General features: G+C 36.5%; 77 protein-coding genes, 1 long non-coding RNA gene and 4 other non-coding genes across 136 annotated transcripts; 39 read left to right on the top strand and 43 right to left on the bottom strand.

The window, feature by feature from the left end:
- Nucleotides 1-69,097: 69,097 nt before the first annotated feature.
- On the bottom strand, nt 69,098-73,051 carry LOC132699700 (kynurenine formamidase-like). Its single transcript, XM_060666549.1, has 5 exons — nt 72,846-73,051; nt 72,599-72,720; nt 70,108-70,317; nt 69,303-69,476; nt 69,098-69,247 (listed from the first exon to the last, which is right to left on the bottom strand). The coding sequence occupies exons 1-5, from the start codon at nt 73,019-73,021 to the stop codon at nt 69,153-69,155; spliced, it is 777 nt and encodes a 258-aa protein (XP_060522532.1). The 5' UTR covers nt 73,022-73,051; the 3' UTR covers nt 69,098-69,152.
- A 928-nt stretch (nt 73,052-73,979) lies between these two features.
- LOC132699804 (glutaminyl-peptide cyclotransferase) lies at nt 73,980-78,564 on the bottom strand. The gene is made up of 6 exons (XM_060666701.1): nt 78,359-78,564; nt 77,796-78,126; nt 75,886-76,213; nt 75,064-75,197; nt 74,864-75,005; nt 73,980-74,256 (listed from the first exon to the last, which is right to left on the bottom strand). The coding sequence occupies exons 1-6, from the start codon at nt 78,440-78,442 to the stop codon at nt 74,208-74,210; spliced, it is 1,068 nt and encodes a 355-aa protein (XP_060522684.1). The 5' UTR covers nt 78,443-78,564; the 3' UTR covers nt 73,980-74,207.
- A 1,044-nt stretch (nt 78,565-79,608) lies between these two features.
- LOC132699325 (transcription elongation factor SPT6) lies at nt 79,609-95,876 on the top strand. 2 transcript variants are annotated; one of them, XM_060665973.1, is made up of 13 exons: nt 79,609-79,815; nt 79,928-80,009; nt 80,065-80,261; nt 80,316-80,423; nt 81,484-82,496; nt 83,876-84,856; nt 86,025-86,703; nt 88,047-88,278; nt 89,613-90,564; nt 91,590-91,942; nt 91,997-92,195; nt 94,378-94,694; nt 95,474-95,876. In XM_060665973.1, exons 1-13 carry the CDS (start codon nt 79,774-79,776, stop codon nt 95,683-95,685), a joined length of 5,367 nt encoding a protein of 1,788 aa, XP_060521956.1. In that variant the 5' UTR covers nt 79,609-79,773; the 3' UTR covers nt 95,686-95,876. The 2 variants fall into 2 exon arrangements, with proteins under 2 accessions (XP_060521956.1, XP_060521955.1); XM_060665972.1 differs by having other exon boundaries at nt 91,590-92,195.
- Nucleotides 95,877-98,023: 2,147 nt separating this feature from the next.
- Nucleotides 98,024-102,689, bottom strand: LOC132699622 (uncharacterized). Of its 2 annotated transcripts, XM_060666440.1 has the most exons (4): nt 102,533-102,689; nt 101,695-101,931; nt 99,632-100,305; nt 98,024-98,519 (listed from the first exon to the last, which is right to left on the bottom strand). In XM_060666440.1, the coding sequence occupies exons 1-4, from the start codon at nt 102,644-102,646 to the stop codon at nt 98,264-98,266; spliced, it is 1,281 nt and encodes a 426-aa protein (XP_060522423.1). In that variant the 5' UTR covers nt 102,647-102,689; the 3' UTR covers nt 98,024-98,263. The 2 variants fall into 2 exon arrangements, with proteins under 2 accessions (XP_060522423.1, XP_060522424.1); XM_060666441.1 differs by lacking the exon at nt 101,695-101,931.
- Nucleotides 102,690-104,812: 2,123 nt separating this feature from the next.
- On the bottom strand, nt 104,813-109,324 carry LOC132700077 (uncharacterized). The gene is made up of 5 exons (XM_060667195.1): nt 108,950-109,324; nt 108,613-108,873; nt 106,588-108,557; nt 105,165-106,010; nt 104,813-105,031 (listed from the first exon to the last, which is right to left on the bottom strand). Exons 1-5 carry the CDS (start codon nt 109,064-109,066, stop codon nt 104,824-104,826), a joined length of 3,402 nt encoding a protein of 1,133 aa, XP_060523178.1. The 5' UTR covers nt 109,067-109,324; the 3' UTR covers nt 104,813-104,823.
- A 3,374-nt stretch (nt 109,325-112,698) lies between these two features.
- LOC132699881 (kinesin-like protein unc-104) lies at nt 112,699-137,791 on the bottom strand. 4 transcript variants are annotated; one of them, XM_060666839.1, is made up of 24 exons: nt 137,592-137,791; nt 128,591-128,722; nt 128,449-128,531; nt 127,891-128,393; nt 127,655-127,832; nt 125,835-125,998; nt 125,643-125,782; nt 125,411-125,449; nt 124,967-125,086; nt 124,716-124,912; nt 124,226-124,660; nt 123,709-123,823; nt 123,388-123,560; nt 123,150-123,328; nt 121,777-122,102; nt 121,678-121,725; nt 121,470-121,623; nt 121,194-121,284; nt 120,785-121,135; nt 118,620-118,928; nt 118,372-118,561; nt 116,603-116,887; nt 115,545-115,939; nt 112,699-113,394 (listed from the first exon to the last, which is right to left on the bottom strand). In XM_060666839.1, exons 2-24 carry the CDS (start codon nt 128,688-128,690, stop codon nt 113,074-113,076), a joined length of 4,896 nt encoding a protein of 1,631 aa, XP_060522822.1. In that variant the 5' UTR covers nt 128,691-128,722; nt 137,592-137,791; the 3' UTR covers nt 112,699-113,073. The 4 variants fall into 4 exon arrangements, with proteins under 4 accessions (XP_060522822.1, XP_060522820.1, XP_060522821.1 ...); XM_060666837.1 differs by having other exon boundaries at nt 121,470-121,725; XM_060666838.1 differs by having other exon boundaries at nt 121,470-121,725; nt 123,388-123,539.
- Nucleotides 137,792-140,550: 2,759 nt separating this feature from the next.
- On the bottom strand, nt 140,551-145,598 carry LOC132699883 (NADH-ubiquinone oxidoreductase 75 kDa subunit, mitochondrial). Of its 2 annotated transcripts, none has more exons than XM_060666842.1 (8): nt 145,349-145,598; nt 144,955-145,266; nt 144,600-144,902; nt 144,139-144,552; nt 143,651-143,931; nt 142,507-142,779; nt 140,828-141,280; nt 140,551-140,772 (listed from the first exon to the last, which is right to left on the bottom strand). In XM_060666842.1, exons 2-8 carry the CDS (start codon nt 145,262-145,264, stop codon nt 140,623-140,625), a joined length of 2,184 nt encoding a protein of 727 aa, XP_060522825.1. In that variant the 5' UTR covers nt 145,265-145,266; nt 145,349-145,598; the 3' UTR covers nt 140,551-140,622. The 2 variants fall into 2 exon arrangements, with proteins under 2 accessions (XP_060522825.1, XP_060522824.1); XM_060666841.1 differs by having other exon boundaries at nt 145,383-145,594.
- A 407-nt stretch (nt 145,599-146,005) lies between these two features.
- Nucleotides 146,006-146,863, top strand: LOC132698956 (elongation factor 1-beta'). Its single transcript, XM_060665303.1, has 2 exons — nt 146,006-146,166; nt 146,253-146,863. Exons 1-2 carry the CDS (start codon nt 146,087-146,089, stop codon nt 146,827-146,829), a joined length of 657 nt encoding a protein of 218 aa, XP_060521286.1. The 5' UTR covers nt 146,006-146,086; the 3' UTR covers nt 146,830-146,863.
- Nucleotides 146,864-146,893: 30 nt separating this feature from the next.
- LOC132698957 (uncharacterized) lies at nt 146,894-147,534 on the bottom strand. Its single transcript, XM_060665304.1, has 2 exons — nt 147,240-147,534; nt 146,894-147,181 (listed from the first exon to the last, which is right to left on the bottom strand). The coding sequence occupies exons 1-2, from the start codon at nt 147,522-147,524 to the stop codon at nt 146,894-146,896; spliced, it is 573 nt and encodes a 190-aa protein (XP_060521287.1). The 5' UTR covers nt 147,525-147,534.
- Nucleotides 147,535-147,640: 106 nt separating this feature from the next.
- LOC132698955 (40-kDa huntingtin-associated protein-like) lies at nt 147,641-149,261 on the top strand. Its single transcript, XM_060665302.1, has 4 exons — nt 147,641-147,774; nt 147,835-148,301; nt 148,687-148,905; nt 148,962-149,261. Exons 1-4 carry the CDS (start codon nt 147,707-147,709, stop codon nt 149,126-149,128), a joined length of 921 nt encoding a protein of 306 aa, XP_060521285.1. The 5' UTR covers nt 147,641-147,706; the 3' UTR covers nt 149,129-149,261.
- A 719-nt stretch (nt 149,262-149,980) lies between these two features.
- Nucleotides 149,981-156,837, top strand: LOC132698953 (klaroid protein). Of its 2 annotated transcripts, XM_060665299.1 has the most exons (5): nt 149,981-150,131; nt 150,701-150,967; nt 151,369-151,617; nt 152,175-152,428; nt 154,290-156,837. In XM_060665299.1, exons 1-5 carry the CDS (start codon nt 149,986-149,988, stop codon nt 155,582-155,584), a joined length of 2,211 nt encoding a protein of 736 aa, XP_060521282.1. In that variant the 5' UTR covers nt 149,981-149,985; the 3' UTR covers nt 155,585-156,837. The 2 variants fall into 2 exon arrangements, with proteins under 2 accessions (XP_060521282.1, XP_060521283.1); XM_060665300.1 differs by lacking the exon at nt 151,369-151,617.
- Nucleotides 156,838-156,890: 53 nt separating this feature from the next.
- Nucleotides 156,891-158,881, bottom strand: LOC132698954 (signal recognition particle subunit SRP68). The gene is made up of 3 exons (XM_060665301.1): nt 158,723-158,881; nt 157,894-158,655; nt 156,891-157,838 (listed from the first exon to the last, which is right to left on the bottom strand). The coding sequence occupies exons 1-3, from the start codon at nt 158,811-158,813 to the stop codon at nt 157,000-157,002; spliced, it is 1,692 nt and encodes a 563-aa protein (XP_060521284.1). The 5' UTR covers nt 158,814-158,881; the 3' UTR covers nt 156,891-156,999.
- Nucleotides 158,882-159,500: 619 nt separating this feature from the next.
- Nucleotides 159,501-173,446, top strand: LOC132699538 (lysozyme-like). The gene is made up of 3 exons (XM_060666316.1): nt 159,501-159,667; nt 165,300-165,559; nt 173,101-173,446. Exons 1-3 carry the CDS (start codon nt 159,622-159,624, stop codon nt 173,242-173,244), a joined length of 450 nt encoding a protein of 149 aa, XP_060522299.1. The 5' UTR covers nt 159,501-159,621; the 3' UTR covers nt 173,245-173,446.
- A 2,089-nt stretch (nt 173,447-175,535) lies between these two features.
- Nucleotides 175,536-183,065, top strand: LOC132699521 (lysozyme 2-like). The gene is made up of 4 exons (XM_060666289.1): nt 175,536-175,814; nt 175,869-176,057; nt 181,634-181,707; nt 182,369-183,065. Exons 1-4 carry the CDS (start codon nt 175,751-175,753, stop codon nt 182,525-182,527), a joined length of 486 nt encoding a protein of 161 aa, XP_060522272.1. The 5' UTR covers nt 175,536-175,750; the 3' UTR covers nt 182,528-183,065.
- A 697-nt stretch (nt 183,066-183,762) lies between these two features.
- On the bottom strand, nt 183,763-243,123 carry LOC132699520 (uncharacterized). 2 transcript variants are annotated; one of them, XM_060666288.1, is made up of 7 exons: nt 242,868-243,123; nt 239,967-240,197; nt 187,690-187,752; nt 187,395-187,556; nt 187,099-187,331; nt 186,053-186,193; nt 183,763-185,999 (listed from the first exon to the last, which is right to left on the bottom strand). In XM_060666288.1, the coding sequence occupies exons 2-7, from the start codon at nt 240,165-240,167 to the stop codon at nt 185,708-185,710; spliced, it is 1,092 nt and encodes a 363-aa protein (XP_060522271.1). In that variant the 5' UTR covers nt 240,168-240,197; nt 242,868-243,123; the 3' UTR covers nt 183,763-185,707. The 2 variants fall into 2 exon arrangements, with proteins under 2 accessions (XP_060522271.1, XP_060522270.1); XM_060666287.1 differs by having other exon boundaries at nt 183,764-185,999; nt 239,967-240,186.
- LOC132699156 (phospholipase A1 VesT1.02-like) lies at nt 197,309-230,541 on the top strand. The gene is made up of 6 exons (XM_060665702.1): nt 197,309-197,673; nt 217,520-217,771; nt 218,992-219,285; nt 223,588-223,770; nt 224,833-224,983; nt 228,350-230,541. The coding sequence occupies exons 1-6, from the start codon at nt 197,511-197,513 to the stop codon at nt 228,441-228,443; spliced, it is 1,137 nt and encodes a 378-aa protein (XP_060521685.1). The 5' UTR covers nt 197,309-197,510; the 3' UTR covers nt 228,444-230,541.
- On the top strand, nt 232,130-237,317 carry LOC132699638 (malate dehydrogenase, mitochondrial-like). The gene is made up of 5 exons (XM_060666472.1): nt 232,130-232,169; nt 232,224-232,459; nt 233,574-233,955; nt 234,607-234,820; nt 236,725-237,317. The coding sequence occupies exons 1-5, from the start codon at nt 232,145-232,147 to the stop codon at nt 236,954-236,956; spliced, it is 1,089 nt and encodes a 362-aa protein (XP_060522455.1). The 5' UTR covers nt 232,130-232,144; the 3' UTR covers nt 236,957-237,317.
- Nucleotides 243,124-255,358: 12,235 nt separating the features above from the next.
- On the top strand, nt 255,359-295,376 carry LOC132699985 (uncharacterized). Its single transcript, XM_060667009.1, has 3 exons — nt 255,359-255,790; nt 290,309-290,514; nt 293,644-295,376. Exons 1-3 carry the CDS (start codon nt 255,664-255,666, stop codon nt 294,193-294,195), a joined length of 885 nt encoding a protein of 294 aa, XP_060522992.1. The 5' UTR covers nt 255,359-255,663; the 3' UTR covers nt 294,196-295,376.
- A 64-nt stretch (nt 295,377-295,440) lies between these two features.
- On the bottom strand, nt 295,441-308,359 carry LOC132699225 (NAD kinase-like). 4 transcript variants are annotated; one of them, XM_060665827.1, is made up of 7 exons: nt 308,274-308,359; nt 307,563-307,716; nt 304,564-304,647; nt 299,286-299,415; nt 298,062-298,730; nt 297,917-297,999; nt 295,441-296,128 (listed from the first exon to the last, which is right to left on the bottom strand). In XM_060665827.1, the coding sequence occupies exons 2-7, from the start codon at nt 307,697-307,699 to the stop codon at nt 295,921-295,923; spliced, it is 1,311 nt and encodes a 436-aa protein (XP_060521810.1). In that variant the 5' UTR covers nt 307,700-307,716; nt 308,274-308,359; the 3' UTR covers nt 295,441-295,920. The 4 variants fall into 4 exon arrangements, with proteins under 4 accessions (XP_060521810.1, XP_060521809.1, XP_060521812.1 ...); XM_060665826.1 differs by lacking the exons at nt 307,563-307,716; nt 308,274-308,359 and adding an exon at nt 306,100-306,574; XM_060665829.1 differs by lacking the exons at nt 307,563-307,716; nt 308,274-308,359 and adding an exon at nt 304,989-305,361.
- Trnae-cuc (transfer RNA glutamic acid (anticodon CUC)) lies at nt 306,747-306,818 on the top strand. The gene has a single exon. It is a non-coding gene; the product is annotated as a tRNA-Glu (tRNA).
- Trnag-ccc (transfer RNA glycine (anticodon CCC)) lies at nt 306,980-307,050 on the top strand. Its single transcript has one exon. It is a non-coding gene; the product is annotated as a tRNA-Gly (tRNA).
- Nucleotides 307,166-307,258, bottom strand: Trnay-gua (transfer RNA tyrosine (anticodon GUA)). The gene is made up of 2 exons: nt 307,222-307,258; nt 307,166-307,201 (listed from the first exon to the last, which is right to left on the bottom strand). It is a non-coding gene; the product is annotated as a tRNA-Tyr (tRNA).
- Nucleotides 307,406-307,478, bottom strand: Trnak-uuu (transfer RNA lysine (anticodon UUU)). The gene has a single exon. It is a non-coding gene; the product is annotated as a tRNA-Lys (tRNA).
- Nucleotides 308,360-308,673: 314 nt separating the features above from the next.
- LOC132699707 (ralBP1-associated Eps domain-containing protein 2) lies at nt 308,674-319,293 on the top strand. Its single transcript, XM_060666556.1, has 8 exons — nt 308,674-308,899; nt 309,081-309,341; nt 309,834-309,966; nt 310,022-310,299; nt 310,356-310,712; nt 312,117-312,361; nt 313,708-313,998; nt 315,583-319,293. The coding sequence occupies exons 1-8, from the start codon at nt 308,750-308,752 to the stop codon at nt 315,785-315,787; spliced, it is 1,920 nt and encodes a 639-aa protein (XP_060522539.1). The 5' UTR covers nt 308,674-308,749; the 3' UTR covers nt 315,788-319,293.
- A 2,719-nt stretch (nt 319,294-322,012) lies between these two features.
- LOC132699759 (uncharacterized) lies at nt 322,013-330,678 on the top strand. The gene is made up of 2 exons (XM_060666641.1): nt 322,013-322,437; nt 330,451-330,678. Exons 1-2 carry the CDS (start codon nt 322,360-322,362, stop codon nt 330,676-330,678), a joined length of 306 nt encoding a protein of 101 aa, XP_060522624.1. The 5' UTR covers nt 322,013-322,359.
- On the bottom strand, nt 322,434-327,453 carry LOC132699758 (DNA damage-regulated autophagy modulator protein 2-like). The gene is made up of 5 exons (XM_060666640.1): nt 327,240-327,453; nt 325,608-325,732; nt 323,837-324,060; nt 323,646-323,784; nt 322,434-322,957 (listed from the first exon to the last, which is right to left on the bottom strand). The coding sequence occupies exons 1-5, from the start codon at nt 327,302-327,304 to the stop codon at nt 322,761-322,763; spliced, it is 750 nt and encodes a 249-aa protein (XP_060522623.1). The 5' UTR covers nt 327,305-327,453; the 3' UTR covers nt 322,434-322,760.
- A 7,833-nt stretch (nt 330,679-338,511) lies between the features above and the next one.
- LOC132699282 (pre-mRNA-processing factor 17) lies at nt 338,512-341,069 on the bottom strand. Its single transcript, XM_060665914.1, has 3 exons — nt 339,763-341,069; nt 339,039-339,394; nt 338,512-338,916 (listed from the first exon to the last, which is right to left on the bottom strand). Exons 1-3 carry the CDS (start codon nt 340,773-340,775, stop codon nt 338,594-338,596), a joined length of 1,692 nt encoding a protein of 563 aa, XP_060521897.1. The 5' UTR covers nt 340,776-341,069; the 3' UTR covers nt 338,512-338,593.
- Nucleotides 341,070-342,842: 1,773 nt separating this feature from the next.
- Nucleotides 342,843-350,803, bottom strand: LOC132699843 (tudor and KH domain-containing protein homolog). Of its 2 annotated transcripts, none has more exons than XM_060666772.1 (6): nt 350,622-350,803; nt 349,904-350,421; nt 349,673-349,855; nt 349,017-349,233; nt 345,363-345,535; nt 342,843-343,508 (listed from the first exon to the last, which is right to left on the bottom strand). In XM_060666772.1, exons 1-6 carry the CDS (start codon nt 350,624-350,626, stop codon nt 343,204-343,206), a joined length of 1,401 nt encoding a protein of 466 aa, XP_060522755.1. In that variant the 5' UTR covers nt 350,627-350,803; the 3' UTR covers nt 342,843-343,203. The 2 variants fall into 2 exon arrangements, with proteins under 2 accessions (XP_060522755.1, XP_060522756.1); XM_060666773.1 differs by having other exon boundaries at nt 349,904-350,406; nt 350,622-350,802.
- Nucleotides 350,804-351,774: 971 nt separating this feature from the next.
- Nucleotides 351,775-357,216, bottom strand: LOC132699204 (small ribosomal subunit protein RACK1). The gene is made up of 5 exons (XM_060665790.1): nt 357,030-357,216; nt 356,679-356,887; nt 356,182-356,313; nt 353,585-353,868; nt 351,775-352,058 (listed from the first exon to the last, which is right to left on the bottom strand). Exons 1-5 carry the CDS (start codon nt 357,136-357,138, stop codon nt 351,833-351,835), a joined length of 960 nt encoding a protein of 319 aa, XP_060521773.1. The 5' UTR covers nt 357,139-357,216; the 3' UTR covers nt 351,775-351,832.
- Nucleotides 357,217-357,844: 628 nt separating this feature from the next.
- Nucleotides 357,845-358,934, top strand: LOC132699203 (26S proteasome non-ATPase regulatory subunit 7). The gene has a single exon (XM_060665789.1). It carries the CDS (start codon nt 357,960-357,962, stop codon nt 358,926-358,928), a length of 969 nt encoding a protein of 322 aa, XP_060521772.1. The 5' UTR covers nt 357,845-357,959; the 3' UTR covers nt 358,929-358,934.
- Nucleotides 358,935-359,203: 269 nt separating this feature from the next.
- LOC132699205 (target of rapamycin complex subunit lst8) lies at nt 359,204-360,272 on the bottom strand. Of its 2 annotated transcripts, none has more exons than XM_060665791.1 (2): nt 360,234-360,272; nt 359,204-360,170 (listed from the first exon to the last, which is right to left on the bottom strand). In XM_060665791.1, the coding sequence occupies exon 2, from the start codon at nt 360,152-360,154 to the stop codon at nt 359,204-359,206; it is 951 nt and encodes a 316-aa protein (XP_060521774.1). In that variant the 5' UTR covers nt 360,155-360,170; nt 360,234-360,272. The 2 variants fall into 2 exon arrangements, with proteins under 2 accessions (XP_060521774.1, XP_060521775.1); XM_060665792.1 differs by lacking the exon at nt 360,234-360,272 and having other exon boundaries at nt 359,204-359,724; nt 359,782-360,227.
- A 119-nt stretch (nt 360,273-360,391) lies between these two features.
- LOC132699202 (DNA polymerase delta subunit 2) lies at nt 360,392-363,166 on the top strand. Its single transcript, XM_060665788.1, has 2 exons — nt 360,392-361,616; nt 362,998-363,166. The coding sequence occupies exons 1-2, from the start codon at nt 360,443-360,445 to the stop codon at nt 363,114-363,116; spliced, it is 1,293 nt and encodes a 430-aa protein (XP_060521771.1). The 5' UTR covers nt 360,392-360,442; the 3' UTR covers nt 363,117-363,166.
- LOC132699201 (THO complex subunit 5 homolog) lies at nt 363,142-368,840 on the bottom strand. The gene is made up of 11 exons (XM_060665787.1): nt 368,660-368,840; nt 368,467-368,604; nt 367,366-367,583; nt 367,230-367,314; nt 366,854-367,178; nt 366,410-366,549; nt 365,932-366,360; nt 363,877-363,982; nt 363,634-363,822; nt 363,469-363,584; nt 363,142-363,416 (listed from the first exon to the last, which is right to left on the bottom strand). Exons 1-11 carry the CDS (start codon nt 368,816-368,818, stop codon nt 363,186-363,188), a joined length of 2,136 nt encoding a protein of 711 aa, XP_060521770.1. The 5' UTR covers nt 368,819-368,840; the 3' UTR covers nt 363,142-363,185.
- Nucleotides 368,841-369,645: 805 nt separating this feature from the next.
- Nucleotides 369,646-370,067, top strand: LOC132699208 (small ribosomal subunit protein mS33). Its single transcript, XM_060665795.1, has one exon. The coding sequence runs from the start codon at nt 369,690-369,692 to the stop codon at nt 370,047-370,049; it is 360 nt and encodes a 119-aa protein (XP_060521778.1). The 5' UTR covers nt 369,646-369,689; the 3' UTR covers nt 370,050-370,067.
- A 36-nt stretch (nt 370,068-370,103) lies between these two features.
- On the bottom strand, nt 370,104-371,097 carry LOC132699206 (protein canopy 4). Of its 2 annotated transcripts, XM_060665794.1 has the most exons (4): nt 370,959-371,097; nt 370,763-370,868; nt 370,360-370,706; nt 370,104-370,295 (listed from the first exon to the last, which is right to left on the bottom strand). In XM_060665794.1, exons 2-4 carry the CDS (start codon nt 370,863-370,865, stop codon nt 370,104-370,106), a joined length of 642 nt encoding a protein of 213 aa, XP_060521777.1. In that variant the 5' UTR covers nt 370,866-370,868; nt 370,959-371,097. The 2 variants fall into 2 exon arrangements, with proteins under 2 accessions (XP_060521777.1, XP_060521776.1); XM_060665793.1 differs by lacking the exon at nt 370,959-371,097 and having other exon boundaries at nt 370,763-370,947.
- Nucleotides 371,098-371,237: 140 nt separating this feature from the next.
- LOC132699200 (tuberin) lies at nt 371,238-388,392 on the top strand. The gene is made up of 20 exons (XM_060665785.1): nt 371,238-371,374; nt 371,424-371,560; nt 371,613-371,832; nt 371,888-372,053; nt 372,104-372,479; nt 373,416-373,566; nt 374,674-374,989; nt 376,308-376,701; nt 377,853-378,090; nt 378,410-378,528; nt 378,579-378,906; nt 379,162-379,358; nt 379,412-379,692; nt 381,017-381,192; nt 383,156-383,809; nt 385,197-385,523; nt 386,182-386,730; nt 386,786-386,991; nt 387,060-387,230; nt 388,101-388,392. The coding sequence occupies exons 1-20, from the start codon at nt 371,299-371,301 to the stop codon at nt 388,293-388,295; spliced, it is 5,277 nt and encodes a 1,758-aa protein (XP_060521768.1). The 5' UTR covers nt 371,238-371,298; the 3' UTR covers nt 388,296-388,392.
- Nucleotides 388,393-397,738: 9,346 nt separating this feature from the next.
- LOC132699995 (succinate dehydrogenase [ubiquinone] flavoprotein subunit, mitochondrial) lies at nt 397,739-403,487 on the top strand. Its single transcript, XM_060667032.1, has 8 exons — nt 397,739-397,957; nt 398,049-398,304; nt 398,404-398,632; nt 398,712-399,134; nt 400,198-400,669; nt 402,585-402,790; nt 402,843-403,012; nt 403,066-403,487. Exons 1-8 carry the CDS (start codon nt 397,760-397,762, stop codon nt 403,224-403,226), a joined length of 2,115 nt encoding a protein of 704 aa, XP_060523015.1. The 5' UTR covers nt 397,739-397,759; the 3' UTR covers nt 403,227-403,487.
- Nucleotides 403,488-404,476: 989 nt separating this feature from the next.
- LOC132699997 (protein pinocchio) lies at nt 404,477-455,112 on the top strand. Its single transcript, XM_060667034.1, has 6 exons — nt 404,477-404,543; nt 405,797-405,923; nt 416,898-416,936; nt 449,802-449,862; nt 453,016-453,274; nt 454,541-455,112. Exons 2-6 carry the CDS (start codon nt 405,797-405,799, stop codon nt 454,670-454,672), a joined length of 618 nt encoding a protein of 205 aa, XP_060523017.1. The 5' UTR covers nt 404,477-404,543; the 3' UTR covers nt 454,673-455,112.
- Nucleotides 405,951-408,852, bottom strand: LOC132699996 (regulator of microtubule dynamics protein 1-like). Its single transcript, XM_060667033.1, has 2 exons — nt 408,321-408,852; nt 405,951-406,114 (listed from the first exon to the last, which is right to left on the bottom strand). The coding sequence occupies exons 1-2, from the start codon at nt 408,527-408,529 to the stop codon at nt 405,964-405,966; spliced, it is 360 nt and encodes a 119-aa protein (XP_060523016.1). The 5' UTR covers nt 408,530-408,852; the 3' UTR covers nt 405,951-405,963.
- Nucleotides 453,219-464,677, bottom strand: LOC132699994 (leucine-rich repeat and guanylate kinase domain-containing protein-like). 3 transcript variants are annotated; one of them, XM_060667029.1, is made up of 15 exons: nt 464,474-464,677; nt 464,222-464,418; nt 463,870-464,168; nt 462,439-462,774; nt 461,338-461,625; nt 461,120-461,277; nt 460,054-460,225; nt 459,402-459,635; nt 459,249-459,348; nt 457,436-457,631; nt 457,023-457,126; nt 456,791-456,960; nt 455,253-455,604; nt 454,022-454,081; nt 453,219-453,305 (listed from the first exon to the last, which is right to left on the bottom strand). In XM_060667029.1, the coding sequence occupies exons 1-13, from the start codon at nt 464,649-464,651 to the stop codon at nt 455,499-455,501; spliced, it is 2,538 nt and encodes an 845-aa protein (XP_060523012.1). In that variant the 5' UTR covers nt 464,652-464,677; the 3' UTR covers nt 453,219-453,305; nt 454,022-454,081; nt 455,253-455,498. The 3 variants fall into 3 exon arrangements, with proteins under 3 accessions (XP_060523012.1, XP_060523011.1, XP_060523013.1); XM_060667028.1 differs by having other exon boundaries at nt 453,282-454,081; XM_060667030.1 differs by lacking the exons at nt 453,219-453,305; nt 454,022-454,081 and adding an exon at nt 455,985-456,230 and having other exon boundaries at nt 455,471-455,604.
- Nucleotides 464,678-465,132: 455 nt separating this feature from the next.
- LOC132699173 (enoyl-CoA hydratase domain-containing protein 3, mitochondrial) lies at nt 465,133-466,522 on the top strand. 4 transcript variants are annotated; one of them, XM_060665739.1, is made up of 6 exons: nt 465,133-465,259; nt 465,315-465,367; nt 465,416-465,522; nt 465,581-465,716; nt 465,779-465,963; nt 466,016-466,522. In XM_060665739.1, exons 2-6 carry the CDS (start codon nt 465,344-465,346, stop codon nt 466,386-466,388), a joined length of 825 nt encoding a protein of 274 aa, XP_060521722.1. In that variant the 5' UTR covers nt 465,133-465,259; nt 465,315-465,343; the 3' UTR covers nt 466,389-466,522. The 4 variants fall into 4 exon arrangements, with proteins under 4 accessions (XP_060521722.1, XP_060521721.1, XP_060521724.1 ...); XM_060665741.1 differs by having other exon boundaries at nt 465,139-465,259; nt 465,423-465,522; XM_060665738.1 differs by having other exon boundaries at nt 465,136-465,367.
- On the bottom strand, nt 466,444-467,546 carry LOC132699175 (28 kDa heat- and acid-stable phosphoprotein-like). Of its 2 annotated transcripts, XM_060665742.1 has the most exons (5): nt 467,468-467,538; nt 467,341-467,413; nt 467,091-467,290; nt 466,764-467,040; nt 466,444-466,707 (listed from the first exon to the last, which is right to left on the bottom strand). In XM_060665742.1, exons 2-5 carry the CDS (start codon nt 467,348-467,350, stop codon nt 466,646-466,648), a joined length of 549 nt encoding a protein of 182 aa, XP_060521725.1. In that variant the 5' UTR covers nt 467,351-467,413; nt 467,468-467,538; the 3' UTR covers nt 466,444-466,645. The 2 variants fall into 2 exon arrangements, with proteins under 2 accessions (XP_060521725.1, XP_060521726.1); XM_060665743.1 differs by having other exon boundaries at nt 466,764-467,037; nt 467,341-467,546.
- An 822-nt stretch (nt 467,547-468,368) lies between these two features.
- On the top strand, nt 468,369-486,232 carry LOC132698919 (uncharacterized). Of its 4 annotated transcripts, XM_060665246.1 has the most exons (6): nt 468,476-468,588; nt 471,132-471,621; nt 473,030-473,338; nt 479,580-480,489; nt 483,223-483,458; nt 484,638-486,232. In XM_060665246.1, the coding sequence occupies exons 1-6, from the start codon at nt 468,513-468,515 to the stop codon at nt 484,867-484,869; spliced, it is 2,253 nt and encodes a 750-aa protein (XP_060521229.1). In that variant the 5' UTR covers nt 468,476-468,512; the 3' UTR covers nt 484,870-486,232. The 4 variants fall into 4 exon arrangements, with proteins under 4 accessions (XP_060521226.1, XP_060521229.1, XP_060521227.1 ...); XM_060665243.1 differs by lacking the exons at nt 479,580-480,489; nt 483,223-483,458; nt 484,638-486,232 and adding an exon at nt 474,280-479,546 and having other exon boundaries at nt 468,369-468,588; XM_060665244.1 differs by lacking the exons at nt 468,476-468,588; nt 479,580-480,489; nt 483,223-483,458; nt 484,638-486,232 and adding exons at nt 468,595-468,672; nt 474,280-479,546.
- A 98-nt stretch (nt 486,233-486,330) lies between these two features.
- On the bottom strand, nt 486,331-490,174 carry LOC132698923 (uncharacterized). Its single transcript, XM_060665251.1, has 4 exons — nt 489,360-490,174; nt 487,097-487,201; nt 486,925-487,042; nt 486,331-486,483 (listed from the first exon to the last, which is right to left on the bottom strand). Exons 1-4 carry the CDS (start codon nt 489,433-489,435, stop codon nt 486,396-486,398), a joined length of 387 nt encoding a protein of 128 aa, XP_060521234.1. The 5' UTR covers nt 489,436-490,174; the 3' UTR covers nt 486,331-486,395.
- Nucleotides 490,175-491,467: 1,293 nt separating this feature from the next.
- Nucleotides 491,468-492,570, bottom strand: LOC132698922 (transmembrane protein 203-like). 2 transcript variants are annotated; one of them, XM_060665248.1, is made up of 3 exons: nt 492,312-492,570; nt 492,091-492,256; nt 491,780-492,039 (listed from the first exon to the last, which is right to left on the bottom strand). In XM_060665248.1, the coding sequence occupies exons 1-3, from the start codon at nt 492,453-492,455 to the stop codon at nt 491,915-491,917; spliced, it is 435 nt and encodes a 144-aa protein (XP_060521231.1). In that variant the 5' UTR covers nt 492,456-492,570; the 3' UTR covers nt 491,780-491,914. The 2 variants fall into 2 exon arrangements, with proteins under 2 accessions (XP_060521232.1, XP_060521231.1); XM_060665249.1 differs by lacking the exon at nt 492,312-492,570 and having other exon boundaries at nt 491,468-492,039; nt 492,091-492,231.
- Nucleotides 492,571-492,694: 124 nt separating this feature from the next.
- LOC132698921 (dnaJ homolog subfamily C member 28) lies at nt 492,695-494,942 on the top strand. Its single transcript, XM_060665247.1, has 6 exons — nt 492,695-492,888; nt 493,589-493,720; nt 493,773-493,862; nt 493,914-494,113; nt 494,166-494,313; nt 494,368-494,942. Exons 1-6 carry the CDS (start codon nt 492,790-492,792, stop codon nt 494,776-494,778), a joined length of 1,080 nt encoding a protein of 359 aa, XP_060521230.1. The 5' UTR covers nt 492,695-492,789; the 3' UTR covers nt 494,779-494,942.
- A 1,289-nt stretch (nt 494,943-496,231) lies between these two features.
- On the bottom strand, nt 496,232-519,076 carry LOC132699132 (mitogen-activated protein kinase kinase kinase 7-like). Of its 2 annotated transcripts, none has more exons than XM_060665654.1 (8): nt 518,849-519,076; nt 518,474-518,770; nt 518,243-518,422; nt 514,393-514,635; nt 514,094-514,339; nt 513,947-514,025; nt 500,222-500,412; nt 496,232-497,800 (listed from the first exon to the last, which is right to left on the bottom strand). In XM_060665654.1, exons 1-8 carry the CDS (start codon nt 518,927-518,929, stop codon nt 497,570-497,572), a joined length of 1,548 nt encoding a protein of 515 aa, XP_060521637.1. In that variant the 5' UTR covers nt 518,930-519,076; the 3' UTR covers nt 496,232-497,569. The 2 variants fall into 2 exon arrangements, with proteins under 2 accessions (XP_060521637.1, XP_060521638.1); XM_060665655.1 differs by having other exon boundaries at nt 518,474-518,784; nt 518,849-518,985.
- A 275-nt stretch (nt 519,077-519,351) lies between these two features.
- LOC132699136 (translocation protein SEC62) lies at nt 519,352-522,804 on the top strand. The gene is made up of 5 exons (XM_060665662.1): nt 519,352-519,408; nt 520,354-520,486; nt 520,541-520,830; nt 520,889-521,424; nt 522,618-522,804. Exons 1-5 carry the CDS (start codon nt 519,373-519,375, stop codon nt 522,742-522,744), a joined length of 1,122 nt encoding a protein of 373 aa, XP_060521645.1. The 5' UTR covers nt 519,352-519,372; the 3' UTR covers nt 522,745-522,804.
- A 148-nt stretch (nt 522,805-522,952) lies between these two features.
- On the bottom strand, nt 522,953-525,890 carry LOC132699137 (tetratricopeptide repeat protein 36 homolog). Its single transcript, XM_060665663.1, has 4 exons — nt 525,720-525,890; nt 524,696-524,884; nt 524,461-524,636; nt 522,953-523,959 (listed from the first exon to the last, which is right to left on the bottom strand). The coding sequence occupies exons 1-4, from the start codon at nt 525,820-525,822 to the stop codon at nt 523,888-523,890; spliced, it is 540 nt and encodes a 179-aa protein (XP_060521646.1). The 5' UTR covers nt 525,823-525,890; the 3' UTR covers nt 522,953-523,887.
- A 16-nt stretch (nt 525,891-525,906) lies between these two features.
- On the bottom strand, nt 525,907-539,456 carry LOC132699131 (trifunctional purine biosynthetic protein adenosine-3). 3 transcript variants are annotated; one of them, XM_060665651.1, is made up of 13 exons: nt 538,728-539,456; nt 537,637-538,243; nt 537,407-537,587; nt 535,686-535,899; nt 535,163-535,637; nt 532,769-532,991; nt 531,687-531,942; nt 531,436-531,630; nt 530,479-530,710; nt 529,265-529,386; nt 527,851-528,110; nt 527,541-527,798; nt 525,907-526,169 (listed from the first exon to the last, which is right to left on the bottom strand). In XM_060665651.1, the coding sequence occupies exons 2-13, from the start codon at nt 538,104-538,106 to the stop codon at nt 525,987-525,989; spliced, it is 3,069 nt and encodes a 1,022-aa protein (XP_060521634.1). In that variant the 5' UTR covers nt 538,107-538,243; nt 538,728-539,456; the 3' UTR covers nt 525,907-525,986. The 3 variants fall into 3 exon arrangements, with proteins under 3 accessions (XP_060521634.1, XP_060521635.1, XP_060521636.1); XM_060665652.1 differs by having other exon boundaries at nt 537,637-538,117; XM_060665653.1 differs by lacking the exon at nt 538,728-539,456 and having other exon boundaries at nt 525,910-526,169; nt 537,637-537,884; nt 537,939-538,688.
- Nucleotides 539,457-539,560: 104 nt separating this feature from the next.
- LOC132699135 (serine/threonine-protein kinase Chk2-like) lies at nt 539,561-559,730 on the top strand. Of its 3 annotated transcripts, XR_009618477.1 has the most exons (9): nt 539,561-540,036; nt 540,089-540,293; nt 540,342-540,525; nt 542,164-542,289; nt 542,347-542,547; nt 542,600-542,838; nt 542,970-543,147; nt 545,075-545,533; nt 559,612-559,730. XR_009618477.1 is itself a non-coding variant. In XM_060665661.1 (8 exons), exons 1-8 carry the CDS (start codon nt 539,913-539,915, stop codon nt 545,120-545,122), a joined length of 1,305 nt encoding a protein of 434 aa, XP_060521644.1. In that variant the 5' UTR covers nt 539,561-539,912; the 3' UTR covers nt 545,123-546,314. The 3 variants fall into 3 exon arrangements, 2 of the variants coding, with proteins under 2 accessions (XP_060521644.1, XP_060521642.1); XM_060665661.1 differs by lacking the exon at nt 559,612-559,730 and having other exon boundaries at nt 545,075-546,314; XM_060665659.1 differs by lacking the exons at nt 545,075-545,533; nt 559,612-559,730 and adding an exon at nt 544,315-544,920 and having other exon boundaries at nt 539,566-540,036.
- LOC132699133 (protein spinster) lies at nt 546,833-600,391 on the bottom strand. Of its 3 annotated transcripts, XM_060665657.1 has the most exons (11): nt 599,948-600,391; nt 599,627-599,867; nt 562,522-562,718; nt 562,316-562,467; nt 559,664-559,867; nt 558,082-558,210; nt 555,957-556,218; nt 552,350-552,448; nt 551,419-551,644; nt 550,753-550,811; nt 546,833-548,439 (listed from the first exon to the last, which is right to left on the bottom strand). In XM_060665657.1, exons 2-10 carry the CDS (start codon nt 599,841-599,843, stop codon nt 550,756-550,758), a joined length of 1,542 nt encoding a protein of 513 aa, XP_060521640.1. In that variant the 5' UTR covers nt 599,844-599,867; nt 599,948-600,391; the 3' UTR covers nt 546,833-548,439; nt 550,753-550,755. The 3 variants fall into 3 exon arrangements, with proteins under 3 accessions (XP_060521640.1, XP_060521639.1, XP_060521641.1); XM_060665656.1 differs by having other exon boundaries at nt 546,834-548,439; nt 599,627-600,391; XM_060665658.1 differs by lacking the exon at nt 550,753-550,811 and having other exon boundaries at nt 546,834-548,439; nt 599,627-600,391.
- A 712-nt stretch (nt 600,392-601,103) lies between these two features.
- LOC132699510 (uncharacterized) lies at nt 601,104-611,071 on the bottom strand. Of its 5 annotated transcripts, none has more exons than XM_060666264.1 (8): nt 610,887-611,071; nt 610,689-610,791; nt 606,117-606,333; nt 605,971-606,059; nt 605,775-605,917; nt 604,514-604,732; nt 603,050-603,174; nt 601,104-602,670 (listed from the first exon to the last, which is right to left on the bottom strand). In XM_060666264.1, exons 1-8 carry the CDS (start codon nt 611,069-611,071, stop codon nt 602,471-602,473), a joined length of 1,281 nt encoding a protein of 426 aa, XP_060522247.1. In that variant the 3' UTR covers nt 601,104-602,470. The 5 variants fall into 5 exon arrangements, with proteins under 5 accessions (XP_060522247.1, XP_060522249.1, XP_060522248.1 ...); XM_060666266.1 differs by having other exon boundaries at nt 601,106-602,670; nt 610,689-610,826; nt 610,891-610,968; XM_060666265.1 differs by having other exon boundaries at nt 601,107-602,670; nt 610,689-610,826; nt 610,887-611,000.
- Nucleotides 611,052-661,240, top strand: LOC132699509 (uncharacterized). Its single transcript, XM_060666263.1, has 10 exons — nt 611,052-611,186; nt 612,416-612,643; nt 615,762-616,123; nt 619,060-619,183; nt 619,247-619,486; nt 624,244-624,503; nt 624,556-624,778; nt 647,814-648,076; nt 660,636-660,992; nt 661,044-661,240. The coding sequence occupies exons 1-10, from the start codon at nt 611,160-611,162 to the stop codon at nt 661,150-661,152; spliced, it is 2,193 nt and encodes a 730-aa protein (XP_060522246.1). The 5' UTR covers nt 611,052-611,159; the 3' UTR covers nt 661,153-661,240.
- LOC132699511 (paxillin-B-like) lies at nt 626,785-642,718 on the bottom strand. 4 transcript variants are annotated; one of them, XM_060666272.1, is made up of 6 exons: nt 642,533-642,718; nt 639,687-640,350; nt 638,432-638,491; nt 635,889-636,065; nt 634,109-634,339; nt 626,785-627,009 (listed from the first exon to the last, which is right to left on the bottom strand). In XM_060666272.1, the coding sequence occupies exons 2-6, from the start codon at nt 640,320-640,322 to the stop codon at nt 626,929-626,931; spliced, it is 1,185 nt and encodes a 394-aa protein (XP_060522255.1). In that variant the 5' UTR covers nt 640,323-640,350; nt 642,533-642,718; the 3' UTR covers nt 626,785-626,928. The 4 variants fall into 4 exon arrangements, with proteins under 4 accessions (XP_060522255.1, XP_060522256.1, XP_060522254.1 ...); XM_060666273.1 differs by having other exon boundaries at nt 642,522-642,623; XM_060666270.1 differs by lacking the exons at nt 626,785-627,009; nt 642,533-642,718 and adding an exon at nt 628,688-629,905 and having other exon boundaries at nt 639,687-640,759.
- An 895-nt stretch (nt 661,241-662,135) lies between the features above and the next one.
- On the bottom strand, nt 662,136-670,236 carry LOC132699466 (double-stranded RNA-specific editase Adar-like). Of its 7 annotated transcripts, none has more exons than XR_009618508.1 (9): nt 670,065-670,236; nt 669,889-669,965; nt 668,746-668,859; nt 667,327-667,564; nt 666,496-666,693; nt 664,011-664,288; nt 663,715-663,952; nt 663,146-663,322; nt 662,136-662,413 (listed from the first exon to the last, which is right to left on the bottom strand). XR_009618508.1 is itself a non-coding variant. In XM_060666193.1 (9 exons), exons 2-9 carry the CDS (start codon nt 669,948-669,950, stop codon nt 662,313-662,315), a joined length of 1,263 nt encoding a protein of 420 aa, XP_060522176.1. In that variant the 5' UTR covers nt 669,951-669,965; nt 670,065-670,224; the 3' UTR covers nt 662,137-662,312. The 7 variants fall into 7 exon arrangements, 6 of the variants coding, with proteins under 6 accessions (XP_060522172.1, XP_060522176.1, XP_060522173.1 ...); XM_060666193.1 differs by lacking the exon at nt 663,146-663,322 and adding an exon at nt 669,512-669,545 and having other exon boundaries at nt 662,137-662,413; nt 670,065-670,224; XM_060666189.1 differs by lacking the exon at nt 663,146-663,322 and having other exon boundaries at nt 667,327-667,561.
- A 782-nt stretch (nt 670,237-671,018) lies between these two features.
- LOC132699189 (serine/arginine repetitive matrix protein 2-like) lies at nt 671,019-674,135 on the top strand. The gene is made up of 6 exons (XM_060665764.1): nt 671,019-671,212; nt 671,906-672,078; nt 672,673-673,132; nt 673,242-673,330; nt 673,389-673,660; nt 673,711-674,135. Exons 1-6 carry the CDS (start codon nt 671,190-671,192, stop codon nt 674,068-674,070), a joined length of 1,377 nt encoding a protein of 458 aa, XP_060521747.1. The 5' UTR covers nt 671,019-671,189; the 3' UTR covers nt 674,071-674,135.
- A 1,309-nt stretch (nt 674,136-675,444) lies between these two features.
- Nucleotides 675,445-703,381, top strand: LOC132699908 (protein spaetzle 3). The gene is made up of 6 exons (XM_060666890.1): nt 675,445-675,787; nt 677,874-678,350; nt 697,068-697,192; nt 698,658-698,915; nt 698,975-699,100; nt 702,487-703,381. The coding sequence occupies exons 2-6, from the start codon at nt 677,922-677,924 to the stop codon at nt 702,641-702,643; spliced, it is 1,095 nt and encodes a 364-aa protein (XP_060522873.1). The 5' UTR covers nt 675,445-675,787; nt 677,874-677,921; the 3' UTR covers nt 702,644-703,381.
- A 193-nt stretch (nt 703,382-703,574) lies between these two features.
- On the bottom strand, nt 703,575-707,384 carry LOC132700076 (uncharacterized). The gene is made up of 2 exons (XM_060667194.1): nt 706,456-707,384; nt 703,575-706,399 (listed from the first exon to the last, which is right to left on the bottom strand). The coding sequence occupies exons 1-2, from the start codon at nt 706,499-706,501 to the stop codon at nt 703,575-703,577; spliced, it is 2,871 nt and encodes a 956-aa protein (XP_060523177.1). The 5' UTR covers nt 706,502-707,384.
- A 40-nt stretch (nt 707,385-707,424) lies between these two features.
- On the bottom strand, nt 707,425-710,273 carry LOC132699907 (uncharacterized). Its single transcript, XM_060666889.1, has 4 exons — nt 710,174-710,273; nt 709,920-709,978; nt 709,815-709,862; nt 707,425-708,455 (listed from the first exon to the last, which is right to left on the bottom strand). The coding sequence occupies exons 2-4, from the start codon at nt 709,972-709,974 to the stop codon at nt 707,458-707,460; spliced, it is 1,101 nt and encodes a 366-aa protein (XP_060522872.1). The 5' UTR covers nt 709,975-709,978; nt 710,174-710,273; the 3' UTR covers nt 707,425-707,457.
- A 473-nt stretch (nt 710,274-710,746) lies between these two features.
- Nucleotides 710,747-725,238, top strand: LOC132699906 (atypical protein kinase C). Of its 2 annotated transcripts, none has more exons than XM_060666887.1 (8): nt 710,747-711,291; nt 720,743-720,793; nt 720,904-720,989; nt 721,050-721,687; nt 721,740-722,020; nt 723,381-723,649; nt 723,707-723,822; nt 724,319-725,238. In XM_060666887.1, exons 1-8 carry the CDS (start codon nt 711,015-711,017, stop codon nt 724,404-724,406), a joined length of 1,806 nt encoding a protein of 601 aa, XP_060522870.1. In that variant the 5' UTR covers nt 710,747-711,014; the 3' UTR covers nt 724,407-725,238. The 2 variants fall into 2 exon arrangements, with proteins under 2 accessions (XP_060522870.1, XP_060522869.1); XM_060666886.1 differs by lacking the exon at nt 710,747-711,291 and adding an exon at nt 712,534-717,732.
- A 1,219-nt stretch (nt 725,239-726,457) lies between these two features.
- Nucleotides 726,458-728,950, bottom strand: LOC132699239 (aquaporin-11). The gene is made up of 5 exons (XM_060665854.1): nt 728,801-728,950; nt 728,512-728,702; nt 727,802-727,994; nt 726,852-727,072; nt 726,458-726,803 (listed from the first exon to the last, which is right to left on the bottom strand). Exons 1-5 carry the CDS (start codon nt 728,866-728,868, stop codon nt 726,607-726,609), a joined length of 870 nt encoding a protein of 289 aa, XP_060521837.1. The 5' UTR covers nt 728,869-728,950; the 3' UTR covers nt 726,458-726,606.
- Nucleotides 728,951-729,924: 974 nt separating this feature from the next.
- On the bottom strand, nt 729,925-732,250 carry LOC132699529 (glutamate receptor ionotropic, delta-2-like). Its single transcript, XM_060666303.1, has 2 exons — nt 731,578-732,250; nt 729,925-731,429 (listed from the first exon to the last, which is right to left on the bottom strand). The coding sequence occupies exons 1-2, from the start codon at nt 732,248-732,250 to the stop codon at nt 730,132-730,134; spliced, it is 1,971 nt and encodes a 656-aa protein (XP_060522286.1). The 3' UTR covers nt 729,925-730,131.
- A 214-nt stretch (nt 732,251-732,464) lies between these two features.
- Nucleotides 732,465-736,237, top strand: LOC132699842 (macoilin-1). 2 transcript variants are annotated; one of them, XM_060666771.1, is made up of 5 exons: nt 732,486-732,796; nt 733,182-733,456; nt 733,512-734,101; nt 734,198-734,909; nt 734,984-736,230. In XM_060666771.1, the coding sequence occupies exons 1-5, from the start codon at nt 732,717-732,719 to the stop codon at nt 735,199-735,201; spliced, it is 1,875 nt and encodes a 624-aa protein (XP_060522754.1). In that variant the 5' UTR covers nt 732,486-732,716; the 3' UTR covers nt 735,202-736,230. The 2 variants fall into 2 exon arrangements, with proteins under 2 accessions (XP_060522753.1, XP_060522754.1); XM_060666770.1 differs by having other exon boundaries at nt 732,465-732,796; nt 733,512-734,909; nt 734,984-736,237.
- Nucleotides 736,238-738,603: 2,366 nt separating this feature from the next.
- LOC132699424 (protein yellow-like) lies at nt 738,604-745,096 on the top strand. Its single transcript, XM_060666121.1, has 2 exons — nt 738,604-739,246; nt 744,041-745,096. Exons 1-2 carry the CDS (start codon nt 738,640-738,642, stop codon nt 744,955-744,957), a joined length of 1,524 nt encoding a protein of 507 aa, XP_060522104.1. The 5' UTR covers nt 738,604-738,639; the 3' UTR covers nt 744,958-745,096.
- A 1,063-nt stretch (nt 745,097-746,159) lies between these two features.
- LOC132699318 (intraflagellar transport protein 140 homolog) lies at nt 746,160-754,962 on the top strand. Its single transcript, XM_060665960.1, has 10 exons — nt 746,160-746,871; nt 746,920-747,147; nt 747,204-747,738; nt 749,316-749,885; nt 749,947-750,564; nt 750,621-751,105; nt 751,161-751,447; nt 751,905-752,904; nt 754,106-754,304; nt 754,362-754,962. Exons 1-10 carry the CDS (start codon nt 746,725-746,727, stop codon nt 754,685-754,687), a joined length of 4,395 nt encoding a protein of 1,464 aa, XP_060521943.1. The 5' UTR covers nt 746,160-746,724; the 3' UTR covers nt 754,688-754,962.
- Nucleotides 754,963-755,099: 137 nt separating this feature from the next.
- On the bottom strand, nt 755,100-764,054 carry LOC132699319 (zinc finger protein 271-like). Of its 2 annotated transcripts, none has more exons than XM_060665963.1 (8): nt 763,906-764,054; nt 761,629-761,820; nt 761,357-761,560; nt 760,740-761,301; nt 759,290-760,058; nt 758,300-758,787; nt 758,021-758,239; nt 755,100-755,998 (listed from the first exon to the last, which is right to left on the bottom strand). In XM_060665963.1, exons 3-8 carry the CDS (start codon nt 761,552-761,554, stop codon nt 755,550-755,552), a joined length of 2,685 nt encoding a protein of 894 aa, XP_060521946.1. In that variant the 5' UTR covers nt 761,555-761,560; nt 761,629-761,820; nt 763,906-764,054; the 3' UTR covers nt 755,100-755,549. The 2 variants fall into 2 exon arrangements, with proteins under 2 accessions (XP_060521946.1, XP_060521945.1); XM_060665962.1 differs by lacking the exon at nt 763,906-764,054 and adding an exon at nt 762,597-763,412.
- A 2,064-nt stretch (nt 764,055-766,118) lies between these two features.
- Nucleotides 766,119-768,003, bottom strand: LOC132699321 (uncharacterized). The gene is made up of 3 exons (XM_060665965.1): nt 767,756-768,003; nt 767,255-767,556; nt 766,119-767,049 (listed from the first exon to the last, which is right to left on the bottom strand). The coding sequence occupies exons 1-3, from the start codon at nt 767,881-767,883 to the stop codon at nt 766,265-766,267; spliced, it is 1,215 nt and encodes a 404-aa protein (XP_060521948.1). The 5' UTR covers nt 767,884-768,003; the 3' UTR covers nt 766,119-766,264.
- A 397-nt stretch (nt 768,004-768,400) lies between these two features.
- Nucleotides 768,401-774,753, top strand: LOC132699322 (coiled-coil domain-containing protein 18-like). Of its 2 annotated transcripts, XM_060665967.1 has the most exons (4): nt 768,401-768,533; nt 769,104-772,748; nt 773,642-773,825; nt 774,576-774,753. In XM_060665967.1, exons 2-4 carry the CDS (start codon nt 772,045-772,047, stop codon nt 774,735-774,737), a joined length of 1,050 nt encoding a protein of 349 aa, XP_060521950.1. In that variant the 5' UTR covers nt 768,401-768,533; nt 769,104-772,044; the 3' UTR covers nt 774,738-774,753. The 2 variants fall into 2 exon arrangements, with proteins under 2 accessions (XP_060521950.1, XP_060521949.1); XM_060665966.1 differs by having other exon boundaries at nt 768,401-772,748.
- LOC132699323 (M-phase phosphoprotein 6) lies at nt 773,813-774,414 on the bottom strand. The gene has a single exon (XM_060665968.1). It carries the CDS (start codon nt 774,326-774,328, stop codon nt 773,891-773,893), a length of 438 nt encoding a protein of 145 aa, XP_060521951.1. The 5' UTR covers nt 774,329-774,414; the 3' UTR covers nt 773,813-773,890.
- A 133-nt stretch (nt 774,754-774,886) lies between the features above and the next one.
- On the top strand, nt 774,887-790,893 carry LOC132699320 (E3 ubiquitin-protein ligase SMURF2). The gene is made up of 11 exons (XM_060665964.1): nt 774,887-775,054; nt 775,218-775,256; nt 775,347-775,589; nt 776,944-777,409; nt 777,471-777,886; nt 777,944-778,122; nt 778,177-778,616; nt 779,339-779,725; nt 783,071-783,531; nt 787,101-787,300; nt 789,057-790,893. Exons 1-10 carry the CDS (start codon nt 775,000-775,002, stop codon nt 787,283-787,285), a joined length of 2,871 nt encoding a protein of 956 aa, XP_060521947.1. The 5' UTR covers nt 774,887-774,999; the 3' UTR covers nt 787,286-787,300; nt 789,057-790,893.
- Nucleotides 790,894-830,209: 39,316 nt separating this feature from the next.
- LOC132700011 (extracellular serine/threonine protein CG31145) lies at nt 830,210-932,283 on the top strand. Of its 2 annotated transcripts, none has more exons than XM_060667058.1 (9): nt 830,210-831,096; nt 838,466-838,750; nt 873,174-873,298; nt 878,721-878,799; nt 889,220-889,312; nt 901,170-901,398; nt 903,026-903,219; nt 904,507-904,647; nt 931,328-932,283. In XM_060667058.1, exons 1-9 carry the CDS (start codon nt 830,876-830,878, stop codon nt 931,521-931,523), a joined length of 1,563 nt encoding a protein of 520 aa, XP_060523041.1. In that variant the 5' UTR covers nt 830,210-830,875; the 3' UTR covers nt 931,524-932,283. The 2 variants fall into 2 exon arrangements, with proteins under 2 accessions (XP_060523041.1, XP_060523040.1); XM_060667057.1 differs by having other exon boundaries at nt 901,155-901,398.
- On the bottom strand, nt 904,665-963,823 carry LOC132700012 (uncharacterized). 3 transcript variants are annotated; one of them, XR_009618587.1, is made up of 6 exons: nt 963,684-963,823; nt 963,575-963,630; nt 930,646-930,777; nt 924,678-924,770; nt 924,448-924,550; nt 904,665-906,026 (listed from the first exon to the last, which is right to left on the bottom strand). It is a non-coding gene; the product is annotated as an uncharacterized LOC132700012 (long non-coding RNA). The 3 variants fall into 3 exon arrangements; XR_009618585.1 differs by having other exon boundaries at nt 963,575-963,760; XR_009618586.1 differs by lacking the exons at nt 963,575-963,630; nt 963,684-963,823 and adding an exon at nt 940,876-941,015.
- On the top strand, nt 940,919-957,325 carry LOC132700009 (trehalase-like). 2 transcript variants are annotated; one of them, XM_060667055.1, is made up of 4 exons: nt 940,919-941,031; nt 944,810-945,178; nt 947,688-948,021; nt 955,925-957,294. In XM_060667055.1, exons 2-4 carry the CDS (start codon nt 944,855-944,857, stop codon nt 956,971-956,973), a joined length of 1,707 nt encoding a protein of 568 aa, XP_060523038.1. In that variant the 5' UTR covers nt 940,919-941,031; nt 944,810-944,854; the 3' UTR covers nt 956,974-957,294. The 2 variants fall into 2 exon arrangements, with proteins under 2 accessions (XP_060523038.1, XP_060523037.1); XM_060667054.1 differs by lacking the exon at nt 940,919-941,031 and adding an exon at nt 941,059-941,376 and having other exon boundaries at nt 955,925-957,325.
- LOC132700010 (trehalase-like) lies at nt 959,915-964,868 on the top strand. Its single transcript, XM_060667056.1, has 5 exons — nt 959,915-960,444; nt 961,685-961,836; nt 961,901-962,159; nt 963,783-964,069; nt 964,322-964,868. The coding sequence occupies exons 1-5, from the start codon at nt 959,953-959,955 to the stop codon at nt 964,821-964,823; spliced, it is 1,692 nt and encodes a 563-aa protein (XP_060523039.1). The 5' UTR covers nt 959,915-959,952; the 3' UTR covers nt 964,824-964,868.
- Nucleotides 964,869-965,656: 788 nt separating this feature from the next.
- LOC132698914 (putative pyridoxal-dependent decarboxylase domain-containing protein 2) lies at nt 965,657-970,667 on the bottom strand. The gene is made up of 10 exons (XM_060665237.1): nt 970,428-970,667; nt 970,028-970,365; nt 969,364-969,605; nt 969,064-969,293; nt 968,916-968,987; nt 968,100-968,351; nt 967,971-968,042; nt 967,538-967,916; nt 967,108-967,392; nt 965,657-967,053 (listed from the first exon to the last, which is right to left on the bottom strand). Exons 1-10 carry the CDS (start codon nt 970,536-970,538, stop codon nt 966,659-966,661), a joined length of 2,376 nt encoding a protein of 791 aa, XP_060521220.1. The 5' UTR covers nt 970,539-970,667; the 3' UTR covers nt 965,657-966,658.
- An 84-nt stretch (nt 970,668-970,751) lies between these two features.
- LOC132698916 (ubiquitin carboxyl-terminal hydrolase nonstop) lies at nt 970,752-974,782 on the top strand. 2 transcript variants are annotated; one of them, XM_060665240.1, is made up of 7 exons: nt 970,754-970,986; nt 971,039-971,283; nt 971,336-971,603; nt 971,661-971,911; nt 973,604-973,856; nt 974,066-974,322; nt 974,376-974,782. In XM_060665240.1, exons 1-7 carry the CDS (start codon nt 970,864-970,866, stop codon nt 974,416-974,418), a joined length of 1,440 nt encoding a protein of 479 aa, XP_060521223.1. In that variant the 5' UTR covers nt 970,754-970,863; the 3' UTR covers nt 974,419-974,782. The 2 variants fall into 2 exon arrangements, 1 of the variants encoding a protein (XP_060521223.1); XR_009618448.1 differs by lacking the exon at nt 974,376-974,782 and having other exon boundaries at nt 970,752-970,986; nt 973,604-974,009; nt 974,066-974,202.
- A 544-nt stretch (nt 974,783-975,326) lies between these two features.
- LOC132698915 (hexosaminidase D-like) lies at nt 975,327-979,653 on the top strand. The gene is made up of 9 exons (XM_060665239.1): nt 975,327-975,803; nt 975,875-975,929; nt 976,039-976,204; nt 976,351-976,571; nt 976,624-976,807; nt 976,916-977,186; nt 978,637-978,909; nt 979,297-979,383; nt 979,436-979,653. Exons 1-9 carry the CDS (start codon nt 975,775-975,777, stop codon nt 979,632-979,634), a joined length of 1,485 nt encoding a protein of 494 aa, XP_060521222.1. The 5' UTR covers nt 975,327-975,774; the 3' UTR covers nt 979,635-979,653.
- Nucleotides 979,654-979,787: 134 nt separating this feature from the next.
- LOC132698918 (uncharacterized) lies at nt 979,788-980,802 on the bottom strand. Its single transcript, XM_060665242.1, has 3 exons — nt 980,725-980,802; nt 980,552-980,672; nt 979,788-980,008 (listed from the first exon to the last, which is right to left on the bottom strand). Exons 1-3 carry the CDS (start codon nt 980,764-980,766, stop codon nt 979,788-979,790), a joined length of 384 nt encoding a protein of 127 aa, XP_060521225.1. The 5' UTR covers nt 980,767-980,802.
- Nucleotides 980,803-980,891: 89 nt separating this feature from the next.
- Nucleotides 980,892-983,020, bottom strand: LOC132698917 (protein snakeskin-like). The gene is made up of 3 exons (XM_060665241.1): nt 982,860-983,020; nt 981,744-981,864; nt 980,892-981,641 (listed from the first exon to the last, which is right to left on the bottom strand). Exons 1-3 carry the CDS (start codon nt 982,899-982,901, stop codon nt 981,421-981,423), a joined length of 384 nt encoding a protein of 127 aa, XP_060521224.1. The 5' UTR covers nt 982,902-983,020; the 3' UTR covers nt 980,892-981,420.
- A 601-nt stretch (nt 983,021-983,621) lies between these two features.
- Nucleotides 983,622-994,155, top strand: LOC132700075 (uncharacterized). The gene is made up of 13 exons (XM_060667193.1): nt 983,622-983,781; nt 983,964-984,172; nt 984,226-984,389; nt 984,560-984,722; nt 984,774-984,939; nt 986,675-986,876; nt 987,070-987,757; nt 989,151-989,549; nt 989,606-989,769; nt 990,904-991,069; nt 991,313-991,478; nt 992,925-993,123; nt 993,218-994,155. Exons 1-13 carry the CDS (start codon nt 983,707-983,709, stop codon nt 993,904-993,906), a joined length of 3,450 nt encoding a protein of 1,149 aa, XP_060523176.1. The 5' UTR covers nt 983,622-983,706; the 3' UTR covers nt 993,907-994,155.
- A 102-nt stretch (nt 994,156-994,257) lies between these two features.
- LOC132698913 (uncharacterized) lies at nt 994,258-1,151,775 on the bottom strand. Of its 2 annotated transcripts, XM_060665235.1 has the most exons (13): nt 1,151,455-1,151,775; nt 1,123,991-1,124,211; nt 1,011,902-1,012,152; nt 1,011,584-1,011,801; nt 1,003,782-1,003,937; nt 1,000,161-1,000,395; nt 998,506-998,718; nt 998,170-998,422; nt 997,574-997,974; nt 997,285-997,523; nt 997,150-997,206; nt 996,590-996,820; nt 994,258-996,536 (listed from the first exon to the last, which is right to left on the bottom strand). In XM_060665235.1, exons 1-13 carry the CDS (start codon nt 1,151,534-1,151,536, stop codon nt 996,370-996,372), a joined length of 2,724 nt encoding a protein of 907 aa, XP_060521218.1. In that variant the 5' UTR covers nt 1,151,537-1,151,775; the 3' UTR covers nt 994,258-996,369. The 2 variants fall into 2 exon arrangements, with proteins under 2 accessions (XP_060521218.1, XP_060521219.1); XM_060665236.1 differs by lacking the exon at nt 997,150-997,206.
- Between the last annotated feature and the right edge of the window lie 1,658 nt (nt 1,151,776-1,153,433).

Raw genomic sequence — 1,153,433 nt, 5'->3', positions numbered from 1 at the left:
AATTGTACTACGACCTATAGGCCGGTATAGAACCGGGCGTAGACAGAATAGAATGAAAATGAAACGATAAAATTTATTTCCGGATTAAAACTTGAAAAATAAGGATTTATTGTTGGCAAAACTACAGCCGCTCCCGTATATTTCACAGAATCCAGAACTACCAAGCGTTTTTCTTTTTACTTAAAAAAATTATACATTAATCAAAAACTACAACTTATACAAATCCCTTTACAACGATTTCGGTCCTATATTACCCCGACTAGCGACATCATTTAATTCACCCCACCCGTATGTCGTTATACATTAATCATTCCTACGTAATCTCACTACAAATTCCTGTCGCAAATTCAAGTCGTTAAATGGCAATCCCCCAAATGGAAACAAATTGGGACCATCCAACCGCCAAGTGGGATAAATACCGATAACTCTAATACCTGCACGCGCGAGTTCGCAGTTGATCCCCTTAAAATATAACGTCGACCCAGCCATAACGGAATGGAAAATCACGCAACCCGTTCTATTTAACCCCTAAGTTCAACCGAAAGGAGTTTATATTGGCTATACTGAAAATAAACCCTCCGCGCGAGAGTAGGACCGAGAGGGCCTTGAAACAAAAATCTCTCGCTTAATGAGAGGGTCGTGACGACATTGGTGAACTTTCGATATACCGGCAGCAGAAACTTTCTAAAACTCCGTTTCGCAGCTTCCGTGACGTTTGAGGAAATTATTTGTATTTATATATGTAGAGCCGGGCACTCGCTGTTTTGTAGAGATTAAATATCTGGCCAGCTGACGTGCAAATTTATGTGGTACAACCACAGGTTACATACACACATATTTTGGCATAAGACACCACTTTCTGTTTGGCAGTTTCAATCCCGAATTTAACATTGAATCCGTACCCGCTCGAACTAGATACTGTAAACCCAACACAATGACTGCAACATTATTATGTGTAGGTATCGTAAAGCCAGTCGGCCAGCCAAGCGTCTGCTGTGTTTGGCTACTGACGTCTCGCGGACTGATTTTTAAATGTTTACAGTGGACGTGAATATGAATATTTTGCCCTTAAATTTTTTTTGATTGTTTTTTAAGAACAAAATCTATCGCTTTCAGTTAAAATGCATATGATATTATGCAATATGCCATTATGCCAATCTATCATAATGGATAAAAGAATTTTTAATTACATTCAGGCCGATACAAGTGACATAAATGAAATTTTCCTTGCTAGTCAAGGATTTAAACATCGAAATAATCTTCACAACATTAAAAACAATAATTGAACAAGGAAGCTATCCTCCCTAACTGGTTTTTAATGTTGTTTAAGGCCTGTTTTGGGAAATAATGCTAAAACAAACATTTACATCCCGCAAAGAGAAACGACCACCAGGATTTAAAGCTACAAAAGATCGCTTAACACTTTTACTGGATGGTAACGCAAGCAAAGATATCATATTAAAACCACTACTACTCGTTTACCAGACCAAAACCCACACCAACCCAGTAGATGAAAGGCATATTTCAATGAACTTTACCAGTAATTTCGGAGTCTAATAAAAATCATGGACAACTATGAAAATTTTCCAGGATTAGTTCATTGGACATTTCTCCCGGAAGTGTTAAACGTAATTGAGAAATTAAAAAACTTGAACACAGAGGACTACTATTAATTGTTAATGTCCCAAGCCCCCAACAAATTTATCAGACTTCCAGTCGAAGTGGTTTTTTTGCCTGCTATAAAAACTATTTTAATCCAACCAATAGACTGAGGCGTTATATAAGATTTTTGTGCTTATTACTTGCGGTGAACATTTAAGCAGATGTTTGACAGAACAGAGACGCAATCAATAAGAGAAAAACTACATTATCGCGGTAGACAACATAATAAATCTTTCTTGGAATGAGATAACAGATTTTAGAGCGAAGTCACTGTGTCAATATGGATGAAATACTGGAAAAATACTGGAATTAGTTTTAGATGAGTTAAATATGGAAGACATCAAAGAAATAGTTCAAGAAGCAGCAGCTAGTCTTTCTAATGATGAACTCAAGAAATTAATTGAGCAAAAAATATATGGATAGTGATTAGGAAGAAGATCAAAAAGAACTTTCGATGGTGTTTGTAAAAAAGAGTTTCACCACTATAACTGAAATTATGGACCAATTTGTTGAAAATGTTTTGACAGGAGTTCAAAAGCAAGACGGGGCGTTATAGATGCTTTATCCACTTATCAACAACTTCTAGCAGAACCCAAAGGAAAGCGCAAACTATATTAGATGCCTTCTTGACAACAAGTTAGAAAATTGGAAACACAGAATAGACTGAATGACACTTCCTTTACAAAATTTTTAAACGTGACAAATTAATAATAATTATTATTAAAAACATGCTCATTCTCCCTCAAGATCTAATTTTCTACACCAATTTATATATTTATCGTAAGATTAGTTGATAAAATATCATGAAGCTTCGACCATAGCCATTTAACAGATTGTTTAATTGTCCTAATCTATTTTAACTGTTTTATTTGAAACGAGTTATAAAGAAATTAATTATTATTATTATTATTATTATTATTATTATTATTATTATTAATTAAAGACAGTAGAAAAACACTTTATCCAAAATTTCATCAAAAATTTAAGGAAATTAGCATTATGTCAATAATATGCAGATCAAATCGAGAACTATTTTTGATATTCTAATAAATGCAGTAAAACTTTGAATGCAAATATCTCGAAAACGGTTAAGAATTTTGGATATTAAGTTTAGGCTGACGTGTAATATACAAAATTTCAATTATATGAAAGCGCAATAAATGGAACTTGAACATGATGGATTAATGTACAAACTTGTAAAGTACAATGAAATACATAACACCAATATTATATTTACAAGTGATATACATGGATACCACACATAAGCAGAAAATGTATGTATATCAAATGTATTAAAGAACTGATATGTGACTGCATAGCCCAACTTTACTTCCAGGTTTCAATGCAGTTACTATCGCAACGCAAATACCGTCTTTAAGATATATCTATATCAAAATATGTGAGTTATTCGGAACTCGTCTTTATCGCATCGTTCTGTGTTTATGAATATTTCAAACGTTCCTTATCTATTCTCGAAATATTTAGTAAGCAAAACAAAAATTATCAATCATCAAAATGTCAACCGTGCTTGGTTAATGGCAACCTTTTTGTAGAACCACTTTAATTATTGCAATAACGTATATTTCAGCATAGAGTAGATGAAAAAGGAGTACAGAAAATGTAAAACGCTTACATTAGGTTTTGTTTCTTTCTTGGGATAATATATTTCGGAGACATGTTTAACATTTGAATCGTGATCATAATCAACATCAAGAATAACTAATTTCCTTATCGCACCAAACAATAAAAAAAAGTTTTTATTATGGATAAGTATAAAATTTTCAATTTTGGCCACTCACGTTCAAAGAGGCTACAAGAAAACGATCTCTACTCTGATACTTTATCGAATTGTTATAAAGCGTAACTTTGTTTCGTTGTTGAAACCTTGAGAACAACGTCTTTTATAATTATAACAATAATTATTATCTAGGAACATTCTCTGCGGTATTACCGCAGTATACATTATGCCGAATTAAAACCGGAAATGAACGTTATCAAAACAATGGTTCCATTCTGATTTCTGACCCCATTTTCAGACGATTCAATGAAAACGATGGCGGCATTTTCGTCGGTAGACGTTTTATGAACCATACGCGCAGACAATAGAGCGGTAAAATTTTTATATTGCCTTAAAAAGCCATAAAGGATCATTTTGGTGTCTTATCGTATGAATTCACATTTACGTAATCAACCCGTAAATCCGAACTATGGAGGCTGTTACACGGCGTTACGGCAATGGCTATCGTAAATGTCGCGTAGGTTAGGAAATAATATGCAAGTTCGTCACATTTTAGTTGGTATATATTTGTTTAACTATTAGGTAGCCCCTCGTATAGATGATATTGACATAGCCTTTCAATTGTCTGATCCGTGAAACGTCAACATTGTCAAATATCAATTGGGAAGAAAAAGTGAATAAAAACCGGAAATTGCGTTTCTTTTGTTTGGTTATTTTTCAGTCAGTTCTTTCTTTCGTCGAGGGAAGACTGAAAAGATAAGGCAACATTTTTGCAGAAGATGAAAAAATAAAAAAAATACCAAAAATTGAAGTACATTGAGGTACTTGTCTAAACTAACTCTTATATTAATATTTTAAATTGTATGTTGTTTATGTTTTTGTTATGACATTTTGTATTATATAAAAATATGGGTAGATATAAATAACTGATTAAAACAACACTAACTTTTGACAAGTGTAAGAGATTTAATCTTTCTAGATCAGATGCAAATTTAAACTGATAGTTTTTTCAGAAAAAATATATTTTTGTTTTTTAAACAACATAGCGATAATAACTGAGACGTCTAATTGGTAGGTCTTTTCCAAAATTCGGGAAAAATGGTGTGAAATTGAAAAGAACATGAGAACAACAACTTTTAAAAATTAAATATTTTTAAAAATATTAATTCATATATGAAACACTACGCTATTTATTTTTTATGTTAGTGAAAATTTTTGTTGCTGATTCCTGATTTAAAATGTTCCAAAATGTATGTTGAAAATTATCCGAATTAAAAAACATTTGAAAAAGCCTGCATATCTGCCTTCAGACATTGACCTAACCACATATTCATTTTAATCTACAGTTCTTTTAAAACAAACTCGCATTTTCGATTCGGATATAAATTATAGATAAGTCGAAAATGGGGCGAAGGGCGCTGGAAGGTGGGGGAAGCTACGGAAAAGTTTGATTGCTACGTCTTAAAAAGTTCTCAAACTTTTAACGATTTGAGTGAATATCAGACGTAGAGTTATGCTAAGATGAGGTAATCCTTTTAACGTCAATCGGCTTTTATATGACGACGTCATTTTAATTAATTATTCTATCTAGCGACTATATATTGTGCGTTAAATTTCCGATGTATTTCGATGTGAAAAGTTCAACGTCAGGGATGTCACGTCATTTAAAGAATTTAAAAAATATAACATTCATATACTAAGCTTTTTTGTCACACCTTGTATATAAATAAGACTGTAATATTAAATCTACATATTAAACCCTACAACTTTTCCATTAAACCTTTTTTTCCTAAATGTAAAATATAACAGTTAGGGAGGAGTAACATTTGTAATAGGTCAGCCGTTACCGACTATGTAAGTTTTTGTTTATTAAAGTTGCATGTTACTATATCATAGATTTTGAGCTGCTGCAATTTGAGTTTCGACAAATTGACTGTTTCCATAATCTATATATTTTCAAAAATACGTGAAGTGACGTGATGATCGGAGAAAGGGCTTACAAACTACCGATAGTTAACGAAATAACGAAATAAATAGTTTGGTCGTGCGGTATTGAAAATAGAGGAAAAACCTTGGGAAAATTAACGCGCTAAGCTCATTAAAATCGATCCTAACTGAAGCTACGCAACTATAACATCTGCAATTTAGAATTGCAAATTAGTTTATAAATAATTCCCTCGGGCGTGTGCATCTGCTTTATAATTTGAACAAAGCGAATTAGGAAATAAGTAAAAGGTTGATATTCGGTGAAATTTATCACGCTGTAGGAAATTCTCATGCGGAGCATCGCGACGTTATGCCGGAGCTCGTTACGGACTATGGAACAATAAGTGAAATTGTATGAAAAGTTTAATTACTGGGAATCGTACCTGTTACGAATGTTCCGAGTTTCTACATTTGCATCTCTACACGGGATGTTCCATAACTATTCGAGAGTATTTCATAGTGCGATTCTGCGTAAAAAATAATAGCAGTGTAATGACAAATTTTATGGCACAATGGATATTAATGAAAAATGACAAATCAACGGATTTTCCGTCAATATAGCAATATAGCATAGCGCATAATATTGGTTAGTTTTGGCGTAGCCCAGCAAATATCAAAATCTCTACAAGTAATTTGGATAGATTTACTGCAATCGTTTAAAAGTTTAGTTAGTAGTTTGTTTGATTTGGGACAAAAAGTTATAGTTGTTGTAATTAGTTTTCAAAATTTGGTGCCAGTGAATTGCAGTATGGCACGTGGTACATAAACCTATATCAAAGAGAAAAAAGGCTTTAAATCTACTTTCAAATAACTGGACGCAAATGATGCCGGTATTATAGTTTGTCGAAAGATAGATGCCATGTATAGGGAACAAATGAGCCTCATTATAAAGTCCATTTTGAGAAAATTTAAATAAGATGATACAGGCATAAACTGTGCATGTGTTTAAAGAAGCGGAAATGAAAAGAAACTAGATGAGACAATGCAATGCAATGTTAAATAAATAAAAACGCATAATAATAAGTCACGGGATAAGAACAGTATTTATACCACACGGTCTAGCCTTATCAGTAAGAAGTAAAAAGAACTCACTTGTTGACTACTAATGCTCTTAGATGTTTTCACAGGGGCTCGCCTGAGTACTTGTTGTATAAACCATTTTACGATTTTTTATAGTAATAAAATATGATTCCATCAGTAAAGTGCTCGTCTCTGCCTTCGTTCGGCTACCCGCTGAGTTCTTACGGTCAGTCCTACTATACTAAGGTGATCAGACATCCCGCTTTTGGTGGGACAGTCCCGATTTTTCACAACTTGTCCCGCGTTCCGTCAAGTTTTTCAAAAGTTCCGACTTTGAGAATTAAGTTAAATTTTATATTTATGCAAATCATTGTTTTGCGTTCTAAGAATCCTTCAATTTGTTTTGCGTTTTAAGGATCCTACGGACTATGACGACTAACATATTGCTTTTGCTACCCAGTTATGTTGTATTTGCCATATAAAATTAAGGTAAGTAATTTATTTATATATTTCATAAATACATAAATTATCTTAAATTCATCATCATCTGTTACTTGCCTTAGAAGCTGAACAAAATGTGAAGTAGGTATATTTTTTCTAGACAGTATTTATTTATTTGTAAACGATTGGTGCTGACAGTGGGTTCATGGTATTCACTTGGAACGAAACAAGTAAGGAGAATTTCATTCACTGATTCAAAAACGCTTTTATATAGGTATATTTCAGAATGACTAGTGAGTATTTTGATGAAATTTGAGCCATATCACAAATGACATTCGAAAATCTGACACAAATTATCGTGAAGCCTGAAGAACGACTTGCCATTACATTGAGGTAAAAAAAAACAAGTTAAGAAAAATTAGGTAATGAATTTTTAAACGAGACAAGAAGGAATTATTATTAATTCATGTTATTGTCACTGAGTGGATTAAAAGAAGAATGAAGTATAAGTATTATCGTCCTGTGAAAATCCAGATGAAGAACTGGGATCTCCACTATCAGGTATCAGCACTGGTGCAACATTAGAGTTATCATCGTATAAAAATCCAGATAAAGTGTTGTGGAGAGAACTATTTCGACTTTCAGGTCTAGGCATCACATTTGTGTGTGATATGTTCCTCATGGTGCAAATGTTCCTGTTCCATGATGACTTGAGCAAGTTTCAACTTAGTTATCGCCTGCCTCATTCCAGAAAACGGTTTTTATGGTCTTTGCGTAAGCCAATCATATTCATCTCTCCTATAGAAGACACTGGTGTAGTCATTACGCTTTCTGCTGGTTTTATTATTTGCAGTTGAAGAACTAGTTCGAGCGGTATTTGTTAACGTTATTGATTTAGATGGCTGAGTGACATTTAAAGCTTGAGGTGCCGTATCAGTCGAAATTCTATCTGCGTTTTCGGAACCAGCTATTTCAGTGTCAAAATTTTCGGAAACTGCAAGATCGATATTTGTAGGATTATTGTCACTGATTTTGAAAGAAATTTTAGCGAAAGTTAAGCAAGGCCGAAAAGCTGTCATTTGTTCAGCCCACAACCTTAATGCTTCTCCCGTTTTGGTTTTGCCAGACCTGATATATATTGCATATGTATCACCTAAAACAATATTTTGATACTTTCTATACAATAGGTCACAGTTTTAGAGTTGCACTTTCAACAGTAAGTGCAATCATGACAGAAGTTTGTTAAGCTATTTGTACAAAATTAGAAAATTTGTATTTACGCGAACCAACATTGGAAGTTTGGAAACAGTTTGTGGATTCCCAACTGCATCGGCAGTTTGGACGGCAAGCATGTAACCGTAAAATGTCCGGATAAAACTGGATCTAATTATTGGTGCTATTTATACAAATTTTCAATAGTATTGATGGCTATTGTGAGAGTTGATTATACATTTTTATGTGTAGATGTCTGTGGATTTGGTAAAAACAGCGACAGTGCCATTTTTATGCAATCTAACATGGGAAAGTGATTTTAAGAAAATACAATGAATGTTCCGGGGCCTAAAAATCTGCTGTACAACATGGGGTATTTTTTAACAATTTCTATTAAGGCTTCCGTCTTCGACATTTTCTTAAGCTCCTGCACAATCGCAGTGTTTCCATAGGCCGCCATAAAATTCGAAGGGAGAGAACTTTTCGCTGCGAATAATTCGCGTTGGTTTGGGGGCGCCGTTAAAGAAATTTAAGAAAGGAATATACTAATAAAATTTGGCAAATATTTTAAGTCAATCAAACTAACTTCGTTGTAAACAACAATAAAATTTATTTATGTAAATTATGTATAATGCAAATTAATTCGGCGAAATTTTGCCAATGTGTTTATAACATACTCCCTCCCTCCTTCAGAGTTGTCTTGCTTTAACCGTCTAAAAATCTGATCACCTTACACTATACGGAAAGTTAAAGATATCAATATCTATCTCTCTGGCATTTTACTCCAAACAAGGACATATGTTATCGTATTTATTCGTTATCTATTTTAATGATAATAATAATATTATGTTATGCAAGTGCTTAGTAAACGAGTAACTTATTACTATGGCGCAATACGACTACACAAAAGTGAACAAATTAAAAGCTTTTTTCCACTCCCGTCTGTAAAATACCTAATTACCCACCGATCTAGCGTGCGGGAAGCGCCACTTTACCACGTCAGTTTCGTTTCCCACGGATCCGAACCACTTCGAACATTTCCGGGATTTTACCGCACGGATTTGGGAGCAATCGAATGTTTTCGGAGATATTTCCGATGCTTTGAATTTTGACGTTTGTCAATTCTGACGGTCATGTCAGTGAATGTATTCGTGTTGTTTTGCGAAAATGTACCCAAAAACTAACGGTCGTAGAACAAGTATAGTATGTAACACGTTCGGTAAACTTTTTAACTCACTCGTTTATTAAAAACTCGCTCCGCTGCGCTCCGCTCGTGTCAAATAAACTCGTGAGTCAAACGACGTTTACCGCACTTGTTGCATAATATACTATTTTCTACTCCCGTCTGTAAAATACCAAATTACCCACCGATCTAGCGTGCGGGAAGCGTCACTTTACCACGTCAATTTCGTTTCCCATGAATGCGAGCCACTTCGGACATTTCCGGGATTTTACCGCACGGGTTTGACGTTTGTCAATTTTGACGGTCATGTCAGGGAATGTATTCGTGTTGTTTTGCGAAAATATACCCAAAAACTAACGGCCGTAGAAAAACTATATTATTAAACACTCGCACCGCTCGCATCAAATAAACTCGTGAGTCAAATGCAGTTTACCGCACCTGTTGCGTAATATACTATTATGACCTCGCCGAATGTTTCCCGGCTGTGGGAATAGTGTTTTGTTTATCAAAACACAAATTATCACTTGCGTGCATCGACCAAACTCGAGGAATTCAAAAAATGATAAATTAAAGCGAATTAATTTAGAAACGTATTTAAAAGAAAGGACATTCGATACGGCATTTAATTCGAATTTTCGGCAATTGAGCCAATCGAAGAAGTGGGAGTGATACCTACGGGTAACTTGAATCAATTTTGCAATTACCTTTCTTGAAATGATTATTATACGAAACTTTGCTCGCCATTTGACGGTTTTGAGCGTAAATAATAAATTATAAATATAAATACTTAATTTTTAAAATACATGATAAATAATAAGTAATTTGCAATTTGCTTAATCAACTAACCTATATTAAATTCCATGAAATTTTAATAACTGGCCTTGTTTTCACATTCGATGAAAAAAAAAGCGGTTAAACAACTTTAGTTTCAAAAATAAAAGTGAAAAAAATTATTCGCCCTCAGATGAAGATGTAGAAGCACAACTCCGCACTGGATCACTATTTTTGATTTTTATTGCAGTATTCTTGGACATTTTCAAAAGCAGGGAAATGACAGAATTCTTAACTAGGCAGAAAAATACGACGTATAGAAGAATACAATTTACACTAGCCTGGGTAACGTAGAATGATAGATAGCGGAAATTTCGTTTAAAAAAAAATCGCCTTTTTTTGCGCGAACGCCATTGTTGCCGGAATATTGCGGCACATAAATCAACCGCATTACCCTAATCTTTGGCGGGACATTTAAAGTATATGCGAAAATTGATTTATTTAAAAATGCACGGCTAATATTACGGAAACACGCGTTGGCCCGCAAGTATGCCACTACGGAGAACGTAAATAATTAAATTTAAGGGCCCCCGTCGGGTTCCCCGTTCGTGACTATATACGCCCGGCCATTTAGAGTTTTTAAGTTAGCGACCACGGCGGTACGAAAAGAAAAAACGCAATTTCGAAAGACATTAAATTGGGTTTTAGAACCACTTCGGGCAATATTCAGCGATTGTTAACCATTTGCAGCCTTCCTAATTAATAATCACAAAAATTAGGTTCACTGATTCATACAAAAAAACAACCATATAAAAAGTTTTTTAAATACATACGCACCTACACCTATTAAACTGATTTATGACTGACTTATTGAACGCATTGAAACAAATCATTATGTAGAGAAGAGAAGATATAGTGCATGGTTGCACTGTGGAAAGAAAAGAATAATATTGGCATAAAAACTTAAAATTAATTTAATGAAATGCAAAAGTTTAACCAAATAAGTTTTAAAATATTACTTATTCCATACTTGATATTTATCTACGCTTATAGAGCACAAACATATATTTTTTCTACTGAATGCTTTTAAACTTTTTTATGTCTTTCTTCTTTCTCAATGCAGTGGTTAGGTCGAAATCTTATCTGCTTGCACGTGGTGTTCATTTTGTAATAGGGCGGGCTACGTACATTCGCTCTTCGATATTTTTTTTTGTTATGTTGGTACAAAGGCCCCTAGCATATGTTCACAGTTTCGGCCAGCTTGCACGTATAGTTTTTTTTGTGAAACAAAAGCGTTAGACGTGTTTTGTGTACTCGGCGATTTCTGCTGTCAAAAAAAATAGAACACAAAATTTACATAAAATTTTGTGTACAAAACTGGAATACAGTGCTGCAAATTACTTGATATAGTGACAACGGCATATAGTGAATCTACTTTGAGTAAAAAAATTGTTTATAACTGGTACAAGGTGTTCCAAGATGGCCGAGAAGACGCCAACGACGAACCTCGCTCTGGACGCCCCAGCATGTCAATAACTGATGAAAGCCTTGAAGAAGTGAAACGAATCACTATTAGAGAAGTGCCATGCAATTTTTTCAGAAGTTTCGGGCATGACTTAGTATACTTAGTATACTAGACTTAGTTTAGGTAAATCAGTTCCATTCTGCTTAATAATGAGCAGGTTGGTTGTGAAGGTAGTTGTTGTTTTGACTAACCCGATTATTTACGCAAATTGTTCGTTAAAAGCTAGTTTGTTAGCTACAAATTTTGAGTCTTTCATTTTATTACTTATTATTTTTTATTTTTACGAAAATATTTAAGCTATTGTTGTATATTAGTATTACAATCAAATATAGATATAAATCAATAGAAGTAATGAAACCGCATTTTAACCGGAAATTTGATCCGAGTCCCAGGAATAAGAATTTCACTATCGCACGATGACGCCGTTATTCAAGGAAATCGTTGCTTGTCGATAACTGGATAAAACTTTAACCGCCAACCAAATTTAATTAAAGAGCCGGGCAAACATCTCGAGATTGGAATTTTTCCCTGTGATATCGCGTCGTCAGAGTCAACTCCGCATATTTTTTTTAGAATACAACGGACCAATAAAAGTTTATTCGAGTTAAAAGTTTGTCGTTTATGTGCCCGAACGTGGCTTATAGATTTTCCCGTTTCCGAGGGGTTTTTCGTTGCGGCTAACGGCTTCCAGTTGGGAACTTGTTGGCAGATGTTTTGAGTTTACGTAAATTCGTATTAAAAGCGACGCATTTTTAGTTTATTGTTCCAGAGAGTATCCAATCAATGACTTCTAAAAAGGAGACATATCGAAAACGCTGTCTGTCGAAATTTCTGAAATTTTTATAATAGTTAACAATTAATATATTAATGGAAAAGTAACGTAGGTATACCATTTTAGATGTGTTGAGGAACTTCGGCATTATTGATGATATATAGATGAAGTTTACACAACACTGACGGAGGGAACAGTAAAAAATAGGCGATTTTTAAAAAAAATCCATTTCCTTTCGTTAATATGAAAGATATTTTTATTTTGTAAATATTTTTCAGTTGAAACTTTTTAACAGAAATTACATGGCGCATTTACGCTTCTTTTTCTTTTTTCAGGACCGCCATCAAAGCAATAATTTCTGCTTCTTCTTCGACAACAAAATAATTCATATCTAATTTATTTTATATACCCGGATAATTTTGAAAATATCCCGGTATACAAGCGCAAACCGCTTTCGATTTCGATTGCGCTGATTTCAGGGGCGTACTCAGTTTATTCTTTTAAAAATCAGATACGCTCAAAATAGTTTGGGAAAAATTCTATTATTATTTTTGAAAATAAATGTATAGACCAATATCTGTTACGTAATATCTTCGGTAGACCCTAACAATTGGACATCCTGTACGTCGCGGCATATTTCTTGTCCTTTCGTTTCTTTTGGGTCATTTTCTATGAGCGAAAAGGAAATCGCCTAAATAACAATTAACGCCGCCTTATTAGGCAAACGTTTCGGTACCGTGCAAATAATAATAATAATTTTGCAACGGCATTATTAAACTAATAGCGGTAATTGCTGCTATTAAGTTGTTACGGCTACTAATAGTTCTACTTTATTAGATACGTTTAACTGAATTTGGCCAGTAGAAATAAAAAAACCCTCAAATTCTTACTTATACTTTACATGTACTTATATGCTACTACCCAGAACCAAGAATTCACTATTCATTAGTCACAAAAACTTTTCAAATTTTCTATCTATCTATCACAGTCGTTTAAAAGTTACAGCTCTTTATTAAAAAAAGAAACATTGAATTACCCCCACCAATCTATTTTAATAAATATGTCAAAAAGTGTTAAATAAAAATTACGCGAATAAAGCTTTAAGAAACTAATATTTTTTGCCTCGTTTGCATTTCAGAGAAAAATCACTTTAAATGTTTGACATGACGGTTACGCAACCTTTTCACGTTCTTATTTGGATTCTTTAGTTATAAAATTCTGTACCCTAAATGTTTACAACGTATAATTTTCTTTTTACAACCTTATCTCACCACCTCTCTAAATCTCCTTATTGTTGTTATATAAACTAAATTTGTGCCATTTTTTATAGAAGACCGAGTATTTCATCTAATAATTCTTGGGGCTCGTTATTATATAAAAATATATAACGCGCTATTTCAAGTACTAAGCATTTTTATGACAGAGACAGATACAGACACAGATTTTTGTGCATAAATTAGAGAATTTATTACAAAAAGTTAGTTAAAATAAAAAAAAACAAAATTAAAAATATATGCTTTTTACAAAACTTCCGGATTCCTCCTGCGACAGTTTTTGCTGAGTCCAAATTGCTGATATTTCGCCAATCATCCTGTTGGCTTCTTCAGAGCTTGAATGAAACTGGCTCGCATTTTACTCTGTACCTGCTTATATATTGTTTGGGGGGGCGGAACTAGAGGAGGGGCATGAACACTATCTCGGATGACTGATTCTCCTATTGGTGATAGGTATCAGTCATCCGAGACGATGTTTACGCCCCTCATTTAGTTGCGATCCCCCCTCAAACAACATACAGAGTAAAATGCGAGCCAGTTTCACTCAAGTTCTGAAGAAGCCAACAGAATGATTGGCGAAACGTTAGCAAGTTCGATCCAGCAAAAAGTTTTGTAAAAAGTATTACAGTAGCATGTGGAAGTTTCTTTAAAAAAAATAAATAAATAAAAATATATATCCTGTATTTAAAATGCGTCTTATATACTATGTATTTTTGAAAAGCTTATAGCAAGTCTAATAAAATTATTATTGTTATATTAAAATAAAATAACAGCTTTAGTTTATATACCAACATGTGTGAGCCTCAAAAGAAAATTTACTACGCCATTAGATATTACTTAAAATAACTCGATTCAGTCCAGTTTTTACCTTTTCGAGAGGTGAGCGCGTGTTGATTAAGACGTCACATAGAAACCTTGAAAATAATTTGATAAACACTGGAACTTTAAAAAAGACAAGGTCAATTTAAAACAACTTAAGTGAAAAACACGACACCTAAGAAAAATTTATTATTTTAATTTTAATTTTAGATATTAATTTTTATATTTAATTTTATTATTTTCGATTAATAAATTAAATTATGGAAACAAAATTATAGTTATTTTAACCTAATAAACCAAACACAATAAATATTAGAATTCGAAATATTCAAATTGAACCGTTTACATTAATTATCTTAAAATGTTTTAACATAAATGTTCAAATTAGGCGCTGCTCTCATTATAATACTGAACGCACGTTTTTCGTACCGAATGGCAACTATTCACTTCACTTCGCTTCAGAAATAATGACTCCTTCCAAAAATGGAACAACACATGTTCGCAAAATATTTATACGACCACCCGTTATTAGATTTTCATTAAAAAAATAAGGCCCAACAAAATCTACCTCGGAAAATTCCTACCTATACATTGAATCCAAAGCGACTTTGCCTATTTTGATACATCACAGCATGAGGATTTTTTGAGGGTTAAGAAATGTATCTGTTAAAGTTTCCGAAACAGTCAATTCTCATTTCCTCACTCCAAACAATAGACAATGAAAAATTAATGTTCTCATTAAATTTTCCTATGCAAAAGTTGCAAAATTGTATTCTGAACTTATGTTTTTTTAAATAGCCAAAAGTTCAGTTTTTCCAGTATTTGTTGCGTCAGCTAGTGACCGAGAGATTTTCCAATACTTCTCCAATTATATTCAATTCCCGCATTTCATATTCTTCATTAAGTGGTTTTGATTGTGTATTGGCTTTTTGAAGTTTCCTTAATTGGTTCGCTTGCCTTGTTGATACCGCTCGGGATATTTATTGAAATAAAGTTCATTGGCTGCCTCTGCGTTTTCATTTGAACAAATGAAACACAGCATATCACATTTTTCATAAATTTGGTACGTTTTGAATTGTTAAATGAACGAAAAGTTGAAGTTTGACCACTAAAAATATGTGTGACAGAACACAAAATTCAACAAAGAATCAAAATTATGTCCTTATCTAACACTGACAGCTACATATATACAGTCTATTAGTACATAAACAAAAAATGCCCTATAATTCCATCTTTTTTCATCACAGATACCATATATGGTTGAAAATGGCTCGACACGGGCATTTTTTAAGACCATAGCCAACTACGATTGCCATATAAAATTAGAAAGTTGTATTCATTTATGAGAAAACGGAAAACTGTAGATAAAATCCGAGTACTCCACGGCATTTGACTTAAAAATGCCTTTATAACGTTTTTTTATGAACCCAAAATTTTCATAATTAAAAATATTATGGGCAATTTTTAATCTCATGCGGTGTTAGCCATTAAATGTTTTTTAAGGATCGAGCCCTGGATTTCCTGTCAAAACACTCCAATACTAAAACCCTGTATACTAAAACAAAAGTAACAAAAGCGAAGTAAATTTGTTGGTCTGTTTATCTTTGTCAGTAGGCTCGTGAGCAATATTCGAAATTGCTTCTCTAGGTCTCTTGTGTAGAAACTAACCGGCTCTTGGAAAAGTTGGAATGAACGACTGAATCATGCCTCTGCGATTACACATTAAACTCGAGCCATACCTATCAAATTCAGATATTTATGCTTCGCAAATAAATCACGTCACCGTAGTGACCGAACCACCCAAAAGCGTCACACCTGTCGCACATTTCAACTTGACAAATGCCGCTCAATTGAAAACACCATAAATGATTAATGCGCGGGAGGCGGCGCCCAGTTTGCCTCGCAATTTGTTCGACTTCAGAAACCTTGCCGGAAAATTACCGATGGCTGTGAATTTGTCAAAGCAATTCCAAAATACGGCTACGGGATTCTAGTGGAAATGAATAATCGAACGATCTAAACCGGATGTGAGACAATATCTTACTATCTGTAGTAAAACGGCTGCCAAATGCGTAAGCTCATATTCACCTTGTAATAAATCGTTTCCACAATTTAACTAATCAAAATATAACATTTTAGGTACGTTTGTGAATATTTTGATATTGATTTGTTTGGTGGTCGCTTTAAAACATCAACGATTTTCTTTTTTCCTATATTTAATGTATTGCTCAAGATGACTACATTAATCAAACTGAATAATTGAACCAGAATCATACTGCTTTTACCACCGACCCCGTGATTAACTTTGCCTATTGTTTATTACTCCAAAACCGCAACCCCTTATAGAACAACCTGTCGAGCAGACCCTTACCCGTAACCATTCCAGGACCGTCCTAGGAATTTATCTACCTACACTAACAAGCTGGATAGAAGTATGTTGTCCGTCTTTTTTGCCGAGCAATTCTTGAAACATGTACATAAAAAAAATTAGTACAAAGTAACAATTTATTTCTATTTCTACATCAGTATCATAAGGTGACAGTCACTTAAAAACTCGATAAATATTTTCTTCTTTTATTACTCGTTTCTCACAGTTAGACCAACTTTGTACTGATATTTTAGCTACCTCTTGTCGAATTACGTTTATGCTACTATCACTAAATTTTGGTGCAGTATTATTTCTTCTGATATACGCTTTCAACTTAGAACAAATCATCTCAATCGGGTTAAATATATAATGATACGGGCGTAATCCCAAGATTTCATGTCCGTTTTGGTGTGCTATCTAACCGCGAATATAATCTGTAGTCTTAAAAAGGTACTGTAAAATACTAAAAAATGTCATAGTAATAAATGCACAATATTTTTTGGTCGTACAATACTTCTAAAAGATTTCTTAACATTTGAAAAAGAAAAGAGAGTCTTCTGTCATGTGACTTTAACTAGCCAATAGGATTAGGTAATTTTTGTAACAGTTTTCTTGATGGGTTTAAGATTTAAGAGTAGCTCATTTTTTGAATTGTATATATAGTGCAACCCAGAATGAGTGAAAGATGAAAGATCACATGTAAACATTCTTAATCTTTCATATTTGCTTTCCAATATAGAACACACTGTGGTATACTCAAGTCAATGATAGTATCGACAACGTTTAAAGAATTTTATTTTTCTCTGCGAATACCTAGTACGTAAACTAGTTCAATCCCGGCAGCCCATGCGTCATTATTCATGGTGTGTATTCGCATATATCGTCTGTACTGGCCCTCGATTTTGTTGATTATGCCAAAAAGAACGCGAAGTCATTTAAAATCAAAACGCTGAAGAGGGGTGGTGCTCATAAATACAAAAAGTTGTATAAAAATTTGTTACATCAGTAGTAATAAACATTTCTGTTTTACAGAGGTTTTCTGCTGGATGACAAACGCAGTAACTCTACTTGATGTGGGCTACATAAAAAAACGTTCTTATTGCAGCATTTATAGGGCATAGAGCCTTTGGTTTGTTCGTCCCGGTTGCATGTGCTTTGTTTGATAACAAAACACAGTAATTGTACTTGATGTGGGTTGCATAAGAAAAGGTTCCTATTGGAGTAGAGAACCAAAGAAAGAACTTGGAAAAGACATCAGAGACCCTGTCAGAGGCAGTAGAGGTACGTATAGTAGTGAGCAGTGAACTTACAACTGAATTACTGACTAAATGAGCAGTAAGAATATATAAAACAGCAAGAGAGGAGTGTTAATTCCTTTTTATTTTTTTAATTATATGAACATTTGGTTTCCAATATCGCCCACCTCTCTATAGATTTTTTTTGACACCCGACAAATTGGTCATAACGGTCTACACACACTATTTTCTTTCATTTCATTATGAAATCCTAGGGAATGGCAATTAGGTATGATGAAAAAAATGTGTTCTGTTTTATTTTAACTTTTGTTTAATTTATTTTTGATTTTACATATTTAATATTTAATTCCGATATTTTACAAGAAGATCCGTTACATTAATATTGCATATCACGATATTGCACACGATGACCCCCAAACGCAAGATCTCGAGAATAGGGCAATTGTTCAAAAATTTTAAAGCCTGCATTTCAATAGCGGTCAGCAAAACGCAGTCCTTTCCAGGCCGCTGTGCACCCTTTTGCTTCCATTTCATCCTCTTCCTTTCTGGAGAAGGAATCTTACTCACTCAATATTTTCTCTTTCGTTTATAATTTCCGGTGCAAAATGATTTCAACGCTACAGATTGCAGCTAGAAGGTCTGAACTAAAGATTTCGCATTAATGCGTCTATCGCACAGGATGATACAATCAATTTCATTTTTAAAAACCACATATTTCAATCGTCCAGCACTACAGTTTAAAATCTGTTGCCCAGTTCCTTACTAGGTGCAGATCTCTCATCCTCCTCAACCATCCATTTCAACTTCTTTTTTTTCTACCGTTCCAAGGAATTTACAAATTTTAGGAAATATTCTTCTTTTGCACCGCTAACAACAAAGGAAACGTCAATCTGGCTAAAAGCCGGTTTTGCTCTCTAAATTACTAAAATACAAAATGGACGTCGACGAGTTAAACGATTGGCAGTTGGACTAAAGTGACGTTCGATTGTCCAACTCTGCGCGTATAGGGAATTTTATGCTTTGAGGTTGATTGATTGATTGATTGATTGATTTGGCTAATCTGTCCGTATCTCCCGTTAATTTAATATATTTTATTTATATGTTTTCGAATAGGGAAGGGGATATGAAATGAAAAACCTGCGCCAAATAATTTTGGCCCTGTTTTTGACACATTATATATTTTGTTAATAGCAAAGACTCGAAACGTTAAGTAAAAAATATTTTTTCTTTAGATTTTTGCAAGAATTTTTTGTTTCACTCTATAACTACGTTACTGCTTTTACTAGCTTTTTTTTATAAAATAATATATCCAGTAAAAATAATTCAAGGCGCTTTTTTTTTTATTTTAACTCTCCGTATATTTAAAAAAAATAAAGATTTTTTATATAAAATTTTTCTTTTTCTTTTGAGGATTCTTAAGTGTCGCTTAAATAGAAGAATTTTTTTTTGTTTTGAGTATTATTGTGTCAGTTTCAAAAAGGTGCCTCATATTAGACAATCTTTCTCTAAATCGTTTAATGGGAGAAAGTACCTTGTAATTATTACATTTAGACGGAGTCAAAGGCTTCATTTGCGAGACGATATTTACGACGCTTGTCACAGACGTTATTTATTTAATTGCGGTAGGTGTTGCGATTAGGTAACTTGGTCTATGACTACACTTCGTATTCTTTTCTTAAATTAAGATTGCATACACGGTAAAACCGACATACAAAATGGTAGTTAAAGGTCGCGTCCCCGCTAATTAAAATTTTGCACCTACTCGTTAAATATATTGTTGATGATTTAAACATGCCAAACAGCGATTTTACAATGATAGTTCAGTAGAATTTTCTATTTGAAAACATTGTACAAAAATGTTCTATTAATAGAAAAAAATACTTTTTAATGAAAAAATATCACTATGCATATATTGCAGAATAATGGTAAAATAAGCATTGAGAATGCATGCGCGCATAGTAAGTACACCAATGAAAGTTTCACATTCATTTGTAATATCTCTAGTGCGTTAATTATTCCCAAAAAGGAGATTCGGCAAGTAAATTTCTCGCCAAAACCGCTTCAAATCAGCCACCGATAATACAAAAAGAAAAATGTCACATTGGAAAAAAAATGGCGGAACTATAAGAAAAATAGTGGATATATCAATTCACACTAATCCAAAAAAAAAGATTACGATATCGAAACTATTCCTAGAATTTTGTGAAGAAAAAAAATACGCAACTGAGGCAGGGATCTCTTTCAAAGAGCTACAATTTTGGATTACAGGGGATTCAATATGAAGAAAAAAATCAGAGTACCACAAAAACTCTGTTGTAAAGGATATTACTATTTATTTAAGAAACAAATTTTCTTTTCATTTTTTTTTCTATCCGAATAATGACACTAACTTCTTTCTAGTTAGTTAACAAAACATAGTTAATTACATATTTATGAATAAAAATGAATTTCAATACGTACGATCTTGATATTATATATCGTGTACTACGGAACCTTGATCATAAGCACATATTATTTATCGACAAAATCTGACGTGACATAAAATAATAATTTTTTATAGTCATAATATGTTGATTCCAGATCATAGGTAAATGTAATTTATGAACACCTGTTATAACTTACTCATATTGTTTTATTTATTTCTTTCAAAATAAGTATTATTTTATGTCGCCAATTTTATTACAGCTGTCAAGTCAGAGAAATTTCCACTTATCAGTTTTGCAAAATCAATTCTAATAGGTTAAAAAGTACTGGCGTGAAATTTTCATTATAAATTTGTTACACACATTATTTATTTATTTTTAATAATATTTTAACTGTAGTTCAATATTTTAATATATAAAAAAGAAAAACACTTCCTGTTTTTTGTAGTAAGGTACTGTGAAACACCGAAGATGCAGACGATTGGTTCAGACATTTTTTTTTTGGGTAAAAGCAATTGTAATTGTGTGCGCAATGAAAGCAATTTAAAGTCTGTTCATAGATATAAGAAAGTGACTAACTGATACGAATTTAGGAAAGATCCGGGCACGCTGTAAGAATGAAATATGGCGGAACAGGTCCGTGCTTTGCTTAGAATTTAATTATTTGGGGTTTTGTTAGGAAAGATACTAAACAATATTTATTTATTTATGTATGTATTTATATTTAAATCTAAAATAAAATTAGAAATTGTTTTTATTACCTACTTAAAATACTTAAAATTATTCACATAATAAATCAGTATCACTATCGCTATCATCGCCTTTTCTAATTATTATTTATTCTATATTATTTGCAATATGGATATACGATTGTTCTGCTTTTTCTATATGTTTAACAGAATTTGCCCAACTTTGTGGAGGGATGCTAAAAACTTCGGTCTCTATAATTTTGTGGACACTGGAGTTAACACGGGGAAAAACATTGTTACGACGAATGGCAGATTTCAGTTGGTGCCAAACATGTCCAATGGGATTAAATATACAGTGCAACTGTCTACTGTGATAACTAGCATTGTCCATTACAATTACGCTATTAGGAGGAATGTTTGGAACTAGTTTGTTTTTAAACCAACTTTCAAATAAATCAGCGGTCATGGTAATCCGGAGAAGAATCTTTAATATTTTTCGCAGACAGAGAAAGTCCATTTGGAATCCAACCATCTTTAGAGCCAGCATGCAAAAGTAGTTATTCTTTTACCTCTTTTTGATGGCGCGTTTGTCTTACACTTATCGGTTGAGTCAACCCAACCCTTTTCCGTGGTATCATTAGTGTCGAACCAGATTTCATACAAATAAATAATTCGTCTTTGTTGTTCTCTGTAAATCCTATTTTTTTCTAGATATTCCAGTCGCCATTTCCGAATTCTAAAATATTCCATTAAACCTTGCCTTTTGTCAATTTTTTGAAATTTAAAATCCATGTGTTGAATACACTTCCATAAGGTAGTTCTGCCACATTTAACACCGGTTTCATCTTTTTCAAGCCTCCTAATTAAGATATCTAATGTGGGCACTCTTTGTTCCTCGTATAACTGGTAAATTTTACGCCGTATTATATCTTGATCACTTTCATCTACACTCGAGAAAATGTCAGCATCGCTTCTTTTTTTCCTCGCTGAAATGGGATTATTCACAATTTTTCGTACAGTTGATGTTGGAATTTTCGTCAATGTGGCCGTTTCTTCTAAAGATGCTTGCTTGCTGGCACCACGTTCAATGAGAATCAAATCAACATTGTTTATAACTTCCTTAGCCTCAATAAAATAGTGTTTTCTTCATTTGGGCGGGAGCATCTCCTGAGATACACTAGACTCGCACATATTTTGCATAATTCGCACACGATTGAACACACGCTGATAAGAATGATTACTAACTAATAAACTTAAACTAAGTAGTATACCAAACCAAAGAATATTAAACATAGGTAGGTATAAAATTATTTTCTATTACGTGCCACAATTTTACCTGAATTTAAATTCCGGAACTTTAAGTAATACTCTTGTTACATTGTATGTTAATGACCACCCTTGGATAATCCCATTCAAAAGCAATTGATCACTTTCTTATACCTATGAACAGACCATACCTGTAGTTTCCAAATTTTCAATAAAAATAGATTTTTAAATAAAGAAGTAATATTTGTTTAGCATACCGCGTCCACACATTTTTACTTAAAATTTTCTATTTAGAGTTTATATTAAAACAACTTCGATTCATGCGATTAATGTTTTAGCACTTACCAGGTAACATTTCCCGTTTAACGTCGAGGTTACGTCTTTTCGATCATTCTTTAATGTTTCGCTTTTCGCCCTGCAAAAGATAAAACCAAAAAGTGTTATCGGAATAAAGATCAACGAAAATAGACCCTCGTTGGTAGTTAGGAGTTTTGGGCAAAATATTTCTAACCGGATATATTGGACAGTTTGACATAGGAAAAAATGTAATCTATAATTAAGATTCTCGCCGTCCTTAATTTTAACATATTTATTTTTCTCTAATAAAATAACGGCCTAATATAGACGCGAAGCTAATGTTCAGGCCTATTTTCATCACGCAATAAGGTCATTAATTCGATCGGTAATTATACTTTCATTTTGCTGCTGTTCGGAGTAAAATGTCAATTTGCCCCGTTACACGAACGTATTTTGTTTGAGTGCGCCAGTGGAAGAACTTTTTATTTTCAATAGTGACATGGCAAGTGTTCAAAACCGCCCACATGCACTTAGATGATCGCAGATCGTTAAATTCTAATGGTTCAAAATTTTGAATGTGAAGTAAGGCAGCCAACGAAAGTAGAGAAATTTAAAAAATTATGAGAAATGAAACAAAATCTCTAAGGAGTTGAGAAAACTCGTCGTTTGCAATTATTTATGGCCATGGGATAATCAAATGGTTATCAAAAAGTTCTTGATTCAATCTAATAGAGTTTCAGTTATATGTTTTTTTAAATAACCTTTTATTCAGTCAGACACTACATATACATATTATAATTATATTGTTATACACTATTAAACTATCTAGACATGAATTAAGGTAACTTTTAGAACGATTCATTAAGTATTGGTACCGAAAGTATTTTAACTTAATTATCTAATAGTAATCTAATATAATAGATTTAAGTCTATAAAGAATTTAATTAAATATTTTTTTCATTGAATAAAATTTGTTTAATTTTTTGACAAAAGATATTATTTCTTTTAACGAAAATATTATGTCTCATTTTTCACAATGTTAGGGAGTAGGTTGTATGTATTTGAGGCCGCATTTATTGTGATTTGTGATTTCTTAAGCTGGGTAAGTGTATTTGATCGATATCGGTTATTTTGGTGTTGCTTTTAGTTTTAATTGCTTTTAGTTATTTTATAGATAAATTTAGATTGTTCAAATTTTAATACAATTTCAATCGGATTAATTTGAAGTATTTAAGTGTGCATCATATAACTTAAATTAAATTTAGGTACTTTATTTTTCATTACTTTTATTTTCATAAAGTTTGTTTTATTACATGTACCCCGTACTGCAATATGCTACAATCAAATCGTTATCACAAAGTTCTCGATCCGGCTTATTCATTCTAATGGAGTTTGGGATATATATTTTTATATTTTATATTTTTAATCTTATAACCGACAAGAAACAAGCATTATAAATTTCAGACCTTGCAATATCACTAAAAAAATAGTTACATCTGTATAACGCTGCAACTAAGGGAACTATTTTGTCCTTTATGTGACTAATGTGAATGAGCATTCAAATTCAGCTGATCGTCAAGCATAAGCCGTAAATATTTTATTTTATCAATTATTTTCAAAGTAATTAAAGTTATTATTTTGTTTTATCTTTTTGCTTAAATAAAATGTATTTAGCTTATTCAATGTTTCTCTTTAATTTGTTATTTAATGGACAGTTTTAGTATCCTTTTAAGTCATTATTTGCTATATTTGTCAATACTTCTGAATTTTTATAATATTGAGCTTCCAATCCCGCCCAGCGCAGACATATAAGAAGGGCCCAAGGACGGAACCTTGAGGGACCCCACGATTATTAACCATAAGTCTGCTACTGCAGTCTTCCAGAGTTACGTAATATTGTCTGGGGTTGGTTAAGTATGTTCTAATTAGGTTTGACATAATCCCTCTAAGTCCCATTTGTTCAATCTTATAGATAAGTAAACCATGATCGACAACATCGAAGGCTTTTCTTAAGTCCACGAACACGTCCAAAACCACCCTTCCCTGATTAAGACTATTTGATAATAAGTTCACAAAGTGCATGGTGACATTTAGTTATATATGTAATTATAAAAAATATTGTTTCTTCGGGAAATTTTAAATTGGCATTTGTCCATATTATGGCCCATTAAACATCTGTTAAAGTCAGGATGAAGACAACTTTTTTAAAGAACAATATCTTTATCTATATGCTACAAAGAAATGATCCTGGTTTGGCTTGGCACCTCTGAGAATACTTTTATTTTTCTAAGCAATTACAAAATACAAAATATTTGTTAGTTATTTTAGTCCGCAAAAATAACAAATAACTGTTTCCCAACTGTTACGTCAGATCGAATTATGGCACGCAAATAAATAAATAACGCTGCCCAGAAAAAAACCCCACCCAATCACGGTTATTAACACCGAGATGAGCGGCATTATAGAAAAGAACCGCAAACGCATCCTACTTTCACTTATTGACCGTAAGTATCACGAACGCGAATTTCCAAAGAAAATCTGTGAAAAAAACATCCGATATCGACTCACAACACGCCCACGAATTCAGCGATTATGTCTTCGTTCGCATTCCATGCTCTGTCGAGACGTTTAATTTGATGTATACTTAAATATAGCGACAAAATCACCGAAGATTTTGTTTGGCAGAGAAAGCTGCTACTTGAAATTGTCAGGAAGCGTTATTGATCAACAATATCATAATAAGGGACACTTGATGTAAATAGAGTAAGGCCGCTTACACGATAGAAATATGCAACTCACCTTCTTACTAATTTTCAGAATTAGTCAATTTCATTTTTTCTAAATCATTAGAAAAAAATTAACAACATTCCCTTTGAGAAATTACCTATTAATTTTGGTGATAGATAATATCAACGAACGGAAAGTGACTTTGAATTTTCAGTTTTCAATTTTTTGCCATTGTTTTTCCGGTAAAATTTGTTCCGACATATTTTTCTTAATCACTTTACCACAGTGTGATAAGTATAAAGAGTCGTTCTTAAATTTCGTTCGTTAATTCGGACCTCCAGGGATTGTTTCTTTAAATCGTAAACCCCAGCAAGTATAGTATGAGGTCGTATATCTCGATTTTAAAAACTGTGCTTTTTAACAATAAATGATTTCCTGCCCTCCTTTGACTGGGTGTAGTTTTTAAAGGTGGGGATATAAATTGAACTTCAGATATCTTTTACAACGTGATTTATCGAAGATTGCTTTTGTTCAAGCTCAAATTTGTCTACCTGGTTCCTACCTGAGCTTAGACGTCTCGAAAAGAAGATGGCTCACAAACAGTATAAACACTCTCCAGCATTGAAAAGTGAAAGATGCTCAATGTTAGACAATGAATGCTATAAAGCTTACAATGAGAAAATCGAACCAAACTCCGGATCCTCGTATCCCGTGAAAACGTAAACAAATTTCAAATCATGAGTCGTTTGATGATGGTCAGAGTACAGTAAATTTAAGTGCAAAGTTTTTTTCCTCAGTTTATACAGACATGCAATATAATATTCCAGATTAGTACAAAGATCGACATTTTTCAGTGCTCCTCATTTTCTTTTGAAAGATTGTATTTTTACGCTTATATTTTCCGATCAATCATTCGTTGGATACTACAACATTTCCAGACTGCTGGAAGGGTAGTTTTATTACACCAATATTTAAATTATAGAGGTGTCACTTCAGTCTGGTGGAGATGCCATTTTCCGTTGGTCAAACTTAACTACTTTAAATTTAAATATTAGCAAATGCTTTTGTATCACATTTTGTGGAAAGATTTATAGAAACCATTGTGTTTAAATATAAAATAAACTCCATTTCTTTAGGGAGAGTAAGTAAAGTTAAGGAACAGTTTAAAATTTGTGCAACGTTGACTTTTTTATCCTATTGCATCCCTAGTATATAAAAACTTTCAATACATATTTGAAAATAAATAAATGTTTTTTTAACATTTGCTATCCCACATTTCACCACATTTATTCTTTATTTTTTTACTTCATTATTCGTATGACTTATTTAGTTATCGACTGATGACAAGCTGATATTTGACACACACTCTATTACCAACTGCACAACTAAGAGGTTGGGAGCACCCATGTCTCACATAACTTAATGAAAACAATTATTAGTGTCGTCTATTGTCCTGTTTATTGGCAAAACTAACAACAGAAAACGGCAACTACTTCCAATTTACAATAATTAAGAAAGTTTAACGATCCAAATATAATAATTTAAAAAGGACCATAATTAATAAGTGGGCAATACGCGATCCCGTGTCCCACAATTCGCATACGATCATCCAATCGTTTCATTTATCAAAAGCACAAACGTTAATTAGAATCATCGTCTTACGACCGCGATCGCCATTTGCGAATGACCGCGTTTAATTATGCAATCGCTTTAATTGGAGTGAAAAGTTTAAAACTACGTGGATTTGCACATGGCGGCATTTTCGACCAAATGCCGCGGAGGTGAGTTGAAAAATCACGTACGATCCGTCACCAACAGTGTTGTAATTGGGTAGAACTTGCAAGTTTCAGACAATATATCTAAAGGCTCCCGTCGGGTCGGCCATCATTACCTCATATATATACAAAAAAAAAATCAGAACTTATAATTATGTTCAACAGAACGCTCTATAAAATTTAATTAATAACAACAACACCCACTGAAAAGAATAGGCAACATTTATACTCTTATGTAATTGTTTATTAGTTTATATTTATACTCTTTATTTATACTCTTATGTATTATGTTTTATTATGTTTATTAGTTGGGTCTGAAATTTTCAAAATAGGGGCGAAAGATTTTTTTGCATATCTACATAAAACATTTGAAACTTCTTTTGTAAATATAACCACACAAAATCTATATCTGTAAATATAGATATAGATAACGCCTTGTTGACCTTTACCTTACCTTACTTTACACTAAATGTTAAAATGTTCTAAGATTGTTCCAATTTATACATATTTTCACGTATTGATTCACGGATTGAAATAGTACATTATGCAACAAGTGCGGTAAACGGCATTTGACTCACGAGATTATTTGACACGAGCGGAGCGAGTATTTAATAAACGAGTGAGTTAAAAAGTTTACCGAACGTGTTTTTCTACGACCGTTAGTTTTTGGATCCGTTTTCGTAAAACAACGGCAAAAACTAGGGCCGCTGTGTTGGGAGACACTTATCCACGTATCCATAAATTAGGTCCCACATAAAGGGGGCAAAGGGGCCAAGTAAATGTAACAAGCAAAACCGAACAGATTAAACTTAAACTTTATAATGATTTTTATTCATTCGAAAATGTCTTTGCATCTTAGCATCCTTCAGTTGCCTGACGACAAATTGTAAATAGTTTAACAAACTCTATGGATTTTAGGTGCCTACAATGAATCAAAAATAGAAACTTCTAGGCCTATGTAATCGAGGACAGTATTTTTACCAGCAAATATTCCACCAGTAAGAATCAAGAGGGAGAACCATTTCATAAATATAGATAAGAAATATAAGAGAGACAATACAATAAAAGTAAAATTTAAAATAATGCAAGAATAAAAGAAAAACAATAATTAGTATATTATGCAACAAGTGCGGTAAACGTCATTTGACTGACGAGTTTATTTGACACGAGAGAAGCGCAGCGGAGCGAGTTTTTAATAAACGAGTGAGTTAAAAAGTTTACCGTGCGTGTTGCATACTATACTTTTTCTACGACCGTTAGTTTTTGGGAACATTTTCGCAAATCAACAGGAATACATTCACTGACATGACGGTCAGAATTGACAAAAGTCAAAATTCAAAGCGTGGGAAACATCTCCGAAAACATCCGATTGCTCCCAAACCCATGCGGTAGAATCGCGAAAATATCCGAAGTGTCGGTCGGATCCGTTGGAAACGAAACTGACGTGGTAAAGTAACGCTTTCCGCATGCTAGATCGTTGTGTAAATGGAGGTAGAAAAAAACATTTAAGCAAATGTACAAAAGATTACTTCGATCTCAATACCCTATTTCCTTTCATTCCCGCCTTTTGCTTCTGTGACAGATGCATTGAATCCAATTTCCAGTTTATGCAGTGTGTATCCTAGAGAACCATCCGAGAGTGGAATCTATATTTGAATAATTTTTGTTATATACGTTATATAGATAAAAGTTGGCTTGAACACTATCTGGTTCTTCCAGATGTCTGAAACTTTTGCTTAGAAGAAACTGTTTTGTTGGCCATGTACTATAAAAGTATACTCTACAGTCGACCAATAGGCAGGACTGTAAAGCTTGTTATTCCTCCAAGAATAATCGGACGATATGCGTGGCATCCAATATGACGGACTTCTGCATCAGTTTGTAATTAATCCATGGAATGCCAATTTGTTGAAGGCTTTTTTTCAAATTTTTAGGAACCAAGCATGTGGATGACATGATGACTGGTGCGATTTTTACTTCATCGAGGCTCAACATCTCCAGGATTTCCCTTTTAATATTTCCCTACTTTTTCTATATGTTTAGTATGAAAGTTATTGTTGTTGGGTATAGATATGTCTTTTAGCATTGCTGAGTTTGTTTATTTATTACTGTCATATTTGATCTGTTATGCAGTGTTGTTTTGTCTGTAATAATTGCTTTATCCCAGTAGATTTTTATCTGTCCCTTTTCAACGACAGGGGGAGGTTTATACAAATAGTATGGTTCGTCGTTTGGAAGAGTGATTTCTAGGGATATGAGGATTTTCAGGCAGATAATTGCAGCAGCCTTGTTGTATCTCTCCAAATATTTTGTTTGGGGCAAATCTTGGGCACGCGGATAGTATGTGCTCTATAGTTTCTTGGTTCTCATTGCACTTTCGGCATTGATCACTGGGGATATTTTCCTTGATTATGTACTTTAGGTAATTTCTAGTCTTCATTGTTTGGTCCTGGATAGCGAACATGAAACCTTCTGTTTCGGGGTACAGACTTCCTGTTTTCATCCACTGTAGAGATGCTTCCGGGTCAATGTTTTCCTTATTTAGGTCGTGTCTAAATGTATTATTATTATTATTTTATTAATTAGTAATTTTCCAAAACAAATTTCTCGAAATTTTGCTTGACACCGACGATAAAGTACCTGATTTCAAAACTACATGGCATGGTTGTTTGCCGAAACTATTCGACAAAAATAAACGTTCCCCCGGTTCAAATTTATCCCTCGCCGGAAGACACTTCTCGGCTTTCAGGCGACCCTTTCTGCTGCCCGTCCCCTGAGCGCATAGTCCCCGGATCCGGGCACCTCCCACCGGATTATCGGCAACGTAAAGACGTTCATATCTTCCAGTTTTCGCTTTTAGCAGCAGATTTATAACTGCACTTTATTTTTAGGTCTCCTGTTATCTGGACCGACCGTCTGTTGGCCGATCACGGCTCATGTTCGCCGCACCATCGAAAAGAATATTTTGTAACTTTTTCAGAGCGAAAGGGTAGAAAAAGAAGTGTGTCATAATTTTATGAGAAACCCGGTCCCCACCCATTCGAGTCAATTTGCTACCGGAACAAAAGAGATTTAGTGCAGGTCGATCGTAATCGAGTTGAACTGAAAGTAATTCTAAAGGGTGGGCCAACGCTATAGCCAAAACCCGCAAGGGTCGTTAATTCTTAGATGAGACTAATATAATGACCATTCATCTTGAAGGAGATCCCATTCTCTTGCCACTGCGTCGGATATTTTTAAATGTTGTCGCTAGGGTTGGCTTTAAAAGCACCTTCATGATATAAAAGTGTTGTTGGCTTTCGACGGACCCTCCCCAATGAAACTTTCAACGATGTTATTACCTGTCGTTATTGGGTAAAGCCATTTACAAAAAATGTATTCTTACTTGAGTGCCAAGGCTGGGGTGGACCAGGTATAGTTGTGGCAGTGTTTTTACTGTGGGTTTGGAAAAAATTGAAAACTTATATCAGTAGTTATATGCCCCAAACTGCAGACGAAGCCCAAAATTAAGCATTGACATCTCATCGAAAGCCCTATTTATTCGATTGTCATATTGTAAAATATCTCTTAATTCTTTTCAGTCTTTGTATCGACTAGTCCGAATAAAACTTTATTTCGCTTTCTGTAAAAATAAATGTTTTTAAAAACGCTCTCCCGAATTTTGAACATTTAAGTGGCGCAGTCGGAACGGATTTTTTGAGTGTAGTAGTGTTAGAGAATTAACCAGAATTTTCTGGAAGTTTCTGTGAAATCGCCGATCGTGGACTCTCAAATCTTTCAGCACACAGAACCAGCAGCAAAGGAAGCAGAACGACTGTCTACAGAGGTACAACCCACATGAGTTGGAAAATTGAACCGGAAAGGAGACGAAGAAATACGAACCCTCCGATACCTCTGTATAAGGTCACTTAAAGGTATAGTTTAGGGCTCACATTACACGCGATTAGGTTACGAAAAAGAGAAAAAAAGTCAAATCAAATCGTAAATGAGCGATTCCGAAATCGAAAATTTCGAAAAAACACAAACAAGAGTCAAAACAATGACCAAACAAGGAAAATCAGGTAGTACGAGTAATTGGGATCTTTTTAAATCTAAGGTAGATAACATAAAACCTTACGACGGAAATCGCGCCACGCTAAACAAAGTTATTGCTGAGAAAGATTAATAAATTCCTACCTTTGTCTGCGAGATGCGGAACTAAACAGCCATGTCTTCGATTGTATCATAGACAAACTAGTAGGGAGAGCAGAGCTGAGTCAGAATTGACAGATTGGTTAAGCATAAAAGATGCGCTCATTCAATACTTTGCAGATAGGAAAAAATTGGATTGTCTAATTCAGGAATTAATTAGAACAAAACCGTTCAAAAACGAACATTTAGTTGATTTTGGTGGTAGGCTACAACTTTTAACGAGTAGTGTAATACAGCGGATTAGTAATTCAGAAGATTTAGATTATAATGAAAGAAATGAATGCGCCGGGACGCTCAAAAACAACGTGCATTTAAAACGACCAGATTCTTTAGAGGAAGCCATTGCTTATGTTACTGAATTAAAAAATTTCGAAAGCCTATACGGGAATCTAAGCAACACAACGAAACGATTCCAAATGCCCAATTTCCAACAAAGCAATTCAAAATATTTCCAAATACCCAACTTCCAACAAAACAATGTAAAACAACTCCAAACACCAATTCATCATCAATTCAACAGGAAACAACATTTTGAACCATTTCAACAATTCCAAAACCAGTCGAATCAAAGTAGATTTCAGCCTAGAATAAATCCCCACACAAATTTTATGCCAAACAATTTTAACAATTTTTCAAATCCAAACCAATATGAAAATCAATTCCAAAAACCAATAAATATTCAACCGAGGCAAATACCTCAAAGACGATTTCCACCAATTCGGGAAGTTTTCGGACCCTCACGAAATGTTTTCCAACCCAATCAAATATCACCGAACCAACTTCCTAAACCGACACCAACAATCAACTCTCGAATTTTATAGAGGAAGAATTATTTTACCAAGAATGGGATGAAAACTTTGATTATTCTGTTAATCAAAACGAGTATAACGATTACAATGAATTTGAGGAAAATTATGAACAAAATGAGTATGAAAATTCATTGGATATTGAACAAAACGTCGAAACACAAAATCCAAATGACGAAAACAAAGAACCAACCCTAGGAGACATTAATATTTCTTCTATCAACGCTTTACCGTATATTCAATTATTTAAGCGATATATTACACTACTAATAGACACGGGTAGTTCACGTTCGATATTATGTCCAACTATCGCTGAAAAATATTTTCTAAATTGCATTTATCACAAAAATAATGAAATAAAGACAGCAGTAGGAAGTCAAAATACTAGATTTCAAGCTAGCATACAAGCATTTTCTGAATTTAACATCGATTATCGAATAGAGTTTATCTTATTTGATTTTCATGACTTTTTTGACGGAGCAATAGGATTAACTGATTTAATTAATATGAATCTAAACATCGATTTAGTAAATAAAAAGTTAATAGGAAATCCCATTCAAATATAGAAAACAATCAAACGCAAACTTTACTTTAACTATAAATCCCCATAAAAGATTTTTAAAGAAAATACCAATAAGTGAAAGCAACGCAAAGTTTGAATTAACAACCGACGCATTAAAATATGCCATCTCAGATTTTTTTTCCCAAGACGGACACCTACGCATTAAGAACGCTGAACCCAGCCGAGATAAACCAATCGATAATTGAAAAGGAACTCTTAGCAATTGTTTGGAGCTGTAAATATTACAGACCTTATTTATTCGGCCAAAAATTCTTTATTTTTACGGATCATAAACCCCTGCAGTCATTAAAAGAGCTAAATTCGCGACTCATTAGATGGAGACTTAAACTTGAGGAGTATGAGTATGAAATTAAATATAAAATAGGTAAAAACAACCAAGCAGCGGACACTTTATCACGATATCCAATAGATATGAACGGCCTTGAAACTGTAAATAAATTGTCTTTGAAACTTAGAACGTAAGGGCAATATCTGAGAAATATGAAAAAAATCGCTTTGTCCTTTTTTATGTGAAACCTAGTTTTATTCTTAAGTTAGTTGCACTTTGCTTTCGTATAAAATACACCATCCTCATGTAAATTTTTAAGTAATGTTCAGAAACGAAACCTGTCTGATAAAAACACCCCGAATTGAGCTGAACTAAATATATTTCTTTCAAAAAGCCAGTTCGAATACAAAAAGTCCGTTCGATTTTTAAATTAAACGATCCGGGCCATTTCGCTAATGAACTGCCCCCTACCCCCCTTTAACATCACTCGACGAAAAGCCGGTTTGTTTGATAAAATTGATGGGGTTAAAAGGGTTCGGAAATTGAAAAATAATCGAAACGAAATCCGCCTTTCCGGTTTCAATTTAGAGGGTCCGCCGATCTGTTCGCGATTCTTTGTTGAGTTGAAAAATATCCCGCGAGATGTCGACATTTATCGTCCAGCGCTTCTCTCTAATTGCGATTTTAAGACAATCTCGACCAACTTTTATAATTGGAAAAATCGACTTTCTTGTTTTTCTTCTTGATTTTTCTTTATTATTTAAAATGATACTCCTATACGTTCAATTTTTTGATTATTTGCAATCAAATGTTTCGAAATGTAAGAAAACAAAAATTTCTCTAAGAAAAATACCATTTTTCAATTCTGTTTTGATATTCTAATAAATAATAAAATTTATAATTTTTTGTTAGATCTAAATGAAAAAATAACAAACCATTTGGCATAAAGAATATAAATAATATTTAATAATAAAACAGTAATAATACATAAATATAATATGTAAATAAATGCGTCTCGTTCCTTATTTCTTGTCTTTATTTTTAGTTTTTATTGTTTAATTTTAGTTCAAATTAACGACTTGAGATTTTGAAAACTATTGAAAAGTTTTTCCAACTTTGAAAAATTATATGATCTATAGATCTAAAATTTTTGTTTTTCACTTATTTGTGCGGTTTTAGACTTTTACTATTCGATTTTTATTTTTATTCCCCAAAAAATTCCGGGAAATAAAATTTTCTACTGTCAGCAGCTATAAAAGCATGTTTATACTATTAAAACAACCACAGTTCACAAAAAAAATCTCAGTTTCGTCCGTAGTTTCGTAGTAAATTTTCGGTTATGATCTTAGTGGTTTTCATTTTATTTTTAGTCTTGATCCTATCGCTTGGTTTTGTTATTTTGTGTTTGGTATCAAAAACACAGTTTTAAAAATGACCTTTAGTGGATATGTTTATGGTGACATCTTCCATACAAAACACTGAACGTTTTTCTTTTGCTGAGATTCGCGGTGTTAAAGCTAACAGTTCATAGAAAATTTAGCAACTAGTTTTAGACCAATTTAATATTGTTATCAGCCTAAAGTTTTCTAGTTTTTAAAATTGAAAACCTAAATACTAATTTTGGAGTATATTGACATTGATAACTTAAAGTGTTCTTTATTTTATATAGATCAGGAAGGCACTCCTATGGAGGCTGCAATAGGATTAGTGCAAATTCGAAGAGTTAAAAATGAGTGCACGGTTAAGGCTAAAGTGACACCTGGCGTTGCACGAGTTGTACTCAAACACGATGGCACGATTTGTATTGTTTTTGTGTTGCTTCCATTATTATCATGTAAAGCACACTAAGTTCAAATACAAACTGCTGTAGATTAAATATAAACACACTCCACACGAGCCAAAAATAAACGTAAATAATAAAATTCTGTGACTATAAAAAAGCTGCGGTATGACGTCACGATCATTCCCGCGAGTTTAGTGTTGTTCAAAAGAAATAGCCGTCTTACAACTTGATTTATTTATTGCAACTTAAATTTTTGGTTTTGAGTTTTGATATTTGGTATGCGTTATTTCCGTGCATAAACAAATATATTAAAGAAATTTTAAAACATGTTCAAGTTCCCTATTTTGACTTTGACCAAGTTGGCAAAAGCCTCTCGCGAAGTGGCCCGCTTGAAAATCCATGGCACGGCAAATAAATGCACGCTCACATTAGCACAACATGGTAACGGATATGTGCGCCGCATGTCCAAATGGCCACTTAGGGATGCCGGTCGTGTATTGTCAACCGTAAACAAATAAATTCCATTCGCCAAGTTGAACGGGCTTTTGATGACCGTACGAATGCAACAGACGGAAGAAAAAATTACCTTTGCCGGTATGCCGCGTACGCCATCAATCTGTTTCGTGGTAAATCTGTGCGAAATTATAACCGACGAACGTATAGCCTGGAAAGCACTTAAATACTGCTAAACTGTCCCCGGTTAACAATAAACATCGCGTGATTTATCAAAACGGTTGAAATTGACTCTATGTTCCAACTAATTTGCTTACCATTCAAGCGATGAATTTGTCAGCGCCGTATTTTTTATTGCCGCAAATTTAAGTAGCGGCGATTTTAAATTCACACTTTCCCGAAGCGAAAACCAGCGAAAATATTATGAATCGCTTAAGAATCAAAAATTCTCACGCACGCCGCAATGCGAAAATCTTCGGTGACACTGCTGACAGTTCCTTTTCAAATGCATAGCCACCTATATTTCGACTTCAACAAGAAGCGAAGCCCTCTCTCATAGAAAGTTCGATTTGTAACGCGCCATTATTGGTGTTGTAGTGATTATTTCTTATAACAATAGTAATTATTATTATTATTATTTAGAGACCGGGGTCATTCTAGCTTCCTTAAAGCTATTTGGAAAAGAATGTATCTTAAATGCAAGATTAAAAAGATAAATCAAAAACTTTAGAAATAGAACGTTTTAGAGACGGGAGTTATTCTAGCCTTCAAGCTATTAGGGAAAGAATGTCCCTTAAGGGCAAGATTAAAAAGATACATTAATGACTTTAGCAATAGAACTGCACAATATCTAATCAAACAGCTACGTATTCTTTTCAAGACCACAGGACGTTTAATTCTTTTCAATGTTTGCAGTAATGAATCATCGGAAAAACGGCTCACGGTAATGGTGACTTACCCCAGATGGTGCAGCGAAAATAATCGGCAAAAGCGTTAGCAATTTCTCTAGAACCGTAATGTGTAGACTCTGGATTGAAGAAAGTTTCGATGACGGAACGGAGGAGAGTAACTAACCAAAAAGAAAGTGTCACTTCAATATGTGCTGCAATTGCTGCTGTAGTTGTTTTACGAGAATATAAAGATAAAATTTATGTAATACTTATATTTTTATCGAACAATGGCCCATATTATTTCTACGTATTTAAATTTTAAAAAACTGTTACTATAACATTCCTGAAAATTTAACATAGCAAATGAAAAATCCGCCAATAATTTATATTTTTTAATGCAAACTTTATCTCCCATTGGAAGGACAGATGAGTTAACTGACATCCCAAGTCACTCTTGTGTCGATTTCGTAATAATGAATATCTAGGGAAGAGAATGCAATGTATACTAGTAATTAGATTCTGTCACTTGAATCATTGCAACAGAGATTTAAAGAAAATGGTCGATATGGATGGATGGAGACATAAATATTTAGCTCAAATTCATTAATTTCGCGTAGCAAAACGAAATATTTATGATTGAGACAAAATTTGTTTCGACACACATGACACTATAAAGAAAATGTGGCAAAATTCTTCATCGAACTGCAGTTTGAATGTACCTACATCTAGAGAAAAAGAATGTCGATTTTAAACTATGGTTTGATGCCAAACGCTTTGCTACTTTCTGTAAAAAACATGATTAGGGAAAGAAAATTTATTCTTCAAAATATCCAACCTTTCGCCTTTATTTTGAAGATACTTATTCAAAAAAATAATTAGTTGAAGTTTTAAGAGTCAAAGTTTATGATAAAACTTATTTCGTAGATAGATAGTAGAAATATACTCCTTAGATTACCACCTTATCACTGCGATTTGAAATCATATGGGCCGAATTAAAAATCCAAAATTAGACGCAATAATATAAAGCCTAAAATGTTCGCCCATGTAATGATGTACTAGAACTTGAAAATAACTATAAAAAACATGGGACAATGTAAAACTATTAGTGAGATATGACAAGACATTACAAAAGAAAATGCTGAGAAAAAATAGAGCTATGTATTGACTTGGACTGGAATTTTCACAGAATGTGACATACCTGGACTATAAGGCTGGTTTCTCAGAACACATCTTCTGAAGATGTAAGCACCAATTAAAATATACATCCAAATCGAGACAGCAGCTCATCCAAATTTTGGTTGTAGGTTTATTTAATTGCCAATTTTATAATTAATATCTATTTTTTTGGTAACTGTTACGTACTAACTTCAATACTAGTAATAATCTAATAATCATTTGTAATAATGACTATTAAAATCTGAATGATGAATAACAATGAATAATTATCAAGCGCTAATTCTAACCCGTAATATAAAATTGCAGAGCAAATTATTCACTTAACAAAAGGCAAAAACTGTCGAAAACAATAATAAACAATGACTTTGGAATTCGTCATCTTATGACTTAAGACTGAATCTCGTTCCGGGCAAATTCGACTTTATTTTCGGCCTTGTTTATTAAATCTCTGGTCGATATAGCAAAACATGACCGGTTATTTGGGTCCACGAGGACAAATTTCCTTGTTAATTAAACTGAGAATACCGCCTCAGTAAGCTTTCATGTCCTGTTACTCGTTACCACGCCATAATAATCAAATTCGGTCCACCAATCGTCGTCCGTAACGCATCATCGCTCTATTCCAAAATTCCCTCATGCACAAATGTGTGCAAATAGCTTAGTAAATAAACATGAAACAATTAGCTCTTAGTTATAATTTATAATGTCAAATTAATAAGGACAAGAAAAGTATTTGTATGTGTTCCAAAACAAATAGAAATCCTAATATATCGAAGGCCTTAGCTCTTAAGTACCTGTTTATATTTTTCAAAGAGAACTACTATTTTATGGCACTGAAAACCTTATGGGAAACCTAGACCTCATTAGCTAGTATTTGCATTCGTTCGTGACAGCAACTAATTAGAAAACTTTACTTTTTTTCGGGTAATTCGTTTTATCGCAACCCATGAGGATTTTACTAAATTTAGTATTATTTGACTTATCAACTAGCCTAATCATGGACACTTTCACAAATGGTTCATTCTTCTGATTCAAAACATGGAATACCTTGATATTGTCAACGTCCGTACCTTTAATCATGTTCGACTGTGTGTGGGAATGTAAAATGAGACTTTCGAAATAAGTTAGATTTCTTTTCAGTCCTCTAAACGGCTTCGGGCAACTGGAAATTGCGCACAAACGTTTCGGATTCTTTATTCGTCTCTTTGATTAAGTCGAATTTATTTTAATTGCCTTCCTTCTTGGAGTTGGCCCAAATGGGGAGGCTGCTGGTCAAATAAATTTCGCGGAAGGAAATGTAAATAATTAATTATACAGAGCGTTCCCAAACGTGAGCGGGATGTTTTATGATCCTTGCTACAAATTTGGAATATTCTATACCCAATTGAAGATAAATATAAATAACGAAATCCCTTTTTTCTGTTTACCACATACAAAATTTGAAGAATGTTACCTTAGTTCCCACCTCGGTTCCCGCAGATCCCTTGCCATCACAGTCACATTATTTTTTTTCTTCACTAATGGAACAATCTTACGTGGTATTCGCACTCCTTCAAAACCTTACTGATGGCGGAGGTTCGTAAATTAATGGTAACGGCGTTTTTCAATTCGGACTCGTGTTTTAGAGGAGCATTAGGGTTGCCGTAGAAGGGATTACAAGACGTTATCCCAGGACATAACGCACCGGACTTCCTGAAGTGTATCCCGTTTGAGGGTCGTTATCTGTGAAACAGTGTCTGTCGAGATTTTGATGAGTCAACGGGGTTTATCGAGAAAAGATAAGGGCGCCTGCGACCAATTTGCTTTTTCGCGTTTCCGGGTTTAACGTATCAAAATAGGGAGCAGTTCTGAAATTCCATAGCATCTTGAAATTCTTAAAACAATATTTCTTTCTTTTCCTTTCTCTATGTATTTTTACGATCTTCTCTCACTTGCAAAAAGTAAAACAAGATTTTAAAATTTTCTATGATAGATTTCACTTAACATTCGGCATAAGCAGTGAGCCTCATCTAATGTCACTGTGTTTGGTAAAGATTTATTACAATTTGGTTCTATAGAATGAGAAAAAAAAAGATGATGCGACTATGGGCATAGCGTATTAGTTTCAATTAACCAAGTATTACAGTAAATTGGGTTTTGTACCTCTGGTTAATTTAATCTGTCTATGTACATTAGACAACTTTCCCATTAGCACTTAATTATTTGGTTTGAACATCATCGTCCCGTGCTCTACGTATTTATTTAAGGAAAATTAAATGGTTATTGAATAACTTGCGCGTTGGTTCGAAAGTTGTTTGTTTGCCAGACCCGGGAACTTAATTTTAGATAATGTGTTCCGATGTCAATATGGATAAATAAAATTGCTTGGTAAATTAAGCTAAATATCAAGACAAACTGCCGTCTTCTGCGTAAGCAGCCTGATGAGTACGCATTAGAGGTCTGAACAAATTAATTGAAGAAGTTTACCAACGTTACATATTAATATATTTTTTGTACTTTTTTTAGTTATTGGGCATATTTTTGCAAAACAGCACGAATACATTTTTAACATGTTCTGTTTGTAGAATAATTGCGTATTATGGAGCTGTTGCTTTTAATATGGCTGTGATCGACAATTGATACGTTTTAACGGCGAAAAGCCAAAATAGCCATCGTAAATTAGAAGAACGTAATTGAGTAACGTGTGACGTAACTATCAGAACTCACAAATGTCAAAATACTAACCAAAACTACCGAAAGGAGGGAAAAGAAGGAAAAAATAATATCGGGTTAAAGCAATTACGCTTGGGAAACTCCTGAAGCGTTTATAATTACCGTGCATCAAATTAGGACTAAGGTTTTATTTAAATAAGGTATGGAGATATTTTGCGTAAATACCCGTGTAAATCACCGTTCATCTAATAGACGTCAAATTTTATTTTGTTTTCTTCCGTTTAATTTTGCTTACTTTGTAAATAAGTAATATTAAATAACCTGGACATCAAACGGTCACTTTGCAATTCGAAAAAAACATTTCTGCTGGACGGTTGAAATTTTATATTTTTGCTATAACGCTTCCGGCTTGCAAAAGGACGCAATTTGCATACGCCATACTTCAAAAATACCTATTATTTCAAAACGGGTCTTCTATATTGTATGAGTATGTAATATAAATATTGCAAGTGTATAATATAAACGATGGACACTAAGTGAGCAAAGACCCATCCGTTACTAAAACAACAAGCCAAGCCAAATATTATGATTTAATAAAGTTTAAGTGTCGCCAGGGAGAACGAAACGATGCTTCGAAGTTGGGCAGAAGTTTGTCGTGAAAAATGGACCCACTTTGCTGATCTTAATTCAACACAAGTCTTTCGGTCCAATTCGAAGGAAACGATAGTTCTTAAACCGTTCGAAGGATTTTTTCTCTCTTCTTTATCTTTTCTTCCTTCAACATTTTCTCGCGAATATGGGTAAATGTTTAAAATAATACAGCGCGAACGAAAAGTAAGTAACCGTTTTTCGCAATTTTGTTTTCCTGAAAATTCAATGGCAAATTTTGACAAACTACTGCCGAAAAAATGCCAAATTTAAACTGAAAACTGTCAAATTGTGGACGTGTCGGCGGCCATATTTGTTGTTGAACGCGGCAACTTCGGATTGGTTGAATCATAAAAACGGCTTATCTATCAGCTCTATAGTGTAGGAGATACTATTAACGAAGTTTAGTAGTTTGTAGTTTGTCGCCACAGAAATAAACCAAAACCACCATTCGATTACACGAGGTGGGTTCAAAAAGTAAAGTGAGTTTTAAGTTTTATCAAAAAGTATTTATTTATTCATCAAAATTAAGGTTGTCCCCTTCAAAATAATACCCCCAGATGAAATAATAATAATAATAATGTTTACTTCCATTGACTTTTAAAAAAAGTATCGGATAATGTCAACAAGTAAAAAAAAATACATTAGAACACTAAAATACAAACTTTAAAAACAGATTCGTACAAACACACAAAGTATATCACACTGAGATCGGCATTACTACAATCAAAGTATTCATCGATAGAATAAAAAACATCCTTATTCAAAATGAGCTTTAATTTTTGCTTAAATAAATGGACAGGCAATATCTGTCTGACGGACAAAGGCAACTTATTATATAGTTTTATTGGTAAAATAATATGGCTGTTAGCTACTTTGACTAACTTACGACTTGGCACCTGCAAATTAATATTGGCTCTAAAATTGTAATCTCCGTGAATTCTGGTCATGCAATAATTACATAGATTACTCTTTATGTAAATTATGCTATTTAATATGAAGAGAGACGGAAACGTTAAAAATACACTTGTTTTTTCCAATCATCGCAGCACTTCTGGTAAGCACTTTCTGGTATAGCCTTGAGTTCTTTCAGCGAATTTATCTTTTTCTCCTCAATCGTTCCAAATCTCATTCCTTTCTTGGGTTTCTTGAATTTTGGGAAAAGGAAAAAGTCTCAAGGGGTCATATCCGGTAAATATGGAGGCTGAAGCATGATTGTGGTTTTTTTTTGGCCAAAAAGTTAGACACAACCAACGATGAGTGAGCAGATGCAAAATCCGTGAATTGTTTTCCCACAATTCCGGACGCTTTCTTCTCGCAAACGGCGCATAACCACAATTTAATTACTCTTTATTGACCATACAACCTTGTGGTAAAAACTCCTAATGTACTACGCCACGATAGTCAAAGAAAACAGTAAGCAAAACCTTGATATTTGATTGAATTTGACGTGCTTTTTTCGGTCATGGCAATTCTGGGTTCTTCCATTGGGACAACCGGGCTTTGGTTTTGAAATCATAACTATATACCCATGTTCATCACCAGTTATAACCTTTTTGGCCGTATCAGGATCATCATTGACGTCGTCTAACAGCGCTTGAGCGATACTTCTTCGATGGTCTTTTTGTTCAAAATCATGCCGTTTAGGAACAAATTTTGCTGCTACACGTTTCATGTACAAAACTTCGGAAAAAATTGCATGACACAAGGCAATAGAGATGCCGACGTCCTCAGCCACTTCTCTAATAGTGATTCGACGGTTTTTCAATACCATTTGTTTTAATTGTTAAACGCTTTCATCAGTTATTGGCATGATGGGGCGTCCAGAGCGGCCATATTGTAACAGCTTATAAACATTTTTTTGCTCAAAGTAGACTGACCATATGCCGTTGTCAACATTTTAAGTGTTTTATGCAAATTCTTTGCTTCATTTTTTTTTTACAGAAACTGCGAGTATATGTTAGGGACATGTGTACCAAAATAATTTGGAAAATTCGGCAATTTTCGACAAATCGCGAAGTTAACACTTGGTTATTCTAAATAATCGCCCTTTCATGCACAAATTCTCCCACCAATAAATGCAATTTTTTAAATAATTTTTAATAATATACTTCTCGCGCCAAAATTAACGCAAAACATATATATATATATATATATATATATATATATATATATATATATATATATATATATATATATATATATATATATATATATATATATATATATATATATATATATATATATATATATATATATATATATATATATATATATATATATATATATATATATATATATTCGAACTTCGAACACTGGGAGGTTATCGGCGATGCGTGCTGTATTTATACCCTGCGCCGGAGATGGTAACCGTGCTGCTTGTGCGGGAGGGGAGGTGGCTCCGCCCCCCGAATTGTCGCGTTGTTAATTTCGCCCGATCGTAGTTGCGATGTCCCCGTTGGCTGCTGCGTACCGTTCTGTTGTTTCATTATCGTTCTCCACGTATTGGATAAATGCAGAGCGTCGTCTCTCGTATTCAGGTATCCGGACTTTTCTATCTCGATGGCCTCTCGTATAATCCTAGTCTTAAAATCAGGAATATCAGCTATTTGTTTGCAAGTACCGAAATCAATTTTATGGCCTGTCTGATGTTGGTGCTGAAACAAAGCAGATGTTGTTTGTTTGTTTCTTATGGCTAAACGATGTTCCTCGAGCCTGGCTGAAATCCGTCTGTTGGTCTGTCCCACATACGTCAGGCTGCACGATCCGCATGCTACATACTCCTTGGTTTTCCAGAGTAATTTTTTGTTTTGGATTTCTTAGTATTGCTCCGATGGTATGATCAGGTTTGTATGCCGTTGATATGTCGTGTTTCCGTAATATTCGGCCGATTTTGTCAGTAACCCCTTTGATGTATGGCAGGACAGCGATCGATGTTCGTTGGGTCTCGTCCTGTATTCCCTGGTGCGGCTGTTGTTGTTTACTGATTGCATTGCTGATGATGCGCCTTTGGTATCCGTTTTGTCGAAGACAGGTACTAATTTTTTTCAGTTCTTCATCTCTGTTCCTCTCGTTTGTGAGCCTGAAGGACCGAGCGATTAATGTATTTGCCACTGCCTGTATCTGTGATGGGTGGTGATGAGATTTAGCGTTCAGATATCTATTAGTGTGTGTTGGTTTTCTATAGACAGTGTGTTCCAAATGTCCATCTTCGGTCCTTGTGATGTGCACATCTAAAAAGGGCAGACTGTTATCCTCTTCAAGTTCTATTGTAAATTGAATCCTTGGGTGAATGGAATTCAGATGATCTAGGAATTTCAAAAGCTCCTCCTTGCCAAAAGGCCATACAACAAATAGGTCATCAAAATATCTTGTCCATAGTTTTGGCTTCAGATTTGCCTTCTCTATTGCTTTCTTTTCTAAGTAAATCATGAAGAGGTTGGCAATCACAGGTGAGAGAGATGATCCCATTGCTGCTCCATCTATTTGTCGGTAAATTTTCCCGTTGTACATAAAGTAAGCGTTTTTCAGGCAATGTCTTGACAGATCTATTATGTACGATGGAAGATAGATAGTTAGATAGAAGAAGTTTTCTTCTATAAGCAAGAGTGCCTATTCTACTGGAATGCTCGGGTAGAGGGATTTGACATCGAAACTTGCCATAATGTCGTCCTTGTCCATCCTGAGAGAACCTAAAATCTGAGTGAAATGTTCTGAGTTTTTAACATAGGAATCTGCCTTTCCCGCTATGGGCTGAAGTGCACTGGCCAGATGTTTTTTCCAGCTTGCATAATGGTGAGTCCTTATGGATCTTTGGGAGCCCGTAGAAATTTGGGCAACGACTCGATTTTTCCCTCGGAATAAGTTTCTTCTTTGCATCCTCGTTTATTGATGAATCGAGAATTTTCGACTTAGTTGTTTTTTCCAAATATGTCGTAGGATCTCTGGTGACTAGTTTGTATATTGGGTCAAAATATCCTCCAATTTTGCATTATAATCCGACGTATTCATGACGATAGTGGCATTTCCTTTGTCTGCTGGCATTATTAGAATATTGCATGAGTTGCAGAGTTATGCCGGATTGACATTAGTCCATATTTCCCTGATGGTGTTTGTTCATCATCCAGGGAGGCAGGTGGGCGTTGATAATCTGGTCTGTACCGCGCGGTCTGCCATGATGAAACTTCTCTTTTAATCTGGCAAAGTTATTCGTTTGACACTAATTCCGTATTTCACTGAGATAAAGACTGGAATAAAATAGACAAGACGCTGAGAAATTCCCACAGAATGTGACAGACATTGACTGGTTTTTCCTCAAACGCTCTAAACATGACTAAAACCTAAATTTAAATACAACTGTTTTTATAATATCATTTCTGAACATCCAAACTACACTTTTAAAAAATAAATATTCAAATTCGCGAGAAAATTAACTTTGAAGTTGACCTGAATTTTAGTGGTGCATTAATTTTGATAAATAAAAATTACGCGTATCAATAATAATTTCAAATGCATACATTTCATCGTTAATATCTTATAATTATAGAACACATTCTTAATGTGTTAGATTATAATAAAAAAATAGCCCTAAACTTCGATTCGCGCCACGACCTGTTAAATTTAAAAGATGGCTGGGATAAATGTCGTTTTAATTCGGGTCGAGCTCGTAAACAGTTTCCCAAATAAATCGCCTTCGATTACGGCGAAAGAAGGGGTGGGGAGGTCAAAGAAGGATAATGGGTTAATTTTTCCGAAAGCCTTGGAGAACGGTTTACGGAGAAATATACAGGTCGGTGGGGGCGGGGGCTGTCGTTTCGCGGACGCACAACCCTGACGATGCCGAACCCCAAATGATCCTACGGTCGGTTCAGGTGTTGTAACGAGAATTTCCCCCGGGCACAGTTAGGAGATCGCCTTTGTTTCGAAGGCAACGGTAAAGCCGGGTTGTATATTCTTAACTCTTTTCCTCCTTTTAGACTTCTCATTATGAGGCTCCAGTCCTTGTGCGGTTTCGCATTCGTTATAGGTGTTCCAATTTCGGGCTACGGCGTAGAACTACCCGAAGTTGATTTATACAGGGTGTACCAAAACTCCTGGAAGTTTGAAGATGGAACTGTGTGTTCGCCCCTAACGATCTTTTTATTGTCAACTTGAGAGATAACAACACTCAGAACACACTTAGATCTTTTTGCTATTTTTGTTTTATTTGCCAACAAAGGATATTTTCGGAAGAAGGTTTATATTGTACATATACAATATACAATCTAAAGTGAAAAGCTGTACAAAATAGAATAATTAAAACCAAATTATTACTTATTACTGTAAAACATATTATTTCCACATTTTGGCACATACATTTTTGGTAATGGTCCTTAATTTTAGCAGAGTATTAATTAAGTATTTGGTCAGAATTTAACAACAATACTCTTAACTTCTTAACTGTTAATTCAATTATGATTCCTCTCAAAGCGACTTATTTCTTCCTTTGACAAACAAAACTTACACCTTACAAGTTTGAGTTTGTGTTTCGCAATCAAAACCATATTCCCAGAAATTGGACACGCTCAATAAATTGAAGTAAATTTTAATTTTACACACGGTTAAAAGCGGAAGTTGCAAAGATTGCGAAGAATTACAAATAGTAGGGTATCATCTGTATTGAAACAATAACAAAATAAGTAATAAAGAAAATTTATTTATTGTTATTATAATTATAAAAGATTCGAACCCATCTATAAAATAAAATTTAATATATTTCTGCTATTTTGATCTAAAAACAGTTTCTTTTCGTTTGCCATCCATCAACCTACTTTTTTTTCAGTTGGTAAGGTAGATGGCGCGCCCGTGATGAAACCGCAACCTTTCGTGTCTTGTTTTCACGTTTTTAATTTTTAAAGTAGCAGGGAATCTACTTAGCGAGCGTTTCGTGAGTTGGGCGACACGCGAGAACTCCTTTAGCAGAATAATGAAAAACACCAAGAAATCAGCGTGTTTCCACATTTCCGATTCCGATTTGCTTTCGCGTCTAACGCTTGGTAATAACAAAAAATTTGCAAAGAGCACCTGGAGTAAATTTTAAAATAAACTCGCTCTTGAAATAGCCTCAGAACCCTTCGCGATTTGCAGAAGCGGATTTCTCATTAGTCGTAATTTAAAAACATTTTTCCACTTTGCCCCCGTCTATTGTTTCGTTTCATTTTCGCAAAATTTACGACGCAACCGGCAATGAAATTCTGCTACGGGCGTGGTGCAAGAAACTGTGCAGTGGCGTGTCTTATTTGTTTGCGGCGGGCATTTTGGATATAAATGGCTGAGTAAATTATTAGAAATGGGTTTCACCTATGACAAAACAACAACGCAATTAACCCTGGTGGGACCAGCGAGTTCAAATGTACAATGTTACGTTTTTTAAAACAAGAAGACGTAGTTCCGCGAAAAGCTTAGACTGAACTTAAATTTTCTTCGGTTTATACTATTAACTAAAGTCACTAAAACCTTAAACAACACGGCATTATTAACTACGAGTAGATGATCAAAGCCGTTTCCACAGCAGAAATCCTGAGATAACCTCCAGGATTTAAGCTCCGAAAACTACTGTGCTTATCTACTATGAGGAACACACTAATAATTTTTTATATCAATTGAATATGTATGTTTTTGCGCCCAGATAGAATAATAGTAATACGGTGCTATCATCTGCTTTATTTCACTATGCGTGTCCCGCTTTGGTGGGTCGGCATCTAACGATCAGTAAAGAATGTTCAAGTCCTTTCTCGAAAGGTGGAGAATGCATTCAGACATTCGTCTGTTCTGATTTTTCGGTAGCAGACAGGGCCGGGCCCAAATCACTCGATACTAGATTTTTAGTGAATTTTGGCTAAGGATAACAATAAATAATAAATACAAAAGCGCTTATTATAAAATTAATCGACAACCTTTGCGGGTACGCCTCTGTCCTTAGCACTAAAAATTTCAGACTCGCAGAAAAAAAAAGGAAAAAAACACATTTCGATTTTTCGTTTGGCCTTTTGGCAAGCGGTTGCGTGGATTTTTCTGGAAAGTATTGTGTACACAGTTGTTAGGCGGCCGCGACATAGTCTAATGGGAATATTAAGGCCGCAAAAGTTAAAAAGAGCGGTTCGCCATCTCGACGAAGCGCAAAAAGAATTAATTGCCTTGTTGCACTGCCGTCGCTAAGCATACTCATTAGCTTTTGGTTTTCATTAATTTTGTTGCGAGCGAGTAAGGGATAGGCACAGAAAAGGGGGAATGTTGCGTTTTTGCGTAATTTGTTTGTTTATTCAAGGAGAGAGAATCGAAATTTAAGTAATTGCAGAGTTTCAAAGAAAAAAACAATAAATAAAGGTAAAGTCTGTTCATAGATATAAGGAAGTGACTAACTGATACGATTTAAGGAAAGACCCGGGCAAGCTGTAAGGATGAAATATGGCCGAACAGGTCCGTACTTTGCTTGGAATTTAATTATTTTGGGTTTTGTTACTAAAGATACTAAACAATATATATTTATTTATGTAAGTATTTATGTTTAAATCTAAAATAAAATAACAAATTATTTTTATTACCTATTTAAATTACTTAAAATTATTCACATAATATATCAGTATCACTATCGCTATAATCGCCTGGATTATTGTTTTTGTGTCACATGAGGAAGGGGTTTTAGTCAACTGTCTACTGTGATAACTTGCATTGTCGCTATTAGGAGGAATGTTTGGAACTAGTTTGTTTTTAAACCAACTTTCAAATAAATCAGCGGTGGTGGTGATGGTAATCCAGAGAAGAATCTTTAATATTTTTCGCAGACAGAGAAAGTCCATTTGGAATCCAACCATCTTTAGAGCGAGCATGCATAATAGTCATTCTTTTGCCTATTTTTGATGGCGCGTTTGTTATACACTTATCAGTTGAGTCAAACCAACCCTTTTCCGGCGTATCATAAGTGTCGAACCAGGTTTCATCCAAGTAAATAATTGGCCTTTGTTGCCATGTGTTGAATACACTTTTCAAGCCTCCTAATTAAGATATCTAATGTAGGCACGCTTTGTTCCTCGTATAACTGTATAATTATTCACAACTTTCCATACAGTTGATGTTGGAATTTTCGTCAATGTGGCCGTTTTTTCCAAAGGTGCTTGCTTGCTGGCACCACGTTCAATGAGAATCAAATCAACATTGTTTATAACTTCGTTAGTCTCACTAGAATAGTGTTTTCTACATTTGGGCGGGATACACTGAGATACACTAGACTCGCACATATTTTGCTTAATTAGCACACGACTCTACACACGCTGTATTACACACGAAATAAGAATGACTACTAATAAACTAAATAAAAGAATACACAGATAGGCATAAAATTATCTTCTATTACGGGCCACAATTTTACCTGAATTTAAATTCCGAAATTTTAGGTAACAATCTTGTTGCATTGTATGTTAATGACCACCCTGCGATAATCAGACCATACGACAATATTTGTTAATTATATAGCCTCTTACTTCTTAAATAGTTGTGACGTTTATAATCATAGAGTATTCAAGTAATACCACATCTCCAACGAGGTCGGAAATTTTCCCAAGTTTCTAAGTGATTACGACATCCGTCGGCGGAGATGTTACCGAAAACAACCCTTACAAAAGTTCGCCGATATCGAAGGGGGGTCGGGTCACTCATTAAGTTAATTGCAGCCGAGCAACTTTTAAGTTAATACTTAATGGCGTACCAACTCAATATACAACACAGGTACCCTTCGGTGAAGTAATAAAAGAAAAATAGAACTCTTATTTACTTTAGTAAGTATATTCCATTGTGTTCCACCTCAGCCGTACGTATGTTAATATAGGAAAACATCAATTTAAATCAAAATAGTAAAAAGAAATTCAACCCGTGAAAAATAGTTAAAAAAACATTTTGTTAGGAAAGAAAAAGTTGGAACTTGGATCGGGGATAAATAAATAATATTAAATTATGGCAAAATAATAGTTAATCAACATACAATTTTTGGTATTGGGAAAATGGTTGTAAATTTCTCTGATATGGTAAACGTTTTCTCTGTTAAATATTTACATCAAATAAATAAAGTTTACTCATCCTATTTACACCTCCAAAATAATTTTCAAAAATAACAGTCTAGCAGTTGCAAATACCTAATATACAGTATTTCAAGGGATGGATTTACTATTTATATGTTTGTAGCAGATAATACGGTTTTTTAAAGAAATGAACAAAAACCTGTAAATGTATAGTTCAAAATTGTCACACATCATATTGAGATTTGCCTTTTTAACTAACATTTTAGCATCTCATAATGAAGATCATCGTGGACTAAATTCCAGATTTTCATTCGCAATGTGGTCGTATCTCTATTGCTCAAAGATTAGATACTTAGATAAATCTGCACATTCGGTCCATAAAGTCCAAGGTTCTCGAAAACTAACAAAAAAACTTGATTTATTTCGACCCTTCCTATTCAAAGTTAAACCGCTGGACAAACGCGTCCCAAAAGAAGTCCACACAGAGGTGAGGTCGCATAAAAATAAATCATAGTTCTTATGGCAAGAAAGGAGTACATCAAAGGGACTCTTCATACCGCGATTTATGATCCCTTGAAACTTTTCCGCAGAACCCTCTCAGGTCCTTCGCGAAGTATATGCCCTCTCGCGCTCATTTATCCTACTTAGGTCGAACATATTTTTCTATGAAAATGTTACGTAAAGTTTGGAACGTGGCGGGGCATAATGAAATAACGCACCGCGGGTGGGATGTGTGTGTGTGTGTGTTTGTGTCGCAGTGGTTAAATTAAAATTTATTAGCGACGCTGACTCGTTGGACATTAAGGTGAAAAATGAAGGGCGCATAACCTAGACGCCGTAACGACGTCGACTTTGCGGGAAGATTGGAAGCGGAACGGAAATTTAATCTGCAACTGGAAATGACACCCTGTGGAGCTGACACTCTCGTCCTGACTCGTTCAATGATCTTCGGCTTATTGCATTCAACCAGGTCATTTCTAAGATTTTAGACAATATTTTAAAGTTAAAAGGAGGTGAAGAGAGAGAGAGAGAGAGAGAGAGAGAGATGCATTTATTTCAAAACATGTTTTGGTTTGGTTTAAAATCTAATTATTCTTGAACAATTTAGGGTTCGATGTAGTTAACGTATGCAAAAAGAATCAATTTGAATTGCTTGAGAGGAGTTAAACATTTCTTATTTTTGAGCAATATATTAGAAAAACCCACAGCAGTTCAGTAACAATCAGACCATTTTCCTGAAACCAATTTCCATGTTTTTGGCGTAAGATTTTGGACTTGGGCCTGGTCCTTCAATTCAGTTAGGTCTGAATGTGACTACCGGGACGAAGAAGAAGAATAAAGAAATCCCTCATAAGGTCTTTGTGTACCATTTATTGGATAGCAACAAAAAAAGGATCGAGCACTACAGAAACTAACCAAAACGTCACTACTCTGGCTTGTGAATTTGCAAATCAATTTTATTGGTATGGTTATTTTAATAAAAAAAAAGATCTTAAATCTATCTAAATGTTTTTCTAATAAAACAAATAATGGAGAAACACTAATAGTAAATAAAACAAATTAAAAAGATATTTTATTATTTGCATTCAGAAAAAACATATAACATATTCAATTTTTAAAAAAATATTATTCACGTATGCAGTGTTTTTTTTGTAGGTTTTATCAATCTGGATTTTTCTCAGCTACTATATAAGTATTTTTGTTAAAATTAATGTTTTTTTTTTATAATTAAACTAGTTTAAAACGTGTTTTGTAAAGAAAAGTTTGGTTGGTCATATTTTTTTGAATTAATTTAAAGCTATCCTAATATTCATTAATCACATTTGACAGTTTCATTTGGCAGTACATTGTAGGTTCAGTTTCTGTGGTGCTCGATTGTTTTTCTTTCTGCCATATTTCGCCGTCATCTGCAAGGCCAAATAGCCGTTTAGCATTTTTGCACTTGAAAAACGTAATATTGGTAATATTGCGAAATCTAGTTTTTGCAATAGAAAACCTCAGATATACATTTAACAATGTCACTCTTTTAAAATGAAACATATGTTAAAATTATAAAAATGATGTCCGTTTTAAAAAATAACTTTTTTAACATTAAATTCAAAATATGTCAGAAACGTTACGACTTAGATATAAGATATGCATAAAACATGTCAAAAAAGTTCCGAGAACTTCAAATATACGGAGCCTTCTTTTTAAAATAAAAAAGTTTTCACTTATCCTCAAAAATACAAACATCCTGTATATATATAACAACTTTTTTTGATATTTTTTACAGGTTCTTCTCCCATAATAAACGAGCCACCCCTTACCTCATGAAGATTGTTAAAATATAGCAAAGGCAAAGTTAATATTTTTTATTTGATAAAAAAATAAAATAAGTAGAATTCGCTGCAAAAGCGTCGAAACCCAGTATAAAGTTCGGGTCCAATTCTGAACTGAACTTAATTTTAAGCCATGGGGAAAAATCGTTTCTTCCAAGACCGAGGAGGTACGTATAGAATGAAAAATCGCAGGCAATCTCCCTCGAGTCGAACGACAGAGACTGACTGAACAATTCTCTACTAAAATTAACCACTTAAAATATTGGATTCTTCAATTTGTTTTCCTCTCCCGGCGAATGAAAAATTTGCGAGCACCCCGGGGCTCCTTAAACACCAACGAGTAACTGATTTTTGTTGTTGGGAGCATAAAACGGCAGGATTATTTTAGTTGAGGACGTCGGACGGTTCTAACCGGAACGGTGTAGAATATTAAGTTAAATAAAAGCATTTTCTTGTTTGTCGTATTCTTAACGAGTTTTCCTTTTACGGTCGGGGACAACTTATAAATTGTTCGCGAGGCACGTTAGTCCTTCGAGCCGGATACGCAGCATCTTAAGTTCCACCTTGTAATCATGGCTGATTTCAAAGTGCTCACATGAAGTTGCCTCTTTTCGCTACTCCAAAAGTTGTTTATAATTGATAACCGGGTAGGCAAAGTGGAAACTCAACTATCAAAGATATGTTGTTAAACACCAGTTGTTTTTTTCTACAATTATCAAAAACTTCACGCCATCGGACATAAGCATAGATATCATTAGCCTGCTAATATTTCAACTTTTCCTTGGTTACAAATTCCTTTCTTAAAGATATTTCGTCAAATAGTTCATCTTCATTTATTAATGTTTCATTTTACAATAAAATAGTTTTTATTGCGGGTTGAATTTCTGGCGTTGCCAATGTTTATAAATTTTCTGGGAGATAAAATTATATTGAAAAATCCGGGACAATCCAGGAAGAGTAGATTTTCCACTACGCTGTCTCAAAATCCTGAACCTGTTACGGCCAAGCCTAATATTTTTATTCTTAGAGAAAAATCTTGCGTCAACGCCATTCAGTATTTTTAATTTTTCCGAAATTTCTCTATAAGATAAAATCCAAATAATATTTTAGTTTTTAGTTAATTTCTTGTCATCAAAAATAAATTTTAGTCATTTTTAATGAATATTAGATAAACAAAGGGCGCTACAAATGTATACACACATCGCGTATTAATCGTCAGTCCTTTTAATATGTACGATCTTCGTCACATTTATTATAAACAGCATCAAAATATCACTAACTAGGATTGATTGTAAAAATAGGCGAATTTCTACGTCCCTATAGACCCTACAGACGAAGCATTCATTTCATAAAATATCATTGCAAACAAATGTCGTTACTATACTATTTTCTATTACTATGCACAGAGCAACTCTAAAATTTGATTTCCTCTATTAATATTATCACATTCTACATGTCTTGAAATTCAAATTTCTTATAATCATCATATATTTAGCTATTTATTTAAGTTAATGTTAGATTAATATTTTTTTTGTTTTCAACTTCAAAAACTAGTGTGTAGAACAAACTTTTGAGACGTTGATTTTGGGTAGAATGTTATATCATTTTGTATCATATTGTTACACCAAGTGAACGGAACGATTGAAATTATAATTAACTACTAAATGCCATACAAATATCTCCTGGTCGGCATAATAATAATAAAACAAAAATTGATAATTTCTCGTCTATTGCAGGCCTATTATTGGTGTGGTTGGGGCGCTATTAAAGTAGGGTCTTTCATGGAAGTTTTGGGGAACATTTTAAAGTGTATGGTCTGTTCATAGATAAAGAAAGTGACCAATTGCTTTTGAACGGATTATCCAAGGGTGGTCATTAACATACAATGCAACACCTGTTGTTGACACACAATTTTTTTTTATTTTGTAAAAGGAACAAATTATCCTGACATTTTTAGTACCGACAAAGTTCTTTCCGCTTATGTGTGCGACTCGCATACCGAACGACTCTCTTCTCTCTAGTAAAGGCACCCTACGGGGAACTTTATTATAAATTACAGGCATGCGCACGAACTGAAAACTGTGACATTAAGCAAACATATTTAACACCACCCTTGGATAATCCGTTCAAAAGAATTGGTCACATTCTTATATCTATGAACAGACCATACCCGACTTTCTTTTATAGTTTATTGCTGTTGTTAAAGTTGTTTCTGTGTTGTAATGTTATCATATAAACGTTTAACCTGGATGGATTCGCAGAGGACTTTCGATATTTCGGATAATGCAAGGAATAAAAATATTTTGAGTTTTGTCCAAATGACTTCTTATAGAGTATATTTAAATTAATTACATTACATTAATTAATTACATAAATTTACGTAATTTTTTAAAATTTCGGCTCCGACATTTCTCTAATTAGACAATCGTATTAAAAAAAAACATTGAGTTTAAAAAAGTAGTTTTATTCAATGGCAGAATGGGAATGACCTTGACCGTAGCACATTGCCCAATGTTTTCTTCAAATATATATATTTATTGCATTTTCGATCGGAAATAACACTCGTAGGGGGAGTTTCAGGGGCCCCGTAAGGGGATTTACCGATGCACTTCGCGTATTGGATATTGAAAAGTAATAACAATGAACATGTCTCCTTTAAGGGAAACGCTCCAGGAAATTGCATCGGGTCGGCGGCTGGCGTCGCGGCCTGTTGAAGTTCTATTCGGAAATTTTCCACTTTTTCACTTTGTAATTTTGGGATTAAAATCGATGTGGGCCATTTTAGTTAACACCGCAATTTAGCAAATAGTGTTAGCGCTCTTGGAAAATCTCTTTAAGGCGGTTCAACAAGTTACAAAAACTTAGTTTGCATCACCACAAAAGGAATGCAATGATGTTTAAAATTGTAAATATTGTCTACTCTTTTACGAAAAGGAAAACTGACGGTTACTGTGTGAACTTTAAAAAATTATGAGAACTCTTTAGACCATGACTTTTACTAGAAGAATACGGGGTGACTGCAGTTCTGGGGTTGAACAGAAAATTCAATATTTGATATGGTTGGTGGATAAATCAGTATTACTGTATTATATTAAATTCTGTGACTTACCACCCTCATTTTCCCGGTCAAGCATTAGTTCTAAATTTTACGTAATCATCTACTAAAACATTCCATTATAAATTAGGAGTAGCTATACACCACTTATTTTAATGTGAAACTCCACCTTTTTATCAAATTCTTTATTCCATACGTTTCTATACAAAATTTCTCTACTGAATTTCACTGTAAAATTTTTGAAACTGAGCGTAGAGTAATTAAAAAGTAAGTCCACAACGTTAAAAAGGAAAAAAAAGAAAAGAAAGAAAAGATGAAATAAGTATTAAATAACTAAACATCTGAAGCATAATCTATATTAAATCGAAAAAAGTCCCATATAAAACTAGCTTACACTTTTTGGCAAACATTATAGAAAGAGAAATTTCTTAATGCTAATTGCCACACAATTATATAAATTTGGTTCCAAGCTCGTAGCAAATCTATGGTTACCATCTTTTCCATGGAAGCGAACAAACTATTTGATATTTGCCTAGATGGTACATGTGCTCAACTTTTATCCTCTCCCCTCTAATATTTTGCGATCTATCCTCCAAGCAGCTTTCTAGCGAAGTTTAGGATTAAACTCAGCTTCGCCGGTTGGTCGCCGGTCAGTACGGATTTCCACCCCCCCGAACTATGCAACGCGAATTATCCAGGCGCAAAGTTCGCTTTCATTAATTCTGGACGGGTCGGCAAGATAATCGCGTAGCCACTTCGCACATAACTCGACGATGCATCGACGCCTTAATCACGTAACAACACGTCCCGGCTCTTCCAGCTCGAGGGGTGGGCATAAATTAGTGGTTTTCGCGGGCGTGGTCCAAGTTGTTACCAAGTCGCCGAAGTTTGATAACGGCCCGACCACCCTCGGTCTTCGGTATACAATAAAACGGTCATAAAATACGTTCCTCGGTATCCCCACCCCGCCGCCCGAACGTCCCAAATTTCCGCAAAAGGACACCCACAGACCCCATGTCACGCCGTGCCACTGTCGGGAGGATATATGGTTGTTTATTTATTGGTACTGGGTTGTGGTAATTCAAAACACCAGAGATGCCGACAAGGGGAGGCGTTTGTACAAAAACATTACTTTAATTCGACGGTTGAAACCTTAGATTATACAGGGTGTCCCAGGAACATATTTGAAAACGGGCGTGTCCGCTGTGAAGATACTACCCAATCAAAATTTGTATAAAGCAGACGAGTCCGTTGTTACGAGTCAGTTGTTTACTAGATATTTATAATTAATTTTTCTATTAATTTTATCATTGTTTGTGCTGATGTAAAATACTATTGAGGCAGGGGTATTACAAAACTAAGTAACAGTAGAAGATCTGTGCCAGAGTAGTAGTAATTCTTTAAATTAAGAACCACCGCAACTCTCTTCGAACAGGATCGACTTCTAGGCCATTAGCTGTTCCCTTTGTATTTTATCAGAATTCCAGGGTTCAGTATATAGGGGCGGTGAGTAATATCGATAATAATTATTAATAATTAATTGCTTTTGAATGGGATTATCCATTAACATACAATGCAACAAGATTATTACCTAAAATTTCGTAATTTAAACTCAGGTAAAATTGTGGCCCGTAATAGAAAATAATTGTATACCTACCTGTGTTTAATATTCTTTGCTTTGGTATACTACTTAGTTTGAGTTCCTTAGTAATCATTCGTATTTCGTGCGTAATACACGGTGTGTTGAATCGTGTGCGAATTATGCCAAATATGTGCGAGCCTAGTGTATCTCAGAAGATGCTCCCGCACTATTCTATTGAGACTAAGGAAGTTACAAACAATGTTTATTTGACCCTCATTGAAGATGGTGCCAGCAAGCAAGCATCTTTAGAAGAAACGGCCACATTGACGAAAATTCCAACATCAACTGTTTGCAAAAATTGTGAATAATCCCGTTTCAGCGAGGAAAAAAAGAAGCGATGCTGACATTTTCTCGAGTGTAGATGAAAGTGATCAAGATATAATACGGCATATATAATTTAGCAGTTATACGAGGAACAAAGCGTGCCCACATTAGATATCTTAATTAGGAGGCTTGAAAAAGATGAAACCGGTGTTAAATGTGACAGAACTACCTTATGGGAGTGTATTCAATACATGGGTTTTAGATTTAAAAAAATTGACAAAAGGCAAGTTTTAATGGAATCTTTTAGAATTCGGAAATGGCGACTGGAATATCTAGAAAAAATTAAGATTTACAGAGAACAACAAAAGATAATTATTTACTTGGATGAAACGTGGTTCGACATTTATGATACCCCGGAAAAGGGTTGGGTTGGCTCAACTGATAAGTGTAAAACAAACGCGCCATCAAAAAGAGGTAAAAGAATAACTATTTTGCATGCTGGCTCTAAAGATGGTCGGATTCCAAATGGACTTTCTCTGTCTGCGAAAAATGTTAAAGATTCTTCTCTGGATTACCATGAAGACATCACCCCTGATTTATTTGAAAGTTGGTTTAAAAAACACTAGTTCCAAACATTCCCCCTAATAGCGTCATTGTAATGGACAATGCAACTTATCACAGTAGACAGTTGACTAAAACCCCTTCCTCATGTGACACAAAAGCAACAATCCAAAACTACATGTGTAATAACGACATTTATTTTCACGAAGATTATGCCAAAAAGCAATGAATTGAGGTTCTACAAAGTTTGAACCTACTAAAGGAATACGTCTATGATGATTTTGCAAAAAATCTAGGGCTTCCACCTTACCACTGTATATTTAATTCCATTGAACATGTTTGGCACCAACCGAAATCTGCCGTGTCAACTCCAATGTCCTCAAACTTATAGAAACCGAAGTTTTTAACATCCCTCCACAAAGTTGGGCAAATTTTGTTAAACATATAGAAAAGCAGAACAATCGTATATCCATATTGCAAATAATATAGAACAAATAATAATTAGAACAGGCGATGATAGCGATAGTGATGCTGATATATTATGTGAATAATTTAAAGTAATTTAAGTAGGTAATAAAAATAATTTGTAATTTTATTTTAGATTTAAACATAAATACATACACACATAAATAAATAAATATTGTTTAGTATCTTTCCTAAAAAAAACCCAAATAATTAAATTCTAAGCAAAGTACGAACCTGTTCGGCCATATTTCGTTCTTACAGCTTGCCCGGGTCTTTCCTTAATTCGTATCAGTTAGTCACTTTCTGATATCTATGAACAGACTTTACCTCCTACGATTTAACAGTGAGGAAACCTTAAACATTAGTAATAAATCACTCTGTAGCAGCCCTCTAGCTAGGTAGACACCATTTACATGAAAGTGAAGAAATTTCAAAAACTTTCTCTGTACGTTTTCAATTTGACTGACGTACTTGCCAAATATCGGTTGCCATACTCTCTAGAATTTCTCACTATGAATCCCAGCATTTTGAGTGCACCTCCACAGGCTTCGACGACGTGATTTCTAAAGGGGATTTTTGTGTCAAACCTTACACCCAGGTCTTTAAAACTGTCACATTTTCTTAATAATACGTTATCCAGTAATTAAAAGTTATAATATCGGTTTTGTTTGAAAATGTCATTGCGAAACATTTATCTGTATTTAGGGGTGAGTTATTAGAAGCACACCAAGAACCAATAATTTCCAAATCAATCTGCAGAGACACACAATCGACCACATAATCAATTTTTCTAAACAGTTTCACATCATCAGCAAGTTTGATTATCAATGTTAGCTACATACTGTATTCTGTTATACAGATATGACTTTATGAATGCAAAATACCAGCATCCTTAATTTAGAGAGCAGTACAGTTTGGTCCACCCGGTCAATGGCTTTTGAAAAGTCCGTGTACAGCACATCTACCCGTACAAAGCTTGAGCAGTGAATTCTGTAAACTAAGCCAAGTTACTGATGGTGCTTCGATCTTTAAAGAATTCATGTTGTCTATGGGTCACCAAACGTTCCATTTGGCTGAAAAGGCCTGTAATTGGTTAAGATCAGATGTTTTTCCCTTCTTTAGAACGGGAATAATTCTCGCCTCCTTCTAGTTATCTGTTGCCGGGGCTAAGTTAAACATAAGAGACACAACCAAACAAGGAACTTTGTCAGGACCAGAAGATACTTCTTTACCCGTGCTAATGCATTTAATACAGTGTCATCAGTTAAGTGATCAATAGTAATAAATAAATTGTAAAATTCATTCAACTGACGGATCTGTTGTTGGGGAGTCATGTATACCCCCACTCCCCAAAAAAAAAGAAGAGAAGCAGTAACAATCCCTTCAGGGGTGCTGTAACTCCCTTCCTGTAAGTAAAAATCTGTGGCAATTCCGTATTTGGACGATTAGATCTAATAAACGTCTAGCAAGAACTCGGATCCCTCGTGACTGCGTTTTCGGTCTTAAAAATGTTATATGCGACGTCAATCATTATTGTAATGACTCTGATTTGTTGTATTTGTTTTTTTTTCAATAACCCATGCTTTCGCTTAATTGCTTTAAGTATTTCGGATGTGATTTCTTATGGATAGTTGATAAACGGACGTCTGACAGTTGAGAGTCATACTAATATTAAACGCAGGATGGTATGGATATTCTACAATTAGTGGCAAGGACTCATTTATGACTATACACTCGATTTTGCACACAGTTCATTCTACCTTGTAATCACTTTCACTATCTGTACTAAATAGAAGTGCATTGAAGTCGCACAAAATAATGACTTCACTATTGGTAAACAAACTGCTCAAAAAAACTCACCAAATCAGGTATAGGTATGCTAGGAAGTATGTAAATAACAAAAACATAAATTCATGGATGATCCAGACTAGTGTACATACAACCAACCATGTGATAATTTCCATTCACTTTTTATATTTATTAAAGCCTAGTGCAATATTTTTTTAAATGCACTATTCTAATAAATGCGGTGCTTTTTGTTAGTTTTGGTTAGTTTCTAGAAACAATTGGAACTTCTTGCGTCTTCGTTACTGGTTAGTTTCTGGAGGGAAAGATTATTGTCCTTGATTTTTTATATTCTAATTTTGTTTTTATATTCTAACTAACTATCTAGTAACTTATGCACTTTGTTTTACTTTCATGTCTAAAGCAGCGAAACATTCGGCTGATGGCATTATCTGAATACAAAAATTATAATTATAATAATAACTTTTTGTTATTGGCTCAATCTTCGTAACTACTTCAACGTTAATTTAAATGATTTTCCTATGGCGTCTTAATGATTAATGGTTTTTTTATAACATTTTTCTTTCCGTCCTTTTCTTCTCCATTTTTATTCTCCTAATAACCGTTGCCTAGTAACATGGTTTATTTTCTCATTCTCCACACATATTTTATATTTGTATCGGAATGGTGGTTGATGCAACAGCACCTGTATAAGCGATTAGGTTAATTTCGATTTTAAGTTCTTTTAAGTAAATGGGCGTTCTTCTTATAATGTAATAAAAACACCTCAAAATAACAAAATGACAAATTTTTCCGGCACCGTCAGCCAGTCAACTTTTTGACCAACTTTTTGACTGATCGAAACAAGATGTTTGAGACTTTCACATTCGTCCCGCCGGAGATGAAATTGCCGGAAGTTTTGGAAATCGAAATGACCCGTGCTGTCAAATTAGTTTGTTTTCGCTGGCTACCGGACAAATAGAAAACCATACAAGACAAACTTTGTTCAAAGACGATGAACGTGAAAAAACAACTGATTCATTTTAAACATAATGTGTTACAATTAATTGGCATTGCGCGCAGGAAATAGGGTTTGCTTGTTATTTATTTTTTCTCATAACCTTATATTGAAAGTTCCTTCATCAGTTTTTGTAGTCAGTATAGTTATATTATTCTTAATTATTTTTCAGCTTCTCTACTATAATTTTGTCTTTTTTAAAACACTGTTTTGATAGAAGAGACACCAAAAATATTACAAAAAGAAATCAAATGTATCACGATTTTTTTTATCTATTATCTTCATTTAATTATTTGTTTATGAAAAATAATATTCCAGTTGATTTGGTTTTGTGAATTAAATAGCCTAATTCGTCCAATTACCATCAAAATTCATCCAATCGAGGGGAGCTAGGGTACCTCTCCCTACCAAAACACTAATATCTTTAATGGAAGCCACACGTTGGCAACATCTGCACGTACGTATCCCCCGTTCCAAATCACCTGTCACCAACACTGACTTATTTCCCCCGCTCGAAATCCCCAGGTGTAAATGAAGAGCAACTAATTGGAACGCACCTCCCAGTCCTGAAACGTACTAACGAATTCAATACGAGCAGACGCCCGTCCTCCATCCCCCCGTTACTTGCGTAATGTATTCCCGGATCGATACAATTCAAGCACCTGTTGGAAAATTTTATTCCACTCAATTTGTGCTGTTGGCGGCAAAAACTAGGGCCGCTGTGTTGGGAGACACTTATCCACGTATCCATAAATTAGGTCCCACATAAAGGGGGCAAAGGGGCCAAGTAAATGTAACAAGCAAAACCGAACAGATTAAACTTAAACGATTTAATGATTAAATGATTTTTATTCATTCGAAAATGTTAAAATTCGTATGGCGCAATTTATGGATGGTCTTTGCATCTTAGCATCCTTCAGTTGCCTGACGACAAATTATAAATATTTTAACAAACTCGATGGATTTTAGGTGCCTACAATGAATCAAAAATAGAAACTTCTTGCTAAAACACGTCAAGTCATCAACGTCAGGGGTAGCCCTATGTAATCGAGGACAGTATTTTTACCAGCAAATATTCCACCAGTAAGAATCAAGAAGGAGAACAAATTCATAAATATAGATAAGAAATATAAGAGAGACAATACAATAAAAGTAAAATTTAAAATAATGCAAGAATAAAAGAAAAATAATTAGTATATTATGCAACAAGTGCGGTAAACGTCATTTGACTCACGAGATTATTTGACGCAAAACAACAGGAATATATTCACTGACATGACGGTCAGAATTGACAAAAGTCAAAATTCAAAGCGTGGGAAACATCTCCGAAAACATCCGATTGCTCCCAAATCCGTGCGGTAAAATCCCGGAAATGTCCGAAGTGGCTCGGATTCATGGGAAACGAAACTGACGTGGTAAAGTGACGCATCCCGCACGCTAAATCGGTGGGTAATTAGGTATTTTACAGACGGGAGTAGAAAAATGATATTATTGCACTAGAATATTATGGAATGCTGTTATTAAACGTTGCATATTTTACATTTCGATTATTGGTCTGCCATGTCGAATACTACTAGCTCAACCAATATAGTGTGAGCAATTTAAAAAGAAAACTTCTCACCACTATTGTAACATTTTATTATTCCCACCAGTGTTATTATTTCTGGTAGTTTCATTAAAAATCTAATCCCATATCTGGTGGGATCTATGAACTGTAACCATATAGCTAATATATATACAGGGTGATTACGTTCAAATAAGAAAAAAGTCTATGTTAGGATGTGTCCGGAAATTATTCGTTTTTCCGAGATTAATTATATTAGTAGTAAACGTTGAAAAGTATTATTCTAAATATTGTGCCATTGATATGAAATAAGTGCCCCAAATTTCAGCTAATTATTTTAAAAATTGTGGGAGGTAAATGCAAAAAAAATCTATCTCGGTAACAAAGCGTTTTCGGACAAATGTTTGTACGAACTTTTTTTCAAGCTGAGGAACATGACCTTAATTTGGGCCTTGCATTAATGAACCACCCTGTACGGAAATCTTGGACATGTCAATAACTAATAAAAGCACCGGATCTCACTTGCCTCGTATAAACATCGTTGCAAGGCGTCTTAAACCGAACTGAGTATACAATCTCGCATCTAATGAACCCGCAGGAAGATAATAGCCATTCAATTGGATAAAGGAGTGACATTCCGTGCGAAAATAATGGCACGTCCCTGAAAACGTCACCTTTGTAACCAAGAACCGTAGTTCTGCGCCATTGCAATTTCTTGCGCCCATTAGCCCGTCGAAACCCGATAAGAAACGAACCACTCGGAAAACCCGTCGTCATAAATCAATTCGCAATAAAACTCCCGGGCGCGCACAATAACAATACAAATATATGGAAATGTCTGGATGAAAATGTCATTTAAAAGAACGCTAACGGTTCCGACGGACGTCGTAATGAACCCGTCAACGGTCGAGATTAATCACCACCTAAGCGGAAATGGCGCGACCCTCCCGTTGACCGGGGGCTGTGAATTGTTGGTCGAAAATGTCCGCCAAATAGGTAGAAGAAGCAAGTATACTCGTTAAAAATTAGATTAGACTGATTTACTCATTTCCAAAGAAATATCAGATCAAAGACACCAACAAACAACTATAAATAAATCACCGATTGCCCAGATTGTGTTTCACCAACAAGGTATAGTTATTGTATGCTTAGTTGAAATAGCGATTCCCTCTTAAGCAGGTTACGGTCCTAAAAACATTCAAAACAATTTTGGAGGACTACTCCTAGCAAACAAAACTTAACTTTAAGCACATTTGCAGTACCTATTCGCAATTTTCTGTGTTTCAGCTTGAAAACATATATCACGAAAACCTAACGGTTCTCAACAAATTTTCTCAGATTCCAGGTTCTACTTAACTTGCACGTGATAAAATAAAAAAATAAAGATAGCCTTTTTCTTACTCCATTTCATAAAATTTTGATCACAGAACGAGACAAAAACTATAAAATACATAAAATGGAAGGTTTTTTTTCAATGCCAATACCGTCAAGAGATCACTAACGTAATTGTAACCATTCGAATGAAAAATACAGTGGTTTTGAAGTTTGAAAGCTGTTTGCTTATTTTTTGCTTATTTGTATATTTTTGGAGGCCCTTTTTCCAAAAAAAAATCCATATTTTTGCCCTATCATGTCATTTTTGTATAGTGCTCTATACCTGAAGAAATTTTTGACGAGGCCATGAGCGACAATATGCCAGGAGTGATCATAAATGGTAAAACTGTTAATAACATCAGATACGCCGATGACACTTTAATCATTGCAAATACCAACGAAGATCTGCAATTGTTGATGAATCAGATTACTAACTCGTGCGCTCAGTACGGACTTAAACTAAATGTCAATAAAACTAAATATATGATCATTAGTAAACATGTCTCACATCAGGATGATGGCATATATGCGGAAGGTGCACCTCTGGAACGAGTTGGGAGGTTGACGCACTTGGGCAGTAACATCAACGATAAATGGAACCCATCTAATGAAATTAAAATTAGAATAGAAAAAGCAAGAGCAGCATTCGTAAAAATGAAAAAAGTTCTCTGTAACCATAATCTAACATTGAAACTGCGAATGAAAATGGTTAAATGTTACGTACTTCCGGTTCTCCTATATGCGATGGAGTCATGGACACTCACTGATGCGACGATCAAGCGTCTAGAGGCGTTCGAAATATGGATGTACCGCCGTCTACTCAAGATCAGCTGGATGGATAGAGTGAATAACGCAGTAGTACTAGAGCGAATGAACAAACATCCGGAGATAATTTTAACCATCAAACAGCGTAAGGTAGAATACTTTGGACATATTATGCGTCACCCTGAGAAGTATGCCATACTGCACCTCATAATGGAGGGAAAAGTGAATAGCAAGAGAGGCCCTGCAAGGAGAAGAACATCATGGTTGAAAAATCTAAGACAATGGTATGGAAAATCCTCGATCGATCTGTTTCATGCAGCTGTTAATAAAACAATGATTGTCAACATGGTGGCCAGCCTGATACCAAACGATCGTTAAACGGCTCGGCACTATAAGAAGAAGAAGCTCTATATCTTAAAAATGTTATTTTATTAATATACATACCTATACATTAATATGTTTGTTCCATGCTAGGCATGATTTTTAAATGAATTGGTTTTTATGAAATTAAAGGTGATTTGGCAACACTGGATTTAATTATATTTATTTGCAATGCGACAGAGTTGGCGCAGAAGCGTCAATACAGCATTATAACCTGCTTATGCGCAGTTTGGTTGTATTGGTCGTCGTGCTACTCTGTTCGAGGCTGTTGTCTTCGTTGTTGCGTATTTCTAGTGTTCTAGAATCTATAAATATGGAGAAAATACATTGTGTGAACAATCCAAATAAGTTTTGTTATATTTGTGGTAGTTATGTCGTAGTAACGCAAAGGCAAGTTATAACTTCCTTTGTGAAAAAATATATACCACGGTTATTTTGGTGTAAAAATTGGCGACAAAGGCAAGTCCTGGGCTCCTCAAACTGTTTGTTTTGTTTATGTTGAAGCATTAGGAAACTCGCAAAAAAGTAGAAATTAATGTTTAAGCTTAGGTGTTCCTATGGTGTGGCGAGAGCCTAGGAATCACAGTGATTATAGTTTTTTTTTATTCGTGTAATGTTCGAAGATTCAACAGAAAAAACAAATTGTGCACCCCAATCTTGACTCTTCTATTCGACTAGTTCCTGATGAACCAGATATACGGATAGCTACGAATAGCTTCCAAAGGACGCATTAGAATTGTTAGCGTCCAGACTTCCTGCACCTGGCGTCACATCAAGCTTTTACCGGGATCGCAAAAAAGTAATGCCAGTATTTTACTCAGGAAGAACCGCTAGTGCACTGGAACAATATTCCGGACTTAGTTTCAAAATTAGGAAATAATCCGCATATAAAGGAAGAATGGCGCCTGTTTATTGACTCAAGTAAGCGTAGTTTTAAAGGCGTTTTATTGCACAATGGTAACGAACTGGCCTCGATTTCCGTTGCACATTCGGTACATTTAAAACAAAAAGATTTAGGACTTCTTTTGAAGAAAATAAACCACAGAACATCACTGGATGCTTTGTGGTGACCTTTAAGTGTTGTGTATGTCCCTAAGGCAACAAGGGGGTTATACATTGAACTCAAATAGAACAAGCCTTATACCTGGTAGCAAAAATGTTTTAAGAGATAGCTTAGTTGACCCCAAAAAAATTTTACTGCCTCCTCTTCATATCAAACTTGGCGTGATGAAGCAGTTTGTTAGAGCTCTAGACAAAAATGGTCAGTCAGTCAGACGGTATTTTTATTGTTCCACAGACAAGAACATCATGCAAAGGCAAGGATTTTCAAAATACAATGACTAATGTCGAGAAAAACCCCTGGGTTTCATTTAAAGAAGTAATTGATCAGTTTCTTGGGAACTCTAAGGACGAAAAAAAATATCTCGTCTAGGTTGTAATGTGAGTTTGAAAGTGTATTTCCTGTTTTCACACTTGAACTATTTTCCTGATAATCTTGGAGCAGTTAGCGACACAGGGAAACAGGTTTCACCAGGATATTAAGGAAATGGAACGGCGATATCAAGGCAGATGGAGATATGCTCTTAAAAGTAGACAGCCGAATGTCCGGCCAACGCAGCTTTCTGGCAAAAAGACGACGATTTCATTTAAAGTTTTTTTTGTCACTTTTGTTCCTGGGATTCCACATTTTTATTGAATAAAAAAAATATTTTAGAAATGTCGTTTTTTTCTTCTATAAAATCCTTACGTGATACAAATAAATTCATAGAATTTTTGAAATCAGCCTACCGAAATTGTATAAAATCAGTTTTAAAAATAAAAACAAGTATCAAAAAGTTTAATTTTATAGACCTGTGTAATCGGTGGTTCGATGATTGGAAATATCTCAAGATACATGAGCAATTTGAAAATCCTGAATTTTAATAAAAAAAAACGAAAAACTCTTTGACTTTCCATAACCCTTTAGGAACGCATTTGCTATTCCAGATTTTCGAGGCTACTGAGCTTTGAAAAAATAAAATATTTATTTAAGAGAATCTATAGAAAACCTTGAAAAAGAGGTAAGAGGTACAACTTGAACTTCATGACGCTTACCTTCTTCAATTTGGATTACGTAATCTTACCTACAATCTACACAACCTCGTGATTGTCAGAGGAAAGTTTTTCTATTTTAATAAACATAAAAAGACCACTGGAGACTGAGACTTTCACCTTTAATTTTTATCAAATGACAGCTCTATATCCGTGAGATACGCTAAATCCGCCGCGTGTTGACGTTCAGGTTGTTGCCAGGACAATGGTTATACCGGAACACGCATTTATCGATTCATTCCCTTCCACCGATGCATGATTCAGTGACTGGTGGAGTGAGGATCATCCTCTTCCGTGTCAATAGAAATTGAGCAAATTAATTCTCGTCTCGGATCCGCCCATTGGGGTTTCTACTGTCATATCGTCACCAAGTTTACGTCGAAAAACAGCTATCAAAGTAAATCGAACCTCTTGCAGTAACGCTTTCTTTATTGCTGCCCATCCGTTAGCGGTACTATTGACGGTTCTTAGGCATGCTTATAGCAAATTTAGAGTGGTCCCTCGTGGGTTAGAACAGAGAAACATGTTTAAAATTTTCTTTTCGTTCCGAAAATATGGGGAATTTTCAAATTTTCCCAACAAGGTCGGTTAATTTAGCCAACCTTGTAACTCTTGTGGTTTTGAACGCCCAGGGCCGTACACAAAAATCGTATGTACATAGGTGTCGAAGTTTTCAATATTTTCATAAAAACTCACATTATTATTTCATATATCCAAAAACATACCACAAAGTGAAAAATTGTGCAGGTATTTTTAAATGTACAGTAGGTAAGTGTGACTGTACCAAATTAGAAAAAAAAATGTAAGAAAAGTCCGAGTAACACGCACAGGAACATTTTTACAAACTAAGCTAAGCTAAGCTTTGCATTATTTTCATTTGAGGAAAACTCTATGACCGTTAGTCGACTGTCGACTGTTTGGATAAAGATTTAGTACAAATATAATTGACTGCTAAAAAAAAGTCATCCTTTCCATACAAACCGTTACCGGTGTTTAGTCTCAACTTTATATGAAGGTACATACCATCTGTGCGAACTGGGTGTCTTATTCTCTGTAACCGATCCAACATAATTATCGGAACTAGAGCCTTTCTGCCATGGTCTGTTTTCCTACTCGACACACTGGATCGTACAGGAAAACTCGCGAAAATATTTGTCCCCCGCTCAACACATTTCCCTTACTCGGAAAAATCCAACTGGAGCCCTCGGTTTTAGCACTTCGGCACAGCCGGCTTGCCGCCACAACGTGATTGCGTTCCCCCCTCCCGCGCCGACGTCGCGACGCACGAGGGGCGTCGGACAACGTTGTCGATATCCGGAGATTTTCTTTATTTTTATTTTTTGAAACGGATCATTTCCCCGAATTATCGTTACATTGAATATAGCAAACGGTAGCTTGTAAAACACTTTAGCATATTCAACAGAGTGATAATGTTGCGTTTTGGTTTTGAAATTGTTAAAGTATCGTTTCAAAAATTTAGAAAACGGAAACTGTAAAGAACCAACATAGAAACACACAAGAAGACAGAATGCATGTTACAGAAATGTCACCAGTCTATCTAACTATCTCTTTAATTTTTATTTTCCGATTCTATTTTTTTTTCGTTAAGTTTTTCTTCACTTTGTGAAAACAGTTATTTATAATTCGCAAAACTTATTATTTATTCGAATAGAATGTCGCCTCCTTTTGTCCTTTTCTAGTTCTACCGGAAATAGCCACAGCATTGTTATCAAGACAGGTCCCTAGTCAATTAGTGATCTCCATACATGTTAAAAAAAACTGGTTTAAATGACTCTGTGGTAACCAAATTCTAAATAATTTTGCCGGAAAACCTACGAGGGATACGAATAGAAAATGCACCAAAAATGTCAGCCTATATATAACAAAAATATAGACTTTCTAGACCACTCAAAGCGATACTGATTGAGACTCTGTATAACGAATATGACGTCTAGTTACATTTCATTGCAGAGCAAATCTGGCAACGCAGCGACGTTCCAGTATTTATATGCGTCGGATAAAAATGAAACACGACAATCCACTAAGGGACTGCATATTTTCTTCCAATGCGAAATAAAAATGCTTGGTTCCTATTTAGGTCGATTTCAAATGCTTTATTTGCTGTCCAATTCGCTCTTAAAATTTCATCAGGAAGGTCGTCAAAGAACCGAATTAACAATCGCGAAAATCCTCACTGGAGCTCCCGTACCATCCGCGATTTTCATTGGTGCGACGATTATAGTGAAATTTTTAGCTGAAATTCGCGGATAAAACGAAATAATCGACATAATGGCCATTATTATAAATACCCGGCAATTTTTTTGTCAAATTCACATTCTCCAAGTTGAAAATTTGCTCCTTCGCTAAAATCCTGTGGACCATCATCGTCGTGCTGTTCCCTGGATCGACGCTGGGCGCATCTAGACCAATCCCGTAGAACTTACCAGAAGAAGCTATCCATCTCGCCGCCTCATCGGACAGTCCTTAAAATGGTACTTATTTTTTTATTTTAAAATAAAAAGAAAATAAAGAAATTCTAAAAATCAAACGGCGAATTTCCTATACTTACCTAACCTCAAAATTTGTGTGATCCAAAAAATATATATATTTATCGCCGACAAAATGGTTAATGGTTAATGGTAATATTAAAAAACGATGTTTCGATTACATTAAAATTAAATAAAATTACAGCAACAATTATGGAATCCTTTTTATAAAACTTCGGGATTCCTCCTGCGTCGGTTTTTGTTGACTCGAACTTGCTAACGTTTCGCCAATCATCAGAGCTTGACTGAAACTGAAGAAGCCAACAGGACGATTGGTGAAACGTTAGTTGGTTCGAGTAAACAAAAACCGACGTGGAAGTTTCTTTGAAAAAAAAATCAATTATGAAACATTGGCTATTAAAAATTCTGAGCCAGTCGCCCACCTGGAACCCTTTTATATCAAATTGCTCAATAGGAAAGCTAAAATTTTGAAGGTGACGTTTCGCTCAAACCAAACCGAAAACATTTCTAGGCGAAAGATAATATCGAAATACTTGAAAAATTGAAATCGGCTCTTCCTGATAGAGTCTTAAGGAACGATTTGTGTGAATCGACCCTTTATGCATACCTGGAGTATTAAAAGTTTGTCGGTCGTCCGATTCCAGATATTTGAAAGCGTTTTCCCGCCAATATTTGGCTCGACCGAAGTCTACAAGTAGAATGGAACCTGGCTCAAACGGTCCGTTGACGCTTTCCCAATTTTCCAGGTGCGACACTTCAAGTTTTTTCAATTCTTTTCCCGAATGCTCAGATTCGTCGGCTAAGTCTATGGTCGTACCTAATTTTCAACAGTTTTGGCAGTTAGAAGATAAAGTGAGACAAATCCGAAACAAATTTATGATAAATAGATCCGATGTGCATTGCTATTGTAATTTGCTCCATTTAATTTAATGTGAGGTTCGTGAAAGATATTCTACATTTCTTTGTTTTTCATTTAATATTGTCCGATTATTTCTCAAATTTTTGTCCACTGGGATTACTAAGAAGGCGTAAAGCTCATCTACCATTTTAAGTTGGCCTAAAATTTAAGCTGCGCTATACTAGTTTGAGATATGTATGATTGTGAAAGAAACCTGCAATGGAAAAAACATTGCTGAATATATAAAATATACTTCAACAATTTCAACATTCAATTCAAACATTAGTCAAAGAAATTTTTGATCCAAAGAGCTTCACTTATTACTTGTTTTTATCAATTTTTAACAAGTTAATTTAAATTGAAATTGAAATTTGGTGAAAATAACATTGGTCTAGGTCCAGCTTCATTGTGTAGGCTCAGTCTCAGACCAAATACAGGGCTAAACTGCACAGTTTTTTTGTGATTTTTAAAAAAAATTATATGTAACAAGTTAACGAAATCAAAACTGAAGTTATAAAGTGCAACATAAGTGTGGTTAAATTCAAAAGGTATTGAAATTGAAAAACGAATTTAAATTTTGGTAAAAATAACATTGGTCTAGATCCAGATTCATTGTGTAGGTTTCTTACGTTGCAGAGTTTTTGTACATCTGACATTCAAGTGAACATGTCTGTTTATAACTAAACCTGAGTAAGACACGTCAAGTGGACCCGCTTGATAATAAAAAATTAATCTATACATATTTTTTATAAATACTTATGATGGAAAATTGATCCCCGCAAATGATTTTTTAAAATTTTGATTTTAACATTTTGTTTTATAATGAAAATTTTAAGCATTTCTTAGTAAAAAAATCATGTTTTTTTTTATCGGTCACATGCATTACACATTTAGGTTTAATATTTCGGAAGAAAATTTCACTCCTCGTCATTACTTTAAACAAAATGAATTTTTTTATGACAACGCGCCGGGCGCCGAGCGCTGTGGAAGCACAGCGCTGCCGAGCGTCTCGAACTGCATTGAAGGATTTATCAGTGATAATTTAAAATAATAATATTGCAAAATATTATTATAAAACAAATTTTATTATTATTTATGTTATTTTATTATTAATAAAATTTTATTTTTTTAACAAAAAAATGTTAAAATCAAAAATTAAAAAAAATCGTTTTGGGGATCAATTTTCCATCATAAGTACTGATAAATATATATATATATATATATATATATATATATATATATATATATATATATATATATATATATATATATATATATATATATATATATATTCTCACGTATTGATTCACGGATGGAAAAATGTGATGACACTATATTCCGGGATATCATCCGTTCGCTCGTTGAACTCCGACTGGAATCCTGCATCCGACTGGAATCCTGCAAATCTTGCATCCGACTGGAATCCTGCAGACGTTTCGCCAAAATCTCACTTGGCATCTTCAATGCTCGCGCTCCGTGTTCGAAGTGTTTTCGGAGCGCGAGCATTGAAGATGCCAAGTGAGATTTTGGCGAAACGTCTGCAGGATTCCAGTCGGATGCAAGATTTGCAGGATTCCAGTCGGATGCAGGATTCCAGTCGGAGTTCAACGAGCGAACGGATGATATCCCGGAATATAGTGTCATCATATATATATATATATATATATATATATATATATATATATATATATATATATATATATATATATATATATATATATATATATATATATATATATATATATATATATATATATATATATATATATATACATACTTTAAATTTTTATAATCAAGTGGTAAATGGGGGGTCCACTTAACGTGATCTTACTCAACTGCCTTTGGAGAAACTCTGATGTACTAAAATTTTGTTGCCGACTTCGTTCGATTCATGAAGAAGTAGGGCATAGTACATAGTACAATCACATAGTGTGGAGTGGTAAATGGTAGCAGAAAGAATGCCAAAGGTCACCATCACCCCGTACCTCGGACAAGATAAGATATCTCAAGATATAAGTTACAGATTTTTACTCCGGTAACCAAAGAATTTGGATTGAGTTTTGGTTAGACAGCAGCAACAGGGTGTCACAACATACAGAATTATTTGTTTCCCGAGTTAGAACTCTGTATTCTATATCTGCGACGGGCCATAGAGTGATTAGTGAACTTAAGGACGAGCAAAAAAGTTGTTTAAACAAACCTTTACCGACCAATCTGTCAACAGGTATTTCTGCAACTTTCCAACCTTCTTTATTGAAATGGTACGGGGCGTCTAAGTGAGTACCGCCATGTTCACCCGTGCAAAACTCTTTCATTGCATACCTGGGAAAAAATTAGTCGTACCACAAGTCAGATCTTTGCTGACACGGGTTGAAAACAAAACGACCTTGTGACCTTCAGTTTTTTGCAGCTCGAAAATGATTACAGATGAAAAACTAAGTCCTTACCAAAATCCTCTCTCTTCTCCCTCGGTCACCTTAGTGAAACTAAATCTAGCCACGCCTGGCCAATAAAGCGTGTTGGCATCATATTCCCAGGTAAGATCGATCACTTTCGAATACGAGAAGGCATCACCGAGCAATAGTAATTGGAAAAATAAACAGGACGAATGCGCTGAACGCATTCTTCTTGGCCGTTAATTTTATTAACAATTATTATCAAATTGTATTGCTTAGTTTTGGGATGTTAATATCAAATCGACCCCTGATCCCCGAATTTTAGCGCTGTTGCCGTCATAACCAAAATATACGCTGAACACACACATTTGCGATTGGAGAATTTATTGCGAAGTGATTTTCAATTACTAAATAGACAATTATGTTTTTCTACTCTCGCCTGTAAAATACCTGTGCGGAAAGCGTCACTTTACCACGGGTCCGACCCACTTCGGACATTTCCGGGATTTTACCGCACGGGTTTGAGAGTAATCGGATGTTTTCGGATATATTTCCCACGCTTTGAATTTTGACGTTTGTCAATTCTGACAGTCATGTCAGTGAATGTATTCGTGTTTTGTGAAAATGTACCCAAAAACTAACGGTCGTAGAAAAAGTATAGTATACAACACGTTCGGCAAACTTTTTAACTCACTCGTATATTAAAAACTCGCTCCTCTGCGCTCCGCTCGTGTCAAATAAACTCATGAGTCAAATACCGTTTACCGCACTTATTACATAATATACTATTTTACTCTTTCAGAATTAAACAATTGACGGTATTAGAAACTCCTGTTTTAAAAATTTATCTTTCCGACTTTTATTTTTGTGGTTATTATAAAAATGTAATTGAAAAATAAATTAAATAACCTTGAATTTTTTTTTTAATATGATTTTGATTCACTGATCTTTAAGCAAAATCAAAAATTTTCATTTTAACAATATAAAGGGTAATTCAAAATGGATCCGCACCATTTTGCTCCCGTAAACTACAAAAATTGATGTTTTTCATTTAATTTTTTTTTTCTAGAATTATTTTTAAACTTTTGTTCTGATGGCGAAATTTCTCTATATAAACAACATTTTTTTACAAAAAACGTACCAATTTGAAGCCGAGAGAATATTCCGTTGAAATAAAAAACTGTCTTTGGGAAAACTAAATATATATATAACATAACAATAATTTCGAAACAGGAAAATTTTATACCGAACAATGTCTTCAATAAAAACAACAACATTTTAGGAGTGTTGTGACTTTTTAAACGCACGTCACTTAAGTACAGCCAAGTCATAAGACAAACAAACAAAAATTTTTAACATACACTTACACAATAAAAAATCCTAGGGTCCCTAGTCCAACTCTATAATTCATTACTACAACTCTTTGTCTGGAATGTTTTCTTCTGAGGTATCCGATAGGTAACTAAATTAAATAATTAAAATCGTTAAAATAATATTCAGATAGTAAAATATGAGTATACATTTTTGTTCTGCGGCCCTTACTGAGTATCTCGTACGTCATTGAAGAATTTATTATCCCACAATAATAACAATTCCCTGCTTAGTCATTGCCGTTTGAAAAACTGGCAGCATTTTTAAGTTTAATTGACAGTATTATCATTGCAATGATAGAGAGCATAAGTTTGATCCAAATAACCTGCACATTAACGAGACAAGAAGGGTCACAAGCCTTCAAACTAGCCTTCATACCTTATTGTTCTTTAGGAGGCAGAAGTTTTTAATTAAAAATTACAACATACGCGGTTTTGGTTGGTTTTGGTTACTTTTGTAAAAAAAATAAAAAACGAATGAATTATCAATACTTAGTTCAGACACGCAAGATGGCGGCGCTGTAACTAAGTCATGTTGGCAACATTTATTCAACTGAAATTGGTAGAAATGGAGAGTGACACTTATGGTCCCGTTTATGTTTCGTATCGAAATCGTACAAACCGCAAGAGATCTCAAAATGGTATCGCGAAAAATACTTTAGGGCAAAATTCAAATAAAAAAATCATTAGCCTACTAACATATGAAGATATTCGACGACGAATATTCTCAATACTTTGTTAATATTTTCCACCGTGTCGAGATCGATCAGGTCCCTGTCGTCTCTTGGAGTGTGCCATTCCGGAGGGAACGGTGTGGCGATCAAGTGGACCACCGGGACGTCTGGAAAAAACACTGGATTAGGCGAAAACGAACCGCACGGTCGCAATCGCGCGCTCACTTCTTCGCAAGAACGGAATGTGATCGTCTTCGATATAACTTTGCTGTAACTGTTTCACGAAGTGCCTGTACCTCTGCGGCTTTGACAGACCCAAGCTGCTTAGACGATCTTCCGCCTCTGCCATTCTTAAATACCTAAAAAGTGAAAATACGCTACATGGTTCTCCGAGAAGGGTGTTGTTGATAGTAAACAACTCTAAAGGGATCTAAAGAAAAAAAAATAAGAAAAAACTGACCTGTGTGTTTTACTGGCCTTAACGCGTTTAAGAAACAAAATATGATCCCTTGTACTTACATCAACGTGTTAAGTTTTAAAAATTTAGAATTAACGTAAAAAACCACATAATAATTATAGTTACGGTAATAATCAAAAAATTATCCTCCTCCGGGTAATTAGAGGTTTCTAGCAGTCAAATTATCAAACGTATATTTTAAACCACTAAACCACTAATATGCAAAGAATAACCCAACAAGCATATTTAATTTTCATTAATATAGATATATTAATAGCAACACCTCTAGTACGTCAAACTGGCATCATTGCTTTCTATCCCTAACCTCAGACATAACAATTTTGACCACGTGCTTTTCGTGATATATTTTATTCGCGGTTTTGTAATCATTAAGATCTACAAGAGAAATGATTTGTGACTTTTTTAACGCGGCAAGTCTATAGACTATGCGGCACTACTACACTAACCGAATTTGACCAATCCACACTGTGCACAATTAATATAAGCCTTTATTTATGTTTAATGATGATTTTTAGGATCTCTATAACAACCTAACGTCATAGATGAAAACCCCATATACTACTACTAACCACTTCGAAGTATCGGGAAAGTAACTATAGAAGGTGGTGTCTCGGTGACCAATCAAATCGAGCAGCACGAATAGGTCTATCCTTTGCAAATCTGTTACTGATTCGGCGGTACTTCTGGTCAGTCGTCTGTTTTCATGGTATTTCGCGGCCAAGTGCCTAGCACCATAGATGGAATCCTTTGGACTCCAATTCTTAAAGGCTTCCTCGCCGTCCAAGAAGATCAGCTTGAGGCTGAGGTCTATGTTATCTCGGTGTTTCCGGAACTCATCATTAAGCACCTTGGCCAGATTCAACATCATAGCGCATGGTACCGCCGAGTCGATGGCTCCTAAAAATGTCCACGAGTTGGACTAGAAGCGCGCTGGACAGTTTTTGTAAACCGGCAGACATGTTGCATCCTGAACGAACCCATAACTTTGAGTGTTGGTGCATTGCATTACATTTTAGACCGTTAAAACCTGTCGGTGATATGCTCGTTTTTATAATCACATAGTTTGTATTGTAACAGGTTTTCTATTATTAATTTTCGCAATTATAATAATATAAATAATATAAACAAACGCTATAGTTACTAGCTATCTGAGTGAGCCATGGAAGAACCAAATTACAAATAGCTCAACTTGTTTTTTTTTTTAATGAAGAAATCTTGCAGTCAATTGATCTCATGAAAATGTCAATATTCATACGAATCAGTATCATCAAAATTATGAATACAATTCATTTACACTTTATGGGCGAGGGTACAAAGTTTTATCAAGAATATACGAAGCATTTGCGAAATTATGGAAAACTAATATTATCGCTTTAATGCCGCTAATTCTAATAAATTAAACGTAAAAGCTATAGACGTTTATTTGCCACTGAAAAATGATTAAATTGGCAGTATCGCGAAAAGTAAAAGTATTCCGAATAGATAACAAAATACAAACTTGTGTTGGATATGTTTTCACTTGAAAAATAAAAGTGTTTCTTGATTTTTATTTCGTATTCTTTTAAGAACGTGAATGTTCTTCCGTGTAGAAACAATTATTTGAAGGACTGAATTACTTTCTAAATACCTTTGATATACAATAAGATTTCTTCAGTAACACTTAAGTTAAAACTTTTTGATTTCACGTCTCTATTAAATGCCTAAAATAACTCCAACTTGCTCTATTTGGATCTATGTTCATAAAGAAAAGGGAAAACAATAGCAACAAACTAATTTTGGTGAATTTTAATCTTAAAAATAAATGCTCTGTAAACCATAAATTTAAGTATTTAAGTTTCTGAAAACTGTTATTTCGCAAACAACAACAGGTACACAATAAAATATGGATTACTAATTTTTTACAGGATCTGTTTAGAAAGACGTGGCTTCTTTATTAACCACAATGGTGGGGTAAACATTACAAAGACTTGTTAACTTTAAATCGTTACAAGACCTACGCAAATCAAGCAGATAATTTAATTATTTGGGCGTTTGCAAAAGAATCATCGACCATACCAAGGTCGCATATTTAATGCACCAACAATAATTCTTAGCACGGAGATATTGCAAATACCAAACAAATAATATACTGCATATTGTTGAATAATTTAAACAGAGCCAAATACTTTTCCAAACATGTTTTTTCAGAGGACTTTTAGTAGACATATTGCAGGCATAAGATTCAGTATTTATTTGGGAATATGCTGATGTGTGTGCTTTTATATGTATATAGCAAATATTGCATTTGTATTTTTAACCTGTTGACATTTTTCGACAATTCTTAAAGTTGGAAAATATTTTCAAGTAGTTTCGATGTATATGAGATTTTAAATTGATAAAGCGGTGCCTTCAACTAACCAATCTATTTTCTATGGCGCATCCTTGGACTATGGTTACTTTTGGATCCATTAACACCGCAAAACCTACCGTTTTAACTTACCAACGAAAATGTCATTCGCGAAATACTTGCTGTCATAATGACAGGCCAGCACTAGATATCTATCGGCGTTTGGGTTAATGCTGGCGACGATGTTTTTGAAAGTTAGCGCCCCAAATATAGGCGTGTCGGTACGGAATTCGTCGACTTCCACAGCCCAGTCAAGTTTCTCCAATTCGGTTTTGATATAGTTGAACACTTTTTCGTGGTTGGCGGTTCCGACTACCCTGGGAATGAGTATATTGTCGAGTACTTCGTCCGTATATCGCGTATCCGCGAGACCGGCGAGGTATTGAATTTCCGCATTGGACAGTTGCTGGTGTAAATGGTTCGTCTAAAAAAGTGTAAAAAGAAATATATTATTAATTTCCTAATCCTTCCTTACAAACATCCGTGCCTCTGGTCTGTGGATAATTGAAAAATGATTTTTTTTCAAAAAAATTTTTTACCGAGAAGCAGGCAAACTATAATATTCCAAAAAATTAAATATATAATTCGCTATAGCTACCAAAAATTCACAACCACACAACAATACCAAAGATAATTTATTTATATGAGCATATAACCTGCAATTTTCTTAGTTGCCCATTCGCTGCGTTGGTTACACTGAAAACGGAAGCAACAAAAATGGTCCGTATCAAAACTAACATGTTTTACTCATAGGAATTAGAAAAAAAAGTCCCAAAAAAATAACCCTTCGCGACCCATTCACGTCCCTTCGGAAAGAACAGTTTTTAGCAACTGCTGTTTTTTACATTTTCTCAATACGACCCCTCTCTGAATATGTGAGTTATACGTGTTGTCTTTTTTTATCATTTGCTTATCAACAAGGAACGCCAATGAAATCTGGTCCACCGAATGACGTCATCCACGGAATTCCCTGTCTTTTTCTTGCATTAGGAGTTTGTAACAGGTCCGCACTAGATGAATTTTCGTTGCAAGGTAAGGTTCTTCAATAAGATTTTATTACAAGGATTCTATCGATTGATTAAATTGTCATTGCAAATCATGTTGCTGAACTTTATTAAAACAATATATTGTAATATTAGTGTTGTTGTTAAATTATACAACATCAAATTATATATTATCTTCCACAGAGCTTATTAATCACTGTAATAAAATGACAGCAGCTAAAAATTCCAAATATCCGCAGTTTTTTCCGACCTGTCTAAATCATATCAAGTTTATTGACAGTCACGCCATTAGCATGGCAACGGATTATTTATTATTCGTTTGGAGTATGTCCTGGATATGAAAAAGGAATAATAAGGCAGTAAAAAGAGATGAAAACGCGTGGGAGTAAAACACGGCGAAGATATAGATCGGCGGCGAAGCAATATGAATTGTGATATTTAAATCGGGGGCGTATAATATCTGGAGGTAATGTCTTTCCACCAACGGTAGGGTGGAATGAAAGAAATCATTGGTAGGTATTATACCTCCAATATAAGGGCTTTCGAGAGAGTGCAGTTCTGTAATTTTAATTGGAAATTTGAGTTGATAAAAATGACTTGTAATAAGCAATAATAATTATAAAAATTGTTAGATTGATTTCTACTTCTCCGTTTGGACAAACTGTTACTAAAAACGCAAGGACGTTTTTACAAAATTCTTAGCTCATGTAAATAATCCCTCACCACTGCCTTAACACAAATACATGCATAACCTAGATTTATATACCGCAAAACGATTAAATGCAGACTATAAAATCAGAATAATTTGAAAATCGATAGTCGGTTCTGAGGCCAGCCCTGGCAAGCAGGTTATTTGGATTTATCCACCTTAGTAAGTTTTTGTTGGCAATGCTGATCTTTTAGATTTGACAGCCAAATAGCATGTATAATTGACGATTTGACGTACTGGCAACATATTTTGATATATATTTTAATCCAGGAAAATTTTTACAAAAGGGACTTGTAACCAAATATCTTTGCAATTGTAATATATTACACTCTTTAACGAATAAAAACACAGCTACATAATGGCGGATTTCATCGAATCCGAAGCTGAAGAAAGTAGCGAGGTAATTGAACTACTTTGCGCTTTTTAAATAGCTTTTGTATATTATTATAACATTTATTTGTTTGATATTGTGTTTGCCTTGGTGTACAGAATATTGGACGTTTTTTTTTCAGGAGGAAGAATTGGAACCCCATGAACGTAAAAAAATCAAAAAAGTTAAGGCAATGGATGATAGTTCTGAGGAGGAAGAAGATGGTATTTTATTCCTTCACATATTTTCTAGTACCATGCTCTATATTTTGGTTTCTAGATGAGGAAAGACTTCGAGAAGAGCTGAAAGACTTAATTGATGATAACCCTATTGATGAAGAGAGTGATGGTGAAGATTCTGATGCCTCTGGTCGAGAAAAGCGCAAGAAGTCAGATGATGAAGATCTGGATGATCGATTAGAAGATGAAGACTATGATTTGCTTGAGGAAAATTTAGGTGTGAAAGTTGAACGGAGGGTAATAGTTGTAGTATTGCTAGACTAAAATGGCAGTTTCATTTTCTTTTTGCAGAAATTTAAAAGATTAAGACGAATACAAGATGAGGAAAGTGATGGAGAAGGTGAAAATGATGCAGAACAAGAGAGGGACAATATTGCCATGGACTTGTTTTCAGAAGATGTAAGTTTCATTTGGAGGAAAAACCACCTCCCAAAAGTTGGATAAATATTTCCTCCTTGAGGACAATATTTGCTAATATTTCCTCGTATTACCCAAATGTTTCCAGTATTTCCTTATATTTTCCAATATTTATCCATATTTCGTAAATATTTCTGGTATTTCCTTTTATGCAATATGTTTAAATGATTTTTTACTATAATAGTATAATAGTATATATAATGTAATAGTATATTATGCAACGAGTTGGATAAAGGGATTTGTGTCAGAAGTTTTATTTTGGAGTGCAGCTGAGCCAGTTTTTAATAAAGGAGTGGCTTAAGCAGTTTATCAACCTATTGGGTACCATATTTTTTCCAGGACCTTTAGTTTTTGGTGCATTTTTGTAAAACAATATGAATCCATTCATGTGACATGTGGTATGACCATCAGAATTGAGTAATATTTTAGAAAGGTCCAAACACATAGAAAATGAAACTGACGTTATAAAATGACACTTTATGCACACTCGAAGGATGTATAATTGAATATTTTAACGAAGGGGATAGAAAATAATTCTAATGCAGGTTTAGGTAACTAAATGATTTTTTAAAATACTTGCCTTTACTTTTGTTTACCAACTCTTTTTTTTTGTTTTCAAGCAATTCTTTGTTTAAAATTCAAGAGTCTTTCATGTTGATAATAAAAGTTATAAATTCAAAATAAGAACTAATCAAGTATGTGCAAAGTATCTCTTTAAGCTGCCAAGTTAGTCACTGCCACTAGCTACTTCAGGCATTTCTCTTTCATGACTCAGGTTTGGAAGCAACCAGATTTTTTCGTGTTTTCGGTAGATTTTAAACACTGGTAATACTTTGATGTTTGTCAATTCTGATGGGCTCGTATGAAAATCCAATATTCTCATATATTCCACTTTATTTCCTATATGTAATGCAATGCAATATTTTCTTGTATTTCCCCATATGAAGTAAAATATTTTCTAGGTGGTTTTCTCATAACGATAATCTGCTAGTTATTATAAGTTCAATTTTAAATCAATTCTATAATATAAATGTATTTCAAGGATGACGAAAGACGGTCAGAACGCAGTCAAAGACCTCATGTTGAGGCCGAGCAGTTTGGTGAAGAGGAGGACGAAGGAGAATATGAATCAGATGCAGATGACTTTATTGTAGATGATCAAGGGCGTCCTATTGCCAAAAAGAAGAAGAAGCCAATATTTTCGGATGCCGCTCTGCAGGAAGCTCAAGAAATGTTTGGTGTTGACTTTGATTACGATGAGTTTGCAAAATATGATCAAGAGGAATATGAAGAGGATGAGGATGAAGAGGAAGATGATGAATATGACGAAGACGAAGAAGGCGAAAGGCGACGCCGTCAAAAGAAGATTGGCAAGAAGAGGCCAACCAAAAAATCCATATTTGAAGTATATGAACCTAGTGAACTCAAGAGAGGTTTCTTTACTGACCTTGATAATGAAGTTCGCAACACAGACATTCCGGAAAGGATGCAACTTCGTGATGTACCCATTACTCCAGTTGCAGATGATTCTACCGAACTTGATGATGAAGCCGAATGGATATATAAGCAAGCCTTTTGTAAAACTACGGTCTCAAACACTGACTCTCATTTAACGCAGGAAGCTCGAGAAAGACAAAAGAAAGGACCCCAAACTATTGGCAAGATTCGCAAGGCTTTGGACTTTATGAGGAATCAACAGTTAGAGGTGCCATTCATAGCTTTTTACCGGAAGGAATATGTTCAGCCGGAGCTAAACATCAATGATCTATGGAAAGTCTACAAATATGATGCGAAATGGTGCCAGCTAAAAACGCGAAAGGAAAATCTCCTGGCGTTGTTTGAAAAAATGCGTTCCTACCAGGTGGATCAGATTATGAAAGATCCTGACGCGCCCATCTTAGACAGTGTCCGCGTAATGAAAGACAGCGATCTTGAACGTTTGAAGAATGTACAAACCGCAGAAGAATTGAACGACGTGTACAATCATTTCATTTTGTATTACGCTGGCGACCTACCAGCTATGCACGCAGCTTGGAAAATTAAAGAAAAAGAAAGGTATAGATTTCCTACTTCAAACATACCCATGATTTATTTTTGTCTATTAGTTCAGCTTATTTAAGTTGGAAGCTCATAACTCAGCAGTTAAAGTAACTAAAACTATTATAGTTAGAATTAGAGCTCAACCTAATGATTTTAAAACTAGTAGGATACAAATTTCAAGAGTACTTTCATAATTGCTAGGTAATTTTTGAGAATACAGACATAAAATTATGCCAAAGTTAAAAAGAAAACACATTTTTATCCCCAATTTAAGTGGTAGAAAAATAATTAAAGGGTGTGAAAATTTCCTTATATCCATTGAAGTATTCTAAATAGTTGTAAAATATTTGGGTGACGCAAAAGCATCTTGGAAAAATGAGTTTGTAAGTAGCAGTGTTGCTTATTAAATCTCCCCAAAAAGTACATAATAAAAACAAAAATAAAAGTTTATTTTATTGAATGTAGTATAAAAAATAACCACCTTAATCAAATTGACAATAATAATAATATTGATTTTTTCATGAGCAATCAATTTATACAATTCATCTCCTCTGCATATTTAAAATTCCCATATTTTTATGGCACTCCTTTTGAGGTATTGTACTGCATAAATGCGTAAACATTCAAGAGTAACATTTTTAAACAATTGTTCAATCCATAGTTAATGCATAAAGAAGTCACTTTAATAATGCAAAATTTAATTAAAAATAAAGGGAGGGACACAGAATTTTTTATATACTAATTTTATATTTTTTCAACATGCTCTGTTAATCCTGTATGGTTTAAACAAAATCTAATATTTTCACAAGATTAAGTTTAAATTATTTACCTTCACGTGAGATAATGAAAAGTTCGATTTGAAATTTGTAATTCAAAGAAATGCGTTTGTATCAAATTTAGGCTCTTTCCGTCAAAATGGGAAAATAGCTATACAAAGTAAAAATTATATAAAATGTAGAATAAGGTTCTTCTTAACATTTTAAGTTAAGTTTAAATTTATGTTTTCCTCTTTAAAAAAATCGAAAAAAAAATCATTATAAACACCTATGGTGAAATAATAAAACCAAAAAGTTTGCGCTATACTATAGGATTAGGTTTAAATAAACCCCAGAAAATTAAAAATGCTTAAAATATTCCTTTGACTAAGTGCATTAAAAACCCACATTTGGGAGAGGGTAATTAAGTCCAACTATTTTTAATGAATGATGCAAATCTATATAAAAAAACAATGTATAAATTCACACTTTTGTTTTTCAAATGTCCAAGAGTTTACTACGGTCGTTTATTTACTCTCGAAACTCCCAATATTACTTCCTGCAAGGTAATACTTTGAAGTAGCCTTAAAGCGAGTTAAAATTTCCTACCTCGGTGCTCAATTTAAGATTATTTTCCAGGAAAAAACAAGAGAGGCGCGAAGCGCGCCTACGCGAGATAGCGGAGAGCGAGGAGGGCGCGGAAATCCCCGACGAGGTCGATGAAATCGACGACGAAGAGCCCGAACAAGAGACGATCAAATACGCGAATCGGTCTGGCTCGTACGCGCTATGCAGCAAGGCCGGTTTGGACTCGCTCGCCAAACGTTTCGGTTTGACGCCCGAATACTTCGCGGAAAATTTACGCGACAACTACCAAAGACACGAAGTCGAGCAGGAACCGACAGAACCGACGGATCTCGCTCGCGAATTCCTCTCCCCGAAATTCTCGACCGTCGACGAAGTCCTCCAAGCGGCTAAGTACATGGTGGCCTTGCAAATCGCTAGGGAACCGTTGGTGAGAAAATGCGTACGGGAGGTGTTCTTCGAACGGGCCAAATTGAGCGTGGCTCCCACCAAAAAAGGTCAAAAAGTGATCGACGAGGCTCACAACTGCTACAGCCTCAAGTACCTCAAAAACAAACCAGTGCGCGACCTCACTGGCGATCAGTTCTTGAAGTTGACGCTCGCCGAGGAAGAACAACTGTTGACGATGAAGATCAGCGACACGATCGAAGGTCACACGTCGAGCTCGTACTTCGACGAGGTGAAGCAGCTCTACATACGCGACGAGTTCAGCAAAAATGTGCAGGAATGGAACTCGTTGAGGGCGGAGTGCGTCGAACGCGCCCTCAGCCGTTGCATCATTCCCGATTTGCAATTGGAATTGAAACGAGTCCTGCTTGCAGAGGCCAAAGATTTCGTGCTCAAAGCGTGCTGCAGGAAGCTCTACAACTGGATCAAAATCGCCCCGTATTCCGTCGCGTTCCCCGACGAGGAGGAGGAAGAGTGGGACACATCGAAGGGCACGAGGGTGATGGGCGTGGCCTACGTGCCCGACTACTCGCAGTCGGCGTTCGCGTGCATAGCGGCGCCCGACGGAGACATCACCGACTACCTAAGGTAGATAAACAAGCATACAATGTACTTCGACAAGCTAAATTATTATTACAACTAATTAATTAGTAAACAATTACAAACACAAAGATTCAATTTTCAATTATTTTTTTGTTCGATCTATTCGATTATTATTTGTTTTGTAACACCTGCAAAGCCATAAAATGGCACTTAAATGGAGGATCTTACAAATTTAACCGTGACCAGATTTTAGTTCCTTATAAAACTTTTATTCTCCCCATTTATGTCTAAGTAGAGGGGTAAGTTTTATAAATGAATACATTGAATGAATGAATACATGCAATGAATACATTTTTCGCGTCACATTTATGTATATCATTTGTTTACAATGTTTTTTATTTTGTGTCATCTATTTTGATATTATTATGAAAATGTCTTTGCAATGCACTTTAAACCATAATTTTGGTAAATACCTAAAATTATATCATGTTTTTTTTGCAATTAAAATGCAGATCATATTTGTCCTTTTTAAGATGTTTTTATATGGACATTCAACTAATATTAAGCACCTTGAAAACTTTTGTAAAACTTATCTAGGTATACTATATTACTCTTGCAATAAAACCTAAGGTGATTAGGAATACTTATAATATTTTAAGTTACCAAAAAGTTATTTATAAAAACCTTCATAAACTTCATAAAACTAAAAGTAGCTGGAAAAACACTTGAAAACTGTTAAGGCACAAATGTCAAATTATGCAATCATATCCTCATATTTTAGTTGTTTATTTATTTGTTCCTGAAAAAAATGTACTTAGTTTTCTATAAATATTTAGCGAAAATTTAGAATTTGACCGAACCTGCCTTTTCAAATTGTGCCAACTAAAGAAGGTGGAGGTTTTATAGTAGCTGTAGAATGTTTATTAGGTGCTTTAAAATTTATAACGTTTTTAGGAATCTTTTTAAGAAACCTGAAGTAGGCAACTCCAAAGGTTTTTATAGGTAAAGTAACGAAAACGTTTTGGATGCAATATTTTATAGGGTTTTAAGTGTTTTTGTTGGTTATTAAATTAATTAAACTTAATTGAATTAAATAAAAGCAATTAATTTACTTAAATAATTAATTTTAATTGATTTGATATAATCAATTAAATATAATTAAATCAATTATATATAATTAAATTAATTAACTAATATTTTTATTGGACATAAGACTACCCCATCTGCTGAAACGTAAGAACAGCTACCGGCAAGAGGAGAAACTAATGAAGGAGGCGGATCTGATGGCGCTGAGGAACTTTATATATAACAAGAAGCCGCACGTGATAGCGATTGGAGGCGAATCGAGGGAGGCCCTTATGATAGCAGACGATCTTAAGACCATCGTCAACGAGCTAGTGGAGTCCGAACAGTTTCCGACGATCAAGGTCGAGATCGTCGACAACGAACTGGCGAAGGTCTACGCGAACTCGAACAAGGGCACCGCCGACTTCAGGGATTATCCCGAATTGCTCAGGCAAGCGGTGTCGTTGGCACGCAAGATGCAGGACCCGTTGGTGGAGTTTTCGCAGCTTTGCAACGGCGACGAGGAAATACTGAGCCTGAGGTTCCACCCGCTGCAAGAACAGTTGCTGAAGGAGGACTTACTCGAAGCGTTGTGCCTCGAGTTCGTCAACAGGACCAACGAAGTCGGCGTCGACATTAACCTCGCGGTTCAGCAGGCCCACAAGAGTTACTTGGTGCAGTTTATATGCGGTCTCGGGCCTCGCAAGGGTCAGGCTCTGTTGAGGGTACTCAAACAGACCAACCAGAGGCTCGAAAATAGAACGCAGCTGGTCACCGCTTGCCACATGGGTCCGAAAGTGTTTATTAATTGTTCGGGCTTCATAAAGGTAATAATCAGGAAAATTTAAAAACTAGTTTCAAATCTAACTAATTACTGCTTACAATATGCCTAAAAAGTTGCTCCATCAGAAAGAGATACAGAAAATTTGTCGATTAAAATTAATTAATATCATTGGAAATATTCTGAAGTAAATTCTGTAATAATTTTGGAAACAATTCTTTTGTATTATTAAATACATTTATCTATTTTCCTTGGATTTTAAATAAGTTGTAACATCAGTCATAACTGGAAATTTAACCTAGTAATTAGTTCTATCTGTACTTTTGATGTTTTTTTTGTAGCCTGTGTTGCATTTTTATTAATGATTTTAAAAATTTACTTCAATAACTGAATCATAACTTTTCTATTGGACAGTGTTAACGTTTTTTATTGTTCTAAGTTATTAATATAAAATCAGGTTCCCTTTTTAAATTATTGTTCGCAAAGTTAAGCAATTTTTAAAAAAAAATTATAGTGATTTCTATATATATTTAGTATAAATATGCGGCCAAAATAATGCTACCATAATCAAGCTTCGATTGCACTAGACTATAATAAAGAATTTTCAGAATGGTTTCCCATTTGATTTCTTTTACATTTCTAATTAAGGATCCAAGATTTCTATGACTTGGATCAAACATAACGCCAAGGTCATCTTTTTGGTAACTCATTTTGTACTTTGTACGTACTACTTCACCCCCTACCCCCGCAACAAGAATCGAATTTTGTTCCGTTCAGCTGTCATTCTTCATTCATTCATTAAATCTAGCAAATTTTCTTTTGACCTCTTTAATGTACTATTACCATCTTCTCGTATTATCCTAAAATCATTTTCAGTCTCTATTTTTCTGTATATTTCCATATCACCCGCATATAGCCAGATATTTGAATGGTAATGCTTTGTTCTATAATATATTTGAATAATAGAAATAATAGTGAAAATGAAATGAAACTGAATTATGGTTTTTAAATGAGTCACAAGTGCATTCTATTTGTCAAGTAATTCTGCAATAAACTTAGATTTGTTTGTTATTTGTTGTAGTCTTGTGGTAAACGCGGTTAAAAGCCTTTTCACTGTAAATATACACCTGCCCCCCAAATACCATTAAGATTCAAAGATTTCCAATAGTAGATCTGTGCTCTTGAAAACCATATTGAATAAACGGTAACTGCTGTTGTTTTTCAAAAAAATTGCTACATTGAATAAAATAGCAATAGAACAACAATAGTGTTTTTTGTTTTTAGTTATCTCTTTCTCTACATTAACTAAACAATAAGTTGTGAATATTGTAACTAAATCATTAGCGGGTAACGAGGCTTGCTCACTCTGATGATGGCACTATATTTTAGATTGATACGAACAGTTTAGGCGACAGTACCGAGGCGTATGTTGAAATATTGGATGGTTCGCGAGTACACCCTGAAACATACGAGTGGGCTCGAAAAATGGCGGTCGATGCGTTGGAGTACGACGACGACGAAGGAGCTAACCCGGCCGGAGCATTGGAAGAAATTCTGGAGACCCCAGAGAGGCTGAAAGACTTGGATCTCGACGCTTTCGCTGAAGAATTGGAGCGGCAAGGTAGGAAAAGTTTTTTTATTTAAGCAAAATATATTTGAATAGATTTTTTTACATCAAAAAAGAAAGAAAACGGACTTCATCAGAATTTAATTTAATTTTAGTATGTTATTACAGTACTAGTTACGTTTTAAAAAATATCTGATTTATGTCAAGTTTATATTTCTGGTTTCTGAGATATTGGGTGACAAAGCAAAAAGCGTTTTACTTTTTATATGAATTGCATGCAAAAAGGTATTTTTTTCCGAATGTTAGTTGAGATGAAGAAAAAAACTTTTTAAGGTACAAATTTTTAAAGTTTCAAATTCTGCCGATATACATTTTTTATTGTTTTCTATAAAAATGTAATGTAATGGTAAAAAAACTTATTTTTACTCTTTGTTAAACCAAAACAGGCTGTTCCTTTGTTGTTATTGTTATTATTGTTCTTATTAATATTATGTTAACATGATTTAAAAGTTATGTAAATAAATACTTTTCATGTTGACCAAGAATAAAAATTGAGGTATTTATTTTAGAGAAATATTATTTTTTATGCACCTCCTATTGAAAACAAAATTATTTGGTCGGAACTTTTAACATCAAAGCTTAACAAAAAAATTTGTTTACCCAAGCAATTGCTAGAATTTGTCCATTTTTGAAAAAAAATAAAATAAAAAAAACAAAAAAGGAACACATTCTATGTATCTAGAATGGATGACAACTAATATTTTTTAAAAATACCAAAACCAAAAGTCGAAAAAATTAGACTTTTTTGTCTACATCTTGTATACAAGGTAACTGGTAACCATATAGCAATAGTGGTTATTGGATATTTACCATACTTTTTAACACAAAATCATCTCTACTGTACTTTATGTGATTTTGCTTAATAAGTAGTTTTTTCCCTACGGCTTTGGCAGCCAATAACTTAGAAACTATACATAGAACATTATGCGTTACAAACTTTGTCACATTCTAATTGTCGAAATAGATTTCACTTTTGGTACTTCGTTGGCGCTCGGTTTTCGATCAGATATCCTACTTTGCAAGGCATTTTTACTCAAACCATGAGGTAAATAAAATAAATTTATTTTACTACTTTAATATTCCAACTCATTATAATTTATTTATTATAACAGGCGGCATAGATTGGGGTCGAAGCTCTTTAATGACCCATATGTCATTAGTTTTTGATATTTTGCCAGCGCTAATAAATTGTTTTCACTAATGTCTTCCTTGGCGGAGTTGGTGCGGCTTTCTTTTAATCTTTCTTTTCTAATATACAGTTTACGTCGTGATAGTTCACAATTATTCGTCTTAAATATTGACGATTAATTTTTCGCGCAATTTTACAGGTTTCGGCAACAAAAGCATCACGCTTTACGACATAAGGGCGGAACTGAATTCCCGATACAAAGACCTGCGAACGCCCTTCAGGTCCGCGAATCCCGAAGAGTTATTCGACATGTTAACGAAAGAAACCCCCGAGACGTTCTACATCGGCAAGTTGGTGACCGCGTCAGTAATCGGGATCGCTCGCAGGAAACCTCAAGGAGAGCAGCTGGATTCGGCGAATCCTGTGAGGAACGACGAAACCGGCCTGTGGCAGTGTCCATTCTGCCTCAAAAACGATTTCCCGGAGTTGTCGGATGTGTGGAACCACTTTGACGCTGGTTCATGTCCTGGTCAAGCGACCGGCATAAAACTTCGTTTGGACAACGGCATCTCGGGTTATATTTATATCAAGAATCTGAGCGACAAGTCGGTATCGAATCCGGAAGAAAGGGTGGGGGTGGGGCAGCTGATTCACTGTCGCATAATGAAAATCGACGTCGAGAGGTTCTCGGTGGACTGCACGTCCAAGTCCAGCGATCTGCTGGACAAGAATCACGAGTGGAGACCGCCCCGGGATCCTTACTATGACCAGGACCAGGAGGACAAGGATCTAATGACTGAGGCGGAGAAGAAAAAGGACAAGCAGAGGAAAACTTACATCAAACGCGTCATCGTGCATCCCGCTTTCCATAATATATCGTACGCCGAAGCGGAGAAATGCATGGCGAACATGGACCAAGGCGAGGTCATCATCAGACCATCTAGCAAGGGCGTGGACCATCTGACCATCACGTGGAAGGTGGCCGATGGCATTTACCAGCACATTGACATCAAAGAGGAGGGCAAAGCGAACGCGTTTTCCTTGGGGAAATCCCTGTGGATTGGGACCGAAGAGTTTGAAGACTTGGACGAAATCATTGCCAGACACGTAAATCCAATGGCTTCGCACGCGAGGGATTTGCTATATTTCAGGCAAGTTTTCACTATGTATGGGGTGGCAGGGGGGAAATCAATTAATCAATCAATTTATTCATTATTTATACAAAAGTAGTTAAATATGTTAATAAGAAGAAAAGAATGAATCACAGATTACATCATATTTGAATAAGTGCAAGGCAAGTGGTTTATTTCGGCTGTGTAGGCGGGTGGGGGAGAAATTAATTAATAAATCAATTAATTTACTCATTATTTGTTCAATAGTACTTACATACATCAATAAAAAGAAAATAATCAATCACAGTTTACATTACATTAGAATAAGTACCAGGTAAGTGGTTTATTTTCGCCATGTATGGAGGTGAAAAAGAGTTAAGTTTGTGGAGATCACTGTTAGAGGCATGCATGGAAAATCATTCTCATCATCAACATAAACTTTTACTACAACATATTGAAAGAATTTATTATTCCTGTAACCCGATTTGGTATACCCAAAATGGTATTTTTTTAAAGCCATGCTTGACTAGATGTAAACCAGCCATTATTCTGAAAAAATACAGAAGAAGTAGACTTTCAGTTTGTATTATTTTTTACGCAGAGGTTTGTAAGCTTCGTCAGTTGAATAATTATTAACTTTTAAAAGACCTTTGAGTTTTGGTTAGTTTTTATTTTTTAAATAATCAATTACTTCTCTCATTTCCTTAAATCTAATTTCAGAGAAGACAAAAATTTCCGTTCAATAAATACATGAACATGTTAAGTTCGTATTATAGTCACTAATATGACTTACTAAATCACGAGCAACACTGTGAAGTATAGATTAAATTCATCCCAAGAAATATTAGGAATTTCATTTTTTGAAGTTCTTTTTTCCTACACTTTTTAATAACAGTCCTCGAGGATTTTTCGCAGAGTTTATTTTTTATTTTTGCAGCAATCTTTGCCGCCTTAGCACTTTATAATAGGTACCCCTGAATGATCTGTAAATTGTGTAAATTATTCGGACGTCCATATCATAACTACCATAAACCGAAGAACACCAAAGAACCTAACATTATTAGGTACTACAAGGATACTGGCGGGGGCCTGAAGGACAGAGCCGAAGAATACCTTAAGGAGGAAAAAAAGAGAAATCCGTCGAAAATTCATTATGTGGTTAGCGCGTCGAAAAACTTCCCCGGAAAATTTTTGCTCTCCTACCTGCCCCGGAACAAGGTGCGCCACGAGTTCGTCACAGTCACCCCGGAAGGGTTCAGGTTCAGACAGCAAATGTTCGACTCTGTGCAGTCTGTATTTAAATGGTTCAAGGAACATTTCAGGGACCCCATTCCCGGGGGCACCCCGAGCACTCCTAGGATGTTGAGCAGCGGTCGGACGCCTTACAGCGGAGGTTCCGGAAGCACCCCGTATAACAGTACGACCGGATGTTTAAGTTTATTTCGCGGACGTTTTTATCGATTCGTTTCAGGTATGGAGACCATCCAGAGGGTCGCTCAGAATCTGCCGAGTCATATGCTGCAGAGTTTGTCGGCGGTGGCGAACCAAACGCCCCACCATCCACACACGCCGGGCGGTGGGTACGGCAATTATATAACTACTCCGTACACTCCAAGCGGTCAGACTCCGTTTATGACTCCATATCATACGCCGCACGCCCAAACTCCGAGGTAAGTGCGCTATAGCGCTGGACCGCTTTTAATATGGAGTATTTTTTTCAGTATAGAATATTATTTATTTATTTTTTTGCAAGACAAGAGTCGTTTATATCCTTTATATATATTGTATGTATGTATCTATGTATGTATCGTGCGTTCAGTTTATCTTGATAACATTTTAATTGGCTGTAACTTGTTTGCTTTTAGAGATATCAAGGTAAACAAAAAAATAAAATGTAGGGTTAGTAGCCAAGTTGTTTTCCAAGTGACGTATAAAACAAAACACTATAAATTTTCGAACATATAAGCCTACATCATATGTTTTTTTAATTTAACACCCTGTGTATTGTATATTTGTTTAATAGGATATCTTATTCCGATTACAATCAGCACACTTTGTATTTTAGTCCACTCGTTTTTGACAAATTGGCAATCGGCAATAAAAGTATGTTTGTGTTTGACGTATTAGTAAACAACGTTGATAGTTGAACTATTGTCCAAGTCGTTCTTGTTAACATGGCTTTTTGCAAATTAAACATCCGTGAAAGGAGTGATATGCTTGAAGTATACTTTCTGAACAATCCACTTAGTTTTAAAAGAATATAAATAAATTCATTTGAATTTCGTAAAACTCAAAAACTAAATGCAGAACAATGTTTGGATTTTTTAAATAGACATAATGAGAATAATAATTTTTTGAAAGTTCGTTCACAACAAGAAAGGGTTGTAACAGACAAAATACGCGATATTGGTCTTTAAATGACCCTAGACAAATTTCTATTTTTGCCAATTTGTCAAAAACCAGTGGACAAAAATATTAAGGGTGTTATATCATTGTAAGCGGAATAAGATATTTTATTAAACACAGGGTGTTCCATTTAAAAAAATATGATGTAGGCTTATATGTCTGAAAATTAATAGTGTTTTGTTTTATACGTCACTTGAAAAAAAGCTTTAATCCTTCATATATACAGAGTGTTCCGTTCATCTGGGGTAAATACCATTTTTCTTATTTTGAATAGACAAATCTGAAATTTTATGTCAAAAATAACTTTTGTAGGCTCCGAATATAATTAAGATTGCATGGGTTTCTTGTGGACGGGGCTTATTATCATATATTGAGTGAATATTATGGATGTCAATTGATCCAGGGTCAGCAAAAATGAGTCCAAAATTTAAATGATAAAAAACGTAAAAAGACAGCAATTTTTTCAAATGGAAACCTAATACTTTTGTAATTTTACCCGATTTTTTGGAATTAATAGTTAGGGTGACTTTGTTTTAAGATCTATTTCTGAAATAATTGGCAGTTTAACATTTTGCTGCTGTAATAATGCTACAATGCGGCTGTTAGGGCCTGAAGACGTTATTTTTAACATAAAATGGGAGCTAGGTATACATAAAATATATCTAGAATTTCCAGAACAATTCAAAAATTCAATAATGTAGAGGATGTTCTATTTAATATAAGAAGGCTGGTATTTATCTCAGATGAACGGAACACTCTGTGTATATATGAAGACTTACAAATTAAAAAATTTAGATGAATGTATGCAGTTGTAGTTTCTCAGTTTGTCTCAAACAAATTCTTTCACAAACTTTAATTTGGCAACTAAAAAATAACTTAAGTGTAGAGTCAGAAATTACGGACCACTAGTTAAGTTAAAGGTATTGAATGAATTAGTTGGTTAGTTTTATACCATAACCACGTACCATGTACCAAATAACTAGCCTAAATACATATTGCATCATATTTATTGAAATTAACATGAAATAGTTGCCATAAATATATTCCAATCATTTGCAATGTTAGATTATTTGATAGGAATCGCGATTGTCAGTCTAAGAGTGAGATGCTCGGTTGCGACCATAAGGTTATAAAGAATACCATCTTTATCCTCAAATTAAATATCAATTCGCCATTGGGTTGGGGTTCAGATTTACTAATTAGATTATATAACGTCATTAAAATAACACTCGAAATATTTTTGTCACCTTATTTGTTTTGCGATGAGCTAAAATAAGCCTGCTGTATGCTTATAGGCGCAAATATTACCAAAACATTAATTTTGGCTTGACATAACCTAACTTTAGTCGCGTTCTTCTTCCATCCGGGTAAATAAGTGAAACGAACGATTTAAATTCGAATCCGGACTACAACTCCGCACAATCAATTTTGCAAAATACGCGATAGGTACGGCCAATCAACACCATCGCCGGTGCCGAGCAACGGTAGCGTGCAACCGGCTGCGCAGCAACCCCAATTCCTACACCCGGGCTCCATAACTCCAGCGAATCGTACTCCGAGCTACCGATCGATACCCGCGAATTCGCCGATGATTAGTCCACCCAGTTCGGCACCAAGCCCATCATCGATGAGTTCGTACTCGAGCATGAGCCGTAGGGGACCGCCTTCCATGTCAGGCTACCACATGCCTCCTGCAAGATACGGCAACTCTGAATCAATGGATTGGCAAAAAGCCGCCGAGGCGTGGGCAGCGAGATCTAGAAGTATGTATCTGGTGATGATTCTCTAGAAAGCAGCAGCAAAACAGTAGAAATATAAAATATTTTAAGATCAAACTGAACTAAAAAAAAAATGAATCCATAATAGCAGACTTGAGGCCCTCTGGTGTTCCGCCCTCATAGATGTGTACTTGGTTTTGAACTGAGTATTCTCGAACGTTATTAGAATATTCTTGATTTACCTATTTTATTAAATTGGTCTCGAAACCTTTACCTTTATTAACTATAAATAAGCTTTTTCTACTCCCGTCTGTACAATACCTAATTACACATCGATCTAGCGTGCGGGAAGCGTCACTTTACCACGTCAGTTTCGTTTCCCACGGATCCGAGACACTTCGGACATTTCCGGGATTTTACCGCACGCGTTTGGGTGCAATCGGATGTTTTCGGAGATATTTCCCACGCTTTGAATTTTGACGTTTGTCAATTCTGAAAGTCATATCAGTGAATGTATTTGTATTTTTTTGCGAAAATGTATCCAAAAACTAACGAGTTCAGTTGATATTCTTACACGTGCCCTTCAAAAGTTTAGTACACTTACTGCTACTGCTATAATTCTTTCTGGTGCCAATTTTTCTTAGCTTTTCTGCGAAAAATGTTAGTTGAGTTACATGTGCTTATTTTTTAGTTTTTTTTCCGTTTGTGTAAAACAGATTTAATTTTTATGAGTTTTGTAGTGAAATCAAATATGTGTATATGAAATAATTACTTAATACCGGTAACTATTGATGATTTTACTAAACGTTGTGTACCGTTTGCAGCGACGCCACGCAGCGAGGGTCGTAACACGCCTCGAGGTCAGGGCGGTCAACGCACGCCGAGGTTCGACGATCTCCGAAGTGACCTCGAGAAAACAAGGATGAAGAACGTGGGCAAGAGCCCAAGGTCATTGCGGTCGACGCCGCGGACTAACGTATCGCCGCACTCCATGTCGTTGGGCGACGCCACGCCCCTCTACGACGAAAGTATATAAGACTACTTTCCTATTATTTGTAAGTAGGTTTAAACGATCATCTGTACAGTTTACGGTTTAACATTTTATCCACGCAATTGCGGGCCGCATGGAGTGTATTTATGTTTTCTCCCCAGTCTTTTTTTATTTGTATATGCGAACCGTTTCGTATGGCCGCCGTTCTTTTTTAATTAAATTAAACCCGTGTAAAATAGTTGCCAATGGTGTTTTTTTTTTTTTTTAATAGCAACCAATGAGTGTTTTTGTTTTTACCGGACAATCTGGTCGCTGACTCGGCGCCTATTGGCAATTTTAGAATTCAATGATTGGATCCCTGGCGGATCGTTTGGTGTCGTTCGCGATTCAGTACGTTCATGGATTCATCCGAATGTTCTACATTAATAATAATAATAATATTTAATTTCCAAACCAATGAATACAATTTTTGTATAGGAAATTGTCAAAAAAATAAAATAAAATGACGCATAAGTACTCTTCTACTGAGTACAGGCATTTAATCACAAAATATTCCTTTAAAATTTTTAAAAATGCACATAAATTAAAACACATTTTTATTTCTTTCGATAAAGGGTTAAAAAATCTCACACCATTTACACTTGGGATTCTATAAGAACTCTTATATTTTACATAAGGAACTGTAAAATCGTCTTTAGATCCTGTATTCACTAAGTGAAAATCACTGTTCAATACAAAACCTGATTTATTTTGAAACACATAAACACACTTTTCAAACGCATATAGATTATACAATATTAAAATATTATTTTTTTAAAAATAAGTTTTACAAGATTTGGAAATACCAGCCATACATCTTATGGCCCTTTTTTGAACCACAAACACATTTGTTGAATCAGTCGACCATCCCAAAATTATACCACACGTAATTTTACTCTCAACATGAGCGTAATAAATTATTTCAGTGCATACCCCATCTGTTTTATGCATTAGGCTAACATATTGTTATAAAATAAATAGGACTCCGCAAATTTCAACGGAGGACCGCTTATACCATTGCAAGAAATTTTCCATAATAGTATGTCATGATCTACACAATCGAATGCCTTGCTGAGATCACAGAATACCCCAAACAGGACAATACCCCTTAAGAATAAAGTAACTGCTTGTGTGGAGGATCTCCCAATTCGAAAACTGAACTGATTACTCAAACAACTGAACAACTCAAACAACTTTGAGAAAACCATGGTGACTGTAACAGGTTTGTAATTATTAATATTTGTTTTACTACATTTTTTATATAATAATCTTTCAAATTTTTTGGCGCGAAAGAAATTAAAGGATAAATTTACTAGATGGCCTGATTAAAAAGTGCATCATCACATCCAGCAGAATCTTTATTTTTAAGCTTTTTTAATAAGTAAACTGTATAGCTCTTCTTCAAAAAAAGACGTTAAAAAGTTATTATAATAGTTCGACGTTCTGAAAATTCGGGTAATTTTGTGGATTGTTTGGGAATACTTCCGGTTATTTCCAAAAGAGCCTAAGAGCGTCCCTGAAACAATCATTGAACATGTCTGATAGAACCTCAACTTCAATTTTTTTATTATTACTCTCAAGTTAAATAATATTGAGTTTTCTCTTTCTATTAGTTACTTCTGCAACCACGTTCCAAGTGGATTTTGTTATATTTTCAGAAAACAATTTTTTGTTGGCAAAAGCTTTTCTTTTTATTCCTTACTAGCCTCTTATGCTCGATTTTAGCCAACCATGTCTGTCTCCTAAATTTTCATATTTTCTGTTTTTGAACCAAATACGTATTTAAGTTCCCTCTTGATTTTTTACATCATAGCGTATCCATGATTTTTTACTATTACACATATAAAATTCACGTTTAGGAAGATACGTGTTCAAATTTGACAAAAACACCAAATAAAAATAGTCAAACGCAATACTGCACTACAATTAAAAGAAAAGCTTACCGGTTTCAAATCCAAATACAAAACAAATTCCTCTGTTGATGGATATCACTCAAGAAAAAGTAAATAACAATAGTTTTTGATTTAAGAATTTTATTCCTTAAACTCACCAAACACATATAGCCAATATATCTGCAACTTACCGACAAATGAGCCAATCAACGCGATATATAGATACTTTTCAATATTTAATTGGCCCTTTATATTATAGGGACCACACACCACAAAAACTAACAGAGCCACTAATAATAGTTTATTGTAGCTTAGTCAAAGGTTCAATGGTAACATTATGGAATATTTCCAACTGGCCAAGTTTGATTACTGTTAGCACCGCCACCGTTGGAAAATAAATTTGCGAATCAAAAAAAAATCAAACCGAAAAATAATTATTTAATAAGGCGATAAATACATCATTAACAATAAACAACTTACAATTAATCCGAAATGTTCAAATTAACATTTAACAAAAGCTGGTTTTCAAAGCTAAAAGTAAAAATAAATAATGATTTATATTGATCTTTTTATTCATGGTATTTAAAGACGTCAAACTTCCGGTAATTAATTTAGTCGACCAAATCCTTATCGCAGTGCAGTCGTTTGTTGGTTTTATGTTGAATTTGAAAAACGTCAAACGAGAAGGAAGCCTATATTTTGTGACTCATGTGACGGTCGACAATGTGACTTATTAAAAGCGGTTTCTGCGGATATGCGTTGCAACAATAGGGACACACGAAAAACTTGTTGGCGACGCTACCGGGTGCATTTTGTGGTGCAGCTCGGTAGCTGAATAAGCTTTCGAACAACTGCTGCGCGCTGTGCACCCGTAGGTGGTGGAGGAGACTACACTTGTGTTCATACCACGCGAGACAGACGTGACAGCACCAGAGCTTATTACCATGCCTAAAATGGTTAAAAATTTGGTGACCCTCAAAACATAAGTGCTGGCGCCGACGTTGAGAACGTTTAATACAAGTTTTACCTCCTAAGACTAAAAGTTCGTGAGAGTTTCATTCACCAATTAGAAAAACAATTCATATACGATTTGGACCAACTAAAGTTTTAATGCATAGTTCTTGTATTAAATTTTGCAGCGAATTTGCAAACTAAAAGTTACTAAATGGGAAACAATTTGCCTGTTTGACTAACCTTTCGGCACTTCCCTATCTACATTTTAATTTTTACTTTTTTGTGATTTTAACAGTTTTCGGCGACCATTTTGTTGAATTGTTTTGTATTAATGCGTATCGATCAGACGTTGTGATATGTCAAGAGAAGTATTGGAGATCACGACTATCGCCCCAGAATAGAAAGTTGTTTGTATATTCTGTGGCATAATGAAAAATGAGTTTTCTATGTCACGATCGAAAAGTTCTTTGGTCCGGACTACATTTCGATTTACAAACTCGTCCTATATTAAACATCAATTACCACAATAAGCTGAAAGTTTGCCCGACACGTCTATCTTATTCCACATTTTAAGTTTATATTTTCGTTTTTAATAAGATACTCGGATGTTGATATAAAAATCAGAAGGGAGACATGAAATTTTTTTTGAGATTATAGAGGTTATACTTCCGTGTTTAATAAGATACTCTGATAATGATACCAAAATGAGAAGGGGGAGACATGGAAATGTTTTGAGATTATAGAGGTACTCTAACTCGTTTTTCCTGTGTTGATACTTACAAAATAGTAATTGCATAGTACACTATTGATAAAGAATCTGAAACGAATCAAAAACTGAAACAAAATATAGTCGACGCTACGTCATCACTTAGTGCATGGCCCAAAGTTTATATCGCTGCATTGCATTTGCCAGAATTGCCAATTGCGAAACAGACTTAAGGCAAAATTCTCGCAAGACATAACCCCATAAGGTGGTCCAGTGTGTTATAAAAGAGGGCTTCCGTAGAAATTTTCGGGGAATTACGTGAAACGTCAGCAATGACTTATATGTACCACGCTTCGGCATATAATGCTAGGAAAAAAATTGGCCCAATCCAATTACTTACCATCCTTGGTCAGCCGCTTGCTTGTTGTGTTTAACCACTGATAAATCTAGAGGATTCGCATAGTCTGCACGATCAAAGCAACACGCAGACCCACTCTTCTTGGGTCTTGGATAACAAGTCTTGCAAACTGCATTCGGCGTTTTTTCGCTCGGGACACTGCTCGGGGTCCAATTTCTCACATTTCCGGCCTCTATTTGAAACGCCGGTATATGGTGCTCGATATCCTGTAATTTCGGGCCGTCCCAAATTCCAACATCGGGAATTAAAAGTTGCGTGTCGGTCACGTCAATTTTGTCTTCGAAAAAATGGTCGCTGCCTTCGTCGGTTGTAAACGCGTTCGTCTCATTTTTTCTGATCTCGACTTCGTCGAAAATGTCGTCGTCCTCGTCCGCCAATCTATCACTCGAACAAGAAGATGACTTGGAAACCAGATCGATGCACACAAGCTCGTCCTTATCCTTGTCTTCCCCGGTTAGGTCAATCAGGGCGCACATATTGTCCAATCCGAGTTTTTTGGATACACTTCGGAGCTGATTGTTCGTCAACTGCATCACATTATTTTCGCGACGGTAGCTGTTCAACGTCTCCTCCACTTTGAAGCATTTAATTTTAAAATCGTAAATATTTTTCGCGTTCGTCCAGCAGCCGTGACAAATGACGTCGCTTTGAAATCTCTGCAAAGGGAAAATCAAATGGACGCACATGGAATATGGACGAAATCTCGGTCAAAAATCCAGCGCCAATAATTCGAACCCAGGACACATGACACACCACCAATCAATTAAAAAGTTTCAATTCTTGTTTCTGTGGTATATAATATTTAATATTCATATCAATTCGGCTTCGATACTAAACATATATATATATATATATATATATATATATATATATATATATATATATATATATATATATATATATATATATATATATATATATATATATATATATATATATATATATATATATATATATATATATATATATATATATATATATATATATATATATATATATATATATATATATATATATATATATATATATATATATATATATATATATATGTGCTTCTTTGTGTTTATTATGATTCCACGTTCCATTCTAAAAGCCTTATTGGACGCATTTCCGAAATCTGTAATTGAAATGAAATTGCTTTTGATTTCTTATACTGGATATATTCCTTTCATAACAAACAGCTGCTTCGGAAGTGCTAAATGAGTTTAAGTAACTCTTCTGCGTACAACGCCGCTACATTTGACACACCGTAGTATACGGTAGAGGCGCTGAAAAAAACTGTATCGTTAAAGAAATCTTTATCGCTACTAACATATGTACTTTTTTCAAAACTTCTTGACAGTTTCAGTCAAGCTTTGAAGAAGACAACAGCCAACGCCAACTGGATCACTGGATAAGGTTTGCAAACTATCAGGTCGATATATCCAAATTTTTAACGCCTAGTTGTATTGAGCGTATTGATATCGCTTTTACTATAAAATTCAGGCTTTGGTCTATCGACTAGCAAACCCAAATCTATTAAAAGTTAATCCTGAATTATTTATTAATTTTTCGCTACTTTTTCTAGTTTTTTTAAGTTTATTTCTTAGTCAATTTGACTAAATGATATTTCATAAGTACCACAAAATGAAATAATTATTGATGAATCTATATCCACATCATAAAAAAATTACTATATCATCGCTAATACAAATCATTTGGGTAAAGTGGCAAATAACGAATACTCACAAAATCCACCATTTTGATTTTTTTGAGGTTTCATTTTCTGCAAATATTAATTATAAAAAATAAGTAGAGAAAACGCCGACTTTTTTATAGTAACACATTTTTTGGGTCTCTTGAGATTCATTGAATAAAAGTATTAAAGTGGTTTTAAAAGAAATGTTGAACTGAACTTTGAGCTTGTACGTTATTATAGCCAGGTAACCAGGTAATCAGGTGCTAATGGAAACTCACAAGTTGCCATGTTTGAATTTTGGCCTGGATTTTTTCCGAAATTCGTCTCCGAGGCGCTACCCATGACGTCAAAGAAATTATACACTCACTGTGGTTGTCAGGACAGTTTCAATTACGTCCGTCATCGTTGTGATCAAGTCGGCGTCGAGATTATGCATATTGACATCGTCTTTCGATTGTAATTTCGCGCACAAACCACATACTGGTCCGTTCTTGGACAACGACGCATTTGATTTTCGTGACGCTTTCATCTTAAATTTTTTCGCGTCCATAACCGCCGCGAAACATTCGTCGCATAAAGCGATTGATTCGGTCATGTCTAATTTCTGAAAGATTGTAAAAACTTTCGAAAAGTGTAAAGTATGATTGACTGGATTTTTTTGTGGTATCTGGCACTCACGTTCAAAATTTGAATTTTTGTATGGTAATTATTATATAACGACCAGTTACATTGAGGGCTGATGCTGATAACAGAGAACTTGTAACAACAAAAAATATATCCCATTCGATTTTCAACTAGCGTATGCGCGCGTCACTTCATGTGTCGCATCCAATATGGCGACTGACAGCACCGAATATCAATTCGGTGGCTTTCGCTTTGGTCGTGGCATTTCTTGCAAAATATTCGGGAAACAATGAGTCAAGTGTGCAGACATCGCGAAGGCTGCCGGTTAGTGTGTTAATTTTATGTACACGAACGAAAAATCATTCGCTGCTGTGTAAGAAGGTCATAGCCGCCTGATGTGCCACTTTATTACGTTTATTTTGTACCCATTCGTATATAGTGGTTATCGTCTTAGTATCCATATAACAGGTAAGTCAATCTATTTTTAATTTATCTAGCAACCGTAAGAGTTTTGTTTCAAAAATACGTATTTTGAATCTTTCCGTAACGTGGGAGAATCCCAATATTTTTACCATACTTACGATTCCCGGAAACACCTTTAACAGAACTTGGCGATATTGACGTTTACGCGCATTTAAGTTCTGGTTCGAGCATTCTCGCAAGCACAATCTGCACGGTTCTTCACACGAAGACATCGTTCTGTTGATACGCTGCTCGTAAGGCCAATAGTTCTCTAAACATCACCAATATTTAAATATCTAAACACAGGCGGTCGCACTTCTAGCGTGCGATAAAAACGCCTGTTTGGTACAAAAAATTGCTTTGTCGGCGAGTGCCGTTTTTACAACAACCTGTTAGGAAAAAAATGCTTTGAATGCTTAAATGATGAGACTGAAATTTAATACTAACACGAAGTTGGCTGTGGGGATCATATGCCTCCCGTCCTTTAACATGAAATAAAATAATAAATAGGTAATTTCAAGAGTACGTACTTTTTGAGATTGAAAACAGTTTCGTTGGCAAAAATTAATGGTGACTTTGTAAGAACTTGTAATTGTAATCTCGGGGGATTGGTATGTCTGTTTTTATTTCGTTTAGTTGTTTGCTGGAAATTATTATTTCATACCTTTTTTCAATTGAAGAGACTCTAAATTAATTATATTATATGATGATATATAAATAAACTATAAACATAAATAAATCAATAAACGTAATGGACGAATCAATAGGGAGATTTTAAAATCCATGTCGATCATTTATGTTTGGGAAACAGGCCAAACTCTTTTTCTGATGATTCTGAAGATGTTTAAAATAATTTATAAGCAACCATTTGCGTATAATAAAAAATGTAAAATATTTTTTAAATCTATATATTTTTTTGTAAAGAGAAGGTACAGAAATCAAAAAAACCTTTTTTGTAAGTTTATTTTTGTATACATTCAATAGCCAAATTAAAAAAGATCTTATCACCTTTGTCTTTGGTATATTAAAATGCCTCTTTTTATTTTCCATTGTTCTAATTTAATAAATAAAATTTAATAAATAGATGCCAAATCTTTTGTTTAAAACAATTAACTACGGGTTAATTGTGTGTTTAGTCTAGGGCTCCAAAAAATGTAACTCTAGGAAATTTATAAAGGAACCAAATAAAGAGCAGTTTGTATTTTGGTTATGATAACGTCACATACATAACAGATAGGTTCTTAATTGCCGGGAATATCGATGAGGAGCAGTTGGTTTACACAAATGGGAAATTTTGCCTTCTTTCTGGTCCACGTTTTATGCATTTTTGTCGTGTTGGCTTTGCAATATTGGAATATGATTTTTTGCTTCATTAAAAACATCTGCGGTACCTCTGGCTTTATAAAGAGTGTTTCGAATTATAATGGAGAATTTTTAACAGCGTGTTGAGTAGATAAAAATAAATAAAAAGTTCATATAAACTTATTTATAATTTTGTAGCCCTCAACTAAGAAATATTATACACAATAAGTACAAATTTGACACTAAAAAACAAACTTCGTTTTAAATCTCGTAGTACATGCATAGTAATGTCTCGAACACCTCTTAAGGCTGTGCATTCATTTAATATATAATACAAGTGCTACTGAAGAAAATTGCTCTTTTTCTGCAAGTTTCTGTTAGTCAATTCAAATTTGATAAAAAAAAACAAACAAACCTATTCATTCTTTTCACCTTCTGACATGATGGTTGCATTATTATGTTGAAATTGGTCTACATCTGATGCTTTTTTTCATGCCATCGCTGTGGGTTGCTAAATATATTTCGTGGCAATTGGTCTGGGTTTTAAGAAAAGGCGCTATTAAATTTGCAAAAATTGTATATTGGTTGAAACATTAGTAAATAAGTGTAGACTTAACAATACATTTGTTTAGCAAACTCTTACATTAATATTGTAAACAGTAATTTAATATAAAAATATATATTTTTGAAACTGGCGTGGGTGGTTCTGTTGGGAATTTGGCAATTCTCAATAAACAATCATTTGCTATTATTGACTCAAACTGAAAAAAAAACTGTTTTTTTTTTATAAACACACTCAGACAAGTTAGACGTAAAGTAAAGAAGTTGGACAGTATACATTAGTAGACCACTGGAGATAATATCAAAAGCTGTTAAAGGCACTATATCACGAATAGGGAAGACGCCATTTTTCCGCAACACAATCACTATAGGCACAATTACAAATCTCCCTTCTAGATACTAAAAGATATCTTCAAAAAGGCACTATATTGCTTTCACTTTCTGTCACCTTACAATACTTTCAAAAACGTAGTTTCTACTTAATTGCTATTGAAACTGATGCCCAAATGAAAGTAATATCAAAAGGACTCTATCAAAAGGACTCTTCTCAATTCCTGTGCAGTTTGAGGTGATGTATGAAATGCCGCCTGCTCGTCGATTTGTGCGTGCACTTGGCACACTCAAAATAGTCAGTTCTGGAAGGATAGTGGACCTCAGACAGATGCTTGATCCACAAACTCCAATTACATTTAATTTGGTAGGAGCATAACGGACACTGGATGGATTTCTTGGTGTAGGTATCGGACTCCAACAAACTAAAAACAGAAGTCATAAATTGTATAATTTTTTGAATATGAACAGGCCCCCCCTTTTTGAGCAGATTAATGCCAAAATACACCTCCATCAAAACCACCCAACACAACCATCATTTCTGAAAAGTGCACTTACATGACATCGGAACAATTCTCTTCTTTCGTGAGCGCCATCGAATTCAAACTGATCGCCTGTTGGGTGCAGTGCACGTTCTGAGTGTGAATCCTCAGGTGTTCCTTCCGCTTGGCCTTGTAGGGACAGTGCAGGCACTGAAATTTCAACACTTTCTCTGGACGCTGGTGTTGCAGCATGTGAGTGACCAAGTGCGATTTCCTCTTCGCCTTGTAATGGCATTCACTGCATTCAAACTTGTAGGAACCTTCGTGGACCAGCATGTGCGACACCAGGTGGGTCCTCTTCTTGCACGTGAGCGAACAGTACTCGCACTTGTACCTGTAGATTTTTCCCTTTGATTGGTCGTGCAACTGCATGTGATCTTTTATCGACGTTATATAATAACACTTGTCGCACTTGTACACTTTTTCGGTACTCTTGTGCGCGCGGCAATGCGCGACATACTGTTCCTGTCTAGCCGTTACGTAAGGGCATTCGGGGCAGGTATACTCGAAACCCAGGTCGATTTTGCCGGTTTTCGAATTCTCGCGTTTAACGAGGGAACCACGCTCGTCCTCGTCCTTTAGGCACGTGTGATTTTTTAATGCGGTTCGGTCAGTGGTGTTAAAATCACAATTCGGACACTGCAACGCTTTGCTGGACGTGTGGACGGCCATGTGCCTCAGAAAGTTGCGCTTTATTTTCGTGGAGTAGAGACATTTCGGACAATCCAAGCTTTTGGCGTTGTCGTCGTGGAGTTTCATGTGTCGCGTAAGGTGCTGTTTGTATTTCGTTTTGAAAGGGCAGACGTCGCAGTGCCACCCGTTAGTGCCTTCAGTGTCTTGATTATTATTCCGACTCCGAATTCTATTTGTAAAAAAAAACAGTAGGAATATCATATTTACATCAATAATTTTTTTTGTTATCCCTATAGTTTTGACAGATTTAATTATACAAAAAAGAACCATAGTATAAATCAAAATCGTTGAAATATGCGTTTGTAAAATAAACAAATTTATCTTGTAACTTTAATAAAATCGTTAGTCGTAATAAAATAATTTTCTGATCGATGCTAAAGTAGTCTGAGAGGCTTAGACCATCTCTTTAATATATTTGCAATGGTGATACTTCCTGTAAAATGTTATAATTATAGTTGGGAAACTGTACATATTAGGATGTTGCACTTTACCCTGCTTAGGCTTGGACGGCAACACAACATTACAATCTCACATTCGGATTTAAATTCTGAAAGTCGGGACAGAGAATAAAATAATAAATAGATGTTTGTTATCAATTTAAATGCCCACAATATTTTTATACTGTTCCGAATGATGGGTTTTTAATATATCAAAAAATAATAATAAAGTTGATGATTATTTTGGCAAAACGTTTTTTTTTCGTTAATGGCGATAGTTATTGTATTGTATTGTTTTAATTTACTTACTCCTTAATTTTCAATGAACTAGTTTTCATCGTGGCAATCTTTTGGTTCCGATGCACGATGTTTTCGTTATTGCATTCGTATTCGTATTTGTGATTATCGATGCTCTTTTTCCCCGGATCGCATTGTTCCGCACTTCTCTCATTGTTTGTCGCTTCGTATTTTATCTGTTCACTGTTCTGGTCTGTTATATCGCTCTCTTCATTTTTCTTTGGAGGGTCGGTTTTTGTAGGAACCGTTTCCGCGCTTTTTTGGTCCGAGAATTCAATGTTCATGGTGACGGTTGCCCCCGAAAAATTTGTCCTGGTCGTTCCATTAATCGTGATAACGTTTGTGATGTTCACTTGACCATTATCATTACTCGCCGCTTGGTCATTTTCTTCTTTTGTGCTTACTGTGCTTTGACAATTAATTTGCTCAGACACCACTGATTTGCAATTATTGCTCTTATTTTCTTGCAAGACTATATCCATGGTCTGCTTTTTATTATCAGGTTTTAAGGACACTACTTCCATTTCTTTTAAGTTACAGCTATCATTTAATGGCCCATTGCATTTTGGAATTATGGTAGTTAGAGCAGGTGAGGCTAAAGTGTGTTCAACACCCTTAGGCTGAGCTGTTTCAACTGTTGCACATATTTGATTACTTTCTATGACAGTCTTCTGAGTACTCTCCTGACATTCAGTCTCACATATTTTACCATTGTGTTTGGTAAAATTTTTTATTTCTTTCCTGTCATTGTTAGAGGTATGCCTTTCTATTTGTGTCGAAATTATCAGCGGCGAAGGAACGAGGGGCGCAATTTTATTTTGAGCATTTTCTTTAATATTTTTCTGGCCATCAATGTCAGTTTTATGTTTCAAATCTCTTCTAATGGAATTAAACAATTTTAAGTTTTGGTTCCATTTTTTTGAGCTCTGCACAGTGTTACTATATTGATTGCTCACATGGGTTAATTTTTGTTGACCACCGGTGCCGCTGGATTTTCTCTGAAAAACGCTGACTTCCCCATACTTATCTAAATTAAATAAAGTCCTTTCAAGCAATGGACAGTTTACTTGGGATGTATTGGCAGTTATCTGGTCTTCCATTTTACTGTTTTTAGGTGCAATTTGGTGTTTTGGGGTGGAGGTATTAATATTAAGTTGCATAGTTTCATTTAACTGTGATTCGCCAGCTTGATGGAGCTGTCTGTCCATGTCGTCGATACATATTGAGTTTTCTTGGGGCCAAATTGAATCCAAAAAGTCTTGCAGGTCTTGTATATAAGCATAGTGTTCAGTATTAAAACTTGCAAAATCCATGGAAAATTCATCATCTGAATTTAGTGAGTTTGAAAACTCCAGTATTAAGTCGTTTATATCAATCACGTCATTGGTTTCGGTTTCATTGCAACACTCTTCTCTTTCATAAATTTCCTCAAAAATTTCTTCTTTTATTTCTGGCAATTGATTTTCAAATATAAAATTACCATCAACCCTATCGCTATAACGAAGTTCATTTCCCTTAAAAATTGTACAAACTGAAAGTACTTTACTAGGAGGTTCGTCCTTTGCAGTGGCTTCTTTTAGATTGTTGCCACCACTGGTGAAATTGGCCTGATCTATGGGCTTTATAAGTTTGTCTATGAAACTTGCACCATTTTTAAAAAACCTTATTAAGCTAGGCCCTTCAAAAATTCGTTTCTCAATTTGGAGTAGGTCTATGTGTCTTGTCTTTTGGCGAAATACTGCAATTTTTTCCTTCACTACTCCAATGACCCTATTATTTTCAAAATACTTTTTAACATGGCTCATATAACATTTACTAATATTGATCACTTCCTGGTCTTTCAAAACATCTACTTTATTGTTTATACAGTAGTACTTTAAAAGTTTCTCTACTATCCAGCATCGCTTCTTAAACAAATACATCGCGCGGACAATTTGCCAACAATTGTTACAGATTACAGGCTTTTTGTACAAATGGAAATTCTAAAAAGAAAACATTCTTTAGCGCGTTCATTTGTAGACAAAAACAGTTACTTACAATCTCTGCTACGGCAACTTCTATTATGTTTCTGATTTCTGTAAAAGGTAAAGGCTGATCACAATTATAGAGTGCTATAAATTTTTTGGCGCCCAATTTAAAACATAATCTACAAGTTTTTTCTTGAATTCTCCTGGCCAACTTAATATTCTCAATAATTTTGTGTTCATTGGAAATTACAGTTCCCTTAATGTGGTAAGCAAATTTGACATACTTGAAACATTCCGGACAAACTTTCGGACTCTCTGTCACTTGTATATCCTGAAAAAAATAGTTTGTATTGTATTATTGTACATATACAACAGTATAAGACACTTTTATTAGTAATTAAACTTACCAATCCTGTAAGCACTCCTTTCAACATCCAATGTAACTTTGTGTTGTCGCCCAAATTGTTTGGAGGTCCCGAAAAATCGTGTAGGCACAAACGGCAAATATGTTCAGGCAAGTTCATTTTTGGGAAATCGCTAAAGTACCTTGATGTAAACAGAAATTTACACCATATATTATTGACTTTAGCTGTATGCAATTAGAACTATTTTTCGACCTAAGGATGTGATAAATTTAGTTGTTCAAAACTTAAATTAAAAAAATAACTGAAGTGGCAAAATAAATGTTATAAATAAAACATAACTCTGTGATAAAAACAAAAATCTTTTACTGGATCTTTTACATTTTTTACGCGTTTCCTAAAGTCATTAGTCATAACGTCGTTCACAGTTGTTAACGTAACCCTAGAACAATTCAATTCAATTCAATGATGCGTTTCACAGATAGCTGTTGGGCACGACTACCAGGATCATTCGCCCATTGCCGACTTCCGTCGAGGATTCTCGGATCTTCTCCAGGAAGGAGACAGAATTTTGAAGTTCTAAATGTCGAGGATTTTTTGTATCTTCTCTGGCGAAGAAGACTGATTTTTGAAGTTCCAAATGTCGAGGATTGTCAGATCTTCTCCAGCGAAGGAGACTAAACTTTAAAGTTCCAAATGTCGAGGATTTTCGGATCTTCTCCAGCGAAGGAGACTAATCTCAGAAGTTCTAAATGTCGATTTTTCCGATTTTCCCCCCAAGTCTGCGCTTTAAAATATCAATCTTTGCTTTAATATCTAGTAGAATGTAGCTGTTGGAAGCTTCAACCGCACTGCATCCGAAGCTCTGCAGGGCACTTTTGGAATCGGAGACAATTACTGCCTGTTTAATATTATACTCTAATATAAGATCTAGGGCGTAACTAATAGCTACCATTTCTGCCGAGCAAATACAAAACGCGCTATCCAACCCATGCCCGACCCTAACATTGAGAAACGGAATAAATACTCCAAAGCCAACTCTATCATCTGGTCCCTTAGAGGCATCGGTAAATATAAATGTCTCTTCCCGTGGGAGTAAAAAAGATTCATTAATCATGACTATATCCGGACCAAAGTCACGAATAAGTCTAATAATACTATCACGATTACTTCTAATACCGCAAGTGTTCCAGTGAATAATTGAGAAATTACTAATTTTAACAGAGAGATTTGACTGTCGATCTGGGAACATTAATAAATTAAAAACCCTAGAACAAAAGAACATTCTCCTTTGCTTTTTGGATGTTGGGCATAGCAACACAGGACGCTGGCCCGTTAGTGACATACGCTAGAGATATAGTGGCCCTGCCTAATATTGATAATCAGGACCTTATGAAGTAACTATAGAAAGGGTCCATTCAAAATGCACATGCGCGATATTTGAAATCTAATTTATTTAGTGTTTTATGTAGTAAAAAGGAGTTAAGGTGTGAAGAGAGTAATTCTGTGAATGAGAGTCCTATATAAACCACTTTTAAATCTTTTAAATTTACTTGAATACCTAGGTTTAATTTGAAACTATTAATTGCAGGTTATTTCATCAGTCAAATATATTTATTTATTTGTCTTCTATCATGTTCAGTCTAATCTGCATGTTCCTGACTAAAAAGTTGTTTCCAATTCGGGAATTATTCTTGGCAACCGACCCCAAACTGTAATTTTATTTCTACGAACGCTTTTATTTAAATGTGCAGGCCTCTGATAATTTCTGACTGTTTTAAATGAAAACTTATTAATTAAAAGTTTATTTTTTGATTAATCTGTGCTTGTAGTTTGTGAACAACAACAAGTCAGTAAGAATTGTGGTAATTTATAAAGAAAATAATTAAATTTTAACATTTTATTCTATATGTACTTATACAATTATACAATACATTTTTGACGGAAAATAATTTGAAAATAAATGTCAATAATGAATTGCCTAAGTTGATCTACACCATAATAATATATACTTAATAAATAATTTGTTTATACATTTATAGCTTACATTAAGGCGTAGCAGTAGTGTAAAAACAGATAAAATTTAATAAATAAAGGTATTTAGGGTTCAACAAGCATAACCTTTCAACAATTCGCTTTTTTATTTATTTGATTTGCAAAAATATAATAATGTAAAATTGTAAAAAAATCTTTAAATATGAATTAAACAGAAGGAAAAACAATATGGAGAAAAAGACACGTGCCTAGCAGCCATTATATTGCACAGATGAAAAGAAATTCGAGGCCATGGTTTAGTTGCTTGGTATTAAGTTGTACATATACAAAGTCAATTTAAGCCTATAAAAGCTTGTTCTTCACATCGAGATCAATTATAAAAAATAAATAAAATATATACAAAGTGTCCCAACAGGAAATACTTCAATTTATTAGAAAAAAAAAATCTACCTAACAGAAATAAAACTAATGTCATGTAAAATGTCATATGGCAAAGTCTCACCTTTTTCGAGATATTTAATGTGTGTTTTTATAAAACAATGATGTTTGCTGACCATAGAAATATTTGCATATTTTTCTTTTACACAATGATTTTTAGAATTTTACTTGAGCAAGTAAAAAAATGCTATTTACAAATCTTCCTGATTCCTCCAGGAGGAAATTTCTTTCAAAAATTAAATAAAAAGTGTTTTTTTAATTTAACCCAGACGACTTCCATTCATATTAGTAGCTAGTAGTACTTTCTGTTGGGACAGCCTGTATAGTTCTCAGTTTAATATTTCCGTTTTCCGACAGGTCATGATTGTGTCACATAAATTCGGCAAAAACGTTTACATAACTCATATAGAAACGAAGTAAAATTACACAATCCAATAAACTGTACACTTCTCCATAATAACATTGGTAGTAAGCGAACTTACTGACCCGTTGACATATTCCATAACGATTCTCGTGTAAGTTAAGGTGAGTGTGTGTGACTAGAATAGTTATCGACATTGCTTAAAGCATGCCGTCGGAATCCGGTATCCCAAAAAATTTAAACATCAACGATTCGAAAATCACAACCCCGGGGGCTTCGCTGGTATATAGAAAGGCTTATTCACTCAAACCTTTTCATTAAAATTTTATTATAGGTTTAGTTCTTCATGCATTGCAAGTCTCGGAGTTCATTGTTGTCTTTCATTTTAAATGATTCAAAGTCAGTTGTCGCTTAACGACTTGACAAAACGTGATGTCACTGTAAAAATTTTAAATTAAACACCCTATATTTTGTTACTGCCGGTTTCTATATCCTATTTCAAATTAATTATCATCACCCTTTGCCCGTAGTAGGACCTCAAAATAAATAACTATGAGATTGATAACAAGACAACTTTTACTGCTCCAGAATTCATATAAGTCTCAGTAATGGGCTGAAATTTTACCTATATCGATATAAGCGATCAAATTTTTTTCGCGTATTGAATTAATTAATCAAGATCAAATAATTCAGAAAAAAAAGATAAAATATATGTGGTGTTCAATTTGAAATTTTCGCGGTTAAATCCAAAGTGACAGCTATCTAAAAAATGTTTTAAAGTGGAACTGCAACAATTTAAATTTGTACCAAAGTAATAACCTAGTAAACTTCAAATCAAGGGTTTGAGCGAACGACCATATATATATATATATATATATATATATATATATATATATATATATATATATATATATATATATATATATATATATATATATATATATATATATATATATATATATATATATATATATATATATATATATATATATATATATATATATATATATATATATATATATGTATATATATATTCATATACATTCAATGAATTTGTGAATTATACGACTAATTTACAGCTAGGGGGCGCGGCCGTCGAATGTTAACTCAATCGGATTAATCACTTCTCTCTGCCTGCGTGGCCTAACAACTCGAAGACTGCGCCGCGGTAGTAGTACCCTAATAGTTAAATTGCTATGACAATTTTGGCCAAATACAGGGCCGTCCTAAAATTATATATAGTACGTTTAAAATTTCCAAATAATCGGTCGTCGATATCACAATTCCGTAAAACATGTAGAAGGGAGTGGAGGGGAGGGGGACACACATTATTGAAGCAAATTTAATAGACCAGCACGGATTCCATCAGCAAATCTCATTTACCACCTACAGTTATCTCCGTTCCCTCGGACCTCTGGTTGTTTTGATTTTGCGGATTGCGCCGCGCCGATTTCGACCTAATCTGACCCGCCAGTAACGGATTGATCGCATACAGCCAATCGTGCACCTCTTTTTCGTGCAACGTTTGCAACAAGTAACCCCTGTGTTTGCTGACGACGCTAAAAGTGTTCGGCAACCGGACCATCGCCAGCTGGTCCTCCGAGTATTCTACTTGAGCGGTGGCCAAGTTGATCAGCGCCCGTTCTACCGGATCCTTCTCGTCGCGAAATATGAAAACGTACGGTCGACGTACCGACTGAAATGTAGGGTTAAATTACGTCAGAGAGCTCCGATCTAACGAGAGACGACAGTGGCCGGCCCAGTTTTTTATGCGCATGATCGGTATGCTTATTAGTCAGAGAGTCTGTCTTGTTATTATTTCGATTATGTCTGCAACTTCGCGGGTGTTATTTTCAAATTAATACGAGTATAATAAAATTTCACAAACTCTACAATATTCTCTTCCGAAATTTTTAAAAATGAGTTTAGTTATATTCAAATGAATAAATAAAATAATAATCGCAAAAAAATGCTTAGGTAGATACTTTATTTAGAATCTTTTTCTAGGTCTATAACCTCAAATGAAGCGCTCGAGAGGAAGGTAAGTTTACGAAAAATACTCCCCCCCCCTCCGCCACATTCATAGCCTCATGTTAGATTCGAGCCCTGTGATTTACGTATTATTATTATTATTATTATTACAATTAAATCGGCGCCGTACGAGAAACTTTTTTATCCTTAGATATATGAAAAGAAGTTATTTTTCTACAGGCCGTTATTTAATAAGTATTTTTAAGGTGAAAAGTTAGCATAAACATGTGATTTAATGTTTAGATTTGTAAATACAGGATGTCAAAGTTTTATGTTTTTTAAAGTCAAATTTTATGAACATTTTGCATGTTACAGCACAAGTTATTGTTTGAATGATATTATTTTATTTAAATTAAGTTTCTGTGTTTAACTTCTGGGATATTAACTCTCAAAGTTTTATAAATAATTCCGTGAGAGAACAGAAACTACTTATTAAGCAAAAAACATACCAGATGAGTTCGATTTTATTGTCTACTTTTTAAGGTACGAATTTACTAGTATTTATGGATTAGAGACAATAATTATTTCCACACATATCAAAAATGACGACTAGTTTTAACCATAATATTTTCATAAACATGTGACAAAACCGGCAGTTCTCGACATTATTATTATTATTATTATTATTATTATTATTATTATTTCAACACAACTTAAAATACGGACATCAAAATTATTAGGAATGATGTAAGTAATAGTATAATAAAAACTAACTTATTTGATTTTGAGAAATTATAAAAAAAAACAAAATAATTTCTTGACTTTTTAAGGCACCCATAGTAAAAATAAAATTATCTGTTTACAAGTTTTAAAACATTCAGATTTTTTAACCCAAACAGATTTAGTCGATTTTTAGTTTCGGTATGTGTTAGAAAAAATCCAAAATTTAAGTTTTACCTTAAAAACTATAAACCAAAAACGAACACATTCCATTTACATCATCTAGAATATATAAAAAGTAATATTTCTTGCGTTTTTCGAAATCATCTAGAATATATATAAGTAATATTTCTTGTGTTTTTCGAAAAATGTTACTTTTTTTACTGCGCGTCGTATACACAGTAAGGTTATCGAGAACAACAATCTGCTATACTTTTTTAAAACAAAAGTATCTGTACTTTATATCAGTTTGCTTAATAAGTAGTTTTTTTTTCTTTAACAGGTACTTGTCACTCTTTTATTTCTAAACTTTGATGGCAAATATCTCAGAAACTTACCTACTTTACTTAATTATAGAAGCTCGACATGCATGTCTTTCTCACTATAAAACGCTTTTTGTATGAATCTGTATTATATTTTTAGTAAAGAAAAAACGAATTCCTCAATGACTTTTAAGTGAAAAAGTTCTCATCTTATTAGAAGTGGCTAGGGGTCACCTTTTCGAAATATGCATTTTTTAAAAGTAAAAATTTTCTAATAAGTAATAAAAAATTAAGTATTTAAAAAAACAAACAACCAAATTTTGACGTGTACAGTTCGTCGGTGATGAATATTAGTATTTTTTAATGGTAAATTTTTGTGTTCGTTGCAAGAAACAGATTATAGACTTGCTGAAATGCTTTTTAGAATAGTTCAACAACGACACATTAGTAAGAACTAACCACAACAAAACTTATTATTATTTATTATATTATTTACTCTAAACTCTGTGACGTTCGCTCATAGATTGACTTTGGTATATAGCGCAATGTCTACCTCCTTAAACCAAAATTTACTTCTTTGAAGAACATAACCTGATTTATTTTAGTAACTTGGTCGTGCATCTAAGATAAAAAATAACTACGTACCACGAAATCAACGCGCACGCGCACTTACCACCCATCGTTTCTTCCAGCCGTGCGTCTTGTGCTCTAACACATTCAGGTATCCCTTCCTCGCCACTACCGGGGAAATTCTGATTTCTTCCATATCGGGCACGTACAGCACTAATTCTGGATCTCTGGGTCCGGGCGACGCGATCGGGACAGGGGGAAACGGGGCGCACTCGCCCGGCAGCGCGGCTCGTTCCGGCGAGCACAACTCTATCGAACTGTTAGTCATCGCACTAGATATCATGCTCGTACTCATGTCGGTAGCTTCCTCGGTCGGGCTGGCCACCTCGTTATCTTTGCCGGAACTCTGATCCCGCGATTTCCCCTGGATCAGTCTGACGCACTTGTTGAGGAGGTCGCGTTCCCGCTCCGTATATTCATACGGCACGTCATTGTTCGCTGCAAGGTTAACATTACGCCATAACATTGACCTCACTCAAAGTCTATATATGACAAGAACTGTTGCAACTAATTTTTAAATTTTGGCCAAGGTCTCGAATTCATTTCGTAGGCGAACTGTCTTTTTTTCTTGAGTGACTAAAGAGAATGGAAAGATCGTTTTTTTTTTCTACAGTATTATTAATTTTTCTTTAATTATATTGTTTTAAATCTAAACAAATTCATTTTGATGTTTACCAATTAAAATTTTACTGCACCAAACATTTTCGGTTCAAATTAATGAAATAACCTACATGACTTGGTCCTTGGAGCTTTAAATTGACAGATAATTTCCCCTTTTTTTCGCGGTTTTTGTGTTATTTTGTATTTATTTTTGAATAGTTTTTACTTGGCTTCTCTCCTTGTCCCAAATCCCACAAAGTAATTTGTAGGGGTTTTTCTAATAAGACAGAATCTCGACCACCATTTCTAGCGTGGAATGAAGGAAAAAAATCACGCTCAATATGTTTTGGCATCCATTCTTCCGAGTTAATTATAATAAATTTAATGTGAAGAGCCCTTACCAGATACAATATAGCCAACATCTTTAGTATCATGACAATAAAACATAGCGAAAACGTTAAAAACACAAACTATCAAATCGTGAAACGAAAAAGTCTTTACCGTGGTTATTTAGGTTGTTTTTGGCGACCATGTTGCAAACCTCCTTTTCGCTCTTCGTGTATTCTAGCTGGTATTTGTTCTGACCTCTGTCCAAACCCAAACGTTCCCGCAACAGCAGCGTGTGCCTGACACGCTCCACCTCCTCCAAACGAGTCAACTTTTCCAGCTCCCATTGGTGGTCGAATATGAGGGAGTCGCCCCGCGGACGCCACCCGTGCAGGTTTTCCTCGCCCCTAACGTACGTCGAGCTTGTGTCCAGCACCCGTCTTTGTCTTCTTTGAACGCCTGATTGAATATTGATTTAGTACTCGCTATTTACTTTCCATTTTTCGGTTAGTTTTGGTTAGTCGTAGTAGTTAGTTTTAGTTAGGCTGCATTCTCGCGAGGTTTGGTGCGATATTGAAAAGGCGCAGTCTCAAAAAAATAATGTCGAAAGAAACTTATAAAAGCTCCTGTAGCAAAACCCGAATGATTGTAACGAAAATAAATAAATGACCATTTTGATTAAGCTGGTATGAGGTATTGAGAGCGTTGCTGGGAATGTATTTTTAAAATTCGTTTTTTATTTCCTGAAAATTTGAATAATTCGACATTTTCAATGCCATTCTTCTGCTCCCTCTAAAGATCTCAACATGTTTGCTGTTTCGTATTTTTCGTATTTCAATAGTATATTATGATCGTTAGTTCCTGAATATATTTTTACAAAACAACACGAATACATTCACTGATATGACCGTCAGAATTGACAAACGTCAAAATTCAAGCCGTGGGTACTATTTCCCAAAGCATCCGATTACTCTCAAACCCGTGTCGTAACATCATGGAAACGTCCGAAGTGGTTCGCAACCGCAGGTAACGAAAGTGACGACGGGTATTTTAAAGAAGCAGAAAACAAAATATTTCGATACCTTGGATACGGCAGAAAAATTGTAAATACAGGGAATTTAGGGAATATATAGAATTGTTTAGGTATAGAAAACTGTAAATTAACCACAAAGGTGTATAACGAAAACAAACAACATTTAGGACCTAATATTAATTACCTGATCTGTTGAACATGGAAGACATTATTTTATATATTTTTTTATATACTTTTGTTATTAATTATATGAATGAGTGTTGGATTTCTAGTGTCTGTCGGGAATGGCTTGAGTTTTAAATTGGACGCAAAATATAAATCCTTTTTTAATGAGCCACTGAAGATTACTCGATAATTATTTTTCTTGAAAAAAATTATTTCAATTAAAATTCAGCTGGGAATCAGTGGAAATGGTTAAACTAATCTAAAATCTTTTATTCTTATTCTTAATCTTTATTCTATGGTATTGTTGTCTTTACTGGTGTGATAGAATCAAAGATCGGCACAGCTGGGCCTAAAAACCAGAAAATACATTACTTTATATAAGTTGTGGGTTATGTGTGTTAACCTATACCAGAAAATTAGTTAATAAATATTTATGTATATATGTTATACGTTACTTTATGTAAATTATAGGTGAGGTGTTTTAACCTCGTTCGATTTCGAGGGGTTCGCAGGTTCCACGTCGATTGAAACTTCGACTGAAGCGTATAAAAGTATCAGTATTAAAAGTAGGCTATTCCAAAGGAAACACCACTATTGCTTTCTTTAAAAAAGCTTCATTTTCGGTCGCGAACATGTACAAAATATTTTATCATTTGCAAAGCAATGGAATGGAAAGGGAAAACGGAGTAACAACAGTGGACATCGCAGATTTTAGGTTAGGAATGGGACACTAACGGGAATCTACCTGGACTACCTGCTTCGCTAGCTCTGCGCAGCAACAGCTCGTACACCCCGGATAAACGGTTCGCTTCCGCGTTCTTGTAGTTGCCCGAAAACAGATGCCTGAGGGACCGGGGGCCGGTCCTCGCGTCTCGACCATAAATAATCATACTGAGGTCCTTCGTTATAATCGCCGGACGTCCGCAATTTTCCAACTGCAAATCCCGCGCGTTTTTTTTTTTACGGAAAAATCGACTGATCAGCAAAACCAACCTCTAAGTACGCCGATATCGTCATAAAGATCTGCTCGCCCTGCGCAGTTACCCTGTTCAGCAGCGGCGAGTTGTGTAGGGAACTATCCCACGCTGCCTCGAACCTGAACATTATTCTGTCGTCTCCCGGTATTTCCAAGTATTCGCCGGGAAACAGACCGAGAGAGAGGACCGAATTGTCATTGTCCTCATCCTCGTCGGATTCTGGGGCGTTCCTGATACGACCCACCACCAATTCCCGAACGTCGCGCCATTTAATTTCCGACGCTTGATCGTGAACGATCGTTATTCGAATTCTACGTTGAATTCCCTGAAACGTCGGTCTTGAAAAGGCGAACACTGGGGTATTAACCATATACGAGGTTTGTTCAAAAATTAAGGTGACTTTTCTAATTGGCCGGGCTACGTACATTCGATCTTCGATATATTTTTTTGTTATATTGATATACATGTCCCGAACATATGTTCCCAGAGACAGAAGCGTTAGAGGTGTTTTGTGTGCTCGGCGATTTTCTGCTGTCAAAAAAAATGGAACAAAGAATTTGAATAAACTTTTGTGTAAAAAATGGAATACAGTGTTGCCAAACACTTGAAATATTGACAACGGCATATGGTGAATCTACTTTGAGCAAGAAAAATGTTTATAAGTGGTGCAAGCTGTTTCCAGAGGGCCGAGAAGACGCCGATCGCTATTAGAGAAGTGGCTGAAGACTTCGGCATCTCTATTGCCTCATGGGATGCAATTTTTTTCGATGTTTTGGGCATGCAGCAGCAAAATTTGTTCCTAAACTGCTTAATTTTGAACAAAAGGACCGTCGAAGGAGTATCGCTCAAGAGCTGTTAAACGGCGTCAATGATGATCCTGATATGCTCAAAAAGGTCATAACTGCTGGCGAAGTGGTTATGAGGTCGAAACCAAACCCCAGTCATCCCATTGGAAAAACCCAGAATCGCTAAAAAAAGAACCGAAAAAATCACATCAAGTTCGATCAAATGTCTGGGTTCTGCTTACTGTTACTTATAATAGTATATTATGCAACAAGTGCGGTAAACGGCATTTGATTCACGAGTTTATTTGACACGAGCGGAGCGCAGCGAAGTGGGTGTTTAATAAACGAGTGACTTAAAAAGTTTACCGAACGTGTTACATATTATACTTTGTCTATGACCGTTAGTTTTTGGGTACATTTTCGCAAAACACCACGAATAGATTTACCGACATGCCCGTCAGAATTAACAAACGTCAAAAAGTGGCTCGGATCAGTGAGAAACAGAACTGACGCAAAGTGACGCTTCCCGCAAGCTAGATCGCTGTGTAATTAGGTATCTTACAGACGGGAGTAGAAGAAGGGTATTACCTTCAAGTTATACGCCGTTTGCAAAAGAAGCAATATGAAGAAAACGTAATGAATTGTGGGAAAACGATTAATGGATTTTGCATCACGATAATGAACCTGCTCACTCATCGTTGCTTGTGTCTAATTATTAAAACCACAATCATGCCTCAGCCACCATATTTGGAGTGATTGAGGAGATAAAGAAAAAATCGCTTTAAGAACTCAGGGATATCCCAAAAAGTGCTTACCAGAAGTGAGGATTGGAAAAAACATTGGCATAAGTGTATTACATTTGGGAGTATTACTTTGAAGGAGACACTATTAATTTTAATGCATAAATAAATACTTTTTGATAAAACTTAAAAGTCACTTGTATGTCAAAGCCGTATCATTGCGTGAAAACTTTTGAAATTTAATATGGGTTAATATTTGACTGTTGTGGGATTTTTGACTAACCCTGTGTAATGTAATATTCGTTCAAAATATTAAATTGTTACTGAATTTATTATCCGCTTTTAATTTAAAAAGTTTTCAAGAAATATTATATTAAAAAAGCAATTTTTTTCAGCTGTCCATCAAATGGCAATAGATCTATATCTATCATAATATCATTGGTTCAATAACGCTGGAGCCTCTTTTAGATAGCATAGATAGGGTTAATATTTCCTGTAAAACTGTTTCACAGTCCCAGAGCAACATAGACCTTTAGATTTAACTTAGCATAGTGTTATATGGATCAACCCTTTCAAACATTTTTAAGAAAATGTCCTTTCACTTGGACTTAACCTTACACTACCCACAGACGAAATGAAAACCCTAAATAGTTCACCTGATGCAGGAGAAACAGTCCCCTGCAGGGCAAATCATCGCTATGCTCCACGACCACGGGGACGTAGTCCCCGCTGGGTGCAAGTTCGCAGATTTCGAACCACACGAGTACGTCGACCTTGGCGTGAATGTGGGCGGTGCACGGCGAAGGCAACGCGCCAAATTTACTGGACCTCACCGGCTGCGAGATAGGTATTGACGGCGGGAGCATACGCCGCGGAGGTTGCCTAACGTTGCCCTCCAGTTTGGCGTCTTTGTGCAGCGGATGCTGCTGGTAGTGGCCGAACACCTCGAAAACTATCGGCTGGGTTTTGATGTAGTCGATGAAGGATTTCGTGGTAGACACGGTTATCTGTAAGAGTACGATCGGCTGAAAAACCTTGTTCGACCTAAAGGGATCCATGACGTACATTCTGAACGTGGTAAAATCCCAACGGGGTGCCTTTGCCTGTATTCTTCACCGGCTCAGTCGAAAACGCCTCGTCGTGTCTGTGCAGAAAACTGAAGAAAAGAATAAAGTGAAAGCGCCGCCATTGCGTTCAGCAATGACTTGTACAAAACAGATTATTATTAGACATATTGGAGCGTAGAAATGGGTGAATCGTTGACGACACAAGATATTAACATTTCAGAAGGTAACAATCACCTGATCGCGATTGGATATAATTTCATTGGTCACCACTCACTTGAACTGGCAGAATATATCCGCGTATTCGGTGGATATTCCGACTGCCTGGAGCACCGTCACCCTGAAAGTAAACTCTTTGCCCAGAGCGAGATGCTCGGGGATCTCTTCCTCTTTAACATCGGAGGCGACTGAACTGTCGCCCCGTCCAGAATCTGCATCACACTCTATCAGTTCGTCTAATTTTATCGGGTCGATCGTATTCTGACCTTCGATAATACGTTCCTCCATGTTATGGATGTTGCGGTCCATGATCGCTGCAGGTGTCGTCGACCATTAATTAGGATAATTTTTTCATCGCCACTTACCTTTGTGCGTGGTTTCAAACGTGATCCTAGCGCTTTGTCGCACTCCTACTTGATCGGCGTTGTCCTCGTCCATAACAGCTTGGACGGCCACCCTTAGGTAGCCCCTGACGTCTCCCTTCTCGCTGACTATCGCAATCTTATGTATCAATGTAACGGGGTACAATAAATTGCTCAGATATACGAATCCTCTGCCGACGAGGCGGAACCACGGGAATCGGTCGTAGAAGGGATCGCCTCCCGTTAGGGATTCCACATTGTAATCAGGTGATGTCGGTGACATTTCCGCCTCGTTGTGGTACATTTCTCGCATCAGTTCTAGTCTTTGTCTGAAAATGACCGGAAAAAAATGTCTTACATCTCGCTCCTAAATACAAAAAACATTTTAAATTTACAGCATTCACTATAAGTAACGTATGCCACATAGATTGGTGCCACTGTACATTGCATGGTTTGTGCGTTCGAATATAGAGGGTTCAATATATTACGTTTCTCTAACCAACTTTGATTACTCCATAACATTTTGTTCTATAATGTCATTTTTAATCTTTCGTTCCGTAGTTTATTTTACCGCTACCTAGCTTCGTTCCGGGAGTGGTCGCCCCTTTGTTATCCTTTGAATAATTTTCGTTTGGAGAAAAAACGCCAATATTTCAAAACCAGGTTAAACCTATTTGAAAACACACTTCATATCATCCATTTCTTAAACACTCTATAGACGTACTTTTTTAAAAAGCGAACTCAAAATGAACTGCCTAACAAATAAAAAAGCAAATAAGCTTAATGTCTCACGATCTGCATATACAGGGTGTCGCATCGGAAAATTTATATAACGATCAACGTTGACTGCCACATATTAGAAGAAAGTTCCCCGGGCGTAACTATGACACAGTGACAGATGAGGACAACTGCGTGGGGGTAGCCCAAAGCGCACCGTTACACTACTGACGCATACGAATGTGACGAGATTCTGACATTATATATATGATATATGATATACATTTGGGCTTCCAACTCTGGTGCATATAGGCGAAACCATTTAAAGAGAGTGGGAGACGACATTCAACAACCACCGAAGCGAATGTATTTACATGTATCGTGCCAATGCGGTTGCAAACAGTGGCACCAACCTCGACGGTACTAAATTCGCCAGCGACAAGCGTGACGGTGACGGTGGGCATTGAGCGAGACAATGAAACAACATCGACGTTTGGTCCGGAGAGGAGTCTGCTGACTGCTTCTCGACCGTCGTCGTCGTCGCGTCCTCGTTATAAGTTAGTTTCATGATTTCCAATCTGTGACTGGACGGATAGCCGAAAGAAGTGTCCAAAAGGTGACTTTGAATGTGATACGTACGCCGTACCCTGCTCACTTACCGTAATTTATCCAGCGACCAGTAGTGGGTGGCGCCGTTCTTCAAGTCCTGGACCTCGACCGCGACGATAGTTTTCGGTATCGAAGCGTCTTCGTCGTGATCGTAGTCGATTACTGGCTTCAGATCGGTCGGAAGTGGCGAATACAAAGTGTCCGTGAGGAGGGTGAATTGGAACTGAACCTGAGAGAATTATCGAATCAAATGGTTGTCGCGCAATCGATTGAGCGGCCAGGGGTTACCTTCTTCTTCAGCTCGACCGAAATCGCATTCGCTTCCTTCAGGAAAATCGCATTTCCCCACAGGTCGTCCCTGAGCGACGTGAACTGATGGTGTTTCCACTTTCGCCACGCGTTCGCGGCCAGTTCGAAGTCTTTCTCCGTCCAATTGCACTCTGCATTAAACAGAGGATTCACTGAAAAAGCGTCGCCCCTCTGAATGTCAAAGCTAGTCTATGCATCGCGCATGCGTCATTTAGACCAATGTCGCCGTTAGGTTAGCGTTAAGCGGGGAAGCATCTAAGACGCGGCGCCACACGAACAAAGAGGGAGAGAGACCCTTACCGAAAATGTCGTCGTCGTTGTTGAAATCTTCCGGTGTGTACGAGCTGTACATTGACATCGTCATGCTCTGTTCTTCGACTTGTTTCTGGAGTGCGTCTATTCTTGCTTCGTAATTCTGGAAATACGATTTTATTCTACCGAAATGTTTTCCCTTCAATGCTTTAGACAATAACCTAACGGTTTTTGAACAAATTTTCGAGCCGTTCACAATTTAGATTGCTATTTTCTACATAATTAGGAAAAAAAGAATGTTCAAATGACTAATGAATTAGGTTGTCAGAGCAAATAAATCATTCTTTTGTTAAAGTGATAGTGCGAAGATTTATTGTCGACAGCATTATCTGGCATGCAGGGTGTCCAGATAAAAATGACCAAATTTCTGAAAGTATTAGTTCTAGCTCTTCATGAAACAATATGGGCAAATCGGCCGTGAGAAACCGCGCTGCCTTCGTTAGGGTACAATTATAGATAAAGAAAAGAAATAGATATTTATGTTAAATTGGAGATGAATAAATACCTTTCTCTGTTCGTCGAATAACTGGTCGGCGGCTTCCTTCTCTTTACGGTACTGCTCCTCCAGGGTCACCAATTTTTTCGCCATCTCGGCCTTCAGATCCACCCCCTGTTTCTCCAGCAATTCGGTTTGCGCGAAATTCCAATCAACCATCGAATCGGATAGCGCGTTTTTCTCCCTTATCTCTCGCACCTCCTCCGGATGGGTAAACCTGAACACGTGGTTCTTGCCGAGAATCACCCGCGAACCCGTTGGAAGGGATATCGGTTCCGTAACCTCGCGCCCGTTGACGTACATGAGGGCCCCGTTCAGGGGTACTAGCGTCACCTTATTGTCTTTGTTCTCGAAAATACAGTGCTCGGATTTGATGTGTGATCCGGACAGTTGGATGTCCTGCGGAATGTTAGCCTCCGCCGAACCGACCCTCGTAAGTCCGTCCTGAAAAAAAAAACGGTTTTAGGGCAAAGCAATTCGTCTCTCTTGGACACCATGCCTTGATATAATAGATGAGACATTCGGACATGAAAGGGTCCTCGTTCAAATTAACGAGGTGGGGCGTCTTCTTCGGGGAGAATATACCCACGGTGTTGCCGTCCTTCACGGCCACCCCCATTTCGGCGAACACCGCCTCCCTCTCTATCCTGATCGCTTCAGTCCTCTTCAGCTTTTCTTCCCAAGTTTCGTTCAACTCTGGAACCCACCTATATAGTTCCGAGTTCGAGAGTTTGTTTTTATTCCACTCACCGGCGATAAGTTTCTCGCTGGCCTGCAGCTGATCGACGGCCTCTTCAGCGGTCGTCGACTGCGCCCGGGCCCTTTGTTGATTCTCCTTATTGTTCCTCTCCACCATATTGTTCTCGCCCCCTGCAGAGTTATCCGAAATCAATTCCCGTCGCGAAACACTGGCTTTTGAAAGCGTCTTAGCCAAAACTTATCCGCGTCAAATTTCGAAACAAAATAGTCAGCCAATTCGTTTCAACGCAGCGAAGCCGAAAGCACTGTGATTGGTCGTTTTTTAACTGTAGTGCAACGCAAAACGGTGAGGTTAAGTTTTTAATGCGCACTGGCATGAAAGTACTTCCGCGCAGCGACTTTCCAGACGTATACGGTTAAAACGATACAACATGGCGGCCATTACTCAGGCAAAAGTTAGCGCCAACAAGCCTGCCGGAATAGAGGAATACTTACTGGGATCTCTCTTTTCATAAAGAACCTTACCATCGGGACCTAAGCCGCATTAAATTTTAATCAAAATAAGAAATGAGCGAGAGACATTTTATATTTAACGCGAGTGCACCAACATCACCAAAATTCGACCTAACCCCAATTGCCGACTATTCTATCTCACATGTACACGATCCACAATTTAATATATAATCACACGTTCCTCATTCGTAATTATCATCAGTTGCATACACACCTTCATGAACCTCGATTCCTTCTTGCTTGAGCAAGTCTCTGAGCTTTTGTATTTCTTCTTTGAGTTCTCTGATGAGTTTCGCGTTCGCGTCCTCGTTGACGATCGCTTTGCAAACAATTTGTTTCGCCCTGTCGGCGTATCTACAAATAGAACCCCCATAGTTTTTTTGTTGCGCGTTACGACGAAACTAACCTCAACGTCGACAATGTCTCGTCGTAGTTAATATCGGCTGGCGATATTGCAGCAATCATAGCGGTTTTACTGTTACCGCCTAAGTTTTCCCTCAGCAGCCACGTCAGTACCGAGTCTCTATAGGGTATAAAATCGGCCTTCTTTGATTTTTTTGTTTTGGATGCCTGTAAACAAAACGTCCACAAAATTTATAGTATACGTCAGATGGGCGAACATATCTAAACTTACCGACTAATCCGAAGAAGAGGCATGGAAATATTTGTCAGATTATTTATTGTTAAGGAACTATGAAGCGAATGTTGCATCAACATGCTAGGTAGAGTTCTCCAAACGCTATACCGTTTTTACAACCTTTTATGGTTTTGACTTCGGAATGAGTTTAAGAGCGGCCTGATGTAAAGCGGAATTGACCCTTCTTTTCAGCACTGGTACCACAAGCCAGGACCGTATTTAAGATGTTAGCCGACAAGAACTGCGCTTTGCGGACCGTTGTATTCTAAGAGTAGGGAAATTTTGTTTGATTAAACTGTTATGTTAATTCATATTAGTGTGCTTTTTATAAATCTTCCTAAAACAGTCCCTACTTGAGGTACCTCGATTTCAAGTTGAATTTGCCCATTAGATAGGGTGATCCCTATATTTAAAATATATTAAGAAGCTTAAATTGATTTCCAATTTAAGGGTTTAACATTATGACTCACAATTTATTTCTTACCAAGTACTAAAATTATTCAATGTTGTTAGTCACTTGCGATATCCAGCGACGAAGAAGTTGAGATTGTGATCAGTGACTTAATTATAATTGAAAATGAGTTTTTGTTTCTGAAATCGACATCTGGGGTAAGTCAAGCCATAAAATTAACGTCCCAGATGACTAAAAACACACACCTTTGATAAATGGATTTCTGAAAAATTGCTTCCCAATATTGCACCAAGCAGTGTTGTCGTAATGGAAAACGCCATCTACCATTTTGCAAAAGCGGAAAAAATACCGAATTCATCATTGACTAAAGAAGTCATCCAAAATTTTTTGCTCGAAAATGATATGTATTATGTAAATTCCTACACAAAGAAGCAGTTATTGGAAGCAAAACGAAAACGTTTGATAAGAAGTATAATGTTTACAAGTTGGCTATGGAACGAGGATTCAAAGTTATCCGTCTTCCACCATATCATGGCAATTTTAAGCGGATTGAACAGCTGAAATCCAGTTTAAGAAGAAACAACACCTCGTCGAAATTTGATTCTGGAGCAAAAGAATTAATTAGAAATGAAGTAAAAAAATATCTGCTTTTAGTTGTAAAAAATGTGTAGAGTATGTCATCGAAGAAGAAAATGTTTACAGAAGTCGAGTAGTGGCAGAATAAATTATTAATGTGGGTGACGAGTCCAGTGACGACAGTGATCATTTTGATGTAGAATAACTTTTTTTTAATAAGTATTCTAACATTTCATTTATTTATATTTATAATAAATATTTTAAAGTAATAATGGATTTTTCACTGCATGGACTAATAATAATAATAATAATAATAATAATAACAATGTTAAATACCGGATTATGTCGTAAAAACGGTATATCGTTTGGAGAACTCCACGAATAATATTTTTGACGATTTACGATAGCAGTAAGGGTGTAACAAGGAAGCCCTTGGGGTTTTATAAGGGGTGACCGTGCTACCACAAAAAAGTACATCATCTCAGTGAATACAGCTAGTTGTGAATTCAACTGATATTATCTGCGATGTTTAAGGTTTGGGACAATGTGTCATGACATTCGCCGAGTGTAATTTAAAATCCACACATTTAAATTTTCTTACCATTTCGGCTAAAGCTGATATAACTTTCCCGAGCGTGGTGAGACTTTTATTAATGTTAGCGCCCTCTTTTAAACGAGTGCCCTTTGCCCCGGTCGAATCGGCCCTTTCGGAGCCGGCTAGATCGACCAGCGAAATTTTCGATACCTTTTCGGTAGCGAGTTGAGTGGTTTCGTCCACCCTGTCGGAGAATTTTGCGTAAATAATTCATTATTCGGAAAATATTACTAGCACTTTACCTCTGCTGAGTAAAGAATATCGTGAAAACTGCGTGAGACCTGGAACTCGTCTCGTTCATATTCGTCGCAGCTACCGTTCTGGCTTTATTACCCTCGTCTATCAGGTCGTGAATGTCCTCGTAACTGGTAACCGCCAATTTGCTTAAATCCTCAACGTAAGGCCCGAGCAAGGGATGCTCTCGCACTTTCAGGTTGCCCTTATTTTTCGGATTTAACAAATCCCTGACCCGTTCGCAATAGATTTCCATGTAACTAACTTCGACAGAATACTTAACGTCCAGGTTGGTATTGTGTCGAATTTTCCGAAAGAGTTCTTTACAAATTTGCGGAATGATACCTTCCTGTCCTTCCTCCTGTTTGCCCATCATCGTATACGATTTGCCAGCCCCCGTTTGACCGTAGGCGAATATACAAACGTTGTAGCCGTCGAATGAATGCTGTAACATCTCTTCGCCGATGTCTTTGTAGACAACGACTTGAGACGAGAATTCTGGGTCGTACGGCTGGAAAAACGAGGCGTTACGAATCATACGAGTGCGCAGCAAATGACGTGCTTACGTCATGCGACCAATAGGAATAGTCGAAGTTGAAACTCTTTTGCGCCTCTTTCGGGTTCACTTCAGCTTTGGGATTCGTGATCGCTGAAATCATAGTTTTAACGTTAAACGATATCAAAATAATCTCTTGAAATTATACTCACTGGTGGTATTTCCCCCCATTTTGATGATGCATTTGCATTCCCTCGATATTTCGCGGTTGTTGAAAGGTCGTACGCGGACCGCAACTTTAACGGATGACATTTTCGGTTTTTAAAGGGAGTGGGGGGGGGGCTCTGTAACAAAGAAAGAAAATGTTTCCGCACACTTTATTGTCGCCAAGGTAAATGTTGGAACTATTTACTCTAAATGTGAGACAGAACATCCATTTAATTGTATACAATAACTAACTCTCAGGAAAAAAAAAGACGATTATTTCAAGCTAGGCCAAAAAACTTCAATAAGAGAGATCAGAAAGTGGTCCACACGATCCAAAAGAAGACCATCTACCTCATTACACAGCGTATGGGTGCGTGACAAAAAGTTGCAAAAAACATTTGTAGGGTTGATAAATTTGAGGTCCATCTGCTTTCTTTTACAGAAAAAGGTGACAAGTTGAGTGTGTACATGCTGGTCATCGTGGAAAAATTTATAGATGGATGTGACAAGCTTCGTGGACTTTATGCTATAGGATAGATTTAGTACATTAAATAATTTTCATGGCAATTTCGAGGTATCATGAATTCCTTATAAATGTCACACAAAATCGCTATAAATATTATTATAAATTATTATATGTATAAAAAGAATCGTCAAGTTATTTTATTTATAACCATCGCTCTAATAAATAATTATAAGTCGTTGCACATTCTTAATAAATAAGGATAAATCCTTAGTAAATCTCGATGTTATCTAGGATCTATAAAAGAAATATAAAATCCCTATAAATCGCATTATAAACTATATCTGTAAAATTAACTTCATCGTCCTTGTCAATAATTATTAATTATCAATAAATCAGGGTAAATCCTTGACCATAATGTGTAACCCGCTACATCAGATCAGATATTTCAATGAACAACTAAAAGTTTATAATTTGCAAATAATGGGATTATTTTGAATTTAACTAATATTGTTCTGAAATAAAGTTGTATGGTCTGTTCATAGATATAAGAAAGTGCTTTTGAAGATTTTTACCTAAAGTTTCGGAATTTAAATTCAGGTAAAATTGTGGTCGGTAATGGAAAATAATTTTATACCTACCTGTGTTTAATATTGTTTGGTTTGGTATACTACTTAGTTTAAGTTTATTAGTAATCATTCTTATTTCGTGTGTATTACAGCGTGTGTTGAATCTTGTGCGAATTATGCAAAATATGTGCGATGTAGAAAACACTATTCTATTGAGACTAAGGAAGTTATAAATAATTTTTATTTGACTCTCATTGAACGTGGTGCCAGCAAGCAAGCATCTTTAGAAGAAACGGTCATATTGACGAAAATTGTGAATAATCCCATTTCAGCGAGGAAAAAAAGAAGCGATGCTGACATTTTCTCGAGTGTAGATGAAAGTGATCCAGATATAATACGGCGTAAAATTTACCAGTTATACGAGGAACAAAGCGTGCCTACATTAGATATCTTAATTGGGAGGCTTGAAAAAAATGAAACCGGTATTAAATGTGGCAGTGTATTCAACACATGTGTTTTAGATTTAAAAAAATTGACAAAAGGCAAGTGTTAATGGAATCTTTTAGAATTCGGAAATGGCGACTGGAATATCAAGTAAAAATTAGAATTTGCAGAGAACAACAGAGGCCAATTATTTACTTGGATGAAACCTGGTTCGACACTTATGATAGCCCGGAAAATAGTTGGGTTGACTCAACTGATAAGTGTAAAACAAACGCACCATCAAAAAGGAATGGACTTTCTCTGTCTGCGAAAAATATTAAAGATTCTTCTCTGGAGACACCACCGCTGATTTTTTTTTTTAAACAAACTAGTTCCAAAAATTCCTCCTAATAGCGTAATTATAATGGACAATGCAAGTCACAGTAGACAGTTGACTAAAACCCCTTCCTCGTGTGACACAAAAGCAACAATACAAAACTACATGTATAATAACGATATTTATTTTCACGAAGATTATACCAAAAAGCAATAAATTGAGGTTCTACAAAGCTTGAACTTACAAAAGGAACACGTTATGATTAAAATCTAGGGCTTCCACCTTACCACTGTATATTTAATCCTATTGAACATATTTGGCACCAACTGATATCTGCCATTCGTCGTAACAATGTTTTTCCCCGTATTAACGACAATGTCCTCAAACTTATAGAACCCGAAGTTTTTAACATCCCTCCACAAAGTTGGGCAAATTTTGTTAAACATATAGAAAAAGCAGAACAATAGTATATCCATATTGCAAATAATATAGAACAAATAATAATTAGAACAGGCGATGATAGCGATAGTGATACTGATATATTATGTGAATAATTTTAAGTAATTTAAGTAGGTACGAGAACCCCAAATAATTAAATTCTAAGCAAAGTACGAACCTGTTCGGCCATATTTGATTCTTGCCCGGGTCTTTCTTTTATTCGTATCAGTTAGTCACTTTCTTATATCTATGAACAGACTTTACCTAAAAAATTTCGGTTCACGGTACCGCTGCCGGGATACTGACAACGGTTTACCTATGAATAAACCCAATGGACTGGTGATTAATGAATTCTCTTATTTGATGCGAGTTAAGACACGATGTTTTATGTATGATCGTGACCCTTTCGGTCCTCCCGTAGACCCTAAAATAAATACTCCCCAGAGCATACCGGCGGAAAACGCGACATGACAGATGTGTTACACGGGAAGAGCGCACATTTATCGGCATAAAATTTTCCCAAGTTTTCCGCATTCATTCTTAAATTAATAAATATTTTGTTACGCAGGTAGGTCGACGATTATTTTTCGATAAAAATGTTTTCAGCAAGAAGGCTTTAAATCGAAACCTGGATATTTGTAAACGGAAATGATTTGAGATTATTCAATAGCGTTCAATATGCGTAATTTTTTTTCGTACGTATTTCTGGAATAATAGAAATAAATGGAGCGCTATCTTTCTCTGTAATCACGTCATTTGTGTGTGTCCCTTAATCGAAAAATTGAAATAAAAATATACCCGTATTGCATATGCGTTTTTAAATAAAGAAAATAATAAAGCTTGACCAGTTAACAATTATGTTCCTCGATGTATTTCTTCATGTATTTTTATCAGCTATATATTTTTAACTGGTAATTCTATGATCGAATTTTGTATGTAAGCTTTTTTAAGTTTTGTTTCCTACACTTAAACTTACCGTTCTATTTTTTCGGCAGCTATTGGAATATTTCTTGATGAACTTTTTGACTTTTTCTAAATAATAAGTCAGAAACCGGATAGAAATTTATTTCCTCATAATTAAAATGAAACGAAATTATTTTATTCGCGAAAGTATTTATTTCACTTGCAGTCGTCACCTTTCCTGATTTCGAGTTTATCACTTTCAAAAATTGATTTTTTCGAAAGTATCTGCGCTCGTATAAAAATATATCTCGGTAACGGTAGGTCCTATGGGATCGCCATTGGAACAGAAATAATCAGCGTCGAAAAAAAAATTTTTTTTTGTCTATCCGTTCTCCGTTCTCGTCTTTTGGTTTTTCCTGAATAACTTTCGAACCGTTGAAGGGACAAAATTGCTTATAAAAATTCTTATAAGATATAGCCTCGATCTGACGCCGGCATCCATTTTTTTCCGCGATTTTCGACTGTTTTTTGCACATTGCTATTAAACACGATAAGTGTCCGAAATTTGAAGCGATCGACTTCATATTTGACACATATATACAGCTTTGCCCGGTTACGGAACCTATTGAAAATCGGAGGGCTGGGGCGTCGGGAAGTATTTAAAAAAAAATGAAAATCGCGTGTGCACGGGTCTACAAAAAATATCATTTTTTAAAAAATTGGTCATAACTGAAAGATTATGATTCAGATGTCACTTTCTTTTACATTAAGATATAGCCCATATAGACAGCTGCAACTTTTGTATTTAAGGGTTTCACCAATTGTACAGGGTGTTCCCCATATTCCGCGCTATATGTATAAGAAATAAATTTATAATTTAAATAAATAAGTTTATTAAATTTGCAGATATCAACTTCAAATTTACCAGAGAAGTAAAGATCCGTGTCCACATTTTAACAGTAGAAATTGGGTGCAATTAAATTTCTCCAAGTATTTTTTTTTAATTTTGGAATTTTATTTTTGGTTAACTTGGCGTCCAGAAAAAAATTAGTATTATTTATTATATTTCGCATCAAGAGCTATACTTTTTGCATTTACTAGCACATACGCTGTTCGAGATATTTGAAAAAACCAAAATGAAAATCACCATTGCTTGCCCTCAATCTAGACGTGATGACTTCGTTTACTCTTATGACGTACTGCACTTCAGAGAACAAGTATTTTCCCGAAAGGCGTTTACTCTATTGGAAAAATTTATATACAAGGAAACGTGGGAGATCCAGGGCGACCACCTCTATTTCGTACATGGCTTGAACTATATACGGTGTGTGTTTGTGTGTGTGGGTGGGTATGTGTTTATGCGAAAAAAATCTAAAAGATTCTAAAAATTGCCGTAAATGAAAAACTATAAAACATGGGATAATTCGATTTAAACAGTATCATAAATTGTGTCGAGAGAGAGTTTTAGGTTTCGTGTATCATACGGGGTGAGCAAGATATTCGAAAAAATATCATTTGAAATCGCTATTATTTGTACAAATTTTAACATTTATCAATTTCGGCGGGGCGTTAAAGACACTTTATACACGGTGTATGCATAATAAAATTTCATCTATTTTGCGAATGTTCCATATTGGTCCGCAGGAGCACGATAGAAAAACAATGAATGCTGCTCTAGCACAAGAATAAGCGAAGCGGCTTCTTTCTGAAGTACAAAGCTGCTTCGCGTTACGCGCTACGAACTTGCCCCGCCCAGCGACGATTTTTCGAAAGCAATCTTGTTTACATTTACCATCAAGGTTAAACTGCTAATTAGTTGCTAATACTATCTGTCAGATTTCCAATTTGATAGTACATATATTTATAAATTGCAAAAACAATATTTCAAAGAGCAACTAACCACAATTTTGGCCGTAGTACGTCAAACACCCTGTCACGAATGAGTCTTTACAGGCATGCAGAGTTTACTCCTTTGGTAAATGATTATTGGATGTTATCATCAATAAGTTAGATTGCAACTGTCAATTCTTTCCTTCCGATATATTTATCACGTAAAAAACAGCCTCTCATTTCTATGATCTATTGCTTGCTTTAAATACTTATATGGTTCTATAAAATAATATGCAACCAACATTGAAGTTGACACGCAATTAGTGACGTAAGTGGCTTCCCACTTTACAAAACGTTTTACGAAGATGCCGGGACTTCCTTAATTTGTTTTAGCTTCTCTCACGTTTATCATTGGTTTTCGAAAAGTTAAAGAAGGATTTCGGGTAAGCCGAAACTGTTAATACGAATCTGCGTTTCCAAAATTCAATGTCAGTGGGTGAACGACCTTTTTTGATCCCGAATAAAAACGTGAGTATAATACGAAAAATGTTTCCCACTTTAGAGGGCTAATTTCGACTTTGAGAATCCCGCCGATCGCGTGACGTGCGTATGAAAGATTGACGATTAACTGGCGCCACGGCATACAGGGGTGGGCTTGCCGATTTGACTGGGTTTTAAATATGTTAGAAAAGACCGCACCCTTGTTTCGATTGAATGCCAAATCTATAAGTCTAAACGTTTTCTATTTTTACTCTAGGAGGTTGTTTAAAAAGCTGTGCCTGTTTACATTCATTTGGTGACGCCTACGAAACTGTAGAATCAGAAGTCAGTGCGTCGCGACGCCGTTATAGTGTGCCGGTCGATGGACGACTGATAAGCTATTTTTAGGAACAAGTGTAACTCTACCAAACTTAGTTATCGAATTTCCGTCAAATCTTTAGGGTATATTTTGAAGTTGGACCTCAAAGTCGGGCAGTATTAAGTCTATCTTTTTTCTAGTTTAGGTTTATGAGTAATTCTTATGTAAAACTTGCAACGTTTTCTGTTTGAAACGAGTTATTAAGTCACATAAAATTTAATTACAGTTCAATAGAAATAACATCTTGTCCATTTTTCGCCAGAACAGTTTTAAGTAAGGTTAAGTTTTGTGGAAGGAATGAAAACTCTTATTTTTCAATAAAAAAAGTATTAGCTTAGTTAATATATAAAGTGATTTTCTTTTTTTTTTTGCTAGTGCTAGAAGTTCTGTTTGATGAGGATGAGTTTATATTTATTCTTCTCTCTAATAATTTCCACATTAAAGATATTTATTAAGCGTTCCATCACAAAATACACGTCAACACACAAACTTCCAATAGCAATGAGGCCGAAAGCAATCCCACACTTGCCACTGTTGTCCCTCCTTACATCAGTGACGACATATCAAAAGTTTTAAAGAAATATAAAGCGAAAACCAGATTTACCACTTGTCCAAAAATTTCTCAACATCTTCGATCCGTCAAAGACAAAATACTATTTGAGATGCCATGAGTTTATAGCATTCCATGCATATACGGCAAAGAATACATTGGAGAGACCGGATGAAAAATATCAACTAGGCTCAAAGAACATAAAAGAGCCTTAAGACTAAGACAAATAAAACTCATAAGCAGTTGTTAAACACAATCACGAAACCGAACATAAAATTTTATTGGATAAAACTAAAATTCTTGCATGTAATCAATTTTTCGACCAACGAAAAATCTTAACCGCCACTCAGGTCATTTAGCTCCGCCCCCCTCAAACAATATATAAGCAGGTACAGAGTAAAATGCGAGTCAGTTTCAACCAAGCTCTGAAGAAGCCAACACGATGATTGGCGAAACGTTAGCAAGTCCGACTCAACAAAAACCGACGGAGGCGGAAGCCAGAAGTTTTGTAAAAAGTATTACAGTAGCCTGTGGAAGTTTCTTTGAAAAATTTACATTAGGCCTTATTAAGCAAAAAAACATGTTTATCTAGTTAGCATTGTTAACTCTGAAATTAGAACGCCTATACTCCCAACCTTAAAATTGCTCTCCTTTTTTTTTTAATTAATCAATAATAATTGTCGCCACTCCGAACTCTAGGATTCTGTAATCTGCTACCAACCTAAATTGATTAGTTGGCAATAGCAAGTAACCAACTTCCGTGAAATTACAACAAATGCACCACCGTAGTTTCATTAATACAAAAAAATGCGGAGAAGAGACATTTAATATCACATCTCTCTTTCAACCAAGACTTTGTGGCGTTCAACAATCACCATGGCCGCTGACCGTTCTTCAATTCGACAGTTTTCAAGTTGAATGTGGCAGTTTTTTTGTAGTATTTTTTCAAAATTTTGCCTATTGTTAAAAATCCTGCAAGCTTTTTTGTTTCAATCCGCAAAACCCAGCACTCATTCTATTTATTTCAGAGTCGCAAAGGCTAAAAGGCGTAAAGTGAAAAAAAAATTAAATTAATAAAATAATTAAGTAATGATGGCGTAATGATAAAATGTCAGAAGGCCTTTGAAGGATCGCAGTCAGTTGTGGTTTTGCATAAATGTGGTTTGAAGGATTCCCAAATTTCCGGTAGAGCCCCAGACAACGTGAAGGTGCATCGACCGTAAAATTTTACAACTTCATCTAAATGAGGGATCTGGAGTTGGCGGGAGGCTTTATTGCGGTATCGCAAACTGCCCTAGACGGATGTAACCCGCCAATAAAAAAAAACGGCAGACGGACCGGTTTTCATCAAAATAGGACACACGATAAAACAAAAAAAATAAATACCCTCGTCAGCTGAGGTCTTGCTATATTTTTTACATATAGAAATATGACTCATAATAAACACGTTTTTCCGCATTTTGACATTTGACAATTAGCGGGATCATGATTTGAAACCTTTTACACAAAGTGAACATTTTCATTTTTAATTCATTGGGTCCCGACCAGTTTTCCACTTTTTGTTTATGCTGAGTAGAGAACAAACGAATTTCAGTTGGCAACGGTGTTTTCTCGGACGTCAAAGTCAGAACATGTTTCGCAGATCAAATTGATCATTATCTTGGAAGTACGAATCGAATTTGATCGGTATATAGTATCAAAATTTATCTATTTTGCTGTTGGAGAGCAACGTTTTTTAAAATTAAACAGTACAGTACTACTTAATTTATTCCATTATACCTTAATCAGAATTGCTATGGAGATTTGTGTATGTGTAAAACTTATTCATCGTTACTTCATCGTGTTCTCAAAAAACTGGGAAGAAGTTTGTACGGGAACTCTCTGACTGGAAAAAAGGTTGGTAGTTTCCCTGGAAAAACAAAACTCGAGACGTTGAAAAAGTATTAATGAGAACTCACTAGACTATTTTCTCTACTAAACCATCCAAAATGCATTACCACCCGCCATTTTTAGAGAACAAAGTGCGTAGTTTCTCTATACGATTGATTTCTCCTGGAGAAAAAAAAACAAATTTTTCACGTCAATTGAGTTCTTACGAATAATAAATATTATATAATAAATTGTATTTTGCGATAAAGGTACATAATTTCCATATTCATCTTGGAAGGACCTATGGCCTTCTTTGGAAGGAAATAAAAAAAGTGACGTCGACAGAGGATTTAAGAGTACTCTCTTACGCTTTGGTTAGTTTTGGTTAAACCAAGTTTTTTAGATTGAAAAACAATTAAATAACATTTTTGGACATAAATTTATTCCCGAACAAAGGGAACCATAATTTGTATCATGTTCAAGCGAAAAAAATTCTAAAATCGTTAAAAACATCTCGTAGAATGAAAACCGAAGTCTTTTACGCTGCCAAAACGACAAAATCCATAACTTTTCCTGATCCTTAAAGAACACCTTGACTAGGACAACCAAACGAGACCGAACCATTCGATTCCAGTACCTACTGATCAACAATTAAGTAATAATACCAGTAGCCGTGACAAAATCAATCTCTCCCACACGCCCTTTGCGCTAGTCACATCAACCTAGGTCAATAAATAACAAAAAAGGTTCGTATTGGCCACTCACCACCAGGGACGATTCGCTGCACACTGCCGGAAGAAAGAAAACATGTACCTTCGCGAACTAAATCGACTCGCGTACCACGAAACACATGTTGAAAACTTTGTTCTGCTTTTTTCGCGAATCGAGGCTCTGCCAAAGATTGTGTTTTCCGATGTCGTGATGTGACGTCTCCCCGATGTTCCAAGGAACCTCTAGAGAATGGGATCGAATGCGCATGAGAAAGCGAGCGCACGTGATCCGGATCAATACCGGCGCGCCGCCAATGAACTAGCCCGATGGAATCGATACGTTATTTTTTTTTACTCACAAAGGGAAAATTGATGGGATGTTTTTTTTCTAGAGGTTTTTGGAATTGAGCGATTTGGCGAAATTGGTTTTGGACGATCTCAAACGCGGATTCTCAATCCTATCCTTGCTGACTTAGTTGAATGGCAATTTCGCTAGTCGTCGTCGCCACCACTTGAAGACTTTGCAGCCTGACTTCATTCAAAAATACCTATCCGATAGTTTAAACTAATCAAAAACTAGTTTGACCTCTGTCAGTTGACAGGGAAATCGAACCACATTTTTGCATTTACCTCTGAAGGTACTAAATAATTTCTCGAACTCAATAAAGGGGGAGTGGGGGTTGTCGCGAGAGAGTACTAATTACTATACAGCCATGTATAGCTTCTAACCTACACTGTTAATGCAGGCAGGGACATTCAATATGTGCATGCCCGATTTGATCTCGCTTTTAACAAATAAGACCTTCTGGTATTCAACAATCAACATGGCCGCTGACAGTTCGTCAATTCGGCAGCTTGGCATATGGGGTTTTTTGGTAGTATTTTGTTAAAATATGCCGAGATCGCTTTAAAATTTTAGGGTAAAAACGATATAAGCGTACGGAGATGGCTGTTTATAAAGAAAAGTGCAGGTCAATGTGTGAAATGCGCTAAAAGCTAAAAACAAGCTATAATTTTCAACAGTTCTTAAAAGACACCTTTAGATCACAGCCTACGAACCATACAATAGATTCATTCGCAACGATGGCGTTGACGATTCTGCCCTTTTCTGTTTTTAAACGAAATATGACTTTTTTCATTCAAGTATGATTCTGTAGATTTTGAATTTTATATTAATATAATCCCCATAAATCTCCTTAATTAATTGTTAATTGTTTAAAAAGGAAGACAAATATATCAATTGAAATATATTATATCAGATTACGAATTCAAGATTCATTTAGACAGTAGAAGAGTGGAAATGTCAAATGAGGTATGAGCCATTTTTTGATATATTAACATTTTGTGTTAGAATTGTCGTACGTGCCCCGACGCATGTCCTGAGAAAAGGAATATGTGCTTATCGTAATAATTAAGTAACCTGCATATGCTTTATTTTTACCAACACGGCAATTATAACCATTGTTTTAAATTTAAACAGGTTTTTCTTAATTATCTCAAAAATGTAATTTTCGCACATACCCCCTTTGGCATTTCCACGCTTCACTAGCTTCTGCTATAATTGCGAGTTTAATACTCCAATATCCGTAATAGAAATTGTAGGGTTCTCCCTCAAGATGACTCATGCTCCACGCGTGGGGAGAAAAATCAATGAAGATTTTCGTGACCTAGCGCACAACATTCCATCATGTCAAATATGCTCCTTACAGGCCTTGATTCGCGACGTGCATCTTGAAAACGAGGCCGCCACTTACAATCTCTTAAAATTACGCGAATATGTAAAACGGTGCTGCTTTCCGGAATAATCTATTAAAAATTTGAAAATACGGCTCTGAACTCGAACTGCACACATTAACTTTTGTTATTCCGATGCATTGCTAAATTGAGCAATGTTGTTTGTCGCACCCATTTATTAGTTTTAATTTACTGCTCTGCGATTTACATTTCTAATTAAATTTTCTTACCGAGTCTTTCTGTTTTTCGCCGAACGTCGGCTACTTCACCGCACAAAACAGAACAGTGACATTTCCGCGAACAATCGATCGCCCATGCGCAAAACCGGCGACACCATTAGAACAGGACCGCATTTGCGAAGTAAACAACTTGTAAGGTATCGATCTCGAAATATTTATTTCTTTATTATCAACGGTTTAACGATTTTTACAATTTTGAAAATATAATAACTATATTGATATATCATTGAATACATTTGAATAGTATTGACTGCTTTAAAACTCTATTTTGCTCTTATATGTAGTCAGTTTCGGAATATGCTTGTCAGGTTTGGTCTCCTTACAGTCGGTATGTTTAACAGATTGAGAGTGTAAAAGAGAAATTTGGGTTCAAAATGGGTGTACAAAGTGAGGATATTATATATGATGAATTACCCCAGTCCTTTAATCTTACAAGTCCTAGTAAAAAAAGAAAGTGTATTGATATAAAAACCATGCATAAAATACTAAATGGCTTAATATAGATTGTCTAGAATTGGTGTTCTTGATAGAATTTAACGTATCAGAGAGCTCTGAGAGTCCTCAACCTCTTTTCTATTTTATAGAACAAATTATGGTTTATCTTTATCTCTGACACCCACCAATTGTGGTGTAGACATCTTTAATCATTGTTTTAATTTTTACCTCAAAAATAAAAAAATATCCTGTGATATATACTCGTTTTATTCTCGTATCGGTTTTTTAATAACTTAAACTTTTGGAACTGTGTTGTTGTGGATTGTAACCATTTTCAAATTTTCAAAGAAACTTCCATAGACTACAGTAATACTTTTTACAAATTTACAACCGATTCCAGGAGGAATCCCGAAGATTTGAAAATAGTATTAATTCCATCTTAGTAAATGGCTGGTCCCTTAAAAACAAAAAAATATATTTCTGTAGACCCGCCAAATTAATTTTTTTCAGGATTCCATTAGTCCAAAAATAGGTGAAAACGTTTAGGGTGTCGACTTTTTATTTGTTCCTTAAAAGCAATATACACTTGAAATAAAAAAAGAAAAATCTTTATACACTTTTTAATAAATCTATGGCTCAATTTAATTCCCTAATATCAAGTTTCGACGATAATATAATTTAATATTTCGACTGTTTCTGCTTTAGAACGGCTTGCACACATTTAGCCATCGTGGGTGACGCTCTACTGATTGAGTCGGTCATAAAATAGTCTTGCAGCTCCTTGAGCTTGACGTCCAAGGGCGAATTATTCAACTGGGCCTTCACTTTCTAAAAAAATAAAACGTCATTAAATAAAAGCACCTGCCAGGTCTTTGGAGCTCACCTTAGACAAGTCTTGCGCCTGTTTGAAGTAGTTCGCGTCCTCGACGGTTCCAAATCGTGTTAAATGGGGAGCGATCTCCTCCATTCTATCCCTGATTTCGCTCAGATTATCGTAGGGCAACGTCTCGCCGACGAGTTCCGACAAGGCCCTTATCACTTTCCAGTCCTCTCTGGCTCGTCCGGGGGCCGTGACTGCGACTAAAGTCTCTTGAGCCCTGCCCTCGGTATTTACATAAGTCGCTTGTTTTTCGGTATACGCGGCGCCGGGTAAAATGGCGTCTGCCATGGCGGCTCCTCGGTCACCATGATGGCCTAAATAGACTACAAACGAGTCGCCCGTTAGTTCGGACCTTTCTATGGCGCCATCGTCAGCCCCGATCAATAACAGAACCTTGGGATTCAGGGTCCTTATTTTATCAACGCCAGGGGTGTAACCGATGTCCAAAGCGGCCACCTACAAAATGTGGTCATGTTGCTCTTTGGGTGCAATAGAATCCACGAAATAACACTTCCGAGAAAATCAGTGATTTAGGAAAATAAAAACTGAAATATTGAGATAACTCATATCAACTCTCCTATTTATTACAAAATTTCTAGTGATATGTCTTTATAATTACATATTGATTTGTATTACTCTCTTTCTAAAACAAAAACTATTTATGTTAACTAAAAATAGCTATTTTTTTATGTGCCATTATTGCACCCAGTGGGTGATAATCAAATATTATCAATATTATCAACGCTGATTATTTGAGGGTACCATAGTAGGTGTCTGGAGATTAGTATCACACATTTTAAGTTTAGTCTTAAATGATAGCACAAACACAGTAAGGGTTCAATTTTTTTTAAGGTTATAGGTTATGTTTTCGTTTCAATAAAATACTCAAACTGGTTTCATTCCCACTTCTGATACTTGCAAAGTAGTAATTGCGTAGTACACTATTGATGAATAATCACGAAATCAGTTAGTCTTAAACAATTAAAAAACACACCAAAACTGCGTGAGAGAGCTTCCATGGGGCTGAAATTTTTATAGTTTTTATCGATTGATTTTGATGAACGATTAATAAGAAAACACGTTATGACCAACACTTTTAATATAACGTAATCTTATGGTCTATTTACTGGAATGAAAATCCAATGATGTGCATAAAAAAATCAAAATCGAGGGTTTGAAAATCTGCTTCTGAGAGAGTCTACAAACGTTTTGTTAATTTTAAAAAATTAGTTTAATTTAGGTTATCAAAAAAGAAAAATATTTATAAAAGAATGAAAAAAATAGAATTTTTAAAATTACAATGTCTTTTTTGCGATAACTTCAAAGGACAGCGAAATATCTTGGATTTTATAGATATTCTTAAAAGGTATGAAAAACGACAAATTGTCTCTAATGTAGTGTTGGGACTGGTCAATTGACCGTGGCCAATTGACCACTTCTTAATTGACTAGTCAAATTCGATCAAAATGTTTTAAAGAAAATTTTTAAAAGTAAAATTTATCTATATCTCCCTTTAAGGATTATCCGAATGTCATACTTAGCGATTCCCAGAATGACGCAATGGCGATGTAAGGCACAATATAAATAAATATAAATTTCATGGTATTTGAGTCAATTGATACAAAAAAAATTCACCGGTCAATTAATTTATTTAAGATAACCCTATGATGGTAAAGGAGTACCTGACTGGCTATCTTGTGTAGTACATTCAACACCTTCCAATCTTTGGAATCGACAGAAGTTGCGGCGGCTAGCGATTGCGCCGCCGCCAATATGGCGGCCCCGTCCGGCCTCTCCAACACCTCTGAACCTACAATTATTAAGGGTTTTTTGGCCGACTTTAGCCTTTTGCTCACGTCATGTTGACCAGTCGCGACCTGCTGGAGGATACTAGGACTATCGCCCAGGTGTGTGTATTGGTAACGTAAATCGACCTTGGGGCCAATTAACGCGATCTAATAATTAAATAATACCATGACATGGTACAAATCGCATCGTATAGCGACGCCACTAAACATTAATAAGATAAGAAAGGTCACTCTTTGTCCAATAACATCCACACATTGCCCGTCATGCAGGAAAAAGTTTAGCACGCGAGTCTGCAGAATAAAGAAACAAATTTTCCTAATACAACACGTCTGTTTGAACTGCTTTAATATTAGATAAGAATAAAACTATTTACAAATCTTCTGGATTCCTCCTGGCTTCTTCAAAGATTAACAGAATAATGGGCCAAATGTCAGCAAGCTCGATTTATTAACCAACCAACGCAGGAGGAATCCAGAAAATGTGTAAATAGTATTACAGTCACCCAGTGGTTTCCAACCTGTGGATCGCGCGAGACTATTGCAAGGGGGCATGCAGCTGCTGTCAAAATTTCATTTTGTTTTTGTATTTTTGTAAGATTTGTTTTTATTACATTTAAAATGATTATTTCTTATAATAAATAATTATTTTTTGATGTATATTTTTATATAATATGTATATTATTTTGTAGCCCATTAAATAAATGATAATATCAGTTGAGTATTTATGAAATTAGATTGTAAGAATTTTTTTTTAAAGAGGGTCGCAGGTACAAAAATGTTGGAACCACTGCAGTAACCTGTGGAAGTTTCTTTCAAAAAATTAAGTTGTCATTGTCAAAAAAACCTAGACTCTTCTCTTTTTATAATTTCTATAACTAAAAATTACAATTTCGGCAACCCGGGAAGGGACGTGACCCCAAGTAAAAAAACTGGTATTGGGATTTAAGACCCATCCTACCTCAACAATGAACAAACCGAGAGTGCCCCTTTTTATCTTGTTTTCAGCAGCGATACTCACATCCAATTCGTTATGGACGTAACCCTTGCGCAGTCTAGAGTTTAATAATGGGGCTTCCAAGCGCGGGTTGGTGCCGACCAACAGAACGAAATCGGCTTCCTCTGCCGCAGCTATTTTGTTATTTAGCAAATAACTGGATCGTAAATCAGTACCAGATCCATCCATCGGAAAAATGTGTTCTGTGCATAATACCTCCGACCCCAAACGGTTCAACAAATCTTTCACCGCCACCAAAACTTCGGCGTCGGCAAAAGCGCCTGCGATCGCACCGACGCTACTGCCTAAATTGGAACATTATACTCTTTTTGTATTGAAGATGGAGAGAGTAATAATATATTTAATTAAAATCTAACTGCGAGCAGTACAAAAATGAATGGTAAAAATGAATGAATGAATGAAGAAAGGTGATGAACCACATAATAATTTTAAATACTTTTTCATACTTTCCATACATAGACATACTAAAGTAACCAAAGCTATTTACTTACCAGTATTTTTAATTTGTTTTGCTACTGTTAGTAGTGCTATTTCCCAATCGACAGCCTTCAATTCCCCTCTATTGTCCTTAAGCATTGGAGTTACCAACCTTTGCCGTTTCAACCCGTCATAACAGAACCGGGACTTATCTGCCAACCACTCCTCATTGATTTCCTCGTTGAGCCTAGGCATAATCCGCATGACTTCGTTTGTTCTCGTGGAAACGACTATATTGGAACCGACGGCATCCAGCACATCAATAGAGTCTACTTTACGGATTTCCCATGGTCTAGCTGTAAAACTGTACGGTTTACTGGTTAAAGCTCCCACTGGGCACAAATCGATAATATTCCCTGATAATTCGGAAAGGAACATTTTTTCCACGTAGGTCCCCACCTGCATTTCATTGCCCCGTCCAGTAGTTCCTGCAAACAGCAATTACATCATTGCTACTGTACACACATACCTTTACCTAAATCATCAACTCCAGCAACTTCTGATGCGAACCTAATGCACCTTGTGCAGTGAATGCACCTAGTCATAATAGTTTTAATCAATGGCCCAATATCTTTATCCTCAACAGCCCTTTTCCCTGTATAATTAATATCTACAAATCTAGAACGGTCTGATCCAAAGGCCATGCTTTGGTCCTGTAAATCACACTCTCCCCCTTGATCACAAATAGGACAGTCCAAAGGATGATTGTATAATAAAAATTCCATTATACCTTCCCTAGCTTTTTTAGTCATTTCAGAATCTGTTTTGATGCGCCACCCTTAAAAAAAAAAACATGTAAACCTAAATACTTTCAAATGAACAGTTTTTACCTTTCATAACAGGCATTGCACAAGCCGCGACAGGCTTGGGAGATTTTTCTACTTCAACAAGACACATTCTGCAATTACCAGCAACTGCTAAACGTTCATGGTAACAGAACCTGGGGATTTCTATTCCAACCAAAGCAGCAGCTTGTAATACTGTTGTTCCAGGTTCAACTTTAACTGGTATGTCATCGATAAATACTTCTATTTTTTCCGGTTTCTTTGCTTGATCACTGGAGGCTCTTGTGATTACTGCAATGTGCTTGGGGCTGAGATTGCCTGTACTAAGAGCTTTGCCAAAAATCGTTCGCAGCATGACTACAACCACAGAGAATTACATAATAAAATGATCTAACCTAAATAATAATGTTAAGAGTATCCAATTGAGTTTATTGAATACCTCTATGATGCCTCAATTTAAGAAGTGTAGGTACCTTAAATTATTTTAGATTTGTTGATAAATAGCGAAATATTTAAAAGTCGTTCATGAACATCACAATATACATGGCATTACCAACGTTGCCATGTTTAAATTTCCTGCAATCCACTTTTGCTAGAAGTGCCTACAAAGTGCACGAAGCACCGAACGCGCCCGACACGTTCGCTGCTCCGTGGAATTTTATTTCAACTCATATTTTACGATCTATAGAAGTCCCATAAAATTGGTTGCGATTATAAAAACTTTAACCGCTTTACGTGTTTTTTTTTTCAATGAATCCCTGGAAACCCACAATAGAGATTAAAAAAAAAAATAACAAAAAACCTCTCTCACCTCCGTCTCATTGGAACCACGAACAAAAGAAGGGAAGCGTTGAAAAACGCACAAAAGATGGATGGATGCAACGCGCAACGCGCTAATGTGTACATGCCATAATACTTCAACGTTTTTTTTCTATTTCTTTAATCGACGACGTGGACAAGTTTTCTAAGATCAATCGACCAGTGTGGAATCTTGTTTTATCTATGCTGCAATTTCCACACTTCTTTTCTTTTGATTGATGGGTTAACCTTACTTTAGACACTGAGCCAGCCCAGCTAAGAATGCATTCTTAATTCAATGGTATCTAATTTCCTTTCTTGGGTGCTTCCTGCCGAGGATAATATCTAGGAACAGCTGGTTTAATTAATTTTGTAAAAAATGGCTTTTGGCAATCTAAAATCTGACAAGGAGCTTGCCGAATTAAATAAACATTTGGAAGACAAAAGCTATATTGAAGGGTAGGTTCTATTTGAAATAAATTCATCCACGTGGACGTAATGTTATAGGTTAGCTGTTGTATAATGTTAAAAAATTGGATTTCTAGCTATTTCCCTAGTCAAGCCGATATCGCCATTTTGAACAAACTAAATAAAGCTCCAGCAGCGCATCTTCCGCATGCGTTGCGTTGGTACAATCATATTAAATCATTCTCGGCAGATGAATTGAAAAGTTTTGGTGCATCCCCCTTAAACACAGCCCCAACTACTACAGCACCCGTACCCAAAGATGATGGTGATGATGACGACGTAGACTTGTTTGCATCAGATGAGGAAGAGGATGAAGAAGCAAATAAAATCCGAGAAGAAAGATTAAAAGCATATGCCGAAAAGAAAGCTAAAAAACCTGAACTGATTGCCAAATCAAGTATTGTTCTTGATGTTAAGCCTTGGGATGATGAGACTGACATGAAGGAATTGGAAAAATCTGTTAGAACAATTGAAATGGATGGTCTAATCTGGGGTGCTTCTAAGCTGGTTCCAGTGGGATATGGTATCAATAAGTTGCAAATCATGTGTGTAGTTGAAGATGCAAAGGTTTCCATTGATGAGTTAACTGAAAAAATTGAAGAATTTGAAGACTTTGTCCAATCGGTTGATATTGCCGCTTTTAATAAGATTTAGTTTGTTGCTTTCAAAATAAATTTTTTTCAGGTTTTATTATTTTTTACTAACCTTAATCAAGAAATTACAGAACAATTTCATTATTAACTTGAAGAATCTTATATAATCTTAAATTATGACTAGGAGGTACAGAAACTATAGAATCACTTAAAGGTAATTTTACATTGAGAGTATGACAATAATTTCTCACTTTTTTTGGTTCAATGAAATCGGAGAGCAATGGTTCCTTATCTTTGGCTGGTAATGGGGCTCTTGCAGGTAAAACAGATTGAGATTTTGGTTGTTGACTTCCCAATGGTATTAGGTCCTTATACACTGGTTGATCCAATGGAAAATTAACTCTCCTTGTTATCTGAATAAAATAAATGTGTCAATTGTGTTTGGACATAATGTTCTAACATGATACCTACCTTTTCATCTACTGCAAGTTTTAATCTGTCTGCTTCAGACAAACTTTTAGTTTTTCTGGGCTTAACAACTGCCTCGATTTTCTTGGAAAAATGTAGGGTGCTGCAAGGTTCTGGTTTATCAAAATCCGATTTTGATAAATTGTGCACCAAAGATTTTTCATTCTTCCCAGAATCATTGGAGGTTTGTAAAGACGTTTTGGAAACAACCGGGGTTATTTTGGGCAATGGTTGTTCCGAATTGCGAACTAGTTTTTTCTTACATTCTGCCTTTTTATCTTTATTCATTATCAACACAAAACCGTTTTCGATCAGTTTTAAACAGATGCACAGAATAAAAGCTTTTCTAAGTTGTTCTATCTAGAAACTGGAATTGTGATGAAGTCAATATTATTCTAGGTTATGTCACTAATGATCATATTTCAAATAAAAATAAGTCATATTGCGGACTCCATTAACTTTTCAATAAAATGAGTACCGAAACAACGGGCCATGAAATTTTAGATCGATATAGAGTTATATCAGGAAAACTTAAAAAGTATGTTTCCGTTTATCAAAACATTCTTCTGTATTTGTAACATAGACCTTAAAATTTAAGACGATTTTTACGTAAGCCAAACGTCACTGAAGCTTCTGAATCTTTTGTTAAATTGGGACAACAATGCGAGTCTCAGGATCTTCCATCCTATGCTGCCCTTTCTTGGATGGCCGCTGCTCGTTGCGAAGGATCTTTAGGAAACATTCCAGGGGAAACGTCTTATATGATTCGTTCTGCAAGACAGTTTCTGAATGCTGAAGAAAAAGATTTTAGCACTGGATGTGTCCGTGTTCCTTCTGATAATTTACAGGCTGGTTTAAGTTGTTTTAACCATGCCGCCATTAGATGTCCGGAAGAGTGCACTATTCCTGTTGGACTAGAATTAGAAATAGTTGAATTTTTAAAAAGAATTGATCGAAATGAGTATATAGAAACTTACATTCGTAATTCTGTGGAAATATCTGAAGGAAGACCTAAAGCAAAAATCCACTCTCTGGATTTATTGGGGTCTCATTTTATTTCAAGTGGTAAAGTGGTAATGTACAGTTTTAAGCATAATTAATTCATATTTGTGACTTCGTGTTTCTCTGTCATATTTGTATTTTATAAATGTATTTATTAAACATAGTATTTTATTAATTTTTCAAAGAAACTTCCACAGGCTACTGTAATGCTTTTTACAAAACTTCTGGATTCTACCTGCATCAGTTTTTACTTAGTTGACATTGCTGACGTTTCGTCAATCATCCTGTTGGCTTCTTCAGAGCTTGACAGAAACTGGTTTCAGTTTCAGTCAAGCTCTGAAGAAGCCAACAGGATGATTGGCGAAACGTCAGCAATTTCGACTAAGCAAAAACCGACGCAGGAGGAATCCAGAAGTTTTGTAAAAAGCATAGTATTTTATTGTTTTAGGTGATTATGTTGCAGCATTGAAAAGTTACCTGGAAGTAAGTGATACATTATGTCAATTCCATGACTCTGGTTACAAGTCTGAACTCTTACTTAAATGTGAAGTTAATTGTGTTTTCTTGTTGTTAATATTACACCCTGTTCCTCAAAAATTATCTCCAAAGTTGGGGAAAATTTTGGAAAAGTATGCTTGGGGAGACAAAAATGACAAGAGCATTGAAAGTACATATCATTGACCTTCAGTGCTCTTGCCCTTAGTGAATACATTTTCTTTGTAGGCTGCCACATGTCTGAGAAAATGTTTCTGTTGCTTCAGTCTTTGGTTATAATGTGCCAATCATTTGACACAAATGGCTTAACAGAGTTAGAAGGTGAATTTTGGCCATTATTATCCAATGAACAAAAAGATTTGTTGCGATTATTGGTTGGAACATACCAGCTCTAAATTATAGTGAATTGTACTGTGTAATATATAAAATACCCAAATATGAGAATTTTCTACTGTTTATGGATAATATTTTTTTTTCAATATTGTTAAAATACTTACTTATTTTTCAATAAATTGTAAGGTAGTAATTTTTCATGTTTTTATATTATTATGTAAAAAATGCAAATTTGAGTTATTTTAAATAATAAACAACAGATCTGCGACTCGCCAATTCCCGAGAATGCCAAGTGTGACACAGCATGACAGATCGCAGGGAATAGACTTTACAAAAATAGCCCAACAATTCCTCTCGGACGTGAACATGTACCACATTTCACGTGGATTCGATTATAACCCTTATATCAATCTAAAGTACGAACTAAGTTGCCATATCAGTTATAAGTTCCCAAATCCAATAAAAATCCTTTAAAAAATAACAATGACGTCATCATTGGCACGTAGTACGGGTTTAAAGAGATTTTTTTGACAATGTTTACTTACCAGCTTTAACAACGAAAAGCGTAACTTCCATAAGTGTTGCGAATTGGTGAGCTACAATTATCGTTAATATCTTTTACTCGGTCGGTTGGTGAACTTTGTGCTTGTTTTTAAGGTTAGATTCCTTTGAATGTGTTTGTTAAACAAATTTGATTACCGTCGGCGGTCAAAATAGGCTGTAACGGTCCAAAAGCGTCGGTTAAACCATTTTATTTAAAAATAGATGTTGGTGTGTTCTATTTTTATCAGAAAACCATCAAAGGGAGAGGTGTTATTTTTGGTTTATTCTTGAAAGGCAAATAAGAATAAAACAGTTCTGATTTATTTGGAAGTGAAGTTTATTTCCAGTGCGCGTAAATTTAGTGCGTGCTTTGAATATGAACAACATGGAACTTCGGTCTAGCAGGTCTAGGTCTAAAACTCCATTTTTGACTCAAAATTTTATCAGTGACGAGGTTGTTGAGGCTGGAAATCATGTAGAAAAAACTGTTACTCGGAGCACTCGAAGAACTACTATTTACAAGTAAGTACAGATCAGAAAAAATGTTTTCTTAAACGTTTTTAAAACATACATCCTACAGTCGAGAAGTTGGTCGGAAAAAGCGGGCGAAATAAAAAAAATCGCGAATCTGAGCTTCAAAATGTCAAATATGTTATGCTTAAGTGTCAAAGTTTTAAAAATGTCAAAAGTATGCTACATTCATTCTAATGCGAAATGGTTACATTAAGAATAACTGATTTTCATGCATTTTTTATTGAAATAAAGGTTTTTACTCAAAAAAATAAATTCGATGCAAAAAATCAGCCTATTACTGTGGTTAACGTATAAGCAAACAATTTGATTAAATTTGGTACCTCGTTAGCATATTGCAGGATAACGTTATCATTTATTTGCCATCCATGTATAGCCCTTGTATTGTTTAAGCATTATTAATTAAATTGTATGTTTTTCTCCCTAATATATTAGCATAAATTTTATTATCGATTTGTTTGTTTTTTGGCAGGAAAATAATTTATATTACGCCTTCGTTTAGAACATTTCCTTCATGATAAAATTTGTGAATATTATGACAATCACAAACCCTCTTCTAGGACTAGCGAAGGCGCTACCAGTTCAACCGAACAATCGATTTATTCAAAGCCAATAAAAAAAACAGCAACGCGGTCAGAGAGATCGCTAAGGAGCGGATTGTTTAAAACATCGGATTATTCGTCAGAGGACGGCGAGAACGAAGTCAGTTCGACAAAAACCATCAGCCAAAACGAAAAGAATCAATTGATAGAAGATGCGCGATCTGCGGCAATTAACGGTGACATGCCGGCATTGGAATTGTATAAGAAGTCTGGACGATATTGGGAGTGAGTTCGTTTTGCCAGAGCGTAACTTAATATTAGCCCAAAAGCATACCTACACGAGATCAGATTTCATATAAATAATGCGATACTTTATTTCACATTACAATTTAAGAATATTGTGTTTCATTTATTCTTCCAAGCGTTGAAATTATAATCAAATCTGTTTTGCGTAAAAAAACATTTAGGAGTACCATAAAAACACAATTTTTTTGGTGCTTTTAATATAGCGAGAAGCGTGTATTTTACAGATTTCGGGCATTTTTACTGTGAATGCGAACTTTGTGGCAATCGGTTTGGTGTTGTTCACTAGGTTCACGTTTTTAAAATTAATTTTTCTTAGTTTTAGAAGTTAATAAATACAATACAGCTGCGTAATTTTTGTGGTCTTTGCCGTTTATTTTCAGGGTTTATCCCAAAACCGACTGGACCTACTCTTATCACTCTAAAGATCGTGTCGAAATTGCCCCGGGGGTGGTGGCTATGCCAAACATGTCGCGCAAAACTATACACGCTTTGGACGAATCGTCAAGCAATAAACTGTATTCGGAACACGTTTCCCACAAAAATGTGAGCACGGAAGATTCATATTTGGCAAGACACACCAACCGAAAGAGTGTGTTCAACAATAATCAACAGGATTACGAAATCAAAAGGTAATTGAAATCTGAACCCGTTTTAGGCGCATGCGTGTTTCGTATGTGAGGGAATGATTTTCTGCGCATGCTCTTAAATTTCACAAACTCACCTGCACTTTGCGTCAATTTCTTTTTCAGCAGCGATATCCACACACTTAACTCCTTTTAGCCTGAAGATTTAATGAGATCGGGATATATTTTGAGAAAATACTGCCTTAAAAATGCCGTATCCAACTTATTAACGATCTGTCAGCGGTCATGTTGCTTGTTGAATGCCGCAAGGTCATTGGTTAAAAACAACATATTAAATCTCGCGCATGCGCATGTTGAATGGACCTTGTCTTATTTTAATTCAGAGTTCCTTCATAATTTCCTGTAGTTCTCTAGTAGCTATGTGGTTGAAAGTGAGATTTGAATCTGCTGAACCTCCCTTCTGAACAGCTTCTATATATCTGTCTATATATTCTAAAGTGTTACAGCTTGTCAAATATCGCGGACTTGTATTGCTTTTATTAAAACGGAGGGGTTGGGGGGCACCAAGTTATGGATAGGCTCTAAGGATTGTACTGTTTCAGACAAAAGTACAGCCGTTGGTCTATAATAAAAAACACAACAGTCGCCATTTTAACGTCGGTCATCACCATTCTAACGTCGATTGTTGAGGTGTTTTACTATACCTACAGGGTACAGACAAATTTGTTGTCGAAGGTACACAACTTGGCCGGCAGAGTGATGTTGTTCGACACGTGGTTGTTGTGGAAGACGAGACCCGGAAACAAGGCTACCAAATTGGCGTTACTTTGTTTGATTCCATTGTTGCTATTTGGCGGTAAGTGGCAGGGTTTATAAAACATTTATTGGGTGCCTGGTAACTCTCGACCAATCGTGACCAATACGCAAAATTCAGAATTTTGAATCTACTGAAATATATAAAACTATGCAAAGACAAAGAAAATAAATTAATTTTTTTTTCTATAACCTTTCATTTAGTTAGACGAGATATCTGTATAGAAAAAATTATTTATTTTTGAAAAAGTGCATAGTATGGTGTTTTTAAATCTGAGTTTGAAAGGATCCTAACGACAAGTCTGCTCATAAGATAAAAATTTTAACTTGAATGTCATCTCAAATGTTTATGAATTATTATTCGTAGATATTTAATTGACTCATTAGCTGCTATTTTTAGTAAATTTGATATATTTTTTCCTGTGCGAGTTATCTGGCAACCTGTCTAGATTATTTATGACCCTTGGATAAATTGTAGACTTGGTAAAAATGCGGTTTGCCACAATTTTTTCTGACGTGGCAAGGGTGGGATTATCCTGTACCTGTATTTCAGGTGCGCACATTTTGTTGGCTAGCGGCGTCTCCCTTGCCCTCTCCTGCCACCCTAACTGTGGACGCGTCGCGTCGGCTTACACTGAGTCGTTTAAAAAGTCCGTCAGTAACGCTCTGAATTTTAGCCAGTAACACGCCTTAACCCACAGCTTTATAATCATTTTGCATTTAATGTATCATTTTATTAGCGAGGTCAAATATGGTGATTAGGATTTTTTTTTGTATTTTTAAATCGAAATAATTTGATGTGTAGGTTATTTTTAATCGGGTGATCTCTCGTGAGTGTTTTTCGAGTGGTGCTCTGTACTAAATTTTTATTATTTTATTACTTATATATAATTTTGCCAGTAGGGCGAAATAACACTTAATGAAGTTTCTCGAGACGGAAAATTAGAATATATATTTCCATAAATTTGTTTCGTTTTTGAAGTTTCATATTTAGCGTTTTTATTTATACAAAATATTTATTCATATATTACATTTAGCATCTACTTTTTCATCGCCAGGGTCATCAATAGGTATTTTTTAGCGACCCTGTAGGATTGTGTATTGTTAAAATGTTTGTATTTATATCTTATGCTTTATTCTCAATAAAAACATTGCGCATCAACTTTGCTTCTTTCCTTTCTACCCAAATCGATTAACTGCGTGGTGGTAAGAGACGGCAGGGAGATGCGACTATTGCTGTTAATTGGTGTAAATGCAAATGTTAAAGATCGAAATTTCTGTGACGAAATATAGTTTAGAGACGTAATTTATGAAGTTGACATATTTTATAGTTACTAAAGTTAATATCATTTCAAATATAATGGGGGAAAGAATTTTCATTTTCTCTTAATTTTGTGAAAATCATTTTTAGCTTCTTTATTTCTCGCAAAAAATAAACTCGAAGTATACGGTTTTCTTTTATAATAATGGTCAGTTAGTAATCCTACAGCACTATCACGAAGAAATGTAATTAAACACGGATCAAATCCACACATGAACTCTTAAAGTGACTAAAAATATATATTATTAATTAAAGGTATGATACTGAATAAGAGAAAACATAAGCGAAAAGAACGAGAACCCATAAATAATAAAATTACCTGTCTCTGGACAGACAAAAAGAAGTAGTTAGTTCCAAAATACCAATAAAAGTACTCAATCAATCATCTCATCATTGTAACTAACCCTCATTCAAAAAAAAAAGAAAAGATAGTTACAGACGTTCCAGTTGTCTTAGCTTTTTCCAGACTAAATTAACAATTTTTCATGAAATATTATTCAGTTGGGGTTATTTTAGATTATTTTGCCAGGTCTGCCAGGTGGCTCCAACGAGATCTATTCCAAAAGTTGGTTTAAATTTCCAGGTTGGTGGCTGCTTTCGGGCCTTGGCAGCGTTCTTTACGCGACCTTTTCAAATTCCATGCCGCTTACCACCGGAAATTTAGTTGCGGAGATACACCCTTCCTCTTCCGATCTGCGTTCTAATTCGGACAGCGGCGAAAAAAAAATACAGGAAAATGGAGAAAATTACATAGATCTGTCCGACGAACAGGTCGAACTAATCGCTCGAACCATAAAAAGTTCGTTCCATTCGGACACGAACAGGCAAATCAACACGGACGAATTGGTCCGCAGAATAGTCGAAAACCATAATTTTCACACCTTCGTCGACGAGGAAGTTCTGGGGAAACAGCGGGCGTCGATTGACGCCCTGACCAAAGAAATTAAAAACATGAAACGGGACACGGAGAAGCTCAGTGTCGAGATGAAGCGGTGTTGTAAAAAATCAGTCATCAATACCGAGAGCTATGTCAGCAGAGTGGTGACTGACCTAATAAACAATCCCGATTTTTTGCGAAACCAAAAGGGTCTGAACGACTGGTTGGAATCGCTTTTTGTAGCGAAAGAAGCGCTCGAACAACGTCTCGCCAACGTAACCCTTAACGTGGATTCGAAGACTGCCGAATTGGTGCGGGAGAACGGCAAGATCCTGATGGACCGCGTAGCTGCGAGTTTATCGGACGTCAATAAATTGAACGTCGATTACAGCAGCGGGTCTATTGACGAGGATCAAATCAAAAGAATAGTGCGGGACGTTTTAGCGGTTTACGACGCTGACAAGACCGGTTTGGTCGACTACGCGATGGAAACTATGGGCGGGCAAATTGTTACAACCCGCTGTACCGAAACTTATCATCACGGTAAAGCGGTGGTATCCGTGTTGGGTATTCCGCTTTGGTATCCCGTCAACTCGCCTAGAAACGTCATCACGCCGGGCATTAATCCGGGAGATTGTTGGGCGTTCCAGAATTTCCCCGGCTTCGTGGTTATAAAATTGTCCGGCATGGTCGAGCTCGAAGCGTTTTCTCTTGAACATATCAGTAAACTGCTCGTGCCGGACGGTAGGATCGATTCCGCGCCCAGGGATTTCGAGGTATACGGCCTGACCGGGGAAAACGAAAAAGAGCCCGTGAAATTGGGATCGTACACGTACAATTACGACGGCGATCCATTGCAGTTCTTTGCGGTAGAAGGTGAACGTCGCGTATTTGGCATGATCGAATTGAGGGTTACCTCTAATCACGGTAACCCTAACTACACGTGCTTGTACCGGTTTAGGGTCCACGGCAAGCCCTACCGCGATGAACAGGTCAGGTGAGACGTTAGACTTTATTTTTCCGACGCAATTGGTGATAGTTGTATACCCACACGTTGTTTTTGAAATGCTACAGATTCTCGTAATGGGTCAGATAAAGTGTAAGAAGCGCAAGTTTGTGATTAACTGTGGGCGATAAAATAATGACGATGGTACTCGACTAAGACGATTACAACATGATTATAAAAAAAAAAACTTTCAAGCAAAAATAGAGCGCGTTGAACATGCAAATTATGAGTGTAAAAAAAGCTTTCACCGATTTGCAGTATAAGTCGCCAATAGTTCGGATCTTAAGATGAATAAATTTTTGTGGTTGGTTGCGGATCATGGCAACAAAAATAACATTTTTAGTTAACATCTTAAAGTTTTCGCAACTTACATCATAAACTTCATAAAAAAAATTCTTCAGTTTAAAAGTTTCACCAAAGATTTTCTCACTAATGGGTTTATAGCGATTCTTATAATATTTCGAGCTAAAGTGTTTGTACTTAATAGGATGTAGATATATTTTTCATATTAATTTAAATCTTGTTTTTATATATATTTATTAAGTTAGTTTTAAGGTCTTATAAGGTGTTTCATTTTTTTCTAACGAAAACTACTAGTCAGACCTTTTTCACCTTGTTTACTGGTAGCCCACTCGGTGAAATGTAATTTTAGATCTAAGGTACGCAATGAGCTAGTCCTAGTGGTATTTGCCCTACATTGACGCTGTATTGATGATAAACTTGTTTTGTTTGTTTTCTGAGATAGAGTACAAATATTTTAATGACTTGAACGGAAATAATAGCGCCATGTCATTTTTTTGAATCTTTTTTGTTTTATGTTTGTCACTTTTATGGAGATTTGGGATGAAATTGGTTGTACCCCATAGTATTTCTCGTTTAAGGCGTGGTAATAATTTGTTAAAAATCCTATTTTTAAGTTTTACTTAGCAATGTAAAAGCTTAGTCTAAGTCACCATTCTTAAAAAATATTGTGTTTTGCGCATTTCAAATAGTAGTAAGTGGTTTTTCAGTTAGCTTAATGCAAAGATCTGTTCAAAATGTTTTACATCTCTTTCCCATAAACTTTTTTTATTTTTACTTTGCGGTTTGTAATTAACTACGAGACCAACACACTGTGCCTTATTTGTTTTCAACACTATGGCGAGGTACACTACCCTGAAATTGGATCTCTCTTTTTTTTAGACCATTTATTTTAGAAAGCAATACTACGTGTATTTTGATATCTCAATAAAATGTTTTTGTTGTAAAGATGATTTATTTAGTTCCAAGCTTTTGTACCTTTCAAAGTCATGAATCATGAATTAGATGAATATTTTTTTTATTAAAAGACTAACTGCATCATAACCCAAACAATTATTTAATTATTGTGGATAATAATAATTCCCGGCATAGAAAAATTCCCCTTATATTTTATTTTTTGCCCCATCCCCATAAGCCTTTAACAAATCCAGAAATACCAGCTCCTTGTTTAACTTTTGGTTGTCCTTCGAGCTTCTCTGTAAGATCAGGAAACTCCACCTGGTTCAATGCCAAATCATAAAACAAAGGTTTGGCTGGAATAGGTTCCATGTTTGGAGGTAACACCACCAAATTTGGATTCTTAGACAAAAGCTGTGGTTCTTCTCTAAATTCATCCAGTCTGTCAATAAGGGGTTTCTTTGATTTGAACACTTTCTGGGGCAGATTGATTGCCTGGTCTTCTTGCTGGTCCAGCACGTAGTTGGCTTGAGCAGTGGCAATGTCAGTTTCATAATTGTCCTTCATAATCTTAAGTAACTCTGATAATTCTGATCCATAGCCAGTAGTTTTAAGAGATTTAATACTCTGACTTACTGAATCAAACAATATGGCCGCTTCCCTCCACCTTCTAGCAGCAGCGTGGGTTTTACCCATGTAATAAGATCTCAAGGCTTTGTACGCGTTTAGTTGATCATTGTAGTAACTTTCAGCTGCAGCATTATTTTTAATGCATTCACTTTGTGACTGTTCATTAGTCTGTTGAATGTTAATGTCAAGCAACCGAAAGCTGTCTTGCGGCCGTTTGGTTTGCTGAATCAGCAATAAGTTCCTTTGAGAGGTCCGCTCGATTCTAATTGATTTTAGATATGTCAATAATAGTTCATCTTGTTTATCAGTTCTCGCACTCTCGCGTACAAGGGAAATTACATCGCGTAAATCAATTAGAATGTTTTCTAAAATCTTGATACGAGCCTGATTGTTTTCAGCATGCTTTAAAGAGTCATCTAGGCCTAAAATTATAATACCAGTGCCATTTCTATTAATACAGAATTATTTGATGCCTACCTTCAATGCTCACCAAGAATAGTCTGACTCTCTCAATTCTAACTGAAATCTTCAAATTGAACCAGTCAACTTCATGCAGGACAGCAACAGTTTTTTCTTTTGTTTGTGAAACCAAAGCATCAAAAGTTTCCAAAATGCCTTGGCTGCGCAATTCTAATAAATCTACTGCCTTATCATCACCAATGTTATAAGAACAATATCGCAAACTTGGAGCTATCTCTTCCACTCTTTGCTTGTATGGTAGCTGTTCATCTTCTTTCAGAGTCGACGCTAACTTTTCATATATAACTTGGGCTTTCTTAAAATTCTCAGTTGCCTGCAGCCACAATTGCAACTCAAATTGCAACGATCCATGAATCCACGCAAGATAAGCTTGCGACTCTAACTGAGTTCTTGGATCACACCTTTCATATTTGCACAATTCATCTAACTGTAGGGCATAAACGCACGCTTTTCGTAGTTTCTGAACTAAATGAAACTTCTTTCTAGGTTCAGTATTAGCTTCCTGTCGTAATTGCATGGCATAACCCCAACAGCGCTCAGCCAGCATCAAAGGAATTTGTAGAAACCTTTCATCAGCTTTGGGGTTTAGAATGTGCGATTCCGTAACATCTCGTTTTTTAAAATGCCTTCTGTCACCTTGGGGAATCTTCAACACCTTTCGAAGTCTGCTAATCCTTCTGGAACAGTACCCTCGGTACCTTTGATAGTCGCCGTGTCTTAAACCGTGTTGCTGCTGAGCGTCTTTAATTAAAGTTAAAACTGTAACATTGCGGAAAAAGACAAACATTAAAACGAGGTTAACAGATGGTTTTCAGTAACTACTTGCTTTCTAAGGTGAGAGGCCTCGGTGGTTCTACTTCAGGTTTCTGATCGAGTTTCACATTATGTGGACCTCCATTACTCGATTCCAATACCATTTTTGCAGTTCTCTTGAAGAAAAGTTCTTGAGCAACGTAGCCAAGACAAAATACAAAGTGGGCAAAGAATGCTTCGTCTTTATTCCTTTTTACTACGTTAGGCAAGTAAGCCAAAGACACTCGCCCATTACCGACGTCCGTCGGGCACAGGCCAAAATGATAACACAAAAATATAAAAATCACAAAAAATCGTTGTTTGTTTATGTATTATAGTTTGCAAATTTTAGTACGTCTGTTATATTTCCTCGAAGGCAGAAAATATTGTGTTCAGTTAAGAATATAATAATATAATAAAAATATTGCTAATAGTTAAGCTTTCAAAATTTAATTTTCGAACACGTAAATATACATGCCTAAAAATGTGGAAAAACCTTGTTAATGTTTTACACTAAAGATTGTAGTATCGACGACATTTGCAGTAGGAAGTCGATAATGTCCCTCCATTACCAGAAAATCCCGAATATTAAAAATGTATAAATAATTTTCAGATAGCGTAGGGTCAAGGATATAAACAATAGAACTGTTTGCCCACGGGCGTACTGCAATTTTAGTGCATAACGCTACTGACCGAGTTGTATCGGTTTCGTAAAATTCAATGACCCGACTACAACCACGTCACTGGTTTTCGCTTTCTCCGTTTCTGTCTATCTCGAAGCCTTTGCCGTATAACAAGTTTCCTATGTTAATGAATTCCGTCCAGCAAGTCCGCGTGCATATATTTTAAACCTGGCGAGACGGCAATAATCGCCAGTCGATTTTTGATTTAGTTCCGAAACGCCTTAAAACTATTTTTCCGATTCCAGTCAACATGCTAAAGTTGATTTTAGCCACTGTGTTGGTGTTTTTTGTAGCCGGTAAGTAATATTTTACTAAGTACTTATATATACTTAGATTCAGATTTAATAACAACTTACTTTTATCACAAAACTCAACTCAGTTAATTTGCAAGCGTTTTACACCGAATTAGGTAACGTGATTTTACAAGGAAGTCAAAATGTTTTTGAATTAGAGACAATAAATGTAAAATAAGAAAAAACATTTTTCGGGTTGCTCTTCTGATCGCACGTTATAATCTCCAAAGTTTTCACTAGTTTATAATTGTAATCTAAGATTAGCTGTATTTTTTTTGAGAAAATCTTAATTTGGGATACTGATACAAAATAATAGTTTGAAAAACGTTCCAATTAAAACTAAATGAGCATTACTTTGTTTTCTAAATTGTATACATACAGTATGTTAATACTTTATTAATATTGAAACTGAACTTAATATTATAACACTTGGTTCTAACACATATAACTGTTGACATTTAAAGCAATGCTTTATTGATTTTTTCGGTAGATATTACTAAACAAATAATTATATTTTACACTTATATAATTGGTGCTTTGCCACTAGCGAGAAAATTGATTTGGAAATATTTAAACAGGTGCATTAAACGTGGTTGTGTCATCGCGTTTAAAATTTATCGAATTTTTTATCGCAGCTTTGTTAACCGTATTCATAGAAAATAATCTTTCTATGTGAAATTTGCGTTAAGTCACAAGATTTATTGCATTTAATCCCGTTGCTATTGCACGTGTCATTGCACGCGATTTTATTTTGTGTGCAAATCGAACAAAATTAAAAGATAAACCAACAACGCCCGGTTGACATCGTCACGAATCCAACCAAATTCGTATCTGTCCCATCGCGAACAGGATTTGAGCCCGTCCTTGTTTGCCTTTATCTGACTCGTTAGGCTTTTTCGATGATCTCACTTTCCGAGAATTATTTTTTAACTCTCAAAGGTTGATCCAAAACAACATTTGATTGAATTAACCTTCTGACGAATCGGATATGGCGCCTTACAAGTAAGTCATTACGAAGGTCCGTTTAGTTAGGTAAATGTCACGGCCTTTGAGGAGTATACGCATACCAAAAAGTCACCGAACTGCGCGCATATTCCCCAAGTTATATCACATATATAATATACACGGTAATAAACTTTAATTTCAGAAAATTAAAGTTTTTTTTGTAATTTTTCAAAGAAACTTCTGCACTGGACTTCTTCTGCGTCGGTTGTTGATGAATCGAACTTGCTGACGTTTCGCCAATCATCGGGTTTGATTGATCAACAACCGCCGCAGGAGGAATCCAGTAAATAGTAAATAGTTATTTATATGTAACTTGGAAAAATAAATAAGAGCTAAAGGTTCAGATTTTCACGAAATTCTATATATTCACATGACAATTGCTTCGACAACACCGTGTCTTTATCAAATGTAATATTTACAAACTACCTGCTACTATATATACCGAAAAATGACAATAAAACCTTAATTAACATTGTTTTGAGAATTTAAGTTTAATAATGGAGAAGTATTTACATCTAATTGATCGTTAAGCAATTCATTTGAATGTCTCATTTGGTAATCTCCATGGCTTTCACTAAATTTATATTTCTACTTTTTGTGGCTGTATATAAAAGATCAAAATTGTCGTCAAAAATCTGTTTGTCTGTGTTTAAGTGTGCAGCATAATTAAAATCTAGACTATTATTTTTAAACGCTCTTTTATGTTCGTTAATACGTTTCTTGAAGGATCTACCTGTTTGTCCAATACACATTTTAGGCATTTCAACATGTAGACACCTGATTTTTTGGATTTTATTATTTTTGAGTTTTCCTATTGTGTTGTTAGTTCTGAAAGCTATTTTTAAACCACATTTTGACAAATGTTTTGAAACTTTTTCATTGGGTTCTCGTATATATGTAATTGTTTTAAATTGTTCATGTTCTGTATTAGGTTTCGGATAACTAAAGTTTACTGTTGTCTGGGATTGTTTTTTATTTATAACTTTATCGATAATGGGCGACGGATTGTAGCCGTTTTCAGTGTAAGTTGTTTAATGATATTCAGTTCTTTGTTGTAATTTACTGTTGAGAGTGACGTACTAAGAAGTCTGTGTATAAAAGAGTGAAATGCAGCCAATTTGTGTGTGTAAGGGTGATTTGAGCTGTTATGTATGACTGTTTTCGTGTGTGAAGGTTTACGATAAATGGAAAAATCTAATTTGTTTTGCGTTTTCGTAATAGAAAAGTCTAACAAATTAATAGAGTTATCCTGTTCAATCTCGATAGTGAATTTTATACAATTATGTAATAGAGATGTAGATCTAAGGAAGGTTTGATTATGGGAAACCCCCTTAGTCCTTTGTTAGCTGAGATTTTTATGGATAATTTGGAAAATATCGTACAAGAACATCCTTTAAGTTTTCCATGGTGGTATAGATACGTGGATAATGTCTTTGCTTGCTTTGCTAGAACGGACAGAAAATTGAATTCTTTTTTAAATTACATTAACTCTTTACATAATCGTATAAAATTCACTATCGAGACAGGATAACTCTATTAACTTTTTAGACTTAACTAATACGAAAACGCAAAACCAATTAGATTATTCCATTTACCATAAACATTCACACACGGACACAGTCATACATAACAGCTCAAATCACCCTTACACATACAAAATGACTGCATTTCACTCTCTTATACACATTCTTAACTCTCAACTGTAATTAAAACAAATAACTGAATATCATTAAACAAATTGCACTGAACAACGGCTACAATCCGTCCATTATCGACAAAATTATAAATAAAAAACAAACCCAGATAACAGTAAACTCTATTTAAACTATTAAAACTTATCTAATAAAAACAAAAATCAAGAATATTTATTTTCATTTTTAACGCTGTTTACCGCCCGGTCAAAAATAAATCCGCCTACACCCAGAAATTTGATTCCGCGTAAAATCCAAACGCTTATTACCACATAATAGTTTAATAAATACGATAACAAAACAATGCGGGCTGAGATAATTATCGCAAGCTATATGTATATGACATCCTCGTTTCAAAGGCAACAGCAATTAAAATACAATGAGGCGACCGACGAAACTGGTTAGCGACTTGCACGACTTAATATTCCCGAAAATATTAGATCAAAATTATGAACTTCTTAACTTCTTACGCCTTATTCTCACTTAACACTGAATATTTATTTTGTCGCCGTTCATTGGCTTATATATTTCGTTAATATTCTAAGCACGCGTCGATATCTTTTGTTGCTTCGGTTTGATCACATCATGGAGTCAACGTATTATTCACGATTAGCAAATATTTTCACGGTCTGATCATCTGATAGAACAATGTACCGTGCGTTAAATTTATCTTGATAACATTGTGATTGTCTGAAACTTTTTCGTTTTTAAAGATATCGTGGTAAATAAAAAAAATGTAGGGTTAGCAGCAACCTTTTTTTTCCTAAATGAGATCTAGACCAAAACATTAACAATTTTCTGGTATTTAGTATTTTCTTCAATTGATTACGTTATTCTGATTACAATTATATAACACGATTTATATTTTATTCCACTTGTTTTTGAAATATTTTCAAACATAGGAAATCTTCCTACCATTTCATAGAGCGCTGCGATTGACAATTAATTATATTTAACATTTAAATATATTTAACATATCGCTAAGCAATATCGATTAATTCAGATAAGTATAAAAAGATAAAAAGGGTAACCGCTATGTGTTGCCAGTTGATTAGAGTTGATCCAGAGGGATGAGTTCCTTCCAAACATATATTTCCTAAACTTGCATAGAAATTTGAAAAAAAACGGTAACTTGTTAAATATGAAAAAAGTTTGTCGGAATAAACCTGTTTTGAATAAATACAGTAAAACAATTAGGGTTTTTTGAGTCACATTCGATTTCTATTGTTACTACAGTCCAATCAGAAGAGTATAAAAGGAGGACGCAGTTTTGTTTGGAAATACAAAATACGTTTTATGGATCGACGAAATATCGTTCACTACAAGAAAGAGCTATAATTAACAAAATAGGCGATACTGATCTATAAATAATTATAGACAAATACAGGAACTGAAACCCCAAGGATACCAGTGGGTTAATGTTTGGTGTAGAGTGTGTTATAGATATTTGGGGTGCGAATGTCATGCTGGTCAATGGGGACCAACAGACCGGACTTGACATTCATGGTTCAGTTAAGAGACAATCCGGAACTCTTATTAAATGAGAAAAATCGTAGAATTAAAATTTACAAATAATGGGTTTAGCAAGATGGTGGCCACATTTAATCGACTTCTATTATAACAAATAGTTGGTAGTTTTAGTAAAGTAAAAATGACTTATTTTTCCCTATACAGGGTGTTTTCTAAATGAATGTCAATAATTAGGGTGGTGATTTTGGGTTCATTTAAAAAAAAAACTTCATATGAACATATGCCCTACACGTCTTAACTTTTGAGATACAGTGCCGTAAAGTTTTCAAAAATAAAATAATTTTTTTTAATATGTGTATTACCACATTAGATATTTTAATGAAACTTGACTCACATGCACTGTGTGTCAAGAGGCATTATTTAGTGTACAACATTTTTTTTTAAACACAGTAATGGCTGCTGTACGTAATTTCACATGTTGCCAGGTACTATTTTGGCAGACATTTCTAAATAAATTTAATTGCTTGATTTTTTTCAATCCGATGTACGATTTTCGCTTAAACAATCAACAGTATGCAGAGAAATTAGTTTTTATTTTTAAGTGAAAACCGTGTTACCGACTAAAAAGAACAAGAGATGAAATTTGCTCATAAATGAATGCAAATGTCATTTTTTTAAAGGAAATCACTGTGTTCGTACTTCGATATTTTGATAGAGAATTACTTAAATAGGAAATAATAATCATAATAATTCATATTGACGATATTGTTATCGCTAGAAGAGGTTTTTATTTTTTTTTTGCGAAAACCGTACATTAATTATTGATATTCAATCATTCATAATTGCAATCAGAATAACATGTTCTTTTGAATACCGATAAAATATAAAGCGTGCTCCTTTAAAAATATGGCTTAGAAAATCGTTAATGTTTTACTATTTCCAAAATATTCTGCATTCCTCCTGCGTCATTGAACTGTTTCTCTCAAAAACCGTTTACTCTACTGGAATAATTTATATACCAGGAAGCGTGGGAGATCCAGTGGTATCGTCTCTATTTCGTACAATGTTTGAACTATATATAGGGTGTGACGTTTGACGTTTAAAAATGGCCGTTTTCGTAGGTAAATTATTAGCCATAAATCAAAAACTATAAAACATGGGATAACAATAAAAAGTATCGTAAATTGTATGGTTTCGTCTATCATACAGGGTGCGCCAGATATTTGAAAATATATCATTGGAAATCGGTATTATTTGCACAAATTTTTGTATTTACCAAAGTTTGCCGTGACTTTGAAATTCGGCTAGACGTGAATGACACTTTATACAGGGTACATGTACAATCGAAGCGGCTTCTTTTTGAAATAAAAAGCTGCTTCGCGCCACGCCAAGTTGAACCGCCCAGCTACGATTTTTCGAAAACAATGTTGTTGTATTCTCTGTATTGAGCCAACGCAACGTTATTTCAGGGGCTTTCTCCGATGATCTCCCTGTAACGCAACAGTGCCTGGGTTGTATATGTGAAGCAATTTCCGCGTGCGATACGAATCGCACCTGTCACGGCGACGTATGCGGCCCCTTCAGGATTACCTGGGCGTACTGGGCGGACTCGGGAAAACCCACCGTCAACCGTGAAGCTCCCGACGCGCCTCAGGCCTACGCTAACTGTGCGGGGGACACTTACTGCGCAGCTCTGAGCGTCCAGGGATACATGAACAAATTCCAACAGGTAATTTATTGCGAAAAAAAAGTGAAATTATTTTAAATTCTGGGATGGTTAGTGATAAATTTAAATTTAAAGGTTTTCTACGTAAATAAATTAGATTATAACCGTTAGTTTTAACACACGAAGCTTGGAATTACACTATTTTGTCTACAATGTCCAGTTATCTTATGATGCTCCTTCACAGCTTATTAGATTTATTAATATAGTTTCGACGATATAAGATTGTTATTCCAAATTAATCAAGAATTGAACAACAATTTTTGATTAAACTCTCAATGTTCGGTTGAGCTTTTGTGTTATCATTTAATTAACAAAATTGGATAAAACTAAAAACGTGGAAGCATTAAAAATATTTGTTGTTTAAACTATAAAAAACACAAACACTGTTATACTGGGTGTTCCAAAAAACGTTTCTGGGGCAAATTAAGGCATCAGCTCTTTACTTATTAGTCATTATATTTTGTAATTTTTGTAAGCATAGTAAAAGTTAAATGAGAGTAGCATTCATCCATAACTTTCGTCCTTTACCAACTCACAGTTTGGTTTTCGTGAACATTTGACGAAGGTGTAATTTCTACGGCACTTTTATGCTATATTAGGAAGGCCTTCGATTATGTGGACCACAGCGTGTTAATTAATAAGCACTCCACTCAAACTCCTGACTATTTTCAAAATTTCAAACAAGTCAGAGTGAGTTGCAAATGAGTTTCATAGGGGTCGGTTCTCGGGCGTCTGTTGTTGGCTGTTTACATCACCGATCTTGCGCAGTCGCCACGAGTGATGTACAGAAATAGTTTTCTTCTAACAACTTCCTTAGATCAGTCAAATGTCACGCTCCTGAGATATTCCTTAGTGTCCTATGGCATATTGCTTTGGGGTTGTGTGAGTTATTCAGAACGAGCTTTTCGCGGTAGTCTTTTCTCATTGCCAAGCGCTGATTTATTTATTTATCGTTCGGCCTTACATATGGATTAATATAAATATTAAAATATGAATCATAGCGTCAAATCGAGACTCTTGATCCACCTCGTTGCAGTGAGTTTACCACACTTGTTGCCCTACCAAATAATATCCAAGCTTTACCATATGGCAAATTTAAAAGAATAATGAAGCAGTTTTTGTTAGATAGTCCGCTGAATATTTTTCAATTTTTCTATTCCTGAAACTCTCACTATCATTTCAGATATATTAAAATCCGAGAATCCGGTACCAAACCTTCTCACCTTCCATCAAAAACCAAAATTATGGAAACGTCGATGATATTTTTGTTATTTTGCCTCGTAGTCAGAAATCCTTAGTAGATTTTTTTAAATATTTAAACTCTATGCACCCTAACATAAATTTTACCATTGAAATAGAAACTAATAACAACCTCCCATTCTTGGATATTCTTATCAATGGAAAATCTGACCTAACATTCGGTCATTGTGTTTACAGAAAACTTACGCACACAGACCGATACCTTAATACATTGTCCCGAGTCATTGAACCCAAAATTAAAACACCTCTTCTCTCTAATAATTTAAACATTAAAGATAATTAGCGTTCCATCACAAAATACACTTCACCACAACCTTGCAATAGCAATGAAGCCGCAAGCAATCCCACACTTGCCGCTGTTGACCTTCCTTATATTCAAAACATCACTGACCACATATCAAAATTTCTAAAGAAATATAACGTGAAAACCAGATTTACCACTTGTCCAAAAATCTGTCAACATCTTCGATTCGTCAAAGACAAAATACCATTTGAGATGCCAGAAGTTTACTGCATATACGGCAAAGAATACATTGAAGCGACCGGACGAAAAATATCAACTAGGCTCAAAGAACATGAAAGAGGCTTAAAACTGAGACACGTAAACTCATCAGCAGTTGTAGAACACTAACAAAATTAAAATTCTTGCATATAATCAATTCTTCTACTAACGAAAAATCCGAGAGTCTATAGAAATCTATAAGCAACCTAACAATCTTAACCGCGACTCAGGTCTTTACCTGTCACCAATATGGGAATCAGTCATCCGAGACGGTGTTTATGCCCCTCATTTAGCTCCGCCCCCCTCAAACAATATAAAAGCAGGTACAGAGTAAAATGCGCGCCAGTTTCAGTCAAGATCTGAAGAAGCCAACAGGACGATTGGCGAAACGTTAGCTAGTTCGACTTAACAAAAACCGACGCAGGATGAATCCAGAAATTTTATAAAAAATATTCCGCTGAATATACATACAGGTCACGAAAAATATTACTAATTCCATCAATATGTACAAGTGTAATTTAGAGACCATGTAGGAAATTTTACCAGCAGATCATGAGAAACGCCTGGTATTCTGTGAAGAAGTGATTGAAGGAGCTAACCAAAATGAAGATTTCTGTACCGAATATTTTATTCACCGATGAAGCTTAATTTTCGTTACATGGTCGCCGTGTGGGGTTTGCTGGATCCCCCATCGGGCGCCTCCCCAGGTGGTGGATAGGGGAACGCCTCCCAAGATATAGGTGGTACCGAGGAAATAAAATACTCGGGGCGAACCAAAATCCAGCCTGGAGATGGGCAGCAGCATTTTCAGTACCGAGCTGAAGCACAAAAGGAATGATCTTGGACTGGTTTAGGGGAGGACAGTGAAGGGCTCGACTGTAACAGTATTAGATGGCCTTCATACTGCGATGGGGAAGGCAACGGGAAACCACCCCATTATTTTCCCGCGTATATCACAATGGCAAGAAACTCACAAAGAATGGCCCTCAGTCCCCGGCAGACCTTCGATGGTCAGAGGGTGCGAAGAATCCCCGGGTTAAAAACTATGAACCACACTTACAAAATAGCGACATGGAATGTGCGAACACTGTTTGAGGGAGGTAAGCTGGCAAATGCCTGCCATGAGATGGACAGGCTTGGTATACATATCCTTGGAATTAGTGAAACGCGATGGCCCGGCTCAGGATCGATCACGACCTCAAACAAAACCTTTTATTATTCGGGAAACAATGATCCCAGCCATAGACATGGAGTGGGCATCTTGCTGAATTCCAATATAGCGGCCTCGGTTGTAGGTTTCGTACCATTATCTGACCGATGCATGCTCATACAACTAACTGGAAAGCCTGTAAATATTAATTTGATTCAGGTATACGCTCCGACTGGCGACAAACCACTGGATGAGCTTGAGAAATGGTATAGTGACCTCAAGGAATTACTTAGTTACACGCGAAAGGAAGAAGTTACCTTTGTTATGGGGGACCTAAATGCGAAGGTCGGAAAGGGAAGCTCGTCGGAGATGGTTGGGAGCTTTGGATTGGGGCAAAGAAATGACAGAGGGGACAGGCTAATAGAGTTCTGTCAGGAAAACAAGTTTGTAATCTTAAATACCTTGTTCAAGCAACCCCCGCGAAGACTATACACGTGGACATCTCCCCAACACAATAATGACAACATAGTGCGAAACCAGATTGACTACATCATGGTGAACCAGAGATTCCGCAGCTCAGTCAAAAATGCAAAGACGTACCCCGGCGCTGACATAGGATCTGATCATAATCCTGTGTTAATTGATTTCTCTATGACACTCAAGCTCACGAAGAAAAGAAAACCAACACCACAAGTTGATGTGCAACAATTAAAACAAGAGGCAAAGAAAAACTCCTTACAGATCGAGCTTAACGCCAACCTCCAACGAATTAACCGAGGCCAGCGGACAGCAGATAACATTGACGCGACCTGGACTGAAATATCTTATATACTAAAGGAGGTCACAACTGAACACCTTAAGTCAGAGACTAAGAAAAAGAAAGAATGGATGACCAGAGAAATTCTAGATCTAATGGACAAGCGCCGGGAATGCAAAAACAAAAACCCAACAGAATATAGACGCATCCATTCAATTATTCAGCGGAAAATCAGAGAAGCAAAAGAGAACTGGATGAGGGAAAGGTGTGAGGAACTAGAAGACCTACAGCGTAAACATGATGGTTTCAACCTGCACAAAAAAATTAAAGAATTATCTGGAGCAAATAAGCGACAAGCACCATATAGACTGTTTGATAATAACCACCAGCAAGCAAAAGACATCTCTGAGGAAATAGTCATATGGAAAAATTATATCTGAGACTTATTTGCCGACTTAAGAGAAGAGCCATCCACTAGCAATAATAACGAAGGTCCTACCATAATTAAATGTGAACTTGAACGCGCTATCAACCAACTAAAGAACAATAAAAGCCCAGGACCTGACAATATTTACTCAGAAGTTATTAAGTTAATTGATGAAGAAAACTTGGATCTCTTCTTAAAACTACTTAATCAAATATATAAATCTGGTAAAATTCCGACAGAATGGCTGGAATCTACATTCATTCCCATTCCCAAAAAGCCGAATCCTCGTCAATGCAATGACTTTAGGTTGATTAGTCTGATGAGCAACGCCCTGAAGATCCTTCTCAGAATTATCCACAATCGAATCCGGGAGAAATGCGAGCAGGTAATCTCAAGAGAACAGTTTGAATTCAGGAGAGGCATGGGCACTCGTGAAGCACTGTTTAGCCTGCAAGTTTTGGCTCAGAAATGCATGGACCAGCAGAAGAGCCTATACATATGCTTTGTTGACTTCGAAAAGGCATTCGATAGAGTTCCACATACAGGCCTTCTAAACTCCCTTGTCAACGTGGGAATCGATGGAAAGGACATTCAATTAATAAAGAATCTCTATTGGCATCAAATAGCAAAACTAAGAACAAAAAATACTACATCTGCGGAAATAGAGATTTGTAAAGGAGTACGACAGGGATGCATATTGTCACCGATTCTTTTTAATGTTTTCTCGGAGGAGCTGTTTAAATTCGCATTAGAGAATATCTCAGATGGAATCAAAGTAAATGGGGAAACTGTCAACAACATAAGATATGCTGATGACACGGTTCTGATGGCCGACACAGACATCGGGCTTCGGAATATTATTGATAGCGTTCAAAGAGCATGCTCACAATATGGGATGAAGATCAACATTAAGAAAACAAAAACAATGGTAATTAGCAAAAATCAGAATATCCCGATTCCATTGCAAATCGACGGCGAAGTCCTAGAAATGGTAAATCATTTTAAATATTTGGGTTCCTGGATTGAAAGAGACACAAACCCCGATTACGAAATAAGGACTAGAATTGAGCAAGCGCGCCAGGGATTTATGCGATATAGGCGGCTCCTCTCTGATTCATATTTGGACCTGGGCCTACGTCTGAGACTGGTACGATGTTACGTCTGGCCTATCCTGTTGTACGGCGTTGAATCATGGACGCTGAAGGCGGCCATGATGAATAGATTGGAGGCGTTTGAACTCTGGTGCTACAGACGAATGTTGAGGATCCCTTGGACAGACAGAATTACGAACGATGAAGTACTTCAAAGAGTGGGTGGTGAGCGAGAGCTACTACATATCATAAAAGTAAAGAAAACATCATACTTAGGCCACCTACTCAGGCACGAAGAGTATGAGTTGCCACGACTGATAGTTGAGGGAAAGCTGGAAGGAAGGAGGGGTTTAGGAAGAAAGCGACTGTCCTGGATGCGAAACATCAGAAACTGGACCGGCCTGAACTTTGAACAAGTAATAAGAACGGCACAGGATAGACAAGCATTTGCCAATGTGATCGCCAACCTTCACTGAAGACGGCACGCGATGATGAAGATGACATGGTCGCCATAATCCGGCTCTTAATATCCCTGTTCATAAAATTTGGTACCAACAAGATGGTTGTCCCACCGATAATGCTAGGCGAGTTCAAGATCTTCTAAATCCCATATTTCTTAATCGCATAATAAGTGGACAAGGAACAATCTTTGGGGTTATTTCACTAGCACTACAGGCAGACATACGATCGTGCAAAATATTCAGAGGAACTTCGTAATAAAATCACAAATGCTGTTATCCATGTTACTGTTGAAACACTGGCCAAAATTGCTTAGCTAAAAATGGTGGACTTTTTTAACCCTTTTCATGTCGGATGGATAGCTATGATTTTATTAAATATATTATGTTCTTTTTTAACTAAAATCAGCGTCTTTATTTTAGTTACGAAAACGTATACGAAAACAAAGAACAATATTTTTGAAGCATTGTAAAGAAATGTGTCGAAAATTTAAAAATGTAATTCCATATACGACATTGCGCGAAAGACATCAGTACCGCGAACGACGCAACCCTTCAAAACAATTCAATTAAACTAAAAACTTATCGCTGACTGAAACGGAATCGAATGAATTGGAAGTGAGGAGAGGTTTGGCACTATAGCACAATATTTGAATCTAACTTCGATGCTTTTAACATCTCCGTTCAACTTGGTCACAATACCGATAACTCTATAACCGAATAATATTGTTTGTTAAATAAGAACTAACGTTGTTCAGATTTTCACATAAATATATTTAAATGACAGCTGTTTCGGCAACACCGAAACAGCTGTCATTTAAATATATTTATGTGAAAATCTAAACAACGTTTGTTCTTATTTAACTATTTTAAATGGATTTTCATCAAGTAAAAGCCACTTCAGTACAATAATATTGTTCGTGACTTGTATACTTATAGTTTTGAGTATATTTATGTGTCAATTTCCACAATTTACGTATTTATTTATTGCAAATCTGTTATTTGCCGACTTACCATTTGTTGTTTTGTACAATTTATATGAACGATTAATAAAATTCTTTCTTTCTTTAAGAATGATCATTAATAACAAAAATTATTTATTGTTGTTTATTGCTTAAACTTCAGTAATATCAATTTGGCAATTTTCTAGATTATTCTTGCTAAAACGGTTATTTATTGCATGAATCAATTCCGCAGTAATGAACCGCTTTAAATTCAAATTCACAAGGCGCGCAAACTGCTAGTGCCTTTGGAAATTTCGCATCCGAAGTGATAAAAAACTGGTTAGCTGCGATCGAGAGATACGTGCAAGGTAATATACATGCAAAAGGGTTTAATTTATTTGCATATAGCGTCTGACTGAAGTACCTGCCGATCCTGCTTGGGGTCGTAAAGCTGCGGTCATAGTTTTCCTTTTTATTTGTCAACATCGTTTCGGTTTATAGCGAAACCAGCTCAAGAATAATGCAAGCCTTCTTAATATTACAAAAAACTTATTATTATTATTTTATTGGCCTAAACAGTGGTAATATTTCATTTTTTCAGCTTATTTAAACGCATTATCTATCTATCAAAGTAAATGTTATACTAAAAAAAAACCATTAGCGTATCACTTTCCTTATTTTAAATAACCATGCGCGGCACTGCCTTTGCTACAGCAAACCAATTAAGAAGAAACGGCGGCCAAAATCAGTATCCTTGTCTCTCTCATTTTAGGTGTTAATGCAACCAAAGTGAGGCGGATGATGATGGTCGTGGTGGCATCTTTGTAGGTTTGTAGTGCACAACGCACTCGCAAAGCTGTAAAAATATGTTTAGCCCTTATTTATTAAAGCAATTAAAGTGTTAGTGTTAAATATTTAATACCTAAAAAAAATGTGTCAATTCTTTTTTGTGCAGGATTGCAACGGCGACGGTAAAATCGACTGCGATGATTTTGCCGCTATCCACAAGCTGGGAGCTTATGGTTGCGCTGGTCAACCTTTACCTGAACCATTCGGTCAACGTTACAGACAATGTAAGGCCATCGTAGGTGGTCAATGAGAAACGTCCTTATTAATAGACGCATCGGCTAGGGTCCCTTTCCATATCTTTTGCAGGAGCGAGTTTTAACGAAATTGTCAAATTGTCCTGTTGTTTTTGTATAGACGCCGTTTGTAATTTATAATTTTGCGTGAGATTTAAGTGTAATGCTGTGAGACTGTCTTTCAAATAAATACGTAATTGTAACACGTAATGGGTTTTATTTTGGTGTTTTTTTTGGTTCTACTTCCTACTCTAAAATACTCGTACGTACATTTGCAGAAAGTGGTTTCCAGTCAGTCATGTATTAACCCTGTTATGCAAATGTGTACTAAAATGGTGTTTATTAATATTAGGTACTATCCTTCTTTTTAATAACCTGAAATATCACATTATTTTAGAATATTCCTTTAAATGTTAAAAAACTGAAATGTACTAAAACTATAATAATTTTTGTTTAATAAATACGACTCCACATTTAACTTTGTGCGGTCTCGAAAAACGCCGTACTTTATAAAATTAAATTAAAAAGGGAACAGTAGGAAAGAAAACCAGTTCTCTCCAAATAAAGAATAAACACTTCACTTTATTACAAAATCATAACATCAACCAAATCTAATAGTGACAAAACTACAAATGAACTGGAACGGTAGAGGTATTGAGATGTCTAGAACACATAGCTTTTCTATTATATAGTCCAATTGCCAAAATTTCAGATGTGGAAAATTTCGGCATTTTGGCATTGATATTTGTGCTCTCGGAGAACTTGCGTTTAAAATATATACCTATTAGATATAAAGAGCCAATATTAACAAATGTGCGTACATCAATCAAGTCATTTCAAAACTGTATCTTTGTTTACATCTGTAAGTGAAGGAGGGTAGCTTACACTGCAGCACTTAGCACAGAGCACTCAGCTTTACATCAAGCTTAGTAATGTGGACGATGACAACTTCCAGAGTGGTGTAGGAGATGGATATGATTCGCCAAGCATGACGTCACGCCTAAACGAGACGTCGTATTCCAGTTCGTACACCTTTTTTATTTAAGTAAGCAACGACCTGTTAGAAAGCATCTGTTCCACCATAGCTTTTCCTGGATATAGTTACTGTTTGGCAACTGTTTCGTTTTTTTAGAGCTAGCCTACAGAAGGTTCCGGTTTTGACATTTTTGACATTTTTTCGACAACACTCTTTATAAAAATTAAATTTACAGGAAGAAAATGCGTTAAGTGTGTGGAGATTGCTGTTGCATCAAATTTAGTTAATTTAAGAGTCCTATATTATCTAATAGCTGTGTGGTTTTATAGTTGTAATTTATCACAATGAAAATTTATAAACATTGGCAACGCCGCAATTCCACAATACTCAGAAATTCAATGAAGATGAACTACTTGACGAAATATCTTTAATAAACGAATTTGTAACCAATGAAAAGTCAGAATATGGCTTGAAGTTTTTGATAATTGCACAAAAAAGCAACTGGGGTTTTAAAACAAATATTTGATAGTTGAGTTTGCACTCTGCTTACCCGGCACTAATGCCGAGGTAGAAAGAGTGTTTTCAATTATAAACAACTTTGGGAGTAGCGAAAAAAGTCAATTTCATGTGAGCTCTTTGAAACTAGTCATGAATACAAGGCGCAACGGGAATTTAAGTTGTTTGAAGTTTAACAAACTGCTTTTAAAAAATGATGTTGCTCCACAAGCAATAGGCGGCCAAAATAACTATTCTTTTAAACAATAGGTGGTTTTAAGAAGTCATTAGTCATTAAAATTTAGTTCGTATATAATTTCAATATTTATGAGAAAAACGTTTTTTTATACACAAAGATAATAAGTTTTTTTTTTCAATTAATTGGATTCATCTCTCGCGAAGTTGGTCACCTTGTTTTATTTTATCAAACAGACAGGTTTCTAATATCCAACGGCACTTTCAGTCTGTTTAGTTTCTGACTAACAGATTTCCTAAAACTACTGCGTCCACCACGCAAAAAGTGAGAAGACGAGTGAATTTTTATTTTGGTTTGGTTGTCATACTTTTCTGTAACGTCAAATTGTTTTTTCCACTAAAAATAATACGGATTTAAATGTTAACCACAATTTCTCGATTTTTTAAGAAATATTCATATTTTCGAAGGTTGCATATTTTATATTTTTATTAACGCTCGCGAGTAGTAGAAACCAATACATTTTACGCAAATTATGCAAATGTGTTTTTGTTTCCCCGCCGATAATTCCCATTATCTAAGCGTAAACATCTATCAGGATCACGTTCACATGCGGAACGGAGATTTTACCGAGTTCGTAGCTGTTCGTTGTATCGTTTGCACGTAAAATATCGGCAATAACGGTGGAAAAACAAGCAAACAAGTCGAGTCCTGTACAACTTGAATTTTCCTGCGCCGTATGCAGTTTTATCCCATTGCGAAGCCATTAAACGTAATTAAAATGCGACGAAACTCGTTTACCAGTAGTCTTCTTCTTTGCGGTTGAGTCGCCCGATTTTACGATCCTGCTTTGGTGAAGATGCGCGCGAGTGTAGCAGTTTTATTTATAGTTTTCGGGGTCCTCGAATGGGTTTCGACTGGAGGTGAGGCCTCTTGATTTTTTCTGCCCTTTCGTTATTGACCGTTTCGGGTCGCAGACGGGGCCGACTTGATCCTGCAAAACTTAAACCATCAATGTTTGAGATGTCTTTGTCACGTCGCTACCGGGTGCGACTTGACGATGGGCTGCGTCAAGGGCTATTGCGGCCCTTACAAAATTAGCAAGATATACTGGAAGGACGCGGATGAAGTGACCCTCCCTGACGACGACAAAGAGAGAGCTGGAGGTTCGTATACTGACTCCGGCATCATCGGAGAGATTTTTGTGTCAATTGACTGAAATAAGTTTAAAAATACCATGAAATTTATATTTTTTTATTTATATTTTGCTTTACGTCCGAGTCGTGTCGTTCTGCGAACCAAATGGAGTCGACATTATCATTGGGATTCCCGGAATCGCTAAGTATCGTATTCGGAAGGGGGGAAGAGGGTTATAGGTAAATTCTACATCACAAACGCATAATAATTTATTATAAAATATATGCTATTATTAAATAATGATAGATACAAACATTTTTTGACTAGTCAATTGAGAAGCGGTCAATTGACCAGTCCAAAAACTTCAAAACAACTCCCACATAACACACAACATCCCCAGTATATCCGGTCAATGTCCCATTTAAGTAGCATGACCCGGGACATGTGGAGGATATTTTTAGCATATACGTTAGCATATATACTACGGATATACTGTAAAATACATCCCAGGAATTAAAATTGATGGCCTGAGGATATCCCCTTGCACCATAATGGGAACATTAGAATAGAAACCTAAAAAATTAAATTTTGAACAACTGAGAAGAAAAATACTGAGTTTTTTTAGATTTTTGGTGTTTTGGGACACAGTATATTGGCAACGTTTTTGTGCACATCGACGTCAGTGTTGGCAAGTCCTAAAAAAAAACTGGAATCAAACCGTTAAAATCAACTTGTTTTTATTATTTTTGGACACGAACGAGGCAAGAAACGCTACTTTAATAAAAGTACCATAGAAAATACGAATTCATCTAAGTGAAAAAATTACAAAAATGTAAAAATGATATATTTGATTAGATCCCATTTGACAACACCGTTCAGCTGCAACCAATGACGCAACTACTCGCGGTCGTGCCGTGCCGGACTCGCTCGAGTCTCGTCGGCTTCTCTTCCGTCTCGTCGTCCGCCATCTTTTCAGCATTGTTTTTGTTGGCGGTATAAGGTATACGGCGACTTGCCGTCTATTTAGAGTATTTTGTTTGCTGTGCTTACTGCTTTCAGTGCTTTCATTTCAGTTATTTTTTGTGGTATTATTATTACTGAAGAACTAATAATTCATGTGTAAGTAAAGCTTTATGGTAATATATAACATAAGATTTGATAAATTCTAAGCTGAATCTACCAACATCATGCCTTGTTTTTTATTATTTTGCTAGGTCAAGATCAGGCGGCGGCAGCAGTTATGAGTTTGTAAAACAAGCTCTGACAAATGAACTTGCAATGAAATTTACTTGGTTGGGTATGAAGAAAAAGGAGAACATGTTAAGTAGGTATTATGTTTTTTTAAAATAAATAGGAAGTAAATGTAATATAAATAAAGTATAAGAAATATGTATTATGGTGATTGCTTAGTTGATAATTTTTTAAGGAGTGATTGTTGGACCGAGTTAAGATAAAACTGAGTTTTTTGTAACCTCTATATGTTTTAGATTGCATTTCTTTCTTGATTCTAGACTTCTTTTCGTATCTTATTGCTTAGTTTTTGAAAACAAAAATAAAATCCACTTTCTCTTCATGTTTTTTGAGCAGTTAAAGTTAGGCATACAAAACTAAACTAATTTTTTGTTTAAGCAATGTTAGAGAAAATCCCCCAAAACAAAATTGTATTTTTAGTTATATAGTACAGTTAGTTATAGTTAGTTATAGTACAGTTAGATCACCCCGCAAAACAAAGTATTAATTTTAGGAATCACCCTTCATCAAGTACAATTTTCACATTAAAATTGTTGTTGGGTGAATTCATGAAAACGTTTTTCCTATTTTTTTAAAGCTTGTTTCCATGGTGATAGTAGGTAATATCACAAGCAAAAAAACTAGGAAAATTTTTAGGTTGACAAAAAATATTGCATGAAAATATTCCTTTACTGTCAAACTGAAACGTCATATTTGTTCTAGTTTTTTTTGTACCTACTCTCATGAAAGAGATCTTAGCGATGAAAGTTTAATGAGGTTTGTATGTATACCTACATCATCATGGAGATTATCATCTAAGATTACTTTCCGGAGGGATTTTTTGAATCTGTTTTTTAAACATATAAGATACCAGTGTCGCTTTTTTTTATTGTATTTTTTATATATAAAACCTGTCTTTCTCAAAACTAAAATATTTTCAGATGCGGCTAAGAAGGCAAACACATCCCAAACATCAAAAGAATGTGAGAATTCAATCGCTGCTTGGCTGAAAAAAGCTACTTTCATCAAAGAATGACAGAAAACCTGCCAAATGTTTGTTATTGTTCTAGAGTTTAGTTCAAAATATAGTAATCTTACTCTATTTTTAAGATACTTTAGAATAGGTTGTTCTATATTTTCGCTATATTACCTACAATTTTTTCATATCGACAATAGAAAAAAATCGGGTGTGTATAAAATGGTACTAATGGTTACCATCAAAAGCAAAATTAAAGATCAATTGGAAAAAACTTGTGCATTTCAAATATCTCCTGCTACTTCAGTGATGACTTCACCAACCAATAGGTTAATTCCATCCCACGCGAGTATCAAATGCTGGGATACAATTTTTGTAGTTGTACAACCAATTGGACTACTGGACATAATTAATTAAGTAACGTCCACTGGTATATCTATAGAAGATCCTATATCCTCACAGTCGGATATACTAATGACTTCCCAACGAGTATAACTGGATATCCTTAGTATGTCCCTTAGCTGAGACAGTGTATCCCTAGGATATACGCTGTCCCGTCAGGTATTCCCTGGATGTTTTACCAGTACTTAACAATAATGAAAGTTGGAAAAAAGAACAAACCTACCTTCCCGTTATTTTAACCGCGGTGACTAATGAAGGCAAGCTGAGGGCGAGGAAACAAACACCCGCAATTTCTTAAACCTCCCGGGCAAAGCGCTGTTTACTCCCCGGGATGTTGCCCTAAGTACTCTTGGTAGCTGAAGTTGTTGACCTGGAGGACCTTGACACTCGATCTTGTGTCAGTTGTCATCACATTTTTGCCTTCACGTCCACTTTATTAAGTGTGATTATGCAACTCGGACTGTAGTTTTCGGGATATCCAACCACGGAGAAAAACAAAACAGCAGCAACTAATAACAGGGTGAGGATTTGAAATATGCGGGGCGACTTTGGATTAATAATATAAAAAAAACTATGCACTAATTCTTACTTACAAATTGCAATCTTAAAAGCTAACAAGATTTTCAATACTATCCTTAATTTTGAATTTGGCCAAATGCAAAAACAATTGGTGCTTTTACAAGACATTAATTACACCAAGCTGACCTGATATCGACAAATAATCCCCGTACTCACAATAAAAAAAAACCACGGACAGTAAAAAGTGATGGATGATGGATGGCTACCTAAGAATTGCAACGCAAAAATTATTTATCAAATTCTGAAAACTCCTAAACAATCTAAAAAAAACAAAAATAGATATCAAATTAGATATTAATCCCGTCACCTTGTATAAAATTCCATGCAGCTAGTTGAACCTTCTTTCAAGAGAGCAGGGAAGGAAAGAAAACTTAATCCGGTCTCATCGCAAATAAAAAACTGACCCCCCATTTCATACCCGACTTCCTGGTTTGGCTTTGATAATTAAAAAAAAATTGATTCCTCAATAACGATGAAACGTCAGGATTTTTTATTCACTTAAATTTGCTGTTGTCAAGTGCAATTCATATTGGAACACGTTATTTTTCGAACGTTTTGTTTTTTTAATCAAGGCATTATCTCTGTTTGGAAGCGAAGCTGTGAAAAATAGAAAATAAACATTTCATAAAGAAAAATATTTTAAGGCTAAGGCTAATATCTAGTGCCAAACATCAATAAGGTTTGTAATAAATTCTTGTGGAATGGCATTAAATTCATTCCGAAGCGCAATTCGCAGGCCATAAAGGCTGTGAACGGAGGTTTTGTGGGAATTTTCAAAGACACTAGTAAATTTTTAATATTTGTTGAAAACGGCGCTAAAATGCACAGAACGCTGTTGCTCCCTACTTGAATTTTTTCGTGTTAATTCAAGATGCAATGTCTAATTGTTTTCTGGCTGATTCTGTTTTCTTTGGTTTGGCAGGTCAGTATTTATATTGTCTGTGTGATCATGTTTAGGTTCATTTTCATCTCCTTGGACTTGTCAGTTACAGTTGCTGGGAGGAAGTCATACTCTTGAAAAATGCCATCGTTAAATGGATAAATTCCGAAAATCCCGAGGAAACATTGCCGACTGTGGCAACTCGTTTGTAGGATTCATTAAAAAGAGCAGCTACTTGATATTGTGTGATAGCCCTTCCAGGATGTTGAGTCATCCAACAGTTACACTCGATGGCCTTAAGAGGACCAAAAAAACTCCTGTCTAATGGTTGAACTTTGTGGCTGCCGTGGGGAGCTAAAGTAATAACTGAAATGCATGTCTTCTACAAGATGATGGTATAAATTACCCAGTTGCGCTCATGCAACAAACGGCGGTTACAACTTTTCCTACCACTTTTTTTCTGCCTTTCACGGATACGACTCCGGGTGTCTTTTGGGGACCGTACTCATCCCAGTTTTATCCATGTTAAAGTTGCGGTTCGGGTTAAAATTGTATTTTTCATACAGTTCCTTTAAGTTACAAACGATTCTATCAACTTGTACTTTATTAAAACCAATTGCCCTTGCAAGACTTGTTGGAACTGATTGACGTAATCCCAGTCTCTCGTGTCGCTTCAGAAATTCTCCAATCCAGTCATATCCTGCCATTTTTGTAGCTCTGTGAAACCGATTAGGAATTTTATTCAGTTCTAAAACAAGTCTTCGTAATGACAGAATTGTGACTCCGTAAAAAAGATTGTCCATGTTCAAACAATATTGGACGATCTCACTTTCTTGAACCCTTGTAAAAGTAGGCTTAAAACGTCCTAAAGACGTTACAACACACTGTAACGACAGTCTTTTTCTAAGGGCACCTTCGCTAAACCGAACTCTATCAGCGGCTTTTCGTTGACTCACACCTTGTCCTATAAACCTTTCTGCCTCATCTATTTGCTCTTGGGTCACTAGCCGCTTATATGGATTTTTTCTTTGATAGCTACGAGGCATTTTCCTGAAAATGGGTAAGTATACTCCCTCACACTTAACCGCGCACACTTACCCCAACAACGAATAATTTTAAAATGACTTACGTTACATTTGTTAATCCACACCGAGAAGCAGACACTAATAGTTTGTCAAAAATTTTAGCAAAATAGCCGCTATTTTATATTTGCTCGTATTTTATAAACGAAAGCCGTTGCAGCCGGTCGCACCTCCGATTCTTAGGGCCGCCGACGATGTACTAAATTGCCCTTAAAATGAGTGCTGCCACCTTTACTCTTGTGATGAAAATAGCACCTGCGCACACTTATCCGCTGCGAACACTTACCCCAAGCGACTCTAATCCTTAAAAATACGGTCCTGATATTTTGATGGGCGATTCTGGGCGTAATGATTTAATTGTGCTTTTATATCCTAGAAAAATCATATTATTATCTTAAAGATTTAGTTTTTAACGGCCTCTTCATTTTCATTAATCTGCGACGTATCACTTTTCAGCTTATGAAGACTGCGCAATTTCATACAACTGTGCCCAAAAACTGGTGGTGAATTATATGTCAAAATATGGACGGGTAAGAGATCTTCTAATCCTACTGGGCGATTTAAACAACGATCAACTAGGGTAGAATATAAAAAATAGGTTAGTTAATAAATGTGTCCGAAAATGTCTCCTTCAGAGGATGGACTGGGGGAGTGAGCTCACAAAGTCTTTTTTTATACAGGAGCGTCGCTAAAGTTGGGGCGCCAAAACTTTGGAAAAGTAATATTTTTAAAACAACTTGCCTTAAAAAATAGGGGGCCATTCTTGAGCTCGTGTTTATTATTATATTCTATTTACTCTAGAACTTCAACCCCCAGTATATAATATTGGCACTGATATACTAAAACAATTTAATTAATTATTATCTTAATTATAATGTGCTGTTCAACTCGCATACCTGCTGGTAATGTTTTACTTACATTATATCTTTAAACGGACTACCCGGTTTTGAGGCTATATTTATCTTTTTTCACTGATTTTGTAAGTGTTTGTGACAAAATACTGGAAATTTAGTTACTTCCTATATCCAAAAGTTAAACTATAATGTAGACTTTTTTGAAAATTGTTTTATGGATTAATTTTTCTTCTCTCATCTTTAAACAATGTTGTATGTATTTCTATTCTTTCTGCCTACATCCAAATCGTGAACTATAATGTTTTTGTATTCTTCACCTTTTTGTGCTGACTTAAAGGACTGCAATGGAGACGGCGTAACAAACTGCGAGGACTACATGATGATAAACTTCAACGGCGGAGTTCAGTGCCAGACTCCGATGAACAGGAGCGAAATCGCCATTCAGTGGGTGACAAAATTCAAAATGTGCAACCCGCTTAGTCACATCTGGATTTAAGAGACAATTTTCCAGTTTTGAATAGTTTTGTTTTGCTTTTTGGTCCATTATTAATGGCTAGTAAATGGCCTATTGTAGTGTATCATTCCAGGCGAATGTCAGTTGCGGATAGATCAATTAAAGTCGGTATTGACGATTTTACAAGTCGATGAGATCAGAAAAAATGGCGGAAAAAATGTTAATCAAATTAGGAAATATAAAAATTGGAATGCTTGCTTTTATACGAATTTCACGTTTGCGCTGTGTGATTTATGCCGATATTACTTTAAAAACTAATTAGTTTGATATCGTTCAAGATTCGGTGTGTTTATGGATTCTAGTAATTTAGAAAAATAAAATTATGACACATGGATAGAGTTATTATGATTTAAAAATGATTTAAACAATTTAAAATCGATGCTTCATTATTTTCTTTTTCTTTTTTCGTAGGATCGTTTGAAACCAACACTTAAAGTAAACCTAAAAAAAAATATTTAATATTTTTACTTGCAATTTCCAGGGCCTCTTTAATGACACAAGAGGCTTCTTTTACCGGGGTGGGAAGCTTGTTCCACATGTTGTGCTATTGTTCATTAACACTTTAAAAAACGACCTCTTTAGACTTCTTTTTCAGCATTAACTTTTATGATTATTAACCGATTCACTCAAGCTAAAGCTCCTTTTGTAGGTATTTTCAAGACGCATAACTTCGTCAGAAGCTTTTCTTGGAAAAAACTCTGTATTTCATACCTTAATTTAAAAAAAAAAAAAACAAAAGCCCAAGTGCCTAACTATCAAAATGAAGCACGGGATACCCTTATCCGCAAATCTACTGTCGTGTCTGATACGACACCTGGTATCAGTATCGGATTATACTCTACGGCTGGCTTGAGCGTGCCTTTAGATTAGCCTTAGTTTTCTGCCTTGCACAGAATACGTTCTGGTAAGTTGTTGTTATCGATCTTTTTTAAGTTGAAATAGTTAGTGGTCGGCCTAGTGCTTGTGTGACTACCGTGCGACAACGGTTCCTCCGTTTTCGCTATTCACACCGGTTGCAGGCCGGACGCGGCGGAAGAGAGAAAGTAGTCGTATTTTTTCTTGGAATCAGAGTCATAGTATATGCAATGGAAATAACCAGAGTAGACGTACCTTAAAAGCAAAGAAGATGAAGTATTCTGCGCCAAAGCGGCTTTAGGCGGTGGCGTAGGAGCTAAGGGTTTCTTTAGAAAACAGAAATAAAACACAAACGCGGTTATTTTCGTGTAATTCTCTAACAAGGAATACATGCAAAATAAACGGTTTAACAAAATTTAACTTGCATGTCTACCTTGCACACTCTAAACAACATTACTATCTTTACAAAATATATATATATATGTATATATATATCGGTAATATTACAAAGTATTCTAGGGGATTATTGCCAACAATTTGAAATACGATTTTCCTTTATGTAATGCGAGTTTGTCGACGTAAAATTTAAAATCTACAGACCGAACGGAAAACGTCATGCGTCAGTGCTGTGGATAGCACAACCGTAATAGATACGATACGAAGATACGAAATAAAACTTCAACTGCAAAAATGTCAAAAATTACCTTTTCTTTGAGAGCTTGAAATTCCGCTCCATCCGATCGAGTTATATTAAATATTTGCCGGATGCGCCGGTTTTTCTATTCGATTAAGATATGTAATCGTTTTTCTATCGACTATCTGTACACAGAATATAACTGACGTTTTAATTTGAACTTTTAAAAGCGATATTCAACGAGGGTGTTCTAAAAACGGTTAAATTGACCTACGGAGTTTCTTCGCTACTTTAAATATTATTTATTGTTTGTTTATTAACGCTTAAAATCTATGCCGTTTTCCTATCCCGGTATACATTGACTGGACGACGTAAAATGCGATAGTTATTGCATTATTTGATTTTTTTTCTTTCAAACGTATTATCAAAATGAGGTAAAACCGTACGGATTTGATTTCTATGCAAAATGACGCGAGGGGTGTTTAAAAGTATGTATATATACGACTGCCTGAGAACATATTAACGAGTAAAATAGCGTTTACCAACTTGGTGTGTTTTTAAAAACGTCTTATAGTGACTAGGTACGTGACTTTTGTAAAACAGATAGAAAATTCGATTTGTATATTAGATAGTATATAAATTATGTAAGGTTTCAAAAACAAATTAGACGCTTGTCGCTGCCCATTTTCGGTATCTTTTTTATTGGATCGATATTGACATACTTTTTTAGTCTAATTGACCATACCGATTTCCAAAAAACCTTTGTTAAACTTTGGACCGTACTAATTAATTTGTATGTTGCCAATGAGTTTAGAAAATGTCCAGTTAATTGCAATTTCCAAACGTTTTCCTTTGAACATGAATAATTGGGTCAAAAATGATATATATTATGTTGTGTTCCTGATATTTAAATTTAAGATGAGTATCTTCGAAACGAGTGTTTGTTTGTCAGAGCAAATCAATAACAATGTGTTAAATAAAAAAGGTTAAATTAAACGAATCCTTTGCCTGTTTTTTTTTTTTTATAAAGAGTACCCTTGCTTATGATATTTGGGCGTGGAATAGGTAGCAAAATTTTTAAAAACAGTGATAATGCGACAATAAGATTCGTTTTAGTTTTGTTAGTAAGTTTGCTTGTTTAAAATGCTGAAAACACTTAAAAGTTAAATGTCTCAAAAAGACACTCTTAGAGCCGCATTATTATTTTAACTTCTTGTAAAATAATTTTAATGTTAAATTAAGACGGATAAAAATTACTGATCGTCCTTTGTAAACACACAAAGCTATTGATCGAGTTTTTCTAGCAGGACTTTATTAACCGAATACATTTTACTAAGAAAATGTTCTAGAAATCCTATTAGATGATCATAGTTTTGTTATGAGCATATAAAACCGAAATCAAATATTTTTATTTTGAATAAAATTTTGAAATGAACTGAAAAATAAAAAACTCTTCAACAAAATTTTACATGTATTCAATTCAAAGAATAATAAGAATTAATCAAAAATTGAATTCTAGTGCAAAAAAGGAATAAAACTACATTTATTTTTGTGCTATAGCTAATATAAGTCCTGCCACAGAAGAAACATATAATTACTCACTCACCCTGTAAATTACTCACCGCGGCCTTACTGACTACGGCTTATCACAAAAGCCGAAACTTTCCGACTGCCTAAAGACTCTCGTCGCTCAATAATTTCGTCTTCTCTTTACACTTTCTATCGGTTTTACTAACCCTCTCTTTCAGTTCCATTTGTTTCTCTGTAATCTCATTCTTTCTGTTGTCGATCTTCTCCTCGTTTTTGCTTCTGTCCGACCACCATCTTCTTGTTTTCTCTGGAGCGCAGCCGCTAGTCGATGGTCGCGCCTCCTCGTCTTCCTGCGACAGTTTCTCGTACTTGTAGTATCTCGAAGATCGACCTAGGAGCGGCATTTCTAGCTGCGTCACGATCTTCTGCGCGCACCTAGAAGAGAACGATCCGGAACCACGGAAAGTACAATTATGTATCATCGGTACCTTATTCTAGTGGACGCCGGGGGTACACTGTGTAGGGGACTGGAACCTGGCAACTCTTTAATAGGTGGTAGTCGATTAACGTGACTTTTTTCAGGCCGACAATAATCTTGGAGCGTAATCTTCATTGCTTGTTTTTGAGACCTGATTTAAAGCGACGAATGTGATGTCAAAATGGGTTTGTGGCATCGGGTCCGTGTGCAAAACACAATTAGAAGAATAATTTAAAATACTGTACTTGTTAATTGGTAAAAAAAAAGAAATGTTTAATTAATAATAAAACTATCGAATTCCAAGGAATTCTTTGCTCTATAGCTTAATTTATAGATTTTCACTATTGTGTTAAATCCATTAAGTAGATTTAATTTTAATTTACCAGATATATTTTTCCCGTCTTGGTTCTTAATACAATTGTATAAACGATGAACATGATTGTAACAAACCCTTCACTGCTCCGCAATATCAATACCACACCAAATTTTTGCTAATTATAGGTGTTTTGTAACTCACATGGTATTTGTCGTTGTAATTATTAAGTTCTTCATTAAAAAAAAAATAAAATAAAAACAATTTTTTTTAAGTAATGTTCAGTTTTTTTTTTAAATTGCAATAATCTAAATAAAATGTTAAATATTAAATTAAAATATTTCGATGATCCAACGAACTTGAAGTGAAGTAATTATATGTTACACCTCTTCGTAGATATCACCCATTCTAACCGATTGTACTGTTCGGAACAGTACGAAATTGCCCTTTGGCAAAATTTTTATAAACGGGCTTTAAAATAGAATAAGGCTAAAACCATAGATGCGAGTATAGGTTAGTTATTCCACAGTTTTATAGCTCTGGTTTAATGCTGTGGTGCCACCTAGCGATTAGAAGGAGCACTACCAATATCGATTTCATAGAAGAGGTGGAAAATATAAGAAATATTTTGTTGTTCTCTTATAATTCTGGGGCGACTGTACAGTAGGACCACCGATCTATTGAACTCATTATTCATTGTCAGTATTTACAAAGCGATTTTTCGCAAGTGGTCAGTGCTATACCTTCTTATTGCCCCCGTGGTTGGCTGTCTAGAATACAGTCCCCCGTTGCAATGCGCCGCGCAACACGCTGTAGATGTCGTAGGGTCCTTGGAGGGACCATCGGAAGAACACGAAGTGGAAGAAATGGAAGACCCGCCGCTGCTGACGCTATACAGGCTGTCCGACTGCGGCACCGACGATGTACGTGACGTCATCGAGTATCCGCTGGCCGAGGTAGGAAACATGGGACTCGTCTTGAAGAATAACAGTATTATTCGGGCTATGGAAGGCGCTAGAGTAGTTCAGTGTATTCTTACCTTTAGTCGTAAAATTTTTGCCCTGCATATGACGCATCTTAGTGGCAGAAGGCGCTGTGAAACGGCTATCTGGATCGTTTTGACGAAACATTTGCGACACACGACCTGGTGCCCACACGGTGAGGTTTGCATGGTTGCTTTCGCGTGGATGCATATGACGCACTGCAAATATACGCCCACGTCGATTTAAATAACCAATAACGTGACCCAATTAGTTAATATAGAGAGGCTACTACTAGAGCGCTTAAAATACGCAAAATTACGCTTTCTTTAATGAACATCAAGATCTTCTTACCTCTTCTTCTTGACATGTGGCCAATTCGGGTTCGCTTTCCTCTAGCTTGCTCAACAACTTTTCCTGAAAAAAAAAAAGGCCGTCTTATATATTTGACCCCACATATAACACCTCGTAGATCGAAAAATTTGCGATATAAATTTATTCAATCATTTCTTCTTAAAATCATCCAATGATCGGCACCCTTAGACATAAACATCTGAAACATTCTATATAGTGTCAACAATAGAGAAACAAGTTAAACTAGACATCACAATTAAATCAATCAAAATAAGAAGGTATTTTGAATAAATGCGGTGGTAAATTCCAGTCGTTAAAAAGATACAGGGTGTTGAAAGTATAACTTAGTTTTAAACGGCTAAAAGAGATGAGTAGCACAATTACCAAGGAAACATGGCTCGTAAATACGTACTTTATGAATGTAATAATATTTGTAAAGACCACCGTTTCAGGCCAAATTTATTGAATAATAGTATATTATGCAACAAGTGCAGTGAAATTTTACCAAAGGTGTTGCATACTATACTTTTTCTGCCACCGTTAGTTTTTGGATAAATTTTTGTAAAACACGAATTCATTTATTGACATGGCCGTCAGAATTGACAAACGTCAAAATTCATTGGGCATTTTAGAGAAGGGACTAAAAAAATATTTTTATGTTAATTTATTATGTCAGCTTTCGCTCTATGGGGGATAAGTTATGGGTCACCCTGTATAAAACGTGTCGCTACAGTCAGTGGCCCATAAATCCGCAAACAGATAACCTCCAAATCAAAAATATCCAAAGCGTCCACCTTGTACTTGAATGAAGAGGCTGGCTGCCAAGACGAAATGCTAGACAATGACGGCCTCGTAAAATCAAAACCGCTACTACTAAACATGGCGTTATCATCTTCCTTGTACAGATTCGCGGAGAGTATTTTTATACACCTTGAAAAATCCGAATTGTATACTAATCGAACTCTCAAGTGGTGTCAAGGATGAAGTACGAGCGCGTAAATATGCAATAACACGTAGAGTGTTATTTTGACTCGTATTTAATGACGCCTCATTAAGCGATTTGTTTGCTTTTAATTAGCTCGAATTGAGCATTTCGTTTTATCGTCAAAGAACAAAATAACCCACGGGCTTATAGATGATGTTACGAACCGTCAGTAACTTCCTCTTCGAATGACCAGAATTCAGTGGTGGACTTTACGACTTGCTAGTTGTCGACATCAATTCTAAAACTAAAGTTTAATTGTGGGGGTTGTGGAAAAAATCAGTCTTATTATATTTACTTCCACCAAAATCAATTTTTGCTTTTGATTTCAGCGATTGATTTTAAGATTTTAGTGCACGTTACCAGCAAAATTACTTGAAATTCAATTTACTGTTAATAAAAGCAATTTGCAGAGACAGTTTTTCTCCAATAATAGACACACCCTATACATTACCAAAAAAATTCTGAATTTATAGTCTAGACTTCCCACGTTTTCTAGTTAAGGAATTTTTCTAAACCTCTGACAAATATCACTTGTATTTTTCAATATAGCGTAGAATAGCCCAAGTACTTTGTACGAGCTCTTGATGAGAGCTACATCTCTATCAGACACAGCAGTAGTTGGCACTAAAGCCTACGATCTCAACAAATTCTAGAAACCAAACATGGGATGATGTTAATTGATTGATGGCGTTGAAAGCAAAACAAGAACCTTCACATGCGTTATTCCACAAGGGGGGTGGGGGACCAATACTGTTCATAATCTATGTAAAAATTTTTTTAGCAATATTAGCATGTGGTTTAAGTATGATAAACTGACAACACTAAGACAAAACTTCTTCCTTTGGCATCTTATTCTAATACTTTACCACACTTTGAAACCGTCAAACTGGAACCAAAAAATGAAATTGTAAAGACTGATTCTGCAAAATATTTGGGCATAATCATCTGTGGTTTGTAAAGGAATAAGAAACTGTTATTTGGAAGAAGTAAACGTTTTGTAAATAAAAATAAAAATCGCTTACACCCTACTCACATTTTATATAATGAAAGTAGTGTGCTGTTATCGATTAACAGAAAAAAAAACTTATCACATATCAACAGAATACCCGAAATGAAAATGATTGTGTAGTAGTCCCAGTCCCTTTGATGACTATGTCCAAATATTTTGCAGAATCAGTCTTTAGAATGTCATTATTTTGTTCCAGTTTGATGATTGCAAGGTGTGGTAGAGTATTAGAGTGAGATGTAAAGGGAAGAAATTTTGTCTTAGTCTTGTCAGTTTATTATACTTAAAGCACTTGCTAATATTGCTAAAATCTAACTCAACAATGCACTTAAGTTAATTCCAGTTTTCTGCGGTGTAAAATATGGTAGTGTCATCTGCAAAACTGAATATAGTTCCTTCACTATCAATATCTAAGAGATCGTTTATATAGATTGTGAACGCCCATTGTGGAACGCCGCATGTGATGGTGCTTGTTTTGCTTTTAACGTTCTCAATCCATCCACATCATTTCATATTTGGTTTCTAGAATACATTTATTTCAGTTTTGAGGTCCTATCTGGTGAACCGTCGACAATTCATTGAGATCGAAGGCTTTAGTGCCAACTACTGCTGTGCCTCAGGGTTGGATTGCTTTTGTTCAACATAATCATAAATAATCTCATATCTTTGATTATCTGCGATAAGCTTGCCTATGCGGATGATCTAAAACATCAGCAGGTGTCTTTAATTACATTATAGATGGTACTATTCTGACTATACTTGCCACTGTAAAGTATCTGGGGATTTTATTTGATCAGACGTTCTCTTTCGTACCTCACATTACTAAAACGTTTTCCAGTGCTATGAAAATCTTAGAAATTGCAGGTATTTTCGTAGCTCAGCTACTATTAAAATATTATTTAACTGTTACGTTAAGCCTAAGTTTGACTATGGCTCGGTGGTACATATAAACCAATATGTAACTGCCACTACTGAAGTATCTCATGTTTAGTTTGATCATGATCTTCTACTGAGAAGATTAGCTCTACTGCCTCTGAGCTTACGCAAAGACTTGCAATCTCTATCATTTCTCTACAAGTTAGTTCATTAAGGAATCGATAATTCTTTTCTTCTGGAACAATTACGTTAACTTTCTTACCGCAGTTACCCAGATGCAATATTCATTTTCAAACTTTATCTACAGGATGTGTGTTACCTTCAACAAATTATTGTGTGTTTTAATATTGTTTTGGTTTCCAGGTGATTCTTAGACAACTTCGATTGGCGTCGGATTATCCGTACTAAACAGTCTCATCTTTTTCTTTCTTCTTATTTCTTTTTTTTTAGTTATAAAATTACTAGATTTAAGCTTAGTTTTTGTGTAAATACAGTCGAACGATAAGTCGAACTGTGATTTGACATGAAAATTTCGAGTTATCGAGATTTCGAGTTATCAATAAAAACTATAAATGCATGTACTTTTTTGTGAATGAACATTTATTCATTCATTTTGAAAAATGGGTTACACGTTACATAATTGCCCTAATATCTATGATTTTTGAAGAAAAAACGAAAATTACGAAATATGTATATATGTATTTACATGTATGTATGTATGTATGTATTTACTTATTATATGTATATACAAATGTATTTTATAAGTAACCAGTATATATAAACATAGTATGTATGCACAGGTACATACATATGTATGTACATATTAAAGTTTACTCTTTCACTGGAAAAAAGTCAGTTATTTGTGACTGACGACCCAATTTCTTATTTTGGTTTCCAACAAAAGCTTCAATTAAACAATCATAGAGGGAATCGGTTGTGTATTCACTGGTTTTCAAATAGGATCGCAAGACAATCAACGAATTTTCAACCAATTCATTTGAAGGTGGTTGTTGTGAATCATCTTCCAATTCTTCCTCCATCGTGTCACTTTCGCAGTCATCTTCGATGTTTAACTGTACCGGTTCGGATCTGCAGGACTCGATAATATCTTCATCAGTAGAAAACTCTGAAGTAGCAATATCCTCATCCACATGTATAAAATCGTTGACGGTGCTACCTTCTACTATATCTCTAATGTTTGTCCAAGCTTTAAACTCGATTTCTATTTGGATTTCGTCTTCACTCTTTTCTTTCAGGCGTTCACTTAGAAAAATCAAGGGAATCTCATCTTCTTCTTCCATTCAAAATACCGACCAAAACCGGCTTTTTTAAAACAATTGGAAATTGTTTCAGGCTTAACGTCGATATTCCATGGGGTAGTTACGTCGTCAACACAATCCATTAGTGTAATGTTAATGTTTTTGTTTTCTTCGAAACGTTTCATTGCGGTGATGACTGAATGTTTATTTTTCAAAATTGTAGACATTGTACTTGCCGAAATCCCATACTTCACAGCTACATCTTTATTTTTGAGCCCCTTTCCACTTCTTTATAACCTTGAATTTTTGATCAACAGACAAAGCTTTTAAAGTCCGTTTTGATGACATATCAACAAATACAAAAATCCAAAAATGTCTTTAATATAATGTGTAAATTGAATAGCGACCGTATTTTTCACTTAATATTAACTAGTAAGTCATACAAGTGAACTTGGAAGCACAGAAACTAAACTGCTTGCATAGATACGTTAAAAAGACAGGTTAAGATCGAGATATTCGAGTAATCAAGACAATCTAACACGCATTTCCTACTTTTGACACTATTGCCAATCATTTAATATTTCCTGTAATTGAGTGACGTTACCTGTTGGGAATAAATTGTTGTTATATTAAACTCCATTTGTCCCACCAAGTGAAATCAAATGTGAGGGCAAAAAATGTTACTCCTAATTTAAGTCCGAGTGTAATACATTTAATTATTAATATACCTGTTGAGAGGTGGGAAAATCAAGTACAGAACATTTTAAAATTTGAAGATTCTTACATTTGCATCGAGGGAACGTTCTCATTTAGGTAAGGTAATTTTTGATAACTTAAATATATTTACGGTTATCATATTTTCTGTTAGTACTAAATGCTCTGTTCTACAATACCGATTGATAAGGCGTTTCATTGCCGTCGGCAGTCTATTTCGATAGTTGCCGTTAAAACACAAGACGATGTTTTGAGACAAAGTATAGTTGCAAGAGCACGTGCTTTTAAGTTACAACAGTTAACGCTGCCTTTACAAACAATTTCTGTCGACGTGAGTTTTAAATCGACTTTTATATTCGGATCGCATTTCTCTAGCGAAATACGCAACCGGGTACGTAATTTCCATCTTTTCCGCGTCGATGTATGCAAACTCTTCCTCTCCGCGACGAATACGAACAAAACAATTATGTCAAATTTAACCTTGATCGGTAAACAGCATCGTTTATTTGTACAATACGTATCGTGTGCCGTCAATTTTTTAACAAACGCCGACGATAGGAAAAAAATTGCAGTTCAGAAATTCTCTTGGAGAGCGACAATAAACGAAATTTTCTAGGTCGCGCAGAATAAACAAATGCCGCGTTATTGAACGGAACTTGAAAGGTTTAACGTTTGAATCCGTTCAAATATTTTTTACGGTCCTTGACTGGGACGGGATTTTTTTTTTGGATATCTCAGAATATTGCAAATAATAGGCGACGACCTTCAATTGATATTGTGGGTCGAAGCTTCGCGTTCCGCTAGCACCACCGTTTTTATAGAAGCCCTTTCCTATCCAAAATCGGCGTTAAAAAATGCTTTTATATTTTTAAATTGCTGAATCTTAATGGTTTGGCGTATCTTCTTGGTCCCCACTGTTACATTTTACTGTTATTTTAGCAGCATTTACCAAAAAGTTAGGAGCTTTTGGAAAACGAGTTGGAAGAACCAATTGGTTTTTGGTTGTTTCGATGTACGTGACGGGTTTGAAATGTAATACTGTAATACAAATTACGCGGAGATTTATTAAGTCGTTATGATTTAGGAACTGGATTTAGACTAATTACATTGCTGACCTTTTATCAAATAAATGGCAAACGAGATGATGGTGAACATAATCATTTAATTGTAGGTATATACATATAATGGAATAAAATTCTTACTTTGCAACCAAAAAGCTTTGGGTATGGTCTGTTCATAGATATAAGAAAGTGACCAATTGCTTTTGAATGGGGATTATTCAAGGGTGGTTATTAACATACAATGCAACAAGATTATTACCTAAAGTTTCGGAATTTAAATTCAGGTAAAATTGTGGTCCGTAATAGAAAATAATTTTATACCTACCTGTGTTTAATATTCTTTGGTTTGGTATACTACTTACTTTAAGTTTATTAGTAATTATTCTTATTTCGTTTGTAATAAAGCGTGTGTTGAATCGTGTGGGAATTATGCAAAATATGTGCTAGTCTAATGTATCTCAGGAGATGCTCCAGCCCAAATGTAGAAAACACTATTATATTGAGACTAAGGAAGTTATAAACGAAAAATCTAGGGCATACAGTTTTAAGGCTTTCACCTTACCACTGTATATTTAATCCCATTGAACATTTTTGCCACCAACTGAAATCTGCCATTTGTCGTAACAATGTTTTTCCCCGTGTTCACTCCAATGTCCTCAAACTTATAGAAACTGAAGTTTTTAATATCCCTCCACAAAGTTGGGCAAATTCTCTTAAACATATAGCAAAAGCAGAACAATCGTATATCCATATTGCAAATAATGTAGAACAAATAATAATTAGAACAGGTAATAACAATAATAATAATAATAATAATTTTATTTTAGATTTAAACATAAATACATACATAAATAAATAAATATTGTTTAGTATCTTTCCTAACAAAACCCCAAATAATTAAATTCTAAGCAAAGTACGAACCTGTTCGGCCATACTTCATTCTTACAGCTTGCCCGGGTCTTTCCTTAATTCGTATCAGTTGATAAACTTCTATTTTTTACTAAACTAAAGGAAAGATAATTTTAAGTTCTTTTCAATACTCCAAAAAATGTCCCATTTGAAAAAATCGATGTCTCATTTATTATGTCCATTCACCAACATTCAAAATGATATGCCTACAGCGTCCTGGTAGAATACTCGTAAAAAGGAAAGCAATTAAAACAAGTAGCATGATGTACATGTACTTGGTGCATTCAAAAAGTAAGGTAACTTTTATAATTGGACGGGCTACGTACATTCGATCTTAGGATTTTTTTTTTGTTATGTTGGTACACATGTCCCTAACATATGTTCACAGTTTAAGCTACTTTGCACATTTACTTTTTGTTGTGAGACAGAAGCGTTAACATGTTTTGTGTGCTCACCATAAAATTTTGTGTAAAAAATGGAATACAGTGCTGAAAGACACTTGAAATATTGACAATGGCATATAGTGAACCTATCTTGAGCAAAAAAAAATTATAACTGGTGCAAGCTGTTCCAAGATGGCACAGAAGACAAAGATGACAAACCTCGCTCTGGACGCCTCAGCCCGTCAATAAATCGTGAAAGCGTTGAAGAAGTTAAATAAATGGGTGTTGAAAAATCGTCGAATCAGTATTAGAGAAGTGACTGCCATCTCTATTGGCTTGTGCCATACATTTTTTTCTGAAGTTTTGGGCATGAAACGTGTAGCACCAAAATTTGTTCTGAACCTGCGTAATTTTGAACAAAAGGACCATCGAAGGAGCATCGCTTAAGAGCTATTAAACAACGTCGATGATGATCCTGATGTTCTCAAAAAGGTCATGATTGGTGACGAATCATAGGAAAAAAGCACGTCAAGTTTGATCAAATATCAAGGTTCTGCTTACTGTTTTCTTTGTTAATCGTGGCGTAGTACATCAAGACTTCTTACCACAATGTCGGACGGTCGATAAAGAGTATTACCTTGGAGTTATACGCCGTTTGCGAGAAGCAAGAAAAAATTGCTGGAAGATCTCAAGCCTATAATAGAAAGTGCAATTTGGGGGGGGGGGGTTACTTTGAAGGGGACAAAACTAATTTTGGTTAGCGATGAACTGTTATCTTCTCTTCCTTTACGGGTTGACGGTCCTATCGATCAAGTAGCAAAGATATGACATTTTATCCTCTCCCTCAATTACATGCTAGATATTTTGCCAGTTCCATTTCCAGGTTGTTAGTTTCCAAGTTGCCAGGATTGAGCATTAATGTGTCTTTTGACAGTTTTAATAAATTCACTAATGAATGTTCACCAATGATACGGGCAAAGCAAGACGTTGTTGTTCAGAGCGGCAATTGACAAGATTAAGGAGGACGCTAATTCGTCGCTAATTTGATGTTCAGGACACCCATACAGAAGAATCAGCTATGATTGTGCATTAACTCTGGACCTAGTTGTTGTCATATAAGTCTCTGTCGGTAATAAGGCCCGCGCGCGAATTTATAAGTATTATGGCGCCATCTATGTGTTGGTCTGTTACCTAAATTCAATACGCAAACCCGCTTACTCGATTAAGTTTGGACTTATAGGATTCAGTGTTTTGCCATGTGCATTATCCGATCGAAATTATAAATTATATATGGTTGAAAGGCCGCGTTTTTTCGGGTCAGATCAAGAATTCTAAAAAACAGTTCCTAAGTCAGTATTCAACAGTAAATTTCTTGTTTTTTTAATTTAACATATCCTCAACACGATTTCCTAGCAATGTGGGTAATAAGGCCTAGATAGATATCAGTTGGGCCTTATTCCCCACCACTTGAATTTAATGAATTTTATTACCTTATACATTTTTTAATTTTTCTTTACAGAAATATGGGCAAGAAATGTCGCGCTTTAAGGGCCAATTGGAAGCAGCACTGCAGCTTCAACGTCAAGAAAAATCCCATTGTTATGTGCAACCCTCAGAAACCGTTTGGAAACCGGAGCAGTTAAAAAAATTCTGGCGGCAACCTTGAATGAAGTACAAGAAAATGATTCAGTTCGGAAAATCATTAAGTTTTCTGACAAAGGATTTCCCTTGACACCAAAGGCACTACGTCGAAGTGTATTCAAGTATGTTGAAAAGCTAGCCTTTTCAACAAAGAAAAAAAATGCTGGACTTGACTGGTATAAAGCATTTATGAAGCGACTTGCCACTGAATTTGCCTAGTAGAAGCAAATACCGTACAAGATGAGGACTTGGATGCATGATGATTGTATGGGGCTGACTGAAGATGATCCATTACAGAAATGAAGGGTACCTTATTACCCTCTATGGTTGGAAATAAGGCCCAATAACGAGTTTACGTTTAAGTTTTTTTCAAAGAAAAACTGTTTCATATTTTGTTACATCTTATTTTTCTGCGTTCTTACAAGAGAACTGTTTTAAATAAAAATACCAGTTTGATGTTTTAATTTAATTAACTTTTGGAAACAAATTTGTTCTTTGCGAGTATATACATTCTCAAACGGAACTTTCCTACAAGGAAAATCCCTACGAGGCGTCGAGCCGGCCAATGTCGCATATGCGCGTTAAAAACTCATTAAATTACCACCAGGAAGAGCAAATATATGTTCTTTTGTTCCGTGCGGGGGCACGGGCCGAAATATACTCGCTGCCGTACACACACACACACACACACACACACACAGCCATTCGCACAGATAGTGGTCGGCCTTTAAAAAATACCCGCGTCGTTCCGCGGTGATTTCGTATAAAAAGAATACCGACAGAAGTGAGACGCGTCTGTTGCTTCGCGAGCGTGTCACTCGGTCGAATTATCAACCAAATTTTCGCGAATCGGAAAGGAAAATTCGACCCGCACTTGTCCGAACGTGCCACTTTATAAATGAGTATGTAAACAAAACGCGCCGAGGTTTTGTGTGGTGCCTAAACAACGGAAATCTGCCAGAGCTAATTATCACGTCGGCGTTGAAGATGAACTTGCTGTCGTTGATCGTGACGACGGGGTTGAATCTGATCCACGCGCCATTTTCGCACAACGTCGCGCGCAGTGACGACGGAATCGAAGATTTTTCTGTTTTTCCGTTCAACATTTTGAAAAATACGCCGGCGTGCGTTACGCTTACCGTCGCGGTGGGTGAGTACCTTTAGAGTTCAATTCGTACACGTCGTTTATTTAAAAAATACTGCGTTTATTCAAGAAACTGAAACCAATTTATGGGAACTTTTGCAAAACACGAACCATCAAATTAAACTTCAAGACTTTGAAATATCAATTAATCGATACTTGTATATAAATTGTGATTCTAGTGTATTTCCTAAATTTTCGAGAATTGTTAGATCCGCGGTATCTTCAGGCGAGGTATAATTGTTAATTTAAAGTAGCGTTTTTTTTTTTATTAAATCGTTTAACAAATCGAAACTTCGCTTAAAATGCGAAAATGTATTTTTTAAACCCGGCTATTTTTTGTCAGTGTACACTTAATTAAAATGTTTATATTTGACGAAAATCGCTTATTCAATATAATTAGGTCGACATTGCATTAGCGATTTTTTTCATGTAAAATCCAACACAGCATACCCCTTAAAAAGCCAATCGACAAAATTTTATCAAACGCTATACAGAGTGTTACTTTTTACAGCTCAACTACGCTTTGGAGTGTGTCAAATCAGTAAGTTTTTAACCAAAAGCCTTTCTCTCCGCATAATTTAAATAAAAAAGTGTACAGAACGTTTCAGTCTACCACAACAGAAAAATTTAGTCGCATCTAAAAACATCGGCTCCGAATCTGTAGTTTAGAAGCAAGAATAAAATTTTAAATAAAAGTTAATTAAAAATATATTTTTAATGGAACATTTTTGGGTCTGGCGATCTTGCGGATTATACTATCGCGTCACATGATTATGATCATTGTTGGTTAAACTTGGATCATCCTATACTGCCGGTTTGAAAGCATGGTCGTATTTAAACAATCGTCATTGTCCGCAACTAATTTGTCATTTTTTCAGTCGCGTAACACTGACATAGAAATTTCCATTGTCGATGTAGTTAATGGCGTTTATCAAATTATTGCTTTCGGACCGGATGCAATAAAGCGTTATTGGGAATTTTTCGACGCAATTAAATTCTCGTTTAAATAACGAAAGGCCGTATCAAAAAGAAAAATCTCCCAATTAAATACAAATGAAAAGTTCTGGAAAAACAGAAAATTAACATCCATTTACAAATGTATAAATTCAAAGTGATATATTTTTTTTAATTTGCAGTTTGGGTTTGTAAACTGTGGGTATGGTGTGAGTTCAAATTTTAAGATACTATTCACTTTATGTCGAAATAAAAATGGTTTGACGACTTGTTTATCGATTTCACACAGAGTTGTGGAATTGACCTGTCAATTTTTTGCGTCAATTGACTGAAATAATATTAAAAATGCTATGAAATTTATACTTATTTATATTGTGCGTTACGTCGCCATCACGTCGTTCTGAGAACCAAATGAAATGGATATTTTTATTGGGATTTCCCAAAATTGCTAAATATCGTATTCGGGTACGACATGAAAAGGGTTAAAGGTAAATTCGACATCACAAATAATAATTTATTATGAAATACATATTATTATTAAATAATGGTAGACAACAATATAATTGTTATTCAAGACATTTTGATCGAATTTGATTAATCAATTAGGAACTGGTCAATTGACAGGACAATTGACCACAGTCAATTACAAATACTCGGGTAGGCAGGTAATAGTATATTATGCAACAAGTTCGGTAAACGACATTTGACTCACGAGTTTATTTGACACGAGCGGAGCGAGTGTTTAATAAACGAGTGAGTTAAAAAGTTTACCGAACGTGTTGCATACTATACTTTTTCTACGACCGTTAGTTTTTGGGACCATTTTCGCAAAACAACACGAATACATTAACTGACATGACGGTCAGAATTGTCAAACGTCAAAATTCAAAGCGTGGGAAATAACTCCGAAAACATCCGATTGCTCCCAAATCCGTGCGGTAAAATCCCGGAAATGTCCGAAGTGGCTCGGATTCATGGTAAACGAAATTGACGTGGACGGGAGTAGAAAATTTTTGTTTCCCCTTTCTGTTTAACTGAACAGTCCCAACACCAATTTGACATGATTTATCCCAAGGTCAGGCTTATGATTACGATTAAAATATCTCTGGAATTTGCTGCCTTCATTGGTCGGTTTAGTTTTTACACACCCTGCACGCAGCAGGAATACTTCCCATAACAGTTTTAACTTTCGTGAACTATCAAGGAATTAATAATATCATTTTTTCATGAATTCAATTGTTGTGGAATCAAAATAGAAATTAAAATAGAATTTGGTAGAATAAAATTGAAAATAGAATTTGAGTTACGCAGACATCCCGTTCATGTGGAAACGTCCTATAGCTACAATAGCCATTCTGTTCGGATAAATAAGTTTGCAAAAGAACAGCATTTTTTAAAAAAGAATTTGGTTCTAACAAACTATGGATTCTTCATTATGGCGCAGTTCGAATTTACTCGTAAAATTTTATTCTGTCATGTCATGTTTTACATATTAGGTGAAGTTGACAAGTTAAGTTTTATAAAATAACTTTCTCGCTTTGGTGTACTTCTCATTCAAAGTTGGAGTTGCATCGACAATTTTTTCTTCTTGCCATTAAACTCTCCGCACGTCTACATGACATCAATAATGGATAGATAGATCCATTCGACAGTTTTTGTCGGTATACTGCCGGCATGACTGTCATATGCGTCAAAATATCGCGCGTCAGCTCGTCAGCAACCGACTGGGTTTTAATTTGGTGTCGTGTTTACCGTTTTGCCGTAAAAAGATGAAGAAAAGATCATAAAACGGGTATTGAACCAGACCGCAATTATCATTGCCAGCACGTTTTGACGATAAACAGTTACAACAATGGTTTTCCTGGACAAGTGCAGAATTACGTCAAGGTTGGCCAAGTTCGGGGACGTATTCCGATCAAGGATACCCTCGTCATTACCTCAAAAAGTTTGCTTTTGGACGTTGTGTGGGTAATACTGTCACGCACACGTCACGTAGAAAAAGTGGATAGGAAAATCATCCGTCCTTGAACTATGCTGCACGCAAAATGTCTGCAAAACTCCATCAATCACTCTGCCTCGTTCCCACACTGCCCGATAATATTTCCGATGTTTGAAAAATGAATTCAGTAGTGTGTGCGAACGCCCAAATCGTCCCTGGAGAATTTCGCCCGAATGACCACGGCTTTTCTTATGAAACAGGGGCGTCCGTTATGTTTTCTGAAAATTTAAAGTCTTTATGGGTATAAATCAATAGCTGTCACCCATTTCTGAGTTACGGGTCGTCCAAATATGCAAGTTTGAACTTCAGAGATAGTCGTTTTTTCAGTGCATATGATGATAATAATAATAATACATTTTTGGTTGTCCCAAGAATACATTTCATATTACAATAACTTATATAGTACAGGGCCAACAAAAGATTTTCTTACTGCCGTTTCATTATTTTTTATCAACAATTTGCGGATTATTTTCTGAACTGCGAGCGATTGCCGTCATATAAAAAAAATTATTATCGGGAAATAGATTTAAGTTGCTAAGATTGATTTTTTATGGATTGTTAATTATTAATTTTTTATTTAAGACAATATCATTCACCTAATTAAAATTGACGTTAATGTTTAATGTATTTATTTACTCACACACAATAAAGATCTACAAACTTGTCCAAATACAAGAAATAACAAAATGTGTGCTAGTTAAATTGTTATCGAACCTAGATCACAATGTATGTGCAAAATTTTAGTTATTAAAGTGATTGCTAAATTTTGACCTAAATGAAATGAGTGTAATATTAATACAACAGGAAAAAGGAAACAATGATAGAAAAGAAAAAGCTTAAACTAGCATGAAATGCCTAGTTTACATTTGTAAACTAGGCAAAGTCTGTTAATAGATATAAGAAAGTGACTAACATACGAATTAAGGAAAGACCTGGGCAAGCTGTAAGAATGAAATATGGCCGAACAGGTCCGTACTTTGCTTTAAATTTAGTTATTTGGGGTTTTGTTAGGAAAGATACTAAACAGTATTTATTTATTTATGTATGTATTTATGTTAAAATCTAAAATAAAATTATTATTTGTTCTATATTATTTGCAGTATACGATTGTTCTGCTTTTTTTATATGTTTAACAGAATTTGCCCAACTTTGTGGAGGAATGTTAAAAACTTCGGTTTCTATAAGTTTGAGGACATTGGAGTTAACACGGGGAAAACATTGTTACGACGAATGGCAGATTTCAGTTGGTGCCAAACATGTTCAATGGGATTAAATATACAGTGGTAAGGTGGAGGAAGCCTTAAAACTGTATGCCCTAGATTATTTGCATCATTATCACAGACGTATTCCTTTTGTAGGTTCAAGCTTTGTAGAACCTCAATTAATTGCTTTTTGGTATAATCTTGGTGAAAATAGATTATTATACATGTAGTTTTGGATTGTTGCTTTTGTGTCACATGAGGAAGGGGTTTTAGTCAACTGTCTACTGCGATAACTTGCATTGTCCATTGCAATAACGCTATTAGGAGCAACGCTTAGAACTAGTTTGTTTTTAAACCAACTTTCAAATAAATCAGGGGTGGTGTCTTCATGGTCATCCAGAGAAGAATCTTTAATATTTTTCGCAGACAGAGAAAGTGCATTTGGAATCCAATGATGGCGAGTTTGTTTCACACTTATCAGTTGAGCCAACCCAACCCTTTTCCGGGGTATCATAAGTGTCGAACCAGGTTTCATCCAAGTAAATAATTGGCCTTTGTTGTTCTCTGTAAATCTTAATTTTTTCTAGATATTCCAGACGCCATTTCCCCTTCTTTTTTTCCTCGCTGAAATTTTCTTCTAAGATGCTTGCTTGCTGGCTTGCTGGCACCACGTTCAATGAGAGTCAAATAAACATTGTTAATAACATCCTTAGTCTCAATAGAATAGTGTTTTCTACATTTGGGCGGGAGCATCTCCTGAGATACACTAGACTCGCACATATTTTGCATAATTCGCACACGATTCAACACACGCTGTATTACACACGAAATAAGAATGATTACTAGTAAACTTAAACTAAGTAGTATACCAAACCAAAGAATATTAAACACAGGTAGGTATAAAATTATTTTCTATTACGGACCACAATTTTACCCGAAATTCAATTCCGAAACTTTAGGTAATAATCTTGTTTCATTGTATGTTAATGACCACCCTTGGATAATCCCATTCAAAAGGAATTGGCCACTTTCTTATATCTATGAACCGACCATACCGTCCTTATTTTAGAAGGCAACAAACTAGTTCTGGCCTCGTTTGATCAATTTTTTTCTCTATTTCTAGATGTTCATTTTTTTGTAATTTGACGGGATACGCTGCAACTTTTGCAATTCAAATGTTTTGGTGCCACAAATTGTGTTCTGCTGAAGTAGCATCTTATTTCTAAAGTATTGCAAAATAGAACAATAGAACAAGATGGCTGCCCGACATAATGTCATTTTCAATTGTAATTTGCCTAAATAGCGTAAAGCACGCACGTTGGGCGAAAAATAATATATTTTTCAGGTAGTTTCACTATCACGTCTCGTGCAAACGGCGGCTCCACATGCTCTGAATATTTTTTATAATTAAGTTGATTTTATTTTCGTTAATTAGGCGGGAGTAGACGTAATCAACAATAATTTAAAAAGATTCCCCCCGTTGGGCAAGACCGTACGGGTTATCTAATGTTGAAAATATTAACAAAATGCAACTGGGTTGTTGCTAGCAATTAATATTAGTGAAATATTCACGCTATCAATATTCGAACAATTAGATACATTTCTTAACGTTGCCATGGCAACCCAGGATGATTTCTAGTGTTATCTTCCTGTTGTGTTTAATATTTCCGTTTTGAAAAAACATATTAATGACGTTTTAAACTGATAAGTTTCAGGTCCGACATTTTTGTCTTACTGTTTTTTAGCATAGTCCCCAGAAAGACTAATTCGCGGTGTTACAGTACCATGTTGAAAAAGTTTGTACTGTTTCAGATATTGTCGCTTCCACGGCTCGTCACTAATACTCTTGCGACCATTTTTAAATTCAGAAAACCATCACATCTTTTATTTGAGAAGGCGTTAAAAAATCTTCCATTTCCAAGAATACTAATAATGGAATAACCTGAAAATGTCTATATAACCCTGTTGAGGATTGTATTATAGAATGCCAGTACAAATTTTTATATAGAGACGGCTTCTCTATGTGAGGTCCGGAACTTATCAGTCTACCCTCGTATTCCCCCTTGCTATTAACAAAAATTACACATATTGTAGGAAACTTTACGAATTTACCCACAAGTACTTCAAGCAATTAATTGGACGATCAAGATAGGTTTTACTATCGAACTCGGAGTTAATGTTTTTTTTTATGTGTATGGGTAATAAATTAATTCTTTAACATAAGTTGCGGTCTGCTTTATTATTGATAATCGATTATTTAATGACGTTTGTTGTGAAACGATTAAGCAATTTTGTTTTGAATAATAATTCGGTCAATGTTGGTCAGAAATTACTGCTGTAATTGTGTTTTCGTTGAATGTTAGTTTGCGAAAAGTTTTTTCTTTTTGAAATAAAATTCACAAAGCTGCATCAATTTTTAAAATGGAGCTTTTCTGGAGTTCAGCAATTTAACAAAGTTTTTCATTATTTGGCATCGACTTTTGAAATAAATCGTAGTTGACTGGGGCGGATGCGCTTTTCTTTTCTTTTTGAATTGGTTAATATCCAAAAAATCGTAATGAAGTTGTACGTCATGCGTTTCACAGGTAGCTTACTGAACCTTACTCTTATTTAAAAAATAAGTAATTAAAAATATTACATAAATATGTAAAAATTTACTGTACCCAATATGTGCCAATTTAATGGCAATATATCATGCGTTTTCCGACGATACAGTTCTTGTTTATAAAGGTAGGGATGACTGTGAATTGAAATGGCTATATTGCAAAAGATTAAAGATTGATAAAAAGAACGTGGCGTTTAAAGAGAGAAATAAACAAATAGTTAACATTAAAATAAAAATTGGATTTATAAAGTTATAAAAAGTAGTGTTTTTAAAATCTCTTGGTCGAGATATGGAGCAGTAACTTAACTGGCAAAGACACCTGGATAAAATAGCAGAGTAAATTCAGGTTAATACACAAAACAAATACAATTCTTATTCTTACGTACCCAAACGAAACACAATATCAATATCAATATCAAAAAACAGTAAAGGCAAAAACTTGTGTAGATTCACTAAACCATAGTATTATATTATATTGATATTTGTACAGGGTGTTTGCGTTTTCGTGGATAAGTAACCATTTTCTTATTTGAAATAGAACACTGCATATTAAGGAATTTTTGAATTCCTCTGCAATTTCTAGATATATTTTATATATACGTTTCGAATTTTATGTCAAAAGTGACGTTTGCTGTTGTGAATATATCTATTCATTTCTTCAAAGCTATTGTTTTATATTTGAGTTTTATTTCCTTATAGAAGGGAGGGTGAAGCGTGTTGATATTTCGAAAATAAATAAATAAATACGGGGTGGCCAAAAACTAAAATTAAAAATCATTTTTTCCAAACTGAAACTGATTAAATCGAAAATGTCAAAAATGTTAACTGAGCTTAAACCACTAAACTAAACAAAACAACTCTAAGGTATGGTCTGTTCATAGATATGAATGGAATTATCCAAGGGTGGTCATTAACATACAATGCAAGAAGATTATTACCTAAAGTTTCGGAATTTAAATTCAGGTAAAATTGTGGTCCGCAATAGAAAATAATTTTATATCTACCTGTGTTTAATATTCTTTGGTTTGGTATACTACTTAGTTCATTTTTATTAGTAATCATTCTTCGGGTGCGAATTATGCAAAATATGTGCGAGTCTAGTGTATCTTAGGAGATGCTCCCGCCCAAATGTAGAAAACACTATTCTACTGAGACTAAGGAAGTTATAAACAATGTTTATTTGACTCTCATTGAACGTGGTGCCAGCAAGCACGCATCTTTAGAAGAAACGGTCACATTGACAAAAATTCCAACATCAACTGTATGGAAAATTGTGAATAATCCCATTTCAGCGAGGAAAAAAAGAAGCGATGCTGACATTTTCTCGAGAAAAAGTGATCAAGATATAATAAGGTGTAAAATTTACCAGTTATACGAGGAACAAAGCGTGCCTACATTAGATATCTTAATTAGAAGGCTTGAAAAAGATGAAAACGGTATTAAATGTGGCAGAACTACCTTATGGAAGTGTATTCAACACATTTGTTTTAGATTTAAAAAAAATTGACAAAAGGCAAGTTTTAATGGAATCTTTTAGAATTTGGAAATGGCAACTGGAATATCTAGAAAAAATTAAGATTTACAAAGAACAATAAAAGCCAATTATTTACTTGGATGAAACCTGGTTCGACACTTATGATACCCCGGAAAAGGGTTGGGTTGACTCAACTGATAAGTGTAAAACAAACGCGCCATCAAAAAGAGGTAAAAGAATAACTATTTTGCATGCTGGCTCTAAAGATGGTTGGATTCCGAATGGACTTTCTCTGTCTGCGAAAAATATTAGATTCTTCTCCGGATTACCATGAAGACACCACCGCTGATTTATTTGAAAGTTGGTTTAAAAACAAACTAGTTCTAAACATTCCTCCTAATAGCGTCATTGTAATGGACAATGCAAGTTATCACAGTAGACAGTTGACGAAAACTCCTTCCTCATGTGACACAAAAGCAACAATCCAAAACTACATGTATAATAATGTATTTTCACGAAGATTATATCAAAAAGCAATTAATTGAGGTTCTACAAAGCTTGAACTTACAAAAGGAATACGTCTGTGATAATTATGCAAAAAATCTAGGGCATACAGTTTTAAGGCTTCCTCCACCTTACCACTGTATATTTAATCCCATTGAACATGTTTGGCACCAACTGAAATCTGCCATTCGTCGTAACAATGTTTTCCCCGTGTTAACTGCAATGTCCTCAAACTTATAGAAACCGAAGTTTTTAACATCCCTCCACAAAGTTGGGCAAATTCTGTCAAACATATAGAAAAAGCAGAACAATCGTATACTGCAAATAATATAGAACAAATAATAATTAGAACAGGCGATGATAGCGATAGTAATACTAATATATTATGTTGAATAATTTTAAGTAATTTAAGCAGGTAATAAAAATAATTTGTAATTTTATTTTAGATTTAAACTTAAATGCATAATATCTATGAATAGACTTTACCTTGGGGATTGTGATTATGCAATTGGTATTTCTATAGATACCGCGACCTAAATTTAAGTAGATAAAAGTGTGATTTATTGCAAATATCCGCTCGATACTCCTCTAACGTAATTAAATATGCCATTTTCCGCAGCGTCAGGAAACGCGGATCGAGAAGCAATTTAGATAAACGCATCGTACGCTAAATTTGTCGCGTTATCTGGAAGTTATAGCCAAGGTGGTGCCAGAGTCACTTTTAATTGAATTACGGCGAATATAGCGTCCTGGCTGTCGTGTGCGAAATCTGATAACGGAGTTAATGCTATGGTAATTGATATTAACCTGTTGGAGAAGTCCCGAACGCGGAAATTATACCCCCTAACTCGACCTACACTTCTATCCGTTGAAAGAAAACTATAGTGTTCCGACGCTGAATTTATTGGTCTTTGCGACTGTATCCAGTAGAATTTTGTCAAATTTCGACGGATTTAACGTTTCCGAAATTCAGTGGTTTTGAAGTGGATTTTTTCGCTGCCGAAGTATACTACGTGATTTACACAAAATATAAAATATCTCAAAAACTACTTAATCGATTTTTGGTTTTAAAGAAATTACAAATTTTAAAAAATACTTGTAAATCTTGAGCCCCGCAAATTGAGGTCATATGTTCTCCTTCTGCCCTAGAAGTGAGCGAAAGCTCCCAAAACCATCGAATTTTGGACAAAATCTTCACTTCTGGTGTTAATTTGAACGAGAATCAGGAGTGCAAATTTTACCTAACTATTACTATTTTGCTCTCATTCACAGATATGTTAGCTATCCAACTAACAAATGCGACACGTTAAAGATGGTGTACAACCAAACCATCATGGTAAATCTTTTAATTGGGAATTCTGGCTTCTCCCGATTGACATTTTTCCTTTTTATGCCACTTCACTTCATATTTATGGCACCTTACTACTAGGTAGATATTTTTCCTTTTTAGGTAGTAGTTCCTTTTATTCGCCTTTAAAGATTTCTATGGTCGTTACGCTTCATTCTAAATTGTAAAGCAATAAATATTTTTGTGAATGTGTTTCTAGCTTACTGCACTCTGGCCTGTATGTATGTGGCACTCGGGTCACATTTCTCAGTAATTAATACGCCTGAGTATCTAAAGAATCTCCAGAATTGTAGGAATTAGGAATCGCTATAGTTCATATAAACGCCTAGTTTTCGTTGGAGATTTTCCCAAAAGCGTTCATCGAACTTCACTTAAAATTAACCGTTTTCAGCAACGCGGTTTAATTCCCGTTAATCTAATAACTAGTTGCCGGCGCCGACCATTCGGACGTTCCCGAGAGATAGTTTATTCTGTTGGGTGCACGTTTTCCGTCCAATAGCCGTAAATTTACCACTTTTTATTGTTTCGGACGCTTGCCGTTTATTTTAGGCAACCGTTTGAGCGAAACTGGTGCACCGGCGACTACATTTATTATGAATCAAAGTTCGGTTTTTAACAAAAAACAGGAATCTGAAGGTAGGGTTTTTAATTTTCATTATTTGCACGTAAGGGCACATGACAACAATGTCTTCAATTGGGCAAAGAAAGAAAGAAATTCTTTTAAATGAACTCTGATAAATTTAATAAAATTCTAAAGTTATCATTTGTTCTTCTCTATTCCAGTACAAACAGTTAGAAATAAAATTAATCTATATGCTATTGACGCACGACAGTAGAGTTGCACCACGCTCCTGTTATTGTGACTATTTCAAGGGCTGTTGTCAGTGAATAATTCTTTACATATTCCGCCGTTATAGCTAGTATATCCATGCATTGTTGTAAATCCTGAGGATTGTGTCCAGGGTATGAGCAAATTTTATCTTGAACATACAATAACAAACGATAACAAATTATCGCAAATTAATAACTCTTTAGCTGTTTAATGGTTTAGAAGTTAAATCGCACGAGGATTCGCTGAATGAAAACCTTAAACTTTTAATAAAACTTAAAAATAATAAGATACAAACGTCTTAAGACAGATATTGCTTGAGATTTACGAAATTTTGTGAACTCCTGTGTAAGAGCCGAGAAAAGGGCATATTTAGCAAGTACTGATGCTAAAAATCTTTGGTGTACTTTGAGGAAACTTCAAGTGTACAGTAATCCCACTTTAATGTTTGGATCTGTTGATCGTATTTATCCTGGGTTTGTGTCTGCAAATTATATTAATAAACAATTTGGTCCTAATTCATTCCGTTTTTCTAAAGTTAACCTGAGAAAGTTAATAAAACTTTGTTAGTATTAAAAGTAACGCTCATGGCTCAGACAATATTGATATAAAAATGACTACTGCTTATTTAACCGATCATATCACTTTCCTTGTTAACAAGTGTCTCATCTCTAGGGTTTTTCCGGACTTTTAAAAAAGTAAGCTGAGGTTCCCCCCGTTCCAAAGAAGGAATGCCCACGAAATTGGACTAACCAGTTTGTTGCCAACCATCTCACAGGTTGTTGAAAAAATTGCAGCTAAATAACTTCTTCAGTTCCTATGCGATAACAAAATCCTCCCAGGAGAGGGGTGTTCCCCAGGGGAGTGTTCTGGGACCTATTCTGTTCTCAGTTTATACGGCTAACTTCTCTACTTTTATTAAATTATGTATGCCGATGATATATATATCTATCGGTTTTTAAAACGTTCTCCGACGTTGTCCGATTCCCAATCTCCATCGATTTCTGTCCTACCATAGGTCCTCGTCCAGTCCTCTTCATTGTATTTCGCTATCGATAACCTCTCTCCAGCTCTTTCTCGGTCTTCCCCTCTTCCTTCTTCCTGTAGGTGTCCAGGTGAGTATTTGTTTAGGCAGTCGCTGTTCTTCCATTCTTTGGACGTGTCCGTACCACTTTAACTGCTTTGTTCTTATTTCGTCTGAAATCGTGTGGCCCACCTTCATAGTTGTGTGAATTGCTTGGGACTCTTTCGGTTATTGACTTTTCTGCCGCTCTTCTCCAAAAGTCCATCTCTGTTGCCTCCAGCGTTCCCATGGTTCTTTCTTTTAGTGGCCAGACTTCACTGCTGTATGTGACTATGCTTTTAATGATCGTATTGTATATTAGGTGTTTGTTTCGTCTCGTGATTTTTTGGTCCCACAAGAAGGTGTTCAGCATAGTAAAGGCCTTTCTGCCCTGATTATTTCGTTTTTTGATGGTGTAGTCTGCTGGATATGTACATTCCCAGGTATTGGTAGGTTTCGCAGCTTTTGATAGCCTGACTGTCCTGTAACAGGAGGTCGCGTTGTGCTCCACCGATACACATATACTTTGTCTTTGGTAAATTTACTTCCAACTCCCATTTCTTGTTTTCTTCGATCAGTTTTCGCGTCATGTATTCTACGTCATCGTAGTCTTGCGCCATTATGACTTGGTCATCTGCGAAGCTTAGGATGTATATGTTTGCATTTTTAAGGGGGATGCCCATATTTCGGCATTTTTGCTTCCATATCCTTATCGCTTGTTCAAGATATATCTTGACCAGGGTGGGGGATACGAACACCCTTATTTGAGTCCCTTGTTGGACATTTTTTGGCCGACCTTAACTTTAATGTGGCAGTTTCTATATAGTTCTTTCACTGATCTTATTATGTTGACGTTTAGGTTTGTCTGGTCTAATGCCTCCCAAAGTTTTGCTAGTGGTATGCTACGTATGCCTTCTTCAGATCCACGAACAGGAGATGTATCTCCTTATTGAAGGCTGTCATTTTCTCGATAAGCTGGGTGACGCAAAACAGATGGTCAACGACGGATCTTCCCGCGCGAAAGCCCGCTTGTTCTTCTGCTTCGCTGTTTGTGTATTCGCGTTCTATTTAAGGTATTTCCATTCTTCTGGGATATACGTCGATGATACTCTGTTATATTTATCTTTTTGCTAGTGAAGCTTTGAATGCTGCTACTAAAATAAATTTAGATCTAAAATTAATTTCGGAGGTGTCTGCGGCTCATAACCTCTTAATACTAACAAAACGCAGATGTTATTATTCAGAATTCAGAGGGAAGAAATTGTAAGTAACGGTTCTTTTAAGACCACGCTAAATAATGGGATTATCTCTCTCCTTCTTCAGACGGGTGTAAAAATTTAGGATTATGGTTTGACGATGACTTGCGGTTTTCTAAGCATGTTGGCTTACAAAAATCCTTTTATAATATATATTATATAAACATTTTCTGTGATGTTAGTTTTACTAAACTGAGATAAGGAGAGACTCCAACGACTTCAGAATGCTTGCATTCGTTTTAGTTATAATCTCAGAAAGTATTTCCCAGTACTTCTCTGATTCGGGTTGGCTTTGTTTTTTTACTAAACTCCCATAAGGCTCCGTCGTAATTGTTTGATAAACTTTGCAGAGGAAATGGTATTCATAATCGAAACACACGTCATTGTTTGAGATATTGCGTTCCTAGACACACTTCGGTAACTTTCCAGAGATCTTTCAGCTCTACCGCAGTTAAAATATTTTTTCTACTTCCGTCCTACGGATTACCTACCGACTTGCACTCGGAAAGCGTCACTTAACCACGTCAGTTTTATTTATATTTTATATATATTTCCTACGCCTTGAATTTGACGTTTGTCAATTCTGACGGCCATGTCGGTTCGGTAATAATATATTATGCAACAACTACGGTAAACGGCATTTGACTCACGAGTTTATTTGACACGAGCGGAGCGAGTGTTTAATAAACGAGTGAGTTAAAAAGTTTACCGAACGTGTTGCATGGTATACTTTTTCTACAACCGTTACTTTTTGGCTACATTTTCCCAAAACAACACTAACATGACTGTCAGAATTGACAAACGTCAAAATTCAAAGCATGGGAAATATCTACGAAAACATCTGATGGAACATGGAAAGTGGCCATCTTTGGTATTATAATTTATATTGTAATGTTTTGATTTTCAATAAAAACAGTTTATTATTATTATTATTTACAGAAGAAAAAAAACAGAATGTCAAACACATCCGTGAAATATTTTTAAAAGCGCAATTTTAGTGAATTAACGAGTTCTTATTAAATAAGTTAGTATAGAAGGGCGGCTACTATAAATATCGATAAATTTTAAACGTGGCAAATGTTTCCATGTGCCAGTACTCGCTTAATCTCACCGGTCATGAGTTTTTTAAATACCGCCTCGTTGAAGCGACGTGAATAACTCTGAGAAATGTCCTCCAAATTTATAATTAACACTTAAGAGGCATACAGTGAAACTTGAAGTATCACTTATAGGATAAGCACCAGGAATTAATGAACGACAACGCTCTTGAGCACCGAACCAGAAAATCTCGACCTGTAACGGCGACTGCACGGGGCAATAGCATACTTTCCGTTTTTCATGTTTCCATGAATGGGTGCTTATGTTTTATATTCTATTAAAATGCAATAATCTTTTATAAATTATAGAGCTCAAGAATCGTATATAATTAGCTTCTAAATGTCTATTGGAAGGTTAGAACTAATCAAAGGAGATCTCTCAATTTTTGGCGCCGCTACGAATTTGAATTTGACTCACAAGTTTATTAATAAATTAGCTTAATAAACGAGTGAAATAAAGAGTTTACAAAACGTGTTCCATACTATACTTTTTCTGCGACCGTCACGAAAACATCACAATTTAACAAATTAAAAATAATCACAGATTATCGGATCACTAAATTTCGTACGGTTCAAACAAAATATTTTTCTACTCCCATCTGTAAAATGCCTAATTACTTCACTTTACCACGTCATTTTCGTTTCCCACGGATCCGAGCCACTTCGGACATTGCCGGGATTTTACCGCACTAGTTTGGGAGCAATCGGATGTTTTCGGAGATATCCCCCACGCTTTAAATTTTGACGTTTGTCAATTCTGAAGGTCATGTCAGTGAATGCATTCGTGTTGTTTGGCGAAAATGTACCCAAAAACTAACGGTCGTAGAAAAAGTATAGTATGCAACATTTTCGGTAAACTTTTTAAGTCACTCGTTAATTAAACACTCGCTCCACTCGTGTCAAATAAACTCGTGAGTCAAATGCCGTTTGCCGCACTTGTTGCGTAACATACTATTACTAGTTGCCATTAAACCTATTCGTTAATCGTTTCGATCGGTCCTATTATTGTTGTCTCTTTTTGAGTGGGTACGTTAGACAGAGAAAGATGTATTATTGGATGTGTCATATAAACCAACGCAATAAACCCATTTTTAAAAGGTTATGTTGTTTATTTAACAAATGATCATTAAGTAGTTTATTTAAAGAAAAAAACTGTGATTGGATGAAAATTCATCCAAGGATAGAGCTTTTAAGAGGATTAATTTTTAAAGACCGTATAAGCACGAAAAAGCGGGTCCTAACCTGCAATTTTTGTTATGTTTGTACTGACGAGACATGTATATTTGAAAATCGTACAATTGATCTTGGCAAGATATTAATATAAAAACTGTAAAAACCACTTAAGGTCATGCGAACGATATGTATAATAATATAATTATAAATATCACTTTATTTACCGACTAGTCCACTAGATTTTAATTGTAGCTTATAGCACGTAATATTTAAATTGTCTGATATATTGTGTAATATTTTTCCGTGTACGAGTTTTTGGGTACATTTTCGCAAAACAATACGAATACATTCCCTGACATGACCGCCAGAATTGAGAAACGTCAAACCGTGCCATAATATCTCCGAAAACATCCAATTGGTCCCAAACTCGTGCGTAAAATTCGCGGAAATGTCGGAAGTGGCTCGGATCCGTGGGAAAGAAACTGACGTGGTAAAGTGACGCTTCCCGCACGCTAGATCGGTGTGTAATTAGGTATTTTACAGACGGGAGTAGAAAAATACATTCCAAAACATTGAAGATCGAATGGATATCATTATAAATTTTTAATTATTTTACTGCAATGAGTACAATTTTTGACTGATTTTCGATTGGTTTGTGTTCTATTATCATGATGCGTTGGTCGTTGAATCGAGCTTGTTGACCTTTCGCCAATCATCCCGTTGGCTTCCTCAGAGCTTAATTGAAACTGAAAAATGATGCGTTGAGATTTTTTGAGAAGGAAGAGAGGGACCTAGATTTATGATTAGAAAAGGATCTAAAAAACCAAAGATATTTTAGATCAAAAATTTTCGAACTTACGTTTTTTGTCTGCTATGGATAAGCGGCCTTATTGCAGGTATAAAAATAGGGTATATATACCCTATCTACCTTCGAAAACTAAATTTTTGCTTACCAATTTCCTTACCTTACCAGACAATTTAAATTTAGCTATTTATTTACATCTTATGCACTTTGGAGGTGTAATCAGTTCAAATGGTGAAGTCCATGATTTGCTCAAGTAGGAATAGCAATTTCTTCTGAATACCCTCATATAGGCACAATACCAAGCCATTAATGTCGGGGTCGAGAAAATAGGAATAAGCCCGTATCCCGTATCTGAGAAACGATATTCCTATTTCACCCAACGTTTTATATCGGGCTGACATTTAGATACCCGAGAGCTTAAAAGGTCGACTATAAATTTCCCATCCAGTAAGAAACACAGAAATTGATTTTATAATATCGCTACTGCATATCCACCCCTAGACGAACCCGGGGCATATTAATATTGTTCCGGGGATTTAGTAAAGGCTGACGAAAAGCCTTGCCGGCTTGACATTTATTGTCCTAGGCGAACGACCGCGAAATTTCGCTCGACACTACTCGTAATCAACTTATTTTCCAAAAATGACAGGAACTGTCTTAGAATGCGAAGTAGCGAGAGAAATTTAAAAAAATGTTACGTCAGGTGGTGTAGAAAACTATGCATCAACCAATGTCTTGTAATAGCAGAGCATCCCCGATACATTGCCCAGTATCTTATAAAAGAACGTTATCTAAAAGTTAAATATATCGACACTATCATTTATTGGGTTTTAAAACAATGAATTAGTCTGTAACTGACTCGATAATATATATCTTAGTAGTCAATTATAGAAGTCATTAAAAGATTCAGTTCAGTTGGTTTTTAAAATTTTTATTACAATTTTAATGTTGCCGTATTAAAAATGAGTTATTTGTCTTAACAATTTCCTAATATTGTCCTGACTTTTTCGGCAACAAATCGAAGCTTCCATTTAAGTTGAAGATAATATCGGTTTTTAGAAACAACTAACAATAAAAACTAATATATTTACATGATGAAAATACTTTAGTTAGAAATAAAGGAGCAGAAAATGAGTTTTTCTACTCCCGTCTGTAAAATACCTAATTACACATTTTTTGTTTTTTCAATCAAAGATATATTAAAATTAATCACAAAAGGAACGAAAACCCCTTACTTCGTAAGAAAAATGAACGATTTCGAGGGACGATTCGCTCCAGTGCCAATGGTGTACTCCTTGTGTAATTTTTTTAATATCTAGTCTTTTATACATCTAACATAAAATGTTTTTTTTCGCACACAATAAAAAATTGAAACGAGAATTTCTGTTGCTCGAACTCGACGGAAACTTTTAGATAGCGGAAATTGCAGGAATCCGAAGTAAAAGTGGCAACGCAGGAAATTAGCTCGATAAATCACGCGCCGAAAGGCGTTCGAAATTAATAGCAGAAGAAAGAAGCAGATTGCGATTCAGCGAAAAAATTGATTACTCCGCCTCGTTGAATCTGCGATTTAAATGTCCGCTAAAATGGAGACAGCAAGCAACAACTTTTATTTTTAATTAGTTTTGAGTATAAATTAGTCAAGAGAAAATGCTGCAAAATGATTTTCTAGTGTCTGAAATGGCCAACACGGGCGTAATTGATTTTTTTATTTTGATATGATTTGATTTTTAAACCCCGTTTTTTTTTAATAACCATATTTGGGGTAAGTACTGTCTTAAAGACCAAACAAATTCCATTTCAGTGTAATTAAGCGTTATTAACAACTCTATTTTCCAAAATTCCAATTTTATTTTTAAACTTTAATTACCTCGTATTCATTCATATTTTAGGTTGGGGATTGTGATTCCATTTTTACCGGGGTTTGTGGATTCTTGCTTCACTACCTACGTAGAGATATATCGTCGTTGCTTGTGTTTTACAAAATTATTTTTGCCACTACATCAGAAAACGCCACCTGCCGGGAAGTTAAGCAATCTCAATCGTCTTACTTATTGCAAGAAAGCCATTTTTAATTATTCCAAGTTTATTAAAACGCTTTTTCTGGGTTATCGACATTAAGATTTGAATTTATCTGAACTGTCATTAATATAAGAAAGTTTTGCAGAAAACGGGTGGCAATTGCGCTCCTCGGTGACTAATTTAGAAACTTGAATTTTATCTTTTTTGTTCATTTTTAGCTTTTTTCATTTAGAATATATTTTTAATTTTATTCTCACTATAAATATGCACAACTCTACAAGGTGTATTTAAAAATTAAGATGGGTTTTATAATAAAGTTTTATTAAAAAGTATTTATTTATACATCAAAATTAATATTATCGCCTTAAAAGTTATCCCCCCCCCCCCCCCCCGGAAATAATATACTTGTGCCAACGGTTTTTCCAACAGTCGAAGCACTTCTGGTAAACACTTTCTGCTATAGCCTTGATTTCTTCCAGCGATTTTTTCTTTATCCCCTCGATCGTGGGTTTCTTGAGTTTTGGGAACAGGAAAAAGTCGCAGAGACCATATCCTGTGAATATGGTGGCTGAGGCATGATTGTGGTTTTGTTTTTGGCCAAGAAGTTAGACACAAGCAGCACAAGTGAGCAGGTTCATTATCGTGATGCAAAATCCATGGTTTGTTTTTCCACATTCCGGACATTTTCTTCGTATCGCTTCTCGCAACTCAAAGTAATACTCTTTATTGACCATACGAACTTGTGGTAAAAACTCTGGATGTATTACGCCACGATAATAAAAGAAACCATATACTCACGATTCGTCACCTTTTTGAGCAAATCGTGACGTCGTTCTGCTGCTACGCGTTTTATGTCTCCAACTTCGGAAAAAATTGCATGGCACGAGCCAATAGAGATATCCACGTCTTTAGCCACTTCTGTACTAGTGATTCGACGATTTTTTAACGACATTTATTTCACTTCTTCAACGCTTTCATCAGTTATTGACTTGCTGGAGCGTCCAGAGCGAAGTTCGTCAGCGGCGTCTTCTCGGCCATCTTGGAACAGTTTGTACCACTTTTTTGGCTCAAAGTAGATTCATCATATGCTGTTGTGAGCATTTGAAGTATTTTGCAGCACTCTATTCCATTTTTTGCAAAAAAAATTATGCAAATTCTTTGTTCCATGTTTTTGAGAGCAGAAAATCACTGAGCACGCAAAACATGTCTAACGCTTCTGTCTCACAAAAAAAAGTAAACGTGCAAACTGGCTGAAACTGTGAACATATGTTAGGGACATGTGTACCAACATAAAAAAAATATAGACGTTACAAAAGACCCCTTACTTTTTGAACACACCTCGTAAAAGTAAAATAAAATAAAAATCTTATGTTCGTAATAGCCTGAATAAAGAATACGTGCACAATGTAAACAGGGTTTTAATTGATTGTTCTGCATAATTAATAAAAACAACGCTGAATAAGTAATAAATTACGATCGCGTATAATTAGTCCCAAGCTAAACATTAAGGATTAATTACAGGCGAAAACCACATGAAAGTGACGTCCCTTCCCAGAGGATTCTGCTCCAACTGCTGCCAGGCGAAAATTACACGGGACGTTCGCTTCATGCTCTACACCAAGGCCGATCCTAAAAGAGGAGTGCCCATAGTTCCATTTAACAAAGTGGGGGCCGCTGCTCGTGCAGGAGTCCAACCGGATCGGGACACTGTGATTTTTATCCACGGATTTTCCGAACCCAGTCCGGGTGAAAGCGGAACCGCAATCGTCGATGGTAAGTTCGCAACGCGAAGAATTTTGTGCAAAATTTTTTGCAGCGGTAAAAATCCCCAATTTCTGGGCTTGCGTCTTGAGATTTTGTATTTGGATGTGAGATTTCGACCGTTCGAAAGACAGATGCAGGTTCAATACCTGTTTCCATCTAATAATAGCACGTTACAAAGGAATGGTCAAATTTCCTAATAGTAACTTAGAAAATAAGAACACAAAGAAAATTTTTGCTCGATGTTATAATACTAGTCTTCCACACGATGCAAAGTTTTAGGCAATACAAATTTTTTCAACATTTTCATGTGTTTATATTATTTGATGCATTATATTTTCATGAAAAGAGAAAGCCACTATTATACGTAAGTTCTTTCAGTTTTAAATTTATGTGTATCACATTTTTTTATTAGTTTTATTATCACGATTTGCAAAAACAAATAATCAAATATCATATAAAACAACACACACGCGGCCACAAGTTCTTGGCTTTCCAGCAAGGGAAGGTATTATACACCTTTTTGCATCCTCAGTGAGGATTACCGACCCCCTAAAAAGATACCAGATCGCAGCATTGATTTTAAATAAAAATAAAACAAATGTCATCACACGGCACAGAACGGCACTATTTGGATATGCAGCTGTTGTAATAAAGTACCGAGTACAAGCTCTCAGTAGCTTTAAATTTAATAAGGAGATTTTTCATCGTCACTTTTCTAGAGTACGCTTTAATTTTTCTCCTTTCTCCTTATAAGTTACCTTTGGTTAGATTAGGAAAATAGCTTAAGATAGGAGGCTAAGTTTCAATTTTGTAATTTTACATTGCAATAAAATTATTATTATTAGTTGGTAACTTTGGTAGTAGTTCACAATGTCTTTTCCACTCAAAGGTTTTCAACACCTTTTTCTGCGTGATGAAATCGGATGATTTTTCGATGAGTTGAAATAGAGAAAGTGACCCAAGGACCAACTATCAACTGTTTTTAACTAAACTCTATGGATCTACAGTGTCAAATTGATTTATAAAAAGATAAAAAAATATCAACCTATTATACATACTCATTTTTACACGATTTTTAACTTAACATCCACACCTCAGAAAAGAAAAAGAGAGACAAAGTCATTTTACCAAAGCAACAGTTCCAAACCATCGAAATTCAACCTCACAATAAGTCAACCAATGTCATTCTGTCTAAAGAACGACATTAACGTCAAGCTTTATTTTTCTAGCGTACCTAAGCAGACCAGAATACTTCAACGTAATATTGCTGGACTGGTCTGAGCTCAGCAGTTTCCCATGGTATAGAACGGCGGTGGAGAATGTAAAGTTGGTTGGAGAAATCTTGCGCAACTTCATCAAAACTTTCACCAAAAGCGGAGAAATCGCAATCGACAGGCTGCACGTTATCGGATTCAGTTTGGGCAGCCATATCGCCTCGCGTGCAGGAAAGAATCTACAGGGTGGCGTCAGAATACCGAGGATAACAGCGCTAGATCCTGCTTTTCCCGATTTTCCATTGCAAGGTAATTAAATTTAGGCGTCAATGCGGTAGATACATTACTTTGTGGCCTGATTCACACAGTTGTTTAGTTAGTTCTCTATCGTATGAGATGAGATAGCCACTTGTGAGTATTATCTGTTTTGATTAGGCAGAGAATGTATAATGGAGCATCAAAGATTTTCCTCGCGGCTCACAGTGCTATAAATTTTGCTAATAGGTTTAAAACATTTTTTATATAAAAGAATGAATTGCAAGAAATTCAGGACACTACCATCAAAAGTTATATATCCACAAGTCTCCTATTCTTATTTTTTGTTGCTCCATACTTTCCATACATACTTAACAAACGCTCGGTATAAATATGACTCGTTTTATCTGCCTGTCATTATACTTTAGGAGAGAAACACACGCACGGCATTCTACCTCCTTTAATAAGATTGAGATTTATAAATACTTGTGAGACTTATAAATGTATGAAACGCCAAAATCGACTGGCGCCTCACCTTCATAAAAAAATGAAACTAGACATTCGGGGTGTGTATCTTTCCTTTTGGCTCTCAATAATATACTTTAACCACCGATCTATCGAACTCATTAAAAATACCAATCCCTTACCCTCGACCACAGCTAATGTTCATGTACGGATCGGGTACGGATAATAGAATCCGAGCTCTAATAGTCCTAGATCGAATAAAGTTTGGTGTTCCAATGACAGACCATTTAATTATACCATGGAAAATGACATGTATTCTGAGAAAAATTATACCAAAAACGAATTTCTTGAGATATTAGCTCGTCGTCGTACTATAACCTATATTTTAATATTTTTTAGTAATATACTATATATACGATATTGAATTATATCGATAATAATAACTATAGAGGGCCAAAAAAATCGATACACGTCGCTTTCTGTCTGGCAAATGGATGACGTTCGCGTTTTGTTCAAAGTCAATTTAAATTCGGTAAGGCCTCGCGATAAATCACGAGGAAAATCCAATCATATTCGAGGAGCCCCGCACCCTACATAAGCCGGACCGAAGGACGAAACCTAATTTACATGAATACTACCATTTAACGAACCCTTTTGCATCGCCAGTTAGTTTAATGATGGCGCAGTTTTATAACGAGTGCCGTCTCGTAACGCCGTCGTTTCGCTAATTGGATTTAAAAAATCTGGACAGTATACTTATTTTAATGGCTCATTAGTACGGCATCCAATCAGGACCGCATTAATGCAATTAAAAAAAGGTCCGAAGACGAACGAAATTCGGTATTTTCAATGGGACGAGCGGAAGAGAAAAGTGAGGTTACTTCGTAATCCATATATTAAACCATATATATATATATATATATATATATATATATATATATATATATATATATATATATATATATATATATATATATATATATATATAATGTCTAGCTTCATTGAAGGTGTACATAGATGGCGATCTAGGTATAATCCTTATTTGCCCGGGTATTTACATGTCATTCTTTCTTCTCTAATTTTACGTCTGTCTAAATTTTCTTTGTTGTTGTTGAAGCAGATAAAAACAACAGTTTTGGGAATGAATTGAAAGAGGACAAGATGGTTGAATGCGCATGAAATGTGGACGTGGGAATAAGCAAAAAACAATGTGAGAACACCAGCCAAATAAGATACTGATACTGGAGACTGAAAGAAACAAGCAAATCTGTTTACAAAATTATACATATACTTGTATACACATACAAGTGTATACAAGTATATACAAGTAAACGTCTTTTGTCAAATACTAAAATTGTGACATTAGACAGAATACCTGTTCCGAAAATGTTTGTCAAAATATTTGCAGTTGCAAAAGATAATCCTAACAACGTAAAGAAACATCAACCGAGTAATATATTATTATTTTATCGTTCAATACCAGCATGAAAATAATGGAATTCCGAGACCAGCGCTTTTCAACAATCACAAACAATGCAAGTTATTCCCAAAATTACAGGTAGTCGTCTGAAATAGTATATTATGCAACAAGTGCGGTAAACGGCATTTGACTGATTAATAAAAGAGTGAGTTAAAAAGTTTACCGAACGTGTTGCATACTATACTTTTTCTACGACCGTTAGTTTTTGGGTACATTTTCGCCAAACAACACGAATGCATTCACTGACATGACCTTCAGAATTGACAAACGTCAAAATTTAAAGCCGAAGTGGCTCAGATTCGTGGGAAAGGAAACTGACGTGGTAAAGTGACGCTTCCCGCACACTAGATCGGTGGGTAATTAGGTATTTTACAGACGGGAGTAGAAAAATGTTATTTCCACATTGTCACAGATTATACGCTTACCTTTTACGTTCTATGAAAAAGTGCAAATTATTGCTATATTTACACCAAACAGTTAATGTTAAAAAGAAAAATTCACATTGCTATTGTCAAATTACCAAATTCAAAGGAAGCATATTTATATTGAAATGTATATGCTGTCGATTATAAAACAAACAGGGATCAAACAACAAAAACATCGGCAATACAAACAATTAAATAACAAAATACGTAAATGGTTTATTACTCGAAATCGTCAAATATTTTATTTTCGAATGAATTGTTTGCTAAATATTTTTCCCAAATCCTAAATCCATAGCGTCATCGCAGTAAAATATACAATTAAACAATTAAATTGATAAATGGAAGATTGAATTCATTGGTATACAAGGTGTTGTAACGAACACGCATAGTAGGCCCACCTGGACGTACCATAGTAGGCCCAGACCGCTGTGTCAGTCGGCAGCGAGTTGATACAGAGATTTTACAGCGTATAACCGTTTAAATTCTGTTTTCATCCCAACAAACTGTTCCTACCCACTTTTATAATAATAATACCGTTTGCTTGAGTGCGGGTTGTTACTTTAAGTAAGCGAGTGTAACATTGGCGCCCAACATGTTACACTCCAAAAATAATAAGTTTAGGTATAGAGAATGCTTAACAAAATTGAAATAGCATCAATATAAATAATTAATGGGAGTATAATATACATGGTGTTGAATTTGATTTTTTTCCCATTTTGACTCACCCTGTATAAATGATTCAATTAGCAGTCAAGGACGGATAAATGACTGCATCACTTTATAAAATTGTTGATAAATAAAATTACAGGTGTTGGAAACGGCGTCAAAAATATATTGTATTAAACACATGCATTTTAACACTCAGTATGGACCCTAATAACCCTGCATTGGGTAATCGAATTTAAAAGGGTGTATCTATATATATTTATAAGGAAAGTGATTTTTTTTTAATAATTTAAAGTTACCCGTTTGATGTTGATTAAACAGAGTCAGTCGGGAATCAAATCAATCAATCAATCAATCTTTTCTGTAGTTTGAAGCCCAAAGTTTTGTTTGGTTAATTTTGGCGTTGTGAACGGGTACCAGTGGGTATGGTCTGTTCATAGATATAAGAAAATTAATTTTGAATGGGATTATCCAAGGGTGATCATTAACATACAATGCAACAAGATTATTACCTAAAGTTTCGGAATTTAAATTCAGGTAAAATTGTGGTCCGTACAAGAAAATAATTTTATACCTACCTGTGTTTAATATTCTATGGTGTGTAATACGGTGTGTGTTGAATCGTGTGCGAATTATGCAAAATATGTGCGAGTCAAGTGTATCTCAGGAGAAGCTCCCGCCCAAATGTAGAAAACACTATTCTATTGACACTAAGGAAGTTATAAACAATGTTTATTTGATTCTCATTGAACGTGGTGCCAGCAAGCAAGCATCTTTAGAAGAAACGGCCACATTGACGAAAATTCCAACATCAACTGTACGGAAAATTGTGAATAATTCCATTCAAGCGAGGAAAAAAAGAAGCGATGCTGCAAAATAATCGCAAAAAATATAGAACAAATAATTAGATAGCGATAGTGATACTGATATATTATGTGAATAATTTTAAGTAATTTAAGTAGGTAATAAAAATAATTTGTAATTTTATTTTAGATTTAAACAAAACTACATACATAAATAAATAAATATTGTTTAGTATATTTCCTAATAAAACCCCAAATAAATAAATTCTAAGCAAAGTACGGACCTGTTCGGCCATATTTCATTCTTACAGCTTGCCCGGGTCTTTCTTTAGTCACTTTCTTATATCTTTGAACAGACTTTACATATAGTTTCGTATTGTTGGCAACTTTATAAATAGTGTTTGCAAAACCAATCAATGGATTATGAGTGAAGCGGAACAAAAGACGTAAAACCGCCCACCTGGAAAGAAGTTTTCACTTGGCTACGAAATAAAACCGGAAACAACCCAATTTCCAGATCGCACAAAGAGACTGGCAGAGACTGATGCGGATTATATCGACGTCATCCATACGGACAGCGGCATATTCGGGTTCCCTTTGTCGATAGGGCATGCCGACTTTTATCCAAACGGCGGCAGAGCCCTGCAGCCCGGCTGTCAGCCCAGTTATTTAGCGAAGCAGAGAATTATCGACCAAGTCCGTAAGTATATATTTGGATTAGATGGGTTCCCTTCCGGCTAGTGATTTGCCTGTTTCGTGGATTTTATATTATTAGTTCGTTTTTATCGAACTCTGGGATGGATATTTCGTTCGATGTCAATTAATAATTATGGTGGGGTTTGGGAAATTGGAGTAGATTTCATGTTATTATTTTTAGTATTTATTATTAAAATTAGTCAGCCGTGTAGTTCCTAACAAATTTTTTTTTCGTCTAAAAATAACTTGTTGATTTAATTCCTTTTTTTTCATTTACATATCTCCCTTATTTACGATTATTTTGAAAAAAAATGTTTTAATAAGTATTACATAAAATCTCAAAGACGAAAATTTCCGTAACAGCGTGGTCTCTATTTTTTAAATGGAACGTCCTATATATTTATTGAAAAAAATAGAATTAAAAGAACGTTCTATGCTATCTTTCAATTAGTTAATTATTTCATAATATTGTCGAACTCTAAATTCGAAATATTTTCCATTTTTTCCATTCAGTTTTAATTCAAAAACAATCACGGTGTGATTTGCACATTTCTTGGAGAAATCGTAATATGGAAAAGTATATAAAGTGTTCCTTTCAAAGCACATACTCTTGTATTCCCAGGCTTTTGCAAATCACACTGTATAATTGAGGTCATTTGAAGGCCATCTATCTTTTGATTTTATGCAACATCTATTAAAACACTTTTCCTATTGAGTCACCTTGTATATTTAGTAGTTTAGTTTAGTAATAAATTTTACCAAAATTTGTTTTAAAATGAAAGACATTCTTTTATACTTACTTTAACCTAACAAATCCTAAAAATGTTTAAGATAAATTTTTAAACCACAGTAGTAGGTTTCCGTCAGTATAGTTTTTCGACATAATAAAAAACTTTAATTCTGTAGAATATGTGCGAAACGTACGTCTGAGTCAATATCAATAAACGCTTCCTAATTGATACAGCAAATGTTTCGACATTTGCGTTGACCTTTCGAACCTTAATAACGGTTTAAAACTGTTATAATCGCGTTGACATTGGCAACACCGTAACGGAGAATGTTTCAGTCGCGTGCAGTCACGTAAGGGCTTGGCGCCTGTACGCCGAATCCGTCAGGAACCCCGACGCCTTTCCGGCCACCCAATGCCGGATGTTCCGGGGACCTGCCAAAGAGTGCAACTTTACAACCGACGCTTACATGGGATACCGAAGCAATAAGTAAGTAGCCTGTCGATAATAAATTACCTGGCTCTACCTCACAGTTCAAAATTCCATCGCAAATACAGCATCTGGCTTATATCCCAGACTTTTTCGCATTTCTTCGGGCGAGACTGATGTATGTATCATACCGGTTACTTTGTTGTTTGGGTCAAAAATGTAGTCACGAAAAGCATGAGACATTTTCGTTTAACCAACCGCAATTTCTTGAAATATAGCTGAAAAAGTAGCTAGAAACCATTTTTTGAAGAAAATAATTTTCTGAAAATTCACAAATTAATAATATTAAAAAAATTAAATACTAATTTGTATAAAAATATTTGTTTGAGCGACCCTGTAAGTTGAGGAAAAAACTTTCTGATAGTATACCTGTAGTGTCTAAAAATCACATAACACGGTAGAAATCCCATCTTATTAAATAAAAAAAATCATAACTCCTCTTTCAGTTTTTTACAGCTATCTTGGATTTTAAGATGCAGGGTGATATTGAAAAGCTTTATTTACTTGTTACATGTTACATTTATTATTACTTGTGATCACTGTTTCACAACTAAAGTACATTTTATTAAAACAACCACCCTTTCTCCATGATCTACCCATAAAAAAAAATAAAGACAAATTAATAAAATACCATAAAACCATAAAAATATGACACATTGTACACTATGAATTGTGTTTTTACTGGTTTATCTTAATTTTCTGACTCACGGCGCTCTCACCAGTTAGTCAACGTTACAATAACGTAATATCCAAAGAACAAAGAACGAATATTTAGTACATTTTTAACCCTCTTTCGTCAATTTCCTTTCTTGGGGAAATGGCGTGAAAAATCGCTTAATTCATTCATAAACTGGAATAGTTACAGTAATGCAGTCAGTATCCATTTTGTGGGGGGAAATTTTATTTTGAGGGAGATGAATAGTAATGGGTATTCTTTTCTTTGTTATACACGTTACTAGTAATGGTAGATAGGTGTAATAAGCGACTGTTATATATTATTTATCAATTTTCCTACTTGTTAAAATTTTGTGAGGGTAAATCGTTTGTTAAAGGGCACTTTGTGAAATTATTTTAATCGTTTATCCTGCATTGAACTAGGTGGTTGTGATAATAAAATACCTATAATTCAGATCATTGAAACCTGGAATAATCTCCAACGAAATTGTCATTTTCTAGCGAATTTCTTTCTAGAGAATATAGGTTTCTTCAGGGGCTATCTCCCTGACATCGGTCACAAGCTTTTGATAAAGACACGATTTTGTCGAAACAATTGTCATGTCAAAATATATAATTTCGTGAAAATCTGAACATTTAGTTCTTATTTATTTTGACAAATGGATTTTCATCTCATTTTCACCTCAGCTCAATTTTCGAAATATTTGATATTGATTGATTGATTTGAATATCTGATATTGTTCTCTAAAAGAGAATGGTTCCGTAATAAATAAAATAAATTATCTCATTTGTTTTGTTCTGGCCTGCAAAAATAAAATCGCGGATAGTAGGGATCTCTTCATCGCAAGTTTTAATTTAAGTTGGAGCTTATATATAATATAAGAATATATGGAAAAGTCGGGAGGGCACAATAGTAACATTTAGTTTGGATATTGGCTATTAAAAATGTTTAGTGTTTACTGTGGACTATACTAATGCTGGTAATAATTAACAAACAATAGAAAAATATGCATTGAATTTTGCAAAGTTAAAAAAGGACTTAATTATTTAGAATTTCTAAATATGTCATTATGTAACGTTTTTTTTTTTAATTCATTTTATTTCTTCAAATTCAAAGAAAATATTTTTGATTTCGGTTACGATTATAATTATTTTCTTACTCACATAAATGACCAAAAGAAAAGCGACAACCTACATTAGTAGCAGTTCTTTTCTGTTGTACAATTGGCCTCATTTTTCTATCATGTATTTGCTATTCCAGTTTAGATCAAGCTTACTGTCTGCAGATAATGTCAATAGTCAAGTTACCTACCTTACCTACACTTTCCGTAGAGCAGCAATTTACATTATAATCTCGTCTGTTCGCGCGTCGTTGTCGCTCACTTTAACCCATCAGGATTTGTTTACGCAGTAACCAAACAGGAGCGTGAGTTTCAATTAAACTTTTATTGAACGTACTCGAGGTGTGCCTCGGCGAGGGTAAACAAAATGTCAATCAATCTTATTTACATGCGACTAGCGAAGTGAGTCGAAATGCGTCTTCTATAGACATAACGTAGATAGCTAGTTCCTTGCAGGGGAGGCATGGCACATTTATATCATAATATTTACGAAGAAACAAGATGATTGTGTGTAATGAAAAAATCTAATTTGTTCTGTAGCATAGTTATAGTTAAGTCCAGAAAATTTAAAGAGTTATTTAGTTCCGTCTCTATGGTAAATTTTTTACGGTTATGTATGGAGTTAATATGATTCAAAAAGGACTGCAGTTGTTTTTCCGATTCAGTGAAACAAGCAAAAACATCATTTACATATCTATACCACCATAGAAATCCTTTACTCAGAGGATGTTTAGGTATGATTAATCCTGCTTTAGCAATATAAAATTGACAATTAAATTCAAAATTATTTTGGTCTAAAGAAACTATTAACAAATTTTGTTTTATGATAGGGTTAACTTGTCTCTCAGTGAGAATATTGTCTGTTATGTTTATTACGTTAATTGTTGGAATGCTAGGAAATAGATTTTTGAAGTCAAATGAAACTAGAATTACCTTAGGAGGAATTTTAATGTCTTTAACCTTGTTAATTAGTTCGAAGGAATGGTTGATAGCATATCTAGGTTTAAAGGCAATATGATATTCTACAATTTTTATTAATAATGGATGGTGGTGTTACAAAAGAAACTACAGGTATTATTATATTTGTGTAATTTAATTAAAGAATATAAGTTTGGAGGTTGAGGATTCATGATTATTGGTGTTATTGGTTGGTATTTTTTTCCATGAAAAAGTGATGAATCTGTAATTACAGTTTTGATTAGTTTTTGATATAACTCGGTGGGTCCATATATGTCTGGTTTAATAAACTGTTTGGTTTTTGTAATATATTCTAGAGAATCGATAGCAATGACTATCTTTCCTTTAACTGCTCTTGTAAAAACTACATTATTTTAGGAAGCCTTACTTTTAATTGATTTTGCCATAGACAAATATGAAAGATGCTGGAATTTACTGCTAGTTGTAAGTTGAGATTTTATGAAATCAGGTAATACCTGTTTGTTATAAGATAACATATAACTTACCAAAACTTAAAGAATAATACCAAACCACCACTGTAAATGTGAATCATAAAAATAACAATACTTTGTTAATGTCTCAGTTATGTTTAACTAAAATTTACAATTTGCAGGAATTACGTTGGTCAGTTTTATTTACGCACTGATTACAAGGCGCCATACGGACTGAAACCTGAAGTTCAAGAAGTCTATCCCGCTGCAAATTAACTTTAGTCAGTAAGTTGGTGACACTATTTAATTAGCTAAGTTTAAGTTAATTATGTAAATCGATCGATAGACTGATTAGAATATTATTGTGTGTGTAAATACTCTGCAATCAATGCAAAAGTGTTGTGTCTCTTAATAAAGAAGGATGGATTTTTCGTATTAAATTAGGAAATAATTCAGTAAAACTAAGTTTCCTCTTATATTGACTGTTAAATTAGTGATTTTCTTATAGTTTCATGCTTTTTTTTTGGTGACGTGTAGAAGTCCAAACCTCAACTACCTAGCAAATGATAAAAGGGTGGCTTTCTTCACATAAACATTTAGATACTTTTTCGTTATAAAAAATTGTACAAAAATATAATATAGAGTAAGTTATTAAGCCATTTCAAACTAACTCATATCAACTCTTATGAGTTCCAGCTATAGTTCATTTCACGAGGGGACTTCCCTTGACAAATCAAATTATGAGCTGAAACACAATGATAAAAATTGAAAATAAAATGGCGGGCGTTCCTAACGTACCTAACTATACTTAGATTTTTTCCGCACTTAAATATATAATTGAACTATTGTACGAGTTTACTTTTCTTTTCAATTAGATCTTGAAAAAAACGCTTTTCTGGATCTATGCTCATATAATTTTTTTGGCTTAAACTCACTCAAAGAACCAGTTCCTAAAGTTTGGACGCCTACCTATAAAACGCTCTGTATAATTTCGTAATTTCTCCTTCATGATAGTCAGCCAATTGGTCTCTATTCATTTCATACGACTGATTACTCTATAATTTGACTTAATATCATTGATCAATTTTTGTTTGTCTTACAATGGTTTGTTGATTTTGGTATAATTTTTCCCGGTCACAAACATGTCTGCTAAAAATGATGATTCGCCCCGAATGAGGAAAAATGTCTTTTTTTTTTTCGTTTTGTAAATAGTCTATGCGAATATAAATGTAAATTGAATTGAAAGTAATGTGTTATATTTTTTGCCCGGAAAGAGACGTCTCCACTTGTCCCTTTGGAAAAATAAAGTTCCAGACGAGACGTATCGCTTCGGATAGGTTGCTAGAAAAGTTGTCGACAAGATTAAGGATTCTTCAATCTGTGATAAACATTACCTGAAACTTGAATTTCATTAGCTTTTTATTTATCTGATAAAAATGGAATGAGAAACTGTTTTATTTGTACATATTATTAACGAGTAAGCAAAAAATATTAGGTATTCGTCCTAAAATAGCTTCTATAGCCGTTTTTACCGCCAACCTAACAACATATTCAGCTAATCAAAGACTAGTATATGGTCTTATGTGTTATTATGAGCGGTCTAGATCAAATCAAATCTGATGATGCAGAAGTGCGAAACACTAATTAAATTTATATTGTTTTTTGGTATTTAATTGCGGTTAACTACAAGATGAGGTTTTCCTAATTTTAAGTTTAACTTTACATTGAAAAACCGGCCCTTAATCGTTTGAATGTCCCGCGCACGCTAAAGTCTCGAGTTACCGATCGGCCAAACTCCAAACCCGAGGCTAAATTAAACAATAAAAGTAGAAGTAATACACTTTAGGAATTTAAATTCTCATGTTTGAGGTCGACATAGTGTAAACGTCACGCGATCATTAGGCGGCAAGTTATATTAGTCACTTGTAGCTCCACCCTCGCGAATCTAATTTTACATTTCAATTTGCGTAATTATTTTAATTGCCAGCGTAAATAAATAAATTCTCGATCAATGAGTATACGTGTAGGGTGTCTTCTCGACAACAAATATCACACTATGGTTTTGGGAAGTAGAATACACTGAATAGAAACATAATTTGACCTAAGTATATGACTTAAAAGTATGGAGAGCCATACCTCTACTAATTCTTCGTTTTATAAGTTAGCACTGAACAGACGCCTAAGAAGTAACCGGTGTTGAGTCTGCAGCATTATGATTGTTTTTGAATTTGGTGACCTGACTCGTTTGTTATTTGATTGTCCTATCCATTGAGGCAATCCGCAATTTTTATATGGTTGAATTGTTCAATTTGCGGCTAAAAATGATGGCCCTTAATGAGGAAAAATGTCTCTTTTTTTCGTTTTGTAAATACTGTATGCCTATATAAATGCAAATTTAAATGAAAATAATGTGTTTTATTTTTTACCACCTGCCCTTTTGGAAAAATAAAATTCCCGTTTCCTAGAAACATCCTTCCTTTATTTCTGATTTTTATCTCTATAGGGATGGTGTGAAGTATCTCACGGAGGGCCCAATGTTAGTCACCGCGAAGCTGACCAGATAGGTATCCTGTAGTGCCAACACACACAACACGCAACGAGCGCTGACGTGTTTTTACAATAAGTTTAAGTGACCAACTTAAACTTAAGAAATGCTTAAAAATAAATAACGAATTACGAAATTATTTCCTGCGATTAAAAACAATACACTAAAAAATAGTAAGAGGCCTACCGGAGTCTAAAACAAAATACTCAAATGTGGTATGAGTAACGTCTTATTTTTAGGCACTCCTTCTTCGAACTATCAAGGGAAAAGAGCCAAAGTAAATTCGCTTGTTCACGAAGTAATTATATCCAGCTTTTGTACGGCTTTGATTCCGAATTGCTATTTCTTTGTGCGAATAATCGATAAGCCGTACACGCGGCGCCATATTCTACTTGAATTTGCCTCCCCCACCCCCCCTATCCACTATCATTTTATCAGCCAATGTCGTTTCTCAAGTACGCCAAAAACATTGCACAATAGCACCATTTTCAACGAAAGATTAAAAAATACAAATTCAAAATATGTATTCGAAATAGTAATTAAAATTAAAGGCATTTAATACAAAAAAACTAACTCGTGAGTTATTTGCAATTTTGACTTTTATTGTCGCTAAATACGTGTTTGAATATTTCATTGCTTTGAAATTGAAATTAATAAATTGAAGTGTTTTCTCCTTAAATTTCTGCTGAATGGACTGAATTTATTGATTCCACTTTGAAAAGTGCGATGAGTTTAAAATAAACAGGGTTTAAGAGTAAATTCAATGATGTATTTGGTTTCGCAGTACACATTAATTTAAAAATCGCACTGAACTTAAAGACAATTTTCGATGAGAGTGATATTTAGACATCAAGAGTTGTATTTACTTATTTTATCAAATAATATTGCTAAATCAGTGCAAAGTATTTAATTATTTTATACACAAACAAAATCACATTGGGTTTAGTCAACTTCAGCGTCTCATCTGCAAATCTACGAGTAATAACTGTCAAAATTGCAATATCAATTATTGTTCAACATACAAAAAATCTTCGTCACTATAGATGGCAAACTACATTTGAAGATGACAGATTATACAAAACCATACTTACGTAAGGAGGAAATCTGAGCATAATACAGCTATTATGATTTTCTATTTAAGTTTTACAACTATTGAAGAAAATGCAGAGGACAAAAGTCGATCTCATCTTAATTTTCTAGGAGGAACATGAAAGTTAGTACATAACAAAATGCATGAATAATATATAACATCCTAAAAACGATACACAGATCCTGAAATACTCTGCTATTCATTAAGTTCACCTTCTCACCAGCATCCATTTCAAAATCCTTCTGGCCCAGTATATGCCTAAATTACCTCAAATATTTGGACTCGACAAGGAACGTTGAAGTGCACTGTCACTATGACTCACTTGTCAAAATTCAAGTAACAATGCTCACGAGACATCTCCTTCACGGTACGAAGACGATATTATGCGTTCGAAGACAGAGTCAGACGAATTTTTTTCCAGAGATACAACCCCGATTATATTCCGAACAAAAATCAGTCCAAGTCAGCGTTTTGGGTGCTAACACGAGGCTAGGACGATATACGAGCTTTCTGCTAAAGCAGAACCCACTAGTCTCAGCCCTCCACCTGCAAGGTTGTGAACATCTCCCGGGTCTCGCAGCCGATCTTAATTTTTGTGACACCAAATGCGCCGTTCACGCACACTCTGGTGATCACAACGTTTCGAAAGCGATAAAGGTATCCGTCACCAATAACATTAACAACTACGGGTCTCACTATACTTATACAACCTCAAAAACCGCGTGTATTTTTTTAAAAATAAGAATATTTGTTATATGTTTAATTTTATTATTTTGGATGTTACGTATACTATTAATACTATTAATTTCTTAGATGCTGCTTCACTGTAACAAGTCAATTTTATCTGTAAGATTATGACAGGATCTTTATGAACCATGAAAAGATCTGTGTTATATTTTACTTTGTCTTTAAATTCAACAATAGAGTAGGAACAGTAAAACTTTATTTTTAAAAAATATGTCAAAAGATGATATAAGTCAAACTAAATACTATTGTCGATAGATATTTTCAAGATAAGATTTTTGCAAATTATTATCATAGCACAATTCTAACAATTGATTTTGTTTTCATTTAATTGCTTGTTTCTGCAATTTAAAAATGAGATAAGATCAAGAACTATCACACAGTACTTCTCCGTCACTTAAAGGAGAATGCAATACAGTATAATTAAGTACTTATCATCTTAGACGACTCAGAACAAACAGTCCGATACTAAGTTTCGCTTTCGATTGATCAACATGCTTCGACTAATTTAATCTCTCATCGATGACCACACCAAATAGGTTAGCTGAACTACTTACTATTCGTAATAGCTTTATTACTCCAACTGTTGTGTCTTATCGAGGTTCAATTTTAAGGTGTCATTTTCGAACCAATTGCTAAATAGTCAAAAGTATTCGCATTCAATTCTTTTTTTAATTTAATACTAATATTTTAAAAGTCATTAAAATGGTTAAACATACAAGAATCAAAGAGATTGAATTCAAAATAGAAAATATATATGAACAATATGTCAAATTTAGCTTCCTCAATCTAAAAAGCATCACTTTAACAAATTGAAAATGTACCAACCTGTGTGTCTGTAAATGAAAAATGTATTGTTTACTTTGTATAAATATCATATTTCAATTTGTTTTGATTTCAAAACATCACAGAACATTTTATAACATTTCTAACGAACGACATGTCCTGAGCTCAATTTCTGTTCATTTTCTATGACTGGAATGGCTTTTATCCCTTCTACGCGTACAACAAAAAACTGCGATTGTAGAGCGCCGACATCATCTTGTTCCTTCCAAACGAAAAGCCGAAAGAGGACGTCGCCTTAGGGGAACGGGTGACGAGTGAAGGAACTCGACTTTACAGTTACCTGAAGGAATGCACAGTTTACTCACCAAGAGCCATTTTGGTAATGTGCGTCCCACCCGTATCGATAACCACCCCAATAGCTACGGCCGTGTTTAAACAAAGTCACTTTTACCACCCGGGGAGGATTATTGGCTCGACAGCATTTGCCCAAGTAAAAGCCAACACGTTGGTAGGCCGATACCACGACCTCGATCCTCGATGTTGTGACGTACCGCTCGTAGGAGGCCCGGATATCGACCTTGCGGTACCGTTGTTTAGCAGAGCTAGACCGGTGGGCGTCGTAGGTACATATAGATTGGTCATGGAATGTTTTCAAGACACTTAGAGGGGGCGGTACAGTAAAGCCACTGTACACCCATGCATATGCTGTCGTTTTTTGGTTCTTCCCAGACATTTTCCTAATTAATTATTTATAATTTGATAAATCGGCAAACTTACGCAGTATAATATCAAATTGGAAATAATTGTCCGAGATAATGAAAGTGCAAGAGGAGCCAAGAAAAAAAGATTAACCTCAATATACTTAAAACAGTGGTGAAGTACCGAAGAAGCAGCTTAGAAGCTTCTGATAGGCGGCTCGTTTCAAAGCAGAGATATAAATTAGTTTTGTTCAAGTATTGAGTTAAATGAGAAATAAGTCTATTCAAATATTCAATTCAAATTCAAAAATTGAAATCTATTCAATATTCAAACCCTTTTAGAGTTGTATTTGCAACATAAAAGATTCATTGTATTTTGTTTGCTGATTCGTAAAATTTAGCGAAATTCAATAACCGCGCTTAATCAATTTTTATTTTAATTTAAAAGAGGGTCTCAAAAACAATTTTCAATTCAAGACTAAATAAACTAAAAAAGCACAGGGTCATTGCAAATTATACGTGCAACGGATGTATTTGGTAACGCCAGATTTTCTCTAATTTTAACTTCGCATTCAGGAAGAGGGCCGCAAATATTAACAGCGAAGTTCAGGGGGGTCAACGAAGAAGAGCTTCTAAAATGTCCGGGTAGCCAGAAAGTGGTGGATAATTCTCAGTTAGCCGAGAGTTACGCGTTGAATATGTTGGTATCTACTATCGCTTTGGGGATATGCGGTGACCCAAATGCCTTGGCTAACGTGTATTTGAGAAGCAATGTGCTGACCACATGCCGGTAAGTGTCTTCGCTTTTGTACGGAGCTATATTTAAACTGCCGTACTTACGCGTTAAATTATTTGTTCATTTTTTTGTAAATGCTTGGGAAAACAATCTTAAACCTGCGAAAGTCAATCACAAGTTTGTGTGTAGTAACTATAAATACTATACATTCCTGATTCAAAAAGTCGTTTAAAAAAAATGTGTTTTAATTATTTGCCACAATATGCCACACGAGATAAAAAGGAAAATAAATACGAAATGAATACGTTTTTAGGTGTTAATTAAATTTTGTTAATTTGCTTTTAAGTTTAAAACTTCCGTGAAGTTAAAAGATGCTATTTGAACAAATACGTCAATACTATTCTTCTAGGATTACAGTTTAGTAATATCTAGCGCGTCGATTTATTAAAGAAATACAAATATTTCTGCATGAAATTTTGGGGTTAGGGTTGTTTTGGTGGAGGAAATTAAATTTGTAGCGTGGAAATGCCAAAAGGGGAATGTGTCAAAATTAAATTTTGGAGATAATCAAGAAAAACTAATAATTGCCCCGTTTCTCAATTTTTGGACTTCAATCTTTTTTTTATTCATTTGTCTGCTAAGATTTTAATAGACTTGAATGTCAATTTTAATTCTCCCAAGACTAATTTAAAGAAATAATTTAAAAATTATAGAATTATACCGTGGCATACCACTTTTGCGATTAAAAGTGTTATTTTTCACCTTTCATCATGTATTCTACGCTCTAAAATGTACGAGGATAGTCCAAAAAATTCCCGACCCAAGCAAAAACCGCGATAGTCCATAAAACTAGCCAGTTCTAGTCAAAAGTCTTATTGCGTTATCGAAAATTGGCACAATTGGCCATTTACTACAATTATATTTTAGAGAAAAAAAAACGAGTACTATTTGGACGCGCTAAAGAGACAGGAGTATCGCCGAAAGAAGTGCGAAAGTGCGGATTAATAAAACTGCGTTTTCTAAAATTGAGAAAATTATTATTCTCAATATATTCTTCGCGACCGAAATTAGAAACTGCAAAAATAGTTAAGTGTGTTGACTCGAGTTGAGCGGTCAACCATATAACGATTTGTGCACGAGGATAAATGCAGCCCCATCACAAGTACAGGAAGAAAAGAAACTGAAATAAATGAGAATGATAAGACTGCAATCAGACGAATAATGCCCTCGTTTTACTAAAAAAAGAAATGTCTAGCTTGAAGAAAATAATGTCTGAAATGAAAAAGAATGATTTCATTGCACCCATTACACCGAGATTATCATGAAGACATAAATGCTGATGTTTTTGAAGGCTACTTCCAGCAAATAAGACAATTGCAGGTTACTCAATTATTACGATAGGCACATATTTTCAGGATATGCGGCGGGGCACATACGACAATTCTAACGCAAAATCTTAATATATCAAAAAATGGCACAAATGGACTCTTCAATTGTAATCTAGATATCCTACGCTAACTTTTTTGTACCTTACTGAATTTAAGTTCTAACAAAAATGTCTCTTTTTATGCAAAAATGTTTTTTTTTCAATTTTTGCCCCGTTTCTCAATTCTTGTCAATTTTTGGAATTAAACCTTATTTCCCTGGGCCTGTTACCGTCATGGATAATGCCAACTACCACTCAAGGAAAGCCGAAAGAATACTCACGAATAATTTAAGAACGTTTCGAGGTGTGTAAGTCCTGAAAACTCAAATACAGAGTTTATCGGAAATTCTAATTGCAAGTTATCTGAACCTTTCAGTTGTCCACCACGTTTAATGCTACCTGTGATTGCAAATTTACATTTCATCCTCCCTTAAGGTCCACATAAATTTCGTAAAAAGCGTTTTAAAAAACAATTCGACAGACTCGACTTTGCCCTTTACGTCCCGCAACTTTCCGCATTTTTCATTTCTAGTTATTTAGTAAACACTGTTCGGTTCGCGAGAGGCGGCGTCGTCCACAACTACGGAGTGCCAGAACTGACGAAACTCGAACTGGGACTTTTCGAGAGAGCCGTCCTGGAGATAAAAGACCGGGAACGGATGGCCCGCGAATTTGTCGATCACATGGAAAACAAAGACGCAGGAAAGGGCCCGCCTTTTACAGAGAAACAACAGCGGGCGCTGAAAGAAAAGCTAGCGAAGTGAAGTTTTTGTTTATATTTTATGCAAGGACGATTTCCGCGTCGATGGAAAAACTTCTGACTTAATTTAAACATGATACGCGTGGGGAAGCTTTTAATTCAGCGATGATATATCGACGGGTATATTACACGTTCCGTTGATCGGCTTTGAATAATTGATGGCCCGGTAAATTAACCTGTTTGTCTCGCGTTTATTTGTCGAGCGGTGACCATGGAAAAAAATATCTTTTCCAAATAATTACGTGCGGTGTGTCCTACATGAGGCGTTGCCGAATTTTTTTTGTGTGCAGGATTTTTATAATAATAACAATATTCAGGAAATCGATACACTCCGACGTTGTAGCAAATTAAACAAAGCTATACTTATTTACACTGAACCTCATACAACAACTTCGTCGACACTTGGTATGGACAATAACAATTCATCTATGACCCGTCTTTACTCTTTTTAAAGAAAAAGAGGAAGCGGCACGGCTCTCCGCGTTGCCTACGTCTTCTACGTCTTTTTCGTCTAACGTCTAGTTAAGAAAACATACAAAAACAACATTTATAGCATAATGCAAAAGGGAGCTGGGAAGTAATTAAATTCTTCAAGTCCCAGTCCCTAAATCTTAATTCACTTACGAACAAAAAAACATCACAGAGGGGAGATATTTCTTTACAAATGAATTAAAAAGTTTTATTAATTTTTGTAATTTTAGGGAGATAACTGACGAGTTTAACGATGACATTTATGACTAAATTGCTAGTGGGCTTAAATTTGCAACAGTAACAGAGGAGGATGCGGAGAGAATATTTACCAGAATTTAATAAAACGCAAAAGGTGTGGACGACATCGATCTGAAAATACTTTCTTTAATTAGTCCTCGTCTGACACCATTGGTGATGTTTATTATTAACCAATGTATTATTACCAGCAAATCTGACATTTTCGCCCTATTAGCTTACTCTGTGTAGTGTCTAAAATATTGGAAAGGGTTATATTTCATCAACTTAATAATCATGTTGCTGATTCGAATATTTTGCCGGCCTCCCAATCAGAGTTTAGGCCCGGGCACAGTACGACCACAGCTTTGCTTAATGTCATGAAGAGCTCAGGATGTGTTAAGAAATACTTGTTTGATTTATTTTATGTCGGTTTAACCGACACCGCTATTAATTTTATGAAAAGTTACTTGGGAGGTCGTCGACAGAGGGTTAAGCTGGGATTAGCGGTGTCTGACTTTCTGCCAATTTTATGGAACATTTATTGCTCTCTATTAACACTTCTGACTTCTCTAGGCACCTAAATAAATGTTATTCTCATCAGTATGATATGGAAATAGACTTATCATATACTTTGTCTTTTAATGGCGTAAATGAGAATCTTGAAGTGATTTCCAAAGCCCATGGTCTGAAATTAAATGATTCCAAGAACAAGGTTGTTCTTTTTGGCAATAAAAAAGAGGAAATTATCTAGTAAAATGATCTCAAACTTTCCTTGAATGGTGCTCCGCTTGAATTTATGGACAAATGCAACAATTTCTTGTTTCTTGATAGTAAGCTGCTTCTTAATTCTCATTTGTCTTATTTACTGCAGAAGTCCTACGGGAAACTGAAAGTATTTTGCATATATAAAGACTACTGAGATTAGACGTAAATTGTGTGACTCTCTTATACTCTATTGGGATATGCGGACGTTGTATACTGGCCGGTCCTAAGATGGAAAGACCAATACAGCTTACAAAAATCGCAAAATGCCTGCCTGGGATGCAGCTATGGTTTGCATAAATTTGATCATTTAACACTGGCACTCAAAGATTCTCAGTGATTAAAGCTGTCTAAATACGAAAAGCCGCGGTATCTCTATGATAGACTGGTCAGGGGTAGTGATATACATAACAGGGCGACGACGACACGAACACATTCACTAACATGACCGTCAGAATTGACAAACGTCAAAATTCAAAGCGTGGGAAATCTCCGAAAACATCCGATTGCTCCCAACCCGTGCGGTAAAATCCCGGAAATGTCCGAAGTGGCTCGGATTCCTGGGAAACGAAACTGACCTGGTAAAGTGACGCTTCCCGCACGCTAGATCGGTGTGTAATTAGGCATTTTACAGACGAGAATAGAAAAAATAATTGTGTATCGCAAAATCAACATAAATATGACCTACGTTCCCAGACAACGGATACACGATAACGAAAATTGTAAATTAAAAAAATACTTAACACTTTGCTTTTCTAAGGCATTGGGGATGTTGATATAACTATACATGTTTGAAATCAGGATCCAGAAGATGTTGATCATGAATATAAATACAGAGTGTGATATCCAAAAGTGAGTCAATTTTGTTTATCTTTAAGAAAAATATTTGTTTTTATTGACATGTTCATAAGATAATAGAGAAAACATCATAACATTTGTATGCAAAATGCGTTTACCTAGCCCTTTTAATTAACATCTGTATATGGATGCCAAAACATAAATAAAAACTCGGTACATGGATGTCATTTTACCTGTCTAGTTCGAAATAAAATGTATTTGCTAATATGTAACTTATAACAATGACATCTGTCAAATGTCAAAGATACGACGCCATCTTGGGTCCAATTCATAAACCTCAGGTTGTAGGCACTGTAAAGAAACGGTTTTGTTCATCATTCATATCTCCATTCCGAGAATTCTTAGAATCTGCTGTTTCCAAGATGGCAAAAAAGTAAAAAGACGATAATTCGATACGGTAAACATCCGAGATTCTAGAATATTCAGGAGCGTGGGATGAGGCAATATTTTTATTTGAAAATTCCCTTCGTGTCTGCTTTGCGTGTTTTATGACTTTAGGGATGTTACGGTTTCAGATCAAGTCTCGTGCCGAATCTAGAGCTCCCACAACGGCTTTCCGAATCTTTCTTTGATGTTTGTATTTCGAACCTGGCCGTAAAATGCGATTTTGTCGCGGGACGAGTATTAAATCATTCACTTTCCCCTGAAGCGAGTTACGTATAAAAGAAAATGTTTTCGGTACTCACTATTTTACCGTTGAGATGTTGCAGCTCCTTCTCCGCCAATCGTCTTGTCGCGTTTTCCTTTCTTTTTCTTTTGTACTGGTTGTATTTGTAGAACAGGTACATGCCCGGAAGGGCCAACACCACGAAAGGTTTTATGAGGGGGTTGTGTCTGGCCTGGGCCTGCGGTTGAGGCGGGGGGTCTTCTTGAGGTCCTTGGGGCATTTTCTAATTTGTATGGACCCTGCAAAATCGCTGTTAGTGTTTATTAATATTCTTCATTCTTCGCATCAACCGCATGCAAAATCACTCTTGCATATAGAATTTCCATATTATATGGCATATATAGCATTATTCAGATCAAAAACGTTCCAGATTTCAAAAAATACTTTTTTTAGGGAGATAATTTTAATTTTTTTTTAAGTAAGATACTATACTATATTTTTGCAAGTGTACTACATTATTTTCACGTTTTTCACATCAAAATATTATATGTCATCACTATTTTTTAAATATGACATTGTCTAGCCAAGCGCTATCGAAAAAAATTACAATTTTTTCGGTTTTTGCTGAGAACAGCCCGTAATTTCTATTTTTGGATAACATTTAATCAGTACAGCAAAAATTTAGATTTCTATCGTTAACGAATTAAATGTAAATTATGAATTTTAATGTTCGCTGCAAAAAAAAGTCATTTACTGAAGACACAGTTTTTTCTATGCTTAAAATCTTCTTGTATGAAATTGTATTATAGTTTATTCTGCACCGAAGCACATTGAGGAAAGAAACTGTAATAACTCAGGATAAGTAGACTGCCATCAGGAGAATAATACAGAAAAAAGAAATACCTACATTGGACAAATTAATGTCTGAAATGAATAATGATGATTTGATTGCACAGAAAATCATTTTTAATAGAGAATGGTGGAATTATGATTACATTCATCCCTCTTTTATTTACTTTATCTTTTTGTCTCTATAATTATAATCATGTATATTTATTATTAACTGTTCAATGATTCCTGTCATTGTAAATTTGCAATTTATTATTCTCCCGCATTAAGAAACGAAATATGTAATATATCTAATCTGCTCTATCACTTCTCGAAAGAATAATTAGTAACTATAACAGCATCTTCTATCGCAGAATGCATGTATCGTGCGTTCAATTTATCTCGATAACATTTTAATTGGCTGTAGCTTTTTTGTTTTTAGAAATATCAAGGTAAACAAAAAAACAAAATGTAAGGTTAGTAGCCAAGTATATTATCAACATGCAAAAAAACTATCAATTTCCTGGCATATAAGCCTGCATTATATTTTTTCAATGAAACACCCTGTATATTATATGTGTTTAATGGAATATCTTGTTGCGATTAAAATGATGTAACACACTTTATAGTCCACTTTTAGTAAAGTCGTTTTTGACTGCAAAAACAATAATTATTTACAAATTAGAATAAAAACACTAAAAATGACAAGATACACTAAAGTAAAACATTCTTTAACTATTCTAAATACTGCTATATATGACTGCTCTAATTGTATGATGTCTTGCATTTAGTAACGTTTTCCGATTGTCTCTTAACTGATTGGTTGCCTCTGAAATGCTTTGCCGAAGTTTCGTCGTTCCCTATCCAACCCCTGGGATATTTCATGTTAAGAAAATTTTTAACTTGAACAACATTGTGAGAAGGGGCCCCGTCTTGCTGCCATATAGTCAGCGCTGATATATTTAGGACTAAATCGTCCATATATTATTCTATTTAGTGCACTAAGAGTTGCAAATAATGATCTCCAGTTAACTTTTGATATATCATTATCATCATACCCAAAATATGCCCATTTATGACACCACACCATGCATTAATTGATTGGTTTTTATTTCGTGAATTTTATCTATTACAACCCTTTCCTGTAGTGAACGGTCTTTCATCTGTCCATAAAATGTTTTTTAAAAAATTATTATTCTCATTATGTCTATTTAAAGAATCCAAACAATAGTGCACTTAGTTTTTGAGTTTTACGAAATTTAAATGCTATATTTCTATTCTTTGAAAACTGAGTGGATTGATCCCAGAGAAATACCTCTCCCTTCATATACTCCAGTAATATAGAAAACTGTATCTACTTCATAGAATCCTAATATGTTTGCCTTATTTTCTTCATTTAAAACATTATGATTCCGGAATAGTTTTTACCATTTAATACGTTACCATTTTCTGCAAATTTCTTTGCAAGTTTTAGAAACATCTGTTTTGAAGGAGCTCAGCGCTCTGGATAAAGGCTAATATACTGACGACGAGCTGTGGTTGCACTTTTATTATTCAGAAAGTATACTTGAAGCATATCACTCCTTTCACGGATGCTAAATTCGCGAAAGCCCATTTTAACAATAATGAATTGGACAATAATTCAACCATCAACGTTGTTAACGTTGTATATGTCAAACATATTTTTATTTATCAGTCAGGGCGCTCTTTGAAATTATATAAAAATTTCCTATTTTTGCCGATTTGTCAAAAACGAGTGTATTAAATCATTGTAATTGGAATAAGATATTCCATTAACACGTATATAATATACAGGGTGTTGGCTTATACGTCAGATAATTGATAGTGTTTTGTTTTATATGAAAAGAAACTTGGCTACTAACCCTACATTTTGTTTTTTGTTTACCATGATATCTCTAAAAACAAAAGAGTTACAGCCAATTAAAATCTTATCAAGATAATCTAAACGCACGGCACATCAAATCGTCCACTGCGGATCCCGACGTCACAGATTCGCTTTCAATTCAGAACGATGACGTCGATACCCCGTCGGGGAGGTCTATTTCGCCAACTTCTTCAGCGAAGAATTGGAGAGCAATGACCTCGTCGACAAAGAAAAGCGACCAAGAATCTCAACCAGCATTTTCCTTACCTTCGACGACGAAAAGTGCCCCGATCAACGTGCCGCTTACTAAACGACTCGACCGAGAGGAAACTCGCGACTCAAAAAAGCGCCGGACTGCGAAAATTTCAACACGCTACCGCCGAACGAGGACGAACTTATACGATTCGGTACGAGTGCGTAAAAGAGGGAAAACATCGCGAATTGCATCCCTAAAGCATGTCGGTACGCCCACCGTGGTCTACAAAGTCGAAGCGTCGAAATCGGAGGCGCCGCGACGCGTCTAATAACGTACTGCGGCTGATTTTCAGGCGTCGGGAAAACGTTGAGGAGAGCGCTTTGAGGCGCGTTCGATCGCGCGTGGTGCGCGTGCGCGCCAACTCTAAACCGCTGAAAATGCGAACGTGGCCCGAATTTTCCGACGTTCTCTGATGATGGCCGCGGGTGGGCGAGATACGCGTGGGCCCACCGTCGAGGTGCGAAAATTCTTCGCGTTCAGAAGTGGGATGCTTGGCTGACTAAACGTAAGCTATTTCGGGAAATTCGCGGGGGTGTTGGACGAGGGTTGTTTACGCGCACCGACGGAGAGAAAATTGCGAATTCCGGTGGGTTGCGGGGGACACGCGACTAAATAAATGAGCGCACCTTTTATTAGAAAATAACGTCAATTTCAAGGGAAGAACAACAAACTCTTTTAAGATCAGAGAACAATCCGCCATAATAATGATAATGATAGACAGACGGTGCCTCCCATAACAAAGACAGAGGTTATATATGCCCATAACAACAAAGGAAAAGTTGTCGTACCCGATGAGATCCTAACAGATCTAACAAAACTAGGATTACACAGGGTGGCTAAAATCGATATTCGTTACCCTGGCCAAAAATAAATCACCCAAAGCGTTGTGAAGACTACCGACAATTATCTTAATGTGTCACATAGTACAAATTTTTAATAAAGTAATACACGGCATAATATATCGGAAATGTGAGATGACAGTAACAAACATACAATTCTTTTTACAAAACTTCTGGATTCCTCCTGCGTCGGTTTTTGCTGAGTCGAACTTGCTGACGTTTCGCCCTTCATCCTGTTGGCTTCTTCAGAGCTTGACTGAAACTGGCTCGTATTTCACTCTGTACCTGCTTATATATTGTTTGAGGGGGGGCGGAGCTAAATGAGGGGTCACCGTCTCGGGTGACTGATTCCCATATCGGTGACAGATATAGACCTGAGTCGCGATTAAGATTGTTAGGTTGTTTATAGATTTCTATAGACTCTCGGATTTTTCGTTGGTAGAAGAACTGATTACATGCAAGAATTTTAATTTTATCGAATAAAATTTTATGTCCGGTTTCATGAGTATGTTCGGCAACAGCTAAGTGGTAAATATGGTTTTGACGTTAGACTTCTTTAGAACTTTTGATATGTGGTCAGTGATGTTTTGAATGTGAGGAAGTGGCAATTGTAGCATTGCTTTCGGCCTCATTGCTATTGGAAGGTTGTGGTGAAGTGTATTTTTGATAGAACGCTTAATATCTTTAATGTGGAAATTATTAGAGAGAAGAGCAGGGCGCCGTATAGTGATGTGACCATGCATTAAGGTATCGGTCTGCGTGCGTAGGTTTTCTGTAAACACAATGATCCAATGTTAGGTCTGACTTTCTGTTAATAAGAATATCTAAGAATCTATTATTAGTTTCCAACCAAACGATAAAACGTATGTTAGTATGTTAGATCCATAGATGACGTAGGATCTTTTTTAAGTTGACGATATGAACCGTCTGACAGAATATATTGAATTTTTTCCGGATATTCATTTGTGTCCATGACTACCGTCGCATTCTCTTTATCTGCTTTTAGGATTACAATGTCTGGATTGGATTTTGGAGATTTTAGGGCGATGCGTTCAGGCTTTGCAACATTGGATTTAGGAGGTTTTGATTTTTTAAGGATTCTTGCGGTTTCAAATCGCATTTCATTAACTGTTCGAGTTGGCAGGTTGTTTAGGATAGACTCAACATTTGAAATGTTTTCCTCTTTTGGGATAATACGTGGGGCAAGGACGAAGTTCGAATCTTTTGAAAGAACTAATTTTTCTCTGTAATCGTAGCTGTAACTCAGAAAGCGTATTATCAAGTGCTATGTGGTCCCGATGATTTTATATGGAATGGAAGGGTGCACGCTAGCAGAAACACTGTCCTAATAATATTTTTGTCCAAATCAGATTTTTTCATAAATGAATGACGAAATGGCAAATAGCAAAGCTTACACAAATAAAACACAAGTTAAAAAGGCCAAACAGAGAGAAATATAAATAAAATAAGAATAAAACTTGTAGATTGGGACACATCTACAGAATAAAATGCCTTTCCTAACAGATATTTTTTTAGTTCTTTTTTAAAGCATTTTGGTTAGCTTATCGATTAATTTCAAAATTATGGTTAATTTTTAGGAATAAACCCACACCTTGAAATTCTATTTTCGAAAAAAAAATCAGAATTTTTCAAGCTGAAAGATTAAGCTGCCATAATGTACTTTACGTACTATTTACCAACATTTAGTAAAAAACAAAGCACCTTGACTCTATTAAGTCATCAGACGGCATTTTTATTTATGGCGGTTCTTTAATGGCAGCATATTACGATTTTTTCTACCTCGATTTTCGCAACGAAAAAATCGGCACAGGAAATTATAAACAAATTTTGTCATTGTTTAAGCGATGTCATCATCCTGTGTGGGTTCCTTTGAAGTTTTTTTGAACCCCGTCTAAATAGATGGCACAAGACTCGACAACCGGCTTAAACAATAGTTATTATAAACAAATAACAACATGCGGGGAATTCTTTTTCTCTCGTAATGGTAAATGAACTTTTCAAAGGTCGTAATATGAATGTATTTTTTTAACGGAAATGGCAAATGACTTCCACTTAAATGGCTAAATATGCGGAGCAAATAAAATTGGGAGTGTTAAAAAGAAAAACATAGCAAACGGTCAGACAAATAGGTAATACTTTTATGGCCTATTCATTACATGGAAAACATATAGAGACGGTTCAATGGCGCCGCGTTTTTGCTTACATCAATTAATTAGAACAATAGTAAAGTTATACCAGCTACACTTGGAATTACATGTCCTCGAGAGTAGGAAATTAATCTTAATATCTGAGAGTTCATACAAGTCCAGTTGCGGTAGCCATATAAATGAGGCTATAAAACTTTATCTACTTGAGTATCAACCATACGGAGAACTTTTTTATTGATTTTATGAAAAAAGTTATCCTTTATAGAAAGTTCTCCTGGACACTATACGCCAAAATAACATAAACATCCTGTACCATATCTTAATCATAATATTGACAATAATATCGATACTGTTTTCAGAGAAACTTCCGCCAATTATCCTGTTGGCTCGCATTTTACTCTGTACCTGCTTACATGTCGTTTGAGGGAGACGGAGCTAAATGAGGGGCATACACACCGTCTCGAATGACTGATTGACATATTGTTGACAGGTAAAGACCTCAGTCGCGATTAAGATTGTTAGGTTGCTTATAGATTTCTATAGACTCTCGGATCTTTCGTCAGTAGAAGAATTGATTACATGCAAGAATTTTAGTTTTCCTTCGCTTGCCCTTGATACAATTACACACTGTAGTATCCGTTAATCATGTTCTCGATCACGACGTTTAAAGCAAAAAACGAGTTTTTTTCGCTTTTTTTTTTGTCTCCGCCGAACGCCGGCCGGCCGGCCGGGCTTGTGAATCATTCCGTTTTGTCGTGTTCTTGTAAATCGGCGAAATAAATTTGCCTCCTTAAAAATGCCAAAACGCAAAATAACCAATAGTGAGAAAAAGTGGGAGTTGAAACGACTTCAGAAAATTCAGAGTAACCCGCAATGTTTGGAATCCAGCGATTCGAGAGTGTGCCCTCATCTAGTGAGACATCAGGTAACTTACCTAATACAGAGCAGCACTTACCTTTTAGGGATCGGCAAATTATTAGTTATTGCCAGCCATATGTTTATACAGAAGAGTGAAATCATTTTTTATATCGTTGTTATCAACGAAGGAGAGTGAAATCACTCGATTTCAACAATGCTCTCCGGGATCATGCGATCTACGGCATACGGTAACACTCGTTACCTTTACATACTGACGATATCAACAAAGAAGAGTGAAATAAGTCAATTTAAACAATACTCTTCGGGATCATGCTAACCATGCATGCGATAACACTCGTTACCTCTTTACATTGATAATATCGACAAAGGAGAGTAAAATCATTGGATTTCAATATTCCTCGGGATCATGTGATCCAGGCAAACGGTAACACGCGTTACCCTTTTATATCGACGATATCGACAAAGCAAGTTCACGTAGTCCTTTCAAGTGCGATTGGCGGACCCACCTACCGGGTTCACTCGTAACACTAAACAGCTCCGTGGAAGGTCCCCGGACCCCGAGTACGGTGAAGGGAAGGGGGCTATGGTGTCGGGTAGGTTCGGTGTGTTCGTCATAGCAAAGTCATGTCGCTGAGCCCCCGTGTCAAAAATGGGGGGGTAACAAAACGGGGCCCACTATGGGAGGATCACTTCAAAAAAATCGTGTACACCTAAGCAGTATCTGCTCTTAGAAAATTAAGTATTCTCTTCGTTGCTTACCTAGGGATATTCTGATTATGACAAAAAAAAAGCGGATCCACAAAATATTACCATATCTATACACTGATTGCGCCATATTAGCCAAGACAGTAAAAACGGACGAACAGTTGTTCGGGAAATAACTTTTTCAAAAACAACGAAGCACTAAAGAAGTCAAGCATAGACCGAAAAAAAAAAACTTTCGTCAAACCGGTGGTCGGGTAGGCAGCAAGTCTCTAATCTACAAGCGATTTCTTGTCAAAGAAATAGTCCAACAAAATAAATTGTAGGTTCGCCGAAAAAAACTGTGTAATTATGCTATTGAAATCGGGCGATTTCAATAGCACTTTCGGGGAACATTCCTTCTCTCAACACAAAACCAAAATGTTTCAGAGCAACAACAATGTATAACCTTCCTGAGCTTCTCACTAAACACCTCAAATATGAAAATCACAAATAATTTCAAAATTATAACCTCAGAATGAAGATCCCCAATAAACTAACGTCCTCTCTTGGTGGGAAAATAATATTTGAAAAGGTCAGAACATAAAGCCGTAAAAATTCGTTCCAGAAATTTTGTCAAACGCGTCTCCGTCTGGTGTTGGTGCCTATTGTGGGGGCAGAACTTTTCATGGTTTCTAGGATCGAAGAGAAACGCTAATTCACATCAACTTTTTGGAAATAAAAGTGTAGACGCCCTATGCAATTTCTTACCGACGCGGCGAATACAGTATGTAATCAGCCACATTACCTATGTTACAGAATGTTTCGTAAGAAACTATAGGTGAACGCATCAAGGGCGCGGCAGTTACGTTGGTTGTGCGATTGTTTTGCGATCAATATACATTGTGTGAGCGTTAGTTTCAATTCTTGTTTTCCATTTTTAAAATCGTCTACAAAAGCAGTTTACTATGCGTTAAATTCATTGACGAAAAATGAAAATAATATTCGCATTTTGCTCAGAACCGATAATCGCACTGCAAAATCTTGTACCAATCGAGGAGGCAGCGTAAAATTTCACCACTTAAACGATGTTAGAAAACAAATTTGGGAATGGTGCAAACACAGAAACTTAACGGTGTTTGCAAGCTCCATTGCGTCAACAGAAAAATTAAAGCGGACAAAGACCCTAGATCAGTGGTCGCCAACCTCTTCAATTTGTTGAGCTACTCTGTTAATTTGCAGTGAGCTACCCCTATGACCTACCTATGAGTTTTTTTTTTGTGGAATTTTGAAGCTTCTCTGATTTTTGCAGTTTGTATTTTTAAAATTAGAATCGTTGTGAGAGCTACCAGAATTGCCTCCGCGAGATACCGGTAGGTAGACAGGTTGGCGACCGCTGGTCTAGATCATTATCCCTCGATACCGAATACGAACCGAAATACCGAAAACTAAAAAAATCGGGTTTCCTAAAGTAGATCTATTCGCTTCACGAATAAGCAATAAGTGCAAAAGGTATATTTCCTGCCTTCCCGGTCCAAATTCTTTGGCAGTAGACCCTGTCACCATTCAGTGGAACAAATATTACTTTTACGCCTTCCTACCTTTTTCCTTACGCTACTCAAGCGCTTGATAAATCTATTCAAGATAAAACGCTTGGTATTTTAGTTGTACCGAATTGCCCTTCTCAACCGTGGTGCCCTATTTTTAAAAGACTGTTCCCAGAAAATCTCATCTTTTTCGAACCTAATTTCAATCTAATACTATCCCCCTTCGGAACCAGGCACCCACTAGCTAGGGAACTTTCCTTGGTGGCAGAGAAATTATTCGGCGCTCTCCAATGAAGAAACGTACCCTGGAGACGGCAATATCAACTATGGTCAAGTCCCTAGCAGAAGTCACTCTCAATCAGTACTCAAGTTGTTTCAAAAAATATGGGACTCCTGTCATCAAAAACACAACACAGACCCGCTCTCATATAACATAGGTAACTGTCTAGAGTTTTTGGAATGTGTATTGAATAGGGGGGCATCTTCTGTTATCAACTTCTACAGATCGGCTCTTAATCTTTTCCCTCAAAGAGGTTGATACAAAAATCATTAATAGATTTTTAAAAGACGTTGCTAACACAAAACCTCTAGAGCCTAAATACGCTAATAAGACAAGATTAAAGCACCAGCGTCAAATAAAACCAACCCGCTTCTGAAATTCCCTTACCTTCACAAAATGGTAGAACTATGCGTAGCTCACAACATATACATCTACTTAGAGAAAACTTCGAGCTATCGCAAAGATTATGAGCATCTTACTACTAACGCATAGAAAACCATTTCACGCAGCATCATCGCAGAGCATAAGTCGCGGACTAAAACGGGTCCTAAAGTTAGGTGGAATTGACACCAAAGTCTTTTCCGGTCAAAGCAGTCGTTATGCAGCAACTTCGGCTGCTTCAAGACGAGGTATCAATACCATATCAATATCATACTCAATACACCCTACAGCCGGTTGGATACCATCCTTCAATACATTTTTTAGATTTTACGATAGACCTTTAATCGAGCCCTGTTATTGTATATATTATTGTGTAGATATCTACACCGTTGTGGGTAGTTTAATTATTTATTACTATGGTTTATATTGTTACAAATTATGGAGATACACCTCCAGCTCCAGCGGCAGCAAAATCGCCTTTCACTCTGAACATCTACAGTGTGTAATTGTATCAAGGACAAGCGAAGGAAAATTAAAAGACTTACCTGGAAGATTAATATTAATTTTCCGAGCTTGTCCGTAGATACAATTACAAACCCACCCTTTACCCAGTGATACCCCATAGGCGATTTTGACTCAAAACGGAATGATTCACAAACTGATTTTCTATTGATAAGAATATCTATCTAGGTTATTATTAATTTCTAATTCAATGGTAAAACGTATGTTAGGGTGTAAAGAGTTTAAATGTCTAAGAAAATCTGCTAGGGATTCTTGACCATGAGGCCCAATAACAAAAGTATCATCGACATAGCGTTCCCATAATTTTGGTTTTAGATGGAAGCTGTCGACGGCTTTCTTTTCAAAGGCGAATCGAGAGCCCATAGCTGTTCCCGTCGTTTGTTCAAAAATTTGACCGTTATATGAAAAATATGTTCCAGACAAGCATTTTTCAATTAAGGTGAAGCGGTTTGGTTCCAGATTCTCGGATTTTAGTATATCTGAAATGATGTTGAGAGTTTCAGGAGTAGGGACTAAAGTGATACTTTTTAATTGTTCAACGAAGTGAAAAAATTAAGTACGCAACTATCAGTTTAAATCATTTTATTCATTAATCATAACATATAGTTCAACTTATTGGATTGCGTTATAATAGTGATTTTGAATTCACTGTGCAATTTAATTGCGAATTTTGTCACATGTTATAAATTTATAAAAAATATTATTGGACAAAATTTTTATTTCTTTCTGGATAAATATAGTTTTATATAAGGATTATTTTTTTATGAAAAGTAGTAATAAGTGGTTTCTCCTTATTGATCCAGTTTAATTATAGTTAAATCCCGCCATCTTGCGGGTCCAAAGGTCATTAATTATATAAATCAAATCAGAAAACGTAGAGACTAATAAAAAGTTTTGCAACATACCCAAAGAAAAAATATTGATTATTTTGGAAACATAATTAATAATAAATTCAATTTTATCTTATTTACTTAATTATTTCAAAGAATAAAAAGAATATAAAATTTGCCAGAAGCTGTAGTGAAAATAGTGGGAGTCAGTTTAAAATCTGCAATTTTTATATTGATACTAAAAATTGTAAAACAAAAAAAAAACAGCCATAACTTAAAACTTTTTAAAACTGCTTAAAATTGTAGGCTTATCGTTTTTTTTGCATGTCAAGATTGTATACTTCTGTCTTATTGATCTGAGAAGCAAGTGTTACATTTTGGTCAAATCCCATGTAGAGCCCATAGCAATCGTTAGCGACTGCAAAATCGTGAAACCACAAAGCAGGAGACGTTTTAAAATGTCTGCAGCGACGTCGCGTTCATTTCTGTCACGAACTGACTCATTTCTGCCGGCGCGGGACTATTGCTAATGAAAAGTCTTCCGCGTATCTCTTTCACACACAATGGCTTTTGTTTCCCATTCCGACTCTATTTGTCCGTAATTTCCCGCAGTTTCCGCCGTTTTGATTCCAGACATGAGCCTTGCGACCGGGTTTGCATTACGGGGTATACCAAAACGAAAGATATACGTCGATCTGATTACGTGGTATGTCACGACGCTAAATATGCTGTTTTCGCCAGAAAACGGTGGTTTTTGGTTGACAACTGGAGGTTAGAGGTATTTTTGGATATAGAAACTGTTGTAAAAGTTTATTTTAACCCGCGGTTGTGAAATTTTCGTACTGTTATGCAAAGATGCCGTTTGCTCATTACTCTCGATACTCTTTGGAGACTTGAAAAATGATATAATATTTTGAATAGCACATGCAGTTTCTGAGCTATCACAATCGAAAATTGAATAATTGGCGATTTTCTAAATGTACCACATCTACTTTAATGTGAAAGATATTTTGATTTTGCAAAACTTTTTTCTACTCCCTTCTGTAAAATTCCAAACATCTTCGGACATTTCCGGGATATTACCGCACGGGTTTGGGAGCAGTCGGATGTTTTCCAAGATAATGCAGCGATCATAACTCAATAACTTAAAGTGCTCTTTATTTTATATAGATCGGTTTTTATTTTCTGGTAGACGAATAAAAAGCAGCGGTATGACGTCACAATTATTCCCGCGCGGAATAACCCGGTGTCACAACGTCATGTATTTATTTCAACTTAAATAATGGGTTTTGATTTTTGATATTTGGTATGCGTTATTCTATACAAAAACAAATATATTAAACTTTAATTAGGATGACCATAGATTTTTCTCTACTCCCGTCTCTAAAAAATGCCTAATTACACACCGATCTAGCGTGCGGGAAGCGTCACTTTACCGCGTCAGTTTCGTTTTCCACGGATCCTGGCCACTTCGGACATTTCCGGGATTTTACCGCTCGGGTTTGGGAGCAATCGAATGTTTTCGGAGGTATTTCCCACGCCTTGAATTTTGACGTTTTCCAATTCTGACGGTCATATCAGTGAATGTATTCGCCTTGTTTTGCAAAAATGTACCCAAAAACTAACGGTCGTAGAAAAAGTATGCAATACGTTTGGTAAAGTTTTTAAATAACTCGTTTATTAAACCCGCTGCGCTCCACTCGTGCCAAATAAACTCGTGACTCAAATTCCGTTTACCACACTTATTGCATAATATACTACTGCATTCCAACTGTTTAACAAAATGAAAACAATTTATATTCTAGATGCTCTTATGATGGTTTAAGAATATTAAAGTAAAGATTTATAAGCTAACAATAAGTTTTTTAAAATTAGAAAAATTATATTTTTGGACGATATGTTAATATAAGTAATAATAAAGTATCATTTTATGACTGGAATTTCAGAAACCATAACATATTAAAGATGTCAATGGCATCGCATTACCAAAACTCGAAAAGCTAATATTTTTAGGAAATGAAGTTTAAATTTAAATTAGTTCCTTACGAGTATAAATTAAACAAAAAAATATAATATGACTCTAGTGAAAACGAGTCGAAACCATGATTTCAAGTTTTTAATGTCCCTATCAGTTTTATTCATGTTAACAACTTCCAATGAAAAAGTCTTTCCAAAATCAAAATATCATTCATTGTTAAGATAGACAAGTTATATTTTAAAAGTGGCCAATTTTTTTATTTTCTCTTGTAGCTCAGATGAGACAGGCGCTATTTAAAATATGATTTTATACAGTTCGGGAAGTCTCATAAAACAGAATCTTCACATCACCATACATTGTCTTTATATTTCATTAGTACTTTGCCAAAGTTTTCCTTGTAGGTGCAATAATCGGGTTACCATGTTTAATATATTACTTAACGAGTGAAACGAAATTTTTTATATATATGTAGAGAAAAATGGGGCTGACAACACCATCCTATGTCGCCGGATATACAAAAAAAATCAAGCTAGCCTGTTAAATGGGATTAAGCAGTTAAAGAAAGATAATTGTTGAAGTATTCCCTTCCACGATGTAAGGATAAATCCGGTTATAACAAGAGATGAGAAACCAAAGTTGCTCTTCTCGAGTCGAAGGGCTCTTTGTCATCAAGCAATGTGGTATGATAGCTCTATCAGTTGCTGCCGGTAATAACGTGCACATCATAAAGTACGTCGTCTGGGAGCTTTATCGCCCCCAGAAGGTTCGGTAAATACCGGTAATTTCTAAAGCAATTAATAACTGTCGGAGCACGTACAATAGCGCCGCAATACGGCTCTAGCTCTATGTATGGCACGTCGTTATCTGACGCGAAACGGCCCGGTCAATAACCTCGCCACAATTCGCTCATATTTTTGTTGAGATACCTAATAAACTCACTTAAGTAAAACGTATCCCAACAAGGTTTCATTAATTTTTTACTTCTACTTATAAAAACTAATTTTTCCAGTGGAAAACATATATCCAATTATAACGCATTCACCATGGTGTCAAGAAAACATTACGAAATTATCCTAGTTAATCATTTGCAAATGCCTACATATATGTGTTAAGCACGCGATATACTCTCACACCCAAATATAATTAAATGGAATTTTCTAGTCTTTTATGTGATTAAATGTCGTATAATTTATTTTGTATGCTTCCTTGTATCAAATACAATAATAATATACTGAATACTCACTACGTAACTGAATTTTTTGTCTCACACACAACGGCAAAGGCTTATTTTGATCATGTTTCACAGTACCAGCCCTTTATTGCATTCCTCTAAGATTACCCTCCCATTACAAACCCAATCCAGCATACCATACAGGACCGGATTCGCCATAAAAACCTAATCTTGAAGAAATAACACTTTACTATTGCCAAATTATTTTAATTTTTAATTTTTAATTAATTATTAAATTAAAATTAATTTTAATTAATTAATAATTAATTTTAATGGATGGCCATTTTCATATATAAGAGACAAGACAGATCGTCTTCCATTGTGGCAGTTATCTATTGGTGACCATACCAGCGAGCCATAGTCAAGCTTGGCCCTAACGTAACAGTTAAATAACAAATTGACAGTAGCTGAGCTACAAAAATGTTTGTAATTTCTCATTACAAATCCTAAAATTTGCATTGCACTGGAAATGTAATGTAAGGACAAAAGAGAACGTCTGGTCAAATAAAATCCCCAGATCCTTGACAGTGGTAAGTCTAGTCAGGATAGTACCATCATATTGTAATTAAAGACTATATGAGTTTTTGTGCGGTGGTAAGAAATCACATTACACTTGCTGCTGTAAGATGTTTAGTACACCACTGACTGACAATATTGATGTCCTGGAGAGTCATGCAGTCCGTGCCGGTTTCAATGCATTCAAATAGTTTAAGGTCATCCGTATACACAAGACTGTGGCAGATGATCAAAGATACGAGATCGTCTATAAATATATCCATAGATCTATTGATATTAGTATTCTGAGATATTTTGTGACACATCCAAAGTTTTTATTATTTGCTTGACGAATGTGATTATATGCTAAGGGACACAAGTGCGAACATGTTTTCAAAAATACTAAACAAAAGTATTTAAAAAAATCAAATTTACAAAATCCATTCAAAAAAATATTCTGCATAAAGTCACTTCAAGCTTTTAATGGTCTTAACAATAAAATAACCATTAAAAAGAGCATTGAGCAGATAGTCCGCATCTGGAAACCGATTTCTGACACAAAACCCTTATCTTTTATAATAACAAAACCCGAGTGGCGGGAGAGGGGATGGTCGCGTACCCGTAGGCAAAAAGATTGTCCTACTCATGCGACTCATAATAGTCACTGCGATTCGAACGGTAGACTATTGCGTTCGTACCCGTTTAATCTCGCATAGCCTCGCTACGATGGCGTATAGTAAACAAATAGCGTGCGCTTTTAAAAACATTTGAAACAGTTGAGAATCGGTGGCGTCTGCGAAAAATCGTCCGCCGGTGAAAGTCGTCTGAAGGAAAACGCAATTTTTTGCCGTCTATAGTTTCTTGCATCGGTGGAAACTGATCGGAAGTTTGTAAAAGATATGCGGTCTAGACGTTTTGTCCCTTTGAGGAAAAGCGACGGCGCCGCGCGCGTGTGAATGAGACCGTTTTGTGAATAATGTTAATTGCCACGCCGTATAGGGACTTCGATGTCAGAGATAAAAGTCCGCCCAAGGTGATTTCGGAGGTGCGGAAGACCTATCTGAACTGCAGTGCCGGGCAGAATTTGAGACCCAGATTGACAGGTAATAAGTAAAGAAATGAGAACTTGCAAAATTTTATCAGACACTATACTTTCTTTCCTATAAGCACAAGGAGATTGAATACACTAGATATTATATCCACAATTATTCTGGTATTCAAAATGTTACTAACAAAATAACTCTGTTTGAATATCACTAGATTTGACCAATTTCATCAACAGTCTGTAGTCCCTATCGATGATACCCTCTGCTTTAATAAAAACTCGATATGAGACTGATAACTGGATTCAAATGATCTTAAGTGATCGATAACTCACGCTATAACCATACTGCAGTCTGCAAGCAATCTCAAGATGCCTTTTAGAAGGGCAACTACATCTGTAACTCTATAAATTAATACTACGGAATTATCAAGGACTTAATATAAATAACTCACTTTCTTTAGAGAAATTTTACACTGAAAGCATTTTTAATTTTATAAAAAGAGAGAAAGAGGAAATTATGCGTGGGTTCCAAGTGTGAAAACGAATGTGTAGACACAGTTTTTCTGGATTTTTGGATCAAATTGGTTAGTCGCGTCATCCATCAGATGACTCCGGCCTTAATGTATTATACTCGGGTTCACTTAAGAAATAATTTTGGAACCAGGAAAGAGTCTATTTTTTTTATTAGTTAACATTTTTGGTCCAGAATTTAGCCATGCCAAACTAGTATATACTGACCCAGTTGTAACATTACGTAATCCAAACATTAATAGCTCTGGGACAACTAACTACCACTAAAAACTATAAAGGTGCTTTAAGGCAGTATTGTAGAATTATATTTTCGTTATTCTTTTGTCTGTTGTTAGTGTGGATTACCTATTCTTTGCTGCAATACTTCCAAATTTTTTTTTTAAGCGACAAAGTGTTTTGTATTTTCTTGAATTCCACATAAAAAAATAATAAATATATAGGTGAGTTTGAGAGTTCAACAATCGGAGAGCAGTACTGGTACAGTCCCACGCACATGTCCAATACAAGATATAGATGGTGACTTCGGTCCGATGAATCATAATAGGCCCCTTTACTTTCCTGATAAAGTTTTTTTGTTGCGGTTGGTCCTGTTATTAACATTGATATTCTTTATATTTTATTTATAACTTTTTCAAATTACTAAAAATGTTATTTAAGGAATTTGCAGTGGGAAGAAATTAATAAATGCCATCGAAAGTTTCCAAGTAGTCAGAGTTTTTAATTTGGCTCTACCAACTCTGTCGAAAACAAATAGCAACGTCCTGTATAATCCCATCATCCTCTGTCGGGTCAAATATACCATGTAATTTGCATTTCCGACTTGGATTCTTTGTCATTGGCAGCACACTTTCGCGAAACTGCATTCAATTGCTTATTATTACAAATCGTTCTTGTCGTCATTGTTTAGTAGCCCGGTAATATTTAAATCGCACAAGTAGAACGCTTGCATAGTAGAAAGTTGACTCGGAGGCCGACAGTTACCGACCTTGAACTTGTACGTATGTCCAGGAAGCTATTCGAATTTGGATTTCAGATAGTTAATTCACCAACCACCTCAAGACATTTTTAGATTGCGAAATAGTGCGGTCACAATCCCGTTATTAAATGACGTTCAAGGTCGTCTAAAAGTATCGTTAGTTAAATTGCCATTTTAGGATTCGGATTTTAATTTGATTAGACAAGGCCCATCTCTCTAATTTCTCCAATTATCAGCCACCATTTCTCTGTTGTCTTCAGCATTACAAAAACAAATTGGGACTTGACACTAATAAAATTAATTCTGCTTATTATTTGCCAGGAAATTCAGTATATGTTGTTCTTTTGATTCGATCTTATTAGTTGTCCGTTTCATTTCAGGACTAACCTTTTTTCAATATCCGTTGGAACCTCCAGCCCATCTTGAAACGAAACCAAATTTCCATTTTCTAACCAATTCTATTCTACCAAAACTATTTTAATAATTTTATCATATCTTACAAAATGACAAGTAATACTTTCTCTATTGGCCGTATAGGGGGTGGCCTTAATAGAATAAATAGAATATGATAAAAAAATATATATTTATATTAATATAGCATTTCACGAGGCACTTCATTCGTATAGTTTTTTATTGTCCATTGCAGAGAACACTCTGGTTAGAAATAAATGCAACCGGGTATAAAGTTATTAAAAACATACTTCCTTAAATTATTGTTAGTAACGCTTTCCAAGCAATTGGTGTTACTCGTTAGGTTAATTGTTTACTTTACTGTACATACTTGGTGAGCTTAGACAGTCAGAAGAGGCCCAATTAGTATATCTGGGACGCCTTTTTTTCCAAGATTGAATTCTCGCGGTGCTTGCGTCCTCTTTGAAGCTCGGACCTAAACCCAATAGACGAATTCATTCTTCCCACCGTCTACGGTGTTGCTCGTAACGGGCGCGGTAGGTACTTTATCATTTTTATCACCCTAACGTCATAATTTCACGATGAGATTATATGCGGGCATACCGCTTTAACTGACCTTTTTAGATACCGACCCTTAATTTCATACTGCTACCTACTGCGTCTGCGAAACGACTGCCTGTAAAGTTTCCCAAAATATAAATCGATATGTTAGTTTTATAATATTTTAGTATTGGTAGAATCGTTTAGTCTGTCTGTTTATAAAAAATTACTTAGTCCTTAGGGCGCCGATTTTAAACGCAACAATGTCGTTTCCGGCGTTTCCACTTATTATTCGTCGTAATTTACTGCCCCGTTAATATACGTTTCTTGGTAGATTCGTTTTAAATCTAAACTTTTTTTCTTCGCGCTAGACGCAGCGCAGAAGCGAAACTCCCATTTTATCGCCTTTCCCGCGCAGTTAACCTAGAAATTGTCCGTCGCTGAAGGAAGCCGAACCGGTACCCCCGGTCATATGGGTTTTGCTACGAAAGGAACTCGCACCATTACCGTACCGCTAATGGCTATTTTTCATCGAGCATTTTTACTTTTACAATCACTCTCTCTACTTAAAATGTTTCAAACGTCTTATCGTTGAAAAAATATTTTAAGTTTGCAAGCTGCGACAAAAAAAAAACAATTCAGTTTTCATATCTCAACTTAATTAAGCGTCGAAATGGCTAAGTGTTACTTCATAACTCGGTGCAAATATAGCCTAAATGCATATTGTGTTTGGCTTATGGTCATTACGTATTCCCTCAAAAATCAGTTTTAAATTATAGTTCCACCACCATCCACCGTCATTAAGTGTAAGTATATAAGCACAAGAAAAGTTATTTAGCCATCAAACGAAAATAAAAGTATATCGCTCGTTATAATAAAATTTAATAAGCGCCTGTAGCGGAGAAAAAGTTACAATAACAATAATAGCAATCTGCTCCTTTAGGCAACGTTTCTATTTCGTAATTAAATAATTTACCGCCGATGCCGCAATAATGCGAGTTTGTAATTTGAAACATTATTTTACAACTTTAGACGCTTCATCGTATTTCCACGATCCGTATTGTTTATTTCCCTCGCAAAATAGAGTCCTTAAGAAGCAATGGTTTTTAATTTAATTTTAGTTAATAGGTTTTACGTTAAAATTAAACGGAAAATGAATGTATTTTTACTTTTTCCTTCGTAAACTAAACGGTACCTGCATCCAAGCTTATATCACCTCTAACACCGTTTTAATCGTATAAATCCGTAATATTGATAGGTCGCGAATATTTTTCGTCATTTGAAAGGAAAAAATTCCTGAGAAACGAAAATGTTTTAGTAAAACCATAAATCATCGTTGATAAGATGGAACGTAATGACTCAGATTCCCAGTAGCCAACGTCTTAGATACGCATGCACTTGTCGCCGTTGATAATGAGGATGATTTACAAATGACAAACAAATATTGTTGGGTTGCGAGAGTGCCTTTACAAATTTTACCGGCGCTAGAGACGTCTGCTGTCCGACATTCTTACGGATAATAAACCTAAGGATATCCGGTTGTAAAACGAAAAATGGGAGAGATTTTTCATATAATTTCAACTTCCCTGACTGCTTTCTGCCTTTTCTGTGACCGTAATCCGGCTAGACGTGCCGCAGCGTGAACCATTACCTCTAAATCTAATTTATAGGGATATGTTCCCCCATCAAGAAAAAAAATTTACACACGATTTCATTCTTCGAATGTCCCGTATTTGGTTAATATGAGTCGGGCTTCCCCGGGGTGGTTTTGTTGCCCCTTTCAAAATACTTACGTCCCTTCCGCGTTCGTACAACCACCGAGATTCCTGAAGTGCCTATTTAAACCGTAAAAAGAAATTCAAAAAGCGACGACTCCATGTAATTAGTATAAGATGATTGTTGGCTGAAGGTGACGGCATACGATCGACCAATACAAAACTTCTTTTTGTTACTTATTAACAATCGTTTCGAGCATTCTAAATTTAATTGAAGGTTTTACAACAACAGGAAGGGATTGTTGAGGTAACAAATTAGCCGCTGCATTATTTAATTAACATTAGTAATTTTTTTAATTTTTATTTTTGGAACTTCATGGCTAAGAATGAATAATAATTCTTCATAATTAACAAATCGACAACTACAAACTGTACGTACGGGGTGGCCTGTTTATTATGGAATGATCGTATCTCAGAATCTGTAAAAAATCTAAGAAAAACGTAGAAACAAAAGTTGTTTGGATTCACTTATATTTTTCAAATATAATCTTGCTATATGTACAGGGTGTTTTAATATTCGTGGAGAAGTATTACAACTTTTTTATTGTAAATAGACTATTCTATATATTAAGGAATTTTTGAATTTCTCGGAACTTTTCAGACATGTTTTATACGTGATAACGACATCTAAGTCTTTCTGAATATTATGTCAAACGTGACGTTTGCAGGTCTAATTATATCTATCGATTTCAATAGAGGTTTCGATGTTCCACGCACCATTTTAGTTAGTTAATAAGGTCAGTTAATAGAGTTAAATTATATTATTATTATTATAGGAAAAAATTACATATATTGCAAACGTAATTCTTGATATAAAATGTTAAATACCTCAGAAGAGGTGAAATTTAGGTGTATAATATTATATACGAAATATTGTCTAGAATCCAAAAAACAACAATATATTTTCCATTTAAAATAAGATTGTTGACACCCGCTTCTGGTATATTCGGATGTGCCGCCATCTTGAAAATATTTTGGCTTATTTCCCTCACCAACATTAGTTTAGTTTCAAATTTTCAAATTTTTACTATAGTTCGGGGCTTCTTAAACTTTTTTATATAGCGACCCCCTTCAAACTTAGGAAATTTTAAACAACCCCCTCCTCCATATAATGAAATATATATTAACCGTAGATGTAGTGTAATATCGCACTATTTTACAATGTAAATAAATTAAGGATTATTCATTCACTTCGAACACTCGAACTGTTCCAAGTGTTTTCGGAGCGCGAGCATTGAAGATGCCAAGTGAGATTTTGGCGAAACGTCTGCAGGATTCCAGTCGGATGCAGGATTTGCAGGATTCCAGTCGGAGTTCAACCAGCGAACGGATGATATCCCGGAATATAGTGTCATCATGTAATAAATTTTCAACGTTTATTAAAGTTGAACGGTATTTTGATTTTATGTAAATTAATGTGGAAAAGGCTGATTCACATAAATATGTTGTACGAAATGGCAGTAATTTGTTCATTGCCATTTCCGTTAGTAGGGGATATTCTGACTTGATTTCTATCCAAAATTCATATACAGCCACTTGACAAAATCTTAGTCGCAAGGTAGTATCACTTGTTAATTCAGCAAATTCTTCTTGTGCTTTTAAGTTTAAAAAATTAATTTCTTCCATTTCAATTGAAAATGGATTGCAAATCCATTGTTGTGTATCGATATCATTGGGAAAATACCTATGCATGTAAACTTCCATATCCTTCAAATGATTAACTATAATTTTTGTTATAGGAGTATCTTTTTTTGAAATATTGTTACTAATTATATACTCGTCAGTAAATGGAAACATTTCGAGCGATCCACTTTCCACTCTGTTCTTCCATATAAGAATTTTTTTAACAACGGCCTCAAGTTTATTTTTTAACATAAACATATTAACGCAGACTCCCTGCATTGATAAATTCATATCATTGATTTTATCAAAAATATCTGCCAAATAGCATAGCTTGAGAAGCCGTAAATTATCGTGAAAATAATCGGCCAAATTAGAATTTTGCTCTGTTAGAAATATAAGAACTTCATCTTTTAAAGTTAATAATCGTTTCAAACTTCGACCTCTTGATAGCCACCTAACTTCAGCATGTAGCGATAAACTTGTATAATATGCTACTTCCATATTTTCATTTATAGGCCCTACATAACAGTTTTGCATTGCCACTTTTTTCAAAAAATAGTTATAATAAAACTACAATAGTATTTTGTATAATTTTTATTTGTATTTATATTTGTACGTAGTGTGTATACTAATTTTAAAATTTTATTTATAATGATTGAAATTATCAGATCTTTGCGACCCCCTTTCAGTAGTCTCGCGACCCCCCTGGGGGTCGCGACCCACAGTTTAAGAAGCCCTGCTATAGTTTTCCCATCACAGATCGACGCTTCCTGTGGGACACCCAGTATATAATAAAAAAAAACATGCCAAAAGTTTTTTGAAAATTTGTTTATGGTCTTTACTTTATTCCCACCACTCTTGATTATTTTAAATGATGGCGTTTTAAGTATAAGCTCAACGTTGTATTTATTACATGAATTGCGCGCCATTTTCCAGGCACCTTCCCAAAAAGGAAACGAGCGATTATCACACAACAGATAATTATGTTTGTTTTTGCAACAGTACGCGTGGTAATAATTTTATTATAATTGATGTAGATTTAATTCCTTCATCGTCTGGCGATAAATTATACTTCTAGGAAAACTTGTTCCTTTTTTTCTGCGACGCGATATGTGCCGCAATTCAAAAGTGGCTTTGAAATATATGAGTCACATTTTTCTTCTCAAATGTGCTTCAGATTTATTTCACAAAATATTGAAACACTCGCGGTTCAAGTGCGTCCTAGATCCAAAAATGCACAATAGTAAGCGCGAGACATCACTACAGAACAAGTTTAATTCACAATAAAGTAACGAATTAAAACTGTGATAAAAATATGAATTCTCGCATAACGTAACGTAGCTTAAACAGCGACTTGAAAAACTAATGAAAAATACAATCAATGTCTCTTGTGGAGCCTGTTTATTTTATAGCTACTAAATATAAAACTAAAATATAAATTGTGGGAAAAACTTTCATTAATTAAAATTTAATTATTTTGTTAACATTTACCTCAAAAAAGATGATATACTTATTTTTTGTCTTGTATTACCATTTTTTTTAATTGTCGATAGGCTTTTATACTTATATTTTTAAATTTTAAAGAGCTAAAAGCTTCGAAAATTCAGTAATTGGGAAACTTGCGCGTAAAGTTGAAAAAATGACAATATTTTGTAATAAGAAATGTTTAAATTTAAACAAATAAGCCGATTTGAAGGAACTAAAAAAAATTACATTTAAGTAACTGAATTAAGCCCTTTTTATTTTTTTTAAGCAAAAATCACTAACGGCAAAGTGAAATTCCCAAAAAGATCCTTAATTTAAAGTTTTTCCCCCATTATGCGAACCTTCTGAATGTCAATTTCAAATCAATTTAAAAATTAACAGCTCAATTTTTGTAATTTATATAATGCGAACTTTCTGAAACGTGCTCATAATAAGTGCATTTATTCGAACAATTGTGTGTGTTTTCTGCTTGATACTAGCAAAAAAAAAACTAATACGAAAAAGCGAATTTTCTGTCATCGAATTTCTCTTATTCGGAGCATTGGCCCATTCCTTTTTTTTTTCAAACATTATGATTACCGCAAAGCTATAAAAACTACGATTTTTTCCAACTTGTCGACTATTAATTTAGAATGTAAATTATTCGGACATCAATATTCCTTAATTCTAATAATAATAATAATTTAAAAATAACGTATCCCAATTTAACAACTACGCGTCTATTTTTAGCGTCCAATATTTTTAATGACGCGAACACATGTTAAATGAAAGTATGCAAATGAGGAAACGAAAACAATGTTGATTAACTTCGAGCGACCAAGGTTGGTTGGGCGCAAAAATCCTATACGTTTGTTTTTATTTGACAGCCGCACAATTGGCTGCGGAAAATTGGCAAAAAAGTGTTATTGTTGTTAAAAATCGGATCCGGAATGTTTGGCGATTTGCCCCGGTTGATGCTGAACGACGAGAAAAGTAAATCGCGTCGACCTTGAGGCCGCGTTTTACTCTCGCGCGGAAGTGTACCATTTCGAAATTTACCTTTGCCAAATATAAACAACGCCAGCAAATTAATAAATTGAGATTTTCCGTTCAAGTTATACGCAAACAATTTAATGCGTTAAAAAAACCATCAATTATCCATAAAATTTTAACGCGCACTTCAATAATCGGGTCAGCTTAATTGGTAATGGGTTCCAAGGTGGGTTTGAATTCCACGAGGATGACGTCACGCCGAAACGCGACCCTCCGCTCCGCCCCCCGCCAGATCGCGTATCGAAAATTCGCTGACTGCAAAATATCGCGTTTCGTATATTTTATCGATTGTTTGGCCATAAATTTTTACAGATCGCCCGATAAATTTGTTCCGACGGGGCTGAAAATGGCGGGTTTAAACTACGTGAATAATTTCGGGGATTAATTTTCGAAATAATGCTTTTCGTAATATAATTTGGCCGGAACACGGGAGCGGGGATTAGGCCGCCAGCAATTTATTTGATGAAATGTATTTTAATCTTTTTTTTAATACCTAATAAAACAATATATAAAATTATTTTTTTAATTATCAATTAAACCAACGTTTCGAATATGGTCGTTGCAGGAAAGCTACTCTGTAAAGTGCAATAAACCTAATAACAATTTAATGGATTAAAGAAAATGAATGCGTTACAATGAAATGAAACACTTTTTTTATGTTTCCATTTTGAAATTTTTAAATTTTTGGTTAGTTTTGGTTAGTTTAGGACGTCACACAAATTGGTATCATTATTTGTTTTTTTTTTTACTTTCTTTATAATATCGCCATTATCCCGTTTTTATTAAATTTTGTGTACAGTTTTCGTTAATTTTCCTTTTGGGAAGTTATTTTTTGCTATCGTTTTTGCTGTAAAGCGATATTTTTTCGGTCTGTACAAATAAAAAAATATGGAACGATTTTTAAATATGTTCTAAAAATTTTTTTTGTGATTGAAATTTTGTTGCCTATTTTTAATTTTAATTTTCTTTTTATTATTTTTTATCATAGAAATCTAAAAGAACGAACTAACCAATACAGAATCGATTCTTGATTAGCAACCAACCGAACTAAGTAATGCATATTTATTTTGTAATGTAATGTAATGTATAATGTAATATTTATTTGGCACAAGCTTGGAAATATTTCCGTATTGGCCCACTTTCTTCGAACGTTCAAACAAATGCATAATCGTTTACATAGTGTTAAGAAACGTATTATACACAAACAGGTCGCGTCGATACGACTTTAAAGGTAATTCTGCAGTTACCTTAATGCAGTATCCGTGTCCTAACTATCCTTAATTATTGATAAAGCGATATCTCTCCGAAAATTCATTCATAAAAATCGAATAGTTTTAACGTTTGTAATTTTTCGAGCGCTTTTCAATTTTCGTATTTTTTAATTTCAATAATATGATTGTATTACAACCTGAGACACTGAAGTGACGTTTCTACCAGTCAAACGCGTTTTTCTTGATGATTTTTGCACTCTGATTAATGTATTAAGCCAGAAATGTTCGTGCGTTAAAAGTCAATTCGGCGAAATTGCTTAGATATTTTCCATGCAAAGTGAACAATGTCCCACCAATCAACTTCCTCTACCTTGCGTTTAATTTTAAGCTGTTGAGTGGTGGTAGCGTTGGGACTGGTCAATTGACCACTTCTTAATTGAACACTTCTTATAATAATATTTTATAAGTATAATATATATTTTATAATTATTTTATAATAAATTATTATGCATTTGTGATGTCCAATTTATCTATAGCCCCCTTCAAGGAATATCCGAATACGATACTTAGCGATTCGAGGAATCCGAATAATAATATCGACTCCATTTGGTTCCCACAACAACGTGACGGCTACTTAACGTACAATATAAATTAAAAAAATATTTCGGTCAATTTACTGGTCAATTTTTGACTGGTATCAGTTTTTTTTTTAATTTTAAAAAATAGAGAACCGTACAAATTATACATGGAATTCATGGAACATAGATTTAAGATTAAATCATTCACCATTTTATCTTTATTTTTATATTCACAAATGGCAGGAGATTAATAAGCAGTTAATCTTCAGAGATGAAAGATTAGATCCACATTTTTCTTTGACGCCTTTGCTTTTCATTGGATTTGTCCCTGTAGATTAGTACAAATGAAGAACTTTTTTAAGGTTTTCTACTTCTTTTTCAGGCCCATTTCTAATACGGTGCCCTTATGAACTCTCTTGCTGGGTGTCTAATGCATTTACCAGCCCCTTTGGCAATAAGGCGTGTATAGCGAGCAGATCCTACGACCTCTGGTCACTCTGCTTTGCTCTTCTATGCTTTGACGTGTTCAAAATCAGATGTATCTTCGCACTAGCGCTTTCTCTAATTAAAATTCATTTAGAATAGGCTGGTTTGTTATTGTGTTATTTTCAGAAAGAACACTACTTGATTTTTTTCTAGTACGTAAGCAGAAATTAAAAACCCAAAGTAAGGGATACATTCCATTATCGCCCTTTTGAAAACATATTTTTAGATACACTCTAGGAATTTAGGTTTAAGTTAGGTTCATATTGAGTTGGCAAATTTGAATGGGATTATTGACTTTTGTCAGGTTTTTCTGGGTCTTTTTGTAGCGAATTCTTCATTGGTGTCTTTCAAATTGTCGTCCTTTCAACTCCAGTGACATAGCTTACGAGGGTAGCGCCAAAATTTCCGGGTCTGAATATGAAAGAAACAAAGTGGAGTAACATTTTTTTATTATTTTTCAATATAATAACCCTTAACTTCAATGCACTTATTACATCTCTTTATTAACAACAACAATACCTTTAAAAAAATATTCTTTTGGTTTGTCTGCAAAATGAGCTAAAACAACCTCTTTTAACTCAACTTCGTCGTTAAACCGCCGTCCACGTAAGCCCTTTTTCCAATATCCAAACAAATAATCGTCGCTGGGGGCCATATCTATACTACAGGGAGGATGATATATCTGTCGGAAGCCACACACACAATGGTAGCTTGTGCAACACCAGCAGTATGGACAGGTGCATTATCGTGGAAAAGACGCACGCCTCTGGTCAGTTTTCCTCGACGTTTTACACGTATGCAATCTCGCCATTTATGTAATAATGTTGCGTAATATTTACCATTGACAGTGGTATTACTTTCTTTAAAATCTATCAAAAGAATTTCTTCACAATCCCAAAAGATAGTGGCCATCACCTTTTTTGTTGACTGGCAGCCTCTGAATTTTCTTGGTGGTGCTTGACCCTTACGACGCCACTCCGTGGATTCTTTTTTCGATAGAAGGTCATAATAGAGAACCATAGTCTCATCTCCCGTCACAATAGTTTCTATCAGAGGCTTCGGTTCCGACCCACAGAGTTCCAAAAAAAGACCGCGCACACTCGACACGGCGTTGTTTTTGAATAGCCGAAAGGTTTTTAGGAACCCATCTTGCACTAACTTTATGCATACCTAAATGATCATGCAAGATTCGACGAACACTTGTATCAGAAAGCTTAGTAATTTCTGAGATTTCCTTGACCTTTAAACGTCGATCACTCAATACCACCTCTTCCACAATCGCAATATCTTCCGTTATGACCTCCACTGGTCGACCAGTTCTTGAATCATCTTCAAGGGACTCCTGCTGCATTCGAAAACGTTTTGCCCATTCTTTCACTACATAATACGAAGAAGAACTTTGGCCGTACACACCATCCAGCCTTTCCTCAATAATTTTAGGTGCTAACCCTTCTTTTGTCAAAAACTTTATGACTCAATCTGCGTTATTTGCGACATTTTTTCGGACACGTTTTGTTTAAAATTCTGTCAATAAAAAACTGTTTGACGCAAGACTTCAATTTTTTTTCGCAGCCTACTAAGACATATATTGAAAAGAAGACAAAGTTTTATCGTGATACTGGAGCTACATCTATGTCAGGCCGGGAAATTCTTGCGCCAACCTCGTATTTAAAAGTCAACTTGACAAAGTAAATAAACGTTCGTTACATTATTAAACATTATTAAAGTCGAGATAAAACGTTATGACACTGGACGGCTGCTGAAAATGCCGCTAAACCAAATTACCGTCTTCAGCTCCGTTCTAATTAAGTTAACGATCTTGCTTGGATCTCGCAAGCATGAATAACCGTATTGTCGATGCGGGGATTAATTGGGCCTGCCGAGTCTGGGGCTGTGATAACAGCCCACACAATAACAGTTTTGTTAGTGTCGTGTAATTTTATTCCTCCGGTTTATCGAGACGAACCTCGACGGTTTAAGGACCCAAAAACATGCGTGAGTTGCGTTATTGTTATGATTTAATGACCGAGGGACTGCTTTTTATTCACATCGACACTGAGACGAACACTCCGCGTTCACTAGACAGCCCGTTGGGCCGAGTAGACTAAACACGCTCGCTCCGGCATTTATAAACACTTAGAAAAGCGTTAGATACGATAGTTATTATAACGGGTTTGATACGTAGATCATCGAAGGGAGTAGCCACCTTTTCGATGGGATTGTATGGATAAATCTTTTAACATTCAACCTACAGGGTCAGGGGATAAATTTTATACATCATCATCATAATCGTCCGCCAACCTCTTGCATCCACTGTTTGACATAGGTCTCCTCCATCTTCTTCCACAGTATTTTTTTTTATTCCGGTTTCCCGCTGTTTTCTCAGGTCGTCTTCCCATCTTGTTAGGGGTCTACCCCGATTTCTTTTATTTTCTCTGGGTCTCCACTCTATCAATCTTTTCGTCCACCTATTGTGTCTCAAGCGCGCTATATGACCAGCCCATCTCCATTTGCATTGTCTCACTAACCTGCATCTTTCTTTTATTTACTCTCAACTTATCTGCCGACTTATTAGACAACGTAAGCGTTTCCGGGCGGTATGTGATCACTGGAAAAATGCATTGGTTGTAGACCTTTTCTTTAAGCATATGGGTAAGGTCCCTATTAAAATATGTTCCAATTTACCAAATGCCATCCGAAACCTATACGGCGTTGAAACTCGCAAGTTTGATTATCTTAACTTTTAACGGGTAACGGGTACCCATATATGCCCCCGATGGGTGACAGATCTACTCTAGGGATGCGCCCATGCCTACGCGGGTCTTGGTTTATCTCTAAATACTATAACTGAGCTCCTAACCAAACCTATTATTTCCTCTCCAATATAGCCCAACCACTCACCAACCCGCTTTAGCAAGCGTGGGGGTTTAAAACGAAAAATCCTTCCATATCAAATGGAATGTCAAGCTTCAAAACGAAAATACCCCAGCCTTGGCGCAGGGGGGGGGGGGCAGAAAATTGACGTATGTAAGTTACCAGAGGTATATATTTTAGAAGAACCAAATTCTTCGATTTTAGTAGCAGAGCACGAAAGTTATACAACAGTTGTATGGTTCAAAATGAGTTTCTTAAGAGTTCACTTGTTTTGCCCACAAGATCTCCCCACAACTGCTACCAAAATTGTATTTAATGTTTTTCCTAGTTATGAAATTAGCATTTAGCTACACCAATGTATTCCAAGCTGTCCAGTATCATCACAATTATTAATTTTAGTGACACTAAACTTTATTTCCCCAATCCCCAACTTTGTTGAATCTGCTGAAAGTCTTTGAGAATGTTGCATAATATGCAATATGAAATAATCATTACAATTCACTAATTTGCTTAATTGTTTAACATCAAAAATGTAAAAATACCACTGTTATTGAACAAAAATGGTTCAGAAAAACGGAAAAAAAATTGCACGCACTCAAACTTCTATTAAAATTAATATTTTAATCCATTTTGACAATAACCCGACCATTAAATTAAAATCTAATCTAAAACATTAATGTGTGGTAATAATTGTGTTAATGATAATTATTGTTAGTGAGTAAGTGATCAGCGGTTTCGTTAAATACAGGAATAATCGCCTTTGAAACCACAGACCTATAAAACCTTGCGGCCTCTTTATGAATTGCATTCTCTTAAACGATTCCAATAATTTTAAGTTATTTAGAATAAAATGTCTAAGCCTTGAAAATATTATCTGCTTTTTTTGCTCCACGAGGAACTACAAAAACCATTAATGACATCGTCAGGTCATCCCAGTCTTCTCTCGACTCTATTCAGAGTGGAAATGACGTCTTCCAAGCATTAATAATTCTTGAAAAGTGATCTTTGTCGTCTGATTTTGGCGAAAACTCATATATGAACTTTTTTTTAACGACGAATTAAATAAATTCTTGATGAATTAGGTGAGTAAAAGTGTTTGCTTTTTTCGTATTCTGTAGTTGAGTAGATGATCAGCAGTTTTTGAAACCACTGCCCTATAGACTTGCGGTCGGCTTATTTAGAATGAAATAAAAAGCGATCTTAGTGATCTCCTTTTTCCCAAAACTCCTAAGAACGTTTAAATTTTCTACGACGGATTAAACATGTGTAAATGTATTTGATGGATTCATTGTGTAAAAGTTTTAGAAAATTGTTTGTTTTTTCTGATTCTAATTCTAAATCTCATTTATCAAAACGCCTTTTCTTTTCATTCGATTCAATCTAAACGTAAAAATACGCTGGTGGGTGAAATTAGGCGTGTAATTAAATCATCAAAAAGCACCGAAACAACAATAGTCTGCTGATGAATAATATGATCAATTACATAGTTATTGCTAGGATAATTACGAGCATTATTTATTTATAATTAAAGACGACGTTACTATTGGTTGACTTGTTTAATGGCAATCAAGAGTGTCGCAACATCGCAATCGGTTATTATTAACAATGAATACAATCGAACACAACGCCCCCCCCCCCCCCCTTTAACATAAAAAAAAATAATTCGTATAATCGAAAAATTTGGTTTTTTGAGGACAGGCGCTAGTCGATCACGATCCGCGGAGACAATGGTATTAATTGGTAAACCAGGTAAAGAAAAAAAGGTAAAATAATCCAAGGCCGATACGTTCGTTTAATCGGTGAGAAAATAAGCCACAACAAAGGTTGATAAATCCGAGTCGAGAACAATGATTTTCGTAATTAAAAATCATTAAAGGTAAAAAAAGAAATGAAAGATGGTCTTCGAGTAGCACGATACGACGATTATAATAATTCCGAGTCAAGGAGAGGAGAGCTTGAAAAAACAGTTCCTGTTGAAGAAGATTCCGTGAGGCTTTATTGTTTCAAGCCCGTTACCGATTGTCGTTTAAAATCCATTCTTGATTTGCTGACTAACAAATTTTAAAAAAGATCGTTATGTTCAGAATGTTTTTTTTTCAATAATTATTTAAAAATCAAGAAAAATTAGATCGTATTTCGACAAATCATCCCCGATCAGTGCTAACTTCGAGCAAATTAAAACCAATGACCTAACAGCGTCAAAGTAAATTTAACTCATTTGTACATTGATTAAATATTGTTTCAATTTTTTAACAAATCGCTGTTTAATATTTTTGTCGCTTATACGTTTGTTTTTTGTAACTTATAAATATTTGGTTATGCTGCCATTTGCCAAGTTACAAATAAATGCTATTCTATTCTATTTACAGTTTCTTGAGTACATTTTTAAAAGTGACGTTAAGTTAAAAGTTTCTGATTCTCTTTTTGCTTTTTCTGAACTATTTAATCTGTATTTAATAAGTGGTGCTAAAGCGAGATACAAAAAAGTATTATGTTAAATAACTTCTACATTTGGAACAATTTTATCACTTATATCGTTTGTATGATCACTAAAGTTCAACTTATCAACAATCAGACCTAAGTATGTAATTTGGTGGTCCCCTGTAACTCTCAAGAAGGCGCATTTTCTCTATGTTTGTTATTTTAAGTTCAGGATGCTACAGTTAAAATGCAAATGTTGTAAATGAGTAGAAGAAATGTCGATAAAAATACTAAATAAAATATTATTCTATTATATAAAATATTTATTTTAATAATTGATAATTGATTTTGAATTCCATTAATCTGTCGAATAAAGAGGGAAAAAATGGGTTCTGAATTAAAATAAACTATGCGGCGAAGAAAGTGGGATATTAAACACACTTAGTTGACTAAGCCAGGGCTTCTTAAACTTTTTTATATAGCGACCCCCTTCAAGCTTAGGAAATTTTAAACGACCCCCTCCTCCATATAATGAAATATATATTAATCGTAGATGTAGATGTAATATTGCACTATTTTACAATGTAAATAAAATAAGGATTAAAGAATATGTACCCATTCATTTCACATATATATAATTGGAAACGTTGACGGGATATCGGTCGTAATAAAACACAATAAATAGAATGACATAAAAAAAAAAAAAAAATATATATATATATATATATATATATATATATATATATATATATATATATATATATATATATATATATATATATATATATATATATATATATATATATATATATATATATATATATATATATATATATATATATATATATATATATATATATATATATATATATATATATATTCAATAGAAAAAATAAACTTTTGTAACAATTTTTTTAATAAAAACATATTATTAACATCAAACAATATTAATGTGACGGATGTGATTGTTTATCTTTACACAAATAATTAAATCTAGGCTCAATTTGAGTTAGTGCAGATCGTAATAAATTTTCAACGTTTATTAAAGTTGAACGGTATTTTGATTTTATGTAAATTAATGTGGAAAAGGCTGATTCACATAAATATGATGTACAAAATGGCAGTAATTTGTTCATTGCCATTTCCGATAGTAGGGGATATTCTGATTTGATTTCTATCCAAAATTCATGCACAGGCACTTGAGAAAATCTTAGTCGCAAGGTATCACTTGTTAATCACTTGTTAATTCGGCAAATTCTTCTTGTGCTTTTAAGTTTAAAAAATTAATTTCTTCCATTTCAATTGAAAATGGATTGCAAATCCATTGTTGTGTATCGATATCATTGGGAAAATACCTATGCATGTAAACTTCCATATCCTTCAAATGATTAACTATAATTTTTGTTATAGGAGTATCTTTTTTTGAAATATTGTTACTAATTATATACTCGTCAGTAAATGGAAACATTTCGAGCGATCCACTTTCCACTCTGTTCTTCCATATAAGAATTTTTTAACAACGGCCTCAAGTTTATTTTTTAACATAAACATATTAACGCAGACTCCCAGCATTGATAAATTCATATCATTGATTTTATCAAAAATATCTGCCAAATAGCATAGCTTGAGAAGCCGTAAATTATCGTGAAAATAATCGGCCAAATTAGAATTTTGCTCTGTTAGAAATATAAGAACTTCATCTTTTAAAGTTAATAATCGTTTCAAACTTCGACCTCTTGATAGCCACCTAACTTCAGCATGTAGCGATAAACTTGTATAATATGCTACTTCCATATTTTCATTTATAGGCCCTACATAACAGTTTTGCATTGCCACTTTTTTCAAAAAATAGTTATAATAAAACTACAATAGTATTTTGTATGATTTTTATTTGTATTTATATTTGTACGTAGTGTGTATACTAATTTTAAAATTTTATTTATAATGATTGAAATTATCAGATCTTTGCGACCCCCTTTCAGTAGTCTCGCGACCCCCCTGGGGGTCGCGACCCACAGTTTAAGAAGCCCTGGACTAGACTTTGAACATCGAAAAAATATATATAGGTATGTAAATCCGATCGGCAGACATCGTAAAAAGTGTCCTTGCATTTTTTTCGTCGGACTGGAGAAAATTAAATTAGGGAATTTCATGACCTCCTGTAGAGTCGTTAGTCTTGATATGTGCGAAGGAATTATCAATTAGCTTGTGCGGCTTTTATTGTTTAGTGAAATTCTTTCGCGATGTTTTTTTTCGTTCAGACACAATGGACATTCTTATGCAGATCTTAAACGACGGGCGGCATTTTTGTCCATCATCCATTTGACAGGCTGACAGGTACCTTGAATTAAGCGAGGAGAAAATCGGAAACGTTTCCTACTTTACTTTATTTATTTACAGCACCGTCACAACAATTTTATTCTAGGTAATAGTTCAGGTACTACGTACAATATCATTAGGTGGTTTATTGGAGCACAAATAAACTAGAAAAAAATATATATATTAGAGACTTTACAACCAGTTTTACCAAATATTCAATGTTAGGATAATTGCTGTCGTTCAATTGATAGTTTACGAAACATCCTAATTTCTAATAGTAACTTGATTGTCCATTAATGGCAATAATAATAATATTAATAATAATAATCTTAAGAACTATAAACTATAACTATAATAAGTATTCAACTATATTCATTTCAGCAAAGTAATCTTTGACCAAAAAATTGATTATTGGAGCTACTAGGTGAACACACCATGCTCTTAAAGTCCTTGAAGGAACATGAAAGTTCATCTGGTTCAGCAACTCAGGGCAATCCACTAATGAATGGCAAAGTTTATATAAAAACTGAAATGAAAGATACCTCCTACGATTCAACAGTAAGGGAACCTTAACCATTAGTAATAAATCACTCTGTGTAGGGTAGAAACCATTTACATGAAAGTGAAGAAATTTCAGAAACTTTCTCTGTACGTTTTCAATTTGAGTGACGTACTTGCCAAATATTGGTTGCCACACCATTGAATTCTTATTATGAATCGCAACATTTTGGGTACACTGCCACAGGCCTCATCGACCTGATTTCTAAAGGAGAGTTTTATGTCAAACGTTACTCCCAGGTCTTTAAAACTGTCATATTTCTTAATAAAACGTTATCCAGTAATTAAAAGTTATAGTATCAGTTGTTTTTTGAAAACATTTATCTATATTCAGGTAGGTGATTAGAAGCATACCAAGAACCAATAAATCTCGAAATCATTCTGCAGAGACACACAATCGACCACACTTTCAAACATTGTAAACAATTTCACATCATCAGCAAAGAGCAACATTTGACTATCAGTGTTAGTTACTATATGATTAATGAAAAGCAAGAATATCAATGGCGCTATATTGCTACCCTAGGGAACGCCGCTACTAGCCATGAAACTAAACGATGAGTGACCGCGGAGCTCCACATACTGTATTCTGTTATACACATATGACTTTATGAATGCCACAAAATCCAAGCATCCTCAGTTTAGAGAGCAGTACAGTGTGGTCCAACCGGTCAATGGCTTTTGAAAAGTCCATCCACCCGCCTCCTGTCTTTAAAAGCCTTAGCAATGAATTCTATAAAGCAAGCTGATGGTGCTTCGACTTTAAAGAAGCCATGTTGTTTGTGGGTTACCAAGTGTTTCCCTTGGTTGTAAGTACTATACAACGACATCTTGAAAGCCCTCGCAGAAGGCGATATTATCGATACTGGCCTGTAATTGGATATATAAGATGCTTTTCCGTTCTTTAGGGGAGTAATTTTGACTTCTTTCCAGACATCTGGGAAGGTGTTTGTTGCTATGGCTAAGTTAAAAAGAAGAAACGTGGGTTTGACCCCAAAGCATGTCGGCAATCTCGCACAACCAAACAAGGAACTTTGTCATTACAAGATACTTTGTTCATAATCCGTGCTAATGTTTTAATATAGTGTCATCAGTTAAATGATCAATAGTAATAAATGCATTAGAAAATTCATTCAACTGAGGGATCTGTTGTTGGGGAGTGTTGTGTACTCCCCAAAAAAACTTAGCAAAAGCATTAACAATGTGTTCAGGGCTGGTGTAACTCTCTTTCCTTTAAGTAAAAATCTCTGGCAATTCCGTATTTGAACGCTTAGATCTAATAAACGACTATGCTACATCAATCATTCTTCTAATGTCCACACGTATTGTGTTATATTGCATTAAAACTGACTCTTGCTTTCGCCTAATTGTTTTATTTCGGATGTGAACCATACTGGAAATAACCTTTTATGGATAATTGATAAAGGGCCGCAGTCGTTAAAAATAATATACAGTTTGGTAAAACTCACAAATTTGAGCAATCTGTATGAAATATGTTGTTATAAAATTTGTGGAAATCTGCTCTCCTGTAATTATATTTGCATTTTTGTATGTTGGTTTGAAGGCTTCTGCTTTGACAATTGTCAGTCATACTAATATTCAGGATGGCATGGATCTTCCGCAACTAAGAGCAAGGACTCTTTTGTGACTATACACTCGATATTGCACACAACTAAAACAAGTAGTCTGTTATGGCTATTTAAAACCCTGTGAATTTGATAGAAACTAAAGAAACTCATAAAACTATTAATTAATTCTACGTTACAACTTTTTGGATTGCCTGATTACAGATGCTACATCTACATTATGTATACAATACAAAATATGTTGTTATTTTGTTTCATAAATTTCACAGCAGTTAAAAAAACAACCGATGGACTTTTCTGATATATAAAGCAACAAAAACAAATACAGTCCTTTTTTTTTCAAAATAATTTTTAAGATTACGTTCTGAACACTATACATGCCGCTCTGATATGAACCACTACAGACCAGAAAACCACATCTGTGATAAATAACTCAAACTAACCAGCCAACGCTCTCTGTAACTAAAATTGAGTATTAAAGTCTTACTTTCGTTCTTTCGATATTCTATTGACTTTAGATTTTGATCAAATATGGTCCCTATAGAAATATGATTTCACGTCATTAACCAAATTGTATTAGTTCATACTTTTTGTTATAGATATAATAAAAATCATGACGGTTATAGGCGGAAATAATGGGAAGTTGACCGGAACAAATTTAATTGAAAAATACGTGATTTTTTTTAATTGGCCATATAATACGCGTTTGTCGCTGATAAAGCGCGACCGTTTGACCTTGAATTTTACCCACTCGTGGAATTTCGTGTTAACTGATTTATCAATCGACTCCGTGTGTCGGACAATAACCGTAATACGAAATGTAAACTGAAATTACGTATTATTACAACGAAGAGTTTATATTCGTGTTTAACGAGTATAATTTTGCATTTTCCTTAGCGAAGTTAGTAACACGACACTCTACTACTCGAGTTTTCCACGATCCGCATTTTTGTATGTAGTTACGCCACTGAGAATCTGTTGATTTATTGTGCTATTTATCATCTTCTTGTGATAAGCGTTTTTTACGGTCAATTTTCTCTAAAAGCGTGACAAAAACGAATCGGGTTACGAGAATACAATTTTCCATAAAAAAAAGGCCATTCAATTTTAGATTGTAAAAATTCTTTGTATGGATTTTTTATTCTTCCATTAGAAAATGTAGTGCACATTTAAAATATAGACGGGTGGCTTTCATATAGATTTTTGTTTTCCTGTTGCAAAATATGTATTTTTTTGATTTACAAGAACTATCCATAAGTTAATGAAACCTAATTCGCAAAAAATGTGATTTTGTTTTTGATATTTGAATTAATTAAGTAGGAATATTCAAATTAGTATATGTATCTAAGGGGTGTAGTAATGAAAACAATTTTATTTGCCAACACGGTAACACCTATACCGCCTACCAGCTAGTTTTCCATTTTTAATAGTTAATTATACATCTCCTTTTGAACTGAGTGTTCACAATTCAACGTTGACGACCACATGGTCATAAATTTATTGATTTATACATGCAAATAAAATTACGAATAAAATAAAAATTAACCTTCTGGTGCGGCGTATTAGCACATCGAAATACCATTCTGGTATAGGTACATTCTGTAGTATACTTTTTTGTTTTGTTTGTATGTTTTCACGGATTTCACTGATATTTATCGGGATAGTTCTGTTGTGTCCTTAACTTGATGCGTTTGGTCCAAATTAATTTTTATATTTTTAAACGAGTCAACCATCATATCATTTTAGTTGACCTTATATGCCAAACTTAGTTTCATTCGCAGAATATTGTAGTTGCATACCGGCAACTCAAATATTTATTAACAATTAGCATAGCAAAATGGTGGTTAGTAGAGTGGCTCCAAAATTATAAGAAAGTAATACAATATTAACAATCAGATGCTTTATCAATTTCCATCCATTTCAGTTTACAAGGATGCTTAGAGCAGTACATACCCCACCTGTTTATCAAAAAACTCAGAGCCGTTTAAAGATTTGTCGCGATTGAATTTTTTCTATTTCTTTTGTAATTCTGGTGCTAGTATACCTTCTATGATAACCTTACTTACCTTAACTCCATCAGTACAGGATGTTTTATGATATTTATATATTTATAGTAAGATGATGAAGTACCTATTTATTGCCTATCGTGCACCTGTCGCCACTTGTCAGCGTTGCAATTTGTGCGTTTAAATAGGTTTAAATAGGTCTTCAACGGGAACATGTCAATAATGCAGCAGAGCATTTACCACGAATTGACTTAATCGCCCTTTTAGAGGAAAAAAAAAACGATCACCCAAGGTCAACCCGTCTTCCAGCAAATTGCCGTCCGGTAGGCTGTGTGTCAACAGTTTTTTTTTCGCTTTCAGCAGCGCAAATTATTTAGCGATTAAGCTGCAAAATAATATAGGCGAAAATGCTTCGATAATGATAACCTTTTGTTTTCTCCGGACTCATCTTTTCGCAACTATACCATTTTCATAAGCAAATTTCAAAACCGCAACGGTGCTCGAAATCGTAATTATAACAAAGCAAAATAAAAGTATAACGCAAGACGGACGAGTGCTTTCATTAAATGGTTAGATGTGTGTACTAATTTAAAGTACGTCCTGTCAGGGGCGTATCCCGTTTAACCGCCTTGTTAAAGTCCACTCTTGCAATAGTAAGTACACCCAGCTGTCTGCTGCAGGGCATTATAGACGAAAACCATTCGTTTAAGAATTCGTTAAATCCATCCAAGCGCCTTAAATTTTGCCCGCTTCGTTTAAACTTCCATTGTAATTTTAAATTCAGAATTTTCATTTAAAAATTTTAATTCACTAAACCCGCGAGAAAAGGGCAAAAGAACTGAAAATATATTCGAAATTTGTCGAATTCCCAACTCTGCTACATTACTTCAGTACTTCAAAAACGTGGTAAGGTCTTTTTCAGAAAATATAAATCTATGGGTATCTATGCCGTGTCAATACATTCAAATAAAATTATAACATCCAAATTTGGATTTAAACATGCTAGCGGATAGAATTATTTAGCGAATACCGAATTAAAGGAACTAGATGTCATTAGTCGTGGTTCAAACTCAAGGAAATTGCAGTTCCCAAATCAGATTCCTCACAGTTTTGATTTGTCTGATAAATAAATATAACTATTTTACACGATATTTCTTTAGTCTTTGTTGCTCATGGTCCCTAAAAAACAAAATTTCTAATAATAATTTTTTCGCAACAGAGAAAAATATAAAAAATTTACATGGCTGTGTTTAGACTATGACGCGATACACCCTATGAATATAGGGTGCAGTAGTATATTATGCAACAAGTGCGGTAAACGGAATTTGAGACGAGTTTATTTGGCACGAGCGGAGCGAGTGCTTAATAAACGCGTGAGATAAAGAGTTTAAATTAAAAATAATAACAGATTATCAGATTACTAAATTTAAAGAAAAAGTCTGTAATTGGAAAAAAAAACATCCAAGGATAGAGCTTTTAAGGGGATCAAATTTTTAGGTTCGTATAAGCAAGAAAAAGCAGTCCTAATCTTCAATTTTGTTTTGTTTGTACCGATGAGACATGGATATTTGAAAATGGTACAATTGGTCTTGGCAAGATATTAATATAAAAACTGTAACAGCCACTAAAGTTCATGCGAACGGTATGTAAAATATCTGTGGGAAACCGACTAATCCACTAGATTTTAATTGCAGCTTATAGCACGTAATATTTAAATTGTCTGATATATTGTATAACATTTTTCTGTGTATTAATTTTTGGGTACATTTTTGCAAAACAACACGAATACATTTACTGGCATGACCGACAGTATTGACAAACGTCAAAATTCAAGCCGTGCGTTAAAATCTCCGAAAATATCCGATTGCTTCCAAATCCGTGCGGTAAAATCCCGGAAATGTCCGAAGTGGCTCGGATCCGTGGGAAACGAAACTGACGTGGTAAAGTGACGCTTCCCCCACGCTAGATCGGTGTCTAATTAAGTATTTTACAGACGGGAGTAGAAAATAGTATATTATGCAACAAGGGCGGTAAACAGCATTTGACTCACGAGTTTATTTGACACGAGCGGAGCGAGGGTGTAATAAACGAGTGACTTAAAAAGTTTACCGACGAAACTGGCGTGGTAAAGTGACGCTTCCCGCGCGCTAGATCGGTGTGTAATTAGGTATTTTACACGTGGGAGTAGAAAAAATAATTCGCGGGCTCGGTACTTGCAAAAATGTTAAACTCCGAGTTGTGGTTTTTGTTGAGTGTTCACTTTTTACTAATTTTGAACATATTTGTTTTTCTAAAGTCTACTGATACCGAACTATTTGTAATTTGTTCACCGACTTTCGAACTTATTTTTAAGAAATAAATAGAATGGTTAATTTTGTGTGAATATCTTTAAGTTCTTTAAAAACGAAACAATACCTGAACAAAGAAAATGCAACATATTATGCAATAAGTGTGATAAACATTACTTTAGTTTTAGTTTAATGAATGCATAATTGGATATTTTAGAGTAGAGAGTAGAAAATAAGTTAGGTTAAATTTCATGTGTTTTCCATTTGCGGAATATGCAAAATCTCTCATTATTTTCGTCTCTCGTGTTCTTCTAATGCGATGAAAAACTAATTATTCGGGCATGCCAGAAACCTAACACCCGGCAATGGCCCGTCAAACAATACGTTATTAAGTCCCCAGGAAACGTTCATATAATGTGAAAGACCGGTTGCAATTTATCGACAGTAAGAAAAAAAGGATTTACACGGCTTAATTTTGTTTTTAAGATTGCTAATGAGAAATCGGGTTTGTGTAACAGACCAAATACGATGCCGCGGCGATCATTAAAATTATTGTTATGGAAAGCTGGGATTGCGGGATTGCAACGAACTGCATGTTACAATAATTTTCTGTTTCATATCTATTTGCGTATGATTTATCTCAGTACAGAAGTATTTGGGCCAATTTACGACAAAGAACAACCTAGGTGTTCATTAACTGAACGAAGGTTGGCTAAATCGTTCTGACGATTAAATATGGTCAAACAGTTATTGCGATGTAAGGTTAAGAATATTTCGTAAAATTTGCTCAAACACAATATTACATATAATTATGGTATATCTAGTTTTTTTTGTTCTTTTTCTTTTCTATTAATTTTTCTGGGGTAGTCCTTTGAAACACCAAAAGAATTTTCATTTTTCAACAGCTTATATAGTTATAAATATATAGTTATTAGATAATATAGCAGTCCTAGTGCGATAAAAATTGATGCGTCTTGGGCGGTCAAGAACTCCAAAGAGCTCCTATAGATAACCCATTTTCCCGGAACATTTAACGGGATCTGGGCATATTTTTAGAAAATACTGGCCGTAAAAATGTTGAATGGATAAACTGCCATCGGCCATGTTGATTGTTGAGCGCCACTTGGTTAAGAACCCCAGCGTCCAGCCCCCAGTCCAATATTTTTTTAATTGTCACTTGAAAAATGCCTGCATCATCAGGGTCTCTCTATATCCAGTAACTGTATGAGTTGAACTGTTGAAAGTTAAAGCCACTTTTTAGATGGTAGTTTGTGGGTGGTAGTTTCTTAGGCTATTTAATGTCCAAGTGATGAAATAATAACCAAAGTAGTAAATAAAAACTAAGTAAACATGTTGTATAAAAGAGCAACTTTGGCGAATAAAATTTATATTCGAAACGCAATTTTACATGATTTGTGGAGATATTATGAACAAATGTACATTGATAAATACCATCCTTTGTCTGTTACTACGCGTTGTTTACAACTCTCGGTCTCGTTCGTTTAATGGTTACAGCAGTGGCGTTTTATTAGGATTTTTTTCAAATTCCAGAAACATTATTGCATGCGCGACTTTTCTGCCATTGTGCGATTGTATCGCCGGTTCTAATAGCTTATTTTTTTCCAATTGTGTTTCGACCACCACGCTTGGACACTGCGAATTTATTAGCAGGCACTCGTATTACTTTTTATTATTTGGTAACCCTAATACTAAGAATGCAAACCAGAATTGCCGCACTTTTATAAAGGGTTGGGTATCCTATTCTAGAGAACTAAATAGCTAGAGTGCGTGCGCAGCTTTTCTTTATATATATATATATATATATATATATATATATATATATATATATATATATATATATATATATATATATATATATATATTTACGCACTTCAATTCGACACAGTGGACCGACTATATTGGGAATTCACATAGAACACCATGTAGGATATTAGTACATTTCTTGATTTTGTTCAAAATTCTTAGTAACTTTTGTTAACATATCCCCAGGCCTACCTCTTTGCTTTAAGAAGTCCAATAACTTATCTACAAAATGTTCATACATGTTCCTATACCCTGATTCTTATTCTCATTCTCATTATTTCTCATTTTAAAAATTCACATAAAAAATATTTCCCTCATAAATTAATTATCCAGAATGACCTATCTGGATAATTAATTTATGCCTTGCTTATTTCTTAAGTCGCCTTTCAGCTTATCAGCTATGAGCTGCAGCGTCACCATTTTCTAAGACTACTTAGGTTTTTAAATATCTTGCGTAACTTTCAAACTATAAAACCAACTACTCCGCAAATTATTTAATTCATTTTAACAAATGACAGCGCCCTACTTGCGTCAAATCTGGTAATATTTCAGAAAATGTCACCCCGTTTGAAGGTGTTCAAGCCAATTCGCTACCGGACTCCATCTTGTTTTATTGTTCTAATAGTTTTTGTCCCGTACGGGACATAATTGAGCAGGGGTCAATTAATACTTATTACGGGTGATTTCTTGCAATCAAAATAGCGATTTTTGCGAACAAAAGGAAACAGAAAGCCAGTTCATACAAATGGAAGCCGCTGCTATACAGAATCGCACTTCCACAGGCACAATATGTGCTCCGAATAGTCGTTTACAACGAAAAAAAAGCAACCTCACTTACGTCGACACGTAACCTACATTTTGCGGGAGAAATAAACGACACTAATTTGGCGGAAGTAACAGTGTGCAAACAAACCGCGCGCATATGAAAGGATTTATTATACAATAACGGCGTTCACGGAATGAATTTCGCAGGGGGCAGAAATATTATTGTCGGTCGTGATTTCTGTTTCATAAAATGTTAATCGTCAACGAAGGTACGCGGCAGTTCTAGCGTATACGGCGGCAGATTGATGACGGATTGATGTTCCGTTGAAACAGGATATTATTCATATGAACGGTAGAAGGAAAATTTGCTTTAATAAATAAACTATATAAAACTTACGAATCGATAAAGAATGGATAGCACAAACAAAGAACACCGCCACAATCACAATTATGACTTAACACCTACATATTTATTTAGACCGGCAGACCAGTGACTTCTTTCCTGTTCAGTGCTAAGTGTAAACCATAGCTAGTGATATCCTAGTGCAGCCAAATACTCTCTAAAACATAGGTTAAGATTTATCGGAGGTTCCAACCCACCAGAGTTAACCAATTGGTCTGCATTATCATTTGATAGAATACGCGTACTTTGCAAATACTTCTTAATGAAATTTTGTAATTAGTTCTCCCTTAAGGGGCGGAATTAAATCAAATAACGAACTGTATTGGCGTAAAGTAACAAAAAAAAAATGAAAAACTCTCTGGAAAATGTTGCTATTAAACCACTGACAAAATAAGTTAACGGGATAATGAGAGAAGTGACTTTCAATTTTAGCTTAATTAAGGTTTTTCCTATTTCAACTAGTTCAAAAATTTTATTTTATTGTGGTCTAACTATTGTGCACATTGCAAATTTGTAAAAAACTTTAAACAAAATTTGAGGACATTTTCTTACCGTATAGGCAACCAAGGCTCCTTGGCATTAAGGGTTTTACGACAAATTGTGTCTAAAAATACTAAATTACATTGGTAAAAAGTGTGCTAAGTAGAAATAAAATTATTAATAATTCATTGTAAAAAATGCTGCCTGTTATTCCGTTGCTTTTGAGTTTTTCAAATACTAATAAATGAACTTTAATGTTAATTTCTCGATCGAATCATCCCTTAAATTTTCTGGACACACGGTATAAGTGTGGGTTAAAAAATCTCCATTTTAGTTTTACAACATGAAACACGTTACCAAATTTTATACATAATATTAATTTAATTTAATACATAATATACATACATAATTACATAATATATATAACATTTAGTGAAATGTTTTTTTTATTTGGCGTCGGGCTATCAACTGCCATTTCATTCGGCACTTTCAGATGTCTATTTGTCTATTTGTTTCGATTCGAGGTAAACTAAACTGAAACTCGGGCGGCGGTGCCAAATATGTAAAATGATTGTAAAAACGACCATCTCGCCCGATCGGACGAGACGTTTGTATCATTCAGAATTATTTATTATGCGTTCTGCGTGGCATATGAACTACAGAAAATTAAGAATGAATAACGAGTAGCTGAAAATACGTTACGAGCTGTTTGAGGATTAATATTCCGGATAAGTGCCGTATGCAGATGTTTAAAAGATAATGTTACGATAACAATGATAGATGCGAACTCTAATGTCTACTTACGATTATGTAAAAATAACTTTTTAGTATTGTGCGGGTCTTTAAAAAAATTAAAATAGCGGGAAAATGTTTAAATAACGTTTTATATTTGTCTTGTTAAAAACGAGATTTTAAATCTCTCGCATGCTCATGTTGAGCGGACCTTAAAAAAAATCATATTTGTTTCATAAATGCCTGTATTATCGGCATAGACAGGGCCTCTATATCTCTAGTAAATATATGGTCATCCGGATATTATGTATTTATAAAAAAAAAATCAAGCAAGTTGTTGTGATGTAAATATGAGTGGCTGCAATAATTCCCGAGAGATTTTTTTTCTATAATTACATTGTGAATAGTCAAATGGAACAAATGTCCGATACATTTGAGCGTTCTATCGAAATCTACAATAGATAATACTAAGCACAAATACATAAAACAAGAAAATAAGTACCCGCGTATGAAACACGTCTTCGATTTGTTTAAATAGAACAAAAATTCAAACCGGCAAGTTCATTGCAAACATCACAGTATTGTGGCATTTTGCTATTGGTCTTTGTAATAGCAATATTCAGAAATACTCTCTCTAGAAAAGTTATTTTCCACAAAAAAATAAACGTAGTACAGATGCACGTAAAATCGAAGTTAAAAACTATTCTACATTGACTTATATTATCAATATTATTCTGAGTATGTCGTAACTAACCAAAACCCCGGCGATATCAAGCACTGGCAACATTGTCTCACCCCGTCAAGATATTTGCATCACGTTAAAATGATTATATATATCTATCTATTGATTATATATCTATGGTGAGGGGACATCGATATGTTCGACTCTGTGTATCGGAAGTTACTATGGTAGCCCATAATCCGAGTGTAGATCATAATAACGTATAAAAAATATCAAAACTTAAAACCCAATATCTAAGTTGTAATAAATAATTAAAGTTGTGAACAGCCGGCTATTCCTTTTAAACGACACCAAACTCGCGAGAGTTATCGTGACGTCATACCGCTGCTTTTCGTTTATTTTTGGTTCGTGTAAAGTGTCTTTGTATTTAATCTACGCCAAATTGTATTTGCGCTTAGTGTGCTTGACATGATAATAATGGAAGCAACACAAAAACAATATTACAAATTGAACTTACAGGCATGCTATTGTAGTCTCCATAGAAATAGCTTCCTGATCTATATAAAATAAAGAACACTTTAAGGTATCAATGACAATATATTTAAAAATCAGAATTTCGATTTCCACTAGTTTTAAAAAATAATTTCTGTTGAATAATTTACATTTTTTTTGTATGTAAGATGTCACCATAAACTTATCCACTAAAGATAAATTATCGCTCCGCTCGTGTCAAATAAACTCGTGAGTCAAATGCCGTTTACCGCACTTGTTGCTTAATATACTATTTTGATACTAAAGACAAGAGAACAAAAGGAAGCGACAGGTTCAAGACTAAAAATTGAACCAACAAGACGAACGCGTTGTTGTTCTCTAATGGCTTCTCTATGCTACCGTCCGGCTGTCGCGTAGTCTAACGAGCCAATTGACGTCACAGCCAATGACAGAGCGTTTCAAAGACGATTTAAATTTTACAATTTTTGATTGCTTATATTTGTTACGTAGAACTACGAAATTATTCTTTTTTTGTAAACTGTTTTTCTTTTAGTAGTATAAACTTACTTTTTAATCAAATTTTGTTCAAGTTCCCTATTATGCAGTTTCTTCTATTGAATGTAATTCCAATATAAGACATATAAATGTGACATAATTTAAATTTATTATTATTTTTTATTTTAAATATTGATTTTAAATATTAATAGTATTATTAATAGTAATGGCAATAGTAATGGACTTTCTAAAAGTTTTGCTCAGTTTAAATTATTATTTATTATGAAAATGCTAAACAATAGAAATTAACAGCGCATTAAAATCTTTTTTGACTGATTAGAGAACCAATATATTTAAAATTACACTGTTATTACTCTCCTATAATTTTTATTGACGTATTTCTGGATAGACACCACGGCGTTAAACATAATTCTAAGAAGAAAACAGATACCACCGTGACGGGTCAATCTGTTAGATCAACATTTCTGATCGGTCCACTGCAATTTCAAAAGCCGTTCGCACGCGAATGCCTTTAACTAGTCAAACGCGCTTAATGCGCTTCCGCTTCTTATTTATTGCCCTCTTTATCTTAAATAATTACTCTTAAAGACCTCTTGGCGATACCGTCATCTGCATTTATTAAAAACATATAAATTAGACGGGCGTGCGTGGTGCCTGATCTCGCTATATATTTTATAGTTTGCTTGGGATCGTTTTAAATATTAGTTAACGAGATTTTTCCAAAATTGCGACGGTCTTATCAGCGTTAACCAATTTCATTACGCTTCAACTTTTTTCACAGTTAAAAAACTGAAAGCTTCGATGATTGTCTTCAGATTGGGCGGAATTAGTGACGCGTTAACAACAGTTAAAATTTTATTTATTAATAGGTAGCAATGGGAGAAAACCCGAAGAAAATTATATATATATATATATATATATATATATATATATATATATATATATATATATATATATATATATATATATATATATATATATATATATATATATATATATATATATATATATATATATATATATATATATATATATATATATAATATTAATTTTATTAATACTAATAATACTAAAATAACTTTAAATTACCTTTCGAAAAACATGGCGTACTTATTTACTGTTCTTCGAAAAAATTGAGTCCCCAGAGACCGCCCTTTCTTAAAAATGGGAGTTTACGCACCCTACATTTGCTATTTATTACGTTTATTACGTTTCTTCAATAGCAACACCTGTGGGATGCCTTTCACACATCCTGTAGGATTTTAAGATTTATTAAAAGAGTGACGTCACGGGTTCCCGGGCAAAAACATTCCTCACAAACTGTAAACAACAGAGGTCTGAGACAGAGAGAGAAAAACAATTAATTTTTTTCTTCTATATTAATTCCACCTTTACCCTACACCCTACATTTGCTATTTATGCAAGACGTTTCTTCAATGGAATCAATAGCAGGTTCTTTTGTAACACATGTGGGATGCCTTTCACACATCCTGTAGGATTTTTGGATTTATTAAAAGAGTGACGTCACGGGTTCCCAGGCAAAAGCATTCTTTACAAACTGTAAACAACAGAGGGCTGACACAGAGAGAGGAAAGCAAATATTTTTTTTCTTCTATATTAATTTCACCTTTACGTAAGAAATTGGGTTAAAGCGGTTTGCTATTTTGCGTTAGTTCACGCTTAACCCGTATTATCCCAAGAATCCCAATCCCAAAAAGAATAAAAAAATACTTTTTTGATCTGAAATTATTTATTTTGTTGCACTTAAGAATACATTACATGTGTCAAAAAAGAAATAAAAACTAGGAACATACAAAAAATACTGGTGCGTAAACGAACCACTGGGAAAAAACATTAAATAATGTTTTGGGGCACAGAAGATGTAACATATAATTTATATATAACAGTAGTATAGACAGTAGAAGCAAGCCTGTCGTTTGCAGAAAGCATACGTCATCTTTTGAATTCCAGGGTTTCATCATCTGATGCGTCCCATTCAGGTTCAGTAATTGGTGAATTACAGGACTGTTGAAGGACAACTGTATCGTTCGGTACATGTAACTCGAAAGTTCCAACTATATCATTTGGTTCCCCAAACTCTTATAGATTTATGTTATCGTTCATATCTTCTTCGTCAGTGACCGCGTCAATATGGTCGTTAAATATTGGTTCGCGTTATTTTTGGCCCAAATTTTCAAGGAATGGAATGCTACAATACATAAGAATACGTAAATAAAAATAATACTTACGACTTTAATTGTTATTGTAAACCTTAAAATATCTTATTATTCGAAAGGAGTTGTAACAAATACACGCAAACAACAAATAAAGTGAAAATAAAATTATTTATCGCTAACGTCTTGCGCGAGATGAAATAAGTCCTGGGACACGCACATATGTGAAAAGAATTCCTAACAAAGAAACCCCCGACGGATCAACCATCTGTGAAAACGAAAAGGCCCTCTCCTCCAGGGGTGTCTAGCTAGTTCGGGCAACTATTAAGGGCTCTTATGTTATGCCCGTTCCTTTTTTCTATTTTTTTTCTTTCGGTTTAATGCACCCTCTCCCGTATAAGAATGACCACTAAGGAATATTATAGGGGTGACGGCGATGAGAAACCGAGGGTGTTTTTTTACGTTACGCCAATGCGTTTTGGAGATTTTGAGGAAGTGTTATTTTATATACCCTAACGTAACACTTTATTTGTCTCATCGTTATGCCGCTTCTGGAATGTGATTAATTATCTTGCCCGCGGCACGACATATATTTCACAACAATAGAAGGAAAGAATGTCTAACAGCCCATCGCGTGTGACGCAAAAGCACTCTGTTGCAGATGTGCCAATGCACAAATGTGCATGTCTGGCGTAACGTATACATGATTTATTAATTGTCTTTTTCTTTTGTTGCAAATACGCATGGCACATCTTTACGCTAACGTGCATCCATCTAGGGATTCAATCGGAAGAATTTGTTCTGAATCATCTTAACATTGAAAACTGACGCTATTTCCAATACAAATAAATCGGCATCGGGAGTTTTAAAGCCCTAGCTATTTAGATAATGACGATAACAACCATAGCAGACTAACACTGACATATAGGTACTAAACACTAGGCCCTGCCTAGTGCTGATAATATAGGAACTTTTGAAGGGGCGATAAAAAATGTGGAGAAAAGTCAACCAATATGTCAGTTGAAATCTGGTTCTTAGTCAACCAATATAGCAGCGTTACATGTCATGATGAACTGTCACGTCAATTCGACGGGTTTTAGTTTAGATGAAGAATTTGTACAGCAGTAGTTTCTCAAAATATGCCTGTAAATTGTGCTGAAAATCCTTTCTACTTCTTACTTCTATACGAAAATGTCATAGCCGCCTGACGCGCATCATTTTTTTGCCGTCCTTAAGCACACTGATATCGATGTTAGCTAGTCAAATGAAGTCAAAAGTTTGGACATACTTTCATGACTTTATTTATGGCGCGCCTAATATAAAAATGACGTTATAACCACGAAACCTCACCCTTTATTATCAAGTACGATAATTCATACGATTTTATCTTTTTCTTTACACAGTTGCCAAATTTAACGATGATTCGTGAGAGTTTATGGTTTAGGTTGAAATTCTTACTATTTTTAAACGCACTAGCACTAGTAATTTGTCAAGTTGTCGTTCTTATACACGATCTCGTGAATGAGGTATCTCATATTCTCACTACTTTTGTTATAGATCGCTGAAAAATAAAAATAATTACCCCCAGTAACGATTTCGCCAAATCTTCTACCTACCTAACACAGGAATTGTATCTATATTCGTTTTTCTTAGATAGTTATTTATTTTCCGAAACAATCCCATTAAAAATATTTTTCCGCGTCTCATCATCTTACGATTTCGGCTTCTAGTCACCTGGCAACACTGTATCTTTACTCCCCGCTGATTATAAAAGTTATACCTATACGAGACATTTTTACTATTTGCAGGGGAATTACTGGTAAAATGCGGTCAGGACAAGTTATGGTGGCGGAGAAGGGTACAAGTTCGGAGCGGTCAGTTGCAGGTATTCGCCGGGCCAGGTGGAGATGGTCCTTCTCTTCGTTTGCCGCTGAGACACCTGAGCCTCCAAGCTGGACCACTACCCCACAGTTTGGCCCTTTGCCGGGGGCAAAACGTGATCTTAACTTTGGAGGTACCAAGACTATACAACATAAGTCAACTTAAAATTTGGTTTCGTCAGCGGCGTGGGATATATCACGCGCCACCATGGTCTCCGCCTTTGTTAAACCACAAATACTATCGTGGTTAATCAAATCAAATATCGATCTTGAAAAAGCAGCGTGTGGCTTTCGGCATTTTTTAAATTGCCGTCTTTGACAATCGCGATCAATATAATTACGCAACTGGTCGATATCTTCCTACGAGACATTTCAAGCACGGCCACGTCGGAACCATCGCGGGGGTGGTGGGGGCCAAGGCCATCAGCCGTCGGCGTTTCGTACAGTTTTTTACATCGACGATTCTTTTTGCGATTTCGCCACAACCGGCGCAAAACTTTTTCACGCTTGCCCGTATCGGCCCTGATTTATTTCATTATTTCCTCGGCAGGTGATATTGTTCTTTTGCTATGCAGGTCGCTAACGATAATTACGTCGAAATAAAATATTTTTATTGCTTCAAACCGTAAACGAAAATTTCGTTTCTTTAATTTCACCGTTTCACACTAGTGGCGCCGAATTAATGAAACAAAGGGTAATCCCCCAGTTTACGTTATATAATCATAGATAAAACAATTGTCAGTTACCGGATCTATGGTATTTTCTGTAAATGTTTCGTCCTTTGTTGCCAAATATTCAATTAAAATTTCTGTTATATTCTTATACATAGTCTACCTCTGTTTAATTTTCTTAATGTTATGTATGAATCTATCGCAAAGTAATTTTGTCAGAAATAGAAGCAATAAAATTTTGGATGCCCATAATAATTTTAATTTTAAAAAAGCTAACTTTCTGCCCATGTATGTTTTTAAACTTGGAATGGTAATTTCTTTCCCATGAATCGGGTGTTGAATCCGCCTGCTCCTTGTTTTATGATAAACTGTATGAAATTATTAACATGTGTGTTCCTCGTTTTGGAAATATACAATGTAAAAAAGAAAGCTGGATGTCACAAAAGGTTCAGAAGGACGGGTAGTCCCTCAGAATTGCGAAATTTTAAATGCCTTAGGTTGAAAATAAAATCTGAAATTGGGGACTCCTATACAAGCTATCTACTGAAAATTCAACGTGACATTAACAAAAGATTTGATCCTTTATTAAAAACAAAAGAGAAATCATAATTTTTTTTAATAACTTTGCTCTGGCCTATTATATAGACCAAATTTTTTGGTACTAAGTACTTTGGTAGCGTTTACACCATATCCCAGCCAGATACATGTCCATCTTCAAGCGAGTCCTTTAATCCGGAACTAGCAAAGCAAACAACAACAAAATTACCGCCGGTCCTGATGGCATACCAAGTTTTATCGTGAGAGACTGTTCCCACGCACTGTGTGCTCCTTTATGTCGCGTTTTTAACCTGATATTTGAAACGAGTGTGTATCCTGAGCCTTGGAAATATGTCAAAATTTATCCTATTCTCAAACAAGGTGATCCTTCTGTAGTTGAAAACTACTGACCTATTTCGATATTGTGCAATATTTCTAAAATATTCGAGATTATATTAAATAAATTTATTTTTGCTCAAATTAGAAATAAACAATCTACGCAACAACATTGTTTTTATACGAAAAGATCATGTATCACCAACTTATGCTCTCTGTGTTCGTCTGTCTGTGACTCTCTGAACAAGCAAGGTCAAGTTGACGTTATATACACAGACTTCCACAAAGCGTTTAACCAGATAAGATCATCACTGATTGAAAAAGCATCTCAAAAATTTAGTTTCTCTGGTGAACCGTCGACAGTTTGTTGAGATTGAGTGGTTTAGATCAGTTCCTTTTGTTCCAACTTCTGGCGTGCCTCAAGGTTCTAACCTTGGACCTCTTCTGTTCAATATGTTTATAGACGATCTTTGATCATCTGCAACAAGCTTGCCTATGCGGATGACCTGAAACTATATGAATGCATTGAAACTGGCACGGACTGCATGACTCTCCAGGACAACGTCAATATTGTCAGTCAGTGGTGTACTAACATCAGTGTACATCTTAACATCAGCAACTGTAATGTGGTTTCTTACCACCGCACAAAAACTCCTATAGTCTTTAATTACAATATGGATGGTATTGTCCTGATTAGACTTGCCACTGTGAAGGATCTGGGGATTTTATTTGACCAGTCTTTCTCTTTCGTACCTCACATTACTAAAATGGTTCAGCTACTGTTAAATTATTATTTAACTGTTACGTTAGGTCCAAGCTTGACTGTGGCTCGCTGATATGGTCACCAATTTATAACTGCCACACTCAGTCCATTGAGAGTGTGCAGAGAAGGTTACTGAAATATCTAATGTTCAGGGAGGACGGTTCCTATCCTGGGGGGGGGGGAGTTGATCATGATCTTCTGCTAAGAAGGTTCGCTATACTGCTTCTGAGCTTGCACAGAGACTTGCAATCTGTTTCATTTCTGTATAAGTTAGTTCAATACGGAGTCGATTGTCCGTTTCTTCTGGAACAATTACGCTTTCATGTGCCGCGGCTGGATCAATCAACTTTCTAACCGAAGTTACCCAGGCCCAATATTCATTTTCAAAACCCTATTTACATTATGTTTGCTACCTTCAACAGACTATCATCGTACTGCGATTTATATTATAAGTCTTATTTCTTTCCTTCTCATTCTTTCCTTCTTTTTTTTTTTTAGTTATAAGATTACTAGATTTAAGATTACGTCCCCTGGTATATATATTGGATGATTTATATTTAGTATTTCCTGTAATTGGGTCATGTTACCTGTTGGAAATAAAGTACTATTATTATTATTACTTCCAATGCCTCTGAACTATTTTTATTTTGCACTGCAACCTATCGGTAAATGAAATATGTTTAAAAATTTGTATTTTGACCTATTTAAATTGAAGAAATACAATTTTGACGACCCTGTGCAGCTATGTCATTTGGCGATCACATTTAAAATTTAAAATTAAAGAGCTATATACATATAGAATGTTATTAAATTAGCGTTATATAATTGAACTTTTGAATCTTAGGCAAAATGGTCTTTAAAACGGTTGCGGTTTAGTATTCGAAAAAAATTGTCCGAACATTTAAATCGTCAAGTCGTAGAAAAGGTCTAAAAGATTTTTTTTAATTTTCTTTCAGACTCCTAGCGAACACTCGTTCGACCAGTGGATTAAAACGATCGCCATTGAGCTGATCCGCCAGACCCCACTGGACGCCATCAAATACCTCGACATCCTCACTTTGGCAGAGTGTTGGTATAAAAATAAGGAGGGAGTTGACGAAAAAGACTGGAACCAAAGTGGTTCAGAACAGGCGGTTCCCGCGTGCGAAATAACCGACACCCAAGGAACCGACGTTAAAATCGAAGAGACGCCCACCAAAGACGAGGAAGAGGTGGTCGAAGACTTATTGAAAAAATGCCAAAACGTCGAGAACTATGTACCGGTTAAAGAGAAGTTGTTTCTGTTCGAATCGCTGTGCAAGATGGGCCGAAAAGTACGGAGCAGCGAAGACGTGTCACTGAGGGTCGAAAAAACCCCCAATAAACGAGCCAAATCTCTCCACGACCTTAGCAATTTGAACAGTCACATCGCGGTCAGAGAGATTTGTAAATATTTCGAGACCAAGTGTGAGACTGTGAATACTTCCGGTAGGCAACAGGTCAACGCTCCTCTAAGCATCAAAAAGTGATAGCAATAGTTATATATTAATATTTTAATAAACTCTGTAAATTTTTTAAAAATATATTACGTGTTACCTATCCGTTTATGCGAAAATTATATATCGGGTGACCGAAAAGTATGGAAACGATAGACATAGTTAGACAGACAATTGATTAATTAAACAAAATCTTTTCGATATCGAATAAGAAAACTGTTCAATAACAGCTGTTGTTTTTTCTACTCCGTACATTAAAATACCCAACTATGCAGCACTAATCATTTTTAAATGAGCGTCTGAAGAAGTTTATAAACGTGTGTTGCATAAAAGACTATCTGAAGCAGTTCTTTTTCTGCGCCACTTTTTGGGTACATTTTTGCTAAACTGGTGACAGAACGATCTGAACTGGCGTCAAAATACGTTACTGTTTTAAATAGAACCTGTGACTAAAGTAGCGGAAACGCTTGATAGCAGTGTTTAATGACGTTGACGTTTTAAAGCGACACTACTGATTAGTGGATAAATGTCGGATTATAACATTGATCCATGTATTTGGCGACAAAATACAATGAATCGTTTTCTTTGCAATTGCAGCTCTAATGATAATTCAAAAGAAAACTTCAGAAAAAAACCTGGCGTTTTTGTTCAAATCTGCCCCTTCTCACTATATTTGGTGTTTTTGAACAGTTTTATTATTCCATATTTACACGCATTTTTTGTTTTTTGACTTATGATATTTTGCCTTTTTCACTTTTTGGACACCCGGTACCCATTCATAGTTCATCCGTATACGCTGTACCAGCGTGCTGCAACAAATTTTTGACAGAACAGTCAATAAAAGTTAAGCGGATACAGAGTATACTGCAACTAGCGCAGCATCGCTCGGTGTTAACTACAAAAGGGTAGTAACCAGTTATCGATGTAAACCAGTTTTTATTTTTTCATTTTTGTTGAGTTGGAAATCCAGATAGTCTTCGGACACGAAAATTTTTAGTTTTTGAAAATTATAAAATTTAATCTAAAAGCATTCTGAAATATTTATCCGATCTTTCGTTTTCAAAACTGGACAACAGAGAGTATATTGCACAGCAATTTCACAATATACAGGCAACGGTGTGCATCCATTTGGCCTATTAAAACCGCAATATGTTACTTGTTAATTATTATTGTAATACGTTTAATTTTTTTAATATATCTATTTTCTTACCATATCCATTTTTTTTACTCCAACCTCGTGCACTCCACCTATTACCCAAGAAACAGGAAAGACAAAACAAAAATGAACAAATTTATTTTAAAAAAAAATTACAAACAAAATTGTTCTCAACACATAACAAGGGTTGGCACCTGTATATTTATTTTATTTGGACCTGCTATCAACTTTTATCTTACTTATTTTTTCGTTTTTGGTATTATTCGTGATGAACAACCGCCTAAAGCATTCAATTTATACAAAACTATACTATACATCACCTTAACCTGAGTGTATAAAAAATATATAAACCACTAATTATCACCTTAGAACGATTGCAACATTGTTTTAAACAAGAATATTACTTCGACAAAGAGTTTTCTACGCGCCTAAAATTATTACTTTGTAATTATTACTGTGCAAATGGAAAGCTAAAAATTAAAAACTACATTGTGACATGAACATTAAGCGCTATCCACCTGAAACGATTTATTTTTAAATTATTTTTTTTTCTCCTTAAATCAATTCAACGAATGAAATAACAACCCCGACCTGATTTTATACTATGACTCTTTGTCTGTTAGTTCCCTGTCTAAAGAATCTAAAGTGTCGTTGGAGCTAGAGTGCGTGAGATCAGTGAGCTCGTCTAGGTGCTTCTGCCTTTTTCTCACGTTCCAGTGTAGACACTCTGCCAGAGAATCGAACCAATCCGAAATCTGATCCTGGGAGCATATGCTCGGCACGGGATATATAGATGTCGTCACCCTTAAACTGAACCATTACATTAATAAATAATCACCAAAAATTTTTTTTATATATCATTATAGCCCAAAGCTAAGACGAGGTCGTGGGACACACTAAATCGTAGTGCAAAAGTTTCTGATGAACACTTAAAAATATAAATATTTGTATGAGCATCCTGTTGTACAACATGCTTTTCAAATAAGAACTTTTTTATGGTATATACGAAACCCGTAAATACAGAACTGTAGCTTTCGATATGGCCTCTAGAAGCGTTTAAATCAATTTATTTTGCAATATTAATTACTACAAATATTCATTTTTTTCTAAGTACATGGTCATTAATTGCCACTGTCCGAAAATTGTAAAATTAAAAGCGGCAACCGTGTATCAAAATGGATAGTATTGACGACCTCTGGTGGAGAAACTGTTAACCTACTAAAGAAGTAAAATTTGAAACGGTGGCATTATTCTCAAATGAGTTTCACGATGGTTAATATTGGATATTACTTTAAAAAATTATACACTCCATAGGCCCCAAGGTAGGGAGCCCCATAATCGGAGAATAAATTCGCGAATAGATTTCATAGGCCAGTTAGGGCGAGCTTAATCTTACTGGGTTTACCACAAACTAAGATCAAAAGTTACAGCTGACATTGAAGTCGTGACGTTAACAACAGTTAATAGAAAGCGCATTAAAATAAAAAGCTACTTGCAATTGGTATACATACCTTTTTACTCTTTTCGTTTTAGGCTAGGTTTTAAATGGCGTAATTTTGCTCCTAAGTCATTGTTTTTTTAATATAGCATCAATGGATTTAGTATCATTAGAAATTCTCCTATTTTAGGAAATTTTTGAAGGAGTTGCTATTTTTTGTGGCACCTAACCTGAACTTGAGCTCTTTTATCTCTAACTTCTAGATCTTCCTCAATATATGAGTAAGGTCTAGTAACATTTTTTTATATTACCGACAGTTAGTTCGTTTAGCTCTTACGTATCAGTAACGTCGCCAAAACGGTCGAACCACGTTATCATATTTTACTTTAGCTTCGTTTTTTTTGTTGCCTAAAATCGACTATTCGGCTTTTTACCAATAATACAGTTTTGAAATATTTCAAATAGAATGCGGTGTTTTTTTTTCTTTAAATTAAGTGGTTCTTAAAACCATTTAAACTGGACAACAAACATTATTATAACATAACTTATTAAACACAGAATCATGGCAGAGTTTTTAAGATAATTTGAGACACTTCTTGTGATATAAGCATTAAAACATTAGCAAGAGCACTGAGACCTTTGAAGCTTTTAAGTTTATGGAATACCAAATCTTAATCATAAGAAAAGCATTATCGTTAAACTGTTGAAACTACTGCTCAGATATATATTTTTTAACGTTTTCAATTCTGGAGTCATATTTAGCGAATTGCGGATTTCACACCATAGAAGAATATTGTAATTCTTAGTAAGAACCCCAAATTCCGTATTGCCCTCTGGGTAATTGTATCAATGTGCTCCTCTAAAATTAATTGAGCATCTAAAATTACACCAAAATTCTTTCTTGGTGATATAGTAGTAGTAATGAAGTAACCAGAAGGGCTCCCCTTCCAGAAAAATAACATTGTTTCGCACTTATCCTGGTTTAAGTTAAAAATGATGAAACCTATTCATATCTTATGTTCCATAAAAATCTTCAGGCGAATTAATTTCCGTTTTTATTTTAAAATCTGCTGCATATCTTAATTTTTCAAAACAATAACTAACCCTAAATTAAGTGTTACCAAGCTAGTACGGCCCCAAACGAATAAGTTGTCGCTCACCTATCGCCGTGCACGAGCTCCTGCCTATTCCGCCCGTCGAATGACACCCACGAGGTATTCCTGCTCTCGGGAGACACCGCGATCTGCAATTGAAAACCATATGTTGCTTACAGGCACCGAAGCTCGACCGTTTTCTTTCCCAAACCTTCAGTTCGACACCGGCGGGAACGACGATCGGCCTAAAGCTCAACGAGTGCGGGCATATGGGCGTCACCATTATGGCGGGAACGCTGGGGTGAATCATAGAAGCGCCGGCCGCCACAGCGTACGCGGTACTACCCGTCGGGGTGCTAACGATCAGCCCATCCCCTTGCACGGAGGTAATGTGTTTGCCGTCGAGAAATAGGTCGATGTTCGACAAATACGGCGACGGTCCCCGATCGACGACTACCTCGTTCAACACGAGAAAGCTCGACGGCGTCTTATTTATGTTGGCCGAATCTTCTGTCCTCGACTGTTCCCCCTTTTTGATCACGATGCACCTCAGCCTGCTCCTCAAGGTCAACGCAGCGTGACCCTCGAGAACGTTATTGACCTGACCTTGGAAATTGTCGATACGGAACGGCGTGAGGAACCCCAATGAACCGAGATGGAAGGCCATCACCGGCGGCACCGACTGCTGAAACAGCTGACTGGCGTAGAGCAACGTCCCGTCGCCTCCCAAGCAAATGATGAAATCGATTTTGTCCGTGAGGTCGTCCTTGCCGTCGCGGAAGGTCATCAGTTTGTCCTTAACCCCCGCGAACGACTTGAACTGATCAAGGTTCGCGTCCTCCATCACGGCGGCCTCCACAAACACCACCATACGTTTTTCCTACAAACCAACAACGGATCTACCTCACCGTCCAGTAAAAACATTTTCCTAGTGACTTCATCCAAGGGAACATTTTTACCGGTAGTTCTTTACTACTTAAATGGCGCCACATACCGTTAAAGGAGAGCAATTATTCAAAATGTATTGCAACGTTTTAAGTATGTCCCAAGATATAAGACGCATTTGCCAGCTCTCCTTGTATTTCAGTTTTTATCTGAGAATTGACTGGCGTGGTGAAATTTCGTAAAAAATATTTCTTGTTGCTTTGGTTACACCCTCTAGGTTATTAAACAGACCAGCGCAGCGTGACATTTATCTTTTTTTTCCTATCAAGCTACGAAGGTCAGTTACACGCAATTACCATACTCGCAATAAGAATAATTGCATGGTACTAACGATTAAGTTTAGTTTTCTCGGGCAATTAGTGGCAATATTTAGGCTCGACACAAGTTACAGTATATCCTGCAAAATTGCAATTGCCCATTAATTGTGATGGTACGCAATATTCGTTATGACAAAAATATGATCTAGCTGAGAACTTCGGATATAACTTACCTCAATGAGCCAGTGAACGAGGTCCACAAACGGAGAATAGACTGATGCATCTCGAACCTTCTTTATTACCAGAACGGTCAGGGGGGGCTTGTACCAGGTAAGCCTTTGACTAGCGGGATCTTGTATGGTCCTAAAATGCAGTATTCGCAAAGTTAATACCAGCCAACCCGAGTATCATTCTCACTTATTTACTACACATTTCATCCATAACATCCTTACACCTTAATTTCACCGTTTTTTTATGGTATAATATTAACATAATCGTGCGTTTTTAACAATTATAAACCCTTGTGTTTCGTCTGTTACTCTTTTTGTATATAGGTATTGTAAACACTTGCTGTGTTCTGAACTGTAAGGGGAATTGTAAGACCTGAAGTGAATTTCCCCATTTCCAGAAGCGGAGGCCCAGCGGAAAAAATCGATTTAAACAATAAAAAGAGAACACTCCAACACCCCAGTTAAAAACATCTCCTTTAATGAAACGTAGTTTTAGTAGTTTACTTTTTTATTCAGTGCTACTAATATAATATCTGCTGCAGGTGCAGTACCATCTGCAGCTTTTATTAAAGGAAAAAAAATGCCTCATTTAAAAATTGTAATAGTTCTTCATGTGCTTCTTAAAATTCAATTTTACTTTACTTAATCTTAATAAAATAATTTTGATATCAAAAATAGGTACATATGTTCTTGGCACGATTCATTTAAAAAATAACAACACGTAAATAATTAGACGCACGAACTTTATTATTTATGGAGAATGTCACAAAGTTTTTATTAGAATGCAATACGCTTGCTTTGGGCCACTCTGTACTCTCATTGCATAGCCAATGAGGTATTATTACTCTACTTCTTAAAGAAATAGACTATTACCTCTTCGTTAAGTACCAATAATCGTATTAGCCCCCCATCCTCCTAACCGTATTCCCCAACACATGTCCTCGCTGCGTAAAATTGCTATAGATTCGCACTGATAACATATTCCAGTCGGCGCGGCGATAACCCGAATCGATCGCATAATTATCAATCATGGACAATCGAATCCGAAATTAAAATCTCGCTACGCAACGATGACACGGCGTAAAACCGCTTCAAGTGGTTATGTTACCATCAAACTATGGAATCAAGGCATTCTGTATAAAACCTAATTACTATATGGAATGACTAGGCAATATATGAAATCCTCTATTACACGTTACGTTTACGGGTTATATAAAAAGTATAAACTGAAACGTTTAACTAAATACAGGTGCAAGATAACAAACATCTCAGGTATTACTGAAAATCTATTACAACCAATTTTTTTTATCTTATTCCACAGTTTTTTGCAACTCCATCTGACAAATCCTTGACCGGTTCGAGAATATTCTTAATCTTCATATTTTTTTTCTGACTAAATGTAAACTGCACCTGGTATAATAATTCCTTCCTTAGTACCGAGCTGATACTGTCCATTATCTGTTCATCATTTTTTTCCGGTTTTCTTTTCAAGGCTGGCGATTTTCTTGGGTGGATAATAAGCTTGCTTGACGATTTTATGCATATAAACCATCGGACAAAAGTAAAGCAACTTTTACGATGAAGTCAATTATTTAAAAATTGTTAAACGAAGGACTGTAGAAATCAATTATCACGCACTTAAAAAGTCTTAATAGGGTAGTATTGTAGATATAATAAGTCTCTTCAAATGTCATACAACGACCAAAGTGAAGCAACTTTTAAAACAACAATATTTTATTATTATTTTAAACAAGAAACAGGGTTGCTAAATAATTAATAGGGTATCCATTGTTGGATATAGCATTCGGCATATTCGTCCAAACTTAGTAAAGACTATCAATTAAAGACTGTTTGGCATTTCACTTCTTCCCAAAGTTTCTCAATGGGATTAAGTTCCATGGAAGAACCTGTATGTTATTTTCCTGGAACCACTTCGGAACATGACGAGATGAATATTTCGGATCATTGTCCTGCTAAAACACAAATCCAAGTGGGATCAGCTCCCACATAGCATATGGCAACACGACATATTGGAATATTCCTTGTATATCCATAGTTAAATGTGTTAAGTGTTTAGTTCACAAAAAACTAGCCCAGAAAAACACACTATCTTTTCCATGTTTTATTGTTTATTCGTTGCTTAATCATATATTTTTCTTGTCCTTGGTCCTGACAGCCACGGATCTCTTTGGAAACTTCTTTTGTATTCTTCTATCGATACTGGGCCTGGGCCTTTCTGGTATTTTTTCGACATGGCCTCTTTAATAATAACGTGCAATAATTCTCCAAACAATGGCAAGTTAACCTTTGCAGAAACAATAATATACTAACAGATTTGACATTTGCAAACAATATCATATCTCCATGACAGAAGCCTACCATGATCCTAAACTCTAACCAAAACTACGTAACTTGCGATTTCACGGCTTGCTAGTTTAATTTGAAGTAGATCAATCAATATCATAAAAGTTGCTTCACTTTTGTCCGGTATTGTATTTTTTACAATACCTGATAGTTTTCAAAGTTATACCTACACATAGCGAAATTTTTGAACAAGCTTGCCGTCATCGCCGTCGCAATTTTTGCAACGGTCCGTAGTCGTCGTAGTCTCGAGCTCCGATTCGTTATTGTTCGCGTCGCTTTTCTTGCACAGCACACCCCAATTTTCGCGCAGGCATATCACGTCACCGTCGGCCACCATAATTTCATTAAAACAATTAAAACATTCGTATCGCAAAAAAAACGTTTAGCAGGCGACGAACGATCGGGTAATCATCGTCGTCGACGCCGTCGAGACGCGGCACTTTGAAATTTCGTCGGCAAATGGGCCGCGAAAAAAACAGACGCCATTATCGGACATGGCCGGCGGCGGCGGTAAAACGAAACCTTCTCGTGTCCGACGTCTATCGCGTCGACTTTTATACTGTTTGCGGCAAATTATTTAATATTAAAAACGTTCGATAATTTTTCGTGTACGTATATGTTGTGTTGTCGGGCTGAGGACGAACTATCGTTCGATAGCAGCGGCGGTTCGGCGATAATTCTACCACCGGGCGATATTAAAAATATCGCGCTTATTTTTTTTATTTTGATGGCGCACACTGGTGCATTAACAAAACAAAACTGATGGAAAATTAAAAAGTTAAAGGAGCCCTGGATTTTAAAAATATTCACATCACACAACACAAGTCGAAACAATATTTGCTCACTCTGCGTTATTAAGCATTTGTTTATCTGGATTATTTGGTTACGTCAATCAATCAAGTTTTAATTTTTGTGTGTAAATACATCATTTATTTTCGATACGGTGTCTCTTTTACATACAAACTGGGACTGCGATTCAAGCTGCAGGAGTAACCTGCAGGTATGTATTTGAAAATATTATACTATTTTCGAACAAAAGTAATAATTAGTAATAGATTTTTTAAATTTTATATTGGATTTTAATACAGTAACAACTAAACATCCAGCTTTTTATGGCGATAAAACTGGTTACTGTTTTTCGCTCATTTTTAGTCAAAATTGAAAAAAAAAATTCCAGTGTCATTTTACATATAATTCATTTTTTTCTCCTTCCTTCGTTCTTGTTTTCTAAATTTGGGCTATTCCATTACATAAATATATACATATAGCTATTAGATAATGTTGAATGGACCGTCTCAAAATTATTTTCATAGTTGCAGCGCCTCTATGTCTGATGTATGATGTTATTACATCGTTAATAAATACTTTGTTACATTTAAGAGCTTTGCAGGTCCGTGGTACAAAACTTTGAAATTTAATATGGACACTGCTGCCAGGTATATATTTTTTTTTCTTACAGGTCGGAACATTCTATTTTAAATAAAAAAAATATGTAATTTTCAATTAATATTCCACACAAAACTTCGGTGAACCAAATTTAAAAAAAATTGTAGAGTAAACACTCTGTTCATTGTTACTGAATGTATTATCCGCTGTTAATTTAAAATCTTTTAAGTCCGATAAAAAACAGTATTTTTGGATGCTCCCTATTTTTTAAACCAACCATTATAATAAGTACGTTTGCCAACCCTACTTGTTATAAAAAATACAGATATACCAAGCAAATTTTTACATTCACTATTGTAACAAATAAATTAATTTTAGTTTACTACCAAAAAAAAGGTTCACTAAATGAAATAAAACCCTAGTAAAAACTTTCCATGTTTAGGTGTATTTGTGTTATATTAGTTATTTATTTTATTTTCTTTAATTTATTATTTTATTGTCTTATTAACTATTATTATTAATATTAGGTATAATTTCAAAAATTAAAATTAAATACTTACCACCGCTGAACTATTTTATTCAGCGTTAATAAAACTTGAAACTCGAAAGATTTAAACACTAATCAACTGATAACATTATTGATTACAGAAAGACAAATCTGAAATGTGATCAGATTTCAATTATTTTTGACATACGTTTTTCCAAAAATCGCCACCAAACCAGTTTTTGAAAAAACAAATTTAGCCAAAATTCCAGTTCATTTCCAACAACTAAAATACACATTAAAAAATGAATATTACTAAAGAGGAAAATATGCGAAGCATAAAAAAAACTGTTTAATAAAATGACAGTAGTTAAAGAACGCTATTTATCAATAATAATAATAATAATAATAATATCAACAAATGTTGCTATAGAAATATAAAATTGCTTGCACAATTTATAAAATAAAATTTGGAGTCATTGTCACGTTTTTTACCAAATTGGACCACTACATGTGGATTTTAAATATCATTACAGGGTCACCCAACAATCCCCACCAACAAAAATTATTTTTATTAAATTTTACCTACAATGAATGGGATGTCTGGTCCGCATCAGGTACGGACGCCACTGGACAAAACAACTGAAAATACTCATGCATCGTCGATTCGTAGACTCATACGGCGTGTTGTAAAAATTGTGTTTTTACAAAATTTAAGAAAGACGTCATAATGTTACTCGGCTGTTATTTGGCAGTCTCTGTCTTTTCCATAGTTACTCAGCGGTTGAAAGATAACGCAATCGGTGTATGAAACCGCAACTTGTAAAGTCACTTTTTGGTTAATTAAAAACAAACAGTTTTTGTTTTGATCTGTAATTTTTCACAAATACTTTAATAAACGTGTAGTGCCCGTATTTTTACGAAGGAACAGAGTTATTTCGAAAATATAAACCTAAAAGACTATAAATTTTACTTTTGTTCAAGATAACTATAAAAATTGTAAAAATAGCATTCTTTTACGATCAAACTTTGGCGAGCTGCACTTACATAACCATGGCGGAATTTTTCATGATACGTCCACATGGTCCAAAATGTTGTACGGGCGACGGCGCGTTCAGCGATCGTGTTCTCCTAAAAAAAAAAACCTAAATAATTTTTAATATCCACAACAACAACATTAAGGAATGCTTTTTGCAATCACATCGCAGCAGGCAGTGACCTCATACATCGTTCGCGATAATATTTTAGCTAACTCGATTTGGTTGTAGCAATATATCATATACTTATGGAAACCCTGTGGGACGGATTTATTTATCATGCTAAAAGTGACAACAAAAAGCAATATTACCATAGGCATTGGTATAACTCCCATTAGTTAGTCCAGCAGAGGTCGCTTCGCAATTACCATTCGCATGTTTTTTACAGCGTAACCGTGGCAACGAAGCCGATTATGAAAAGCTCAAGTTAGTTACCTATTCATTTCATTTTCGTCGACCAAACTGATGCACCGTGCATAACCGTTCTTATTTTTGCCGTTCATATCGCGCTGGAAACAAAACACGCGCCGGGTCTCTTTCAATTTTATTACTGCCGCATAATAAATTGTTAATTCGACTTCGGTAATTTACGACAGTGACAAAGCACGATTTTCCAGTTTTCAGCTAGGCCTATTAACTTGGTGTAAAACCGGGCACATTTCGTGAATAAACAGCGACTAAATATGCACAGGTAACCGTCAAACGCGTGAAAGCACTTAGAAACAACTTGCAATCGGACGAACGAAACTCCGAGGGTCAGTGCTTATCCACAACAATTCGACGTCGACGTTCGAACACCTGATTGAGTTGGTTTTTGCAGAAACTTATTTTTATACCATTTAGCGCTTCCTAGAGACGGCGAATAAGTGGGAATTTTCTCGAGTATACAAAGGAATATAAAAATAGAACAATAACCGGGAAATCACGCGCCCACATTAAACGATCGACGCAGAAATCAACGACATACCAAAAGAAACAATTTTTTGACCATCCTCCTCGGTATCCCCGAAATACATCTGTTTCGTTAAATCGGTTGCAGATTGGCGCGAAACATCAAGAACGCAATAATTTATTTCAAACGGAATCGCAAGCGCCATCTACAAAAAATGCCACCAAGCTCGATCGCGGTTCGATTATATGGTTAACGGTGGCGCTACAGTCGAAATCAACAGCTGATTGCAAGATATTTTAGTTGTATACACAAATAATTATGTGATCCATGTACTAATAGAAACAGAAATTCAAAGTTTTGAAACACCTAGTTTCACTCAACGTTTCTATACAAATATGGAGTCAAATTGGTTAATACTGTCATTAATCGTAAAAGGACCTTCCTAATCAACTTCGCCGTGAAAATATTAAAACCGCGAAAATGTTGATAAAGGTTTTCAAATCTTAACTAAACGACACATTCAATGTTGTTATAAAATGAAACGATTAAACTATAGTTACATAGACAAATCAGCGGTAATAAGAAATAATATAGGTAGGTCAGCTACATTGTCACAGATATGGAATTGAACCACTAAAAATCCTATCAACTTACGGCCAAGTTCCCGAACGTCTATGACTTCCATTCTGCTGCATCAAAACTTCACTAAAATCCTTACATGACCGGAAATTGCTGTGCTTTTTATTTGCCAAACAGGCCAGCCTAAATTCTAACCTCTCCGCCGACCTACAGTTGTGTAACGTTGGCAAGTCCACATCAGAACCGACCCACAAGAGAGCCATTGTTTAAATAATTTAACAACAATCCATGAAAATCGTTCGCGAACCAGCCGCAAACCTTCACGCTTTTCAAAAAATCGAATTAGGTTAATATTCTAAATCCGCGAGCCATGTTGACATTTGGCGCTGTCATTTTTTAGGCGTGCGCCCATTCATAATATAAATATAGTTATTTATTACCACGCTATAAGTGCAACGCAAAAAATATCGACGGACACAGCAATGTCATAATTGTCATGATAGACATTGCTTTGCGGTTACAACACACACCCAAACTCACAATATGCATTAACATCACGTACATGCGCTTATACTAGTGGAATAGCCATGTTAAATGCATATTTTGCTGTAATAAGTGATACTATTTTAACTTATTGAATGATTTCAGTACATAGCAAAAATGTAATATTAATAAAATACTTATACTGCTTAAAAAGTAAGAATGCGAAAGTAATATAACAATCCGGTATGGTCTAGTGGCTAGGATACCTGGCTCTCACCCAGGAGGCTCGGGTTCGATTCCCGGTACCGGAAATATTTCTTTTTAGTCTTGTGCATTATTTTTAAGACGTTTTCTAAATATCTGGTGGTAATAAAAATACATGATATAATTCATAAAAGATATTCGTGAATATATTTTTCAATTGATGTCGTTTTTGCATATTTTCTACCTTATTGTTCAAAAATGTCATCAAGCACTGCTGGTGTAGTGGTATCATGCAAGATTCCCATTCTTGCGACCCGGGTTCGATTCCCGGGCAGTGCAAATTTTTTTAAAATTTTCGTTTCCGAAAACCCTATATAAGTTATTGTAATGCAATTTACTATTAAAAAATAAATAAATTAATTTATTTTTAACTTCGTTCAATAAAAAAAAATATTCCTTCGAGCCGGATTTGAACCAGCGACCTATGGATTTCAATGTTTACTAATTCCTCTACAGTCCACCGCTCTACCAACTGAGCTATCGAAGGTTATAACTCCTGTGACTTACAAATCGATAATGAGATTTCATTAATCCACTTTAAAAACAGAAATAAGATATTTTGGAAAATTATTCAAAGGAAAATTTTTAATTGACGTATTTACGTGTGCATAAAATTCAAGATTAAAAAAAAAACCGCCCGAGCAGGGACTTGAACCCTGGACCCTTGGATTAAAAGTCCAATGCTCTACCGACTGAGCTACCCGGGCCATGATCATTGTTTGGTCTAACGTCATACTTTTATTATTTTTAATGTTTATAGTACAGTTATTTTAAAATTTCAAGTCCGTTACCTAAAATGTCTCAGTTTGTCACCCGGCAATGCTTTCTTTAGCGGAGCTGGACTACCATCTGGAGAACTTTTCCTCGAACTCATCAAGTGCTCATCGGCGGCCAGGACTCTTGCTAACTGGAGGTCGTACTCGTTCATAATATTTTGTTACTATACTAAATAAAAAATGAAAACAAGATCCACCTAGTATAATATTTTTATAAATTAATTAATTTCCAATTTTCAAATCGTAAAAATATACTTGAATACCGAACGAGATGAACTAATATGTAAGAGGCTCGCCCATTTTGTTTAAGATCAAGGCAAATAAAAATATAATCCCCACATAAATAATTGCATCTGCATCCATGACCCAGATTGCAGAATATCGGATGTCTGAGTTTTATTAAACACTGTATACTACAAACAAACTACAACAAAAATTTTAACGCCTATTATTGTAAAATTACATGCACCCTGGGTATTATATGTATTTCAATTTTAAGGATGTAATAAGGATTAATTACACTATCTGTGTGTGCGTCAAAATTTAAAACTATAAGGAACATATAGGAAGTTTATTTTCAACCGGAATACGAAATATTTTTGTATTTAACATTTTCATTGATCATTTATGAAAATATCTTATAGTCAACAAGGATTAAGTCACTTATAAATACATATATTTAAATAATATTCCAACTATTTTAAATTATGTACATAAATAACATACCTCTATTTCAGTCATTCATAAAGGCAATTATCGTTTTGGAAAAAAATATTTTCCACTTGCGCGTATCCACGGATTTGTCTACATCAAGTTAAGGTGCGCACTAATATACTCTGCAAGGAAGTGCACAAATTTGAAAGGTCTTTATTAGGTATGCGACCATGAAAATATTATAGAACTGTTTTTTTTTACAAAAATCCCACGATACAAATCGTGGAAGGTGTCTACTAGATTTTTTTAATGTATGCAGCAAATTTATAGACGTATAATGAATTTAACCGCCGCTAAAAGAAATTTGCAGAATTATTGCTCGTTAAGTCTAATAACTTTAAGTTACGAGGTTTAATTATTAAAAAAAAAATGGAACAGCAACCATTGCGTGCAATGTTGGTTGCGCGCGGTCGTCATTCGAAAGAGACGTTTAGACATAACCTGAAACATATTTATAAAAAAAACGTCAAATCAACAAAAATGAAAAAATGGACGATTTAAATCTGTCTGATACTTTGCAAAGGTATTTTTCTGACGTTTTCTTGTGCTGTGACGAGGAAAAATCAGGTAAATCTCCTTTGAACAAAACCTTGGAATTGATAAAATCGGGAAACGTTCCAGAGGATGTAGTTTCCCAGGTGAGTGGGTTGTTCCAATAACCATGTTTTTTCGATTTACTTTTTTAGAGGACCACTTTGAATCTTATCTCTTTGTAAGAATGTATTATTTGCTCGTATGTTTACAGAGTACAGAAATAGGTATTTTGGTATTTCTGTTTGTCAAAGAAAAGAAAGAATTAATGTTTAAACTCGATTTAAGATTTCAGAAATCTGTTGGACACCAGGAACCAATTATTTGAACAAAAAGCAATTCTTTTCTGTACTAAAACTGGTGGCAGCTTACCAAGCTAACATTCCAGTAACCACTGAGATTGTATCCAAAAAAATCGACCTTTTGCCCCCGCGGTTTGCTTGGAATGCTCAAGACACGGAATCACCTGTGCCGGATTTAATTGAACTAAGAAACGACGCAGACTATAACACAGATCCCAGCACTGATTCTGAGCCGGACAGTGAAACCGTATGTGTACAGAATAGTTTATTTTTTGCTATATATAATCTCAGGTAAACATCTCCAAATCCCGTTGTGTACTGAGAGATTACTACATTGATATAGATTAAATCATAAAAATTATCTGCCATGTAAATTAAATAATGGTATATTTCTACTGCATTCTCTAAAATACCCAGTTATATATGGATCAGCATGCCGAAAGTGGTGGTCCTAGAAAAAGCATAGTATACAACACCTTGATAAACTTCTTGAGTCACTCATTTATTAAAAACTCGCCCCGTGGCGCTCCGCCAGTGCCAAAACAAAACTTGGCACTCAAATGCTGTTTATCGAGCAATTTCAATTTTTATATTAACACAGTTCACGATTTCGGCCTTTTGTTGGCCTAAAAATGTGGTTAAGCATTCAAATAGGTGATCAAAGTTTTGAGGTACATACATGTCATAATTTAAGTCACTAGAATTTGGGATTGAGTGCCACAGTTATGGTATTTTGCAGGTGAGGTGTTCGCCGGAAGTGTCCAGTCCGGCATCAGATAGTCCCACACCAACAAATAGTGTTCAGGATCGGAACTGGGTTATTTCCGGAGCTTGGAGGGGTCTGGTCTCTGAAGAGCAGCGTCAACTTTTAGGTAATAAAGCTTTTGCGTGATCTCACATGACATGCTTATAGCGATATTTATGCAGGCACAGAGGAAGAGTCATCAGATAGACACAGCAGCGATGACGAAACTGATTATTCGAGCGAGGTGTGGACCATCACTCCCGAACAAAGGGAGTACTATACTAACCAATTCAAAAAGCTTCAAGATAACCCAAATGCTCTTCTGGCTGGTCCGGTAGCGAGAACGTTCTTTGAACGGTCTCAGTTGCCGGTCCAAGAGCTCCGAAAAATTTGGCAGCTCTCAGACGTGACGCGAGATGGTGCTCTTTCCCTTCAAGAGTTTAACACGGCTATGCATTTGGTAAAAAATGGTCGGGCAACGAGTTTAGGCCATTTGAAAGACGCGAGCTGTTGCAGGTTGTCTTGCGGAAACACAAAATTCCAATCCCTGACGTGTTGCCATCGACTCTCGTGCCACGCAGCGAGTATCGTCGTTCTGCGAGTCCCGAAACCGAACCAATGCTTTCGCCCCAGGCGAAAGATGGCGCCAAAGAGTGGACGAAATTCGTCGATAGCCCGACGAGTTCGGTTTCGTCGCCAGGTCCAAAACCTGTCAATTTTGATTTTCAGATAGATCAAAATGATCCGGATTTGAGACACCCGGTGGCTAGGAGACTGACGCCCGAAATCGCGGCCGCTCTGCAAAATGATGACGTTCTAGACACCATTGATTTGCATAGCCCTAAAAAGAACCTGGATTGTAGTAATTTGCAGGTAAATTCAAAGTTTCGACCTCCGCAATTTCACAAAGTGGTTATTTTGAATTGAGTTTCCTATTTCTGGAACAAATAGCGAGAAAAATGTCAAACGTCAAAGCTAGGTGGATAGATCCAGAAATAATATATTTTTGAATAAAAAACTTGAAATGTGGGATACTAATATTCAGACACTCCTACTATGTCACCCTCAAAGAACCAATCATTCATTTTATCTATTATAGTTTGCAAGTTATATTTTGATTTATATTTAAATACTCTTAACTCTTTCATTTCCAATTTTTATATTTACAAAGGAATAGTTGAATAATACACTGTTGTGGAACTGTGGAAACAAAAGCTTCTAAACTGCCTTCCTTGAGATTGATCATTTCTATTCAACTCAATTTAATGTGTCTTTACCAACCAAAACATATAAAATGCGGCGCACAATTCCACCCTAACAAAAAAAAACACAATTTGCTTACTTTTACCTACTAGCAGTGTCGAATTCAAAATCGAAGAAAAAAATTTTTGCAACCTTTTAAGTGGTCAGACAAATCATAAAAACCTACGTAACCTAAACCTAAGCCGATTGTCGATAGTAAAATTTTTCTACATACTGACTTTATGAAATTATTTATTGTAATATGAAATATTTTTTTGGGCATATTAAATATTAATTAATAGGCGTTATTTATTTTACAAATAACTCAGACTAAATAAAATATATAATCCTAGCCTACAAAAATCAACTGACCAAAAGAAGGGAAGAGGAACAGGGATAATGGATTGCATTAATTGAAGTTACTTTTAGCCATAGCTTTAAACTTAATCACTGTGGCATAATTTTCCACTAATTAATTAGACAATTTATAGCGGAACCGTTTGATGTTATATTTTTCGTTTCACATTATATAATTTATGTCCAGCATATAGAAATGTTCGCCGCCCTATCCTTTTCTTTGCAAATGGTTGTGTTAAGTTTTCATTCGTTTTTTTTCCTAGTAAAGTGATCATGAGATATGTGGTTGTTAAATAATGAGTTTTTTCGCATATGAATCAGAGTTGATCTGAGGGATACTGTCGGTCAAGTGGAAATATAACTTTTATGACTTCTTTCTGAATAAGCCGTTAATGCCGTATAGTAAAAGTGACTGGACCAACGCAAATTATAAGGAAAGATTTTCTTTCATTGAAAGAATTTGTCTTGTTTCCTTAAAAATATATACTAGGGATCTGTTTTTTTTAGTTTTTCAATATGAATCTCCTAGTGAACAAGAACCCTGTTAAATAGTTTTGAATAATTAAAAATTACACAGAAAAAGAAACAACTGTATAAACTGGTTTGCAAATACCAAACTATCGTAAATATCGCGTGGTTCTCGTTTAGTGGTTTTAATTAATTTTAATTTAATTCAAGGTAATTCACAATTTGGCGCCCAATAATCCGCACAACAGTGCCATTCAGAGACCGCAACCGAAAAAGGTGAACGTCCCGGGACCTGGGGCGATCCCTCCCCCGCCGAACAGCCAGCAAAACGCGGCCGAAGATGGCGGACCTGTGAGCCTGCCATCGTTCCCTCCCCCGAAGAAGGAAAAACCCCCGCCACCGCCCCCGAGACCGTTCAAGACTCACGGCCGTAGCTCATCCTTGGATCTAAATAAGTAGGTACCAAATAGGAGTCTTAAATTTAAATTCAAATCATTGACATCAATGGATATGTCTAGGACCTTTTGTTGTCGGTCCAAGAGCCCTGGAATACTTAGTGTTTGTCGGTATTTTTGTAACTGTGTAGGTCATCTAATGGGAAATTTTTTGTTTCTTGTGATTTGTGTCGGTATTAAACCTGCCACAACTGAAGAATATTGCCTTTTTAATTTAATTATAGCAGATATATAGTGATAGTAGTTTTGAGCTTGTTTTTGGATAATAAAAGCTTAGAAAAACAAAAGCCACTAGAATGAAGATTTAAAAATATAATCGGCAGTCGGCTATTACCCTCTAACTCAATATCATAGGATATGACGTCAGTCAACCTGCTATTTTCAGGACACTGATGAATTCGAGTTTCGCCATAGTATGTATCCACGCTTCTCACTAAACTCGAGATCGCGGTAGAAGTAAATCCTAGGGAGTCGCCGTTTATACAGATCAAATCAGCGTTGAAAAAAAAATTTTTTTTGAAATTCTCTTTTCGGGACCGCAAAAACTCAATCTTCTCGAAAACCGTATGCCCAATCGAAAAAAATCTGACCCAGAAGACGCGAGAGCTGCAATTCTTGCGTTTACCTTTTCGTATATCATACAGGGCGCGCGAAATGTGGGATAGAAAGTGATTGGTTGGAAAAAATATTACCTGCTTACTCAATTGTCGGCCAATTTGGGTTATAACGATTGCGTAGACCATAACCAGGGCTACAGTTTTTAGGAGTCAATTTTTGCTCTATAAATATTTAATTTTAATTCTATTATGCGGGGGCTGCTTAAATTTTATAAATTGTAACTGAGGTTTTTCAGAACAGAAAACTGGAGACTGCTTCCAATGCAGAAAGTATGTTTATTTCTGTTTCCAAGTGACACTGATATACATTATGGCGGACGTTAAGTGTTTCGTTTTGTAGAACGAACTATTTACGTTTTTCGTCTATTATATCGGGTGCTCGCAAAAAATTGATCCGTAACTATTAGTTTATAACTGTTAGATAGACTTCCTTAAATAATAATACAGGGTAAATCGAAAATTCTTCAACATTTTTCGTAAAAGCACCATTAGGGTCCGCTGGAGCTTATTTAATAAGTGTTTTTTTTATTTAAATAGGCTAAAAAAAAACTCGATCGGTAAAACTATAAGACAGGTGGACAATATAACCGGCAAAACTTTCTTCTAGGCGATCGATAATTTCTTGAAATCAACCTTTTTTGTGGAACGCTCGAAACTTTCGCGATTATATTATTAATGCCCAAAAAAAAAAATAATAGAGGAATATTAAAAATCAGTGCGATCATTTAGGCTCAGCAAACTGGGTGCGCCACCTACCGTGCCGCCCCGCGTAAGTCCGAGCGGTCAGTCGAAGCGTTTGACCAATCAAAAGTCGGAGGGCGACTACATAGCGCCGACGGAAACGGCGCCCTCTTTCGGCGACTTCGATCAGTTCGGGGAAAAGTACGAAAACGTCCACGATGAAGTGGTTTTTCCGGGCGACGTGTACGAAGCCGAACGAAAGAAGCTTTTTGCACAGTTGTTCGCCCAAGAGAGTCCTGAAGAAGTGCCACGGAAACACGGCGCTTTCGAAGTATACAGGTTAGTAAGCGATGTTTAAAATTTTTGCACCAACTAACCAAAATCAAAACCAAAAAAAAGTTTGATCCGAGCTAATAGAGTCCTTTCCTGACGCACAACATCATTAATCTTTTTTTTTTTTTTAAGATAATTATTAGTTGTTCTTTTATGGTAGTTGACTTCGAATTCTGGAAGAAAAATTGGAAACGACTGAATTGTTTCCACATGAGTATCATGTTTGTCTTGTATCATTTATGTAGGTATTAGTTTAAAAAATTGTTCGTTTGATATGGCTCGCGATTCTCTGCCTTTTCGGATTCGGGTCTTTGACCTTAAAGGAAAAACACAATGCAAATTCATTTGTTTCATGGATTTTTGGCCCTTAATTTCATAGGAAATGCTTTTAATTTTGCTAATTTGAAGCCTCAATACAAAATGTTCTTTTGAGTTTCTGGAGTAGACTCAATTAAAATTACATGTTTTGCATTTTCCAATAATGCTTCGTCTTCTATAAAACACCGACTTCCGCATTGCAGTTTATACATGATTGGATTGGATTGCATCCTAAAACCACACACCAGAAAAACTATTGACGGAGCGACTAATAATACTTTACTGTCGCTTATGCAGGTAGAGTTAGCCAGGCAAAAGTTCAAACGGTCACATTTGTTTACTCTTAGCAGCGCCACTACCAGTTGATTTGGATTAACTAAGTTTTTAATGGCAAAATTCAACACAAAAAATGTCAATCATTTTTTGCGTTGAATTTTACAGCCAATATGCAAACTAAAACTTATTAAATAGAAGCAGTTACTTACGCATCTCATGGCGAACGGATTTATATTTGCGTCTTTGTCTAATCTTCATACACACTTCCATTTCTCCGTAAAGAAGTTTGTTCTCCTACAATTTTTTCATAAGACTTACAGTTTCCAAATAAAAAAATGAAATTGCTCGTCGAAAAAAAAATATTGTAGAACAATAATTTAACTGTATTTTGCGCCTACATTCTAAATAATTAAATTCTAAAAATAATAAATTCGTTTTTAGGATAAAGAAATATAAACATTATTTTTCCGTCATATTTCCAGCGCAATATCCCTGTTTTTGTCCCACCATTTATATAACCGACTACCCTTTTATTTTAAGCAAGGAATTGTTCTGTATAATGTGCACACAGATTGAAAGTAAAAAGTGATTATATTTCTGGAAATCTTAAAAGATTGAAAACGCTTTGGACGTTTTATCGTTTTAACGTTTTATACTTTCAATTTGCTTTTGTTTGGAAGTTTCTTTTTCGCAGAATACGACGCAAACAAAACATATAAAAACAAAGTATTAAACTCCATTTATAAATAAAATGGGTATTTTGTTTTTTGTGTTTTGTTTTCGAATCGCTTTGATCAATACTGAACGTTCTTCTTTCAGTTCAAATAAACACGGAAACGCATACACATATGCCGATTATTCTCGTCTGTTATTAGTTTTCTCATTTCAGACCTTTATTTAACACCCAACTCGAAGTTTGATAAATTTAACCTCCAACGTTTAACACAAAATAGCACCCGTGCGTCTAAGCTATCATTTTTGGGATTTATGTTCCAGAAAACCATTAAAACCGGCCAGCGAGAGTCCCTTAGATGTGCTGGAAGAAGAGAGATGGGAGGAGTTTGAAAGATTGCAGGTCGAAAATACTGCGTTGTTGCGCACTTGTCAGGAGCTGAGTCAGATGTTGGCCGACGTGAAGGAGGAGAAATTCCGGTTAAAAGTTAGGTTAGAGCAATTGGAAACGCAAGAAAACGGAGGATAGTTTCTATAAAGAAAAAAGTCTCGATAATTTATTGGAATAAGGATCGTCGCGCCATGTCCACGTTTATCTATTTCTAAATTTTCTTTTGGACCTTCGAATTAGGCGTTATAATCCAACCGATTCGTTTGTGTTAATCAAGAGTAACTAGTTCTCGTTATGTGATATTTAAAAGGACTCGTTTAAAAACAAAATAAAAGTTATGTGAGGTGCCGTTTTAAAATTTGGGAAGGCAGCATTTCGCGTGTTGATAATAGATTAGTGGACGTAGGAGTATCCATTAGTTGCGCCACTAAATTCAGGCTTGTGATTTTCCTGTTAACCATATTTTTAACATGCGCATGCTACTGTTAAAAAAATACTTTGGCCATCATTAATGATTAATCGTTAAAATCATTCAGAATGACAAAAAAATATCGTGGAATGTTTGAGCCATTAATATTTTTCATGTATTTTCATTTTTTGTCCCGATCTCATTAATGCGTGAAAAGTGCCAAATGTGTGAGGTGAAAATATTTATTTGAATACATTTTTGCGGAAAATTGAATTCCAGTCCTTGACCAGTTTTTTAATTAACTGTTTTATTGTGGAAATTTGTAACTAACAAATAACTTAGTATACAATACCAATGTATTAATGGTGGGGGGGGGGGGGGGGTAATTTAGTATTGAACAGATATGAAATGAAATCGTTTTTTCGCTTTCACACAATTTTTTCTACCTAAATTATTATGTTATCAATGCAGTCACTACAAATAATTTAAAAAATAGCAATTACGTTTTACTATTGAAAATTATTTATCTACAATATTTTACACATTAATTATTGCCCTTTCTATGAAGAGTGTAAAATAACTAGGAAACGCTAGACTATTATTAGTTGTCATAAGGCTTAGAAAAGCCATAAATAGATATGAATTCGTCTATATAACTTTCAACATGATTGTTTTTTTTTTATAATTTTTAGTGATTGTCTTGCTGACATAATAATTTTTTGATGTAGAATGTAGAACACGAATTTGATCTATCAAGTGGAAAAATTGGAAGACAACAAAAAAAACAAGGAGTTCATTTTTTCTTTTAGTTCATTCGCAAATAACTTTTTAAAAAATCAATATTGTTCTTTTTTGTATATTGAGTTGTTTGTTAGTTGCAAAATTCGAAAATTAAATAGTTAAATCAAAAAAACTTGTTAATGTTTAAGGTTTGATTTCTTGATGCAAATTTTCATTCAGAGCTTTTGTTATAGGGAATTCAAATTTGGCTGTAAGATCAGGACAAAAAAAATTAAAATGCAAATGATTAATATTAAGGGCTTAAACTTGCACAATATTTTTTTCGTCATTTTCAATGATTTTATCGATATGTTTTTCATAAAAAAAATAGTCGATTCTTTCGCCTAGTCCAATCTGAAGCTATTTGATGTCATAGTTTTAAATTTATTATTTCTTGCTTTACCAAATGGTCTGTTTCAGAACAATCTGATTTTTAACAGGTAAATTAAATGATCGAAAACTGCACTAATAAAAATTATTCAGTCCCTACTATCAGGACATGAAAAACTATTAATGGAATTTAACTTAATTGATGGCGCAGGCAAAAATCCAAGAAAAATAGTTCAAAATGTGTTATTTAGAAATTGAAACTTTTAATCAGTAAAATTATTGAAGGGTTTAAAATTCGCCAAATAAAATTATTAAATGAATAGAACAAAACAGATCCATGAAATTTAAAAATTACAAAAATAAAATATCATATAAATTTTATTATATTAGATTTTGACAATAATTGATTAAATAATGTACTAAAAAACAAAAACAGTTTTAGTGTCAAATGTCAAGTTAGTGACGAGAACGCTTTGTGAGAAAGTGACTGCAAAATCATTTTTTACATGTTCAATTTAAGTTTTAAAAGATTTTACTTAATTTTAAATTATTAACAAAAGAGATTTATAACACAAACAATTACTATTTACAAATCTGGATTCCTCCATGTTGATGAATAGAACCTGCTGGTGGCTTTTCGTCAATTATCCTGTTGACTTCTTCAGAGCTTAACTGAAAGTAGTGTTGCTTTCTACTCTGTACCTGCTTATATATAGTTTGAGGGAGGAGGAGCTAAAGAATGGTGAGTCGCGTTTAAGATTATTTGGTTATTTAGAGATTACTATGGATTCTCGCAAGAATTTTAGTGGAATAAGATTTGATGTCGGGTTTCATGCTTATATTCGGCAACTTATTAGTCTTAAGGGTTTTTCATGCTCTTTTATCCTAGTTGATATTTTTCGGTCTGTTTCTCCAATGTATTCTTTGCCGCATACGCATGGAAATGCTGTAAACTCCGGGTGTTGAGAGATTTTTGGACAAGTGATAAATCTGGTTTTAATTTATTTCTTGAGAACTTTTGATATGTTGTCAGTAATGTTTTGATTATAAGGAAGAACCACAGTGGCAAGTGTGGAATTTACAGCATTCCATGCATATGCACCACTGAGGAAACAGGGCGAAAAATATCAATTAGCCTAAAAAAACATGATGGAGCCTTAAGACTTAAGATCAGTAGTTGCCGAACATAATCATGAAACCGGACATCATATCTTATTCGACCAAACTAAAATTTTTGCATGTCACCAATTCTTCTACCCAAGAAAAATACAACAATCGATAAACTATCAAACAATAAATTTACATTTCACCAATTTGAAAATCACCCATCCAAGACAATGTTTCTTTCCGTTCTTTAATTCCGTTTCCCTTACACTATATGGAAGTACGTACAGAGTAGAATGCAAACCAGTTTCAGTTGAGCTAAGAAGAAACCAACAGGATAATTGAGGAAACGGCAACCAAGACCGACGCAGAAGCCTTGTAAATAGTACTTTTGTATTTTTCTCCCCTTTAAAATGATTATGATTGTGATTTCAACCCCCTAAATCTTTGTATTTTAATTTGTAGAATCATCTGTTGTTCTATGACTGGATAACTTATATTGAAAGACAAGTTTGCAGAAACAAATAATGACCAAACTGAACACCCTGTACAGTAAGGTCAAAGTAACACGCGACTATTGTTATAATAAAAGTTTTGCGTCGTCCTCAGTGTTATTTAGTATTAAAAACGGTCCTCACTGTATATTTAATGATAATTTGAAGTTCCGAAATTGGATCTGGATATGGTCGTATCGCAATATGTAGCGGCAATTCAACTCCGTTTTATTATTCAAACGTTTTTGTATATACGAAAAACATACGTAATTTTTAGTACGACGCACATTGTTTTTATCGTACCGCCAAAAACAAAACTGTTAAATGTTATACCCGCGTAAAATACTTTAACTCATCGCTTGTTATTGAACTTTGCAAGATTTTTTACATTATATTGAAAACGTTTATGGCAAATAATGTCGTTGTAATATTGGCAAGTTTAAATAGTTCAGATCTATCTATATTTTTATCTAGACCCTAGACCTATTTTGAAATTGAAATGAAATAAACTGTATTACGTTTCTGTTTTTTTTACCCCTGGTATTTTCTCTATTGCCCAAAACTTTTGGTATGTTAGTTCATGGGTACACTTTTTCAGAATAACACGAATACATTCACTGACATGACCGTCAGAATTGTCATACGTCAAAATTCAAGCCGTGCGGTAAAATATCCGAAAACATCCGATTGCTCCCAAACCCGTGCAGTATAATCCCGGAAATGTAGAAGTTTAAGGGGTTAAGATTATGATATCACCCATATACCTAGTAGATATATAGAGGCCCTGTCTAATGCTAAAAATACAGGAACTCATGAATCTAGTTTTTAACAAATGACATCTGTAATTGCAAATTCTGGCTTTCGACCAATAAGACCTCAATCAACGAGCATGGCCCCTGAGAGATAGTCAATAAGTTTAGATGCGGCATTTTTATAGCAGTATTTTCTTAAATGTCCAGATCCGATTAAATGTTTAGGCAAAAAGAGGTTAAGATGGGAAGAGTGCTGTTGAAAAAATGATTGTAATTTTGTGAAAGAGCAAAGTATTAAAAACAGAGAGCAGAGCAGGAGACTTATATAAACCGCTTTAAAATTAACTTGCACATAAAGCAACACTTAGCCAAGCATAGGTACATTCTTTTCTCTACAGTTTTGCCCGCCAAGACAACATGTTTTCCAGTGGAATTTCATTTTTACCAAAAAAAAAAAACAACGTGAAGAGGTAGAGAGATAAGCACTAACCAAAAATGAAAACAACAATGGCACAGACTGCTAGTATTCTGGATACAATGGCAAAATCTTATACTTACAAATTAGTGCACCTCGGACCGCTGGAATATTTTCGCAGAGATGGGTATGATCTTGTGCGCATGCCTCTAAATTTTACCCACTAAGCTGCAACGATCATGGTACTTTGGATGACGCCTCTGATATCAGTTTATAAAGGGGGAACACCACAAAGTGTCAAATGGGCAAAGTATCGAAAATTCCGAACAGCGTTCGGTATCGTTTCCTTAGTCTCGTTTTGAGAAGGGCAAATATAATGTAACTGGTTTGTTTAAATAACGTGATTATTATATTGAAATACTGAGACTAATTTTACAGTGGACACCAGATGGGTATAAGCTAAAATGCTGCTTGTTTTAAAGATATATACAGGCATTAAAAACAATATTTTTTAATAACCCTTGAGAAATTACCAAAATATTCTTAAATATTTTTTCTTTCTTATATCGCCCCTTATTTATTACAACCACCAGCGAGGACATTGGTTTGCGGTTTTTAGACACATTTTACCAATGACTACGATCCGTTTTTCGACGTGATGTCAGTGACTACGAATTTTTGCTTTAAATCATTCGCCACGCAATTAAAATAACTGGGAGGTTTTGTTTTTCTTTATTCAAGCCAAGTGATGGCTCATATTTTTTCTTTTATTGTCGAATCGAATTGCCTTGATAAATTATGAAATTAAAACTGAGCGATTTACAAGTAACTTTCGACTAACAATTCGTAATATCAAATCAAAAATTAATATCACAGCTTGCTTTGTCGGTTTTTGTGGTTGAATTTTTAGCCCTTTTTGTTATAAGTGTGGTCATCAAAAAGCGGCCAAACGAGTTGTCCTATATCTGAGGGTGGCGGCTGGTAAGGGTGGTCTGGGGTGGATGGAGCCACGAGAGACACCCGGCACGAGCACCTTGGATAAAAGCGTAGGGATTTCCCTCACCTTGCGTGCGGCCGGCATCTGCTTTATTGCGCGTGGTTCAACAGAACTCAGAATTGGTAAAACGTTGCTCACAAGACAGTCGCAAATCGCTTTTAACAATTGCTGCCATTACTAAGGCTAAGGCCAAAAAAAATGGTGTCCCTATATTTTATAGTTCTTCTTAATTACAAAATTACGGAAAATCGATTAATTTTTCAATTATTTAAATTGACGCTCATAAAAAAATCAATTTTTGAAAAAAAATATCAATTAAAAGGCAAAATTCTGACCCATTTTGACAACATTACGATTTTACGTTCCGGAGATATTGACAAGAAGGCAGAATAAGTTAATGGCGCCCATTGACATGTAAAGATCTTTTAGAGATTGTTTATTTATTGGCTTCGTAATATTTTTTGTTGGTACGACCCAAGTTCTTGGGCCACCATATTTTTTTTTCGAGCTCTCTAGTTAAAAAACACGGATGATGTGAACCTTGCACCTGTTCGGTTTTACCAATATTACCTCCATTGAACCGGTCCAATCGCGAGGCAGTGGAGTACATCTGTCGTTAAACAGCTGCCGAATTGATTGCAGCGATGGAGCGGCACATTCGACCGATTTGGCCTCGCTTAACCGAAGCCCATCTCGATATTCCCATGACGCACCATCCAGATTGTGTACCGCTTTCGGCACGCATCTTTTCAGCGGGGCTTCGTACACGCGTGGCCAACAATAACGACCAAATATTTAATTTTTGTACGTTTGGTTTGTTCAAAAGTAAATTAACCTCACTTAACGATTAGTTATTACCTTAACATATTGATTGATTTAGCGTATCAAAAACTGCATTCGGCAACAAATTTTCGTTATCCTATTTCATACTAAATAGGGCAAAATTAACCAGGCCCAAATTTTATCTAACCAAATCGGAGAGTGCCAATTTTTGATGTAGAGATGTACCATATTATTATTATTTTTAATTTACTAAAAAATAAATGTAAATGAACAAGTCAAATACCTATTTTGTTGGGAATATTAATATGACAGAATCAAATAAGAATCATAATGAAGGCTTATTTATCTTTTAATACCTTAACCAGCGACGCGAAACGAGTTTTCCAATAGGAAAACCACGACCGTTTCTTCCTGCCAGCTGTGTACATTCGCCCTCTGGCACATGTGTGTTACGAACCAGCGGAGCACATGCCTAACTTGGTCAAATGAAGTTCAATTTTCGAGGCGATAATACGACAAAATACTTCTGGTTCGATGCGATAGCATCGCACAATTAAGATGACGTCGGTTTAATTTTACTTTTGGCGTTTTTTTGGTTGCCGAAATCAAATTTGTGAAGTGCAGATTCGTAGTGAGTTCGGTAAAGATGAAGATTAACCGAGGAGGCGACAATAACAGGGAACGTAGGGGAGGTCATAAAAGAGTAATCAAACACCCCAATAGGGTACGTATAAAAATATTTAGACCCTGGCAAATATTATTTCCTTACAGTAAATTGTAATTAATGGATAAAAGTGAATTAATGGCTAACCGATAACATAAATAGTCTGTTACGTATTTATGCAGTCTTTAAGTAGAGTTTTATTTGTTTGTAAATAATATTTGCAGCAATGCAATAAAAATGTATTAAGTAAATAATGGTGAATTTAACGCCTTTTATACGTAAAAACAAAGGTGTTGCATTTTACGAAATTTTAAAATAACAGAGGAATCATTCTTTAATGCTACGCTACTTAGTTAAATAACACCCTGTATAGTAAAAACCAATCAAGTGGGGTGGGCATCGCATAACGTGGGCGGTTCCAAAACCACCGTCAAGGGACGTACGGTGATCTTTCGGAATTCCTGAACAAGCAAAAGAATGTATATCATGGTACAACCTGCGCATATCCACTCTGTGTTGGTACTAATTTGATGGATATCAAATCCACCGTCCTCTTTTGTCCACTTTGTCACATCGTCACCTAAAAAAATTACCGGGCTATGAAAAACTGACCGTTTATGTGGCAACACTGCACCAATAAGTTAGGATAGGCTTTGTAATTGTTGACAATTTTGTGCGCATGCGCCAAGTTTTGGTATGTTTTTCAGACACTTTCCCAATTTTCAGTTTAACTAACTCGAAAAAGTAATTTATAGCCACATATCTGATAGAAGCAGTGAATTTTTAATTAATACACACTTAATGCTTACTTAATACTTGACATGAAAGGTGTTATCCTAACATCTCTATTTCTGCTTTACTTCCTCTTTGAGGACATTCTTGACGCTATCGTCGTAATTGTACACAATTATGAGTTTGTACCGTAGGATATACTATTCATGTACCATCAATCAATATTTCATTTAATTTTATTATTAATAGAGTTGATAATGTTTTTTGCCCAGCGATAATTGCAAAAAGTTCATTTAAAACATATTTAGAAATAAAATAAACCTTACCTACATCATCAGGATCGAAATTCGGCGTTTCTTTTTTAGGCAAAATAACAAATACTTAATAATAAATTTTGTTCGGTAACACTAAATAACAATAACATAAATAATAATTAAATTATTTGTTCTTTCGTTTATTCATTGTCCTAGGTTTCTTGTCTGACATAAAAAAAATATATGGGCTGCATAACCACCATCGTTTCCTCTAAGGCTTACCTTTAAATTCGGCGTAGGCCATGAAACCCGTTATCGTGAACACCAAGAAGGTTACGAACGAAACCAGTGACAAAATGATCCGGAATAACGTCAACTTCCTTTGGCCTATTACGGGCGAGATTTTGATGTACAAAAGCGTCTGCGAAAATTAATTTTTGCTTTAAAAAAAAGTAGGGTTCGATTAGAGTTACCTGCAAGGAACAATACACCGAGCCGCAACCAAAGGTAAGTATGGCGCCTATCCAGTGCACGACGAAGACATTGGTTTCTTGGAAATTGGCTACCACGCTTATCCCAAACGCGGCCAATATGCCGACAAAGAGGCCTATTTCGTTAATGTTGAGCTGTTCGTCGATGTGATGTTTCTCGAATATTTCCTTCACTTGACGGAATTTTATGTACATTACGAACCCGACTAAAAAAAACGGCACTTTTATATAACTTCAATCATTATGGACTAGCTGAGTTGTTTAAAGTTAAGAACATTGTTTTGGGTTACTGAAAAACGATTTTTTTTTTGCGGTAATATTAACATTGAAGTTAAGTTGTTAAATTGTTGTGTTATTATTAATGTTGTGTGTCGTTATTATCCAACGAGCAAGGATTTTTACAATTTTATTAAAAAAAAGGATAAAAGTGCGCTTTTAAACATAACTTTTTTTATAAAAAGAAAACAAAAAACAAATGCTCATGGAGATCAATCTAAACAATCAAGAAACATTCACAGTCTTTATGGAAGCCATATCATCCTAATCGTTCTCATTAACAAAAATAAATGTTTTGAACACTTTTTTTTGTAATAACGTAAGGATAAGCCGTTTAAAAAGCCTACTGATAATTTGTTAGCCAATTTAGGAGCTTTACATGAAAATGCCGTGTGCACTAGTCACATTCGATCAAAATGTTTTAAATAACATCTGGCAATTGTAGAGTGTTATCGATCATTATTTAGTTCTCAGAACGACGACATATTTCATTGTATTTTTAAAATTGTTTCGGTTAAGTGACTGGTCAATTGACACAAAAAAAATTGACCGGTCAACTTCACACACATCACACTACTCTATATCAAATTAATTCATTATAAATTTTATATGATTTTTGACATAGTGTGCCTGTTTTAGTGAGAGTAAAAAGCAGTTGGTTATCGTCAACGTAATTGTTAAGAGGGACTTGTTTCAAAACAGAAGGAAAATCAGAACAGAGGGTCCAATATCTCGCCTAGGATTACACTCTGTGCAAGAATTGATTAATTTAGTGGACTTATCTTGAAACATTTGCTGTAATCTGGCAGAATAAGACTAAAATTTTCAGAAGTGGGATCGCATTTAATGCACATATTTATTATGTTTGTCAGGGGATTAATTATAAGATCTGATGCAATAATAATCACTTTTTTGGATAGATTGTCATACCCAGTACCATTAGTTTTTATAGAAGTGAAACATTTTTTAATATCAGCCCGGTTAACGTAATTAAAACTCATTATGGCACTTATACTTATAACATTAATACGTAACATTAATTACCCATAGGCATGTAAGTAAATTGCCATGTTTACATGTGATTTTGGTAAAAGAAAAAAGTTAAACATTTAAAAACTTTGTATATCGATTAATTAATCGAGTACAATAGCAGTCTACTCAACAGCGGACAACTGAAAAAAAAATTAAAAACAAAATTAACAAATACGCCTAATTTTCATTGACATGAAAGCAAAATAAAGGTAAAATCGCGAAAATAGATTCACACCGCTGTTACATTCTGCCATGGGTAGGAAATGCTAAACTTATCCGTAACTGTTCATTAAATTCGTAAAAATGAAAAATTTTATTGTTACTGTTATATGTTTGTCGAGATCCCGGATATTTTGAGGCTTCCCGATTATTTCTACTTGAATCCGGCCCTGCACCGACCCGTAATGTTCGATATCTGCAGTGCTTATCCGTTTTGTCTACTTACCAAGAACGGATATTATATTTAGGAGCTGTCCAAATATGCAGCTTTCAGGAGGGTATGTTCCCGTATCGCTTATATAAGGCAAAGTGTAATTTACATGATCGGTATATATTGCCGATAAATAAAATCTGAAAAAAGGACTTTCATTATAGGTATATGTGCGCATATACATAGCGAAAGATATTTTAGTTTAGTTGATATACAGGGTGTTTCAAAACAAATGCAAAAATAGTATATTATGCAACAAGTGCGGTAAACGGCGGTAAAAAAGTCTACCGAACGTGTTACCTACTATACTTTTTCTACGACCGTTAGCTTTTGAGTACATCTTCGCAAAACGACACGAGTACATTCACTGACATGACCGACCGTCAGAATTGACAAACGTCAAAATTCAAAGCGTGGGAAATATCTCCGAAAACATCCGATTGCTCCCAAATCCGTGCGGTAAAATCCCGGAAATTCCGAAGTGGCTCGGATTCATGGGAAACGAAACTGACGTGGTAAAGTAACGCTTCCCGTACGCTAGATCGGTGGGTAATTAGGTATTTTACAAACGGGAGTAGAAAAACATTTTTTCTTTAAATTTAGTTACGGAAAATTAAAAAAAAAAAGCTGTGCAGAAAGTGTTTTTCTACGCCCTTCTGTAAAATACCTAATTATAGACCGATCTACCGCGCAGAAAGTGTCACTTTACCGCGTGAGTTTCTTGTTCCGTGAATCCGGAGCAATGGGAGCAATCGGATGTTTTCGTAGATATTCGTGTTGTTTTGCAAAAATGTACAAAAAAACTAACGATTGGTAAACTTTTTAAGTCACTCCGCTCGTGTCAAATATACTCGTTACTCAAATGCCGTTTACCACACTTGTTGCATAATATACTATTTTACATTAATACTAATACTTTATTATTCTATCTATTTTGTAATAAAAACATTATTTTTCAGAGATATTTGTAGCGCGATATCTCTCTCTGTACTACGCTATATTTTGAATCCCCGTAATTTTTTGAATTTGATTAGAAAGACTCTGTATACCTATATCATTTTCTTAAGCAATTCTCCGTAAAATTGCATTATGTGACATTAATTTACCAAATTTTACATTTGGAATATTAGGAAGCAAGTATTTTATTGTGGTTATGGTTATTTTATTTCTTGGTTACTCGTTGAGATCGATAGCATACCAGGTGTTTAATGTGTTATTTCTTGAGTAACTTCAAGACAAAAACTTTACACAAGTGCATAGTATGGTCGATTTGGTTTTAATTTCGGAATGGTGTTTCCGGTCGTCTCTAGCCAATTTTTTGGCAAAAAAAAATGCCCGCCACTGACTTATGTTTCGTGTTTTTTTTTTGTAATTAAACAACTAAACAATTGCTTGTCTCTTTAATTTTCTTCATATCTTCTGTTATTTAATGATAAATGTTTTATAATAAAAAAATCGTAGTTGCGGCTTTAAAATCTTTTTGTGTGCTTTTCATTTTTTATCTTGAAATCGAATATAATAATTAAAATCCGCTTTGAAATCATTCGAAGCGTCTGAATTTTGGTAGCTTGGTACTTAAGAAACACCCCGTATAATTTTTTTAAGGAAGCAAGCGGTCGGAACAACTACAAAAATTGCAATACGTACGTTATCGATGTCGTAACGGCGGTTAAAACAAAAATCGCAACGGGCAAGCAGGCCGGCAGAAACATTTTGCCGATGAAACGCTGAGAAACGGACACAGTAATTTCAATACGATCGCGAATTCATTTTTCCGTGCATAAAAACGTCAAGTTGGCCGTGTCCCGTAATACATGAACCACAGAATACCGCGACGTCGACGAAATTGTACGATTGCCGTATAATTTTCATTTTCAAATTGCTAGTCTGGCGCGATGCGTCACATAAACTTTGACCAGAATCAAAATTCCGAAGGTGACTGGTTATATTTTAAGACGGCCACCTTGAAAATTTAATATACGATGTCGGTTATATGTTTTAACTTTAAATTATTATTATTTAATAAAAACGGATATTTTTGTTAAATTAGTCTGGCGGAAAAATAATTTTCACGCGAGAAATGAAGCGGCTTAAAATCTCTTATAATGATTTTTGCTGCCAAACTAATCGTTTTTTATTGTTATTTACTTTAATCCTTTTACTTACTTACTTTTTACTATTTAGTTACTTTTTGCGTTTCTATATTGTTATACACGGTTTGCTTTTTTTAGATATACAAGGTGTTCAAAACAAATGCGAAAAACTTGTTTATAATAAAAGGTAGTTTGTTATATAAACGTTGGGTCAAATGCCAATCATTTTTTATCTTAAAAACGAAAATATATAGAACTAAAAAATATTACGGAAGTATTACTATTATAAAAAACACGCATATATTTATATTTTTTTAAAATGAGTGGAGGGGATTGAATTAGATTGCCCCTATCATGTTAAACAAAAACTTATGCAATGGAAAAAATAAATTTCCATAGTCGGCTCGATTAGAATTTTTTTTTTCGCCGTAATTTTAAATTTAAGAAAAAAACATCTCATGGCGAAAATAAAATTATAAGAATTTCAATATGGGCATCGAAGCGGTCACCGATAAAGCCCACCTCTTGCTATGCAGCGATTTTCATATGTACGATTTAAAAATGGGTCCCACATTTAAACTGAAATGTGCTGGAATACACCATCATGCGTGTAAACAGGGGACATTTTCTAGCAAGGGACGTAATTACTTCCTCCCTTAGAAAACGAAAATAGGGCTCAGCAGTTAATCTTAAATGTTAATCTTAAACGACAAAGTGAAATTGATGTCTATATTCCGTTATTGGCAAACTTTTTAAGTCGCTCGTTTATTAAACACTCGCGCCGTTGGTGCCAAATAATATTGTGGCTCAAATATCGTTTACCACACTTGTTGCATAGTGTACTATTAAAAACATGAACATTACTTTGATATGTTTCTTCATTATGGCTTCCATGGTAACTAAGTAACTTTGTCGCTCGGCGAATGAACCCTCTGTACGTGGTGTGGCTATAACCATTGTTCTTTTAATATCCTCCATACAGTTCATGCTCATCTCCGATTGCCTTGAAGAAACTCCAAGTAACTTTCCCGTTATGCATTGTTTTAGATTTTATTTAGAAACAGTAAGTATTATGAAAACATTGGAGGAGACAAAAGTTTCTAAATAAAACATAAAATAAAAAAAATATATTTTTTTATACATTTCCATAAGTTTTCCTCAAATTTAGTTCAGAAGCATTATTTTATTATAATTCAACCCCCTCCACTCATTAAAAAAAAGTGCAGAAGATGCGGTTTTATATTCGTTATATTGGTTCTATCTATTTTCGTTTTTAAAATAAAAACATCAATTTTTCTGCACATTTTTAGCACGACATCTTTATTATGCTTGGTTTTTGATCCAATGTTTATATAAAAAACTACTCCTTATTATTAGATGAGTTTTTCGTAATTATTATTTTTATTATAATGAAGATCATAATTTTTATATTTGTACACTGTAAATTATAATCGTTTCAACAAACGACCGGATGATATCCCGGAATATATTGTCGTCATATATATATATATACATATATATATATATATATATATATATATATATATATATATATATATATATATATATATATATATATATATATATATATATATATATATATATATATATATATATATATATATATATATATATTCTCACGTATTGATTCACGGATGGAAAAATGTGACGCGCTCCGAAAACACTTCGAACACTGTTTTCGGAGCACGAGCATTGAAGATGCCAAGTGAGATTTTGGCGAAACGTCTGCAGGATTCTAGTCGGAGTTCAACAAGCGAACGGATGATATCCCGGAATATAGTGTCATCATATATATATATATATATATATATATATATATATATATATATATATATATATATATATATATATATATATATATATATATATATATATATATATATATATTTAATGTTTAATATTCTTCAAAAGTATTGTGACTTTGTAAAGGAAGAGTTGAAAAATGTCTTGACAATATGTGACAACGGTCCTTTCGTCCGTATTTTATTTATTTTTGGGAGATTTTTTGGTGCTAACTAAACACAAAAAATATATTTATAATATTGGGTAAGAAAAGTCGCCATTGCCTACTTGGATTCCATAACAACTAAAGTTCTGTTGTCTATTGTGTAGCTATTTGTTCCTAAGTTTACAACAACAACAAATTCGCATGCAAGCTGGAAATTTAAAATAGCAGCTAAATTTACATTAGTTTCGTCCTAAAAAAATCCATTCAAGGTTAATGGATTTAATAGGTATGGAGATAAAATTATACACATTTATCATTAACCGTTGTATTTTATGACGATTGTTCATTATTGAATTTTTTCTTTTTAATAAAAAATTAAGTACACTGAAAAACTGTTTTCCGAAAAACGTAGTCGGTACCTAAAATCGTATAGGTTGACTAAAGTTAATTTTGTGCTTTTTGGGTTATTTATTATTAAGAGTGTAAACTATTTTATCAACAGTCAATAAATTTGCTCTCGTTTGAAAGGCACTTTTTTTAACAAAAATCTGGTTGGTAACATATATCTGATATCTGATTATCGATTGTTACGTTTCTCTCAAATTTCTCAAATGCTAATTTAGTTAGGTGGATTAGTGGGATTTTTTCAATAAGCGTTTTCAAATAAAATTAAAATAAAAAATCAAAATCAAAATAAATTAACTATATTAACTATATCAATTCTCGTACTTCCTCTCCTGGTCATAATAATATTATTTCTTTGACTAACAAACCGAAAAGTTTCAACTGATTTCAGGGCCGCAACCAAGACCACGTGACCGAAATGTTGAAGCTCTGTCTTCAGAAGATCTGCGAGCTCCAGGCCGAGATGCAGGATGAATCGGAGATCCAACACGACCCCGAAGCAGCAGGCTACGCCGCTTGCGTTGTCGAAACGTTGAGGTTTCTTTCGACGCAAGGGTTGCCGTCCGATCATCCCATAGTTAAAGCCCTCACTGAGAAATTGTCCGGAAACGGCGACTAAATAAGTTTGGTTCCATCTAAAACAGTAATTTTTCATCCACCTCGAATATTTTAGGTTTAAGTTTTCTTTTTGCTATTAGACGTTTCATTTTTGTTTTGCATTTTCGGAAAATATTTTGAAAAATCGTGTTATAAGGTAAAAAAAAATACCGTTAAAAAGGGGGGAAAGTGGCATTTGTTTATGTCATAGAACAGTGACGAAACAAGCAGCAATAAGTTAGCAGGCCCAAAACGTGGGCAGTACTGTAAGCGTCTTGTATCAAAAAAACACCCCAACGAATTTTACCTAAAACGAGAGTCCCCAAAAATGCTTTTAGTTAATTAGAAATTATCTCAATCTTAGATATATAATGTAGGTAGTGTCTTAAAAGTCGATCTAGTCATTTTACAATCATTTTCTTTACCATGTTCTAGTCATTTTTTTGTACTTTAGTGCACATAACTATAGGCCTCGTACAATAAAAAAAAGTTATGCAAATATGTTTATTTCTTTTCGCACACCTTAAGTTCCTTATCAGGTAATACGAAATTTCATTAGATAATTACCATACATACACATCTATTTGGGCGACTTTAAACCGATGTAGATAATCATATGTGGCTTCCCAAAAAATTTCATATAGCGGCGATAAAATAGTATGTTGCAACAAGTGTAGTAAACGGCAATTGGGTCACAAGTTTATTTGGCACGAGCGTAGGTTTAATAAACGAGTGACTTAAAAAATTCACCAAGTTCACGTATACTTTTTCTAAGACCGTTAGTTTTTGGTACGTTTTTGCAAAAAAACACAAATACATTCACAGACATAACCGTCAGAATCGACAAATCGACAAAATTCAAGCCATGCGGTAATATCTCCGAAAACATCCGACGTGGCTCGGATCCGTGGAAAGCCAAATTGACGTGCAAAAATGACACTTTCCGCACGCTGAACGGTATATAATTAGGTAACTAAGGAATAGAACAAAAAAAGTCGAAAAGGACCATTTAATTCTTCCTAACCAATAAAACCTGTAACTTCAAATCAACCAATAAGACTAACAACTAACATAGCCGCTTACAGTTCGTCAATTCGACAGGCTTCATTTTAGGTGTGGCATTTTTATCACAGTATTTTTTCAAAATATGCCCACTGGGAAAGCGTTAAGAGTGTAAAAATCTACGTTTTGAAAAGAAAATGGAGCAAATTGCAGGTTAATGTGCATAGGTATAAGCACAAAATAAACAATCCAAATTTAGGAATTTCAAACAGGAAGTTAATTAAGCAAAGTTATTTCTGGTTCGTAAGATTTCATTTCTCTGTTTTTCAATTTCATTTGGTTTGCGTAGTAAAGCAATAACTTTTTCGTGTGCTTGACATAGGAAATTTAACCGCGTTTCTGAGTAGGCAACTCTATCTTCATTGTGTTATCAAATTTATTGCAAAACAATTTTTTACACATTTTTTTCTCCTCCACTTTGTTACGTACTGCTGAACTTTCTAGTGCAACTTTTTCATACACATTGTTTTGTTCGATTGTTTTATTTATTGGTCTGTATATCTCTGGGAATATGATGTGTCTCGCATATCTGCGCTTACTGAGTACAGCACTTTCTACCCATTATCCATGTTTTTTTTTCAGAAATTCGGGCGTTTATATTCGCCGAACTTTCTTTTGTTATCAGACTGCAATGGCTTTAAAGTTTCTCAACTTCATTGGGCCGACTTTGTCTCTATAATTTTTATATAAGTCAATCAATACTTTCGTATTATTTGATTAAAGATCTTTTTTGTGTTTTTAGATATAATTGGTTTAACGTATTTCTCATAAATAAGGCAAACTATATGTTAGCTTGGAATAGATTAAATTTTTAATACACCAAAAAAACACATTCCACGACTGTTTAATTTATTATCCTCATGTTCCAAAATTCTTGGAATTACTTCTGGTTGGAAAATGTAAAGTTCTCCAAACGATATACTGTTTTACGACATAATCCGGTATTTAATTTTGGTAAATTTTTATGAGGCCTACCTCGTTTGACGTTCTACGCAATGACGTTACAGAACCGTCCTTCTGTACTTTGTACATACAAATGCTGAAAGCTGACAGATTTGTGTAGAGTTTCATCGGTGAGATTTCTCGATTATTATTAGTCCATGCAGTGAAAAATCCATTCTTACTTTAAAATGTTTATTATAAATATAAATGAAGGAGTAAATTTAGCTATGAAATAATGTTAGAATATTTATATAAAAAAAAGTTATTCTACAACAAAATAATCACTATCATCACTGGACTCGCCCCCCACACTAATTTCATTTCAGCTGTGATCATATCAGTTCTATTAGATTAAAATGATTAAAATAAAATTGTACTTCTTATCAAATGTTCCCATCTTAAGAACTTCCAATAACTGTTTCTTTGTGTATGAATTTTCAAAATTCCTATCATTTTCAGTCGATGATGAATTCGATATTTTTTCCGCTTGTGCAGCTGGTTTGTCCATCACGACAACACTGTTTGGTAGACTATTGGGAAACAACTTTTCTGAAAACCATTTGTCAAAGATGTCTGCTGTCATGTGTTCGTAGTAGTCAACGTTTGCTTTTTTGACATCTTTTGCAGAAAGCAACAAAGCGTTATCTACCCAACCAGCTTCAGAGCCTGCATGCAGTATGATAATTCAATTGCCCTGCGAAACTGGCACATCCAACGAACATTTCCTGCCGTTACCATCAGTCCATCTTTTTTTGACGATATCGGGGCTAATAAAGCAGGTCTCGTCTAAATATATGATGTTGACATTTTTAGCAAGAATTTCTTGGATTTCTCTCAAATATCTCGTCCTCTACTCCGAAATTCTTCTTGATTCCGTCAAAATTTGTCTCTTATTAATGGTTTTGTAATAGAAACCAATTCTTCCTACGAACGAACGCAAAGTCTCTTGGCAATAATCAATGTTCAAAACACTACGCAACCTTTCATGTAAAGTTTTAATTGTTAAAACAATATTCTTTTTAAGTAGACTTTTTGGGACCCCACGATCTTTCCGTGTTTTTCTTTCTTGGACACCATTCACAACTATGTCACGGTGTTTTAGTTATCTCGGACGTTTAATTTAGGAAGATTTATAAAAGCACACTAATATGAATTAATCTCACAGTTTGATCAAAGAAAATTTACCTTCTCTTAAAATAAAACAGTCCTCACGGCACACCCACATAGCACAAGGAAGTCCGTAAAACGTCCTCGGGATATCTGACGGGACATAGGGTATATCCCAGTATATCTGTTTCAGCTAATGGACATCCATAAGACGTCTCAAGGATATACGATGTTACTAATTGGAATGTTTGTTAAGACATACTAAGGATATCCAGTTATACTAGTTGAGACGTCGTTATTATATCCGACTGTGAGGATATAGGATCTTATATGGATATGCCAGTGGACCTTATTTAATTATTAAGGTTATTTCCAACAGCCTATGAGAAATACGGGAAAGTTAATGTCCAGTACTCCAGTTCATTGTACGGCTACAAAAATTCTATCCCGGTATTTGGTACTCGCTTGTGATGGAATTGGGTAAGGTTGGTGAAGTCAGCACTGGAATAGCAGGCGATATTTGAAATGCGCAAGTTTTTTCCAATTAATATTTAACCTTTAATATTGCTTTTGATGGTAAAAATGAAGGACTGCCGATTGGTACCATTAATAAAACACATTTTATACACATCTGATTTTTTTCTATTGTAGATATGAAAAAATTGTAGGTATATAATATAGCAAAAATATAGAACAACCTAACCTAAAGTATCTTAAAAATACAGTAAGATACTATATCTTGAACTAAACCTAAAAGAATAACTAATATTTGACAGGTTTTCTGTCACTCTTTGATGAAAGTAGCCCTTTTCAGCCAAGCAGCTCTTGAATTCTCACATTCTTTTGATGTGTGCCTTCTTATCCGCTTCTGAACATATTTTAGTTTTGGGAAAGAAGGTTTTATATATCTGTATTTTATTTAAAAAAATAAAAAGAACGAGACTGAGATTTTATACGTTTAAAAAACAGATTTAAAAAATCCCTGCATCCACCTTTTAAGTAAAGGCTTGATTTGACGCTGATAGTACTCTCATGACAGTGATCTTTATAAAGACACGGTGTTGTCGAAACAATTGTCATGTAAAAATATATAATTTCGTGAAAATCAGAACTTTTAGTTCTTATTTATTTTGTGGAGCATCTAAGTAAAGGCTTGATTTGACAGTGATGTTAGATGCTCCACAAAATATTATAGACACGGTGTTGACGAAACAATTGTCATGTAAAAATATATAATTTCGTGAAAATCTGAACTTTTAGTTCTTATTTATTTTGATAAATGGTTTTTCATCAAGTAAAAGCCACCTCAGTTCAAGCTAATCTCCTCGATGATATAGGTATACATTTATGTATTTCATTCCATTAAACTCTCATCGGCAAGATCTCTTTCATGAGAATAGCTACTATCGCGTGCAACAAAAACTGCAACAAATATGACTTTTCGGTTTGACACTAAAGGCCTAGGTTCATGCAAAATTTTTTGTCAACCTAAAAATTTTTCTAGTTTTTTTTTGCACGTGGCGGTACCTACTATCACCATGAAAACAAGCCATAAAAAATAGAAAAACGTGTTCATGAATTAACCCAACAACCATTTTAATGTGCGAATTGTACTTTATGAATGGTGATTCCTAAAATTAATACTTTGTTTTTGGGGGGTGATTCTTGCGTCCTTTTTAAGAAAAAATATACTAACTAGAAATATAATTTTGTTCTGGGAAATTTTCTCTAAAAGTGCTTACTTAAATAAAAAATTAGTTTAGTTTTATATGCCTAAATTTAACTGCTCAAAAAACATGAAGAGAAAGTGGATTTTATTTTTGTATTCAAAAACTAAGCAATAAGATACGATATGACCGGATATACTTAGGATATTGCGTGCTATCTGGGCAGTTCTTCTCGGCTTACATCTTAAATAAAGCACTGGCTTGTGACACACGTGCTGAAAAGGATAGTCCCTTCTGCATTACAACAGGCGAATCTTAAATTCATTTTCGAAGTCAAGACTATAAAAGGCTGTAAAAACGGTATATCGTTTGGTGAACTCTACCTATTATCTCATAGTTATACGATAAATTCACACTCCGTAAAATTCTGTTCCGTGCCGCAGCTGTAAAATTGCTATTGTTTAAAATCTCCGCTGAACCGACCCAGACATGTTCCACACGCGCTCACCCCAAAAATAAACGAAGGGACGATTAAAATAACCCCTACTCCATCCTCTTTGGGACGATATTTATGCCTGTTCATAATTAACAATGCGTGGTAGTGCCATATTGCCCTTAGATGCTAAAAATATAATCCCCGTCAGTTTTCTAACCGATTTCGAAAAGAACGGTCGCTGTTCAGGCGGCACGTGCAATTTACCGAGATAGTAATCTTTGTTTATAAATAATCGATACGCCTCTGATATTATCGTCCCGTTAATGTCAAAGCGAAACAGTTGACAGCATCTAGAAATGGTTCCGGATGACGATGAAGCTCCCATCGCTGAAAACTATGCCAGAAATTCAAAATGTTTGGATAAGCGGAAAGCCGAAACGTACTGCAATGAAAGTACAATTAATGGTCAGTACGCGTACGTCGAGTACTTGAGATGTCTGAGTTACGCTGACGGATACGAGATGTCGGAGGAACATATGAAAAATCTGTTGAGAATGACCTTCCAGGGCTGTGATTTGAGATATATTCGCAATAGCTAAATAAAGCATGCATATTCGACATTTAAAAGAAAGCGGTAATTATAACGAAAATTATTGCCCATCGTTTTCGTATGTAAAATTGTCATTATGTAATTGACTTGCAATATTTTTAAACGTTCATTTTATAACTTAGTGTTACCAAAGGACCTATATTTCATGTATCTAGTCAACCCATAACCCATTGTGTAATATTTGAAATACTTGAAATATATTGATTTATTTTAAGGGTTTTATTTCTATTTGATATTTTCCTCTTCAGTATATTGTGGCATATACTAAATTATTTGGTCTTGGACATTTCTTTGATTTCTATCAATTCTATCAAATCATCAAAATAAGTTATGACGTTTTTATTGGTTATGTGCTTATAGGACTATTTCTTTTTCAAAATATTTCTGAAATACTGGTTTTATTTTTCTCTGGATCTATTCTGTGTATTCTATTATATTTGCAATTTTTTATTACTTTAGTTTTACTATATCTAACCCTGAAGAAGTAGATTGTATTTTGCCTAATTATTTTCGTTCAAATTCTTACGGCGTAGACGAAATTTCTACCCAAATTCAAAAAAATTGTAGCCCTATTATTGAATTGTTTTGAATTTTTTGAATTATTTTCCGCAAATGTGGCGTGTTGCTGTTGACAAGCCTCTGCTTAAAAAACCTAACTAATTTTCTGATCAGCATCTGCATGTTATCCTTATGGCAATTTTTTTAATTTTGGAAAAAAAATAATACAAGCAAATTGATGAATACATGATCGTGAATAGAATTTTACCGGATTCTCAATGTGGGTTTAGGAGGGGATATAGCACAACAACCGTCCTACCACAGACGTAAGTGACATGGTTGAGACCCAGACAGAGGTGAAGTTACGGCAATCATTTTATTAGGTTTTTCCAAGGCGTTTAACACTATTGATAAATTAATCTCAGCTAAACTTAAATACTATCGATTTGACGATTCAGCCCTAAATATATCTAAATCATATTTGGATGGCAGGTCGCGGAGTATAAATTACAATGATAAAAACGTCATTGTCTGGGGTTCCACAAAATTAAAGAATTGGGGATTCCATTTAAAAAAAAGTATGTTTTATTCGTCACGCTTGTTTGAGCCACCATTTATACCTTAAAATAATTTTAAGTTGTGACTCTTAAAAGACTAAACATATGTATCCTTATCACTTTTGTGTTTATCATTATCTCATTACTTTTGAAACCAATGAGATAAAATGAACTTTACTCTATCTTTGACTCACCCTGCACAAATGCTATCCGCTTATTATTTGGCCAATCCACTGTTGTGTTTGCATTGAAAACTGTCAGGAAAATAATGTGCCTATACACAGGTAAAGTGTTGCCTTATGTACCAGTTAATTTTGAAGATTTAAAGTTTATATAGGACTGTCACTTAAAAACTTGTATAATTTCTGCTTTCAATGCTTTGTCACAAAACTAGAGTATTGTATTCAATATCAATATTCAATATTTCATAGGATCTGGACAAATTTGGAGAAAATACTGCCGTAAAAATGCCACGTCCAACCTTATTGATGATCTGAGCCAACATGGCTGCTGAATGGCCAAGGTCTTATATGTGGAAACCCTGAATTTGCAAGTACGGGTGTCGCTGGTTAAAAAAATAATTTTAAATATCGGGCGTGCGCAGGTTGAATGGACATTCTCAAAATGAGCATTAGGCAGGGCATCCGTATATTCAGCAGCGATAAAGAGTAAACATTACACGATTACTACTTCTAATAAACGCTACGTTCGATACATGAAGCCTAACCGGTAGGGAAAATTTGTGACGTAGTACGTCCTTCAATGAAAATGCTATTATCTCTTGGGTATTTCACGAGTGCTTTTTGTTGTATGTGGTAGCCTTAAACATTGTCTCCGCTCAGCGTCTGTACTGTTTGTCATGTCATGTTTCTATTTTTTTTTGACAAAACTGACCTTCTAAACAGTGTTAATTATGCAATAAAATCAATAATAAGTATGCTTAGTGCGATATCGTGAACGCTCAGTATATATGGGATTTTTTTAATAAAATACTTTGACACATATAATATTTTACAACTTTATGTATATACAAACACTTCTTAAATAATCGATTCAATTTAGTCCCAATATTTGATCAGGCCATCCCAACCGGCGGTCATTAACTTGCTGGGTTCATGGGGATGCCATAAAACGCTGATACACACGTTTTCGTGAGCCTTCCACTTCTTGTACAATTTTGTCGTTTTCCAATCCCATATGTAACACTTTCCGTCGGCATCTCCGGACACCAAGTAGCTCATGTCTGGAGAAAAATCCAACTGGCAAGCGTATCCGGCAACCATGTGACCAGAAAATGTTTTATTTCTGTTAATTTTAAATCGATTCATGGCAGAAAAGATTACCACTTTATTGTCCATGCTTTGACATGCCAGCCATTTACCTGCAATTAACGAATTCTCATTTATTTTTTCATGTCACTGAATTGGTACAACAGGAAACTGATGCGTGATGAAAAACATTTTTTCAAATTCAAAAATCTTTACATTTGCACATTCCACTTACCATTGGGTGCTGGGGTTACGGCAGGCATGCTGTGCATTGTCGGATCGGCGATATACTTCATATCCACGGGAATGTCCCACTCCCAGACCCTCAATGATTTATCATCTGATGTAGTAACAAATCTCCTGTTATCATCTACAAAAGTGACAGTGTTGACTGCTCCCAGATGTCTGTCGTATTCCTGAACGATATCCCCGGACCGTGTATCCCAACAGATTATCTTTTTGTCAGATGTGCCAGCCACGAAAAGGTGCTGTTTGTTTCGGTCGGGGTTAAACTTAACGCAGTAAGGGATTTTTCGGCTAGTAAAGCGAGATATAACTTGCCCAGTTTCAGTATCCCACAGCTTGATATATCTGCAAATCACGAAAACGTCAGCTACTGCTAAGACACATTCCGCAAAAAATCATTTTAATCATGAAAAACAAATAATAATATAAACAAATTTGAAAAGCATAAACTGAAAACTACCAGTAACTATATTGATACACATTTGAAGTGGGAGAGTGACATTAACTTCTTAACAAAAAATCCAAGGTATTTGATATACAAGTTCTATTTGATAAGGCAATGTCTAACTCAGCCCATTAAGTTTTGTTTTTGTTGGATTAATTGAGTTTAGTTAGAAAGTGCCCATATGGCATTTATTGGAAATAAATGTTAAACTCAAGTAAAAATTAATTAAATTAAATAAATCAAAATTTAAAAAACATAAATATAATACCTATCATATCCAGCTGACAAGAAATGCTTTCCTGAATTGTTAAAGTTGATATCCCGTACAGCTTGTCTATGGCCATAGTAAGTCCTAACACATCTTCTCTCATTGTACACTTCCCATAATTTTATCCTGCAATCCAGACTAGCCGACAGAAACAAATGTGCAGTTTTTGGGAACCACCTAATAGCTGCCACACCTTTAGTGTGCCCCGTCCATGTGTGAATATGAGCTTTGGGCAAGAAACACTTGTCTGGTGGTGTATCGGAACGCAAATTAACTCCCACATCTTGTGGCGCATGTAAAAAGGATCGCCCTTGATAATCCACAGGATCTTTAATGTGTAGCACAGATTTTTCCTCAAACGTTTTTTCTTCAACAACTTTGCCTCTTTTGGATTTCTTTGAAACAAGCTCATCGAGCTCGGCCTGTTCTTCTTCCGTAGGTTTAGCTACCCTCTCTTCATTAACAAATCCACCCCACGGTCCTAAAAACCCTTCAATGTCACTAGGGTCATCGTTTTTCCTACGTTTTCTTTTATCTAGAGGTCTTAATTTGGTATTCTCAAAAACTGTCTTGATATTTGTATTGTTTGCTTCCTCTGTACTTCCTACTACCTTGACACCTTCAGAATCTGTACTTACTGAAGGATCTAGGGCATACCCAAAACTAGCAAAAGTTCTACGTTGATTCTCAAACTGAAAATCGCTTAAATGAGCTGGTTCAACATAACCAGAGAGCATATTTCTTTCAACAGATTGTTGCTGAGTTTTATTTGGATTTGTGGGGCCAACGACTGGGGCAAACAATTCTTCATATTTTGGATTGTACGATAGTTCTTGTGCATCCGGATGAATGTGGATTTTATCTTCGTCGATAGCTGACGGAAGCACTATTGGTGCCGCGCATATTTGAAGCTGACTTTTAACGGAGAATTCTGGATTTACCACTGGCGAAGAATATTGCGACGAATGATCTTTCTCTTCATCGCTGCTTTCATATTGTTGAATGGACAACATATTACTTAATTTTGTTGACAAAATATTTACATTCAAATAAATCTTGCTTGTTTCCTGCTTCCACCATTCTTCTTATACTATCAAGGGCATAGATAAATACTCACGACGAATCAACGGGTCAACTTGGCTGTCGAAGTAAAATCATAAATCAGTAAATTACCGATTTCTGTCTTTAGTAGGTATATAAAAACCACAACTAACCAATACTAACGAAAAGAATTTGTAAAAAATATATTTCATATTATTTACATGCCTACGAATACGTAAAAGATAAATGACATATATTCTTCAGGTTTCGTCATGATGCACAGACTAAACTCAATACAAGTACAATTATGCGTCTCTCAAACACTGTTAGGCGAGACTGCTAGGATCATTTGCCGACTTCTGTCGAGGATTTTCGCTTTTGGACAATGACCAACATGTATAAAGAAGAAATATCCCCAAAATTTGCTCAGCTAACAAAAAACGATTTTGACCGATATAAAAAAAAATGGCATCACCCTCGCTTCCACCGCGGACCACCCGGTCCCATCCGACCTCCATACCGGTGTGAACAGGGAACAACGACGGGGCCGACGACGATTATCACTTTAAACATACACTGAACACACAAAACACTAAATCCACAGTGGAAACCGATATCAAGCTTTTGGGGACGAATACAAGGGATTCTGAAGGGAGCGAACGGAGGTTTAACCGCCGCGTGCAATGCGCCACTAAAAAATCACAAAACTAATCAAAACTAAACTCAATGTATTTGATTACGGTATTTTCTTCTTTTTTGCTTTTGGGACAAGGTAAAATGGGTTATAGCAAAAAAGAGACATAGGCAATATACGTGCAGACCCTCAGAATTTGGACAGCGCCCTTCTCGTATATAGTTAGCAACGGGCGAGTATCTCTAGTAAATGTGCCCAACGTTACGAATTGATGAAGAAGAATCACTATGCGTTGGCACAAATTAAATTAAAAAAAAATTTTGTACATTGTCGGATTGTCTGGTGTGTTGGTTCCATATACCTACTATGCCTGCCTATGCCGATAAAGCAACTATCAAAAAAAATAAATTGAGAAGGTCCATCCAGCATGCGCATGGGCCAGGTTTGAAATATTGTTCTGAATCAAACCAACCCAATAACCAACATGGCCGCTGCAAGATCGTCAATAAGTTTGCATACGGGATTTTTATGGCAGCAATTTCTCAAAATATGCCTAGATCGCGTCAAATGTCCAGAGAAAACAAGTTAAGTGTGCGGGATTCGCTGTTTAGAAAGAAAATGATACAACGTGCAGGTTAGGGAATGAAATGTAGAGGCATGCGGGGAAAATCGCTGTCTTCTCTACGAAAGTACCAATCAATTAAGTTTGTATGCGGCAATTTGCGGCAACATTTTCTCAAAATATACCTAGGAATCGTTAAATGTTCCGAGAAAACAAGTTAAGCGTGTAGAATTCGCTGTTTAGAAAGAAAATGGTATTACGTGCAGATTAGTGAGTAAAATGTAGAGGCATGCGCAGAAAATCGCTGCTTGCTTTACGAAAATATCAATGCCACCTGCGACGCGACAGTTTTTACCGTAGTAGGGCCACTATATTATGCAATAGGTATATGCTTGCGTAACCTAAAAAACGGACAGGTAGCGACTGGTACGTTTTAGTAAAGTTAAAAATTTGTTCGTTTTAAAATATTGATTAGCACATCGGTTAATTGTTTCATGCTGACGTCTGTGGATTTGAATTGGGCATTGATCGGTTTCTGGATTTCTCATATTCACGCTGGTACCTAGCTAGGACAGACACTAATAAATATCCTGTTTGGGATCATAGCTTTTTAATATTTAAAGCCGACTGAACTTTAGCAGTTGAAGTGATAGTAAAGTAATTAACCTCAAAAATTTGACTGCATAAGCTACCTGGAACTGTTTTCATCAACTTACAGGTAAATGCGCCAAACAATATGGCAAAATTTTAATTCTCCAGTAAAAACACTAAAATCTCGCGTCTCGTCAAAAATTTTTCAATTTATTTAAAAAAAACAACTCTAAAATAAACAATACTAATAAATAGCAAAATAAATATTTATTAATTTTAATGAAATTAACTGTGGTGCGCGTTTCTCTGTTATGCAAAATTACAAAATTGTAGAGAACAAGGAATCTATACGCCGATATCAACATATATTATACGGGACGTGTAATCAGGTGGTGGCGTTTGCTTTTAAAACAACCGCGAACTCGCTTGGTAAGTTTTGAGTTTTCGGAAACCCCTATTTCTCAATATTAAAGTTTATTCTGCCCAAGAATATCAAACGCTTCAATCTTATCGCGGCTTAAAACTTTGTACATTAAATCATCTATAGGCTCTAAAGATATCAGGTATCGGATCACAACGGTTTCCAGGATTGTAAAACACATTACAGCATCCATTAAGTACTTGAAGCGACGCTGATATTACTCGTGCTGGTCGTCCTGCTCGCGGATCTTAAGTCGGAACCCTTTTTGAATACCGCGTGACCCGCCTTGACCAACTCCTCCGCGATATCCACGTCCTGATTGTCGGACACGTTGAAAAGGTCGACGCCAGGGATCGGCGAGCCTTCCCGTTTAGCCCTCATCTTCTCCTTGACGCTGTAACCATTGATCCTGGCCGACAGTTTCTTCCACTGCGCCACGTGCGTCCATTCCTCGAACTGATCGATCGCCTCCTCGGACCACGACTCGCCCACCGGCTCTTTAAAGACAATTAGGTTGAGCCCAACCGGCGCTATTGCTTTTAGGCTACGATTACGGCGTCTGAAATCTCCCCCCACCACCAAAAATATTTCGATAAAATCGATAATCTATAAGATTGCTAGCAGCGTCCATTAGAGATGGGCATTTGATTCCCGTCATCTCCGTAATCCACGATCTTCCGGTAAATTTACGTAGCTAAGGGACCACATTTTTACGACCTAAGTCACCCTCGATTGACAACTATTCGGCCGCTAGATGTAAGTAAGTAGGGGAATAAAATCATTTATACTGTTTCTTAATGCAAGAGTGTAATAAAATGTAAATTTTCAATTTGAATCATTAAAGCGGGTGCACAACTTAAAGGTTATATGGTAAAGTTCAGATAAAATGCAAGGATAGTTTCCGATAAATTCCGTATTTCCGTTTTTAAGAATTACACACTTTGAATCTTTCTTAAATTAGGATCCCACTAATTTGTATACAATAGAAAGTCGAGTTTACTACAGGTAATTTATTAGGATAAGCTATACAAACCCTTTTATTTGGGCTAAAACCAATTCTATTGGGTTTAATTCACCGTTTATTTCGTTCGAAGGCGATTTCATCGACAACAAATTTCGTACATTGAGGTTTATTAAAGTTTACAATTTTCAGTAGCACATTTTTCTGGAATTGCGTCCTATTTAAAGTAAGCCCATGAATAGTGTCATTTTTTCAAGTATTTTTATGGGTGGTATAAGAGGAATAAGATCTAGGGCATTTGTCTTAAGCAGTCTTTAAAAAAAACATCAGCATTCATGTATTCATAGTGTCCAGTCTGTTTTCATTGAAGTGGTAGTAGTAAGCTACCACCGACAAATCCATTTTTGCCACCAATCTGAGTAATTATTAATCTTTTCCTGAGAGTGCCTTTATTCCAGTAGACCATCCTTCCATGAAAACTTGCTTCGCGCTTTTTAAATATATTTACCAACGATACATTCATTTACCCAAATGTCGTCCAGATAACAGGTATATATCCTTTCGAAATTGTCTAACTGCTCTCAACAGTCACCAGCAGATAATTTTGTTTTTCTCTATTACAACTTTCTGTTTCGAGTTTCCTCATAACCAAAATTCATTTCTACAATTTTTTCTTACTCGTGGAATGAAATCATACTTTTCATTTCAGATATTATATTGTCCAAAGTAGGTATGTATTTCTTTCCATCCTCATTTGTTTCTTGCAACTTCAAATGTAGAGTTTTGGTGGCAAAGATCTTTGAATGCATTGAGAATAATAATTGTCTCATTTTTAGGAAGCGCAGTTTTACTAAATCGGGATCTTTAGCAATCGTCATAGCTACAATACTACGAACATGAAAGACCACTAAGTTGGACGGTTTGATAATGATTTATAACTCTGACATTAAGAAACGGAATTATGGGACATTTATCAACAGCGATATTAAAAAGGAAAAAACACAATTTTCCTAATATCAAAAGCATTTGAAATCCTACCGGGGAGCTGATTATAAAACAGAACGGGCATATATGGAGTCTATATTACACTACTAAGGCTTTCGAAAGTGTTCAAAGAAGGGGCACCAAACGACTTGCCGCACGAAACAAGGCTTCACAGTACCAGGGACTATGTGGAGATCTAAAAGAAACCGTTACAGAAGTGATCTTCAAATATATCAGTTTTCCGAAAATTTAAACTTAGGAGTCATAACAAAAACCAAACACAACGCAAAACAGAGTGGCTTAAAACTTGAATCGTTTGAGTGAGTCACGATGTTCGCGCCATCTAAAGTACAGTTTAAATAGGCAGTAGGGGTAGTCAGACGCTCCAGGCATTATGTCAACTCACCTATTCGAGCTAAATAACACTCAATCGCCTGGAAATGCAACCTAAGGAAGTCAGTCCTCAGCTCGAATAAGTCTTTACAGGGCACGTTATCTGTATCGCCGTAATCTACGTAGTAGAGTTCGGCCATTTTTTCTTCGCCCTTGTACTTAACATCTAAAATTTCCGCTCGATACCTGAAAGGGAACGATTATTGCTGACCAATTTTTGTTATATGAACGTCCTTTTTTAATATTTTCTTTAACGCGTCAAATGGTCGTTTTTCCTCATAACTTTTAATGTGCAGTAGAGAAAAACTAGGAAAAATTTAATGAGCATATCTGTTCCTTCAAACCATGACGCCGTTTATATAAGTATAAATGTTATTTAAAACGGTATTTAACCCTTTTACAGAAAGTCCTTGTGATGAAATACATATTTTTCAATTTTAAAGAAATTTCACATAAAAGCTAGAAATAAGTATGGAAAAATATTTTACAAAAATATGATTCTTCAAAAAATAAAATCAATCAATTTTTGTAGTTTCTGCAGGAATTTGCGACCACTCTAATTCAATGATACTAAAGAGTTCCTATTGATTTTTAACACTGGAATACATTCAAGTAAGGTGTCCCAAAACATCCTAAATACCTGCGAAGTACAGTTCTGTTTTTCTCTCCAAACCATTCTTTTACTAATTTGGACGGATCATCGTCTTCTTAAAATCGCCATCGCATGTATTGTATTGTATTTTCCAATATCTCTTTGTATTGAAATCGGTCCCGGTACTTTAGGGAATCAGCCTTGTCCCAGAACGAGAAAACATCTAACGTGCCGCGGCGATGGATCAAGCGGCGAAAGGGAAGAGAACTAGCAGTACGCCACGATACATCGCGACATTTTAACCTTACTATGTTTTATCATGTAGTTAATAGTTTAAAGAATGATTTCTACTTACTCGGGGTTTGCTTTAACGAACATCTAACTAACGATAATCTATATTTTGGTGCCGAAACCCGCCGGTCGAAGAATGTATAGACTTTAAATGTCTAAGAAAATCTACTAGGAATTCTTGACCATGAGGCCAAATAACAAATGTATCATCGACGTAGCGTTTCCATAATCTTTGTTTTATGCGGAAGGTGTCGAGAACTTTCTTGCCAAAGGCTTCCACAAATACACTCGCGATGACTGGTGATAATGGAGAACCGTTGGGAACAGCTATGGGTTCTCCATTATCACCAGTCATGCGAGAATATATTTATGGAAGCCTTTGAGAAGAGAGATAGTTTTGTTATTTGGCCTCGACATTTAAACTCTACGCACCCTAACATACCATTGAAATAGAAACCAATAACCTTCCATTTTTAGATACTCTTATCAATTAAAAATGAAACCTAACATTGGGTTATCGTATTTACAAAAACCTACGCACACCGACCGATACGTTAATGCGTTGTCACATCACCATTCGGCCCAAAAATCATCCGATATCCGATGTTTATAGAGCGGTAAAACTATCTCGGCCCGCGTCACTGAACCACCTTATCTCTGCTCTTCTCTCTACCACACTTGCCATTGTCGCCATGTAAAACTTCACTGATCACATATTAAAACTTCTTAAGAAACATAACGTCAAAATCAGAATTACCACTTGTCCAAAAATCTCTTACCATCTTCGATCAATCAAAGAGAAAATTCAATTTGAGATCCCAGGAGTTTATAGCATTCCATGCATATGCGGAAAAGAATAGATAAAAAATAAAATAAAAAAGCCTTAACACTAAGACAAATAAACTTATCAGCAGTTGCCGAACACAACCACGAAACCGGACATGACATTTTATTTGCTAAAACTAAAATTCTTGCATGTAATCAATTTCTTCTAATAACGAAAAATCTATAGAAATTTATAAGCAACTTAACAATCTTAACCGCGACTCAAGTTTTTACCTGTCACTAATATTGGAATATATCATTGCCCCTCATCGGTGATGTGCAATGTCACCCCTGCACGTGGTATTTCAAATGAAAAGTGTGCCATTTGAGAATCAAATTGAAACGCTTTGGTCCTTTATAAAATTAGAAGCGCGCATTTTAATATGAAAAAGCCTCAGAAAATCGCGAATGGAATAAATATACATAAAATAAAAGTACAAAAAAGCTGCTGCCTTATTAACATCGGTAAATGAACAATGTCTCTATTGTAACTTCAAAGAACATTCTTAAATGAATTGTAACATAACTTGTTACCACACCTAACTACAGTTCTATGTGCTACCCGGACTACTCAAAACAAAAAACTAATCGAGAAAAACAAGATAACGACGTTTATCATTCAACAAATTTGTTTAAAGATGGAAAATTAGGTAGAATTACCTTACAAACTACTAATGCACGAATTTTATTGAACAAAAAATTTGCTGGCAACAAAAGTGACGCTGTTGTAAGAACAGTGACCGATGGAGGCAGCCAAGTAACATTTATTATTAAACAATGCGTTTCACGGCAGCTCAATCTACAGATTATAGGTGAACACAAAATTCGGCAACAACAATTGTGCAGAAATAGTACGAAAATCAACTAAGAGTGACAAAAGTAATTAAATGTCACACAAACTTTTATACAGTAATGACAACGAAACATCTAAAGTTCGTTGTGTATTTGATGCATCGGCGCATATGGACGGATGGATGACACATTATGACAAGAGGAGTGAAGACGAAAACTAACTAAAACTTTTACGAATTGCCAAACATGGCAATGTGGACCTACGTGGTTGCTTAAAAATGACGATGAATGGCCTCAAAATGACTCTGACACCGCAAACGATCTTCACAACACCATTTTTGATTTCCAAAAGTGCAATGACTTAGAGAACAGTTTGAGGTTTACATGTTACATGTTTCGATTCATAAAGAAAAGTTACTGATGATTACGGAAATGCAAGAGATCGAAAATTATTAGATTAAAGTAAAGCAACCTCGAATCCTTTTCACGATGAACAAGAAATGTTACCGCTAGAAGGACGGTGACTTCTTCCATAGGAGACGAAACATCAAATAGTTTTACCCAAAGCGCTTCCTTTCACTGATTGGAGTTCACACGTGAAAAACAATCATGGAAGAGTCAACTTAACAATAACAACTTTACGAGCGAAATATTGAAAAATCCATGCCAAACAACGTGTTAAGACGATTTTACATGGAAGAGGAGGTCTACAGAAAATTTGTAACAGTTACGACCTGCACTCCATAACAATGTAAACGGGAAGTAGTAAAGTAAAAGCGAGTGAGCATGAAAAATAACTATTTTCACGCGATATTTTCACTGTAGATGAAGACTGAATAATTTAGTACACAAATTATAAAGTTTCCATACTTATTTCCGACCACCAAATCCTTATCGCAAAAAATATATAACAAAAATTCCTTTACATTTGTCAAAAAAGTACATCACTGGCGTCTCCTAATGTACATACATTAAAAAACTTACTTCGACTTATAAATATTATGAAAAGTTTCTGTACTTTTTCCACCACTGTACATGTATAATACACATTTAATATTAAAATTTATAGGTGCTGATTATTTTTGAGCCCCTTTTATGAAGATTTAAAAAGAGTATTTTGAATAGTTTTACGCTACTTTTTAATAATAAATAAGACGCATGGCTCACCATTTGCTGTCGTATTGAAAGACCGCGGCCACCAGATCCCCTTTATTAATATCGTCCAAGGAGTGTTGACTTCGGTTGTCCACGTTGTTATAGTATTCGGTCATTTCCTCAACCAAACAGTCGAGTTTGGTCGCTTTGGGGCCAACGATCTGCAACCAAAACCGCGAAGGGTCCTCCATCGCGGATACGTACACTTCGAACGGGGTTTCAGGTTGACCTTTGAAATTTCAAAATTCTACTATTCGATAAATTTAAGTTAATCCTTTATCATCCTCACAGACAGTAAGCTTTGCACCTGACAAACCCCTAATTTCATTAATTTTATCACCCTTTTGACTGGCGCGACCCCGCTGGAGTCTATTAACATTATTTGGCACAATTTTGGTTTGTAAGTTGGTCCAGAGAAAAAAACAGGTATAATATAAAATGTTGCCAAGTACAACCCGACTGCAAAAGAATACTTCGGTCATGTAAAAATGTCAAGGTTATGGTTACTCGAATCAAGTCAGTCAAAGATTTTAGATAAAACCAAAACTCACAAATCCTTAGGAAACATCCTTATCCAAGTTAAAAAAAAATGACAAACCACTTACGCTGTTACGCCACAATAAATTGAATACACCAATTTTAGCAAATACATGAAATAGAAAGCCTACCTGGCACAGGAGACATGCTTTCGACTTTGGGAACCTCAATCCTTTTCACTATTTCAGGAGATTTTGAGGGACACCTCGGCTCTCTCTTTGACAGGCTGTCCTCTATAATCCGCTGGGAATGCTGACATTCTAGAATCACATCCTCCACCAATGATCTAGCTACATTTATTTGGTTTCTGGTGCCTAGAAAACCCAATCAAAAACAAATAATACAATTGAGAGGTTAAATACCTTTTATAGAAATTCTTTTTGAAGTTAATCCTTTATCATCCTCACAGACAGTAAGCTTTGCACCTGACAAACCCCTAATTTCATTAATTTTATCACCGTTTCGACCGATAATTTTCCTTATACAACCGACGGGCACCGAAATATCTTCGTTCTCCAACACGGGTTGGTTATTAATAAATTCTTGTATCAAATTCTGGGCGAGATAGCAGTTTTCTACTGAACCTCTTATAACGCAGATTTTTTCATCTACACCTTCTCTATCCTTAAACCCGATCCTCGTGCTCGACTGTTCCTGTAATAGTTTGATATTGCTTCCGTTACGTCCGATCAGACTTCGAACAACATCTTTCGGCACACGCATTTCAAGGGTCTTAAATTTTGAGGTGTGAACGTAGACGTCCGATAGGTCATCTTCCTCTTTTTTTAACAACAAATACAGTAAGTATCCGGTAACGGTGAAGACCGACAGACCCAGGGCTATCGTCAACGATTTCGTCACAGCTCTAATAAAAAAATACCTATATCAATTAGCGCGTCGAAGGTGAATTAGAACATAAATAAAAATGATATCACTTCGGCGTTTACATAACAGCGAAAAATCGCAACAATTAGTCCGCACCTTTATTACTCAAAAAAAAAATAATAAAGAAAATTTTAAAAGTGTGACTTCAGGTTAGAATGTACAATCCCGAGAAAACCGTATTATGCGAGTGCTTACCTCATTATTGTCGCGGAAAACAATGAACGGATATCTCAATCTTCCGGTGGACCGATCGAAACGGGTCGACAATTCAAAAATAGAACGTTATTTAAAAAAATATCCGTGCATTGAAAAACTCGGAAAAAAGTCAACTACATCTCACGGAACATTAAACGGCGCGGAATATCAAGGTTAGTTTTGCTGAAGTCGCCTTTCTCCAATGTTATTTAATATCACAGAAAGTTGATTGAAAAATAACGTAATTCCAGAGAAAGCTTTATTTCATTTGACGCAGCGTTAGGCACCTATATTATGAACAGTCGCCCATTTGTTGGCACGATCAGTGACAAGTCACGGAGGCACTTATTTTTTGTTTATTACGTGTTTAGCCCCGATTAGTGTTGTGTCAATCGTTTATTTTACGATAATCTAATCAATCAGTGACCGATTTCGAAAAGGACCGGTAGTATTGTTGTCTATATGTTATGTTTTCTGTTCTAGTTAGTATAATATTTAGCTGTGTTCTGCTTTTTATTTAATTATGATTTTATCAAAATAGGTGCTAAGTATTGGGTTGTACCAGCAATACATTAATTTGTTTAAATTAAATACCTGTGTGGAAATACATATTTCATTCAACACGTAAGCTAATCTACCAACCGATGTCGCAACTCAATACTATAGAATTATAATATTCCCATTCCTTTTCCGTGGCCTGTCTGTTTTGGTGCGGTCGGTCGATCGCTATTCGGTCACTTCAGACCGGTCAAGCCGGCAGCGAGAGCGAACAAGGTGATCGAATCGTTATGAACAAGCGGGAATCGGTCGTTCGATGCTATGAAGTGATTGAATCATAGTGACCGAATCAATCGCGATTGACACAACTCTAGCCTCGATACTTATATTCTAAAATTTCGGACAAGACAAATTTCAATTACAGAACAAATCAACAATCTTTGTATGGAAAAGTACAGAACTTTACAGATCTATTTTTCCCGGTTCAAAACCATTTTCCATCTAAATTTCGAAATTGAATGTCATGTCGCAAATATCACATCCACTGGTGAGACATCCACAAATCCATTCTTTAGAAATTACTCAACCCAATTAAAAATAAATACTTACAGTTTATTAACGCAAAATTACAAAAACTATGTACAAAAACGTAACCTAAGTTTAAACTTTTTTATTAAAAAGTTCGTAACATGTACAAGTCATATTGATTAAAATTAATGGGCGGATACGCTGACTTGCCACACCCTTATCGTGTTGTCGGAGTACCCTGCGAATAGTGTCTGCCCGTCGGTGGACCACGCCAGGGATAAGCACTGGGGCGGCTCCGCCTTGCTACCCTGTGACTGGCTCACTACTTTGGGCTCCAATTCCTCTACCATTTCCTTGCTCTCCAAATCCCAAATCTTAATGGACGGGCCGTACGCTGCGCAGAGCCAGTACCTATTGACCAAACGCTTCAGTCGCAGAAAAAAAATTCGTTCGAAGGCGATTTGCGAAAGAAAATGTATAAATCAGTCCCATATCCGCTAACCTTTCATCGTCGGTCAAGGGGTTAAATGAGTGTCATCATTTTTTTTTTATATAAATTTTCTTTTATAAAAAATAGATTGATTTTATGATCATACTGCAGACCTCAAAACAGTTACCGCTATGACGGTATCTATTCTAGCACACAAAAACATATCTCTATATTTGACGTAAAATTTATCAGTGGTCCTATTAATTTTTAATTTCCGTCACTTACCTAGGATTTGAGATTAAGGCCGATTTTTTCCAGTTTTGACTTTTTGATGTCATTGTACCCTTATTTCCTACATTGTAGTGAAGGATTCGAGTAAGTTATAAATCAACACCTAAATTACTTTGCACTCGTATAGGTTTTATTTGTCAAAACTTTTACGAAAGGAAACCTTTTTATATAAAGCCTCACTTGGCGCGTAGTAGTTCATGGAAGTTTTTATTCATTAAAATGAAAACAAATTATTAACAAATGAAAAAAAAAAGTTTCTTAATGCGAGTTATAAATCATTATGTTAACCTTAGTAGCGTTAGCAGTCATTGGCGTAGTATTTATTGAATACCTACCTTTAGTAGTGTTTAAAATTAGAATTATAGTTACTTTCCGACAATTATAGGAAAGTTCATTCTCGAAAAATGCAAATGCTAGATCTAGATCCTATTCCTGCTTGGTCTGTTATACAACTTATTATCAACTTATATGTTATAAATCATTATGTTAACCTTAGTAGCGTTAGCAGTCATTGGCGCAGTATTTATTGAATACCTACCTTTAGTAGTGTTTAAAATTAGAATTATAGTTACTTTCCGACAATTATAGAAAAGTTCATTCTCGAAAATTGCAAATTCTAGATCCTATTCCTGCTTGGTCTGCTATACAACTCAAGAAAATCAGAAAAAAAAAACATTCTAGAGCCAATTATTTCCCTGGACTCCAACGACTATACTTCACCTGACTACTGGGAACATGATTAAAAATTACAAATGAAGTTGTATTGTAAATATATTTTTTTAAATGCAAATATTTACAATTGATCTATTTTCATATTATTCATTTACTTGAGTTTGGAATAATTAATAACTAAGTAACTCTCGGTATATTGGTATCTTTTATTCCGATACTGGTAAATTAGTATGACCCAAATGTAGCAAGGATTCGTGGGTCTTAAAAAAACTTTTTGATCTCTGTCATAGAAACTTTAGATTTTATTACTTCCTAGCAATAAGACAGAAGCTAAAAAAAATGCAACAGCGCATATGGTTCAGTGGAAGAACTTCTGTCTCACTAAGAGAGCCTTTTTTAGGACTTCTGAGTTTACGATAAAAATACGACTTTAGGCCCTTTAGAAGCTCCAGTCGCAGAAAGAACTGGAGAAAACGAAAAGCGATAGTTGTAGCAACTTTCACCGCCTATCAGTTGATCGTTATCAAATAGAGGTCGCTCTCACCTGTTAGGCGAGAAGCACAACGCGGTGATGATGTCGTTGTGGTCGAGAGTGTGCAGGTGTTTGCCGTCGTTCAAATCCCAAAGCATCGCCTTGCAGTCCTTGCCGCCGCTGGCGCACAGGCTACCGTCGGGCGATACCGTCACCGTATTCAGGTAACCGGTGTGACCCGAATGGTTGATCTTCAGACGACAGTTGGTAAGGTTCCACACTTTCACCATACGATCCCAGCCCGCTGACACAATGATAGGGTTCGCGTGGTTCGGCGAGAAACGCACGCAAGACACCTGCAAAACGAGACGCGACCACCTTGTATAAACGTCGCTGGGGCGATCTATATACTCTATCTCGAAGTATATCGTCTTGGCTTTTCACGGACTATCCCCCAAAAAGTAATTAAGGCTTTCATTACGATTGTTACTGGGTAAACTCAACAAATAATTCATTCATAGGTAAGGGACAAAACAGGGATGTCAACTACGTGTCGGCTAATATCTGCGGCAGCGTTGAATAACGAGTATACAACCTTGTCTAAAACTAAAATTAGAACTAAAACGGAATCTAGAAGAATAAGAATCAGCGGTACCACCCTGCAGATAGATATTTCTAAAATGGGATTAATACCGGATGTATATAATTTACCTAGATGGAACGATACAGTATGGATTGATTTCGGCGAAAACTGACAAAGGTTGTTTGTGAAGACTAAGGACTCTATTTAGGACTATTATGAAGATATACCTAAAAAACAATATACTTAATCTTTAAAGTTTTAAAGTATCTTAAAAGTCCATCCTTGATGCGTAGTAATTTTAAATCTTACCATCTGGACAATAGCGAAAGAAATATGAAAGGAATGAAAATATATTCAATTAATCAAAATCAGATTGTTCTTACTGTAGATAAACTGAAAAGTTAGCTAAGAGATGAAAAGATTAAATTATCGTAAAATTTGGATCTAACGACAGTTTTTGCATTCCCCAGCTTAGAAAAGTAGAAAATCTATTCTTTTTGACCTTCGTATAACCATTTTCAAATAAACGACAATGTAAAAAGTCATGATCATGTTCGGGAATACCCAATAATTTCTAGGTCAGCTGAGCTACCAGAAGTAAATGGCATAATTTCTAGGCAGCTCAGGTGTCCTATTGCCGTCGGCAGCTTACTCAAATGCGAAGACAATAGACGTTAAAACAAAATATACGAGAAAAATGTTCCAACTCGAGCGGTCGACGCACGACATTGAAGGTCGCCGAAGACGCAGAATGCTCGCATTCGGTCCCCTTTCCTTCCCTCTACCGGGGGTTGTGAGATTGAAACTCTAAAAACCCCTATCAACTGGGAAGGATCGAAAATTCTACTACACTAAAGTTCTCGGCATGTCGCGATGTCTCCTACCGCACATTATAGGCCGTTTCGCAAAAGTATAAAGTAGTAAAATATGAAATTGCGTTCATTACCGTTCAATTTCGATTTCGGAAATAATCGTCGGTGTATAGACACCAAAAGTCTCATTCGAAGAAACGTCTTTTTTTAGAAAGGAAGTACCCAGACTAACGCAAGCTTTAATGTAGCTAGAAAACTTTTATGGCGTAACTGTAAAGCAGTTGTACTAGAAAGTGATGAAAATGATTGCTGGCAACGGAAATACTTGAGAAGTATAAAAGCAGCATCCGAGCCAAGAAAATCTATTACCTCCATGAGATGTGGATTAATGAAGATAATATGGTGGGGAAAATGTAGAAAGAAGAAAAGTCTTTCAGGGAAAGAGAAGAGACTATAATAATGGTCCATATCGTCCAAGCAAAGAGGGATTTTTAAAAGATTTGCCATGCGGGAGATTATCACTATGAAATGAAGTAGAAAAAGTGGAGAAAAAAAGTTCTTGATTAGTTTTTTAAATGTACTGTACATTTAAATAAGAAAAATTCGAAGAAATTGAACAAACCTTAGAACACTGGAAGAAATTCTTTCAAGCTACACATTAAGGCGCAAAACTGACTGCTTCTCCCAAAAACCTGGGCACAAGAGAAACCCCAGCGGTTCAATTTTCATTTAGCCGAAATCATTTACATAATTAGGGATTGTATTTTTGTCTTTTATAAGCCTTAAGACTTACAATTTTTTTTTTCAGAAAATATACAATTTCCATTTTCCGTGCTTCAAAAAAGGTCACATAAAAACTGATTTGCCGTGGGTGTTTCTAATTTTTTTATTATCAAGCAGAAAAAAATCTTTATACAGTATTTCCCACAAAGAAAATGTGTTTGATATCCCTGTACTGAACATATGTTTATCTTGGTGTTGCATTTTTTTCTAAAAAAAATTCTGATCCGTACATTTTTTGTCTGCATGTTTTGATATTTCACGTTATCGAAGTGTTTTGGTCCATAAACGGTTGGACCCACTATTAAATAAATTTGGTTAGTTTTGATTTATTTATTTGATTTGATTATAGACCGGAAACTGAAAATGATGCAAATGAAAATTTTTAGTCTTGTGTGCAAATGTTTCTCAAGGCGGTTTTTGAAATATATAACTGATTTGGGCTAAAAGAAATTCCTCCTGTCCAGCCGCATCTAAAATTTACCTAGACTTACCCAGTCGGTGTGGCCATCGTCTTGAATTGTATATTTACATTCGGCCAAAGTGTTCCACAGCTTAATTGTCTTGTCCCTCGATCCAGATACGATTTGACGGTTATCCACTGAGAACGCTACACTCAACACATCCTACACCAAAACAAAAAAAAACACGGTAACCTCAGCAAATATTAATAAGAAGGCGACAGTTAAAATTTGTCCAGTTTCAGATTGAGGAGATTAAAACCACGAAAAGGTTTCCTCCGCACCCAGGAACTTTATTTAATCTCCTTCCTTGCAACAACCCGAATGGATACTTAAACACCAAACTGGTGCTTTTAAGGAAGGTAAAATTTAAGCGAGACTCAACATACTTACTATTACCCGCCGTCGCTGACCTAATCTTCAGTCGATGCAGCAGACAATAAATAAAAAAACAAAAAATCTTCTAGCTGTTTCGAGAGAGGCGATTAATTAAGACTACGCTAATTTTAAATCAACATGATCGGTCAAACCTTGGTGTGATCTTCGAATCGCCTGGTGGTTTTGCCGGCTGCCAAATCCCACAAACGCAATGTTTTATCCCACGAACCTGACAGCGCGTAGTTGCCATCGCTGGAAAGCACCACGTCCGAAATAAAATGTGAGTGGCCGTACAAGCGTTTTTGGGGCACGCCGTATTGGCTGTCTTCCCGCGTGAGCTTCCATACAATCAAAGTTTTATCTGTGAAAAATAACGTCGGAATCGAAATGTGCCCCTATTAACTAACAAAACGCGATCGTTTTTTAAATGCGATGGACATGGACTCGTGAGAAATTTTCGGATTTCAATTTTATGCGCCATAGCCGTCACGTGCAAATCTTACCTCTGGAAGACGACAAAATCATGTCTGGGTATTTAGGATTGGTGGCGATTTGCGTAACCCATCCGTTATGACCCAAAAGGGTGCCTTTCAATTGCAGCGTTTCAGACATTTTATTTTATTTTAAATTTATGCGAACGCTCTTCACCCTCCCAAAGTTCTTGACAAAAAGACAAGACAAGCAGACCTTGTGCCAAACGTCAATCGCAGCATACGCATGCGCATTTGGAATAGAGGTGGGTATTTCGTGCTCGCAATATTTTGTAAATGTTTTGAAAGATCAGTCACTAGAAATATAAAATTTGATTGCATGAACAAAATGTTCTAACAGCACCAGATAAAAACGAAGAAATTAAAGTATGGTTAAAAAAACTCAAAAAAACTACTATTTTAGTGTCTACATCTCTTAAAGAAACCAGAATAAAACAAGTGAATTAAACGAACTAAACTTTTGTAGTATTCATTGAAATGATTAAAGGATCCAAATCTACAGAATTAATTGAAGTTCCAACCCCTAAAGAAGTACCGGAACGAACCAAAGCACAGAGCAAGTTTTTGATTTCAGTTTTTTTTTCTAAACAAACACTAGTTGGTCTGGGGACGTTTTAAAGGAAAGAGAACAAATACGGAATTTTCCATTATTTCATCTTTGGTAACCAATGCTCAGTCAGACGGTGAATATTGTTCCCAAAGTGAAATCAGTAAGTAATCACCGACACCTATGTTTGGCAGGCAAATCAAAACCAAAATTAACCAATCCTAATTAACCCTAACTAACCAAAGGACGCACGAAGGTACCATCCGTAATAAATTTGCGAGCTTTGTTCACTGCTATGCCAAGCGCTTCTTCTGTGGTTGACAATATTGTGAATATTTTTGGGCAAACATTACATGCAAAAATTTCGAAAACAAGTTTAGTCGAAGCAATCGAAAATGCCCTGCCAAGAAATAACGACGAGCAAAGTCGTGGTTCACCCATTGGTTTTGTTAAGTGTGGTCGATCATTTCAATCGCATGGGTAAAATCGGAAACCAAAAACGAGTGGTCGGCGTGTTGCTAGGATGTTGGAAGGCCAAGGGCGTGTTGGACGTCTCCAATAGCTTCGCGGTTCCGTTCGACGAAGACGACAAAGACAAATCCGTGTGGTTCCTAGATCACGACTATTTGGAGAACATGTACAGCATGTTCAAAAAAGTCAATGCTAGAGAGAGAGTGGTTGGCTGGTATCACACTGGACCCAAATTGCATCCTAACGATATCGCCATTAATGAACTGGTTCGAAGGTACTGCCCAAATTCGGTATTGGTTATTATTGATGCCAAACCAAAAGATCTGGGTCTTCCCACGGAAGCATACCAAGCTGTTGAGGAAGTACATGATGATGGATCACCTACTTCCAAAACGTTTGAGCATGTTCTCAGTGAAATTGGAGCGGAAGAGGCTGAGGAGGTCGGAGTTGAACACTTGTTAAGGGACATTAAGGATACAACAGTTGGTACACTGTCTCAAAGGATTACAAACCAATTGCTAGGCTTAAGAGGTCTTCACTCACAACTTAGAGATGTAAGAGACTACCTGATTCAAGTAGGCGATGGAAAGCTGCCTATAAATCACCAAATAATTTACCAACTGCAAGACATATTTAATCTTCTGCCAGATATTAACCAAGTTCATTTTAATAAGGCATTTTATATAAAAAATAATGACCAAATGTTGGTGGTTTACCTAGCGGCTTTGGTTAGGTCTATTGTGGCATTGCACAACTTAATAAACAATAAATTGACAAACAGAGATGCAGAGGAGGGCAAGAAAGAAGAAAAGAAAGACGCAAAAGAGAACAAAGACAAAGATAAGGACAAGGAGAAAGACAAAGATGTCAAGAAGGATGAGAAAAAGAAGTAGTTTGTATTTCCTGTCAGCAAATTTAAATTATATATTAATTTTTTTTCTTAAAGGATTATTTTTTTGTTTACTTTCATAAAAAATATATTAGAGTGAAAAGGTGGCAACTTTTATGCCCTTAACCTTATAAAATTATGAAACAAACATACCCTACCTATACATAGAAGAAAGATAAATGAGGAAAAAATAGTTTGTAATTATAGCCAGCAAATTTAAATTATATATTACAATTATGAGACAAACATACTTTATACATGAATTTACAGTCTTGAGTTTTATATAGCTGCGTCTCTGAACGCCATTGCCGTTATGGCTTTCTGGTGACCGGCATATTCTTTCTCCACAGTCCCAGCTTTAACATTCCACAATTTGGCAATATTGTCAGATGAAGCTGTAAACACGTATTGACCGTCTGTGCTCCATGCGGCGTCCCACACCCATCTTTGATTATCTCCTTTTAATTCTTGACTCAAGTCAAAACCAACAGTGTCCCATATTCGCGCAGACTGGTCCGCAGATGTAGTAATCAAAAAACTCGAGTCTGGAGAATATTTGCATTTCAAAGCGTAGCGTTTGTGGGCATAAAATTTATGTTTCGGTTTCAACATGGTGGGACTGTCGACGTTCGTCGATCCTATATTCCATATGTAAGCCCTACCTTTGTTGTTCACGCAAGCCATTTGTGACATATCGGGTGATATATCAATGCTTAGAATCAAAGCGTCATTTTCAGGCATAAATTGCTCGTGTTGATCAGTTCGTAAGTCCCAACGATATATTATTCCGTTTTGGTCCCCTACGAACAATTCCACCTGATTAGGATGTAGCACGGCACAGTTTATGGCGGACTGACTTTTAAACATTTTCGGGCATTGAATGGTTCCCAGTCTCAAATCCCAAATACGCGCACTGCAGTCCTCCCCGCCCGAGAACATCCATTTACCATCCTCCTGAAACCCTATGCACGTAACATTCTTGGAAGTGCCCTCATAGTTGACGATTGCGTTTGGGTTGCTCGTTTGCAAATCGTACATGTAGATGTGCTGGTAACTCGCGGCGGCCAATATTTTTTTATCGGGGGTTATTTCTAAAGCATTCACCTGTGATTCCGCGTGCTGCAACGTTCGATGGCAGATCCCTGTATGCGTTTGCCATAGTTTAATCGTGTGATCGTACCCCGCTGTCGCCAAAATTATTTGTTCCACGTCAGAATTTTCCGTCGGCATCGAGGAAAATTATCTTCTAATTTTTTAAAAATTTTCAATTCATGATTTTTTAAAAATATTTATTTCAAATAACACTTACCACTCGGTTCCAGTTTGGTTAGTGTTGGCATTGTGTCACAGTAATCTGTGATAGTTTCCTATTCTTTTTTGCTTCAAAATTTAGAATAAATTGAAACCGGCCGTGTGATTTTAGTGATTTATTAATAAAGAGAAAAGAAGAGTACCGCGAAAATTTTGACTTGCCAACCTACAAATTGTTTGTTTTAGCGTGTAAACGTAAATATTATAATGATAGCAGAGAGATTGTCTGCGGAGTATAAAAACTGTTCTCAACAATTTACTGAACAACCGGTTGATTATAATAGGCAGTACTGTAGCATTTACCTCGCAAGATTAAAAGAGTTTGAACCGCTATTACTGAAAAGAATTTCTAGCAAATGGAATGATCATTATCCCATATGTAAATTACACAAATTGACGGAAGAAAATTACGAAAAATGCGTCGTTATAGGAACTTTGTTCAAAGATCAGAAATTGAAACCGTCAGTCTTGAAGCAACTGGCAGAAGCTAATAATTTAGATCCTCAACCTATTTTGGCTCATTTTACCGATGAATCTGATATTCTGTACATGGAGGATGAAGTGCAGCGTTATCACATTGTGGGAAACATTAATGATAAAAAACTTATCACGGGAATCACCTGCGCTCTTTTGGGTAGGGATGTAGGTAAAGGAAAATTTGAGGTTGAAGATCATATCTTTGCCGGCTATAGAGAACAAATAGGAAGGCCTCTTATCTCCGAATCTATTTTTGTTCTTTTTCTTAGCGGATTAGATTTTTTTAATCACGGAAATATTATTCCCAACCTGCAGCTATTGTATTACTGGCTAACTGGAATGTTGGGAGACATAGACTCCGTTTCAAAATTATGTAGAATCATAATAGCAGGTAATAGCGTCAGAACAGAAGCCGAGAAGATCAAACCTAGCATATCCATGGTCTCTAGGATCTCCCAGTCACCCGACTCTATGGATGCTGTCAAATCATTCGATCAATTTCTTATGCAACTGTGTCAATTAGTGGAAGTGGATATAATGCCTGGGCAGTATGATCCTTCAAATCACGTTTTGCCACAAAAACCTATGCACCATTGCATGTTTCCAAAAGCTTCTGCATACTTAACTTGCAACCAGGTTTCCAATCCATATTTATGTGAAATTGCTGGTGTAAAAATATTGGGTACCTCTGGACAACCTGTTAGGGATATCATGAGGTTTTCGGAGATTATTGATCCTCTAGAAGTGATGGAAAATTGTCTAAAATGGAATCACATAGCTCCCACAGCTCCAGATACCTTAGGATGTTTTCCATATTATGACAAAGACCCATTCATTATTGTAGATTGTCCCCATGTGTTTTTTTCGGGCAACCAAGATAAATTCTCTTACAGAATGTGTAAAGGTTGGTTCAAATTTGATGTATTTTATATAATTTAAGAATTAATGGGTCTGTATATACAGTTTTAATTTAGTGAATTGTCTTCAGTATATAGGATACTCAGATTTATATCTCCCCCTCCCTCAAGTTAATACTGATAATAACCTGTTAAGTTCTGATTTAGTAACCTTCTAAACATTGTCATGATGTTCTGTACTAATAGTATTTAACATCATCTCACTTAAAACCTTTAAAAAAAATTCAGTCTTATCATTGATGGATACTTAAAATCTAAAGAATACATTACTTCACGTCTAAAGAAGCCATTCTCAATGCTGAAATTATTATAATCTCATTAAGTGTCTTAAGCGTCTAAGTCTGTTTTATTTAAAACTTTGATTTTATTACATTTTAATTTTGCTCAAAAGGGTAGACAAAGTTCTGAAATATTGTAGATTAGGATGACTTTCTATGATTCAGCGACATATTCCCCATGCAGAACGTCTCTAGATAATTAAGATACAATTAATTAATTGAATTACAGTGACCACAATATCTTGATGAAACACTGACATATCGTCCAAGATGTTCAAAACATAAATTAACTGCACCTAAGCATATAAAAGAGTTTTTCCTATCATATAGCTTTTACATTTAATAAATACAAAATAAATGATTTTACTATATCCATTAAGTCATTTAAAAAACAAGTGAAACGTAAATATATGATATTGTATCTGGACATTTATTTGGGTGATCATTCTCTAATGTTAGTAACAAAGTATCTATCTTATCTCTTCTCTCTTTGTAGTTCTCTTTACTTTGTTTTCTCCCTTTATTGAATTCCTTTGTCTCTTTTTTTGAGCTTGGTTGGCTTCCCTCGGAAGGAAGCTGCTTAAGGGCCCATTGTAGGAATAACAAACTTTATTAGTATTGATGTTTATAACAAGAATTCAAGCAATTAAGATATTTTATAAAGAAGCTAAAAATTATAATTTAGATAACTCTTAAGTTTGCCTGGTATTAATTTTAATTCAATTAATCAATTAAAAACTAAGAACCATAATTATCAGATTAATCCCTAACAGTAAACTATTATTCAGCAGATAAGTTAATTGCAGACAGAATTTTATAATCTGTATCCTATGTGTTTTCAGGACAATTTATTAAAATTAGTAAAATACTTTCTATAGTAGCCAAAAACTATATTTTGGATCTCTTCCACGTTCGCCCGGTATGATTTTTTTTTTATATTCTAATTTTAATTCAGAATAAATTGTTACAAATCGATAATATGATAAATACAAGTTTTTTAAATCTACGATCTAGGTCAAATATGTTGTAATATTGTGACATACTTTGAAATTAAAATTTTGCAACATTGTACTATATATTGAAATTTTAGGGAACGACGGTCAAAAAGTGTGTCTGCTTGCCCTGCCCCGGTTTAACGAAACTCTCCAAGCAGCATTGTTGGACTTAAAGACTTTAGATTGTAAGTCTATTTCTTTCGAAGCCAAGTGAAGATTATTTTTGTCGTTTTGTAATAAAAGACGAGGTATCTTTTTAAATGCTTTATTTGGAGTGACTACCTTAATACTGCGTGAAAAGACCAGTTCCGATTCTTCTAAACTTCAGAGGTCTCCTTCTGTTGCGTCCGCAGATGGCCCTTATGAATTTCGTACTGCTTGGAAAATTAGACGGGTCTATTGATTCCAAATAAACGTCCATATAGGAACAGAGATTTGTAAGTTGAAGGGCCAATAACCATGGGACACTTTGGGAACCATGTTCTGAATTTACATTCAGAACCCTCTCCAAATCCTAAAATAAAGGGTGATGTTAATATGATTCAAACAGATTTTAGTGAATTTACCCTTATTTCGTCGGAATTTGCCGAATGCTGGACGCCGTTGTAATTCAGACTCAGACCGAATATCGGCGGCTGTGTCGGATAACCGTTTTTAATCGCTATCAGAGCCTGCAGATTGGCTGGAACAAAATATGTAATACTGAATCAAAATATAGTACACTTGCCTACCTCCGCCTCTGACGATGTTAACCGAGTAAAACAAGTCCGAAGCGGTCACCAGCTCTTCTTCAACAAAGTGTTTTACAAATTCAAATTTACAATAGTCTTGATACATTATAGATTTCCATTTTGATACAGCCGCCACTGTATTCGCTGGAAATTCTATAGTCGCTGGTACATTGGGTAGTATGTTATGTTCTAAAAATTATCATAGGCTGTAAAATAACCGCGAAGCAAATGGCAAAGACCTACCGAGATCTTGCATTTGTTTTGCCAAATGAGTCCTAATTGTCATACGTTGGAGCAAAGTACTCATCACGGTTTCCACATTTTGCTGGCTTAGCTGTTCCAGTGGCCTCTAGAAAAGTAAAAAAATCGCTTTTTATTTATTAACAGTAAAAAAGGATGCCAAATTTTAGCATAAACTAGTCAACTAACCCGAAAGATAAACTTACGAAAAATACCCGCCTATAATAATAATAGACATTTATTTAGCACTTGTACTCGTACTCCTGCGGACCACTTTCCCGAAATTATAGGAAGCTTAGAGCATGGTTTTCGCGGGCTATATTGTCCACCTGCCGTACTGTTCTTTCGAGTCAATAGTCTTGGATCCAAATAAGGGTAAATATTGGAGAAGTTAAAATAAAGCGCAAAGTATTAAAAATAGGTATGACATATTCAATAAAAGTTGTAGGTTTTTGTAAAATCTTTGAGAAAAAATATTAATGTGTTAATTAAGGTGTTAAGAAAATCGAGATTTTTCAATTTAAAATGATTCTAATATATACGTTATTTTGGACACCAGCTGGAGACGTTTTTCATGTCATCTTCAAATAAAGTTAATATCAAATATAAGTGATGCACCTTTAAAAATAATAGCGCTAATGTATTTTAAATTTTAAAATATTGGAAAAACTATTACGTTTAGGTACATATTATTATTAATAAAAAAGATGAAGGATTTTAAAAGAAATCCAAAACAAAACTTAAAAATAGAGCGCTCCGTTTAAAAAAAGTATGTTTTATTGGTCACACTTGTTTGAGCCAGCCTGTATAATTTAAAATAATTTTAGAATCTTAACAGTTTTTATAACTTTTTTATTTACCATTTTTTCATGACTTTTGAAACCAATGGGATAATGAACTTTACTCTATCATTGACTCACCCTGTACAGGCTATTTATTCTCAGAATTATCGTTTTAACCAAGGAATAAACTTTGAATCCCGTTTCGGAGAAGAGCAAAAAATGAATCTGAATCGACCCCGTAGGATCATCTTCCATTATGGTCATTTCAAGTTTTGCGAAGAGCTCAGATATTTTCTTATCGATTTTGTGAAAGTACTACACATTTTTTTACTAAATATATTACCTGCACTCTTAATATCATCAGGTAGCTCGTTAAAGAAACGTAGCATATCATACTAACTCTACGCAATGGTTTTCTTTTGATCTCACAGTATAACTATGCATTTGAAAGTCCTTTTTTTAAATATGAATTAAAGTATCTGGCCATTAAGTTTTTTCCAATTTTATAGATCAATTAAATATTAACTACATTATAAATAGTTAAATTTAACAAACTTGACAAACTTTTAGATGTAATACAAACCAAATCCAAGTGCCTTTTGAGTGTTCATTAAAAATCTACAATACATAATACTATGCAGAAAAACAAAACTAGAAAATAAGTACGCCCGTTCATTAAATACGACTTCGCTTTGTTTAAATACACATGAAATGAGACTTCGGAATTCAAATCGCAAAATTAATTGCAAATTTCTCAGTATTGTGACCTTTTAGCTATCAGACTTTTTAACAGCAATATCCACAAACGGCGTTTGACTTTCAAAAGGTCACGTTTGTCATAAAAAATTAACAAAAGCAGACCTAGTACAAGACGCACGTCAAATAAACGTTAAAAACTCCTATTCACCCTTTTATTTTTATTTTATGGGCAATGTTTAACGAAACATTAGCAAGACATTTCTTTAAGTGTATGGAGTGAAATTTCTAATTTACCTATGCCTCTGAATACATAAAAAAATTATCTCATGGGTACAGTCTCTCCCTCTCAGTCCCTCAAGTTATTCGCGTCACTTTAAAATGTAATCAATGCTATGTCCCTTGATAATATATCTATGGTTGCGATTGTTAATATATAAAACACACAAAAGTGACCCAAGAATGCTGCCCTGCCCTAAACCCTCATTTAGTCCATTCTAATCACTCTATAGACAGATATAATTGAATCCTAACAACAAAGGCATACAAATAGGCATAGAAAAAATGTATTGACACTTACTCTAGCGGCCAAGAAGTCGATTCCACATATTCTTTGAGCCCACCTGAACGGGTATCCGATATCTGAAATCAAAGATTGGAAAGATCCCATACCGTTCTTTTGAAGTTGATAGGTCGTGCTAGGATTAGGACTTTCCAATCCCTTGTCGTCGTCATCCAGTAATTCGCTTAGAATGTTCCCGCCCGCTAATATATCTGACGCAGTAACTGCGGTTATTTTGGTCGGAACTATAACATTCGAAGTTACCGCCACAATCTTGAGTTTGGTGTAGTAAGCGAATGTCATGTTCAAAGTGGGACCTTCCTTCACAGTCATAGAAATTTGGATTTTCAGAGGATGCGCTTCGAGCAACTTTTTCTTTTTTTCTTCCAACGGATCCACCTGTCTTATCGACTTCCTATGCCTTCTTTTCTTGACTTCGACCACTTCCTAAAATTAAAATCTTCATTCTGTTTCGAATGACAAATTTCTGTGCAACCTCAAGTTCTGGCAAATCCGACTCGGGCTCAGAATCGTCATTATTTAGCCCATCACTGCTCGAATTCGAAACTTCCTGAGCCTCTTTCCACTGGACAGCTTCTTCTTTGTCGCCTGCTATTTCAATGTTTATATTTTTTCCTAAAAAAAATAGTGAATAGTATTGATTAAAGTAATTAATATCCAATATCCAATAGCACAGAATCTAAAAAATAATGTTAAGGGTTAAAAGTTATATTGTGGTTTTTAGAAAAATATGAGTTAAATAAAAACCAAATTTCCATTAGGGATGGTTTCAGTAGTGCAAGTGCCCTTTACTGCAAAATAACTTCACAACCTGTTTAAGAGTTTCAAAATATAAACTAATAACTCCTTATTTTGGAGCTTTTAATGTTTGTACTGTTACTGCTAGGACTAATAAATAAATAAATAAATAAATAATTACCATAAACATTTTTGTAGGCAAATGTATTCGCATAAAGTATGTAGAGAGGTTCGGGTAAAAGGACAGCGAGTTTGTGTTCCTGTCTCGTTTGCTCGTCCGTCATTCCTAAATGTTCAAGTAGAGGCTTTGTAGATTTTAATACTTCCCTCAACAGTGGCGCGAGACTGTTCAGCTTTTCCTTTCGTTCCGTGATTTCTGTCAAAACGCTTTTTTTTTTCGCCTCCATTACTTTGCATTCTTCGGCCAAATCTTTGCATTGGGTAAGTTCCCACTCGAGTCGAGCTAATCTTAACGCGTGCTCCTGATCCGGATCATTTTTATCGATCTAAAATCAATTTTAATTTAAAAAAATTGTCACGACTTTCGAATTTGCGACCTTTTCGAATTTGCTCGTCACCGATTTCGGTGCCTTGTTCATAAAATCTTCGACTGGGACTAAATCGATGTGTTCATCATCGGATCTACGACAAAGATGAGACGCATTTTTTCGTTAAAAAAAGTTTTGTACTCACATAAATGACAAACACTTTTTAGTTTCTTGTAGCAAGTGGTGCATTTCATACACTAGATTCTGATAGTTGAGCTTTATGCTGTCACATTTTTGTTTTTCTACATTCAAACTTTCTCTACCAAAGACATGCCCTAATTTATCAATCCTATTCAATTTCTTTAATAAGCAAACCTTGACGCCAATCTCCATTAGATATTCTTGTTTATTTTCGAAAATTTCCTAAAAAAAACAAAAGCATTTATTTAAACATCCTAATTTAACGGCATTGCATCTTGATAGTGTACTGTCTGCCAACGAATAGATAAACTATATATTATTGGAAAAAATGAAAAAAAAAACTCATGAACCTAATCATTTATAAGTGGGTAAGAAAAAAAAACAAGAAAATCAAATTAAAGAAGTAACATCCTTGGTAATATAAATATGGAGGAGGGCACAGTTTCATGACAGACCTCCTAAAGAGCCCAAGCGAGGTGCGACCTTGATCACCTTGACAATACCATCAGGACCAGAGTACACCTAGGCTATACGCGCGAGATGCCAGTTGAAAAGACTGGAGTATTTTCTTCTTTAAGCACCATCATTGTACCAATAGTTTAAGGTGAGGCGAAGAAACCTTATTCAATGGAGAGACTTTTGACTGGAAAAGATATAGCCTGTGGATTCTGAGACTCAAAAATATGAGAAACCCATTTCGGAAGTATCGCTGAATACATGGATTTGTAGAGACTGAAGGTTTGGTCTCAAGATATAGGCTGCGGATTTGTATTTGAGAAATCAAATATAAAAAAAGGCTTATTGCTCGACCATATCTTCGGTATGAGTGTCATCCCAGTCTACGGCCCCCTTCCCACAGAATTTGCATTAGATTTTTTACAAGAAATATGCAAGGTAATTTTGCATGCACGAATTTTTTTCCTTTTGGCTCTGTGAATAACTTCATAAAAAAAAAGTTAAACCTAAAAACAGATTTTTCACAGTTCAAAGCACGTAATCGCGTATTTTGGAATGAAATTAACTAAAAACTAACCAAAACTATAAATTACTGGAAAAAGTAAAAAGGAGGAACTCAAAAAGTTAAGTTAAAACTAAATAGTCATACTCCGTCTTGGTTGTATTTAAGATCCCGAACTTCTGAGAGAACCTTACTGATGTCGCGGCATATTTTATAATACAGTTCGGAGTCGTATTCGCCGCTAACATGATTTGTGGCTTCTTTTTCTTCTAATTCACAAACTTTCTAAAAAAATTAAAAGAGCCTGATTCCAGTGAGTCGAAACCATACACAGAAATACCTTATAAACATCAACTTCTTTTTCACCATCGGTACTGTTGGTTTTGCGTTTCTTTTTGAGATTTGAAGAACCTTCTCTAACCATTTTGAAATTAACAAAAAACGGAATTAAACCATCGGCTAAAAAAAACTGAGAAAAATCGAGGGATATCAAGAGCATCAAACTTTGTTAGGTTAAGGACAAAAATATTGTCTGTCTGTGAATGCCCTCCTATCTCTCCCTCTCTCTCTCTCCTTTACTTTTATTAGCCAAAACTACGAGGATCACTCGAACATTTACAATTATAGTTCAACCATTTATAGCCCTGGAGGCTGCCTCAATTAAACGGGACAGGACGGATCCATCACCCTATGAGGGAAACAGAAACAACAATTAAGAACGTTTTTCAAAAATGTTTAACCGATAGCAAAAAACGGCCTCCCCCGCTTACCCCATGGACCATCCGGGCCTATCGGGCATCTATACCGGAATACACACTTTATAACATTCATTAGACACTTATAACCAATTTCTAGTATTTTTGGGACAATTACAGAGGATTCTGTCGGGACCGGAAGGAGGTTAACCCGCCATGTGCAATGCTCACGGCAGAATCTCTCCTACGCTTGGCGAAGTCTGATAGGAAGAGTAATACCCCCTCATATACAATTATTCTTAATGCATTTTAAATAAAATTAAACATACTACTCGCTCATTGGTCAAAAACCGATTCCATCAACTTTAAACTAGCGTGAACCTTAACTAAATATCTAAAAATTTGGTATTACTCACACTGTTTTACCGTTGTACTATAGATAATACGTCTGCTTCTTCTTTCACAACTTAATTGATTTGAAAACGGGTTCATGTGCCATGAAATGAACATTTTTCGTTTTTGAAACAATCATTAAAATTGGCGTAATAGTTCTTAATTTTTGAGCTATTAAGAGTAAGAAGAAGCACGTGGTCGAGTGATTCTAGTAATATCGATCATGTCTCCAATAAATGTATTCCTGTGTTTATAGGTTAGAAAAGTACTTTTGATAGAAATATGAATAAATACGCAAAATATTCGGATTTAATGAAGCAGACTACAGAATACGCTCGTCGCATGAACCGTTTAAGTAATAGAATATTTGGGGAGGTAGCGCGTCCCACAAATCCAACGTCTATGCGGGTGGTAAACTTATTAAGTCAAAAACCTCTCAATTTGGATAGGGAAATAACGCATTATTACCCTAGACATGTAGAAACAGGAAAGTTGATGTTGAAATTGCGGTACTATGGTCTTTTTAGAGACGAGCATGCTGATTTTGCAGACGAAATGAAGCGAATGCGCGAATTAAGAGGCAAATATAGAAATACCAGAAAACCTAGGAAACAGCAGACGGAAGACACAGAACAAGTGTAATTTATTTTGTTTAGCCACTTATGTATCAAAAAAGTTTATTTAAAACAATAGAGATCACAATTCATTTTTTTTGTTTTGTTTATCCTTGTTTCCTATATCGCCTTTCAACTGTTCGTTTAAACAGTTTATATCCTGACCTCGGAGTGCTCTGTCTTGACACAAATATTTTTTCAGAGGCTCTTTATGTTGATGATTAAAATACCAGTCTTCAATGTCACCTTCATTTTCTTCTAACAAAGTTTCACACTAAAAGTGAATTGATGATTATTTAGTTCTGGGATTGACTGTTCTTGGAATAAATGAAAAACACCTGTATTTTCATATTCGTGATTTCAACGCTAGGCTTATCCCAAAGCTCATATGGAATGCCGAGTTCAACCTTCACTCCCTTATCTACCAACCCGTGCAAAGTTTGAAATGTCTGACTCATGCCCTTAGCAAATCGGGTACTGTCTTCGCGTTCCTTGTGTATGTTATATTCTAAAATTCGATCGCAAACTCCTTCAAGAGACTCCACCAGCCGCAACTCAGATTTTTTGTATTCCTTTTTCTTTTTGGGTTTTACATCATCAACGGCGTAGCCGGTTTCTATCACGTCGTGGGTTTTTCCAGTCTCTTCTAAACGACTTTGCAGCTCTATGGCTAATATTTTACATACTAAAATTAAATTATCATTACCTGGAATCTCGTACTTATATAAAAGGCTAACAAACCTTCGCACTTGTTGGCATATTTTACTCCCTCGTCTTCCTCCGTAACCGATTGAACAGCTGTTATTATGGCAAATATATTTAAAATTAGAGTACTTACATTCATTTTCTGAAAAAAAAACAACACTTAATTACGTTGCATTGATCCAATTAGAAAAAAATCGACTTTGTAAGCATAACCTAGAAAACTGACATTTACTTTTATCTCTTTTTTCGTAGTGAAGTAGATGTATGGAAAGGCTACTAACAAAATGGCAGACCGGAGAGAATTTTTGCATGTGAAATTGTCGAAAACACCATATTTACGCAATTATTTTTCGGATATTATTTTTTTTTGGCCAACCACTGTTGCAAATGTTATAACTGTTCTCTCAGTGTAATTTGCAATTTTGGCCAGTCATCTACAAAAAGTTGGAAGAAGAAAATTTATTAAAAAAAAACTGCAAAAGAAACCGAAATTTTTTGAAAGGTTTTTTGCAATTGCTGTTAATATGTTTTAGACCGTTGCACCAAGTTCCATATTCGTTTTACAATACAAAATGGGTTCCCGTGATAGAGAAAGCAGGAGCTTCCCAGACCGTTTAAAAGAATTATTCAAAAGAAAAGCCCATTTAGGTAAGTGTTCCGACGGTATGCGCATTTTTTTTTACAAGCTTGTGTTTAGGTAATCACAGCTGCAAACAAGAATACACCTTGACGCAGGAATGTTTAAGAGACCTGAGCAAAGAGTCTCCCTTGGCGACTCGTCTCAAAATTCTCAGAGAGATATCACCGACCGTTGAAAAACAAAAATTGGCAGATGTCGGTACATCGGTTCGAGTAAGACGCGTCGTTTGTAATTTAGTTATTCTAGAATGTTGTGGAAAAAATCTGGACTGCCATTGAAGATCTTGTGATTGATAATGCTACCGAGACCCGGCATTCTGTATTCGGATTCATGAACGCGCTTGTAAAAGGTCAAAGTGAACGACTTAATATTATGAGAGCTCAGTTTTTCAGGCTCATTAAACATCACGAACATCCCGAAGATATTGCCCAGAGATTAGATCTTCTTATCTCCTTAACCTGCAATGGTATATTGTTTGTTTAATTGTCTATTTCCATTATAAGGGGGGTTGATAATTTAAGGCAAAATAATACTTTTTTTCGAAGAAGAAATCGGCCGCTTTCTGTTAAATTGGTTGCCGGAAATACTGCAAGCCGGAAGAATTGAGGAATATTTAGGCATGATGGACAATGTTATCAGATTCAACGCAGCTTATATAGACGAAGAAGTTATGAACGGATTTATCCAGTAATCTTTAATCATTTATTTCGCTTAATATTTAATATATCTTATTCAAGGCACCTTTACTTTCTGTGTGGCCCGCCAAACAGATCCACCACGATTAATTTGTGCCTGCAAATTATGTCAACTATAGTCGCTTATAGTAACATGTCGCCCGACGCTTTACCCAAGTTTATAGCGGCCCTGTGCCGTACTGTAGTGGTTGAGAAATACTGTCAAAACAGCTGGCAGATTATGAAAAACTTATTGGGCACGCATTTGGGGCATTCTACTATATACACCATGTGTCGCATTTTGCAAGAGTCTGCACTTAAATTCCACATAGACTTATTGCGCGGGTCCATATTTTTTACCAGGATGGGCCTTTGGACCATTGAGCCATTGCCTAATTTACGATGCCCGCCTAGTTCCGTATTGCCGTCTTTTTTACAGGTAAGTCCCTGTTCAGTGTTCAGTCACAGATGTTTCAAAATAAATGGGAAAAACTTAAGGGTGTGATTTTTTGTTTTACATAAAGGGTACCTTATTGTATTAACGTTTGGTCAAAAGCCTACCATTAGGAAGATGCCGCGCTATAAATATGGCGGAAAATATTAGAAACTAGAGAGAACCATGAAATATTACATATTTGCCGGTTCTGTCGATTAGATAATACATTTTTGATTAAATTGGCACATTTTATGTTCATACTAACTGAGCAGTGTCAAATAATGCATTATTAATTAATATTAAAGAATGATAGGGGGCAGTCTAATTTTTTTTTGTGTTTTTATAATATTTTATTGTTCTATGTTCATTTTTAAGATAAAAAAATAAAAACATTATATAACAAACTTCCCTTTATTTTAAATAAAGAATCATCCCTTATGCTTTTTGCGTTAGTTTTGAACCACCCTGTATATCTATAGGGTGATCCTAATTATAATCTAAACAGCATATTCAGCAAATAAATATAAGTAAAAAAGTTCTTATAAAAAAATGTAAATATTTCAAAAAAAATTGTTTTTTCTTGTTTAAAAAAATATTTATTTTGCTTTCAAACTTGGTAGTATTATTACTCCTTTTTATTTTTTATTTATAGCATAGATAAACTTGTTTTCGAAAAAAATTGTTTGCATGTGCACCTAATTAAATTAAATTAAGATAATTCGCGCTGTTTAAATTCATTTACATAACAATTCCAGAAATAATAATAATAATAACAATAATATTTGAACACCCTGTATCTACGAAATGAACATAGGACATAAGTTTATATGAACCTTTTTCATAATATTTATCTGCTAAATACGCTGTTGTTTCTCCATTATAATTCGGACCATTCTGTATTTATATCAAGTAAGATAGTTCCTTAAAATCATTTTTAAGGCCATTAAGCAAAGCAGACATGCCGCTGTGGCGTACGAGGTAATCCTGGCCATACAACAGCTGATAAATCGTTGCGGTCTGGAGCTAATGGATTCGTCCTGGTCCGTGATCGTGGAAACATTGTCAACGATCAACGATATATCACGCATAGGTAAACTTTAAATGGATTATTACCTGTTGATCACCGATTATGTTACCCCAAAAATGAGTTCTATACCCCATTCTGATCAGAATTCATATCCACCTTTTAAAAATGTATTTTGCTGAAAAGGAAATTGTAAAGCAAAGACCAGACTTTGAAAATATACTAGGGGTTGAAGCAGGGCTGGCTATTTAAAGATGCATTAATGCTGAAAAGTCCGATTGCGAAGTATAACCCTTTTTGTTGAAAATATTTTAATCAGATTCATCCTGTTATTTATATAGATATTTGTCGCTGAATTGAAACCATATGAGAAACTTTTTTAGTATTAATTTGAGGAAAAACATTACCTTTCTTAAAAAGTTTTATATGTTTTATGATTTAAAACACAGCCATCAGATATCGATTTTGTCCAATAGTATACGAGGTTTGTCAAAAAATATAAACTACTACAAATATTTATTTTTAGTTTATTTATTTATTTATAACATTTATCCCTTGTAATTATAAAAGTCTTTCTTAAAGTTTTTTTAACAATTTTGTAGTTTAAACACCTAAGGAATGCATTTATTGAATTAAATTGAAACTTAATTTTCACTCATTTCACTAATGTTTCGACATATCCACTCTCAACGTATTTGTTCTATTGTCGATTTAAGTTAATACATTCCTGATCAAAATTATTCTTTCAAAAATCATCAACATCTTGACACATCGACTTCTTAGTAAACCTTTTGTTTGTTTGTGGCATAAGATCAGTGGGTCTCGAAGTCCAAAAAAGATCAGAATATCTCTGGATAATGTTTCCATTAATCATGTATTCAAGATATTCAATAACATCAGGCACCATCTTCATAGTACCAAATTCATTGTTGTTCTTGTAAAATCCATTTTTTTCGACATACTGAAAAACATTTGAAAAACTTTTAAGCATAAGAAAGTTCTTTTTTCTTAAAATTAATAATAAAAAAGTTTCCCTGACAGTTCCAACTTAACGAGACAATATTGTTATAACAAAAATAAATAATAAAAAAGTAATAATGATACGTCTAACTTGCCCGTCGACTGAGAATCTCACTTTATATACATTTTAATGCAAATGATTGTGATTTGTAGAGCTGGCTAATCCTAAGATTCCGATAAAACCGATTTTGTGCGACACTTTGAATATGATTGAAAATTTTATCGACTCGGGGCGTTACAACGGGTCTTTGAAAAGTTACTACAGACTCGTCGAGGGGTGCGCCTCCGACAGGCCCGACGACAGCATCTTAAGACTGCTCGCTTACCAAGTGCATCGTATGAACCCGACGGAACATACGTGGATAGCGAATTTAAGTAGTTTGCTCTCGAAACATTTTAGAGCGGACATGCGCACAGTTATTCGCCTAAAAGCTTTAGAAATAGTGGACGACGTGTTGCGATTGAACCGGTATTTGTTAGGCTCCGTCAGTCAAGCCCCCCCCCCCCAAATATTTATACATTGCTGTACAACCCAAACGCGATTTTGCGCTCTATTCGATAAAATACTTTTAAATTTCAAAAATCAGATATTCTAATGGTACCAAAATATTTTAAATTAGTTGTGGTTGGGGGGAAATTTTAAAATTTGAAAGGTCATAAATTTCCCCAGGAAGGTGTACAAAATTTAATATCGGTCGAGCAAAGTCTAGAAATTCCAATGGTATAAGAAAGTTTTTATTTAGTTTAGGTTGGGGAAATTTTAAAATTTGCAACTCCATAACTTTCACCAGCAAGGTTCACAAAATTTAATATTGGTTGCGCAAAATCTATAGTTCTGATTGTAGCAGAAAGTTTTTATTTAGTTACGGTGGGGGGTAATTTTACAATTTGAAAGGTTAAAACATGCACCAAAATTGTATATTGGTCGCGCAAAATCCATAAATTCTAATGGTATAAGAAAGTTTTTATTTAGTTGAGGTTGGGGGGAATTTCGAAAATTTAGAAGGTCATAGCTTTCCCCAGGAAGGTCCACAAAATTTAATATTAGTTGAACAAAATCTAGAAATTCCAATGGTATAAGAAAGTTTTGGGGGGAATTTTGAAATTTTGAAAGGTCGTAACTTTCCCAAGAAAATTTCCCCAAATTGTGTTTATGGGAAAGAGGAAAAAATGTGCGCAAAATTTCGTTTGGGGTTGCGCAAAAAGTGGGCAATATTTGGATATTGTTTATTGTTTATGGGGATATCTAATATATTTGGGGGAGGGTGGCTTGATCGAGAGCATTTGTTGAGGCTCAGAGGCCATCCATACATTACGTCACCAAATTCCAAAAGTTAACTCCCTTACTCCAAATAGACCAAAATACACAAAACGAGCACAACCTCAAAAACGGGTAATCGAGTTAAATAAATCAAGTGGACTTGTGCTTTAATAGTGTTGGCTCCATCTCTTATTTGTCACTCTTTTTAATTAAGAATGCTTAGGAAGGCTCTCATTCCTTTACTATATTTAGTTAATGTACTGTGGTTATCACCTAATAATTTTAAAAAGCGGTGCAAAAACGTCCAACATGTTCCCAACTCCAACTTAAAGTGCAGAAAGTCATAAGCAACATTGGATCAGGGTCAAACAATTACAGCCTACAACTGATTCTTAAGATTCAGATTTGTTTCTAACAAATTTTTAAATTGCGACATTGTCAAATGTGGCCACTTGTAACACGTAATTGATGTATGGATGTTTCTCGAGTTTTATCGGAAATTTGAATTATAAATTGCTTATTTTAGGCAAGAATACGAAGACGAGCTAATTGAAAAAATCGTTATACCTCACTTGTCCCCGGTCGTCTCCGACCGAGATATTCTAATACGAAGTTCCGTCATAAAACTTTTGGTAGATTTGTGTTTGTTGTCCGAATCGAAGAGGTGCTTGGAATTGCTCGATATCTTGGAAAAATTTTTATTTTACTCGTTCGAGAATGAACGTCGCGATGTCTCGAACGAGCAAGATTTCTCGGACGTAAAGTGTTTGGTGACTGGTTTGATTGACGTCTTCGTTCACAAAATCCACACGCTTCCCTCGTCGCACGCCGTCAAAATTTACAGGCTGCTGGTTTCGTTCTTGGAGAAACACTACGAGAAGCCCAAAGTTTTCGAAAATTGCCGTCAACTCAGATTTGCGGTAAGAAAAATTGTTACTATTACGAATATTTTAGCGATCTGATGCCTTACGGTGGGATGCATGGTAGAACTAGGTTGACATTTTTTTTAGAATAACATTATTGGTATTTAAAAGGTTTTCTTCTTTATAACTAAATATTTTTATGTTTAATTCGTACTGAAAGGGAACGATTATTAATATACATGGTGTTATCCCAGATTGATACACATAGTAAACTGCTTGGGTGATTTCGAAATCATTTTGTAATATCTAATATTTTATTTTTATATAACCTCACGAGAATATTCATAGGATATAATAAAAAGAGGCGGTACGAGCTAAATTTAAAAACCAAATTGGAGGTTAGTGGTTTAAAATTTAATCTAATTCAAATTGAAAATAAGCTGCTAAAAAAGTAACTAAAAAACACGACTTATATATGTATCTTAATCACTTTTGCTCCTACAAAAAGGATCTTTTTTGTTAGAAAAATTACTGGTCACAGCTGAGGACGAATTTTTGATGGAAAACATTATTAATTTTAAAACATCAGTAGAAAAAGATTCTTTGCACTTGAGAGTAGCTCGTATAAAATTGTCAACCATAGAGTCCGAAGATATCAGCAACATTCTCATCAGATCGGTATTAGAGACACTCTAAATGTTTGGAATTCTCTTCTGCAATCTTTTATTTCATGCTTCTTGGACTTCCTCCGATAGCTGTCCAATTGGCACAATACGGTTGGCGTGTAACACCAGGGGTACAAATCTAAATATAATTTTTTTGTTTCTTTTGAATATTGCTTTACATTTTCCAAATTAATTTCATATTAAGATGCCTGAAAATAGTTATTAACCAAATATGGTTATTAAATTTTTATCCAAACCTATTATATCTGCACTCTTTTGAAGGTTCTTAAAAAAGATCCTAGCAGTAGTGTTTCCAAAACCTGACTTTAGCATATCTTCAATTGCACCCATTTTTGCTATCATTTTGCTTCAGATTTTCCGTTTTCTTTGTTTCACTTTAAATCTAAACTATTAAAATTTGACTAACGAAACATGGCGTCTAGTTCTATGCTGTTTCAAGGACAACTTAACTTACGTGCGATAAATATTTTGATTCGGTCACACAGTAGTACATAATGACCGATGGGTGTATAATTTTTTTAGATATTTGAATGCTTTTTGAAGATGAGAGCCGACGCTTTATACCATTTGGGCTACCCAAATGGGAACCGTCTGATTTTTAGTTCGTATTTATGCGTGGTGTACAAAAGTAACGACAAGGTTCCACTGGGGTCGCCCCCGCCCCAGCCTTCCACAGTCGCCCAACCTCCTTGCGTGGTTACGTACGTCCCGCTTAGGAGAGCGTTCAAACTATTCATAACTTGCTTGAAATACGAGAAGGGTAACACGCACCTCCGTTCACAATCCTGGATTCTTGCAAGCATCACTTCCTATTAACACTAATTTACAATTAAGAGTAAAAAGTGATGCAGTATCGCTCTCACCTTTGCTGTTCTCAATATGTGTTAATGATATTGCCGATGTTACCACAGAAGTAGATACTTCGAACGAATCGGTCTTCGATGAATGGTTGGTTGCAAATGGAATTCACTTTAATTAATTAATTTTAATATTAAATTAGTGCTAAATTAAAGTTAATGGATGCTTGCGCGAATCCACCGTAACCGTTGACCTCGATTTTTTCCACCGAAACGTTACAGACTGGGAAGTGTTGAACATGGTGTTGAGTGGAATGACGAAAGGACTGCAAAATAAATCCCTAATCCTGGGCAAAGGCAATAACGAGCTCGATTTGTTGGTGGACGTTCTTTGCCAAATGGTAAAATACGACATTTTCGTGTCAAACTGTTGCCAATTCTCCGATTGCAGCTTTCGGACCGATCGATGAATTTGCCGGAAACGCTCAATGCGAAAGTATCCAAACCCGATTTTCATTCCGCCGTTCTGATGGTCTTGGTTAATCTGACCTCTTACCATTCTCACTTGGACCAAATACATCAGCAAAAACTGATTAGGAGCCTAATGAAATGTATGCAAGGGGGACCTCGTACATCGAAACAATGTATGTCGGCGCTGACGATCTGCACGCTCGAGATGAAAGACATAATGGTCAAAACGTTGCCCGAAGTGTTGCTTACGTTGTCGAAAATATCAGCGACGGTACATATTGCGGTACCCATATTGGAATTTCTTTCAAGTACGGGCGTAATGTACAAAAGCGTTCATCAAAAATATATAGGTTTTAATTAAATAAGGTAATTTTTTGAGGAATTTCTGACTTATTTTCCAGAAATTCTGACTTGTTTTCCAAAAATTCTTACTTAGCTCAGATGTTCTGACTTATTCCTCAAATATTTGCCTCATTAAACTAACACCCATATTTTATTTTTGGTGCCTTTTTGCGCTTTCGTAGTATCGTTATTTTATGTAGTATAAATTCCCCGCTTCGCAGCTCTGACGCAACTCCAAATGATCTACACGAACTTCGTAGCTGATCAGTATATGGCGGTGTTCGCCATTTCTCTGCCATATACTAATCCGTTCAAGTACAATCACTACATTGTTTCTCTCGCCTATCACGTGATTGCCGTGTGGTTCTTGAAGTGTCGCCTGCCTTTTAGGAGAGATTTCGTTCGTTTCATCACAAGCGTTCGTATAAAATCGAACGGCACCCGTTATTTACTACAACTCGAAGGTTTTAGGGACTTCAAGCCAACTTACTCCCCTTCGACGACACTTACCTCAAAATGGACACCAACGCGCTTAATCAGGACAGTTCGGACCGGAAAAGGAGTTCCAGTTTAACGGAACAAGGGTCCAGACACAGGGACTCCCTTTCCGTCAGACTCGATAACAAAGCTTCGGTGATAAGAAGGCAACCTCCCAATAAATCTTTGGTTACATTTTACGAAGAACTGACGGAGACGTGCATCGATCTGATGGCTCGATACGCGTTCAGTCCTTGCAGCGCCCTCCCAAAACGGTAGTATTTGTAGTAATTTGTTTATTTATTGATATTCCTGCGCGACCGACAGGTATTTGCAATGCAGTAGTGCTTACTGATATCTAAATTTATAAATCTAGATTAAAAAGAAACGTGAGTACTAAGTTACATGAAAAATGAATGACGATTGCACAGAGATGGATTTAAGACTAGTAAAACTACACTTTGGCACTTAAAGATTTTATTGTAAGGGTACTTGTATCAGATATGGAAGAAAATCTCTATGAGATTCTCTTCCACATCACACAAAGAGATAAATATATAGCTTAATATGTTATCACAGAATAGTTTTCGTTGCATATTTCTAAACACAATTTTCAGAAAATGGAATGAAATTCTGTGAATTAAACAGCCGTGCCTATTTATAGATAATGTTATTTAAAATATGATATATAAATAAAACACAATATACTTCAGGAGCCCTAGAATATCCTAATTAACTTAACTTAACCTAAGTGTTGCTTGCAGATGTAGCCCCAGATTTATTTTCCGAGTAAAATTTATCAACTGATATTAGCTTACATTTAGGTATATCTTGTTTTCAATAAACCACACTGTAGCACTATGTAGAACTTTCTGTAAAACTACACAGTTTTCAATACTCTTAATAATCTTAATAATCTGCAAACATCAGGGTGGTAGACAAATTAATGCAATCTAGTGAATCATTCACAAAAATGGCAAAGAAAAGTTACTTTACTAAAGTACGCTTGATGATGCCATAAAGAACGTTCGACAGTTTTTTCCAACTTTTAACCTTTTGGTTTCTAGATAAAAGCTAAGTAAACTGAAGTTTACGTCACGTCCAATTGGTTTTTATTAAGACTAACTTCAGCAGCTGTATTAGTAAAAATAGTCACGTTGGTTACTGTGAACATATCAGGCAAAAAGCCATGTTGCCCATTAGCAAAAAAAGTTTTAAATATTAAGTTGTGTAAGTATGTATATTACTGTAAAGTATGTTTTCAAAAAAATTTTTGCAATCAAATTTAATACACTCATGGGTCTATAATTGTCACCAGAGGCTTTATAATGCCACACTTTAATTGATCAGCAAACCGATTACATTTAAAAGTTTTTGAAACATGGTCCCACACATAATATTTGCGCAAAGTATACATAAGCCGATCTACAATCATTACCATTAGCTTTCTTTGTGTTTTTTTTTTAATGTTTGCAGTTTTTTTGAAACTGCTTTATAAATAAATGCATAAATTTTAGCATTAAACGGTCAACATCTGTAGATTCTTTCAAAATATTCAATATTTCGTAAAAATATTGTACAAATATCAGAAATCTTCAGGTTGCCCAGTGCGGAATTTCTTTTGAACGGCGGTCAATCCATGTGTTGGATAGTCGGAAATAGGCTGGTCACCATAACTACTAGCGGGTGCTCTCAGAAAGTGTTGAAGCAGGGCCTCTGCGACAAATGTTGGGGCATGTGCAGCGCCAAAAGCGAGAAAAGAGTGTTAGTGGCAGGTAATCGGCGTCAACACTTACTATTCTAGGTTAGGTTAGAAAATTTTAAATATGAAGGACAAAGAAACAAAACAAGCGCTTAACTATTGGGGTGACAATTAGCCTTAGTCCTTTCCGTTTTTCTGGATTTTAATCGGCAATCAAGGCGTGACGCAACGAATAACGTAAACCACCACAGCTTACCAAGCAGTCAGCGATTTAATAGGCGCGTATCCAATAGGACACGCATAGTTGGCACCAAAAAATAAGTACGCTATTTAGAAAACAAATTGTTTACTAGGACTTTATAACTTTTCCAAACTAACATATTATTAACATTTAAGTTTGAAAAAGTTAATTTGTTTTCTAAAAAAAGTATTGGCTGAAAACAATCAATAATCTCTTATTCTTTTTCTTATGTTAACACTAAGTCCTGGGTTTCCATCCATGGTTTCCTAGGAGCAGTTGGGATGTTGAACACCAGGTTTCATATATTCATATAAGTGGTCGTTTAGGTAGTCGAGGTGTATTCGGTTTTTCCTCATTTACAATCTTAACTAACCGATCATTCGGTATTCTGTTTACATAGGCTTTCCATTCCCTTCTCCGGTTTATTGCCCATCTCACTACATCTCGAGTCTCGCATAGTTAAAAGTCGTTTCATATAGTCTGACTTTATTTCTAGCCAAGGTACCCAGGTACCATGATATTAATGCTGCTTTTGTTATTTGGGCTTTAACTTCGTCAAAATAAATAAGAACTAAAAGTTCAGATTTTCACGAAATTATATATTTTTACATGACAATTGTTTCGACGACACCGTGTCTTTATCAATTATAATATTTACAAACTACCTGCTACTATATATACGGAAAAATGACCATAAAACCTTAATTAATCTTGTTGTGAGAATTTAAGTTCAATAAAGGAGATGTATTTAAATCTGATTCATTAATTAATCATTAAGCAATACATTTGAATGTCTCATTTTGTTAATCTCCATGGCTTCCAATAAATTTAATTTTCTACTTTTTGTGGCTGTATATAAAATATCAAAATTGTCGTCAAAAATCTGTTTTTCTGTGTTTAAGTGTGCAGCCTTATTAAAATCTAGACTATTGTTTTTAAACGCTCTTTTATGTTCGTTAATGCGTTTCTTGAAGGACCTACCTGTTTGTCCAATATAAATTTTAGGACAATTCTACAAACAGGTAGATCCTTCAAGAAACGCATTAACGAATATAAAACAGCGTGTAAAAACAATAGTCTAGATTCTAATTATGCTACACACTTAAACACAGAAAAACACAGAAAAAACATCATTTTTCGGTGTATATAATGGTTTGTATATATTACATTTGATAAAAACACCGTATTGTCGAAACAATTGTCATGTCCAAATATATAATTTTTTGAAAATCTGAACTTTTAGTTCTTATTTATTTTGATAAATGGATTTTAACTTCGTCCTTTAAATTCGTATTTTTTGTTATGTTTGCGCCTAAATATTTGAAAGACACCAGTTGTTCTACATTTATTCATTTTGTTAACTGCATTCTCCGTACTGTACTTCTTAAAATTCTTAAGCATAATTTAATTAATTTAATTTCACTTAAATTCTCCAACACTTTTCAGTTGCTTGGTGGATTATAAATTAGCAGCAATCTATCGCAGACCTATTGCTTCTAAATCCTTCACAAATCCCGGTTTATAATAGTTTTAGAACTGCTTCCTTTCCATTCGGATGGTATACGTTCGACTGCAAGTATTTTATTCAAGAAAATCTTTAGTTTATTATGTAATGTGTCTCCTCCATATTTGATCGTATTTAAATAGTCGCCAATGGATAAAAACGCACAAAAAAGGGCTAATATAGCCCCTCTCTACTCATAACAAAATGGTGATGCGCAAGAGATAGACAGCCGATTGTTTGGTAAGCAGCGGTGCTACTCCGATATCGGGTCTAAATCGTTCGCTCTCGCAGAGAGCAGCGGTAGTTCAGAGACAAGCAGACAAAACTCCAACGAAAAGTCGAGCAATTCAATCAACTCGCCCCAAGAGGAGCCGGCGTCGAGGGTTGGCGCGGAAGCGGTCGCGAAAAAGCTCCACCAAGCGGCCAAATTTCCAGACGCCAAGCACGAAAGGTACGGGTGCGCCTGCTGGTGTCAGGGATGGGCGGAAGTGTATATCAGGAGACCGACGGGAGACATGTCTTGGGTCATGCGAATCCAAAACGAGATTTCCTACACGCACGCCAATTACGAATTTCCCTTGAACGAAATATCAACCCTTTACATGTCCTCGCTGCAGACCGAGTCCTCTAGGCCTCGGTTATGTCGCCAGGATACTTTTGATGATAACCACGACGACGACGCTGTAGGCGGTACCCCGAAACAGTCGCCCTCTAGGCAAAACTCGCAAGACAGCATCGAAGAGGAGCTAGAGGAGGTTTACGACGACGGTAGCAAGTCGAGGAACCCCGTGCGTAGGTCGAACTCCAGTCCCGAAATGTCCGGGGGTTGGAAGAACCCCTTTCACAAAGTCGGGGAAGACGATAAGGGCGGCGAGGACAAGAAAAGTAAGCTGTATTCCAAGGACATGAGAGTGAGTTGCGAAGCTATCCCCGAAGAAATCGCAGGTAATTATTAATTATGACTAAAGCGGCCACGAGAAAATGCTGGAAATTATTTTTAAATTTCTAGAATTTTAAGTACCGTGTTTTGACAAATAATCTTATATTACAGATAACTAAAAAGAACACCGTTTTAAAGTTGGGATAAATTCTATTCTTTTTCGTAGAACAGTTTTTGCAGTACCTTTGATGGTGGGGTGTCCGGACATTTTCGGAAATAAATGTCAATAACTCATTGAAACCTATTCAACTCCACCCACGGATTGATTTCGATTGCTTGTATCGTCGCTAGAGGGCGTTATTGCGATATCACCAGAAATAAAATTTATTTTCTCAAAAAAAAAAGTAACGTTATTACTTTTATTGTAGGAAAACATGGCCAAATAAGGTTCTAAAAGGCTAGTGAAACCTGCATTTGGATATCTCTTTCCTAACCTATAATATCAACAAAAGAAATAAAAACAAAATAATGTCGCCATATTTGGGAATATTTTCAGGATACCTACCATTATTTGTTTTTCAGATATCCCGCCGCTTCATGCTGTGATCTAGGTGCAATACAAATTTAAGTAGCACACATCTCTGATATTTAGAGAAGTTTTCTATAGAAGCTTTATGTTTATAAATAAATTATTTTAATATTCCAAAATATGGCCGTATTTGACCACCAATTATCGCAAGTAGTTCCGCGCGTTCCATTTTTTGTGTGCCTCCAAAGAAAGAAATCCGTTAATGTCAAGTACGGGCAGTCGGCCGGTCAACCAATAGTTATAGATATTCTATATTAGAAAGAATATTTTTGATCCAGATGATATTGCGAGGAGGTACATTATCTTGCTGCCATATTATTTATGTTGATATGTAAAATATAAATAAAATGCAAATAATGATCTAAAGTTATAACACCGCACCAAACATTAACTGACTGCTACTCTTAGGTTTTTACTTATATTTATTTATTTTTAAATTATTTTATTGTATTAATTAAAAAAATTAAATTCCAAACAAAACTGCATCCTCCTTTGGCATTGTTTTCAGTAATCTTAGGGGTTTTACGAACTTTAATTACTCCTTCAAAAGAAATGCATGTGTTCTGATAGACTCGGTAACAGAAAAGATTGGATGTTTTATTTTATTCAAATTTCTGTCTCGGAAATATCTTTTGGAAGGAACTCGTTGCCCATTTTAATAGTAGTAATAATTATCTCAACAACTTTCCGGAGTGTAGAGTGATAATACTTTTCTAAAATAGACTCTAGTTTTTAAAAATGAGCCATTAAATAGATAATAATACATCTTTTAACCCTAACGTTTCACAAAAAAGTAGCATACTACTACGAAAACTCCTTGTTTCTATCTCTAAATGTAGGTTTGGTTTTGGGTCCAATTTTAGGAACAACGCCGCCGCAGCAAGAACCCCACCAATTCTCCAAACAGATTTCTCTGACGTCAGCTACGTCGAGTTCCTCAGTAAATTTACACCCGGCACTGCTCAGTCACCACAGCTATCCGGGTTCTTCGCCCACGAAAGACCCGTCCGTCGGTTCGAAGCCTTATCAAACCGTTCCGCATTCACCAAATATCATTACTTCAAATACAGAGTTTCCAAAGAGGCCCACTAATTTGCCTGCTATGACGAGTTTGTTGCCGTTGGCGAGTAAACCACCCCAAAGCCCTACTCAGACCTCGCCTAGGTTAGCTCGGCATTCTATATCAAAAGGTAAATTTCCTGAAGTTAACTGGCGTCCTAAGTAACCAAATTTTTGACACAAACTTTTACACCAATGGTTTTCTTATAAAGCTATAAAAGATCACTAAAAACATCCGTTATGATGTCTCAAAGTGTCGCCTCTGCTTTTCACGGACCCTCCTCAAAAGTAATTACGACAACCAATAATTTATTCCTAGGGAAGGGACAGGACAATACAGGTAAACGTAGACTACTTGTCAGTTGATATCAGTGGTAGTGGTGAATGACACTTTTTATCGTGTGTTTGGAAACTAAACAAAGCTAGCAGTTGTTGCTACGGGAGATATGTTCCACAAATTCAAGTTTTCTTTTTTTCATTTTAAACAGAACTTCCAGATCTTTGTTCATTCTCTCCAATTTGGTTTGATTTGTCATTCACTCCGAGTTTACCGTTGCCGATATTCCAGCGCGTTCATCTTCCAATGCTTCCCGAAATATATATTCTGAATAGGTGTTTAATAGTTTCGGCTGCTTCGGATGCTCTACCCTGCGATACCGACTGGTCAGCTGTTTTATTACCGTCGCTTGGTCATTTTGATAGTAGCCGGCGAAAGCCAAGACGATATACTTTGAGACCTTGTAATAAAACTGCGAAAAATGTTAGTTGAGAGGTATGCCAACATTTTAGGCCAGGAAATACAAAAGAGTTCGTCATCGTCCGTAGTACTGGACTGCAATGTACATTTAAGCCAGGCCCGCGATCGGGCCAGAGAACGCAAAAACAGCGGCAGCGCGGAACGCCTCAACACCTTGGATCCCAATCAAGCACAGAAGCGGGATCGTTTACACACCATATCGGTGATGAGCCCGGCTACTAGGAAACCCAGATCAGAGCCGGTTAGACACCCGACCAGGTCGAAGGAGGTGCCCAAAAGCGGCATCAATCCCAGTTTCGTGTTTCTGCAGTTGTATCATTCTACAGCATTCGGGATCAAACCCGAGAAACCGCTTTTGGTCAGCTCCAGTGATATAGTACATCGATCGGTGAAGATTTTGGATTCTATACCGCCGTACGAGACCCACGCCATCGGGGTGTTGTATATTAGACAGGGACAGGTTAACAATGAAGCTGAAATATTGAGGAATCGGTTCGGGTCTTTGAGATACGTGGAATTTTTACAAAAACTGGGCACGTTGGTTAAAATATCCGACGTGGATTCTCAAGTTTGCTATTTAGGTGATCTCGCGATGTGGTTTAGGCCGATAGTTTTGATAACATTGATTCTTGTCAGGGGGTTTGGATCAGAACGGCGAAGATGGGAAATTCGCCTACATCTGGCAAGACGATATTGTTCGCATAACTTTCCACGTGGCCACCATGATGCCCAACAAAGAATCCGATCCTAACTGCAACAATAAAAAAATGCACATCGGCAACGACTGCGTGGTGATTGTGTATAACGAAAGCGGGGAAGAGTACGACATAAGCACCATCAAAGTATGTAACGGTGGTGGTCAGAATATAAAAGTATTCAAAAAATTGATGAAAAAAAAATATTTTTTCAGAGTCAGTTTAATTTTGCGTCGATTATAATCCAGCCTTTGGACCACAGCACAAACAGGGTGGTTGTTAAAGTTAAAGACGATCTCAAAGACTTGGTTTTCGTGGGGGAACCCAAATTGGTATCTGATCAGAACCTGGCGGTTTTGGTTAGACAGTTGGCGCTTCATTCCAACGTAAGTGTTTGTCGTGTGTTTAATAGTTGTTACGGTGCCGTCAGTTGATTGACAGTTTATGTTAAAATCTCGTCCATTTTTCTCTTAAATTCATGTTGACCCATTTAATATCAACAAACTCTTTTATTTTGTTAAAACACTTAATGTAAGTACTCAAGGTTAAGAAACAGTTGCTTTTAAACGCCTAGTTAAAACACACCAAGAACTATTTTTTTTCATATACACAGTCATATGCTTCTAACTAAGCTGCGGCCAATGTTAAAACCCAGAAACTTAATTACTTATGTACTCTTAATGGAGTTTCCATTCACTTTAATTAATAAATCATAACCTATACTACCATTTCATTGCATAAATAACGTCGTATTTGAATTAAGAATTTTGGGAGACACAACAATATATTGGGCATAAGAAACAGTATTTATAAATATAATAAAAAAACAACTGACAGAGAATAGTACTATCTATCGCAACCAATTGTTCGCTGTTTGCCACTGAGGTAGGACGTACCCAGTTTGGAAACAATCTATCTAATAAAAGTTTGTTGTTTATCTTTATAATAATCGTAATTTTGACCCACCATTGAATTTACGAAACATACCCTGAGTTGGATCCTCAAAAATGTAATAACGTGCCAACATTTATTTATGTTATTCACGCACCATATACAACAGACAAAACTCCCAACTTTAAAACAAGTTTTTCTGTGAGAGAGATCTGGATGATCTGACACTATTCAATTTGATTTGATACCATCAGAAATACACCCGAAAGTTTAAGAACTCGTTTGATGCCATGAATGGGTTGATAATTGAAAAAAATGTTCTTGTTTGTACAACGATCCCCGAGACTACAATTTCCGCCTTGCAGTTGGCATCGCTGGTCGCGAAGTCTCTAAAGCACAGTCGAAACGATCCATATGCGTCAAACTGGTTGGAACGGTTGAGGAAAATTAAGAATGTGCGCAACAAGGTCCTCCAGGAGCAGAAAAACAAAGACGCCGACGTCTTTCCCGCCGACGACAAAGCAAAGAAGATTCTCGAAGATTTTACCGATTACACGTGATTTTTTAACTGTGTTTTGTTTCTCGATGTTTTCATGACTTTGCTTCTGAATAAGAAGAGTTTGTAATTGATAATAAATACTGCTCGTTTAAAAAAAATCTACATGTGAAATTTTATTTCCCCTCAGTCAACACGTATTAGTATTGTATTAGTGAGGAAGTTTCATCGGCCATTTTGGTTAGTAAGTGTCAATGTTGAGCGTTTTTTAATCATTAGAGTATTTAAGTATTAAACTTGAAAACCAAATTAGTACGTATTGAAAAAGAAAATATAACCTATAATCGTTAACAAAAATTGCATATTTCCCTCTGTGGTACCATTTTATACCTAACTTGAAATTTGGAACAATAATACTCAAACACCTATGATGACACCCTCAAAAAAATAGTTTTTATTTAATTAATACTGGACATATAGAGGCCCTGTCTAATGTTGATAATACAGGATCATATGAAGCAACTTTGAAAAAATGTGAAGATTCATTCAAGATCCGCAAAGACCGTGCGGCACTTGTCAACCAATATGGCCGTTGAGAAATTGTCAATAAGTACGCTCCAAGAATTGTAAACCTAATTAGGTTTACGATTCTTGAGTGCGCTCCATCAAGTTTAAAGCTTAGTAATATTGATTGATCGACAAAAAGAAGTCATGATCTTATTTTGATCTGTCAAATGTAAACCCGTAGTAAAGTGGTACGCAGTTCACACTTTGATCAATTACGAACTGACGACAGCAGTTCAACGTATGCAGTCTTAATTACCGCATATTCTAATTAGTGAATCTGGAGCCAACCCTGCCGAATCGAGATTTATTCTATCTAAATCGCATAAAAAAAATAATTTCGATAAATACGCTTTAAAATCTACCTATCTACGGGAAACATGTATTTGATTATTGTGTATCGTTTTTACGTAATGTTGTTATAAATTGGGTTACGTTCTGGTTAGTTTGTTTTTAGTTCAACTCCTTAATTTCTCACCCTACACGTATGCTGATGATTTTCCGCGCTTGCCTCTATATTTCACCCACCAACCACTTTGGGCCATTTTTTTTCTAAACAGTAATTTCTATGGACTTAATTTGATTTCTGAACACATTTAATGAGATCAAGGCAGAGAAAATGGTGCCGTAAAAAATGCCGCATCCAAACTTGTTGAAGATCTGTTAGGGCCATGGTTGTTGAACGCTGCAAGATTTGAGAAATTTGGAGCATGTACATATTGCATGGGACTTCTTAGTTGCTTCATAAGTACCTGTATTATCGGCATACGCAGTGGTAGTTTATTCAATGGCAATAAAAGTATCAAATAAGAGTACGGGATACACTAAATTGCGAGAATAACCAATTGTAAACAAGTAGAATGCACTTTTCCGGACTTTCGGAACAGGTAATTTTGTTTAATTTATATCTTTCAAAAAAATAAAATTAAACGAACTTTGGTTGCGTATTTGAAAACAGAATTTAATTAAATTAAAATACAGTTCAGTGACACGGGTTACGCCATCTACGTTTTAAAGGGTGAATTGCCAATAAGATTGTGCTATGTTAAAACGTCTTAAGTTTATTTTTTGGATAGTTTGCTAAAGAATTTGTTAGTGGAGATAACAATAAGGTTGTAAGTTTGTGAATCAGTCAGAGTTTATTTAGGATTGTTAACGACATTGCTAACTATTTTGATCGAAAATTTTTGCAATATAATGGTATGGTAAGGAAAGTTCAATCTAGAATTGTGAGATTTTGTAGCGAATGTGGTAATGAAAATCAGTACTGTTATTCGGTGCGACCGCGGAATGACCTATGCCTTTGATATGTCGGCGGACTGGGTTTTCGAAAGAAAACAGTAAAGTTAATTACTTCCACTTTAATTTTACAAAAATAAAGGTTCTTTATTTTACCACGGTACCGCACGTAAAAACGTTGTTGCCTCTTTTACACACCGGCTGAAACTAACTTTTTGGTCGGCCCGCGGTGTTGCCAAATACACCACAGCCTTGTTGACGTTTTTTAGTGTTTCCTTATTTAAAAATAGTGATTTCTCAAATGGCTAGTGATTTTATTGAGCTGCTGAAGGAAAAAGTAGTTGCACTGGCGAGTCACTTTCCTAATTTGGATTGATTATACTGAGTTAAACTAACGGCAAACTTATGGTGTGTAAATTTGTTGCTTGGTAAAGGATTAGACTGTTTTTTTAGTTAATTTTGGCAATGTTGGTATGTCGGTTTTCCTAAAAATTGGGAAGCGTTTGTCGTGTTAGTAGACCAAACAATAAATTTTTCAAAGAAACTTCCACAGACAACTATAATACTATTGACAACTCTTCTGGATTCAAACTTGCTAACGTTTCAGTTACGCTCCGAAGAAGTGAAAAGGATGAATTGGCGAAACGTCTGCAAATTTTATTTATCAACAACCGGCGCAAGAAGAATCCAGAAGATTTGTACATTTTCGCCAAATTTTGTTGACTCTAATTATGAAACCAATTATTTTCATTAATCGGGAACTGTGCAATGTTGATGGGCGTAATAATAAGATTGCTTAATCTTAGTTTAGCTTTGTTGTTTTTATATTTGGATTTTAACCATTGCTACCGCCATTCTTAATCTTCTTCTTTGCTTATTGTAGCCGCTTCCGGGTAACGTCTATGCTCTGTTTCTTAATGCGACAGAGTAATAAAATGTAAATTTACAATTAAAGGGATCATTAAACAAGGCGGACAATTAAAGATTATATCGTATAGTTGCGATAAATTGCAATGATAATTCTTAAAAATTTCATATTTTAGTTTTAAAGACCTACACACGATCGTTCCTAAATTAGGGTCGCATTAATTTACACAGAATAGAAAAAAAAGAGTTTCGTACAGCGGAGTTACTTCCTTAGTTTGTTAGAAAAATAAATATAATAATAATTACGCATGATTATAATTACAGCAATGTGCAGATAATGGAGATATTCATTTTTTAAAGATCACGTAAATAACTTATATAAAAGAATATTAAAACAAAAAAAAAAATGTTAAGAATATTACCTAAAAAATCTACTATTTACAATTACAATAGGTAAATTTAAGTCATCATGTCAGGTGAGCTATACTCGTTGAAGTCCGGAGAAATAATTAGAGGCTGTACAGTGTCCAATCCAATCCAATGCCTTTATGCCTTCTTGCAAAAGGGTTTTAACGTCCCTCATTTTAAAAGTGGTGTCATGCTTTGCTACAAATGAGAATTATATTAATATAATGTATTATATAATATATGACTCTCAAACGCCAGTCATATTCAACTGTTTTTGCAACTTTAAATGTTGAGTTTTTCATTTTTAAAAGTGTAGTTCCACAGACACCAGCCATTTTCAGAAACTTTGAAAGCTAAGGCACAGGCACCACCTGTCCGTCTGCCTGTCACCCTCGGGACCCTACAGTTTTTTTTACAGTTCTGTTAAAATGATAATCCGGAATTCTTCAAGCTGAATTTTTGTTATAAACTGAAACTAACCGTATTACATTACTACCCATAAACATGATTGTAAAAAGACCATATGCACAAGTACGTGGTTTCTTCTTTTTTTGTCAAAAAACACAAACCATAACCAAAAGACACAAAATACGAAATAGACATTGCAAACTTAACTCTAAGATACGAAATCATAATTTAACAAGTTCAATAATGGTTTATTAAGAAACGAGGAACAACTCATCTCACGTATTACTGATGCAAAATTTACAAATATTTCGAGGCGCTTATCTTAAGTCGAGAACCGCCATTTTGCCATTACTTTAAGGGTATTTGTGGTTGAAAAAGGTTCAGAGATTTTTCGGGTCCATACAAAATAGTTTAGAACATACTCAATATATATATATATATATATATATATATATATATATATATATATATATATATATATATATATATATATATAATTTAATTAACTATTATAAACTGTTCAACACAACATTTCTCATGTCAAACCAAAGTAAAAACAAATTTTAATATAACAAAAATAAATAAAAACTGCTTATTTAATAGCTTTGCGACAATTTAAAATTAATAAATATATATGATATATAAATATAAATAATAAAATTAATATAGGTATATTTTTGATCACTGATATGCTCTAAAATAATATTCGGTATTGCTAATTTGTAAATTATTATTACTCCTAATATAAGCTCTTTCGGCTTGACTTTACTTTATCAAAAAAATATGATTCTTTGCGGACACAATGACACAGAAGTTACTACACGGGATACATAAATGCTTAAATAAATTAATTTAACTTAATATAATTTTATAAAGTTCTCAATATCCTTAAATTTATATTGGGAATGGTCTTATTTCTTCTTATTTGACTTTTAATATCATAATTAGCGAATTTTAAAGTAAAATATATGCGCGTCCGAACGTATAACGATATAAAATATTCAAAGGGAAAATTTGTACAGGGATGCGCAAAAGGTACATTTTTACATAGAGCTTTTAGTTTCTGCCCGATTCGATTTTGACAAGCCATTTCGACGAATTTTTCAACGAACGTGTTCTCCAACTTAACCATAAATTGCAAAACATTCGAAGAGGACACGTTTAAACCGTTTTGTACAGAATAACTTAAACATACATCGCAGGAATGTCGTAGTAAACTTTTTTTAAGCAAATAGTTAATGACATCGACCGAAACATGGTCATCGGTACTATAAATATTTCGGTAATCGTTAGTAAAAACTGTTAAGGGATTGTCCCTCGGCGGTCCCCGGATTATTGTTTTACAACTTTCCAGCAGCTCGCCCGTTTTTAACAAGACCTCGTTTATATCGTCTACCGGATTGGTACCTTCGGCTTGGTTAAGTATGAACAATTTTTTAAAAGCCCTAGAAAATTTTATCGCCGTCGGGTTTCCAGGTCTCCCGCAACAACGTCGGATTTGCTCGAAAAAGTTTTCCGTGCAGGCTCGATTGAGATTTCTCGTCAGCAAACACGCGGATCTCATATACTTCAATATTTCCCACAATGCTTCGATGGAACGGACGGTTAACCTCCATCCATAGATTAAATACGTTTGGTTAGTTACGGAAGTGCTATTGAATGCGTTTTCGATTCGTTCTAGAAATTTTAATTGTTTTTCCTTGCCAGCGAAAGCGTTGACGTTTGATTGAGAGGAATTTAACAAGTCGAATAAATCTGTAAACGTTCTAATGAACTTGGCGGTAACGCTTGCTTCTGGAGGTAAAATTTTAAAATCTATATAAGCCTGAATGGCAGCTGCCACGGAGTGGTTGAAGATTTGCAAGACCTCTTCTAGGTTAGTACTTTTATGAGGAGATAAGTGTTCGTTGGTTAATTTAGGACAAAGCCTGCACGCTTTGTCCTTATCGTGGTCGTAAAAAGCGTCTAAATAGCATTTTTTTGCCGTCCCTTCTGGCAGCACGAAATTATACGAGAAGAAACTATTTCTGGTGGAGATTAACAAACCAGGTACATCGAAAATGTAAACCAGTCTCGCATTATCCACGAAAAAGAAAATATTTTCAGGTGTTACTTTGAGAACTTTAACTAACTTTCGAAAGTTCGGCCTGTGGTTTGAAACTACCGCCACCACGTTAAAGTCTATCGCGGTCAACCTCCTCACGCTTGCGAACAAAATTTCTTTCATTTTTTCCGCGGATGCCGATGGACTATGGAAAAAGTAAGCGATTGGTTGTTTCCAATTACTAGCTATACCACGCACCATTACCACCAAAACGGTGGTCGCCACTTTGGTATTATCAGCCTGAAAACCTACTATTTTATCCCTCGATATGTCATAAAATAGAGTCGATTTTAAAGCGACTTCGTCTAAACAAATAACGCAATCTTTCTCGTTTTCTTTGAACAGTTTCGCCCAAAGTTGAAGCAGACGAAAAATAAAATCGTTGAAACCGGGATTTATTGTCCACTTTCTCGTAAAGCGGTCGAGGGTTTTTCTCGAAGGCAATTGATGGAGAGACGAGAATTGCTTGTACGTCTTAGGCCCCAAGAAATAAAGGCTCAATGCAAACGCCTTGAATTCCTCGCTATAGCCGCAACCTCTCGCGGACTTGTTTAATAAATTCAACTGCGTTTTTAACAATTTGCAAGATTGCTCGGAATATTTTGTTTCCAAATATTTCTGTATATCTTCCACGGTGATTTCCGTTTCCTGGCATTTGCGTTTTTTCGACGACGTGCCACTTTCCGGATCCTCAGTCGGAATTTCTCGTTTGACTTTTTGCATATTTGGAATATTCATGTATAGTGCCCGTATTGTTTGCGTATGCTTATCTAAATTAGTAAATAAATATAATACTGGTTGATTTATTACTGCACCGATATGTTTGGTAAATGTGTACGTACTTCTTGTAAAAACGTATGTTTGGAGAGAAACATCTTTGCAGCTTCTGCCATAATCTGAAAACGAAATTAAAATGTAAAACTTTGAAATATTTTAATTTTATATATACCATCTTCCGTAGCTTCTGTTTGTAGAGATACACTTTTACAGGTTACCTCAGCTAAAAAATTCAGAATATATTTATAACATTGGTAACATTTTAAAGAGTCTTTCAATGTTTTTATGTATATTTTTATAATATTTACCTTTTTCTGTTCCATTGGAAGCATCTTTTTCTTCATTTAGGTGATCTAAAATATTGAAAAATATATTACAGAATAATATTTGTAAATATTCATTCAAAAGCATAAAAATTAGAAAACCGTCTTGCTAATATTTCATTAAAGATTACGGTTTGTATCTGTATCTGCAAGTCGGAGACGGTAGCCTACACAAGAGTAATTAGGCCTCAGTACGCCCATTGTGTTTCCTCCTGTACAGAGATACCAAGCCTAGTGACCACGTATGCTATGACGTCTCCCTTATTACCGTAGCGGATGGACATGATTCGTCAAGCATGGCTTCACGCCCACACAAGAGGTTAGAATATTTGCATTGTTTCGTCTTCCGTTTCGCACATCCTGCATGTGACGGCGTTACACAAATCCAATCTGAATTCGTGTTTGTTAAGTCAGCAATGACCTGTAAGAATGAATATCTATTGTTTGGCTGCTGTTTCATTTGGATAGCTCAAGAGCTTTCCAGCTAGCCAACAGTTTTCTTTTTCGTCCCATTGTTTTAGAAATTGTTTCCGAGTGGTTTTCTTCATCAGCTCTAATGACTAACGCAGCCAGAGCGACCAAAGATTGCAGTCCTATAAAATTTACGAGGGCATGATGAGGTAAAACGTGATCTTTAAAGCATCCGAATTGTCTGTCTGCTATAAAGATAGATGCATTCAGTTTTACCAGTAACTTTACGCCTGATGATTTCTTTTGCGGTTACAGTAATGCCACTGGCCTCCGTAGGCAACATACAAGACCTTAGCCATAGAGCCATTGCCATCACTCTTCGAAACATCGGAGTACACGTTACTTACGCCCGCCCGTTGGTGCGTATATTCCCTCTGGTGTTAGTTATCAAAACCACTTCTCCTTTATATCTATTGAGAGATGTGAGGCACAGCATTACCTCCAGAGCTAATATATATTGGGTGTACACATGTGAGTTTGAGTGAAGTGGCTTCTTGGTAAGCAACTCATCTTCCATAGTCGGTACATAGACGGTAACTTGTGGGAGTAGAGTAATCTAGCTTCCCTGGTTTTGGTAGCAACACTACCTTTACTGTATGCTCTATGTTCCGTCATCTTTAGAAAACTTCCAGATCTTGCATAATTGGTTTCAACTTAAGACTTTCTGCAGCCTTGCTGCTTCGGAGTAATCTATCTCCCTGTAGTAGGGTCCCCAGCCCTCTTTTTGTTCTTGGCTGACGACTTTCTTTTACTTGTGGGGTGACATACATTTCTCTCCAAGTTTTGAGAGTTGCTTGGTTAAAAGTTTTTCTAGAGGTCTCCCTAAGGTGAGTCATCTCCAGGCAGCACCAAGTTAACCATAAAATAATTTGTTTTCTAGCAATGGCGATTCCGTTTGTAATAAATGAAATTTTTTAATGTCACAACTTTGTAACAAATAAATACGCTTATGCCATTGTAGGGGAGTTTTTAACCTGGATTTCACGCGCGTCTTATACTACGTTATAATACTACATTTGCTTATGATTATTTTTCATGATAAAAGTTGTTCTTGGATATCGCTGTTACAATGAACGATAGCAAAAATGCCTTGTGAAGTTTGCGGTTTGAATTCCAAAGTATTATTTTATGTGTATCTAAACAAATCAAAGGCCGGTGCACTTATTTGCACTCAGCGGCATGAGATGTGATTTGCATTATCTCTATAAAAGTGTTTAAATTAACTATTTATAATGTACTTATGGAAATTTTAAAATTGTTAATTATGTTCATCCACCTTATGTGGTTTTCACTCTATCCATTTATATTTAAGCAACACTCCTCACCTATTCGACTCTTTACCAATATCTCTTTATTTGCATTTGTAATTTCAAACTGCTTTAAAATTATGTTCATTATGACATTCAGGATGTCCCATAAAGGCAACAGAAAGTCATCTTTTTTCATAAGGAACCTTCCACATATTTCCTCATATCTGGATTCTAATGTTAATTCTTATTAAATATTGTATAACATATAAAAAAGACATTATTGTAGCAGCCAATGTGTTTCGTCACAAATAAAATTATGAAAGCAACTAGATTCCATTTCCTTTATGTTATAATTTTTTAGAATAATAAAATAAAAATTAAGCACTTACTACTCCTAAACAAGTTCAACGAGGGAACGGCGTTATATTGCAGGCGAGTTTTGGAATTATTAATCATCAGACTGGTTTTAGGAAAGTGTAAATCGCAAATTTTTATTCTGCTGCAACATTGTTCGGGGGATAAATGTGAATATTTATGGGTACCCACGAAACCCAGCGCTCGTTTCCAACTTTCACATCTAAAAATAATTAACTTCTTAAACTTTATTAAAAATCCATGCGAATTTGAATAAGTGAGCCATAAGAGGAAAACATTTACCTAGCCTTCTCTTTGGGACATCTAAAAAATGATCTTTCTCCTTGTCTACTTCTACAGCCAATTACACTACATATCACCATTTTTTAATTTACAAAATTCGCACACGGCAATTTGGAACTTTTATTGCCTATCAGTATTTTGGTTTACAGCATATAGAAAAAACGAAAGTAGTACTTTCTTCTATTTTTAAAATATCTGGGGGTTAATTTATAAACTCTTCTTCTAAATTCTGTTGATCACAATTACCAGAATCAATTGACCAAAAGGATATAACTTCATCTCATATTGTTACAGAGTTCGGCTAAATTACATCACAGTTAGCCGTTTTCGCGATCAACGTTAATTTAATATTAACTTAGTAAAACAGACAAACTCCTTGCTTCTGTGGTAAAATAACGCAGTGGTCACTGCCACAAAAAACGAAAAGGCTAATTGACCAATAACACCTGACAGCTTTGTGATGCATAGAAAAAGTCAGAATCGAGTTCAGTTAGTCTCGCGCTTTCAAATTTATTTCTTGAGAACCCTCTGGTACCAACCCGAATCAAGGTGTATTTCAAATAGCGGCACCAAAATAAAGACACCTCGAGTGAACATGACCAGTATATTAAAGTCGCATGTGTTATCCAAAACCGTAATAAATCACACCCTCACGAAAGTAAGTTTTTACCTGACTATTAGCAATGTACATTACATAACGCGTGTGATTTTATTTGCTTTTGCGTTGGGATGTTCGTAAATGATTTTAGATCAACGCGGGATGCGCGAGTAGATTACTTCATGTTAATGTCGACCGAAAAAATGCTAAGGCTTCTTCCGGAGGTTCCAAAGTTTATCCCATAGTCGACCATACTTACGATGCCGTCGTGGTCGGTGCGGGGGGCGCCGGCCTCCGAGCCGCGTACGGTCTCGTTTTGGAAGGTTTTAAAACTGCCGTCATTACCAAACTCTTTCCTACTCGATCTCATACTGTGGCGGCGCAAGGAGGCATTAACGCCGCATTAGGTAAACAGTAAATACTTACTTAAATCAAAGGGTTTATTTCATGTCAATATTGTTCTTAATCCGTGTATTGTGAGAAAAAAGTATGGAATCATATAATAGGTAATATGGAGGAAGACAATTGGCAATGGCACATGTATGACACAGTAAAAGGTTCAGACTGGTTGGGTGATCAAGACGCAATTCATTATATGACCCGCGAAGCCCCAAAAGCTGTTATTGAATTAGAAAATGCGGGCATGCCGTTCTCCAGGACCACAGACGGGAAAATTTATCAGAGGGCTTTCGGGGGGCAATCGCTTAAGTTCGGAAAAGGTGGACAAGCCCACAGGTAACACGGTTAGTTTAGGCTTTAAAATGACGAAATTTAACTTCTTTGTTAGATGCTGACCGTGTCGGGTCATTTTTAGGTGCTGTTGTGTGGCAGACAGGACCGGCCATAGTCTCTTGCACACTTTATATGGCCAAAGTTTAAAGTACGATTGCAATTATTTCGTCGAGTATTTTGCTTTAGATTTACTCATGGAGGATGGTGAATGTAGAGGAGTGATCGCTTTATGTTTGGAAGATGGGACCATTCATCGCTTCAGAGCGAAAAATACGGTCTTGGCAACGGGCGGCTATGGTAGAGCCTATTTCTCCTGCACCTCGGCTCACACGTGCACGGGAGACGGTACCGCTATGGTAGCTAGGGCTGGTCTTCCCAGTCAAGATCTCGAATTCATTCAGTTTCATCCCACGGGAATCTACGGGGCAGGTTGTTTGATAACGGAAGGGTGCCGTGGAGAGGGGGGCTATCTCATCAACTCCGAAGGCGAGAGGTTTATGGAACGGTATGAGAAAAAAAATGTTCTGGGTACATAAGAAAACTTCTATACAAAACTTGCCTCAATGCGAAAAGTAACAAAATTCAAGTATTAAAGAAAGAGGCCAATAATTGAAAAAAGCAAACTTGATAAAATTCTTTTTGTTTTTATTATTATTTTTTATTAATTATTTTAGATAGAGAACTAATCGATACACAAAAAAGGCAATCAGGCATTTATAGAACACTAAGGAGCAATCTGTTTATTACCCACCTTTTATTTAATTACTTATCCATTTATTTTTTTATGCTAAACTGCTAAGCTTAAAATTCTCAGTAGGCTAAGAATAATACTAGGTCAGATTTATACTAAATCAAGTTAAATAACAGCGAAATAAACTTAAGATCAATAACATATCTAAAAATAAAAATATGAATACTCCAGTAATAATACAACAAATATAATCTTCTCATCTTTCTCTAGTTTTTATTCTGTATATTGGAAGTTTTAAATTTATATCATAAACCCTCCCACACAGACAAAAAAATAAAAAGGAATTAAACAACCCTTCTATTATAGCCATAATTATAAATAAAAAACAGTATCAAATAACCCTGATCTCTATTTAGCCTAAATAGAGTGCTGAACCCGAGTGATTTAAAATCATAGTACATAGAAAACCCCAAATATTTAGATAACAAATTGAAAGGTTGAAAAACTCAAAACTCTGTAAGCTAAAGGGTGGATCATGTCCCAAAATTTTTATTGGACAAACCTGTATTCCTTGAAAAACATCAATGAACATAAGGGAGCACAGGAAAAATACAATTATGAGCACAATTTTGGAATATAACATGATGTATCATAACGTACAAAATTGAACTTGTTAGACGCTGTGAAGATTATAAATTTACTAAACTTTATTACCTGGAATAACAGTAAGCATCACTAAAGGTAATGGGTTATAGGTAGGTAGGTGGAGTTAAATGGTTACATTTAATAGACAGGTGTCATAACATCTGTCATTGAAAAAAAGATTATGATCTTTTATATTAATTTTTTATAAAATAACTCTCGATTTCCCTCAAAGGTACGCGCCTGTCGCTAAAGACCTGGCATCGAGGGATGTCGTATCCAGAAGCATGACCCTTGAAATCAGAGAGGGGCGGGGTTGCGGCCCTGAAAAAGATCACGTCTATCTGCAGCTACACCACTTACCAGCCGAGCAGTTGCACACGAGACTGCCCGGTATCTCGGAAACGGCCATGATATTCGCGGGTGTGGACGTCACTCGTGAGCCGATTCCTGTATTACCGACCGTGCATTACAACATGGGGGGCGTGCCCACCAATTATAAGGGACAAGTTTTGACGACGCGCGACGGCAACGACGTAGTGGTTCCCGGCTTGTACGCCTGCGGGGAAGCCGCCTCCTCATCGGTTCATGGGGCTAACCGCCTCGGGGCAAACTCCCTCCTCGATTTGGTCGTCTTTGGGAGGGCCTGCGCCCACACGATCGCCGCGGAAAATAGACCTGGTGAAACGGTCGGTCCCGTCAAACCGGTAAGTCCATGGTGGCAATATGCTGGATTTTCGAATATTATGGCAGTTTAAAAAGGATCCATTTTAAAGTTTAAACGCAAAAAAAGCACAAAAGGTGGATTTCGGCAATAAAATAAAATGTATTAAAATAGAAATATGTAGTTGATTTCTAAGTACAGAGTGTGTCAAATAGTAGCGACAATTGAATATTGAGTATTAAACCAGAAAAATAATAAAGTTTACTTGTGAAACGAATTGTAACGAATGTAATCCAATAAGTTCTACAATTGGTCGACTAATGAAATTCAATCCATATAAGAATATCAAATGAAAGTTAAATCATATGAATGCATTATTTTAAAAGATAATATTTGCATTGATTGGAAAGCACTTTTATGTTATAATATTAAACACTGATTTAATTGTCACATTCTTATTATTATGACATAAAACTGATTGAAAATCAAAAATCGGTCGTGCCCTGGATTTTAAAAATACTCACAAATAACTAGGCTACTTTCATAAAAAAGCTATGGCAAAATCAATGGATCTTTTGCGTGCACCCTGTATAAAGCATTAAACATGCACTCAACCTAATTTTAAACCCAGGTCTTGCGCACTCGGTATGATAGCCAAAGCAAAACTATAAATACGAAAATTGTTGCTGTCCATATGGCGTACATCACTGCTTCGTTTCTCACGTGTTTTAATTTACATAATCGAAAAAGTGACCGAAATTAAAGTTATCGCCTCACATCTCCCGCGCTTCGTAAATAATCCAAAAAAAATTCAAAATTAATAGAAAAATTCCGAAAGTCTGATGGTGTGCAGTTTTTTCAGGATACATGTGAAGGTAGACTTTCATCTCCCTGCCAAATTTGATGTGGATTTGATCGTGTTTTATTTACTGCCAATTTTTTTTTCCTTGTCGGCGACACCCTGTAGATTTTTGGTTCATCATAAGCAAAGAATTTTGTGGCTCAAAGTCTCGATAAGATGTTTTCGTTAGACTTCTACAAATGTGGTTTTTAATTTTTTAAAAATACTTCAAAATAATGTTTTTGTGATTTTTTTGAAACAAACTTTATTCGTAGTAGTCCTTATTTAGTTAAAACGTTAAGTTCCGACTTGCTATACGCCCGGATCATTGTTAATAAATTTTTGCTACCTAATATTGAAAGTGGGCGATGTGTCGGTAAAAATTGAGGAGGGTTAAAATTGGTTAAAAGAAAGTGTAAAAATGACCAGTTTAAACAGTTTTTGAGGGTGTGTAAAGAAATTTTGTGATAAAATATTGTGTCGTGTGGAAACCCAGGCAGAGAAAATTAATAAATAATATTTCTAGTCACAAGCAAAATTTATGGAAGCCTAATGCACAGCTTTCGAATATCCGCGTGTGCTGCTATTATTCCTACTAAAATTTTATAGAGTTCAATTTAAAGACGCCTTTCACCAAGTTAACAAAATGTTTTTTTAAATTGTTTTCTGATGCTGATTATAATTGTTTCATGGTGAAAAGTTGGTTAGATGCGGTCGTTTATTGGCTATTAGATGGTATATAATATAGTGGCCCTACTAGGTAAACATTAATGCGCCTCAGGTGGCTGTAATGGGAATGATCTTCCGCGCTTATATCTAAATTTCACCCGCTAACACTGAAGATTTAATGGGTTCTGGATATGTTTTGCTACAATACTGGCGTAATAATGCCGGATCCAAAATTATTAACTATCTGTCAGCGACCATGTTGATTGTTGATTGCCGCAAAGTCATCGGTTAAATACGAGATGCATGCGCATGTTGTAATGGGCATTTTCATTTTTTTTTTCATAGTTGCTTCATAAGTTCTTGTATTATCAGAATATGCAGGACCTTTACATATATCTCTATATGGTTTATAAGAATAAAAGAACCCATGTTTGTCTCCCTCCTACAGAATGCCGCAGAAGAGTCGGTTGCGAACTTAGATTGGTGCAGGTACGCCAACGGTCGAATTCCCACTGCGGATTTGCGTCTGCAGATGCAGAAAACGATGCAAAGCCACGCGGCGGTATTTAGAACCGAGGATGTGCTCAAGGAAGGCATCATTAAGATGCAAAAACTCTACAAGCAATTAGGCGACCTGAAAGTGTCGGATAACAGGTTACCAACCATGGTTTTAGGTTAGGTTGGAAACTATATGAAAGTATTGCAGCCTTATATGGAATTCGGACTTAGTAGAAACTTTGGAATTGCAAAATTTGATGTTGAACGCGATGATGACGATTGTCGGTGCCGAAAATCGTAAAGAGTCGAGAGGCGCTCACGCCAGAGAAGACTACAAGACCCGTATCGACGAGTATGACTACAGCAAGCCCCTCGAAGGTAAGTAAGAGGATAATTATGTAATCTATGTAGCAAAATTTCGAGTGTTTCAGGGCAGAAAAAGAAACCCATCCAAGAGCACTGGAGGAAGCACACTTTGGCAGATATAGACCCGAAAACGGGTACCGTTAGCATAAAGTACAGGGCCGTAATCGACGATACGCTGGATTCGAAAGAGTGCGCCACGGTACCCCCAGCGATCAGATCATATTAATCAGACATGAGAGAGTATGGAACTCTGCATCACGTGTACTTATGCAATTTTAACGAGATAAACATTAATTAATTGGATTTTATTAAGAAAAGTATTCATTATCTAAGTTTTTGCAGAAGTATTTGCTAATAGATTAGGTATTTATTATGTAAATATAGGAAGAGATTCTCGAAGAGATACCTACTACAAATGTTTCGAAGCTGTGAAAAACCTGTTTATTTGTAAAATTTGTAAGACAAACCATTTATTAAATAAATTTTAAAAGTTTAACGCGGTGTTTTTATCTCGCCAAATAATAACATTTTCTTTAACCACTTAAACAGCGGTGGTTTTTCATTTTTTTATATACCTTTGTTTAAGGTTATGTTGTCCGTCTTAATAAACAAAACAAAAACGTTGGTTTGTCACCTTGCCAGAAGTTTCAAATAATGCCTACAAAAAGATACAATAGGTATAAGGAACAATAGCAGCAGATAATTATAAATATTCTTAAGGTAAAATAATATTTTTGTCTAACACCATACTTTTTTGGCAACCAGCATGACGCCTTACAAATGGGTATATTTTTGACTATATTATACATGATGACCCGTCAAATAAAAGCCTACCTCATATTTCATATCTAAAATAATCCGCGATGCTCATCACTGTTCCCCAAAAAATAATGCCATGTCTTAAAATTGGCTGGGTATATTATTTTTCTTGCTCTTAAATTTAAATATTTCAAAAACTCTTCAAAAATTGTGTTTCTGATTTAATCAAAAATGTGCCATTAAAAAGGCTCGAACTTGAGTTGCTCTTTGATTTGTCCTTGTTTTAGAAATTGCTAAATTTTGTTCATTTGATATCGATATTCGATATAAATTAGTAATAAACTTCTTGGCACGGAACACAACAATGGTAAAGCGGTCTGTGTACCAGGTAATGCGATCTACAAAACGGCGAATGCGCAGCGATAGTGAATAAGTCCATCTCATACTGTTTTTGGATTTAAAATGCTTTTTAACAAAGTATCATCTTAAATAACATGATGTACGTCAACCACCTGTGTTAGCAGTTCGTGGATGTCGACAAAAATAGTATTTCCACCCTCTCGCTTCTTAAGTGCGCCAGAGGTTGTTAACCGCCAGGCAAAGGGAGTAAAGAAATATCGCATAGTGTTTCGTCTGTGACGATCGGGAAAGCGCAGTGTTCGGTGACGATAGCGTTGTATTTCTTTTACCGTCTTTGTTTATTTAACTATATAACTTGTGCGTGTTGTTCGCCCTAATTCTTCGGATTGTTAAAACATCCGTCGAAGTAATAGCGCCACACAAGGTGAGTCTTTGAAACGAACATTTTTATGGGTTATTATAATTTATACAGTTTCTTGCGGATTTTATGGAAGCCAAAATATTGCGATATTAGAAAGTTTTTTGAGGTTAGATTGGCGACTTTACAGTTACTCAATTCTCTTGTGCAAACCCAGATTTAGACAGGATTTACGTTAACAATTAAAAACAGTTTAGCATGGAACTAGGCGTTATTTAAATAACATTAAAATGTCCTCATTTAATTTAGATAAGAGCTTTATTTTTTTCCTTTCTGCAAAAGGCCGATTTTCGCAATATATTTTTCACGTTGCTTCGGGACGAATTGACAAATTGGCAATTCGCCAGATATACAAGTAGGACGCAGGCTGCCTGGGAACAATGGGCAATTTTCAGATGAAAACAATTCAATTGAGATACGTTCAGTCTAAAAGTTGATATAAAAATGTGTTAAAAGTTTGTCGATATTTTTGGAATCGAAGCGAAAAAAATCTTTTATTTATTATTTATGTCTAAATAATTCATTCTACAAATGCAAAATGTTGACACTTGATATAGTAAAACTAACAGTAAATGACAGTTTTGGTTGACTGAATGGTCATTTTCATTTGATCTCAATTATTTAGTTTTTGTCGAAAGCAAATGTAGAAGTGTGAAGATAAATTACAATGGGGTATATGTTATTTTGTATGCAAGTGTATGAATCTTCAATTTTTAAAATGTGTTGTACTTCTATAGAGTTGCCTCATCTGTTCAGCTTAACTATCATATACATATTGTTTTTTAAAAGTAGGTTCCGTCACGGGGCAAAGCTCCATATATGTGCAAAATATGAAGTCGATTGCTTCAAATTTCAGACACTTATCGTGTTTCATAGCGAGGTCCAAAAAACAGTCGAAAATCGCGAAAAAAAGATGGATTCCGGCATCGGATCAGGGCCATTCCTTATAAGCCTATGTCCTTCGTGGGAGGTTAAAAATGAGGCAAATTTCAATTTTGTAGCTCCAACGGTTCGAAAGTTATTCAGGCAAAACAAAAAAAAACAAACCAAAAGAACGGAGAACGGACAAAAAAAATTTTTTTTTCGACGGTGATCGTTTCTGTACCAACGGCGATCCCATAGAACTTACCGTTACCGAAAAATTCGATTTCATCGATTTTCGAAAGTAAGAACAAAATTTCATATCCGTGTTGAAGGCGTTAAAAAAGAAAACTCGACTTGGGAAACATCGTGTATTCGACTGTACTGTCTTGTTGTAGATGTTGCGCGTTGAAAGCAACACTAGCATCGTTGGAGGATTCACGGAGTACGAAGAAGAAATCCTGTTCGATAGCGACGACCCAGATTTCGATCACACGGTCTCGCTGCACAACATCGTGTTCAGAAGTAAGTTTTTATTTATTTTGAGTCGTTATATATTAGAGTTTTATGTTTTCCGTTCGCTCAACAACTCCCTTCCCATATCGTAATTTTTCAATTTTTTCAGCATGCTTTTCGCGCTGTTGCGGAAGTGCTCCCATTTTTTCGCGTCGCTGCGTGTCGATAAAGTCAACGCCATTTCCAAGTAATATTTGGCGCTGAAAAAAGATTTATTGTAACATTAATTTAAACTTACACATCAATTTCCGAAATACTAATTTGTCAGTATAGCGAATGCTGGAATATACCGCACGTCTCGAACAGCATAAAAAGTTGTGCTGGAAAACATTTTTTATTTTTAACCTATTTAATTTTATGAATGCACAGTATATATGGTGAAATTTGCGTAAGTTAGAAATAAAGGTTACAGTATCTAAACATATTGCAGTAAACAAGCGAGAGAGAAGACTCTTCCATAACTGTATTTATTCGTCGTACCATAATACAACTTTATTTCAATACAACAATTTCTATTCCTAATTTCTTAATGATAAAATGTAAGTCACGGATTATTAAACAGGCTGGACAGTTTAAAGGTTATATCGTAAATTTTAGTTCAATTGCAATGAGAGTTTTCCATATTTCCGTTTTTAAGACCTACACTTACACAACTCGGAAGGTCCAAGTAACCAAAGCACAAACCAAATAGGTGTCAACAGATTAAAATGCTTCCCTCGATTTTAACCGATTTTAACCGATTTCTCGATTCTCATTCATTCTCATCTCGATGGTCATTACCCTAATGATTATAATCACAATTTTTAGAACTCTTCCGATGTAATTTTATGCAGTTTTATACAGGTGAGAAAATAAAGCACACATTGCTTAAATTGAACAAGATTTAAAAAAAAATTAGCTTTGTAGTGCGCGAGTGTAACCCCTTACTTTGTGCAGTGCGACCAATAGGCTGCACGGCGTCTAATTAAATAGATCGCCAACGGGATATTTTTCGTAATTTTATGACATTTAGCTCGTGTTCGTCTTTGACAAATGGACCTTCTCGTTTTAATGGTTCGAACTAACTTTTTTCTTCTAATTCCCCTTACAGTTCGGAGCTGAGTAATTGTTTTCCATAATTATTTTAAAAAATATGTTAACACACGAAACACAAGGCTCTGAAATTAATACATGTTTCTAATTTAAATAATTGCGTATTGGCTCGCACACAAAATAAACAAATAATCCAAAAACTTAAACGCTAATATTTTTGATCTCACACACTAAATCTGGGACTTGCAATGAGTAAACTAAACTATTTTCACGTTTCTCTTAGTTTGTCGCTTTTTCAATATATTCATGTTATGCAATAAAAAATAACTCAACAGAAAAGTATGACCTGTGACTAGCATTTATCCCCCATTTTCGTGGTGGCTCACCGATTGTTTACAGTTGCCTTATTGTAGAGGTCCTGTTGTTTTTTGCCTTTTAAAGATAGATAGTATTTCTGGTCAAGTACTTGGGTTTCATAGTTTGATAATGCGAATCAAATTGGTACGTGGTGTTGGACGAAGAACTATTTCCAATTTTTGATTAGTTTTGGATTCCAAACAGATCCGACCTGAAAATGTTTCTGAATTCATCATCACCGAAACATATAAGAGGATTCTCTTGGTGGCATTGCATGAGACAAGTCGATCCTTGTCCGCTGCATACAGAATCACTGTTTTTGGACGTTTAAGATCTGTCAAATTGTCATTGTGTTAGATATTAGTGAACAGTTAGTGTTTTTTTGATGGGTTAACTGTTTTCTCCATACACGCCGGTAACCAGGCCGGATGGGCCGGAGATCCGTGGTAAGCGAGGGGGCCGCGTTTTTATAGTATCGGTAAAAAAAAGAAAAAATTTTCAACGTGTGTCATTAAAAAAATATTTTAACAAACCTGGAGAATGATGAAATAGTCCAGATCCTTTCTTCACGAAGGCATGCATCCTTTAGGAACTTCAAATAATATTTACTTATAGCTGGCCAACTTACCTGAGTTGCAAGGCCAAATAATTCAGTAAAAAAACTATAAAAGCTCAACGCTTCCCACTATTTGAAAATAATTTTTAACTAACCAAAATGGTGAGTTTGCGAGCGTTAAGTGTTAAGGACTAAATCTTCATAACTGAAAATTTGGCAACAAAGTAGGAAAATTTACCAGAAAATACTATGCTTGCGTCAGATGTCAATTCTGATATCTATGATGGGGATCATAGATAGATAGATGGGGATCTACCATAGACGTTAATTGCACGACTACCCATTTTAGAAAATAATTGTCGTGCCTCGTTCGGATATAACGTCTATGTTCAACCCTGATATTCAGTCTTTAAATTATACGACATCCATATTACCCTGTATATTATCGGTAAAAAAAATACCTGTAATAGAATCCCAGCTTAAAACATACTTGTCCCAAGACGAATAGGTTGGGTAAGAACGATCTGGGTCGCAGCTCCTCTGCTTTAAGTAGATGCTTGTACGCCTCGTCATACGAAGATGTCGGCGGTTCCGTGTGATATAAACATTTGACAATTTTTCTCTGTAACCACGTCAGGTTAGCTATTTCGTAGCACCATCTCCCGAGCATATATTGCACTGAAACATAATTCTCCGAGTATTCAAGAAAAAAGTACACTTTTCACCTGAGCGATGTTGAAACCCTCTTGCGAGAGGGAATGAAGATGATGTGAAAAATTGACTTTTCGGAACTTGATAATGATAATAATATTTATTATAATTTATTTATTTTTATATTACTCATTCGCATTGCAATTTAGCTTCAAGTTGCCTACCCTGTTTAATGATCCCTGTCATTTTAGTTTTGTTAATTTCTCGCATTAACAAAGGAAATATAGGTACAATAATGAAGCTAATTTTACAGTAGTTACGTTTATAATCTGAGATGTCCTGACAAACTAATGAATGTTTGTGTTAGCAGCGCTTAATTATTAATAAATGAACAATATTGTAACGTCACTGTGTTAAAATTAACGTCAAGTCCAATTATTAATTTATTAATGGTCTAAATCTAATAATTTGATAACAACAATAATTGACAGTATCCGTCAAAACGCGTTTTTCTTTTACTCATAAATGCGAAGGAAATATAGAAATCATCTTGAGTGTGGGAAAAAATATAATCTAATGGGAGTTGGGACCTTGTTCTCAGTCAAATTTAAAGCTACGACACCTAGTGTACCACTGGAAAAGAAACTATAGATGATGCAGTTTAGATTTTAGAACATGCATAACTTTTTATGAAAAAAAAAAGTCTTCAAATTAATAATAAAAAGTGTCCCATATGGGTCCGACTTACATAGACTTATTGTATACCTATAAATTACTCAAAATGGTCCGTTAAAATTAAACAAGTGACAAAGTAGATAAAACCTGCGAAATCGTCGGGATTAAGTTGGCACGCTTTGAGCAAGTGATCTCTGACGACGGGGTATTGTCTGACCTTCAATTCGAAACTGCGGAGACTGTTCCTCTCGTTTATTATTATCGCCGTCCACTTGTTGTAGTTTGCGTTTTCCTCTCCTGAAAATGATAAATTTATTAAATTAAATAGAGCGAAAGGAAAACGAACCTGTAAATCTTTTCATATATGGGGTGCATCACTGTTGGTGGGATAGGAAAACGGGACACTTAGCTACAGTGAAAACTCCCATAACCGGAGATTCACGGTTCCTCTAGTTTTGTCCGATCATTAGAGGTGCATGAAAAAAAAAAACAACATAAATCGTAAACATGTATTACGTTTATTTCTTTAAAAACATACAAAAAACTCTAGAAAAAAATGTAGGTGATTGAACTTTAATTATTTATTTACAAACTCTAAGATACTAATCTGTCGCATATTTATTGTTTTTTGTTTTAACAAACTTGACTGAAAATGATCTAAATTTTTAAGGTGCTGAAATGCACTGTAGTCCTCTTTAACAAAAACTTATAGATCGGTAATTATTGTTAAGGCTTCATTATAGCTGTTAATTGTGCTAGGCTCCCCACTATTATATTCTTCCGGTTCAGGTTCTTTCATGTTTTCAAGTGCATCTTCAGTGTTCAAACTAATCTCCTCAGTCGCTGTAATATTGTGGATTCCACCAAGTGTTTCTTTCGTTATGTTCATTTCTCTATCACATCGTTCCATTTCAAGTACATAGTGGGATATTATCTTCTGGATCCCATTCCATTGAAAGAAAATTTTTTGAAAATCAGCTTTGTTGAAACATTTTTTTATGGTTTCGTATTTGGAGGCAACAAGATAATTTTTATGTTTTGTAATTTTACCTCACGGGGGTGCGATGCTGCGTTATCCAAGAATAATAAAATTTTTCGCTTTTGTAGGGCCATCTTTCTGTCAAATTGTAACAACCGATCCATAATATCTCGTGTCATCCATGCTTTCTTGTAAAATTTTCATATTGCCGGTAAATTTTTAATTGCTACATTTTTAAATGCCCTACCTAGGTCGGGCAGCCTTTCCAATCACGAGAGAATCTTCTTTTTGTCCTGCCATATTAGCACAAAATGAAATTGTAAGTACCCCCCACTACATTCTTCGGATTTCAAAGCAAGTGTTTTGTTAGGTAAGACTCGAAAGAAAAGGCCAGTCTCATCGGCATTGTAAACATCGTGTGGCTGATATCCGAGGAGTAGTGTGCGTAACTTCTTGACTCACATCTCCTGATTCTCAGGAGATACACTCAAAACTTATCGTATTCTTCTTGCGCCTCTTTCCAGCCATCCATAGGGAGCTCACTAGGCCTTTACTAAGTGCTCCGATATTGGAATGTTTTGACCTCGCAACCGAGAAAACCAATCAAAACACACTTTGTCAATTCGAAGTCATGTCAGTGAATGTTTCGTGTTGTTTTGCAAAAATGTACACACAAACTAATACACAGAAAAATGTTATGCAATATATCAGATAATTTCAATACTACGTGCTATAAGCTACAATAAAAATATAGTGGACTATTCGGTAAATAAAGTGACATCTATAATTTAAGTTACCCACAGAAATTTTACATTATATCAATATCTTGCCAAGACCAACTTAGCGGTTTTTACAGTTTTTATATGAATATCTTTCCAAGACCAACTCTACCAATTTCAAATATCCATGTCTCATCATTACAAACAAAACAAAATTAAAGGTTAGGACGTGCTTTTTCTTGCCTATACGATCTTAGAAATTTAATTCTCTTCAAAGCTCTATCCTTGGATGATTTTTCTTCCAATCACAGTCTTTTTCTTTAAATAAACTTCTTAATGATCAATTGTAAAAGTTAAATAAATAACATAACGTTTTAAAATTGTGTTTATTTCGTTGTTTATATAACATATTCATTAAGGCATCTCTCTTTGTCTAACGTACACAGTTAAAAAGAGAAAACAGCAGAACCGATCGGAACGATAAACGAGTAGGTTTAATTTTAGTTTAGTTTAAATTTAGTGATCTGATAATCCGTTATTATTTTTAATTTATTAAATTGCGATTTTTTCGTGACGATCTTAGAAAAAGTATGGCATGCAAGACGTTTGGTAATAGTATATTATGCAACAAGTGCGGTAAACCGCATTTGACTCACGAGTTTATTTGACACGAGCGGAACGCAGCAAAGCGAGTGTTTAATAAACAACTCTAATACATTCACTGAAAAACGTCACAATTCAGGGAATGGGAAAAATCTCCGAAAACATCCGATTGCTCTTGCATCTTATACTATTTTCGAACGAAATCGTTTTGAAGGATTTGTAGTCATCAAACGCGAGAAAACCTACATATTCTCGGATTTAAAAATTTAAGCGAATTCTTTGGTTGGAGAGTGGCGACATTCACTTTTGCTATTACATTTTAAAATTCGTTATATTTTGAGTCGATGTCTCAAATTTTATGACAACTGAAAGTGTAGTATAGGATGACTGAGCCTCCTTTCACTCTATGCGATGTTATCTTCAATCTTTAATATTTTGTGGTTTTCTAGCTAACTTCTTACGGCCTGGAGATTATGAGCCCCTTATAAAATTGTTTTTGATGTTGTGGAGTTGTTCAGTTTTTGCCCTCTTTCTGGGTTGTCTATGAATTTTTCATCGGGATCACTTACGTCGTGGCGACAATGGAAATTTGCGCTGGCATTTCGGGTTAATAATATTCGGCTCTCAGGCGGAGGTTAAAATCCTTCTCGCTATGTAGAAGGTTGTTCAACCTGGCAGTATTTTGTTCATTTGGAAACAATGGTGTACTCTGTCATCATTTAGCGATTTTTTTTTGTCTTCCCCACAACAGCAACATGGTACGTTTTTTGTTATTAATTTTAGGATAAAAACCTATTCTTCGTAAAAAATGTGAAGACAGTGGAATCGTCACATCTTCATATTTTTCAGTAGTATACGAGATTTGTGAAAAACATATGAATTTTACGAAACATGTTTATAACAGATTAAATCGAAAATATATTTTTTGTGCTTGTTACTTTAGAACATCAATGAAATCGAATTTTTCCAAAGTATCTGCGTTCGTATAAAAATTTTATATCTCGGTAACGGTAGGTCCTATGGGATCGCCATTGGTAAAGACATGATCACCGTAGTCTATCTGTTCTCCGTTCTCGTCTTTTTTTTTTTCCTGAATAACTTTCGAACCGTTGGAGCTACAAAATTGAAATTTGCCTTCTTTTTAACCCTCCACGAAGCACATAACCTTATAAGAAATGGCCCTGATCCGACGTCGGTATCCATCTTTTTTTCGCAATTTTCTACTGTTTTTTTTTTACCTTGCTATGAAATCAGATAAGTGTCCGAAATTTGAAGCAATCGACTTCATATTTGGCACTTATATGCAGCTTTGGCCCCTGACAAACCTATTGAAAATTGGTTATAACTGAAAAACTATGATTCGGATCTCACTTTCTTTTATATTGCGATATAGTCCGCATAGACAGCAAAAGCTCTTGCATTTAAGGTTTTCACCTATTGTACAGGGTGTTGCCGATATGCCGTGCTAAATTAGAAATGTGCTAAGTGTCCTAAATTTGCAGATAACTTCAAATTTAGCAGAGAAGTAAAAGTCCGTGCCCACATTTAAACGGTAGAAATTGGGCGCAATCCAATTTACCAAGTATTTCTTTTTGATTTCGGAATTTTTTTTTGGTAATTTTAGCTTCCAGAAAAATATGTTTTCCTCCATAATCGTTCACCAGATCGGCAAAATTCTTTAACCAGCAGAAGCAGAAGATCAAGTGCAATGACATTTATTTCAGGCATTTTTTCGATTATATACAGGGTTTTCAAATTATAGGCAAAAATCTAAAACACTTAGAAAATTGTTCTTTTCCAGAGTAAATTATTAGCCGCAAATCAAAAATTGTGTCATAGGCTGCATCAAGAGCTACAATTTTTGTATTTGCGGTTTTCGTCTATCACATACGCTGCTCGGGATATTTCAAAAAATAATAATTTTATTTAAACAGTATCGTAAACCGTGTAGTGAGAGAGTTTCAGGTTTCGTCAATTATACAGGGCGCGAGATATTTGCAAAATATCATTCGACAGCGCTACTATTCGTGCAAATTTTATATATACAGGGTGCATGCACAATTAAATTACATCGATTTTGCGAAAGTTCCATAGTGGTCCGCAGGAGCACGATAGCGAAACAATGCGTCCCTCTAGGACAAGACAAGAATCCCCTTAAGCGCCTATTTTTTTTAAATAATAAGCGGATTCGCGTTATTTGCGACGAACTTGCCCCTCACACCGACGATTTTTCGAAAGCAATCTTGTTTAATATCGCTTCCATTTTGAATGAACATTTATCGCTTGTGATATAAAAGTCATGATAACCTTCTCGTTTATTAATGATTTCTAATTATTTTGCAATCTAACACGTAAAAAAAGCATATGTATTTATTGTTCATATTAGAAAATGCGTACAAATAATAGGTTGCGCAACTGACTTGATATTAATTCTAGAAACTTAATTTTCACTCATTTCCACTAACGCGTCAACATATCCACTGTGTCGTTCAATGACATGTATTCGTTCTATTGGCAAATTATATATATTCCAGAGCATTTCTAATATAATTTTTTCTTCTTAAAGCGGCCTTTGCTGGTAAAGATTGTGTTTCAGATTGCTTTTATTCAGATTCCTATTCAGATCATTTTTACCAAGAAATGAATCGCAATTTTAAAATTTTATTTATTTTTGAAAAGAACACTGGCGTGGCGTTTTTTTTTTTCGATTCAGTGTCATAATTATCCTGACGCCGCTGGTGAAAGCAGATAAGTAATGGAAAAAAAGTGTGCCCCTACCATATTTCAACAAAATGTCTATATTAAAAATAAGATGAAACAGCTCTTTTTTTTTATTTCAACACTCTGTATTTGAAAAATTAAGCGGTTGGGCTTGTACATTGATGTAAACTTTTTTTCTTAAAATTATCCAAGGAATCACACCCTTTAGGGTCAGCAAAATTATTATGGAACACGCTATATATGTATATTAGGTTTTTCGAACCCATGCCAATTTCTCGCGATCACTTTCATTTCAATAGAAAGCGACAGCGTAGTCGGAAAAAGCTATTTTGGTTCGTGGCTTCTAATTTTAAGAATAAATTTATGTATCGGGCGCATCTGCGAAGTACGTAAAAATAAATCGAAATTCGTTGCTGACAATACAAGAATGCCGATGCCAATACATGCGACTTTGTAATTTGCTGAGATTAATTCTTTGTTTCTGTTTTTTTATGAAAGGTGACGTAAACAGAAATGGCAGAACCATCTTAGATTTTTAGATACAGTATGCATTAATTACCTAATTACTAATTCAATTAAAAAGCTCATACATATCTTTACTTCTATTTTTTTATGAGTAGGCCATGAAAGATGATGTTCGTTTTTCTAATATACTTGAGTTGTCAAACAGTCTTGACATTCGTAAGTACTATATTAGTTTTTGTCTCTTCTTTCTTCTGCTATGACTCATGTTAACCAAAAACATGACAGTTGTGAGAATTTTGGTATAATAAGGGTGTATTAATTAATGCGCGGAATATTGCACACACCCAAGTTTATTTTGACAGATCCCTAACTTTTCATAATAAACTTTGTAAAAAAATTCCATGGCCTGCTCATAAAAAAATAAAATTAAAGATATATGTTTTGTATTTGAGATAGCTCTTATGTTTTACATATTTTTTAAAATTGAATAACTAGGCTAATAAAAATATTTAAGGACATGCCAATAAAATAACCCAAATTCCATTCATATATCGAAATTTGTGACTTTCAGAAGAAAACTGACCACTCCACTGAAAGTGAAAAATGCTATTCAGACCAGTTTTCCCTTTTTCGATAAGTTTAAGCATTATATAACAATTAAAAAAAATCTAAAATCTATCTATCTAAAAATCCAAGCTAACTATGGTATGCCTCGGGTGACGAGTCATGTGCCGTATGCCGTTATTTGTTAGAAAACAACATCTATCATGAAAATAAATATTTTTTTCTACTCCCGTCTGTAAAAATACTTAATTACACACCGGTAAGCGTCACTACCACGTCAGTTTCGTTTCCCACGAATCCGAGATTTTACCGCGCGGGTTTGGGAGCAATCGGATGTTTTCGGAGATAATTCCCACGCTTTGAACTTTGACGTTGTCAATTCTGACGGTCATGTCAGTGAATGTATTCTTGTTGTTTTGCGAAAATGTACCCAAAAACTAACGGTCGTAGAAAAAGTATAGTATGCAACACGTTCGGTAAACTTTTTAAATCACTCGTTTATTAAACGTGGGTCAAATGCAGCTTACCACACTTGTTGCATAATATACTATTCAACCATTTTAGCAAAAAAAAACTGAAATCTTCGAAATATTCTGAATTCTTTCAATTTTTTAATCTACGAGTAATATAAAAAGCAGTCACAGTCATTCGGTCAACAAAGTTTTATGGACTGGCGATGTCTATTAAAAATTGGTCAAGTTTTATGACAAATCGATAAATGGGTTCTCAATTACCTAGACTGGGATCCGCTGACAAGATGCTGTGGGCTTCTTCCATCATTTTTATCTTCACTTTGCGTCCAGTCTCGTTGGACAGTGATAAATAATACAATGCTTGGCCTATTCTCCATAACACCTCGACCTCCTTGCTACAGAAAATATTATTACGTTTTATAGGAAGTGTGCAAAGTGTGTGAAAAATAAGTCTCACACGCAATCAGATTTACTGCAAGTCCGATATAAAAGTTGATTAGGTAAGAACCCAACCTGAGTACAAGGAAATTAAATTTGTTCTCAAACCAATCTTCATGTATTATTATTATCCGGGTCGAGCATTTTTAATGGGTTCTATTGATCCACAGTCATACTAGACTAGAAAGTTCTGTTTTTAGATTTTTGAAGGATCTTCGACAAGCAAAATTATAACAATAAACTAACATAGTATGACGGATGTCCATTAGGCGTGATAAAATCGAACATTACATTTATGTACTTTAATTGCAAGGAATGTGAACACTTTCGCCGACATCAATGAGGGACAAGAGTTTGAAGAAGGGATCATTAGAGACTATGTGAGGATATGTTAACACTCCTAAACGAACATCCGAAGTGGCCGAAGGGACATAATCCATCCATCATATATGGTTACCTGAATTTCATTCTGTTCAGTATTTCGTATATATCCATGTAGCGCCCTTCTCTGAAGTATTCGTCCGCCTTGGTTACTATTTCTTGTGTCGACTGGTTTTTCCAATATTTTGTTATTTTATCGTCTTGCTTTTTAAAAAATGGTATCTTACTTTGTAAAAGTTCTAAAAAGCTAACGGCGAGGATAAAATACTTAGACTCCCGAGTACTTGTAAAATTCATTTTTTGACATTTTATGTTAGATGACACATGTAAAATTACTAAATATTTTGACGGTTTGTTTTTCCTTTATAGGTGAGACGAGGTTCGACTTGTCAACAGGAGGCGCTGTGGGTAAGTTACGGCGTGTTAAAAGTGATTTTAAAATTTTGTCGGTGGATGTAGTAAGAGCTGCAAATAAAAAATATGCAGGGCGGCACAAAATTATTTATCACTATTTAAAAAAAATGTTTTAATTGATGTTGCATAAAATCAAACTCTACAAAAAATAATCACTTTTACCCTTTCGCTCAACTAAACTCTTACTCGTGCGTTTGACTTTATTAATGCCCATTTTTAGAATTATCGACGCAACAGGTTGAAAGGTATCGTAGAAAATGTATTTTTAAGAATATTTTTTATTTTTTGCCCATAAGCCGACAACGTCGCAGTATTGGGGCAATCGTAATATGCGAAAATTTGTGAAGTTAAAAAAAGTAATGATAATCAAATGATATATGGTACTTATCCACCACTCTGTGTACAAGGGCTTGATTAGCTTTTCCTATAAAGACCTATGTGTATCTCTTATATCTTATATCTTACATGTTTACATTTTCTACGTATTTTTCCCTCGTCTATTATTCTTGATTTTGCTCGTTTTGGCTTTGGTACTAAAATATCTTTCAGCAACTGTTTTCGGATTGCGCAGAACCATTGGCGCGGCATAAGCATAGGCGCTTTTTTGTTTTTTTTTTTTGTGAATCGTCAGCGTGCGGAAAAAATCAAAACGCTTTTTGTCTTCATTCTGACAAAGGAATTTTGGTTTAAATTGGTTATGTCTGTTATGTAAATTTGCATAAAATTTAAAGACGAGCTTTATGCTTGAAAGTAAGGTGACAGCGGCGTTACTACAGATACTTTATTAGAATAATAAATATAATAAAAATTATACATCACTATAATTATGGTCAGATATTAATGATTACAAGGTCAAGTAAATAAAAACTTGTATTCTTTTTTATTTGAAGCGATTTCATGGACAACAAAATTCGTACAAAGTGGCTTATTCAAATTTACAATCTTCCGTCGGCATATCTTTCTGAAATTGTTTAATAATGTTTATTTGCCATACAAATTCAAACAAAGAAGATAATATATAAATAGTTACCATACATCATACTAAGTAAAAAGGTGTTAAAAACAATTTAGAAAGGATATAAATTAGCTCCTAACACAAAAATGTATTAATGCCAGGACGGTGCTACACGTAAGCAATAATATTATGTAACAAGTTCGGTAAACGGCATTTGACTCACGAGTTTTTTTTTTCGAATTTTCTTGAATAGTTCTCCAATGCAGGTATTTTTTTTTCAGTAAAACGAGTGTACTATTCTTCTGATGATAGTTTTTTGATCCTCATTTAGAGGTGTGTCGAGTTTTCAGTTATCATTATTTTGTAGCTGATACTGGACTGATTTAAGTATAATCATTACTGACGACCAAAATACTGATTACAGGTACTTGTTGTTTTACTGGATAATGTGATAATAAATAAAAGCATTTATTTTTTTTTACATTTTTGTGTTATACGGAAAACAAATATTATTAATATTATGTTTTTCTTTCCGTTTTTATTGCTAAGGTAATGATTACATGGTGAGAAATATTGTTACTGCAACTATTTGGTTTAGAACCAGTACTTAGGGTCAGTATTTGTAATAAGTATTTATAAGGATTACTTGAAAGTAATCATTTACGCCACACAAACACACACTAGAACACATTTCAACTAATTGTACAACCCCGAATATTGAGTTTTAGCGGCGAAGAGCTTCGAACACATTGAGAATAAGAATATTTGAATATTGAATGTATATTTTTGATAATATTAATAATAATAATAATTAATATTTGAATTGAATATATGAATTAATATAACAGTTTAATCAAAGAAAATTTCCCTAAATCTTATAATACAACTGTCCTCACGGCACAGTTTTTGTCGGCTAATATCTTAAATACGGCCTTGCCTTGCGGTGCACGTACTGAATAGACTGGTCCCTTCCGCTTTACAATAGGCGGGTCTTAAAGTCATTCCGAAGTCAAAACCATAAAAAGTTGGAAAAACGGTATAGCGTTTGGAGAACTCTACAATACTACGCCTACGGAATACGGCTAAGACCACTAAGTTTTACAGTACAATAATGATTTCTAACTCTCGCATTGACAAAGCATTGGGGCATAAGCTCGAATTTGAAGCCGGAAAATGGGGCATGACTCGTTAGAAATATTATTTTTTCTATACAAGTAACGATTTTTATCACAGCACTCATGTTAACATTTGATGACATAAACATATCTGAAGTGCCAACCATCATAAGATTACTTTCATAAACGAATAAAAATTTGTCGATACCTACGTACCAATTTCATTTTCTTTTTAAAAATGTCATCAATAACTAATTTGTATGGTTGAAGCTCATTTTTACCGCAGTTTGTACTGGTGTGGTATTCAAATCCTTTAAAATCCATTACATTTTGAACAAATTTTATGTATATGCGTTTTTCAAATAATATCAACCGAAAAATTGATGGCAGCACCACAGTAATAAAGATACCAAATGTGTGGCCAAATTCGGAGTTTGGTTGTAAACACTCGATTTTTTAAAAATTCTCATTTTCCAATTATAAAGTAACTGTACCTAGGGTTGTGAATTTTTTTTGTGTCAATTAACCGAAATGAATTTTAAAAATACCATCAAATTTTTTATTGTGCATTACGTCACCGTCGCGTCGTTCTGGGAACTAATTGGAGTCGATATTATTATTGGGATTCCCCGAATCGTTTAGTATGGTATTCCGATATTCCTTGAAGTTATAGGTAAATTGGACATCACAAATGCATGCTAAGTTATTAGCAAATATATTTTATTATTAAATAATGATAGGTAATACTCTACATTGCAAGATGTTATTTAAAACATTTGTTCTACTCCCTTCGGTAAAATAGCTAATTATACACCGATCTAGTTTGCGGAAAGCGTCACTTGACCATGTGGAGTTTCTTGTCCCACTTGCCACTTCGGATATTTCCATTATGTTACCGCACGGGTTTGGGAGCAATTAGATGTTTTCGGAGATTTTACCGCACGGATTGAATTTTGACGTTTGTAAATTTTGGCGGTCATGTCAGTGAATGTACTCGTGTTGTTTTGCAAAAATGAACCCAAAAACTATCGGTCGTAGAAAAAGTATAGTATGCAATAAGTTTGGTGAACTTTTTAAGTCACTCGTTTAAACCCTCGCTGCGGTCCGCTCCGCTCGTGCCAAATAAACTTACCGCACTTGTTGCATAATATTTTGATTAGTCAATTGAGAAGTGGTCAATTGATCAGTCCCAACACTATTGATACCCATGTCCGGGTTTTGCCATTAAGTGTGTTTCATTATAATTGATTTCCAGACAATGACATTAGTTTTCGTCTATCTCATACAGAAAGTGCTCAATTTTGCCCCCTTACTGTACGAATTTTAACGTAGTGACTTAATTTATATCATACATAAATTTTATCGATTGAAATTTATATAATTAAAAAACGTACTTGCGTCGTCACTTAAAAAAAATCAAATCTATTAGATTTGGACGAGCATGGTGCGATTTTTCATCCAAACTACCTTGAAAAGTTTTCTCGGAAGACCGGGGAAGCACGATTACATGAGCGATTGCCTAACGTCATAAACGTAGGCCGGCCATCTTTGCGACATTTGCATTCGCGGTGACGATTGTTCGAACTACTTTTGAGATCACATGATTCAAAGGAATTTAGATTAAAGCGTTCGGCACTCGGCAATATTTCGTTACCGTCGTGATTATTTGAATAAGGAATTTGTTAGTATCAATTCGTTTCATATATTTGATTAACCGATTATCACCTTCGGAAAAAAAAATTGTTGTCGCAAAAAGAAATTGAATCACCTATATTTCGGCTATGAAACCCATAGATATACAGGGTGTTTCCAAACAAATGCGAAAAAATAAGGTTGATTAGGGAGATATCGCGCTGCAAATGTGGCGGAAGAATATTTTTATTTTTTATCTTAAAAACGAAAATGGATAGATAATGTGATATTAGGTCCACCATCCGTGCCTTATACACAGTGATTGAGCATGTGATTGATGGGTTTGAGGAGGGCCTGTCGACTTCGGTAACGATGTGCGACCTCACCAAGGCATTCGACTGCGTGGATACTAATATACTTCTGTCTAAACTTGAGTACTACGGAATTCGTGAAAATACCTTAGCCCTTTTAAAATCTTATTTGACCGGAAGAAAGCAGTATGTTGTCTGGAATAATCGGGAATCCACTCTGTTGGACATTACTAATGGAGTGCCTCAGGGTTCCATCCTTGGTCCACTTTTGTTTATAATATATGTCAATGATGTAGTATTTGCAACAAATGCTGCTCGCAGTATACTCTATGCGGATGACACATCATTGATTGAATCGGAGAAAGATCTAACTAATTTAAATAAAAAGGCTGTCACTACACTCTCTATGATTGAGCACTGGTTCTCTGCTAATAAACTTAAATTAAATTCCGATAAAACAAAGACTCTAATTTTCAATACCAATCGAAGAAGTAAAAAATCTGAACCGGTCAAACTCCTTGGTGTTTACCTAGATGCGTTTTTAACGTGGTCGCCTCATATAGACTACCTGTGCGGTAAATTGTCATCTCAGGTTTTTGTTCTGAGACAACTGCGAGGTTCGATCTCGCAAAGCACTCTCCGTATAGTTTATTTTGCACTGTTTCATAGTATCTTATCTTATGGTCTACTACTGTGGGGGAACGCGACGGAGGCCGAGAGAGCCTTTAGATTGCAGAAGTCTGCGGTTCGGGTTCTTGGGGGTGTTCCGCCGTCCAGCCACTGCCGCCCAATATTCAAAGAATTGAAAATACTTACGTTACCATGTATGTTTATTCTCCAAACTTTAGTCGAAATCCACTCAAATTTGTCTGTTTTTCCGACTCATGGTGGATATCACAGTTACATGACGCGAACAGCTGACAATATCAAAACATTAAGATCGAGGTTGTGTACTACACAAAAAAATAAACTTAATCTAGAATTGTATAATATTTTTGCAAACACTATTTTTCGGTCCAAAAATATTGATATTAAACGACTTTCCATCAAAAAATTCAAACAATTATCAAAAAAGTTTTTTGAAGAGCATTGTTTCTATTCCATAAACGAATTTGTTACTTATCGGGCACAGTAGATCTAAATTATTTTAAGTTATTTTATAAATTGTTATTCTTTTGCTGACTTTAAAAATACGTTTTGTATTTGTAAATGGTCAATAAACGATATATATATACTAAACCAACCAAAACTATTACAAAAACTCACTTTATTCAGATTTTTTTTAAGTCAGTGCATTGAATTAAAAGCTTGTGGGTCGCTGTTACTTCTTATTATTGTTTTATTTGACATGGGTGAGATACGACTAATTTAATCAAAAATGTATAATCATTTAATTGTTCTATAATAAAAGCTTTAGTTCAATAGTGATGAATTATACTAATGCATAAATGTCAGATATGCACGGAAATTCGGAAGCTTGTTCTTTATATACAAGCGTATCCTAATCGTATCCCTATCACATATTCTTTACCATACTTTATGAAATCCTACATGAATCTTGAAGTTTTGAAGAAAGGAGTTTGGATAGAGTAAAGGTAATTTCTAAATGGGAGACCATCAAGTGACTGATTTGGGAGACGCCCGGGAACCTGAATCTCTTTTACCGAGAGAATTCGAACCACGATGTTTTTTTTTCGACTTGAAGCGCTTTACTTTCTATTTTTTTATTTGGAAACTAAGTCATATAAAAAATTTGCAGGAGACAAAAAACTTAATAATAAACCCGAATTTTATTTTTTCCATGTCATTGGGTCAGTTTTCTTTAAACTTAGTTAAGTTTCGTTGTTGTCTATTTTCTTTTTTAAGATAAAAAATCTGCTTTTGTCATAACGTTTATATAACAAAAAACTCTTTATTTTAAAAAGGGATCATCGGCTTTCGTATCGACTGTATAATCAAGGGACATTCATTCTAAAGTGATGCAAATTTCTTATTAGAAATTTCACTAGATATGCGTTAACAAGTCTCGGTAATATTTCGTAATCAAATAGTTCTCTTTTTAGCATTATTCCAATAGGAAAGTGTTAAATTGTCAATTATTTCGAAAAGTATAAATTTTCGGAACCTTATGCAAAGTCAAGTTTCCATTTCACTTGACGTTTTTTATCATTTAATTTTTGTACTTCATTTTTCCTTAATTTACCGCCAAAATATCCACTTTTTCTACTTTTTTCAACTAGAAATCCGTCGAAAATGAAACAAGTAACGCTCCCTTATAGGAAAAATTGTTAGTTATTTTACTTAGGTATAGGAACCATTACACATGAAATATATTTAGATTTTCCTGATTAATCCAAATATGCAATAATATGCAGAGTATTCTATTCGCCATAATTCTATGTCTTCTGTATCTCGGGAACGAAACAAAACCGCAACCGCTAACATCTTTGCCTTTTTGAGTTTCACAAGAAAACTGACTACGCCACTGCATCCTACGTAAAAAACTTCATAAAACATATAAACCTATAAATTATATAACATAAAACTTGAAGTAATTGAAAAGCTTCCTTTCCGGGTTTTCCGGGGTGGATACGTACCTTTAATAAATAGTATTTTTGGGCCGAAACCTTAAATTTGTCCATAAATATGTCGCCAGCATTTTTCTATGGTAATTTATGATTCTTTTTAATATCAACAAAAATATTTGCCCTCTAATTTTCACTCGTTAATGCGTTAATCGTGATGACATGTTTTTATTTTATCGGCATATGGTTGTAACAATATAAACAATATTGAGGTACGTATACTTGGATTTTGTTTTCATTTTAGGCAGTGTCTGTGAGCTCTACCATAAACAACTTTTTTTCATTGGCGTATGAAATTATATTGTAACAATAATAAAATTAAAATACATTATAAATAGTTAAATTAAACATTTGATACATTTTTAGATATAATGCAAACAAACCGCCATACTGTTGCTGCATTTTAGCTGTCAGATTTTGTAATAGAAATATTTGAAAACACCGTGTCCCTTTCAGAATTACTTTTCTCGCAAAAAAAATAAGCAAAAGCAACCGCAGTACAAGATACGCTTGAAATCGGGGTTAAAAACTCCTCGAAAAAGTATTTTGATATGTCGCTTCGCCGTCGAAATACAGGGTGTTAAAATAATTGAAAGTTGATGCGTTTTCTTTTTATTATTACACATAACAAGGAGTTTTAGTACCTTAAATTGTATCCATTTAATATTTTCAATTAGTTCACTGTACCTACCAAAATTAAAGCGACATCAGCAATAAAACTGCAAAATACAGGAAACGTAATTTACTTAAAACCGAATATGTCACATTAAAAAAAGACATTTGTTACAAACCATACCGCTAAAGAACTATTTATTATTTTACTACCTATACTTTTGAGTATATATTCCGTGTATCTGCGTGATTAATAATTAATAATAATTAATAATTAATGGAAATGTAATAATTAAAAATCTAAAATAACGAGGCGAAATTAAAACCACAAATACGCCGATGCATTCCACCTAAAAAGTCGTAAAATGTTTGTTTTTAAAGTTCATAAATAACCGAGTGGTAAAATAATAGATAATAAAAACCGGTAGGTTTTTAAAGGCACCCCGTCTCTTCTAACCCGATCTAGTTGGCGCGAATTTCATTTGACCGTTAAAGAAAACACCAAAAAAGAGAACCGGCCAAGTGTCTCAGTTTTTTTTGTATGTCCCACCATTTAGCCTAGTTCCTTATCGCCAGGTTTTTTTTTATTAAATCGGGTCATTCTAGTGCGCACGATGTTAACACCATTAACTACTACGATTTGCCGATTGTTTATCCAAATATATGCGCACCCGATTACCGATCCGGCATTTCCGCCATTAAAACGTTACAATTTATAAAAATATGGAGCGCTAATTTATGACCGCGCGCTTAAAAAATTGAATATCACGATGTCTGTCACTCGCAGGCCGCATGATACTTTGTGTGCTAACGCGCCTTAAAACGTTTACCCAATAGAGTGATGGTTGACTATCGCTAGACCCGATTTTTTTTTTTAACTTTTTAATCCGTTTTTTTTTATCCGTCTAATAAAATAGCATAGTTACGATAACTGAAATTAATCTAACGCATGTACAGGTACGGATCGAGTACGGTACGGGACAACAGAATTACTTAATATTAATGAAACAGAGATAACATAATCTGCATAATCGATTTTATTCCGTAATTATTTCAGTAATTTTCTTAAAATTATTTGAATAGATTGGGATAGGTAATTTAAAAGTTTACTTGGTCGTTTGTTTAATTTTTCAAGTGGAGTTACCGTCCCGTCACAAGAATTGATAAAAACCAGTTAAATCGCGACGATGCGTCAATCGACGTCTACACCAGTCTACTTGTACATCGATTTTCAAAATTTGGTGTAATGAAGGAAGGCACGGCTTTGATACATAGGCCAGTAAGTACAGTGCGGGATATCAGAAAGAAAAACTGTTGCTGTTGCTGTTGGAAAAACAGGATTTATGTCAAACGCTTTGGGCCTCTACTTTAAAATACTGTAAAATACTAAAAAAAAAATTACACCGATCTAGCGTACGGAAAGTGCCATATTACCGCTTGAGTTCGGGAGCAATCGGATGTTTTCGGAGATTTTACCCCACGGCTTGAATTTTGACGTTTCTCAATTCTGACGGTCATGAATGTATTCGCGTTTTGCAAACATATGCCCAAAAACTAACGATCGTACAAAATATATAGCATGCAACACATTTGGCAAACTTTTTAAGTCACTCGTTTATTAAACACTCGCTCCGCTTGTGCCAAATAAACTCGTGACTCTTGTTGTATAACATACTATTTAGGAGTCACTTTTTGACTTCCATTATGATACTCCGTCAAAACTATTCGAAGGTTTTAGAACAGAATTATATGATGGAAAAAGACATATATTTTGAGAAAAACTGTATCAAAAAGCAATTGCGTAAAATATTGAAATTATTTTCAAATAAAAAAGAGTATTGCTGAGGCACTTTAGCGGAGAAAATGGATCATACTATCTATACTATCATACATCAAAAGTGTGTAGGCATGTTCAAAACGTAGAACAATCATGTAAATGTAGATCTACTATTTACTAATCTTCTGGGTTCCTCCTGCTTCGGTTTTTGTTGAGTCGAACTAGCTAACGTTTCGCCAATCATCCTGTTGGCTTCTGCAGAGCTTAACCGAAACTGCTTTGCATCCAACATGCACATTATCTCGGATGACTGAAACTGGGCCACTTCAGTGATTCTGTGACGACAGTGACAGTGGGAATTAAACTGACGTAGGTTAAACATGGTTTTTAATTGTCCTTATTTAAATATTTATTAGTTTAGGTATATGTCATAAAGTACGTTAAAAAAACATATCCTGGGTAGTTCAACTAAGTACCTATATAAAGTACGTGTATAACACGCAAATTTTTTGTTGCCATTTTTACTCCATTCTGGGATCTAGCATTGCTGAATCAATGCCCTCTCAAAGAACTCTTCTAAAGACCTTTAACTTTAAGTGGAGTGTCTTGAGTTTGTTTCGGATAAGTATTTTAAAGATTTAATTTTTTCTGTCGACTTCTTTGACATATATAGAATCGATTCTTGTAAAAATTGTTCTGTAACAATGTACATCGTAAATGTCATCGTGTATATATTAATTATTTACTTATCGTAGATATCTCGTGTTTTAACGTATTAGTTCAATTTTCATATCAATCCACGTGATCGATTCATTGAAAAACCCCGCGTGATCACAATTGGCTCGTCTAGACCATCGTAAAATAATAAACGGATTAAACAGATACCGCCCCTAAATAAAAATACACTGCGTAAAATTTATTGGGGAAATAAATAAATAACGCAGATGCATACTCGCCTATGACGTAAGTTTTTTAATTGTTAAAAACAAAAACAATGAAAAACACAATAATTAGACAGCTTACAAACTTGTCGAAACAATGAATTGCCACTGTCTCATTTCCTAAGGTGTTTAAAACCGCAGAGGTATTCAAGGCGAAAGGCTCTACTGATCTTGTCAGAGGTGTAATGAATGTCTTCTTAAAAAACAAATTAGTGAACACTGTCTGACAAATTTCTTGCCGTAAGCTAATTTGGATTTAGAAAAGATTAAACTACAACTCTAGCTATATACCGCTTCACAAGCCATATTTCCGAAGGTTTTGTATAGTATCTTGATATACTGACATCCGTTATAGATCCATTATCAATCTATTACTTTCGGAATAATGCAGTTCAATTGCTTGACTCGTATGTCTCTGATCGCGATCGGTATGTTCATTTCAATCAAGGTAATTCAAAAAGCAACAGTCCAAGTACCGTGTACCACAAGGTTCGCTATTGGACCCCATTTTAGTCCTGATCTATATAAATGATTTGGCTTATTCTCAAGGGAACTACGTTAACACAGTTGTTGATGATATTGTATTCAACTTGTTAAAGTCTGTTCATAGATATAAGAAAGTGACTAACTGATGCAAATTAAGAAAAGACCCGGGCAAGCTGTAAGAATGAAATATGGCTGAACAGGTCCGTACTTTGCTTAGAATTTAATTATTTGGGGTTTTGTTAGGAAAGATACTAAAAGATATTTATGTATGTATTTATGTTTAAATCTGAAATAAAATTACAAATTATTTTTATTACCTACTTAAATTACTTAAAATTATTCACATAATATATCAGTATCACTATCGCTATCATCGCCTGTTCTAATTATTATTTGTTCTATATTATTTGCAGTATACGATTGTTCTGCTTTTTCTATATGTTTAACAGAATTTGCCCAACTTTGTGGAGAGTTGTTAAAAACTTCGGTTTCTATAAGTTTGAGGACATTGGAGTTAACACGGAGAAAAACATTGTTACGACGAATGGTAGATTTCAGTTGGTGCCAAACATGTTCATTGGGATTAAATATACAGTGGTAAGGTGGGAGCATTAAAACTGTATCCCCTAGATTTTTTGCATAATTATCACATTCCTTTTCCTAATTTCCTAATTGCTTTTTGGTATAATCTTCGTGAAAATAAATTTCGTTATTATACATGTCGTTTTGGATTGTTGCTTTTGTGTCACATGAGGAAGGAGTTTTAGTCAACTGTCTACTGTGATAACTTGCATTGTCCATTACAATGACGCTATTAGGAAGAATGTTTGGAACTAGTTTGTTTTTAAACCAACTTTCAAATAAATCAGCGGTGGTGTCTTCATGGTAGTCCAGAGAAGAATCTTTAATATTTTTCTCAGACAGACAAAGTCTATTTGGAATCTAACGATCTTTGGAACCAGCGTGCAAAATAGTTATTATTTTACCTCTTTTTGATGGCGCGTTTATTTTACACTTACCAGTTTAGTCAACCTAACCCTTTTCCGGGGTATGATAAGTGTCGAACCAAGTTTCATCCAAGTAAATAATCGATCTTTGTTGTGCTCTGTAAATCCTCATTTTTTCTAGATATTCCAGTCGCCATTTCCGAATTCTAAAAGATTCCATTAAAACTTGCCTTTTGTCAATTTTTTTAAATCTAAAACCCATGTGTTGAATACACTTCCATAAAGTAGTTCTCCCACATTTAACAGCGGTTTCATCTTTTTCAAGCCTCCTAATTCAGATATCTAATGTTGGCACGCTTTGTTCCTCGTATAACTGGTAAATTTTACGCCGTATTATATCTTGATCACTTTCATTTACACTCGAGAAAATGTCAGCATCGCTTTTTTTTCCCTCGCTGAAATGGGATTATTCACAATTTTCCATACAGTTGAAGTTGGAATTTTCGTCAATGCGGCCGTTTCTTCTAAAAATGCTTACTTGCTGGCACCACGTTCAATGAGAGTCAAATAAACATTGTTTACAAGTTCCTTAGTCTCAATGGAATAGTGTTTTCTATATTTGGGCGGGAGCATCTCCTGAGATACACTAGACTCGCATATATTTTGCATAATTCGCACACGATTCAACACACGCTGTATTACACACGAAATAAGAATGATTACTAATAAACTTAAACTAAGTAGTATACCAAACCAAAGAATATTAAACACAGGTAGGTATAAAATTATTTTCTATTACGGGGCACAATTTTACCTGAATTTAAACTCCGAAACTTAGATAATAATCTTGTTGCATTGTATGTTAATGACCACCCTTGAATAATCCCATTCAAAAACAATTGGTCACTTTCTTAAATCTATGAACAGATCATGCCTGATTGTATATATAGATGTCGGAATATTGTGATATTTTGTCGAAACAGCTGTCATAAAGTAATAAGTAACTGTGAAAATCTGAACATTTTTTTGTTCTAATTTAATTGTGTTAAACGGATTTTCATCGAGTAAAAGCCACCTCAGTTCAATAATTTTATTACATTTAAATTGAGTCCGGGTCTGCTAGATGTCGAAGAAAGGCAAAGTGAAATTTGTACGTTTAATTAAGTTTTCGTGTGATCCTGATTTGTACGTTGATTCACCCTGTACGAGTCGACCCGATTTTACTATGCACTACGCAACAAGCGGCGCTGACGCCGCCGTCGCGACGTCCACGCAGGGCGTCTGGACAGGCGACGCCACCGTCGCCGGGTCGATAGACCCATTTCGTGTCGCGGAACACGAGTGATTATACTTCGAATGTATGGGCCGGCATCCAATTCGGATACATAAACCGCAAGGCTCACCAGAGGCATTTATTTAAACTTTATTGATTTTTTGATTAGCACAATCAAAAAGTAATTAAACCATTGGTGTTTTTTTTTGAACCCATTGTTTGATTTTATTTATTTATTGTAACTTTTTTTTCTCTATCGGTTTAGTAAACCTTCTTCAAAATTTCCACAGTCTCTTAATTAAAAACAATAAAACGGAACAGTAATCCCCCAGACATCACTAATTCGTCGGTATTATGAAAACAATGCAGAGAACTGACAGGCTTGATACAAGTTATCGAACTTTATCTCGAGTCCGCGTAGCTTTGTAATTTCGAATAAATTATTCTGAATAAACATGAAATCGAATGACTTAGCAAAAGTAATGGAAGAAGCTAAGTATGTGGCAGTGCCGCTGAAGAATATGCATATTTATGAATTTCAAAATAAAAAATAAGCTCCAGTTTTCTATATAGGTGTTTTTCGAGAGACGGGGGCCTCATGCTGTAAAAGGAATGCACCTGAAAATGGTTTTTTATTAATATTTCGGAAATAGATTGAAATTTTAGCGTTTTAGCGATTTTGGCGTAGTGAATGTGGTTCTAAAATTGCTAACGTCAATTTTTTTTCATTTATTCCTTCATTTTCTTAACTCTTGATAGGAATAGGAAACAAAAACGGCAACACTTTTTTTGTGGGTTGACTTTCAGATTTTTTCTCATAAAATCGAAATAGTTATGTTCTGTTACGAGAAAAAAGTACACTTGATTAATATTGCCAGGATGGATCGTTTCCGAGGAAAATGGATTTCAAAAATACAATTTTTATGTGACATAAAATAAAATTAACCAGTTGGTTTAATTCATAATTCTGCTAGCAATGAAAAATCACTAATTTACAATAAGTTCTCAAACACGTTTCCATGTTTTTTAATACATTGTCTGTATCCTATTTTAATATTTTGAGATACCGGTTTTTTATACCCTACCCAAAGTGGCTCGTACGTATGGGAATATTCTCTAACAATTCGCTCGGATTATTTGTAAGGAAATTTAAGTAACTATTAGCATTTAATCTATTTGACAAAATAGAAGGACCTATTAACGTATTAACATTCTTCGAACAACCCTGAGAATCCCATTACTCCAGAAGGCGCGTTGTGAGTTTTAAAAGCTTTATCTCTTGGAACTATTGCCTAGTCATGACAAACAATTTTGTTAAAAATATCTTGATGGTTGGGAATCCACTGGAAAAATTCTAAATCAGTTGGCGAGTGTTAAATTCTGTACTTTTAGATAATGGTAATAATGTAATCTTTGCATTTGGGTCCTTGAACCATGCAAAACATTAATTTTTACCCCCAGAAAACTGGAAAATAAATGTCGACGTGAGGAGATTGAAACTTCATATGAGTAAACTTATTGTTTTAGGAATATTGGTGATATCTGCCAGGGGTTTTAATGCAATTTGAGATTTTTCCTCAATTCTCATTCATAATCTCAGAATTTCCCGTAGACCATCCTTGCTCTTGAAATCGAGTAAATGATCCATGTTCTGATAGATACTCTCCGATATGTTTGTACTACCCCCGAACAGCAGCAAGCGTGTTACCCTCAGCAATAACCGTAAATAAAATGAAAGTCTGCTAATTCTATGTTCGAAAAACGTCCCATATTAATAAAAAACAAATAAAAGGAAACCACAGACAATGTCAAAAAAATCTTATCAAGGCCTACTCTGCCATTTTTAATAATTAATAAGATGAACGTGCTAAACAGTGTGTTTTTGACATTTATAATTTTAGAATCAGATACAGCATGCCAAAATTACTAAAATGCTCACCCTGTTCGGAAATATTACATAGTAAACTAGGGCCTATTTTGGACGTGCTGTTATAGTTTGGCACCCTGTACATATATGAAAACAATGATCGATATTCCGAGTTAAACTACAAAAAAAAATTGTGATTTTGCGTTCTCCAAACGGAATGAATGGAATTTTTGTTAATCGTCGGTTGTAAACATCGTTATCGCCACGGATGTAACATTAACAATGATGCAATAAAACGGCAAATATTCGTAAAATTATTGAAAGACGCACGAGGTTGTCTACCGGGACGCAAAATCGTTCGATATTTCCAAGTAAAAGTATTTTAATTAAATTGTTGAATTAAGTAGACAACATCAATCATAGTTAATTATTTTATATTTATCTTTTATGTTTTTAATTGATTTATCTTTTTACGTTAAAAAGTAGGTGTTTATTATTAATACTGCTGAGTATTGCATTTTTAATAGTTTCTTTACATTGTGGAATTAACAATAGTGTTTGGAATAAACTTAGGAGATTATTTTTTTTTTACTATTGTTTTTAACTGTATGTGGAGGCGCTTTAGGGCTAGCCTTTTATGTTATTATTATTGATAATTTTGAGATATTTAAATATACATATATAGAAATATTGGCGTTTTTTTATTAAGATTATTAAGTTTATGAAATATCGCTTTAATATTTACGGCTTTTGAAAAATTGAATATAAATTCATAAACAAAGATTTTTTTAGACTTAATTTGTTTTATGTCAGTAGATTTATTTAATTCCAATTTTTATTTTAGTAACTGCTTGAAGTGATCGACCCAAACTTTTTTGCTCTATTTCTTATAATGCGAGAAAGTTATAAACCTTTCTTAAATTGTAAAATTTAGTGGTCTTACCCTTATTCCAGAGGCGCAGTATTGTACTTATGATGATTGTCACGAATTATAGTTTCTTTCCGACAGTTGTCGACGAAGTTCGCTCTTGAAATTGGTTAGCGTTGCTGACTTTGTTGCTAAAAGGTAAAACTGCCTTTTTAAAAATAAGAAAATTAATATTCTCAATTTGTTCAAAACGGGAAAAAATGTGGGAAGCTGATAAAAAACAGTGAGGAGTCTGTTATAGAAAATAAAAAACAAGAAATAAATAAAACAGTACCAGTACAATTTAACTGAATATATACCATTAAATGTAATGCATAGTAATTATTTTAGTGGACATAATTTAGCGATTATTTATTAATAATAGTTTCAATAAAATTGAGTTTAAAATGTACGCTCATTGTTTTAAAAAAAGTCGCTACCAATTTTATTATAAAATTTTAAAATCGTAAAAACTAATGGAGTTCGCCGTGTATAAAATCGAGCCCTCAAACGTGACGCCAGACCCACCGATGGCGGGGTGGAGGGGGCCTCAGACGCGAATATTGATCTCGTACGTAGCCCCCACGCCAGAACCCCATTATGCATTTCCCCAGGCTGTAATAATGCGTGACCTAGTTTCGAAAATAGATTATCCTTCCTCCCGGGTGTTATTTCACCAAATAACGCATCTAAAATAAATCTTCCGGCATTAGTCTGGTGAAACCCGTGTGCCGGAAATTTGTATGTATATGTCGAATACAATAGATTCTTAGAAGTTGTTTGTTTAATGTAATTAACCATCGAGAGAGTCAAACTTCAAATGCACTTTAAAATACCAGTTTACCGAAATTCTTTTATTTATTTATTTTTTTAAATTGTATATTCGAAATTAACAACATTTTTTATGATGCTTGAAATTGTTTTTGCGGTTTAATTATATATTTTATGTTGATTACTTTTTAATAAATTGTTTGATAATCGTAAAATGTTGACAACTAAATATAAGTGGTTTTATAAAAAATAATAATAAGACTAAAATGTCCTTAGCTCGAATAACAGTCCTCCATTTGGCATAGTACCAACTAGCCTATACGAAATTCAGGGGTGAAAAAATCCCATATTCCTTGCAATTTAGCACGAAGTTGTGGTAAAGTAAGCTGATGATCATTTCTTAGGTGATGTTGCATTTTGTGCCGAAGTGTCTCTGTTGAGCTGGTTGAGGGATGTGATAAAACTTTTATGTAATGTTCTCCTATCTATTTTTTAGTAAATTTTGCCGACCTGTTAAAAATTTAAAATCTCCGGACGGATATAACTTTGCTACACTTGGTAAAAGCGGTTCACGGATACCTTTTGGCTTCGTTTACTGTACCTTCAATAAAGCTTTAAGGTTCCAACCCTGTGGAAATTTTATAGTTTTTTTTAAACAATTCTTATTAAATGTTTCTGTTTTTTCCCGAATCACACACATTCGATAATGTTCCAGACACATATCAAATCCGCTTTCGTCGCTATAGATAATGTGACAATAGATAATATTATTTAAAAAATCTACTATCTACAATAAAAGTTTAATTTGCAATTTTTTAGGTCCTCTCCAATTCCAGTCATATTCCAACTATTTTTTCGACTCCGAATGGAGAGTTTCAGAACCCATATAGCTATAAGCCCTACTATGGTAAAAATTGATGCGCCGCAGGTGGCTATGATATTTTCGTAGAGAAGGTATGCATCTTTTGCGTATGTGACACCCTCAACTGTCTGAGTTGATTAATTGATTGATTAATTTTTATAGGAACGTAAAATCAATCTCTGAAATCCAAACATAATTGACAACGCCGAGCTAAGTAATTACCATTGTCGCATGTACCATTGTTGTTTTCATTTTGGGTATCAATATCTCTGTACCGTACTGAGAAACTTGTATAATTTGTGCTTTCAATACTTTGTTCTTTCACTAAATTATAGCAAATGTGGCAAATGTGAGGACCTAATAGGATCTTAGACTTACACAAATATTTACATGTGAATTGACTAAACAGAATTCCCCACATTTTTAGTTACACGTAAATAAATGTTTTATTCTTATTTTTTCTTTATTCTTGTTCATGTGTCAGCGGCCATGTTGCTTGTTGAAACCGTTATGGGTCCTACGTCACAATTTGTCATTTGAGCTGCCATTGGTTAAAAACGATATTTTAACGGTACCTTCTCAATTTTTTTTTTTACATAGTTGCTTCATGAGTTCTTGTACTTTCAGCATAGGCTATATATGGCTAGTAGTTATATGTCAGAACTACTGCCCTATGGAATACGGCTAAGATCACTAAGTTTTACAGTTCAGTAATGATTTATAAATCTCGCGCATTAAAAAGCAGAGCATAATTAATAATCATATTTAACTGAAGGTCGAAACTGACGGCCAAGGATGTTAATTTTGACCGACTATAACATTTCATTGACGATGTCTATGGGTCTGCGGTGTCAGATTTTCTATTTTTAAATCTTTTTAAATTTATTATTGCGCGGTACGGTGTGAGTTCACTTATTTTTAGAGCCGTTTTTTCCGCTGCGTCAAATCCGTTTGTTCTATTGCAAAGCGTATTCGAAATAACATCAGAAATAGGTTTGACGTGCCGATAACCACAACAAAGTCTGGACTTGGGGGCGATCGTTTATCGACGCAAGTGCCGTAAATCTGTAAATAAAAATCGGTATTGTTGAGGTCGATAACGGTAATCGGTGGACTAGCACAAGCGATACGTCCGCCCAAGGTTAGAGGCACGTGCCAAACATTAAAAGCCAAAGGCGAGATTGCGACAAATATTTTGGAATTGCTCGATTTCATTTATACCGTTTCTTATGCACTTGCGTCAATGTTTACGGGCGATTTGTCTTTTCATAAACAACAGCGCGCGCGCTTTGGTATTAACGATATTAAACTGATCGGAAATCAAAAAATCAGATATTCCTCACAAAGTGGAAACAGGGAACAGTATTTGATTACTTTTAGTTTATTTAAATTATTTGATTGTTACGTCAAAGATATTTCTTGGTCTTCTTCTCGTTCTTTCAATACGGTTTTCCATATGAACGTCCAACATTCTTCCTACTGATATAATGTTGTATATTGTCTTCGTTCATTTTGTGTTTATTCTATTCGATTTTGGCACGTCTTGGACTTTTTTTTCTCTAAAGTCTTCATTTCTCACTCTATCGTATGATGATTTTGCTAACATGGATCTTAACTGTCTTCATGTAATATTTTTTAGCCATCATAAATCAGATTATTTCAGAATTGTATGACAAGTATGTTGTCAGCGCAATGTTATGAATGACACGAAATACAATAGCCGATAAAACGAATTTCTTTTTTGTACACTCAGATTTCTTTAGTGAATCTCTTTGTAATTTTTCAAAGAAGTTTAATTGATCTACAACTGGTGTAGAAGGAATCCAGAAGATTTGCGAATCTGGTTTTTGTTTTCTTAATTTCTCTCTGAATTCTGCAAAGTGTTAGGATGATGAGGCTGTTCTTTACATCTTACGTGGATCTCTTCAGGAGGTTCTATATTTTATACTATGAATTCCTAGTAGGTTACTAGTCGTTTATTAAATTGAGTGCTGGAGCTACCACTGGTACTTAGTTGTGGTACTTGGATTGTGCTTCGTCAAAGCTTCTTAGAATCAGCAATTTTTTGGTTGAACAGATGTTGAATTTGGATGCTGGATTTTTCCTGCGTCGAGTGTTGACACTGTCTCACTGACGTTTCGTCAAACATGTCAAAATGTAAGACAGGTAGGAACCTGTTTCGCGGTTTATATTGTTGAGTTGTTTTTTTTTTGGTTAGAAGAAAGGGCTAGACTCAAGGATTTTGTTTTTATCATTTATGGTATTCTGTTTCGTCACGTTTGTTCAGACACCGCTGATGTAGTTATTTGTCGAAGTCTGACTGATCTGTGGTGTTCTTTTATTCTGCACGCTGCACGCTATGCTCTATACACCTACTGTCTCGAGAACAAGGTTTTGTATTTCTTTCCAAAATTTGTTGTTGGAGCTTCCTGCAGAATCATCTTGTCACAAATTTTCATTTTTTGTGTTTGTGTTTGTCAGTTATATTACCTCTTTGGTAACCCTGTTGCTTTCTGGTAAAATGATTGTTTCGAAGCTGTAAGCAGGTTTCTTTATTCAGTTTTCTGCCGACTCTGTGTAGTTTATCATTATCTGCTTTATCTCAGAAACTGTTGCGTGAAAGCTTTTGAAATTTAATATGGGAGATTTTGTCTAGTTTATTGTCTTTCCTCCCAGAGGTCCGAACTTTCTATTTTAAGTTGTTTAATTTATAAGATATAGTTAACAAGTTAAAAATTATATAAAAACTAACCTTTCTCATTTAAAATAAGAAAGTTTGAACCTTTAATTACTGGATCAGGCGTACTTAAAAATTCTGGTGTACCTTCATTAAAATTGCAACCAATACTCTCCGAAATATTTGGCCATACTAAGTTATTCATTCCGTCTTGATTCTACAGTGCAAATATCGTGTAAAAATAGTTACTTATCATTCCTACGCGCCGTCACTTTTCATCTTATTTCAGACAAAAAAATTATATATTTAGGTTAAATGGGCAAAAATATGAAAGCCGCCGTGATGTGATAAATGCATTTAAGTCGGGAAGAGTCCTTAAAACTACTTCCAGAATTGATAAAACCATTAAAAAAAAAATCGAAAAATAACCTCCGAAAAACATGCAAATCGCGTTTGTCAGTTTGATATTATAGTAACCCGTAGGTAAGAAATCGTTTAATTAGCAGAGGTCTTCATGGAAGAGTTGCTATTAAAAACACGTTTCTCTCAAGAAAGACTTCTGTGGCGTGTCTTGCCTTGCCTTATTTTGTTCAAGAGAAAAATGAAATATAGTTCCTTTGAGTGATTAATGCAATTTTTTCCTGTTTGGATCTGATGTTAGACAATATGTAAGAAAACCAGTTGGTGCAAGATTCAAGGCAAAGTACCAAATTTCAACTCTGTGATATAGAGGAGGGAACATGGCAATTACATTTGCAATGCCAATGTTTTTCTCGACTTGAAACAGTCATTCATTCAGGAAAAAATGTACCAATATATAGTGATATTGGAAAATACAATGCAACCGCTTGCAGAAAAAAAGATCCGAAACATATAACCAAACGAGTGAAAGAATGACGTAAAGAAAAAAACATAACTGTACTTGAATGGCCAGCTCTGAATCCCATTGCACATCTCTGGTATGTATTTGGACGCATTCCGCTGTCAAAAATCAACAGAAACTCTTTAGAGGGCCGTTTTTGGTACTAGAAGCTCTGCTACAAAATACTACGAATAAAATAAAACCTTCCATACTCTTTTCCAGCTTTAATTTGGCCAAATGGCCTAACACCGGCCAAAAAGTTTCCGTAATTTTTTCAACCACCGTATATTTAAAAAGCAATTTTGATCAGGAATTAATATCACGGCCACCTTGCACGAGATGGAAGGCGCCATCTTTGGCGTGAATCACCCGAACGTTGCAATTGTTATTTATTTATCGCGTTCGATTTTCCGTAACGCGAAGCACTTTCTTTTTACGCATTGCGGCCTGGCGTGACGCACAAGCGATGAAATTACATAATTGAGCGCAATCGGAGAGCTTGAGACACTTTGCGCGTTTGGTCAGATTATTGGATGACCTCGATTAAATTTGAGCCGATTCAACGGACACGAGTTGTCCGCGTGAAAATTTGCGGGCGTCGCATTTCGTATGTGATAAAATATATTACGTTTAGTTTCAATTCCAACAGTGTGAAGGTGCGTACATTGGGATTTCAAGGTAAGCCATGCGCCACCTAGCGGCCAAATGTTAAACCATCCGATAGCACCACCGACTACTAAACTTGTATTCTCTGGTATTCTGTCGTGTGCTTTCCACATAGCGGTTTAACGTCCAAAAAGCTTTGATATCAGTTTGGATTTGGTTGGTTTGGAGTGTTTCGTGTGCGTTTTAAAGTGTTTAACTGTTTCCGGCCCTGCTGCCATATGGGTCTGGATGGTCTTTGGTGGGTGGCCAAATTTTTGGTATCAGCCAAAGTCCTTTTTTGCAAGCTCAAAACAAATCTTGGTTATACTTTTTTTTATGTGTTGGTCTGTAATCAAAAGAAGAAATTCCTCGATAGACGTCGGGCATGAGAGAATGGCCATAATAGTCTTGCCCAACTATTTATGAAAAGCGAATAAGAAGAAGATGTATTCTCTGGTAGAATATTGAGGTTTTCGACGTATATCTTTTTCGTTGCGGACATTTTGCTTGATAATAAAAAAAACTTGTGTTTGCAGTTCTGTACTTAAATATCACTCATGAGGAAAAAGGGAATCATATAAAGAATTGAAATTTCATTTGTTTCTCCAGGAGGTGTGAATTATTTAAAATAATCATCAAAATACATACGTAGTTTAATTGTTTTCATATAATATTTTCGTAGTTATTTCTTTAAATATTGACACACTGATTTGTTAATTTACTAAAATTTATGAAAAATTCTAATTATCTCGCAAAGTTTTGTCCGATTTAAATGAAAGAGATAGACCCAAATCTTTTTTCCAATTTTACTGCTTTATGCGATATGAGAAATAGGACCAAATACTACATGCTACATGCTAGGATACTGAATACATCCAGTACACTGATTATAAAACTGAATGATAATAAAAAAAGGTTCTTGATAAAAAACCGCATTATGCTTACTGCTATTAAAAATGTGTATATAATTAGAAAAATTAGATTTTTTTGCCCCTCTACCAGCAGGTTTGGATTAGTCTCTAACGACCCTATGCGTTATTAGACTAACTACTGCGACCAATTACAGTAATGATAATGGAATGCGCGGTTTATGTATACGGACCTTGTGCGACTTTGTCGAGTTGGTTTGGACTATGCACTGCGACGCAGTTTCGATTTTTTTTGAGGTCCACGAATGAATGGAAGCTGCGCAATGTGTTGTTCCGGATTTACGTTGCCAAATCACACGAATGTTTTTAGAAATCTGTAGAATTCGAAAATAAAGTCCAGTGAGAGCAATTGTGTGGTTGCGTGCAAAGTATTTTAGTTAAGATCTGCGGATCATCATCAAACTGGAGATACTAGATACCAAAATCAACTTTGAAATGCTTCATACAAATGTCGCTGGTTTTGAAGGTACTGGACGATCAAAGTTTAAATTTTATTCTCCATTTTCTCATTTCATTGGGAAGGGTTTTGTAGTAACAAAGAACCAACTAACTGGGAGTGAAATAAATAATAATGACTTGTAGACTGACTAGATAATTAAAGCTTTAGATCAGTTAAAAAGTTAAAAAGTTTATATTCAAAAAAATTAATTAAATTTCAATAGTTAGAATTAAAAAAAATGTATTTACATATTTGTATTATCTTTTTACAAAACTTCTGGATTCCTCCTGCGTCGGTTTTTGCTGAGTTGAACTTGCTGACTTTTCGCCACTCATCCTGTTGGATTCTTCAGAGCTTGACTGAAACTGGTATCTATATTATCCGTATATTTTGCCTTTGCATTTTTGAAGCATAGCCAACTAAGTGACGATTTTATTTTTTTGCGAATATAGCACGTGATGGATTTTTGAAACCAGCGTAACAGAACCTTCATGGAATTGTATACGGGGTTTCCAATATAAAGAAAAACGTTTGTTTCTAAAATGTAAAATAAAAACTCCGACAACAGTTGTAATTGTTTTAAATTCGTTTATTTTTATTTTTCGGGATCGGGCTTCAAGCTCGTTTCAATTGAAAAAATGTTACTGTGCCAAACAAATTGAAAATCGTTAAATAGAAGCCACTCCACGTGTCGAAATCCGTTTCGACTGAGATTTCCCAACGCAGAATTGGGTCGCGGCGATGATGGCGGACACGACAAAACACACGTGTCTCAAGTGGCACGTGTAATAATAGACGCCGCCCCGTTTTAACAGTCAACATGTCGGATCCGTTTATTTCTTGAACTCATCACGCCGTGTTATTTATTTTAACACGATATGCATGTATGCCCTGTTTCTTAATGCGAGAGAGTAAAACTGCGTTTTCTAAAAATAAGAAAATTATCGATTGCGTTCCAAAAACTAGGAACGAGGATAAACGCTGGCAAATCAGGTCACCAAAGAGAAGTTCAGGAAGAACAGAAACTGTGATAAATGACCATTAAAGGACCGCCATCAGAACAACAATATACTCGGTTTTCTTTAAACACTTACTTACTAAAACCTACCTTGGACAACCACTCAAATAGATCCGAAAAAATACCCACGTCTTCTTGAAAAAAAAAAAAGATCATGCGAAATGCTTTGTACGAAATTTGTTGTCGATGTTAAACCAGGGCGAAATTTGAGTCAACGGGGGATATACGGTTGGCAAAACATACTCGGTTAAAAATTTAAAAAGCGCGAAGCAGTTTTCATAGAATCATGGTGGACTGGAACAAAAGAAGCGGTCGAAACGCTGATGTTTTTAAAGACCACTCCCAGCAAATGTTGGATCTGGGTCTGTTATAGTCACGGATAGTGCCAGCTACTACTCAACAAAATGAAAAAAAAAAACTGACATAATTCATTGGCTTACTTTAAGTAAACAATCCCAGAAGATATGCTGAAAAAGGAGCTATTGGAGATTCTAAATTTGAATAATCCTCTTTGTACGAGATTTGTTGCCGACGAAATCGCTTCAAAATGGGAGCATCAGTGTGAATTAAAGCCTATAGAATTGGTATGGCAGCAAACAAAAGTGTTTGTAGCAAGGATAACACCAGTTTTAAAATAAAGGGCGTCGGCACCCTTTTGCGAGAGGCTAATGATGATGAGACACACTGTAGAGCCCGTAATTATTTTTCTGGACTTACTACTGGGAATATGAAGCCAAAATTTTACAAATGAAGTGAAGTTCTATTGTAAATAGCAGATTTTTGTTACATAAGAATATTTATTAGAATTTATCTATTTTCATTATATGCTTACTTCTTTATAAGTTTTTATTTACTTGTTAGAATAATTATTATCTCAATTATCTGTGGTCATCTCTATAATGCAATACCTGTGTCTCATGTCTCATTATTCGCCAAACTCTTCTTTCTGTATGCGTTTTTTTGTATGCAAATTAGTGTGACGCTAATTTAGGAACGCTTCAAAATGTGTAGGTCTTAAAAACTGAAATAATGAATTTATCGGCACAAAACTAACCTTTAAGTTGTTCACCCTGTTTTATGATATCTGTCATTGCAAATTTACATTTTATTTATTGCTCAAAAAAAATGCTAGGTATAATCGTGTTAGTATACACAGTGGCTTCTGGCATTAACGACAACAAAATGTACAATAGCTCTCATAATAATTTATGACAGACTCATTATGCTGGAACTTCGTCGCCATGTTTTAACAGGTTTATCAAATCTAACTCTGGTTTTGATTTGATCTTAAACTTAAACAGCGTTGGTTATTGACGCAATATGATTCGAAATGATTATTTTATTTTTATCTGTTGATTGATTATTTAATAATATGCGCGTTTAATTTTAAAAAGCAAAGTTACGTTCTCTTCAACAACCTTCATCAACGTTGCAACTCAGAATAGAGCGTCTTATCACCCTGTACAAACTTCGTTTATGTTTATAACGATATGGATTTGAATATTAAAAATGCGTTATAAGATTATACGGAATTTTTTTCGAAACACCAATGGAAATAACGAAGCAAAATTGATAATTTTCCCAAACTAATTAAGAAGAAAACCCCATATAATGTGGATTGTATGCAAACGTAAACAATAACGTTTTGTTCCATCGTGACTGTGATATCGGTTTTTACGTTATTGAGATATTCTTAAAAGAAGGTTAGTTTTCTGCGTTCTTAATATTGACATTGTATGTCATCAATATTTGATCAAAGTTTATTATTAAGCTTCGGAGATCGATAATGTTGTATAATATCTGTCGAATGAGTTTTTCCCCATTTACATTATTTATTAATGAATTTCAAAAATGCGTCGCCGTGAATACCCGCGTTGTTATTCTAAATGAATATACGCGTTTATCTTTAGAAATATTGTCACGCATATTTGCTGTTGTCGTATAACGTCGCCATGGTTAGTTGGGAATTGGGATTTAGGAAATTTTCAAAATGAATTTTTCAAGCAATAAGATTAAAGATCAGATTTTGAGTACCATTAACCTACCTCCAATGAAATGTTAAGTATATGACACTAAGGATGTTGTGGATTAAAGAGATTTTAAAGGAGTTGTAGGGGAAACCCCCCCAAATGAGAAGTGAATATAGACCATTTGAATGCAGTTTAGTGCCCGACAAGATACACTCAAAACGGAAGAAATTATTTATTTCTTATCCGAATATCAATCAAGACGTCTAAAGCTTTCGTAATTATTATGTCAACCTTGCCGCCGCCTATGGCTTAAAACGACTCGTCTGATCCTGACGGTTTTGACAGCGTACGTATCAGTCCCATTCCGACTTGTAATTAATTTTAACAAATGAACTTTCTGACGTACCTCGATCCCATCTGACGTCAAATCAACGGATCGATAAATAGTTAATCCGAAAGCGTGGGGTTTTCTATTTTTGATGTTCATTGAATCTCATTTTACACTATACAAGTTCCGCAAGTGATATCTGGAAAGTTGGGTAAACATCATCCTTGATTGCGATTATTTAATGTTTTCCCACGAAAAAAGCATCTAATGCGATGTGTATTCGCCAAAATGATCGTCAGCGTCGTTTCGAAAATTCTTAAAAATAATTCCGCACGTGGTTTCTCGAGCGGTGATTCAGAAAATTCTATAAAAAACGTCTTTAAAGTGTCACGTCTATCTTTTGAAAATATTTAATGTGATTTAGGATCGACGCTCTTTTTTAAATTGTTCTGTATAAATGTAAAGAATATTATCAAAATGAGCTTAACGAAGAAAGCCTGACGCACAAATATGTCTCCAAGACCATATACCACTTAAGGAAAACCGACTATTAAAATGGGAGCTAAACTGATAAATAAGGGAACAAGCGATCCCGGAGGAATCTCAGCAAAACGTCTTAAGTGCGGTTTCTCTAAATCGAATGACACGGTAACAAGACTGTAGGTGCGATATATAAATGAAGAAACCCCAATAGGCAGACTCATTGAAAATCGGATGGATTACGATAACCCATTAAAAGAGAAAGAATATGACCCCTACAGAATAGAGGAACAAGGCAGATTTGGAGCAGGCCGCAGGCAACATATTTCCGCTTATTCCGACTATAGAAAAAATAGTCTGTTCATGATATAAGAAAGTGACTAACTGATACGAATTAAGGAAAGACCCGGGCAAGCTGTAACAATGAAATATGGCCGAACAGGTACGTACTTTGCTTAGAATTTAATTATTTGGGGTTTTGTTAGATTGTTCTGCTTTTTCTATATGTTTAACAGAATTTGCCCAACTTTGTGGAAGGTTGCGGTTTCTATAAGTTTTAGGATATTGTAGTTAATACGGGGAAAAACATTGTTACTACGAATGGCAGATTTCAGTTGGTGCCAAATATGTTCAATGGGGTATACAATGGTAAGGTGGAAGCCTTAAAACTGTATGGCCTAGATTTTTTGCATAATTTGTATTTGTATTTTGTAGGTTCAAGCTTTGTAGAATCTCAATTCATTGCTTTTTGGTATAATCTTCGTGAAAATAAATATCATTATTATACATGTAGTTTTGGATTGTTGCTTTTGTGTCACATGATGAAGGGGTTTTAGTCAACTGTCTACTGTGATAACTTGCATTGTCCATTACAATTACGCTATTAGGGGGAATGTTTGGAACTAGTTTGTTTTTAAACCAACTTTCAAGTAAATCTGTGGTGGTGTCTTCATCGTAATCCAGGGAAGAATCTGGTTTCATCCAAGTAAATAATTGGCATTTGTTGTCTGTAAATCCTAATTTTTTCTAGATATTCCAGTCGCCATTTGCGAATTCTAAAAGATTCCATTAAAACTTGCGTTTTTTCAATTTTTTTAAATCTACAACCCTTGTGTTGAATATACTTCCATAAGGTAGTCCTGCCACATTTAACACGGGTTTAATCTTTTTCAAGCCAAGATATCTAATGTAGGCACGCTTTGTTCCTCGTATAACTGGTAAATTTTACGCCGTATTATATCTTGATCACTTTCATCTTCACTCGAAAAAATGTCAGCATCGCTTCTTTTTTTTCTAGCTGAAATGGGATTATTCACAATTTTCCATACAGTTGAAGTTTCGTCAATGTGGCCGCTTCTTCTAAAGATGCTTGCTTGCTGGCACCACGTTCAATGAGAGTCAAATAAACATTGTTTATTAGTCTCAATAGAATAGTGTTTTTAACATTTGGGCGGGAGCATCTCCTGAGATACAGTAGACTCGCATATATTTTGCATAATTCGCACACGATTCAACCCACGCTGTATTACACACGAAATAAGAATGATTACTAATAAACTTAAACTAAGTCGTATACCAAACCAAAGAATATTAAACACAGGTAGGTATAAAATTATTTTCTATTACGGGGCACAATTTTACCTGAATTTAAACTCCGAAACTTAGATAATAATCTTGTTGCATTGTATGTTAATGACCACCCTTGAATAATCCCATTCAAAAACAATTGGTCACTTTCTTAAATCTATGAACAGATCATGCCTGATTGTATATATAGATGTCGGAATATTGTGATATTTTGTCGAAACAGCTGTCATAAAGTAATAAGTAACTGTACCAAACCAACGAATATTAAACACAGGTAGGTATAAAATTATTTTCTATTACGGACCACAATTTTACCTGAATTTAAATTCCGAAACTTTAGAAAATATGCATTGTATGTTAATGACCACCCTTGGATTTAAAAGCAATTGGTCACTTTCTTATATCTATGAACAGACCATACTACCAACGAGAAAACACACCTCTTTGAGGACCCTACGCCTAGTGTACCAATAAAAAAACCATGGAAAGTGATGGGAGAAACTTCTACCAATATTAAGGCCATCAAGCTATGTTATATTCACAGTTTCTTATACGAAGCAAACGTTATCACGATTGAAATAGGAAGCAACCAGATCCAGAAAATTTAGAAGAGAATCCGATATTTTACTTAAATTAAAGTGGCAAGCCAATCTAATAGACCATCTCGATTACGGAAATCTAAAACGATACTAACGTTTCATTGAAACTATTGCAATCGAGGATGTAAATTTGGTTCGAACTATATGTCGACAAACACGGAAGAAGGAAGTACCCTTGCCGCGTTGGTTTCTATCATTTCTTGCTCCATACGCGGACGCCGCTGTACGAAATACGTCAATTTGTTTGAAATCTTCAACGCTAAAAATGATGGCATTTCCACACTATAGTAATTTGTTTTATCGCTTTGCTTGCGCTCCACTTACGCTTCTACATTTGCTTTTACCAAAATGTTCGCACTCTTACAATTAAGGCGTCGATGTAAAGCCTTATCAAATGTGATTGGGACAATGTTGTCAAATGTGTTAGTGGTTATGAAAAATAATCGATTATTCAAATACGTTTATCTACTCTGTTACTTTTCTGCATATAGATCATGCCAAATGCCCCCAGATACATTAAGCTATATTTGCGCTATTTCGATACTAAATTGAGTCTCGTAGAATGGTCGTGATATCTTCTTTTTTTTTTCACGCAAGTTGAGTTGTAATGACCTAAAATATTAGGAAGCACGATACGAGGGGATACCCAAAAATAACCGGAATCATTTTTTATAAACTATATATTGTTTTGAAAATCACAGAACGACCTTATCCCCTTCAAAATACTCTCCATTACAACTAATACATTTGTCCCAGCGGTGCTTCCACTGTTCGAAATATTTTTTATATTCATCTTTGGCTATAGCCGACACCTCATCCCTCGTTTTTTTCTTGACCTCTTCAATGTTGTCAAATCGCTCTCTTTTCATGTCCCTTTTCATACTTGAAAATAAGAAAAAGTCACACGGAGCGAGATCAGGCGAGTAAGGTGCATGGGGCAGAGGAACCATGCCATTTTTAGCCAAAAACTGCTTAACAGAAATGGCTGTATGTGTAGGTGCATTATCGTGGTGAAAAAACCAGTCCCCTGTCCGCCACAAATCGGGTCTTTTTTGTCGAATACTGTTGCGCAATCTTCTTAAAACTTCCAGATAAAAAGCTTGATTAACGGTCTCACCTGGTGGAACAAACTCTGCATGAACTGCGCCGTTGAAAGAAAATCTGGATCCGTTTCAAGCTGTTGATTCAAAGCACGACATGTTTCAACTCGATGTTCTTTTTGCATGTCAGTCAGAACACGAGAAAAACTCTTTTGATACCCAAATCTTCGGTTAAAATTCGCTGAACCGTGCTCCAAGACAATCCACTAATCTTTGATAATTGTTCAATTGTCTGTCGACGGTCTGTGAGCACAAACTCTCGAATCTTCAATATTTTCGGCGATTCGAGCAGTTGATGGACGTCCAGAATGAGGTCGGTCATCAATTAACTCGTCGCCATTTTTGAAGTGAACAAACCACTGGTACACTTGAGTTTTTCCCTTCGCATCGTCTTTATAAGCTATTTTTAACATTGAAGCAGTTTCAGCAGCACTTTTACCGAGCAAAAAAGAAAATTTCACAGCTGCACGTTGTTCTTTTAAACTTGCCATAAAAAAAACGGAATAACAAAAAAACAACGTTAACAAAAAATGGCACTGCAAGTGAACAAAACAAGTTAAATTTAAAACGAAGGTGGCGTTGAACCCGTAATAAGTTGTACTATCCACAACCTAGCGGCAGAAACGTGTACTATACAAGCTCTGCGCGCGGCAATTCAACTCCGGTTTTTTATGGGTACCTCCTCGTAGAAGACAGAGCTGAATGAAAAAATTTACCAGAGTCATGAGAAAGGTAGTTTCACATAAAGCCAATGCCTATGTGTACCATAATATCCAACTTTAGCATAAAAAGCAGGACTTAAGGCACCGGTCGTGATACTAAACTCATAAAGGGGTTGATTATGCGAGACTTGAGTCCCAGACTACACAAAAGGAAATACTTCGTTAATACAAACCTGATATGAAGATTCCAAATCAGTTCTATAATCTATATTTTATTGGTGGAATAAGTAAAGGTTTTGTCGGATAATAGGAAGGAAAAGGAGGTAGAAGTCTGTCCAACCACCTATAGCGTTTCTCTATGGTTAGCCATCTGCTATCTTGGATTTTATTTTAGCGATACGAGCTGATATTCTCTGATTCTTTCGAGGGCACGCAATGTTAAAAGTTTTCGAAGTGCATGTTTGTTAAGCCAAAGGGAAGAGAACAAGTTGCTGAATGACAAATCTGAGACGTGTATTCAGTGACTGGTATTATCTGCATACCATATACAAAATTGCTGCAAAGTAGAAATGGTAGTAAGGTAAAGGGTTTAAATACGTTCAAAGCAAAAGTTGTTACGGTGTTGTATTATGATTTTGAAAGTACAAAGCGACAGTCGCCATGGCTTAGAAGTGTTAAGGGAATCTCGCTAAGTTATGATGTGTTGAAATTCAATATAATTTTGATGTGTTAAGCGAAAGTCGCTATGGAAAATATAAATAAATCAAAGTCGTTGTAGTTTGGAAATGTGAAATGAAAGTCGCTATGGTTTTGGAAGAGGCTAAAGTTGTCATGATTTTGATGTGTTAATGTGTTAAGCGAAAGTCGTACTTTCGAAATAAGTCACTATGATTTTGGAAATGTCAAATGTCGCTACGATTATATATATTAACAGATCGTCAAAAACAGACGCATGAACTTCCGCCAATAAATAGGTTAAACTTGACAGAAGAAAAAGCTATGATTTTTTATTGTTATGGGTTAAGTGTAGTTGCTGTCCTAGACATGAAAATTTGTTCATGATAGTGATATATCGTGTGTTTACGTTATAATATCGAGTTTGGCGATCGGACAAGGGAGTGCAACTATAACCGAGGCGGAGTTATGGCCTTAAAACAAACAGTTGTTGATTGATAACGTTATCGACATTTGGGGAAAGTGTGTACACCCGATATCACAAAACGCATCACCCGCCTCCCTCCAAAAAAATGCTAGTAAACACAAAGTTCTCTCGTACTATGACGTATTGTCTCCGTCTCTCTCGCAGTTTTCTCCTCCTCCACCCGTGAACCTTGGCTATTTTAACTCGACGACGGCGCCTACGATTTTGTATTCCTGCGAGGTCGTTAGGAGCGTGCGGACGTGTCAGTGACAGACGGTTTTAAAGCGCTTTACCAGTTACAGTGTTTACCACGATTATCATCATCGGTCAAAGGACATTTCGTGTTGGATTTAGTGACAAAGAGACCTTAGCCGTGTGTGACTTGTTGCCGTTTCTAAATTGGAAATAAAAGTAAGTCCTAAGAAATAGTGATCCATTTCTCGGGACTAAAAGTACCAGCGACGAATTGGAATGCGATTAACGTCTACATTCCGAAGCACCAAATCGAAACTTATGCAGTTATGCAAACTGTAGTTAAGAATTGCTTCCTTACATTTCGCTCAGCACGAGTGGAAAGCTAGCTTCGTCCGAGGTCCTTCCATCTTCGATATTGGCCTATATACATACAGTCTACGTCCGGCATCGGATATGGAAGGACATCGGAGGACGCTTGCCACTCGAGCTAGAGAAACGTTTGTTTGGCAACGACGGCCTCTACATCCGAATCAGGACATCAGTGACCACGAAAACCTTAACCAATCTAATTAAACTGCGACCGAGATATTATTTGAAGGTTGTATAAAATAAAACACAGTGGATTTTGATTTTATAGAACTATTTAAATTCATTCTTTTAAGAACACCCTCGGAAGGTATCAGTTCAACTGACTATCGACTAAATAGTAATCATCTGTTTTTATAAACTAAACTAGCAGTGATTTTTGTAAATATTTCAACATTTATTGACCGACCGATTAACCAGCGAATCGATGCGTTCGGGCAATTGTTCGGTGCTCGCGATAAGAATTGAATAATTTCCCGTTAATTATCTTGTCTTTTTTTTTTTTCGACCGCTTCTAGAATGTCGTAAATTACACCTTGGACCTGTTTATATTATTAAAATACGTATCGTACCTGCCTACGACCATGATTATTTAGAATTTGCGAATGACGTCAAACTTTATTGGTAAACAATGACATTTTTATTGGCGGGTAATTAAAAAAACAGAACGATAGATGACATTTTTGAATGGCATCCCAAATCATCGAGATTATCTCCGAAGGTTGGGTTTTTCAAGGTGAATTCGACGAAATTAGTGAACGGATTTGATGAATCAACCGTTTTTGACTTATTTAACGGTTGTTTTATTTTATTGTTTCAGTATCCTCCGACATGTCTCTTGCCGGCGTACACCACCCAGCCGATCTTCATTCTAGCCGCGGGTAAGTCTAATATGCTTACCTATGATGTGTATCTCAGTTTGTGTTTGTGTTTTGTTTATTTCTGAACTTCAACTAGATATTTATAAAAAACTAAACAAGATTTCTTTCAAGGACAGATAAATAGACAACTGAAAAGTGAAGTTATGATTGCATAATTGATATTTGACCCGTTTTCAATTGATTTTCGCGTCACCTTTAGTCTTATATCGATTACAAAGGATTTTATAAATACCTTTTTGGTAACTTATGAAACTAAAAGGTTTTTAATATTACTTGAAATCCCAAGTTTTTAAAAGGCACAGCTAGTGAACATGGTAGCCATGTACAAAATGGAAGAATACAAACTTAAAGACATATTTACCCAATAATATGCATTTCATTTTAATTGCCAGGCATTTACCTTTAAGGCATTTACCAAAATTAGTTTTAAAGCGCAAAGAAGCACATTAGAAGTTAGAAAATGTTTGGACGTATCTTTGACATTTAGGAAGGGACTCTTTCGTCAACCATAATAAAGGACGATAGAATCACAATAATGTTAATCCACAACCCGATGCATGGAGTCTTGGGATTCTACTACCGAATCCTAAACCTTTCTACACTGACGTGCTGCAAAAGGGAACGCGTCACTCCTTTTAGATGCAAATGGAATGGAATCGGAGCAATTAAAATTTTAAATCGCAGAACGAGCGATTCTGCAATTATAATCGACGCGTCAAGTCGAAAATTGACGTCACAATATGTAGTTATTTGGTAAATATAACGGGTTCGTCGCCGCATCAACAAATCAAAAGTATTTTTATAAACCAAATGGAACGACATTGACGCAAGACTTTAAAACAATCGTTTCTGCAAATATTCGGAATCAAAGCAAACAACTTAAATCCTATTATAGCCGGATGCAAATGAAAGGGAATTTTCATTTAAAAATAGGCCAAAGGATTTGCTATTGTCTCGATCGCTACCGAGCGGCGTCGTTTTTGCATTTATTTAATGCACGATTCTACCGTATAATCGGTAGAAATCGGTCGTATCAGCGGACCGACGTGGCAACGTCGCGTGGTTTATGCAACTGAGGATCTACTATGAACTTGAAACTTTGTCGTTTCACAATTCGTGCTGTTTCCAAGCAAATTAACCGTGATTTACACACGTGATTGCACAATTGTGGGTCTACCATTTACACAGTTCTTTCCGTCTCAGTAGCCGCTCGTTGCACAATATCCATGCTTCTTTTCTATGCGAAAATTCATATATTTCAAATTAGATTTGAAACCTAGAATTACCTATAGAGTTCTATGAGCAGTATCGTTTTCTGCTAAATTTAGATCAAAAAGTGTAGTTTTGTTGCTCTACGGTAGTTATTTTGTCGACATAAAACCCTTTACGGAAATTAGATCTCAAAATGGATATCTCCTGCTGCGTAGGACCTTTTGTCTTTATTCGACCAAAAAGGCAAAGACAGTGTGGGTAGATTTGGAATTGCCTTTTATCCCCCATTTTCACAAAACGATTATTTGTATTGACAGCATTACACGTTGCCACATAGTGCGGTCAATTTTAAAATAGGCCTGCTGTGTTGCGGTACATTGTAGTAGGAGAAAGATTGTTAAAGGCACCGGATTTCCTGAATGATGTGTCACATCTTGGCCTTTAATAAAAAAAATGCCCGAATCGTTAGTCGCAATTTTAAATGGTTATCGATTCTATGGCGACTGGATGGCGGCAGATAGCGATAATTTTCGGAGGACGTCGTCGCCAATTTTGCCGAACCGAGCGGTAGGAAGTTCCAAGGTCTTCATTTTGGAACTATGTTTCAGCTTGGACGCTACATTCCGTAGTTAAAGTAGATAACCCAGCGCGGCAAGTTCATTCAAGAAAGCAATGACTGCGCACTCGTCCCGCACTCGTCCCATCGTTGGTAAATAACGTGTTTGGTACACGTCGTAGATGTTGAACAGTCCCGGATTTTACAGACAATGGAATCTGACGTGGCACTTGGTTCAAACATCTCGCCGGCGCCAGAATTTTATATGCCGACATAAAGAATAAAATGTTTGCATTATCCGATGCTACGATGATTATGCTTTATCTTGGACGTGAGAGGTTTTTGTTTATATAGCCCTCGAGAAGCTAGAATAATTTGTTTCGAAAATAATCTAAAATTAGATAAACTCTGGACAATTGAATCTTATGCAGAGGAAAACTATCAGCCTGGTTTTATGGGAGATTAATCAACAATACATCAAATATTTACCATCAGGCAAGCCATGGAAAATGTAACTAGAAAGACGATAGTCCAGGTTGTTGCAGCTGTATATCGTCACAATGGTCCCAGCTTTTTGCACAGAGTAATACTGCATCAAGGCTACCTTAAAAAAAACGCGAGTGACTTCGATGTCCAAATTAAAGAAGACAAAATTAAGTACATGAACCAGAAATAACCAACGCAGCGACAGCGAACCTATCAAAAAGTTAAAATATCTGGGAGCAATGCTAACAGAATACACCCACGGAACGGAGGAACTTAACTGCAGAATTCAAGCAGGTAATAGCAAGATGTCTTTTTATAATGCAAACCCTCCTAAAATCCAAAGTAATATGAAACGTACAATAATCAGTATATAATGTATGGCTGTGAAGCTTGAAGGTTAATGAAGATTTTGGATACATGAAGAGGGCGATACAGAATCTGTACCAACAAAGAGTTAGAAGGTTTTTATGGAGATTCCAAAATTGTGCTAGAATTAAAATCTAAACGACTGCAGTGGGACATGTAAGCCGCACAATTAAACTCGCTTGGGAAGAAGCACCAGTAGGTAAAAGAGCATTAGGCCGCCCACGGCTCCGATGGAAAATAATATCGCCAAAGACTTAGGGGTAATGAATATTGATGACCCCTTAGATGCTATGAGAAACAGACAGCGATGGAGGAATATTGTGAAGTGGGCAAATGACCCACCCGGGGTTGTAAGCCATGAATTAGAGCAGTAACAGAGTAGAAAGATCAAAACTATATCATCAGTATATCCCACAGTATCGTATTATTCATCGTATTATATTATTAAAAACACATTGCCATTGCAGATTTAAAATTTTGCGATTGTCTCATGTCGGTCTGGAGGCACTTGATTTTGTTCTTTTTCGTTTCAGTTCGTTGATTACGATGAGTCACAGCCTGGACGACATCACCAACTGGGGCTGCAGCCCACCCACGGCCTTCCACTCCGACCACGTGTTGACCATCGAAGAGTTACGCGACCAAATGAACTGCTGCTTCACCTGTGGCGTTTCGTGGGCGGACAGCCACGTGTCTTTGGATTGTTCCGAATGCGGGGGCTACGCCCTGGACAGACCATGTCCGGAATGTGACGGCGGCTGCGGCGGCGTGTGGAAACGAGACTTATCGTCGGTAAGTCATGGGTTACGCTTCTCGACCACAACTACAAACCACAGACTAGTATACCGTGGCCATAGAGAAATTGAAAAAAAGGGACTCGTTCAACACCACCCACATTACAAGACCGCGCAACGCTAAAGTCTGAGTCATCACATTAAGAGGATAAAAAACGTTTTATAGGCAATAGGACATATTGAAAATAATAAGGAGTTGTTCTGAAACTGTACTAAAATATTCGTTACTGTTGCTTCTTTCTGGTTTAAATTTAAAAATCTAGTCACTTCCCTAACTATTTTTTCAAGCCGATTTATATCAGTTACTTTCAGTGCCACGCTGATTGACTGACAAGTCAAAATCCTGGGGCGCAAAAACGCAACATTTTAAATTTATTCTATTTACTTGAACATAAAATAAACATATGTTTTTGTGAAACCTTACGTGCCCGCGATTGTCTGTCTATATTTAAACTATTTATTTTTGAAAAGGCGTCCTCAATGTCAGTAAAAAATATTTTGTCTGTCTATATAAGCGGACTCAATCTGAAAACTTTCGGCTCTTGCCTCGAGTTTTAACTTTGGCCTTTTTACTGAACACCAGAAAGAAAAAATTAATAAATAACGACTACTTTTAATCAAGCGCCGGGTTTTGAACGCATTGGCTATTAGTGCTTGTTGATTTGGCAGTGCAGGTTGTAATTTTGAAAAATAAATAAAACTCACATACCTTACAATAAATAGGATTATAATTTTTTTAACTTACCAGCCCATCTGTTGTTGGAACAAATAAATTTTCCCTTTTTATTGCTTGAACCAAGTGTTTCTATAATTATATCAAAAAAGATATGTAAATGTCATACTGTAAGCAAACACTCAAAAATAGTTAATACTAATATATTGACCTCATACACTTTACTAACTAGTTAGTAGTTAATATTGGTTAAGTGAAGCAGTAAAATTTTAACTTCGCCTTTATTAGAAATTTTTAATGACTGCTAAATTATTCACGTTTACGCGACAATTATTTCTTTAAATTTGTTATTTATTTAATATCGAAGACCTATTATTGTCATTTTTTCCTAAACAATAAAAAATAACAATCAAAAACCTTGAAAGCGACGGACATTTATCCGCCGTTTTTGTGGTGACTCACCACTGCTTAATATGTCGTTTCTTCACCTTATTGTAGAGGTCTTGTTGGGTACAAGATGCTCGTTTTATACTTTTAAATTTCTCTACGAATGTGACCACAACCTAGTAATCGTTTTTTTTATGTTAACAGTCTCACGCGAGCGGCAAAGCCAAATGGATCGGCGAATGCCAGGGCCATAATCAGCAGCCGAAGCGGGACGCTTCCTTCTCCGTCGGTCAGGATTTGACGCAACGTTTCGAGCGATTAAGCGCCACCTCATGACGCCACTTTACTCTCTAACCGCAATTCCGCGTTAATTTAAATTATACAATTAGATCTAATTACAGGGATATTTATTTTAAAGTTTATACATGTGAAGTTTTCTAAACAAATCGAGATCTTGGTATCCTAAAATTTCTCACATTAAGCAGAGAATGTTTATATTGTTTTACATTAAAACCGAAGATGTTCGAATTGGTAATTCGACGATTACCAACCTTAGTTACGCATTACATAACTTTAGCGGACACCATTGTCGACATTCCAAAATTTTTACTCAAAATCTAATTACTCCTTACGTCCTTAAATGACGTTATCCTTTAACATAAGCAGTGTATTTCAAAATGTTTTTCTTGCTATTATAATAATAATTATTATTGTGGACTGACAAAAGTGTATTCTTAAGCCTTAATAAACAATCATAGGAAATTGTGCTATTCGTTTTATTTGCTAAAATTAATTAGTTTGGTTGTTTAACGCCACTCAATCATTTTTTGGTGCGTAAGTTAACTAGTTGAACGATCGGAATAAAGAAAATGTAACTACACTAGTCCTTTAGTTCGCGCCATCTATGAATCCTTACCTCAGTTCGACAAAGTTGCTCCTCATGCACGACATTGTCTAACTACGTCCAGGGCGCGACGAGAGATGACGCCAATAAAGCACCATCTATGGATGTTTCTTCTAACCAATTAGTTTCATAGTTTAAGGAGAGATGCCGCCACACAAAAAAAGCACGAAAAATGTTTTAATGGACAATATGCAATACACACTGACTGTTTGGAAGTGAAAAGTTTGATGCGGGATGCTGACGCTAATCGTTTTTTCGCTAAAATTTAATGCACTTGTCATGGCGCGGTAGACACTTGCTTCTATTGCATTTGTAATCGCTTTCCTTTTCGAGCAAATAGGGCTTCTGTGATGCGGACGAAGCTCTGAAAAAATTGTCATAATATAATTAAAAAAATATATATCATAATTTTCAAACCTCTCTAGATATTTAACGAAATTTTTGTACACTATTATTTTCATGTCCAACACGCATCAAAAAATGTGAAAAAATCAAATTTGTTCCAAATTCAATGGGGATTTCGAATATACTTTTCGGAGAAAGCAGTGGCGCGCCATTTTTTCTCTTTAAAAACTTTTACTGTTAGCTAAGAAAAAACAATTTCGCATAGAAAAATATCGAATGCAGTGCAGACTTAATGCAAAAGATTAAAAATCACTATTGGAACTGTAAAATTTATTAGGTATTAGCCGCCGTACTCTCAATACGTTCAACATTTTTTGCTACTAAAAATGTGTTACCTACCAAATCGCTTCAAAACGACATCGCAAATATACATAGCAAATCTCCGTGAATTAAACCCCATAGAATTGATATGGGCGCAAGTACAAGTATTTCTAGCAAGACATAACACCACTTGTAAAATGAGAGACGTCAAACCCTCTTGCAACGGTGAATAAAGCTGATTATATGCTGTCATAACTGTAAAGCCCCTTAATGTTTCCCTAGTCTCTAACGATTATGGATCGTCCGGCTACTTGGACTTGATGACTAAAATTGACAAATGAGGTATTATAATTAATTTTTAAATAATATTTTTTACAATTTTACTAATATCATATTTTATTCCTACTTAAATTTTTTACTTAACATTGAAATCATAAACACGTCAATTATCTGCCCATCTCCATAATTATAATCATGTATAATTATATTATATTTTTATTGACTAAACTCGTCTTTATGCGCAAATTAGGGTGAGGCTAATTTAGGAATGATTCGAAGTGTGTAGGTCTTGAAAAATGAAATAGGAATTTACATTCAATTATTCTATCGCATTAAAAAACGAAATTCTAGAGTGGTTTGAAGATTAGAAATAAAAAAATAGTTTTTTGTTTTCTTATTATTTGGTTATATACGAAACTGGATCTTGTTTTCAACGTAGACTTATTTGGTAAATTAATTTCGGAACACCCGGTCTAAGTGGTCTCGCAGTAGATAGCTAACCACTTATTAACTAGTTTATTGATACCGAAAATTGTCGAAAACGCTTTGAATCGAACTTTTGAAATTTTCCTCGAAATGTGTTCAGCGAAAACAACCTCAATTACCTGTCAAGGTCGAGGAAACATTTCCGAAGTTTCGTTTTCATCATCGCGTTGTACGTGGTGTCGTTGGAAAAATCAATAATGGGTTTGGGATTTTTATTCGCCAGTTTAACCATATGTCCTAACAGATGTTTCAACTTCTCTAACGACTCGCCCTCGTCATCAGTAAAAATCTGGAAACTTACAATCGTGGCGAACCCAAGCGTGGTGTTAATTTTTTTGGTCCGAAACTAACCAGGTCCCGAAAAAGACCGGGCGTCGACCAATGAAGATCCAGTAAATATTTCCGCGATTCCATAACAGTTTTGAATACGGTCCAGAGTTTCGAGCTTTCAATACCTAGCGATGAAAATCAAAAAAAAATTCCTGTATTTATAAATTTTTTTTTAAACTTCTTAGTTAACCCAGCTTGCGTATAACAGTACGATAAATTTTTAAACCTTGAAATTACTAAAACTATCCTCTGTAAGCAGCAAAATGATTTTATCCGTGAGTAGTAACTATAACTCACTATTTTTATCACTAATTTATCCTTATCTAACTAGTAAATAACTGTCATTATGTTTTTACTATAATCATTGTTGATATACATTTTTCACACTCCCAGAAGTAAGTAAAGTTTGAAAATTGTAAAACTCTGTATCCTACCGGAATCAGTATAAGTAATATACTCTACATCTTTCGCCTCTTGATGGCGAATGCTCGGTAAGTTTGTGAGAAGGTCATCGAATTTGGCTACGCTTGGTTCCGCAGACTGTTTACTTTCGATAGACGATCGTCGACCAACGTCGCCGTCGTCACTGAACGAAACGCATTTCTTGCTAGATGTTAAACTAACTGTTGCCTAAAAAATATACAACACTAGACGCTGCAAAATTCTACCATGTAATACCTAAAATAAAATAAAAACCGCAATTCTTTGAAGCCCGTTCATTTGTTATCTAGACACTGGTGCAAACTTCCTAAATTAAATATTGTAGACGCTTCCTTTTGCGAATAGAGGTGGGAGATCTGTAAGCAAAGGGTTTTGACAACCTGACTTAAATAGCATCAAGCAAAGGACATGGTACAGGGTGGCCCGTTTAAGACGGGCGTATACCTTATCTCGAAACCTGCAATACAATTTCCACTTTTTTATATACAGGGTGGTAAAACAAAGTTTTTTTTTAAATATAACGCTCTACACCTTATTGCATTTTTGGATAGCCCTTTCAAAGAACAATTCAACGATACATATGAGTATCGGTCTGTCACGTACCGTTTCGAACTTATTAGCGATCATCTTCAAAATTCGGGTTATGTTTAAACCATCAATGTTGGGTTGTCTATTAACTTTTTAAACTTTTTTCCATCTGTTATTTTCACGAACATAATGCTTTTTTTAGGCAATGATCAAATTTAAAATACGTTGTGTGTGTATATGCATTTCACCACAACCTTCCAATAGCAATGAGACCGAAAGCAATCCTAGACTTGCGACTGTGGTCCTTCCTTACATTCAAAACATCACTGACCACATATCAAAAGTTCTAAAGAAGTATAACGTCAAAACCAGATTTACCAAAAATCTCTCAAAATCTTCGGTCCGTCAAAGACAAAATTCCATTTGAGATGCCAGGAGTTTACAGCATTCCATCCATATGCGGCAAAGAATACATTGGAGAGACCGGACGAAAAATATCAATTAGGCTCAAAGAACACGAAAGAGCCTTACGACTAAGACAAATAAACTTATCAGCTGTTGCCAAACACACTCATCAAACCGGACATAAAATTCTATTCGACAATACTAAAAGTGTTGCAGTTCTTCTACCAACGAAAAATCCCAGAGTCTATAGAAATCTATAAACAACCTAACAATCTTAACCGCGACTTAGGTCTCTACCTGTCATCAATTTGGGAATTAGTCATTCGATACGGTGTTTATGCCCCTTATTAGCGCCCCCCTCAAACAATATATAAGCAGGTACAGAGTAAAATAGGACCCAGTTTCAGTCAAGCTCTGAACAAGCCAACAGGATGATCGGCGAATTGGGAAATTTCGACTCAGCAAAAACCGACGCAGCAGGAATCCAGAAGTTTTGTAAAAAGTATTACAGTAGCCTGTGGAAGTTTCTTTGAAAAATATGGCGGGTGTTATCACCTTTCCTTAAGATGTAGAGCAAAAACCATTTAACGAAAAAAAATTTTCTCGGCTTTACAACAGTCTCCATTTTAGCTACCTGCAATATAAAATTATTTATCAAAAAACGGGATTTCGAATTCAACAATGCGATTACACCCCCTAGCGGTCATTCTAGAAACAGCATTTTCTCTTGGCCACTTTATAAGATTTTTAACCCCAAGTCTTTAGGACAATTACTTTTCAGGGCGGAGTGTCCTTAATTGGCCATGTCGCATATCGGACTCAACGATAACATTACGAGTGAACGTCCCTATAAAATACACACTTGCTACATACTTGGTTAGAGATCTTCCGCGCCGAGTTTACGTTACTGGACGTGCTCTTTTTCTGTATATCCTCAGACATCGACAGCCTCTGTCGATACGACAGGGCGGACCTGCTCGCAACACAATATTCATGGCGCATCAATGCTCGATTTCAGTTTCGTACCATTCGGATCCAAACCACCGCCACAATTGCAGACACTCGCTGTCCATGCTGCCTCCGACGCTTTTGATCTTCAATAGGAACCTCTGGTATTCCCACAAACAAATTTCTTCTATCAAGTCATCGAGCAGCGATCTGATCTCCCTTTCGAGAATCAAGCGGCTGCGTTTTGCGTGTTCTTCTAGTAAATTTCGATCCGGGTCGGACGTTTTCACGAGCACTTCAGTTTCCAAATCGCTAAGATTGGAAGCTGACGTTAGATCCAAAAAGCTTGTACCCACAGAGAAAACTAATAGCGTGATGGATTACACGCGAGCACGACCAATATTGTATTCTGTGACGAGAGTAATTGGCGCGCAATTATACTTTGCCTGTAACGCAACTCAGGAATAAATTTCCGTCTTTACAACATTTTAAAGCGAAATCCCCGGTTGATTTAATATTGTTTGGTTTTACACTGTGTGTTTTCGTATTGTTTGGTTTGTGCCAGATGTGTGTTAAATGAAAGGTCTAAAGGATTTTCATTTAAAACTGGTTTTTCTAAAATTAGGATTTCGTTTCCAATAATTTGGTATTTATTTAGTTTCCAATTTCATTTGAATTTTTATTTGTATTAGTTTTCTCTATGAGTTTAACCGCAACAGCGTTACCTTACATTACTGAGTAGGAATAGCGGCGTTTAAGAAGAGCCATATGTGCGTTTTGGGTACTAGGCAGTGCCAGCACTAGCTTGGCGTTTAAAAATTTGGTTTTCAGCACTAACGCTGCCGTCAAGTCAGTTCGCAGCATCAGCACGCGGCTTGCTGATTTTTCGAATTCCTGGTGCGCTGTTCGAAAGAAAAAATATGCATTTACAAACGGGGTGACTCGTCGTGGTCGATGGCCCATTGGCAGTCTTTTTCTCCTTGGATAGCGTTTAAATAATAGACAAAATAAAAAAATAAACAGATAACTGGATATATAAACAGAGATGGAAGAAAATTTGGCAATTTAATATTTTAGACTCTCACCAATAACAGAATTTCAGGAATTGTAAGTTGGTGTTGCAGCGCCACCTATACTTTTTCGGCGTCGTCACAATATATTTTTTGTCATAAAAAAAATGAACTCCGGGGGCCCCTTACACACCAATGGTGTATCAGAACTGTGCCGGATTAAGTTTAGACGGTGGTGCACATACATAAAACTAAGAGTTCTTAAATGTTTATGCACTGAAACAAGAAATTGTGTAATAAGTAAGAAAATGAAATCAAAGGCATCTATAACACAAGAAGGAATGAGACATGGGGTAGTTTGAGCCGTTTACTATTCATAATTTATATGGACGATCTAATTTGAATGGCAGAATAGCGATCAACCTATCAGCATATTGGAATTTTGGATCATAGCAGGAACTTCTAAGGAACTTTAGGAAAATCTAAATAATTGGGATCAGATACTGACAAAAAAACGGAACGAAAATTAACATAAAGGTATATCCAGGTAATACTTTTTACAAAACTTCTGGATTCCTCCTGCGTCGGTTTTTGCTGAGTCGAACTTGCTGACGGTTCGCCAATCATCCTGTTGGCTTCTGTAGAGCTTGACTGAAACTCAGTCAGTCAGTCAAGCTCTGAAGAAGCCAAGAGGATGATTGGCGAAACGTCGGCAAGTCCGACTCAGCAAAAACCGACGCAGGAGGAATCCAGAAGTTTTATAAAAAGTAGTTCTTAAAAACTTACCCAAACCATAACGGTGGCCGAACATTTCGCTGCATGTCAGAAATTCACCATTTTTTAACATTTGCTCAAAATCCCACCCGCTAACGAAATAGTATTCGATTCCTTCTGTCTCTCCGTCGTATTTCGGTCTTGTCGTGTGAAGTATTCCCATTTCGACTCTTTAAATTTAATTTGGGTCACCATATTTCGGTTACTCGAAATCACCCTATAGAACTCACATTCGGTGAATTGTACGAAATTTTTTGCAAATGGCATTTCGATTTGACCCGCACGGTCCGACTAGCACGATTACGCCCACGGGAGACCGATCAAAAGGGAGAATCGAGCCCCACACCACGGGTTCGTTGAATTGTTCCAAAATTAGCAATTTTAACCTCTGGTTGGTTGCGCCCCGCGGCACACCCGCCCTTTGCTCGTTGTACTTTTGACGCCAATACTCCGAATGGATCTTCTCGTTATCAAGCGTCACCAAATTTTTAATGTTAGTGAAGCACACCTCCAAATATCTAGAATAATTATTCGGAGCCAACACTCAACAGGATTATCAAAAAAATTAGTAAGGTCAGCTTTAATTTTATCTACAAAAAAATTATTTCCTCGAATTCAGGGATAACACTTTTATTGCAATGAAAAATAGCGAAATACTCATAATATCGACAAAACAATTAACATCAATAACAAAATATGTATATCTAAATTTTCTGTTGAAACGCCAACTTTATTTATATTTAAAATGTCAATAATAATACTCCCACTAAAATCTTTGCGTTGTAATGCATAATACTTCATCGCATAGATTCAAAGAGTTTCGTTTCCAATGTTTTGAAAATAAACAACGAAACATATCAAGCATATAAGTTTTTTGTCCACTTTCTGGAGACACAAATAAATACACACACAATAACGCGTTTTACCACAAACCGAAACTCAATTTTAAAATAAAATTGAGTTTCGGTGTGTGTTAGTACAGTGCCGAAGGTTCCAGCCAAGAGTTTGTTACACAAATAAAGGTTCAAGCCTTTTTCTAAATACCATTCCACCAATGATTGTGATATTTACGTACACAACAAGAATGATATGAACCAAAGCTTTTAACACTATATGTATTTTGAAAATGACCGTTTCAATCTTCCGAACGAGGTAATTAAGAAATTTAAAATGATGATAAAAAAATTTGATAAAGACCCGGTGTTGTTGAAACAATTGTCATGTCAAAATATATAATTTCGTGAAAATCTGAACTTTTAGTTCTTATTTATTTTGATAAATGGATTTCCATCAAGTAAAAGCCTTCTCAGTTCAAATTTAAAATGGCAAACCTGTTCAATTTGGATACGGGATTCGAACTTAAATTCAACGTGACCAGGTATTTTAAGTTCCTCAGGTAGCAAATATCCAAAAGTTGACTGACGTGATTGTGCGTAATCTCTAGCGTCTCCAAATTTTTCACTCTCTGGAAAAACCGCAGACTTTCCAACAAGTTGTGAGATAGGTTCAAGGTTCGGAGATTTTTTAGCGTAAAGAGACCGCGATTTTCATCCTCGTGACACTCTGATATGTAGTTGTTTTGCAAATAGAGAAACCGTATTCTCATATTATTCAAGTTTTCCACGATCTCGATGATGTTATGGGACAAATCCAAAGTTACTAAAAACCTAAAACGTATACCGGTAACGGGTAACGGAGAAACATACCGTAATGGCAATAGTCCTAGAAATTTGAAACAAACATTTAATGAAGTAAATCGGCCAAGAGAAAATGCTGGATATTATTTTCAAGTTCTTGCAAAAATTTCTAATATGCTTGAAGTGACTATTATTTTAAAACTTGCATGAATTTAAATGATTTTCTCTGCAAGGAAGATGTCATATCTCCAAAAAGGCTTAACGCATTTGAATAAAATCGGAGTCGTTAAAAAGGGTGTATTGCTCGGTTTTCGGATGTCTTACATTCATGATGGCATCCAGGCCAAAAGGGATCGCATATGGCGTGTGAGATCTGGCCATCATCTTATGACTAATTATTTAGAAGTTTATTCCACTGTATGAATATGTAAATAAAATTGACAAAGACAAAGGCATCCTTTAGGAATTTTGAATTATATTTACTTATATTTCTAAGCTGGCCAAGTTGATTGCAAATAAAAAAAAAACAACAATATCAGCAAAAGAAATAACTTGAAATAATGTCGCATCTTTGGGAATGTGTTTGTTCTTTTAGCAAAATATATATGTATTTTCTGTTGTTGTTGTTGTTCTGTTATTCTAACCTAAAATACGAATAAAAGAACTTAATGCGCAAAAGTTGGATTGGATTGGAGTTTTTGATTTTTATGGACCACATAAAGCGCTAATTTATTATTTAGGATTTTTTTTATCACTAGCTCGGTTACTAATAAATTGTTGGCGACTAATTAATTTGTTTAGCTATTTTGAGTGTTAAGTTCTTTAAATCATCTTTTATATTAGGAAAGAGATATTGTATGGCGTTTTTACTAAGTTTTTGGAGTCTTATTTAACTATCAAATAACATTAAAAATTATGTCGTTCTACTTTTTCAGAAAATTAAGTTTATTCTAATCATGGTAGAAAGCGCCACCTGGCGGTAAGGTCAGCCATCGCTATCGCGTGACACAGCAAGAATGATAGCCTAGGAACAACTTTAGCATGCTTCGAAACTAAAAGAATTTCCAGCATTTATTGTTTTTCCGCACCTCGTCGCCTTTATTGGGACAAAAAACATATACCTACTTTAAATTCTCTAGTCCGTCTATGTATTTGATATTGTTGTGTGCCAAAGACAAATCGACGATAGACCAAAAATTGCTGAGATCGGGAATGGACTTTATATTATTGTGGGACAAATTAACGCTGCATAAAAATTGGGGGCTCTTAAAATCTAGCACCGTTTCCAACGAGTTGTGAGACGCGTTCAAATACTTTAGGAAAGGCAGGTGCCCCAAGGAATTCAAATCGCTCAGCTGATTGCCAGAAATGTCCAAATATTGAATGTATCCGTAACATTTTAATAAATTTATATCGTGCAGGTTCTACAATGGTTACCCATAACTTACAATAGATGAATAAAGTAATTTAATTTTACCAGATTGCTTAAAACGCATTTAACTAAGGCATGACGTTTTAGCTCCGGACATTGCTCTAAACAGAACAAACTCCGAGCCATAAGATTTTTCGATAGCGCGCCCTCGTTATTTCGACAGCCATTTTGGTCTCCTTTTTCGGCGAAAACCCCCGAGCATGGCCAACGTTTATTTGCGAATCTGTGGGAATCCCACGGCCCTAAAAAATCAAAATCTAATCGAGTCGATGAAGTTTGTAACGCAACGAAATTTACCAGCTTCGCCCTGATGATATTTAGTCAACGATGTTGGAAAACTTGCGTCATCACTCAGCGATTGGGTTATGGCATTTAATTCCGATCCTTCCAAAGTTGAGGAGATTGATCGATCAAAAGTATCGGTTTCCGAAGCCGGAATGTAGTTAATCATAGACGGGTTTAAGTAATTGGCCATATTTTTGCAAATTGCAAAAGGACGGTGACGTTGCCAACGCTATGGATTGAGCGGACGTCATGCACAAGGGTAATACATAAGTTTGTTGAGGTTGGCACTATTGGCTAGTTGGCGAACGCAGCGGTCAGGAAATGGAAAGTAACTTGTGAATAAAAGAAGTGATTATCGAATTATGTTTATCGTCAGTCAAAACGGTTGTTCCCTTGGCTGGTAAAAATTAAAAGAAGAAGAAAAATTACACCTTCCTGAAGCTTGGAGTAAGGTGGTGGAGCATTGCACACGGCGGTTTAACCTCCATTCGCTCCCTACAGAATCCTTTGCAAATTTTGGATATTTTTCTTCTTCGTATGTGTTGGTCATTGTCCATAAGCGAAAATCCTCGACGGAAGTCGGCAATGGGCAAATGATCTTAGTAGTCTCGCCCAACAGTGTTTGTGAATCGTATAATTAACTTAACTTACTCCATTTTAATAGTCTGTGTCTGAAGTGGAGATGGTTAACCGGTTAACCATCTTTATTGTGCAGAATGTAGAACGTAATCTACGTCGCCAAAATAGCAGCAAATGAATTAAAATGAAACATATCTCAATAAGCCTGGATTCTCAAAAGTTTATAAAAATTCAATTAAAAGCCAAATAAATATTTTACACATATATATTTTAGAAACTTTGCGCAAATAAATTGATATTGATATGTTCCGAATCTGCATTAGGAAGGTAGACTACTTAATGAAAAACTTTGACAAAATTTTGATTTAATCGTAGATTTTAGGTTCAAAATCCAAGATATGTATGCGAACATTTTCTAATTTAACAAAAGTTCAATTTAAAAGTGGAGTGAGCGAAATAAAGCTGTGCGACCTGAAATCTCGGTGCGGTCTTTACGCCTAATTTTACGTGCTATAATTTATTAGTGGATATTCATTTTAGTAACTCATTGTCGATAGCGATGATGCAAAATTTAATCAATAACATAACTGAACATCAAAATAATGAAATTGTTAGAGCTATCGTTATATCCGCGGAAGGTCCGGTATTTTCAGCGGGCCATAACTTGAAGGAACTGGTAATCCGTATTTTCAGATTTTGAAATTAAGAAATAATTTTAATTATAGTTGATGATTTAAGGCCAAGGGTCGTGAAACTCAAGAGAATGTCTTTAAGTTAGCTTCTCAGTTGATGTGTTCATTAATCGACTGCCCTGTTCCAGTGATAGCTAAAATAGATGGAATGGCTGCCGCAGCTGGCTGTCAGCTAGTGGCGCAATGTGACATTGCAGTCTGCTCCGAAACAAGTGCATTTTCAACTCCAGGGTAAAAATTGTTTTCTTTAACCAAACACTGCCTCTTTGAGGAATCATTATAGTGCAAATTTTGGTATATTCTGTTCAACACCCGGAGTAGCATTGGCGAGATGCGTCACAAAAATGTCAGCTTTGTATATGTTACTCACTGGTTTACCAGTGAAAGCCAACGAGGCAAAATCCATAGGCTTAGTTTCCAAAGTGTGTCCTAGCAACCAATTGGATGAGGAAATCATGTTTATTTGTGATGCCATCAAGTTGAAAAGTCGAAGTGTCATCGAACTAGGCAAGAAGTTCTATTACAAACAAATTCGCGAAGACGTGAAAAAGGCATATACCCTTGGAGAACAGAAAATGTTGGAAAATTTAGAATTAGACGACTCCAAAGAGGGTTTGAGGAGCTTTACTGAGAAAAGGAGGCCAATATGGAATTAAGATATAATTCAATATAGTTTTTAGGATTCTTTTTTGTTTCAAATAAAAACCAGTGTTTATGAAGTTTTTTTTTATTAGAAACATAAAATATTTGCTTTTGTAAATATCAGTACTTAATGCAAAACTTTGTAAGTTAATCCATTGCTAGCATCCAAATATTGCATTAGGTAATGAATTAAGAACATAATTAATCATCAGTGAAAACTTCATTGTAATAAGGGAAACCTATAGGTTTATATATATTTTGTCCTAGGACTTTATTTTTTCCCCAAGGCCTTTTGAGTTTGGGCCGTCTTTGCTTTTACAGCATCTTCCTTTTCTAAAATATTTTGAAATTCTATCAGTTCAATTTACATTGTTTAATTAATTTTCTACCTTTTTGTTCTGCTTCCCTCCGTTTCTTAGCCTCTTCCCGCTGTTGCCTAATGATTGCTAACCTGGCCAAGTCAGCCCGTGCCTGATCCGTTTTACCCTCTGCGTGCAACTTTTGATAATGGGCATGTGCCTTTTGCTTCTCTATTTCTTCCCTTTCCCTCCTCGAAAGCTGTGGTTTATGTAATTCGTCCGTTTTTAATGTGGATACCTTTTTAACTTTTTTTTGTACCCTATTTGGATTTTCTATTTCTATTAGATTTGATACCCCTTTCGCCTTCTTCAAGTAAAAACAATTACAAAACAATTGTCAAAATATGATTTACTTACTCCCGTATCTTCTTCGCTGCTCTCCTCGCTATCGGAATCGCCGCTGCTACTTTTATCGTCTTTTTCTTGTTCACTTTCTTCACTACTTGAACCGCCCTGTTGCTTTCTCCAGTTCTTCTCTTCGTCCCGTCTACGTTCTTCTTCGAGTTCTTCGGGATTCGTAAATCTCCGATTACGGCCCTTGTGATTCGTGAATTTACCTTCAAATATATTTTTAAAATTGCGAGACGGGAAAATAAATAGTCATCACCTCGTGGCATTCTTAAACAACGATATCTAAATAATAAAATTAGATGGGTCCGTTATCGTCACGACAACTTTTGCTTTAAACAACGTAAACAATTAGCCAAAATAATTACAGCGAATATTATTTTTACTTAATTCCTCTTTATTATATTTTGACAGCTTTCCTTCGAAACGAAGTCACAGACAGACTGCCTATTCTGTGATAAAGTCACGCTGCTTCATAGATAAAAGGATGTGGAAAGCATTGAGTTTCTTTCCCTCTCGGCAGGTTTCGGCCGGCCGGAAACGGAAAAGTCTCATTTACTACATTCTGTTATAAACCTTCCAACCTAAATATTATATAGTATAGGCCTATATTTCATCTTGTCGTACTATATACTTTTGAAAAAATACAGTACGCAAACATATTATATTTGAACGACAAACATCGAATACAAATGAAACTAAAATGTTCTGCAACAGGTCCATAAAACTTGAACACATTTTTTTCATGTATCAGAACATGCTTATCCTAAATTGCTGAAATTTGTTGCATTTTTGCTCTTTATTCTTGCCACGATAATGATCTAAATTGACGCTAGACAAGAAACCGGTCGTTTTCAATTCATAAAAAACGAACTTTTAATAAATACCATTTGGAAATTACATCTACATACAGAATAAAAAGTTTGTAATGCAGTCAGAAAAACAATATATTTGAAATTAAATGCATATTTAAGTAATTGAGGCGTAACTATATTATTTTCATCTTTAATTCTCAAAATACTTATATTTCATTTGAAAAAAAGTTGGCAATCTTAGCGTTAACATGAGTTTAACTGAATTGATTGTCAAAAAAAAAGCAATTGTTTATAATAACTATGTAGATAATAAATTTTAATTTTAATATCTTTAATCTATATAATTTGTATATAATAAAGTGTAATTTTAATCCAGAAACGTACATTCCTGGTCTGAAACGCTCTTGGGGTAGAGCTCGCATAACAAAGAAGAAAAGCAGGCGCTCACCGCATCTTTCCCATTTATGACAAAAGCCAGATTGATAAGTTGCCAGCACAAAGAAAGCGGCGACTTCCGCCGGAGGTATCCAAAAATACACCACGATACGATGCAGAAACCGCCCAATTTCGAAAAACCTCCGCAGTGTGGTGGCTACTCTGCGAGCACGTGGTCGCAATGTTGAAATCGTTGTTTCCTTGGAAACACAACAAAACAAAACGGGCTATGGCAGTACAACAAACGATGGAGGAAGGTGAGTGTCAAATATATTTTATCGACGCGATTTGTTTGCTAAAATCCAAAAAGATGTGGGAAAATTGCATGATCGTCACTCCAGGTCGGTAAATATTTTTCGTTTTGGGAAAGGTTTGTCGCGTTTACTTTGGCAACTGTGAGAATACATCAGATGGTCCACCTACCCGCTTGTCAGGTCTTTCGTTGGTGTTACACGTTAATTGAATCGGAAATAAGCGGACTCTATAAATACGATTAGAACGGAGACCGAACGCGGAAATGTAATTTTTAATTGAGTACTTTCGTTGATAGATGAATTTTGTCTAAATGCCAGGCGATCGCTGTAATGTAACTCCGGACTTTAATTGTTATTTTTAACTTTTATTTTTGTATTTTGATTGGATCGAATTCCCTTTCCTGGTTTTTAAGGCTCAGGAGGTGACGCTTTTCAAATGTTACGATCTCAAACCTTTCGAGTGGGTATGATTTTTCACGACTTGTTCACCTTCATTTGCCTTAAAAAAAGATATAAAATATTTTTGTTTCTTGTATGTTATAACGATAGCAAATAGCGTCCGTTCGAGTTCGAACGAACGTTAGAAGTATTGTGTGTTTCTCGCAAATATTTAGAAAAGTAATAAACCTCCAGGCGGTCGAACGTCTCACGTTTAATCGCCACTTACGTAAGAATTCGTCCTTGCGTTTCAGGTAATTTTAATTCATCTCACGACTACATATCCAAAATGAATTCATTAATTTGTCGACATTTTCTATGGGATGGCCATTAAAAGGGCTGAATATATGTTTAACCCTAAGAGTGATTTTTTCCGTCGGTAATGTTTTGTTTTTTCGGTGAAGTCGGTAAGTCGTTTCGAAAGTTAATTACTAGGTGTTTTTTTGTTGTAAACAAGCGGGTGGAGTATTATTACGTAGGAAGTAGAATCTTTGAATAAATTAAATATCGCGAAGATTGAATTCCGCTTTACGTAACAAATTTAGAATTTCGTAAACAGTTAAGGTTATGAAATTTCACCCTTATGCCACTTTATTAGTTATTTACGCGTTATCACGTAAAGTCTCAAATACACAGAACGCGTTGCGTTACGGTTGTATTGCATTATCGCTAAAACGTACGTGGCTTTATCACTCAGCGCTACCTTTGGAAACGGGACGTCAACTTTTCGGGGTGTACACAATTACAGAAGTACCACGTGGTACCGGCGTTCTCGGTGACTATTTTTCAAAATCATAGGGCAAAAAATTGCAAAGTTCATCGAACAGGAACAGTTATATATTTGATACCTCTCACCTGTGGGATGGTAATGTATTGAAAAAGGCTTGGAGTGACATTGCTAAATGAGCTGGGAATCACACCTTACCCAAACCTATACCACAAACAAACGGCTAACACAAGGCCGCATTTGATTGTACTCAATTTTATTTTGACATTGGGAAGTAATTAAAAAAGCGATCTTCATTGAGAGTGCAGTTCCCTCTAACTCTAAACTAAGGGCAAGATGAATCGAAAGTTTCCTTATCAGAACTACGCGTGATTCCTGTACAAATTGAACCACGGTCATGTGTGGGGCCTTGGTGAGGGACGCTGCGTTTTAACGCAAAAAAAAAAGAAAAACGGTAAATGTGTGTCATGTGTTTCATGACGAGGTACGGGAGAGCATTCGGCGTGAATCACAATCGTAAGCTTAAAAGAAATATAATTTTGCGCGATGTTTTTAGGGACGTATACTTTGTTGCAAATGCAAATGTTGAATCTTCAGTTTTCAAAATGTGCTGTACTGCATTTTTTCAACTTCCAACAATTATATTTTTAATTACATTTTTAATTAACTGAATTACACTCTTAACGAAGGAATAACATTTTCTGCTCTCATATTTGATTTTACTTGTTGTCACAAATGTTCTATGGAGTTGAATATAGGATGATATGGACAAAGACAAGCTTTGTCCATATCATCCAAGCTTTACGCCCTATCTGTTTAGGTAATATATCACCTTTTTCTTTAATGGCATATCTAACACTTCCAAAAGTTGCCCTTTCTTGTAACTGGATTCAAAAGAAATATTATATTCTAAACAATATTCTTAACATTTAGGTTTTGTACTTGATGAATTTGGTGCTTTTTGTAGCAGGCGGCTGTGATAGCTTAGGTTAACCATTTAAATGACACTACTATCCGAGTTATTTTTTAAAAGACAATTTTAAAATCCTTAATATCTTTAATATTAAATTTGGAGTAAACCCTCTTCTGATTCAGCATGAATTATGGTAATGCGTTTTCTTTATTTGAAGATGTTGTTGTCTGAAATCACTGGAATCAAACCATCCTTTGTTTTTTCTGGGTAAATTATATATTTGTTTTTGGATCTATACTTTTGAATCACAATCACAATCTGTGCGATTCCATTACCACTTGTTTTTATCTAATTTTCGGTATTTAAATTCCATTTTACAAATAACTTAATGAAGGGTGGCACGGCTAATAATTATATTGGTTTCATCTTCTTCTAGCTTCCTGTGCAAAATCCCTGTATTATTTTCAGAGCTCATCCTTCAAGAGCAAAACCTTGTCCCGTGCCACGTGTGTGGCCGGACGTTCCTTCCCAATCCCCTCAAAAAGCACGAGAAGGTCTGCGAGAAAAACGCCCTAAAAAAACGCAAACCTTTCGACTCCCTGAAACAAAGGGTTGAGGGAACGGAACTCGCGGCATTTCATCAGAAGAGTTACTTGAAAAAAACCGTCGAGCCTCAAGAACAAAAGAGATCGAGGTCAAGCAAGTGGAAAGAGAAACATCTCGAGTTGGTGACTGCTATAAGGGCGGCCAAAGGTATACCAAATGAAATGCAGTCCAGGTCACCGAAAGCAAAAAATACAACCCTTACGGAACGGTGTCCCTCTTGCGACCGCCATTTCGGACCTAAAGCTTATGACAGACACGTGGAATGGTGCACAGAGCGAAAAGCTCGTATCCAACAGTCGCCTGCCAGCGTGCAGAAAGCCAAAGAGATGCTGGAGGCCAGAATTAAGTATAGGTAAGAGCCCATCAGCATCCGACCAGCCCACGATAGAACGAGTCCATGTTAAATGTATTTTGTCGTTTTTACAGAGGTTCAAAATTAACCGTTTTAAAAAAAAATGAAATCATATTTTTTAACTGTTTTGTTCCAGAATTCAAATTATTACAAAATACTATCACTATAAGCTTACTCTAAAAGAAGGAAATAATATACATAGTACAATTCTAGCAGGTATATCATGGCAAAAAACATCTCTATTAAGTTAATAGATAGAAATTTTAATTATAATCCCTACTTTGTAAAGGTTTCTTCAACTTATTGTACATCTTCTTTGGTTCACCATTAAGTATAATCGGTGTTATACTTTTGTGCCTCTGGACACTTCCAAATATATGCCCTTTTCTGGTTCTTGCAAATGAAGTTTTCAATAGTTTTCTATTTCCGGTATTGTAGTTATGTTCATTCTGATTTGGCCTTAGTGAATATAATCCTCTTATTATGTATATATGTATATATAAAAAAAAGTCTCCAATTTGCCTTTTTGTTTAAAAACAAATTATGAACTTTACGAGGTTCACTATTTCGAGACGGCATTTGAGTAATTTACTTAGGTTGAACAAGTCTATATCTTCAAAAAGTTATTTAAAAAAAATAGATTTAGATCTAGAGGTATATTCTTTAGAAGTTTTAGATTTGTTTGACTTGACCTCGGATTATAATAAATGTTAATAAAAACAATGTTATGTATACATTATTTAATGATGGAATATATTGAGTTAATGATCACAACTAATCCTCTTTGGTATTTTGCTTTTGTATGGTTTTTCTTACCTTGTATTTATTTTTATATTTATTTCCTTTAGAGAGTATTCTAAAAATTTAAACATAATTTCAACTTATAATAATTCATTAGCCTAAAAATAAAACACAGATCCTGAAGTGTTCTACTTTTCTACACGGTAGTCAACGCATAGAGTTCACTTATCTTACTAACATTGCTCTGAAAACCATTTTGGCACAAACTAAGATACTTCGTAAGGTACCTCAAAAAATTGGTCTGTACAGCCTCAACTCGATGTTCATGAACCTGGTAAAAAGGAAACCAAATTGTTGATCCATATTCCAATATGGACGGAATATATGAATTTGACAATACATTACAAGTTTTGAAAATCACATTCTCAGTACCAGTCCCAGTATAGCCGGATTGATAAAACTCTCTAAATGATTATTATGCCTACGTCCTTTACAACATCCGCTCTGGTCAACACCTTTAAAAAAATGGAATACTGTTTCTATAAATCCCTACAAGCCTAACATTTTTTAAATAATATTTTATTCTTCATTATAATTTTTCATAGTTTCAAAAGATGATATAGGAAATATTGCCCAATGTCCAACAACATTCGTGTTATCCTTTAAGGGTTCCGCCATTGAATAAATCGAAACGCGCCCGAGTTAGGGAGAAGTACTCTACAACTCCTAATGATTCGGAGACGGCCAGCGTGAAAAGCGTCGGCTCCAACTTATCGTTGTTGTCGACCTCGTTTTCGAGGGGGCCCAGTGTACGCAAACCCAAATCGTTGGTTAACGTGAGCAAGGTTAACGATCAGAAAAATGTGGAAAAATTGGATTTGGAGAGGGGCAGCGGAGATAAAGTCAAACAAGAACACGTGAAATGCGTATTACCGGATATCGGAACTCCGGGGACCAAAACGGAACTCGCAAACAGGTAAGAGCCCCCCGATTTTCCACCTCGCGTGTCCAGGACGAAAGGAAAAGGGAGCAGAAATGGTTATTTTATTTATTTATTTATTTGTAGTCCTGCAAACACCAATAGGTATTTACAACAAAAAGAGCTTACTGATAACTAAATTTATAAGTTTATTCCTAGATATGGAATGTTCATAGATATAAGAAAGTGACCAATGCTTTTGAACGGATTAATAATTACCTTATTTAATTAATAATGTTGCATTGTATGTTAATGACCACCCTTGGATAATCCGTTCAAAAGAAATTGATCACTTTCTTATATCTGTGAATAGACCATACCTACTTTCAAACTTTTTATGGAATAATTAAATTTTTTCATTTATTCTAATAGTTAAAGTTATCACGTGACATTTGCTTACTTGTTGTCACTAAACCGCATCGTAACACTATTTAGATCTGTGTAAAGCTACACACAGTCTTCAATACTCTTAATAATCTTTAACAGTTTGAAGTGCTCTGCAAACAACAAGCTATGAGAGAAATTAATAGAATCTGGTAAATAATTCACAAAAGAGGTCCGGATTTTTTTCCAAATTTAACTTGTTGATTTCCAGGTCAAAGGTAAGTAAACAACACAAATTAAATTAGAACAATGTTCAGATTTTCAAAGTTTTTTATACTTTATGACATAAACATAAGTTTATGGACACTTCTAGATCTGCATGATCAATCTTAGGATGAGTCTGTCATTACCACGTCCAATAGATGTTCATTAAGAATAGCTTCAGTTGTATCACTAATAATAGCAAAGGCAATGTCGGGCGGTTGCTCCTTACGAAAATAATTTTTAAATTTACAGTTAATAATGTCGGTTCGTTTATTTTCTTTCCCTTTTCCTTGTTTATGTCTGTCAGTGTCCCGTCTTCCTAATTCGTCCCTTTTCCTTTTATCCCGCAGCGCATTTGCAAATGGCGCATTTATCAAAGGAAACTTAACTGGTAAAAAAATAAGCTCTGTAATTGTCAATGATCAAATATGTGATATGATTATGTCTCCGAAAATGGTCACCTGGAAGGATACCACACAGAACAATTCCGAAGAATTTGTTCCTCAGACCAAAAGAACTTACTTTCAGATGCACAAGAGAAAAACCGTCTATTTGTCGTCAAACAGCGTTAAGTCCGTACAAAATATCGCTAAAGATGTTGTAGAATGTGCCATTGATAACTCCAAGCCACAGGTGGAGAAAATATTATCGTCCAGCGATATACTTCACAAATCCAAAATCCCCACCAACTGGGCGTTCAAAAAGGTCACGGAAGTACTGAGGAAATACAAAAAAAGAACCCCGAAGCTCAAGGATGTTAATTCTAAAGATACGAAAAATAAGGAACACTGTAGTTTTACCGATATACCAGAGTCAAAAGAAGTTCGGGTGCGATCTGTTGAACCCATCGAAAAAGTTAGTGATATTTCATTTGTTGGAAGAAATTCTGAAAGCATTTCTACGGACAATCGAGAATTTGAATCGGTATATCGACAAATTTTAGACGTACGTCTAGATCTTGCCGAGGTTACCGGGTGTCGAAAGGGGGTTGAGTTTCTAAATGCAGATACTGAGGTTTTTATACCAAACCATTCTTCAGATGTCGACATGGCAAAAGAAATAAGAATTGGTAGAGCGGAGGAAATGCATTCGAAAGAAAAAGCTTCCTTTGGTGATGGAGTTTCAGATATATCAGGACTTAAAGAAGTTATGTCTTGTTCTTCCGGGGATAATAGGGTCTCACCAAATTCCAGGGCACAAATAAACAATACTGAAGCAAATGAACTATTAGCATTAGAAGGCTCATGGAAGGCTTCAGGAAAAAGACAAAATAACATGTTGTTACCCTTAAATCCCTTAAACAGCGTGAACTCCTTGACCGATGAGACTTCTGAGACTTCAGATAAAGCTAAAATGCAAAATATCATGTGGCAACCCTTAAATCCCTTAAATATAGACAAAAGGCAAAATAACGCGTGGAAACCCTTAAACAGCGTTAAATCTTTCACCGGTGAGGGTCGTGAGACTTCAGATAAAGATGAAAGGCAACATAACATATGGACAGCCCTAAATCCCTTGAATAGTGAGAGTTCTGAGACTTACCCGTTCCGATGTCTGTTTGAAAAAACCCTGAACGTTTCCAACAAACGGTCCTGTTCCGACGTAGCTCTAAACAAGAGCAGCAAGAATTCGCTGGTCTCGATTTACTTAAATAAAAGGGATGGCGACTCGGAGAGCATCGAAAACGTTACCGCTAGCGGGTCGCTTCCGAATTTGAGTTTAGAATATTACAACATTGAAAAATTCAGAGAACATAGAGTACAAAAAGTCAAAACGGCAGCCCATACGGCGAGCGACGGTGGTGAAAACTACAGCGTTCCTAAAAAGAAAATGAGGTTATGTTCGAGTAGCACAAGTTTGACCCTGTCGTTTAGGAACGAAAGCGCGATGTCAAAATGTTCGGCGACTTCAGCTGTTTCCCCGAGAGTTCGCGAATTGGTCGGGAAAATTTTGAAGGGCAGGAGCCTCAGGTCGGACGACAACGAGGTGATTTTGGGAATTACCCTTAGCGAGTGCGAAAAATTGATCCGAATGAGCGGCGAGCAATTCGCTAGAGTTGCGAAAAGATTCGCGAAAGATCGAGTTAAGTTGCCTTTGGTCGTCGTGGACGGAGCAGAACGGTCGGTAACGAAAAGAGACGAAGGAGTTCAGGTGGAAATCGAGTCGAAAGGGGTGGATTTTAAGCTGCCTTTTATCGGGAGCACGCGCAGACATAAAGAAACTAAGGACGACAGGTGACGGTGCGGCTTTGAATATATTGAATCGGTTGATATTCGTTACTGCAAGCCAGGAGCAGTAACGGAGGCTATTGGTAACCCAAGAAACACCATGATTGTAAATTATTAATGCTCGCACTTAAACCACTTTTTATTATAAAGTCAAGCTTTGGCTGAGTTTGCAGGCTTGCATCAGAACGATGACTATGTCTGTAATACTTTTACTACTTACTGCTTTGCCCTCCTAGAGGATGACTTCTTGGAAGTCTTTCTGATGAGATGTGGTACTGGGACCGTACCACTGGCGCAAGTTTTTTAGCCACGATGTTCGCCGGCGCCCTGGACCACATTTGCCGTCTATCTTTCCCTGGATGAAAACCTGCAGTAATCCAAGCCTCTACTTCGTAAAGAAGGGCGTTAAAACAACGACGGAACAGATGAACACTTAGGGAAATATTCAAATGTCTAGTGGTCTGCAGGTTTATAAAAGTCTGTATGGACTGTTTTGCGTTCTTGACATTGAGTTTGAGTTCTGTAACTGCAGTCAAAAGTTCTTGTACGTTTGCAATGTTGGTGGCCAGCAAGACCATGTCGCAAGCATATCGTTGTTGATTACAGTTCCTTCAATCACTACGATCGACCTCGAAAAAGAAAAAGTGTAAATAGGGGGGGAGGAGGCTGCATATTTGAATCAACGGAGGTATTAACGGCATGTTAATCGTCCTTACCAAGCCTGAACACCCCTGCGAAAGCTCGACTTTATAATAATTTACCCGCTTCCTCTACCATAGGGGTGGATCCCTGTTAGCGTTCGTTGGATATTCATTACATTCGTAATGCTGAGATAGAATAAAATAGATATATAGAGACTCCACTTAAGGTAATAATAGTCCATTTCGTAAGTAACGTTGATACATATCAAGTAGGGATGCTCAATACGCGCAAGCGAGAGTCGTTTGTGGTTTGACAGATTTGACGGATGTCATCGTCCGAGCTAGTGTGTGGACACTGGCGTTTAAAACAAAAATATGCAAAGTGCAGATTATTGTGTCGACTTTGTTACGTTTTTTACCTACATCTACCTACATCTACATCAAAAGGCTGCGGAACGCCAAAGGATGAGTCATCACATTAATGGAGAGATATATCTAGTCGCATAGCGTTCATAATATCAAATTTATAGGTGAAAGAGAATAAAAAAAAATACGTTTTAACTGCTTGATATTAATTTAACATTTAAAATTGAATACAAATATGTACAATAGGTAAAGATAGATTTGATAGAAATTGATACAGAGGCGGTGCATAGGTATTTTAAAAAATATATATTTTATTTCTTTTTAAATGAGTCGCAGTTCTGGGCGAGGGTACGATCAAGGTTTCAGAGTTTCTAAAAAACTTATATTGAGATATTGGCTGCAGTATAAGCATATTTCCCAAGAGTACTTAAAATAGTCTATACTTTTTCTATGTTGTTATCTACTATTAGTATCTTTCGGGTTTAAATTTGAAAATCTAACTTCGGTAATTATTTTTTCAAGCAGATTTATATCACTCGTCGTATCATTTCGGTGTGACGCTGATTGACTGACAAATAAAAATTCTGTGACACAAAAACGCGACATTTGAACTTAACTGTATTTACATAAAAAAAAAATGTGTTTTTTTGACAATTTTTCAGGTGCCAGCAATTTAAAGTCTATAATAAACTACTTATTTTTGCAAATGCTTCTTCAAAATTAGTAAAAGATATTTTGAGTATATGTTTTTTTGCGTTGTTACTGAAGGACTTTCTCTGACAACGTTCGGGCTTAGACAAATAACTCGGACAACCAGGTAAAACTGAAAATACTGCACCTGCAGCGGAGATGATATTAGCACTGAATAAAAAAATATATAAATATAAAAACCACTTTTGATCGGACGAGGTGTTTTTCACTTAAACGTTAGTACTTCTCCAGTTTTTTCGCCTCTGCTTGTGAGAATGAGAAAATTACCACTTATAGCCCATTCTTATATAAAAAAAAATAGTAATACACCAAATGCAAGGCTTTATAATTTTTACAATCACAGTGTGCAGTTTAAATAGGTATTATCTCTCACACAAACGATTATGGAAATATCATCTTATACACACATTAATTCTGAGACTTGTAATGATGGGCGAACTATTCACACGTTTTCGCAAGTACTGTTCCTTTAATTTGTCACTTTTTCTGTATCGAATATTTATTAGAAAAATTAACGTAATGGAAACGTATAACCTTAAAAGCGACATCTATCTTCCCATTTCGTGGTGACTCACCGATTGTTTATAGATTTTCGTTTCTCCGTTTTAAATGTAGAGGTCGTTTTGCTTTTGCCTGTATCTGTGTATATCATCAAACTCAAAGAATACACAATTCAATTATGAAATCATTAAAATTGCAACCTGAACTACAAATCAATTAGGGTCTTGATTTGAGTTTTTATATGACAGAATGGTTAGTATGAAGGTTGGGGAGAAATGTATTCAGTACTTTTTCGTTTTCTCGTATTATTTTTGAATTTCAAAATGGCAATACTAACTTCCGGAAAATGATTTTAATTTGTTTATCTTTGAGGGCTCGCTATGTGGGACAGTGCTAATTTCCGGCAAGAATGTATATAGGAATAATCGTTCGCACATGTGATAAGCTCTTTAAGTTTGCCTGTAGGTCCTAGAGTAAAAGTAAAGGTACAAGGTATAAAAGTATCTTCCGTTTAAGAAAATACGTAATAGCTATATTGGTTTTAAAACTTTTTTTCCCGAAATTTATTTAAATAGGCACGATGCCGAAAACGTCATCATGATATCATGAAATCATAATATTTTGAGAACAAAACTCACCAAAATGCAATGAGCTAGTCATAATGGTTGTTTCCATCATTGTAAAATTAAAATGCGTATTTGAAAACGAAACTGAAATAAAATAACTAATTTTAAAGTTTATAACGGGTGCCCAATAATTAACAAAACGGTGGAATATCTCGAGAATTACACAATCAAGCATGACCCTCCCCCGCTGAGAAAATGGCTATAGGTCGCTAAAAATTTGTCCGAAGTTGTTCTACCTCTCAGATCGTAATAAATCCACCACCAATTCCACTTGGTGGAAAATTAAGGACGCCCGGTCTTATCTCGTAAAGTGATTGCCGAAACGACTGAGGTGAAAAAACTTGTGACTATTAAGGTGGCTACGAGAAAAAAACCGGAAATTATTTTTAGGTCTCTAGAAGACCGACAGGGGGTAAACGTATTCTTGAAGTTAAAAGCTTAAAAATAATTTCCAACATTTTTCTCGGTCACTTTAGACATAAGTTTTTCACCACAAGTCTTTGCGACAATTATTTTTCGAAATAGGGCCGAGTATACTTCTTGATTGGCCCGCATGTAATTGTGTATAACTTTGCAGTCCGACGCCGAATTACGACCCGTTTGATGTGGCCCAGCGTCAGTTTATGGAACTCTTAGACTCTGACAACTTTAAACCTTTCGCCCCGTTCAATTCCCAGGTCACACGGCCCCACACCAGCAATCCCAACCCGATTAAAACCCCGACTTCTCCTCAAGTCGCTCCGAAAACCGTCAAATCCGCCGACCCGATCAAAAAATATAATCGCGCTTCCGTCATCGACCCTCCATCGAATTTCAAAGACTCTCTCGATTCGGTCAATGACGATTTCGAACTGATGGAGAACTTGATCAATGAACATTTTAACGCGGACGATAAAAACTTCCACGATAACGGCTATTATTTACATAACCTTAAAAACGACAAGCGGTCTCTCACTTTAGATCACATCCTTGATAATAGAAAATATAGCGACGACGCATCGTCCATAGATCCTTGTTTGATCAACGAAAATGATAATCTGTCTATACCGGATCATTTCAAAGTTGACGATTATTCGCCGACATACACCGAAATTACCGTACAAAATGATGACGTAGATCAGTACAGCGTACAGTACGACGCAAAAATCGAGGCCATCGAGCCGAAAATCGCGAAAAAACCCATCGTTAAAAGGTCGGTTAGTCTAGTCAGTAGGAGTAAGAAAGATACCAACGCGGTCGGCAAGGTTTCCGTAAAAAAACCATCGCTCGAGTGTAAAAAATCGTCGAAATCTGTTTGCAGCGTCGACAGGGGTGAGAAAACCAAAACTTTGCCCCTGTTAAAACGATCCATAACCCTGTTCGATCCCTCCTCACCCAAAACCTCATTCAAAAATAAAAAGCAGGTCAACGAGTTGTCGGAAGAGCGAGAACAGAAATGTACGAAAAAGACGGGACACCATAATGCGAGGAGCACACCTAAGAAGGCGGTAAGTCTGTTAAAATCGAGATTGCGCTTTTTATTTTAAGTTCTCTTTCACTGCCAAAGCAGTAGCAAATGTTTACTGCGCTTTAGTGTCCTCAACGGTGTCCTATAGCGTTATTTTATGACGTCGCACATTGGGACAAAAACCCAAAAAATATCAAGTTGCAGATTAGGTTTTTGAATAGAATAACAGGCATATATTACAGTAAAATAATCATTCCTTTGAAAATAATAATAATCGATACAAAAAGAAGAATTAATTTTTAAAATATGAACCCCTAAAGTTTGTGCTCTAATTATTTTTATATTGTCGATTAATTGTTAGTTTTTAATATTTTTTCTAACGAACTATTTATTTTTCGAGATTTTTATTATATATTTTATATATATATATATTATATATTCGTTATAAATAAATATGATCCAGACTTAGTGCCAAATAAATCTATTTAATGGATTAATACAGATTCAGCTGCTAAAATTTGCCAATTTTGCTAAAATTAAATTTTATTGTTCGTATGTTATGTCTAGCTCCGCGGATCAAGTAGGCTGTTACTTCGGTATAAATTGATGCGCCGCAGGGGGCATTGATATTTTCCTAGAGAAGCCTATAATTTTCCTGCACTTCATGTTATTTTCTTTCTAACTAACGATACCCATCCACCAACTCAATCCTTTGTACCTGAAGATTCAATGAGATCTGGACATATTTTGAGAAAATATTGCCGTAAAAATGCCGCATCCAAACTTCTTGACGATATGTCAGCGGCCATGCTGGTTTAAAAATGTCGTAAGGTCATTGGTTAAAAAAAAATTTAACTATTAAATATTTTTGGATTTTTTTGAATTTGAGAATAATTCAAAAATCCATTAAGATGATAGTTTAGATTAAGTTAAAAAAATAGTCTAAAATTTTAATGACGCTGCTACTTTTCGATAAAACTGCCAAACACGGTTCCATTGAAAACATGAGAGATCATCAGAAGTCCAAAAATCTAAGCAACCAAATTTTGTATTTTCCGTAAATGTCTTTCAAATTATTCATAACTCAATGCAAATGTATTACATTTGTGTAAATGGCATTTGAGTCACGGGTTTATTTAGCACGAACGGAGCGAGTGTTTAATAAACGAGTGACTTAAAAAGTTTACCAAATGTGTTCATACTATGCTTTTTTCTACGACCGTTAGTTTTTGGGTACATTTTTGCAAAACAGCACGAATACACTCACTGACATGACCGTCAGAATTCACAAACATCAAAATGCAAGCCGAAGTGGTCCGGATCCGTAGGACAAGAAAATCACGTGGTAAAGTGACGCTTCCCGCACGCTAGATCAGTGTATAATTAGGTATTTTACAGAAGGAGGTAGAAGATTATTTAAGATGGTTTTGCAAAAATTTCTCATAACAACCCATTTGTCCCAATGTGCGCCGTGAGGATTTTCATTGAACAAAAGAGAATCCTCCGCTAAAATGCTCTGCTAATAATGCTAAGTGAAGAGAAGAAAATTTTAAAAACACCAGATATTCACGTTTATTTGCACAACAAAAAGAAACAATTTTTGTCTTCAGTCACATATTTTTTTTGGCAAAGATGAAAAAACACCTTAAAAAATTAGCCAACTTCGTATTTTTAATTTGTAATACGCCTCATTAATATGATATAATCTGTGTTTAGGTTTTGACTATATCTAAGCAAATTCGCTTCCGTTTCATTTGTGTTTTTTATTTGTATCTAAACAATTTACAAATGTTCTTAAATTGATAAAAGTATGAAAAAATAAGTAATTATAACGCATTTTATATGCAAATAATAGTTATCGTATGGTAGCTCTGCAATTCCTATTAAGGGTTATAAAAGTTATTTAACAGTTAACGTTTTTTCAGTGTAATCAAAAAATGTTTCTTTAGATGTAGTTGCTTGTGCCCTAATTTTCAAATCTACAGTATGTCCTTCTACATTGGTTCTTAATCTAGATCGCCTTTATCGCCTTTGGTAATTAGATTTTAACCATAAAACATAGTTAAAAGGGTATTATTTTATGACTTAACAAAATCGGGTTATGTAAGATAACTGTTTACTCAATCATGTATTTATATTCTTCTATTTTGCAATAGTAGTACGTACGTACGTAGATTTTTGCGGTAAGGTACGTACGTAGTACGTAGTACGTACCTTACCGCAAAAATCAGGATCTATTTTTAAAATATATACATTTATTTGTTTAGATACAGGAGTTAACCCAACCTCAAATTATGACGTCAACAGCAATGACGCGTATTCGTAACTCATTAACATGTTTGCAATTTTAAAACGCAAAGTTTTATTCGATAAAACTAAAATTCTTGCAACAATCTTAACTGGGACTCAGGTTTTTACCTGTCACTAATATGAGAATCAGTCATCCGAGACGGTGTTTATGCCCCTTAGTTGCCATTTAGTTCCGCCCCCCTCAAACAATATATAAGCAGGTACAGAGTAAAATGCGAGTCAGTTTCAGTCAAGCTCTGAAGAAGCCAACCGGAATGCAGAAGTATTGTAAAAATTATAAACCATTTACACTTGACAATTTCGAGTTAGGTCATATTTTAAAAAATAACAATGCGTTTACGAAATAAAGAATTCTATAATCAATTTCTACAATAAGAATGCGAAGTTGGCCGGTCCCACCCTAACCTTGCATTTACGGGGTGCCGTTAAATCGATGTTTTTCGAAACTGAGGTTTCTTTATAGGATACTCCAATATTGGACGCGTTTAAGGCCGAGGAGTTATTCGCCGTGGACGACGAAATGTACGAGGAGTACAAAAAGTTCGAAGAGATGTATTTGAAGGAGAAGGAGCAGAAGGCGAACCCGAGGAGAAACAAAAAGGGGCTGGATCTAAATTGCGGGCTCTTCGCGCCGTCGACCGAAGAATCCGAAACCCCGAACGTTAACGGCAAGATATCTTACGACTCGGCGTACGGGAGGTGTGTTAATTTTAAAATAAACATAAAACAATTACTTACATGAGAAATAAAAGTAACACCTAAATAGGTACAAAAATTTTAATAAATATTTGTATAATACAAAATCTTTATGGGAATGAGGTACGGGATTATAAATTAAATATTGGTTCTGCTAAGTAACTGGGCTATTTTGATCATAAGATTTTATGCACCTGATGTCATATGAACATATCATCTCTGAGCCGCCATGTTATCCTCAATAATTTCTATAACATGATAACTGGTGCTCTTTCCTTGATAGATTCGTTACAAAAAAAACACAAGTTCTATCCTCATTAAAATTTGTCAGAAAATAATGAAAAATGAAGATAAGTTGTAGGCAGTACCAAATTTTCCGGAAGCAATTTTTTAACATTAGTTGGAATAGCTTCTTGAAATTGATAAATTAGTTTTAATTTATAATGTGGTTTTTGACATATTCTATTAACATGTGAATGAAAAAAAAAAACTCATATTCTTGACTTCGTCATACGATGCAAGATTAATCAATTACTTCGATCATAATAGCCTGTTGTGTTGGCAGAATTTATTTCCAAGAGAATTTTTGGAAGTCCATGCTGATCAATTTTTCAAATCTACATTTATACAATTAATGCTGTCAGAAATATTTTGTTATGGATCTTGGGAGATAAATTTGCAGATCAACTGCCTATTTATCATAGTTACATTTACTTCTGTTGTCGGGGTGGTTCCAGGATAGAACCCTGTAGAACACCCCTCGTCACAGCTCTCTAATCAGACGTCTGCAGCCATCTGCATCAATCCAATAATATCTTAATTTGGCTAACAGAAGATCCAAGTTTAAACTATCAAAGGTTTTAGCATAGCTATAGTTGGATAAGAACTCTGAATTTTACCAACTTTTCAAGTATTTTTGAGAATGCTTATCAGTTCATTCAAACTTGAGGGCATTTCAACCCCAGGCAAGAGCCATTTTCCAAATTTTTGGAACTGGACCAGATTGTAAAAATACATTTATAATATTAACTAGTGGCTTTAAATAATAGGGTAGACAAAGTGTTAATATTTTTGTGGAAATCTGGTCCACTCCAACAGCATAACTTTTGAATGCCAAGATTTCTTCCTCAGATACTAAGTTAAAGTGACTCGTTGTCCGAGTTTACGTATTTGGTTTTGTAGTCTCACGAGGAAAACGACGAGACACAAGAGTCGATCGACGAAGTTGACGCCGCTCGATCAAAAACAGGCGGAAAGTGGCAGCTCAAGTAGTTCGGAGAACGGGCCGAACTCTCCGCTGGTCGTGTCCGATGTTTCGAAAGTGTCGAAATTTTGCCACGAGTGCGGCACCAGATTTCCGGTGTCGACGGCAAAATTCTGCGTCGAATGCGGAATCCGAAGACTGGTCTTGTGATAACTGTGCGTTTTTGTCCGCGAGCGTGAGTAACAAATCGATTGAATTTATATTTTAGCATTGAACGCAAATATTTACGTAACGGTGAGGTCCTTTACAACCTTTATATTGGCATTTATATAGGCCTTTCTAAAGTACAAAAAAAAAAGAAGAAAATTGTCAAATCGTGTTGCCCACCTTCGATAAGGAGACATTTTATAATTACGTTTTACTAACTCTCTTACCTTAATTTTTATTTCGTAGCCGAGATTTATGTGCAATTAAACGTTTATTTGTGATTTTACTTACCAAATTTGTTAATCTACTCGAATTTGTTTTTAGATTTTTTACATTGAGTGCCTCTCATATCATTCCGAATATTGTTTAATTTTGTTTTATTAACAAGACTGATAGTTTTGTTATTCGATTAACTTATTTGAATAAAACTTATTTCGTATTATTCAATGGTTATGAACTGTAAAACTTGGTGACCTCATTGTGTTTAAAGCTCTTCGCCGCCAAAACTCAACATCCGGCCAAATAATTAAAATGTGTTCTATGACTGCAATTGTTCTATGACTGCGGTTCCATCGTGTTACCAAAGAGAAGTAAATAATATCTGAAATAAATTCCATTCCACTTTTGGGTAAGAAGAATTGTTGAAAACTTTGAAGGAAATGAATTTTTGAAAAAAGTCAAACCAGAAAATCACTTTTAATAAAGAGGAAATTATCTGCTGGTGATGATAATATTTGAGAGCAGTTAGACAGTTTCAAATGGAAAACAGGAATATCATCTGGTCGAAACTTGGGTAAATTAAGGATATACCGTTGGTAAAACATCGCTGAAATTCAAGGACTGTAGTTTAGTAGTCAGAACTTGAAATATGACGACTAAAATTTAGAAATGATGTTATATTGTAAATGGCAATTTTTTTAAATAATATTATTGCAATTTATTTATTTTCATATTCTTACTAGTATAAGTTTTTATTTACTTGATCTTAGAATAATTGCAATTCATATGAACTTTATGATATAATCTTTAAGTTGTCCACCTTGTCCCTGTATTTGCAAATGTACATTTTATTTCCTTCTGGCATTAAGAAACAAAATATGAATTGTCTCATCAAATTAAAACCGAGAATAAACTCCGTGCTAGCAGATTTTCTAGTAGAGGATGTGTTGATAAAATATCATCAGTATTACGCATTGAAATTTCTCGCCACGTCACGCCACGTCCTGTTTATCTGTTCTTTAAAACTTTTAATTTCGTCTGCCATTTGTTCACCGTTTAAATGGGCGACGCATAAATAGAACAAAATTCGTTAGGCAGATTGTCAGAAATCTATGGGACCGTTATATCGTGATCTTTGTAACGAGTGATCTAGTTTTGAACTTCACTTCCAAAAGTTCGTTTGATTTTTCATTTTTTTTTCTCCCGAGTTTAAACAACTTCAAATTGACAGGGAATAGGAATCAAAACAGGTTGGGATCATTGTCTACAATTCAAAAAAGCAATTTATTTCAAATATCAGAGCTTGTATTTTACAAAGGCAAATGGCAAAGTCTCTCTACAGAGACTGATAGTTTGGATCCGGTCGCTCTAGGCTCACCACCCGATCCCAATACTTGACTGCAAATGAAAGCGTATTAACACAATTTGCTTGTTAAACTGTCCCAAAGGATGTCAAAATGCCAAAAGTTCTTGACGCGCAAAAATGTCAACCAGATTTAAAAATGTTATTTTATTTGCACTTAAACACTGGAACCACCTGTTTCCTTAGTTTATGCCGGCTGCCATTTTTTACGTGTTTTTAAGTCTTGTCTATGGCCTTTGGATATACCGGGTTGGGCAAAACAGGATCATTCAAACTTTTTCGATTTTTTTTTAAATGTCAAAAATTTTTGAATGGGAAAAACTTCTATTTAAAGGCTGCCAGCAAACTAGAAATGTTTTTTTTTATATTTATTATTGTTTAATAGTCTTCTTCTCGTGTGTTTTTGTTTAGTCTCTATTAAATACTTTTGCGAGAATTCCAATTCGGCATAAAGGAAAGGAATGGCTTAAACTTACTGCTGCAGTTTATTGTCATCCATTACTTTTTTCAAATTGTGCACGGAGAAGCGATTGTACATGCCCCAAATGCTGTTCATGTACTTACTACTATAGTTGGTGGCGTTCAAGCTAGTATCTGGAAATTTATCAAGAGGTAAGACGGTAACGCTAAAGTTTTAAACCGACTTACTGTCCCGGTAGTAATGATTTTCGGCGCTTTCCAGATTTTTCCTCACTTTTTCAGCAGCAAAAACGCCCTGCGGCACGGCAGCCATGATTTCTTCCGAAAGGCAAGCTAAAATTAAGTTTGTTTCATTCTCTCTCGGTGGTCGTTGTTATTGGTTTTTCCAATGGCAACATAAAAGTTTTCCCATTTGATAATAATGTTTTTGTTAAATATTTATTATATAAGCTTTTTCTGTCGCGGTTGGGTCACCTACTATTAACCAAAACAAGATTTGCATAATTTCTGAACGCTATTTACACCAATCTTTTAATACAAAAAAGCGCGCTGGACACCGAAAGACAAAATAACCGAGGTTAAAAAATCTATGACAGTACTTCAAAATTGTTAAATTAGTCGTTCTTTATTTCCATATAGCTCCTAGATATACAGTCTCTGCCTAATGCTGAAAATACAGGAACATATGAAGCAGCTATGAAAAAAAATTGACAAAGGCCATTCAGCATGCCCACGCGCGAGACTAATTTTTTTTTTATAACCAGTGACATCTGTGATTGCAAATTCTGGCTTTCGACCAGCAGCATTCTACAACCAACATGACCGCTGACGGATCGTCAATAAGTTTGGATGCGGCTTTTTGACGGTAGTATTTTCGCAAAATATGTCGAGGCGCCAATAAATCTTCAAGCAATAAGCAGTTAAGGTGTGGAGAGAATTGTGTAAAAAAAATGTAATTTCGTGAAAGAGCAAGAGCAAGAAATTGTACAAGTTTGTGAGTAGGAGTTCTATATAAACCACCCTTAAATCTTGTAAATTAACTTTTATAGTTGTAACAGGAAAACTTTCAAATTGGCGGGCATTTTTGTCACAAAGACACGAAAAGGTACGCATATAATTACCAAACACCAAAAATGAAAACAGACTGCTAATATTTCTATAACATTAGCAATAACTAAATTCAGCGTTGCCAATAATGTCCGAAATTGAGAGACTGATATTAATTAATATATTAATTATTATTAAAAATAAATCAGTTTTCCATAAAAATTGCGACATTGTCGCAACTCGTTGGGGGACACGTGTGCGAAAATATCAACCACCTGTGCCGCATAAATTTTTACGGTAGTGTGGCCACTATGCTATTTATTTAAATACATAATACCTATATGTTTATTTCTCTCCGATCTGACAGATCTGAAGTTACGTGATAAAATCTCGGACTAAAAACAAACCCATAGGAAAGTAGGGGCCGATATGTGAAGTAGTGCCTTATAAAGGAAAGCGAACTCCATTTTTTGTGGCAAATTGGCGGCTTGGAAAAATTTGTTAAGGTTAATTTGCTGCCTATAATTTTGTTTTTGTTATATTTTGTATAGAAGAGATTTTAAATATGCTTGGATATACGTGTGCTTTTCGTGGATGTCATTCAAAAACTGCTGGAGGTGTAGGTTTCCCTATTACTCGGTAAGTACCTTACATTTCGCCTATTCCGAATAGTTGGTTTCATCTTCCCATCCGAAAAGAAATTTAGGTTGCAAGGAAGCTAGTGTAAAAGCGGTGTAATGATTCATAAACATTCAGTTCTTGTTATATGTTGTCCAGTGTTTTGAATCGTTATTCGAAATTATATCTCTTTATTTATTATAATGTAAATACGCCTTAGCTCTCCAGGTGTTCAAAACAGCCCCCGGTATCGCTAAGTTTTGTCGGTTCTGTATGGGTTCGTTTTTCTGTGTCTCATATAAATTACAGCTCATGATATTAAAAGAAAATTTAAAAAAATAAAACCAACCAAGTTTTTCTAGATAATGGATGCAAAGGAAAAATAGGTTCAATTTCTGGGTTTGGATCTGACAAATTAAATTGATAGGAACTGTCTTAGCAGCAGCCTGTCATTCACTTTACGATTCAACTAATTGATGAAGCGGCAAATCTAGTTTATACAATTTTGAAATGCAATTTCATTTTCTTTGAAAGCGACGTTAAATATCAACGCACCCCACGTTTGTATTAAATAATTCAAATGGGAATAAAGAACATCGAAATGTTGACGAATTTAATTTAAATTGGTTCGCTAGTTTTTGCTATCTAAGCATAATTGTTTTTTTATCACTTAAAAAACACCAGCGTCTAACGTGTTGACATGCACGTATTACTCAATCTATATTTAGAACGCAATATATAATAAAGGCTTCTTTGTGCCAGTCTTAAGAAAATCTAACAGTTCTTTGAATTGTCGCCAATTATTCGGAGGGTTTATGGTACGTACCTTTGCAAATGCCGAAAATTTCATTCAAGAAATCGTTGGTAGTAGTTAAAAATTGACTATATCCTGAATCTTTCATCGATAGGTGATCCTCAATATTTAGGTAAAATAGTTCCGCGCTTATGTACTGCTCGAAGTGTGCTATCAGACTAAAAACTGGCGGAGTGTAACGGGGCCGGGGTCAAAGAGTTATCAGTGAAAGTGCATGTGATTTTTAAGAAACTTGTATCTCCCAGAGCATAATTATTTTGATTTCTACCTAATCACAATTTAAATAACGTTACTCAATCGTTTTTGGTCGCAGCAGGAGATAACTATTTCGACTTAAAGATAACAACCGCGACTCGCGCTGAAGTGTTCCCCGTTATTAGTATTATTAGCATTAGAAGAACCTATTCACTATCCCCGTTATTAGTATTATTAGCATTAGAAGAACCTATTCACTATCCCAGCGCATTCGCCATTTTGTTGATATCGCCTAGAACGCAGATGTCTGTGTTGTATTCTGTGGATAGAATTTTTTTTACCAATTTTGTGTAACTGTGGGCCCTGATACGATATTAAACTTCTTTAATTAGAAAATGGATATAGGAAAAGGAGATCCTTTGATAAAGTAGGAGGTCGACATTTCTGTTTCTATTTTTATACTATATACCAGAGCATCAGTCGTTTTTCTGATCTGAAAAAAAATCTAATTTTATCTACTTAGTAGAGTAGAGTAGAGTAGGGTAGTAAGGTCAATAATTGTAAAGCAAAATAAAACTTATGCAATTTTAATTTCCCGCAAGTGATGAAATTGTATCTAGTCACTGACTGGGCGCATGGGCATAGACCATTAAACTGTGCAAAAACGAAAGAACGGCAGTTTGACAGTTTCAAATTTTATATAGCCGCGGCCGGCCATTTTATAACCGAAAAATCCGTGAAAAGTACGTTCGTGAATTTTATTATACGTTAAGGATCAAGTTTGGATTTATTTGTGTGATTATTGTGTTCTGTGATTTTCCGTCGTCCTTGTATTCTTTTAATTTATTATTAATTTTTTGATAGTAGTGAACATTTTTTGCAAAATACTTACCCGGGAGAGACAGAACAACTTGGCGCAACAACGGACTTAAACATTTAACGACTTGTGTAGCATTAGCCATACAATAGGGAACAAGTGAATTAATACTTCTAGAAGGCTGAAAGAGAGAAAAATACTTATGAACAATATATCAAAGCAACACAGTGTTATTTAAGTAACCGCCTACATTTTGTACGTGGAAAGCTCTAGAAGATTTTCAGTTAGTTTTAGTTGGCAACAGTGTTTCTTATGTAACTATAAACTGATGTGCATTTTATGATGCACAGGTAAGTTTGGTAGTATATATGCTCATAAGCAATAATCTCGTAACCCTAGATTCTTTCTAAAACAGTAAATCAGATTTTGTATTCATATAACCTTCCAGGAGTATTATTTCTGTCTGTACCATACAGCTACCAGAGATATAGGGGCCCTGTCTAAGCCGATAATATAAGAACTTATGAAGCAATATTAAGAAAAAAAAATAAGAAGTTTCATTCAACACGCGCATGCGCGAGATTTAAAATTTCGTTTTAAAGCAATGACCTGCGGCTCCAATAAGCAACATGGACGCTGACAGATTGTTAATAATTTTGGATGCGGCATTTTAAGAGAAGCATTTTTTCAAAATATGCCTAGTTCTCGTTATATCTTCTGGAAAAACAAGTTAAGTGTGTGGAAATTCTTGTATATAAAGAAAGTGGCGCAATGTGCGAAAAATCGTTACCTTCTCTACAAAAAAAATCAATGCCACCTGCGCCGCATCAATTTTTACCGTAGTAACGCCACTATATTATGTAACAACTACTAATAAATTAGAAGAAAAATATTTACAATCGAACTTGTTGGAGTTTCATTAATCATCCTGTTGGCTTTTTCAAAGGTTAACTGAAATTGTTTAAGTTAAGCTCTTAAGTCTCAGGTGAAAGCAACACGATGGTTAGTGAAACATCAGAAAGTTCAATTCATCAGTAACCAATGAAGTAGGAATCCTGAAGATTTGTAATTGGTAGCCTGTATAAGTTTCTTAGAAAAATTAATTAGACAAAATACAACATATTTTATTCAGAATAAAGTTTTATTTTACACAACTATGCTGCACAAGATTAACTCTGTTGACAAGCTCTGACTGCAATCAGCTGCAGCAATATGTATACAGGCGCAAATACTTCCGAGTAATCCAAAGATAGTTGGGCGAGTAACTTTTTGCACAATAAAAACTTAAACATAAAGGTCAAAGTTAAAAATGTGGTCGACCACATCAGCCTCAGCGTGGAGAACTTTAGGGTGGCCGCCATCAGCATACGAATAAAAATAATAATGCAGTAATATGCGTTCAGGGCATCTCCGAGGAACAATGGAAAAAAAATCAGCCACCAATTGTTACTGTAAATCTCCACGTCAGGGTTAAACTTAAATGCAAGTATTAAAGTAAATGCTAAAAGGGAAATTAGGTTGATCCATATTTCAAAGATCGTCAGACCCAACCATCTCACGAGTTCATCGATTGTGAAGAACATTCTAGTGTATTTGTACGAAAAACTTTTATTCTCAGAGCCGAATTGAATCGTTTTTGTAGATCGTAGTCTTCCTCATCCACGGCTGGTTCTAAATCATCTAAAAATGGCCATTTTATTACCAAATGTCTCAATAAAGAAAATATTAAACCTGTTAATTCGGAAGTAAACGTATTAGCATCGATTTCGAAAGCCGCATGCTTTTCGCACAATCGAAGTGCCAAAATGACGCCACGTTGAATCGCTGCTCCCAAACAATATATTATAATTTCATTTTCGTTATTATTTATCAACTTATCGCACTTCTCAAGTAAGGCCTGCAATGTTAATATGCCATGTCCCGCAAATCACATCCATATTGAACTTTATTACTTTGATATTGGTTTTGGTGCTAACGTATATCACCGAATCTCCTTGCTCTGGTTTCTGCGGCTGCCTCTTTCGAAGCACGTGGTTTGGGTATTTATTAGGTTGCTTGTTTTTTCTGTTTGGCCTCTGCTTACCGCTCTCTGCCATTACATAGTTTTCGCAAACGAAAAGATACGATTTTGTGTTAGCTATTACAGCAACTAGATAGTAGATGTGTGGGTTAGTTTTACTTGGAAGGTGTACAAAAAAGAGAACAAAATGACACACCTTTCTGTCTGTCCTGAACAGTGCACATTGTAATCTTGGCAGTCGACATGTGCGAATGTCCCTGGTAAATACGCCTTACGTAACGTAAAAATGCAGAACTATTCCATGATCTACCGTCCTTGTGAAAAGTCGAGGTCATCTTGGACACTTATACAAAGCATAACTGTGATGTTTTTTATGTATATTAAATTGAGGTATAATCTGAAATTTGGAAATGGCTTTAATATTGACAAAACGATGTTTCTGTCCCCATTCGCCAAGAAATATGAAAAAATTAGCCCACTACTTCGTTAAGCCTGCAATAGATTTAAAGGTAATCTTTAAATCCGTACTATTTACAAATCTGGATTCCTCCTACATCGATTGTTGGTGAATGGAAGGGACATGAACATTATCTTCATAAAGAAATTGAGTCGGAAAGAAACTCCAAAATAGACACATCATTATGTTCATTCATTCATTCAAAGACCACATTTCAAAAGTTTCAAAAATTTCTCAACATCTTGGAGGCATCAAAAATAAAATTCTGTTTGAAACACCATGAGTTTACAGCATTCCATGTACATGCAGCAAAGAATACATTGGAGAATCACGAAAAATATCACCTAGACTAAAAGAACATGAAAAAATCTGTGGAACATAATCGTGAAACGAACCTCAAATCTTGCATGTAGAAAGTAGAAAAGTCTAAACAACCCAACAATCTTAAATGTGACTCAGATATTTGGTCTATAGGCATCAGTCATCTGAGACAATGTTTATGTCCTTGTAGCTCCGCCTGCTTCAAACGGTATATAAGCAGGTACAGAATAGAAAACTAACCAAATTCAGTTAAGATCTGCAGAAGCCAATAGAATGATTGGCGATACATCAGCAAATTAAATTCATTGGCACCTCACTCAGGAGGAATCCAGAAGATTTGTTAATAGTAGTACAGTGGATTGTGCAAGTTTCTTTGAAAAACATTTAAATCATTATTGGAAAACATGGACCAAATATTTTTTACCATTTAGAATTGTTACAAAATATTGGAGATAGAAGAGACCAGTGATCAAGAACAAATACGTATGGCCTATTTGAAGTTAGTCAAGCAATATCATCCTGATAGTGGTAGCGAGAAAGCTAATGCACATAAATTTCAAGAGGTACATTGACTTTCTTTTTCATTATGTGACAACCAAGCCCATACATTTTTAGATTGATGAAGCCTTTAAAACCCTAATTAACAAAAATTTTAAAGAGAGATGGGAAATTCCCGAGGAGGCTGTGATTCAACAAGATATTAAGGTAATTAATTGTGTTGAAGTCTTGATTATTGGTCAGTGCATAACGCTGTAGCATACGGCTCCACAACATAGACAGTACTTGAGTTTTGAGGGTGTGGGTTCAGGAAATCCTTTCCAAAGGGAACGGCAATATTCTAAAGTTCGCGCTATGCAAGCAGCAGAGAATGTATATAATCACAGGGTGGCGAAGGTCACCGCCGATGATAAGGCCCTGCTCGAAAAAGTCCCTTTGAAGCACAAAATAAAGACCAAGTAGGTCTCAATTTTTAAAACTCGAATTATTTCTTCTATTTTTGTCTATTAGATATGGGTTTGAAAGATTGGTTGAAGACTTGATACAGCAGTCAATTTCCAAGGGGGAATTTAACAATTTAAAAGGTAGCGGCAAGCCTTTGCCTGAACACCAGCATAGAAATCCTTACGTGGATTTTATAACGCACAAATTAAACGAGGTACATTTTCAAATTCGTTAATTTAAAGATAAAGTTTTTATCTAGCATCTTTAGGTATTGATCGACAACGGATTCACTCCGGAATGGATATTGCTCCAGAAAGAAATCCGACTTGAGGCGAATGGGCTGCGAAAGGACTTGTTTAGGGAGAGACAATATTTTGGCCCATATCCACTATCGGTGGAGGATAATATCGAGTGGAGTAACATAGTGTATAGGTACCAAACCACCGTAAATAGAATTAACAAGAAAATTGAGAAATTTAATTTGGTCGTGCCCATCTTGGATAAGCAAATGGTTCAAGTTTGTTTGGAAATGGAGGCCCAAAAGGCGGTAATTCAAGGAAAGAGTTACGAGGATGTACGATTCGAAATGCCGCAGCGAAGAGAGAAGAAAAGTGCAAGCGAATCCTCGGAAAACGCGAATTTATTCGGACTGATTGATTTTATTTTCGGAGGAAAATAAATAATTGTAATTTGTTAGAGTGCGGTTTTAGAAATAAATAACTTATTTTGAAATAGTTGTAAATTGTAATAGTTATTTTTATTGGCTTTTAAAGATATCAAGGCAAATAAAAAAACAAAATGTTGGGTAATGACATGTTAAACAAAATATAACAATTTTCTCACACATTACGCTATTTCTTATTATTTTTTAATGAAATTCCCAATATTTTATCGGTATTCAATAGTAATAATACTAAAATAAAACACTATATTTTGTTCTACTTGTTTTCAAGATATTGGAATAGGAAATAATCATATATATAATTTGGTAGTGCTGTGACTAACAATTAAAGTCATTCTTAGATTTGCCATATTGCGAAGTGATTTGGTTAATACCTTGTAGATAATCTAGGGCCCCTACAACGGTAAAAATTGATACGTTCCGAGTGTTTGTAAGAAACGGGAATTTTCTTTCTAAACAGCGATGTCCACACAATTAATTCGTTTTTCCGGAATATTTAACGATATCTGGACAAATTTTAAGAAACCTGTCGAATTGTCAAACTGTTAACGGCCATGTTGGTTAGTATTATCAGTATAGATATATACCTAAGATAAAATAATCTGCGACCACACCGCCGGCCATCAATAATGTTGATTATTTTTCTCCGTATGTGATAGACAACTGGACCCATTTTTTAAGTTATATTGTGGTGTTATAAGACGCATAATCTCGGGTCGCGTATTGGTAAATCAAATGTTAAGTGGACATCATCATTTGCATCTCTTACAACACGATATATGAAAAATCTACCCCTAAATATAACAACACAAATAATATGGGCAGCAAGATGGCGCTCCTCCCAATGTTTTCTTTCTGTCTATGGAAAATCTATAACTATTAGTTGACGAACCAACAGCATAAACTTGACATTAATGGATTTCTTTTTCCTGGGGTACATAAAAGTGACGGCGTAAAATGTTCGTCCGTAATCCTATGTTGCTGCATCTATTTTCTCTATTTATCGGCAAGTATTTGGTTTTCTGTTATGCTTATGCCGTATGCTCTCTCCTCTCCTTGCGATAATGTCGTTGGACTTTGGCAAATAATTACCGTAGTGACCACTCTGTCAAGAGGCGATTTGGAATTATTGCTCAAAAATTCAAAACAATTGAAATTTACGAAATATATATAAATATATAAATATATATATATATATATATATATATATATATATATATATATATATATATATATATATATATATATATATATATATATATATATATATATATATATATATATATATATATATATATATATATATATATATATATATATATATATATATATATATATATATATATATATGAAAATAACTGTAATAATTTGTAAGTAGTGACAAAAAATAAAAATCATCTATGTAGTAGGAAATGGTCAATTCGGGATATTCAGACAAGTCCGAAACTCAACAATATATTGGCACTACAAAACGCAACACGAAAATGATGAATACCAAAAGTACAAAAAGTAACCACGCGTCTCTAATTCTAACATAATCCAACCTTCTTAACTAGACCCTAGTTTGCATTCGTTCCTCGGACCATATATGTAGGATACATTTTATTGGTTCGTTTAATGATTACCAACAATCTATTTTTGTCAAAATCTCGAAAACAAGTGGAATAAAAAAAAAGTGTTATATAATTGTAGTCAAAATAAGGCGTTCTATTGGATGCCGATAAAATATACCGGGTGTTCCACAAAAATTGTTGCTATCCCAAATAGCACTAGGGATATGCTGTTTCAGCTAAGGGACATTCTTAAGACGTCTCAAGGATATACAATGTTACTAATTGGAACGTCCACGTTATATCAGATACGTATGTCCGTAGGATGTTTGTTAGGACATACTAAGGCTATCCAGTTATACTAATTGAGACGTCGTTAATATATCCGACTGTGAGGATATAGGATCTTATATAGATATACCAGTGGACCTTACTTAATTATTAGGTTATTAATACTGGAAAGGTAATGTCCAGTATTCCAATTGGTTGTACGACTACAAAAATTGTATCACAGTATTTGGTACTAGCGTGTAATGGAATTAACCTGTTGGGTATGGTAGGTGAAGTCAACACTGGAGTAGAGTAGGTGATATTTGAAATGTACAAGTTTTTTTTTCAATTAATTAATTAAAAGTGAAGGACTGCCGATTGATACCATTAATTAAACATTTTATACATATCTCATTTTTTTCTATTGTAGATATGAAAAAATTGTAGGTATATAATATAGCAAAAATACGGAACAACCTAACCTAAAGTATCTTAAAAATAGAGTAAGATACTATATCTTGAATTAAACTGTAAAAGAATAACTAATATTTGACAGGTTGTCTGTCATTCTTTGATGAAAGTAAATTTTTTCAGCCAAGCAGCTATTGAATTCTCACATTCTTTTGATGTTTGTGATGTGTTTGCCTTCTTATCTGCATCTGAAAATATTTTAGTTTTGAGAAAGACAGGTTTTATATATCTGTACTTTATAAAAAAAAAGAACGGACTGGTATCTGGGATTTTGTTTTACTTTTTTTTTACTTACCTTGGTACAACAGGGTACAACATTAAAGGAAAAGGTATTTCTTTCTACTGTACAAATTTAAAAAACTGCATAAACATTCAATATGGTACCTAATGATAAGTTAAAACAACTTGTGGTATAATTCCAATATAAAACCACTAAAAATATATCACACAATACAATAATCCATATTTTACAATCGTCACTTGTAACACAGATAACTTCACTCTCTCCTCTCCCCATGGGGAACTATAACCCATCCATCCCCCGAGCTCCTAACTCCACCGTTTTGGTTCTCTCTGTCTTTCTGCTGTTGCAACAGGTCCCTTATCAGTCGTAAAGATTCTTTTTCTTCCTGGAGCGTCCGGAGCGTCCTTTGCCTTTGTTCTTCTTCCGCTTGCGCGGCGAGCAGCTGGTTCTTCTTCTGCTCCAGCAGAATTAACTCGGTCTGTATCTGAAAAATACGATAAATTTTTTAGCACACAAAGTAACTTTGTGGTTTTGCGCTAAAAATAAGCGCCATTGTGGTAGAAAATGAATATATATATATATATATATATATATATATATATATATATATATATATATATATATATATATATATATATATATATATATATATATATATATATATATATATATATATATATATATATATATATATATATATATATATATATATATATATATATATATATATATATATATATATATATATATATATATATATATATATATATATATATATATATATATATATATATATATATATATATATATATATATATATATATATATATATTGTATTAGTTCAACAAAGTATTCGTAATTTCTGCATATAGGGTTTGTTTGAATGTGAACAAGAATAATTGTTATTTTTGAAAGATTGCCGAGTAGTCTGACGTATTCCAAACTAATTGATCACTACATTGGTTGTTTGTAACGTTTAAATGCACGGTTGAATTTAGATAGCGAGAGTGTTTATTTTTCGGCAATTACCAAAGCAAATATACGAAACCCCGAAAGATATACACACCGATGAAATAAAATGCGTGCTTAACAAGAATTACACTGTTGTGGCAATTATTTGTCCAGCATAAACTTAGAATTTGGTTAGTTTCGAGTTTAATGGTAGGAATATACTGAAAAGTGTATTGCTGAAGTTTTATGGTACGGTACTTTTTGTTTGCTCAAGGTGAGATGTGAAATAGATAAGTATATTTAGGGCTACTTTAAAGTAACAGTTAAAGTCACTACATTGATGTAGTGACTTTATTTAGGGTTTATTCTACACGACCTTTACAATATGACGGAGGAACGACGAAAGAAAAGAAACGGATGTTTATGTTAAATTGAAGTACAAATTTATTATAGTCTTTTTAGACTGTCATATGATTCGGGGTAAATTTCGGGGTATTTTTACCTGACGAAACAAGTTTAGGTATTGTGCTCATACTTGTAAGAATGACAATAAGCTGGTTAAAATGTTTAGATGAATCTGTAAGTATATTTTCCTCTGTTACATGTGTAATTAAAAGTTTTTGTGTTGGAAATATGTTTTTCAGGAAAAAGATTTTGTATCGATTTTTATTTAAAATGCCAAGTCATTTTTTCTGAAATATCACGGAATGGCATGACAAAAGTTATACTTTCCGATTGAGTTATTTTTTATTGTTTAGAAAAATATGCACAATAATAGGTATTCGATATGGGAAATCAAAGTATGTGTTTTTTCTACTCCCTTCTGTAAAATTATACACTGATCTACCGTGCGGGAAGCGTCACTTTACCACGTGCGTCTCTTGCCCCAGGGATCCGAGCCCCTTCGGACATTTCCGGGATATTACAGCCGGGGTTTTCAGCAATCGGATGTTTTCGAAGATTCTACCGCACGGCTTGAATTTTGACGGTCATGTCAGTCAATTTATTCGTTTTGTTTGGCAAAAATGTACTCAAAAACTAGCGGTCGTAGAAAAAGTATAGTATGCAACACCTCTGGTAAACTTTTTAATTCACTCGTTTATTAAACACCCGCTCTGCTCGCGCCAAATAAAATCGTACTTGTTGCATAATATACTATTTTAATATACACAAATTAAAACTTGCTGTTTATTTTTTCTTGGATATGCAAATGGTACAGGTACCACTTGCTTTAACACTGTTATTCCTCGAAGACATCAAAGATTTTTTGTAACGACGTGTTGCTTGCTTCTGCACACTGCACCCACAGTTTTGTCCACTGGGGATGATTAATCAAGGAAATCATTCAGATCGGTTTATTTTTCTGTCCAGACATAGAAAACTTAAGCTAAAACCTGTTTGCAAGAATCCTTCTTTTTCTTCTTTGTTTTTTACTACGTTATTTACATCATTTCCATATAGCCACTACAAAACATCAACGAGAGACACTTCGAGAAGCACTGCCGTAGATGTCGCTATTGGCGCAGAGTAGGAAAAGTTTTAAAAAGAAGCTCGATTAAAGTGAGATATATGCCAAGAGTCATAACGGAATTTTCCGCGGGTTTTTGAAAATTAACGCGAGGCGGTTTTGTTTACTGATCCGTGAACACACTCAAGACGTTAAAAATGTTTACCCTTTGATCCGACGATTAACACGAGATGCCGAGACAACTATGAGGGATATTGTTAAATCGATCGAATCGAACGTGACGTATATTTTTGAAGAGTGAATCATCTTATTTACGTAGCGTGGCATTCGCCCAAATTTTGTTTAAAATTGTGGTTATATATAAACATTTTTTAAGAATTCACGATTAAAGGCAATTAATAGAGCTTAATAGATTAATTTTTGTTCATGGCATGTGTAACAAACATGTGTAACATGTGTAAACAATAAAGCGTAGACAAAACTTACTTTCCAATATTCCGGAGCCATTTTCGCGTGCTCTTCGTACAATTCGACCGACCTGGGGTCCCCGAAGTCGGGCGTGGCCGGTCTCAGATGGGGGTCGAGCGAATCCAAAAGGACGGAAATATCGTTGACGTCTTGATTGGAGCGTGTAGTGTGTTCCGTGGTACTGCCGGCCGTAACAGTGTTCTGTGAACCTGAAAGAAAAGTATTGTGATTAATGAGCAAGAATGCTTATTAACTAAAAATAATCGAAAATATAAAAATCAGGTATGGTCTGGATTTTAAAAACACTCATAAATAAACAATATTTGTTTACTCCGCGTTATTAAGCATTTGTTTATCTGGATTGTTTGGTTGTTACGTTACCTCAAATACCATTTGGTGCAAATCTAAAATCTATTTTCAATTTTTATGCATAAATACGAGTTATATCATTATCGAAGATTCTAGAACGCTGACCTTTTGTATACAAAAGTTATTTTTCCATTTACCCCGAACTAACAGGATTAACTGGAAAACGGATTTACTGGTGATTAGTGTTTGGTAGAGTGGATTTCTGAAAATCGAAAACCCCAGTCTATCCGAAGACCTGTACAGACCATGTTCATCTAAAAGAAAATCGCCTAGTTTCCAAAGCATTTTCAAACAAAATTCTCTGTTAACCACACGTACTTAGAATCGAAGATTAATCAAATAGGTCTGTCTAATTGTACAAATATCAGCGTTTAGAAAGAAATCACTGTTTATTAAAGATGTATTGATACATTAACACCTTTGAAGTGATTCTATCAATTTTACAAAATGTTTAACAATTTTTTTATTTTGGAAATCAAAGTACTGAAAGAACATTGATTCCACCTGTAACCCTAGAAAGCATTTTCATTTTTGAAGAATTAATTAAGGTTGACTGTTTTATTTTAAATAATAAGATTAATTACCTTCTTCGAATACCAATAACTTTTAAATTCTTGAATACTTTACGATAACACATGTTTAGGGCTGTTTGACCGTGTGCAAATAATTTGATAAAAACCGAATTGCAATATGCATAGTATAATGAGCTATGCAAAAAGTAAAGTAAAATTAAATAACAATTTAAAAAAACCCGAGTAGTTGATTTACGTTATTTATGTTCAATAAGGTGTCCGTTTTACATACAAAGCGTAAGTAATAGTTTTTCAAATTTAATTATTGGAGGGATTAAATATAATGTAGAAAACACGAAGCATTGTGAAAACACTGGCAACTACTTTTTGCTCCTTTTTTGCCAAAATAGAAAAAAAAATGGTTCAGTCTGAAAACTTTCCTGTTTCACTCCAACTAGAAGACAACTGCAGATCTTTTCGAATGATATTAACTCGTTACATAATCGTATAAAATTTACCATCGAGACGGAACAACACAATTTATTAAACTTTGTGGATTTAACTATATATAAACCACAAAACAAATTAGATTTTCCATTTCTATCATTAACCTTCATATACAGACACACATGTATTACATAAAAACTCAAATAATCTTTACCTATATAAAATGGCTGCTTTTCATTCTTTTATCACAGACTGCTTAACATACACACTTTCTACAGACAATTTTGAAAAAAGAAATATAATAAAACACACAGCTTTACAAAATACCTAATTATACACAGATAAAGCGTGCGGAAAGTGTCATTTTAAGATGTCAGTTTCGTTACCTACGAGTGCCAGTCACTTCCAACATTTCCGGGATAGCAATCACTTCAATCGGTTTCAATTTTGACGTTTTCCAATTCTGACGATGATGTCACACGCCACTCAGTGAATATATCAGTGCTGTTTTGTAAAAAATGTAACAAAAACTTATGGTCGTAGAAACATGATAGTATGCAACCGTTGATAAACTTCTTGAGTCACTCTGCAATTTCAAATAACTCTAAACTCTATTTACTCCATATTAAACACCAAACCTCAAGTTTTTCAAACAATAAAGCAAGTAAGACAGTTTCAAACATCTCTCTAAATGTGGTCTCAGGATCTATCTACAGTGACTCACAGCTTAAATGATGCAGTCGCTATAACAAAACTAACTGGTCTGAATGTCTCTTTATTTATTTGAAAAAAACAACTTATTAAATTTAAGTTAGTAACGAGCCTTCTAAAAAAAGTCTGGATTACTTTTTGTCTTAAACCCTTACTTAGTTAACAATAAAGAATTAATTAAATTATATACAATATTAACATCACAGCTTAAATGACGCAAAACAAAATATAACCAAATCAATAGAGGAAAACAACTGCTAATATTTATTCGGGCCTCCCTCATTATCGATAACGGCTTGTAGTCTTCTGGATATTGATTCAACTAATTTTCTAGTATATTCCAGAGAAATTGTGTTCCATACTTCAGTAATTTTTACTTTGTTTTTTAACCACACATTTTATATTACATTTAAATCTGGTGACTGGGCTGGTGTGTTAATAACATTTGGGCAGTTATAAAGGAACCAACTGCGGACCCGAAATGACGTGTGCTTTGGATCATTGTCATGATAGAACCGATAATTGTTACCCATATTTAATTTTTGGGCAATAGCAACCTTATGCTGCCTTAATATAACCAAATACACATATTGGTTGGTTCATTTTTGCTTCAACGAAATGCATATTACCTACCCCTGCAGCCCCATAACATCACTCCACATCCACTGTGCTATACCATAGCTTTTAAATTTTTCAATTTTAATTTTTCCTTAGGCTTTCTTCATACTGATATTTTTCCATCGGATTCAAATCAGTTTCTTTTGGTCTCATCGGCAAATATTTATCGATACCATTACTAGCGAATGCCAAGTTCACGCATATGTTTCTTTGGCTAATGGAATGCTTATTTTTTCGCAGGATTCTTCGAATTGTTTCGGGGTTACACCTTTTTCCACCTCGACACAAATCTTTGGAGCACTTTTTTTGGAAAATTCGATACCTCTCTTAGAATCCATCTTTCCTCACGTTCATTGAAGATCTTATTTGGAGCTAACCTTGACTTATTCTCGATCCTATTTTCGTTACAGTAACACTCAATGATATGCCGAACAGTTGAGGGACATTTATTTACCAACTAACCAAAACGTGTTTTAAAATGTGAAACTAAACAAAAAACAATTGCAGTAATAAATCAAAACCACGCCTTGGTAAATTTCAAACTCACCGTGGTTATTATTTTTGCATCATTTAAGTTGTGACGTTAATATTGCATATAATTTAATTAATTCTGTATTGTTAACTAAGTAAGTCACTACAAGTCACAAAAAACTCAAAAATAAAAAAAAAGGACCAGGCAAGCGTTCGTTCGAAAAGCAATTTGTAAAATAAACTTATATCAGTAAAATTTTTGTCCCAATCTTTCTCCTTTAAAGCACTGGGAGTTTATAAGCGAGGCCACTTCCGTTTCGAGTTGAATTTTAATTATAATGAAAAAATAACTGGTTTTAGTCTTCTTTTCACGGATTCGGCAAGCGACAGAGACGAATTGTTTGTTATCGACGCTTCGATTTAGCCTTGTCGCGTTCGACCGCGGCACGTTGTTGGACGAAACGCTGGCAGCGGTTCAAATCTGCACAACTTCCTTGTTTACGCGATTTTTCTCCGATGACTAGCCGGCGGATCGTTTGTCATTTCCCCGACGACCGCGTTTTGTTCTCTATTTATAACGCGATTTTCGGCGGAAAAACGGCATATTTAACACGACAAATGCGTGTCGAATCGCCCCTGTTTCTCAAATAAATAAATAAATAAAAACAATAGTTAAGGTCTGTTCATAGATATAAGAAAGTGACTAACTGATACGAATTAAGGAAAGACCCGGGTAAGCTGTAAGAATGAAATATGGCCGAACAGGTCCGTACTTTGCTTAGAATTTAATTATTTGGGGTTTTGTTAGGAAATATACTAAACAATATTTATTTATTTATGTATGTATTTATGTTTAAATCTAAAATAAAATTACACATTTTTTTCATTACCTACTTAAATTACTTAAAATTATTCACATAAAATATCAGTATCACTATCGTTATCATTTGCAATATGGATATACGATTACAATTACGCTATTAGGAGGAATGTTTGGAACTAATTTGTTTTTAAACCAACTTTCAAATAAATCAGCGGTTGTGTCTTCATGGTAATCCAGAGAAGAATCTTTAATATTTTTCGCAGAGAAAGTCCACTTGGAATCCAACCATCTTTAAAGCCAGCTTGCAAAATCGTTATTCTTTTACCTCTTTTTGATGGCGCGTTTGTTTCACACTTATCAGTTGAGTCAACCCAACCCAATGTGGCCGTTTCTTCTAAAAATGGTCACTTGCTGGCACCACGTTCAATGAGAGTCAAATAAACATTGTTTATAACTTCCTTAGTCTCAATAGAATAGTGTTTTCTACATTTGGGCCGGAGCATCTCCTGAGATACACTAGACTCGCACACATTTTGCATAATTCGCACTCGATTCAACACACGCTATATTACACACGAAATAAGAATGATTACTAATAAACTTAAACTCAGTAGTATATCAAACCAAAGAATATTAAACACAGGTAGGTGTAAAATTATTTTCTAGTACGGACCACAATTTTACCTGAATTTAAATTCCGGAACTTTAGGTAATAATCTTGTTGCATTGTATGTTAATGACCACCCTTGGATAATCTCATTCAAAAGCAATTGATCACTTTCTCATATCTATGAACAGACCATACCGCTAAAATCTTTAGAGCAAATTTATTATAGGTACAGGATATAATGAAACCTGTTGAAAATTAACTTAAAATCAAGCGGAGAAATTAAAATGATAAAACACACGCCACCGTCATAGGAAGTTTTTTTTAATAGCTGTCATTGCAACGACTGTACTCAGTCACGTGGTGAAATAACGAAAGACCCCGATGATGGCTGCTGCTAAAAACGCTAAATACAAAGAAGCAACTAAAAAAATATGAAAATATATTAAAAATGCAAAATATTAGTCGATGCTGATTGTCTTCCATAACGGCCATTTTCTTAAAATTCATATTCAAAATCATAATGTGCTTTATCAGTAAATCGTATTTCTTTCGGGAATTATTGTGTTTTGTCCCTTCTTGTTACTATCGAAAAATCGATGACATCGAATTTTTCTTAAGTATACATACACGCTTGGCAATGAAAAGCAAAAATCTAATAGACCCTGGCTGTTTTCGTGGGTAAATTATTAGCTGTAAATTTAAACTTATATAAATTGGGATTATTTGATTTAAACATTGTCGTAAACTGTGTCGAGAGCTAGCTGGGAGATAGAAATCGTTATTACTCCACTCAAAAGAATCTCTTCAAAGACTACACAACTTCTTTGAAATGCAAAGTCGACGAGGCAACGAGATTGCGAAGACAATCTTGTTTCTTCTAATTCAGTATGAAAACGTATGAACGAGTTTTCGCGTCGAGTTCTCTTATTAGAAAAAAGTTCCCATTACGAAAATGTCGGTTAAATTTACTAATTACATTTAATTTAAATTTACTAACTGAAGTGAACATCGCTTTCCCGATTTATTTCGTGTTTTTTTTATAGGAAACCCTGTATATTTACCCGTTAATCGATTGCCATCTCTTTTTTTAACATAAAAAGTTTGCTATGAATTTAAGATAAAACTAAAAAAACTAAAGTTATATAATTTACATTTAAAAAATAATTTCACCAATATTGATTATTTTACTATTCAACTGTATGAAAATTGTATTTTGCATTTTAGACTGCACGTGAGAAATATGAGACTATTATTATAAGCTGAAAATTAAGATATTGTTTTCTCCGCTGTCAAAAACTTTTACTGTATGGTGTGGTTCAAAGTATAAATTACGACCCAACAACTAATAATTTATTCACGGTTGAATTGTTGAATAATTGGTTTTACCGTTTCGAAAAAGTGTCAGTATATCACTAATTTTTCTGGTATGTCGCGTCGAAATCACTTGTCGGTAGATAAAAGATAAAATGTGAAAAATGCGTACAGGTGATTAATAAGTAGAAGATAGAGATTCATTAAAAAAGAAACTTAGAAAAACGCTAATATTGTTAACGGTGAATTACTGAATGAAGAAAAAAAAACGTAGTGATTTTCAACCTTACCAGCTGGACAATGGTGACCAAGATATCAGAAGGAAAATATATCAAAACCAGATTGTTTCAACTTTGGATAAACTGTACAGGAAACCAGAAGAAGATAAAACCAATGTAATTATTTGCGGTGCTTTCTTCTATATTCAAAACAAAAAACAAGTGGTAGTGGAATTGCCTATATTGCGCACTTGGAGATTTAATTACCCTCAAGAAATTAAAAAGTATGATCTGAAAACAGATATATAATATACTTTTGTGAAACTTGGTTCGATACAGACGATGTAGTATCCAAAGGATGGGTTGATTCCAGTAAAAACTGTCAGACAAAAAACATATTTATTTAGGTAATTATTGATAATTTGTGATGTGATTTTAATCTACCTAAATAAACACGTTAATAGTCCGTCAGTCCTTGATGCTCTACCCCACAATACACAATACACGTTCAAGTTATTGAGATAATGTCCGCCAAAAGCCAAGACGATATATTTTGAGATACACCATATCTACGTAAACGAAACCGTATCCTATCTTAAACGAAATGAAGGGTGCTGATGTTTTAGTTGACGACTTTACCGTTGCTCGTTCTGTGCTCTTTGAATATAATCCAGCTCCTGTGAGTCTCGTGAGAGGAAAAGACTCCGGCGGCGGGACAGTCGCACATTTTCCGGAATTTCATCAAACTCTCGTTCCCAAAAAAGGTTCCCCAACGATCACCTCGACATATTTTATCCGTAGGATTAATAATGTTTCACGTCGACATCGGCACTGGAAAAGAGATGGATCGGGATGGCGCGTGGTTTATGGCGATCGCGAGAAAACTGCCAATATACATTTCCCGGTCTGTGACTACGCTACTTGGACGACGCACGTTTAAAAATAGTCTTTGTATATGTGTAGGGGACGGGAATCCGGAGTTTCTAAGACGTACGCGACGGGATCCACTCTGATAAAATTAAGGGTAATTTTTAGATAAAAGAATTAAAAAAGAGTATTTTAACAATAATCAATAATTTCCAAAACGAAAGAATGCTTCCACGGATCAACAATCTTACAACCCAATGTAGTAGAACTGAGAAATAAAAATGATAATCAAATTACGGAATAAACTATTAGGAGAAATATAGGAGCTAAATACAAACATGCCACAAATTTGATTTAGTAAAATGGCTCGTTACCGTATATCAACTGCATATTAAATATACTTTTTAAATGTATTTTTACGTTAGTTCATATAAAAAGACTTCACGCCTATTTAAATTTACACTGAAATTTAAAGTTACTTTATAACAATACAAAAAATACAATGGGAGAATTCAATTCAATGGCAAATAAAGCGTGATCTCAATATTTACATGAACGTCGATCATCAGGAATTTCACCAGCGGTCATGTCTTGAGCTTGACAAATTTATTTAGTTGTTTTAACTCTATGTTTACCTCTATAATGGCAAAACATATACACACATATATTTACTCAAGAAAATTTTTTAAATATACATAACTTATAATTGACTTAATGTTCTAATTACATGATTATTCAACTAGGCTTTTTATAAGCTTTCCCAAAATATATAACAAATAAAAGATATTTCAAATTCCAAGCATTTATCTTTAATTTTTTTCATGTGAATCACAACCGCAATTCCACGAATGACTTACGCGATCTAGTTTAGTTGGATGTCTATGGACTAAACGCTTTCCTTTTTCCATTAGAACCATGATTTAAAACCAAACATTTTGAAACTGAATAAATAAAAATGACGAACGGCCAAAAAATCTAGTTTTTTGACTTTTTGGGCAATTTAAGACCGTTTCCTGACTTTTCCAGTGGGAACCCCTTAGGGGGTGCTTTCCTGTGTCTAATCTGAGAAAACACTGCGGAATCAAAATGATACCATTCGTTGTGGTTGTTAATTACGAGCTCTTATTTATAACTTCGTATTAAACGAATTCTCCAAAAATAATCCGCCAGTTTCTATTTTTAAAAGCGTCTACTCGGAGTAGTACCCTACCAACTATAAAATTATGATTGCATTAACGCGAAAATCCTACAAATGCAACTCGTTTATAATAATAATGGTAGTTGTAAAATAAAAAGTCCGCGGTTACAGTTTCTGTTTTACGCACATCTGCTCGCACTATACTTCATATTTAATAAAAAAAAATCGACGGTTAAACTTCAAATTGTATATACGGTTAAAATACGAAGATAGTAAGTTAATTCCCAACTACGGAAGTATCGCTTTGCTATCCGTGAGAAAGACTTTTACACGTGTTCATTGGCTTTCTTACATGATGCTCGACTGATCAAGCAATATTTTCACTCTACAGGCATGTTCTTCTGTGTCGGTTGTTGATTGTTAACAGTTTCAGTCAAGCTCTGAAGAAACTAACAGGATGATTGGCGAAACGTCAACAAGTTCGATTTAATCAACAACCGAAGAAAATAAATAAGAACTAAAAGTTCAGATTTTCACGAAATTATATATTTTGACATGACAATTGTTTCGACAACACCGTGTCTTTATCAAATGTAATATTTACAAAATACGTGCTACTATATATACCGAAAAATGACAATAAAACCTTAATTAATGTTGTTGTGAGAATTTAAGTTCAATAAAGGAGAGGTATTTACATCTAATTGATCGTTATGCAATACATTTGAATGTCTCATTTTGTTAATCTCCATGGCTTCCAATAAATTTAATTTTCTACTTTTTGTGGCTGTATGTAAAATATCCAAATTGTCGTCAAAAATGTGTTTTTCTGTGTTTAAGTGTGTAGCACAATTAGAATCGAGACTATTGTTTTTAAACGCTCTTTTATGTTCATTAATGCGTTTCTTGAAGGACCTACCTGTTTGTCCAATAAAAATTTTAGGACAAGATCCGCATTTCAACCTGTAGACACCTGATTTTTGAGATTTTGGACATTTCTTTTTGTTGTTTGTTTAAATTTTTCCTATTGTGTTGTTAGTTCTGAAAGATATTTTTAAACAAATGACAAATGTTTTGAAACTTTTTCACTACGTTCTCCTATGTATGTAATTGTTTTAAATTGTTCGTATTCTGTATTAGGTTTCGGATAAACCTAATACAGAACACGAACAATTTAAATTAATACAACAATACCTCTCCTTCTCACAACAACATTAATTATGGTTTTATTGCCATTTTTCGGTATATATAGTAGCAAGTAGTTCGTAAATATTACATTTGATAAAGACATGGTGTTGTCGAAACAATTGTCATGTAAAAATATATAATTTCGTGAAAATCTGAACTTTTAGTTCTTATTTATTTTGATAAATGGATTTTCATCAAGTAAAAGCCACCTCAGTTCAACAACCGAAGATTTGTAAATAGTAGCCTCTGGACGTTTCTTTGAAAAATTGAGAGTGTGTATATTCTTCGATTTACGACGGGTTTTTCATCGCACGATATGCCGTTTTAACAACCAAAATATTTTCCTAGGAAAGCAATACAAAATCTTATGCAGACAATTGATTTTTAATGGATGTTTTCTCAGTTTGCTATTGGTTGAAATCGTAGTATGCAGTTTTATGAAACAATATTTGGACGTATTTCTATTCCGTCTTGTGATCGTAATTAGTAATTAGTAAATACCAACAATTGTTTTTCAAGACGCAATATGCCATTTTTATTGAGGTTCCATATGCATTTTATTACAATTTATTTCTTACCAAATACTAATATTATTTAATTTTGTTAGTCAGTTGCGATGTCCAGTGACGAAGAAGTTGAGATTGTGGTCGATGACGTAATAATCGATGATGATGAAGATCCGTCAAATTCTAATGGATCAAAGGCTAGGGACACATTTGTCGGTTATAATTTTAAATGTGCTTCTGATATCAACATCTGGGAAAAGTGGAGCCACAAAATTATGTCACAGTACTTGATATAGTTGTGAATGCCAGGACACTTTGTGTGCATTCACACGAAGAATTGGTTTTTATTACAAAACCATCAATAAGGGACAAGTTTTGATGGAATTAAGAAGAGTAGAGGACAAGATATTTGAGAGAAATCCAAGAAATTCGTGCTAAAAAGGTCCCAATCTGAAAAATTGTTTGCCAATATTGCACCAAACAATGTCATCATCGACTAAAGAAGTCATTCAAAATTTTTCGCTTGACAATGATATGTATTTTGAAAATTCCTTAATGGAAGTTCTTACGACGGGAATGTTTGAAACGGGGATTCAAAGTTGTCCGTCTTCCACCATATCACTGCAATTTTAATCCGATAGAACTGACATATGGACAGCTGCAAGCCGGGTTAAGAAGAAACGTCATTGTGAAATTGAACTATATAAATGTTAATATCATATTTAATAACATTGGTTTCTTTTACGTTTATATCATTTTTCATTATTTTTTTTGCCGTGTAATGAAAATATTGATTTTTTAAGCCAAGCGTTTTTTTATTTTTAACTCTATATTGAACGCTAAAACCAATCTTTACCCATTTTGTTCCAGTGGTGCGTTAATGCATAATTTTTTTTTGTCACATCCAGGAAATATTTGTGCACATCCATTTAGAAATTTTATTATTATCACTACTAAAGGACATAAAACCGTAGAAATTGCTAATTTATGTGTAAAGGAAAGATCTTATATATGATTTCAAAAGTTCACATTTTCAAGTAAATCCAAAATAGTAAAAAAAATATTTTCGACTTGTATTGCCATTTTTGTTAAGTCTATAGCGTGTAGATTACAAATACTATAATGGTTATGCTTTATTTTTCGAAAATATTTACTGGTGAAACAAAACTTTGTTATTGCAAGTCTAGACAAGTCAGCGCATATAGAATAAACATCCAACAATTACCGTGTTCTTTAGTATTAGTTTGTGTTTTGTGCAGTGCACGTTACAGTTCGTAAAATATAGCATTTCCGAGGTATTTGACTCATAAGGTGGCTATGGAGGAGATCGTGATGGATAAGGACAATAACAATGAAAGTCGTAAGTATTATTTGGATTTACGTATTCTTATGTATTGTAGCATTCCATTTCTTGTAAATTTATGCTAAAAATAATGTGAAAAAATATTGACAGAACATATTGATGCGGTCTATATTCCACCCGAATTGGATACCTTGACCGACGAAGAAGATATGAACGATAACATAAACCTACAAGAGTTTGGTTGGAACTTTCGAGTTACATACACCGAATGATACAGCTGTCCTTCAACAGTCCTGTAATTCATCAAGTACTGAACCTGAATGGGACTCATCAGATGAAGAAACCCTGGAATTCAAAAGATGACGTATGCTTTCTGCAAACGATAGGCTTGCTTCTAGTGTCAAATGGAAGAAAGATCAGATTGAATACACTCACACACCTATACCCGATGAATTTAGATCATGTGAGGAACTAAAAAATAGGCTCTCTGGAAAAACTGCGCTTGATGACGAAGTGATTCATTTGATTTTAAATCTTACATTGCTTTGCGACTTTTAAAAATTGATAGAACAATTACTCAAAGAAATCTTGCATCTGCCATAGATGAAGTGCGTTAGGATAATCAAGGTCACCTCATGATTGTTCATGCTAATAAATCCCGAAGGAGATGTAGAATCTGCCACAGCCACACAAGTGTAATGTGCATTTACATACTTCATGCTTTGTAAAATATCACCAAAAATTAAACCGGGTGTTACCAGTGGTGCGCTCGCGGACCGTAAAATATTACACGTTTTTTGTATCAAATCAGGTTCTATTCGGAAAAAATATACTTTTAGTTGTTTTCTGTCGAATTTGAACCTTCTTTTGAAACATTATTTAATGTTTTTTTCCAATGGTTCGTTTACGCACCTGTATTTTTTTTGTATGTTTCGACTTTTTATTTTATTTTTTGACACATGTAATGTATTCTTAAGTGCAACAAAATAAATAATTTCAGAGTAAAAAATTATTTTTTTATTCTTTTTTATGCTTGTTAATGAGTCATTTCGAAATTCCACCTTTTGTTAGTAAAATTCCTAGTCATAAATTGTACAATTGCGGCCAACATCCCAGTTTTCATGTCCCATAAAACCTAATAGTGATTTACCTACTTCAATGAAAGGGTTGCACCACCAAAAAATAGTAAACGGCACGTCTCGAACGATTTACCCGATGACTCATACGCCTGGCAACAATGCCAACAACCGAGGTTTCCCGTCTATAAATACTGCGTCCCGGCGCGTCCCCGCTTTGTAGGCACACGACCCGACACCTTGCCTTGTTATTCAAAAACCGCAACGCGTATTAGGAATTTATTGGTGTAATTATTTTGACAGACTTCTCTCAAATATCCAATCGAGCGATTAGAACGATCAAACCTATTGTTTTTTTACAAACATAACCGAAAACTTATCTGTTTTTGTACTTCAACTATTGCCATAATTTTTTTTTGCTTCAACACCACAGACGGACGCTCAAGCCATTCATAAAATTACTGTTGTGGAGAAAATAATTTCCGAGAGGGGCAATAAATTATTGACGTGTGAGATTAAAATTTAAATAACAATTTCATTCAAAATAGTTAAATAAATAAATTTTACACACTTTTAGAGATAATGCAAACCGCATCTGCCTTTGAGTGGTCTTTGGAAATCAACAATGGATAATACTACGCACAAATACACAAAACGAGAAAATAAGTACATCCACCTATGAAACACGTCTTTGATTTGTTTGCTTTTTGATATCAGCCTTTGTAACATATTATTACTTTCAAAAAAATCACCTTTCCCACAAAAAATGGCCGAATATTTCTTTAAAAAACCGTACATTTTTTTTTTAAATAAAAACAAAAACTGGGGCTGCAAAAAATAGCAAAATTTTGTAATTTCAAATAAACTGTAACCCATCAAACGAAATGAGAAATTTAATTTGCTGTCAAAAAACAATTGATTCATTGAACTGTATCAAATGTGAATTTAGGATTAGAAATTATAAATACAATAAAATAAAACTTGTTAAAAATTGAATACGTTGTAACTTTGGTTATTTTAAATTTTAGGAAAATTTTTATTAATTAACATCTGTGTTCTAACAAATATTTGTGAACGTTATGACTAAAAATATACAGGGTGTTCGATTTCTTTCCAAATGCCTCTTTCTGATTTATTCGGAAATGAGATATTCACTAATAGTAAAAAATACCATTGAACTGCAAAATAAGTCGTGGGAAAAATCCGTGAAACTCCAAATTTTCTTATAAGGTATTCATGTAACATTCATGGAACACAGAACACAGTGACTGCTTACAGTTTAAATTTTAAACATCAAATCAAAATTCAAAGCGTTCAAATTTCCCTGAATTTTCCAAATTTTAGAGATGTGTGTTTATCTACCATATTGACAGACGACCTCAGAAGTTGAACTTGAATTTTTTGCAATTTAATCCCAGATTAATATTATTTAATATTGATCAAAGTACCTCGTGCTGTGATAACCAATTAATATTACCATTATATATTACCCAAGTAGAAGTCTTTTGCTTAATTTCTTCTTAAACTTTAAACCGCTTTTAATACAAGGGTGCGAAAATAATAATGGAAACTTACGATTCCTAGGAATACTGATATCGAAGCCGGGCATCGTTTGGATTTCGTACTCTTGTTCTCCCTCTAGAGCCCAACATTCCTGTGATAAGAATATAAATAGTCTCATAATATAAAACTACACCAAGCCGGTGCATCAAAAAAACTTACGGGATCAATATCCACTGCTAAAGGAACTTTCATACTCTCATCCGGTTGAGGCAAAGACCTCACCATGTTGCTCTTGTTTGTCTCAACACTGACTCCTACTGTAACGCTTTCATCACTATCATTTTCGTCTGAAGATATTTCCTCTAGTTCTTCCAAAGGATCGTCGTCGTAAACTTGCTCCCTACAAGAAATGGGTTCCTCCGCTCCCGGCAGAAGAAAGCAAATCAATTCCATCCTACTCACAATCTACAAGGACCTCTTATTCAATGCTAAAAATTAAACCAGAATTCCTTTCTCACTTCGTCCATGCTTGGCCGTTTGTTAGGGTCCTGATTCCAACTCTCCGTCATCAGACTTTCGATGGGGGCCGGGCAGTTGCGTATCAGCGGCGGCCTTCTACCTTTGTGAACTGCCCACATTATGCTAAAAGCGGAACTACCCCCTTGATTATAGAAAGGTTTCCTACGGGAAAGGACCTCCCACAGTATGATACCCCAGCTGAAGATGTCGCATCTCTCTGTATACTTATTTGAAGTAAAAACCTAAAAATTCATACTCGTATGGGCCTACGATCGTTAAAATAAAAAATAAATAGGTTAGGGCTGATAACTGATGACGAGCAAGTCTGCTATTGCTATTGAAAACCCCTGTTAATTCGTACAATAAAAACACTATAGACTTACTAGATTCTTCGAAGTACTTTTTAAGAGTTCTGGAAAGCGGATGGAAGTTAGTAGTTCCACTGGAAAATTTGTTTGTTATCATATAGCTACTAGATATAGATTTTAAAAAGGTCTATTCAACAACCAATATGGCCGCTGACAGATCGTCAATAAGTTTGAATGTTGCATTTTTAAAGCAGTATTTTCTCAAAACAGATCCAGATCCATCTCCTGGCAAATAAGAAAGAAAATGGCGCAAATTGCAGATTAGTGGGTGAAATTTAAAAGCGCGTGTGGAAAATTATTTCCTTTTCCACGAAAATATCAACGCCGCCTACGGCGCTTCAACTTTTACCGTCCTGAAGTTGCTACATTATCTAATAGCTCTATGGTTGTGACGATAAGTAAGCCGGGCTAATAAGTGTACTCTGTACCTGCTTATATATTGTTTGAGGGGGGCGGAGCTAAATGAGGACCATAACCACCGCCTCGGATGACTGATTCCCATATTCGTGACAGATAAAGACCTGAGTCGCGGTTAAGATTGTTAGGTTGTTTATAGATTTCTATAGACTCTCGGATTTTTTGTTGGTAGAAGAATTGATTACATGCAAGAAGTTTAGTTTTATCGAATAAAATGTTATGTCCGGTTCAGTGATTGTGTTCGACAACAGCTGATGAGTTTGTTTTCTTAGTCGTAAGGCTCTTTCGTGTTCTTTGAGCCTAGTTGATATTTTTCGTCCGGTTTCTCAAATGTATTCTTTGCCGCATATGCATGGAATGCTGTAAACTCCTGGCATCTCAAATGGAATTTTATCTTTGACGAATCGAAGGTGCTGAGAGATTTTTGGACAAGTGGTAAATCTGGTTTTGACATTATACGTCTTTAGAACTTTTGATATGTGGTCAGTGATAGTTTGAATGCAAGGGAACTACAGTGGCAAGTGTAGGATTGCCTTCGGCCTCGTTGCCCCAGCAAAAACCGACGCAGGAGGAATCCAGAGGAAGTTTCCTTGAAAAATCGGTACAATTTATGTCACATGTCCATGAAGAACAAAAAAAGAAATTTAAGAATCGAATAGAAGAAACATTGGCCCTAAAAGAAAGAATACTGCTTTGAAAGAATAATAGTGCAAAATTTGATAACATAGAGGTAAAGGAAAGAGCGAGCAACATTATGAGGGGACAGAATAGGAAAGTTTAAATCGATGAAGACATTCCAGTGGACATAACTAGTATATTAAGTTGCATTAGACTGAAGAAATGCACGCACAAATTTCTCAAATTGATTGTGCAATTGATTTTTTTTTTTAATGTATTGTGTAATTATAATTATTATTACATAATACATATTATTATTATTCAAGAAAGTACAAGACTGAAAAGGAGTATTTTGTAGTAATTGGGTTATATACCTGCATAATCATGCTGCACCTGTCAAAGTAAGAAGAGAAGATATTTATTGATAAAATTAAGAAATTAATACATTTCTGGAACTGAACAACATCTCAGCCGATTATAAAGCAACGCAATTGTGTACGAAGATTTACCAGACGGGATTTTCGTTGATAACGATGAAAGTGCCATTAGTGCCATGCATATCAATATGAGAAGTTTATATTAAAATTTTAAAGAGTTTTTAGTGTTTTTGGATTCAAAAACACATTTCAGTATAACATAACTTTTTAACAAGAGCAAAATATGACGGTTGTGCTGTTTATTTAAAGCAGGATTTGTATATGAATTTCATATCAGCTATTCAGATGGAGAATTCAAGATTATAAGGGCAGCCCTAGAGAAAAATAATCTACTGGTTAACATCCTATACACATAAACAGAACTTACATCGAGGTACTGCTATAATGACTGTAGTATTTAATACTAAGAGGAACTCCCAACAATTTAAATAAGTCAATCAACTAAAATTTTAGAGCAGAGGGGAGTAGATTAGCAAAAGGACGAGGGGGAGTGTATCGTTTTACAGACGATTTGGGTGTGATTCCAGAACACAAAAATACTAGCAGATATTGCTCTACAAAAAATAAAAAGTTCGCTGGATATGAGTTTAGTCTCATTTAATATTGAAAGAAGAAAATTTGTTGCCTTGTCACGCTCTTCGCGTTTCCAACGTGAAGTACTTGAATAATAGTAACTGTTAGTTACTTAGCCTTTCAAAATTGTGTCTGTAATCAACGCAATGAAGAAAAACCTTAATATATTGAGGGATAATTTTTGATGATGCATTGGGTGGAGTCAATAATAAAATAGGTATTGTTGTTTTTATTATTTAGTTCCCAAATATTTTAATAGTCTTCCTATAACATTAGAACAATTAGAACAAAACCGTATTCACAATGTAAGAAAAAAATCAAATAATGGATACTGGAAAGTAACTTGACGATTAGTATTAGAATTTGAAAATCTTAATAATTCCTAACAGCATATACTTGGACTTTCAAGAATTTTGGGATTGAGGTTTTTTGGCATTTATGTATAAAGACTGTCCAGTTAGTTAGTGGACCACACTATAACAGCATATTGTAGGTCCAAAAAAAGCCTTAGTTTTCTAAATAGACATATTATGTCGGAAAACACCCTAACGGAACCACTAGCTTTAAAACGAATGGACCTGTGAATGTTTTTTTAAATATTTTTTCCAGTTTTGAAATTTTTGCAATTTTGTAATGCTGAATCTGATTAAATTATTAAATTATAATTGTATAAATTATAAATGTCAAATTTTGGTCATCAACATATCTTTTGAGGGGTACAGGTAACAAAAAATAACTTTTAACATAGGTAATAGGTTAATAGGTCCTTTTATTTTGGCACAAATAGATTAAATGCTAATGCTTACTCAAATTTCCTTACAAATGATCTGGCCCAATTGTTAGGGCATATTCCCATACATACCGAAGATAATTTTTCAGCATAAAGGAGTACAATTTGGTCAGGGTTTATGAAACTGGGTTGACAAAAATTTTGCAAAAATAGATAATCTGAACAGTTACTAAGGCAAATTAATGCTGCAAACAATCGCTTCGAGATTCTTCGAATCTCAAAATATTAGAATCTGATTGACTGTATTTACAATAATGAAAATGAGATCGAGAAATTAATGTAAATTAGTGATTTTTCATTTTTAGCCATTCAAACCGGAATTCTGAATTAAACATACTGGTCAATGGGCCTTTCGGGACATATGTTTAGAAAAATAGGGCCTATTTTGGGCACAGAGTATGCTGTTTTTGTTTGGCCCACTAACACCCTGTATATGTATAATAGTTTTTTTTGTATTGTTATCAGTCTTCTGTCAGACCTACCTTAAAGGTAAAATTAATCAGGGAAAAGTGCACACACAATACCCAAGGTACAATCCTGCAAGAAAGTTGCAGTCTAGAGATGTTAATTTAGAAATATTTTGCAATTTACTGTTAATTGTATTGTTATTGCTACCACTAATAATAAAAAATAAATACAAACTAACCTCAGGAGCCATCCAAGCCGCCGAACCCTTATTATTTGTCATATATGTATTCTTATCAGCAGCTGTACCAAAATCGCAAATTTTTAAACTGATTCCTCCATTAATAAGCAGTAAATTTGGAGGTTTAAGATCCCTGTGAATCAAAGGTTTTGGTTTCATGGCGTGCAAGTATTGAACACCCTGAAATTGTTTTTAGTAAGTACAACTCTTTAATAACGAATTAAATAATACCTTAGCGCACTGGTACGCCCAAGACATTGCATGGGCTAAAGTATAGTCATACGCCGACTTGTGCAGGACATTAAACAAAGATCCTCCTTCGGCATATTCCATAACAAGGAAGAATTGGGCGCCTCTAGTGCACGCCCCATACAATTTAACAATATTTTCGTGATCGACTCGAGACAGTTGCCGTACTTCGACCAGAAAAGCTTTCCTTTCGGCGTCCCTCGTTATATTTTTGACGGCGACTTGTTTGTCATTCCATATTCCTTTGTAAACAACCCCGAAGCTCCCTTCGCCGACAACCTAAAATTGTAGCACTTGAACGACGTGCCGTCATTTCCATTTAGGGATACGGCTAAAATATTATAAACATAATCCTACCTCTAGGATATCTAATTCCGAAGCATCGATTTCTCTGACGTTATATTGACTTTCATTTTCGCTGTGGTCCGGAGAAGCCATCGAAATTTATTTAGTTACATTTCGTTTGAAATTTGAAGTAAAACGTAGAAGTTTACAGACTGTTGGAAAAAAAATGTTTTTCACATAATTTTGAAGTTTTTGATAAAAATCCTAAACGTCAACTTTGTTCTTCCCGTTTTGACATTGACTTTTTTCTTCCTTTTAACAGTCAAAATGGGAAATTAACAAGGGATATCCGCTACACGGATATGGGGGCACTTGATTAAAGTGCAAGAATAAATTCTAGAGGCATGCCGCTAATAAGTAATTATCCTAAGAAAGGTGACTAATAGAATATCAAAAAGAAAAGAAAAGTTCTATAGTTGCAATTGAAAAAATACATCGACGGAACTCGGCATGAGGAGGAATAAGTTTTGTTCTGTGGTCAAACATAATGTCAGTTTTTTTTGCAAACTGTGCAATGTGCATCCGATACTGTCAAAATGGCGGAAAAAAAGCGGGGTAAAAAGCGTAAAGAGGTAAGAAATTAATACATTTTAAAATTAATACGATTTAAAATCGAGAAAACTAGCATTATCCATGTATTATTGAGATAAAGTATCGTAAAACATAAATTCCCATCTTAATATCGCGAAACAAGTGCAATTGCGGAACTATCAAAAGTAATGACGTTGCTGCTTCCAATGTTTTTACGTCTGAAAAATAATCGCCGATTCTCCATTTATTTAATTAATACAATTGCAAACGATTATTAAATTTACAGAGGTTAGGGGTCTTTATTTAAAAGTGAAAACACAGAAACATTGATGCAATCGTCTATTTGAATCATATGACTATGTTACACAGAAAACTAGAACGTATTTAAAAGTATGGTCTCTTGTATATCAGCAAACGATGTATTTTATTGCTGTCTTAAATTAGACCCTTAGAAGGCTCATACTTTTGCTTAAATACATGAAGGATTTTGTGGTTGCACGTGTTTATATTTTAATGAACTCAACGCTTGTCAGCTAAATTTTTTGGCAGCAATTTTCTTTCAGTATTTGTTGTAAAAATTAACATTATTGGTAAGATTTCAACTGATAGATAAAAGTGTCATTGAAGGGGATTAAAGTTTATTATTTTAAATAAACGCTCTTTTTTTCAAAGAAACTTCCACAGGCAACTTACTGTAATACTATTTAAAAATCTTACGGATTTCTCCTGCGTTGGATGTTGGCGAATCGAACTTGCAGATGTTTTGCCAATTATCCTGTTTCAGTTAAGTTCTGAAGAAACCAGCAGGATGGTTGGCGAAACATCAGCAAGTTCGATTCATCAACAACCACCAGGAAGAATCCAGAAGATTTGTAAATGGTAAACTTTCACACGTATTTATTTCTTAAAAAATCATATGTGCTCTAAAGGTAGTTATTTAAAATCTGCCTATAATTAGGAGGGGATATTATAGTTTCTTTGTGTAGGAGTACATGCTGCCCGGCCAAGAACTGGGCAACAAGCCTACGAAGGAGGAATTCAATATAGCAAAATGGATGAGGAAAAATGTTCCTATCAAAAAAACCAAATTTTTGAATCACAATGTGGAGTATTTTACAGGTGATCATTAGATGAGATTTCATAGTTTTCAGATACATTGCTTACTTTGTTTAGGAAAAAGGGCGGTGGACGCTCTCATGGAATCTAATTACGCTAAAGGTGAAACCCCTTTGTTCAGATCGCGTAATGAAGTGGTAGATTATCTTCACGTTATGCTTGAGCATAAGTTTTATCATCGCGCTATTAAAGTACCAGTATCGGAACAGGAACTGCGTGGGAAAAAAAAGGATAAAAAAAAGGAATCTGAATCCAGTGATGAGAAGAAAATTTCAAAAGAAAAGGAACAAAATAAGGGTACTGATGCGGAAAGCAGTGTTGTAGAAAGTAAAGATGTTGGCTCCCAGGTACTTAATATTGTCCTTAGATATGTTGTAGGCTTTACTTTAGTTTTAACCGTTTTAGTCCGAGAAAGAGAAGCGTAAAAAGAAAATCCGTTTGGAAATGCATAATGATCAACATTTCGTAGACAATCTGGACGCTTACGTTTGGATCTATGACCCAATCCCTTTTTATTACTGGATAATCGGAACATTGCTAGTGTTGGGTGCTATCGGGGTATGTTTGTTCCCGTTGTGGCCTCCATCTGTTAGATTGGGAGTTTACTACTTGAGTGTGGCGGCCGCTTGCTTCTTGGTCTCAATGATTGCGATGGCCATAATTCGGTTGATAATATTCTGTCTGATTTGGGCGGTTACATTGGGAAGGCATCATTTGTGGATATTGCCGAATTTGACGGAGGATGTGGGATTTTTCGCATCATTTTGGCCGATATACACATATGAATATAGAGATCCCGGGTCCCAATCTGCTTTGGATAAGAAGAAAAAGAAGAAGAAGAAGAAGGATAAAGACTCTGATGCCGAAGAGGAGGCTGATGTTAAAGAACAATTGACGGGAGGAGATAAACTATTAAAAGAACGAGATGAAGAAGACAAAAGGTGAGTAACCATGCGATTTGTTCAGGAGATATGTCAGAAACTTGAAACAAAATGTTTCCTCAAAATTGCTGGCAATTGATTCTATGTGATAAATGGATGATTTATATATATATATATATATATATATATATATATATATATATATATATATATATATATATATATATATATATATATATATATATATATATATATATATATATATATATATATATATATATTTATTTTCCTAATAAATTCATTACCGTAGAGGGGCTTTTACCAGTCTTGCTCTTTTCTTCAAAGTAGTCTAATCATTTTACGAGTAGGAGCCATGAGGCAGCCACAGGGATCCCAGTTCATCTCTATTTTTCCCCAAAATCTTACTCATCTGACAGACTTGGGGAACATCTTCCATGTCACCGCAGAACTTTCTCCAGCATGTGTTCTTCCTCTTTTTAATGAGGCTTTTGAACATTTGGGATTTTTTGTAGAGCTCTCGATCCCTCATCTCCACCAGTCACGGTTACCCTAGAGCCGCCCATTCTTTGCTGGAGAGAATGTTCTGTTAGTTCTTATCTTGTTCCAAGATGGGATTGCTCATGCACTGTCTAGACCTTCGTGTTGTTTGTTCAGATTCTGATACTGTCTTTGAGCCGTTGCTTTTTGAATTGCATTGATTGCATTGATACAGATTGTGATCAAAGTGACATGAATCAAGTAATTGAACTGCATCATCTCGAACTTTATGAATTGATAGTTTTTTTTAATGGAATGTCATGTGTCACTCACTCTATGCAAGATCTACAAAGGATGCAAGTGTATAAAGATGTTTTTCAAAACCTTTCGAAATATTACTTGGGAAGTGATCTATAGCTAGATTTGTTTTATCCTTTCGAAATTCAAATTGGTTCGTAACAAATGAGTTTTCGACTCAAAGGGTTCATTAATTTTATTTTTAAGTTATGGGGGGGTAGTTATTACAATCACTAACAGAGCCGTTACCCTTTGAGGCCTCTGCTTTAGGAAATTAGCTAGCGGCAATTTTTGGTTTTATCAACTTTCTAATTATATTTGTAATTGTTTTTATATAATTTGGTATTGATTCCTTTTGGGTCATGGCTTATCAGCATCACTAAAACTTGTAGGTTTGAATTTAAAAGTTGGAATGTTATATGTTAAGTGAAAAAACCTGGTAATGTGAATTTTGTTAGAAATGTCGAGGTCGATCCGGATGGTCAACAGGAGAATGCAGGAGGATCCGAAAGTGAAAGTGAGTCGAAGTCGAGTACGGGTAAAGATTTCGAGATAGTCGACGGTAACGACCTGGAAGAATCTTAACGTTTAAACATATACATTTAAATTATGCTAAATATCGCACATAACAAAATTAAGGAGTAGGTATTTCGAAAATGTGTGGCTACTTACGAGAATGTGGTATGGGTAAGATTGCAGATATATTTTTCGGCTGTAATCGTTTGTTGAGATTATTTAAATTATTTAAAAAACGTTACGAGAGACATTTCTTATAAGTTATGAACGACTTCCATGAATTTACCCGAAAAAGTAAAATATATAATAGCGTTATTTTTTTAGATTGAAAGGTACCGTGTATATATACTTTAAATGATTTTATAGGGATTATAGATAAAATACGCAAATAGGTGGTCATGTGCAATGGATACAATTCGCTTTGCTGCCAATGTGATCGAGTGTAAACTAAATGTTAACTCCAAAATATGAATTTTCCGCAATTCTCACAGAAAATAATAATTGATAATAATTTTGTTTGGAAAAATTGTACCATAATCATGACTTTGATACAAATATTAAGGCTTTCGGAAAATACAAATATTTTCTTTTTGGGTTCTTAATTTTAAATCCTGAGGATAAGTTTTTGAAAAAAGGTTACACCTATGTTGTTTTTATTTTATTTCTGCATAATTGTTGTAAATTTATTCAAAGTGTTTAACTTGGAATTTTAGAATTCGTTCAATCCAAACGTTAAACAACCAACAACCGACTAAAATACAATCCAATAAAATACTTACAGTGTTGGTTCTTATCAAAAATTTAAGCACAACTGGGAGACCGTTTACCGAATGGAAGATAAGTTTTACATATTACACATACATATATATAAAATTTAACTTACAACCAGAAATACAAACCCCAAAACACGTGTCACCCACTACATACAGTTTGCAACAGAATTGAATTACACCAATAAGTGTCGTTCTTTTGGACACTGGTGATAAGCGGTTGTAGCGCAAACTATAATGATTTTGTTTTCCGATTTAACACGAACATCTATTTTTTGTTATCTATGATAGTGATCTGCGAGCCGTAGTTGACACTTGCGCTTTTTAGAAAGTAAAATGCATTTATTTTCTCCATTTTAGAGTTTTATTTAAGTTTCGGTTTTTACATAGGTTATGTACTAGAGTATTGAATAAAAAAATGTATATATGCCCCGAAGTCGTTTTAATTCAGTTTCTCCATCACTTGTTTGAGCATTTGGTTGCACAGCGCTGCGTAGGGATTGATTTCTATAAGCTGAAAAAAAGTTTTTGGCTACTACTACACAAGTCGGCCAGCTTACAACCATTTTGCAATTTGTGTATATACAAATAAAATTAACGATTCCTTATGCAATTACATACACTATTAACTGACACAAAAACAGGTTAACCGGAAAATATGTGTTAAGTACTGAAAAATGCGCAATGATTCCCATAGAATCTTTTAAATTTTACTTATTTTTTCTATGAGAGCAATGTACTGGATGCATTGTACATGGCAGGTTGTGCCTAGTCGCTCTTTACAAAATCCGCTGTAATATGTTAAAAATACTTGTTATAGGTCTGCTATATTTGTGTCATTGGACGAAAGTTTAATCGTTTATGTTAACAATTCATAGTATGTGTCAATCTGTGACCGAAAGGGAAAAACATCCTCGACAAAAATCTGCAATAGGCAAGTATAGCTAGTAAACTTGTCCAGGAGAAGTGTTTATTGAATAAGAAAAAAAAATAGGTTACATAAAGGTATTGCTACCTGACTTTTAGCCAAAGTGCTTCCCATCTTTGCCGCTACCTCGAAGTCTCTCCTGGCCTGGTCCATGTCGTCGGCCCTTCGGTGCAGCAGGCCCCTTTGTAAGTGAGCCCGGCAGGTGGTTTTTTGGTGTTTATCGGTGCATAGCTTAATCGCCGTTGATAAATCGTTGAGGGCCTCTAAAAGTAATACGAAATTAAGAGTTTTGCGAATTAGTTGCAATGAAACGTTTTTTCACCATCAAATCGTCGCATGTACTGGAAAACACCCGCCCTGTTATTGTAGAGGGAAGGTCTTTCAGGTGCGATATTAATCGCCTCGGTCAACAACTGCAAGCCAAATTCGAGATCTCCCTTTTCTGCGCGTTCCACAGCTTCCATTTCCATCTTTTTCGTTTTTAACACTAAGTCGTTCTGCTCCTCGTCATCTAAACTCAGTTCTTTTTATTATGACATCTGCGTTTAGCCTTTTTTTTTCGCGGTAAGAGAAACGCGGGGTTCTGTTATATGTATATTTTTAATAATAAAGCAATTAGGTTAAATCAGATCCCTGCCGTTATTTTTTTTAAATCATTAAACCTTTTGAACCTTCCTCTCTAGGAAGTTACTCAATTAGTTGAAACAGATTTAGTAACAATAAAAAAAATTGTGTTTTTTTAATAAAAAAGTAGGTTTTTGAGTAGTTATCCCATACGGCTATTGTATAATATAGAGATCCTACTATGGTAAAGATTGATGCGCCGCAGGTGGGTATATTTTTGTACAGTTGCGAACCATCTGCGCATGCGTCACCTCTCAACTGACTAACTTGAGACATTGTCGTAATTTTTCTGGAAAACTGATTTTTATTTAAAAAAAATCCGCACATTATTGGCAACGCCGAGCCTTGTTTAGTGTCACAAAATATTAGTAATCCGGGGCATGATACGTTTCATTTTTGGTGTTTCAAGATTATCTATGTACCTTTTTTGTAAGTATTGTGTGTTATGTTTAGAACGGCGCTTGCATTTTACGCCGTTGAAGGTAAACAAGCGACCAGAATCGGGTTACAATAACTACTTTTCTGCTGTCTCATTTTGAGTCGATAGCGAAACGAAACAGTGAAAAAACTCGAGAAAAAAAGAAATATGTGCAAATATAGCAAAAACCGCGTCCCTGTTCGACAGATTCGAACTTTTCATAGTCAATTTTTTTTAGTTCGATCTTGCGATATTTCTGCAGAAATGTTAATATAAATAAGAAAATTTTTAATTTAGTACTGACCTTTCAATTCAGTGGCTCTCACTTGATAAGCTTCTACTATAGGAAGGTGGGGATTAAAAATGCACGTCAAAACGGCCTTGTCGTGATCGCATAACCCTTCCATCTTGGCGCTTCAAATCAAACTACGCGTTTAAGTTCAAAAACAACTTTAACTCTCCATTTAACTACTAGGAAATGTATCAAAACCAGTTGTTCCGAGACTTATTTAATTTGAATAAACTATGCGAATAAATTATTAAAAAAAAACACAATAACATGAAAAACGCTTTATTGCCAAACGATCTTTCTGTCGTTTCCTAACCCAACTTTGCCTGTGGCTAACAACATCAGAGCCTTAGGATAAGCTCTGTGTTCGGCAGTTTTTATCCTTTCGGTAAGACTCTCTTCAGTATCATCTATCATGACGGGCACCGTTTCCTGAGTGATTATCGCACCGGAGTCGATATCGACCTAAGAAAAATGATACGATATTGCGCAGAAACAATCCAAACGAATTTTTTGATTCGCAACCGAAACCACAAAAAAGTTTCATCCAAAAGTTATGTACCGTGAAAATCACTACAAAAAGATCGCGGTTTGAGCGAATCGATTAATATACAAAAAGGACAGACAATTAATTTGCTAATAGCTTTTCGATTTTTAATTGTTAAAATCATTTTCATTGGAAGATGACGCCATGGAAACGCGGATGGCTGAAATTCTTTGACATTTTTTTTAAATAAACCTTGATAAATACAAAATGAAATAGAGAAACACAGAATTAACGAAGAAAACAAAATACTAGAAGAAAAAATGATACAAAGGAAAAAGTGATCAAGGGTGAAGTCAATGGGACCCGAGATAGTTTTGTTTTTTTTTTTAAAAATTCAGTGTAGTCTTGACTATAAATATTAATTATTAATTAATTAAACATAAATTTATTTTGGCAGGACTGCATATTGGAAGTTTAACCCTTATAAGAGTAATGGTGACCAAATTTTAAAACTTTTACTTCCCGTTTATTTGAAACTAAGAAGGTTGTCGTTACTTTTATAAATCAAAATGGTTTTATAAAGACAAGGAATACAATTTCCGTTACCGTCATAAAAACTACCTGCAGTATTTTTTTTATGGAAATACTTATGTCGATTTGAAAAACATAACAATGGCCGCCACATTCAGTTCGCTTTTTAAAAATTAATAGTTTTAACTGGGCTTGCAAGTAATATTAAACACTATCTAGGTGTTTCATGACAATATTGCTCTTGCACTTCTAAGATGATTTTGGAATACTTATAGTTCCATAAGTTACATAAAGTTAAAAGTTATTATAAAACTAAAAGTAGCCGGAAAACCAATTGAAAACTATTAGCACGCTAATGTCAAATGTCAATTATGCAATCATAACCTCTTTCGTTTAGTTCTTTATTTGTTTTTGAAAGAAGTGTGCTTAGTTTTTTATAAATATCTATATTAAGTTTAGAATTAAGCCAAAAATACTTTTTAAAATTGTGTAAACGAAAGAACTTAGGGGCGTTGTAACTGTAGAATATTTATTACATAACGGTTTTACGGAGTTACGAAATCCCACGGGTTAAAATAATACATTTGAGAACGCAACAGAACCTGAAAAAAAAATAAGCAACGTAAAAGTGGTGGATGCAATATTATAAAACTTAAACTATTTTGCTATTGATCCGGTGTCTTACAAAATTTTAGGCGTGTGAAGTTAGCGACGAAGAAATAAATCCAAAAAAACAACAGAATTTGGGGGGGGGGGGGGTCATCTGGGAAACAAGAAAACCACTACCAGATCTAGAATGTTAGTTAAATGGAACTTACTTCTACGAAATGTACGGTGCACCCACTGACCCTAACTCCCGCATCCAGAGCTTGTTTCTGGGCGCGAGTTCCTTTAAATGAGGGCAACAGAGAGGGATGGATGTTGATCAGCCTTCCGTGCCACTTCTCCACGAACTCTTTGCTCAATATTCTCATAAATCCGGCCAGACAAACTAATTCCACCCCCGACGACACTAACTCTTTATCCATCGCCATATCGAAGTTGTACCGGCTATCAAAGTCTGAGTGATTTAATACCTGAAAAAAGTCCTCTATAAAGTTGTTCTCTTTGGACCTTCTCTCTGAGCACTTTTGTCGTAATCCCCGCCCTTTCGGCTCTTTTGAGTCCTTCGACGTCTCCTTTATTCGATATAACCAAAACTATTTCGGCTCCGATATGTCGGGTGGGGTCTCGAGTACTATCGATAAGCGCTTGCAAGTTGGTACCGCTGCCCGATACGAGCACTGCCACCTTTTTTTTGGTTTCGAGGAGACGGGACATTACTTGCGGTACAAACTGACGCATCGACTTCTCCAATACCTCGCTGAAGTTATTGACAATCACTTGCTCTAAAAGTACAATTACAGTTATGTGCCGTCTAGAGCTAAAGCGATCCCTTTTCCTAGGGACTTTTTTCACCTCTTTTGAAATTTCTCCCTTATGTTATTTTATTGGTTATTAACTGGTTACTTTGAGCCTGACTATATATATATATATATATATATATATATATATATATATATATATATATATATATATATATATATATATATATATATATATATATATATATATATATGTGACACTATATTCCGGGATATCATCCGTTCGCTCGCTGGAATCCTGCATCCGACTGGAATCCTGCAGACGTTTCGCCAAAATCCCACTTGGCATCTTCAATGCTCGCGCTCCGAAAACACTTCGAACACTCGGAGCGCGAGCATTGAAGATGCCAAGTGGGATTTTGGCGAAACGTCTGCAGGATTCCAGTCGGATGCAGGATTTGCAGGATTCCAGTCGGATGCAGGATTCCAGTCGGAGTTCAACGAGCGAACGGATGATATCCCGGAATATAGTGTCATCATATTTTTCCATCCGTGAATCAATACGTGAGAATATATATATATATATATATATATATATATATATATATATATATATATATATATATATATATATATATATATATATATATATATATATATATATATATATATATATATATATATATATATATATATATATATATATATATAAGCGTTGTATTGCAATGGAGAATATAGTTTATGTAATCTTAAGACGCAGAGGGACATTTGTCACGAATCACAAGCTGACAAGAAACATTTTGAAAGATATTTGAAACTGCAATAAATTGGATAATGAATACGGTTTGACGGTAGTGCTGCTGCGGGAGGCCTAAATCCTTTTTTAAATTCTAAAGTGTGAGATATAATTTAAAAAATATGATTTATAAATAAAAACGCTCTCTGCTTCGGGGGATTGATCAACAAAAATATCGCGCAAAGTAATAATTCTTGTAAGGTTGCGATTATGATTCACATTCACATTTAATTTCCACATTTTTTGCTTTTAAATAGCGAAAGAATCTCAGAACGTGCTAAGAATTCAAAATAATGTGGCAAAAATTGGCTGTAATTCGTTAATAAGCTAGAACGTGACATAAGGCTGGAATTTCGTTAGAGGTACACTGGTCCCTATTTACCTCCAGTTTTGATGGTAACCTTTCCTATTACGTTCGCGTCGTAGCCCTTTACGATATTCAAAACTTGCTGGGAATTACTCGGTGTCGTAATTAGTATGCCACCGATGCCACAATTGAATGTCCTAAAACGTACGTATTATGCAAATATTTACGCAAGGCCTTTTCTAATACGATGCCAATCCTTAAGGGCGCGATTCATTTCTTAATAAAACCGATCGACATTCGTGTAGTCCAAAAAAAAATTATTTAAACATTGGAATTAAATTAATAGTTATAAGTTATAAGATCGTCTCAATGAAAATGAGAAAACCCTGTTTTTTGATATATTTAAAACACCCCTATATATTAGAATTAAAATGATTGTCAACCTACATTGATAACTTTTTTTTTCTCAAAATCTGATTATGAAACGCCTCCTAAATTACTTTAAAATTCCCTAGAGCAGGTTTTATCTAAAAGGTAGTAGCATTGTACTTAAAAGCGGAAAATATTTCCTTACTTTAGAAATAAGCCTTAAGAATAAATGACACTTCATGAAATGAATGAAAGTTGGGTTCCATAAACAATTATACCAAATATCACGGCCAGACATTCAGAACGACTAAAATATAATTTGACTCTTTAATATTGAGTATATTTGAATTTATTTTTTATAAAAAAGCTCTGAGAAAAATTATAAATAGATACGAATTTATATATAATAACAAATATAACATATTAATGAATAATGAATAACTTTTTTTTAAATATTTTGGTAAGCATTAAATTCACTTTAATGTTTGGCTCGGCTGATGAAAATTTTCAATCAGAACTTTTTTTTTATACAAAATTAATTCAATTTTCTAGAAAACATATTAGTTTGACACAAAAAAAAAGAAAATAATATTACGCATTAATATTTTGAATGATTTTATCGATAAATTTTAAAAAAAATTGTCCACTCATGTTAGTGCAACTCGTCGAATTTTTATACGATTTTTCAAACTTAAAGAAAAGATAAGCTATTAAAAATTTATCAACTAGTGTTCTTGAACGCAATAACGGTTACGATTCAAAAAGATTACTGTAAACAAGATTTGAATTTGAAATTTCAACTATGACAAGAAACGACATTTCGGTGTACCCCTATACAATATCGATTAGAAATAAAAAAAGTTATGAAGCTACAACCTATTTAAAATTTTAGGGTAGTGTATTCTTTTGAAAATAGATACCTCAACATTTCGGCTTCGTTGACGCCTCCGGCAGCGGCCAGCCACGCGAAAACGCTGGGTATTTTCCACGCGGAAGCGTCGAGCTCCACGGCCAAACGCTCGGGAAGCACCCTGGGGATGTTTTCCACCAAGCCGCCGCCCGTAATGTGAGCGAAACCTTTCACTTTTTTGGACTTGATGGCGTCGATAACCGATTTTACGTAGATCTCCGTCGGAGTTAAAAATTCTTCGCCTAAAACCGATTTGCGTATTGTATAAGCAAATATTCAGTTTTTTTTATTTTATTATATCGGCTTAATTACCTAATTGAATATCCACCAATTTAAGCAAAATATCAAAATATTTTTTAACTTGCCAAGGGATTTATTTTTCAATTACCTATCGAATGGTTTAAGGTGTCCTATATATGGGTAACTCCTCGCGGTTTCTCAGAATATCAAAATATCAACAACAATTAAGTCGTACTATTATTCTATCGCGTCGAATTAATACTTAGTATGAAAACGCAAAAAACAATCTGAAAAGACCAAAAAACTTATTTATTTTCGAATCATAACGCCTTAAGGCCCTCGTTGATGTACGCGTTAATGTATGCATATTCAAAAATGTGCGTTCTTTAATCAAATAAAAACCACTCACAAAAACAGATACACTGTTTTCCTCGTAAGTTGAATAATTATTATTCTACTCTGCTACTATTTTTTAATGAATATTTTACCTTCAATTTAGGCAATTAAATTGACAATTATTGCTTTTTCATTCCATAACGCTAGGTCGTGCTTTTTTCTAGGTCTATGTAAGAGCAGTTCAAACACTTCGCACAAAATGTGATGTTATGTTTGTTTTTAATTTTTAAATATTTTACCTTCAATGTAAAATACTTGGCGTTGCATTTCCTTGAGCAAGTTACTGTTTTTTACTTCTCTATTCAAGCAAAACCGATCACTTACTACTTACCAAACGTTTTGTTGTTTTTACTAAACGGAGCCAGGTCCTGGTACTTTGCCCCAGACAAACTCATAACCTTCCTCACCAAACTAAACCCATTACTATGAACTCCAGATGAAGGCAAACCTATAATTACATCCCCTTCTTCTATACTCTCAACATTAGGTATTATTTGCGTCCTTTCCACGGCACCCACAGCGAAACCTAAACAAATTTTTCATTAGTTGAAATAACCCTTAGGATCCCACATAGAGCTCCACCTGCCAGGTCGTATTCACCAGGCGGATACATGTCAGGCATCTCGGCGGTTTCGCCCCCTATAAGGGAGCAACCGGCCCTACGACAACCCTCAGCTATTCCAGACACTACGTGTTTAGCTACATTGACGTCCAGGGCGCCGCAGGCGAAGTAATCCAGAAAAAACAGAGGTTCGGCTCCGTGGGCGAGCACGTCGTTGACGCACATCGCGACGAGGTCGATACCGATAGAGCTGTGCTTACCCATTTCTTGAGCTATCTACAACAAGATATTCAACTAGAAACTGAAATATAGTATAGCACAAAAAACAAACGTCCGTAATAAATGCGCCAGCCTATATCTCTATGAGCGACATCTTACTAATCTACAATTGTACAATGTCGCTCATACAGAGTGCAGAAGTTTAGTTCTCGAAATTGTGATCTCTCTGTAACTCATGTAGCTTCAGCTATCGAATTAAGAACCCGGGATTCAAGATTTTTGGAGATGAGGATTATGAGTTATGATTTCCGAATAACTACTGCTACATTATATCCCAAGTCCAATTGCTGGCTCAAAAACAGTTTTATAAGAATTCAATGAATTTCAGAGAATTTTTTAGTTCTTTTCTGAAGCATGTTGCGATGCCATTGTACATAAATGAATTTCTAACCACAGACCATTCTTTAATTTTTTATTTCGAATTATCTGATTCAATCTTCTTTCTTAGCCGTTTCGAGTTTTTGTGGCACCGAAACAAGGTCGCATGGTCCGCAAATAAAGTAAATCGCAAATTCTTAACGAAAATTAAAAACAAAACGGGTTCCAAAACGGATAGGACAATACGCCAACATGAGCACTTTGTTCAAGTCCTTTCAAATAACAATATACCGTAACTGGCACGGTTGAATGATTTTGATACTGCTAAGAAGTCGACCATGACGTCTCACGCATTTTATTTTATTGGTTTGAAAGCCAACAATAAAATAAATAAGAACTGGCATAGTCCCCGCCTTTGCGTAAGCAATCATAAAACGCAAAAGAAAAGGTCCACAGATGTATAAATAAAAAATTAGAGTCTATACTTATATTTACTTATGCTTACTTTTAATTTAGTACCAACTCCATCCGTGCCAGACACAAGCAACGGGTCTTTGTAACCGGCCGCTTTGGTGTCGAATAACCCGCCAAATCCGCCCAAAGAGCCCATAACTCCAGGCCTATCGGTAGATTTGGCGGCCGGTTTGATATGTCTAACCAATTCATTACCAGCTGTAATGTCGACGCCACTCCCTTTGTAGGTTAGTTGACCAGATTTCAATATGGCTCTAAAAAGTGCCCGATAGAATCTCCTACTCACATGGAAAATTAAAGTTGAGGCAATCCTGTAGTTCACCTATACATTAGATGGGCTCCCAGATAACAAAATTGTCAGTCAATCCATCTACAGTATTTATCATATTTTTCCGAGCTTTGTTGCCAAATTTTTGACTACTATTTCTGTTACATAAACCAGTTTACCATGCTTTTCGAGAAAGCTTCTTACGAGTAATGTCTCTAATTTTTCCTAATTGTGAAAAATTTCTGTGAATATTTATTAAGTAGAGAATTCATTAAACAAGACGCTTTAAAAGTAACCTCCCTACTTTCCTTTATCAAAACCAGATTATTTCTACTTTGGATAAAGTGAAAGGAAGCTAGAAGTTGAAACCAATATAATAATTAGGTGTGCCCCCTCCCTCCAAGAATTGTCTGTAAAATGGGATTTAAGTATCGCAAAACTGGCAAAAGGCAACTAGTATGGAATCACACAAACTACACACTTGGAGAGTTAATTTAGTAAATTAAAAAGTATAGAACCCAAAACAGATATCAGACAAAAGCACCCTAAAATAAAAGAAAACGCATCACCATAATTTACAATGGACCAGAAGAGCGATTTATTCCAAACTGTTTTTTGTGAAGGATATAAATAATCCGACTAACAGTGTCTCAATTATAATTGTGGCAACGCAAGCTATTACAGCCCCCTGTTACAAAAAGCAGCACCAAATTCATCAAGTACAATACTTCACATTCAAGAATATTTATTATAAAGTGATATTTACTTTGAATGTAAAAAAAGTGTTAAAATCACATGCTATTAAAAAAACAAAATGTACCTAAACTGTTTTAAGTTTTCCTCCGTATAATTGTATATTCAACCTCGTGGAACACTTGTGACAACAAGTAAAATCAAATGTGAGAGCAAAAAATGATACTCTCACTTTAACTCTGATTCTAATAAATATCATTAAAAATGTAAATAATAAAATAGTCGAGAGTTGGAAAAATGCATTGTAACACGAGTAAAAAATTGAAGATTTGCATACAAAATCACATAATAAGACCAAAAATTCGATTTTAAAGAAAAACATACTAATTCGGGTTATTATTACCTAAATAAATGTAGCATAACATTTAATCATTATATTTTTAACACACCTTACAAGTCCGGCCCTACAATACCGAGTATTTATTTCGATAATTGCCGTCAAAAGCCAACTAAAACCAAAAAGTATTTTGAAACATACCATACCCACTTTACCAACAAAACCTTTTCAATTCAAGTTGCAGTTTATTAGCAAATTATTTTGTCCGTTTCATTTCAATTTTATTTTGTTGCTTAGTTTTAAGAAGGTGTATATTATGTTGACAAGTCTATTTTTGTTTCTATTACAGTTGAATTGCTGCAAATACTTCGTTTTACTTTTTACGAAATCTTCGGGGGTGATAACGTTTTCACAATGATTTTGAAAGGCTAACAACTGAAACAACCAAAATAAACATTCTTTTTTGTGAAATCGATAACTGCTGTTACTGTTATATAAATAAAAATTATATTTAAACAACAAAATTTTACACACAATGGCTATTGTGTTGTCCCGAAAATTATTGACGAAACCAAGCTTAAAATAAAAGCACCCCTTCCTTTTGCATGTTTGATTATTCGACAAATTTTAAAATTTTAACAGCATTCTAAAGGCCTTTTCAATACCTTCGCAAGGTAGCACTTAACCCACATTTTCTAATTAAATGTTAAGAGTGAATCTCATACCCTGGAGAGTGAGCCGCCAAAAATGTCTAAATAGCCAAATTGTGGTTTATTTGAAAAATAAATTTTCCTATTTCTATAATTTTGCAAAAAGTTTAAAAAATGTAAACAATTTTTTTTTTGGTGCATGAAATTATCAAACAGGATTCACAAAAACTAAGCGACAAAATTTCAACTTATTCAAAAATTGTAAGTATAAATCTTCCCAACAGAATTGACACGTTTCAACAATTTTTATTTTCTGAAAGTGGTTTTTGAGAAAGTCATAATTTACACCTGGCATAATTTTCCTGTTAAATCGAAGAAATGTAACAGGTTGGCAAAGCTGCATGTCACATTGCGATCGCTGTTAAAACGTCCCCATCTATTACATACCTAACCTGCAGGATTACCAAAGTCGACTACCTAGCTATACCCTTGTGAGCTATATCCCGTCTAAATTGCTCCCCATTAAAACGCACAAGGTCGGCAGCTTGAAGTGCTTTTGCGGCCGCTGAAATCAGTCGAGGCCCCATGGACACTATTATCAACACCCTGCCCCCATTTGTGACCACCTCGCCGTCTTTAAACGCAGTACCACAATGGAATATAACATGATGGGGAAGAGAAACCACAGATTCGAGCCCCTTGATGCAATCTCCCTTGCTCGAGCTTTCTGGGTAACCTTTTGAAGCTAACACGACACCCACCGCGTTCACACCCTCTTTCCATTTTAACTGTTGCCTGTCCAAAGAGCCTTCGCAACAGGCCGCCATTATTTCGTACAAATCGGACTCCAAGAGGGGCAAAATTACTTCCGTCTCCGGATCCCCGAAACGGCAATTGAATTCCAACACTTTCGGACCTTCTCGGGTCAACATTAACCCGGCATAGAGAACACCTAAAACAATTTATTTATTTCTTGACCATCCAACTACATTTCGGGTACCTATGAAGGGTATGTTCTCTTTTTGGAAGCCTCGCAACGTCTTCTCTAAAATTTCTTCCTGGACATACTTTAACTGGTCATCATTTAACAGAGGGCACGGGCAATAAGCTCCCATACCACCCGTATTCGGTCCCTCATCGTTATCGAAAATCCTTTTGTGATCTTGCGCAGGCAGCATCGCTTTTACAGTCTTGCCATCGCAAAAACTCAACACCTACAATATCACCATATCTTCATTTTCTAACGGAGTCGAGCAAACCAGATGGCAGTATCATCGATCGTTTGACATCGAATATAATTGAATTTTTTGTTTTATGTTTTATGTTATTCAATTTTTTAGGAATAAACTGAGCTGTCAATTTTGTAACTTTGCACTCGGCTTAAGATCTAGTTTGTAAATCTGAAGCATCCAAAAGAAACTGCATATCATCTGCCCGATTTACGGAAACAAGATCTCCCCACTTATCATAACTTAACTACGCGCATAAGAGAATCTACACTATATTTTAGAAATTTTGAAGAGTTTTCAGTTTGGAAGGCCCAGAAGAATAGACAGTAAAGTAAACTATGCTTGCCATATGGCGAAGAAAAAAGTACCTATATGAGTGTAACAGTATTCATATTCATGGGATTCGCGTAAGACATACTGACTATCAAAACCCAAACAAGAAACAATTGTCACAATTTTACTTCGTGGCCAATTAAAAACGCAACTCAACTATTCCGAAAAGTAATTATTGGAAAGACTTGAAGTCAACAATGGATTCCAGGGGGCGTAATCGCATTCATGAATTTGAAATAATTTATATTATAGATTGCTAAAATTTATCGTTATAAAGCTAGAATAAATTCGATTCTTGTTCATGTCAGATCATTTCTGAAATAAATGTTTATAATTTCAGAATGGATGAACCCAATTTGTCAAACTCGCAGTTGTTGAAAAGTGCTCATTTTAGACTATCAACGCTGCGTTGCGACATTACTATCAATGTATTTTTTGAAAGATATTAAATATTAATAACCTATAATGTCAATAAAAGAAATAATGTCGCATTTTTAGGAATATTTTCAGTGTACCTAGCATTATTAATTAGCAAAATAAATATAAATTTACTGTTAAAATGCAAAAATTATATTTAAAATGTCATTAATAATGAATATTCAAATAAACACAACAACATACATAAAACGGATCTTTGCGTTTTAATGCAGGATTCTCTCTACCGCAGAGATTCTAACAAAATAGATCACACACTCCTACAGGTCAAAAAGCATATTTTTTACAAATAAAGGCACCAAAATTAACTATAAATATTGCTATTTTGTTGTCCAAACCACACTTGGAATTTAAAGTTTTTGAATTTGAATGGATAGATGAGCAGTATTCACTTATATTGAATGAGTATTAATTATTGCCTCTAGCGCCCTCTAGCGAAGATTCAAGTAATCTAAATCCATTTACTTGAGACAGCAGTGATAGCATAAAAAGAGCCCTTTTAATTAACTTTAAGTTCGACAAACTAGGTTCAGCCATTCTGAAGTTATTGACATATATTTCCGACTATTCTAGAAAAATGAATAATAACTTTCAGTATCTTGTCTTACCTGCTTTAGTCATAAGTTTTTTCACCCCAGGTCTTACCACAATTACTTTTTGAGATAGGGTAGAATGCCTTTTTTAATTGGAAACCAGGAATAATATTTATTATTTTTAAACTTACCGAAACTTCTTCCCCCACTAATAATTCTTCCACAACAACCGTCTCTCCAGCATTTCCAAACTTTCTATTGGTAAGTATATCATTTATGGCATCACAAGCCTCCAGCTTGTTTGAGGCAACTACTACCCCTTTGCCTGCAGCCAGGCCACTGGCTTTAACAACCAAAGCAGCGAAAGGCGCGCTGAAATCGCAATTATATAAACGAAATGAGTACGGTTACTGTGCATTACCCATTAATAAAATTTTTCGCGTCTTTGGGGTCACTAAAAGATTCCCATCTGGCAGTCGGTATACCGTGCCTGTCCATAAACGCTTTGGCCCAGTTTTTGTCCGATTCAATTCGTGCCCCATTTTTTTGGGGCCCAAACACTTTGATACCCTGAGCATTCAAGTCGTCGGCCAAGCCGTTGGCGAGAGGATCTTCGGGGCCTACCACCACCAAATTGACGGAATTTGTCTTACAGAACTCTATGATTTCCTGCAATTTCAAAAGGTCCAAAGCCAAAATAAGGAATAGTGGGTAACTCCTTACCCTAAAATGGTTTAAATTCAAAGACACATTCCTCGCCTTGGCGACCTGTTCTATGGCAAAGCTTCCGGGGGCCGCGTATATCCGACCTACGAGTCGGCTTTGAGACAGCTTCCATACGATCGCGTGTTCCCGTCCGCCGCCTCCAATAACTAAAACGTTTTCGCCCATTGTCGCGGGATCTAGGGGTAGCACGAATTTCCCACTGCTTATTTTTAACCGGACCGACTTTAATATGACCAACCACTTGTAAAAACACTTGTTGATTCAACGATTTGCTAACCACTGTCGTCTATATCGTTTGATTTCTTAAAATTTACAAAGAAACAAAATATCCGATAACCCCCAGCGACGTCGTGAGGAAATTTGAGATAACGAAAGGGTAAAGGTGCGTAAAGTAAACACAAATTTCATAAATACGCCAAGAAAACATATTTCCTAATTTTAATGCAAAGTTAAAACTGTATCTACATGAATTGGTCCACATTATATGCAAGTGTTCAAGGCGAGCAAAAAAATGTAAATAAATTTGAAGAAAAACATATTTTAAAACTATAGCATAGAAACGCGGATGTGTAACACGAGCGTTTTTGAATTTTGAACATTACTTAGCAACCGTTTATTAAGAAAATTGACAACGCTCAATTTTGGTCTAAATAATCTCAACCTCCAAGAAGGAATTGTTTAACTAATAACAAAAATTGGACAGCAGAAATATTCGACACGCTTTCATTTCATATGCCACAAAGATATTGAAATAACGTAAATGAGAATATCATCTTGCTTACTTACAAACTATTTGCCACAACGTTTTTTATTGAAAATAATCAGGCAGTCAACCCCAGCTCGGGGAAAAGAAATTTTATTCCATTATCTTTTTCTCCTACAACACTATGTAGACCTATATTTTCGTACGGATCACGATTTTACTAAAAGCTTTTCCGGCCTGTTATGGGCCTACACGTGTCATTAGCAGCATGCCGCCATCTGTCACTAGATCCAACCAATTTTGTTCTTTGTTTTCGTGTGCAGGAAAAATGCACTTTTCTACTCCCTTCTGTAAAATATCTAATTATAAACCGATCTAGCATGAGTTCCTTGTCCAGCGGATTCCTTTCGGACATTTTCCTTTTACAGTTTAAGTTTTTACAGCACGGCTTGAATTTTAACGTTTGTCACTTCTGATGGTCATGTCAGTGAATGTTTTCGTGTTGATTTGCAAATATGTACCCAAAAATTAACGGTCGCAGAAAAAGTATAGTATGGCACACGTTTCGTAAACTTTTTAAGTCAGTCGTTTATTAAGTACTCGCTCCGATCGTGCCAAGTAAACTCGTGACCCAAATGCCGGATACCGCACTCGTAAAAATACTTTTAGCAATTGAGATAATTAAGGAATATGCAAAATTATATCGTATGTATTCCCGTGACCAAACCAACTTATCAAAATTAATCACGCTAACCGAAACCACTTACAAACCGAAAATCTAGCAAATATTTGCCGGATTAGAGTTAAACATTTAAGGCCTCTTAGTATTGGTCAAGTACGTTCACAGATGAAACTCTTAGGTCTTACCAGGCCGGAAAAGCTTTTATTGGACCTTAAAATCGCAATCCTTCAAGTAATAATTTAGAACGGAAAAGATAGCTTGCAAACATTAAAATGGATTGTCGCTTAATTTTTAAATTATTTTCAAAAAGACACAAGAATCCGATAAAAAACTGTAAGTTACATATATATTCTTTGATCCGGCAATGTAGCGTGGTGCTAAGAGCGACAGCCAAGGAAACACGGCACCATGGCATCGATGTCTCATGCAAATCTGACCAATCAGTGTCCTAATTCACATGCGTTTAACGGTTTTTATGTAATTGCAGAAAGATTATATATATATATTTTTTAAGCCTTAAGCGGAAAAGTAAGTTCAATTTTCCTCGGCATTTAACGAACAAAGTTTTCTGGCATTAGCCGTGATAATGGAGGAAGAATTAGCTTTAACTTTGACTCCCAAAGAGGAGTTACGATCTTCTCAACATTTGCAGGGGACCTCGATTCCGTGGGGCAGACTTATCACTTGCAAAACGTACTTCGAGTCTATAGGTAAATTAAATAATTTTGTGATTATGAATTTAGAATTCACGATTTTCCGCAGATTTGGTCGAAACGACTTTTAGTTTCGGCAGAGCGGACGATTGCGATGTAATCGTGACAAGTAAAATGGTGAATAACCACGTATTACTTAACATTTCCAAGAGACATTTTTTGATTCAAAGAGAGGACGACGGCTTAGTGTATATTACGGATCAAAGTAAAAACGGAACTTTCATTAACGGTGTGTTAGTGGGCAAAGGGAAAACGTAAGTTCTTTTTAAGTGAGGTTGCCATTTCCGATGAAACAGTTTCAGAAAAATCTTAAAGAGCGACGATCACATTTCCCTAGCAGGTGGGCAGAATACCTTTTATGTGTTCCTCTGTAAGGGCCCTGAAGGAATACAAGATTTCTTACCTGAAGCACTTAAGGTTAAGTATGCTTACATTAAGCAATTAGGACGAGGCTCTTGCGGCGAGGTTTGTCTGGTGAAACACAGAGTAAGTTGATAAACAATGTAAATAAAATAATCTTTATTGCAAGAAAAAAAACTATTGCAACAAAATATTACACCATTCAATAACATAACTTTTACAAATAGAACCACAAAATAACATTTCACCTAAATGGGTACAAAAAAGGCTCAAATTCCACTAAAGGCTGTGATCTATTAGACACGAAATTTTTCATACAATTTTTAAATATTTTTATAGGGATTAGGTATAATGGTATAGTTAGAGTCCAAACTTTTATTTTTACGCACTCTTTTATATTCTTTAATGTGTTTCTTTAATGTTTTACTGGTTTGTCGGACATGATCCACATTTCAACTTATAGACTCTAGATTTCTGAGTTATTTGTGATTTAGTTTTGTTGTCTTTTAAAAATGTTACCTATGGTGTTTTTAGTTTTAAAAGCAATTTTAAGATGAAATTCAGATAGATGTTTCCAAATTTTCTTGCTAGGTTCGTCTATGTATTTTATTGTTTGATAAATGTATGTATGTATATAGAGTTCAGAGTTTTTTTCAAAAATTTCTTTGGAGAGTAATCTAAGTAGAATGTGGATATATGTGAGGGTTTATGGTAAATAAAAAAATTTAGTTTGTTCTGTAATTTGGTTATAGTTGAGTCCAGAAAGTTTAAAGAATTATCTAATTCTGTCTCTATAGTAAAATTTATACGGTTATGTATGGAGTTAGTATGATTCAAAAAGGGCTGTAGTTGTCTTTCCGTTCTAGAACACAAAAGAGATCTTTTACTCACAGGATATTTATGTATATTTTTTAAATTGTCTGTGAAAGTTTCTGCAAGTAGTGGACTAAGTGCATGAGACAATATTCTCACTCAGAAACAAGTCAACATTATCACAAAACAAGACTTGTTAGATAGTTTAATAGTTGGTTTAGACCAAAATTATTTTGAATTTAATGGTAAATATTAATCATGGGAAACCCACTTAGTCGAAACATCTACCTAACTAAAACACCGCAGTAAGTTTTTTTTAAAAACGAAACCATGCAAGACTCAAAAACCCGGAGTCTACAAATTGAAATGTGGTTCATGTCCCAAATTGTATGCCCGACAAACCAGTAGAACATTAAAGAAACGCATTAACGAACATAAAAGACCGTATAAAAATAAAAGTTGGGAATCTAATTATGCCATCATTGGTTTAAGCTCAGAAATTAACAAGTTTGACGATAATTTTGATATTTTACATAATGAATCAAAAAGCAAAGAACTAAATTTGCTAGAAGCTATTACTTAATGACCAATTGGATTTAAATTCCTCCCCGTTGTTAAATTTAAATTTATAACTCTACAACTGTGGGATGTGGGAATATTATCATATTTTGTGTTTGATAAAGGCAGGGTGTTACCGAAACAGCTGTCATAAACCAATAAATAACTGTGAAAATGTGAACACCTCAGTTCAAATATGAGTGTCTAACTCTCAAATTCAGCTTGCCATTGTTCCTTCTATTATATGTGGGACATGTTTTTGCTTTTCAAATTTTATTAAGCAATAAACAAACTCGTAATTTATGTTAATTATTTATGAGTTAAAAATGTCACAGATATTTTCTAATCCTGCCCAAAAACTTTAAAGTAACAATAATAATTAGTATTTTTCAGGACACCTGCGAGGTGTTTGCCATTAAAAAGATTGTCAAATCTCAGAGGAACACCTCTCAAATGCACAAAATTAATCACCCTTTGAAGATAGCAAACGAAATTAATATTTTAAGGCAAATATCCCATGTAAGTAGATTTAAAGTAGCCGTAGTTTGGTAACAGGATGGATGCCTGTATTTCTAGCCCTGTATTGTGGGGATGCAGGAGTTGTTGGAGACAGAAAGTGAAGTTTACCTCGTTTTGGAATATATGGCTGGAGGAGAATTGACTAGCAAGATTATTAACCAGAATTTAACAGAAGCGAATGTAAAATTTCACTTTTACCAAATGATTTTAGCGGTGCAGTACCTCCACCTTAAAGGAGTTACCCACAGGGACTTGAAGGTGAGTTTTTATTAGTATATCTGATTGAGAGTTTATAACTGCGCGGTTTTAGCCCGAAAATATTTTGCTCCTGGATGATAAACCCGAAACCATACTGAAGGTTTCGGATTTCGGTTTGAGTAAGGTAACCGACCAAGATGACATGAGAACCGTGTGTGGTACTCGCAGGTTCGTGGCCCCCGAGGTCCTGCACAACGCCTTCCGGGACTACGGGGAGTACGGCAAGGAAGTAGACGTGTGGAGTTTGGGAGTTATCTTGTTCCTGATGCTGTCGAAGCAGTTTCCCTTTGAGTAGGAACTGTTACATTGTATTTTTAGGAATAAAAATGATAATGACGTATTGAATTTTCTATAAAAATCACTAAAGCTAATTCGTTTTCCTTCCAACTTGTAATTTTATGGTCATTATATGAACATTGTAGGTCTGACGACGTGGACACTTTGAGGCAGCAGATTTTAACTGGTGCTTATGACATGAAGGGCCAGAACTGGGCAGAAATTTCCTCAGAAGCTAAACATCTCGTCAGGTCCATGCTGACCCTACATCCGAAGCTTAGGATTAAGTTGAAAGATATATTTAAGCATCCCTGGATAAGTCGGGTGAGTGACATTAGTTTCTTGTGATTTTTTAATGATAATAACGTTCTCACAAATGGATGTAAGCGCAAGCTACTCTAGAAAAAAATATCATAATGATAATAATAATAGAATAAATTTTTATCAGTAAAATCTCCTTCTGTCTACAGAACTAGTTTTCATCCTAACGTTATTGAAGTTTAGGATTTGGCCATAGTGATCAGAAATGTTAGATATGTATTTTTGTGATATCACATTGATATTGCTGATAACATTGTCAATCTGTCAAACAGATTCAGCCAGTCATTAGAACACTGTATATTAGTAAAGTAAAGGTTCATTGGTGTTTCCAAATATAAAGTATTTTTATCACAAGTCCTAATCTTTTAATTAGTTTAATTCATTCATTGATGCATTAAAATTTTAAAATTGTTCAATATGCGATGATTTAAAAATTCTTATACTTTATCTCACTGGAAATCTTTCACCCAATAGAATTTTTTTTAATTAAGAACGTTTTCATTTTTAATTTGAAAGAATTTAATTTTACTTGTTTGATATTATTTGGGAACTAGTATATTCTTGCATAATTACCCATATGTTCTTTCATATAAAATAGGTTATCCATTATATATATTTGCAAGGTATTGTTAAAACTCCCAGCGTATTAAAATGCTTTTTTATGACAGATCTATATGTTAGCACCTCGATTATTCTTACTTCCCTTCTCTGTAATGTAAAAATTCTATTTTGCATGAGAGGGCCCCCAAATCATTATTGCATAAGTTGGCTACTCTTCGAGTTAGATGCCCTTGGTAGTGATTTTAAATATTTTATAATAAATATTGTCTTGCATAACTTTTTGGTAATAATGTCATTACGAGCTTCAAATGAAAGTTTGGGATCAAAGTAAACTCCCAATCTGCTCAATATTGTTTTATTTTTTCTTTTTTCCTATCTTTGTTATATTAAATTGGACATTTGCAACGAACCATTGATCCAAGCCCCCATCCATTGCTGTATCCAAAGCTTCAATACCCGTGTTATCATTGACAAAGAGATATTTTAATTTTTCTTGGCTTTGTCAATATCATTAATATATATTAAGAACATCAAAGGTGAGAGCAGAGATCCTTCAGCAAATCTACTGAAAGCTAATCTCTACCATTTCTATGTTGGCACCCCCCACAGGACCTACCGATGCAATACAGGGTGCAACGTTTGCTCCAAGAGAGCGGCTGTGACAATCTGACGGAGTATTTGGAGGAACTCGAGCCTCCGGAAAAGAAATTTAAATTTACGCTTTTTAATTCTTCCTCGTCTTCGAGCAGATCTGATTCAACCTTAATCTTAGAAACCGGTTTAGGTGATAGCAGTGTTAAGTGCCAATAGTCCCAATATGTGTGAGCTTTCAGGGCAAAGTGCCATAGCTTATCAAAGAGTTATCCGTTTTGTGTTCGACAAGTCTTCCTGTTTGTTTTTGTATTTTTAGTACCTTTTTTTTTGTGCTGAAAGTATTTCTTTAGTTTGTAAGGTTTGACTGATACAGTTGAAGTTTGTTTACATTCCTATTTAGCTGTTTTGTATTTATATACTTTGTTTTTAATGTGCAAGGTATTTTTTATATTGTACCTAACTCCACGAAAAACATAGTTTTGCAGTATTTTGTAATGAAAGTTTTTTGATATACAAATAATACTGAATTTTCTCATTCGGCATGTTTTATTGCAGAATAAAACTGAAAACAGTCATACTATCCATCTAAAATACAAATTAAAATATAATATAACAAATAAATAAATATATACAGTTATTTTATTTTGATTCTGAGGAACCCCTGTGCATAAAAAGTAATAAATAAATCAATTTACGAATTTTTTTAAACATTTGTTAAAAACTTACATTTCTTATAAAAAAAATACAAATATTAAAAGAGTTGTTTCTTTTTCAGTCTTCTTTTGCCACATTCAAATTCAAAGAAATAGGAACCGCTACCTAAGATAGACTAAGCTGACAACTTTAATGAAGTGTTTTTCTCTTAATTTATCTTATATACTTGATCCGAAAGAAAAGCTTCACGAATTTGGTTCCTTATACTTCCAATGCAATATTGGAAGAGTAAAAATTATTTGTAAAACAAAAGTTATCGTATAAATTTTCATGTGTCCGAAATGGAAAATTTGCGCTTCGCCCTTGGTGAAGGGCTCAAAAGAAAGTGACGCAGTTGGTGAATTTTGTGACATTTCCATCTCTACGAAAATATCATAGCCGCCCGAGGCGTCCCGATTTTTACCGTACGATGGCCATTAGGTATGACGGCTAAAATCCTAGGCTGATGCGATTGTTGTTTGTTGTTATTTCTACCAACGTCGAGGGACAAAAACTTTTTTGCATTAAATTGCTCCAAGTGGTAAGTGGACACCAATCAACGTTTTATTACATTTTCGGGATATTACCCACGAGTTTGGGGATGTTTTCGGCGATATTATTCACGACTTGAACGTTTGTCAAATCTGAGGGCCACCCACATGTCACTCAGCTAATGAATCATGTTGTTTTGCCAAAATGTATCCAAACAGTAATGGTTGTGTGGAATAGTATTCAACACCTCTGATAAGTTTTTCAGAGAAACTTCCACATGCTTTTTATAAAACTTCTTGATTCCTCCTGCGTCGGTTTTTGCTGAGTCGAACTTGTTAACGTATTGCTAATCATTCTGTTGGCTTCTTCAGAGCTTGATTGAAACTGGCTCGCATTGTACCCTGTACATGCTTATATATTGTTTGACGGGGGCGGAACTAAATGAGCGGCATAAACTCCTTCTCGAATGACTGATTTCCATATTGGTGACAAGTAAAAACCTGAGTCGCGGTTAAGATTGTTAGGTTGTTTATAGATGCAAGAATTTTAGTTTTACCAAATAAAATTTTATGTCCGGTTTGGTGATTGTGTTCGGCTACTGCTGATGAGTTTATTTGTCTTAGTCTTAAGGCTCTCTCGTGAAACGTTAGCAAGTTCGACTCAGCAAAATCCTACGCAGGAAGAATTCAGAAGTGTTGTAAAAAACATCTCTGACAAAACTTTTTTAGTCACTCGTTTATTAAGCACTCGCATTGCTCGTGCCAAACAAAAAAAATTGGGACATAACATACTATTTGGATCTTGTGAATCTACTTGCCCAACATGGTAATGGTCGCCATAGCGGTAGGTGGAGTAACAAGTAAAATTCTAGGGAACAACTGTTAATTATGGAGTTGGTATTGTTGGCTGTTATTTAGTATCGCTGCAGAACATAGTTTCGTAGTCTGTGGTATGAATATAAATGCTCGAACGTTACCAATGTTGCCATTGTTATTCGTTGTTTCACAGCTTCGATTTAGTGTTTTGTGACTTTTGGCAGTGAATTTGTGCAAATCACTTTTAGTGCTTGGTAGAATTTATTTGGCAGAGACTATTCAGAATACCGCGACAAGTGTTTCGGTAAATGCCTTGTGATCGAAAAAAAAAGAGTCTTAAATACCGCATTTCCTTTGTCGCGTTTTACCCTTGAATAAGAATAAGGTTAACATGGTACTGTTGCTTATACAAAGTACTGGAACTTTATTTACTGTGATACAAAACAGTCTTGTTCACGGATCTGTGGCATAAGTACAAGGCTTTGAAGTATTAAAGTATTTTATTTTTTTATATAAAGTGATTTAGTGGAATAGTGCCAAAATGGAAACTGTTTATACTTATGGAAACCGTTTTCTATGAACAACGCACAAACCTTTTAAAAATGCCCCGCAATGGTATATATAACTGGAGCTAAAAGTAAAGGTAAATATCAAAACGAATAAATTATAGATAAAACGTTTATTTTCATCTGAGAAATTTTAAAAAAAATCTATTCAAATTACAAAGCCGACGTGCGCAACCCCCACCTCACGTAAAACAGCTGTCTACGCGCAACGCTAATCAGTCTTCATTACAGGGTTAGTTTTCGGGTAACTTAAGTACTGGTACTTTTTAGCTTCGTAAAATTGTTAAAATTTCCCGCGACTGGGTAGCGGCAGAGGGCGTGCAAATATTTCGTAACCCTATTTTATTAAAGCTTTGTCGATTTCGCGTTTGTTGTAAATCTTACGGGTAGTGATAAAGACATCTTCGACGATATACAAAAAATCTAAATTTTTCCGTGTTCCACGGAATACAATAAACAGATGCAAACCCGGACCGCACAACCCAAGATCCGTAAACACAATAGGTATCTAACAGAGGTAACACGTGGAACCATTAATTGTCGAGTTTACATTTATAAAAGCAATTTTAGCGTGAAATTTTGCTTCTCAAGTAATAATTCCTAGTGGAATAGTAGAAACAAAACAAAAAGAATTTTAACTTTTAGATATGCCTGGAATGCGATGTGATGACTACAATAACAGCATAATAAAGGCATTGAAATATAGGAAAATATAATTTTATCGATTACCTAGAGATCAATAATTTTACCAAATTTGAATTCGGTGTTTGAGCATGTAGCATCGCAAGATGATTAAAAGGATATAAAGTATGTTTACCAAGCACATCTTTGCAGCATTTGTTATTTTGTATTTGTGTTCTTACATTAATTTGTAAATGAAATATTTATATGGGATGTGTGTTTTAGTTAAACAAGGTTTGGAGGAAATGGAGTTTAAAAACATATTTTACATTCTTGATATTTTATACAATAAAATTAAGTATTTAATGGGAACAAATGAGACAAATAAAAAATGGGAAGCGAAATTATAACAAAATTGACAATAAAAGTAAGATGTCTATATATCACCGATTCAATTATATGTGGGCAAGAAAAGAACAGCGCTATTTGCAATAAAAGAAGTTGAAAAGAGAGCGTCAATACGCGCTTTAGAATCTGTTTTAACCTATTGTGTTTATACTTATACTACATTCTAACAAAAAAAGGTGATGTTCTTTATGTACAAATGGCAGTTTTGTTGACACGGAAACGTTCCACACGTATATATTTGTTTTGTAAATAAATTACCTAGCGCTCAATAAATAGCTCTTCTACATTCTTTTACTATACAACGGGCAAACCGAAAAATAAATTATATAATTTTTCACAAACACCGCACGCTTAGACTCTAGTGGAAATTATGTACAACAAAGTTCACGCCGAACTTTATTTTTAGTTGCCGTAGTACGTACAAAACGGTACACGGCAGCACTCGAATTTTTAAAACAAAGTTCCGTACGCACGACATGTGCTTTTCTGGTTTCTCAATTAGGTGGACTGCAGGTCTTCGTTGATTAAAAGCCGCTGCGAATTCCCTGCAAAAAACACATACGGCCGTTTGTAACAGTGGGAGGCCGACGTGAGAGACCACGCGACGGTCCAGTACCGCAGAACCACCACCACAACTAACCAAATGATCACGAATTTTTTGGGCACGTTTTTGAACCATTTGGTTTGGGTTCGAGAACCGATAAGTCGCAATATTAGTTATGACCAGTATTATTAGTAATCGTTGTGCAACAAATGAAAATATAAGAACTGCCTGTATGTTGTGTTATACTTTCTATAATAAATTGCGTTCAGATTGAAAACATTCCTAAATAAAAACCTAAAAAACAAAGATATTTGGTGTATTTGTCTGTATATAATCTGGTGCGTAGACCGTGACATTTATATTTATGTTAACATTGACAAATTTGTTACGACTTTCGCGGCCAGTTGATGAACTGTTGTTTAGTGCTTGAACATACTAGTGAGGAATCGAGGCAACAATCTGGATCATACAGTATATAGGAAGCCAACATACACGACCGGATACCTGCACGACGTCAACCAACCATCACCCAAGGCAGAAGAAGAACCTTGATGAGCTCGAACAGATAATGGCTACAGCAAGAGCGAGATCGAGCGGTCATTGGGCTTGAGATCATTAAGGTCAGGGGAAACCGAACCACGACCTCCTACCTCTCCACCATATCTTCCATATATTCCGAGAGTCATAGACAGGATTGACAGGGCTCTAAAGAAACACAACAAAGAAACATTCTTCATCTCTATGAGACAGAACAAAGATTCGAAATTCAAGATTTGGGAGTTAGATGTCCGTCACTTGAACTCTCCATAATCAATAAAGCTTCATCTAGGTCCGTCTCTCTGACCAGACTTCACAGGTGGTGCTCAGTCCCTGGTTTAGTTACGCCTGTTACGTTACATGTGTCGCTGTGGAGGGCTGTTCTATTCAGTATTGAGTATTGCCTTCCACACCCTTTAGGCTTAGATATCTTGTAAGCCGGCACTGGCCCATCAGTAGACCTACCATTATCCTGTTTGTAGCTTAGCAGGTCTGGTGTAAATTTGATCAATAGGAATTGAGGAATTCCTTGGCCTGTCTTTGTCCGGGGGTTTTATCGGGATTCTTTTTCCATCCATATTTTCATCGCTGATTCTATAACGAGGATATGTCTGAATTGTTTCTTCTAGCGGGTTTAGCCAACTCAGGTTCTGGTCCAATCATACCTTTGTGACTTTCGTGGCCTGGTACCCATGACAGTGGCACTTTATTTTGACTGGCTTCTTTAATACCTTATGACAATCTAAAACTACCTTGGATGTCATTTTTCTGGATTTCATAGCTTTTATTGCCGTCAAATTAATGTAGATCGCAACTCTTTTATTACGATTCTTTTTCATCTTCATTTCTCTTTTACAAGTTTCTAGTGCGGTAATCTCTGCTTGAAATAGAAATTTTCATTTTCGTCTGAGTTTTTGAACTGCCTGTGTACCTGTCCACCAATTATTGGTGACTATGGGACGGACTTTTCTTCACATTCTATGTAGATTTGTATTGGTAGGATATTCAGTAGGAATACCAGCGCTGCAGTGGGCGTTGTACTTCAGTAACGTACAGACTCGGTAGCCTTTGCGCGATAGTCAGCTTCCACTTGCTTGTCCGAGAATTCATTTTACGGGAGTCTGCGGTTTTGTTTGAACTATCAAAATATCGATGGGAACGAGATTCAAAGGAGCATGAGGCAAGCTGCAGACTAGTAGAAATCCGATCTGAAATCCAATCCTCGCGAATATCCGAGCTTTGGCAATCGACATCTCATTTGTACCGAAGAGGAACACACCTCGAAATCAACTGAAGCGAGCCTCGAAGTTGATTGAAGCCAAACCTATATATTGGTATAAGTACAACTTGTGCAGCAGAATTAGTCAATCTACGTCCAACGTTGGAGCTGGAAGGATCTGTGAGGAAACTTACTACTCATTGCTAGCGAAATGTTAGGTAGCAATTCCAATCGAAGACGGCCTTGAGAGCCGAACCGCGAAAGCCTTAACCAATTTGTTTTGTCTTATATTTAAAATTCATATAACGGGCCCGTCTAACGTTTGAAGCAAGTATAACTAGAATTTTAAGTTTAAGTTGAATTGTACAATGAAAAATAATTTCTTATTAAATTTTATAAATTAATTTTATAAAATAATTTTTTGTTTTTACTGCATTGAAAAAGCTTCATAACGAAGATTCTTTTGAGTTATTTTTTTAACGAAACGATTTACCTGAAAAATTGTTACGAAATGATCGGTGATGTATATAGAAAACGAAAAAAAAAAAATCGACGTACGTGCTACGAATTTTCGAGGGCGGCCAACGGGTCCGTGTGGTCCGTACGGTTCTGTTGTCCTAAACACGACGGAGAAAAAAAAAAGTCAAGATTATCGAAGAAGAAAAAACTTCAAATTCAGTACTTGGTCTGAAACTACAGAGAATAATTAATGAATGAAATGAATTAAACGGGAGTAATCGGCGCACTACAGAGCACTGTAGTTGTATTATGTTTCGGAACCACATGAGCCTTTCAACGTTTGAAAAATAAAGAAAAACACTTTATTTACTTCACAAAATATTCTCGACAATAATGAAAGATAAAATCAAAACCAATGTGTGGCATTAAACTTAGTTACTGTTTTATTACAGAATCCCGTATTTAGAAAAATTCCTCCCAAGATTGCCGAATCTGTCTCTCGGCGCGTGATAGAAGATATTTTCTCGAGGTTTGTGGATACAATACTCCCTTGCTTACTTTTTATATAACATATAAACATAACCTATAATTTGGTGATCTTTGGATATTTGGCAACTTTCGGAATTTGAATGCATTTACAACTTTCTTTTTTATAACTTTTTTTTTGGACCTGTCTGAAACGCAGTCGTTTACATTACGTGCTTATTACCCAGGACACGAAGGACCGTTGTTTTTTTTTTTCGAATCAAACTCAAAAATATTTACCGTGGATCGCCCTTTCCACCTTTTCCTTGTCCTCCACGATGAAGAAGGCATTGAAGAGGAATAAGAAGCCGCCGAGGATTTCTACGAAACACGCCGTGAATAGCGCATATTGTAACGCTTTGAATTCGATTAGGGTCGTATCCGAGTCCTGTGGTGTCAATGTTACATTCATGGGCGTCGTCACGTTGTCGTTGCCCCGAAGCATGATTTGGTAAGCTTCGGATAACTAAAATTGCGAAAAAATGGGTAAAAATCTTCTTCTCGTCAAGACAAATCCAGAACAGGCAGAGTCACATTGAATTGGCAACAGCAATCGTGTAGAAATGATTCAGCGGCATTGGATTCTTTGGTAGGGGCTAGACCCAAAAAAAGTAACAAGAGTTTTCTCACCACATCTCAAATATCAAAGAAGTTGAAAGAACACAAGCCGAAGGATTTTTTATATCAAACAAAATCGTGAAAAACCTTTTCCGTTTCACCAAAAAAAGTCGAAACAACTGCTATCAGTCTCAGGCCAAGATGTTCTCTCTATAAAGGGGGACAAGATTGAGGGCACCTTATGGTTCCATACACCATATAGAAGATCCCTACAAAGGACGACTGGCTCTAGGCGGGAGAAAAAATTGTGCCACATGCAAGCACTGGAACAGGAGCCGGTATATATATGAGCTCTCAAAAGAAATGAAATAAAATGGAACTCAGAATGACGCATGTTGAAAACAAAAGTAATTAATTTATGTGGCCGAGTTGGAACTTCGGAAAAACAATACAAAAGATATTTTTTGACAGGCGTAATTACAAGGAACGATTTGGATTTTTTTTTTGGTGCAGGATGAATATTTGCTAATATAGTCAGTTTGAATCGATTCTCTCCAATAGATGCTGTAAGTTTAAGACAATTCTCTGTTTTACTATTAGAAGGTATACTTACCACACCAACCAAATAAGGACTGCCGGCGTCACCCAACGCATGGGATACGAGTAGCTGGAACCCTTCCGCCGTTGATCTCCTGATGGGCAACACCACATACTGAAAATCAAATGGTACGCGATTTGAAGACCAATATACCTTGGCTAATAACTTTCACGCCGAGGACGCGGAATTGCCATGTTTAATATATTTTTTAACATTCTCTAATAAAAGAATACAAAATATATTACACTCGCAAACTCAATGACCTGGTGGAAGCATGTGGAGAACGGAAACCTTGTATTTATTTATTCGTGAAATATCAACACGGACCACTAAAGTACTTCTATAAGGAAATCTTTAGACCTGCAAACGTAATTTTTGACACTAAAATTTAAAACAACTCAAATAACGTCATGACGGTACAGGGTACTGAATATGAAATATGTATAGCGAGTTCGGAGGAATTCAGCCTGCATATGTAGTAATATAAAATTTTAAAACTATCCGAACAATTTTTGTCTTAGTTTTTTTTTACCTTCAGTAGATAACCCAGTTTCCAAAAAAAATGTTTTTTTTTATTTAATTTTTAGACAAAATATGTTTAGCTGTTACATTCTGTAATCCTCCATCCTAGCTTTGGACGACGACAAGACAAAAACTTAAGTTTAGACCGGTATTTTTTTAACTGTACTTCACGACAAAAGAGGCTGCTTTTTGTACACATAAGACTAGACAGTTAATCCTTTGGACTATTAGCGAAATGCTTATAATAAAACAATAGCACGTATCTTACCAGGGCTATATCGACAACGATAGCCCAGTTCCAATTTAGGGTTGTCTGTCCCAAAAATAACAAAATGTACGCCCCCGCTTCGTGGGTGAGCACGGTGTAGGACGCCGCCACCAAAAGGGGTGAGGATAATAGCAATCCGATACCGCAAAAAATCGGGTCGATCCTGAGGAACGTTTGACGCAGGTACGGGGCCAAGGTGCCACCGATGGTAACACCCGTGAGACCCGAGATCATGGTCACGAAACCGAACAGAAACTTCGCTCTAAAACGTTTTCAAAAATTATTACCGAATGCCAAACGACCTTCATTCGACCTTAAGTCTTCCTGGCCTTGTAATCTTTGAATTTTATTTATCGTTTATGTGATATTTACAGCGGGTCGAATTTGAATTTGAATTTCCCTGAATAGACGGGCTAATTCGAGACTACCGGCACTAAAAACGCCAGAAAAAAAAACGGATTTATTTAAAAATAATTTTTAATTATTTGATTCTGAATTCTGGATTCTCTTTACGCAGAAGTATTTAAAACTTAACTTAAAGAAACATTTTTTGTAGGTTTAGCAGAAGAGTGTTGCTCAGTTTTGGTTAGTTTATATTTAATTCAACTAGTTTTCCAGATATCGGCAAAAACAAGATAAAAATAGGATTATTTTTATTTTAGCCCAACAACTTTGCCGCACCATTTTTTTTGTTCAACGCATTCTTCGAAAATTTTTTATTTATTTTTGGTGTTTAATAATAGTAATTATTTGCCGACAACAAACCTAGATTTGTTGCAAGCTTGGATTCGAAGCTTTATATTATAATTGCCTGCCAATTATCATAAGCTCTCTAACTTCACTTCCAGTTTGTCTGTGAACTAGACGCAATAATAATTTAAGCATCACACATTTTGTTATTCTGGTATTTAGAGAAGTTTTGTATATACATCTTTTTGTGTATAAAATAGATAATATGGTTGCCTGGTATGGAGACGTAAAGTTTAACAAAAATTTTTACAATAATAATAGACATAACACTCATAGTGCCAACATTTATATAGGTTATGCTGTAATATACAAAACGTCGAAACGCCTTTTAAGCATGTCTTGTTTAAATATTAATTATATTAAATTCCATAGAAGAACCAAAGAAAATTTCCGATCCAGATGACATTGTGATGGAGGCTGCTTGCTGTTACATTATTTTTGTTGACAGAGCCGAACCTTCTATACGTCGTGCTATAAGAGATGTAAATAAGATTCTCCATCTAATTTTTGACTTACCAATATCGGATTTAAAATATACGCGTTTATAATATCAAGCCAAATTTTTAGTTCATGTATTTGTCTAGGATCATTTATAGACCAGTATCGCGTATTTTGTCTGTTACAGCTTTTTCTTGTAGTGAATGAACTTTCGTAGGCTCATATATTTTTGTAAATTATTATTTTTAAATAGAATGTGATGATATTTCTGAGTCCTGTCTCTCTTCTGGTAGGCAAGAGAAACGGGATGTGTTCATGGACCCCGAATATATTTGTTTTATTTTCTTAATTCAAAACCGCTCTTTGAAATTATAACAAAATTTCATATTTTCGCCAATATCCCCAAAAAAAGGAATAAAATATAAAGTGTAATACTGATAAAATATACATTGAAAAAAAAACAAATATCAAGTAAGTGTTTTTTTATATGTCATTTAGGAAAAAACTTGGCTCTTAACCTTTGTTTTTTATTTGGCTTTTTGAGGTCTCCCAGTTTCTTCTAATGAAAAAATAATTTCCGTAACTCTCAAGTGACCCTTTAAATCCTATAAATGTCAACTCTGTTCACGAAGAAGTCTTCAGAGGTAAAATGCATAATTTAATTTTATTAAATTATGCGTTTATTAATTTAATTTTCCTTTTCTAAGTATTTCTTTTATTCCACGACAAAAGCGGCCGTTCCTTGCACACCCGATGAACGCTATCCTTTTCACCACTAGCGAAACGCTTATAAAAAGTAATAGCAAAAAAAAATAAGCGTACTTATTAAGAAACAGATTAAGCAAGACAAGAGATCAAGCGTTGTGTAAAGATATAAACCCCGTTGCTTCAAACGTTTATTCCAACTTTTTTGTTACAATTGCAGTTTTCAGCTAATATGTATACGTCAGGGACAAGATTGCAAAATCCATACATAAGGGAGCATAGTAATTCTTTTAAATACCCACTGAAGGCGAGAGGCTAGCATACATTTAATTGTTGCAACGGAACCATTCCTGCTAGCTCCTTAACCAAGGCACAACATTTCTTTTCATTCACTGTTTAGTCAACATATTCAACATTTGTCTGTCTGCAGTTTTATCAGCGCAGTAAATAAAATTATTGCACAAGTTTGTTCTGTGGTTGGGCATCCTCCTCCGAATTTCATTCGTTCAGTCATTTCAATATCAAAGCTAGTTAACGTTTTCCCTATTTTAAAGTCAGCATTCTTTTCACAATCATTTGAATCAATTAGATTAGAAAATAAAAAGTTAAAAAGTTTCGACAAGTTGGATGAGATAGCCTGTTCGCTATGAGTACTAATAATTTTGTATTTTTCGGATTTCATTCTAAGTATTTTCGGCATCAACATCGGAACTAGACATTTTCAGTTTCTTACTACAACAATAAAATATTTTTACCACACTCTTAAGTCTGGTTCTAATTGATTCATCATTTATACTTATTCTTAAAATAATGACGTGGAAGCGACATTATTAGATATTTTGAGATGATGGAAAGCACAGCCTTTTTTCGAGAATAATCGACGACCAAGTTAAACGTAAGTTTTTGCCTTGTCCGCTAAAACCGCACCTTCGTACTTACCAATAAAATGTCCGCGACTATGGACCAGGTGAGGTTGAGGAAGAACTCGCCGAAGAACACCATAGTGAAACACACGGGGGCCGAATACTTCGCTGAGAAAATGGCGAAGAAGACGAAGGGGCTCGACAGGAGCAACCCGAAGCCGCAAATATAGGCGTCGATCCGGTGGACCCTATGGCGCAGCCTCTGGGCCAAGTAGGAGCCCGTAGGTACCCCGATCAAGCCCGAAATCATGGCGACGATGCCGAAGCGGAAAGAAACGCTGCAAAGCCCAAGGAATGGAAAAAAGGAAGCCGAAAGTGTAAACGAAGCCGATGGCGAATTAAATACGAAAAAAAAAAATGCGTTTTTTTTTTTGACAAAAATCTAGAAGCAATCCATACAATATACGAAAGTGCTATCATAGTATACAATAAAGGGTTGGTCACGTTTATTATTGGAATATACCAAATAGTAAGAGACGCAGTACAGGAGAGTTTACGCTTCGGTGAGTTTGGTTAGTTGTAAAAACATTAAAATTAACTTGAACATATTTTTTGTTCCAATTATTTTGTTCAAATCGTTTACCTTCTTATAAAACCTCGCTTATACTCCAGTCAGAGCAATTGTGCTGTTAAACTAAAACTGACAAACAAAATTCCTGACGTAACTGCACACTTGCCCCGACGAGACTGTAAAAAACCTCTATGCGCTTAAATTTTGGTAATATTTAAAACTTTTACTCCCAATTTCCCAGCCTAATAGATTGCCGTTAACCTTATAACAAAATAAAGTGTTATAACTGCAAGTATATGAAAAAGTCTGAAAATTTCTTATTTGGTACAAAAAATGTATCTTGCAATTTATTTTTGTTTGTTTATGTCAATTCGAAAAAACACAACAATTTCAAGTAATATTAAATACCTTGGAAACTTTTAAACACTTATCTAGGAATCTGATACCTAGTGTTGAGACTGGTCAATTTGACCACTTCTTAATTGACTAGTCAAATTCGATCAAAATCTTTTAACTATTTAATCTTTTAATTATTTAATAATAATAGTATTTTAAAATAAATTTTATGCGTTTGTTTTCAAGGAATACCCGAATACCATACTAGCGATTAGGAGAATCGCAATAAAAATATCAACACTATTTAGTATTTTTAAAATTATTTGGGCCAATTGACCAAAAAATTGACAGGTCAATTCCACAACGCAACTTATAGCAGTATATATTGCAAATCGGTACAAAACTAAAAGTAACAGGACAACCAATTGAACACAATAATGTAATCATAACCTGGAAACAAGTGTTTGGTTTTGGTTAGTAATAAGTTTTTGAAAAAAGTTCGGAATTAAACTAAACATGCGTTTTAAAATTGTGCAAAGGAAAGAATTTGGGAAAGCAGCACCATCTTTGACGGTAGTTAAAAACGCATGGCAGTTCAAAGTAGCTTCAGAATATTTATTAGGTGTTTTACGATTAATAACGGGTTTATGGAATAAGCGATAAAACCCCCAAAAGGAAAAGTGTTTTAGGGTTTTTAACCAACACCACAGGTTTTATAGATAAAGTAACTGAAACGTTTTGGATGTAAGATTATAAAATTTATAGTGGTATTTATCGAATGTCTTACAAAACTATAAAAGCTATTATAAAAGATTTCTTATAAATCCCTTACAATACAACCATAAGCTCTGAGAAAATGTATATTGTATAAAAAGATCTCGTCTAGTCTTGTCAATAGTCAATAGATTTCAATTCCTAACAAAATATTTAATAAAAAGAAAACATTTTCGAAAATGTATTTTGAAGCTTTGGTTAGTTTTGTGATACATTAAACAACCCTTCAACCGTTTCAAAATCGACGTTTGCCCCTAAATTTTTGTCAGTTTTAATCAAAAGGGGCCAATCAAAACATACATTCCAATAATAAATAACAAGCGCATATAAGTAATAAAAAGAAACATTCATTTTTTTTGCAATCCCATGAAATTGAACTTTTTCGATTTTTTTATTGCAACAATTAATCAAAATGATAATTTATCTTTAATCGAACCGATGATGTGCGATTTAAAGACCCTCTACAATAAAATTTACAAAACCGTCAAATAGAGAGGTTCGACAATAATATGGAACTTGCCTATCTTCCGCGCCGGGATTCCCCTGAATGTTCAGTCCCTTTTCTATGAACTTAGGACCCCACCAAGCCAACGCCCCGGCCACGAAGGAAACGCAAGTGAAACCCGCGGTGGAGAGTATGTAGCTCTTGCTGAAACACAAAAATCACTTGTGTGTTAACTTTTAAGGATACGTATACATTTCAAATGTGACAACGGTGTGCATCTGGAACGTCATTTCGATGTTCGGCATAAAAACATCGAACATTATCAACGACGAGATTATCCACGCAAAGTCGGAGCTACTGTCTCCGTCGTTCCTCTTCAATAATTGCAACCAAGATTTTTAATATTAATATCTTTTTATCCATAGCCAATGGTCTAGTCTCAATTTCCAGTAGGTTGACAATAAAACTAGGTCCGACATAAACTAAATTAAATGAAATAAAAAAAAACTTCACATCAATTACAAGTCTAAAAATAATAATAGATAATGCTTAAGGGAGCAAAAAAGTCGATTTGGTTGTGATCATTAGTAAGTCTAGCTGATCTGTAAATAAAAATATTAAACCCATTGTTAGTACGATGTATAGATGGGGAGGTCAAAACTGTCCCTCGCTCCGGTAGTCCTGGGCCGAACATGACTGCACATTTATGTAATGAGAAAATTCGAAACCTGGAGTCAACGAGACTATACAAGGAAAACTTGTGTAAACATATAATAGAAATACAAGGGTCTTGAAAGATTAAAAATGCAGTTTGAAAATAAGAAGAGTTGAAAATAAATATCAAGACATTTCGATACGATGATTACACAGTGTCTTCCCCAGAACAACTTGGTTTGTTTCGAAACTTAAGCTAATTAGAAAAGCTTGGATTTTTTTATGTTGGAGTTTATAGCCTAATCAATATTATGGATATAGTAAAAAACACTGGAATACTTAAATATCTCCAAAACTGTCAAAGCTGGACCGGTAAAATTCAATACATGGGAGTTTTTGAACATGCAGAATTAAAAACTGCTAACTTTTCACCGATATAGTTCTATATTTTTCTATGTTTCGAAAATCTCCAAAATTGTAACATATTAAGAATTTTGTTATTAACCTTTTTCAGCTTTGGAGATATTTAAGCGTTCGGGTACTTTTTACCCACCCGGTATATTATATAGTTTTGTAGATGGGAAAAAACCGTTTCGTTAAGAAACGCGGAAATAAAGATGATAAAAGTGCAAAGAAAGATGAATGTACTTAGTATAGAACACAATGTAAATCTAACAGTAGTAAAGAATAAATATTTTATGTTAATATAGCTTATGTGTCGTTTCATTTTCTTTTATCTCTTAGACCCTGTAACAAACATGTACAATGACCATGTCATTGTATATGCATTGGATGATGAATATGAAGATCGAACTTCATACTACCAAATAGACAAAATACGTTTTCAAAAGATAATAATGCATACAAAGTATATTTAGGGTAAATATTAAGACACCCAAAAAAAATTGAAATCTGCGTCCAGCAGAGACAGAGACATGTTCTTTTTTTCAGGCATAAATGATACAGAGGAAGAAGGAAGTCAAACAGTTCACGTCAAACTTACTTTTTCAAGAGTTCTTTTATATCTTCGCCCCACGAGGTGGCCTCCATGTGGACGTTACCTTCACTGGCACCGCGTTCCGGTTCCTCCAGGAACACCACTATCATGAAAACAGCGACGAGGCCCAGGGCGGGAGTGACCCGGAGAGCCCAGTGCCATGAACCCGCCAAGCTGGCCGTTTCCGAACCCACTATGTAGCCCAAACCGCTGTAAAACACGTAGACGGTGCTCTTAAATTTACAAATAAACCTATCCAAGGCTTTTGACATTACACTAGCTTTGAAAATGAAGAACTACATTCTTTTTTAGTAGATTATTTGCACGAGAAAAAACAATATGTTCACAATTCTAATTATTTCGGTTACGCAGACGATTATTTCAAAAAATTTTCCAGTTTCTGTCAATTTCATTGGTCATTGGTAAACTAAAGTAAATGTATCTTTCATTTATCCAACACAAAGCAGCAGCTGTAAAAATCTATCTATTGATAGCGTTCCCTTAAAACAAATAAGTATTTGCGTTTTCGTGAACAACTAAAAACATTTTAAATTTAAATATCCTTCTGTCCTGTGTTCATATTTTAAAAATAAATAATTACAGGGTGGTGAAAAAGTAACATTAAAAATTTAAATGAGAAAATAGTTTTTTTTTAAGTACTCACACCCCATTTTTTATAATTTTATCAAAATTTGCGTTCTAATAAAGTATGACTACTAAACCAGACATCCACTGGGAGTGATTTGGTACAAGACGAATTAAAGTGTACAAGGTGTCCACTTTAAGATATTTTCAGAGTAATACCTACTTAATATACATTAATAAATATTTAAATGAATAGGTAATATCGAAAATTATATTTATTATGGTGACCAATTAAAAAGAAAAGTACGGTCCGATAACTTTTATTTAAAAATTTCCTCGTATTACTCAAAAACTACAGGTGCCATTTAAAAACTGATTCTAGAGTGCGCGTAATTTCAGAATGGGACAGCACGTGACTATTGCCATTGTGGCTACGGTGGGCCGGTGCCGTTGCCTAGGTAACCAGTGGATAACATCGACTCGCAGCAGCAGCGTGTCTCTATTTTGTGTTCTGCTTTGTGCGTGTTTATTTTATACTTTGTTGATTTTCAGCATTTTGTAGTTGTTGGACAATTTGTACAATTATGGTTAAAAAAAATGGTATGAAAAGGAAAGTGTGGAAGTTCTCAGTCGTCATTTTATAGTATCAGGATTTATGCGCAATGCAAAAGTTTCAAAAACGAAAAGGGTTGAAGAAATCTTTTTTAAGCCATCATTTGTTTCATAAAAAAGTAAAGTGAAAATAATATATCTCTATTTTTAAGGATAACTTCCTGGGCGTCGGAAAAGATGGAACATCGTGTAATACTTGGAACAATCAAGCCGCACCTAACCGCTAAAATGCATCTTTATGACGCGCTGGGAGGATTATTTGTGGAACTCGAATAGGCCCGTTTAACGATCCCTTTGAAGATGACACCAAGAAAATCCGCCGACGTTGCCAAATTGTATCCGATGTCTAAGTTTATTACGGAAATAAATAGGGGGCCTGTGGGAATTTTTCATTCGGCCGACCGGGGTGGTCCCCGCCTTTTGATTTATCGCGTAACGGGAGTGCGTACTAAAAAAACACGAGAATGATTCATAGAAAACGCATCCGACACGCGACAGGAAATAATCGACTTGTAAAAATATTCCTCGCTCCTTTGATTCTTGTTGACAGTTGTGTTTAAGGTTTTTAGAATCGGGCGGCAGCCTGCTTAAAGACAACTTTATAAACCGCCACTCTGCGGTAGAACTTCAGTAATTAATTGTCTTATGAAATTATTTGTAGAGGACAAAAATATATAAAACCAAGCGCGATTTATTTAAAAAAATCCTTCGAAATAAAATTAGCGGGAAATAAAAAATAGTACATTTTCATTTTTTTTTTGGATTATTCATAGTCAAAATTTCGATTTCAAAACCTATCAAATAATTTAGAACACCGTAAAATTCAACCCTTCAATTGAAATTCATTGATTCTATTTTTTTTTTCGTGTTTTTTGATATATGTGGAAAATGATTCGTCTCTTTTGTGACATTAAATGCATTTATATTCTGTAGCTTGTGTTTGTCGTTTTTAAATATTTTTTTATAAACGTGCATAAATAGAGTGATGAGGGAAGCTTTTTAATTCATAAATTTTTTCAACAGAATTTTTTAATTACGTTAAAATTGTTTCATAAAGATATCTTCCTACAGAGAGATCTCTATCGCAAAAGATCCCAACAAAACAATGCTAAATTTATGATCAGGTATTTTTAAATAAAAAAAAGTGTTTTTTTTTTGTTATTACTAAATAAATAATTAAATATATTCAATGATTACAGGACGTCTCCTGTAATATTTTTGTTGCCTTTGTTAACCTTGTTTGGTTTAATTTCCCTGGGATGGTGTTGAGAATAAAGCTAGTGGTTCTGAATTTGTTGCTGAGAAAACTAACCAAAGTTGTCTTTCTATTGTATGCAAATTAATGTGACTCTAATTTAAGTCTTACAAAATTAAATACGGAAAATTATCATTACAGTTTATCTGAACAACATGTTATTACTCTCTCGCATTAAGAAACAAGCTATAACGGTAAATGCCCACCTTCCAACCGGAATCGCGAAGTAGAACAACGCGAGCATCTTGGATCGAATATCTCCTACGAAAAGATCGCTGATAATGGTTGGAGCTATAGTGGAGTAGCTAGCTTCCCCTATGCCGACCAGCGACCTGAATAGGAGGAACCACCAATAGTTCTAAAACAAGACACACGTTGGTTCACGGATGAACGATATCATCTTTCTTTTCACCTGCATAAACGACCCGCATAGGGTGGTGACGCTCCATAAAAACACCCCGAAACTCATCAGCCACCGTCTGCTGTACCGGTCGCCAAGATATCCGAATAGCGGCCCGAAGGCCATATAGCTCACCACGAAAGCGGTCTGCAGGAGACCCGCGCGACCATCGTTGACACCGAAGTACGTTTGAATCTCCTCCAGCACCCCTGGAAAAATAAGAGGTTGCCATTACCAATTTCTATTTATCGAGAATAATAACGGATAACAAAATTCCATAACAATTATTCGGTATACAATAATAATCATAATAATTTTATTCACGTATTGATAAACAATGAAAAGGACACGGTTCGGATGAACAAAATAAGATATTTTGTGGCTCCGTTTTTAAACCTATCCTAAGAAGAGGGTAGCGGCGCTAGGCAGGAAAAATACACATCAAAAAATAAATAAATAAATAAATACCTAGTACGATCTGTGCAAATAGAGGGACTCACACAAATATTTAATGATAATAATATTTCACGCAGGTGTGTGGAAAAGGTATTGTTTAGCAATTTAAGAGACTGATCCAATTATATGTTTTAGCCATGCCATATGTAAAGAATCTCTCAAAAATTCTAGATGTGTGACGTGGAGGGGTGAGCAGGCCTTTAAATATTAAATTTAAATTGTGAATGTCCGTGCGAAAGCTGACTTTTTTGAAAAGATAGCGTGGAGACTTCAATCTTATAGTTTTGTGATAGAGATTACGTTTATGGAGATATCGTCGATTTTTCATATTAAGCCATCGGACTTCCTTCAGTTTATGACTAACAGACCTGCCGCGTTTAATCCCAAAAATGAATCTTAGACATTATTTCTGGATTTTTTTAATCCGTTCTGAGACAGCCGCTGTCCGACATGGGCCATAAACGACATCACAGTGGTTAAAAGAAGATAAAACTATCAAATCACACAATGATTGATTTAAAATATTTTTAGAACCAAATAAGCTTTTTAAGTGAGCAATGGATTTTTTAATAGATTGTGTAACGTGACCAATACGCTTAAATTGAACTAAACCAAAATACAAAACTATAAATACAACGAAAAGAAAAAAATCATTGGAAATTTAATTTTATTTGCATTTTAAAAGAATGTAGATCTAAGTTAAATATTCATAACGATTTTTTTTTACTCCCTTCTATAAAATACCTTATTATACACCGATCTAGCATACGGAAAATGTTATTATACCACGTCAGTTTCGTTTTTCATAGATCCGAGCCACTTCGGACAGTTAACGGTCGTATAAAAAGTATAGTATACAAAACGTTTCGTAAACTTTTTAAGTCACTCGCTTATTAAACACTCGCTCAGCTGCGCTCCGCTCGTGCCAAACAAACTTGTGACTCAAATGCCGTTTACTTGCTGCGTAAATACTATTTTATAGTTTCTCCATTTTTCATAAACCTTGCTATACTGATATTATAGATTGACCTCCATACCAAACTAAATTCTAAAGCTTTTACAACTGAATTAAAGATTATCAAACAAATAGCTTTTCATAACAATACTGCAACTGTTTAAAAATGATTTTTCTAAATAGTTAAAGAACCTCCTAAATATAATATTTTACTACATTTCGGAAACTGAAGTGAATTTTCTTTAAGGAAATTACTTTGAAAGTCCAAGCATAAAGTCCAACAAATAAAATCAAAAGCTCGTGGTTATATCAAGGGGAAAACGTTTTAATAAGTGAATAAAAGAACATCATAATTAATGAAAAGCTTGCAATTAATTTAAGAGAATGTAAGAATACAGTTCTATACCTGTGAGTATGCAAAAATTTCACCTTTTTAAGAAACTTTTTAAAAGACTCAATACGCAAAAATGTAACGAACTAATTAATTTAAACTATATAAAATTTATTACAATTAAGAAAACTACTTTTGTTATTATGACTGTAATAGTTATTAGGGTACCATATTTAATAAAATCAGCATGATCACGCTTTTATGAATTTTTATGATTTTTCTACATTTATTTACTAAATTACTGTAGGATTCCTTATTATTATAAGCGGTTCTGCGTCATAATAAGATCGTTTATAAATATGTTGGAAAGAGTGGCCCCGAATTAGAGCTCTTGGGGACGCCCAACCAGTGCAAAATAATAAAACTGCTGACTCGTCCTCCCTACAGCGGCACAACTGTTCATCATGAAATGGATTTAATATACATTGTTCGACGCGTTTAAAGGGCTTTAAGTGCTCCATTTTCTCAGCCTACCCATATGAAACCGCACTTAGCCCTGATTAAAAAAGCAATTTATAAACTCGATTTATTGTGTCGCATTGTATGGTACGTCACGTTTTAGATATATATACGAGCCAACTTGCCGGAGCAAAGTAAAACAACTACAGTATATATTACGTTGCCTACGAGAAAGACAATTCGGTTTATTAAAATGCCACTCACGAGTTCGAGTGATTTATGCTTGTATGTGTGAATTGTCGCTCGCAAAGTTGCGGAGTGTATTTATACCGAGTGTTTTACGGATCTTGCCCACTGTATCGATGGGATACCTTGTATATTGTTACGTTTTCTACTCCGCTACTACTTTGACGATTATTTTAATCGAAGAGTAATCCGCAGGGAGAAGAGTCTACACCGCAATTCTTTTACATGCATAATTCTTAGCTGAATTCTTTGGAATTCCTCTGCAATTCGTTGGATTTCTTTAATACTGTACAGTATACTTCCTCTGTGGTTTACCCATCTTTATTGATATTTAATATATTAATGAATTTACATATTTTTCTGAAAGTCGAACATTTAGAAAGCAGAAATGTTTGCTGCAGATTACAAATACCGGGTACTGTGGAGTAATAAATTCTACGATGTTTTACAAAATCACGAACTTAATCGCACATTATGAAATACTTTTTATATTTAGAAAAAAATGAACTAGCCAAAGGATTTATGAAAAACGGACAATAGGCATTGTTTTGACAAACAAAAAAATTTAAAAAAATTGTTCCATCTGACATTTGAATACGCCGGTTCTTAATGCCAGAGAGTTATAATCATTATTGAACTGTAAATCTTAGTAGTCTTACCGTATTCCATAGTAGTACGACCTACCTACCTGTGCTTAGTATTTAAAATTAACATTATAGCTACTTTCCAGCAGTTGTTGGCAAAATTCGTTATTGAAAATGATAAACGGATTAGTTATTATTCTCAATGCGTTTAAAGTTCTTGGCCATCGGAGTTACAAAAATAGTTTCAATTAGTTTATGTGCGAATGTGACTGAAGTTGGACTTCAGCACGCGAGGATAAACGCAACCTCATAAGTTCACCAAAGAAAAACATGACTAAAATTTATAAATGAAGTCGTATTGTAAATATTATAAATTTATTACAATTTATCTATTTTCATCTTATTATTGCTTCTACACAGGTTTTTATTTACTTGATCTTGATTATTTGGATATGTCTATATGTCTTTCATGCACCAAACTAATTTCGTTATTATATGGAAATTAGTGTGATCCTAATTTAGGAGGTATTATGAAGGTCTCAAAACTTGTCATTGCAATTTATCTGAACTTTGCGATATAACAATAATTAATGACCACTGTCATTGCAAATTTCAGTTTCATAACTCTCATCGTTAGGAAACAACATAGTGATGGTGTTGCATGTTTTACCACAGCGTATTTTATTCAAAACTCGCCAATGCTGATAAATACTAAAAAGATTCAAAACAAAAGTTATTCAGATTTACGAGATATTTTAAATTCTTTTTGAAATTTCCGGTTAAAAAGAAAATGCGCTGCAGCGGAACACCCCCAAACCACATTAAATAAAAATAGATAAAAAAATGTATACCGGCCATGTCACAAAATTCGAATTATTTTGTTTCTTTAATTTTACAAATATGTATGTACTAGTTAGCTCATATACTAAATAAGGTGGAGACTGTTATCCTTGCTTGCAAAAAAAATTGGGCCAAACGAAACATCGACAGCGCTACACAGAGGGTAACAACTGGGGCGTGAGGGTGAATATCTATCAACTGTTGCTCCAAAGATTAAATTTTTGGATGTCAGCGACGCAACCCCGGGCCCCCGACATAACGCGTTTGCAGCGTTGCCGACGCGAAAAAACACCTCGCCAGCTCTTTTTTCATGTTTTACCGTTTTCCGTAGGCAATGCGAACTAAAAACAAAGTTTCAGCAAAGAAAAGAACAAATTTACGTCAGTAATTACTTTTGTTTTAATAATGAACGATTTTCCTTAAGAAACAGTATTTATCTGGCATTTATCCATTTTCATAATTCCACTTTCACACTAGAACATATTGATGACACATCCTGCCAAATGGGCGCTGCTTTTTGATCATAAAAAAATTCGGTCGGAAATCATATTCATCGGGGTTACGGCATTATAGGCCGTAATCCAAGCGCGTATCACTAAATCAAGAGCAATCATAAAAGTTTACATAAATATATGCTTTATGTTTTTGAAAAACACGGGTTTTCTAAATATCTCAAACATTCATTGTTGTTATCTATGATAAGGCAATGAATCATTGTGGAGTGCCGGGAGATATCTAAACGCTATTTTCGAGTAAAAAAGGTCCGCCACTCACTATTTCAAAGTTTTATGTTATCCGTATTATACTTTATTGTCGAGGAAATGCAAAAAACCTCTCGATTTCACTTTTTGATCGACATTGTTAAGAGATTAATTTGTTATTTTTAATCACTATTTTTAGTTTCATTAATATAACGAAGATAATGCTTAAATAAATTATGGGGCCACTTTGAGACCTAAAAAGCAACAAAACTTACAACAGTCACATGCGAGAATTCCAAGTTATGATGCGGGTATACTTGTGGGAATGGTTTAAGAAATTTTTCCGGCTGCTGACAAAAGACTAACTATAATAGCTGTTTACGTAATAGGTCCAAAAAGTGCCACTGTACTGGACGAATAGACAAATTGCAAGAGTCGTAGGCGCCCAGTAAAAGCACTTTCGGGACGCGTTATGTACAATATATTATATTTATATAATATATATATATTATATAAATATTATATATATATATATATATATATATATATATATATATATATATATATATATATATATATATATATATATATATATATATATATATATATATATATATATATATATATATATATATATATATATATATATATATATATATATATATATATATATATATATATATATATATATATATATATATATATATATATATATATATATATATTAAAAACAGCTCAGTGTTGTATATATATATATATATATATATATATATATATATATATATATATATATATATATATATATATATATATATATATATATATATATATATATATATATATATATATATATATATATATATATATATATATATATTAAAAACAGCTCAGTGTTGTACCATCGACAAATTATTAAATATTTATGAGAAATACTGGTTAACAATTCTTAACACTTGCAGCTATTTCATTCGAATTTTGTCAGCTATATTAATCTTAGTCTGAACAGAATGCTCAATGTAACCTTCAGGAACTTGAGATAAACTTCAGCCATCATGTAGTTTTAATTTTTTTAAAAGGAGCTTTACCTATTGTATGTATGTGTTTGGAATATTAACCAAAAGCGCAGTTTGACTGTTATGTCGTCAATTCATATATTAATAATTTCTTTTTGTCGGTATGTTCCGGTATAACCTATAATTAACAAAACTTTGGTCGTAAAAAAGTGTTCATCAATATCATTGTTCATTGTTTTATATCCTGCGGGACTTTTCTTCATAAAGGCTGTTATAAATGGTGGACTCTAGCATAAATAAAAAAATATAATAAATATAAATTTATGCCAATAATACATCGTCACATTTGTTGATTACCTTCTTTTTCAGGCGGCACCATATTATCTGAAAATAACGTTAATCATTTGAAGGTGCTGAATAAATTTGGATAAAAGGCTGCCAAACAAAGTATTATTAATACTTAATTTAGTTTAATTTGATCTTTCGTATTTTATAAATATGTGTTAGCAAGTGCGGCTAAGTTAAGAATAAGATTTAATTTGTTTAGCAGAAAAAACCAACAGAGTACCCAAAAGTATCCAAATAGAAATATTTTCAATTTAGAAATTCCTCCTTATAAATTTAGCTTTGCTTTGTTGCGTGTTTTGGTGTCATTTATTGAATTCGATAGGAAAATATCATTATGTAAAAGGGCTACAAAGTGTCGCCCCCTATTTTACATTTTTTCGCATATACTATAATTTAAAAAATGACAGAGAGTGATGGCCAATTAAGAGAGTTAAGTACGTATATCTCGGAAAGTAACAACCACCTAGCTTTCGGGTAATTTTTACCTTCAGAAAAGTGACTAAAAACACACTACTAAAATAACGTGTTTTTTTAATTAAAGTTTCGGCGGTTTATGTTTAGTTTATTGTTATTGTTGTGTTTAATGTTTAAGTTTAAAAAAAAAACTTCTAAAAAAAGGTCAACCTGCCAACAGCGCGGCAGTCTCAGGTTCGGATAATATTTTGGGGTTGACGGCATCACGGGGGTAATTGGGAGTAAAATTTCCTTCCACGGCGGGTGTTTTCCGGATGCCGTCGTGTGGATGAAATCTCATTTTCCGTAATAAACAAGCGGGGCTGGCGTGTTTTAATTTCCTCCGAAGTTGGAAGAACGAGTTTTCGCCAGCCGCTATTCTCTGGCCCGTGATTTTTGGCAATATTTTTGAATACCAACTCGTAGTGCACGAATCAATCAAATCACTAACATAATATTTTTTTGCTTCGATAGATAAAAATTCTTCTTATATTATAAGATCATATATTATCTTGACTGATGATAATCTTCAATAAGGACGTTTATTTATTTACTTGAAACTCATCTGTTCTTATCGGAGGAGATTTCATGTTCTTCGCAGTTTTTTCCTAATATCTCGAAGAATTAAGTACTTTTTCTGAGGTATTTGAGAGAATTAAATTTTCAGAACCGGCATTAAGTTGCAATCCGACCGCGGTTAAATCGGATATCCAGTTATACGAAGCGGTCACAAATTTCTTCTATTATTATATACGCCTTTTCAGAGTCAAAAGTTTACAATTTGAATAGCTTTCCGCTAACTCACGGGCCTCTCGCATTCCAAACCCGCCGCCGTGTTTGTAACAACTCGTATCTATTACAATTCGAGTGCATACAATTTTGACGTTAATAAATATTCACTTCGTTCGCCTTAATCGATCGTCTTTTATTTATAACGCGCCATTAAAGCGCTTTATTTACCGGGCATTCAACCTTAAAACGAAATAATTGTTATGGCGCATATTTAATTGAATATAACGACGGGGACACTCTCGAAGGACCCGAGTAATTCAAAAACACATTAACCAAATTTACACATGATCAATAATGATCTACATCGGAGGAACTTTCTGAATAGAACGTTCGTGAATCGCACATACGAGCAGCGCATAATCACAAATGTAACCACTTGGATAAACGACATTTTAGTCACGAGTTTATTTTATCACGAACGAATGAAATTTTTTAACATGTTGCGTACCACGTATGGTCTGTTCAAAGATATAAGAAAGTGACCAAGGGTGGTCATTAACATACAATGCAACAAGATTATTACCTAAAGTTTCGGAATTTAAATTCAAGTAAAACTGTGGTCCCTAATAGAAAATAATTTTATACCTACCTGTGTTTAATATTCTTTGGTTTGGTATACTACTTAGTTTAAGTTTATTAGTAATCATTCTGATTTCGTGTGTAATACAGCGTGTGTTGAATCCTGTGCGAATTATGCAAAATATGCGTGAGTCTTGTGTACCTCAGGAGATGCTCCTACCCAAATGTAGAAAACACTATTCTATTGAGACTAAGGAAGTTGTAAACAATGTTTATTTGACTCTCATTGAACGTGGTGCCAGCAAGCAAGCATCTTTAGAAGAAACGGCGCACATCAACTGTATGGAAAATTGTCAATAATCCCAGCGAGGAAAAAAAGAAGGGATGCTGACAAATTCTAAGCAAAGTACGGACCTGTTCGGCCATATTTCATTCTTACAGCTTGCCCGGGCCTTTCCTTAATTTGTATCAGTAACTTTGTTATGTCTATGAACAGACTTTTCTATGACGGAAACGGCAGGAATAAATTCTCTGGTCCACGTGACCATCAGACCTGACACGTCAAATCCAACGTCAAATGCCCATCCCTAGCAAACCAGTGACTAAAACACCGGAAACGTCCAAAGCGACAATTTACACATGCTGGATCGGAGCATAATTGTGTATTTTAGAGTAGAAAGTAGAATAAGACTCAAGAAAGACAAACACAAATAGAAGGGACGGTCATCTAAAAGCAAACAACTCGATCAAAACCTTTGGATTAGACGAACGCTTATCAAATGAACCCCAATGTTGATCATCAATCTAAATGATGGCGCCGAAACCCACTACGTAAGAGGGTAAGCTGATAAGTCCCGACCCCTTATGTTATAGTCTAAATGATGGCGCCGAAACCCACTACGTAAGAGGGTAAGCTGATAAGTCCCGACCCCTTATGTTATAGCTTTTAGATAGATAAATTGTGACATCATTGGTACTGACTAATTCTGCTTTGCGTTTTTAAAAAAGACTAATAAATAATTTCGTTATATAGTCTTTATAAACCAAAACATCGAGTTCGTCAAAGGAGGAAGGTAACCTATAAAAATAACTCCCCAAAAAACGTTCGCCAAAACCTTTAGCTTCTTTGGAGCTGGATGACCGGTTGGTGTCTACTGCTTCGACCGTTTCATAAATCTCCCCTTTTATTTGAGAAGGCGCTAAACCTGTAGTTATACATGTTTCAAAATCTACCATTTTTGTAAAAAATATCAATAGTCTTTGTATGGTGAACCAGGACTGAGACTCTCTAACTTATATCATATTCCTATGCGAAAGAGATTTCTCTAGAATTCTCGACTATCATTCGCCAAGATTCGTTTCGTCGGCCGGGCACGGAGAATTGTACCCGGCGTCTTAAAAACAGAAACAATGATGAAGAAAATCGCAACCTATCGCTTTTTATTTTGGTCGCCTAATGTTTGTTAGTTCGTTTTGGCAAATTTAATTTAATTTAAAATTATTAGAAAATATAGAACAGAATAGCCGCATTACAGGTAGGTATTTGTTATGTTCATATTCATATGCCAGAAATCATATTTAAAATGTAATGCCACAAGATTATCTTTCGGATAAATAAAATTCATGTCAATCGAATCCATTCATCGTTGTTTTATTGCAACTTAAAGTTCTATACATCGAAAAAAAACACCCCTTACTATAAAATATGCAGACACTTTTAAATTTAAAAAATTATTTTGGCTCCAACCTCTTCAATAATTGTGAAAACAAATCGATGTGCCTTTCTTAATTTGGACAAATTCGAATAAACTAGTAAAATAATCGACGCTCAAAACAAACTAAATATATAAATACGTGCAACGGATGCGAGTTTTAGAGAGAACCTCTTAGCGATCTTTTGCCTTGAAGTTCAAAAATACGTTCGGCTCTACCGTACGTATCCGAAAGCGCTTTACAAAGTTTAAAAATTCTCCATTACCATTAATCTCTCCTTCTTCACATAAAACGAATTACAGAGTCCTACCCCAGGGCCCTTCGTACTTTTTTGATGATAGGCATATATGTTAGATGTGGGGAAGAATAATAAGATGATTCCTTCTTCACTATTTTATAGTCGGTTTAATAACATAACAATTAATATTAAATGAAGTTATTTATTCCACAGGATCGTAATATTTTTTAAGATTTTGAGATAGATTGGAAGGACCCTATTATTAAAGAAATAAGGGAAGCGACGCCGGCGCTTCGCTTATTTCCTTATCCCCCTTCGTAATTGCACGTTTTCATCGACCGCGACCTCTGTTTGTGACTATTTTTTGTGACGAAGACGCTTTAATGAATTTTGATACCCCCCGGAATGTATCCTTGTTCCCAGGGGTTAATTGCGGGTTGGGTACGTAAATGTTGGCGTACGTAATGAAGGGTTTGATTAAAGATTCACTGGGTCGTCGACTATACAGAAATAAAATTGAATTTATCGATTCAAGATATAATTCATTTTAAAATATTTTCAATTATTGGCTGCCATTTCCAGTATATATCTATAAGATCAAATCCTTGAACCACCACCTCGAAATCTGCGTATGAAATGGGCAAAAGCAAAACACAGCGGTGACTGGAAGTTCCTGCGGTTCGTTTTTCATTGAAGGCTGAAAGATCAACAGAAGCCTGGAGAACTATACGAGCCTTGACTTCTAAGCAAAACAAAACGATATTCCAAACATTCGCCTGACTAGATGGAAGGAACATTATCAAACCCAGCTTAACGGGAAGAAAGAGCCGAACATACATTTCCAATGTTCGAAAATGATGTTCATGATGACAGATATATATTTTTTTAATTGTCCGACGGTTGAAATAATCATCTAAAGGGATCAAGTAGGCACTTCTCAGGGTATTTACAGAATAACGAAATACTGAAACCTTTGCTCATATATAATGTCCAGATCGTGCGGAAAATTGAGTTATTGCGTTAATCAACGATGGACGGACGCAAACTTATGTTACAAACATAATGAATATTGTGTATCCCTGTAAAAAGAAACTGGAAATTACAGGAGAATGCTTGTTTTTGGACGAACTCTTAAGACTTGTTGTGAAAAATAAGTTACAAAAAACACACCCTTTTCATTCTCGACAGCGGATGGTCGCGTCGTGCATCTGCCGCTTGTCAATTTCCTTTCGATGGATGCACTTTTATGGCAACGGGTTTAATAAAACTTGCATAACTTGTATACGAACCCGCCGAGACAATGCCATTAAGGCTTCTTATGTTCGATGCTTATCAAGTTGGAGTACCGCCGCCTCTATCGTTTTTTTTCTCTTACCCGACGGTGGGCATCGAAACAAATTAAAAACACAGACGTGACCTCTGGTGGGCGTTTACAGATAAACTTTGTAGATAAAAAGATCGCCCGATTGTAGGAGCATCACGTCGGCTTCAGCCATTGCCTTAGCGATCCTAATGTATGGAGTAAGGAGCGTTTGAACATTATTACGCAGAAATATGTAAAGTCAAAGACAATGATATTTATATCAAATCTACACATATCATCTTAAAACTTCTCTTTCAGATTCGAACAGAAGCTTTTTCTTGTTGAAGTGTCCAACTTCGAAAAGTAATAATTCTCTCGGACAGTTATAAAAAATAATAAAAGTCCAATAAATAAAATCAAAAGATCAGGGATATATAAACTTCATTGTGCTGTATGCCCCAAAAGGTATATAGTCCAAATTTAAAGATGTTATAATAAGGGAATAAAGTAACACCATAATTCATTCATTAATGAAAAAGCTTAATTCAAACTACGCAATTCGTTTAAGAGAATGTAATGTTAGAGAGCAATAAATTGAAAAATTCAAATATCCTTTAAAATGATCAATGAAATCTTAATAACTCACCCCTATTATAGTATTTATTTGACACGAGCAGAGCGAATGTTTAATAAACGAGTGAGTTAAAAAGTTTACCGAACGTGTTGCATACTATACTTTTTCTACGACCGTTAGTTTCTGGGAACATTTTCGCCAAACCCGTGCGGTAAATTCCCGGAAATGTCCGTAGTAGCCGGGATCCGTGGGAAACGAAACTGACGCGGTAAAGTGACGCTTCCCGCGCGCTAGATCGGTGTGTAATTAGGCATTTTTTACAGACGGGAGTAGAAAAAAATCTATCGTCATCCTAATTAAAGTTTAATATATTTGTTTTTGTATAGAAATAACGCATACCAAATATCAAAACTCAAAACCCATTGTTTAAGTTGAAATAAATTTGTGACACCGGGTTATTCCGCGCGGGAATAATTGTGACGTCATACCGCTGCTTTTTATTCGTTTACCAGAAAATAAAAACCGATCTATATAAAATAAAGAACACTTTAAGTTATTAAGTTATCCTGTCAGCCGGAAATGTGAATAACATTTTGTTACTATTATTAGCCGTATGTTTATCTTTTTTGTATTGTTTCAAATTCTTCACAACTAACCTTACCTTAGAGAAAGTAATAATTATTATTGTTAGCTTAATAGATAGGAGTTTTTATATATAATACGAGTGAGCCAGATATTTGAAAATAATCAGTTGCAATTTGATATTTTTGGCGGTGGAAATTTTTACATTAAAGAAAAAACCCCCGCATATTTGCGACTTAACCGAACAATTCATGACAAAGTACGGCGTCACCATAAATCGCGTGTCAGCAAACGCGATAATAATAATTGACTTGCCTTTTAGCCAGACGAAATGTGGGCGCGTCTGCTCAAAGTGGCGAACGTTTGTTTGCGGTTCTTGTTTGTCTCTTCCCTTTTCGAACTATACATCTTTTACCTCCGCCATATTGCAATTTCCGGCCATTGAAATCCAACTGCGCCCGCCTACACAAAACTCTGGGGTGCAGTTTTGATGATTTCCTCGTACAGCATTTTTCGTATATATTTTTGGATTTAACAGCTGCAGTAAAACTATTTCAACCGAATCGGGTGTAATAGACAAGAAATAAAAAAAAAGCAACGGAATATCGAAAAGGGACTTTAGATAATTACATATTCATTTTATGGTTTGTTTAGATTTTTGTTACAATGAATGACAGTAAAGCTGATTTTGACAAAAAGTAAGATTTTAAGTTAATTTTAAATTTCGGTACAATAAAATAGTAGACTTCACCGCCATCAATTTTTTAATCCCCACTTTAGGGGTCGCTCGTTCCTATCAATCTTACCAATTTTAAACCCTCGAACGAGTAAATAAAACTTCGTCGCACGAGACGCAAAGTTAAAACGTACAAATTCAATACGTCGATCGGATAACATCCAAGCACAATTGCCAAATGGAAAACGAAACCAAATGCATTTTGCTGATAAAGTCGAGCTAAATGATTTTAGGAATTGCCCACGAAATTAAATCGACTGGGTCGGTGTATATGCTTGATGGCAAAGTCCGGCAAGACGTAACATAGCATGATCATTTAAATTTTAAAAATAAATTCAAATCGTTTTTTCTATAGCTGTAAGCATATAGATTTTATTCTTTATTGTAGTAAGGACTGCATAAAAGTCTATTTCTTGGTGTATTTAGTTTGTTGAAACCAACTATGGCATGTTTTTATGAATACTGCTCGCCGCCACGGGTTTTGGTTTGTGGTTTTTAAACAAAATTTTATTAAGAAACATTTTTCAAATTTATAACAAGATGGGCCCGGGCCTGGCATTGAAGAACGTTTTCAATTTTTTTTTGCTTTATTTTTGAACATAGTCCTCATATTGGTGCTCTAATTTAGTTAAGTAGTGTTTATATGCCGAAACGTCGAGGACTTCAAGATATAAATGATAACTTAACTTAGTAATAATATTCTCGTTTCTATCATTTTTTTGCCCCGAATAGGAAAAAATAAAATTCTAAAGCAAAAGACACAATTCTGAGTCAGTAAATATCTCTTAATGTGAGAGACTGGTAAAATATAAATTTACAATGACAGGGTGAACAACTTAAAGGCTGTTTTGTAAAGTTCCGATAAATTCCGTATATCAGTTTGTAAGACAAACACACGTACAATAGAAAGACTAGTTAGTTTTAATAAATATATACATGACAACAGTCACTTATATACAGTGTGTCCCATTTTTTATGATTTTAAGGCCTTTGTGTTATAGCTCTATCCTGCATTTTTAGAGACAGGACAAAGTTGATTTTTTATACTAGGTAGTTCGTAATCTGCTTTTAACTCAATCTGTTACCTGTCAGACCATTGTTATTACGAAGGTCGGTTTAGAATTTTTTACACGATAATTTTGGGGATTATCTCGTGGACACGCTAAAATAAGTGACGGTCTTTTCCATCTATGCTATAAGTTTTCTTAACGCGAGATAGTAATAAAATGAAAATTTGCAATTTCAGAGAGATCATTAAACAGGGCGGACAACTTGAAAGTTATATCGCAAAGTTCTGAAAATTGCAATGATAATTTACGTATTTCAGTTTTTGAGACCTACGCATCTCGAATCGTTTCTAAATTGGGTCGCACTAATTTGCATCTAATAGAAAGACGATTTCGGTGAATAGAAGTAATGTGACAGCGGCGTTACTGCATGTAGTTTATTAGTATAATAAATATAATAATAATTATACATTATTATGGAGATGGGGAGATTATTGAGATATTTAATTTTCTGTTCCTGTAAGCCACAAACGTGAATAAACTTTATTACTGTTATTAATCATGTGTTTATCTCTTTTGTATTGTTTAAAATTCTCTATAACCCACCTTACTTTAGGGAAGGTAATAATTATTATTGCTAGCTTAATACATAGATCACACATGGCGATGAAATGTTCCCTCCACCCCGGCATATTCGTTTATTATACTAACGGCATAAATCGGCCATATATACCGCTAAATTATGACGTCGATTTGTTTCGAGCGGCAATCGCCCTTTTTTCATAAACTAACGTTTAATCCACCTCCCTATATATCTTCGCGTAATTGGACAGCGGGCCGGTCAGATGAGTACCTATTTGTTTTTGCTCGTGTGTAAAGCGGGCATTACCGGATAAAGTAAATGTACGAAACGCATTTAAATAATTATACGCTCTACAGCTCGATGATAACGCGAATGGTATATGATCAATCGCCTTTAGAAACGACGTTTATTTTGTACCGGCTACTCAACAACTTTTCAATAGTCAGGAGGAAACTTGCGAAAACACAGAAATATGCAACCCCATGAACATATGTTTGTAAAAGGCTTTAACCTTAAAACAAAATTATTATTAAAAAATTTACAATGCCACACTGGTACTAGGAGAGATAATTATGGTATGTCTTTACTTCTTGTATTTTAATGACAGTTGCAAATATAACGTAAAAGTATTAATCACGAAAATATATAAACAGAACCTGAAATTTTTGGTAAATGATCACTTGATGGGTGGTGCTAAATAATAATAATAATTCAGTAAAAATGGGAAACTTGAAAACTTTCAAGGGGTTTAGGCTAGCAAAAGCAATGGAATCACCAAATACAATGAGTAAAAGTTTAAGGTTCTATGAAATAAAAGCGATCGAGGGTGAATGCTTGGGCCCCTAGAATTTCTAAATAGTACATGGAAAATAGGCACGGAGAATGCCGCTGTGCCACCTACAGAAGGGAAAAGAAGCGAAGCGAAAAGAAAGAAGTACCATTTCCTTCCGTTGCTATATAAGAAAAAATAAAATAAACTCTACCGTTTAAGAAATAATACATCGATGAATTTGTTGTTATTTTGATAACAAGCCTCTAATTACTAGAAGGGCATCCCAAAGTATGCTAGAATGTAGCCCAAATCAAAAAGAGAGAGCTCATGGCACAATCGAACTGCGAGCATTATCGTCAATCGACAATTTTACGACTATCCAGGGGGGGAGTGTAATGACACGTAGCCGTTATCATCGCCGTCAGTCACTCGTAAGCCTCAAGTTCCGACGCAAACAACATTACCGAAGAAAAGCGCCCAATCGTTTCTGAGTGCTTTCGCGGCGAACATCTGCGTCTTCGGTATTACGGGTATCTGCACGTGGTGCTTGTATTTACAAGAGGCCGCGCATTATATTTACTCTCGGGCTCATTCTAAATCTCCCGTTTGGACTCCGTGAAAAGGCCTCTTTGTTTTGTGTTGGCCGCTCAGCTTCCGGGACGATGCTAGGCGGCGTCCCGGACATTTTTTTCAGTGGGTGGTTAAAAGAAGTCGCCTATTTTTGAAAGGACACGATTTTGGTCTTTATTTTTTATTACACTTTTTTACAATTAGAAATGATTAGAAATGAATGATTAAATATTATTCTACTAGACGCTAAAATTTTCTGATACTTCTTCCAAAAACAATTATTAGGAGTGCTGGTTTTCTTGGAATTGAAATCGTTAGTTTTAATCAATGATTGTACCATTCGTTGTGATATTTGATTGATGTTGCATCAGAAAGCTTTTTTCTTGACTTTCTTGATTGGAAAAATTGTAATTTAAAAAATGGGTTCTCAATATCGGATACCAGGTATTCCTAATATCACTTTTTTTTCTTCAACAATTTCACAACTAAATAATGTTTATTTGTCAACACCTGCGTATTCTTCATGCAATCAACGGCAATATTGAGTACATATATAAATGCTTCCTCTCTCGTGAATGAACATGAAGTACCTGACAAAATGTGAAATAAACTCCTAAGAAAAGTAAACATTTTTGTTTTGAAAATAATTCCATAACAATACAGATGCTCATCTCTATCCATATCATCACTATCTATTAATTGCACTTCAGTTTCAGTGCTAGAAGAGCTCGAAACTCGTGTAACCCTTTATCTGATTTCCCAATCTCTTAAGATTCTTGTTTGGATTTTGCTTAACCTGTATTTTTTTTTCTTTGCTCTTTTGGTTTAATAAAGACCTTGGAATTACTTTTGATTGAGTTTTTTTTGCTACCACCCCTAGGAGTTTTAATTTATATGACGATGACGTTTTGGGGCAGTGGTCCAAGCCTTCCTTTCTTAGTAGTGGTCGTGTAAGAACAACTGGGCACATGACTAATATCTGCAGGTATGAGAAGATTCTTATTTGTCTTCTAAAAGTACAATTTCAATTTCTTTCTCCTGTGGTAGTGTTCTTTCACGTTGCGTTGGGCATGAATAGCAAACTGACGCCTATTAAGCAAAAAATGCCGCATTTTCTAAAACCATATTTAAAAGCAATTTTGGGCGACTGGGCGATCCAAATATCGGATATACGATATTAAAAAACCAAACCCATAGGATATTACAGCTCACCAACTTTGTAATGTTTTTAGGACCATGTGAGCTCCTATGAATGATGGTAAGTAAAACTTCAACAACTTGTTTCTCGTGAACAGTTGACATTTAAAAGTGACAAGAATTGAGGATCCAGGCGACATATTCGAACTATACTATTAAAACGTATTACCTCGCCTCAATTCGTTTGATATTCTACACGATATTATAAACGGAATGCAAAAAGAGAAGCTTGATTCTTTAAAGAAAATAACACCAAACTCCTTATCGACTAGTTGTGCTTGAGCTTAATAACCCATACCGCGATAACATCTGTAATTAGCTTCGTAATTGTGTCAAACGCCAGTTAATAGCGAATTATTTTAATATTTACGTTAATTGTGGTCGCCTTTATTTTCAGCGGGAGTTAATCGCAATCGTCAATATTTTGTATCTACTTATAGAAAGCTTTAAATAATTTAATTGAGCGGTACAATAATAATTTGTTGCTTCGGTGAAAAATTGTTATAAATAGTTTTGCAGACATTTACTTTTTAAAATGGCCGGGAGCTTGACCCCAAACCAACCCCAATGCATTTAAGGTGTGAAAATTATTTGGGGGTTATTCTGTACAAAAATGTCAAGCAATTTACGAAATCGACTTCAACGCAAGTTTTGAGCAAATTAAATATATATTTTTTAGTTATTACTGTTCAATTAAGATTTTATTGTACAATTGTAGAAAATGTCAATTTAAATAAAACAAACAAAATGAAATGATGTTCAATTGGTTTTTTTTTGTAAAGAGGTACGAAAAAAAAATCTTCAAAAGACACCGTAATCGTAAACTCTGCCGCCCATCTTGCGGCAGATATCGATAGGCGGTAGTGTGGAGATTTTTACCAACTAAAAAAAACATTCCTTTTCCCCTCTCCCCGCAGATGGTAAGGGAGGACTGGATTGGAACCGCGTTAGCATTACATCAATCCCTTTCTGAAATTTTATCTTTCAGAAGGCGCCGTGAGTAGGTTGCAACAGCCGACCAGTTTCCCTCCTGTTCGATCATAGACGTCACCAGACTTGAGGGGGAGAGCCAGTACTTACACATAGGGGAGTTGTGTAAGCCCATCTTAAAAATGTTCAATTGGTGCTCAAATTTGAAATCAACATGTTTCGAAAATATATACGATGCAAGCATAATTCAGTATTTAACTAGGTTTTTGTTTAAACCTTTGAATACTGAATCTATGCGTGGACCATATAGTTAATATTCAAGGTATATTATTAACTACCGATATAAATAACAAATTGATTATTATTTTTTATTATTACTTCCTTCTTTGAAGTTTTAGTAACTCCGATGGTAATTATTTCTTTACGTTATCGATACATGTCGGTTCCTCAGCTCTGATTGAATTTAATGTCAACGAAAAACTATATCTTTGGGTTTCTTCTTCACAGTTAAAGTCATGACTTTCTTTGACAAAAAACGACTACTCGTAACGTAAACAGTATTCCGTCACAATCCGTTACAAAAATGGAGCTTTTGAAAAATGTGCAGTTGTAGAATATTTTCATTTAAAGTGTTTAAGGCCTTCTCTTCACCAATCACACGCTCTGGAAGTCCGGTGAAAGCAACAATATACCTGAAAAATTGTCCCGGAAGAGCGCAGATTAAAATTTTCAAAAAAGCGTTGTTTTCATTGTTAATAATTCCGGAATTTGGACGTTCTAAAGCGCTGACATCGACCAGGTAAGCTGCGGCGTTAATAGCCAAGCAGCGGAGACAAAGACCTCGATTCTTAAGATTCTGTACACTAGGAAATCGTAATTTTAATCGGCGTTTCCATATAAAGCGCGGTGTGTCCGCACGCAACGTTCCCTACATGGCGAATTCGGGTTCTTATACAAGTTCAAAGTTAACCAGAAAACGTTTCCCCACGGGAATCTGTTGAATGTAGACGCGGGACCATAAATAAGAACTCGTCCAACGTTGTAGAATAATTTACAGCTTCGCAGCGGTCGCCGCCGATGCCATTTAATTTTTTTTAAGGATCCGTTTTATGCGAAGTTTGTATCCATACTATAACATGAACTTCTTAAATACAAATTACGATTGACACTTGTTACTATCGAAAATCGATGAAATCGAATTTTCGAAAGTATCTGTGGTCGTATAAAAATTTTATATCTCGGTAACGGTAAGTCCTACAGGATCGTCGTTGGTACAGAAATGATCACCGTAGAAAAAAAAAAACATTTTTTTTGTATGTTTGTCCGTTCTCCGTTCTCGTCTTTTGGTTTTTCCTGAATAACTTTCGTGGGAGCTACAAAATTGAAATTTACCTCCTTTTTAACCCTCCACGAGGCACATAACCTTGTAAGAAATGGCCCTGATCCGACGCCGGTATCCATCTTTTTTTTCTGCGATTTTCGACTGTTTTTTGGACCTTGCTATGAAACACGATAAGTGCCCTAAATTTGCAGATATCAACTTCAAATTTAGCAGAGAAGTAAAAGTCCGTGTCCACATTTAAACTGTAGGAATTGGGTGCAATCAAATATTACCAAGTATATTTTAAATATATTTGAATTTTTTTTTTGGTAATTTTAGCTTCCAGAAAAATGTGTTTTCCTCCATAACCGTTCATCGGATTGGCAAAATTCTTAAACCGACAGAAGCAGAAGATCAAGTGCAATGACATCTATTTCAGGCATTTTTTCGATTATATACAGGGTTTTCAAATTATAGGCAAAAGTCTAAAAGACCTAGAAAATTGCTTTTTTACAGAGTAAATTATTAGCCGCAAATCAAAAATCGTACAAAATATGGCTAAGTGGTTCAAACGGTGTCATAGTCCGCATTTTACCAATGGCTTTCAAATACCAAAATGATAAATCACTGACGCCCTACTTTTTTGGGAGCGCATTAAACTATAGCGAGCCAATATTTAAATAGAAAAATAAAGATAACATTTTTTAAAATCAGACCACCTGTAACTATTTAGAGCAAAACAATTCCGAGACCCACTGTTGTTTGATCAGTCGACAGCAAAAAAATCTAAATGTTAGGTCAGTAAAGGCTCGTTCGAAGTTATCCTCCATGAATTCAGAGAATGAATATTGAAAACCAACACATACGGGACAACAATATGTTATTAAATATCAGTCTATCCATTCTGGAGCAACATATGTCATTATTTCTGTAAAAATTTCTGAGATGGCATCAAAATGAAAGCTTATAAAAAAGTAAGATGGGAAGATGTAAGCCGTTTTCATCGATTTGGTAAAGATGACAAACATATATTTTCAAATGTCAATACTCTGGAAAAGTAGATATTTTTACGAATTAAAAATCAAATATTTATATTATTATATAGAGAAATCAGTCAATAGAATTATAACCAGTTGTAGCACAGAATAAATAGTGAGCCCACCTGCTGAAGACACATTTTCACTTTTAACGATTCCGTATGTACATAGCGAAAAAACAGAACATCAAAACAGTATTCAAGTCAGAAACGACTTTAACAACTGGCTCGACCAATATCACAAGTGTAGAGACATTCAGGTCAAACATTCAAAATCCTCAGAGTCTCGAGACAGTCCGCCTGGCAAGTGTGCTCTCAACCTCACGTTTCGGTAGCCTCGGTTGTTGGTCTAAATCATCGAAGGGATAGAGGAAACTATTTCTGTACCTAAAGGAAAAACACAAGACGAATGTTCAAGTCCAAAACTCCCACGCCGAAACGATTTATACGACATTTAAACCGGCTGCGACGCGTCCTGAAAGTGGATGAGGCGGGATTGATGAAAATAAGTGCAGACATTATTTACCTCGGTCTCTAGTTAACGGGAGAGACTTTCTATAGGAATCGGAACAATAAACATAATCCTTATACCTCACATCCACATGAACATCAATGCCATAATTCAACTTGGTTAAATATATTGTGTGTTAGGTACATAATAAGAATTCTAATATCAATAATAATAATAATGACCTTTCATCATATTGTTGACAAGCAAACATAACAAAATTAATTTATTGAAACATTACAATTTAAACAGTGAAATAATTCGTATCCCCCATTTTGTAGGATTCTTAGGATTGTAAGTTAAAAATAAATTTTACTCTTAAATCCCTATAGCTATTAGATAATATAGTGGGGCCCTGCTACGGTAAAAAGTGATGCGCCGCAGGTGGCTATGAAATTCTCGTAGAGAAGGTGTGGATCTTTTGCGCATGCATCACCCCCAAATAACTGAGTTGTCACATTGCCGTATTTTTTTTTATTGCTTCTTTTTTCCAATTTTTAAAGGTGGCGATCCGCTCAAATCACGTAATATAAAAGTTCCTTGAAAAGAGTAACACTGACGCTTCTTATGTCGGACGTCAATGGGCAAATAAAACATAAATATAATATTATTATGTTATTAAAAATTGCAGCATTTATTTTCATTTCATTTCTTATTCTGTTTATAAGCAACAATGTAATTCATTCTTTTCAATAAAGGCCCTATAATAATAATAATTCATGTATTTATTGTTTTTACATTGTGTTCTTCAACTATATCTTCTGTGAACTTCAAAACGAGTCAATAAAACACTATATAAAATGCTAATATAATTAAAGGTAAGTTGTAGTTGTAGCATAAACCACAATCTTGTCTACAAAACAGGATTGGAGTGTGCATCTGGAAAAAAATATTTCTTAATAAGACAATTTTCCTTTAAGAATGTTTCATGTGAGCTTACACTTTTAAAAAATTCCGAGCATTTCTGGAAAAGTAATTTTCGGTTGTTTCCATTGGAATCAAGATGGCAATAAAATATAGGTAAATTATTGTGTGAATTGATAGTATTTAAAGCCCGGTAGATACAATACAATTTCTACATGGACTTTTAGCATTTAACAATTGCTGTTAGATATTTTTCAAGGGGAATTTTTTTGCGCAATTTTGCTAGCAAAATGTTTTTTAAATTTTGAGACAATAAATGACACTCTTTAGCGTTTGGTAATGTTAATTCTGTTAATTCCATTTTTGTCTGCAAATTTAAAGGGATTTCGACATATTTTGAGAAAATACTGGCGTAAAAATGCAGCATCCAAACATTGACGACTTGGCTGCGGCCATGTTGATTATTGCGAGCCGCAAGGCCTTATGGGTCGAACGTCAGAATTTAGAGCTGCCATTGGTTAAAAACAAAATTTCAAATCTAGCGCATGCGCATATTCAACAGATCTATCTTCTCAAAATTTTGTGACATATTTGCTTCACGAGTTCCTATACAATTAACAGATGTCTAATACCTAGATGCTTAAATCCGACAACAGATTCGTCTACCGATATCTCTCTTGATGGAACAAAATCTCCTATGAATTGCTTGTCCAAATAATCTAAATAATGAATGACTTTCTGACTTCGAGCACTAAGAGTCGCTTGAAAATGATATGTACTTATAAGTTCTTAAGACCGGAAATTTTAATAAGAAGTATAATGTGGACAGCTGAAAACCAGAACAGACACCTCGCCGAAATTTAGTTCCGGGGCAATAGAAGTGAAGTAGAAAAATATCTGCTTCTATTTGGAAAAAATATGTAGAACATATTATCGAAGAGGAAAATGTTTACAGCAGTCGACTAGTGCAAGAATTAATTATTGTTTATGTGGACGATAGCGTGGATAGAATTTCTTTTTTTTTACAAATATTCCAACATTGTTTTCTAGCTAAATTTACTGCTTCATTTATATTTATAATAAGCATTTTAAAGTAAGAATGGATTTTTCACTACATGGACTAATAATAATAACCGAGGAATCTCATCGATGAAACTCTACACGAATCGGTGGTCAGCTTTCAGCATTTGTATGCACCGAAGTACAAGTTACAAAGAAAGCGAGGTAGGCCTGTGGTTAGACCTTCATAAAAATTTACCAAAGTTAAATACCGGATTATGTCGTAAAAACGGTATATCGTTCGGAGAACTCTACGAGATTCGATTGATATTTGTCAAACGTTTAGTACGTTGGGATAGCTTGTTGTAAAGTTTAATTGCTAAGATTGCTTGGTTGACTGGTTTTGGTTAGTTAGTTAGGGTTAAGATTAAGTCTTAAGTTACGGTCAATATTTATCTGCCGAAGTTCTTTTCTGTATTCGCTCCGACCAATCAAACGCTATTACGAATGAAAATTTAGCTAAAAGTTGGTAAAGTCAACTGAATTGAATTAAAATTTAATTTTAATTATTAATTGTTTATTTATATTGGTTGATGGTTCCTGATGAATGACTTTGAGAAATGATATCGGAGAAACGGCAAAAAAGAAAAACATATAGGTACGTGGGTATATTCCGACCTCACATACGCTAAAGCAGAGGTCGTACAAGAGAATATGCAAAACAGATTACACAAAATTATATTTATAAATCATATAAACTAAGTGTTAACGAAAAAACGTGGGCTGTGGAAGTAGCTGCAAAGGAAACAGTTCAATTAATAATGACACTAACCAAAACGACAAGTTACTTGGAATTGGCACTTCATTCAGTAATTGTCTTGTAATTACAGCCTTCGTACCTATTGTTACTGGGTAAATATAACAACCAATAATTTAATCATACAAGACAAGACAGGGGCGAGTCAGCTGATATTGGTGGCAATGTTAATCAGTTTTACAAAAACTGAAATTCAAGAATATTTGTTACAAAATTATATTTATTTGCAATCCATTTAAAATTGGGCGCAACTTTTGGAAGTGTGATAGTAACAAATTGAATTAAAAATGTAATTAATAATATACCTATTGAGAGCTGGAAAAATAGTCCATTTTAAACATTGAAGATTACCTATGCGTATCCAATAAAAAAGAACCCATTGTACATTTTATGACAACTCTAAGAGAGTACAAATGCTTACTGTCATCGAATTAGAATTAAAAGTTCGTCCCTGTTGCTCTGTCGTACAATATCGACTGGTTATTTCGATAATTGCCGTCAAAAGTCAAGACGCTATACGACAGGCAATTTTTAGTACTAATCTAATGTGTAGACCTACATTTATTTTCTTTCTGTTATGATATTAATTGCACGAATTCGCTTCGTAGAAAACTGAAGTGAATGTCTATATCAAGAAGTCCCTTTATATCTATTTTTTTTTATTTGTTGACAAAACCATTATCGTATTCCATTGCAATCGTTGTAAAATGAGCATTTTTGTCTAAAATAATAAAACAAATTCAAGGCAATAAATAAACACACTCTTCTTGACACTTTGATATCTTTGAATGTCGATTTAATTTAAGTTTTCTTGTTAAAAAAAAATCAAAAACCTTTGCATTATACAAGAAACAGTTAAAAATTTGCTTGGAAATCTAAACTAACCAAACCAATCAGAGTAAGTTATTAATGATTATATGTTAAGGTATTTTAGTTTAATACTTTCGAAATAGAATTACAATAATTTCGAACGATATTATATTCGCAAAACAAGAAAAGTGTGACCGTATTCGCGATGATCACTGTTGTCAATTTTTTGTCGCGCCTCTCGACGACCCAGCGCGTGCTAAACAGATGCCAACCGCATATCGAATAAGTTATGTGGCGGAAGTCGATGTCAACCGACCAATAAAATCCGTTTATTTATGCAGTTCGCTGCCCCTTATCGTCAACGTACGCGTAATTACGTTTAATTAAGCGCGGCGTTAATTGAGAAGCGAATAAAATCAATCTGCGGAGGTGTCGTTAATGAGGAAAGTTTACGTGCTCGTGTGGATGAAACTCGTGGGCCGGCTTGGCTTGGCCGTACACAGAGCGATTATTGACCATTAAAATGGATCCAATTAGTTGTTTTTCGAAAGTATAACGTGCAATAAATATAAGGCGACAGAAGGTAATTAATCAACATAAATACAATCTGTAGAAATAACACACAGGAAAAAAATTATCATATACTGAATAACAATCTTACTTTAAAGCAAGCGTACGTTTACCTCCTATAAAACATATTAATTAATCTTATTTAAGGAAAAAATAATTCATACTAAAAATTTTTTTTAAACTCATCTTGTGGACAATGAAATTACTTTTAGAAAATATACAGGCTTTAACAAATCATATAATTATGGAAGTAGGTGAATAGGCCTTTCTTCTATTTCAATCACATCACAACGCACGCAAATTTTTCCCAATATACTGTTTTTATTCCCTTTTGCAAGAGGGTTTCGTCGTTCCTCATTTTAAAAGCGGTATTATGCCGTGTTACAAATCCTTTTATTTGAGCCCATACCAATTCTATGTCGTCTAATTCGCAGTGATATGGCGGAAGGCGAAGTATCGTTATATTTCGTAAAAAGGTTTGTTCAAATACACAATCTTTAGTAGCTGTTTTTTCGTCTTCTTGAAATTTCTTCTTATTTAAAGTAAGCCACTGAATAATGTCAGTTTTTTTCCAATTTATTTGAGTAATTATCCATGACTATAACACACCCAGTAATAATAAGATCTAGCATTTGCTAGAAGTAGTCTTCAAAAAGTGGCTGTTTTTATTCCAGTGGATGAAGCTTGCCTCGCGCTAAACTTATATTCTACCATGTTTTACCAATGGTATATCTTTCATTGGTTTAGATTTCGTTCAGATACTAGATATTCCTGCTCTCAAACATCGTCCTCGCCAGCAGATAATTTCATCTTACTCTATCAAAGGTGATTTTCTGTTTTGAGTTTTTTAGTAACGAAATAGCATATTATGTAACAAGTGCGATAAACGGCATTTAACTCACGAGTTTATTTGACACGAGCGGAGCGAGTGTTTAATAAACGAGTAAGTTAAGAAGTTTACCGAATGTGTTGCATACTATACTTTTTCTACGACCGTTAGTTTTTGGGTACATTTTCGCAAAACAACACGAATATATTCACTGACATGACTGTCAGAATTGACAAACGTCAAAATTCAAAGCGTGCTAAATATCTCAGAAAAGATCCGATTGCTTCCAAATCCGTGCGGTAAAATCCCGCACGCTAAATCGGTGGGTAATTAGGTATTTTACAGACGGGAGTAGAAAAATTCACTTATTTCAATGTTTTCCACAATTCCTTCTTACCCATGAGAGGAATGAAATCATCCTTTTTCATTGGACCTGGTGTGGCCGCGTTTATCCTCATGCACATATATATTGTATACCGGTCTAACCTCCAGTCATTTCAACTATTTTTGTCACACCGAATGTGGAATCTTGGTGGCAAAGAATTTCGAACAGATTGAAAATAGTAATTTTCTAATTTTTTAGAATAATAATTAAAAAGAATTAAGAAACAGAGGATAAGAACAGGAACTAAGTTTAACAATAATTTAAAGGCTGGTGAACAACTCCATATAGTACACAGTACCACAAATAATAATAATTGTTTTAAAAATCTGTTGATAAGTCCTTAGGTGCTAAGTGTTATTTGAATAAAATATTACTATTATGAAGCTACAGACTGTATTATTTACTTTTATCACAATACGCATTATTCTTTTTTTTTATACTTTTTAGGATAAAAAAACGAACAAAATTGTTTTTGTTTATTTTTTGCATTTTTTTATAGCACTTTTTTAGATTTTTTCATTTTGTTATATATAACATATAACAGTATCTTAAATTGAGTAAAATGGAAATTATAATTAAACAGATTTTATGAAGTATATCAGAGAACTAAATCATTGTTCCTCTAAAACAAAAAAGAAATTTTCAAAATATTGTCGAATATATGCTATATTAAGTGTTCATAAATTTGTTTATGTAATAGTTTATTTATAACGAAAGTACTATTCATTTTATTAAATACTGATTAAATTATCATATATGTAAAAATAATATATAAAATATAAATATATCACAAATGATATTTAAATGTTCTCCAATGATTTTTAATTATTGAAATTATTAGAATTGCTTGTTTTCATAAAAATATCATTGTCGTTAATTGAAACGCAACTAACTCGGTTCGACAAATACGGAACTACGGTTGTTCAATTTAAAAACACTTTACTAAAGTGATTTTATTCGATACATGCTATATATTCTGTATTACAGAATTGTCCAATTATGCATAATAGTTTTTCCTATATCGGACGACGATTTTATTTGTTGATACAAAAAATTTCCAATGCAAATAGTTTTTGACACAGAATGTAAATTTAACTATAATTTTCGCTTTCTACTTCGGTAGCGATCCAAAGCGCGTAAAATTTTACCATATATTTGGTCAGTAACATTTGCTATATAGAAATCCCGTCTGGTTTATTAAAATTTTAAATTTTATAAATTACTTATACGGAGAGGTATCTTCAAAAGCAAAAAAATACATTATAATAGTGTCAGTATAATTTTTAAGCAATTGGCTACTATTTCTGAATTTGTTGCTGAGAAACGGATTGGTAGAACTAAGCTTTTGAAAAATGAGTAAATTATTATTCTCAATGTGTTCAAAGCCACTAAAACTCAACGTCGACTGGGAGTTGGACGGTCAACCATATACCGACTTTTCAAATTATTCCAGTTACCACGAAAAAATTGTAATATTCGAAATCACTTGGATATATAAAAAATATACTAAACGCGTTTCTTAGTCGAGTGAACTATTAAAATTGCATTTAAAACCATTAAACACTACCAATTTACTGTACTAATAACTAATTTAAAGCTTTTTTCATTGTTACCCATTAATCGACGCCACTTGCCGTTTACAAACCAAAAAAACATAACATGAACTATGTAACCAGATTAAATTTGTTTTTGTCGTCTCATTTTTACAAAGTAACATAAGACATTAAATTTAATAAATATAAATATTAATTGATAAATATAAGATGACGACAGATGGCGATCATTGACATCGTAGTGTTCCTGGTGAAGCATTGACAAGTTCTGTAAATTAAGTAATGACACTGATAACGTAGCGTTCTCTCTGACAGCACTGGAGACGTAGTGATTTTTTTGTGTCTTCGGAAAATGAGTGATTTCAAGTTTGAGCAACTGTGTGCAGACCAAAAGGAAAGGAAAAGTAACTTGCATTTTAGGATTCGATTAGAAATGACCCTCATTTTCTGGAACATGACACGTTTGTTTGGAGTTCGTATTTGACCACGACACGGAAACCAAGTCCCAGAGCATGGAGTGGCCTCTCCAAGGCCCAAGTCGATGATCAAATGCATGCTGATTTGTTTCTTGGTTATTCGCGAAATTGTCCGCGTGAGTTTCTATCTTAAGTCCAAACGATATATAAACACACGATAACGCGCCTTGTCGCACGACAATTTCAATAAACGAGTTTTCGTTGTTCCGCGGTCTCCGTATTAGCCGCACTTAGTCCTAACTTTTTTCTATTCCCGAAGACGAAAAATCACCTCGTCATTTTCGGTTAGTCCATAACATCCAACCGACCATAACCGACCAGCTGAAAGTTATTGCAGTATGGGAGTTCTAGAACTGCTATGAGGAGCGGAAGAACAGTCTCCATCCAAAATTCTACTTAATTTACAGGCCTCCTGGGAGTTTAAAAATAAACTACAGGCACGAGACATTTCGATCATTATGAAAATAACGAAAGCGTGGTACTTTGAATATAAAGGTTATTATTCCAATGAATATTTTTTTTATAACGCGTTGCAATTATGGTCATTAACAATCGAGGTGATCGGCTATTGTTCCCCGTTGTTGAAAGCCATTTTTTTAGCGCTGTTGCATTATTCAAGTCGTTTTTGTCAATTTCCCGTTGTACGGCATTGTTCACATTCGTTCGTGCATATTATTAATACTCATCTCTCATCTATATAGACTTTATATTACGAATCCAGAGGTTCGGACACCCTCCAACGAGAACATAATTTCATTCATTGCCCTGACTAACAAAGTATTCACTACCTGCAACATGCATTCATGAGGAAGTCCTCAAATGTAAAGTCTGGTCTTTACTCTGGCCACGACTGTAGAACCTGACCCTCGAACATATCAGCAATAAATGAGCTTGATCTTTGGGTACCTGGGCACATAATTTTGCCATTATAATCAATCATTACGATTGGTTGTTATCTAAATGCGCAAAATTTTTGTTGTGTTCACAAGTCGTCATCATAACAATCGCGAGACTGCAAAATTTGTTTATTTCCTCCCTTTCCATTTATGAGCCGCAATGTATTATTTTCCCTCACAATCTGTTCGACATAAGTTTCTTTTCACTTTAGTCTGATTTTTACTTAATACTTACCGAAAAGAAGCAGCGATGCTCCTGCTGAAGTACATTACAACAAAACCACATTGAACATTAATTAATTGAGGGCGACCAATTAAGAACACACCCTATTTTGGAAAGTAAATATCGTCAAGGCTTGAAAAAACCCATGACTAATGCAACTGAGAGAAAATTCTGGAAATTCTTTTAAAGCTTCTAGAATAACCGATAGGAGGCGTGATCGCATTCTTGAATTTGAAATCCCGTTGGAGTTGTTGAAAAAGCTCTCTTTGGAACAAAGGGCAAAACCTGTACATAACCAAATACGAAGAAAAACGACAATTCGTTTTTCGACGTAGGTTATTTTTATGTCACCACCACTGAATTTGTCGCCATTTTTCTATAACATGCATGCAAATCGACATCGATCTTTACGCATTATTATTAGACCGAAAAGCTGTAGAAAGGTCACAAACAGCGCGTACCAGGTATAACGCCACTTATAAAGCAGCAGAGAAGATTAAGATCACTCTCTGTTATGAAACACCTTGTAGACTTAAAAAAATATCATGAAAGTTTAAGCCCATAATATTAACGAAGAATACTAGATATTTATATTTTCAATTTTTTGTCCTGATCTCCTGATTTCTGAAATACAAAATTCCAAAATAAAAAGTTAAATAAAAAAAACTTATCGTTTATTTAAGGTTTCATTTCTGTCTAGTATGATGGAAATATTCAATCAAAGCTTTTTTATAGAGAATTTAATTACCTACAAAAATATCTTCAGAAAAAGATTTTTAACTCTATCGTTTGACTATTTTCGCAAAATAAGGAGATCAGGAATAACAAATTGAAAATGCACTAAACTTATAACCATTAACATTAAGAGTCCATTTTTTGTTCGTAATTCTGAATTATTTTATCGATATATTTTTCATTAAAAAAATTGAAGATTTTTTGGCACAAAACTGTGTATATAGGTCAGTGTTGGATTCATAAATCTCATTTTAGCGTATTAGTGTTACCCATAAAACTTTGATATACTTGAAACAAAAAAGAATGAAACAATAATAAATTAGCACAATCGTTAAGTTTACACCATAAACAATGACACGAGTGACGGAAAGCGGATGATAAATTATATCAATCATATGGAATTAATCGAATTAACTAACTACTCGTTTTCCACATTAACAAGCGGTACAATCTTGTAATGATAATTGCAATTTTAACACTCTCATCATGTAAAGGACATAAGAAAGAAAAAGCATACTTTTTCACCAACTTTTTACAGCAAAAAAAATCTTATTACGCACAAAAAAGAGGTACCTTCTTACATCCGATGCACAAAAAAAAAACAGTGCGTTATTTGAAAGTAAAAAAAAACTTTCCCGCCACTTATTGTATAAAAGCTGCAGATAAACCCTATTTTCTGAGTGAAATATTTGCCTTTTCTTGTCCATTTCGGTCAATTTCCAGTTAAAATCCCCGGTTCCGGCATTTGTTGTACCAAAAGCAACTACAAACGGTGTCAGATATCAACACAAAAAGTCATTATCTGTCTAACTTTATCTAGACGATTTTGTTCCGATGCCAATCAAAATTGACTTTTCCACCATTTTTTGTAACGGCATTAAATCTGCAAATATCAGCTTAAAACTTGATCTTGGTATTCGACTTTGCTCATATTCAAGTGAAAATCGGCTTTTTTCGTCACTATATATACCGAAAATATATAAATATATACCCTCCAGGGTAAAGCTGTGATATCCTGGGATATATATATATATATATATATATATATATATATATATATATATATATATATATATATATATATATATATATATATATATATACTGGAAATTAGACTTCGCTAAATAATTTTCAGAATTTCCTCACGTGCGACATAGATAAGGTTTAACCATAGTCTGCATCATTTTTTCGTTAAAGCTGATTTTAATGTTTTTTTTGTTAGGTTGTGGGCAAAAAACCTGCTCAACTTAAGTCCCGGTTTTAAAAGATAAATATCAGTGTTAAACTAAATTAATTAATTTTCACGACCCAGTTTCCCTTCCATATTTACTTTAGAAAACACCCCTTTTAACCACCCGCAGGGCCATTAATTTTGTCAGTAAAGGCCGCTACCGTCTTTTGTGACTACACCCATTAAATTCATTTCGTTTTATTTGACTCCCGGTTCATAAATTATCATTTGCTCGCGCGGTTAGTCGCCATCTTTAGGGGGCGTCGTATTATCTATTGATAGATGGATATTAGATATGGATGCGAGGTCGATAACGTTGGGAAGTGAGTCAAAGCAACAAAACAGAAAACTCTTGAACAATGTTACGCAAAAGTTATTTTTTATACTTTGTTCCTTAATGCGAGAGAGTTATAAATTATTATTGAACCGTAAACTTGGTCATAGTAGTATTCCATAGGCGTAGTACCGTAGTTCTGATTGTCAAGGGTATTTAGAGTGGCAGGTAGTTGACCTACCTATGCCTCAGTGTTGAAAATTGTGTTGGCAATTTTTTTTTCTTTAAAACACATCAGAGTTGGTAGGGACATAGTTTACGATCACTATTAGAGGACCCTTCAATAAATCAGCTGGAAGAAGATAAATGCATTTAGCTGTTGAAGTGGTCAAAATTTTTTTATAGAAAATAAAGTCAAATTAAAAAATCCTCAGTGTGACAAAGTTAAATGAAGATTTGAAAAGCATCCAAGTGAGATGCAAATATTTTGCTATATTGAGAAACATCTCCTCAGTTCCAATAATATAAGGCTCCTCCGACTGTAGACAGTTCTTCGATTCCGTTTCAGTCAGGGATAAGTTTTTCGTATAATTTAATTCTTACCAAGGGTTACGTAGTTCCTGGTACAGATTTCTTTCGCATCATAGTTATTCACCCGACATGATAAAATAAAAAAAAAGTTCTAAAAATAAAACTGAAATTTAAAAAATATGTATTTTATAAAAGGTTCAAAAAGTCCACCATTTTCAGCTGAGCAATATCCCAACATATCATAAAATACTTGTCGAACTTTGGGCAGTGTTTCAGCAGTAACATTGCTAATAGCATTTGTAATTTTATTACGAAGTTCCTCTAAATTATTTGCACGATCGTGACGTAACCCTAAAGAAAAAAATCATTTGGTGCTAGATCCGGGGATCTAGGTGGCCATTTGATTGTTGTCTTTTCACTTATTATATGATTAGGAAACGTGGCGTTCGGAGAATCCTGAACTCTCCTAGCATTATGTTTGTACCAAATTTCACGAAGTGCTGGAATTATTTGATGACGCAAAAGATCCAAATATTTGTTTGTATTTAAATTCCCGTCAATAAAAAAAGGATCAATGCCATGGTCTCTTAAAATATCAGCCCATACTTTGGCCTTTTCCGGATACTGAGTCCTCAAAGGAATTGTTGTTCTCTTATGAACACTCAGCGACTGCCGGATTATGACGACCATGTAAGGAAAATGAATAAAATATTCAGTAAAAAATCTTAATTTTGGTTAGCTCGTCAATCATTTTTTCACAGAATACCATGCATTTCTCGTGATCTGCTGGTAAAATTTCCTGCGTAGTTTGTAATTTATAACACTTGTACCCATTTCACTTTACATTTGCTACAGCACAAACTTAATTTTCTACAATTAAGTAAGTAAATTATTCGTAAAATTGTGCACATTGTCTATTTCGGCCTATTTTCAAGCAAAAATGCGAATCAGACAATGGGCGAACTACCCGAGAAATACTGCTTAATAATTTGAACCTTCTCTTCGGTCGAATATACTCCCATTTTTAAAAAAAAACCGGTTATTTTTTCTACGTAAGTTTAATTAGGATAAACGCAATTGCGACTGTACAAAATTTTGGCGACGAGTGAAAATATTAGGCAAGAAAATCTAATCAACACGGAACACGTGACAAACCTGCGAGCGTACAGTTTGAAACGAACCTGCCCGACGAAAGGGAAAAGGAAGGAAAGGTAATCGACTATCCGAGGTATATTTTTGGAATTGTCACTAGTGCGGAGTTCTATTCCTGTCGCCATAATCGCTGAAGGAATTATCGGATGGTTATTCGTGTTTGGACGACAACGGCTGCCGCGGCCTCTGCTTCGTTGAAAAACGCAAATCCGATTTAAATTCATCGACATTTTCGATTTGCTAAATAGCGAGACGTGAACTTGATGCTGCGATATACACGCTACCACAAAATATCTAAAAAAAATCTACAATTTAAAAAAAAAAAATTAATTTGTATGCAAGACGAAGTAAGCATACATTTTTGACTTAAACAAACGAACAAAAGAAAAAATAATAAAACAAAAGAAAAGAAATCACAAATATATAATTAAGGCATCGTTTCCATTTTAACCTGATGCAGATATGTCGGGCTGAGACAATGTTGCCAGTGCCGAGTAACAGCAGAGCTTTTTTACCGTACCATATTTTTATGTATTCAAAATCATAGGTAAATTGGAATACATCACCCCTACAATAACAAACAGATTTCGTTAGTTTTGGTGACCTTTTACCGATATGGTTTATTAAGTTTTTAACCTCGATTTTTTTGTGTATTTGTGCTTAGTGTATGGTAAATTTCCAAAGAACGCTCAAATGCATCGGATGTGGTTCGCATAATTATTTACGATATAATTATTAAATTTTTAATATTGTTACATTATCAACTCAAATGCCAATGATTCGTTGCCCCTCTCAGTCTTCGGGAAAGATGACGATTACGTTAGCAATGATTCCAAGTGTACCTATTGTTATGGCATTTGCCGGTGTCATCATTATGACGTAGTCGTCATCTTTCCTGATTTCGATAATAGTTGCCTATACTCCTTAAAAAGTTTAGCTTGGTTTGTACAGCAAATTTTTATATGGAAATCCAAAATTATTCTTAGAGATTTCCGTTTGATTTCCTATATGTTACCATATGTTTCCCAATATTTCATGAAAATTCCCGATATTTCGTCGGTGATATTAGACAGTAAGTGTTTCCTAGGTGGTTTCCGTGTACCACTGAAGACAAAATATTAGTAAAAGTGAAAACTGATCCCTTAACGATAACTCGAAAAGCACAGGGATTGCCAACAAAGGGGTCGATACCATGTGTATTAAACAATCTGATCATTCTGTTGCAAGAACTGGAGATCCTATATTTGCAACCGAGCTAGCGACGTTTAAATGGAATGTAAAACAAAGAAAAATGCCGAGTTCTAATAGTATGAAGGTAAGTAACCCTATTTTAGGAAACTAAGTTTTTTCAGTGAGGCTAAAATATTATGTTTCTATGAACTTTTCACAAACATAAACAGTTTTCGCAATATCGACATAATAAACACGCGTAAAGACATTAATTGGTGTTATCAATCAATAACGGTTTTTTATAAGCAAATTATCGTGCTTGTTGATATTTTATTTTACATAAACATAAATCTAGACCATAAAAATATTGTTTTTGGCTTTCGTAAAAGTACGCTTAATCCAGGAGTAGGATTCCGATGCACCCTACCATTAAGATAATTTTTTTAATTTGTTAAGCATTAAGGCAATGATACTATAATACTATCATAAAATACAAAATACTGACACTGACACCATCTCGACGATCTTCTAAAAAAGTTTTCTTTCTAAAAGAGGACGTCCTATACATGCATTTTTCATGCGTAGTCAGAGCGACCCACGAGGGATGTTTTTTAACCACTCAAACGCTAGCAGATGCGAATTTAAATTTACGACCATTTAAAAAACACTGTTGTCAAGCAGTATCCTGGAGTGAATATTTGAAACTACATTCTTTATCGTTAAAAAAAAGAACCATTGTCCTTAATGAACTAAATTGACTTTAGATTCCGAGTATTCGTTTAAAGAATAACATTACGTATGAGTAATTATCATAAAAGAACGACCTTAATCTGGCAATATATAACTCGATTTGTAATTTTACATTTACTATCTTTTTTAAATAGGTGTAAATACGTTACATTATATCGGATTAGATTCGAGTTTTGCTCAATCTTTTACAATAACATTACGGATTAGATTCGAGTTTTGCTCAATCTTTTACAATAACATAAATTTTTATCACCAAAGAATAACATGCAGTTTCAGATTTTCCGACATTATTTGACTAAAACCAATTTAAACATCGTTCGTTTTGAATATAAATTGCAATTTTCGCATTCTTAACACCAGATATAGCAAAAAAAAAATTAATGAGTGAAGAATGTTGTTTTGTTGTTGCTGCATAGGGTGGGTCCTATCCAAAAACTTTGTTATTATGACGACGGACACTTATTATACGCCTACATACTTACTTGAATAATAAAAAGGGACATATCGGCCTTAAATTATAAAAGCAAACTAACCGGCTTGGCCGCTGAAGGGTCAGGTTAGGATAGACGTCACGATTCGAAACGAAAGCATCATAGAATTAATACATTAATAAGGAAATAAAAAATAATAAACTTTAAACACGCAATTAATGTAAATATTAACTGTAATAATAACCACTTTAAGTAGCACTTGGATAGCAAGATGTGCATGTTTTTCCTTTTTTTTTCCAACAGACTCCAATATGACAAAATAAAGAAAAAAATAACGGTACATAACAAAACATAACCGATATATAAATTACAGGTTTTATGCCTGCTCAATCTTCGAATATTTAAATACAATATGGCTAATCCTATTTTGTATAAAATATACCTCTGGATAGTCAATTTTTTCTTGAAACTGTCGAGCCACCTTTGTATACAGTGAAACTTCACAACTTTTCCACCTGATAACTGCAAAACATTAATGTCAGAAGCTGTAAATATTTCCAGTTTCCATACATATTACCGCAGTCACATGGAAAAAATTGCTTTTGCAGTGATGCAATATTTAGACAAGGGACAAGTAGAGTGAGGAGTGTTGCCTAAATTAATATGAATAATGGCTATGGCAAGCACGTAAGGTGGGCGAAAATAACACCTGAGAGGGGCAACGATTCATTGGGGCATGTGCACAAATACACAAACCAAGAAAATAAGTACACCCGCCTATGAAACATGTCTTCGATATGTTTATATCGAGGTTTACATACACCTGAACCGACACTTCGAAGTTCAAACCGCCAAATTCTTTGCCAACAGTATTGTCGCATGTCTGCCGTCAGTCTTTGTAATAGCAATATCCAAAACCACCTTGTACCAACATTAGCGTCAGCGTTTTTTTCATTTTAATGTTGTCACATTTCTTAGAAACCATATTGCTATTGTTAAAAAAGAAACTATTCGTTATTTTATGGGCAACGTTTAAGGAAATATTTGCCAGGTATTTTGTCAGGGTCTATTAATTTACATACATAAAAATTTTATTTAAAAATGTTACTAATATATATATTATATATATTTTCGTTGAAATTTACTGCAACATCGAATATTGGCGGCGAGTGACAGTTTATCAACCGATTATTACCTAAACTGGGGAATTATCGTGTATTAATTAATTTAGCGAAAATAGATCGTATGGACGTTTTTATTGTTATGAATGCTACCGTAGTTATCATTATTTGTTCCTACCTACGCAAGGGCATACAACAAATATCCGGAAACGGTAAAATAAATTCGTAGAAAGTAAAAAGTTTTATGGTCGTTTCCTACTTAAAGGTAAAAGAACACAACCTACAAAAACGTTCACAGTCAACCTTTTCCGCTCTAATCTCTCCATCGAAATAATCAAATTATCTTTAATCAGTACCAAAAATAAACAAAACACGTAAAAGGGCAAGAATTCCTTTGTAAAAGTTTAAGCGAAAAGACGTGAAAGTTGTTACGCGCCGACAACCGGACCGTTCCACATTCATATTTCCCCTTTAAAAAACACTTTCCGTTTTCGACCGTCACTTAAACTACTACCGAAACTACGTGTACTTACCGGCCAAGGTGAATCTATCCATGTAATTGATGAGATTTACGTAACACAACACGGAAACCGAGACCCATTCTTTCCATGAAACTTCCCGCAAAGTCCTCTCGTTTTGCTCGATTTCGTCACCGTCGCGCACCAAATCTGAATGAGAATTATTTTGTTCCATGATGTTGAGCTTTTTGAGCACGATTTTCGAACCCTTCTCTAGTTTCTCGGACGGCATGTCGGCACTAAGCTGGCGCGCACGCTGAAATCACCCGAATGAAGCCGGTTTGAAATTCCTTCCATGTTGGCGCTCGGACTAGCGCGCATGCGCGTGAAAATCACCTGATGATACGGTTTTTTTCACCTGTTTTTTTTTGTGATAATTCAGATGTGTCCTCGGGGTATCGTTCCGATCGAGACGAACACTATCGGAAGGCACTCGAAAGGCGCGATGTGCAAATTTTTACGCGAAACGTTCACACTTGCGTTACGACAAATGCACAATGAACTTCGAAAGTCAGCTGTCAATTTCACCACCAACGATTGCAACGTCAACAGAGTTCCAACTCGCCGACTCGAACCGCCGCGATCAGAATTACGGGACACACGCAAGATTTAAAACGTTCGATCACTCCATCGGCTTTGTGCCAGATACCCGATATTATTTGTTAAATGACAATGTGTTTTCTTAATCTTGTATATGTGGTCGTATAGTACATTCAAACAAAAATGGCTTTGTGCCAGATACCCGATATTATTTGTTAAATGACAACGTGTTTTCTTAACCTTGTATATGTGGTCGTATAGTTCATTCAAACGAAAATGGCGCCGCCTAGTGAATTTTAAAAAGGTGGAGCATTTCATGTGGTGCATAGATTCGATCAAAGATGGCAACATGGTGACGAATACTGCGAGGATCTTCTTTCTTTACTTCAATGGCCACAAGTAGGTTACTTGATCCTCCTCTTTTCTTCTTTTTGGGGCATGTTCGGTGGTCCGTGGTTCTTTTCTTCTTTAAGGAGTAAGTGCAGGTGGCGGACGTTTGCCTCTGAATTTTTAGTAGCATATCCGTTCCTATTCTATTCTATGAATTGAGCTCCTAGTACTGTTAATGGTGCGCAGCTGGTTAGAAGATGAATTTCAGTTTCCTCTTCTTCAAAATACAGCCTGAATGTGCTCACATCGTCCACCCCCATGGCAGGGTCCTGCTAGGATTCTTACCTGCGTTCGTGGTAGCGCGCATATCCGTTAATTGAAGCATTTAGAGGCGCGATGCGTATAGTTTTTTGAATTAGTGCTTGTTTTATGCGGATGTCTATGTAGTTGTATTGTGTATTGGTCCGTTTCCGGATTTCTCATATTCATACTGGTAGCCAGGAATCAGATAGCCGTACCCGCTGGATGAATCGGTCATCTTATGACTAATTGTTTAGAAGGATGATGGATTCCCGTACCCTTTCTGAAGGTATCGTTTTAGGAATTTTCAAATTGTAGTTTCAATATGTGCAAACTGGCGGTTGACCTTTAGCAGTCCTGGCCATTAGAGGTAATTTTTTGCCATCCAACTGAATTCTAACATCGTTAACATAATTTTTAAAATTTTTCAAAAAGAACCTATAGTGATTGTGTCGTTTTCAAAATAATAGATTGACGAAGGAAGAAGGTACGATCTACAATGTAAGGACGCCACATTCTTTTACAACTTTTATTGGAACAGAATTAATTTATTACATAAACGTTTCCCAGCTCGAAAATGAATAGATACATATGTATAATAATAGTATAGAGTATAATGTTGAGACATACATAAGTGCATCACAGCTAGACTATCGTTTTTTTTGTTCTTTAAATAGTTACACGTAACATATACCGCTTTTTTTCATAATTATAGTTGAGTATTCGTCTATATCACCCCCGGTTGCCTTTCGCTTATCTAGCGACTACTTTTTCGCATTGTCCTAGAAGCTTAACATCCAGTTCTAAGGATATAAAGCTACACGAAAGATTTCGAAATATACGACAATATTCCTATTGACGATTTCAATAATATCTGAAAGTCCATTTGAAATGACCATTTTTGTAGTGAGTACGTTATTACAGGGTGTCCAGAAAAGGAGGCTTTGTCAAGTTTCGTTAAGTATTTGTCTGAGGTTTTTGTAGAAAAATATTTTAAAGTAAATCGGAGTAGGAAAAAACTGTAAAAAAAATTGTAAAGTCAAATTATACTTACAATTGAAGTAATTAAATTAAATAAAGAATTTTATTTAATTTTATAATACCTAATTATTAATACTTAATTAAATGAATTAATTAAGCGACTTTCTTAAGTATTGGACGCAGATTTTGTAGTGAAAAATATTTTTATAATGTATATTTATTAAATAATTTCAATTAATTTTATAGTGCTCAATTATGAATGAATAAATAATTACTTTAAAAAATTAAGTGACTTTGTTAAGTATTCTTCAAAAACTTTTTATGTAAATCCTAACAGAAAAAACGCTGAAAATTATTTTTAAAAAGGTAATATCAAATTTTGTTTGAAAAGAGGTTCAACGTTGGATTATAAAAATTTGGACGCTATTGTCCATCTAAATTGTTTCTCAGATAATATGAATACATATATTTTGTCCTGAAAACTTTACCACCCTGAATCTCAAAAATTAAAAAGTATAGACGTAGGTTAATTATAATTTTTCAATCTTTTTTCCATATAATCCAAATAGGTAGAATCGAATTTATAGAATAAACGTTCTAAATTACATATTTCTATATAAAATGTATACTTTAAAGGTTATAAAAAACAGCCTCAAAGCGGTTTCGAAGAAAACCACGGTCAGTGGGTATGTCAACTTGGACTGCCCCTTAGGAAGGTTTCCCGTTTTTGTGACCCCCTCTCGATTTCCTACCCTCACCGCCGTGGTGGTAATGGTTGTTGTTGGAGCCCTTCCGGTGGTACTGGTAAGTACCGGATCCGTTTTCCGTTATTGGCAAAGTGGGCAGGACGTTTTCGGATCCCGCGTTCTCCTGCATGCCGCCTTGATTCCGCCCATTGGATCTGTTTCCTGCGAGATAGATATATGGCGAATTGCCCGGCGCATTCCCCAATAATAAAAAGATCTCGGCCAAAAATAGTAAACCATCTTCATAAATACATTGTAATTGCAACTTATGTGTTTTTTTAAACAATATTTTATAAGAAGTTACCTAATATTTACCGAATGAAAAAGTTTTATGTAAGGAAATTTTCAACAATATATAAAATATAAAGAAAAAGTTACATCCAAAGGAAACCGGTAATCAAAGTTGTTAATGTTCCTAAAACGCTGTTTAATGGCCGTTTATAGTTCATGCGGGCTGATAGGCTTCATATATTTCGATATTATTACTAATTAAATGAAATTAAATATTAAATTGTTATATTTGTTGTTGTCATTGATTTACCCTGCCAAAAATTCTGCGAATGAAGCGGCGGAAACCACCCTCCCCGGTTGTAATGTTGGCCGTTGTTGCCGGATCTGTGCCTCCCGCTTCCACCCCTGTTGCCTTGAGGCCTCGGCGATTGATAGCTGCAAAAAATTCGTTTACTGTTATTTTAGTTTGATGTACATGGTAATTCACGGGACATAAGATCGTTTGGCACTACAGAAGTAACCGGTTAAATCCCTATTTAAAATATCAAAGATGCTGCTACTTTTTGAAAAAAGTGGCAACGCTACGAAACATCCGATCGGATGTTTTGCGAAAATGTACCCAAAAACTAACGTCGTAGAAAAAGTATCGCTCGTGTCAAATAAACTCATGAATCAAATTCCGTTTTTCTAATCCCGTCTGTAAAATACCTAATTACCCACCGATCTAGCGTGCGGGAAGCGCCACTTTACCACGTCGGTTTCGTTTCCCACCAATCCGAGCCACTTCGGGATTTTACCGCACAGATCTGGGAGCAATTGGATGTTTTCGGAGATATTTCCCACGCTTTGTCAATTCTGACGTTCATGTCAGTGAATGTATTCTTGTTGTTTGCGAAATTGTACCCGAAAACCCTGAGTAGGATCATTCGCCTGACGTTTCGCTAAAATATCACTTGGCATCTTCAGAGGCCGCGCGTCCATTTCACTCGTACGTGTCCGCACTTAAGTGTATATACGTATTTATATATATTTATTTTTATATATATATATATATATATATATATATATATATATATATATATATATATATATATATATATATATATATATATATATATATATATATATATATATATATATATATATATATATATATATATAAATACCCAACTGCAACCAAAGAAGCAAGACAACTTTTACTACCGTTTCCATCTTCATAGTTAGCGCATTTAGTCGACTTAGTGCTGTAAACCTAACGTGTAGACTTGAGATTAAAGCTAACTAAATTGGAACCTAATATAAAATATCTGTGCAGCAAGTCTCAAGTGCAAGGATGGCACTAAATTAATACGGAGAATCTGTATTAAAATTATTTTGAATTTTGTATTGTATGTTTTGAAATATTATTTCCTGTTCTTGATAGCAATTTCATAGCGATATCTTCCCAAATCCTATCGTTCATGTTTTATAAGTTGACAAATCAATTTGTTAATGTTAAAAACTATGTATGGGGAGCATAAAAATTGTAGAAATGTTGCGGTGGGGCCTGGCGCAAAGAAGGTTGGGAAACACTGGTCTGACATCCGTCTAACGTCGTGATCGTAAGGGACTAGGTCTATTGTTCTAGGTATCACTAACATGGTGTTAAAACTTAACTTATTATATTGGATTACTTTTAAATTGTAAAAATGTTGTAAACCTTCATAAATAAACAATAGTGCGGTCGTGTGTCAAAAAAATGCCAAAAATTGTACAGGAGATATGGATAATTTACCCGTTATCTCTGTTATGCTGCTGCTGTCCATGGTAGTGGACCTGTTGCTGCGGCGCGCTGGACCCGGCCTGCACGCCTCTGCGCATATCGGAATTCTCCCTGCGCAGCCTCCTAATCAGAACCTCCGCATCATCCAGCTTGCGCAACAGTTCGTTTTCGTCCGAGTTGACCCGATGTTCGCGTTCCTTTTCTCGCTCCCGCTCGTATCGTTCGAGTTTCCTGGAAATAAAGTAATATATTTCAATCAAAACGTCTCCAGTAGTTCCAGTTTTTTTTTTATTAAAGTCTGTATATAAACCAGTCATACTTAGCTTTTAAAAATGCATAGAGAATATCAAACTGAAGACGTTTTCATTGAAATATATTGTTTTATTCAAGTCGCTATGTAAATGTCATTAAAAAAAAATCCGTATAAACATGTGCTCTAACGCGCTTCTTCCTATATCTTCCCTATGATGTCATTCAGAAAAATGGCTTTCATATAAAGAGTTGAATAAAAAACTGGAATTACTGTAGATATTTTAATTGATTGTTCTGTGAATGCCTTTTTTTTAAAGCCCGTAAAAACATATCTTCTAACCTTCTTCCTTTAATCTTCTGTCTTTACGTGAATGCATACATAGAGGCTTGAATAAGAAACTGGAGTTACTGCAGGTGTTTTGATTAAAACATATGTTTTTTATTTTTATTCAAGTCTCTATGTGAATGATTTTTTAAGGTCTGTATAAACAAATCTTCTAATCTTCTTTCTCTGATCTTCACATAAATACTCGAATAAAAACTGGAATTACTGGAGAGCTTTTGATTGTAATATATAAATATATATAAAATTAATATTATTATATATTAAATATAATTTAAAAATTATATATCGTGTGATCAATCGATACCGACCACGTCATATGTCAGATCATTTCTTCTTGCTGTTGTGTTTTTGCGACTAGCTCAACGGGGAATTTGGTTTTGGAATAAAGTTATTTGATTACATTAGTACTGGCACACAGCAACAGATTACGTTCAGTAGGAAACAAATCACGTCAGGACCTGAGCAAGAGGGTCGAAAATTTAATTCTAAATAATTAAAATCCTATTGATACGTTTTAAGTTTTGAGCAACACAAGCTAAAAAAATTCTTTTTAAAAATAGTTTTTATATTTTTCGATGAGTTATTCAAAAATTTTCACAAATTACAAAGATTTTACTATGAAACAGAGATTGTAGATACGTTGATATCTATATTTTTATTACGATCGGTACCCACTTTTTTTGCTCATCAACGATGGCTGACAGATAGACGTTCCTGCTCTCCACGTCTTGCATTTGCAATTTAAGTTCACCCATCTCCTTCTCCAAGAGCTCTATTTGGAGCGGGGTGCTATTGAAAGGTTTTGGACTTGAATATACCTGAAACGTCATACATCCAGTACTTTATAAAATGTAAGTGGGCTTGAACGTACCTTGTGCTTCATATCTTCGTCTGGTGACGACGGAGACGATGAACTGGTCGGAGTCGAGCCCCTCACGAATACCAATTGGAATTGCAACTCTAAAACATAAGATCCAGTCGGCACGTTTTAGCGACCGACCTCAAATTTGCGAATACCTCGATTTTTGCTTTTAAGGATTTCGATTTCGCTGTGGAGGCCCGCCAACATCAGCTGGTGCTGCTCCTGCAGGAATTTGATGTTGTGTTCGAGCTGGGTTATCCGGGTTTGATCCGGACTCTTGGAAGTCGTGACGCCGTTCCTGGACGATAAGTCGGGCGACCGTGGCAGGACGATGTCTCCTCCATTACCGTTTCCCGACTTTGATTTGTTCACCTAAAAGCATCAAATGACACGAAAATGAACACGTCGCTTTCAGGCATGAGATTCTGCGAAAACTTCAAAAGAAATCAGGAGAGAAAATGAGGAAGTAGTATATGAGTTTATTGGAGAAAACTTTCCGGGACCACGACAAGACAAATATTCACTAAAAATATTATTTAAATTCTTCAATATATATTGAGGATAAATTTTTTTATATTATATTATATTATAGGAATATTTTCTTTCAAATAAACGTTCTAAAGTTCTCAGTCTTTTTCTATTAAATATATTGACTTAGATTTCGAGGGTCTTGTTTTTTAATCATTTTATGATATGGGAATCATTCATTTTTACGATATAGCTCTTGGATAATATAGTGGGCCTATTACGCGAAATGCGTAGGCGGCATTGATATTTTCGTAGAGAAAAGATAATTAGTTTCCGCTCATGCCTCTACATTTCACCTACTAACCTCTCCTTTGCGACATCTTCTTTCTAAAGAGCATTTTCTACAGATTTAAACCGTTTTCCCCAGAACATTTAACGAGAGACTATCAGCGGCCATGTTGGTTAGTTTTGCCCCAAGGTCATTGTTTAAAAACGAGATTTGAAATCTCACGCATGCGCTTATTAAATGAACCTTCTCAAATTTTAGTTACTTCAAGAGTTCATGTATTATCAGCGTAGCACGGCCTCTACATCTCTACTTACTGATAGTGATTTCTTTTTTAGAACTGATATATTGAAATGGAGTGTGAGCCCACATGTATCACTCCATTTCCAACGAAACATGCGGGACCATTAGAAGTAAGTAAACAAGCCGACCCCCTAAATATGTAAAAAATGTTCAAAAATAATTAAATATATTTAGAAAAAGTAAACATTTGTTCTTTTAATTGCGAAACGCAAACTTATTTCAAAATAAGTGTTGGAAGATAATTCAGTTAATTATTAAATACATAATATATCTCATAAATTTTAAAAAAATAAAAAATAAATAAAGTTTTTTGTTTTACGGAAGAAAGATACAACAGGACTTCTGGTTCATCTTACTCGCTATCGTAGCATTCAACTATCATTTATTTCCATTTAGACTTTTGTATACAAGTATACAATTAATCGCATATACATAGGATCAAACAAAAAATATTTTTTAATATTTTGTTATCAAAATTACTTCTTAATTGTTTATACATGTTGGAAATTTGAAGATATTCTTATGTCACGAAACAGTTGACGACAAGAAAAATGAAGTGAGTTATGAAACATCCTTATAAGGATTAGTTTTGGCAATTTCAATACTCCATAAGAGCGTGATGCGTTACCCTAACATATAAAGTTATAGTTGATGAATCAACATATGTAAACTAATATATATGTAAAAGATCTATAAAAACCAATTTTATTAGACTCTGACCCTGACGACTACAGAGATTCAACAATCTGACTACAGAGCTTTTATTTACGAACCTCCCAATAACTTTAACGGGATACTGGCAGTATCCTTGCATCCTTAGAAATGGTATTGTCGGTGAAAAGCGATAGGTGACTGCCAGCAAAAAGTGGGGGGGGGGGTGAGATTTACTCCCAAAGATATATTATATATATATATATATATATATATATATATATATATATATATATATATATATATATATATATATATATATATATATATATATATATATATATATATATATATATACTATTTTTTTGTGAACCCGTTAAGAGAAAGGCACAGGTATAGTCGGCAATAATTTCTGTGAAATTTTAATGAAGTCGCCCCAGGTGTTTTTTTATAGATTTATTAGACAGGGAAACAAAATGAAAAAAAAATCTAATGTACTGATTCCAAAAATGTCACTATATTTTTTTCTATCAATTCTAGTATTTGAGATACAGATTCATTGATAGTAGTTGTGATAAAGAAAAAAAAATAAAGAAGTAAATATATACTTAGTAGTGAAAATAGAAATTTCCTACTTAAAACTAGATTCTAATTAGCCATATATATACCTAGAATCGTTTACTATCATTTTACTATTTTGGTTGTTTTATAGTATCAAAAGACTGAATTAAAACAATTTAATGGACGTACCTGTGTATATCATCGAGATACGTTTTGTTATTTTTTGAAAAAGTGTAGATAAACTATTTCTGACTTTCAGAAAGGAGGATCAGGATCAGGATCTTATGCTCCACATTTTGTATAGAAAACATTAGTGGAATGAACATTTGCCACTGTGTAAAATTGGAAAGAGCGAGGAACGGCGAAGCCAGCATAAATAGACACAATAGGCCACAACGAGACTGAATTCAACGCTTCAACGTGTTCATTTGTTCAAGTAAACTTTTCTTGGTAATCGTTAAGCAGAGAATAATGTAGAGTTAGTGGACAGTGAACATTCCACCAGGACATTGGAAGTTTGCAATCACGGACCACGTGATAGCCACGTGATGGCATACTATTTCTGGAGCTTTCGGTGATGCTGGCATGAGTTTTTCTTTTTTTTGCCTGTCAGTAGTAATATACCAGTTAGAACGTAAAATACTCAAGTTCAAAATATAAAATGATGAATATAGCCTTTATCAAAGAGGAGATCAGATATAGAAAAGCTGAGGACATATACTTTTTACAAGTTGGAGAGATCCTTAGGGGAGCGACATAATCAATATTCATCTCCTACGTATACAAGGTCGTGACCTTTAACGGCCCTACAATATGGTCGCTTACCTGGCTGAACGGAGCGACGGGCAATTTTACCATAACCTTCGACGCCATGATTTCCAGGTAATCGGAAAGCTTTTCTACGGATCGACTAGCCGGTTTGAAATTCTATAGACGACACACTTACGCTGACTAACGATTCAAAAATATTCCAACGCTTACCGATGAAAATTATCAGTCGCATATACTTAGTACGCGCCCAGCGAAAACGGAAAATTCAACCCACCCGATCGATCGTAGCTTCGCAGTTATTTTTAATACGCGTTAGAACTAAACGACTTAAAGCACCCGGAAAATCTTCAGTTTTAAAACTACGTCTCTCGTTCACGACAGTATAGTACACCTTGCTCGCCCTTATTATCGATTATCCTGGAAATCTTTTTGTTTTGACATGCTCCGTGGGAACCTCGGCCGAATGATTGGGAAAACTGCGGGACACGTGGGGGTTGAAAATGGCCGCCGCAATGATGAACGTTTTAAAGTAATTGATGTGGCGATCGAAGCCGGGAGTCGACTAAATGTTGTGAACATAATGATATTTCTTCAATGACTAAATTTACTGGCACAAAAATGTTTTCAAATATAAACAAATCGCAACTATTGTGTTTTGTGCGCAATTTTTTGAATAAAGAAAAGATAAATAATAACATTTCCATAAAACAGAATTATTCTTATTGGACGCACAACCACAAAAGCTTAGAAGAGAGAGCTTAATCACCAAGCCCAATGCTAAGCGAATGATTGATAGTACACTAAACTCTTTGAAAGATAAGAAAGCAAGAGAGCAACTCCTTAAATACGGCTCCTCAAGCTAGAAACATATTTGCAGGGCTTATGACTCGATATACTCGTATGAATAGAGAAGTCCCAATACAGGACTCCTGAAACATCGGATGGATTAGCACTTTCAGTAAACTATTCGGAAAGTTCCTAAAGCAAATGTGTCGGGGTCTACGATAAGCATGCTGCCTCTTACTAGTTTGTGGTAGCCCGTGGCAAGAAGGACGTTGAATTCATGATCCGGAAATTAGTTGAATCTGGGAGTTAAGTTGAAGATATGACTTCTTGAGATTTATAAGTAATAATAAAATATTACAAACCTAGAGTAACCACAACTGCCTATCAGATCAATTATAGTACACCCTCAATCATCCTTACCTCTAACGGTTCGTATTGAAAGGAAAAAAAAACTATATAATCTAATCTAATAAATGGACCAGGTTAGAAAATTCCTCAGAAACAGTTATTACCACTTTGTGAACTCATATCTTCATAGGGCACAAAAATTAACTTTTACTTTAAGGGATGAGGACAATAAGTTTATATATCAAATATTCCGTACTGAAAATAAAAATTTTGAAAATAAAATAAATAAATACAAATAAAATCACTTTACAAATATTTTTTTAGTGAATAATTTGTATCCATGCTGACCATTTGATAATCTTTAGTCCAATTACAAAAAAACTAAAACAGTTTCCATGAAAAGTGAAAAATTCATTATAATTCATTAGCATGCAAATTTTGAAAATTTAAGGCAATATAAAGTACTATAACATTTACTAAAACTTAGGAAGTTATTTTATTAAGACGATGTATAAATAAACAATATTTACTTGCATTATTATAAAGAACTTACCACAAATTTTCCGATGAGGTGAGCGTTGGTCCCTGCACTTGGAGGAGTCAACGGGGGTAACACGATCGTGTTTAAAGGCACTCTTCGATGGTCCGCGTTACGCCTAATAAATTTGATTTGTCTCATCATCTAAATCCACTGAAATGCATCAGGCGCAACTAAGTACAATAAATATTAAATAATTATGTTTGCGTTTACCTACGGATATAAAATAATACTGAAAACGTTGTAAAACAACAATTATTGTCAATCGGTGGACCGGGTAGAGACCGTGGAGTCCAGGTGCGTGCCCATAGACCGTTACCAGGACGACGACGGTCAACGAAATAAACAAACGGTCGCGTGGTGAACTCGGCTCGCGTATTGTTAAATGTTTCTGTCATTTTTTTTGTTGTGTTTTAATTTAGTCAGTCACTTCAAGCTCGCTATCGATTCAACAAGCTTTCGTCCCGCGAAAGCCACCGAAAAAAAATGAACGCCTTCTACGAAGTCCACGGTGTAAGTGTTTGTTTTAATGTGTAGTATTGTTCATGGTCTAAGAAAGTGATCCGAGCTCTGTTATTATATGTGCCACTTTATTAACATTTCGAACAGATATTTTGGTGCCTGTCATTTTTCAACTGTTGCTGGATAATTTTGGGCGTAGAATAAAAAAAACCCTCAGATTTTGTTGATCCGATCTAGTTTTAAACAATTTCTTTTACACGACTTTCTGGAATGGAGTCTACTATCTAGGTGGCTGTGGAGTGAACTTTTATAATCATGTTACAACGAAGATTAAAATTTGAAAGCACGTAATTCTTTGCTTAATAATTGCCAACAAAATTTGGTACTACTCGTGAATTGTAGATCTTGAACAAGTTACATTGTGTGAGGCCTCTCAAGTATACAAGTTTTTAGTTTTCATCTCGATTTAAAGCATTCACAAATTGCTTCATCAGCCCCAGCTTGATATCCAAAGGCGAAAGTAAAAGTGTTTCTCTTTAAACTAAAGGATTATTGATGACGTTTTGCTTATAAAGAATAAATAAAACAAGGATATTGTGTATATACTCTCTGTTATCCAAGGAGGAAGTTTGCCATTTTGAAATAAACTTAAATGGCTCCATGATATGGCGCCAATCATCTGGGGTGTATTCAGGCTAACCCATTTTTTGTAAGAGTCTTTTTATATTGTTTAAAATATCCGGTTACTTCCCAGAATGAAAAAGATCCTTGTCTCTTTTAATAAAATGTAATTTTAGCACCTGGGTGCAAATAATTCAGCAGACTCATTTGAGAGGTTTAGGTCGCTTAGAAGATCGTTATTGATTTATTTAAACTTCCCTCAGCTCAGGAAAATTACTGTACGTTTGCTTATGGATACCATTGTTTTAGTGCAAGTGTTTTGATACTATTAAACGACGAAAAATTACACAAAATAATAGCGTACCCTTACCTTCCTAATATTCACTTATGTGGAGGTTAAACGGGTACAGAAGATCGGGGAATAGGCAATTTCAGGTATAAAGGTGACGATGCAAAAAAAGTGGTGGTATTAGAATCAGCATATTAAAAACATCTTAAATCAGTTGTTGGATTTCCGGCACCATTTTTTAAAAATTTTGTTACGTCTTTAGAGTCTTATCAAATTTCATATGAACTTTATTAGTCAAGTCACTTCCTTAGATTAATAAAAGAGAAATAAATACCTAAAAATGAGGAACTATTTGTATTCTGTTGGGCAGGCCGTTTTGAAAAACGAATTCGACCTTATCAGCAGGTTGGAAGATGAGCACGAGAGTTTGGAGCGAAAAGTTCGAAATAAAAGCAGATTTCAGGCTCACCCGAAAAGGATCCGCTCGGATTCTGATACGACGGCGTCTGATTCGCCCGGACCTTTGCCGGAGGCGTCGACTAGGTCTGTAGCTGAACCGACTCTGAGCAGGGGCCACCCTGTTTACCAGGAAAGAAAGGTACATGTCCCAGGACGTTACCTGAATCATCTAAAAATATTTCGGAATTTATTTATTATTTATTCGTTTGAGAATCGTCCGACTTCAAGAAACAGAGAGTACGTGGTGTCTATGGATCAAATTCATAATCAAACGTTATATTAATGTAAAATCTGTAGAGGAGGCGAAAGGTTTGCTTTTGAAAAAAATCGAGCTAGCTGAAAACATTTTTACGGATTTGCCGATTCTTCTACTAGTTATTGGACATAGTTTTTATTTATATTTCGATACCCAGCTACAGAGGTTATTAAAAGGGCTAGGTGAAAACTCAAATTTCATAGTATCATGTGAAAGACATTATTCCTATTTAAACTATATTTAATTTCTGCTTAATAATCTTATATTACAGATAACTAAAATGGACATCGTTGTAAAGGTGGCATAAATTCATTTCGTTATCGTTAAATGGTTTTTCCTCTATGCCTTTGCTCTTAGGCCTCCAACGCTGCCCTGAACGGATTAATTTTAATTTCGTTTGCTTCTATCATCGATCAAAAACTAAGGGTCTAACTCTTTAATCAAAACCGCACTTCGATATTTCTTCCTTAACTAATTATATCAGTAAAAGAAATAAAATAAAAATAATGTCGCCATCATTGGGAATATTTTGAGGATGTCTACCAATATTAAATACTAATATTCGTTCTTTTAGCAATATATATATATATATATATATATATATATATATATATATATATATATATATATATATATATATATATATATATATATATATATATATATATATATATATATATATATATATATATATATATATATATATATATATATATATATATATATATATATATATATATATATATATATATATATATATATATATATATATATATATATATATATATATATATATATATATATATATATAAAAATTTACCGTTATTGTGCACAACATTATATTTAACATGTCAATAATAATTAATACTCATTCCTATATGATTGAATATTGCATTACAATTTATTACAAAAATGAATGACAATCACATAGATAAAACGCTACGATCCTTGTGTTTTGAAATAAACACGAAACATATCAAGCACTTCTACAGGTGGAAAAGACATTTTATTACAAATAAGGTCTTAAAATCCGCGATTATGAGTTTTGCTATTTTGTTTTGGATTTTAAATTTTCGAATTACGTATGGACGGATGTCGAATATTCAGTCATATTGAATGTGCATTAAATATTATTGATATTTTTAATGTTTTAGCTTTAAACATACAGTGTGTCCCACTTATGAAATGTACAGCCTTGTGAAATTTTATTCATCGATTTTGACTTTTTTTGTTGGATAGACCTCTGAAAAATGCACTAAAATCTTGTTTTGCTTAATGCTTCAACTTAAAGTCATGGCCAACTGGGAGTATTTAACAAAGAGAAGACAGAAGTGTTGTTAGGGATTTAAAAAAGTGAAATAAAGTGGCAACGAATTCTTATTCAGGAGTACTTAGAACCCAACTATACCAATTTTTATAATGTTTCAATACAGAGTGTTTGACATTTCGTTTGCGCCCCGCTTAAGGCTGTACATCGTTGTCTTTGATTACTGTGTGTCATGTCAAGTCAAATATCCAGAAGGGTGTCAACGAATTCTTATTCAGAACTAAATAAACCTATTCTAATTACAATGAAGTTCGCTTAAGCATTAGTCATGTGGAATGGTTGTTTAGGGCTTTTTTTTTCGTATAGCATACACTAAAGTCATGGTTAACTGACTTTTTTGAAGTCGAAAATCGAGAAATTCTTTTAGAGATTTTTTCATATTTAAAATGAAGTTTCTTTGAAAAAAGTCTGTTTAGTTCATCCTCTCTAATCATATTTAATTTTAAGAAAATCATCAGCGTCTTTTATTAAAATCTATTCAACAAAAAAGAATGATCAAAATTGAGCCATAAACAAACATTCTGAAGTAGTAATGACTAAGCAAAGCGCCCGCTATATTTCGAACACCCTGTAGTCGAACTTCATTGAAATTAGTATGGGTCGGTTTTATATAGTTCTGAACAAGAATTAACCCTTCTCGATATTTGACATTAAAAATTAGTCCCAGTTAGCCATGACTTGATGTAATAAGAAACATAAGGTTTTAGTACGTTGTTGAAAGATCTCTCCAACAAAAAACAAATCAAACCAAACCGTAATCAAAGATTTTACAACGATGTACAGCCTTAAGCGGGGCGCAAATGATATTTCAAACACCCTGTATTGCAACAATATAAAAATTGGTATAGTTGGGTTCTAAGGACTCCTGAATAAGAATTCCTGCCAATTTATTTTTGCAAGAATCCCTAATAGCACTTCTCTCTTCTCTATTTTTGTTAAATAGTCTCAATTGGCCATGACTTTAAATTGAAGCAATAAGCAAAACACGGTTTTAGTGCGTTTTTTCAGAGACCTATCCAACAAAAAAAATTATCAAAATCGAACCATAAACAAAGATTTTCCAACGGTTTTTAAGTTGTACACTGCCGTTTTTATGGACTTGTTAGACTCTTATTTGGTTAGTTTGAGTTTTTTTTGAGAAAATAAATTTTATTTGTAGTGATGTCGCAAAACGTCCTCTAGTGGCGATATAAGCAATGAATCTACTCATGGCAGCATTCATAGCGTAAAAAGAGTCCTTTCCAATGACTACAAGTGAGACAACGTTTCGCGTTCCGCCATTCTGAAGTTATCGACGTTTATTTCCGACAATGTTCAACACCCCACTTCCCCCACACCCTCAACTTTTCTTGAATTTTGAAAATGAATCCAATTTGTTCCAGCATTTCAACGGCGTCGATTTTGGCTATCTCTAATAAAAGATTATTTCCCAAGAAACGGAATATAAAATTCAGGAATGCGATTACGCCCTATGGCGGCTGTTCTAGAAACTTTAAAATAATTTCCAGAATTTTCTTTTCGCAGCTTGAGTTATAAGTTTTCGACAATATGTCTTTACGACAATTACTTTCTCCTAGATTTATTTACGCTTATCCACATTTCCAAATTTAATAGCATTAGTCCGTAAAAAAATGGGAAAATTCCAAATAACCGTCTGCTAAAAATTTATTTCAGCAAAAAGTCCATAGCTTCAAAAAAAGTCTTCGCGAAAGATTGTCTTCCGTGGATCCCGAATTCGGCGTTAACCGCCACCCTAACAGCGGATTAGAAGAGGACGACTGCAAACTAGCTGCGGACAGATTCCGTAGCTACGGGGATAGTGCGTCGTCCTCGTCCGATAGTTTGCCTTCGAGACGCAAATTGTCCGGACGAGAAATCGCCGACAAGGGCGCGGATGTTTCAAAAAATGTCCGTTCGCGGGGCAAACTGCCATCTCCGGGTTTTTGCGCGCCAGCTCGCGGCATCCCCGACGCCGTGTTCGAAAAGAAGTTCAAGGTCGTCTGCGAGAAGAGTTTACAAATCGTCATGGACATCAGGTGGGCGGAGCTATATGGTTTCCATTATGTAGAGTTACTAATAATTCTTTATTTCAAATCAGAACTACTCACAAAAGGAAACAATATATAAAATAAATTGACATCACAAAAATATAACTATAACAAGTCTGGCTACAAAAACTCTATTTCAATAAGGAGTCTCTCGATAGTCCTTTTCTGAGAACTGAATGCGAGAGAGTTATAAAATATAATTTTACAATTACAGGCATCATTAAACAGTGTGTCCAACTTAAAGGTTATATCGTGAAGTTCAGATAGTTGATGATAACACAATCCTACAAAATTAAACTTTTATTTATTTATTTTTTTATTCAGTAAAAAACTGGAATCTTAGTTAAAAAAAGGAAGAAATAACTTCACTCGGGCCTTTTTGACTGAAATCTTCCTTTTTTTGCTAGAAAGCGTCGTTGTCGGGACATTCGGCTGTGTGTTTTTACGGGCATATCCCGTTTTAACAACCAGCAGTAGTCCGCCATCATCGTTATGCTCCATCCGCATTGCTATCGTCGTTTTCGTACAAATATGTGAAACACTGTCTATTTTTGTCTAAGGCTTTAACAAACCGCTTCATCAAGCCCAGTTTGATATGAAGAGGAGACAGTAAAACTTTTTTTGGGGTCAGCTATCTCTTATTACATTTTTGCTACCAGGTGTAAGGCTTGTTCTAGAGGGCCATTCTATTTGAGTCGAATTGCTCGAATATCCCAGTCACAAATAAATCATGGAAATTTTGTGTAACCCCTCTGTTGTCCTAGCAACATGCACAGCACTTTAAGGTGACCACAAAGCACCCACTGATGTTCTTGATAGTTTATTTTCTCCAAAAGGAGTCCTAAATTTTCATACATTTCTTTTAAATATACCGAATGTACTACGGGAATCGAGACCAGTTCGTTACCATTGTACATTAAAACGCCTTTTAAACTACCCTTACTTGAGTCAATAAATAGGCGCCATTCTTCTTTTATATACGGCACATTTCCTAATTTTGAAACTAAGTCAGGAATATTGTTGCAATAAACTAGCGGTCTTTCCTGAGTAAAATATTGACATAACTCTTTTTCGCGGTAAAAGCTTGATGCCAATAAATGCTTTTCACGAAGTCTGGACGCGAAAAATTCGGATGTATCCTTAAACACTTCGGGCTCTCTGAAATCTGGTGTGAAATCAGTCACATGAGTCGGAATTAGATTCCTCTGATTCTGACGATATGACGTTTTCTAGCTCTTTTGGGGCGGTAGGTATCGGTAATCTGGTCCATGACGAACTGGTGCAATAGCAGTCCAGATTGGGATACACGATTTGTTTCTTATTTTTTCTGTTGAATCCTTGAACTTTACACGAACAAAAATAACAATCATAGGAACTACCAAAGATATAACAAAAGTGATTTGGATTGTTCACACAATGTCTTCTTCTTTCCATATTTATAAGTTCTAGAACATTACAAATACGCACAACGAAGATAACAGCCGCGAACACAGCAGCGCAACGACATATACAGCCAAACTGCGCATAAGCAAGTTACAACACTGTATTGACGCTTCTGCGCCAACTCAATTGCTTTGTAGAGAAATCTAATATTATCCAGTGTTGCCAAATCACATTTAATTTCATAAGAATCAATTCATTATAGAGATGAGTAGATAATTGAGATGTTCATTATTCTCAAATCATATCATAAAATTTATATAAACACCATTATTTTAAAAAATATACAATTTACAATACAACTTCATGTGTAAATTTCCATGTTCATGTTCCGAGTAGTCAGATGTACTATAGTCGTTGGAGTCTAGTTTTAATCACATCTTCGACGCGCTTACTCCTAAGGGGCTAAGAGGATTTCGGCATCTCTTCTTTTTGCGTTTCCTTTTCGTTCCGAATGTTGGCGACTAGCATGGCTATTCTTACTTTGATGGCGGCTTTGCGGAACCGTCTAGTCGTGGTTATTTTAAACCATTTCCTTAGGTTTTGAAACCAAGAGATTCGTCTTCGTCCTGGAGGAGGCTCTACCGTTGTTCGTTCCTCACAATATGGTCTAGGTATTCCAATTTACGTTTTTTCTGCCTTATTCTGCGTAAGACATCATTATTTGCGACTCGGTCGGCCCAGGGGATTCTAGGGACTAACACCATATCTCGCACGCTTCCAGTAGCAACCGTCGGGAGCGTCTAAGCCTCCGCACCGTATAATAGAACTGAAAAATTATAGCTCTGTAGTACGAAGATCGTGGCTTTTAAAGACGGTGCTCGTCATTATAAATGCGGCTTTGTCTTTGATATACGTTGTCTTATTTCCAAGGAGTGGTCCCATTGACTGTTTACATTTGTGCCAAGATATGTGTAGCTTTTAATTCTTTCACTTGGCTGTTGGTTGATGGTCAGATGAGTATTTAAGACTGGACGTTTGCTAATGACCATATATTTCGGCATATCTTTCTGAAATTGCTAATTATTTAAAGGAGTCAAGAATACGCAGCAATAAGAGTATTTGCTCGAAGTAGGTAGTCTTCAAAAACATCAACATCCTGAGGCTGCTTTTATTCCAGTGGACCATCCTTCTATAAAAGTTATCCTCGCGTTTTTTAAACTTTCATCCTACCATGTTTTACCAATGGTATATATTTCATCTACTCAAATTTCGCCGAGATAATAAATATTTCTGTTTTCCCTTCGAAACTGTCTAACCGCTCTCAAATATCGTCGTCGCCAGCGGATAATTTCGTCTTTCTTAATTAACGGTGATCTTCTGTTTCCTTCAGAGCTTTGCACAATCACACTAAGATCACTAAGTTTCACAGTTCAATAATGATTTATAAATCTCTCGCATTTTCTAATTCCGAATGTTGAGTTTTGGTGTCGAAGACCATTGAACACATGAACGAATGGATTTGTGATATTGAAACGTTTTAGGACTTTACTTTCCAAGGGCGTGTGCCTTCCCGACGGCGACGAAGACGCGGCGAGGAGAATTACCAGACTGAAAGAATTTTCGAGCAGGTTCTCCAGAAATTATCTTTACCCGTTAGCGCGCCAGGTGAGGAGGGTGCGCCGATCACAGAAAATTACCCAAAACGACGCCTTTTCATATTTATTTTAGACGAAAGAATTAATGAGTCCGCATTTCCAATACAATACGTCGCTAGTCACCCAAAAAATACTATCCGTATACCAAACCGTCTTGCACGCATTGCAAGCGTATCTAAGCCACTGGCCGACGTCTATCGGCAACTGTGCCGCCGACCAACTCAAGATATTGATGAATCATATGATCGAGCTGAGTGTCATCCACAGGAAACGCGTAAAAATTGACGACGGCTATTTATTGGAATTTATCGACGTGAGTAATTTTTACGGTTAGTTTCGAAAAACATTTTTTTATTTTACGGGAGTGCACGAGACAAGTGCCCTTATTTCACAACAGAAAAGCACCAATACAAATAAAGAAGGGGAAAACGCCAGCATTCTTCAAAATCTTAGTCCAAAATTTCAATAATAATATATATGTTATATTCGTGGCCGAGATATTTTGGTTTTTTTTTTAAACTCCCTTCGAACATAACACAAATTTTTAGACTCTACTTTTAAACTGAACAATAGAAAACAAGTCGTTTCAAAATCTTACAAAAAAAACCAACCACAATAAGGTTATCCTGACATTGCGCTAGTTGAAAACAAACAAATTGAATTATTCCATACAACATATATATAGCAATTAATATAATAATAAATGATCAATCAGCGGGGCAAATTTAGATCCAAGAGGTACCCTTAGAGGTACCGTTTCACTCTTTGGGTCTTTCTAAACTATTAGATTTCCCTGTGATTTGTTGTCTAGAATTTAGTTGCGTGTTAACCTTTTCTCGACCTTGATATATCTCCAGATGGGGCGTTTTAGATCAGATTTTGGTACCGTCCTTGAGACCAGCAGGGTATCCTTCCTCTAAACCGTCGTTCGGAGTCATCAGATCTATAACCAAAAACAGTTTGCAACTCATGTGGTGGAAAGTTACTTCGTTACTTTAACGAAGGTAGCACGGTGTAGCGCCCCCGAACGTCTTGTTTTGTTATTTATTGCTGAGAGGAAGTGACGCGTGGAGTCTACGCGCAACAGGGTTCCGGAAAACATCATAGGCGTGCGACGTCTTTGTATCGGGTTCCAAGTGCGGCTGCAAATCACTATCTTCGTCAAATAGGTATTTGTAATGCCTTTGATCTCTTTAACTTGGATTCAAATTTACCGCTTTCGCATTGGCATATCAAACTTCCGAATTTTGCATGATGACGTTACATCCTTGACCTGCCGTAACAATACGCCTCTGACTTATAGCAATGCGAAACATTGTGACCTTTCGAACCCTTCTGAGCCTCTTAAGCCCAACCCACACGATATAAGATTTCATTCATTCATTTCATAATTCCCGGTTAGAGAATCATTTCAGATTCACTCACCTTATTGATATTATAAGGGTGACTCTTGTAATTTTTTGTCTGGTGTGCGTGGGGCGGATTGAGTGCATAAAAAGAGTCGATTGTGTCCTCGCTTATCAGATGGCGCGTGTATAGTAGTCGAGCGGAAGTTCTTGTGCTTTTGGTTTTGCAAAATAATAAAATAAAATAGATGAAGGAATCAATCTGTCGCAATTAGTGCACTAAATGCTGCCGTTATTTTTTGGTTTCTTTATTCGATAACGCCTACTCAAAATCTCTTGTATTTTCTTTTTATTCATACTTATTGTTTATTAATATTGTTTTTATTAATGTTATTATTTCCAGTGACGACTACTCAGCTGTAATAAATCTAGTTCATTATCCCGCTTTAATAAACCAAAGTTTCCCGAACGTTTCCTTTCTCTTTTGCCACCCTCACTCTACCTTGATAGAGTCTAAATTTGTATGCTTTTTTTTATAATATTTTAGTTATTTGCTTTTCTACATTAGCTGCTACGAATTCCCTTTGAGAGCACGGGTTGCTAGCGGGGCAAGGCTATTCTCCCGTGAAGCATTGGTTTTTTTATGTCGACCTTCAGATTTGGGAGTTTGCAACAGCTACTCAAGAGTGTACATTTTCGGGTGACTTTCATCCCAATTCCCAATAAATGTAGTATTTACGTGACTATTTTTACAACAATTGTAAATTATACAACAAAAAACTATAGCATTAAAATAGAAAGAATGAAAAGGCAAGCACCAACAAGCACATCAATCGATCTGTTGTCATAAAAGAAGAAGAAAGAGTTTGTTTTTTAATTTATCAGTTCGCAATCGCTTTACCTGAGTTGGTAGTTTGCTGTGTACCATTATATTCACCTTTGACCACGTCGAGGTATAGTTATCACTCAACTATAGGTAAAACCAGTATTATCGTACGGATCTTACGATTTATCAACGACGAACTTCCACGTTTGTTCCTTTTTTGTATTGTTTAATTGCACCCTAGATATATAATCAGTAGTTAGACCAATAGTTCGACTTCTGTTTTTTTTTTTTGATGACGCAAAATATCATGACGGGTTGTAGCAAACTTTCTATAAAAATTGCTACTATATTAATTTTTTTCCAATTTTGCTTAGCTTGTGACATCTTTAAGAAAACAATTGTTAAACATGATAACTTCAAAAACAGTTTGTTACCTAGCAATAAGTTTTATAACATTATTCAAGTTTAATATTAGATAGAGAATATTTATTATGTACTTTAAGTTTTTAAGAAAGCCATAGAACCTTTTTAAAGTAATCAACACCAAACCAAACGGAAACGTCTTGGATGCAATATTTAAAGTGGTTTTTTACGTTTTAAAAAACATGTAATACCAAAGGTTTCCTTATAAAACTATGTTTTCTTATAAATATCCGTCACCTTAAAATAAAACATTAAGCTGCGCGAAATATAAGACGCTTTTGTTTCAGGTTACAGTAATGGTGTTTCGATGAAGAAGATAAATTGTTCTATTTACAGGAAATAATAGCCTACAATGAGATCGAAAATCAGCTCCGCATAAAACTCAAATAACACTTTTTTTTATTTCTCTAAAATGTTCACACAAACGGTATTTTGAAAACACAAGAATTAAGAAAACAATTTTATTACTACCTTAACAAATTGTTCGGTGTCTTGTAACCATGTGGTTTTTCATCAATCGTAAGCTCCAATAGTGTGTTAGATTGGGCCATATATTGCGCTAAAGCTGGTTTCTTGATGCAAGAGATCAATAAAATATAAACTTGCAATGATCATTAAGCACGGTGGACAACTGAAAAGTTATATCATAATGCACTGCAATGATAGTATTGCGTATTTCAGTTTTTAAGCCCACACACCTACAATCTTTTCTAAATTAGGGTCACAGTAATTTGCATACGAATTTAGTAAATGAAAGTAATGTGACAACGACGTTAATTTAGTAGTTTAATAATATAATAAATATAATAATAATTATGCTTATAATGATATATTATTAATATTATTTTAAGATCAAGTTAATGAAAACTTATGTAGGAGTGAATATAATAAGAAAGTAATAATAATAATGTATTTACCACAACTTTTTAATAATATGGCAAATATTATACCACCAAACCCACTAAAGAAATCTCTCAAGCGTGGGTAGCTTTAATTAATATATTATATACTAATAATTACCGATAGAATCAAAATTATTACTTAACTAACAAAGTTTGTCTTACGTTGCAGTAGATAGAAACAATATAACAATTGAACCAACAAGATAAAATCAACAGTTAAATAAATTATTAAAAAAAATCTATTTAAAGAATAAATTAATGGCAGTTTTATACCTATTATTTTATTCATTTATTTATGTACTGGCTAATAAATACATATTTCTACAATCTATGAAATCGGCCATTAGTTTGCGTGGTTCTTCAGTTATCCAAAGTTAACTTTTTTTAAAATAAATTTTGGAACAAGGTATGTATGGCATCTCGATGCTATCTATAGTCTTCTCAAGAACTGGTAATTTATATTTGTTGAGTTTGTTGTATGTTTATTTTTGTGTTGGCGTATTAACAGATTGTGGCATAATATTTGATGCGGATCGGAAACTTCGCCAAATTATATCAAATTGAATCTGGCTAAAAGTGCCCTATAATAGATAAATTGTAATAAATATTATTATTAAAAATATCTACTCTTTAAAATAAAACTTCATTTGTAAATTTGTAAATCATTGTATGGCCCAGTAGTCAGATAAACTATAGTTGTTATCGTTCACACAAATAATCCGTTTTCTATCATGTTATTATTCTATCTTCTAATTCATTTAGATATTCGACGCACTAACTCTATTTTTCTCTATCCCTTTTGCAAGAGGGCTTCAATGTCCCATATTTTAAAAACAGTATTGTGATATGATGGAAAGCGAAGAGGTTCGAAGCGATTTTTCAGCATACCGTCCTGAAATTACTTCTTATTTAAATTTTAGGAGACCGAGGACGAATAAAATAAAGCATTTACTATTTTCAACAACTGTTGGAAAGTAACTGTAATTATAATTTTAGACACTAAGGCACATAAGTGGTAACTGGCATTAACCATGACCATCAGGGACTCGGCAGGAATAAGATCTAGCATTTGCTGGAAGTAGTCTTCTGTCCGACTGTCCAACTCGTCATAATCATACACATTGCACTGGTGGCGATCAGTTTTGAATTGAAAATCATAATTTTCTCTTTTTTAGGAAACGTAGTTTTATCAATTTCGTTTCTCAGCAATCAATTTAGTAACACTAAGTAACACACAACTGCCGCAAAGTAACTATAATTCTAATTTTAATTTTTTATTAAACTATCAATTATACGTTTTAAAATAATCGTATACCCATGATCCAAACTCTTTTACAAAATATCGTGGAATAAACAATCGCAGTCATCTATACCAAAAAAAGGAAGTTTTTAACTTTCTTTATCTTTGCAATAATCGTTTCTTTTTATTGTTATATTTATACGCTAATAGAGAAAAAAAGACAACTTTTATGTATTTTTTTTACGTGGCCGTTTTAATAAAGTGCATAGGTGGGTGTCAAAACATAAAACAAAAGTTTGGGATACGGTAAAAATAACGGAATACCTTTTGCAGACGTATAAAATCAATGCCGAATTGACCGCGCAAAAAATCGGGGAATTTCTTTCCCATCCGGTGCCGTCCTGTACAATTTTAAAATCGGAAAATACGAGGGTCAGCTTGAGCGGCTCCGGTAAAAAATCTGACTCGGGCCCAGGCAGAAAACGGACCGGGCAAAATGGCGTCGACAAAAGGTTCTCGATGTACGCCACGACCGCGTCGTTCAGGAAAGACGCGCCCTGGAAAAGGGCGGTCGAGACTTTGGCAAAGAAAAAGTAAGCTCGAGTCCGGCAGTTAGTCTAAAAAAGATGGCGTAATTTGTCGTAGGTTTAATGTCACGTCGAGGTACAAAACGGCGATCTACAAGCACCGCCCGCCCATACAGAAGGAACCTAAAATCGTAACCCTTCCGAAATTAAAACTCGGGGTTAGGAAGAAATCTGATGTGATATCGCGTACCCCCACCACCGACCGTCACGTGGACGAAGATCGAATCGAAACCATGGTGGAAGGGTGCGACGAAGTTGAAAACTTCGGCTCGGATGCTGGGGTGAGTGTTTGTTTCGATTTTTTCCATATATTGATCGCCCCATATAAAATTGTGTTGTGACGATACTGATCCAGGTATTGCAACGAAAATTTAACCACACACTAAGGAGATGATACACTACTCAATCAGTTTGACAGATGCGCGTCAGATTATACAGGGTGTCCCAAATAGGTAGTGCCATTTTAGCGAATTCAATTAACAAAATCTCAGGATTTTCAAATGGCAAACGTTATATTTTTATTCAGATATCATTTCTAGCACAAAAAATAAGGTAAGTTTGTAATTTATCTTATATTTAAATTTTACTTACTTTTTGAGATATTCGAGGTATAAGATAACACCCGTCTAAATTCTTGTTGAATTTAAAGCTGCTGTGTAGGTCACTTGTTGGCAATATTAGGTATTTTTTCAATATCAAAGATATAATAATACTCCAGATATACGAATAAAACCTATTGCTAACAATACAGGGTGTTCATTAACATCTGGAAATTTTGAAAAAAATCGACTCTATACTACACACTTTAACAGATTTAATAAATCCTCAGAATTCGTATTTAAAGAACCTTTTAATAGTTATAGGCTAATTAAACAAGGTAAGAAATTTGAATAAATAAATCTATAAAACAAAAAAACCAGAAAGGAATAACTAATGTTTCAAATATATTGTCCATCCTGTGCAATACACGTTGTATAGCGCGTCATAATGCTGGAGACCGCATTTCTAACCGCATCACTATTACCACTACTTTCCTGCAGTTGTTAGCAAAGTTGGTTCTAGAAACTACGCTTTCTAAAAACGAGAAAATTGTGTTCAAAGCTGCCCTCCAAAACTCAACATTCGGAGTTACACAAAGTTGGACGGGCAACTATATACCGACTTGCACACTTCTTCACAACCGGTCATTTAACTAAACTATTTTTGGTTCTGACATTTACCACACCTGTAATCCCGTCAGCGTCAGGATGAACAGAATCAATCCGTCCTAGCCTCCATTGAAAAGGCGGTAAATTATCCTCTTTCAACACAACTAGAGAGCCCCGAGTGATAAAACTGGTATCTTTATCTCATTTATCCCTCGGTTGTAAAGAATGTCATTTTGGTTAGTAACTGCTACCTGTTCAGTCTATTCATGGGAATACAGGTAAGGACAGATCAGGGATAGCTGATAGAGGAGCTAAGGAGAGAAAATGTCCAGAGGTGAAACTGGACAGATCGTTTGGATCCAATACTCATAGAACAAAGTGGTCTAGAGTTAAGGACTGCCTCAATTTGAGTGAGGACTGTGTAACACGTAGCCCTATCAGGTCACCAAAGAGAAGTACACGAAGAAAATGAACTGTAATAAACTAGGATGAATACCTACCTTGGACAAAACAATGAATGAAATAAAAAAGCATGGTTATGATGGGTATGAAGAAATTTTGGAACACTTTGAAGAAAATGAATTTTACGTATTTGCATCTAAAAATTTAGAACTAACTTCAGATTTCTGTCTAATTTAAAAACCAAATAATTTATGAATTTATGAATAACGACACGCTGGTTTCAAACAACGTATTTTTTATATTATTTATATTTTAAAAATTATCCCTAACCTAAACGTATACAGTGATATTTATGGTTGTTGTATGGTTAAGTTGTGTTGCATTTGAAGCTCGTTGAAATACATTATCAATTTTCGGAAAGATTAAATTTTTAGCTTCACCTTTTCCCAATTGAAAAAAAAACCAGAATATTCAAAACTAGTAGCTGGGATTGCTTCGTGGCATCTTACAAAAGTTTATAGTGTCACAACAAATCAATGTCTTTGACGAATATATTCTGAAAGACACAGAACCAAAACCGGCATTTTCTTTGTCTGTCACCTGACATAGATTAAACAAGAATAACCAAAAATGACGTCATTTCAGACAGGCAAGAGCGAAGGTACAACTTTTCGCATATTTTTGAAATCATGACCGACACAGTGGGCGTAAGGGAGTGCTAAATAAAAAAGCATCGATTCGCTAAGCCTAATTTATTTGAAAAACACAGCACGCAAACATGAAGTCACGCTGAATCTTGGTAACGAAGCTTACACTGTAAACATTAAATCGTATATTAGTGTGGTTGGTGGGGGGTAAAAACAAACAAGAGTGATGCGTGATCAGCATTTCACGCAGTGAGGTTTTCCGGTCTTCTGATCCAACTTGTACGACTGATCCTTCATGATCGGCTTCTCACATTTCTGAAACATTTGAAAGGCGACAGTTTGAATAGTGTACAGTGTGTCCCATTTTTGATGGTTGTAGGAAATTGTTAATAAAGCTAGCGTCTTATTGCTCTAGCAAGCTGAGGCTGCTTTTCCATGAAGCGATATGCAATGAAAGGTGAAACAAACCGAAATGTCATAGCTATTTCAAATTTTTAGGTTAACGGTGATTTTCAAAATGTTGCGTTTTTCAGACACCGTTTGTAGCTCGGTGAAAACTGAGCATGGAGTTTTTTATGTGTTGTTTTCTATGTTGCAGAAATATGTAACACATCAGAGGTGTTTCAAATACAAAGCATATATCTTAAATTCTTTTTTGTAGACGTTAGAAAAAAGTGTCCCTTTTACATTTATTCAGTTGTCAAACAATCATATAATTTCAGAGAGGGGATTACTAGAGATTGTAAATTTGTATAAACCTTTTTGTACGAAATCGCTTCAAAACGCCTTCCGCCGCATCACTTTGAATGAAACCCCATAGAATTGTTACGAGCCCAAGTAAAAAACACCAATTTTAAAGTGAGGAACATTGAAACCCTCTTGCAAGAGAGAATAAAGACAGTGAATTGTGAAAAATGAAGTAAATACGTCGCACATATGATTGAGATAGAAGGAAAAATGTAGAAAGCTGTAGAGTCCCTAATTATTTCTTAAGACTCCAACGACTATGTGCTGTGACTGCTCAATATATTCGACTAAAATTTACAAATTTGTAGAGTGTAAATAGAATAACATTTTTTTTTCATTGATAATATTTATTTTCTATTTCTATTTTCACATTCTACTTCTTCTAATATAAGTTTTTATTTATTTGATCTTAGAATAATTAATTTCTCAATAATCTTCCCATGTCTATAACTATAATAATGTATAATTATAGTATATAAGGAATATATAGTATCTAGAAATGCAAGATAACTGACATTTCTGTTTGTGCCACCTTTATAGTCATGAAAAATCAGCCTTGGGTGGTGAAAGGCGCAAACATGCTAGCTGTATTAGTATGGGGCATAGGCCGTAAAACCATCAAAAATGAGACACACTGTATACAAGTGACTGTTGGCTGGGTTAATACTTACACAGCATAATCGGCGGTAAATTAGTCGTGCAAAATAGAAGCATCGGCGCATGCGCTCAAAAAATCGTTGCTTGGAAAAAATCGTGTTTAGGATTTTATTTTAATTTTTTTCTTATAATTCCGTTACGTGTGCGATAAAGGCGTCAATAAAAAAATCAGACGCTGGGAAAAGATCAATTTTGATGCCAAGTTTATATTTACGAGCCAGAAGGGGAAACTACAAAAATGTTATCGCATTATTGATTGATTCTTTTTTTTATCGCAAAACAATGCAAAATAATTTAAACTGATCTGGTCCGATATGGCAGCACGCTCGATCTGAAAAGTTTTGAGTTATTTGTGTTATTTTCCAGTTTCTAATTTAGACGGCTTCCCAGAATAGCTTTTTGGCACCGCGAGGAAAAGTTTTAGTTTACCAAACGCTTTGCCAGAGTGGTTTTTTCGTCTTGTTATGAAATTCATATACGCTAAACACAATTTTATATCTTGACGCGATTCCAAAAATTGCGTTTTCTAGAATAACGCGGCTGTTGATCGATCGCTCGGGATAAAACTCACCGTAGAGGAAAGATTAGACAAGGCAGGATTAAATTTATTAAACTTTTGTTTCGGTACAAGGCTGTATAAATGATGTGCGCGGATAAACATTACGGTTTGACATTAATACACGTTTTAACGTTATAGAGAAAAAAAAACAATAAACCCGGTATAAAATGTATAGCGTCTATATCGGATGTATGAAGTGGCCCCTTTATTATTGTATGAGGACTTGTAAAAAATATCATAAAAACTGTACGACAAAAGTTATTTTGAACTTATAAATTGTTATACCGCTATATACAAAGAGCGTTCGTATGTTCATGGACAAGTAAGAACTTTAAAATTTCTTATTTATTAAGATATTTTTGAATTTTTGTACATAATACGTAATATTTTATTTCAGAAGTGACGATTGCAATAAATTAAATCCGATTGAAAGCATATATATTTGGGATTACTTTTTTTCTTTAGCGGTGTATGTTGATATTTTAAAACACATAAAATACTAAATAAATACAGTCTTATCAAAAAGAAACATTGAAAATGTAAATGACAAATTCGGTCAATATTTTTTTTCAATAGGAACATAATATTTTTATCACACGTTTCCTGTTTCAAAAAAAACGTTTTTCCATTGTAGCAATGCTAAACGACTATTAATTGGCCGAGAAGATACATATTTTATTGCCAATATTTCGAAACCTGTAACTTTCTGTTGGCAATCTTTTCAAAATGCCTTTGAACGATTCTTTCATTCAAATTATTGATGTAAGTTTTTCGACACCCTGTATTTATACTTTTTTTTTAATATCAACACATAATATTTTAGTATTATATGTGTACATATATGCCAAAAAAACTTTAGGTCGGAGAAATCGATGGATTATATTTATACCTGTATACGTCACTTTTGATATAAAACTCAAAATATGTCAAAAATTCAAAAGTGTCTTGTACTTGTCTGTCTACGGAAATACAAACACTTTGGATATATAAGAATATAATACTTTAAAGGTAAGTGAAGCCAAACAACTTTTGTCTCTATTCTTTTTTGCTCTGTTTCACAGGTCCTGAGATAAGGTATCATCCCATAATAAACAGCCCACCACGTATTTGTAAAAATCTTTAAAAAATTAACAATAAAAAAGCATTATCAAAAAAAAAAACGAAAAAAAATTAGTTGCATTTGACGCAGTGCGGCTTGCCGTCGTCCACTTGGAATTTTTGCTCGGACGTAATCGGTTTGCTGCATTTCTGGAAAAAGGAGAAAAATCCAAAAAATAGATTTGGGTTGTCAAAAATTTGATGCCAATGGGTGGATAGAATTTCGTTGTTCGCTTCGCGTCATTTTATTTCCGATATTTTAATGTTAATCACTTGTAGCACATCGCATTAATTGGATTATGGAGACAAAACTACACTTAGAAAAGGCGACCATAGAAAGGTGCGACACCAATTATTCAGTATTAGGTTAAGAAAATTATTCTCGTTAGAAGAGTGTGCATCGAAAACGTATTGGAAAGCATAAGCAGAAAAAAAAACGTAAATTGTACATGAGATATCTTACCATATTTAAGTACATTTCCCGCCTTTTTTTCTAAACGGGAATGTTAGCCAAGGCAATTATAAAAATCGTTTAAAACGCGGCGTAATCCTTGCAGTTTTCTTTCTCCTTCGTATAACCCTTCGCAGTCAGAGGCAAACAATCTTTCGACTGTTATTGCCAGTTATGTTTTCCGATACTTTTTCGATGGGCAGACTTGGGGTTTTTTCTTTTAAAAGGGTCCTACTCGTGGGTACGAACAATTCGCTCACTGTGGCACCATTGTGGCACATCCATAAAATAATATTTCCGAGAAAATCAGTGATTTAGAAAAATAACAACTGAAATATTTAGATAACTGATATCAACTCTCCTATTTGTTACAAAATTTATATTGATACGAGGGTAGCGCCAAAATTTCTCGGCCTGAATATGAAAGAAACAAAGTAGAGTAATAATTTTTTATTATTTTTCAATATAATCCTCCTTCACTTCAATACACTTATTGAATCTCTTTATTGACAACTCAATCCCTTTAAAAAAATATTCTTTTGGTTTGTCTGCAAAATGAGCTAAAACAGCCTCTTTTAACTCAACTTCGTCGTTAAACCGCCATCCACGTAAGTCCTTTTTCAATTATCCAAACAAATAATAGTCGCTGGAGGCCATATCTGGACTATAGGGAGGATGATCTATCTGTTGGAACCCACTCTCTAAAATGGCCGCTTGTGCAACACCAGCGGTATGGACAGGTGCATTATCGAGCAAAAGACGCACGCCTCTGGTCAGTTTTCCTCGACGTTTTATACGTATGCAGTCTCGCAATTTATGTAATAATGTTGCGTAATATTTACCATTGACAGTGGTATTAGTTTCTTTAAAATCTATTAAAAGAATTCCTTCACAATCCCAAAAGATCGTCGTCATCACCTTTCTTGACTGGTAGACTCTGAATTTTCTTGGAGGTGCTTCACCCTTACGACGCGACTCCATTGATTCTTTTTTCGATAGAGGGTCATAATAGAGAACCATAGTTTCATCTCCCGTCACAATAGTTTCCATCACAGGCTTCGGTTCCGACCCACAGAGTTTCAAAAAAGACCGCGCACACTCGACACAGCGTTGTTTTTGAATAGCCGAAAGGTTTTTAGGAACCCATCTTGCACTAAGCTTATGCATACCTAAATGATCATGCAGGATTCGACGGACACTTGTATCAGAAATTTTATTAATTTCTGAGATTTCCTTGACCTTTAAACGTCGATCACTCAATACCTCCTCTTCCACAATCACAAGAATATTTTCCGTTATGACCTCCACTGGTCGACCATTCGAAAACGTTTTGCCCATTCTTTCACTACAGAATACTTTGGCCGTACATACCATCCAGCCTTTCTTTCATAATTTTATGTGCTAACTCTTCTTTTGTCAAAAACTTTATGACTGCTCTATACTCAATTTGCGTTATTTGCGACATTTTTTCGGACATATCTTGTTAAAATGCTGTCAATAAAAAACTATTTGACGCAAGACTTCATTTTTTTTCCCAGCCTACTAAGATATATATTTAAAAGAAGACAAAGTTTTATCGTGATACGGGAGCTGCATCTATATCAGGCCGGGAAATTTTGGCGCTAACCTTGTATGTCTTTTTAATTTTATATTAATTTGTATTATTCAAAACAACAAATATTTACATTAACTAGAAATAGCTATTTTTTGATATGTGCCATTATTGTATTTAACTACATTGCTATCGACATTGCAATAAGAAATTTTGTCGTTCGATTCGAAATTATCTTTTTTTATTTTTTTCGACATTTCAACTGACGATAATAAAAAATAGCTGGAGACCGTTCAAATGATTAAAAAAAATCGTTTGATTTATTGCCGATCAAGCAAGCAAGCAAAAGTTTTCGTGCCCACGAGCATATAATCGTTTAATCGCTTAATCGCATAAATGTTAACTTTGTAATTAAACGATCTGGACGGGTGCCACAACGCTGGATCCGATTTTTTATTTTAAGGGATTTGCGCCAAAAATCCGTCAAAATTGCTACTCGTTGGTGTTGGCGATCGGATAAGAGGACAGCTGTCCCAATTACTTAGTGACGAGGAAGAACAGCTTGCGCTTTATGAATTCATTCTCCTCCGTACCATTCTAACGTGTTTAAAATACAGGAAGTATTGGATTGATTTTTTTATCATTATATTTTAAAAATTCTACCGCGCAGAAATCGTGTAGGGATTTTGAAACTAGCGACTTGTCGCAACCTCGGATGATTTTAAAAAATTTCTTATACCTTGGTCGAAATTGGGAAGCTTGAAATGATTTTTTTTTTTTTGAACAGGTTTAGAGAAAGCTTTTAACTTTTCAGTCATTTTATTTATTTATTTCAATATATTTATTATATTTATTGTATATTATTTATTCATCAAAAATTGAAAAGTAGGCCCTGAAACTTGATTGAGAGGTTTCTTATTTGTCAATTACCATGTGATGACTCATTATTTCTTTGAAAAATAAAATAACAATAACCAGTAGGTACGTAAATCCTTATTGAATGGCTAACAATGAAAAATAACTAATCTACATTAAGCTCCCAAACCCATTTTCAATATTTTGAAGAATGAAGAATCGCGAAACGATTGTTCCTAATTTTATTTCCGGCAACAAACAACGTCTTAGTAACTTTTCTGAACTATGTACTTCTGTGGCAGAATTACAAAATAGAAAAACTATGATGGAAGTTGGAACAAAGCTCAGATTCTCATTACTGCGAAAAGCTTTATTTTTGAATGTTTCCTCATCCGTTCATAAAAATGTCTTAATGGTTGACAATCCACTGACAAAATTCTAGTAATTGTAATTTATAGAAAAACATCGATTTGAAGACATTGAAACATCATATTACCAGTATGCGTGATATCTGCAAGAGTTCTTAATGCTATTTGACAATTTTCCTCAATTTTCTTTAGTGTGTTTCTTCAAGTAGATCAACTAAAAGATCAACTTTCGCCTATTTTTGTATAATTGTTAAAAATATGGATGTGAATGTCGTCTTGGTGGTTGTGATAACCGTAAATAAAATGAATATTTGTGAATTCGCTGCCCGAAAAACGCCCTAAAAACAGAAAAACGAATTTAAAAAATTCGGAGGCAAAGTGGACAAAGAAAAAACAAAATGTCAATCTTAATTAATTAATTAATCACTATTACCTTTCCGTCGTAACAGAACACAAGTTTACTATTTTTTTTTATTAGAAAAAAGTCTAAAAGTCAACTCACAAAGAAGTTGCTGCAATTTTTGCATTTACAGTTTTAGAACCAGATTCAGCATATGAAAATTACTAACACGCTAAAATTTTAAAAATGTCTCCCACCCTCTTTCGGCAATATTAATAAAAAACAATTCTCACGTTCATTCCTTTTAGGGGCTGTGGTTCCATTACGGGGAATTTCTCGACATATGATGGTATAGAAAATTGAGGGTCATTTTGGTATAATGACGTTTTCGCAAATTGCATCGGTGTATTAATGAGGGAATAATGTGGGTAATGATTCCATTTTTACCGGTATTATACAGGGCGTTAATGTGAACCATACTTCAAAGCTAGATATTACTACGATGAACGATTATGTTAATTGATATAATATAAAAACATGAATCAATTGGATGAAAAATGTTTCTAAAAAATCATTTCAAACTTTAAAGTTGAATCGACCATTGTACGAGATGGTGGCATCATATTTGCTGGTAACATAATCGGTATTGGGATTTTATTACGAGATAGGTTCCCTAATGCTTTCGCGTCTTAAAATGCTTCTAAATTCCTACTACTTCAACACGTACACAGTTTCAGTGCAGTTAGGTTTATTAGAGGTACTTCAAAAAACTCGAACGCAAACTTACCGAGCACCTGAAGCACATCTGATGCCATTTGGCGTCCAAAGCGATCACGGCCTTGTCTGCGATGGGTTTGGAGCACCCCTTGCACCTATCGGCATGCTTCTGCAAGTAGCACTTTTGACAAAACGGGGCTCCCTTCACGTCCATGAACTGGGTGCCGATCAGCTTGGCCTTGCAACCGCCGCACACAAAATGGTCCTCGTGCCAGTTGACTCCCATAGCTTGCACGCATTTCTACGACAATGGTTCATCTAGTGGTGTCCGGTTTTCAATTATTATTACAGAAAACATAATATATTTACAAAAAAAAAACACCAAAAATGTAAATAACTCAGATTTCCCTTCATACCGTGAAATGACTGTAACGCTTCAAGTGCGTTAATTAAAACAAATGTTCCAGGTATTGCAATCTATAATTAGTCATCAAAATGTTTGCACTTGCCGGTAGAAAACCGCCAACCACAAATTTTCCCGGAAATGATAAATCGATGTTTATCACCTCTCGTTATTTATAAACATCCGGTTTACCAAAATCGGCAAAAAAATCAATGTATCTTGCTTTTAGTATATATAAATGCCAGAAATTTCGTAATTCCAATTAAATAGAAAATTGCCTCGTTTTTGGACTAAGGGGTCCGGTAAGCACCCTCATAATTGCCAAAAAAAAATATTGAAAATGACTCTTTCTGAATAGTACATGTTGGCATTTACTGATTAGACAGGCGTTTCGGAGTTGGTAAAAAATGCTTAAAGAAGTTTTCGCTATGGAACTAATTTTAATTAAATTAAGAAAATCGATGTTCCAAAAAAAACGTAAGTAAGGATACAGTGGCAAGAATTTGAAAACTAAACAAATACAGACAGTTCACAGATTGAAAGAAAGAGACCATGATAAGCGGTTTGATTTTTGCTGTCTCATCCAAGGAGAATTAAGGATATGTATTTTTTTTATGAGGCAAAATTCTAGTCTAATTGAACTGTTGCGTCACAACATTGCCGCCGCTGGTGGTCCAAATCCAAATCCGATGAGTGTCGAAAGTTATTTTGAGTTTTTACAAACCCACATTTATGACTTTATAGACGACCTACCCTTACAAGAACGACAATGTACTTATTACCAACAAGAACGTAAGGGAATATTTTGAACATATGTTCCGTGGAATTAAGCACAGATATTTCGATCTTTTTTGGCCTGCTAGATCCCCTTGATTACTCCTTCCTACTTGACAAAAAGTTTACCAGATCCGTTTCAAGTTGTTGGCCATTTAGAAAAGTAATTTTAGAAAAATGCCAGGAAATTTCTGTGTGTGTGTATTGCGTGTATTTATCGTGGATAATCGAGGCATTAGTGGAAAGAGTGAAAAGTAAGTTTCTATTTATTTCTAGAATTAATATTAAGTTAGTTACGCAACTTATTGTGTTTTTATTTTTTTTATTTGTAAAATAAATTGATATACGTATTCATTGCGTGTTTAAAACATTAAGAAACCAGAGAGTTATCATTAATAATCACAAAAGATAAACGTTCATACCAAATAAAAACGATATTAAACAAGCACAAAACTTATTTTTTCAATGAAAATGGATATAATTGGATAAACGTTGTTTTTAGTTCCGATCAACTTTTTTTAAAATTATTTTTACTTACTTTAATTTAAAGGTACTTTAACCCTTGAGTAAAATTTATATATTATGACAAAATTCTTATACTAATATAAAAAACCGAGTAAGTTTGTTTTCTGAAATTAATAACAAAAACGTGTCAAATATGGTTTTAACTTACATCCAAAATCGGCTGGTCGCACGCGTGACACGTTTTAGCGAACAATTTAATGTGGCAAGCAGAGCAGTAGGGCTTGCCCTCGTTGGTATGGAAGCGGGCCTCGGTGATGGGTTGCTCGCATCCGCCGCAGGTGAAGTGGTCCGGATGCCAGGACTGACCCAGGGCGGTCAGGATGCCCTGCGCAAGCGCGTGTTAGCCATAAGCGAGCCGGTTAGTGAGTTAGAGCGACAATCGTAAAAAAATTGCGTTTTGACATGGATCTGGTCCAATTCACGTAGTCCTCGAATTGTAAAATCCATCAGAATCAATCATTTTAGACGAATTTTTAGACAATAGTTGTACCTAGTGTTTTAATTGTGTCTTAATTGTCTTAATTGACCAGTCAAATTCCATTAAAATATTTTAAATAATATCTCGCAATTGTAGAATATTATCTATCATTATTTAATAATTATATGTATTTTAAAATAAATTATTATGAATTTCTGATGTCCAATTTAAAGGCATACCCGAATACGATACTCTTATTTTTAAAATTATTTCGGACAACTGACTGGTTAATTGACTAGTTAATTAAAACCAAAAAATTTGGTCGGTCAATCCACAACCCTAGTTGTCCACTATAAATATCGCCATTGTATCGCAGTTTATTCAGAATGAGATGTTTAGATTTTAAATCACTGAAAATCATCGGAAATCCTCAATAGAAATACTTTTAGGCTTTAAGGATAATAATGACTTTGTACAATCTTGATTACTATTATCTTAACCCATTTTATCCTATCTAACCTAATCTAACCTTGTGGCAACCTTAAAAGTTAGATAAGAAAATAGGTTTCTTGAGAAAGTTCAGTTCTGTAAAATTCAAAGAAGAAAGATAAAAGTAATTTACAGATCTTCTGGATTCCTCCTGCGCTGTTGCCTTCTTCAAAACTTGACTTTTAGTTAGGCTTTGAGGAAGGCAACAGGATGATTGGCGAAACGTCACTAAGATCGATTTATCGTCAAGAAAGCATATTCTACAAGACCGATGAGACAATCTTAGACATCTCATTTTATTTTAAGCTGTCTCGCTTTTATTTTGTAGTTTATTATTATTGTTAATTATTGTAGCAGCTGCGACGTGATATGCAAATTATTTTTCATATTATGAATATAAAAGATTTTCGGCAGCTCTAAGCGAAATGTGTTTTATATAATTTTGTTTCTTGATATTTTATTCAGAAACAGACATTGAACTTTTCGGAATAACGTTAAAACGCTGTTATTCTTTTAGGTTTAAATGATAATAGTGACAACTTGATTGTAATATAAAATCGCAAAAGGCCAAGCCGAACCTAACAACACCTTGTTGCAACGTTGCAACCTTGTAGGGCAGATAGCATATAGACTTCTTTTTTTTTGTTTATTGGCATCGTTTATATCCTTATTTTGATTTTGTTTTATTTTTTGAAACTAGATTAATCTTATAATTGTAGTGAGATTGATATTTTTTAATTTAGGAATTTCTTTAAGGGTAATTTTCTATTACAAGTGTTTTAATATGTTTACATGTTCTATCATTTCATAATTTTATTTTTTGATATAAATGATGAGGATCTATTAGTAGTTCGGGAGAAATTGTTTTTTTTGTCAAATTTGGTGTATGCCCATAGTGCGCATTATTCTATTTTTCAAGATATTTGCACACCTTCAGCGTTGCCAATTCAACTCAAAACAGACTTACAACATTGGAAATGCAAATGCAACACCATTATCTGGTTTAGCACAAATTCTGAGAATCTTTTCGTTAAATAATAATAATAAATAATTTTAATTTATTTTTGCAGAAAACCAACACTTTATTAAAGTTTAATATCTTTGTGAGCAAGTGAGCTAGCAATTTTAAAATTTTACAGGTGTTAGCTAAAACATTTGTTGGGACTTGTAACTATACTGGACTAACTGGACTATAAACATATACCAAATGTAAAAAAAAGATTTAGTACTCCAGAACTTATTATAGGCCACTCAACGTAAATCACCCTTTACAGAATTAAGCGATGAAAAAGTCTTCTTTCTCTCAAAGACAGCCACCAATGGTTCTGAATATGCTGAATCCGTTTTACGTGATATTCTAAAAGGTATGAACCTCATGCAACATCACAAAACGTGTAATGAATTAAGACGGTTTTATATAAGTTAAGATCAGTAAATGCCTTCTAGTCTCTCGTTGTCCATTACCAGATCCAAATTCCTAGCGTTATGTGAAATATCCAGTTTTTTTGTGCCTATACTAATGTTTGATTGGGTTTTTAAAACTGTTTCTCACCAAGCAACAGCAAGTTTCATCTTTTGATATATTTAGCACCCGGTTAAAGCTTAGTTTAGCAGTCACATAACAAAACGCATTGTTTCTGAAAATTTTTAGGAAAATTCTCAAACTCTCAAACTTAAAACGCAAACAATTAGGCGGTATTGTTAGGAAATGATTATAATTGAAAAAAAAAACGTGAAAAACTCCTAAACACCAATATTTTACATAGATAGAAGGTCATACTTACTCCGGTAATGGTTTCCTTGCATTGGGCGCAGGTTTTTGGCTCGTTGGACGCTGGGGTACTCTGAAATACAATTTCTCAATTAACGTACAATGCAGGGATTATAACTCGCTCGAAATGTAAATAAAAAATTCGATGAAAACACTTGTATTTCCAAGCGCAACATAAACTATTAGGCGCTAATGTAATTTGGCAGTCCAATTATCAGAGATAAACGTTTCAAGTGCCTCCGTTCGGGAGTATAAAGGTTTCAACGCAAAGATGACGAATGAATGCTTCTCAACAATGTCAGAATGATTCATTTGTTTTTCGCGATACACAATAAAATTCGCCAAACTGTTAAACGACGGGAAGTCCATTTCAACTCCCGGTGAGAGTTAAAATTAAATTTAAAATCGGCTTATCTTTGTAGAAGTCTGAGATATTGGTAGATAAAATTAATGTTATATTTAATTAGTCACTTGTTCTGCAATAGCGCATCAATTGCAAATCATATGGCAAATGGGGCACCATCAGAAAGACTCAAATTTGGTCTAAACCTATATGGAAAATTACTTTCCAAAAAATGAGATATTTAATGCATGTTTAGCCAGTTCCTACGTCAATAAGGCTATTGAGATTTATCGTTTGGTGGTTTCTATACGATTATACAAATTTAGATTTCCTAATACCGTTCATATCTGAAGTACTAGCAATCGAATTCCATCGAGTGATATTTTTTATGTCGATTTTATCAACATTTTTGAGCACCAGAGCACAGCTACCTATAATTTTCGTCGTAAAAATATTGATTAAATGGGTATAAAGAACCGAGAAAGGTTCGACAACGGCAACTGTCAACTTTAAAAACGTAAAATATCGGACACTGTCAAAGGAAAAAAAAATCTCCCTCAAATTTGCGGTCGATTTTTGTTTTTAAATCTATCTTTAAATTTCTTTTTATACAGGGAGTGTTACTCCTGAAAAAGTCTTGTAACTATAGTGAGTTTATTTTATTTATTTTTTTTATTTTAAAATAAATTGGTGTTGCAAATTTGTTAAGACGTCTAATATATATACCAGAAGAGTTTTTCAAATATATTTATTAAGTATTCTTTAAGAGAAACAGAGACAAAAAACATAACAGACTCTCTACTGTCTGAAATATAGAAACGAGAAAGTTGCGCAGCCCATACTATTTCATTATCTTCATTCAATTAAGTATTTTTAACGAAAAAACACTACCACTAAAATAATTTAGCCGTTATTCCCGACTCACGCAGTCTGAACCGTCGCTATCCGCATCTTCCTCTTCCGATTCGACCCGATATTGACTTATCTCTTCGTACATCCTGGTGATCTCGTCTTCCGACCTTTGGGAATCTGGAGAGTCGACTCTGATATCAGAGTACGTCGCTCTGTACGTCCTCCCGCTTCCCTCATTTAAATCGTACGCCTTTCTGTTCTTCTCGTAATCATTATCCAAAGTCACTTCTTCGGCTATAGTGATCCCCGTGCCTCTCAATTTTCTCACGCCCGACAGTATCTCTCGCTTTTTGATATACGAAACTAAACTGACGACGATCTTCTTTTTGTCCGCCGGTCCCACGGCATAGACGTCGTTAACGTCGTCTACGGTGAGCCCCAGATCCATGTACCTGTTAACTATTTTGACGACGAATCCGACCAGGTCGTAGTCGGGGGGCTCCACGCCGAACACAATGATGTTGTTGCGTTTCAGTTCCTTCTCGAGCCTGTCGCATCTCTTCTTCATTTCCGTGTACTTGCTCTCCCATTCTAGGGTTTTCTTTATCAGCGCCTCGTCCACGGACTCCTTTAGGTTTTTTATGTCTTTGTCCATTTGCTTGAGGACATCTTCGTACAGTTTGCGGTCCATTTTCTCGATCAGCGCCATCGATTTGGCAGTTCGATAATGGCCGCTACTGATGGGAGTTAATCAAAAACCGAAAGGGTAACAACGTAGAGCAAGGATTAAGACGTATCTTGTTATGTCGGACTGTAATGATTGAGTGGGTCGTTGTTATCTATAAAATTTTTGATTCGCACAATTTTCTATGTATTATTATATTTTATTGACGGATCGTGATTTAGGTTATAGTTCCGACGGTCGACCAAAGTTCCAACAGATCACTATGCAGGGTTATACAATACTTTTCAATAAGTCGGAAAAATATGGGAACTTTTTTTTAATATTAATGAATTATTAACGAATATTTGATAGTAACAAATGTTAAATTTTACTGGAAGTGTTAGGAATACGTTTGATGTAAAACGCCAACGATTGGTTTCTTGAAGTTGTAGCCAACAATGTCATTACGCAAAAGGAAATAGCTGTTGCAAAAAAACGTAAGTAAAATACAGTGGAAAGAATTCAAACCATAAGTAGTTCACACCTTTAAACGGAGACTCATCCAAGGAGTATCAGAAGTAAAGTGTTTTTTTTTTGGCCAAACCATAAATGACGACAATTATTTACCGTTTCTACAATCTCACAATTGTGATATCATAGACGCACTACCCTTTCAAGAACGACAATGTATTTTTTACCAACAAGACAGTACCTCGAGTCACGGTACATTGGTTCATTAAATGTATGTTCGATGGAAACGTTATCCACAGATATACTGATCTTTTTTGGCCTGCTAGGTCCCCTTCATTACTTCTTATGGAGCTAGTTGAAACAAAAAATTTACCAAGAAGGGTCGTCTTAAAATGTTGAGCATTGATATGTAATGACTGTATTTTATATTTTAGACCATGCAGAACTTTTTTCGAAGAATAGGTTTTTTTTTCTAAAATTAACAATAGAAAAGTTTCCCATATGTTTAGAGCTTACTAGAAGACATATTGTATATTAAGTATCTACTGAAACAATTCAAAATTTCCACTGACGTAACGAACAATTCCTAATATTTTTCAGGTACCTGCATAGTGTAATTTTTCAAAATTTTCGCCAAATACCCCAATATTCTACAAGCAGTACCTACGAATGCTCTCAGAGATCTCGCTGACGGAGTGGAAGGAAGCTATTCACCTCCATTGCAAACAGCAGACAGCAATGAATGGACCTTTTAAAAGATTTATACCTCTTTGGTATTTAAAAAAATCTAGGATGTCAGTTTTGTCTCGTCGTGCTATAGGGGTATTTTTTAAATGTTGAAATTTAGATCGTTATTGTTGCGGTGTTGTTTAGCCTCTATGTAGATTCGCCCAAAAGAAAAGTGCTCCCATGAGATTTTTACCATTGGCATATTATCACTAATGGTTATCGAGTTTATGCTCTGAGATTTCCGAACTATATGGACACTTTTTAAGAGACCATAACAACCAGTTTGAGGAAAGTGAATGTCGATCTAAACTAGATTTTGTGAGGTAAATTTTATTTTGTGGGAGGCGGGTTATACCCGGTAAGTATTGTTTTCTTTATTATATGCATTAACAGAACTAGCAGATAAGCATAATAAGAAAATTTTGCTTGGTCTGATATTGTTTTGCAGTTAAATAATAACTCATTGAGTTTTTGTGCGAATTATTTAGGAATAAAAATAAATCAGCATTTTGGACTTTTCATTTCGATTTGAATGCTACGAAAAATAAAAAAAATAACGAAATTGTGGGCCTTTCGAAAAAATACAAATAATATTGGTTAAATGGAGATAGACGGGTATATTAAACTTTTTTTGAAATAAAACTCCGAAAAAGACACATACCGCCACTTTCGGACAAATACATTTATCAAAATATAAGAAAAGAATTAAATATTTTGCATTCTATTTCTAATTTGTATGCCCTTCATTTGAAGTTAGATTAGATACATTTTATTTTTTCCAGATATTTAAAGAGAATATAGAATTATTAAACAAGGAAGAACGCTTCCGTTTATACGAACGAGCAAGAGAATGACGACGATTCCCGTTACTAGCCGTCCTTTTCTACTGTAAAATTTGCCTCACTTTTGGCGATCCCAGTTCAGATCGAGTTCACCGTTCTTATTGTTAGGTCAAATTTTGGGTCATTTTGTTATTTTGGCGTTTCGGAAATTCCGTCTTTACCGCCATTACCGAAGCAAGCGCGAGTTGTTTTTTTTAATCACTTTTTACCGACAGACGACAAACTTTCGATGATGTCACGCGCGAAATATTCGGCCGCGGATATCGCGAAACGGTACTCCGTTGCACTTGTCGCTTGCCACCGCCTTCGCCACTGAATTTGTCAACTTTAACACAGACACACACGCGACGAAACTGGTTTGGGTATGCACGTTTCTTGTCCGCGCGACGGTCGTACCGCTCCCAAATAACCTCACTTTTCTATCGATAAGTCCGTTCCCCCGCGATATTTTATCTGCGCGAGCGATTTCGACCTTATCTCGAGCATTTTTTTTGAATAGGCGACAATGGCGGGTTTGTGTTGTATGACGGACGCCCGGATCTACAGTTTATCTAAACAAAGACGCGCGAAAGAATAGCATCAACCAAATATCATTTCGTTCGTGACTGGTTCAGCGATGAAACGTTCGATTTCGGTGGCCGTGGAACGGCGACTTCAAATTCGGTGTAAATGACTTCCTGGGACCTCAAACCCGCACATTGCGCTGCTGCGTTAAGCAAATGCTGCATACGAGGATGAACCGAGAAGTACCGGGCCTGATATAAATATCGTTCCTCCACTAAACTGGAAGATTTTCTCAAATACAGCAAAAAACCATAAAATAGTGCTGGAAGGCCGCAGATTAAAATTGTCTGAGACAGAGGAGACTGTAAAAATATTAAAAGAGCGCATTAGAAATATTTGAAACAATATTTGCTGCGCTTGCTAATTTCCGAGAAAATACTGAAAAGAAAAACTGTTTCAAGTGCGAATTTGCTGCTCTATAAGCGAGATGAAGTTTTGTGTTGATTTATAGCTATGAATCCACTACTACCCACCTGAAAAAAAAAACAATGAAAACGGTGGACAGCAATCGGTGAAACAAGGTTTTGCTTCCTACTTCCAAAATTGACCTGATGGACCGATATTTGAGAACAGCGAGTAAGTTGTTCTAATTTTCAGGACCGAAACTTATCAGCGCACCCTCGTATAATCAATTATACTTTTCAATCTTAAGAATTGTAAAGAACCGCTGGTATAATTTTCCACCATCATTAAACCAAGGTTTATTATTGAAATGTCAATGTACGTATAACGTACGCCAAATATTCGCAATTTTTGCATTTATACAGGATGTTCGAAAAACAGACCGAGATGTTTTAGATGGTGATTCCATTACTTTGTACAAAACTTCTGGATTCCTCCTGCGTCGGTTTTTGCCGAGACGAACTTGCTGACGTTTCGCCAATCATCACGTTGGCTTCTTCAGAGCTTGACACTGAAAACTGGCCCGTATTTTAATCTGTACTCTGTTGTACAGATTTCTGTAGACTCCCGGATTTTTCGTTGGTAGAAGAATTGATTACATGCAAGAATTTTAGTTTTATCGAATAAAATTTTATGTCCGGTTCCGTGATTGTGTTCTTGTAGTTCTGGGTTCAGTGACTCGGACTGAGATCGTTTTACGGCTCTGTATACTACTGATACTATTGATAACCGATGATTTTTGGATCGAATTGTGATGTGACCATCGGTCTGTGTGAGTAGGTTTTCTGTAAACACGATGACCCAATGTTAGGTCTGATTTTCTATTGAAAAGAATATCTAAGAATGGAAGGTTATTATTATTTTTCAACTTAATGGTAAAACGTATGTTAGGATGTATAGAGTTTAAATGTCTAAGAAAATCTACTAGGGTTTCTTGACCACGAGGCCAAATAACAAAGGTATCATCGACATAGCGTTTCCATAATTTTGGTTTTAGATGAAAGGTGTCGAGAGCTTTCTTTTCAAAGGCCTTCCATAAATATACGATGACTGGTGATAGTGGAGAACCCATAGCTGTTCCCGAAGTTTGTTCAAAAATTTGACAGTTATAAGAAAAATATGTTCCAGACAAGCATTTTTCGATTAAGCTGAGAAGGTTTGGTTCTAGATTCTCGGATTTTAATATTTCTGAAATGATGTTGACAGTTTCAGGAATAAGAACTTTGGTAAACAGGGATTCTACATCGAAAATAACTAGAGTATCTTGTGTAATGCTTTTTAATTGTTCAATGAAATGAAAGGCATTAGGTGCGAAGCTATCAGTTTTCCCTGTAAAGGGTTTTAATAAAGAAGCTAGATATTTTGCTAGAGAATATGTTGGGGAACCAATGGTGCTGAAGGGGTACTCTTGGTTTATGAATCTTTGAGAGTCCGTAGAGACGAGGAATTTTAGAGTCGTGGGGGGTGACAGATTTTTTCACAGATTCTCATAGACGACGTAAAATCTTTTTTAAGTTGACGATATTATCCATCTGTAAGAATATCTTGAATCTTTTCCTGATATTCATTTGCGCTCATGACCACCTTAGCATTTCCTTTATCTGCTTTTAGATTTTAGGGCAATGCGTTCAGGCTTTGCAATATTAGGTTTAGGAGATTTTGGTTTTTTTAAGGAGTCTATGGAAATCTATAAACAACCTACCAATCTTAACCGCGATTCAGGTCTTTATCTGTCATCAATATGGGAATCAGTCATCCGAGATGGTGTTTATGCCCTTCATGTAGCTCGGCCCCTCTCAAACAATATATAAGCAGGTACAGAGTAAAATACGACCCGGTTTCAGTCAAGCTGTGAAGAAGCCAATGATGGCGAAAAGTCAGCAAGTTCGACTCAGCAAAAACAGACGCAGGAGGAATCCATAAGTTTTGCAAAAAGTATTCAGAAGCCTGTGGAAGATTATACGTCCTGAGTTGTCCAAATGTTTTCTTAAAAAACATGTTAAAAATGATTATTATACAGTCAATTGCTACTTGTTGTCAATCGATCGTTAGTACTTATTTCTATAACATCAAAATTCACTGTGTATTATTTTACCCTATAAACTTCAGATTCCTTGTCAACAAAATGCGGTTCAGAAAATTTAGCAACATCGTTACTGGTCGACAATTCAATAATTTTTAATAAAGGCGTTATTCAAATGAATTCTGACAGATGTACTAAAACGAAGAGGAGCTTCATTGTTCATAAAAGTAATTTGATTAGAATACGATTTTTTTTTCAACTTAACAGCCTGCGACTTGAAAACTCGGCATTTCCGCACCCATGTATATAAAAACTTTTTTTTTTCATATTTTTAACAAGCAATTACACTTCAAAATATCTCCGTCTTTGTTTCGGACACCCTGTATAAAAATAACCAATTACGAAGCACAATTAATTAACGAATTAAGTCAACGTTTATATTCTTAAACGTAAAAGTACGTAAAAACATTTACTGCTACTGTTCCTAACTGTTTATAATTTTAAATGGGGTTCAAATTAAAATAATAAAACTGTTATTCGCATAAATGTTTGGAAACGCGCGTTAAATGTCAAAAATATTGTTAACCTCACGGATTTACATACCATAATAAGTAAATCACTGCCGCGGCAACTTTTCAAAAAAATATTCGCGACTGACTTTTCCGAGGGGATGACAGTTTATGACACTGAACAACCAGCCCGTCTTCTGCGTTACGTCATCGCCAGAATGATAAACTCGCGTGGCGCGGAAAGCGGAAAAACCGCAGCCTCGTTTGGTGAAAACGATCGATCGGTCTATTTTTGTCCGCCGCGAACTCGTCATGATAATTTCGCGTGTGGCTGGTACGAGATAAGGTACCGAGTTTGCTGGGCCCATCGCGTTCTGCGGCATAAATTTTGCCTTTTTCGGGGGGTACGAGTAAACGTGCCTTCCGGCAGAAATCAGTTGGAGGCAGCCCCCTCCTTGTCGTTCAATCTTTAGTGGGTACATTTTTTGCAAATTCGTATTTTTGCGTGATAATAATAAAGAAAATAGTATTTAATAATCATTAAATTATATGCATATTGTATCAGTAGACAATATTTTTAAATACGAGGTCTGTAAATTAAGTCATGAAATGGAACGTAACCTATCTGGCAACACTGGATTCAGTGAACTGGGTGGGGAGGAGGGTTCAACTCGCACCAGTCATTTGTTTTTCCGTGGCGATTTTTTTTTTAGGAAAAATTTTTTTCTATTAAGTTCTGAAAATGAGTGACCTCAATTTCGAGCACAACGCTGAGCTTGGAGGTTTAAGGCATGTTCAGAAGGAAGAACCACGAAGCCTTGATCTTCAAGAACTGATGAAAATGTTGACATAAATGTTGTGCGTTCAGATCATCGGTTAATGGCCGTGTGTGTAACAATCGAATTTGATTCACAACTGAAAGTCAAATCAATCGACACTTTTAGAGGGAATTTTTTGAAGGATCCAGCGTGTGAAACAAAACATCAAGAACAATCGGATGTTAGACCACGACAATGCTTCTTATCGCACAGCAATAAACGATTTTTGGGCCATAAAAAACATTTGTATTGCTTATTCGCCCGACCTTACGAATTTTTTGTCTTCCCGAAGTTAAAAAATCATTTCAAAGGACGTGATTTTTGGAACAGTCGGCTGTAAACGAAAAGCTGAGAGCTGTTCCAGAATCGGAGGTTCAGTGCTCCTATGAAGAATGAAAGAACCATCTCCATAACTTCATATATAACTTCAGAAGGAAATTATTTCAAGGGTGACGATATAGTCAATATACAATTGGAATTACTCCATTGTTATGTTACTTTGTATACGCTTTAAGTAAGTTAAGTAATAGTTTAATAGTTTAATTGCAGAGTATTCAGTATTTTTGTTTAGAAAAACGTAATAGAAGTTTAAGACAAAAAAAAGAAACAATAACTACAACTATTGTCGAGATGTATGGACGGAACTCAAAAGATATAATCCAATCCAATCAAAAACAACCAGTTTAAAAAAAAAGGTTAGTTTCATCAAGTGAGTCAGTGGTGTCAGATTTTTATACTTACGTCCCCTTTTTGTTATACGGAATGTGAGTGTAAGGCGAACGCAGAATGTTCATTTTTTGGAAAATATAGGAAGACGTTTAAAGTATTTCGCCATTTTTTGATGCCGTTGCGTTTCCGCCGAAAATAAGTCCATCAAGGAATAAAAATGAAACACTTATATGGTTTGCTATTCTGGCGATTTTATGGATTTTTTAGCCTATATTGCAGAATATATACTTTAAATGAAATTTTTCTCCAGATTTGGTTGGCAAATATTGCATATTGTAGATGTGTTAGCAATTTATTATTTCTGGCAATTCTATAGCAGTCGCTGCGTGAGGAAATACGACGAAGGAATGGTGAAATTAAAGAAAGATTAATAAAAGTGACCTCAAAAGGGTCCTAGTTTTATTAGAGTCCTAACAAAACACACAGTAACAAATGTTTCAAATTTTCAGGGAGCTGCGAACAAGGAAGCACTTCTCATTAAATTATTGCAATGGTCGTTGAGACGTCAGAGCAATGGCCGTGACTGCGGCGATCCAGATGCTTTAAATATATTAAGAACAGAAGAGGGCGGTCAGATATTAAGGGAACTACTCGTCGCCTCTGCCGATAACGAACAGACTGGGAATAACCAACGCCTAACTTTGGAAATTGTCGGCAACTCCAAGACTATCGAAAACCATCAAAGCGAAAACGGAAAATCGAAAAGAAAAGAGTAAGTTACACGAATTTGCGTTTGTTGAAATTGGACGCTATTTTTGGTTTGGTTAATTCCCGTTCTATTTATCATGCGTCGCGTTTGAAAAATAACCGGCCGCCCGAAAATAAGCAACCGATTAATTTAGAATGGGGAAAATAATCGCCGGAATGGATATCAAACTTTAAAAATAGACGCGAGGTACAACAATCTCCTAGTTCACTATTTTTACTCGGAAAGTGCAGCAATCCCTATAACCTCACCCCACTGATCTAAATACCAGGATGGGAGGATGGTTTATATAAAGTATCACTGTCGGCCCGATTCACCTGAGAATATTAACAAAGTCGCGAATTTCAGTACTTTTTGTTACGCGGGTTTAAGTATTTAAAATCGAAAGCATTTGTTTTGTCAGATTCCATGATAAAAGTAGATGAGATTTCGATCGATTAGGGTCATCCGACACTATAGGAGCATCATTTTAAGTTTCTTATTTGCTCTCTTAAATTTTTATGTAACTTTTGAAGAGCGAGTTAAAAATGTCCAATAGCCCATATTTATGAATTCAGAATGGAAAGATTGGTCCAGAGAAATGAAACATGGAGTGGTTCATATCTTTGACATTTGATAGGTGTTATCGGTCTAAGTTGATTCAACTTCCTGTCGAAAATTACATAGAAAACATCGTTTCCAAATTCAAATTCCAAATTCCAAAATAGGAAATAAGAAAGTCTGAAACCTTATATTTTTGAATGCATAATTTAAAGATATCTTCAGAAAGATGAAAATATACACATTTGACAGGGGTCATCTTTCTGATTCTGCTTCCTCTTCAAAAGCTAGATATAAAACATATCTTCAAATTAAAAAATTCTATATCCATTGACACAATTAAAATGTCCCTGCGTTTTTTATGGTTTAGGTTTTAATAAAGCTAGTGGATTGCGGCTCAAGGCTTGAGTCACGAAGGCATTTTTATAAAAGTATTTTTATGAAATCTCAGGTGGTCCAAACAGAAATGTCATAACTAAAACCCATAAATTTTGACATACGAATTAAACTTAAGTATTTAGTTTCCAAACAGTCATACCATTTAATTATTATTTTAATTTCTGCCATCTCTTCCTACTGTCATGGCTCATGTTAAACCCAAATATAACGATTATGAGAAATTCGATAAAATAGGGTCAATATAATTGGGTGTATTATCAATGTACATTTAATATTGCATACCCACACAAGTCTATTGTGACAGGAAACTTACTTTTTGCAATAAATTATGTAATGTATGTAAAAAAAACTGTATTTTCCATGGCCAACGCAATAAAATTAATTAAAAATTAAATGATTTGTATTTAAAATAACTCTTATGTATTATATTTTTGGAAAGCTAACAAAAATCCTACTAAAAATATTAAATCCTTTCATATTATTAAAAATAGCAACTATAAAAATATTTAAATACTTTCATACAACTTCGACGCCGTGTTGCAACATTGTTAACTAATTGGGAAAACTTAAAAAGTATTTAAACAAAAAACCTGTATTATTATGTTCTATAATTTCCGAGCTGAGTCCGTTATATACAGTGAGTCGGTTTTTTGTTGCAGAAGTTCGACAGTTTGAAGAATTAAAAACATGCCTCCTTGGGAGATTTTTAAGTTTTTTGTTGTATTTTTTAAATTTTTTTCCGGCAATTCTTAAAATCATGAATTGATCATTTATTATACCTATATTACACTTCAAAAACTCAATATACACTTTTTGCCTCTGCTTTCCAGTAAACAGTTATTTATATTCTCTGTTTGATTTGAAAACGTTTTAACCTTTTGACTAATATTGGATTTTAGTAAAAGATAATTGAGGATAAAATAATAAAGTTGGCTCTCTTCCAAGATGCAAAATATGTAGCGAATCGAATTGCGGTTAAGGACTGGAACAAAGTAAAAAGACGATATTATAGAGTCTCAAATCACTTTTTCTGACAATCTGACATTTATTGGAGATATTGTAAATTTAACCGATTATATATGCCTAGATTTACTATAGGGAATGCCTTCGACTCAGCTCTAACAAATCTTATAGAGAAAGACAACAAAAATAATTATCTTTCTAACAAAGCAAACTTGACTTATTCTTCCTATAATTTTTCGTATACTCACTCGATAAAACCACAAATACATACAAATTTAAAAAACAATGATAACGCTTTCAATTTGACATGCTGAAAATTGGTGTTAGCGGTAATACGACTTGAGAAAAATATGGTTAGTGGAAATCGTGAGACGGTGAAAGGTCCTGCATACTGTATATGTAGAACTTTGCACTTGTATGTGTGTCCTGAAAAAAGATGAGTTTGTTTAATGAGATCGCGATGTGTAGGCAAAGAGAAGACGAAGCAGGCTGCCACAAAAATTCTGCCTGTCTGATTTGTGTGTATGAAATTCAAATTTTTGTCTGATGAAGGAAAAAAAGATACACCGAACACGTCCAAAAAATACATACACTTGGTCGCTGATTTCGCTTGTTGGCAAAGAGCTGCAACAGAATTACAGTTTTTCTAAAAATTTGGGAAAACATTAGGGCCGAATGGTGACAGTTGTTAAAAAGAATCGTAACAAGGCTATAGGAAATTTTGTTTCACGGTGCATATGAAATGCGAGGGACTTTATTGAATCCCCTGAGCATTCGTCATATCGTCCAAATTCAATATAGAGTCGTTTTCCGTCTTATTCACAAAATACTTTTTAGCTTTTTCACCCGTCACACGTTTTTTTACAAATTTGTTGATAGGACATAATCGAGTAGTTTTCACGAGTTTCAGTCGGAATTCACATTCTTATCTCCTTATCGATACTTTTAAAGTTGTGCATAAATCGTCTTCCATCACCATTTTCAATGGACCATTACTATATACCTACAAATTTGTTGGGTTCATATTTTGTTGTTTTTGTTCCTTGTTGCCATTTGTTCAAGAAGTGAAGCTCGACAACTCCAATGAAAATCTGCTGCAGCTCCACAGCATATCATTTCGTAGTTATAATCAGCATTTACAAGAGACTCCGTATTTTTTAGTTTAGTATACAAAGTTTGGTGACCACTTTTTCAGTGGAATTGTATGGGTAACTGTGATTTTAAAGACACCGGGGTCAACTAAATGAGAAAAAAGTGATTTATATCGAAAATTACATTACCAGAGACTAATAATAGAAACCACTAATAGAAAGCAGATAAGTGTTACTGCTCTAAGGGACTTTAACCAGAGACTAATAAATATTTTAGAAAACCAGAAAAGTTTTATGGCTCTGAATAAGTTTCTTCGGAATTGCCTCTTTTTGTCCACATGTCGCGTTGTTAGACGAAAAGGAGGAAAGAAAGGAAAGGAAACCTTATAAAAATTTACGGAAAAATAAAAAGCAAAAAACAAGTGTGTCCCATTTCGACTAAGTATTTCCCTTAATAAACATAGCGCATTTCGTGACTTAAGCCTGCTTTTTTTATGAAATTTATCGAAAAACGAACTCAAAACAAATTTTGATATACAACTAGCCAAAACTAAACATAACTAAAGGTATTTTAAATACAATGCATATTTATATCTTTAATTTTAAATTAAATTGACATTTTCTATTAATGAAAAAATAAAATGAAAGATATATGCTTTGTATTTGAAATAGGTGTTATATATATTTTTGAAATGCTAATAACAAGCCTAAAATGGGACACACTGTACTTGTAAAATGTCGTTCGCGTCTTACCATTTTCAATTACGGATAAAAGTTTCTGGTATATATACCCCCGAAAAAGGCGCGAAACGGTATGCACTTTCGAGATTTTACAGGCGCCGATTTATCGGAGAGTCACGATACGACTGAACGCGCGGTATATGTCCGACGAAAATTCGGTGGCCACCGACTTGAGCAGGAAAAAAACCGGGAAATGGATAATTTTGACTACGCGAGCGAGAGACAAAGATCGCGGAATCTAATACTTCTTTTCACCTCGCCCAAAATCGTTGTTGTCAAACTCCTTATAACCATTTTAATTCATTAAATGATTCGAATTTCCTCCCACTCCCCTTGCTCAAAAATAGGGAGACGTGCAGGGTGTTTTTATGGCAACTTTTTGAGCACGTGTAGTTTCTGAGCTACGCTATTGGAAAAAATTGACAATTTTTTAAGCAATTGGTCGTTGCAACTTTTTATTAGAAATGGCGCATTTTTGTCATTTTAAGAAATATCACAATTTACGAAATATTTTATAATTTTATTTGAATAAGTTTCCTGTTGGAGGAAGACCTATTTAAAAAATTATAGAAGCAATTTTTATCATGAAGAATAGTAATAGGAAGCTCCTAGAAAGGATACGACTATAAAAATTAAATTAAAATTAAAAATTATAACTTTGTGATAAACAATCATTTCGATTATTTTGAATTTTCACAGTATTCACTCTCATTTATGGCTCTTGCCCGCATTTAATAAAACTTTAAATTGAAAATAAAAACTATAACAAATAACATTATTAGAAAAGAAAAACATATTAACAATTTAATTGTTCAGATCCAAACGCGTCGATGTTGCTTGTATTATCTTATAGTTAAGGTGAACCGATGCGTTTTATTTAGTGCAGTTAGCATTTGTTTAATGATGCCCTAATAGAGCTTTGAGCAAACATAACAGATACTGTAGATTTTTAGTTCCTCTCCCTTTTTCTTATTTAAACACGCACCATTATCTTTAAGTATGGATAAGATTTTAGAAAAAATGTAACATTATTCTTTTGCAATAGAAAACAAGGTATTTATTTACGCTTTTGTTTATTGATGCATTATTAACTAACCAGCCTACTGACATTTGCTTATTACGTACAGGATTAAGGACAATGTTTATAAATTACTACATTTCGAATACTAAAAACAAATTTATTGTTCTATGCAGAGTTTACATTCGAAAAAAGGGTTTAATATTTTGCAACATTCACAGGTAAACAAAGTAGCCATTTATAGGATATTGTTTTTTATTACGTTATTAAATTTTAAATAACTCCTGGAATATACTAAAAAATTGTCATAAATTAAACGAGAAAATATGACAGCAATTATATTTAACAACGGCTCCAGTAAATTTAACGGTCTTTTCGGTTGACATAAAACGAAAAATCATTCATTCGAAAATAAAACCGAAGACATGAAAATATTGTCACTCGGTTGTCTCACGTCTCACGTCTATTTAGTTGTAAAAATACAGTCAAAATTTCTGAAAAAATATATTTCCGGGATATTCGGTTAAACACAAATTGACATTTATTAAAAATTATTGTCATTTTAATATGAAGAATAAAAATTGTATTATGGAAACATGTAAAAGCTTGAATCAAAGTTAGATTCAGTGAAAACTGCATATCAATATTTTTTCTCGCATCCGATACGATGTGATGCCTGCCCATTACGAACGAAAATAATGATCGAATTTCGCACCTCCGCCGTTTTCAAAAAACCCACTCGCTCTTATTGTTCGTAATCGCGACCAACCGTGGCCAGTCGGCGGCAACTTGGACCGCGTGCCCAAATTGGGCATAAAATAGGCGCGATAAACTAGAATGAGTAATAATGGAGTAACCGAAACCTTGAACGGCTGAATTCTCACCCACGCTTGATGATGTTCGATTTATGGTGAATGAAAAAGATCCTTGCCAAAGAATCTCATTTTTGAAACTATCTGAGGTGACGTGAACACTGCTCAAACATTTGATATATGTATCGGGTGTCTCATTATATATTGCTTAATGGATATGTTCGTTCGTTCGTTTAACTTAACAAAAATGAGGTGTTTTTCTTAAACCTTACGATTTGGTAATAAAAAACATTAAATCAAAATTTGATCTATCAAGTTCTGATATTTTTAATTGTCAAATTGTTTAAGGCTTTCGGGATTAATCGATGAACTGTTGGAATTGTTTGGACAACATTTCATTTTTAATAATATATTTTTCCTCTGATTTAAATTACATAAGTAAGGATCATTTTTGACAAAATTTTAATAATAAATAGAGTTTTTTGCAAACTTTCAATGTTTAGATATTTTATATAATTTAAGTTTAGTAACATTAATTTAAAAAAGAGAAATGTTAGTGATAGGAAAAATTGAATCTCTTTATCTAATATTAAATGCTTTCTATTGTCGGATGGAGAAGTGCCAAGCTAAGATTGTATTTATTTTTTTTTATTTTTAAAGAAGGAATAAGGTGAGGATTCTCGAAAAATAGTAAAAAAATAACTTTCGAAAATAACAACTTTTAAAAATTGTCACATTTTTTCTTTTTGAAAGTCTTCAATTCATAAAATCAATAAATGTAAATCGGTTGGATTTTCTTCCGATTTTTTGCGTTTAGTTTAAGAATTTCGTAAGTACTATGATTTTCAAAATGGATAAAGGTATTGAGTTTTGGTAAAATCCAGTCAGAGTTCTTTGCCAGTTTTCTAAAAATCATTTTTGATTACGTCACTATATGTAAAGTAATTGGAGTATAGCAGCCAAGAGAAATAAGGATTATTTTTTGTGTAATAAATGTTAATGTTCGAAAGTATAATAGATTTTTTATTTATTTATTTGCAATTTTTTGCCAGATTTGCTTAAACTAAATTAAATCAAAACCTAATGAACTGTACCTATAAAGCCATATAACTATACAAATATCGTATAGTACATCGAATGTGGTAATTCCTAATTTATTTAAGCTGAACATAAATATGGAAAAAGCACAACGAAATGTAAAGCTCTCCTCCATCCGTTTGGCATGGATAAAGCATCAAGGAGAAATTTCCAGTATAACATGATAGCCACTAACCATTACGAACAAATATGCCATTAGTCACCAAGAGAAAGGACCACAGAAGAAGAAGTAAGAAGATTCAATCCCCATTTCACCTTGGAAAGTTAAATATTCATGCAGTTTTTTTTACCTGGATCGTTAGTTTTTCTTTGGAATCTCGAGATTGCGCACAACCCTAAAAATATGACATGTAATTTAATTTGCATTTTGCATTATTCGAGTATTGGTAGTCCGAATTGAGGGTGTAGTACTATAATCACGTACTATATCCGTGTCGTTGGTAAATTATGTCTGATAGCGTCAAAGTATATAAAATTAAGTATAATCTAAGTGTTCTATAGAACGACTAACGATTTCTATTCTATGCAAATTTAGATTTCAAAGTGGGTTTGTAACGTATCCACAGAATAACGTATCCACAGAAAACGATAATAGTGATAACCGGATTTGGATTTTTCGAACTGTGAAGCAACAAAACTGGCTTGAATTGTACTTGTAAAATAATAAACCGTGGAGTCGAAAATAAAATTTTAAATTACATGTAAGCGGTTTGGACCGTCTAATAGGCGCGTGAGCAGGTTTTTTAAACTATGGTGTAAGCGGATTTAAATAAGGCGCGTTATTACAAATGGGAGAAAGCAACTTACCATGTCGATTTGGATTGTAGATCTGGAATACGTGTTGCACCACACTGTGTTGAATTTTAGCTCCAAACTGTCATTATCGGCGACGTCTCCCGATTCTTTTACCTTTTCGCTTAGCCCTAAATAGGGAATGATCTCATTCCGTGTTGTAACGATTTTATCTGATAATGTTTATTGCCCCAGCGAATGCCGCAGTATAAACTGAGGATTAAGCGAAAAATTTAAGATACGTTTTTAAATCAATTAACTTAACGTCAAGGCACTTTATTTTAAATCTATTTCTGTGAATATTCCCTTTGATATCATAAAGGGTTATCGCGCAAGCGCCAAGCACTCACTATTAAGCTAACGATTTCCAAAAACGATTTAACTTTCGGCTCCGTTTATTTCATAAATTAGCAAAGTGCAATTAATTTTAACAAGGGAACGCTACAACTTTTAAACGAATCAGGATATAGGCAAAAAATTACACATTTTGCTTATACAGTGTGTTACACAATAAGATGCTGATAGTGGTGTGATTCCTTCGATGATTTTAAGAAAAAAAGTTTATATCGATGTAGGTCCGCAATCGATACAAAAAAAACGCAATGAGAATAACATATAATCTAGAATTTTTTTTTTTAATTTTGTTCACGTTGTTTGATGTTAGTTTTTCATATGAATATTACGAATATTTATTTCACTTTTAATTTAATTCTATGAATTTCGTGTCTGTTTTAAAAATGCAAATCATTTTTCAATAAAGTAGTGGCATACCCCGCCTCTACTGGTGAAAGTAGTAAAAATAATTTTCACTCAAACAAAAAAAAAATTTCTATGCATCGCAAGGTCCTATCAAATTTCAACAAAATATGTAAGACAGTATCAATAAAAATAAAAATTCCTTTGTATTTCGACTCCCTCTTGTTTTAAAATTTGATAATGCTTTGAAATAATAGAAATCTGAGCCCAAATTTTTTCCGTGTTTTTTCTTGGATGTTGTGTGTTTAATTCTACAGTTTGACCACTTAAATAGCTCCAACTTGCCTTTTAAATTAACAAATTATTTTATTTAATTATGCCAAAACGCTTTTTTATAACACCAAATTTTGCTAAACTCAGTGACGTAGTGATATCTTCGTTTAACCTTAAAATGGTGATGTAAAAGAATTTTATAACCTTTTTAATTCGAACTCGGCATATTTTAAAGTTTCGGAAATATAAACAAAAATTCCTAATATAAGCTACAATAAGTCGGTATTAACTGCATAGGGAAGGCTTCCATTACATCTAATAGATCAGTGGGTCCACCGTCCTGCTACGATACACGCCCTGTTTCTTAATTGTCCTTGTCCATATGGGGGAGGGGGATAATGCGATTGTACTATTTTTAAAAATTACACAAAAAATCAACTACGACACGCCGTAAAAACGATATTTATTAATCCAGTATGACACGCCGGTTATATATCCGAGGGATTATAAAAATAAATGGAATTGGCCCCGTTGTTGTGGTACCGCGTGCAAAGCGTCCAGGGTTGCCGTTTCGGCGTTTTTATGCTGTTTACGCGAAAATAACTTAAACTCTATACCGAGAAAAATATTTTCTGCGTTACGCGGAAAATCTAAATAGACATAAACTCGGGCGATTGCATCGCATTGCAAAATAGTATAACGTCGTGCGTTGTGGGCGGACATGTTGCCAAATTTGCTCGCGAACCTTTAATTTACAGAGAATTTTTTAATTTGAACGGTTCACAATTCGCAAAATCCAAAAACTTTTATAAGTCCCTGCAAATTAGAATCCTATGGAAAACCTTTTTAATATTAATTTTGCGGAAAAAAACAGATATGTGTATATAGATATAACATAAAATCAGATATCCACTTTTTCCATAATAAAAAAACTACCCATTGAACTGTTAAGAAAATAATAAATAAATTCAAGAATATTGGAAGTGTTAAGAAAAGATATAGACTATAAGAATAAGAAGTAACTTTTTATCTATTTTATTAGAACAAAACTGTTTTGAATTTAGTAATATTTACCTTGGAACTGGGTAACCCAGCGTCTAATAGAACTGTCACGCCACAAACATTGTCAAAATCGTAATTTTCTTATAAACTCTCATGACCAAGACTTCAAGATTAACGTGTGGTGTGCCATTTATAAAAACATATTAATACGACCTTTTTTGGCCAAACCGTGAATGTCGATATTAGTTTGCAGTTTTTAAAAACTCCCGTTTATAACTTCATAGACCCTTATAACAACGACAATGTATTTGGTTAGAGACTATCTTAAACTCTTCCATGCAAACTTCCACAAATATTCTAATTTTTTTTTGGCCCGACGTTTTCCTATGGGGCCACTTGCAACAAAGACTTTGCCATTTAGAATAAATAATTTTAGGCAAATGCCAGAAAACTTCTCCAGAAATAATAATTTTGAATGAGAGGGAAAATTTACGCATATTACTAAAAAAAAGATATCTGATGGCCGCATATACTATACTTATATACTTATTTTTCCTAATATTGATAAAAAAAAGTGTCCCATATCGTTCTTACCTGCTGAGACATATACTATTATGACACATTTAGTCTCCTTGTTTTGAAAAGGATGAAGATATTTGGTTTATATTTGGTTGCTTTCGTTTCTTAGCTAACCTGCAATTCGCAAATTTAAAAAAATAGATGTGAAAAAAGTGACTAGCTTGTCCTTATGGCGACACAGTAACGAAACTTGACTTACCATTTTGTTACCAATGCGTAAACGAATTCGCACAGACGTTTATTTACTTTAAATGAATAATTTAATCGGGAGCTTGTTAGTGGCCAATGATTCTCGACTATACTAAGCCCCATTAATATTACCCGCGGTAATGTCGGTTATAGCGTACGGCGCGTATACCGGATGATCCAAGTGCACAAATTTTATTTTCCTTTATTTTAGCATTCAAATAAAAAAATTCATGGATATTAAAAAAAAATCCAATGTTTCATTTCAAACTTCTCCAGAAAAACATATTTTAGATATATGTACTAGAGAGTTGTAAGGTTGTGGTATATTTACATAAGTATGAATGGAATGGAGTTTAGTTCCCTTTGAACTTCTTACCGTATTAAAGAGTAAAATTGCCAGATTAAAAAAACTGATAATACTTAACTAATTTGACAAAGAGCAATAGAAAAGCCGAGACAATGTTTAAGCAATGCTGACAGTTTTTGAAAATACGTTTTATTCAATTTATTAATTAACCAGAATTTTGACTTAGTCTCATCAATGAAACAGAAAATTAATGGAAAAAATTCCATTATGCAAGTATCACCCTAAACTGGTGGAGCGATTCGAACAAATTCCTCGTGCACACTCTGTACATGAACGCTAAACAATGCTTCCACTCAATTATCGTAACATTATTAATTTGCCCTAATGGTGGAACGAAAGTGTGATCACTGTTATAAATAGTTCTTCCTTAATCGTCTAGCGTTTCTTGCACGATGCACTCTGAAAGAATACTAACTATGTAGTTATGCTTGTTTACAGCGTTGTATGTGGAACATATTTATCTATTTCACTCGGATATGTGATTTGTGATACATATATGACTGCAAGAAATTTTATTTGAATCTGAAAATTTGAAAGTAAAGTTTATTATTGACTTATATTTTAATTAGTCATTAACCGGTATAACGTCGGTTTGAGGTGGTCGAGAGCTTTTTTTGTTTTCCCCATATATTAGAAATATATCGAACTATTCTTCAATCGCAAATTCATGGTTTCCTCGCAACATCCAAATCGGTAAGGCGACAAAATCAATAAAAAAGTAAAATTGTACCGGGTGGCTATCAATTAAGAAGGGGACTCGGCTGTAAGTAAAAGTAGGTAATTGTAAAAACTTATGACTAAAGCGGTCAAAAGAGAGTGCTGGAAATTAATTTTAAATAAATTTAAGTTACATATTGAAATATAGTTTCTTAAAACAAATTATTAATTTTAACCATAGTTTTTTAAACAATGTTGTCCTTGGCATTATTTATAATCCTATTTGGAAGGCGAAACTTTCATCTGCATCTCGTATTGAACATTTTGAAAAAAAATTTCCAGTTAGGTTTTTCCGGTGCGATATCTAGTATCCCATTCGTGATTTTGTCTTTATTTTCATTTTTGGTGGGGGTTAAACCTATAAGTTTATGAAAACAAACGCGGAAAATATCTGGTAATTTTATCTGCCACATATTGTAACTGCAACAAAGGCGTTTATTTACAAATAAAATACCCTATAAATCTTAATATGATTGGCGCTTAAATATCACCATTATAATTTTTGCTATTTTCGTGTGGACAGATGGGCATTTCTTTTTATACACTAACGCGTCAAACTTATATTTGGGTATCTTTTGTTTTGCAACAAAAGTAATATCGTTACATTTAACTTTTTCTTGAAATAACTTTTATTTATAGTGTTGTCGCAAAACGCCGTTTAGTGGCGATTCAAGCAATCTTAATCAACCTGCTCAGGGCCACGTTGACAACCTAAAAAGAGCCATTCTCAGTGATTCCACTCTGGGGTAATTGCGAAAATGTTGGAACACCCCACTTTTCCGAGAGCAAAAATCATTTAGCCCAAAAGAATCGATTTTATCCCAGCTTTACAACGATGTCCATTTTAGTTATCTGTAATATAAAAATATTTCTTAAAAAACGTCATTTAGATTAAACAATGCGGCCCATCCAGGAACTTGAAAATACTTTCCACCATTTTCTTTTGTCCGCTTTAGTCATAATTTTTTTAACCCACCCCCACCCCACCCCCCGACAATTACTTTTCGAGATAGATCTGAGCGTATTTTGAAAAAATACTGGAGTAAAGTCAACTGAGACCCTTCAAATTGACGAATTATTAGCGGCCATGTTGGTCGACGAATGCCGCCAGGTCTTATTGGTCGAAAACGAGATTTCGAATGCGCATGCACATATCAAATATCGCTACAAAAAATCCTTCATTATCGGCACCGTCCGTATATAGATGCGTGTGACCTTATTTTTTGACGGTTTTGAAAAATTTTTGTTTCAAAGTGTTTTACTCGAATATCCTTTTTTTATTTATTAGGCCGAAGATCGCGGTGAGCGGAGAGAAGAACGCGCGATTGATTTGCATAACAGACGACAACTCGGTGGCCGAATTGAGCGAAAAGGACGAAGGTAGATCTGATGGAGCGGTAATAGTTCGCACCAATTCGGAAACACAAACCGATATCGAAACGATCGCGAAAGCGACGCAAAAGGGAACGAAAAGTCACGCCGTCAAAATAAGCAGGCTTAGGAAAATGGGAAGACCACTGCAACCTCTGGAAAAGAGATACGCCATCAATGTTATTCAATATAAGCTGGATTTTTACAAGCATCGCAAGAACGACCTAATGTACAGGAAAAGTACGAACTGCGACCCGAGCGTGTTGCTGGAAACGTACGTCCCCGATGGCAATTTTTTCACTGTGCTCATTTAAATTGGTTCCAGAATATCCGGTGACGTGTTGAATGACGTACTCGTCGATTTAGCTAGGGACTTCAAGGTAATTCTGAATGATTTCGTCGACAAAATTTATTCGGAAGAGCTCGACCAGTAATTTTTTACAAATTAAATCTGGTTTTTTATACGGACATTTATTTTTATATAGCTATAATAACGAACTCAATAAAAGAAATGCTTGTGTTATGATCGTCGTTTTAAGCACTTTTTTTAATTTCAAGAGACCAACGGGTTCCTAGTATTAGAGACATGTGATACGCACACAATTTAACATGTTAGTTGATCCAAACAAAACCAACCAAAACTCTAAGGCCAACTTTTGCAATAAACTAAAAAAATATTTTATATAAAACGTTCACGGAATACCAACTTATATTTAAACGGAAAACCACCAGTGTCTTATTGCAAAGAATGATAGCTATCTAGTGGCTAATTGAACAACTCCTGGTAGCATTGTTGCTTAAAAACCACAGAATGACAAAGGGCGCGGAGGCGGCGCCGTCTAACGGCGGGCGGTGAAACGAAGTTCAATATCGATATTAACGCCAATTTTATTTTCATGGTTACCCCGCCTACTTGAATCCAAGGAACATTTCCTCCCAATTCCGCATTATTTTTGATATTAAAATTTCCGTATTGATTAAATTATTCAAGTATTTCATATAACATAAAGACGTGAATAAAAATAAAATGTTGACTTAGACCAAACAATTATCAGAAAATACAGTGGCCATACTTCCCTAAGCTACCTAAACTTATCGAAAAGGTCAAAACTGATCTCGCAAGGGATTTCCGAGTGGAATCCAGTGGTGTAACAGTTTTGCTCCGAAACTCACAAATCAATACAAGCTTAACTTTTGTTTTTCGTTGAAATTTTACCATCAGGCACTTTCATATAGAGGTCGATCGATAGTTTTTATGCAAATAAAAAACTGGGTATTTTTATGTACTTACATACCATGAATTTCAAAAATTATACTTCCACCTAGAATAGAAATAAGATATTACTTTTTCGTCACATAGAGGAAAATATAAACAACTGTGAAAAATTCTTATGCAGATAAAAAAAACTGGTTTTTACATACACTTATTTTTATTTATACGTAATACAAATAAATTCAAAAGTCAAATACTTACATATCTAATTGCCTCAAGCCAAAAGGATACAAAAGACAATACATCATTAAAATCTTTTCTACACGAATATATAGCTAAATTTAAGGGAATAGCTTATGTAGACGGAAACGTCACTTAACTTTAAAAACCAGGAACCCATATTTCCGGAGGATAACTGATCTTCAAAACGCTATGGCACGCAGCATAGGCTGCCAATCTTTTTGCCGTCTTCTTATTTGGACCTGCAAAAAGCAACAACTATAAAGTTTAACTTTCCTTAAAATTCTAAGAAAACTAAAAAAATCAGGAGCTAACAAAACAAACATGACGATGATGATATAATTGGGAATGCATGTGGTCTAAGATTAATAGCCTCGGGTCCAATGTAAAGAAATGCTGTTATTAGCTTTAGTCGTTCATTGAGTAACCAGTATAGATTGAATCGAGATCGAGGCCCTCACTGGTATTAAAGACTTGGGCGTTTGCATCGATTCTAAACTAAATTTTGTGACACATTGTGCGGAAGTAGTAAACAGGTCAATGCGAGTCCCTTGGGTTTGTTGTAGGCAATAGTGGCCAACTTACTCCACATTGCCTTAAACTCCTTTATACCTCTTTGGTCCTCTCTAGATTGGAGTATGCATCTGTGGTATGGTCTCCATATCATGCCTGCTATATAGATAACATTGAAGCCGTTCAGAAAGTATTTTTAAGATCTTTGGCTTCAAAGGCGCATATTAATATCTACAATGGGTATCAGATCAACTACAGTATTATAGCTAAGGCCTTCAATATTGATACTCTCCAAACCAGAAGATCTCAGAGTGACTTAGTCTTTCTCTTTAAAATCCTGAATGGTTGGTATTATTGTCCAGCTCTTTTACACAGCATACAATTTAACACATATTACAGAAGCTGTGATAACTCAATTTTCCGCATACCTTACCATCGCGCAAATTATGGAGTTTATGTACCTCTTACTAGAATGCTGAAAGCGTGCAACTGTTTAAATCTTGATCCTTTTGTCGGCAGCTTCCGCTCATTTCGTTCTGATGTGCTCCATTTCAGTACTGCCACTTAATTCTGTTTATTGTTATTGTTACATTTTGTTCTGGTTTCTAGTTGTTACACTGCTGTCTTTCTCTCTTTGCCTTTAATGAATGTAAAAGAGTTTTGTAAATTGGTTAAACCGTAAATAAATAAATATATAAAATAAAATAAAAATAAAAAAATTTTAGTTGAAGGTTTAAGCTTATTTTTGAATCGCTCTGTATATTTTGTTGCAGGTCCTGTTGCACACATTAAAGATGCATAATAAAATAAATAAATTTACTTTATTTGTTCAGTAGTATTAATTGTACATATGTATGTCAGACAGGTTTTAATCTATGCGTGTGATAGAATTATGTATATGTACATTTACTTGCATTCCATGACAAATATTTTAAGATACGCCCGACGCTTTTATATTCAATTGTATTATCTAGTAGCGGAAGATAGTTGATGAGATTTCATTTAAGATTACAAATAAATAAATGCTCACCGCTGCCGTTGAACGTCTGCCCGTCAATGGTCACCTGGAACGTGAAAGTCACATTCGGGGGCGTCCCCGCCTTACCGAGCTCCTCGAACTGAGCCTGAGGGCACATCTGATTGAGGAGCATCAGTGGATTGATCTCCTCCGGCTTGTTCGGCAACTTTTTCGCCGGCTTTGTAATAGTGTCGACCCTCTCGCCCGGAGTCACGGCGACCTTCGGACCTCCCAACAACTCCTGAGCCTGCTGTGAATCGTTAAAGTACTACTTAACTTAAGTTCGTTTGGCGGGCATTAAAACTTACGCTTACCCGCGAGGTAAGCACGGGATCTTCGCCCCATGATGAGAAAAGCTTGAAAAGGGCGAAAGACGCGACGTGTTGCCACGGCATGACGGTGCTCCCTTCGTCGGTCTGTATGTCCATTTTCTCGCCTTCCTCTGTAGTGTCATCTTGCCTACCACCACCACCACCACCACCTTCAGTTCCCTCCTCAGATTTTGTAAGTTTGAGCTGCTTGTTTTTGACAAGGTATTTCAGAGCGTTCTCAGCAGCGGCGTTTTTAGCTTGGATCTTGCTACGCCCTAAACCCAAACAGGAAACCTATTTCTTAACCACAGAGCCAAACAAGTCCACCAAGAGTATATTGTCCTTTACTTGTCAGAATCAAAAGGTTTTAAATAAACAAATCAATTTAAAATGAGATAAGTGGTGTGACTTAATACCGTTTATATTTGTGCAAGTAACTCGGCAACAAGTGTAAACTATATTGAATTTATGAGCGAATCTCATTTAAAATTTCCACTTCAAACGAGTATTTTTTTACAATATTATAATATCTATATGACCGTGACATCACAGTTTAAAAAACCTGTGCGCGCCAAAGTCAATATTAATTAAACACATTATCAATTTAAAAAAAAATCAAACTTAATATATAACTAAAATCAGAAAATAAGAAATTTATGAAACTAAAACACTAGTTTCAGTTATTTATAATATAGTTTTTATCTTCTCCAGGAAATATCTTAATCACTTTATTGATTATTCTTATTTATAAGGGAAACAATATAAAATTTTAGTCATGAACAAATAACTGTCTGCTGATGAATAGCTCCATTACTCAACATTTCTGTGAATATTAACTCTAATTTGAAAGTTACAATTAGTGCTTGCCTGGAGGAATGTTCCTGTATGAAAAAAGGTAAAAAATATCTATACTAAAAAACGAAACAGTATAATTTCGTTCTTTTAAACACAATTTTAACCATAGCATTTTGCATTACTCTCAACGGCTCAATTAACGCTATATCAATAAAAGTAATAGTTTTTTTTTTTAGAAAAAGATTGTGCTAACTTATTAAATTAATGCAATAAATATTTGTTTTTTTTTTTTGTTAAATATACAACATATAAATCCTATTTGATATTTTTTATCAACCATCGCTCCCAAGGATTTTATAACATTAGTTTTCCCTATTAAAGCATCAATATGTATTTTTGAAAAAAAAAAAGTCGTTTTTTTTTTAAATTACAACAAATGCAGTTGTCTTACTTATATTGAAGGATAATTTTAAAGTATCCAAAAACATCTGGCAACAACAATGGCCCGAAATAAATTTGGAAAAATGGAACTATTCTCGAAACCAACATTTTATTATTTAAACTCTACCTTATTCCCTACATCACCTGATCAAAAAAAACCTTTCAGCAAGAAAGTATCATTAGCCGTTATCAAGCAAAAACCAGTTCTGATAACGGCTAGAGATACTTTCTAGCCGAAACGTCGTGTTAAAAACGTTTTTAGTCAATAGAAGTTCAAAACGCCAGTATTGACCAGAATCAACCATTGTATAGCTTTAGAGAAACAATGACGTCATACTGTTTATATTTATGCAGAAAATCTTTCTAGAACCAGAGTTAAGTCACAAACCATAGTATTAAGCTGTAATTATTAAGTCCATTTTAAGGGCTCATCAATATAAACCCCAAATGAAGGAAATATGCAATTATAAAACATCTTAACCTAGTTAGCATCGTTAAATAAGTGATTTTTAAAAACATTGGGAAAGATAAAATTAATAATGTACGTCCCGAAAACTAAGATCAAATCCTGTAAACCGGACAAGATCTACTCTCAGGGACGCAAGGAAAGGCAAACCATCCACCGACTCGTCAAAACGACTAATCGATAAATGGTAACCCCTCGCTTATTTTTCCACAGGCGTAACGCTAGACAAAAAATTAAACATTTGCTGTCCTGCTGACTCCATGTGGGGTTGCATTACTAATCGTTATTAAATAGACTCTACAGTCTACGTACAGTGCATCACTACTGCTTATCAAGTGTAGACGCTAGAGTCTACTGGGTTGCATTATCAAGTGTATACTGTATAGTCTAAAGGCTAGTGATACACCTGCCAGAAACATTGTGTAACTAAAAATAAAGTAAATGGAAGTAATATCATTTTAAACCACCACGCACAACATGTCAGGCAGTTATATCACTACCCTGTACACTGTAAATCCTACGATTGATAACATTGGTTTTATTTTATTTTAAATTATTACGACGTTTTCGGCAGAAGTATCACTATTTTGTAGGCCCTAGAATCCACACTTGACAATGGGTAGTGATACAACTACTTGAAGCGCTGTGTAGTCGAAAATAAAATAAGTAAAAATTAACATAACTAAATTAAGCTAGGTCAAGTAATGCCTTGAGCATGTATCTTTGTCATTTAATATGATTTTGTTGGAAATAAAGAATATTATTATGTAAAGAACATACCAAGTCCAACATGCGTCTCCCCTTCAAACATTACGGTCGCCTTGTACTGGTTGTTGTCGATCTTGCAGGATAACTCTTCTACCTCGTAAGCGGTGTTCTTCACGAGTTCGTGCAGGATCATGACCGCGTTTTTGGGTTGCAGCATCTTGCTCAGCCTCAGGTTACGCCTGCGCAGCTTTTCTTTTCTCGATATTTTAACTAAATAAAAAATTACGGGTACAATTCGCAAACCAGTCGAATCGCTTCGACAGACACAAATGACGCACACTGGGGTATTAACATTATAATTTATTATTATTTATATGGCTAAGTTATATCAAGATCCCACTCAATCAATTCTAAATTTTTATATGTAAATACGTCGTTTATGTTCTATACATATAAACTGGGTCTCCATTTTTGGAAGAGCAATCTGCAGGTATGAACTTTAATTTTTTTTTTTTCAAGAAGCGATCTTTAAGAGTAATAGTAAAACTATGGAAAACATAATGTATGACTTTCACAGAGAAGTCTAGCTCACAATTTGAATTCACCTGAAACTATTATAGTATTTTCAATTTAAAACTTTTTTAAGAGATACATGTGTATTTACAAAACAGTTTCCATCAGAGATCAAATACCTCCACTGCACTAGATTCAGTAAATACATTCACACCGTATACGGATGCAGTAATTGCATGACCAAGGTATACTTCAAATTTGCGCAGTGAATTGTCATCATGCAAAAATGATCATTACATATATCCGACTACTGACAGAGAGAGCAAGCGACGAAATGATTTTTTTTTGTGAAACTAAAACTTTCACTAATTACGAGACAAGATTATTTACTTCCACGGGCCCAGATGGGCCTCCTTTTCACTTTTCCATCTTCGCCCTCTCCACTAGTGTCCATAGCGTCCACGTCTTTGTTCTCCGGCGCCGGCGGGTTGGGCGCCGGGACCACCGGAGTCGGAGGCTTGACGGGAGTGGTAGGTTCCACTTTAATTTGCTGGAAATTCGGCTGTTGGGGAGGTTGTTGATTTCCATATGCTTGGGGCGGAACGGTTTGTTGCTGAGGCTGTGGCTGCTATGAAACAAAGCACTAAACCGTTATACCAATTAACCGATACCACAATTATAAAAATATATATAAATGAACCCCTGACAAACTCAATAATTAATTAAGGTATTTAAAATAGCAAATGTTATACCAAAGGTAAAGGCTCTTCTGATGATCATAATAACTACCCTCCCATATTATTGCTGTCCATATTGTCAAAAGTGTAAAAACAAAATTATGATCACTTGTTTTGATTTGATTGATAATGATCAATTGTTTGCTTTGAGTTGATTTGGAAGAGATAAAACTACAAATTCTGCTATAGACCTCTACATAAGTATAATTTCAGAAAGGTTTAACAAGCAACGTAATATACTTGCATCCTTTTTAGACTTTGATCAAATGACATTCCATTAAAAAAAACACCAATCTAAGTTCAATTACTTGACTCTTGTACTCTCTCATTGTAATCATTATTCATTTCAATCACCGTAGTTCACAAAAAAGCACACCTCAAAGATGGTGTACCCTGTATCAGGCCCTATTTTATTCCTATCAATCTATATTTCTTACTCTCTGGGAACAACATTAACACAGTCCTGTTTGCTGATGACACAATGTTTTATCAAAGGTACTAACTATCCTTCAGGTATAACCATAAGAAAAAAATTAATCTCGTTCAACGGTGTGCCAGTGAATAATTAAAAATCACAAATGCTCAACTATGCATTAAGAAATACCAATATCGAACAACTCTTTTTTATCTCAGTGTGCATGAAGCCCAAGTCTTTGGGCTTTATTTAGATGCAAATTATCCAGACAACCGACATCCAAGGGAACTCTTCCAACGGCTTACCATACCTACCTAAACATTATTCAATTTCAAAGTGAGCCACCCTAGCCTTGACTTATACAAGTTAAGCAAATAAAAAATGAATAAAGCAACTGGAAAAATACAATAAATATCTATGGATAAATGTTTGGCCTTACAGAACAGTTCCAAAAATTCTCTTTTAAAACCAAACTCTATCGACCAATATGTTCTGTCACAAATCATAAGGTCTGCAAATCATTGTGATTACAAACTCTGCTCATTTGTGACCACCAGTAAAAAAAGTACTATTTTCAAAGTGTTTAACATTTCAAAAAAGAAGATAAAAAGGAACGGAAAATTAATAAAAATACAACCATGCAAATCAAAAACTAACCCTTTGCTGTTGATTACGGAAATTGATTTGCGCTTGCTGCTGACCTTGCTGTTGAGATCGCTGCGGTGGCTGATTATATCCTGGTTGAGATTTTTGCTGTGGCTGCGGCTGCAGCTATACGAGCAGGTTTAAATTTGTCTGAGTTAAATTCTAAACCCCAACGGTGTGTGGCACCGATATAGGTGCATCTTTAACCGAGATATGCAGACATAAAAATGCGCCCTTTCAAACAAATTCAGTTTACCAATTTGTAGGTTGATAAAAAATAAAAATAATGACTTAACAAAAAACTTACTAAATCTTTATTTATATAACTCGGCAAAAAAATTGAGTATATCTGGAATTGGCAATCTTTTAGGTTAAAAGGGATTTTTCTGCCCAAACACACCATGCAGTTAAAGATATCAACGCACATTTACATATCTTGACCATTAATTTGCTAAATCATTAATACTAATCAAAATTTAAAGGAAATATTACAATTTCACAACAACACAGTTAAATTGAAAGCAACTTTCTTTAAATAATCGATCAGTATCTGAATGAGAGCAGTTTCGTTCAATAACGATTAGTAAAGAATAGAAACAGCTCTGATAACTACAAAAAATGCAGTCAAGATATTCAAACTGCTCGAACTAAAAGTTTATTAGCAGCACCAAATCAACAAAACATTCGTAACTTTTATACGAATATGTGAATTTTGTGCTGGTAATAATCAGTTCCGTTCGATTGCAGATCAATTAGGTGCCTATATATGTGCAACTACCATAGCTCTGCACAGCATCACCCAATGGTAGTACCTATATAATAAAAACAATATTAGTTTATTCATTGAAGAATAAATACAATTCCAATCACTACCCATAAAAATTAACATTTGATAATTTGAATTTGTATTAAAAAATCTAACAAAACCTAACAGATTTCACAGATAAATTCGATTATACACATTTTTGAAGATGTGGTTAAAATTTAAAAAAGTTTTTATGAATACGTAGATACATTGAATAATAGAAAAAACAACCACTTATTTTAAAAACAAAATAAAACATATTTCTATAAAAGAATAGTCGTTTACAATTTTTTTTTATCCGCCATATTTCTGAGACACTTCAATAAAACTAGTCGCTATAGAGATCTTACCTGGCCACCAGGTACGAAGTTATTGGTAACGACGGGTCTTCGCTGACCAATATTCCCAACATTCTGTTGATTGGGATCTGAAATATTAAAAAAATCCCAATTTGATATGAAATGGCAACGCCATGTTTTTTTGAGAATACGTCTGCATATTTTAAAATAAGAAAATGTGCCCTTACTAAATCCCGAACTTCTTCTGGTGTTGTACGACATCTCCGGCTTATATACTTTTAAACAAAGAATACTAAATTTTAACCGAAATTGTTTGCTAATTTCTTACTACCAGGACACCAAACACCACGAGACCAAACGACTCCCAACAACTCAAGGAAGCTAAACTGTCGAAGAAAATGGTGGATATACCAGTGCTACCACCACCGCTTTACCCAATTTATATCGGTCCGCCCTGATTTGCATGGGTACCAAATACAATTTAGTGAATTTTAGTGGTCCGTAGCAAAAGACTTCTTTTCAATTTACGTGACATCGGGAGTTTTATAATACGCAGGACTTGTGAAGAATTATGATCCATGATCCATAGTTTAGGGGCTATAGTTTTGGTTAGTTCAGTGTGGAGAGTGTGTAGAGAGGTGGAGTTCAGTGCTTTAAGTTCAATGGAAATGCTATTGGATGAGTAACCACTAGTGCTATGACGAAGAAGTAAACTATGTTTCTGTGGTTCTATGCAGCTGTGGTGGAGCATTGCACGCGGCGGTTTAACCTCCGTTCGCTCCCGACAGAATCCCTTGTATTCGTCCTCAAAAGTTTGATATCGGTTTCCACTGTGTGGACTTAGTGTTTTTAGTGTTCAGTGCATGTTTTAAAGTGATAATCGTCGTCGGCCCCGTCGTTTTTCCCTGTTCACGCCGGTATGGAGGCCGGATGGGCCCGGATGGTCCGCGGTGGAAGCGGGGGGAAGCCGATTTTTTTGGTATCGGTCAGAATCATTTTTTGCTAGCTGAGCAAATTATTGGTTATTTTTCTTCTTTGTACGTGGTGGTCATTGACCAGAAGCGAAAGTCCTCGACGGAAGTCGACAATGGGCGAATGATCCTAGCAGTCGGGCCCAACATTTTTTTGTGAAACGCATAATTGAATTGAATTGGATGATTCTATGCATAAAACAAATTGTTTGCCCGTGGTGTACATTTTGTTAACATTCCGTAATTCTATTTAATTGATTAATAAAAATGTAGCTGTCCCTTAATAAGTTGGTTTGATTTCGGGTGAAACATAATTTTTGCACATAATGTAAATTCGTGTTGTTCATAACGGAGTTGTTTCTGATTTATATTCTCAAAACAATGAGTGGAACTAGTAGCTCCAGGTAATATACATATATATATTATTTCCAATAGCCGAAATCGTCCACTGCCCGAATTTTTTGTACACAACGTGTTACAGATGTGACAATTGATGATTTTTTTTTTTGGATAGTGAGTAAAAATAATTCAACTTACCAGAATGCTTTGTGAGTAAATTATAACATCCGAAAAGTGAAATTATTATTGTCCATCGTTTGTTTGGCTTTTTGGAATATTTATTTTGCCCACGTCGCTTCGGCAGTTCTAATCACAATGCATTCCAGGGCATTTCGGTAAAGACACATGAAGTGTGTTAGTCTTGCTAGTGAGTTTTCTGTATGGTTCTTCCTGTTTTTCTAAATGTTGTAAGATGCTTTAAGATTTGATGTTAGGAAAGAAATAAAGCTCATGTTTATTATCAGAAGGCAGTAATGTTTTACTCTAGTCCATTGTTTCCAAGTTGTAAAGTTGTAAATCCTGTCTCTCCCATGTTTCCATTTGTAAGTAATAGTAAAAATAGGTATATGTGCTTTGTCGTTAATTAGTTTTACACACTGAAAAAAATTGGCTAAAGGTGTGGTGAGTAAATTGTTATATACATAAATATACATAACGCTTTATGAACAAAAATTTCAGGGAAAAGTTGATTTTGGAATTGCGAATAACATATACATTGCTCTCTGTAAATCGATATTTAATATTTCATTTCAATCTAGGGACGACCACACTTTTTTAAGAAAATCGACACTTTGGAAAGATAAACATGAATTGAGTAATCTAAGGGTACAGGTGAAAAGGGGTAATGTAAATGCAACAGGTCCTCAGCTTCCTTTGGAACGAAGTATAGACGATCCAGCCAAAATTTGTGCTTATGTTCATTATCGAAAAGGTAATAATTGCAATTTGGTGTTATCGCTAGAACCTCCACCCACTTCATGTGCTTTGATTTGTGAAAAGCAACCATATTTGTTCCATCAAGGCAATAAAGCATCATGTTTTGTGGGCAGAGGTTTTGCTATACTTAAAAATCACAGTTAGCCAAAACTCAGAATGTTAGGTCTTTTCTTGTTTAATGTTATCCATTTAAGGGAAAATTAAGTGAAGAATGAAGAGCACCGAGAAAGATGTAAAATAGAAAAAAGAAGACAAGAAGAACAAAGTACATCCCCAATTTTGTACAAGATTACAAGATTAAAACTTAATCAACTCAGAAGATTATAAAGAATGAAGTGAGTGAAGTGTAAGAAGAACACTGCTTAATTTCTCTTATAGCACCATTCATTAAGAGTTATTTAATTTCTTGTTTTTGCTGTCGGTGGAGAAGATATTGAAAGAAGACCATAGATTTCCAAAGAAGATGGCAAGTGGGACTGCCTCAAGAAGAATCCATTGCTTTTATTGCCTGTTCGTAGTTTTTTAATAACAAGTTGAAAAAGAAAGTTTGGTATCGAACATTGACCACTGTCTTTTTTGCTATTTTCAGATGCAAACAAAATTCCGAAACTTCCCATTTTTGGGCCGGGCATTAAGGTTAACCAAAAATTTGAGGAAAACCGCCAAGTTTTCACTCGATCAGACGTTGCTAGGCAATCGCGTAGTCGTAGTCGTTCGAGATCTGCGAGCCCCAAATTCAAACGCAATAAAAGTCGTAAAGCAAAAAGCAGAAGCGGTAGTAGATCCAGAACGAAACAAAGAATTAGTAAGAGCAGAAGTAGAAGTCTGAGTCACGAAAGTTACTGCCCTCTGAGTCACGAAAGTGACTGCCCTATGTACGAATCTCTCAGTAAAGAGGGTCCGTCGAGAGAGTATAGCAAATATAGAAAGTCCAAGTCTCCTACTCCTCTGAGGCCGGGAGAATATCGTCCCGGGCATCCAGATTTAGCTAAACGTTATAATAAAAAAAGGTCGCCCTCTCCCAGTCACAAGGACTACGAAAGGAACAGGTAATTTCCTAAGTTTTTTATGTATTTCAAAATGAACAGGTAACTTTATATGTTTTTATTTACTTAGAAAGAAACAGGTAACTTTTATGTATTTAACACGCCCTTCTAGATATCAAAAGAGTGTTTCCCCAAGCAGGCCCGGACCGTCCTCTAGAAGATCTCATTCGCCGGGATCCTCAAATAGATATTCCTCTCCTCGTAAGAAAACCTCCAGATCATTGAATATCGGCAGTAATTTATGCGAAAATTGTTTCAGGTAGATCCGGTGGTACTTTAAAAAATTCAAAAAGGAGCCCCAGTCCCAGAAGACGGAGCCGTTCGCCAGTAAAATATAACAAACGGGAGAGATCCAGATCCAGGTCTTCCAGATACCGAAGCAGGTCGCATTCAAGATACAACAAAAAGAGAAGTAGATCTCCATACCGAAATAGAGATAGGAAGTACTATAATCGTAGTAGGAGCCCGAGACGAAAAAGTCGGTCTCCGGGCCTCAGGGACCATGGAGTCGCTGAATATGGCTACTATGACGTATGTAAGTAAATTAAAGTCTTAAGTTTCATTAGAATTGGTATTTTCAGGGTGAATATTGGATGCCCGGTCCAGTTAGACCTGGATTTCCCGTACCGGCTTTTTATCATCCGGGGTTTTATCCAAGAGGGGTCATTCCGGGTCCCATGCTGATGCCTAGGGTTCCGATTAGACCTCCGTTCGCCCCGTACCCGCATCAACGATATCAAATGCCCGTTTACAACAGGACGAGGGGTAACAGGCCTATGACATCGACGGCTACTATCACCAGTGATAGTAAGCAGCCGACATCTGAAGTTTCTAGTGAAACTGTTATTCAGGAGATCACTGAAAATCCCGCAAGGAGTCCAGACAGTGCTCAAACGATTAAAGTTCCGGACAGCAACTCGAAAGAAGAGAACGTAAAATAAGAACTTTACCAGTTGTACTAAATATTCAAAAATAAAAAAAATAAGTAGTTTCTGGTGTTAAGTGTTTTCACGAGTTCAGTTTAGAAATTGCTAAATAATAATTGTTTACCGAAATTTAAATACTGTAACGGTTAAAAAGTAAAGTAAAGGGACGCTTGCACTGCGTCGATTTTCCTGAATGATGTAGTCCTTTGATAACGATGGATGCGCCGCACTTTATTGGACTTTATTAAAATGTGTAACACAGCATTTGTGTGAAGTCGACGGTCTAGTAGGAAGACGGCTCGCCTGAGAATTAAACTTAAACGGTTAAAAAGAACAAAATTGAGCCACCGGTTTGAAATGAATTTTGAGACGTAAATAACACACTTTCTATCGAATAAACCGGATCGAAATTTCGCGTTGATCGACACCAAATCCCGGTGACGTTTGAATGGCAACGCTTATCGAAACTGTCACTGCGAACAAGTGGCCGAATTTTTGTACACGATTATTACATTTTTTAAATTAGTTTTGGTTGCCCTTCGGCAGCCGGTAACGTCAACTACTATCGGGGAGGGCCTTGAAAGGCGCCGAAAATTGATCGGGGAAGTAAACGGGACCAACTTTCGCAGAATACAAAACAATAGTGACCCTCGACGAGTTTTTTCTTGTGAAATTTTAAAGATTTTTTTACTTCCTGCAACCAGTTGGATCTCGCACCCGACGTGACCTGCGCGACGCCTACCGTATACCCTGTCCTGCGACCATACACTACTATAAAAATTAATACACCGGCTCTATTTTCATAGAGCACGGGCTACTTGCGCATGCCTCTACACTTCATTCACTAACCTGCACTTTGCGCCATTTTCTTTCTAAACACAGAATATCCATACACTTAACTTTTTTTACCTAAAGATTTATTGAGATCTGAACCTATTTTTAGAAAATAATGTCGTATAAATACCGTCACCAAACTTTTTGACGATCTGTCACCAGCCATGTTGGTTGTTGAATGCCGCAAGATCATTGGTTAAAAACAATATTTTAAATCTCGCGGATTCGTATGTTGAATGGATCGTGTCAATATTTTTTCCATAATTGCTTCGTGATTTCCTGTATTATCGGAATAGGTAGGATAGCTATATTGCTGCGACGATAGATTCATTTTATAATGCGGCGACAGTTTCGGTTACGAAGCGGTAACGTTTGGGACCGCGTCGATTGCCAGATAAATATTTTTCTTCATGATTGAGACTTGAAACTATCATCGATGGGCGGTACGGCGACGGAAACGCATAAGAATATGCGGAGCCGACGGAAGAGAAAAAGAGCTGTTTTTATTCGGGGTCTGATTAGACTCATAAAGTATCGCCCTGATGAGCGAAACCAATTCTACGGGACCGAAAAATGAGGTTCTTAACGCGCGCGGCCTGCTATTACAATTCTTTCGCGTTTTGCCCGCCAAAGAGACGGGAGAGTGGGCGGCGGCGACGACGACGACTAGTGGGGTCCCGGGCACGCGGCGGCCACTCTCTCTTAAATCTCGATCGACGCATTTCAGTCACAGTTTCGCCCGCGTACAACGATGACACGACGTCAGCGGTTTCTTCTTCCGAGTTGAATTTGGGCTCTCGCTAGCGCGGACTGTTTTTTTTTTCTAGCACTCACTCCTTTCTTCGCCCGTCGGTCGTCGTCGGTTTGCCTTTTTTTTCCTAACCCGTTTGCAGTGCAGGTGAGTTTTTCCGGCGTATAACACGATTTAATACAAGCTAATATTCTCAATGCCGTCGCCGTTTGTTTGTTTTGCGTAACGCGCGACGCGGCGATGGAATTTTAAAATTTATACGCGCATTTGACGGAGGGCTTTGCGTCTCGCGCGTTGCAATCCGCACTAGACGACGTATGAAAGTGAAAGTACAGAATCATTCATCTTTTTCTGACCTGCCGCGATATGAAGAATAAAGAAGAATGAAAATATCGAAAAAAAAAAGTCGCTCCCTTGCGAACGAGCCATATCGATATTTACGGATGTGCGCCGATTATGGCAATCAAATATACGACGCTCCGATCGAAAGCGCACATCGCGACAAATATTATGCACGTTCGATCTGTTTCCGGCGGATGACGGTCGATTTGAGTGCCGAGGCGTCGATCACGACCCACTGTTTTGTATCGCAGCGGCAAAGATATCGCGACGATCGGTTTTGAAAATTGATCGAACGGAACTCGCGATCTTGACGTGCGGGCGGACGCGTCGAACTGCCTGAACACACGCACTGTGCCATGCATTTTTAACTGAAAATTGTAGTACACGTAGAAATTGCATCGTGTAAATCTAGATCTAGGTGATTGGCGAAACATCAGCAAGTTTGATGCAGATGATTTGCATTACATTAAATTTGCTTTTGTTTTACATTTTAAATGTTTTTTTGAATATAGAAATGCAACAATTTTTCTGCGGAAATATTTATATAGGTGTGTATGTTTTAAGATCTTTGTGAATTATAATTATAATATTATAAAAACTCAAATGAAAATATTTCGGTATGCGTAATGAATTCTAATTTTTCTTATATATATATATATATATATATATATATATATATATATATATATATATATATATATATATATATATATATATATATATATATTTCGTACAAAGAAAACATATTACACACAGGTACACCTTCCTGTACTAAACATATTATTTTATTATTGGCATTGAAATTTTTGTCAAAAACTTTCTGATCGTATGCATTTTGTGTACCTGTGCTTTGTTTTTTTAACTTTTTTTTTCTTGATTATGGGCTCGCGTGTGTGTTTTTTTACGGCCGCCGAAGCACCTTCCTACTTTTTCGTTAAAATCGGACAAACACAAGGCTTCCGGTGGGAATCGAACTTTTTTTTTTAACTTATCGAAGTGTTTTTGTTCGGCTCCATACATTTGGTTAGGCTGACTTCTCTAGGTTTTATTTTTGCTTCGTTTTGTAAATATAAACAATCTTAAATTTCGCAGATTTTTTTTTCATACTAGGCAAGGTTTTCCATATTCTGTTTAGTTTTGCAGTTGTTTATCTCTAGAATTAAGGCAAGTAAATTACATTAATTTTGTTTTGTCGTATATTAAATAAATATTTATAGGGTTTCTTTTGGTTAGTTAGTTAGTTTCAGTTTTATGTAACTGATTCGGTTATTCTAAAGTTCGGCAAATTAAAATTTTATTTTTTATACGTTTGAAAAGGCTTCTAAAAGGCAAAATTGTATTTTTTTATACAGTGTGTCCCACTTAAGAACTGCACACCCTTGTGAAATCTTTGTTTATGGATCGTTATTGATTTTTTTTTGTTGGATAGACCTGTGAAAAATGCACTAGAACCTTGTTTTGCTTATTCCTTCAACTTAAAGTCATAACCCACAGAGAAGAGGGAAATACTATTAGGGATTAAAAAAAAATAGGCAACGAATTCTTATTCAGTAATATATAGAATCCAACTATACCAATTTCTGTAATGTTTCAATACAGGGTATTTGAAATATCGTTTACGCGCCGTTATAAAATCTTTGATTACGTTTTTTGCTTTGATAACTAAAACCTTATGTTTCTGTTTACATATATCTAGAAAGGCTATTAGGGATTTCTTGAAGAAAGTGAAAAAGTGTCAACGAATTCATATTCAGGACTACATAAAACCTAACTATACTAATTGCAATAAAGTTCGCTTAAGCATTACTCTTGTAGAATGTTTGTTTATGGCTCAAATTTGGTAATTTTTCTCTTTCATTTCGCTTTAAAGAATATTCCTTATCCCGCGCAGGCCTACCCGGCGATGACAGCGACGCCGACACCGCATTAACGTGACAACATGGCCTTGCACAACTTCACGTCGCCGTTTCTGGCGACGCCCGGACCCCTGAACCCCTTCTTTCATCACCACCAGCAACCGCCGGTGCCGACGGTGCCGCCCTACTCGTATCCCAGGCCACAGAAGCCGTTTCTAGCGGAAGAATTTCCCGGCGACCGAGGTCGCAGACCGCCCCCGGCACACGACCATCGGGGTGGTGACTATCGGACGTCCCACGTACCCGGTTACACCCGAGTCGACGACGACGACGGTACCAATACCAGAGTGCACGCGGTCATCGATTACGACTACGACGACGGCGACGACGAGGCTCCCGGCGTCCCAGCGACTCCCATCCAGGGACCGATCTATGTGAAAAACGGTTCGGTACCTGTCGTGCCTCTTTACTCCCATCCGGTCATCAACAACGGTACCTTTGTCCAGATTCCGGTGAGTAATAATTTTTGTTGCTTTTCTTCTGACGTCGCGCTGAATCTTGGTTAGAATAATTTCATGAAATGTTTCGGCAAAGTTAACCAGTTTGACAAGTATTGCGCATTTTACGATGCGTAATAATGTAGGCGAGATATTTAAGTGAAATGATCAGTGTCGAGTGCTGTTGTCTTTCATTACGACTCGCGATTTCCAAGCTACGCGTTTGGCGGCGGTTTTACGAAACGATACTTTTAAATTAGTGGCGTTTTTTCGGTTCTTCAAATAGCCAATTAAAAGAGTTGTGTGTGTGTTTGTGGACGTTCCTGGCCAATGGTATTTGAGGATGTATAAATTTTACTCCAATATTTACGACCTGTGCCTCTATATCGAACTTATCTAGCTCCGGCGTACCTTAATTTCATGTCAAACACATTTTTTGTCCCAAAAAGTTGAAAACTCGATTTGTCTTTATTAGTGATTCCTAAATGATTGATTAATCCGGGTACTATTTTTTAAGCCACTTTAAAAAAAAATGCTCATGGTCATTTCAAAAACTCATAGGTCTTGCGACCTAGAAGGCTGGTATATAAGAGTACACTTACGACGACACAGATGTAGAACTTCTAAGGAAACATTTTCTAAAGCATACATTTTCACAAATACCACTCAACTTTCAAAAAAATAACAAAACGCGCATTGCTTCCGGCTGACAGCGGCGTTGTTGCCAACAGTTTCGAGTGCAATAAATATAAAAAGGTATACGTCAGAACAGCCAACCAAAAATAATATGTTATGCAACAAGTATGATAAACGGCATTTTAGACACGCGTTTATTTGGCACGTGAGGGGCGAGTGTTTCTTAAACGAATGACTTAAAAAGTTTATCAAACGTGTTGCATACTATATTTTTTCTACGACCGTAAGAGTTGGCAAACGTCAAAATACCAGCCGTGCGATAAAAACTCCGAAAACATCCGATAGCCCCCAAATCCGTGCGGTAATATCCCGGAAATGTCCGAAGTGCATCGGATCCGTGGGACATGAAGCTTGCGTGGTAAAGTTACGCTTCCCGCGCGCTATATCGGTGTGTAATGAGGTATTTTACAGCAGGGAGGAGAAAAACTTAATTGAAAATCTTCCAGCTTTATACCTAGAAAGTACATATCTTTAATATATTTATAAGATAATAAGCAAGGCGTTTTTACCCGCGTGAGCCCAAATTTTTTAAAGTGGTAATAAAGGTATTGTTATTGGAAAACTCCACGGTACGGTAAAAGAAGTAGTATTATGTCTTTGTTATTAAAAAACACCTAATATTGTTAACAAGTGACCTAATGTGGGCAGCTCTAATATCTCAAAAAGTAAGTAAAATTTAAAAACAAGATAATTTTCAAACTTACCTAGAATTGATATCTGAATAAAAATATAATGTGTTCCATTTGAAAATCTTGAGATTTTGTTAATTGAAATCGCCAAAACGGCACCACCTATTTCGGATATCCTGTATAAGCTGAGGCGCATCTGTCAAACTGATTGAGTAATGCATCATCTCCTTAGTTTGTGGGTAAATTTTCGTTGCAATACCTATATCAGTAGCGTCACATCACAATTTTATATGGGGCAATCAAAATATGAAAAAAAAACACATAACCTCAATTTCTGAAATGTATTTCAGCCAATGATTCAAAAAATGCCAAATAACAAAGTTGATGTCGGGGCAGACACTTTTGGAACACCCTGTATCAACTTGTACGAAAATTTTTTTCGTATCTCCTATGCGTTTCCAGATCGCATAGTGGATCGTTTTATTTGGCACACGGTGTACGTCGGGCAAGGAAATTGAAGGTGGTAACTTGTTTCAAGTTGAATAGTGTTACATATGGAGCAGATCCGATCAGTTTTAATGAAGTAAGCGCGACCTTTATAGGAGAATTTTAGAACATGTTATGTAAATGTTGAGATCTATTTCAAAAAGTTTTGTTTTAAAACATTCTAAGACGTCATTCTTTTGCATCCTCAGAGTTTGGTAAATTAAGGGTGTGGAACCTGTTTCAACGCGAAGCAAAGCACTTGAAGATGATTTAGGAAAAAATATCTTTCGAAAATAAATACATATAAATTTCATTGTATTTTAAAAATTATTTCGGTCAATTGACTGGTCACACTGGACACAAACAAAATTGACCTGTCAATTCCACAACCTGATTGTTAATATTTAAAATTTACATGCGTGTTCTTTGTCCCCTCAAAACTACGATAATAAAAGTAAATAATTGCTCACCAATTAATCGTCGTCTCGAAACTAATTTAAATGTTTAATAATTATACGTTCTTGGATTTTATGAATGATCGTAGTCACAACACCTGACCCTATTTGTACGGGATCGCGTCGATTGTCACGTTTCAGTGGCGTATCGATAATTATATTTTTCTATGGTGACGTCATAAGACAGTAAACAAAGGGCAAATTTGGCGTAGTTGAAAATCGAGCGTCGAAAATGATAACGTTTCGCGTAATATCGATGACGACGTTCAGGTCCTGTCTCACGGGAGAGAATATATGTGTGGCCGCATTTTTTTCCCATTTTTTTGAAAGCGAATTCGCGCTCTCCAGTATCGGAATCGATTTTCCTTTCACCATCAACGATTGGTGGCAGGGGGACAAGGGGACGCCCGGCCTTCGACTGCTTGGCATTTCGCGCCGTGTTTCCTTTGTCTTTGCTAAACGGTAACAATTCCTATTTTGTAATTTATTGCCGCCGCCCGTCGAAAAGTTTCCGCCGCGCGTAAAGGGGTGGGGGCGCCGCCATCTATTTTTTAAAGGAAATTGCCCCTCCCTCTTCCTGTCGAACAAACTGAAAAACAGAAAACAACTTTTTTAAAATTTGAAGCGCTCTATATTTTATTTCAAACACAAAATTTTACGATTTAAAAAAAGAAACGAAATTAATGCGAAAATTAATAAATCTCGCAAATAACACTCGTTGCTGGGACGTATATTGACTTCTAACGCGTTGACAACAAAAATGTAGCCGTTTAATTTTGTTTTACGGATTGTTTTTCTAAAAAATTATAGAATTTTTTCTTTGAAATTATTAAGTTACTTGGAATCCGAATCTGTACCAAATTCCACCGCTGCGGTTCCTTATGAGTAGATCCGGCAATGCCGCACTTTTATATAAATGGTGTTTAATCAATCAGCGTTACCAGGTTTATTTAAAAATCATAATTTTTATAATACTTGATGATCGCTGGAATGTCTGCGTAACTTCTAAACCATTAAGGTGACAAAGTTGGTTAAATGAGATAAAGGTATTATATTTACATGCATAATCCCTGAACCAAAGTTAAATTAGGAGGGATGGACTGAGAAATATTTTAGGAAAGCCAAATTTCCGTGTTTTAATATTTCCTTCCACTTTTGAACACCAATAACTAACAATAAATAATGCATGTCGCTTTTAGAGAAAGGTTTTTCAAACAGGAAGTCGCATTTTAATGCGTTTGAATAGTTTTTTTTACACTAAAACGAGTAACAATAGACATGAATTACTGGTTGTAAATTGGTTACTACAATATATTATTACAGTTGTACAATATTTCACTTTCAAAGCGTAAGCATGAGTTGCAATATTACAACGTCCATTTGACCTAGAGACCTAGGTTTAAATAACTTGTATATGTCAAACCCAAAACTGATTAATTAATCAAATTATCATTACAATTCAATCTCAATTAAAATTCACAAATTAAAACAACAAATTAAAATAAAAAAACCTTATCAACTAATCAAACGTTTCCCAAAATATATTTTTTGCTTCTCTAGAAATAGTATATTATGCTGTAAACGGCATTTGACTTACGAGTTTAATAAACGAGTGAGTTAAAAAGTTTACCGAACGTTTTGCATACTATACTTTTTCTACGAGCGTTATTTTTTGGGAACATTTTCTCAAAACAACAGGAATACATTCACTGACATGACACAAACGTCAAAATTCAAAGCATGGTAAATATCTCCGAAAACATCCGATTGCTTCCAAACCCGTGCGGTAAAATCCCGGAAATGTCCGAAATGGCTCGGATTCGTGGGAAACGACACTGACGTGGTAAAGTGACGCTTCCCGCACGCCAGATCGGTGCGTGATTAGGTATTTTACAGACGGGAGTAGAAAAATATCTTAATTGCTTTAATTTTTCTTATATACATATGAATCAGATTATAGAATTTATATTTTACTTATATTATACAAGTGTAACAACAAATGTATACTACGTTCTGTTTAAAATGTCAATGTTGTTGGTAGCAGTTAGAACACCCTGTAGATAAAACAAGTGAACCTGGCCAAAAAGAATTTCAAAGAATTTGGTTTTTCTAAAATATTTGTTAATTCACCTCTGTCCCATTTAACCGATCGTGTAGCTTTAACGGTTTAATCGTTTAATCGTATTAAAAAAGTGGCCACCTTTTATTCTAATTATTCGTCGTGAATATAGTGGCGAATGCTCAATGAATTGGAGAAATTTGTGCATTTGTTTAGTCAAATATAACTTACCTTACTAATTATGGCTAAGTTGATATTAATATTTGAATCGAAAACTTAAATAAAAATTATTAAATTAAATTAAATCACATGTTGTTAAATTTATCACCCACTTAATTTTATTTGCAGTTAATTTATCACTTCCAGAATGTCATACTCAACACTAAACAACCAGCAATCAACAAGCCTCTTAATTTCTGTATATTCCCTATTTTGCAAATACATTGGAGGGGCGTTATATATTCTAGGGGCTGCAAATAGAATGCTCCTCTACACTGAAGTAAAATGTACCATCGGTACTGGCATGGCCTGCTTTGATACAAATCTGGTTTTTACTGAATGGTTGATTGTTTATTTACGAATTCTGTTGAGATAATAGTCTGATGACAGATATACCATAAGATAAAATTGATTCTACTAAAGATTTATATATTTATATAAGGGAACTTTTTGACAAACTTTGTCGTAATATAAAAAAAATTTAGAAAATTTTGCGAATTCTCACAGTGATATCATTGACGTGGTCATCCCATTAAGGTTCTGATCAAAACCTAGCCCTAAATATACAGTCAAAATTATGAATTTATATTCTTTGCAAGTCTGGAGTACCCGCTTTCGTTATGGAATAACTAATGAATTGAGTTTTCTCTAAATTAAGCGACAGCAGCCATTTTTTTACCGGACTTAATAATTTTTCAGCCTTTGCGACAATGCCGCATTATCCACATAGCGGACAATATCTTCCTTCGGTAAAATAGAAAATATTCCATTCATATATAATGTTAATAAGATTGGCCCCAGAACCGTGCCGTGCGGCACACCATACCCGACCGGAAGAGAGCAGCTCAGGGTGTCACCTCCGGCAAGATATGGCGCGACACAGTGTCGAATAACTTCTAAACTTCTCAAAACAAAAGTTGTGTATTTAAATGAAAGGTGAACTGAGAAATATTTTAGAAAAACTAACTTCTTCAATTTCACTACTTCCTTCCTTATTGCACATTTTCGTTTTGCACTTATGTTTCACTTCAAAAATGTGCACGGTTCAAAACGAGTTGCTTCGGAATTGACTTATTTGCTCAACTAAAAAAAAATCAAAAATTTGAATGATGATGATAGTTACTTAATTACGGGTATTTGCGTCAAATGAAGACCATGGAAGATTAAAGTTTATTCAGTTTCAATACTGGAACGTTGTCTCCTGTCACATTCAGAGAAAGGTTGACAGTATTAGTTCAAAAATTGTTCAAAAGTAACCCATAGGGGCGCGCGACGCTCCAAATCCGTCATATCCTTGCCGGAAGTGCTCTCGCGACGACAACGTCGATGGTCGACAACAGTAGGTCGATTGTTTTCACGGAAAAACCCGGAGGCGGTTGTCGTTGCATCCGTAGGAAATACCTTCCTCCAAGGATACGCCGCCTTGCCGTTCGACCGCGACGGATCGTTCGATTTAGATTTATAGAGCAAATCGAACGGGCGCGTCCTTAGCTATAGATTCCGACGCGTTTCGACCTATTCGTTATTAATTTTAACGATGAAATAAATAGGTTCGCGTCCGATATATACGTAAAAGGACAGAGATAAATTGCGGCGACTCCGCGTGCCGTTGGAATTTTCAAGGAAGCGATTTTTTTTTTAAATTTTTGCTCGCGCTCGGAATACAATCTAAACTTGTCCTTAAATCGCTGATAACAGAGACAGGCGGAACGGATTACGAGTCGCTCCGATTTTTATCCCCAACCACTTGGTAAATACTGTAAAAGTATCCCATTTGTTATGAATTATGTTTAGTGATAAGGCAAGTAGATGGCGCTAACCATCTATTTGCCGTATAAACTCTGTTATTCTCTCTCTCTCACGTTCATTCTCAATCGTTATGTAAATTTTAAAAGAAGCTGACGGGCTTCGAAGAATATGTATTAGATTGTTTCTCCGTTTTCGAATAAAGTCACATTCTGCAGAACCTTTTAACCAACCAATCCGCCTGTTGTCTCTGCACACAACCGATGTTAAAATTTCACAGCTCACCATTTATAGAAAATGTAGTGCGTTTTGGTCTTAGGGTAAAAATTTTCAATACATTTACACTTTATATGACAAGGATGGTATTAGGATTCCCTATATGCATATAAATATCGATATTATGGTGCGCCTTGGGCGGCCACGATATTGCACTATAATTTGCACTTTGCGCAATTTTCTTTCTAAACGGCGACCTTTTTATGGGATCTGGACTAATTTAAAAAAGTCTACATATTCAAAATAAAAATATAAAAAATGCCACAATCAAACCGAAAATTCTCGTGTTGGTTGTGGAACGCCACTAGTTTTTATTGATTGAAAGCGAGATTTAAAGTTAGGAGACACGAAACAACGGTGTTTAGCACAATTTGACTTTTTTCTTCAATTGCTACGGTCGCTAAGTCCGACAGAAAGCAATGTTTGGTACAATGGATAAGCCTAGGTGTTTTATGCCACGTCCGGGGTGCCGATGTTGATCCTTTACTTTTCTGTATATTCTTTAATGATGTTGCTGAGATGTTTACATGCTTCTATTTAAATTAATCCGTTTATGGCCAAATTTATGTACGAGATGATTTTTTAAATAATTATTGACATGTAAAATGTGGTTTGTTATTACGCTTTACTGTAAATTTACGGCGAAATCAGGTTACATTTTGACAAAAAAAAGAATACTTAAGGTTTAAGCAACCATGCAACATATTATAATCTCGTTTTTGACCAATGACCTTGCGGCATTCAACAACCAACATGGCCGCTGACAGATCTTCAATAATCAGTCACTGTTTTCTCAATATATGCCCAGATCTCGTTAAATGTTCTGGGAAAACGTGTTAAGTGTGTGGTGATCGCTATTTAGAAAGAAAGTGGCACACGTGGTAGGTATAATTTCTTCTTCTTCCAGTGCCTGCCTCATTCTAGTGAAGGTTGGCAATTATCCTTTGGAATTCCTCGCGATCTTTAGTCATGCGTATTAGATTTACGGTATCACGTACATGGAACCAATCTCGAAGGTTTTTCAACCATGAAAATCTTTTTCTACCCAGGCCGCGCCTGCCTTCTATCTTTCCTTCCATGATCAGCTGTAATACGGCATATTTTTGATTTCTAAAAATGTGGCCAAAATAGGAGGCTTTCCTTCTCTTGACAGTGGTTAGTAATTCTCGTTCTCTGTTCATTCGTCTTAGCACACCTTCGTTGGTCCCACGATCCGTCCATGGTATTTTAAGGATCCGTCTAAAGAGCCACATTTCAAAAGCTTCCACCCTTCGCATGCTGGAGACCTTCAAAGTCCAGCTCTCAGCACCATAAAGTAGGGTAGTCAAAACATAGCTTTGTGTTATTCTCCAGCGTGTTTTCAGGTTAAGATCATTACTTGTGAGAAGCGACTTTAATTTTAAAAACGTGCTCCTGCCTATCTCTATTCTTGTCTTAATTTCTTCATCTGGGTCCCACTCGTCATTTAGCCAGCTTCCCAAATACTTATAGCGGTGTACTCTCTCTATGGGTTGGTTATTAATTGACAGTGACGCATTGTTAATACCAGTTTTAGACATTACCATGAATTTCGTTTTACTGTAGTTTATTTTAAGTCCGTAATTTTCACTGATAGTATTTACTCTGTTTAATAGCTGTTGAATATCTTGATTGGTGTGGGCTAGTATTACAGTGTCATCTGCATACCGAATATTGTTTAGGATTTTCCCATTCATTTTAATTCCAATTTTGATGTCTTCCAGAGCCTCCTGGAAAATTGCCTCTGAATATATGTTAAACGGAAGCGGGGAAAGAACGCATCCCTGTCTTACACCCTTCATAATTTTGATTTTATTCGAGAGATGGTTATCACACTTTATCTGGGCGACTTGATTCCAATACAGCTGTTTAATTATATTGATGTCTCTACTATCGAGTCCCAGTTTGATTAATAAGTTAATTAGGATATTATTACGGTTGTCTGTTGATCTAGACATTTCTGTGTTAAGACTTGTACTGCAAAAAGGGCCTCACGTGTCCCGAAGCCGTTCCTAAATCCAAACTGAGTTTGGTAGGTATACTAGTGACATTAAAAGTCAACTTTTTGTATTTTAGCAATACTATTCAGTGCCATGTAGCGTAGTGCTTGTTTCAGACGCATAAATTCTTCAGTATTACTAAATATCTACTAAATATCTCGCTTCGATTTAACAAATCTATGGAGACAGAAATTCTCTCGTCGTCTTCGGTCTGAAGTAAACGTTTGCTCCGTTGTCTTTTGAGCGTGCCCCGTAGCATGAAAACCAGCGCGCCGCGCTAATAAGTTAAAATTAGCGACTGCGCGGCGCTTAGTCAGAGGATTTCCAGTTTCGCGGGTCGTCAACGAGGATCACCTTCGGTTCCCGTCGATTTCCTGTCCGTCATGTAATTTCAGTCTAACGTGGTCGCCCGTAACAACGCGGGAAAAACTAATTTTTCCTGTTGCGACGCGAGTTTCCAAAACGCACGCAGAGGCACAATACATATTAAGTGTTTGTTGTAGTCTCAAAAACACACGACGACGACAGCTGCGCCGATTTGACAGAGTCGGAATTAATGATGCGTTGTCGCTGCGACAGCGGCGGCGGCCCAACGGTGTCGTTGGTGCGTAGTTTGTTTTTATTTTATCAATTTCTGTCGCGACTTTTTGATCATCGGTTATGAATGAATGAACGATGCGCTTATTAGCAAACTGCTACACATATGATAATAGTGTATTATGCAACAAGTGCGGTAAACGGCATTTGACTCACGAGTTTATTTGACACGAGCGGAGGACAGCGGAGCGAGTGTTTAATAAACGATTGACTTGAAAAGTTTACCGAACGTGTTGCATGCTATACTTTTTCTACGACCGTTAGTTTCTGGGTACATTCTAGCAAAGCAATACAAATACATTCACTGACTTGGCCGTCAGAATTGACAAACGTCAAATTCAAATCGTGGGAAATATCTCCGCTATCATCCGATTGCTCCCAAACCCGTGCGGTAAAATCCCGGAAATGTCCGAAGTGGCTCGGATTCATGGGAAACGACACTGACGTGGTAAAGTGACGCCTCCCGCACGCTAGATCGGTGCGTAATTAGGTATTTTATAGACGGGAGTAGAAAAACTTTTATTGCTCCCAAACCCGTGCGGTAATATCCTGGAAACGACCGAAGTGGCTCTGATCCGTGGGAAACGAAACTGACGTGGTAAAGTGACGCTAGATCGGTGTGTCATTGGGCATTTTACAGACGGGACTAGAAAAATACAATTAAAATTGAACTTCACTTAGAAGTTCGTTTATTCACGCATTTTTTTCGAGATCAAGATATGTACAATAGATGATTAAAGTTAAGCAATTTTTCTCTTAAACCAATTATATATGATGGGTTCAGCAAAAGGCAGAAAACTGTCTTATTTTCAAACCTTTATTAAAAAAAAACAACACATTTTCTACTTATTTGTTATAGGTAATAGCAAAGAGTCAGGGAAAACATTATGTATCATATATCGGCCCCAAATTATATAATATAAAACCTGCTAATTTACATAACATTAAAGAAAAACAACGACTTCAAAAATTGTTTAAAAGTTATTTCGGATTGAATAAACAAGCTTCTGTGTGTCTGTTTTAACTTCGGAACTATGGGCTAAATTAAACTCTTATCAGTGAACTAATAGCACATTTCAAGTGATCTTATAGTTCTCGATATTACTAATTGGGTTGCCTTACTTTTCTTTTTTTTTGTTATACTGTTGGGATGGTATATTTTTTCTTTTTTCTTCGGATAGGGTGTCAATGTTTCCAAACCTTTTATTATTATTATTATTTTATTATTTGACAACAAAACGCAATAGGGTACGTTTGTGCACAAATAACTTTTTTCTTCATAAATATGCTGCACAAATCGGGGACGGACGTCACTGTATATAGGAAGCATTTATTTGAAGTATGCGGTTATAGTAAAGACATTCAGGCGTGACGGATGTCAAAATGTGAACCGGCTCGTGCGTACCAGCGTAACAACAATAAAAGAGCGGCGATAACGATCTCGCGGAAAACGAAACCGCCGCTAAAACTAAAAATAAAAAAAAATAAAAGTCGCTCGAAGGTTTGAGAGGAATGAAAGTCAATGTTCCGCGCTCGCCTTGACACACCCTCCTCGTGGTGCCATTTCTGGTTATTATACCGGGTCGACGAGGACGCTTTCCGGTAAATTACGAATTTTTGCTTCTTCTCGCTGTAAATTTCTTTGAAACGTCATCGCCCCGCCATTTGCGCTGTATTGGTGATGACGTCATAGAATTAACACTCCTAATTGAATGGTATCGAGAGGTAAACCGCAAAAGAATTCTGGTGTACAGTATGAAGGAATTCCGTTACTATGCGGTTTACCCCTCTGCTGGTATATAAGGGCGTACGTTAGATGGAAACTCTGGGGTTAAGAAATTATTAAATATATAAAAGACAAAACACAAATGGTACAATAGAAGGACCGCTAAATATTATGTTTGCGTAATTAAAGTGGTCAAAAAATGAAACAAAAATATAAACCGAATGCCAAATTCGTTTGCTTGGCGGCCAAACTTAAACAGTTTAAAAGAAATGGTCGTCCTTTTTTCAAAATAAATTCTTTTTTGTCGGTTAGAATTAGCAATTGTAAAAAACACAAAAAAAATATTCTTAAGGATACTATATTTTATTGTCTTCGTTTGGCAGCTTTCGAATAGAATATAAAATTATATCAATATTTGATAATGAAATGATTCTTATGCGATTGACTAAGTGTTGTTATGTAGAGACGGTTTTCGTGTGCAATTGCAATTAGTGGATACAACGCAAAACATTACATACGCCTTGGACATCCTGTATGGCAGTCAAAATTTCAACTTTTTAAATATTCAACTCTCCCAGCAGTATAATTTAAATTGGCGTCTGTTTCAGTCAAATGATATGTAAAATAATATCTCGGAAATATTTTACCAAAATGGCGGGTGAAGAAAAAAAGAAACAATATACAGAACGTCCCGTTAAAAAATCAAATGTGCCGGCAACACTGCTGCACTATTTTTTTTTTGATTTTACGGTCGGTACGGAAGGGGCGAAAAACTGTGTAACCTTATTTTCCTCAAATTTCTACGTTTTGTTTTCCTACAACGCCTACTGTTTCATCAACTGTGAAACACCCTACATATATTAATCTGTTAACCTCTCCCACTCCGCACAAAATTTATGATTTTGTACATAAGGCGTTTTAATTGGACATTAGATGTTTGATAACAAAACCTCGCTTCTAGAACACCTTGTGTCAGTTGCATACGAATAATAATTTTCAATGAAATCGCGCCGCCAGAGTGCGCTTTTTTTCGCGCGCACGGCACTGCAATCGATCACGAATTATGCGACCGAAACGCCTCTGCGCGCCCGTAGAAATTGTGAAAAATTTGTATGTATGTGGAGCGCTGATCGAGCAGCAGCGGCAATTATTTAGAATGCATAATTTATGTGGCCGCCCACGGGGGCGGGCGACACGAAAAATAACCGCCGATATTTAAATCGTTCGAAGCCGCCCGCGCGGAAAAATGAAAACGAAAATTTACAGGATCAAAGGGCGGGCAAAAAGCAAGAACATCAAACTAACGGGGAAGTAGTGTCAGCGTCAGCTAGGCTAGTATTTCAGCTCAGCGTACATACTGTTTAAAAATATGTAGTACTCAAAAGTACTATATTTTTGTCATCAAACATCGATCACAACTAAAATCACATTTTAGAACGCGCTCATAAAATCAGCACGTACTGACTTTCTTTTCATTGCTACTTGCTGATGCTTCTTGTTAATATTACTACCTGAATACTAGATTATTTTCTTTTTTTTTATTTATTAACGGTAGGTCCAATGGGATCGCCATTGGTACAGAAATGATCAGCGTCGAATTTTTTTTTTATTTCCTTTCTCGCCTTTTAATTTTTCCTGAATAGCTTTCGAACCGTTGGAGCTACACAATTGAAATTTGCCTACTTTTTAACCCTCCACGAGACACATAAGCTTATAAGAAATAATCTTCCGACGCCGGCCGACTGTTTTTTGGACATTGCTATGAAACACGATATGTGTCCGAAATTTGAAGCAATCGTGACGAAACCGGTTGAAGATAAACTTTTGTTCTTGACAATTTTTCAGAAATATACAGGGTGCGCCGCAAATTCAGAAAATGGAAAAATGGGTCTCCCTATTATTGAAACTTTGCTATAACTGAAAGACTATGATTCAGATATCACATGTATTTAAGGTTTTCACTTATTGTACAGGGTGTTTCCGATATTCCGTGCTATATAAGAAATGTAATAAGTGTCCTAAATTTGCAGATATCAACTTCAAATTTAGCAGCGAAGTAAAGGTCCGTGTCCGCATTCAAGAAATAGAAATTGGGTGCAACCAAATTTCACCAAGTATTTTTTTTTATTTTTTTTTTTGGTTATTTTGGTGTCCAGAAAAAAATATTTTCTCAAAAACTTTTAACCCGATTGTCAAAATTCTTAAACCAAAAGACGCGGAATATTCGGTACTATAACTTTAATTTTGAGTATTTTTTCGATTATTTACAGGGTTTTTCAATTATAGACAAAAATATAAAAGACCCAGAAAATTGTTCTTTTCCGCAGTAAATTATTTGCCGTAAATCAAAATTTTTAGAATGTATGGCTAATTGGTTTAGGCGATATCCAAATGAGAATCACCATTTCTCGCTCTCAATCTAGACGCGATAACGTGATTTACTATTACCACGTACTGCATGGTTTCAGAAAAGAAGTATTTTCTTGAAAACTACTTACTCTATTGGAAAAATCATATACCAGGAAACGTGGGAGATCCAGTTCAAGAAAATTTAAATTATTATAAAAATTTCCGTTTTTGTGGGTAAATTGTTGGGGAACAATGAAACACTGTTAAAGATGCTATAATTTCATTCGAATAATATTGTAAACCGTGTCGAGAGAGATTTACAGCTTTCGTCTATCATACAGGGTGCACGAGATATTTGAAAAAATATCATTGGAAATCGCTATTATTTGTAAGAAATTTTAATATTTATCAAAGTTTGCCGTAACTTTGAAATTCAGCGAGACTTGCAAGACGGTTTATACAGGGAGCACGATAGAAAAACAATGCGCGATGCGGTTTCTGTTCAAAATACAAAGCTGCTTCCCGCTACGAACTTGCCCCGCCCAGCGACAATCTTTAGAAAGCAATCTTGTTTATAAATATAAAAGTAAACCAAACCAAAAAGATAACCAAATTTTCAAATTACTGATATCCAAACTTCGTTAGACCAAATACTGCCTACCACCTATTGTCACTCTTAAAAACTAAAAAATATTGAAAGGGCGATACTACAAAATAATATAAATGACATCAAATCTTTGGATTTGGTGGGTCTTAGTACTTCAAAAAAAAAATGTTTTTGTGCTTTGCAGCCGATATATACATATAGATATATGCATTTTTTGGGTCGTTTACGGGGGCCATAAAAAAATGCTTATTCGGACAGCCGGGCGGCAGCATTATCGGACAACCTTGCGCGGACGCGCATTTATCAATAGAAGTAAAATATGTAAAAAATGCGGCCCGACAACAACACCCAAATACCAGTCGCCGGCCGTCTCTTCCGATCACAAGTGACAATAATTTTAAGGCTCTTTAATACTAATATCAATGTGGTCACTAAAATTTTTAATTTTGTGGCATTATCGCCGGCCCCCAGAAATAAATCTAAAATATCAGTTCAGATTCGCGAAATGCCATCTTATTGGTCATGACGTCAGCGCTCGTAGCTCTCGCTTAGCAACCGCGCGAGCTGACAAATATTTCATATCTGTAATATTCGTTATGGCTTTTGCTAAATATGTTTTTTTTTGACATTTCTTTCAATAGAATTTAATCATTGCAGATTAAATTCCCTTTTATTTATATAATAATTCCTAACTTACTTTTCCTTCAAAGTTTTAAATAAATAATAAAACAAATTCCAAAAAATATGATTCGGTTCGAAGTTGACATTCCAAATAAGTCGATCATTTTTCCGAAAGATTTGCGGTAATTGTATTCAAATTTAAATATGTATCATGTACATTTTTTCATTTGCAAAGTCATAATACCAAAGTTTTGTTTATGAAGAATTCTAGAAAAAAATCTAATAATATAATAATAATCAAAGGCATTGCTTGTCGATTGCCTTTACTTGATATCCAAGTTTTTAATAGTATATTTGAAAAATATAGCAAGGTCCTAACCTTCAATTATGTTTTACTGATGTGACATGGATATTTGAAAATGGTACAGTTGGTCTTGGCAAGATATTAATATAAAAACCACCAAAGTTCATGCGAATGGTATGCAAAATATCTTTGCAAAACTTAAATTATAAATGTCACTTTACTTAGCGAATAGTTCAATAGATTTTAATTGTAGCTTATAGCACCTAATATTTAAATTGTCTGATATGTTGTATAATATTTTTATGTGTATTAGTTTTTGGGTACATTAAGTTATTTACCAAGAATATAAAATTAATTATTAAGAATATAAAGCAAGTACATGGTATAAATCGGTCTGGCGCCATCGTAAAAAAGAAGTAAAATAGGCGCAGTCGCGTGGGAGTCGCGTTAAATTCGAGGAATGCCATTTTGTAACAATGCCGCCGCGTTTCGACCGTGTAAAAAAGTAAAAAAAAAAAAACATACGCGACAACCGAAAGGACATGGAAAGGCGAACCCAATCCAATTCCTCGCGAGATATCGTGCGGCACGCTGAATAAATAAATAAGCGCATATAAATACTCATCAGTCCGACATTTTTCCAAGATTATTGTGCTTTTTCTCTTCCGGTAAGCCTCGTACGTACTTAAATATTGTAGGCTTTAGACTTTAAAAAGTGAAAAAAAAGTATTTTATTTATTCTTTCAATAAAATTGCGCTTTGAATTTTGTTTATTGTCCTTGAAAGTTATTCGTTTTTCGCAGAAAGGAAATGAAGCGAAATAGTAAAAAAGTATAAAAATATCATTCACTCGTTGAGTTTGGTTGATTTATTTAACACAAAAGCAAAAGTATCGGCAAGTTGATTTTTGCTGTTCCTAAAAAACTCGCAATGTAAAATCCTTCTTTGTAAAAAAGGCGTCAAGACCTGAGTACATGTTTCGAGTATTGAAGTGCACATCTTCAGCTAATTCGTCACCCTGAGCAGTTTGAGTTATTGTTTGGTGAACGCAAAAGAATCCCGATTTTTTAAATTAAAAATTTAATAGCCTTTATTAAAACAACAAGTTTTGGTTTAGATAATATGCAATAAAAAGAATCCAAATTCCCTAAATAAAATGTCGGATATTGAGAATCTAAATGGGTGTTTTTTTTAACATAATCTCCTAGATTGGTTATATGGCTTGGTCAACAAATAAAAAGTACCTTAATCGTTTTTTATTTTGCTAATTTTTCCTTCCAATAATATACAGCGTGTCCAATATAAAGTTGGTATGACATGGGGATATTGGAAACGCATAGGAGATAGAGTCGCTTAAATTAGGAAAGTTTTAGAGAATTTCATGAGAAACTTAAATCTGTCCCCAAAATGATTTCAGCGAGCATCGTTTCTGAGAAATAAAGCTCAAAATACGCCAAACATGATCTCGGGATTAGTACGTTCTTAGAACACTTTTATAAAAAGAATATGATGACATAAAGGGAAACAAATTTTTTTATTTTTTATTACATGTTGCATTTGTCATTATTCTTAGGGCCACAAAAGCAAAATTTGATTTGATGATGATTTTTTATAGTGAGCGGTCGCTTGCAACAGACATTCGGAAAAAACAATAGTTTTGTTAGTTCAATTATTGCTATAAACTTATTGACAAATGCGATCTTTTGGGACAGTAAATATTACTATCAACAATATGTATTAATTATATGTATTGTTTATGTATGTATTAATTATAATAATATGAGATGTCAATCTCATAATAGGTGGTGTCTCATAACAGGCGCCAGCCTATTCTGAGCACTATATTCTCTCCCGGAAGGTGAAGGTGAAATATGAAACCAGCTAGCATTGGTTTTAGTTGCTGTCAAAACACTGTACGTGTATGTGGTTTTATGCATTTGTGCAATATCAAAGTTTTTGTGGCGTTCCCTTTGAGGTGGTCTTTTTGTTTAAAACTTAAGAAAATAAATAGGTTTTACTTGTTTGCTTTAATTGTTGGCTGGAAGTTGCTTTATTGTTGGGAATAAATAAAATAAGGTTCCTAATATGAGATACAACAAGGATCTTATTATGAGATTTCTCATATTAGGAGCGCTTTTAGTTTTTTATAATTTTAAATAATTATTTTAATGCAGTAAGAAATATGGAGATGGGGTAAAGGACTCTAGACGTTCAAAGTGACTACTGATTGCAAGGAAAGTATTTTGGTCTTCGTAGGGGAGATGTTAAGTATATGGGTGTTTCAGTTAGCATTAAAAATTGACTTAAAGGCTTTTTAAACAGGCACTTCCAATTATGGGTACGTACACCACAGGCAATATCAGCTGCGAGGGTTAAAGAACTGAAGAGAGAGAAAAATATTTTTTCTCCACAGAGATTATACAACGTTGACGAAACAGGCATCGCGGTTGCACAACATAAACAAAGTAAAATCATTAGAATCAAAGCGAGAAAACAGGTTTCTGTCAGCTTCTGATACTTTTTTCCACTTTTATTCGTGTTTCCTCGTAACAACATGGCGGAACATTTAATGGAAGGTGTGCTTCCTAGAGCACCATGGGCCTGTCATCGATCTGGATGGATTCAATCAGATTTTTTTACCCAGTGGTTTTCACATTTTATTAAATTTACTAAACCAACAAAAGAGGATTCAATTTTGTTAGTATTCGATCGTCACTACTCCCCTCAGGCAATTCAGATTCAGAAGCATTACATTATGACCACTGGACTGATGAAGACGATAACAATGACGTTTGTTTTGCCAGGGTAGATTTTCCGAAGACACTCGAGATCAAAAGTGGGCCAGATGTACCGTTTGTCCGAGAAAACACAAGGGAAAAAGAAGCTGTGTTTTTTTCTATAAAATATCAGTGTCGTTACATCGCAATTTTTGTTACTTTTAGAATAAAACAGTAATTTTATTTTAGTTCCTCTCCTTATTTTTCTAGGTTTCATATTATTTATTGGGAGCCCAAAATATTCTTTTATTAGGAGATCAATTTTGAAAATAACAGAAAGTGCCTTTTTTTAGTTTTTATTACTTTACAAAAATAACTAATATTTTCAATAAATTTAACATTTTAAAGTAACAACGGTCTATGCTTTGTATGTATAACTATTTTTAAACATTAAATTATTACCCCTTTATTTAAGAAATATAAAAAAATTGTCTTATATTAGGTGCATTTCCTCTAAATTTAAGACAAAAATAGAACATCCCACTTTTGAGGCTAACTCGTTTGCCCAGAACATAAAAATGAGATGGCATATTTTAAGAAAATGCTACATCATATTACGCATATTAAAAAGTTGAACTGAGGTGGCTTTTACTTGATGAAAATCCATTTATCAAAATAAATAAGAACTAAAAGTTATCGAAACAATTGTCATGTCAAAATATATAATTTCGTGAAAATCTGAACGTTTAGTTCTTATTTATTTTGATATTAAAAAGTCCATCTATTGTTTTTATCACCGTTTCAAAAATTCCTATATTACCAGAATAGACCGGGCGTCTATATATCTGGTATGGTTACTATTCTAAGTAAATCAAAAATGCGTTTGCATGATGCATGATAGTAATGTAAGTTAGGATATGTTAATACGGAAAATCATTCTTATTGTGAATATGGTTTGTTTTTAGCTGTACTTACCCTTGTGAACTGTTTTTTTTGTCACTTGTATTATTTTGTAAGTTTTTGCTATTTCCTTACATAATAAACCAAGTTCGCAAAAGAATAGCAATAGTAGTATTAATCTGTATTGTTTCATATACATTTAATTTTTTAATTGAAATTGCCGAATCGTCGACCGCATGACATTTATTTTTCATAAACCCAGTCAAAAATCCGCCAATTCTTTAATATATATATTTTTAAACCCTCCCTTTTTTTTCGTTGTTTCAGATATTATGGACGGCCCTGTCAGTAGCATTAGGTTTAGAATTAAGAGGCGAATACATCCGCGGGGTGCCGTGCATCAAACGCAACCAACAACTCATCTGCCCGACAGCGGGGGACTCGTATCCGCTGTAAGTATCGCGACGTTGTCGCGCGTTGCGCCTTTCCTCCTTGTTTGCGGGATTGCCCGAGTTGTCCTTGAAAGACCGTGCGCGCTTGGGTAAAACACGCGAAATCGTGCAGAGACAAATTTCGGAAACTGACCCTCCTTTCGCGTCCGTGAGTGAAGGGGACGGCCCCAATTACTAAACGCGGCGTGACGTAATGACGCGGTAATGACCGCGGGCAGCGGCGACGGCTGAAAACGAAAGCAGCGCGATCGACGTGGGCGGAATTCCTATTTTTACAATTCCGGAAACCGTGAGGCGGTTAAGTAGAAACGAATTTTCACCGGTCGGGGTTTGCGTCCACCGGACATCCGGGAGCTTATTTACCAGTTATGTTTTTCAATTTAATTACTTTACCTTACCTTTAGTTTCAATGTAATGTGACTGCAGCATAATGTTATTTGAATGTGACTTATAGTTTAATTTGTTCTATCACACGCAGTTTGTCAAACTTGTGAATAGATGGCGCTTCTTAACTTCAAATTAGCAACAGCCCGAATAACTATTCAGTGGATATGTTTTCAACTTTTGCTTTATGTAATGTAAAACCCTACAAATAGTAGTAGTTATTCATGAGTTCTGACGAATATATTGAAAATATATAAGTTTGCGCCGCAATTTCCGATTTCCAACTTCACGGTTAATAAGAAAATTATAGCTCTCGACTTTATCCACGATATTGTTTGCCTAACGAGTTGCCTCACTTTTTTGCGAAATCCTTGAATACAAAAGTTTTAGGTGTCGATACGAACGGCCTTTAACAAATGTTATTTGGGAGTAGATACGTAACCTTTTGCCAAATCTCAGTTCGGTTATTTTTGAATACTCAGATTTCGGCAAGCGAAAATCGATGAAAAATAAACGGAAAATCGAGGTAGTCGTCTTCGGATCAGGCTCATATTTTATGGGCAGAATAGCATTTACTGTACTTAAAAGTGAACGAAAAAAAAATAGCTGTATGTTCTCCGTTCCTTTTGGAACGAGAACTTTTGAAGCGTCGGAGCCAAAATTTTAAAATTTTGCTTCTTACAACCCACAGAATATCCGTATTGCGAGCTCAGAACCATTTTTTTTTTAATTTTACGTGTTTTTTTTGGACTTTGCTTGAAACAAGGCAACTGTCCGAAACTTGAAGCTATCGATTTTGAATTGCGCAGAGATATAGAGTTTGATTCCCTGATGGAGTACTTAAGAAAAAAACAGAGGTCGACACTTCCGATCACAAACTTTTCCTGCATGATGTACAAAAATTGCACATAACTAAAAAACACTATGAATCAATTTCCGGTTTCTTTTATTTAGGCCGTATCTTGGTCTAAAATCTGTGGTTATAAAAGTGTTGCATGATATTTTCAAGTTTTCAAAAATTTAAAATTGGAAGCCGAATAAATGGTCTAGCTAGTCTTCTTTCTTTGTTTCCCTTCCACAGAGACCGAATAGAGTTGTTCATAGACGAGAACAAAGCGCTGATGAAACGAATGTACGGCGAGATCGACATGCAACAGTCTTTCAGTTCGTCGGGGCCGTATCCGCCGCCATCTAGCGGTAAGAAAACGAAACGGTCGGCTAAGACGCATCTCGATCCCGGCCCGGATCCCGGCGGAGACGACCGCTCAGATCCGGGCAAGCCGCGGACGCCGCGTCAAAACTTCCGGAACAACAACAACATGGGGAACGAGAGCGGAAGGTCAGTGGCGCGCCAGTTTGCCCCTTACACGCGTTAAAACAGGGTTTCGTTTTGCACAGGATTGACGTGTGCGAGAGTAAGTTGGAGATCGTCACCCCGTACTGGGCTTCGAACTCGGCCGGTAAAATCAGGGCCATAGTAAACACTCAACATTTCGAGCAGGCCGTCCACCAGGAGACGTGCTCGTGAGTATACGGCGACTAGGACGTACCGAAACGTTTTCATAAAACTGGTTTAGATTTGATTAACACGATTTCTATAAGAGCTAAGCCGCTAGGATTAACGTGGTGGCGGGTAGTCATTTGACTAAAGTCCATTAAGTCCATAACTTATCTTTAAAATAGTTCAAATTTAATTAATTCGAATTTATAGAAGAGCTAAGTGACAATAATTAATCTAGAAGAGGGTTCGGACTATCGTCTCAGTTAACGTCCATAGCCAACCTGGGCGTGTAAATTGTCTACAAACAGTCAAAATCAATTAAAGTCCATTACGTCTATAATTTATGCTCAAAGCTAAATTAATTAACTAGAATTTTTGGAGGAGATGGGCGATTTGGGTTAACACGGTGGCATAGACGAGGCTTCAAATTATTGCCTCATTTTGAATGGACAGTCACTGACTGACTGAAGTCAATAACGTCCATAATTTAGGGTTCAAATTTAATTAACTCGATTTCAAAAAAGGAGCTAAGCGCTAAAATTAACACGGCACGGCTTCAAAGTATTGCCTCAGGTAGTATGTATAAATTTGCATTGGCTTTAGGTAAAATTGACCAAAGCCATAATTTATGCTTAAAGCGGTTAAAATTTCATTAACTCGGTTTTTGAAAGATCTGTGCCGCTAGGATTAATATGGTGGCAAAAAAGAGGCTTAAAACTATCGCTAAACTGAATAAAATCTTTTGTCAAAGTGGTCCTATAAATTTTTCCCAAGTTGTTCAATATTGTCAGTTAGTGGTGTACTAAAAATAAATTATATCTTAACATCTGCATGTGTAGTGTGGTTTCTTACCACCGCACAAAAACTCCTACAGTCTTTAATTACAATATGGATGGTACTATCCTGACTAGACTTTGCACTGTAAAGAATTTGGGGATTTTATTTGACCTCACATTACTAAAATCGTTTCCAATGCAATGCAAATTTTACGATTCGTAATAAGAAATAACATTCATTTTTCTAGCTCAGCTTGTTATTTAACTGTTGCGTTAGGTCTATGACTATGGCTCGGTGGTATGGTCACCCATATATTACTGCCACGCTCATTGAGAGTGTGTAGAGAAGGCTACTGAAGAATCGAATGTCCAGTGAGGCTGATTATGAGCTTCTGCTGGGAAGGTCCGCTGTATGGTCTCTGAGCTTGCGCAGAAACTTGCAATCTGTTTCATTTCTCTACAAGTTAGTTCATTAGGGAGTCGATTTTCCGTTTCTTCTGGAACAATTACATTTTCAATATCCATTTCCAAAACCCTATTTACAATATGTGTGTTACCGTCAACAAACTACCACTGCTGTGGTAGTTTGTAGTAGTGGATGGTCTCCAAGAGATACTTCCGCAACTTCGATTTGGCATTGGGTTACTGACAAGTCTTATCCTTTTGTTTCTTCTTCTTTCCGTTTTTTTTAGTTATAAGATTAGTAGATTCAAGAATATTTTTTATGTCCCCTGTGTAATGATTTATATTTCATATATATGATATAAAGGCGAGGGTCCTTCTGCCGCATCCCGCATTTCGATCTCCGCATGTTTCTGTCTCTCCAGGCCTCTTCATTTATGCTTCGGTTCCTTAGATTTATGATAACTCCATCCAGCAATGTGGTAGCTGATCTCCCTCGTTTTCTTTTATTTGGTGGATCATATTCAAAAGCTTTGCTTGGCCATCTATTTTCTTCCATTCGTCTAACAGTTGTTTTGTTTCAATTTTTTCAGTTGTTCTGTGTATTCGATTTGTACGGCGTATAATCTCGTCATTTGGAGTGTGTTTTAACCTAGATATGCGACATGATCTTCTGAGAAAATCCATTTCTATAGCATCTATTCTTCGCCTCGTTGATTCCTTTAGCTGTCAACATTTGGATCCATAGTCATTATTATTGGTTATTCGATTGCTCTATAAATTGTCAAATTTGTTTTTATAGATATTTCATTGGGCCAAAGTAAACGATTCAAAACTCGCATACTGCTCTGTCTATGTTGTATTCTGCGTTGTACAGATGAGCATTGATCGGTGTGTTTTGACTATGTTCATTTTCATTTCTGCTAGATTGTAGTTTTCTTAAGATATAATCTATATCCTCTTGACCATTTGCAATTAGTACCTGTTCATCAGGAAAGAATAATGGTGACTAGTGGTCGCTAACCTTAATTCTCATACCCGAGCATTTTTGTAGCATTTCTGAGAAAGGCAACATCCCTGTTTAAGACCTTTTGTCTGCCGAAATAGTTTTGACAAGATGTTTTGGGTCTGTGGATTCTTGTACATCTTGTGTAGAGCTCCAATATATCCTTTATTTATGTCCCTGTTTAAGACCTTTTGTCTGCCGAAATAGTTCTGACAAGATGTTTTGGGTCTGTGGATTCTTGTACATCTTGTGTAGAGCTCCAATATATCCTTTATTTATGTCCGTTCTTATTAGAAAAATAAATAACAGTTTTAAGAGTATTGTGTCGTAGGCTTTCTCGAGATCAATGAAAACCTCTATAATTTGTTGGAGACTATATATGTTGTCCATACAGGACCTTCCTGCTCGAAATCTGCTCTGTTCTTCGATGTCTCGGTACTCCAGTTCAATATGTTTCTTCAATATCCGACCATACAACCTTCCTACCGAGCTAGTGACACTAATCCCTCTGTAATTCACACATGCTAAAGTGTGCTACACATTTCTATCAGTATGTGTGGTCCGTGTTTCACGAACTCGATAGAAATCTCTCGCGGTCCTTGAGCCTTACCATTCTTCATTTCTTACTTCCTTCTTATTAATTGCCTGAATTTCAATGTCGCTATCGACGGTAACTACGCCAATATTGCCACAAAAATTCGTTTCTGTTTTCTGTCAATGGCGCTCTGTAATGTTCTCCCATTTTTGGTTTTGAATGAGATTTATATTTCCCTTTTTTTCTGTCCCTTCGTACATTCCCATACCTGTGCTACCTGGATATCTCCCTAGGTCTTCGTACTTTCTTTCCCATAGTCCATTTTTCTGTTTTGATACTGCTCCTTTTGTCTCCCTGTTTAGTCTGACATGTGCTTTCCGGTCGTCTTGGTCTTTTGTTTTTAACCAAGTAATGTCAGCATTTTTCTTTTCGTTTACAAGATCTTCTAAAACTTCCTTTGCTGATACGTGGATTCGCATCTTGACTCCTTGGCACTTCTCTTCCGCTGTTTGTAATTCCTCTATACTTTCTAGTTTCGCAGCTTATTTAATCTTAATCTTAATTTGTACAGAAATTAAGTTGATTCATCGATTAAGCTGGTAAGTTTTGGTCAGTTTAGGTTAGCATGGTTTTTCATCTTTATTGTGGTGGCACACATTATTATTATTATATTATTACTATTATTTGCAGCAAAGCGAGTACAAAACGGTGTTCAGGCGAGTGCGGCTGCGAGCAGAAGTACAAATGGCACCGCCTGCTCGCCTACGACCCCGACAACGACTGCAAGGGCATTTTTATGGACTGGTTCCTGTTCCCTTCGTGCTGCGTATGCCGCTGCAACCCGTGAGGCGTTCGTTTCGAATCGGCGCTTGCGTTTTCCTCCAGGGGCGACCCGCGGTCTACCCCCCCCCCCGACTCCCTCCCCACTGTGGTTGTACCGAACTCGGACGCGTTTGTTTTTTTTAGCATGTAGTTTCGAACCAAAGCGTGGAAAGGTCCCGTGGACGTAATGTTTTTAGTTTTATTTAGGTAGGTAAAATAAGCGACGACGGCGGCACCGAGACGGCCCTGTGTTAAAAATTCGGCGACAACTGAACGAAAAACGTGTTTAAATTGGCAAATGCCGCGCGTTGCTGGGTCTGTCGTTTTCGAAAAACATAACCGCACGTAAACCAGCAGCGTGAGGTGACATTTCCAATTTCTATTCTGTGCTCTATTCCGCCTGTTTAACGCACAACCGGGAAAAAAATGACGTGCCCGGCCGATTTGGTAAATGTGGACCTTTATTTAAGTAGATATTTTCTTAAAAAAAAACAAATTGCAATCCTCAGATCTGGCAACGTCGCGTGTCCCGAAAATATCTAAAGATAAAGTTTTTCAAGGACAAGGTTCCCTCTCCCGGGCGCATATAGAGTTACCCCCGGCCCCCACTTTAGTTACCCCCGTTACCCGGAACCTTTAGTTTTTTACGTGTTCCTGTACATTTATACACATATACATATACACGAGAGCGACTTCGCTGCCATTTTTTTATTTCGTAAAATTTTAATTAATAAATTATTGCGTTGAACACGGGTTTCGTTTTATTTCGAATACGTACTCGAGCGGAACAATCGGGGATTCCCGAAAAAAAAGCCTTATCGCCCTTAAATATTTATGTGATGTCAATAAACACTCGACCGCCCAACCCTTTTTTATTTATTACTATTATTAGTAACTACAATTCGCAATCGGCTGCGATTTTATCGCATCCGTTATCTGAATCGAACGTGGTACCATTATGAGATACGACTTATGTTCACTAGACGGCTATGGGCTTCCTTTAAACTCCCTATAGGTGGATCCAAATAAACTAGATTTTGAGGAACAGTGTCCAGAGGACACTTCGTCGATCTCACGTAGTTTATTAACTGTCCCAAAAATCCCCCGCCGGTGGGTCCCAAAAAACTAGGCTTATGAGGAACGTATTCCAGAGGAGACTTCGTTGATGTCTCATCATTTCTATCTTCCAAATTGGGTTTGGAACCATTTAGGGACGAATTTTTGTTTGCAGAAGCAGGCCAAGGACTGCCCGAGGGCACCAACTGTCCCAAAAATCCCCCGCCGGTGGGTCCCAAAAAACTAGGCTTATGAGGAACGTATTCCAGAGGAGACTTCGTTGATGTCTCATCATTTATATCTTCCAAATTGGGTTTGGAACCATTTAGGGACGAATTTTTGTCTGCAGAAGCAGGCCAAGGACTGCCCGAAGGCACCAACTGTCCTAAAAATCCTCCGCCGGTGGGTCCCAAAAAACTAGGCTTATGAGGAACGTATTCCAGAGGAGATTTCGTTGATGTCTCATCATTTCTATCTTCCAAATTGGGTTTGGAACCATTTAGGGACGAATTTTTGTCTGCAGAAGCAGGCCAAGGACTGCCCGAGGGCACCAACTGTCCCAAAAATCCCCCGCCGGTGGGTCCCAAAAAACTAGGCTTATGAGGAACGTATTCCAGAGGAGACTTCGTTGATGTCTCATCATTTATATCTTCCAAATTGGGTTTGGAACCATTTAGGGACGAATTTTTGTCTGCAGAAGCAGGCCAAGGACTGCCCGAAGGCACCAACTGTCCCAAAAATCCTCCGCCGGTGGGTCCCAAAAAACTAGGCTTATGAGGAACGTATTCCAGAGGAGATTTCGTTGATGTCTCATCATTTCTATCTTCCAAATTGGGTTTGGAACCATTTAGGGACGAATTTTTGTCTGCAGAAGCAGGCCAAGGACTGCCCGAGGGCACCAACTGTCCCAAAAATCCCCCGCCGGTGGGTCCCAAAAAACTAGGCTTATGAGGAACGTATTCCAGAGGAGACTTCGTTGATGTCTCATCATTTCTATCTTCCAAATTGGGTTTGGAACCATTTAGGGACGAATTTTTGTCTACAGAAGCAGGCCAAGGACTGCCAGAAGGCACCAACTGTCCCAAAAATCCTCCGCCGGTGGGTCCCAAAAAACTAGGCTTATGAGGAACGTATTCCAGAGGAGACTTCGTTGATGTCTCATCATTTCTATCTTCCAAATTGGGTTTGGAACCATTTAGGGACGAATTTTTGTCTGCAGAAGCAGGCCAAGGACTGCCCGAAGGCACCAACTGTCCCAAAAATCCTCCGCCGGTGGGTCCCAAAAAACTAGGCTTATGAGGAACGTATTCCAGAGGAGATTTCGTTGATGTCTCATCATTTCTATCTTCCAAATTGGGTTTGGAACCATTTAGGGACGAATTTTTGTCTGCAGAAGCAGGCCAAGGACTGCCCGAGGGCACCAACTGTCCCAAAAATCCCCCGCCGGTGGGTCCCAAAAAACTAGGCTTATGAGGAACGTATTCCAGAGGAGACTTCGTTGATGTCTCATCATTTCTATCTTCCAAATTGGGTTTGGAACCATTTAGGGACGAATTTTTGTCTACAGAAGCAGGCCAAGGACTGCCAGAAGGCACCAACTGTCCCAAAAATCCTCCGCCGGTGGGTCCCAAAAAACTAGGCTTATGAGGAACGTATTCCAGAGGAGACTTCGTTGATGTCTCATCATTTCTATCTTCCAAATTGGGTTTGTAATCATTTAGGGACGAATTTTTGTCGGCAGAAGCAGGCCAAGGACTGCCCGAAGGCACCAACTGTCCCAAAAATCCCCCGCCGGTGGGTCCCAAAAAACTAGGCTTATGAGAAACGTATTCCAGGGGAGACTTTGTCGACGTTATGTTATTTCTACCTTCCAAATGGGGCTTGGAACCGCTAAGAGATGAATTTTTATTAGCAGAAGCATGCCAAGGGCTGCCCGATGGCTCCAACTGTCCCAAAAATCCTTCGCCAGTTGGTCTTAAAGAACTAAGTTTATGAGAAACTGTCTCCAGAGAAGACTCCGTCACTGCCTCGTCATTTCTATCTTTTAAATCAAGCTTGGTGCTGTTTAAGTTTTGCTCACCAGAAGGCCAAAGGCCGCCCAAGGACTCCAATTGGTCCCCGACAAATATCAAGCTGCTTCCGTTGCCGCACGGCAGCAAGTTTCGGTCCAAATCTAGATCGCCGTCATCTTCAGCATCCAGAGTTTCCCACACGCACACGGTACCGTTCGACGCCAGGCGATTCGCATGCGGCAAAAATCCGGCTAGCAAATCGAACCAAGGCTTCCAAGGCGGCGACCAAGCGGTCGAACCGCCACCCTCGTCTGACTGGGGAGCGGGACTGGTCGGTTTATTTTCGGCTGGAAACAAATGTGACCAGAACCCTCCTCCACCAGGTCTCGTGGGCTGCTTAGACGTGGTGACGCGGGCGGTGGTGGTGGGGGTGATGGTAGTTGATGGTGGTGCGTTTTGGTTTACCGGGGGCGGTTTAGACGCCGCCGCCTCGGCGACATGTATTTGAAAATGCGACGGGAACTGTGTCACGGTCTCCGATGTGGATGTCTTTGGCGTGGAGGACGTGTAGTCCTGGTGGTTGGCAGGCCACGGTTCACCTTGTGGGACGATTTGACCGAGCTGCCCTAGGCCGCCGCCCTGTCCAAAATACGACGGGCGTTGCGGTTGGTACTCGAGAGGCGACTTCTTCGTCGATATTTCGACGTTACTCCCTACGCACGGATTATTTCCAAATAAAAATGAACCTCAAAAAATCTAAATTACTAACCGTGGGAGATGGCTGCGAAGGCCACGAGGAGCACCAGGAGACGCATTTTCGCGGGGTTCGGATCGCGAGTGACGACGGCGGCGGCGGCGACGACGACCGGCCATCGCAGAAGCAGAACCGTTTTATTTTTACGGAACTGGTTTTGCGTGAAAGACTGTCGTCGACCCCGTCGCAGGTGGAATTGTTTTCGGTAGCGAAATAAACACGCTTAAACAGGGTGATTTCAAAAACATGCACCAACGCTCGTCTGGAGATTCATCATAAAAAAAAAACTTCATATAAACGAAGGAAACTCCTTACCGTCTTACCGTCTTAGCCTACATGCCTGCGATGAAGCTAAATCATTTTCTTTAGTGTCAATTTTTTAGAATTAAGTTTATAATAATTATTATTATTAATAATTAAATAAATGCTAAAAAAAATACAGCTCGACTTTTGCTCTTTTGAAACTCCCTGTATATACACTCGCCTCGTGAACATGGTAGGCCAAAATTGCTCTTAAGAGGAGCAATTTCTATGAGAGATACCTAAAAACGAGTAGATATGGTAGACATATGCGGCTATGAAATCTTCATATGAATAGATAATATAGTTTTTCAGCTTTGAGACTGCAAACATTTGCATTTTAGGAGAGGACGTTTCCAACACATTCAATATTTGGCCTACCCCCTGTGTAGAACAAATTAGGGATTCTCTTCTTTCGTCTTTCTGTGTCTCAAGCAAGTAGCATAAAAAACTACGGAACTGAACTTAATATTGTTCGATAACCATAACTATTACTCCGTAAAACGTTAATCATGAATCATCTTGTATCGGAATTTTTATCCGAGTACTTTTGGTACTTTGGACCGTCGACTTAAGCCCGGTTTATTCTTGCCAGATAGTCGACGATTGAGGAGTTGCTGATCACCCGCAGATTATAAAAACAAACAAGTCGACGTAACCTGCTCGCAATAACATGGTTTATTAAAAAAAAATCATATAAATAAGCGAACCCTTAACTCAGAAAATTCGCGACAAAAAGTAACACGCCGTTACCGAGACGAACGAAACTGCCAAATCTGTTGCCGAACTATCACCCGGATCCTCTGTCGCATCGGTCGTTTCCGTCGTTATTGTTGTAGTTTTAGACGACGTTGTAGTGGCAGGCGACAGTGTTGTTGTAGTTGTAGGCAATGGTGTTGTAACCGATGTTGTTATTGTACGTGATGTCATTGTATTTGCAGCTGATGTCGTTGTAGTTGCGGCTGATGTTGTCGTTGTAATAGTAGATGTCGTTGTAGTTGTAGGGAATGTTGTTGTTCTAGGTGATGTTGTAGTTGAAGACGATGTTGTCGTTATAGGCGACGTTGTCGTAGACGATGGTGTCGTTGTCGTTGTAGCCGATGTTGTCGTTGAAGTCGATGTCGTCGATGTAGATGTTGTTGTTGTTGTTGTTGCAGGTGATGTTGTTGTATCCGATGTTGTCGTTGTACGTAATGTTGTTGTTGTAGGAGACGTTGTCGTTGTAGGCGATATCGTTGTCGTTGTGGGCGATGTTGTACTTGTGGGCGATATCGTTGTCGTTGTAGGCGATGTTGTTGTAGACGATGTCGTCGTTGTAGGAGACGTTGTCGTTGTAGGCGATGTTGTTGTAGCCGATGTTGTCGTTGAAGTCGATGTTGTCGATGTAGATGTTGTTGTTGTTGTAGGTGATGTAGGAGACGTTGTCGTTGTAGGCGATATCGTTGTCGTTGTGGGCGATGTTGTAGTTGTGGGCGATATCGTTGTCGGTGTAGGCGATGTTGTTGTAGACGATGTCGTCGTTGTAGGCGATATCGTTGTTGTTGTGGGCGATGTTGTAGTTGTACTAGATATCGTTGTCGTTGTGGGCGATGTTGTTGTAGACGATGTTGTCGTTGGTATGGAAGTGGAGATCGACGCCGTAGAACCAGTGCTCGTTATTGAGGTCGAAGCGAAAGTCGAAGTTTCCGTATCCTCACCGACTCCCAAACCATAACCTGACACAAGTAAGGCTATGATTTAAAGTGTATATACACTGTATTACTCGATGATCGACTTTATATGACCACATGGCTTAACCAAATCGAAGCTTAAAAGTCCATATAAGTGTTAAAATGTCTGCTTTTCAGGATGCCATTCTGACAGTGTTGGTAATTGCGGCGAAATGTAAATCAACCACAATTGTAGCATTTTAATGTTTCTTCAAAAACGAAATAAGATGCGGCAATATATCTGCACGAATCGCAAAGCTGGCCCCGGGACCCCCTTGGAATTCAAAATTATGATACAGTGAATGGTAAATGTAAGAAATTAATTAAAAAAAAACGAAGAAAAATAAGTTACTCTAAAAGCAGATATTTAGGACACACGTTTAAGTAAACTATTACGTTTGAATTTGGTTCACTAAAGAGAGCTCACCGAATTACGGCCTTTCGTTAGCTTTGTTTGCGGTAGGGATTTCAAACCAATTTGGAAACGGTGCCGCCGTCCTATTGCGCATGTCTGATTAAGAATAAATTCAGGTTATTTTGTTTATTGCGTACGATTTCGAAACCGACTCCATTACTGAATAACTCATCTGTCATGCTATAAAACGCCGTGTTTTACCGATGTATTATTATGTGTAGGTGTCAGGTCTCTTAATCAGTTCCTTTTTCTGTTGTTGCATTAAAACTATTTGATAAAAACAATTTAAAAAACTTATCTTTTTGAATTTTTATCTCAGGTTTTCATATATTTGTTTGTTCTTGGATTGTCTAACAGCTTGTCCGCTAGATAATATAGTAATTATGCTAAGTATAACAAGGATTAATTAGAAAATAAAAATGAAAATAATCTCAATAGAAAACATAAACACTAATATTTTATTGCTAGTTTTTTGCAAAAAATGTAAGTTCCAGAAAAAAAGCGACAACAAAAAAATACAAAGAACGAACAGTTTAACAGATGCTATTTATACAAAAAAAAAACAAACTATTCCAATTCTCAACTAAACTTATTTATCCGCCAACACGTGATTGGAAATTCATGATGCGTTGTATGGTCTGTCTCAAAGTAAGAAGTTTTTGGAACACCGTGAAATGCTAACACTGATATCAGCCGACAGCTGGTCGACATCCACCCGATTTGTCCCTTCCGTATGAATAAATTATTGGTGGTTGGGTGCACTCATTAACAATAGATACACGAAGGTCCGTAATTAATTGTTGGAGTAGAGATAGGATCAGTCAAAAGTCAGGTCAATATAATTTGAAACAAAACCATACCACTTTATTCGAGCTACTCAGGCGAATAGTACCGAACCGAGACTGAACCCTTTCCGCGAACGAAGCTATTAAATAACATCATGTATTTACCTGCATCGACAAGTCCCGCACCATCACCGATTGTGTAGATCGCGGGATCTAGGAAATTTAACGTGTTAAAGCTTATTTTTCACCCACGCCGAAAAAACAACCTACCGGATAAAACTAAACCGATCGTCAGCAGCACGACGAACGTTGGGATCAGCCCCATTTTACTAGCGGAAAACAAACAAAAATTAAGTAAATCCCAAAACTCGAACACCTTTATATATTAATCCTAAAGTACTCCAAAGATTTCAATATTATCAAATCGACAGGTATATAGATAAAACAATATATACGAGTATTGATTGATTATTTAGGAAATCGTAATAAGCACTGACTAGTTTTCTGGCTTAGATTAGACTTACGCAAAAACTTAACGGACAAAAAAAATGCCGCCGCCGTCGCCGGATATAAATTCAGAATCGGATTATTCGAAGTCGGGCGTAAACTGGGGGCGCGCGTAAAGAAAAAACTTTCGATAACGCGAATAAACAATTTAATAATGCATTCCTGTACGGGCTGTTTGTCGTATATGCCCATAAAATATTCAATTTCGAAATCGATGAGTCTATAGACCGAGGGAACTTGTTTAAATTTACCTAATTTAATATTACAAATATTTAATAATTTTTTAGTAGCAGATGACTTCTTGGGTAGGCAACCCAACAAATACAATCCAAAGTATAGCCCTTCATTTTTATTCCGTTCGTCTGCGCGGTTGCCTCTTTGCAAGTGATCAACCAAAATGTGTATGTGTGCAGCTTTCTTGTACGCATATAATTTTTTTCGAGTTATCTTCGTCTATACATTTTAAAACGTTTTCGGTAAGCATTACAATTTTGCACAATGTAAAACCCCAATTGGCCAACCGCTGCGTTTTGTCTCAACGGAACACAATCTGGCAACGCCGCGAGAAAGTTTAAGTTGACAAGCAAGTCACTTATCTGTGGTCGACAAACAAACGTATCTTATAAGGTTAAGGTATCGCAGAAAGTTTTATTTATTTATAGCGTTTTATTTCGTTTGAATTGTTTAAACAGCAGGGCGGATCCGTGGTAAAAGTCGCGTCGGCAGCGTGCTCGGGCTACGCTTTTAGCGGTACGTCGCCCCTAACGGACATTCCTCGGACGTTGTGACTAATAACGGGGTCGACTCTTTGCGTGAATCAAACACGAAGGTCGCCAGGGGCGTGCCCACGGGACAACTATGCCGACGCAGCTCGCGGATGACAACAACGCGAACGAAATCCGCGCCAAGATCGCCTATAGCGGCGAAATTCTGGTAACCTACATCGACCGGAACATTACTCTCGACGAACTGTGCCAGGAGATCAGGGAGATATGCAGGTTCGGGCAGGACCAAATTTTTACGATGAAATGGGTCGACGAGGAAGGCGATCCCTGCATCATCTCTACCCAGCTCGAATTGAATGAGGCGATCCGATTGTACGAGATCAACAAAGATTCCGAATTGGCCATACACGGTAAGTCAGTGGTTCGACTTGGGCGGTTTTATTATTGAACGCTGCGCAGATCATATTGTTCGGTCGAGTGTTGTTCGTATGCGGCTTCTTCTTCGCTACTCGCATGCCCCAATATAGACGAAAGTTGTCTTGACCATTTTCACAATTGCACTCCCACGCGAAACCGTTAAACTATTAAACGGCTGGTTCGCTGGGCGAAAGGGGTACTGGGGGAGCGCGTGCTCCCACACATGCTGTTCTATCGATCGAGCAGCTCGCTGCCCGGAATTCGCCCTCGTCTACGTACACCCGAGCAATTTCAGTCCAAAGGCTATTTACGATTCGGCGCTTTAAAACTGACTGTTGCCTGGATTATTCATAAATTTTTACGTATTGGTAAATTATTTTTTTGAAATTTTGAAAAAAAAAATTAATGTAAACATGAGAACGAGAGGAACGGAGCATGTTTAACGTTTGAAGTGCTGTATAAATTCCACTAATATATTAATTTTTGTGTTCGCTAAATTCAATTCTCATATACTTTGTCTCTGACAATTATCGAAATAACCTGACGATAGCAACAAAATACCTGACCATAGCATCAGGGACGGACTTTTAAGGTGTTTTAATAATATATTATTTGATATTTAGTGTGCACTAGTACTAATAGATAACACGATGACACTAAATTTATAAAAATGATCAATAATCACATAAACAACTACGTTTTTATTCAAAATCTAATTTTGTTTCACTCTCAGAGTTCTCATTAAGCTAAATTACAATGTTTACTATGTTATTTTCCATGCAAATATAAGAATCTCGAATTTTTAAAATCTGCAATTACATTTTTAATTAAATTGTTAAATTTGTTGATCTCCCATTGGATTTTACTTCGTGCTACAAATGTTTTATGGTGTTGAAAACAATTATATTGTCGAAGACCTAAACTAATATGGCTCATCTATTATATATTATATTATATATTATTTCTAGGTAGATAGAGCCCTTAGTATCTTTCGCAGACAACAGCAAGCAGTCCGGAATAAATCCCTTTTTTGATCCATCGTGAATTATAGTGATGCGGTTTCTTTCATTTGAAGATGACAGCCGAGAGTTTTTAGTTTCGATACTGTATCGCACGTATCGAATCAACTTTGATCTAGGTAAACGAAATACTTTGAGACATACTATACGTATAGGGCTAATTTTGGTTACATTGAAATTCAGTTCTTTTTAACAAATTGTTTATTCATTTTTTTCCAATAAACGTTTTTCATGTTCCTGATATGTTTCTTAAACACACTTTTTATTAGTGTTTTTTAAATAATATTTTTTAAACCATCCTTTAATATATGGATGCACTAGTCTTAGGATGAAGGACTGAATAATTAGAAAGAGGCCGAAGTGCTGTGCTGCACATCACACGCCGTTTTCTTTCACTTCCAAAATAATATATTAAAATTTTCTAATATACCCTTTCTGGAGTTTACTTGGAATTTTCTTGGTGAGCTTGTTGATTTTTTCTAAACTATTAGTCTGACTGGAATTGATTTCCTCGCCGCAAAGTTCTACATTTTTATTACTTCTCGAATATTTTTTTCCACTATAGGCTTATGTGGTGAATACGTCGGTATAGTGTGTCTCATCGTATCTCGTCTTGGCTTTTGACGGAACCTCTCGCACAAAGTAATTCATGCGTATTGTTACTCGTTTTACTAATGTATTTAGATAATTATTGGTAAGTTGTCTCTATTTAGTGTCTTCGTATTTTCTAGCAGTGATATTGTTATTTTATTGTAAAGTCTGTGTCACATGAGGAAGGAGTTTTAGTCAACTGATAACTTGCAATGCCCATTACAATTACGCTATTAGAAGGAATGTTTGGAACTAGTTTGCTTTTAAACCAACTTTCAAATCAATCAGCGGTGGTGTCTTCATGGTAATACAGAGAAGAATCTTTAATATTTTACGCAGACAGAGAAAGTCCATTTGGAATCCAACAATCTTTAGGGCCAGCATGCAAAATAGTTATTCTTTTACCTCTTTTTGATGGTGCGTTTGTTTTACACTTATCAATTGAGTTAACCTAACCCTTTTCCGGGGTATCATAAGTGTCGAACCAGGTTTCATCCAAGTAAATAATTGGCCTTTGTTGTTCTCTGTAAATCCTAATTTTTCTAGATATTCCAGTCGCCATTTCCGAATTCTAATAGATTCCATTAAAACTTGCCTTTTGTCAATTTTTTTAAATCTAAAACCCGTGTGTTGAATACACTTCCATAGGATAGTTCTGCCACATTTAACACCGGTGGTTTCATCTTTTTCAAGCCTCCTAAATAAGATATGTAATATAGGCACGCTTTGTACCTCGTATAACTGTTAAATTTTACGCCGTATTATATCTTGATCACTTTCATCTACACTCGAGAAAATGTCAGCATCGCTCCTTTTTTTCCTCGCTGAAATGGGATTATTCACAATTTTCCATACAGTTGATGTTGGAAGTTTCGTCAATGTGGCCGTCACATTGTTTATAACTACCTTAGTCTCAATAGAATAGTGTTTTCTACATTTTAGCGGGAGCATCTCCTGAGATACAGTAAACTCGCATATATTTTGCATAATTCGCACACGATTCAACACACGCTGCATTACACACGAAATAAGAATTATTACTAATAAACTTAAACTAGGTAGTATACCAAACCAAAGAATATTAAACAGAGGTAGGTATAAAATTATTTTCTAGGTACGGACCACAATTTTATCTGAATTTAAATTCCGAAATTTTAGGTAATAATCTTGTTGCATTGTATGTTAATGACAACCCTTGGATAATCCCATTCAAAAACAATTGGTCACTTTCTTATACCATATCTAAATAAACATAATATAAGATTTAATCTTTATATATTTTAAACACGTTAAAAGTCCATCCTTGATGCTCTGACCTATTATAGTGACAGGTCCGGTGTTTTACTGCCGTCGGCAGGTAATTTGGATAATTACCGACATTAATCAAGACGATACACTTTGGGACAAAGTATAAATAGAATACGACCCTCAGCTGTCTGTCGGTACGCGCGTGCGCGAAGCTTCGGCACGGTAACCGCTGGGGTGCACGGACGCGCGCTCGCGCTTTAATCCCCGCATAGAAAGAAGTCGATCAAATGGACACGCGGCGGTTCGCACAGGCGCGGCAGATACGTCGCGATTGTTTGGCCAGCGCAGCGAGACCGACGCAAGCTTTAACCCCGAAACGTTGTCGTCCCCCGTCGGTTTTCGGTTCGGTCGACTCTCGTTTGTTTTTTTTTTCGCCGCACCGTCCCCCGCCCCAACCGCCCGCCCGTTGGTCTCCGTGAAGCGTCCGGTCGCAGCTTCCTCGTGAAAACGTTATATTATTATAGTGTTCGACATCGTGACTGTGTTGGTGAATTTGAGGGGGTGAAAAAGCCACGAAAAAGGAACCCCGGACCCTTCGCTTAGCGTCATCTGCGATAGCGGCGTCCAATTTTTTACATATCCGAAATATGCAGGTTTTTTTTTCTCGGAAGAAAATTGCGAAAGTTGAAATTTGATTTGCCACCGCAGACGCTCAAAACGGTAAGCGATGAAAAAAAAAACAGAAAATTAAAAAGCCAGTTTGCGTCAACAGCGTTGTCAAATCGACCACCATTTCCACGTTCGTAGTGGCCCGTAATAGCCGAAAATTAAATAAAAGAACACGAACGCGGCCTTGTCCGTTAGCAATTATCAATTCGTTGGGTTGACCGAAACAGGCCCGTTACATAATCTGCGGTATGGTTTTGCTATTGTCGCTTATTTTTTTGGCCGACAACTGATATCGTTAATTTTACGGTCGATATTTTATGATGTGTTCAACAATGTGAATAAGATTTTCTATTTCAACTCATAAAACGGTCGCATTTTCACTAAATATGTAATAAAAAAGTAAATGTGTAGTAGAACTTCGGTAATCCTGATTAATAAAAACCGAGACAATTCGGATTAGTAAAACATCCGGATTATTGAAATCTTTTTAAAAGCCACAAAAATTCACCCAAAAGACATCGTTGTAGCATTTTTTAACACAAATAATGTAAACATTTACTAACACCTAAAAAATAAAAGAAAAAGAACACCCACACGCAGTTCTTACACCTACCGACATAGAACGACAACGAAAATAATGCAAATAAATGGTTTGGATTATTGTAAAATGTAACGTGCCGAGGCGGATATCGGTAAATGTTAATAAACTTAACAATTTGGACTTACGTAAGTAAGAATTAAAAAGTCTGCAATTTTGTTTGTTTTATACTGCATTGTCTTGCTTGCATTGCGCGTTCTCTCTTAGTTCGTAAGATGGACAAAACATTCATTTCAACACCATTTTCTTCTGCCCACTGTATGCATGTACCAAAGCAACGAATAGCTTCCTCATGTTTAATTTTTAGATCATTTCTAACACCTTCACTGTCCCTCACTGTACAGCGGTAAGTGGTCATCATCGCCATCGATCCACTCGTTGATCTCTGCTTCTTGCGTAGCATATTTCTAATTTCGGCCGGCGGTAAATAAGTAAAGGCAATGGGATGAAAGTTATTCTTTCCTTAGACCCTTTACACCCAGGTGTCGAATTCTTTTTATGATGTACCAAAGTACGATTTGACAACATTTTTCAGAGCAGTGCTGATTCGTATGCGTTGTAAAGCTGATTTGGTTCCAACTGCGTCTCCCTAATTTTGTTGGTTAATGTCTGAAAAAAACGCTTAACAACAATTGGGTCATTAATAATTTTTTCCCTCTACTTGCGTTAAAGTTGTTATCACCATAAAATTTTGCATAAACTTGTGTCGCGTTTTCTCTTAAAATATGGGATGTAATGGTTACATGTTTTTCCTGCTGCTTAATAAACCACCCGTATAACTCAGTTTGCATTTGAGGGCTTCTCCTTTTCGCAGAGTTTTCTTACGTCGCGTTGCAGAAAAGCAATTTTCGATGTAGCTGAAACAAGGCGATGACATTAGTATAGAGGAATTCAATCACCTTGTACCCAAACTCACTTTGTACCCAAAATGTCAGAAAATAAAATAAAAAAATATTTATTTTCATTTCATTACATACTTTCGTAAATTCATGCTAGCTGTACAACAGACATACGTCTTTATTTGCCCAAATTTCTGTTTTATATCCGAAATAGTCGACGTACCAACTCGACATTTTATAGCCAATACCTTGTCACTCTAGTTTTTCTAAATTATCATATTTTTCCGCTAGTATTAAAGTTTTGTGTGCTCGCTTTGGTGCCATGATACTTTTTAACCTCTAAGAAAATCTCGACTTGTCTTTAGATTATGATTATAGAATACATAATGTAAATAAGTAATATTTAAATTTTGGCCGGATTACTGGAGAATCCATTTCTTCTTTCAAAATTCGAAAAACTTAAATCTCGACGAGATTAGACGTTACACAGGATGTTTCAAAGTAACTGATCGTTGAAGTGGATGCGTTAGATGATTTTAAGAAGAAGAGTTCCAATAAACCCACGTCCAAAATCTAACTTTTGAGATGCAGGGTGTTAAAAATTAGAAAAAAAGGTTTTTGATGTTTTTTTTTTAATGTAGCGGTACAGGACGTGCCCTAGATAATTTTGAAAAAATAATGCCATCCCTTGTTTCTTTCAATATAAAATTTATTATCAAGTCCTCTTTCGTGTAGGAACCAACTTTATTTCTTTACTCTTTTTGATCCTTGGAAAAAAATAAAAGGCTTTAGCAAGCATATCGGCACGTGACCGTTGACGCGTTTCTTTTTCGTGGCAACCCCCCAAAGTAGCTCCCGCCCCCTCGTTCGCGCTTAACCTACAATTACCGTTGTAACGAAGTGAGGTCATGTCGGCGTCGGCGACCAGCTAAGCGCAAAAAAAAAGGATTATGGCGTGGGGTTACTGGAGCGCGACCACGGTGTCTGACCGGGGCCGCAGTCCCCGGCGTAACAAAGAAAATCCCCCCGAATCCCACCACGGCGCGACGACGAAACCCGCAGGCGACGACCCTCCCTGCGCCTCACATCCCCAAACTGCCGCCCCGGGAGCGCAAACGATGATACCCGTCGACCTGGAGGAGGTCATGCAACAACCCCCACACCAACACCACCATCATCACCAGCTGTCTCGGCGTCCGAGCCTGGACCTGGGCTCGATGGTGGGACCCCAGAGCGCCCTCGCCGGCATCCTCTGCGCGGCCCACGGGAGTCGGCAGCTGGGGGGCACCCTCTCCGCGGGCAACACTCTGACACGGGTCGGCAGCCGCCACACCGCTGTGGAGTACGCAGTGCCCCACCACTTCCATCACCATCACCACGCGTACGTCGAGTACCACCACCATCAGGGGCAACTGTCGTTATCCGACGACGACAGCAGCTCGGAGCCGGGATACGACTCGATACGCGCAGGTTAAAATTAAAAAAAAAAACACCATTTTTTACACCTATTATAGTTTTTTTCTCCAATTTTAAGAGTTAAACAATACTAATTAATCCCCCAATAATAAGTCATAATATTGCCAAATTTTCATAGTTTGGATTCCAAGAAAACTGGACACCTGCCAAAGCGAAAATTCGAAAATTCAATACAAATCAACAAATTGGTTTTTTTCCCTCAATTTTCCGCGTATCAAAACTCAATTTTGGTTCAGTTAGTCGTTTCGATATCGCGACCCATTAGATAAACGCGCTATCGCTTTATCTCTATCGTTGTTTTGACCGATATCGGGCGCATCAGATAAGGCGGCTCCAGTACTGCGTTCGCGCGTCCCATACTGAGTCTTTGTTTTTTGGGAAACGCCGCGTGTTCCCGTGGTCGAAATGTGAAAATGGCGTCCGACAGACACAAACCGTGGCACCTGAGGTTGCTGGAGGAGGCACTGAAAGTCGCGACGGTTTACGCTTACCAGCCGACCGTCTATTACCTCCTCGAAGCTTACCCGAGATGTAAGCCGAACCCGGCGTCCACACCCACTCCGACAATATTATCGGGTCGATTAATTGTGAATAAATTTCCATTTGGCACCTTAGGTTTAAGTTTACTTCCAGTCACAGACAGAAAAAATAATTTGGCATGTTCGAGAATGTTCCCGTGGGTTTACGTGCGAGGCAGGCTAGTCGAACTGTTATTGTAATCGTTGAAGCGCTATATAACCTTAGACGTACTTACCCCTACGACGGCCGCAGGAAGTTTCTCGTGACTTTCATTCCGCAACTTGTCTTATCCGCGAGTCAATTCGATAAAAAACACGAACGCGAATCGAAATTTGAGGTACTCATTTTTCGCAACCGGCCTTGCTTCTGTTCAGTTTAATTTTTAACAAAGATACAGTTAAGTTTTTAAAGAAACTTCCACAGGCTATTGTAATGTTTTTTACAAAACTTCTGTTGAGTGGAATTTGCTGAGTCGCGGTTAAGATTGTTAGGTTGCTTATAGATTTCTATAGAGTATCGGATTGGGTTCGGCGTCTAATGATGAGTTTATTTGTCTTAGTCTTAAGGCTCTTTCGTGTTCTTTGAGCCTACTTTATATTTTTCGTCCGGTTTTTCAAATGGAATTTTGTCTTTGAGGGACCGAAGATGTCGAGAGATTTTGGACAAGTGGTAAATCTGGTTTTGACATTATATTGCTTTAGAACTCTTGATATGTGGTCAGTGATGTTTTGAATGTAAGTGGTAAATGTGGGATTGCTTTCGGGATTATTGCTATTGGAAGATTGTGTTGTATTTTGGGATAGAACGCTTAATATCTTGAATGTAGCAATTATTAGGGAGAAGAGCATAGGTAAGGTGTGTTGATTCTGGGTGCAGTGACTTGGGCTGAGATGGTTTTTCGGCTCTGTAAACAAGAGAGTTGATACCCGATGGTGATGTAACAATGCATTAAGGTATCGGTCTGTGTACGTAGTTTTCTGTAACACAATGACCGGATGTTAGATCCGATTTTCTATTGATAAGAATATCTAAAAATCGGAGGTTATTATTAGTTTCTAATCCAATGGTAAAATGTATTTTAGGGTGCATAGAGTTTAAATGTCTAAGAAAATCTACTAGACATTCTTGACCATGAGGCGAAATAACAAAAGTATCATCGACGTAGCGTTTCCATAATGGTGCTGACAATAGGTCGAAGGGGTAATCCTGGTTTGTGAATCTTGGCGAGTCGTGAATCATTGCGAGTCCGTAGAGACGAGGAACTTTAGAGTCATGAGAGGTTAGAGACTTTTTGTCTGTCCAGAAGTTTTGTAAAAAATAGAGGTGCCTGTTTTGCTTTTGCGTTACGACGGTTCTACTGCCCACATAACTCGGCGTCCCTCACCAACCAACTAAATAGTCTGACTAACGTTTTTCGATACTTCCCATAGAAAGTGGCTGGTTCGAGCAATTGCAGGACAGATGTTTTGCGTTTCAAAATACCGCCATTGAATAATGAATTGTAATTATTTAAGATGAGGTGACAGTCATGGATAATAATGGAGCTTTGTTTTCACTTGTTTCTCGCGTTTAGATCATGCGTGATATTATGAGCTGGAAGATATTTTCTTCTCTTGGGTTTACTTAACAGTCCCCACTGATATTGAATGGACTGTATATTTTTCTAATTTATTTATTTTATTTTTAACATTAAAAAAGAGCTCAAGAATGTTCTGCGACGCAACATAGAACGCATGTGGAACTGGTAGAGTTAAATCGGCAATAACGAAGTGAAAATACCTTAAAAAACAAGCATCAAACAATGGTTGGCATTTGCGCTCAATATACCGGCACAAGCCATTTCAAATCTCGCTTTAGCCAATGAGACCTTCCAACTTACATGGTCGTCGATATTTCAGATTTAATTTAGAAGTTTAGAAAGAAAATGGCGCAAAATGCAGGTTGGTTTGTGAATATTGGGGGCATGCGCGGATAATTTTACAAAATTAACGGCTCCTATATTATCTAATCTATAAATACTTTCAACAAATAACACCGCGTGGTGTCCCAGCATGGCTGCTGATGGTTTGTGAGTTATAGAACGTTTCGCAACGCCCCCTTTAAAAGCATTTTCTCGCCAATCGACCTGAACCCAGACAAAATTTAGCTCACCTCACCCAGAAAGTGCAGCATTAGAATATTTTTTTGTGGGGAAGTGGCGCTTAAAAACTCAACGCGTTAGCCTGTATGTAGGAAAAAAAAGTAAATCGGTCGCCGCCGCTGGCCCGACAACCAACAGTTTTTGCGTTATCTGCGATAAAACTGCGCGTTCCTAACCTCCTATATATCGGACGCGAATATTCGACGGCGATAAATACAACCAACGGGCGTATAATGCCAAAATTAACCGAATGCCGGCCAATCGCGCCCGCCTAAATGTGTTTCACGTTCTGCTCGAAACTTATGGCGAAACATTTTTACTTATTCGAGGTCGTTTTCTCCGCAGTCTTCCCCAATGCGCCGCCTCAGCCCGGGATGCCCTGCCAGGGAGAGGACAGTGAGTATTTTTTTTAAGTAAAAAATCGTCTTTGGACCGCGCACAAAAACGGTTGGTTAAGCCGACGCGAAACCAGAGCGTTGCGACGTTGCCGCAGTTACTGTTTACAGGGAGCATCTACAGGAGGGGCGCGAGAAGGTGGCGCAAGCTGTATAGGGTCAACGGTCACATTTTCCAGGCGAAAAGGTTCAACAGGGTGAGTAGCGCTGTGACAATAAAAATGTCCTCCGTCTGAACGAGTGGAACCGTGTTGCAGAGAGCGTTCTGCGCTTATTGCCACGACCGTATCTGGGGCCTAGGGAGGCAGGGCTTCAAGTGCATTCAGTGCAAGTTGCTGGTGCACAAAAAGTGTCACAAGGCGGTAAATGTCGCGTGCACTAGCGACCACGGACCGGAACCCGATCCCGCCCCCGTCAGGGACGAGCGAAACGGGGACGCGGTCCGCATCCTCGCCGCCCCCGGAAACGATCTCGTTTCGGAGGCTGGATCGGGTAGGGAACGCGAATACGCGGAACAGCCTCCGGACATCGCCGGCGATTCGGTACCGGTGGAGGACCCGACCAAACCGTCGGACGACTTAGAGGCGGGGTCGCAGCGCCAATACTCGCTGAACGACTTCGACTTGATCCGGGTGATCGGCCGCGGCTCCTACGCGAAAGTGCTGATGGTCGAGCTGAAAAAGACGAAACGTATTTACGCAATGAAGGTGATCAAAAAGGCTCTGGTCACCGATGACGAGGACATCGATTGGGTACAGACCGAGAAGCACGTGTTTGAAACCGCGTCCAATCATCCATTCCTCGTCGGCCTTCACTCGTGCTTCCAGACGCCGTCCCGGTTGTTTTTCGTCATCGAGTTCGTCAGGGGCGGCGACCTGATGTTCCACATGCAGCGGTAGGCTGTTCGCGGAAGCTCGACCGCCTTTGACGACGACGTCCTGTTGCAGGCAGAGACGCTTGCCGGAGGAGCACGCGAGATTTTACGCAGCGGAGATATCGCTCGCCCTCAACTTTCTCCATTGCAAAGGCATCATCTACAGAGATTTGAAGCTGGACAATGTGCTGCTCGACCACGAGGGGCACATCAAGTTGACCGACTACGGCATGTGCAAGGAGGGCATCCGACCCGGCGACACGACGTCGACGTTCTGCGGCACGCCCAACTACATCGCCCCCGAAATACTGCGCGGCGAGGACTACGGCTTCTCCGTCGACTGGTGGGCACTAGGTCGGTGGTTACTTTTATTCTACAGAATAAATAAATAAAGTAGAATAATTACACAAAGATAGCGAAATGTCGAATTTATGGGGCACCCTCGAAAATTTTACTTTTGATGGTAAAAGTGAAGGGCTGCCGATTGAATCCGTTAATAAAACACATTTTACACACATCTGATTTTTTTCTCTTGTAGACATGAAAAAATTGTATAATATATCAAAAATATAGAACAACCTAACCTAAATCTTGAACTAAATTCTAAAAGAATAACAAATATTTGACAGATTTTCCGTCATTCTTTGGTTAAAGCATTTTTTGTATTCGTTGCTCATGCTCCTTGGTTCTTTTCAACCAAGCAGTTATTGAATTATCATTCTTTTGATATGTGTGATGTGTTTGCCTTCTTATCCGCATCTGAAAATATTTTAGTTTTGAAAAAGACAGGTTTTATAAATCTGCACTTTATAAAAAAAATTAAAGAGAAGAGACTGGCTTCTTATACATCCCCTCTCATGAAAGTGATCTTCTGAAAGATTTTCATAATACAAAAAAAACATTGATGTAGGTATACTTTTATGTATTTGTTCACATTTATTTTTTATCTCTTTTATGAGAGTAGGTACCATCGCGCGCAAAAAAACTTGGCCAAATTTGACTTTTCAGTTTGACAGCAAAGGCCCCTTAAACCTTAAAATTTTCCTAATTTTTTTTTGCTCGTGATACCTACTATCATCATGAAAATAAGTCTAAAAAATAGGGAAAACATTTTCATGAATTAACTTAACCATTTTAATGTGAAAATTTGATTCCTAAAATAAATACTTTGTTTTTGGAAAGGAGGCGCGGGGGGAAGGGTGATTCTTGGATCCATTTATTTATTTATTTATTAATTTATTTTATTTTTTTTAATTAGGCAAATATATAGCTAAAAATATAATTTTGTTCTGGGGGATTTTCTCTAATACTGCTTACTGCTAATATTGTAAATTTAAGCAATAAGATAAGAAAAGAAGTCTATAATCGAAAAAACATATGCAGTCCAAGGTACATAGGTACATGTGGCGCAAGGGGATAACCTCAGGTCATCTAGTTAGCGCATATCTTTGGAATGTCGTGTACAGTAAATCCGCAAGTTGTCCATTCAGAGGATATCCCTAGGATGTAATTTACAGTATATCCTCAGCATGCTAACGTATATCTTAAGAATATCCTCCACAAGTCCCGGGGCATGCGACTTAAATGGGACATTGACCGGATATTGTGTGCTATTTGGGTTTCGACCAGGTCGGCCACTTTATCAATAAAATAACAAAAAAATAAGACAATATCAACTGTTTCCGTCACAAACGTCCCGTTTTTATCGCCCTAGGTGTGCTACTCTACGAGATGCTCGCTGGTCGGTCCCCGTTCGACATAGCGGGCGCGTCAGAGAACCCGGACCAGAACACGGAGGACTACCTATTCCAGGTGATCCTGGAGAAGACGATCCGGATTCCGAGATCTTTGAGCGTCAAAGCCGCGAACGTACTCAAGGGGTTCCTGAACAAGAACCCCGCCGACCGCCTCGGTTGCCACAGCACCGACTCGTTTGCCGAGATCACCGGCCACCAGTTCTTCAAAAGCATCGACTGGGACCTGGTGAGTAACGTGGGTATGCGGACGGGGTGACGTGACGTCGCCGTATCGTCTTTCCAGCTCGAACAGAAACAGGTACAGCCGCCGTACAAGCCGCGCCTCGACTCCGACAGAGACTTGGCCAACTTCCCGCCGGAGTTTACCGACGAGCCTGTCCACCTCACCCCCGACGACCCGTAAGTATAACTTCGCTAATGTTGAGATTGGTCAATTCACCACTTTTTGATTTACTAATCAAAAAATGTTTTAAATAACACCTTGCAACTGTAGAGTGTTATCTATCATTATTTATATTTTAAAAATTATTTTGGTCACCACTTCGTAATTGGCGGGTCATTTGATTACTTTTTAATTTGCTAGTCAAAGAATGTTTTAAATAACATCTTGGCGTCTATCATTGTTTAAAAATGTATACCACAAACAAATCAATTTATCGATATCTATTATCTCTTCAAGGAATAGCCGCATACGATACTCAGCAATTCGGGGAATCTCAATAACAATATCCACGTAACGCACTATATAAATACATATAAATTTGAAGGTATTTTAAAAGTTATTTTGGTCAATTGATACAAGACAATTTGATTTGATCGGTCAAGCCCACAAACCTAAACCTTACCCATCGTCACCTTCATCGTTTATTGATGCCCTGCCTATTTGACATCCCAGCCGCGTGATAGAGAAAATCGACCAATCGGAGTTCGAGGGATTCGAGTACGTGAATCCGCTGTTGATGTCGCTGGAGGACTGCGTGTGACACAACGTGAACTGCGCGCTGCACCCGAGCAACCTGCCGCCGCCGCCGCCGCTCCTCCTCCACCGTTACCCGCCGCCACCGTTCCCGCCGCCGCCACCACCCGCCGGCGTATACGAGGGCGACGACGACGACGACGGGTACCTGCAGGTGGAGGTGGGACGTGCGTCCACCAGGTCCGTCTTGCAAAACATCTTTTGCCTTCCGCTCAACTAGTGAGTTTTTGCTCGCGCGATCACTCGGTAATAGGGCTTTTCTCAAAATGGCGTCACACGCTAAAACCGCCCCCCGTCCTCCTAAATTCCTTTCGGGCCAAGGGGCGGAGAGACGCTTATTACGACGAGCAAGGCTTAGAATAATAATTATTAAAGTATTAAACAACAACAAATTGCACTTTGAAATATTTATTGAACAAAAGGTAGTAAAAAAAAAGTTTTCGCGCGAAAAATGTCTTCCTTTTTACCACCCCCTACCCTGCCCGCCCCGCTCCCGCGTAGTCCGGTCCGGTTGGGGCGCCCGTTGACATTTTCGCTACGTCGGTTTTGACGTAAAAAAAAAAAAATTCCGCGTCTACAACTAAACCGCTGTGATATTCGAAGGCATTCCACGAATTTTTTCGGACTATTCGGGCGGTGGGGAGGGAAAATGGGACGTCGACTTTGCGTTATGTTGAATCATATACCGGCGGCTTGTAATTTTTTATTAGTATTATTTATGAGTTGGTATTATTGTATCGTATTATTATTGTACCAGAAGGTAATAATCAGTTTGCATTTTGTATGACTTTTTTTTAGTTAGCGGTTCTTTGTATTCTTTATAATAAAGGTCTACTTAAATGTTATTTTGCAAATTTTTTTGTAGAGCAACTACCACAAAATGTTTTTTTTTTTTCATTGTAAAAGACATATATGTATTGTGCCAATTTGCCAAATCAAATCTGTTCCTTACTAATCCCTTAAAATATTACTCTTATTTTAGAATAAGATTTGTTTCCCCGAGTGATTTAGTTGCTTGATTTCTACTAATAGTTTACTCTTTAACTTGCTCATTCTTGTTTAGATTATGCGTCCCGTCATCTCTAAGTGCTTTGAAGATCTTTTATTTTTTTTCGTCAGTCCTACTACTTCTTCATTTTGGAAATGACAGATATATTATCACTTGCTGGAAGTGATTAAAGCGACATTACATCAATTTGCCTTTGGAGATTTTTCACAATTCTTACGTTACAACGTTCTCCTTCGATTTGGCATTTAATGTGGTTTTGGTATTCGCTATTCCTGGTCAATATTTTGTACGATTATCTTGATTACAGACGTATTTTGGTGTAAAACTTGTTGCATTCTCATTTTTACTATTGTTTACGTCAACGTTTTGGAATTCGTCAACTATTTGTTGCTCACCGCTGGCGTGACTCGCTTAATTTTGTTAGTAAGCAGCTTTTCACCGCCACCACTCAACTGATCACCACCGTGCTATTGAATACAGCTGGATCATAGATCAGCGTCCACGAGTACAGCCACTATTAGCACGAGCCGCAAATTATAACACCTTTGTTTTTTTTTATTCGACTGAATTCGAAATTCCATTAACATTTATTCTTTCATATTTTTAATTATTATTATCAATTTCATAAGTTAGTTAACTTTTTTATTTAATTCATTTATTTTGTGGTACACAAACAACCTTGAACGCTTCAAATAAATACTGGGTGCAACATATTTTTTTCTTTCTTTTTTCTAACTTAATGTTTCTTTTCTTGCGGATCCGTATATATTTAATTTAATATTAAATCTAGTCTTTGATCTTGAACAACAGTTTAACACCTTTTAGTACAGACTAGTGATGAATGTAATCACGTGGCGCTCAAAACCACCATCCTAACCCAGACCCGACTCCACTGTCTAAAAGTATAAATTTATCTTTTCTTTCTTTATTTCTTTAAATATATTTCACATTATCTTTCCCAGTTGAACGAACTATCCGCCGGTGGACCGTCGCACTTTTAACAGAAAGTTTCTTTTCTTATATGCGACGTTGAATGAACAAAAATGCGTAAAAATTTTTGAAATCGTTTATTTTTGATCGAATATACACGTGGAAATCCACTCGAGGGAAGGATTAGTGATTTAATATAGAAGATATTCAACCGATACGATTTTCTCCAAAAAACAACAGGACCTGACAATGTCGATGTCGTTCCGTCTTATTGCGTTTTCGACTTGGCGCGATCCACGTAGCCTTGCACGGCACTGGATCGGAACAGTAGCACAGACAACAGAGATCCCACGCATGCGCCCACCCAATAAACGAGCAAGTGCTCGACGAAAGTGTTACCCGCGCATCCGAGCTTCAGCGACGTTGCCAGTGCCGGGTTAAAGTACCCGCCGGAAAAGTTAAACGCTGAAATCACAAAATTAAATAAAGTTGGGACGGATGAGTACGGCTAACCTAAGACGACCATTGCGGTCGCGAAAAACGCGTCGAGGAAGTTACCGAACCTGGCATGGGTCTCGCCGACAACCCGTGAAGTCAGTCGGCACGCGCAAGTCAGGATGCACTCGATCGCGGCGCCGACGGCGGCATCCACCTGAAGATCGGCCGTGCACTGTTCGTAAGCCTTGCCGAGGTGCGTCTCGGCCATTTCAAACGACCACAGTAGCTGCACGTACCTTTGAAAATGTTCATTCTTCATGTTCAAATCTTTCATAATTAGTATTACTTTAAACACGGATTACTTTTTAGTATACCCAAAACTAAAAATCCTGGGGTAGTCTATGGGTATATAAATTGTCAAAAGTTTAGCGGAAAAACATGTCATACTTTTTCTAAGAACATGTTGTCGAGTCTCTTAATCGATCAACCATCGACGTATGTTGACCGATCCTTACAAACGACGGGTTAATGTAGGCCCATATACTCCAAATCGGGACACCAAAATTCCCGATTCAGTCTGGACAGGCCTCATAGCGATTTTTTTTCGTCGCTTACAATAGTCCAATACGAAATGTGTAAGTATTTAACTCAGATTATTATGCCTAGTTTTGCACTTTGCGCCATTTTCGTTCGCGCATTTCCACACACTTCACTCGTTTTCTGTAAAAATGCCGCTTCCAAACTTATTGTCGATCTGTCACTGGCCATGTCGGTTGTTGAATGCCGCAAGGTCATTGTTAAAAATGAGATGTTTAAATCTCACACATGCGCACATATGCGCATAAACTTTCTGAAAATTTTTTTCATAGTTGCGTCAGAAAGTCCTGTATTATCGGCCTGTATATGTCTAGTAGCTATATGGAGAGGGACTACGAACTAGGCATAATAAAATTGCGTAGGCCCGGAAAATCTCACAGATAAGGCATAATAAGTTAAAAAGTTACACATATTAGGCTGCTGCTTACCTAAAAGTTACCAGAGCGGCCACTAACTGAGCGCCGACCGTCATTAAGGCCGTCTTTGCCGATTTCGCCCCTTCTACCACTTCCTCGAGGGGCACGTAAGGGCACGCGGACGCATCTTCCCAGGAGCGTGACCACCATATCGTCAACAGAAACAAGAAGACAGCGTATGCGCCAACGCCCCAGTTATCCGCCACTGTCGAATAGCAGGCGTAGCATTAGGGACTAAACGACAAGTAAGTTATTGATAAGCAACAAAACAGGTGTGGAGTTTTCGGGATCTACTACGAAAATCATGTATCGGGACCTCAAATTTATCGGGAAACAGGAGCTTCTCCGATAAATCTGCTGGCTCCGTGTTTAGTTTAAGCCGCATCAGTGCTCCGGATCATAATATTTCAATTACTCAGTCCGGTCTCAAGGCGGCTACGCAATTTACGTGTAGACTCATTAAAACGGAAGAAAATATATCCGATCTTAAGTAAAAGGAACGTGGCGAGCCGTCGCGTCGTCTACCGGCAGACTGGTCCACTAAGTCCGCCGAAGAAAATATGCTGGTAGTTCACGTTCGATCCACAAAGGTGGCGCCGTTGTAAAACGCCGCAATGTTTACGTCATTTATACACCGAAAAAAAAAAATTCAAACCGCCAACACCAAGCATAAAAGGCGTTACATTTGGATTTGCGGCGCGTTAACACCCAATTCTACGTACCCACAATCAATTCGAAACAGGACGCGCACAATTCCAATGTGGCGATGAACTCAAACACTAGCAACCGGACGGTACCGTCGGCGATGAACGATTTCGTCAATTTTCGTGAGAGCGACGCTATCAGTAAAGTCAGCCCAATGAGAACCGACGAAATAATCAGTGGGTTTAGACCTTGGACGTTTTTCCGCTTGCTAGAAAATACACCACACTCGCGTACAATAGATAAGGGTGCGTTATCGGTCGTCGTGTCAAACGCAGCGGCGCGCTCCTTTTTTTCGCAAAGGCTCACCTATATCCGAGAACGCCCAGTCTATTGGCGAGCCTCTTCAGCGTCCGAGCGATTCCCGGCTTGGCCATCGTTCACGCTCTCGCCCCCTACCCTGATCCGGTATGGCGTGTTGATCGCAAAGAATCGCGGCATCGTCTGAATGAGTTCCCGATCCGAGCCTGGTGGATTCTATTTTGAGTCGCGATAATTATAGCTAGCCGTCCCGTAGGATTCGGTGGCGACGTAGTCATTATATACGAGGCGCGTTCTGGGAGAAGTAATCCCACGCTTGCAACCAGGGTATATACTATTCTTTGAACATTTTTTTTTATTTGTAACTCCCATTCTGGTTCCGCATCTAGTTCTTTTTAGGTCTCTGACAATAAGCTTTCATAAAAAATAATTACGTTTTTCATTAAAAAAAAATTAATTAAAGGCTGGACCGGACTGTAGGGTTGATGTGTCTGGTCCCTTAAATACATTTTTTTTATTTGTAACTCCTATTCTGACTTCCGCACCTAGTGCTTTTGTGGTCTCCAGCAATAAGCTTTCATAGAAAAATAATTACGTTTTTCATTAAAAAAAAAAATTAAACGTTGGACCGGGCTGTGGGGTAAGTAGAGTAGACTCGGTGAGTCTGGTCATTTAAACTTTGTTCATATAATTCGAGAGCAAAAAGGGCATAGATCGCAGATACGTTTTTCTTTATTTAAATCACGCAGCGTGTAATAAAATTGGTCGCCGCGTTTAAGTTTTGCACAAACCCTCGTAGGTTAACATGTGTTGGAAGCTGTCGACGACTCGCTGCACGTGTTTGAAAAAAATCTGCCGACGTTTAGGCTTGCGACTAGTTTAAACTTGTAATAATGTGCTTGTTTTACTTTTTATAAAACTTCTGGATTCCTCCTGCGTCGGTTTTTGTTGACTCGACTTGCTAACGTTTCGCCAATAATCCGGTTGGCTTCTTTAGAGCTTGACTGAAACAGTTTCGGTCATGCTCTGAAGAAGCCGTCAGGATGATTGGCGAAACGTTAGCTAGTTCGACTCAACAAAAACCGAAGCAGGAGGAATCCAGAAGTTTTATAAAAAAAGTATTACAGTAAGCTGTGGAAGTTTCTTTGAAAAAAAAAAGTAAGTTGGTTGATAATAAAAATAGAGAGGTTTCCATAAATACGAATTGAAAATACCATGCTTTTACATTTCACCTATAAATAAATTGAAAAAAGTGCTTATTTTGTTTGCATGCTTGATCTCGATCAGGGCGTCGTAATTCGTATTTGGCGGTCATAATATTACTTTTTTAATTCTCAACGACGCCTATTTTAAGACAAAAAACAAGAACTCTGGCGGCCCTATTTCGTAAAGGGAAACGTCATATTCGCCCCGTCAATCCGTCTTCTAACGGCCTCCGCGACGAGGGCGACCGACCCCGCCACGTAACCTAGAAACAAAATGGCGAACGCACCCTGAAGATGGTGCGCGTTGAGTGGCTTTTGGTCGTCGTCGCCGTGATTTCGCCGCACCGCCCCCTTGTGTATGTATTTGGAGGCGAGTTTGCCGACGACGCCGCCTTCCACCATTAGGTGTTGTATGACGTCGTTCAGCCTTTTCCTCAGGTTGTGCCCCCTGCGCATCATCACGCTTATAGTCTTGGACATGACCTTCCGCGGTACGACGAAGACAGTCGGGTTACCCCGGGAGTCTGTCACCATTTCGTTTCCTTTGGCGAGCAGGTAATGGACGGGCGTCTTATCGGTGATGGTGGCGTATTTTTCCCGCGTCACCAGGCCCAACCAGTAGGCGAATGTGTCAATTTCTTCTTCGACGGTCCTGTACTCCGCGATAAACTTTTTCACGACAATATCGTCGCTATCGTTGGACGCGATAGCGCGATACATGGACGGACCGCCGAACTTCAAATCGGATTCGACAATTTCCCTCCCCGTGGATATCTGATGCTCCCGCACCGGGTCCGTGAGATACTGTATTAACGACGACGTGTACACCGAGTTTACGATGATGCCGAACACGGCACAGCCGATGAAGAAGACGCGCGTCATATCTCCATTTGGTTGCTTCCAGACGGCGAGCGCGATGAGCACCTCGAAGGAGGTGCCCACGCAACGCTCCAGGCTAGAGTACCCAGGAACCGCCTCCTCGTGTAACTTGGCCGACGCGTAAAATAGAACACCGAACCCGAAAATCGAGCAAAGGCAAACGGCCCACATTTCGGGAGCGAAGATAACCGCCAGGACCCTCCACGGAGGGATAATCCGGGCTCTGGGTGCCACCCACACCACGTCTTCCGAGAAGTACGCGACCGAGTACGCGAAATCTTTGAGGTAGCGCACGTCCGGCGTTAAATCCCCGACCCCCAAGTACCTAGAGGAGTGCAATTTCGAAACGAATCCGGTCCAGGTACCGTCGGGGTTCGGGTCACCGAGGCTAATGGTGGCGTTGGGTGTCAGTTCCACCAGAAAATCGATGTTTAGCGCGCGGCCTACGACTCGAAGCATGTCGATCTCGAAGCCGCTGAACTTGTCTATGACGAAGGGCTCGAACGGCTGCGCAATCACACCCAGCTCGCACAGTTCAAATTTCAACGCCGAATTGTCCCTGAAGAGGTTATTTTTGGCCACCTTTAACTGTCCTGAAAAGTTTTCGCATATTCATTAGGAGTTTTTTTTCAATGTTGAAACATAAAAATCATAATCCTTATTATTAGCTAGCTTAAAGGTTTAAAACTAGCCAATAGAAAACCCGTTTTCCGTATACCCTACAGTATAATGCGTGCGTACCTTGCGCGCATTTGTTAACATTTATCACATCCGGCTGGCTGAGGCAACAGGTATTCTTCTCGTTGCGCAAGCGCAGCTTGAAAATGTCGAAATCGGTCAGGTTTTTCGGAATCAACACGAGTCCCCTTAAAATAAATGACCCGTACATTGCCAAAATAATGCTTTTGGCGATAGATTCGTAATTCTGCGTTACATTGGCGTAATAAACGAGGAACAGACTTCTTGGATTGAATGTGCTTAGTTCTGTCAAATTGCGTAGCTTTACGAAAAAAAGTTCCATGGAATCGACGACGACGATCGTGTAATGCGACTGAAAATCGACCACGGGACTTCTCTTACAGCGTCTGTCTGACGCGCAGAGGTCGTGTGCCACGAAACCTAACCTCGCATTTCGAATAACTTCCAAAGACCAGCGCGTTTGTTTGGCGGCCATTTTAAGTGCCCCCTGTTGGACTTTATACGCCGTCGAGCTCAGGTTATCGCTCACGATTGCGGTCATTAAGAATCGTTCGTAGTAGATGTATTTCGCTCGGTTAAAATTATACGCGTCTTCGTTGATTTTGTCGATACATTGGAGGGCGTAGCCGGCATGAGAAGGGCCCTTGGGTTGGATGACGAAGTTAAACGAGCGGGTGAAGACGCACGCCACTGCGATTATGTTCGTAAACCTCATTATCTGTGCTTTGACTGCTATAGACTGCGGTTTTCGGGACGCGCGTACGGCGATTAGATTGCGTCGAGATAAAAAAATACATGAAAATTGTTTCACATTTAGATTTGACGCCGCCCAACTTGCAACGATAACATTTACCAATGCCGATGTTATCGTTACGTCACGCGTTTCGTTACGCACGCAAGAAAAATATATTTGGGCACGGTATTCGTTATTAAAAAAAAACCAAACGCTCGTTGATTTCTCTGGTCTGAGTTCTGAGAAATTGGTGGTTACCGACGTTTCTCGCGGCGCCACCTGTGGGCGACGATACGGAAACGCATGCGGTTGACAACAAAAGACGTTTTACCGCAAAGGCAAGTTGTCGATCGAAAATCCATGAAAAAAGCGCGTATTTCGGCGCCAGCTCCGGTAGAGTGAAGTGTTGTGAATCGTTGTGTTTGGTTTCGCGGTTCTACATGAAATTATGAAGAGGCGAAATGTTGAACTGGCCAAGATGAGAAGACCCATGAAACGAAGCAAAATCACAGAAGGATTTTACGGAAGGTACGTTTCCGCGTGGGACTGTGAAGCACTCATGCTACGTTCCTCGCTTCCGCGCACAGTCTAAGCGTTCGGATCCCATATGTGTTTCAAAATGGCTGGGTGGCCCAAACAATTTCGCGTTTTCGCGATATTTCTGACCGGTGCGGGGTGGTTTTCGCCACGCGGCGGCTCGGCCGCTGTTTCGCCGATTAATTCGAATCGTGCGTTGCGAAATATGTTCCTCGTAAATCGGGTTAGGTTATAATCGCAACTGTCAAAACAAATTTATTTTTATCCCGCTATCTAAAAATACACCTACATATATTCGTTTTAATAACTATGCACGCGCGTTACGGGTTTCGCGCCCTTTCGCGGAAAACACTGCGGCACGGTGTCTTGATTTCAGCACGCTGCTCTACCTGAAATTCCTCATACTTTGGATGCTGGTTATACTGGCCGATTTCATCCTCGAGTTCCGATTCGAGTTCCTATGGCCTTTTTACCTGCTGATCCGTTCCGTTTATGACTCGTTTAAGTACCAGGGCCTGGCGTTTTCGATATTCTTCGTGCTGATAGCCCTCACGTCCGACATGCTGTGCTTCTTCTTCATACCGGTGCACTGGCTGTTCTTCGCCGCCAGCACTTACGTCTGGGTGCAGTTCGTGTGGCACACCGACAAAGGTAGGTTTTCGTCGGGCGTTTTTGTTTTTTCGTTAAAACCATAAACGCCAATTAGGTATATGCGCGCCCACGATCGTGCTGTGGATACTGTTCGTCTACCTGGAGGCGGCCATCAGGTTGAGAGACGTCAAACACATGCCCGGTCACCTGGATCTGTGCCGGCCGTTTGCTGCCCATTGCATCGGATACCCCGTGGTGACGTTGGGCTTCGGCTTCAAATCATATGTCGGCTACAGGATGCGGCAGCGCAAGCAACAGCACGTCGCCAAAGAGAACCAGTTTTATATGCAACTGATGCAACAGGCGCTACCCGCGGACACGCAGCCCGCGGAAGTCGCGGAGACGACCGCGACGGCGTCGGCGTCGACCCCGCCCACTGTACAAAATAATAATAAGCTACCGAATAGCGGTCACCTTAGTAATAGCGGCAACAGTAGCAAGCAAGAGAGGAACGGACATGTCGCCAACGGCTCCGCCCCGTCGTCCTTGACCAACGGCCTGCCGCATCGGACGCACAAACGCAGGGACCACGACGACGTCCCAAAACAGAAATCGAACCAGCACAGTAACGGGTCCATCGTGGCGGCAGAGGGATCTACGACCACCGACGATGCCGCCGAGTCGGAGTCCAAACCGACGCACAGTGTAAGTAGTGGAAGATTGACCGTTGGTTTTCATGTTGTTGTGGTTAGATTGATGTCGGGTGCCATCTCTCATTTTTTGTCCACCCCTCCCCCTCAGATTAGCAAAATATTGCACTGCGCGACGCGGAGGCGGGAGAAACGCGAGCCGGATCGCGAGCATGAATACCTGCAGCGGCTGGAGCTCGAATCCAAACGGCTGAGGACGGAGCTGCAGCAGAGTCGCGCGAGCGAGCAGGAGTTGCGCATCCAGGTCGCGGCGCTCACCACTAGCGAAAAGGGCACGCGGGGCGAGTTGATCCAGCTGCAACGGCAGCTCGACGACGTACACGAGCGCCTTCAGAGCGCGACGGCCTCCAAATGCTCGGACAAACAGTCGATCGGCGCGCTCGAGCGGCGCGTAAACGAGGAGCGACGCCTGCGCACCAGTCTCGAGTCGCAGCTGAACCAGGAGCGTAAGATCAGGAAGCAAGAAGAGGCGCGACTAATTGCCGCGCAGCAACAGCAGCAGCAAATGGCGCGCGCGGCGGATTGCACGGACGCGTGCAAGTCGCGACGCAGGGACCTCGAGGCGGAGCTCGCCGACTGCCGGCAGACGCAACGGTGGGCGGAGGAGAGGTGCAAAGGGCTGGAACTCGAAAACCGCGAGCTGGCCGAGCAGCTGCGTGATCGGGAGCGCCTCCGGTCCGCCGTCGCCGCCCTGCAGGAGAAAAACGCGGACCTGGAGAATTCACTGTCGGCGGAGACTCGGATTAAGCTCGACTTGTTCTCCGCTTTGGGCGATGCCAAACGACAGCTCGAGATACGGGACAGTGAGTAACGCGTCATCTTAAGGGGCGTTCCCGTCGGCACTGACACGCGGCGTGTTTTTTTTTTGTCGATGCAGGCGTAACGCGGGCTCAGGAAAAGGAGATTGAGGAGTTGAAGGGCAAGATCGCGCAGGTGCTGGCCGTGATGCCGAACGATACGTTTGGGGCGGCGAGCGCGGGGGGCGGCGCTACGGTATCCCGCGTCTGTCTTGCCGACAGTCCCCAGTCAAAGCTGGACCCGAACGCGACGGCCTACACTCCCAAAGGCTCGCTCATCGCCTCCACGGAGGCCTGATTCGTCGTCTTCGCTGCGGTTGCGTTTCACGCCCCTCCGGTTTAGAGCGGCCGCCCCTCTTGACCGCGAAACGATCTCTTCACGACAGACAGGGATTTTTTTATTTCGTTTTTTTAGGGGGGCGTCGCGTGGGGTAGTGGCTCGAACTTACTACTCTAAGGAGCGCTTGTCTGAAAACATCTCGACGGTAGCGACGCCTGGTCAGAGTACCGGGGATACATATGGAGGATCGGATTTTTAGGGAGTGGAGTATCTGGGGCGCGGTAGTTCAAATATACCGCTTCGATTTATTGCTTCGCGCGTCGAGGGCTCATTTAGTTCGAACCTGCTGCTGGTGCGGGGGCCAGCCGCGAAACCGTCCTCCCCGTTTTTTACTTTAATTTATTTTAGTTTTAGGTGGTCAGTTCCTTGAATCTTAACGGAGACCAGCGTTCTTCATTTTTTTTTGTTTTTTGGTGGCGGCTGCGTTAAATTTCGAAGGTCTTTCGAAATTTTCCGCTTTCCGTCGTGACGTAATGCGTGCGCGCGTTTTAGTCGAGAAGCACAAAGCCACGCCCACGTGGTACACTACATGAATTAATGATCTCTTATTTTCTTGGCGGGACAATTGCGGGACGGCCCGTTGCGCGAGAATGTCTTTTGTGTTTTTCTTCTTTTTCCAGGGACGAGGGGTAGCAGAATTCGAGTTTCAGTTTGTTATGATTTGCAGGGGGGGCGAGGTGCGATGAGAGGCCGCTTTCGAAGCGCGCGCGTACTTAATTTTTGTTTTTCGCCGGGGGGAGTGTTCAGTTTTGGAAAAAGCGTTTGGCTTTGGCTTTTGTTCTCTTCACCTTTGCCATATTTAACATTTTGTAAATACTGTGCGTTAGTATTTAATTTTTTTTTAGTACTGCGAGATGATTGATGATTATTTTTTTGATGAATAAAAAGGCGTTTTTCGAAGACGCTGGTGTCTTTTTTAACTTTTCACATATCGGAACCCGAACATGGTGATGGTTGTGATCTTGGGCCTTTTCAAGGAAAAGTGAAGCCCAATGCGCGGAGCTTAGGTGCAAAGAGGAAGGAGGTCGGAACACAAACTTTCCCACCACCTTCTGTCAACTTTGACGAATTACTTCATTAGTACGAACTACATTTAATATTTGTAACTGCGTAAATTCAAAAATTAAAGCAGACAATGGTTAAAAAAAAAACGCGTCGAATTTGCAAAACCGATGCAAAGCTTATAAATATAAATATAAATAATTTTTTAATAAAAAAAAACTATTTACCTCCGCTCATTCTCTCCTTAATTTCATACTGTACGGTAGTTTGCTGGTCTGCCCTACTTCAAAAGGACTAGGTTAGTCTTCAGCGTCTTCAGAATACCTATCTCCGATTCAGATACACATTCGTAAATTTCATGATACATCTACTAGCCTAGAGGATTCTCGCTGGCTAACATTACACGAACGTTTTAAATCGCAATTTTTAGTCTTAATTAAAAAAGTAAAATCTCTCAAAAACTCGCTCATGTATCAGTGTATTAGCGCAGTTTCCCGTATAATGCTATCAAGGCTTTCAACAAACTCCCTATCCAACTAAGGTCAATCATCAATCATAATAGACATTGATCATAAAACTAGTAACTCTTTTCTGAATACACTCTAGTAGTGTTAAAGTTATTAAAAATGTTTTTTTCACAATTTAACTCTACCACTTCGAATGAATGTCTATGTAATTTATATGCTAAAATTTATTTTATAAATAGTGACACGTGCTTCTTTTAGAGGGTTGCGTGAGAGCAACGATGTTTAATGCCCCTCTACAGTTATATATTTTTGTAAGATATCTCCTTCGAAATCGAAAAAAGACCCTTTATTATTATTATAATAATTATTATTATTATATGAAATATTTTCTTTGCATAAAAAAAAGCAAAAACCAACCTTCAGTAATAAAACTTTCTGACTTCGAACCTAAATGGATTTTGTTAGAACCGCATTGTAACTAAACCGAGCTGTTTGATGAAGCGGCGGGACACAAACCGCCATGTCGGGTTAAATGCCTATACGATGTTTAATTGGTTTAATAATTAATAGGAAGGAGGTTATTATTTGTCAGTTTACATAAAAAAACAGCTGATAACCGTATTATATCTTTATAGGTTAAATTTAGCCAGCGACTTAATCAAACTTAGGCAGTCCAACGCATTAACGTATGCATGAGTTTTGAATCCTTTGAAGTCTCTCTTTATCCCTATCAATTATAGCGACCCAGGTAGCAGAGTGACGTAATTTTCGAGTTATAAGTGGTCGCTACTTTTCAGTGTTCCGAAAAAACAAGTCAAATTGACGTCAAAAAAAGGATGTCTGATTAACATCACAAAAATGATTTGATTAATTCAAGATATGGACTTAAAATTTAATAATTCATTTAAACTATTATCAAATTCTTCTATTTAAAACCATTATGTAGAAGAATATATTTAGAGGGTATCCAAATAGTTTTGTTTTAGAGAAAAATAAATAAACAAATTAAAATTATTGGTTCATAAACATGTGCGAACACCCTGGATATTATGACATTATAACTCAAAATAATGTTGTTATAGTCTGTCTTCGGATTTATGGCCATTTTTTCTTCAAAAATTCTCTGTGTTTAATACCGTATATTTTTGACGCAATTTCGAACAGCTGTAATTTTATTATACCAACAATGTTATAAAGTGTTAGTCATTTATCCTATACTTGTCTTGAAATTAGTTCGAATGGTTAATACAGGGCGAGTCAAAATGAAAAATATTAATTTTCGTAAAAAAATCAAATGGACGACCCTGTATATCATACTTCCATTATTATTTTTTTAAAAAGGAAGGCTCTTGTTTATTCTTCACCTATAATATATAATGCAATTTAAAGCTACAGTTTCTGTGTAATTTGCTTTTCCCACTGCAAAAAAAAAACAATTTAAATATTTTGGGCCGTAAAGACCAAAATCACCACAAAGACATCACTTAAATGACATGAGACATTAGTAGGTCAAATTTACGTCCTCCCGACGTCATATATAAGGTAATTTTCGTCATTTGATGACTAGTTAATGATATCATTTTGACAACCCTCTGCTGCTGGGAACCTATTTCACAATTGGCGACAGAGTAATAAGACCGTCCAAAATGCTTGAGTTTTTATATCAAATTTGTTTATGACAATATAGTGATTATATTATAATATTAACATATTTCTTATTGTATTTTTAATTAACGCTCGTTTCTTGTTACTTTATTTGCAAGATGCGGTTCCTTCAATTTCTCTTCATCGTGATCTTTTTTTTTTAATTTGGCCGAATCTTCGAGCCCGCGCCGGACCCCTCCTCCCCGTGCCCAACGTCGACCGATATAAAACCCGCCGCCTCGCACAACCGGCAGTCATAAACCTGCGCTTCTTCCAAACAACGATGCCGAGACTCATCTGTTTGGTCGCGGTAGCGCTGATCGCCGCTCACGGTGCCGCCGCCAAGTTCAAAGTCATCCGCGAGTGGCGCTACATCAACTTTACGTGGCCCGCCTCCGATACTTACGAAACCGCAGTGCGTCGCGGCGCCTACGTCCCGGAGAACGTCGTCGTGGCCGGAATAAAGTACCACGACGGTTTCTACTATCTGACATTGCCGCGTATGAAAGAAGGGGTGCCGGCAACCCTGGCGCGCGTCCCCGCCTCTGCCCCCGATACCGCGCCTCTGCTCACCCCTTACCCATCGTGGGAGATGAACGCGATCGGGGACTGTGACGCGTTGCAAAACGTGCAAAACGTCGAAATCGACCCTAACAAAGGTCAGATTTGGATCATAGACGGGGGCAGGACGGAGACGATGGGACTAAGGCCCGTGGTCAAGTGTAAACCGAAGTTGGTGGTGTACGACGTCGCGAAAAACGACGCCGTGTTGACGTACAGTTTTCCGGAACACGTCGCCAGCGTGAACGGGAGTTTTTTGTACGACATCGTCGTAGATAACACCGGTGACGGTTACGCCTACGTCACGGACAACAGCGGGCGGGATCCTGGTAAATGCGTATAAATCGGCCCTCAAAAGGACGTCACAAAAGCTGATGGCTAAAACAAGCACGATACACATTTTCGAAACATATTTCACCGCTTCAATTAAAACATTTTTGTTTTCCGAATAGTCGCCCTAGAAAACTCGCAATTCTATTTTTATAAAATGACGCAACGCGAGCCCTGAGAAATGTCAATTTTAATTTCTTTTTTCTTACGCCCAGCGTGTTTTTCTTACGTCCCAATTGAATTAAATTAATAACATGCGAACTTACTTAACACATTTAAACAAACATTTTACGAACGCGTCGTCTCGCAATATAAATGTTTACTTATTTGTTACTAGTTTGAAGTTAATTTAATACAGTTTTTAAAAATAATCTGGTGACGCAAATGACCGAGCTTCGGAACTTCTGAGCTGTTTTCCCTGTAACCGTTGAGACACTTCAGGCGACTGTGGCATTTTTGTAAATTAGAAAGGAACGCACCTTGCGTCCTTAACTGGCTTTTTAAATAAAAATTTAAAGGGATCTGGGTATATTTCGAGAAACTAAAAAAATATAAAATAATAGCGAAAAATGCCACATCAAATGTTTATGGTTGAACGCTGCCGTTTTATTATTGAATATATGAGTGAAACGTGCCTGTACTATCAGCATAGTATATGGGCGCAGCAAAAAAAAATTTTCACAATATTATACAATAATATATCGTTATACATCATTCTCCTTAATTCATTCGTGGGCGTCAGTTCTATAATAGTTTACAATGGTTTGTTTCGATACTACAGCGTGAATGTAGGGTATTTTTGCCCACCAAAACATCGGAGAATTCGGATCGGATTCTATTATATAGCTACTAGAGATATAGAGGCCCTGTCTGAATCCAATAATACAGGAACTTATGAAGAAATTATGGAAATTTTTTTAGAAAAGGTCCAAGCGCTAGAACTTAAATTCTAAATGACCTTGAGGCATTTAACAACCAACATGGCTGCTGACAGATCGTCAATAAATTTGGATGCCGCATATTTTTAACTCTAATGTTTGCAAATCTTTTATAAATCATAAAAGTTCCTGCGCAATAGTGGTCTAAAAGTAATAATAACAGAATTATTTATTATTACAATTATCACAATTATTTTTCTGCAGTCGCTATCCTACTCGGCATGAAAAGTTATACTGTTTGCCACCAAAAGTTCGCTATTGTGTGCACTTAATCTGGCACACCGTGTACATACACTTTAATAATAATACGGAATTATTCAAATACCTTCGTCAATGTATTTATGCAATCGGACCTTAATTTTGTCACTGGGGCGTGGTTAAAACTAACGGGAATCGGGGTTTTAATAAGTAACACGCCCACAACAGCGCAGTTGACATATTGGCAAACGGGGCCGAGCTAGGCGACAACAATACCACTTTTGGGCGTGACTACGACCAAAGTCACGAGCCGCCTTTTTAAAACTGGTAAAAAAATTAAATTGAAAATATATCTAATTTTTTTTCACAGTACCCGATTTAACACCAGCATTTTAACGGAATATACCGAGTCATAACTAATAGATGGTGACAGCATTTTCCAAAGAAAAAAAGTTGGAAAAAATGTAGGTCTGTACTTAAAAAATTTCTCGGAAACGAAATGTAGTAGCTTAAATCTTAATGTACCATGTTGTAGGGCCTGAAAAATAAAAACATGTTCAATCTTAATTTTTTTTCTCTAAAACTGGCCGATTTTTAACGGAGCATGAACAAAAAAAGCAAAAAACTAACCAAAACGTTTATGTTGTTAATCTGAAACTATTATAAATTGGTATTTATAATAATTAAAGGACGTATTTATGTCGACCTCTACAATAATTTATTAATAAAAATACGTGTAGGCATTAGGATAGGGTCAAAATTGTTTCAAGTTAATTTCTGACAACTGCCAACACTTTTAACTACTAAATAATTATGTTCGAAAAAAACTGACGTTTAATGCATTGACTGTACAAACGCAGGCTGTTTTCAACGCAATTTTCGTCTAATTCTCGAATAAAAATCGGAAGCAGCGTTTTCCATCCACATTCGAACAATTAATATTCAACCGTTTTATATCCGGTCGTTCGGAAAAAATTGCGGTAATCGTAACGTCATATAACTCTCGAGCGTGACGCTCCCGTTTTGTGTCGATCCTCATGCAAAAATCATAAACGCACGATTGTGAGGTTAGGTCACCGTAAGTCCCAGGGGAACCTGCATCGTTCGATTCCGATTGCGGCTATCGGCGGTCTCTCCGCCGTGTCACGCCTGACGACTTTGATAATTTCAATTTCTCCTCCCGGACAACCTTTGCCTCCGCGCATTGAAAACCGCCAGTTTCAAGGTGATCGAAGTTTATCTACGCGGAATAACAATTTTTCTGTATCGTGCTGCGCCGCCGCTTTGCAATAATTAAAAACAACACGGCGCAAAATATTTTTTATTTCGGTTTTTTATCGCGAGCCGCCTTGCGAAACGGACTCGTTAATTAATTTTTGTTTAAAAAAAAATACATCGATAACAGCGACCGCGCGGGTCACCACGAAGATATCTTCGGTCGGCCTCGCGACGATTTAAAACGGGGCCCACTTAAATTAACGGTAACGATGCTTTTGTGTGCGATCCTATTAGAACAAGTTTAAATCCTTACATATTAATTGCCTAATGACCGTTATAATGTATTATAAGGTCCGCCGGATCGGCAAAGAACAATGGCGTCCTGTGTTCGGCACAATGGATAGCGTTTATTGTCTTCTCGTTTTGGCGTGGTCCTTTTGGCCACCGAAATGAATGCAATCAGGTCACTGGGGTCCTTTTCAGCTATCCTCAAGTGGGAATAAGCGAACAACGTCAAAACACTGTGTACAACGGATCTGGCGCTGTGACATAGATTCGTTTAAAGTTTGCCTAACGATATACCGTTTATACAAGTTTTTATAGTTTTGACTTCGGGATGAGTTTAAGACCCGCTTGTTGTAAACCGGAAGGGATCACACTTTTCAGCGCGTGTACCACAAGATGTTAGTTTTGGAGTTATTTCTATTCCGTCTTGTGTTTGTAATTAATAATTACCAATTTACTGTTATTCAATTGTTTTTCAAGGCTTAATGTGCTATTTTTATTGAGGTACTATATACATTTTACTACAATCTATTTCTTAATTTTGTTAGTCACATGTCCAGTCGATGTCCAGTAACGAAGAAGTTGAGATTGTGGTCGATAACGTAATAATCGTCAAATTCAAATGTCACAATGTGTTTCTCTTTCTGAATTCGATATCTGGGGATAATGGAGCCATAAAATTAACGTCCGAGATGACCAAAACACAGTACGTGATATAGTTGTGAATGGTGTCCAAGAAAGAAAAGCGCGGAAACATCGTGGGGTCCCAAAAAGTCTACTTGACATGTACCATGCCGGAACAGTGAGACGGTTGATATGTGATGCGTATCACAATTAAAGGACGTTAAAGGCGTTTTAACGATTAAAAAAAGAAATATACATGCGGGCTGTGAAGCTGGTTGAGTAGATAACGCTTTGTTGCTTTGTGCAAAAGATGTTCAAGAAGCCAAGCTGACTACCACGAAAACATGACGGCAGACATCTTTGAAAAATGATTTTCTGAGAAATTTCTTCCAAATATTCCACCAAACAGTGTTGTCGTAACGGACTACGCCAGCTACCATTCTGCCCAAACGGAGAAAAACCGAATTCATCATCGACTAAAGAGGTCATTCAAAATTTTTTCCTACCCAAAGAAGCAGTTATTGGAAGTCGTTAAGATGGCAACGTTTGATATGAAGTATAATGTGGACAAGTTGGCCATGGAGCGGGGATTCAAAGTTATCCGTCTTCCGCCATATCACTGCAATTTTAATCAGATAGAACTGATATGGGGACAGCTGAAACCTAGTTTAAGAAGACCTCGCCGAAATTTAGTTCTGGGCCAATAGAATTAATTAGATGTCAAGTAGACAAAATATCTGCTTCTAGTTGATGTGTGTAGAACATGTCATCGAAGATGGACATGTTTACAGAAGTGCCAGAGGTGCCAGAATTAATTATTAATGTAGGAGCCGAGTGTAGTGACGGTGGCGATTATTTTGATGTAGAATAATTTTTTTTATAAATATTCTAACTAGCTAAATTTACTCCTTCATTTATATTTATAATAATTATTTTAAAGTAAGAATCCGTCAGCTTTCAGCATTTGTATGCACGAAGTACCGAAGTACGGTTCCTGAACGTCATTGTGGAATTGCGAATCTATTTATTGCGATTAGACCGTCATTAAAATTTACCAAAGTTAAATACCGGATTGTGTCGTAAAAACGGTATATCGTTTGGCGGACTCTATCTGTGGTATTGGCCATTTCAAGTCACATAAACGTCCCACTAGCGAATCCCGAAGTTTTAAGGAAATTATTTTGTACGAATAGTCGTATCGGAATTCGCTCATCTGACGCTTGAAGTAAAACCTCGGCCGAACTAATTTCCCAGGTTTTTGTTGCGCGTTATTAAAACGGAATGGGTTATAATTATTTAATTTCCATCGAAACGGTAAATTATCTGCCGCCCAAGGTTTAAACAGTCGCGGCGATAAAAACGCGTACCAACGAGGCGTATGAAAAAAAAAACACGGAATATAAGTCTGTATCAGTTTAAAAGCGCCCAAATCGCAGTCGGGTTAAAAAAATAATCGCTACGGGGGTTTCGTGGAAAGTTTCTCACCGATTTTATTAAAATATATGAACGGCAAGCTTTTTCTCTCGCCAGGTATAATCGTGTTCTCGGTCAGAGACCATCACTCGTGGAAGATTCGCCACGCTCAATCGATGAAGGCGGACCCCAGAGCAGTATACTTTGCCGTCAACGGGGTCGCCGTCTCGGCCGCCATCAATGTCGCGAGCATCGCTCTAGGTCTTCGGGACTACCCAGGCGTTGAGTCGAGGCCTGTCTTTTACGCCCCCCTATCATCTCTACACCTCTACTCGATCAACAGCTCTGCTTTGAGGAACGAAGGCTTCGCCGACGGAGATTTTCAAGGTCAGGTCACCGACTACGGCCTGAAGGAGTCCCAGTCCGTCGGGATGACCATGGATAACCGTGGAGTGCTATATTACAGTTTGTTGGGTAGCAATAGCATAGCTAGGTGGAATTTCAGCACGCCGTTCGTCACCGGGCAGAAGATCATCGCCAAGGACGAGCGGTACCTAGAGTGGACCAACTCGTTGACGTTCGACGACGCCGGAAACCTAACCCTGCTGGTCAACAGGCTCCAGAGGTTCATCTACGGCAGACTGGACCTGAGGGAACCCAATTTCCGACTGATTTCTGCCAACGTCGGTGCCAAAGGGTACCTGTACGACGATCAACTCTACAACGTCGCTACCAGTACGACCACGAGCACTACGCCGGAACCCCAGGATACGACAGACCATTCTGAAGAAGATCCCGTAGCGTTACCCCCAGGTAGCGATCAAGACCCGTACATGGCGCCCCAACCTGTCCCGGAGGAGCCTCAACCGGAACCGACGACCTCGCCAGAGACGGAACCCACCGCCGAACCGGAACCTTCTCCTACGGAAGCGGTGGAGGTCACGGGGTCTCCTAAGGCGCAGGTGTCTGCAGGTGTGCGGGCGACAGTGGGCCCGTGGTTTTTGGTGGCGGCTGTGGTTCTGGGGGCGGCGTGACTCGTGCGATGACGTACGGGGCGGAGCAGTATGTAAATAATATCGAAAACGGAAGGGCGGTTTCGTCGTAGACGCGTGACGATCCAGGTCCGCTCTCCGATGTATATTGTGTGATAAATATATGGTTGTTTTATGTCGAGGGTTGTGTTTTGTATTCCCAGGGATTAGGGGAAAAGAAAGCGCCGGGATATCGAGAAAAATTAATTTCGCTACCGACAGGCTTGCTTCTTGTAATTCATTTAACTCGCAATAACATTGTGGAATGACGTTACCGCGCGGGGCAGCGTTGCCGATTAGGGCATTTTAACCTTTCGACGACTCGTAACGCGGGATGTTACGGTATTAACCGTAAATCCAGCGCGCACGACTTTGCTTGCCTCGTTATGCGCGCAAGCTAATTTAACGCGACTTAATAACCGGGAGATCACGACCCGCCCGGAAAGGTCGCTCTCGCGGTACGAAATACACAAAAGTCTCGCCCACGGACCGCGCCCAGTAGTAGTAGGCTTTGGCGTCTTCGAAAAATGGAAACGCGGCATCTCTGTGGGAACAATCCTCGTTCCGAAATGTGTTGCAACGCGCGCGTTTGCAAGCGAGTTAGGTTTCGCAACGCCGCCTTGTGATATCGATGGTCAAATAGGCGACGAACGCTGTGTGCCGTCTTGTTGACAGGTTGGTGGCGCCTTGTTAAATCGATCGCTATTCTGTGAGGCTACCACGAAACCTCTTAGGCGTAACGTTAGTCACGGCGTAATGTTAATCACAACTCGTCGAAAGAGAAGGCAGAAAAAACATATAATCATAAATTATATAATTAAATATAATTGGCTGCCGTTAAACAATTACGCTATTACGCAAAATAAATCAACATATACGGCCGACATTATCAAACCGCGGCGTGTAAATATTGCAAATGCGCCGGTTTTTAAGTACGTATAAATATTCGATTGCCGATGTGTACGTGCGCATCATTGAGGTTTTATTATTGCTTTTGGGATTACCCAAGGAAAAATCGTCGCCCAGAATTTTAAAAATGAGATTTTCCAGGTGGATTTAATTCGCAAAGCGACAGCAAAAGATAAGACACGTGTGTCAACTAAACGTGCGGGCGCCATTATGATAAATTAGCAAAAAAATCGTAAATATGAGTGGTGACGCGATGTCCGAGCTAACACGTTCGACCTTGACGGTTTATTGTATTCCGGCCAGGTATTAATTGGTTGTGAAAACAAGAAACGACAAAGTTGTTTTTGCTGGCAATTACGCCTCCCGTAATCTTATTAAACCTAATGAAATGCAAAGTGATACAAAACGCTTCTTTCGAAAACATGTGTCTCTTTAAAAGGAACATTTCGTATCTACTGGTAAACCAATAAAGCCTGTTGAATATCCCTTGCATATCACGAGGTGAACGTATTTTGTTGCATCGTTTTAGGCTTTAAGATATGACCAAAAAACGTGTGCATTACTTTATTCTCTATATGAGGCATCTACTGATATATGACGTAATCTTCGACGAGGGGTCGGCACCTTATGGTATTTGCAACTACCCTATATACAAATGTTCGTATGAACTGAAATAAAGATCCCCTGGGCAGTATTCATTTAACAGAGATCAAAATGAATACGTTTGGAGCAAATTGATCTTCTTGGATCCTACGTCTCAGACCACAGATGACAGAATTAACCTTTCATAATCGTTGCTAAGCGACGAAAAGCGTTCGTGCGTCGACAAAAACAATGCGATAACCTTACAAACATCCAAACATGAGCTTGTACATCGAGAACCCGGTGCGATTTCCTGAATCGGGCTCGATTTCTGTAAACACCGTTTGGCACGGGACCGCTTCCCTCCTCGCAGCCGCCAGTTTCTCTCCGGACCGTGGCGGATTCGTCATTATTTTCGATGAGCTGGTGAGTCGATGTACGCTGCTCCGTCGAGTGTAACGCGAAAAATAACAGGGCGAGAGTCTCAAAGACGTCAACTACCCGGCCCACCGGAGCTATCAAGTCACGGCGCTGGTATGGCATCCCGAGAAAACGATCCTGGTCAGCGGCTGGGAAAATGGCAACGTCAAGGTGTGGAACGGCAACGATCGGGACTTTATCGACGTCGCGGGACCTCACAAATCCCCAATTACCCTGTTGGGATTCAGCGAAAAAGGGGGCCGGTTGGTGTCATGTGATTCGGTAAGTTAAGTCCACATAAACTCGACTTCCCGACTCGACTCTTGAACGCATCACAGACTGGCTCGGTCGTCGGTTGGAAAGTCGATTCCAAAGGTCAGACGAGTAGCGTGTTTCATCTCGACCTCAAAGAGGCTGTCACCCACCTCGTGTTTCGACCGACTGCGAGGAGCGATTTCGACGTGGAGGGCCTCGCTAGGGCGGCAGTTGACGGCGACGAGCACGCGTTGGACGTGTTTAGCGATTGGCGTCCTAAAACAACTGCACGAAAGTTCAAATCGCGCGACGCCTCGGACAACTGGTCTTTTTTTATCGGCTCTCAATCAGGATCCATTTTTTACATCAACGCAGGTGGCTCTTGCGCGGAAGTCCTAAGTACGGACGGACTCGGTTTGCTCCACATGATCTTTCACCCCGCCAAGGATTCAGTTATTGTCGTCATGGAAGGTCTAACAATTGGACATTTTTCTGTTGATCGGCTCGGTCATTTGACCGAAATCGCCAGGGTCAAGCTAAGCGGACGAATGCAAGCGAGGTCGACGGGAGGCCACGGAGTGGCATGGGCTGGCAACTCGAGCTTGGCCGTTCTGACAGGTTCGTTGGCGCAATAATTCGAATGTACTGTTCAAATAAAACAACAGAAGGCGCGAGAATCAATCGTTATGAACGGGTTGTTCAAATGTATCCTTGAAATATTAGTAAAGGTCACGAGTCAGTAGTTCAAATGTGTCTTTGTAATAAAGGCATAAGCCGCGAGTATCGGTAATTTGACGAGCCCGTCGAACGACACGAAATTGTCGGTAGTTCAAACGAAGCATTATACAGTTAAATCTCACGCTATAGATCAAATTAAGCAGAGCAGGAAAAAACGCCCTTAGGATCGGTAAACCGATAGCATACATGTCCCGTTCCTCATTAAAACATCACATTCGTTGCGTTATCTGATTTATTTATTTATTGTAACAAGTAAATTAATATTTCAGTACAGCAAAGCCTGGTAGACTTGTGGGCACACATAAGGATACATAAACATTAGAGAAATTTGTCCTTGCAGGCTTTTGTAAATCACAGAATTATCACATAAGTAAAACTAACTAGTAAATGCATTGCAATCTAATAGCTTAATATTATATTGGATGTAATGTATGAAAGTTAATGAAATCATGCATTTTAGTTAAACTTGTATTTTTTAGTTCTTCTTTAATTTTAAATAGGTTAAAGTTACTGTTTTTAACTAGTGAATTAGTGTTCGAGCACTTAGTGGGTTAAAATTTTTTATTCCTTGAACATAATTTGAATTTGGAATGCGACTTGATCTAGTAATGTAGTAATAGTTCTAGGTGTGATCTGGTACACCGTACGTTTATCATACATAGATCAACCAAGTCTTTAAATTGCTTACAAACTAATGCCCTCCAGAATCCATAGTTTATCTCTGGAATTTTTAGTATGTTACTAGAAAAAAAGAGTTCATTGGTGTGCTAAAGCCTGGATTTGAAAGTAATTACTCTAACAAAAGCTTTCTGAGTGGTGTTTAGGGTATTTAAGGTTGTTTTTCCACACAACAATCCCACACGAGTACCGAGGAAGCTAATGTGAAGTACAAGAATCTTAATTTTTTGTTTTATCAAACAGTTTTATGGCATATTTTCAAGTTTTGGTCAAAGTATGCTCCTATCTATTGTTTGCTCTATAATTTAAAAGTCGTAGTAAGAACTATTATTTAAGTCTGTGAATTCTTATAGGCTGTTGAAGTGAAACCATTGTTTTAGGTTCCACAACACTTTCGACCGAATTTAGAGTTGCATAAATCGCTAATGTAAATATTAAATAGCAATTCCCACCTCAACAGTCTGTCCGTCCATTACCGAAATACTTTTTATGATCTTCCTGACAGATGAACAAAAGCACTCAGGATTGCCTCTTACCCTAATGTAGTTCAATGAAAGTCTGGTTACTTTTTTGTTATCATTAATGTCCATAAATTTTATTTGAATTTTTTTTGGCGTTAAATGTGGTCCTTTTTTTTAGAAAGCCAAAAAAAAAACTTAACATTGTTGAAATATGATAAAAGGTGTTCGCAATAATTTTTTCAAGAGTTTGTGCAATAATTAGTCAAAAGATGCGCACATTTTCGCTGCGTAGTTCAAACGATTACGATTTGCCGTCAGGCGACCTGACCGTTCGCGTATGGGACCTGGATACCAACGATAACTATGTGTTGCCGACGGCGTCGGGCAGCGGAGACGACAGGGCCGTGTCCGTGAGCGAAATGTTCACCTGCATTGCGTACTGTAAACTGAGTCAGACGGTATGCGCTGGTACCAACGTGGGTCGCATCTACTTCTGGACGAAGAACCGGACCGTCGAGTGCGAGAACGCCGAAGACGCGTGGGAGTTGACCAACGTGTGCTCGATTAGCGGCACCATCAAGCAGCTAACGTGGGGCTCGGTGATGGCGCGCATGCCCTTGCTGGGCGTTAATTGCGTGACGACTGTTTACGTGGTCCGCGAACAGAACGTGTGCAGCGCGTTCGGCGCACGCATGTGGGCGGTCCAGAAAACGGCAACACAACTCCTCCTCGAGACGACCAAGGGCGGGCAACTGCTCGATGTTGACGTCCAGGTTAGCGACGTAGCACTCTCCGACAGTTTGCTCGTCGTATCTGACGGGAGACGCGCCCTCATCTATGCCGTAGTGTGGAAAAGCGAGGAGAACGTGTTGCGTGACTACGATTTCGGTGAACACGCCCCCTTATCTCTCCGACTGTAAGGTGTCATGCCCCCTCACAATGATTCCAGGCCAGAATAAATGCGACTTTTCGGTCAAGTTTTCAACGAGTTTCCGCTGCGACAATGACGGCGTCTCTGTCCACGATAAAACGGTGATCGCACTAGGCACCCAAAAGGTGACCCTGTACACGGAGGCAGGTCACGTAGTGGCGTCGATCCCATCTAGCCACGCGGAAGGCGACACCATCGGGATGGACGTGACCGCCGGCTATCTAACCATCTTCACCGCCGAGGGTTTCTTGAAGGTGTACCACCTAGGAGACGGCCAACCGAAAGCGGTCGCGCCCGCACGAAACGTTGGCGACCTAGTTGACGATTTTGGTGAGGTTATCCAAGCGAAGACGAACGCCGCTGGCGCCAAGGTTGCGATCACACTCGCCGCCGCGGACCTGGTGCCCGATGGGCGTCTCTACGTGTGGGACATTGAGGACAATCAGTTGACGCGATACGATTTTCGAAGGGGTGTGATAGAGACAGCTGGCGGCGTGTTTGACGAGGTGTGCGCGAACCGCCTTCCTCTGTCGATGCATTGGAGCGAAGACGACGCTAGACTCCTAGTGTGCGATGCGAGGCGTTTAAGAACAGCGGGCGGTTCGCAGAAGAGGTTCGCACCGCTGATCCGGAGCCGTAAGCGATGTGCGCGTGGCTTAAATTGCGTTTCCAATATATGTGAGTGTTTCTAGAGGAATCGAAAACACTGCTCAAAGATGAAGACCACGTAGTGGTCACGATGTTCGTTTCGGCGGACAATGCGATCAAAATTCATGATGTCCGCGCTCTCGACCCCGATGCCAAGTTATTAGGAGTCGCGATACCGTATATCGCGACACTTCGTAAGGGGGGCGTGGTCCGAGACGTGGTTAACGATTTTGTTGGTCTAGAGTCGTGCGACCACGCCACCAAGAGAGCGGTACTCGACTTTAGCTTTCACCTAAGCCTGGGCAACATGGACGCGGCCTTTAAGTCCATCAAGCTGGTGCAAAGTCACGGCGTGTGGCGCAGCCTAGCCAAGATGTGCGTTAAGACACGGCGCTTGGACGTCGCGGCGGTCTGTTTGGGTCACATGGGCGATGCCAGAGCGGCGAGGGCGCTCCGTCTTGCCGTCGAGGACTCCACCCTTCCCGTCGAAGCCAAAGTGGCCGTTTTGGCCATCCACCTGGGACTGCTGGTACAATCAGTTCCGATTAGGTCAATTATCGGCACTTACTGGGCGGTTCTGACAGGAGGAGGCGGAACGACTGTACGCAGAGTGCAACCGCTATGACCTCATGATCCAGCTGCTACGCGCGCAGAACAAAATGGAGGCCGCCCTTGCGGTGGCTGAGAACAAGGACCGCATCAATCTGCGCAACACACAACACGCATGGGGGCGGGCGCTCGAGAGCGATGGTGACCTGAAAGGGGCGGCGGCCCGGTATGAACGGGCCGGTACTCATCGTTACGATGTGCCAAGAATGCTGGCCGACCATCCCGACCAGCTCTGCGGTTACATGGCCAAAACGAAGGACAAGTGAGTGAACTTTCACCCCGCCGTCGGTATTTTTCCTTGTTTTGCGCTTATATTCTGCTCATCGTATTATATTTGGTTAGGTCGCGGGATAGTGTAAACATGTCTTATCAAAGTAAGAATTTTACTAACCAAATCTAAACGATATTATCTGTGCAAATGAGAATGAACGAAATGTATGGTAAATTTCTACTATGCTCATGCTCATAACATATAAAAGGCAGTAGTAATATGAACATTTTTAAATCCAAACTAAAACTTTTTCCCCTACAAAACTGTTTTTACAATTTAAAGGAATATTTTACTTATTAATGTTTGTTATCACTGTATTGTGCGCTGTCATATATATTTATTATATATATTTTTAATGGAATCTATATTGTGTACCAAAATCCAAAATACACTGATTGTATTCTAAATATGTGGGATAATAAAGATATTTATTATTATTATTCCTAAGAGACCTTCTCAAATGGTGGGGTCAGTACTTGGAGTCTCGTGGCGATATGGATGCCGCGCTCAAAGCGTACGCCGACGCTGCCGACGTCTACTCCCAGGTGCGTGTGTTGTGTTTTTTGGGCGAGGAGGGAAAGGCAGCCAATCTCGCGCGCTTAACTTCCGACCAAGCCGCCCACTACCACCTGGCGCGTCGCCACGAAGCCGCCGGCAACGTCGCCGACGCGATGACCAGCTTTGCGGAGGCGACGGCGTACTGCAACGCTGTCCGGCTTGGTATAGAGCACGGCCTGTCCGACCAGCTATGGGCGTTGTCGTCGGCGGTACCGAACGAGGAGAAACTCGCCCTGGCGCGATACTTTGAGGATAGCGGTGACCTGGAAAAAGCGGCTGCGCTGTACTACCGAGGGGGCGGGCTCCATGACGCCCTGGATCTCGCATTCGATGCTCGTCAGTACGACGTGGTCCAGGAGATCGCCGCCGGGTTAGACGCCGCGTCTGACCCCGCCCTCGTCGATAAGTGCGTCCGGTACTTTGTCGGCGACGAGCAGTACGACCGAGCGGTCGACCTCCTCGCGACGGCGAAAAAGTACCGAGAAGCGATCCGCCTGTGTTCCGAGAGGAACGTGCGGCTCTCCGAAGATCTCGCGGAAAAGCTGACGCCGGACAAGGACATCTGCGACGAGGAGCTGCGCCTCGATGTGCTGCGCACCCTCGCCGAGACGCTGACGTCGCAGGGCGATTACCGGCTGGCAACGAAGAAGTTTACACAGGCGGGCGACAAGATCAGCGCCATGAAGGCGCTGCTCAAGTCGGGCGACACCGAGAAGGTGGTGTTTTTCGCGGGTGTATCGCGTCAGCGCGAAATTTACGTTATGGCGGCGAACTACCTGCAAACGCTCGACTGGCAGAACCGGCCCGACGTGCTGCGCCACATCGTAGCGTTTTACTCAAAGGGCAAAGCGCTCGATCTGTTGGCCAATTTTTACGTGTCGTGCGCGCAGGTAAGCAAGAGGTGGCCGAATGGAGCGCGGTCACCGCAAATTTTAATTGATCAAAGACCCCAACCGCAATCTATAATGACGGATTCTTAAAGTAAAAGGAGAAGTACGGGGATTTTGCAAACTTACTGGAAGACCGCCCTAAGTATCCCATTTGGAACCTCGTTTATTTGTCGTTGTCATTAAAAACATTCTTACCAGACTTTTCGGATAGTTAGGCGTCATCTCAAACCTATTTATACGAATTCTCTATATCACGACTAAACATGGGAACGAATAATGAAATTTTATTTAATTTCACAATATAACTCAAATCACGATTTTATCGCGTTATCTTTTTTTTCCTAACTTATAAAAAAAAGTTTAATTAGCGGATTACCTGCGGTTGGGAGAGCGAATCTAGGTGGAAACTTGGACGCGGTATTTGCAATTTGCCAATTAAAAATTCGATTTGTCATAGTATTTTCACCCAGGCCAAAGTTCTTATCTTATTCTATTTCCTCAGTTTGGGGCTCCGAATTTTGGTCAGAAAACGCCTCTGTGTCTTAGGTGATCTAGAGTTCTAGTCATTCATTCATAGTCATCTTTTTATCTTTAGGCGTTTTTTTTTGTCTCTCTTTACGAGAGCCCGTAGTTTCAGTCTGCAAGGTTTGCAGAGCCATCAGCCCCGCGTGACCAACCGATTCAACAAAGATAAAAACCCTCTAGGGGAATAAAAAGACAGTTTGCGAATCGTTCTTATACTTACTATGCACTCGGTGTCCATGATTATATCGTAAATTCTATAAACATTACACTTATTTTGTTTCTTTTATACTTTAATGTGTGGTTTTAATTTCAATTTCAACAGTTAAGATATGATCTAGGTTTAGATGAATATTATTAGCCAATCGCAGCTCTCTAAAGGTACACCAGGTTTATTTTATTGCGCGACCTTTCAGAAACGTTAACATTGTTAATGTTAACTGAACCTCATCAACCGTTCTATTGCCCACTGCATAGCCTAATTTCCAGTTCCGGCCGAGAATTTTAGTGTTTCTTTTTTTATCCCAGAGTTTTGCTTAAAGGGGAGTGTGTGTAAGTGCCCCCCCGACTCCACTGACTAGGTCGGCGCATACTTCTATGTTAGTAACAACCCAAAAGCTAGGGATAGTGTGACGTAGAAGGGAACAACAGAATTTCCCGGGCCGTATGCACATTTCAGGTGGAGATCGACGAGTTCCAGAACTACGAGAAGGCGCTCGAAGCGTTGTCGGAGGCGTCCCGGTGCCTGCAGAAGATATCCGGTTCAAAGGAGCCCGTTCAGATCCAACGAGCGTCGGACATCGTCCGGCACCGACAGACCGTCGTCAAAAAGTTCGTCGACGCTCGGAAATCGTTCGAGAGGGGTGACGGTGCTGCTGGTAATGCATCCAATTCGACGGCACGACGTCTATGTTTATTTCCGTTTTTGCTTGTAGCGATGGCGCAGTGCAGGCAGCTACTGGCGCTCGATGGCGACGACCTCGAGGTCGCTGTCAGACGGGGCGACGTTTACGCCGCAATGATACGCCACTGCGTCGAGTCCGGCGCAGTGGTGGAGGCGCGACAACTGACTGCAGAGCTCAGACAGTTTCTAAGCGCCGACGGCACCCCGCTGACGTACTACCTCAATAGGGAGTCGGTCGAAGCGTTGGCCCGTGTCCTCGGGGTTCCGGTCGGCTCGCTCGTGCCGCAGAAGCTCACGCGGGAGGCAGAGCCGGACGACGAAGAGGATGCCGTTGTGGATGAGACGGTCAACAAGTGAGCAGAGGAGGGGGAAGTGTCGAATAACACGCAGCTTCGAATACAACTAGTTTTTTTCTCTCTTTTTTAATGGAAAAACAATTCATATATATATACGCTTGTTGTATTACAAAATAATCTAAAATTCGATGGGACCGCCACGACATCACGAAGCCCTCGCAAATATCGTATTTACAAACCAGCTTTTTTTTAAGCGCCGCGCACGCTTGCTTTACCATACTTAATGTACACGGGGACGGGGCCCCCGTCTCGTCAAAAACCGATGGCCGTTCATACCTAGCAATTAGCCTAGTTCAAATGACAGCCAACAACCAACAAAATATATTTACAAAAAAGAAAATAAAAAATCGGCTCTTCCTTTACTGTTTGCGGCCTCCCGACAGGTTTTGTTACGCGCTATCTATTTACAGGGCGTGTCGGGCCGGGGACGGTGGTCTCCACGCCACCGCTGCCCACTTCTATCCATAAATGGAATTGCTCCCCTTGGCTTTTCTAAACTTTGCTCAGATTTCTCTACGACAGTGCACCGCGGCAAGCGCTCACCCAGTCGAAATTGAACTACTCAAAATGGACTTCGTCGGAAGAAAAAATCCCGATCTCGCCGGCTCAGTCCTGGAATTATTGGTCCGCTCTTTTGAAATAATTTAAAAATTCACTCTAAATTACTCTAGTGCTCGCGTGCGCGCGACCCCGGAGACGCGCCGAAATCCTAGTAGTTCAATTGTTCCTAACGTTAACCACGCGCGCATTTTCTGCCGGGAGCTCCGAGCCATAATGCAACGAGCACTTGTAAATTTTAACGTCTTTACGGAAAATTTTCACATTTGACCTCAAAAACGACCACGATTCCAAAACTGATCCGATTAATAGCTTGTCAACACATTCCCGTTCGCGGTCGGCACGACGACTGAGTGGTGGGCGGGCCCATGCATCATATGCCCCGCACTCTGCTGCGACGCCTGATTGACCGGTATTTGAACGCCCGCACCGGTGTTTTGTTGACCCTGCTGCGGGAGTCCGTTCGGCTGGCTGCCGCCTCCGCCCATCGCTTGGGCGAGGCTTGACGCTTGGGTGGCAGTAGTCCCGCCTCCGCTGTCCAACGCATGTTTCTTCTGGTGACGCAGCATGTTGCCCTTCTCGACGAATGTTTTGCCGCAGTCGGGGCACACGTGCGGCCTCTCGCCGCTGTGCGATCGTCGATGAGACACCAAGTGACCCTTGCACATGAAATCCTTCTCGCACAGGTCGCAACGGAACGGCCGGTCCGCCTGTGCCCCCTTGTTGTGCGATCGCTGGTGGAACAACAGGTTGCCTGCAACAATGTTGGGGTTCGATAAGTAAAAAAGTTCATGCAGTTTTTTCCACTTAAGATGTGTGCACCCTTGTAAAATCTTTGTTTACGGATTGATTTCGATTTTTTTTTGTTGGATAGATATCTAAAAAATGTACTAAAACCTTGTTTTGATTGTTGTTGTCATGGCCAACTGGGAATATTTAACAAAAGAGAGTACTATTGCTAAGTACTATTAGAATTTTTTTAAAAATGATTTCTTATTCAGAAATACTTAGAACAGTTATGGCTCAAATTTGATAATTCTTTATTGCTGCACAGATCTTACTAAAGAGAAATGAAACGGTTCTTTCCTATAGGATCGATTAAAGCGATGTCTAACTGACACAATTTATTGAAGCGGAAAATGGAGTACTTTTTGAGATTGAGCAGCCAACAGGATGATTGGCGAAACATCAGCAAGTTCGACTCAGCAAAAACAGACGCAGGCGAAATCCATAAGTTTTGTAGGTGGTTGCAAGAAAAACTAATCAAAACTAACCAAAGGCAATTAGTTAATCATAATTAATAATACTATAAGGATTCAAATAACTTCAAAGCCAATGTCTCAAAAATTATTACTTCTACAATGTTACAAGTGTTTCGCCCACACGGGCATCATCAGACATATAAAAGCAATTTTTGAAATAATAAAATAACTTACATAAATTAAGCATACGCACATACAAAGACGTCAACTCAAACGTACTCAGAAAAAAATTAAAATTAGATCGAATCCGTTTCAATTGACGTCTTTGTGCGTATTTTTAATTTATGTAAATTATGTTATTATTTAAAAAAATTGCTTTTATAGGGATCATCGCAGAATCAGGAAACGACCTTCAAAGGCAACCATTCCAGTTCTTCCTAGAAAGCCGCCAACTTAATATGAACATTTCTATCAGCAAGACCAAATGTATCTCAATCGCGAAGGATCCGCTCAGATGTAAGCTGGTGGTGGAGGACAAACCCATAGAACAAGTGATGCAATTCAGATATCTGGGCATAGATATATCAAGCACCCACGACCCAGTTAAAGACATAAGGAGCCAGATTAACAAAGCATCCCCACTATCAGGATGCCTACGAGATATAGTCTGGCCCAATGCGTACATGCGCAAGGATAGCAAAATTAGAATCTACAAGACTTGTATCAGACTCATCATGACGTACGGCACGGAAGTCCGCGAAGACACCAACCAGACGAAACAAATGCTAAGGGGTAGCACAAGAACAGACAGAGTAAGAAACACAGATGTCAGAGAGCAGTGCGGGATACAAGATATTGTGAGATGGGGAAGACAACGTAAGAGGCAGTGATACAACCATATAAGACAGATGGACGAGAACAGACTTCGGAGAATAGTCCTGGAAAACAACCCGCCCGGCCCAAGACCTCTTGGGAGACCACTTAAAAGGTGGAAAGATAGTTGGCAATCTACATCACAGGAAAAGATGCAGAGGCAGCTTCAGAAGTAACAGATCGACAGATCTCCAAGAAGTAGAAGAAGAAGAAGCTTTTATAGGTCTGACGAGGCCCCTGTGGGCGAAACACGTGTAACATTTTAGAAATAATAATTTTTGAGGCGCGACTTCAGAGTTTAATTGAATCCTTATAGTTTAGTGAAACCAGGTAGGTCTCTTTGAGGATGGGCGATATGGTTTGTAATCACCATAAATTCATGATTAAATATCTTGATTACAATAGGAATGACGGAAAAACGTAAAACAATCAAATAGTTTACCACCATTCTCTGGGTTTTGACGTGCATTTCTTGTTGTATGCGTCATATATTAGTAAATAAAATATATAAAAACACATCCCGGTGGAATAGGTCAAACGCTTCCCACGTTTTATTAGAATAACAGCGTCTAGCGCGAGCAGATCAAAATGAACTGCGACACTTGAAGATATTGCGAGTTGTAGCGCGAGCTTTCGCGAACGTCGAAGCATTCCCCTTCCGCAACCGACTCCATCCACTAATAAATCCAATCGTCCCTTACCTTTGAGGGGGAAGGACTTGCCGCACTCGTTACAGGTAAAGGGTCGCTCGCCGGTATGAGATCGCATGTGAATGAGCAGGTGCTCCTTCCGCGTGAAGGGTTTGGAGCAGACGTTGCAGCAGTGCGGCGTCTCGCCGGTGTGTTGCCTCAGATGGTTCGTCAGGTGCTCCTTCCTCGTGAAAGTCTTCTGGCAAAACTCGCAACGATGCGGCGACTCGCCTGTACGAGACGCGAAGGGTTAACGTTGCGGTAGTTCGAACGTCCCGCGCGTTTAATTACCGGTATGTATCCGCACGTGGTTCGTCAGGTGCTCCTTCCTGGTGAACGACTTGGAGCAGTAGTGGCAACGGTGCGGCGACTCGCCCGTGTGCTGCCTGATGTGGTTGTTGAGGTGCTCCTTGCGCGTAAACGACTTGGTGCAAAAGGTGCACTTGTGCGGCGACTCGCCCGTGTGTTGCCGCACATGGTTCACCAGGTGATCTTTTCGGGTGAACGCCTTCGGACAGTAGGTACACTTAAACGGCGTCTCGCCAGTGTGCTGACGCACATGATTGGTCAAGTGTTCCTTGCGCGTGAACGATTTCGCGCAGAACGCGCAGCGGTGCGGCGATTCTCCCGTGTGCTGCCTCACGTGGTTCAACAGGTGCTCCTTGCGGGTGAACGTCTTCGAGCAGAAATCGCAGCGGTGCGGCGTCTCGCCCGTGTGCCACATGATGTGGTTGGTGAAGTGCTCCTTGCGCGTGAACGACTTGCCGCAAATCTCGCACCTGGAATGTGGAGAGGACCGCGGTAGTTCAAATGTTCGCCACATTTTTCGAGCGAGACTCGTATATCGAATGAGTAATACCGCGACGCGACAACAGTTTCAATGTCCCGGGAACATAAAATTATATCGTGATTACACCACCGAATCCCGCCCCGCCTGCTGGTGAAATCGGGCAGCGGTAGTTCAAACGTTCCGGCCACTTCCGGGCCGGCCGTCACCTGAAAACGCCTACCTGCGCATGTGCTCGCTTGTCGGCTCGTTCTCCGACGCTAAACCACAAATCTTCGTGGTTCACATTCGCAAGTGGTTCAATCGACCTTCGGTAATACCTAAATTATATTATCCGCGACAAGCCCTTTTGGTTTTTTTGTTAAATTTTATTTCGAAACTCTCTTAAAAAAACGCCCCCTCGCCCGGTAACGGCGTCGAGCGGTACTCCTACCCGTTCAAAGCGGCGGGTACCGCCCACCCCCGCGACCTATAAACGTCGCGGGAACGCCTACCTGAAGGGCGTGTCGTTGGTGTGACTGCGCATATGATTGGACAGATGCTCCTTGCGCGTGTACTTCTTGCCGCATATCGTACAGCAGTGCGGCGTCTCGCCCGTGTGCCACATCACGTGGTTCATGAAGTGCTCCTTCCGCGTGAACGACTTCTTGCAGATCTCGCAGCGGTGCGGCGTCTCGCCAGTGTGTTTACGCACGTGATTGACCATGTGTTCCTTGCGCGTGAACGTTTTCGCGCAAAACTGACATCGGTATGGCGTCTCGCCCGTGTGGTGCCTGATGTGGTTGTCGAGATGCTCCTTGCGCGCGAACGTCTTGCTGCACGTATTACAGTGATACGGTTTGTCTATGGCGTGACGTTTCATATGACGCTCGAGCGACGCCGCGTTCGCGAACACGTGGAAACACACGGTGCACGTGAACATGCTGCCGCCCAGGTGACATTTGCCGTGTCGCGCAAGTTCCTGATTGTTCGAAAACGCTTTGCCGCACACTTGGCACGTGAAGGGTTTGCGTTGGGTGTGGTAACGTCGGTGCACGATCAGCTGGTACCGGAACTGGAATATCTTGCCGCATATATCACAGGAATGGTTGCCGGTGATGACCGACGCGGAGTTCGTCTCGGGGGTTTGGCCGCCCCCACCGCTCGTCGACGCCTCCTGCTCGTCCTTTGCAACGATCGCGCCGGATGCTTGGTTCGTCGTGGAAGCGACGCCGCCAATACCACCCGCGGCACCGTTCTGCGACGTGGGAACCGGCACATCGCCTGAAAGTAGTAGTTCGAATGCACCGCCGGAATCAACGCGGCAGACGAGCAAATTATGGTTACACATGCCGTACAATTTTCAAGCGAAATAAACCCTCGGAACTTAAAAGCTGACGAAAAAAATAACTAAAATGCGGACCAAAAATAATTCGCTTAAAAAAAAAACAACGAAAACGAAAAACATCGAAAAAATAGTTCAAGGGGTCGAGTGGCCCTGAGTGGTTCCAATATGGGGTTCCACTTTAAAGCGAAACAAACCGAATGAACCTAAAAGCCGACAGAAAAACAACTTTTTTAAGCTATATAACAGTAACATCAAAAACCAAACACAAAAATAATAAACGGGGCAAACACATGGATTTTTAAAATCCTGTTTTTGGAAATGAAACAGAAAAAACAAGTTTACTTGTAAAAAGCAGAGTCAGTTTTTTGTCTACTACACAACACTAGCTTTAAAATTTCTTGTAGTATTTCAGATACACCATACCGCTTTAAAGCGAAATTAATCCCATAAAGGTAAAAAAAACAATTCAGGTTGTTGAATCAACTTTTAAAACAACTATTTCCCTAAGTAGTTCCAATACACACTACCATTTCAGAGCCAAACAAAGCTAATGAACATTCAACCTAAACTGACTATGATGGTTTGAATCACGCTATGAAAAATGCAACCCAACTCACCCTGGCCCTGGAGCTTGCCAAAAATCTCGTGATATGCGAGTAACTGGTTGAGGTCGTCGACGTTAACCTTATACATGTTTTGCACCATCTCCACACCGAGTGTTTTTGCGAGTTCCTGTTCCTGTATATTCGTCTGGATCTTCACCAGGGTACCGTCCGCGGTACGAACGTCCATCAGATTTCCTTTGAGCTCCTGGAGACCGAGCTGCGCGGGCGAGACGAACTTACAGTTCTGCATTGATTTCTCGTCCTTTACCATGTCAATACCGTCGTTGATCGTGCCCTGCTGCGCCCCGTGCTGGGTCGGGTTGCCCTCGACCGATGAATCCATTCGAACTGAACTGCCGTCCAGAACCTGTTGGACCTGAAGCTGTTGCAGCTGCTGCACCGTAAGCGCTTGTTGGGTGAGTTGTGACTCGTTAAGTTGCATATGCGCGGCCTGCAGGTGAGACTGAATCATGTCCTTCGGATGTTCCTTGTTCTCGTCTATGACGGAGACCATGTTTCCCTGTACTTGCACCTGGACAAGATTCTGTTGGCCATGATTCTGCGAGTGAGCCATCTGAAAACGGAGTCGAGTTTTCCCTAAGCAAAGGCCGATTCGGAATTGGATTTACCCTCAATTCACGACCCATATGGCCAGGATCGGACTGCTGCGACTGTTGCTGCTGGGCCAACGGGTGCCCGTTGTCGAGATGAATCGGCCCGCTCGGTATTCCTACATTTCCCTGAGAAATGCTGACCGGGATTTGGGGATGCTGCTGCAGGAGTAACTGATCAGCCTGAAGCAACCCGGCCGCATGCTGACTGAGCATCGCATCCTGCAACCAACATTTAACTCACCTTGCACGTCAGAGTTAAACACGAGCGAAGCTAGGTGGTACCGTACCTGCGTGAGCTTGCCTTGCCCTTCCCTGCCGGACAATCCGTAGACCGATACCTGGGGTATTGGTCCAGGCAACAGGTTCGTCAACACCCAATATTTCGCGACGCTACTGAGGGCGACGGCATTTAAAGCGGTCGTGTTGACCCTCAGATCTGTCGGTACCGACGTCGTTGGGGGAGGTCTTTGCGAGCTACCCTAAAACGGGTACAACATCGCGTAAAATCCTGGACGTGCAGTTCCCGAATATTCCGAAATTGTACACTGGCCCACAGTCTCGCGTACCATAAAAGATTTTTGAAAAAAAATGTGGCATGCGGATTATGGCATTTTCCATTTTACGTCATAAAAACAGTTGAAAAAAATAAAATTAAGATTAATTACAGATATTATATTAAAAGTTAAACCTTACGTAGAATAGTCAACAGCAAAATCCTTTGTTTTAAATTACACTGATTAAAGACTACTTCGATGCAGCTTTCTCTTGTACTTTATTAACAGCACTATTAACAAGATGATTTTCTTTAGTCCATTTTAGTCCTAAGGTAAGATATGTTATCGCATCCATTAGTCTTTTTGAAGCATTATTGACGTAATAGACCTATATGACCACCCCCGAACTTTTCAAAAATCGCTCACATTATCCACGAACAGAGTTCAAAATCTCGGCGAAATTTTGGCACGGAACTCGACCGGCCGCGACGGTTTTTTCTCCAAATGCATTGCGAACTTAATTAATCGCCCGCGCCTGGCATAAATAAATTTCTCCCCGTCAAGTTAAATAACGCGTTCAAATTTTTCACGTAAATCGTTGCACCTGCGACGCCAAAAACCATCACGCGAAAATAAAAACAATCACAAGTTTGGTTATAGCTTTTATTTGACGCAACAAACACCAAAACAAACGAACTGACGTAAAGGAGAACAACGTGCGGCCGTTCATCTCCCGTGGAAACTCGTCATGGCGCACTTACCTCGCCGTTCGAGCCGTGACCGCCCTGCAAAACACCTTGAGTCTCGTTATTCATCGTTGCACTTCACTAAATTCCCCGCGGAAAATTCGCTTTTCCGCGTAAATCGCGCCGGCCTCTTTTAAATCCGTCACGCGAAAACATATCGGCTCTCTCCTCCTGTCACGGCCCGCTGCGACGCGGGGACGCGAGAGAGGTAGCCATTACAAACTTGTCGGACGCGATTCCGTCCATTTTACGGGATGGCGTTCAGTCGCCGGACCGCCACGTTTAGCGCAAACCAGTACCCAGATTCCTCACGAACGTTCCCCGCACTTTATCGGTCGCGCAATTTCCTCGTCAAACCGAAAATTTCGATAAAGGGAGCAGCGGGCGAGGGGCGCCGCAAACTATAAACAGACGCGAAACAACATGGCCGATTCTGAGCCGCGGACGATGCGTCATCGGGGAAAACAAAAACAAATGGGCGACTGGAGGCGGCAGATTTTGCGTTGCCACAGAACGATCGGCAGAAAAAAACGACGGTGAATTTCTACGCGGTACACTGCAGTTAACCCTAGCGAATAAACGGATTTTAAACTGTTTTAAACGCGGCTCAGAACGTCCATGTTTTTTCCTAAGCTCCGCCTGTCCGCCGCGGTCGGTAACGCAGGCCGCGCATACGGCAATGACGACGGTACGCAGAGAATAGTTTGAACGCGACATTTAAAAAATACTCGCGTTCACCGATCTTTGTTTTGCGCTTCGATTATTGCATGTTTTTCACTAAAATCAAGGCCTATTCAGCATCATGTCAAGTCGTTTTCGTCCCCGATAGCTCCGCAGTGGCGCTGTTGGTTTTTCAGTCCCCCACCCCCCAAATAACGTAACTATTGTCTATGGCCTTTAGCATTCTATTTAAAACTTATATTTAATCGACTACCGTAACTTAAAGTACACGCGGAAATTGTTACATCGGCGCCAATAAAACTACAAATGTCGTACTTCAAGAATTTAATTATAAAAACCGAAGGCTTGCCATCCAAGCGTGAACTAATAAGCTGAAATAGAAAATATAACGTGTAAATCAGCGATTCTCCATAAAACTAGGCAGTTGTCGCTGCATCTTCACGAAATAGGCATAAGCGATGTGCGTAACCGAGGTAACGCACGCATACGCGGGTATGCGGTAATGCAACGGTATTACTCATTCGATTTGGCGCTGGGGCGGTCCCGGGCGACCAGTCCCCGGGAAAAAACTACATCTCCAGTCCACGTTAGCACAGGTTTATAATAATTCCTGGCCTACACTCAAATTTATAGGTTAACTTACCGGTTGTCTGGCGGACAGGGGCGCCGTCTTTCCGTTTTCTTGGGAGGGTTACTATTTGGCATTTGGTCGACCCCGAAAGCGGCAAGGCACCACAAATTACGACACTCGCGAGCTCTACAAATATCTCGGACACAATCGTATATTGACATCTGGAAAAAAAACCACGGACTAGAAAATGAGAGACGGGCTAGACAAGACCGAATTCGCACGAACTCACCAGAGATATGTGAGGTTAGTTCTACGTCTGGATCTCCCTTCTCCTCGTTCTGATAGGCAATTTGCCGCGGTCAACCGACCAAAGTGGTGGCAAGATTTTTAAAATAAAAACGAATTAAGTGGTTTAAGATGCCTGTTTAAAAAGAGGGTTAGTGTATGAAATTTGGAGACATGCATTAATGTCATAGCAGTCTGGAAGCATCAGTTTTTTACCAATAGCTATAGAAAATATAATGTAATACAATGTGTTCCAGATTCGATCCTCTAATAACGTATTATACCTACAGCAACGGTTAAATGGGCAAAGTTTTAGAGCAAACTTAGCCTAATAATTAAGACTTAACTTTATGGAGGGTGATACAATCTTTTTTGCACTTTTGAGACATGACTGAACTTAAAATTTTACGCTCTTTCCAAACATCGAAAAATCTAATGTGGCGATCATAATAAAAATGAAAGTTAAGTCAGGAAGTAAGAAAATACGTTTGAGACATGTTATCCGCTATCTTATTCGTATTAAAAAAAGCTGAACAATGTCACATTTTAACAGCTGTCTATTTAACCGTTTTGGATTTTCTTGCGAAAAATGAAATTCGCCATTTTCGGTTTTTCTCCGATATTTCTCAAACCAATTGACCGAAGGTAAATCTAAAGCCGGTTATCAAAGCCACTAAGTTTCTTTTAAAACTTTCCCCATTTAACCTTTGCTGTAGATTCTGAGGTGGAGTCATTGCATATATCGGTTTAACCTCCGCCAGCTCTCGTTTTCGTCCCAAAAAGCTTGAAATCGGTCTTTTTTCGTGTTACTTTTCGGAAGTGTTTGGTGAAAGTTTTAAAGTGTTTAGATATTCCAGGACCCGCTGTTTTTCCTGTTGGAGGCCGGATGGTTCGCGGTCGAAGCAGTTTTTTTGGGTATCTGTCAAAGAACAAATGTTGGTTATATTTATTTTTTGCGCGTTAGTCTGTAACCAAAAGGAAAAATTACTGGACGGATGTCGGTAATGGGCGAATGACCCACTATTTGTAAAGTATAATTAGCAAAAATCCCTTTGTAGAGAAAAGAATCTGGGACACCTTCTATATGTATAATTCATGCTTAGGAGGAAGCATTGATATTTTCGTAGAGAAAGCGCACGCCTCTACATTTCACCCACTTTCTAAACTGTACTCTAAATCGGAACCCCAAAGTTCCGGATTCGTCTGGACAGATTTCATAGCTTTTTTTTTTCGTCGCTTACAATAGTCCCATACGAAATGTGTAACTTTCTAACTCAGATTATTATGCCTAGTTTTTTAGTCTTTTGGCATTAGTGATTTTCCGCGCATGCCTCATTTCACACACTAACCTGTATTTTGCGCCATATTCGTTCGAAACAGTGATTTCCTCACACTTAACTCGTTTTCCGAGAACATTTAACGGCGTATTTTGCGAAAATACTGCTGTAAAAATGCCGCGTCCAAACTTATTGACGATCTGTGATTTTAAATCTCGCGTATGCGCATGCTGCATGGACTTTCTCAAAAAAAATCGTGGTTGAACTGAGGCAGCTTTTACTTTTTTACTTTTTTAAAATTTATTTATCAAAATAAATAAGAACTAAAAGTGCAGATTTTCACTAAATTATATATTTTTACATGACAATTGTTTCGACAACACCGTGTCTTTATTAAATGTCACATTTGATGAAGACACGGTGTTGTCGAAACAATTGTCATGAAAAAATTTATAATTTCGTGAAAATGTGAACTATTAGTTTTTATCTATTTTAAAAATTCATGGTTACTTCAGGTTCTTGTTCTACCGGCATAGGTATGGCCCCTATATCCCCAGTAACTATGTGGTTTTACCGTATTAGCCGACCATATATTCTCTAATACCTCTATGGGTATAACCGTGATCAGGGTACGAAATAAAAGGCTGACTTTGTGTGAAACCAAGCAATTTACTTACTTCATGTTCTTGTTCTACCGGCATAAGTATGGCCCCTATATCCCCAGTAACTATGTGGTTTTATCGTATTAGCCGACCGTATATTCTCTAATACCTCTATGGGTATAACCGTGATCAGGGTACGAAATAAAAGGCTGACTTTGTGTGAAAACAAGCAATTTCTTTACGCGAACCGCAGTTAACAGAACTTGGTCAGTTTTCATCGAACCAGCCGCGACTCCGAAACTCGTCCACGACGAATCGCAATCTTCGCTTGTGCGCGTCGTTCCAGAGGCATCGCGCGTCGTCCGCGCCGCCGCGTTCCTCGATGTAACTCAGATCGACGAAGTCCTTTTCCAAAATGGGGGGCAGCATCAGCGCGATGTGGTAAAATTCGCTGTCCAAGGCTGCCCGTTTCAATTCCTCTCTAAAATCTTCGAAAGAGAACTTCGACGTATCGATACCCAACAGTTCCAGTCGATCGACGAGACATTCGTGGTAATGAGCGAACAAACTATCGACGACGTTTCGCGTCAAAACGTCACTTGCGACGCTAGTGAAAACAAAAAAAACGACGTCGCGGGCGGGCGACTTGTAACCGATCAGTTGAAAATCGACGAGGACTGCGTGTTCGGGTCTGCCGTCTGCCGCGTATTTCACCAAAAAATTATTGACCCAGCAATCGTAATGAATAACCGCAGACCACGGTTCGGGCGAAGACGGGTCGCTGCGTTTCCGCATCAAGTCGGCAGCGCGTCGGACCACGCCGTCCGGATAATTCTGTTCCGTCAAAAATTTGGTCAGTTGACGGGCCACAGCCACCTCGTACCGCGGGTCCTCTTGGAAGTCCCACAGGTACGGTCTGACCGCGTCGTCGAACGATTTCGGCTCATCCAGTTTGAAGGCTAGCGTCGCCGCGTGGAACTTGGCCAGCGTCGCGAGGATCAATTTGGCACCGTCGAAGTCGAAACCCGCCAGTTTGTTCACAGTGACGTACCCTGTTAAACGAACGCCGACTGTACCAATTAACGCATCGTTTTGGTATTCGAACAGATCGAGTAATCGTAACACCGATAGTTTTTAACGCTGGACGTCATTTCACGATTTCGAAGCGTATTACAAAAATATCGCGAATTATACGGGACAAGGCGACAGTTTACTCGTCCGTGATTCTCTGTGATCCGCGAAGCGAAGTAAGTTTACCTAGTTTTTTAGCATTCTCGAGCACTAAAACGGCGTCGTCGTCGACGTTTCGGCTATCCGGGTCGAGGCTTAAACGACTACCGTAACTTTTGACAGCGAAGTTTGCGCCATCCTCGACGCCCTTTTCCAGAAGGTAGGCATGCAGTTTTTTGACGACGATGTCGTAGAAACCGACCTCGTTCCTAAACGTGACCGGAGTGTTGAACATTTGCCTAGCGTATTCGCCGTCCGGTACCAGCTTTATAACCGTGCTTAGGATCCTGCGCGAGCCGTCCGTTGGGTTCTCCACCGTAAAGTCCACGCTGCAAATGGCGTGCGTGAAATAGGCACACGAACTTTTGATGTTTAGGATGATTAGTTTAGGAATCGTTATAGTGCTTCTAAACTGTTTTTACGCAATTTTTTGAGGAAAAAAAAGGACACCCGATTTTATTTCTGAAACGTTGTGGAATGCGGTTTAAAGTTGGAATGAAAAAAATTAAAATCTCTCTCTCCACTCGCCTTAATATTTCCGAGCCGAAATTTTCACCGGGTTTCGTCAACGGAGCGGCTTCGTGGCTGACGATCTTTTCGCCGAGGTCTAAATAGCGAATGATCAGCTCATCTAAATTTTCGACTTTATTTGTCATCGCGGGACCGTCTGGATGCAATTTCGTTTGTAATCTCGCGTAGCCGGCCCAGCATTATCGCGCGCCAACAAGAATACTAACCGATAAATATGCCCCGTGTTGCCTTTATACTCTTATTATTACGACCAAGTTTAAAAAAAAGGGAACGTGATGAAAGCGAACTACGTTCTCTGCAAGGACGATTCCCAGCGTGTCGTTATACAGCGCGCTTGTATAACAAATTTTTCTGAAAATCGGTCATTATGCACACACACACACACACACACACTTATGAATAATTAATCGTTGTTGTCGCTGGGAGTCCAAAAAAAAAACAAAGCCGGCTGCGTCTTACACTAGTTTTACATTGACAATTTCCTCATGAATTAACCCACAAAGTTGGTTAGTTTTTGTTTATTATTCAAGAAATGGAACCTATTTTTATCAAAATTTTCGTCAATATAATACTAACGACTGAAATAAATCAAAAAGTAAAATTATGTTATTATTACAAACCAATAAAAGCGCATCTAATGTTACCACAGACTATAAAACAATTATAATTAGTCACGGAACAATAAAAAAACAAATTTTATTAACTCACTTCTAGAAATTTGTCCAAGCTTTTGATACGAATACGGAAATAGTGATATTAGCAAGCTGTACATTCAGTAAGTTTTACCTGTGGCTATTAATCTTAGAGTTACCGCAAGTTTTTTCTGCACTTACGGCATCTCGAAATTTGCATTCATTTTCTCTATCTTCACATGACTCAGTATTTTATTAAATCTTTCTTTTGATATCCTAAATATTCGTTTAAACTGTTTAAGATGCTTTTTAAACTTTTTCAAACCAATTTTAACCTGTCTTTATTTTCTAGCCAAAGTCTCATCCACCATTTTGTATCGATGTTGGGAAGTAAAAAATTATTAGCAGCGATGATAAGAGCAAGTTCTTTTTCTAATTCTCATGTCTTCCCTGTGCGTTTTTTTGACTTTGCTCTAGATGATTTCGCGCAATTTGGGTGTGTGCTATCGGCGTAGGAAAACTTTATGCAAGAAAATTATTTTTGAAACCTATTGTAAATACGACAATAATAAAAAGAGACATGTATTTACCGTACACATAATGTTTGCAGTATTATAAAATGTTCCAATAATTATCCACTGTGAGTGAAAAAGTCAACCGATATTCCCGAATAACTGAAGTTGGAAATTACACCGTTATTATTATTATTGCAGGTCGAGTGAAACCTTCCACGAAAAGTTCTGAGAGACCAGTAAAAGTCCTTGATGAACAGTTTATTCTTTTTATTTTAAAAGATGAATACCCTTCTTGGATAAGATCTGAATGGAGCTTGGTCAGGATGATAACCAGAAATTTTTGAGGGACCACTTTCAAAAATATCGATTCTGTCTGTAAACCGCAAATCAGTACCACAGAAGATCTTTTATCTTGATGAGGCTTGGTTAATAAAGGTTATAAAGTAGCAAAAATGTGGGAAGTCAAAAGTATAACTAATGCTTGCCAAGCATTCTTGAAAGTCCTGTCAAAGGATGTTAATGTGCTTTCTGCAAAACAGAAAAGACTAATAACTTTAATAATTCGGATGTTTTTGAAGATTGATAAAATAAAAATAAAAGATGGTTAAATATACTCACGATGCATAGAGAAAATTCCAACTTTATCTTGTTCAAGATCATCATCATCATCATCATCATGGGTGAACTACCAAAAATATCGTATTTAAAGATAATTTGATCAAAAAAGGAACTATTAGATATTTTATTAAATGCGGCGTGGAATATACATAAAAAAAAACGTGTAATTGCGATGCTCACACTTCTATGAACGCAAGTGAAAGCATCGAGTGAGTGTTCACTTTTCTCATGTATGTGTTTTTTAAATATACCCTAATGCATTTAAATCAGCTTGAAGCATTTTAAGCAGCGCCTAACTTATAATCGAAACGCCGAAAAAATCCTAAAATTACTGGCGGAAACCCGACACAAACGAAAAAGTCTAAAAGGTAAATAGGACAATGGCAACGTCGTCTCTTTTTAAAAAACGAAGCGAGTGCGGTGCGGTGCGGAGGTGTCAGGGAAATGTTTTTATAGAAGAAAAACGCGAGATTGCACAATTAATTGCGCGCAATAGTCGTAAACCGTTGTTAATCTTTACGGCTTGATGACGTGATCATGTTATTCGAAGCCTTTTGGCAATTTACGTGCCTGCACACAAAAATACATTTGCGATATTACCCCAACTTTGGGAACACTATTTTCTCCTACGCACAATTCGCACACAGTACCGTTAGAACTTATGAACATTGGCAACATCGCGTTTACGATCTGACTCGAATGCGCACCATTGCAGCGCCGTTTGCAGCCGGATTTATTTAAATGGCTACCTTTTTTTTGTATGTGTTTCGTTAGTGTTTTTGCAATAAACCGACGCACTGACACGAAAATTTTAAGCCCTGAGTACATGCGAAGCGTTTGCAAGATATAAAGTTGAAAATGGCTTTATTTCTATAAGACTTGAGATACAAGTATTGGACATTGTCAGTATAATACAAATATAAATAATATGAAATTATTTTATTATAATGAATTAATTCATAATAATAATAATTATTAATGTTAGATAAATAACAAATAAATAGACAAGAACAAACCACGAATACATATTAAAAGGTATCACAAGAAACAAAATCCTTAATATTGTAATAGGCGAAGCGTAGCAATTTATTTTTATGAGTGTATTTCAATATGATATAAATTTTTAAGGTCAGAACAAAAGGACTATTTGATGTAAGAGACAGTCGGTGTTTAGGTATTTGTATGTTAAGATTAGGTCTTAAATTGTATTGAATATCTGAGTTTTATGCAATTATCTATTAATTAGAGTTGCTTTTTACATAAGAGACACAATTTAGTATGTACATTCTAGGGAAGTGTTAATAAAGAGTGTTGAGGAAATAGGTCTCGACATGAAAAATTCCTCGGTTTAAACCGTATAGTCCGTAAAATGCGTTTCTGCATCCTAAAGACTTGCTTCGCACGTGGGGAACCACCCCAACAAATCAAGGCGTAGTTAAGACTAAGACAGGAATAGACATAGGAAAAATACATTTTACCCACGGGAAAAGAAATTTGATGGCGGAGCCTCCATATGACAAAGCAATAAACAGAAAGTTTTTTGAGAATGTGATCCACCTGTTCAAACTAGTAGAATCTCGAGTCTACATAACTCCCAGGAATTTTACAGCATTTTTTTGTTGTATTGCGCTTTAATTGAAGCGTACTAACAAACTCTTATTTAAATCCCGTGTTGAAAAGGCGATCATGTTAGTTTTACTTTGATTTAGTATCAATTTAGTAATTTCTGCATAATATTTCATTTGCTCAACAGTTGTCTTGGTTGCAATGCTAAGTTGCTCAGACGATGTTGCAGAAAGGGTAAAAACTGGATCATCCGCAAAAAGGGAAAAGTAAGTATGGGAGAAAGAAGAAAACACATCAATTATAAACACTATAAACAATAAAGGACCGAGCAAACTTCCCTGAGGTACACCGCAATTCACAGACCCGAGGTCAGAGACGTATTCAAATCCTATCTCGCAATTTGAGCAATTGAACGCATGCTGTTTGCATTCTGAATTCGGCCTTTGATATCGAAAATTATCGCACTCGTACGAATTTAGGTTATGTTTTGTAGCCGTCTTACTAGTGAACTATAAAAAGCTGTATTCTCGCGACATTTCGTTTTTAAGAGATGTCTTGGCGAAGTTTTATGTCCTGGCTTCAATTTTTGCCTCCAAAATTTATATAATCATGCACGGACGTAATGATTTAAGGTAGATTTGATGTGTTTTTCGCACGTTGAATGAATCTTTCGAAGGCTATCAAATCTTTTACATAGTGCAGGTTAGTGGGTGAAATATAGTGGCATGCACATTATCTACGAAAATATCAACACCACCTGCGGCGCATTAATTTTTACTGTATAATCTAATACCTATACGGTTTTGATATTACGGAAAACTTATGGCGCAGAAGTGGTAGCGCGCATGCGCATTTCTCGAACCGAATTGACGTTTGCCTAAGGGACGCATATAAAACATGTTTAAAAGTCACCGTTGACAGCTTCCAAATCCAAAACCGAATAAAACGTGAAAAGATGGCATCCGAAGAAGGAGAGGCCGCCGGTGCCCTTGACGAGCAATACAAGAAACTGCTCTGCGTAATCCGCAACCATATCCCTTATATAAATTCCAATACTTATCTGAGCCAGTGCTGCCTGTGGCTGGAGAAACTTAGCGACCCATCTTCGGATAAAGCGAGGAGAAACTTATATCTGTCCGAACTTGCATTTCAGATCCGAAAAAGGCAATTGATGCCCCCATTTGACGAGGCGCCGCCTCAAGGCGATCTCGCCACTCTAGACGACACAGATTCGTGGACCGATTTGACAGACAGCGGTTCTGAAAGCGAGGTGGTGGTGTCGCAAATGGCAGCCGCTAAACCCATTGGCTGTGGAGGCAGGGAAATTGAGAAAATAAAGGTTAAAAAATCGGGAAACCCGCCGCGTTTCATCGCCGAAGACTGGAAGACTACCGTGAACGCCCTCCAGTTGAGACTATCTGAAACTACGTACCAGAACAGGGAGCTGAAGGCGAAAATCGAAAGTGACACGACGACATATCGCCAGAGGGAAGAAGATTGGTTGCGACTGGTTGAAGAATCGAAAAGGTCGCTCGAGCGGTGCGAGAACGAACATAGGCAAACGTTGACGCAAATAGCGGAGAATTACGAACGAACAATTAAGGGAAAGGATGGGGAGGTTTTGCGGTTAGAGCGGATTTTGAGGCAGAGATGTGCAAGGCAAGAAATTATACTGTTCCAACGATATACCGTTTTTACGACATAATCTGGCATTTAACTTTGGTAAATTTTTATGAAGGTCTAATCGCAGGCCTACCTCGCTTGGGTTTCTCTTTGTAACCCTCAGTACATACATTTGCAATTCCACAATTACATTCCAGAACCGTACTTCGGTATTTCGTGCAAATGCTGAAAGCTGACGGATTTGTGTAGAGTTTCATCATTGAGATTCCTCAATTATTATTGGTCCATGCAGTGCAAAAAACCATTCTTACTTGAGTTGCTGAGTTACTTAATCTTGAAAAACAATTGAATAACAGTTCATTGGTAATTACTAGGAAGATTTATAAAAAGCATACTACTAAGAAATAATATAAAGGTTTAATCAAAGAAAAGTCCCCTACTCTTAATATACAACAGTCCACATGGCAGAGTTCTTGTCGGCTAACATCTCAAATACTGCCTGGCTTGCGGTACACATGCTAAAAACAATGGTTCATTCCGCCTAACAACAGGCGTGTATTAAATTCATTCCGAAGTCAAAACCATAAAAGGTTGTAAAAACCGTTTATCATTGGGAATAGTATACCTAATAATATTACACTGATGTCATTTTACTTGAAAGACTAGCAATTTTGACTACAAACCATAGACCAGAGTTGTGATAGTTGTCAACCAAAAATTGCCCTCTGTGTTTTGTAGCGGTTGGAAACAGTTTTGCATTGTTGTCGAATTTGTTTTTTTTTAATTTTATTTATTTTGCAGTAATTTATTATATTCCGTAGCTTAAAAATAGTGGACCTTGTTTAATCGTTTTTTGTGGCTAGTTTGGAGAAATTTCCGAATATTACATTATTTTTTGAAATTGTTAAAAATCAATTTCCACTAACTAGCATGGAGGACGAAATATCGGCCCTGCGGTCCCATATATCACGGTGTAGCTGTAACCAGAAAATGGCTCTGCTTCGAAAATGCGTCTCGAAAATGGACAAGCTATTCCAAAGGTCACAAAAAGAGTCCGCGAAACAAATTGAAAAACTCCAAATGGAACTTGAAAAAAAGAATCACACCCTGCAGGTAACATGGCCAACATAATTTATTTGCTACACTCCCTTCGTAAAACAGAAACCTTTGGAATCGGGCTAGTTACCTCCCTCCGGGAGCAAACTCTCATCTGTGGCAGGTTTCTGAAAGTTTTTCTTTCTTTTCTTTGTTTGGAATTTCTTTTTCACCGTGTCGACAACGGTGGAATACTGGTTCGCCATTTCCTCGTCGGTAATGTCCTTTTCTTTCTTCGCCTCCGTTTGGCCCAGTTCTTTGTAATAATCATTTTCCATTAGCTTCTCGATTTTGGGGTTCATGCCGCCAAACGACAGTCGTCCGTCCATCAGCTGCTTGCACACGGTTAAGCTGACCTCTCGAAAAATAATATTATTTGCTTTTTTCATTTCTTCTGTTATCTCGTGGGAGTAAATCTCCTTACTCTCCGCGTCTTCTTTGTCTTTAAGCACTTTTTCCTTGGTTTTCTTCATGAATTTCATTTCCAGAACGGCCTTCGATAAAGCTACGTCTTTATTCATTTTTTTTTTTGAGTCGAGGTACTCGATATTTCGCGAAAATTAAACCACCTACACACAAAACATGAAATGTAACAAACAGTAAGGTTATACTACATGGACGACAATAAGGCATAGAATAACGAAGAGTGGTAATTTAATCACAGATCACAAAGATGGAACACTAAAAAAAGTTTGGCTATAGTTTAACGTTGGTTGTTATTTAAAATTAAAGTTACTCCGGGATTTTCCTAACATTTGTTATATCCAGAGATGTATGAAGACACAGAAGCTGGAATTGCTGTCCAGATGTAGTCCAGACCAAGAGGAATTTGAAAAAATTCTGAACGGTTTGGAAGCGAGATACAAACAAATTTTGGATTTGCGCGAAAACGAGGTGGTGACTAGACAGAACGGAGAAGTGATCGTTTGATGCAATTTATCGTTCTCAGAAATGTGCGAGTGCAATTGTAAATCAATACGTGAGTCAATCTTAAAATACACTTGAATGTTGGACAGCAACGATGACTTTGCTTGATAATTTTTTACCATGGTTTTTACTTTGCCTAGTCTTAGGTTTAAGTAAAGTGAGGTGGCGCCACGGTCGGCAATTAAAAAATGTGAATAAAAAACCAACATGGCGAGGAGTAGACGATGTACAGTGATGTGTTGACAAAAGTTTCCCGTTTTTAAACATGTCTGGCACGCCATCGAGTCGTCGGAATGGTGCGCAAAAAATCCGGTTGACGAGTAAGTGCAGACGTGGCTCACCTTATTTCGTCCCATGCCCCCGGAACGGGAAAAAATGTAGTTATTTTCGACCTGTCAAACAATATGGCCTCAACGGGGGGACCTCCCAAGTTTCTTAATTGATTGTGATGTAATGAGACTAATTAAAGTGTTTCTTTTGCAGTTCTTTGCGCGAGGAATTTAGTGCGGAAGGATTTGTTCAGTAAGTACGCCCGCGGCGCGGGTTCTGTTGTCCGCGAAAACCGTTTATTATCGAGGAAGATACATTTCCTGTCAGGTTGGTGTGTTTTAGGGCTTCCAGATCCGTTCGCCAAAATTTCGGTGGACGGAAGCGGGCAGTGTCATTCGACCGATACTGTGAAAAACACGCTGGACCCCAAATGGAACTCTTACTATGATTTGTACATTGGCAAAACAGATACCATTACTATATCAGTTTGGAATCATAGAAAAGTACATAAAAAGCAAGGAAGCGGGTTTCTTGGCTGTGTTCGTATCGTCAATTCGCTAATACAGCGTTTGAAAGATACCGGTTGTAAGTAATTTTTGGTTTGTTTTGAACTTCAAGAATATGTAAATAGTTTATCTCAGCTTTGTAGCCTGCTAATTAACAGTTTTCTTGTGTTGTTTTGCTCTATTGGCATTTAAAAAATTGTAAATGTAGTGTGACAATTTCCAACAGCAAACAAGGGAGGGCTGTTTGCAGTTTCCATATTTTGATCTTTTTGAGAGATGTTTTTTTGACACATCACCATCCCATTTAACGAGTTTATAAACAATCTGACTGTTTTTGCGACACGTGTTTTTATTAAAAAATTGGCTTGAATAGTACAGATTGCGGCTCCTCAAGGTTAGATTGGAAAGCGATTTTAATTAAAGAGAATAAAAAAACCCAGCGATTGTGTAAATATATTGTCATCTGCATCTGTGGTTACACAAGCATTTGGGGTTGATTTTCCTGTTCATGGGCTAAGTTATAGCGGTTATAGTTATCCCAACCTTAGGTATATTGTGTTTTTTTCTATATTGAATTGCGCAATTCTTGCCGATTTCACTTTCCGTGTCGGGTCTGTTAAGTTTCCGGTCTGTTTAGCTTATTGTATTCCACAATATTTTTCGAAAATTATGTATTGCATTGGTGCGTGATTGAAAAAAGAAAATACTTATTAATTGTGAAGTATTGTTGTCACACACACCGCTGCCAATTTACTTTTGACGTATAACGAGGATTCGTTTAATTTTGCGTATTTGTTTGCCTGTAGTAAAATTTAACAAGGGTTGTAAAAAGATTTGTATTGTTATCAAACAACTTTCTTCTTTGAGGTATCGATGACGATACTAAATGTAATTATTTTCTCGATTTGCGGATTTTTTAAATTTTTACGTATTTTCGGGCAAATTTTCAAAAGTCGTTAAAAGATTGACAATGTTGTCAAATTTTATTAATCTAGCAATTCCGGGGGATAAAAATAAAGAGATGGGGGTAAAAACATCATGGTTGTTTGGACGTCCTTTCCTTTGAGGAAACGATAACGTTGCCAAATTTAGTTATTTTCGCTCAAAACGAGGATTCGTAACTTTTGCGTTTACATTTATAAAATTTAATACATTGGAAACATACATTGGTAGATACCCGAAGGTTGTAACAATGCGTTGTTATCAAATATGTATTTATTTAGAAATTTCGTGGGAGAACCTGGGTGCTCTCAGTTGTAGGTAAAGTTTTATTTGGTTTGTTTGATTTGACGTCGGTGTACGGGGTGTAGGAAAAACTGTGTATTTTAAAGGCGCCAAAAATTTAAAAAGCAATATTTGTTTTGCGTGCTGTTTTTCGATAATTATCGAGACAAATGACGGAAAAAATAATCGAGCGAATTTTACACCCGCAGACCAGTGCCTCGATTTGGGCAAGGCGTCGCAAGACGACACCGAACCAGTTAAAGGCCAAATCATCATTTCGCTACTTTCTCGGGACGGTCCGTGCGGCGGCACGCCTCTGGCGATCGTTAGCCCGCTGGGCGACATCCGCGGGCCCGCTAACAACCATCATCCACTGTCGTCTCCCGCGAGCGCAGATGACCCTAACCGCAACAATGAGACGACCATAACGACGATGAACGGCGGTGGCGGCGACTCCGACTCCACCCCACTGCCGTCTGGTTGGGAAGAGCGGCGTACGTCGAACGGACGTCTCTATTACGTCAATCATTCGACCAGGTCGACGCAGTGGGTGCGGCCACAGGCCGGGGCTAAGCCGAAAGGCGGAGGTGGGCGGATCAGGGCCGCCAACAATAACAACAACATCGGGGGGGTGGTGAACGGCAATGTCGAAAATAATAACGTCGACGCAGAAAGGTGACTGCCGTTGACGCCATTTTTTTTGTGAGCCTTTTATAATTAACTGCTTTTTGGTCAGACCCGCGGATCCGGCCACTCTGCAGGAGGATGGCTGTCCGCTTTCGCCCTGCGGTTCGAGCGCGTCACCGCCGCCTGCGACCAGCCCCCAGCAGCACAAAGACACTTCGAGACAGAACGCCGCGGCTTCTCCCCGGAGTAACTGTCCGCCTCCCACCAATGGCGGCATTCCTTCGTCGAGCGGGGCGGGCGTCACGTCTCCGACGAACAGCGGCGCCGCACCTCAGCGGCCACCCACGCGAGATCGACGTCCTCGCAATGGTGCCGAGGAGAGGCGGGACGGGAGCGGGAGGCGTCGATCCGCCCGCAATCGGAACTCGATCCTGGCGCAGCAGGTGCAAACTGCCGTCAGTCAGGCGGCCGCCACCGCTAACGGGAGCGGCGGAGGGGGCAAGTTGGATTTGCCACCGGGATATGGTGAGTATGGTTATCAACCTCCGCCTCCTTCCACGATTCAATGTTTCTTCTGTGCAGAATTGAGGACGACGCAACAAGGCCAAGTGTACTTCTACCACATACCGACCGGCGTGTCGACGTGGCACGACCCCCGCATCCCCAAGGACCTCGCTCCCAGTGTCAGTCTCGCTCTCCTCGTCGGACACTTAGGCCCGCTGCCTCCCGGCTGGGAAATGCGCCAGACGACGTCGGGCAGGGTGAGTTTTCATACTTTTCCTCGCGCCGTCTCTTTATTTACGCGCCCATTCTAGATATACTTCGTCGACCACAACACTAGAACTACGCAGTTTACCGACCCGCGTCTTAATTCGCAACTCCTCAACAACATTCTCAAGAGGGTGAACACTACCGCTACTACCACCACCACACCCACGACAGGCCACGGAGTCGCTGTGCAGGCGACGTTGTCGACCGCAACGACGACGACGACTACTACTACGACGACTGTAGCCGCCCAACAGCCTCAGGCTCCTTTGGTCGCTAACCCCTCGTCTGTTCCATCGCCGCGCGCGAGGGTGACGGAGGAGCTGCCCCAAGGTCTGCTAGGCGAGCTCGACCACCTGCCCAAGTACAGGCGCGACCTGGTAGCGAAACTCAAGGTCTTAAGGGCGGAGTTGACAGCTCTCCAGCCGCAAAGCGGTCACTGCCGCTTAGAGGTGGCCCGGAACGAGGTGTTTGAGGAGAGCTATAGGTGAGCACTAGGCCTGCTTGTCCGTCGGGCTTCGTCCTATCGAACCTCTCTTCTTTTTCTTCTTTCAGTGCCATGCTCTAATGTAGGTTGGTGATCACTTCTCTAAATGCCTCTTTGTCTTTTGCAACGTGAAACAGTTTTCCACAATCAACTGAGTCTAGTCTCTGATGTTTCTTAGCCTGGATTTCTTCTTTCTTCCTATGCCTTTTCTTCCATCCACTCGTCCCCACATGATAGTCTTTAGTAGTTGGTACTTATTATTTCTTAGAATATATCCAATATAAGCTGTTTTTCTTCGTTTGATCGTAATCATTAATTTCCTTTCTTGTCCTATTCTTAACACTTCCTCATTAGTATTTGTAGCACGGTATTTCTAAGGTTCTGCGATACAGCCAAATTTCAAAAGACTGGTTTCTTGATTGTCTGAGCCTTGAGAGTCCAAGTTTCTACTCCATACAGTAGTTGTGAGCACACGTAGCACTCAATAAACTTGAATTTTATTTGAAGGCATAGATTTTTGTCGCTGAATAGTGTTTTAAATCTTAAGAAAGACCGCCTCGCAATTTCAATTCTGGTTCTTATTTCGTGATCTTGGTCTAGGTCTGAAGTTATGTAAGTGCCTATGAGTTTTCCTAGTATCATCAGCTAACGTGACAATGTTTTTCGAGACAATCATGAATTTAGTTTTTACAGTATTTTTTGTATAACCTCCCTTCTCACAGACTTATAATGAAGATGCGGCCGAAGGACATGCGCAAACGCCTAATGGTCAAGTTCCGCGGTGAGGAAGGTCTCGATTATGGGGGCGTGGCGCGCGAATGGCTGCACCTGCTGTCGCGCGAGATGCTCAATCCCCAGTATGGGCTTTTCCAGTACAGCCGCGACGACCACTACACCCTCCAGATCAACCCGGATTCGTCGGTCAATCCGGAACACCTGTCTTACTTTCACTTTGTCGGCCGCGTGCTCGGCATCGCGGTGTTCCACAATCACCAGCTGGAAGGCGGATTCACGTTGCCCTTTTACAAGCAGCTGCTCAACAAGCCGATCACGCTGCAGGACATCGAGGGCGTCGACCCCGAGCTCCACCGTAGCCTTACATGGATGCTGTGAGTATGGGTGGAAGTTGGTTCGCCGTTTAAGCTATAACCACGGTCACCTTGGCGTCAATTTGACGATTTTGCGACGTCGCGTGACGCTGACCTCATTTGAATGTTTATCTGACGTAGATTTGACGTATGTCGGTTGGATGGTTTTTTATGGTTTGGGTGGTTTGGATGTGCCATTGACGTCAAGGCAAGTTTTTAAAGTGACAAACTTGGACTACCACGTTGTTGAATGGATCGCGAGTTTGAGCGGGTTGTTTTAAAGTCGTATTTAGGTCATTTTCGACAACACGTTGGGAGTGACTGCCAAAGGGGATTCGATTTGATGTTGATTTCTACTAAAACTGGGTAGACCTTTTATATGTCAAGCGGGACTTAATTTTCACGTCGCAGCGAGAGACAATGCACAGAGGTGATTTATGGTAATTTAGGCCCTAATAAATACAAACATGGAAATATTAAATTAAAACTAAAGATGCGTAAATAGCTTTTAGATATTGTTAATTATTGTAAGTTATATTGCAGGTCTTACTTATGTGTTTATAAATATTTAGGTTTCTATTATTATAAAGTAAATTATACAATTAAATAGCCTAAATATTTCTACTTTTAAACCTATTTCATTTGTGTTATTTCTATTTAAACAAAAAATGAAATAAAATACTTTTATTATATGTACAAAAAAAGGCAACTCGAATTCAGTAACAATTACTTTAACTAAAAAATTATTGTTCTATTGTACAGTTGTAAATCAGAATTTTAGGAACTTATTAATTATTATAAAAAATATTGTTTTGTAGGGCTTGGTACTTCCTGGTATCCAAAAATATTTGCTTGACAACTATCGTTGAATATTACAATTCGCAGCTTTTAAAAATTAATGCATTTTTTTCGCTGATATTATTTAAATAACTTTATGTGCAATGTTAAAACCCTTGGATTGCTTTTTAAGGTTACAAAATTCCAATTTCAATACTTAAAATTAGAAAAGAGAATACATTTTACAAAAATCACAATATAATATCAGAATCTAACGTTTGTAGCGAGTAGCGCCCAGCAGCTTTTTATTTTAAAAAGAAGGCGTTTCGCGGTGTCTTGGCCTAGAGGGACGCATTCTCTTTCTATCGTTCTCCTGCGGACTACTATGGAATTTTCACAAAATCGATGTAATTTAATTGTGCACGCATCCTACATAAAGTGCCCTTCATATCTAGTAGAACTTCAAAGTCACGGCACACTCAGGTAAACACAAAACTTTGCACAAATAATGGCGATTTCCAGTTATATTTTTTCAAATACCTTGCACACCCTGTATGATACACGAAACCTGAAACTCAACACAATTTGCGATACTGTTGAGAACAAATGATCAAATTACAGCGCCGGATGTCCCACGTACCACGGTTCCAAAATTTTTCGGATCGAATAAAAGGGTTTGGAGGAAAACATATTTTTCGGCAAGCCGAAGTAACAAAAAAAAAATGCAAAATATTTTAAAAAATACTTTGCGGTATTTAAAGAATATAAATATGGATCTAAACTTCTACCTCTATGTCAAATCTGAAGTCGCAAGTGCATATTTGGGGTACATATTACGTTTCTTAATATTGAATCGAATACGGCGAAGACCAGGTACAATAAGCGAAAAACTTAAATACAACAAATTTAGCTATCTACAATCTATATCGTAATGTAAATGAAAATGACATCTGAATCATAGTCCTTCAGTTATATAGTCATTTTTAAATAATAGGGGGGCCATTTTTCAGTTTTTTTGAATTTGCGGGGTACCCTGTACATTTTAGAAATATAGTCAGGAATAAAAGTTTATGGAGCCGAATCTTCTGCACCTCTTTGTTCAAGAATTTTTTCGGTTTCGTAAACGGTTTTTGAAAAATGATCGTTTCCTTAGACCCTTGCACACGCAATTTTTAGTCGTTTAAATACTTCCTTACCCTCCACCCCCAATAGGTTTCGTCACTGGACAAGCTGCATATATGTGTCAAATATGAAGTAGATTGCTTCAAATTTCGAATACTTATCGTGTTTCATAGCAATGTTAAAAACAAAAAATGGATGCCGGCGTCATATCGAGTCCATTTCTTATAGACTTATGTATCTCATGGAGGGTTAAAAAGGAGATAAATCTAATTTTCGTAGCCCAAACGGTTACAAAGTTATTCCGGAAAAACCAAAAGACGAGAACGGAGAACGTCCAACAGAAAAAAAAATTTTTTTTTCGACCTTGATCGTTTCTGTACCAACGACAGTCCCGTAGGACCTACCGTCACCGAGATATAAAATTTTTATACGAGCGTAGGATACTTTCGAAAAATTCGATTTTATCGATTTTCGAAAGTAACAAGAGCTAAGGACTGCTTTACAAAACACAGTTTAACCCTTAACGAATGGAACACACTTTCTTTAATCTTCTCTCAAAGGCACATCAATGAAGTAAATAATGGGCACAGTGCAAAATTCTTGGGGATTCTAAACTAATTTGGTTACACCACACAGACCAAGTGGTCAAAAAAATTCTCAAAAACCATTTTTCTAACAAGTAGCCTAAAAAGCACTGTAGATTATAACATATTGATAGTATGTGTTGCTCTAATTGGCTCCCACTTGCTTTATGGTCTGATAAACTGGGGCCAGTCTCCCAGTGGGGCAGTCTTTGGCCTAGAACGTAGGATAATTAGAATAATCACAAACTTCAAATACAAAGAGGATTTTAAAATCCTTACACTGCCAAGTGCTTATATACATAAAAGTCAAGTTTAAGCTTAAGAGAATCAAACAGATTTTTTACATGTGAATGTGACAACCTTAGATCTGATTTCCTTCGTCATAATGCTAGTAGGCTAGGTTCAAATTACTATTGCATCCATTTTTTAATAAACTTAAGCCCAAGAAAAAACAACCCGCAATAAACAGGTTTAAAAACTTGGTCAACGCAATCGTTTTACTGCTTGGAGGAGTTTATCTTTTTTCAAGATATCAATAACTATATTTAGTCAGATGATCGCACTTCAACTCCCCACTTTCGGTGATAAATTTCTGTGATAATCTTCGTTCACCTTTAATGTATGTGCAGATGCCTACAGAGCTCGTAATGTTTTAAGCATATATTATGTTGTAAAATTGTTATTCCATGTTATATTTATGATATATAATATATGTAATAAATGAAATGAAGTGTCAGCCAAAAGGCACGTTCAAAAATATCATTGGGGATGTTTTCCTTAATATTGCAGCATACAATAAATACAATAATCTCTTAAAAAAATAAAATCACCTCAGCGCACGCGTCTGGTTTAGTGATTTCAATGTCGGCGATATTGGTTCTAGGGAAAACAATATCGGCGGCGTACTCGATACCACCTTCTCCGTCGAAAACAACAGTTTCGGCGTGGTGAAGGTGCACGAGCTTAAACCGGGCGGTTCCGCTATCGCCGTCACCGAGGAGAACAAGCGAGAGTACGTGCGCTTGTACGTCAATTACCGGTTCATGCGCGGCATCGAGCAGCAGTTCCTGGCCCTCCAGAAGGGGTTCGCGGAGCTGGTGCCGACCGCGTCGTTGAGGCCGTTCGACGAGCGCGAGCTCGAGCTCGTGATCAGCGGCATCGGATCGATCGACGTCGACGATTGGCGCGCCCATACCCGCCTCAAACACTGCACGCCCGAGACGCAGGTGGTGCGGTGGTTCTGGCAGGCGGTTGAGTCGTACTCGGAGGAGATGCGCGCGCGTCTGCTCCAGTTCGTCACCGGCAGTTCCCGCGTGCCGCTCCAGGGATTCAAGGCGTTGCAAGGTAAAGTCTGTTCATAGATATAAGAAAGTGACTAACTGATACGAATTAAGGAAAGACCCGGGCAAGCTGTAAGAATGAAATATGGCCGAACAGGTCCGTACTTTGCTTAGAATTTATTTTTTTAGGGTTTTGTTAGGAAAGATACGGGTTTTGTTAGGAAAGATACTAAAAAATATTTATTTATGTATGTATTTATGTTAAATCTAAAATAAAATTACAAATTATTTTATCAGTATCACTATTGCTATCATCGCCTTTTCTAATTATTATTTGTTCTATATTATTTGCAATACGGATATACGATTGTTCTGCTTTTTTTATATGTTTAACATAATTTGTCCAACTTTGTGAAGGGATGTTAAAAACTTCGGTTTCTATAGTGTGAGAACATTGGAGTTAACACGGGGAAAAACATATGTGTGCCCGATGTTGAAGATACATTCTCTTTTCCGCGTCTAAATTGCGGTCTGGGACATCTTTCTGTCAATTTTATCCAAGTTGTAATTCTTAAAATTATCCATGTTTCCTTGCTCCACTAGTTGAATTTTCGTTACTTTAGCAATTGGGTAAACGTCTTGTGGAATAACATTATTATTAAGGACCTGTGTAACAGGTGCTATTTGTTTTCTAAGTCTGGAAGACGTTAATCATGGAGGTTTTGTACCCCAGTTCTGCGTACTTTCGTATAGCGGTACACCCATCTATCTATCTTGATGAATTTGGGAATGTAACAAAATATGTATTTCCATTCAGGAGTATTTGTTTTGATCTTGTAAATGGTTTGATAAAGCTGTTGTTGCAATGTTTTCTTCTTCCCTTTCGTATAGCAGTCATGCGTTTATAATATTTAGTCAGCAATTTTTCATTTTCAGATAGAGCCATTGTCATTTCGATTTGAGTTGACAGATCCACTTCATTTTCTATTTATTCTCTATAAGAATTCATATCACGTTTTCCTATTATCAAGAATTGTCTCTATTAGTACCGCTTCAGCCAATATTTTTCAGTCGGTCTGATTTATTATTATAATTTATTATTATTATTTCTTTATTGCAACTGTTTCACGATCTTTTTCCTGTACAAACTTACGCACAATCAAACACTGTTAGTTTGGGTTTTAACGCAGTGAATGATTTTAAATTTTAAATTCTTTAGAACTTCTTCAATATTGCTTTTTGTTGGGATTATAATTATAGTTGTTCCAAAATGTAACGCTGGGGAATCAGCTCCAAACATTTTAGTATCTGCGTCGTACCAAGATATGGCTTTTACTGCTTCAACTACATCATCGGAGCTTTCTGGTTTTAATGCTGAATGCATATCGGTATAATTACCGGGCTTTCTAATTTCTTACAAAAATCTAGCTTTTTCTCGAAATTTACATGGAGCGCAGCATTTTTTTTGAGATCTTCTCCATGGCGAGCTGTCAGAATGTCCTTAATGGCTGTGTTTTGCTAAGTATTTCGTTCGCTACTGACATCTTGTCTAAATATTTGCCATACTTTTTTTGGAAGCAGCATAAGCGCTTGATTTACTCAAATGTCTATTACTTAATGACCAATTGGACTTACATTATTGGTTGTTAAATTTAAATTTATAATCCTACACAAGTTATTATAAATCTATTACTACCTGTTTATATTTATAGGTGTCGGAATATTGTCATATTTTATATTTGATAAAGGCACGGTGTGCCGAAACAGCTGTCATAAATCATTAAATAACTGAAAATAGTCATAAAATAACTAACCTTTACAAACCAACAAACTTGCACACAAATAAGTGTTTGCGTGTAGTCCATGATTGCGTTACATTCAATGTAAAAAGTGCTGTAGTATTAGCTTTAGTCGTGCGTTGAGTATAGTTCACAACCGATATGCCATTCATGAAGTCGAGATCGAGGCCGCCACTAGCATTAAAGACTTGGATTCTAAACTAAGTTTTGTGACACATTTTCCGCAAGTGGTAAACAGCTCTTGGTTTTTTTGTACTCGATAGTAACCAATTTACTCCACATTGCTTTAGACTCCTCTATATTTCTTTGGTTCGGTCAAAGGCGCCTGTGATGTCTATAATGGATCACCTACAGGATTATGACTAAGGCCTTCAACATTGATACTCTTCAAACCAGAAGATCCAGAGTAATTTGTTTTTTTCTCTTTAAGGTTTTGAATGGTTGGTATTATTGTCCAGATCTTTTACAAAGGATAAAATTTAACGCATATTACAGAAGCTGTGATAACTCAATATTCCGGATACTTTACCTTATAAAATAAATAAATAAATACATAGTATATAACATATAAGCATATATTATATTATCTATATCATTCCTTTGAAAATAGTAATAATTGAAACTAAAATTATTAGTTAATTTTAATTAATTAAATAATAATTAATTTTTCTAGTATGAACTCCTAAAATTGGTGCCCGAATTATTTCTATATTGTCTATTAATAATTATTGGTCCTAAAAATTTCTTATTTTATTTTTGAGATGTTTCTATTTTCTAGAGCGGGTATCGGTATCTTATTACTTTCTACGATCTTTTTTGTATTGAAATCTCTTCATTAAGTGTCAATATTATCTAGGCTCAGACTTTTATTTGTGTTGTGTTACGTGCTTAAACTTTTATATCCACAATTAGAAAACTGGTTCAGGGGGTCGCCAAATAAATCTGTACAATGGATTCATTTCCTAATTGTGATAAAAATCAAAGATCGGATCAAGGAGGCTTTACTCATTTTGTCAACACGTGATAGTACATATGAGGAAATCAAATGTCATATTGTTCGTCCTAAACAGAACGTTTTGAATTATGAAACAGTTTTACTTTTCGAAATTAATTTCATGACGCATCTCACAATTTATTGATCTCAAGAAAGGAGAATCAAAAATACAAGAGTTTATTTAAAAAATTAAAAGTTGACAGCATATAAGGATTTTAAGACCCCCTGTATATTTATCTATTTTTTTGAAATATAAATTTAAAAATATAACATTTGCAGTTTTTTTTTCTTTAATGTTCTGTGTTAAATAACTGAATGAATAATTGTTTGCGGAAAACGATTGTTCTTTGGTTGTCTAGAGCTGTCGCTTTATTAATTTCCTGTTAAACCGGAAGATAGTTCCAATGAAAGTTGAGCCAGGAAAGTGTGATCGAGGTCTAACAGTTTCAGCTCTACAGCCACAGAATTTAAAAAAAAATGCAAAGTAATCATTTTCTACTGTTTATTACTCCAAAACGGTTTTGGATATAAATTTGTGTAACCTAGTAAATATATTTAAAATGAAAAAGGAATTACCCGGTATATTAAATGCCTCTCGCCTCGGCACAATCAATATCTTGCACGTTATACAAAAATAATTTAAGATATTTTTGCAAAAAGATTTTATATTCTGTAAACTACTTAATATTTTATGCATAACAGCTAAAATGTGCACCGCAAGTTAATTTTTCTTTATTCCCAACATGAACACCCAGTTTAAAAAAAACGGGATTGTTTTAACATAATCATCGAGTTTCTATCTGGTTCTATCCGAATAACGGTGGTTGTTTGGATCCGCAGGGAGCACGGGGGCGGCGGGCCCGCGTCTCTTCACCATCCACTGCATCGACTGCCCGCCCCAGAACCTACCGAAGGCGCACACCTGTTTCAACAGGATCGACGTGCCGCCCTACGAGTCCTATCAGGCGCTCCTCGACAAGCTGACTCAGGCGGTGGAGGAGACTTGCGGTTTCGCGGTTGAATGATCCGCGTAGAAATAGGTAAGCGAGGCTGCTTTCTTTGCGCAGCCCTGACCATGCGTGCACAATGTTATCACAGATAAATAGTTTAAGATTTATTTAATGCAATAAAGCTACAGGCGCCGGCCCCATTGTGTAAAGGAGTTTGGTAATAAACATGCTGTAAATGAGTAATGTAAAAGATATGGTGTAGGGTCGGACGGCATTTTTTTACCGCTACGCTATAAAGTCTTTTTTGTGGTTAGTTACCATTCTTAGCAAGGGAAAGATCTATATTTATAATGTTGCCTTTAAATCCCGACGCCTTCAGGATAGATTTAGCAGTGGCTGAGGTTCTTTTTTTTAGATGGGAGACCGGAAAGTAATGTCGTTTTTGCGCACGCGACCATTTGTTCATCATTTATTGTATAACCGTACACTTTAGAACGTCGTTGATATTCATTTAAAAGTAAGAGTGACTTATTGACTTGTGATCATTGCAAAAAATATTACTTTAAACAATTTTAATAGAAACGCCAAACGAACTACCCGACGAGTTGCACATTCGGGTAGGCAGTAATGCAACAACTGCTACAAAAAAACATTTATGATTTTTACCCAAGTGCGTTAGATGTTCGCAAATGGCAAAAATGGTTTGCAAAGTTTCCGACTCACCTCGATCCCAAAGACTATAAACTTTTGATAATGAACTATTAAAGGCGGAAGTCGAAGCAGACAGTTGAAGAGCTGTCAAAAACCACAACCTTGGTCGACCATTGAAGAGCATTTGGTATTCAAAGCAGAGCAGGTGTTTGGGTTGCGCAGGACTTACCCGAACTAAACAAAGCTAATCGGGCTGAAACTTATTGCTAGAAAGGCACAAAAGCGCTTGATTATAGGGGATGGGAAATAGGTCTTATATAATAATCCGAAACGCAAAAGACAAAGACTGTCCCCAAATAAAACACTAAAACCGACTGCGAAACCGGGGCTTCACATAAGCAAGGCGCTTTTGTGTGTTTGGTGCAGTATTCGCGGTATTGTACACTTTGAAGTTCGGGAACCTGGACAAACGGTCGATGCTGACCTTTACTGTCAACAGTTGGATCGTGTTAACCTATCTCTGACTAAACAATGTCCAGTTTTGGTAAACAGAAAACTCACCAGGGCAATACCAGACCACATCGCGCAAAGAAGCCTGTGGAAAAAATTAACAATCTGCTCACCTGACATTGCGCCATCTGATTATTATTTGTTTAGATTACTACAAAGCTTCCGAGCTGGAAAGAAATTTATCAATCAACCAATTAATTAAAAAACGACTTTACTTTCCTGTTCCCCTTATACAAGGTACACAGAATGACGTAAGTGCGTTCCAATACCTGTTCTACTACAACCGTGGTATTACAGTGACATCATAACACACCTTTTGTGCGATACAATTCATGATAAATAATTATTCTAAGTTAAGAGAGACAATACAGGCATGAAATGCTACAAATTATAAAACAGAATAGACTATTTTTAAAAATAAAAAAATATATACGTACAATTTCTAACCTTCGAGGTCAATTTCTCGAACTGCCGACGTAATTGTATCGCGGAGCGTCGAATCACTTCGCACCAGTGTCGGGAACGCTTATTCAACGTCTAATGGACATTGATTCGAAGTTTGTTTCTTAATTTCGACGTCCATTCTACCCAAGAGGTACTTTTATCACCTATTAATCCACGTTAAAGTCAGGCGGTCGCCTAACAGTAGTTTCGCGACACGAAAATTCGACCTCATTTGTTTCAGGGGGCGCGGCTTGGAACACCGGGACGTCGGACGGATCAGCAGCCGCGCGACGTTGCCATGTTTCGTACATTTTCTGGTCGTCGCCGGTATTACCGCGTGATAGCGGTTAGACAGGGTTGAGGGAGGGGTTTTTTTTTCGCTTAAAAGACTGTTACAAGTGCCTTTTTCGCGGCGCACCTTTCGCTGTTATGTATTTTATGGCGGTGTCGGTCCATTTCGAGACCCCCAGTGTCACGCGCGCGTTTTTTTTTCTGTCCATATCTCCGGTAAGTACAAAATGACCTGTTGTAATTTTGAAATTTTAAAAATCGTGCCCGTTTATGCAAGAAGGTGAGATGGAAGCTTTAGGTAAAATTTCCGTAACGAGGAACTTTTACGCGGTTTCAGCCCTTTAAGGAAAATGCAATGTACCCGTTCGCGAGTAGGAAATAAATAATTTGAAGCTGGTTTTTTTTGTTGCTAAAATTATTAAAACGTAAGCTTTAAGAAGGGTGGTTTGTTGGCGGATATCGGTTTCCTGTGCGTTTTTATAAAGAAAAAGGATCGTTTCACGTAGACATTCCCAAATTTTAGTCGCCGGGTTCGGAATTTTTTTTTGATATTTTGGAGGTTATTGATTTCTCGTGGCAACTTTTAAAATAATATTGTTCCTGCCAGTTTTGCACAACTTCCCGAGATTTATAGCCTATATGTATCTAGCACATAATTATAAATTTCAAAACAATCTAATTCCACAGTATTTTTATATCAAAAAGATTAAAATTATATAGATATTTTTATTAAAATTTAAAAATCAAATAAATTTTATATTCTAATAAATTTTTTTCAAAAATTAACGCTACCTGGAAACGCTACGGAAAAATTGCTGTATTTGCTTTCGGCGTATTTTTTTTATAAAAACAATTACAGCATTTTTTTTATTTCGAAATTCTTCATTCTTCATAGCTTAAGTAGAAAAAAACACTCCCGAAACATGTTTTTCCCTGGAAATTTTGCAGAAGGTGGGATAGGCGAGAAGACACACAGACATCTAGCAAAATGTACGCAAAACATTCCAGTTGTAAAATGAAATCCGAATGAAAATATCGCTTTGCCGTTTTGCGTTTAAACGAAAGAAAACGGCCACGCAACTTTAGTAATTAAAAAGAAATAAAGGAAAATTTTATATCTAAAAGGCGGTCTCGACACGCTCTACTTTCCTGAAAATTGAAAGGGATCTTTTCATATTGCAACAAAATACTGTGCAGAAAATGCCACTTCTAACCTACAATCTGCCGAATTGAAGAACTGTCAGCGGCCAAGTTATTCGTTGAGGGCAAATTTAGAAATGCGCACACGTATATTGAAAATGCCTGTCTGCGCAGTTTTACTGTGTAACATTTATCCGTTGTTGAGGTCTTGGGGGGAGGGGAGGGAAGCCGGGGGGGAGAAAAGCGGAGTTGTGATTCTTCTCTTATAATTATGAGCCTGTACATACGCGTCGCGTCAATTATTACGTTGACGAAAGCAAAGAAAAGTAGCAATATATACACAGTGTTGGGTCCTAAATTGTCTGGAATTTTATTGAACACCTTGTATTTTTGTATAATAATCGCACCACGCCGGGGCGGGATCCGATCGATTGGGTCTTTGTTATATTTTTACACTTTACATTTTTTTAACGTAGTCACGTTTTTTTATACATATTTTATATTATATATTATTACGCAACAGAATACTCCAGTTATTATATTGTAAATATATATATAGGTGCTGCGTGGACGCTCGTTTTTTAACAAAGCACGCCGAAGTTGAATTTATTTGTATATTATGTAAAATTTAAATATATTTTGGAACAGCGAGAACGTGGACGTTTTATTTGAAACCTATTTGCGCTAATATAAAGCACAAGGAGGCGATTTGTATTAAATAAATTGATTTAAACCTGATTTAAGTAAGCTGTTTTTGTAGCTGACGTCGAATTAATCCGATTTGGTAGGTATTATCGCCTAATTTATAATCACATTATTTGACCTACGATTGCATAGTTACTAACATAGATCTTCGAACATGGGACTAAAGTACATATAAGGTGCGTTTGAGTCATAAAAACAAAGCTGGGGTGGTGTGCGAGTAGTGTTCTTGGTCACGTGAACTTGCGAGTTTTTTTCCTGTATCTTTGGCGCTGCTGCTAGGCGGCTTGCCAGCACGATTCGTATTTTTTCCATGGCGACGGTGGGATCATACCTACAACCCCTCGGCGCGGAGTTTATAGAGCGAATAATATATCCCGGACGCTTCTGTAATTTTGGAGCAGAATATCAAATAGTATTGGTGTTATTTTAATTTTATTAAATAAATCAATCCATTTGTTCCTTTGATTTATTAATTTCTAAACGTAATAACTTAAAATTGAAGCCGATAGGCAAATGCGACGTTTGCTATAGATTATCACCATCGAAAGAATGTGTTGACAAACATTGCAAACCAAACGGGTAAATTCGACAGTTTCACACGATTTCCCGTGTCCACGCTAACCAAAACTTAGTTCGTTTTTCTCTGAAAGTTTACTTTACTGTCCAGTAGTTCAAATTTAAGATACAGGCGGCGGAGCAGTAATTTGACAGCAAGTTTCGCTAAACTCCTGAATTTTAAGTACAATTGCTGCTGGTGTTTAAAAAAGAACGGTAAAAAATCGTGTTTAGGTTTGGTTCCGGGGTGTAAAATAGGTTATTTCGACCATCACAAAGTCAGAGAGCCTACCGGGCTTGGTATCTTCGAAGAAAGTAATGTAAGTAATACAAATTTTATATATTATTTTCTACAACTGCTTTTCGGGTAGCTAATTTTGATTGCATTATTTTTTAATTTTTGGCATTTTATTTACCGCTTAGAATGGGGCGCTCCTAGCGGTGAATTGGCAAAGCTCAATTGCAAAAGCAATTTCTGACTCATGCAGCTTAACTGCGCTTATAGGAAAACGCGTTCCAATCGAAATCACATTCCAACTGTTAAACTTTTGTTGACGATACACAAAAGTTGGCGCGATTTACAAGCAAGGCTCCGGAAAACACTAATTATCCACCAATAACAAATCCACATTCACCGTTTCGCTGACCGTTGTAGGTAATTTTAACGTTCAAACTCTGCTGCCCGGATTCGGTAGATGAATATACAGGATGTGCATTATCGTCGAATTATACGTTTCCGGTTCGCGTACTTTGATCGCGATTTTTTCCTTAATTGCGAGCGATTATCCGATTGTTTGAGACGAGGTTGCCGATTATCTCGCTAGATTTTCCGGTTGAAATCCGGTGGGAAATTGCGCAGCGCTGAAAAAATTAATCTGTCGGCTCGTATCACACTAAATTCGGCGACGTAGGCCTCTCGTCCACCGTAGATTAGGTCGGCGACCTTTCAAGTCAACAACTTAACGAAAAACAGCGGGCAATTGGCGCTAATCAAGTGATCAATTGCGAAACCGTCGTCGTGGGTTGGCGGGCGGCCAAATTTTCATACGCTCGACCCGCCCGTCGCGGTATTTTGTATTTCTCGGCTCGCAGAACTAAAATCTCGCGTGAACCAATTTCGGCCATAGAAGAATGCGGGCAACCATCGATACACGATAGCACGCGCTTGCCTACGTCACTGGCCGATATTTTGACTTTAACAAATCAACCAAAAAATCCTGACAGAAAATAGCGCGAGAATGAGTATATCCATTGAAGAATAATTTAGAATATCTGCCTTGTCGATACTTTTTCATAACAAATTCTGTTGCCGCTAACGGGAGATTTGACCGGGTGCATTTTCGTCGTAGGCGGCTGTGCCGGTAAAGCGCAGACCAAAAAGCACGGGAATTTGACAGGCGCCGCGGGACGCGCGCTCGTCTTATCAGCGAAACGGATCACTCAGTCATGTGCCGGCGTAGTTGCGGGTGAGATCGGGTGTCAGTGTGTGCGGAGAGCGCGGAAACGATCGCGCGAAATTCGAGCCGCCGAGAGGCGCAAGTTTTTCGTCTGTTTTCATCGGCATTGATGAGACTGTTTTTGTGCAGGTACGTTTTTTTTTTAGAGCGTTAATCAGAGACGGGCGCGCACGGTACCGTTTCCCGTTTTGCGTCGCGACTTTTAACATGTCGTTTCAATTGTTCTTCGAGGTGTAACCTTGTTAACGAGTTAAATTAATGCGTTAAAGTTTCGACACATGGATTGATGACGTCAGGCGGGATAACTGCGGGCAGGGTATGTTGGTACCCCCGCGGTTGATAATGCACCACCATGATAATGCGTCCGCGCGTTTTCTAAATAAATCTCGGCGCAGGGGGCGAACCGACGAGGAAGGAAAATCTCGATGGAATGAATTCAAAACGTATATATGTCGGTTGGCGCGTACATATACGTAGGCGGCCGTGATCGCGTTCTGTCAAGTTGCTATCAAGTTCTTGCGCGTGGTTTTTTGACAGAGAAAAACGTGCTGCCCTTTGTAGACTAGAGTGTGAGTTGTTAGCGTCCTAGGGGTCAAGTTCTGCTCAGCGCCCGGGAATTTCGTGGCGAGTAAGTTGTTGTCTAAAATTCGAGTTTCCGATTTTTGAATTTTCGCCCTACCAAGGATGGCTCGATTACAGAGCGTACAACAAAAGCCTTTCGAAATTGTGTGCTAAGTTCATAGTGATTATTATGCATTTCGGGCGTTTTAGAACCCCATTGCGCGGCGGTCGACCTCGGGCCGGCATTTTTCCTGTGCGCCAGTACATTTTCACCTAGGTGACGTGTATGTATATTTATGCATTCGTCGTTATATAATTTGTGCCAGTCTATAATAATATATGCTGAATGTTTTTTTATTGATATGCCGTTAGCGGTTTTCATTGCGGAATGTCGCGTAATTCGTTCGAACGGAAGTTTTCAAACTTTTTAGGTGCGCGCAAGGGAGCCTAAATTATCGGTCGTCCGTGGACGTTGGTTTTTGTTGCAGGTACGCGCGATTTGTCGGTCTTTTGGGGTTGTAGCGACGTGGATAACGTCTGCCTATAACGTAATTTGACTTTGTCATTTTTTTCTGAAAAATGTGGTTGCGGGTTGAGTTAAGCCGCCCGTTTTGGAATTTTTCTGGCACGCTCGTCGCCGCATTATGCAATTTTGGCTGGCGCTTCTCGCACAGGTTTATTTTTGTGTCCAGATGTTCTTCCAATCGGTATCAGGTCCTATTTCGTTGCAACTGTATGGCGCATCTCACTTGGACTGCAAGTAATAAAACGCACGGATGGATGGCAGAAGCACAAATCACAATCATAAAATACCTAAACTAAGTTTACTTTTGGTTGGTGATTGGTTAGCGACCGATGAGGTATGCATTGCTCTTTTTCCTTTTGAAAATTCAACCTTAAGGTTGCTTTATTTTAATTAATGAACGTTGGCTCGACCTTTTCAATGTTGCACGCTCTGTTGCTCTGTTTTCTTGACGTTCGGTTAAAAGCTTGGGTTGCCCCTTTTTTTTATCAAACCAACCACGCAATGAAGTTCCAAGAAATTAAATCGTCATTTTCTGTAAGGCACACCTTAATTATCACTTCTAAATAGTCACTTAGGGATCTTATTGCAAAACTTTTTCCATGCATTATCACCACACCACATTCGTTTGCGAATTTTCGCATTTTAAGAAATTGAAAAGGTAATCTAAATATACATACAAAAAATTACACTCAACCAACTATATAGTAACTATGGACTATAGAAACGGTTTCTGTAGTTGTACAATTGCTTGGAATTCCAGTGCCATGGACTTCCTCAAAATTTTTTCGTAATTCCTTTGCCGGATTAGAATTAGTTTGAGGGTGTTTTACCATGAGGTTCGTTCGTGTTCATTTTTATCGTTTCCGCCGCAATTAACACACATTTCCTTTATTTTCCGAATTGATCTAAATAGAAACGGCAAAAACAAAACTTGAAATACACAAATTCACTATAAGTGAGCAAAACAAAACGAAGGCCATTTACTTTGTTGTGTAAGAGGGGGTAACCAGAACCATAAAATTTGAAGTTGAAAATGTATAATACATATACTTATTTCTTTTAATGTATAATTATTAAGTTTTTGGGTCTAAACGAACGGTGAATAGGCCATCAGCGAGGTGACAAGGTTCGCATCTGAAACTAAAAAAAATATCCTGAGTACCAAAGATAATGCAGATTCATGAAACAAACTTAATGTTACTTAATATCACCAGACATCACAGATAACAGATATATCTTGCCTAAAATCTGGAACTGAATTTACGTTGGTACTAAAGGCAGAACACACATAGATACTAAGGGCAGAGACACGCGATGTATCCTGTCGCAAATAACCACACCGGCAGAGATACGCGACAGTGCAATAAAAAACAGGTCTGAAGGGCAGAACACGCATCAGTATATTGGTACTAAGGGCAGAGACACGCATAGTACCTCTTTCATTCAATAGTGCTCATTATTCCGATCGTGAAATGGATACTAAAGGCAGAGACACGCGAAGTATCCTGTCGCAAATAACCACACCGTCACTGAAGGGCAGAGACACGCGACAGTGCAGTAAACAACAATATTCTAAAGGGCAGAGACACTCGGCAGAAGCCCCGACTTTAACCAACAAAGTAACAACGTTTAAAATAGTTCAAAGGGAGAACTCACTAATATTTAATCAAACTCCTTGGGTATTTTTTTATAAATTAAAAACGAAACCGATCAATATATAGATCATAGAGAACCTTTCGCCCAACCTCATTGGTTTTCGAATACAAGAGGGATTAAAATTAGTTTGAGGATTTTACCACAATTTTTAGCGTTTCCTCCTCAATTAAATACACTTTCGTTATTTATATTAAAATCGTTCTCTATTAGAGTGTGTCACGAAAGACCCCGGGTCCATTCGGAGTGGCGGAAGAAGCTTGTGCCCTTGGTGAGCCCCCCCCTTCCACGCAGTGGCCGCAAATTTAAACGCTCGTGCGTATACGCGCACGATTTACTGCGTCCGCAGTACATCTGTCCTTGAGTAATGACCCTCCTACCACCCCGTTATTATTCATAATTAACTGGTCGGACGTGTCTCTCTGCTTTCCTCCCAGTATAAATCGTTGACGCTCGGCCGCGGGGCGTCGTCGTTTTGACAGTCGACATAAACAAACAATTAAGAATGGCGAATTAACCAGTTACCTTCGCCCGCCCTTTTCAAATGAGAAGGGTTCAAAGCGTCAAAACGAAATGTCAAATCCGATTGCGCGTCGGATGACTAAAGGAAAAATAACGTTGCCGGTTGTTTGACGTCGTGTCCGCAAGTAGCAAACCGGAAACAAACTTATTTCAAAATTAATTTTCAAAATACCAGAAAAAAAAGCTTCCGAAAAGCCAAATAGTTTTTTTTATACGTTCAACATCGCAATGTTCGTTGGTTCAATGTCCGTTTTTCCGATTCGAATTTTCGAATTAATATTTGTTTGAAAATTTCGCGCGCGCCTGTTGGTTTTCCCACGCCCGCGAAATTCCACCGATCGAGATATTTCTACGGGATGTTTAAAAAAAATGCGCGAGGGTTTTTGGAGAGGCCGTCTTCGTTTGTCGATTTTTCGATTTTATATTTTTTTTTTGTTATGTTGTTTAGGCCACTTAAATTAAAATTTTTAAGGAAACCGTTTAAAAATTCGTATTGATATAACTTCCCTACTATTCTTTACATGTTTTCTACTAAAGTTAAGTAAACAATTATTTTTGAAAAATTATTATGAGACATTAAAAAAAGTGTTTTTTGGTAATATGAAACCCTCTAAATTTAATTTTTAATGTCCACTTGGTTGCAATAAATTGAAATTAAATCAGTATACCACCTTACCAAAAAAAAAAATCAAATTATTTACTATATGCTATTTTTCTTTAGTGACCACATAGGTACTTGGTTTTTATTTTTAATTACTGTTTTTCAAAAACGAAAAAGCAGGTGACATCAGTTTTGCTAATAAAATTTCACAAATTTCTATCACCGATAGGATATATTATGTCCCAAGTATCGTACAATTACTTACATAAACGGTTAATATATAAATTATACATTTTTACGTGGTTCCGCAAAGTTAATGAGGCCTTATCATCTTTGTTTTTGCTTGAATATACTTAAGAGGTATGTACATCATATGCGTGTGCGATATTTAAGGCAATTCGTTTTTCTGCGACTCAACTACCCCGCCAGAATAAATTAAAAACTATATAACAATATATGTTTTTTAAAGTTTTTTAAAGATTTTGATAATAATATTTTATCTGTTATTTTATATATATATATATATATATATATATATATATATATATATATATATATATATATATATATATATATATATATAAACAAAATTATATTTCTTTTAATATCAATCTTTGAAAACCAGTATTATGACTTTGCATCTATTTATGAACCAATATAAAATATATATAATACGATAAATGGTTAGTACGAAATTCTTACATTTTTAAGTAATCCTGCAAAGTTAATGAGACTTTATTTTTAATTTTGCTTGAATATTATTAAGAAGTATATGTAACTCAAGTATCGAATTCCACAAGAATAAATCGAATTAAGAAAATCTATTAACATAGTGTAAAAATAGAAAAACATATTAATATTCGTTACCCAATAAATATATAACAATATAAGGGGTGTTTTTTTTTTTCGATGTATAGAACTTTAGGTTGCAATAAAACAATGATGGATTATTCGATTGACATGAATTTTATTTATCCGAAAGATAATCTTGTGGCATTACATTTTAAATATGATTTCTGGCATATGGCCGTCACGACTGGCGCGGATATAGTCCAATCTGGACGTCCAATTTTCCAACATTTGTGGCCGTATATCGGCAATAACACGGCGAATGTTGTCTTCCAAATGGTCAAGCGTTGGTGGCTTATCCGCATAGACCAATGACTTTACATAACCCCACAGAAAGTAGTCTAGCGGTGTTAAATCACAAGATCTTGGTGGCCAATTCACAGGTCAAAAACGTGAAATTAGGCCGTCACCAAACGTGTTTCAATAAATCCATTGTGGCACGAGCTGTGTGACATGTTGCACCGTCTTGTTGAAACCACATCTCCTGGACATCACGGTTATTCAATTCAGGAATGAAAGAGTTAGTAATCATAGCTCTATACCGATCACCATTGACTGTAACGTTCTGGCCATCATCGTTTTTGAAGAAGTACGGACCAATGATTCCATCAGCCGATAAAGCGCACCAAACAATCAGTTTTTCTGGATGTAACGGTGTTACACTTCAGGATTAGCTTCGCTCCAAATGCGGCAGTTTTGTTTGTTGACGTAGCCATTCAACCAGAAGTGCGCCTCATTGCTAAACAAAATTCGCTTATGAAAATCGGGAACAACGGCAATCTCGTTTTGGGCTCATTCGACGAATCAACGCCTTACTTGATGATCGTTTGGCTTCAATTCTTGCACGAGTTGGATTTTGTAAGCACGTAAACCAAGATCCTTCAGCAAAATCTTCCATAAAGTGGATAGATACAGATCCAATTCGTGTGCTCGATGGCGGATGGACTCATTCGGGTCTTCCTCAATGCTACGCTCTACAGCAGCAATAGCTTCTTCTGTACGCACCGTACGGCGTCTCTGGGGATGCGAGTTATCAATAAGAGTAAACGTGGTGCGAAAACGTTCCATGGTTAATCGAATTAACTGCTCTGATGGACGATTTTGTCGCCGATAAAATGGACGTAGTGTGCTATACGTATCCCGCACAGAACCATTATTTTCGAAATAAAATTGCACTATTTGCAAGCGTTGAGTTGCCAAACCAAACTGAGAATAAATCACTTGACAGCTGTTAAATCGGTCACCATGTTGAACAGTAATGCCAACTTAAAGTTCAATACATCGAAAAAAAAACACCCATTATATATTTTTAAAGTACCCACTAAGAAAAAGTTTTGCTAAGAATATTTATTTCACTTGTGCGACGCCCAACGGTGCCTGATTTAATGCAGTTTTACAAGGTTCTCAACATGCTCGTCGGCTGTCCTACAAGTGAAATAATAAATACCCTTAACAAAACCGGTATACTTTTTTTTGAAATAGATACTTTAAAAATATATGTTGTTAAGTATTTATTAGGTAACTAATCTTAATATATTTTTATAATCTTTTAATAGATTTTCTAATAAATTTGATATATTCTTGTGGTATTCGATACTTGAATATGAGTTGTATAATTAAGGCAAAAGTAAGAATGTATATATTTTGTTCTAAACATTTATCGGACGATAGAATTTATTGTCGCATCTTTTGTTATGTATTCAATTTGTTAAAATGTTTTTATTACAATATAATTGAAATTGCTCCCAGAGATGGGACGTGTCCGCGTGTATTTTTATCGCAGCTACCACACAGTAAGTAATGACGTTTGTTTTTACAATGTTGCCGTTTGGGTCCCAATCCGATAACAAACTGCCGGTTCTCAGGGAGCTGTCGGGGGTAATAACGTTCGCCTCGTAAAACAAAAGTCGTTTTAAGTTTTAAACTACACAAAAACCGAGCGAACTATTATCCGGGGGGAGGGAGTTTCTGTGGCGCGCGCGTCTTTCGCGAATAGCGTCGCGACCTCGTGACGCGCGACTTCGTTTCCAAAACAAATTTGGCGACGTCCAGACCGAACTTTCGATCGCAGTAAAAATCGGAAAAAGCGTAACGTGTAACGGGGGGTTTGTTTGTCTAAATTTTTGAAGCGAAACGCCCCGCTGTGGGTTTTCTCGATACGCCGCTGATACAGGCGAAAAAGACAATGACTCCTGTTCGTGTTTTATTTAAAACCAGAACAGGCAACCGTCTATTTGCGCAATTACCAAAGTCTGGACCAAACAAACTTTTAACCATGCCGAGCAAGTTTGTCATTTTCTAATGATTGTCTTTCTATATACACAGATAAAACTTACTGACTAAATCATTTTGAGGTATAGAGCGAACTGTATTTAAAAATACAAGGGTAAATAGAATTGCATTAACGCAAGTTTTACAGAAAGTTGCTTTTATTGATAGGAACATATATCATTTAAAAAGGTTTCTAATTGTCTTCCAAAATAGTTCGGTAAACTATAGGTAGTTCTATCTGAACAAATAAAATTTTGATTACTTTTGTTTCCACTGTTCTTATCGCACAGAGTACATTTGGCTACATTAAATTATTGCATGACACCTTCGTAAACAATAGCGGAAATTTCACCTGTCTGTGAATTGTAATATGGCTGTAATAAAGATTTAATTGGAGCTATGTTTTGAACAAAAAAATAGAGGGAAATTAATTTCTCAAAAACAGCTAACGGTAGGTATAGCGAGATATGAAAATATCCAAAAATTGATGTTACAACGGCAAATGCTATAATGTACAGGGTTTCCCATTTAGAATATCAAAGTTATAAAAAGTGTATTTATGGATTTTTTTATGGAATTTATGAATTATGAATAATGATCTACAATACTTTTTACAAAACTTCTGGATTCCTCCTGCGTCGGTTTTTGTTGAGTCGAACTTGCTAACGTTTCACCAACCATTCTGTTGACTTCTTCAGAGCTTCACGGAGCATTTTACTATGTACCTGCTTATTTATTGTGTGGAACATATTTTTCTTATAACGGTCAAATTTTTTAACAAACGTCGGGAACAGCTATTGGTTCTCCACTATCACCAGAAAGCGCTCGATCCCTTCCATCTAAAACCAAAATTATGGAAACGCTACGTTGATGATTCTTTTGTTTGGCCTCATGATCCCTAATTGATTTTCTTAGACATCCTAACATACATTTTACCATTGAACTATCAACTAATAATTACCTCCCATTCTTAGATGTTCTTCTCAATATAAAATCAGACCTAACATTGGCTCATTGTGTTTACAAAAAACCTACGCACACAGTTCGATACCTTAATGCAACATCACCATCCGGCCCAAAAATTATCGATTATCAACTTCCTTGTTTACAGAGCCGTAAAACTATCTCAGCCCGAGTCTGCTCTGCTCTTATCTCTAATAATTTCTATATTAACGATATTAAGCTTTTTATCATTAAATACACTTCATCACAACCTTGCAATAGCAATGAGGCCGAAAGCAATCCAACTCTTGGCACTTCCTTACAATAAAAAACATCTCTGACCACATATCAAAAGTTTTAAAGAAATATAGTAACGTCAAAACCAGATTTACCACTTGTCCAAAAATCGCTCAACAACTTCGATCCGTCACAGACAAGATTTTATTTGAAATGCCAGGAGTTTACTGCATGCCATGCGTATGCGGCAAGGAATATATTGGAGAGACCGGACGAAAAATATCAACTAGGCTCAAAGAACATGAAAGAGCCAAATAAACTTAACAGTTGCCAAACACAATTACGAAATCGAATTTTCTCTCTGGTCTTATTGTCCACAGGATTGTCAATTTAAATACACCATTTTATTCCCATTTAACCGACCCTGTAGTGGCCACCATACGTATATGCGACGAAGCATTGAAGTCCGCGGGTGCGGTCCAGATTTTCAGTTTTATGTTTTTATGGCGAGACAAATGCCGATTCTATACTATTATCGACTTTATTCTACGACTTTGACAAAGTATTAAAACAATGTAAAAAAGAAACACGGCTATCGTCATATTTATATATTAAAAAATAGATCGAAGCATTCCGAATTCGCAGTTTACTTTTTCGTTATAGCAATTTTTTTGACATTGCGGAAAAATGTTTACGTAAACTCGGAGGATGTTTTTTTTTCGCCCGTTTTGAGCAGTGCGGGCGGGGGACTTGTGGGCTTTCATTATAAAATCTCGTAATACGATGCGCGCGCGCACGGATTCTTTTCCCCGCGTGTTCCCGAGATTTGAAGCCGCAGCCCACGCTCCGGGCCCCATTAACTGCAATTTGCATTTGGCTTCTTAAATTTCAGGCAGTCGGGACGATGGAGGGGAGGTATTTTCCCCGCGATATTACGATCCCGCAATTTTCCGGGTCGATTTTATCCGGATGGTTTGCGCCGCGGAAAAACAGAAGTCGCGGCGGCGGGAGGGGCGGTCGTAGGTGGCGTTAAACCCCATAGCGAAGAGCGACTCTTGAATAAACCGGTACACCCTGTATATAGTCTGTTAGTGCGGCGATCGTGAACTCGGAACAGCATGTCCCGCGTCGCGCGGGATTTTAATCAATGGCCCCACCCCTCCGCCCATTCTATTATTTCGGGAGCGGCGCGCAAATACTTCTTTTTTATCCGCACCATACATTGAGGCCGGCTCGAAATGATGCGTGCTACTGACGCCCGCGATCATTAAATGTCGATGCCGGTGGCAAATCATAAAATCAGTTCAAAACTCTCCAAAAAGGAAATTTACCCAATTAGACCCTCTCGGGGAAGTTTCGAAATTTTAAAAGTTCGGCAGCATCGCGTTGCGTGACGAATGTAAAACAGTGCGAGTGACTCCTGCAAAACGCTGTACACTCGCACGGGACGACGATGTACAACAAACAAAACATTTGGATAACAATGATAAAAGAATGGTATGTCGGATATGTCCCATCTAATTCGGATTTGTTAGGACAATTGGCCAAGTAATATTAATATGTTTTATATTTTAATAGATTTTGCTATCAATTTCAATTATTCTTGAGGAGGGTTCAATTTTCCTTGAGAACATTTTAATTGGCTGTAACTTTTTTGTTTTTAGAGATATCAAGGTAAACAAAAAAAAAAACAAAATGTGTTGTTAGTAGCCAAGTTTTTTTTTAGTGTTTTGAAGGAGCTCTGAGCTCTGGATAAAGTCTAATATACTGACGACGAGCTGCGGTTGCGCTTTTATTGTTCAGATGGTATACTTGAGCCATATTCCTCCTTTCACGCATGCTAAACTTGGACAATAATTCAACCATCAACGTTGTTTACTAATATGTCAAATATAAGCATATTTTTATTTGTCGATCAGGGCACTCTTTGAATTTATTTCCTATTTTTGACGATTCGTCAAAAACGGGTGGACTAAAATATAAAGTGTGTTACATCATTGTAATCGGAATAAGATATTCTATTAAACGCGAGTATAATATACAGGGTGTTCCACTGTAAAAAATATGATGTAGGCTTATATGTCAGCAAATTGATAGTCTTTTTAAAATTTGTTATGTGTTACTAAAATACGTCACTACCCTACATTTTGTTTTTTTGTTTACATTGATACTTCTAAAAACAAAAAAGTGACTGCCAATTAAAATGTTATCAGCAAATATTCAAGCAAAAGTTAAAATAATAGAAACTCAGGATATGCAGAATTACGTAAAATTTTATAGATTTTCTACTTACCATTTATGGGATTATAGTTATTTTTTCCCAGTAACGCCGTAAAATTAACCCAAAGTACCTGGCCGTTTGGGATATAATATGTCCGATAGATGGTATATATATTTTTTGTTTTTGCGATACAATTAACAATAATAAATAAGTACCTGAGCTTTTCAAATATTTAAGAAGATTATAATAAAGGCGTATTAAAACTTAGATTTAGTGCGTTTCATATTACCTATATACATATTTTATTATTTTTGCTAAAAGTAGTTAATTTTTTCCGGAATTGTTCATTTCTTAAATTTTTTCTTGAAAAATTAAACTATTTTTCCAAAACTGTCCAAACAAACAAACATTGTTTTAATGTCCGTTCAGTGGGATAAAATATGACTTTGATCACTTTTTAAAAATAATTATTTTGAAACGACACTGCAAACTTTTAATTCAGTTTTTTCACAAAGTATTAAGATGATGTCGGGATATAATTCATTTCGAAACGCGGCAGCTCTCGAACCAACGTTAAATATTTACTGGTTGCTGCATTTAGTTTATTCACTCTCCGTGTCCAAACTTGGTTCCGAATTATTGCCACGGGCTTTCTAGTCGGATTACCATTTTGATATGTGATCATTATTACGTATACGTAGTATTGACCGTGTTTGTTATACTCCGACCAATGTGGCTACTGGAATTGCAATATCAAGTATGTGCTTGTTAGCTATACAAGCTATATTTCTGTTGATGTCATATTTCATTTCTTGAAAAAGTGCTTGCAACACGCTAGCTTTATTAATAACTAAAACCATCATAAATTGGACACACTGTACTGGGTTATTCATTATATTTTGACACCCACAGGCAGGGTTAATTTTGATTAAGATAGAAAAAAAAGTTTAAATACAAAAGTTTGAAGATTTTTACTCTATTATCTTATTTAAATGTCAGAAAAAACAAACGAGGGTCGCAAGCTTCGAAAATGACAGCAACATCATTTTTTTTTATTGGAATGCCCTATATATTATTAGCTTAAATCGTAGATCTTTTTTTCCTAGTTTCAAAAGCATATAGTTTATTGACATTTCATTTAGCCGTTTTTGAGATATTTCAGTTTAATTATCATTCGATTTCTGGACAATTAAAAATGGTCAAGTCTGCCTTGAGAGCAACCATATTATCTATGTTTGCAATTGTTTTAACAATGTTGTACTTTTGACAACTAATAAAAACTAAAGATCTTTCAACAGCTCCCACCTGAATCTTTGTGACATTTTTTGTGGGCATACTTAAAAATTAAAATTTATTATAGTAGGCCTGAAACGCTGATATTGTCACCTCGTCTATTAAGATGAAATTGAAAGGAAATAATGTCCGATTTATAGAAAATAATGGAGTTTATGTGGAAAATGTTTAGCATTAATTATTGATATTTTTATTATTTGAATAACATAATTTTATTATTTGGCGTTTTTCTTCCTCAGCTATTTGACTTACGCTTCTATCTTTCAAAATTAATTCTGTAGCTGGGCGCCAAAGTATAATGAATAACCCTGTACAACGGTCCATGTCATGATTTAAGATTATGCTAGGAGAGTCTACCACAGCAGCATAACGTGGACTCACAATTCGCTATTGAATTTTCAAGAATTTCGTTCTTCCCCAAATATTATTAAAATATATTATCACTTCATTTTCGATGAGAAAATTAACGAAGCTTATCTCCACCTTTTTTACTTCTTTACCGTTTTGTTGGCTGTTTTCGGTTGTTTGCCGAAGTTCGAAACGTTGCGGCTGGGAAGAGGGTCGAGGGGGACGGACGACCCCGGATCGAATCGTCCTCTCTAAACAGACGGAGAAAGGCGTCGTTTTGCGGAACGAGTGGCTTTTTTGCGGCTTTCGCGGCTTTTATCACGAGAGACAGCGATTCCGAAATAACAATGCTTGACGGGCTCAGACACGCGAAACTGCTCCGTGGCAGGCCCGGTCATTTAATTTCGCTAATTACGAACGTTAGAAAGTAGTTAACGGGAACGAAATTAATATGAATCGCCATGCAGAGCGAAAAAGTGGCGATGGCCACGCAGGGGTCTGTCTCACTTATCGAGAAATTTTAAATAAAAGCATGGGCTATCGGCTATAGAGATTCGTCATTTGCAAAAAAAAAGAAAATCGTATTTTTATGAACATTCATTGGACTCTTTAAAAAATTAACACGACGGAATATTATGAAACTGGCCATACTTAGATTTAACATCCCGTATCAATTTTTTGTCTTTTTTTATGAAAAATCTCCAGCCGGGCCTTGATGCATCTGTTCTGAAACACCTTGTATAAAAGTCGTTTTTATTAAAACGCTGAGGTATGGATCTCTCACAACATCTAAGTTCCTTATTTTAAGTGAAACACCCGGTATATTTTTTTGTTTTTTATTGATTGATAATAATAAAAATTAAAATGATATTGGAAAAACTGTCGAAAATCATTTTTTTCAAATAGAATCAAAAAAGTGTCAAAGATACACTTGTATGTCGTTGTTTAGTTGCCATAGAAAAAATATCTAAATCGTATCTAAATAATTATACGCTGCTTTTGCGCAATTTAATATGCGCAAAAGCAGAAACTATCACCATACGGAGTTAAGAAGATTATAGAAAATATTAAAATCTTTGGATGGTTCGAAGCAAAAATATATATGTTGTTAATAATTGAAATATTCAAATAGCTATTTTCGGTTATTTTGCTATATGTCCAACATTGTCTGCAAGACTAGAGCGCTGGAGCCGAGCGTATCGAAGTCATCAATTCACAGAATCTTGCGCGCTTGGCGTATATTCATCTGGATATGCTGTCATCTTCAAATAGTATTATGCAACAAGTGCGGTAAATGGCATTTTTACTCACGAGTTTATTTGACACGAGCGGAGCGCAGCGGAGCAAGTGTTTAATAAACGAGTGACTTAAAAGGTTTACCGAACGTGTTGCATATTATACTTTTTCTACGACCGTTAGTTTTTGGGTACATTTTCGTAAAACAAAAACGTCAACATTCAAAACGTTGGAAATATCTCTGTAAACATGCGATTGCTCCCAAACCCGTGCGGTAAAATCCCGGAAATGTCCGAAGTGGCTCGGATCCATGGGAAACGAAACTGACGTGGTAAAGTAACACTCTAGATCGGTGTGTAATTAGGTATTTTACAGACGGGAGTAGAAAAAGATTTTAACCAGATTGCCTCCACCAATATTATTGGTTTAATTTTGCCAATGATTTTCTCACAACAAATCGGCGAAGTTCCCGGTGGGTCACCCTGTATACTGCTTAAAAAATATATAGTACACAAAAATAATATATTTTTGCCATCCATCACAAATAAAACTAAAATCTCATTTTGGAACGTGCTCATAAAATCTGAACACTGGACTGGTGGTTGGTAGCTTAGTAATTGTGTTTCTATTATTAAAAGTATGTGTTTACAGGAAAGATTTAAACTAAATATGAAGGAACTCTATTCTGCAATAACCGTCTGCAAGGAAATCCATTTCGAAATAAAATATTCTTGTCGGAAAAAGTACAGATCATAAATGGGAACACATCTTCCCGGTTTCAGAAAATGTTTTGCGTGAATTGATCATTTTTGCTCCTTATTCCTTCCACATCTAAATAGCGCAATGGAAGAAACAGAGCAAGTTTTGCAATTAATAAAAATCGAACTTTTAGTAAATACCAATTTAGATTTGCATTGTTGCGAGGTGTATGAAGTTTTTGTATAGGAATAAAGTGAATTTGTAATGCTCGAAAAGAAATCTTACTTGAAAATATATACACTAACACATAAAATACATTATACATATTAATGAAATAAGTGTACAATATTATTTCCACCTTTAGTTGTAAAAATATTACATTTCATCTAAAAAAGGTAAATAAAAATAAGATGGTGATTTTACAAGTTTGTTCTGGGATCTTTGGGAATCATTAACCTCATTAAACCTCATCAAACATCATGATAAGGTTGAAAAAAATTGCCACAATTATTTGTTACTTTTAACACGTCGACTTTAAAAATGTTCTTAAAAAACAAATTTTGAAAGACAAAGTCATCTGGTTGAAATCGAAGAAGTGCGTTTTTTGTGTGACACGTCATTACTCCGAGCGGACCCTCGAAGCAGTTATAGAAAAACGGAAAATAGGGATCAGCGTATTATATTAAAAACAAACCAGAGTTTGCACGACCTTTCATCTCCCCGCACGCCAAAGAATCCCTAAAGTATGCGTTAATTATTGGCACGCGGAAACTCTGCAGCCCTCCCTGACCCCATCGGCAAAAATTTAATAACGTTCGTTCAGTTCAAACTTTGAAAATTTACTCAGCGGCCAACTTAGGTAAGAAAAAATAACAAAAATCTCTTCGATGAAGGCGCCCCCTTGCGCCAGCGGGTTTCAAATCTTTATCATCAGCGTCGTCGTCCGGCAAACCGAAAAAATCGGCCGCCCATATACGGGGGAACGACGGTGATAACAAGGTTAACGCACTCCGGCGTAACTCATGTGGAGATAATATGAGCCCGCCCCCCTTGGCCCGCCGCGGCTTATCATTACGAAACACGATGGACTCTTAAAAACAAAACAAGGGATTTAATTGTCGCCGGTTGCATTATTTATTTAGTTATTCATACAGCGAGTACTGTAACTTAAACACTTTTTTTTATATTAAATGGTATTCTCGCTAATATTCCAGATTTTATGAAACAAAAGAATATCAGTTACCACTCTCCGATCGTTCAAGAGCTGTGTTCTTACGTCTTGTTAGTCTTGTGTTAAAAGGGAAAAATTGTCTTTGTAAGAGAGGCATTTTAAACATTTTTCTCTGTAAACTCACAATTCTATTCTAGAATGACAGAAGCAAAATTTACTTTATTTTGCTTAATTGGCGCATTACCTTTCTCGAATGGCGCCATTTTTGTTTATTTTTGTTTAATCTATGACAACTGGCAAAACAAAAACAATTTTTTTGAAAAAAATCATTGTCGTTTTTTTGTAACAATCAATTTTCGTGATCTTTTAAAATAGATCGGTTAAAATTGACATTGATTTGCAGAGTTTAAAGAATTTATATTAGTAAAGCCTTGCGACGTTATTTGTAAGAAAATTTTATTTTTTGAAGTTATATTAGTATATTATGCAACAAGTGCGGTGCGGAGTTGAAAAAATCCTTTTGGACCAACTCTGGTTCGGTTTCGTAAAATTTTTGACGGATCTTGGGAACCATTTTCGACAAGATACCATCTCCAAAACTACGGAAAATTCCAATTTTAGATTAGCTAAATAATCTAAGAAATACTTTATTTAAAACCAGCGTGACTTCATTCCAAAAAGGTATTACTCCAACTATACATACGCATAATACAAACTGAGATAAATGATGATAAGATATGAAATAATATGAAATCAAAACAGGAAAATGGAATTTAGGACGTAATAACCAATGAAAAACAAGGATAGAAAATGAAAGTAATCGAAATTATTACAATGTGTTATATGATAACAATATGATAACATTTTACCATATGCGGCTTGGAATTAGTATTAGCGTTGTTATAGAGTACAGTAGTACGGTACCGGAATGGAAAGTCAAAAGCCTGCAAGTCCTGATCTGGCTGATCTGGATGGACAAATCCAGAGCCTCTAATTCCCCTTTCACATATTATAACACATAAAATCAACAAAACATATCATATTTCGACCTGAAATATACTATAGCTTTATTCCAACACGCTACGACAACCGTTTCAGAACGGTAATTCGTAGTCGATTGAATTCATTTCTCAATTTGTTCAAGTCTTCTGTGTCGAAAAATGTTTGGGGACATGAAAATTATCAGTCGGGGCGAGGTTCCCTGTCTTTTTGGAAGGATCTTCATACCATATAGTATAGCAAGATGGTCAACCCTATATGAAACAAAGTTGTCCTTCGTTTCAATCGGTCGTCGCCGTGTCGAAATCTGCCCTGGCGGTGGTTTAGGAGTGGAAAGAGATAACGGGCGACGTGTGTCGCTTTCACATTTGCAATGTTGGTGCGTGGATGTGTATTTTGCGTTTTGAAAACGGGCAGGATGTTACAATAATGTTATGTAACTGCATAATAATAATAATAATGGTAGGGGTACCGCATTTCGATGTAGATAACTCGCGGTTTCTATTCGGTTACAGGGTGTTTCGATTTTATCGGCGACGATATTAATTTATCGAAAAACGTAGACGGACATGTTTCCAGCTCCCATTAAAAAATTTTTGCTTTTTAAATCTGAGGGAAAATTTTGCCCCCGCCTTTGTTCTCCAATTGGTAAACAACGGACGAAAAATTATGGTGAACAAAATCGGTACCTAATTGTAATGGAATTCAGAAAAATTTTTACCTCTCGCTTTTCTCTGGGTATTCAAGGTTCGCTTGTGTTTCAAAAAAAATGAACCAAGTTTATTAGAACTAATTTCCCCTCCCGTTCCCCTATAGTAAACGTCACATGTCTCTAAATCTCGCGCCGGAAACAAAGGAGATGTTAAATCATGGCGTCTCACCATCCCCGTCGTTGATGACGGCCACCTATCTCTTCCGGTCCCTTGCCCCTTTTGTTGCCGTCGCCGCCTCCACCCTCCTGACCGTCACACTACCGATGTCGTTTATGGGTGCGGGACGACCAGATTAAGACGAAATATGAATCGACAGGTGTCCTAATGCGGCGATCGTGGAAGTGGGGCGGTTCGGCTGCGGGAGCGGCGGAGGTCGCAGAAGAAGCGTCGTCGGATAACCAGCAATTAATCACGTGGCGCGTCATTAGCGTGGGTGGGGGAAAGGTGAGGGGAAACGGGCAAAAATTAATGGGCCGCGGTTAATTTTCGATCTTATTATAACTGTTGGAATATTTATATTATTACGTCATATCCGACAAGACCCCGTAACAAAGAGGCGCCGCCTTGTTTTTTTTGCCGATCGTAAAATGTATCGGCGTCTCAGGCAAAAAGGACAGGGTGGGCAAGCTGCGGTGAGGAGATAATTAGGGTATTATTATGCGATGTTTTTGGGGGTTTACGATGAGTTAGTGAAGACGTAGTTGTCGAACGGAGAGGATTAAACTCGATTCTGCTTCATTACGTGGTTTTATTTTTGATGATCCTTACAAAGCAGCGGTGGGATTTTACTAAAATCACTTACAATCGTTTTTTTTTTTCTCTTCTCGGACAAGTTAAAATTATTGTACGTCATGGGAAGATTTAAATCGAAAACAGTTACAAGTGAAAAGCGTAATAAACGGAAAGAACGTTCATCCTCGTCTTCGGGAAGTGATAGTGACAGTTCGAATTCGAGTTATAGCTCTTCCGATAATAGCTCGAGGAGAAAACGGACAATAAAACGTTTGAGAAAAGAATTAAATGATTTAAAAAGGCGTAAGCCGGTCTTTCGCGCGGGAGACGAACTTTTAGTGCCAAAATTTGACCCAAGTCGGGATGACGTGATGGTGGATAATTGGTTGAGTAAAGTGGATAGTTTGGCAGAACGTTATCAGTGGGACGATGATACTATTCTTCGAATAATTTCCGGACGATTACGAGGTAATGCTCGTCAATGGTACGACGAGAACGTGGAGTATGACTCAAGCTGGATTGAAATTAAAACATCAATGAGCCTCTATTTCCGTAAGTCTGTTCCATTTTCCAAGTTACTAAAGGACGCTGCTAATTACGAAACTAAGCCGGGACAAAACCTAGGAGATTATTGTTTTAAAAAAATGTCTAAATTAAGGGCACTTAACATAAATATACCTGACGTTTATTTGATTGACGCAGTAATCGGCGGTATTAAAGACGATAATATATCGCGAACTGTTAGAGCCGCACAGCATGAGAATGCCAATGCACTTTATGCGTATCTAAACACCGTGGGTAACATGCCTACGGAAATTTGTAGTTTTCGTCAGAATAATACTAAATTCAAACGTCTGCCTTGGACTGGCTTCAATCGAGGAAATTCGAATAATAAAGAATTTTCTAGAAAATCTGAGTCCCGCCCAACGTGTTACAATTGTGGTATTCCGGGTCACATTTCAGTTAACTGCAAAAAACCACGTCTTGAATGTAATAATTGCAAAAAACTAGGTCACACTAAAGAAAAGTGTCCCTTTTTACAAAAGGAAATACAGCACGTTAATCTGTTAGCAAAGGAAAAGTTTCCTAATATATTCTTACAGCCCGCCCGAATTTTTGGCAAAAAAATAAAATGTTTAATAGATTCGGGCAGTTCAAATACGCTAATAAAGGAGTCCCTCGTTAAGAGATTTGGATTGCAACGTATTGATTCGGAGAGTATGACTTTGTGTAGTTTTATGGGCACTTCTTTAGATAGTAGGTCCCTTTGTAAAATAACCGCTACTATACAAGGGGTTTCGGCACAAGTAAGTGCCATAATTCTTCCGGACAAATACCTTAAATATGATTTATTAGTTGGTCGGGATTTTATTAACCAAGAACATGTAATCATGATTAAACGTGACGATCGATTAGTTTTATACAGCTTATTCCCCATTACAAGTGTGTCTGTGAGTTTGGTTGAGGTTTATGACACTATGGATTTAAATAGTGTAAATTTGGGCCCTATTTCAGAGGCTGATAAAGTAAAATGTATTTCCTTATTGCATAGTTTTTCGGATTGCATTTCATCTTCCATGGAAAATTTAGGAAATACGAATACGGTAGAGATGGAGATAAAATGTATAGTCGACACACCGGTTGTACGTTATCCTTATCGTATGCCTGAGGTTGAAAGGGGTATTCTCCGAAATATGATTCAAGAACTTTTGGATAATGAAGTCATCCGCGAATCCAATTCTCCGTACTCCAGCCCGATTACACTTGTTAAAAAAAAGGATGGAGGCTATAGAATGTGCGTTGATTTTAGACATCTCAATGCAGTAACCATTAAAAACCGTGGTGTATTGCCACATATCGAAGACCAAATCGACAAATTAGGAGGATTTAAGTATTTCACCAGTTTAGATTTAGCATCCGGTTTTTATCAAGTTCGCATGGCTGCTAATTCCATTGAAAAGACTGCATTTGTAACACCCGATGGCCATTACGAATTTTTAAGGATGCCCTTTGGGTTAGCAAATGCGCCTTCAGTTTTTCAATCATTAATAAACAAGGTTCTGGGACCGTTAAAAGATGAATTTGCCTTCCCCTATATAGATGACATTATAATTCCTTCATTGACGGTTGCGGAGGGACTAGAACGCTTAAAAAAGGTGTTAATCCAACTTCGTGCACATAACCTTACTTTAAAAATCAGTAAGTGCGTATTTCTTGCAACTACTATAGAATATCTTGGGAGAGAAATCAGTGCAGAAGGAGTGAGGCCAGGTAAGAAGAAAATTCAAGCGGTATTGGATATGAATTATCCTTCCAACGTTAAGCAAGTGCGTCAATTTCTTGGATTAGCAAGTTATTTTCGAAAATTTGTCAAGAACTTCTCCATGATTGTCGAGCCTCTAACAAAATTAACTCGCAAAAGTGCGAATTGGATATGGAGCGCACCACAAAAAGAAGCATTTCACCAAATTCAACAAAAGCTTATATCTTGTCCAATTCTTGCAATATATAACCCTAAATTAGAAACCGAACTTCACACAGACGCATGTTCCATCGGTGTCGGGGCAATATTGCTTCAATATGATGCTGAGGGTAATACACATGTTGTCTCTTATTTTAGCAAAAAAACAACAAGCGACCAAAGGCAGTACCACTCATACGAACTCGAGACTATGGCTGTAGTTTATGCCTTAAAATATTTTCGGGTTTATTTATTGGGGATAAACTTTAAAGTGGTTACGGATTGTAATGCCTTGCGAACGACCTTATCAAAGAAGGATTTGATCCCGCGCATTGGAAGATGGTGGCTGGAAATTCAAGAATATACCTTCGAAATTGAGTACAGGGCCGGCAAAAAGATGACGCATGTTGACGCTCTTAGCAGAAACCCTATATCGAACAATAATTTTAAAGTTGAAGTTTTTCATATAGACTTGACAGAAGCTGACTGGATTACCGCCGCACAAATGCAAGATGAACAGATTTGTAGAATCCGAAACATTTTAGCCGATAAAATAAAAAATAGCGATACAAAGTTTTACTTTGAGCAGTATGAGTTAAGGAATAACAAATTATACAAAAAATTAGGAAATGGAACCAAAGCATGGGTTGTTCCACGAGCAGCACGTATGCAAATTTGTCGTTTGTGTCACGATGATTCTGGGCATCTTGGTGTAGAAAAAGTGTTACAAAGAATTTGTGAAAACTATTGGTTCGCAAAAATGAGGAAATTCGTAACGAAATATGTTAACGCATGTCTAAGTTGTATGTATTACAAACAGTCGTTTTCTAAACGAGAATGTAAATTGAACCCTATTGAGAAACATCCGATTCCTTTTCATACATTACATGTAGATCATGTTGGGCCGTTTATGACAAGCAAAAAGAAGAATAAGTATATTTTTGTAATTGTTGACGCATTTACTAAATTCACTGTAATCGAACCAGTACATAATCAAAAAAGTAAATACGTTATTAGGGTTTTAACCGACCTAATATATCTATTTGGAGTACCTAGCAGAATTATAAGCGATAGAGGGACAGCTTTTACATCTCGAACTTTTAGAACATTTTGTAATACTTATGGGATTAAGCACGTTTTAAATGCCGTTGCCTCGCCCAGAAGTAATGGCCAATGTGAGCGATATAACAAAACCATTGTGAGTGCGCTATCAACAACAGCTGCAGGCAAGGATGAAAGAGATTGGGACAAATATATAAAACAAGTGCAAAGCGCACTTAATACAAGTTTTAATAAGGGTATTAATTCGACCCCCATGAAGGCGCTTATTGGCTATAATTCAAAACATGCGGCAGAGGCAATAATTCTGAATGAAATCCAAGACGAAATCGATAGGCTAGACCTGGAAGAGCTTAGGTGTAAAATTTCGGATCACATATCGAGGGACCAGAAAAAACAAAAAGAACGCTATGATAAAACACGACGAGATGCCAAAAGGTACAACGACGGTGACCTAGTTAGAGTATTAATAACGAGTATACCTACTACGGGTGCCAGTCATAAGCTTCATCCGAAATACAAAGGCCCTTTTCGCATCACAAAAGTACTATTTAATGACAGATACGAAGTTGAAGACTTACGAGAGGGGTTCAAACGTAGACGAACTGTTGTAGCCGCAGACCATGTTAAAAAGTGGATTAGTATACAAAACGAAGAGGATTAATGGCAAACGTGCCTATGAGCGAACGTCGCTCGTGTTTTGTATTTTGGCAAACGTGCCTATGAGCGAACGTCGCTCGTGTTTTGTATTTTGGCAAACGTGCCTATGAGCGAACGTCGCTCGTGTTTTGTATTTTGGCAAACGTGCCTATGAGCGAACGTCGCTCGTGTTTTGTATTTTGGCAAACGTGCCTATGAGCGAACGTCGCTCGTGTTTTGTATTTTGGCAAACGTGCCTATGAGCGAACGTCGCTCGTGTTTTGTATTTTGGCAAACGTGCCTATGAGCGAACGTCGCTCGTGTTTTGTATTTTGGCAAACGTGCCTATGAGCGAACGTCGCTCGTGTTTTGTATTTTGGCAAACGTGCCTATGAGCGAACGTCGCTCGTGTTTTGTATTTTGGCAAACGTGCCTATGAGCGAACGTCGCTCGTGTTTTGTATTTTGGCAAACGTGCCTATGAGCGAACGTCGCTCGTGTTTTGTATTTTGGCAAACGTGCCTATGAGCGAACGTCGCTCGTGTTTTGTATTTTGGCAAACGTGCCTATGAGCGAACGTCGCTCGTGTTTTGTATTTTGGCAAACGTGCCTATGAGCGAACGTCGCTCGTGTTTTGTATTTTGGCAAACGTGCCTATGAGCGAACGTCGCTCGTGCTTTGTATTTTGGCAAACGTGCCTATGAGCGAACGTCGCTCGTGTTTTGTATTTTGGCAAACGTGCCTATGAGCGAACGTCGCTCGTGTTTTGTAGTTTGGCAAACGTTGCCTATAAGCAAATGTTGCTTATTTTATTGTTTATAAAGGAATATCGCTTATGTTTAAGATACCCTACTAATTGATTATGTTTTTTTTATTACGTAAGACTAGGAACCAAGCTAGAATAGTCAAATTATTGTAGTTTTGAAAGATTTAAGTTACGTTTAAATTTCACCATTAGGTCTGAGGACAGACCAATAGTCAGGATGGCCGAGTGTTGGAATATTTATATTATTACGTCATATCCGACAAGACCCCGTAACAAAGAGGCGCCGCCTTGTTTTTTTTGCCGATCGTAAAATGTATCGGCGTCTCAGGCAAAAAGGACAGGGTGGGCAAGCTGCGGTGAGGAGATAATTAGGGTATTATTATGCGATGTTTTTGGGGGTTTACGATGAGTTAGTGAAGACGTAGTTGTCGAACGGAGAGGATTAAACTCGATTCTGCTTCATTACGTGGTTTTATTTTTGATGATCCTTACATAACCGACGAGGCGACGGTAGAGGGAGGTTGGTTCGAAGTTTGAAAAAGAGGATTAGTTTTTGTCTTTCAAAAAAGGGCGGCGGTTTCTTGTCTGGCGTTTTTTTTTATGCGATGTAGGCGACGGCTTGGAACACGTGTTCCGTGGCGCTGTTTTTTTATTCCTTTGAAAAGACTCACGGAGCGTTTAAATTTGAAGGGGGCGAACTTTTTTGACCGATTACAACATAAAATGTGGAGGGCAGGAGATTCCATAAGGAAAACAGCTACTTCACCAAAACAAACCTTCGAATGAATGTTATTCATAAAGCCTTCTACCAAGTGATAGTATATTATGCAACAGGTGCGGTAAACTACATTGACCCACCGTCACGAACAAATCACAATTTAACAAATTAATAATAATAACATATATCGGATTACTAAATTTCGTACCATTCGAACAAAATATTTATTAGTTGCCATTAATCCTATTCGTTTATCGTTCCGATCGGTTCTGCTATTGTTGTCTCTTTTGAACTGTGTACGTTGGATATGCCATATAAACAACGGAATAAAAACAATTTTAAAATGTTATGTTGTGTATTTAACTTTTACAATTGATCATTAAGTAGTTTATTTAAAGAAAAAGAAGAAAAATCATCAATGGATAGAGCTTTTAAGAGGATTAAAATTTTAAAATCGTATAAGCAAGAAAAAGCTATAAAAACTGTAAAAACCACTAAAGTTCATGCGAACGGTATGTAAAATTTGGGAAATTATAAATGTCACTTTACTTTACCGACTAGTCTACTAGATTTCAATTGTAGCTTATGGCACGTAGTATTTAAATTATCCAATATGTTGCATAACATTTTCCTGTGTATTAGTTTTTGGCATTTTTGCAAAAAACACATGGTCGTCAGAATTGACGTCCATTGAACGTGAAAATTCTAAAAGGTGCGTTAAAATGCCTTGGGTCGAATCCGTGGGAAACGCAACAGACGTGGTAAGGTGACGCTCCCCGCACGCATTATAAACCCTCTCCTAAAATGTGTACTTATGAAAATCTCATCGAAAATTACGTTAAAGTTTTCATTTGTGAACTTCAAACCCAGGATGTCTCAACTAACATTGGAAACTGATGATAATTAATATTTGACATTTCATCACTAATAGTTTTCAGTTGATTTTCCGGTTACTTTACATCTTAGATTATATTGCAAAAGCAATTGTGATAAGTAGGTAAGTTTTATAAGCGTTTCCAAGGTTGTAGTTGAAAGCTCATATAAAACTATTAGTTTTTGAGAAGAGAACCTGGTGAATATGGCATCTTTTTATATGGCGGCCAGTGTTGTTTTTTAAAAATTACATAGTGTCATAAAAGGAGTATTTTGGAGATTTGACATATTTCTTCAAAAAGATGCTATTATAGTATATTATGCTACAAGTGCGGTAAACGGCATTTGACTCACGAGTTTATTTGACACGAGCGGAGCGAGTTTTTAATAAACGAGTGAGTTAAAAAGTTTACCGAACGTACAGAAGGTTCCGAACACCAAGCTATGTCAAGAGTTTAGACCAATTAATACCGTTCCAATTTATGAGAAGGTTCTTGAGGTTGTGGTGAAACAGCAGCTGCAAAGCTATTGTGACGTAAACAATATTTTATTGCCTAACGTGTCGGGCTTTCGCTCCAAACATTCATGCGAATCTGTCGTCGTTACTGTCTGTGATGATTTCTTGAGAGCCTTGGAGGATGGTAAATTTGTGTTGGCTGTATTTTTGGATTTAAAGCGTGCTTTCGAAACAATCAGTAGAACTAGACTGTTAAGAAAGTGGTACAAAATGGGTATTAAGGGAACAGCGTATAAATGGCTTTGTTCGTATTTAACAGACAGGATACAAAAAACGAAATATAAAAATTGCATATCTGATTGCATAACTGTAGGTAGAACATGGTGTTCCTCAGGGGACAGTTTTGGGACCATTGTTGTTTTTTATGTATATAAACAATATTGTAAATATTTTAGATGATACTAAAGCGGTATTATTTGCGGATGACACTATGATTTTTATTGTGGGTGAAAATGTGGATGAAATGTAAAGAAAAATGAATGCCGATCTGAAGAAGGCTTCTGAAAGGCTGTGTATACACACGGACAAGTCAAAATTTTGTATTTTTGGTAAACGACATAAATTGAGTAAATTAAATTTCGATGTACACATTTATATTAACAACAAAAAATTAATTCATGAAAACGAAACTAAATATCTGGGCGTTATATTTGACTCAAATTTGACGTTTCATACACATGCCGATTTCATAATGAATAAATTTTCTAAAAAGATTAATTTTATATCTAGAATAGGGAAAAATTTGTCAATTGACACCAAAATCTTATTGTATGACAGCCTAGTTGCTCCCCATTTAGAATTTTGTTCCACACTTTTGTTCAATTTGCCTAATTATAAATTAGAACAATTGCAGATTGTTCAAAATAGGTTCATGAGAAATATACTAAAGTGTAACAGATATACGCCAATTCAAAGCATGTTGAGTGTTCTTAATCTGTTGTCTGTAATTGTGGTAATTTTATATTAAGAGAATGTTATGCTAGCATGTACAAAACTCTATATTACATAAAGGCCTAAACCATTTTAACAATTTACCGCATGATATTAAAAACTGTGATACTCTTAATGAATTTAAAAGACTTTTAAGACGCCATGTATTGTCAAAATTCTGATTTGTGTGTTTGGCTTTTGGTTTCCGTTTATCTGGAATTTTATATTTAGAATTTGTATTTTGTATTTTTTATGTAGCATAATGCTAAATAAAGATTATATTATTATTATTATAACGTGTTGCATACTACACTTTTTCTACGATCGTTACTTTTTGGGTACATTTTCGCCAAACAACACGAGTACATTCACTGACAAGACCGTCAGAATTGACAAATGTCAAAATTCAAAGCGTGGGAAATATCTCCGAAAATATCCGATTGCTCCCAAATCCGTGCGGTAAAATAAATAAAATATTAAATTATGCCGAATAAAATTAAGTCGTCGTAATAAATTTTTCAATAATGTCAAAGTAAAAATCTATTGCCGTCAACTAGTAAGTAAGAAAAACTAAAATATAATGACACGAAATAAATTTTAAGCAAATGATGATGATGATGAGGTATCGGAAAAAATGAAAGGAAGCAGGAGGATTTTTTGTTTTCTTCTTCGTTGCCATTATAAAACCTCTCAGTTACAATTAGATAGGGAGTAAAAGTTTTATATAAATTTGGTCACCAAGATTCTCCGTTTAAATGGTATAGCAGTTTTATAAGAGTAACGAAAAGAATTCGCGAACGATTGATAGGTTCTCAGGTTTTGCGAGAAGTTTGGGCCACCATGTAAAAGAAATTGTTGAATAAAAATTGCAAGAAGTTGTGCGACTTGTTGAGCGATCAATTTGGGCACGTCGCGGCCCCCACTTTTCATAAAAGTCCGCGTTTTTATTGCTAATTGAAAGCTACTAACCCCTAGAGCGAGAGAGAGGGAGACAGACAGACAGCGAGCGAGTGAAGTTTTCAATTTGACCGGGCGGAGGAGAAGAAAAAAAAATCGCCTTTTGTTGTCGGGTATGAAAGTTTCGCAGCCCGCGGGATACCTCCGTCGGGGTTTTAAAAAGTTTATGGAAATCTTATATACTCCATTAAAACATTTTAGAACGCCGGGTGGTGTTTTCAAATTTCCCGGAAACGGGTTGGGGGCGGCCTTTTTTTTCTCCTCATTTTTCTTTGATATCGCGCTGCCGTCAGGGTCGGACTTAAAAAAATGTTTTGCAAAACATTTTTTCTTTGGGAAAAGTCCCATTTTTTTACACCTCTAAACGACACATTGCCATTAACATTATCCGCCATTTCAAGTTATCGCCGCGTTTATAATCGCTTCGCTAAAAGCAATTTCGTTTTTATAAAAGTATATGCGCCTCAGTTATCTTCAACGGAGACTTTTCAAAATGTCGCTTCGCCTAATGCACAATAAAATGCTCTTTATCGGCTTTTACGCGATACGCCGCCCATAATCAAAGTCGAAACGCTGACGGAACATTAAAATCGGTTTGTCTAATTTGTTTATCGAAGTTGGCGCAACGCGTTTCGTCAATAATTTGTTTATTGAAGTCAGTCAGGGTCCCGTTCGCGATCTATTGTTTTTCTTACCAACACGTCGTCGCGGAACGTTTGTCAAACAACGCGCCACAAAACCTTTGCGTTGTGGCATTGAAATTATCATACTGTGTTATGTTATGACTTTTAAGCAGTCTGGCAACGCTGCGACAGCGTGTTCCAATCCGAAATTTTAAAACTCTACGATTTTGAGGTTTTTAGCTATGCTGTAATAAACATTACAACGGCATGAAGAATATACAGCTTGTTTCAAAAATCAAGCTCCAAAACTCGTCCGGAGATTCCACTTCCAAAAAAAAAATAGTAATAACGTTTTAATTTCCAAAATACGTAGTGCTAAATATTAAGTACATTATGTTATATTATATTATGCAACAAGTGTTTATTTAGTACAAGCGACTTAAAAAGTTTAATAACCTTGTTGTTTTTGCAAAATAACGCGAATAGATTGACTGACATGACCGTCAGAACCCCGTGTGTGAGGCGGGGAGCTCTCGAAGCCTGGGCGAGAGACCGGGTCGCGGGGGGCTGGAGAGTTGCTCCGGGAATGAGGCAGGCGAGGCTTATGATGGATGGGCCCGCCCTTCCTCGGACCAGGGAGCTGCTTAGACTGACCAGGAGGGAGTGTAGAGCACTAACAGGGGCCTACACAGGACATTGCAGGCTTAGGAGGCATTTCTGCTTGCTAGGCATTGGAGACGACCCGGAGTGTAGGTGGTGCATGGAAGGGGAGGAGACCCCGTATCATCTGCTCACCGAGTGCCCTGCCTTGACATGGGCAAGATTGGGAGTCTTCGGAACGGCCCTGATCGATCCGGACTCAGTGCACGGTATTGGGCTAAAGGAGTTGCTGACCTTCTACAGGAGTGGCGGCATTCTGGACGCCCTCTAGAGCGGCCTGGGGGCACAACGGGCCCATCTGGTGGCCTAAGTGCTTGGACGCCCGCGAGGGCGCCCCCCTTTAATACCAATACCAATACCAATACCAATGACCGTCAGAATTGACAAACGTTAAAATTCAAGCGGTAGAAAATATCTCCGAAAATATCCGATTACTGCAAAATCCCTGCGGTAATACTCATTCCATGGGAAAATGAAATGAGAAGGGAAAAAATATAGAAAAATAATTTTTGTCCGATTTTGTTGAAATTTGGCAAAGTCGTTTAGAAGAATAATATTTTTGGTTTTACTAGATTAAATTTATCAAGTCCAGTACCGTCCCGGAACGTATCTTAACGAATAATATTGTCAAATGGATGCACGCCACTGACTTTTTCGCAATTTTTCTAATTTGTTTACTGAAGAGCCACTACATTTACGATTTTTTTGCCTCTTGAGCTGTTTTCGTATATTGTTGCGTTTTCGAGCTAAAAAATATTTTCTCTATTTGCCTCGCCTCCTTACTTTTTTGCGCATTTTTGTGACATCCTTTACACATGAAAATAATCTTAGGTTATGCATATTTCGAATGAAAACACCAAATTTTGAAAATTTTCAAATAAAACTAGAAATTTTAGGCTAAAATTGCAATTGCGTTTTTCGAGTAGTGAGCTCTCTTTTTTACGCCTTCGCATCTTAGAAACTTTATATGGGATTGACTGATTTGAGTGTATTTAAAAAAGGTCAGTTTTTGGCAAGGCGCTTTTGAATTTATTCATTTGTTTGCTCCTTTCCATTATACGATCGTCTTTTGAGATTGTCCTGTTATTTTGCAAATTTGGAGTCGCAGAAGTCAAAAAACGAATCGACCGACTGTCGATTATCCAGCTGGATCGTTTGCCAAGCTAATGCCCCGTTCTTATAAGCCAGAGCCTCGCCATTTTCTCGCATCCGCGAATATTGGTTAACGATCCGATATTGGGGTGTCTAATATCGAAACGTATCGGCCGACATTGTTCTTGACAGTATAAAATAATTCGATAATCGGAGTAAGCAACTTGAGCCGCTAACGACGGCCGGCTGATGGATGATGGCTGCTGATAGTTTTCGCAGAAGGTATTGCGGTGTTACCGATTTACTATTCTGATTTTGAGACTACTAAAAAGTTTCTACAGTATACAGATAAAAATGGTTGTTGTTGGTGGTTGATTATCGTCAAAGAACATGTATTTAGTTGAAATTTATCTCATTTTATTGACAAACTGTCTTTAAGAATTAAATTTTCGTTTTATCGGTTCTTGTCCCAAACTTACGTGCGCTACGTGGTCAGCTGGTCCCTATTCCCCTTTGATTTCTGTACGTATCATGGTCCAGACTAGTTGGTTGATAACTGTGCACTGTATATGCAATGACTTTCACAAAATCATAGGAAGTGAGATTAGTAAAGTATTTGAAGTGACCTAAGTTTCAAGCTTGGTCTCAAGGTAAGTCTGCATTTATTTTTATTAAACTAGCCGTTATAATTACAAAATATGATTCATATACGCATAACGCAGTGAGATTGCGAATATCTGCTTGTCCTTAATGTTATTCAAATAATGTGTGTATGACAATCTGTGAATTATTACCATTGTTATGAATGGCTACAATAATAAAAATCGCGTTTAATCATCGTCTAGTGTCGATGTTCATAAAAAGAAATATAATATTAAACAAAGGTTGTTATTCAAAAACGATAATTCTCTCGAGTTTAGATTTGTATATTTTTGGATAATTTTAATTTACTTCTTTTGAAGATTAGGCATCTCAATACAAATTGACTTGAGATTGAGTATTGCCAAAAGCTGTTTGCTTGTAGTTGAAATATAGTTTTCTCTTTTGAAGTTGGAAATATGTTTTTGTTTAATTTTTTTCAGAAGAGGACATTGACCAATTTGAAATTCTTCTTTCCTGAACCGAATTAGATACTTCAACAAACAGATCCGAGACAACTCGAGTGCAGTAATAGAAAGTGTTTTTTGTGCACTAAAAGAATGTTTGTTTTGGAATTATTCGCTTCCAACATTTTTTCTTTCATAAGAATAAGATCAATTTCTCCGTATTTCTGTTAAATATATAAATTTTGTCTTCTATAGTTTTTATTTTAACTGTGTCTTGAATACGCAGAAAAAATAGCCCTCAATTAAGTTTATCAAAGATATGAAAGTGTCAATAGTATATTGTACAGTAGATTTGCTACTAAACATAAATGATTTTTTTATATTTATTGAAAAATTGCAAATCGCTTGAGTCAAAAAACTTGAGCGAAGATGATTTTTATTTGAAGTGAATGTTTCAAAATTTTAAATCGTAGAAAATATTTTTCTAAAATTATTTTACCACAATCAAAGATAAGCATAATATTTTGAAATGTAAAAAGAAATACTTGATTGCGATTCTTGGATCTAATGAATAATCAACTAATTAATATTTTTTTAATCTTGAATGACGATCAATGAATCCTGAATGAATCTTAGAATCAGTTCACATATTGTTATAATCGGAACCTACTTATAGACTAAAACCAAGCTTTGGTAACATTTTATACATTTTGGTGTTTTCACTTTTTATTGGATGAAAAAAATCCCGCTGTAAAATGTTACTAATTTATTGGTTGAACTATGAAATAATTTGTATAATGAAAAACTTTTTTTTGCATTCGAAGGAAAAACGCCGCGCGGGCGACCTCCTGTAGAAATAATACGTTAAGTTAGCGGATAAAATCGTTTATTTATTTCATCTTGACGAAACGTTGCTCGTTTTCCTTCTCGCCCGTTCTACCAAAATAATTCCGAAACTACCGCCGAGCGACGGCGGCGGCGCCGAAACTGTTTCAATTTTTCCCCCCGGGCGATTTTTAGCGTCGGGAAACAGCGGCGGCTTAACCGAATTTGCCTTTTGAGCTCTCCCAGAACATGAACGTCAGATTACCGGAGTTTTGTTTTTATCCGGGCGGCGGGGGCGTGGAGGCGGGGGACCAAAGTGAGTAATTTTTCTCGGGCGCAAAACGGCCCGGCATTTTTCACCGGAATTGGCCGCTTTTTTCCCCGGGATTACGTCGTTTTACGCGCTCTTAAGGGTTTCGGTTTCGGTGGGGGCGAGGGGCCGCGCGGGACTTGACGTTGTCGCTAGTATGCGCTCCGTCAAGTTTGTCCCCATGTATATTCCATGTTGCCAAACGCAATATCAAAACAATGCGCGCATTAAAATTTAGAGTTCCTAATGGTACAAGAAATTTTGAAATTTTTCGAAGGTCATAACATTTCCCGGGAAGGTGCGCAAGATTTTAATTTATGCAAAATTCAAAGGATATAATGTATCAGAGCAGACTCTTCTGGAAGCGGGGGGGCATCAAGTTTACCGTTCATTAAAAAGGTAGCCGCAAAAATTGCGCAAAACGTATATTTGGGTATGGCTTGGCGAAGATTTTTAGGATCGCGCTTCGAAATTTTGAGATTGTAAAAAAAAAATTGTTGGGGGGTGGGGAATATCTCATTTGAATGTTGCCGGAAACGGTTCCCCCACAAAGCCCACATTTACAAACCAAATTCACCCCCCTCTAGCGCCACGAATTAAACATTAATATTTAAATCGTGTAATTATTTCGGGACAATCCACGTTTTTTTGTTCGACCTGCCGGGAGGATTCGCTCGGAAAATTTTAATGATCCGGTTTTAATGGCGTAGGCGCCCCCCTGCGACCCGAGCATTCAGCCCGGGTGCAACTTTGCAAAGTTTTCGGCGTTTTTTTTTTTTTTTGGGTGCGGTGATATCGTAAAAGTTACAGTGTAGCTCATATTGTTATAGATAGGTATTATAATTTTTTTTGTGTGGATAAGTTATGCAACAACAAATGGTATGTTCAAAATAACAAAAAAATTATAATATACAGTAGTCCCACTTGTAAAATCTTCTTTTATGGTTCGATTTTGATAATTTAAATTTGAAAAACTAAATAGTCTTTACAACGTTTTATTTTTTTAATTAAAAAGGATTTTTAATTCTCATCTAATAATCAAAATAACAGAAATATCAAAATTTATTGACGTAGGCATACTGTTTCCTTTATAAAACAAAGTTTGCCATGGACAGTCAAATTCACTCGCTAATTTATATTTTAATTTTATTTCCACCTTTCGAATACTAAGATTTATTAATGCTGTTGTTTTAAGATGATACTTTTTATCATTATTTTTGAAATTTGTATAATTCAAATTTGTAAGATCTTAAAATCACATACAAAATAATCGTTATTTACAAAGTTTACATTATTTATTTTTTTAAATCATTAAAAACTTTGGTTATTGCTATAGTTACTTTTAGGTTGTCCTGAACGCGAATCTGTTGTCATTTTAAATTTAAAAAAAATCTCTAAAATACTTCTCGATTTTCGACTTCAAAAAACCATGTCGGTTAGCCACTGCCACTACTTTAGTCGATACTATACGAAAAAACCGTTTCATTTCTCTTTAGTAAGATCTATCCAGCGAAAAAAAAAAAAAGATCAAAATTGAGCCATAAACAAATATTATACATTATTAATGCTTAAGCGAGGCGCCCGCTATATTTCGAGCACCCTGTATCCGAACTTCATGGAAATTAATATAGTTAGGTTTTATGTAGTCAAAAATTATTCCCCATTAGCTATGAGTTCAGGTTGATTTAATAAGAAATATAAGGTTTTAGTACTTTTTTGAGAGATCAATCCAACAGAAAAAAATTATCAAAATCAAATTGTAGTCGATGTTACAGCCTTGACCGGGGCAAGAATATTTCAAACACCCTGCATTAAAACATTTTAAAAATTGGTATAGTTGGGTTTTAAGTACTTTATTTTTTAAAAAATCCCTAACAGTGCTTCTCTCTTCCTTGTCTTTTGTTAAATACTCTCACTTACCCATACTTTAAGCAATAAGTAAAACAAGGTTTTAATGCATTTTTCAGAGACCTATACGACACATTTCGACAAAATCGAACAATAATCAAGGGTGTACAGTTCTTAAGTCCTGTAGACAAGTACAATTAGTGACTGTACAAAATAGGGTAAAATACAGTACAAACAAATGAACATACAATCAAACAGTTTTTCGCGAACCATTCATGTATTCATTAAGCATTCTGAGTAAACAAGTATTTCATTGTCATTTTAAATTGTTTTGCCTCTCGCGAAGGTTGCGGTCTGCCTATTTGAAGTGTGCTGACTTGATTTCTGATGTCGAGGGCTTTCTCTTCTTGTATGTCACGAGGAGCTCGTCAACACGTTACTGCTGAGAAAGATACAGACAGCAGTTATCCTGGTTCTCTTCGTCTGTTGAGGATAACCGAGCGGACGATGGGTTAGCCTAACTATTTAGCTATTTGCATGTCGACTTGAGGGGTCGGAGCCACAGGTTTTGTCGAAAATTTTTGCCCAATAATAATTATTATAATGCGTTATAATATTTTGTACTTAAAAGTAGTAAAGAAAACTCGCCCTTGTTCCAAAATTTTCATGTATTTTTAAAATTTTGTTGTATTAATTTTATCGGAAAAATAATGTAGAAATCGCCATAATAACACCCCCGACCGTGCGGTTTTCGGGGAGTGAGGAGGGGGGGTCGCAAACGGTCAACCGAATGTAGCATAAATATTGTAAATTAACAACGGGGTCGTAATTAATTTTGCTAATTATTAACGAACGCGCGTCCCCCTCAGCCCCTCGCGCGGGCGTCGGCGTCCGGGAACATTCCGGGCGACACGGCGGTTAATAAACCCGAGAGAATATTCCGCGATGTACGCGCGTATTTAAAAAAAGATCTGGCCGGAAGAGTATAACCCGCATTTATAAATATTTATCGACGCGGAACGGATAGAAATCAACCCCCAAAAAATAATAATTTCCCGTTTCTGACGCGTTTGATAAAAAAATTCCGTCGGATCGTTGGCAATGGGAGAAACATGTCAGTAATTTTTTTTAATTTCGAAAAAAATTGAATGTACTTGCAAAATTCTGCGTATGTACATCTTTTTAGCGAGTATTAATGTCCATTTTATGCTATACCACTGAAAAAATGTTTTAAAAAATTTATTTTTAAATTGTCATTGTCATTTAATAGGCTTATTTTTTATTTATATTTTTTTGGTTTGCCTAATTTCTTTCCCGATTTAGAGAATTTTTTAAGGACTGTTATATGGCTACACATTTACATCGTGTGTATTTTTTACTATTTTAAAAGTTTAATATTCCCTTTAACGCTGACTATAAAACATCTCCTTTGTGGTGTACCGCAGGTATTCCGAATTTCAACCAAAAACAAATGGCTACACTTTGCAAAATTGTATTTCGCCCACGGTTGTCGCGGTAACGAAATTTGCACGACAATGATGCGACTTTGAGTTAAATTGCTAACGTCGCGTCGAATCCTCAATTTACCTGGTTAAATAGTATTAACAGTGGCGTAACTATCGCCACATCGCCGCAAGCGAAAGAACTTCAATTTTTTTGTCTCACTCTTCAACAGGCCTCATTTGCATTCTTGGAGGAATTTTTCTTTACTCTTAGAAAGTTAGAGGATTTTTGAATATTTTAATACTCGCACCTTGAGCACCCTTGGAAATTTGGTGGTTCATTTTTAGTTCCTGATTCAGGAAGCAGAAGTGTGCAAATATCAGAGGCGGAGAGACACGGACTTGGGATTACCAGATTGGTGGAGGGGGGTGTGGGCATTTGCAACGTGACTTAATGCGAAGCAAAGATTAGAATTCGAATTTGGGAGGCTGTCCCGCGTCTTGATATATGGCAGGGGATAATATTGCTGCTCTGTCGTGTCCGTTTAGTAGATACGTATGTGGCTCGGTCGCCGCAATTTATGGTCCGGTCGCCGTAGATGCCGGCCGGGAGGGAAAAACCGATATTTATGCGTTTTCTTCGGATTACTCGAGAAACGACCGGATGTCATAGACACTGCGTGGCTATTTATTGCTTAAAGAGATTGGATTCGTCCCGCAAATTCGGCGGGCTATTCTTTTGCATATATACACCGCCATTTTCGAAATAAAGCTCGATACTTCGGTGCCTATCTGGTAACAGTGTCTGGTTCTACCGGCTGCATGTATTTTTGATAAGCAACAATAAGCGTATTATTATAAGAAAAATGGTAAGGTCGACGCTTTTTTTTTCACATACGGGTGTTCTAAACTCGGAGAAAAGAGAGAGATAGTACGATAAAAAATAGTCATAGTGAAACGGTTTTTTCCTTAACACAAAATTAAATTTTCTCAGATTATCATAAATAATCTTAATAATATGCTCTCAACAATGAAACAACTTTAATGTGTCAGTTTTAGCGAAAAATATGAAGAGAAATGTGCTTATTTTTCCTTGCATAAGTCTAAAATCATTCCATATTCCAAATAAGTCAGATTGATTGATTTATATTGTATTAAAATTTAAATAAATTTTATATATGTTCTTAAATAACATTTTTTTATCTATAAAACCAAGATTTTTCTTATAAATATCTGTGTACAAAGTATAATCCCAAGCTGGATTTGTTTGTTTTTCCGCACTAAATTTCGCGACACACCAACAATTATTTTTTTCCAAAGTCCGAGCATAAAGCACTCGTTTTTTAAATTCAGTTTTAGACGAAATTCGGCCCGTTTATTTGACAAACCTTTGACGAGATGTTCTTAAACCGAAAAAAGCTGCGAATGAATACCGGCATTGACGTAACGAGGGGACTATATATAATTAATATCAATAGATCGGTTCGATATGTTTCGTATGACTTTTATTTTAACTAAAATCTAGAGAGTTTGTTATTGAAAAAGTGAAAAAAATATCGCAAAATATTGATATTTACGCCCGCCGTAAACATTTTAAAATCAAGGATCGACGCGAAGCTAGAAAACGAATCTTTTGCGCGATGCTAGGCCGCGTGAGTGAGCAGCCAGACACGCCACGTTGTGCCGGACTGCAGAGTACATGGAGAGTATTACGAATTCTCATAAACGTTAGTGTATTTTACATAATGCTTCAAGGTTGTCAAAATGCTGATTCGCGAAATTTTCCCCATGTGAGTATGGAAATGGTGTATGAGTTTTTGGCAAATAACGTAAATTTAAATATACATATAAAGTTAATTGGTAAAATTGAATTCTGCTTTATTTGAGGTTATGATATTAACAATTATGAAAGCTATTATGAAAGCTATTATCAGTTTTTTTCTGCATTGAATATTCTATTTTTCATGCAGTAACGGCTAAACGGCAAAACATACTGAAAAGTGTGTTTTATTCTCTTCTACAATCTACAAAATTAATTTTTTTGTTCCCCCTTGCATTAGTTAAGCGATCAGGCACATTCCGAAAATGTCAAAAATTTACGAATTTCGCCTCCTTTCAAGAAAATAAATATTAAATATTAAATATTAAATAAATATATATAAATGTCGTACTTACCTATACTTCATATTAGGAATCTAGGTCAATTTTCATCAAAATCAATTTTAATTTGTTCGAGGATTACCAAGCAAAAATTATTGGGCAAGTACACAATAAAAAATTTGATTTTTGGCCCCTTGTTCTGTATAACTTGCTTAGACTTCTAAAAATCGAAATTACTTTGTAACGAAAATTGGCTTGATTCGTGATGATGTTTTCAATGAGAGAAGTTCTAGGAGAACGTCCAGTCACGTAGATATAATCTCATAATGTATTTTTTTGTCCACTTGAAAAGAGACACTTTTCGCTGAGCGCTCGCTGTCTTGCAGAGATTAAATGTCTGTCCGGTAGGTGTCATCCGGGCTCGAACGGTACTCAATTGATATTCTAGGCGTTTTCCATGTGATTTTACAGGTCGAAATGATCGACGTGCAAGAAACTGATTTCACATCTCGCCAAGCTGCGTCAAACCACTGTTTACGTTGTAGAGGAGCTTGTGGAACACTCACAGAATTTTTTTTTTGGTGATCCACTGGACGTATTGCTACATTTTGGAACAAAACACCATTTTCTGTTTGGCATTTTTAATTCCGATAAAGTTCACAGAATCACAAAATCAATCGCATTCAGTTAAAATAAAAAATCGCCGCACCCACCTATTTCATGGTCGCTACGACTCGACTAGGCGGCCAGCCCTATTGATTTTTATGAAATTTGAAAAATAGTGGGAAACTTTCATTTTTTCCAGGTGAACCCGATCGAAACCGTATTCCGTCGAATAATCTGGCTAATACAAAAACTATCGACGGTGACGACAACGACGACGACGACGACGCCGAGCTGCGATGGTCCGCCGCATCCGTCCGCGGTCTGACGGGAAAACCGGCGTCGCCGGAAACGTCCATTATCCTAGCGCGACGGTACTCGCGCACTCGTGCGTTCCGAACACCGCCGGAACCGCCGGAAGGCTACATCCACGAGCATTATAGTCCGGGAACTAAGAGGAAACTGCTGCCGAGTATCCTGCGTAAGCTCGACGACAAGTGGAAGAAAGCAGCTAGCAGGAACGGCAAAAAGTCGACGGCGACTGATAGCGCGTTATCTCCGCCTCTAATAGATAACGGTACCGCTTCGAGTTACGTAGCATCAATACCGGGACGATACGCTCGCGGCAACGATGTGAGTGATGCCAGACGAAACGCTGCCAAAGAACCATCCAAAGAACGTCGATTCAAGACCAAATACAGTCCGCCGCCACCGCCTCCGTCTCCGCCGCAGCCACCGCAGCGATTGCCGCGCCGGCCGCACTCGTCCGTGCCGACCTTTACCGGCGACGTAAAGACGAATAGTCGCGTAACGGGCGTCGGGCGCGCTTCTCCGTTCATTGACGAAAACGATTCGGTGGGCGACGACGTAATGTTGTTCCGCGTGGGTGTGAAACTGAAAGAGAGGATCGTGGTGGGTCTGAGCGTCGCGGTCGTGGTGTTTACCCTGGTGCTGATCGTCGACCTGAGGATGGACCTGGGACTCTCGCGTAAACATCTGGTGCCGTCGCACGGCAAGGTTCGGTACGTGGTCGACGGCGGTACCGCCGCCTACGACGGGTTCAGGAACAGGCTACTCCAGAATAGACGCGGGTGAGTGTCTCCCAGTGTCTAAATTTACTGCCGGTAGATAAAGCACCTGTTGGAAATCTGACGGTGTTTGTTTTTGACTTTTAATTAATTTTTTAATCATTTTCTGTCCGTAAAGGGTTAAAATGTTGCGGTTCATTGATTGCATTATTTCCGACTATTAAATATCTAATTAGCATATGAAACATTAACAAAGCATACCCGTGTCGTATCGGTTTTTACTAATTATCAATTATTCATCTCTTAATTAATTGAATTAAAAATAATAAATTACTTAAAGGCAACATTAATGTTTCATTTTTGATTTTGCACGTTTCCAGTGATTAAAGTTACAGAACACCGGTCATTAATTAAGTACATTATTCTCAGTTATAGTCATTAATTGTATTAAATGCCATTGATATTTATAATTGATTTTTTTAAGCACTTTTTTATTTTCTTAAACGGGTTAAAGAGTTACAGCAAAGCGGTTAATTAAATTAATTTTATTTTTATTTTTTTACCTGCTTTCAGTAAAAACATTAGTCATATTAACTGCTACTCATATTTTTTTTTTATAATTCTCAATAATTTATTAAAATATTACGCGGAAAATATTATTTCATTATTTTGTTAAGTCTAATATAATTAAACAATTTCGATGACGGTTCAGTGTTTTTTTAGTTTAATCAGTTAATGATTACCTATTTCTAACCGTGTTTACCAATTAAACAAGTATCGGAAGTAAAGCTGTATGAATTTAATTATTATTTATTTTATTCTTAATTGAATTATACAATTTAATAATTTACTTAAACTTTTTAAAGGTTATTAATTTTTTTTACCTGCTTTCAGTAAAAACATTAGTTATATTAACTGAGACTCATATTTAATTATAATTTTCTCATAATGTTCAATAATTTATTAAAATATTACGCGGAAATTATTATTTAATTATTTTGTTAAGTCTCATGTAATTAAACAATTTCGATGACGGTACAGTGTTTTTTTTTTCAGTTTAATCAGTTCTTAATAATCTATTTCTAACCCTGTTTAAATAATAAAATAATTTATTTAATTAAATTATCTCGAAATATTAGATATCTGAACCCTTACAAATTAACAAAGTATGGGAAGCAAAGTTGTGTGAAATTAATTAATTGTCATTTATTTAATTCTTAATTAAATTATAGCATTTGTTAAATTACTTAAGCTTGTTAAAGTTTATTAATTTCAATAAAAATATTAATTATATTACCTGCCACTCATATTTAATTCTTTTTTTCTATCATAATTTTCAATTATTTCATTAAAATATTACGCGGAAATTATTATTTAATTATTTTGTTAATTCTCTTGTAATTATACAATTTTGATGACGGTATAGTGTTTTTATCAGTCGCGTATTAATCTTCTAGTTGCTCCTATTTTTGTGCGTATTTAATAAATAAAAACTGCCAAACCAAATACGTCACACTGTCGTTCCTTTTTGCATTTTCGGCTGCAATTGCCCGCCGCCCCCATCATCGAAAATGGCTCGGGACGACCGGCGACCGACAACTTTGACATTTCAATCGGGGTCGGGTTTCCGGCCGACGACGTTTCGACTACTCGGTGTTACACTATCAGGGATCCTGATGGCATTCGGGAACGTTATCGCGTACTATTAATTCAATTTCCGGTAAATTCGCCAGGGGCAGAGGGGGGGTTGCGTATTAATTCGGTTAATAGTCGTGGAAGGCAATAGCGCGGCAACAATTGGAACTCTCTCGCCCCTCCACCTAGGTCCGTACTAAACCGTTGAGCTCGGCAATAAAGAGAAAAAGTCGAGATAATCCGCCATGTGAGCCTCGTCGTAAAACGTATATACAGGGCGATGTATGTGTGAGTGCGTTCTCGATATTAATAGTTTTAGTGAACTAAATTGTTTTCTATATTTTTTGCAAGAATCGTCCTGTAAATTCGTAAAACTCGCGCACGCGATTAAACTGTTTTTTTGGCGGGAAATAAACGCCAGCCATACTAATTAGTCGTATCATTCGGGGACGCGTTTCAACAAATTTAATGGCGGGCATCGTTTCGAGATAACCTTTGACTAAAATGTGGACGCAAAACGATGTTTACCGCACATTTAACGCGCGTAGCGTTAATACGTTAAATAATTATGCTGCCGATGGACGGGAGCGGATAAACAATTTCAGGGCGCGGCGTTGCCGGATCGAATGTGTATTTTTGCCATCTCGTTTTTTTTTTTTTGTTTGATCTTTTGTGTTTAAATAACGTCTGCGATAACGATTGCTTAGTTTCAATTTTGGTTCAATTTGGCTATCATTAGGGAGGGGAATTATTTGGGGATTTTTAAAAAATTAAATTAATTTAAAATAATTTAAATTTTTCATGAAAAAGGCTATTTTTTTTGTCAAGATTTCTAGAAAATTTATTGTGTGGCTTGACAATAGCAGTACATAATAAAACTTTTTAAAATTGTCAGAAACTTGGAAAGTGCCTTATTATCCCTACTATAAGGACAGCTAGCTAATGAAAACTAAGGATCACATAAATACACTCTACTTTTCGGTAAATCTTTATTTGAATTAACCACTAGCCAATTAACTAAACTAACCACCACGATAAGGATCCAATTTTCAACAATTACATAAATTAATACTACTATAGAAAAATGAGACAAACTGGTCATCTAAATAAATTATCTGACACATCTAAATACCCAAACTTTTATCTACAAAACACCAAATGGTGCCATAATCCGTAATTCTGTTAGCTTCTTATACCATTTGATGAATAATTAAATAGCAAGTTATACAGCCATTTAAATTTCTTCTTAAATTAGAATACATTTTTGGGCACACTAAGATGGTATTTTTTTTTCCTAATTAGGTTATAAATATGGTTTGTTTTTAAACTTCGTTGTAAGTTTCGCTAAGATAACTTAAGTACTTCTTAAATATTACAGAAATTTGAACCCGTTTGTCAAAATTGCAATTTAGACTGCTTAGAACCTTATTGAAAATGATTAGAACTTCGATACTTTTCGATTTGATTCTTTTATTTTAAAATCGAATTTTGGTCAAAATCGATATGGCCGTTATATACACGGCGCTTCTGTCCGCATATTCCCTAATATTCTCACTTAGTAATTGTTTTTGTTTGTATAGACGCGTAACTTTCGCTGTCTTTTTTTTATGAAATATGTTCCCACACTTCGTTTAACTAAATTCCACTATCACTTCTTTTTGTTTTTCGCGCCGAACGACGTGCTTTTGCAACGATTTACTTTGTCGACGCTAATTTTCGACTAAACAACCGAACTTTTCCCACGACTTAACGATCTCGCATTGTTTCCTCCTTTTTATTTTCCTAAATACGTTTTTCGATTAACACACCATCGCACACGCCCGCCTCTCGACCGCATGGGAACGTTTCCCTCCGTTTTCCTTTCTCCATTTGTCGTTCATTATGTACAGGACTAATAGAAATTGAACCACCCGCACAGTTGCCCATATTGGTGCTCGCCAATATGCCATTTGTAAAGTTTTGAAATTTTCAGTGGTTCCGTAGATATTCGACCAAAATTGTGTTTTTTTTTATTTATGATAAAATAACAAAGTCACAAAATTTACACATAGCTTCTCTTCGTTTGAAAACTAACATAATTGTAGGGACTATTGAAAGTTTGGATGATTCGGTGTACATTAAAAAAATATTCTGGCTGGCGCAGCGTGGCCAAATCTACATGAAAATCATTACAACTTGGGAATTTTAAGTCTGTCCATCATTATGTCCCATTTTTAGATCGTTTTACGGAGTATCTTATTAATAAAGGCATCGCGTTGCATCGTTCGTGACACAAAGCTATTTTTTGTGAAATGAATAGTGGAAATGTCATAGCTATGTTATTTTTATTTTTTACTTTTTTTTTACTGGCGACAAGTGATAATAGTGAAGCTATAGCCAAAGACGTTATTTAGAACGATTGTTATTACTAATTTTACATTTAGTTTTGGTGGTTGTCAAAGTTGTCATATGATTTATTATTTTTACTTACTGTTGAATAATAATTTTTATTGAAATAAACTTCTCACTTAAAGTCAGTTTGGGTCGAACTCGAGTTGTCCTGTATTTTTGGGTCTCGCCAGCTATTGGCCGAATCGTAAACGCACACAGATGCGGAAATTTATTTTGGGGTTAAAGTCCACAAAGCGGGACTGTGCAAATATTTTATTCGACCTTTGCAAATAACGCTGACGCTGCGCACACTACACAAGCGAAATTTAAATATACCTTAACGCGTATTTACCTTCGACGTTATTATAAACAAAATCAAACCGATGATTTGGCGCCGCCATTACGAAACGGCCGTCGATTTTGGGGTTCGCTGTAAAATTTTTCCTTTTAATTTGAAAAACGCCGCGCAGTGGGAAAAAATTATTTTTCGAAAAAAGAAAAACCTACACTGTTATGATAAAGTCAGTTGCATGCACATTTTACCAGCAAAATCCTTGATAAAAACCTTTGCATGAAATGTAAATCCGTAATCAATTCTACCACTTAATTAATGTATTAGCTGAAATACAAGGAAGCATGGTGTAACTTCTAAATTTATATAAAATAAATTATTAATATAAATAGTAAGGCAACTGTTCCAATAAACAATTGAAGCAGTCCGCTGTCACATGAAAATAATTGCCGCCAATTAGGAGATTTTTTTTATAATTAAAATGAAAATTTTTCCGCCTGTGGAATTCAGGTATATAAATTTAAATTTAAATAACTATATAAAAATATAAACAGTATCATTTTTTATTATTTGCCTTCCGCCTGCCGTTTGTTTTAAATATTTAACGTTTGCAAATTCGTCGGACAAACGACGGGTTCGCCCTTTTGTTTTCTCCGGTGTTCCGACACCCCCTCTCCTCACCGGCTCCTGACGTTACTAAATAATGCATATCGTTCTGCAAGTCACTAAATCTTTTGAATAAGATATGGCGCGCTCAATATTTGAGAAGTCAATCTCCCTTCTGCTTTAATCCCCCGAATTAATTCGTCCCTACGGTTTGGGTCCTTATCGTCCATCCGTCCCCCTCCCACCCATCCATTCCCTCCTCGCTTTCCGGGATTTTGTTTGCGTCGCAATTGCCGGCCCGCAGGGGTCAAAATATAGATACAGATACAGGTATCTTTTTCAGATTGCAATTATTAATTCTAATTTATTTAATTAATATATGCCTTTTTTAGGGAGAGTGCGGTGCGGAGATTTTTCCATACATTTTTGCACTTGCGTTCATTCATTCATTTCATTCAATAATTTTCTAAATATATAATGACATTTTATAAATATACGTTGTTGCAAAAAGCCTGCGTCAAAGCTCAGCTGAAAATTAGCCATTTAGAGAAAGGAGAAAACTTCTTAAATGTTTAGATTCCAAGTTAATGCCGTCTTGACAGTATTGTCAAAGAGATTTACGTCACTGGCTTATGTAGTTAAAAACCAAGATCAACTGCAACTTTTATAAGCAAAATAATTCTCTGTGAAAAATGAACGCCAAAGAAAATGATAAAAATTAGGCATGTAGCCTACGACGTAAAGATTTTCGCAATTTGTTACAAAAGCTGTATTTAAAAAATATATTTTAATTATATGATCATTGTTTTGGGTGGCGAACTTTAGCGCATGTTTTTCGAAACATCCGTTATATCAAGCAAAAAAGATCTACATAATTTTTTTAAAATATATTACAAAAATCATCAACCCGTTAAAATTCTACATTTGAAAATAAATTGACGTTTTTTATTATTTATTAAAAAACATGAAACTTTCTTAATTAGTTGCGATTTTTTTTTCGACAAAATCATAACATTGGAGAAAAGTAAATGCGTTATTAAGAATTGTTTCAAATGTTTTTTGACATTTGTTGATTTTGAAAATGTATTTTTTGATTTATCCGACTTAAAAACGGTATTTATCAATTCAAATTCTATCAGAATGTTATCGCTATATTGCCAATAAAGTTTTCATTTTAGAGATAAAAAAAAGATTAAAATCTGTAAATAACGCAGATCTACAAAATTAAACTTTTTGAGAGATGTTTTTATTTTGAAAACTGATTTTGTATAATTTTGGTAGGCTGATTTCAAAAATTCTATGCATTTATTTATATCACGTAAGGTTTTTTGCAAATTTTAAAGAAAAAAAAAAACGATATTTCTATAATAATTTGTTTTTTAATTCAGTAAAAAATTGAAATCCTATTGTTGCAATACACTGGTAAAATATTGACATAACTCTTTTTCGCGACCCGGATAAGAGCTTGATATTACGCCACGAAGTCTGGAGGCTAACAATTCGGATGCATCCTTTGGAAGGTGCAAATCTCTAATTAAATCATTTAATTCGCTCTGGTTAAACACTCTGAACATCTCCGAATTCTGGAGTCATCTGAGTCGGAATTAGATTCCTCTGATTCGAACGTATGACGTTTTCTAGTTCTTTTGGGGCGGTAGGTATCGGAGCATCTGGTCCATGAGGAACTGGTCGAATAACAGAGCTAAAATTGGAATGCACAATTTGTTTCTTATTTTTTGTGTTGAATCCTTGAACATTTCACGAACAAAACTAACAATCATCACTGTGATTCCTAGGCTCTCGCCATACCATAGGAACACCAAAGCTTAAACATTTCTTCCTACCTTTTTGCCAGTTTCTTAATGCTTCAACGCAAACGGAACAAACAGTATGAAGAGCACAGATTTATCTTGGTCGTCAATTTTTACACCAAAATAAACGGGGTATACATTTTTCACAAAAGAAGTTGTAGTTTGCTTTTGCATTACTAGGACATAACTACCACGAATATAAAAAAAGTTATTTGGATTGTTCACACAATGTCTTCTTTCCATATTTATACGTTCTAGAACACTCAAAAGCACGACGACCAATACAATCAACCTGCGCAGAAGCAGGTTACAACGCCCTGACGCTTCTGCGCCAACTCTGTTGCTTTGCAGATAAATCTAATATTATCCAGCGTTGCTAAATCACATTTAATTTCATAAAAGTCAATTCAGTGATAAGTGTGTATATTAATAAAATAACATTTTTAAGATATAGAGCGCAATAAAAAAAATGAGGTGATATAGGCGTTTTTTGGAAAAAGGGCCCCCAAAAATTTACAAATAAGCAAACAGTTTTCAAACATCAAAATCACTGTGGACCTGTGTAATTAATAAAACGGACGAACAATTTGAAAATCGTCTCAATTTCCGAAGCGCATGTGATTTTTTTTTTTGCAAAAATGGTAAAAATTTATAAGTAATTTTTTTCTGAAATTGGTCTACGCAGGTTTTGAGAGTATTTATTATTTTTTCGTTCTAGCGGTGGCGGCGCCGGGAACGTGTCGAAAGAAAGTGTTCCGAGCGAGGGCGCCGCGCTACGGGGGGCGTCCAAAAAGACGTCGGCCGACGACCCGCTCGACCGCCAGGAAGTAGTCGATTTCGATGATTTCAGCGACCTGATGGATTACGTGGCGCTGGGCGACGCCGAAAAGGAAAAATACCGAATCGACGTGGGGCGCGTGAACCCCGTTATTCGCAAAGACGAAGCGGACGCGCGGAGAGCCTCAGGTGTCACCCTCGGGACGCTGAAGAAGTTCCCCAACGAGTGAGTAACGTTTCGTTTGTCATTTTTTTGTCTGTTACCGACCTGTTGCCGCCGTCCTGCGTGTTTTTACGGCGTGCAACGTCGGGGAGCGAGGGACGCTTTTCCGATGTTGTTCTCCAAAATTCCTCGAGAATTTTCTTAATATTAAAAAAAAACACCGTTCACCGTTCACTGCTCTTTTTTTATGAAATTTTATAAAACAAATTTGAATTCTCGATTTTCTGCAAAAAAAGTGTAAATTCACAATATTCTTATGAAATTTCGTAAAACGACTGTTTGGTTATTATAAAATAAATTCTTAAGGAAAGTGTGAACGTTCGATCTTTTGCAAAATAGTAAAAAAGTAAGTATATAAATTCGCTAGCTTTTTTCAATTTTTGTAAAAAATTTAAAATTACGTTAATTCACACGTAACAATTGAGAATACAATATATATTTTGTTGAGAATTAATTAAATAGTTTTCCGTTATTAAATCAATTGTGCAGCATACAAAGATATTGCTTGTAATAAATAAAAAAAGAGTCTGCAACCCTTGTTCTACAAACAATGTTACAAACCATGAAGAATTTAATCAGTGTCGGTCCGCATATATTATCATGGCTGCAAATAAACCGTCGAGCTGCAAAACAATTACTTGGTCGGCAAGATTTCGCAATTGGTTAGTTTTGATTATTTTTGGTTAGATTTTTTTTAATTTACCTGTTGATTAGTTACTAAAATTTCATTAAACGTGGGTCGCTCAATGTAAATTATATATTTAAGTTACTAATCAACGATTTAGAAAAGTCTGCTGACCGTAAGTTATTAACCAACAAGCCATTTTGGCTGACCGAATACATTTTTCTGTTCACAAAAATAAGAGTAATTTGGTAATCGGTTAAATAATACTCCATTTCAATTAACAATTGACGACATATTCCGAATGCAACTCATATTGAAATAAATCAAATTTCAAGGGTAAATAAATTTCCTTTGGATTCGGTGACGACCAAAATACATTAAAACCTTCAAAATAACAAACAAAAGGTCCGATAACAGATATCGAAGAGTGGTTTTTGGCGCGATAGCATGGGCTCTTCATTGTTGTGATAATTTTTACGTGTACACGTCACATCACCGATATTATTATTGCTCGGTAAAATTTTCTCGTTCTGACGAAAATACAGAATTAATTTTGCCTCTTGGCAGCGGCCCGCGTAATATTTAACTCGGATTGCGTTTCAACACCCATTCCTACTCCTGGCAACGGTGTAGCGAGCGCTGTTGATATACAGGGCGTGTCTCGTAGAGGTAATTATTTACTAGATTTCTGGCGTCCTTTTCTCATACATTTCGATTCAATATGAGCACCTGTGTATGTTTTGGCCAGCACTTATTTGAACGCTCAAAAAATGTTGCTCGCGAATTTAATTAAATCATTAAATTAAATTAAATCATATTTTCGATTAATGGTTGGTTAATCGACAAAATAAAATTGCCTAACTAATATATGTTTTTGTTAATTGCAGTTAATTAATTGGTTGATAATCGAAAAATGCTGACAACTAACCATGAAACGTATTTTGCCTAATTCCAAGGAGGATTTGAAATGATACGAGTATTAATAAGTAATTAATTAAATATTAATAATTAACGACTGTCAGTTTTAGTACGAGTAGAATTTAATAATAATGCGTGGAAAACCTACTACGAAAAGTGCGAGAAAGGGAAAAAAATGCGTAAAATTTCGAGTGTTTGTATATAATTATATAAGAAATATTGTGAAATTGCCAGTATTGATGTTCGCGGTATGAGCTCAGGCCCACTAAAAGCTGTTTCTTAAAAAAAATGCCACATGGGATGTGGATGTTTCCAGAGAATGTTGTGGCAAATATATCTACAATAATAGTCTAAATTTTTATAAAATACGTACGTTTTTACTGCATAAATGTTCTATTTTTGACTAACATCCTCCCTAGTTTAATTCAAATATAATATACAATATAAAAAAGGTTCAGAAGTACGGGTAGTCACTCAGAATTGCAAAATTTTAAATGCTTTAGGTCGAAGATAAAATCTGAAATTAGGGACTGCTATAAAAGCTATCTAGTGAAAATCGAATGCGACGTTTAAAAAGATCCTAAAAATTTTTGATCGTTTGTTAAAAACGAAAGAGAATTCTCAGGTGCACCCAGTTATATGAACTTTAATGACACTCAACTCAACTCTTTTGCACTATATATTTGACAATCATTTTCTAACGGGAATTCTCTCAACAATTTTAATGGTATTAGTAATTTACACCACTCTGAAAATATAAACATAAAGATGTTCTCCGAATATGAGGTGGCAAAAACTCTTATAAATTTTATTCCAGCATTCCTTACACATGACTTTGGTTTTGTTCTGGCTAAACCGCTTATAATACTTTTTAATCTGTGTCTAAGAAACCAAGCCGTATATGGAAAATATCTAAAATTATTCCCGTACACAAAAAAGACTGTAAATCACGAACCATAGGGCTATTTCCCTTATCTGCAATTTCTGTAAAGTTTTAGAGTCCATCCATAGTTAAACTAAAAACTAAACTAACCAAATAGTTCCCCAACAATATGTTTTTTTTAAAGGGAGATTCACCTTACCAATTTAACGACTATATTTCTTAGGCTATTGACGAAGGTTCTCAAATGGACGTCATATATCTTGATTTTTCAAAAGCGTTAGATCACAAAGTTCTAATCAAAAAGTTCCGTGCCTTTGGATTTTCCGAATCGCTTGTTAATTTGTTTTTCTACTCCCGTCTGTAAATTACCTAATTACACACTGATCTAGCGTGCGGGAAGCGTCACTTTACCACGTCAGTTTCGTTTCCCAAGAATCCACGGATTTCAGAGCAATCGGATGTTTACGGAGATATTTCCCACGCTTTGAATTTTGTCGTTTGTCAATTCTGACGGTCATGTCAGTGAATGTATTCGTATTGTTTTGCGAAAATGGACCCAAAAACTAACGGTCGTAGAAAAAGTATAGTATGCAACACGTTCGGTAAACTTTTTAACTCACTCGTTTATTAAACACACGCTCCGCTGGGCTCCGCTCGGGTCAATTAAACTAGTGAGTCAAATGCCGTTTACCGCACTTGTTGCATAATATACTATTTTCTACTACCGTCTGTAAAATACCCTCCCTGAATCCGTATTGCTGACCAAAGTAAAGATTAAAATTGTCAAAATGTTTGGTAATTTGGTTTTTTAATACTGATTCAATGATTTTTGATATACAAGGTACCATAGAAATAAGGTCTGTTTTCAGTAGGTCTTAGCTGTATTTCCTTCGTCTTCAATTATTTTCTTAGTGAGACCGCATTTTGCTTTCTTTATTTCATTTTTGTAAAAGTTGTTCTAGCTTTTAATATTTCTTGTAAAATGTGCATTATTTCTTATTAATTGAAGTTTTGGAGTGAACCATTTTTGTTTTCTAATTTCATTTGTATTAATTATTACTTCTTTCATGGGAAAGCAAATCTCAACGGTGTCGGTAAGTATAGCTACTACATATTCAAATTTTTGATTTAAAGAAAATTTGGAATCGTAAGCAAAAGACCCTATCTATTTTTTGAAAGAATTTTAACGTACATTCCTGACTAAATTCACGTAACTTCGTTTTTGTTGTACCATTTTGAACAGGACTGTTCCATGATTCGATAACCCAGGCTCAACGTCAGCATTTATTTTTTAATCGTCTTGTATATTTGTAATTATATTATCGAGACAATATTTTTTTCTAGTTTCTTTCTTGATACTATACCTAAAATTAAAAGAATTAATCAAGTCAAGTGGATGTTAAAATCCGTTTATGATGATATCATATTGTGCCCCAAAAATCGGAAATATTCAGCTTGACGGCACAGGAGGTGGCTCAGGCAGGCTCGCCATTTTTTCGCCCGCGATTTATGCAATTTTTCGATCTTCCCGCAGATAAAACTGTTTGCCAATTTGGCAATAACGCGGCGTCAGACTATTGTGTGCATCTAGATCCTGGTTAGGGCGGGAGGGGCGGTTGGGATGTTGGTTTTCGTTTCGCCGGTATCCGATTTTATCCCGCCTGATGATAATTTTCCTGCTGATCCTGCGCGGCAAATTTCGTACCGCTGCTTCGGTCGTCAGATTTCAACACGGGCGCGCATCCACCATCTGTCGCGAAAATACTGGGTATTTCAAAAAAACTTTCCGTTTATATTATTAAAAAATAACGTTAGTTTGGTACGTTCGGTTCCGTAAATGTTGTGTCAAATAAAATGCATGAATTACGTCTACTAAGTAACTAAGTAAAAAAATACCCCCGGCGCGCTGTGGGTAATTTTGCTAAATTAGGCGGAAAAAAATATATGTGAAAATTACTTAGCTCTGATTGATAGCTGTAGAAATATTTCGATTTTATATGTTAGGTATCGTAGAATTATAATACTAAATAAATATTAATAGCCGATCCCCTGCAGGGTACTATAATAATTAAAATCTTGGAAAAAGTGTGTATTTTTTTGAATTTTAATTCTATTTTGGTAACAATAATATTCATGATATTATAAGTACTTTTAATGATATCTATAAATTATATACGACTAAAGTGTGCTGACAGTAATAAAGAATACGATAAGAAATATTATGGAAACATGTTATTTTAGAGCAATTGTTACTTAAATGTTAATAAAGTAAAAAAAGCAAAATCTTTACTTAACTATTCTGCTTGGACATTAAATATTTACACCCAACAGCATTGCTTAATCTTAAATTTTAAGGGTGGCCGTAAAATTAAACACTAGATAGAATAATTTAGAAAAATAAACTTTAAAATATCTCTTGTTAGAGCCAAATATTTTGGCTTGTCAACCAGACAAGAAAATGAACATGCCTCGGTTAAGTAGACAGATGCAAATAAGAAACAAGAAAATTACGGTGAAGACTACTGATTTGACAGGAAACACCAGTAGCTGATTGTAGTAAAACAGAACATATAACTTTGCATTGCAAAAGAACGATAAAAAAAGTGTTAGGTTTGATAATGTGAGAATAAACTAGTAGAAGATAAGAAAACTAAACAAATCCAGTTTAAGACCATGTTTTTATCACAAACATTCAGAAAGGAAATCTTGATTTTGTTGCTTTACTGCTGCAAAAAAATGTGTGTTTGGGAGCAATCGGATGTTTTCGGAGATATTTCCTACGTTCTGAATGTTGACATTTGTCAATTCTGACGCTTATGTCAGTGAAAGTATCCGTGTTATTTTGCGAAAATATACCCAAAAACTAACGGTGGTAGAAAAAGTATAGAATACAACACGTTCGGTAACCTTTTTAAGTCACTCGTTTATTAAACACTGGATCGCTCCGCTCGTGTCAAATAAACTCGTGAGTCAAATGCCGTTTACCGCATTTGTTGCTTAATATACTACTTTCTACTCCAGTCTGTAAAATACCTTAATTACACTCCGATCTAACTTGCGTGAAGTGTCACTTTATAACGTCAGTTTCGTTTCCTAAGGATCCGAGCCACTTCGGACATTTCCGGGATTTTACCGCACGGGTTTGGGAGCAATGGGATGTTTGCGTAGATATTTCCCACGCCTTGAATTTTGACGTTTGTCAATTCTGATGGCCGATGAATTCGTGTTGTTTTGCGAAAATGTACTCAAAAATTAGAAAAAGTATAGTATGCAACACGTTCGGTAAACATTTTAAGTCACTCGTCTATTAAACGTTCGCTCCGCTCGTGTCTCTTCCGCACGATACGGGAATATCCCGGAAATTTCTGAAGGGACTAGGATCCGTGGGACAAGAAACTCACGTGGTAAAGTGACTCTTTCATCGATCCTCTGTATACTTAGGCATTTTACAGAAGGGAGTAGAAAAATAGTAATTAGTTCTACCTACTTATCGGTGTTTTTGCCATAAAAGTTAGTGCCGAAAATTGTTAATATTTTAAACAAGGGAGTTAAAGGGTACCGGTATAGCGGCGGGGGGTGGAAACCATCTTCAGAGAGTCGAGGTTGTCCGCGCGAGCGGCGGCTCGTCCACGAGCAATTAATATTCAGGAGCGTAGACGGGGGATGGTCGTAAATCGCGATCGATCCGACCGCAGATAATAAACGAAAACGGCGCGCCGTAAACGTCTTTTTCCGGGACTAAGTAATACCCGAGGGGGTGACCCCGGGGAGAGGGGAACGTCCAATTTGGAAAAATATGAGGTGATAACAAAGCGTTAAATTTCTTTCCGCGACCCGGTGATAAAATTTCACGAGCGCGCGCGCGTTCCCCACCTCCCCCACGACGGGGGGTCGCATAAATTTTGACGGAATCTCGGCCGCAAAACGAGCCTCTCCTTCCGTCCCCGCGCCGCCCTTGTCTACACTCTACTTAATTAGCCGGCCGGGCGGGGGGTGGGGTCGACTGGTATCAAAAATTTACGGACGTTAGGGGGATTGTTCGCCCCATCGCCCCCCATTTCGTCGTTCCGTTTTTTAACGCTCCGGTAATTAGTGCTAAATTAGGTAAGGGGTGGGATTGTCGGGGTGGCGGTGGGGGTTGGACTGCGAAAAGGGGGGAACCTGCAAAAACTATCCTTTCGGGAGAGGTGGAGTGGACGGGACGACGCGAGCACACGGTAATATCCGGTTTCGCCGGGGATGGTTGCAAGAGGGGGGTGGGAAGGGGCTCGGTTTTAGATTATTGATATCGTAAATAAGAGGGTTAGACAGCGGAATCTGGGCAGTCCTAAATAATAAATGGCGGCGAATTGCCGCTGCGGCAACGGCGGTCGTTTGATTTGTGTTCCGGGATGGGAGGAGGGGGCGTATAATTTGGGGATCCGGATATCGCGCTCCGAAGCTTTCATTTAAACGATTGTCACTATGGTCGCGTTAATCCTCGCCAGCGGGATCTTACTAAACGACTCGCAACTAATTTTTATCATTTTTGAATTATTAGTGATCAGTGTTTGATAAAGGCACAAATATATTTCCCACATAATATCAGTCGGTAGTACCACAACAATAACGCTAATAGCGGATAAGACATTTCTGAAATAAGGTATAAATTCTCTACAAACTTCGTTGGGCACATAAGTTTGTCACCGTAGAAGAAGACACGACGGACTTAATGTATGGAAATCTTAAAAAGGCATTACAGAACCCAATGCAGGGATCGATCTCTGATGAAATGAGAAAGTTGGAAAGTTGACAGAAAAAAAGCGGAAACAATATTGATTGTGGCTGTGTACTAATGACTTTGAAGATCGATAGCAGTAAGTAGCAGAAAAAAAAATTAGGATGAAAAAATGATACTTAGAACTATAGAGATATCAGTATAACAGCGACCATTGGAAGACTGTATGTGTGTATTATTATGGAGCTTGGATAGGAGTAGACCACAGAAAAAAAGGCAAAAAAACCAAGAAGCGCATGTTATATAATTGACTTGGAAAAAGTGTATGGCATGGTTTCTCACGACAATATATTTGATATTTTAGACAAAGGTTGGCAAAGTTTGGCAAATAGAATAATAAGACTGAAGAAAGGACTCCGGTAAGGCTATAGCTTATCTCCAACGCTTTTGAAATATATATCAATAAGATAATAAAAGATTGGCACCTTTTCGTTCGGGGATGACCAAATCCTCATAGTGAGGCCGGTTTAAAAATAAATTTTAGTAAAATCATATATCAGTGAAGTCTTTCAGTGCAATTTCATGAACAAGTAGTCGAAGCTTGTCAAGAATATACCTATTTAGTTGTAAAAAAAAACGAAGGAAGACTCAAGTAAAAAAGAAATATCCTACCGCATTCATCAAGGAAAGCTAGCCGTCAGTAAATTGATGGGAGCTAATAAGACGTGAGAGACGAAGACTTGAACCGACAAAGATGGATTTTCTTAGAAGTTGTAGAGTACAACGGATGGAAAGAACATGAAACATCGAAATAAAACAAAGAAAGAATATAGAAACGATATTAGAAGAGACGCAGGTAATAGATGCCGCAAGAATAGAACAACGTCTTTGTCTGGCCTGCTCAATTAATCTTATAAGAATACCAGACCCAAAGTAGTAAACAGATAACAGCTGTTACAAGTTTGTTAAAGACGTGTCGGTGCATTTATAACCACAATTAACCACAACAGCACATGATATAGTCACAAGTTATGGAAATGCTGTAGAAAACTATGAAAAAAAAAAACAAAAAGAACATGACCTCCAAATACAATCCCGCTAGTATCAAAGGGACGAACTGCATCAGAAAAATAAACAATTGACTGATAGCAGTGACAAACAGGAACAACTCTCAAATACGCATTCTTATTAAACATCGAACAAAAGGAAAATATCACGTCTAAGGGGATTGTCCTGTTAAAAAATAAATTAAAAGTAAATATCCAAAAAAACAGAAATCATTAAATGTCACCGCATACCCAACAAAAATGCAAATGATAGACCTCCAGTTGTGATTGTGCGCTTCTCCTCGAACGACGTTCGTACGTCGGTATTAAGAAATCGGAAAATACTAAGAAATACTTGAGTACAAATAAAAGAGGACATTACCAAACTTCATCTTGGATTATTCAAAAAAGCGGTGGAAATGCTAAAGTTTTTTGTGGTGTGGATAAGAGTTCAGAAATCAATATTGATGAGGCGCGAGGTTGGCTGGTGATTAGGTTACTTAACATTATTGTTCAACTCCTGAAACTTGTTTTCGTTTCGGTTACTGACAACTCAAAGTTTTTTTTGTTTGGGATAATGGCTAATGTTCTCATGTTAATCGGCGTGTGGAAAAGACAATCTAAACTTTATGAACGACAATGAGTTTAATAATAAGGAATATTATTCTGTAGGTCTTTTAAATGTTAGATCACTAAATACAGGATTTGATGAACTTCCAAACTATATTTTTTATAATAATTTTAACATATTTTGCGTAAATGAAACTTCGTTAAATGAAAACATTTCGAGCAATTGTGTCAGTTCCTGGATATAATTTTTTAAGGACAGAGAGAGCAGATCATAGAGGCGGAGTCGGGTTTTCTTTTAAAAAATATATTCATTACAACAAAGAAACTTAGAAATCCATAGTCTTGAATACTCCGCAGTATCGTTTAATCTAAAAAAGAATCTTTCTTTTTCTTATATCTATCTATCGACCACCGTCAAGTAACTGTTCAGCTTTATTAGATTCTTTGGATGGAATTCTTGGCTTAGTCTTAATTAAATACAATCACGCATCCCACTAGAATACATTTTCTAACCAATCAGCATAGCGTAATTGGTCTTATTATATCAAGTCGTATGGAAGGATTGTCATTGCAGTGGGCAAAAAATTATAGAACATCGGACATCGATAGCAAATAGAAATTTTTAACAACTTTATAATGGAAATATTAAACAAATATATACCGATGAAGAACAAAACATTCACTGATAAACCCTTTACTCCATGTGGATTACTGAAAATAGTAAATTCTTAATGAAGTTAACAAACAAGGTCTATAAAAAATTCGCACGAACATCGTCTCCTCAGTAACTTACAAATTATAGATAACTATGGAATTATACAAAACATGCAATAGCTAGGGAAAAAATAATTTATTTTAATACATTTTCACAAAAAAAGTCAAGAATTCTGGAGAACCGCTATTAAACTAAATATATCCAAAAATGAAAATCGCTTTGAGATTCCATAACAGCTCTAACAGTGCACACAGATATCCTTTTGTTTTTAAGGGACTGATAATTTACCTGATACCACATTTCCAGATCTTATTTACAACAGTAATCTGGGAACAGACAGAGTATTAAACTTTCATCTAATTAATGAAACCGATCTTGAAAAAATAATCGCAGGCATTACTTTAAATGCGGTTGGAGAAGATGGAATCTCAATTCGAGATATAAAATTTGCTTGCCTTTTTGTTCTGGTGTATTAATAAACATTCTAAACTCCAATATTTTGAACGAAAAATGCCCATTCATCTGGAAAAAAAGCAATCATTGAATCAATCTATTGCCAAGACGGCATAAAGTACTGAAAGATTTGCGGCCTGTAAGCATACAGAAATATTAGAAAAACATATATGTGAGCATAATTAGAACCAGGGAAAGGGTACTTGTGTAGCTATGATTGATTTGAGTAAAGCGTTTGACATTTTGAGTCACAATCTATTTTTCCAAAATTGAAGTATTTTGGATTCTCAAGTAATTCCTTAAATGTTACGAAAGACATTCTAACAGGTAGATACAGTCGAGTTGTAGGGGTCAGTAATTTCACCCATTCTCTTTGCTTTATATGTGTTTGACATGAATCAGAGTCGAAAACATTCTTAGTTTAAACAGTTTGCCGGTGATTTTGAACTTCATTTATTAATCATTACTCAATCCATTGCAGAAGTTCAACAAAAACTTAACCTTCAAAAATCTCAAATTATTATCACCAATAAAAACAAGGACATTCGAGAGAACATTGGACGAAGCATCTACGTTGAGATTGAAAGTTATTGCAGTTGTAAATACAGGAAAAAATTTAGGTTTCAGCTTTGACAATTCTTTATCATTTCATTTTCACATTAAAGAAAAACTTACCAGTTACATATGCTTTGAGAACATTTACAAATTAAAGCAATTTTTAAATCCAAAACAAAAATATTTTCTCCGCGATGCCTTAGTTCTCTCATTATTTGATTACGTATATGTGGCATACGGAGATTGTCGGTCTTGGAAAAGTAAAAGGTCAGTACAAAAACTGCAAAACTCTTGTAAGTATTTTGCCTATAACATACATTACCATCGTCATATATATCCTTTTTCGAATAATTCGTTTTTGTTTGTTTATAAAATTATCAAATCAGGTAAACCAGCATTTCTTAATTAGATGTTCCAACTTCTGCCATATTCCCAAAGAACAAGAAATAACCTTACATTGTTCCTCGTTGTAGAACGTCAGTATCTCAGAGATCATTTACTTATATGGCAATAAAGATATGGCATAGTATTACCCGTCAAATAAGGGAATTAGGGCTATCTGTGTACACAAAATTAATAAAATCTAAATTACAGAAGAAAACCTGCTTTTAGAATAATTAATTTAAATTTTGTTACTTAACAAAATTTACGAGAAACTGCTCGGCTGTCTCAATTGTCGCTGAGGCGTGGGCCGAGTAGGCGAGTGAAACTCAATTTCCAAACAAACACTTTATTCAAGAACCAAGAGGGAGGGAGGGGCTGAGACTCAAGCACAGTAGCTTTCGCTTAGGTATATATCAAATATCGCGCTTGCTGCAGAGCTCTCGACATTACATGCTATATATTTCACATTAAATAAAAACTATCCGTAGAACTAGGGGAGTTGTTAGTTTACTCTCTCTACAACTATTTGTCTGCTGCAACCATATTACAATTTGTTCCACCAGGGGTTCAAGCTTCAGTGCGGCGCGATCTGTGGCCGCAGCCGTGCGTGGACGTAATCCAAGGATAATGAGTAGGAAACTCCAGGAGTGGAGTGATTAAAACAATCCCTGATGTGGTCCAACGAGCCGTGCAAATGGTATACGGGAAGTCAAAAAGAAAAAAGGCCTTAAAGAGAATAAACGAGAAATTACTACGGGTCAATAGCGCGAAATAGTAAGTGGATATGGCTTACCGTCGATGTGAGGTGGCCTTATAGGTTGAGCATTATCCTTCAAAACCTCTCTCCGCTAAATCCGACCAAGTCGGGGGTACAAACGACCAAGTCTGTTTACTCCCTTATTTCGGAGATCAGGGTTATCAATTTCCCTCTAAATCCGCAATATGCGTGAGCTCCTTACAAAACAGCCTGTACAAGGGAAAACTTACAGGAAGCCCGCTGCTTGCCGGCGGGAAAAGAACGCCAGAACCGCCAAAAAGAAGAAAGGGACCAGAGAACGATCGCCGCTACCACCACTACAAGCTATGCTATAGACAACAGCTAGCAATTCGCTGGTCAATGCTTTAATTTCGCCAGAGAAAAATAACGTTATTCGCAACCAATTGAGTTATTGCAAGTGTGTGACCACCACCCGTTCCGCGCATATGCGTTACTGCATTCGCAGTACTACAAAAATTATTTATGCTACATACATACAAGGCAAGATATCAAATCCTATACGACCGATACTTTAACAAACCAAAGCAGCCCTCAGGTACTACAATAAAAATTGTTATTATCTGCCCAAGGCTTGTAGCATTTAAAAATTCATTTTAGATTGGGCCGGAACCTATCAAAATGATGCACTCTATAACATGGAATTTGACTGAGCGTAGCGGTTGTCACAGTTTAGTAAGGCCCATCGATCTATAATCTACCTCGCCCAAAGGTCAAAATGAAAAGAGTAATGGCATACAAACAAAAACAAAAAGAAAATCGTAACAATTTTCAATAATTTATTATTTTAATTCATGAAATTATATTGTCTTTTTTTTTACAACAACGCAGCATAACCGTTGACCACAAGACATTTTAAATTACCAACCGTCCTATAGGAGAAAAAGGGAAAGACCTTTAAAGGAATGAATAAAACAAGATTTCAAGGATCTGAAGAGAAGAGAATTGGAAGAACAAGATTGGATGGATAAGGGGGATTTTTTTTCCTTCAAACATAAAATCACCCCTTTTAATTTTTGTATAGAAAAGGCGTTTTGTTGCAGTCACGTAAAGCTTTATTTGCTTTGTTTTTTACAAAATAATAAAAACATGATAAAAATCACCTCTACAACTATTTGTCTATATAGATTTTTAATTTTTTAGAAAAATAAAAAATCGCAAACTGGCAACTAGTGATGAGAACGGCGAAACGTTGGGAAGCAGGGAGGGCACCGAATCCGGAGACGGTTTAATATAGTACCGCAAGAAAGGGGAGTCGATTTCTCTGTATCGGGAAGGAAACCTAATTTAACGCGGTAAGCACCTTGACGCGAAGCCTGTGGGAGGGGGTGCCGTGTGGATCCTCCGGAAGCTTGGAAACCGCCTCCCCGAGAAAAACATTTCCAAACTTTAATCCGTTTCTCCGAGTGGCTTATTTGCCGGTCCCTCGGACCCGAAGAGAAGTCGTATACCTACGAATTTATAAAAGGATCCCGCAAAACGAATGTGTGTGTGTGTATGGGTATATCTGCCCCGAGAGTGTTTGTGTGTTTTTTGGGGAGAGGAGGGAGCGTTAGAGAATCCCGATCTCGAACAATGGCCTGTAAACAAAATGGACGCGCCTTTCCTAATGCTGGAAAGCGACGGCGACGAGTAGTATAGTAGAGCCGGTTCCAATCCACTTTTGGCGGGAAAATTTTGAATTGTGAATTTTCAGACATGTCTGCTAAGGGGAATTATTAATTTTCGGGGAAAAAGGCGAACAACGCCCGTCTCTCGTGGTGCCAAAGCCTTCCGGCGTAGAGGTTGGACATTATTTCCGAAACCGGAGGAAGGAGATATTCTTTTCTCCACGTTTGGGATGCGAATAAAAGACAGCGGAAACGTTGTTTAACTCGGTCCGGTTTGATCCCCTTTATATACGTCGTTGGACGCACTTAAAGGAGTTTGTAAGGATGAGAGCAGCAGTTTGTCTCCCTCCTCTCCCATTTCCAGATTCGCAACGTATTCGAACGATCCGGGCAATATTAGGGCCGTAAATAACATTGCCCGAGAGTGAACGTAAATTTAAAGTCTGGTAACTCTTTCCTCCTTGTTTTTGTTATTTGTCCCTCCTTTGTGAATTAATTTTGTTGTTTATTTTGGATTAGAAAAGCCTTTCCGAGAACACAGATCCTTAAAATTTGGAATTTGAAAATAACGCGAGGTGTTTTTTTTTCAAGAACTTATATTACAAGGAGAAACAACCCCAGAATTACTCGAGGTGTTTCATTTTTGAAAATCGGGAAGGGTTGCAATCTATTATGGAACAGTGTTTTAAATTTTTTTAATTCAGTTCTAACCGTTTATGAGACGTCCTTCCGTAGCTCCGCAATTAAAATGTTAATCAAAACTTGCCGGGCGCCCTTGTGCTGCCGCCGCCGGGACGAACAAAAGATAAATCGACGTCAAAAGATACTCCCGTCGGTCACTTCCGCTTTGATCCGTTTTAAGGCCGGAATTCCGCCATAGTCGAATTAATCCAAAGAATGCGTTTTCGACGATACGTGGAACTAAGATTCGGCAGTCCTTTGATGCACGTTATATGGGTTTGTTTCCTTTAAAATTATTTCAGTCACGCTTATGTGTGAGTTGTGATTTTTGTTTCGGTAGAGAATGTAATTGGGAGAGACGGATGTAGTAATAACTCCGCACAACCCTAAGTTATAGTTTTTATAAAACTTCTGGATTCCTCCTACGTCGGTTTTGGTTGAGTCGAACTAGCTAACGTTTCGCCAATCATCCCGTTGGCTTCTTCGGAGCTTGACTGAAAATGTTTCAGTTCTTTAGCTAGTTCGACTAAACAAAAACCGACGCAGGAGGAATCCAGAAGTTTTATAAAAAAAAAGTATTTGAAATGTTAAGTTGCCAATGATTTGTCCATTCTATATATCTATAATGTTTATAGGACCTGAAATGCTGCTGTAGTTACAAATATATTTAATTAAGAAGCAAAAATCTGATGAGTTGAAGAGGGGCATTTATGCAAAACATTCAAGGAAGATACATATTTTAGACTGTATCAATTAAGTTACTTTTGAGCGCCTGTATTTATTCGGTTGCCGAAAATTCCGACACCACTCTCAGTTCTCGGTTTTCCGCTCGCTCGAAGACAGCTAGTCCTCTGCTCCACTGCCGCCGTGCCGCCACAACAAGCGGGAATCGTCTGTCGCTCATCCTCCCCCACCCGCTCGCGGGTCGCCTCTAACTCGAATTTATTATTCCATTATTTTTAATTGACATCGTTAATAATGTAACCGAAACTCTAAACTTTTAATTATTCGGATTTAATTCGGGTGCGCGGGCCGTGACGTCAGCGGGATTGCCGTTTTAATAATTGACGAGGCGTTAAAAATTTTACACGCTCGGGTCGCATTCGATTTTTGAAGGGAAATGTTTTTTACGCGACACGGTTGCCAAGTCGTTCCGGACTCTCGTATTTTCGCAAACTGTAGCCCGATATTTCTAAAGCGGTTGATGCTCTCTATCGGGAGTATTATTCGCAATATGGCGCCAGAGGAGCAGTACTTCCGCGCATCCCAGGAACACCAAAGCAAACCAGTCAGCGTACAGGGTTGTTGGTGGTTGGTTGGTCTGAACAAGAAACATAAGTTTTAAGATTGTGAGCCAAATGCAAATGATTTTGAGTATTCTGTAGTTGTATTGATTTTTGAGTTCTGCTGATGGAGGTGAGGCTGAAAAAAGTACTAAGAATGGGAAGAAACAAAATCGTAAGTAACACCGGGGTGATTTGAGATGTTGAAGAATGCGAAGCTGTGCTATTTTTAATGTAAGTAAGGAATTTCCAATAATTGCTTGCTGTAGGTGGATATATTAATTTTCTGTCATTTATTGTGATACTTTTGAGTTTATTGTTCATTTATCTCCGTTAAACTGCGGTGTATTTAACTGGTCATAACGCCTTTAGTTCCTATTGTTGTAGCTAGAATTGTAGCTTTAATACAAGATAGTCGAGGAAAACGGAAAAGTCCAAGAATTGTTGGTAGATGCTATACAAAATGTATACCAATGCTACGAGGAGACTGGCTTGATCACTAAAAGAGCAGGATCCCATCGAAGAAGGACCACCAACCAAAGAGATGATTGATTTTTGGTATCTGTAAGTTTGCGAAATAAGTCAGCTTCTGCTGTTTGGCTTCGAAATCAACTTCAAGAGTTTAGAAATGTTATACGTTATGGACTGTTAGAAGAAGGCTTCGGGCTAGTGGATCGCTGTGTCGAAGGATGGCTACAGGGCCGCCATTGCACCCAAGGCATCGAATAGTAAGATTAAGTTTTGGCCGAAATCACTTAGACTGGAATGATTATGATGAATCCGATGAATCCCGTTCTTGGCTCACTGGGTCAGATGGACGTCGGAGAGTATGGATGAGTCTCGGAGAAAGATATACGCCAAGTTGTTGTGGTGGTGGTTCGGTTATGGTTTGGGCGGGAATCAGTTCGGAAGCATGCACAGAGTTGGTCTTTATACAGAACGACTCCCTGACAGCTCACATGTACATTACAAAAATCCTGGATCGTCATGCTATGCCTTTAATGATTACCGCCAACATTGTCAGTCAATATCAGGATGAGGTGGGAATTAGGCTGTTTGATTGGCCAGCATTCAGTCCAGATATGAATCCCATCTAACATGTGTGGGATGAGATGGGACAACTTATTCAGTGCCCAAGTGAGAGTTACTTATGCAGGAATGGAACAACAACGACCAGAACATAATCACTAATTGAATTCAAAGCATGCCTTGTCGATTACAAGCAGCCATAATCACAATATTGTTAATTGTTACTCGTTCCTTTAGCTAAAAATAAAAATTAATTTGTTTTTTGTTTATAATAGAGGTTTTCAGTTTTCGGGCAAAATCATGAAAACCAACATCAGATATTCCGATTAAATGTTAAATTCAGATAACCAAATAGAGTAGGATAGATAACTTACCCTCTACTTGTTCCTGAAAAACTTTTTCCCAAAGTATTTGTAACTTGAGTGACCTAATTTTTTGCTCGCCAGTGTTGGTTAAAGTTGTAACAGTCGCGTCCAAACGACAGTGCTGTGCGAAGATTTTCAGATCCGGACATATCCACCCCGCTTAATTTCGAAACCCGGTGGCGTAATAAATTCCGCCCTCGATCCCTCCGCCCCGAAGTGCGCCGGCCGCGGGCCAGAGGATAACAAAACGACAAGAGAGCCGACGACCGGGCGGAATGGACTTTAAAAACACCGTTGTTTATACAGTTCGACCCTTGTCAAAGCAATAAATTTCGTATGGGATCTCTCTCTCTCTCTCGCTCTCTCTGTGTTTTCCGCTTATGAAAACCCGAGCGGATTTCTAGTGCTTGGCAAACGAAACTACGGCAGGAGGGCGGCGGGGATTTTTGCCCTAACCTCTTTGTCTGGTCGCTCGTCTAATGGAAAGCAAATAGAGCCCGGTCTTTGTGGCCTTCCGGATGTTTCGCGCGTATAACGAACATCTTTAATCATCATCTGCCGATTGACACTTTATGTTTTTATTAGTTATTTAGAATAGGAAAGAAACTTGAGCTTTGGGTAGGACATTTTGAGTTTTGGTTAGTTATTGTAGATCATCATATGAAGTGAGTTTATGAGCTTTGAAAAGAGGAACAAGGACTCGTCAAGCTCATTTAATACGTACCCGAAGACGCCGTACATCGTCAAACTTCCCTTTTCAACTTCGAGCCGTCCTAATGGAGAGACCGGAAAAGTTCTAATCCGTCGCGACAACTTAATCACTTGGATGTTGCGAGCGGAGAGAACGGGCTTAACCCGAATACACCCCCAGGTGAAATATTCGACTGTTAACCCCCCTCCGTTCTCCCTTCCAACGAAACTCGAAACGGCGTCGGTTTTAATTTCGCGACGCTGAAAAACTGATACATTGTCCCACGCCGACACCTGAGTCTTTTGCTGTCTTCGAAACTTTAACCCGTCACCCCTCCTCTCCGGCCGTGTTTACTTTTTTGAGGGCCGATAAATAAAACGCGAGGTTGCCGGAACTTCATTTTCAGCAATTTTCTTTAAAATTATATGTACGATGTTTTCCCTCAAGTGTTTCGTCGTCATGCGATGAAGTTCCTTGCTATGATTAGATGATAACAAAGTTCGGTCCATGAATTAAATATGTTTTTCGAATGATTATATTACGACGAAATATACAAATTCGATTAAATTTGTACCGGTGTGTCCTGCACCACCCACAAACCGCCGCCGCCGCCTCAACGTATGCAACCATAATTTAAAGTAAACACGGAGCGACATTAGCGAACCCTCAGGGAGATCGTCGTCGCAACCGCCCACCCCTGCTACCCAAGGGAGTCCCGAACATAATGACTCGAACAAGTCGCCCGTAAACTAACCTTTAACCAACTCTAGTGGGGCGGCGATATACACCTACACCATATCCCCGACGTTGCCACGTATCATACAGTTCTATCAATAATCCCCCCCTTCCGCACGCGTCGTCATTCCGAAACGGATACGTCATCGTCGGCACCGTAAAAAGGCCAGAAGAACGTACCTAAATAAACAGCGTCAACCGTGGGGCGGCGAGATCCAATTAAATCGGCGAAAACGGTGCGGCCATCGGCAACGTCGTCCTAATTGCCGGCAAAGTTCGCGTCCTTATTTTCGTCGCCGACGCCGCGCCGCCGCCGCCGCCTCCCCCCACACACCTTAAGTCAACCGCCGTTCGGTCTGGCAAATAGGGTTAATTAAGTTGCCTTTGAGGCGGTTTGTTTGATTGCGATAAATTTATTGTTCACCTTTTATTCGTTTCGGCCGACTCCCGGCCCTCGCGCCGGGCATATTTACGTAACGCCGCCATTCGGCTTTAATTGCTTCGTGATTAAAGCGGGGCAGACAATTACGTCCCTAACACCCCCTCTCTCTTTCTTTCTCTCTCTCACACATACGTGTGTGTCAGGTGACTTGGAAAATTATTTTATTTTTAATTATGTTGTTACTTTTTTTATCACATTTTTAATATTAAACAAAAAATAATAGTAGAGCTCTCAGCGAGTACAGCAACAACAATTAAAGTATTTAACATTATGACAAAACAAGTATAACTTTTGCGGATCAGATTGATGAAAAACAAAAGGAATTTCGCAGGAGATCTGTACATTTTATCTAAAAGGTCCGTTATGCGACCAGACCTAAGGTTTGCCCCGGCAAAGTCCGAAATTAATCCATATGTTCCAGCAGGGAATGAGGGCCTCTGTATATATGTTACTGACAAATCTAGGCTTGCCTAGATGAAATCTGAAACTATATCATATTTCGCACTTTGCCTGTGTTGTAATACGTTTGTCAAGAAACAGAGACAGATGGAAATATTTTGTCACCACCCAATGTTCCAGCAGGGAATAAGTGGATCTTTATATATGCTAATGACAAAGTCTGTTATTCAGTCACATCTAGGCTTGCCTAGATAAAGTCTGATGATATATCAAATTTCGTACTTTGCCTGTGTTGTAATACGACAATCGTACGTTTGCTAAGAACCAAAGAGACTCTGATTCTACCTTATTTTTATTTAATATGAAAGGTTATTTTATTTTATAACTTTGGTAGGTTATTCCGAAGTTTGTCCGCTACGTATACATACAGAATAACTTCGGAGTTTGCCTAAAGACTTTGCCTAGGCAAACCTAGGTAACGCACTTGCTTGTGACATATACGGTGAAACCTCTTATAAGTATACACTTACGGTTCCGCCGATATTGTCCATTTATTAACTTAACATTTTAAGATATATTTATTAATAACAGTGTTCAAAGCTATTTGTTTCCACGCCGTAATATCGTCAATTCGAACATAATTTTCAAGATTTTCTTATGTAATGTGTATTTTTTTCACGCATCCTTCTGTTTGGGTGATTATAGATCAAGGAAGAAAGTCTTCTGAGTGCCATTGAATCGATGCAGCATTGTCAATGGAATTTCTCTGAAAACCAGCTGACTTCCAGGAGCTTTTAATGTAATAAAGGGTTTCCAGAACATTTATAGACTTAGCTAGCTTTGAGGACGATGTTGTACGATAATAGAATTTAAAGATTTGAATGATTACCAAAACACACTTAAAAAAAAAACACTTTATTTTTAACAATTTCCGTTGCTTAAACTAAAATAGTATATTATGCAACAAGTGCGGTAAACGGCATTTGACTCACGAGTTTTTAATAAACGAGTGACTTAAAAAGGTTACCGAACGTGTTGCATACAGGCATATGTACTTTTTCTACGACCGTTAGTTTTTGGGTACATTTTCGCAAAACAACACGAATACATTCACTGACATGACCGTCAGAATTGACAAACGTCAAATTGAAAGCGTGGGAAATATCTCCGAAAACATCCGATTGTTTCTAAATCCGTGCGGTAAAATCCCGGAAATGTCCGCAGTAGCTCAGAATCATGGGAAACGAACCTGACGTGGTAAAGTGACGCTTCCCGCACTCTGGATCGGTGGGTAATTAGGTATTTTCCAGATGGGAGTAGAAAAAGTTTTTTACTAGACGTAACTTTGCATTTCACTTCCTATCTGCACAATAAAGATAAATAAATCACAGGAGTCAGGTCGAATGCATACATAAATATTATGTATTTGTGTAGTGCGTCTCGTTGTCAGAAGTTCGCGTTCGGGTATACGAGGTTCCAGATTTTTTTTTTAATAGAAAAATAGTCCGCCTCCGCTCGTATGAGTGAATTTTACATTTAATGAATAAGGCGAAAGTTTGTTTCCAGAAAATTTGTCCTCCTAAAAGAAGGGTCCGCTTTTTAAAAAAAAAAGTGATTCAGAAACTCTAGAAATATGACTAACTTCGTTGTGACGTAGGTAATTTAATCGAATCGAATAGAATAATAAACGACGAAGGGGCGTGGGTCGCTTTGAAATCGGAAATCGGGAAAGACGTGGCGACTACCTTCGCGCATATGAATCGTTCCTAATGCAAACGTATATATTCTCGATATTGTCGGGCGGTGTCTTACCACCGGGCGCGATAACACCCGTGACCCGGCGACTGTAATTCAGCCGGACTAAAAACGAGAACACGACCGAAACCCGCAACCACAGTCCGGCAGTAAACTTTGTTAATTAAAGTGTTGCAAGAAGTGCTCGAACCGGCGGCGACCGACCGCGGGGACGTTTAATCGGGATTTGTGGGGCGCGCCATTTTTTTCCAAGGTTATTTAACCGATTAATTAGAGAAAGAACTGGAAAAAAGGATTTTAGAAAACTTAATATCCGAACTATAAAGATGCTAACACCTTCCAAGTCAAGGTCTTTATAGTTTTGTGAAACCAGATAAGTCTCTTCGAGTGTTCAACGTTTCTAGATCAACGCCCTAAGACGCTGTTTCTCGAAGATTGCTTTCTTCGGGATGCAATAGCGAGAAACGCAGTAAAGCGGTTTAAATGTTTCCTTTCGTGTTTTCCGCGAATTTTCGCAGCGGCCCTCGTAATAAGCAATTTATGAGTCCTTTTGTCCTTTGTCATCCGGGGCGAGAATCTCCATAGCAAAGGATGAGGGGGTCGGGGATGGGGGCGGGAGGAGGATCGATTTTTCGTTTTGCCGCGCTGCACCCCGCGGCGGTCCTAGGCAACCCGGCGGAGGGGATAATTGAGTTTATCGGGAGCGGGTGTGGGAAGATAAAGGACTAATTAAGTAAAGGGGGCGGAGGGATTGTTGCGTCGCGGTTTGATCCGCGCAAAAAAACAAAAAACAAAATTGCATTGAGAAATCCGCGTTGTGGTGTCGCTCGGATAAAAACCGAATCGGCGGATCAGAAGTCCACACCTCGAAGTTTTCTCATCGCCACATGCGTGGTTATAAATAAATAAATATATTTCCAAATAGATAAATCAAAGTTGAATTAAACTATAATTGCAAAAAATAAAGAGAAGAAGCAACGAGAAAAATCTAAATAGTTGGATGAAAGTACTGTACTGCACTCAAAGTTGATGAAATGTGTAACCATTTTTGCACAGACCATTAAATGTATTAGCTTTCGGGCCTTAATGATAAAATGTGAGATAGCCTTATTAGCCATATCAGTTAATTTGATTGATAGAGAAACGATAGAGCTATACTCATCCTCCGCAGTTCACGCGGCACCATACCAAAACGATCTTATTGTAAGACTTGGGAGGTACCTGTAAGAAGCTAGACTCCGTCGCCTCTAAGGGCAAGATATGTATGTTACAATTCATTCATTCATTACATCTCATTACATTTATTCATTTTGGGGCCACACATGCCGAATGCGGCTACTCATTTATTAAATTAATTATGTTTCAATCGCAACATATAAGCGGCCATATTTGTCTCTTACTACAAACAAAAAAAAACGTGCAACGCTTCACGGTACCAGAAGGCGCATGTCTGAAAAAAGGTCGAAAAAGTGAAGATCGGGATCTCGATCTGGCGAATCAACGGTAACTTGCAACTTCGTCGGCAAGCGTGCAAAACAAAGTTAAATCTGTAATATTTAAAGTGACTCCGATATCCGGATAAAATGGTCAGTATTGTGTGATGCTGACAAATTCCGATCAGTGCCAACCTAGTGTGGACCCCCTGGGAGCAGCAGATCCCCTTCAAGATTGCGCTCCGTAGACGCCGAACGATTTGATCACGTAAGTGCAAAATGCGTTGGGCGTTGGGATGCAGTCTCGATCCGAATGTTTATGCAGCCCAATTTTTCTTCGATATATAGCACTTTTTCGGCAACAGTCGCACAAAATATAATTCGTCTTTCTGCTGCTGCTACTGCAAGCATACGAAAGCTTGTAACAGGAAAACAAGCTGGTTAAGTCATTGATGAACAATAAAAACAGTAACGGACCAAACCAAGAACCTTGTGGAACTCCGCTGGTGACAAAGTAAAAGGTTCAGATCCAAAACATTGAGTTATGTACGTTCAACAAAATAAGAAGAAAACAACGTTTTCGTAAAAAAATATAATGGTCAATCTGATCAAATGTCTTTTGAAAATCGGTTTAAATTCCGTCCACGTGACCTTGGTTATCCAGAACCTTAATTTATTTATCGAAAATCGATACAATAGAATTTTTCGAAAGTATCTGCGTTTGTATAAAAATTTTATATCTCGGTGACGGTAGGTCCTAAAAAAAAATGTTCTTGTCTGTTGGACATTTCTTAAAAACTGAAACCGAAAAAATTCTTGAACAAAGAGGTGCAGAAGATTCGGCTCCATAAACTTTTATTCTTGAGAATTTTTCTAAAATTTACAGGGTGCGCCGCAAGTTCAAAAAAACTGAAAAATGGCTCCTCCTATTATTAAAAATTAGCTATAAGACTATGATTCAGATGTCACTTCCTTTTACATTACGATATAGGTCGTATAGACAGTCAAATCTTTTGTATTTGTACAGGGTATTCAGGGAGTTCGCGGTAATCCATTCAATATTAAGAAACGTAATGGGTGCCCCACATTTGCATCTAGCGACTTAAGATTTGGCAGAGAGGTAAAAGTTCGGACCCACATTTATATTCCTTAAGTTGGGAGCAATCAAATACCGCAAAATATTTTTTTTTTGAATTTTTTTTTGTTAATTTTGGCTTGCAGAAAAACATATTTTCCTTCAAAACTGAGAAAATTTGGAACCGTGATACGTGGAAGATCCGCCGCTATAATTTGTGTTTCACGTATTTTTTCGATTATATACAAGGTGTTTTTATTATGGACAAAAGTCTGAAAGACCCTGAAAATTGTTATTTTTGGGAGTAAATTATTAACCGTAAATCAAAATTTGTAAAAAATGCGACTAATCCATTCAAACACTGTTATAGGCAGTATCAAGAGCTATAAAAATCGCTATTCCTCGGGCTCAGTCTAGTCGCGTTGACGTCATTTACTATTATGGCGTGCTACATAGTTTCAGGTTTAGTTTATCATACAGGGTGCGCGAGATGTTTGAAAAAATATAACTGAAAATCGCTATTATTTGCACAAAAATTTGTTTTTACCAAAGTGTGCAGTAAATTTGTAGTTCTACTAGATATGAAGGACACTTTATGCAAGGTGGGTGCACAATTAAATTGCACCGATTTTGCGAAAGTTCCATAGTGGTCTGCGGGAGCACGATAAAAAGAAAATGCGTCCCTCTATGACAAGAAACCGCAAAGTGCCGTCTTTTTATAATGAAAAGCTGCTTCCCGCTACTCGCTACAAACTTGCCCCCCCCCAATAGACGATTTTTCGAAAGCAATCTTGTTTAACTACTAATGTAGGTAATGGCACGTAATACTGAATATATACGTAAAACATAATTATAAGTTTTTCCGAACTTTATTTTATCAGTTTTTCATCAGAAAAATTGCCATACTAGTGTATATTTGCCTCATGTTACATGTTGTATAAACTTGCGGCTATCCCTCCCTTCCCTTTTGGGTCATTGGCGTGTATACCTTGACAAAAAATAAAAAAAATTACCTGCAAACAAGGGGTGTTTTTATATACATTTAAATAGGCGGACAGGGCTGCCTCTTACTGTATATATGTTATTTTGAACCGTATCTATTTCGCCCGCGTTTGTTTGCCGAAGTACTCTCGACGCGGGAAGCTTCTATCGCCAAAATTGCTCTCGACATTCGGCAAAGTTCCGTTATATCCGACTATTTTCGACTAGTATTAGATTACGCGTTACGTTTCTTGTATACGTTTCGAAATCAAAGCCATTCCGGCAACGTTATTAATTTCGCAATACCGTCTGCTGTCCCCAACCGCATCCTCGCTTAAAATAACTGCACAAAATTAATAACAATTTCATTTAGCAAGTGATTGACTTTGATAGATACATTTATACAGTTTTTGAACGTACCTTTACGAAATTTAGTATGTATTGACAATGACGACAGTCACAAATCTATTTCACTTTGTAATTTATTTTTGTGTACCATTGGAGATATCACGTTTGCTATTTGTGCTTGTTGAGGCTCCTAGTATAACGACGTCGTTGTATACGGTGATTTTTTTTGGATAATATTATAGGAAATAGGCTAAATGGTGGAAGATTCACAAAACTGTGTGCCGTTCTTGTTTTAAGTGTTGTGTTTAATCGCGAAATCTACGATAACTTGATTGAGTTAGAAGAAAGGCGGTATTTTTACAAACTTGCCAATCAGTTATTTATGAAGATAAAAAAACTTTAAATACAAAAGGACGACAGAGTAGTACGTAAAAAATATCCTTGTATCTGAATATCTAAAAAAAAAATCGTGCGGTACTAAAATTATACAGTGTGTCCCACTTAAGAAATGTAAAATCTTTATGGTTCGATTTTTTTTTTGTTGGATAGGTCTCTGAAAAATGCACCTTGCTTTGCCTATTGTTTTCATGGCCAACTGAGACTATTTTACTAAAGAAAGAGAAGGGATTAAAAAAAAATTAATTGGCAACGAATTCTTATTCAGGAGTACTTAGAACCCAGCTATACCAATTTGTATAATGTTGCAATACAGGGTGTTTGAAATATCGTTTGCGTCCCGCTTATGGCTGTACATCGTTGTAAAATTTTTGATTACGGTCTGATTTTGATAAAAAAAATTTGTTAGATCTCTCAAAAACGCACTAAAACATTATGTTTCTTCCTACCTCAACTTGAAGTCATGGCTAACCGGGACTAATTTTTGATATCAAATATCAAGAAGGGCTATTAAATATTTTTTTAAGAATAAAGTGAAGAACATAATTCTTAACTAGGACTACATAAAATGTAACTATACTAATTTCCATGAAATTCGAATACAGGGTGCTTGAAATATCGCGGGCATCTCGCTTAAGCATTACTTCCGTAGAATGTTTGTTTATTGCTCAAATTTGATCGTACTTTTTGGCCGGATAGATCTTACTAAAGAGAAAGGAAACGGTATACCATCGAATTAAATCATGGCCAACTGACACAGTTTTTTGAAGCGGAAGTTCGAGAAGTACTTTTAGAGATTTTTTCACATTGAAAATAACAGCAGATTCGTGTTCAGCACTATCTGAAAGTAACTATACCAATGACCACAATTTTTATGCTTAAAAAAAATGTAAACCTTGTATATAACGATTATTTTGCATGTGATTTTAATATCTGACAAGTTTTAATTATACAAATTCCAAAAATAGTGTTAAACCGACAAAAAAAACGTATTATAATTAACAGTATAATAACATCCCATTATTCGAATTTAATACAAATTTGATCCGTATTATATATATGTATCAAAAAAAAAAATTATCGGTCGTAACGCTCGAATAAGGATCGCGCACACGTGCGAGAGCCGATTTTCCCGGCGTCCCGCGAACCGAAAACTCATCATAAAATTAATGCAAATCTAAATTAGATGACAATGTTGGCCGGAATATCGCGCGCTCTCGTCACGCCGGAACGAAACCGCACGCCGCGGCGTCCGATAATGACGCCAACAAAATAAAATTATACGTGGATGCAAAGACAATATCGGCTGTCCGTATATATACATGTATATAATGGAATACGTCGGATTTCGATTTGGGTGACCAGAATACTACATCTGTATACCAATTGCCGCGCCAAAGCCAGCGTTTTTGTATTAATAAATTGAACCGAAAATGGATATCACGCATATAAAATAGGAATCATGGAAGATGTGCAACACTGTTGAATTGAATGTCGTTGACTCTTCGTCAAGACCACACTTTACTATTTACAAAACTTCTGGATTCCTTCTGCGTCGGCGGTTGTTGACTCGAACGTTTCGCCAATCATCCTGTTGGCTTCTTCAGAGCTTAACTTAAACAAGCTCGCAATTTACTCTGTAGCTGCTTATATATTGTTTGAGGGGGGTAGAAGAATTGATTACATGCAAGAAATTTAGTATTATCGAATAAAATTTTATGCCGGTTTCGTGATTGTGTTCGGCAACAGCTGATGAGTTTATTTGTCTTAGTCGTAAGGCTCTTTCGCGTTCTTTGAGCCTAATTGCTATTTTTCGTCCGATCTCTCCAATGTATTCTTTGCCGCATATGCATGGAATGCCGTAAACATCTCAAATGGAATTTTGTCTTTGACGGACCGAAGATGTTGAGAGATTTTTGGATAAGTGGTAAATATGGTTTTGACGTTATACTTCTTTAGAACTTTTGATATGTGGTCAGTGATATATGAATATAAGGAAGGATAACAGTGGCGAAAGGAAGGTTGTGGCGAAGTGTATTCTGATGGAATGCTTAATATCTTTAATATGTACATTAGTAGAGAGAAGGTGTTTTAATTCTGGATTCAGTGACTCGGGCTGAGAGAGTTTTACGGCTCTGTAAACAAGAGAGTTGATAACCGATGATTTTTGGACCAGACGGTGATGTGACAATACATTAATGTATCGATCTGTGTACGTAGATTTTCTGTAAACACAATGACGCAATGTTAGAACTGATTTTCTGTTGATAAGAATATCTAAGAATGGAAGATTATTATTAGTTTCTAATTCAATGGTAAAATGTGTGTTAGGACGTATGGAGGTTAAATTTCTAAGAAAATCTAGTAGGAATTGTTGACCATGAAGCCAAATAACAACAGTATCATCGACGTAGCGTTTCTATAATTTTTATTTTAGATGGAGACCGTTGAGAGCTTTCTTCTAAAAAAAGCCTCCATAAATATATTCGCGACGACAGGTAATAATAGCTGTGCCCGACGTTTGTTCAAGAATTTGACCTTTATAAGAAAAATATGTTCCAGGCAAGCATTTTTCAATTAAAGTAAGAAGGTTTGGTTCCAGATTCTCGGATTTTAATCTGAAATGATCTTGAGGATTCCCAGATTAGGAATTCTACGTCGAAACTAACCAGAATGTCTTGTGGATCTAACTTAATGGTTTTTAATTGTTTATAGGCTGGGTGGGAATTTGAATAACCTTGTTTCGACGACTAGTAATTTGGGTTATTTTTGCAGTCAAGCTATAAGTAAAACGTGCGTAGCTTTATGGTGGGGATCGCCGTAATCGCCCGTTTTAACTACTGATGGATAAAACTGTCTCTAGCGCCAACCAAAATTAAAATATAGATAAGTCAGATATTCTGAAAAAATAAGTCAGATTTATTAACTTTTCTATGAAAGCTTAAAAGATTTTCCTCATGTTTAAACCATAACTCGACAAATAAAAAAATATGATTCGATTTATCTAAATAATACTCCAAACTAGCATGCTTTGGGAGTAATGTCCAATTAAATTTGAAGTTCGTAATTGTCTTGTCTAAATACATAAAGCTGAAAATTTTAATTATTATATTTTTTCTGTTGAACGCTCTACATCTTCAACATTTGTATGCGGAATTCTTTATCAATCTCTCAGTGTATCTGATGTTTTGATTGGATTTGATTTATGTTAAAGAAATTCTGACTTGCCTTTCAGAGATTCTCTCTTGTATTTTAAAAATTCTGAAATTCGTAAATCATCATTTAATTTTTTATAATTATATCGGGATATTTGCTGAGTAAGCGCCTTGGCAGCACACTTTTTTAATTTCCCATTTCCAGTGGAAGCTATTTGTGTTTCTGCTAAGGCTCTGTCATGTCTTGCGCCCGGTGTGGATCCTAGTCGATTGTGTGGGGCCTACTTTAATTGATATTCGATTGTGTTCTCTTAAACTGCTTGAAATATGCTAGTAATTACGAACACAATGATGTCCGGGGATAATTTAAGCCCGAAAACTTTTCGTCGAAATTAATATTTTCATCTCGGTTAGACATGTAGAGGCGCGCGCGCCACCCGATCCGTATGAGTAATTTAATAGCTCGCCGTAATTGCGTAACGTTTCGCGGGTAATGAGTCGGAGAAATCCCCCACGCCCCTCCCGCACAAAACGTGTTATAGTTTCCGAGCCGACTTAATGAACTTTCGGCTAATGAAACGTAATTGCGTTTACCCGTTTGGCTTCATTTTTGTGCCAGTGGTAGAAGGATAGCTCGCGAGTGCGTAAGAAAACCTAATAAGTGGCTCTCGTAAAGACAAGGTTGGGTTAGAAATTGTATCTTATGCCTATTGCATTTTATTTCGGATACCTTAAATTTTTTTATTTCTTAATGGAACGAAAAGATTAATTGGAATGATAAATTTGTGAAATTACTAAAATTTTTTGTTCCTTTATTCCTTTTAAGCTGAGAGGCTGGTCTATTATTCATTCAAAATAAATTGAATTATCCCAATTAGTAAAGATTTTCTCCGTATTACAAGGAGAGAGAAGAAAGGAGATAAGAAGCAGTACATATTTGGCTGCCGAACATTACGGCAAATTTTGAAAGAGCACACGTAGCAAAACCAAAGTGACAGTGTTTGTTTGAAGGTCGCATACAATGATAAATGGCGATTTATGTCGACAACGTAACGTCCAAAGCTTTATATACTAAACTTAAATTAATGATGCGTTCCCGAGATGGGTGCGATCATGCTTAAGTACTGTTTACAGCTGAGTTCACAGTAAATCAAGATTACATTTTTTAAAGACATTCTTAATATGCCTTTATTGAATTGGGATTGCGCTGTTCGTTGATCCTCTTCTAACTACATTAGAGCTACTCGCAAGTTATCTATCTCATAAAGTTTTTTATGTCGCTCTGGAGTGGACGTTTGTTCTTCGCTTGATAGCTGCTTAGAGAATTGTTCGGACTGAAGGTGGTGGTTATGTTTACCGATCCTTTTTATCTTTTTGGCAAGAGCTTTCGTAAAGGAGGTATTGAACGTAGATTGGTTATCTTTTTCTGTCGTTTTCATTCGTCCTTGCGTTTTTTCTAGAATTTTGTCTACAATGTTTGGTGATGTTGTGGTGATTAGACAAGAAACTGAGGTATTGTCCAGCTTGTGTATAGTGTCAGAATGGGCTAAAATATGCGGGACGTGGGTTGGCGAATTCTAATGGAATCGTGGAATGTTGATGTGGAACAGAAAATTGGGCAGTAGTTTGTTTAGTATTCACCTGAAGACCATTAGAGATACTTAACCATTTAAGGAAAGTAAATAATGAAAACAATGAAAGTCCAAAGTGAAAGCAGATAGTGTTACCGTATATTGTCGGAGCGGAAATAAGTATTCCCCGTATTATTAAATAATATATAGACTACAATAAATAAATGGTCGCGGAGGGAGGACGCTGAATATTTTCGACGACGATGATCGCGTTTGTCGCGCGTCGCCTTTTATAACGTCGTCGCATTTGCCGTTTGCCGCCATAAAGCGAAACCGTCTGATTTGAATATCGGGAGATTTTTTTTCTCGACGCTGCCACCGCGCCGTTTCTCGTACACGGGAAGAGAGCGTAATCTAATATCCGATATTCGTTTCGCGTCTCAGGAAATTCCGAAGAGTGGGTGGTCGCAGGGGCGGGAGGGGTATCGTCGACAAAATCTATCCCTTTTATATGCTAATCTTTGAAATATAAACGAGCCTCGAGACAAGAAATCGGGTTCGTTATTAAACTTTACGGGTTACGTTGAGACGCGGCGACCGAGACGCCCGCCGTCGTAGTTCGCGCCTAATTTGATGACTTAACGCAATTAGACCGTCGAACGCAAATATATGTGAAGCGTCTAACTTTGACAAATACTATATACGTGTGCATAATAGCTATTACACAATGAATTATCTGCGTTTTCGATAAGGTTTACTCCTCAAATTCACAGTTTCAAAATTCAGCTTAAATTTGCTTAGAAACTACGGGGCGAGCTCTGAACCACGAACACAAAATGACGGACGTACCCCATTGGGCGTGGCTAAAGTAAAGGACACAACTCCGAGGCGGGCCCAGGAAAAAAAATACGCCCTCTAGGGAGCAGTTAACAGAAAAAGCACACGTTTTGGGGAGTGGTTTAAAGCGCACGTTTGTTATGGAACGGCCAGTACGAATGGTGGCCAGGAGGCTTGTTGGAGCATGGCTAAAATGAGAAGTGGCAGATTTAGATAATCGCCTCTGTTTGCCAGTCACTCGACATCAATTGAAGCAAGTTTATGTATAATGTTTATTATTACAGTCTATTTAGTGGCCCTGTTACCGTCTCACCTTGCCCATTAGTTTCATGGCATTGTTCGAGGCGAATTGGTATTCCATTACCAACGCAAACAGAGGAGAGAAACGATTAGGCTAATGGCGAGCCGCTTTAATTCCATTAAATAACAACAATGGTCAGGGGGAGGGGCAGGAGAGTATCGAAACACTTTTTCGTGTATATGGAAATATGTTCAGGGGGTCGAAAAACAACTCAATCTATTATTATGGTCGGGCATCGCACGCACGCGACCGAACGCCCCCCTCCCCCTTCCGCGGTCACCATCAACGAAGTAGTAAACTCGATTTGACGACAAAACGCGCGGGGTGGAGCGGTTAGGGAAATTAATCTTGATAGGGCGGCGGCGGTGTCAATGTGGGGCGAATAACATTAAAATAACGATAAATCAAAATCCAACGTACTGTACATTTCCCGTCTGAGCGATCACCGACTAGTTCGTTCCTTGAAATGTGTGGTAAAAATATTTTAATAATTTTTAGACAGATGTTGCCGATATTTTTAATGTAGCTGCGAGTGATTTATTTCTTTTTTTCCCTTTTATTTTTGTCTCTGTCTTCGCTTGATTATTTGACAACAACCTCCAAAAGTTATCTTCGCTTGGGGAAGCGGGGATTAATCTAAAAACCGATATATATATATATATATATATATATATATATATATATATATATATATATATATATATATATATATATATATATATATATATATATATATATATATATATATATATATATATATATATATATATATATATATATATATATATATATATATATATATATATATATATATGTAAGTGTTTTCGGAGCGCGAGCATTACATAATACATAATACATAATACATAATATATATATATATATATATATATATATATATATATATATATATATATATATATATATATATATATATATATATATATATATATATATATATATATATATATATATATATATATATATATATATATATATATATATATATATATATATATATATATATATATATATATATATATATATATATTCTCACGTATTGATTCACGGATGGAAAAATGTGATGACACTATACTCCGGGATATCATCCGTTCGCTCGTTGAACTCCGACTGGAATCCTGCATCCGACTGGAATCCTGCAAATCCTGCATCCGACTGGAATCCTGCAGACGTTTCGCCAAAATCTCACTTGGCATCTTCAATGCTCGCGCTCCGAAAACAGTGTTCGAAGTGTTTTCGGAGCGCGAGCATTGAAGATGCCAAGTGAGATTTTGGCGAAACGTCGTCTGCAGGATTCCAGTCGGATGCAGGATTTGCAGGATTCCAGTCGAATGCAGGATTCCAGTCGAATGCAGGATTCCAGTCGGAGTTCAACGAGCGAACGGATGATATCCCGGAATATAGTGTCATCATATATATATATATATATATATATATATATATATATATATATATATATATATATATATATATATATATATATATATATATATATATATATATATATATATATATATATATATATATGACACTATATTCCGGGATATCATCCGTTCGCTCGTTGAACTCCGACTGGAATCCTGCATCCGACTGGAATCCTGCAAATCCTGCATCCGACTGGAATCCTGCAGACGTTTCGCCAAAATCTCACTTGGCATCTTCAATGCTCGCGCTCCGAAAACACTTCGAACACTGGGAGGTTATCGGCGGTGCGTGCGGTATTTATACTCTGCGCCGGAGATGGTAACGGTGCTGCTTGTGCGTGGGAGGAGGTGGCTCCGCCCCCTGAATTGTCGCGTTGTTAATTTCGCCCGATCGTAGTTGCGATGTCCCCGTTGGCTGCTGCGCATCGCTCTGCTGTTTGATTATCGTTCTCCACGTGTTGGATAAATGCAGAGCGTCGTCTCTCGTATTGAGGTGTCCGGACTTTTCTATTTCGATGGCCTCTCGTATAATCCTAGTCCTAAAATCAGGAATATTAGCTATTTGTTTGCAAGTGCCGAAATCAATTTTATGGCCTGTCTGATGTTGGTGCTGAAACAAAGCAGATGTTGTTTGTTTGTTTCTTATGGCTAAACGATGTTCCTCGAGCCTGGCTGAAATCCTTCTGTTGGTCTGTCCCACATACGTCAGGCTGCACGATCCGCATGCTACACTGTATACTCCTTGGTTTTCCAGAGTAATTTTTTGTTTTGGGTTTCTTAGTATTGCTCCGATGGTATGGTCAGGTTTGTATGCCGTTGATATGTCGTGTTTCCGTAATATTCGGCCGATTTTGTCAGTAACCCCCTTGATGTATGGCAGGACAGCGATCGATCTTCGTTGGGTCTCGTCCTGCACTCTCTGCTGCGGCTGTTGTTGTTTACTGATTGCCTTGCTGATGGTGCGCCTTTGGTATCCGTTTTGTCGAAGACAGGTACTAATTTTCTTCAGTTCTTTATCTCTGTTCCTCTCGTTTGTGAGCCTGAAGGACCGAGCAATTAATGTATACATACATACATTGATACATACATTAATTGCTCGGTCCTTCAGGCTCACAAACGAGAGGAACAGAGATAAAGAACTGAAGAAAATTAGTACCTGTCTTCGACAAAACGGATACCAAAGGCGCACCATCAGCAAGGCAATCAGTAAACAACAACAGCCGCAGCAGAGAGTGCAGGACGAGACCCAACGAAGATCGATCGCTGTCCTGCCATACATCAAGGGGGTTACTGACAAAATCGGCCGAATATTACGGAAACACGACATATCAACGGCATACAAACCTGACCATACCATCGGAGCAATACTAAGAAACCCAAAACAAAAAATTACTCTGGAAAACCAAGGAGTATACAGTGTAGCATGCGGATCGTGCAGCCTGACGTATGTGGGACAGACCAACAGAAGGATTTCAGCCAGGCTCGAGGAACATCGTTTAGCCATAAGAAACAAACAAACAACATCTGCTTTGTTTCAGCACCAACATCAGACAGGCCATAAAATTGATTTCGGCACTTGCAAACAAATAGCTAATATTCCTGATTTTAGGACTAGGATTATACGAGAGGCCATCGAAATAGAAAAGTCCGGACACCTCAATACGAGAGACGACGCTCTGCATTTATCCAACACGTGGAGAACGATAATCAAACAGCAGAGCGATGCGCAGCAGCCAACGGGGACATCGCAACTACGATCGGGCGAAATTAACAACGCGACAATTCAGGGGGCGGAGCCACCTCCTCCCACGCACAAGCAGCACCGTTACCATCTCCGGCGCAGAGTATAAATACCGCACGCACCGCCGATAACCTCCCAGTGTTCGAAGTGTTTTCGGAGCGCGAGCATTGAAGATGCCAAGTGAGATTTTGGCGAAACGTCTGCAGGATTCCAGTCGGATGCAGGATTTGCAGGATTCCAGTCGGATGCAGGATTCCAGTCGGAGTTCAACGAGCGAACGGATGATATCCCGGAATATAGTGTCATCATATTTTTCCATCCGTGAATCAATACGTGAGAATATATATATATATATATATATATATATATATATATATATATATATATATATATATATATATATATATATATATATATATATATATATATATATATATATATATATATATAAACAAGAGGGAAAGTAGTGTGAAATTTGATTTTTATAAAATCTATAATATCGGCCGTTGTTACAGGAAAAACGCCACCACTTTGGAAAAGTTCCACCGGCAAATTTCCAAGTACGAATTATACGGGAAAGATAGTTCGCTGGTTGACCAACTGATCAACGAGATGCGCACTGAGCCCATTCTCCACGTCGGTAAGTGTTCTTATTCGTAGTGTTTCGCTTTAAGTATAGTTCTCACTATGCATACGGTGGCAGTAGGTCTACTTTTATAATGTCATCGACCTCGAGGTAACCTTCAAGGAATGCCTCCTAAATGATGCACCCAGCGCGCGCGCACCCCTCCGTCAAAAGTTTAGATGCCCCGCCGGCAAAGCCATTTATTATTGAAAGTTCGGAAAAACACGGAACTCTGCAAAACAACAGCACGGACAAGTAAATAAAACGATCCACACACACACACGCCGAGGCGTGCGAGCTTGAAAGTGCCGCCGCGCCCCTTCAAAGCGAACTCGCGAAAGACGTTACGAAGTAAATAAGCCTTTGAAAGGCATTCGAAAGACAAAGGCGCGCGGGGAGATTTAAGTGACAGTTATCGCAAGGCGACATCTTATTGAAAAGCACGAAGCTGTAAATCAAATTTTCGTTTATTAATAAAATTAATTAATAAAAATTTCCCATATTCAACTTAAACTGTCAAGGAAAATGCAGCTGGACGGACAATGCTCGCGAATGCTCCCGAACGTAAAAACCGTGAAAAAGATATGCTGTCTCAACTTGATACAGACAATTGATTCCGGTTAAGGCGCAGGTAAACGTGAGGACGTATGACGACTTTAAGTTTAAGTGAGCTAGCAAATTACTAATTGTGAATTCGTCACATCATCTATCGAGTGAACTCGTCGCCTCTCCGACTCGCCGCCTCTCCGAAGTCGGCATAGTCCGCAACCGCAATAGGATATCAATTCTGGCGCACTTAGTTATCGAACGAGATAATGCTTACCTGAAACCTCTCCCACATTCACACACCCACACACACTTGATTCTCTCGACGCTTACGGCGATGATGAATGGGCTACGCCGTTATCAATTATAAATCTTAGGGGACTCGCGGCAGCGACACATCGATCCAGGTCCGTCGCCTCACACACACACACACACACACGCCGCTACCCCCGCAAATTAGCATGAACGATCGCGGAGTGGTCGCCGTTCCCGCTTGGGTCGACCAATTCGTTTCGCTTTCGACCTAATAAACAGAGGGGTTAGCGTCGTGAATTTTCGGAGAAACCGACCGGTTCGGCAAAATCGCACTAATTGACCATTGAAGTTTTTATATATAAATTTTATATCCCATATATTTATTTTTAGTAGAAAAAAAGTGATCCACGCCATAACTGTGGCGTAAAGAACTAAACCAAAATTTGGCACCAGCTCGCGATCTCTTTTGTTGGTTGTAGAAGTAGTGGTAGTTCCGTTACTTTTCGGGCATCTCGACGAATATTTGATTTCACAGTTCATATATTCCGGATACTGGAGAATTTCGGACGTAATTCAAGAATAAACTTCGTTTTTAAATTTTATTTATTTAGTTGTATTTCTCTCCTGATCAGTTATTTTTGGTGCACGCCTCTGGACTTATTAAAATCTTTTCGCGGCAGACAAAATGAAAGAACATGTAGTTACATCGCGCGACACAAAGTAATGGACCTGCGAGGGCACATTCACTCACTTGCTCGACGTTGTATAAAATTGAATACAAAAAATGACAAATAACGTCGTCGCCGGTATTACGGACCCCGCGAGCACGATATTGTGGCCACGTTCCCCCCCGCTCCGCCCATCGTCACGGGTTTCATTAAAATGGAAATGGGACCTTAATGTTATGCGAAATTACGTTTTACCTGGTGAATGAAACCAAAACTAAAGACCCCGCTGTCGCGTTAGGGGGTATTATATTTACCCATTTCGTTGTACCGTGTCGTTTGAAATTCGCGATTTTTTTACCATTAATTTTTTTAATCCCTGCTCCGTTACGTTTTGCATCCTTTCTTATAATGTTTTTAATTTGTTCTTAATATGCAGAGATACACACAAAAAATTATGTTTTTCAAGGAAACTTCCGCAAGCTCTGGAACTTGTAGGTACACATCTGCTGGATTTCTGCTGCGTCGTGTGTTGACTCTGTCTTGCCGTCGTCTTGCTGGCTTCTTCAGAGCAAAGCAAACGATGTATATTTACCAAAAATAGTGTATTGTGTATCAACTTTCATAAACGCCACTTCAGTCGCGAGTTTTTTGGCAGGAACGGAACAAGGGTTCAATAATAGTGGACGTCTATTTTTAATTAGTATTTAAAAAAATAACATTTGTTATTTGTTATTTCTCTTTTGTTGATTTTTGTATTTGTTTCCAAATTATTTGGTTGTTTAATATTAGTGGGTCATATAGGGTGTTTTTTTTCGGTGTATGGAACTTTAAGTTGCAATAAAACAACGATGGATTATTCGATTGACATGAATTTTATTTATCCAAAAGATAATCTTGTGGCATTACATTTTAAATATGATTTCTGGCATATGACCGCCACGGCTGGCGCGGATGTAGTCCAATCTGAACGTCCAATTTTCGATGACTTTTTCCAACATTTGTGGCCGTATATGGGCAATAAGACGGCGAATGTTATCTTCCAAAAGGTCAAGCGTTTGAGGCTTATCCGCATAGACGAATGACTTTACATAGCCCCACAGAAAGTAGTCTAGCGGTGTTAAATCACAAGATCTTGGAGGCCAATTCACAGGTCCAAAACGTGAAATTAGGCGGTCACCAAACGTGTGTTTCAATAAATCGATTGTGGCACGAGCTGTGTGACATGTTGCGCCGTGATGTTGAAACCACATCTCCTGGACATCATGGTTATTCAATTCAGGAATGAAAGAGTTAGTAATCATAGCTCTATACCGACCACCATTGATTGTAACGTTCTGGCCATCATCGTTTTTGAAGAAGTACGGACCAATGATTCCACCAGCCCATAAAGCGCACTAAACAGTCAGTTTTTCTGGATGTAACGGTGTTTCGACATACACTTGAGAATTAACTTCGCTCCAAATGCGGCAGTTTTGTTTGTTGACGTAGCCATTCAACCAGAAGTGCGCTTCATCGCTAAACAAAATTCGTTTACGAACGACGAATTTAGCCTTACTTGATGATCGTTTGATAAATTGCCAAACCAAATTGAGAATAAATCACTTGACAGCTGTTAAACTTAATTAATTAAATTTAAAGTTTCGGTAACCGTTCTTGAACTGTTCTTCTCGTGTGCAAATGAATAGAAGCTTTCCAAACGTCATCGTTATCATTCTCAGACGATTCTATTTCCGTTCCAACCAATTTTGGGAATCTATCATAGAACTATTCCAGAACGGTAATTTCTAAATTTGCTATTTAGTGGGAATCGTTTGAACCGACACAGTCCAGTTACGTTCTTTTTTCCTTACAGTATTGTTTCTAGTAACTTCTGGTATTAAAACAGTAATAGATGTTGATGAACTGAGAAAATGATGTTCAGCATTTATTATCAAAAACTCTTGCATTACTAAAAAAAACCTTCACAGCATTTTGGAAGGGACCTTGAATTAGCTAAGCTATTTCAAAATTACCACATAATATATCGCTTCTCCATGTTATCTTTTAATTTTAGGTTTACTTAAGTTAAAAATTAATGTGAACTAAACAATGGAACAATATCCGAAAGCGTTCCAATCGGCCATCGGCCATCGTTTGGGAATGGTGCAAAATTCGCTCTTGCGCATAAAAGTAGTTCTATCGATTGGAATACTGTGGTGGAAGAGTTCTAAAACATTAGGTTGGAAAAAATGTATAATGATTGGCTCATTGATTTTAATCTTTAATTTTACTAATTAATAAACTTTTATTCGAGGAACTTTCCTGCGATCCCGGAGAAAAAATTCCGGCGTGCCCAACGAAAGTCCAAAATGAAAGCGTAAAACAAAAAAAATGACGTAACGCCAACTAGATACACAGGAGATTTGAATCGGCCGCGAGGAAGAGGTATCGTAAATAATATACGAGGAGGGTTAACTCGAATTTCGCGTCTAATAACGGCGGAACGTCGTCGTCCCTCGCTATTTTTCATCACGACGTGCATAATTAACCGACATCTTTCTCGAATTACGTAGCGGCGACAAAGTCGTTTTTTCCGGCTTTTGTTTCTTTGCCCTCGGCGTCGTCGACGTCGGCCGGCGGCGGGCCCGCCGAGAGAAAATGACAAACGGCAGTTTGCGAAATTTTAAATTGTTTTCGTTTTACACGTGTTTTCCGAGAGAAGCCGTGTGCGCCCCAACTGTTTTCGAGGCAAAAAAAGAAACGTTACGTAAAATACTACGCTCCAACTACGTCTGTTGTGTGTGTGTTTGTCTGAGCGCTGCTTTGTTCCGTTTTAATAAGTTTGTGTTGAGAAGATCCCTACGTGTGTAGAAAATGTTATGCAATGTTATTATTTAGTAAATAAATTTCAATAATTAAAAATGATTATTCACCTTGGTTCTTTTGTTTATATTCTATTAAATAAGTTAGGGGATTTAAAATAGCCCGCCAAATTGTAACGGAAACGCGTGGTACCTCCTCCCCCCGGCCCACAGATCCGTTACCTCCAATTTTAAATGTAGGTTAATGATTTTTCGCGGTCGCGTTTCAAATACGAATCGGATTTATTTTATACTGGCGGCGTGATTAATCGTGGCGGCAGGGGCGGCACAACGGTCGCCTATTCAATAATTCTTGATTAGGTTTTTCAAATATTTGCGGTCTCGTTAAAGATAATTTTTCACCCGGCCGCCGCGTGACCGCCATGTTACGAAAAATCGGGACAAGACGGAGACGGGGGAGGTGCTTATTGCCACAGCGTGAATTACATCAAAAGAAACCGCCACCGCCGCCGACAAAACACGTAATGAATCACGCGTTAAACACGTGCAAGAGGGAGCCGCGGGTTAGGGGGGGGGGTGGCGGCACCGCCTTTGACCCGAATATCCGAATCAATTGATATGCAAATCCGTTTCCGGTAGCCTCGAGAATTTCTGGTTAAAAGTTTTGGAAAATATTAGTTAAACTTCGGCGTCTCTAGTAATTAACGGTTATAGCGCATAAGCAACGTTCAGAATTTGTCTTTTTTTGCTTCTTCTTGTGGTTTCCGTTCTTGATTACGAATTAGTACTTTCCTTTCTTCTTTTTAGTTTCTTCTTGTCTTGATACTTTTCTTTGCTTTATATCTCTTTCACTACATTCTTCTTGAAGAAATTCAACAGCTGGCTGCTATTGCTTCTGTTTTTTTTTATTTCTTCATAATTAATAATTATGCGTGGCTTTTAAAAATTTCTTCATTTTACTAAATCTCTCCATAAACCTAAGTTGGTGTTTCACCCTTATTTGCTTGTGTGTACCACTCGACGTACTTTCACTGCTTCATCACATAATTGCCTTGGTAAATTTGTTTATATCATCAAATCTCGTTGGAGGTTAAGGGTGTCAATGAAAAAGGACAACTTGCAAGAAATTTAATGTCGTGTATGATATTTGCGACTCTTTTGTTTCAGCCCAAAAGTCCGGGGGCACTCAGTTGAAGCTGATCATTGATTACCCCAACGATCTGCAGGCGCTGTTCAAACCGATGAGGTGAGTTATTTAATTTTTTGTTTTATTTCGTTTTTTAATGCGACGATTTTTTTCGTGTGTCCGCGGCGTCGGTCTAATTGAAAACGTGATTTATCGTATTATATATACGTCGCCCGAATGATTTGTTATCGTTTGTTCGCCCCCATCTGCCGGTGCGTTTGCCCCGTGATCCGCGTACATTTTTTGCATTGAAAAAGTTTAATTTTGATTTATGGCGGACGCGAAATTTTAATGTTTACAATAAATCGGTTGAAACCGTTGTTGTTTTGCCGAAATACCGGCAAATCAAAATCTAATTAGTTAATGTCTAAACGTGCTGTCATTCTATGTCTTTAATCGTATTAGTTTATTTCGTAGATATGAGTGTTGGATGTTGTCGTACAGTTGTAAAATAGCAAAAATGGTATACATCGAGCAATGAACACATGAAATGTTCGATTTTTAATGAACAAATTTTTGCGGAAATAAAAATTTGTTAATTTTAGTGGCAAAGAATTTTTTTTGCAAAATAACTTATACTAATCTGTAAAATGACTCTGTCAGTATTTTCAGAATTTAATTTGAATTTAATATAAATAACCAAAATTATTGTTTCGATTCACATCGATATTATTAAGAAAAAATTGCAATATACGTTACAACAAGAAAAATTGGCGTAGTCTACCATAGGTACTCAACTAAAAAATAATATACTCATATAGACGGCAAATAAATTACCAGTGGAAGTTATGGTTACATTTTACTTTAATTTTAATAATGTTGAATCGAGAGAGTTCATTTTTCAAAAATTGGACCTACTACGTAAAATATATATATATTTTTTATTTACTCGAGTCGATATTATTGGGGCCTGCTGTGGAGTCAAATCAGCCTGCATATACTACTAGCTTCTATTCTTTGTTGACGTTTGCAGTTTGGCTGTTATGAGTGTTGCAATCATCTGGGCCGATTTTTGCGTACAACACTGTTCACTGTTAATCTCTTTCGCGCCGTATTTACCCAGCGGCATACGGCACGGGAAAATATTCTCTCATAATCTGGTTAAAAAAAAGAACTGAGCGAGGGATAGAGAGAGAACGCGGAGGAGAGTGCGGCATTTGCATTTTCATTTTGGTTCGACGGTTCCGACAACACAAATAACGTAATAGGTACGGGCGCCCGGCTTATAATCTCCTACCCCACCCGCGTTGAATAAAAGATCGACGCGGCTTAAACTCTAGGCACTACGTCGGGACGATGTAAACTTGCACGCTGTTTCGATGTGTAAAAATAGGGGTGATATGCGAATCGTTTATGGGGAGGTGGGGGGGTATATTATTAACTCGAATAGTTGCCGCATTTGAATTTCCGCGATAGTCGTCAAAATTCGTTAAAAAAAAATATGTGTAACTAGTAACTAATGTACTTCTTCCACACATCTTTTTCTACGATCCAATTAAAAGTTTACAACAAAATAATCAAATCCAAAAGGGCAACTCCAAGTAATTACATGAATTGTCCAAGGGTTTTTTGCATTTGACACAGGTAGGGCATTAGTCTAAAAAATAAAATGTTTGGTACAGAAAACAGTACGACCTTAGAAAATTTGTGAAAAAATGCACGAATACATTAAGTAACGTCAGAACTATCAAAGGCCAAAATATCTTCAACAAAATCTACCGAAAACATCCGATTGCTCCCAAACCCGTGGCTCAAATACCAGAAACATCCGAAGTGGTTCACGACAGTGCATAAGGCAGTAGGTGACACTTTCTGCACGTGTTGGCCGTGCGATCAAAAAAAGATATTTTAGAGTACCGAACAAAAAAAGTACTTTCTAATCATATCGGGTACACCAAAGGTAGAAAGTAATAAATTGAGCGAATGACGGGTAGTATACTTTTCAACTGATGGCCGAGCTTATTCAACATTATATCTGTGGATTTGAAACGAAAATTAGTTTTTTTTCATTACTATTATCCTGTCGTTTCGCGGCATAGGGAAGCCACCCGGGATAGGACCGTCCCTTAAGCACCCCGAGGCCGGTATAGAGGAGTCCTTAATGCCGCCGAAATGTGTGTTTTAATGGAGTTGTACCGCCGGACTAAACCACTTTATTAGCTTATGTAAGCTGGTAGTCGGCGTTCGTATTGTTACGGAACACACTCGAGAATTCGGACTGGAATAATATTTTGTCGTTTCGTGTAGAAGGGCCACGAGAAGCGGGAGTGGTTTAAACCTGGAACCCTTTCACGCGACCACTCGTTTCTGCTAGGCAGAGATATCAACGAATCACTTTTAATCGTTTGTTCAGTGACTATGGTGGAAAAATCGATCTGTGGTTGTGTGGATCTGGTGTGGTTAATTGTTGCGAAAAGTAAGTTTTCCACTGACGTGTGGAACAATATCAACGTATATATACAACTAGTGCTGTTTTTTCCTCTCGATAATTAATTTCTTCACATAGTTTAGCAAGGCAATTAATAAGAATAAATTTGCAATGCCAACGTGGTTTTTTTGTTGGATTGTAATTTTCGCTCCCGTTTTCGGAACCGCCGCGAGCCCCGCGTTTATTACGTTATGACGCGCGTTTTGCTGCGAATAAATCGGGATTTTTCGGCGCTTCAATAAAACCTCACGACAATCGAGTATATTCCTTATTCCGCGCAAATAAAGGTATTCTCGAGAGAAATTTAAAATGGGATTTTTATGTATGTAGGGAGAGAAAGGGATTGGCGTTATTCCCGCCGTCTCGGGCGACGCGCGCCTCTGGTCGGACGCTGCCGCGGATAACGAATCGGTTTAGGGGGATACGTGAGCGGCGAGTAAATTTTTACTCCCGTACCATCGAATATTATCGGGAATATTTTTCCGACGTTTTCGGTTTTCAAATCGCGTTTTCCGTTGAGGGACTTTTGATAGGATTCGAAACGTAGGATGCTCGTAACGAAGTAAAAAAAAACAATGCGACTCGGTCCGATATTTTTATGTATCGCTATCGGGATATGCGACGCGAGTCTAACGTGTGTATTTTGTCATCAAAATTAAAATGGTTATCGTAACCAGGAAGATTGTGGAAATAGTATATTATGCAACAAGTGCGGTAAACGGCATTTGACTGACGAGTTTATTTGGTACGGGCGGAGCGAGTGCTTAATAAACGTGTTGCATACTATATTAAAACAAAATATTTACTAGTTGCCATCAAACCTTTTCGTTGATCGTTCCGATGGGTTCTGCTATTGTCTCTTTTTAACTGTGTCCGTTAGACAGAGAGAGATGTATTATTGGATATGTCATATAAACAACGAAATTAACGCAATTTTCAAGCGCTATGTTGTTTATTTAACTTTTACAATTGTTTATTAAGTAGTTCATTTAAATAAAAAGACTGTAATTGGAAGAAAAATCATCCAAGGATAGATCTTTTAAGAGAATTAAACTTTTAAGATCGTGTAGGCAAGTAAAAGCAGGTCCTAATCTTCAATTTGATTTTGTTTGAACTGATGAGACATGGATATTTGAAAATGGCACAATTGGTCTTGGCAAGACATTAATATAAAAACTGTAAAAACCGCTAAAGTTCATGCGAACCGGTGTGTAAAATTTCTGTGGGAAACTTAAATTATAAATGTCACTTTACTTACCGACTAGTCCGCTAGATCTTAATTGTAGCTTATAACACGTGTCAGATATATTGCATAACATTTTTCTGTGTATTAGTTTTTGGGTACATTTTTGCAAAACAACAAGACTGCATTCAGTGACATGATCATCAGAATTGAATCTCCGAAACCTTCCCAAACCCGTGCGGTAAAATCCCGGAAATGGCCGATGTAGCTCGGATTCGCGGGAAACGAAACTGACGTAGTAAAGTGACGCAGGCCGCACGCTAGATCGGTGTGTAAAATTAGGTATTTTACAGACGGAATTATAGAAAATGGTTTTTAGTGCTAAAAATCAAATATAATAGATAATAAAACAACGTCAAACACATGGATACATATAAAAAAATGTACAGAAATATATATGTAAACTGTAACATCAATATGATGTTTTATTTTATCACGCATGTAAAAATACGACCTTGCATTGAAATGATTTAAGCAAAACCTCTTTTGCCGATTCGCGAACCACACTTACTCACGTAACATCCCGGACATCGACGATGATGTCATTTTTTTTAACTTTAAACATAAGGCAGGTAATCAGACTCTGGCATTGGGTTACCTCAACCTCTCGTCGCCCTGTGTTGCGGCACCCTTCGTTCTCACAGGGGCGGTAACGTGCCTAATCTACGTGACACATCAGGGTAGACGCTCTAGCGAAATCAAACGACAAAAGAATTTCCCGCAATGCCTTTCGAACGTCATAACGGATTTTAAATCTCTCGGTGTATTATTACAAAGGGTCCGACGAGGCTGCTAGAAAAGTGCCGAACGACCTCCTCCACTCCAGTCACCCACTCGTAAATAATCTCCGATGGCGGTGAGTCGACGATTTTTTCTTCCTTTAAATTGCGGCTACGATGAAAAACCTGAGGATCTTCTTTGATCCGGTCACGTGGTGTTCTCGCACCCTTCTGGCAACCGATGAGAGGGAAATCAAATCAAATTCTTGCTAAGCTTGATTTTATTTTAGTGTAATTTAATGCTAGTTTTATTAATCTTGATTTAATTAGATAATTATTTGGTAATGAAAGTTATAGTAGGTCGCCACTACGGAAGCCGAAAATTAAAATCGATAAACTCGGTTTAGTGCACTTTTCTAGAATTAATTAAACTCGGTTTTTGTTTAGTGAAACCTGGTTTTGGTAAACTGGGATTAAAATTTTAGTTTAATAAACTTGATCAGCCGGTTAAGTTAAATCTGAATTAAAGTTCGTAAGAAGAAAATCTCTCGTGCCTCACTTGTTGCCGTTCTCGTCTCCGAGCAACCCGCATCCTCTTCGTAATTTCGAATTGACGTAGACACGACGAACCGACTCGGGTGGTTCGATTTCGTGTTTAAATTCGAAACATCCGAAGATGTCCGCTAATAGGATTTGTTAAGCGGAAAGTTCGAACATCACTTCTAGTTCGGGAAATTATATAAGTTCAGGGCGGCCGCGCGCATACACACACACACATACACACACGTCGTCTCGGAATTCCTTTAAAACTTTTTTCATCGAGACGGATTAAGGCGCGCCGCGTTACTTTTTCCACAGTATCTGTCTCATTGTTTTATTTGCAAAGTTTTTTTGCAGATTTTGTGTCACTTTTTGCTGACCGGAAGTTTTGTGCCGCTTTAATCCTCAAAAATAATATCCTCCCTCGTTCGGGTGGTGGGCTTAGCCAGTGACAATTTTAATTAAAAAAAAATGTACGTGAAGTAACGAAAAAATATAAAAATATTTGCAAAATTTAAATACTGCCGTGTACTTTGACGTCACTTGGGAGTTCGCTAATATAGTGCGTTCCCCTGCCAACCTGGATTAAAAATCGCAGCAGTAAAGCCGCCCTTAATTATTGAGGGAGGGACCGCCCGACACCGGGAATCGCCGTCCGGTGTATTTTTATAACCTAAAAGGGTTGTTTTACGCGAAAATTAGTCTCGGCGGCGGCGCGGAACGCGGAAAAAAACAACCGGAACTTTTTTACGCTCCTTTCCGCCCCGTGTTTTCCGTTAATTTGGAAAAATTCGGAGCGGTTTTCCGCACGGCGATGATGTAATTTAATTTGAAATCGTAGCAGAGTAGGGGACGAGCGACTACCACCCCTCGGAATCAATACCGAATTAAATTAATTGGTGGCCATTAGGACTTTTTTCCTACCACTTATTACCCGAATAGGTCCGGACTTCCAAAAATGCCGGATACTTCTAATATTACATGTATCAGAATGATCGCAAAAATGGGCTGATATGTTTTCATATCATCCGCATCTGAAGAATAATTTTTTATTTTATTCTATTTGCGAATAAATGGCATCGCGGGATGTTTCCATGTCTCATTAATTAACTAGCGTCATTAAAAACTTGCACAAATCATAAATCACTAATACAGGCAAACATTTTTCGTGTGGGATTGAGATTGACGGTCCGCCGCGTCGTCTACTGTGCAATCTAATCATGACAATCGGGTGGCCTGCTTTTAATATTCGGGTGAATTCACGTGACTCACCCTTTATGGAATATCTAAAAAAAATTAGGATTTACAGAGAACAACAAAGGACAATTATTTACTTGGATGAAACCTGGTTCGACACTTATGATACCCCGGAAAAGGGTTGGGTTGACTCAACTGATAAGTGTAAAACAAACGCGCCATTAAAAAGAGGCAAAAGAATAACTATTTTGCATGCTGACTCTAAAGATGGTTGGATTCCAAATAGACTTTCTCTGTCTGCGAAAAATATTAAATATTCTTCTCTGGATTACCATGAAGACACCATCGCTGATTTATTTGAAAGTGGGTTTAAAAACAAACTAGTTCCAAACATACCTCCTAATACCGTCATTGTAATGGACGATGCAAGTTATCACAGTAGACAGTTGATTAAAACCCCTTCCTCCTGTGACACAAAAGCAACAATCCAAAACTACATGTATAATAACGACATTTATTTTCACGAAGATTATACCAAAAAGCAATTAATTGATGTTCTACAAAGCTTGAACCTACAAAAGCAATACGTCTGTGATAATTATGCAAAAAATCTAGGGCATACAATTTTAAGGCTTCCACCTTACCACTGTATATTTAATCCCATTGAACATGTTTAGCACCAACTGAAATCTGCCATTCGTCGTAACAATGTTTTTCCCCGTGTTAACTCCAATGCCCTCAAACTTATAGAAACCGAAGTTTTTAACATCCTTGCACAAAGTTGGGCAAATTCTGTTAAACATATAGAAAGAGCAGAACAATCGTATATCCATATTGCAAATAATATAGAACAAATAATAATTAGAACAGGCGATGATAGCGATTTTATTTTATTTTATTTTAGATTTAAACATAAATACATACAAAAATAAATAAATATTGTTTAGTATCTTTCTTAGCAAAACCCCAAATAATTAAATTCTAAGCAAAGGGGTCTTTCCTTAATTCGTACCAGTTCGTCACTTTTTTATATCTATGAACAGACTACCCCTTTTACTTCTACCAAGATGTGCTAAGTGTCGCTCGATATGCGCGAAACCCGCTCAACCATGATCGCATCAGGTTTATTGCATGTTAAACATTGTCTCCCCTGCTATATTATGCGAGCATCCGTACATATACGTATATTCGAAACGGTCGTTAAGCGCCCTCTCGTATTCCGCGAGAGAAAGAGAGAGAGTGAGGTTATCTCTGAATTATACGACGGCCGCATTTCGCGTGACGATACGCCCGCTTTGTCCGGGTAATTAAGTATTCCGGCGGCGACGTCATCGATACGTTAAATTCGAAGGGAACGTCGGCATCGCAAACCGCGAAATTCAATGCATCGTATCACCGCAACGTCGCTGACAATAAAATGAAGACGCGGCGTCAGAAAGGGGGGGCCTCTATATTGTGCCTGGAGAATTTCGTCGATCAAACAAAGGTTTAAGTAAGTATATTTTTTAAAGAAGCTTCCACAGGCTATTATTTACGTATCGATTGTTGATGAACCAAACTTAGTGTTGTCTTATTCAGAGCTTAACTGAACTTTTTTTCATTCTACTCTGGACCTGCTTATAATATACTGTTTAAGGGAGACTGAGCTAACGGAAGGATAAGAACATTTTCTCGGATGACTGATTCACATATTGCTGAATGTTAAGAAGTAAGATTCATCAACAACCGACGCAGGAGGAATCCGGAAGATTTGTAAATAGTAAAGGCAAAGTAACCACAATATCGACAGTTTTTGCATGTTAAATTAAGACAATTTAAGGTCCATGGTAGCAAAATCTGTCATGTCAAATCATAGGTGTGGTTAGGTAGGTACAGCATGACGCATCCTAGTTCCGACTTCACAACACAATCTGGTCCGTATACCTTTGATTATAGCAGCAATATTATACAAAATTTTGAAGTGCTCAAGACTGGCTTATTTTACTTCATTTGATAGAAAGATAATGTGTGACCAGAAATAACAATCTTCTAATACTACCAATGTGGTGGTACAAGCGTGTAAAAGTCATGGTTGTATGGCGTGAATAACTACGCAGACCGCTTCGAAAAATTTCAATCTCTAGCAAAACATTTTGTTAGAGTTCAAAGGCCAACTGCAGTCTACGACATAATTTGTTACAAATAAATGCACAATTATAAACCTACTCTATAGGTTAGCGCAGACGTCTAAGTTCCTTTGATGTTTAATCAGAAAAGTTATCAACTTTTGTTGAGAGTTGAGCCGTTTCCGTTTAATAGGCAACTCCCTCGGGAATTCACGTACAAAGCTTCCCCCACCCCTGCCACGGCAAAGCGAAAAGGTTTCTCCCAAGACGTGGGGCGGCGTTAACGAAATATTCAGAGAAATTAACGGTTTTCTGTCTGGCGGCTCCCGTTTTGAGACTTATATTGGCATTCTTCGGTCGAACTCCCGGCGTACTCCCGCTAACAAGACCTTTTGACGTTTAATTGAGATTTATGGACCGGAGTTTTGATTAAGCGGGGGAGAGCCACGTCGAAAATTAATTTGGTTTCAATTTTGCCTCCGCTGCCGCCTCTTTTCGAGAACCGGATATTGTATAATCTTCTTTTATTTTTTCGCGATTTCGTTTCGTGCGATGTTTCAAAAAAACATGACGATACGACATCGAAAGCTGCAAAAGAATCGAGACCGAGATTTACGAGTCTCTACCCCGGCTCCCTTCCCCTGTATCAACGTTATCCCGGGACAAGCAGAGGAAAATCCCGAGATTTGAATTTTTAAAATGTCGACCCGGCCGAGGAAAAGGAGTTGTTTAGCTAACTCGCACCGATTTCTACGGAAATCCCGACAAGAGACCGCCAAAACCGCAATAAACGCAAGTCAACTTTTTGCGTTTTTAGGTCGAATAAGTTAGACGTTCTGATTCTCCGCTACTGCAATTAATATTTTTTAATTATCCAATAATACCATTTCGCTTCAAAGCTTTTTAACCGAATGATTTATAGGTTATTATTCCGATCAAATAGCTCCCTCTAGCCCGTGATTTATTTTCCGAGAGCGGAAATCGGCAAACCAATATACCCTTAACGATTGGCGAGAAAATAGGTTTTATCGTCGCCGCCGCGCAGTATCCAAGTTATTATTTACTTTACGAGACGCGAAATGGCCGTTTTAACGAACGTCTGCGAAATTTTGAAAACGCGCGGACCGCCATCATAACGATAACAAACAAAATCGGTAATAACCGTTAAGTTACCCGCGGCACCCAATAATCATAAAAGCCCTTACGTCGTCGTCCGTTCGGTGGATTTGGGGTGGGACGCCCTCCGAATTATATCGATTATGCCGTTGAAAACATTTACCTACACTTTCGTATGACAACAAAATTGTCGGGTACCGACTGGAAAATATTCGGATTGCCTTATGAAAAATTCATGGACCGTCGCGATGGACGAGCGTTCATAATTAAAATGAAAAATCACGTACAAATTATATATCGCGCTTCCAGTCTTTTTTCGCGTCTGTATATATCTATGTGTGCGTGTGTAATTATTTACCCCCATATTCGGCGGTGACTTATTAACTGTCCAATGACTGATGGTAAGACAACAGTTACTGGTAAAAGAATTAATTAAAATTTGTTAATTTTGTCGTATCGAATTGCATTATTTGAAAAACAAATAAATAAAATTAAGGGAGTAAAAAAAATTAGAAATTTGTTTGAAAGTTTTTATATTCTTCGAATAAAATTGTACTACGTTGTTATTTAAAACTGAAAATCAAGTTGTCTATACCACCTAAAATACGGGTAACTAAAATTTAACTATTTTTTTTTTGAATAAGTATAATATGTTGTGGTGCCACGAGCCCTCTCACAGCAGCGATTAGGCTCAGTGCTTAGTTCGTTAATATCTCTAACGAGGTTTTGGAAACTATATAGGCATGGTTACCTGCATCAGCTTGGACTTAGAATCTCGTTCGTTTAACTACTAAAGGATATAGAAATAGCCAATATTAGATATTAGTATTTAACAAGAATGGAAAGTTCAGAATGTCAAACTTATAAACAAAATATTAAGGGTTCCAAAATAGAACCCTGTGGCACTTCCAATTTGTTCAGAATATTTATTTATTATTGGAGAATTTGCTTAGAAATCTGTTAAAGAATATTGCTAAAATTAAGCTACACGGTCCTGATGAGAAAATGTTAAAGTTTCATTATTTTATATTATTGTATAGAATTATATTTTGAACAATGCGACCTCTGAAAACGTCTCTCGCTATCCGATTTTCACCCGTCAACGGATTAGACAGTATCTTTTCTGTTACAGGTTCCCGCGGGAACAGCAAACCCTGCCCAATCACTTTTATTTCACGGATTACGAGAGGCACAACGCCGAGATTGCCGCCTTCCACCTCGACAGGTAAGTAATGGAAAGTTTTTTCCTCCAATTTAGATTTACACGTTGTTTGTCGCGGTGCCTCGGGACACTCCTTTTTTCTCCTTCATCGTTGTTTGCCGCGTCGAAAAAGACACACGGTATAATAAAACCGGTCAAAATCCCTCTGAAACACACCAACTTTTCAGCGCCAACTTTGTCCGAAACAGCTTAAAACTTGTTAATTGTCTAGTGCCAAAGAAAGCGGCACTTATCTGCCGACTGCCAAGAGGACCATAATATGGGCTATAAACGAATTGTTTTACTCGGAAAAAGTTTAAAGGAAATTAAACAGGAAGCGATATCGTTAACGCCCGGGAAGTTTTAGTCGAGTTAAGAAAAAAGTAGTTTTTCCTAGATGTAGAAAGTCGACGGTTAAGCTGCATTTTAACAAAAGTTTAGTTCCGCGCGAAGGAACACTTAATCCAAATTAAAAGTGTTTAATTAAATCCACAGCCACAGTTTAGCGCGCGTGAAAGCCGTCAACTGTTTTATCTTAAACGCCCAGATACTTTGAAAATAGTATATTATATTTATACGCCCCGCTCGCGCCAAATACACTCGTGATTTAATAGTATGTTATGCAACAAGTGCTTTAAACGGCACTCACGAGTTTATTTGACACAAGTTTTTAATAAACGAGTGACTTAAAACGTTCATCGAACGTGTTGCATACTATACTTTTTATACGACCGTTAGCTTTTGGGTACATTTTCGCAAAACAACACGAATATGACATAACCGTCAGAATTCACAAACGTGCGGTAAAATCCCGGAAATGTCCGAAGTGGCTCAGATCCGTGGGACACTAAACTCACGTGATAAAGTGACACGTTCTGCACGCTAGATTGGTGTATAATTAGGTATTTTACAGAAGGGAGTAGAAAAACGAAATTCCCTTTGAAGAATTACGTTGTTAATTATGACTTGGTTAAACCAAGGAAGCCCGAATTAAAAAACTTACTCAACCAGTTAATTTAAACGTGTCTTAGATCCAGCTTATTTTTATGACAACTGTCATCGATAAAGTGGTTGGTTGTTGAAGAACGCTGTAACAGTACATGTTTAGTATGAGTATGGTATGGGTGGGGATTTACGTATAAATATAAGAATGAATATGAGTGCGCGTGTGGTTATGCGTATGCCTATAAGCATGAGTTTGAGTATGAGTATTAGTATATGGGTGTGGGTATAGGCATGGGTATTAATATAAGTACTAGTATTTTTAAAATTAAAAGTGAACTGCGGAAGGTTGGATTTTACATGCCAAAACGATAATGTTTTATCAAATGAAGTTTTCTCTGTGTCGAAAGGAAAAGTCGGAAAGTGGACGGAAATGTCGAAAAATTGATAAGAGCTCTAGCTCTAATTCACGAGATGATTGAATTTTGAATTAAATCTAGATTTACCAAAGGATCAATTCCACAGAGGTTCACTAATACAAATTTAATAGTATATTATGCAACAAGTGCGGTAAACGTAGCACGAGCGGAGCGCAGCGAAGCGAGTGTTTAAAACGGACAGGACCGTCAGAATAGACAATTGTCAAAATTCAAGCCGTGTGGTAAAATCTCCGAAAACATCCGATTGCCCCCAAACTCGTGCGGTAATATCCCGGAAATGTCCGAATCCGTGGGATATGACGCTTTCTGCATGCTATATCGGTGTAATAATTTTACAGACGGGACTAGAAAAAAATATTTAATTTTGAATTAGGCTTGATTAACGAATCTCTGCACTTCGCCTAGTCCTAGTGCCGTCAAGTCCAGAGCGAATCATATTACTAGAGTCAATCTTAAGAAACTATTTAATCCAAGTTTAAGAAAAAAAAAAGACGATGCTGCCGTTTGACGATAAATACCGTTTACTTTTGGCATCCGAAAAATTCCGTTTCCCAGAATTTCTTCGGAGACGCGCTTCGTAATCATTGTTTAACACCCGTACACCGGGGGGCGATAAATCCGTCTCTCTCTCTTCCTCACCCACACACCCCGACCGACGAGCCATCTAATTCCGAGAAAAATAATACGCGGAAACGCGCGCGCGCGTCAAATCAAAATAAAGAATAACTTTCTGCATGGGACGCGGCAATTCAGGAGGCTCGAACTTTTCCTCTTCATATTTCGCACAATACTTCTCCATTATTGTGGGGAAAACGAACGGCGCCGCCGGCGCTGCCGCCCCACGGGGGTCGGTTCCGTATTACCCCCGCCCGCCATCACGACGGATACCTGTTTTATGTATAAGTTTTTCTCACTGAACGGTCGTCTCGCTATCATTTTCTTTCCTCTCCTTTTTTTTTGACCAGCTATTCGATCGAATTTTCCTCTGTATTCGTTTTCGTTTCGTTAATTAAACGCGGGAAAATAAATTGCGCGGCCATATTGTAAATGAGCTTTACACGTTTTGGCGCTTTTGTCCCGGGCGACGCGAAATCATATTTTATTCAGTAGAATAAAATACGTGTTTAGATAGAGACCGCACGGGAGGGGAATTTAACTAAATTGTTTTAAATTTATTTTGTTAAAAACTGGAGACTGTACATTAAAAAAAATGGCGTGAGTTCTATTACGTGACTTTCGCCCCGCCCAAATGTAGAAAACACTATTCTATTGAGACTAAGAAAGTTATAAACAATGTTTATTTAACTCTCATTTTCGTCAATGTGGCCGTTTTTTCTAAAGATGCTTGCTTGCTGGCACCACGTTCAATGAGAATCAAATCAACATTGTTTATAACTTCCTTAGTCTCAATAGAATAGTGTTTTCTACATTTGGGCAGGAGCATCTCCTGAGATACACTAGACTCGCACATATTTCGCATAAATCGCACACGATTCAACACACGCTGTGTTATACACGAAATAAGAATGATTATTAATAATCTTAAACTAAGTAGTATACCAAACCAAAGACTATTAAACACAGGTAGGTATAAAATTACTATTATTACTATTAAATACTATTACGGAGCACAATTTTACCTAGATTTAAATTCCGAAACTTTAGGTAATAATCTTGTTGCATTGTAAGTTAATGGCAACCCTTGGATAATCCCATTCACTCTCTAGCGAAGCGCCCTGGTATTCCTATAAAAGAAGAAACCACGTTGAAAGGTTAGCGGGAAAACGGAACAAGGTAAAAAAACAGAAAATAAAATCGGCATAAAAGTAGCACGGGATTAGGTGGTAAAACAAACTTACCTCGATTCTAGGGTTTTCTGGAAATGCGGGGCAATGAGAATTCTTTTTCAAAATCTCTCGTTGAGATAAAGTCCCATTTCAAACTCCAAATAAATCCAAAAGTATGGGAAATCACAAATTAGTAACCAATTTAAGCGGGGTAGCACTACCGGCTCAAAAAAGAGGTCGGTCACACAAAAGAAAACCTGCCACCGACTCAAGTTTCACTAGAGAGGGCAAAAGTCGGACGGTCAGACAACCAGTTTTATTAAAAGGCCCAACGGACAGAAAAAATTAGAGGGAAAACACCACTCTTGCCAACCTAGTCGATGGTACTCCAGCAAAATCCAAAGAATCGAGGTTGCGTCAACGAGATCGAATTGGCCGAACGGACAAATGGTGGCGACAGACAGCCAGTCCCAGTGAATTGAGAAAGAATAGTTAAAAAAAAAAACAAAACAATGTTTATTAGGCCCCGTTAAGAGCCGATGAGGAATACCGAAGCCGTGAAAAGCAAATGTGGTCCCCAGCCTCATAGTGTGACGACTGGTAATTGTTACGACTGCCTCTAATGCTCGACTAATACTTATTACTATCTCTCGGTAAACCGGTGTCACCTAAGAGAAAACCGAGCGAACAAGGGGCCACGCACACAACCACTGCCGCGTAAAGTATTTATGATTCGGCAACACAACCTGACGGGGAGTATAAGTCCAAAACTAAGGAAACCGAGTATACAAAACAAGGAATGGTTGTATTGTGTGTTAAAATCGCAAAATCGATATCAAATTAACAAACAAGAAGTTTTTTAAAAAACCCTCGCCAAACAGCAAACAGATAAGGAAATGAACGGCACAATTAATTCTATAAGTTACTTATAAAATTAATATTATGAAAATTATTACTAGATCCAAACAAAATATAAACCCATTACTTGCAGATGTGCCAGTACATTTTTACTTTAAAAATTCTAAATTTTACCATTGAAATATGAAACCGTCACAAACCATCTCGAAGATTTCACATATAATCACTCATCATCATTTCGTTCCATCTGCCATGATAACTTCTTCCCGTCTCTGTAATATCTTAATAGAACCTTTCCCCATGTTGCTCACGTCTGCAAGATTTTCTCGAAGAACAATTTCGATGGTAATGCAAGCAATGCATTTTAGATTTGATCGACAACTTTGCAAAAACAAAATGTATAATTTGACTAGGGAGCGCGGTTTTATAGGACTCAGCGCCCGCTAGTTATAGTTGTGGAACATTCGAGCCGTATTCTAGAGAATCGGCGCGTTCTCGCTCCGATCTCTGCGTACGCCTGAATTCTGGGAATGCAAACAGTGCCGGGCTAGCGTCGGGTATCTTCCAAAAAAAAAAAAAAATGCCAACCTCAATTGTACCTCTCTGTTCTATCTTTTGAACACCTTGCCGTGAGTGTATTGTTACATTATTATTTTACCGATCTGTCAGCGCGGCGTTGCCGAGATTCGACGGTGTCCCTAGTACTTTACGATTTTAGCTCGCGTTGCAGTTATAATCGACACTACACGGGTTTTAAAGGGCTTAAAATGACACGTTTGAAAGCGTTTAATGGGCACACCCGTTCCAGGTATATTGTGAAAGTTTCGGGAGTAACGCCACGCCGCACAAAACGTGTGCCTAGAGCAAGGCAATGATGACAAATTCGGTTGGCGTGTCGGCGCCGATCAAATAACCGCATTTTTCACGCCCGGCGGTCGCCCCGCTAATTTACAACCACAGAGAGTTCGGGGGATGTGCGGCCTCGCGCGTGGCTGGCAGCGCCCACGCGTAATCTAACTTCGTACTCGTGAATAATTTAATACGAATTTAACTCGTTTTTTTGTCTGTGCTTAAAAGTAAATTGAATGGACCGCCGCCACCCCAGCTTAATATTTACGAGTTAATCATTGGGCCGTGCACTGAAAAACTCGAAAATCCGCATCCAGTATACGAAGAGAGAGATTTTATTTGCTGTGTTTTCGCAAAAGTTTTTCCCTTTCCTTCTCCACATATTATGTGTGTTGAGAGTTCTTTGAAACACTTATTGAGTCATTTTTTAACGTCGATCCAATTTTATGGTATGGTCGGGAATACATAAAATCACAACAAGCGGATTCCGAGGAATGGTTTAGAATTTTACTTTATCTCTTGAAAATAAATTTAGCCAGTTCTATACTTGCCCTACCTATACCTGTATTCAACAGTATTATATCGATATTCTCATGGTCCAATTAACAGTCAGTCAGTTATTTCATTCTTTCCAAAATGGTCTAGTTTCCAAGATACGGGGCTTTACTTCCAGTACTTTGATTCCTTTTTACAGTGCAAGGACTGAATCTAAAAGACACTAACACATGCTATAGAAACAAGGACAGAAACGACGAAAACAAACAGAAATTAAAATGAACTATTAAAGAATTGATATTATATACAGATAAGAAGTGAGACCATGCGAGACGAACCCAAGTACATCATGTAGATAAAATGAAGGAGAACAGATCGGCAAAATTGGCAAAAGACAATAAACCCAACACAGAACAGAAGGACCTCTTGGTAAATATTCTGAGAGCAAGACTCCCACTGCACAGTTAAGACTGAACCCCTAAAAAATGACTTACGAATAAGTGAAAGAAGAAGAACGGGCAGGTGCTTAAGTCTTGTAATATGTTAATATGATTTTGTTTAAATTTTTTTGGATGCTACGTTCCTGTATACTGCGCAGCATTTTACGTGAATAAATTTTTATCGGACTCGACGAGACGGACTAAAACGCCGGCTTTAACTGATAGTTTAACAATTTATGTGCGCAATACTGGTTGCCAAAAACACCGTTTCAAATATTTTTCCACCCCGATTCGAACAAGGCAGATTAAAGGCCCCGGCATTGTCGCTACCGACGTTAAAAACGGATACCACCTCCCCAGCCCTTTACAGTTTGGAATCAATTTGCGCCCTAATTTAATTCGGTCGCTTTATACTGTGGGGTCGGTAATCGTCCGGCAGCGCGGTCTCTCGACCTTTTAATTACTTAAGAAGCCCGATAAATTCGAACGACCCCGAAAAGGGCCCTTTTATTTACCGGAGGGCCGCCCCCGACGCATGGGATTTGGCCTGACAGTGTATTATAACTTTATCTCTAAGCCCCAAAAATCCACTGACGGGTTATATATATATATATATATATATATATATATATATATATATATATATATATATATATATATATATATATATATATATATATTAAATTATATTACATATATATAGCGATCAGTCCGACGACGGGAATCATCAACGGGCACGAGATCGGATCGTCCCGCCGCAGAAAGTAATTAAGTTATAGAGTCCAGAAGTTTCTGAGTCGATTCGTGGCGTCGGCCCAAGTCGACGTGGTCATTGCGGATCGCCGACCGTGAACCTGTAAAAAATATATCAAAAAGTTAAAGACAAAAGTTGGTTAGATTCACTTATCCTACGCATTAAAATATTATATTATTATATATGCAGGATGTTTGTATTTTCGTACTTTCTTATTTTTAAATCATGTTTTATTCCTCGTATCCGTCCGGACCATAATCTAGATATATATTATATCAAAATTGATATTCGCAGTTCTAAATATACCTATCGATTTTTCCGACTGAAAAACCATGTTATATATTTGGGGTTGGTGTCTTTATAGAAGTGGTGTGTGTTGATATTTTAAAAATAAGTAAGTACAGGATGATCAAAAACTTATATTAAAAATTTAAATGAAAAAATCGTTACATTTTTTTAATAGAATCAACTCATTTTATTTTATGATATGTAGCATTAAAAAAGACTTTCTTTAAATTTGATTGCATTGTCTACGAAAATAAAAAACACCCTGTAAATATAACGGTTACCCTGTACATTTCTTTTTCTTCGTCTATTGCCATACGCCTAGGTAGTGTGTATTGTACGCTAAGGTTTGAGGTTATGTAGATATTACTATTTATTGACTTTGCGTTCTCCGAATGCAGATTCTCACCCGCCATTAAAGTTATTTATTTCTTATCTATTTCTTTTAATATGCTTCCTTCCTCAGCGTTAAAGTCAGCGTTCAACAGCGCACGGTTCTCGGCTTCGAACCCCGATAGACGCGAAAAAAAAAAAAGATGAGTCACGTGACTAAATGTAATGATGGGTTGAGTGGTTGCTAGAGAGTTGAGGGAGAGGGTGAGGGTAGGTAGGTAGGTAGGTAGGTTGGTGCTAAGAGGAGTGGTGGATCGAATGGCCTTGAGCGGACTAGTTTCCGCTAATATGAACCATAAATTTTCTTATGGGACATGTAAAAATGAGAAAATTTATTCTTGAAAACACTTACATACGATTATTAAAGGTGATTAAGTAGCATATCATCGCCTACACTCCTAAACAGGGTAGCTGGCTCGCTACATGTTGTCTGTTACACCAGTCCCTTATTTATATTCCGAAGATAAGAATGCTGCTTTTTTAGGGGCCTTTTTTGCTGTCTATCTTTCCAATAAGTATAGTATCTGGGGCCGCCTGATATGTGTTCTAGATAGCAGAATGGCTGTATCTAGTAGTTGTCTCAGTATTCGTATCATTTCATATGCTACATGCTCATCTGCATATGCTACACCTCCAATGCTGCAATTCTATTAAGACACATATTGAGGGACCACGTTTCTGATCCCTATAGTAACCCTGGACACCTAGATGTTTATACTTAATTAATCTTTCGATCTGTTGATTGTCGATGGAAAGTTGAACTTTTTCATGAGCTTGTGGGTTAATGACCGTTATAGTTTGGTTTTATTTATATTCATAGTAAGGCCATATACGTGTATTTTTATTCCTTTCTACATTTTCCCAGTAACGATGCCAATTTCCTTCAGCATTGGTATTAGCTGGTCATGTCAAAAGCATTTTGGTAGTCGATGAAGCAAATGAACACATTGTTTCGTTGATCGTAGCATTTTTGTACTAACATTTGAATACGGTAGTGGGCCCCAAACCGTTTTTGAAACCAAACTGTTTTTCACCCGAGTTCTCTGTGGTTCTGTGGTAAATTCTTATCTGAATTACTTTCAAAAACGCTTTTAATACGTGACCTATTAGGTTGATAAGTTTATGGTTCTTCGCATTTTTTGAGATTTGTTTTCTTACTGTTGGTTGATTTTTTTTTATTTCTTATGTTTTATTTAATTTTTCGTGAAAGTTTTTTGCTCTCCCCCGAGAGCGGACGTCGAATTTCATACACAAAAGGAATATTGCGTCGTCAATTATTCAACGAGCATTGTTGTACCTGCCGAAACGTAGATTCCCTGCAAAACGGAATCGTAAATTATTGCGCAGCGAAATTTAATCAAAAACAAAATGACGCCCGGACGTTAAGATCCCGCCAAACACAAAGGGCCAGCCTCAATTTACTTTTCGTCTGCCATCGGAGCGCAGTATACGCCACCGTAAGTTTTCAATTGACGCTAAGTAGTAACGCGATATCGCAATTAAAGTTAAACGGGCTCCTGTGACATTTTTTTATCGAAACATTTCTAATTTTTTTGAGGAAAAGCACGAGTCAATTAAACAATAAATCTGTACACAAGGTACGTAAAGCCAAGGTGGCCTATGCCGCCGTCGCGTCGGAGGTAAATTTAAACGCCAACGTAATACCCGACTCCGGGCAAGCCGAAGCGTTTCGGTGGCTTGTTCCGGAATCCTATGCTCGACTCGTAATTTACTACGAAAATTGCGTTCCCGATCTTTCCCGGGATAAGGTCGGATGTCTTATCCCGGAATTTTAGAGGCGGCACTACGATGCCCGAAAATCCGTTGACGCAGTCATTGTCGTTGTACAGTGTGTTCCATTTTTGACCGTTTTACGGCGCATCTCCCTTATTATAAATAAATATATTAATCAAAAATGGCATCCACAAAAATGTCGCTGCTATCTTGGATTTTTAGTTAAAGAAAGAGTGATTTTGAAATTGTTGCGTATCGAGACGCCCTTCGTAGTTGAAAAGTTAAAAACCGGACTGGATTCAGTTTTCTTCTGAAACTCACAAACGTTGATATACAAACTAAATTTGTGTTTATTTTAATTTGTCTCCTCTTCCTTTCAATACGGCTCATGTTAAACCAAGATATGACAATTATGAGAAATTATATATAATAGGATTTATCATTTCGTATGTGTTATATATTTTTGAAAAGCTGTGGGTTTCGAAAGAAAAGTGTTCTACGCCACTGGATCCTACGTAAAAAAAATTATCCAGCCCAGTTTTCGCCATTTCGATAAGTTTATGCATTAAGTTATATACAATTCATATACAATCCAAGGTAACTATAACATTTCTGTTTGTGCCACCTTTCATTTTATGAAAAAGTAGGGTCACCAAAGCCGCAATACACTAGCTTTTTTAATAAGGGCGAAACATGCGGCACATCATACTCGTTATCCGCAATATTATCGTCGTCATTGTTGGAATTGTTATCATCATCGTTGTCATAGATGCTTTCGATGTTTAGATAGCTGTCATCGTCGCGATCCTGGGTTGATTAATTTCTTCACACGAATGCAATATACATGGTGTGACTAAAGTAACATAATTGAATGGGGCAGTGGAAGTGGCCATCGAATAGTCTGCCCTCTATGTTGGTCCCTCTGAGCGGGGCCGTTGTCTATTTCCGGTACTGGTCACTACACCTCTTTTGGGCGTTACTCTGGTGTTACCACGCCCAAAAGAAGTGTGACCCTCGTCCATACCACACTCGGAAAATTATCAAACAAGGTAATAATACATATTAAATTAATTGTCTCATTTACCAAGCTTTCGCAACGAATATTATTTCTGGTTAGTCTAAATCTACACAGGCAAAACGAACGAAATTAAAATGATCTTCTAGCACTTCGTGTACCATTATAGATTAAAAGTTTAAATGTTGGAAAAAAATTCAATCATGTTTTATTAATTAGATGTAATAAACCACTAAATAAATAATAAATAAGCTTTAAGTGTTCATTTTCACGCGCGCATATGAAACCTGAAACAAGTGCGCTGCGCGCTAATATTTATCGCCTTCATAAAAAGCATTTAAATGTAACCACTACGCGTACACGAAATACCATTTCGTCGCGCGGTAACGACGAAAGCGTTTTAAACGATTTTTAATCATTTTTAAAATGATTCGGCCGAATTATCTGGATTGCGCGGCGGACGTGTCGCGGTAATTAAAAGGGCATTTGCGTGTATAGGTGGCTCGCGGCAGTAATCGTTTACAAACGACGAAATGTCGGGAAAAAGAAACGACAATTAACGATAGAGCGGGAGGGGAGGCGGCCTACTCGTGTTTCGCAACTCGATGCGGCAAATTCATTAAACTAATTGACGTAATTAATCAAAAAAAAAATAAAGAAAGAAAAGCGCTTACTTATTTTACGCAGTCTGTTAATCTAATCGCGATAACAAAATATTCGTTCTGTTTACAAATTAAAACGCCTAGTGAATCAGTTGCAAACATTTATGGGGGCTTAGCAATACCCCAACAAAAGTATCAAGGAATTCATTTTATTTTGTTCCCATTATTTTCAAAATTCCTTTCACATGGTCCGAATATTCTTGGACGAATCTTGGAATGTTAGTAGATACGCGGTAAGGGTTCTGACCTAATTTCGCCTGTATTCACATGTAAATTCCCGTAAGAAAGTTGAATGTCCAAATTAGCGGTAACCGGTTCAATTTAATGGATATAGCTATTATTTGGATGGGCGACATAGCTAATTCAGCAAAAATTGATGTGCCTCGGGGTGGCTTTGATATTATCGTTCATGGGAATGGTCTTGCGCACATGCCTCTAAATTTCACTCCTACACTTTGCGCCATTTTCTCTCCGAACAGCGATCTTCATATAACTAACTCATTTTCCCGGAACATTTAACTAGATTGAGCATATTTTGGGCAATTACTGCCGAAAAAAATGTTACATCTAAACTAAACCTTGTCGAATTGACGAACTGTCAGCGGCCGTTAATTGGCCCATCTGAATATTCTTTTCATCGTCGCTTCAAAAATTTCTATATTATCAGAATAGGCCGGGCCCTGGCTATTTGGTTCAAGGTAATATACCATGTAGCTATTATTTAATAATTTAATCGAACTACTACGGTAAAAATTGACCCGTCGCAGACAGCTATGGTATTTTCGTAGAGACGGCCTGTCAGCAGCCATGTTGTTTGTTGAATGCCGCATAGTCATTGGTTAAAAACGAGATTTAAAATCTCGTGCATGCGCACATTGAACGAACTTTCTCAAAACATTTCCTGTATTATCGGTCTCTGTATCTTTAGTAGCTATGTATAATATACTATAAAAACAGATACGATGATTTCACGGGAAGCTAGAGTTAGTGTAATAAACTTGCAACCAACATGGGCGCCGAATGCCCGTCACAGCATCTATTATTTATATTTTATTTAATGTTTTCTAAATTTAACATTTATTTATAGAAAACTATCCAGTAATCGATATTAAGATTTAATACACTGTTGTAATTTAAAAATCAAGCGACATTTGGATTGAAAATTGAAAAATCGTATTAATTTTACAATATTTAAAGCAAAAATATTTTCAGGTTGCTGGGTTTCAGGCGGGCGATGCCGGTCACGGGCCGGGTCGTCAATATAACGAGTGACATATACCAGAAAGCGGAGGGCGACCTGCTGAACACGTTCTTCGTATCGCCCAGCGATAACCTCTGCTTCCACGGGAAGTGTTCCTACTACTGCGATACGTCGCACGCCATTTGCGGAAACCCCGACACGCTCGAGGGCAGTTTCGCCGCTTTCCTGCCGTCCGCCAAACTCGCTCCGACCAAGGTAAGCGCCGCAGTCGCCGCCAACGCCGCTCGCCGCTCCTACCCCCAACACCGGAAGCGGAACACCGGCCGTTATCTTGGCCGTTTTCGTTGTCGCCGACGTCGTCGCCGTCTCAATTTCGTCGGGTTGTTTGCGTTCCTGTTTTTATGGGTTATCAAAAACGCCCCGGATACGAGACCGTGCATAAATTTAGATCGATCTAAGCCCCGCGAAAATTCCCTCGGGCGACGTTTCGAGCTGTTCGAAGCGAGGGCGCGCGATTTTCAACACTGTGTAACGACGCGAATAATGTTATAACAGTTGTTATAAAAGCTGCGGTATTGTCGTCAAAACCATGGAAATAAAACGTAATTATGAGGATAATGACGATAATGATGCTAAACCGACTCGAGTGAGACGCAGTTGATATAAAAATTGTATCGGTACAGCGAAAATTACGTAAATCAAACGTAATTATAAAGGACACTACGGTAAAGATGCCAAACTTACTTCAGTAAGACGTTGTTGCAGTTGTCATAAAACTGCGCTGGTAACGCGTAAATTTCGTAAATAAAAGGCGTTTATGAGGAAAATTACGATAATGACGCCAAACTGACTAGAGTAAGATGTTGTTATAAAAAATTGTCATAGTATCGTGAAAATTACGTAAATAAAACGTGGTTATGAGGAAGACTACGATAATGACGCTAAACTTACTCGAATAAGCCGCAGTTGTTATAAAAACGACTCTTATCGTGAAAATTGCGCAAAAAAAACTTATTATGGAATTGTATCAATCAGATGGACAGCCAATGATTATAAAAATTGCGCCGTTATGAACGTTATCAAAACTGTATTGAGAACAGAGAGCATCGGTAACATGAAAATGACGTAAATTAGTGGATTGACTAAAGGTGGAGGGGACATAGATACAAAGAGATACGATCGATTTTATAAGGTCGTTTGGTGACATTTTACTAGCAAGTATAATTGCCGATCGGTCCGAACTCGTTCGTTTAAATGATGCCGATGTCGGAGTTTCCCCCCATCCCTCGACCTCGGTCCGCGTCAAATAAAACCGGGGACCTCGGTATCCCAATTACACTGATTTTTACCCCGACAAGGAAATATACGGCGCGACGGGGTTACGAACAGATGCGATTAAATTTGAAATAAAAGAAAAAGAATGCAAAATTGAATTTGCAGCCCCTTTGCCCCTTCCTCGGCGTGTCTGTCGTTTTGAGTTTTTCATTTTTTTTAATTTCGAAAGCAAGGACGTAATTTTTTATTGCCGCCCTCGAAAATCCTCTCGGTTGATTAAAAAATGCCCTACAATGTAAATGAAAAAAATTGCGTATATAAAAAAATAATTGAAACAAGAAAGGTTTTTTTTTGCTCGGTTTTGGTTACGTCCGTATTTTTTTCTGCCAATTATTGAGACTGATTAACCGATTAACAAAAATTAATTATCGTTAAATTAAATAATTTAATTTAATTGTATGTGATTAAGTTAAATCTTAGGCCAATTTTATAATGCTCAAATTGCTATTACAGTGACGTTACTACTATTGGTTATAGAAGGCAACAGGAGAAATAATTTATTAATTGTTATGTGACTGTGAGGAAAGCCATAAATAATTTATTCCAGGTGTGGCGGCACCCCTGGCGTCGTTCGTACCATAAACGTCGGAAAGCCCAGTGGGAGACCGACCCCAACTACTGCCAGCTAGTCCGGGACATCCCACCCTACGACAAGGGTCGGCGCCTGTTCGATCTCATGGACATGTCTATTTTCGATTTTCTAACCGGAAACATGGACCGACACCACTACGAGACCTTTAGGTATGCAGAATGAAATATTTTTCGAAATAGTATTGACGTGTCGTCGTCGTCATCCCCGGGACCAACGAATAATAACCTACTCGGTCACGCGTACAGAGTGACGAGTAAATTTAACTGATTTGTCGATATTGCATGCTTATAAAATTTGCTTTATTCCGCGGTGTAAAAACGGTGCTTTTGCTTTCGACTATTGGCGATGTCGCCTTCGTCTAGCTCCGGCTCTGTAGTGTTTACTTTCGCCCTTTTGGGGAGGACTTAGCTCTTGACCACGCAACAAAGAGGTGACACCTTGATATAAGTCTACTTCATTGGACGTTCTTCACTACGTGGCCTCCGTCTTGCTCCGCTACTTAGGGTGAATCAAGACGAAGGGGTGGAACGCATTTGAATGTTTAAATGAGCTTGATTCTAGAATAAAACTACTCAAATGGAAACAGCAGAAAATATCCGATAAAGCAAAACTTTTTCTTTATTTCTGTTTCACATATATTTTTAATTATTGAAATATCTATATATATTTGGGCGATTCAACGCAGTCTTTGAAACGTCCAAGTTGCAGATGTGACGGATTTCGCATAGAGAATACCGAACAGTTAAGTTTGAATTTTAGCCCCGAAACTGGAAAGCCGCATATTCGTCTTAAGAGGCTCCGCTAACTCGCGCGCGGCTCTTTGGGTGTATGTGTGTGTGTGTGTGTTTGGGAGCGGCGTCTGAATTATTCAGTGCCGAAGTGGCCGCAGACTTACTCAATCGAACTTGATACGAGATTTAATCTAGTTTTGGATTCAGAGCTTTCTCTCGAGTGGTTTCTAAACATCCTGGTGGCTCCGCGCGCCCACTTTTTCTAATGGGGTTTTTGTGCCAAACGAATTGGGACCCCCGTTTTCTTTTTCCGTCCCGACTAGCCGACGATACTACGCTCTCCCCGCTTCGACCCAACGGATACGCTGCAACTTTAACTACTTTACAATTTTTTATATTTTTTACCATCTCGTAACGCAACTTTAACGCAAACGAATCACACAATATATGTTTGCTTTTTCGCTAAAAGGCCAATTCTTTCACGACACGACAGTTTTACTAAAGTAGGTCTAGTAGGTCGCGTATCTATGCGCAATTCACGACATCAAGCAAGCAGCGTATATAATATAAATTTAATAATATATAATAATAATATTAATGATATATTATAAATTTAACAAAAACACAACACAACAAAATTATTTAGACGGATGGGGGGACACACATTTTAAGTGCATTAAGAAGGAAAAAACGATTTTCTTTCAGGTTATTCGGCAACGACACGTTCACCCTCCATCTGGACCATGGTCGCGGGTTCGGCAAGCCATTCCACGACGAAATCTCCATCTTGGCGCCCCTGCTCCAGTGCTGCATGGTGCGGCAGCAGACCCTCGAGACGTTGCTCAAGTAAGCAATTTCGTAGTAAATGACGGATTCCACGCCGGGCATGTTCAAAACCGCATGGGTGTGTGAGGGAGTAGGTGCCATTTATGCCGGCCATCTAATTCGGTACACCCGTGTCGGTGAATTATTTATAAGTGCAGCGAAATGAACAACGCGTCAATCTGTCGAAATTCGATTTGCCGTTTGGACGTCGGGCGTCGGTTTAGTTTTAACGCTCTCGTTTTAATCGATCCCGTTCGCAGGGGCGGGCATTAATTCAAAACCGACCCCCCGCGTTTTATTAACGCGTTCTATACAAAAAAAAAATGCATACATCAATTTATTTCGAGAAAAATGCATATAGTCGACGACAGTACGCGTGCCAATTTGGCGATGAATGCCTTCCCCAAGTTATGACAGCTAGAAGTATATGGTTAGTTTTGGTTAGTTCTTTACGTATCTACTGAACTTTGTTAAAACGAATCCGCGAAGTGTGTGAATTTTATTGAAAAGGCTACGTCATTATTTGCCGATTCGCAGCTCATTTCGCTTCCCACCCTCCGGCCCTATCGCAACCACCTCAACGAAAAACGCAATTAACGTCGCTTCCCTTTTGTCGCGTCGGCAAAAGTGTAAAATTACGCGATATCAAATTTCCGCAGATAAGACGCGCGATTTTTTAGCCGCCGCCGTCGCCGCCCGTCGTCACTTAAACTGTCACGTTAACAAGGCCCATCCCCCGCCCACCCCCTTCGGCGTTAATTAAAACGAAATACCAAACGGCGTCGACATTCGATCGCCTTAAATAATCTCTCTGGGGATAGATGAGAGGTCTTTCATATTCTTTTTTTTTTTCACCGTCATTAGCCTCCAAAAAAATGCGTTTGGTTAGTACCTTAAATAAAACACTAAAAAAGATAGCGAGGCATATATCTAACTTTTTTTTATCTCATTAGCCGATACAATTAACAAAATTTATTTATTACGTTGGGCCGTTGCGGGAAAACTATAAAAGAAATACCGCGCTTCACGATGAACACGCAAACAAAAACCACTCCAGGAGATCCGGTTAGGTATATATCCCGAACGCTGACCCTTGGCGTCGGTCCGGTTCTTTTCAATTGGCGGCCATGCGATATCGCAATCGAAATCGTATTCTTCATGTCAATGTCGAACTAATGATCGCAACCCGGTCCCCGCCGCATCATTGAAGTGGCCTCCAGGCGATTATTTGCAATTGGGCAGAAGGAGAGAGAGTTTGATTCCCGAAGGCAATCCGATCGACAACATGTAGCGCGAGAAATACTTACTTATTTTATTTTTCTTTCGCACCGGTAAAAAAATTGTCCTGGAGGCTTCGTCCCACGTTTTCAACTTTCGATTCGCCCAACATCGACGACAGACTGAGAAAATCGAATACAATAATAAGCCCAATGTACCAGTGTGCGCACAGCACTCTCGACTTTGTTTAACTAATATTTACATGATAGTCCAGTGTGCAGCGGCACCGACAAAGGTTTCTTGCAAAAGAGCAAAGAGGGTGAAGTATACCGGCTAAAAAGGGAAAACCGTCTGGAAATGCTGTCGCGTTAAAAATGCACCGTAAACCCACTTATCCCCTCTTAGTCGTCGTTAAAAATGCACAAACTAATTAGTGCAAATAAACGCGGAACCGGTGGACAAAATGAAAGGGGCGTGGGGCGGGGAGGGTGCTTTTTTTCCGTAAATTTTGTTAATCGTGCTAAATTGAGCGGCATATATTTGTCCATTAACACGGCAACATGAAACAAATACATAAATATAACAATAGTGCGAAAAAGGAAAACAAAAATAGTTCTAGAAAGGAAGAAATAAAAGATAAACAAAAAAAAAACAAAATAGCAAACCAAACAAAGGGAGAAAAAATGAAAATAAAATGATCATAAAGTTGGTGTTGAAATTCCTTGGCCTTCGACTTCATAAATGATTAAATATTACAAACGTTATACATAACTAAAAATTAAGAGTACGATTTGTTCGAGCTCTGTTGCAATAAAGTAAATGTTTTTCTCTCATTCTTAAGCGTAGTACCATAAACAGACCGGGATAATCGATTTGATTGTACAACCTATGCAAAAATAAATGAGGTTTCCATAAGTGGTATACAGCATCAATTTTTTGACATATATTTTTAAATTTTCTTTGTTTTTTCGACCGCTTTTTTAAGTAGTCCATAGTAAATTCCTGTTCAATAAACTTGAAAAATGATGTAGTGTTTTATCATCGCCGACCTCGACACAAAAAAGTATGAAAAGTGGTAAATACGAAAGAGTGGACGATTCTTTATTTTTATCTACATAGAATCGAGAACGTGAAATACCATGAGTTTTTGCGAAGTGCCGCTAGTAGTATAAAGGTACACTATAGGCCACCCCCACTCCTCTCCCTTTTTGTGGGCCTGTCCTCCTTCCCCACGACTCTCTAGCTCCTCCCCCTTTACCCATAATCCCTTGAAACTGGCCCCCATTGGATAAGCAACCAGAAATGTGGGGTTTAATCAATCCCCCTCCTCTAGTTTGCGATGGCGGCGAAGCCAATCAGAGCCCAGATATTTTCCCACCCGTAAGAAAAGCAATGGCGTCAATGAGACTTGATCATATTGTTCGCGTGACCATCTGCACCCTCTAGCGGTTCGAATGTAAACTAGTGTCCCCTCTTGGAGTAAGATTTTCTTTAATAAGGTAACCCACCTAGTGAATATTGACCAAAACATTTATTTTAAAAACATATAGTTCCTCGAATGTTACCCTCGCGGGTACAAACTGTACTTTTACTATTGCACACAAAGGACAGGGGAAATAAAACACGAGAGGTAAGGAGTAATTATTTATTATTAAGCATATACAGCTCTTTTTTTAACCGAGCCATCCATGGGATTATACGATAAAAAGGCATCGTGAAGAATTAGCGCGTACACCCGTACGCCTTTTGGAAAATTTGTTTTAGCTTCAAACTCCAATTTAATATCCACCGTTGAAGACTTTATGGCTTCCGCGTGGTGGGAACAATCGGTCACAAATATGGGCTTTGCTATGAAATCAGGAAGGTTCAACATGACATCGTAGTTTTCTCGTCCATAGTAGCTCTTCTGAAAATTTTCGTACGAATAATATGCTGGAGCGAAAATTGACTTACTAAAATCTAAATTCCATTTTTCATAGGGGTACACTTCGGAATTTAAATATAACCTAATATCACGAATATTAGCATGAATAAAAGCACTAGAGTCTTTTTGGAACACATCGGAATTCCCGATTTCTTGAAAAGCAATTATTATCTGACGCGGTCTCTCCAGCGAGGTACATGTTTTGATGACCCAAATATCTGAAAATGTCTCACGAAGTGATGGCAATTCATATAAATCCCACATACGAAACGGAATTTTAATGGACGCTCCGTGGGCTCCCCGTGAAAGTTTTGAAAGAAGTTTAATCTTCAATTTATCTTCTGGTACTATATGACGAATTTTCCATTCTATCTTGTCTATTTTTATTTTAGCAGATGTCTCACCTATGTAAGAATTTTTGAAGGTTCTCGCGATAGTTAGAATTAGCTCTTGTTTAACATTGATTATTCCTCTAGTATAATCTTCTGCAAACCCCATTAAAAATTTTAGAGGAAGTTTCCCAGAGAAAATATTACTAGCTTTATCCAAAATCTCTTGTTTAGTGTCACTGAGACCCCAACCGACCACGCTTAGTCGGGAAGCTTGTGTTTTTCCAAAAGAACCAATAAACTTAAGGGCGGTCGCGATCCCGGGTTTTCTAACGTTAGCCACTTGCTCCCCACCCATTTCATAACGTATTTCATCGAACAAGAACGCCAATGCATTATACGAAAGGTAGCAGAATTTTGAACGATCCTCCGGTTGAAATTCACCTTCGATGTAAATATAACTTTGAAAATTTACAGGAATTCTAATTTCATCAGAATTTCTATAATTAGGAGATCCGTAAGGTTTATATGTGTGCTCGTGTAGACTGACATAAGAGTTATCAAATATAGGCTCTTCAAAAATATCCAGCTTTTGTCCCAAAGCCATCTTAACTATTTCGTACTCAATTCGTAACCCAATGGATTTTAGGAATTCCAAATCTAACTTATGCAATTTTTTCCGATTAGGCTTACGCAACAAGTCTAAACTCGTTCTTGACTTGTTTGCGTTCGAGTGTTGAATGGCACCTGGTCCTTTCAAGCTCCGATATTTAAAGAAATTATTTGGACTTTTTAGGTAAAAAGACTCGCGATTAAAACAGAAACCCATTGATTTTTTTTTGTTTATATTAAAAAAGTTTCTTTAATTCTAATTTAACTATAATTTTTTCACCCTGAAAATTAATGAGTTCTCCCTAATCATCGACAATTCTTAGAGTAATGTTGTCAATATACTGGCGCCCGTGTGGGATTACAGGTAAATATATTATATTTCGAGGTTCTTTCGTTAATTTATATCCGGGCTCGACATCTATATCGAATTCGAAAAGAACATGAGAGATTTTTTCATTGATGTAAGCCCCCGAAATAATGTTACATTCAACCCGAATCATTCGTACTTTCATTATATTCACAGGGAGCGAAGATTCATGGCGCTTGTGTCTGTCTAAAATCACGGCCTCGAAACCCAAAATGTGTCGAAGTGAGTTATCAACAGTAAAATCAACGAAATATTGAGAATCAATCTCGCATTTAAGAGTATTATTATTTGGTTTTAAGGAAAATATTACCGAATCACCCTCATGTCCACTATTTTTTTCCTTTTTTAGGTAAGACAAAATTACTCTATTAATTTCCTCGATCTCGTACACCCCAGGTGAAAGCTTTATCGTTTTCGATTTACCTTCTCTTTTTTCTCTATATGCAAATACGTTATTATTACAATCTATGTTAAAAATTGAATTATAAGAATAAAAACCTAATAAACCTAAACCATAACTGATATTTTTATCGAGCTCAATTGGAGGAAAAAATCAGGATAAAGGACACTAGACGAGTCTGACAGCGTGAACGTACAAGACATGACTGAAACAACTTCAACGTACTTTATATTTTTTATTGAAAAATAAAAATACTATGACCAATCTTAAACTAGATTAATAATATCACAGGGGCGTGCACCGTCCGCTTCCTGGCGGCATAGAAGAATCCGGAGTATTCCGAGTGAACGTATTGATATCCTCTGTCTTGCAATAACAACAAAAAATACGCCTTGGTGGTGGTCCATCGGGTACATCTCCAATCTCGCGAACATGATGCTGGGTGCAAAACATGTATTGTTGAATATCTCTTTCTTTTTTTAGCTTTTCAGGAAGCTTATCCCATACATAAGCAATTTCATTTTGTGCTAGGGCTATGATTACTTCTTTAGGTAGCTTCTCCATTTCTTCCGTTGTCATTTCGAGTAATCCGCCTCGCTTGGAAAAAATCTTCAAAGATTGACTCATTTGTTTAATACTTTCGCGATTCATATTAATTTTCAGAACTACTTAGTCAGTAAAAAATTTAGACACAGGTGGCCACACCAGATTGTATCAAAATCTTGCTGGCGCTCGTAGTTATATAGAATTTGAGAACTTCTGTGTACGCCTGCGTGGAAATACTCGATTAATTCTGATGGAGGGGATAAGTTTCCAAAACTGTCAAAGTAAGATGTTATTCTTTCTTGCTTTTTATAGGCTACCCAATGTGTCACCGCCCCTCTAGATTCGTCCAAGTTTACTATTGCGCATTCATTTTTGCGAGGTCCGTTTTTTGGTAAACCATCACGCATATATACTCCTCTAAAATGCGGAATATCAAATTTACGTGCAAATCTTTTTAGTTGGAAATCCGTGAGGGGCGTGGAGGGTACCTCTCTTAAAAGTTTTTTGACTTGGTTAAATAAAGACCCAATCCTTTGCGAAAAGGCTTCAAATATAAGCCGCCCCCTTTTTTCCCTATAGAAATAGCTTCCATCATTTTGTTATGTCGCTGTGCTTCTGTTAAAGCTTCTTGAGCGTTCTTAGCGGTACTTACAGCTTTTGCTATACCTGAAGCACCAGCGGCTATAGATCCTAGTGCGGATAAACCTGCGAAAATTGAGATCAATGGTAATAAACCGCCAACCTTTGGGACTGGTATTATTCGCGGAGTGCGTATTTTTCTTTTGCCTCCGTTCTTTTTAACAGAATTTTTAGCGATACTTAGAGCTGAAGATGCCAATTTTTTGATATATTCTTCATTGATTTTTTTGCTGCCGTGTATTTTATTTTTTAATTCATTTCTAACTCTTTGCACAATGCCCGTTCCGAAGGCTGTCGTGCTCGCATTTTTCTGTTCTCGAGTGCGTTGGCTTTTTCTTTTTATCATACCCATACCCAACTTTCTCTTGATCTTCATCCCCGAAGTCACTAACAAAGCCGCAGCTTTTTCAGCAAAATTAGAATCTTTTCCTTTAAATACTTCCCACGCTTTGTTTTCCAAAATTTTATCAGCTTTATGACGGTCTTCTAAGTCTCGTTTTTCCGAATATACGATATCATGATCTAAACAAAATTTGTCCAAACTATTTTTCGGGGCGTCCCCTCGCGCAAGTCTCTCTCGAAGCTTTGTACCTGGTCCGCAGTAATTGTATCCCGGAATATGTAGTTCAACGGGTAGTTTATTTATTATAGAGTTTAGTATACCCGAGCCAGTCTTTGCGCGTCTTTTGTGTCCGCGAGTACGTCTTGCTCTAACCGGAGTTGGCATCGAAATAAATTTTTTGAATTCTAAATCAGATATTTAAATGGAAAACACAATACAAACAGTAAAGCTGAAAAAAAGCTTTTGGATTGACAATCTCGACGAAGTCGTTGGAAATGGTATCGACTTAAATTTTAAACGACACGGGGACCTTTTCCCGTCTACTATCAGGGGTCTTATTGTTGGACCTTCGAATTGTGGAAAAACAAATGTTATGATTTCGCTTTTAACTAACCCTTTGGGCTTGAGATTTGAGAATGTCTACATCTATTCTAAATCATTATATCAACCCAAATACCAATACCTGCAGAAAGTACTAGAACTGATAGACGGTTTGGGGTTATTTACTTTTAATAATAACGAAAACATCGCTGACCCATCTGAAGCAAAAGCAAACTCAATTTTTATTTTCGATGACATTATAAACCAAAACCAAGACGTTGTCAGACAATATTTTTCGCGAGGAAGACACAATAACATCGATAATTTTTATCTGGCTCAGACATACTCTAGTATTCCTAAGCAATTAATACGCGATAACGCAAACTTGATTATTTTATTTAAACAGGATGAAACTAATCTAAAACATATTTATTCTGATCATGTTGCCCCGGATGTTACATTTGTGAATTTTCTAGAAATGTGCAACAAATGCTGGAGCAATAAATACGGGTTCTTGGTCATAGATAGGGATAGCGATATTACCTTTGGTAGATACAGAAAAGGATTTGATTGCTACATATACCCGTAAAGCTTTACCAAAGTTCATAATTTTATTAGAGACCTTTCGTTTGTGCAGAGGCTTTTTTTTAAAACAAAAAATAAATAAATAAATAAATAAAATGGAAAATAATACCGAACTAAATCTTAAGCGAAAACTAGTTAGTACCGCGGAAGATGTTAGGAAAAAATTTAATTATTTAAGAAACAGAGATACTGAGAACAAGTTGGGACTCGAGGCATTCTATCAACCAGTCACAACAAGTCTAAAATCCCTTTCGGGAGCCATCAAAACGACTCTGAACGAAGATAAAGCTACTTCTAGCCAATCAGGTTTAAATGTAAATATCGAAAAGAAGGAATCTCCAATGGAAAAGACAAACTACGGGATATCTAAATTAGGTGACCCGTCAATTCTTGAAGGATCATATACTGACGCTGAAGCTTCTCAGACGAAAGTACATATGAAGAATCGTACGAAATCCCTTTATCGGAAACTGTATTATCGAGAAATAGATTCTCGGCCGTAGAAAGACATTTGAAAAAACTAAGAGATGATAATCGCGACTATGATAGACTATTTGGGGTACGCTACAAAAGTGAAATAAAGTTTGTTTCAGGCAAGGTTATTTTGTATCGAAACGATCAAAAAATTGGTGAATATGACGGTTCTGTGCAATTGTATGATTTACTTTTTTTAAAATATCCGAAAGCATTATTACTATACCCCGAAAAAATTGGTAAATATGTCTGTGATATATATATAGATATAATATTGAAAACAAATGCAATTTATCAGAATTACACAAAGAGGAACGGAATAAATAAATCTAGAACTCGCAAATTTAATGAAATTATAAAGCCGCTTTTAATAAAAAAAGGAATTTATAGCATTCAGAGAAAGGACAGAAAAGGTTTAAAAATGAAATTAACAAAAGAAATAGTGGGGCAGAAATCTTTTAACAATAAGAAAAAGGAATATGTATATTGGAACAAAGTACCCGAGCTGATTGCGAGATTACGTTTGTTGTGGGGATCTAAATCTGCTGGACATTCGGGTCATGAAAATGAAATTTTGTCTATTATAGAAGAATTACGCGAGGAAAAAATAATTTATTAGTTTTAAAAACATTTTCTCTATTTAATTAGCTTTAGTAGGCTTTTGAGTATGGCAGGAGCAAATACGATTGATAAATTTGGACGCCGTAGAGGTTATGATAAACCTTTGATCGGGGGGCGGAATGGTTCATTTAAACTGCTGATAGATGGGCACTTCGATGCAGGGGGTAAAAGATTATCAAATGTGGCCCCTCCGGCTCACTCTTTAGATGCTGTAAATAATAAATACTTAGAGGTTCGATTGGAAAATATGTTTAAAACAATTAGAACATTATTGGGAGACTGCATTAAATCGGAAACTAAACATTTCGATGAGATGATAAACAAGAACTTTCAAAATATTGGAGATGCAGCACAGAGAGGTAAAGAGCTTTCTAGCAGGATTGCAAAGCTAGAAAGAGATATGTCAGAAGGTCCGTTGGTGATGGTTATAGGATAATACCGAGCCACTAAAAAACTACATAATTCATTTTACATTATTGAAGGCGATGATCGAATAAATTTTCATTATCCTCAAAAGGTGAGAGCTATATTCGTCTCTCATAAAAAAGCTCCCGTTTTAATAAATGCCGACTATACTTCTTTGGACAAAATAAGAGGGAAATGTCTAAAGGAGGGTGATTATATTCAGTTCAAAGCCATCCCTGATGCCGACACTGTATATATAACTATCGTATCTGAATATCTGAAACAGACTAGTGATACAGCCTAACTTAAGAAGATCTAAAACAATTATTCCAAAAGAAAAATAATGGGAGAATCAGAAAATAAAAAAATGGTTCTTCTTAATGAACTATTTAAACCGTCACGCAAAAACTTCGTTCGTAGACATATGATTATCAAGGGATATGGAAACCTATGGCAAGCTGATTTAGCTGAAATGCAACAGTATTCTAAATTCAGCGACAACAATAGATATTTTCTCGTAGTTATCGATTGCTATTCAAAATTTGTGTGGACAAATTTCCTGAAAAACAAAACAGCCTTAGAAGTACGACGAGCCATGGAAAGCATATTGAAAGAGGCGAAATATTCACCAGAAAATCTACAGACTGATCAAGGGACTGAATTTTTTAATAAACATTTCCGTGCCTTAATGAACCACAATAACATTAACCATTACAACAGTTTCAGCACCAAAAAGGCATCGATAGCAGAACGCGTAATAAGAACTTTAAAAGGTTTACTCTATAAACACATGGCTTTTGAAGGTACGTATAAATGGATACATATTTTTAAAAAAATAACAACAAAATATAATCAAACAAAACATAGTACCACCGGAATGAAACCTTCAGAAATTACCCCCACAACGAAGATTCTCGTATATAATTTACCAAAAATTGCAGTGAAAAAGTCAAAGTTCAAAGTTGGCGATGTAGTGCGCATAAGTCGCACAAAATCGGTTGTTTGTAATTCGGCTTCATAAAACGAACCTTTAATTTCACGCCCCTCCATATCTTCCAAAATATACGTAAGAGGGAAGGAACCACTTACTTTAACAATCTTGAAATTTTCGGGTGTCCAATTAATTTCATAGCTTTTGTCAAAATCCGATTTTGTGCGACTTATGCGCACTACATCGCCAACTTTGAACTTTGACTTTTTCACTGCAATTTTTGGTAAATTATATACGAGAATCTTCGTTGTGGGGGTAATTTCTGAAGGTTTCATTCCGGTGGTACTATGTTTTGTTTGATTATATTTTGTTGTTATTTTTTTAAAAATATGTATCCATTTATACGTACCTTCAAAAGCCATGTGTTTATAGAGTAAACCTTTTAAAGTTCTTATTACGCGTTCTGCTATCGATGCCTTTTTGGTGCTGAAACTGTTGTAATGGTTAATGTTATTGTGGTTCATTAAGGCACGGAAATGTTTATTAAAAAATTCAGTCCCTTGATCAGTCTGTAGATTTTCTGGTGAATATTTCGCCTCTTTCAATATGCTTTCCATGGCTCGTCGTACTTCTAAGGCTGTTTTGTTTTTCAGGAAATTTGTCCACACAAATTTTGAATAGCAATCGATAACTACGAGAAAATATCTATTGTTGTCGCTGAATTTAGAATACTGTTGCATTTCAGCTAAATCAGCTTGCCATAGGTTTCCATATCCCTTGATAATCATATGTCTACGAACGAAGTTTTTGCGTGACGGTTTAAATAGTTCATTAAGAAGAACCATTTTTTTATTTTCTGATTCTCCCATTATTTTTCTTTTGGAATAATTGTTTTAGATCTTCTTAAGTTAGGCTGTATCACTAGTCTGTTTCAGATATTCAGATACGATAGTTATATATACAGTGTCGGCATCAGGGATGGCTTTGAACTGAATATAATCACCCTCCTTTAGACATTTCCCTCTTATTTTGTCCAAAGAAGTATAGTCGGCATTTATTAAAACGGGAGCTTTTTTATGAGAGACGAATATAGCTCTCACCTTTTGAGGATAATGAAAATTTATTCGATCATCGCCTTCAATAATGTAAAATGAATTATGTAGTTTTTTAGTGGCTCGGTATTATCCTATAACCATCACCAACGGACCTTCTGACATATCTCTTTCTAGCTTTGCAATCCTGCTAGAAAGCTCTTTACCTCTCTGTGCTGCATCTCCAATATTTTGAAAGTTCTTGTTTATCATCTCATCGAAATGTTTAGTTTCCGATTTAATGCAGTCTCCCAATAATGTTCTAATTGTTTTAAACATATTTTCCAATCGAACCTCTAAGTATTTATTATTTACAGCATCTAAAGAGTGAGCCGGAGGGGCCACATTTGATAATCTTTTACCCCCTGCATCGAAGTGCCCATCTATCAGCAGTTTAAATGAACCATTCCGCCCCCCGATCAAAGGTTTATCATAACCTCTACGGCGTCCAAATTTATCAATCGTATTTGCTCCTGCCATACTCAAAAGCCTACTAAAGCTAATTAAATAGAGAAAATGTTTTTAAATCTAATAAATTATTTTTTCCTCGCGTAATTCTTCTATAATAGACAAAATTTCATTTTCATGACCCGAATGTCCAGCAGATTTAGATCCCCACAACAAACGTAATCTCGCAATCAGCTCGGGTACTTTGTTCCAATATACATATTCCTTTTTCTTATTGTTAAAAGATTTCTGCCCCACTATTTCTTTTGTTAATTTCATTTTTAAACCTTTTCTGTCCTTTCTCTGAATGCTATAAATTCCTTTTTTTATTAAAAGCGGCTTTATAATTTCATTAAATTTGCGAGTTCTAGATTTATTTATTCCGTTCCTCTTTGTGTAATTCTGATAAATTGCATTTGTTTTCAATATTATATCTATATATATATCACAGACATATTTACCAATTTTTTCGGGGTATAGTAATAATGCTTTCGGATATTTTAAAAAAAGTAAATCATACAATTGCACAGAACCGTCATATTCACCAATTTTTTGATCGTTTCGATACAAAATAACCTTGCCTGAAACAAACTTTATTTCCGAGTCCCCGATAAACATCTGTGCGTCTTCACTTTTGTAGCGTACCCCAAATAGTCTATCATAGTCGCGATTATCATCTCTTAGTTTTTTCAAATGTCTTTCTACGGCCGAGAATCTATTTCTCGATAATACAGTTTCCGATAAAGGGATTTCGTACGATTCTTCATATGTACTTTCGTCTGAGAAGCTTCAGCGTCAGTATATGATCCTTCAAGAATTGACGGGTCACCTAATTTAGATATCCCGTAGTTTGTCTTTTCCATTGGAGATTCCTTCTTTTCGATATTTACATTTAAACCTGATTGGCTAGAAGTAGCTTTATCTTCGTTCAGAGTCGTTTTGATGGCTCCCGAAAGGGATTTTAGACTTGTTGTGACAGGTTGATAGAATGCCTCGAGTCCCAACTTGTTCTCAGTATGTCTGTTTCTTAAATAATTAAATTTTTTCCTAACATCTTCCGCGGTACTAACTAGTTTTCGCTTAAGATTTAGTTCGGTATTATTTTCCATTTTATTTATTTATTTATTTATTTTTTGTTTTAAAAAAAAGCCTCTGCACAAACGAAAGGTCTCTAATAAAATGATGAACTTTGGTAAAGCTTTACGGGTATATGTAGCAATCAAATCCTTTTCTGTATCTACCAAAGGTAATATCGCTATCCCTATCTATGACCAAGAACCCGTATTTATTGCTCCAGCATTTGTTGCACATTTCTAGAAAATTCACAAATGTAACATCCGGGGCAACATGATCAGAATAAATATGTTTTAGATTAGTTTCATCCTGTTTAAATAAAATAATCAAGTTTGCGTTATCGCGTATTAATTGCTTAGGAATACTAGAGTATGTCTGAGCCAGATAAAAACTATCGACGTTATTGTGTCTTCCTCGCGAAAAATATTGTCTGACAACGTCTTGGTTTTGGTTTATAATGTCATCGAAAATAAAAATTGAGTTTGCTTTTGCTTCAGATGGGTCAGCGATGTTTTCGTTATTATTAAAAGTAAATAACCCCAAACCGTCTATCAGTTCTAGTACTTTCTGCAGGTATTGGTATTTGGGTTGATATAATGATTTAGAATAGATGTAGACATTCTCAAATCTCAAGCCGAAAGGGTTAGTTAAAAGCGAAATCATAACATTTGTTTTTCCACAATTCGAAGGTCCAACAATAAGACCCCTGATAGTAGACGGGAAAAGGTCCCCGTGTCGTTTAAAATTTAAGTCGATACCATTTCCAACGACTTCGTCGAGATTGTCAATCCAAAAGCTTTTTTTCAGCTTTACTGTTTGTATTGTGTTTTCCATTTAAATATCTGATTTAGAATTCAAAAAATTTATTTCGATGCCAACTCCGGTTAGAGCAAGACGTACTCGCGGACACAAAAGACGCGCAAAGACTGGCTCGGGTATACTAAACTCTATAATAAATAAACTACCCGTTGAACTACATATTCCGGGATACAATTACTGCGGACCAGGTACAAAGCTTCGAGAGAGACTTGCGCCAGGGGACGCCCCGAAAAATAGTTTGGACAAATTTTGTTTAGATCATGATATCGTATATTCGGAAAAACGAGACTTAGAAGACCGTCATAAAGCTGATAAAATTTTGGAAAACAAAGCGTGGGAAGTATTTAAAGGAAAAGATTCTAATTTTGCTGAAAAAGCTGCGGCTTTGTTAGTGACTTCGGGGATGAAGATCAAGAGAAAGTTGGGTATGGGTATGATAAAAAGAAAAAGCCAACGCACTCGAGAGCAGAAAAATGCGAGCACGACAGCCTTCGGAACGGGCATTGTGCAAAGAGTTAGAAATGAATTAAAAAATAAAATACACGGCAGCAAAAAAATCAATGAAGAATATATCAAAAAATTGGCATCTTCAGCTCTAAGTATCGCTAAAAATTCTGTTAAAAAGAACGGAGGCAAAAGAAAAATACGCACTCCGCGAATAATACCAGTCCCAAAGGTTGGCGGTTTATTACCATTGATCTCAATTTTCGCAGGTTTATCCGCACTAGGATCTATAGCCGCTGGTGCTTCAGGTATAGCAAAAGCTGTAAGTACCGCTAAGAACGCTCAAGAAGCTTTAACAGAAGCACAGCGACATAACAAAATGATGGAAGCTATTTCTATAGGGAAAAAAGGGGGCGGCTTATATTTGAAGCCTTTTCGCAAAGGATTGGGTCTTTATTTAACCAAGTCAAAAAACTTTTAAGAGAGGTACCCTCCACGCCCCTCACGGATTTCCAACTAAAAAGATTTGCACGTAAATTTGATATTCCGCATTTTAGAGGAGTATATATGCGTGATGGTTTACCAAAAAACGGACCTCGCAAAAATGAATGCGCAATAGTAAACTTGGACGAATCTAGAGGGGCGGGGACACATTGGGTAGCCTATAAAAAGCAAGAAAGAATAACATCTTACTTTGACAGTTTTGGAAACTTATCCCCTCCATCAGAATTAATCGAGTATTTCCACGCAGGCGTACACAGAAGTTCTCAAATTCTATATAACTACGAGCGCCAGCAAGATTTTGATACAATCTGGTGTGGCCACCTGTGTCTAAATTTTTTACTGACTAAGTAGTTCTGAAAATTAATATGAATCGCGAAAGTATTAAACAAATGAGTCAATCTTTGAAGATTTTTTCCAAGCGAGGCGGATTACTCGAAATGACAACGGAAGAAATGGAGAAGCTACCTAAAGAAGTAATCATAGCCCTAGCACAAAATGAAATTGCTTATGTATGGGATAAGCTTCCTGAAAAGCTAAAAAAAGAAAGAGATATTCAACAATACATGTTTTGCACCCAGCATCATGTTCGCGAGATTGGAGATGTACCCGATGGACCACCACCAAGGCGTATTTTTTGTTGTTATTGCAAGACAGAGGATATCAATACGTTCACTCGGAATACTCCGGATTCTTCTATGCCGCCAGGAAGCGGACGGTGCACGCCCCTGTGATATTATTAATCTAGTTTAAGATTGGTCATAGTATTTTTATTTTTCAATAAAAAATATAAAGTACGTTGAAGTTGTTTCAGTCATGTCTTGTACGTTCACGCTGTCAGACTCGTCTAGTGTCCTTTATCCTGATTTTTTCCTCCAATTGAGCTCGATAAAAATATCAGTTATGGTTTAGGTTTATTAGGTTTTTATTCTTATAATTCAATTTTTAACATAGATTGTAATAATAACGTATTTGCATATAGAGAAAAAAGAGAAGGTAAATCGAAAACGATAAAGCTTTCACCTGGGGTGTACGAGATCGAGGAAATTAATAGAGTAATTTTGTCTTACCTAAAAAAGGAAAAAAATAGTGGACATGAGGGTGATTCGGTAATATTTTCCTTAAAACCAAATAATAATACTCTTAAATGCGAGATTGATTCTCAATATTTCGTTGATTTTACTGTTGATAACTCACTTCGACACATTTTGGGTTTCGAGGCCGTGATTTTAGACAGACACAAGCGCCATGAATCTTCGCTCCCTGTGAATATAATGAAAGTACGAATGATTCGGGTTGAATGTAACATTATTTCGGGGGCTTACATCAATGAAAAAATCTCTCATGTTCTTTTCGAATTCGATATAGATGTCGAGCCCGGATATAAATTAACGAAAGAACCACGAAATATAATATATTTACCTGTAATCCCACACGGGCGCCAGTATATTGACAACATTACTCTAAGAATTGTCGATGATCAGGGAGAACTCATTAATTTTCAGGGTGAAAAAATTATAGTTAAATTAGAATTAAAGAAACTTTTTTAATATAAACAAAAAAAAATCAATGGGTTTCTGTTTTAATCGCGAGTCTTTTTACCTAAAAAGTCCAAATAATTTCTTTAAATATCGGAGCTTGAAAGGACCAGGTGCCATTCAACACTCGAACGCAAACAAGTCAAGAACGAGTTTAGACTTGTTGCGTAAGCCTAATCGGAAAAAATTGCATAAGTTAGATTTGGAATTCCTAAAATCCATTGGGTTACGAATTGAGTACGAAATAGTTAAGATGGCTTTGGGACAAAAGCTGGATATTTTTGAAGAGCCTATATTTGATAACTCTTATGTCAGTCTACACGAGCACACATATAAACCTTACGGATCTCCTAATTATAGAAATTCTGATGAAATTAGAATTCCTGTAAATTTTCAAAGTTATATTTACATCGAAGGTGAATTTCAACCGGAGGATCCTTCAAAATTCTGCTACCTTTCGTATAATGCATTGGCGTTCTTGTTCGATGAAATACGTTATGAAATGGGTGGGGAGCAAGTGGCTAACGTTAGAAAACCCGGGATCGCGACCGCCCTTAAGTTTATTGGTTCTTTTGGAAAAACACAAGCTTCCCGACTAAGCGTGGTCGGTTGGGGTCTCAGTGACACTAAACAAGAGATTTTGGATAAAGCTAGTAATATTTTCTCTGGGAAACTTCCTCTAAAATTTTTAATGGGGTTTGCAGAAGATTACACTAGAGGAATAATCAATGTTAAACAAGAGCTAATTCTAACTATCGCGAGAACCTTCAAAAATTCTTACATAGGTGAGACATCTGCTAAAATAAAAATAGACAAGATAGAATGGAAAATTCGTCATATAGTACCAGAAGATAAATTGAAGATTAAACTTCTTTCAAAACTTTCACGGGGAGCCCACGGAGCGTCCATTAAAATTCCGTTTCGTATGTGGGATTTATATGAATTGCCATCACTTCGTGAGACATTTTCAGATATTTGGGTCATCAAAACATGTACCTCGCTGGAGAGACCGCGTCAGATAATAATTGCTTTTCAAGAAATCGGGAATTCCGATGTGTTCCAAAAAGACTCTAGTGCTTTTATTCATGCTAATATTCGTGATATTAGGTTATATTTAAATTCCGAAGTGTACCCCTATGAAAAATGGAATTTAGATTTTAGTAAGTCAATTTTCGCTCCAGCATATTATTCGTACGAAAATTTTCAGAAGAGCTACTATGGACGAGAAAACTACGATGTCATGTTGAACCTTCCTGATTTCATAGCAAAGCCCATATTTGTGACCGATTGTTCCCACCACGCGGAAGCCATAAAGTCTTCAACGGTGGATATTAAATTGGAGTTTGAAGCTAAAACAAAATTTCCAAAAGGCGTACGGGTGTACGCGCTAATTCTTCACGATGCCTTTTTATCGTATAATCCCATGGATGGCTCGGTTAAAAAAAGAGCTGTATATGCTTAATAATAAATAATTACTCCTTACCTCTTCTTACCTCTCCATCTCAGGGTCGTGAAAAAGAAACGCATTAATTAATTAAATTCGTAATTTAATAGTGAGGTAAGACAATGCCTAGGCTAGCTCATTAACAACCGAGAAAAATTAATAAAGTAGAAAAGAAAAAAAAATATATTAAACCAAAGCCAGGTTGGAAGGCGGTGAAGGGCACCTCGGTCAGTCGCGAAAGGTGGTAGGTAGGCGCCACGTGATTCGAAAAAGGTAGACTTATCAACCCGAGGTTCCAACCCGTAAAGGAAATAAACAAGTGAATCACAAACAATAATTTATTTCCTTCAACCTGGTGGTAGGTGTGAGTGTCAAATCTCACCTTCAAGTTTTGGCGGTGCAAAAGAATGTAAGACACTATAATTTAAGGCTATAAGTTCCGCAAACCGTTCTTGAAGAGAACAGGCCACTTAAGCTACCCAAACCTCAAGATGTCCCGAACGTTACACAGCTGTCTGTCACTATCCCGGGAACCAAGCCAAGATGGAATGGTGGCTCAATGGGACAGCCGCAGGTGGGCAGTCCCAGTTAACCCAGCAAAGTCCGTCCGGAAAGCCGGCTGCTTGATAGGGGAAACTCAACTAAACATGTACCCAAGAGACAGCATACACTGCAAGACACCAAGCCTGGTCTGGTATTCCGGTGAAAGAAGAAACCACGTGGAAGGTTTGCGGGAAACGGAGCAACAATACGTACAATACTAATTAAAAAAAAAACCCTAAAATAAAATCGGCATAAATTGAGGAACACTGATTAGGTGGCGAAATGGTTCCAAAAGGTTACTTACCTCGATTCGAGGGTTTTCTGGAAATGTGGGGCAATGACAATTCTTTTCAAAATCCCTCGTTGAGAAAGATTCCCATTCCAAACTCCAAATAGATCCAAAAGTATGGGAAATCATAAATTAGTGACTAATTCACATATCCCCTCTTATTGGGGTAGCACTACCGGCTCAAAAAGAAATCGGTCACACAAAAGAAAATCTGCGACAACCCCAAGCTTCAAAAGCTAGCGTACAAAATGCCGGACGATTCAGACAACCAGTTTTATAAAAAGGCTAAACGGGCACAAAAAAATTAGAGGGAAAACGCCACTCTTGCCAACCTAGTCGACGGTACGCCGCCAGTAGAAAGAACTACCGAACTATATCTGTGGTGATGGCCGTATGGCCCGTGCCAAAGAATCGAGGTTGCGTCAACGAGATCGAATTACCCGAACGCTATCTATGGTGGCGACCGGACGGCCAGTCACAGAAAATCGAGGAAGAATAGGTTAAGAAACAAAACAATGTTTACTAGGCTCGCCAAGGAATACCGAAGCAATGAAAAGCAAATGTGGTCCCTAGTCTCATAGGGTGACAGATGGTATTGGTTATGACTCCTTCTAATGCGCAACTAATACTCTGTTTTTTGCATTAGTATCTCTCAGTAAACCGGTGTCACTTAAGAGAAAACCAAGCGAACAAGGGGCCACGCACACAGCCGTTGCAGCATAAAATATTTATGGTTCGGCAACACAATCGGCCGGGGAGTACAAGTCCGAAACTAAAGGAACCGAGTCTACAAAAGAACGTGTGTTCAAATCGCAAAATCGATATGAGCCTAATAAACAAGAATTTTAATTGTTAAGAAGCACTCGCCAAACAGCAAAAGGTGAAGGAAATGGACAGTACAATTAATTCTACAAGGTACTAATAAAATAAACCCGTTACTTCGCAAATGTGCCAGCACTGGTACTTTAAAAATGCTAAATTTTACCATTGAAATATGAAACCGTCACACTCTCGTGTTTTATTTCCCCTGTCCTTTGTGTGCAATAGTAAAAGTACAGTTTGTACCCGCGAGGGTAACATTCGAGGAACTATATGTTTTTAAAATAAATGTTTTGGTCAATATTCATTAGGTGGGTTACCTTATTAAAGAAAATCTTACTCCAAGAGGGGACACTAGTTTACATTCGAACCGCTAGAGGGTGCAGATGGTCACGCGAACAATATGATCAAGTCTCACTGACGCCATTGCTTTTCTTACGGGTGGGAAAATATCTGGGCTCTGATTGGCTTCGCCGCCATCGCAAACTAGAGGAGGGGGATTGATTAAACCCCACATTTCTGGTTGCTTATCCAATGGGGGCCAGTTTCAAGGGATTATGGGTAAAGGGGGAGGAGCTAGAGAGTCGTGGGGAAGGAGGACAGGCCCACAAAAAAGGGAGAGGAGTGGGAGTGGCCTATAGTGTACCTTTATTCTACTGCCGCTCATTCAAACACCTGAAAGTTTTTTGTAATTGATGAATGGCTAGACCGATAAAAAAAAGACATGGTGTACGTCAACTGAAAGTTTGTGAAGAAAAGTTGCAAAAAAAATTGCTAAGGATTTTATGAAGCTTACGAAAGAAAATGATTTACAACCAGACTAGTCTCCAATTGCGGTGAAACAGGCTTAAACAACAAAATGTTGCGCCCTCAAATACCTTGTAATGCGTCTGGGAGACACAAATTTCCATTTTTATGTAACGGTAAGCCAGCAAAACCACAAGCCTCCCAGAATATTCGTCTCAATGTTTTCCATGGTTTCTATAAAAAAAATAAAAAGAATGAATGAATGAATACGAATCTGTTTAAAACAACAAAAGTAGAATTTTTTTAAGAGCACGGATAGCCCAGAAAATGTGTTTTGTTACTACACAATGGTCCTACTCACCTGAGTGCGCGGCAACTTGAAGGTGGGGAAATAAAAGCAATGTTTTTTGCTCTTGCTGTAATTTCTCTCATTCAGTCCATGGGTCAGCGTGTGCTGGAAAATTTAAAATGTAATTACAGGTGTTTGCTATTGGAGCATATTTTGACAAAAGTAAATGAGGGTGCCGATCTCATTGAATGTCTGGATAGCTTTAGCGAATGTCTGGATAGCTTTAGCTTAGCAAATAAATGGTAGTACGCTGGAAAAATATTGGTCAAAATTAATTCAACAAGAGGAGGGACATTTCACAGATGCAGAGTCCGACCATGATGAATGTTTAAAGCACATTTACACCAAAATACCCTTATGGGAAAATGTTATGGAAAGGGAAGTTTATGAATGGTTAAACCAGTGATGGTGTAGAAGATGAAATAACTGACCAAGAAATAATTAAAAGTGTTTGCAAAAACTCTGTTGAAATAAACAGTGATGACGATGATGATGACAAAGCCGAATACACTGACAATATTCCAGCAAAAATTTCACATTCAGATGGGCTAGAGGCCTTGGAAAAAGCGTTAACTTATGTAGAACAACAAGAAAATGCAACTACCGTAGATGTTCTTTTTATCAAACGCTGAAGAGATATTGCCGTCAACATACCTTTTACGAATCAAAAAATATTGAGTAATAAAAACTAAACACTTTATTTGTTATTTTTTTTAATATAAACAAATTCAAGTGAAATATTTCATAAATACCTTTTAAGTCAATCTAGTGCTATATGTATTCTTAACTCCTATTTTCCAAAAAAAAAAATCGGATTTACCGAAATTTCGATTATTCGAAATCACCTTGCATTATTTCGGATAATCGGGACTGTACTGTTTTCAAATATAAGACAAAAATCTCTAAAAGACAATATTTACGGTAAAAACAAAATTGCCGAGCGGCGACAGGCCTGCGAAGTAGGATATTTTGTTGCTTCCTCGTCCGCCGTGCGATAAATTTAAATATTAATAGTATATCATGCAACAAATGCGGTAAACAGCATTTGACTCACAAATTTATTTGACACGAGCAGAGCGAGTGTTTAATAAATGAGTGACTTAAAAAGTTTACCAAACGTGTTGCATATTATACTTTTTCTATGATCGTTTGTTTTTGGGTACATTTTCGCAAAACAACACGAATACATTCACTGACATGACCGACAGAATTGCCAAACGTCAAAATTCAAATCATGGGAAATATCTCCGAAAATATCCGATTGCTCCAAAACCCTTGCGGTAAAATATCGGAAATGTCCGAAGTGGCTCGGATTCGTGGAAAATGAAACTGACGTGGTAAAATGACGCTTCCCTCACGCTAGATCGGTGTTTAATTAGGTATTTTACAGACGGGAGTAGAAAAATTTTTTAAAATACAGATTTCTATCTAGCCAATCAAAGAAATGAGCTTAGGTTTGATCATGAGCAGCGCAGTTTTTTTTTTTTAATTTTAAAATCAGACATAGCGGCGAAGCGGCGTTTAGTTTTACTCGGGCTGTAATATTTCCGTGTCAATTATCCCCATAATTCCCCCACTTCGCAAAATTGTACCCAATTAGCGGCAGGCGCCGACGACGGGGAAAATATCCATGCTAAATGCCATCCCGACGTTGTCGAATTCGATGATTAACGAAATGACAACGCGTCCACCAAATTGGACGATCCCACCATGGGAAGGGTGTCCGCGCGGACGAGTAATTTCTGTTGTACGATTCGATTAGTGAAATACATATTTAGCTACGACGAGATGTCGTAAACTGACGGCGACATCGCCACCGGCTGGGGATGCGACGACTTCAAAAGTACAAAGAGAACTCTGCCACTTTGTTAATAGTCTATGGGCAACTTCTAAACCACCGGTTAAATGGGATGTATTTAGATGAATAATATAGCTGCCAAAAGAAAGATATTACAGGTGGACTAAGACTTATTGTTACGTACAGATTTTTTCAAGAGGTCTTGCAGAAACTACAGGCATACGTTATGGAAGGACCTATTCGCTGGATACACCACTGCATTCTGGGAATGCATTCAGACATGGCATTAATGCCACATCTATGGGAGGAGTGGGGCAGATCATCATTTGTATACTGACTGCTCCATTTATACTGACATTTATGAGGAACACCAAAGGACCAAATTATCAATCGGTCTTAGCACATATCCCATTGCCATCTTGGCATGATTCTGAAAAAGAACTAACTTGTGCGGAAAAAAATTAACATATTTTCCGACACTCAGAAAAGTGGTACTGAGGGCGTTAAAAACATCATAGCGCACATACAAGACGCCTTAATAAGGCAACACATAGTAACAGCATCGAAACAGCCAACCTACTAGTACTAATCGGCAAGGAATACAATCAGAACTGGGATCGCAGAGAAAAATAGCACATACTGGCTATGATTACCGGGGTTAGCCTATATTAGAAAAAACTAAATACTTTGATTTTACCATTTCCTTCCTGGCTCATTTATTTATAATTTTACAAACACATATGTGATACATATACATGGTGTAGGGTTCAAAATGAGTTTATTGAGAATTCACTTGTTTTTATTAAGATTGAAATTTTTATGTTTTTTGTATGCGGTGCTACATTTTGTACAAAAAAACTGTAAAATAATTTTTAAGTACAACGCAGACAAAAAATCACACATATAAGTGCTGTTGCTGCGGAAGTGGTTTTTTTATGCCATAAAAACTACGATAGAAAAGTGTAATTTGTGTTTCTCTAATCTCAAACCATTTCGAAATATTTAACTCAAAATGAAGAACATCCCGATTTTCAGTTTTTTTTTTCTAGAAAAACGAGCAACAATTTAGACGTAAAATACTAGATATTAAATTAGCTTTTTTTAAGAATCTAATAGTGGACTAAAATACAGGGTGTTAATAGAAGTAGTACACGCTGTAGACAAAGTAGGTGTAGTTCTTTTGTTTGTAAAATTGGAAATAAAAGTGCTAGAAAGTCCAACTCGGATAATTAACTTTTTTGTTACCGATACAATTTCATCGAAAAAATGGCCTTCTGTATAGGCAGATACAAAGTTCCCAAAAACGTTTAACGAAAGGAATGAAGTTATTAAATTTTAACGGTGTTTTTGCACTGGTCGGGTTTCGAAAACTTCGTTGCATTGCGGAGAGCACGTCCCGGATAAAAAATCGCGGGGGCATGAAGAACTTCCGCGGCAAAAAAATTGCCGCGCATTAAACAAAGTAAATCATGATCCTCCGCTATAAATAAAAATAAGAAAGAAAAATGGGGGACCGGGGGGAAAAGGACGCCATTTTCCAGACGCCGCTCGTATAAATAACCTCCTGGGTAATCTAAACCGACGTGCCCGCGTAAAAAAGTTAAGAAGCGCCCATTTAAGGCGCGGGACGGGCGAGGGAGCGGCAGGGGCGATTTTCGGGACGCCCTTTTCGACGGACACTCGCGTGTAGAACGATCGCTATTTATTTTAATTTTCCCTCTGCTACTTAGGTTTATAGTCCCTATTAAATAAAAAAAGTCGAAGACCTTCTGTTTTTAGGAATTGTCTTCAGTGGTACCTCATCGAAAACTGGAAACAAAAGTTTTTTAACGCCCTGTACCACAAAAACAAACGACTAGCCGACTAGTTGACCAGTAAATTTCTGGCGATGCAGAGTGTTTAATTAGAGACGTAGATAATGTTAAATGTTTAAGGGAAATTTTGAGATATCTTATTTTAATAGCATGGAAGGTATCACTTTAATAGTCGCAAACGAAATGCGGGGCGCTTAAACTTTTAAAATAATTGTCAAATTGTATTTCCTAATTAACTTCTTAATAATTAGCGTATTTTTTAAAAGAAAACATGCTAGGTACCCCACTCTTCAAAACTATAAAAGATGTTCTTTTTTTTTAATATCAATTCGGATCCGTTTGAGGTTTTTTCCTACAACAAACAAATCTACCAACTTTACGCTCGGTATTTTTAAAACGAAACTATTTAGGACGCCGATTTTAATCATAGAATAATCATCAAAAAACAATTAATTGGTTAGGAGCAACATTTCGTAAATTTTGTCCGGGTTAGCCCCGCGTTCGCCGTAATTTTTGTATCTCGGAATAGAGTCGCGTAATACGCCCTGAATTAAATTCCGCGTATTCGGAGCCGGTGGCGGCGGCGGCGAAACACTCGTTTGTTTTGGCGGCCTGATTTATGTCTCCCGGAAACGCGTGCAAAACGAACAAGCTTTGAAAGTTTTGAATAGATGAAAGAGAATCAAATGCCCCCACCCCCCCTCCTCCTGGACCGGGTGACCGTCACCCCATTTTATTCGTCGTTCCGAAAGTTCTGCAAAGCCATAAGGCCAAAGTAATGTTAAGATGGCGGCTTATTTTTATTCCACAATTAAATTAGAACAAAAAAATGTTCAGATTTTGACAGTTATTTAATAATTTATGACAGCTATTTCGGCCACACCATTCTAAGAAGCAGTTAGAAATAACTCTGAACTCTAACCCAAAATTTACAAAACAATAAAATAATCCTTTTAAAAGTGAACATGTGTATAAAAATAGAAATTCGGATTCTAAGTACGCCATCCATTTAAATTCAGAAATACACAAGTTTGACGGTAATTTTGATATTTTACGTAATCAATCAAAAAGCAAAAAACAGAATTTGTTGGAAGCTATGGAGATTAACAAAGTGAGATATTCGAATCTATTACTTAATGGCCAATTAGATTTAAATGCGTCTGCGTCGTTAAATTTAAATTTATAACCCTGCACCGGTAATTAAGAATCTATTACTACCTGATTGTATATATAGGTGTCGGAATATTTTGTATTTGATAAAGGGACGGTGTGGCCGAAATAGAGGTCATAAATCATCAAGTAACTGTAAAAATCTGAATATTTTTTGTTCTAATTCAATTGTGTTAAATGGACCTCCCCCAATTATTTTTTATTATTAAAATTAAAAAGTGTCATTTCTCGTCACCCTTACTTACTTTACTTTATCAATTGTTTTGCTTCGTGTCTTATTTCATTATTACCTCCAAAAAACCTTTCAAAGATATTTTTCAGTATTGTTTTCTCTTCTCTCATTTCCGTTGCAAATAAATTTCGGAAATAATTGTGCCGCAGTGGGTCCGGGTGCCATCTTAGTTACGACCGTGGGTCTAGTGCTGATAAGAATTTGCGTTGTGCATAAAACGGATGTGCCAACAGTCGCTATAAGCAAAGTTTTAAGGGGCCATAAAAACGACAACCGCCGCCATATTTATACAAGCGCGAAATTAGTAAACGCATAATTAACGGGATTAACTCGCTCCTTGCGTTATAGGAATTATATTCTATTAGCGTTACAAACTGCAAAAGCCTAGTTGTGGGGGGAAGCCTGTAAATTTTCAGGGATTTTTGTTCCGTTAGATACAATCTATTTTGCAGTCTACACGGTTGACTAATGAAAGAACTGTAACCAAATTTTCAAAGCTAGAAAAGAGAAAAACTATTATTAAAGGAAAGAGACCATCAAATGTTTTTTTTCTATCCCGGTCTGTAAAATACCTAATTACGCAACGATCTAGCGTGCGGGAAGCGTCACTTTACGACGTCAGTTTCGTTTCCCAGGGATCCGAACCACTTCGGACATTTCCGGGATTTTATTGCACGGGTTTGGGAGCAATCGGATGTTTTCGGAAATATTTCCGACGCTTTGAATTTTGATGTTTGTCAATTCTGACAGTCATGTATTCGTGTTGTTTTGCGGAAATGTACCCAAAAATTAACGGTCGTAGAAAAAGTATAGTATGCAACACGTTTTTAACTCACTCGTTTATTAAACACTCGCTCCGCTCGTGTCAAATAAAATATTTTAACAAGTGCGCCATAAATCACACAAAAAAAATGCAAAATTATCAAAAACGATATTCAAATTTTTTTAACGGTTTTTTTGCCTTACCTTCGGGACTCATTCTCTAATCGTCATCTCGAAAATCTCCGCCGTCGGGTTCGCGGCTCCCATTCCACCCGACGAAATAGGCAGACAATCAAGTTTTCCGATTCCGTTTTAATTGTCTCCCGAGCCGCGCCACTGTAAAGGAAAATATCCAATTAGGGAAAATTCTTGCAAGCACAAAAGCGGGGTAGAAACGTTAATATTAGGCGTGGGTTTTCGTGAGGGGAAAGGGCGAAATTCGACTTTTTTTTCTCTCCCCCGGCGATGACCCGCTCTACCCCGGATTCTGTAAGAGCTAAAAAAACAATATGAACTCTCACGTTTAAAAAAAGATCGCAAATTCGCAGAAAAACATTTGAGAATTCTTAAAACGATACACCCTGTATCTCCATCACCATATTTTGTCAAATGTGAAATTTGTTATTCTCCTAATATTGCTGGAATATATTACAACGATTATTTTTAATAACAGTGCAGTGTTATAAGCCTTTTATCAAACAAAAATTGAGATGATAACCTATTATCATTCCAGTAAATATTTACGTGAGATTCAGTAGGCGGGAGAAATGAAAAGCTAGTTACTTTGTTAATTTTCGGAAAAATTTTCACTTTGTGTTCATTCATTCAAAAAAATGCCGCTATAGGCAGGCAACTGATTTGGGACACCCTATAATTTGTGTTCCAGGTTCCGGAACGGGCCAACGAGGCTCAGCCAAGCGCTGCGGGCGAGCATGGCCTCGGATCCGGTGGCGCCCGTGCTCTGGGAACCCCACCTCGAGGCCCTCGATCGCCGGCTGGAAATCGTCCTCAAAGCGGTCAGGGATTGCCTCCAAAAAGGCGAGGATCCCATCTCGGACGACGTCAAAGCCGACGAGTCTTAGTACCCCCTCCCGCATCCCGTGACCGGCGTACATACGGCGTGGTTCGTGTTGGACACGACGTTGAGAAAAAGTGTCGCAAATGCCCAAATTTTTAAACTTTTCGGGTTCCAAAAATTGACCAAAAATGTCCCAAGCGTGGAAACTGGTTAAGCACTCTTTGTTACAACTGACATTTTATTAATTTCAAAATTCAAAGGCGGAAAAAAGTTACATCGAAAAAACTTTTTCAAATAGTTTTGCTTGGACTTATTTAAAGTCAACGGTGTGATTCGACGTTAAAATAAAATCAAATAAAAGAGCCGGTGAAATTAGCCAAGAATCGCATTTTTTCGTTGTTCTTTTTACTCTGGAAAACCATCGCCCTATTTTACAATTATTTTATAGTTCTATTTTATATTTGTGATTTATTTTAATGGCTGTAGAGACAATAACTGTTTTTCGTTTGAATCCAAAGTTTATTAATTATCGATATTACCGTCTAAGTTCGTTGATTCCTTTAAATTTATTTAACGCGCGCTACTGATATTCGAGTTATTCCTAGTCGTTCGTTCGTACCGCACGGTGTGTAAATAAATCGATGTGCAAAAAGGGCGTCTGTAAATAAATAAACCGAATGAAACGTTTTTTGTTCTTTATTTTGTCGATATAGGGATGATCTGTATATTTATAACTATGTAAAGATTTAATATTAAACGAAATATACCAAAGTTGACTGTTAAAATGTGATCAATCAATAAATGAAGAATAAATTCTAATTGAAAAACAAAAAATATGGTTTTATTTCAATAGCCCCAACGGGCCACATAAACGCGCATATTGAAAAAATATAATTATAAAAAAAAGAAATTAAATTAACAAATTGACCTTTATGGAGAGACAAAAAGACCCATGAAGTTAACGAAAAAATAAAAGGATGACGATAATTACGCATGGGAACGAAAAAAAAACAGATACAAGATTCACTGCAGTAGTGTTTAGATCATTCGAAAAGAAAATAATCGATAATTTGATTATCAAAATATCCCCAACAGTTTGAAAAATTAATAATTGATAATTGACGCGCAATTGACCATTTTTAGAAGACTATTTAAATTCCACCAAAATATTTTAAATAACAATTGTAGAGTGTTATCTATCATTATTTAATAACAATAATATGCATTCTATAATAAATTATGCGTTGTGATGGCCAATATTCCTGTAACCGTTCTTAAGTCTTTTTAGTTCTCAGAACAACGCGATTGTTACGTAACGCACAATATAACTATATAAATATAAATTTCATTGTATTTTTAAAATTATTTCGGTCAGTTGACACAAAAAAATTTGACCCGTCAATTCCACAACCTTAGTTAGGGACCGTGGCGGGGTAATCGGATTAAAGAGGCTATACTGTACTAACAGATTTTTCTTCTTTTTCTTCTCCAACAAAACCACAACGACTAGCTAAAGTAGCGAAGGAGAGTGTTTTGACGCGGCTGTGGGACGACTTGTTCACCCCACACCACTACCGCCCCGAATTAAACTTAATTAAACTCTTGAAATTGCCGAATAGATAGTCTGTCTGGCTGGCTCCTGACAGCCGCAAACTTTATTAGTGCGCTTGTCGGCAGAACTATTTTCGCGTGAAGTTTGCCGTTGAAATTCTTGACGGGATCTAGCGTCTCGATTTAATATTCAATTAGGTGGGGGAGGAGGGGCCGCATTACAGCACAACTCCGTGTTTCCGAAATCCATCGATAGTTTCGGAGCTGGAGAACATTAAGTTTCACTGTTTAGAACGCGCACAATACGGCAACGCGGCCTATTTCGTCTAATTCGTAAGGTTCGTGATTAGACATAAAGTTTTACTCATAAAAAAAGAAGTTAATTGAAATTACAAAAATTACTCAACAAGATTTTACTTATTAAAAAATTTTGTATAGTTTCTCTTTTGAAAATGAAGATTTTTCTCAACCAAAAAGTTCTCAGTTGCAATTTTTTTATGGTTTTTGTTTTGCTCATAAAAAAAGTTCTTTATCAGTTCAAAGTTATGCAAATATTCAGTTAAACTGCATTAAACGACATTCCGGAAACGACGACGAAAAATCCGGGGGATTTTTTTTTATCGGATTTTAATTGCCGTCCATTTTCCGCTTACGTGGTTCCGATCGGAGGGACGTCAGTCGCCGCGCGCAAAACTTTAACGTTAATTTGAAACGTAACGCGTAAAATGACTCGCAAATGTGACTCCCGTGTATCGTATCACTCTTTGACGTATATATAATTTGTGGTGTTACTGCAAAGTTTACGGGGTGATAGTTGCCTTTGAAAATGTCATATTATTCGTATTATACAAAGAAAATAAGTTAAAGCTAATAAAGAAATGAAAAATAAATAAGTATTTATAAATTGAATGCTTTCAGTTGTAACAAAAACTTCAACAGCAAAAATACAAGAATGTGGCCAAAATAAAAAATATATAATTCAGCCCGCCATGGAACCAAAGAATACGAGTTAGAATTAAATGCACTGTATATCCTACTGAATGTTTAAAAATATTTAACTTAAAAAAAATAACAAAAAAGAGAAAATATAATTAAGCCCGTTAAAGTTCCTTGATAACGTTGGATTAAATTGTACTAAAATTGTTACTGTCTGATCTAAATCTAAATCAATTTTTAATATTTAATATTTAATCTGTTGGAAGTTTCTTACAGTTAGCTTGTCTATGTACGATTTAAGGGGAAATGAATTTTAAATAAAAGCAAAGTGTTTAATTTATTGTTCTAGAACCGATCACTATCATTTAAACAATTATTAATTTTTGGCTGTTCTACATAAGAAAAAGTTCTGAAAATAAAAAAATATATATATTTACACCAGCAGCGCTGTAATTATATTTTCACAATTTCCTACGAAAACTAAATCTTATTTATAAGAAGTTAATAAAAATAACGAGGACTGACAAAAATATTAAATAACAAACATCCCATCGTAGCCCTATGAAAACAAAACAAAACACGTTGGGAAATGAGGTATTAAACGAAATAAATATCGTCGCATCAGGAATTAACAGGGAAAAGTGTATTGCACATTTCCAAAAAAGGCCGGGGCGGAGAAATATGCGTCACACGCCCGGGGTAATCCGAAAAAAAATAAAACGCGCGGGCTATCCTACGGCGGGGCATAAAGGAAACCATAACCGGCGAACAATACGGCGGGCGGAATATCGTCCGTTGAAATCGGGGTTTTATTCCGCGCCACAATGTCGAATAAAAGAAAACACACACACCCACCCTCGCGCATATAATAAGACGGGCGAATATGCCCGCGGGAATCGTCATTCAGATTGCGACGGCGGCGGCGGCGGCCGCCCCATTGGCGTACTAAGAACGGTCTCTTGTCGACGTTATTTATTTTTTATTTTTTGGCAAAAAAAAAAATCGAAAATTGGAAAAAAAAATCGCACCATTTTTCGAATGCTTTACAAAATTTTTCACATTTTTATTTTCTGTTTCAAATGAAAGTTTATAGCTGACTGTCCATTTGCGAGAAAAACTCTTGTACAAATTTAAGAAATCAGGTAAGTTAATAAACGGAATGTTGCAACAACTTTCCGCGTACATTTAAGTACTTTCCGCAAGGAAAAAGCATAAAAGTATAATCGATAATTAATCTAGATGTCAAAAAAAGCCCTTTGTTTCTTGTTACCGGTTTTGACACCAAATCAATCTCATTCAATTCAATTCAACAGAATAAGTTGTGGTGATTAAATTAGTCTATTAATCATAAAGTCGTAATTTTTAATATTCCTATTTATATACCAGTATAAATACCTACGATTAACACACCGGATGGGTCAAAAAAATTTAGAATAAATGCTAAGTTTTTATCGGTTTTGCTAACACCTATTTATTTTAAATGAAATTAAACAGAATTATTATTGGGATATGTGTTTTAAGGTCCTAAACAACATTTTTCGATGTTTTGTTATTACTAATAATCATCATTGTATATCTGTCTATATTGCCAGGGAATTTGATCAGCAGGAGTCATAACATATTCTTTAATTTCATCTCTAACTTGTTTTTGGGATATGTGAGTCGTGAGTTTCTTCCCGTTCCAAATCAACTATCCTTTGATGCTCATAATTCGCTTTTGATTTATTACCTGCTAACAAATAATTGTGAAGTACACAAATTGCCAAAACAATATTCACGACCCAGGTTCAAGGACGACTGGTTTACGGAGAACTTGAAATTTGTTTGCAATAATACCAAACGCATTTTGCACTATACGACGAGCTCTAGATAGTATATAGTTAAATATGCAGTTAGCTGCAGGTTCACCTTGAAATGATGCACAATATGGCACGGCAATGTTTCTGTTAGGTAAAGGTACTACAAAAGGTAAATGTAGAGTTCCATGCTCCAGTCCCTTACTCAGTAAATAATTATGACTTAATGTAAAGATCCTTTAAGACTGTGTAAATTGCAGGACTCACTTTTTGTACTATTCTGCCCATAGTATAAACAGGTATTCGAAATAAGTATTGTAGACTGCTATAAGAATCGCCTGTAAAATATAATACATTATTTAAAATTATATTCTGATTTGAATAATAACTGATGCTAAAAATCGTAATGTCACCATTACACGTTTTTTTCTTAAATCGATTATCCAACTAGTTCCATTATATACTGAAGTTGCCCATCTTCGATGTGCAGCTCTCTTGTGAGGGTAGAGCATTCACCTAACTCAAATCTACGACGAATCCAAGGTTTGATCTAATATTTTCTTTTCGCTTTGCGTTTTTCCTGCCTTTTAAGTAAGATGTTGTAGCAAATTATATCGGCAGCCGGTTTTTCCACATCCATATTCTAACAAACTTTCTCTAACGAATTGGCAACGCACACTTGCCGTGGACACGACTTTGAGAGCACTGTTGCTGTTTACACTCAGCAAGTTGTCTCGTGGAGCTATCTGAGAGTTAAAATTCGAAAAAGACCTCTCGAGAGTAACTCTCAAATTGACACCTACCATAACGAATAGCGTTAAAAAAAAATTAAAAAAATGGCATCTATTTTAATACACGTTTGCGATGCTATTTAAAAAAAAACTTTCGTCGAAAACGAAATGTCGAAGAATAGCGTAACAAAATAAATCTTGCGCACACCACTGTGCCCAATCCTACCCTACGACCGAATGCATATCGCCCAAATAAGGCTGTCTGCGGGACAGCTTCCTATACACTTTTTATTACGGCTTACAGCCCGAGTCGGGTCCATTGTTACCCGCACCCCCCATGGTTATGACGCCCCCGCGAAATTGCTTATTGCCACTTCCACGTTTTGTTGAGATTTCTTTCGCGGAAAAGTCTCGCACAATCGCGGACCTTCTCTAGGCGACGCTTAACTTGGTTAAGGGGTAAATATGGCATATAGTAATTTTTTGGAACGTGTCGCTTCATTTTCGAAATTAAGGGCGAAGGTATATTTTATCTTTTATTTTGAAGCGGATTTTCAGTGTTCCATGCAATGCAATGCAATGCAATGAAATTGACGTTGATCATTCTCACTAGCATTGATTTTTTAGTTTATTTGTGTACCAACGAGTTTTGTTAACTTTCGCGACTATGAAGTAAAAAAAAGTGTAGGTTTAATGACTTATTCAAAATAAATATCAAAAATTGGAAAAAAGTCAGTGGTGTATAAATTTCAACCAAATAGGACAAATATATTTAACAAACTGTAAAAAATCCGTTTTTTACACCCCGTATGGATTGTTTAGTCTTTTCGTTTTTTGAAATACTTTATATATGGTTTTAATATCACTATTATAAGCCTGCAAATAAGGCTACTTTAGATATTTAGCTAAAAATAATTTTTGTTCATTTTTGCTCATTTGTTGTTCTTTAAGTCTTTCTGTCAATAGGATATTTGACTTAAATTTTGAAAATGGACGTTTACTTTAAAAAACCGCAATAGTAAGAAATGTAAGAGAAAAATTAAAATTTGATGCATCCGCATTTTTCTTGTTTCGTTTAAATGTATCGTGTGCTCAATGCTTTAACCATAAAAAATGTTCTACCTTTATATCATTTTTATATTATCTTTAATATAGGGATACGAATGTTCAAACTCATGATGAATTTCTGAGTTTTGACGTGGAACCAATATGCCAGTAGAGGAAGCTCTTGAAATCATCAAAAATAAGCTAGAATGCTGCATTAATAATTCGTAATTCTAGGAAAAAGATCAATTCTTCACCCAAAACGAAGGACACTGACTCTCTGCAATAGTTGCCAACATTTACATGGAATGAGTTGAAGACCTGGTCATGAGAAATGCCAAGTTATGCCTAAGGTACGTTGATGATACGTTAATAATCTGCAAGATTTTCTGTTACACATCAACAATCTACGACCTCCGATTAAATTTAGTTCACAAAGGCAATAACCGCATTCTGACATCACTATAGCGGAAACCCACATACACGCTGGACAATACCTCAGTTTCTAGTCTAACCACCACAGGTGAACAGAGCTCTAATCTTATGTAGTTCAGAACAAACGCTGCAATCCAAATAAAATATGGACGACATTCAAATGAAAAAATTGAAATACAAAACAAAATTTCAGACAACAGGAAAATATAAAAAAGGTAGGTAAAAAATGCAACATAAACCATCTTCAGAAGAAGTCATCACACGAAAACCAAACCTTTCGGTTAGAGCGACACGAAGAACTCCATATGTGAGATACCTTGTGCGTTCGGTAGTTGTTATGTAGGCGAGACAAAAAGACTTTTAAGAAAAGACATTGGACGAGGAGAAAATTTAAAGAAGCATTCACCAAAATCCCCAAGTGTCTTGGCAAACCTTCTTTAGATATTCAAAATGTTTGGAAATTGTTACTATTATCTGGTAAACATAAAGTTTAAGTATTCACCTGAAGGCAAATAGAAATACTTGATCAATTGAAACGTTGTGGAATAAATAATTGACCATGGAAGTCCAAAATATATCATTTCGTCAACAGTTAGTTAGACTATGCTTTAATCTTAAAACAAAGAGTGTGTAAAAGACTATACTTATGATCCAAATATATTCATTTACGTTGAACACCTTGTAGCATCTAATTTCAATTCCGTTGCATATGTCTTTCACGTCATCTTCGAATAACATTAATGTGAAATATGGCGCTATCATATTTTTTTGAAAATTGTTAAAACTAGTATTTTATTGGAAAAATTAAACTATTGGAAAAACTAGGTTTAGCTATCTATTATTAGTAAAAATGCTAAAGGATTTAAAAACGAATTCAAAATTTAAAATAGGATGTTCCATTAAAAAAAGTTTTATTCGTCGCACTTTTTTGAGTCACATTGTATACTTCCAAATAATTTAATATTCTGCATCCTAAGAATCTTTACAACTTTTGTATTTACCATTTTCTCATAATTTTTGAAACCAATGAAATAATGAACTTTTTCTACACCCTTCTCTAAAATACCTAATTATACACTGCTCTAGCGTACGGAAAGCGTCACTTTACCATGTGAGTTTCGTGTCCCACGGATCCGACCCTTTCGAACATTTCCGGGAAACTCCCGGACGGTTTTAGGAACAATCGGATGTTTTCGGAGATGAATTTGGACGATTGTCAATTCTGACGGTCCCGTCAGGGAATGTATTCTTGTTGTTTTGCGAAAATGTACCCAAAAACTCACGGTAGTAGAAAAGTATAGTATACAACAAGTGTGGTAACCGCCATTTGAGTCACAAGCTTATTTGGCATGAGCGGAGCGCAGCAGAACTAGTGATTAATAAATTAATCATATTAATATTCCAGAAATGTCCGAAGTGACTCCGATCCGTGGGAAACGAAACTGACGTGGTAAAAAGACACTTTCTGCACGCAAGATCGGTGTATAATTAGGTATTTTACAGAAGTAGCATATTATACAACAAGTGTGGTAATAGTATATAATGTAATAAGTATGGTAAACTGCATTTGAGTAACGAATTTATTTGGCACGAACGGAGTATGCAACACAAGCGGCACACTACACACGACTATTAGTTTTTGAAGCATTTTTGTAAAACAACACGAATACATTCAAGCCATATTTTTTTTCTACTCCCGTCTGTAAAATACCTAATTGCCCACCGATCTTTGAATTTTGACGTTTGTAAATGTCGGTGAATATATTCGTGTTGTTTTGGGAAAATGTACCCAAAAACTAACGGTCGTAGAAAAAGTATACGATGCAACACGTTCGGTAAACTTTTTAACCCACTAGTTTATTAAACACTCGCTCCGCTCGTGTCAAATAAACTCGTGAGTCAAATGCCGTTTACCGCACTTGTTGCATAATATACTAATAAAAACATCCGACTGCTCCCAAATTCAATTATACCAAATTCGGGCCTTGAAGGCATTCTTTTTAAAAACCTTGGTAGAACAAAAAAAAAGAAAAACAAAGCTGGAAAAAGATAGGCAAAACAACTCAAATTATTATGCAACAAGCACTGTAAACGGCATTTGAGCCACGAGTTTATTTGGCACCAACGGAGCGAGTGTTTAATAAACGAGTGACTGAAGTTTATCAAACGTGTTGCATACTTTACTTTTTCTACGACCGTTAGTTTTTGGGTACATTTTCGCAAAACAACACGAATACATTCACTGACATAACTGTCAGAATTGACGTCAAAATTGAAGCGGTAAAATCTCCGAAAACATCCGATTGCTTACAAATCCGTGCGGTAAAATCCCGGAAATGTCCGAAGTGGCTCGGAATTCATGGGAAACGAAACTGGCGTGGTAAAGTGACGCTTCCCGCACGCTAGATCGGTGGGTAATTAGCTATTTTACAGACGGGAGTAGAAAATTAATTTTGCTTGTCAAATGAGGTCTGCGAGCAGCAAAAAATGCAAATTATACTATTGTGGAATAACTGTAACAGGGTTAAAGAATGACCATATTGGAATACACCTTTCAACTCCCAAAAGCCACCCAAGTTAAAACTTAAAATATTACCGGGATTTGCCAAAAATTGTTTTTTTTTTCAGCCACCAAAAATTGAACCTTGCCCTTTAAGAACCCGCTAAGTTTTTGCGATGTCTCTAACCCATATAATTTTAAAAAATAAAAATTCACGCGCTTTTATCGTGAAAGCGCCCTTCAGACTTATTTTGCCTCGGGCGACATCTGGGTCAGTTTGCGGTACTACTTCACCTTGCGTCGTCGGCGACGCCAGATAACTTTCGACATCTGGCTGTGTTTGGAAAACGAAAAGAGGTAAGCACTTGAAAATGCGAGTCTAGCCGTCACCCCATATACCTTGAACTAAACCGCGACGCTTACCTGAACCTTATCGTAACAGCGCGTTGTCTCGGCGCAGTGCGTTCGGAAAAATACGCTCGCATTATCTACCAGATAACGCCGATCCGTCTGCTTTTAAACCGTAGCCGCGTGCGCGTAAACGCGAGTCACATCACGATCACGCCGTAACCTCTTCGGGTACGTATTAAATAAACCGCACGCATTTATTTGATCGCGAAATTGACAGCCCACGCATTTGATCGCGAAATTGACAGCCCACGCATTTTGGCCGGCCTACTGCGAGCGCGAAAAACGACATTCATGGCCCGCTTAGTTGTACAGCGCGCGCGACATTTAACCCGCCGGGGCGCGATTAAAAACAATTGTTAATCCCGTCTGGCGGCCTGCGTCGATAAAGAAGAGCCGTGCGCCAGCTTGCGTCACAACCGCCGAGGCACGCTCGATTTTAATCGCGAACCATGTACGTCGCGTATGTTTAAAGGCGGGAGATTTACCAGTTATTTTCTGTCGGCAACAAATAGGGTAAGACGGAAATATACATTGTGTTCGTATACAGAATGTAATAAAAATATTATTTTTAGTATTTTTTGCCTTGGGTAGATTAAGAGCTTGGAGGGAATTCTAAATGTTTCGCATTAAGGCCGGAGTTTATATAATGTTCGGGGATGCAAAAATACAAAGTTGATACCAATTTGCGGTTTTTTTGAAACAAAAAGAAGTTTTAGAAATACTCATTCTTTGCAGTTAAAGAAACAGTTTTGTTAAAAAAAAACGGTTTTAAGTTGGCAGTCAAAATAACGGAAAGAGCCGAACAACCAGTGGCGGCGGTGTTTTATAAACCAGTTTAGGAAACAAATGATTCAAATTAAATAGATCTTTCCAAAGAAAATGTTCGGTTGCAAGCCGGTATGCGGGTTGCTATAAAGGGAAACCAAAAAGTTTTAAATATTTTTTTACTTTAATCGAAATTTACATACTTCCATTTCTTGATGAAAACGTGTTCCCAAGGGTACACTTTCGTTTCCATTAAAAATATTCTCTAAAACTAAAAAGTTGGCTTGCGTTTAAAGTTAAAATATTCTCTTGTACTCAAGCACGGTAGACGCTATGGGGTGAAATTAAAAAGTCGTAAATATTTTCGTGTTTTTTTCTTGGTTGTGCCGGGAGTGGCTTGAATTCAAGTCGAAACGTTGGCGGCGTTTTGAAAAGAAGAATTTTTGATAATTTCTACCGCAATGTAATAATTATTAGAGAGAAAATAATAGATAAGATAAAACGTTGAGTGCAAACGTAGTCGATTGTTTTTTTAGTTTTGTTATTGTCCATATTTGTTATTATCGAGATAACAATTTATTATCTGACCGCCGAATTCGGCAATGGAAAATAACGGCGATAATTTTATATTTCGTTATACCGTGTGTATGTATAAAATAAGCCTACCTAACCCCCTCCTCCACGCCCCGCTTAATTTTCTAATTATCGCCGATGGTAAATTTGGATAATACGAAAAACAAAATGTTTGCTATGTACTTACCATTTCCAATTTAAAACTAACTTACCAGTACAAAATTTTGGGCAGAGCATGCAAAGGAATACATTTTTTTGCGCGATTATCAGAGCAAACAATTGCCTTTGACGTACGAGCCATCTGCCATAAAATCAATACAGGGTGGTCGCGCCGTCGGGTTATCCGACACTAAGAAAAGTGCGGCAGCCAGTAAGGCGCAAATCGTCTGGCTTATCGCCAACATCCCTAACGGACAAGCACAATCAGAAGAGGAATGAATTCCGAAAAAAATCAAAATTTCTTTTGAAATGAAATTTTCGGCGTTCGCAACAAAAAAAATAATATTCTCTCCGATTTTACCCGATAGATCAATTGGTGCACTTGAGCACTTTTAAAAGTGACCGCCCAGTATACGGGATTGGGTACGGAAAATACGGAGACCACAGTCATTGGGATCTTTCGCGGATATTTGGTGAGCGTAAAATATTGAAATTGATTGTGGGGGTTTCTCATAGTTTGGTAATTTTCGAGCGACAATTTTTCATGGACGTTTGTCTGACATAAAATTATTCTTAACCGCATGCAACAATTACAATGGGCAATTGAAAAATTCCCGTAAAATGGGCGCGATTTTTATTGCTCCCACGAACGATGGAATTACGTACTTTCAGTTTAGCAAACTTTTTAATTTTTTTATAATCGTATTTCAATTATTGTTATTGAAAATTTATGATTGATGAAAAAATTGTTATGGGCAGAAAAAAACATTTTCGATTTTCTTAAAATTAAATATGATTAAACAAATTTTACTGTATTTTTTTAATTAAAAAGGTTTTTCAATTTTCATCTAATAAAGAAAATAACAGAAATATCAAAATTGATTGACGTGAGCATACTGTTTCCTTTGTAAAACCAAGTTTACCATGGAGAAACGAATAATCGACTGTCAAATTCACTCGCTAATCTATATTTGATTTTTTTTTACATTATACCTTTGGAATACTAAGATTTATTAATGCTGTTCTTTTAAGATGATCTTCAAAAATGAATGTCCCTTAAAAAGTCTTTTTATCATTATTTTTGAAATTTGTATAATTAAAATTTGTAGAATCTTAAAATCCCATACAAAATAATCGTTATTGACAAGGTCACATTTTTTTTTTAACATTAAAAACATTGGTCATTGGTCTAGTTACTTTCAGGTAGTCCTGAATACGAATCTGTTTCAATTTCAATTTGAAAAAATCTATCTCGATTTTCCGCTTCCACGACGTTAGTCGGTGCTATATGAAAAACCGTTTCATTTGTCTTTAGTAAGATATATCCAGCAAAAAAGAATAATCAAAATTGAGCCATACACAAACATTCTACAGGAGTAATGCTTAATGGAAATTGGTATAGTTAGGTCCCTAATAAACCTTCTCGATAGTTGACATCAAAATTAAGCGATATTTCAAACGCCCGGTATTAAAATGTTATAAAAATTGATTTTAATCCCTAATAGCAGTTCTATCTTCTCTCTCTCTCTCTCTCTCTCTCTCTCTCTCAGGTTTTTTCAGAGATCTATCCAACAACAACAAAAATATCAAAATCTAACCAAAAGCAAAGATTTTACAAGGGAGTACAGTTCTTATATGGGACTCACTGTGTATACTTTTTAAAATAGTGCTTGTTTGCGTTCCACCCGACACCTATGAAAAATGCGGCGTATTTTCGTTAAATTAGTATAATTTGTTTTAAAAATACAATACTTATCACGCCCACACAATATAAGTGTTATTAGAGTACAAGAAGGAATCGCAATTTTTACACCAATAAAATAAAACAAATAAAAAAACTCAAAATTTTAATAATTAATATTTTAAATTAATTAATAAATTTTGAGTTCATCGACTAGCCTAACCAATCAGACCCACTATTTCCATAATTTTGGATATGACTGCCACCTAACTGCGCAATTATTGTAACTACGTATATACTTAGGTAATTTAAGCCGACAGCTAAATCCTATCCAAGATTCAAGGATTTTTGTTGGTTTCATAAGTACGGATTAAAATTATTTTCGCCTAATCGATGCTGTGATCTTTTTTTATTTTTCTTCCTTATTTTTAATTGTAGATTACTATTTTCTACCTATTCATTGCTTTTATCTTTTAATTCTTCTTATTAATCGGCCAGTAATACAATATTATGAATTAAATGAATATTTCCCGGTTTTTTCAATTATGACCAGGTAGCATTTTTTATTTACGGTTTCAATTAATTTCAAAAAAGAAACATATCGGCATGCCGGTTCCAAAATTTCTTACTGGTCGGAAAGACCATCTTCGGGCGATTTGAAATTCAAAACAAACGACGTCTATCAAGGAAATGGCGCGGTTGTATATGACGTCCTGTATAATCATAAAAAACGAAAAACCGGAGAAAATCTCGTGACTTTTCTCGCAGGTTCGTATAAATTCGAGGCTCGAGGCTACCCTCAGCTCAGCAATCATGCGAATTCTAACCGCGCTGTTGGCGTCCGTCGTTTTTGTCGGCGCCAAGCCACACCTGCGGCACCCGGTAGTCCGTCGCAGGGACGAAGACGTTGTCCAGTCGTGCCCGAGTCCCGTCTACTGCCAGGGCGACCTTTTAGACACGGTCCAATTGGCGGGGGTGTTTAATGACTCCAAGACGTTCGTCGACATGAGTCAAGTGAACTCCGTCGACGTCACGCTGGCCAATTTTCGCGCCTTCATGGCGGATACGGGAGGCAAGCCGACTCGAGAACAGGTGGGACGGTTCGTAGAAGAGAATTTCGTTAGTGAAAACGAAACGGTGAGTGAAAAGTAGACCCGCAAAATTTTCATGATAAAAAAATAACTAGAAACTTGCGCAACAAAAAAAGTAAAAGTGAAAGGAATGTTTTGCTTATTTAAGTTTTATTTAGTGCTTGGAAATATTTTCTCCAGATGCTACTTTTTGAATGTTTGATTACCTTCTTTTGAATGACGTATGGCAACTTAAATGACACAGCTTATATACAAAATTAATAACACAGGTCTACAAAATTAAATTTTTTACGTTTTTGTTTTGAAAATTGATTTTATGTAATTTTGGTAGGCTGATTTCAAAAATTCTATCTATTTATTTGTATCACGTAAGGTTTTTTGCAAAATATTGAAGAAAAAAAAAACGATATTTTTAAAATAATGTATTTTTTGAAAAAAAAACTTTATTCAGACTTTGAGTGAAAGCTGTGATGTCCGGACATTCGGCTGTGTATCCGCCATCATCATTATGCTCCATCTGCCTTGGTATCGTCGTTCCATTTCCTGGTGAAACGTCTTTCCCTGTTCTTCGCTAACTGTTCCAAAATTTTCACGAAAATAGTTCAAGTGTGAAAGCAGGCAATGCAATTTCAAACTCATATTAAAACCTAGACGATGAAAGTGTTGTAACATATTTTGAACAATACATTACATACATACTTATTTAAATAAAAATTCTTGTCTTGCTTATCTGCGGCCCAACTTTTTTTTATGCTGGCATCAGATATGGCCGGAAATATCTCGCACAAATATTTGAAACGCTTTTGTCTAGGGTTTTAACAAACTGCTTCATCAAGCCAAGTTTGATATGAAGTGGAGACAGTAAAACTTTTTGGGGTCAACTAAGCTATCTTTTAATACATTTTTGCTACCAGGTGTAAGCCATGTTCTAGAGAGCCATTCTATTTGAGTCCAATGGCTAGCTCTAAGAGCATGCACAGCACTTGAAGGTCACACCAAAGAATCCACTGATTTTTTGGTAGTTTATTTTCTTCAGAAGAAGTAGTTCGTTATCATTGTGCAATAAAACGCCTTTTAAACAACGCTTTTGAGTCAATAAACAGGCGCCATTCTTCTTTTATATACTGCACATTTCCTAATTTTGAAACTAAGTCAGCAATTAGCGGTCCTTCCAGAGTAAAATATGCACATAACTCTTTTTCGCGATCCCGGTAAAAGCTTGATGTGACGCCAGGTGTAGCCCAGCACTTATCTTGGTCGCCAATTTTTACACCAAAATATTACATTTTTCACAAAACAAGTTATAGTTTGCCTTTGCTTAACTACAACATTACTACCACAGATATAACAAAAGTTAGTTGAATTGTTCACACAATGTCAGCGGACAACAGCCGCGAACACTGTAACACCACGAACAATACAACCAAACTGCGCATAAGCAGGTTACAACTCTGTTGCTTTACAAAGGAATCTATTATGTGGCCAAATCGAATTTAATTTCAGAAAAATCAATTTATTTAAACATCAGGCATATACTGAAAAAATTACATTTTTAAGATATAGAGCGCTATAAAAAAAATGATTTGGTACAGCAAAAATATGGCGCTTTTTGGAAAAAGGGCTCCCAAAAATATTCAAATAAGCAAACAGCTCTCAAAAATTAAAATCACCGCAGTCTATGTAATTTTCAATTTATTTCCTGTAAAATATGACACGCTAATTTAATTTAACCACTATTTGATCGTATAGAAAGCTGGAATTCTGGTAGCAGCTTGTGAAAGCCATGTATATTAGATTTACCTCGATAAATTCATTCCATAGTATAGTGCCCCGCAAAGAGGGCTAAAGCCAAGCTAAGTAACGTATGTAATAATTTTTCAAGAAAGATGGCAAATTTTTAAAACTTGCATTTCTAATGCTTTACTTAATAATTACATAAAAATAAACTAAAAACGGATTAAAATAAATACCAAAATGAAGTTTTAATAGATTTTTTTTATTATTTTTAGATACAGTCAAAACATTGTTTTTACGTATTGATTCAATTTTTTTTTTAACGGAAATACAAAATGACTTGATCAATTGTGGTTTAAAAGGCAACTCCAAATTTCGCACAAATAACATAGCGAGAGGTACTTTCAAAAAACTTACTACTTAGGTATGCTCCGCTGCTATTCTACATCATGTTAACACAAAATTAAATTTTTCTTAGAATATTAAATGATATACAAGGTAACGTCTCAGAATTATTAATCTTAAATGAGTCTGTACATCATAATTAGACAAATCTAATATACAGGGCTTCCGCAAACTGCTACCAAAATTTTAACTTCATGTGAGTTCTCCAAATGGGTAGCTAAGTTATAGAATAATTGGTGGTAACATATTTTGAAGGAAAAAATAATAAAAAATACTTAATATTTCTAAAACCGCTCCAAATTGGTATAGGACAGTGCAAGTGAAAATAAGATAATAATAATAATATTCTTTACTTTTTTTGAATACTTGTTTGTAATTAATTTCTCTCCTTTTCCTTCCGCCCCACTCATGCACAGGTGTCGTGGTCGCCGCCCGACTACAAGAGCAACCCGGAATTCCTCGCGAAAATTGCCGAGCCGGAAGTGAGGGAGTTCGCGAAAAACCTGGTCTCGATTTGGCCCCAGCTGGGCCGCAAAGTCGCCCCCGAAGTGGCACTCGATCCCGACCGCCACTCGATCATCCCCGTGCCCGAGGGCTTCGTGGTACCCGGCGGCAGGTTCAGGGAACTATACTACTGGGACACGTACTGGATAATACAGGCATTACTCATCAGCGAAATGTACGACACCGTACGAGGCATGCTCGACAATTTCGTCTATCTGGTTGACACTTACGGTTTCATACCCAATGGTATGTAAACGGTCCATCTAACGACTTTTTTCATTGAAAAGACGCGGCTGATGTATGCAAAATTAAAACGGGAAAAAGAAAAGTTTCACTCGTTCGGAGTTCTCTGTAACCTGAAAAAACTAGCGACGCAATATCTGGACGACACCAATGGCAATGCATTTTTTTTAAGAAAAAAGAAACAATAAATATCCATTGGGGTATCAATTTTAAATTAATAAATTTTTTAAAAAGCCTCACGCACTGAAATTCTTTGTTTTTAATATACAGGGTGTCAAATTTAAGTTTCAAAAATACAAATTAATTAATACCTTAGGTGCAATTTGATATTTTTGTGCAAGTAATGCTCTTATCTAAGTACAGTTTCTATATAATTGTTATCAAAGAGTTCACAGAAGTAAAAAAAAATGGGGAGACGATTCTTTCGGAAGTTTGGTTGTTGGTTTGTCGAACTTTTTCGTCTCTTGTAATGTTTTGAATTGAAGTTCTTTTTATGAGTTTTTTTATTTATCTGATTAGTTTAACAAAAAAATACATTTAATTTAAGGATGCATACAATTACTGCTTGAAAAATGTTAGGTTAAATGAAAACATCAAGTTCCAATTAATCAAATTATAAATAAACATACATTTTAAGAAATTAACTTTGACACATTGTTTATTTCGTTATGCATCTGTCGACCGCTTTATATAAAATATTTAAACGTACATATATTAGACATCGATTTTGCGCATGCTGACGGCTAGATTTGTTTTCATTTGACAGCGACATTTTCACGGCTCGCTAGTTAATAGCAGTGCAGTTTATTCCGCTTATGTAGTTCTACACAACTGTATAGCAATTTTAACTATAAATTGTGTTTAGCGGAAAACAAACGGATTGGGTGAATCGATCCGTCTAAAATTTAATAATTTGTTACCCACGATTTAAAAACGCAAAGGCATTTTTTTTTATTTAAGCGCGTTGTCCTAATTACGTATTTTCATTTCTTATTTAATTTTTAACGCCACAAATATCCTTTCGTTGAGAAAATAGTGACAATAACGATAATAATAATAATTAGGGTCAGATACTTAAGAAAATATCCGATTTTAGAATAAAACTAAAAAAAGATTTGTTAAGGCAACTTCAAAATTACGCGTGTATCGGTAATCTGTTAAAATTAATCAAAAATTAAAAAATATAAAGCAAGATATTTTTGTTCATGTCTTGTCTTATATATAGGTACGCCCTATATTTTCTTTTTGTAAAATGGACCATGTTGTTTTAAATAGGCAACATACATAAATTTGACTGATTTGAGGAGAGCCTTTGATGTGAAAGGTATAGAATTAATGCTCGATAAATGCTGTAAGTGCGGGATGCGCGAAATTAGTTACGGTTGGAAAAAATCTTACCTCACCGGTAAAAAATAATAATATCTCGGTTAGTTCATTTTATGCTCCAGTTATTAGTGGAGTACCTCAAGGAACCATACTGGGACCGCTTTTATTCATAATTTTCTTTGATAACATTATACAATAATTTCCTTGTCATTACGTTGCTGCATACGCGGACAATGCGGTCGTCATAACCTAAAATGCTAGTTGAGATATTTTATCCAAAATATCGACATGTGCGGTAAATAAAATAACCTTTTTGCAACGAAAATGGACTTGCTTTAAATGAATCGAAAACAGAAATGACGCTTTTTCGCTATACAGGTTTAAATAAGAGTATTATTATTAAATTAAATAATAAAACGGTTTAACAAACCAGAGTTGTGAAATACATATCTGGGAATTTTTATTGACGAACACTTTACGTGGACTAATCACCTCGATAAGAAATCGTCAGTTTATGCATATGTACTTTGCCAATTGAGGTATAATATTGATATTCAGTTTTTATTACTGAAAATACTGAAAATTATTTTGTTTAGTCTAGCAAAACATTATTTCCTAAACTAAATTTATTAATTTAATTTAAAAATAATATATCAGATTACTTGGGGTCCAGAAACAGTCAATTAGGGTCAATTTAAACTTGACGTTGCCTAGGTAAAGGCTGGCTAATGTAGCAAATAAATAAATAATAAATAATAAATAAAAATAAATAAAAAAAAATAGTTCAGAAACAAAATTAAAACTAGTTTGTAGCACTAATTAACTAAAATAACTATATCGTAACGCCTTATTATTATGGCTTCCTCTTTAATTATTACATATTTATTATTTAAGAAATACTTAAAAACCTGACATTATAAACACCGAAAGGCAAAAAAAAAATGAGATAAGAATATCAAAGTTAACATGAGAACAGTAACACAATTATTTGTGTCGGAGCCTTAGAACTCCTCAAGTCAGTAGGAAGCTTTTCTTATCAGATAATCTTTTACCTTCTTTTTAAATTAAGATCTGTTTTGGTGCAAAACATGTCTTTAGTTATCTCTATTTTTCGTATCGTGATGGCCTCTATCACTGTTGGGGTTATATTGGAGAAAATAATTTTCTTTGGCATAATATTACACAGACAAAAAAATTAGTTCCTGAAAATAAAGCACATTCGTTCTAATTAAATAACTTAATTCGAATCGAGCAAATAAATATCGGATTCAGGGAATTATTTTTTTTAATTCGTATCTCAACTAATATATATTTGTTGCAAGAAAATTCTATTTGTCAGGATAAGTCTTACACTATTACAAGACATATGTTTGTATTATTACAATTCTACTTTATTTATTGCAAGAAAAGAGGTATACTAGGTACAACTATTATTTATTGGCGAGAACTTTTCATTGAAGCAATTAAAGGGAAATATTTATTTCAAGCAATATAAAATTAAGTCGATGTTTTGGCAAAGTCAAATTTGGTATCTTCAGGTCGGTTCATTTGGATCGGTCACCAGTGAATTGCCAATAATTTTACAATTTCAGCAAAAAATGAGCAATTTTTGTATTGCTTATTAAAAAAATATATTCTTTATAAAAAGTTGTGGCCCATAATTGTCTAAAACCTACAATATACAGAGACATTAATTTGTAAGATCAAGAGCAATGTAGGTGTAACCTTAGTTCTATGGGAGCTTCTACACCGGTAAAGGGTTGTAATGTTATGCCATATAACTTTCTCTCTTTTTGCACTTATAGCTTCTTCTATCGCAGATGTCTAGAATAACCCATACTTTAAATTTACCAATGTACCAACCTTTACTTGAAGAACAATAGGTTCCCTATACTCAGCAATATTGGGTTTCCACTTTTTAAGTTTGAGAGATAAAATTACATATTAAATAATTTAATTTCTACATACCCTGAAACACGGGAACAAGATGTTCCCCTCCCTATTCAGATAATAATTTATCTATTATCCACAACACAATCAGCCTACAACATGGCGGCAATACAAATGGCGATATGCGCCCTGCAGCGTGTCAACTCCTGTTCCCGCAGGAATGTCCAAAAAAATCGGCTACTGACGCCAACAAGATTATGCTTACGTACTTGCAGCAAATAAATTTTAATTTGAGGAAATATGATATGTAGTTGCCCAAAAAATGCATTACCATGTATGCATTTAATAAAGAAATATACTATAAAATGCAGGTGTCGCTTACCAGTTCATCTATGAGTACTTATCTATAGGGCATGTGATGAGTGCAATTTCAGAAAATTTTTAACCTTTGAACTTTTATAGTGTATTATGCAACAAGTGCGGTAAACGGCATTTGACTCACGAGTTTATTTGACACGAGCGGAGCGAGTGTTTAATAAACTATACTTTTTGTACGACCGTTAGTTTTTGGGTACATTTTCGCAAAACAACACGAATACATTCACTGACATGACCGTCAGAACTGGCAAACGTCAAAATTCAAGGCGTGGGAAATATCTCCGAAAACATCCAATTGCTCCCAATCCCGACCGGTAAAATCCCGAAAATGTCCGAAGTGGCTCGGATCCGCGGGAAACGAAACTGACATGGTAAAATGACGCTTCCCGCACGCTAGATCGGTGTGTAATTAGGCATTTTACAAACGGGAGTACAAAAAATAATTTACCGACACATATTTCATTATGTATTTAATTTAAATGTTCTTATTATAATAATAATTGACGTTTTTCCGATAGATGGGATTGTTACCTTATCAACCTCGCCCGCGTAATCGGGCAATAAAATAAACGACGGGAAGCGTTTAGCGCGTTTTACATCGATAAAATTAATTATAATCGAAACGAATTGGGGCCCTCGCCGTGCGGAATAAATAATCGACCGGATTAATGTTATCAATTAACGTTGCCCTTAAAAGGAGTGGTTACACAAGCTCGGACGCCTGTCTTTTCGGATACATAATTGGACGCTGATCGGTTTTGCCGGGGCGTACAAAACAGTTGACGGCCAATTTGCTCGCTGATATTTAATTCGGTAGCGTTCATAGTCGGCGGGAGGCCAGATAGTGTTTAGAATGGGTTATTCACGCTATACTGCACGATTTTAGAAATATATCAATACAGGCTTAATGGCTACAAAACTCATCTGAAACAATTATTAATCAAAACCATTGCAAATTAAAAATATGGCAATCAAAAAACTACGCGAGGTTGGCCCCTCGTGACGTCAGTGATCGTATTTGCGGTCTAAAACTGAGTTAAAAAAAGTGGCCGCCCGGTTGCGCAAATACCTCAAAAAATAATCCTCACAAGGTATTTATTTCTTGATGAAATTTAGTGATCAAGAATTAAGAAGTTCACAAATACAAACTAAGTAATGCTGCAGCCTCGGTTGCACCAAAATATTTTGCTCAGTCAATTAGTCAAATATACTCACTGAAGGTGAAAACTATGACTGTCGAAAGCCAGCCTGATCTTCAAACGAAACAAGGAATAATAAAATGTGCAGAAGAAAAAAAAATGTGTTAGGTTTGATAATGCGGAAATATAAACTAAGTTACAGTTAGGGATCCGTAAATAATTTATTTAACTTATTATTTTAAACCGGATTTCCAAGATTTGAAACATAGAAATTTTATACAACAGCGGGTTTTCATATCACTTGTTTATGTACACATATATCGAGATACAGGTTGTTTATGTCAATGTACGCCCGGTCTATCCATAGACTCCAACATACGAGGATATTTTGTAAAGAGTACGACCATATTCACACCTTTTCCTCATAGTTCACAATTTTAAGAATTTTAATCTAATTAAGTCAAGATTAACTCTTTTTGACAATGACAATGCGACAAATGACAATGCGAAACATATTGTAAAAAACACTGTTTTTTTAATATTAACACCCCGTATCTTCAAAAGTAAGCTTATGTTTATATAGTGTGTCCTACTTAACTGCACACCCTTGTGAAATCTTTGTTTATGGATTGATTTTAATATTTTTTTTATTGGATAGATCCCTGAAAAATGCTCTAAACCACTGTTTCGCTTATTGCTACATCTTAAAGTCATGGCCAACTGGGATCATTTTAACAAAAGGGAGAGAAGGCACTAAAACTTTGTTTCATTTTACATCCACCTAAAGTCATGGTCAACTGGGACTTATTTTTGATGTCAAATATCGAGAACGGATTTCTTTAAGAATAAAGTATCAACGAATTATTATTCAGGACTACATAAAACCTAATTGTACTAATTTCCATGAAGTTCGAATTCAGACTACTTAGAACTCCACTATACCAATTTCTATAACGTTTTAATACGGGGCGTTTGAAATATTAATCGGGACCTAACTATACTAATTTCCATGAAGCTCGCTCAAGCATTACTCCTGTAGAATGTTTGTTTATAGCTGAATTTTGATAATTCTTCTTGCCGGATAGATCTTAGTAAAGTGAAATGAAACGGGTTTTTCGTATACCATCGACCAAAGTCATGGCTAACACGGCAAAGTTTTTTGAAGCGGAAAATCGAACTTCAGAGATTTTTTCAAATTGAAAATGACAACAAATTCATGTCCAGGACTACCTAAAAGTAACTAGATCAATGATCAAGGTTTTTAATGTTTAAAAAAAATAAATGCAGTCGAACTTCGATAACTGGAATTTTTGATAAGTCGAACCAAATTGGTTGGCAATAGCGTCAAAAGTAGGAAATGCGTGTTAGTTTGTCTTGATTACTCGAACATCTTGATAACTTGAACGAAAGATTTGGTGCCAACTTCGATAAGTCGGGGAACCCCCTAATTACTACCGATCTTAACCTGTCCTTTTAACGTACCTATGCAAGCAGTTCAGTTTCTGTGCTTGCTAAGTTCACTTGTATGACTTACTAGTTAATACTAAGTGAAAAATACTGTCCCTATTCAATTTACACATTATATTAAAGACATTTTTGGGTTTTTGCATTTGCTGATATGTCATCAAAACGTACTTTAAAACCTTTGTCTGTTGATCAAAAATTCAAGGTTATCAAAGAAGTGGAAAGTGGCTCAAAAAATAAAGATGTAGCTGTGAAGTATGGGATTTCGGCAAGTACAGTGTCTACAATTTTGAAAAATAAACATTCAGTCATCACCGCAATGGAAAGTGGCAGTGCAAGTGGGGTCGAAGATAACAAAAATAATAACATTACATTAATGGATTGTGTTGACGACGTAACTACCGCATGGAATATCGACGTTAAGCCTGAAACAATTTCCAATTGTTTTAAAAAAGCCGGTTTTGGTCAGTATTCTGAATGGGAAGTGAACGCTTTACATGTGGATGAGGATATTGCTACTTCATAGTTTCCTACTGATGAACATATTATCGAGTCCTGCAGATGCGAACCGGTACAGTTAAACATCGAAGATGACTGCGAAAGTGACACGATGGAGGAGGAATTGGAAGATGATTCTCAGCAACCACCTTCAAATAAATTGGTTGAAAATTCGTTGATTGTCTTGCGTTCCTATTTGAAAACCAGAGAATACACAACCGATTCCCTCTATGATTGTTTAAATAAAATTGAAGCTTTTCTTGAAAATCAAAATAAGAAATCCGGTCGTCAGTCACAAATAACTGACTTTTTTCCAGTGAAAGAGTAAACTTTAATATGTACATACATACGTATGTATATGTGCATACATACTATGTTTATATATACTGGGTAAATATACAACACATTTGTATGTACATATATTATGTAAATATGTACATACATACATATGTACTACTATTTCATAATTTTCGTTTTTTGTTCAAAAATCATAGATATTAGGGCATTTATGTAACGTATAACAAAATTTTTAAAAATGAATGAATAAATGTTCATTCACAAAAAAGTACATGCATTTGTAGTTTAAGTAACTTAAGTAAGTAACTCGAAGTCTTGATAACTCGAAATTTTCATGTGTCAAATCGCAGTTCGACTTATCGAAGTTCGACTGTATTGTAAACCTTGCAAATAACTAATTATTTTGTGTGTTTTTAATATCTTACAAATTTTAATTATACAAATTTCAAAGATAATAATAAAAAAGACCTAAGGGACATTTAATTTTTAATATCAATCTTAGTATTCGAAAGACATAATGTCAACAAAATTAAAATACAAGTTAGCGAGTGAATTTGACTATCGAATATTCGCTTCTAAACGGCAAATTTGGTTTTAGAAACAGAATGCCGACGTCAATCAATTTTGATATTTCTGTTATTTTCATTATTAGATGAAAATTAAAAATCCTTTTTAATAAAAGAAATACAGCGTTGTAAAGTCTGTTTACATCATATCTACTCCTCTCTAATAATATTTAATTTTAAGAAAATCGTGAAATCTATCCTACAAAAAAGAATTATCAAAGTTGAGCCATTAACAAACTTTCAACAGGAGTAATGTTTTTTTCTTTTTTTTTTGGGTGATGCATATTTTTTGAAACATCCAGTATATTACGTAAAACATTTGTTATTTTATTTATTTCCCTGTACCAGGTGGTCGCGTCTACTACCTCAACCGGTCGCAGCCGCCAGTCTTTGCGCTAATGGCCGCCCAATACGTCAAAGCGACCAACGACACCCGCTGGCTCGCGGCCAACGTCGCCACCCTGGAGGCCGAGCTCGCTTTCTGGCTCGCCAACCGCACCGTCGCGGTCGTCAAGGACGGCGTTACCTACGAGCTGGCGCGGTACTCTTCACCCAGCAACACGCCGCGACCCGAATCGTACTCTCAGGATGTAGCGACGTGCTTCCCCTATGACGAGGACGACGTCGCCGAGCGGCGTTGCTATCGGGCCCTCAAAAGCGGGGCCGAGAGCGGCTGGGACTTTTCCACCAGGTGGTTTTTCGACGACCTGGGCGGTACCGAAACGAACTTGTCGCGGATTGACGTCGAGCGTGTCGTGCCCGTGGACCTGAACGCAATCCTGTACAAGGCGTTCGCCGACGTGTCCGATTTTTACGGCCTCCTCGGCGACGACGTCAAGCAAACCGCCTGGTTGGAACGTTCAAGGACGTGGGGCGCGGCGATCGACGCCGTCCTCTACGACCAGGTCGACGGTATCTGGCACGACTACGACCTGGTCCTGCGACGTCCGCGGCGCCTGTTCTTCCCGAGCAATTTCGTGCCCCTGTGGGCGGGAGCCCATTCTCGGGATCGTGCCGAAGAGTACGGAGGACGGGCGTCGGCGTATTTCATCCACAACGGCGTCGACGAATACCTGGGGGGCGTCCCGACGTCGCTGGCCAGGAGCGGCGAGCAATGGGACCTGCCAAACGCGTGGCCTCCCCTCCAGGAGTTCGTCGTGTTAGGACTGTTGAATTCGGGCAACGAGAACGCGACGTTTATCGCGAACCTGTTCGCGAACCGTTGGGTGACGTCGACGATGATCGGGTACCAAGAAAACGGCGTCATGTTCGAAAAGTACAACGCAGTCGACCCGGGCCGGTACGGTGGGGGGGGCGAGTACGTCGTTCAAGCCGGCTTCGGGTGGACCAACGGAGTCGTGCTCAACTTTATACGGATTTTTTTTTCTGAGGAATAAACGTCGCGGGAGGGGGGGGGGGGGGTGAAGGTCGAGTTGCGCTTCATGACAACAAAAAATTACGGGACAATTATTTTTTAAAATATTTAAAAAACGCCCGGCTATCGAATTCTGCGAAAAAAACAAACTTTCCTTGCGAAACAACGGAAACATAAGTTTATGTTTTGATATATTTTTTATTTTTAAGACATTTCTTATAAATTTTACAAATTGCAAAACTATGGATCAACTCGAAAACTCAAAATGAATTAAAGCGAAAAGCCTAAATACAACTTTATCCGACTTTCCGCTGTATACCGCTGTAAATATGTACGTATTATATTGTTTTGTTATCAAACAAATTAAATGTATTGGAAATTATTTCCTTTTTCTTAATCCTCATTGCACCTATTAACCACATACCCTCCAAAATATATAGAAAACTGAGACACTGCAAAAACGCAAGCGCCATACAACGGATGGTGTCACAACTTAACACTTTTTTAGATAAAGCCGGCAAAGAAATCTTTGTTTTTAAAGATGGTGCTACCAACTATTCGATAAAACGTGATATACCGGGTGACACAAGAAAGCGGGAACATTTTATGACTTTTAAATGGCTTGAGATAACGATTTGAAATTTGGAAGGGTTAATTAATATAGGCTAAATGTCCGATTTTTAGACAACATGTAGTCAATGGTTGCACTTCCGGTTTGAGCGAAAACGACAATAACTTTCAAGATCATTCTACATATCATTTCTTCACTTATAATAAAATTGTCATATCGATTATTTTGTGGATTTCTCATTTTTAATTCCAGCTTTCTAAAGAATGTGCAGGAAGGCGACGTCCCGGATAGCGCGCTGCAAACGATGCACGGGACTGTGGAGTTTTTTCCGCATTCCTTGTATATCAGAAACATATCCACTTTTTCTCCATTTGTAAATTGATTATTGTTTTCTATGATAATTCAAATCAATAATACGACAAAATCGATAATATAAAAATGTACAAACAGTCACAATTTTCAATCATGCCGACTTGACGATGAATAGAAGCAAAGTCCCCTAAGTAATATTTTGTTTTTATGAAAATGTATTTACTTATCTGATTTTTTTTCCTGTGAGCTTATTTTTAACGGATTTTAAAAATTTTGGTATCAAAATGTTGCAAAAATAAGTTTTTGTTCCTACCAGGGTGCTATTCCTACTAGGGCGCTAGGGTGTTATCTTAAAAAATGAATAGTTCATTATATTAAACGCTATTTGCCATTAGACAAGTAAAGATAAGTTTCATTTAAGTTATAGTGTTCCCACTTTCTTGTGTCACCCGGTATAGTTCTGGCAAATTTTTAAATTTTAGTTTAATTAACATCGTTGAACAAGTTATTAAAAATATGCATGTCTCTACTATTTTTTATGATATCTGTGTGTGTACATTCTATAAATAAATAAAATGGTAGATGGGTGGTTCTATTTTAACTATTATTTTTTATGTATGTTGTTTGTTCTCAGTGGTAATTAATTAATAATCTAATAATGAGATTTTTGTGTAAATTAGATGATCATGAACATATTTCATCATATATTTTGTCATTCACAGAGACTTATAATATATCAGGTAAACGTCAGTACTGTATATCATATCGATTTCTAAAGTAGCAATAATAATATATTATGCAACGAGCGGAGCGCAGCGGAGCGAGTTTTTAATAAACGAGTGAGTTAAAAAGTTTACCGAACGTGTTGCATACTATACTTTTTCTACGGCCGTTTGTTTTTGGGTACCTTTTCGCAAAACAACACGAATACATTCGCTGACATGACCGTCAGATTTGACCAACGTCAAAATTCAAAGCGTGGGAAATATCTCCGAAAACATCCGATTGCTCCCAAATCCGTGAGGTAAAATCCCGCAAATATCCGAAGTGGCTCGGATTCATGGGAAACGAGACTGACGCGGTAAAGTGACGCTTTCCGCACGCTAGATCGGTGTGTAATTAGGTATTTTACAGGCGGGAGTCGAAAAATAATTTAAACTAACTACCGCATAAATTCTAATTTGTGATTAAACTAAAGGAAAAACACTTTTTGGTTAGTTTTAGTTAATTAGATAACACTGAATTCCTGTTCAATAACTTTTGTCTTTAAAATTTAATGAATTTTTGAATTTGTATTTATATGAATCGAGCGCCATTTACGTTGATATTTATGAAACGTCTAGTCAATCAAGTTGATAGTACGTCATCTAAGGACTGTTTGCGAACGTGGAGTTGATGAAATGGTGCAAAGAGTTTAAATGATTTTAGAACTCACATTTATATTATTTCAGTACCGTGGATAAACGAGTCATTACCGTAAAACGGAAATTTTGAATTTGGTTCTCGATCTTGACGCTGTAAATTTGCAGTAAAATGCTTTCAGGCTCTAATTTTGACAGTAAAATAGATGAATGATATGCATAAAAAAAATTAAAAATCTAGTTTTAAAATCTTAGAAAATTTAATTCAAAAAGTAATATTCTATAATACGTGCGTTTATTTTTTACAAATACACAACAAAATTGCAATTATGTACCGACTTCGGAGGTCGCTTCTTTAGAATACGGTAATAGTACATTCTTATGTAAGCCCCTTTGGTCCCTGCTCTTTTATTATTTTCCGCAAAATGCGTATCACAGACTTCATTTTTTTTTCAGCTCTTGTTATCGAAAATCAGATTTTGAAAGTGCTGTGCCCATTTGTTGAACAGAGAAACATCGTTTATTGGAAACCTATGCCTCTTGCTTTTTTTATAATCTTTTCGATAAGCACCAATCCTACAAAAAACCAGAAAAATAAGCGAAACTTTAACGTAATTCAAACCGAGTGCAAACCGTTAAAACCGTTTCAAATGACACCTCGATCGATGGGCAAAGTGTCTCATATATTTTGGGTGGTATGTCATCGACGACGTCTCTGCTGTCATTTAAAATTACGAGTAACCGCCACATCCCGATAATGATCCGACCTTGCCTTTTCGTGCTCGCGGTCGTCGTCGTCGCCAGCGGCGCGCAGAGACCATCATGCCAGAGTCCCGTCTACTGCCAGGGCGACCTGCTGCACGTCGTGCAGACCGCGAAAATTTTCAACGACTCGAAAACGTTCGTCGACATGTCGATGAAGAACAACCTCAACGTCACGCTAACCAACTTCGACATCCTGATGAGGAAAACAAATCGGAGACCGAGCAAGGCGCAGATCGAGGAGTTCGTTTACCAAAACTTCCAAATGATCGGCGAGATGGAGGACTTTTATCCGCGCGACTTTCGTCCGGAGCCGAAGATCGTCCGCGAGATAGATGACAAACAGATCCGGATGTTTTTGACGCAGATTGTCGGAATCTGGCCCCAGCTGACGCGGAAGATATCGCACCACGTGTTCGAGCATCCGGAAACGTTTTCCCTGATTCCGGTGCGGAACGCATTCATAATTCCCGGCGGACGGTTCCGGGTAAACACTCAGTATGCGCTTATTCGATAGGTTTTTTCGGTCGATTGTGAAGTCCGTTTACAAATAAGCAGACTTTTTCAATTTCACAAAAATTAAACATATTTTAGATCAGAAAGAGAATAGAAAAAGCACGGGAATCCAACATCCCTCTTTCCATTTGTTTCGTAGATTTTAAAAAAACTTCCGATAAAGTCACCTGTGGAAAATCTTAAAGGGAGTGAGGGTACCGTAATGCTTTATTTCACTTATCAGCCAGTTGTATCAGCACAGTACAGGATCAGTTAGATTCAGCTTCAAAGGAAATGTCCCTTGAACAAGGAGTCAGACAGGGGTGTATTTTGTCTCCTCAACTATTTATCATATACGGTGGGCAAAAAATAAATAATCTACGCGTTGCAGATGATACAGCACTATCTACTCACTAGCAGTCAAGAAGAGTTAATCAATTTAATAAATAGTGTAGAAAACAAAAACCATCGGCTCGGTCTTGAACTAAATGCACAAAAAACCATAATCATGATAGTTGATAGGCAACATAACCAAATATAAATCATATTGACCGCTTTGAGGTCGTTAAGTCATACGTATACGTGGGATCACTATTGACAGGCAGAAATGAAGCGTAGGTGCAAGGTCGGGAGACTGACCAAGATCTGGAAATACCGCCAGATTTCAAGAGCCATCAAAAACCGGCTAATCAACTGTCTGGTACACCCAATATTGACATTTGGCTGCGAATCGTGAACTCTCAGATAGACGGAACGAGATGTATTGTTATAAAAGTATACTAGGTATTCCATGGACTGAACGCCGTACAAACGTCTCCAGTATAAATGAACTTAATATTACCAACAAGCTTTCCAGTAAAATCCGACTTTAAAATTACGATTAAAATATTTTGGACATATAATAAGGAAAAGTCCGGACAATATGGAAAGGCAAGGTGGAGGGACGTAAACCACGTGGCCGCTCTCCGACTCGATGGATAGACCAGATCACGACTAGCTGTAAGCAAGCCAATGCACGATGTCATCGAGGTGACAAAAAACAGTAGATGGAGAAAAATCCATGATGTTACGCTGACTGAAGACAGAGAATCACAAAATTATTAGAATCACAGCAATTTTTCAATTTACTCGGCAACACTTGTATAAACAAGTTCGGATAAATCGTCATATATTTAGTTCGCACCGAATAAATAAATTTTACAGCGATTTTTTTATTCTTTCCTCATATTCAGGAATTCTACTACTGGGACTCATATTGGATCCTCAAGGGCCTGTTGCTGAGTGACATGAAAGAGACTGCGAAAGGGGTGATCGACAATTTTTTGTACATGGTCGACACGTACGGCTTCATCCCGAACGGGGGGCGCATCTACTACCTCAATAGGCGAGTGGGAACGCGTGACACGGGCGCCTCTCCGATGGCCCCTAACGTCGCGACGCTTTTCTAGGTCGCAGCCGCCCGTACTTACGCTGATGATGAAAGACTACGTACACTATACGAAAGATTTCGAGTTCCTGCGCAGCAACGTCAAAGTGCTGGAGCGCGAGCTGCGCTTTTGGCTGACGAAGAGGGTGTCGCCGGTCCAAAAAAACGGCGACGAGTATTTTTTGGCGCGGTTCGACTCGGAAAGCGACACGCCCCGTCCCGAGTCGTACCTCGAGGATTTAGAGACGTGCGCCGTGTACGAGAATAACACGGAAGATTTGGTTAGTGAACCGATGTTTTACGTTTACCGCGCGTCACAGTCGTCAAAAACCAAGCCGCGACCGATCGACGCGATATTGAGCTGGACGGGATACTTTAAACACGCGTCAAGCGAAAAACAAATGTTCCAAATGAAAATACAACGCGTCGCACAGAGGGACAAAAAGGGAAAAAATACGAAGCTGCAAATTCCGTGTATGAAAAATATATCAAGCATATATTATCAGTAAAATAATTAGATTTTCGAATACCAACCCCTAAAGCCCTAACGTTTTTTTATAATTACGAACTTTCCAATTTTCGAGATTTTCATATTTTATTACTCTCTACAATTTTTTTATGTTGAAATTTCCTCATTAGATCTCTTATAATTAAATATTACCTAGATTAAGATTATTAATTTATATCTACCAATATCAGAAAACTGATTCAGAGAACGCCAAATTAATCTCTCTAATGGATATATATAGATTTAGCTGCCGGATCAAGAAGGATGAACCACTCATTTTATCAATATCAATTATCATATAGCGATTAGATAATGTGAAAAAATATTGTGGCAAAAATCCAAACTTATTGACCTTCTTTATTGAACCTTCTCAAAAAAAATTTATAGTCAAATGCTAAATTGTTTCTGTTAAAGAGTTAATGAATTGAACGTTTTTAAATATTAAATAGGGTTACTTTTCAAAATAAATTTTAAGCCAATCAACTGAAAATTTATTGATCTGAAAATTGTTTCAAAAATTGAATGTTGAAACCATATAAGATTTTTATTTCCCCTATATTGTCATATTTTTTTATAAATACAAAATAAAACACTTTTGCAGCGGCCTCATTTTTTCTGTAAACTTAACGAACTGACTGAGAGTGAGTGAGTGATTCTGGTTCAACCGAAAGATAAGGCAAGATTATACAAAGACGATCCAGGAAAGTGCCATTGACTTTGTACTAAGTCTAACCGCTTAAATTCTACAGCTACTTAAATTAAAAAAAAAACACACATTCTTTTTCAACTGTGTTACTTCAAAACGGTTTCAGATATTAATTTGTGTGATCTATGATATATGTTTGGAATAGCTAGAGTAATTCGATAATATAGTAGTTTTGATTATGTTGATAATACAGGAAGTTGCGAAGCCACAATGAACAAAATTTTATGAAGGTCCACGCGGACCAAATTTTTAGAGCAATCTATCCTGCTTTTCGTAAATATCTATCATCAAATTTTTCATCGTGTATATTAAATACCTTACTACATCAAATCTATTTCATATGTTCTAGAAGTTAACTGATATTATCCGCATAACAGCCTTCTTGTCTCAATGTGCGCCGAGCCGCGCTTGCGCGACGGCCCGACATTGTCGATAAAACAATTAAAATCTACGGTGGTAAATTATTAAAGTTTAGATCCTACCTTGTCGAACTTTGTCTGCATTCCTTTGAATTGTCGCAGGAACTTCATATGACTTTCTGCAAACAATTTGATACAGTGAAAACGGCGACACAACTTTGACATCTCACACCAGGGCTAACTCAACACAATGGCCAACTTTATCGCCGCTGCTCGCCGTCGCTTTGTGTCTGTGGTCTGTGATTAAACAATGCAGGGTCGTAAATTTCAGCACGACTGTTACGCGGACATCAAGAGCGGCGCGGAGAGCGGCTGGGACTTCACGTCGCGCTGGATCTTTAACGGCAACGGCGATCCAGACGGCGACCTGTCCAAAATATCGACGAGACGCAACGTACCCGTGTGTCTTAACTCGTTTCTGTACAAGTCATTTGTTTGCATGCACTACTTTTACGTCGTGCTGCGGGAACCTACGGACGCGCGCTACTGGCTTGATCTGGCGGAGAAATGGCGACACAGCATCGAACAGGTGCTCTACCACGATGAGGACGGAATATGGTTGGTTGATTTTTTATATACCCGCGCGAATCCTAGTATAAAATTACCCGAGAAATAAAAAGTTATCAATTATTTCGACTATCTAAATATGGCATCAGCGCCATCGGGCGTACTCCTTCCGAAGCTTGTTTGAGGAGTACTTCGCTTCTGCGACCGATAGATGCCGCATATCGGAATTTCTTCTAGGACAAGTTTGAGTGATTTTGCGGTTCGATTTAGTTTCCTGACTGTCTCCTTACTTTCGTTCCGCAGGTACGACTACGACGCGAAACTAAACAGGCCACGAAAGTATTTTGCGGCTAGCAATTTCGCCCCCTTGTGGGCAGATGCGGTCGCAGCGGACATTAAAAGCGAAAGGGGCAACAAGGCAGTGCGTTATTTGAAACGGTACGGCGGTCTCGATTTTCACGGGGTGCCGTCAACGTTGCTGCCGTCAGGCCTCCAGTGGGACTTTCCTAACGCGTGGGCACCTTATCAGAACATTGTGATCTTCGGGTTGGCCCGGTCCGGAGACGACGAGGCGGCCGAGTTTGCGAAAATGCTTGCGAAACGCTGGGTCCATTCAAATGTCAAGGCGTTCGTTGAGAATAAGGTTATGTTCGAGAAGTATGATTCGGTGACGAGCGGTCAATTCGGGGGCGGCGGCGAGTATCACATTCAATCGGGATTCGGGTGGACAAATGGAGGCATTATGGAAATTATCGATCACTATTTTCGGGTCAAGAGGAGGAAACACGTTGGGCTAGAGAGATGAATTGTTTGTTTTCTTAAAGCGTCAAATTGTCGGCAAAATATCAGTAAAAAAATATTCGTACCGGCTTGTTTTATTTGACAGGAAATTCCCCGGGTTTTATTCTAATTGTTGGACTTGGTGCCTATTGCGACGAGAGAGTGACTGTTCCGTAAACTTACGTTGAAATTCGTCGCCGGCAATAATACACGAACGACAACTTCGTTACAACTACACACAACAGTTCTTGAATCAGAAGTTTGGAATTTGGTTGTGGTTCGTTCGCTAAGAAAAATTACCGGCCTAATCGACCTGCCCAATAATAGATGGCAGCACGCGCACTTCAATCTTCTGTCGTTTTTAAGTTTGCGCAATTGCAGCTCTGATTGGATTCTGTGGTGGAGCATTGCACGCGGCGGTTTAACCTCCGTTCGCTCCCGACAGAATCCCTTGTATTCATCCTCAAAAGTTTGATATCGGTTTCCACTGTGTGGACTTAGTGTTTTTAGTGTTCAGTGCATGTTTTAAAGTGATAATCGTCGTCGGCCCCGTCGTTTTTCCCTGTTCACGCCGGTATGAAGGCCGGATGGGTCCGGTTGGTCCGCGGGGTAAGCGGGGGGAAGCCGATTTTTTTGGTATCGGTCAGAATCGTTTTTTGCTAGCTGAGCAAATTATTGGTTATTTTTCTTCTTTGCACGTGGTGGTCATTGACCAGAAGCGAAAATCCTCGACGGAAGTCGGCAATGGGCGAATGATCCTAGCAGTCGAGCCCAACATTTTTTTGTGAACGCATAATTGAATTGAATTGCAGCTCTGACTTTTTTTTTAATTGACGTTCTTTTTAGAAATATTTTTATTCAAATGGAGTTTTGTTTTTGACCAGCGTCGAAAGCACAGAATGAAATGATAAAACCAATTTAGTGAATGTGAAAGCGTTAAAAATCGTGTTTGCTTTGAATACACACGTCAACAACCGTGAAGGTGGCATTATAGGGTCTAGGTTCCGGGTATTTTTATGCACTTTACACGCTGCCACTCCGAAGACGCCAAGGGATGGAGGGAAAACAAAATGCGACTCGAATAAAATCTTTATTTTACAAATGTCAAGCCTCGCAAGCTCTTTGGTTATTTCCTCGGCAGCTAAGACCTACCGACGTGTACAACAAGGAAGATCCGGGTGCACCAAATATGTATTTAAAATACATTCTAATACGTACAGTCCGCAACGGTAAAGAATATAATACCATAAAGTAAAAATTAAATGATAACAATGACGAGCCAGCTCGCCTCGCGTATGTACACCTTTACAGACCCGGCTTCGGCGCAAGACGGATTTTCGAACGATGCCAAGGGGGTGGCAGAAAATAAAAAAATATTTTTTAACGAAAACTTACTAAAGTAATAAAAAATATATACAGCCTTTAAAAAAAAACTGGCTAAATGTGCACCGAACTTTGTATGCACAGTTTTGTAAAATTTAATGGCTCTTGGCAAAACTCGTGCTGTATCTGCTCCAGCGTCGGCGGACCACAAAGTCAGGTGCACAAAAAATCGAAGTTCAAAGAATAATTTAAATTTTAACTTTTCTTTAAAATAAATAAAATCTAAACTGGAATTTACGGGAACATTTCAAAACGGTAATTCTTTGTTAAACCAAAAAAAAGGCAGACTATTCAAAAATCAAAATCAAAAAAATTAAATTTGTCAAAATAGAAAAGCTACACGACTAATAATCCTCCAGACACGCCCCCTTTCTACTTTTTCGGCATACGGCCGCGCTCGAATACCGAAACAAAAAAAAAACAATCGCAAGTCGCCAGGCCCTACGCCCATCACTACACCTCCACGTAATACGTCAGTTAGGGCTTCGCGGGAGGCTTCGTCAAATCGTCGCTATCCTGGGAGGGGCGGTTTCCGCTTCCTCGCCCCTCCTTTGCGACCGATGCCTGACTCGAGGCGTGGCTACTCGACCTCGAATGGTTCGCACTGACTGGCGTCTGAATCTGGGGCGTCGGCGGACTCTTAGGTCCCCCTGTCCCCGCTGTCAACTGCATATGATACTTGTAGATGTTCTCCGTCGACTCGACCACGCCCTGCGTCAGGTTAAGACTGCGGCCCCGTATGCCCGCTTCCTTCGTCTTTGGCGACCACCAGTTCACCAGATTGCCAACGATAGGCACGTGTCTGATGATGCCCTCCTGCCACAGCCTTTCCTCGTTTTCCTTCTGCAGGTCCTTGGTAGCGGTTTCGATGCCTGCGGGCCCGCCCCCAGGTTACTACCTCCTCTCTATTATCAAGCTTTTTTTACCTTTCTTGACGATTTCGCTCATGGAGTCGAGGACGCGCGAATTTTCCTCCACCGACTGGCCGACCCGCACCACCAGGTTGAGCAACTCCTCGACGTCGGATTGGGGGGTCAACATGCCAAAGCGCACGCACACCAGGCCGTCCTGTCCCTCACCGAGGGAGAAGGCGGCGTCGGTCGAACGGAGCGCATCCACCAACGCCGCGTTCAAATTGTTGAGCTCTTCCCTCGCTTGGTCGGTAAGCAGGTTCTCCCAACCCTCGGGGCAGTACCTGACCCCGCCCATACCTAGACGTCCCCATATACTGTCTACTAATAACTCATTTGTCACTTTAAATACTTTAAAAGGTCCAAGTAAACGCCCAACGAATAAATAAAACCAGGTAAATACATGACACCGGATAGTTTTGGTTAGTTTTAAACCTCTACTTACCGGCCCATTCGGGCAACTCGACGAGTCGTAACACTGGCGACCTGGCGACCAGCTTCCTAAAAGTCTCGCGGTGGTGGATAGTGGCGCGCAATATGACCAGCTGCTGCTCAAGGCACTGAACAAACGCCCTGAGCTCGTCGACGGTCGGTTGGCGTCCCGACGTCGCATTCTCGAAAGGACAAAAACGCAGCACGACGCCGACGTTATCCAGCTCGCAAATATCGATTGGCACCTGCGGGGCGTCGATCTGCAGGATCTGTCCGAGCCACGAGTTGAGCCGGTCATAGTAGGGAGGTACACGGACGACGCTCTCGCGCTCCTCCTCTGCCTCCGGCGTGAACTGGAATACGACGCACGTCGACGTCGACTCGAACAGCATCTGCGAAACGTGAGGTTCGGGGGAGGTCCATTACAGTGGGGAGCAGATACCGACCGCTACGGTAGCTGGTTTTGACATCAGCTCGGGTATGGTGAAGGCGCCGGTCTCGCCGCCCGGCCTCGGACCCTGCAAAATTTACAGCGCGATCGGTGCTGGGAAGGGATTTCGAGCGCGCGTCATTACCAGCAGCCTGACGTGTTTGAACACGTCAAGCGCGGCGAAAAGGCGCTCGCTGGCTAGGAAGTTGTCGCGCATGCGCGCGATCACGCCCTCCTTGCCGAGGCTCTGGAGCGCGGCCCACGCGGGCAGCGCCAGTATCCGCTTGCCGTGGTGGTCGGTGTTAAGGCCCGCCAGAAGGGGCAGCGTGCTCTCCCTAGAGGCGCCCACTTGTTTCCGGTTACTATTCGTTGAACTGTCCCATAACCTGTACAACGTCTGCACGCGCGCGGTCAAGGGCAAATATCGGAGTAAACACCTTAAAATCGTTAAATCCCGGTCACGGCTTTTTCCATTTGGTCTATTAGTATTGTCTAAAGATGAAAATGTGTTTGAAAAGGTTTTAATAAACAAATTTAAAAAATAATACTGAATATAATATACCATATACCTCATTTACCTCATTCTCATTTTGTCGTATTTAACAAATAGTTTAAAATCAAGTCAATATCTGGGGGTTGTTTATACTTTCAAGTGCCATCGAAAACTTGAACTGTGAAAAATGTTACTAAATACCCTAAAAACACTGACTACACTCTAAATATCGGGAAACGTATTGCCGCCAAATAATTATCACTTTAATTTTGAATCGTTGCCCAAACGAACAACTACAACATGCACAATCCCATCTGGAAATTGCCGAGAAAAACTCATTTTAAAACGGGTTAAACACCTGCAAATTACCTGATAAACTATTTAGTTGAGTACACAAACGTATTGCCTTTTCAAATATTTAATCCAATTTTAAAATCGGTTAAATACTTTTTTTCCCCAAAAGGATACAACGTTCGGAAGACCCGGAACGCCCAACCAGCTGGCCGGGGTCAGCGTAAAACTGTCGGCGATCGGGTTTATCTACAAAGAAGTTAAAAAAAAGTATCGAAATCGATTAAAAAGGGTTTCTCGCGGAGAGCGGCGTTGCCAAACGTACCGGCCCGTTCCGTTGGTGACTGGGCAAGGTGAGGGCGGCCAAACTGTGACCGCGCACGTGCAACCAGCAGTCGTAAGCGCGACACAGTTCCCTTATCCTCGGTAGGTTGTCCACGTGGCCAGTGACGGGCGTTCCCGCGTCCGCGATCACGATCGCCGGTACCCGACCGTGGGCGGAGTCGTCCGAAAGCATTTTCTGCAACGCCGCCACATCCATCGTGTGTTGTGAGCCTGGAATCTCGCGGAAATGGCAGAAAAACTAACTTTAAATCGAAAAAATATGTATAGAGTGCGCGCTTACCGAAATGGGTATTCACGGGCACGGGCCTGACGCAGGCGAGCGGCAATCCCAACTGGCGGCACATGTGCTGCACCGCCCCTAAAGGACTCGCGATACTGCTGTAGATGGTGGGCGGGGATGAGGTGAACGCCAGCGCGCCATCTTCCAGGTATCGCGGGTACTTGTAGTGTAGCATCATGCGAGTAACACGGACCACGCCCTCGAGTAGGTCCTCGTGGTAGAACGCGGAACAATCTAGAAATCTGAAACGGGGCATCATGGGCGGCCATTCAAAAGGTAAATAACATTAGGAAGAAAAAATAAATAAAAAGATCCGATTAAAACGAACACTAAGCGCACTATTACCAAGCACTCCATGCTACGTTAGTCTTATTTTAAATTTTCTTGTCCAGGCAGTCCAACAGAATAGTTCATTTTACTTAAAAAATCGGCAACGCCGGTAAATTTGTTTCCCCATCAGTGTCCCTACCTAACCAAAAGCTGCTATATCCCTCTTCTGTGACAACTTGGAAAACTAATGAAATTTCAAACTCATGTGATCATTTTTTACCGCTTTGCGGAAGTTCTAATGAGAAATGCTAATCCCTTTTAAATCGGTATTAAATAATTAAAACCCCCTTTTTCGAGGGGCGCGACCTTTGTTCCTTGAAAACATAAAACTCACCCGAACATTTGGCTGATCCATCGCGTGGTATCGGCCGTGAACCTAGCGCTCAGTTTCTGCGCGACGGGACGTTGAAGGCTGCCGCAGAACGCGGCCAGACTGTGCGAAATCATCACCAATTTGGTGACACTGTCGACGGGGGGGACGTGCAACGGTTCACCGTCCTCGTCGGTCGAAATTAGACCCTGTATTATCTGTATTATTTCGTTGCTGTGTTTTTTTTCGAGGCCGAGGAACACCGTCGTCGCGGTCGGTTTTTTGACGGGCTCGGCTTCCACTGCCTGTTCCAGGCGGCTTACGATTTCCGAAGCCTCGATCGCGATCTCGCCCAGGTGCAACTGAAAAAACGATTTGCGACAACTCTGACGATTAATAGGAGCCGCGATTGTGCGATTCTTACCGAGTTTTCCGGCGTCGGGGATTCGCTTTCGGTCTTCATGGCGGTAGTTTCGGAATTTTCATTTAACTGCGCCGACGGTTCTCTTAGCGGAGACGGTGATGACGAAGCCATCGTGGCAACCGTTTGATGTGGCAGACGAGTTTCGCTGCTTCGCGAAAAGACGTGCCTTCGTCTCGTCGCTTTCGTCTAGTCTCACGGGACACCCAGATAGTTGCGCCGGGACGTACTTCTGCTCGTATTTCGCGGAGCTTAAAATGTAAACAAATCAGCTGAGCGTCAAAAAAGTAAAGCACAGAATAAAAAATTGGAGTTGCGTACCGCTAATTTGAGGTTTCAACTAGTTTTTCTGCATTCCATGGTTGATATTGTTGTGTATGCAGTCGCATTTGATTGCGGTTGATTTTGTTAGTGGTTGTCGTGTTTTTTCGATTTTAAAATGAGTGCTCGGGGCTGCGAGCATTTCGAGCGGTACAAAAGCAACCCAAAAAACATGGACAGCTTGAAATGGACGCATATGGTGTTTGTCGTCGGCAACAGTTGTGAAGCAAAAGCGCTGAAAGTAGCGGTGTGTCCGCGGTTAGTCCCCGATCTACCGCGCGTCATTATTTTAGATATGCAACGTATACTGTCGCGCTTGCAAAAAACGGGGCCCGTCCATGCATGTGTGTCTCGATTGCTACTATTTCGGCTGTCGCAATCATATGAGAGAGCACACGGCGGTCGAAGGCCACTTGTTCTCCATGGACCTTTCATACGGACAGCTGCACTGCACTCCCTGTGGTGATTACATCTACGACGCCGCTTTCGACGCGATCGCGTGGAAAAATAAAATGAGAGCTGGCAGGTTCAAAAAGAGGTATTAACCGATGCCATGTTAATCAATACCATTAAGGAAATGTATTATTTAGATTATTCGACTGCACATCATGGGATCCCACGGACGAGGAGAGGCAGCTCCTCGCACACAGAACCGAAAGAATATGCATTGGTCCAGATTCAATGATGGGTTTGAGAGGATTAGTGAACATGGGTTCAACTTGTTATTTGAACTGTATTGTGCAAGCGCTTATCCACACTCCCCCACTGAGGGATTATTTTCTAGCTGAAAGGCATAAATGTAAAGGTGTATCGGGAGATGACGGCTCAAAATTGGCCTATGTGTCGCAACTGTTCCAGGTTGAAATGTGCTGAGAGTCACACACTTGCCGGGTGGTACTTTCAAAATGATTTCAGGAGTTCTATAAAGGATCAACGATTCCATTGGCCCTCCCTGACTTATTGAATTTGACATGGTCCGAAGCCCCGCACCTAGCGGGGTGTGTACAGCAAGACGCCCATGAGTTTTTTATAGCCATCTTGAACGTGTTGCATAAACACTGTTCTGAAACGGTTGTGAAACCCACGCCTATCAATGCTTGTCCCTGTATCATTCATCAAATATTCACGGGACATCTACAAAGCGACGTGGTTTGCCAAAATTGCAAGTATGTACCTAACCCAACATTTCTTAAGACATTCTGATGCGCGCGCAGAGTAAAAACAACATAACCTGGATCGCGCGATTCTATGGGTAGATTGTCCACTGCATACAGAATCCGAGTTTTTCAACTTAATTTCGGTCAAATTGTTATTCTGTTCGATTTAGTGAATAGATAATGCCTTTTAGTGATATAACTGTTCCGCGGTTTCGCTGTTTTCTCCATACACGCCGGTAACCGGGCCGGATGGCCCTGGAGGTCCATGGTGGAAGCCAGGGGAGCTTCGTGAATGGGTTGGTTGGTGATCAACATAATTCGTTAACCTATTTGTATTAAAGTTTAAACATGGTGTACATTGTTAACCCTGCTTGTATTAATGTTGAACTATAGTAGTAACTAAGCGAATGATCTCAGCAGTCGAGGCCAATACAAGTAAAGAAGAAGAAAAACCTGGAGCGCGGACTTCCTTAAAAGCATGGAATTAATATTCCTAGAAGGCTGGTAGGAAGAGAAACCCTTCACGAAGAAAGAGAGACAGGAATACTCACACTGTTGCAAAATAAAAGAAAAGCCCTACTTGATCTATATTTTAAATATCTGAGAACAATTTATTAAAGCAACACAGACCTATTTAAGTAACCCTCTGCTTGAGAAATAATGCTTTTCTACTCCCGTCTGTAAAATACCTAATTACGCACCGATCTAGCGTGCCAGAAGCGTCGCTTTACCCCACGTCAGTTTCGTTTCCCACGAATCCGAGCCACTTCACACATTTCCGGGATTTTACCGCACGGGTTTAGGGCCAATCGGATGTTTTCGGAGATATTTCCCACGCTTTGAATTTTCACGTTTGTCAATTCTGACAGTTATGTCAGTGAATGTATTCGTGTTTTGCGAAAATGTACCCAAAAACTAACAGTCGTAGAAAAAGTATAGTATGCAACACGTTCGGTAAACTTTTTTACTCACTCGTTTATTAAACACTCGCTCCGCTCGTGTCAAATAAACTCGTGAGTCAAATGCCGTTTACCGCACTTGTTGCATAATATACTATTATGTATTTTCTATATATAAAGCAAAAAGATTCTCAGTTTTTTTTGTTAGTAGTTCTGATGTTGAAATTTTTGTATGTAACTTCGCAACTATTATGCTGTTTTGGATAGGTTGTTTTCTGATAGTACATATACACATGCGCAATAATCTCATAACCCCAGAGTTTCTTTCTAACACATTTATGTTCTGCATCCATTTCTTCATGAATTAGATTGTGTGACTTAAAAGGTTTTAAAAGTCCGGTAGACAGGAAGCAATCTCCACATCCATTTTATCGGATAAAAATTACCTATAACAAGGAATATTTTTTAAATGCTAATTTTTTGGTAATAGAAAATTTGTTCGAGCAAAATATGTATAATTTTTTTGGAAGCTTTTTGTTTTTATAGGTTATGTTTTTAACTTTTGACACTCAATAAACATAGTTATTGTTGCATTGGGGAAATCCATAATCTCAAAATGGAAAACTAGGAAATTGGAAACGTTTGATGTGCCAATAAGACAAAAAAGGTTCTACAGTTGCTTTTGAACATTTTTTAACCCCCGATTTAACGAGTGATTCTCATAAATGACAAAAATAATTTTTATAGCATCAAAAGAGTGAGAAAATTGTTTAAGAAACATCTGTTCCCTTCCATAATTCAGTGGCGTCTCTACGAAGATTGAGTTGAGCTGGGATTTTTCGCTCGATTTGGGGCCGGTCACATTAAACGGCAGACCGCCGTGCTCCCTTGCCGACTGCCTGGAAAGGTTCACTAGCGTAGAACATCTGGGCAAGCGCGAAAAAATCTTTTGCGAAAATTGCGGCTCGAACCAGGAATCGACCAAGCAATTTACGATGAAAATGCTGCCCATCGTCGCCATTTTCCACCTGAAACGTTTCGAACACCTGGAGAACGTGAGCGAACTTTTTTTCATGCGCCGTTGTCACGTTTCACATTCATGGCATACTTTTTCTTTACAAAATTAATATGTCCTAGATAATAACGATTCTGAATGAAATTTGTTTAAGTCTGTTTAAGGTTTGGATAAACAGAATTCACTTACTTTCGTAAGCTATTAATTTCTGTTAAATTATGTGGGGTATAGGAGTTAAATTTTATTTAGGGTGGGCGAAAAATCACCACATCGATTTCGTTTCCGGAAATGTTGGATTTGACGCCGTTTATGAGTAGAAGGAAAAACCGCACCGCTTTTCCATTCGATAATCGCTACTCTCTATTCGCGGTCGTCAATCATTGCGGCTCGAATTTCAGTGGCGGCCATTACACTGCTTTCGTTAGGCAACAGCAAGATTACTGGTACCAATGCGACGATACGTTCGTGACGCGAGCGAAACTGAACGAGGTGTTAAATTCGGAAGGGTAATTTTTCAGATCGTGGCCTGTCACTATACGTTATTCGTTTTTTTTTTTAGGTACATCCTGTTTTACCACAAACACGTCTTAGAGTACGAGTAAAAGGTGTAATTTATTTTCCAAATAAAATTACGTCAATTGGAAAGAGTCCAGTTCCTTTGTTCTTCCCCATACAATAATATATCCTCTCTCGGAGCAAACTTTCTAAAGTAATTAGTAATGAAGTTTTTCATTAGTAATGAAGTTTTTGTTTTTTCTATTATGCTGTTACACCTATAGGTTTTGGTAATAGGATCTTTCATAAAGGGACCCGACCTAAACGACAAGTGGCCTTGGAAATGTCATATTCTTTAAAGACAGAGTCTCAATATTATATACGGTTGGAGTATGCAATATGCCCATAACTTTATAGCACACCCGCTTAGATTAGGTCCCAATAGTACTCATACTATTATCGATTGGGCCTCCTTTTGCAGCGACATTTGTAAAGATACTATTGAACAAACCTTAATGGAATTTTTTTTTGTTCATCTGTCACAGTAACATTTCTGCTGATATACTATATATATATATATATATATATATATATATATATATATATATATATATATATATATATATATATATATATATATATATATATATATATATATATATATATATATATAGATATATATATATATATATATATAGGATGTTGTTTTCATGATATCAATTTTGAAGCGCGAACAACTGATGTACCGACAGGGAACCCAGTGTTTTGGCATATAATATTGCTATTGCTGTTAACTTATTGCAATAATTAAATAAAACACTACTACTAAAAAATTAGCCGTTTTTTATGCTTTAATATGCCTTAAAAATTTACTAAGGCATAAGTATCTCGCTAACATCTATGGAAATTTGATTTAGTTTTTGGCCCATTGTGTTCAGATTTTTTTTTCAAAGAAACTTCCGCAGGCTCCTGCAATCCTATTTACAAAACTTTTGAATTCTTCCTGCGTCGGTTTTTGTTGAATCGAATTTGTGGTGACGTTTCGCCAATCATCTTGTTAACTTCTTCAGAGCTTAACTTAAGAAGCCAACAGGATGATTGGCGAAACTTCAACAACAACCGACTACTGCATATTTTGAAATCATTATGAAATTCTTTTGCATTACAGATGAACATTGAACCGGCAGTTTTGTACAACCACAACTTTAGTATTTTGTATAATTTCAACACTGTCCAGCTGGAAGTCAATTGGCGACCACAGTTAAAATTTCCCAATCTACTAAAATACGTAAACTACGAAATTACATAAAAATAAATATCACGAATTGTCGCTATTTTGTTATTAAAAAAGAGTACACTTCGCATATTACGTAATTATTTAAGGGAAGATAAAACGGGCATTTTTTTGAGCATGTTCCTGCCAACCGCTGTGGCCAAAATTCCACTACGCAATTTAGGTTAAAATGGAGAATTTGACATTTGGAACGCAGAGGTAAATAACGCCTACCTTTTCATCGATAACAATCGCTTACAGTATTACAAACGCTTGCATTTTGTTGTTAGACTTGTGCACTTGGACTTGAAAGGTGCCCCGCCTAAAATCAACTTTTTCGAGAAGGTAAGCGTAGGGCGAGATGTAGATCACTTTACTTTGTTTTACCGATTGACAAACCGATAGCATCGCCGGAACTCATTTGTTTATAATAAATGCAGTTCTTTCGTTGCAGTTTTTCCCATTCATTAAAGATATTGGAGCGACCGGCATTCTTCTCGAATGGGAGGACACTTTTCCGTACGCCAGGGAGCTGTTGCCCATCGGAGGCCTATCAAACAGTGCCCAAGCGACGGCCGCCCCGTATGCCGTCGAGGAGGCGCGACAAATTTTAGATTTGGGTACACTTTTCGCTCACCTGTAAACAGTTAACAAACTCTCGTTTTTGTCGTCAAAATTAGTTAATTTCGAAACAAAAGGTTCACAATAGAAACTTCGGCGTGTGAGATACAAGCCGTTCAGGTTTAATGAACATCCCACGTTGCAGCCGGCGACTGCGACCTGACTATCGTACCACTGGTGCAAACATTCGGGCACATGGAATTTGTGCTGAAACACGAACAATGGCGCGCATTGAGGGAAGTTGACGATTACCCGAGCTCGATGTGCCCGAGCAACGGCGAGACGATGCCCCTGATCAGGAGCCTTATTAAACAGATGGTCGCGTTCCATCCAGGCATACAATACTTCCATATAGGCTGCGACGAGGTTGTCGTTTCGGTTTCGTTAAAAAAAAAACTGGTGTGGTATTTCATTGAAGGTGTGGCACATGGGCCTTTGTCCTTCTTGCGTCAAACGAGTCCACTCACACAAATATGGCAAGGCCGGTTTATACCTAGACCACATCGTCGAAGTGGCGCAGTATATCAAAGACAACTACCCCAACCTGAAAATAATCATCTGGGACGACATGCTAAGGAACATCGACGTAAACGTCCTCCAAGGTGTCAACTAATTAACTCAATTTCAAATCAATGAGCCCCATTGGTGGTGGACTTGCCAAATTGAAATTTCAGCTCTTCCCGAATTATTTAAAATAAATAAATTTTCAGACTACTATGTAGGCAACCTGGTTGAGCCAATGGTGTGGCACTATAACTCGCCTGAAACGTTCCAGCTGGGCGCAGCCCTATGGGAGAAGTACAGCAACGTTTTCGCGAAGGTTTGGGGTGCAAGCGCGTTCAAGGGCGCCACGAGTAGCTGCCAGGTTGTGCCCGCGACAAAATACCACGTGGGTAATCAATTGGCGTGGTTAAGGGAGCTCAGCATGCACGCGGGCAAGGTCGTTAGTTTCCGTGGGATGGCATTCACTGGCTGGTCCAGGTAAATCAGATTAAAAAATATAATAACACCATTAATAGCAATAACCAATATAAGAAGACAATTTAGATTAGGAGAGGGAGAGTAATTATAAATAAAATGAAAAAAAATCTACTTAAATTAAAAAAGTATATGATGTAAATAAAAAAAACTTCTTACAACAAAACAACTTTAAAATAACCATAATTTTTACCAAGAAATAACTCCACTTCCACCATTTGTCGAATGAAAGTGTGAAACTTAGACTAGACGTGAAAATTTTAAATTAACAAAAGCCAGTAAGTGTCGCTATTTTTTGAAAACGCTCACTATTTCTTCTAACATAAGTGAGATGCAGTAAAATCAGCGATTCTTTTCTTAATTGTTGCTATATCTGTTCCAACCGAAAAGACAGACGCCAAAATGTGCTATGTTTTTAATGAAAATAAGAACAAATGGAGAGATTATAATTTTAAAATAGAAAATATTACACTGAAATTAGAAATGAAGAATGAAGAAATAAAAACTGAAAAGTGCAGTTGTGGTATACCTTCTTTTACTCCACTTTCTTTTGTCGTACCCGAGCGGTATATTTTTGTATCTCGCTCAATGGGTGCAATAATGGCACATGTCAAAAAATAGCTATTTTTAGTTAATTGTGCCATAAAACTGGCACATTTGTATTTTAACAAGTAACAATACCGGGACATAGTTATCTTACTTCAGTTCCGCTAGAGAGAGTTAGCTCCACTATTTTTTACGCAAAACCGCAAAAATTTTAGTGACTTAATAAATTTGTTAAAAAGGAATGCTATTAAAAAATATCAGAGTCACTTTTATAATAGCCTGAAATGTGCTTTGGAAATAGTAATTTTGGTTTATTTTCCAAAAACCAGTCCAGTTGGTTTTTGCTTTTACATTAGAATGGTTTAGCTTTTGTTTACGTGCCACGATAATTCTCTTTACCAAAAACTATAGGTTGGTTGTTTTTTACTTATAGCTTTTAGATGTTTTTTCTAGTTATTGTATTGTGTTTTTTAGTGTTTTATTAATTTCCAGTTTGTTTTTTTAACTTAATACTATCTACCTATCTAGCAAATCAACCTGCCATATTATATTTTTATATTTATTTTTATAATAAAATGATATTAAAATTTTGATCTACTGTTTTATTAAGATTGTTTTTTTATCAAAATATTGCACTTTATTTGTGAAATTGATGTGTTTAAAAAAATCAATAACAGCACTAAATTTAAAAACATTTAAAAAAGAATCTCTAAAATAATTTTTGAGAATAATACAAATTTTGTAAGAGGTAGGACAGTTGATATGAGATCAATATTTCAGTTTTTATTTTCTTAAATCACTGATTTTTTCCGAACTACTATTTTGTAGATGTGCCATTATTGCCCCCAGTGAGCGATATATGGAATCAAATTATAATTTAGCGTTTGGTGTAATCACCATTTATCAGGTTCGACCATTACGCGACCTTGTGTGAGCTATTGCCATGTTCTGTACCGTCCTTATGTCTCTGCATGAAAACTTGGCTGTCCGGCGGGTATTCCCAGGAGACCAACGACTGCGTCATTACAGTTTTGGGGGGCGACGTCATCGATCCGGATTCCGTCAGGTCGCCGGCGACGCCGTTGCCCCAATTTTCTTTCCCCGGCTGGCAGATATATGTCGGATTTGAGAAGTTAATCAGCGTGCGAGGTCGGTACAAAAACATCGTCGAAAGCGACCAGTAAGTCGAAAGATTCATTTCAACATTAATTCCGCAAACATACATTAGCCCAATTGCAAATTAAGAAACACGATAGAAACAATGTGTGACTAAAAGCTCATCATTTACGATACTTTTCTTCTTCGCAGACGATAATTCCTCCCTACGAAAACACTTTCAATTTCTGGTACACGTTCTCGAAAACTGACATAACATAAAACTATTTTTCGTAAAATACATTTAAAGTTCCCGAAATTAAGCACCGCAACATTTTCCAAAACATTGTCTACACTATGGTTGCCAGCTGTGAATGTTATCCACCTATTGGACAGACCACAGATAACCTGTAATCTATTCCGCAATGTTTTAATTTTCCCTTTTGCTAAAAAAATGCTTAACCCTTTTCAGATTGTCCACGTGGCTGAACCAATGGCAGATCGCAAATAATTACACGAATCCCATGCAGATCGACGCGATTTTGCCGGCCATATCAGAGTATGTGATTTTTACGTTAGGTTCTGTTTTTACGGCATTCGACGCGTTTCAGGTTGCTCGGGGAGGTGTGCGGCCTCGAGAATTATCTGAAAAGCAACTTGGAGATGGTCTTTTATCCGCACACGATAGACGAGCTACTCGGGACCCTAGTATTACCAATAAAACGGCGCCTGGCGCAAATTAAGGCGGACTGCGAGACGCAACGCGACCTCGGCTGCAGGGTTAGGGGTCACAAACGAATACCGCTATAAAAACGCGCTCTTGCTTTTTTTTGCAATTTGTGATATATTTTTCTAGCCCTACTTTGAATAACATATTAAGAGTACAAACTAGGGAACATAATTTTGTAGAAAATATAATTGTAAATTAAAAATAAAATTGTACGTCGTTTCATTCAGTTACCTTTAAACGCCTTCTCTCCACGTAAGGACTGAATCCAGCACGAAAACTGCTCCATTAACGATAGCCAGTATGCCTTTTGCTATTCCGTAATGTTTCCATTCCGACCGGGTGAAGTGTTCAAAAAAATCGATGTTTAACGATCCCGCAGCGACGAAAACAGCGCACCCCACCAGGCTGTAGAATGTGTCGACCTTTCGGTTGATGGGGGCGTTCATGAGAAGCCCTAAAAAGCGCTATAACTAACAAACCCTGGTCTTCATATGTATAATGAATAGATAAGGAACTTTCTATATTTGGTAAGTGAAACTCATTGGACGTTATTGCATAATCGTCACGGGTAAATTATCATAATGCAAAAACCGCGATTCGAGTGACGTCATTGGCAGCGCCTGATGGTACCATGTAATGCAAGTTCCTGGACCAATTTCAAGGAGTCAGGTCTTCGTTGAGCAAAATCGGTTTTTAATATAAATAGCTACCTCTGATGATATTTTTCCCAATTGTGTCACTTCTATTTATGTTAGAAATAAAAACTGAAAAGTGCAGTTGCGGTTACCTTCTTTTACTCTACTTACTTTTGTCGTACCCGAGCGGTATATTTTTGTATCGCGCTCAGTGGGGGCACATGTCAAAAAATAGCTATTTTTAGTTAATTGTGCCGTAAAACTGGCACATTTGTATTTTAACAAGTAACAATATCGGGACATAGTTATCTTACTTCAGTTGTTATTTATGTTACAATTCAACTTTCACTTAATTCACATACCTATGAAACTACCAGAAGAGATGATTATGAAGCCTCCGAATGCCACTGCAGATACTGTGTCGCAGTCGAAATCATTGGTCCTGCTTCTGTAGTGAAATCCTATGCAAATGGCCGACAGCGCCTGCAATTGCTCGGTCAAGATTCATATTAATAGAGATAATAATGGCAATTACCATTTCGAAAAATTTGACGATCGACAGCTTGCTTATTTCCATTTCGTTCTGTATCTCGTCGTATCTCAAGATCGACTGTTATTTAAGTCACATTTCCGATTTTATTAGTATAATATAATGCGACCTAAATAATTTTAACGAGCGGGTAAAATAAAACTAACAAACCCTGAATCTGGAGTAAATTTTTATTACGTCTAAAGCAACATTTTAACGTTACGTGCTTATACTACAACTACACACTAAAATTTCAATTAGTACAAAAATACAACCACATAAAAATGCGCACATTTCGACATAGTAAAAATTTGGATTACAAAATGGAATACGACTCTAATAACAAAATAGATTGTTAGAACGTTTAAAAAAATACGACCATCTGCGTTAAGGCATAGTTTAGAGGTACACGTTATAGCATCTTCGACAGGAATGTCTGTAAAAGTCGCGGAGAAATGTGCGTTTGTCTTATATCTAATTATATATTCATATAAAAACAACGAAGAGATACAATTAAAGCTAGTCAGCTCGTTGAAAAAAAAATACGAATGCCGAATATCCAACGGATGTAACAAGATTGCTTCTTATTCGACATCCAATGCAAAATATAAAATCCAATTGGACCAATTGTATTTTTCTTTCTTAATATGGCGGAATTGTATAAGCCGCGATAATAAGTTTACAGAAAACGTTTAATCAAAATTAAAAGTCGCCGCGCCACGTCAATAGCGAGTCCAGCAAAAACAGAGCGCCGTTTATCACCGCCATCGATCCTTTTGACAAGCCGTAGTCTCTGTACTCGCTTCGACTATAATTTTCGTAATGCTTGATATTCAGAGCGCCGGCCGCGATAAACATCGCGCAACCCACCAAGCTGAAGAAAATGTCGATCCTTTTGTTAATCGGCGTGCTCATTAGGTATCCTGAAAGTTGACGTTTAATTGAACTTTCGGCGACATCTACCGGCGACAATCAAAAATACACCCGGTTTGACCATGCCCGGATAGAGTGCGCGGCCAACCTACCTGCGAAACCGCCGACCAATATGATTATGAACCCTCCGAAAGCGACCACGGAAAGCATATCGACGTTCAAGTCGCCGGTCTGGCTTTTGTAGTGTAAACCGACGCATATAACTGCGATGAGCTGTAATAATAATTACGGTGTGAATTTCACAAGCGGGTTTTGTTTATTTGCCGCAGGTCTATAGTTTAGTTTTCTTCGTCTGCGTGATCGCGGCGTAAATAATTCTATTTTCCACTAAGACTAAGAAAAAACGCTCCTTTTTTTCAACCAATCAAAGCAACTACTAAGCAGATGACGATGATTGATAATGATATTTCATATTCGCCTGAAAGTGTGGAGGGTGGTAAGTCCATCATGCGACCGATCTTCAGGCGGACTGTTCAGTTCGAACTGACAGGCCTGTCGGATCGTGTGTAGCCGGCGTAACATTTTAATCGATGTACGAAAAGAACACACGCTCTTTCGATCAATTGGCAATGGTAAAATAAATAACAATTTCTTAAACATATCTAAAATTAAATCGCTCTCCTCGCATTTATTTATAAAACAATCAAGCAAACTGCAATAAAACCTATATTTAACTATTATCTCAAAATAATTGTTATTTAGAAACGACCCGCTAGGACACCAAGATAATTTTTAAACAAATCTTTTTATGATGATTGCGGCATAAACCATGAATCACTCGTCGATCTCTGCGTGGCACCCAAATTTCGTAACCAACCCAACTCGGAAGCGTGATATTTTAGCGCTTTAAACGAAACAAAAACAAGAAACCTAGATAGTTAAATGCAAATATAATTGGATGGCGTATATAATTTGAGTCTATTCTGCTAAAAATAGCCGTGACTCCAGACGCGATGTTTACGACAGAAAGACACAAACTATCAAACGCCTCGAAAAAGCTACCTAACACACGCATTTATCGCGCTTAATTGGCCTGTTTGAAAGCTCGACACGTCCGACGCCGATGCATAAACTACCGGAAGGCGCTATTAGCGTTTTCAACAAATATATAATATATATAAGATGCAGTTTATTCCGTAACTACAAATTTAAGCTAGGTAACCCCTGTTCTTGGAAATAAATTATGAATACGCTTAATTTTCACTTACCAGTTCTAAAAATTTAATAATAGATAATCTGCTGACCGACATCTTGTTTACGAACTGAGAAAGGACGCGACTGTATCTGTTTTGGGCGGCTTAAGCGACTGAATCGATTTTACTACGACAGCCGCGTACTCTCCCTGGAAGAAAAACAGGTTCTACTTTTGGTCCGCGTTGTTGAAGCGACCTGCTATTAATCTCAGGCCAGGGGCGTACTGAACGCGATTTTTCGTTTTTAATACTCCGTGTCATGGGCGATTCGTGACGTAAAATCGATAACGACACGGCCCTGTGTGTCGACCGACGGTCCGTGACATACATGATGATGTCATCGCGTGTATTCACGGTCGATGATGTAATGAAAAAGGACCATAATAATAGCGGAATGGTTTCGGTTATAGGTCAGATTGTATTTTTACAGGTTTGACTTCGAACTTCTTAGAAATTGGTCTTTGAGAATGAGGTCATGCACGTAAATATGAATCACTTTATCGATTAAATACATCTTCCGAGTTTTTCCTAGCCCAGATTTTTCGCGGCAGTCATGACATCGGCCAAATATGCCTTAATAAAATGTGTTACAGTTTAATCTTTTGTCGCTCAAGTTCTCTTTGATCTACTGGAATAAGATTACGTTCCATTTTTGCTCGTAATTTGTAAACACCGCTTTGGTTTTTTAATGGGCGCTGAACGAGGTTTCTAAATTGTTTTTGTCTATACAGCGCGCCATCTATAAGGTTAACTTCTAACGGTTGATTTCGAGATTGCGTCGTAAGATGGAGCCATTGGGTGTTGTTGATGATGCAGGCTGCTACAGATTAAAGCACTTAGGATCAAATTAGCGTGTTAATCTATGCAATTAGATTCGGGCAGTGTTCGTTATCGAGAGCAGCGTGTAAAATACTTTTCCTGGACCACCTTGTGTACCGTAAGTGTTTAAAAAAGGCAATGTGACGCATGTACTAAAATGTTACACCTGTTGTCGCTGTTTGTTCGAGACTAATTTCGATGTAAATAAATACGCTATTGCCAAATTATCAAAAAATAAGACGCCTAGTGACGGCGCGGAAAAGTGTATTAATGGTTGCATATTCGTCTATTTTTTTCTAGCCGTTGACGATGTTTTGGCTGATCGTTTTCATCTTGGCCGTTGTTATTTTGTGGTTCCTACTGGATAAACCGCTCCATTATTGGGAGAGGTTAGGCGCGAAACAAACCAAACCTTGGATCGTTTTGGGCGACTCTTGGTCGACCGTTTTAGGTCTCAAGAATTTTTCGGATCTGCTTCAGACAGTGTACAACTTGTATCCAGACGCGAGGTACGCTTTCTCTAACGTCACCGACTTGCGTCTCCAACACCCGCAAATTTTAGGTACACCGGAATGTATCAGTTTTACACACCAGTGGTCCTGGTGAAAGATCCCGAACTGATCAAGTCAATAACCGTGAAGAATTTCGATCACTTCACGGACCGCAGAACGTTCCTCGACCCCGAAGCCGACCCTGTATCGGGCAGGAATCTTTTGTCTTTGAAGGGTGAGCGCCTGCTTCGCTGGCTCCCTGTTTCATGTTTGAGGCAATTTTTTTTTGCAAATTGTGGGAAAAATTTGAAATAGTGATAATAATTAAGTAAATTTTTATGAAATTTATAGATTTTTTTACGGTTTTTCTACCGACAAAAATTAGAACCCGCTCGTGATTATTAGGCCAGCGCTGGCGCGACATGAGGGGCACTCTGTCCGGCTCCTTCACCAGTAGCAAAATGAAGTTTATATTCGAGTTAATGAATGACACCGCGCAGAGATTCGTTGAGCACTTGAAAAATAGAGATGACGTCATCGAATTAGAACTGAAAGATACCTTTACAAGGTAACAGTGAGGTACAAAAAAAACTGATTCTGACCGTCCACCCGTCTTTAGGTTCGCCAACGACGTCATTGCGACGTCAGCGTTTGGTCTGACGGTAGACTCGCTCTCCCAACCGGAAAATGAATTTTATCTGAGTGGAAAAAAAATCACGGATTTCACGTCGCTGCGAGTGTTCGTCAAATTTTTCGGCTACCTCATGTTCCCGCAACTCTTCAGAGTAAGTTGTAAATTTTAAAATGGCACGAGGAATAAATAGTATATTATATGTATCCCGAAAGTGTCCGGAGTGGCTCGGATCCGTGGAAAAAGAAACTCACGTGATAAAGTGACGCTTTCCGCACGCTAGATAAGTGTATAATTAGGTATTTTACAAAACTGAGTAGAAAAATGTATAAACAACCATTTTTTGTCGCTGGCTTTATTGACTCTTTTCTGCAAGATATTGCTGGAAACTTTCGATACTTTTGCGCACTGAAAGGACAGAGGCCAGTGGACTAATCTAGTATCCAGTATAGCACCGCAAAATAGAGATTGATTATGTTGTTATAGGGTTGGGCATTTCGATTGAAATTAGAGAGTATTTTAGTATTTGTCAGTGACAAATAAGTGGTAAAATAAACAAAAATGAAATTAAACTACAGCTAACAAGACAAAAAATAAGTCATAAAGTGCTTCGAGAAAATAGCACTTATTGCAACCGACGCGCGATGCGTCGCCGACGTTCAATCGTACCAGTGTTGCCAGTCTTAATCAAGTTAATCGAAACCGTGAGCCGCTTCGTGCGTTTGTTTTTTCTATTTTAGTTAGTCGCAGGTGGCTATGATTTTTTTCATATAGAAGGTATGATTCTTTTGCGCACGCGTCACCCTCCAGCTGATTGAATTTGTACATTGCCGTAATTAAGCAACAAGTTGAATTTTTACTAAAACAAGCATAATAAATAACCCCTGTGAATTACTGTCTATAGGAGGTGCTTCTTCAACATTTTTTCACATAGATGTTTCATGTGCGTTATCTAGCATCTCATTTCAAAGGATGTTAAACCTATGAGTTTACGAAAACTAACGCTTTGCGCCGATTTACAAAAAAAAAATAGCTTACATAAAAAAATACATGTAAAAATTGCATCTTATTTACAGGGCTTGAAGAACAAAAGCAATTCGGCATTGATTTTCCACGCTTTAACCAGTTTTTTGCCTGAAAATTGAATAGGATTTCGACATATTTTGAGAAAATACTGTCGTAAAAATCGTGGATGCGGCATCCAAACATCGACGATCTGTCAGCGGCCATGTTGTTTGTTGCTAGGTCTTATGGGTTCTACGTCAGAATTTGTCATTAGAGCGGCCTTTGGTTAAAAACGAAGAAGAAGAAATTTTTACATAGTTGGTTCATGAATTTCTGTACTGTCAGCTATATATCTAGTAGATACCTTGAACTCGTTCACTTCTACCTAGTCCAGACGGATCGACCCATCACTACTGCACGCCGATACGACATACCCACAGTGCTGCTAGAGATATAGAGGCCCTACATAATGCTGATAATACAGGAACTTATGAAGCAATTATTTAAAAAAATGGGAAGGTCTATTCCACATGCGCATGCGGGAGATTTAAAATCTCGTTTTTAACCAGCGATCTTGGGGCATTTAAAAACCAACATGACCGCTTAAGTTCGGATGCGGCATTTTTACGGCAGTATTTTTTTGAAAATATGTCCAGATCCTATTAAATATTTCAGGTAAAAAGATACTGAAGATATCGCTGTTTAGAAAGAAAACGGCACAAAATGCAGGTTAGCGGGTTAATTGTAGAAGCATGGACGGAAATTCGATCGGTCCCTTCTCTATAAAAATAGTCAGGACATGCCACTTGTACAGTTTGCTGTTTTGTCACGTCTTGGCGTTTTTAATAACTTGGCAGTTCAAATTAACGAACTCAAAATTCTAGACGCTGAAGATCGGTCTCATAGACAGCGGGGCGACCCGTTTTTTCCAAAAGGTGCTGACGGAAACTATGAGAGTGCGCGAAGAAGAGGGCATCGTGCGTCCTGACATGATCAACATTCTCTTGGAAGCGAAGAAAGGAGCCAAGGACGAAGAACCCGTCCTGGTAGACACAGGGTTCGCCACCGTTGAAGAATCTTCTCTAGGTGAATCAACTTCGTCTTTTTCTGAATAGGTTAACTTCACTGCTCCTATAAACATCACAGTAATTATCGACGTTATCTTATTTTTTGAGGGCTTGGTACGCGGTTTTCCGCTGCAAAGAGTTTTAGAAACTTTTTTTCCTTCCTTTTTCATCCGCCTGTCATTTCACACGTGACGCATCGGAGACGCTTTCAGGTCGATCCAAGCCTCAACCGGCGATCACCAACGACGACATAACCTCACAGGCGTTGATATTCTTCTTCGCTGGCTTCGATAGCACCTCTACGGCGATGTCTTTCGCGGGGTACGAGCTCGCCTGCCATCCCGAGGTCCAAGGCAAGTTGAGGGACGAAATCCTCGAAGTCCAGAGACGTTGCGAGGGTAAAATTACCTACGAGGCCTTACTGGGAATGAAGTACCTCGACATGGTAGTGTCGGAGGTGTTGAGAAAATGGCCGCCTATCATTGGGATGGACAGGGTGTGTACGAAACCGTACGTCATTGAAGCTGTGAAACCTGGTGAGGAATCTGTACGACTCCGGGTGGGTGACGTGGTCATCCTGCCGTTCCAGGCGATCCACAGGGATCCGGTAAATTTCCCGGACCCGGATAAATTCGATCCGGAGCGTTTTTCCGACGAAAATAAGGGTAAAATCCGGCCTTATACGTATTTACCCTTTGGGGTGGGGCCGAGGAATTGTATAGGGTCCAGGTTCGCGCTATTGGAGGTGAAAATGTTGCTGTTCAACTTGTTGGCGGCGTTTGAGGTGGTACCAACGGCGAGGAGCGTGATACCGTTGAGATTGGCGAAGAGGTCACTGAATATCGTCGTCGAAGATGGACTGTGGTTCGGGTTAAAACGTTTGGAGCGAACTAAGCAATAAAATATTACGTTTTTGCTTTGTACAATTAGAAATACAGAATGTGGCATTTGGGGAGGGTCTTTATTTTATCGTCGTAAACACGGGTTGCTTCATTGGTATCAACAAGCTTTCATCTCTCGGAATATTAATTTAATTTTTTTGTAATTTCTTTTTTTCGACCATTTAACGAATACATTTTTTATAAAGTGAAAAAATGCGCTGATATTATTTTTTAAAGCTTATCATATAAATGATAATAAAAAATATCTCATTATTTTCTATTAACTATTATCTTCTATGAACTATTCGGCAACCACACTATAATCGAACTGATGTGGCTTTTACTTGATGAAAATCCATTTATCAAAATAAATAAGAACTAAAAGTGCAGATTTTCACGAATTTAAATATTTTTACATGACTATTGTTTCAAAAAAAAAATCAAATGTTGATTTGATAAAGACACGGTGTTGTCGAAACACTAGTAATGTAAAAATATTTAAATTAGTGAAAATCTGAACTTTTACTTCTTATTTATTTTGAACTATACTATAAAATTGTCACACAGACATTGACTAAGTTTAAAGCTATGGCTAAAAGCAACTTCAATTAACGCAATCCATTATTTTGGTTCATCTTCCCTTGTTTTAAGTTTAATTAACTGTTATTATGATGTGTTATTTTCTTGTTTATCCCAAATACAAACTCGAATTTTATAATTAAATAAACTAAAGCGTTATGGCTGGGGTAAAAACTTGTATCTTTTGGGCAATAAACAATTTGTTATTATTATTATCCTAAAAAGAATAATAAAAAAATGTATTTTAATTATCTAATTCTAAAATCAAAGGCGCCACAAAATTTTAGTTAGAAAATATGTTTTTTTATTAAAAACAAAACCACCGAATGAATGTTAAGAAGGAAATTACATTTATTTTTATGTAAAAAATACGTCATTACAAATCACAATGAACTTTACCAGCGTTACCGGACGGTCAATCGAGAACTGTTTGCAATTTACTTTTGGATCCCGATGGATATGTGCAACCTTGCAGTTTCTTTTTTTGGGCGGAACGTCCAATTTGGTATTACTGTTTCCAAAATAGTTTCGTTTTAAAACACCACAGTAAGAGGTAAAATATGATCGATGAAAGAAGTAAACGTTTTTAAAAAAGAACGAAAATTTTCTAAAAAATTAGGTTATGAAGCGCACATATGATAAACGTGACATTCATGCAAAGAAATGTTCATATATTATGTTGTCATCGGAGCGATTAATGCAGCGACCTAATGTGGAGGGCGATCATCAGCGTCTCGACGGGAGGACACATTCAAAACGTCAAAATTATTTCCCATTCAGAATTTTTTCTCTTGAAAAATGTTAAACTGTAAATTTTAAATTTCCAAAAATAGTGTCGGGAATCTAAGTAGGATACGATTTAAAAAACTACAACGCCGAGTATTTCCAGGTCCGATTCGGCCGCGCTGCTGCATTCCGATAAATTCCAGGGCTAAAAATATCAACTCTCAAGGTCGTTTCATTTACTTGCGGTGTGTTCGAGCGAATGATCTAATCCTGAACCATTGTTTATTAATCCGCATTAAAAATTGCACTGAAATGTTGCTGTTGCTGGCTCTCTTCGCCATCCTCATCTGGTACTTTTTGGTAAGACCGCATCATTACTGGACCCGCATTGGCGTGAAGCAAACTAAACCATGGCCCATCCTTGGCGACACCTGGGTCACTATAATCAAGCGCATGGGCATAGCACCGGCCTCAAGAGAAATATACAATATGGTTAACGATGTCAGGTAAAGCTCTGGGTGACTTATCTCGTAATTTGTGTCATCCCCGCTCTATCTTCAAGATATTTCGGGATGTACCAGTTTTATATGCCGGCGTTGGCTATCAAAGACCCAGACCTCATCAAAGAAATCACGGTGAAGAGGTTTGATCACTTTACGGACCACAGGGGATTTTTGGATTCCGACGCTGATCCTAACTGGGGCAAGCTACTGTTTCAGTTGAGGGGTGAGCTCCCAGTTTGTGCCTCAATTTTTATGTTTTTTCAATTATTTTTGTGAGAAACATTTTCAGAAATTAATTTACTTTTATCATTGACAGACGCCAGGGAAACTCGTGTGAAAAATTTTAAGGTGGTCTGTAATTCTTGGAAAAAAATTACCATAACCAAAAACCTTAATTATTTGTTCATGACAAACTTCAAGCATGCACTGTAACAGATCATTCTGAATTTCTTTGGAAGTGCGTTTAAATATCAAAGACCTTTTTAGGTGCTCACTTAGAGTTGTATCTAATTCAGCTGAAAAATTAATAAGACCACAAAATATCCCGGGACTCTCGGAAGTTTCGCTCTCCGCATGTTGCAGGAAAGAATTCAAAAGCTCCCCAAAAGTAAAGACAAATAATAACTTTTGATAAAATATAGCTATTTTTCATCATGTTTCTGTATATTTAGCCCATAAGCAAAATCTAATCGAACCCTAATATTGGTTGCCCGTAATAACGCAAATTCTTTACAATTATGACTTTTAGGCATTTTCATATCTTTATTTTCAAACTTAAATTCTCTAGGTCGGTGATCCCTACCCAAGCTTTATCGGCACCGAAAAACAATATAGAACAGTTTTTTGTTACATCCACATATACATTTATTTTTTGAGTAGACGTCTTTACTAAATTTCCTTGTATAACTTTTGCTTTTAATTATAACTTTTCTTGGTATGAATATATCAAAAATCTCTTTACATTAATCAAACTAAACATTACGTTCAACGCGCTGCGCTGTGAATCAGTAAATCACAACACCTCGTGAAAATTTGATGCTATTAACCCTCTTCGAAATTGCACTGGGCTAAATGCTATTTAAACCACGGCTTTGGTCAGACCATCGAGGTGTGCTGCGCGGGTATTCCAAAGAGCGCTGAGGGCACGTTCGAACAATTCAGCGACATCGACAGTACGATTATGGTTGGTTATTTCACTGGTCGACTTTATGTACGGGTCCGGCGGCATTTCCATTGCAGTTTTTTTTATCTTTTCTTCTTTTTCTTCTTCTTAGTTTTTTGGGAGCGCTGCAGTACTGCAGCGCATATACACCAGCCGCCCCTGACTAAAGTTATATATCATTAAAAAAAATTCCAGGACAGGAGTGGAAACGAATGAGAAGTTGTTTGTCCTGCGCGTTTACCAGTAGCAAAATCAAGTCCATGTTCCAACTGATATCGCAAGGGGCCGAAAACTTCGTCAGACACTATTCGACACTAAGCAAAGATCTGATCGACGTCGAAGTTAAGGACGCCTTTTCGAGGTAATCACGTGCATTGTTATTTTGTTTAGTTACAATCATATTTCCTTTCTTAGTTACTAAGTTATAGTAATAGTTAGTTAATAATAAAAACTATGCGAGGGTACAGTTTTGGCGCAATGAGACGTTTCTAACTTAACTTATCCTAGGAATTTATGATTGATTCGAGCGCATTTATGAGTGGATTATTGGGTTTATGGCTCAAGACTTTGACAATTGACTGGGTTTTAACGCGGCTTTGTTTAGATTTTCCAACGATGTTATAGCGAGCATGGCTTTTGGGGTAGAAGTGAATTCTCTGGCCGAGCCGAATAATGAATTTTACCTCATGGGCAAACAGTTGACAAGTCTATCAGGTCCTTCCACCATGCTAAAATTTTTCGGGTACATAGTGTGTCCTAAATTAATGAAGGCAAGTACCATGACATATCAAAATTTTATTGTACTAACCGAAACTATCCAAGATTTGTCTTCAAAATTAAAAAATACGAAGAATGAAAAAAAAAACAGATTCTTAACTAAACAAGTAAAATTATAGATTCCTAACCAAAGTTGCGCAGGTGATCTGCAGACGTCAACATGTGTGAAAGAATTCAAAGATCAAATAAATAAAGTAAACTGTTATGCTATTTACAAAACTTCTGGATTCCTCCTGCGGTGGTTGTTGTTGAGTCGAACTTGCTAGCGTTTCGCCAATCATCCTGTGGGCTTCTTCAGAGCTTGACTGAAACCGGCTTGCATTTTACTCTGTACCTGCTTATATATTGTTTGAGGGGGCGTTATGCTCTTTAGTTAGCTCCTAAGTATTCTAAAAAATTAAAAAAAAATTAAAAAGCATCATTTTTCAAAAACTGTTTACGAGACCAAAAAAATTCTTGAACCAGAATATGCACAAGATACGGCTCTGTAAACTTTCATTGTTGACAATTTTTCAAAAATGTACAGGGTGCGCCGCAAATAAAAAAAACTGAAAAATGGGTCCCCCTATTATTGAAAATTGGTTATAACTGAAAGACTATGATTCAGATTTCACTTTCTTTTATATTGCGATATAGCCCGCATAGACAGCAAAAACTATTGTACTTAAGGTTTTCACCTATTGCACAGGGTGTTCCCGATATTCCGTGCTAAATCAGAGATATGTTAAGTGTCCTAAATTTGCAGATATCAACTTCAAATTTAGCAGAGAAGTAAAAGTCCGTGTCCACATTTAAATTTATTTTTTTTTTTAATTTTTAATTTAAAATTAAATTTTATCAAGCATTTAAAAAAAAATTATTTCTTAATTTTAGCTTCCAAAAAAATATGTTTTCCTCCGCAGAAGATCCAGTACAATAACATTTATTTCGGGCATTTTTTCGATTATATATAGGGTTTTCAAATTATAGGCAAAAATCTAAAAGACCTATAAAATTTTACAGAGTAAATTATTAGCCGCAAATCAAAAATTGTAAAAAATATGGCTAATTGGTTCAAACGGTGCCATAGGCCGCATCAAGAGCTACAATTTTTGTATTTACGGTTTTCGTAACATACGTTGCTCCGGATATTCGAAAAAATCCATATTGAAATCGTTATTTCGGGGGCTGTCAAGACGCGATGACGTCATTGATTACTACGGCGCACTGCATGGTTTCAGAAAAAACTTATTTTCTCGAAAACCATTTACTATTTTCAAAAAATTCTCGAACCAGGTATTGGCGAAAATCCAGGGCTGTAACCTCTACTTCGAACAATGATTTTATCATATACAGGGTGTGTCGTTTGTGGGCAAAAAATCTAAAATATCCTTAAAATTTCCGTTTTTGTGGGTAAATTATTGGCGATAAATGAAAATATTTTTTTCCATGCTGCGCAGTTTTTTCAAGCGAGCGTATTCGACGGAGAATCGAGTGAATACTTCAAAAGGGTCATTTCGGAGGCGATTTCGGTCGCTAGAGGTAGAAGACAACTAGGGATAGAACGACCTGACGTCATCAACATCTTGTTGGATGCCAAGTCTGATGATGAAGCTCCCGTCGACACCGGATTCGCTACGGCTCGTGAAACAGACTTCGGTTAGTAAAGTCCGTTTCACAATTATGTCTAGACCACAATAATACTTACGCTATGCTATAAATCTTATACTAAATATCAACCTTTTCTACTTAGTAACTGAGAAGACAAAGTCCCTCCCCACCATCACTGACGCCGACATAATCTCCCAAGCGTTGTTATTTTTCCTCGCCGGTTTCGAGACAGTCTCGACGGCGTTGTCGTTCGGTGCCTACGAGTTGGCTCTCAACCTCGACATCCAGCAAAAGCTTCGTAACGAAATCGTCGAGGTCAAAGATCGCTACGACGCTAAGATCACCTACGATACTTTACTGGGAATGAAATATCTAGACATGGTGGTGTCAGAGATTCTACGAAAATGGCCCCCTGGACCAGCAACGGACCGAGTCTGCACCAAACCTTACACCATAGAACCCCTTTCCCCGGACGAAGTGGCCGTCAAATTGAACAAGGGCGACCTGGTGCTTTTACCCACCTACGGACTTCATATGGATCCCAGATATTACCCGGAGCCAGACAAGTTCGATCCTGAAAGGTTTTCTGATGAAAACAAAGTCAACATCTCACCGTACACCTATATGCCTTTCGGTATAGGACCGAGAGGGTGCGTGGCTTCTAGGTTCGCCCTGCTGGAGATAAAGATTGTCCTGTATCACCTCCTGTCCGAGTTCGAGCTCGTACCTCTCCGGGAGACCCAGATTCCTCTGCAATTCGACTCCAACTCGTTGGGTAACACCGTCAAGGGTGACCTGAGGTTAGGGTTTAAACGCATCGTGATGAAATAAATGAAAGTACAAAGTACGCCAAAATGGATTTGACTTGAATTTAACTTTGGTTGATTTGTGCATATTTGTATTTGTTTAGTCCGTAGGATTTTCTTTTGTCATGCCTGTATTTAAAAAAATATGGATTTGACTTAAAAATCTTTATTTTAATGAAAACGTAAACTGGATTAGATTCGAATATGACTTTTGTATGTTCTTTGATTTTTTTCATCGAAAATAAATTCGAACTTGTTTTGGATTTTTTTATATTTTTTTAGTTTATTTGTCTGGACCTGAATTTCAATTTGTCTTTAGGACCTTCTTTCCAGATAAGACCAAAATAAAAACAACGGGTAATAAATAAAACAATACAATTTTATTTATTATATCACACGACCATGTGAAAATTACACAATATTTACATGGGGGAGGAAGTGGTTTAGGGTCGTTAAAACTCCAAATTTACAGTCGGAGCGGGTTATACCGCCGACAATTTTTATGCGATTATTTTACAATTAGTTTTTAGAACATTTCGCTTTTCCGCAGACGAAAAAACTCGCGTGCTCGCCCGAAACGGATATCGAAAAATGTCAACGTAGACGTCCCTATAATCTATAATTTTTATGTTGTTTTTTTTATACATTTTGTGTGTGTATGTCTGTGTTGTGCGTCACTAATTGTACCTTCGCTTGGGTTTCGGTTTTTTTTTTTGCAAACTGGGGCCATTTTGCAGAACCTTTATCTTGTACGTTGCATGTAGAGGGCGCACCAACAGAAATTGAAAAGGGAGTTTTCCCGCACAAATCGATAAATATACGAATGTAATGTATCACAACTGTACCGAAATTGACGATTGGTTTAGTATTTTTTCGTATGGCCCGCCACAACCATAACCAGAGACTCGCGGAATTATTATCGAACGTGAAATCGTATAGGATGGTCCCAAGATGCCAGGCGTCACTCCGAAAATTATGAATTTGCGTAAACAATGACAATTTTCAAAAAACGTTTCTACAAAAATCGCGGCGTTAAGACGTATTACGGATATCTCTCGTAATTTTCGAAACTATGCAAATATTGTAATTTCGAAATGAAGTATGCATAGAAGCATATAACATCGTGAACGACATAATTCCGATTTTTCTATAAAAACGATATTATCTGATATATAAAATGATATCAACCCTACAGAACATCCAACTAGGTGATAAAGACATTAGACTGATTTCGTATCCGTACTGGAACCATTGCCGTGAACGGCAGTGAATCGAAGCCAGTTGCTATTGAGCGAGAATTCCTAAAAGGAATTGGAGTTGAAATAGTTAGTAATACGATGCCACAATTGCAGCAGAAAATCTAGTAGACCTGCAAACTTAGTAAGAGAGTCAATGAAATTTGTAAGGACGTAGGGTTATCTATTCACATAAATAAAACTAAGTATATGATTGTGAGTAAAGTAGAGAAAAAAAGACCCTATTACCTTTAAACAAAGAACCGTTGGAGAGAGTGCCAAAGTATCTCGGCAGCTGGATTGATTAAGATATAAATCCTTCATATGCAATAAGGAGAAGTTTAGCTCGTTGCTTTCAAACAATACACTAAACATCAATGGTCGATTCTTATGTATAGAAGAAGAAGAAATGCTCAATAAGATCAAAGCATTTGAAATGTGGACATGCAGGAGAATGCCTAAAATCTCTTGGACCTCTAGAACCAGAAATGAAGAAGTTCTTTGAAGAATAGGACACGACAGACTACTTGTGAATATTATCAAGGGACCAAAACTTAAACACCTACGCCATAAAATTAGAGGACATCGACATGGCTTTCTTCGACTTATCCTTAACGGAAAAATAGAAGAAAACCAGTAGATTGGGCGTAAGAGCCTTTCATGGCTAAGCGACTTGAAACAGATGAGTTAGAAAGATGTATAATCATCGTGAACATGGTAGTCGCCAAAGTTCAGTAGGGACTTGACGCTTGAAGAACATTATTGAACAACGTCTTAAGAAAATTACTATTAAGAGTTATGGATGGTAGGCGAATATATGAAATTATATAAAAAAGTGTTTATCATAGGCTTTAAGTTATGAATTGTAATCACGTTCGACTAATCCAATATAAACAAAATAATGCCCAATTTCAATTTCTTCTAGACATTAAACGTCACAGGGGTGGAGTCTGACATTGGGTATTCCTAAACGCATCCCGTACACTTTCGCAATATGAACACGTTAACAATTTGCACGTGACGTCTCCAAAACAACCCCACAACACTATGCATGGCGAGTTCGTAATTAATTTAAGGCTCCGATAACTATAAGAAATGGGTAGGGTCGGTACTCGTGCGGGGTCGATGCCGTTTGCCGTTGCGAAAACTAAACCTACGCTAATGTCAGCGAAAGGGCGCTTGGGGGTCGGGATTCCTCCTTTTTACCCATCCCTCATTAATCGTGATTAAGGCTTCCGGGGTAGAGAGAATTTCTAGTCCGCCCTGCAGCAGTACCTGCAACACCTGCGGCACATCCACACGCAACAACAACACAGAAAGACGAGAAGTGACACGATAGCGGCGCCCACGTAGAACCAATTTATCTCTGGACCCGTGTCTTGCGCGCATAGGTCAGGCGACTCGTCGTTGGGGGCTGTCCCTAAAATGCGAACGGTCTTTGAAACGACCCACGAACCTTCAAAGAAGTTTTACCTTTGGATTCCGTCACGTTTGGGCAGTTAACGATCCCGTTGCATACCAGACGACCTGGTATGCACAGTCCCTGCTCTCCCGGGCAGGTGAACTCGCACCCTTCGACTGGTTCGTCTGGATTACCGCCTTCCGTTAGTCTCGAAGACATGAGGGTGCCGTCTACGTTGCGAGGTAAGTGGAACAGTTCGGTCCACGCGATCTTAAAAGCAGCACGCGTCGGCGACGAGCGCCCTGGTGATGAAAAAGTGAAGTTACAAGTCGTCGTCGGTGCTGCTGGTGGTGGGTTTAGAAATCTAAATTGGGTATGGTTAACGGAAAGAGTGCGGAGGTTTGTGTTAGGGCGCACATCACGGCTAATCTAAACTCTTTTACGGTATCTTTTCTACAAACAAATCATTTCATTTCTGTCGTGAACCACTAAATAATTGACGAACATTGATGATGCTCTTGGAGTAGTAGTAGGTGAATTGCACTGGTTGAACTGTTAATAAACATAGCATGCGCGTGCGCTCTTGACAAGCATGGGTCGACGAAAATTTCTCGAAAAAACAAATTTATACCCGATAAAGAATCATTGGACGTTGCGTTGTTCGAATTTGTTCCTTCTTTGGCGATTGCTATACACGGAAACAAGAAAACAATGATCGTGATTATTGACGAACGACAAATCCGCAAGCTAGAACTACAACACTTACCAATGAATTGAATGGTAATGGAAGGGTCGGTGCCGTCCGGGCTGAGCTCAGCGGACGACAATATCGGCAATTCCTTCGCTAGAGATACGTTTTCACCGCAAAGCGACAGGTACGGATCTAGTCTACCCTTGAGGAAGATGTCGACGATACCGTCGTCGCAAGAATTCGAACTAAACTTGATGCGGTCAAAGTGCAGCCAAAGGTCGCGTTCGCGGGTCACTTTGATCTCCCAAATACACCTGAAACGTTCGCTGATAACGGATACACTCGATTCTTCCATATCGCTCACCTGATCGACTTCGGCGGTTCAACGTATCCTATGGCTTCGTAGTAGGGATAATGTATTTCGCCGTCGGTGGTTGGATATATTAGGGGCGGACCGCACAACGGCCCGTGAACAAACTCGTACGTGGCCTCGAACAACGGGTTCGAGTACTTGAAGTAACTGAGGGCGCTGTGAGCGCTGTCTACGATCAGTTGCAGATTCAGTTGTTCGCCGCGAGAGATCACCTGCGTCGAGAACGACTGCCGGTGACATATACAGGTGACGTCGCCGCTCTGGGCCGCTTTGTTCAGCGACACCGGGGGATGGGACGAGTTGGTACCGGGCGCCAGAGGTTCCCAAATCACCAACTTGTCAACGCGGTCTTCGAGGCAGTTGGTGCACGGTCCCGAGTTGTAGGGGTGGTCCTGGTGATTTTTTTTTTATTATGTTTGCGTTAAACGCCGTGGAGAATGTCTCGGGATATCCTAATCGCCGATTTACCCCCGGTTTAATTTGGAAACGCGCGAATATTAAATTTTCCAACTTAATCCCTTTATTAAATATCCAAAGTCGCCCACCGCACCGAGATTAAGGATCGCCGCCCCTAGTTAAGCCTTTACCTTAAAATTAACACACGTTATCGTCAGGATCACTCTGGCGAACAGCCTTTTATCCGTGACGAATCTATAGAGGCAAGTCACATCTTCGCTCGGTTGAGTTTGCTTATAAACCAGGGTGTTTAGGGGCGACCTCAGCCAACCCTTTGTTTGTCGCCACGAGGCGAACACTTCGTCGCATTGTTTTCCCGGCACCGGTTCGCCCAGTTTCGTGTTGTTGAAGAAGTCGTAATGCGCCCAATAGTACAGCGACGAGCTGGAAAGGAAAACGGAAATTGCTTTCCAGTGTTTTACCCAGCGAAAATACTTTTAATGCATTTTTGGGTCAATTATACTCACCCGCTATAACTCCCGGTTTTGCTCTCGAATCTCACGAACAGCGAACTGCCAGTAGAAACAAAATCGTATTTTTCCATCGCCTTGGAGAAGGTGTCGCAAAACGTTTTGATTATTTTGGAGTCGTCGGGCCAAGAGGCGTCGTATAGGGTGAGGGACTCTCCGCAATCGCCGTCTATAGGCTGGATCGGTGACTCTATGCGGTTGATTCTGAAACTGCGTCAAATTTGACGTTTAATTTCCTGTTTTGCATTTCCCTCGTCAGTCGTAATTATTACCTCCAGGCTCTTTCGTATAAGTATATATAGGTTCATGAACTGGGTGGTTACGTTTTTACGATACTCCGATACCAAACGAGAGATGCAGCATTAAATGAAATTAGGTTGTGTTTTTTGACGCTTTTTAAGAATTTGGAATTTCAAATTTCAAACTATTTAAACGAAGAATAAAAATTGAATGATATCCACTCTCTTTATTGTTACGGATGACCCTGTAGATACGGAACCGTAGCGAATACACAATTCCGGGGAGTATTTGCATGAAAGAGGCCGCAAATTCCATACGCCATAAATAAGTTTCGGGTTATGCCGGGAATAAAGGAAATTGCGGCTTATCCGTAAACAAGATTTTCGAGGTCTAACGTCGACTAATTAGATATACGAATTGTTTTGCGAAGGAATTGAGCGTCTGTTCGGATCGCGAGCGCAACCCGAGAGTATCTTGAACCAGCTCGAACTTCGACGATTACTATGCTGTCGAATTTTGTGTTCTGAAAATCCCTGTATGCCTTCGTCTTTTTTGTGTCATGGAAAATAATAAAAAGGACGGAAAAAATGACAGGCATCTTCAACATTTTGAAAATAAAATACGAAATAACTAAAATTGACGAGAACTGATATGAAAAACTCTTGTAAAAAACGAAGAAATGTGATACCGAAACTTGAGCCACTCCCTTGTAAGGATCTTTTTCGGTAGGAGATAGAAACGATTCCAATCCCCTTCCCCGAATACCTAAGACCAAGCGAAGCGGAAATGTAGATACTCGCTTTCGGGTATAGGGAAAAATCGGAAAATACAAAAACGGTTTGGGATGGTGAGGGGGCGGAGACGGGTCCGACGATATTTCGTAAACAAACGATCGCCACAAATTATGACGGGCAGCGGTTTCTATATTTCTGTTTGCCGCTGCAAGTTAAATTATAATTTACTAGAGGGCGCCCCCACGATTAAACGATTATCGTATCGAGCTACAGCCGGTAACGCCGGATACGGAAATAGTTGTGCGCCGGCATCTCACCCAATAGTTCTTATTTTTCTAGATCTTGTGTAATGTGAGATATTTTTCATATCGAGAGAACCGGTGGCCTGTTAAATCGCCGTATTGTGTCAATACACCTTACCGGACGTTTGCCTGGTCTTTTGTTAATGTATTTCTGATAAATTTTTTAATTTATTGTTTTTTGTTAAGGAATTATCTCAACCCGATTCATTCTAAACCAAATAAAGTTTCCCAACGCTGATTGCGAGTTTTTGTGCCGGCTAACCCACATACTCCATCAAAAAGCGGATCGACGCCCTTACGCTGCAACACGTCCGCCAAAAAAACCGTCAAATTTACTATTTTATGTACGGTCGGGAGATCTACTACACACACTCACCTAGGAAAATACAACCGCACGATCTCGCCTTCCTCGCCCTGCATGAGGTATGTGCAGCTAGTGTGGGGTGGATACCAATGGGCCACCGATAGGAATATGCCCTCGGAATCCCCGGACGCTCGCAGGCTTTGCGAGGACAGCAGCCAGTCGCAGGTGCCGTTTCTACTTCCGGCCGTGTCGACGTGTCCCGGCCAGTTTCCCACGTTGAAATGGAAACCGGTATTTAGCAAGGGCCCTGCGAGAATGTAAGCACGTTCGTTTGAGAGTTCACTTATTATAAACTATCGAGAACACGCAATCGCCTGGGACGATTTGACTCGAATGATATCCGTGCTACTATTAAGGTTAATCTGTCAAGTCTTTAAAGAATAATTTTCAAAAAGTACTCTTAATGCTAGTTAAACATGTTGATAAGGGGTGTTTTTTTTCTATGTATAGAATTTTAAGTTGCAATAAAACAACGATGGATTATTCGATTGACATGAATTTTATTTATCCGAAAGATAATCTTGTGGCATTACATTTTAAATATGATTTCTGGCATATGACCGCCACGGCTGGCGCGGATGTAGTCCAATCTGAACGTCCAATTTTCGATGACTTTTTCCAACATTTGTGGCCGTATATGGGCAATAAGACGGCGAATGTTATCTTCCAAAAGGTCAAGCGTTTGTGGCTTATCCGCATAGACGAATGAATTTACATAGCCCCACAGAAAGTAGTCTAGCGGTGTTAAATCACAAGATCTTGGAGCCCAATTCATAGGTCCAAAACGTGAAATTAGGCGGTCACCAAACGTGTCTTTCAATAAATCGATTGTGGCACGAGCTGTGTGACATGTTGCGCCGTCTTGTTGAAACCACATGTCCTGGACATCATGGTTATTCAATTCAGGAATGAAAGAGTTAGTAATCATAGCTCTATACCGATCACCATTGACTGTAACGATCTGGTCATCATCGTTTTTGAAGAAGTACGGACCAATGATTCCACCAGCCCATAAAGCGCACCAAATAGTCAGTTTTTCTAGATGTAACGGTGTTTCGACTTGAGGATTCGCATATGAAAATCGGGAACAACGGCAATCTCGTTTTGGGTCTATTCGACGAATCTACGCCTTACTAGATGATCGTTTGGCTTCAATTCTTGCACGAGTTGGATTTTGTAAGCACGTAAACCAAGATCCTTCCGCAAAATCTTCGATGGACACAGACCCAATTCCTGTGCTCGATGGCGGATGGACTCATTCGGGTCTTCCTCAATGCTACGCTCTACAGCAGCAATAGCTTCTTCTGTACGCACCGTACGGCGTCTCTGGAGATGCGAGTTATCAATAAGAGTAAACGTGGTGTGAAAACGTTCCATGGTTAATCGAATTAACTGCTCTGATGGACGATTTTGTCGATGATAAAATGGACGTAGTGCGCGATACGTGTTCCGCACAGAACCATTATTTTCGAAATAAAATTGCACTATTTGCAAGCATTGTTCAGGCATGAGTCTATTCATGATGAATTTTCAAACCAAACTGAGAATAAATCACTTGACAGCTGTTAAATCCAACCAACCAACTTAAAGTTCTATACATAAAAAAACACCCATTATAAGGGAGAACTACTTTGTCCTGGTTATTAATTGATGTCCTTTATTATAACATCTTTTTTTTTCAAATTGTGATGTCAAGGGTGGCTAGATGATCGGCTATGCCTCCAAGTGTCTTTATTTACCGTGTGATATATTAGTTTTTGCACGAACACTTAATAAAGGCTGAATTCTAAATCTAATTTAATACAAAGTGTTCCATGATGCTATCTCAAACACAAATTGACCGAGAACCACATTAGTCATACTACTATCGTTAAGTTTTCATTTGACACCTTACTGTTTTTAAGAGTAAATAAAACCCTTCTGTGAATTTACGAAACTAATAAAACTATAAGAAAATACAATAAAAAAAAATTACATGCCGGAATATCGATATCTGAAAATTTGGCAACAAAACGTTTGGCACTATGTGGCACCGCATTTCTGCTTGAATTGACTGAGCGTCATCAGGTTCTTAATTTCCCAATTTTTTCCTTTAGAGTTTTCCTAAATTGCAGGGACGGCGACGACGACGTCGCAGTCGACCAAATTAAAAGCGCCAAATTTATCGTCGGTTCCCTCATTAAAGGTGACGGGCTCCGATACTTTGTCATTTATTAGAGAAAGCCGTCTGTAATTGTCAACTCGCAATTTTGGGCTCTAATTTTTGCGGCCTCGACAAAAAGACGAACCCTAACGACTCTCGCGAGAGGGAGCGGGTGAAGGGGGGCCGCAGACTTTCAGTTTTCCCCAGATTTCAGTGCCGCCGATTTAGCAGCCGTGTTTATGGTGCTGGGTGTTATTAAATTGATATCCGACAAGTTTATAAGTGAATCTTTTTTTTTATTAGTAATAATTGAAAACAATAAAAACCATTAGCCGGATTTTATACGGCGCCAACATTAACAAGAGCAATGTAGGTTTCAGTCTTATTCATTTACTCATTCCACCGACTTTCTTTTGGCTTAACTGAAACGGACATTCCACAGGGACATATGTTCCGGCAAAATAGATTCCCTTCAAGTTTCACGTATTTTCTGTAAATATTAAAACGTTGCACTTCTAGCAAACAACGTCTATTCCGCCGTGAAATATATAATTCACTTTTATTTAAACCTACATTCGAAACAGTAATCAACTTAACTTATTGTAAAGAAGTTGATTCGTAAATTATTTTCCTTCCCGAATAAACATTTAAATTCTGAAAGTCCCATTATTCTTTTTACAACAATCCATATTTTAATCAATATTTTTTAGGGTTCCATAGTATACGTGTTGGTACGTCCGAATTCTAGTGGGTCTATAGTCATGTCCTAACGGCTTAGCGCAATTTTTAGTTGCTCATGCATTGGTTTTGTGGTATTGTCTGGCAACGGTTAAAATTTCAACTTTACTCCTGGTGAAGAAGCTGAAGTGGTTTGCGCGTTAATTTCACCCCTTCCTCCATAAAAACCGTATTTTGATGTTTAATTTAATGGTTGTTTTGTATTTGGTGCCATTCTTTTGTGGGAAGTTAGTATTATTGGGTAGACAGCGTGCTTAGGAAATCTACTTCTATTTTAGGAATCATAACTTGTAATTCAGCCAGTATTATTTCGTGGCTTGGTCAGGTGAATTAGTTCGTGGCGCGGTGAATATATATTGTTTTATTTTTCAATAGATATCAGACACATTAAATTTTTTAACTGTTTTTAAATACGCCAAGTAAGTTTTTTTAATTGATTAACATTCATTACAAAATTAATTAAATTAAACACATTCCTCTGAAGCTCCCGAATAATTTCTTAGTCAAAACATCAGGCTAGGTGAAGCGTGTACAATAATAAAAAAAATTCCAAAAAAATAGCAAAAGCGAAATATAGAATAATTACTACCATTCGCGCCTAAAATACTCCGGTCAACGTCTTAGTTCTCGCTCTCAGAAAAATGCGAGGGGGCGGTCGTCGGATTCTTATTTTCCGGGGGAAAGTGCGGCAACCGCCCCCGAGGCCATTACGGAGCGCTAAAAACAAAACAAAACGCGAGGGGTTATATTACCTGCAGGCGACGACACGAACTCGACAAAGAGGTCCTGGGATGTTCCTATAATGGAGTAAGGAAACTTGCCCATTCCGCAGAACGTCCCGATGACGGGGCTGGTCTCGTCTTTGCCGTCGTATATTTTTATGTAGTCGTAGGGGCAATTTTCCTGGCCTGCGAAACGAAATAAACGCGGTTGGAGAAAATTGCGCGGGAGAGTGTTTCTACCCACCGAGTACCCCCCGGTCGTCGCGACGTCAAAATGACGCGAAAAGTATCAGAACAACGGCATGTAGCGGCGAGAGAAAACAAATAAACGTAAACAAAAAAACAAACTTAGTAAAACTAACCCCGAAAACATTTCACAAATAATAATAATAATAAATAATAATATATGTTTATGCACTTCGTATTTACATTTATTTATTATCAGTAAACCAAAAGCACAGCGCAAAAAAAGGAACTGGGAAACAATTTTGTTCTATTTCCGTCTGTAAATCTGAGCCACTTCGGACATTTCCGGAATTTTATAGCACGTATTTGGGAGCAATCGGATGTTTTCGGAGATATTGATATCGCTTTGAATGTGACGTTTGTCAATTCTCACAGTGAATGTATTCGTGTTGTTTTGCAAAAAATTACCCAAAAACTAACGGTCGTAGAAAAAGTATAGTATGCAACACGTTCGGTTAACTTTTTAACTCATAACTCACTTGTTCATTAAAAACTCGCTCCGCTCGAGTCAAATAAACTCGTTAGTCAAATGCCGTTCGCCGCATTTATATACTATTTCTACTCCCGTCTGTAAAATCCCTAATTACACACCGAGCTAGCGTGTGGGAAGCGTCACTTTACCAAGTTAGTTTCGTTTCCCGCGGATCCGAGCCACTTCGGAGATTTTACTGCGCAGTTTGAATTTTGACGTGTTGTTTTGCAAAAATCTATCCAAAAACTATTATAGGTACAGAAAAAATACCACGTGCTATAAGCTATAATTAAAATCTAGTGAATAGTTGGTAATTTAAGTTTTTCAAAGAAATTTGCAGTATCTTATTAATAGAAATCTACTTCGGCTAATTATCTTTGACTAATAGGTTGATTATAAAGAAAAGTTTTATAATTTTTCTGTCTATCTTTTTCCATTGATAGCCAATTTGGCTCACGGAGTTTATACGATATGCGATCACGTCGCCTGACACCGTAGATCAATCGTAAACACTTTTTCACTCTCTATATTCTGGTTACATCTTCTTGATCCAAACAAGGACCATAAATCGCAACTGCATAATTAAAATGAGAAAAAAGCAGCGAATCCATGAATCTAATTTTAAGGTTAGCTTTTAAAAGGTGCTACTGGTATAAATTCTTTTTAAACTAATATGGGCTTATTGGGGGGCTTGAAACGCAAATCACTAACAAAGTTTAGTCGCAAATTTCGCGCGAGTTCAGTGCAAATTAAATGCTGATCTTTAACAAGTATTTGAAGGTAAGATCTAATTAGCTCATAAGATAAGATTTGGAAGCATTCATTTCGAGTTGATGCGATGAAATTGTCCGGAAAAAATGAACACTATATTTGCATAGGAAGCATAGGAATGAATTTTGCAGTCCTGTAAACAACTACTCAAATTGTATGTATAGATAATAAAAAGGAGAGGTCCTAATATTGAGCCTTGGAGTACTCCACATGGAATAATAACATTACTTGCAACAAACTGAAAGCTGTCAGTGCAGTAACTATGCATAAAAGAGACTGCACAGACTGAAAACCCAAATAGTGCAGTATTGATAATAGAACTTGATGATTGATTTTGCCGAAAGCTTTTGCGTAATGCAAGAAAATATCGTCTGTTAGCTGATGTGCAGCTGTATCCTTTTCGAAATCCCGATTGCGAGGAGGACCGATCTTTAATTTGTTGGTTTTATAATTTTTTTCATGAACTTTTGAAAACACGGATAAAATACTTTTAGGTCCTAATTCGTCCATTATTGTGATACCCTTTGATTTAGAAATTTTCCAAGTTTTAGGAAATACGGATTCCATTATGCAGCTATTGATGATATTCGTGATAAAGACTATCAAGGCACAGAAGTATAAATTCCAAGTTCAATTTATCCACACCAATCGTAAGAGATTTAATTTCTAGAATATGTCTCTTAACGTCGTTTTCTGTTACTGTAAAAAAACCAAGCAATCTATTAAACTCTTTTTTTTGTATTTTGATTGTACCGCAGTTCATAATGAAATTTTTATTAATTTCGCCAGGATTATTTAAACGATCAGAAATATCAATTTTGTTTTGTTTTTTTAGAATGTTTATGGCTCTCAGTTTGCTCCATAATTGTTCTGAGTCCGATTTATTTGCATTAATGAAGTGTGCAAGATATCTTTTCTTATCAATACAGATAGCAATATTATTTTGTTTCCTAATCTATTTGTATAGTCCCATTGTGTCTTATTTTTAGTTGTGAATTTTTTAGAAGCTTTGTTTTTTAAATGTAATCATCAATTGTATAGAATCTGTCATCCACGATTGCTGTTTGTTATCGACTGCGACTTCTCTATACAGTATGATCAAATGGAGTTTCAACCAGAAACTGATCAATAACTCCCTAGGCATATTTTACAGATTACGTACTCTAACTTTTTGCTTTGGCTCCGAGACAGGTTTATTAAAAATAATGAATGACTAATGAAATTCCATTTATTACAACTCATCGGTGCATATTTGTGTTCTTTTAATTCGAAAATAAGGACTATTTTAATTTCTAACGTGTTATTAATAAATAGTTATTTTATTTTTTATGTTTAAATAATTATTCAACAATCATAAGAGCGTTTGCCCATTATTAATGATAATGGAAAAATAAATCGATTTGACTTCGGTCCTCTATCGCGTCTTCCGCAACGAAAGAGAGGGAGACGTTCAAATTAAAATAATAAACGTAGTCCGAACTTCCGAGACTCCCGCGACAGATTTAATAACGGGAAAGACGACGAAAGTTTGGATATTCGACGTCACTCTCGCCGGGAAATTAACGACAAAGATAAACAGAAGAATCCTGAATGTAAATACGGCGAGGGGGTATTTAAGCCGCAATTTACTGTACACTTTCCGAGGACTCGGTTTTCCCATGAAAGACTTTAAGGGTTCTACCGAAATCGGTAAACGATTTAATAAGTTATTCGCCGCGCTGGCGTATTTTTCATCGACATTATGGAATCTTCGAAATTTCGATCGATGAATATGAGCCTCGGAAAACTCGAAAGATGTATATGTTGACCTATATAGTGACTCCCAGTACTCTTCGTCAGCTGAGTTAGAGTTTTCTCCTCCTCTAAATACAAACTTTCTTAAATGACAGTCTCCTGTAATTTGTAACAACTGAAACCGAAAGAACACTTTTCGCATTGAGGCATAGAGGGTCCCGCAAATAGAACTTTCGACTGCTTCATTTTGGTAAACTCTCCCAATGCAGAGAGAACTGCCTCCCGACTCCCTTATTTGGCTGACTCCTTTGTGGCTGAAGTTAGATTTGGATTCGAATTTGCAAATATTACAGTGGTAAGTAAGCACGGAAATATTGTAAGTGTAACTCCCAAAAACCATATCCAATATTGCTTTACAGAAAAAAACCCCTTTTCCGCTCGCTTCACCCCAAAAAATAATTGAATTACTATTTCGCAATCTCGAAAAAATATGACATTGTCCAGAGATTCAACCGGACCATTAGAATTGCTTAAAAATTATGTATTACTCCTTACCTTCAAACCGTCGGGAAGATAACACCTTGAAACTAGCCCCAATAATGAAATACCCAAAATATTAGTTATATTTTTTTCGCAATCTCAACAAAATCTGACGTTGTCCCAGATATTGAATTAGACCATTAAAGAGCCACTTAGGAGAACTTCAAAATGATGTATTGCTCAACCACCTCGAAACGGTCGGGAAGATATAAAATTACCCAAACAATGAAATACCCAAATATTCGTTATATTTAGTTCGCAATCCCGAAAAAAATCTGACGTTGTCCCAGATATTGAATGGGACAAAGTCAGATTTTTTTGGGATTCTGAAATAAATAAAACGAATTTTAGGGTATCTCATTATTGGTTTCGAGGTAGTTGAGCAATACATCATTTTGAAGCATTCCTAAGTGGCGCTTTAATAGTCTAATTGAATATCTGGGACGTCAGATTTTTTTGCGAATGCAATGGGTATTCCATTATTGGAGGTAGTTTTATATCTTCCCGGCGGTTTCGAGGTGACAATGTCAGATTTTTTCAAAGTGATGCGAGCGGAAAAGGGGTTATTTTCTGTATAGCAACATTGGATATGGTTTTTGGGAGTTCCCTTACAGTATTTCCGTGATTACTTTGCCAGCATGTCCAGAAAAATATGTTTTTTTAATTAAGATAAATAACGAACTGGTTCACTATAATATTTGTAAATCCGAATCCAAATCTAACTTCAGCCACACGGCTCTTCAGTACACTGTTCGCCATTCCAACCAAAGGCTGCAGTCCAAGATATGGCGTTACGCTACTGCAGCCCGCAACTGCTGAGTGTCGAGGATTGTGCCGCCCGCTAGACGGCGAGTGTCCTTCTTATCTTTGTAATTTTTTGACCCCTGCCAACTGCCTTTGCCGATCTACTACTTTTTTTTTGCACTGCGTATATTCTCAAACGTCTGTCTGACGGAAACCGGGCGGCCGGGTGCTAAACCGCTCGAGCGGTGTTATATTTACATATTATGCACAAAATAAACAAAAATGCGTTCTGCCGCGCGAAACGGAAGAGAAACCAGGGAGGAAAGCGGTTTAATTTATATCCCTTATGTCGCCGCGCAGAGGTATTATTAACGTGAGGCCTGCAGGGATCCCGTTTGTTTTTGAGGAACGAATAACAAGTTGACGTTTCAACTCGCTCGGGTATTAATTAGACCCGGTAGAGGACGCTTCCGCCCTGACGACGACGGCGTAAGGCAAGGTGTGCATATTTTACAACAATAATACTATGCCTTAATTGGGTAAAGTAGGTGTATACCCGGTATGAGAAAAGCGAAGGGCTGGAAATAACCGATGGAAATGGAAAAAAAGAAACTAACCAGAATGAACACAGAAGGTCGCATGGAAAAGTGACACGACAACTATCTAACCCCACGTATTGATACTTAAATAACTATAGTAATTATAAAGAGATTAATTATATTAATTAATGTCGCCACATATAATAACATTTAAATTAATTAAACTTCAGGTGAACAATTAAACTTTGTAAAATAAATTTGTGATTCTTTATACTATAAATCCTTTTGAGATAATGCGTTCATTGATTTTGTCTTTATAGACAAACAGCGCACGTCGCGCTGGTTGGGCCATTTTGGAATGTTCTAGTTACAATTGTAGTGTGGTGTCGTTGTGCTTGGGTCATGGTTGGATTGGATGATGGTTACAAATCAATTTAATTTTCGGATTGCCACTGCTGCAGCGGTGTTGGCGTTGTGCAATTTTGGTATAACATCAAGGCTGATTTAGAGGAATTCACAAATCTTCCTGACGGGTAAAGTTTAAGCCTATGACGAAGATTTTTAAATGCAAGTAAATACCTCGATTAAGGAATGCAGTGTAATTGAAAGTATTAGACCAGATTATATTATTGAGAAACTTAACTAAACAATATTATTTTCTCTACGAATTACGTTATTTACAAGCAAGAGATATTTCCTTTTTTATTTTACCGTCCTTCATTATGAAGCACTTAAATTCAAAAACTGCTAATGTTTAGGAAGAAAATCTTATATCTCCACAACAAAGTCAATTTTTTGAACTTTTTGGCAGAAAATTCCACCTTCTTATAATAAAATCAATATTTTTTATAACAATGTCTCACGAGTTTAAACACTAAAAAAAGCGAATTAAAAATATGAACAGCTAGGTGATTTTCATTATTTTCATTTGAAGCATTACGGCTTTTTTATACCAAAAGGGCGGCACAAATTCACTTTGGGGTTGTGTTATGTTACATTTTATTTACCGGTTTTTAATAATTTTATATACGTTTAATATTTTGTTGTCATGTTTTACGTCTTCAACTAAAAGATTCAGGTTGACAAGCGATTTAAGATTTCGCCTATCCAATTATTATTACTGTTTGTACACAGAAAATTGAAAGTGAACAGCTGAACCTAGCTTACATTGCCTTAGAGGCATATAATAAGACAAACAATTTTTTTAGAACAGAATACAGAATAAGAAAATAAAGTAAGGAAAATAAAGTAAGTCCCTATTATAACAAAAATTTTATCATATAAGTCAGTCTCATTATTTATCGTATTCTTGTTTATACAATTTATTAAAACAAATTAAGTTTAAATTAATTACCAAATAATTACAGATTTATTTGGAAATTTATCTTAATAAACTTTTAAAATATAACTTTGTAGGTGGCCCAAAACGCTATTTTAAATATCTAGTAATTATGAAGTTATGATAAAAGTGAAGGAACTAAAAGTTCAGATTTTCACTAAATTATATATTTTGACATGACAATTGTTTCGACAACACCGTGGCTTAATCAATCATTTGATAAAGACTCAGTGTTGTCGAAACAATTGTCATGTCAAAATATATAATTTCGTGAAAATCTGAACTTTTAGTTCTTATTTATTGTGAGAAAATACGGTATTTCCCTCAAAATCATTGGATATTCTGTGAAAAATATAAGTTATTCCTTCGAGTTCATATAATTTTAGGCCAAAGAAAATGGGGGTATTTGTCCATTTCAAATTCATAGCGACCTTGACGTAAAGTCAAATTTCTTCGTATCAAGGAATCCGTTTTATCAGTGTATTAATTAATTATTTATCTAAACTTACTTTTTATAATTCATAAATTAATTAATGAAATCAACTTGACAATCAACATTATTAACTCTTTTGGCAATTATGAAATAATGTACATATTTGAAAAAAAGTTCTTAGTGAGTTAACATATCTTTTGAATCTTAATTCTATATTATCTTGTAGTTATAATGCCTTCAATTAGAAATAAAATTGTTAATCAACATCATCGTTCATTGTAAAAAAAGTAAAAATAAATTTAAAAAAAAATGAACGCACTCGAGTGGGAGGCGAGGGGAATTAGATTACACCCCACCACTCCAGCCTCTCCGAGACTAGCCGAGGTCTTTTATCTTAATAAATCAAAACGCGATTAAGGAAGTAGCGACGTCCGGAGCAGAGTTCGCGGACCTAAACCCGGAAACTTTCAGCGGCAGTCAGTCAGTCGAGGAGTCATTTGAATTTTCGACGGCAGACCTCGCACTTATCAACAAATTAACGCTTTACAAGATGCGGCAGCTTTAATTTGGAACATTTCGTGGTCGCCTGCCCGGGAGACTCGACAATCTAAGCATAGCGTGATTATCAAAGACAATTCGATGAAATGCAAGAAGTCACCTGTCTGAGATGTCTTGTAGATGCCCGAGCGATATTCCAAGAGGAAAATAAACTGACCGAAAAAACTTTAATGCACAAATTTCCTTAGCTAGTAATTGTATTGAAATACTAATTATTTTATTAACGAAAAATAAGTAAAATGTGTACTCGATGCAGAGAGCAATTTATAGAAAACATTGGAATCCAGGAATGGAATCCCAAAATCAAGGTTCCGGAAAATGATTAGAGTATTTTATCTCAACCTATCAATTGGAGATGTCTTGGGACAATCTTGGAATATCCCTTAGATGTCCAGGCTCGACAAAATGGAGGCACTCTTATGGAAAACAACATCTGTCATTTGATCCATTACACACCTGAAGATATCGGTCTCATAGGGCACGTCATGATGTTCTCGCACCGCTGCCCGTCGATATTAAACTCCTCGTTCTCAATGTAAAGCTTGATGAAAGGCAACCTGGTGTTGAGCGAGTATCTGCAATGCAAATTCCTAGGGTACACGCCCGGATACGCCGGCGACTGTACGTAGCAAGTCTGCAGGCGGCAGTCTTTAAATTTTCTCTCGCAATAAGACCTGCAAAACATACCCGTTTTTAGTTAACATTTCGTTTCCTTAACTGTCGTCATGTTTGTGAGGTGTTATGTATGGAAAACCAAAATCAAAAAAATATTACCCCTGGACTACTTCGCCGCGTCTGTTGGGGTACAGCTCGGGATGCTGGCCATATCTCAGATAGACGACAAGCTGTTGTTCGGCCCTCGTGTCGAAGCTGAAATACGTCTGATCGGTGAAGTTTTCCACGTGGAACAATACCTTGACGAAAGACGTCTCCGACATGAAAGTCTGCGGCTGCTCGCTCTCGCCGCAGAACATGCCCGGCTCTTTGCGATTCGATACGTCGGTTTTCGCGTTGCCGTCGACGATCTGAAACAAAAGGGAGTATCTCGTTACGATGTCGTTTCGTAGCGAAAATTCAACGTTTCCTGTATCTGTAAAATATTCCCTGTCTCTTGGAGATATGAGGATAACGACAATTCCATTGTTGTGCCACTCTATTGAGCTACCATTGAAGATATATACAATAACGACAACTCGACAACTCTATTGAGAAATTTTATACGTATTGCTGACTATAAAATCTATAGAAAAGGGGCCCACCCATAAAGAAATATTTTTACGATTACAAAGTTTGAATAATGTTAATGTTAATACGATTTGAACTGGAAAAGTAGCATGTTTAGCATGTTCGAAGTGTTTTCGGAGCGCGAGCAAGTGAGATTTTGGCGAAACGTCTGCAGGATTCCAGTCGGAGTTCAACAAGCGAACGGATGATATCTCATAATATAGTATATATATATATATATATATATATATATATATATATATATATATATATATATATATATATATATATATATATATATATATATATATATATATATATATATATATATATATATATATATATATATATATATATATATATATATATATATATATATATATATATATATATATATATGATGACACTATATTCCGGGATATCATCCGTTCGCTCGTTGAACTCCGACTGGAATCCTGCATCCGACTGGAATCCTGCAAATCTTGCATCCGACTGGAATCCTGCAGACGTTTCGCCAAAATCTCACTTGGCATCTTCAATGCTCGCGCTCCGAAAACACTTCGAACACATATATATATATATATATATATATATATATATATATATATATATATATATATATATATATATATATATATATATATATATATATATATATATATATATATCCTAAAAATTTCCCCATCATATATTTAGATGAGACCTAGTTTGATAACCACGATATCGTCGAGAAAGGATGGACTGATGGTAACAACAGAAACTGTTCGTTGAAGGTGCCAGTTTCGAGGGGCAAAGGAATTATCATACTACATGCGGGCTCTGAAGCTGATTGAGTATATAACGCTTTGTTGCTTTCTGCGAGAGATGTCAAAGAAGTAAGCACGAAAATATGAAGGTGATGGACAACGCCAGAAACCATTTTGCACAAGCGGGAAAAATACCGAAATCAACATCGACTAAAGAAGTCATTTAAAAAGTAGTTATTGGAAGTTCTTAAGAAGTATAATGTGGACAAGTTGGCCATGGACCGGGGATTCAAAGTTCAAAGGGACTTTACTTTCCTTCGAAAAGCCGGCAATTTTTCGTATTAATTTTTATGTAAATTCGGGTAACCTCTTTTGGGGTATACGAGGGAGTTTCTGCGATAAATTCAGGCGCAGCTAATAAAATGTTACGACCAGCGTCGCAATCCGAGTTTGCGAATATTACTATGTTGAAGAAGTCCTACATAAATTTCAAATTAGAATTTACGACCGGCCCTTCGAGCATTGAAGTGCATTAGTCGCGGAACGCGACGTACTCGCCTGCTTTTGTTTTAGTTCCGCCTAGAAGAATAAAAATTTCCCAAAAAATTGTGGTTTTCGGATAATATCCATTGCTGGATCATATTATGTTATTAGCGGTATAAAACTAAAATTCCAAAAAGAAACATCTTTTACCTAACTATTATAACGTGTATGGGATATAATGTACTTCCGGGTATTACGTACATATTTTACTGGTTAGGCCAAAATCCTCTTGATTTTTCATCGGATATTACGTACCATATATAACTTCTACTACGGTTATAAAGTACAATATTTTCACTATTGTTCTGGTTATAAAGTACTAACACCAGATTATCGAGCGGTGGTTCCCCGAAAAAATCGTTGAGTTTATGGTTAAAATGGCAGATCGGCGCAAGTCTTTAACTGTAAAAGAGAAGGTAGAGATTTTTAGAAGTATTGAGAGTGGCATTTGCAAGGCGGAAATTGCTAAACAAAAGAAATTGGCAAAAACAACAATATCTACAATTTGGAAGTAATCGCGAAAAGATCAAGAAAGCAAGTGACAGGATTAAAAATATTAGAAATCCTATACGTTCAGATGTAGATAAAGCTCTTTTAAGTGGATCAGCCCTGAAATCGAAAGCCGATGAATTAGCCAGGCGATTGTAGGGCGAGGATTTTAGTTGTTCTACAGGTTGGCTCGAACGTTTTAAAGTTCGTCACAAAATAAACGTAGCAAAAATTTCTGGTGAAGCAGGAGATGTTAACAAACAAGTTGTGCTGAACTGGTTCGAGGATAAGTGGCCTGATATTGCACAAAATTACAGCTTTGAGGATATTTTCAATGGCGACGAGACTGACCTACTTTACAAGATGACTCCAGATCGTACCCGTTAAATTTAGAGGAGGAAAGTGTTTGGGTGGGAAGCAGTCGAAGTTCAGGTACACCGTTTCGGTTTGGGCAAATATGGCAGGAAGCGAAAAATGCAAACTTCTTGTTACTGGAAATATGAACGACCGAGATGCATGAAAAATGTGAAAAATCTACTTATCACTTATAAGTCAAACCAGCCAGCGTGGATGACAACAATTTCTTATAGGATTGGGATGAAAAACTATAACTAACTAAACTTTCTAATATCAGATTAGAGTTTTTGCCTCCAAATAGCACCTCAGTTGTCCATCAAGGCAGAGGCATGCCTTAAGATATGTTACCGCAGATATTTTTTGTATCGTTTGAGTCATTTGGAAATAAGAAACCTTTACACATCACTATCTTAGATTCCATAAAATTAGATGCACCATGTTGGAATGATGTTAACTGCTTTCGACGTGCAGGTCTGATAAAATCGGAAGATAAGTTTGATTCAGACGATGGCTTACCTCTGGTTCAGTGGTTCGAGAAATACAAAAATAATGACGACGGTGACTGGGAGCTTCACCCTAAGTAGTTGGCCGCGCAATAGCGGCCAAGATCTAACCAACATTGATAATGACGACGATGACTGGGAAATGTATCTTCCTGAGCTGGATAGCTTCCCAATTGTTGATGACAATTTAATAACAACGGATAATGATATTATTGCTGAAGTTTTACAGACAATGATCCTCAAAACACAGGCAACGAAAGCGACGATGATATTCAACAGGATGAAGTACCAAGTTATACTGAAACGCTAAAATTGTTACAATTTTTTTACATTCTAGTGATAATGTAACTGATGATATTATGCAAGCGTCCTGAAAAGCTGAAAGCAGATCGAGAATATGAAATCTGTATTGAAAAAAATAAACAAACCAAACTAACGAATTTTTTTACTCAAAAAGAATAAAGTATGTATTTTTACTTGTATATTGTAAAGTTTATATAGATAGATACGATTTTAGTTTAGGTAGTTTAGTTTCTTTCGTTTTTTTAAACCTATATTATTATTTATTAGTTTTCTATTTTTATATAAAATAAAAATATGTACGTACCTATATATTTTTTTGTGTTTTTTTTTCATGGCGTACTTCCGCTTATAGAGTACACATTTTCTGGTCCCTAGAGGGTACTTTATAACCGAAGTTTTTTTAAAAATAAATATAAGATATCAATATAATTAAATAAAATATAATGTAAACAAAAATTAAAGAAAGAAAAATATTATTTTTATTTTTATTTTCTTCTGTATTATTTATTTGATGATTTTTGGTCTGTGGAGATACTTTCAACTCGGTTTAAGCAGGGAATTGGTGCCGATCCCCCACGAGTTGGGGACACCCGGTACGCTTCCGAACGACTTTATTAAATTGATATTGCTCCACTCGTCCCCCTTATCTCTTGGCGTATTTATCGCTTTTTTTCCAATACGTCGTCCTTTAGAAAATTTCCTGGCCTATTCTAGATAAAAGCGGCCGTAAATTTGCATTCGGGTCTCGTAAATTCTAAACTTATTTTAATAACGTTGATTTAGGAGTCGTTGGTCTCCGGTCATTTTCCCAGGGAATTTATAAACAACCCTCGTTCCTCGTCGTTATTTATGATACCCGACTATACTCTGGAAATTGGAATATTTTTTTTTGGGAGTAATTGTTTACAGATCGTTTACGAGTGGATAAATAAACAGTGTGTAGGGTTAGAAGGTCTCCAAGACTTGATCATAGAATAAAAAGTATATCACGTCAGATTTTAAGACAAGAATACGACCCTGCCGAATGTAGCGCTCGAACAATCCAGCCTATATTTTCAGAAGTGGTTTGAAACGTGATCGGTTTATTGTCAACAGTGAAAACACGTATCGTAGGCCCGGGGGTGGTCGGTCCCCGCCCCTCAGACGCTTCTGTCGTAGACAGGGGCCTCGCGCAAATCCCGACGTCTGTGAAATATTTCCCTTTTTCGTGTTTGGAATCTTTTGCGGGCTCCGTACGTCTCCGAAGCCTTTTATTAAATATACTTAAGTCGGAGTCAGATCATATTCTGCATATAACTTGTCTTCGGCGGCTGACAATCGTAAGGGGAAGGGGGATGGGGGGACCGATGGGAATTCGACGACAAAGCGAGATTGCGGACGCCGAGAAATGGCGTCTCGACCTCGTTCCGACGCCCTTTTTGTGGAAAACATCGTGGCTTCCTAATCAGTCTCTATCTTTGTATTTCGCGAATATCTTTTTTCTAATCCTACTCTAAAATACAAAAATATGCATGGATCGAGCGTGCCACTCAAGAAGAATATTTGTGCTCTTTTGAAAGGTGTACTTCTTCAGTCACTAGTTCATTAAATACTCGCTCAACACGACCTCTACGATAATACTGTAAACAATCAGTGAGTCACCACGAGAAGAAAAGATAAATAAATGCTTTTAACGTTTTCTTTTTAATTACGCTTTTTTTGGCCACGACAATGCGGCCAGCTTCTCAGTAGTGGTGTGCAATAAACTATTTCCACGAAGAATGCCTCCGTCAAGAGGGTCTGGATGATACATCATCCGACTGGACGACTATATAGAAAAAAAATGGACGAAAGCATCAGAAAATGTAAAAACAATATTCAAAGCTTTAAACCACGCGAGAAACAATTCTAGCACCAAAATCCAACTCGGGGCGGTGAAACAATATAGAATTAATATGCAGAGGCGACGGAAAATTTGCATTAACGAAAGACTGTTGTGATTTTTTCCAATGAAGAGCACAGTCAAACAGCAAATGTCTTAAATCGCCTAATTCTCTACGTTCACAGTGTCCGGAGGGTTTAACTTAATTCTATTTAGGTGAGCAGGAGAACAGCAATGGTTGCTTCTCATTCTACACATAGTTGTTATTTCTCTTCTATTCAGATCCAGCTTATGAACCCAGGGTTTAGATAGCGGAGTAGAAAAATGTGAGCTGAAATTAACTCCTTTAAACTCCCTAAAACTCCTGTGGGTCTAAGCGTGCTCGCTTAGCAATCAGGTCAGCAATACCGATCTCTTTTATACCAGTATGGCTTGGTATCCATAGTCCTTATTTTGAGTTGTTATAACAAACAATTCAAGGTTAAGTAGTTAGACTTTGCATCCATCCCAGTTTTATTGATATCTTCTAGAGCACTTTTCGAGTCTAAAAGGATGATTGCTTTATTGATGTCATTGAGTATAATCCAATCAAGAGCTTGACCAATAGCATATATCTCGGCAGAGCTAATGGCATTTGGCAGGCCTAGTCCCATTTTAAGATCTCTATGGTAATTGTAAACACCAAAACTTACACGGCCCTCTTTCCTTTGAAGCACCTGCAAAAAACTAAGTCTCACTCTTAATTTCAAATAAGTCCTGAATTTGAACAGAGCTTAACAGGTTCGGCAGTGGATAAGAGAAACAGAGATAGACTGGGCTCCTGCACAGTGGATCTAACAGTAAATCGACTCCTTCAAAAGCATCCACAAGTACAGTAACAGAATGGTGTTACATATATATGTGATATATAACCGTCTAACTGCTGCTAAGGTTTCACCGCCCACTAAACTGGCAGCATATCTTCTGTGTTCCAAATCATATATCTTCATTCTATTCTCTCTAGCTATGCTCAAGGCGTCGAATTGAATTTTGTTTAGTTGAGCAATGGTCCTTCTTGAACTACCACCCAAAAAAGTGTCCCCATAATCCAAATGGGGTCTGACGTAAGTTTTAAGGTTATATTTTAGGTCATAAGTTTTAATTGAGTTATTTTTTGTCGTTTAGAATAATATGTACAATAATATGTATTTCAAAAAGTGGAATATTAGAGAAACAGTTTATCCGTCATAACAAGTCTCAGAATTAGTGTGTGTAATCAAAATATATATTTGTGTTCATTTTGTTTGAGTGTTTGTTTATAGAATATAATTAATAAGTAGGTTACTATCTTTTTTTGGTATCATTATGGTACAACACCAACTATGCATTGAACTCTTAGAATTGACCACTTCCGAAAAAAATTGATTTAACGAATATCTTTTAAAAACATGCAAAATCTGTTAACCAACAGAGGCTTAAGAATTCCCTTAAAAATACGCTTATTACATTGTTATGAACAAAGAAAGAGAGGTATATTCCATTATACCATATAATACCATTAAAAGAAGAAAGCTGAAGTATTTTGCCACGTAACGAGAAATAAAAAATGTGAACTGCTCCATATAACCATGCAAGGAAAAATAGAGGGAAAACGTGGTCCTGATCGCAGAAGAACGTCTTGACCCAAAAATCTTCGCCAGTGGTATGAAGTATGCACCACCACATTGCTTAGATCTGCTGCAGACAAAATGAAGCCACTGATCGCCAATGTTCTGCGACGACACGGCACTTGATGAAGATGAAGAAGAACAAAAAGAGAAGATTCACTTGTTGCAACAACAAAAAACAAAGGTGGGTCTTAATGAAATAGTTTTCCATAAGAATCTAAATACCACCAGTTAAAAATGTTCTAATCATTCATTTTAAACTCCATGGAATCAAAAGAGTTACAACCTGCAGAGTTGCATCAACATGTACAAGTAATAACAACACCCAAGTTAAAAACACCTCGTTTGATCAAAATTAGTTTTTATTTATTAATTTTTTTTTTCAGTGCCATCAGTTTTACCTAGTTGTTGGAATTATTTATATTATAAGTCAGAATGTGATCACAAAGAAAGAAAGTATTCCAGTAAAAAAGCAAGGGCATCAAACAAGCAATAGCCACTTATATAGACAAAATATGTTTGTCATTTTGAGAAAGACTTGAATCTTTTCCAGTTTCTAGTTTAAATATAAAAAGTTGCTAACAACAGTTACAGCAACATACGTTTATTTTATGTTGAAAAAGTACGGTATAATTAACTGTTACGTTTTCAGTCAATTAATCAGCTTGGCACTGAAATTACCAAAATTACATCTTCCGACAAAACATCCATAAAATTTCCATTTTAAAACAGCCATAAAATTTCCATTTAAAGTAACTGATATAAATCTGCTTGAAAAAATAATTACTGGAGTGACTACATTTTTAAATTTATACCCTAAAGATACAACTGTCGAAATCAATATAAAAAAGTATCAACTATTGTACAGTCTGCTGCCGTTCTTAACAGAGCAGATTATTTTAATTAAAAGTTACGAGCAAAACTCAGTTACGATACTTTTGTGAACCATTCTTATTCTGTGGCGTATTATTTTCAATATCTCCTCAAGTGTATAAGTTTTTTAGACGGTCTGAAAATTTGATCATACCAAGGCACAGAACCATAGTTAATTTAAAATTACTTATGTACCACCTCTATACGAATTTTTAGACCATTTTTAACATTAAACATTAGAAAGGTTAAAAGTATATTTTTAGCCTTATATATTGATTGTGAACGCCATGCAAGCAGTGATGGACTCATAGAAATTAGCCTTGCCAAATTAATGATTTAACGAACATAAGCCATCGATACGTATATCAACTGTGCGACTAGAACAGGTATATATACAAAGTGTAACGGTTGCGTCGTTGCTGATGTTTCGCCCGTCTTCCTATTGGCTTCTTCAGGGTTTAACTATAACTGGCTCGCATTCTACTGTGTACCTGCTTATATTCTGTTTGAGAAGGACGAACCTAAAGAAGGGGCATGAATATCATCTCAGATGATATGAGTCGAGGTTAAGATTGGTTGTGTATAGATTTATATTCTTCTCTGGTAAAATAACTGATTACATTCAAGAATTTTTGTTGGTAGTAGTCACGAAAAACTCACTATTTAACAAATTAAGAATAATGACAAATTATTGGATTATGTTACACTCGCTTACTTAGAGTAACAACCCGCACTCAAGCAAACGGTATTTATTATTATAAAAGTGGGTAGGAACAGTTTGTTAGGATGAAAACAGAATTTAAACGGTTATACGCGGTAAAATCAACTCGTTGCCGACTGACACTCGCGTCAGTACTGACACAGCGGTGTGGGCCTACGATGGTACGTCCAGGTGGGCCTACTATGCGTGTTTGTTACATTAAATTTCTTACCATTCAAACAAAATATTTACTAGTTGCCATTAAACCACGATCGGTTCTGCTGTTGTTGTCTCTTTTTAACTGTTTACGTTAGACAAAGGGAGATGTATTATTGGATATGTCATCTAAACCACGGAATATATACAATTTTAAAACGTTATGTTGTTTATTTAACTTTTATAATTGATTATTAAGTGGTTAATTTAAAAAAAAAGACTGTAATTGAAAGAAAAATCATTCAAGGATAGAGCTTTTAAGAGAATTAAATTTTTAACATCTTATAAGCAAGAAAAAGCAGGTCCCAACCATGAATTTTATTTTATTTGTACTAGTGAGACATGGATATTTGAAAATGGTACCATTGGTCCTGCCAAGATATTAATATAAAGACTGTAAAAACCACAGTTTATGCGAACGGTATGTAAAATTTCTGTGGGAAACTTAAATTACAAATGTCACTTTACTTACCGACTAGTACACTAGATTTTAATTGTAGTTTATAGCACATAGTATTTAAATTGTCTGATATACTGCATAACATTTTTTTGTGTATTAGTTTTTAGGTACATTTTTGCAAAACAACAGGAATACATTCACTGACATGACCGTTAAAATTCGTTAAAATTCCGTACGTAAAATCTCCGAAAACATCCGAATGCTCCCAAACCCGTGCGGGAATATCCCAGAAATGTCCGAAGTGGCTCGGATCAGTGGGAAACGAAACTGACGCGGTAAAGTGACGCTTCCCGCACTCTAGATCGGTGAGTAATTAGGTATTTTACAAACGGAAATATATTGTCCGATTTCATGACAGTGTACGCCAACTGCTGACAAATTTATTTGTCGTAGTCTTAAGGTTTCGTTCATGTTCTTTTAGCCTAGTTGATATTTTTCGTTCGATTTCTCCAATGTATTCCTTGCCACATATGCACGCCACACGAAACTCCTGGTATCTCAAACGGAATTTTGTCTTTGACGGTTCGTAGATGCTGAGAGATTTTTGGACAAATGTTAAATCTGGTTTTAACGTTATATTTAATAGGAACTCTAAGTGATGTTTGACAGTGGCAGGTGTGGGGTTACTTATCAACAACCGGTGCAAACTTGCAATCTTAGTTTTTTTCGTTTTTAAAGAAAGGAAAATATCACTACCTAGGTGGAGTTGGAACTAACGTCGTTATGCTTTATTACTCTTGACGTTACCATGTTGATTTATTTATATACCGACAAACGTTCCTTTCGGAAAACTTTAAGGCTTCAAGTAACCGCGTCGCCGCGGATCCTAATTATCCCTGGGACAAAACATCAGAAACGAAGAAGCTGCGACTCCAAAAACTAAAGTTTGCAAGTACGAATCCCGCTCGTGCTTCGGAGTCGGCGGCGACGACGGGGACGTGTTAAGAGCAAACATCTTCCGCTGTCTTTTAACTTTGCGACGGTATGAATTATTCAGGATAAATAGAACGACTATGGATGTTTCCTTTGTCTCGGAACTTTGCCGCTTTGACGATTTCGTTGTCGTCGAGTTCCCGAATCAGTTAAGATTCGTTTGTAATAGGAGTTTAAGCTGTATTGATTCGAATTATTGCGAGAAAACATCATTAAAACTTTATGCGAGGCGGGATTTACTTCGCGAGCGACGACGGCGCGGGAAAGAGTCAATGGAAATTTGCGAAAGCTCGGTCGGTAATTTATTACCGACGGGAATTGGGGTCGACGTCACAATTAAGCCGACACGCGTTTTAATTTTTTTGGAAAGTATGTGTCACTCTATTTTTAAAAATCTTTCTTTTTTAAGTTCGCCTTTTTAATTAATAGCACATATTACATTTATCCGCATCTGGACCCCGACCCTGACGCCGAATCGATTTTTCAGTTTGATCCAAATCGGATTAACAAGGCTGTTTATTTGGAACCTTATCTGGTTCAACAGACTACGACCGCAAATGGGCATCTCAATGTCAGATTGACAATCACCATGGTTATCAAACAACCCATCAGAACGTGTTGGCGCCAAATATTTTATGTGAATTTAGATAAATACGCTGCAAAACCTATTTAGGCTATTTATCTGGTACCTGGTACATGGTACATGGGTATGGCAAGAAGCTATGTGTTTATGTGTGTCGATCTTTAATTACGTTATTTCAAAATATTAAATTTAATTAAATATTAGTTAATAAAAGTCTAGCCACGCACATAAATAAGCTTACAACTATTGTCAAGGTGCCAGTGAAAAAGTACAGAATTTCTATTTCTGGAACGATACTTGTTGCGCCATCTATCTTCTAAAAGGTCAAAGCATGCCCAGATTGACATCCATCTAAAAAAACTTGTTCAGATGGCCATTGTAGCAATTTCTTGGTGGCAAGTAAAAGTTTGTGAGAAAATTTGTTGGTCTTGACACCGCAAATAATAATAATAATAATCCGTGTGGTAAAAAGGCATTTGAGCCACGAGTTTATTTCGCATGAGCGGAGCGAGTGTTTAATAAACGAGTGACTTAAGAAGTTAACCAAACTTATTCCATACTATGCATTTTCCATGTTCGTTACATTGTTACATTTTTGCAAAACAGCACGAATATATTTACTGACATGACCGTCAGGATTGACAACCCTCTAGATTCAAGCCGTGTAGTCAAAGAGCTAGGAGCCTTTTTTTTTACGTGTTTGAGGCACTATAAATATTTGAATAATATTTATTTAATGATATTTTAAATACTATATATATATATATATATATATATATATATATATATATATATATATATATATATATATATATATATATATATATATATATATATATATATATATATATATATATTTATTATTATCTTTTTATTTTCTATACATCTTCAAATTATTTATATTTTTTTATAAAATTAATAAAAATTCGGCTTCAACTTCCGGATTATCGTAATAATATAGAAATGCTGTTAAAAAAAAATTAAATACATATTAAAATAATTACTGTGGGGCAATATGCTTGTATATAGAGCAGGAAATTCCATTTCTATTGCTGTCGAGGCAACTGCCCAAATTCAAGCAGGTAGTAAATACCTGGTAGTTACTTCGTCTACGTCTATGAAAGGCATGGGCTGTTGTACAGTTATTATTTCGAGTTGTAAAGGCAAAAGATATAATAATAATAATAATAATAATTAGACTTTGTAAACACCTGGCACAGGTAAAAACTAACCAAAATAACTTGGCTTATTGATTTTTTCACTTTTCAAATATTAATTCAAAAAGCATCAAAATTTTAAAGTGCCTCAAAAATATTTTTCGAACTAAAAAATTCTCAGGTTTAAAAATATAAGGGTTGATTTATCCTGGCATTCGTCCAGCCAGGTTTGCGGTTTTGTATTTAAAATATCATTAAATAAATATTATTCAAATATTCATAGTGCCTCAAACACGTAAAAAAAAGGCTCCTAGCTCTCCTACTAGTGCGGTAAAATCTCCGAAAACATCGGATTGCTCCCAAACCCGTGCGGTAATATGCCGGAAATGTCCGAAGTGGCTCGGATCGGTCGGTCAAGAAACTGACGTGGTAAAGAGGCGCTTCCTACAACCTAGATTGGTGTATAATTAGATATTTACAGAAGGGAGACAAAAAGACAATTACGCTTAAACTGGAGATGTTTTACGCTACGACTGCGGAATGACTAAACAGTAAAACTGTAACTTCTTGAAAAACGTGTTGCAACATGTATCGTTTTTTATAAATAGAGAATTGAGAAATTGAGTTACTGTTTTTGGTAAAAGGTCAAGTAATATTACATAGTTACTTAATTTCTCATATACCAATTACAGGATCGGTTTATCTTTAATTTTTTAAGTAGTATAACTTATACTTTATGTATTTATATTTGTATTTTTTTATTCTCCGTCGACTTTCGAATTATGTACTTTCAAAAATGAGAAATCTTCCAAAAAAGCGAATTTTTATATTTAGATTTCACCGAATTGGACAATTTAAGTTTTGAGTAAACTAAAGGATATATATTTTGTCTGAGCTCGTATGGCCGTAATTTTTAACGAGAAAGCTCTCGCTGTAATAACCGCGTGCAGACGCGACGAATCGAGTTAAAATTTTACGACTATAGCTGTTAACGTCCTACCGTTATGTCCAAAAACTCCGACCCTGGATGAAAATATTAACTATTATATTTTATATTATCTGCGGGTATTGCATGGGTTGGGCGGGACGCGGACGGAACCACGCCCCATGAATATTAAATTAGAAAGGTTTTTAAATTTTATTATTATCACTTTCGTTTTGATGACCATATATTTGTTTTAATTTTCATTTACGTCGTTATTAATCAAATCAAAAAGTTTTATTTTACCACTTTGATGTGTTATAAATATCACATAGCAATCTCTAACATGGCTAACAATAAACAATGAATTGACGCAATACACAGCATTAGAAAATAAAAACTAACATAGAAGAACTATACAAAATATAAATACAACATGAACACAATAAATAAAAAGAAAATTAACATTACAGGTACAATATACACAACATTAACAAGAACTTCGTCAATTAAAATATAAAATAAAAAATCATATGATTTATTTAGCATAAAATTTTTGGAATCTGTTAATAGTGTGACTAAAATCTTGATTTGTGCCACTGTGGTTTATTAAATTCTTCATTAATATTGATTTTGGCATTGTAATGTCACTTTTACATTTTTTCTGAATGATGCTAGCGGTCTCTAACGTAAAAAGGCAAGTCAGCGTGAATTGTTATTTTAAAAGTAAGGTTGACTTAGCATTGGTTAACTAAATACTAAAAAATGTTTTCCTCGCTGGGCATACTACAATACGGGACTTGAACATTTTAATTTGAAAATTATTGCTTGTAAAAGTACGTTTATACTATTAAAAGAATCACTGTTCACAAAAAAAAAATAATTTCATAGTTCTATGTAACAAATATAAGCAATTAAAAATTGTAAAGTTTTGTGTGGTTGTGACGTCAATTGTTTTGCAAGAATACGCGCCAGCCGGATGGTAGCATAGAGATGCCATGCGACAACGCATTGGTCTTGGTGGATTTAAATTTCATTTTAGTCTTGATACCGTCGCTTGCTTTTGTTATCTTGTGTTTTTGAAAAAGAAAGTTTTCCGAATCGCATCTTTTAAAACGTCTTCTTAAGCAACATCTTGCATACAAAACGCCGAAAATTTTTGTTTTGCTGAGGTGTTAAAGCTAGAAAATATAGCCACTAGTTTTAAACCAACATAATATTGTAATCAGCTCTAGTTTTTAAAATTCAAATGCTATATCAAATAAAATGTAAATTATTCAATGCAAAATAACAAAAAGGATTGTTTTTTAACTAGTTCAAACCCAAATACTGATTTTAAACTATATTGGCATTGATAGCTTAAAGTATTCTTTATTGTATATAGATCAGGAAGACATTCCTATCGAGACTGCAATAGGATGGGTGCAAGTTCGAAGAGTTAAAAATGTTTGCATGCTTAAGGCTAAAGTAACATCTGAACATAATGTAAACAATAAACAACGGCTTTTATTTTCTGGTAGACGAATAAAAAGTTTATCTGGCATTGTACTTGTTGTACCCAAATACGATGGCGCGATTTGTAATATAGTTCACACACCGAACTAGCGTGCGGGAAGTGTCACTTTGCCATGCCAGTTTCGTTTCCCATGATTCCGAGCCACTTCGGACATTTCCGGGATTTTACCGCACGGATTTGGGAGCAATCGAATGTTTTGAATTTTGACGTTTGTCAATTTCAGTGAATGTATTCGTGTTTTGCGAAATTGTCCCAAAAACTAACGGTTGTAGAAAAAGTATAATATGCAACACATTCGGTAAACTTTTTAACTCACTCGTTTATTAAAAACTCGCTCCGCTGCGCTTCGCTCTTGTCAAATAAACTCGTGAGTCAAATGCCGTTTACCGCACTTTTTGTATAATACACTATAGTGTTGCTAACATTATTATCATGTAAAGCACCCTAAGCACATATACAAGCTGGCATAGATTAAATACAAACACACTTTTACACGAGTCAAAAATAAACGTAAATAATATAATTCTCGGCCTATAACCTGAGAATAGCACTATAATATATCGTATCGATCGAAAAGGAGCAGTATGACGTCACCATCATTCCCGCGCGTTTGAACTTGAATTTATAAGTGCAACCTAAAAATTGGGTTTTGAGTTTTGATATTTAGTATGCGTTATTTCTATACATAAACAAATGTATTACAGAAATAAAAAAAATCAAGTTCCCTATTATTACGAAGGTCTATATTCCAAGTAAAAGCGAATTCACACGTAGATCTGTTTGGTGAGCTGCGACTGTAAAAAAGCCACCAGGCGAGGCGCGCGCTTTGATCCGTGTTTCGAACGTACAGGGAAAATCGAATTTGTTCGCTCTAAATTCTACATTTATTTGGCAGAGCGGTTATTCATTTGTTGATTTTTAGTAGCCCGCGGACATGCCCTTTGTTTGCATTGTTAGCGAGAGCGTTGCCATGCATTATTTAGTTTTCGACTGCCCGAATACCGGGCGTAAATCACCGCCGTTGCCGTCATTATGATGAACAACTTCATCAGACCGCCCCACCTCCGGACTGCGATATTTGCAAGTGAGTTCAGCAGAGTGCCGCCAAACGATCGTTAGCTTTTATTTCGGAAAATATGAGCACAATAAAAACGTGTATTTCTCTGTAAGAGGTGTCCTCACATAAGATCCTCTATCATTTGGTCTCGAAAAAGGCGTGAAATTCGTCAAACTTGCGTTATTACTGATTTAAAGAGAGAGGCTTCTTACTGAATTCAGTGTCCCCGTCAATGGCTACTTTAACTTTGGAAACGGGCCTGCGAAATACTTCAACTGATACGAGATCAAAGCAATCACGCACGCATCATATTACATCAACCATGGAATTCCAGCTTTCTCACTTTAATGGTAAAAAGGATTTCCATTTCTTCTTTTACTATTCTTTCTAGAACATACAGGTTCGTTAACCGATCTCTTTAGGAAATTTTGAGCATAAGTCTGTAAACGCATGACTTAAACGTCTCAACATTCTCCTTGATTAGTGTTCAACCCTCAAGACCATACAATAAGGCTTGCTGGAGATCTTAAGCTGTCAGCAATTTTTGTGTGCGATTCCTTGATTTATCGTAGTGCTTGTTTGTGTGTTGTTTATAGTTAATTGACCTCTATTATCGGTATTTCCCTTGGAAAGAACACATCTCTGCCTAGTTTCCCTTTGGAATTTTCAAAGAAACTTTCATAGTACTTGCTCTCGTTTCGCCAATCATCCTATTGGCTTCTTCAGATCTTAATTGAAAGTGGGTTGTATTCTGCTCTGTACCTGGTTATATACTGTTTGAGGACGACGGAGCTAAAGGAAGGACTGAACATTGTCTCGGATGAAGATAAAGGCCTGAGTAGCAGTTAAGATTTTTGGTTGTTTAGAGATATATGTGGATTCAATGCATTTTTCTTTGGTAGAAGAATTGATTACACGCAATAATTTTGGTTTGGTCGAATAAGATTTGATTATCGGTTTTATGATGGTATTTAGCTACTGCTGATGAGTTTATTTATCTCAGTATTAAGGCTCTCTTAGGTTTTTTTTGGTCTAGTTGGTATTTTCGTCCTGTTTCTCTGATGTGTTCTTTGCCGCACATGCATGGAATACTGTAAACTCCTGGTGTCTCGAAAGGAATTTTCTCTTCGATGAACTGAATATGTTTATATATCTTTGGGCAAGTCGTAGTCAGTGATATTTTGAATGTAAGGAAAGATCACAGTGGCAAGTGTGGAGTAGCTTTCGGGCTCATTTTCTTTGGGAGGTTATGGTGAAGTATATTTTGTAATGGAGCACTTATTATCTTTTATTATTATTAGGAAGAAAAGCAGATTTTAGATGTTATAATTCTGGATCCAGTAATACGGGTTAAGATAGTTTTACGGCTCTGTTAGTAAGAAAATTCATAATCGGTGATTTTTTTCCGGATAGTGAAATGACAAAGCATTAAGGTATCGGTTTGTGCGCGTAGGTTTTCTGTAATCCTAATGCCCTATTAATAACAAATTAACTATTAATAATATTGACCATGGGCCCAAATAGCAAAAATATCATTGAAATGGAAAATTCAGTCAAGGAGATACCAAAGATTGAGTCAAAGGTAACAGATCTAAATAAACAAGTATGTGAATTGAAAACATCCGTTAATATTCTGCAGCAGCAAGCAAGAATGAATAATCTAGAAATAAATAATATCCCAGAAAAGTGCGGAAATGATCTACGTATGGTAATTAACTCAGTCTTTGGTGCTCTTGGTACCGAAAAGGATACCTTTCAATCTTACAAGAGGGTTGCCCATCTGAATGCTGATAACAGGACTCCGCGTTCTATAATTGTTACTATGAAATCCAAAAATGATAAAGATGCTGTCATTGCTGCTATCCGGAAAAAGAAAGGTCTTAAATTAAATGAAACAGGATTATCCCGAAATGATTCGGCTATATACATCAATGAGCAGCTGACATTTGAAAATAAAGGGTTATTCAAGAAAACTCGCGATTTTTGCAGAAAAAATCCAGGAGCCAAGTGCTGGACTTTTGACTGCAAAATATACTTGAACCATAAGGATAAAGTGATACAAATATTATCTGAAAACATGCTGAAATGACCTTGTGTGTGAAATTTTAACGTAAATTTAATATAGTGTTTTTTCTAGTTTTTTTTATCAATGGCGTTTAAAATTAAATGTCAGAATGTGGGTGGGATGAGAACAAAATTGCAAGAGTTTTATTTATCTACATTAAGTGATCAAGCGGATGTTTTCTGTGTTACTGAGTCTTGGCTCAATAATAATATTTTTGACTCTGAGTTCATTGATACAAATTATTACGAAGTTTTTAGGTTGGATCGAGATCTACTTAGATCAAACAAAAAAGATGGTGGGGGTGTTTTTATTGCAGTCGCGAAAAAGTTCGAATCAGAAGCACATTTTGATTGGAGCTGTGATGGGATTTTTGAGGATCTGTGGGTGGAAATTAAGTTGCAGGCATCTGTGTCTGTTCTGCTGTGTTGTGTATATGCTCCTCCTCAATCTAGTGTTGAAAATCTCAATGCGCACCTAAATAAAATTTCTAGTATTGTGCAGATGTGTCCTGCAAAAAAATGTGTTATTTTGGGCGATTACAATGCTTCGAAAGTAAAGTGGATATTCGATAGTGGCGATAGTTGTTACGTACCCTCAGAGATATCTGGATTATATGGTGAGTCACTCATTGATTCTTTCAATTTAATTAATGTTGATCAATTCAATGGCGTCCCTAATGATAATGCAGGATTTTTGAACTTAGTCTTTAGTAATTTTAAAAATGTGAGCGTGACGAGGTCTGTGGACCCTTTTGTAGTGGAAAGAGTTACTCAACATAAATGTATTGATATTTTGATTGATACAAACATACAGGAATCACTAGTCTAGTGTTGAGAAATTGAAATACAGGTATGCAAACTATGGCGTAATAAACGAAGAGCTGTCACGTATTCCGTGGTTGGATCTTTTTAAAGACTTGAAAGTTGAGGACTGTGTACATATATTCTATGAAAGGGTTAACGGGGTGGTCACGGATAGTGTTCCGAAGAAAAAAGTAAATAATAAATTTCCTACTTGGTACATTCCAAGTACGAGAGAGCTTATTAAAGAAAAATATAAACTACACCAAAGATGGAAAAAGTACAACAATCCTGTTGATTACGTCATATTCTCTAATTTGATAAGGAAGGTCAGAGCTGCAATAAGCACAGACTACAAAAACTATGTTAAAAACACTGAGAGTAATCTGAAAGATAATGTGAAATCGTTCTGGAGCTTTGTAAATAATAAAAAAAAATCAAAAAACATACCAAAATCAGTAACGTATCAAAATCGTAGTTTTTATACTAATGCGGATATCTGTGCAGCATTCCCTGATTTTTTTTCGAGTGTCTATGAACCTGATACAACTCCTTCGAGAATCCCGTTGTTAGAACCGCCATGTGACACTGTTGTTTTAAATTTCATATCCGAGGACCAAATCAGGATCCAGCTAAGTAAGCCCTGGACCTGATAACCTACCCCCGATATTATTCAAAGCATGTGCTGAATCTTTAGTGCAGCCACTTTTTGTTATTTACAATAAAAGTTTATCTGAAGGGCAGTTTCCAACTATTTGGAAGTGTGCCAAAATAATACCTGTGCACAAGAGTGTCAGCAAGGTTGACGTCACAAACTACCGACCTATATCTATTCTTTCCGTTCCAGGGAAAATGTTGGAAGCTATAATTACCAATGAGTTATTTTTCAAATTAAAACATGCTCTTGGAGATACACAACATGGTTTTTTTAGGGGTAGGTCGGTTGCTACCAATCTCTCACTATATGTCCAGGATGTTTCTGAGGCGTTAGATAATAGGGTGCAGATAGATGCCGTGTACACCGACTTCTCAAAAGCTTTTGATAAGGTTCACCACCCAACAATGTTGATCAAATTAAAAAATTTCAGTGAACACGGTTGTCTTTATAAAATTCTTCAATCCTACATCAGTCCTCGGACTCAGTTTGTAGAATTGAATTCTGCAAAATCCCAAACGACCCGCATCACATCTGGAATTCCTCATGGGTCCCATTTGGGACCATTGTTATTTTCACTGTTTATCGCAGATGTCAGTAAATGTTTTCTTTTTGCTAAATCAGCATCATACGCAGATGATCAGAAATCATACGCGCTCGTGAAAAGCCTAAACGACTGTCATAAGTTTCAAGAAGATCTTGATCGTTTTTATGAATACTGTGTGAAAAATCGTCTATTTTTAAATATTGATAAATGTTACTGTCTTAAGTTCAGCAGGCGGATAAATGATATAAACTTTGACTACACATTCAATGGTGTAAAAATAAAAAAGTAGAGCAGATTAGGGATCTTGGAATAACTATAGATGTAAAATTAAGTTTTGATATCCACATTGAGAATATAGTAAAAATAGCTTATAAAAATTTAGGTTTTATATTAAGAGTTAGCAAGGAATTTCAGGATCACAAATCGCTTATTATTCTATACAATTCCTACGTTCGATCTCACCTTGACTATGGCGGTGTGATATGGAGTCCTCAGTATCATAAATATATAGACAGAATCGAGAGAATACAAAAAAAGTTTGTTTTCCATTTAAATTTTAGATTTAACCGTAACTTACTAACTCATTCGTATGAAGCTAGTCTTAATTTCTACTATATACTGAAGTTATCTGTTAGAAGAATTATCTCCAGTGCTATATTTTTGCATAATATTATTAATAGTAGGATTGACTGTCCTTTACTGTTGGAAAAAGTATCCTTCAATGCCAGAGTCGTTATAACAAGAACTCCTTCATTATTTTACGTGCCTAGATTTAATACAAACTTAAGTAACAATTCCCCAATATCTCTTTTACATAGACATTACAATAATTATTTTTCGCACATTGACATCTTTGCGTTATCACTTAATTCGTTTCGAAATCAAGCAATTAGGGTTTTTCTATAAATTTATTTTAATTTTTGATTTGTTTTCCTTATTTTTTCACATTTGTTTTTTGTAATTCACGCACTTAATATACAGTGTTAGTTTTGGTTTAGTTTGGTAAGTTTGATTGTTATTATTTTCTGCTTATCGTAGATATAGGTAGGTACCTACTTATAAGTTTTACTTTGTTAATTAAATAATGGTATAATTGTTAGTGTGTCCTTGTAAATTGTGAAGTTAGTTCTTCATATTAGGGCACCTTTGTAATAAATAAATAAATAAACAATTTTCATACCCATCCCTTTCCATCCCTTCTGGATATTGATTTCCTATCGCACCGCCGCATTTCACTCTAGCAGATTGGTCTCACTAGAAGTTAGATATTGTTGCTATAGTCTATGAAGCACACGTATACAGGTATCTCCGACGCAAAGACAGGTCTCGCCTCTTCCTATTCGCTTGCGGAACCCAAATCGTGTATTTGATGTTTCAGCGTCGCAGCTGTTATATATTCAATTGTACATGATTTTAGTTTAATTTAGTTTCGATACTTGACTTATTACACTTACAGGCAACAGAAATTTCACGGAAGAGGTTAGAATCTACCAAAAGTAGCCTGTAAGATATAGTCTACTCAATTTCTGTTACCAAATTATCTTGGTATATATTGATTTTGAATGTGTAATTTGGCTTGCAGATTGAAATGGAGTTAGTTCGCCGCCGTGGCTGTAGGTGATTCCGTTTTCGCCGCTACGCGTTTAACTTCGCCTTTGTTTATTGTCGTCGTCGTCGCCGTCGCATAAATAAAAAAACAAGATGCCTACGGCTTATATTGTTCCCGTTCTAACAAGGTCGGGCGACCTGGCTGAGCTTTCCCCGCACAAAGGGACGGGAGACAAACAAACTGGCAACGAGGGCTTTTGTCCGGATAACGCGCGAGTAACAAGGTAACCGGCAGGGAAAAGAAAACACATTTCGTAACCTCTAACCCGACGCTACGTTAGAAAATCCCTTGTAATTCTGGTCGGCAGGGTATGAACCCGCTAAGAAGATACCACCAGCCCTTGTCAACGAATTATTATGTGTTTCACGTTGAAATAGACCGCACAGAATTTAAAGGCTCTTTAAATAGTAAAGAATTTCGACGTGAAAATATAAAAAAATAACTGCCCTTAAAAATGGGAAAGTTTCTAGACCGGGAAAAGTATTGAACTTATAAATCAGCTCCAAGAATAAATGTCTCCATGGAGAAGATCCTTCAACTGAATCGAAAAAGGCAATCATTACATACAGGAACGATTGCTAAAACTACACAGAAATTAGTGTCGTGAGTTTGGTGGCCTAACTATGGGGTAGAGTGTTAAAGTAAAGAATAGAAGAAGCATTTTAGAAACCCGGAGGAAAAAAATGGATTGTATTAATGAAATTTTTATACTAACCAACTCAATAAAAAAACAGTTAAAAAAGTTAAAACAGGCAGATAAGCACATATACTCTTCAAAAGACTCATACTGTACCATTGAATGAGCACTGAAAAAGCTTGGTTACATCACGAAACCACTAATCTGAAGAATTTAAAGTCGCTAAAGGGTGTAGCTCCTCTACTTCTCAAAATCTACTTAAAGAGATTTATCAATAGCAGACCAGATGCTGAGCACTCTGTTGATTGCTGAAGATCAAGATGAACAGCAAGATTATACCAGTTATGTGCTAATATATGGCTATTAGGGACAACGATAAGAATTATCTATATTGGAGATGCAGAACCCATAAAGCTCCGCAACCAGTTTAAATATTTAGGAGTGATCCTCTCCAAAAACGAAAAAAGCCATGAATATATTTCAAGTAAAATATGGCAAGGAAAAAGAGTTATAGGACAACAAAAGTGGCTACTTGTATTGACAGAATTATAAAAATAAATGGTATGCAAGTCAATATTTGAGTCAATATGTACTTACTGAGGAGAACTCTGGGAGTTAATAAAACAGAACAAGGAACGGTTGTTTACTCCAGAAATGGATTATTGGAGAGGAAGTAATAGAACTTCAAGGATAAAGTACGTAAGAAACGAGGAAATAAATAACCAAATAGTTACAACTGACTCCATTCTGGTTACCATGGTTACCCATTAATAATTAAAATGCCTAATTACACACGGATCTGGTGTCAATTTACCACGTCAGTTTGGTTTCCCACGGATTCGAGCCACTTCGACATTTTCGGGATTTTACCGCACGGTCATGTCAGTGAATGTATTCGTGTTGTCTTGCAAAAAGATACCCAAAAACTAATACACAGAAAAATGTTATGCCATACATCAGACAATTTAAATGCTATAAGCTACAATTAAAATCTAGTGGACTAGTCGGTAAGTAAAGTGACATTTATAATTTAAGTTTCCAACAGAAAATTTACATACCGTTCTCGTGAACTTGTTTGTTTGTTGATTGTTATAGTTTTATATTAATATATTCCAAGAGCACGGTTTTCAAATATCCATGTCTAATCAGTACAAACAAAACAAAATTGAAGGTTACACCTGCTTTTTCTTGCTTGTACGATCTTTGGGTAATTTTTATTCGAATTACAGCCTTTTTCTTTAAATAAACTACTTAATGATCGATTGCAAAAGTTAAATAAACAACATAACGTTGTGTTTATTGCATTGCTCATATAATACATATCTCTGTGTCTTACGTGCACAGTTAAATAGAGACAACAATGGCAGAACCGAAGGGAACGATAAACGAATAGCTTTAATGGCAAGTAGAAAAATTTTTGTTTGAATGGTACGAAATTTAGTTGTCCCATAATCTGTTATTTTTAATTGGTTAAATTGTGATTTTTTCGTGACGGTCGTAGAAAAAGTATAGTATGCAACACGTTTGGTAAGCCCCTTATCTTTTTCGTTTATTAAACACGCGCTCTGCTCGTGCCAAATAAACTCGTGAGTCAAATGCCGTTTACCGCACTTGTTCCATAGTATACTATTAATGCTCATGTAAGGACATCATCAGGGAATGGAATTAAATAGATGTCAACAAGAAGCTATGGAATTGGGTTCCTTCAGAAGGAAAGAAAAGACAAAGATCACAAAACAGCGCTAGAGATTATGTACAGAAAGCTATGTTAGCAAGATATTTAAACTAATGAGATTGGTGTAACGGCAATAGCCGTAGAAAACCGGGAAAATAAATATATATAAATATTTGGAGCTCCGGTAAAAAAATTTTGCTTAAAACGGTTTTTTCTTTACTGAGTTATTGTATTTTTACCACTGTGTTCAGCAAGCCAAATTATCAGTCATGTACGGCTCCTGTGGCAGATTCTAGGAAGTGGATACAAAAAATGCGAATCTGTAAATACGTTTACGCCGCTACCGAAAAATCTTGTCTGATATAATCCCCTCGACCGCCGTCGACGTCGGCGAGCGCCGCAAAAACTAATGCAATGAAATATTCCGGTTGCCTTTTTCCGGAATAAAAATTCAATTTTCGCTCGCGGGCGAGCCCCACAAAAACAACGCGCTTCCTCCCTCTCCCCGCCACGTTAACGGATTTGTAGTCTCGAGCCACTTGAACCACGAAACGTATTCCGATTGTAATTTCGTTTTTGTCATTTTTTTTGTCGTCGACGTCGACGACGTCGTTGTGTCGGACGCCGTTGATTTTTCGAATTAGAATCTCAGAGTAGACGGACGTGTCGAAGAAAAAATGACGGCAACGAAATTGTAATAGGAATACATTACAAGGATACAATTCAACATTTTCTTTTAAAAAGAGAAGATGATAAATTTTTCACATAATGAAAACGGTGAAGTAGGTCGTGAAACTTATGAAAACAGACTTTTTTTAGACAAAAACTTCAATTTTGAGGTGATAAAGTTTAGGGTGTGTTCAAAAAGTAAGTTGACTTTTGTAATTGTGCGGGTTCCATCGATCTTCTATATATTTTTTTGTTACGTTGGTACACATGTCTTTAACATATGTTCACAGTTTTAGCCAGTTTCCACGTTTCCTTTTTTTGTGAGACCGAAGTGTTAGACGTGTTTCGTGTGATTCTGCTATCAAAAAGAATTGAACAAATAATTTGCATAACATAACCTCGCTTTGGATGTCCTACCACGTCAATAACTGATGAAAGCGTTGAAGAAGTGAACTAAATGGCTTAGAAAAATCGTCGAATTTCAATTAGAGAAGTGGCTGAAGAAGTCGTCATCTCTATTGGCTCTTGCCGTTCATTTTTTCCTAAGTTTTTGGCATGAAACGTGTAGCAGCAAAATTTGTTCCGAAACTGCTTAATTTTGAACAAAAGGACCGTCGAACGAGCTTCGCTCAAGAGCTGTTAAACGACGTCAATGATGATCTTGATATGCTCAGAAAGGTCTGGTGACGAATCATGCATATATGGTTATGACGTCGAAACCAAAATCTAGTCGTCCCAATGGACCAACCCAGAATCGCCAAGACCGAAAAAAGCCCGTCAAGTTCGATGAAATGTCAAGGTTTTATTTACTGTTTTCTTTGAATATCGTCGCGTAGTAGACCAACAGTTCTTACCACAAAAAAGTTGTTGAAATTATGCGCCGTTTGCAAGAAGCAATACGGAGTAAACGTCTCGAATTGTGGAAAAACAACTTTTGGCCAAAAACCAAACCACAATCATGCCTCAACCATCACATTCACCGGATATCGCCCCTGCGACTTTTTCCTGTTCTCAAAACTCAAGAAACCTATGAAAGGAAGGAGATTTAGAACGATAAAAAATCGCTGGAAGAACTCAAGGTAATACCAGAAAGTGTTTACGAGAAGTTCTTCGAGGATTGGAAAAAACGTTGGTACAAGTGTATTATGTCTGGGGGGAATTGCTTTGAAGGGAACAACATTAATTTTGATGAATAAATAAAAACTTTTTGATAAAACTTAAAAGTCATCTTATTTTTTGAACACAGCTCGTAAATGCATTTATTCCACCGAGCGAAATCTTGAAGGTCTTGAGGCAAGACGTCTAATTTTCTCGGGGGATGACGGGTGCAAAAAAAATTAAAAACATACCACCGGAAAGAATAACATGATATTTAGTAGTTACCTCATGATAATAACAATGATAAACATACCCTAATCCTACGATTGTCTTTTCGGAAAACCAATAATAAAAATATCGTGTTGGACGACCAGATATTCCCCCAACTTGAAAATTGCCGCGGGTTATCGAGTCGGATATTTTAAAATGTGAAAAAGCTCGGCGGGTTCGAGCCATTAAAAGTTTTTTCAATTCCAACTTCGATAATTGTTTAACACTAACGCGTTACTTGCGGCGTCAACCTTTCGGTATATAATGGCAAAATCGATACGAAAATATTGCCGCCGCGTCTCTTTGCCATTAAAAACTTTCCGTTCAGTTTTGTCCATTATGTTCCCATTTTAAACCGACAGACTCCGATTTATTTAGTTGTTTCGATCGTTTGGATTTGCAAAAATAGCATAGTTCCGAGTCGCACGTGCATTTCGCCCTTTTGTTGGCTTTTATTTTCGTCACCCGTGTAGAGGATGGTTAAAATTTGACGTCGTTTTGATGAGTTTTCGGTATTTGTATAGTCAAAAATGAGTGTGTCAACTGGGATGGATTTTTGACGTTCAAGTATGAAAACTTGAATGATACGCGAGGACGTTTTGAGGTAGGAGAGAATTTTCAAAAGTTTACCTGTTAAGAGGGAATCGATAACTATTATAATTGTTAAAATTTTGGTTTCGCTTTTCGTTGGATATTTTTCGATATTGTTGTTCGTCTTGTCATCAATACGTCCCTCACTTTTTCCAACAGGACACTCAGTAGTTTAAGTCAATTCTATACTCGCCATTAAAATTCTTATCGACTGATGTATTACGCTTCATAATCCGGAAGAAAAAACGAATTCTCTATCTGGATGCGGTTTGCAAATAGAATCATCAGAAAATCATTACAGGATTAGCATACTCTTTCATTTCCGTATGATGTAGAGCCGTATTAAAATCTACCGAGCGGCCAACGCGATATGCATGTAAAGTCTGTTCATAGATATAAGAAAGTGATTAACCGATACTAATTAAGGAAAGACCCGGGCAAGCTGTAAGAATGAAATATGGCCGAACAGGTCCGTACTTTGCTTAGAATTTAATTATTTGGGGTTTTGCTTCTTCTTCGGTTTCTATATGTTTGAGGACATTGGAGTTAATACGGGGAAAAACATTGTTACGACGAATGACAGATTTCAGTTGGTGCCAAACAAACTTTTTGGTATAATCTTCATGAAAATAAATGTCGTTATTATACATGTTTTAGATTGTTCGAGGAAGAGGGTTTAGTGAACTCTCTACTGTGATAACTTGCATTGTCCATTACAATTGCGCTATTGAGAGGAATGTTTGGAACTAGTTTGTTTTTAAACCAACTTTCAAATAAATCAAATAACTGACCTTTGTTGTTCTCTGTAAATCGTATTTTTTTCTAGATATTCCAGTGGCCATTTCCGAATTCTAAAAGATTCCATTAAAACTTGCCTTTTGTCAATTTTTTTAAATCTAAAACCCATGTGTTGAATACACTTTCCATAACATACATTTAACACCGGTTTAATCTTCTTCAACCCTCCTAATTAAGATATCTAATGTAGGCACGCTTTGTTCCTCGTATAAATGGTAAATTTTAAGCGGTATTATATCTTGATCACTTTCATCTACACTCCAGAAAATGTCAGCATCGTTTCTTCCAAAGATGCTTGCTTGCTGGCACCACGTTTAATGAGAGTCAAATAAACATTGTTTATAACTTCCTTAGTCTCAATAGAATGTTTTCTACATTTGGGCGGGAGCATCTTCTGAGATACACTAGACTCGCACATATTTTGCATAATTCGCACACGATTCAACACACGCTGTATTACACACGAAATAAGAATTATTGCTAATAAACTTTAACTAAGTAGTATAACAAACCAAAGAATATTAAACACAGGTAGGTATAAAATTATTTTCTATTACGGACCACAATTTTACTTTTGGTAATAATCTTATTTCATTGTATGTTAATAACCACCCTTGGATAATGCCATTCAAAAGCATTTGGTCACTTTCTTATATCTTTGAACAGACCATACCCACCCTGACATAAAAAGACGGTATTTACGGTGGCAACACCACCCTCGCTCCCTCCCACGCGCACCCAATCACAAAGACGCGGTCTAAATTTCGGAAAATTTCCCCGACGTTGTTGCTCGCCGTTGTCTGTAAGCGGTTGGTTGTTTTGAGACCGAACCTTTCTATATAGGTCGCTAATGTATCATGTAATACTATCGGGAAGCAAAAGGGCTCTCTCAGTCACTGTTTCTCCTTGTCGGTGCGTTTAATACGCGGCACATAAAGCCTTTCGCGACCCTTTGAAACGTTTCGGCGCAATCGTTTTTTCTCTCGGCATAGACAAGTTGTTCAAAATGTGTCTAAGTACATTCTCTCTAACAACTAACAATTCATGTTTTTATACCTAAAAATTTGAATACGGAATTGTAAAATTAGAATCAGAAAAATCGTGGGATGACTTATTTGTTAATAATAATACGAATATATCATAATATATTATATATATATATATATATATATATATATATATATATATATATATATATATATATATATATATATATATATATATATATATATATATATATACTCACGTATTGATTCACGGATGGAAAAATGTGATGACACTATATTCCGGGATATCATCCGTTCGCTCGTTGAACTCCGACTGGAATCCTGCATCCGACTGGAATCCTGCAAATCTTGCATCCGACTGGAATCCTGCAGACGTTTCGCCAAAATCTCACTTGGCATCTTCAATGCTCGCGCTCCGAAAACACTTCGAACACTGGGAGGTTATCGGCGGTGCGTGCGGTATTTATACTCTGCGCCGGAGATGGTAACGGTGCTGCTTGTGCGTGGGGGGAGGTGGCTCCGCCCCCTGAATTGTCGCGTTGTTAATTTCGCCCGATCGTAGTTGCGATGTCCCCGTTGGCTGCTGCGCATCGCTCTGCTGTTTGATTATCGTTCTCCACGTGTTGGATAAATGCAGAGCGTCGTCTCTCGTATTGAGGTGTCCGGACTTTTCTATTTCGATGGCCTCTCGTATAATCCTAGTCCTAAAATCAGGAATATTAGCTATTTGTTTGCAAGTGCCGAAATCAATTTTATGGCCTGTCTGATGTTGGTGCTGAAACAAAGCAGATGTTGTTTGTTTGTTTCTTATGGCTAAACGATGTTCCTCGAGCCTGGCTGAAATTCTTCTGTTGGTCTGTCCCATATACGTCAGGCTGCACGATCCGCATGCTACACTGTATACTCCTTGGTTTTCCAGAGTAATTTTTTGTTTTGGGTTTCTTAGTATTGCTCCGATGGTATGGTCAGGTTTGTATGCCGTTGATATGTCGTGTTTCCGTAATATTCGGCCGATTTTGTCAGTAACCCCCTTGATGTATGGCAGGACAGCGATCGATCTTCGTTGGGTCTCGTCCTGCACTCTCTGCTGCGGCTGTTGTTGTTTACTGATTGCCTTGCTGATGGTGCGCCTTTGGTATCCGTTTTGTTGAAGACAGGTACTAATTTTCTTCAGTTCTTTATCTCTGTTCCTCTCGTTTGTGAGCCTGAAGGACCGAGCAATTAATGTATTTGCCACTGCCTGTATCTGTGATGGGTGGTGATGAGATTTAGCGTTCAGATATCTATTAGTGTGTGTTGGTTTTCTATAGACAGTGTGTTCCAAGTGTCCATCTTCGGTCCTTGTGATGTGCACATCTAAAAAGGGTAGACTGTTATCCTCTTCAAGTTCTATTGTAAATTGAATCCTTGGGAATGGAATTCAGATGATCTAGGAATTTCAAAAGCTCCTCTTTGCCAAAAGGCCATACAACAAATACGTCATCAACGTATCTTGTCCATAGTTTTGGCTTCAGATTTGCCTTCTCTATTGCTTTCTTTTCGAAGTAAATCATGAAGAGGTTGGCAATCACAGGTGAGAGAGATGATCCCATTGCTGCTCCATCTATTTGTCGGTAAATTTTCCCGTTGTGCATAAAGTAAGCGTTTTTCAGGCAATGTCTTGACAGATCAATTATGTATGGCGGAAGATCTTCGTTTTCTTCTATAAGCAAGAGTGCCTCTTCTACTGGAATACTCGGGTAGAGGGATTTGACATCGAAACTTGCCATAATGTCGTCCTTGTCCATCCTGAGAGAACCTAAAATCTGAGTGAAATGTTCTGAGTTTTTAACATAGGAATCTGCCTTTTCCACTATAGGCTGAAGTGCACTGGCCAGATGTTTTTCCAGCTTGCATAATGGTGAGTTAAAGGCGCTTACGATTGGACGCAGGGGAACCCCGTCCTTATGGATCTTTGGGAGCCCGTAGAATTTTGGGCAACGACTCGATTTTTCCCTCGGAATAAGTTTCTTCTTTGTATCCTCGTTTATTGATGAATCGAGAATTTTGGACTTAGTTGTTTTTTCCAAATATGTCGTGGGATCTCTGGTGACTAGTTTGTATATTGGGTCGTTCAAAATATCCTCCAATTTTGCATTATAATCCGACGTATTCATGACGACAGTGGCATTTCCTTTGTCTGCTGGCATTATTAGAATGTTTTCGTTTTTGTTTAGATTCCTTAAGGCTTGCATTTCTTCTCTGCTTAAGTTTGGTTGCGGTGGTTTTGACTGTCTTAAGACTCTGGCGACATCTTGCCTAATTAACTCCGCATCTTGTTCGTCTATGGTGGAAAGACTTGCTTCGACGTTGGAAACGATCTCTTCGACGGGTACTCTTTTTGGAGCTATTGCGTAGTTAAATCCTTTATTCAATACGCTGACTTCTGTATCGGAAAGATGGTATGCTGAAATATTATGAACTGTACTGCTTCGGTTTGTATTTGGCACTTGTCCTGATTTTTTGGAATTTGACTGAAGGATTTCTAATTTCTTCCACAGTTTTTTTGACGTGATGTCCTTGTCTTTCTCAGTGCGCCATGATGTTAATAATTCTATGCGGTCCCACAGCAACTGATGGATCTTGTTGCTCAGTTTCAGGTGGAGTCTGAAAAGTTGTAGCTCAGTCTCACTAATTTCGTACCGGGTCCGCCTGATCTGGTCTTGGAGTAGGGCCTTGCTAGCTTTGTCCAGGATAGCTTGTGTCTTTCTGGTGCGTGTGTGATAAGACAACCTTGTAAATGTTGGCAGCAAGTTCTGGTTGCGGCAGCTTTTAAGAAAATTCAAGTTGCACAGCGAAATAACCCTCCTTTGTCTTAGTTTTTCATAACACTTGGTGGCTGTAAAGATCTCCTTCCCGTAAAGGTGTATGATATTCTCACGTATTGATTCACGGATGGAAAAATGTGATGACACTATATTCCGGGATATCATCCGTTCGCTCGTTGAACTCCGACTGGAATCCTGCATCCGACTGGAATCCTGCAAATCTTGCATCCGACTGGAATCCTGCAGACGTTTCGCCAAAATCTCACTTGGCATCTTCAATGCTCGCGCTCCGAAAACACTTCGAACACTGGGAGGTTATCGGCGGTGCGTGCGGTATTTATACTCTGCGCCGGAGATGGTAACGGTGCTGCTTGTGCGTGGGGGGAGGTGGCTCCGCCCCCTGAATTGTCGCGTTGTTAATTTCGCCCGATCGTAGTTGCGATGTCCCCGTTGGCTGCTGCGCATCGCTCTGCTGTTTGATTATCGTTCTCCACGTGTTGGATAAATGCAGAGCGTCGTCTCTCGTATTGAGGTGTCCGGACTTTTCTATTTCGATGGCCTCTCGTATAATCCTAGTCCTAAAATCAGGAATATTAGCTATTTGTTTGCAAGTGCCGAAATCAATTTTATGGCCTGTCTGATGTTGGTGCTGAAACAAAGCAGATGTTGTTTGTTTGTTTCTTATGGCTAAACGATGTTCCTCGAGCCTGGCTGAAATTCTTCTGTTGGTCTGTCCCACATACGTCAGGCTGCACGATCCGCATGCTACACTGTATACTCCTTGGTTTTCCAGAGTAATTTTTTGTTTTGGGTTTCTTAGTATTGCTCCGATGGTATGGTCAGGTTTGTATGCCGTTGATATGTCGTGTTTCCGTAATATTCGGCCGATTTTGTCAGTAACCCCCTTGATGTATGGCAGGACAGCGATCGATCTTCGTTGGGTCTCGTCCTGCACTCTCTGCTGCGGCTGTTGTTGTTTACTGATTGCCTTGCTGATGGTGCGCCTTTGGTATCCGTTTTGTTGAAGACAGGTACTAATTTTCTTCAGTTCTTTATCTCTGTTCCTCTCGTTTGTGAGCCTGAAGGACCGAGCAATTAATGTATTTGCCACTGCCTGTATCTGTGATGGGTGGTGATGAGATTTAGCGTTCAGATATCTATTAGTGTGTGTTGGTTTTCTATAGACAGTGTGTTCCAAGTGTCCATCTTCGGTCCTTGTGATGTGCACATCTAAAAAGGGTAGACTGTTATCCTCTTCAAGTTCTATTGTAAATTGAATCCTTGGGTGAATGGAATTCAGATGATCTAGGAATTTCAAAAGCTCCTCTTTGCCAAAAGGCCATACAACAAATACGTCATCAACGTATCTTGTCCATAGTTTTGGCTTCAGATTTGCCTTCTCTATTGCTTTCTTTTCGAAGTAAATCATGAAGAGGTTGGCAATCACAGGTGAGAGAGATGATCCCATTGCTGCTCCATCTATTTGTCGGTAAATTTTCCCGTTGTGCATAAAGTAAGCGTTTTTCAGGCAATGTCTTGACAGATCAATTATGTATGGCGGAAGATCTTCGTTTTCTTCTATAAGCAAGAGTGCCTCTTCTACTGGAATACTCGGGTAGAGGGATTTGACATCGAAACTTGCCATAATGTCGTCCTTGTCCATCCTGAGAGAACCTAAAATCTGAGTGAAATGTTCTGAGTTTTTAACATAGGAATCTGCCTTTTCCACTATAGGCTGAAGTGCACTGGCCAGATGTTTTTCCAGCTTGCATAATGGTGAGTTAAAGGCGCTTACGATTGGACGCAGGGGAACCCCGTCCTTATGGATCTTTGGGAGCCCGTAGAATTTTGGGCAACGACTCGATTTTTCCCTCGGAATAAGTTTCTTCTTTGTATCCTCGTTTATTGATGAATCGAGAATTTTGGACTTAGTTGTTTTTTCCAAATATGTCGTGGGATCTCTGGTGACTAGTTTGTATATTGGGTCGTTCAAAATATCCTCCAATTTTGCATTATAATCCGACGTATTCATGACGACAGTGGCATTTCCTTTGTCTGCTGGCATTATTAGAATGTTTTCGTTTTTGTTTAGATTCCTTAAGGCTTGCATTTCTTCTCTGCTTAAGTTTGGTTGCGGTGGTTTTGACTGTCTTAAGACTCTGGCGACATCTTGCCTAATTAACTCCGCATCTTGTTCGTCTATGGTGGAAAGACTTGCTTCGACGTTGGAAACGATCTCTTCGACGGGTACTCTTTTTGGAGCTATTGCGTAGTTAAATCCTTTATTCAATACGCTGACTTCTGTATCGGAAAGATGGTATGCTGAAATATTATGAACTGTACTGCTTCGGTTTGTATTTGGCACTTGTCCTGATTTTTTGGAATTTGACTGAAGGATTTCTAATTTCTTCCACAGTTTTTTTGACGTGATGTCCTTGTCTTTCTCAGTGCGCCATGATGTTAATAATTCTATGCGGTCCCACAGCAACTGATGGATCTTGTTGCTCAGTTTCAGGTGGAGTCTGAAAAGTTGTAGCTCAGTCTCACTAATTTCGTACCGGGTCCGCCTGATCTGGTCTTGGAGTAGGGCCTTGCTAGCTTTGTCCAGGATAGCTTGTGTCTTTCTGGTGCGTGTGTGATAAGACAACCTTGTAAATGTTGGCAGCAAGTTCTGGTTGCGGCAGCTTTTAAGAAAATTCAAGTTGCACAGCGAAATAACCCTCCTTTGTCTTAGTTTTTCATAACACTTGGTGGCTGTAAAGATCTCCTTCCCGTAAAGGTGTATGATATTCTCACGTATTGATTCACGGATGGAAAAATGTGATGACACTATATTCCGGGATATCATCCGTTCGCTCGTTGAACTCCGACTGGAATCCTGCATCCGACTGGAATCCTGCAAATCTTGCATCCGACTGGAATCCTGCAGACGTTTCGCCAAAATCTCACTTGGCATCTTCAATGCTCGCGCTCCGAAAACACTTCGAACACTGGGAGGTTATCGGCGGTGCGTGCGGTATTTATACTCTGCGCCGGAGATGGTAACGGTGCTGCTTGTGCGTGGGGGGAGGTGGCTCCGCCCCCTGAATTGTCGCGTTGTTAATTTCGCCCGATCGTAGTTGCGATGTCCCCGTTGGCTGCTGCGCATCGCTCTGCTGTTTGATTATCGTTCTCCACGTGTTGGATAAATGCAGAGCGTCGTCTCTCGTATTGAGGTGTCCGGACTTTTCTATTTCGATGGCCTCTCGTATAATCCTAGTCCTAAAATCAGGAATATTAGCTATTTGTTTGCAAGTGCCGAAATCAATTTTATGGCCTGTCTGATGTTGGTGCTGAAACAAAGCAGATGTTGTTTGTTTGTTTCTTATGGCTAAACGATGTTCCTCGAGCCTGGCTGAAATTCTTCTGTTGGTCTGTCCCACATACGTCAGGCTGCACGATCCGCATGCTACACTGTATACTCCTTGGTTTTCCAGAGTAATTTTTTGTTTTGGGTTTCTTAGTATTGCTCCGATGGTATGGTCAGGTTTGTATGCCGTTGATATGTCGTGTTTCCGTAATATTCGGCCGATTTTGTCAGTAACCCCCTTGATGTATGGCAGGACAGCGATCGATCTTCGTTGGGTCTCGTCCTGCACTCTCTGCTGCGGCTGTTGTTGTTTACTGATTGCCTTGCTGATGGTGCGCCTTTGGTATCCGTTTTGTTGAAGACAGGTACTAATTTTCTTCAGTTCTTTATCTCTGTTCCTCTCGTTTGTGAGCCTGAAGGACCGAGCAATTAATGTATTTGCCACTGCCTGTATCTGTGATGGGTGGTGATGAGATTTAGCGTTCAGATATCTATTAGTGTGTGTTGGTTTTCTATAGACAGTGTGTTCCAAGTGTCCATCTTCGGTCCTTGTGATGTGCACATCTAAAAAGGGTAGACTGTTATCCTCTTCAAGTTCTATTGTAAATTGAATCCTTGGGTGAATGGAATTCAGATGATCTAGGAATTTCAAAAGCTCCTCTTTGCCAAAAGGCCATACAACAAATACGTCATCAACGTATCTTGTCCATAGTTTTGGCTTCAGATTTGCCTTCTCTATTGCTTTCTTTTCGAAGTAAATCATGAAGAGGTTGGCAATCACAGGTGAGAGAGATGATCCCATTGCTGCTCCATCTATTTGTCGGTAAATTTTCCCGTTGTGCATAAAGTAAGCGTTTTTCAGGCAATGTCTTGACAGATCAATTATGTATGGCGGAAGATCTTCGTTTTCTTCTATAAGCAAGAGTGCCTCTTCTACTGGAATACTCGGGTAGAGGGATTTGACATCGAAACTTGCCATAATGTCGTCCTTGTCCATCCTGAGAGAACCTAAAATCTGAGTGAAATGTTCTGAGTTTTTAACATAGGAATCTGCCTTTTCCACTATAGGCTGAAGTGCACTGGCCAGATGTTTTTCCAGCTTGCATAATGGTGAGTTAAAGGCGCTTACGATTGGACGCAGGGGAACCCCGTCCTTATGGATCTTTGGGAGCCCGTAGAATTTTGGGCAACGACTCGATTTTTCCCTCGGAATAAGTTTCTTCTTTGTATCCTCGTTTATTGATGAATCGAGAATTTTGGACTTAGTTGTTTTTTCCAAATATGTCGTGGGATCTCTGGTGACTAGTTTGTATATTGGGTCGTTCAAAATATCCTCCAATTTTGCATTATAATCCGACGTATTCATGACGACAGTGGCATTTCCTTTGTCTGCTGGCATTATTAGAATGTTTTCGTTTTTGTTTAGATTCCTTAAGGCTTGCATTTCTTCTCTGCTTAAGTTTGGTTGCGGTGGTTTTGACTGTCTTAAGACTCTGGCGACATCTTGCCTAATTAACTCCGCATCTTGTTCGTCTATGGTGGAAAGACTTGCTTCGACGTTGGAAACGATCTCTTCGACGGGTACTCTTTTTGGAGCTATTGCGTAGTTAAATCCTTTATTCAATACGCTGACTTCTGTATCGGAAAGATGGTATGCTGAAATATTATGAACTGTACTGCTTCGGTTTGTATTTGGCACTTGTCCTGATTTTTTGGAATTTGACTGAAGGATTTCTAATTTCTTCCACAGTTTTTTTGACGTGATGTCCTTGTCTTTCTCAGTGCGCCATGATGTTAATAATTCTATGCGGTCCCACAGCAACTGATGGATCTTGTTGCTCAGTTTCAGGTGGAGTCTGAAAAGTTGTAGCTCAGTCTCACTAATTTCGTACCGGGTCCGCCTGATCTGGTCTTGGAGTAGGGCCTTGCTAGCTTTGTCCAGGATAGCTTGTGTCTTTCTGGTGCGTGTGTGATAAGACAACCTTGTAAATGTTGGCAGCAAGTTCTGGTTGCGGCAGCTTTTAAGAAAATTCAAGTTGCACAGCGAAATAACCCTCCTTTGTCTTAGTTTTTCATAACACTTGGTGGCTGTAAAGATCTCCTTCCCGTAAAGGTGTATGATATTCTCACGTATTGATTCACGGATGGAAAAATGTGATGACACTATATTCCGGGATATCATCCGTTCGCTCGTTGAACTCCGACTGGAATCCTGCATCCGACTGGAATCCTGCAAATCTTGCATCCGACTGGAATCCTGCAGACGTTTCGCCAAAATCTCACTTGGCATCTTCAATGCTCGCGCTCCGAAAACACTTCGAACACTGGGAGGTTATCGGCGGTGCGTGCGGTATTTATACTCTGCGCCGGAGATGGTAACGGTGCTGCTTGTGCGTGGGGGGAGGTGGCTCCGCCCCCTGAATTGTCGCGTTGTTAATTTCGCCCGATCGTAGTTGCGATGTCCCCGTTGGCTGCTGCGCATCGCTCTGCTGTTTGATTATCGTTCTCCACGTGTTGGATAAATGCAGAGCGTCGTCTCTCGTATTGAGGTGTCCGGACTTTTCTATTTCGATGGCCTCTCGTATAATCCTAGTCCTAAAATCAGGAATATTAGCTATTTGTTTGCAAGTGCCGAAATCAATTTTATGGCCTGTCTGATGTTGGTGCTGAAACAAAGCAGATGTTGTTTGTTTGTTTCTTATGGCTAAACGATGTTCCTCGAGCCTGGCTGAAATTCTTCTGTTGGTCTGTCCCACATACGTCAGGCTGCACGATCCGCATGCTACACTGTATACTCCTTGGTTTTCCAGAGTAATTTTTTGTTTTGGGTTTCTTAGTATTGCTCCGATGGTATGGTCAGGTTTGTATGCCGTTGATATGTCGTGTTTCCGTAATATTCGGCCGATTTTGTCAGTAACCCCCTTGATGTATGGCAGGACAGCGATCGATCTTCGTTGGGTCTCGTCCTGCACTCTCTGCTGCGGCTGTTGTTGTTTACTGATTGCCTTGCTGATGGTGCGCCTTTGGTATCCGTTTTGTTGAAGACAGGTACTAATTTTCTTCAGTTCTTTATCTCTGTTCCTCTCGTTTGTGAGCCTGAAGGACCGAGCAATTAATGTATTTGCCACTGCCTGTATCTGTGATGGGTGGTGATGAGATTTAGCGTTCAGATATCTATTAGTGTGTGTTGGTTTTCTATAGACAGTGTGTTCCAAGTGTCCATCTTCGGTCCTTGTGATGTGCACATCTAAAAAGGGTAGACTGTTATCCTCTTCAAGTTCTATTGTAAATTGAATCCTTGGGTGAATGGAATTCAGATGATCTAGGAATTTCAAAAGCTCCTCTTTGCCAAAAAGCCATACAACAAATACGTCATCAACGTATCTTGTCCATAGTTTTGGCTTCAGATTTGCCTTCTCTATTGCTTTCTTTTCGAAGTAAATCATGAAGAGGTTGGCAATCACAGGTGAGAGAGATGATCCCATTGCTGCTCCATCTATTTGTCGGTAAATTTTCCCGTTGTGCATAAAGTAAGCGTTTTTCAGGCAATGTCTTGACAGATCAATTATGTATGGCGGAAGATCTTCGTTTTCTTCTATAAGCAAGAGTGCCTCTTCTACTGGAATACTCGGGTAGAGGGATTTGACATCGAAACTTGCCATAATGTCGTCCTTGTCCATCCTGAGAGAACCTAAAATCTGAGTGAAATGTTCTGAGTTTTTAACATAGGAATCTGCCTTTTCCACTATAGGCTGAAGTGCACTGGCCAGATGTTTTTCCAGCTTGCATAATGGTGAGTTAAAGGCGCTTACGATTGGACGCAGGGGAACCCCGTCCTTATGGATCTTTGGGAGCCCGTAGAATTTTGGGCAACGACTCGATTTTTCCCTCGGAATAAGTTTCTTCTTTGTATCCTCGTTTATTGATGAATCGAGAATTTTGGACTTAGTTGTTTTTTCCAAATATGTCGTGGGATCTCTGGTGACTAGTTTGTATATTGGGTCGTTCAAAATATCCTCCAATTTTGCATTATAATCCGACGTATTCATGACGACAGTGGCATTTCCTTTGTCTGCTGGCATTATTAGAATGTTTTCGTTTTTGTTTAGATTCCTTAAGGCTTGCATTTCTTCTCTGCTTAAGTTTGGTTGCGGTGGTTTTGACTGTCTTAAGACTCTGGCGACATCTTGCCTAATTAACTCCGCATCTTGTTCGTCTATGGTGGAAAGACTTGCTTCGACGTTGGAAACGATCTCTTCGACGGGTACTCTTTTTGGAGCTATTGCGTAGTTAAATCCTTTATTCAATACGCTGACTTCTGTATCGGAAAGATGGTATGCTGAAATATTATGAACTGTACTGCTTCGGTTTGTATTTGGCACTTGTCCTGATTTTTTGGAATTTGACTGAAGGATTTCTAATTTCTTCCACAGTTTTTTTGACGTGATGTCCTTGTCTTTCTCAGTGCGCCATGATGTTAATAATTCTATGCGGTCCCACAGCAACTGATGGATCTTGTTGCTCAGTTTCAGGTGGAGTCTGAAAAGTTGTAGCTCAGTCTCACTAATTTCGTACCGGGTCCGCCTGATCTGGTCTTGGAGTAGGGCCTTGCTAGCTTTGTCCAGGATAGCTTGTGTCTTTCTGGTGCGTGTGTGATAAGACAACGCTCTGCATTTATCCAACACGTGGAGAACGATAATCAAACAGCAGAGCGATGCGCAGCAGCCAACGGGGACATCGCAACTACGATCGGGCGAAATTAACAACGCGACAATTCAGGGGGCGGAGCCACCTCCCCCCACGCACAAGCAGCACCGTTACCATCTCCGGCGCAGAGTATAAATACCGCACGCACCGCCGATAACCTCCCAGTGTTCGAAGTGTTTTCGGAGCGCGAGCATTGAAGATGCCAAGTGAGATTTTGGCGAAACGTCTGCAGGATTCCAGTCGGATGCAAGATTTGCAGGATTCCAGTCGGATGCAGGATTCCAGTCGGAGTTCAACGAGCGAACGGATGATATCCCGGAATATAGTGTCATCACATTTTTCCATCCGTGAATCAATACGTGAGAATATCATACACCTTTACGGGAAGGAGATCTTTACAGCCACCAAGTGTTATGAAAAACTAAGACAAAGGAGGGTTATTTCGCTGTGCAACTTGAATTTTCTTAAAAGCTGCCGCAACCAGAACTTGCTGCCAACATTTACAAGGTTGTCTTATCACACACGCACCAGAAAGACACAAGCTATCCTGGACAAAGCTAGCAAGGCCCTACTCCAAGACCAGATCAGGCGGACCCGGTACGAAATTAGTGAGACTGAGCTACAACTTTTCAGACTCCACCTGAAACTGAGCAACAAGATCCATCAGTTGCTGTGGGACCGCATAGAATTATTAACATCATGGCGCACTGAGAAAGACAAGGACATCACGTCAAAAAAACTGTGGAAGAAATTAGAAATCCTTCAGTCAAATTCCAAAAAATCAGGACAAGTGCCAAATACAAACCGAAGCAGTACAGTTCATAATATTTCAGCATACCATCTTTCCGATACAGAAGTCAGCGTATTGAATAAAGGATTTAACTACGCAATAGCTCCAAAAAGAGTACCCGTCGAAGAGATCGTTTCCAACGTCGAAGCAAGTCTTTCCACCATAGACGAACAAGATGCGGAGTTAATTAGGCAAGATGTCGCCAGAGTCTTAAGACAGTCAAAACCACCGCAACCAAACTTAAGCAGAGAAGAAATGCAAGCCTTAAGGAATCTAAACAAAAACGAAAACATTCTAATAATGCCAGCAGACAAAGGAAATGCCACTGTCGTCATGAATACGTCGGATTATAATGCAAAATTGGAGGATATTTTGAACGACCCAATATACAAACTAGTCACCAGAGATCCCACGACATATTTGGAAAAAACAACTAAGTCCAAAATTCTCGATTCATCAATAAACGAGGATACAAAGAAGAAACTTATTCCGAGGGAAAAATCGAGTCGTTGCCCAAAATTCTACGGGCTCCCAAAGATCCATAAGGACGGGGTTCCCCTGCGTCCAATCGTAAGCGCCTTTAACTCACCATTATGCAAGCTGGAAAAACATCTGGCCAGTGCACTTCAGCCTATAGTGGAAAAGGCAGATTCCTATGTTAAAAACTCAGAACATTTCACTCAGATTTTAGGTTCTCTCAGGATGGACAAGGACGACATTATGGCAAGTTTCGATGTCAAATCCCTCTACCCGAGTATTCCAGTAGAAGAGGCACTCTTGCTTATAGAAGAAAACGAAGATCTTCCGCCATACATAATTGATCTGTCAAGACATTGCCTGAAAAACGCTTACTTTATGCACAACGGGAAAATTTACCGACAAATAGATGGAGCAGCAATGGGATCATCTCTCTCACCTGTGATTGCCAACCTCTTCATGATTTACTTCGAAAAGAAAGCAATAGAGAAGGCAAATCTGAAGCCAAAACTATGGACAAGATACGTTGATGACGTATTTGTTGTATGGCCTTTTGGCAAAGAGGAGCTTTTGAAATTCCTAGATCATCTGAATTCCATTCACCCAAGGATTCAATTTACAATAGAACTTGAAGAGGATAACAGTCTACCCTTTTTAGATGTGCACATCACAAGGACCGAAGATGGACACTTGGAACACACTGTCTATAGAAAACCAACACACACTAATAGATATCTGAACGCTAAATCTCATCACCACCCATCACAGATACAGGCAGTGGCAAATACATTAATTGCTCGGTCCTTCAGGCTCACAAACGAGAGGAACAGAGATAAAGAACTGAAGAAAATTAGTACCTGTCTTCAACAAAACGGATACCAAAGGCGCACCATCAGCAAGGCAATCAGTAAACAACAACAGCCGCAGCAGAGAGTGCAGGACGAGACCCAACGAAGATCGATCGCTGTCCTGCCATACATCAAGGGGGTTACTGACAAAATCGGCCGAATATTACGGAAACACGACATATCAACGGCATACAAACCTGACCATACCATCGGAGCAATACTAAGAAACCCAAAACAAAAAATTACTCTGGAAAACCAAGGAGTATACAGTGTAGCATGCGGATCGTGCAGCCTGACGTATGTGGGACAGACCAACAGAAGAATTTCAGCCAGGCTCGAGGAACATCGTTTAGCCATAAGAAACAAACAAACAACATCTGCTTTGTTTCAGCACCAACATCAGACAGGCCATAAAATTGATTTCGGCACTTGCAAACAAATAGCTAATATTCCTGATTTTAGGACTAGGATTATACGAGAGGCCATCGAAATAGAAAAGTCCGGACACCTCAATACGAGAGACGACGCTCTGCATTTATCCAACACGTGGAGAACGATAATCAAACAGCAGAGCGATGCGCAGCAGCCAACGGGGACATCGCAACTACGATCGGGCGAAATTAACAACGCGACAATTCAGGGGGCGGAGCCACCTCCCCCCACGCACAAGCAGCACCGTTACCATCTCCGGCGCAGAGTATAAATACCGCACGCACCGCCGATAACCTCCCAGTGTTCGAAGTGTTTTCGGAGCGCGAGCATTGAAGATGCCAAGTGAGATTTTGGCGAAACGTCTGCAGGATTCCAGTCGGATGCAAGATTTGCAGGATTCCAGTCGGATGCAGGATTCCAGTCGGAGTTCAACGAGCGAACGGATGATATCCCGGAATATAGTGTCATCATATATATATATATATATATATATATATATATATATATATATATATATAATGTTAAAAATTTGAATACGGAATTGTAAAATTAGAATCAGAAAAATCGCGGGATGACTTATTTGTTAATAATAATACGAATATATCATAATATTTAGTATTTAACAATATTATTTAGATATATATTGGTTTTAGTAGTAATGTTCCGTCCAATCGGAATTGTTTTGTTTTCTTTGATTTTTATAATTCAGGAATTTTTATATCGAGCAAATTGAAATTGGTTTTCATTTAATTAATTGCTACGGTTATATTCTCCGCGTATTTTGGTGACAATCTTACTGGGTATATGGCGTGTCGTACTCCGCTCAGACCGGGACTAGTACTCAGGTAGAGACCAATGTGAGAGCATTTTCCGCGTGCCAGAATTAAAATCTCGAGTGCCGTCAAGTATTGCGAAATTGTACCAGTTAACAGCCAGAGCTGCATCAAGGTAGGCCAAGGAGAAAGGAGATTGTCATTTTTCGTCTCGTTAGATCAATATATTACGATTTTGAATCGCCGCGTTAATTCTAGCTTCAATTTTATCAAAATTTATAGTCCATTGCTCTTTCTCATCCAATTGTCTTATTCTTATTATTATTAAAAAAAAACTCGTACTATTTTTCTTCTGTTGACCATTCTAATCTTCGGATTTAGTATTCAAACTTTTAGATATAACTTTAGATATAAAGATCGATTTATGTTAAAATAAAGATTTTCTGATCAGATTGTTTCGTGGTTGTTTCGTAACGTTTACGCCGTAATGACGTCACGCCGCCTTTTGCCGTTTGTCGCCGAACGATAAATCAAAACGTTAATTAACGTTAATCGCGAATAGGCGCGTTTTCGATCGCGCCAATTTACGAGTCGGGGGTTGTTTTTCGTTACGCCACCCCCGCAACCACCCCCTTCCGCGCCGCGTCGAAAAGTTTTTTGTCGACGAAAATCGCTTCGGGGTGACAAATTAACGGAGGCAATTTATCACCTCGATTTAAAAATGTCGACGAAAAGTCATCGGGTCTAACCTTTCGGCCCCTTTCGAAGATCGACATCCAGTGGCGCCGGGGAAACAACAAAACGGAAACAATAGAATAAACGGAAGAGAAGAACTATTAACGCAACTAGAAACGGGGACCATATCTACTTGTACAAGTTTAGTTTTTAAAAGCGCGGGGATTTCTCAGGACCTCTAAAATGTTTGTCAGTAATAGTTTTGATGATTTGTTTTTGAAGAACCTTTCTTAGTGCGAGAGACTTCAGTGAAAGCGTCGGAAATAGAAAAGCCATTAGTGGCTTGATAGGACTTGGCTCAAGAGGTGATCTTAGCTACGCCCAAATAGCTGAAGCTACGTAAACGTAATTTTATTTCACCGAAGTCTTAGCCGGAAGCGGGAATCCAATCACCAACCAAAACCCGGTCAGTTTTTCTCATTCTCTCGCGCATCGATTGCTGTCAATCGCAGACACCACACAACCGCAAAAAGAGAAACTTGGACGGGCGTATATATATCTCATAAACGGGGCCACATCTCCAATTAAAGCGGTAATGGCTTATCGAGATTTTGTGGACATCCGTCGACGGGTTCCACTTGTCTCGTAATTGATATCGGATTTTCGATTTGGCAGAGCGGAACGTTGGGCCTCGTATCGAGCCTGTCGCGAACCATTTTCGGGGTCCCGTTCCGTCTCAATTTAATTGTCACGAACGACGAAACTTTCGAATCGAAAAGTCCCCGACGTTTTTCGCTTTAATGGAACCTATTTTTGTTAGGTCGTCACGGTGATATCCTTGGTTAAAAATAAGCGACCTTTTGTGTGTTGATTATTAGAATAATATTGAGCCAACTATGTCCCAGCAAGTTGTTCCTCATTGATAAGATACAAGATTTAAGTTAAAATTCACTTACTCGGTCTGTATGATGTTTAATGCCAAAAGGGCTGAGAAATTTTCACCAATGCGACTTACCCCGCGCAATCTTAACGCAGCTGCTTATTATTACGAATTCCGGAGGCATATCTGTGTTTCTCACACTTCAAAGTTTCGGGATATATATTTTACGCCACACGGATGCGAGTGGAAATATAAGCGCATACTTTCCGAACTAAAGTTCACTCTGTTCAAGAAACTTCAACGTATTTGGATATTCACTTTAAACGCGAGCAGCTCAGTAGTGCGGTCTTTTCGTGAATGCGCGCTTGCGAGAATTCGAGTTACGAGAATACGCTGTTTATTAGTGTAAGGTATTATCTGTGACGGTCTTGTTAACCATCAACGGTTACCAGTGGATCTATTGTTATACACTCCCGACTTTATGTTTTTTCTATCAAATTCAGCCCTCGTATGAAGTCCGTGACTTTGTGGGGCGCTATATCCTTCAGATTCTTAAGTTCTAGGAAGTCAGCCCCTGGTTTTGAGTATCTAGTCCTTCCCACTGCCGGGCATCGGCAGAAGATATGCTCTGCCGTTTCCCCATCTTCCATGGACATCTTGCACTCATCGTGGTTCGAAGGGTCGGTGTTTGAGTTTGCGATGTTAGTATACATCCCTAAAAGGGTTTTCAGGTTTGCCCTGCTCATGTCTAACAGGGTGTCAATTGTGAGTTTCCTAGTAGGACATTCGATTAATGGGTTCGAATCGACTATACCTGGTAATTGTATCCAGTGTAGGCAGCATTTTCTGCTTTCCAAGCGTCGATTCCATTTTTTGCCAATTGACGAGCTGTGGTTCTATGGTGACAGAAGGTTTACTTTTTCGTTTCCTTCTAGGCCACTGTGTCCAGGTACCCATGTCAAGGTTACCTTATTGCCGCTCCCTAACATAGACATAACATAGCATTTTCTTTTAGTTTTGGAGAAGCATCCAAACGATTTCAACTCCTTCGATGCTGCTCCGTAAGTATGTTAATTTGTTTCTGTGTGAGTTGCCTTTCTACACATTACTCGATGGTACTTACTTCCGATTGAAATATCCTGGTTGGTCTTTATTTCCGTCTTTGGATGTTCGCGATAGACACCGTCCGCGACATGGTCATTAGTTTTGGAACCCGGCCTGTCCTTTCACCAGTAGTCAGTCTTATTCAGTACCTCATCTTCCTTGCTTGGCAGGTTTACTTCGCAGGTCAGATTCTACAAAGTTCCAATATTTATAGCAACTAGGTATATAGTATGTAGGTGGTCCGCCATGCCACTCTGTTCATTGAGTTTTAATTGGTATTATATATGTTTAGGTTGCTACTCAATCACGCCAACGTTTCGACGTTTTATTTCGTCATTATCAGGGGATAAAAAAAATCACGAAAACAAACCATCGCTTCAGAGACTCGTTGTTGACATTTTTTTGTACAAACTTGTATTATGCGCAGTAATTTTTTGTGTCACGAGGAAGACATTATAAGAAGTCGAAACGTCGGTATTGAAACCAATATTGATTTTATTTAATTTTTAAGCTAAGTTTATGATATCTTCGTCTTCGTTGTTGGACGGCAACGGCGCAGTGTCGCAGAACGCTCCTAACATAACTACTGAGGCGAAAGCGACGTTGATAAAAATACGAAGGTTCTACAACCCGGACAAAGTTGTCGTCTAAACTAAACGCCTGCAAACCTCCGCAAGTGCTTCGTTAATTACGGCGGACTCAAAAATGAAAACAAAAACTCGTTGAGTCGGAAATTAAAATCTCGCCCGTTCAAGAAAGAAATCATTTAAAACTCGGCAAACGTTTGCAGAGCTTTCGGCCCAGTCTAAGGGCGCGACGTTATAATTTTACTAATTGTTGTCTTTTGCCGAATATTGAAACTTCTAATGAAGAAGCACGTCGTCCGCTCTCGTTTCGCGTCGCGGCGATCGGGCGCCATGCTTTAATTGCCGGAATTAATTAATGTGTATTTCGGAAGAAAAATATTTGGGCGACACTTTGAACGCGTCAACGTATTTTAAAATTACCTTTTCTATCTATATTTCTATCTGGGAAGCTATTTGTCGTCATTGAGACTTGCAGTAAAAAAAATTGTTACTGGTCAAAAGAACGCCGTGGAGAACATATTCCGATATCTAAGATGGTCGCGAACGAGCGTAACTGCCATTTTAAATTGTTAAAGTGAATTTTCTATATAACACGGCAAGTAAATGTACCAAAAAAATATGTGATTCTTAATGTTAAAGTTTATTAGATTGATTTTATACACGACAAAAATATGGGGGTGATTCTGTTCTTTTTTTAAATGAACTCGCTACACTTTTATGAAAGAAAGCTTTTTATTGGTGTGTCTACTAGATATATTTCCGAGGCAAATCATGTTAACTTTTAAGATGGCGGATACTCCACCCGGCGATTATATTACAAATCTGAAATAGTATATTATGCAAAAAGTGCTGTAAACGGCATTTAAGTCACAGGACAGGAGCGGAGCGAATGTTTAATAAATGAGTAACTTAAAAAGTTTACTAAACGTGTTGCATACTATACTTTTTTTATTGTTACGATTTAGTTTCGTGCAAATGATGAATAATACAAAATAATAATTATGAAGAATTTCTGCATTTGAATTCGTTTCAGGCGTCTCCAGAGTTCCTCTCGAGCTCTGTATCAGCACTGGTAACCTGCTATGAGGCTAAATAATTTTAAATGAATCTCTTTATACCCTCCATCACATCGGAAAGCTTGGTTTACTGCGGACTCATATGTTGTTCTGGTTGAAGCGTAATATCATTTATTTATAAAAAGTTTACCGAACGTGTTGCCTACTATATTTTTTCTACGACCGTTAGTTTTTGGATCATTTTAACAAAACAATACGAATACGTTCACTGGCATGACCGTCAGAATTGACAAATGTCAAAATTCAAGGCGTGGGAAATATCTCCGAAAACATCCGATCGTTCTCAAATCCGTGCAGTAAAATCCCGTATATATCCGAAATGGCTCGGATTCGTGGGAAACGAAACTGACGTGGTAAAGTGACGCTCCCCGCACGCTAGGTCGGTGGGTAATTAGGTATTTTACAGAAGGGAGTAGAAAAATACCTTCCCCCCCTCCTCAAAACAACACGAATACATTCACTGACATGATCGTCAGAATTGACAAACGTCAAAATCCGAGGCATGGGAAATATCTCCGAAAACATAAGGCTGCACCCAAATCCGTGTGGTAAAATCCCGGAAATGTCCGAAGCGGCTCGGATCCGTGGAAAACGAAACTAACGTTGTAAAGTAACGCTTCCCGCACGCTTGATCGGTGTGTAATTAGGTATTTTACAGATGGGAGTAGAAAAATGTTTTTGACGGTCTACTTTTCCTTTATATATTTTTTTTACAAATAGTTTATTTGGCCACCCTGTACGACGGTCTCGTGAGGGGAACAAAGTCCCTGCCAGTGTCGAGAACCACCCATCGTTGTCGAAACGGCTTTTTCTTAATTTTCCCGAAGAAAAATGCCAGTTATTGTCGTCGGTTATTACGTTTCGGCGTCCCCGGAGTCGAACAAAAACTTATATTACGTTTTTACCATGAAATATCGCTTTTATTTCGCGGTGTCGCGACCTTTTTTACCAGCAAAATATATTTCTTTCATTGGCGGACCTTATGTTTGATATTCGTTGTTATTTTTTTGTTAAAACATGCCGACATTTTCATTCACCCCCGGCCCTATGAAAAAAAAAAAAACGCTCGAACGGAACGAACTCATGTAAAAGCGATTTTCTCACGACCGCGTTTAGTTCGGACGTTAACCGAAAACTCCCGTTCGATCACCTTAAACCCTTAAACGTATCGACGGTCGTTTTTGTCGTAACGGACCGTTAAGATCCTCGGGAAACGACTGCTGGATCGTCGCGCCAAGCCATCCGGCAAAGCATCGCCTTTTTTATGTAAATATCGATACGTATCGAATCGCAAGTAACATTCAACTGCACGTATTTACATCACAAAAGCATGTTGTTTCCGTCGATGCTTTGAATATGTGCTACTAGTTATACTAGGTTTTTACTCGACATGTACTTTATTTTAAGATCCTAAAAATTTTTCTAAATTTCTCTCGAATTATTTCATCATGCCTTAACACTAAAATCGAAAAGGGTGAAAAACTGTTGAAAGGAGCTATATTAGGAGAGGCTAATAAAGTTAGCACATTATAGCACGTCCAACTGAAGAACAACACACCTGCTGACTTAATTGCAAGGAAGAGATCAGAAGTCACGGTTATCGAAAAGAAGAGTTAGCTAACATTTAGATAATTCGAATTCAGTGAAGGTATGTTAGAACTAGCCCCTTTGATGAATAAATACTGCCACAATAAGTATAATTTTATTCTTCCTTTATTTCTGTCAGTACAGGATCAGTCGATTGAATATTAATGTCGGTATGTTGTAAAACTAAATTTCGATTTATTTGTATTCGGAAAAGTAAACTAGCTCTGGAACAGTCAGGTCGAGATTTCAATTTCCGGGTTCGCTGGTTCATTAAAGTTTGCTTAGGGTGGAAATTCGGGTTTTATTACGAGCGTTTTTCCTGGAACGGTTCCAATTTAATATTAACTCGATACTTTGCATTTGGACGGTCGAAAAGGGGCCCGACTATTTTTAATTAGCCGATTTGACGCTCGTATTTTTTAATTTGACTTTTTGCAAATATAATGACAAAGCGCGGCGCATATTGATGTTATCGAGATCCCAAATAATTTGTATTCGCATTGTTGGGAGAACTTACTTGAACTGAGGTGGCTTTTACTTGATGAAAATCCATTTATCAAAATAAATAATAACTAAAAGTTCAGATTTTCACGAAATTATATATTATGACATGACAATTGTTTCGACAACACCGTGTCTTTACACACATTTGATAAAGACACGGTGTTGTCGAAACAATTGTCATGTCATAATATATAATTTCGTGAAAATCTGAACTTTTAGTTATTATTTATTTTGAGAACTTACTTGATTTTAATTTCGTCGACTTCTAAATATTGCGCTAAATTTTTATTTATTTAATTTAATATTCTTGCGAACCGAAAAAACTTGCAATTAAGAGATAAAATTAAGCTCTGACTTATCTGACTTTTACAAAAGCAGTTTTAATTGGAATGATGTATTTTAGTTTCATTATTTATATATTTATTTGTATAACCTATTTGTTACATGTATAAAAATATGTTACAATTGAAAACTACTACGTAGGGCACCATCTGTATATTTAAGACACGAAATGAGCCATTCGAGTTATGCGTTTCATTTTTTTACAGTAGGAGTTTATGTTCACTTAACACCGACGCAACCGAGTCGTCCGAGAAAAGGCTCTAATGGCGCGCCAAATTGGGGGATTTGCTATTACCGAGAGTGCAGCACAGAACTGGAACTTACAATTTACAACGAGTATAAATCGCTGTCGAATCTCCGTGAAGATAAGCAACTCGACGCAAACTAGTGCAGTCTACGTGATAAGGCGTAGTAATTTATTAGTGTGCTACGGTGCCGCTACGTCATGCGTTGCGCCGATGCCAGATGCTTAAACTGGTTTTCTCAACAAAAATATATGAATATATTAATGAAAACGTCGAGGTGCTCGCTAGGGTTCGGTACGGAAAATCACGACGTCCTGAAAGCGGAAACGAGATGAAAATTAATCTCGGAAATTAAAAATTTCATATTTTCTCACCTCGTTATTCTGACGGCGCGAAAAGGCCTCGTAAAATCTTAATGAAAAAAAGGCCCGCTGAGATGAAAAGTTGCGGCGATTTACGAGCGAGGCGGCGGTTAACGTTGAAACACAGCAGCGGGGGGCGGTACAACAGAAATAATGTTTGCTAAATATCGTCGTAGGGGAACGGAGGGGGTCGAAATAAATTATCCCGCTAGCTCGGAAAGGACGGCAGTAGTGCGTCCGAACTGTTTTTCGTCACTGATTTCGCTTTCGTATGTCGCTAATGCCTGGCGCGATTTATTAATGAATGCGCGGACGTTTAGGTTTTTTAAAAAAATGAATTTTTCTACTGACAACTTCCATGTATTGTATGCATTGTATCGTTTTAATTTTTGTTTTTGGAAAAAGTCGCTGAATATTTCCGTAAAATTCCCTTTTAAATCAATTTATATTAGAACACGTTTTGCATTCGTATTTCGGTTGTTTCTGTTTTCAATTCAAATTTTTCAGCCAAAAGTTGCTTGGAACCGGCACTACTACACTTCTCTCTCTCTCCCTCTCGTTTTGGAAAAAGCGTTTAGCGTTGGCTTTTGTTCTCTTCTGCTTTGCTATATTTAACAATATCTATTTTACAAATACTATAAATATCCTCCTTCGGGTATCGCCACTATTGAATTTCTTACGCGGAAAACGGGCACATAACCCAGTGGTCAGTGATCGCCCTAGAGTACGTAGCGTTGGTAAAAAGCGCGAAGAAGAAGGGAACTCCTTATAAAGCCGTAGAGATGAGTTGCGATGATTTTTCTTATTTTCAAAAACTAGTAACTCAAACTTCTCTTAGCTTTCATTGGGACACTTCATTGCGATATTGTCAAAATAAATGACGTGTGTTTTTTCATAGTGGAAAAAATGCTCCTGACACATTTCTCTATAAAACATATTTTAATGAAACTCACTACAGAATCATAAGCATTACTCAAAGAAAAATGCGAGCAGGCTCATCTTTTGAAAATGTGAATCCAGACCGTGCTTGTCGAGAAGTTATACCAATTACAAAAAAAAGTTTAATGACTTAATGGATTTGATAAAAAAGAATGCTATTAAAAAATGTCAGTCTCTTTTGTAATAGCTTGAAATGTACTTTTAAAATAGTACTTTTTGTTTATTTTCCAAAAACCAGGTCAGTTGGTTGGTGCTTTCCATTAGAATAGCTTAGATTTTGTTTACGTACTATGATAATTTTTGTTTCCCATAATTCTAAGAACAGTAGCTCTTTACTAAAAACTATAGGTCCGGTGTTTTTTATTTATACTTTTAGATGTTTTTTGTAGTTATTGTTTACATGCCTAGGTTTATAAATGCACATTTTTTAGTATTTCGTTAATTTCCGTTGCCGTATTATATTTTTATAAGTATTTTTATATTAAAATGATGTTAAAACTTTGATCTACTGTTTTATTGAGAATTTTTGTGCATGTGTGCAAAAAAAATCAATATATAATTATAAAGGCACATCACTATAAATTTTTAAATAGGTAGGAGAGTTGATATGAGTCATCTCAAGTTTTTATTGTGAACCTATTGCACCCAGTTAACGATATGAGATATACTTTCCTAGTTGTTACAAAATTGATTGTGTGACTGAATTGTATTTTTTTTTAAATAAAAACATTTATATTACCTAAAAATATCTATTTTTTGACATCTGCCACCCAGCGAGCGATATGACTCTTTTAGGTGTGACCAAGAGCAAAGAGGCCTGTTCAAGATTAAAGTAACGCCCAAAACGGAGAAAATAGGGGACAGCTACATTTTTCTTGTGTGGTAAGTAACGCACGTAGATATAGATAACGGCTATACCCCTTTTTGGGGACCAAGATCAAAATAATGCTCACACTCTTTTCATCATAAACTTTTTAAAAAGCGCCCGGAGAATCGGTAGTTGGCAGCAGTTCTGCTCTTTTAAGAAATTCGTTTTGTTAATTTGTAAGTGGAAGAAAGAAAAAAAACAATTATTCTAAATAAATAAAATATGTAAAGTCTGTTCATAGATATAAGAAAGGGACTAACTGATACGACTTAAGGAAAGACCCGGGCAAGCTTTAAGAATGAAATTACTTTGCTTAGAACTTAATTATCTGGGGTTTCGTTAGGAAAGATACTAAACAATATTTATTTATTTATGTATGTATTTATGTTTAAATCTAAAATAAAATTACAAATTGTTTTTATTACCTACTTAAATTACTTAAAATTATTCACATAATATATCAGTATCACTATCGCTATCATTTGCCCAACTTTGTGGAGGGATCTTAAAAACTTCAGTTTCTATAAATTTGAGGACATTGGAGTTACCATGGGGAAAAACATTGTTACAATGAATGGCAGATTTCAGTTGGTGCCAAACATGTTCAATGGGATTAAATATACAGTGGTAAGGTGGAAGCCTTAAAACTGTATGCCCTAGATTTTTTGCATAATTATCACAGACGTATTCCTTTTGTAGGTTCAAGCTTTGTAGAATCTCAATTAATTGTTTTTTGATATAATCTTCGTGAAAATAAATGTCGTTATTATATATATTTTGGATTGTTGCTTTTGTGTCACATGAGGAAGGGGTTTTAGTCAACTGTCTACTGTGATGACTTGCATTGTCCATTACAATCACGCTATTAAGAGGAATGTTTGGAACTAGTTTGTTTTTAAACCAACTTTAAAATAAATCAGCGATGGTGTCTTCATGGTAATCCAGAGAAGAATCTTTAATATTTTTCGCAGACAGAGAAAGTCCGTTTGGAATCCAACCATCTTTAGAGCCAGCATGCAAAATAGTTATTCTTTTACCTCTTTTTGATGGCGCCTTTGTTTTACACTTATCAGTTGAGTCGACCCAACCCTTTCCCGGGATATCATAAGTGTCGAACCAGGTTTCATCCAAGTAAATAATTGGCCTTTGTTGTTCTCTGTAAATCCTAATTTTTTCTAGATATTCCAATCGCCATTTCGGAATTCTAAAAGATTCCATTAAAACTTGCCTTTTGTCAATTTTTTAAAATCTAAAACCCATGTGTTGAATACACTTCCATAAGGTAGTTCTACCACATTTAACACTGGTTTCATCTTTTTCAAGTCTTCTAATTAAGATGTGTAATGTAGGCACGCTTTGTTCCTCGTATAACTGGTAAATTTTACGCCGTATTATATCTTGATCACTTTCATCTACACTCGAGAAAATGTCAGCATCGTTTCTTTTTTTCCGCGCTGAAATGGGATTATTCACAATTTTCCATACAGTTGATGTTGGAATTTTCGTCAATGTGGCCGTTTCTTCTAAAGATGCTTGCTTGCTGGCACCACGTTCCATGAGAGTCAAATAAACATTGTTTATAACTTCCTCAGTCTCAATAGAATAGTGTTTTCCACATTTGGGCGGGAGCATCTCCTGAGATACACTAGACTCGCACATATTTTGCATAATTCGCACAGCGCTGTATTACACACGAAATAAGAATATTAAACACAGGTAGGTATAAAATTATTTTCTATTACGGACCACAGTTTTACCTGAATTTAAATTCCGAAACTTTAGGTAATTATGTTGGTCACTTTCTTATATCTATGAACAGACCATAACTGCTTGGTCAAAGTCAACTGGAATTAGGCAACCGGCCCTCGAGACGACGCCGAAGTCGACGACACCCGGGGGAGTCGATTCCGCGAGGGCAGAGTCGATCGAGCTAAGGGCGAAAAAAAAAGTAACAGAAGCCCCTTAAAAGCATTATCGACTGAAATATTACGCGCGGCTACATCGAATACGCTTTAAGGGCGGCCGATAAAAAACTTTTTCCGACTCTTTTCGCGTCGTTGTGCTCGTACAAATAAAGCCGTTTTCCGGGAAACGTATACCGCCCACGGTATAAAGCGAGCAGAGACTTTTACCAGAGACGTCTAAATGTGACGTTTCTCATCTCCCCGTCGCCGCCCTTTTGATGCAATATTTATGTCTCGACGAACATACACCAAAAAAGCATCGCGATAAATTGAAACGCGAGCAGCTTTTCCGAAATGTCAAATTAATACTTTTCTAGGTCTCGGAGTTTGTTTTGTGTATTGTGTAAACCATCTGCGCAGCGGATTCTTTAACTCTTATTCTCATTATTTTGTACCTTTTCAAAAAAGAGTTCAATTTGAGTTATCGCTTCAAAACAAATTAAAACAGCGGCCAACTACTAACTAACCAAAACTTTTGGTGCCTCACCAGAGAACAACGCTCGACCCAGTTCCATTTATCGCCGTTGCATGAGGCTTATTTGCCTTCGGCTGTCGCGAGCGAAACAGTCGCCGAGTCTAATGTGACAACGGGGATTTCCTGTCTCGCCATTTGTATTTCCTTCGGGGCTGAATGTGGAAACATGTGTGCGATATATCATCGTAAAGTAGGAAGCCTTAAGGAAGAACTCTTCGTCTTATTTGGCTGATAACCGCGCCGATAACTAAATTGCTTCTTTCGGTACACGTACACAACAATTTTCAAATCGTTAACGCCAACATGTTGTTTTGAAAGATTTCGGAATATTCCACTTGTTAACGTTAACAACTCTTTTTACAAAACTTCATCCTGTTGGCGTCTCTGTAGGCGGGCGGAGCTAAATGAGAGGCATAATCATCGTTTCGGATGATTGTTAGGTTGCTTATAGATTTCTATAGACTTAGTAGAAAAATTAATTACATACAAGAATTTTAGTTTTATCGAAAAAATCCAGAAGTTTTGTAAAAAGTATTACAGTAGCTATTAACATTGTCTCCCGCTGTTCTAGCCGAGTAACTGAGGTTTCTCACTAAAAATCGATTCAAGTTAATACCATAATCATATCGAAAAGTTTTATCATTTGTAAAAAGCATTTCAGTCATTTCAAGGCTTGACTTGTATGTGTAATATTTATTGAAAAGTTAAATTTAGGTATTTGTATTTAATCCCTAGCCTACTCTTTATCTACTGCGTACCATTGCACCTGCATATTTAATATTAGGCCCCTGCAGCTCTTTTTTATACCAAACTACTCTTATGATTTGAAAATTATAGTATTCTAGTACGTCCATGGAAATTTTATTTGTCGCGAATCTTCGGATGTAGTCGGGTTGGGGCAAAATTTTTTAATCTTTGGCTTTCCGGTCACCGTATGGGCATTATTGTTCGCATTCAGATTTCCCGGTAACGTTCTTGGCGGAACATGCGCACAAGTATGATTCGCATTCGGCTATCTTCCAATTAGTGCACGTGCCCACCATGAACGGGAAAGTTCCTTAAGTATATGCGTGCGCCCCAACAGAAGCAACGAGAACATAAAAATCTCTTCTTTCCTAAAAGGTATTAATAACAAATTGTTCCTTAGGAAGTTTGTAAGTTGCCATAAACTGAAGGTTGGTGGGAATAAAATAATACTTACTTATGGTAAACGAACAATAAAACCCAGCTTGGGACCAGTAGGATGAATAACCAACATTCAATTCTTAAGTTAGTTGGAACATACCTGAAGTTTCAAAATTTTCGGACGCCAACCCGAATACACCTCAAGATTTACGATAATTCAAATTTTATGGTAACTAAATTTTCTGTATTTTATGTTAGGAATAATATATCGCGATATAGTTTTCATTAACCTATTCGCTTATCATTTGACGACATTCTTATCTAAAAAGGCATTTTATTGCATTTAATTTTTTGGAGAATTTTGAATTTTTTTTTTGATAGAGAGTTGTTTATTTAAAAAATCATTTAATCATCCTATAACTTTTTTTACGGTGAATTTCTGTGAAGAACATTTTCCGAGGTGCGGTACTCTGCACGTTTAATTGGTCAACCGATACACATGCATTCGGTAATGACGCGCCAAACAAATTTCTTCGCTTGCTGTTGCCTCCCTACTACCGCTTCGCGAAAAGAAACCGTAAACGTCTTTCAGAGGACCGGATGCGAACCAAACCGATATATTAAAGGCGACTTTAAAAGTTTTTATCCGGAATATGTGAACGATTCGAGTCGGGACGAAATTGATAAGCTCTAAAATAAAATTTATGGCCGATAAAAGGGTTACTCGCGGGCGGCCCATAAGAACAACCCCGAAGTTAAAATTGCTTTCATATTGAAAAGTGCTTTATGAAATATTTGGGATGAAAATTTCGAAGCTGGCCCTTTTTTTAATAATAAATCTCGATCGGATACCGCATATAAGGTTGCTCGACCTTTCTTAATGGTATGTGATCAACCTGCGCACAAGTACTAATGCAAAGGGTATTTTATTTTTTGAAACATTTATTTTAAAAGTTACGTCTTTTACATAATTTTTTAGCAATTTTCCTTTTAATTAAGAAAACACTATAGTAAGGATGGATAATCGGTCATCGTCATTAAATACTCCGACATAATCGGGCCTTTTGCACACTCTCACTAAATTCGCTGCAGATTGCGCATAAAGCACGAGGTAAGAATAAACCACACACAGAAGTTCATTATTAATTTTCATAATTTTCTTACACGGCCTCGGAAAATTCGCGGCCGACTGATGCTTCCGGAGATTTCGTCGAACACAGAAAATACGATATAAGTACAGACCACAGAGAGAAGTTCATTATTAAATACGTCCTAAGAATCAGACCTTTTGCATAATTTTCTTGCACAGCCGCAGAAAATTCGCAGCAGACTGATGGTTCTAGAGTTTTCTTCTAGCCTAGAAAACAGGATGTAAGTACAGATCACAGCCACAAATTCATTATTAAATATGTCATAATAATCTCGTCTTTTGCATAAGTATTTTCTGCAAACCGCAAACTGATGCTTGCGGATTTGTCTTCTAACAAAGAAAATACTATTTCGGATCACAGCCAGAAGTACATTATTAAATACGTCGAAATAATCGCTCCCTTTGCGTAATTTTCTGACACAGGCGAGAAAAATCCTCCTAGAGGATTTTCGCGATAACCAAAAGCAACCCACGCGTATTTAGAGCGCTACGTTTGAAGATGGTCGTCACGTCGCCGGTTCGCCTTCGAAAAACCGTTAACAAACCGTGGCCGTTAAGACACGCATTGTTTGCGAGAAACTAAATCCACGTTCTAAAGTAAAGTTAACGAAGTCCGACGAAAGTTTCGCAACGTCTAGACCTCCCGCCGCCTCGCCCCCCGGATTTTTCACGTTTCGCCTTATTTTTCTTTGAAAAGTGTTTGGGTCCCGTTTCTTCAGATCTGTTACATTCGTTACGCGAGAGCGAAGAAAAGTTTTTCCACAACCGACGACTCGAAAATGTCACCCCTGGCCGATTAACTGGCGAAAATGATCAATTTTTAACGCTGTTCGACTTGAAGGAGTCACAAATTTCTTGCACCGTATCAGCACGTCCGTCCCAAGCGAGGTTCTTATTTTTTAGAACAGAGCAAGTCGTCGGAAAACAATCATAATTGAATATGTAATTAATGTATCGATTTCTTGTATCCCGCCTTTTGCATGTTTGCCTCAAGCAAACTGCTCCACTCTTTTTTTACAAGAGGTCTTTTGTTTGGTTAACAGGCAAGTTGTAGTTAGATAATCCAATTTAGACGTTTAAAAAATTACCCCCTTCGCACGACATCGGTACGTTCGCTCAAAGCAACGGACTTCTCAACTGTAATAACTTTTTCTTGCATGGATTTCTTTCTCTGCATTAGCAACTTCTCTTCAAGTTGATAATATCGTTTTTTCCAAAGCGAGATTTAAGTCCCTTAGGTGAGTAATGTCTTTCAATGTGAAAATCGCAAACGCCTTTTGCACAGTCCGTGCAAACCAAACGGTTTCTAAATTTTCAAGCACAGCATATTTCTTGTATTTTTTTAAACAGAACTTTCGTATTTGTAATAGTCGGCAAACATTTATAAAAAAAAATATCCGGATTATTTTTTACTGGGGTGGGACTGGGATTAAGTTGTGAAAAGCCCGAAAAAACTTCGACAAAATTCGGACGATTGCCGAGAGCTCGGGGTTAAAATATTCGGGGAATTCAGCCGACTCCCTCTAAACGTCCAATTAAAAGTTCCCATCGAGTGCGGACAATAGTACAACGGGCGTGTTTTACTAGTCGATTTATAAAGTTTAGCCGATGTCCGGTTTTGGATAATGTTAGTTTTAAGCCACGGCCCATTTAGTAAAATAACACGATTAACAAAGTTCCACCGCTGTGTGTGTGTGTTCAATTCCGGATTAACGGCTAATTCGAGGCGGGCGGACGGATAGCGGCGGGACTGCTTTGTTCTTTGGGTGTGCGTCCTGGTTGGGTTCTTCGCGACTTTCCAACATTCTGATTATGCACATTCAGAGAGCTCTATATTTTTTCGCTTTTTTAAATAGAATTATTTCGAAATAAACTTTTCTTTGTTACTTTCGGAACATCTAGAGCATCCACATTTTTTTTAATAGGTTGAAATTTAGCAGTAATATAGAGTAGGGGAGTATTTTTGAAAATTCATTTTTTCGGATCCAAAAACATTTTTTTCGCAAAACCCGTTTATCGAATCGGACAAATGCTTTGACTGAAAGACCCCCAATGTACAGGGCTCCAACCTTTACATCAAGCGGTTTTTCGAGATTCCATATTGTAACAGGATGTGTCGGTTATAAACAACAAACTGAAAGTTGCACTACAGGGTAATCGAGCTATGCCAAGCTATATTAAACAATATCGCAATTTTCCGAAACTTGCAGCTATTTTATTTTGATTTCCAGAAAAAAATGATTTCCCTCAAAACCATTTATCCGACCGGAGAAATTCTTGAACCCACAACGCGAGAGGTCCGGAACTATAACCTTTGTTTCAAGTATTTTTTCAATAATATATCCGGTGTGACTGGCATGGATAAAAAAATTCCTTTTTTTAACCATAAATGAAAAATCATAAAATACGGGACAATTAGGTTTTAACGGTGGTAGAGTTGGAAATCATTATTTCTGGTCCAAATTTTTACATTTTTCAACGTTTAGCATGAATTTGAAGTCAAGTTGATTGGCTATTTGAAAGGCACTTTATGCAGGGTGAATGCGCAACACAATTTCAGTCACGAAACGCTTCCCACGGTTTTCTTATTTTGCAAATGTGGTCCAGTTATTTTAAGCATAACAAATTTTTGTAGCGAAATTTTAACGTAGAGTGTCCCAAAAGTGTCTCCCTCGACATAAACTTTGTTATTTTAAATTAAACACCCTGTATATTTCGACATTTTTTGACTCCTTGGTTAAAAAAAGAAATTCCAATTCCAATTTTGCACAGTTTAGGTAGAAATTGGGGTAATGTGTTTTTTTTTTCCATAGTTTGATTGCCCCATATAAAATTGTCTTATGACGCCGCTGATTCAGGTATTGCCGCGAAAATTTAACCACAGATTAAGGAGATGATGCACTACTTAATTGTGTAATTCATCTTAGATTTAAATTTGACTTAGTTTTTAAGATATTTGAGACTTAAGATAACACCCGTATAATTTCTTTTTGAATTTAAACCTGCTCGCATTAGGTCAGGATACGATAATACTCCAGATATACGAATAGAACCTATTGCTAACAATACAGAGTTAAGAAAACTTCGGAATTCATATTTAAAGAAACATTTTATAGTTAATTATCTAGCTTGATTTAAAAAAACCTAATAACAGAAATAAACATTTAAAGTTTATAATCTAACTAACCATGCTAACAAATTTGAATAAATAAATCTATAAAAAAAGTTAACGAAAATGGGTTCGTTAATGTGGTCCATAAAGTTTAGTTAAAAATATTCCTCTTAAAATGCTCGTTTCATCTGGAATCAAAACAACAAAGAAATATCAAAATATTTAAAAATGTAGTTGGCTATGACATCACAATCTTTTTTTGACGCATTAAGGTATAAACAAACTTTGACATTGCTGAAAAATGACTAATATTGGCAACAAGTGACCTAATGTGGGCGGCTTTAAATTCAGCAAGATGTAAGTAAAATTTAAATAGAAGATAAATTACAAACTTACCTTATTTTTTGTCCTAGAATTGACATCTGAATAAAAAAAATAGGATTTCATTTGAAAATCTTGAGATTCTGTTTTAACCAAGGATTCAAAATATGTCGGAATATACAGGGTGTTCCATTTAAGATAATAAAGAGTGTGTCGGGGGACCACTTTTGGGACACCCCTTATCTCCCGTATCTCCAATAGGTTTCCAGATCGTAAGGTGGATCGTTCTATTTGGCACCCGGTTTCGTTATGGGTTCGGATCCTACCCGGCGACCGATTACTTTTTCTGTGCATAAAATTATAATTTGGTTAAAATTGCCGATATGAGCGGGGAAACAAGTTGTCGCATTGTGCAAAAATGTGCCCCGAGCAACGTAAATGCAGTAACAACGCGTCCTCTGATCGTAAAAAAATGTGCAATTTCGCGCGCGCCACTTTCGAAACGACCGTCTTATAAATGTTGGAATGAAAATCTTGCGTTTCCGTGTCATATACCGCGTGATATATGGAGTAATGTGTTGCTGCTCTCGGTATATCTAGATCGATAAATCAAGCGTCGAGGAACAGAGAGCTATATTATAAGTTATGGGGACGGCGAGTCTGTGAAAGTTTTGTTTGCCGGCGGAGAAGATATGGCGACATTGCTGGTCCCAGATGCAAAACGGCAGACGAATTAGTTTATTTTGAGGTTCGGACAATCTAGCCCATTGCCAAAGTTCTCGGTAGTTGATGTAGACGCGCCGTACACCGAACAAGAGGGAGTGGTCGGCATATTCGATAAATAAATACGTCACGCACGAAATCTGTCTCACATAGCGCCCCCCCCCCCACTCAAATCCAGGACCACGCCGTCGTAAATTCCCCGCCATATTTCTTAATCCACTTAAGGCAAATTGAATATTGAGATCCTCACAATATGTCGGATCGGATATTACAGTTCCACTCTGCCTCTACGAACAATTTATTTTTGTTCCGGGTGCGGGTCGCATTTATTTGCCGGAGCGAAGGGCGGTGGGGGCGCCGGTGGCGACAAAAAATAACGAACACAATGCCCGGAATAACGGTTAAATTTACGCGGTAATATTTTTCTTAACGCGGTCCCAGCGCGAAACGTCTCCGAATAAAAACGGCGAATTGAAACGGTAGATATTAAAATATGCAAATGTGGTGGCGCTCGGACTTTGCCGTACGCCGCTGGGGCATGAAAAATGGAGGTCGTAACGAGGAAGGACAGTATTGTAACGGGGGCGGGTTCATTAGCGGGGTAGCAGAATCTGATAGTCGAGGCAGTTTGGTGGAATATGTTTCGATTGGTTTTGATTAGTTTTTAGATAGTCTGCAGCTAATAGGTAAATTCTTTCTAGATTTCTCCTGCTTCGGACAATTTGTCAAACATGCCGTTGGCTTCCCGAACTGTTGCCCCTGAAGTTACTGACAATGTGAAACAATTTTCCACCAGCTCTCAATCTTTCCGTTAGTGTGCCACCTTTACTTTTGTATTCTATAGGATTTCTAACATTCAGTCAGTTCAAAAGAATTGTTTAAAAAGGATGTTTAGTTTCTTCTTTTTTCCTACTTTTCTTCGCGGTATTAAAGTCTTGAGCTTAACTGCCCAGCTGTACCCGCCAGCGCCCTTAGGCGCATGCTACACTAAAAATCGCGGTGAAGCGCTAAATCCATCGCTCTCATCGTGTGGTTCAAAAAGTGCGGTTGAACCCGTCAGGTCGTACGCGTGGTGATCAACAAATTTCCTCACCACCGGAGACACAGAGGACGCAGCACGGGCCGGAAGGAAGACCAAAAGCGAGTTAGGACCAGTTAAGTTCCGTAATCAAAAATCTTTTGATCCTGTCTCGAGTAATTTTTGCGACTGTGCTGTAACGGTTGCGGCCAAAGTGCGTTTCCGCACGGACAAATCATTTTTGGTTCTGCTAGCCTCATTAGTTTACTTTTTTTTTGTGTATGAAGGTCATTAGCATCAACACAACACAAAGATCAGTACGTTTGTTTTGTTTTTGTTTTATATACAGATTCGCATTTGATTTCAATCGACGGGAACTCGGTTTGAAATATTCTTTTGCATTTAACGTACATTATCGGGACGGCCAGAGTTTCAGGTGTATTTTTTTACTTTTTTGTGGAATTTCTTTCGGTTTAGTTCGTTTAGTATTCGATTTATTATTATTATTATTTTTTGAGTAACATTGCTTTTCTCTCTGAATCTGCGTAGTGTTCGATAGGTTTTTATAATGGCAAAATCTTTAACTCAGAATGCAACCAGTCGAGGTTTTTTTATAAGTCGTTTGACAGAGATTTATAATTGTTCTCAGACCTGCCTCATTAATTCTACTAAGTTAAATCAATTTAAAGCTCGTTATGAAGGAATTGAAGACATTAGACATAATTTCGAAACTTATCATCATGCAATCATCATCATCAATCCTACAGCGGCTCAAAGTCTCATTAAACAAAACAATTTTTAATGCTACCACTAACCCCAAAGTATATGAGGTTGATGTACCAATTTTCAAGGGCGATTACCGAAATTGGCCGACATTCATTGACTTATATGATAGTCTGATTGATTATGACGCGAACAAGCCGGCAATTCAAAAATTCGGTTTTTTGGTCCAACATTGCGAGGATAAACCTCTCACTTTATTAAAAACTTTGCGCATGACTCAGAACAACTACCCCGTTGCTTATCAGGCATTGCATGACAGGTACCAGAACAAAAGGTTACTGAATTTTGGAATAACATATACAACGCTCCTAAAATGTCATCTGACGACCATTTAGTTTTGCGACGTTTAATTGACACATTTCAAGAAAACTTGGCAGCATTAAAAATTTTGGGGTATCCCACTGTCGAGTGGAATTTTATTCTTCTTAATTTGCTTTTATCAAAAATTGATGTGCATTCGGCTAAATCTTTTGAGCTTGCGAACAGCAGTGTAGAGCTCCCTTCATACGACGATTTAATCAAATTTTTAGATAAAAATTGCAAGGCATTGTCGTCCTTTGCATCTTCAACCCCAGAAGACACCATTCAAACAAAATCAGTCAGAAACTGAAGCGAACGCAGTTTTAAATCTAAATCAACTCCTAAAGGATAGCCCCAAATGTATATTAATATATATTAGGATGTTAGAGTAGACACTCGTTGATTGAATGATCAGTTTTCAAATCGAAAACACCTCGCGATCGTTACACCATTGTCAAGCAACATCGCTTATGCACATTATGCCTCAATTTTCGGTGCAGTGCTAAAAAATGTTCGAGCAATACAGCTTGCCAATTTTGTCAAATACGGACACACCATACTTTGCGCCACTGGGAAGTCGATTCTCCTTCCAAAGGCAGTACGCCACAGACACCACATGACTCATCATGCGAACTTCCTCACTCCGCTGCATCTTCAGCATCCGTAGAGCTAAACTCATATTCTTCGGCGAATGTAACCGAATCAACCTTACTCGCTACCGCCCTCGTACAAGTGGCTTCCAGACATGGCAACCTACACACTTGCCGAGTTGCTCTGCTAGATAGCGCATAATTGAAAAGTGTTTTTGAAGATTGGGTTTGAATAGCTACGCTGGAAGTGTGGAAATTCAAGGCATCAATTGCTGCATCGATAGGCTACACTACTTTCGAACTAAACGTGCCTGGTTTGAATCAACCTTTTGTGGCAATCTATTCAGTCATATTATCGTCCATTTGCGTTAACATGCCTATTGTTTCAGCAGAACACAATAACTGGGATCATTTGTCTCATTAAGTTAGCCGATCCAAGTTTTAAGATTCCTAGTTGTATACATTTTAGTAGGTGCTTCCATACTTCCGTTACTAATGTTGAATGTCAAGATGATGCAATCTCCACATGACCCTATTGCCTTAAACACTATTTACGGCTGGATTAACACGGGAAATGTCAAATCAAAGAACCTAGGTTCCTCACACTAGACGTAGTCTGAGTCTGATGAGTTATGTGAGCGATTTTTTAACACTACTCACTATCGGGAATTTCCTGGGAGATTTATAGCGTCTCTTCTCTTCAAAGCAGACGAGCCTGTTTTTCGAGTTCTAGAGATAGAGCGACGGCTCGTAAAAGAAGTTGATCTCTATGATAAATATTCTGCCGTCATTCGTGAGTATCTAGACTCCAAACATATGGAAGTTGTTGCTCCTCCTGAAACTTCGACTGATACTCAAAAAATGTATTATCTACCCCACCATTCGGTTACAAAAGCTAGTGACCAAAGCGTGCGAGTAGTATTCAAAGCGTCTTGTACTACTCCACAAGGATCACTCAATGAGTTTCTTCTGTCAGGTCCTAAACTCCAAAAAGACATCCCCGCAATTTGCCTTAACTTCAGAAAATTTCCAATAGCATTTTCTTGATTGTACTATACCACAAACATCGGGATTATCAGAGGCTAGTATGGAGATTTTCTCCTGAGCAGCCTATCCAAGATTATCGTCTTACCCGCGTCACATTTTGAATTGCATCGTCTGCTTTTTCACAAAATAATCACATTCAAAATAATCTTCCTCCATGTTCTTGGAGATTTGTCCCAAAACAATTCAACCCAGGTGATATTGCATCACGTGGTATGTTGCCGGAAAAGCTATTGAACAACTCTATGTGGTGATACGACCCAGAGTGGCTACGTCGTTCGTCTGACCAATGGCCGAACAATCCAACTCCTACTCTCGACTTACCTGATATTCGGAAAGAGGAGTCAAAAAAGTGTGTTTACTCGACTTTTCCACAAAAATTCTTTCCTTTTTCGGATTTATTGGACAGATTTTCTTCTCTTCTGAAAATTCTTCGTATTATCATTTGTTTTGCGTTTCATAGATCTGAAAATAAAACGTCAGTCTGTTGTCAGTGATGACTGAAATTGAATTACATAACTCATTACCTGTCTTTGTGTGAATCGTTCAACAGCAATGTTTTCGGCAGGAATTTGATCTTGTTTCCAAAGGTCTCCCTTGCTCCTTACACAAGTTGTGTCTTGTAATTGTAAAGGCAAGGGTGAGCAAAAACACCCTGCCCTCTTACCGCCAAACCATAAACTGACAGATATGATTTTTATTGTTATTATCAAAATAAATACCTGCATTTAGCTTTTCAAACTCTATCCTATTTGTTGTTACAACATTTTTGGATTATTGCTCCCAGTCATCAGTCGGAATTTGTTTCAATGTTACCGCTGTTTTCGAGCAAACCCTAAACTGTACATTCCTCGTATGGTCAATCTGCCCTCTTATCGCATCTCACAACTTAAGCCATTTCAGTGTGTTGGGGTCGATATGGCAGGTACTTTTGAAATTACCATGGCAAAACTACGAGGTGCTAAAAGTATATTTTTGTCTTTTCATCTGCTGTTCAGTTCGTGCTATCCACCTTGAGTTAGTTTCGAATTTATCAACTGATGTATTTTTAGCCGCATTGCGAAGCATGATTGCGCGCCGAGGAAAACTTTCTGCTCTCCACAGCGACTGCGGAACGAATTTTATTTCTGCGTCAAAACACATAGCCAATATCGAGGAGAGGAGATCGCTTGGTTATTTAATCCTCCCTCCAGTGCCCATTTCGGTGGCTTGTGGGAAGCCGGCGTCAAAAGCGTGAAAAAACACCTAGCCCTATATTTACGATTTTCGTCTATCACATACGCTGCTCGAGATGTTTGAAAAAATCCATTCGAAAATTGCAATATCTCGCACTCAATCTAGACGCGATGACGTCATTTACTATTATGGTGTACTGCATGGTTTCAGAAAAAAGGTATTTTCTCGAAAGCTATTAATTCTATTGAAAAAATTGTGGCATTTTTTGCATTATGTACAGGGTGTATTTAAAAAAAAACCGAAATCCTGAAAATTGCCGTTTTCGTGGGTAAATTATTAGCCGTCAATGAAAAACTATAAAACATTGGATAATTTGATTTAAACGGTGTAGAGAAAGAGTTGCAAGTTTCGTATATCATACAGGGTGCGCCAGATATTTGAAAAAATATAATTGAGAATCGCTATTATTTGTAAAAAAATTTGAATCGAGTTACGACAAACTTGGAGGTTCGACAAGATGAGAAAGATACTTCATACAGGGCGCATGCACAATAAAATTACCTCGATTTTGTGAAAGTTCCATAGTGGTCCGCAGGAGCACGATAGAAAAACAAACTAAGACAAGAAATTACTTATGACGAACTTGCCCCGCCCAGTGACGACTTTTCGAAAGCAATCTTGATCGTTCTATCAATTTATATATTTAGAGGCTTGTCGGGAATGATTTGGCTTTGTGCTCTCGAAACGGCATTGCATATCTACTAAGATCGCTTGAAATTTGCTCGCATGAGCTTTCAAATATTTTCTGAGGGAATACTATCAGTGTCTAAATTCTATGGAAACTTGCAAACCCTTTACTAATGTATCGAAAATGTTCGGCTTACCACCGTATGTAATCAAGCTGACGTGTTAAAATAACACTTCGCATGGTCGATACGTGCTTAACTGGATATTTTTATCCACTTGTTTGGTTTCAACTCTTTTATCTACTAATTTCAACTTTTGCTTAAATATTTTTTTAAAACAGCCCTTTTGAATTTCTGTAAATTATTGTTTAGTAATTAATTACTAACATTTAACAATTTATTTTACATAAATTTACATAGGTAAATAAGTATCAGTAATCTTACAGAACAATTTAGTCCCACATCGCGGTAGAAGTACATAATATTTTTATCTATATTATGTGTCTTGTATTTCCACGAAACTCTTGAAAATCATTATTGTCAGATGCGAAATTACAAGTCAGGTGGAGCTTTTTATGAAGATTATTTTTGTGTAATGCAAGACTTTAAAGATTTAAAAAAAAATAGGAAAAAAGCGACGGCGGAGAATATTCCCGGTAAACATTTCAACGAGAAATTTTTCGCCGTTAACGTCATGTCGATCATTATTCTCCCACTCCGCGACGCCGATGAAAAAGTTTCCGTTATTAAAATTTCCAAAGCGCGTTTTTTTTTGTAATTCGGGCTCGTCAATTTCGATTCGCCACCCCAAGCCTTGCAAGGTTCTCGTCGTCGGTAAATTCCAAAGCGAAATTTTAATTTACTTTTATCGGCGAGCGCGATCTATTAACAATTTCCTTTCTCTCTCTCTCTCTCTCTTGAAAAATTTTCGACTGCTTTCGGTCACGTTTTGTTCGACGAGTCTCGGACCTGTGTCAACGCGCAAGATTGATGGGAAATCGTCGCCCAGTTAGAGAAGCAAATTCATTAGAATTTCTTTCGTTATTTGAAATTCTGTTTTGTATTTAAAATAAAGTAATAATATGTTGGAATATTTATATTATTACGTCATATCCGACAAGACCCCGCAACAAAGAGGCGCCGCCTTGTTTTTTTTGCCGATCGTAAAATGTATCGGCGTCTCAGGCAAAAAGGACAGGGAGGGCAAGTTGCGGTGAGGAGATAATTAGGGTATTATTATGCGATGTTTTTTGGGTTTACGATAAGTTAGTTAAGACGTAGTTGTCGAACCGGGAGGATTAAACTCGATTCTGCTTCATTACGTTATTTTATTTTGATTATCCTTACAAAGCAGCGGTGGGATTTTACTAAAATCACTTACAATCGTTTTCGTTTTTTTTTTTTCTCTTCTCGGACAAGTTAAAATTATTGTACGTCATGGGAAGATTTAAATCGAAAACAGTTACAAGTGAAAAGCGTAATACACGGAAAGAACGTTCATCCTCGTCTTCGGGAAGTGATAGTGACAGTTCGAATTCGAGTTATAGCTCTTCCGATAATAGCTCGAGGAGAAAACGGACAATAAAACGTTTGAGGAAAGAATTAAATGATTTAAAAAGGCGTAAGCCGGTCTTTCGCGCGGGAGACGAACTTTTAGTGCCAAAATTTGACCCAAGTCGGGATGACGTGATGGTGGATAATTGGTTGAGTAAAGTGGATAGTTTGGCAGAACGTTATCAGTGGGACGATGATACTATTCTTCGAATAATTTCCGGACGATTACGAGGTAACGCTCGTCAATGGTACGACGAGAACTTGGAGTACGACTCAAGCTGGATTGAAATTAAAACATCAATGAGCCTCTATTTCCGTAAGTCTGTTCCATTTTCCAAGTTACTAAAGGACGCTGCTAATTACGAAACTAAGCCGGGACAAAACATAGGAGATTATTGTTTTAAAAAAATGTCTAAATTAAGGGCACTTAACATAAATATACCTGACGTTTATTTGATTGACGCAGTAATCGACGGTATTAAAGACGATAATATATCGCGAACTGTTAGAGCCGCACAACATGAGAATGCCAATGCACTTTATGCGTATCTAAACACCGTGGGTAACATGCCTACCGAAATTTATAGTTTTCATGAGAATAACACCAAATTCAAACGTCCGCCTTGGACTAGAACGCTTAAAAAAGGTGTTAATCCAACTTCGTGCACATAACTTTACTTTAAAAATCAGTAAGTGCGTATTTCTTGCAACTACTCTAGAATATCTTGGGAGAGAAATCAGTGCAGAAGGAGTGAGGCCAGGTAAGAAGAATATTCAAGCGGTATTGGATATGAGTTATCCTTCCAACGTTAAGCAAGTGCGTCAATTTCTTGGATTAGCAAGTTATTTTCGAAAATTTGTCAAGAACTTCTCCATGATTGTCGAGCCTCTAACAAAATTAACTCTCAAAAGTGCGAATTGGATATGGAGCGTACCACAAAAAGAAGCATTTCACCAAATTCAACAAAAGCTTATATCTTGTCCAATTCTTGCAATATATAACCCTAAATTAGAAACCGAACTTCACACAGACGCATGTTCCATCGGTGTCGGGGCAATATTGCTTCAATACGATGCTGAGGGTAATACGCACGTTGTCTCTTACTTTAGCAAAAAAAAACAACAAGCGACCAAAGGCAGTACCACTCATACGAACTCGAGACTATGGCTGTAGTTTATGCCTTAAAATATTTTCGGGTCTATTTATTGGGGATAAACTTTAAAGTGTTTACGGATTGTAATGCCTTGCGAACGAGCTTATCAAAGAAGGATTTGATCCCGCGCATTGGAAGATGGTGGCCGCAAATTCAAGAATATACCTTCGAAATTGAGTACAGGGCCGGCAAAAAGATGACGCATGTTGACGCTCTTAGCAGAAACCCCAAATCGAACAATAATTTTAAAGTTGAAGTTTTTCAAATAGACTTGACAGAAGCTTACTGGATTACCGGCGCACAAATGCAAGATGAACAGATTTGTAGAATCCGAAACATTTTAGCCGATAAAATAAAAAATAGCGATACAAAGTTTTACTTTGAGCAGTATGAGTTAAGGAATAACAAATTATACAAAAAATTAGGAAATGGAACCAAAGCATGGGTTGTTCCACGAGCAGCACGTATGTAAATTTGTCGTTTGTGTCATGATGATTATGGGCATCTTAATGTAGAAAAAGTGTTACGAAGAATTCGTGAAAACTATTGGTTCGCAAAAATGAGGAAATTCGTAACGAAATATGTTAACGCTTGTCTAAGTTGTATGTATTACAAACAGTCGTTTTCTAAACGAGAATGTAAATTGAACCCTATTGAGAAACATCCGATTCCTTTTCATACATTACATGTAGATCATGTTGGGCCGTTTATGACAAGCAAAACGAAGAATAAGTATATTTTTGTGATTGTTGACGCATTTACTAAATTCACTGTAATCGAACCAGTACATAATCAAAAAAGTAAATACGTTATTAGGGTTTTAACCGACCTAATATATCTATTTGGAGTACCTAGCAGAATTATAAGCGATAGAGGGACAGCTTTTACATCTCGAACTTTTAGAACATTTTGTAATACTTATGGGATTAAGCACGTTTTAAATGCCGTTGCTTCGCCCAGAAGTAATGGCCAATGTGAGCGATATAACAAAACCATTGTGGGTGCGCTATCAACAACAGCTGCAGGCAAGGACGAAAGAGATTGGGACAAATAGATAAAACAAGTGCAAATCGCACTTAATACAAGTTTTAATAAGGGTATTAATTCGACCCCCATGAAGGCGCTTATTGGCTCTAATTCAAAACATGCGGCAGAGGCAATAATTCTGAATGAAATCCAAGACGAAATCGATAGGCTAGACCTGGAAGAGCTTAGGTGTAAAATTTCGGATCACATATCGAGGGACCAGAAAAAACAAAAAGAACGCTATGATAAAACACGACGAGATTCCAAAAGGTACAACGACGGTGACCTAGTTAGAGTATTAATAACGAGTATACCTACTACGGGTGCCAGTCATAAGCTTCATCCGAAATACAAAGGCCCTTTTCGCATCACAAAAGTACTATTTAATGACAGATACCAAGTTGAAGACTTACGAGAGGGGTTCAAACGTAGAAGAACTGTTGTAGCCGCAGACCATGTTAAAAAGTGGATTAGTATACAAAACGAAGAGGATTAATGGCAAACGTGCCAATGAGCGAACGTCGCTCGTGCTTTGTATTTTGGCAAACGTGCCTATGAGCGAACGTCGCTCGTGTTTTGTATTTTGGCAAACGTGCCAATGAGCGAACGTCGCTCGTGTTTTGTATTTTGGCAAACGTGCCAATGAGCGAACGTCGCTCGTGCTTTGTATTTTGGCAAACGTGCCTATGAGCGAACGTCGCTCGTGCTTTGTATTTTGGCAAACGTGCCTATGAGCGAACGTCGCTCGTGTTTTGTATTTTGGCAAACGTGCCTATGAGCGAACGTCGCTCGTGTTTTGTATTTTGGCAAACGTGCCAATGAGCGAACGTCGCTCGTGTTTTGTATTTTGGCAAACGTGCCAATGAGCGAACGTCGCTCGTGTTTTGTATTTTGGCAAACGTGCCTCTGAGCGAACGTCGCTCGTGTTTTGTATTTTGGCAAACGTGCCAATGAGCGAACGTCGCTCGTGTTTTGTATTTTGGCAAACGTGCCAATGAGCGAACGTCGCTCGTGTTTTGTATTTTGGCAAACGTGCCTATGAGCGAACGTCGCTCGTGTTTTGTATTTTGGCAAACGTGCCAATGAGCGAACGTCGCTCGTGCTTTGTATTTTGGCAAACGTGCCTATGAGCGAACGTCGCTCGTGCTTTGTATTTTGGCAAACGTGCCAATGAGCGAACGTCGCTCGTGCTTTGTATTTTGGCAAACGTGCCTATGAGCGAACGTCGCTCGTGCTTTGTATTTTAGCAAACGTGCCTATGAGCGAACGTCGCTCGTATTTTGTATTTTGGCAAACGTTGCCTATGAGCGAACGTCGCTGGTGTTTTGTGTTTTGGCAAACGTTGCCTATAAGCAAATGTTGCTTATTTTATTGTTTATAAAGGAATGTCGCTTATGTTTAAGATACCCTACTACCTACAATTGATTATGTTTTTTTTATTACGTAATGATTAAGACTAGGCACCAAGCTAGAATGGTATTGTAGTTTTGAAAGATTGAAGTTACGTTTAAATTTCACCATTAGGTCTGAGGACAGACCAATAGTCAGGATGGCCGAGTGTTGGAATATTTATATTATTACGTCATATCCGACAAGACCCCGCAACAAAGAGGCGCCGCCTTGTTTTTTTTGCCGATCGTAAAATGTATCGGCGTCTCAGGCAAAAAGGACAGGGAGGGCAAGTTGCGGTGAGGAGATAATTAGGGTATTATTATGCGATGTTTTTTGGGTTTACGATAAGTTAGTTAAGACGTAGTTGTCGAACCGGGAGGATTAAACTCGATTCTGCTTCATTACGTTATTTTATTTTGATTATCCTTACAAATAATATTCACAGCGATGAAAATTAATAAATATATTTGGTAAATACTGTAATATTTTTTCAGCTATTATTTTCAGTATTGTTTGTAAAGTAATAAAAAATTTCAAAATTTATTGTAGTTTTTTTTTTCAAAGCATTCATTAAAAGTGCAATTTCTTTTCTTTGTCTTATAATAAGATCTAAATAATATCAACTTACCTTTTTATTATGGGTTACATATGACATAAATTAGATTGGCGTAATGAATAATTGAAGTTAATATAAAATTGTATTAAAATCAAACATAACATTATATATTAAACCAAAAAAAATATTGTAAATAAGAAATGGATTAAATACTATAAAAATATTTTTTATTAATGTATTAATCATTATTAAACACAGAATTATTCACTATCTGATTCATCAGAAGTTGCAATATCGCCAGATACTGATGTGTTAATAATTTTGTTAGGCAATATTCATAAAGTACCCGAATCGGAAATTTGTTTAGCAAGCTCGGCAAGTAAAACAAAAAATATTAAATGTCTCAAATGTATAAGATGCACTGAATAAGCTTCCCAGTTAGGACTTTCTTTATGTAACAGTTTACCGGCGTTCCACTGGCTGCGACTACACTTCAGCCTTCTACAATAAAAGCAAAATCAGTCCTTTTCGAGAATATTTTGCATAGTTAAAAGATAGTGCCGATATTTTTGTTGATGAAGAAATAGAGGCAGTTCAAGAATTTACTGCTCTCATGTATGGCCTAAAAAATTGCACAAGCGTCAACGATGCTAGATATCGCACTTTGCATAAAACATATTCAATTGAACAAAAATGATTATCATTAAGGCAAAAAAAATTACAGACAATATATGTAAATTCTATGTGGCATAACGCTTACTGTGCCAAACTAGATCCTGCAAAATGCAGGTGGTATAATGAGTTTCACGGAGATCAAACACCCTTACAACATTCTGCAGGGTACGGAAGAGGAAAATGATGACAACAGTACAATATTAAATTACGATTATAAGACAAATAAAAGAAATTGCAGTTTTAATGAAGGCTTTAAAAAAAACTATTAAAAATTTTGAAATTTTTTATTACTTCACAAATAATACTGACAAACTTACGGTGAATAAAATTAAAAACAGCTCAAAAAATACTCACATATTGCTGTGAATATTATTATTACTTTATGTAATTTATGATTAAGATAACCTTCCGCGTGTATGAATTTTATAGAGTAAACATAGCGATTATTTACTACAAAACAGACTTTCGGTGGGAGAATATACTTATCTTTTTCTAATGGGTGTTTTTTTTATGTATAAAACGTTAAGTTGGCATTACTGTTCAAGATGGCGACCGATTTAACAGCTGTCAAGTGATTTATTCTCAGTTTGGGTTGGCAACTCATCATGAATAGAGTCACGTCTGAACAACGCTTGCGAATAGTGCAATTTTATTTCGAAAATAATGGTTCTGTGCGGAATACGTATCGCGCACTACGTCCATTTTATCCTCGACAAAATCGTCCATCAGAGCAGTTAATTCGATTAACCATGGAACGTTTTCGCTCCACGTTTACTCTTATTGATAACTCGCAGAAGCTATTGCTGCTGTAGAGCGTAGCATTGAGGAAGACCCGAATGAGTCCATCCGCCATCGAACACAGGAATTGGATCTGTGTCCATCCACTTTATGGAAGGATCTTGATTTACGTGTTTACAAAGTCCAACTCATGCAAGAATTGAAGCCAAACGATCATCAAGTAAGGCGTAGATTCGTCGAATGGGCCCAAAACAAAATTGCCATTGTTCCCGATTTTCATAAGCTAATTTTGTTTAGCGATGAAGCGTACTTCTGGTTGAATGGCTACCTCAACAAACAAAACTGCCCCATTTGGAGCGAAGCTAATCCTCAAGTGTATGTCAAAACACGGTTACATCTAGAAAAACTGACTGTTTGGTGCGCTTTATGGGCTGGTGGAATCATTGGTCCATACTTCTTCAAAAACAATGGTGGCCAGAACGTTACAGTCAATGGTGATCGGTATAGAGCAATGATTACTAACTCTTTCATTCCTGAATTGAATAACCATGATGTCCAGGAGATGTGGTTTCAACAAGACGGCGCAACATGCCACAATCGATTTATTGAAAGACACGTTTGGTGACCGCCTAGTTTCACGTTTTGGACCTGTGAATTGGCCTCCAAGATCTTGTGATTTAACACCACTAGACTACTTTCTGTCGGGCTATGTAAAGTCATTGGTCTCTGCGGATAAGCCACAAACGCTTGACCATTTGGAAGACAACATTCGCCGTGTTATTGCCGATATACGGCCACAAATGTTGGAAAAAGCCATCGAAAATTAGACGTCCCGATTGGACTACATCCGCGCCAGCCATGGCGGTCATATGCCACAAATCATATTTAAAATGTAATGCCATAAGATTATCCTTCGGATAAATAAAATTCATGTCAATCGAATAATCCATCGTTGTTTTATTGCAACTTAACTATACATCGAAAAAAAAACACCCCTTATTACACAGAGAACTAAACACTCACCTTTCTCTTTTCTAGCAGAAGTTACTGCGCAGCTGCTTTAATGCATCTTTCTCTGCCTTACATTATAAAATATATAGCGCTCACTGTTGCTCCCTATCTTCAAATAAAATTATAGGAACTTTCATTCGTGGCAATCATTATTCTTGACAGGATTTTAACTGGCAAATAAAGCTACAATTGCATATGCAGTTTTTTGGGTAAAAGAATGAGGGTAAGTCATTAAATTAATTAACCTGTTTTATACCTGGTTGCCACGTATTATCGGCGGGAAAAATGCTGGCAATCAAGGGGGGCTTATTCTATATGTTATTTACTATAGATTTTTAAAAAATTTATCTGGTATAAGAATAACAGGTGAGAAATTGCATACAGTATAGTGCACCAAAAAAAGCATCCCCTATGTAACAATAAATTCTTAAAATAAGTTAACAATAATAAAAAAAGCAAGCTCATTATTAACCATACAGAACCACTAGTGTACTTACAGAATAGCTCAAGTAATTATAATCACTTAAAGAAAAAAGCTTGAAATAAACCTAAAGTACCATTTTTTGTATAAGCTCTCTGTTGCTACCCATTTAACAATAAAAATTTATAAGTATTACGGCGCCATCTATGTGTTAGTCTATTACCTAAATTAAATACGCAAACCGGCATACACGATTAAGTTCGGTAGTTTTCGACTGAGTATTCAGTGTGTGCATTATCCGGTCGAACGGCCTCGTTTTTTTCGAAACAAAGGGTCAGATCACCACTTGAATTTAATAAGCCCTATTACCTTATACATATTTTGAATTTTTCTTTACAGAAATATGGGCAAGAAATGTCGCGGCTTGAGGGCCCATTCGACGCAGGACATGATGGAAGAAGGACTGTTGGTTCTACGTCAATGAAAATCCCAGCGTTATTTGGTATACCACATCGCACCCGTAGAAACCATTGGGAAACTGGAGCCTACCTTGAATGAAGCACAAGAAATTGATTTAGTTCGGAAAATCATTAAATTTTCTGACATAGGATTTCCCTTGACACCAAAGGCACTAAGACGAAGTGTATTCAAGTATGTTGAAAACCAAGGCATTTCTAGCCGTTTCAACAATGACAAAAAATTGCTGGTACAAAGCATTTATTAAGCGACATCCTTCTTTGACTCAACGAAAGGCCCAGTCGATGATCCTGCTAGGGCGGCAAAGTTTGATCCCTTCATTATTAATCACTATTTTGAAAAACTTGATAGTGTTCTCGAAAAATGTGGTTTTAAACATCACCCCCTCAAAGGTATACAACATGGATGAAAAGGGATGCATCATCAACAGACAGTCATTGACAAAAAAGGGAACAGGTGAGTCCATCTGGTTGCTCCAGAACACGTTGAAAATTGTATGATAGTTCGCTGCGCAAACGCATTAGGAAATGCTATCCTACCCATGATATTGTTTAAAAGGAAGAGGCTTAAACCAACTTCAGGTTACGGATTACCTCCGGGATCTCAAGTGATGATGTCTCCAAAAGGTAGTACGATGACTACCTTATCTATTGAATGGCTCAGTAATTTTTCCAAGTTTATTCAGCCGCCAATTCTCTTAATATTTGACAGTGCTGCTTCACATCTCGACATTTCAATTGTTGATGCTGCCGAGCAACTGGGAATTCACTTATTATTCCTTCCTTCAAATACCACACATGAACTCGAACGTTCTTTCGAACATTTTTTTGATGAAGAGTTGTTGCGTTATTGGGACAAAAGATTTTCTGAAGTTTTTACGCCAGTTTGGAGGAGATGTATGACCATCAATAATATTACACATGGATTCAGAGTCACAGGGATTTACCTATTTGATAAATATGTAATTCCTGACCACGCATATGGGCTACGTCTTCCCACACAACAAGAAGGAGTTCGACATGAACCCGAGATAATGTTCCTAACGCTTCTAATTCAGATAATGTGTTGCTGTTCTAAAAAGTCGTATAACCATTCCAAAGAAAACTGTTTCTCGGAAATTATTGTCACTCCTGATATGAAACCGGTAGCCAGCAAACAAAACAACAGAAAGAAATCATTGAATTACAGGGCCCAAGATGTCAAAATAGATATTTTTTGTTCGATTTCAAATGAGAAACGTCTAAAGAAATCATTCAAATCAGATTATCTTTCTGGTTCCCGTTCGTCCTCCAAGCGATGAAAGCAAGTTGAAATGAAAACCATGCCCGTATGTCCAGAAAATCTTGATGTAGACCGTAATTTGGAAAGTTCAGAAGATTCCGATGTGAACGATGATTTATCTCTTGCCATCCTAAGCTGTCGTTCAATAGGAAATTTAAAGTCCAAAGCCTCCAGGCAATTTAAAAAAGATTTCTGGTTATCAGTGAATTTACCTAGTAGCAGCTAGGCAAATACCGTTCATGATGAACACTGGTCTTGCGTTATATACGGCAAAAACAGAGTAGCAGATATGAGGCAATGTAGAAACTGCAACTCTTGGATGCATGAAGATGATTCTTAAGCTGTTATATACCTGAAGAGCAATGAGTTGCTTATTTTCCACTACAGAAATAAAGGGGGCCTTATTACCCTCTATAGTTGGAAATAAGGCCCAGTAACGAGTTTGCGTTTAAGTTTTTTTTAAAGAAAAACTGTTTCATATTTTGTAACATTTTATTTGTTTTTGCAAAGTATTTTTGTTTATGGTGGGTCTTAATACCCCCAGGGATATTATATATTATTTGAAAAGTCGGGAGATTTGCAATGTTAAATGAATAAATTTTACTATTTGCAGTGAAATATTATTATTAAAAAACAGATATTTTCCTAAATTTTAAAATATTTCATATTTAAAATAAGAAAGCAAACCACATACGCTAATAATCAAAAGCTTAACGAATAATCATATAACATTAAGCACCTTTCACTTTTAAGAATTAGGAAATAACGCTCGGTTACGATTAAGAAAGTTTCGTAGTCCTGCATCTTCGAAGCACTTTTTGGTAATTTGTAGCAGAAAAAATTACAGCGAACGGAAGGTCCCACCTTCCATCATCTCATGTACGCGGGTAATCGGAATAGTTAGCGAGTTTGAGATAATCTAACAAGCGCCGTGATACCCGCTAATAATATTTTAAGCCGCCCGGCTCGTTTCGGCTAATTAAAAACGTGAGGTCGGCCAAATCCTCCGAATATTACGTCACGCGATAGCGGGGGTCGGGGGAAAATATGTACAATAGAAATAATCCACATTTTCTCGTCCATCTTCCGTCGGGGATGCGATTTAGGTCGAAGCTGCTTTGCGTTAATTTGTAAGTTAAAATTCATATTAGTTTTATAATTTACGATTTATGATTTAGAATTTATAATATATAATGAATTTTATCAAATTTAAAATTTATAAATTACAATTTTTAATTTTTAATTTATAATTCTAAATATATAATCTGCAATTTGTAGTTAATATTCTACAATTTATCACTTTGAATTTTTAATTTAAAACTAGTCTAAAGATTCTAATTTCCATTTTCCTAATTACGTATGATTTATAATAATAAGTAAGCATTATACGTACCACATATATGACGTTTTTTCGAAAACACTTTTCCTTTTATTTTTTAGAATATTTCAAATGTAAAAACCTTGCAACTCGTTTCCGGGTTGATGTATCCAAACGTATCGTTCTCGTTATTCGTTATCTATTTTTAAAAAATCCCCACAACTTTTTTATTTATTTTTGAGTATTTCATTTTTTTATAAATTAAAATACACGTTTAGAATTGCGTTTGGTTTGGGAGATATAAATTTTGTTATTTTTTTTTATGAAACATGCCAGAAATTTTCCTTTAATTTGGTGTATCATTTTTAGTTATTGAATTATTATAAAATTCTAATTTTTTGACTTAATTAATGTTGAATCATTTTTAATTAAATAAATTAAATTAAATTAAATTAAATTAATAATTTTAATTAAATAATAAATTAATTTAATAATAAATCACTTTTAATTGAATATTTAATTAATTATTTAATTATTTGACTAATTAGTTAAAAGTGATTTATTATTAAATGAATTTATTATTTAATTAAAATTATTTAATTTATTTAATTTGATTTATTTAATTAATAATGATTAAACATTAATTAAGTCAAAAAATTAAAATTTTTTAGAAATAAAACAGTTATGAGGGCTTTTCCAAAATGCATATGTTGAGACTCGCCCCGTTTCTCTGACAAGAGTTGACGTATCAAGATGAGCTTTTCTCTTGTTTTCTCGAAAATCTCAATTTTTCATGTATGTACTAGAAATTTCCCATCCCGAAATTCCACCCTATAGACATAGACAGACGGCGAAGATATAGAAAGAATGCGAAGGAAATCGTCGCAGATAAAAATCAACTTCCCCCTCCCCCTCGGGCCCCTTTATTCCGGGCATCCCAATCTTCCTTTTTTTAAAATCTTTCAAACAAACCCCGCAAACTCCTTTATAATTTAATACGCCAGTCAAAGGGAGTTCCGACTTAATTCTGCGGCGTGGGGCGGTGAATACCGATACCGAATGTTGGCCGGCGGCGGGGGGGGGGGGGGGGGGAATAATTTTATTTTTACGTCGGCGATATTAAATGGTGGGGCCGGTTTGACAGACTTATTTGAGGAAAGTCGCCCGTCAGCATCACATTAAAACAAATCGACCAGTAAACTAAAAATAAAGGTTTCCTTTCGTCGCTTTTTTCTTTCTCGTCGAGCCTTTTTTATTAACTCGCGAGAATAATTACTTTCGCCAGCATTGGAGGTGGAAATTTTTAGAGTAGCAATTTATAGGATAAATTTATTTATTAATATTTATTTTATCAGCATATAATCGTAATATAACGTTAATTGATGGTATATGAAATTCGTTTATTATATTTTTGGGAAGTTTATTGAACAAGTAAAATATTTTCTAATGTAGATTCGCAAAGTTATCTTAAAAATTATTATCAGTAGTAAAACTCAATAAAAACAAATTTACTTGTCAATAAATAATTGTTTATATAAAAACGATATTTAAAATTGTGTGTATTGTACGTAAGAATTAAAATATTTTTCAATGTAGACTCTTAAAATTATTATCAGAAAAACTTCATAAACACCTATTTAATTGTTAAAAAAGCAAACGTAAGTAAAACCACACTTAGTAGTCCAAAACAAAGCATTCAATTATATTGCTACCGTTACATTATTTAACCATATTTACCAATTTAATGTCAGGCAATTTACTTTTTCTACTCCCGTCTGTAAAATACCTAATTACGCACCGATCTAGCGTACGGGAAGCGTCACTTTATCACGTCGGTTTCGTTTCCCACGAATCCGAGCCACTTCGGTCATTTCCGGGATTTTACCGCACGGGTTTGGGAGCAATCGGATGTTTTCGGAGATATTTCCAACGCTTTGAATTTTGACGTTTGTCAGTTCTGACAGTCATGTCAGTGAATGTATTCGTGTTTTGAGAAAATATACGCAAAAACTAACGGTCGTAGAAAAAATATAGTATGCAACAAGTTCGGTAAACTTTTCAACTCATTCGTTTATTAAACACTCGCTCCGCTCGTGTCAAACTCGTGAGTCAAACGCCGTTTACCGCACTTGTTGCATAATATACTATTTCCTACTCCCGTCTGTTAAATACACACCGATCTAGCGTGCGGGAAGCGTCAATCTACCACGTTAGTTTCGTTTCCCACGAACACGAGTCACTTCGGACATTTACCGCACGGGTTTGGGAGCAATCGGATGTTTTAGGAGATATTTCCCCCGCTTTCAATTTTGACATTTGTATTCGTGTTGTTTTGCAAAAATTTACCCAAAAACTAATACACAGAAAAATGTTATGCAACATATCAGACAATTTAAGTACTACGTTCCATAAGCTACAATTCAAATTTAGTGGTCTAGTCGGTAAGTAAAGTGACATTTATAATTTAAGTTTCTTACAGAAATTGTACATATCGTTTGCATGAGCTTTAGTGGATTTTACAGTTTTTAAATTAATATCTTGCCAATACCAATTGTACCATTTTCAAATATCCTTGTCTCATCAGTACAAACAAAACAAAATTGAATGTTAGGACCTGCTCTAAAAAGCTCTATCATTCGATAATTTTTCTTCCAATTACAGTCTTTTTCTTGAAATAAACTACTTAATGAGCAATTGTAAATGTTAAATAAACAACCTAACGTTTTAATGTACCCAAAAACTAACGGTCGTAGAAAAAGTATAGCATGCCACCTTCGGTAAACTTTTTAAGTCGCTCGTTAATTAAACACTCGCTCCGCTCGTGTCAAATAAACTCGTGAGTCAAATGTTGTTTACCGCACTTGTTGCATAATATACTATTACTATACATCATTTTGTTTCAATACCAGGACTTCCAAGCGGTGCTTCAGCAACACTCTATAAGTGTTTGAGTGTATATAGAACCTTCCCGAGTTATATATATACAAAAAAAAACTAATATCCGCCCGAATGCAAAACCCATTTCGAATGCCGATTGCAAAACGCGATAGAACAAAGAGAGAGAGAGAGAGAGATAGAGAGACAGAGAGAGAGAGAGGTTACAACTACGGCGAAAACACCGTCAGTTTAATTTTATCAGAGTCGCGTGCATAACGCAGACTATATGCGCACAGACATAAAACTAGGGCAGTAAAGTTTGGCCGGTTCCGTCGACTAGATAGTTACGGATATTAAGTTATAAACTGGGAGGTATATTATTTAATTTAGCGCTACATTTGGAGTATAAATTACCCGTTTAGTTCTTAACGTCCCGACTAAATATGTTTTATGGTACGCTAACTGCCTCGATATCGTGTATAAGGTTAAAGCGCTAGCCTGTAGCTAAAGTTCGTTATCAATAAACTTCCGTTTTGTCCTGCAACGTGTTTAAATTGACCCTCTTCAAAGAAACCGAGCTCATGAGAAAATTTGATGAAAAAAAAACTCAGCGATTATTCTGTGACTGAAATTTTAGAAGTTGGAAGATGTGGGATAAGGTTGAAAGCCTCACATATCATTCACAGTTTTACTAGCTTTTCATGCGAAACCGGAAACAAGTTACGACCTACGTATTTATTACTCGCGATTCGCGGAATAATAATCATAAACTTTACTGTCATCAGCGACCACGAAACTATTGGCGTTCAAGTGGAAGTTTGAAGCAAGACACTACTAAGTGAGGATGTTTATATCCGAAATCTGAGTTCTCAAAATATTAATCAAATACGGGAAGCACTTATTGGTCAAAATTGGAATTACACATCCACGGATGTTAACAAACTATATGTGGATTTTATAGGAATTGTACAGGGAGGGCTTGATAGGATATCTCCGCTCCGCAAGACCCAACCCAGAAAATATCCGTGGTTTTCATATGCGATAGGACAGGCGCAACATGTTAGGGACATTGCTAACAAAAATGTTAAATACACCAAAAGTGAAAAAGACTGGGAAGACTATAAAAGAAAAAGAAATAACGTTATTTCAGTTATCAGAAATGAAAAACAAAGATACTATAACAAAAAAATTGATGATTGCAAGGGAAATGGAAAGAAAATGTGGCAGACATTAAAAAGACTTGTTGGAAATAAAAATAAATAGCAGATTTTACCAATATTGATTTTGAACATTACAGTGACAAAGAAGAAGAAAGCATGAATAACTTTTATGCCGATAGCTTAAATGAAATAGCAGAGAGTATAGAAAAGAAGCAATGGCACTCTGTGTGTGACATGGTCAGCTGTAGCTTGTCTTGCTTTAAAAAAACAACTGTATCGGAGCTTGAAAAAACAGGGACTCTGTTCTAAATATTAAGCTCGTCAAGGATTTATTTTGTGTAATAGGTTATCCGTTGTTATATTTGGTGAATGCGTCTTTAAATGCCGGAAAAATCCCTGATAAACTAAAAACAAGCATCATAGTGCCCATACTTAAAGTGTCAAAACCGAAAACACCTGGTGATTTTCGACCAATTAACTTGTTGCCAGTAGTGGATAAAATCCTGGAAACGATAGTGTGTGGGCAGTTGAGAGACTAGCTGGAGCGGAACTGCCTACTCTACAGTGAACAGTCTGGTTTCAGGAGCAAATACTAGTGCGAATCTGCGTTGCAATATATGTGTGCAGTGTGGCGGAAAGACATGAACGAATCAAAACTAATTCTGAGTGTTTTTGTAGATTTTAAACGTGCATTTGAGATTATTGACAGGGACATTCTTATTGAACTGAGGTGGCTTTTACTTGATCAAAATCCATTTATCAAAATAAATAAGAACTAAAAGTTCAGATTTTCACGAAATTATATATTATGACATGACAATTGTTTCGACAATACCGTGTCTTTATCAAATGTGTGTAAAGACACGGTGTTGTCGAAACAATTGTCATGTCATAATATATAATTTCGTGAAAATCTGAACTTTTATTCTTATTTATTTTGACATTCTTATTACGAAATTAGGTTTATATGGCATTAAAGACTCTGCACTAGAATGGATAAAGAACTTTTTATCTGATAGATCTCACCAGACTACAATTAATAATAATGTTTCTAGTCATAGGGATGGCATATGGGAGGTACCGCAGGGAAGCGTGTTGGGCCCACTTTTATTTATTATTTATATAAATGATAAAAAAACTCCTTTGTTAACTTATTTGCTGGTGACACGCTTATTTCAGCCTCTGGAAACGATTGCAAAGAAATAGCTACCAAACTGAACACCGAAATGCAGTATTTCTACGAATGACTGTGTCAAAATAAACTGAAATTAAATAGCTCCAAAACCAAGTGCATGGTTATCGGTTCTAAGGTTAACTGTCAAAAATTTTATAAGTCGGGGTATTCTGTGGATATATAGGGTAAAAAAAATGAGTTTGTTTCCGAAATTAAATATTTGGGGATGATCTTGGATCCACAATTATGCTTTAGTAATCATGCAAATGCATATCTATGCAAAAAAATTAGTAAAAAAAAAAGGTTTTTTTAACCGTGTATCGCGGTTTTTACCGCAATGGACTAGGATATTAGTGTATAATAGTATAATTTTGCCTCATTTTTCATATGTTTGTTCATTGCTTATATCTTGTACAAAAGAAGATTTAAATAAGTTACAGTTACAACAAAATATGGTTATGAGAATCATCTAGAACTGCGATAGATATATTCCTATAAAGAGTATGTTAGACCAGCTAAATTGGCTAAATGTCGGGCAGTTCATTAGAAGAGCAAGTTTAATGTTGGTTTATGGAATTGCGCACGATTACCAACCAGGCTATTTTAAATTATGGTTGGAAAAAAGGTCAAACTTTTATCAATATAATATACGTTCCAATCAGCACTTCAATGTTTCTATGGTAAAAACAACAAATTTACAGAAAACTCTGTTCTACGATGGTGGTTGTAATTTTAAGGAACTGCCGGATAATATTAAGGGCGCGCCTTGCCCAAGAGTGTTCAAGAAGAGAATTACGGGGTATTTGCGAGGTTTATAGTTTTGTTTATGCAAATTTTACTTGCTTATGTAAATAGCCAAGTGCTAAGTGCTAAATAAATAAATACCGATGCAAAACGAAATTATAATAACGCTACGTAATGAAAAAGGAATTAACGGCCAACACCGACCTGCAAGTAAATAACTCTTCTGTAATTAAGAGCTTTTACGTAATGACAATTTCAATACGCTTGTAATAATCTGTGCAATAAGCAACAACGATTGAACTGCGCATTTTCACATGTTGCCCCCCCACTCCGCCGCAAGCTTTGACTTGGCTTAAGAATTTACCGCTAGATTCTAACTTAGCTCTAGCGGACTGTTCACTTTCTGACTATGCCTCTGATTTTCTTCTGACCTGGCTTTCGAGATTGACTTAATTGTGGGTATGGTCTGTTCATATATATAAGAAAGCGACCAATTGCTTTTGAATGGGATTATCCATCCACCCATCATTAACATACAATGCGACAAGATTATTACCTAAAGTTTCGGAATTTAAATTCAGGTAAAATTGTGGTCCGTAATAGAAAATAATTTTATACCTACCTCTGTTTAATATTCTTTGGTTTGGTATACTACTTAGTTTAAGTTTATTAGTAATCATTCTTATTTCGTGTGTAATACAGCGTGTGTTCAATCGTGTACGAATTATGCAAAATATGTGCGAGTCTAGTGTATCTCAGGAGATGCTCCCGCCCAAATGTGGAAAACACTATTCTATTGAGACTAAGGAAGTTATAAACAATGTTTATTTGACTCTCATGGAACGTGGTGCCAGCAAGCAAGCATCTTTAGAAGAAATGGCCACATTGACGAAAATTCCAACATCAACTGTATGGAAAATTGTGAATAATCCCATTTCAGCGCGGAAAAAAACAAACGATGCTGACATTTTCTCGAGTGTAGATGAAAGTGATCAAGATATAATACGTCGTAAAATTTACCACTTATACGAGGATCAAAGCGTGCCTACATTACACATCTTAATTAGGAGGCTTGAAAATGATGAAACCGGTGTTAAATGTGTCAGAACTACCTTATAGAAGTCTATTCAACACATGGGTTTTAGATTTAAAAAAATGACAAATGGCAAGTTTTAATGGAATCTTTTAGAATTCGGAAATGACTTTCTCTGTCTGCGAAAAATATTAAAGATTCTTCTCTGGATTACCATGAAGACACCACCGCCGATTTATTTGAAAGTTGGTTTAAAAAGAAACTAGTTCCAAACATTCCTCCTAATAGCGTAATTGCAATGGACAATGCAAGTTATTACAGTAGACAGTTGACTAAACCCCTTCCTCATGTGACACAAAAGCAACAATCCAAATCTACATGTATAATAACGACATTTATTTTGACTGAAATCTGCCGTTCGTCGTAACAATGTTTTCCCCCGTGTTAACTCCAATGTCCTCAAACTTATAGAAACCGAAGTTTTTGACATCCCTCCACATAGTTGGACAAATTCTGTTAAACATATAGAAAAAGCAGAACAATCGTATATCCATATTGCAAATAATATAGAACAAATAATAATTAGATGATAGCGATAGTGATACTGATATATTATGTGAATAATTCTAAATAATTTAAGCAAGTAATAAAAATAATTTTTAATTTTATTTTAGATTTAAACATAAATACATACATAAATAAATATTGTTTAGTATATTTCCTAACAAAACACCAAATAATTAAATTCTAAGCCATATTTCATTCTTACAGCTTGCCCGGGTCTTTCCTTAATCCGTATCAGTTAGTCACTTTCTTATATCTATGAACATACTTTACCTGCTTCTTTCTAGCGTGAATTAGGAGAGGTTATAAAAGAAACCGAAAGAATAATAAATAAATATTTCAAGAGCTCCATTGATTTTGACTTAACAGAGACTGACTTGTAAATTTTTCGCTCCACTACTTAAATTCTGACTTGGCTTGGCTACACTGATTATATTCTGGTTAAGTGCCTACTAAGTTCTTGCCGTCAATTGTTGGCTGTTATGTTTCTGACTCGACCTAAGAGCTTGAAGATATTTAGTTAATTAGTGACTTTGCATTAGAGGTTTAAGCGGACCGATTGTTTTATTATTATTAATATTTTATTTTTTTAAGATTAGTTTCCGCCTTGTCAAGAAGCATTAGCGCGTCATTCCATCAATTTACCTGGCGTGCCTGATTCAGTACGATTAAAAGCTTCGGTTTGTTGTTGCGTCTTTCCTTTTTTCTGGAGATTTCCCAACCTATCCGGGCGACGAACGCAACAAACACTACGCCAAAAGAGGGTATCGCGGAACATGGAGGGCGAGCGCGGCTTAAATCGAATCTCCGACAATGGAGCGCCCGAAATTAAACCATCCGGGGCCCCACGCCTTTTGAGAGTAGTTTCGATATTCTTAAGTGGCACTTTGTTGATGTGCAAAGCCCGAGGGCGTTAATCTCCCGCCCTCGAGGCGTCTGCCGCCCATTCAAGGAAAAATGGGATCGCGGAGAAAACGAACTTCCATTATTTCAACGCCAACTAAATCTGGGATTATTGGATCTGGTGTTTTCACGCAACGGGACCGTTTTATTTCCCCGGGCTTTTCCAATTATCCGGTTCGCTTGTCGGGGATTGACGCGGATCGGCGACCGGCAGATGGCGCCTCGCGCACCGCCGCGGCTGAGGATCGGCCCGAGCGGATTAAGGAGAGATTTCAAAAGGAGGGGGGTCGAACTGGAGGTTGATAGAATATACGGTTCCGATATTCAAGAATGAAACGTTTTTGCAAAACAAAAGAAACTTGAGATTTACAGCAATCAATGGCATTGGCAACTTAAATGCGGGAGTAGAGTGTTTTGGTTAATTAATATATTACACTACGCGGGTGATCTAAACGTAAGTATTACATCACGTAAAATTCCAGCGCATGGAGGGTGTCGAAGTAAACACTACTACACTACTTGAAAAAACGTTGTGTCTGGAGAAAATCTCGAAATTAGTATAAAGCACATTTTCAGGCGTGGTGGGGATTCACAAACATAAATTGAGAATTTTCAGGATTAACATGGACACATATATTTCTTCGACAAATATTGAAACTTTTAACTTACAGTGGCTTATCTCAGGTGATTTCCGATCCCTTGTGCAATTAAACTATACTAAGGAAACTACTGAACATTTTCAAATGGCATTGTTACCGTTTCCTTAATCATTTTCATTCGTTATTGTGTGGAGAATGAAGAAATGTGTATCATAGGCGATTAAATTGTGAAAAAACTTGAACCTCGATAGATGTTTAACGTGGATTTTGCGTAACATTTCCCAATTTTACTCGGTCCGTTCCGCTCCGGAGACGAATGAAAAATCGGCCAGACTTACTTTGATATAGTAGCTGAAAGTTTGCAAACGACTCGCCTTTTTTCCCCATACATCATCCCTTCTCGAGGGCTGGGGCGAAGATGAAACACGCAAAAGATAAAGACAAATTTGCGAGTGATTTCCAACTGGGAAAAACAATTTTTTAGGCGACCAGCGAATCCGTCGGTCCCTTCCAATTATAACCACATAAAGTTCACCAATCTTACAGCAAACGCCTACGTTGCTGAGTAAATATAACAAAGAGGCCCTTTAACCCAACATCCGACGTCAGCAACCGATTTGTGCACCTTATTGCACAATATCCCTTTGTAGCGGAAACCAATACGAGGCAGTCGGCGATCAGGCCGGTTGCTCAACATTTTCCACTAATTACAACTAAACACGCCTAATTAATTAGTAGTTAAATGTAATCATTACTCGGAGCAAACCAGAATAGACTCGCTTAGTCGGAGATGGATAGAGGAAACGCAATAATTGATATATATTTAGTCCCTCGGGGTAGGAGAGGGCGGCTTAAGTGCGGACAATCGGATGGGGCTGGGCTCACCCCCGCGTTAATAAACTGATTTATCGATTGTCTTACCGCAACGGGGGGTTGATTTCGGGTATTAATTTCACTGCCAAATCAGTAGCAAAACGATCTCCCCCCGTATGCGGATTAACCTTGGAGTTTTTATAATCAGCTCTAAATGTCGGCAACATAAAGGCAGTCCCTTAATTAAACTTGACACGGACGCGCAGCCTCTGAAGATCTCAACTCAAATTCTGGCGAAACGTCAGGCAACCCTAATACTAACATGACATGTAATTTTTCAAAGTTTTCTATTTTGAGTAATTTATTTACTTTTTATATCAAAATATATTTTTTCTTTGGCATCTCAGTTGAATTTTTTCCCTAATAAAATTATCCAGATCACTAAAATATTGGTATAGCTATTTTTTAAAAAATATGTAGTACCAATTTCGATTTCGAGAAGTAGGTATTTTAGTTCCACCGGTCGTTCGCAGGGGCGAAAATTAATTACATAAGTAGGGCGTCAGGCGGCGGGAAAAACGAGCGACTCGACAAAGTTAACGAACGTAGTTTAACGGAGCAAACAAAAAAATTGCTTTGACGGAACAGAGCAGCTTTTAATATTTGTTTTTTATTAAGTCGTATTCATCGGGAACCGGGCTTTGATGTCGTATATAATTACTTCGCCTCGAATAAACGTTTATGGACCTCCGCAGTCGTTTATTTAAATGGCGGCGCGGTGAGTGACTTTTAATAAAAGCGCGCGCAAAAACTTCTAACGATTTCAAGTAGACCGTAAAAAAATTACATTTTTTTCCTTCCGGTCGTTATCCGCCAGACTTGTTTACAGGCATGTGACGTCGAAACATACCACCAACATCCCATCAGTTGAGATCAATTGTACCACACCTACAACGACAGCGAAATGCATTTTATACATCAATAATGCAATTTGTTTTGTCAAGGAGAGCAATTAGAACTGTTTCCTTCAAGCGACGTTGCCGGCGTTCGTCTCAGCTTCGAATGTACCGCGTCAATTTACCGCGAAACAAAATTTTACACCCGTTCGCCGGTCCAATAAATTTTAAATGAGCAACCCCATTACAGGCCGTGCGGGGCGGACTTTTTTCCCTTTTTACCGGTTTGAAAATTCCATGTAATCTGCATTTATGAGTGTAACATGTTCCGGTCTCGCCCAGGCAAACAAGAAATTAAATTTTATCGCGGAGTAACGAGATTTTTTAACTTGGAATGTTCGGTAAAACGTCTCAATGATTAACGTGAAAGATTGGCCATCATCAGACCCCGAAAATACTTTAGCAACGTAATCATCGGTGGTGCTGGAAACCGTTCCTATGTTTCTAAATTCATATACCGCTATTTTTCATAAGGTTCAAATGTTTTAATTCGGTTGGGTTTTTATAACCGGACATGCATACACAAATATTTTGGCTACGTCCGCGCAAAAACCTTCAAACTTTCTACGAAATTAGATTAAACTCCTACACACTCTCTCGTTTTTGGCTCACATTTCCACCTAAGCATATAATGTCAAAATAATTTAATAAAACTTCGCTCGCGGCGGGCTTCCCGTTTGAAAATTCGCTACCACCTCGACACACTTCTGTGCTCTCCTATCGGTCGCCATTTTAAAATGACGTAACACTTCCCCATCCATTCATTGCCAGATAAGAAGGTTTCGAGTTGCTGCAAATTCGCTCGTCGAAAACTTTTTTTCTAATATAACTTTTTAAAAATTCTTGCAAGACCGCACATAAATCATCGACAGCCAATACGTCACGTGTGACCATTCGATAATAAACTTTTGTGCTCGGGCAATATTGAATGTCCCGTCATACAATTTTTTTCTCGTCGACGGTGAAAAATGAAACCCTGTCGCATTTCCAAACTTGAAAGGGAATTTTTTAATTATTATCCACGAGAGGGGGCTTCGGTTTCACCCCAAACGATGTTTATAGCGAAATCACAATGTCGCCTTTGTCGAAAAGTTTTAATACGACCGTACGTTCATATTGGCCCTGGTTTTCCGATGAAAATTCAAAGTGGCGACGTTTTTACGACTGTATAATTCTAAAACTACGTTTCGACCAATTAGTTTTTAAGTGATGTATAGAGCCGTTCACGTCAACTCGCAAACGGTAGTATTAATCACGGGCTTCCGACCATGCGGGATAGCATAAGTCATTCATAAAATTGCCTTTGTCGTCGCGCCTTTACTGAATGCCATAGAATTATGGATGTTGCATATTCGTGAATGACTATTGTTGTGGGGAAAATACTGTTTTTTAAATTATCTCCGCCCGCTTCGTAGAATAATACAGTGCCGTCCGTAAACTATAGGCAGACTCATTCTAGTCTTGTTTTTCATGATATTCTCTTATACCGGATTACGTCTATAATGGAATCTGATACGATTTCTTCTGATACGTTTTAACAAAATAATGCAAATTCTGCCCTTTGAAAAAGAGAAATAATTGCCCCGATAGGGGAACTTTTTCGGGAAGCCGTTTAAAAGGTTTCCCTCCGCCTTCGGCGAACTTTTAAAGTTCTTTTTCGCACACCCTCTCTTCACTCGGGCCCCTTACCACCCGCCCACCCCACGGGAGAGTCGATTTGTCAAACGCGAGTAAATGATTATACCTTTGGGTTAGGAGTGAGGTGGGGGAGGCTCGTTTTAGCTCGATTACATCAATGCGGAAGATTAATCGGGCCTCCCGTATATCGAATAGGTGGAATTTTTACTTGTCCGGAGTTACCACGGCCGTCATATTTGAATATCGCAGCCACAGCGATCAGGGCAAATGCGGCCCTGCGTCGCGGAAAGTTGGAAAAAATATACGTAAAAGAAGAAAAATCTTGAGCTCTGTTGCGCGGACCATAATTTTATGAAGAAAATTTGGAAATTTAAAGGTGAAATATTTAAGTGTCAAAGTTGAAAAAATGAAAAGGAGATGACGATTTCCAATTAAGTCAAAATGCACAGCAACAAGATCATGCAATGCAAACATTTTTTAAATTCAAATATATAACCAACACAATTTGGGTCCGCAGTAGATAATAGATGCCGCTAAAGCAACCAAATTTGAGTTGCTCCTCCTTCACATGTTACCAAACTGTCTCGGAACCGTCTCTGACCAACTACTCTCGGCGGCGGCGTCGGTATGACGTATGAAACAGAATTTCAAGGGCCTACGCCCTAATTAATGCCGCTTTTTATTATTCATGACGGTACTTAAGTGGGTAGGAAAGCGCGAGAGATACGACGTCATTAAGCCGTGCATCGGGGCACTTCATTACGATCGTCTGAGATGGGAATTACGCGAAATTTGCCGCCTACTGTCGGGTTGTTGTTTTATCGATTATTTTTACGCGAACGGATACAAAACACAGCGTCGGGGATGCCGAAAAAGCTCGCGGCGTAAAAAAGAAAACTGCGTCAGAAGGTAAAATCAGGATATCTCGGGGTAGCTGCGCGGGGAACGATAAATCTCAATCTGGTTAATTTACTACGGGATACGGTCGGTAAAAACCGTTTAGTGATTATACGGACGAAGGGAGAAGCCTTAAAATATTTGGCAGCTCGCCTCTGGGTCTCGGGTGTTTTTTTCGAGCGTTCTTCGAGTTACTTTGCCGCAAGACCAACGGTCCATTTTTCATTCTCCACTCCTTTTCCTCCGGGTAATACCTGCTGAACTGCTGAACTACGGACGGAAGGAAACCCACGACTCGTGAAACGTAGTGGAATGTACAGGGTGGCCCTTTTATATACAAAAGTTGTCTCTATTATAATGACTTTTTTTTATTTTCCTAATCGTCACTTTGTTATATACAGGGTGATAAAATAAAGTTTTTGGATTCAACGATATATGAGTATGGGTATGTGATGTACCGTTTCGAACTTATTAGCGATCATCTTCATTCATCATTGTTGGGTTGCTTATTAACTTTTTTAACTTTTTTCATCTATTATATTTACGAAAATGATGCTTTTCTTTAGGCTGGTTAAATTTAAAACATTTTCTTAAAATATCACGTTTCGTAAAATTTCAATTTCAATTATATAACATAGTACGGGTCTCTGATTTACCGTTTTGCCCTAATTGCCAATTTTTCCGACAATACACGAATTCTTTTACATTCATAATTTAAGAATCTTGTAAATAAGGTCCTTAAATGGAAAAAAACTTTTAAAAAATATTTTAAATTATTTTTTCGGACTTCAACTATTTTCTATTTATTTTATTAAGTTGCATTTTTGTTGAGTCTATTTTGTATAATATATACGAAGGAGGAAAAAGTTAACCTATCAAAATGTTCCGTCGCCAATAACAAAAGTCCGGCTCTTGCTCTCAGACAATATAGAGCCAAATTTCTCCATAGTTGATGGCCAGGAAAAAAATATTTGCTAAAATATTCCAGCAGTTTCGAACAAATGGCAGTGTTTTAGTGAAAAAAAGTAGGAGCCGAACGGTTTTGGATGAAAATACGCAGCTAGATATTCTTCTGCATTTTGAAAATACTCCAGAGATCTCCACTCGCCTTGCAGCTCAGATCTAGACGTAAGACGAACCACACTTCAAACAGGTTTAAAAATTAACAGATATAAGCCATACAAGCAGGGGCAAAGATCCGTGAAACTGGAAAATGGAAAAATGTGATAATATATTCCGGGATATCGTCCGTTCGTTTGTTGAACTCCGACTGCAATCCTGCAGACGTTTCGCCAAGATCTCACTTGGCATCTTCAATGCTCGCGCTCCGAAAGCACTTCGAACACTGGGAGGTTATCGGCGGTGCGTGCGGTATTTATACCCTGCGCCGGAGGTGGTAACGGTACTGCCCAAATTGCCGCGTTGTTAATTTCGCCCGATCATAGTTGCGATGTCCCCGTTGGCTGCTGCTTTCTTTTCGAAGTAAAACATGAAGAGGTTGGCAATCACAGGTGACAGAGATGATACCATTGCTGCTCCATCTACTTGTCGGTAAATTTTCCCGTTGTACATAAAGTAAGCATTTTTCATGAAATGCCTTGACAGGTCCATTATGTACGGCGGAAGATCTTCGTTTTCTTCTATAAGCAAGAGTGCCTCTCCTACTGGAATGCTCGGGTATAGGGATTTGACATCGAAACTTGCCATAATGTCGTCCTTGTCAATCCTGAGAGAACCTAAAATCTGAGTGAAATATTCTGAATTTTTAACATAGGAATCTGTCTTTTCCACTATGGGCTGAAACGCACTGGCCACATGTTTTTCCAGCTTGCATACTGGTGAGTTAAAGGCGCTTACGATTGGACGCAGGGGAACCCCGTTCTTGTGGATCTTTGGGAGTCCGTAGAATTTTGGGCAACGACTCGATTTTTCCCTCGGAATAAGTTTCTTTTTTGTATCCTCGTTTATTGATGAAACGAGAATTTTGGATTTAGTTGTTTTTTCTACATATGTCGTGGTGACTAGTTTGTAGATTGGGTCGTTCAAAATATCCTCCAATTTTGCATTATAATCCGACGTATTCATAATGACAGTGGCATTTCCTTTGTCTGCTGGCATTATTATAATATTTTCGTTTTTGTTTAGATTCTTTAAGGCTTGCATTTCTTCTCTGCTTAAGTTTGGTTGAGGCGTTTTTGACTGTCTTAAGACTCTGGCGACATCTTGCCTAATTAACTCCGCATCTTGTTCGTCTATGGTGAAAAGACTTGCTTCGACGTTGGAAACGATCTCTTCGACGGGTACTCTTTTTGGAGCTATTGCATAGTTAAATCCTATATTCAGTACGCTGACTTCTGTATCGGAAAGATGGTATGCTGAAATATTATGAACTGTAGTGCTTCGGTTTGTATTTAGCACTTGTCGTGAATGGAATTGACTGAAGGATTTCTAATATCTTCCACAGTTTTTTTGACGTGATATCTTTTTCTTTCTCAGTGCGCCATGATGTTAATAATTCTATGCGGTCCCACAGCAACTGATGGATGTCGTTGCTCACTTTCTGGTTTTGGAGTAGGAGATTTGACCCCGATGGACCTTTTTTGTGGATCAGATTGAAATATATCGTTTACAAAAGTAAACCGTCAACTATTGGAAGAGTACCAACGAGTTCGCGCGGCAATACACTATCTGAATGAAACGAATCAAATGCCATATATCATTTAGAAATAGCATATACTACTTGTATTCTTCAAAACGAAGGACATACTGTAAAACTAATTTAATTAACTATACTTGTAAGAAATATGCATGTGTTCGCGTTAATTTTTTGTAATCATTTCACGTAGACATTTAACCATAGAAATAAGGATTTTGCGAAATTTGGCAACATTGTGCAAAGCTTGATATTCTGGTTTTAATATGTCTTGTTAACAATGCTCTAAAACGGTCGTGAACAAGTTGATATCTTAATAACTTAAATCTTATATCCAGTTTTTAATTTTGTCTGCAATTAAGCCAAACACAAACACACCGTGTATTTTAAGAAAATATTTAAATTTGGTCATTGCCTAAAGAAAAGCATTATTTTCGTGAAAATAATAGATTAAAAAAAGTTTAAAAAATTAATAAGCAAACCAACAATGATGGTTTAAACATAATCCGAATTCTGAAGATGATCGCTAATAAGTTTGAAACGGTGCATCACAGGCCCATACTCACATATATCGTTGAATTTGTCTTTGAAAGGACTATCCAAAAATGCAAAAAAATGTAGGGTGTTCCATTTAAAAAAATGTAACTTTGTTTTACCATCATAAAAAACTGACGATTAGGAAAATAAAAAAAATAAAGGTCATTTTAATAAAAACAGCTTTTGTATTTAATTTTCTTTGTAACCCCCGTGGGTTTCTTTAGAAGCTTAAGAAAATTTGGAAAAAAATAAGTTCTAAAGGCCAAAGACCTCAATTTTTGTTAAAATCCAAACATGGATGGATTTTAATTATAGTGCAAAGTAAATCGATTGATAACGAATATGGCGGCTAATAAACACGTCGGGGTGAACGCTGGTGAAATTTTTAATGATAAGTGTAAGAGTAAGATTGTGCAAGATGTAACGTGTTCAAAGTGTTGTTTTCGAATTCATTCTAAAAAGTGTGCAAAGCTTGAAGGATCGAACATTACTGAAAACTGTGTGTCTGCAATTTTCTCCCAGGAAGAATACAACCTCTCACAAAACACAGTCATAGATGTGGCGATTGGAAGGAACTCAGACTTAAAAATTGAAATTGTTATCGAAAAAAGATTTGATAATAAGAAGTCAGGAAATAACAATAAACAATCTGTAAAGTCAGGTTATTTTATTAAGTAAACTATTGGACCATAAGTTAGAAAATAAACAAGGCACGCTATCCGTACCTCCGTCTATCAAACAGAAGTCAAAACATACACGTCCTACATCTAGAGCCAATTGACCCCAACCCAACCCACTAAAGTTCTCTCAAGACTGTCAATCGTCGTCCAGTGGACATTCAATAGAGTATGCTATGGGTGCAACAAGCCTTGGTACCGAGTCATGTCGAAAAGTTCACAACAACGCAGAGACAGAAGGAGCCGCTCATCATACGCACAAATACGAACGAAAATAGATCGGCTATAAAGCCAGCAGACTCCAGAGTATTTCTGTATGTATATTAACTGCAACCTTCAATGACGATTCAAAATATGCTGAACTTTCTGAAACCTATATTTCCCGAAGTTTCGCAATTGAATTTTCGGTATCCAGAGTACTACCCCTCGTTCAAATTAGCCCTTAGGGAGGCCATGGCCACAGCGGCGTTGTCTTCAACCCTGTAGCCAAAAGGCGCATGCATCAATCGTTTTTTTCATTGGAAACCGAAGCCGACTTCAGGCGGCTAACTGCAAATCCAGCTCTCATCAGTTTATGTAACAAACACCGTAAGGAAAATTTTGATTTAATTCAACTAAATATGAAAGGTATGAATCAGGTCGACCAATTAATTATTTATACGCCTGCCATGCACCAAATTTCATATGTTTGACCGAGACATGGCGTAAGGAATCAGAACTTTCACCACGAAGTTTCCTTCTCTCGTACTGATCATACCCGGGAAGGAGTAGTGATATGGGGAAAAAGTGGTGTATGCTGCAATATTATGGACCCGACCATATTTTGCATTGAAACAGATATTAAAGTGTGCGGACTTGTGTGGAATGTCGATGCACATTAGATTATCCATTGGATCACCTGTTATAGATTACCAAACGGTAATGTAGATGTTTTTCGAAAAACTTAGAACACGTAATGTATACAATTTTTAAATCAAATTTTTATTTTTATTTTTAATTTAAAATTTTAATAGGAGACTTTAATACCCATACTATGTCTTTTTTGATTTAATGCAATCTTATAATCTTTACAATAACGTAAAAGATGCAACAGGGAACAAGAATGGTGGCTTATCTATTCTTGATTTAATATTTACAAATTGCTGCAATAGCAAAAGTATTACCAAATACACTTTCTGACCACTAAACCGTATTTAACGGAGGGGTAAACTCGGTTACACTATTAGAAGCGCCCTCGTATCTAGGCAGAAATTTTAACGAAAACGATAAGAAATTTGATGTTTTTTACTCTTCTTTCATGTGGTACTTTAACAAAAATTTTCCTTTAAAAACCCGTTCTCGATGTTCCAACAAGAAATCGTGGGTTTCCGCGTCAGTGAGTCTAGCAAACATCTAAAAAAATTAAATAGTTTACGCACAAAAGGCTGCATTTTCGTAAAAATATATAACTATGGAAAAAGAAAACATAAAAAAATTAATAAATTAACAAAAAAGTGGAAGGAATAAACCGCCAAAGAATTTTGAGATTAAGTACAATGATAATATTATTAAGGAAGCTGTAACATTAGCCAATTTTATGGATAACTGTTTTGTAGAAGCTTTTAATAAAATTCCCTGTTTGGGAAATTCAAGCCATGCGATATCTGTTTTCAAATCCCAAAAGGTGGAGTGTCGCCGAATATGTCGTCAGGAAGTTTAAAATACTGCCTTTAGCACGTATTAGAAGTTTGTTTACGGGTGTATAAAAACAAAAACAACTTACAAAAAATTGAGATTTCCACGGCTACAATACATTGTTACTCTATAAAAAAAAGTAGACTAGAATTTTCTAAAAAATATTTTACGAACATCGTTGTTAGAGTCTACAATAAACTTTCCCCGGAGCTAGTAAGCAGTAGTAAACAAAACTGTTTTTACAATTTATTGTTGTGCTTAATCTGACCTATATTGTGTACCTAGTTTTAACCAACTTTACGAAATCCATAATACACTGATTGTATTCTAAATATGTGGGATAATAAAGACTATTAAAAACATTTCGTTTGTCAAAGTGGTTACTGTAAAATGTTTATATAGTTTGAAACATTTTTTTTTATTCACAGCTTAATCCGAAGCGTTCGTTTCAAAACAGAGATATTGTCGTCCAAAAAGACTGAATCTTACAGCGTTCTCCAAATTTCGGAAAAAAATAGTCTCATTGCGTACGTATATTCACAAATTCTAATGCGAACAATAATTTCAACTAAAGTTACTGAAGGCTCAATAGATAATTTAGAAAAATATTATTAAAATCAAAAAAGCGGTTTAGGAGGAAGGCCGGTGAATGTAGTTGGCAGCTTTTGGGAGCAAGTCTCCAGCGAACTTAGTAGATAAGTAAAGTCGTTTCGAGAGCACAAATCCAAACGAATTTTGACTTTAGCCTCGCTATGGTTAGTTGGAGCTGCAAAAAGGTGAAAGTTCATGGTAGAAAATAATTAGTTTAGCGATGATATGTTCATCTAAAGCGACGTTGGTTATTCAAGCGAGATGCGATCCACCACTCAGCAATCTCGTTGACGTCTACCCAATATACGTCGGGAACAATGGCTAACAGTTATATTAACATTATCGATCGCGGCTAGGAATCAAAGCGACTGTATTAGGTGAGCCGTCTGTGTGTATAAAGTGTTTATGAACATTAAACGATCAATCGAAATGCTCCAATTATGACGTGTAGCTCTCGGCACCGATGCTCTTTTTATACAACGGCGCCGGGTTGAAATTAAAACGGCAAGTTTTCTCGGCATCGGCGTCCAAAACTTCTTATATTCGATTAAAAAGTTGATACGGTTCGCGTTTCCGAGCAGCTTTGTTAAGGTCGATATTAATTTGGGAAATTGAGACGGATCGCGCCCGTGCGTCCCGGAGTTTCCCCCGATCCACCTCGGCCGCCCCCAAGGGAGAAAAAGTGATATATTAGAAGCAAACGGGTAATTTAATTTTACGTTTCGCCCACCCCCTCCCTCCCAGTCGACTCGTAAGCGAAATAAAACTGAACTTTTGCTCGGGTATCGTATTATTTGCCACAATGAAAATAATGTCTGTAGCATTTTTTGTAATACGTTTTCGCCCTTAAAATTTGTTGCATGCGAATAAACGTTAAATATATTTTTTTTCTAGAACCTTTGTTGTTGCCTTTAGGATCAACTTGTTTCAATTAAACTTAATGACTTACCCGGACTGTCCGCGATCGTATACACTAAACTCTCGGTGAAGAAAGGAAAATGCACCGGGTGTTTATTTTGGTGGGTTTACCGACCAACTTTGATTTGTTTTTAAGGCGGTTTTCCAGAAAATATAAAAAAAAAGCAAAAGGAGCTGCAAGCTAAAGGAAATTATCACCAACCTGCCTTAAAAGTTGAAATAAATGGGGAGCAAATTATGAAAAAAAAGGGGCGAAAAAAGAACGAAATTAAATAAAAGAATGCGCTAAAGTTGTGTCAACGATAGTTGGGTAGCCCGTTTTTTGTTTATTTTCTGCGACCTGCATTTCTAAACTGTCGGTTTCGTTAGTGTTTTTACGCAAAATCGGGGTTCTCAATTAGACCAGCTTTGAGAAAAATGAAGTCAATATTTGGAAATACAGAAGTTTCAAAGATTCGAGATAAACTTACCACTTAGCGTTAGGTGCCTCTGAAATTGTTTATCGCAAAATCTTATTAACTTTAAAAAATAAGACACCGACTTAATTTCAAGCCTCTCGCTTTAGATACGCCAACGTCCCTGTCACTTCTTCATTTTCTGACCCGTCGGAGGCGTACCTATTTCACAGTTTGTTACTCTTGGCGGGAGGGTTAACGCGCACAGCACACCATCGATTTTTCTTAAGACACTTGTTCGCTACGTAATCCAGGGTAAAAAGATACCGACGTTCGGTCCTTTGTTTGCGCAGCTAAAATCCCCACCCCCCCACATCCCGGAGATTTTCCCGTGACATGTGTCAGGCCTCGTAATGGTAAGCGCACCCGACATCGGATATGAAATTCATTAAATTACATTTAGTTAATAATCCGACTTGGGCTGACGGGTCTGGTGTATTGCCTTCGTCTTCGTGACGTCAGTTTGTTACCGCTTTCCGCTGGGAATTTAGTTTGGTTAGATTGGAAAACCAAGTGTTATTACGTGCAAAATCGTACAATTGAATTTGACACTCCTCATACAGAAATAAATAATCTAACTTCGTACCTACCAGAATAGCAAGCTAACGATAGGTGACCATTTTCGGATTTGTCTTCACACCAATAGCATTGTTTTAATCAGATGTAATACACAGAGAAAATCAACCACCGAGATTTGAAGATCTAGAACGTGCTGGAGGCAGGCAACTTTATTAACAAACTTTGGAGTAACGTGGCATCAGAATCAATTTTACACTCCTGTCGACAGGATTCCTAAGAAGATTTAGTACAGATGTCTGACATGGAAGTTGAACCTGCCTTTAAAATTCACGCGCTGCAGAAATGTTGTCGCGGGACGCGAGAAATTGAACTGAATAACGGAAAGCGAGAAAGGACGAGCACGAACTCCAAGAGGAAGAAGAAGTTGAAGAAGTTGATTTTTATATAACAAGGAGAAGACAATGTAGAACGAGATGCGTATTGAGTTGAGTTAAAAGGTAAATTATTTTAACAATAAAATTTGTATACATACTAGGAACACATCCGTATTGCTATTTTTAAAGAAACTTTCTACGATTGTTTAAAGTCCATTTAATTTTTGTTTTAGAGAGTTTTCGAAGTTGTTTGTCGTAGCAGTTTTATAACCGCCGACGTTTATAGCGCCGTCTCGATTTTACGACGAATATTTGTCGGGTAAGTGGGACCGACCGAAAATATTAATATCCCGATATTAACACGTCAAAGCAAATACCCCAAGAAACGTGTATTTTTCGAGAAAGTCGATCTCGTCTCGCCAACATGAACCGTTATTTTATTATATTAAGCCCTCTTTGAAGCGTGTTGGGATCGGTATTAATTTGGGAAATTGGCTAAAGGACATCGATCAAAAAAAGACAATTTATTAAGCGGTTTGGGGGTTGCGAACTTTTATCGGGAGCGCTTTTAAAAAACAATTTTTTAGATTAAATTATTTTAGTATTATATAATGTATATAATATTAATAAATGAATATGAATTAAAATAAAATTGTAGCAGGTTAATAAAAATACGAATTCATTACGTGTTCATTATGCCACGGGTCATATAAAAATAAAAATGCTGGAAATTATTTTTAGATGGTCGTCAGGAAGCGTAATTGGATCCTTATTTATTTTTAAAGCTAGAATAAATTTGTGCTTTTTGTTAAATAGTTTTTGCGCTATCTTTTAAGGGAAAATGGTGGGAGATGACTTTATATTTTCAGAGAAAAATGCCAATATTATGCTAATTCATAAACATCAAAAATTTGGAAAAAGTCTTAGATTGCATTGCAATATTAATTGAAAATATATAATAACTATTTAAGATAAGGTTTACAAATGATGTATAAAACTTTTATGTTGATGCAGAAATTGATGGTATTTCTCTTTTGCAGCTTGATTTGTTGCATATTAATTTATTGCTTATTATTTTATTTTTATTTTATAGGTTTTCTCTTTCCTCTCCCGTAAGTGATACCAATGGCTCAATCACTTTTTAATTTTTTTATTAAAATATATAATATAGTATACGTATGTGAGTATTTTCTAAATTTTAAATATTATATTATTATATTATTGTTAGGCTAGATATTATGTTAACGTATTTCATGCTACAGATACTTTTGGGAGAAGTCTCTTTTAAATAATCTCTGCATTATTAGTGCCTTGGTTCTCGTTCAAGACGCAAGCAGCACCTCTAGTAATTTGTTGTAGTTAAATTGTTAATGGTTATATAGTAGTTAAAATAGAGTATTTACGAAAAAACTGTGTTTTCTTTACTCGACGATTACGCGTATATCATATTTCATAAAATATCACATCTTGTGATATCACAACACAAATCTTGACAAGCATTATATTCTGAACTAAGTACGTTGGTACCCCTGAAGGTGTATATTTACCGTATTGCAGTATATCGACGATAACCAACCGAAACAATGAGACCGTTTATATATTTTCAAAAAAATTGAATTCGGTTTTATTTTTAAAAATTCCGCTTAACCGCATTTCTTTCCAAACGTATATATTTCAGGGGCGGTAATTAAGCGTTCGTTTACGGAATATTAATAGGGCGGCGTCGGGCCGCTTTTAATTACGGCAATTTGCCGAAATTGCGCAAAAATTTATGGCACCCCCCTTCCCCATTGAAAATTACACGGGCGTTGCTTATTTTTATTTGCGAATTTTAACTCCAATTTAATCAGTAAAACGTTTCCGGATCGCCGATTTTTGCCGATTCGTTTGAACGTTATCACGGTTGTAAAATTTAATTAAGGTCGCGCGATAAGCACACGGGCGCCAGTCTACAGGGTGTTACTGAAATGATACGATATAATCATATGAGTGGAAGGAACGAGGTAAAACACAAAGGTTTTTTTAACCTTATCTGACCTAACAAAACGGTTATTACAATATGACGAAAACATATTGACAGTTTATTCATTACCACCACAAAACTATCAGTAGTAGTAAGAACAGAAAATTAAAAATAAATGTTAATTACATAATCTTCAGTAGTCTTAAGATTTTTTCTCGTGAGAACTTTGCTTGCTTATGTAGAAAAAGAAATTTTAAACAAAATATGTTTTAAATACTGTTTCACCACGGTACATTTTTCACGAAATCATCAACACTGGAAAATATATTTCAAATTCTTGTAGGAATAAAATTAAAACCTAACCAAAAAATTAGGTAAAGTAGCCATTGCCCAAACTTCGCCTGTTAGTCAATGTAATTTTTAAAAAGATAAAGTCTTACTCTATTTTTATGCAAGTGAAGAACTGCTGTCCAATTTTATCGTGAATCGGTATTGACCAAACGAAAGGCTGAGAAGAGCCTTAAAAAGCTGCTAGTAGAAAGCAAGGTCGGGTAGTGCTTATTATAGGGACTTATGTAGTGGGGATCGGCCAGCCTTAGGGCCATACGTTTACTCTAGTACGTTCTAAGGCCCAAAACTATTTTTTTAAAAGTTTATAATGTTAGCAGGATTCATTTTAATTATGTCTTAGTTGTTATGCTTAAGTTCACATTACAATAAGTAAATCACTGTAGCTGATTTGACCCGCGGGACGGTGGCAACATGTCATTATTCCAGTGAGACAATACCAAACATTTGAAGCTATTTTTCCTAATATTACGTCATTTCAACAGCAAGAAAAAAAAAGTTTGGATTTTCGAAACGGAACCGTTCGGAAATCTAAAGGATTCGACGACAATCCGACACTTCCAGTACGCAACGCTCCTGCTTCCCCCCCCCTCCACTCCGGAAATATTTCGCTGATTAAAAAAGTTCAGGCGCGCGCGAAAGTTCAGTGGAACGGATCGAAACTCCCAATTTCCGGAATTGTTTTTAAACTTAATTACCAATTAAATTTATATAATATAGATGATTTTGTCTAAAACTGCTGAACTACACGCCGCTTTCAGTTAGAATTTAACAAGTTAACTTAGTCGACTGGCGGGGCGGAGGTCCGGAGTTACGCGATACTTCGCTACGCTGTTTTTATAACTGCAAAAACCAATACAATAATTTGGTAACTACAAGGAAAGGCAGAGTGATAATTAATAATCACAAGAATAGACAATTAATATATAACAAAAAAACTAATACTAAATCGCTAGTACCAATAATAGAACCAACCTTAACTGCGTCTCACATACATCAAAAATGTTCAAGTTTCAAGTTCATGTAATTAATCTACATACAGTGTTTGTATTTGATTCCGTTGAGAAAAAAAGTATAAAGTAACACAGTTTGAAGTTAACTTAAACTGTATATTATTGTATGGTGTCGAGCACAACTATAGCTATTGCCAACAGTTTTCTTGTAACTGCAAAGTGCATAGTAAGCATTGATTTTGACCAAATTTGACATGCTCCTGGTTTTATTTACTACAAACAAGTTAAAGAACTCTGGAACTAACCATACAGATCACCCGTTTGGATTTGGCTGTATAAAAGAACTTTCTAGGCCTGTGTCTCCTAGGGACCAACGAAGAAGCTTTACATTATTTAAAGACTTATTAGCGTTAAATTTTAAGAGATGATCAACATTTCAACCAAATTTAACAAATCGTTATTTGTAAAACTGCTTTCTGTGGTCTGCAAAGAATATTAAAGATTCCAGCTTGGAATACAAGTGCCGAACTTTTGAAAGTTGGTTTCAAAACAATTTTTAAAAAAATATTCCCAATAACAGTGTTAGTGTCATGGAGCACCAGCCTCATCGAGTTCAAAAACTGAAATCCAGGAATATTTGTTAGAAAATAATATTTATTTTTTGAATTCGGGTATAAAAAAGCGCAATTTTTGAAAGTCTTAAATTCATATGCACTAAAAAACAGTATATATGCTGGGCATACTGTTATACGTCTTCCTCCATATCATTGCATGCTTAACCGCATAGAGCATTTGCGGAACCAAGTAAAATCAAAGATCAGAGCAGAAAATGTTACTACTACTTTAAGTCCCTTATAAATTTGACAAAAAACTGCAATTGATAACATACCAATTGAGAGCTGGAACAATTCAGTACAGCGCATTATAAAAATTGAAGACTCTTACGTTCTATACAAAACCATACATAAATCCTATTATAATTAATCTCAATGACGACTCTGATAGTAAAACACAAATAGATTTAGACATTAGAATAAAAATGTAATTATGTATAGATATTCCTAGCTATTAATATGAAATATTTATATATTTAATGAAATTTTTTTTTCTTAGTATAATTTAATAAGATTATGCTCACCTAATTAAACAAAAAAAAACGAATCCGCCCCTGATTTTTATTGCCGTCGTCGTAATTGTGGGCAAAAGAACCTTGATTAAGCATTGATGCTGCGGGATAGTAGAAGCGTTTATTTTAACATCAGGTGATCAGGTTCTTAAGAGCCTAATTTAAATTGCAATTTGTTCCTATATATTACGGAGGTATTTCACTGTGCGATGCTGTTTTCACTGGGTAGTTCAAAAGGTAAGGTAATTCAAGTACCTGTAATCTATTTATCTTACAGGCAAGTTTGAAAATAATCATTTTTGTCTTGTGTGCCTGATGTCTTCTTCTTTTATTTTTGTGTCATCTGCACAGTTCTTCGAACAGTCTTTTTTAAGATCATAGCTTATATTCGCGGTAGATAAAGGTAGAATCTTACAATTAAACAACACAATTTTTTGGAGGTTCCTGTTTTTTAACTCTTTAAAATGATGAGACCGTGGAATGAAGCAGATGTTCCTCTGATAGAAGAAGACATGGAAAACAACGCGGAATTTGAAGACGAAGTGGAGATGGTAGTCGAACCTAATGACAATTTAGAAGACGAACTACCCCAGCAAATAAAAAAAGGAATCCATTTGTCTTCGGATGCTAAACAAGTTGTTTTGAATTTTTACAATTTTGTAAGAAATTCAGAATAAGAAATAGGAGCAGGAATAAAAACAAGTGACAGAACGTAATAAATTGTTACTTTGTACTAATTTTTTTATATACATGTTTGGAAAATTGCTTGGCGAAAAAAATTGAAAAATACTTATATTCCGCTTGTTAGTGTAGGTAGAATGGAATGGTTACAGGTAAGGGTCTGCTCGACAGGTTGTTCTATAAGGGGTTGCGGTTTTGGAGTAATAAACAGTAAGCAAAGTTAATCACAGGGTCGGTTGTAAAAGCACTATAATTCTGGTTTAACTTTAGAAGAATTTCATTTTCGCTTTAATTTTTCAAAAAAGCTTCCACATTCTACTGTAATACTTTTTATAAAACTTCGGGATTCCTCCTGAGTTTTAGTCAAGATCTGAAGAAGACACAGGATGATTGGCGAAACGTTAGTTGGTTCGACTCAACAAAAACCGACGCAGGAGGAATCCAGAAGTTTTATAAAAAGTATTCATCTTCGCTTTCTTTGCGTTTTTCAGCTCGTTGTTAGCAGCCTCGCCGCCAGTCTCGAATCTCATCGCTTCACAATGTACGCTAACAGACGCTCGGAAGTGATCGGGACTTTCCCGTGAAGGAAAACGCCGACTTGCGTTAAACGCCCGACCTTTATCAAATTTCGCGGGGACGTAAACACGACCGGCCCCGACGGAGGATTATAATTATTACGGCATTAGTTGCTAGTATGCTGGTCGGCGCGCGTTCTGCGCCGCCATTAATTCCCAACTTCGCAAACAGACAGTCACGTAGAAATATTACGTTTTACTAGCCCCCCTTTCTTCCCCAACCACCAAACCCCTTTACCCGAATTCGAAATAGTTTAGTGTTCTCGTCATCGGGCATCCCGCAGGTCCTAAATCAATGGTCGAATTTTACAAATGGGGGTTAACGAGCCCGCGACGATGGAATTCCACTCCCAAGACCTTGTTGCGAGATAATTTATACAGATCGTTTGTTAAGTCAGTTGCTTTCCCCGTTTCCTCGACGTTTGTACGCCTGTGAAAGCAATGAACTCGATCGCAACTGGAAATTTTACAATAAAGAAAGACGACCAGTATTGGGAATTGTTGTCTTTCTCTTGTTTATTCCTATAAATTTTAGAATGGGGTGTTCTCGTTGTTTGATTACCATATTTACCGATATAATTCATATTAAAATCATTCATATAACAATATTTGTAAAACATAAAATTTATAGTAATATCACTTTTTAAAGTATCTTCGAAAAAATTAATAATCATAACGATTTTCTCGGTGGTATTATTTAAATAATAAATAAATAAAAGTGCTAATATGTGTAAATATGTATGCATATTTAACTAATATTTTTCACTTCTGTCATTTTTCTCAAAATCCAAAAGTTTTTAGAGCCTTTAAGTTGTTTTAATCATATTATAGGTTTGGATAAAGATATTAAAATGCGGTTTTCACTAGGTTATTGGAGTTTTATTTGACTATCTGACGATATAAAAAAAGTCATATCGTTACATCAATTTTTTTGAGAACATTATTTGGAGATGTGAACATTTATTTAAGAAAATGTTCCTTGCAGAGATAAACAGCGTTACACCGAATGATTTGATTCTGTCTTAGCTTTAAAAGAATACTCAATTTAACCATGGTTAACAGTGAAAAACATTTTTTTAAAATATTTAGGACCCTCCGTTTGCCCTCAATATACGAGGTGTGTTCAAAAAGTAAGGTGAATTAGTTGGACTTGCTACCTACATTCGATTTTCGATTTTTTTTGTTATGTTGGTACACATGTCCATAACATATGTTTTTGTAATACAGAAGCGTTAAACGTATTTTGTATGCTCGGTGATTTTCTGCTGTAATAAAAATTGAACAAAGAATTTGCATAAGATTTTGTTTAAAAAATGGAATCCAGTGCTGCAAAACACCTTAAATGTTGCCAGCGGCATATGGTGAATATAATTTGAGAAAAAAAAATTATATGTGGTAGAGCTGTTCCAAGATGACGAACCTCCCTCTGGTCGCTCCAGAACGACAATAAAGTTTCTTATATTAATACTTTATGTTGACGGGCTCAAACAAAGTTTTTATCGAAATCGATGATTTTTAAATTCTAAAAACAGCCAAGTTTTAGTTTAATTGTTGCAAAAAACCGAATAGATAGATGAAACAAAGTAAAACCGTTCATTTTGATCTCCGCTAAGCTGCCATCTTAATTAACATTGTGTGTGGTGGGTGGGCTTTTCTAGTAACTAAAAAAGGTTAAAAAGTTTCTAAAAATATAAAAATAAAAGGATCTCTGTTACAAATCAACTTTGAATTTAAATGCCATCTTGGATTTTAAGATGGCGGACAAAAAATATTTTGGTTTAAAACCTTGATCGATTTGCCGCAAAGTGCAATTTGTTCCAATAAACGAAAAACATTTTTCATTGTACGAAATGTATTATGGGCTCATTTCAATAGTTTGAGCTGTCCGTGGCCCACCGTGGGCCGCGTATTACGCTTTGCATCGAGATCACTGTTTGTAAGTGCCGGAAGTGACAGCGTCAGTTCAAACGGACTGTACGAATTTTCGTAAAAAAAAAACGTACCAGATACTAATCGAAACTTATACGAAACGCGTCGTTTCGCTGCTTTGACTAACCGTCCGTGATTTATTAACGCTTTCATCTCTTTTATAATGGAGACTGCGACGTGGCGAAATAAATGTCACAATGGAAGTGCGCGGCACCAATATTGCCTAGACTCCGCGCTACGCGCTTATCTAGTATCAGCGCCTGTCTGGCCTGGCGCGTTTGTTAAAACAACTTTATTGCCCCGGCGGAAGCCTTTCCTACATAGGGTGTCCCATAAATGTTCAAACAATATAAGTAGTTACAACTTAAAATTGAAATCACAATTAAAAAAAGAAACGACGACAAAAAAAATGCACAAAGAAGAAAGAAAGAAATTAATTAAATTTAAATTGAAAAATTTAGAAATATTAAAACGAATAAAAGAAATTGCAAGAAAATTAAAATAAGCTTACTAAAATTAACTTTTTTTTAAATAAATTATTCTACGTCCAAAATAACAAAATATTTATAATTGCGGTTTTAATATATTTATTTAATGTAATTAAGATACATAATTGGCGCAGTCATTTCATTAACATATTTAATTTAAATCAAGGATTAATAATTGATAATATTATTAAATAATTAATAATTAATTAATTCCGTTAGTTACATTAATTCATCTAATTTTTGATACATTTATTAATTATTACATAATTATCTTATTAAAATTTATATTATTATTTAATTAATTAAACTTGATTTGTTATAGGTTACAATAATTAGTTAAATACCAAACAATATTTTCAAAAAAAAAATGATTTTCAATAATTCCACGGTGTGATTCTAAACGTATCTGGACAGCGACACCGCGCGCCGCGCAAGATCTCTCCACTCCATGCACCGAAAACGGTCGCCGATACTTTGCATAAAACGGCCGCGAGCGACGCTAGGAAACAGCAGAAGACTAATGACCCGTTTTTAGAGAGGAGCCCCCTAACGACGGCAAAAGGGAAACTCAAAGAATCGTGCACCGGGAATTCGAGTGCTTTCATTCTTCTCGCCGTCGATAACGAGAACCTTTGTTGCTATGCGAATCGATAACGCGTCGTTAACATAATACGTAACAGGAGACTGAACCCGCGCCCCGCCGCAGGCCCCAAAGACTCCGCCACGCAAGACCCATCCAGACTTTGTCATGTATGTATTAAATTTATTGATGGTATAAATAATAATAAATCATTGGTTCTAAAGAACTTTCATTAATATGGCTGTTTTACTCCGCCTTCCACGTCTAGACACAGCAACCTGAAAAGATCAACGCTCTCTATAAATATGTTTTAGGTTAGAAAAATGTTCTTGATTTCGGCGAAACCTTCAAACAATTGTTGCACCGTCACTGCCCGTGTCGCTTGTCACGAGCCGTCACCTGTTTGAGGTTATGGCAATACGAACCGTTTCTTTATTTTGCTAAAAATAAAACAAGAACGACGATTAAAAAGCGTACGCTACGTCGGGCAAAATATTAAAGGAATTCTCGACCACCACGGCAAAAAGTAATATGGCGTTTGAACCCAAACCCCCGGAGGGTAATATATCAAGCGCGGGGGCGGCATTGTTGCCGGCGGTTTTTTTTTGTCGTGTTTTCGATCCGCCCGCCTTTTGTGCCAAAAGCAAAAATATGTTTAACTCTGAATAAAAATCCCGCCGCTCCATTTTCTTTCGCTTTGACGGTTGCCTTTTGGAATCGGCATTCGATTCCCGAACCCCCGCCGCCTCACATACGCGTTTGTTTTTCGCCGCGGCTAATTTTACCACCGAAACAATTTCTCCCAAAGAAAGTTGTAACAGTTTGAGTTAAAACGAGAGGAACGGATTAACAACGTGTTCGCGACAACGAAATAACGCGATTTTTAAGAAATCAACGCTTGGCGTAAAGCTATCCACTATAAACCCCGTACGTTTGACGGTGATGGGGATTCAATTCATCGCGTGTGACAATGTTGTCAGAGACAGATTAATAAGTCACATCTTCAGAACGTCGGTTAAACGCGATTTTGACGTTGTCCTAACCTTAATGTCTGACTTCAAACCGTGTGCACTAAATCTGTACGTTGGACAAAATTCAGATTTATTTTTTGAACTTGTAATAACATAACGTTGAAAATAAACCAGGACGACCCTATGACGTCATTGTGGCGTTATTCTAATGTCGTTGAATTTTGCAATGCGAATCGGACAAGCAAAGTGCTAAGAAAAAAGCTTGCTTTCAATCTCAGCCGTTAACTTTCAGTTTCTGCTCTACGGCGTACAACGGGGCCGGCTCGAGGGTGGGGGATGCAAAATGTTTGCAAGTTTCCCGTCGGCGGGACTCCTGAATAGAAGCCGCTAATGGATTTCGTTGGTATCAAAAGGAGCCCCATTTGCTGGCATCGTTTTTCGCGTTATTATCAAACGGTACAGTTAAACTTTCAGGGTGGTTTTTGTTTTCTACCCCCTATAAATACGTCGTTCGAACGAGTAATCTCGTGCGATACGGACCGTCGACCGAAATTGAAAAGCCAAAATTATAAGCTCAGCACGCGGTTCGCAGTTTATCCCAAAAATTGCGTCATTATCCCAGAAAATGTTCAGGTAAAATAACTACTATCATAGAAGCATATTTTTAATGTATACCCGTCACTGGAAAACGGCTCTCTAGTTATTAAGAAAATTTATTAATATATTACATATACTTATGGCAATTAAAAGAAAAAGAAGAAGAAGAAGAAGAAGCGTCACTTTACCACGTCAGTTTTTTTTTCCACGGATCCCAGCCACTTCGGTGATTTCCTGGAATTTACCGCACGAGTTTAGGGGCAATCGGATGTTTTCGGAGATTTTACCGCACGGTTTGAATTTTGACGTTTGTCAATTCTGACGGTCATGTCAGTGAATGTATTGCTGTCGTATTGCAAAAATGTACTTAAAAACTAATGCACAGAAAAATGGTATGCAATATATCAGACAATTTAAATACTGCGTGCTATAAGCTACAATTAAAATCTAGTGAAGTAGTCGGTAAGTAAAGCGACATTTATAAAAGTTTCCCACAGAAATTTTACGTACCATTCGCAAGAACTTTAGTGGTTTTTACAGTTTTTATATTAATATCTTGCCAAGACCAATTGTACCATTTTTAAATATCCATGTCTTAACAAAATTGAAGGTTAGCACCTGCTGTTTTTTGCTAATAAGACCTTAAAAATGTAATCCTCTTAACAGCTCTATCATTGGATGATTTTCCTTCCAACTACAGTCTTTTTCTTTAAATAAACTACTTAATGATCAATTGAAAAGTTAAATAAACAACATAAAGTTTTGAAATTGTGTTTATTCCATGTATGGACATATCCAATAATACATCTCTCTCTGTCTAACGTACACAGTTGAAGAGAGACAACAATAGCAGAACCGGTAGGAACCATAAACTAGTAGGTTTAATGGCAACTGGTAAAAATGTTGTTTTAATGGTACGAAATTTAGTAATCCAATAATCTGTTATTACTTTTAATTTGTTAAATTCTGATTTTTTCGATACGGTCGTAGAAAAAGTATAGTATGCAACACCTTTGGTAAACTCTTTATCTCACTCGTGAGTCAAATGCCGTTTACCGTACTTGTTGTATAATATACTATCACATGGCAGTTTTGCCAAATTGGTTATTCTTTTTATTATCAAACGCAAGACATTTAGATAAGTTATCGCTTAATATTTTCGAATCTACGCGACCTTGTCTACGTCTCTACGAAAGTATCCAGAGATTAATTCAAATATAATGATGGTGTACGTCGCGACCAACGAAGATCATTATATATTCAACTAAAGCTAAGCGCATAAGTATTTATGCATTCGTTTCGATCGTTAGAACGGCTGCGACGCTCGTGGAAAATACAGAACTCTATACGGATTCGGATCGTGAGACGGTAACCTGACTTACGTTACGTACAAGCGACGTACAAGGAACATATAAACGAAATTTAATTTAAAAAATCTAATCTACGTCATACAAATTTCGTGAATGAAATTTTGTGAATGTTCAAATATAAGGTATCCAAGAATAAACACATTTTGTAAGACATATTGTGCAACCAGTGCGGTAAAGGGCATTTAACAATCAATCTATGACCTTTAGTTTTTGGGTATACGTTTGCGAAACAATACGAATACATTCACTGCGGTAAATTTTTCAACTCACTCGTTTATTAAACACTCGCTCCGCTCGTGTCAAATAAACTCGTGAGTCAAATGCCATTTACCGCACTTGTTGCATAATATATTATTAACACATTCAAGCATTTGTGTTTGATGCGGCACTTTTAAAGCATATGTATGGATTTAAACCCATTTTGTAATGCGACTGTGTGTTTAACACAGAATTTAACCGATGCAAGAAGTAACGACAAATTTAACACAAAATCCAACCTACCTGATATATATTTCAGATGTAGGTGTGAACTAATTGTTGTAGACAGTTTCGTCGCAACGATTTCACATATTCAGCAAGGAGGTCACATTTTGTGTGAAATGTAGTCCGTACATCTATTAAATTTATTGTAATAAACCAATTTAACACCTGACCTAAGTGATTTCTGAATGGGATTACCCAAGAAACTGAATGTGACACACCGGGAACAAATTTAAGGCAAAATCTGACATACGTGAGATTCGAGCATCGCTCCCCCCTCACCCGGACGCTGTTGAATTTGGCGAGTGTTTTAACTTTAATTAGCCCCATCAATTTCGGGCCGTCGCTCGACGATCCATTCATCATCGTTTTTCCGCTAAGGGGGGTGGACGCGGGTGACGGGGGAAAGCTCGCCTTTGAATAAATTAGGCGACGTATAAGTAATACAAGGCGTTGATTTACTGATATATATACATATATATTGAGAGAGAGAGAGAGAGAGAGAGAGAGAGAGAGAGAGAGAGAGAGAGAGAGAGAGAGAGAGAGAGAGAGAGAGAGAGAGAGAGAGAGACCAGAGTCAGAGTCAAATTAAACGGGTGTTGGATTGATGCGTGCGAGGCGCGTCGAAGGGAGGCTGTGGGTATGTGTATGTGTTCATTAAGGGACATTTTCCTCACGCGCGTCGCGTAATTAATCGCGTTGCTAGGAAGCGAGAGACGGGTGAATCGAGATGTCAAGTTAATTTGAAATCGTGAAAAATGTCTCTGCAAATTCCGATGCGGAGGGGGGGGGCGAAGGATGCTTCCGCGCCGCAAGAAATTCTATCAAACTAATTAATTAAACTGATTAAAATTGTGTGGACTCACTTCATCACTTCACAAGAAATCGCCATCTCAACTTTGTGCGTTTACCATTTTTAAATGGACTTATCAATGAATTAGACATTTTATACCTACAGTTTTGTTCTTTTCTATCATTGTTCATTGTAATTTAACTTTAGGAATTTACCGATGATTATTTTTGTGCTATAAATAGATTAAAAAAGAACATAAACGAAAATCGTCCTAAGCTGATCGTCATAACAAGAAAATAAATACAAAAATAGAGGACTTACCTGCATGTACCCTCCCTCGCAATGGCTGCCGTTTAATAGGTTGCCGACTTTAAACTTGTTGAACTTAATCCGTAAAATCCAATCCTTCGGCGTACCCCGGAACGACCGGAAACGGTACGAGCAAGTCATAGGCTTGCCGAAATTTTCGGCAGTCACTTCGGGACTAGCCACGTCCTCATAAATGTCGACCGTCTTGTTGCAGTGGTCCTTTTTAGATTCGGCTACAAAAGCAAAAAAAAAAACACACTGCGTTAATAAGCAAAGACGTTAAATGAGCGTCGTGTGTACTAGCTAAGAATGCAGTGACTCAGGTAAAGAAATAATACAGCCCGACGATATAATTCTGACGAGACTGTACCCGAAATCCGTATAGATACGGAGACGTTAATTAATTATAACGGCTGATTGATGACCCCGAACGTCGCGAATAATTTGAGACGCGAACAAAAGATGGCGTTCTGTTTTACGTCGTTTCCTTTGACATATCGTTTTCGTCTCATCGATCAACTTTCGCTCCACCTAGTTGAAAAACAAATTGGCCCCTTTGTTTCGGCCGGTAACGAGGGAAATCATAGTTATAAACCCTCCGGTTTTGTCAGTGGGCCCCAACTTTGATAGCTTTTGCCGCATAATTAGCTCGGGTAATCGACCGATTAGGAGTTTTAATAGGTTTTGTTTTCGAACATTTTCAATAACCTCCAAACAGGTCAATTTCGTTTGTACGGCTGCGGGATTATCATCGCCGCGAAAGCGTCCGCCATTTCCCTTGCAGGGAGAGGGTTTTACCTTTTACACCCTGGGTATTCCTGTTTGATGCTGCTTGGATCTTCCCAAAATACTGACAAAATGGTTGACGACATGAAATCATCATCGTCACACTTAATATGCCTCTAACCGTGGCCTTAAACTTTAAAAGTTTTTGATTTGATTAGGTTTGGTTGAGAAATGTAGTGGAACCGGAAACTGCAGAGAAACGTTAAACCAAAGTTAGTTTTAAATTATGATACCTCAGGAGCTCCTATAAGTTTTGCTACCAGGAGAGCTTTAAATGAACATTCTGGACCGTAACTTCATGAGTTAGCTTTGCGTAGTGATGAAGAATTCTGGAAATATCCGGGTACTGCCGGTATCTGAACCGCATCGACAGAGAAAAATCAATCGAAAAAGCGGAAGACTAAAATGGTGTCAATTTTTTAACCGTTTTGTCAGTCGTGTGCGCGAACTCCGTCTCCCACGACTTGAATGCAAATCGCCTTGGGGTAGGCACTCCGAATGAAGATTAGATTAGAAGACATTTGTGTATAACGTGACTGGACCTAGGAGATTGTTCCCGGTTCCCTGTTTGTCCCCATTGCAGTCAAACCAACGGGAAATGTTCTTGTACGTATCTGGGTAATTCGAGTTTTACTCTCAACGTATAATTTTACCAATACCGGCGGGCAATTTTAATTAACCGTACGGTGTTGTTTGAGGGACGAGCGAGGGGCGGCGGTTTTAAAATTCGATAAATTTCATATCGGCGTTCATTTTTGAACATCCCCGTTTAATTACTTGCGAAATAGAAGGGGTGGGGAGTTTATTGCTCGCCGTATTCGATACATTAGCCAATCTGGTCATTTAACTACATATTAATATATGTGCAGTACATAAATTTAATTTTAAAACGTAAATTCCAATTCACGATTTTACAAATGCGGGACCAGTGTTACAATTAATAATCTATATGCGTAGTAATACGCGTGTTTTGAGTTCATGCTTGGTCGATGGCGAAATACGTCAGCTACTAATTTATGCAACTTTTGCAGTACATACTACATAAAAAACGTGTTCAACGTTGACTTCAATAACAACTGACAAACGTTTTAGAAAATTATTACTTTATTATTATTGAAAATATTATATTATTCCAATTAATTAATATGAATTTCTACCCAACAAAACCGAAAAATACTTTATCGCACTACTTCTTATGGATGACCAATTCTATTATAGCGATTGGATAATAAAAATGATGGTTATTGATTGTGTACATTTTCAGTGTCGGGAAAACGAACGTTCGTTTGTCATTCAAACTGTCCATTTCGCATATTAAACGGCAACGGTTAACATGTATCGATAATTTCGTATATCGCGCGGAGCATATTTGTTTGCCGCAAACATCATTATCGGCACTTAACACAAAAAAAAAACTAACCATTAAACGCGATTCTCCATTAAGGCAGCGAAATATGATTTTACCTTCGAGATATTTCAGAACCAACCCCGACGGAAATACGAGGTATACATTTACTTGAAAGCGGGGTAAACTCTAATAGGGCAACCGTCTCTATATAGCCGTTTGCGCATAAATTCGGATAAATTGCCTTTACGGGAAAAATCAAACCGACACTCCCGGGCCAGACCATAATGTACCGGTACGAAACCATTTATAAATAAATCTGCACCTCTTTTACGATTGATATATGGGGCCGAACCCGTCCCGGCACGTAACTTAACACCTAAAGCAGTTTTACGAGGATTTAGGGTCGTCCGGGACCAAACGAAATGTATTGTCTCTAGATTGAATTGTGGTTATGAGGCGATGGAGAATTTATACCACCGAACAGTTTTAGTCTCCGTCACTTTTTAAAATTGGGGTAGGAAAGGTATCCGTTTCGGTCGGTCGATGCACCTTCGTTCTGTGGGCTTAATAACCGCGTCGTCTCTCCCCGAAGCAGTGTGATTAAGTTTATTGTTTACGCACAATTTAATCCGAACATTGCGCCCTTGGCGGTCTACCGTTCATGGCAATATTTCATTACGCGGAAACATCCGTAAAAGCACACGGTGCGCACGGAGATGTAAACCATTAGAATATGTCGGTTGCGGAAGAATATTTTTCGTCTCTCTTCTCAAAGTTGTATATCGTCTCAAACATACGAGGGCAGCGCCAAAATTTCTCGGCCTGAACATGGAAGAAACAAAGTAGAGTAACTATTTTTTATTATTTTTCAATATAATCAATATACTTATTACTCTTTATTAATAACTCAATCCTTAAAAAAAGAATTCTTTTTGTTTATCTACAAAGTGAGCTAAAACAGCCTCTTTTCCACGTAAGTCCTTTTTCAAATATCTAAACAAATAATAGTCGCTGGGGGCCGTATCTGGACTATAGGGAGGATGATCTATCTGTTGGAACCCACACTCTAAAATGGCAGTTTGTGCAACACCACCAGTATGGACAGGTGCATTATCGTGCAAAAGACGCACGCCTCTGGTCTCGCAATTTATGTAATAATATTGCGTAATATTTACCATTGACAGTGGTATTAGTTTCTTTGAAATCTATCAAACGAATTACTTCACAATCCCAAAAGATCGTGGCCATCAATTTATTTGTTGACTGGCAAACTCTGAATTTTCTTGAAGGTGCTTCACCCTTACGACGCCAATCCATTGATTCTTTTTTCGATAGAGGGACATAATAGAGAACCATAATTTCATCTCCCGTCACAATAGTTTCTATCTCCGACCCACAGACTTCCCAAAAAGACCGCGCACACTCGACACGGCGTTGTTTTTGAATAGCCGACATCTTTTTAGGAACACACCTTGCACTAACCTTATGCATAACTAAATGATCATGCTGGATTCGACGAACACTTGTATCAGAAAGCTTAGTAATTTCTGAGATTTCCTTGACCTTTAAACGTCGATCATTCAATACCACCTCTTCCACAATCGCAATATCTTCCGTTATGAGTTCCACTGGTCGAACATTTCTTGAATCATCTTCAAGGGACTCCTGCCCCATTCGAAAACGTTTTGCCCATTTTTTCACTACTAGTTTAGGTGCTAACGCTTCTTTTGTCAAAAACTTTATGACTGCTCGATACTGAATTTGCGTTATTTGCGACATTTTTTTCGGACACTTCTTGTTTAAAATACTGTCAATAAAAAACTATTTGACGCAAGACTTCAATTTTTTCTCGCAGCCTACTAAGATATATATTTAAAAGAAGACAAAGTTTTATCGTGATACTCGAGCTGCATCTATGTCAGGCCGGGAAATTTTGGCGCTAACCTCGTAATACTTATTTGCCTGCCGATCTTGACTATGCTCCTTATCAGGGTCATTTGATGCCCGTATTAGTAACAGGATGTCTTCCTTGATCAATTTTTAGACAGAAGGCTACGAACCGACATTCCTACCCTACTAGCTAGACAATTTTTCGACAACTGCCTCTTTTGATCGATACTAATACGTTTAGTGTATGTTCCTAGACCAGTTTCTTCTCTGACCATTAAAGTTCAACTATTTCTTCGACCTAGTAAACCGTAACCATGAAGTTGATTTAAAACATTTATTAACACTTTTAGATCTTTTTGAACAATTCTTCATTTTTAATGTTACATCTTTAATGCACCAATATACCCGGCGTACTGGTTACAAGCTATCTGAGGAGCTGAATATATATATATATATATATATATATATATATATATATATATATATATATATATATATATATATATATATATATATATATATATATATATATATATATATATATATATATATATATATATATATATATATATATATATATATATATATATATATATATATATATATATATATATATATATATATATGTGAGTCCGGTATACAGGCGGTGCAAAAAATGGCGACCACCGCAACACAAAACGCAACTTGTAACAAACTACCCGTACCGACCGATTAATTATTCAGGGGTTGTTGCATTTACGCCGGGAACCGTATATTCAACAAGCGATGCACTAAAATGTTAATAATTCACTCGAAGGGTGGAACAATATAAAACCAGGCGTGCTATATATATACAAAGTCGTATCAGACAAGTTAGCTACTTAGTGTATCGGGTGCTTTACGAACTCCAACTTGCTTAATTAAAATTTTACGCTCCGTGGGTCGAGCTGCAACTTTGTATCTGGCGGCTTTTTTTTTTGTTCAAAGCGAGCGGTAGCGGAGGGCTATCGAGGGCGACCAAGATTTCAAAAATTCCGGCTAAATATTTTAATATTCTTTTATAATTTTGCAACAAATTTCGGACAAAGTATCTATTTTATAATACAATTTACGGAGACCGCCAGATGGGGAGGAGTGGGCATAATACAGTCTATCCAGCCAATTTGTTGCCCAATTTGTTGCCGGCAGTTAGCGAACATTCGAACTTGATATCCATAATCGCTCCGAAGTTGCCAAAGGTTAATAACTTCTCCACTTGAGACCGGTATCATTAAGCCTCGAATTATCACCGATTATTGAGAAATACGAACCTGGTCGCGTAATCGTGATTTGCCAACTTGGAGGACACGTGATTATTCCCGCCTCCAATAACATCGACTCGTGTCAAATAACATAAGCGGCTTACAAATGCGACCGTAATAAGTTAGTCTATACTACGTTTTGCTAGACAGGTAAGAGTATATTAATTACTAATCAGAACAACCAAAACTACCAAGGACATGTAAAATCCTAACAAAACCAAGGAAAGGCTAGTCGTGAAGTAGACTTTTCCTCGGATGGTCTACAATTGAAATAGACTTCTCCCTAAGCTTAGCATAGTCTACTTGCGAGATAAACGCCGCTATTCCAGCAGTCTCATTAAACGAACCAATGTTGCGGGGCTGTAATATGTTTTGCAAGAAGTCGAAAATGACAGAGACCAAAAGCGGGAGGCGGCAACGTCGGACGCGCGTGCCCGAGGGATCCCGCGCGCACCGCTGGCGATCCCGGCAAGATGATGGACGAGCTATTGAACGAGATGGATGCCGCGTGATAAATGAACCCCTAAATCATGAAAATTCCGACACGATGACAAGTTGCTTAAAGCCCAGACATGCATCAAAGCGAAAACTGACACATTCGTCGCCGCGGACGAAAATGAGAGGGACATTGTTCGCAAAATGGATCCCATTTAACACCGGCCTTTGTTGGGGAGAAATTTAATTTTGCCGAGGGCCGGGTTTGTTGTCGAAGAAACGGCCAGTCGGGTAATGGAGAGGGAGGAGCGGGTGGGGGCGGCAGCGCTTTAATCGACTAACCGTTTTATGCCGAAAAAAAAAACTCTCCATTATTAATACACAGGGTGTGGCAAAAAGGTAGGCAGGATTTCAAATAGTGGTTGTTCGGTTTGTAAAACCGGCAACACTGTGTACGCACTCGCCTTAGGCAGACAAAAGTATGCAATTTTCAGTTATCGACATGGCTTGGAGCGGAGTGCATCATGCTTTCGTTGTCGAGGAGTTTATTAGAAAGGGCGCTGTATTCATGTCTAGCGATGAAGCTCACTTTCACCTCTCGGGTACCGTAAATAAGCAAAATTTCCATTATTGGTCAGTCTACAGGAACTTCATGAGCGACCTCTTCACAGCGCAAAAGTCACCGTCTGGTGTGCAATCTCGGAGTTCGGCGTGTGGGGTCCTTCCTTTTTCGAAGAAGATGGAATAACGGTAACAGTCAACGGAGATCGATATTTTGATATGCTTAATCACATCGTCCGCGGACGACAAGAAATTGCCTTAATTCCCCAAGAAATGATCCATCGGGTAACGATGCGCTTCCGCGAGAACCTACAAGAGTGCATCGACAATAATGGCCGTCATTTAAAAGACATCATTTTTAAAAAATAACGTTCCTAAATGGCATAGAATGTTTGGTTTTTATTAACATCCCAAATAGTACCTATCATTTTGCCACACCCTACCTCTTATAATTTTCTTTTGTTATGTCCGATACTTCCAACATTGCCAGACGCCCATGATACGTTAGCACAAGTTGAGGGTTACGACTCTTAATATCCTCGTACTAGGTTCGGGCCTCAACTACAGCCCGAGACATTTCGTTTTTAAAATTTATCGCTAGGTGCAACGTCGCAGGGTAAATCACACAATCGATAAGACTCGACACCGGGACCTAGGAACTCGTTAAATTATGATGTATAAGACTTTGACTAAAGTTTCCGCCGTTTCGACTAAACATTCGTCGATTCGACAATGGCATGGCATAGCGGGCTTTTAAGTGTTAATGGCATGAAAAATTTTAATGCACTTACACCCGCTTCGGTACTTTAACAGTAGTGCAATTGCACATTGTGAACGTCTTTTGATAAAAGGGCTGCAATCAGTATTAGAAATAGTCAGTTCCATATTATGCAACCAAATATACACGTCGACGCATTTTTTTGAGGCCTGGTCGAATACTTAAAATACTCAAAAATATGGCGAGTTTCCTATGACCTAGGTTAAAAAAGCAGCAATATCAAAGACCAGAGGAAAATCAGCTTTAGTCAGTCCGATTGTTTACGATTGCGATTATGTTTATATTTTATTATCCAAAAATAAATGTGTAGGCCACCTTGACGACCTTTTCCCTTGGTTTATAAATTTTTATAAATCGTTAAAAGTTAAAAATAAAAACTCAACACCCGGTATATTCGATTGAAACTGTGAAAATAATTGAGAAAACAAAATTTTAGATGTCGATCAAAAGGACAAATTTTTAGATTACGTCGTGGTCCTACGCCTTACGCCAATGGTGAGGATAAAATTAAAATCCCGATTTTAACTAGCTTTCGAGGTTATGTTGCGTAAATTGCGAAGCTCCGCGAAGAAATACGACGCAGTTGAGTCTAAGAACGCGGAGATAAGTTGCAGTATTCGTGCGATATCGTCCCTCCTGATATGAAACGACGACTACGTTTCCCTTTAACAAGGAGGTGGAGCGTTATGTAAATCCCCGATTTTATGTGGCGGAACGTCCCGCCAAATGGCCGGGTTTATACCGGAAATATCACCGTATTTATCTTTTTCTTCCGTCTCATATTGGCGCGATGATAAAACTTTACGTGGATAACATCGCGTCGCAAGAAATTCATGCCAACGCAATAGCGGATAGTATCAGTCAGTATACTGCAAATGTCTTTCTACGACAGAACCAAAGTAGCTGAATTAATAAATTAAGAAATAAAGTTCAGACGATCTGTTTAGTAAATTATCTAACCGTCTTATGACAGTTGCCCTGCAACCCTCCTGGAAAGACATTCAAACCCGGCCGAAAAATAAAAACAGCCCGCTCAATTTAAATTTTTGCGCGTACAATTTAATCAACGGGCGGCGTATACGAAGAAAGAACTTTTCGCAGAGGAAACGCCGTTATTGTCCTTGGCTCGTCCTAGCAGCAGGGCGCGAGGAGGTCTGTTTATTCAAATATCTCGCTGTTTATTTCCATGCCGCGTATTCATTTTTCGGCGAACCGCGAATTTGATCCGGAATGAGCTTTTCCGTATTACCGCGAGGCGAGGTAACTTCGTTACCACCGTTCCCGATTGTAATTCGCGACGAGCTAAAACAAAGCGGGCGATTTTTCTTTCCACCGGATTTTCACCCCCGGCTCGTGGATGAGGTGTTGGGGGGACTGCGCCTCTGCGTGGGTCGTACGTAATCGAGTTTATACGCAAAAATTAGTATTACAAAATCTGATAAATGTTCCCTCGGCATGCCACGCAACATCTAAAAATCGTAAATCGAATCGATGGAGTCGTCTCTCATTAAAAAAATGTAGCGGTTCACTTTGAGGATAGAACTCGGAATCCGTGGGCTGGCGTTCCTAGTCGCGTAGCATGCGGTTATGTCTGGCATTGTAATTTAAAGAGACAGAATATATGTGAGTATATCATTCTCGAACCGAGTTTTTTGTGGTGGTAAATATCACTACTAATGTGAATGCTAATACAGCGTGGCCAAAGAGATGGTTTGATCATTTCATGCAGCTTTGCGGTGATGATGTTAGTTTATTGCTTAACAATATTTATTTATTTTTAGTTAGAACGCGCCGTTTATAGAGACCGTCTCGATGGAGAAGAGCCCAGTGGCGTCAGATGCGCAGAAGACGAATTTGAAACTGACTGACTGTTTTGTGGGTGCTTATATTTCGTTCATTTTTAGACTATTATTTTCGTTTTGGTTGCAGTGTCATCTTAATAAAATAATATTATTTGCGCCAAATCGGTACAAGTTTGTGAAAGCGGCAGGCATTTAACAATAAAATACACGTAATTGAAATAAGTACCGCCACCGTATCACCTACACAATAAAGAATGCAATAACGCAAGAAGGAGAAAGGATCCTTATTTCGCGCATCGAACAGTGACATCACTGTGCTCTTCTCTATTGGGACAGACTCTAACAGTAAATATCGACACTAAATATCGAAATATTGAATATATTACATGAACGTTATCATCAAATTGAGGTATCCACAAAAAAATAAATTTTGTCACACTGTCATAAAATGATAATGATAATGAATAATAAAACAACATTAATGTGTCAGTTTAGTGAAAATAACTGCTAATATGCTATTCTATATTTCTGAAAATTTGATGTTGAAACACTTTCTATCCTCCTCTTGAGTCCTGCCTGAACTGCTATTCTACCATAATGCACTAAATTTGCCTGAAAAGTTAAACTCTGATTGCTACTTCGTTTCTGAAGATGTTTGATAAAGCTACTCCAGGATTCACATTGAACAGTACGTACGGTTTGTTGACGCTCTTCAGGATCAGGAATAAAGAACGTACAATGTAGAATCATATCTTTCCCTTTCAATAATTATTCCTGTATTTTGTTAGTATCTGATTACTTAATATGTATATATATATATATATATATATATATATATATATATATATATATATATATATATATATATATATATATATATATATATATATATATATATATATAGAACTACATCGGATCTTATTCGGGCTGCAACATTAAGCAATTTGTGTTTATAAACTCTTCTGCACCAAACCATTTTTCTTTCGCACAAAATTTCGTGGTAAACCAAGAAATTCCTTCCCTTCATTATTTTTAAAAGAACTTGCACAATCTCCGAGGACAAAACACCAATTTTGAAATCGGTTTCAGTCGAAATTCGAACAACTGCTCGACAAAAATTAATAAGAACCCGGTACGATTCCTAGCCTCATCAATTTACTTATTTTTAAATAGGAATTGTTTCGGTTATTAATCATTTCAAATAAATTTCATTGTCGCCCCAGCAAAGTATATTTATTTATACAAGAATTTTATGAAAGTAATTTTGATTCGGACATAATTCAACGAGAACAGCTACCTGAAATTGACGTTTAACCTATTCGGTTCTTTTTTATTACAAAAACGACCGCCATCCTCTGCGTTTGATATAAATTAAGCCTCGCGGACCCCTTTTTAAAGCATTCATGACCGAGGGAACCGGTCAATTTCGAGCCCGGTTCGCTTTCATTCCGCTGTCCCCGGGAGCCTGTTTAAATAATATATTACATATTTAATACGCTTCAATATTCCAACTCGTGAAACGCGCCGTATGAATACATATGCATTAATTTTGGGACCGAAAATAACGGGAACTTTTCGCGACACTTCATATAACTAAAATCGAAAAATAAAATTTAGTGTGGATAAAGTGGAGGCGCTTCGGTTCGTGTAAATCCGCAGAGATATAGCACATTCTGTGCGAATGCAGTAACCCCTCGGTTAGATATGAAAAGATAAGTGTGTCATCGCTTGTGTGGAATCTTTGGGCTTGATGATGCAAATCACCCCTTTTCACATACAGATATACCTCTTATATTGTAATTTATTTTGGGACCACTATGTCTTTTAAAATACCTGATCGTTTTTATCACAGGTGGACAGTTTTTAAATCGTCAAACCCAAAAGATCAGCAGGTAATCTTATAAACCAATCTCATTTACCGCCATATCACCCCACGTACATTGCCTCCCAGTCCTCTGCCCAATTGCGACATTTTGGATTTTTTTTTTTCGCCACGAGCGATTTATTTCAACTCGAAATCATTTTCCCCCCTCCCACAATCAGCCGCTGAACAAAGACGCGTAAAAAATATATAACAAACGGGGCAAAATAGTTGACAGATTCCGAATAATGGCCGGGATTTATATATCTGCTGCCATGGCGTCGGTTTCGAAATTGCCACGGACATGAAAAACGTTTATAGGAAACGACGCTTGTTACAAATTTCTGACATTTATTCGGAGATATTTTTCGCCGTCGCGGCACGCGAAAAACGACATTCGGCAGGACCGGCTCGGTTCGATTTTTTTGCGGGTTGTTTATTTAAAACATATTATATGTAGAACGTTTCCCATTTAATGGTTTGTAAGGCTCGTTAAAATCAACAACATTTTCAATTTTCCTTTCATCTGTAAATTAAAGTCTATTTCCATTCTCCTATTTCAGCAGGGTTTAAAAGACACAGCCACAAACTTTTTTTAGGTCAGTTTCCAACATTGTAGCCGAAAACATTGCTAAACGAGCGGCGTCGCTCGATCAGCTTGATTTGTTCGGGTCTCCCGTACTAAACTTTTCATTTTCCAACGCCGTCATAATGCAAAACTCGCGGGAATTACGATAAAGGCACTTTTTATTTGTTTTCGTCGGGAAACTTTACTTACTTAAGCGTTGGCGAAACTATTCCGCGTTCTCTGCTAATACGTTAGCCTCCTCCTAGTCGGCTAATTGGCCAGATAATAAAAGTTTTATGTTCGCGCTCTAACAAACTCTAGGATTCGGTTCACCGCATGACCTACATGGAGATTTTCCGCAATTAGAAGCGTTTCAGCGGTGGGATCGTGGATCGCAACGCGCGTTTGGACCGAGGCATTACTCCTGGAAACCGTAAACCTTGTCCTTAAATACCGTCAAATTGACTTCTCGCATAAAGACGACAACTAAATCTCAATTTTTTGACTTGCGCCTTTGACGTTAGCGATCTCAATATCAGAGCTTATGTGAGCGATGGAGGGCGCAGAAATTAGGTATCTCCACTACTGCGGTGTTTATAGTACTAAAAATTCAGAACAGAGCAGTATTTTTCAGATTTGATATTTGTGAATGTGAATGTATTTGGGTTGTTTTGCAAACATGTATGGTCTGTTCATAGATATAAGAAAGTGACCAATTGCTTTTGAATGGGATTATCCAAGGGTGGTCATTAACATAGGATGCAGATTATTACCTAAAGTTTCGGAATTTAAATTCAGGTAAAACTGTGGTCCGTAATAGAAAATAATTTTATACCTACCTGTGTTTAATACTCTTTGGTTTGGTATACTACTTAGTTTAATTTTATTAGTAACCATTCTTATTTGTCTCTGTTGAATCGTGGTCGAATTATGCAAAATATCTAGTGTATCTCAGGAGATGCTCCCGCCCAAATGTAGAAAATACTATTCTATTGAGACTAAGGAAGTTATAAATAATGTTTATTTGATTCTAATTTAACGTGGTGCCAGCAAGCAAGCATCCTTAGAAGAAACTGCCACATTGACGAAAATTCCAACATCAACTGTATGGAAAATTGTGAATAATCCGATTTCAGCGAGGAAAAAAAGAAGCGATCCTGACATTTTCTCGAGTGTAGATGAAAGTGATCAAGATATATTACGGCGTAAAATTTACCAGTTATACGAGGAACAAAGCGTGCCTACATTAGATATCTTAATTAGGAGGCTTGACAAAGATGAAAGCGGTGATAAATGTGGCAGAACTACCTTATGGAACTGTATTCAACACATGGGTTTAAGACTTAAAAAAATTGACAAAAGGCAAGTTTTAATGGAATATTTTAGAATTCGGAAATGGCGACTGGAATATCTAGAAAAAATTAGGATTTACAGAGAACAACAAAGGCCAATTATTTACTTGGATGAAACCTGGTTCGACAATTATGATACCCCGAAAAAGGGTTGGGTTGACTCAACTGATAAGTGTAAAACAAACGCGCCATCAAAAAAATATATCAATTCACGATGAATTTGAGAAATTTGTGCCTGCATTTGTTTAGTCTAATTCAACTTACGTTACTAGTTACGGTTAAATTCATATTAATATCTGAATTGAATACTTAAATTAAATCATGTTGTTAGTAAATTTATCACCTACATAATTTTATTCACAGTTAATTTATCACTTCTAGAATGTCATAGTCAACACTAAACAACCAGGAGTCAACAAGCCCCTTCATTTTTGTATATTCCCTATTTTGCAAATACATTGAAAAGGCGTTATATATTCTATTGGCTGCAAACTGAACACTCCTCTACACTGAAACAAATTTTACCATCGATACTGGCATAGCCTGATTTGATACAAATGTGGTTGGCTGATTGTTTCTTTACGAATTTTGTTATGACTTGTAATTGTTTTAATGTAGATTTAGTTGATACTTACTACTTTCGCTTCAGTAAAGAATTCTTTAGAAGAGCTATTATCTTGATTCGGGTTTAAAGGCCGTCGTCGGTTGGAATTACTTCCTAACGTTTCGCTAGCACGAGTGGCGAGCTTCTTCAGAGGTCCTTCCATCTCCGATGTTGGACGTAGACTGACGATTTCTCCTGCGCAGGTTGTATTTATGCCGATTGGTGGTGGGAGGGGCTTGTTCCGCTTCGGTTGGTCTCGGGATATCGATCGGTACTGCTCGGGCGTTCCTAAGGATCGGGTTCCAGATTTGGTTGAGTCTAAGGGTCTCCTCCTTTCTGTTGAAATTGTGTGGGTGTTTTTGTATCTCAATGGCTTCCATGACTAGTCTGTTGTGATAGCCGTTGACCGATGCTAGTAACTTACAGCTCTCAAATTGTATCCTGTGTTCCCCGCTGCCCAGTGCGTGTTCAGCTACTGCAGACTTCTCTGTCTGTCCTAGCCTGCAGCTTGCTTTATGCTCCTTAAGTCTCGTTCCCATTGATCTCTTGGTAGTTCCGATGTAGACCTTTTCGCATGAACACGGAATGCGGTAGACTCCTGCAGCTGAAATTGAGTCCCTCTTGTCCTTCGCTGACCTGATGGTCTGCTGGATCTTCTTTGTAGGTTAAAGATTGTTTTGATGTCGTGGATTTTCAATACTCTGCCAATCCTGTCGGTGCCACTCGGAATATACGGCAGATATGCGTCGGAGGTGGTGGGTCGTTGTTCGGTATCCCGTGATCTTGATGATCTTGAGTTCATTGATCTCTCGATCTCCCTCTTGCTGTAGCCATTTGCCTCGAACGCAGTTTTCAGGTGTTCAAGTTCCATCTGGAGGTTCTCCGGTTCGCAAATCCTTCGGGCTCGTTTTGTCAGGGTTCTGATAACCCCATACTTTTGACTTGGGTGATGGTTGGATAGAGCATGCAGGTATCTGTCAGTATGGGTTGGTTTTCTGTACCCTGTGTGACCCAGCTTTTTACCTCGCTTCCTCACTAGTACGTCTAAGAATGCTGTGAATGTTTCTGTGCCGCTGCCGGGACACCAACATCATACCAGCATTCCTTGTTGTTGGTCATTTTCAGTCTCCATAGTAAACTGGATGCTGGGATGCTGACTGTTGAGATGCTGCAGAAAGTTGTTGAGCTTGTCCATACCATGTTTCCAAATCACGAAGGTGTCATCCACGTACCGACCACAGACTTCAAAAAGTTTGCAAATATCGACAGGAAATATCCTGTTCACCAGGTCCAAGCAACTCTTCAGAGGTACTTTGGTAAACAGTGAGACGACGTCGAAGCTCACAAGGATGTCGTTTTGTTCAATATTGATATCTTGAATCTTGCGCACGAAGTCGGTGGAGTCCTTGATGTAACTGGTGACGTGTCCCACGTGTGGTTGGAGCAGCGATGCCAAGTGTTTAGCCAAGTAATACGTTGGTGATCCGGGTGCGCTAACTATTGGTCTTAACGGGACATCTACTTTGTGTATCTTAGGTAGTCCATAGAGCCTTGGTGGAACAGTCTTCATCCTCACAATGCGCTTCTTGATTTCTTCTGACAGTGATGATGACTTGATGAGCCGGTTGGTAAGACGTAGTCTAGCTTGCGTCGGATCCTTTTTCAGGGGTTTGTAGCTTCCCGGGTCCAAGAGTTCCTCAATCTTCCTTTCGTAGTCCTCGGTCTTCAGAAGAACGGTTGCGTTTCATTTGTCCGCTGGGAGTATGATGATACCCTCACCCGTGTTCAGGCTACGTAGTGCCAGTCCTTCACTTCTCGTCAGATTAGCCTTGGGTGGTTTTGCCTTCCTGAGGATGTTGGCTGTCTCGATTCGCATCTCTTCGGCATCTTGGTCCGGTAGGTTCTTGATGGCTGCTTCCGTGCTGGAGATGATCTCTTCAATCGGAATGTGACGGGGAGTGATTGCGAAGTTCCCTCCTTTGGTTAGCACTGTTCTCTCGACCTCCGTGAGTACTCTGTCCGTCATATTGACCACGAGTCGCTCACTGTCTAGGCTTGCTGTTTTGGGCGCTTGTTTTTTCGAAAACTTCTCGTACTTCCTTATCTGTTGCTCCTTTATGCAGTCGTGAAGAAGGATATAGTTTCTTGTTACATACTATTATTTTCAAAACACTTATCTGATGAAATACTAAAAACACATATTAAGGGAACTCTTTGACAAACTTTTACGTAATATAAAAAAATTATGGAATAACTTGCGAATTTTCACAGTGAAGTGATCATCCCATTTAAGGTTCTGATCAAAAACTACCCCTAAATATTTTAACTTTTTGGTGGAACTTATGTAAAGATCGCATTTACAATTCGGGTAATAGCCACAGTCAAAATTATCAATTTTTATTCTTTGCAAGTCTGGAGCATCAGCTTTCATCATGAATAACTACGAATTGGGTTTTCTCTAAATTAAGTGACAGCAGGCTATAATCTAGCCATTTTTTCACCAGCCTTAGTAATTTTTCAGCCTTTGCGACAGTTTCGTTCCAAGTGTTTTCAACAATAATCAATGACACATCATCCGCATAGTACACATATGCAATGTAGTAAACAAGGTTGAGCCCAGAACCGTGCCCTGCGGCACACCATACCCTACCGGAAGAGAGCACCTAAGGGTGTCAGCTATCTTGTAGATATGATTTGATCAGTTATTTTAGTCCTCTTCAAGTCTCTTCAGCAAGGTATGGTGCGACACAATGTCGAATGCCTTGGCCAAATCGAGAAAAAGAGAAATAAACTTTTTTCTGTTATTAAAAGATAAGACTATGCCGCCAGCTAGCTTGGATAACGATAAAAGTGTTAGATATACCATCCCCATTAGTATTTTTCAGCGTTTTCATTATTTGTATTAATTCTTTTTCTAGTATTGGCTCCAAAAATAGACTCGAATTACTTTTTTGCTGTTTAAAACTTACATTTTTTAGTCTTTTGATCTGCCCCGGAAGTGTTTCTCCCACACTACTAAGATACTTATTGAATTCCTCGGCTATGTCCTAGCAATTAAGCAACTTGAAATGATGTAAGCTAATTAAAGAGTTTGACAGTAATCAGGAAGTAGTTTTAAATTAGTTACTCGGTTATATTAAATTTTATTTAGAACATATAGGTCTCTACCTATTAATGAAACTGTGTGTTTGTGGCAATTTATAGCGGTAATAAATATCAGGTAAAACAATATCGACGGCGTAGGAACACGGCGCGTTCGAATCTCTAACGTAAATCCATTTCTAAATACGCAAAATGCGTAAACCGATTGCGTGGTCAGAGTAGCGGTTAAACGGATTAGCGTTTAATTCAATTGGACGTGGCCGTGTGCTCTGTCGGAGTCTACCCCAACACCACCCCTCCCGCAAAACCATTTTGCCCCAATTCATATTACGTATACAAGGGGCGCGATCCCGTTTTCTGTTTTTTTTTGAGATTTCATTGCACTCTTGTGTTAACACTTCCCTCTGCAGTTTACCCCTCACATAACGTTAATTTTTAAATCTGATCGATTTCATAGTTACTTTTTTCTCGCCAGAAGACGTCACTTTTTACGTAACAGTTTTTAATGTTAAATGTATTACTTTTTACGAGGTTATATTGACACATATTTTACTGTTTTAAATACGACCCGGAATTACAAGATAACGTTATCGCTCTGTCTTCTTCTTCTTCTTTTTTAAGTTTGTAGACCAATAAATTCTTTCTTTTAGACATTGCCAACATATCGTCTTAATAATTATGTAGTTTTTTTTACAAAATTTGTAACCAATAACAATTTATTTTTAATATTGCCATTATGGTAGTATTGTCTAGGGTGGGACACTACCTTATCTCAAAAACTATAGGGGATGGAGCCGAAAGTTAAATATAAAAGTTAATTGGGGTATTACAAACCTTCAATTTATTTTAATGTTGTATGTACAGGGTGTTTCATTTTTCGTGGGCGAGTATCAACTTTCCTATTTTAAGTGGAAAACCTTTATTACTTCATTTTTGAATTCCATACAAAATTCTAGTTCGAATTGTGGGTAGATACGGATTAGGAGAGCGTAATCCTCGAGGCGATACCTTAATACAATTTTGTCAAGAGGAATCCATGTGCATCACAAATACCTGGTTTAAACTGCACCCCCGGCGATTATATACATGGCAATCGCCACAACATACTGAAGAAAATATAGTTAGAAATCAAATAGACTATATTCTGGTCAACGAGAGATACAAAAACGGCATATATGGTGTAAAAACAAACCCGGGAACAGATATAGGCTCTGACCATAATCCAGTAGTCGGGAATATACGTGTAAAACTTAGCAAAGTTAAGAAAAAGAACAACCAGAAGGTGGATGTTACAAAATTAAGAGATCCTCTTACACGCACTAGAGTACAAATAAGGATTAATTACGATATACAAAAAACTACAAATTGAGAACGTCACTGATCCACACCAACAATGGAAATGCTTACAAGAAACCTTAAACATGATAGAAAAAGAAGAAATTGGATCCAAACAGAGAGCTAAAAAGAAAAAATTGGATGACTGATGAAATAATAGACATGATGGAAGAGCGAAGAACATATAAGAACAGAAATGCGCAAAAATATAAAGAGGTGAACACAAGAATAAGAAGAGAAATAAGACAAGCTAAACAAAGATGGCTGACAGAAAAATGCGAGGAAATAGAAGAGCTACAGCGGAGGAACGACCACGGTGCGATGCACAAGAAAGTAAGAGAAGTGACCGGGAAAATCAAAAGCAAACAAACGACATCAATCGTCAATAACAACAACAGATACATCCATGACCCCGAAGAACTTAAGAAATACTGGGAATCCTATATACAAAACCTATTTGAAAGTGCAGATACAAGAGACTATGATATAACAAGAGAACTAGAGACAGCGCCAGAGATTCTCAAGGAAGAAGTAATTCGAGCCATCAGAATGTGTAAAGCGGGAAAGAGTGCTGGTCCAGATGATATACACATAGAAATAATAAAATTACTGGACGAAACAAACATAGCAATTCTTGTGAAGCTTTTTAATAATATTCACAGAACAGGCATAATACCCGAAGGCTGGCTGAAATCCATGTTTATACCTATACCGAAGAAAACCAACGCGAAGAAATGCGACGAGTACAGACTAATAAGCTTGATGAGTCAATTACTTAAACTATTTCTAAAGATTGTTCATGCAAGAATATACAAGAAATGCGAGCAAGATATCAGCCAAACGCAATTCGGCTTCCGTGAAAACTTGGGAACCAGAGAAGCCTTATATAGCATGACAGTCCTTTTTCAGAAATGTAACGATCGACAACGGAAGATCTAGGCTTGCTTCATAGATTATGAAAAGGCTTTTGATAGAGTGGAACATGTACAACTCATTAAAATGCTAGAAAGAAAGGGATTAGACAAACAAGACATCCAGATTATCAAAAATTTGTACTGGCACCAACAAGCGTATGTTAGATTCGGTAACCTGGTAACGGACCTGGTGGACATCCAACGAGGGGTACGACAGGGATGTGTATTATCGCCCCTATTATTCAACATGTACTCGGAAAGCATTTTCGCGGAGGCCCTGCAGGAGGAAACTGATGGTATTAAGATCAATGGACAGATCATTAACAATCTGCGATATGCAGACGATACGGTGATCATTGCCGACACGCCAGAAGGAGTCCAACGGCTACTAACAAAACTAAGTATAACGGGAGAAAGGCTTGGCCTCAAAATAAACGTTGGCAAGACCAAAGTAATGGTTATTAGCAAATCTCGAGAGCCTCCACCAAGGATATCAATAAATGGAAAGGATATCGGAGTGGTCGAAAACTTCAAATATCTTGGAACTTGGATAAACTGCCACTTGGATCCTGAACCAGAAATAAGAGCCATAATAGAAAACGCAAGGGGCACATTCAACAACATGAAACACCTGCTATGTGATCCTGCACTTAACTTTGAGCTGAGATATAGATTTGTAAGATGCTACATCCACTCTGTATTGCTGTACGGGTGCCAGGTTTGGACGCTAAAAGTAAACACCATAAACAAAATAGAAGCGTCCGAAATGTGGACCTTGCGAAGGCTCCTTAAAGTCCCATGGACAGCACGTGCAACCAACGAAGAAATATTGAGAAGAACACAACAGGAGAGGAAACTGCTAACAATTGTCACGAGAAGAAAAACGGCATACCTTGGCCACATAATGCGAAGCAGTAAATATACTCTACTTAAACTAATAATGGAAGGCGAGATTGAAGGACGACGGGGGATAGGGAGAAGAAAACATTCCTGGCTAAAGAACATTCGTGATTGGACTGGCCTGAATGCCCACACCCTGTTCCAGGTTGCTACGGACCGAGCAGGATTTGCTGAGATTGTATCCAACCTTCACTAGTGGAGATGGTACCTTGAGAAGAAAAAGAATACAAAATTCTAGACATATTTTTGTGTAATATCCAATACCTATTTCTAAGCGTTTTTTACATTTTGAATTTTTTATGCGAAAAATGACTTTTGCATGACGTAAAATATCTGCCAATTTCTTCATTCAGAAGCATGTATTGTTTCACTTGAATAAGTTTTGTTGTGGACAAAGGACTCGAATAACGGAAAAATAAGATTTAAAATTAAATTTGCAAAACTACCAAAAAACTTTTTTTTTTTAAATGGAAACTACCTATTTCTGTAATCTTGTCATATTTAGCGTTCAAAATTAAGGCAATTTCATAAAAGGTTGTATATGTCTAATATTTTTACTTTGAAATATTTCTTTTTAAACATTTGTCAATCACAAATAATATGCTGTCGCGATATAAGTCCAGTAAGTGTAAGGTGGCTATGACAGCGTTTAAACAAAACAAGTGGTAGAACGCTGCCTCCTTGGACGCGTATTTTGTTGTTGATTACTGTCATAATTCAAATATTTTTTGAGATTTTTTTCACTTATTTATGTTTGCGTATCGTGTTTACCACATAACAAAATTTCCATTCAGGAGGCGCCCAGAAGCAAAGATCTTCCACAGGATTTACCAACACTTTAGACCCTATGGGACCTTGAAGAAAGAAAAAAATAGACATATTTTGAATGATGAATAGCAACTCAATATTTTGTTGCATTTTGCAGAGATTTAACCCGAAATGCGCCTTTAGATCTAGATGTCAAAAGAACAACGCTTCGAACGTGCCTTCAAATAAACAACTGGAAGTCCTAAAAATTATGTCCAGTGGTTGATTGGAGCAACGGGGTTACAACATCATGTTAGATTTTTGCAAAATTCTTATTTTCAGAAAATATATTTACTAATAATATTTGGACAGATGAGTCCATATTTACAATCTAGACTAAAATTTTAATCGAAAAAATTCCAATTAATGGAGCAACAAAAATAATAAAAAAACACATGGAAGTTACAAGATCAGGTGGAACAAAGTACGGTGCGCCATTTAGAGGTTCAGAATAATAGGTCCAGCTTTTTTTATCAGAATTTAAATTCCCAACGCTACTTAGAGCTTTTAAATATTATCCTTTTTTGAAAATAAAGAGCCTGAAAGGAACTAATAAAATTTAATTTGGCATCAAATTGGCGCTCGTTATCACAAAAGTAAAAAACTAACACCTATTTAAATGCACACTCCAGAGAATGGAACGAGGCAGCACTCTTGTTTTGTTCAAACTCCGTCATAGTCACCTTACAATAACTGAACTTAGATGGCAGCAGCATATTATTTGTGATAGACAAATACTTAAAAGGAAATATTTCAAAAAGTAAAAATATTAGGCATATACAACCTTATATAAAATAGGCTTATTTTTAATGCTAAATATCAACATAAAAATAGGTAGTTTCCATTAAAAAAAAGATTTTTGGCAGTTTTTTTAATTCCATTATTATTTTTCGCGTACCCTGTTTTAATATGTATCGAAATTTTTTATGAAATCCGTTATGCGAGTCCTTTGTCTACAACAAAACTTAGTCAAGTTTAACAATAAATACTTCCGTACGAAGAAATTGGCAGATATTTTACGTTAGGTTACGGTTAGACTTAGGTATAGGAGGACATTATACACCAAATATGTCTAGAATTTTTTATAGAAATCAAAAATAAATTGAACACAACTTTTGTATTTCACTTTTGGCTCCACCACCTACAGTTTCTGATACAGGGTCATCTTGTGATACTTTGATTTTGGAGGCAAAACATCAGCAATTGTAAAAAACATTAAAGAAATAGAATTTTAAATGGTAAATAAAGGGCACACAATGCCAGCGCACCACACCTGATGTCAGGCTTCTATGGCGTCTCAAAGAAGAAACATTCGATTTTGAAAAAACATTTTTCAATTTTTTTTTTAAATTAATTTTTATAAGAGACAAATAAAGGTCATTCCGTCACCTACTTAAGGCAGGCTTTTACGACGTCGTAGTGTCCATTTTTTTGTAAGCGATAAATAAAATTTGCTGACTGATGACATTTTAGCCACGCCTTAAGTACGAGCTTTAACGAAGTCACTGAGACGTCGAAGCTCGGATTTTTCACCAGCTTCGGGACAATATCACGCCGCCTAAGTAACTTTTATCAATTAAAAAGCTTAAAAGTGAACCGGACGCGTTCGAACGTCGCTTAAAACCCCCCAAAAATAGAACGGGGAGGCGGCAAAGTTTGACGAAGGAAAATTAAACCTTCATAAAAACTCATAATCGAGAGATTTTAATAAAATTCCGATCCTAACGTCCCTCCGTAAGATAATAACTTTCGTCTCCCCGCTTTCGTCGGTCGCGTTTTTAGACGCAATCGTCGTCTCGGGCGTCCAAATTGGTTACAATAAGTCACTTCCTTTTCGGCGGGGGGCGGCGACGGGTTGCCGAATCAATTAAGAGTGACGCGAGGGGGAGATTTAAATTATGTTATCGTTCGGGATCGACGTGTCGGAATCTGGCGCTCGTCGCCGCGAGCCGATGCGAAATACTGTACAGGGTGGACTAAATTTGACATTTGAAAGGAAAAGCCCCTGTATATTATGTTATTTAACCGTGTTCTAAATGCATATGTAAATATTAGTCTAATCTTAATTACTGTTTCACCAACCAGCAAACAATAAAGCAAAAGAAGGAAACGAAAATTTATTTAATTTTAAGTTATTTTCAACTAGTCGAAAATATGCGGGATGCCCCATATAAAAAATCGCTTTTTCCGGTTCTAGTTTTTAAAACATGCTTAAACCAATCACATTCTACCTAACAAAACTCTTTTGGGAGTGTTTTTATAAAAATACAAAATTTCCTCTTTTAGAAAATGTACAGCGATTTAAAAAAAAAATACACACGGAAATGGTAAGGAATGTGCGGTTTTTACCAATATCATTTTTATGAAAATGAAATTTCCGATTTGAACGTTGTCGCTGGGGATCCATCCAAACTGTTCAATCAGTTCATTAAGTTTTTATTCCGGCATCAATTTGAATTCTTGTGGTTAATAGTAGTACAAAAGTATTATAGTATATTATGCAACAAGTGCGATAAACGGCATTTGACTCAAAATTTTATTTGACACGAGCGAAGCGCAGCGGAGGGAGTGTTTAATAAACGAGTGACTTAAAAAGTTTACCGAACGTATTGCATACTATACTTTTTCTACGACCGTTAGTTTTTGGGTACATTTTCTGACATGACCGTCAGAATTGACTAACGTCAAAATTCAAGGCGTGAGAAATATCTCCGAAAACATCCGATTGCTCCCAAACCCGTGCAACAAAATCCCGGAAATGTACGAAGTAACTCGGATCCGTGGGAAACGAAACCGACGTGATAAACTAACGCTTACCGCACGCTAGATTGGTGTGTAATTAAATATTTTGCAAATGGGAGTAGAAAAAATATTTAACAAGTTTTTATGAACTTAAAACATTTGTTACACTTTCGGTAAACGGTATTTGACTCACGAGTTTATTTGGCACGAGCGGAGCCCAGCGGAGCCAGTGTTTAATAAACGAGCACTTGTTGCATAATACACAATTCTAATACAATATGTAGAATATGAATAGGGGAGTGAGGGCTGAGGACTGAACCTCGCGGTACACCGCCAACCAGTTTCACTACTGACCGAGAAGAAAATCAATTGTGTCAATTCGTCCCTCCCTTTCCTGGGGACCTTTTTCCAAATAAGATCCCACCTATACACAGGCGAAGGGTTGGGGCTGGGAATGCGCTCATCCGCAACTAACGAATTCCCCCCGTTATAGTCTTTGAGGCGTGAAAATTCCGTTCCGATACATTTGGTGGAAACTGATGCTGTTTAAAAACGCGGCGGGGTGGGGCGACGGCGGCGGGGATGGTCGATATCGTATTTTTAGGTGCCGTGACGCCGGGAGCAATGTTACCGGACGACGTGGAATATTCATACCTTTCGCCGCCCCGTAGCGTGGCAATATTTATTTATTAAAAAAAGAAGTTCTCCGGGAAAACAAAACGGTCGCGTCCTTACGCTTGATGAGGGTTTTCCAAATTGTTCCCTCAATTATTCAGCGCGGAAGTTACGACCTGTAAATAAGTTGCGGCTAGATTTCGATTGCTTAGTTCATTTTTTAAAAGCACATCGCGCGCAAATGTAACGGAGCATCATCACCATCAGCACCAAAATCATCATGAATAATAATAATGTCATCGCGGGCAAGACCAGTAGATCAGTAAGCTCGTGTTTTACTACGGAAAGAAAAAGCAACTTCTCCTCCCAGTCACTTATCAACCACGACACTTCTCCTTCATATCTGCAGCGTCTTCGTCTTGCTCTGTTCTTCAATATAGATCTCAGTGAAACAGCACTTTTATTCCGCGTTTTTCTGGCCTACTCTCTTCTTATATTTTATTTTAGGGTCTTGTTAAAATTTTACTGTAATTTAAAAAAAAAAAAAACTTATATTAAATTTTAACATATCCGTATAATTCTACGGATTGTCCCAATAGAGGTAACCAGGTACGGTTTTAGCGAAAGTAAATTGACCAAGAAAAAATGAGAATAATCAAAGTGTTGATACCTAAAACCCCCGTTCTGCAAATATATGCAGAGGAGAATCCATTATACGCATAGACAGTGGCATGAGAATGTCATACAGTGTCTAGTTAATGCTGTTAAGTAAAAATGCTGGTGTGGTGGGGGGTTTTCGGAAATAAGTTCAGGTAACTCCCAAAAGGCTTGATGCATTTTAACAAACTTGAAGGCGATTGCGATTGCTTCCCTTGCCAGATGGCGGTCTTTGACATAATTGAAAAAAAAAACTGAAAAAAAGAATGCAAGAATGACTTTTTTAGGTCATTAGATAGTCAAACAAGGGTTCAACTATCCAAGTTTTTTTTTTGTGTTTGTTAGTTAGTACTGCCACTTTTGTGTGTGTGTGTCCCTTTCTAGTTAGTTAAGTGTGACTTAGCATAATAAAATCGATAATACAATTACAACTTGTAATTTGTTTCGATGACGAATTAACTTTTCCTGAACGACTATAGGTTTAATATGTTTGGCACAAAGCGTCGGTTTTACGCGACGATCGAAATTGGATCCTAGGTCGGATTTTATAAATTTTTAATTAAAGTTTTTAATTTAGCCGCAGCGTATGTCAGTTATACGCGGGGTATTTCGGCGACCCGCCATCCGAAAATGAAAATTCTGATTGCGCGTAAAAAAGTTATTAATTTTTTAATTAACGCGGGTTTTTACGTTTGCTGTAAAAACGGAGACAATGCAGTGGCGGATATTTCGTATTAAAACGTCCGTTCGGAATGAAAATATGCCGCTGGTAGAAGGTGCCCTGGTAGACCGAATTAAACTACGTTATATTATATTCGGGAAATTTATCTTCACAAAACGTGTATTTATGTACAGAGTTTCTTAGAAAATTTTTCTCAGTACTGTCGTGCTAAACTATTGTTTTCAGACACAAAGGGATCGCTGCTAATTCGTATTTATTGAACATCGCAATCTAGTTCAAACGTTTTATATAATATTAAAAAAATCCTAGCTAGATAAGTTTTAATAAGATTTTTTGTATGAAAAAATGGTAAATTAGTTCAATGCTAGAACGTCCTCTTATACTAGTGTGCATTTTCCAACAATTATTTTTTGCATTATTTAACTATAATATTTACCGTTTTAATATATTTTATTATATTTGACTTTGTTTTAATATATTCTTTTTCAAGATTTATTGTCTTTTTGTGTATTTTAATAAAATGTTTATCATTTTGTACTTAACTTTTTTTTAAAATAATTATTTTTTTAATTCCTTTGTTCCCTTTTTTATACATTACTTTTTTTTTCATTAAAATTTTTTGTTTCTTTAATATGGTTATACAAACTTACGAATTACTCTTGTTCCCATTGTTTTAATTATTTTTTTTCCTTAAATTTTACAATGTTGCCAAAACGTAGACGAAAAGGCACGTCGACGTCGTCGGAATTAATGGTGCGTTCTCCTCGCCCCTCGCCAGACCGAAAGCTCCACGTCGCTTTCGAGCCAACACCGCCGAGAGATTATTTCCCGAACAATGAGTATTTATTCGGGATATTTGGCCTGTTATATTGCCTCGGACCGCGTTGGCCGTATTTACGAGTCCCCTACGAATGAGCGTCCGCCATTAACTGCATAAACAGGCATTTGTCCCGCATATAAATATCGCCTAATTTTAACGGCCTAATTAGGTTCGGGAAGTGTTTGAACAACCATGCAGCGCGTGTCGTTGGTGCCTAAACCTCCCCCCGACGGACAGGGACCCCGCCAGACGTCAATCGATTTTTATTTTTAATTCCTAATGTTTTACCGATAAGCTTACGTACGTACTAGTTAACTTGATACATTTAATTATGAATTAATTAACCAAATACGTACGCTTAATTAATTGCGTTAAATACTAATTCGTTTCAATCATTAATTGTAGGTAATTTTAATAAAATATAATTTTATATCAATACTTATTTAATCAATATAATTAAACGTAAAAATACACAGCAACATTTATTATCGCGCCCTATCAATATTAAATTTTTTTATAATAAGTGTTTCAAAGCGATCAAGATATATTTAATCATTATCGTTAAACGCGTTATATATATTATTATTATATATATTATATTAGAAACTGCAAATAAACCTAGCATTATTGTCACCTCCTATTAATTTCTCAATTATGTTATTTTATTAATTGCAAATTGCACCTCATAAATATTTAATCAATATGGTTATTGCAATTAATTAAATTTTACAAAAAACAAATCATTTCAAGCAACTAACTGGCTGTAAGGTCGGCCATAAAATATTTGATCAACGTGGTTAAAAAACAAAACAAAAAAACTGCCCGACAACTACAGGGCGATTTATTTTCATTAACTGGGAAAGTCATTCTCGTTAGCAAAGTGGCTTTCGAATGAAACAACAAACGAAGACGCATGACAGTGCGAGGCGAACCGTTTCCATCTGACCAAACGTATGCCTAAGATAATTGACAATGATAGATAAGGCGACAGCTTGGTTTACGGAGGCGAGGCAATTTTTGACACCATCCAATCTGACGGAAAATTCCGAATTTGATTGTAGCACAAAAGCTCCGACACTGAAACATCATGAAATGCCTTTGAAGTGCAGTATCTATAATGAAAAAAGGGAACCTGCTATACTACAACCCAGTAATAAAAAAAAAACAATAATATTCATAAAGTATGTACAAAAGTAGTTCCAGATTTCTATTGCACCAAACTATTTGGAACTTTTTACTGTTCTAAATATATGCCAAACTGGCCAAAATGTAATGAAAAAAATTGCTTGGGCAATGTTTATCAATTATTTTTTGAAAAGTTCGGCACTTTTCAATTATCCCTTTTCATTTTGCCTAACGAACTTTGCAAATAGCATTTATGCAACAGAAAACGATATTCAAAGTGCAAAGTGAACACTTGCAAAGTAGTTTGGTGCACTTGCGTTTCTTTTACTTTGTGTGTCCATTGGCTCGTATGGATGTACTATATAGCCATCGGCAGTAAGTCTCGTAACAATGCGAACTCTGGGATTAAATTAAAACCTTTAATAAATGCCACATGCGACTGTAATGGACATTATAATCACATATTTATTATTACTTAACAAACGAAAAAACCATCGAAACGAAATCCTTACTTCTCTTGATGGGCGACGGGCTGCTGCCGGCACAGACCAGGAACGCACAAAAAACCAACAAACACAAAATTTTACGTGTCATCTTCGTTCCTAGTCGCGTCCCGTCATCGCTACCAATTACGACGTTTCGGCGCTCGCGACGTTTCGACGCCTTTAAACCATCCCCGGTCACGAGTCCCGAGTCATCGCGATGCGTATAACAAATCACCACCCTCTCCTCTATTGGCGATCTAATTAACGCGGCCAGATCGTGTGTAACTTAAACGCACTTGCTGCACGATGTGGCACCGTCGCAAAACCGAGCTACTGTCAGAGCGAACGACGCACTGCCTCTATGGCGTTCTCTAAAGCTCCTGCAGCCCTCGGAGCCGGTATCGCGGTCCTAGTCGATCGCTCCCGAACGCGCCCGATTGGAGCTGGTAATTTATTTCGTCGAATTTATGCTACAGATAGTTATTGTTTTTATTTATTTGATGTTCGGTGCTGGGGGGTGGCTGCTGCGAGGTGCGCGTTCGGCAGGGGTTGAGGGTTAAAGGGCAGCGAATTGGGAAAGAGTAGGGACCTCGTTTTTCGAGGTTCAAAAGCAAATGTGGTTTTGCTGGACCACGGTTGACCTAATCCGCATGCACCTGCCACTAAGCACGCCGCTGGCGGCTCTAAAATGATTATGAAAAGCTTGTTTTGGATAGCAGTGGTTTACATAGTCATGATGCAAACATAAAGAGGTGCTAAAAGAGTAATTCCAACTGACATCTGAGTCTTATACTTCCTTTTCAAGTGTAAAGGAACAGAAAATCCTAGATTACTACTTTTGTGCTATGGTAGGGAATAAAAACATAGATCGATCGACAGAGTACTGCGTACTATATACGCTGTATCTTGTGTTTTATTATTATTCTCTTTTACGATACTGCGTTAAAAGATACAGGGTACTCTAAAAAACATTTTATTATCTCTTACCACTTCAGTTATTTATGCAGAATAAATGTTGACTATGACTTATGTAGAATCCAGGTTTCATAAAAATTTTGGAACAATATGTAACAACAGAGGTATATAACTTGCCATTGTCTGCAACAAATAACGCATTTTTCCAACAAGACTATGCCTAATTGTTATAATCTCGACTATTATATAATTTTTGAAATCATTATGAAATATTATTATATTAATAATTTTTTTTTAAAAATCTGTTATAAAATAAAGTAATATTGATTCTATCCATTGCCAACTGAAAAAAGTTTTTTGAGATACTTAGATACTTAACCCCATTTAAGTTTTGATAATATCTAGAAAATGAAAACGTTTATATTTTTTAAGTCCCCATTATACTCTACGTAAAAAGTCATGAAAATTTCATATGTAAGTTTTTTTTTATCTCCAGTGATGAAAGATAATAAAAACTAACAAATTTTCGGTATCTTCCAATCTAGATAGCGTAGACATACTTCCGATATTAAATAAAAAGAGAATGGAGAACATATCTCAGTGTTTTTGTACTTCTCACCTTATGCCCTATGATATCAACGAAAAAACCCCACTGTACACTCAAAAGAGGCGCAAACATCATTCGTTAGGAACTAAATGTGTTTAAAATTTGCAATTTTTTCTTAATCAGCATTGCAATGTTACAGTATCAATCAAATTGAAAATAAATTTATGAAACATATGAATTTTTACATGTGATAGGCATTTACCGTTTAATTGCATCAACGTTATTTGTATTAATTAATATTCGCAGGAAATGCGTTCCGCTCACTCCTGCGCCTGGAGGCCGCGCAAAGGGCCGTTGCTGTAACGAAATAAATTTTAATTTGCAGCGTTAAACAAACGAACCCTCCCCCTCCCTAGCGGACGCGTAATAAATCATAAAACAATGGGCAGGATGTGCTGCCGCTGCGAATGCAAATGCATCATTCGGAGTAATATATCAAGTTTTTCGGCGTTAATCATCTGTTTCGGGTTAGTTTCCGGCCGAT

This window comes from Cylas formicarius, unplaced genomic scaffold (assembly GCF_029955315.1).
Source record: "Cylas formicarius isolate icCylForm1 unplaced genomic scaffold, icCylForm1.1 PGA_scaffold_3__17_contigs__length_32017465, whole genome shotgun sequence".
In the NCBI taxonomy this organism is placed as follows: domain Eukaryota; kingdom Metazoa; phylum Arthropoda; class Insecta; order Coleoptera; family Brentidae; genus Cylas; species Cylas formicarius.
This window is presented reverse-complemented; position numbering and strand designations above follow the sequence as displayed.

Bases quoted from the DNA above. Each gene is read 5' to 3' on its own strand.
- LOC132699200 (XM_060665785.1), top strand. From the start codon at position 371,299: ATGGGTTCCCGTGATAGAGAAAGCAGGAGCTTCCCAGACCGTTTAAAA. The intron at 372,054-372,103 runs GTAATCTTTAAT...ATCTTATTCAAG, and splicing joins GTTATGAACGGATTTATCCA to GCACCTTTACTTTCTGTGTG. The intron at 376,702-377,852 runs GTAAGAAAAATT...TAATTTTTTTAG, and splicing joins GCCGTCAACTCAGATTTGCG to ATATTTGAATGCTTTTTGAA.
- LOC132699137 (XM_060665663.1), bottom strand. From the start codon at position 525,822: ATGGAAGGGTTATGCGATCACGACAAGGCCGTTTTGACGTGCATTTTT. The intron at 524,637-524,695 runs GTGAAAAAACGT...TATTACTTTTAG, and splicing joins GTACATGCGACGATTTGATG to AGGCCCTCAACGATTTATCA. The intron at 523,960-524,460 runs GTAGCAATACCT...ACTTTTTTTCAG, and splicing joins GCACTTTGGCTAAAAGTCAG to CTTATAGAAATCAATCCCTA.
- LOC132699203 (XM_060665789.1), top strand. From the start codon at position 357,960: ATGCCCTGCCAAGAAATAACGACGAGCAAAGTCGTGGTTCACCCATTG.
- LOC132698917 (XM_060665241.1), bottom strand. From the start codon at position 982,901: ATGTCGGTCAGCAGATTATCTATTATTAAATTTTTAGAACTG. The intron at 981,865-982,859 runs GTAAGTGAAAAT...TTATTATTACAG, and splicing joins TTATTAAATTTTTAGAACTG to CTCATCGCAGTTATATGCGT. The intron at 981,642-981,743 runs GTAGGTTGGCCG...GTCAACTTTCAG, and splicing joins ATTGGTCGGCGGTTTCGCAG to GATACCTAATGAGCACGCCG.
- LOC132699325 (XM_060665972.1), top strand. From the start codon at position 79,774: ATGGCGGATTTCATCGAATCCGAAGCTGAAGAAAGTAGCGAG. The intron at 80,262-80,315 runs GTAATAGTTGTA...TTCTTTTTGCAG, and splicing joins GTGTGAAAGTTGAACGGAGG to AAATTTAAAAGATTAAGACG. The intron at 84,857-86,024 runs GTAGATAAACAA...ATTGGACATAAG, and splicing joins GACATCACCGACTACCTAAG to ACTACCCCATCTGCTGAAAC.
- LOC132699906 (XM_060666886.1), top strand. From the start codon at position 717,213: ATGGCGTGGGGTTACTGGAGCGCGACCACGGTGTCTGACCGGGGCCGC. The intron at 722,021-723,380 runs GTCGGTGGTTAC...TTATCGCCCTAG, and splicing joins CGTCGACTGGTGGGCACTAG to GTGTGCTACTCTACGAGATG. The intron at 723,650-723,706 runs GTGAGTAACGTG...TCGTCTTTCCAG, and splicing joins AAAGCATCGACTGGGACCTG to CTCGAACAGAAACAGGTACA.
- LOC132699908 (XM_060666890.1), top strand. From the start codon at position 677,922: ATGGCCTTGCACAACTTCACGTCGCCGTTTCTGGCGACGCCCGGACCC. The intron at 678,351-697,067 runs GTGAGTAATAAT...TCGTTGTTTCAG, and splicing joins GTACCTTTGTCCAGATTCCG to ATATTATGGACGGCCCTGTC. The intron at 699,101-702,486 runs GTGAGTATACGG...TATTATTTGCAG, and splicing joins GTCCACCAGGAGACGTGCTC to CAAAGCGAGTACAAAACGGT.
- LOC132698918 (XM_060665242.1), bottom strand. From the start codon at position 980,766: ATGGAAATAAGCAAGCTGTCGATCGTCAAATTTTTCGAAATG. The intron at 980,673-980,724 runs GTAATTGCCATT...GAGCAATTGCAG, and splicing joins TCGTCAAATTTTTCGAAATG to GCGCTGTCGGCCATTTGCAT. The intron at 980,009-980,551 runs GTATGTGAATTA...AGCGCTTTTTAG, and splicing joins CTCTTCTGGTAGTTTCATAG to GGCTTCTCATGAACGCCCCC.
- LOC132699205 (XM_060665791.1), bottom strand. From the start codon at position 360,154: ATGCCGACGGAAAATTCTGACGTGGAACAAATAATTTTGGCGACAGCG.
- LOC132700009 (XM_060667054.1), top strand. From the start codon at position 941,326: ATGTTTAAAGGCGGGAGATTTACCAGTTATTTTCTGTCGGCAACAAAT. The intron at 941,377-944,809 runs GTAAGACGGAAA...CTTTTCTCGCAG, and splicing joins TTCTGTCGGCAACAAATAGG to GTTCGTATAAATTCGAGGCT. The intron at 945,179-947,687 runs GTGAGTGAAAAG...ACTCATGCACAG, and splicing joins TCGTTAGTGAAAACGAAACG to GTGTCGTGGTCGCCGCCCGA.
- LOC132699323 (XM_060665968.1), bottom strand. From the start codon at position 774,328: ATGAATAAAGACGTAGCTTTATCGAAGGCCGTTCTGGAAATGAAATTC.
- LOC132699843 (XM_060666772.1), bottom strand. The intron at 349,234-349,672 runs GTAGGCTTTCTA...GAAATTTCAAAG, and splicing joins AAGCATGTCTCCTGTGCCAG to GTCAACCTGAAACCCCGTTC. The intron at 343,509-345,362 runs GTGAGTTGACAT...TTGTCTTTAAAG, and splicing joins GTGTTATTTAGCTCGAATAG to AGCCGGTGGGCGAGTCGTGG.
- LOC132698956 (XM_060665303.1), top strand. From the start codon at position 146,087: ATGGCTTTTGGCAATCTAAAATCTGACAAGGAGCTTGCCGAATTAAAT. The intron at 146,167-146,252 runs GTAGGTTCTATT...TTGGATTTCTAG, and splicing joins GACAAAAGCTATATTGAAGG to CTATTTCCCTAGTCAAGCCG.
- LOC132698955 (XM_060665302.1), top strand. From the start codon at position 147,707: ATGAGTACCGAAACAACGGGCCATGAAATTTTAGATCGATATAGAGTT. The intron at 147,775-147,834 runs GTATGTTTCCGT...TTAAAATTTAAG, and splicing joins ATATCAGGAAAACTTAAAAA to ACGATTTTTACGTAAGCCAA. The intron at 148,906-148,961 runs GTACATATCATT...TTTTCTTTGTAG, and splicing joins AAATGACAAGAGCATTGAAA to GCTGCCACATGTCTGAGAAA.
- LOC132699424 (XM_060666121.1), top strand. From the start codon at position 738,640: ATGCCGAGACTCATCTGTTTGGTCGCGGTAGCGCTGATCGCCGCTCAC. The intron at 739,247-744,040 runs GTAAATGCGTAT...TTCTCTCGCCAG, and splicing joins CAACAGCGGGCGGGATCCTG to GTATAATCGTGTTCTCGGTC.
- LOC132699509 (XM_060666263.1), top strand. From the start codon at position 611,160: ATGAACGCCTTCTACGAAGTCCACGGT. The intron at 611,187-612,415 runs GTAAGTGTTTGT...TCTGTTGGGCAG, and splicing joins CCTTCTACGAAGTCCACGGT to GCCGTTTTGAAAAACGAATT. The intron at 624,779-647,813 runs GTGAGTGTTTGT...TCAAATTTTCAG, and splicing joins ACTTCGGCTCGGATGCTGGG to GGAGCTGCGAACAAGGAAGC.
- LOC132699225 (XM_060665826.1), bottom strand. From the start codon at position 306,287: ATGGCTCTCTTGTGGGTCGGTTCTGATGTGGACTTGCCAACGTTACAC. The intron at 304,648-306,099 runs GTAAGTTGATAG...TTTTTTTTTTAG, and splicing joins AGACGTTCGGGAACTTGGCC to GAGAACACGATCGCTGAACG. The intron at 296,129-297,916 runs GTGAGCGACAAC...GTAATGGTTCAG, and splicing joins GAGCTCGTGCACGGCGATAG to TTTAAGGGTGACGACATCTA.
- LOC132699208 (XM_060665795.1), top strand. From the start codon at position 369,690: ATGAATAAATACGCAAAATATTCGGATTTAATGAAGCAGACTACAGAA.
- LOC132698919 (XM_060665243.1), top strand. From the start codon at position 468,513: ATGTTGAAATCGTTGTTTCCTTGGAAACACAACAAAACAAAACGGGCT. The intron at 471,622-473,029 runs GTAAGAGCCCAT...TTATCCTTTAAG, and splicing joins GAGGCCAGAATTAAGTATAG to GGTTCCGCCATTGAATAAAT. The intron at 473,339-474,279 runs GTAAGAGCCCCC...TTTATCCCGCAG, and splicing joins AAAACGGAACTCGCAAACAG to CGCATTTGCAAATGGCGCAT.
- LOC132699173 (XM_060665739.1), top strand. From the start codon at position 465,344: ATGTTCCGAATCTGCATTAGGAAG. The intron at 465,523-465,580 runs GTGCGGTCTTTA...TATTCATTTTAG, and splicing joins CTGTGCGACCTGAAATCTCG to TAACTCATTGTCGATAGCGA. The intron at 465,717-465,778 runs GTAATCCGTATT...TGATGATTTAAG, and splicing joins GCCATAACTTGAAGGAACTG to GCCAAGGGTCGTGAAACTCA.
- LOC132700077 (XM_060667195.1), bottom strand. From the start codon at position 109,066: ATGAACTTGCCTGAACATATTTGCCGTTTGTGCCTACACGATTTTTCG. The intron at 106,011-106,587 runs GTAAGTAAATTA...TTTTACAAATAG, and splicing joins AGTTCATTGAAAATTAAGGA to AATTCGGAGTCGGAATAATA. The intron at 105,032-105,164 runs GTAAGTGCACTT...TTCTGTTTTTAG, and splicing joins GAGAATTGTTCCGATGTCAT to TTTGTTGGAGTCCGATACCT.
- LOC132698914 (XM_060665237.1), bottom strand. From the start codon at position 970,538: ATGGCTTCGTCATCACCGTCTCCGCTAAGAGAACCGTCGGCGCAGTTA. The intron at 969,294-969,363 runs GTAAGCGCGCAC...GCGAGATTCCAG, and splicing joins GCCCGTGAATACCCATTTCG to GCTCACAACACACGATGGAT. The intron at 968,988-969,063 runs GTACGTTTGGCA...ACTTCTTTGTAG, and splicing joins GTCACCAACGGAACGGGCCG to ATAAACCCGATCGCCGACAG.
- LOC132699996 (XM_060667033.1), bottom strand. From the start codon at position 408,529: ATGCTCGGGAGATGGTGCTACGAAATAGCTAACCTGACGTGGTTACAG. The intron at 406,115-408,320 runs GTATTTTTTTTA...ATCTTTTTTCAG, and splicing joins AAGCTGGGATTCTATTACAG to CGCCAAATATTACTTGGAAA.
- LOC132699131 (XM_060665651.1), bottom strand. From the start codon at position 538,106: ATGGGCGAAAACGTTTTAGTTATTGGAGGCGGCGGACGGGAACACGCG. The intron at 530,711-531,435 runs GTAAGTAGTAAG...AATCGGTTTTAG, and splicing joins TAAAAACAACAAAACGTTTG to GCGAAGAATTTTTAACTCCG. The intron at 527,799-527,850 runs GTGCTCAGAGAG...GACTTTTTTCAG, and splicing joins GGGCGGGGATTACGACAAAA to GTATTAAATCACTCAGACTT.
- LOC132699985 (XM_060667009.1), top strand. From the start codon at position 255,664: ATGTTAATTGCCACGCCGTATAGGGACTTCGATGTCAGAGATAAAAGT. The intron at 255,791-290,308 runs GTAATAAGTAAA...TACTATTTGCAG, and splicing joins TTTGAGACCCAGATTGACAG to GGGAATTACTGGTAAAATGC. The intron at 290,515-293,643 runs GTACCAAGACTA...ATTTTCTTTCAG, and splicing joins ACGTGATCTTAACTTTGGAG to ACTCCTAGCGAACACTCGTT.
- LOC132699201 (XM_060665787.1), bottom strand. From the start codon at position 368,818: ATGCTCTTGATATCCCTCGATTTTTCTCAGTTTTTTTTAGCCGATGGT. The intron at 367,315-367,365 runs GTGAGTACAAAA...TCTTTGTCGTAG, and splicing joins AAAAAGTGTTTGTCATTTAT to ATCCGATGATGAACACATCG. The intron at 367,179-367,229 runs GTCGCAAATTCG...AATTGATTTTAG, and splicing joins TGACGAGCAAATTCGAAAAG to ATCGATAAAAATGATCCGGA.
- LOC132699842 (XM_060666770.1), top strand. From the start codon at position 732,717: ATGAAGAGGCGAAATGTTGAACTGGCCAAGATGAGAAGACCCATGAAA. The intron at 732,797-733,181 runs GTACGTTTCCGC...TCTTGATTTCAG, and splicing joins ACAGAAGGATTTTACGGAAG to CACGCTGCTCTACCTGAAAT. The intron at 734,910-734,983 runs GTGAGTAACGCG...TTGTCGATGCAG, and splicing joins ACAGCTCGAGATACGGGACA to GCGTAACGCGGGCTCAGGAA.
- LOC132700076 (XM_060667194.1), bottom strand. From the start codon at position 706,501: ATGCGTCTCCTGGTGCTCCTCGTGGCCTTCGCAGCCATCTCCCACG. The intron at 706,400-706,455 runs GTTAGTAATTTA...ATCCGTGCGTAG, and splicing joins CTTCGCAGCCATCTCCCACG to GGAGTAACGTCGAAATATCG.
- LOC132699707 (XM_060666556.1), top strand. From the start codon at position 308,750: ATGGACGATTTAAATCTGTCTGATACTTTGCAAAGGTATTTTTCTGAC. The intron at 309,967-310,021 runs GTAATAAAGCTT...ATATTTATGCAG, and splicing joins AGAGCAGCGTCAACTTTTAG to GCACAGAGGAAGAGTCATCA. The intron at 312,362-313,707 runs GTAGGTACCAAA...GCGATCATTTAG, and splicing joins TCATCCTTGGATCTAAATAA to GCTCAGCAAACTGGGTGCGC.
- LOC132699322 (XM_060665967.1), top strand. From the start codon at position 772,045: ATGGCATCCGAAGAAGGAGAGGCCGCCGGTGCCCTTGACGAGCAATAC. The intron at 772,749-773,641 runs GCAAGAAATTAT...TCCACTAACTAG, and splicing joins TTGAGGCAGAGATGTGCAAG to CATGGAGGACGAAATATCGG. The intron at 773,826-774,575 runs GTAACATGGCCA...TGTTATATCCAG, and splicing joins AAAAGAATCACACCCTGCAG to AGATGTATGAAGACACAGAA.
- LOC132700075 (XM_060667193.1), top strand. From the start codon at position 983,707: ATGCAATTAGATTCGGGCAGTGTTCGTTATCGAGAGCAGCGTGTAAAA. The intron at 984,173-984,225 runs GTACGCTTTCTC...CGCAAATTTTAG, and splicing joins AACTTGTATCCAGACGCGAG to GTACACCGGAATGTATCAGT. The intron at 989,550-989,605 runs GTAAAGCTCTGG...TCTATCTTCAAG, and splicing joins AATATGGTTAACGATGTCAG to ATATTTCGGGATGTACCAGT.
- LOC132699511 (XM_060666272.1), bottom strand. From the start codon at position 640,322: ATGGCGCTGATCGAGAAAATGGACCGCAAACTGTACGAAGATGTCCTC. The intron at 636,066-638,431 runs GTAAGTATGACC...GCGCTTGCGCAG, and splicing joins GCAAGGAAACCATTACCGGA to GGCATCCTGACCGCCCTGGG. The intron at 627,010-634,108 runs GTAAGTTTGCGT...CAAATGTTTCAG, and splicing joins AGATGTGCTTCAGGTGCTCG to AAATGTGAGAAGCCGATCAT.
- LOC132699638 (XM_060666472.1), top strand. From the start codon at position 232,145: ATGCTCACGAGACATCTCCTTCACG. The intron at 232,460-233,573 runs GTATCCGTCACC...CTGCGATTGTAG, and splicing joins ACGTTTCGAAAGCGATAAAG to AGCGCCGACATCATCTTGTT. The intron at 233,956-234,606 runs GTACATATAGAT...CTTCGCATTCAG, and splicing joins TAGACCGGTGGGCGTCGTAG to GAAGAGGGCCGCAAATATTA.
- LOC132699135 (XM_060665659.1), top strand. From the start codon at position 539,913: ATGGAGGAAGAATTAGCTTTAACTTTGACTCCCAAAGAGGAGTTACGA. The intron at 542,548-542,599 runs GTGAGTTTTTAT...GCGCGGTTTTAG, and splicing joins TTACCCACAGGGACTTGAAG to CCCGAAAATATTTTGCTCCT. The intron at 542,839-542,969 runs GTAGGAACTGTT...TGAACATTGTAG, and splicing joins TCGAAGCAGTTTCCCTTTGA to GTCTGACGACGTGGACACTT.
- LOC132700011 (XM_060667057.1), top strand. From the start codon at position 830,876: ATGTTGTTCCGCGTGGGTGTGAAACTGAAAGAGAGGATCGTGGTGGGT. The intron at 838,751-873,173 runs GTGAGTAACGTT...CCGTTGTTACAG, and splicing joins CTGAAGAAGTTCCCCAACGA to GAAAAACGCCACCACTTTGG. The intron at 904,648-931,327 runs GTAAGCAATTTC...TTTGTGTTCCAG, and splicing joins ACCCTCGAGACGTTGCTCAA to GTTCCGGAACGGGCCAACGA.
- LOC132699700 (XM_060666549.1), bottom strand. From the start codon at position 73,021: ATGCGTTCAGCGCATTCGTCCTGTTTATTTTTCCAATTACTATTGCTC. The intron at 72,721-72,845 runs GTAAGGACTTAG...ATTTTTTCCCAG, and splicing joins GGAGAAGAGAGAGGATTTTG to GTATGCAATGAAAGAGTTTT. The intron at 69,477-70,107 runs GTATGCATAAAG...TACCATTTTAAG, and splicing joins ACAAACTTTTAATACTCCAG to GACTGTCCGATGAGGCGGCG.
- LOC132699132 (XM_060665654.1), bottom strand. From the start codon at position 518,929: ATGGCTTCTCCGGACCACAGCGAAAATGAAAGTCAATATAACGTCAGA. The intron at 518,771-518,848 runs GTAGGATTATGT...CTACAATTTTAG, and splicing joins CGGAATTAGATATCCTAGAG to GTTGTCGGCGAAGGGAGCTT. The intron at 514,026-514,093 runs GTAAGTTTTTTT...TTCTTATCACAG, and splicing joins TAGCAGTGGATATTGATCCC to GAATGTTGGGCTCTAGAGGG.
- LOC132699136 (XM_060665662.1), top strand. From the start codon at position 519,373: ATGGCGGAAAAAAAGCGGGGTAAAAAGCGTAAAGAG. The intron at 519,409-520,353 runs GTAAGAAATTAA...TTCTTTGTGTAG, and splicing joins GGGGTAAAAAGCGTAAAGAG to GAGTACATGCTGCCCGGCCA. The intron at 521,425-522,617 runs GTGAGTAACCAT...GAATTTTGTTAG, and splicing joins CGAGATGAAGAAGACAAAAG to AAATGTCGAGGTCGATCCGG.
- LOC132698923 (XM_060665251.1), bottom strand. From the start codon at position 489,435: ATGAAAGATTCAGGATATAGTCAATTTTTAACTACTACCAACGATTTC. The intron at 487,202-489,359 runs GTACGTACCATA...ACTTAATTTTAG, and splicing joins AATTTTCGGCATTTGCAAAG to CTTGCCTTTCGGAAGAAATC. The intron at 487,043-487,096 runs GTAAGTCGGTTT...ATAAATTTCCAG, and splicing joins AAATCATTACTACCGGGACA to ATACTAGCTTGAACGCCACC.
- LOC132698922 (XM_060665248.1), bottom strand. From the start codon at position 492,455: ATGGCAGAGAGCGGTAAGCAGAGGCCAAACAGAAAAAACAAGCAACCT. The intron at 492,257-492,311 runs GTAATAAAGTTC...TTAACATTGCAG, and splicing joins GCACCAAAACCAATATCAAA to GCCTTACTTGAGAAGTGCGA. The intron at 492,040-492,090 runs GTTTAATATTTT...GGCCATTTTTAG, and splicing joins GTTTACTTCCGAATTAACAG to ATGATTTAGAACCAGCCGTG.
- LOC132699318 (XM_060665960.1), top strand. From the start codon at position 746,725: ATGAGCTTGTACATCGAGAACCCGGTGCGATTTCCTGAATCGGGCTCG. The intron at 746,872-746,919 runs GTGAGTCGATGT...GAAAAATAACAG, and splicing joins TCATTATTTTCGATGAGCTG to GGCGAGAGTCTCAAAGACGT. The intron at 747,739-749,315 runs GTTCGTTGGCGC...ATTTGCCGTCAG, and splicing joins GAGCTTGGCCGTTCTGACAG to GCGACCTGACCGTTCGCGTA.
- LOC132699189 (XM_060665764.1), top strand. From the start codon at position 671,190: ATGAGTGGAACTAGTAGCTCCAG. The intron at 673,133-673,241 runs GTAATTTCCTAA...ACGCCCTTCTAG, and splicing joins AAGGACTACGAAAGGAACAG to ATATCAAAAGAGTGTTTCCC. The intron at 673,331-673,388 runs GTAAGAAAACCT...AAATTGTTTCAG, and splicing joins AAATAGATATTCCTCTCCTC to GTAGATCCGGTGGTACTTTA.
- LOC132699994 (XM_060667029.1), bottom strand. From the start codon at position 464,651: ATGGCCAATTACTTAAACCCGTCTATGATTAACTACATTCCGGCTTCG. The intron at 464,419-464,473 runs GTAAATTTCGTT...TTGATTTTTTAG, and splicing joins ATATCATCAGGGCGAAGCTG to GGCCGTGGGATTCCCACAGA. The intron at 461,278-461,337 runs GTGAGTTCTATA...TTAAATTTAAAG, and splicing joins TTTCGTACAATTCACCGAAT to AGTCGAAATGGGAATACTTC.
- LOC132699881 (XM_060666837.1), bottom strand. From the start codon at position 128,690: ATGTCATCCGTTAAAGTTGCGGTCCGCGTACGACCTTTCAACAACCGC. The intron at 123,329-123,387 runs GTAACCCCTGGC...TAATTCTCTCAG, and splicing joins CGGTCGAGCTGAAGAAGAAG to GTTCAGTTCCAATTCACCCT. The intron at 118,929-120,784 runs GTGAACTATTTA...CCGACGTTTCAG, and splicing joins GACTGTTTCTCCTGCATCAG to GGAATTCAACGTAGAATTCG.
- LOC132699758 (XM_060666640.1), bottom strand. From the start codon at position 327,304: ATGTTTCTGCCGGCCTGCTTGCCCGTTGCGATTTTTGTTTTAACCGCC. The intron at 324,061-325,607 runs GTAAGTAGACAA...CGTTTTTTTTAG, and splicing joins AAATATAATATCCGTTCTTG to TCGGGTTCGTAATGTACATA. The intron at 323,785-323,836 runs GTAACTCTAATC...TAATTTTCGCAG, and splicing joins CGGTGTATTGTTCCTTGCAG to ACGCTTTTGTACATCAAAAT.
- LOC132699204 (XM_060665790.1), bottom strand. From the start codon at position 357,138: ATGTCTGAAACGCTGCAATTGAAAGGCACCCTTTTGGGTCATAACGGA. The intron at 356,314-356,678 runs GTTTGACCGATC...GTTTTGGTGTAG, and splicing joins GATTCGAAGATCACACCAAG to GATGTGTTGAGTGTAGCGTT. The intron at 353,869-356,181 runs GTAAGTCTAGGT...CTCGTTTTGCAG, and splicing joins ACGATGGCCACACCGACTGG to GTGTCTTGCGTGCGTTTCTC.
- LOC132698913 (XM_060665235.1), bottom strand. From the start codon at position 1,151,536: ATGACACGTAAAATTTTGTGTTTGTTGGTTTTTTGTGCGTTCCTGGTC. The intron at 996,821-997,149 runs GTATAAATTTGT...TTTCATCACCAG, and splicing joins GTCCAATGATTCTTTATCGG to GGCGCTCGTCGCCGACGCGT. The intron at 996,537-996,589 runs GTAAAACTTCTT...TTCGCATTTTAG, and splicing joins AAACGTGACGGAATCCAAAG to GGACAGCCCCCAACGACGAG.
- LOC132699206 (XM_060665794.1), bottom strand. From the start codon at position 370,865: ATGAATGTAAGTACTCTAATTTTAAATATATTTGCCATAATAACAGCT. The intron at 370,707-370,762 runs GTTTGTTAGCCT...ATTTAATTTTAG, and splicing joins ATATGCCAACAAGTGCGAAG to TATGTAAAATATTAGCCATA. The intron at 370,296-370,359 runs GTGTTTTTCATT...ATTCACTTTTAG, and splicing joins TCACGAATATGAAAATACAG to TGTGAAACTTTGTTAGAAGA.
- LOC132699510 (XM_060666264.1), bottom strand. From the start codon at position 611,071: ATGACAGAAACATTTAACAATACGCGAGCCGAGTTCACCACGCGACCG. The intron at 605,918-605,970 runs GTACGTTCAAGC...ATGACGTTTCAG, and splicing joins ACGAAGATATGAAGCACAAG to GTATATTCAAGTCCAAAACC. The intron at 604,733-605,774 runs GTGGGTACCGAT...CTTTATTTCCAG, and splicing joins ATCGTTGATGAGCAAAAAAA to GAAACTCGAACGATACGAGC.
- LOC132698916 (XM_060665240.1), top strand. From the start codon at position 970,864: ATGAGTGCTCGGGGCTGCGAGCATTTCGAGCGGTACAAAAGCAACCCA. The intron at 971,284-971,335 runs GTATTAACCGAT...TGTATTATTTAG, and splicing joins GCTGGCAGGTTCAAAAAGAG to ATTATTCGACTGCACATCAT. The intron at 971,604-971,660 runs GTTGAAATGTGC...AAATGATTTCAG, and splicing joins ATGTGTCGCAACTGTTCCAG to GAGTTCTATAAAGGATCAAC.
- LOC132699520 (XM_060666288.1), bottom strand. From the start codon at position 240,167: ATGCCCCAAGGACCTCAAGAAGACCCCCCGCCTCAACCGCAGGCCCAG. The intron at 187,753-239,966 runs GTGAGTACCGAA...TTTTTTTTTCAG, and splicing joins AACATCTCAACGGTAAAATA to GAAAAGTTGTTGAGCAAGCT. The intron at 186,194-187,098 runs GTATAGCACTGA...GCTTTAAATCAG, and splicing joins ACCACGGGGGCAATAAGAAG to GTCTCAAAAACAAGCAATGA.
- LOC132699466 (XM_060666188.1), bottom strand. From the start codon at position 670,098: ATGTCGTACAACACCAGAAGAAGTTCGGGATTTA. The intron at 669,966-670,064 runs GTAAGGGCACAT...TTAATATTTCAG, and splicing joins CAGAAGAAGTTCGGGATTTA to ATCCCAATCAACAGAATGTT. The intron at 663,953-664,010 runs GTAAGTTTTAAT...AACGATTCACAG, and splicing joins TGCTTACCTCGCGGGTAAGC to CAGGCTCAGGAGTTGTTGGG.
- LOC132698957 (XM_060665304.1), bottom strand. From the start codon at position 147,524: ATGAATAAAGATAAAAAGGCAGAATGTAAGAAAAAACTAGTTCGCAAT. The intron at 147,182-147,239 runs GTAGGTATCATG...TATTTTATTCAG, and splicing joins AACTTGCAGTAGATGAAAAG to ATAACAAGGAGAGTTAATTT.
- LOC132699622 (XM_060666440.1), bottom strand. From the start codon at position 102,646: ATGTCTTCGTGTGAAGAACCGTGCAGATTGTGCTTGCGAGAATGCTCG. The intron at 101,932-102,532 runs GTAAGTATGGTA...ACAATCTTTCAG, and splicing joins TAAAGGTGTTTCCGGGAATC to AAATTAGACATGACCGAATC. The intron at 98,520-99,631 runs GTAAGTAATTGG...TAACCATTTTAG, and splicing joins CAAGCGGCTGACCAAGGATG to GCATGGTAATAAGCTCTGGT.
- LOC132699538 (XM_060666316.1), top strand. From the start codon at position 159,622: ATGCTAAAGTTGATTTTAGCCACTGTGTTGGTGTTTTTTGTAGCCG. The intron at 159,668-165,299 runs GTAAGTAATATT...ACGTTATTTCAG, and splicing joins GTTGGTGTTTTTTGTAGCCG to GGGCTTTCTCCGATGATCTC. The intron at 165,560-173,100 runs GTAATTTATTGC...TTTTTTGTGCAG, and splicing joins ACATGAACAAATTCCAACAG to GATTGCAACGGCGACGGTAA.
- LOC132699883 (XM_060666842.1), bottom strand. From the start codon at position 145,264: ATGCTGCGAACGATTTTTGGCAAAGCTCTTAGTACAGGCAATCTCAGC. The intron at 143,932-144,138 runs GTAAGTAAATAG...GTTCCAATTTAG, and splicing joins AAAACAAATTAAAAATACTG to GCAGTAGCGTCGGTGCGATC. The intron at 140,773-140,827 runs GTGAGCTCCAAA...TTATTTTTTTAG, and splicing joins AGGCGCAAGACTTGTCTAAG to AAAGTGAAGGCCCAGTTGAA.
- LOC132699319 (XM_060665962.1), bottom strand. From the start codon at position 762,650: ATGAATAACGAGACTCAAGGTGTTTTGCAGGGCGGTCACGGCTCGAAC. The intron at 758,788-759,289 runs GTAGGCGTTCCC...TCCACATTCCAG, and splicing joins ACCAACGACACGCCCTTCAG to GTGCGAGATTTGCGGCAAGT. The intron at 755,999-758,020 runs GTAAGGGACGAT...ACATTGTTGCAG, and splicing joins CAAGTCCTTCCCCCTCAAAG to GCAACCTGTTGTTCCACCAG.
- LOC132699529 (XM_060666303.1), bottom strand. From the start codon at position 732,250: ATGAGGTTTACGAACATAATCGCAGTGGCGTGCGTCTTCACCCGCTCG. The intron at 731,430-731,577 runs GTACGCACGCAT...AAAACTTTTCAG, and splicing joins TGTTAACAAATGCGCGCAAG to GACAGTTAAAGGTGGCCAAA.
- LOC132699239 (XM_060665854.1), bottom strand. From the start codon at position 728,868: ATGGCCAAGCCGGGAATCGCTCGGACGCTGAAGAGGCTCGCCAATAGA. The intron at 728,703-728,800 runs GTGAGCCTTTGC...TGTATTTTCTAG, and splicing joins CTGGGCGTTCTCGGATATAG to CAAGCGGAAAAACGTCCAAG. The intron at 727,073-727,801 runs GTAAGCAGCAGC...ACATTTTCAAAG, and splicing joins GCCGCTCTGGTAACTTTTAG to GTACGTGCAGCTACTGTGGT.
- LOC132699175 (XM_060665742.1), bottom strand. The intron at 467,041-467,090 runs GTAAGTAAATCA...TTTTACTTGAAG, and splicing joins GCAGCGAAGAAGATACGGGA to AAGGCGAAAGGGGTATCAAA. The intron at 466,708-466,763 runs GTAGAAAATTAA...AAAATATTTTAG, and splicing joins GAGGGAAGCAGAACAAAAAG to AAAAGGAAGATGCTGTAAAA.
- LOC132699995 (XM_060667032.1), top strand. From the start codon at position 397,760: ATGCATAGAAAAAGTCAGAATCGAGTTCAGTTAGTCTCGCGCTTTCAA. The intron at 397,958-398,048 runs GTAAGTTTTTAC...AAATGATTTTAG, and splicing joins TAAATCACACCCTCACGAAA to ATCAACGCGGGATGCGCGAG. The intron at 400,670-402,584 runs GTAAGTCCATGG...TCCCTCCTACAG, and splicing joins CGGTCGGTCCCGTCAAACCG to AATGCCGCAGAAGAGTCGGT.
- LOC132698954 (XM_060665301.1), bottom strand. From the start codon at position 158,813: ATGGTATTGGAATCGAGTAATGGAGGTCCACATAATGTGAAACTCGAT. The intron at 158,656-158,722 runs GCAAGTAGTTAC...GCAATGTTACAG, and splicing joins GAGGCCTCTCACCTTAGAAA to TTTTAACTTTAATTAAAGAC. The intron at 157,839-157,893 runs GTAGGCATCAAA...TTATAATTTTAG, and splicing joins ATTCTTGGTGAGCATTGAAG to GCCTAGATGACTCTTTAAAG.
- LOC132700010 (XM_060667056.1), top strand. From the start codon at position 959,953: ATGATCCGACCTTGCCTTTTCGTGCTCGCGGTCGTCGTCGTCGCCAGC. The intron at 960,445-961,684 runs GTAAACACTCAG...CCTCATATTCAG, and splicing joins TTCCCGGCGGACGGTTCCGG to GAATTCTACTACTGGGACTC. The intron at 964,070-964,321 runs GTTGGTTGATTT...TTCGTTCCGCAG, and splicing joins CACGATGAGGACGGAATATG to GTACGACTACGACGCGAAAC.
- LOC132699282 (XM_060665914.1), bottom strand. From the start codon at position 340,775: ATGTTGTCCATTCAACAATATGAAAGCAGCGATGAAGAGAAAGATCAT. The intron at 339,395-339,762 runs GTATTATATTTA...CGTGATTTGCAG, and splicing joins TTGTCAGCTGGATATGATAG to ATATATCAAGCTGTGGGATA. The intron at 338,917-339,038 runs GTAAGTGGAATG...CGTTAATTGCAG, and splicing joins CGTAACCCCAGCACCCAATG to GTAAATGGCTGGCATGTCAA.
- LOC132699804 (XM_060666701.1), bottom strand. From the start codon at position 78,442: ATGTTAGTTTTGATACGGACCATTTTTGTTGCTTCCGTTTTCAGTGTA. The intron at 76,214-77,795 runs GTAAGTTAAAAC...GGACATTTTTAG, and splicing joins CGCGAATGACATTTTCGTTG to GAGCCATCGACTCGGCGGTA. The intron at 74,257-74,863 runs GTTAGTAGGCTA...TATTTAATTTAG, and splicing joins GTCGTCGAATATCTTCATAT to TTACCTATCGGATACCTCAG.
- LOC132698953 (XM_060665299.1), top strand. From the start codon at position 149,986: ATGAACAACATGGAACTTCGGTCTAGCAGGTCTAGGTCTAAAACTCCA. The intron at 150,968-151,368 runs GTGAGTTCGTTT...GTTTATTTTCAG, and splicing joins AAGTCTGGACGATATTGGGA to GGTTTATCCCAAAACCGACT. The intron at 152,429-154,289 runs GTAAGTGGCAGG...TTAAATTTCCAG, and splicing joins TCCATTGTTGCTATTTGGCG to GTTGGTGGCTGCTTTCGGGC.
- LOC132699997 (XM_060667034.1), top strand. From the start codon at position 405,797: ATGTTGCGCGTTGAAAGCAACACTAGCATCGTTGGAGGATTCACGGAG. The intron at 416,937-449,801 runs GTAAGTTACGGC...TTATTGTTTCAG, and splicing joins GTCAACAGGAGGCGCTGTGG to TATCCTCCGACATGTCTCTT. The intron at 449,863-453,015 runs GTAAGTCTAATA...TTTTCGTTTCAG, and splicing joins GATCTTCATTCTAGCCGCGG to TTCGTTGATTACGATGAGTC.
- LOC132699202 (XM_060665788.1), top strand. From the start codon at position 360,443: ATGATAGCAGAGAGATTGTCTGCGGAGTATAAAAACTGTTCTCAACAA. The intron at 361,617-362,997 runs GTTGGTTCAAAT...TTGAAATTTTAG, and splicing joins CTCTTACAGAATGTGTAAAG to GGAACGACGGTCAAAAAGTG.
- LOC132699133 (XM_060665657.1), bottom strand. From the start codon at position 599,843: ATGCCGTCCGAGAAACTAGAGAAGGGTTCGAAAATCGTGCTCAAAAAG. The intron at 556,219-558,081 runs GCAAGTTCCATA...TGGGCTTTGCAG, and splicing joins AATCCCGGCGCGGAAGATAG to CGTTTCTTTCCGCTTCGGCA. The intron at 550,812-551,418 runs GTAAATATTTTT...CGTCGTGTTTAG, and splicing joins GGTGGAAAGGGCGATCCACG to GACAACAGAACCGTACGGAC.
- LOC132699321 (XM_060665965.1), bottom strand. From the start codon at position 767,883: ATGACAAATAAAGTCGAAAATTTAGATGAGCTGATCATTCGCTATTTA. The intron at 767,557-767,755 runs GCGAGTGGAGAG...CGCCATTTGCAG, and splicing joins TTCGGCTCGGAAATATTAAG to CGTGGACTTTACGGTGGAGA. The intron at 767,050-767,254 runs GTAAACTTACTT...TTCGTTTAACAG, and splicing joins CGAGAATGCTAAAAAACTAG to GGTACGTCACTGTGAACAAA.
- LOC132698915 (XM_060665239.1), top strand. From the start codon at position 975,775: ATGGAGAATTTGACATTTGGAACGCAGAG. The intron at 976,808-976,915 runs GTGTCAACTAAT...ATAAATTTTCAG, and splicing joins CGACGTAAACGTCCTCCAAG to ACTACTATGTAGGCAACCTG. The intron at 979,384-979,435 runs GTATGTGATTTT...GACGCGTTTCAG, and splicing joins ATTTTGCCGGCCATATCAGA to GTTGCTCGGGGAGGTGTGCG.
- LOC132699759 (XM_060666641.1), top strand. From the start codon at position 322,360: ATGAAGATTAACCGAGGAGGCGACAATAACAGGGAACGTAGGGGAGGT. The intron at 322,438-330,450 runs GTACGTATAAAA...AACTGATTTCAG, and splicing joins TAATCAAACACCCCAATAGG to GGCCGCAACCAAGACCACGT.
- LOC132699320 (XM_060665964.1), top strand. From the start codon at position 775,000: ATGTCTGGCACGCCATCGAGTCGTCGGAATGGTGCGCAAAAAATCCGG. The intron at 777,410-777,470 runs GTGACTGCCGTT...CTTTTTGGTCAG, and splicing joins AATAACGTCGACGCAGAAAG to ACCCGCGGATCCGGCCACTC. The intron at 778,123-778,176 runs GTGAGTTTTCAT...CGCCCATTCTAG, and splicing joins GCCAGACGACGTCGGGCAGG to ATATACTTCGTCGACCACAA.
- LOC132699521 (XM_060666289.1), top strand. From the start codon at position 175,751: ATGCGCGCGAGTGTAGCAGTTTTATTTATAGTTTTCGGGGTCCTCGAA. The intron at 175,815-175,868 runs GTGAGGCCTCTT...TTCGGGTCGCAG, and splicing joins CGAATGGGTTTCGACTGGAG to ACGGGGCCGACTTGATCCTG. The intron at 181,708-182,368 runs GTAAGAGATCTT...GCTGACTTAAAG, and splicing joins ATATGTCAAAATATGGACGG to GACTGCAATGGAGACGGCGT.
- LOC132699907 (XM_060666889.1), bottom strand. From the start codon at position 709,974: ATGGGGCTGATCCCAACGTTCGTCGTGCTGCTGACGATCGGTTTAGTT. The intron at 709,863-709,919 runs GTAGGTTGTTTT...TAAATTTCCTAG, and splicing joins GATCGGTTTAGTTTTATCCG to ATCCCGCGATCTACACAATC. The intron at 708,456-709,814 runs GTAAATACATGA...TACTTGTGTCAG, and splicing joins TGCGGGACTTGTCGATGCAG to GTTATGGTTTGGGAGTCGGT.
- LOC132698921 (XM_060665247.1), top strand. From the start codon at position 492,790: ATGGCTTTAATATTGACAAAACGATGTTTCTGTCCCCATTCGCCAAGA. The intron at 494,114-494,165 runs GTAGGTCTCAAT...TTTGTCTATTAG, and splicing joins AAGCACAAAATAAAGACCAA to ATATGGGTTTGAAAGATTGG. The intron at 494,314-494,367 runs GTACATTTTCAA...TAGCATCTTTAG, and splicing joins TAACGCACAAATTAAACGAG to GTATTGATCGACAACGGATT.
- LOC132699156 (XM_060665702.1), top strand. From the start codon at position 197,511: ATGAACTTGCTGTCGTTGATCGTGACGACGGGGTTGAATCTGATCCAC. The intron at 217,772-218,991 runs GTAAGTTCGCAA...TTATTTTTCTAG, and splicing joins CGGAACCGCAATCGTCGATG to CGTACCTAAGCAGACCAGAA. The intron at 223,771-224,832 runs GTAAGTATATAT...AGAATGTTTCAG, and splicing joins GAGAATTATCGACCAAGTCC to TCGCGTGCAGTCACGTAAGG.